Here is a 954,069-nt window from a genome sequence, read left to right as displayed (position 1 = left end):
AGAAATTGTTAAATCTCCCTTTGGGGCCTACGTTCAAAATAGTGTGTCAAAAAGTCCGTCTAATTGTCCGTTAACCAATTAGGTTTCTTTTGTTCAAGGACGTAGCAAATTTTGAGCCTTTCTCAAGGAGGTGCGCCCACAATTGGCTAAATCCTTGTACATGAAGTTTAGATATGGTGTGTTACAAATAAACGCAATCACATCGCGATGGGCCTTTAATCATGTTAGAATATAAAATGATTTGTGTTCACTATGCCCAAACAAGGTTAAGGAAAATGATTTGCATGTATTATTCTTCTGCCCAGCATAGGACAAGCCCAGAAAGAAATGGATTGAACCCATTTGTGTACACATGAATACTAGTCTTGTCAAGAGGCAGTAAGAATATTGAAAACTGACACATCACAACCGATTGTATTCAGTGTAAGCAGATTTTTATTTATTGTAAGTCTCGTAAGGGCTAAAGTCGGATTGAAGTTATAATGGACAGGATCCTGTATTTCAAGGGTTATGCTTAGTGAATTCTTTTGCTCGTGCATTTTAGGATATAAATGGCAAAAAGGGAGTCTTGATTGTGTACTACATTAGTTATTATTTATAGTTTTTAAAAGACTATATGACCTGGGAGGGAAAGCTCAAACAAATGGATGATGAAATAGGGGTTTTATGTTAGTGCTATTTTTATTTTCTATTTTTAGCCTATTTTAATGTATTTATTTATGTATTTATGTATTTTAACTACATGAGGATAGGTCATATAGATGCCTTTTCTTTTCATTATATCTCCCCCTTGGAAATATTGCAAACGGTATTGCTGCGCCACTCTATATGAAATTGTAATATATTTTACATGCATCTTTTATGGTTTCAAAGAACCGAAATAAAGATAATTTGGATTTGAAGTCCGGAGGAGGCCAGGGCTGTGCTCTCCCAAGCAGTTAAGGACAGGAGGGATGCAGCAAAATTCATCATCAGGTGTTGATTTGACACCACTGATTGACTGGGCAAAGCGATTCATCAACGGTGGCCTTGCGGTGCCACACCTGGCTTACAGACATCTGGCTTCTAAGCGGATGTCTAGGCTTTTTCATGGGCATGCCATTTGATGGTTCCTTTCTGTTCGGTGGGAAGGCAGACTTGGCCCTAGAAGCTGGATGAATTAAAAGAATATTGTGCTAGGGCCACATCCATGGCCCTTTCTACAGCACCTCGTGGCCAGTCTAGCTTTCGCCCATTTGTGGTAATGAAAGGGGATTTCAGCCGTATCCCAGCCACCGTCCAGCGCAGGCTTCCCAAGTTGTGCGGAGGCATGGACGCGGCTCCTTCCATCCTAGGAAGGTAAGCCACCCTCGGCAACTTGCACCCTCCAAGCACTCCTAGTCTGACCCTGCAAGACCACATCACTCCAGTGGGATGGATAATCCATCATCATCTCCCCCACCGAAGGTCGATAACATCGGACAAGTGGGTCTTGCAGATCATTCCGGAGGGCTATTATCAGTCTTTCCTTTCTTTTTCCTCCTCCTCCTATTCTGCCAACTCAAGAACGGCTGGTGGGGGATCATCCAACTTTACTCTGAGAGGAAGTTGCAGCTCTCCTGGCCAAGGGGGCTATAGAGAGGATCCGGTTTCAGAAGTAGGCACTGACTGTTATTCCTGCTACTTTCGGATTCCAAAGAAGAACAAAGGGTTACAGCCCGTTTTAGATCTTAGGACCGTCAAACTCTTCATCAAGAAGAAGTTCAAGATGCTCACGTTGACTCCGGTCTTGTCTGGCCTAGACCAAGCAGACTGGATGGTAGCGTTGGGCATGCAAGATGCGTATTTTCACATTACCATCCTGCCGTGCCACAGGCATTACCTGCGGTTCAAGGTAGGCCACGACCACGTTCCATTTACTGTGCTTTTACTTGGCCTTACCATCGGCCCTCGTGTGTTCACCAAGGTGATAGCGGTGGTTGCAGCTCATCTGCGCAAGTTAGGGCTGTCAGTCTTCCTCTTCTTCCACGACTGGCTGTTGAAGGCTTCCTCGCCCCAGGCTGTCGTCTCCCACCTTCAGACTGCAGTGAGTCCAGAATATTCAGGTTATCATTCTGATGTTTCAGCCTCTATTCTGGATTTTGGTGAGACTGACTCTAAAGCTGTTGGGCCTCCTGGGCTCCTGCATCCTGTTTGTAAATCACACCAGATGGCATATGTTGGCTCTGCAGTGGGACCTGAATTCCAGTGAGCACAGCATAGGAGGAATCTTACTGACATGGTTCCGATCTCAGAGGGAACTGCAAGAGATCTGCAGTGGTGGTTGACGAACTGCGATTGGATCAACGGCAGACCTCTCTCTCTTCCCCAACCAGATCTCACAGTCATGACAGATGCGTCACTTCTGGTATGGGTGGCCATCTGGGAGAGGTGGAGATCAGAAGACACTAGTCTCTCCGGCGGAGTTGGAGCTCCACATCAATTTGTTGGAGCTTCAAGCGATTTGGTTGGCATTGAAAGCATTTCTTTTCTATGTGAAGGGAAGTTAGTACAGGTGGTCACAAACAACACTACTGCCATGTGGTACTGCAACAAGCAGGGCAGGGTGGGGTCGTAGACCCTTTGTCAAGAGGCCCTCCCTCTCTGGACATGGCTGGAACAGCCGGTTATAACCCTGGTGCTTCAACGCTTGGCAGGTTCTCTGAACGCGAGAGCAGACTCTCTCTGCCGTTGATGCCTAGCGGAACACAAATGGCGTCTCCAGCCGGAGGTGGCGCAAGGTCTCTTTCAGCAGTGGGGAGAACCTTTATTAGATCTGTCTCCGCTAAAGAGAACATGCAATGCCAGCAGTTTTGCACGCTGGGTCTGGGGAGCTCAGGCCTGTTGTACACCTTTTCGCCCATACCACTTTTTCCAGGGTTCTGAAGAAGATCAGGAGCGACCGTGCCCAAGTCCTCCTTGTGGCTCCGGACTAGGCAAGGAGAGTCTGGTATCCAGAGCTTCTGAAGATGAACATTGATCCTCCAATCAGGCTGCCCCTTCGAGAGGATCTTTGTTGCAGCAGCAGGGGAGGGTCCTCTACCCAGAACCTATCAACCCTGGGCATCAGTGCGTGGATATTGAGCAGCGGCAGTTGATGGCCTTTGACCTTCCTCCCGAAGCATGCAACGTTATTTTAAATATACTCCTGCCTTTGGCAAAAGTTTGTATCATATTGTACTGAAAGGTCTGTTGACCCTCTTTCTGCTTCTCTTTCTACTGTTCTTCTTTTTATTCTTCTCCTTGCCAAGCAGGCTCTGCTTTGGGTACTCTTAAGAGTTATCTTTCTGCTCTGTCAGTTGTTTGCGGCTGCCAAACCAACCCTCTCTCTTTAAGTCTCCTATTTTAAATAGGTTCATGAAACGGCTGGGTAACTTGTTTCCACCCACGCTCACTTCGAGCATTTGCACAACTGTCCTCTTCGGCTGCTTACCATAATGACAGCTTTTCTAATGCTGATTACATTAGCCCGGAGGGTAAGTGAGTTGCAGGCGCTATCACGTAAGCCTCCCCTACATGATGACTTCTGCAGATAAAGTGGTGCTTAGCACCCGTGCTTCATTTCTTCCAAAGGTTTTGACCACTTTCCATTTGGGTCAGTCCATCACGTTGCCAACCTTTTTTGCTCCCCGCATCCTCCTAAAGAGGAGTCGCATCTCCATCATCTGGACCCAAAAAGAGCGTTATCGTTCTACCTTGCACAAAAGAGTTCCGGGTGGAAGACCAACTCTTTGTGGGGTACATGGGAGCTAAAAAAAGTTGGGCAGTGCAGAAAAGGACCACTTCTCACTGGGTCTTTCTCTGCATAAAGATGTACTATGCTTTACCTAAGAATCGGCCCTCTGACAGATTAAGGGCCCATTCCACCAGGGTCAAAGGCTGCGACTACGGCCTTGGCTCCGTGTGTCATCTGACATTGTCAGGGGCAACATGGGCATCTTAGCACATGTTTGAAAAACACGACCGCCTGGATGGTCAGGTCCCCAGGGACGGGCACTTTGCCTGTTCAGTCCTGCAGGTCTTTCTAGTGTGAGGAATTTGTCAACAGCCCACCGCTAGGATGGTATGGCTTGGGTATCTATTTTAAGGTAAGGAATCTGCAGCTAGAAGTCTCTATCAGATGAACAAGTAACTTACCTCTGGTAACACATTTTCTGTAGACTCTATCTAGCTGCAGATTCCTTACAACCACACCCATGCCTCCCACTCTGCAGACTCATGTGATAGGGCTAGTGTTAGAACTGGCTATTTCTGGTTGGCTAAGGCTGACGCCAAAGCTAGGCAGAAACCACCATTCTAGTCAGGGCAAGGGAGTCATACGCCAAGATAACCCCTGCTCACCGCCTGGTAGCTTGGCACGAGCAGTAAGGCTAAACTCGGAGGCAATGTGTAAAGCATGTGTGCCAGCACACAACAGCAACAACATCCTAGGCACACCACAAAAGGAACTCCACACAAGGTTATTATAAAATAACTTTTGTATTGTAAAAACACATCAGATAGTATCACACAATATACATAGTGCCAACTGGCACGGGCAATATTCACAAGGGATTATTTACAGGAGACAGGGCCACATGGGCCACTGTCAGAATCAACACTTTTAGAAATTAGAATATAGGATATAAAATCACTTCTAGAACTTAGAATAAATCTAGTACAAAATAACAGTTATAAATCACATCCAGTAACTACTGGGAACAGGTACCAGGACCTCACTAGGACCACCTGTACTAAAAAGAACAACCACCTAAGAATAAAATACATTTAGGGGTATAAACAAGAACACATTACCCATGATGCATGAAACCCATTTAGAGGAGTAATTAAGGAAAACACATGATGCCTAAAACATTCAGAGGTGTAAGGACAACCACCTAAGTATCACACAGCGTTTAGGGGTCTAGGAAAGAACACATTACCCATGATGCATAAATATACATTGAGGAGTAGTAAAGAGAAACACATGATGCATAAACCTACACATTCAGCGGTGTTCAGAACAAAGCACATGATGCAATAAAATACATTCAGAGGTGCAGCGCAAGAAGACACATGATGCCTAAAACATTCAGAGGTGCAGCGCAGGGAAAAGGAAGACACATGATGCCTAAAAACATTCAGAGGTGCCAGAATACAATAGCGCAAAAATCACATGATGCCTAAAAACATTCAGAGGTGCAGGAATAACACATGCTGCAAGAAAACACATTCAGAGGTGCAATAACCATACAATTGCGCAAAACTTACATAAGCCACCACCTGTGGCAGTCCCTAGGCCAACTGGCCTTGTTGGGGCTAAGACCCCCTGTGTCCAAATGTCAGGGCGCGCTGCCATGCAGCGCCAGTCCAAGCATAAGCCTAAACGTAGCAGGTGCCCACTACTTGCTGGGCACCTGTTATTACTATTATTATTATTATTATTAAGGGAGTTTTGTAGAGCGCATGATTACGCTAAAAGCGTGTCCCCGCGCTAACTGAAGCACTCAGGAGTAGCAGTAGGGAATGGAGCCCAGCTATTTTGAAAATAGGTGTGTTTTCAATTTCCTCCTGAAACTGGATTCAGAAGGATCCAGACGGAGATTAAGAGGTAGAGCATTCCAGCTCTTAGCCACCAGGTAGCGGAAGGATCTTCCTCCCATGCGAGCCCTTTTCACCCTCGGGACCTTAAGTAGGCCTCCTTGCGAAGAACGCAGAGCGCGAGACGGTACATACCTGGTGACTAGGTTCTGGGGAGGTGCTGGCGCCTTCTTAGCAAGGATACGATGGCAGGTACAGAGGGATTTAAATTCAACTCTGCTCCTTACTGGTAACCAGTGGAGGGACTGAAGGGCAGCTTTAGAGTCCGATCTTTTAGGGAGTTTTAATATGAGGCGAGCTGCAGCATTCTGTAGCACCTGAAGTCGGTTTATTGCCTTACAGGTAGCTCCCAGATAGAGTAGGTTGCCAAAGTCCAGGCGTGATGTGACAAGGGCGTGCACCAGCGTTCTGCGGGCGGCCGTAGGGAGGAGAGCTAGGACCTTCCGTAGATTTTTTAAAATGCTGAAGCACATTCCCGTCACCCTGTCTATCTGGGGTCCGAACGACAGGTCAGAATCAAGCCAGACCCAAGATTTCTGACTTCTTGCCGAGGTGTAGGGGCCTCACCTAGACATGGTGGCCACCATGCCGACGACCAGACAGATGGGTTCCCTCCCACCACGAGCACCTCGGTCTTGTTGCCATTTAATTTCAGGCAATTTGTGGACATCCAGGTTGCAAGATCTTGCATGCAAGCCCTGAAACTGTCCATGGCAAGGCCGGGTGCACGCGAGAGGGAGACAACCAGCTGTGTGTCGTCGGCATTGGATACAATTCGCAATCCATGCCCCATAGCAATCGGAGCCACTGGGGAGACATAAATATTGAAAAGGGTTGGGCTCAGGGACGATCCCTGTGGAACGCCCTGACCCAGTCCTATGTCTCTGGAGTAATGGTCACCTTGGCGGACCTGAGAACTTCTCCCAGTCAGGAGGGATTGGATCCATTGGAGTGCGGCTCCAGATATACCTCCATTATTCAGACACTGTAGCAAGGTGGAATGAGCTACAGTGTCGAATGCCGCACTCAGGTCCAATAGGATAAGGGCCATAGTATGACCTTCATCCACCCCTACCTGTGAAATCCCAAGACCTAAACGGTGCAGCTGCCCACTAATTGCTGGGCAGCTGGGAACTTCAAACTGCGACATGGTCCTCACTGACCCTTAGGGGCAAACTGCTCCCACTGCTGGAGCCACACAGGCTCTGAGCATGTCACAAGAGCCTCACAGACTCTTAAAACAATTATGGCCCATGGAGCCCTCCGGCCCTGCAACCAATGGCCCCTCGAGCCTCGCTGGGCTCGTAAATCAAAATTGGGGCGGGAGCCTCTCGGGGCTTCAAAGAACAAAGCATGCCCCCAGAGCCTCTCTGGGCTCTACCTCCACATTGGGGCGACCCACTGCCAACCGGGGCCGCCCTTGAAGCCTTTGTGGCTTCATTCTGACAATAAGCGCGAGTTCGCGCTACTGGGGGGGGGGGGCGGACACCGACAATGTGTCCCGGCACCCCTCCCCTCTCTTCTGCCCCTCATTGGAGTCCTTCACTGAGGACTCGAAGTCACCAAATGCCCCCAATGGTAGGAGCGGCCCACTCAGCACACGGGGCCGCTCTTGGCTTGGTGCCCTCACTGGCACCACATCCGTCGCCTCCCCCCGGAGCCCTACTCACCGGCTCTGGCGGGGAAGGCTCTTCTTCTGCAGCGGCGTCAGCGCTTCTCTCGGGGGTGAAGGCGGGGCTCTGCCGGACACATGGAAGCCTCGTTACTCCTGCGCCGGACTTCTCTCTCTCCCCGGGGCTCCCTCAGCACACGGGAGCCCCGGCAGCAGGCGACGCTTCCTCCTTTCTTCCCGGGGCTCCCTCCAGATCACGAGGGCCCCGAGAGGCCATCACCACTCTCCGCCTCTTCTCCCGGCCGCACTTCCGCTTCCGTCGCAGGCCCCGCCCACAACCAGGCGGGCCGCGGCGATCTGTGTGTTGTAACGGCTGCAGTGAGGGGTGGGCACCCTCGGTTTACAAAATAAACATACCAGCGAGGTAGGCACTCGTAGAGGGGCATATAAACGGGAGAATACCCGTCCATAAAAAATAAAGTGCACACGAAGCACTCGGGAGGCACACCAAGGGCAGGAGCGCTTCCCACACGGGATAACCACAGCACCCTGCCAGAAATCAGGATAAAAGTGCCCACGAGGCGATGGGGAGCCTAGAAATCACCAAAACGCCCCAGAAAGGACCCCCACAGCAAGGAGGGTCCCAGCAGCTGTAGGGCATTACAGGACAAGGCTTCCAGGGCCAAAACAAGGTCTCCCATCACCACAGGCAAGGCAGAGGGTCCCAGGAAGTCCTTCAGTAGTCCAGTCATCCAGGAAAGTCCATCAGGTGTCCAGGGGCTGGGCAGGGCCCAGGAATTCCCCTGGGCCCAAGCAGCAGCACGCCCCTGGCAAGATTAAAGTCCAAAAACAAGAACAAATTGGAAGGTGACACAGCCCCTTCTTATACAGGGAAAAGTCTTTGAAGTCTTTGTGCAGGCAGTGTGAGAACCAGCTAGAACTGGTTGTAGGGAACTCTCTTCAGTATCAGGGACAGAGGTGACAGTCGTCCAGCGGGAGGTGGAGCCAGCATTGTGGTCAAGCAGGCACAGCCCTGGTCACTCCCAGGTGCCATCTCCTCCCACTTCCCTGGCAGCAGATGCAGCCTTTCATCCACGGGCTGACTCAGACAACCTCCTGGACTCTCCAGCCCCTGTCACCCTCAAACCAGACAGTCAATCCACAAGCAGGCCCAGGCACTCCTGGACCAGGCTCACCAGCCAATCACACGCCAGACACAAATTACACAAATATGCCAACTTCTAAAAGTGGCACTTCTAGACTAGACACAGTCATGCCGCATATATCATGACGCATCATTCACTCTCACGAGTTTGTACATATCAAACTCGCCCCTGCACTCCCCACACATCAGGGACTACCAGGGGCATACATATTCCCCATTCATTCCTATGGGAGGGTAGGTCACTCACCACACATACACAGAGACCTCAAGCTCTTTACACTGTAACACAATGAAAAAGTGCGCAGAGGCCTAAAATCACCACCACCAGGTTCCAGAAACAGGCTAGGAAAAAGCAAAAAGTCTTGGGGTGAACCTGCCAAAAAGGGTCCAACAGCTAGGGTTATTCCCTTTTTTAGGGCCCTAGTTTTTGCTCACACTTTCGTCATTCACATCATGGCTCTGCGCTTCCGATTTGAAAAAGTGAAAGTACTGACCTCCGTGCGCCTGATTGGCGCCTACATAGGTGACCAATCAATCAATCAAAGCATTTGTATAGCGCGCTATTCACCCGGAGGGTCTCAAGGCGCTTGGGGGGGGGGGGGGGGGGGGCTACTGCTCGAACAGCCAGGTCTTGAGTTGCTTCCTGAAGGAGAGGTGGTCTTGGGTCAGGCGGAGGTGGATGGGGAGGGAGTTCCACGTCTTGGCAGCCAGGTAGGAGAAGGATCTTCCTCCTGTTGTGGCTCTTCGGATGCGGGGAACAGCGGCGAGGGCGTGGCCGGTCGATCGTAGCTGGCGGGTGGGAGTGTAGAAGGTTAGGCGGTCGTTGAGGTATCTGGGGCCTTGGTTGTGGAGAGCTTTGTGTGCGTGGGTGAGGAGTCGAAACGTGATTCTCTTGCTGACGGGGAGCCAGTGCAGGTCTCTCAGGTGTCCGGAGATGTGGCTGTGTCGGGGGATGTCCAGGATGAGTCGTGCAGAGGCGTTCTGAATGCACTGGAGTCTTTTCTGAAGTTTGGCTGTGGTTCCGGCGTAGAGGGAGTTACCGTAGTCCAGTCGGCTGGTGACGAGCGCCTGGGTGACCGTCTTCCTGGTTTCGGTGGGGATCCACCAGAAGATCTTCTGTAGCATGCGTAGGATTGAGGTTCCGTGACGATTTGAACCCGTGTTTTCAAGTTTGTCGGAAATACATAATATTAGTATCAGCGAACCGCAAATGATCCATTTAGCATATCCTGGTGTTTTCGCTACGATATGAGCAAGAGCACTCCTGTTATGAACACATTTCTGATCTACCCACGGCATCCATCTTAGATCATGTCCGCCATTTTGTGTTTCTTGCCCTCACATATGCAATAACCTCTGATCACTTCATTTCGATTAAGGACACGTAGCCCTAGCCGGAGTTTCACCTCTTTCATGACACGTGTGCCTTAAACCAGATCACGCTGTAGCTGCATGAATCGACAAAGGCTACCTCCTCTGCCCGAGGCCAGCCCACCTGAACTGGTTCTCGTGTCCATTGTTCCGATCATGATTAGGCGGCCGAAGCCGGTAGCCTTGCCCATTTACAACCCACAAACATCTCTTATCCCGCTTCTCTATCTCCTGCACCTGGCTCTGCTCCTTTCCTTCTGGGCCTTTATTAGGGGGAGGTAACGAACTTTACGATGAGGCGGTCCGGCTCTTGAATGCAATATTGACAAGGGATTGTGATGGACTAGTGGGAACCCCTCTTTGTGATGTTTGGCATCAGATATTATCGACAGTTCCTGTGTAACGCCAAATATTTATTGTTTAAGACACAAAGGTTTAGGAATGTACTAGCATGTGAAATATTTGCCTGAAGCACAATTTTTAGTATATAAGGAGCAACCCTCAATGTACAAATCGAACAGGCTCCTAGTCTCTGCCCGTGTGTAGATTCTGTGACTTCTGTGTCCCTGCAGTAATAAACCTTTGGTCTTTGACGCCACCATCGAGAAGCCCGTGTTTCTGTTCATTTGCGCACCAAGGCAGGTGGAACTCCGGGGTCTTTGGGTGTTGTTCCCTGACACCTCTGGACGGAACCAAAAAGTCCAGAACTCCAATTGGCGCCCAACGTGGGGCGACGTCATTCGGTACCGGTCCAAAAGCCTGAAGAGTTCGAGGAGCTTCGTGTGAAGATTTCCGAGGGAGGCGCCCCACTTCATCGATCCCGGCATATCGCAAAAGTGGCCCGAAGTTCTCTTCCACGAGGGTTCCCGTTCAGGACGGCTGCAGTGGGCCGTTGCCTTGACCGTCGCCCTGTCTTGGACCCGAGGTGCAGCTTTAGTACAGCGAAACGTGACGGGTTTCTCCTTGGTGACGTCTTCAGTGCCTCAGTTAAGTATTTAGTGATAGCTAGCTGGTTACTTTGTGAGGATTGTTAAAAATCCTTGATCGGTTCTTAGTTTGGTTTGGTCTCGTAAGATTATCACTAGTTGTTCTGGTTACGATAATCTATTTGGTTCAGTTTGGGTATCGATACATTAGTTTGGTTTTGGTAGGCCTAAATTCTTGGTTTAAGTGCACATTTGTTTCGTGTTTTGTTTGTTTTGTGTTCCAGACTGAAAATGGTAAGTCGGAAAATGTTGTCTTGTTTTGGTTGCAACCATGACTCACGATTGGAGGATTCCTGTCTGGTTCCTCCGATTGGGACTCCCCTTTATGACCTATATTGCAAATTTGGAGTGGGTCCTATATCCTATAACGAGGTGTGGGTCCGTTACTGTAAGAAGGATGGTGTTCTTAGTTGGCCACTACATGGTAGTTTTGAACCCGAGATCCTTGATAATTTAGAAGCGAAATTGTTTAGTAAGAAAGCCCGGCCGGCAATGTTTGATTCTTTCCGTTATTGGCGAAAAGAATCTAAACAGAGAGAAATGAAAAGGTTGAAGAAAGAACAGAAAGAGAAAGAAGAGCTAACTCTAGAGCAAGCAACTAAACAACTGCAAGATAATGAGTGCGAAAAGGCCATAGATGTAGCAATTAGAGAGCATAATTTAGCGATTGACAAGTGCTACCCTGCCTTGCCATCGAAAACAGCTAAGATATTGGAGGATCCCGAAAACGATCCTCTGTTGTCTTATCTGTTACGTTCACCTCCACCGTATGCACAAGGTGCTACGGCTCAACTTGTACCGAATGTTCAATTGCCGGTTGCTGGACAACCTGGTGTTCTTGTTCCTCAGAATCTAGTTCCTGTACCTCCTGTGGTTAATATGAATATTCCTACGGCTCCTCCTCTTCCTGGGTTGCCGACTTCTATACCTGTATCTGTCTCGCTTACACCTACTACTTCACAAACTATTTTCATCGATACTCCTACTGCTTCGCAATCTGTTCCTACCTCTACTGTGTTCTCTACGTCTGCAAGTGTATTAACTCCACTTTCTGTACGTCGAAAAATAACTGATTCTGTTGCTAATATTCTGTCTCCTTTATATAAATCTTTAATTAAGACTCCTACTTCTGATTCAGTTCAGAGACGTAGTCAGCTACCAAGTACTGAAGAACGGGGAGTTTTAGATTCCACGGCTCTCAGATGGATTACGAAAGTTAGAAGATATAGTACGAGAGATGTACTGGATACGTTTATGCAGTGGAAGGAACCAACGCAACGATACGTCTTTGATGAGATGTGCTCGTTGTTACGTGAGGAAATAGAGGAAGATGATGTTGAATCAGACTTGGAAGATTTAATTAGGGTGCAAAAAGAGTTTGCTACAGGAATGATAGTGGGTGACAATATCGAAGAAGCGATGGAACTTATTTTGAGTTTTAGGAATGATCCATCTCTTCGTTCGCCGAGAGATTTAGAGAAAGGTAAAATGAAGCCAAGTCGCCAATATCCTATGAGGGAGGTTCCTCCAATCTGGCGTGAAGCAATACAACGTGATGATAATGCAGGTATTGCAGCTGCTCCAGCACAGTTCCAACGAGTGTGGATACACATTCCATGGAAGCGAGCTGAAGTGCTAGCGGTGAAACAGGCCTTGCCAGATCCGCGTAAAAATCCAGCCGGATATTACAAGGAATTGACACAGACAGTCGAGGCTTGTATAATGAACTTAGCAGATATCGACATGTTATTTGGCAATGTAGTTCCACAACCAGTGTGGGCTAAAATTCGTAGAGAGGATCATCAAGCAGCCTTAGGTGGTGATTGGGCAGCTATCACTGCAGCGGATGGTCAGCAAACGGGTGGTGCAAAACCCGAACCCCTAATTGCTAATCTTCCAGGTAGAATAATTGACTTAATGAAGACTCTGATGCCTGCGTTGCGTGTTAATTGGGATAAATTATCCGCATGCAAACAAAAGAAAGATGAAAGTGTCTCCGACTTCTTCACGAGGTTCGAAGAGACTTTTGTAGACCATAGTGGTCAGGATATGAGCACTGAAGGAGGACAGAGATTGTTTGTCGATAAATTTGTGCATAATTTGTTACCTGAATTATGCAATAAATTAAAGGATTCAGAGAGCGCGTGGGCTGTTTCCACAACTGCGCAAATACTTGCGACTGCACAGTACTACGAAAATAGGGATAAAGAGGAAAAGGAGAAATCAGAGAAGAAAACGAAAGATTTAAAGACTAAAGTTCTTTTACAGCAGGCGTATCCGCCTCGCACGAACCAGACTAATATGCAACAGAATTCGTATCAGAAGACAGATTATAGTTCAACCAGGCCTCAATACCAGTGGAATCAGTGTGCGTACTGTAAGAAAGAGGGTCACTACAAGAATGAATGTCCGATCTTAGCGCAAAATAATGCAGCAGCAGCTCAGAGAGGTCGTGGTGGTTTTGCGCAGAATTCTAGAGGTCGAGGGCGAGGTGCTATGCCTCCGCAAACGAATGATCGTCCCTCCAATCACTTTGATCAACGAAACGTACAGTCAGCTCAACAGAATAGATCTCAGCAATATCTTGTTGAAGATTATTGTGAAGTTGATGAGGGATTTCAGCAAAATGGGTACTAGGACAGCCATGGACAGAGAGAGGGAGTAGTATCAGTTCCAGTGGATCAGAGTGGGCCTTATGTCGCAGTAGCAACATCAGGTGTAGTCGAACCGTTTCTGCTGGATACTGGTGCCGCAAAAAGTTCTATCATTCATGCGAAACTCCCTGGCGCACCTTTGTCTGGCTCAACAAATGTTTCCGTAGGTTTTTCAGGCGCCCCTGTTTACAACCCGATATCTGGTCCTTTGTCTATTTCTGTTGGACCGTGTCAATTGAAAGCACCCTTGATTTTGACGACAGGTTGTAATGAAAATCTGCTTGGTTTAGATTTGTTAAAACGACTATATGCGACATTGTACTGTTCTCCGGAAGGGGTACAGCTTACTTTGGGTAAAAGAATCACTTCTCCGATGTACTTGTCAATGGACGCACTCCCGCCAGAGCTGCGCTCACTCCCTGATTCTCTTTGGGCGACTGGTCCTAATGATGTAGGCCTTTTAGAAATACCACCGTATGTAGTAACTTTGAAAGCAAATGTAAAATTTCCAAGAATTCCCCAATATAAAATATCGAGTGAAGGAGAACGTGCACTTTTATTGATTGTGCAAGATTTGATTAAGAAAGGTGTGGTTGAAGAAACTCGAGGAAATGTTTGTAATAGTCCTGTATTGCCAATTCTGAAACGAACTGATCCTACGAAACCTCCAGTATATAGGTTTGTCATAGACCTTAGAGAAGTTAATAAGATTGTGGTTCCACAATTTCCTGTGGTTCCAGACATTACTGCATTGTTAACATTGATTCCTGCTACAGCCAATTGGTTCTCAGTCATCGACTTGAAGAATGCCTTTTTCAGCATTCCGATAGCCGAGGAAAGCAGGGATATTTTTGGCTTCTGTCTAGGAGGTCGAAGTTTCAGATTTAAACGCGCTCCACAGGGCTACTGTGAAAGTCCATCTATTTATAGTCAAGCATTAAAAAGCCAGCTTGATTCTTTTGTCCTTCCTCCAGGTTCTGCCCTAGTACAGTACGTAGACGATCTTTTAGTGGCTGCCGATGACAAGGAAACTTGCAAAGCAGCTACAGTTTCGTTGTTGCATCATTTGTCTGATTTGAATCACAAGGTGTCACCTTCCAAGATGCAATACTGCTGCCAAGAAGTGACCTACTTAGGTCATCTCTTGTCAAAGGAGGGAAGGAAGTTGACCCCAGAAAGAATAAAAGCAATTACGCAAATGAGTGTTCCACGCACACAGAGAGAAGTACGTGCCTTTTTAGGTATTACCTCCTACTGTAGGCAGTGGATTCCAAATTTTTCTCTTTTAGCGAAACCAATGGTAGCTTTGACTGGGAAAAATGTTCCGAGTCCGGTGCCATGGTCTGATGAATGTCAAGAGAGTTTTACTGAATTACGAAAAGCCTTGTGTTCAGCTCCTGTATTGGGTACACCTGATTACAGTAAACCATTCACGCTCTACGTTCACGAGAGAGAAGGTTGCGCGTTGAGTGTCCTGACACAGAAGTTTGGTGATAAACAACGCCCTTGTGCGTATTTCTCATCAACATTAGATCCGGTAGCTAGAGCGTTGCCTAGTTGTTTGAGGGCTACAGCGGCAGCTGCGGCTTCCATTCGGCAATCTGCTGGTTTGGTGATGAACAACATGCTAGTGGTCATGGTTCCTCATGCAGTGGATACACTCATGAACCGAACGAAGACACAACACCTTACCAGTGCGAGATTATCTGGTTACGAGCTGACATTACTAGCGAGTCATATTCAGATCAAAAGATGTAATGTATTGAATCCAGCAACGCTGTTGCCGACTGATCAAGAGTCGAGTGATTCTGAGCCACATGACTGCTGTTTTAAAACGGAGGAAGAGACAAAAGGACGCATCGATTTGAAAGATACTCCGTTACCCGATCCGGATGGTACGCTGTATGTGGACGGGTCATGTTTTAAATTGGAGAATGGTGATGTGACTGCTGCTTACGCGGTGACGACGTTGAAGACGATTGTGGAGACTGCAAGAGTGAGTCAGAATTCTGCCCAAGCTGCAGAATTAATAGCTCTAACGAGAGCATGTATTTTAGCTGAGAGAAAGAGAGTGAATGTGTTCACAGATAGTCAGTACGCATTTGGCGTGGCCCATAGTTTTGGCCGGTTGTGGAGAGAAAGAGGTTTCATTACGTCCCATGGGACTAAGATTCAACATGGTCAGCTAGTTAACGACTTGTTGGAATCTCTAACCTTGCCGACTGAAGTTGCAATTGTAAAGTGCAGTGCTCATAAAGCAATCACGGATGATGTTGGACGTGGGAATGCTTTTGCTGATGAAATTGCTAAACAGACAGCTAGAGACATGATGAGTAGAATGTATGTTGCAACGTCTGCAAGATGGATCGCTGAGTCTGGGATGTGTGAAGATACAATGGAAAGTGTGAAAGAAATTCAGAGAGAAGCATCTGAGGAAGAGAAAGGTGTATGGAGAGAGAGTACGGGCAAGTTGGACTCGAATGGATGTTGGATTGATTTGACAGAGCAGCAGCGTTGGATGTTGCCGGATGCGTATGTGCTTGCAGTAGTGACAATGGCGCACGGAGTAGCGCATATAAGTTCTAAAGGTATCTGTAAGATGTTGGCTCCGGTCTGGAAGAATGATGGGATCAGTAAGTGTGCAGAGAGAGTGGTGAAAAATTGTATGGTGTGCTTGATGCATAATCCTGGTAAGGGAACTCCAACTCCAGCTGGTCATTTCGCTCCTCCTTCCTGCCCCTTTGAAGTGATTCAGTTAGACTTCATTCACATGGAACGCTGTAATAATTTGAAATACGTCTTGGTGGTGGTTTGTGCTTTTTCCAGGTGGATAGAAGCATACCCACTGAAGGACAATACTGCCTTATCAACTGCCAAAATTCTTCTCAAAGAATATTTCCCTAGATTTGGTATGCCACGGATTGTATGGTCAGATAACGGAAGTGAGTTTATAGGGAAAGTTATGCAGAGTGTATGTGCAGGCCTAGGTTTGAAACAAAAATTTCACAGTGCGAACCATCCTCAGTCTGCTGGTCTAGTGGAGGGTTATAATGGCACCCTCAAGCTGAAGATAGCTAAGATACAAGCATCCACAGGTTTGGCTTGGCCAGACGCACTTCCTTTGGCTCTGTTATCCACAAGAGCGACTGTACATTCTCGAGTGGGGCTTAGCCCTTACGAGATTGTATTTGGTCGTCCTGCCAATATTTGGGGGGTGCCAAGGCCAAGGGAGTTCAGACAGCTGGAATATCCTATGTTGATAGACTACCTTTACGACTTGACTGCTAAATTGAGTCTTATTCATCAACAGGTTTTCGATGCACTGCCAAAGCCTCCGGAGAGTCCAGGGCATCAACTGAAACCCGGCGACCAAGTGGTGGTCAGAAATTTTGCGAGGACAAAGAATCTTCAGCCCCGCTACGTCGGCCCCTTCCAGGTCCTACTGACAACAAGGACAGCCGTTCGTGTAGCTGGCCGCAAACACTGGGTGCACGCGTCTCACGTTAAGCGTGTACCCTTGCCGCTACCTTACGACAACTGGGTGAAAAAGGGAATTGGTGCCTCCGAAACTGACAGCACACCGAAGTTCATTCCTTTCAGCGATGCCGAATTGATTACTGACACTCCAAAAGGTGACTCTCCTCCTGAAAAGACTCTTTTGAACACTGAACATTTGTCTCCAGCATCAGAAGACACTTTGCTATCTGCGAACTTAAACACTACAACAGCTGCTAATGATACACTATTTTCCGATCAGACGATACCTGCGAAACAGAAATACAATTTGAGAAAACGTAAAATGGACAAATAAAGCAGGCAACTGCATATTGTGATTTTGATATATTGAACATTTGATATTGAACATTTGCCTTCAGCCAGGAAGTTTGCTATTGTTTATTTTTTTAAATTGCCTTGCCGTCTGGGTAGCCGTAGGGTCGTGGCTGTGTGCCTAGTTTGAATTTGCAGGGGTCTGACACAAGGTCGATCTTTCTGTTGGTTCTGGGAACTCCCAGGGCTGACAGAGGCATTTTCATCTACGTACACATCATCAGTGGTCGCGAGCGGATTGTAGAAGATGGAGCTTCCTGCGCTGCAACGAGAAAATGTGATTTATGTTCGCAGAAACAGACTGTACAGAATTCTTCGTAGCAAATGCTTTTTGATGCAATGTGCCGTTACATTTTTGATTATTTTAGCAACATTGATGGGTGGAATTGTCTTTAGTATAAATCTGATTTTTGTGCCAGTTACTACAGTACCTCCCCTTGATCCTGCTACTTCTACTGTTTCTTCTATACACTCTTTTCACTCGTTTCCTGAACATGAGCAAGCCCGACGCACAGAGTTCATTAACAACACTTTTGTACAGCTCTTGCACCAACACCAACTGGTAGTTAACACTACAGACTGCTGGGTGTGTGGCTTGATACCCCACACTATGGATAAAGGTATTCCCTATCTGGTTTTGCCTTTCAGCTACAATGGATCATTTCAGGCCCTTCAAACTATCTTTGCTTATGCCCTTGAAACCTATCCTCCACGTCCACCACGTTCCACTAAATATAACTCTGCCAACAAAGCTTTAGTCCAGGGAATTATTGACATGATCAAGGATGTCAATAATACTCCATCTTACCCTAGAGACGAACTACGAGTGTATTTAAGTTGGAATACTTCAGAGTATCGCCTTAGTTTAGGAGAAAGCAAGCGTAAAAGCTCAACTCCAATCTGGGTCGTACCTCACCGAGGTCAGGTCTGTTTGCAAGGTAATGGGAGAAATCCGAGAGCTCAGCTAGGGAGGAGTGAGTGCGTTGAGACTTATGTGTTTCCGGCTAACTCTTCCCCTGCCTTCCTTACTGCTAGGGGTACCTATTTCATTTGTCGAGATCGAGCTTATACATGGTTGCCTGCTGACTTTTCAGGTTCATGCTATATTGCTCGATTGCTGCCTCCAACATACACTGCTTCATCTGACTACCACAGAACCAGAATAACGAGAGGTGTCTTCAGTAAGGAAGATACTGCTGGTCAGGAAGCTGGAGACTTCTTCAAAGGCTTCCTTCCGTTCTGGGGGCCTATGGCCAATAGTAGAAACATACGTCAGCTAACACGGGTAGTTGAATCTACTATTACTGAAACTGCTGGTGCCCTTAGCAATTTGACAGCTGAGCTTCAGGCGGATAGACTCATGACATTGCAGAACCGTATGGTTCTAGATGTTATACTTGCAGATCGAGGTGGGGTATGCAGAATGATCCAATCGAGCTGCTGTGTCTTTATTCCTAATAATGCTCCAACAGTCTATGAGGCGATCTCTAAGCTACACAAGATTTCCGACTCTATACATGTAGACAAGGGAAACTGGTCCTTTATGGAGTGGTTTTGGACTCTGATCTCAGCGTGGGGATGGAAGGTTCTAATGGTCATCGGTGTCATCTTAGTATTCCTGTTCTCATGCTGCCTGATTATCCAGTGTGGTCCTGCTCTGTGTAGTCTTTGCGCTGCAACTTGTCTCAGAAAACCACCTGCGTTTGGAGAAAAGGCACGAGAAAGGATGATGATACAACAACATGTCACTGACCTGATGAGTATAGAACTAGACTCTGATATAGACTGAGTAATTGCCTACGTAAGGGCAAAAGGAGGGTCTGAGGTTCCGTGACGATTTGAACCCGTGTTTTCAAGTTTGTCGGAAATACATAATATTAGTATCAGCGAACCGCAAATGATCCATTTAGCATATCCTGGTGTTTTCGCTACGATATGAGCAAGAGCACTCCTGTTATGAACACATTTCTGATCTACCCACGGCATCCATCTTAGATCATGTCCGCCATTTTGTGTTTCTTGCCCTCACATATGCAATAACCTCTGATCACTTCATTTCGATTAAGGACACGTAGCCCTAGCCGGAGTTTCACCTCTTTCATGACACGTGTGCCTTAAACCAGATCACGCTGTAGCTGCATGAATCGACAAAGGCTACCTCCTCTGCCCGAGGCCAGCCCACCTGAACTGGTTCTCGTGTCCATTGTTCCGATCATGATTAGGCGGCCGAAGCCGGTAGCCTTGCCCATTTACAACCCACAAACATCTCTTATCCCGCTTCTCTATCTCCTGCACCTGGCTCTGCTCCTTTCCTTCTGGGCCTTTATTAGGGGGAGGTAACGAACTTTACGATGAGGCGGTCCGGCTCTTGAATGCAATATTGACAAGGGATTGTGATGGACTAGTGGGAACCCCTCTTCGTGATGTTTGGCATCAGATATTATCGACAGTTCCTGTGTAACGCCAAATATTTATTGTTTAAGACACAAAGGTTTAGGAATGTACTAGCATGTGAAATATTTGCCTGAAGCACAATTTTTAGTATATAAGGAGCAACCCTCAATGTACAAATCGAACAGGCTCCTAGTCTCTGCCCGTGTGTAGATTCTGTGACTTCTGTGTCCCTGCAGTAATAAACCTTTGGTCTTTGACGCCACCATCGAGAAGCCCGTGTTTCTGTTCATTTGCGCACCAAGGCAGGTGGAACTCCGGGGTCTTTGGGTGTTGTTCCCTGACACCTCTGGACGGAACCAAAAAGTCCAGAACTCCAGGATGTCGAAGCATGACAAGGAGACGGCGTTGACTTGTCTGGTCATCGAGAGGGAGGAGTCCAGGATGAAGTCCAGGTTGTGTGCGTGGTCCGTTGGTTTGAGTGCGCTGCCCAGGGCAGGGGGCCACCAGGAATCGTCCCAGGCAGAGGCTGATGATCCCAGGATGAGGACTTACGTCTTATCTGAGTTCAGATTCTGACATCGTGAATGACGCTAACGGCATCATGCCGAGCTGAATTGAGCCATCAGGGCTAGGGGTATCGCTCGAGCAAATGTTTCCAGATCCAGCCTGACGCCTTGGAAATTCTTAGGTAAGGAATCTGCAGCTAGATATTGTTTCTACTAGATAATGTGTTACCGAAGGTAAGTAACTTGTTCGAGTACAGTGCTCCTGTCACGGGTACAGTGCTCCTGTCACGGGTACGGTGCTGCTGTCACGGGTACGGTGCTGCTGTCACTGGTACGGTGCTGCTGTCACGGATATGGTGCTGCTGTCACATGCACGGTGCTGCTGTCACGTGTACGGTGCTGCTGTCACGTGTACGGTGCTGCTGTCACGTGTACGGTGCTGCTGTCACGTGTACGGTGCTGCTGTCACGGGTACTGTGCTGCTGTCACGGGTACGGTGCTGCTGTCAGGGGTACGGTGCTGCTGTCACGGGTACGGTGCTCCCCTCACGGGTACGGTGCTCCCCTCACGGGTACAGTGCTCCCCTGACGGGTACGGTGCTCCCCTGACGGGTACGGTGCTCCCCTCACGGGTACGGTGCTGCCGTCACTGGTACGGTGCTGCCGTCACGGGTACGGTGCTCCTGTCACGGGTACGGTGCTCCTGTCACGGGTACGGTGCTGCTGTCACGGTACGGGGCTGCTGTCACGGGTACGGTGCTGCTGTCACGGGTACGGTGCTCCCCTCACGGGTACGGTGCTCCCCTCACAGGTACGGTGCTTCCCTCACTGGTACGGTGCTCCCCTCACGGATATGGTGCTCCCTTCACAGGTATGCTCCTGTCCTGGGTGCGGCGCTCCTGTCCTGGGTGCGGCACTCCTGTCCTGGGTGCGGCACTCCTGTCCTGGGTGCAGGCTCTCCTGTCCTGGGTGCAGCGCTCCTGTCCTGGGTGCGGCGCTCCTGTCCTGGGTGCGGCGCTCCTGTCCTGGGTGCGGCGCTCCTGTCCTGGGTGCGGCCGCTCCTAGCCTGGGTGCGGGCGCTCCTGTCCAGGGTGCGGCGCTCCTGTCCTGGGTGCGGCGCTCCTGTCCTGGGTGCGGGCGCTCCTGTCCTGGGTGCGGGCGCTCCTGTCCTGGGTGCGGGCGCTCCTGTCCTGGGTGCGGGCGCTCCTGTCCTGGGTGCGGGCGCTCCTGTCCTGGGTGCGGGCGCTCCTGTCCTTGGGTGCGGCGCTCCTGTCCTGGGTGCGGGCGCTCCTGTCCTGGGTGCGGGCGCTCCTGTCCTGGGTGCGGGCGCTCCTGTCCTGGGTGCGGCGCTCCTGTCCTGGGTGCGGCGCTCCTCTCCAGGGTGCGGGCGCTCCTAGCCTGGGTGCGGGCGCTCCTGTCCTGGGTGCGGGCGCTCCTGTCCTGGGTGCGGGCGCTCCTGTCCTGGGTGCGGCGCTCCTGTCCTGGGTGCGGCGCTCCTCTCCTGGGTGCGGCGCTCCTCTCCAGGGTGCGGGCGCTCCTAGCCTGGGTGCGGGCGCTCCTGTCCTGGGTGCGGGCGCTCCTGTCCTGGGTGCGGGCGCTCCTGTCCTGGGTGCGGGCGCTCCTGTCCTGGGTGCGGGCGCTCCTGTCCTGGGTGCGGCGCTCTTGTCCTGGGTGCGGGCGCTCCTGTCCTGGGTGCGGGCGCTCCTGTCCTGGGTGCGGGTGCTCCTGTCCTGGGTGTGGGCGCTCCTGTCCTGGGTGCGGGCGCTCCTGTCCTGGGTGCGGTGCTCCAGTCTCATCGGAGGACGCTGCTTGTTGGACCTGGCCTCGTGGCGTGGTTCCCCCCCGTTCCTCAGCACCCAGTTAGCCTAGACCCGCACCCAGAAACCCCTGGTTGTACTGTCCATGTCCGCCCCAACGCCGATGACCAGCCCCGGCATTCCCCCGTACTCCTTCCCGGCCCTGCGCGCCAGACCCGGCAAAGCCCCATAGGCCCACCGGCAGCCATTTTCCCTTCCCGAGATCCCTGACTCCCTGGGCCTAGCACGACCCCAGCCCCAGCGACACTTAGGCTCCAGACGCGCCAGCCCCAGCTGGGAGGGTGGGGGCTCCCCGAGTGAGATAAGACAGGGAGGTTCAATTGCACCTCCGGCCTCCCCTGAGAGACTGGTTTCTGTCACACCTCTGGCCTTCCCCTGGGAGCCGGTTTCGATTGCACCTCTGGCCTCCCCGAGTGCTGGCTCCAGACCCTGCTGGGCGTATGGGAATTCCCGGACGCATCTTCAAAGAGATCAAATGGCCTACCGCCGGACCTCACCAACGAACAGGCCTCAAGGCCTAAGACGTCCGCCTGCGAGGGTCCCGGACATGAAAGGGCCACTGGACTATATCAAGGCCCGCCCAAGAACTAGCGGGCAGTTGTATCCTAGACAAGAGAGCCCTGCTGACCTGATCGCGGCTTACCCTTGGGGAAAACTGAACTTTGGAACTCTTCGAGCCCTGCTGACGCTGTCGCGGCTCATCCTCGTAACTACGGAACTGGAACATCGGAGCCCTGCTGGCCTCGTCGCGGCTCGATCTTGAACCTTAAAGATCTTCCTCGAACCTCCTGAGCCCTGCTGACGTGGTCGCGGCTCCTCAAGAACTATCCTCCGGATCGAGCCCTGCTGACTTCGTCGCGGCTCGAGGAGTACTCTGGTCTGGCTGGACCGTTGACGCTACCAACACGAACTGAGTCGACCTGAAGTGAGTAGGACATCCAGTACAACTATCATCTCCCGTACCCCCCCGGCTCGAGGATTGAGAGCTGTGCGCAGGGTACGCTTCGTACTGGCCGAAAGACTAAGACTGTCCAGCTTCCTTTTTACCTGAATCTCTGAGACTTTACGATCCCTCGATCGATTGTAAATAAGAGTGCTGATTCCTTTTTCTGTTCATAAAGAACTTGTTACTGAAAACCTACGGTGTGGTGTCCGTTCGTAAGTGTGGTGTGATCTCAGTGTGTACGATTCGATACTCGAAGTCCTCCCTGGCGAGGACCTTTCGTTAAGACTCTGCATTGTTGGCAGGAGAGGTGGGGCACGGAGCAGTCGGGTGGACATATCCTGGCCTCTGGGACCGCCCCTTCTAACATTGGTGGCAAGCGACGGGATGAGAGCCTACGTCTAGGAATCGTACAGTAAAACGACTGACACACCACCTAAACAAAGAACAACCATGAGCGAAAAGACCACATTCCAAAAGGACCTTCTGGAAGAATATACCCACCGAGAACTAAAACAATTCTGCAAAGACTTCCACATCGCTACCACTGGGTTAAGCACCAAAGACGACTACCAGAAAGCCCTGGCGGCCTGGGTAGAGGCCGGGGCCCACCTCCCCACGACAGAAGGAAATGGCGTACAGGGAGAGGCACTGATCGAAATCAACGACTTAGAAAATTAGGGAACCGACTCCCTGACGCGGAATACCAGCGCGGAGAAGGTTCTGTCGATAGAGGAAATGACAGACCGAGAACGCAACCGAAACCACGAGCTAGAACTGGCACGCCTTAAAATAGGAGAACTCAAGTTGGCTGAAAAGAAGCTGGCCGTAGAACAATTACGGCTGCAAGGAGAACTAGAAGAGAAGAAGCTCCAGAGGGAGCATGAAGGAAAGAAACTCCAGCTTGAACATGAGCGCAGCTTAAAGGAACTAGAACTCCAGGCCAGAAACGAAGAAGCCCGACACCCGGGGAGCAGAGAAGCCCCGTCCCCGGCAGAAGCTAAAGTGCATATACCCAAGGATGTCGTGAAGGAATTGTAATGGTTTGCTGAATCGTTCCACAGGAGCGTCGGGAATCAGATGAATAGTCCTCAGCCTTCCTTTCAGCCTCTCGACTCTATCAGACTCTAGAGCATTGAGTGGCACGCCAGGGGAAAACAGGGAAACAAAGCAAGGAAAGGTGGGGGTAAGGTAAAACAGTTCTCGGACGATGGCACCACAGTAATGGATCTTTGTGAGTTGAATAGGCTGTAAAGAAAGGACACAATTATTTCTGCACTAGCGACTTAACGCTATAAGACATATGATGGCAGTACCAACATTTAACCTACCACTTTGATATACTCGGCTAGTAGCAAACGTAGAGGGATGCATGCACAGTAGTTCTACTTGGCTTCCATATGTCAGTGTAATAGGAAGGTTTCTTGTAACACCTGTATAACAGACAAACAAAGCATATATATATATTCCAACCTATTTACTCACAATTCTGAATGAGGAATTAACAGGCTTACCAATAGGTTCTGCGAGAGCCACCAGGAAGGGCAAGTAGTCTACAGGCTATAGGATCTTTTCTTCATACGTATCGGTTTGTTCCTGAGGTGTGTGTAGCACTCGTGTTAGGAATATTGTCAGACTGTAATTTATTGGAAATAAGCCAACACAATTGAAAAGTAATCAAAAGATAGCGTAAACACATTGTTACCGTGATTCAGAAGATAAGAGTGGTAAATACACACTGCTCTGGGGTGTGGTCCACGCAAATACTCCCAGGTACAACATTCTCAGGAATCGGAGTGTAGCCGAGGAGCGACTTCAGCCGCCAAAGTGAATACCTTGTAATGCCAAGCCAAACAGCAGGAACTATTCCGGTTACCCCACGGAACAATGGGGACCGAAACTCAAAAGTAATAAAATGGTAGGCAACACCATTTTATTACAACGAGACAATATCCGGCCACCCAACAAAGCACCAGGCAGAGAACAGGGCAATATGACAGCAGTGCCCGGCTGCGTGGCGGGAGAACTCCAACCGTGCAGCGGAGCACCAGGGAAGGGAAATGGATGTGTGCAAGGCAGCGCCCAGCTGTGGGGTCGAGAGAAGCTCCAACCCGACAGCGGAGCACCAGGGAGGGAAAATGGATATGAGCAAGGCAGCGCCCGGCTGCGGGGTCGAGAGAAGCTCAAACCTGACAGCGGAGCACCAGGGAAGGGAATTTGAGACGAGTACCAGACACCGGCACACCACAGCACAATACCGAGCGTACGGAGGACAACGTCCACACACGGAGAACACCCAAAACACAGGAAATGACGAAAGCGGAAGTCAGGCAAAGACACAATAGGACAGAACCGGGGCTAGGATCTAGAATGCTAAGCAATGTGCTCAGGCAACATTGCTGTTTATATAGGAGAGGGGAATGGCTCGAGAATCGAGGCATTACAGGAATATTACAAGGGGGACGACATCCAGCAATGGTTCAAGGCGTATGAGGTCGCCATGACCTCTCATCGAGTGCCTGAAAAGGATTGGGGCGCCGGATTATGGGGTCACTTCCTCAGTGAGGGGAGAGACACCGTGCTGGACCTACCCGCCACCGTCATGAACTCCTACCCCCATATGAAGGACGCCCTACTATCTCGATATGGGCTCACCCCCGAGATGTACCGGCAATGATTCAGAGACTGCACGAAGATCCCCGGCACCACTTGGGTGGAATACGTGAATTTCTACAGCTGGGCCTTGGAAGGGTGGGTCAAGGGCAGCAAGGTGACCACCTTTGTAGGACTCATTGATCTCATCACCTACGAACACCTGTCCAACAACTGCTTTGTGGAAATAAGACAGCACCTTCTGGACAGAAAGTTGGCCGACCCCCGGAAGCTGTCTGTTGAGGCCGATCGATGGGTGAGCACCAGAGTCACACGGGGTCCCATGGGGGACTATGGCCGAAACGAGCAAGGATCTCCCCGCCAGAGGGGCGGGGGTGTCAGGGTAGACAGAGGGGACCCCAGGCAGGGCCCCCACGAAGCCCCCCTAGAAACCATTCCGGGACCTCCCTGTGAGAAGTTGGCCTGATATATAGTGCTCACTATTCTAGTGATCACTGTGTATCATACCAAACGACCCTTATTGATGATTGGTTGTAAGTCAACCTTATAGACCAGCTATCCTAGTAGCACGGACAAGAGCAGTCTTTAGGCTAAACTCTAGAGGGCGTGTTGAGCCAGCTGTTATACCATCACATATACCCCTTGAACACCAAGTGAAAGGACACCACACAAGTTGTTATGAAAATAAAAGGATATTTATTTATAACAAGTCTACCCTGATCTCTTTATGAGTCAGGGAGCTAAGCACACAACAAAACTCTTACGAAAATACTTTAAGTTGCACAATTTACACAAATGCCCGAGGGGCACGAAAAACCATATACTACAAAAGTGGAATGCGAAATACTAGCAGGTAAGTAACAAGATCCAGAGGCTTCAGGATCGCTAGGACTACACTACTGAACCCTAAGGTTAGGAGCAGGAGGCCTAGGGAGATCGGGTGCAGAGTGTGCACTCTCACGCGGGATGCGGGACAAAGTCTATGGATGCTAGTTTTCGTAAAGTTACAGTTATCGGACGAATTCGACTAGATAGGCTGAAAACGAAAAAGGATCTGGACACTTAGATAGTGAACCTACGTTGGAGCACCGAAATGCTCAGGTTACCTAGCCCAGGGGCTGCGTCTGCATAGGGTTCAAAAGACGTCGGGAATCCTCGTTACAGTCTATGGAGCCTGAAAGAGGAAGTTGCTGGCAGGCGACCAGTGATGTTCGATGTGATCCAAGCCTGGATTGGTGATGGAGATTACCAAAAAGCAGAGGGGACTCAGTTCTTAATCACTAGCCAGTGATTAGGTGGGCACCAGGATGGCACCGGGTGAAGTCACCTCGACCAGATGAGTGGGCGACGCTGGGCTCGGCTGTCTCTCGGACCAGGAGGTGTTGTCGGCGACCAGGATGGAGGTGCGAGCTGTCCCACAAAGGTGTCTGCTGTCGGCGATGCTGGACCCAGGATTGGGGCAACAAACCTTGGCAAAGTCAAGCCCACGCGGTGGAGACAAGATGGCGTCTGGAGTGGACCAGGAGGGTCCGGGGTGCTCCTCTTTTGGAGGGGAGCAAGGTCCAGTCTGGAGCAACCAGACCAGCGATGTAATCGTCGTGGTTCGTTGTCAGGAGGGCCACTAGCCAGCAGTCAAGTGACCGGACAACGCGGTGAGCAGCAAAGAGCAGAAGGGCCCCACGCAGATCTCGTGGATGCTGGGGGGCTGGACTTTGGTGCTGGAGCTGCTCAGGGTTAGGGCTTCTCAAACCCCAAAGCACTCACTCGAGGATCCCTCAGCAGTCGTGCTGGATAAGCGTTGTGCAGTTTTGAAGATGGCCGGTCCCTTCAGGTCTCATCACACCCACGAATCTCAGTTGGGCTGATGATGTAGGTAGAGGTCAAAGATGCCAGGGAATCCGGGTCTCGTCGAGCTGGGCAGTCTTGATCCGGAGGATGGACGTGCAGCAAACCGCAGGCGCCTAGGTGGTGCCCGCTGGTGCAGGTTGGCTACTCCTTAGCCACAAGGGAGAGTCTTCAGAAATGTTCAAGAGCTCTTTTGTGGAAAGTAGTCAAGATTCAGAATTATCTAATATGGGAAGGGGGCCTGCTCCTCCCTTTATTCTAAGAAAAGGGGCTGGCACACGACTAGGTCCTGCCCATGGGTGGGACCAGGAGGGGGGTGGTTACACCCCTCTCCCTTGTCCGGACTTTCCCCAGCTCAGGGGCTGGTGTGCCCCTGGAACTGGTTTAAGCCGGCATATGCACAGTGAGCACCGGGGTGCCACTTGCAGTCACCTTCCTCTCAGCCCTGCCTACCTGGGATACACAAAACCCTGTCTGGGATGGTGCTAGCACCGCCCCTGACAGGAAACCCTTTGTCCAAGCTCTCCTCGCTGGAAGGACTCCCAGCAGCAGGAGGTCAGACTTGTATCTGTGGTGGCAGCATCCATTTTGTGATGCTGAGGCTTGAGTTAACTTTAACCGGGGTTCACAGTTACATACATGTCGTGTCCCTCTAGAAGGGTGGAATGCTAACCCCGTCACCAGAATTGGCGAGGAGTTAGTATTCCAATTCATATGACACCTTACTCGACATGTTTTGATAAAGCGATACCAAAGTTGGCAAATAACCGCGAGGATTATAAGGCACTTAAGAGTATATGGTACGCGTTATCATGGAACAGCTATTAGGACTTGGTTCCGCAAGCTGCAAACGGGCTCAGCTCATGCCAGAGCACCATCTCACATAATTCCAAGCACTCTGCCTTCAGGATTGATAAGGCCTGCCATAGGAGTGACTGATAGGAATACATGTGTCCATTTTAGGGTTAGATATAGGAATACTATATCTAAAGCAAAGGGTGACTACACCACCCTGCCCCAGCTGTCGTGCAGCCAGTTGTGTCAGATTTGGATGGCCAGCCAGGGGTGGCATAATACATGCTGCAGCCCCGGGTAGGCCCTGGGTACACCTATGCCCTGGGTACCTAAGGTACACTGTACAGGGACTGATAAGGTGACTCAGTATCCAATTAGATATGTACCTAAGGTACATGGAATCCATTTTACAGAGAGAGCAGTGGGCCTGGGGCCCTGAATAGCAGGGTCCCAGGTCAACTAAGTCAAAAAACCAGCAAAACACCAGGCAAAAAGTTGGGGGTAACCATAGTCACGTATCCACCTTCCTACATAACCCTCCCCCCAAACGAAAGGAGATAAGGCTATCCTTGACCAGGTAAGCCTATATTGCCTGAGTGGCCATATGAGGTGGTATATGCACTGGCATGGTTACCTCCTATCTCATGGTCCACTAATCAATCCCTCACCCTAAGGGTGTCTGAGGGTCTCCACCATAGGGAATCTCTCACTGTGGTGTGTTTTGGCAAAGTAAAAGGCTGGTGCTGGGATGGAGTATTGAAGTGAGACTCCACTAATGTTGGGCTCAACTTCCTCCAATCACTATCAACCATATGTGCCTTTCTTTCCAGGACTGAGTTGCTGTGAGCTCTCAGGGTCAACCTCTGGCTACCTAAAGCTGGAGGCTGAGTCCCTCTGTTTGGCTTACTGGAGGGACAGGTCAGGTTTGGGTTTTTAGGCTCCAGGTTTTGCTGTGCCCACAGTGTCCATCTGGGGGAGGTCCCTAGCTAATTTTAAGGGGGATCCCTCAGGAGTTTGTTTTATTTTCACTTGGCTAGGACTAGTAGCTTCAGTGCCCTTAATCTGCTGATTGGGGAGTTCTTTTGTACAGGAGGGCCTTTGGGGTCTACCACTGGCTTCCCTGGGCTGACTGAGGCAGGGTAGAGAGGGGCAGGTTACCTGCTCCAGACTGGGTCCCACCTTGGAAGGGTCCACTGACATCAGGGGCTCTGCCAGGCGAGGCCTGACTACCTCTGGGGCAGTTCCTTCACAAGGGGTCAGATCAGTTCCCTGAGGAGGCTGATCCTTTCCTAAAGTCTGGTGGGAGGGAGATTTCTCTTCCTCCTCAATGCTCTCTGTCTGAGTGGAGTGATCCATAGTTTCAGGCTTCACAACACTATTATCTGTCTGAGTTTGAGCTGTGGCCATCACATCTCCACTAACCTTTTCTGGAAGGGACTCAGTTTGGGTATGGGCTGTGACCATCACAGCCTTGCCAACATGTTCTGGGAAGGAATCTGTCTGAGATTGGGCTCTGACTGGCACAGCCCTCCTGATCTGTTCAGGGAGGACATCTTGGACTGGGGCTGTGGCTATCACTGCCCCACTAACCTTACCATGGAGGTTTACCATTTTAAAATGGGTTTCTTGCTCTACCTCAGCCCAGGCTGAGATCTCTAAATCATTCCCCAGTAGGCAATCTACGGGCAAGTTTGATGACACTGCCACTGTCTTGGGGCCAGTGACACCTCCCCAGCTGAGATTGACCACTGCTATGGGATGATCTCTCTGCACTCCATCAATGTTGGTTACCTGGTATGTGGCTCCAGGTATAAGTTGCCTTGAGGGGACTAGGCTCTCAGTCACCATGGTGATGCTAGCCCCTGTGTCTCTGTAGGCCTCAACTTTTGAACCATTGATGAGGGGCTCCTGTCTGTACTTGCCCAAAGTGTTGGGACTAGCTGTGAAGTTGGCAAACCCAATGCCAGTCTCACAGACAAGAGTATCTAAGTCAGGGGACTTGGTTAGGCCAAAGTCCCCAGGAACTCCCAAACTAAATGCACCCAGATTCTTGGGTGCACTCCCACCACCTGGGGGATTACTACTAGTAGTAACAGGAGGCCTGGAAGTTTTACTTGGGGGTATGTTCTCCTTATTGTTGTTGGCCTTGGGACAACTGCTGTCAGTTTTGTAATGGCCTACCTGTTTGAAGGTATGACAATAAGGTTTCTTTTGGGAATTGGAAGGATTGTGGGACCCACCCTTTTCAGAGGATTTTGGGGCCCTGTGGTTTGATCAGAAGATGTATTCCCACCCTTCTCTTGAGGCTTGGTTGATTCCTTCTTTTGGTCACCACCCTGGTTCTTAGGCCTAATCCTGGTTCTGACCCATTTGTCTGCCCTCTTACCCAATTCTTGTGGAGAGGTCAGATCAGAGTCTACCAGGTGCTGGTGTAATAACTGGTTCTGACAATTATTTAAGACTTGCTCTCTCATAATAAGATTATACAATCCTGTGAAGTCAGTAACTTTACTACCCAATAGCCAGCCTTCTAGAGCCTTAGTGGCACAATCAACAAAGTCAGTCCAATCCTGAGACTGAGTTTGTTTTCTGGGTGTCTCTGAACATCAACCTGTACTGTTAGGTTGTTAAGCCAAACCCATCAACCAGTGTATTCTTCGGGACTTGGTAATCATTAGCATCCTCAGCTCTAGTAGTGAGGAGCTTATCTCTACCTTTACCTTCAAAGGAGAGCCACAGTATAGCTGCCCACTGACTCTGGGGGATGCACTGGACAGTGCAGGCCCTCTCCAAAGCAGTCATCCATTTGTGGATGTCATCCCCTTGTTTAAAGGGGGGCACTATTTTACTCAGGTGTATAGTATCAAAACTCCTGTCTTTATCTCTAGGTAAAATGCTGCCACCAGTGGGGTCTGCACCACTCAATTTCTGCTCTCTGGCAAAGGCAAGTCTCTCTTTGGCAAGGGCAAGTTCTTCCCTTTCAATCCTCAGATTGACTTCCCTCATCTTGGCTTCATGCTCTCTTCTCTGAGGGGATGTCATCACTCTGTGAGAAGAGGCCTGAGACCCATTGGTACGAATGGATCTGTTAGAGCCTCTGGAGAGAGACCTAACTCATCCATTCCCAATGTTAAGCCGGCCTGAGAGTGGGCCTGGGGGTCCCCCAAGTCCATTTTCATGCCTGCTTAAGTTGGTCCTGGTGAGCCTTCTGACTACTACCTGACCTTTGTCTGCCTCTTCCCCTGACAACTCCTGATCCTCTTCCTCTCCTTCACTTCCTGTTCCATTGAGGTTGATGTCAGGGTCCCCAAGGGTTCCCTCTAGGGGGGGCATACTCCCATCTGGATTAGGGGGGCCTGTGTTAGAAGCCCTCCTGGCATCATAAGTCTCTAAGAGACCTAACAGAAAAGGAGTGGTAGGGTTAGAACCCTGTTTTAGCTTCCTGGAGGTACACAGTTGTCTCATCTCCTGGAAGCTAAGAGCTGCATATCTTGACATGATCTGTGGAGGGTAAATAACCACAAGGGGAGTCTCTGAAGACTCTCCGTGGTTAGACATGCTTCTAGTGAGGTGTAAGTGGTGCACTTACATACACTATTTGTTTGCCTACTGATCCCTTGCTAAGAGTTGTAGTCAGGGTGTGCTAAGCCCTGTTACACTACAACAGCTGGTTCAGTAGAACTCAGAGTATTCTAAGCTAAGTTATATATACCTGGGTACTTATGTGATCTTTCAAATGATATTCTTAGGATACGTGTGGTAAAACAGCAAGCTCAAATCCCAACCGCTGCTCACCAATGTGAGAAGTTGGCCTGATATATAGTGCTCACTATTCTAGTGATCACTGTGTATCATACCAAACGACCCTTATTGATGATTGGTTGTAAGTCAACCTTATAGACCAGCTATCCTAGTAGCATGGACAAGAGCAGTCTTTAGGCTAAACTCTAGAGGGCGTGTTAAGCCAGCTGTTTTACCATCACATATACCCCTTGAACACCAAGTGAAAGGACACCACACAAGTTGTTATGAAAATAAAAGGATATTTATTTATAACAGGTCTACCCTGAACTCTTTATGAGTCAGGGAGCTAAGCACAATACAAAACTCTTAAGAAAATACTTTAAGTTGCACAATTTACACAAATGCCCGAGGGGCACGAAAACCCATATACTACAAAAGTGGAATGCGAAATACTAGCAGGTAAGTAACAAGATCCAGAGGCTTCAGGATCGCTAGGACTACACTACTGAACCCTAAGGTTAGGAGCAGGAGGCCTAGGGAGATCGGGTGCAGAGTGTGCACTCTCACGCGGGATGTGGGACAAAGTCTATGGATGCTAGTTTTCGTAAAGTTACAGTTATCGGACGAATCCGACTAGATAGGCTGAAAACGAAAAAGGATCTGGACACTTAGATAGTGAACCTACGTTGGAGCACCGAAATGCTCAGGTTACCTAGCCCAGGGGCTGCGGCTGCATAGGGTTCAAAAGACGTCGGGAATCCTCGTTACAGTCTATGGAGCCTGAAAGAAGTTGTTGCTGGCAGGCGACCAGTGATGAAGTTCGATGTGATCCAAGCCTGGATCGGTGATGGAGACGACCTGAAAGCAGAGGGGACTCAGTTCTTAATCACTAGCCAGTGATTAGGTGGGCACCAGGATGGCACCGGGTGAAGTCACCTCGACCAGGTGAGTGGGCGACGCTGGGCTCGGCTGTCTCTCGGACCAGGAGGCGTTGTCGGCCACCAGGATGGAGGTGCGAGCTGTCCCACGAAGGTGTCTGCTGTCGGCGATGCTGGACCCAGGATTGGGGCAACAAACCTTGGCAAAGTCAAGCCCATGCGGTGGAGACAAGATGGCGTCTGGAGTGGACCAGGAGGGTCCGGGGTGCTCCTCTTTTGGAGGGGAGCAAGGGCCAGTCTGGAGCAACCAGACCAGCAATGTAATCGTCGTGGTTCTCGTCAGGAGGGCCACTAGCCAGCAGGCAAGTGACCGGACAACGCGGTGAGCAGCAAAGAGCAGAAGGGCCCCACGCAGATCTTGTGGATGCTGGGGGGGCTGGACTTCGTTGCTGGAGCTGCTCAGGGTTAGGGCTTCTCAAACCCCAAAGCACTCACTTGAGGACCCCTCGGCGGTCGTGCTGGATAAGCGTCGTGCAGTTTTGAAGATGGCCGGTCCCTTCAGGTCTCGTCACACCCACGAATCTCAGCTGGGCTGATGATGTAGGTAGAGGTCACAGATGCCAGGGAATCCGGGTCTCGTCGAGCTGGGCAGTCTTGATCCGGAGGATGGACGTGCAGCACACCGCAAGCGCTTAGAGGGTGCCCGCTGGTGCAGGGTGGCTACTCCTTAGCCACAAGGGAGAGTCTTCAGAAATGTTCAAGAGTTCTTTCGTGGAAAGTAGTCAAGATTCAGAATTATCTGATTTGGGAAGGGGGCCTGCTCCTACCTTTATTCTAAGAAAAGGGGCTGGCACGCGACTAGGTCCTGCCCATGGGTGGGACCAGGAGGGGGGTGGTTACACCCCTCTCCCTTGTCCGGACTTTCCCCAGCTCAGGAGCTGGTGTGCCCCTGGAACTGGTTTAAGCCGGCATGTGCACAGTGAGCACCGGGGTGCCACTTGCAGTCACCTTCCTCTCAGCCCTGCCTACCTGGGATACACAAAACCCTGTCTGGGATGGTGCTAGCACCGCCCCTGACAGGAAACCCTTTGTCCAAGCTCTCCTCGCTGGAAGGACTCCCAGCAGCAGGAGGTCAGACTTGTGTCTGTGGTGACAGCATCCATTTTGTGATGCTGAGGCTCGAGTTAACTTTAACCGGGGTTCACAGTTACATACATGTCGTGTCCCTCTAGAAGGGTGGAATGCTAACCCCGTCGCAGAATTGGCGAGGGGTTAGTATTCCAATTCGTATGACACCTTACTCGACATGTTTTGATAAAGCGATACCAAAGTTGGCAAATAACCGCGAGGATTATAAGGCACTTAAGAGTATATGGTACGCGTTATCATGGAACAGCTATTAGGACTTGGTTCCGCAAGCTGCAAACGGGCTCAGCTCATGCCAGAGCACCATCTCACATAATTCCAAGCACTCTGCCTTCAGGATTGATAAGGCCTGCCATAGGAGTGACTGATAGGAATACATGTGTCCATTTTAGGGTTAGATATAGGTATACTATATCTAAAGCAAAGGGTGATTACACCACCTTGCCCCAGCTGTCGTGCAGCCAGTTGTGTCAGATTTGGATGGCCAGCCAGGGGTGGCATAATACATGCTGCAGCCCCAGGTAGGCCCTGGGTACACCTATGCCCTGGGTACCTAAGGTACACTGTACAGGGACTGATAAGGTGACTCAGTATCCAATTAGATATGTACCTAAGGTACATGGAATCCATTTTACAGAGAGAGCAGTGGGCCTGGGGCCCTGAATAGCAACTAAGTCGAAAAACCAGCAAAACACCAGGCAAAAAGTTGGGGGTAACCATAGTCAGGTATCCACCTTCCTACACTTCCCTCCTGCCACGAGGGCAGGGTTCCCCCCAGCTAGACAGGGACCCAGAATAAGCACAGCCTGCTACCAATGTCAACAAACAGGGCATTATGCCAGTGACCCCAACTGCCCCATGCTCAGAAAACCCGCTGCTGCGAGTCCCCCCGCGTGCCAGCTAGCCACAGTTGCCCTGGAAGAAGAAGAGATAGAGGACACAGAGGGGTGGACCTTAGTCTCCCTGGGGGATAGAGAAATGGTTCCCGGAGCTCCTGCCTGATAACACTGAAAAATACCGACAGCAGGTGACCGTCAACGGGCACCGCATAGGGGCCCTCTGAGACACAGGGGCCAGCATTACTGCAGTAAGGGGGCACCTAGTTACAGAAGACCAAATCATACCCCACGCCTCCTGCAGGGTGATCTCAGCTGACAAGTCCATCCGCACCTGCCGAATAGCTCAGGTCCTGTTCGAGTGGGAGGGCGTCTCCGCGGAATTACGAGTAGCAGTCCGCACCGACATACCCTTGGACTGTCTACTGGGTAACGACCTAGAGAGCTCCCCGTGGAAGCAGGTGGAGCGAAGAACTCACCTAGGTATGGTGGGCCTGCCCAAGTGGGCCTGCGTGAACACACAATCCATGACCGCCCGAGTGTCCGCCCCCGAGGGAGTGGAACCCGAGAACCCTCGCCCTGTCCCCGCCAAGCCGGAGGGCAGCGGGCAAACCGAAGGCCTCGATCTTTTCCCCGGCGAGGACAGTGACCCCGACCCAGGTTCCCTGGACCCTGCCGGTGAATCGACCCTGAACATGGACGACCTCCCAGAGTTAGCCCAGTGGCGCCAGGAGGGGGGGCCTTCTCGAGAGGAGTTCTGCCTGGAACAGACCTCCTGTCCCTCTCTAGTGGGGCCGCCGCCCAGGCCGCTGGTGACCAGTCCGGCTCCCACCACGTATATTGGGAAAACGGCCTCTTGTATAGTGAGCAATAGTCCGCCGAACTAGGGTCAGCCCGGGTGCTGGTGGTACCCCTACGTTTCCGCTGCTTCCTCCTGAACCTGGCCCATGATGTTCCCTTGGCTGGACACTTGGGGCAAGACAAAACCTACCACCGTCTGGTCACACATTTCTACTGGCCCCACATGCGCTCCGATGTGGAGGCCCACTGCAAGTCCTGCCCCACATGTCAGGCCAGCGGAAAGAGCGGAGGGAGGCGCAAGGCTCCCCTCCAACCATTCCCCGTGGTCAGTACCCCCTTTGAACGGGTGGGAATAGATATTGTGGGGCCCCTTGTCCCCCGGACGTCCTTAGGCCACCGGTTCATCCTTGTCCTGGTAGACCATGCCACCCGATATCCCGAGGCCATTCCCCTCCGAACGGTGATGGCCCCCGTAGTGGGGCGGGCCCTCATGGGAATCTTCTCCCGGGTAGGATTCCCGCGAGAACTAGTGAGCCTGAGGGACGAACTTCATCTCCAAGTACATGAAGTCCCTCTGGCAACAGTGTGGGGTGACGTACAATTTCACCACCCCATACCATCCCAAAGGTAACGGCCTCGTTGAGCGGTTCAACCGTACCCTCAAGGGAATGATTATGGGTCTCGAGGAGCCCCTGAGGCGCAAGTGGGACGTCCTCCTTCCCTGCCTCCTGTTCGCTTACCGAGAAGTTCCCCAGAAGTCCTTGGGGTTTAGCCCTTTCGAGCTGTTATATGGGCACCCCGTCCGGGGGGCCCTCAGCCTGGTCAAGTAAGGATGGTAGACGGCATCTCTGGACCCCCCTCCAGATGTGATTCGATACATTCTGGCCCTACGAAACCAGACTCGGAAGTTCCGAGAGCTGGCCGAGGCAAACCTTGAGGCCAGTCAAGAAGAGATGAAAAGGTGGTATGACCAGAATGCCACTCTGGGCGAGTTTCAGCCCGGACAACAGGTCTGGGTGATGGCCCCTGTGGAACCTTGTGCCATGCAGGGCAAGGCTGAAATGCCAGAAACCGGTCCCCGGTAGCTTGTTTCCTTCCCAGTATAAGAATTGGCTTGGTAGTTTGGTCTGCCCTGTTCCCATGATGCACTGGGCCAGGGTCAGACTAATTTGCATATAGCCAAGTTCTGAGCTGGGATGGTGCAGTGAGCTGAAAAACGGTGATGGATCAAGCCCTGATCTTTGGACTGGGCAAGAGTGGTCTGCTTAATTCAGACACTCTGTTCATCACCACCCCCTTTTCTGAATCATTTTTGTCCACCACAAGCGTGGAAGGGTATACTCAGATGTGAGTCCCTAGCTCATTGCACCATCAGGATTCAAGCAAGCCGGGCCGAAGACGGCTGAAATGCCAGAAACCGGTCCCCGGTAGCTTGTTTCCTTCCCAGTATAAGAATTGGCTTGGTAGTTTGGTCTGCCCTGTTCCCATGATGCACTGGGCCAGGGTCAGACTAATTTGCATATAGCCAAGTTCTAAGCTGGGATGGTGCAGTGAGCTGAAAAACGGTGATGGATCAAGCCCTGATCTTTGGACTGGGCAAGAGTGGTCTGCTTAATTCAGACACTCTGTTCATCACCACTCCCTTTTCTGAATCATTTTTGTCCACCACAAGCGTGGAAGGGTATACTCAGATGTGAGTCCCTAGCTCATTGCACCATCAGGATTCAAGCAAGCCGGGCCGAAGACGCTGAAATGCCAGAAACCGGTCCCCGGTAGCTTGTTTCCTTCCCAGTATAAGAATTGGCTTGGTAGTTTGGTCTGCCCTGTTCCCATGATGCACTGGGCCAGGGTCAGACTAATTTGCATATAGCTAAGTTCCTAGCTGGGATGGTGCAGTGAGCTGAAAAACGGTGATGGATCAAGCCCTGATCTTTGGACTGGGCAAGAGTGGTCTGCTTAATTCAGACACTCTGTTCATCATCACCACCCCCTTTTCTGAATCATTTTTGTCCACCACAAGCGTGGAAGGGTATACTCAGATGTGAGTCCCTAGCTCATTGCACCATCAGGATTCAAGCAAGCCGGGCCGAAGACGGCTGAAATGCCAGAAACCGGTCCCCGGTAGCTTGTTTCCTTCCCAGTATAAGAATTGGCTTGGTAGTTTGGTCTGCCCTGTTCCCATGATGCACTGGGCCAGGGTCAGACTAATTTGCATATAGCCAAGTTCTGAGCTGGGATGGTGCAGTGAGCTGAAAAACGGTGATGGATCAAGCCCTGATCTTTGGACTGGGCAAGAGTGGTCTGCTTAATTCAGACACTCTGTTCATCACCACCCCCTTTTCTGAATCATTTTTGTCCATCACAAGCGTGGAAGGGTATACTCAGATGTGAGTCCCTAGCTCATTGCACCATCAGGATTCAAGCAAGCCGGGCCGAAGACGGCTGAAATGCCAGAAACCGGTCCCCGGTAGCTTGTTTCCTTCCCAGTATAAGAATTGGCTTGGTAGTTTGGTCTGCCCTGTTCCCATGATGCACTGGGCCAGGGTCAGACTAATTTGCATATAGCCAACTTCTAAGCTGGGATGGTGCAGTGAGCTGAAAAACGGTGATGGATCAAGCCCTGATCTTTGGACTGGGCAAGAGTGGTCTGCTTAATTCAGACACTCTGTTCATCACCACCCCCTTTTCTGAATCATGCAGGACAAGTGGACAGGGCCCTACAAGGTGGTAGAACGTAAGAGCCAGGTTACCTACCTCATCGATGTGCAATCCCCCAGGAACCCCTTGCGGGTCCTTCATGTAAACCGCCTTAAACCCCACTTCGTGTGGTCCGAGTTGAGTTTGTTCCTCGCCACCGACGACGGAGCAGAAGAGGACACGGAGCCTCTTCCCGATCTCCTGTGTGCGAAAGAAAAAGATGGCTCCGTAGAGGGAGTGAGTCTCTCCTCCTCCCTCACCCCTGTGCAGTGCGAGGACTGTCGCCAGCTACTGGGACAGTTCTCTGACCTTTTCTCTCTCGTCACCAGTTGGTGCGTCCACGATGTGGACACTGGGGACAGCCCTCCGGTACGGCATAGAGCCTACCGCGTCCCCGACCGAGTCCGAGCCTGCATCAAGGCAGAAGTCTCTAAGATGCTAGCCCTGGGGGTGGTCGAAGCCTCAGACAGCCCCTGGGCCAGCCCCTTAGTCCTGGTTCCAAAGGCTACCGCCCCCGGCGCTGTTCCTGAGCTGAGGTTCTGTGTGGACTACCGTGGGCTCAACGCAGTCACCAGAACCAGCGCCCACCCCATTCCCCGAGCAGACGAGCTCATTGACCACCTAGGGTCTGCTCGCTATCTCAGCACCTTCGACTTGACCAGCGGATACTGGCAGATCGCCCTGACAGAGGGAGCCAGAGAGAGATCCGCCTTCTCCTCCTCGGATGGTCACTACCATTTCCGGGTGATGCCCTTCGGTATGAAAAACGCCCCCGCCACCTTCCAGAGGCTGGTGAACCAGGTACTGGCTGGGTTGGAGGACTTCAGTGCCGCGTATCTGAACGATATCGCGGTATTCAGCTCCCACTGGACCGAACATCTCCTCCACCTCCGGGAGGTCTTGGTAGCCCTGCAGAGGGCGGGTCTCACCATCAAAGCCAGCAAATGTCAAATCGGACAAGGGTCCGTGGTCTACCTAGGGCACCAGGTCGGGAGCGGCCTCGTAGCACCCCTCCAACCCAAGATCGATGCAATCGTGGCCTGGGAGGCTCCCACCACCCAGACGGAGGTGCAGGTGTTCCTAGGGCTCACGGGATACTACTGAAGCTTCATAAAGGGGTATGGCAGCATCGTAGTTCCCCTCGCGGAGTTAACCTCCAAAAACCAGCCGAAGAAAGTTAGCTGGACCCCCGCCTGCCAAGAGGCGTTCGAAGCATTGAAACACGCCATATGTACTGCCCCTGTGTTACAGGCCCCCGACTACTCCCGAGAGTTTGTGGTCCAAACGGACGCGTCCAAGCATGGCATTGGAGCCGTCCTGTCCCAGATGAATGAGAAAGGCCTGGATCAGCCAGTAGCCTTCCTTAGCCGGAGGTTACTCCCTCGAGAGCAAAGGTGGAGCACCATCGAGCGGGAGGCCTTTGCTGTGGTTTGGGCCCTGAAGAAGCTGAGGCCCTACCTGTTCGGTACTCACTTCCGGGTCCAAACCGACCACTGACCCCTTCCGTGGCTAATGCAAATGAGAAGGGAGAACCCCAAATTGTTGCGATGGTCCATCTCCTTCCAGGGGATTGTTAGACGGAGACCTGGAGGGTCCGCCGAGGACAAGGGGAGAGGCCTCCGGAGAGGGTCGTCTCCAGCGATCGTACAGACAAGTAACTTCCCCCCCACAGATGAACACCACACAAGGATGAGGTCAACACTCTTTATATACGATTCTTGAAGCAAGGTTATCAGCGATACAGTGAGATCGGGACACGAGGGTCCTCTCAATTCTAGTCTCTGAGGGGAAAAGGGTAGCGGGACAGTCTTGGTACCGGACTGGTGCTGGTGGTACGATGAATAGCTCACAATCCTCGAGCTCGGAGTTCAGGAAGGTCGGGCCGCGGCAGTGCCAGCAGGCTCGGATGATCAGTCTCACTTGAGAAGGGCCGCGGCAGCGCCAGCCGGCAAGGGCGATGGTTCACACAAGGATGGGCCGCGGCAGCGCCAGCAGGTCCCGACGAAGCTGTAGGTTGCAGAGGGCCGCGGCAGCGCCAGCAGGTCCCGACGAGGATGTAGGTTGCAGAGGACCGCGGCAGCGCCAGCAGGTCCCGACGAGGATGTAGGTTACAGAGGGCCGCGGCAGCGCCAGCAGGTCCCGACGAGGATGTAGGTTGCAGAAGGCCGCGGCAGCGCCAGCAGGCAGGACGAGGGTTCACAAACCAGGGCTGCGGCAGCGCCAGCAGTCCGTCAAGGATGAGTTCTTCAAGGTGTCTCTCGACTCCAGGATACAACTGCCTTCCTGCTCTGGAGCTGCCCCAGTTATAGGTCTGGCCTCCTTTGATGTCCGGACCCTCGCTCTTGGAGGTCGGGAGGTCCGGGATGAGGGAGTCCAGACACCCAGCAGGGGGGTGGAGCCAGCGCCCGGGGAGGCTGGGGGCGATCGGCACCTGGCGGGGGAGAGCCATCGACACTCCTCTCTCCCATTGACCTGCCAAGTGGTCCGTTCACCTCCTGGGTGGATGGTGGTGCCTCGATGTCGGGGCCTGGCCAGGCCCAGGGTTGGGGTCGGGCTGAGGCCACGTGGCCTCGTGGTGCAGTGTCCAAGATGACGGCTGGGCCGGCAATGGTGCTGACGGGGGCCCGGGTCAGCCGATGCTGGGATGTTCGTGAGCAGGCGTCCCGTGGGGGACAGGTGGCGGTTTGCTTTTGTGGGTTGCCGGGGTGGTTCCTCTGGCGACACGGGAGAGTCTGTGCTCGGACCCTATCATGTGGGGAGGGAGCGGGCCTTTCACGAGGCCTGTCCAACAGGGATGGATTTCACTGTTGAGCACCGGCCTGGTGTTGACCACGCCAACGCAGACGGCCTGTCCCGATTCTTCCGCCTCAGTGAAGAGAACCCCCAAGGGGATGGGTAGTTCTCCCCGCCTTTCAGCTGGGGTGGGGGGGCGTGTTGGACCGAGTGCTGGCTCCAGACCCTGCTGGGCGTCTGGGAATTCCCGGACGCATCTTCAAAGAGATCAAAGGGCCTACCGCCAGACCTCACCAATGACCAGCCCTCAAGGCCTAAGACCTCCGCCTGCGAGGGTCCCGGACATCAAAGGGCCACTAGACTATATCAAGGCCCGCCCAAGAACTAGTGGGCAGTCGTATCGTGGACAAGAGAGCCCTGCTGATCTGATCGCGGCTTACCCTTCGGGAAAACTGAACTTTAGAACTCTTCGGGCCCTGCTGACCTCATCGCGGCTCGATCTTGAACCTTAAAGATCTTCCTCGAACCTCCTGAGCCCTGCTGACGTGGTCGCTGCTCCTCGAGAACTATCCTCCGGATCGAGCCCTGCTGACTTCGTCGTGGCTCGAGGAGTACTCTGGTCTGGCTGGACCATCGACGCTACCAACACAAACTGAGTCGCCCCGGCTCGAGGATTGAGAGCTGTGCGCAGGGTACGCTTCGTACTGGCCGAAAGACTAAGGGCCCGATGTAGGTAGCCAAATACCGGTCGGTAACGGCCGATTTCGGCCGTTACCGACCGGTATTTGAAGATGGAGATGTAGGGGCATGTTAAAATACAGAATCGGTAATTTTACCGATTCTGTAAAATACTGAATCGGTAAAATTACCGATTCTGTATTTTGACATGTAGGTAGCACTTAAATCAGTGCTACAGGGGTTTAGGAAGTAGTTATTTACCACCAACTAGAAGTTGGTGGTAAATAATGAAAACCCTTTCAGAAGCATTTTTTTTGCTTTTAAAGCGGTGCCATGTTGCAGACATACATGCCCTAAGGGCATGTATGTCTGCAACATGTGCACCCATGCACAATTGAGGGGTGCAACAGGGTGTCAAAGTGACACCCTGCCACCCTTCAATGTTTCCCCCAATTACCGAATCGGTATTTACCGATTCTGTAATTGACATTCATTCCTATGGGTCTCCAGGCCCATAGGAATGAATGGCAATTACCGAATCGGTAAATACCGATTCGGTAATTACCGAATCTTACCGATTCTGTAATGAATTCGGTAAAATTACCTAAATCCCGATTGCCAGTTCTTAAATACAGAATCGATATGATTCGGTATTTAAGAATCGGTAATCTGGGATTACCTACATCGGGCCCTTAGACTGTTGCGCTTCCCTTTTACCCGAATCTCTCAGACTTTACGATCCCTCGATCGCTTGTAAATAAGAGTGCTGATTCCTTTTTCTGTTCATAAAGAACTTGTTACTGAAAACCTACGGTGTGGTGTCCGTTCGTAAGTGTGGTGTTGTTGGACAGGCCTCGTGAAGGGGCCGCTCCCTCCCCGCATCACAAGGACCGAGCACCGGCTCTCCCGGTGTCACCAGAAGAACCACCCCGGCAACCCACAGAAGCAACCCGCAACCCGTCCCCAACGGGACGCCTGCTCCCAAACACCCCGACACCGGCCGGCCTGGGCCGTCATCAGCAGCGTTGCCCCGGCCCAGCCGCCATCTTGGACACTGCACCACGAGGCCGCGTGGCCTCAGCTCGACCCCAACCCTGGGCCTGGCCAGGCCCCGACATCAAGGCACCACCATCCACCCAGGAGGTGAAAGGACCATTTGGCAGGTTAATGGGAGAGAGGAGTGTCGATGGCTCTCCCCCGCCAGGTGCCGATCGCCCCCAGCCTCCCCGGGTGCTGGCTCCACCCCCCTGCTGGGTGTCTGGACTCCCTCATCCCGGACATCCCGACCTCCAAGTGCGAGGGTCCGGACATCAAAGGAGGCCAGACCTATAACTGGGGCAGCTCCAGAGCAGGAAGGCAGTTGTATCCTGGAGTCGAGAGACACCTTGAAGAACTCATCCTTGACGGACTGCTGGCGCTGCCGCAGCCCTGCCTTGTGAATCATCGTTCCTGCCTGCTGGCGCTGCCGCGGCCCTCTGCAACCTACACCTTCGCCGGGACCTGCTGGCGCTGCCGCGGCCCATCCTCGTGAACCATCGTTCCTGCCTGCTGGCGCTGCCGCGGCCCTCTGCAACCTACACCTTCGTCGGGACCTGCTGGCGCTGCCTCGGCCCATCCTTGTGCAACATCGTTCATGCCTGCTGGCGCTGCCGCTGCCATCTGCAACCTACATCTTCGTCGGGACCTGCTGGCGCTGCCGCGGCCCATCCTTGTGTAAACCATCGCCTTTGCCTGCTGGGTCTGCCGCGGCCCTTCTCAAGTGAGACTTATCATCCTAGCCGGCTGGCGCTGCCACGGCCCGACCTTCCAGAACTCCGAGCTCGAGGATTGTGAGCTACCCATCTTGCCACCCGTACCAGACCGGTACCAAGACTGTCCCGCTACCCTTTTCCCTTCAGAGACTAGAATTAAGAGGACCCTCGTGTCCTGACCTCACTGTATCGCTGATAACCTTGCTTCAAGAATCGTATATAAAGAGTGTTGACCTCATCCTTGTGTGGTGTTCATCTGTGGGGGGGAAGTTACTTGTCTGTACGATCGCAGGAGACGGCCCTCACCGGAGGCCTCTCCCCCTGTCCTCGGCCGACCCTTCGGGTCTCCGTCTAACAGGTGTGATCTCAGTGTGTACGATTCGATACTCAAAGTCCTCCCTGGTGAGGACCTCTCATTAAGACTCGGCATTGTTGGCAGGAGAGGTGGGTCACGGAGCAGTCGGGTGGACATAGCCTGGCCTCTGGGACCGGCCCTTCTAACACTGCTCCACAGATATGTTTGTACAGCGGGGGATGCTGCAGTCTTTGGTTGCCCGCTGGGGGGCATGCCGGGCCTGGGTGCAGTGCTCCTGTCCTGGGTGCAGTGGGGGATGCCGCAGTCTTTGGCAGCTCGCTGGGGGGCGTGCTGGGCCTGGGTGCAGTGCTCTTGGCCTGGGTGCAGTGCTCTTGGCCTGGGTGCGGCGCTCCTGTCCTGGGTGCGGCGCTCCTGTCCTGGGTGCGGCGCTCCATTCCTGGGTGTGGCGCTCCCGTCCTGGGTGCAGCGCTCCTGTCCTGGGTGCAGGCGCTCCTATCCTGGGTGCGGCGCTCCTGTCCTGGGTGAAAAATATTTACAACAAGGGGTGGTGAGGGACAGAGTCTCTGAATTAAGCAGAAAGCTCTCACCCAGTCAAGAGATCAGGGCTAGATCCAACACCGTTTTTTAGCTCACTGCACCATCCCAGTTTCAGAACCTGGCTGTATGCAAATTAGTCTGTTCCTGTCCCAGTGCATGATGGGAACAGGGCAAACCAAACTACAAAAGCCAATTCTTACACTGGGAGCTTGTCTCCCTTCTGGTGAAGAATTGGCTTGGTAGTTTAGTCTGCCCTGTTCCCATGATGCACTGGGCCAGGGACAGACTGATTTGCATATAGCCAGGTTCTGAGCTGGGATGGTGCAGTGAGATAAATAACGGTGATGGATCAAGCCCTGATCTTTGGACTGGGTAGGAGTGGTCTGCTTAATTCAGACACTCTGTTCATCACCACCACCTTTTCTGAATCGTTTTGGCCACTATAGGTGTGGCAGGGTATACTCAGACATGAGTCCCTTTCTCACTGCACCATCAGGATTCAAGCAAGCCGGGCCGAAGAAGGCTGAAATGCCAGAAACCGGTCCCCGGTAGCTTGTCTCCCTTCTGGTGAAGAATTGGCTTGGTAGTTTAGTCTGCCCTGTTCCCATGATGCACTGGGCCAGGGACAGACTGATTTGCATATAGCCAGGTTCTGAGCTGGGATGATGCAGTGAGATAAATAACGGTGATGGATCAAGCCCTGATCTTTGGACTGGGTAAGAGTGGTCTGCTTAATTCAGACACTCTGTTCATCACCACCACCTTTTCTGAATCGTTTTGGCCACTATAGGTGTGGCAGGGTATACTCGGACATGAGTCCCTTTCTCACTGCACCATCAGGATTCAAGCAAGCCGGGCCGAAGAAGGCTGAAATGCCAGAAACCGTCCCCGGTAGCTTGTCTCCCTTCTGGTAAAGAATTGGCTTGGTAGTTTAGTCTGCCCTGTTCCCATGATGCACTGGGCCAGGGACAGACTGATTTGCATATAGCCAGGTTCTGAGCTGGGATGGTGCAGTGAGATAAATAACGGTGATGGATCAAGCCCTGATCTTTGGACTGGGTAAGAGTGGTCTGCTTAATTCAGACACTCTGTTCATCACCACCACCTTTTCTGAATTGTCCTGGGTGCGGCGCTCCTGTCCTGGGTGCTGCGCTCCGGTCTCATCGGAGGATGCTGCTCCACAGATATGTTTGTACAGCGGGGGATGCTGCAGTCTTTGGTGGCCCGCTGGGGGATTGCTGGGCCTGAGTGCAGTGCTCTTGGCCTGGGTGCGGTGCTCCTGTCCTGGGTGTGGCGCTCCTGTCCTGGGTGCGGGCGCTCCTGTCCTGGGTGCGGGCGCTCCTGTCCTGGGTGCGGGCGCTCCTGTCCTGGGTGCGGGCGCTCCTGTCCTGGGTGCGGGCGCTCCTGTCCTGGGTGCGGGTGCTCCTGTCCTGGGTGCGGGCGCTCCTGTCCTGGGTCCAGGCGCTCCTGTCCTGGGTGCAGGCGCTCCTGTCCTGGGTGCGGGCTCTCCTGTCCTGGGTGCGGGCGCTCCTGTCCTGGGTGCGGGCGCTCCTGTCCTGGGTGCGGGCGCTCCTGTCCTAGGTGCGGGCGCTCCTGTCCTGGGTGCGGGCGCTCCTGTCCTGGGTGTGGCCGCTCCTGTCCTGGGTGCGGTGCTCGGTGCGGCGCTCCTGTCCTGGGTACGGGCGCTCATGTCCTGGGTGCAGGCGCTCCTGTCCTGGGTGAGGCGCTCCTGCCCTGGGTGCAGCGCTCCTGTCCTGGGTGCAGTGCTCCTGTCTTGGGTGCAGTGCTGGATGCCGCAGTCTTTGGCGGCTCGCTGGTGGGCGTGCTGGGCCTGGGTGCCTTGCTCTAGGCCTGGGTGCGGCGCTCCTGTCCTGGGTGCGGCGCTCCTGTCCTGGGTGCGCTGCTCTGTCCTGGGTGCGGTGCTCCGGTCTCATCGTAGAACGCTGCTCCACAGACATGTTTGTACAGCGGAGGATGCTGCAGTCTTTGGTGGCCCGCTGGGGGTGTGTGCAGTGCCTTTCTCACCTGAGCGTCCTTCTCTCCACAGCTCCGTGAAGCCCTGTCCGAGCGGGACCTGGAGCTGCAGTCGCTGAAGGTGGAGCTGGAGCTGCAAGAGGCGGCCTCCGAGGCGGGCCTGGCGGAACGCACCGCAGGTAAGAGGGTCTCCAGCCCTTCGTGAGGTGGGCACGCTGGCACCGCACTGCTCCAAGCCAGGCCATAGCATAGACTAGGGAGGGTCCTATCCAGGGCACGAGTCGGGGGTACACGCTGGTGGACGGCGTCCCCCCACTATTTTCACAGGGTGAACCCCGTCCAGTCTGCCAAGAATTTGGGCCCCACTGAATAATGTGGTGAGCTCTTCCCTGTGTAACACATTGTTGCCTTCTTTCGATCCTCAACAAGGTGCAGGCGGACATGGGATGGGACTTTCTTATTTCTGACACCTGCTGGGCTCATAACAAAGGCCGGATCTCGGGTCATCAGGCCTCCTTTTTTTCAAGTCTCCTGGCTGGCAGCAGTCAGGAGCCTCACACCTGATGCAAATGAAGCGGAGGGGAAACCAAGTCTCACACCTTGTTAGCACTTCACACATACTTGAGAGGCAGCTTTTCACTTTGTTCGGACTCTGTTTAAGAGATTTGCATGCACTGTAAGAATGTCAGCTGTATTGGCCTCTCCCAATATTTACAGAATACTAAATATAATTTATATAGCGCTTACTACCCCTGAGGATGCGTTCAAATAATTTAAGTATTGCTATTTTTTCTTGTATAGCGCTACTCATCCAAAGCATAGTATCCGAGCGATTTACTTCACACATACATAGTATATTAAAGTCGTGGCTTGTGATGCCACTTCCTATGATGCCACATTGTCGTGTAGTTCCTATATATCCTATACAGGATCTGCGCGTCTGTATAACATAAACTGTGGGATTGGTGGCAGAGTAATTCCGCGCACCCCCCCCACCTGGTATGTTGGCCTTTTGTACTAACTAGCTCACACTGCCACTATAAGCTCCTCTTACCAGGGAGAGAATAGTTTCTGGCAGCCTCCGAACATGACGACCCTGATCCCTCAGAATCGTGGAAGCAATGTACTACCTTTCGCTCAGTCACTCGTGCTTACTTGGTTTGTCTCCGAGATAGACAGAATAAACATACTGGGCATTTGTCAATAAGAATGTATTGCACAGTTGTTATTCTAGTGTAGAATAGATGAGCTGCACCAACCATTAGATAGTAGCAGAGATATATAATTAGCAGTGCTACGAAAGTAAAAGGATGGTGCAGTTTTATCATGTTGCAGTAATCATGAATATATACAAGTACATAAAATACAAGCTAAAAAGTGTGTACTCCTAGATGTACCTAGCTTCGGTGTAGGTGTTGAGCCAAGAATCCCTCTAGGATCTAGTCAATCCCCTTACCTGAGAATGAGAGAATATGGGACCCCCTCCTGGTCTCGAGTTGGACACCCCACGAGGGATGTTAGACCTATGCTAGCTGGAGTGTCTACATGCAGGAACCTCAGCGTCACTGGTCAGCGGGTCAGCCGGGAAGTCAGTCTCCTCTGTCTGTCTAAGGAAGACATGATGTATATATATATATACCCACAGGTCTCCCCAGGGGTCCTACCTTGCTGTTTTACTGTGTCGGCCTAAAGGATGACATCGGGTTTGAACTTTAACATAGATATTAAACAGGAGATGTCAGTCCTGCTGTGCTTTCAAGAAGCCTCATGCATAATGTTGGAGTATCGAACCAGGGAAAAACCTGCGTTCTAAATGTAGTGTTGTATCTAGGTAAAAGGTCAGTCCCTAAGAACTGTAATGTATGTAATGTTGGGTAAGAATATAGGTGAAAGGTTGCAGTGTTACATGTGCCTATATAGGGTACCTATATGGACTATAACAACATGTATTGTCATGTGCCGTGATGTCATGTGCCGTGATGTCATGTGCCGTGATGTCATGTGCCGTGATGTCATGTGCCGTGATGTCATGTGCTGGGATGTCATATGCTGTGATGGCATGTGCTGTGATGTCATGTGCTGTGATGTCATGTGCTGTGATGTCATGCGCCGTCATGTACCGTGATGTCATGTGCCGTCATGTCATGCGCCGTCATGTCATGCGCCGTCATGTCATGTGCCGTCATGTCATGCGCCGTCATGTCATGCGCCGTCATGTCACTTGCATACTGTCTAACTAGGTTAGTCCCTCCACTTCTTTTTTTTAGGACTTGTGCCCTGGTCCTATCCCATGGGGAGGCGCTGCAGAGCTGGGACCTACTGCCATGGCATCACTGCATCATCATCTTCATCTGAGGAAGGCTGTTCTATTAGACCCTTAAACCCCCTCCACAGCGGTACTGATGATAATGAGAATAAAATACCGAAAGTCGAATAACCGGGCTACCCAAGTCCCACCCATACCTTCTCCGGGCGATCTTCCACCGGCATCAGGCTGTTCACCCGCTCTGGAGCAGGAATGACTCCACGTCTAAGTGTCCTGCGGGGCTTCGCACCTCAGTCTTGCTTCACTCATAGACCATCTTGCATCATATACAAAGCGATGCTCGAGGGCTCCTTCATCCCAGACCTCGCGCAGAAACTGGATGCGTTGAGTAGAAACCCAAGGCTGAGGAGCGAGTTCAAACGACTTCTCAAAGCGCCTGTTCATAGGATCGGTCCAGCGTTGAGCGGGTTTCGGTGGACGAGTCTGGCACCTGGACCCCCCCTCCCTCCAGCGTGTGGCCACCCTAGAGGTCCCGGATGTAGGAGAGTAGGATCTGCTTCCTATGGTTACCCCCACTTTGTGCTGATATTTCACTGTTTTTCAACGTTAGTCTGGCTGGGGCCCTGCTAATCGGGACCCCAGCCCAGCTGCTTCCTCTCTGAATTGATTGCATGTACTTTAGGTACACTCCAAATTGGTTACTGGGTCACCCTTGTGAGGCCCTGGTGTAGGGTACCTTAGGTACTAAGGGCATAGGTACTTCAGAGGCCTACCAGGGGGCTGAAGCATGTATTATGCCACCCCTGGGAAGCCTTCCAAAATGGCACCACAGGACTGATACTGCAGCCTGGGTAAGGTGGTGCATGCACCCCTTACTAAGATATAGGTTGCCTATATCTACCTTATATCATGACACATATAAACCTATCAGTCACCCCTATGGCAGGCTTTATGAATCCTGAAGCAAGGGTGCTGAATTTTGTGTGCGAGGGTGCCCATACATGTGCTGGGCCCCTCTGCAGCATTCGGAATCTATTCTCTGAGGCTGTTCTGTGATGCAGCCAGACCATATACTCTTAAGTGCATTATAACCTCACGGTAAATGCTAACTTTGGAATGGCTGCACGGAAACATGTCTTGTTTGGTGTCAAACACCTTGGAATCACACCTCCCCGCCAGTACTGGCGGGAGAGGTATGATTTCACCCTCCTAGAGGGAGAAATGTGACTACACCAGTACACCTGGTACCAGCCTAACAGAACCCTGTCATCACAAAATGGATGCTGCAGCCACAGACATGAGTCTGGCCTCTTGCTGCTGGATGAAACTCCGGCAGGAGAGGCCTGGACAATAGGTTTCCTGTCACATGGAGGTGTGACCACCTCCCAGACAGGTTTTAGTGTATTGGGGCTGGGTGGGTGCACTCCAGGAGTGCTTTGATGTCTGCACTGGAGGCACATTTGGTGATCCTGTGCATAGTCCAGCTCAAACTGGTTGCGGGGGCTACCAGTCCCTGCTCTGGCGCAAAACTGGACAAAGGATATTGTGTAGCCACCCCTCTATCCTGACCCTCTCATAGGTTGGTTCCCAGAGTTTGTCCCACCCCTTCCTTCGGTATAAATTACGAACTCCTGACTACAAGATTTTACATTTACCTGGACGCAACTCTGATAAATAATCCTGAAACTTGGACGATGTACAGGGCGCTGGATAACTGAAGAATCTTTCTTGGGGAAAAGGAGTTACTCCCCTGCCTGGCAGGCACCCAAGACACATCTGACCGGTTTGTATCTCTGAAGCTCCCGCCGAACCCTTAAGAATTTGCAACACAGGAGGTGGGTTCCCAGAGGCCGCTCTGAGTCCCCAGCAAAGTTGAGACCTGTAGCACTTGTGGGGACCGTGGAACCGGAACCCCTGGACACCATGCACATACTTTCCAGCACGATCACTTCCACTTTGAACTTTGTTTTCATTTTCAGCACACCAAGGACGCATTCAGTTTCCTTTTTAGGTCGAGCCTAGACGAAAGCAAAGCGAAGCTTTGCTCTCTATGGCTCGACAACTTATGTCGTCGCTTTCAGGGGAATGTGGACAGCAGACTGTGACGAGCGAGCGTCTCCTGCCAGAGATTCTACCTCGTGAGCGCGCACGTCGCCGTGCCTCATTTTCCCATTCTCAAACAAATCCACACTCACGCATGCGCACATACACACACTGCATACACACACACGCACCCCCCCTTAAACAGACACACGCTGCATACACACACGCACCCCCCTTAAACAGACACGCACGCACGCACAAACACACTCCAACATACACACGCGCGTACACCCCCACCCTCAACCTCACTCGCCGGGCTTCTCTCTCCTTACGCGTGGGAAGGCACTGTGCAAGAAGGTGCGCTGTCTCATATCACCGCCGCCTCCCACAGCGTAATTGTATGGAAATTTAAACTTGCAATCCCGTAAACACCGCCGCAGCCCGGGAACTTCAGTAGTCTTACAAATCCCAAGCGCAGCTCCTCTGACGTCAGACGAGGAGCCGCGCTGGGATTGGTGCCGGTGGGGCCGTTGCCTGGCAACGGAAGTGACGTCGACGCCGGGCGGGACTTCGACGCCGGGCGGGAGGGACGGAGCCTGATGCGGCCATGGAGCCGGGCCTCCCGCTGCTGCTGCGGCCTGCTGCTGTTAGCTGCCGGTGATGATGCGGTGACTGGCCATTTGACCGGACTTTACCGGGCCTCCCGCTGCTGCTGCTGGGGAGCTGCGGCCTGCTGCTGTTCGCTGCCGGTGATGATGCGGTGAGTGGTAAACGCGGGGACATTCAGGTTTGTGATCCAGCTAAAAATATACTGCAGACGCAGCGTCAATGCTTTTTCTAGTTTTTAAGTATTAGGAATTTCACAGCCGTTTGCTCAGACTCCTGCCGCCCCCTGTGTTCGTGGGACTTAAGATGTAGCACGATTATTTATATATTGTTTTCCCTGTAAGCTTAGTCGCTTCTATGCGTTAGTTTTTTTAGTCCATGTGAACAGTTTATTTATAGCACTTGAAGGTGATATAAACTGTCTACGCCTCTGGGTCCCCGCACTGCCTATCTGTGTGCCGCAGGTCCTCATCCTGTTTACGTTTTAACACTCCAGAGTCTCTAAAAGTGGGTCACGTTCTTCACCTGGTGTATATGCTTAGAACTCCTCACGCATCTGTAAACATGCCTCGTGCTCGCTTCTCTTTTTCAGTATACCTGAGGCACCTCACCCTATCCGTCAGTGCCTCAAGCGCCTCACCCGTTCTGTACATACCTCAAGCTTCTAACCCACCGGTCTATATGCCTCGGGCTCCTCACCCTGTGTATATATTCCGAATCCTTCTGAATCCTCTATTTGTATAACCTGACTGTGCTCGAGCTCCTCACCTCTCGGCATAACCCTCAAGCGCTTCCTCACCCTGTGTACATGCCTCCAGTTCCAGCTCGCCCTGTGTATCTTTTCCTCAAACTGATCCTTATTGTATAAACTAGCCGTAGCTGCCTGAAGCTCCTCACCCTGTATATATGCCTCAAGCTCCTACCTTGTACCACCACCACCACTAACACCACCACCTCTACCACTAACACCACCACCACCACCAGTACCACACCCACCACCACCAGTACTTCCACTAACATCACCACCACTACCACTAACACCACCACCACCACCTGTACCACACCCACCACCCCCAGTACTTCCACTAATATCACCACCAGTACCAGTACCACCAATACCACTTGTACCCATATCACCACCACCATTACCAGTACTACCAGTACCACCACCAATACCACCACCAGTACCACCACCACCACCATTACTGCCACCACCAGTACTGCCACCACCAGTACCACCACCACCAGCAGTACCACCACCACCAGTACCACCATCACCACTACTACCACCACCAGTACAACCACCACCACCAGTACTTCTACTAATACCACCACATTACCACAAGTACCAGTACCACCAATACCACTGTACCACTATCACCACTAACAGTACCAGTACTACCAGTGCCACCACCAATACCACCACCAGTACTACCATCACCACCAGTAACGCCACCAGTACAACTACAAGTACTACCACCACCAGTACTCCCACCACCAGTACTACCACCACCAGTACTCCCACCACCAGTAGCAGCAGCACCAGTACTACCACCAATACTACCACCACCAGTGCTACCACCACCAGTACTACCACAACCAGTACCAACCCAACCAGTACTACCACCACCAGTACCACCAATACTACCAGTACCACCACCACCAATACTACCACTACCAGTACCATCCACCACCAATACTACCACCATGAGTACTACCATCACCACCAGTACTGCCACTACCAGTACCACCACCACCAGTACTAACACTACCAGTGTCACCACCACCAAAACTACCAGTACCACCACCACCAATACTACCACTACTAGTACTACCACCACCACCATCAGTACTACCACCACCAGTACAACCACTACCACTACCAGTACCACTACCACCAGTACCAGTACTACCACCACCAGTACCACCATCACTACCAGTACCAGTACTACCAGCATCAGTACTACCAGTACCACCACCAGTACCACCACCAGTGCCACCAACACTACCACCACCAATACCACCATCAGTACTACCACCACCTCCAGTACCACCAGTAACAACATCACCAGTACCACCACTAAAACCACTAGAACCACCACCACCACCACCAGTACTACCACCACCAGTACCACCACCACCAATAATACCACTAGCAGTACTCCCACCACCACCAGTACTATCACCACCAGTACCACCACCACCAGTACTACCACTACCAGTACCACCACCACAAATACTCCCACTACCAGTCCTACCACCACCACCAGTACTACCACCAACATTACTACCACCACCAGTACCACCACCACCAGTACTACCACCACCACCAATACTACCGCTTCTAGTACCACCAATACTACCACTACCAGTACCACCAACACCAGTACTACCACTATCAGTACCTCCACCACCAATACTACCAGTACCAACACCACCAATACTACCACTAACAGTACTACCACCACCACAACTACTACCACCACCACCAGTACTACCACTACCAGTACCACCACCACCAAAACTACCACTACCAGTACCACCACCACCACTACCACCAGTTCCAGTAGCACCACTAGTACCACCAGTACCAGGACCACCACCAGTACCACCAATACCAGTACTACCAGTACCAAAACCAGTACCACCACCAGTACTACCAGTACCAGTACTACCAGTGCCACCAACACTACCACCACCAATACCACCATCAGTACTACCACCACCACCAGTAACACCACCACCAGTACCACCACTAAAACCACCAGTACGACTACAAGTACAACCACAACACCAGTACTACCACCACCAGTGCCACCAACACCAATACTACCACTACCAAAACCACCAACACTACCATCACCATTGGTACCACTACCACTACCAATACCACCACTACCAGTACCACCACCACCAATACTACCACTACCAGTACTACCACCAGTACTACCACCATCAGTACCACCACCAATACTACTGCTACCAGTACCACCACCACCAATAATACCACTTCCAGTACCACCACCACCAGTACAACTACTACCAGTACCACCACCACCAATACTACTACTGCCAGTACTACCACCACCACCAGTACCACCACCACCAATACTAACACTACCAGTACGACCACCACCAATACTACCACCATGAGAACTACCATCACCACCAGTACTACCACTACCAGCACCACCACCACCAGTACTACCACTACCAGTACCACTACCACCAATAGTACCAGTACCACCACCACCACTAGTACTACCAGTACCACAAGTACCACCACCTCTAGATCATATGTAACTCCCAATTCACACTTTCTGTCTGTGTAATTTACAACACTTACACATCGTATTCACTGCACTATTTATCACTACTCTGAAGATGTCGCAGGTTGGTCTCTTCCTCTGATATTTACAATCTAACAAGTGGTCTAGAAGGTCCTTTATTGCAATGCAATAAGTCTTGCATTTGCCAAAGTTTAGGTATTATTATTGTAAATTACAATGCCTTTTGTTTATGTTTTAGAACACAAAACATAAATAAAAGGCATTGTCATTTACAATGGCAATGGCTCAAACTTGCGTAAATGCGAGACCTATTGCATTGCAAATGCTTGTTTTATTTCAGCAAGCTATGCACGCTTTTGGTCAGGGGAGATGTCATTGACAGTGGTAACGAAAATGTAATGTCTTTATTTACGCCCATCCTGGCTATGAGTAGGTCTCTAAGTGAGGGAAAGGGTGAGGTCCTCAACCCATTCGCATGAAAGAATCTACACTTTTAGGGAATCCATGACTGGCGCGTTGCCAGTCATGCACAATCAGAGAACAGAGCTGCACTGTTCATAGCTGCTCATTGCTGCCAGTTTTATAAAATAACTATGAGAAGAAATATGGTCCTTCTGAGCTGCCCCCAATACATATTCTATGGTGCTCAGGTGAACGATGGGTCCGAAAGTGCAAGCTTCCCACAGTACATCACAGCTACCACGCCCCCTCCCTGCTGCGACCAATCAGCACCCTGTGGATCAACGGTGCACGTTGTTCTTTTTCTAATTAAAGCACTTTGTGGCACAAGTTTAGAATATAACGAGGTCTTGATACCGCCTGGCAGCCACCTGGCAGCGCTTTGGGGTAAAATCGAGAAATGTTTCATTTCTTTATCTAATTCTGTCCTCGTGAGCGTCTGCAGACCGCAGACATCAAACGGTGGAGGCCGAAGTAAAACATGTCAGTCGCTGGTATTGACCTCTTGACCTCGAGTTCTACCCCGTAGTCTGGTCGGTTCGAAGCTACATTTATCGGTTAAGACGCAAAGTAAAGTTTACGATGTCTTATGTGTTTGGATCTGTTCACGGCGGGGGCTCTCCTCAGGTGTTTGATATTAAACTATGACTGTTAGTCGTGACGGTGTGCAGATGTTTTTTAGTAATCACAATGGCACGTAGCTACGGGTTTGGGGGCGTTACATTTCCTTAAAAATGTATTTTGTAGTAAATAGTTGGGTAGAGGTGCTGTCAGTGGCTATGGACAGATGTCAGCAGGGTTTCCACTGGGATTTTTACGACGCGCGCGCACACTCGCTTTCTCTCTTTTGAAGGCCTTGTAAATTTATTTATTTATTTATTTATTTTGAAAGTTTTATATAGCGCGAACAAGATCTTTGCAGATATCACAGCGCTTTACAAAGCAGGGAATACCACCAAGGGAGTGAAATTCAGGTCATTAGGGAGTAAAGTAAAACAGGTACATCAATAAATGTTGTGTTTTGAGTGCCCTACAATCGTCCCTCGTCTCTTTCCACTGTGCCTTGTTGTGTTTGCCTCCTGTCCTGCTTCTCATGTAATGTGTTTTCACAAATGCCCAGCTTGATTGTTGGGAAATTTAAATCGTTACCCCCTCCCCCCCCACACACAAATTTACCGACCAAACTACATTCCTGTGTTCATTTGGATGGTGTGGTTGTAATGTTTCCATTTGACTCTTTCTAAATCCTTCCCACCTCCTTCCTCTCTTATCATTAGTAGGTTGAGCCCAGCCGCACCTGCAGCAGACACCATTGACTGCCATCAGACAGTGCAGGGTTCATCCAAGACCATCCAATCCCTCGAAGCCCATGGATGGTCATTCTCTCATGGCTGACACTCGCTCAGGCCTTTTCTGACTCATGGTACTGGGCAAGCTGCGTATAAATCATTCATTCCAACTAAGGACTGACACCATTTCGGTTACAAACCCCCTTTGCGTCCAAAATGGAATTACCGGGGGCGGGACTAGTTCTACTCAACAGTTGTTTCCTCCTGCAGTTCTTGGCTGGTAATCCGTGCTCAGTCGAGCAAGTCGCACCAATGCTAGTTTCAACACTTAACAATGAGTGAATTCCTGTGCAGTCTGCACTTAAGTCCCACTTCTGAGCTTTCACATTCTGAATCTAGTGCACACTGCACACTGCACATCAGCACACCCTGCCCTAAATGTTGCAGATTGTTCCTGTGGAAGTGCAGGGTCAGCTCTTACAGCAGGTCACTGGATGGTCAAATCTCTTCTTGTTAGTCTTTGTCGGTCAGAATTTAGTGAGCTTGAACATGTAGGAGGGCTTTTATTGCACATATTGCAGTGGAATAAGAATCCATATTGTTACATGAGAAATAAGAGAAATATTGTATGGTTCTTTGTTAATACAGATTTTTATAGTTCTACTGACCGTCCTCAAACCGCTATGTAAAGCTTTAAGTGTCTACGCCAATGGGATTGGAGTCCTGGCTGGAGGGCCACATTTTGTGACCCGGTTTTCATAATTTTGTGGTAAAAATGCTAATTATGCAGTACTCTGGTGTTAGTATTTTCATCTGTTTTCGTTTTCGTGTGAAATGTGTTCATTTTGCAAATTTCGGGACAATTCTATGGCAAATCCAGTCTGTCTATGTGTGGTAAACTTTGCAGCCAGGCGGTCAGAGGATCCTTCACCGCGTCCATGGTTTAACAACAATTTATTCATGGAAAATAAACCTCAACATTGGGATTGTAATCAGTGCACATGTGTAGTTGCAGTTGGAAGAAGGCAGTTTTTTTCAAGTGGCTGCTTCTCCAACCCTAACGCATCATATACAAATATATAACTGGTAGCTTCTGTAATCTGAGACCCTGTGTCCCTTCTGGCGGCCTTTGCAGACCCCCTGCCTCGGCTGAGGTTTGTTGTCACCAGAACCTCTGTTGAAACTTATCCCGGAGTCACCTGTTCGCATGCTTTGTCTCTCTCATGTATAGATACAAACGGACGTGCAGAGTGTAAGATGCTGTTTATTCCCATTGAGGAGTGTTGGGGGAAGGTCCCAATTCACGAAAGGCGGAGCCTTTGAAGGGTCGTGATGCCCCTCGTCCTCCCTGGAGTAACACAGATGTGAATGTGTTTATTAACCCTGCTGCTCCGGGTACCTCGCTACTGGGCTGCCACGTCATAAATATAAAGAGGCATTCATATATTTTTAGGGCACTAGTTGAACATCAAAATGTTTAGGGTGAACCCTACATCACAGTCCACATGAAGGCAATCCTCTTAACCACCGCTTACCGGCATTATTAAGAACAGATTAAACGACCAACGAAGCTACACGATTAATTGATTGATAATTAAATGTTGAGCTGTCGCAACCGAGGCAACAATCCGAGATTTTGAGACAGAACCAGAAGAATCCCGAGCTGGGATGTGATCACCAGCCCTGGGGTCAAAGGGCCTCCACCTCAGTCACACGTGTGTAGACCTGTATCCACGCGCGAGCCATGGAGGGCGATCGCTTCCATGTCGGAGCCCTCTCCCATCATCAATAAGCCTCTGTCAGTTTGAGAGTCCCATTCAGCACAGCCTCCTCTGGATCCCATCAGGAGGGAAGCCCGCATTGGACGGGGGGTCTCTGGCAGACTCCTTGGAAGATCAGCAGCCTTGGGGCGACTTCTTGGCCGCCCCCGTTTGAACCTGGCGTGAACGCAGCCAGGGAACCATCGCCTGCGGGAAGGAATGAGGCTGTTTTTGGGAATAAACCCCCAGAGGATAATTGATTGCAATTAACTCTGATCCCAAAACTCCTTCCAGTCTAATAAACTGCTTCTACATTCCGAAAGTGGGGGCGACTGTATTCCCTCGTCTTTCGCTATGGAGGGGTATAATTGTGCCTGTTCTTTGGATAAGTGAGTGGTGACTTTTCTCACCTGACCTCCACATCTTGCCTCATCGAACAGGTTCACACTCAGGGAAAGAAAGTCCCAGGCTCCGCGACACAGGGCTGTCACTTAAGCCCAAATTAGACTTGCCATTAGGTGGGCTTCATAATCATTAATTTCCGAAATTTCAATGGAATGAGAAGGAGCGTGTTGGAGCATCTGAGATTCCTGGACTAGCCGGCCCTTTTGAGTTTTGCGGCCAGGTATTCTGGTTTGCCTGTGTGAAGGGCTTTGTGCATAAGACATGCTTTCCGGATGTTGGCTCATTGTTCAATAGGGAGCCATTTCAGCTCCTTGAGGGCAGTAGAAATGCGATCGATTTTCTTTGGTTCCTGTGACCATTCTAGCCGCGGCATTGAGGGTGGTGTTCAAGGGGCCTAGGTGAAATTTGGCTGATCCGGTCAGGGCTGCGATTCCATAGTCCATTCTAGAGAGCACCAGTGCTTGAGTGGCCTGTTGAAGGTCTTTCGGAAGAAGGAAGGGTTTTATTTTGTAAAGAAGTTTCAGATTGAGAAACGCGCTTTTGGCGGAACTAGAAATGTGTTTTTTCATGTCTAGTTTGGGGTCTAGGGTGATACCTACGGTCTTTACTGAGTCCTATTGGCGTGAGGGTGCCATTGAGGGCATTGACGGCTCTGAGCCATTCTTCCATTTTGGGTTTTTTGTCTCTGTTGTAGATGAGTAGAACTTCAGTTTTCTCTTGATTAAGCTTCAGGTGGTTCTGTGAGAGCCATTGTTGAACCTCTTTGAGCGTGACATTTGGTTTGTGCATGTCGTCCATGGAGGTGGTTTCCAGATATAGCTGCGTGTCATCCGCGTAGAGGTGGAATGGGATGTTGCAATTCCATAGTAGTGTGGTGAGGGGTTCCATGTAGATATTGAAGAGTTGGGGAGAGAGTACTGACCCTTGTGGGACTCCTCTGATGACGGGTAGTGGGTCGGATTCAAAGTTTTTAATTTTTATTCTTTGCAAGCGGTTGTGTAGAAAGGGGGAGAACCAGTTTAGGACTGTCATTTCCATGCCTGCTCTTTCTTGAAGGACTTTAAGGAGCAGTGTGTGATCAACTGTATCGAAACCAGCCGATAAGACTAGGAGAATGAGAAGGCAGCATTGGTCTGAGTCAAGTGATTTGTGTATATCGTCTATGACGTTTAAGATTGCAGTTTCAGTGTGTATCCCTTTCTGAATCCCGATTGGTGAGGGTCAAGGAGCTTGATGAACCGCCTGGCGCTCTTGAAACTTAAAAAACCCAAAAACACCCCCTCTAGATCTTGGCTCACCTCTGACCTCAATGATGAAAGACGTCATCTCAGATCCCTAGAAAGAATCTGGAGGAGCAATCCCTCCGACCATCACCGCAATCAACTCAAGGTAGCACGCAGAAACTACCACAAACACATCAAGAACATATAGGCTTCCTTCTTCTGCTCCGCTCTAGACAATGCAAAAAACCGACCCAAAGACCTCTTCAACATCATCAGCAGCCAAACATCCAAACTAAATACATCTGAGTAAGTGGCCTCCAAAGATCAATGCGACAACTTTGCCAGCTTTTTCAACGAAAAAATCGCCAAGGTCGATCTCTCTCAGCACAAATCGCTCCTTTCATTGGGAGACCAAGATGCCAGCATTGATGGTTAGCACCCCAGGGAACCCACCCACTCACTGGTCCGTCTTCTCGCCCATTCAGGAAGCAGAGATAGTCAATCTGATCGCCAACGCCAAACCGTCATCCCACTCCCTAGATCAGCTTCCTACTGACCTGGCCAAAGACCTGAAACACATCCTAGCCCCAATTTGGTGCAAGATCATCAACAGCTCGCTGAGCTCGGGAAGTACGGAGGATATGAACAACTTTAGACCCGTGTCGAACCTACCGCTCTTATCCAAAATACTGGAAAGATGTGTTCTACCACAGTTAACCCAACACTTGGATGAGCCCCTAGTATATGGTACCTTAGGTACCAAGGGCATAGGTACCCCAGATGCCTACCAGGGGCTGCAGCATGTATTATGCCACCCCTGGGAAGCCTTCCAAAATGATACCCCAGGACTGCTACTGCAGCCTGGGTAAGGTGGTGCATGCACCCCTTACTAAGATATGTTACCTATATCTACCTTAAATCACTAAATATAGAGACCTATCAGTCACCCCTATGACAGGCCAGATGAATCCTGAAGGCAGGGTGCTGGGTTTTGTGTGAGAGGGTGCCCAGCCTGAGCAGGAACCCTCTATAGCCTTCGGAAACTATTCTCTGGGTATGTTTTGTGATACAGCCCGACCAGATACTCTTAAGTGCATTATAAAGTTGCAGTAAATGCGAACTTTAAAACGGCTGCGTGGGAACATATTGTGTTTGGAATCCTACCCTGCCCCCCCCCCCTACCTTTCTCCTCCCCTCCCCAGTCCTGGCGGCGGGGGTAGAATTCCACCCTTCTAGAGGGAGAGACATGTCCTCACCGGTACACCCGGTACCAGTTCAAAGGAGCCCTGGCATCACAAAATGGACGCTGCAGCCACAGGCACGAGTCTGCCCTCCTGCTGCTGGACCAAACTCCGGCAGGGGAGGCCTGGACAATAGGTTTCCTGTCACAGGGAGGTGTAACCACCTCCCAGACAGGCTTTAGCGGATTGGGGCTGGGTGCTTTGAAGTCTGCACTGGGGGCACATTTGGTGTCCCTGTGTATAGCCCAGTTCAAGCCGGTTGCAGGGACACTGTAAATGTAAATGTAAATGTATTGGCATTTATATAGCGCACTACTTACCCGTAGGGTCCCAAGGCGCTTCGACCGCTGCGAAACCCTTCCTGGCTTCTCTGAGAGATGGTCCCTTAATGGGTATCTCCAGGGTGAGACCAGGCATCCCCGGCAGTCTGGTGGGGCCGTTAGTGAAGATGAGGCAAGCTAATGCCCAGAGTTGCCGAGTGTGATCGCTGATCAGAGTGGGCACCGAGGCGAGAGAATTATCGAGTCCGCTGACCCTGGTCCAGAAACCTGCCGCGCCGGGAATCGAACCCTGGTCCCGGGCCGTCCTCTGCTCTCGGGTCTGCCGCCTCTAACCAGTGAGCCACACTACTTCACACTGGACAAAGGAAATGGGTTTAGCCACCCCTCTTTCCAAACCCTCCCATAGGTGGGTCCCCAGAGTTAGTCCAACCCCTTCCTTGGGTATAAGAAAGGAACCCCTGACTACAGGACTTTAGATTACACCTGGAGGAAACTCTGCTACAGATATCCTGGAACTTCGACGATCTACACGACTAGATGATTGAAGAATCTCCCTTGGAGTGAAGGAGTTAGTCCCCTGCTTGGCAGGCACCAAAGACGCATCTGACCGGTCTGCATCTCCGAAACTCCCGCTGAAATGCAGAGGTGGATTTCCAGACTTCCTCGAGGCCGAACTGAGTCCACAGCAAAGCTGAGACCCATAGCCCTTGTGGGTACTGTGGACATTTGCAAGGGCATCAGCTTGCCGATGACTGTCAAGGCTGTACATTGGGTTACTTGTAGCCCAGACCCAAGCACCTTCTATATGGAAGATTGTGGACCTACACTCCACAAGTGTTCCATGAGCCCGCTTCTTGCATTTCCGCTCGAGATACCTTTGTGATCCCTGGTCGGTTGACTGGTTGGTCCCTGTGAAGGCAACTCTGATTTTCCTTGGGCTTCCCTGGTTGCTCCAGACGTGCCCTGGCTCCCCACTGTGTGTTGAGTCCCTCGGACCTTGCTGGTCCACACCAAGGCATTTCTTCACTTTCTGTATGGGTTGCTGTTGACAAGGCTTGTTGGGTCCAATCTGGTCACCGACGCAGCAGCACTCGACCTCCTTCATGGGACAGCTCAAATCCAGCTCTTAGTCATCGTCGACGCCTCCTGGTCCTCTTGGCTGCAGAGTCAATACTTCACCTCTTCAACCTGAAATCACCAGACATCGGTGGGCATTCGATTATTGTGCCCCTGGTCACTGGCAAATGACTCTGTCCCCTCTGCTTTCAGGCTCTTCTCATCTTCGATCCAGGCTTGGATCACACCGGAAACGTTCTTCTTCAACAACAGCACCACTTTGCAGCAGATCGCCATTGAAAACGACAACGATTCCTGACACCAAAAGACATCTATGCACCCTGCTTGCCTGGGTGAGGTAACTCGAGTACTCTGGTACGCCCTCATGGGTGTTGGCCCTAGAACCCCTTAAGTCTAAGGGGGTTTGCTCAACGTCCTCTCTTAAGTGTCCTTAATCTTTAAATTTCCAACTGCGACTTTCCCCATAGAAGCTAACGGCGTCTTGCTTCTGTGTTCTCACACTGCACACGCCCCCCGTGGGTCCCCTTTGTCACTACCTTGGGTGGTTCCTTGTGGGCTCAGCGATTCTACAGGCTCTAGCCCTTGTGTCTAGTCAAGTTGTGGTTCTTACACCACTTTCTTAATATATGGTGTGGTACGCCCCTAGGGCTCAATGTATATTGTGCTAATTTACTGTGTTATTAAGTTTACTGAATGTACTTTTGCCTCAAGCCTCATAAAGAGACTAGATGGATGTGTTTTGAATAAATACGTATATTTTATATATATATATACCTGTTGTTTGTTGGACAGGCCACATGAAGGGCCCGCTCCCCCTCTGCCCGACCAGGCCCGAGCCCGGTCCCTCAAGTGTTACACACCACCACTTCACGTTTTCCGTCCCCTCCGGGACCCCTGCCTCTGAACATCTCGACCTCTTGGGCCCGATCCACTACTGGCCCGCGCGGCCGACCTGGGCGCCATCTTGGACAATGCACCACGAGGCCGCGTGGCCTCCGATCGACCCTAACCCTGGGCCTGGCCAGGCCTCAGACATCCCGGCACCACCATCCACCCAGGAGGTGAGCGGACTACTTGGCAGGTCAATGGGAGAAAGAGGTGTCGATGGCTCTCCCCCGCCAGGTACCGCTCGCCCCCAGCCTCCCCGGGCGCCGGCTCCACCCCCCTGCTGGGTGTCTGAACTCCCTCATCCTGGACCCCCCGACCTCCGAGTGCGAGGGTCCGGACATCAAAGGGCAACGGCCCTATAACTGAGGCAGCTCCAGAGCAGGAAGGCAGTTGTATCCTGGAGTCGAGAGACGCAGAGAAGAACTCATCCTTGACGGACTACTGGCGCTGCCGTAGCCCTACTTTGTGAACTATCGTCCTACCTGCTGGCGCTGCCGCAACCTTCGTAAACCTTCATCGTCGTCGGGACCTGCTGGCGTGGCCGCGGACCGTTTGTACCTCCATCTCCATCGGGACCTGCTGGCTCCGCCGCGGACCGTCGCTACCTTCAACCATCTCGGGACCTGCTGGCTCCGCCGCGGCCCGACCATCTAGAACGCCGAGCTCGAGGATTGAGAGCTATCCATCCACCCATTTGGTAACAAGACTGTCCCGCTACCCCCTCCCCAAACCAGAGACTAGAACCGAGGGGACCCCTGAGTCCAGACCTCCTTGTATCATTTGGCCGTACTCAAAGAATTGCTGATAAAGTATCGTTTAACCTTATCCTTGTGTGGTGTCCGTCTGTGGGGGGGAAGTTACTTGTCTGTACGATCGCTGGAGACGGCTCTCCCTGGAGACCTCTCCCCTTATACTCGGCCGACCCTCCCGGTCCGTCTAACATTGGTGGCCAGCGGCGCGATCCGAATCACCGCATAATCGTACAGAGAGTAGCTCACCCCACGACGAAATCACGATGACAACCAAAGAAAGTGGATCCACCGAGAAATTTCAGATGGAGAAATTGGAAGAATACAGCCATCGTGAATTAAAACAATTCTGCATCGAACTAGGTATCGCTACCACCGGTCTAAGTACCAAAGATGATTTCAAACAGGCCCTGGAGTCCTGGGCAGAAACCGGGGCCGTCAGACCCCCGGACCAAAATATCGCAGCAGTAGACACCGCGGCTCCCGAGGAGCGAAGAACGGGTCTCTCGCAAGACGAGATCCAGGAACGAGAAAAAACAAGACTACATGAACTAGAAATGACCCGGCTCAAAATGGATGGGGAACTCAAGTTGGCCGAACAGAAACTGAACTTAGAACATCTGAGGCTCCGAGAAGAAAGAGAGGAAAAACAGAGACAAAGAGAGCTCGAGGAAAAAAGACTGGCATATGAACATGAGCGCAAATCAGCTGAGATAGACTTACGCAAGCAGAACAAGGAATCCGGGGTGACCGAGCAACCCCGCACCCCAGGAGCAACAGATAAGAAGGTACACATCCCCAAGGATGTCGTTCGAGAATACTTCCGAGAGGACGACATCCAACAATGGTTCAAGGCCTACGAAATAGCTATGACCTCCCACCGGATCGATCGAAGCGACTGGGGAGCCGGTCTATGGGGGAGATTCCTCAATGAGGGCCGCGATGCCCTGCTACAGCTCCCGGACCATCTGATGACCTCCTATGACCATATGAAAGCGGCCCTCCTCACCCGCTATGGGCTCACACCCGAGATGTACCGCCAGAGGTTCAGAGACTGCACCCGCATCCCGGGTACAACTTGGGTGGAGTACGTTAACTATTTCAGCAGAGCCTTCGAGGGTTGGATCAAAGGAAGCAATGTCACAACTTACGAACAGCTCTTCAATCTCATGGTGTGGGAGCATCTGTCAAACAATTGCTTCATCGAACTCCGGCAGCACCTCCTCGACAGCAAATTGTCTGATCCACGGCAGCTCGCAGCCGAAGCTGACCGGTGGGAAATCACCAGAGTGGGCCGAAATGGGTCCTATGAACAGAACCGAAACCACCACGGTCAGCACCGTCCCCGAGGAGGAGGAGGGGGGGGCCAAGGAAGAGGAAAAGACAGCACTCCGGCCGCCCCCGCTGCCAGCACCCCTCCCCCGGCCAACCGGGGCAGCACCCCGGCACGACCAGGATATAGGGCCAATGTCACGTGTCACCGATGCCAGCGAGTCGGCCACTACGCAAACGACCCAAATTGCCCACAGAACCAGAGCCCGAGACCCCGCCAGGTGGCTGCCGCTGCCCTGGGGGAAGAACAGATCTCCGAGGAACAAGAAGAATATGAGCAAGAACATCAAGAATGGGAGCCAGCCTCCATGGCTCTAGCTTGCTTAGGGGGGAAAGACATGGTCCCGCGGGTCCCCCTACCCGCTAACACCCGGAAGTACAGCCAATGGGTGAGCATCAATGGTCGCCGGGCCGAAGCCCTCCGTGACACCGGGGCCAGTGTGACAGCCGTCCGCTGTCACCTGGTGACACCAGAACAGTTCCTACCAAATATTCTCTGCCCTGTCCGTTCAGCCGATAACTCGGAGAGTCTGTGTCGGATGGCCTGCGTCCCTTTCGAATGGGGAGGGGTCTCCGGCATGTTGAAGGTGACGGTCCGAGATGATGCCCCCGTAGACTGCCTCCTGGGGAATGACCTTGAAAGCTCTCCGTGGGCAGCCGTAGAACGAAGGGAACACCTGGGGATGTTAGGCATCCCGGACTGGGCGTGCGTCACCACCCGGTCCATGGCCGCCCGTGCCAATCTCCGACCCGAGGAACCTGAATGGCCGGCGCCTCCTCCCCCGGTCGCTCCAGTCGAAGACGCCGACCGTGCCGTCCCCCCAGAACCAGCTCAACCTCCGGGCCTCTCGGGCCTCGACCAGTGGCATCAAGAGGGGGGGCCCACACAGGAGCAGTTTCGCCAAGAGTAGAAGACCTGTCCCTCCCTCGAGGGACTCCGCCAACAAGCCCTCGCCCAGAACGCAGGGGATACCTCCGGAACACACTGGGTCTATTGGGACAATGATCTGCTATACAGTGAACAAAGGATCGCGGAGTTGGGGGCCAGTCGAGTGCTAGTAGTACCCCTCCGTTTTAGAGACTTCTTGCTAAATCTGGCCCACGATGTCCCCCTGGCTGGACACCTGGGTCAGGATAAAACTTACAGCCGCCTAGTGACCCACTTCTTCTGGCCTAAAATGAGGAATGATGTACTCCAGCATTGCCGATCTTGCCCCACGTGCCAAGCCGGTGGGAAGAGCGGCCGCAAACTAAAAGCCCCCCTGCAACCATTTCCAGTGGCCACCACCCCGTTCGAGAGGGTCGGGATAGACATTGTGGGGCCCCTGGACCCCCGCACCGCACAAGGACATCGGTTCATCCTGGTACTGGTGGACCACGCCACCCGCTACCCCGAGGCTGTTCCCCTGCGAACTGTGACAGCCCCGGTAGTCGGCCGGGCCCTGATGGGGATCTTCTCCCGTGTGGGCTTCCCCCGAGAAGTCGTCAGCGACAGAGGCACGAACTTTATTTCAAAATATATGAAGTCCCTCTGGCAACAGTGTGGAGTCACCTACCGATTCACGACCCCCTATCACCCTCAAGGAAACGGACTCGTTGAGCGGTTCAACCGCACGCTCAAAGGGATGATTGGGGGGTTGGAAGAGCCCCTCCGTCGCCAGTGGGATGTGCTACTGCCGTGCCTCCTCTTCGCATATCGAGAAGTCCCCCAGAAGTCCCTCGGCTTCAGCCCGTTTGAACTGTTGTATGGACACCCCGTACGGGGGCCGCTCAGCCTAGTCAAGGAAGGCTGGGAAATGCCCCCTCTAAAGAACCCTCCAGATGTCTTCAAATACCTCCTAACCCTCCGCAACCAGACCCGACGGTTCAGAGAGCTGGCAAAAGCAAACTTGGAGGCCAGTCAAGAGGACATGAAAAAGTGGTATGACCAAAATGCCTCCTCCATCGAATTTGAACCCGGCCAACAAGTATGGGTGATGTCCCCCACCGAACCGTGCGCCCTGCAAGACAAGTGGACGGGGCCCTTCAAAGTAGTTGAGCGCAAGGGCCCTGTCACCTATCTCATCGACATGGAATCTTCACGGAACCCCCTCCGGGTCCTCCACGCTAATAGACTGAAACCCCATTTCGTGCGTTCAGAACTCAGCCTCCTGATGGCCACAGACAATGGAGCCGAAGAAGACTCCGAACCCCTCCCTGACCTCCTACGGACTCGGGAGAAAGACGGCTCCGTGGACGGGGTCCGACTCTCGGAGGCCCTCACCCTGGGACAACGCCAAGAATGTCGAGACCTCCTGCTGCAGTTCGCCAGCCTGTTCTCCCTCACCCCAGGTGTCACCTCCTGGTGTGTGCACGACGTGGACACGGGGGACAGCCCCCCTATCCGCCACCGGGCCTACCGCGTACCAGATCGGGTACGGGCCTGCATTCAAGAAGAAGTAACCAAGATGCTCACGCTCGGGGTCATTGAGCCCTCAGACAGCCCCTGGGCCAGCCCAGTAGTACTGGTCCCCAAAGCAGCCACCCCCGGCACCACACCGGAACTCCGGTTCTGCGTCGACTACCGGGGCTTGAATGCGGTCACCAGAACAGACGCACATCCCATCCCCCGGGCAGATGAGCTAATCGACCGCATGGGAGCTGCCCGCTACCTCAGCATTTTCGACCTGACGGCGGGCTACTGGCAGATCGGCCTCACACCCCGGGCCCAAGAACGATCTGCGTTTTCCACTCCTGACGGCCATTATCATTTCAAAGTCATGCCCTTCGGCATGAAGAATGCCCCAGCAACGTTTCAGCGACTCGTTAATCAGGTCTTGGCCGGACTCGAAGGATTCAGTGCCGCCTACCTAGACGACATCGCTGTATACAGCCACCACTGGTCTGACCACCTCCACCACCTCCGAGAGGTGCTACAGGCCCTTCAGCGAGCTGGCCTCACGATCAAGGCCAGCAAATGCCAGATTGGTCAGGGGTCCGTGACCTACCTCGGACACCAGGTGGGAAGCGGCCTGGTGGCCCCTCTACAGCTCAAGATCGCCGCCATCCAGTCCTGGCAGCCCCCCATCACCCAGACCGAGGTACGCGCCTTTCTGGGACTCACGGGCTATTACCGACGGTTCGTGAAGGACTATGGTAGCATAGTGGGGCCCCTCACAGAACTCACGTCCAAAAATCAACCACAGAAGGTCAACTGGACCCCAGATTGTCAAACAGCCTTCGAACAACTGAAGGCCGCCATGTGCTCCGCCCCTGTGCTCCAGGCCCCCGACTACAGCCGGGAATTCGTCGTCCAGACGGATGCCTCCGACCACGGCATTGGGGCGGTCCTGTCTCAATTGAACCCCGAAGGCCTTGATCAGCCAGTGGCCTTCATCAGCCGGCGACTCCTGCCTCGAGAACAACGCTGGAGCACCATCGAGAGGGAGGCCTTCGCCGTGGTATGGGCCCTCAAAAAGCTCCGGCCCTATCTTTTTGGCACACACTTTCGGGTACAGACCGACCATCGACCCCTGCAGTGGCTGATGCAGATGCGGGGGGAGAACCCAAAACTACTACGTTGGTCCATCTCCCTACAGGGGATGGACTTCACTGTGGAACATCGACCTGGACAAGACCACGCCAACGCGGATGGCCTGTCACGCTTTTTCCGCCTCGACGAGGAGAGTCCCCAAGAGGATGGGTGACTCTCCCCGCCTTCAGCTGGGGGGGACGCATGTTGGACAGGCCACATGAAGGGCCCGCTCCCCCTCTGCCCGACCAGGCCCGAGCCCGGTCCCTCAAGTGTTACACACCACCACTTCACGTTTTCCGTCCCCTCCGGGACCCCTGCCTCTGAACATCTCGACCTCTTGGGCCCGATCCACTACTGGCCCGCGCGGCCGACCTGGGCGCCATCTTGGACAATGCACCACGAGGCCGCGTGGCCTCCGATCGACCCTAACCCTGGGCCTGGCCAGGCCTCAGACATCCCGGCACCACCATCCACCCAGGAGGTGAGCGGACTACTTGGCAGGTCAATGGGAGAAAGAGGTGTCGATGGCTCTCCCCCGCCAGGTACCGCTCGCCCCCAGCCTCCCCGGGCGCCGGCTCCACCCCCCTGCTGGGTGTCTGAACTCCCTCATCCTGGACCCCCCGACCTCCGAGTGCGAGGGTCCGGACATCAAAGGGCAACGGCCCTATAACTGAGGCAGCTCCAGAGCAGGAAGGCAGTTGTATCCTGGAGTCGAGAGACGCAGAGAAGAACTCATCCTTGACGGACTACTGGCGCTGCCGTAGCCCTACTTTGTGAACTATCGTCCTACCTGCTGGCGCTGCCGCAACCTTCGTAAACCTTCATCGTCGTCGGGACCTGCTGGCGTGGCCGCGGACCGTTTGTACCTCCATCTCCATCGGGACCTGCTGGCTCCGCCGCGGACCGTCGCTACCTTCAACCATCTCGGGACCTGCTGGCTCCGCCGCGGCCCGACCATCCAGAACGCCGAGCTCGAGGATTGAGAGCTATCCATCCACCCATTTGGTAACAAGACTGTCCCGCTACCCCCTCCCCAAACCAGAGACTAGAACCGAGGGGACCCCTGAGTCCAGACCTCCTTGTATCATTTGGCCGTACTCAAAGAATTGCTGATAAAGTATCGTTTAACCTTATCCTTGTGTGGTGTCCGTCTGTGGGGGGGAAGTTACTTGTCTGTACGATCGCTGGAGACGGCTCTCCCTGGAGACCTCTCCCCTTATACTCGGCCGACCCTCCCGGTCCGTCTAACTTTGTTGATCTCTTTTTATTTGGTCATTCACAAGATTATAGACTGGTAAAACAAGCTGCTTTACATTCGTTCAAGAAAGCCTGAAGGTTGCTCTCCACAACTAGCACTAGCACAGCTTTCTATATAAACCTACCATCAATAAGTGTTGTTTGGACTGGTGCAAGGCGCCCACTAGAATAGTGGACAGCATATGCCTGGCCAACTTCTCGCAGGGGTCTGTGCGTGCACACTCCATCACAGTGCCAGGGTAGGGGGAGGCAGGGGGTCTGTGCGTGCACACTCCATCACAGTGCCAGGGTAGGGGGAGGCAGGGGGTCTGTGCGTGCACACTCCATCACAGTGCCAGGGTAGGGGGAGGCAGGGGGTCTGTGCGTGCACACTCCATCACAGTGCCAGAGTAGGAGAAGGCAGGCCACGTCTTTGACATGGGTAGCAAAGGGAGCAGGCCCTGTCCTTCAAACTCCTCTCAGTTCGCCACGTGTGTACCTCGCACCAGCTAGTTGGTGGGGTGACTCCTGGGCACTCCCTAACACATAGGGTAAAAGTTCTGAACCTTACCCACTTTTTCAGTAGTCTAAAATGCCATGTCAGGACATTTTCAAGATGGTGAAGGGCTTCAGCCACACTAAATGTAGGCTCTGAGGGCTGAAGGTGTGTGTGGGAGTATAATAGGGAAATCGCCAGTGCCCTCCAACATCTAACTCTAAACTCCAGTTTGAGGTATGCACTGTATCCACACCAAACCCAGAGACAGAAGTCTGGTAGGACACAAGACATGCATCCACAAACCTTGTCTTGCCATCCTGGTCTCTCCATTTTAAGTCTTCCCCAAGTGTTGCACGTGGTCCCACAGACATGTCGGGCAGGATTTGACAATGTGGTATCACAGGATGCACACAGCCCCACTCTGACTGTGTGGAGTTTGAGGAGTCATCTCTTAGATTATCCTATTAGTTGCTCCTCTGAGGCATTTCACACATATTTTATGCTGAGCACAAGCTGGGAGAAGCAGGAGAGCTCATGTAAGTTAGCCTCAAGGAACTGCCAAGCGGGGAGAATGTGACTTTCTAAAAGTTTATTTTCCTTAATATTTATTAAATTCCAAAATCACCATTGATTTTGATTTGTTATAACTATTAAACATAGTGATTTCATTATTTTGTCCTTCTGGTCCCTTTCCCTAGTTGGTAGTATTAGTATTTTATTGTGTAGTCTGCTGTTCTACATAGAACAAGGAGGCCTGGCAGAGTGAAACAGTTATTTGGGCTTTCTCTAGAGGGACACAGTAATATTCATGTTATTCTAATCCTGTTTTTAAATAACATGCACCCTACTGTTAGGACTACAAGGGTTCCATAATAGTGACTAACTAATCTGTAAAAGAGATGTTTACCTATCAAAAAGGATTTTTTTAACAAGTTGCACTGTAGGTTTTACACTGCAGCAGTCAAGCTTCAATGGTAGGCCTGGAGCTATGTTGTTTTTTGTCCCAATAATGGATGTCTCAAATGTTGACAGTTAACTTTAGATGGCACAGGTGTATTTCTGCCCAATATATTATGACCTTATAGACCAGTTAAATATGCGAGTTGGGGATTAGTCAATCTCTCCATGTTTGAGGGGGTCATAGAACAAAAACTGGGCACTGGACAGCAGTGCCCCAAAGTGCAGAGTCTAAAAATCAGCAATAAAATAAGTTCGAGCAAAAGGCAAATAATCGAGGCAAAAAGTGGGATTTCCCCCACCTCCTGCTGGATTTTCTGTGTCCTCTTTGTTGGTTTCCTTGCCTTTCTTGTGTATCGCTCTTGCTTTAAGGCTGATCTTCTTCTCCTATCTTGTTCTCTTGTTGCTTCCCAGATGTTTCCCTGACGCGCTGTGTTTTCTTTTCCTCAGCTCTGGTGGAAGAAGTCTACCTTGCTCAGCGGGAGCGGGACCAGGCTGTCATGGCCAGACTGCGGTTGGCCAATGAGGAGCGGGACGAGGCCATCTTAAGGGCCAAGCGCCTGGAGCAGTCTCTGAGGGAGTATGTGTGACTTTCCTTTCTTGTTCTGTATAGGGGGGTGTCGGGAAGTAGAGTCCATTTGAGATGGTTCTGGTAGTGGGGAAACGAAGCCTACTCATGGAGGTGACTTCCGAAGTAAAGGACGTGCTGTAACCCTTTCCATCGTGCCCTGTACCCCCAGTTTAGAGAGGGTCTTACAAACATGCCAGCCCCCCCACTGTTTGTCAGTTGAGTCCACACTTGTGTCTGAAGGCTCAGGTCTCAGTACCTGGAGAGCTAGAGGGGCGCTTGAGCGGAGTAGATTTAGATCCCACGGACCTTGTGTACTCTTCACCATGATGATGAATTACTACAAGATCATGTGTGCAGAGCAGAGGCATGTCCTAGTGAATCCCCATGTCGAGAATGTGCACACCACTCCAGTGCGAGCACTGAAGGCTTGTCCTGAGGAGACCCTCCTGAGACATACAATCTCCTACACTTCCTCAAGTGTGATCTATCAGGCTTCTGGACCTTATGCCAGAGACACCTGGTTAGGTTTGCCGGGAACACCTGGTTAGGTTTGCCGGGAACACCTGGTTAGTTTTGCCGAGAACACATGGTTAGGTTTGCCGGGAACACCTAGTTAGGCTTGCCGTAGACACCTGGTTAGGCTTGCCGTGGACACCTGGTTAGGCTTGCCGTGGACACCTGGTTAGGCTTGCCGTGGACACCTGGTTAGGCTTGCCGTGGACACCTGGTTAGGCTTTCCGGGGACACCTGGTTAGGTTTTCCGGGGACACCTGGTTAGGTTTTCCGGGGACACCTGGTTAGGCTTGCCGTGGACACCTGGTTAGGCTTGCCGTGGACACCTGGTTAGGCTTGCCGTGGACACCTGGTTAGGTTTTCCGGGGACACCTGGTTAGGTTTTCCGGGGGCACCTGGTTAGGTTTTCTGGGGGCACCTGGTTAGGTTTTCTGGGGGCACCTGGTTAGGTTTGCCGGGGACACCTGGTTAGGTTTGCCGGGGACACCTGGTTAGGTCTGCCGGGGACACCTGGTTAGGTCTGCCGGGGACACCTGGTTAGGTCTGCCGGGGACACCTGGTTAGGTCTGCCGGGGACACCTGGTTAGGTCTGCCGGGGACACCTGGTTAGGTCTGCCGGGGACACCTGGTTAGGTCTGCCGGGGACACCTGGTTAGGTCTGCCGGGGACACCTGGTTAGGTTTCCGGAGACACCTGGTTAGGTTTGCCGGAGACACCTGGTTAGGTTAGATGTGCTGGAGACACCTATTTAGTTATTAAACCGCACCTGTAAGAAATTGGGATATAATAGAGAGGGGTAAGTACCTTCTCAAGTAAAAATCACTATCCTCCTTAAGGTGTACCACTAAAATCTGCAAATAAACCTGAGCTCAATCCCCTGATGGCTATGGCACTGGACAGACAGTCCAGTGTTGGGTCTGGTTTGGTTTTAGGTGGTTTGGTGTTGGGTTGGTTTTAGGTGTGGTTTGGTGTTGGGTCTGGTTTGGTTTTAGATGGTTTGGTGTTGGGTCTGGTTTGGATTTAGGTGCTTTAATGTTGGGTCTGGTTTGGTTTTGGATGGTTTGGTGTTGGGTCTGGTTTGGTTTTAGGTGGTTTGACGTTGGGTTTGGTTTTAGGTGTGGTTTGGTGTTGGGTCTGGTTTGGTTTTAGGTGGTTTGGTGTTGGGTCTGGTTTGGTTTTAGGTGGTTTGGTGTTGGGTCTGGTTTGGTTTTAGGTGGTTTAGTGCTGGGTCTGGTGTGGTTTTTTTTAGGTGGTTTGGTGTTGGGTCTGGTTTGGTTTTTTTCAGGTGGTTTGGTGTTGGGTCTGGTTTGGTTTTGAATGGTTTGGTGTTGGGTCTGGTTTGGTTTTAGGTGTGGTTTGCTGTTGGGTCTGGTTTGGTTTTAGGTGGTTTGGTGTTGGGTCTGATTTGGTTTTAGGTGGTTTGATGTTGGGTTTGGTATTAGGTGTGGTTTAGTGTTGGGTCTGGTTTGGTTTTAGGTGGTTTGGTGTTGGGTCTGGTTTGGTTTTAGGTGGTTTGGTGTTGGGTCTGGTGTGGTTTTAGGTGGTTTGGTGCTGGGTCTGTTGTTTTTTTTTTTTTTTGAAAAATCTTTATTGACAGGAAGGCAGAAGATATATTCACAATAACACATTCAGATGCCAGTGTCATAGTAGCATTGGTTATTATCAAGAGAAACGGATACCATAAACCACAGTCTGACATGGGGCATCTGCTTTTCTACTATGGACATGGATGAATTGTCAGCAACCATTTCGCACAGACTTTATCTCACCTTCATACCAGACCCATTTTGCATTCCGTGATCTGCCCACTTTCAGCACAGTTATTAGTTTCTAGCAAGTTCAGCTAACAGAGAAAAGAAAAACAACAAAACTTAACTATTGTCATCACTCAGTAGAAAGTTATACCCGTTCATAGTTGGTTATTAGTCACTGCACACGATCAGCTCGTTATCAAAGGTTTTGTCACACTCTTGCCACCCCAGCATATACCAGAGTTCATTATTTATGCCTGCCCTTCCTAATCCTCCTCCTCCTCTGAATCCAAGTCCTCGTCTTCCGGTAATGGTTCACATGGTTCTCCCCTGTATTCGATCCAGGGCGTCCACACCTTATTCCATTTACGGGGGCAGGCCCGTAGTACGTATACCGCCCGTTCCTTCACCATTAGTAAGTCCATATTCCTGATCCACCCAGCCACCGTAGGTAACTCCGGGGCACCCCACCTTTGTGCAATGTCTCGCTTGGCCACTGTCACGGCCAACGTGACCCACAGCTGTCCATACCTGTCCAGGTCATTAGGGTCCCAAATGTTCAATAGACACTTACGGGGTTCAGGCAGGATTGACAGTTTGATGGCCTGGGAGACTGTGCTCATAATCTGCTTCCATATGTCTTGGATCAGTGGGCATTCCCATAAGGTGTGGAACAGAGTACCCTCCTCCCCGCAGCCCCTGAGGCAGAAGGGGTGTGGCGCCCTCTGTATTCTGTGCAGAAGTGTTCTGGTGTAGTAAGTGCGATGTAAAATCTTGAGTTGCACTAACCTGAACCTAGCCGAAATGCCCACTTCCCTTGGTGATGCAAGCGCCTCGTTCCACTCTGAGTCATCCATTTCGCCTAGTTCCCCAACCCATCTCTCTCTGAGTTTCTGTGTGGGGTCTTTCAGGTTGTTAACCAGCTTCTTATATGTGAGAGAGGTTGCCTTCTGCCCCATAAAGTCAGACAGTAGCCTATCCTCTAGTGGTGACGATTCTGGGAGTGTGGTATCAGGTGGAATTGCTTGTAGTAGCGCGTGTCGGATCTGCACATATCTAAATGTTTCAGTGGGGCCCAAACCATATTGTTGCTGGAGCTGTGAAAATGCAACTACTGTGCCTTTGTCCCAAAGGTCTCCTCCCGCGGAAATTCCTATGTGATCCCATTGCGCGAATCCCTTACAGGACCTTAAGTTTCCTAGCGATCTTGTGTCCCACAATGGCGTCATTCTGGTGATCTTCCCCTTCCAACCCATTCGAGATTGTGCTGCGTGCCATAATGCCGCCGTATGAGACGTCGGTCCGAGTAGGTTCTTAACTTGTGAGAAATTGTAGAAATTGTATAGTACCGAAAGCATACCGTCCGTCCCCAGCTGTGACCAGTCCGGCAACGCGATCCCCCCTTCATACCAGCTTTTCACTAATTTATCATGCGCTATACGGGCTGGGCCGTTGCTCCACAGTAAGTTGGATACCAGCGCAGCGACTTGTTTGAAGTAACGCGGTGCCACCATATAAGGGGTATTTTCTAGCACATAGAGAAATCTGGGGAGAGCCATCATTTTATATAATGCCGCTCGCCCAAGGAGGGTCAGTGGCAGAGTAGCCCAGTATTTAACATCTGCACGCAGGCGTGCCAGAGGTGGCATCAAGTTTTCGGCATAAAAGTCCGCAGCACTATTAGTAATGAAAATACCCAGGTATTTAAAGGAGGTGGTCGCCAACGTCAGGGGACAGTCGTCCTGCAACAGTGGTTCCGGGCCCTTAAGCACGTATATTATTGATTTGGACCAATTCAGGGTGTACCCTGACGCCTTTCCGTGCTCATCGCATAGAGTCAATAGGGCAGGGATTCCCTCGTTAGGACCAACCATGTAAATCAGCATATCATCTGCATACAGGGAGACTTTATCCTCCCACCCTTCCTCCCAAGTGATGCCCCGAAACAATGGCGTTGCTCTGAGCAAGATGGCCAATGGCTCTAGTACCAGCGCAAAGAGTAGGGGCGATAGCGGGCACCCTTGTCTAGTTCCGCGTCCCAATGGGAACGTTGGCGAAATGTGACCATTCGCAACCACTTGTGCCACTGGTGAAGTGTACAGTAGCCGTACCCACGCAAGATATTTCGGGCCAAAGCCCATACGAGCAAGGACTGCAAATAGATACTCCCATTCCACCAGGTCGAAAGCCATTTTGGCGTCTAGGGATAAAATTACAGCTTGTTCTGAAAGGAGATGTGCCCGTGCCAGCACCCCATGGACCCTCCGCAGATTCAGTGCCGTGCTCCTGTGTGGCATGAAACCCGATTGATCGGGGTGTATCAGGGTGTGTAGGTGCTGGGTCAAGCGACTGGCCAGGAGTTTCGCCAGGATTTTCGCTTCAACGTTGAGCAATGAAATGGGTCGGTACGAGGTGCATACAGTTGGCGGTTTAGCTGGTTTAGGAATGGCTACTATCGTGGCCGTGCGCTGGTCAAGTGGGAGTTCCGCCCTCTCCACACTCTCAACATACATATTCAGCAGGGGTTTGCCCAACACGGAAGCCGTCGCTTTATACCATTCTACGGGTAGTCCGTTGGGCCCTAATGCCTTGCCGGATTGCAACGCCTGTATTGCCAATTGGATTTCGGCCTCTGTCAATTCAGTGTCTAGTTCCTGCTGCGCCTCTTGTGAGAGCACGGGGATAGCAATGTGTTTGAGCGAAGCCATCGCCTCCCGTTCCGTGACGGTCCGCACCGGGGTGTATATCTCCTGACAGTGGCGTGCTAAGGTGCGTACTATTTGTTCAGGGTGTGTCTGTAGCTGGCCATCATGTGCGTAGAGTCTCTGTATCCCTCTGTTACTACCGCCCCGTTTGTCCAACCAAGCCAGCATCCTCCCAGCCTTGTCACCCACGTCATATATTCTATGTGCGGTGTTTGCCAAATGTCCCTTAGTAGTCGTTGTGAGGTGAGCCTGGTGTTGCTGCTGTCGGAGGTGCAGCGCATGTGTCGTTTCAGGGGTGGGGTCCGACATGTGGGCGGTGTTTGCGGTGTGGAGTGCCAACTCCAATTTTGCGAGTTCACTTCCGGAGTCTCGTTTATGCCCTGTTATCGCTGATATGGCTGCGCCGCGCAGGACTGCTTTGTACGCTTCCCAAAGCATCGAGGGCGATGAAACTGTTCCTGTTTTTTCGGTAAAATAGTGCGCTGTGGCCAATTCGAGTTTCTTCCTGATTCCAGGGACTGTTAAATAGTTGGGGTATATTGGATACATTCTGGCGCGCTTCCTCTCTTTGGTAGTAAGGTGGAGGGACACTGGGGAGTGATCAGATATGCCTCTGGGTAGAATTTCTAGTTTGTCTATTGATCCCAATCCCACCCCTAGAAATAAAAAGTAATCAATACGTGAGAGGCTGTTATGTGTAGAGGAGTAGTGCGTGTATTGAGTCGCCGTGGGGTTCAACTGACGCCAGACATCTGTGAGGCCTAGTGCGCTCAGAAAACCAGGAAGCTTGGCAGCCCCTCTCGGGCGGTCTCGTATGGGAAAGGTGTCCAGCAAGGGGTCTGTTATTGCATTAAAGTCCCCCCCAATGATCATATCACCCTCTGGGAGGTCAAGGAGAAACTGTCCAAGCGCCGGCAGTGCTGTAGAGTGGAGTGCCGGGGGGACGTACACGGACACCACACTGAGGGGCCTCCCCTCCCATTGGCCATGTAGCGCCGCAAAGCGACCCTGGTCGTCCGTCCTGCGGCTTTCAACCATAAAGGACGAGTTCTTTTTGAGGAGTATCCCTGTGCCCCTGGATCCCGTAGTGAATTCTGCGTGTACCGCCATGGCATACCCACGTCTGTCGAGTGCTTTGCATGTAGTCCCTGCCAGGTGCGTTTCCTGAAGCATTACTAAATCAGGCCCGTGGCGTTTGACGGTTTGCAGGACCAAATCTCTCTTAATTTTGTCTCCCAGGCCTCTAACATTCCATGTGAGCAGTTTCAGGGGGGGCACCGCTGTCATTGCAGGGGCGCCCTCAGCGGGTGCATCTCGTTCCTGTTGGGCCATATGGGCTTGTGACCAGTGTTACTGGTGTGTGGCAGTGGGGTGTAACGCATATGCAATGACGTGTGCTAGGGTACCAGGAGTGTACGGCCTGCAGTGGGGCCGTGTTCCACATGAAAGTAGTGATGACTAAGAACAATAACAGTAACATTACAACTTTTTCCCCCCACCCCCTCCCTGCTCCCCTGCACCACAGACGACTTCCCGCCCGCAACCCCAACTTGGCAGAGTGCTTAATCCCATCCCTAACTATCTTACTTGCTCGTGGGGTTGGTGAGTCCCCTACAGGCACCGTCCAATGCCCGCCCTACTCAGCTCCATCAGCTTCAAGGTCCCAAAGGCTGCAAGCGTGTTGTCCCCCACGCAGCCATTCATTCAGACCCTGACAGGCTGTCCTGAATCAAGTGGGTCCCTCTCAAGATCAGACTCCAGTCCTGCGGCGCCTTCCCTGTTCGTGGGGCTACTGGATGGGTGTTCCGTCGGTCTTCCGTTACGCTGGTTACTTCCGGTCCCTGTGCGGGCGCTGGGGTTGGCCCACCCGTCTCCATTCATCAAGCCATTCTTGTGCCACCTCCGGCGTATCAAAAAACCACGTTTTTCCATCGGCTACAATCCGCAATTTGGCGGGGAAAAGCATAGAGTATGGCAGCCCTCTGTCACGTAGCGTCTTTTTCACTTCAGTGAATGATTTCCGGCGCCTAGCCACCTCCTCCGTGTAGTCCGGAAAGAAGGCTAAAGTCGAGTTCTGAATTTTTACAGGTGGTGAGACCCTGGCCGCTTGCAGGATGGCGTCCCTGTCTCTAAAATTAAACAGTCTAGCTAGTACAGGCCGCGGTGTGGCTCCTGGCTTGGCCGCACCTCCAGGAACACGGTGCGCCCTTTCAACAGAGAAAAAGTGTGACAGGCCTTTAGGTTGTAGCTTGGTTTTGATGAGTTCCTCGACGTACAAATCCATAGCACCTTTTCCTTCCGATTCCGGAAGGCCTAGGATGCAGACGTTGTTTCTCCGGGAGCGCCCTTCCTGATCGTCCAGCTTGTCCTGTAGTTGTTTGGTGACTTTTTCCATTCGTTCCATCGCCACTTGCAGGTCCGAAGTGTCCTCAATGAGCGACTTGGTAACTACCTCCACTTGAGACACCCTTTCTGACATTTTCTTAAAGTCCGCCCTTAGCAGATTAACTTCGGAAGAAATGGAGCCCACCGTTGTTTGTACCTCGGAGAAGGTTTAAATAATGTCTTCCAAGGTTACCTTTTTTGTTCCGTCTGTATCTGAAGCTGCGCCTGTGGAGTGACGCCCGCCACTCTGAGAGTGTCCATGCTGGCTGTACGCAAATTTGTCGAGTTTCGCCTGTGTCGACGCACTCCTTGTACCCTTGCCTGCCATGGCGTCGTGCTTGTGAATGTATAGCCTGTTCTTGGCGATATTCCCAGTACCACGCGTCAATGAGCTACGTGGCTCCCTCGGGCGTCAGGCGGTGTGCAGTCGGGTGGGTGTCTCACTGGTTTCAAGAGCTCGCTTTATCTCCCACAGGGCCCAGGCGCGGTGCAGTCGGCGGTCGCGATGAGCAGCACGCCGGTCCCAGTGCTGTATTTGTGCGGCTTGCCGCGTGGCCACCCCGGCCCCTCGCGTTCACTTTAGTATGCCTTGCCTCGGCGCTCCGGTGTGTCTTCGTTGATCCCCTGGCAGGGGTCACCTTGCAAACTGTGTTCAGACCCCTACTGTGCAGCAGGAGGGCACCCCAGTCTAGCAGCGTTAGGGTGCAACTGCTCGGTCAGCCACGGCGCCTCTCGATGGGTCGATCACCACTATGGACGCCCCATCAGGATGTTCTCTCTGTGCCAGGATTCAAGGGTTCAGTCCCGTCCCCCCGTTAATCTTGCGTGAGAACACGGATTATTGGCACTGTGGGAGGATGGCAGGGCCTCCGATGCGATCTTCCTCACCCTGCTGCGTGAGCGTTGCGCCTGATCGTCTCCTCTTCCCAATATGGCGCTGTCCGGGACCCAGGGATATCTCCGTTTGCGTTGGTACTTGCGTTGTGTTTTAATGGTTTATGCAACCAGTCTTGGATGCGGCAGTCCTTACTGCACTTACGGGGGTCTGTGCCGGCAATGCGGAGCGCCGGAGCACTTCTCGTTTTCGTGTCCTGAAGGGGCCGGCTGATGCCACCGCGCCCAAGCCGAGCAGGATGCACTTCCGCCCGGGCCCACCAGTTACGCCAGGCCGGTGCGGCCAGACAGTCACAGGCCTCAGCACGTCGCTTCAAAATGGAGCAGTTCACGGCATCTGACTGCCGCCGGGGTCGGATCAAACAGCGCCGCTCGGGTCCCCAAGCCGATGCCGCTACTTCGGGCGGGCGATAACGCGGATAAGTGAACGGATTTTAATGCGGGCCGCTATGCCTTGGGGAGCTCCCGCTTCAAGCTGCCGCCATGCTCGGCAGTTGGCCACGCCCCCTCTGGTTTTTTTTTTTAGGTGGTTTGGTGTTGGGTCTGGTTTGGTTTTGAATGGTTTGGTGTTGGGCTGGTTTGGTTTTGAATGGTTTGGTGTTGGGTCTCGTTTGGTTTTAGGAGAGTTGGCCCAGTTGTATTTATGCTTTGTTGGAGCTGGCTCGCATGTTTTTTTGCGGCCTGTGTTTTTATGTGATACTGGCAGATGTTGAGTGCTGCAGGGGCTGAGGGGACAGCAGTGAGAGGGTTTGGGGTGCAGTGGGGGACTGGGGTTCCAGCTCAGTGGGTGCCCCTGAAGCGCCCAGATCTCGCCCAGACCCCCGGGCGCTGCGCCTGCTTCCAGAATCAATAAAGCGCCGAAGGCCCCGTCTTGGCGCATATGAGGCCTTGATCCCGCCGGGCGGGAGGGGGGAGCGGTAAACAGTAATAAGGCGCCTCCGAGCAGAGCCCTCGATATTGCCTGCTGCGCCCGGCAGCTGCCGCCCTAATGCCGCCCTCACCCTCCCCCCGCCAGATTGGCAGCAGAGCTCCGGGTTTGGGCGGGAGATCGTCGCTGCTGCACTGAGAAAATGCAACTCATCCGGTGCTTTCTCTCTCTCTCTCCTCTAGGTTGGAAGATATTAACCCCGAAGAACAGGAGGCGGTGAGTCATCCCCCGGGGGCGCCGGGGCAGCTTAACCTGGATCGAGGGGGGAGGGGGGGTGGGGGGTGAGAGGCTGCGAGGGCTGGGACTGCCGCAGTGATGAGCTGTGCGCGAACTCGCATTAAACATCAGTGCACCGTGTGATGTGCTCAGAGTACTCACATCCCACAGTAGTGCAGCGTGTGATGTGCTCAGAGTACTTGCATCCCACACTAGTGCAGCGTGTGATGTGCTCCGAGTACTTGCATCCCACACTAGTGCACCATGTGATGTGCTCTGAGAACTTGCATCCCACACTAGTGCACCATGTGATGTGCTCAGAGTACTCACATCCCACACTAGTGCACCGTGTGATGTGCTCTGAGTACTTGCATCCCACACTAGTGCGCCATGTGATGTGCTCAGTGTACTCACATCCCACACTAGTGCACCGTGTGATGTGCTCCGAGTACGTGCATCCCACACTAGTGCACCGTGTGATGTGCTCTGAGTACTTGCATCCCACACTAGTGCGCCATGTGATGTGCTCAGTGTACTCACATCCCACACTAGTGCACCGTGTGATGTGCTCCGAGTACTTGCATCCCACACTAGTGCACCGTGTGATGTGCTCCGAGTACTCACATCCCACACTAGTGCGCCATGTGATGTGCTCAGTGTACTCACATCCCACACTAGTGCACCGTGTGATGTGCTCCGAGTACTTGCATCCCACACTAGTGCACCATGTGATGTGCTCCGAGTACTTGCATCCCACACTAGTGCACCATGTGATGTGAGTATTTGCATCCCACACTAGTGCACCATGTGATGTGCTCCGAGTACTTGCATCCCACACTAGTGCACCATGTGATGTGCTCAGAGTACTCACATCCCACAGTAGTGCACCATGTGATGTGCTCCGAGTACTTGCATCCCACACTAGTGCACCGTGTGATGTGCTCAGAGTACTCACATCCCACAGTAGTGCACCGTGTGATGTGCTCTGAGTACTTGCATCCCACACTAGTGCACCTTGTGATGTGCTCTGAGTACTTGCATCCCACACTAGTGCAGCGTGTGATGTGCTCCGAGTACTTGCATCCCACACTATTGCACCATGTAATATGCTCTGCGTACTTGCATCCCACACTAGTGCACCGTGTGATGTGCTCAGAGTACTCGCATCCCACACTAGTGCACCATGTGATGTGCTTTGAGTACTTGCATCCCACACTAGTGCACCGTGTGATGTGCTCTGAGTACTTGCATCCCACACTAGTGCGCCATGTGATGTGCTCAGTGTACTCACATCCCACACTAGTGCACCGTGTGATGTGCTCCGAGTACTTGCATCCCACACTAGTGCACCGTGTGATGTGCTCTGAGTACTTGCATCCCACACTAGTGCGCCATGTGATGTGCTCAGTGTACTCACATCCCACACTAGTGCACCGTGTGATGTGCTCCGAGTACTTGCATCCCACACTAGTGCACCCTGTGATGTGCTCTGAGTACTTGCATCCCACACTAGTGCGCCATGTGATGTGCTCAGTGTACTCACATCCCACACTAGTGCACCGTGTGATGTGCTCCGAGTACTTGCATCCCACACTAGTGCACCGTGTGATGTGCTCCGAGTACTCACATCCCACACTAGTGCGCCATGTGATGTGCTCAGTGTACTCACATCCCACACTAGTGCACCGTGTGATGTGCTCCGAGTACTTGCATCCCACACTAGTGCACCATGTGATGTGCTCCGAGTACTTGCATCCCACACTAGTGCACCATGTGATGTGAGTATTTGCATCCCACACTAGTGCACCATGTGATGTGCTCCGAGTACTTGCATCCCACACTAGTGCACCATGTGATGTGCTCAGAGTACTCACATCCCACAGTAGTGCACCATGTGATGTGCTCCGAGTACTTGCATCCCACACTAGTGCACCGTGTGATGTGCTCAGAGTACTCACATCCCACAGTAGTGCACCGTGTGATGTGCTCCGAGTACTTGCATCCCACACTAGTGCACCTTGTGATGTGCTCTGAGTACTTGCATCCCACACTAGTGCAGCGTGTGATGTGCTCTGAGTACTTGCATCCCACACTATTGCACCATGTAATATGCTCTGCGTACTTGCATCCCACACTAGTGCACCGTGTGATGTGCTCAGAGTACTCGCATCCCACACTAGTGCACCATGTGATGTGCTTTGAGTACTTGCATCCCACACTAGTGCAGCGTGTGATGTGCTCAGAGTACTCACATCCCACACTAGTGCACCATGTGATGTGCTTTGAGTACTTGCATCCCACACTAGTGTGCACCGTGTGATGTGCTCAGAGTACTCACATCCCACACTAGTGCACCATGTGATGTGCTTTGAGTACTTGCATCCCACACTAGCGCACCTTGTGATGTGCTGTGAGTGTACTAGCATTACACTCTAGTGCACCTTGTGAGGTGCTGTGTGAGTGTTCTCTCATCACCCACTAGTGCACCATGTGACATGCTCTGAGTACTTGCATCCCACACTAGTGCACCATGTGATGTGCTCTGAGAACTTGCATCTTACACTAGTGAACCATGTGATGTGCTCTGAGTACTTGCATCCCACACTAGTGCACCATCTAATGTGCTCTGGGAACTTGCATCCCACACTAGTGCACCATGTGATGTGCTGTGAGTGTACTAGCATTACACACTAGTGCAATAATTCAATAATGGGACCCGGAGATATATATATATATATATACGTTTTTTAACGTTTTAAGTAGAAACAATGCCACGAAGCATGAAGCGCCAATCAAATGTCACAGTAGACCGGGACATAGGTGCAAATTGAGACTGACCGCGATGGAGCCCACGTGGAATACACCAGCCAACTGCGGACTGTTTCCTCGAAGTATAAATCCACCTCAGAAGTACGCTTGTGATTCTCCCCCCTCCCCCCCCCCCCACCCCACCCCCGACTTCAGAGGCGGCACAAGAGACTCACGGTGGTCAGGCAGAGGCCACCAGCAGGCTCCAGTCCTGGTCCAGTTGCCCCTTGGTATTTGCAGGGAAGGGCTATAGTTGCTTGTTTCATCCCTGTATCTTGAACAGGAGCTCCGCACAATGCTCCCAGGAGTCCATTTCTTGGTCCTGGGTAAAGATGGAGCAGATCCAGCCCGTCAGGGCTCCTCTCAGCTCACAGATAGCAGTCCAGTCCTTGTGTGTTCTTCTTCAGGTCCAGAAAGTGTTTTGAAGTGGGTGCCTGGAGGAGTCCTATTTATACCAGCATTAGAGAGTGGTTGAAATTAACCCTTGATAGCACCCTAACCAATGGGGTAAAGGTTCCTGGGCTAACCCCAACCACACTGGGCATTTTCAAGATATCAAAAGTCTTTGGACATGCTAAATGTGTGCTCTGAGGGCCAGGTGTGTGTGTGTGCGTGTGTGAATGGAGAGTGTGGTATGGTAATTCTACTGTCCTTCCACATTTAACACTAAGATCCAGTTTTGGGCAGCCACTGTACCCACAACAAGCCCAGAGATAGAAGTCTGGTAGAACAAAAGTAGGGTTTTCTAGCAACCAGACAGTGAATACCTAAGAATGTGTTGGCATCCTGTTCTCTGCCTTACAAGTCTACCCCAAAATGTTATATGTGAACAAAGGAGACCTGTCAAGTAGATGTTGACACTCAAACGGTATTTGGCACACTAATGTCAAAAATGAGGGTTCGAGGCATGTGCGCTTTAGATATGCATGTTTTGCATACTCCTGCCATCTAGTGTTGGGTCCGGATGTTTGCAAGTTGTTTTCCTTTGAAAAAATCTTTCCAGTCACAAGGTAAGGTGACTCCTCCTTTCGGTGATAGTGCTCATAGGCATCGACTCCATTGTTATTGTTTTTTTCCGCCATCGGTTTCTGACGTGTATTGCTGCGCTCCTGTTCGAAACCGTTCTTTGCACAATCCACTCTACTCTCAACGATATTGTTTTTGTATGCTTTTCCCTGTTCTCAGAGTATTGAATTGGTCAACAAATTCTCCATCTTCGATCAAAAACTTCCTGGGTGGCCTTCGGGCCTAGCCATGTCGGTTCAGCCTTCCGGTGATGGAATGGACACCGTTCCAAATCTGTCCTTGGTGCCACACCAAGTACCCTCGCACGGACCTACATCAAGTTTGTAACTTGTGCCTCTCTCCAGAGCAAAAGGAGGAAGACTGCAACACCTGTAAATCGTTTCGGTCCAAGAAAACTCTATGCGATAGTCTGACTCGACGACGAGAAATGCAACATCAAAGCGTTCAACACACTCTTGATATCTTCAGTGAAGAATCCGAGCAGGAAGAGAACGAACCATTGGTGGCAGAAGAAGAGGCCTTCTCCATTCCAGAGTGAGATTCTGATCTTGAGATCGATTTGGAGTCTGAAGATGTACATCCAGGACAGGGCGCTCTTGATACCGAAGACCCCTTGCCCCCAAAAACCTTTTCCAAAAAGCATAAGGCTATGGCACCACCTCTGCCTTCTGGCCAAGGTCAGCACCAAGACAATGGTTCCAACGCTCCACCTCCTGGCTCAACACCAAAACAAATAGTCAAGCCTTTCGGTTCGGGCAGAGTCGGACGAAATTATCTTTGCATCTGAAACCCCCATGTTCGAAGACCAAATCTGGTTTGGAGCTGAAACCCTCTGCTCCAAAAGAAAAATCTATCTCTGTGTTGAAATCGAAGGACAGCCTCTCCGACCCTCCCAAACCATTTTTAGACTTTTTTAAAGCTAAATTGGGTCCTAAACCAAAGAAGATTTATATCGATCCTGATACAGGACATATTTCTGCTAAAACACCAGCAAAACGCAAACTTCCGTCAGAGGACCCTGCATATAAGATTCCTCTGAAGAAGAAAAAGGACATGGCTACCAGCCCTGCTTATCCTGCCCCGCAATCCCCTCCATCTTCTCCGCATTTACCAATTCTAGATCCTTTACACATAACACCTCAAGGATCTCCACACCTCAGCCAGAAGGGGGGGATAATGATGATGATGATGATGACACTCATTTGCTTCTAGACCCGTGGAATGATTGCACCATTGACCCTCCATTGGATCCTAACCCCGACCTTTACCCTCCAAAACCATCCCACCCGGACGATAATGTGGCTTATCAAGACCGTATTGCTAGAGCAGCAGCGTGCCACGGGGTGGCCTTACATAAAGAGTCCTTAGAGGAAGACTTTTTATTTAAATTTATTGGGTCCACACACTGGTCAATTCAGACACTCCCTATGCTAAAGGGCACGATGAGGCATGCAGATGACATCTTCCCGTATTTTAACTTCCAGAGTCGATAAATATAAACCTTCACCATCTGATCCTGTGTTTATCAAAGGACAATTGCCTCTCGACTCCCTAGTGGTGTCCAATACTGGCAAAACAGCTAATTTGCTTACCTCTGGTTATGCGCTTCCCCAGACAAGGAATCTAAGCTGATAGATGCCTCGGGAAAGCGAGTGGCTGCTCAAGCCGCTAACCTCTGGTGCATCGCAAACACGCAGGGCCTACTAGCTAGGTATGACAGGGCACACGGGGACGAGATGGACCAACTGCTCCAATATCTCCCAGACGAAACTGCTCCAATATCTCCCAGACGAACACACAGCCAAGGCACAAGAGTTAGTTCAAGAGGGGAAACTCATTTCTAACTCTACAATCGGATGTACTCTAGATTCTTGTTGACACCGCGGCTAGGGAGATCAATACCAGCATTCTACTTAGGAGGCCTGCACGGCTTTGGATTCAAGGTTTAAACCCGAGGTTCAGCAGTTCATTTTAAACGCCCCTTTTGACAGAGAACACCTGCTTGGTCATGAAGTCAACCAGTCTTTAGAAAAAATGAAAAAAGACACCCAAGTGGCAAAGCCCATGGGAGCGCTTCAGACCTGAATGCTTCCTCTTATAAAGGCAACACCCAATCCTCTCCATCTAGAGGTTTTTAAAGAGGAAATAATTCCAATGGTAGGGGTAGAGGTGCCACAGTGCGTATCTCCCCTTCTTCCAAGAATGACGTGCCCACACTTCCCCCCCATTACTTAACACCTGTTGTGGGAAGACTTCAACCGTTTCTCCCTATTTGGCGATCCAGAACAACCGACAAATGGGTGATCGACCTTATCCGACATGGTTATTGCCTGGAGCGTACCACCAATCCATCAAACATTCTACCTTGCACTCACAAACTGTTGTCAGACCACTTTTAGTTACTCAAACAAGAGGTGCAACCTGTCTTAGAGAAAGGAGCCATGGAACCCCTTCCATTACCGTACCAAGGTTCAGGGGTTTACGCTCTCTGTTTTCTAATCCCCAAAAAGGACGGCTCCTTGAGACCCATTTTGGATCTCAGAACGTTAAACCTGTACATACTGTCAGAACATTTCCATATGGTAATGCTTCAACAGGTCCTTCCACTTCTACAGTAAGGCGATTTTATGTCCACACTAGACTTAAAAGAAGCATATTTTCACATTCCTGTTCATCCAGCACATTGTAAATATCTCTGATTTGTGATAGCAGGAAAACACTATCAGTTCAAAGTATTCCCATTCGGAGTAACTGCTGCTCCCAGAGTGTTTACCAAATGACTAGCAGTAATGGCAGCTCATCTCAGAAGACCACAAATTCACGTCTTCCTGTACTTGGACAACTGGCTCATCAAAGCCAGCACACAGCAGAAGTGTCTAAAACACACTAAGACCATGCTACACCTGCTCCACCAATTGTGTTTCACTGTCAACATATAAAAGTCTCACCTACACTCTTAAAATACAATCCTATCAAGGAGCCACTCTCAACACTTACACAGCTCTAGCCTCTCCAAATACAGGCAGAATTTGCAATATCCAAACTCTACTCTATTGCTGCAGTTGCAGGCAGACCAAACCTTACTAGACAGAACATTCATGCAGCTACTAGGAATGATGGCGTCCTGCATGGCAGAAGTGCCTCATGCAAGACTACACATGTGTCTGCTACAAGAATGCTTAGCACGTCAATGAAATCAGTCACAGGGTCAATTAACAGATCCAATGTTGGAGACAGCCGCACCCATCGCTCTCTGCAGTGGTGGAACCCACAACATTTATCAATAGTGCGGCCCTTCATTTACCCTGTTCGACAGATCATGCTAACAGCAGATGCATCTCTCACAGGTTGGGGTGCACGTCTCCACAATTTCACAATTCAGGGTCTCTGGGACACCAAGCACAAACGTCTCAACTTCAACTATCTAGAGCGTCTAGCAGTATTTCTAGTGCTGAAAGCTTTTCAGTCTCATCTCAAAGACGAAGTTGTCCTAGTCTGCATGGACAACATGACCATAATGTACAAAAAGAGGGGGGAGACACACTCTCCAACTGTGACGCTTCTCAGACAATTTGGAGCTGGGCAATCCATCACAAGTTTTACCTTCTGGCAGAACACCTTCCAGGAGTGAACAATCAAATTGACGACCTCCTCAGCAGAAGGCAGCAAATACATGAGTAGGAACTTCATCCCAACTTCCCCTTCCACACTTTTAACAATGGGGATACCCACAAATAGATCTGTTTGCCACAGTAGGCAACGCACAAAGCCCAAACTTTGCCTCCGGGTCCCCACACCCCCTATCCAAAGGAAGTGCCCTGCGGATGAATTGGTCAGGGATATTTGCCTATGCTTTTCCACCTCTCCCACTCCTTCCTTTTCTGGTTCAGAAGCTCGGGCAAACATCCATCTCATTGATTCTGGTAGCTACCGCATGGGCCCGTCAACCGTGGTACACCACCTTGTTGGAGCTCTCAGTAGTTCCACATCAAAAGCTATGTCTCACCGCCAGTCTCCTTACTTAGAACCGTGGAGAAATCAGGCACCAAATCCCAAGGAGCTCAACTTAGCGACTTGGCTCCTGAAGTCATAGAGTTTGGATATTACATTTGCCACCTGACTCTGACTATTTTAAAAGAAGCAAGAAAGGCTACCACCAGAGCTTGTTATACAACAAATTGGAAACGTTGTGTTGTCTATTGTAACTACAACAAAGTTATTCCTCTAGATGCTTCTGTTCAAAACTGTATTTGTTACCTTTTGCACCTCCAGCAAACTGGACAAGCTTACACAGCTATTCGATTCCACCTTACAGCAGTAGCTGCGCGTTTGCAAAACAGACAGCATTTATCTTTATTAAAAATTCCTGTTGTTAAAGCTTTTACGGAGGGCTTAAAGAGAGTAATACCACCAAGAATCCCTCCGGCACCAATGTGGAATCTTAACATGGTACTTACAAGACTTATGGGTCCACCTTTGAACCATTACACAATTGTCCCTTACAGTTTCTTTCATGGAAGGTTGCCTTCCTCATTGCAATCACTTCATTGAGGAGAATTGGTGAGCTACAGGCATTAACCTTAGAAGTACCCTTCTTTCAGCTTCATAAAGGTAGGGCAGTATTTTGCACCAGTCCCAGATTCCTTCCCAAAGTAGTTTCTGCTTTCCATCTTAACCAATTAGTTAAGTTACTTGTGTTCTTTCCTCAACCTAATTCAGTAGCAGAACGAGCTTTTCGCACACTTGATGTCAGAAGAGTGTTATTGTACTACAAAGAAAAGACAAAAGATTTTTGTAAAACAAAGGAACTGTTTGTTGCATTTGCTCCACCTCACAAAGGCAAGCCTATCTCTAAATTTGGCATTTCCAGATGGATTGTTAAATGCATCCAAGCCTGCAGTGCAAAAGCTAAAAGTACTTGATGCCCCCAGACCGCATTCCACTCACGAAATAGGGGATACTATGGCCCTTTTAGGTAATATCCCTCTAGCTGACATCTGCAAGGCAGCAATATGGTGTACACCACACATATTTACTAAACACTATAGTGTGGATGTGTTGGCACTCCAACAAGCCAATGTAGGCCAGGCAGTGCTTAAGACACTTTTTTCAGACATTTCAGACAACTGCAACATCTACTTCAGGCCTCTGAGTAGCTCGTGAGCTACTGGTAGCTCTCCAGGTACCCATTAGTAGCTCTCCTGTGTTCAGCCCAATAAATTAGAAGCTTTTGCTTGTTCAATAAATATATGCATGCCAAAATTGAAAAGTGTATTTTTGAAACTAAATTGTGTGTATTTCCAGAACTCATGAGTTGATGTTTGTGGAGACTTATTACGAATATTAACGTGGTGCCAGGGGCATTGCAACAATGGCTGTTGTATATTGCACACGTAGAGGCATTCCACATTGACTAAGCTTTGTTTGCATTACAGCTGGGAACCATGCCCGATGCACTGAAGTGATCTCGGCTGGGAATCTTGCATGCGATGGCCCTAATGTAATCTCTGATGTGGTCAGTACCACATCTCTAAACATGTTAGTAGCTTGGGATATTTTTCACTGAGCATGAGTAGCTCTTACTGCAGAAAAGGTTGAAGACCCCATATCTACTGGTTAGCCACCTCTTTGGGAGCTTACTGCTATATAGTCTATGCAAAGCATTTGTATTTACATCACACATGCCTCGAACAGGTTACGTTACTTACCCAGTAAGCATCTGTCCTATGCATGTAGAGCTGTAGATTCACATGCGCCCACCCACCTCCTTGGGCACCTATAATTGTTGCAGTTCTCATTATTTACATTACATACGCTTGGACATCTCTGTACTACACTCATTTATTCCAATCTCACCCTCTTGCGAGAAAACAATCTAGCAATGGAATCGATGCCCGTGCGTTCTATCACCAAAAGGAGGCGCCACCTACCTAGTGGCTTGTAAGACTTCGAAGGAAAACAACTTGCAAACATCTGGACCCAACACTAGATGGCAGGAGTATGCAAAGCATGTGAATCTACAGCTCTACATTCAAAGAGCAGATGCTTACTGTGTAAGTAACATAATCCCTCACAGCCCCTACCCTGCATATTCTGGCAGGTTCAAACGATTCAACTCTACTCCTTCAAGTCTGCCTGTTGTTTCATCCTTGGAATGCACTTCTCACCTTTTTCAAACCTATTCAGTTGCACTGGCTGGTTGAAGTAGGAGAACAAATTCAAATTTAGCCGCTAGGATCTTCAGGCAGAGAAAAGGCAATTTTCGAAAAGTTACTTTTCCTTAATATTTATATAAAAAAAATCCAACTTCACCACTGAATCGGGTTTTTAATAAGTTTTAAAAAAAGTTGTTTCTAGCTAGTCCAATTCCTGGGATACTGTGTTCCAATTTTAATCTATACTCTGGTTTTCTGCATAGGACAGCTGTGCCTGTAATATTGAAAAATAGCTTTTGGAGTCTAGTCACTGCAAGGTATGTTAACATTACATTTCTACATGGCCTCCTTTTTAATAACTGGTACCCTGCCGTGTGGACTTCAAGGTCTATAAAGGGGTGACTTAAACTGTGGAGAAGTGTGGCTCAATGGTTAGAGCAGGCAGACCTCAATGCAGAGCTCTGGCCTGGGACCAGGGTTCGATTCCTGCCCTGGCGGGTCTCGGGCTCATTAATTCCCCTGACCGAATATTCTCGCCTCGGTGCCTACTCTAATCATGGGTCCCACGCTGCAACTCTGGGCAATAGCTTGCTTAGTCTCCACAACAGTCTCCACAACGGCCCCACAACGCGAGGGATGCCCAGGAGTGGACACTTCACAGGGAAAGCCAGGAAGGGTTCCCTTGCGGTATTCGTACAAGCGCCGGGAAACCCACTGCGGGTAGCTGTGCGCTATACAAGTACAAAAACATTTACAAAACATTTAATAAGTAAAACAGAGGTTTTGACTTTGCATAAGGGTTTATTTTGACAGGTCGAATTGCAGTGTTTACACTCCTACAGTCTGACTAGATGGTAGGTCAGAAGCCATGTTTTATATGCCACTGTAGTGGATGCGCCACCATGGTTGCTGCTGCCTAGTGACATTTACTGTACAGCTCCTAGTACATTATGTACCATATACTAGAGACATATAAGTAATTTAAATACTAGAGACATATAAGTAATTCAAATGTACTAATTAGGAATATCCCAATTCAACCATGTTTAAAGAGGGAGCACATTTACTTCGGAGCCGGTTAGCAGGGTTAAAGTTCTGAGTTTTAAAGCCAGCAAAAATATATGGTCACCCAAAAGTAAAAAAAACAAAAATAAATTAAGTATGACTGTACAGAAAATGAGGATTTCCGTGAACTCCGCAGTAAACTGAACACAGGGGTGCGCAGTGTCTAAAGATCCCTCTTGTGCCCTCACCAATACAGTGAACAGATGTAGTGTCTGCATAACCCTCTTGTGCCCTCACTAGTAGAGTGCACCTGAAGATGTTCCCTGTCTGGTTTCCTCCGCAGACCCTCCAGGAGCTCCTGGCCCGAGTACAGACGGCAGACCGCGGGACAGACATCGAGAGGAGTGCGGCCATCCTTTTAGACCGCGTGCAGAGGACCAAGGAGCGCAAGCGAGAGATCACAGCGGAAGAAATGAGCGCAGTATTAGCGGAACGGGACGCCGCCCTGGCTCAGGTGAGGCAGAGTCACTGCAGGGAGCTCCCACCACTTCCTGCATGGGTGACAGTCCTGGATCCCTCCATCTTTTGATATTTGTTTTTAAGATGTTGTTATTGGTTTGATAAAACGTGTAAATCACAAATCAATCAACTGCATTCATTACACCACAGTTACCAGATTAGTATCATCTTTTGAAATGTCATTTCATCTATGCTCCGAGCATCTCTCACTCGTGATGAGGGCACCTTTTTTAAGATGAACTAATGTTTATTAAAACGAAAAACGACCTCCTAAATTGGCAAATCGTAGTTTAGTGAACTGCCCATAACTTGTGCCCCGTTATATTCTGCTTATGACCTCATATATGACATCACTCATGACATGTTAAATGGCATCACTGAGACACCTTAGATTACCTCATTGATGCATCACTGATGACATCATTCAGTACACTGCTATTGACATTAATACATTAACCCTTACAACATTTAAACAAAAAGAAGCTGGCAGTATAGGGCCTTTAGGTATAACAGCACGGAATGAAACATTTCCTAGCTATCGTAACGGAAAGTTTCAATGCCATTAAGGACTCTGAGGCGAGGATTATGCCTTCTCTCTTCACTTTATTAAACAGCATCCATTCAAAACAACAAGACTACATTTCCCATCAACCCTGGGGAAAGTTTTAGTCAAACTAAATTGTCCAATTAGAGCAATCCTGGATCCACCAATCAGGGTCTTCCAGCCTGCACATAGGCTTCTCTCACTGGCCCTCCCTCCTCTTTCTTTGCACGAAGTCAGCCGGTAACCGATCCTCATGCGTCTTGTTTATTCGGATTTGAACCTATAAGGACAAAGAGGAGCCGTCAATTCACGAAAGGAACTTGAGGCGACCAGGTAAATGCCTAGAGGCAGACGTCTCAAAAAATCAAGAAACGGTAGTGAGAACAGATTAAAATACAAGATACAAATAGTAAATCATGTATAAGCAGTAACATTGCCATCAAAATATGATATGTAAGTCACCCTCAGAACTAGATAACAGAGACCAAACTAATTTACTTACTGTAGTACGGGGTGGGTCATCCGGTAGCAATCCCTAGGAAGGGATAATACTCGCCTCCGAGTCCTTAATAGAATTGAAACTTTGTTACGATAGCTAGGAAATTTTTCATTCTATGTCAGGCATGGAGGCGAGGATTATGCTAGTTGAAAGCTTGCTCACACCGAGGTGAGCCATATCCAGCACTGGCTTGAAATAGAACCTTTTGAAGGTAGAGTACGAAAACCAATCTGCCGCGTTTAGGATATCGTCCAAACAGGCACCCATGCCAAATGCTTTCGAGACCATTGCTCCTCGAGTTGAGTGGGCTCCGAAATCCTTGAGGCTGTTACCTGCATCCTGCATAACCCACCGGGCAATGGTAGGAGAAGAGAGAGCCTTGAAAGGTCTGCGTAGAGCTATGAGAAGTTGGCGAACCCCTGGAGGGCGAAACTCCTCTGTCATCTCTTCGTATGCTTTCAAGCAGCAGACAACACACAACTTAGGAGAATCTAGGAACTCCGGATCAGAGATCGCTCTGGTGTGACGCTTGGTTTGTGTATGTAGTGTAAAGGTCACTCCTGAAGGGGTAAATATCCGAGAGCAGATGTCCAAAGTTCTAACATCGGACACGCGTCTGCATGAAATCAAACAAAGCAACATCGCCAGTTTGGCTGAAAGCTCCTTCTTTGAATAAAAACGGTTGGGTTTCCAGGACAAAAACAAGTTAAGCACTTGGTTCACGTCCCATAATGCCGAATAGCAAGGTTCAGGGGGCAAGGAAGGTCGGATGCCCCTGAGAAGCTTGCAGACAAGAGGATGCTCCCCAATAGGGGAATTGTTAAGAGGTACATGACTGGCAGAGATAGCGGACCGAAAGGTGTTGATAGATCCGTATGCCAGGCCACTAGAGGCCAAATGAGCTAGGAAGTTCAGGACGAACACTATATCTGCGTCCAAGGGATTGGCACTCCGTTGCAGACACCAACGGGACCATCTGCCCCAAGCAGATCTGTAACATTTGATAGTACTGTCTGCCCATGCTTTAGAAATGAGCTCCTCAGCCTTAGCCGAAAGGCCCGGGACTTCCCAGCGTCTCCGGTAATCCTCCATACCACAAGCCGTTATGAATTCTGCATGATTAGAGGATGAGGAACTCAGTCGGTGTTGAGGAGAAGATGAAGAAGGGGGAGTAGGATTGGAGAATCCCAGGAAAGTTCCAGAAGAACTGGAAACCACACTTGAGATCTCCAAAGGGGGAGAGCAGTACAAATTCCGCTCCCTGTCTCCGAACCTGTTTTGTGACTCGGGTGAGCATCGCAAAGGGAGGAAACGCATACCCTTATTCCAGAGTCCAATCCTGGAAGAAGGCATCCATGGACACTGCCAAGGGGTCTAGCCTCCAACTGTAAAACTGGGGCAGTTGGTGATCGAGCCTCGAAGCAAACAGGTCGATTGAAAACTGACCCGAAAGGGTATTCAGTTTCTGAAAGACGCCTGTGTCCAGCTTCCATAGGCTGGAATCCCTGAAATTGCGGGATTGAAAGTCCGCCACCGTGTTCTCCCGATCCGGGAGGTAATCCGCCGTCACTGATACATGGTGGTCCAGACAGTACTGCCAGATCGGAGAGGGCTTTGGACATCGTTCCCCCCTAAATGATTGTAGCGAACCGCCGAGATGCTGTCCATCTTGAGAAGAACCGAAGACTAAATAGACTCCCTCGTCCAACAGCGCACTGCAAATGAGCCTGCCATGAGCTCTATACAGTTGATACGTAATATGTGCTTGTCTGGGGACCACAATCCTCTGGTAGAAAAATCGCTTCACCTGGCTCCCCAAACTAGAGTGCTGGCGTCGGACTTGATGACTAAGTCTGGCTCTGACCCAGAAATGTATCGTCCGTTCCAGGCTTCCATGTGTTGAAGCCACCAGTGGACCTCCTCCTGGCCTCCTCTGAAAGAGACATCTTGTGCGAGTTAGGGCACCCCCTCCGCAGGTGCGTCGCTTTGAGTCGTTGCTACGCGCAGTAATTCAGGGGCCCAGGAAAAATTGCTTGAATTGAGGCGGAGAGCAATCTCACTAACCAAGCTAGATCTATGAGGGATACCCGAGTCTTGACAAGGGTCCGTCACAACTCGTGATAAAACTTTGCAACCTTCCGAGTTGGAAGGCTGGGAGTAGAGGTACTTGAGCCGATCACGAAACCTAGAACAAACATGTCGCCAAAAAGACCTCCTTGGGCGACTGCACCGGCCTCAGAGTCGGCGAGATCCCCAAGTTTGGGGTCCACTTTAATGAGAAGAGTGCGGCGGCGCTGTTGATATAGCACAGTTTGTATTGCTGAGGAACACAATGGCTCTCTGTGCCTATCCGGAAAGGGAGTCGGGAGAGATGAGTGAACCTGATGACTTTGCTTCTTCAGCAATGTCAAGAATTTTTTTTAGAGGGCCCAGCACGTCCAATAGTTTATCCTGACATGCTCGTCAGGATCTGTCAATCCCCTTATTGGGGTAGCGCATGAACTTCTGAAGGAAGGTCGCAATGCGGGCGTCTCTCTGTGGAGTCAGGGCGACCTTACCTTCCAAGGTGGGACGAGGACACTCCGCCCGAAGGCAGTTGCGAGCTTCGTTCTCCAATGGCTTCCTGATGCGCATAGCCACATACTCCGCCACCTTGTCTGCTGGGACCCAGTCAGATAGTGTGGATGTATGATTTCATCTGGGTCCAACATGTCCAACACATCTGCAACAGGCATAGAATGGGGTGGTCCGGAAACACCGGGTTCACCATCATCATTTCTTGGTGTGTTCTGGGGAAGAGGCAGCGGGACCCCCAATGGCAAACTCGGTTGAGTGGCCAGGAAGGTTTGTTTAGGCCGGCCAAAAGCAGTGGCGTCCATTCCTGTGTCCTTTGCGCGTTTAGCAGGAGGGGGTAGGCGTCAGGCGGTGCAATAGGGACCACGGGAGGTAAGGGGGGCAACAGGTAGGTTTGCAAAGCACGCCAGTGCCTGGTCTATCCTTTGTGTTAGCCTTTCTTCGAGCGGGGACATTGCTTCCCCTACCGCTTTGTAAATGGATGCGTCCACCACATCATAGAACTCATCATCCCATTGGAGGTTGGATAGGGCGTTGTTCCCCTCCCTGGGAGTCATCATCATATTCAAATTCCATAATGATGGCCAGCCGAAAATTAGTGGAGCAGATGAGCTATGTAAGATGTGAGGTCTGGATGTCAGACTTGATTGGGGAAACACCAATCTATGAAGGTCTGGGTGTCAGCCTGAATGAAAGGGCGAGAGAAATCGCAATTTAAATTTGAGGGTGAACCCAGGGCATGTGTGTCTGGTGGTTTAGGCAGAAATATAGAAGAATCAGGCTAAAAAACCTCTGGCCTGGGAGAAAACGTGCCCATTAAGCGTTGAAATGTTTGATACCAGACCCAAACGGTCCTAGCAGTAGCAAATACGGACTCCACACAAGGTGCCAAGTGGAGCGTGATGATATAGCTCAGACCAGCCTTAAAAACTGTAACGATCCGATCGCGGCAAATACACCTTACGCGTCGTCCTCAGGCCAGATGCGCAGCTAAGGCGCGCCGCACAAGCTCTTCAGGGTTTGAACGCGCTCGCCATAGTGAAACGCCTCACACGCCCCCTGACGGCGGGAGGTCTGTGCGTACACCAAAGAGCCACGTAGGAGCGAAAACGCTTCTGCGGCGCCTAACACCAGGATGTGCACTCGTCCTTTGAGATAAAACTCCGCCAGGGAGGCAGAGGCTGAACGGCGAATCTCAGAGAAAAAAAACAAGGCGAGAACTCCAAACTGCCTATACACTCCCAGGTAATGTATGGAGAGCTAATGAATGTGTTCATAAGAAAGACGCAGAATAAGAAACAAAAATACCCATCAGCCCACCCGTTGGCAGAATCTCGTCATCTGTTTTATTTTTTTAAACTGGTATCCACTAGATACCTCACTGATTCGTATTGTGAGGAATACTAGTAATGGATCCACCCGTGAGAGAAAGTCAACAGGATCAAATGGTGGTGCTGGTGGTGAAGAGGAAAAGTTGCAGTGCACAGAAAAGTAGTGAAAAATTCAAAAAGTGATTAAAATTGCCTGTTATGACGCCAAGAGTAAGACTTTATTAGGAGGATCATCATAACGGCAAGATTAAAAGCAGAGTGATGATAGTGTGTCTGCAAGTACTACTATCATTGGATGGAATTTATATGGTCGACATGTTTCAGCCTCAAAAGGCTTTCTTCAGGACCTGTAACTATTACACTACTGCAACAGTGAAAAATCATACGAGTGAACCATGTACATAAAGACCTACCGTTAGTGGAGTACTATATGGTAGTCTAGGATCATGGTTAAAAGGGTTCTCTTCTGAAACACAAAAAACAGACATCCACAAACAGATATTATCATGTATAAAGACCACAACATACATGTAAAGGACTATAAACATATATGTATACAGCGTTTATTTTGCATTTTATCAAAAAAACTCACCCACAAAGTTGTGTGGAACAAGCCTCACCTCGCCTGGCACTCGCTCAGGTGTTTAAGGCCCCGCTCTAGAAAGATAGGGATGGAGAAAAACACTGACGCTTTTGCATATGTCATACTCCCACACTTCTTAGAAAATACTCTGATGTGAGGTGAACATAAGAAAAGGAGGACTCCAGAAAGCCTGAGTAATGTAGTGATATAAAAGACCCTAAGGTTGATCTATAACCCATATCACTAAATTCATTCATTTGAGAGAGATTTTTTAGAAAAAAGACCTGGGGCAACAAAGTGCCCCCATACTTGGCATTATATCCAGACTAAGGATGGTAAAATCTGGGGGTACAGCTCTCACAACCCAGGAAAACCACAGCTGTTGAGCCAGAAACCAGTCAATATGACTTCAGGAGAAGAAGGATTCCTAGCAAGAATTGCATCGTTCCATCGCCGGGACACCAACCTGTCCGTCGTTGCCTCAGGCTACTAACTGAGCCGAGGGGAAGGTGATTGTCAAGGTGACCCAGATGGCTTTATACGATAAATGCGGACCGGAGAGGAGACTTGGAGCAAACTCATCATCCGTCTGCTAATTGGTTGTTGAAAAAAAGACCGCAAAACGGAAGGCGTATAGTCTTCACGTTCTACGAGCTAGCACAAGTGTTTCACAGAAATTGCCTGTGACTGACTGTCTGACAAATGCGGAAATGACTCAACCTGCTCAGAGTAGCACGGACCAAAAAGGAAGCGCCGTGTGATATGGCGTCAGCATAGGCGTGCCCTTGTGCATTTATCTAACATGGAGGTTTCCGGATTTGATAGCTGGTTGGCTATCTATCAAATGCGGAAATGACTCAGCCTGGACGGAGGGGCACGGACCAGAAAGGAAACCACAAAGAGCGCCGTGTTACACTGCATGGGCGTGTCTTAATGTGTTCGTCTGCTGATTAGATAAGAACAAACAAACAAACAAACAGATAACGGAAGGCCCACACGAGCTAACCCCATGGAAACAACAAAAAAGAAGAAAGGCTTATGCTCAATGTTGAACGCAAGTAGTTACATACTCAGAGGAAACCAAATCCCAAGACTTAATCATACCAATAAGGGCTGGAACTCTAAACCAATCAACCTTGGTAGCAGCGAGCAAACACAATCCCGCATCATTATCAGTATGTCCCACCAGTGTGGCATCGGAACAGAGGGCATGAACATTATAGTGTGCATAGATGGCGCTAACACGATATCGACTCACTGTCAGTGTTTCTAAACGGTATGACATCGGAACGAAGGGCATAAGAATTATAGTGCGCAAGATGACTTATATGCCTTTACAGATGACCGATCGGTCTACTCTATATCTGAACTATGGTGCATGGAACATAGTAAATAGTCGGACAGTAAAAAGCTGGTATTTAAAAGTACCAGGGCAAAGGACCCATGTACTAGTTTACTAGATATCCGTGGCCTCGGCAAAAGTACAGGTAGAAGCTCAGGGAAAATCAAAAGGTGTAACACAGCTCGCGGGTTGGTTTAACTTGTAACTGTATAGAAGGACATGGATTACAGACCCATATGCTTGGATACCACATAGTCCCCTAGTGTGCATACACTGTCATCTATACATACTAGCAACACAAAAGGGAGTGCACACAAAGAACCTAATCTAAATGTCCATAAATGTGGAAACTATTAGATCTGAATCCATGGGATTTCATCATTTAACCCTGTTGTATCGCATTTCAATTTGAAAATCCATTTCTGTTCTTTGATAAACAGGTATCTAGATATATCACTGAGCACGAAAAAGGGCCGCCAACAATCATCGTGATGCCTTGTTGGCTCCACCGATCATGAAACCACCCCTGGAGAAGCTAACATTTGTTACCACCTTCTGTACAGCTTCCACATGAGTGCAGAAGATAATCCGCAAGAACTGGCGTATTCTTAACACTGCTGGCATGAGAATACCGCCTCCGCTCTTTTCTTTCAAGAGGAGTTCCAATCTACGGGATGACTTAGTTCAGACCAGACCTCGGTCAGTTCCACAAGAATCTACTACCACTCTGTGGAACCTGTTGCCTGTTCAGGGTCACTACCCTTGCGGCACCTGCTCAGTCTGCCCACAGACTGAAAAAACCCTTACAGTCGACATTGGCACAACACGCCCTTGGGTTCTTAAACGTCATACCAACTGTAACAGCGAGAGGATGATTTACTTAATAACATGCCCGTGTTCCCTCCGCTATGTTGGTAGGACGTCCAGAAAAGTGAAGCTCAGAATCCAAGAGCACAAAAGCACTATCAGGCGCAACAAGCAGGCCACCCGAATGACCAATCATTTCCTAACAATGCGACACACATCGAAGATATGAAATGGTTGGTCCTTGAACAGCCTTTCATTCCCCCACATATCAGTGATATATCTAGATACCTGAGTATCAAAGAACAGAAATGGATTTTCAAATTGAAATGCGATACAACAGGGTTAAATGATGAAATCCCATGGATTCAGATCTAATAGTTTCCACATTTATGGACATTTAGATTAGGTTCTTTGTGTGCACTCCCTTTTGTGTTGCTAGTATGTATAGATGACAGTGTATGCACACTAGGGGACTATGTGGTATCCTAGCATATGGGTCTGTAATCCATGTCCTTCTATACAGTTACAATTTAAACCAACCCGCGAGCTGTGTTACACCTTTTGATTTTCCCTGAGCTTCTACCTGTACTTTTGCCGAGGCCACGGATATCTAGTAAACTAGTACATGGGTCCTTTGCCCTGGTACTTTTAAATACCAGCTTTTTACTGTCCGACTATTTACTATGTTCCATGCACCATAGTTCAGATATAGAGTAGACCGATCGGTCATCTGTAAAGGCATATAAGTCATCTTGCGCACTGTAATTCTTATGCCCTTCGTTCTAATGTCATACTGATTAGAAACACTGACAATGAGTCGATATCGTGTTAGCGCCATCTATGCACACTATAATGTTCATGCCCTCTGTTCCGATGCCACACTGGTGGGACATACTGATAATGATGCGGGATTGTGTTTGCTCGCTGCTACCAAGGTTGATTGGTTTAGAGTTCCAGCCCTTATTGGTATGATTAAGTCTTGGGATTTGGTTTCCTCTGAGTATGTAACTACTTGCGTTCAACATTGAGCATAAGCCTTTCTTCTTTTTTGTTGTTTCCATGGGGTCAGCTCGTGTGGGCCTTCCGTTATCTGTTTGTTTGTTTGTTTGTTCTTATCTAATCAGCAGACGAACACATTAAGTCCAGAGGATGTCTCCTCGAGCACCGGCACTCTTCCTGCTTCACCCGGGCCCCTCCCCTCTCACGGGAACCCGGGGCCTCTAGAGTGGCTGCTCCGGACTCGCGGGAACACAGACAGGCTTGGGCGCTCAGGGCTCTCTTCAGATCAGGAGAGCCCCGCCAGCAGCAGCGCTCCACCGGGTTGACCCCATTAATGTCTATGGAGGTATAGTGTTTGGTAGGTGGGAGAATACTGATAAAAAGAAGGTAACAGCCGCCATATTGGGTGGGGTTCGGATCGCCATGCGTCCAGCATGTGGGTACCTCTGAAGCCATTATTACTTGATTAGGGATGCAAAACTGGGCCCAGGTGCAGCGTGTTGAATGACCTGAAATCTACTAAAGCCTATGGCACGCTATCACAATCATTGCATGACGTCATCAGCGCTGTGACCAATTGTCACATGAGATATCAGTGATGTCAGCTAACATCTCACGAGTGATGTAACATGCGAGGTCATAAGCAGGACGCGACGGAGGGGCTGGACTGTTGGAGAGTAGGCTCTGCTTCCTATGATTACCCCAACTATTTGCTGTGTTTCACTGGTTTTTCGACTTTAGTATGGCTGTGGCCCTGCTAATCAGGCCCACAGCCTAGCTGTTCTCTCTCTAAATTGATAGCATGTACTTTAGGTACATACCAGATTGTTTACTGGGTTACCCTTGTGAGTCCCTGTATACCTTAGGTACCCAGGGCATAGGTACCCCAGAGGCCTACCAGAGGCTGAAGCATGTATTATGCCACCCTTGGTTAGCCTTCCAAAATGACACCATAGGTCTGCACTGGCAGCCTGAGCAAAGTGGTGTAATCACCCCTTACGTAGATATAGATATAGTATCTACATATATATATATATAATATATGTTCGAGGCATATGAGCTGCAGATTACACACTATGCATAGATGGCCACCTAGTGTTGGGCTCGGATGTTTGCAGTTTGTTTTGTTGTAGAAAAGTTTTTGGAAGTCACGGGATAGGTGACTCCTCCTTTGGATGATACTGCGCATGGGCATCAGCTCCATCCCCAGATTGTTTTTTTCTGCCACCGGGCTCGGATGTGTTTCCAGCGCTCGGTGTTGGAACCGATTTCCCTTGGCGTGCAATCCTCACCAACTTACAAAACTTTGTTTTGAACGCTTTCCAGTTGACTCTACTCTTCAACATCGAGGATATCGATTCCGGTCGTCGTTGACGGCCTTCGGGCCTAGCTAGGCCTCGACTCCAGCTCATGGAAAGGACGCCATTTAAAAAGTGTCCTCAATGTGGGTCGTAGTTTCCCCACACCGACCTTCATGAGGTGTGTAACCTCTGTCTCTCTCCGGAGCACGAGGCAAAAGACTGTTCAGCTTGTGCCTCTTTCCGATCCAAAAAGATTATCCGGGACCGAAGAGCGAGGAGAACAATGGCTCAAAGATCTTCAGCTCCGATTCCGGACAACATCTTCGAGGAAGGCGTCAACGTCCCAGAACAGCACAACGTCGACAGCAGCTCCGAGGCAGGAGATTCCGATGTCGAGGACATCACTCCAGCGCAGCGGGTCGTATGTAATACCGTCGACCCCGACCCTTTCTCGACACAGAAGGCCCCGGTCACACCCTCACCCTTTGGCTCGGTGCACACCGTCACTCTGCTTCTACTGCCCCACCTTCGGGCCCGGCTAAGAAGCCAATTAAGCCTTCAGGTGACTCGAGCTCGAGTCGACCTTCACACGGTGCCGGCGCACATATACCGGCACCGAAAAAGACAACGGCACTGATATCCAAACCATGGACGCCGAAACATACCACTACTCCTTCGGCACCGAAACCCAGGTGGGAACCAAGCAAACCCGCTTCGGATTCCAAAAAACACCGGAACCGAAAAAGTCATCGGATCCGAAAAAAACATCGGATCCAATAACCATATCGGAACTGAAAAAATCCTTGGAACCGAAAAAGGCTTCGGAGCCGAAAAAGACTGTTGCTTCCCCAGTGAAAGACATTGTCAAGAAACCAAAACAAGCCCAAGCCTTCCTCCGCACCAAAGGATCAACCTCCTGCAGAGGATTTACCCTATCCAGACCCTGCTCAAAAGACTAATTTTGGCTTCAAAAAGCGATCACTGGACACACCAGCTCCAGCTCCGCATTCAAAGAAGGAGGACATGGCTACCTCTCACCTAAGACTGCCTTCTCCTTCTCTTTCACCTGTACCATCACCACATCCTCCCATACCACAGCATTCCCCAGCACTTCTATCATACGAGACAGGGATGATAGCTCTGATGATATGGGAGGTAACATACCTGATCCAGCCACGCCTACAGGATCCCAGGACCCGTGGGATGATTATACCACCCCAGATTTCCCAAATGTCCCTCCGGATGACATATACCCCTCAATCCCTCCCCACCAGAAGACACTATAGGGTTTAATGAATTAATCCACAGGGTTGCCCAATATCATGGGGTAGACCTACACACAGACCCTGTAGAGGAAGACTTCCGAATGGATACCTTTGATAATACACAAAGGTCCTCATCCATTTTACCAATGCTTAAAGGAGTGATTGAGCATGCTCCTGAAGTCTTCAAGGACCCAGTCAGAACTCTAGTTATTAACCCTTGTATAGAGAAGAAATATAAAGCTGCTCCCTCAGACCCAGCATATATTAAAGGTCCAGTATCACTAGACTCACTTGTAGTTTCCAATGCACACAAGAGAGCAAACTCACACACATCGGGTGAGGCTGCACCACCAGATAAGGAGTCTAAGCTTCTTGACGCATCCGAGAAAAGAACAGCGTCTCAAGCAGCAAACATTTTTTTTTTATTTATTTATTTTTAATATATTTTTATTGCAGGAATTAGCCAAGGTTACATGATAGATCAGCGACATAAATTCAATGGAAAAGAAAAACAACAGATCCTCCGTGAGGAAACACCTCCCATACACAGCCATTCAGCCCACAACCCAAGGGTCGGGCGGCGTTTGCGATAAGGTCGCATACGGGGATCCGGTAGTTGCTGGGGTTGATCCAGATAAATGAGCAATCTTCATCTGCTTTTCTAAATCATCCTAAAACACCCCCAACATCCACTCAATCCAACGTCCCCCAGAGGAGCGGGGACTAACCACTTAGTGTGAAAGGACTCAGAATAATAGTAAAATAAAATGAAAGCGATCTACGCTCCCCTCTACCTCTATCTGCCCCCCTCCCCCCGCTGAGCCCCGCCATCAGTGTGGTGTGTGTGTAAGAAGAGCTTGTGGAAAGAAACCTTAATCAACTGCGTAGAAACCAGTGTTATGGGCACCTAACGGGACTCAGGTTGTGCTGCGTCATCACTCTCGGAATCGCTGGAAGCGCTGTAATCTCGCAAGGCCTGCACTAAAGTCTCCCATTCCAATGCAACTTCTAGCGCCCTCTCATTCTGCTGTCGCCTCGCCAGCTGGTATCGCAGGGTGCTCTCCCCCGTGGCCCACTTCAGAAGTTCATTGTGCCATTTAGCGCCTGTTGGACCAACTCGTGCCTTCCAATGCCTGGTTATCTCTCTCTTTGCTAGAATGAGCCCTAGGTCAATAAACTTACTAGAGATTTGTTTTTAGGGGTATGAGGGAACCAATGTAGGATCCCCACCGCCGCGTCAAAGGTCAAGGATCTCCCAGTGACCCCATTGAGGGTGTCCCCTATCAGGAGCCAGTAGGAGGACAGCGCTGGGCAGGACCACAACATATGTATAAGGTCCGCCGCAGGTGATCGGCATCTGGGGCAAGGCGCTGTGTCTGTGGCGAAGTATTGTTGGATTTTCGCCGGAGTCAGGTAGGCCCTGTGAAGTACATAAAAGTGAACCAATTGAAACCGGGCGTGGCGCGTGCCTTTCCAGGCACGACGCATTCGTTGCGCCCACGTCGTTTCCGGTATATCTTTCCCTATGTCGGCTTCCCACCGGTTCCGTAGTAAGTTGAGCGGGGGCAGACCCTCATTAATTAATCTATTATATAAACACGTGACCGCCTTGACCGTCCCCGAGGACATCATAACATACTGGCACACCGGTGATGTTGGCGGTTCCTCTATACCCCTCTTCAAGTGCGTCTGAATTGCTCTAATAACAGCTGTGTGAAGGAGGAAGTCGCCTCGGGGAACGTCAAAGCGGTCCAGAATCTCAAGGAAGGGCAGTAACACCCCATCTTCATAGAGATCTCCCACTAACTGCAACCCTGCATCTTCCTAGTGCCTTAAGCGCGACCAGTCTCCACCGTGCGGCAAGGCAGTTATCATCCCCAATGGAATCTCCGGAGCATACGGGAGTTTCAGCTCCCCCCGGGCATGGGCACGATTCCAGCACAGCCGTATAGTCCGTTCCTCGAGCGTAAGGTCTTTCAGAGCCAAGCGCTGACGTAATGCAATGTAGGAGATAATGTGTCTGGGCATTCCCCTGCCTCTCCCATCCTCCAGGCCTCAGAACTCTCTCGCTATCTCCTGGGTGAAGGTTTGCAATTGAGCCGCTAGATAGTATTTTTCGAAATCCGGCACCGCTTGGCCGCCCTCCGATTTTGGTCTCATCAGGGTCTTGAGCGCCACCCTTCGGCGGCCCGACCCCCAGAGGAACCCCACCAATATAGATCTCAAGAGCCGGAAGGTGGCCGGCGGAACCCAAATCGGGAGCGCTCGAAAATAATATATCAGCCGGGGTAGTGCCACCATTTTCAGCAGTGCTATACGCCCAGCCACCGAAAGTGGCAAGGTGGCCCAGAAGTCCATGCTGCCTCGCAGCGCGCAAATACAGCGGGCTATATTGCCGTCTAGAAGATCGGCAGGGTCATGGTACACATATACCCCCAGGTACTTGAGGCAGCTAGGTTCCCATCTAATCTCTCTAGCGGTGTCGGGTCTGGGCTCCCCCTTTCGAACCGGGAATAGGCAAGTCTTGGCCCAGTTCACCTTGAGGCCCGAGATCTCTCCGAATGTCATGAGAGCCGCTTCAGCCCTAACCAGAGCATTGCTTGAGTCCTCGAGGAAGAGCAGCAGGTCATCGGCATAAAGAGAGATGTATTGTTTCCTGATAAAGTCCGTAGCCCGCCGAAGTAGGCTCCAGTCCGGACCGATAACGCTAGTGGTTCCACTGCCAGCGCAAAGAGCAGAGGGGATAACTAGCATTCTTGTCTCGTGCCTCGTTCCACTGGGTATTGTTGGGAGACCAGCGGGCCCGTTCTCACTCTGGCCGTCGCCGAGGCATAAAGTACCATGGTCCATCTAACAAATCCCTCTCCCAGACCGAAACGCATTAGTACTCTACGTAAATATTCCCATTCCAGGCTGTCGAAGGCCTTTTCCAGGTCAATCGTAAGGACCAAGGGGCACAGGGCCTCCGTGTGTGGTTCCTCCAGTAAACGGAATAAGCGACGAACATTCATAGTTGTATTGCGTTTAGGGATAAATCCTGCCTGATCCTCATGTACTAAGGAACGCATGTGCCCCAACAGTCTCGACGCCAATATGCTGCTCAGAATTTTATAATCGACCGTTAGCATCGATAACGGTCGATAGGACGCCGGGTCATCGGACTCCCTACCAGGTTTGAGGAGGTGGACTATCAAGGCTACACACATTGAGCCGGGGAGGCGTCCCAGGCGTTTCGCTTCCCTGTAGACCACTAATAGTCGGGGAGCCAGGAGATCCACGTAGGTGGAGTAGAATTCCACCGGGAGCCCATCGAGGCCCGGGGTCTTGTTCCTCGCCATCCCTTTTATGGCGCTACGGATTTCCCCAATTTCTATGTCTGTACCCAAGGCCTTCGCTATTTCAGGTTCCAGTGCGGGAATCTCTAAGGATTGTAAGTAGTCATCGATCAGGGCAGGATCGCGGGTCAGTCTACTACGGTACAACCTTTTATAGTATCTCAAATAGCAATCGCGTATCTCCGGTTGGGTATGCACCTCAGTTCCCTCCGCAGTGCGCATGGACACCGTCGGGGTGGTCCGTCGCATGGGGTTGGCCAGCCAGGCTAAGAGTGCACCCGACTTGTCCCCTTCTGTGAGCGATCTGGTGACATAGGCCTTATAATCAAAACACCGCAATCGTTCGACCTCCGCCGCCACCGCCTCTCTCGCTGCGGCGGTACGTTCCTGAAGTTCTGGGTGGCCGGGGCGGCGAAGCTCCATCTCGCGGAGCTTCCGGTCCACGTTGGCCAGGTCATCGAGGATGACACGTCGCATTCCCACTTTTTTGGATATACAATAGCCCCTGACCACCACTTTAAAAGCATCCCACTCTGAGGCCCTCGACTCAGCTGTGCCCCCATTTGTCGCAAAATAGTCAGTAATTTTATCTTCTAGGTCTGCCTTGAAGACTATATCCTCCAATATCTCGGGTGCAGTTTCCAAGTGGGTACGCTAGGGACCCCCGGAAACCATCTGAAATCCACTAACAGGGGGTTGTGATCAGAGATGGTCCTAGCCAAGTATTCAGATCTCACAGTCGCGGACACCAGTTCCGTCGACCCCAGAAACCCATCCAGTCTTGCATGTAATTTGTGCATACCAGAAAAGTATGAATAATCCCTAGCATAGGGGTGCTGCGCTCGCCAAATGTCTGTCAGCCCCCATTGAGCCTGCCATTCCTTCCTGCCTTTAGCTACCCGTCGGACTGGGGAGTCCGGAAGGGGGGGTGTGAACGATCGATGTCAACATCCACCACTGAGTTAAAATCTCCTCCCATCAGGAGGGCCCCTGACAGGAAATGGGCCAAGGAGCCCGACAACTCGGTCAGGAAGGCGAGTTGGTCCACGTTAGGCGCATAAATGCAACAAATATTCAGAGCCCTACCCCCCAATGTGCCAGAAATTGCCACGTAGCGTCCCTCCGGATCCACCACAGATTTGGAAACCTGTAGGGGTATCCCAGCTCTTATCCAGATCAACACCCCTCTCGCATAAGCTGAATATGTGGTGTAGTATACCTGCCCTCTCCATCTACGCTGTAGCGCTGCCCCTTCCGCCTTAGTAAGATGTGTCTCCTGTAGTAACGCTATCTGCACCCCTCTACGCACCAGATAAGCGTGAATTTTGTGCCGTCTGGACATAGTGTGAAGGCCCCGTGTAGGAGAGTAGGGTCTGCAATCCTATGATCACCCAGATTTTTTGCTTTTGTTTCACTGGTTTACGACTTTCTCTGGCTGTGGGCCTGCCAATCAGACCCACAGCCTAGCTGTTCTCTCACTAAATTGACAGGTGTACCTTAGGTGCATTATCCAATTGGAACTGGGCCACCTTATCAGACCCTGTAACTCAGGGCATAGGTGTACCCAGGGCCTACCAGGGGCTGAAGCATGTATTATGCCACCCCTGGATGGCCATCTAAATCTGACACAACTGGCTGCACGACAGCTGGGGCAAGGTGGTGTGATCACCCTTTGCTTTAGATATAGTATACCTATATCTAACCCTAAAAATGGACGCACAGATTCCTATCAGTCACTCCTATGGCAGGCCTTGACAATCCTGAAGGCAGAGTGCTTGGAATCGTGTGAGATGGTGCTCTGGCATGAGCTGAGCCCGTCTGCAGCGGAACCAAGTCCTAATAGCTGTTCCATGATGACGCATACCATATACTCTTAAGTGCATTATAATCCTCGCGGTTAAATGCTATCTTTGGTATTGCTTTATCAAAACACGTCGAGTAAGGTGTCATACGAATTGGAATACTAACCCCTCGCCAATTCTGGCGATGGGGTTAGCATTCCACCCTTCTAGAGGGACACAACATGTATGTAACTGTGAACCCCGGTTAAAGTTAACTGAAGCCTCAGCTCCACAAAATGGATGCTGCCACCACAGACACGAGTCTGACCTCCTGCTGTTGGGAGTCCTTCCAGCGAGGAGAGTTTGGACAAAGAGTTTCCTGTCAGGGGCGGTGCTAGCACCATCCCAGACAGGGTTTTGTGTATCCTGGGTAGGCAGGGCTTTACAGGAAGGTGACTGCAAGTGGCACCCCGGTGCTCACTACGCATCTGCCGGCTAGAACCAGTTCCAGGGGCACACCAGCCCCTGGCCTGGGGAAAGTCCGGCATGGGAGAGGGGTGTAACCACCCCCCTTCCTGGTCCCACCCCTAGGGCAGGACCTAGTCGCGTACCCACCCCTTTCTTTAGGATAAAGGCAGGAGCGGGGACCCTTCCAAATTAGATCATCTTTGAATCAAGAAACTACTTTCTACGAAAGGAACTCTCGACTTCTTCTCAAGATTTCTCCCTTGTGGCTAAGGAGTAGTCACCCTGCATCCGCAGGCAACATCTAAGAACTCTGCGGTTTGCTGCACGTCCTTCCTCAGGAATCCGACCGACCAGCACGACGAGACCCGGCTTCCCTGGCACCTCTGACCTCTACCGACCTCTACAGCTAAGCTGAGAACCGTAGGTGCGACGAGACCTCGAGGGACCGGCCATCATCAGAACTGCACGACTTCGATCCAGCACGACCGCCGAGGGATCCTCTGGTGAGTGCTTTGGGGTCCGAGAAGCCCTGACCCTGAGCAGCTCCAGCACCGAAGTCCAGCCTCCCAGCATCTCCACGATCTGCGTGGGGCCCTTCTGCTTTTTGCTGCTCACCGCGTTGTTTGGCTACTAGCCCGCTGGCTTGTGGCCTTCTTAACGACGCCCGACGACATCACTGCTGCTGGACTGGTTGCTCCAGACTGGCCCTTGCTCCCTTCCAAAAGAGGAGCACCCCGGACCCTCCTGGTCCACACCAGACGCCATTTTAGGTCCACTGCGTGGGCTTGAATTTGCCAAGACTTGTTGCCCAATCCTGGGTCCAGCGACGTCGACAGCATCATCCATCGTGGGACAGCTCGCACCTCCATCCTGGTCGCCGACAACGCCTCCTGGTCCGTGAGACTGCAGAGCCCAGCGTCGCCCACTCACCTAGTCGAGGTGACTACCATCCGGTGCCCTCCTGGTGCCACCTGACTACTGGCTAGTAGTCCCGAACTTGGTCCCCTCTGCTTTCAGGTGTCATCCATCTTCGATCCAGGCTTGGATCACTCGAACAATCTTCACTGGTCGCCTGCCAGCAACTTCTTTCTTCAGGCTCCTGGTTCGTCAACGAGGATTCCCGACGTCTCAACAGACCTATGCAGCCGCAGCCCCTGGGCTAGGTAACTTCGGCATTTCGGTGCCCCAGCATAGCCTCACTATCCAAGGGTCCAGAGTCACTGTCGTTTTCGACCTACCTTATCGGGTTCGCCCGAGAACACTAACTTTGTCTTTACTAGCTCCCATAGACTTTGTCCCGCATCCCGCGTGAGAGTGCACACTCTGCACCCGAGTCCCCTAGGCCTCCTACTAGTAATCTGAAGGTTCAGTAACGTAGTCCTAGCGATTCCAAAGCCTATTAGTACAGTACTTACCTGCTAGTAATTTCGCATTCCACTTTCATAGTATATGGTTTTTCGTGCCCCTCGGGCATTTGTGTAAATTGTGCAACTTAAAGTATTTTCGTAAGAGTTTTGTTGTGTGCTTAGTACCCTGTCCTCATAAAGAGTACAGGGCTGTTGTGATCTAAATAAATACACTGTTTATTTTCATAACACTTGTGTGGTGTCCTTTCACTTGGTGTTCAAGGGGTATATGTGATGGTATAACAGCTGGCTTAACACGCCCTCTAGAGTTTAGCCCGAAGACTGCTCGTATCCATGCTACTAGGATAACTGGTCTATAAGGTTGTCTTACAACCAATCATCAATAAGGGTTGTTTGGACTGATACAAAGTGCTCACTAGAATAGTGAACATTATATATCAGGCCAACTTCTCACACCCCGCACATTCCAAGTGACGCATTTTACATTAGTGATCTCAGCCATTGTCCCAAATTGTCACATCCAGGTTCCCCCAGCAATGCTCAGTCATGGATCGTTCAATAGTCGATTCAACACCAATGGCGGCCTCCCCCCCCAAAAACAACAGAACTTCCCCCTGAAACAAACCCCCTCCCACCCACCCCAGAATAGGACCCAAATAGCACCATCCAGTTCCCATCCAAACAGTACCCTCAGTAAACTCCCCTTTCCCAACTAATCCTACGGTAGCCACCGTAGGTGTGCCTTAAGGGCCGAGCGTGGGCCGGGCGCCAGCCATGGGTCACCGAGTCTCAGGCTGCCGAGACTAGACCGAGCACCAGATCATAAGTATCAGGCGTAGCAAGGCCCCCCAATCCCTCCGGTGATTCATGGCCCAGCAACAACTCCTACAACCTCTTCACCCCCCACCACATTCCCCCGCCCAAATGGAGTCAGCTCACCCGAGTTCATCCCTGCCCATCCAGCATGCCCTCTGCCGAGTCCGGAGTAACCGCAGGTAAATTCACACTATCAGTCTCCGAGTCCTCAATGTCCGAATGGGCCCCCTCTCCACCAGGTTCCGATTCTTCGACGATGGGACCGCCCTGGGAGCCAGATAAGTTGGAAACCATTTCCAAGACTCCTCGCCGCTCGGCCATAGTCTCTACCGTCGAGGGCTTGTCCGGTTTACCGCGGCGGCTCCGAAGTCTTTTGGATCTCCGTTGCTGTCCAGTCTCCGACGTCGCCTGGAAGGAGGAACCGAAGCCATCTTTACCAGCCCTGTACAGTTCAAGCCAATTGCAAACGTCCTCCGGAGTTTCAAAAAATTTGGTCGTATCATCAAGGATGATGCGGAGTCTCGCTGGAAAGAGCAGGGAGTACTGTATACCCTCGCTCCGCAGTTCACGTTTGACCGCTAGAAAGGAGGTCCGCTTATGTTGGGTCTCATACGTATAGTCCGGGAAAATGTTCACTTGGCTGTTCTCCACCTGGTATGGGCCGTTGTGTCTGGCGGCATTGAGGAGAAGATCCCTGTCTCGGAAATGCAATAATCGCGCCACCACCGGGCGCGGGGAACGGCCTTGTTGAGGAGGTCTGGCCAGTACCCTGTGTCCTCGCTCCAGGGTATAGAAGGAGGACAGACCCTCCGGTGCCACTACAGTCCGGAGCCAAGATTCTAGATAGGCCACCATGTCGCCATTGTCAATTTTCTCCGGTAGGCCCACCACACGAATATTGTTCCTCCTATTACGCCCTTCAGCGTCCTCCGCCCGTCTCTCCAAGTCACCGATCCGGGTCAGGGCATCCTTCATCGCCGCGGCCAGAGTCTTTTGCGCCGGCTCTAGGACCTTCACCGAGCTCTCTACCTCTTTGACTCTGTCCGAGAGCTTACCGGGTCTGCTCTGAGGAGGCCTAAGCTCGTCGCAACTTGGGCGATGTCTTGTTGTAGGGCCGATCGTGTATCTGCGATCGCCTCCAGGATCCTATCGAATTGCTGCTGTAGGTGAGGGCCTCCAGAACTCCCCGGGTCATGTCGATCATCCTTATTCGGAGCCTCCGTGTCCGAGGCGGCTGGAGTGGTCCCTTTAGGTCCTCTTGGTTTCCCCATGGCGGACGTGCTCTGCAGTATGAAGCTCGGCAGGCGACCCGCCAAAGATGGGCGTCGGCTGTTGATCTTCCGGCGATCGGCCTCGGTGGTACAGGCCTTCAATCGTTCCCAGCGCAGTGGCGCAGAGTTCTGCCACTACCCAGATCTCTCGGGATGAACTACCGCCGAGTCCCCGGAGGCCACTAGGGAGGAAGTGGGGGGCGATCACCGCCAGTCGACGTGGACCCGTCGGATCGAGTGAGGCCTCGGTCTGCCACCACCGATAAAGCTGGGTCTCCCACAGGGCAGTGTTGTAGTGTCGCCCATAAAGTTCCTCGGGACCCGAGGGGGCCGAGGTCACGGCGTCGGGCACCCTCACCGATGATTACAGGATCACAGCGGAGTAAAGTCGACCGTCTCGGGCAGCTCGGCTTCTCCGGCCAAGACCTCCGCCAGGGTCTACTCAACGCCGAAAAATCGACGATCAATCTTCCGGGGATGTCTACGGTGTCCGGACACTCCCAGGTCGTCGGATGGATTGTCGTCTCTCCGAGAGAGGAGATATGGAGAAGGCACGTGCAGAGCCGGCGGGCTCTTCCGGGACGAGGTTCTCGGCAGGTCTATCGAGCCGGTCCGGGCGCCATCTTGAGCTCCGCTCCGCTCCCTCCGCAACTTCGCTTTTCGACAAGAGCAGTCGATTTTCGGGTTTTCTCAGGCGCCTCACCAGGTCGGCCCCAACTCGATCTTCGATTTGTGGGGATCGGGGCGCCCAAAAACCCTCGGAATTCAGGATAAATGCGGGCTCAGTCTCGGAGCCGAGCTATCAGGCGATCATCGCCATCGGCATCCAAGCAACGCCCCTTGTCTCAAGCAGCAAACATGTGGATTATCACCAATACACAGGCATTATTTGCCAGATATGACAGGGCACATTACGATGAGCTAGAGTCATTAATGCGACACCTCCCTGATAAGTACAAAGATGGAGCAAACGAGCTTATTCAAGAAGGGAAAAACATCACAAACACCTCTATTGGGTGTGCCCTCGATGCAGCTGATACTGCCACTAGGGCAGTTAACACCAGCGTTTTACTACGCAGACACGTCTGGCTACGTATATCAGGGTTCAAACCTGAGGTACAAAGTGCCATTATTAATCAACCCTTTGATGAGCAACACCTATTTGGACCTGAAGTAGATGTATCACTAGAGAAAATGAAAAAGGATACAGACACCGCCAAATCTATGGGAGCCCCGGACATTCATTTCGTCGCTCATCCTATCGAGGTGCCACCAGGGGATATACTTCAGACACAGCTTCTACCTCGTACAAAGCCCCTACCCAGTCTACTTACAGCAAAGGCTACCAAAGGGGTGGTTACAGGGGTAACAATAACAAAGGCAGAGGCAAAAACAACAACTCACGCTCTACCTCTACACCTGCCCAATGACTCCCTTCCCCTTCCCCCGTCCCATTCCACTCCTGTCGGGGGAAGACTACAACAATACCTACCAGCCTGGGAAAACATCACATTAGACAGGTTGGCGCTCCAAATAATTCAATCAGGTTATTGTCTGGAACTAACATCCACCCCCCTAAAGTCCCACCCAAGCAGCGTCCAATGTCACAGGAACATTTAAAATTGCTCAAACAGGAGATAATATCCCTCCTGCAGAAAAATGCAATAGAAATAGTTCCAGAGCATCAGAAAAACAAAGGAGTATATTCCCTATATTTCCTAATACCAAAGAAGGACGGATCTCTTAAGACCCATCCTAGACCTCAGACCTCTAAACATTTACATACAGTTGGACCATTTTCATATGGTCAAACTCCAACACGTCCTCCCATTACTGGTACTAAACAACTTCCTTGTCACTCTAGATCTCAAGGACGCCTACTTCCATATTCCCATCCACGCAGCGCACAGAAAATATCTCAGAGTTGTGCTTGACGGGCAACACTACCAGTTCAAAGTGCTCCCATTCGGAGTCACAACAGCGCCACGGGTGTTTACCAAATGCCTAGCAGTACTAGTAGCACACTTAAGAAGACAACATATTCATGCCTTGCCATATCTTGACGACTGGCTCATAAAAGCCAGCTCATACAGCCAGTGTGTGCAACACACTCACGCTACTATTCAACTGCTTCACGATTTGGGATTCACGGTAAATCACGTCAAATCGCATCTGCAACCCTCGCACATACAACAGTATCTCGGCGCTACAATAAACGCCCAACTAACACAAGCTTATCCCTCTCCAGCCAGGATAACAAGTGTACAAACTCTCCTAACAAAATTCAAACCGCAACACTCGCTACCAGCTCGAGCGTTCATGCAACTCATAGGAATGATGGCATCTTGCATATTTGTAGTACCTCACACAAGACTGCAAATGCGTCCACTGCAAGAGTGCCTAGCACGCCAATGGAACCAGGCTCAAGGTCAATTAACAGACCTTGTGTTGGTAGACGGTCGGACATGGTGCATGGTGGAACACCAAAAACCTTTCCAAAGGGCGAACGTTTCTAGAGCCAGTTCCTCAAATAGTCATGACAGCGGACGCATCGCTCTCCGGCTGGGAAGCCCACCTACTGCATCACACTATGCAAGGCAGATGGACACCGCAACAAAAACTACTCCACATCAACCACTTATAGTTGCTAGCTGTGTTTCTAGCTCTGAAAGCATTTTAAACTCAAGTGTCAGGCAAAGCTGTCTTAGTCCGCACAGACAATATGACAGCTATGTACTACATAAACAAACAAGGGGGGACACACTCTCTGCAGCTCTCTGTTAGCACAGCAGATATGAAGATGGGCTATACCGCTAAAGATCTTCCTCTTAGCCCAACACGTCCTAGGAGTACAAAACACTATCACAGATCTGCTAAGTCGACAAACACAAAAACCACAGTTGATGGACAGAATTCAGAACAATGTCATACATTCACCCCAGTACAGAGATCTGGGCCTAAATCCATCGTTTTTTTGCACTCCACACCACCCCAGTTCAGACATGGCCATATGCAAATCAGTCTGATCCTGTGCCTCATGGGTACAGTCCAGCCCGAACTGCCAAGCCATGCCTTCCCTGGACCGCAAACAAGCTTCCGAGGACCGGTTTCTGGCATTCCAGCCGTCTTCAGCCCGGCTTGCTTGAATCCAGTGGTGTGGAGTGCATGGGACTCACGTCTGAGCATACCCATCCCACTCGGGGTGACAAATGCAAAAACCACAGTTGATGGACAGAATGCAGAACAATGTCATACATTCACCCGAGTACAGAGATCTGGGCCTAAATCCATCGTTTTTTTGCACTCCACACCACCCCAGTTCAGACATGGCCATATGCAAATCAGTCTGACCCTGTGCCTCATGGGAACAGTCCAGCCCGAACTGCCAAGCCATGCCTTCCCTGGACCGGAAACAAGCTTACGAGGATCGATTTCTGGCATTCCAGCCGTCTTCAGCCCGGCTTGCTTGAATCCAGTGGCGTGGAGTGCATGGGACTCACGTCTGAGCATACCCATCCCACTCGGGGTGACAAATGCAAAAACCACAGTTGATGGACAGAATGCTGAACGATGTCATACATTCACCCCAGTACAGAGATCTGGGCCTAAATCCATCGTTTTTTTGCACTCCACACCACCCCAGTTTAGACATGGCCATATGCAAATCAGTCTGACCCTGTGCCTCATGAGAACAGTCCAGCCCGAACTGCCAAGCCATGCCTTCCCTGGACCGGAAACAAGCTTCCGAGGACCGGTTTCTGGCATTCCAGCCGTCTTCAGCCCGGCTTGCTGGAATCCAGTGGTGTGGAGTGCATAGGACTCACGTCTGAGCATACCCATCCCACTCGGGGTGACAAATACAAAAACCACAGTTGATGGACAGAATGCAGAACAATGTCATACATTCACCCCAGTACAGAGATCTGGGCCTAAATCCATTGTTTTTTTGCACTCCACGCCACCCCAGTTCAGACGTGGCCATATGCAAATCAGTCTGACCCTGTGCCTCATGGGAACAGTCCAGCCCGAACTGCCAAGCCATGCCTTCCCTGGACCGGAAACAAGCTTCCGAGGACCGGTTTCTGGCATTCCAGCCGTCTTCAGCCCGGCTTGCTTGAATCCAGTGGACGAATGGTGATGGATGAAACCCAGATCAGTTGACTGAGGGTGAGTGTTTGATTTGCTCAAATGCTCCGTCCATCATCCCTTTTTGTATCGCTTAAGTCGACAAACATAGCAGATCCACGAGTCGGAACTTCATCCGCAAGTTCTTTATCCGTTCTTCCAAATGTGGGGACAACCTCAGATAGACCTCTTTGCCACCCACGAAAACGCAAAATGCCCAAGCTTTCCCGCCAGATACCCACACCCATTGTCCAAAGGCAATGCGATATGGATGAACTGGTTAGAACTATTTGCGTATGCTTTTCCTCCTCTCCCACTACTTCCGTTAGTGGTATGCAAACTACAACAACATTCCCTGACGCTCATTCTAGTCGCTCCAACTTGGGTCAGACAACCGTGGTACACCACGCTGTTGCAAATGTCTGTAGTACCACACCAAAAACTAAACCTATCTCCACGCCTATTAACACAGAACCATGGAGAGATCAGACACCCGGACCCAGCTCAGCTCAACCTAGCGATCTGGCTCCTGAGGTCATAGTTTGGTTACCTCAACCTTCCTCCAGAATGCATGAACATCATTAAAGAAGCTAGACGTCCCACTACCAGAGCATGTTATGCTGCTAAGTGGAAACGCTTTGTCATATACTGCCAAAACAACCAAATAAATCCCTTAGACGTGTCTATTCAACACATCATAGGATATATATTGCACCTTCAAAAGTGTAATTTAGCCTATACGTCTATCAGGCTACACCTTGCTGCCATTGCTGCATACTTACAAAATAGACAACATCTATCTCTTTTTAGAGTACCAGCTATAAAAGCTTTCATTGAAGGACTCTAAAGAATAATTCCTCCCAGAACGCCACCGGCACCAGTGTGTAGCCTGAGCACTGTTCTTACAAGGTTAATGGGTCCTCCCTTTGAACCATTACATAAATGTGAATTGCAATTCTGTGGCGGTTCAGAAGAAGGGGCACGGAGATTGCTGCGAGGTAAATACGTTTTTATTTTGATAAAGGTCTTTTTCTTTCTCTGGGTTAGTCTTTCTCTTGCTGCAGCGGCAGGGTCCAACGTGGCGGGTAGGGCACGTACTCTTCGGGGGCTCGTCCGTCTCGGTCCGGTCTTTAGGGAGATCCCTTCTTCTTCCCTCGTCGGTTCCCAGCGCCACATGCGGAGAAAAGAGCACTGCTGTAGCAAGATGGACTGACTCAAAGTTTTCCATGGGGAATCAGGGGAGTGAGGAAGCCGGTGCACGTCTATTTACAAATCAGTACGGTGAAATACAAGTGAAGGGTTCTCGGTGGGGAAAGGAGGTAGAGGGAGGACAGGGTAAATAAGGGGAGGTAAGTCGCTCACGCTATGCACAATATTTACACAGCGTCTCCACGCCTCCCCAGCCAGCCCGACAAACGCTGACGTACCTGGCTGAGCCACACTCCTCCTCCCTGAGTGTGGCTGGGCGCTGCGTGGTGATGTTGGCCTCCCGGTACAGCTTCCCCCGTCTCCTTCTTCTCCACGTACTCCGTTCTCCTTCTCGCGGCGTCTCTCACACTCTCCGCTCGCTCTCCTCTCTTCTCCGTAGTGTCGGAACACACCGATCCTTCCTCTTCCTGCCTTTTGTCCAATCCCCGTATCCATGCGTCACCAGAGGGCGTGTCTCCTTCCTCTAAGCCGTCCATTCTACACATGAGCGCGTCACAGGGGGATGTGTCTTCTTCTTTAAAGCCGGCACCGTAAAAGGAACACTCCTCTTTTTTCATAGGTTGTTGCGCCCACCAATCTTCGTACTCAGTTCCCCAAGTGTCCTGAAACTGTGGGAGAGAGGAGTTTGAAGGTATGTCAGTTATCCACCATTCCGGGATCGCAGTAGTGTTCATATCCCGTCCCGTCACCCCGCTACAAATTCCTAACCTGGAAAGTAGCTTTTCTCTCAGAAGGGTTAGTGAACTACAAGCATTTACTATTCAAGAACCTTTTTTGCAAATGCATCATAACAAAGTGGTTATTGGTACTAATCCTTAATTCCTTTCTAAAGTAATTTCACCATTCCATCTAAATCAATCAATTGAGCTGCCCGTATTTTTCTCACAGCCTCAAACAGTCGCAGAAAGAGCTCTACACACCTTAGATGTCAAAAGAGCACTGCTGTACTATATCGAAAGGACACAAACTTTTTGTAAAACAAAACAACTTTTTGTGTCTTTTCACCGCCACATAAAGGCAACCCCATTTCAAAATCCGGGATCGCCAGATGGATTGTGAAATGTATACAAATATGTTACCAAAAAGCAAAACGTTAAAGTTAACAATTCCTCTAAAAGCCCACTCAACAAGAAAGATAGGGGCTTCAATGGCATTCTTAGGGAACATTCCCTTAGGTGACATATGCAGAGCAGCTACATGGCTTACACCGCACACATTCACAAAGCATTATTGTGTAGATGTGCAAACTAAACAACAAGCTACTGTGGGCAAGGCTGTACTAAAAACACTGTTTCAAACAACTGCAACAGATACTGGTGGTCACCGCTAAGTGTGGGCACTGCTATACAATCTATGCATAGTATGTAATCTGCAGCTCAAATGCCTCGAACGGAAAATGCTACTTACCAGTATGCATCTGTTCTTGGCATGTAGAGCTGCAGAGTCGTACACGCCCACCCGCCTCCCCGGCTACCTGTATCTGTTCCAGTATTATCTTAATTAGATACAAATCACATGGACATCACTACTTCTTGTACAGCTCCATCACTTCCCTAATGGCGAAAAACAATCTGGGGATGGAGCCGATGCCCATGCGCAGTATCATCCAAAAGAGGAGTCACCTATCCCGTGACTTCCAAAGACTTTTCCAAGACAAAAACAAGTGCAAACATCCGGGCCCAACACTAGGTGGCCATCTATGCACAGTGTGTAACTCTGCAGCTCTACATGCCAAGAACAGATGCATACTGGTAAGTAGCATTTTCCATTTATATATTAACCTATAAGTCACTCCTTTGGCAGGCCTTGACAATCCAGAAGGCAGAGTGCTTGGTTTTGTGTGAGAGGGTGCCCTCGCATGAGCTGAGCCCCTCTGCAGCTTTCGGAAATATCTCCTTATAGCTGTTCTATGATATAGCCATACCATATACTGTTAAGTGCATTATAATCCTCGCGGTTATTGCTAACTGTGGTTTGGCTTTATCAAAACATGTCGTGTAAGGTGTCAACTGCTTTGGAAGAAGACATGTACACACTGGTAAACCCAGTTAAAGTTAAACAGAGCCCCAGCATCACAAAATGGATGCTGCTGCCACAGACACGTGTCTGACCTCCTGCTGCTGGACGAAACTCCGGCAGGGGAGGCCTGGGCAGTAGGTTTCCTGTCCAGGGAGGAGCCAGCACCTCCCCAGATAGGCTTTAGTGTAATGGGGCAGGGTGGGTTGCATTCAGTGAATGCTTTTCAGACCCTGCCTGGAGCACACAAGGTGCTCCATGTATTTCCCAGTTTAAACCGGTTGCTGGGGCACTCAGCCCCAGCTCTGGCATGAAACTGGACAAAGGGGAAGGGGTGTAACCACCCCCTCCCCTGGCCCTCCCATAGGTGGGGCCATAGAGTTTGTTCATCCCATAAACTTAGTATAAGTATAGGAAAACAGTCCCTAGGACTTTAAATTACCCTGGACGAAACTCTGAAGAAGAAATCTTGGACCTTCGACATTTCATTTTGACTGAAAGACTGAAGAATCTCCCTTGGGGTCAAGGAGTGACCACCCTGTTCAAACAGGCACCAAAGACGCATCTTTGCCGGTCTGCATTTTCGAGGCTCCCGCCGGATCCCCAAGAATCTGCGACACAGGACACAGACTTCCAGACATCGCTGAAGCTGACACGAGTTTCCAGCAGAGCTGAGACCTGTAGCTGACAAGAGAGACATGGGACCAGAACTCCTGGACATCCTGCATTTTTACAACGGCACCTACTTCCCGAGGTATCCCGAAGTTGTGCAATGGGGTATTTAAAGCCTCTGCCCGAGCAGCTTTTGCACCGAAGTACAGAGGCCAGCACTCCACGAGTGATCCGTGAGTCCCTTTTCTTCACCGCAGCTCGAGGCTCCTTTGCGGTTCCTAGTCCATTGGCTAGTGAGCCCCAACAAAGGCCAATCCTTTGTTTCTTGGGCTTTCCTGGTTGCTCCAGAAATGCTCTGACTCCCCTCTAAAGGAGGAGTCCCTCAGACCTTGCTGGTCTGCACCAAAGCCTATCTTGTCAACTTGCGTTGGTTGCTGTTGCCAAGGCTTGTTGGGTCCCATCTGGTTTCCGACGCTGCAGCACTCAACATCCTTCGTGGGACAGCTCAAATCCAGCTCCTGGTCGTCGTCGACGCCTCCTGGTCCTCGTGGCTGAAGAGTCAAGCTTCACCTCTTTTACCTGAAATCACCAGACATCGGTGAATTTCAAAGGTTTTTTAAATGCTAATTCCTAACTATATAAGGCCTGTAACCTATGTTTTTTTCAGTGAATTTCAAAGTTGTTTTTAATGCTAATTCCTAACTATATAAGACCTGAAAGCCCACCAGGAATCTCCAGTATGCGCCAGGGGACTGCATTGCAGAGAGGTGTAATGAAGCCACGCCTCTTTTTACACCTCTCTGCAACGCATCCCCCGTGCATGTTTGAAGAGGGGGAACTAATTCCCCTTGCATACTGGGGCCCCCTGGGGGCCAACTAGCCCACCTTGAACCTCCAGTATGCGCCAGGGGGCTGCATTGCAGAGGTGTAATGAGGCTATGCCCCTTGTTACACCTCTCTGCAACGCAGCCCCCTGCCGCGTTTGCAGAGGGGGAACTAATTCCCCTTGCATACTGGGGGTCCCTGGGGGCCAACTAGCCCACCTGGAACCTCCAGTATGCGCCAGGGGGCTGCATTGCACAGAGGTGTAATGAGGCTATGCCCCTTTTTACACCTCTCTGCAACGCAGGCCACTGGCACGTTTGCAGAGGGGGGACTAATTCCCCTTGCATACTGGGGGTCCCTGGGTCATATCTGCCCAAACGCCGATATTCCGAACGATTGAAAATGACTTTTCTTGAGAAACATTTGGATTTGGATTATCATGTCCTATACTTTGGAATTTTTGAAAGACTGACTTTGAGGATGCTATAAATTACTCACGTCTGCCCGAATTGTGTTGGTAAAATTGATACCTAATCACTTTGAATAAGAATGTACTTACGTCTCGTCTAACATTTGGAAGAAATATCTAGTTCTATGACAACAGGATACCGACATACCTTGAAGGAAATAAGACGCCCTGAAGAAGTTCTGTTGTACAGAACGAAACGCGTTGGCTGGCTGTGGTACATAAACTTAAGGAAAATAAAAGCATTTGAATATACACCAAGATTCAGCGCTTCAATAAGGACTCTAAGTGATATGATTTGATTGGACTTATTGTGCAAGTAGTGCTGTGCCAATCTTTGGAATATTCTCCACTACTCTCTACTACTTACTCTCTCCTACTCCACTACTCTCAAATACTCACTCTCTACTACTCATTCTCTACTACTCTCTACTACTGTCTCTCTACTACTCACTCCCTACTACTCACTATCTACTACTCTCTACTACTCACTCTCTACTACTCTCTACCCTCTACTGCTCACTCTCTACTACTCTCTCTCTCTACTTCTCACTCTCTCCTACTCACTCTCTACTACTCCATCTACTACTCTCTACTATTCTCTCTCTGCTACTCACTCTCTACTACTCTCTACTACTCACTCTCCACTACTCTCTACTACTCACTCTTTACTACTCACTCTCTACTGCTCTCTACTACTCACTCTGCTACTTACTCTTTACTACTCACTCTACTACTCACTCTACTACTCTCTACTACTCACTCTACTATTCACTCTACTACTCACTCTCTGCTACACTCTACTGCTCTCTACTACTCTCTACTACTCACTCTCTACTCTCTATTACTCACTCTCTACTCTCTACCTCTCTCTACTTCTCTCTCTACTAATCTCTACCTCTATACCTCTACCTCTCTACCTCTACCTCTACCCCTCTACCTCTCTCTACACGCACACATATACACATATATATATATATATATGTATGCATTTATATATGTGTATGTGTATATATATATATATATATACATACACATATAATCTGCATATCTATATAAATACAAATATAAATGCATGCATGCATATACATATATGCATACAGATGCATGTTATTTACATGAAAGTTTTAAAAACACTAATAAAAGCAAAGCTAAAAAGCCACATCATTACAAACAGAATGGCTTTAACTTAAACGAGGGCGAGATCTATTGCATTTTCAATGCTTGTTTACTTTGGTTCCATCAAGAAGGCATTCAGATGTGTCACACATTTGCCATAAATTCTGAATGTTAGCATTCTAGTTGCTCATTAGATCACTGTAGTAAAGCTACTGCTCACCAGGGAAGTCTGCTGCTGGTGTTCAAAGTGCATGTTTCAGTCTGCATGTCAGAATTTGTATGGCAAAATGTGCCCCCTCATTTTGTTCCTTTTTAAATTAAATGTTTTCAGACTTACCACTTCATTCCAATCAAGATGGCTTCTGGTGTGCCATACTTTTGTCATAAGTAAGACTGTTAGCGCTCTAGTTGTTCTTTAGAACACTCTGGGACATTCTGTCATTGGGATATACTTGGGCTACATCTGGGTGATATTTGGGCTACATTTGGGCTCTTTTGTCTCTGGTGGCCATCTTGGGAGACTGCGTGTCAGAATGTTTTAATGAAATAGAAGAGGATTTGAGAAGTCACTCAAAATGTGCCCTAATTTTTCTTTCTGCAGCACGAATCATGCTTTCTATGGCAAAATATACCCCCTCATTTTGTTCCTTTTTAAGTTAAATGTTTTAAGAGTTACCACTTTATTCCAATCAAGATGGCTTCAGGTGTGCCATACCTTTGTAATAAGTAGGACTGTTAGCGCTCTAGTTGTTCTTTAGAACACTCTGGGACATTCTATCATTGGGCTACACCTGGGTGATATTTGTGCTACATTTGGGCTCTTTTGTCTCTGGTGCCCATCTTGGGAGACTGCATGTCAGAATTTTTTTTTTTTAAGTTTGAAAAGCTTTATTGAGTTGAAGAAAACAATGTAAAACATCAGTACAATAGCACAAATAAAGAGCAATAGGAATTAAAATAATTGTGGAGAATAATGTGCCAATAAACAAAGGCCCCAAAAGGGGAAAACGCTATACCAAGAAAAAATGCTTTTATAACTTCATTTTGTGGGGAAGGCAGAGAGAAAGAAAGAGGGAAGAAAGGGGAAAATGGGGGAATGGAAGGGGAACAGCAATAGAAAAATATATGGTAAGAGAAAGAAAGAGGTATGAAATACAGAGAAGTTCACAGTAATAATAATAACAGTAATACTAAATAGAACAATAACATGAGATCAAGAGGCACTTTTAGATAAAAAGTCTGTTAAAGGGGACCAAAGTAAATCGCGTTTTATCAACAATGGAATAGAAGAAGCACATGCACGATCTAGTCTATGATGATGGCAGAGCAAATTCCACCAAGCATTATAAACCACGTTTGTAGTGTCTTTCCAATTAGTTGTTATAATTTGAAAAGCGATATATATGTACATATATATGTAGATCAAAGATGCATTGAATAAACTCTGGGTTTCTAGTGTTGTACATAAAATTAATTGTATATATATAGATATATTCCTCCAAAGTGCTTGGTTCCTCCCGCTGCCTCCTGAACAGAGGGCGCGTCGGCGTACAGACTCCCAGGCAATGTCCGGTAATATTTTACTGCTTCTCATGAAAGAAAAACCGACACCGTGTCTCAGTGGAAAGAATTTGAATGGTCAGCTGCAATTGTTGAGCGCGTTTCGCCTGTAGCACAGGCTTGTTCACCAACAATACGATAACGTGTTTGCCACCATTTTAACTCATTTAGACTGTGCATCGCGTGATGACTACAATAAAATAAAACGTGAAGACAGACTGGTAGTTCGGCACATTATACGTTTAGCAATTCAACAACATATTGACTGCATTCCCACGCATGTGTCATTTAGAATATGGCTCAGATATTAAAATAGCTCATACATAGCCACCTGTAAAATTGTACAATTAAAATGCATACATTTTAAGATTTAGCACTGTAAAACATTTGCGTAGCAGAGGAGATACGTACTCTGCTCTTTCGCAAAGATAAAAAAACATATCCATGTGTCCTGCCCCAGTGGGCTGATCGGTTCCTATAATCCTAGATGTCTCAAGGAAAGCCTAGGTAGTTGAAATACCACCGTCTAGCTATTGATTGTACAACAGTAGGTTATTCAATCACTCTCATGGGTCTACCGAAAACGGAGCAAGCTTCTGCATCAATCTGCAACAGTGGGGACATTGTACCCTTCTCCCCTATGCCTTGCACCCTTCACCCCTCTGCCTTGCACCCTTCTCCCTTGCACCCTTCTCCCCTCTACCTTGCACCCTTCTCCCCTCTGCCTTGCACCCTTCTCCCCTCTACCTTGCACCCTTCTCCCCTCTGCCTTGCACCCTTCTCGCCCCTGCCTTGCACCCTTCTCCCCTCCACCTTGCACCCTTCTCCCCTCTGCCTTGCACCCTTCTCCCCTCCGCCTTGCACCCTTCTCCCCTCTGCCTTGCACCCTTCTCCCCTCTGCCTTGCGCCCTTCTCCCCTCTGCCTTGCGCCCTTCTCCCCTCTGCCTTGCGCCCTTCTCCCCTCTGCCTTGCGCCCTTCTCCCCTCTGCCTTGCACCCTTCTCCCCTCTGCCTTGCACCCTTCTCCCCTCTGCCTTGCACCCTTCTCCCCTCTGCCTTGCACCCTTCTCTCCCCTGCCTTGCACCCTTCTCCCCTCCACCTTGCACCCTTCTCCCCTCCGCCTTGCACCCTTCTCCCCTCCGCCTTGCACCCTTCTCCCCTCCGCCTTGCACCCTTCTCCCCTCTGCCTTGCACCCTTCTCCCCTCTGCCTTGCACCCTTCTCCCCTCTGCCTTGCACCCTTCTCCCCTCTGCCTTGCACCCTTCTACTCTCTGCCTTGCACCCTTCTCTACCTTGCACCCTTCTCCCCTCTGCCTTGCACCCTTCTCGCCCCTGCCTTGCACCCTTCTCCCCTCTGCCTTGCACCCTTCTCCCCTCCGCCTTGCAGCCTTCTCCCCTCCGCCTTGCACCCTTCTCCCCTCTGCCTTGCACCCTTCTCCCCTCTGCCTTGCACCCTTCTCGGCCACCCCCTTGCACCCTTCCCACCCAATGGAGGGGGTTGCCACCTGGAACAATGGCACCATTTCAAAAGCATGATGGACTAGGGCCGGCCCTGACTGGGTCCACAACAGACGCACTGGCGATCCAGGGGGCGGGTAAGCCCCCCGCCCCCCTGCGGAAACCCATTGTGGTTCAAACAAGAGTGCTTACCTGAGGGCAAAATTTTACTGCCACATCCCTTCTCATATGAGCATTGCCCTGGAGTATGCTGTCACTGGGCCCGACCTCCTCCTTTTTGGGCTTGTGGCTCTGACTGAAGAGAAACCATGTCAGTTGATACTTTGTTTCTCCAGTATTAGGGGTGTCTTTCATAGATTCACATGCTTGAATATTCCCCGTCGTCGAAGTGGGAGTCCCACGGTAAAATAGCAATAATGCTAAATATATATATATATATATATATATATATATATATATATATGTGTATATGTGTGAAAACATAATACATAATAAAAGAAGAGGTAAATACAACTGAAAACCTCCAGAACAATTCCTACATAGGAATGCATGGTAAAGAGAAAAAACCACTTGTAACACATTAGTGTCATTATGTTAGTCCAAACTACAGCCACTCAGGCGCAAGCACCCTCTAGAACCTTCTCCTCAGAAGCTCCAGTCCTCAGATTTTCTACCGCACGTCGTGTGAAGGGAGTCTCCCTGAGCTCTGCTCAGTTCTTTGCCTCAAATCTTCTAGTTCCAGTCTTCTCAACATGTCAAGTAAGAAGTCTTTATTCAGACCTTGCTCTTCTTGTGGGAAGCTGCGTCTTTTTGATAAGGGCCCCCACCAGAAGTGTATTTATTGTCTATACCCTGAGCATGAAGTTGGCAGCTGCAAGTTCTGTAGAACTTTTTCTACAAAGACTCTGAAGGACAGAGAAGGCCGACTTCTCCTTTGGCTCCAACGTCCAAAAGACAAGTATTCTGCTCTGTTCGATGCAGAAAGTTTTCAATCTGGTCCTTCTACAGCAGCCTCTAAGCGTGGTAGTGTACGGGATATTCCTTCTCCTTTCCTCAAAAAGAAGAAACTGGCCCTGCCTCTGGCCTCTGTGGTGTCACCTACCTCTCCTACTACCGCTACGCCCACGAGACCTGGCTCTCAGGCATCTTCTGCTGCCTCTAGGAGTGTTTCCACGCCTCTTAGGGTTCCGTCGTCGACGGGAACGTCTACGAGCGTTCCGACGACGAGATCCGCAGTTTCTTCATCGTCGACGACGACGCTGACGACGACATCAGCTTTTGCTTCGTCGACGACGGTCTCGTCGTCAGCCTTCATGTCGACCAGAGTTTCTTTGCCTTCCCAGCCTGTCTCGTCGACGATTCCCATCACCTCGTCGGCGAAGAAAAATTCCTCGTCGACAAAAGCCACTAAGAAATCGTCGTCGACTAAGATTCCGTCGACCAAGGCCTCGTCGACGAAGACTCCGTCGACCAAAGCCCCGTCGACGAGGGCTCTGTCTACGGAGGTTCTGCCTACGTCGACGACTCCGTTGATGACTGTACTGTCGACTACTACGTCTACGATGGATCGCCCGTCGGCGGTAACTCTGACGGCGACTCCGTCGACGACCACACCGTTGACGATGGATTCTTCCAAATTGTCTTCGCCGACAGCCAAATCAACACCGTTGACAATAGCGTTGACTGCACAGTCGACGGTGGCACCGGCTTCCTGTGCCTCGTTGCCTTTAGTGCCTATGAAGACTTCAGGATCCTCTGGCACTGCTGATCTTTCCCAACGTCGCAGTAAGGCTCCGTGCCACCAGTTATCTGCTCCAGAGCTGCAACCACCTTCTCCAATGTTTGCCTCTACCTCTGAGCATGACACTGATTCTGAGAATGAAGGTGACACGTTTGGGGCAGCCCATAGTCCCTCTGATTTGATCATCAAATGTCAGGAGTCTGGCACTGACTAAGATGGCAGAGACCAAGAGTCTCAACCTGAGGAACAGTTTGTCCAAGTCCCTATGGCTACGTTACCATTGTCCTTGATCTCCAATCTCCAGCATATGCTGGATGACTACAACCGTTGTTTCCCAGCAACGCCGCAAGGTACTCCTGTGCAATCTCCTGCTGCCGTTGCAGTGCCTCCACCGTCTCTTCCACCGACTTTGCCGCCCACAACTTCGCCCCAGGTTCAGACGTCCATCAGAATTCATACGACTGTGTATCTGCAGGATGCGGATGATGAGGCGGTTCCAGAACGAGAGGACAGAGAGGTCCCTGAGGATTCGGACGAGGATGCAGGCGAACCCGTTATGGCGGAGTGGGACGAATACCGAATGCAGACGCCCTCTCCTCAGCCAGGAGACTCTGGTGATTCACCTCCAGTAGATATCGCCAGTTTTCATCTACTAATGGATAAAGCGGCTCAGCGTTTCAAATTACCTAGAACGCATAGTGAGGAGGACTGTTTCCTCTACGATTTAAAAAATAAGCCTTACCAAACAGGTCCACACGATTCCAATAATCAATTTTATTTGGAAGGAAGGAATTAAACTCATGCAGGCTCCAAACACGTTACCTGCTCAAGTACTGCGCCTTGAGAAGAAATACAAGGCCCCAACCGGTTCTCCGGCATGCTTAATCTCTCACCCTAAGCCGGACTCAGTAGTAACTCAAGCTGCACAGCGTAGAGCCCAGAATCCAGCGCCTCCAATCACCGTGCCTCCCGATAGAGAGGGTCGGCGCCTAGACGCTATTGCCCGCAAGTTTTCTACCATGGTTTCCACTTCTGTTCGAGCAGCCAATGCCTTAGCCATTTTGGGACGCTATGACCGGCAGATGTGGTCGGACATATCTGCATTAGTGGATCTAATACCTGAGGCTTCCAAGGCGGACGCTCAGCAGATTCTTCAGGATGGGAAGAGAGCATCGGAAGAAATGATTGACTGTGCAGTCGATATTGCTGGTACAGGTTTCCGTCTGCTTGCATGTGCAGCTGCCCTCCGATGCCAGGGTTGGTTAAAATCCACCTCCTTCCGGCAGGAAGTCCAATCCAAGATCCTTGATATGCCGTATGATGGTGAATCGCTATTCGGGTCTCACATAGATGACGCTCTGGAGTCCATTAAGAAGGACACCGATACTGCAAAGTCATTGGGCATGTTGCAATTACGGAAGCAGCCCTTTCGAGGTGCGCGCGGACGCGGCACTTCTTCCACTTTTCGAGGAGAACAACAGTACCGCTCCTACAATCAGGGCAACCAGCGTTACGCATCCAATCAGCAGCAGTCCAATCGTCAGCAGTCCTCCAAACCCTATAGGGGAAAGTCCTCCTATCGCGGATCCACTCCTAAGCGCCAATGACTTTTGTCATCCTCAAAGTGTTGGAGGTCGAATCTCTCTGTTTTATTCTCAGTGGTCCTCCCATCACCTCGGACCGCTGGGTTTTAGACATTGTACGAAGGGGTCATACCTTAGAGTTCGTCAAGATTCCTCCTCGTACTAGGAGCTTTACCATCAAGTCCGTCTTCTTGTTTGTTAGACGGACCGGGAGGGTCGGCCGAGGACAAGGGGAGAGGTCTCCGGGGAGAGCCGTCTCCAGCGATCGTACAGACGAGTAACTTCCCCCCCACAGATGTACACCACACAAAGATAAGATTCAACGTTCTTTATAAGCAATCTTTAAGTACGGTGGAATGGTACAAGGAGGTCTGGACTCAGGGGTCCCCTCGATTCTAGTCTCTTAGTTAGGGAAAGGGGTAGCGGGACAGTCTTGTTACCAATCTGGTAGGTGCGATGATAAGATGGATAGCTCACAATCCTCGAGCTCGGCGTTCTGGATGATCGGGCCGCGGCGGAGCCAGCAGGTCCCGAGATGATCGATGATAGCGACGGTCCGCGGCAGAGCCAGCAGGTCCCGGTGAAGGTGGTAGTTACAAACGGTCCGCGGCAGAGCCAGCAGGTCCCGGTGAAGGTGGTAGTTACAAACGGTCCACGGCCACGCCAGCAGGTCCCGACGAGGATGAAGGCTTCAGAAGGTTGCGGCAGCGCCAGCAGGCAAGGCAATAGTTCGCAAGGCAGGGCTACGGCAGCGCCAGTAGTCCGTCAAGGATGAGTTCTTCACTGCGTCTCTCGACTCCAGGATACAACTGCCTTCCTGCTCTGGAGCTGCCCCAGTTATAGGCCTGGCGCCCTTTGATGTCCGGACCCTCGCACTTGGAGGTCGGGAGGTCCAGGATGAGGGAGTCCAGACACCCTGCAGGGGGGTGGAGCCAGCGCCTGGGGGAGCCGGGGGCGATCGGCACCTGGCGGGGGAGAGCCATCGACACTTCTTTCTCCCATTGACCTGCCAAGTGGTCCGTTCACCTCCTGGGTGGATGGTGGTGCCGGGATGTCGGGGCCTGGCCAGGCCCAGGGTTAGGGTCGTTCTGAGGCCACGCGGCCTCGTGGTGCAGGGTCCAAGATGGCGGCCAGGCCGGCCGAGGGGGCCGGTAGTGATTCGGCCCCATGATGCAGAGATGTCCGGGGGCAGGAGTCCCGTATGAGACGGGGAGCGGGTGGCTGCTGTGGGTAACACCTGGAGGGCCGGGCTCGGGCCCTGTCATGCGGGGAGGGAGCAAGCCCTTCACGTGGCCTGTCCAACATGCGTCCCCCCCAGCTGAAGGCGGGGAGAGTCACCCATCCTCTTGCGGACTCTCCTCGTCGAGGCGGAAAAAGCGTGACAGGCATCCGCGTTGGCGTGGTCTTGCCCAGGTCGATGTTCCACAGTGAAGTCCATCCCCTGCAGGGAGATGGACCAACGCAATAGTTTTGGGTTTTCCCCCCGCATCTGCATTAGCCACTGCAGGGGCCGATGATCTGTCTGCACCCGGAAGTGGGTACCGAAGAGATAAGGCCGGAGCTTTTTGAGGGCCCACACCACGGCGAAGGCCTCCCTCTCGATGGTGCTCCAGCGTTGCTCTCGGGCCAGGAGACGTCTGCTGATGAAAGCCACTGGTTGGTCAAGTCCTTCGGGGTTCAACTGGGAAAGGACTGCCCCAATGCCATGGTCGGAGGCATCCGTTTGGACGATGAATTCCCGGCTGTAGTCGGGGGCCTGGAGCACAGGGGCGGAGCACATGGCGGCCTTCAGCTTCTCGAAGGCCGCTTGACAGTCGGGGGTCCAGTTGACCTTCTTTGGGTGGTTTTTGGATGTGAGTTCCGTGAGGGGCCCCACAATGCTGCCATAGTCCCTCACGAACCGCCGGTAGTAGCCTGTGAGCCCCAAGAAGGCGCGGACCTCGGTCTCGGTGGTGGGGGGCTGCCAAGACTGGATGGCAGCGATCTTGAGTGGAAGAGGGGCCACCAGACCGCTTCCCACCTGGTGTCCGAGATAGGTCACGGACCCCTGGCCAATTTGGCATTTGCTGGCCTTGATCGTGAGGCCGGCTCGTTGGAGGGCCTGTAGGACCTCTCGGAGGTGGTGGAGGTGGTCGGACCAGTGGCGGCTGTACACAGCGATATCGTCCAGGTAGGCGGCGCTGAATTCCTCGAGTCCCGCCAGGACCTGGTTCACTAGCCGCTGAAAAGTTGCTGGGGCATTCTTCATGCCGAAGGGCATGACCTTGAAGTGGTAGTGGCCATCCGGGGTGGAGAAGGCGGATCGTTCTTGGGCCCGGGGGGGTGAGACCGATCTGCCAGTAGCCCGCTGTCAGGTCGAAGATGCTGAGGTAGCGGGCAGCCCCCATGCGGTCGATTAGTTCATCTGCTCGGGGGATGGGATGTGCGTCGGTTCTGGTGACAGCGTTCAAGCCCCGGTAGTCGACGCAGAATCGGAGCTCAGGAGTGGTGCCGGGGGCGGCAGCTTTGGGGACCAGTACCACTGGGCTGGCCCAGGGGCTGTCTGAGGGCTCGATGACCCCGAGTGTGAGCATTTTGGACACTTCCTCTTGGATGCAGGCCCGTACCCGATCTGGTACGCGGTAGGCCCGATATCGGATAGGGGGACTGTCTCCAGTGTCCACATCGTGCAAGCACCAGGGGGTGACCCCTGGGGTGAGGGAAAACAGGGTTGCGAACTGCAGTAGGAGGTCTCGGCAGCCTTGGCACTGTTCCGGGGTGAGGGCCTCTGAGAGTCTGACCCCGTCCACGGAACCATCCTTCTCCCAAGTTCGTAGGAGGTCAGGAAGTGGTTCGGATTCCTCTTCGGCTCCGCTGTCTGTAGCCATCAGGAGGCTGAGCTCCGAACGCACAAAGTGGGGTTTTAGTCTATTGGCGTGGAGGACCCGGAGGGGGTTCCGTGAAGATTCCATATCGATGAGATAGGTGACAGGGCTCTTGCGCTCGACCACTTTGAAGGGCCCTGTCCACTTGTCCTGCAAGGCGCATGGTTCGGTGGGGGACATCACCCACACTTGTTGGCCGGGTTCGAATTCGATGCAGGAGGCATTTTGATCGTACCACCTTTTCATGTCTTCCTGACTGGCCTCAAGGTTCGCTTTTGCCATTTCCCTGAATCGCCTGGTCTGATTGCGTAGGGTCAGGAGGTTCTTGAAGACATCTGCAGGGTCGGCACGGTCGGTGTCTTCTACTGGAGCGACCGGGGGAGGAGGTGCCGGCCATTCAGGTTCTTCGGGCCGGGGGATGGTACGGGCAGCCATGGACCGGGTGGTTACGCACGCCCAGTCGGGGAGGCCCAACATCCCCAGGTGCTCTCTTCTCTCTACTGCGGCCCACGGGGAACTCTCAAGATCATTCCCCAGGAGACAGTCCACGGGGGCATCATCTCGGACCGTTACCTTCAACATGCCGGAGACTCCTCCCCACTCGAAGGGGACGCAGGCCATCCGACACAGACTCTCCGAATTGTCGGCTGAACGGACGGGGCAGAGAATGTTCGGCAGGATCTGTTCTGGGGTCACCAGGTGACAGCGGACGGCTGTCACACTGGCCCCGGTGTCGCGTAGGGCTTCGGCCCTGCGCCCATTAATGTTCACCCACTGACTGTACTTCCTGGTGTTGGCGGGTAGGGGGGCCCGCTGGACCATGTCTCTTCCCCCTAGGCACGCTAGAACCATGGCGACTGGTTCCCACTCCTGGTGTACTTGCTCGCACTCCTCTTGTTCTTCGGAGATTTGTTCTTCCCCCAGGGCGGCGGCAGCCATCTGGCGGGGTCTCGGAGACTGGTTCTGTGGACAATTCGGGTCATTTGCGTAGTGTCCGACCCGCTGGCATCGGTGACACGTGACATTGGCTCTGTACCCCGGGCGTGCCGGGGTGGTGCCCCGGTTGGCCGGGGGCGGTGTGCTGGCAGCGGAAGCGGCCGGGCGGTGTCTCTTCCTCGTCCCTGGCCTCCCCCTCCTCCTCGGGGACGGTGCTGACCTTGGTTGTTCCGGTTCTGTTCATGTGGCCCATTCCGGCCTACTCGGGTAATCTCCCACCGGTCAGCCTCGGCGGCGAGCTGCCGTGGATCAGTCAATTTACTGTCGAGGAGGTGCTGCCTGAGCTCGACAAAGCAGTTGTTAGAGAGGTGCTCCCACGCTATGAGATTAAAGAGCTGCTCGTAGGTCGTTACATTGCTTCCCTTGATCCAACCCTCGAAGGCTCGGCTGAAATAGTTACATACTCCACCCAAGTTGTACCCGGGATTCGGGTGCAGTCTCGGAACCTCTGGCGGTACATTTCGGGTGTGAGCCCATAGCGGGTGAGGAGGGTAGCCTTCATGTGGTCATAGGAGGTCATCAGGTGGTCTGGGAGCTGTAACAGGGCATCGCGGCCCTCATTGACGAACCTCCCCCATAGACCGGCTCCCCAGTCACTTCGATCGATCCGGTGGGAGGTCATGGCGATCTCGTAGGCCTTGAACCACTGTTGTATGTCGTCATCTCGGAAATACTCTCGAACGACATCCTTGGGGATGTGTACTTTCTTGTCTGTCGCTCCCGGGGTGCGTGGTTGCTCGGGCACCCCTAATTCTTTGTTTTGCTTACGTAAGTCTATTTCTGCTAGCTTGCGCTCGTGTTCATACGCTAGTCTCTTTCCTTCGAGTTCTCTTTGTCTCTGTTTTTCTTCCCGTTCTTCTCGGAGCCGCAGATGTTCCAGGTTCAGTTTTTGTTCGGCTAATTTGAGTTCACCGTCCATTTTTAGCCGGGCCATTTCTAATTCATGTAGTCTGTTTCTTTCTCGCTCTTGGATCTCTTCCTGCGAGAGACCCGTTCTTCGCTCTTCGGGAGCCGTGGTGTTCCTCTCTGATGCTGCAACATTTTGGTCCGGGGGTCTGACGGCCCCGGTTTCTGCCCATGACTCAATGGCGTGCTTGAAATCGTCTTTAGTACTCAGACCGGTGGTAGCGATACCAAGTTCAATGCAGAATTGTTTCAACTCCCGATGGCTGTATTCCTCCAATTTCTCCATCTGGAATTTCTCGGTGGATCCGCTCTCTTTGGTTGACATTGTGGTTTTGTCGTGGGGTGAGCTACTCTCTGTACGATTACTCGTTGATTCGGATCGCGCCGCTGGCCACCAATGTTAGACGGACCAGGAGGGTCGGCCGAGGACAAGGGGAGAGGTCTCCGGGGAGAGCCGTCTCCAGCGATCGTACAGACGAGTAACTTCCCCCCCACAGATGTACACCACACAAAGATAAGATTCAACGTTCTTTATAAGCAATCTTTAAGTACGGTGGAATGGTACAAGGAGGTCTGGACTCAGGGGTCCCCTCGATTCTAGTCTCTTAGTTAGGGAAAGGGGTAGCGGGACAGTCTTGTTACCAATCTGGTAGGTGCGATGATAAGATGGATAGCTCACAATCCTCGAGCTCAGCGTTCTGGATGATCGGGCCGCGGCGGAGCCAGCAGGTCCCGAGATGATCGATGATAGCGACGGTCCGCGGCAGAACCAGCAGGTCCCGGTGAAGGTGGTAGTTACAAACGGTCCGCGGCAGAGCCAGCAGGTCCCGGTGAAGGTGGTAGTTACAAACGGTCCGCGGCCACGCCAGCAGGTCCCGACGAGGATGAAGGCTTCAGAAGGTTGCGGCAGCGCCAGCAGGCAAGGCAATAGTTCGCAAGGCAGGGCTATGGCAGCGCCAGTAGTCCGTCAAGGATGAGTTCTTCACTGGGTCTCTCGACTCCAGGATACAACTGCCTTCCTGCTCTGGAGCTGCCCCAGTTATAGGCCTGGCGCCCTTTGATGTCCGGACCCTCGCACTTGGAGGTCGGGAGGTCCAGGATGAGGGAGTCCAGACACCCAGCAGGGGGGTGGAGCCAGCGCCTGGGGGAGCCGGGGGCGATCGGCACCTGGCGGGGGAGAGCCATCGACATTTCTTTCTCCCATTGACCTGCCAAGTGGTCCGTTCACCTCCTGGGTGGATGGTGGTGCCGGGATGTCGGGGCCTGGCCAGGCCCAGGGTTAGGGTCGTTCTGAGGCCACGCGGCCTCGTGGTGCAGGGTCCAAGATGGCGGCCAGGCCGGCCGAGGGGGCCGGTAGTGATTCGGCCCCATGATGCAGAGATGTCCGGGGGCAGGAGTCCCGTATGAGACGGGGAGCGGGTGGCTGCTGTGGGTAACACCTGGAGGGCCGGGCTCGGGCCCTGTCATGCGGGGAGGGAGCAAGCCCTTCACGTGGCCTGTCCAACATTGTTCAATAAGGTGCAGTCGAAGTGGTCCCGGTGCATCAAAGAGGAGAGGGGTTTTACTCTCGATTCTTCCTCATACTCAAGAAGACCGGAGATTGGCGACCCATTCTGGATTTGAGGGCTTTCAACCAATTCCTCAAGAGCCAATCTTTCCGCATGCTGACACTACTGGAAATCCTGCGTCTTCTATCCAGCGTGGATTTCATGACCACCATAGACCTTCAAGACGCGTACTTTCATGTCCCGATTCTCCAACAGCATCGCCAGTACCTGCGTTTCAAGGTGGGGCAAACGCATTATCAGTTCATGGTCTTGCCCTTCGAACTTCGATCAGCTCCTCGTGTGTTCACGAAGGTACTGGCTCCTGTGGTGGCTCACCTGCGTCTCCAAGGTGTTCAAATCTTTCCATACTTGGACCATAGCCTCCACAAATCTCAATCCCACCATCAACTATGTCAGGACACTCGTCTTTGTCAGCAGGTATTTCAGTCCCTGGGGTTGGCCATCAACGTCGAAAAGTCACAGTTTGCGCCACTGCAAACCAGAAACTTCTTGGGAGCTATCCTAGACACGAGACTATCAAAAGCTTTCGTCTCGCACGAGCGGCAACAGAAGATCCTTTGTCTGGTCTCCCTCATTCGAATAAGACAGTCTGTTTCTGTTCGGACGTTAAAGTCGTTTTTGGGGATGGCATCATCTTGTATCGCACTGATCCCAAATTGCAGGTTGCAAACCCGTCCCATTCAAGAGGAACTGGACGTACAGTGGCGTCAGGTCTCGGGTCCTTCAACGACCTAGTTGCTGTCACAGCCCGCATGAGAAAGAGTTTACATTGGTGGGCGCAGCCAACCAACCTGGAGACGGGGACATCGTTCCTCGTTCACTCCCCAGATCTCATGCTCACGACGGACGCCTCTCTGGAGGGCTGGGGCGCTCATCTCCAAGGCCTATCCATCAAAGGCAAGTGGACTCCGCCCCAACGCACGTGGCATATCAACAGGCTAGAGTTGATGGCGATCTTCCTAGCGCTCAAGTCATTCCTACCTGTAGTTCACGGGGAGTCAGTGCTTATCCAAACGGACAATACCACCAGCATGCACTACCTGAACAAACAGGGAGGAACCAAGTCTCCACACCTGTCTCGCTTGGCCCAGTCAATCTGGGATTGGGCTCTCCGTCATCAGATCACCTCTACGGCTGTCCATCTGCCGGGCGTGTCCAACATCCTGGCGGACACTCTAAGCAGGTCCACATCATCGACACACGAATGGGAACTGCACCAGCCGACTCTGGATCTTGTGTTCCACCGATGGGGTCGCCCAGCTCTAGACCTCTTTGCAACGCCAGAGAATCGAAAATGCCCGTCCTACGCAAGTTGGCATCCCCACCCCGGTTCGTGCGGGAATGCCCTTTTGATCGATTGGTGCGATCTATTCGCTTACTCTTTTTCGCTGATTACGTTAGTACTGCAGGTGCTGTGGAAGATGCGGAGGCAGCCCTGCCACATCCTATTGATCTCCCCTCGTTGGCCCAGACAGGCATGGTTTTCGGAATTGCTTCTGCTGTCCCAGTGCGAGCCCATTCCTCTGCGTCCTCGTCCAGACCTCCTAACGTTGGACAAGGGCCAAGTGTGCCATCCGGATCCCTCCACGCTACAATTGTCAGCATGGAACCTGAGCACCTTGAATTCGCAGTCTTAAACATATCTCAGGAATGCAGGGACATCCTCGCTCATGCTAGGGCTCCGTCTACCATCAAAACTTACAAACTCAAGTGGAAGAGATTCTGTCATTTGTGCATGGCAGCAAATGTCCATCCAATCCATTCTAATCCTGAGCAACTTCTTCCGTTCTTCTTAAGTCTCGCTCAGTCCGGACTTTCACATGCTACCGTGAGAGTTTTCCTAGCTGCAATCTCTCGCTTCCGACACGATGGCTCTTCCTCCCTCTGCTCGTCCAGAATCATACGCCAGTTCTTCAAAGGGCTCTTCCGAAAGTTCCCACCTGTTCGGCGCCCACCTCCACCATGGCACCTCAATGTTGTCCTATCTCAACTTATGAAGTCACCATTTGAATCTATCCATAGGGCAGATATCAAGTTCCTCACCTGGAAGGTTGCGCTGCTTTTGGCTTTGACTTCATCTCGTCGCGTGAGCGACCTTCGCGCTTTCACTATCAAGCCACATTATCTACAGTTCAAACCGGACGGCGTGGCGCTTCGCACCAACCCCTCTTTCCTACCTAAAGTGCCTACGGATTTTCATCTGAATGAGCCTGTGTTCCTAAAAACTTTCTTTCCGGACCCAAGGTCTCCGGCGGAGCAGCGCTTGCATTCTTTGGACATCAAACGATGCCTTAAATTTTACATTGCCACAACTGCCTCCTTCCGCAAGTCCAATCAACTGTTCATTGCTTATGGGCGACTGTGTAAGGGACTTCCAGTTACCAAACTAACAATTGCCCGTTGGCTTTCTTCAGCCATTACCTTCTGCCATCAACAAGCTAGCAAACCATTGCAGTCTTCAGTGAAGGCTCATTCAACGAGGTCTTCATCAACCGCCTTGTTTGCCGGTGTGCCACTTCATCAGATTTGCCGTGCAGCGACATGGTCCAGCAGGCACACCTTCACCAAGCATTACTGCTTGGATGCCATCAATGAGGCGGATACCGCAGTGGGACAGGCAGTGCTTCGTTATCTTTTCAAATAAGGTGAGCCTCTGTTCCCTCCTCCTTTGTGTTTTCCTGTGATTGCTATGAATGTTTACATGACTGTATTATTACTGTATTTGGCTTTTTCCATATGTGCCTAGCAATCTCAGCTCTACGGAGGTTACTGCTCTCTATTCTATTCAAGCATGTGAATCTATGAAAGACACCCCTAATACTGGAGAAGAACAATTGTTACTTACCTGTAAACAGGTGGTTCTCCAGTATTGGTGTCTTTCATAGATTCACATGCGACTGACCCTTTCCTCCCCTCAGAGGCTCTCTTCTCCTTCATGCACTCTAGGTCTCTTTGGTGCTACGAAAATCTGAGGACTGGAGCTTCTGAGGAGAAGGTTCTAGAGGGTGCTTGCGCCTGATTGGCTGTAGTTTGGACTAACATAATGACATTAATGTGTTACAAGTGTTTTTTTCTCTTTACCATGTAGGAATTGTTTTGGAGATTTTCAGTTGTATTTACCTCTTCTTTTATTATGTATTATGTTTTCACATATATATATATTTAGCATTATTGCTATTTTATGTACCGTGGGACTCCCACTTCGACGACGGGGAATATTCAAGCATGTGAATCTATGAAAGACCCCAATACTGGAGAACCACCTGTTTACAGGTGAGTAACAATTGTTCTTCTCTTCAGTCAGCGGGAGCGGCTCAGAGGGGCTGCAGACAGCCTACACCTGCTTTAGAGGGAGAGAGGCTAAGCTAAGGGGGCCCCCTTAATTTACTGAAGAGAGTGGGGCCACCGCACTGCGGGGGCGTTTGTTATGCCCCTGATTCTATTCTAGACCCTTTGAAATAGACCCTACCTGGCTTCCTTACAAACGACACTGCGCCCACCAGACTTGTGTGGAACGCAATTTCGTGTAGCAACTAACATAATTTACAGACACTCGCCCAATGAGCCCTGATGAAGTTCTCCTCGTGAGAATGAAACGTGTTGGTTGACTTTAAAACTCCAATCTCGCGAGAGTTAACTGATTGAAAATAAAGACTTTCTTTGAAACTCAATACTGACCTTCTGGACTTAGTTACTTGGCGCATGCCCAACCCCTGCTTTGTGTTAGGTAGCGCCATTCACCCTGATTTTTAGTGCCAGGTGTTCGTCCCGTGCTGGATAAACCGAGCGAACTGCGCCATGGGCAGCGTAAGAGGATGCTGCTTTTTTCTGCTGCTCTAGTAGATGTTCTACTCAAGCACCATCTTCCTCAACGCCAGTGGATGGTTTCTCAACATGAGTGGTCAAGAACATCCACGACCGCCCGCATTGAGAAATGTCGCTAGGAGGTGGTCTAGCGTTTGATTTTCCTCACGCACGCTCTCCAATTTACCATTGCAAATTGAAAAAACTCTGCTCTACTTTGCGGAGCGGAGTTTTTTTGATCTCTGCGTGCTCTGCAAAGTGCCGAAAACGCTGCAAAATCCGCAAATGGAGCAGAGTGCACCACCCAGGCCTATAAAGCATGTCCGATGTGGTTTGAGTGTATTTCAGACATGGCATATTGCCTTCCAGGTAGAAAGGTGTGAATTGGCAATATTGCCTCAGGTGAGGCTCTGGCGGCCAAGTTTCTTATAGTATCTTACTTCAGACCACATTTCTTTAGGTGTTCCATTGTCATGAGGTAGGGAGTGTTCGCCTATGTTCAGCGGCGTAGTTAGCCCTTTGGCCGCCCCTGGCGGTCCCTGCGTTTGCCACCAAGCGACAGCCGCTATGAAGAGCAGGGGTCTGCTGGGGACTGCTGCCCCGAGACGGCAGGCAAGAGTGGGAGGAGGCAGCTGCCCCCAAAACTTGTGCCGCTTGGGGCAGACCACCCCCACTTGCTACGCCACTGCCTATGTTCAGATCTCCTTCCATGTTTAAATCTCCTTTTCTTGTGTGGTCTATTTTGTCATGATACACTGCCTGAAAATAGGTTCCCTATGGGGTTGTGTTTCCATGCAGCCCATCTCTTCTCGCTGGTTCAGTCCACTTTACACCCGAGCAGGGTCGGATTGGTAAGGCGGGCACTCGGGAAATGGCTGAAGGGCCGATAGCCGAGTTCCAGTTGTGGGCTGCTTTTTGGGGCAGCCTGTGGGCATGTCTGTCTGTGCTGTTAGGATGCCACCAGCGGCCCAGTGGGTGCCTGAGTGGCCTTTCTAGAGGTAGATGGCCGGAGGTGTCGCTCCCTTTCTCTCCTGGGCCGGCCCATTAATGTATGCTGATTGAGCCGGGGCTGGGGGCCTGTGCAGAAGTGGTCTCACTTGCATTCATGCGTGGCTCAGCAGTGTGAACTAATCGGTGCATTTGTTGGTTGTATCTAAGTGACGTTAATAAAACATGTCCCCACCCCATTTCTTTTCATCAAACTTTGCCGAAGCAGTGTTTTGCGGAACGGCAATCCACAAATGTGGGCTACTTTTTGATCCCGCTCTAACCCTGCGACCCGAGAGCCGCGTTCTGCCTCTTCTGGGGCAGTTGTGGTGGTGTTAGCTGTGGTGTGGCTTCTTTCTGTGTGGGTGTGTGCTGTGTTTGTAGCTGCAGACACTTGCCCAGTATTGGCGTGTTTGCAGTGCATGGGCTGCTCTCACCTTGTTTCCAGGGTTGGTGTTAACAGTCCTCTTTCTATCCCTGCTCCTAGGCCAGGGATAGCGACGTGTACTGCGTGGCGCAAGGGACGAGAGCCCTGGGTAGCATCAGGGATGCTGCTGCCTGTCTCCTCACAGACCCAGGGCCCTGGCTGTCCTTGTGCTGCAAAGCTTAGCAAAGATGGTCCTGTTTGTCTTGCCTCCCCAGTGGCGGCTGTGGTCGAACAGTGTAGGCAGCCTCACAGCAAGTGGTGTAGGGTAGGAATGTGATGTTTCACTTCCTGGGATTTGCCTCTATTTCAGGCTAGATCCGCCTGTAGGTTCTGTGACCACTTTTAACTGGCCTCACATAATCAGACCCTTGGGGCCCGATTCACAGAATGAACTTAAGACTCAATCCTAAACTCACTACTATTTTGGTATTCACAGAATGCATTTATACTTTTGGTATTCACAGAAGTTAGGATGTTGTCTTAAGTTTGTCTTAAGACAAATTGAAGACCGACTTAAGACGACTTCTGTGAATGCCAAAAATAGTAAGTTTAGGATTGAGTCTTAAATTAATTCTGTGAATCGAGCCCTTCGTTGTCACTGGCTTTTCCAGCCTTCTCGCATTGCCTTCTTCCCTCCTCCTTCTCGTGTGTCTCTCTTTAACAACAGCTAAACAAATGTTATTGTGTCTTATTTCATTGAATCTAATCACCGTGGCTGTAACAGACAAAGCAAGCTATTCCATGGGTACGGTGAAGAGCAGTTTTAGCGCGACCTCTAGGTGCAGCATCAAATGACAACAAATCCAAATGTGCGTCATTTCAAATGAAAGGGGAGCGAGCGGTCCAGCAGCCAAAATGTTATTTTGCCAGTGACGCTAAAAAAATACTTCCACTGTTTCTGAGATAATGCTGCGTCTGGTTGCTGCAGAGAGCAGCTTGGTGAATATTTGCAAACTGGGCACTAGAAAGGATTTCTTTTGAAAGGCTCTTTGTCTGCCAGGATTGTATGGGATTGTCAGAGAGGACTGAGATAGACCCCCCTTACCATCAACTCCCCTGACCTAAGCCTCGTCCATGCTAAGCTCCAGATGTGCTTGCAGATGCTGCGTGTCTGTTAGCGAACACACATGCAGTCAATACTTTATTTTTAGCCAACATCCTGTAGCATTCTGGGACTTGTAGTGTTGGTGGTATTGCGAAAACCGATTCCAAAACCGTTCAAGGTTGTGTAAAGAGGTTTGAGACACTCTGGGGCTCTGCCTTCGAGCCCGAGCAAAGAGAACCGAGCACTGCCCTGGGCGACAAGGTTGCCTTCTCCAGGTGTTCAATTAAATCTAGAAATGTACATGTAAACTGTGCCTGGTCAGTAAAAAAAATAATGTTTTCATTGCCCCAAGAGAAGCTAAAAGAAAGGGGTGCAAGGTCGATTCTGCCTGTTTCGCTCGGTGCTCGCACCATGGCTGGCAGGAGCTGCGGGGGGCGCCGGGGGTATGAGAGGAGAGGGCACAGGTGGCGGCAGCTCGCACCAGGGCTGGCAGGAGCTGCGGGGGGCATGAGAGGAGGGCATGAGAGGAGAGGGCACAGGTGGCGGCAGCTCGCACCAGGGCTGGCAGGAGCTGCGGGGGGCATGAGAGGAGAGGGTATGAGAGGAGAGGGCACAGGTGGCGGCAGCTCGCACCAGGGCTGGCAGGAGCTGCGGGGGGCATGAGAGGAGGGCATGAGAGGAGAGGGCACAGGTGGCTGCAGCTCGCACCAGGGCTGGCAGGAGCTGCGGGGGGCGCCGGGGGTATGAGAGGAGAGGGCACAGGTGGCGGCAGCTCGCACCAGGGCTGGCAGGAGCTGCGGGGGGCATGAGAGGAGGGCATGAGAGGAGAGGGCACAGGTGGCGGCAGCTCGCACCAGGGCTGGCAGGAGCTGCGGGGGGCATGAGAGGAGAGGGTATGAGAGGAGAGGGCACAGGTGGCGGCAGCTCGCACCAGGGCTGGCAGGAGCTGCGGGGGGCATGAGAGGAGGGCATGAGAGGAGGGCACAGGTGGCGGCAGCTCGCACCAGGGCTGGCAGGAGCTGCGGGGGGCATGAGAGGAGGGCATGAGAGGAGGGCATGAGAGGAGAGGGCACAGGTGGCGGCAGCTCGCACCAGGGCTGGCAGGAGCTGCGGGGGGCATGAGAGGAGGGCATGAGAGGAGAGGGCACAGGTGGCTGCAGCTCGCACCAGGGCTGGCAGGAGCTGCGGGGGGCATGAGAGGAGGGTATGAGAGGAGGGTACAGGTGGCTGCAGCTCGCACCAGGGCTGGCAGGAGCTGCGGGAGGCATGAGAGGAGAGGGTATGAGAGGAGAGGGCACAGGTGGCTGCAGCTCGCACCAGGGCTGGCAGGAGCTGCGGGGGCATGAGAGGAGGGTATGAGAGAAGAGGGCACAGGTGGTTGCAGCTCGCACCAGGGCTGGCAGGAGCTGCGGGGGCATGAGAGGAGGGTATGAGAGGAGGGTACAGGTGGCTGCAGCTCGCACCAGGGCTGGCAGGAGCTGCGGGGGGCATGAGAGGAGAGGGTATGAGAGGAGAGGGCACAGGTGGCTGCTGCGCTCTCTGTAATGCACCTCCAACCACACGCGGAATGGTTCATTGTGTTAACATTGGTGCCTGGGCCCCCACCCCCTCCTCGTCCCGGGCGGGGCTCTGACTCTCACTGAAGAGAAACAAAGTCACTTGAAACTTTGTTTCTCTCCAGTCCGCGGGAGGGGCTCAGAGGGGGCTGCACCTGCTTTAGAGGAAGAGAGGCGCCTCTCACAGCTCTCAGAAGAGCCGAGGGGCCCGGGGCCCCCTTCATTAACTGAAGAGAGTGGGGCCCCGGGGACGTTTGTTACGCCCCTGCTCACTGCCCTTCAACCCCCCCTTGTGCTCACTGCCCTTCACCCCACCCCCCGTGCTCACTGCTCCCCCCCGTGCTCACTGCCCTCCCCCCGTGCTCAATGCCCTCCCCCCGTGCTCACTGCCCTTCACCCCCCGTTCTCACTGCCCTTCACCCCCCGTTCTCACTGCCCTCCCCCCCTGCTCACTGCCCTCCCCCCTGCTCACTGCCCTCCCCCCGTGCTCACTGCCCCCCCCCCCCCCCGTGCTCACTGCCCTTCACCCCCCCACCCGCTGCATCACGAGGCCGTCTGAGCAAACAGACGCCTGACGTCTTATATGTGTGAAGACAAACAGGGCCTCAAATATTTGAGCTTTGATTGAAGCAGATATTGTGTTAATGCAGATCAACAAATACCGAACAAATGTATCAATATTGACTCCCAGCCGCCTCCTCCGAGCTGTGCCAGGGCACTGGCTGGCATGGTCTGGGCGTGCTGGGAGGCTGGGTCTGGCGGCTCTTTCCTCTTGGATGGAGCATGAGGGAAGTCTTCCGCTTGTAAGCACCTCTGTGCTTAGCCAGGATCAGGGGAGGGGGGGGGGGGAGGCAGGGGAGGGGGTTATTAGCGCACTCGGAGGTGCTGCTGTGCGCCCCGGGGGAGGGGTGAGCACACGGCCACCGAGGGAGGGAAGGGGGAGCACACAGCCACCGAGGGAGGGAAGGGGGAGCACACAGAGGGAGGGGTCAGCACACAGCCACAGGGGGGAGTGAGAACACAGCCACAGGGGGGGAGTGAGAACACAGCCACAGGGGGAGGGGGAAGGGGGAGCACACAGCCACAGGGGGGGGGGGTGAGCACACAGCCACAGGGGGGGTAGTGAGCACACAGCCACAGGGGAGGGTGAGAGGGTGAGCACACAGCCACAGAGGGAGGGGGGGGGGTGAGCACACAGCCACAGAGGGAGGGGGTAGGGTGAGCACACGGCCACCGAGGGAGGGAAGGGGGAGCACACAGAGGGAGGGGTCAGCACACAGCCACAGGGGGGAGTGAGAACACAGCCACAGGGGGGGGAGTGAGAACACAGCCACAGGGGGAGGGGGAAGGGGGAGCACACAGCCACAGGGGGGGGGGGGTGAGCACACAGCCACAGGGGGGGTAGTGAGCACACAGCCACAGGGGAGGGTGAGAGGGTGAGCACACAGCCACAGAGGGAGGGGGGGGTGAGCACACAGCCACAGAGGGAGGGGGTAGGGTGAGCACACAGCCACAGGGGGAGGGGGAAGGGTGAGCACACAGCCACAGGGGGGGGAGTGAGCACACAGTCACGGGGGGGTGAGCACACAGCCACAGGGGGGGTAGTGAGCACACAGCCACAGGGGGGGTGAGGGGGTGAGCACACAGCCACAGAGGGGGGGGGGTGAGCACACAGCCACCGAGGGGGGATGAGCACACAGCCACAGAGGGAGGGTGTTATGTTGTGTAATACAGGTATGTTGCTTTAACTCTGTTCATTCTACATTCTACTCAGAGTGTTCCTTCGGTTTTATCCCAAGTAGGTGTGAATGGTAAGGAACAAATTGTTGCTTATGCTTCCAGGTCACTCTCGCCTACAGAGGAAAAATACTCTACTATTGAAAAAGAAACTTTGGCATGTGTATGGGCAGTTAATCACTTTAGAGCTTTTGTATGGGGTACTAAGTTTATTTTGCGCTGTGATCACAAGCCATTACTCAGAGTCCTGACTACTGAAGGTACCGTTAACACTTCAGCGAGAGTTGCCAGACTTGCTATTAAATTGCAAGATTATTGTTATAATGTGGAATTTGTACCTGGCAAAGAGAATTGTATAGCCGATTTTCTTTCTAGAATGCCTAAGCAACTCGATGAATGTGAGGATGAATTGTGGAATTCCTTCCAGGTAGCCTATGTACAAGATATGGAAGGTGCAGGCATTTTGAAGCAGAAGTGGGTTGATGAGTATTTGAAAGATGAAGAGTTGTCCTTAGTAAAATCCCATCTAGCTGGGTCCTGGCCGAGGAAAGTTGATAGTAAGCATCCTTTGAAGCCTTTTTGGGAAGTTAGATTAGATTTAAGTGTTCAAGATGGCAGCATCTGGTTTGGAGAGAGAGTCATACCCCCGAAGACTTTGCGGTCGTCCATCATGGCTCTATGCCATGAGGGGCATTTTGGCATAGTCCGTTCTAAACGCACTGTTAAAACCTCTTTTTGGTGGCCAGGTATGGATGCAGAAATTGATAAGTTTGTAAGGAACTGTAAGTTGTGTCAAACAGCTGACAAATCACTAGTTGTCTTTAAGCCTCCTATGGGCAACATGACTGCACCTACTTCTCCTTGGGAACATTTAGCCATTGATATCATGGGTCCAGTTGGCAGTGAGCAAAAATACATTTTGGTCTTAATGGACTTATTTTCAAGGTGGCCTTTTGTAAAAGTTGTGAGCAAAGCTGATACTGCGACTGTTTTAAAATTCTTGGATACATCCTTCACGTTGGAAGGTATTCCTTCAGTTTTACTAAGTGACAATGGTGTCCAATTTACCTCTAATAAGGCAAAAGAGTATTTTGATACATTAGGTATCAAGCACAAGACCACTGCTCTATACAACCCAAACAGTAATGGAATGGTTGAGCGCTTTAACCGTGTCATTAAAAGTACAATTCAAATGTCTGGTAAGAATAAGGAGTGGGAAGTTCAAGTTTTAAAGATGGTTTGGTCTTACAGAACCTCAATATGTGAAGCTACAGGTTTTCCTCCTTTTGTACTTATGCGTGGCAGGAATCCACGTACCAAGTTTACTCCGGGATGGTTGTTTAAGTCCAATGTGGTCAATTGGTCTGAAGATGTTGTTAAGGAAAGGAGCCAAGCTTCGCATCTTAAAAGCAAAATGTTGTATGACACAAAGCATAAGGTGAAATATGTTAGCTTGGTTGTTGGTCAATGGGTAAGGGTCAAGAAACCTGGTAAGCCTTCCAAGGAGGAAAGTAGTTTTTATGAACCTATGCAAATTGTTGAAGTTTTAAACAATTCTGTTCGTCTTTCTGATGGACGTGTTTGGAACCTCAAAAGGATTGCCAAATGTCCTCCTCCTCAGGTTGATCCTTCTTGTCAAGCTTCTTCACAGAGGTCTTCTGATTTGTTTGACTTAGAGGATTTGTTTTGTCCTAAGTCTTCTGATGCCTTCCAGACGTCTAACACTTCCAGTTGTCCTGTTTCAGACATTTCTGGCCAGATTTCGTCTGATTTGGGTGCTTCTACTTCTTCCAGTTCTGCATGTGATGGTGAGGTACATGTTTTCAGGAACCCTAGGCGTGAAAAAAAGCCTCCCGTGTGGTTAGCGGATTACATTTCTGAAAATTTTCCTTTGTAATGTTTTTTTTTTTTGTTTGTTTAGATGGGGGGTGGTGTCGGGCACAAGTTATAAGTTTATTTTCTATAATGTTCAAAGGGGGATGTGTTATGTTGTGTAATACAGGTATGTTGCTTTAACTCTGTTCATTCTACATTCTATTCAGAGTGTTCCTATGAGTTGTATTCTAATGTGTTCAGTTACTCCTGACTGCTAACCTGTCTGGCTGTGTACCTGCTCTGCTATTATATTAAAATCACTTTCTACTTAATTGATGTGTGGTTCATCAATTTAACAGAGGGGTGAGCACACAGCCATAGAGGGAGGGGGGTGAGCACACAGAGGGAGGGGTGAGCACACAGCCACAGAGGGAGGGGGGGTGAGCACACAGAGGGAGGGGTGAGTGTGAAAAATAAATACAAACTTGGTGAACATTATCAGCGCCATCTTGCCCCTTTTCCAAGCCCATTCGTGCGCGTAAGCGGCAGCCATTTTGAGCACCATGGCCTCCCTGCCCCTCGCTGATAGCCAGCGCGTCTCTCTCTCTCTTAACCTCGCAAGCATTCCCCCACACACTGACAACCCCCGCTCACTCATGCCTTGGGTCATAAACCCCTCTTCAGCGCAGCTTCACCACGGAATCTCATCCTGTTCCCAGCGCGACACCTCCCCTCATTCCTTTCATGGCCTCAAACCCTTTTGATGCAAACCCCCTTTTTCTGTGTCCCCGTTTGTCTACCCTGTTCCCAGGCCGCCACCTGGCTCTGCGGATACTGTTTATTACCCCGTACAGTAGGAAGCTTCCCCTCCCCATCAAAAGACCCCCGAACCGATCAAAGCCCCCACCCCATGAGATCCGATCAACCCCATGCATTCCGTGAATCGGCGGAATGCCCTGCTGTGCGACGACCATCACCTGTTGTGACCGGGGTGGGGAATCCAACTGTAAATGTATGTGGGAAAGGGTCTGAAGGGGAGATTCCGAGGATGTTCTTTCAAGTACTAAAGTATTGCGAGAATGTGTTATGTGCAATAAAGGTCGTAAACCCTAGTATAAGAGGCCAGGCCTCAGAGATGTGGTTAGAGCACCTCGTGACGATACTTGCTGTCTGAATTGATGTGTTCTCCTCCGGAGAGAATAAAATCCTCGTTTCCTGCCTTCCAGTCTCCAGCGCCTGCTTCTTCATTGATTAATATTGGTGGGTCATAGAGGCGATACCGCCGGGCAACATAAAAGGGTCTTTGGTTACCAGTTGTCTTTGGAACCCCTTTTTAACAATTGGCGTCCCAAACGTGGGGCCCATCAGCGACTCGTGGATCCAGTGGGAGAGGTCCTGACGACAGAGTGAACGACTGCAACGATCGGAAGGTACCCTGTCCGATAGACCCTTGTCCGACAGCCGATCATCCGAACTTCACTGGTTCCGAACAGACCTCTCTCGAGTGATCTGCGGTCCTGACTGGGAACCCTCAGGAGTGCCACGAGAAGTACGAAGAGAAGAGGACGATCAGGCGCTGGATTCGGAAGACGAGAAACTGTCCATGCGGTCCGGGTAAGGTCGTGTAAACACGACGAATTGCGAAAGTGATAGATAATTGAAAATAATTGATAATTGTTGAGAAAATACTAGTATTACTCTTTGTTAATTTATTGGAGATTCACTGTCTACAAACGGAGAAACAACAGGCTCTCCCTTTATAAACAGCGAAGGATAGGTACGCACCCGTCGGACCTATCTTTCTCCCCCACTGAACAATTGCCCCTTCCCCCCATTGATTAACTGTTATAGATTGTTTTCTGGAGATTCTCTGTCTGCAAACAGGGAAAAATAGGTCCCCTCTTTACAGATAGTGAAAGGGTAGGTGACGCGAACCTTTGCGAGCCTACTTATTCTCCCCATTGACCGTATTGATTTTTTATTTTTGACCTAACGTTGATTGATTGCTCAGAATTGGTTCATGAGGTATTCACTACGTGCAAACAACGTAGAATAGGAATATTCTGTCTAGTCTTTGCGCGCAGTGATAAGATAGGTAGTGCTGACTATTATCCCATTGTGATCCGTCATGCCTGTCTTCTCCCCACTGGTTAGTAGCCTGTTTAACCCGGACCGCTTATTAGAGATGAACCATCCGGCTCCGCTGGAAGGCACCCCTAATAAGGACATGTTCATGAAGCATGGATTAATTGCTATAGCCTATAGTGAGCTGTGGCATAAATATACGAAAAGGGATCGAGAAAGACAGTGGCCACTGAGAGGATCCTTTGATCTCGACAAAATAGAAACGGTAGAAATAGCCCTTCGTAGGAATGAAACAACGCCCATTATGCTCGATAGCCTCGGCATGTGGCGCAAAGAAGCTGCACAACGAAGGGAAGGCGACGAATTTAGAAAAGGTGAAGGGACACGACGGACAACCCTCCAAACGTCTAGTAGGCAAAGGGAAGGGCCAGCGATGGCACAGCCCCGAGGAGTAGACATGAAAAGCGAACGGTGTAAAGGGATGTGCCGACAAGCCAACCCCGGAACACAACGACCCGAAGGTAATCCCCCGACATTACGCACAGGACGGACAGATTTAAAACAAAACCAATGTGCTTTCTGTAAATGTCTTGGACACTGGAAAGCCCAATGCCCGACTCTGCAAAGCATAGGTAAGAATGGAGGGTTGACAGAAAGGACGGACCGACAGAAAGGAAAAAGACGTGAGATAAAAACCAATCAGACTAGTGCAGACAGAACAGACAGGACCACCCCGTTTGATTACGCTCGGTGGCACAGATTTCGTCAGGCCAATTTTAACGACATGTTAGAGTTCTGGGACTGATTGCTCTCTGTTGCTCCCCCACTCTGAAAAACAAACACAACTGCAGGTCAGTGTAAACAACCCCCCGTTAGAGAAAAGACTCAAGAAAGCCAAGCGTCTATTATATAACTTAGGATTTAATTACGGTAAAACACACAACCAACAGTAAATAGAATAACTAGTAGAACTCTCTAAAAAGCAAACTTGACTAATAGGAAAAATACAAAACATGTTATGCTCACTCCGGAAGTCCTCGAAATGTAACAGTTCGATGGTCCCGCCCATCCGAAACACATAGCACGTGTGGGGCGGGGCCTGCCAGCAACCATGGGCCGAAAAGAGATCGCTGGCGAGAAGGTCCTGGAGGCTCCACCAAGCAGGCAATGAAATGGTCTTTCCATACTACCCTTCCAGGGATGGCGTCCCCCGGGCCGCGAGTAGGGAGGGGGCGGCTGCAGATGACCCCCTCCCTCGTATCTTCTGGTCCGGCCATCACGAATTCCTCCATCGAACGGATGCAGGGTGGGCAGGGAGGAAGAGGCGACGCGGACGAGCCTCTTCCACCTCCACAGGTAGGAGGCTTCCCTGCCCTGGCCCGACGCCGATGTCCTCCAGCCGGGCGACGGCCATATACCTACGCTGCACAGGAAATATAATGTCCGGCTGGTATATTTCCGCAACACAGGACACACAATGCCCGACTCGTATATTTTCTCAGTACAGGACATACAAGACCCGGCTGGTATACTTGCATAGTACAGGACATACAATGTCCGACGGGCATATTTACGGAGCACCGGATGTACAGTGGTCCCCCAAGAGTCGGAATCAGGGGTGTAGGGTGGTCATCATGTGCGCCCCTGATTCCAAGGGACGGCGTAGGATGCGCCGGGAGAGGGAGACGGCACGGGTGAGCCTCCCTCACCTCCCCAGATGAAGGCTCCACTGCCGCACCCTGGCGCCCCGAACCAAAATGTCCTGCTCCAGCAACATGATGCTCTGTCTTTCGCCATCACAAGAAGTTTCTTCCACTCCTGATGGATACGGCAAAGGTGGCTGCCACAGGGTCTCAAAATGGCGTCTGGGCCCTCGAAAGGCAGGTCTAGGCCGCTGGAGTAACTTTGTCCGAAATTGCAACTCGGGCACTTGCCCACCTGGGCGCAAGCCCCCACCATCGACAAACATCCCCTCGACTTTGAAGATTCTACCAAAGTCCCAAGAGCCCTCGGCCCCTTCAGGCTTCCGGTGAGGAACAGTTGCATTGATCTCAAATGAAATAACCACGGCACAGCAACAAGATGGCGGTGCTCTCGTGTCTGCATCAGCTTCCGTCTGAACCACCCAGGAACATTATGGACTAACGAACTTGAGTAAGTTCCGGCTGAGCATCAACATGACCCGGTAAGAAAGACTCTATCCCCCTCCCTCTCTTGATTGACGGTCCACACCACCAGCCCCTCTGTTAGCACAGTTTTTTTTGAACTGCCGAAAGGGACTCTGGTCCAACCGCCAATTGTCGGGGACATTTTTTTCCTCTGATGCTACTTCCGGATTAAGCCGGCCTCGCCCAAAATGGCGCCGGTATCAATGGAGACTAACGGATGCCTCGTGGTATTCCTTAGCTAATGAAACTTGATGTACTAAGATATATATATATATATATACGAACCATTGCGCACTCAATGTTAGAGGGAGGAGGGTTCACTTGGCGAACATTTGAGAAGGGTTCCGTAAAATGTTGATTTCAATGAACAATTTATTTCTGATATTTGTTGTAACTGATACATAACGCCGCCTATGATACATACCCACGGTTTACATCTAGAAAATGTGATTATGATGAGCTTGACTGTGTTTCCATTTATGAACTGAAATGCCCCTGATTCCTTCGTCACGCAATGAAATGTTTTTGGTTACTTGCAAATAATTAATTAGACCCTTTTTCACATGTTCTTGTGTTACAAAATAACCCCCTACTGTATGTGCTTCCATCGACGACATATCAGGCCAAAATATGAATTGCGCTCTCACATTTTACGTACTGAATAATTCTACAAATAAAGGTCTTAAAAAAGCTATGGATAGGCATCGCATACTTTTGTGAATACGGGTATCGGTGGGAGGGTTTTTCTGTACGCAACTGATCTGCTCTTTTTTTAAGGTTATCCGAGAAATGGTTGTTCGGCCCTGGGTTGATGGTCGAATCAAAGGTATGATACACTGCCTCCAAGACATGCGACTAAGCTCAGGAACTGACGTATGAAGAAGGACCTTGACCTCCGAGAATGGGTAAAGTAAAACGGTGTAATTGATAAAATGATATAAGGATATGGTGGTCGAAGGTACTAAGGTACAGGGTTGAACGAAGAACTGATATGCCTTAGAACATCACAGCTTTGGGAATGATTTGGGGATCCCGATGGCCGGATACATCTACAAAACCGGGTACCTCACGCTAGGCACCTCTGATTCCTCTTTTTAGCGTTTTCACTACACACGATCCTTAATGCCATCCTCGAACCTCCCCATGAACAACCTATCACATTGCCTGCCCCCATGACTTTAGGAAACCAGAACCCTAAGGGATTATATCCCGAAGAGATAAATACGAGTATGTGGTAAGTAAAGGACTTTCGTGCCCATACATTTGATGTGTTCGAATGTTGTCCCCCTACCTCCCCTTTTTTCCCCCTTTTTTCCCTCTGCAGGTTACATTAGAATCCCGATTAGAGTACCATAAGGGACCTGGAACCACGTCACGCCCGATGCATGAAGACGAACTAGCGCTGCAAAACGGCACAACAAGGACGCTCTCACGACCTTTTTACCTGATCTAATGCTCTTCTGTCCCAAAACTGCATGCTTTCTACATCCTAACACAGACCCAAAACGTCTAAACGTTAGGTAACGCACTGAATAGCCCTAACAATACACGGTCATTCCCCATGTCACACGTGTACTGTTTGGCCTATTGTCTGTCTCTCTCTCTCTCTCTCTCTCTCTCTCTCTCTCTCTCTCTCTCTCTCTCTCTCTCTCTCTCTCTCTCTCTCTCTCTCTCTCTCTCACTCACTCTTCCACCCCTCCACACTTTCCCTCTTCCTAGCAATTGGCACCTAATTGGCGAACCTGGTGCACCTCCTGATTGGCCCCAAATACCACAAGTATTTGCACAAATTTGTCCTAAATAAAATTGTATCGGTACCACGTTACTACCTCTCCCTTTCTGCTAAAATATGGATGAAAATTAAATTGACCGATAGGAAAGGGACAGGTAAGATGACTAAGGTTCCCTAAATTTGACCCACCCTCAGGGAACTATTTGTCAGTGGCCTCTATGATAAAATGTGTCTGTGGTAATGCGACCATCCCCATTGCAAATTGTCTCCGTACCCCAAGCTGTAAGAAATAATCGAGACACCCCCATCTACCCAAAATGCCCCCAGTTTGTGTCAGCTGCCCTGAACGAGAGCCTGAAAAACGCCCCCTGCTCTAATTCACTGTGTCCCTAATTGTTGTCCATAAGATCCCTCCTTCCCCGAGGATAAGTTTAATAATTATTGCAAACCACCCCTCCCGAGTTTTCGTAGTAACCAGGTTGCGAGGATTTTTAATAGAAAGTTAGAAAGATGTATGCAAAGCTAAAAAATTAGATCGAAAAATCGAAAGACCTTGTTGCTGTAAGCCTTGCTGAAAATAAGATGTTTTTTTTGATGTAATGAAGACTTGTTTAGCCTATGTTCATCCCTCAGAAGGATGCCTATCAGACTATGGTGAATAGCACGTTGCACTTTTTGTAAAACACAAGGCCCTGAAGACCAGCCTAGCTTTTCAAGACTTGTACTAGGGAAGTGGGTCTCTGCCAGAAGAACTGACATCTACTTTAATAGACATATGACAAATGAACGTAATAATCATCAAAGCGTCAAAGAATTAGCCAACAAAAGGAAGTTGTAAGGAATCCAGCAAACCCATCATCAATTGTTTATACGTCAGTCGCAAGAATCTCCAATGTAGCGAGTGCTTACCCCAGTTGCTTGGTGTTGGGAGAGAAATAGACTTATGTAATTACCTTCTTCTGCAATATCTCTAAAGACTGTCTTTTCAAAACTCATTTAAGGGTATCACTGTCGGAGGAGAAAGAGACCGGATGTGGGAGCACGCGGCCTGACTGCGGATTGTGGAACATCAGCGACGGAGGCCGAGGCGAGACCACAGCAGTAAGGAGACGCCGGACGGGGCATTGTTTCAGACAAAGCTAAGGAAAGGGCTGACCTGAAGCCCCTGCTATATGATCAATGTGTGCCAAAAGCCCCCGCTCTCTGAACATGGTTACGGACTCGCCTGTCGCAAAAACTCTCCGCCTCCCCCTGATCTGTTCCCGACTTGGCCTTGCTCCATCCCCTCCTCCTCCGACCTACCATAAGGACTGTTCACACCCGCACCTTTCCATCTGAACTCCCAAATTCCTCCAAATCCTACTGAGCTACCCAGAGAAGAGTGCTCCCTGCGTCAGAAGGGAGGGAGCTCCGACTAAGTAGACCACGAACTGTGTTAAAACCCAGAACGGTGACCTAGAACTCCACCAAGGGTCGCCCCCGAAGAAAAGATAAACAAAGTCTGTGGTTCTGCCCGCTACCAAGCACCCTGAAGATGATGGAAGCAACAGGAAATGCCCACCACAGAGACTCAAGAAACGAACAGATCTCACAATTCTGGAACAATTGCATTTTCCATTTCAAATCTATGCTCTGCATTGCGGAAGAAGATGCACCTGCTCCAAAACGGTAACGCATTTCTCCTACGAGGTCTGACGGAAACCAAACAGAATGCACCCCTACCCGCAGACCCCCAACGACTCAATCCACATGAACATTTCTGTTGATAGGTAATCCAGGTGCTCAACAGTGCCGACAGAAGACGACAAAAGACAACGAGAACTCTGATATATATATTTTTTACTGTACCTCATTTCTCTCCCAACCACCATTGGACTGACTATGCACCCGCCGTATACAAAAAGGACTTACTTATATGATAACTTACCAGTTCTTATTCTATGATCTGTACCCAACGCCCTCGCTACGTAATTCTAGTCTGATATTGCATTACGATGACTTTCTCTGCAACCAACTTAACGATGAACCCGCCTACTAAATGATGAGATTTTTCAATATGATGTTGATAATGTGATGTTTATGTACAGTTCTTTCGCCTAAGTCCCCTCTCCCTTACTTATGATCGCTGCATATAGGTGTAGATAGGAAATAGGCCAGCAAGATGTCTTGGAAATGTTAAAGGGAGGACTGTGAAAAATAAATACAAACTTGGTGAACATTATCGGCGCCATCTTGCCCCTTTTCCAAGCCCATTCGTGCGCGTAAGCGGCAGCCATTTTGAGCACCATGGCCTCCCTGCCCCTCGCTGATAGCCAGCGCGTCTCTCTCTCTCTTAACCTCGCAAGCATTCCCCCACACACTGACAACCCCCGCTCACTCATGCCTTGGGTCATAAACCCCTCTTCAGCGCAGCTTCACCACGGAATCTCATCCTGTTCCCAGCGCGACACCTCCCCTCATTCCTTTCATGGCCTCAAACCCTTTTGATGCAAACCCCCTTTTTCTGTGTCCCCGTTTGTCTACCCTGTTCCCAGGCCGCCACCTGGCTCTGCGGATACTGTTTATTACCCCGTACAGTAGGAAGCTTCCCCTCCCCATCAAAAGACCCCCGAACCGATCAAAGCCCCCACCCCATGAGATCCGATCAACCCCATGCATTCCGTGAATCGGCGGAATGCCCTGCTGTGCGACGACCATCACCTGTTGTGACCGGGGTGGGGAATCCAACTGTAAATGTATGTGGGAAAGGGTCTGAAGGGGAGATTCCGAGGATGTTCTTTCAAGTACTAAAGTATTGCGAGAATGTGTTATGTGCAATAAAGGTCGTAAACCCTAGTATAAGAGGCCAGGCCTCAGAGATGTGGTTAGAGCACCTCGTGACGATACTTGCTGTCTGAATTGATGTGTTCTCCTCCGGAGAGAATAAAATCCTCGTTTCCTGCCTTCCAGTCTCCAGCGCCTGCTTCTTCATTGATTAATATTGGTGGGTCATAGAGGCGATACCGCCGGGCAACATAAAAGGGTCTTTGGTTACCAGTTGTCTTTGGAACCCCTTTTTAACATGAGCACACAGCCACAGAGGGAGGGAGGGAGGGGTGAGAACACAGCCACAGGGGGAGGGGGAAGGGTGAGCACACAGCCACAGGGGGGGGGAGTGAGCACACAGCCACAGGGGGGGTGAGCACACAGCCACAGGGGGGTAGTGAGCACACAGCCACAGGGGGGGGGGTGAGGGGGTGAGCACACAGCCACAGAGGGAGGGGGGGTGAGCACACAGCCACAGAGGGAGGGGGTAGGGTGAGCACACAGCCACAGGGGGAGGGGGAAGGGTGAGCACACAGCCACAGGGGGGGAGTGAGCACACAGCCACAGGGGGGTGAGCACACAGCCACAGGGGGGGTAGTGAGCACACAGCCACAGGGGGGGTGAGGGGGTGAGCACACAGCCACAGAGGGGGGGGGTGAGCACACAGCCACCGAGGGGGGATGAGCACACAGCCACAGAGGGAGGGGTGAGCACACAGCCATAGAGGGAGGGGATGAGCACACAGAGGGAGGGGTGAGCACACAGCCACAGAGGGAGGGGGGGTGAGCACACAGAGGGAGGGGTGAGCACACAGCCACAGAGGGAGGGAGGGAGGGAGGGGTGAGCACACAGCCACAGAGGGAGGGAGGGAGGAAGGGAGGGGTGAGCACACAGCCACAGAGGGAGGAGGGTGATCACACAGCCACAGAGGGAGGAGGGGCGAGCACACAGCCACAGAGGGAGGAGGGGCGAGCACACAACCACAGAGGGGGGGGAACACAGCCACAGAGGGAGGAGGGACGAGCACACAGAGGGGGTGAAGTATTTCGGGGTTCCCAAGGCCTACACGCTCCAGAGATTACCCACTTACACAAGAACTGTTGGCACGGAAACTGTAAAATGCAAAGAACAAGTTTATTAGGACCCCATGGGGTGGTGGTACACTCAAACAGCACCCTTCGGTAATGCAAGAGGTATCACACCGAACACCGGTGTGACCCCGTTTATATACAATTTTGGGGCAATAAAAGTTTAGGCGGCACAAGTTAAGACACAGTTTAGAGACATATATGGTCATGTTTTGGAATACTGCCAGCTCATTGGAGAGTTTCAAACCCGCTGGTCAGTTAGTAGCACATTCCTGAAGGTGTACGGGTCAGTGAGAACTGCGCATGTGTGGCTTGACCAGTACTAAAAATAGCCTGTTGCTGGGCAGATGAGAGTGGTCAGTGGAACGGACAAAGGACTAAAGGGCACGTCGGCCACGAGGCCGCTCATGGTCTAAGATGGCCGCTGCAACATTCGAAATGGCGTTTATCGTATATAGCCAAGTTAAGAAGCGAAACGTGTAGGTTCAGCTAATCGCTAATCCGATCGGGCCAATTACGACAGACGACCCTTTTAGCGTTTAGCTGAACCTACCTCATAATGAACATAGTATGGATGTTCGTCCTCGATGTCTATTAACATAATTTTTGTCACCTCTTTGTGTAGCATCATTTTATCCTGAGTAAGAGCTCGTCTCGATGGTAAACAAGCTGATAGACACGTTGAGCATAAGGCAGGGCCACATTGAATACACAAGCATATAAAGAACATTGCTCCCACAAGTATGCAAAGAATTGTCAACAGTTTCCAGCCCCAAGTTGCAATCATGGACCAGAACCATCCAGAAAGTGTCCAAGTCCCATTGTCCGGGTGTATTTCGGCAGCGATTTTATGCAGCTTGGAAATCGCATCATACACAGATGGAGAATTATCAGGGACATAGACACAACAGCTGCTTCCGATGATTCTACATGCCCCCCCACGGTCAGCCAAAACAACGTCCAGCACCATCCTGTTTTGGAGGGTGACAATTCTAGAAATCTGCAGTTCTTCGGTAATATTCCCTAGGGCAATGGCAGTGTCATTCGCAACAGCCTCAACAACGCGAGTCAGCCGTCTAATTTTCCGGCTGTTCAATGCAGCCCCCACAAAGGAGAATAGTCCCAGATTGAAATCCACATACTGTTGTAATGCAGTGTCCGTTTGATCAATGTCCTCTAGGGCAACAGTTCGTTTAACTCTGTTCAAAACAAAATCGTGGTACAGAGTATAGTCGTTGTGGTACATTGGAGGGGCAATAAACACAGGAGGTAGCACAAACGATACGTAGCACGTGCCCAACCACCCTACTGGAAGCTGATGGTACCCCTTCGTTCCACAAATGAAGTAGGTGTTTCGAGATGCAACAAACGAAATGCCATTCGGGCTGTCAAACATAAGAGTGATATTACATTCGCTTTTCCCCACTGCAATCGTGCCTTTGTTTCTAATACATAAATCGGCTTTTGTGGCAATGACATTTATGACATGAACACTAGATACATTCACATTTCGCTGATTGCTATATTTTCGTGGAGCAGATACATTATCAGGCCTGTACTCTTCCCATTCAAAACGTGTACCCTCAGCCCGGGGAAACCCATCCTTGTCATGGGAGCATACTTTATTCAAACGGAAAAGCACCCCCCCTTTTGTTGGCCATCTCAAAGTAAAGAGGAGGGTGTACCAAGCATTGCATGACCCATTGTGCGAAAACGGAAGTGGAATAAGTGGGGTACCCCCTCTCTTCTGGTGCCCAGGCAACATTCCACACACCCAGCAGTTAGAGGTATTGGTCATATTATGCGTGTGGTGAAGAATCTGAATGAAGCTGTTATTTAAGTACGTTTGGCGATGGCGTTCTTCATGGAATGGCAATGTAAAATGGAAATGTTCAGACGGTGCCGGGGTAGTCGGCAGCAAATGTTCTCGTACAGGCACCACAAGTTCAACTACCCAAGCAATAACAGCTATCACCACAATCGTAAAAACAAAAAGAAAGGCACCCAGTATTTTCTTATCACGCGATGCCGTTGATGCCATAGTTTCAAGGGAGTCTGTGCAAAGTCTCAAACGACACAAATTGTTCACAGTTTTTCACAAATAGTCTTTTGATACACGTACGTGTATACCCTAAAAAAAAAAGAAAAATGCGGTGCTGAACTCCGAGGTAGCCGTTGTTTTCTTCTCCGGGCCAAGACGGGTGTCGCTACTCTGGCAGAACTGATCCCCCCCCCCTTGGAATTCCCGGTTTCCGTTTCACAAACCTGGAGCGGTTACCAACCAGTCTAAAAAGGAACAAAAAATCTTCTTTATCGCGGTCGTAGATTGTAGCGCTCTCTCCCAGTAGCAGATTGGTCCGGGAAGACTCCCTCCACTTCGGCCGACGTCACAGCTGGGCTCTTTTCTTTCTCCAAGATCTCTTTGTAATCAGTCAGCACAGCAGGAGTCACCAGGTCCGGAGAGACACGGCGACAATGGGTCGAATGCACCCACCGCTTTCTGTTTGTCACTCGTACTGCGGTGCGGGTCGCCAAGAGGACCTGCTCGGGGCCTTTCCACCTGGGCTCCAAACTGCTTGCTCTCTCAAACGAGCGGATCATCACATGATCCCCAGGACGAGGATCGTGGCCTTCTCCAGTGGAGTTATCAGGGAGCGCTTCTCGAACCTGTTGATGAATAGAGAGCAAATCATTTGTTAATCGTGCCAAATAATCGTTCATCATAACACAAGGCACATCATGTATTAATCGCGGCTTGGGCACCCCCCAGATATTCATAGGCCGGCCAAACACCACCTCATAGGGCGTAAGGCCGGTTCGTGAGTGGGGTACTGATCTAAGGGAGAGCAGTGCTAACGGCAACGCATCTGGCCACTTCAATGATGTGGACGCCACAATCTTGGCCAGCTTAAGTTTCAACGTTGCATTATACCGCTCGACCAAACCTGCTGACTGAGGGTGGAATACAGCGTGGAACTTTTGCTGAATCCCCAACCCCTTCAGTACATATTCCACAATCTTTCCAACAAAATGGGGCCCATTATCACTCCACAAAAATTTGCAAACTCCAAAGCGAGGAAAGAATTCCTTAAGCAACACCTTAGCTGTTGTCAAAGCTGTATTGTCTTTCGTGGGGTAGGCCTCAACCCATTTACTAAAAGCACACACCACCACTAGGACATACTTCAGGTTGTTGCAACGCTCGAGTTGAATGTAGTCCATTTGAAGCACTTCAAATGGTGCAGAAGGTGGAACGAACCCTCCTTTCGGAGTATGGATCCCCTTTCCAGGATTGTGTTGCAAGCATACCAGGCAGGTCTCCACTACTCTCTTCGCAGTGTTCGCAATCTCGGAATGCTCCCAAACTCGTTGTAAAAGCCGAGTTATTGCAAGAGCTCCGACGTGGGCCAGTCCATGAGTCATCTGGACCATCGCCTGTAAGTAAGCCGCAGGCAATTTCCACTTCTCCATGTCTTTACTTCTCCAACAACCCTCGTCATCTAGTACCCCATCTACTGCCCAAGCCGCAAGTTCAGATTCTGTAGCTGATTTTTGGATGTCTTGTATCTCTGCTCTGGCATCACTCCATCTCTCAGCCTGTGATTGTACCACATACATAGGGGAGCTGGTTCGGGACATAGCCGTCTGCCTTGCTATGCTGTCTGCAAAGGCATTTCCTTGACCCACTTTATCCGTGATCTTTTTATGGGCACTACACTTCACTATCGCTACTTTCTTAGGGCAAAGCAACGCATTTAGGAGATCACGCACTAACTCTCCGTGCATAATGTGCTCCCCGTGTGATGTCAGAAACCCACGCTCCCTCCAGAGGAGCCCGAAGTCATGGGCCACTCCGAAGGCGTACCGGCAGTCCGTGTATATGTTCACACATAGGCCAGCACTCAATTCGCAGGCTCTTGTCAAGGCTATCAGCTCTGCTGCCTGAGCCGATTTTTGTGGTATTCTAGCTGTTTCAACCACCGTCTTAAGAGTCGTGATCGCATATGCTGCAGAAGTCGTACCATCTGGCAGCCTCAAACACGATCCATCAACCCACAGTTCCCCATCCACATCAGGAAGTGGCACATCCTGTAAGTCAACACGACCCTTTGTCTGTTCCTCAGTCAGGAAAACACAGTCATGATGTTTTCCTTCCTGACTTTCCTCGGCCGGATAGGGCAATAAAGTCGCGGGGTTCAAAGTAGCGCATCTTTTCAATGTTATGTGAGGCGCTAAAAGCGTCAGCTCATATCCTGTAAGTCGTGCGCTCGTAAGATATTGGGTCTTTGTTTGGTTTAACAGGGCATCTACTGCGTGGGGAACTAACACCAATAGTTTGTGTGATAACACTATGCCCTCACTCTGTCGTATGGCTACTGCTGTTGCCGCTACCGCCCGAAAACACCCAGGCAACCCTCGTGCTACAGGATCCAAAATGGCAGAGAAGTATGCACATGGTCTCTGCTTATCCCCGTGTAACTGCACTAACACTGACAATGCACACCCATCATTCTCATGCACGTACAGTGTGAAAAGTTTCGTGTAATCTGGTGTTCCTAACACGGGTGCAGAGCAAAGGGCCTGTCTCAACTGTTCAAAAGCTTTCTGACATTCTTCTGTCCACTCAAGAGGCATCGGTGTAGTTTTGGACAGTAATGCTAGCAATGGTTTTATGATATGTGAAAAACCCATGATCCATTGCCTACAAAAGGATGTCAACCCTATGAAAGCACGCACATCTCTCTGCGTGCGGGGGACTGGTGTGTCTAAAATTGCTTGAATTCGATCTGATGTTAATGCCCGCCCCTCCTTAGACAACAGATGACCGAGGTAGGTCACCTGGGGTCTACAGTATTGAAGCTTTTTCTTGGAAACCTTATGATTGTTTTGTGCCAAAAAGGAAAGCAACGCAAGCGTACTCTGTTCACATTGTGCATAGGAGTCGGCGGCGAGCAGAAGGTCATCCACATACTGGATGAGTGCCACGCCAGACTGTAATGTAAAGGAATCTAGTTGACGTTTCAAAGCCTGGCTGTAGATGCTAGGGCTCTCAGTATAACCTTGGGGAACGCGACAAAATCTATACGATTTATTATGGAGCGTAAAACCAAACAGATATCTACTATCCGGGTGAACAGGAATAGAAAAGAATGCATTCTTTAGGTCAATAACGCTAAAAGTGGTGGCTGTCGGTGGAACCAAAGTAAGCAAAGTCGTGATATCAGACACCACTGGGTATTGGGGAATGACAATTTTATTTATTTCACGCAAATCAATAATAAATCGATAGATCTTGCCATCTGAATCTCTTTTAAGAATCGGTAGAATAGGGCTATTACAAACATTATAAGGGACCTCCTCCACCACCCCTGCGGAAATCAAATCCTGAACAATATGCGTCAGTGCAATTTCACCTTCCTTCGAGATCTTATACTGTGGCACTCGTGGTAGGGGGGCCCCTTCCTTAACAGTAATGTGTATTGGTGGAATGCGCATCTCTCCCACATCCGTATCTGATGTCGCCCACAACGTGTGCGGCAGAGAGGCCAGAGCGGGAATATCTAAAATGACACAAAATCTGTCAGGGTCAGGGCAATCGTCAGGGTAGTTGTCATTCAGAATAACCCGCACTCCCTCTGGAGCGCAGCGTATTGTTGCTCGAAAATATTTAAGCAAATCAATGGCCAAGATATTATCTGGGGTATGGGGCGATAACAAAAATTGGCCAAAGCTAAAGTATTTGTCAATGCATAGTGCAAGGGGCTTGGACAATGGGCTGGGGGAGGGTGTGCCATCAAACCCTACACACGTAATCATTTCGCCAGACAGGGGAGCCCTCGGAACCAAGTTTTTCGACAGAGCGCTACGAGTAGCTCCTGTGTCGACTAGAAACTGATCAGTAGAACCCAAAATACCCGCTGTTACATATGGACCTTGCTGATCTACTGGCACTTCAACTGATTCCTTACCCCATCCTACGCAATCCTATGCATGCACGTAGTCCTGATGTTCCACATTCTCTCCTTCCGAAATCTGATATTGATTCCGTCTATCAAACGTATTTCGTTCGTCCTGGCCACGGCCCCTCTCCTCAACCTGTCTACGATCACCTCCGCCACCTCTCGTTCCAGTATAACCTCCCCTTGACCTTCCACTACCTCGACCACGCTGACTACGCTGTTCGCGAAGTACCGGACAATCTTCTGCCCAATGCCCAAACTCCTTACAATAAGCACACTGATCCTCCGCAATGTCCGTACGACCATACGATGCATTTCCCCCACCGCGTCTACCTCTATCATTCCCTCTACCCTGTGTTCCCCGAACCTGTGCCAACATCACCTTCGTTTTCAATTCCTTCGTCTTTTTCTCTACACTTTCTTTAGCTTCCACCTCCTGCCGCTCATAATACTGAGCCATAGTTAACAAGGACGCAGGGGTCGCCGTGGCCCAGGAACTTTCACTCGATTTCAATCGCTTAGCAATCTCTGGTAGGAGATTAGCTACATACTTATCTACAAACAGATGCCGACCCGTATCGTCTGTTAAGGATTGACCACTGTAATCATGAAAGGCCTCCTCGAAGCGTGTAAAGAAATCAGAGACCGTTTCATCGGGTTTCTGCTTGCACGACGTTAACATGGTCCAATCAATCTTTTTGGCGGGAACAAGCGTTTTCAATTTATGCAAAATAGCTGCCGGAAGATCTAAAATTAGCGGACAAGGCTTACATGCCGGTTCCCTATCTAAATCTGCAGCGTTTATTTCTTTCCAGGTTCCCCCCAAGATCGTTTCATCATTAGTCTTACGAATTTGCCTCCACATATCAGGTGGTAAAATTAGCCCAAAAAACAAATCTATATCTACAAGAGTCATCACACAAGACGATATAGCCCCTTCCACCCCCTCATAAAATGCCGCTGGGTTCTTTCGGAGATCAGGTAGAGAATTTTTCAGTGCCATGACATCTGCCCTATTCCATGGCGTATATACCCAATTATACACAAAATACCCCTTCGCATCCTTCGACAACTTATCATCATCCGTACCTTCCCCTTTTGGTGGAACATACAAAGGCGCGGCTTCACGCATAGGCATAACATGCAACGCAGAGCTCTTATCTGAACCACGGAGAGAACACTCCTTAACCGCCCCGTCATTTCCCGGCTCGGACTCTTTTTGCCTCCGTTTCCGTTCCTGCCTCAAATGGGTTGTCTCGTCTCGCAGCTTGATCAATTGCTTGAACAGGTCGTCAACATCTGAAAGATCAAAGTCACCTTTAGCTAAATTTTCACGGTACACCGACAACACTTTTGGCTCTAACGTATCCGAAAGATCTCGATATGCGCTTACAACCTCATCAGCCAAGGAAGACAAAAAATACATCACTTCAAGATCCGTCCACCCTGCTTTCTCTGATATCAATTGATCCTGAGTAACACTATGCTTATTCGCTTTGCGAGCCCAACTACGTAAATGAGCGGACCTCTCCGCAGTAAACCTGAGAGCCGATACCCCCTTCTTGCCCGACTTATCCCGTCCGTCATCGTCAAAGTCCACAGCTGGGGCCGTCGGCGTAACATACGGAGGCGGTGACCGATCTAACAAAGAAAAATCATCAACTTCATTATTAAGGACAGGATAAAGTGGTCGGCGAATAGGAAACTGACCAGCAGTTTGCAAATTACGTTCCCGTTCCTCCCTTTCTTTCTTCTCCTGAGCCTCCTTTTCCTCAAGCTGTAAAGCCTTATCCCGAGCAGCCTTGCGCTGCTCTTTGTCCGCCAAGGCAACCTCACGCTTCATTCGTTCACGCGCCGCTTTCTCCCACAGTCGCACACAATCAAACATGTTTTGTCTAGACCTGCGCAAAACATACATTGCTCCACAAATTGGATTTTACTCAAATCGTATGACCCGTGTAGAGGCCATTGCAATTCGGGATCGGCCTTAGTGTACTTATGCCACAATTTACTGTACATAATAGGGGGGAGGCCGAACTTGATATACATTTCCCTATTTGGAGTCCCCTCTGGGGGAGCCGGCTGCGATTCCGCTAACCTGATTGAGGCACCTTCTCCTAAACAACACATTCCTCGGAGTGTGCTAAAAACAGGCATGTTCAAAAAGTATCACGAAAGCGCGACACCAGACAAAATGGCACTTACAGTCCTCCACACGATCGTGCCGCTCAAAGGAAAAAAACAAAGTTAGAGAAACATCTCTACATGCCTGCCTATGTGAAGTGCACTACACATATAAGTTCAAAGATCACAAATTCACAATGTTAGCTAACTCAAATCAAAGTTCATAGAATTCGGCAAGCGTCCTCACCGATCACAAAGCACAGATTTTTCAGTAAGCGTCCGAAGACTACCTTACCGAACACAATTCGTAGGACTTCAGTAAGCGTCCGAAGACTACCTTACCGAACACAATTCGTAGAACTTCAGTAAGCGTCCGAAGACTACCTTACCGAACACAAAGCTTACCAAATACTCAACTGTCCAGGTTCCAACTGCCAAGGTCTTGTAAGCCAAATCAGCCAAACGGCACTCTCTCAGTGATGCGGACACTTCGAAAACTCAGTCGGAGACCGGCGCCACCTGGAAGGTCAGATCGGAAGGAAAGGAAAAAACACCGTGGCAGCCAAGACTCGGGTCACTCGTGGCAGCGCGCGCCCATGGCGGATTTCCAAGCCTTCGTCACGACCTCTCCTTCGGGCATCCGAGTCGCCGATGAGTCCCTTCGTGGTCGCCAATTGAAGTATTTCGGGGTTCCCAAGGCCTACACGCTCCAGAGATTACCCACTTACACAAGAACTGTTGGCACGGAAACTGTAAAATGCAAAGAACAAGTTTATTAGGACCCCATGGGGTGGTGGTACACTCAAACAGCACCCTTCGGTAATGCAAGAGGTATCACACCGAACACCGGTGTGACCCCGTTTATATACAATTTTGGGGCAATAAAAGTTTAGGCGGCACAAGTTAAGACACAGTTTAGAGACATATATGGTCATGTTTTGGAATACTGCCAGCTCATTGGAGAGTTTCAAACCCGCTGGTCAGTTAGTAGCACATTCCTGAAGGTGTACGGGTCAGTGAGAACTGCGCATGTGTGGCTTGACCAGTACTAAAAATAGCCTGTTGCTGGGCAGATGAGAGTGGTCAGTGGAACGGACAAAGGACTAAAGGGCACGTCGGCCACGAGGCCGCTCATGGTCTAAGATGGCCGCTGCAACATTCGAAATGGCGTTTATCGTATATAGCCAAGTTAAGAAGCGAAACGTGTAGGTTCAGCTAATCGCTAATCCGATCGGGCCAATTACGACAGGGGGTGAGCACACAGCCACAGAGGGGGGGGTGAGCACACAGCCACAGAGGGGGGGGTGAGCACACAGCCACAGAGGGGGGGGAGTGAGCACACAGACACAGGGGGTGGTGAGCACAAAGCCACAGGGGGGCACACAGCCACAGGGGGTGAGCACAAAGAGGGAGAGGTGAGCACACAGCCACAGAGGGGGGGGGTGAGCCCACAGCCACAGAGGGGGGGTGAGCACACAGCCACAGGGGGGGTGAGCACACAGCCACAGGCGGTGGGGTGAGCACACAACCACAGAGGGGGGTGAGCACACAGCCACAGAGGGGGGGGGTGAGCACACAGCCACAGAGGGGGGGGGGGTGAGCACACAGCCACAGAGGGGAGGTGAGCACACAACCACAGAGGGGGGGGGTGAGCACACAGCCACAGGGGGGGTGAGCACACAGCCACAGGGGGTGGGGTGAGCACACAACCACAGAGGGGGGGTGAGCACACAGCCACAGGGGGGGGGGTGAGCACACAGCCCAGGGGGGGAGGGTGAGCACACAGCCACAGGGGGGGAGGGTGAGCACACAGCCACAGAGGGGGGGGTGAGCACACAGCCACAGAGGGGGGGTGAGCACACAGCCACAGGGGGGCACACAGCCACAGGGGGTGAGCCCACACCCACAGAGGGGGGGGGGGTGAGCCCACACCCACAGAGGGGGGGGGGTGAGCACACAGCCACAGGGGGGGGTGAGCACACAGCCACAGGGGGGCACACAGCCACAGGTGGTGAGCACACAGAGGGAGGGGTGAGCCCACAGCCACAGAGGGATGGGTGAGCCCACACCCACTGAGGGGGGTGAGCACACAGCCACAGGGGGGGTGAGCACACAGAGGGAGGGGTGAACACACAGCCACTGAGGGAGGGAGGGAGGGGTAAGCACACAGCCACAGAGGGGGGGTGAGCACACAGCCACGGGGGGGGTGAGCACACAGCCACAGAGGGAGGGGTGAGCACACAGCCACAGAGGGGGGGAGGGAGGGGTGAGCACAGAGCCACAGAGGGAGGGGTGAACACACAGAGGGAGGGGTGAGCACACAGACACTGAGGGAGGGAGGGAGGGAGGGGTGAGCACACAACCATAGAGGGAGGGAGGGGTGAGCACACAGAGGGAGGGGTGAGCACACAGCCACAGAGGGAGGGGTGAGCACACAGAGGGGGGTGAGCACACAGCCACAGAGGGAGGGAGGGGTGAGCACACAACCACAGAGGGAGGAGGGTGAGCACACATCCACAGAGGGGGGGGTGAGCACACAGCCACAGAGGGGGGTGTTAAAAATGGTATCTTAGGACTGGCCGAGATGAGAGTTTCAGGGTAGCCTCCACTGCGGGTGCAGATCCAGCCCTGATCCTCTGCTGCAGGTGCAGATCCACCCCGGAGCCTCCTCTGTAGGTGCAGATCCACCTCTGAGCCTCCACTGCAGGTGCAGATCCACCTATGAGCCTCCACTGCAGGTGCAGATCCACCTCTGAGCCTCCACTGCGGGTGCAGATCCAGCCCTGATCCTCTGCTGCAGGTGCAGATCCACCTATGAGCCTCCTCTGTAGGAGCAGGTCCAGCCCTGAGCCTCCACTGCAGGTGAAGTTCCACACCTGAGCCTCCACTGTAGGCGCAGATCCACCTCTGAGCCTCCTCTGTAGGTGCACATCCACCCCTGAGCCTCCACTGCATGTGCAGCTCTACCTCTGAGCCTCCACTGCAGGTGCAGATCCACCTCTGAGCCTCCACTGCAGGTGCAGATCCACCTCTGAGTCTCCATTGCAGGTGCAGATCCACCTCTGAACCTCCACTGCATGTGCAGATCCACCTCTGAGCCTCCACTGCAGGTGCAGATCCACCTATGAGCCTCCTCTGTAGGAGCAGGTCCAGCCCTGAGCCTCCACTGCAGGTGAAGTTCCACACCTGAGCCTCCACTGTAGGCGCAGATCCACCTCTGAGCCTCCTCTGTAGGTGCAGATCCAGGCATGAGCCTCCACTGCAGGTGCAGTTCCACACCAGAGCCTCCACTGTAGGTGCAGATCCACACCTGAGCCTCCACTGCAGGTGCAGATCCAGCCCTAAGCCGCCTCTGCAGGTGAAGTTCCACCAGAGCCACCACTGCAGATACAGATCCACACCTGAGCCTCCTCTGAAGGTGCAGATCCAGGCCTGAGCCTCCACTGCAGGTGCAGATCCAGCCCTGAGCCTCCACTTCAGGTGCAGATCCAGCCCTGAGCCTCCACTGCAGGTGCAGATCCAGCCCTGAGCCTCCTCTGCAGGTGCAGATCCACCTCTGGGCCTCCACCGCAGGTGCAGATCCACCTCTGACCATCCACTGCAGATGCAGATCCACCTCTGAGCCTCCACTGCAGGTGCAGATCCACCTCTGAGCCTCCACTGCAGGTGCAGATCCACCTCCGAGCCTCCACTGCAGATGCAGATCCACCTCTGAGCCTCCACTGCAGGTGAAGTTCCACCAGAGCCTCCACTGCAGGTGCAGATCCAGCCCTGAGCCTCCTCTGCAGGTGCAGATCCACCTCTGGGCCTCCACCGCAGGTGCAGATCCACCTCTGACCATCCACTGCAGATGCAGATCCACCTCTGAGCCTCCACTGCAGGTGAAGTTCCACCAGAGCCTCCACTGCAGGTACAGATCCACACCTGAGCCTCCTCTGAAGGTGCAGATCCAGGCCTGAGCCTCCACTTCAGGTGCAGATTCACCTCTGAGCCTCCAATGCAGGTGCAGATCCACCTCTGGGCCTCCTCCGCAGGTGCAGATCCACCTCTGACCCTCCACTGCAGATGCAGATCCACCTCTGAGCCTCCACTGCAGGTGCAGATCCACCTCTGAGCCTCCTCTGCAGGTGCAGATCCACCTCCGAGCCTCCACTGCATGTGCAGATCCACCTCTGAGCCTCCACTGCAGGTGCAGATCCACCTCTGAGCCTCCTCTGTAGGTGCAGATCCAACCCTGAGCCTCTACTGCAGGTGCAGTTCCACACCTGAGCCTCCACTGTAGGTGCAGATCCACCTCTGAGCCTCCTCTGTAGGTGCAGTCCAGGCATGAGCCTCCACTGCAGGTGCAGTTCCACACCTGAGCCTCCACTGTAGGTGCAGATCCACAACTGAGCCTCCACTTCAGGTGCAGATCCACACCTGAGCCTCCAATGCAGGTGCAGATCCACCTCTGGGCCTCCACCGCAGGTGCAGATCCACCTCTGACCCTCCACTGCAGATGCAGATCCGCCTCTGAGCCTCCACTGCAGGTGCAGATCCACCTCTGAGCCTCCTCTGCAGGTGCAGATCCACCTCCGAGCCTCCACTGCATGTGCAGATCCACCTCTGAGCCTCCACTGCAGGTGCAGATCCACCTCTGAGCCTCCTCTGTAGGTGCAGATCCAACCCTGAGCCTCTACTGCAGGTGCAGTTCCACACCTGAGCCTCCACTGTAGGTGCAGATCCACCTCTGAGCCTCCTCTGTAGGTGCAGTCCAGGCATGAGCCTCCACTGCAGGTGCAGTTCCACACCTGAGCCTCCACTGTAGGTGCAGATCCACACCTGAGCCTCCACTGCAGGTGCAGATCTAGCCCTAAGCCTCCTCTGCAGGTGCAGGGCCACCTCTGAGCCTCCTCTGTAGGTGCAGATCCAGGCATGAGCCTCCACTGCAGGTGCAGTTCCACACCTGAGCCTCCACTGCAGTTACAGATCAACACCTGAGCCGCCACTGCAGGTGCAGATCCAGCCCTGAGCCGCCACTGCAGGTGCAGATCCAGCCCTGAGCCGCCACTGCAGGTGCAGATCCAGCCCTGAGCCGCCACTGCAGGTGCAGATTCACCTATGAGCCTCCACTTCAGGTGCAGATTCACCTCTGAGCCTTCACTGCAGGTGCAGATCCACCTCTGGGCCTCCACCGCAGGTGCAGATTCACCTCTGACCCTCCACTGCAGATGCAGATCTACCCCTGAGTCTCCTCTGCAGGTGCAGATCCACCTCTGAGCCTCCACCGCAGGTGCAGATCCACCTCTGAGCCTTCACTGCATGTGCAGATCCACCTCTGAGCCTCCACTGCAGGTAAAGATCCACCTCTGAGCTTCCACTGCAGGTGCAGATCCACCTCTGAGCCTCCACTGCAGGTGCAGATCCAGCCCTGATCCTCCGCAGCGGGTGCAAATCTAGCCCTGAGCCTCCACTTCAGGTGCAGTTCCAGCCCTGAGCCTCCACCGCAGGTGCAGATCCACCTCTGAGCCTCCACCGCAGGTGCAGATCCAGCCCTGAGCCTCCACTGCAGGTGCAGATCCACCTCTGAGCTTCCACCGCAGGTGCAGATCCACCTCTGAGCCTTCACTGCAGGTGCAGATCCAGCCCTGATCCTCCGCAGCGGGTGCAGATCCAGCCCTGATCCTCCGCAGCGGGTGCAAATTCAGCCCTGAGCCTCCACCTCAGGTGCAGTTCCAGCCCTGAGCCTCCACCGCAGGTGCAGATCCACCTCTGAGCCTCCACCGCAGGTGCAGATCCAGCCCTGATCCTCCTCAGCGGGACACATTCAGCAGCGCCTGCAGGTTGTCTGCTTACATTCCAAGCAGCAATGTATGGGCTGTGGCTGGGCTTTCATACTGCTGACCCAGCAGGGCCATAACAAAGGCCGAAGGGAGGCGGCATCAGGCCCCTTTGGATTGAGGATCCTGGCTGGGAGCTGCCTGGAGCCTCACACCATCCTCTAAGGCTCCTCACACCTACCTCAAAGGCTCCTCACAACTTCCTCAAATGCTCCTCACACCTACCTCTAAGGCTCCTCACATCTACCTCTAAGGCTCCTCACACCTACCTCTAAGGCTCCTCACACCTACCTCTAAGGCTCCTCACACCTACCTCTAAGGCTCCTCACACCTACCTCTAAGGCTCCTCACACCTACCTCTAAGGCTCCTCACACCTACATCAAAGGCTCCTCACACCTACCTCAAAGGCTCCTCACACCTACCTCAAAGGCTCCTCACACCTACCTCAAAGGCTCCTCACACCTGCCTCAAAGGCTCCTCACACCTGCCTCAAAGGCTCCTCACACCTACCTCTAAGGCTCCTCACACCTACCTCAGAGGCTCCTCACACCTACCTCAAAGGCTCCTCACACCTACCTCTAAGGCTCCTCACACCTACCTCAAAGGCTCCTCACACCTACCTCTAAGGCTCCTCACACCTACCTCTAAGGCTCCTCACACCTACCTCTAAGGCTCCTCACACCTACCTCTAAGGCTCCTCACACCTACCTCTAAGGCTCTTCACATCTACCTCTAAGGCTCCTCACACCTACCTCTAAGGCTCCTCACACCTACCTCAAAGGCTCCTCACACCTACCTCAAAGGCTCCTCACACCTACCTCTAAGGCTCCTCACACCTGCCTCAAAGGCTCCTCACACCTACCTCTAAGGCTCCTCACACCTACCTCAGAGGCTCCTCACACCTACCTCAAAGGCTCCTCACACCTACCTCTAAGGCTCTTCACACCTACCTCTAAGGCTCCTCACACCTACCTCTAAGGCTCCTCACACCTACCTCTAAGGCTCCTCACACCTACCTCTAAGGCTCCTCACACCTACCTCTAAGGCTCCTCACACCTACCTCTAAGGCTCCTCACACCTACCTCAAAGGCTCTTCACATCTACCTCTAAGGCTCCTCACACCTACCTCTAAGGCTCTTCACATCTACCTCTAAGGCTCCTCACACCTACCTCTAAGGCTCCTCACACCTACCTCTAAGGCTCCTCACACCTACCTCAAAGGCTCCTCACACCTACCTCTAAGGCTCCTCACACCTACCTCTAAGGCTCCTCACACCTACCTCAAAGGCTCCTCACACCTACCTCAAATGCTCCTCACACCTACCTCAAAGGCTCCTCACACCTACCTCAAAGGCTCCTCACACCTACCTCAAAGGCTCCTCACACCTACCTCAAAGGCTCCTCACACCTACCTCTAAGGCTCCTCACACCTACCTCAAAGGCTCCTCACACCTACCTCAAAGGCTCCTCACACCTACCTCTAAGGCTCCTCACACCTACCTCTAAGGCTCCTCACACCTACCTCAAAGGCTCTTCACATCTACCTCTAAGGCTCCTCACACCTACCTCAGAGGCTCCTCACACCTACCTCAAAGGCTCCTCACACCTACCTCAGAGGCTTCTCACACCTACCTCAAAGGCTCTTCACATCTACCTCTAAGGCTCCTCACACCTACCTCAGAGGCTCCTCACACCTACCTCAAAGGCTCCTCACACCTACCTCTAAGGCTCCTCACACCTACCTCAAAGGCTCTTCACATCTACCTCTAAGGCTCTTCACACCTACCTCTAAGGCTCCTCACACCTACCTCAGAGGCTCCTCACACCTACCTCTAAGGCTCCTCACACCTACCTCAAAGGCTCCTCACACCTACCTCTAAGGCTCCTCACACCTACCTCAGAGGCTCCTCACACCTACCTCTAAGGCTCCTCACACCTACCTCAAAGGCTCCTCACACCTACCTCTAAGGCTCCTCACACCTACCTCAAAGGCTCCTCACACCTACCTCTAAGGCTCCTCACACCTACCTCTAAGGCTCCTCACACCTACCTCTAAGGCTCCTCACACCTACCTCTAAGGCTCCTCACACCTACCTCAAAGGCTCTTCACACCTACCTCTAAGGCTCCTCACACCTACCTCTAAGGCTCCTCACACCTACCTCAGAGGCTCCTCACACCTACCTCAAAGGCTCCTCACACCTACCTCTAAGGCTCCTCACACCTACCTTTAAGGCTCCTCTCACCTACCTCAAAGGCTTCTCACACCTACCTCAAAGGCTCTTCACATCTACCTCTAAGGCTCCTCACACCTACCTCAGAGGCTCCTCACACCTACCTCAAAGGCTCCTCACACCTACCTCTAAGGCTCCTCACACCTACCTCAAAGGCTCTTCACATCTACCTCTAAGGCTCCTCACACCTACCTCTAAGGCTCCTCACACCTACCTCAGAGGCTCCTCACACCTACCTCAAAGGCTCCTCACACCTACCTCTAAGGCTCCTCACACCTACCTCTAAGGCTCCTCACACCTACCTCAAAGGCTCTTCACATCTACCTCTAAGGCTCCTCACACCTACCTCAGAGGCTCCTCACACCTACCTCAAAGGCTCCTCACACCTACCTCTAAGGCTCCTCACACCTACCTCAAAGGCTCCTCACACCTACCTCTAAGGCTCCTCACACCTGCCTCAAATGCTCCTCACACCTACCTCTAAGGCTCCTCACACCTACCTCTAAGGCTCCTCACACCTGCCTCAAAGGCTCCTCACACCTGCCTCAAAGGCTCCTCACATCTACCTCTAAGGCTCCTCACACCTACCTCAGAGGCTCCTCACACCTACCTCAAAGGCTCCTCACACCTACATCAAAGGCTCCTCACACCTACCTCAAAGGCTCCTCACACCTGCGCTCACACCTACCTCAAAGGCTCCTCACACCTAACTCTAAGGCTCCTCACACCTACCTTTAAGGCTCCTTTCACCTACCTCAAAGGCTTCTCACACCTACCTCAAAGGCTCCTCACACCTACCTCTAAGGCTCCTCACACCTACCTCTAAGGCTCCTCACACCTACATCAAAGGCTCCTCACACCTACCTCAAAGGCTCCTCACACCTACCTCAAAGGCTCCTCACACCTACCTCAAAGGCTCCTCACACCTACCTCAAAGGCTCCTCACACCTACCTCTAAGGCTCCTCACACCTACCTCTAAGGCTCCTCACACCTACCTCTAAGGCTCCTCACACCTACCTCAAAGGCTCCTCACACCTACCTCAAAGGCTCCTCACACCTACCTCAAAGGCTCCTCACACCTACCTCTAAGGCTCCTCACACCTACCTCTAAGGCTCCTCACACCTACCTCAAAGGCTCTTCACATCTACCTCTAAGGCTCCTCACACCTACCTCTAAGGCTCCTCACACCTACCTCAGAGGCTCCTCACACCTACCTCTAAGGCCCCTCACACCTACCTCAAAGGCTCCTCACACCTACCTCTAAGGCTCCTCACACCTACCTCAAAGGCTCCTCACACCTACCTCTAAGGCTCCTCACACCTACCTCTAAGGCTCCTCACACCTACCTCTAAGGCTCCTCACACCTACCTCTAAGGCTCCTCACACCTACCTCTAAGGCTCCTCACACCTACCTCTAAGGCTCCTCACACCTACCTCTAAGGCTCCTCACACCTACCTCTAAGGCTCCTCACACCTACCTCAAAGGCTCCTCACACCTTCCTCAGAGGCTCCTCACACCTACCTCTAAGGCTCCTCACACCTACCTCAAAGGCTCCTCACACCTACCTCTAAGGCTCCTCACACCTACCTCAAAGGCTCCTCACACCTTCCTCAGAGGCTCCTCACACCTACCTCAAAGGCTCCTCACATCGTAGCACCTCACACGCCCTTGAGAGGCAGCTCGAGTTTCTTCAGTCCCGCACATGAGTGATGCGCGCGCTCTAAGCATGTCACGTGTGTTGGTCTGTCCCAGTATGTACACAAATACCACATTTAAATACGGCTATTTTGTTTTATTTCTTTTATAGCGCTAATCATTCCAATTCAGGGTGTCAACGCTTTACATCACACATACACTCTATACATCGACAGTAAAGCATACGTGTGTAAACAATGCACAGGATGTGTTACATCAGACAGTGAGAGTAACAAGTAGGGGTGGGCGGAATTTGCGTAATCGCGTTACGCAAATCTCCGTGAAAAGGTAAAAAAAATTCAGCGAACACGCACAAATTCCACGGAACACGCGGAATTGCTTGTTCACAATGCTTTTTTCCTGTTCGCAATCGCTGTTTGCGTGCTCGAGGGGAAATATCTCGCGAACACGCTTTTTGAGAACGCGAACAAGCAAAAAATTTCGCGGAACGCAGAATTTTGGGCAATTTTGCGTTCTCTGCGGAACGCGGAATTACCCAAATTCCGCGAGCAGAATGGAATTTGCCGCCCAGGCCTAGTTCCAAGGTGTGGGAGTCACGTGTCCTTCGAAGCTCACTGTGCTGTATCAGAAGGATTACAATTCATCAACTGCAGGTAACGAAAGGATCTCTGTGTTAAAAGCAGTAACCACTCACCCATCTACTTAAAATATTCTGTCGTCTGTGTGTCACATGACGTGCTTTGGGGGAGACATATTAACCCTCTGTGCTACTTTGACTCAAAACTGGGACTAGACAAAACACAGTCCTCTCCAGCAGGTGCATTGACCTCCAGAGTTATCCTTCCATTATTATTATTCCCTGAGATGTACTGGGTGCACAAAGATCTCTGCTGCTGATGCCTCAACCCCATCAGATATTTTAAAATGCAAACTTTGCAACCAATTAAGCAGGATATATTTACTGCCACTTTTCTCCTTGTTGCCAATTTCTATGTGGCAGAGTTGTAAGTGGAGACCTGACATCACTTTCTGTGGGGTCAGGGGGTGTGATGACGTGACGTCACTTGCATACGGCCTCACTGGTTAGTCTCCCCTTCTGTTTTTAGGACTCGGGCTCTGTGCACACGCCCTCCTCTTCCCTCCCCTCCCCTCCCCCTGTTCTCCTCCTCCCCCATGTCCTCCTCCCCTCCTCCATGTCCTCCGGCCCCTCCTCCGCTTCTCGCGGTTTCTGTTTATGCAAATCCTCTGGGAACAGTCCTGGCCCCGGGGGCCCCCGCGGGCCCCACACCTGCCACCGTGCGGCCGTTGCCCGTTACAGCCCCGGGGTGTGGGCAAGATGAGGAGGGGGCCCTGTGCCAGCCCTCCTCTCTCTAGCATCCTTCTGCACACCCCCAAGGCTTCACTCCGAGGCAGGTGAGCCCCCCCCCCCATCACTCCGAGCCCACAGGTGAACCCCCCCATCACTCCGAGCCCACAGGTGAACACCCCCCCCCATCACTCCGAGCCCACAGGTGAACACCCCCTCATCACTCCGAGCCCACAGGTGAACACCCCCCCCCCCCCATCACTCCGAGCCCACAGGTGAACACCCCCTCATCACTCCGAGCCCACAGGTGAAACCCCCATCACTCCAAGCCCACAGGTGAACCCCCCCCCCCCTTCACTCCGAGCCCACAGGTGAACCCGCCCCCATCACTCCGAGCCCACAGGTGAACACCCCCTCATCACTCCGAGCCCACAGGTGAACCCCCCATCACTCCGAGCCCACAGGTGAACCCCCCCATCACTCCGAGCCCACAGGTGAACCCCCCCCCCATCACTCCGAGCCCACAGGTGAAACCCCCCATCACTTCGAGCCCACAGGTGAAACCCCCCATCACTCCAAGCCCACAGGTGAACCCCCCATCACTCCGAGCCCACAGGTGAAACCCCCCCCTTCACTCCGAGCCCACAGGTGAACCCGCCCCATCACTCCGAGCCCACAGGTGAACCCCCCCCATCACTCCGAGCCCACAGGTGAAACCCCCCATCACTTCGAGCCCGCAGGTGAACCACCCCCTCATCACTCCGAGCCCACAGGTGAACCACCCCCTCAAAACTCCGAGCCCACAGGTGAACCACCCCCTCATCACTCCGAGCCCACAGGTGAACCACCCCCTCATCACTCCGAGCCCACAGGTGAACCACCCCCTCATCACTCCGAGCCCACAGGTGAAACCCCCCATCACTTCGAACCCGCAGGTGAACCCCCCATCACTTCGAGCCCGCAGGTGAACCACCCCCTCATCACTCCGAGCCCACAGGGACCTGCTGGGTACACCAGGGAGACCAGAGGCTGGACCAGGGCTGGACCCCTGCCGTGCAGCCTCCCTGAACAGGGAGCCCGTGGAGATTGCGCAACGAGGCTTTCACTGGCTCCTGCTTGGGAGTTTTTAGTATCATTCTGGCCGCCGCCGCGTTTGAACAACCTGCAGCCTGTTTACATATTTTGGAGCTCCTACGTACAATGAGTTACCATAGTCCAATCCCTACGTACAATGAGTTACCGTAGTCCAATCCCTACGTACAATGAGTTACCGTAGTCCAATCCCTACGTACAATGAGTTACCGTAGTCCAATCCCTACGTACAATGAGTTACCGTAGTCCAATCCCTACGTACAATGAGTTACCGTAGTCCAATCCCTACGTTCAATGAGTTACCGTAGTCCAATCCCTACGTTCAATGAGTTACCGTAGTCCAATCCCTACGTACAATGAGTTACCGTAGTCCAATCCCTATGTACAATGAGTTACCGTAGTCCAATCCCTACGTACAATGAGTTACCGTAGTCCAATCCCTACGTACAATGAGTTACCGTAGTCCAATCCCTACGTACAATGAGTTACCGTAGTCCAATCCCTACGTACAATGAGTTACCGTAGTCCAATCCCTACGTACAATGAGTTACTGTAGTCCAATCCCTACGTACAATGAGTTATCGTAGTCCAATCCCTATGTACAATGAGTTACCGTAGTCCAATCCCTACGTACAATGAGTTATCGTAGTCCAACCCCTACGTACAATGAGTTACCGTAGTCCAATCCCTACGTTCAATGAGTTACCGTAGTCCAATCCCTACGTACAATGAGTTACTGTAGTCCAATCCCTACGTACAATGAGTTATCGTAGTCCAATCCCTACGTACAATGAGTTACCGTAGTCCAATCCCTACGTACAATGAGTTATCGTAGTCCAATCCCTACGTACAATGAGTTACTGTAGTCCAATCCCTACGTACAATGAGTTACCGTAGTCCAATCCCTATGTACGAGTTACTGTAGTCCAATCCCTACGTACGAGTTACCGTAGTCCAATCCCTACGTACAATGAGTTACCGTAGTCCAATCCCTACGTACGAGTTACCGTAGTCCAATCCCTACGTACAATGAGTTACCGTAGTCCAATCCCTACGTACAATGAGTTACTGTAGTCCAATCCCTACGTACAATGAGTTATCGTAGTCCAATCACTACGTACAATGAGTTACCGTAGTCCAATCCCTACGTACAATGAGTTACCGTAGCCCAATCCCTACGTACAATGAGTTATCGTAGTCCAATCCCTACGTACAATGAGTTACCGTAGTCCAATCCCTACGTACAATGAGTTACTGTAGTCCAATCCCTACGTACAATGAGTTACCGTAGTCCAATCGCTACGTACAATGAGTTACCGTAGTCCAATCCGTACGTACAATGAGTTACCGTAGTCCAATCCCTACGTACAATGAGTTACTGTAGTCCAATCCCTACGTACAATGTTACTGTAGTCCAATCCCTACGTACAATGAGTTATCGTAGTCCAATCCCTATGTACGAGTTACTGTAGTCCAATCGCTACGTACAATGAGTTATCGTAGTCCAATCCCTACGTACAATGAGTTACCGTAGTCCAATCCCTACGTACAATGAGTTATCGTAGTCCAACCCCTACGTACAATGAGTTACCGTAGTCCAATCCCTACGTACAATGAGTTACCGTAGTCCAATCCCTACGTACAATGAGTTACTGTAGTCCAATCCCTACGTACAATGAGTTCTCGTAGTCCAATCCCTACGTACAATGAGTTACCGTAGTCCAATCCCTACGTACAATGAGTTACCGTAGTCCAATCCCTACGTACAATGAGTTACAGTAGTCCAATCCCTACGTACAATGAGTTACAGTAGTCCAATCTGGAGAGCATTAGTGCCCGAGTCACCGTTCTGTGATCTTGAATCGAGCGAAGAACCGAAGCAGGGGGCTGAAGGCTTTTTAGCTGGGGTATCCATAGAAAGATTCTGGTCAAACCACTTCCCCAAATCCTTAATGCACAGCTTCGGAGCCGGGAGGGGTACCCAGTTGTCTGGTCAGCTGATCTTTTTCCAAGGGTCAGTGGCCATTAGCTCGGTTTTCTCCCCCTTGAGTTTTTGACTGCTCTTGGCCATCCAATGAGCGCTTTTATTCTTGCAAGGGATCAGCTGGAGTGGAGTAGATCTGGTAGCATCCGGCCATGAGATTACCAATTGTGTGTTATCGGCATAAGTCACCATTGACAGGTCAAACTCCTCTAAGATTTGTGCCAGAGGACTCCTAGAAATGTTGAACAAGGTGGGACTGAGTCCCGATCCCTGAGGGGCTCCGAATGGGCATTGAATGTGTCCGAATAGAAGCCGCTTTCATGCACTGGAAGGTTCTTTCACTTAAAAAGGAAGACGGCCATCGGATGGCCTTATCCTGAATCCCAACCTCTCCTGGTCTATGTATCAAGATGCTGTGGTCACAGTTCCCAAAGCTGCACTTGGATCAAGAAGGAAGATGGTGGCGGTACCCCCTTGGTCCTCTATCATGCTAAGTTCCTCGGTAACTAGGAGGAGAGCAGATTCCATGCTATGTTCAGGACGGAACCCCACCTGCGATTGAGCAGAATCTTATTCTCCTCTAGGAATTGTAAGATGATGCCATTCATGTGGTTCTCAACGACTGCCTAGAATGTGGAGCAATGAGATGGGGCGGGAGTTCCCCAACGAGGTAGGGTCAAGAAGAGGCTTCTTAAGCAACGGCTTAACAATGGCGAGCTCCTGTTTGCGTGGCATAACCCCCGGGCTCAGATAACTAGATGAGATCGGCCATTGTAGAGAAAAGGGGCTCCCCTCCTTGGAGGAGAATGAGGGGGCAGGGTCAAGAGGTGCGCCTGATTTGATGTATTTTAGGCTAAGACCCATCTGTTCCGTGCTTAAGGCGGGAAAGGAGTCACGGGTTGGGACTGTTATAAGGGGAAATAGTTCTGGAACATTGTGCAGACCAGGGCTGTGACTTCAGAGTCCACCCCGGTGTTCAGGTGCAGTGAGTTGTAGATGATTTCAACTTTATTCTTAAAGAAGGTGCAAACTCATCGCATCTCTCCTCGGAGGATTGTGGGGAAGGTGCGCTCATTTCTGTGGCAGTGAGGGACTTTATGATTTTAAAAAGCTCTTTGGAGGAGTTAGCAGCGGTTTTAATTCTTTCTGCATAGTATAGGGACTGGACTTCCTTAATATTATTGCGATATTGTCTGATCGCCGTTTTTGTACAGTCTCTAACGTTCGAGGGCATAAGTCTTCCTCTAGTTCCTTTCTAGTCTCTTACATATTTTCTTTTCAGGTGCTGAGTAGCAGTTGAACCAGGGTGCTCTTCTGGGATGACATTGAGTTTTTGTGTTAGGTGTCCTGAAGCATTTTGCCACTAAGTCCTCGATCCCGGCATAAATGGGCCTCGTTGGGATAATTTCTAAGACATGGTGGGTCAGACTTGAAGAAGTTGAGCCACTTCTCTGGAACTAACCCTCGGCCACTTCCTGCCCGACCTTAGTTCGCCACCCGTCCTAGTCTGCCTATGTGGTTTGGTGTCCAGGAAAGGGATATAGTGGTGGTCAGACCATGGGACAGGGGCCGGGGTAAGGTTCTGGATCTCGGGGTCATTAGAAAAAATAGTGTCTAGATTATGCCCTTTTTCATGCGTCGCATCATTTACTAATTGAAAAAGTTCTAGAGCTTTGAGATCTGACCCCAGTCTATGGCCTGCTGCATTATCGGGGTCATCCATGTGAATGTTAAAATCCCCAAGAGCCATGAAAACATTTCTTGTGAGAGAAGTGGCAAGGAGCTCTGGGAGGGAGCTAATAAAGGAGCGTCCAGAGAAAGAAGTAGTGGGGCGGGGTGTCATTCTGAGCTGCAAGGCAACGTAGTTGATTAGGGTCAGAGACATAATGGCGCAAGTGACCTGTGTTTTGTGAATGATGACCACTCCTCCACCTGGTTTCCCACCCTATCCTGCCTGCTAATGGTGTAGTTACCAAATTAGAAAGGGAGGCAGAGGTAGAGGCAAGGTTTATCCTCCTGACAGTTGCGTAGTTAGACAACAATGGAGTATATCAAAGAAAACCGGCCCTAAGGGAATTAGATAGGAAACAGCAAGAATGTGTTGTAATCCATTGTCTAGAAAAAAAACGTATGTTCTAGAGACCCCTCACCCACCAGGGTTGCCCCTAGGTAACATGCTTCATCATTGGAGTTCCTCTCAGTTCTCAACGGATGGAGGCGTGATTCGACTTGCGAATTACGTAGGAGCACTTTTTTGTAGACTAAGTGTAGTGTAGTGCAGTGATGGTGGAGTGGAAAGGGAAAGAAAATATAAAAATACCTACCTAGTTGGCCACTCTTTTATTCCCGCCCCTAGTTGGTATGGTTAAAAATCAGTGGTTATTTACTGAGATGAAACCTGACCTTAATGAGTCTGGTTGTCTCAGTAATGTGTTTTTGTCAACATGTTTCGAACTGTTCCCCTAATAGCTCTTCATCAGGACTCCACGGTGTCCAGCCCCGTGTGTACCACTCCTAGTGAATCATGTAATAAGGACACAAACCATGCACACCTAATGCGCACTGTATACATACGATTCTACTGATTAATCCGTGTCTGTAATTAAAAGGCAAAAAGATATATTAAAAACAGTGACCCTTCAGCCGTGCTGGCTGGTCGCATTTGCATGATTGTGCATGCAACTATCAAAATATTGCACCTGTATATTGTGGGTGCTCATATGGTCTATCCTAAGTGCTCAAATAGTGTGTCATGAACATGCCACGCACTGTAATGGGTGACACCACTGTTAAAATAGCACTCGTGAAACAAAACACCACATGACAGTATAACATAAAACAAAGAAGAGATAATCCATGTGATGAACTTCTGTAGATGCTATATTATTGCATCACGATCAAAGCCAGGGGTAGAGGGGCTTGTAGTCGCACTTTCGTCAAAGCCGCCTCTGGTACAGTAAGCTACTTCTCTCTCTGGAGACCGCAGACTAACTGGTGCATGAGCGTTTATAAAGCCCTTTCCTAACCACTCGGCGGGAAAGAAAATGCCCAGTCATTCTGCTTCGTAGTACTAGACTGCTCGGGTCGTTCATAATGGCCACCTGTGCCGGAGTAGTGGCAGCGCCATGTTGAGAAAAGTATTTAGTTACTGGCAATGTATGTAGAAAGGAGTTGATTTTAAAATGTTTCACGTAATGCAGAATGGAATCAAGCGATATGCATACAAATACAGTGGGAAATACACAGGTATAGTGTTTTACCATTTCCCTGCCCAGAAAGCAAGTCCTACTCGGACGCGGTTAGACGTACTGATCACGTGGACATCTACCGGACACAGTGCACTGCACTGGCGGGGTTGGATGGCCAGCCCTTACGTTTTTTTACTTTCTCCTTTTATATTTCCTGTTTCACTTCTTTGCTTTTCCTTTTTCATTGTATTTTTCTTAAGAAGATACTACAGTTCCCCGGCATTGTTTACATACTGCTTGCTTTATTCTCACTTCATCTGCAGTACGCCACATCCGGTGTGGTCATTTCCTCTAAACTCGGAGACCATTATGGAATTCTGTTGTCCATAGTGTGTCCTTATTTTACTAATGGATGATGCCCAACATGGTGGTTCTCAACATGTGGCTGTTCTGGAACTTTAAAGCATCGATGGGCCGTGCACAGGACCACTGCAAAACAGACTCCAGCGGCTGTGTTCATTTGTTTTATACCCCTCTTACACCTCCCTCCCCCACACACAGACCCCTGCCCCTCAGGACCCCTCTTACACCTCCCTCCCCCACACACAGACCCCTGCCGCTCACGACCCTCTTACACCTCCCCCATGCACAGACCCCTGCCGCTCACGACCCTCTTACACCTCCCCCACACACAGACCCCTGCCCCTCAGGACCCCTCTTACACCTCCCTCCCCCACACACAGACCCCTGCCGCTCATGACCCTCTTACACCTCCCCCATGCACAGACCCCTGCCGCTCACGACCCTCTTACACCTCCCCCCATGCACAGACCCCTGCCCCTCACGACCCCTGTTACTCTTCCCCATGCACAGACCCCTGTCCCTCACGACCCTCTTACACCTCCCCCATGCACAGACCCCTGCCCCTCAGGACCCCTCTTACACCTCCCCCATGCACAGACCCCTGTCCCTCACGACCCTCTTACACCTCCCCCATGCACAGACCCCTGCCCCTCAGGACCCCTCTTACACCTCCCCCATGCACAGACCCCTCCCCCTCAGGACCCCTCTTACACCTCCCCCATGCACAGACTCCTGCCCCTCAGGACCCCTCTTACACCTCCCCCATGCACAGACCCCTGCCCCTCAGGACCCTCTTACACCTCCCTCCCCATGCACAGACCCTTGCCCCTCAGGACCCTCTTACACCACCCTCCCCATGCACAGATCCCGGACCCTCAGGACCCCTCTTACACTTCCCCCATGCACAGACCCCTCCCCCTCAGGACCCCTCTTACACCTCCCCCATGCACAGACCCCTCCCCCTCAGGACCCCTCTTACACCTCCCCCCATGCACAGACCTCTCCCCCTCAGGACCCCTCTTACACCTCCCCATGCACAGACCCCTCCCCCTCAGGACCCCTCTTACACCTCCCCCCATGCACAGACCCCTGCCCCTCAGAACCCCTCTTACACCACCCTCCCCATGCACAGATCCCGGACCCTCAGGACCCCTCTTACACCTCCCCATGCACAGACCCCTCCCCCTCAGGACCCCTCTTACACTTCCCCCATGCACAGACCCCTCCCCCTCAGGACCCCTCTTACACCTCCCCCATGCACAGACCCCTCCCCCTCAGGACCCCTCTTACACCTCCCCCATGCACAGACCCCTGCCGCTCACGACCCTCTTACACCTCCCCCCATGCACAGACCCCTGCCCCTCACGACCCCTGTTACACTTCCCCCATGCACAGACCCCTGTCCCTCACGACCCACTTACACCTCCCCCATGCACAGACCCCTGCCCCTCAGGACCCCTCTTACACCTCCCCCATGCACAGACCCCTGTCCCTCACGACCCTCTTACACCTCCCCCATGCACAGACCCCTGCCCCTCAGGACCCCTCTTACACCTCCCCCATGCACAGACCCCTCCCCCTCAGGACCCCTCTTACACCTCCCCCATGCACAGACTCCTGCCCCTCAGGACCCCTCTTACACCTCCCTCCCCCATGCACAGACCCCTGCCCCTCAGGACCCTCTTACACCTCCCTCCCCATGCACAGACCCTTGCCCCTCAGGACCCTCTTACACCACCCTCCCCATGCACAGATCCCGGACCCTCAGGACCCCTCTTACACTTCCCCCATGCACAGACCCCTCCCCCTCAGGACCCCTCTTACACCTCCCCCATGCACAGACCCCTCCCCCTCAGGACCCCTCTTACACCTCCCCCCATGCACAGACCTCTCCCCCTCAGGACCCCTCTTACACCTCCCCATGCACAGACCCCTCCCCCTCAGGACCCCTCTTACACCTCCCCCCATGCACAGACCCCTGCCCCTCAGAACCCCTCTTACACCTCCCTCCCCCATGCACAGACCCCTGCCCCTCAGGACCCCTTATACACCACCCTCCCCCATGCACAGACCCCTGGCCCTTAGGACCCTATTACACCTCCCTCCCCCATGCACAGACCCCTGCCCCTCAAGACCCTCTTACACCTCCCTCCCCCATGCACAGACCCCTGCCCCTCAAGACCCTCTTACACCTCCCTCCCCCATGCACAGACCCCTGCCCCTCAAGACCCTCTTACACCTCCCTCCCCCATGCACAGACCTATGCCTTTCAGGACCCTCTTACACCTCCCTCCCCCATGCACAGACCCCTGTCCCTCAAGACCCTCTTACACCTCCCTCCCCCATGCACAGACCTATGCCTTTCAGGACCCTCTTACACCTCCCTCCCCCATGCACAGACCCCTGCCCCTCAAAACCCTCTTACGGCTTCCTCCCCATGCACAGATCCCTGCCCCTCAGAACGCTCTTACACCTCCCTCCCTCAGGCACAGACCCCTGCCCCTCAGAACCCTCTTACACCTCCCTCCCCCATGCACAGACCCCTGCCCCTCAGAACCCTCTTACACCTCCCTCCCCCATGCACAGACCCCTGCCCCTCAGACCCTCTTACACCTCCCTCCCCCATGCACAGACCCCTGCCCCTCAGAACCCTCTTACACCGCCCTCCCCCATGCACAGACCACTGCCCCTCAGAACCCTCTTACACCTCCCTCCCCCATGCCTTCCTGCCTGCTAGATATTTCCCTCATCCATGTGTCCAGAATGAGAAGGCCGGATGCCAGGACGGTAGGGCTGTGGACAGGTGGGGGCCATCGAAGAGGCTTGTCTGCTGAAGGATGCTGTTTTCTTTGGACACACATACATGGTGGTCTGCGGGGAGGCGGCGTCAGTGTCTGTGGCCTGTTTGTAAAGCTGTGAGAGGGAAGACCCTGTGTTCACAGCTGGTACCCCCCGCTCCCTGCTCAGAACTCAAATTAGTAATGTGTCTTTGCAGAGCCGCTAAGAATCGGAGTAACAAGTGCTACTCTTACACAAAAACACATTGCCAAGGCTTGTTTTAAGCATATGTCCGTTGTGTGACAGGTCTGGATGGGTGAATTGAAAAGTCACAGAGAGGCACCCAAATACTTTTGGCATGGTGGGGTTCACAGCATTGTAGTTTACACATTTTAAGCCACATGCTTAATTCTATAGCCCACGCCTCTTGGAAAGGAATCCTAGTTACACTTCTTTAACCACTCCCCTTTAGAGACACCCTGCACAACACACATTAGAGCACTGATTGTGGACTGTACCACAGGCCGTGCAAGGCGTGACAGTCACCTTCGTACTACAGAGAACGTACGGACCCACACGGGGATATAAATGCTCTGTCCCTGGAATTATAGATTATTTACAGCCCTACCCTGAGAGCATACTCCACCAGAACCCGGGTTGGATCTGACGTCCTTGGCGTGGGTTTCCCCCAACCAATGCCTTCAATCCTCCTGTGTTTGCTATCCTCAAGACTCTGCACACTTTACCAGAGCTAAGGTTTTTGTGCGCTCTCTTTTAAACATAGTAAATGTGCCTAACACCCAATTGGCACATTTAATTTACCTGTAAGTCCATAGTAAAGTGGTATCACCTGTACCCAGTACCTGTACATTACATGCTACTAATGGGCCTGGAGCACTGCTTGTGACCCCCACTCTTGTAGCCTTTTGAACAGGTCTCAGTCCTGCCACTGCAAAGCCTGTGTGTGCAGTCAGTTTTAAACTACCATTTCAACATGGTAAGATAAACCTCTTGCCAGCCCCAAACTTTCCTTTTTAATACATTTGTTACTCCTATGGTAGGCCCTATACAGCCCTGTGTGCATGGTGCATTGTTTTTAAAAAGTTGGACATGTGTTTTTAAGGTTTTACATGGCCTGGAAGTGAAAAACTCCTATAGAAATTGTTTACAAATCTGGGTACTACCTCTCCAATATGATAACATTGGGTTCCCTTATTATATTCAATAAGTGATTGTTAGAAATGGGATCCCTGGCTGGCCAGGGCTTGCGCCAAAGTCAGTCCGAGACCACCACTCCTAAGTCAGGGCAAGGGAGTTACACGCCAAGATAACCCCTGCTCACCCTCTAGGTAACGTGGCGTGAGCAGCAAGGCTAAACTCGGAGGCAATGTGAGTTAAGTGTTTGCGCACGCACCCCCAGCAACAACACCCAAGGCCCACCACAAAGGAAACTCCACACAAGGTTATGTATAAAAATAGCCTTTGTATTACACCAAAACACATTAGATAAAAACACACACTTTACAATGTGCCAACGGGCACGGGCAGAATTTACAGGGGATATGTACAACACAGGGCCACATGGACCACTGTCAGGAATATGCACTTTCAGACTTAGTACTTGGTAGAATTAGCACTTGGAACATAGAATATAAATCACTGTAGCACAAAATAGAACATAAAGCACACAACCAGTAATCACTGGTAACCGGTAAGTACCACCTACGCGACCCCAACCACCTTAGGAACAGGTCACGCAGGGAACCAGGACCTCACTAGCACCACCTGTACTAGGAGAAAAACAACCACCTAAGTATCACAATACCTGTAGGGGTATAAGCACATTACACATGATGCATCACAACACATTCAGAGGTGTAGGGAAGGAAAACACATGATGCAGAACCTACATTCAGCGGTGTGAGAACAAGGCACATGACGCATAAAAACACATTCAGAGGTGCAGCACAGGAGAACACATGATGCATGAACAACATTCAGAGGTGTAAGGGAGGAAAGCACAATTGCGCAAAATCACATTAGCCACAACCTCTGGCAGTCCCTGGGCCAACTGGCCTCTCTAGGGCTAGGACGCCCTGTGTCCCAAATGTCAGGGGCCTAAACGTGGCAGTTGCCCACAAAGTGCTGGGCAACTGGTGCAAACAATAGGGCCATACGTTGGAGCCTCGTGGGCTCAAGAACCAAACACTGTGGCATTCCAGAGCCTCTCAGGGCTCGTAAACAATAACGCGGGCGGGGAGCCTCATGGCTCTGAAGGAGAATGCCCCCAAAACTGGTGGAGTCCCTCTCGGGGGACTCGACAACAAATGGGCCCTGAGCCTCTTGTGGGCTCTAAACAACTAATTGCCCCCGTTGAGCCTCTCAGGGCTCTGAACAAATGCGGCACTTAAGAGCCTCTCGTGGCTCTAACACTAAGATGCCCCCTGAAATCGTAGGAGAGCCTCGTGGGCTCTAAGTGAAAAAATATGCCTCCTTGGGAGCCTCTCAGGGCTCAAACAACAAAATGGGGTCTCGGCGCCCCCCGCCAGGACTCGGCACCACTGGAGGGGGGGGCGGGCATCGGCAATGTGCCCCGAAGCCCCCCCCTCCTTCCGCACACACTCACCGGCTCTGGGGCTGTGCTCTGCGGCGGCTCGCTCTCCTGGGCGGCGGGGCTCTCCTGGCAACGGAGCCCCGCCTGCACCTTTCGTCGCCGCTCTTCTCGCTGCCCGGCTGGACTCTTCTCTTTTCCCGGGGCTCTCCCTTCGCTCGGGAGCCTCGGGGAGGACACCGCAGGCTGCTTCCTGCTTCCTCCTGTCTTCTGGCCCCGCCCATGTGCTGGCCGACTTCCTGTGTGGGCGACCAATGGCCAAGCGGCCCCGCAGACGAGCACCCAGGCTCCGGGTCGCGCTGCTGAGGGCAGTGGAGATTTTCCTCCTAAATTACGGGGGAAAGACAATGCCGGGTGGGCACCGGCCTTTACAAATAAAGCGCTTCCAGGCGCTATGGATGAAAGAGAAGCGCTCCCAGCGCTAAAAGGCAAATATAGCGCTCCCCAAGCGCTTATAAGCAACATAAAGCGCTCCTAAGCGCTATGGACATTAAAGCGCTCCCAGGCGCTTTAGGAAACACAGGACAAGGCTTCCAGTGCCACAAGGAGTCCATCAGCAAGCCAGGGGCTGGGCAGGCCCCAGGGAGGCAAGCCTTCCCCTGGGCCCCAGCAGCAGCACGCCCCTGGTAAGATTCAAGTTGGGAACAAGAACATTTTTCAAGAGGTCACAGCCTCTTTTTATACAGACAAATCCTTTGTCTAAAGGTGCAGGGTGGGGGGCAAAACCAGGCGCAGCTGGTTTGTGAGCACTGTGATGGGCTCAGCCCCTCACTCTATTCACTGGCAGGGTTAGGGACATTAGACGCACCACAGGGGGCAGAGCCAGCATTGTGTGGAGAAAACCCAGCCCCATTCAGGACCCAGGTGCACTCCTCCCCTCACATCAGCATGCTAATCTCAACACTCACCACTGGGCAGACACATCCAGACATCCTGGAGCCAGGCTCCAGCCAATCACGTGTCAGCATACTCACTACACACGCACACCCATGTCTAGAAGTGGCACTTCCACACTAGACACATACAAGCCGCATACATCCTTTCGCAGCATTCAATCACACGAGTCCGCACATACCAGACTCCAGCCTGTACACCCCACGCATCAGGAACTACCAGGGACACATACATTCCCCATGCATTCCTATGGGAGGGCAGGCCTATCTCACCACACGCACTCGGAGTGCGCACGCACTTCCCACTGGGACACAGTGAACGTGCGCAGAAACCAAAAATCACTACTGCTGGGTCACCATTAAAAGCAAAAAGTTTAAGGGGAACCTGCCAGAAGGGCCAAGTCCAACACAACCCCCTTCCAGCCAAAACGCAGGGGAGACCAATCACCACCATGATGGACTACCCTGTTTGGGGCGATGGAACACGGACGCGGGCCCGCACTGCAGGGACACCCTCCGATTCTACGCCACGTTGATCCATAAGACAAGCACACAGTTTAAAAAAACAGGCCCAACTAGGCTACCCCACTGGTACTCCTTAGTTGTCCACGGCTAGTAACAGGCCCTAGGCCACCCAGATACCACTGGTCCATGCCGATCCACAGAGTTGGGAGTAGTAACCCCTGGCCTACACTAGCCACTCTCCACTCCCTTTCTCAGTGTAGTTCCAAACTACCACTGATCCTTCAACCTAGGGTCCGCACCCTCAGGCTGGCCAGAGGTCACGGGCAAGAATGCCCCACCCTACCTCTAATTCTGAAGCACCCTCCAGAACACAACTCTCCCACCAGTTTGGGACCTTACTTCCTCAGATGCAGTGACCGCGGTCAGACCACCACAAGAACGGTGTAGCGAGGCGTTGCACGTTGCGGTGCCTATGGCTCGTCGACGGCGTCGGTGAGCACAGAGGAGGCATTGCTCGAGGGGGACGTTGCTCAGTGCGGTGCCTACAGGACACCAGGGTGGTCATGACGGAGTCACAGCTCCCTTAACTGGTTTACCACCTGGGATTCAAATTCACCGGATGCACAGGGGTCAGACTCCCTCTGACCCCCTTCCAGAGTTCTGCACCCTCCCACTGTAGAACAGGGTCCCTCCACTTAAGGTAGGCCCCACCTGCTCTCAGGGTAGTACCACAACAATCAGCCAAGAACCCTAAAGATCCCGGCTAGGCCTGTACCACCCCTTCTGGGAAACACAGGGTCTCTTCACTTAAGATGAGCCCCACCTGTGTTCACAGGGGTACCCCTAGAAGACAAACCGGCCAGGACACTGGCTACAGTCACCCTGCCGTCCAGGACAGGCAAACACCTGAACCTGGCTCCCTAACCTAGGGACGCCACCCTTTGGTCAGATGCCTGGCGCACCAGGACTTCTACAAGTTGAAAACAAAAATCTAAGACTTTCTCTCCTCTTTCAGCAGCAAGGCAACCACGGCAGGTCAATCCCCCATGCAGCTTACCCGGTTCCTTCTCTTCAGGCAGGAGTTCTGTTAGACGGACCGGGAGGGTCGGCCGAGGACAAGGGGAGAGGTCTCCAGGGAGAGTCGTCTCCAGCGATCGTACAGACGAGTAACTTCCCCCCCACAGATGTACACCACACAAAGATAAGGTTTAACGTTCTTTATAAGCAATCTTTAAGTACGGTGGAATGGTACAAGGAGGTCTGGACTCAGGGGTCCCCTCGATTCTAGTCTCTTGGTTTGGGAAAAGGGGTAGCGGGACAGTCTTGTTACCAATCTGGTAGATGCGTTGATAAGATGGATAGCTCGCAATCCTCGAGCTCGGCGTTCTAGATGATCGGGCCGCGGCGGAGCCAGCAGGTCCCGAGATGATCGATGATAGCGACGGTCCGCGGCGGAGCCAGCAGGTCCCGGTGAAGGTGGTAGTTACAAACGGTCCGCGGCCACGCCAGCAGGTCCCGACGAGGATGAAGGTTTCAGAAGGTTGCGGCAGCGCCAGCAGGCAAGACAGTAGTTCGCAAGGCAGGGCTACGGCAGCGCCAGTAGTCCGTCAAGGATGAGTTCTTCACTGCGTCTCTCGACTCCAGGATACAACTGCCTTCCTGCTCTGGAGCTGCCCCAGTTATAGGTCTGGCGCCCTTTGATGTCCGGACCCTCGCACTTGGAGGTCGGGAGGTCCAGGATGAGGGAGTCCAGACACCCAGCAGGGGGGTGGAGCCAGCGCCTGGGGGAGCTGGGGGCGATCGGCACCTGGCGGGGGAGAGCCATCGACACTTCTTTCTCCCATTGACCTGCCAAGTGGTCCGTTCCCCTCCTGGGTGGGTAGTGGTGCCGGGATGTCGGGGCCTGGCCAGGCCCAGGGTTAGGGTCGACCGGAGGCCACGCGGCCTCGTGGTGCAGTGTCCAAGATGGCGCCCAGGCCGGGCGAGGGGGCCGGTAGTGATTCGAGCCCATGATGCAGAGATGTCCGGGGGCAGGGGTCCCGTATGAGACAGAGAGCGGGTGGTTTCTGTGGGTAACACCTGGAGGGCCGGGCTCGGGCCTTGTCAGGCGGGAAGGGAGCAAGCCCTTCACGTGGCCTGTCCAACATGCGTCCCCCCCAGCTGAAGGCGGGGAGAGTCACCCATCCTCTTGGGGACTCTCCTCGTCGAGGCGGAAAAAGCGTGACAGGCCATTCGCGTTGGCGTGGTCTTGCCCAGGTCGATGTTCCACAGTGAAGTCCATCCCCTGCAGGGAGATGGACCAACGCAATAGTTTTGGGTTCTCCCCCCGCATCTGCATTAGCCACTGCAGGGGCCGATGATCTGTCTGCACCCGGAAGTGGGTACCGAAGAGATAAGGCCGGAGCTTTTTGAGGGCCCACACCACTGCGAATGCCTCCCTCTCGATGGTGCTCCAGCGTTGCTCTCGGGCCAGGAGACGTCTGCTGATGAAAGCCACTGGTTGGTCAAGTCCTTCGGGGTTCAACTGGGAAAGGACTGCCCCAATGCCATGGTCGGAGGCATCCGTTTGGACGATGAATTCCCGGCTGTAGTCGGGGGCCTGGAGCACAGGGGCGGAGCACATGGCGGCCTTCAGCTTCTCGAAGGCCGCCTGACAGTCCGGGGTCCAGTTGACCTTCTTCGGGTGGTTCTTGGATGTGAGTTCCGTGAGGGGCCCCACAATGCTGCCATAGTCCCTCACGAACCGCCGGTAGTAGCCTGTGAGTCCCAAGAAGGCGCGGACCTCGGTCTGGGTGATGGGGGGCTGCCAAGACTGGATGGCAGCGATCTTGAGTTGCAGAGGGGCCACCAGACCGCTTCCCACCTGGTGTCCGAGATAGGTCACGGACCCCTGGCCAATTTGGTTTTTGCTGGCCTTGATCGTGAGGCCGGCTCGTTGGAGGGCCTGCAGAACCTCTCGGAGGTGGTTGAGGTGGTCGGACCAGTGACGGCTGTACACAGCGATATCGTCCAGGTAGGCGGCACTGAATTCCTCAAGTCCCGCCAGGACCTGGTTCACTAGCCGCTGAAAAGTTGCTGGGGCATTCTTCATGCCGAATGGCATGACCTTGAAGTGGTAGTGGCCATCAGGTGTGGAGAAGGCAGAACGTTCTTGGGCCCAGGGGGGTGAGACCGATCTGCCAGTAGCCCGCTGTCAGGTCGAAGATGCTGAGGTAGCGGGCAGCTCCCATGCGGTCGATTAGTTCATCTGCTCGGGGGATGGGATGTGCGTCTGTTAGACGGACCGGGAGGGTCGGCCGAGAATAAGGGGAGAGGTCTCCGGGGAGAGCCGTCTCCAGCGATCGTACAGACGAGTAACTTCCCCCCCACAGATGTACACCACACAAGGATAAGGTTTAACGTTCTTTATAAGCAATTCTTTAAGTACGGTGAAATGGTACAAGGAGGTCTGGACTCAGGGGTCCCCTCGGTTCTAGTCTCTCGATTGGGAAAAGGGTAGCGGGACAGTCTTGTTACCAATCTGGTAGATGAAATAGCTCACAATCCTCGAGCTCGGCGTTCTAGATGATCGGGCCGCGGCGGAGCCAGCAGGTCCCGGGATGGTTGAAGGTAGCGACGGTCCGCGGCGGAGCCAGCAGGTCCAGATGAAGGTGGTGGTTACAAACGGTCCGCGGCCACGCCAGCAGGTCCCGACGACGATGAAGGTTTCAGAAGGTTGCGGCAGCGCCAGCAGGCAGGACAATAGTTCGCAAGGTAGGACTACGGCAGCGCCAGTAGTCCGTCAAGGATGAGTTCTTCACTGCGTCTCTCGACTCCAGGATACAACTGCCTTCCTGCTCTGGAGCTGCCCCAGTTATAGGTCTGGTGCCCTTTGATGTCCGGACCCTCGCACTTGGAGGTCGGGAGGTCCGGGATGAGGGAGTCCAGACACCCAGCAGGGGGGTGGAGCCAGCGCCCGGGGGAGCTGGGTGCAATCAGCACCTGGCGGGGGAGAGCCATCAATACTTCTTTCTCCCATCAACCTGCCAAGTGGGCCGTTCACCTCCTGGGTGGATGGTGGTGCCGGGATGTCGGGGCCTGGCCAGGCCCAGGGTTAGGGTCGATCTGAGGCCACGCGGCCTCGTGGTGCAGTGTCCAAGATGGCGGCCGGGCCGGCCGAGGGAGCGGGAAGGAATTCGGCCCCATGATACAGAGATGTCCGCAGCAGGAGTCCCGCATGGGACGGGGTGCGGGTTGCCTTTGTGGGTAACATCTGGAGGACTGGGGCCCGGGTCCTGTCATGTGGGGAGGAGGCAAGCCCCTCACGTGGCCTGTCCAACAGCGTCGGTTCTGGTGACAGCGTTCAAGCCCCGGTAGTCGACGCAGAACCGAAGCTCAGGAGTGGTGCCGGGGGCGGCCGTTTTGGGGACCAGTACCACTGGGCTGGCACAGGGGCTGTCTGAGGGCTCGATGACCCCGAGCGTGAGCATTTTTGACACCTCCTCTTGGATGCAGGCCCGTACCCGATCTGGTACGCGGTAGGCCCGATGTCGGATAGGGGGACTGTCTCCAGTGTCTACGTCGTGCAGGCACCAGGGGGTGACCCCTGGGGTGAGGGAGAACAGGGTTGCGAACTGCAGTAGGAGGTCTCGGCAGCCTTGGCGCTGTTCCGGGGTGAGGGCCTCTGAGAGTCGGACCCCGTCCACGGAACCGTCCTTCTCCCGAGTCCGTAGGAGATCAGGGACTGGTTCGGAATCCTCTTCGGCTCCGCTGTCTGTCGCCATCAGGAGGCTGAGCGCCGAACGCACAAAGTGGGGTTTTAATCTATTGGCGTGGAGGACCCGGAGGGGGTTCCGTGCAGATTCCATATCGATGAGATAGGTGACAGGGCTCTTGCGCTCGACCACTTTGAAGGGCCCTGTCCACTTGTCCTGCAAGGCGCATGGTTCGGTGGGGGACATCACCCACACTTGTTGGCCGGGTTCGAATTCGATGGAGGAGGCATTTTGATCGTACCACCTTTTCATGTCTTCCTGACTGGCCTCCAGGTTCGCTTTTGCCATTTCTCTGAATCGCCTGGTCTGATTGCGTAGGGTCAGGAGGTACTTGAAAACATCTGGAGGGTTCTTCAGGGGGGGCATCTCCCAACCTTCCTTGACTAGGCTGAGCGGCCCTCGCACAGGGTGTCCGTATAACAGTTCGAACGGGCTGAAGCCGAGGGACTTCTGAGGGACTTCTCGATAGGCAAAGAGGAGGCACGGCAGTAGCACATCCCACTGGCGACGGAGGGGCTCTTCCAACCCCCCAATCATCCCTTTGAGCGTGCGGTTGAACCGCTCGACTAGTCCGTTTCCTTGAGGGTGATAGGGGGTCGTGAATCGGTAGGTGACCCCGCACTGTTGCCAGAGGGACTTCATGTATTTTGAAATAAAGTTTGTGCCCCGGTCGCTGACGACTTCTCGGGGAAATCCCACCCGGGAGAAGATTCCCATCAAGGCCCGGCCGACTACCGGGGCTGTCACAGTTCGCAGGGGAACAACCTCGGGGTAGCGGGTAGCGTGGTCCACCAGTACCAGGATGAACCGATGTCCTTGTGCCGTACGGGGGTCCAGGGGCCCCACAATGTCTATCCCCACCCTCTCGAACGGGGTGGTGACAACTGGGAAAGGTTGTAGAGGTGCTTTAAGTTTGCGGCCGCTCTTCCCGCTGGCCTGGCACGTGGGGCAAGACCGGCAGTGATTGAGTACGTCGTTTCTCATCTTGGGCCAGAAAAAGTGGGTCACCAGGCGACTGTAGGTTTTGTCCTGACCCAGGTGACCAGCCAGTGGGACATCGTGGGCCAGGTTTAGCAAGAAGTCTCTAAAGCGGAGGGGCACCACTAGCACTCGACTGGCCCCTAACTCCGCGATTCTCTGTTCGCTGTACAACAGGTCGTTGTCCCAATAGACCCAATGGGCCCCGGAGGTATCCCCTGCGCTCTGGGCGAGGGCTTGTTGGCGCAGTCCCTCGAGGGAGGGACAGGTCTTCTGCTCTTGACGAAACTGTTCCTGGGTGGGCCCCCCTTCCTGACGCCACTGAGCCAGGTCGGGAAGGTCCTGGGGCTGAGCGAGCCCTTCGGGGGTTTGCTCTTGAGGGTCGGCCCGGTCGGCGTCTTCTGCTGGAGCGACCGGGGGAGGAGGTGCTGGCCATTCTGGTTCTTCAGGTCGGGGGATGGCACGGGCGGCCATGGACCGGGTGGTTACGCACGCCCAGTCCGGGAGGCCCAACATCCCCAGGTGCTCTCTTCTCTCTACGGCGGCCCACGGGGAACTCTCAAGATCATTCCCCAGGAGACAGTCCACGGGGGCATCATCTCGGACCGTTACCTTCAACATGCCGGAGACTCCTCCTCACTCGAAGGGGACGCAGGCCATCCGGCATAGACTCTCCGAATTGTCGGCTGAACGGACAGGGCAGAGAATGTTCGTCAGGATCTGTTCTGGGGTCACCAGGTGACAGCGGACGGCTGTCACACTGGCCCCTGTGTCACGTAGGGCTTCGGCCCTGCGTCCATTAATGTTCACCCACTGACTGTACTTCCTGGTGTTGGCGGGTAGGGGGGCCCGCGGGACCATGTCTCTTCCCCCTAAGCACGCTAGAACCATGGCGGCTGGTTCCCACTCTTGGTGTCCTTGCTCGCACTCCTCTTGTTCTTCGGAGATTTGTTCTTCCCCCAGGGCGGCGGCAGCCATCTGGTGGGGTCTCGGAGTCTGGTTCTGTGGACAGTTCGGGTCATTTGCGTAGTGGCCGACTCGCTGGCATCGGTGACACGTGACATTGGCTCTGTACCCCGGGCGCGCCCGGGGGTTGCCCCGGTTGGCCGGGGGTGGGGTGCTGGCAGCGGGAGCGGCCGGGGCGTTGTCTCTTCCTCGTCCCTGGCCCCCTCCTCCTCCTCGGGGACGGTGCTGACCTTGGTTGTTCCGGTTCTGTTCATGTGGCCCATTCCGGCCCACTCGGGTAATTTCCCACCGGTCAGCCTCGGCGGCGAGCTGCCGTGGATCAGTCAATTTACTGTCGAGGAGGTGCTGCCTGAGCTCGACGAAGCAGTTGTTAGATAGGTGTTCCCACACCATGAGATTGAAGAGTTGCTCGTAGGTCATTACATTGCTTCACTTGATCCAACCCTCGAAGGCTCGGCTGAAATAGTTCACATACTCTACCCAAGTTGTACCCGGGATCCAGGTGCAGTTTCGGAACCTCTGGCGGTACATTTCGGGTGTGAGCCCATAGCGGGTGAGGAGGGTAGCCTTCATGTGGTCATAGGAGGTCATCAGGTGGTCTGGGAGCTGTAACAGGGCGTCGCGGCCCTCATTGACGAGCCTCCCCCATAGCCCGGCTCCCCAGTCACTTCGATCGATCCGGTGGGAGGTCATAGCGATCTCGTAGGCCTTGAACCATTGTTGTATGTCGTCATCTCGGAAATATTCTCGAACGACATCCTTGGGGATGTGTACTTTCTTTTCTGTTGCTCCCGGGGTGCGCGGTTGCTCGGGCACCCCTAATTCTTTGTTCTGCTTACGTAAGTCTATTTCTGCTAGCTTGCGCTCGTGTTCATACGCTAGTCTCTTTTCTTCGAGTTCTCTTTGTCTCTGTTTTTCTTCCCGTTCTTCTCGGAGCCGCAGATGTTCTAGGTTCAGTTTTTGTTCGGCTAATTTGAGTTCGCCATCCATTTTGAGCCGGGCCATTTCTAATTCATGTAGTCTGCTTCTTTCTCATTCTTGGATCTCATCCTGCGAGAGGCCCGTTCTTCGCTCCTCGGGAGCCGTGGTGTTCCTCTCTGATGCTGCAACATTTTGGTCCGGGGGTCTGACGGCCCCGGTTTCTGCCCATGACTCAATGGCGTGCTTGAAATCGTCTTTAGTACTCAGACCGGTGGTAGCGATACCTAGTTCAATGCAGAATTGTTTCAACTCACGATGGCTGTACTCTTCCAATTTCTCCATCTGGAATTTCTCGGTGGATCCGCTCTCTTTGGTTGTCATTGTGGTTTCGTCGTGGGGTGAGCTACTCTCTGTACGATTGTGCGTTGATTCGGATCGCGCCGCTGGCCACCAATGTTAAACGGACCGGGAGGGTCGGCCGAGGACAAGGGGAGAGGTCTCCAGGGAGAGCCGTCTCCAGCGATCGTACAGACGAGTAACTTCCCCCCCACAGATGTACACCACACAAAGATAAGGTTATCGTTCTTTATAAGCAATCTTTAAGTACGGTGGAATGGTACAAGGAGGTTTGGACTCAGGGGTCCCCTCGATTCTAGTCTCTTGGTTTGGGAAAAGGGGTAGCGGGACAGTCTTGTTACCAATCTGGTAGATGCGTTGATAAGATGGATAGCTCGCAATCCTCGAGCTCGGCGTTCTAGATGATCGGGCCGCGGCGGAGCCAGCAGGTCCTGAGATGATCGATGATAGCGACGGTCCGCGGCAGAGCCAGCAGGTCCCGGTGAAGGTGGTAGTTACAAACGGTCCGCGGCCACGCCAGCAGGTCCCGACGAGGATGAAGGTTTCAGAAGGTTGCGGCAGCGCCAGCAGGCAAGACAGTAGTTCGCAAGGCAGGGCTACGGCAGCGCCAGTAGTCCGTCAAGGATGAGTTCTTCACTGCGTCTCTCGACTCCAGGATACAACTGCCTTCCTGCTCTGGAGCTGCCCCAGTTATAGGTCTGGCGCCCTTTGATGTCCGGACCCTCGCACTTGGAGGTCGGGAGGTCCAGGATGAGGGAGTCCAGACACCCAGCAGGGGGGTGGAGCCAGCGCCTGGGGGAGCTGGGGGCGATCGGCACCTGGCGGGGGAGAGCCATCGACACTTCTTTCTCCCATTGACCTGCCAAGTGGTCCGTTCACCTCCTGGGTGGGTGGTGGTGCCGGGATGTCGGGGCCTGGCCAGGCCCAGGGTTAGGGTCGACCGGAGGCCACGCGGCCTCGTGGTGCAGTGTCCAAGATGGCGCCCAGGCCGGGCGAGGGGGCCGGTAGTGATTCGAGCCCATGATGCAGAGATGTCCGGGGGCAGGGGTCCCGTATGAGACGGAGAGCGGGTGGTTTCTGTGGGTAACACCTGGAGGGCCGGGCTCGGGCCTTGTCAGGCGGGGAGGGAGCAAGCCCTTCACGTGGCCTGTCCAACAAGTTCCTTCTTGTAACTTCAGGACACTACGTACAGTTGCTCTGACGTCCAGATCCGGAAACACCGGCTACTTGCTCCCCAACCTAGGGACGCTACCCTTTGGTCAGATGCCTGGCGCACCAGGACGTCCTTGAGGGTGACACATAACTAATGTGTCGTGTACAAGTCTGCCTGACACTCAGGACAGAAGTGGCATCACCCGGTCACTCCTTGGCGACACAACCATTCTGGCTGGCCCCTGACCCACTGGTTACTCCACTCGGGAACCTATCCCCCTCGCACCCCTCTATCTTGACTTCTGCACCCTCCCAACTAGAGCGGTACTGCCAGATAACAGAACTACTAGAGCCCTGCGTACAGGCGCTCCACGTTCTCTCCACACTGGGAGATCTCCCTAAAAGGACGCTCCATACGGACATGCTAGGCTCCCTCACCTGGTGTTCCCAAAAAAAACACCCAGACTACGGAGACCAGGCTTGTGCTCCTCTGAGATACTTCCACCACCGGGCTGGAAGACCAGAACTTTCCTTAGGGTCACTCCCCAACAAATAACACAATGGCACAGGGGCAAGGGAAACTCCCTTGAGCTTCAGGCCCACCCCTGAAATCCTGTTCACTGATGTTCTACGTTCTTCAAACACTCTGGGAGATCTTCCTCAAATGACCTATTGGTACAGCCTAGGCCCCCGACCTGACGTTCCCTTCAGAAACATTCCAGGCCCTGAGACTGGGTTTCGGGCACCTGGAGACTGAGGTTCCGTGACGATTTGAACCTGTGTTTTCAATATTGTCGGAAATACATAATATTGGTATCAGCGAACCGCAAATGATCCATTTAGCATATCCTGGTGTTTTCGCTATGCTACAAGCAAGAGTACTCCTGTTACAAACACATTTCCGATCTACCCATGGCATCCATCTTAGATCATGGCAGCCATTTTGTGTTTCTTGCCCTCACATACGCAATAACCCCTGATTACTCCATTTCGATTAAGGACACGTAGGCTTAGCCGGCAATTCACCTTTCCAGTAACACGTGCACCTTAGACCAGAACACGCTGTGGCTGCATGACTCGACAAAGGCTGCCTCCTCTGCCTGAGGCCAGTCCTGCTATACTGGTTCTCGTGTCCGTTGGCCTGATCATGATTAGTCGGCCGAAGCTGGTAGCCTTGCCCATTTACAACCCACAAACATCCCTTATCCTGCTTTTCTATCTTCTGCACCTGGCTCTGCTCCTTTCCTTCTGGGCCTTTATTAGGGGGAGGTAACGAAATTTACGATGAGGCGGTCCGGGTCTTGAATGAAAAGTTGACATGAGATTATGATGGAAAAGTGGGAACCCCTCGTTCGTAATGTTTTGACATCAGATATTGTCGATGATTCCTGTGCAACGCCAAATATTTATTGTTTAGGACACAACGGTTTGGGAATGTATTACATGTAAAGAATTTGCCTCAAGCTCAAAATTTAGTATATAAGGAGCAGCCCTTTTTGTACAAATCGAACAGGCTCCTAGATACTGCCCGTGTGTAGTTTCTGTGACTTCTGTGTCCCTGCAGTAATAAACCTTTGGTCTTTTACGCCACCATCGAGAAGCCCGTGTTTCTGTTTATTTGTGCACCGAGACAGGTGGAACTCCGGGGTCTTCGGGTGTTATCCCTGACACCTCCGGACGGAACCAAAAAAAAGTCCAGAACTCCAATTGGCGCCCAACGTGGGGCGACGTCATTCGGTACCGGTCCAAAAGCCTGAAGAGTTCGAGAAGCTTCGTGTGAAGATTCCTGAGGGAGGCGCCCCACTTCATCGATCCCGGCATATCGCAAAAGTGGCCCGAAGTTCTCTTCCACAAGGGTTCCCGTTCAGGACGGCTGCAGTGGTCCGTTGCCTTGACCGTCGCCCTGTCTTGGACCCGAGGTGCAGTCCTTAGTACGGCGAAACGTGACGGGTTTCTCCTTGGTGACGTCTTCAGTGCCTCAGTTAAGTATTTAGTGGTTGCTAGTTGGTTACTTCGTAAGGGTTGTTAAAATCCTTTTGGTTCTTGGTTTGGTTTGGTTTCGTAAGATTATCACTGGTTGTTCTGGTTACGATAATCTATTGGTTTAGTTTGGGCATCGATACATTTGTTCGCTTTTGGTAGGCCTAAGTTCTTGGTTCGAGTGCACATTCCTGTTTGTGTTTGTTTGTTCTGTGTTCCGGATTATAAAATGGTAAGTCGGAAAAATTGTATGTTGTCGTGCTTTGGTTGCAATAGTGATTCCCGCTTGGAGGACTCATGTCTGGTTCCTCCGATTGGGGCTCCGTTATATGATCTTTATTGTAAGTTTGGAGTGGGTCCTATATCTTATAATGAGGTGTGGGTCCGATACACTGAAAAAGATGGTGTCCTTAGTTGGCCACTACATGGTAGTTTTGAACCCGAAATCCTTGACAATTTAGAAGTGAAATTGTTTAAAAAGAAAGCCCGGCCGGCAATGTTTGATTCTTTCCGTTACTGGCGAAAAGAATCTAAACAGAGAGAGATTAAAAGGTTGAAGAAAGAACAGAAAGAGCAAGAGTTAACTTTAGAACAAGCGGCTAAGCAGCTGCAAGATAACGAGTCTGAGAAAGCAATGGAGATGGCTAATAGAGAGCGTAATTTGGCAATAGACAAGTGCTATCCTGCCTTGCCATCGAGTACAACTAAGATAGTAGAGGACCCCGAAAACGATCCTCTGTTGTCTTACTTGTTACGGTCACCTCCACCGTATGCACAAGGTGCTACGGCTCCACCTGTACCAAATGTTCAATTGCCGGTTGCCGGACAACCTGGTATTCCTGCTCCTGCCCCTCAGAATCAAGCCCCTGTACCTCCTGTGGTTAATGTAAATGTTCCTTCGGCACCACCTCTTCCTGGGTTGCCGACTTCTTTACCTATACCTATATTGCTTACACCTACTACCTTACTTGACACTCCTACTGTCCCTGTACAATCTGTTCCAACTGCTACTGTGTTCTCTACATCTGCTAGTATTATGATTCCGCTTTCGGTTCGTCGAAGAATAACTGATTCTGTCTCTAACATTCTGTCTCCCTTCTATAAATCTTTAATTAAGACTCCTACTTCTGAGTCTGTGCAAAGACGTAGTCAGCTCCCAAGTACTGAGGAACGGGGAATATTAGATTCCACGGCTCTCAGATGGATTTCGAAGAGTAGGAGATATAGTACGAGAGATGTACTAGATACATTTATGCAGTGGAATGAACCAACGCAACGATATGTCTTCGACGAGATGTGCTCTCTTTTACGTGAGGAACTAGAAGAAGATGACTCTGAATTAAATTTAGAAGACTTAATTAAGGTTCAGAAAGAGTTTGCTGCAGGAATGATAGGTCAAAATATAAAAGAAGCGATGGAACTGATTTTAAGTTATAGGAATGATCCATCCCTTCGTTCACCGAGAGAGTTAGAGAAACATAGTACGAAGCAGAATCGCCAATATCCAATGAGGGAGGTTCCTCCTATTTGGCGCGAAGCTGTGCAAGCTGATGCTATTAATGGTATTGCAGCCACTCCGGCGCAATTCCAGAGAGTATGGATACACATTCCGTGGAAGCGAGCCGAAGTATTGGCAGTGAAACAGGCCTTGCCAGATCCGCGTAAGAATCCTGCCGGATATTATAAGGAGTTGGCACAAACAGTTGAGGCTTGTGTAATGAATCTAGCGGACATTGACATGTTATTTGGGAATGTAGTTCCGCAACCAATTTGGGCTAAAATTCGTAAAGAGAATCATCCAGTTGCCCTAGGTGGTGACTGGGCAGCTATCATAGCAGCGGATGGTCAGCAAATAGGTGGTTCCAAACCCGAACCTCTAATTGCTAATCTTCCAGGTAGGATAATCGACTTAATGAAGACTCTGATGCCAGCATTGCGTGTTAACTGGGACAAGTTGTCCGCATGCAGGCAAAAGAAAGACGAAAGTGTCTCCGACTTTTTCACGAGGTTCGAAGAAACTTTTGTAGATCATAGTGGTCAGGATATGAGCACAGAAGGAGGACAGAGATTATTTGTCGATAAATTTGTACACAATTTGCTACCAGAGCTCTGCAACAAATTGAAAGATTCCGAGAGTGCGTGGGCTGTCTCTACAACTGCGCAAATACTTGCAACTGCACAGTATTATGCAAATAGGGATAAAGAGGAGAAAGAGAAATCAGATAAGAAAACGAAAGATTTAAAGACTAAAGTTCTTCTGCAACAGGCATATCCGCCTCGCATGAATCAGAATAATACACAGCAAGGGTCGTATCAAAGGACAGATTATGGTTCTCAGAGACCACAATACCAATGGAATCAATGTGCATATTGTAAGAAAGAGGGTCATTATAAAAATGAGTGTCCAGTCTTAGCGCAAAATAACGCAGCAGCAGCTCAGAGAGGTCGGGGTGGTTTTGTGCAAAATTCTAGAGGTCGAGGACGAGGTGCTATGCCTCCACAAACGAACGATCGCCCTTCCAATCACTTTGATCAGCGGAATGGACAGTCTGCCCAACAAAATAGATCTCAACAGTATCATGTTGAGGACTATTGTGAAAACGTTGAGGGATTTCAACAAAATGAGTACTAGGACAGCCATGGACAGAGAGAGGGAGTAGTATCAGTTCCAGTGGATCAGAGTGGGCCTTATGTCGCAGTAGCAACATCAGGTGTAGTCGAACCGTTTCTGTTGGATACTGGTGCCGCAAAAAGTTCGATCATACATGCGAAACTCCCTGGCGCACCTTTGTCCGGCTTAACAAATGTCTCTGTAGGTTTTTCAGGCGCCCCTGTTTACAACCCTGTATCTAGTCCTTTGTCTATTTCTGTTGGACCGTGTCAATTGAAAGCACCCCTGATTTTGACGACAGGTTGTAATGAAAATCTGCTTGGTTTAGACTTGTTAAAACGCCTATATGCGACATTGTACTGTTCTCCGTCAGGAGTACAGCTTACATTGGGTAAAAGAATCACCTCTCCGATGTACTTGTCTATGGATGCACTCCCGCCAGAGCTGCGTTCACTCCCTGATACTCTTTGGGCGACTGGTCCTAACGATGTAGGCCTTTTAGAAATACCACCATATGTAGTTACTTTGAAAGCAAATGTCAAATTTCCACGAATTCCTCAATACAGAATTTCTAGTGAAGGTGAACGTGCACTTCTATTGATTGTGCAAGATTTGATTAAGAAAGGTGTGGTTGAAGAAACTAGAGGAAACGTCTGTAATAGTCCTGTATTGCCAATTTTGAAGCGTACTGATCCTTCAAAGCCTCCAGTATATAGATTCGTTATCGATCTTAGAGAGGTTAATAAAATTGTGGTTCCGCAGTTTCCCGTGGTTCCAGACATCACTGCCTTGTTAACATTGATTCCTGCTACAGCCACATGGTTTTCGGTCATCGACTTAAAGAATGCCTTTTTCAGCATTCCGATAGCCGAGGAAAGCAGAGATATTTTCGGCTTCTGTCTAGGAGGTCGAAGCTTCAGGTTTAAACGCGCTCCACAAGGCTATTGTGAGAGTCCGTCCATTTACAGTCAGGCATTAAAAAGTCAGTTAGATTCCTTTGTACTTCCTCCAGGTTCTACTCTAGTGCAGTATGTAGATGCCCTTCTAGTGGCAGCTGATGACAAGGAAACTTGCAAAGCAGCTACGATTTCGTTATTGCATCATTTGTCCAATTTGAATCACAAGGTGTCACCTTCGAAAATGCAATATTGCTGCCAAGAAGTGACCTACCTAGGTCATCTCTTGTCAAAGGAGGGAAGGAAGTTGACCCCAGAGAGAATAAAAGCAATTACGCAGATGAGTGTTCCTCGTACACAGAGAGAAGTACGTGCCTTTCTAGGTATTACCTCTTACTGTAGGCAGTGGATCCCAAATTTTTCTCTTTTAGCAAAACCATTGGTAGCTTTGACTGGGAAAAATGTTCCGAGTCCGGTGCCATGGTCTGCTGAATGTCAGGAGAGTTTTTCTGAGTTACGAAATGCACTATGTTCAGCTCCTGTATTAGGTACACCCGATTACAGCAAGCCATTCACGCTCTATGTTCACGAAAGAGAAGGTTGCGCGTTGAGTGTTCTGACACAGAGATTTGGTGATAAACAACGCCCTTGTGCGTATTTTTCATCAACATTAGATCCGGTAGCTAGAGCGTTGCCTAGTTGTTTGAGAGCTACAGCAGCAGCTGCGGCTTCCATTCGACAATCTGCTGGTTTGGTGATGAATAACATGATATTGGTCATGGTTCCTCATGCTGTGGATACACTCATGAACAGAACCAAAACGCAACACCTTACCAGTGCTAGATTATCTGGTTATGAGCTGACACTGCTAGCGAGTCATATTCAGATCAAAAGATGCAATGTATTGAATCCAGCAACACTGTTGCCGGCTAATCAAGAGTCGAGTGATTCCGAACCCCATGACTGTTGTTTCAGAACCGAGGAAGAGACAAAAGGACGAATTGATTTAAAAGACACCCCATTGTCAGATCCAGATGGCACGTTGTATGTTGATGGGTCATGCTTCAAATTGGAGAATGGTGATGTGACTGCTGCCTATGCAGTAACGACTTTGAGTACGATTGTGGAAACTGCGAGAGTGAGTCAGAATTCTGCCCAAGCTGCAGAGTTAATCGCTCTAACAAGAGCGTGTGTTTTAGCTAAGGGAAAGAGAGTGAATGTGTTCACAGATAGTCAGTACGCGTTCGGCGTGGCCCATAATTTTGGCCGTTTGTGGAAAGAAAGAGGTTTCATTACGTCCCATGGGACTAAGATTCAACATGGTCAGCTAGTTAACGACTTGTTGGAATCTCTAACCTTGCCGACTGAAGTTGCGATTGTGAAATGCAGTGCGCATAAAGCAATCACGGATGATGTTGGTCGTGGGAATGCTTTTGCTGACGAGACCGCTAAGCAGACAGCTAGAAATATGATGAGTAGAATGTATGTTGCAACATCTGCAAGATGGATTTCTGAGTCTGGAATGTGTGAGGATACAGTGGAAAGTGTGAAAGAGATTCAGAAAGAGGCAACTGAGGAGGAAAAGCGTGCATGGAAAGAAAGTACGGGCAAGTTGGATTCGAGTGGGTGTTGGATTGATTTGTCGGAACAACAGCGTTGGATGTTGCCTGATGCGTACGTGCTCACTGTGGTGACAATGGCACATGGAGTAGCGCACATAAGTTCTAAAGGAATCTGTAAAATGTTGGCTCCAGTCTGGAAGAATGATGGGATTAGTAAATGTGCAGAAAGAGTGGTGAAAAATTGTATGGTATGCCTGATGCATAATCCTGGCAAGGGAACCCCTACACCTGCTGGTCACTTCGCGCCACCTTCCTGCCCCTTTGAAGTAATTCAGTTAGATTTCATACACATGGATCGTTGTAATAACTTAAAGTACGTCCTGGTGGTAGTTTGTGCATTTTCCAGATGGATCGAAGCATATCCACTGAAAGACAACACTGCCCTATCAACTGCCAAAATTCTTCTCAAAGAATATTTCCCTAGGTACGGAATGCCACGGATTGTATGGTCAGATAACGGAAGTGAGTTTATAGGGAAAGTTATGCAGAGTGTGTGTGCCGGTTTAGGCATAAAACAAAAGTTCCACAGTGCAAACCATCCCCAGTCTGCTGGTTTAGTTGAGGGTTACAATGGCACCCTCAAACTAAAACTAGCTAAAATACAGGCATCCACAGGTTTATCCTGGCCAGACGCACTACCCTTGGCTTTGTTATCCACGAGAGCGACTGTGCATTCTAGAGTAGGGCTCAGTCCATATGAAATTGTCTTTGGCCGTCCTGCTAATATTTGGGGAGTGCCAAGGCCAAAGGAATTTTGTTCTCTGGAATATCCAATGTTGATTGATTACCTTTACGACTTGACTGCTAAATTGAGTCTTATTCACCAACAGGTTTTCGATGCATTGCCAAAGTCTCCGGAGAGTCCAGGTCATCAGCTGAAACCAGGTGACCACGTTGTGGTACGAAACTTTGCGAGGACGAAGAACCTTCAGCCCAGATTTGTTGGCCCCTACCAAATACTTCTAACAACGAGAACTGCTGTTCGTGTGGCTGGTCGCAAGCATTGGATCCATGCGACCCATGTCAAACGTGTGCCCTTGCCACTTCCTTATGACAACTGGGTGAAGAAGGGAATTGGTGCCTCTGAGTTCGAGCGAGCACCCAAGTTTGTCCCTTTCAGCGATGCCGAATTGATAACTGACACTTCGAACTCTGACTCTCCTCCTGAAACTACTTCTTTGATTCCTGAACACTTGCCCTCTGCATCAGAAGAAACTTTGCCATCTGCGAACTTGAACACTGCAACATCTACTAATGATACACTGTTTCCTGATCAAACGGTTCCTGCAAAACTAAGATACAACTTACGATCTCGTAATATGGACAAATAAAGCAGGAAACTGCCTATTGTGATATTTGAAATTTTGAACTTTTGCCTTCAGCCAGGAAGTTTGCTATTGTTTTATTGTTTTTTTTTTTTTTAAATTGCCTTGCCGTCTGGGTAGCCGTAGGGTCGTGGCTGTGTGCCTAGTTGAATCTGCGGGGGTCAGACACAAGGTCGATCTTTCTGTTGGTTCTGGGAACTCCCAGGACTGATAGAGGCATTTTCATCTACGTACACATCATCAGTGGTCGCGAGCGGATTGTAGAAGATGGAGCTTCCTGCGCTGCAACGAGAAAATGTGATTTATGTTCGCAGAAACAGACTTTACAGAATCCTTCATAGTAAATGTTTTCTGATGCAATGTGCTATTACATTTTTTATTGTTTTGATAACGTTGGTGGGTGGAATCGTTTTTGGTATAAATTTAATCTTTGTGCCAGTAACTACAGTACCTCCCCTTGATCCTGCTACCTCTACTGTTTCTTCTATACACTCTTTTCACTCATTTCCTGAACACGAGCAAGCTCGACGCTCAGAATTTATCAATAACACTTTCGTACAGCTCTTGCACCAACACCAACTGGTAGTTAACACTACAGACTGCTGGGTGTGTGGCTTGATACCCCACACTATGGATAAAGGCATTCCCTATCTGGTTTTGCCTTTTAGCTATAATGGATCATTTCAGGCCTTTCAAACCATCTTTGCCTATGCCCTTGAAACCTATCCTCCACGTCCACCACGTTCCACTAAATATAACTCTGCCAACAAAGCTTTAGTCCAGGGAATTATTGACATGATCAAGGACGTCAATAATACTCCATCTTACCCTAGAGACGAATTACGAGTATATTTGAGTTGGAATTCTTCAGAGTATCGCCTTAGTTTGGGAGAAAGCAAGCGTAAGAGCTCCACTCCAATCTGGGTCGTACCTCACCGAGGTCAGGTCTGTTTGCAAGGTAATGGGAGAAATCCGAGAGCTCAGCTAGGGAGGAGTGAGTGCGTTGAGACTTATGTGTTTCCGTCTAACTCTTCCCCCGCTTTTCTTACTGCTAGGGGTACCTACTTCATCTGTCAAGACAGAGCGTATACATGGTTGCCTGCTGACTTTTCAGGTTCATGTAATATTGCTCGTTTGTTGCCTCCAACATACACTGCTTCATCTGATTATCACAAGACCAGAGTAGCAAGAGGTGTTTTCAGCAAGGAAGATACCGTTGGTCAGGAAGCTGGAGACTTCTTCAAAGGTTTCCTTCCGTTCTGGGGGCCTATGGCCAATAGTAGAAACATACGTCAGCTAACACGGGTAGTTGAATCTACTATTACCGAAACTGCTGGTGCCCTTAGCAATTTGACAGCTGAGCTTCAGGCGGATAGACTCATGACGTTGCAGAACCGTATGGTTCTAGACGTAATACTTGCAGATCGAGGTGGGGTATGCAGAATGATCCAATCGAGCTGCTGTGTCTTTATTCCCAACAATGCTCCAACAGTCTATGAGGCGATCTCTAAGCTACACAAGATTTCCGACTCTATACACGTAGACAAGGGAAACTGGTCCTTCATGGAGTGGTTGTGGACTCTGATATCAGCGTGGGGATGGAAGGTTCTGATGGTCATTGGTGTCATCTTAGTATTCCTATTCTCATGCTGCCTGATTATCCAGTGTGGTCCCGCTTTGTGTAGTCTCTGTGCTGCAACCTGTTTCAGAAAACCACCTGCGTTTGGAGAAAAGGCACGAGAAAGGATGATGATACAACAGCATATCACTGACCTGATGAGCATAGAATTAGACTCTGACATAGACTGAGTAATTGCCTATGTAAGGGCAAAAGGAGGGTCTGAGGTTCCGTGACGATTTGAACCCGTGTTTTCAATATTGTCGGAAATGCATAATATTGGTATCAGCGAACCGCAAATGATCCATTTAGCATATCCTGGTGTTTTCGCTATGCTACAAGCAAGAGTACTCCTGTTACAAACACATTTCCGATCTACCCATGGCATCCATCTTAGATCATGGCAGCCATTTTGTGTTTCTTGCCCTCACATACGCAATAACCCCTGATTACTCCATTTCGATTAAGGACACGTAGGCTTAGCCGGCGATTCACCTTTCCAGTAACACGTGCACCTTAGACCAGAACACGCTGTGGCTGCATGACTCGACAAAGGCTGCCTCCTCTGCCTGAGGCCAGTCCTGCTATACTGGTTCTCGTGTCCGTTGGCCTGATCATGATTAGTCGGCCGAAGCTGGTAGCCTTGCCCATTTACAACCCACAAACATCCCTTATCCTGCTTTTCTATCTTCTGCACCTGGCTCTGCTCCTTTCCTTCTGGGCCTTTATTAGGGGGAGGTAACGAAATTTACGATGAGGCGGTCCGGTCTTGAATGAAAAGTTGACATGAGATTATGATGGAAAAGTGGGAACCCCTCGTTCGTAATGTTTTGACATCAGATATTGTCGATGATTCATGTGCAACGCCAAATATTTATTGTTTAGGACACAACGGTTTGGGAATGTATTACATGTAAAGAATTTGCCTCAAGCTCAAAATTTAGTATATAAGGAGCAGCCCTTTTTGTACAAATCGATTAGGCTCCTAGATACTGCCCGTGTGTAGTTTCTGTGACTTCTGTGTCCCTGCAGTAATAAACCTTTGGTCTTTGACGCCACCATCGAGAAGCCCGTGTTTCTGTTTATTTGTGCACCGAGACAGGTGGAACTCCGGGGTCTTCGGGTGTTATCCCTGACACCTCTGGACGGAACCAAAAAAAAGTCCAGAACTCCAAGACATGCAGTCCCACCCACTCCTTCTCCTCTGAGACAGGATATGAGCCCCTACACCGAGACCTAGCTGGGCTACACTGAACCTCTTCCACCACACTGGGCTTTAAGACACCTCAGCCACTCCTTTTGGAATCACTCCATCCCCTATGTCTCCCTCCTCCCAGAAAATTACCAACTCCAAAATTCTGTCTCTAAACAGACCACAGAAATCCAAAGCAGGCTCCACTGTCTGCAGACGTTCTTAGGAAAAGCTTAACACACGGAACTGAGCAAAACAAGAGTACACAAGCATTCAGCAAGCTCCCTATCCCAGAGAACTCACACCACTTGTACAGTGCAACACACGATTCATCCACACACACCCCTCCCCAGACTGGTAAGACAGTTTCTACCGCCCCTGATTTCTCAACCTGACCACACGTGGCACAGGTACCATTACTCCGGGACAGGGACGGGGGACACATGCACTGGACACACTTATGCTGCCACCACTGGATCCCACCCTTCCTGGGGAATCCAGAAAACACACTGCACTTAGGGGGATGATCAACCCTTCCGAGCTAGGGACACCTAACTCACAGTGCACAAGAGACACATTTCCACAGAAATGACATTTTCAGCAAACTCCATACAATAATCCCCAAAATGTGATTTATCTAAAATGCAGAGTTTTGCAGTGCGGCCATTAGCCACTGTGGTACAACGCAAACACAAATCCAGATAGGTGATCTTAGACAATCCTAACTGGTCTTGGCTATAAATGAATGAACAAGTGGTCTCTGCCAGCTCTGGCTGGTCCAGCCTGCATCCGGAGGAGGACTCCGACAGTCCTGGGCTAGTACAGCTGCAATGTGGCCGGTTAGCCCATTCCTGTTTAAAGAGGTGGACTCTGACAGTCCTGGCCTGGCGGCTACTCAAGGCTGATTTGCATATAGCTGGGTCTGAACTGAGGTGGCAAAGTGAGCTAAATAAAGAATGATGATGGGTTCATCCCAGATCTATGACTAGGGTGAGTGTCTGAAAATGTCAGCGCTCCGTCCATCATCTCCATGTGCTTGCTTTGTTTGCCCTAAATTGGCACGGTATGGGTCCCTTGCTCACTTTAACACTGGATTCAAACTATCCTGTCTGATGAAGGGAGATACCCTGAAACCAGTCCCAGGATGCTGGCTTCCAGTCCAGGGAGGACCTGGCTTGGCAGTTTGGGCTGGACTGTTCCCATTGGAGCAGGGTCAAGACTGATTTGCATATAACTGGGTCTGAACTGGGGTGACGAAGTGAGCTAAAGAATGACGATTTATTCAACCCAGATCTGTGACTGGGGATGAGTGTCTGAAAAGTTTCAGCACTCCGTCCATCATCTCCTTGTGTTTGCTCTGGCGGCTACTCCTGACATGTGAACCCTGCTGGCTGATGCACTTGACTGCACGTGCTGGAGGGGCAGGTGATAATCTTTGCCCAGGATTCTTATGCAGTCACCAGACCAAGGGCATGCTCAAATATTTTCCCAGGGGCCAAAAAGTTTGGTCTATGGTGTGACCGAGGGCTGCATTGATGCCAGTAGGTTTACAGTTAGGGATGGGGGCGGGGGTTGACGTGGGTGTAAGGGAAGTGACACATTATTTCTAGTGGCTGAATTGCATAATGTGAAACCAGAAAACCTGGGATCACTTCTGGCTTAGCCACTTCACCAGATTGTGTGAGCCTAGGAAATTGCTTAGTTTCACTTTGCCTCCCTTTTCTTCATTATCACAAATATGAGGGTCTGGAGGTAGAGGACTTAATGATGTGCGATGTACAAAAGCTTCTCTTGGGTTCATTCAATAAACTATAATTTTGTCCATGTTTGATCGCAACCCAGGCCAGCCCGAGGGTGCATGACAGCTGACTTGCCTCTTAGTTCACTGTTTCCATTGTAGCAGTAGCGTCTGGCTGGGAACGGCGATGGAGGGCGGGGGGAGAGAAAACAAGCATTAGCAATGCAATAGGTCTTGCATTACTGAATGATTGAGCTATTGGGGTTGCATCATTATTTGCAACACCAGTAGCTTAAACTTTAACTACTGTGAGACCTATTGTATTGCAAAGGCTTGTTTTAAAGAGCTGATTTTATCAAAGGATCTGAGACATGTGCCTGGAAGTTGTGCGCTTGATCTGGTTATCTTTTTTTTAATTTAAAACCATTTATTGCTTGCGACTGCCAGCTCAGTTGTGATCTGTGTTCTCAGTTATCTGACTGGTCTTCTGTTGCTTGCTTTGGCAATATTTAGTTCTTTGAAATAGGCTAATAGTCTTTAAGAATGGTTTAGGTTATTGGTGTACAGCCTCAATTTTTGCCCCGCCTGATTATGTGGGATCCGGACTTGAAGAGATCCAATAGCAGTTTAGAGTCACCAATGGTAATGCGGTCTGTTGTGGTGCTAAAGATAAATAGCCTGTATGGTGCTGAGCCTGCTTGTCTGTGTGCTGCCCGAGTGGCTGGACCCATAGCTTAAAACAAGCCACGCAGATCACGTTGAATGTAAACTGACATTGCAGCCTGAAAGGCGATGTTCTAAGGGTTGATCACCTAATTATAGGCCTATTTACAGGTTATCTTAGCAAGACATCCGGAATGTGGGTGGAGAGTTCAGCGAGAATGCTATTATGAAATAATGTAGCTCGCCTAATCTCCGAAACCACTCAATTAAATGCATCAGGACTGCCAACCTTTCTTTCAATGTGAGCGAAGGCCAGAGCTTGGTTTTAGCCTATTCTATCTAGCTGCGACCCTGCCACTTTAGCTTCAGCCGAGCTTACCAATGGGGCAGTGGGTTCCTCTGTGTATTGGATTCTGTCCTCTTAGCTTCTAGTGCCAGGCACATGTATATTTATTTTTGATGTGAAATATTACATAGCATTAACAAACTCACTTACCAGGCTGCTCATTTTCAATCTGCGAGGTTCCTTAAGCCTGAACGGGCCACAATAAAATAAGTTGTGTTGTTGCACAGTCTACCTTTTCTAGACGCCGAGAGTAGCTGAAAAAGATTATTCGCAGGAGCCCAAAAATAAAAAAAATAAAACGAGCTTGGCGTCCCTGAAGAGGTCGCCGCTCGCACGCATGACAAGCAACAGATGGGTGGGCGAGGCCTAACGGAGACAGGGAGGACACAAAACCCGCTTCCAAAGAAGCAGGATACAAAACCAACAACTATAGGTCTCGCCAAGGCAAGCAGCACATGCGCAGCACCGCAGGCGAGACCTAAAAAAAATACCACTTACCTTTTTGCTGGCCATCGCCTCTCCTCAGTCTAGTTCAGCTTCCTTCTTCCTGCAGTCCTGGTAGCAGGAAGCACCCAGCTCCCTGGCGTCCCAGAGCCAACCGCAACGTTGCAATGCAGTGTTGGTATTATTCTGAGTGCCGTGGATTGGCGCTCAAACAGGGACAGGGAGGCTGTGTGATGCAGCCTGGTGGGGAACATGCAAAGTGCGCATGATTGTTTGGTCGGCCCAAGAGGGTTGACCAAACAGTCATATGCACTTAGGGAGCGTGCAACAAACTCCTCTCCCTGTGCCGTCAGCCCAGTTTCGTCCTAACCCAGCCCAGCAGCTACAAAAAATAAAATCTTTCATTTTGCTGCTCTGCTCTGAGAGCAGTGGGGCGACGCTCCTCGGCCTTAGATGAGGAACCGCGCCTGCATTTTAGTGAGGGCGGGGGGCATCCATTTATCTAAATTCGTATTTGAAAACTCACTTTAACAAAACTTCTCAGAAGACTGGTATAATCTGATGTACGAGGAAGAAACGCTTGTGCATGTTTATGAAATGCATGTAATACAAATGTTTACAGTTTTGGTGCACTTGTCCCTAAAAGGACGCTTCCTGTACTGGTGCTGAGCACCGGAAAGCACTGGTACAAATTAAGCACTGCCTGACTTTGTCTCATCCTAAAGAATGTTAGTTCTCTAAGGTAAGCAGCAGCCTGATGCCCTTGTCTGGGGGGTCGACCCTTGGAGTATCCCTAGAGCAGACCTCACTGTGATCTCTAGCACACACACACACACACACACACACACACACAGACTGTATCCCACAGTGTTAGTAAATCTATACCACACACAGGCGCGCAACGCCAGTACGGCTAAAGAGGCTTAAACACCCCCCCTCCCTGTCGGGTGTCTCATCTCGAGCTGCTGTGGGCTCGGCTGGGCAGTGTCCGGATTCTTATCTCCGGCCCCTAGTTTTTCACAAGGCTTTAAAGTCCATTTGCATATTTACATACCTTTGTAAACTGGTTACGACGCTTAGTTTTGTGTGTTCTTCCAGTACCCCCTGGCCCCTAACTCTGCCTATTCCTTACATTTGTTTTTTACATTTAATGCGGTAGTGTGATAATGCATTCCATGAAAAGGAATATAATGTAGGGTTGCCAAAAGACACAATTTAAAGTGCTTTCTATTTATATTTGCTGTTCGAAGTATGCACAGATAAGTGCTGAAAATACCCTTTAGGTGACTTCTTATTTTTGTACCATGTGGGACATCAAAATAATGAGCTGTCAACCCCAATCATAAGGCTGGAAGTTTGTTGTAAGATCAGCACATTATTTATTTCCTCCACCCTCGAGCCCTGATTAATGCCATAATAGCAATAGTTTAACTTATATCTGAAACCCCTCGCCGCCATCAATAACATTCTGAGTTACTTCAAGTGACTAGGAATGCACCCTGCATTCAAACAACTCACTCCTCATTCTTGCCCTTCACTTTCACGCTCACCCTGCACTCAGCGATTGAAATGCACTCACACTGATCACCATGCACTCACAGCATTCACCCGCTCACCCTGCACTCACACGGATCACTCTGCTCTCACACTGATCACTCTGCTCTCACACTGATCACTCTGCTCTCACACTGACCACCATGCACTCACACCTTCACCCGCTCACCCTGCACTCACAGTGATCACTCTGCTCTCACACTGATCCCCATGCACTCAGACCATTCACCCGCTCACCCTGCACTCACACTGATCACTCTGCACTCACAGCGATTGAAATGCACTCACACTGACCACCATGCACTCACACCTTCACCCGCTCACCCTGCACTCAGTGATCACTCAGCACTCACACTGACCACCATGCACTCACTCCATTCACCTGCTCACCCTGCACTCAGTGATCACTCTGCACTCACACTGACCACCATGCACTCACATCTTCACCCGCTCACCCTGCACTCGGTGATCACTCTGCACTCACACTGACCACCATGCACTCACTCCATTCACCTGCTCACCTTGCACTCAGTGATCACTCTGTACTCACACTGACCACCATGCACTCACACCTTCACCCGCTCACCCTGCACTCAGTGATCACTCTGCACTCACACTGACCACCATGCGCTCACTCCATTCACCTGCTCACCCTGCACTCAGTGATCACAATGCACGCACACTATTTACTTGCTCACCCTGCACTCACACTGATCCCCATGCACTCACACCATTTACCTGCTCACCCTGCACCCGCTCACCCTGCACTTACACTAATCTCAATGCACTCACACTGTTCACCATGCACGCACACCATTCACCCGCTCACCCTGCACTCACACTGGTCACCATGCACTCAGACCATTCACCCGCTCACCCTGCACTCACACTGATCTCAATGCACTCACACTGATCACCCACTCACCCTGCACTCACACTGATCGCCATGCATGCCCACCATTCACCCGCTCACCCTGCACTCACACTGGTCGCCATGCACTCAGACCATTCACCTGCTCACCCTGCACCCGCTCACCTTGCACTTACACTGATCTCAATGCACTCACACTGTTCACCATGTACTCAAACCATTCCCCGCTCACCCTGCACTCACAGTGATCCCCATGCACTCACACCTTCACCCGCTCACCCTGCACTCACACTGATCACCATGCACTCACACCATTCACCCGCTCACCCTGCACTCACAGTGATCTCAATGCACTCACACTGATCACCCACTCACCCTGCACTCACACTGATCGCCATGCATGCACACTGATCCCTATGCACTTCTACCATTCTCCCACTTACCCTGCACTCACACTGATCGCCATGCACTCAAACCATTCACCCGCTCACCCTGCACTCACACTGATCCCCATGCACTTACACCATTCACCTGCTCACCCTGCACTCACACTGATCTCAATGCACTCACACTGATCACCCACTCACCCTGCCCTCACACTGATCCCCATGCACTCACGCCTTCACCCGCTCACCCTGTACTCGGTGATCACAATGCACTCACACTGATCGCCATGCACTCACACCATTCACCCGCTCACCCTGCACTCACACTGATCACCATGTACTCACACCATTCACCCGCTCACACTGTTCACTATGCACTCACACCATTCACCCGCTAACCCTGCACTCACACTGATCTCAATGCACTCACACTGATCACCCACTCACCCTGCACTCACACTGATCGCCATGCACTCAGACCATTCACCCGCTCGCCCTGCACTCACTGATCACCATGTACTCAAAACATTTACCTGCTCACCCTGCACCCAGTTATCATAATGCACTCACACTGATCCCCATGCACTCACACCTTCACCCGCTCATCCTGCACTCAGTGATCACTCTGCACTCACACTGACCACCATGCGCTCACTCCATTCACCTGCTCACCCTGCACTCAGTGATCACAATGCACGCACACTATTTACTTGCTCACCCTGCACTCACACTGATCCCCATGCACTCACACCATTTACCTGCTCACCCTGAACCCGCTCACCCTGCACTTACACTAATCTCAATGCACTCACACTGTTCACCATGCACTCACACCATTCACCCGCTCACCCTGCACTCACACTGGTCGCCATGCACTCAGACCATTCACCCGCTCACCCTGCACTCACACTGATCCCCATGCACTCACACTGATCGCCATGCACTCACACCATTCACCCGCTCGCCCTGCACTCACTGATCACCATGTACTCAAAACATTTACCTACTCACCCTGCACCCAGTTATCATAATGCACTCACACTGATCCCCATGCACTCACACCATTCACCTGCTCACCCTGCACTCGCTCACCTTGCACTCACACTGATCTCAATGCACTCACACTGTTCACCATGTACCCAAGCCATTCCCCCGCTCACCCTGCACTCAGTGATCACAATGCACTCACACTGATCCCCATGCACTCACACCATTCGCCCGCTCACCCTGCACTCACAGTGCTCTCAGTGCACTCACACCATTCACCCGCTCACCCTGCACTCACACTGATCACCATGCACTCACACCATTCACCCGCTCACCCTGCACTCACACTGATCACCATGCACTCACACCATTCACCCGCTCTCCCTGCACTCACACTGATCACCATGCACTCACACCATTCACCCGCTCACCCTGCACTCATCAGTGGGAGGCTGGAGTGGCATGCAAGGGGGGTGTAGAGAGCCATTCGGGCTCTCACTTACAATGTAACCATTTACACCCACTGCATACTGTGGAAAAAGGTAGGGCTAGGACCTTTCTCAAGATTTGCCCGGCGCTAACCGCCCTTGTACCGTTCAAGTTTACCAAGCAATGAGGCAGGCGCCGGAGACCAGAAGGCAGGAAACAGAAGTTTATTCCGACGGAGCAGAACACATCAGAACAGACAACAAGGTATCATGTCGAGGTGCTCTAACAGCCACTCGGAGGCCTGGCCTCTTATACACTGGTTTATGGCATGTGACCTTCCTTTAATACAATCACAACTTTGTAGAGCATGGGAAAGACATCCCCGTAATCCTCGTGTTAATCCCACCCCCATATACATTCACAATAGAGGTCCTCAACCTGCTGATAAGAGAGAGAGTCATCTCGCAGCTGAGTGTGTTGTCGAGTCTTAGGATGTGTGCGCCTGATCATGTCACAGGGGGTGGGGAGGCCTGGATCAAATAGAGGGACCTTTGAAGGAGAGCGACCTCATACAATAAAGAGCAGTAAATGATATCTTCCGGCTTAGGCAATGGCCTCGGACCTGTGTGGACAGTCGGACACGGGGTGAGGGGCCATCAATGGAGAGGTATTCATGCTGTGTGGACAATCCAGTGCAGGAGGGAGGTTTAGCAACAGAGGGGCATTCATGGGAGGGGAGGAGGTGCTGGTCAGGCGCTGGCGTGACTCTCAAGGACAGGGTCATGCAGAAGGGTCGTGCTCAGAAGGAGGAGGGAGGGGGAGCCGGGGTGCGCAGAGGATGCTTGCTGGGTCAGAGGGACGTGCTGGCGATCGATCGTGGACAGGGAGACCATGATACCTAAAATGGCTGCCATGCACGTAATACATAGGTGACTTAGAATAGCTGCCGTGCATGTAGTACATAGGTGACAAGCTGGCGCAGATGATGTTTAGATCGCAAGTCAAAATTCCACAGTCCTCCCTTTTAACATATCTCGCCAACTTGTCAGTTTGAATTTATCCCCATAAGGCCACGTATTTCTACTTCATAGAGGGGGCTCATGTGCTCATTTCGGAAGTCCAAAGTCTTTGGGCACATACAGTTAGAAACAAGGCCGCACAAGGGTGGCAGACATTGGATACCTAAACAACACCCACATAAGATCACAACAGGTATCAACACAAAGGAAAACAACCTCCAACCCCAGTTCTTCAAAGTGTCCCAAAACCAGCTCCCAAGCGACCATCCTTCCTGTTCTTGGTGAACCTCCGAGGAAAGTCTGTGGAGGTGTTCAATAGCCTTGTAGACTGAAGGCGAGTTGTCAGGCACGTAGGTGCAGCAGCTGGATCCGATGATGCGGCATGCTCCTCCTCGGTCGGCCAGGACCACGTCTAAGACAAGACGATTTTGGAGGGTCACGAGGCGGACCGCCTGAAGCTCCGCAGTGTTGTTGGCGAGGATACCAGCCGTGATGTTGATCGTTGTTTCTACTGCCTGGGTCAGATGTCGGATAGCACGGCTGTTTGCCATTGGGCCCCACAGAGGAACAAGTCCCTTTGCTGCATCCAGGAACTGTGCTCCAGTGGAGTCGGCTTGTCCAAGGTCGTCTGCACGTCTCTGCCGGTGATGGTTGGCTGGGGCTACATATGTGGGTGGAAGAACGAAGGCAATGTAACAGATACCCTTCCAACCCTTCGGGAGCCAGGTGTAAGCCTTGGTGCCACACACAAAGTACATGTTCGGAGAAGCAACGAAGGAAGGGGGGTCAGCTGAGTCCAATGTTCTGGTGATTCGGCAGGCGCTGTAACCCACCAGTTGCGTTCCCTGGCCTTCTAGGCACACAAGGCCGGTGATGTTGATAACAGACAGGGCCACAGTCAGAGTGGCGGTAGTTTGTTTTTGCAGATGAGTGAAGGTGGTTCTGGCTGGATTGTGGAGCACCTGTACTTCGACTCGTTCTTTGGCAGGAATGTCTTTGATGAAGGTGGCGCCCGCGAGCGCAGGACACAGGGCAGCTGGGGTCTTTCCTGTTTTGCTCAGCCAGAACCCAGAGTAGAAGTGTGACACTGTCTGGCTGGAGGTGGCGTTGTCCCTGTGGCTCTCTTGCATGAGGATCAACCAGGCGAGGCAAGAGCCGTGAACTGAGAAGGGTGAAGGGATGAAGGGAATGGAGTGTCCAGTGGCATGCGGGAGCAACCCGCAGATCCAACAGTTTGTAGCATTTGCAGCAAGGTTGTGTTGGTGCAACAGTTGCACGAAGGAATTGTTCCAGAATTCCCTGCGCCTTTCTCGGAGCTGAGGCGACAGAGATATTAGGTGATGCTCTTTCAGGGGTGTTGGCTGTGCAGTAGGTAGCAATGTCTCATGAGCCGGTGTGCTTTCCTCCAGAATCCAGAAGGAGGTCATGAGGAGGAGGCAGAAGAGGAAGACAATGAAGAGTGCGATTGTCTTTGATTTGTGCAAGTTGTCAGTCTTTGGATTTCTATACTGGGTATTTCCTGTTGCTTCCATCATCTTCTTATCTGGCGCTTCCATCATCTTCTTATCTGGCGCTTCCATCACCTTCAAGGGGGCTCGGTAGCGGGCAGAACCACAGACTTCGTTTAGCTTCTCTCCCGGCAACCCTTGATTGTGTTTAGGTCACCGTTCTGAGATTTTAACTTAGTCCGTGGCCTACTTAGCCGAAACTCCCTCCTTTCGACGCAGGAAATACCCTTCTCTGGATGGCACGGTGGGATCAGAGAATTTTGCAAGTTCGAGTGCCTCAGTATCGGGATAACAGTCCAATATCGGTCGGTCTTTGCTCAGGAGCTCTTCTTGGGTGCTGACGTTTTCTGTCGTGGCCAGGTTCGCAGAGACCTTCCGGCAATGATGCGCGTGCAGCCAGTGCTTCTTCCCCTCCACTCGGAGTGCTGTTCGGGTGGTGATCAGCACTTGCCAGGGGCCCGTCCACCGAGGTTCCAGACTCTTGGTTCGCTGGAAATTTCGTATTAATACGAAATCTCCCGGTTGGATGTCGTGGCCGGGGCCCCTGGAAGTATCGGGGATGGCCTGCTGCACCTGTTGATGAATGACAGACAACGTTTTAGTTAACTTGCACAAATAATCAGATAGTAGGACGTCCGGGACGTCATGAATGGAGGTCGGTTTGGGAGCAGTCCAGAGATTCATCGGACGCCCAAACACGACCTCGTAGGGGGTCAAATGGTGCTTGGTGGGGGTGGAACGCATCGATAACAAGGCCAGTGGGAGGGCATCCGGCCAGTTGAGTCCAGTGGTGGCCACTATTTTTGCCAGTTTCAGCTTCAGCGTGGCATTATGGCGTTCCACTAGACCAGCGGATTGGGGGTGGAAGACCGCATGAAATCGTTGCTTCACCCCTAACCCTTTTAGGATTAATTGGATAACCTCAGCTATGAAGTGGGGGCCATTGTCGCTCCATAAAATTCGACAAAGGCCATAGCGAGGGAAGAATTCCTTCAGTAGTACTTTGGCAGTAGTCATGGCAGTGTTGTCACGGGTTGGATAGGCTTCTACCCATTTGCTGAAGGCACACACGATGACTAGTACGTACTTCAGGCTTTGGCATCTCTCTAATTGGATGTAGTCCATCTGAAGGACCTCAAAGGGATGATTGGGGGTCCCGAACCCTCCCCGGGGTACTACAGTTCCTTTCCCGGGGTTGTGTTGCAGGCAAATAAGGCACTGTTGAACCAGGCGTCTGGCTGAGTCGGGGATTTTATCGTTATGCCAGACTTTGGAAATGAGTTCGATCATGGGTGCAGATCCTATGTGTGCGGGGGAGTGAGCCATTGTCAGAATGGGAATCAGATATGAGTCGGGCAGCAACCATTTGCTTGCATCCTTCGTTCGCCAACAGCCCTCCTCATCCTTCAAACCCACCCTTGCCCATTTAGTCAATTCGTGAGGGGTGCTGGCCGACTGTATGTCTCTGATCATTTCCCTTGTGTCACTCCATTTTTCTGCTTGTGACCTAGTCACATATATGCGTGTCACTGTCCTATTCTCAGCTGTGGTTCGTGCAGTGATGTCGGCTAATGCATTCCCTTGTCCGACTAAGTCTGTCACTCTTTTGTGTGCCTGACATTTGATCACCGCTAATCGTTTGGGGAGGAGAACTGCCTCAATCAGAGCGGACACTAAATCTCCGTGGAGGATTGGGGTGCCGTGGGACGTCAGGAATCCCCTCTCCCTCCACAGGAGCCCAAAATGGTGGACCACCCCGAAGGCATACTGGCTGTCCGTATATACGTTCGCGGTGGTCCCTGCGGCTATGATGCATGCTCGGGTGAGGGCTATCAGCTCCGCTGCCTGGGCAGATCGTTGTGTGATGCAGGCTGTCTCAACTACTGTTTGGGCTGTCGTCACTGCATAGGCAGCTGAAGTGGTGCCATCTGGGAGTTTGATGCATGAGCCGTCTACCCATAGCTCTCCATCGGGGTCAGGAAAAGCAGTGTCTCGGAGGTCAACCCTACTCCTAGTCTGTTCGTCCGTGAGGGTCACACAGTCGTGTATGGGAGGAACGTCGGGGTCGTTTTCAGGCAGGGGTAACAATGTGGCAGGATTCAAAGTCGTGCATCTCTTAAGTGTGATGTGGGGTGCAAGCAGAGTCAACTCGTACCCTGTCAGTCGTGCGCTAGTCAGGTGTTGGGTCTTTGTCTGGTTCAAAAGGGTGTCAACTGCATGGGGCACTAATACAGTGAGGGAGTTGGAAAGTACGATTCCCTCGCTCTGACGGATGGAGACAGCAGCGGCAGCTACCGCTCGAAGGCAGGCAGGTAAGGCTCTGGCTACAGGATCAAGAGTGGCGGAGAAGTAGGCACAAGGGCGCTGCTTAGGGCCAATCGATTGAGTCAGGACAGACAATGCGCATCCCTCCCTTTCGTGGGTGAAGAGGGAGAAGGGTTTGGAGTAATCCGGCGTTCCGAGGACGGGTGCTGAGCAGAGTGCATCCCGTAATTCCTTAAAGGAGGCTTGACACTCAGCGGTCCAAGGGAACGGGGAGGGGGCATCCTCGGTCAGTAGGGCAAGTAATGGTTTCACAATGAGGCTGTAATTAGGCAACCACTGTCTACAAAAAGAGGTTAGGCCAACCAAAGAGCGGACCTGCTTTTGCGTTTTTGGGATGGGGGTGTCTAGGATAGTTTGGATTCGGTCAGGGGTAAGTTTCCTCCCTTCCTTGGACAGAAGATGGCCTAGGTAAGTTACTTGTGGCTGGCAGAACTGTAGTTTCTTTTTGGAGACTTTATGGCCATTTTCTGCAAGGAAGTGTAGGAGTTGGACGGTGGCTGTCGTTGCCAGCGGGGTGGTGTCGGCCGCCAAAAGGATATCATCGACATATTGGATCAACACCACTCCCTCTGGTAGCTGGAAAGCATCCAGCTGTCTTTTGAGGGCCTGGCTGTAAATGCTGGGACTTTCAGTGTACCCCTGGGGAGCTCTACAGAATCGGTATGAGCGAGATTTTAAAGTGAAGCCGAAAAGATAACGGCTGTCTGGATGGATGGGGATAGAGAAAAATGCGTTTTTAAGGTCGATAACAGAGAAGGTGGTGGCAGTGGACGGGATGAGGGTCAGAATGGTGGTGATATCAGAGACCACAGGATATTGGGGTACAACTACTTTGTTAATCTCTCGTAAGTCGATGATGAAGCGGTACGCTTTCTCATCTCCTTCACCTTGCTTCTTAACAATGGGTAGGATTGGGCTGTTGCAGACGTTGCTAACCACCTCTTCAACCACTCCTGCATCTACCAGAGACTGAATAATCGCTACCAGTGCTTTCTCACCCTCGGGGGATATCCGATACTGTGGAAGCTTCGGGAGTATGGCGTCCTGTCGTACAGTTATGTGAATAGGATCAATCATCATTCGCCCCACATCAGAGTCATTTTTGGCCCACAGGTACGGAGGCAGGGTGTCAAGCAAGGACATGTCAGCGTCAGTTATGCAGCACATGTGTCGTGGGGGACGGGATCTGGGCATGTCTGGGTTGTCGTACAGGATGACTCGTATTCCATCTGGGGAACACCTAATGGTAGCTCGAAAATGCTTCAGTAAGTCAATGCCCATAATGGCGTCAGGGGAGTTGGAGGAGAGTAGAAATGTCGTGTCAGCAGTGTTGCTTTCTAGGTCAAAGGTAATAGGTACGGACAGGGGGTTAGTGGAGGGCGTCCCATCGAAACCTATCGACGTTATGTGTGAGCCAGACAAGGGTGCCCTTGGGATCAGTCGTTTTGATAACACACTACGTGTCGCCCCAGTGTCTACCAAGAATGGAGACTCTGTACCCAAGACCTTAGCGGTGACATAAGGACCTTGCTGGTCAACACAGAGCTCGACTGGATCCCTCCCTTGCCCCTGGCAGTCCTATGCAAAATCGGGGGCATTTTCACCTTCGGATAGCTGATATTGATTCTGTCGGGGACGGTCAAATGTATTCAGTCTTCCTGATCTGTCATTGTTAGTGTCGTTGGAGTTCCCTCGGCCCTGTACTCTATTCCTCGGACCACCTGCCACATCCCTGGAATCCCTATTTCTATTCATCTCTAGCAAAACCGGACACTGGAATTTCCAATGGCCGAGCCCTTTGCAGAAAGCGCATTGGTCATTGCTAACGTCTCTCCGTCCAGGGTGAGATGTCGGGGTGTGATCCTTAGGAGGTAGATCTCTGGGGGTGTTTGATTGGTAGTTCCCCCTTTGATGTTCCCGTCCTAGCGCTATACCCTGTATCTGGGCTATCATTACCCTTTCCTTTAAATCTTTCTTCTTTTTCTCGGATGCCCTATCATTCTCATTCTTTTGGTGCTCGTAATACTGAGCCATCTGAAGGATAGCTGCGGGTTTGGAGGCCCCCCAACTACTCTCACTCGTCTGCAGTTTTTGGGAGACCTCTTGTGTTAGACCCTTTACGTAATTTTGTACGAACAGGTGCTGTCCGGTTGCAGTGGTCATGTCCTGGCCACTGTAGTCGGAGAACACTGTCTCGAATCGGGAGAAGTATTCTGACACATCTTCCTGGGGTTTCTGTCGACAGGCCGTGACTATCGACCAGTCTACTTTTCTTTCCGGGACCAGTGTTTTTAATTTCTGGACTATTTTATCTGGGAGTTCCAGTATGTCTTTCACTGGTTTGCTCCCCGGTTCTCGCTGTCTATCTAGTTTACCGAGTTGGTCCCAGGTATGTCCAAACAGATCCGTGTGGTCAGCCTTCCGGATTTGCTTCCACACGTCAGCCGGCAGACATAGCCCAAAGAACAAGTCAATATCTGCTAAGGTCATTATTGTCGAACCCAAGGCTGTGCCTAATTCGGTGTAAAACGCTGTCGGGTTCTTTCTTAAGTCGGGCAGGGTTTGCTTGAAGGTTAGGATATCTTGTCGGTCCCATGGTTGGTAAACCCAATTGTACACAACCCTCCCTTTTGCATTTTCATTATTAATATCATCGCTCGTTCCCTGGCCCCGTGGCGGGATCCAGTAAGGAGCCGCTTCTCTGATAGGCATCATAGTATTGACTACTTCTACTGAGGTCGTTTCAGGGACTGTAACCTTGGTTTCTGGTTTTTGTTCTGTAAGGTGGCGGAAGACCTCGAGCATCTGCATGAAGAGTTCCGTCGCTTCACATTCAGTCCCATCTCCAACGTCAATCTTCCTATACAGCGTTGTCAGCCTGGCGGGACCCTTACTTTGATACCTATCTTCATATGCGTTCAGGGTGTGGTAGCTGAATCGCAAAATAAAATGCCGTCTGTGGCTTTCGGCATGTGAATTATATATGTTCATTGTGTACTCTTCGCTCTCCCTTCGTTCTACCAAGGTCTTTGCTATTTTGTCGATCCCGTCCCGCTCATCTTTGCTTAATCTATTTAATCTGGCCGATGATTGTTTGCTAGACTCGGGGTCGTCTGATGAGGTTGTTAATGTGGCTGGTGCAAAGGCCGTGAGGGCTGGTGCACTAGCGCTGAGATCGCTTTCGCTCACACTCGGAGCGTGGAAGCTTTGTCGGCAGGGGGCATATGGAGGGGGCATGTAGATGGTTGGGGGACCTAGTAGTAGCTCGTCGTTCGCTCGTTGTTTGGAGGGCAATTCAGGGTAGAGCGCAGAGGGGGTCCTAACAGGACATTGGCCTGTCGACCCTGATTCTTGATTTTGCATAGTTTCCTTTCTTTCTTTTATTTCTTCTTCTAGTTGCTTTGCGGCTAGGTGGGCTGCCTTTCGTAATTCTTTCCCTATTTTTGCTTCTTCTCTTTTCTTTCGCTGTTCCGTTTCTTTGCGCCACATGCCGATACTGTCGAGCATAGTGGGCGTGGTCTTATTCTTCTGGAGCGCTATTTCTAATGTTTTTATTTTATTTTCGTCAAAGGAACCTATCAGTGGCCACTGACTTTCAAGGTTCTTTTTCGTATATTTATGCCATAGTTTAGTGTAAGCTATAGCGACTAGTCCATACTTAGTGAACATGTCCTTATTAGGGGTGCCCTCCAGTGGAGCTGGATGGTTCATCTCTAATAAGCGGTCCGGGCTAAACAGGCTACCAACCAGTGGGGAGAAGACAGGCATGACGGATTACAACGGGGACAAAAGTCTGCACTACCTATCTTATCACGGCGGACAAAGACTAGACAGAATATTTCTATTCTACGTTGTTTGGAGGCCGTGAATACCTCAAAAGAACCAATACCGAATAATCGGCCAATCAAACAATCCAGTGGGGAGAATAAGTGGGCACGAAAAAATTATCGCTACCCACTCTTTCTCTACCTGCAAAGAGAGGCCTTGTTCTTCCCTGTTTGCAGACAAAGAATCTCCAGACAATAATCCACGAACGATAGTTCGGGAAACAGTGGGGGAGGAAGATAGGTACGATGGATTACAATGGGGACAAAAGTCTGCGTTACCTATCCTTCACTGCTTGCAAAGAGAGAGCCTGTTTGCTTTTCCCCGTTTGCAGACAGTGAATCTCCAGAGGGTTTCAACAAAGCGTAATACTAGTATTATCCAAAAACAATTTCCTCAATTCGTCGTGTTTACACGACCTTACCCGGACCGCATGGACGGTTTCCTGTCCTCTGGATCCAGCGCCCGATCGTCCTCTCTCCTTCGTGTTGTTCGCGGCACTCCTGATGGTTCCCAGTCAGGACCGTAGATCACTCGAGAGAGGTCTGTTCAGAACTAGTGAAGGTCGGATGATCGGCTGTCAGACGAGGGTCTATCGGACATGAGCTCTTCCCGATCGTTGCAGTCGTTCACTCTGTCATCGGGACCTCTCCCACTGGATCCACGTGTCGCTGATGGGCCCCACGCTTTGGGACGCCAATTGTGGAAAAAGGTAGGGCTAGGACCTTTCTCAAGATTTGCCCGGCGCTAACCGCCCTTGTACCGTTCAAGTTTACCAAGCAATGAGGCAGGCGCCGGAGACCAGAAGGCAGGAAACAGAAGTTTATTCCGACGGAGCAGAACACATCAGAACAGACAACAAGGTATCATGTCGAGGTGCTCTAACAGCCACTCGGAGGCCTGGCCTCTTATACACTGGTTTATGGCATGTGACCTTCCTTTAATACAATCACAACTTTGTAGAGCATGGGAAAGACATCCCCGTAATCCTCGTGTTAATCCCACCCCCATATACATTCACAATAGAGGTCCTCAACCTGCTGATAAGAGAGAGAGTCATCTCGCAGCTGAGTGTGTTGTCGAGTCTTAGGATGTGTGCGCCTGATCATGTCACAGGGGGTGGGGAGGCCTGGATCAAATAGAGGGACCTTTGAAGGAGAGCGACCTCATACAATAAAGAGCAGTAAATGATATCTTCCGGCTTAGGCAATGGCCTCGGACCTGTGTGGACAGTCGGACACGGGGTGAGGGGCCATCAATGGAGAGGTATTCATGCTGTGTGGACAATCCAGTGCAGGAGGGAGGTTTAGCAACAGAGGGGCATTCATGGGAGGGGAGGAGGTGCTGGTCAGGCGCTGGCGTGACTCTCAAGGACAGGGTCATGCAGAAGGGTCGTGCTCAGAAGGAGGAGGGAGGGGGAGCCGGGGTGCGCAGAGGATGCTTGCTGGGTCAGAGGGACGTGCTGGCGATCGATCGTGGACAGGGAGACCATGATACCTAAAATGGCTGCCATGCACGTAATACATAGGTGACTTAGAATAGCTGCCGTGCATGTAGTACATAGGTGACAAGCTGGCGCAGATGATGTTTAGATCGCAAGTCAAAATTCCACAATACACCCCTCTGCGTGGGCGCGACCCGAGGGGATAAATAAACGGCGTAAGACCGCTCGGGGTCTTCCGACCAAGCTAATAACCCAAGTGTGGCGTACCTCTTTTAAAGCAGCGCAGCGGCCCTCTCTCCACGTAGTTGCCGCGCGACATTGGCCTCGAGGGCGGTCGCGACTCATGTGCAGCGCTGCCTACTCTGTGCCCAAAAGCGGTACTAAAGGGGGTGGTGATGGACGGAGCATCTGAATCAATCAAACACTCACACCCAGTCAAAAGATCTGGGTTTAATCCATCACTGTTCTTTAGCACACTCTGCCACCCCAGCCAGGAACTTGCTGTGCCCACCCGCGCCGCTCCAGTCCTGGCGTCACTGCCTGCAGGAAAAGAACTGCCTGGTGCCCCACAAGCGTCTGCAGCCTGTGCTACACCGCCCATCTGTGCACTGTGAGTGGCTGCCCGGGGAATCACCCTGCCATGTGCAGTGCGGGCGTGGCCTTCTCTCCTGCTCCCTGCTGTGCATGTGCTGCCGAGAGGCATCTCTCCCCTGCCATCTGCCCCCACTGCTCCCCCGCTGAGTCTGGGCCTGTTGCTAGGCCTCAACTCCTCCGGCCACCTGACCTGCTACAGGGCCCCACGGGGACAGATGCCCAGCCCACTGCCTGCACCCACCAGCGAGGCATAGGAGAAGTGAGGGGGTGGGAACAGGACCCCCCCCCCTGGCCCTCGTCCTCATCACAAGAGGGACGAGGAAGGAAATAAGAGGGAAGGAGGACACACTGGGACCCCAGCTAGGCCCACCAGCTCAAAGAGAGAGTTTGTACCTGCTTCAATGCCCTACATAATAATCCACATTTGTAATAATAATCCACATTTGTAAAGCGCGAACAATCACCCGTAAGGGTCTCTAGGCGCTGGGGGCTGTCAGGAAGATTAAGCAAGCTATTGCCCAGAGTCACATGGCGCTGGGATAACCTGCCGCCAGAGCCGGGGATCGAACCGTGATCCCCAGATTCCAGTGTCAGTCGCCCTAGCCGCGGCGCCACACCTCTCCCATGTGTTCCAGGGAGACGCACATCAGCACAGTCAGCGCCAAAGAGCAAACTTGCCACCCCTCCGCCATCAGGGCCAAAGACCAGTCTGTCACGCATGGTCACGCACGAGTACGAACACTCACCTTCTCGCCGTCACACCTGCATGAAGACGCACAGTCGCCATGGGCTACCCACCTACGAATGGCGCTGCCAGCAGTCTGGGGGGAGCAGTCCAGTCAGAGCTGAAATTGCACCGCCCCCATGGCACAGGTACACGGCCGTGGCACCTCTACCACCATTCAGTGAAGCCTCAGACCCTGCCACGGCTGCACCAAGGTGGAAATCGTGGGTTGGACGGCTCAATCACTACTTCAAATGGACAAGAGAAATGGATGGCGCCGTGAAACAGTCACTTCTCATCTTCTATGGAGGCGCGGAAATCTGACCTCTTCGAGATGCTCCCCAATACGGGAAATGACGATTACGAAGCAACGGTCGCCACGCTCAACAGGCACTTTGACCCCCAACTCAACCCTGACTTCGAAAAGTTCCAGTTCAAGAGGGCGTGGTAGATGGACTCGGAGTCTGTCGACATGTTTTATGCACGGCTACGCCGGCTGGCAAGCACATGCACATTCGCGAACCACCGGGATTAGATACGGGACCAAATCATCCTGGGATGCCGCTCCAAACTCCTGCGGAAGCTGATCCTTCATCAGCCTGGAATCTCGCTGGACGCGATCCTGGTCCTGGCCCGCTCCCAAGAGCTGTCGGACGTCCGAGCTGAGGAAATAGAGGCCGCCTTACACACGCCTGTTGCCGCCTAAAGTGTGCCTACGCACCCGCCGATCAAAGAAGAGAGGGTAGAAGCAATCTAAACATGCCCCACCCCAGCTCGTCAAGCACACAAGCCACCACCGGGAGGACCGCGCGAATACTGTGGTGAAGATCACCCCGTGACGGCCGTCTGTGGGGCGAAAGGGAAGACATGCTCCCGCTGTGGCAAACTTAATCATTACGCCAAAGTGTGCCTCAGCGGACGGTTTAGACAAACTTCGTCAAAGCCCAGAGGCATGTCACAACGCGTTCGCCAGATCTCTCTCAATGATACGCCATCGACAACGGGGGACCAGCCGCAGGAATGACGCCCGCTGTTTGAAGACGATGATGACGAAGTGTTTGTGGTGTCATATGTCAGCAGGATGGACCGTCGCCGAAGACCACCTCTTATGTGCTCCGTTTCAGTGGATGGAAGGCACAGATATGCAAGCCCTCATTGACACCGGCACCTCAGTCAATGTGACGGACTCAGAGCAATACGACAGCCTGTCACCTCGACCCCCGCTTACACCCTCCAAGGCCCGGATCTCTACGTGAGGAGGGACTGACCCACTTCCTCTCTGAGGAATCATCCAGGCCAAAGTTGCCAGCGGAAACTACACCATGGAAACCAGGTTCCACAATACAGAAGGAAGAAAAGGGACACTGCTCAGCTGCCACACAGCTGAGGACCTGGGACTCGTTTTCTTTGCCAACCAGATCCATGACTCACATGCCGAAGCCATCTTGAGGGAATTCCCGGCTCTGTTCAAAGGACTAGGGAAGCTCAAGGGCAAGAAATTCAAACTTTACATTGACCCCTCTGTGAGACCAGTCGCCCTCAGGCACCGGAGGGTGCCGTTCAATTTTCGCCCGCAAGTGGAACAAGAGCTGAGGAAGGTCGAAGATCTCGACGTGATTGAGAAAGTCTCTGGCCCAACCCCATGGGAGTCCCCGCTGGTCGTGGCTCCCAAACCCAAGCAGCTAGGAGTCATCCGGCTCTGCGTGGACGTGAGGCCGCCAAACATGGCTGTCAAAAGAGAATGCCATACTACTCCCACCATGGACGACATAGTGGCAGACTTCAACGGAGCCAAGTGGTTCTCCAAGCTGGATTTGAACGCCAGCTACCATCAGCTGGAACTTGAGCCCGAGAGCAGGTATATCACCACCTTCTCTACGCACGTTGACCTCCGAAGATACAAGTGGCTCAGCTTTGGGGTGTTGTCGGTGGCCGAAGTCTTCAGGAATACCATCAGAGAAACACTGTCCGGGCTGCAAGGCCTGATAAATCTCAGTGATGACATACTGGTATTCTCGAAGACGCTAGAAGATCACCACGATCATCTCCGAGCCTCTCTGAAGAGACTGGTAGACTGCGGCTTAACCCTGCACAATTCTAAGTGCCGTTTTACCAAGAAACGGTTGATTTCTTTGGTATACCTTCACCCGGAAGGGACTCCGAGTGGACCCCAAAAAGGCTGCGGCCCTCCACGCAGCCAGCACGCCGAAGAACCCCACAGAAGTAAGGAGTTTTCTCTGTATGGCCACCTACTTTGGGCGTTTCATTCCGAACCTTGCTGCCCTGTCGGAGCCGCTCCGGACCCTCACACACCATGATCCCAAGTGGGAGTGGACAGGGGCTGCCAACAAAGCGTTCAATGACATCAAAGTAGGGCTGCTGGACAAGACGGTAATGGCCTTCTTCCATCCAGGGCGGCGCACGGAACTGGTCGTTGATGCCAGCCCAGTGGGCCTAGGAGCGGTCCTCCTTCAGGAACATGGCTCGGAGGTCTGGAGTCCAGTAGCCTACGCAAGCAAAGCCCTCACGGACACGGAGACCAGATATGCCCAAATTGAGAGGGAGGCATTGGCCATCAAGTGGACGTGCCAACATTTTCACCTTTACCTGTGCGACCAGGAGTTCCAGGTTGTGACCGACCACAAGCCTCTGCTCCCGCTCTTTGCAGGCTCATCCTGGCTGGCACCCCTGAGAATTGAACGATGGGCAGTGCAGCTGCAGTCGTACAACTTCAAGGTCGTGCACCGTCCTGGAGCCCACAACCTGGCTGACTATCTGTCCCGTCACCCCGAGTCAACTTCGCCCGCAGATCTGTCGACGGATGTGTGCAACACAGGCGTTCGTAAACCTGGTGTCGCAAGGGGTGTGTCCCACAGCTATGACGCTCGAAGAGATTGGCTGTGCCACCCACAAAGATGAGACGTCGTCCCGGGTTGAAAGCTGCACTGGAGAATAATTGATGGGCACACTTCATGGATGGAACCCGCCCTCTCCAGACGGAGTTTAGCCATGCACCACAACAGCTCTGGCAAGTTCGACATGAGCTCAGTGGGGGGGAGCAAGGAGGAGTTCTACGGAGACACCTGATCGTGGTTCCAGGGAAGCTACAGAAGCAGATTCTTACACTGGCGCATGTCGGCCACCAGGGGATGGCCAATACGAAAGCCAGGCTGTGTAGCAAGATCTGGTTCCCCGCAGTGGACTCCATGGTGGAAGAGATGGTGAGACAGTGCCATGCCTGCACTATCACAGGGGGAGACTCAGCGGCAGTGATTACCGAAGAACCTTGTGAGACCCCCTGGGCCAAAGTAAGCCTGGATTTCGGGAGTTTCCTCGATGGCTGGCACATGCTGGTCATGATAGACTTGTTATCAAAGTTCCCCATTGTGGAGGTGGTATCCTCAACTGCGTTCACTCATGTAAAGAGAGAACTAGGCAAGACATTTGGGATGATGGGACTGCCCGAGGAAGTCAAGTCGGAAAATGGACCTCCGTTCCAGGGCCGAGAATTCCAGGAGTACCTTGAGAGCAAAGCGATTCATCACCGGAAGATCACCCCGCTGTGGCCCCAAGCCAACGGGGAGGTGGAGTGTCTGATGTGGACACTAAACCGAGCACTGCGCATACCGTGGACCAAGGGGAAGACGCTGAGACAGCTCTGGACCAATTCCTTGGTGCCTATCTCACCTGATGTTGAAGGCCCCCGCGAGACAGTATCCCATCAGACCCGGCGTGGGTGCCCTCTGAGTGAGACAATGAAGCCGTTCAGGCAAGGAGAACGAGGACGAACCGCAAGGCCAGTGAAACCCGTCGGGCACAACAACCCCAGATACGAGTGGGAGACCGGGTAGTGATCAAAGAACGACACCCCGGTTGGAAGTTCCGGACGCCCTACGAGCCGGAGGCGTGGACATTCAAGGGACCATGGTCACTGCTCAGAGGGGACAGCAGTCCGTCACGAGGAATGTGTCCAGCTTCAAGAAGTCGGGCGAGAATGAGCCTGGACACGAAGTGTTCGATTATCCCGAGATGATCCTGAGTCTATCCCCACCTGCCTTTCCAGGAACGGTGAGCCCTTCACTGGAGGGATCCAGACAGATAAGCGACGGCACTGCCCCCGTGGCGGGGTCAGCCCTTTCTGATGGAGCCCCTGATTCATTAGTGAATATTCCGTCCAGTGCAGTGGTCACTTCCAGCTCCCGGAGCCAGAGGTATGGTCTCTGACCGAACCCTGCACCAAGTCAAAGACTGAAAGACTTTGTGTATGCGTCTCCTTGAACGTGGATGACCCGATGGTCTGGTACCGAAAGAAAGGAGGGATGTAGAGAGCCATCCGGGCTCTCACTTACAATGTAACCATTTACACCCACTGTGTTAGAAATGGGATCCCTGGCTGGCCAGGGCTTGCGCCAAAGTCAGTCAGAGACCACCACTCCTAAGTCAGGGCAAGGGAGTTACACACCAAGATAACCCCTATTCACCCTCTAGGTACCGTGGCGCGAGCAGCAAGGCTAAACTTGGAGGCGATATGAGTTAAGTATTTGCGCAAGCATCCCAGCAACAACACCCAAGGCCCACCACAAAGGAAACTCCACACAAGGTTATATATAAAAATAGCCTTTGTATTACACCAAAACACATTAGATAAAACACACACTTTACATTGTGCCAGGGGCACGGGCAGAATTTACAGGGGATATGTACAAGACCGGGCCACCTTGACCACTGTCAGGAATCAGCACTTTTAGAACTTAGAATACAATACTTGTAGGCCTAGAACTTAGAACATAGAGCCTAACGGACCGTACCTCCCGACCTGGTTGCAGGGATAATGCGAGTGACCTCCTTAGTAAACTTGAGCGGGCGGCCCAGCGAAGCGGCACGACTCAGGGGAGAGTGGTGCGGCTCGAGGCTTGAGCGGGCCACCGGCAAGGTACAAGCGTTTCTCTGGGGCGACCAATGTGTGCGGCTCAGAATAGGAGGGGAAGGCAGGATGCGGGCGACCCAGCGAAGCGGCGCGGCTCAGGATAGAGCGGTGCTGCTCGAGGCTTGGACGGGCTGCCGTGCACGAGCTGCCGAGGGGAATGAGCGAGGCACGTTTCAGCGAGGCCCCAGGGGCCCAAGAGAGATCAGACAAGTCCCAGCAATTTGTCAGGGAAGGCACACTAGAGTCCACTGGTCCTGGGACTCTGGTCAGGGGGCGAGCTCAGTATCAAGCCCTTGGAATATCACTTAGAACCTAACAGAAAATCACTGTAGCACAAAACAAGTAACTACTGGTAATCAGGTAAGTACTCCCTACGCAATCCTAACCACCTTAGGAACAGGTCACGCAGGGAACCAGGACCTCACTAGCACCACCTATACTAGCAAGAACAACCAACTAAATATCACCATACATTTAGGGGTATAGACCTGGGGACAAAACACATGATGTATTAACAACACATTCAGCGGTGTAAGGAACAAGGCACATGATGCATCAACAACACATTCAGCGGTGCAGGACAACACAATAGCGCAAAAATCACATTAGCCACCACCTGTGGCAGTCCCTAGGCCAACTGGCCTCTCTAGGGCTAGGACGCCCTGTGTCCAAAGTCAGGGGCCTAAACGTGGCAGTTGCCCACAAAGTGCTGGGCAACTGGTGCAAACAAGGATGGGCCAACGTGGGAGCCTCGCAGGCTCTGAATAAACAAATGGCCCCTGAGCCTCTCTGGGCTCTCAAAGATACTTGTGGCGCCTGAGCCACTCGTGGGCTCTCAGTAAATCAAAAATGCCCCCTTGAGCCTTTCTCAGGGCTCTCACAATGAATGTGGCACCTTTGAGCCTCTCAGGCTCTGAACTAATATGCCCCCGGGATGTTGGAGCCTCTCGGGCCCGTAAAACAGATGCGGCCAGCCTGAGCCTCTCTGGGCTCTCAATTCCAAAGGTGCGGCTTTCTGGGGCGGGGGGGGCCCTCACGGGGACCCGCGAACACGTGGGGCGCCTTTGTATGGAGTCCCCCCCCCCCCTCTGGGGGACTCGAGAGACCGGTAATGCCCCTTTAAGCCCTCGTGGCTTCACACTCGCAATGAGCGCGAGATCGCGCTACGGAGGGGGGGGGGGGCGGACACCGACAATGTGTCCCGGCGCCCCTCCCTTCCCTTCAGCTCCACTCACCGGGTCTCTGGCGGGCGGGGGCTCGTCCTCGGCGCAGCTCCTCTGCTGTGTCTCCCAAGGACACTCCTAGACTTTCCCAGACCGGGGGAAGCAGAAGGGAGACTCGCCGGTCCTGCCCTCGTCCGGGCGTCTTGTGCCTGTCTTCCGGGTCGCGGCTGCAGCCAATAGCAGCGCGGCCCTGGGAGACTGGAGGCGGGACTTCCGGGTCGCCGTAGGCAGCGCGGCGGCCCGGACGGGTCTCTCGGGCTGCGGCAGCGATTTCCACGGGGCAATGCCGGGTGGGCACCGGCTTAAATGACCATAAGGCGCGGTGGGCACGCGCTCGAAAGGCGGCAATGTCCCTGGCAGGGTGGGCACCTGCCAGAGGACTCGAAAAGCGGCAAGGAGCGGGGCAAACGCCGGGTGGGCTCCGGCTTCCAAAAGTAAAGCGCTCCTAGCGCTGGATGCCAAATCAAGCGCTCGTAAGCGCTAGAAGGGGATGAAGCGCTCCCAAGCGCTATAAGCGAAAGAAAAGCGCTCTCAGGCGTTAGGCAGATGAATACAGCGCTCCCAGCGCTATAAATCAGAAAAGGGTCCAGAGAAAGCGCTCCCCAGCGCTAGTTGACCCTTAGAGTCCAGCAAAAGGTCCATCAGCAAGCCAGGGGCTGGGCAGGGCCCAGGGGGGGCAAGCCTTCCCCTGGGCCCAAGCAGCAGCATGCCCCTGGTAGATCCAAGTCAGAAACAAGAACATCTTCATGGGGTCACAGCCCCTCTTTTATACACCTTTTCCTTTGTCTGTAGGTGCAGGGTGGGGGCATAACCAGTCGCAGCTGGTCTGTGAGCACTGTTGATGACTCAACCACCCCTTTCATTCATCAGGCAGGCTAGGGTCATCAGTCGCACCACAGGGGGCGGAGCCAGCATTGTGTGGGGGAAACCCAGCCTCATTCAGGATACAGGCGCAGCCCCTCCCTCACATCAGCATGCTAATCTCTCCATTCACCACCGGGGCAGACCCACACAGACTTCCTGGAGCCTGGCATCGCAGCCAGCTCCAGCCAATCACACGCCAGCACCTTCACAGCACATACACAGCCATGTCTAGAAGTGGCGCTTACGCACAAGACACATACACGCCGCACATACCATTGTGCAGCATTCACTCTCACGAGTTCGCACATACCAAACTTGACCATGCACGCCTCACGCATCAGGAACTACCAGGGACACAGACATTCCCCATGCATTCCTATGGGAGAGCAGGCCAATCTCACACACGCACTCAGGGAGAGCACGCACTTTACACTGCGCCACAGTGTCAAAGTGCGCAAAGACCAGAAGTCACTAGGCAAAAAGTTCAGGGGTGAACCTGCCAGAAGGGCCAAGTCCAACACACTGCATACACCCCTCGGGGCGGGCGCGACCCGAGGGGATAAATAAACGGCGGAAGACTGCTCAGGGTCTTCCGGCCAAGCCAGTGTGGCGTACCTCTTTTATAGCAGCGCAGCGGGCCTCTCTCCACGTGGCTGCCGCGCTACAGGGGGTCGATTCCTCAGGAGGAGGCTGGGGAGCAGGCAAGGGGGCACTAAGGAGGCTGGGGGCATGTAATGGGGGCAGACTCCTCGGAGGGAGGCTGGGGGGGATATACAAGGGGGACAGACTCCTCGGAGGGAGGCTGGGGGGATATACAAGGGGGGCAGACTCCTCGGAGGGAGGCTGGGGGGATATACAAGGGGGGGGCAGACTCCGGCTCTCGTGGAGCGTGGAGGGTTGGGGAGAGGGCAGTGGTTTTGGAACCGTTTTCACATTTGGGGTGCTGCCATCAATGTTACATCACTGAAGTCTATGGGGGGGGTACACTTTTAGTTCATTTCTACCCCCGTTTGGGGCTGGAATAAGAGAGTGCTGAACTCTGAGACTCCCCTAAGTAGAGTTTCTCTTTTTTCCCTCTGCAGTGCAAGCGCCTAGAAGAAGAACTTCGTTGTGCAAGAGAGAGAACCCAGAAACCGGCCCCTGTGAGCCCTCTGGCGGTGGAGACCCCCCCTGCGCGAGCTCAGAAGGTACCTCTTGCTGTCTTCTCATGTCTCTGCCCCCCCCTGCCCTCCCTCTCTCTGCTTCAGTCTCTGCTCCCCCCTCTCAGCTTCAGTCTCTCCTTTGGCAACAGTCTCTCCCCCCCCCCCCCTTTGGCTCCAGTCTCTCCCCCTCCCCCTTTGGCTCCAGTTCCCCCCCCCCTGCTACAGTCTCTGCTGGGGTGTGGCTCTGGCTTTCCCTGGAGTTCTCCTTCCACTGTTGCCTTGATGACGCTGCTCCATAAACAATGGGCCACCAATCGTCGTTAGTGGCTCCTCGGCTGTGAGTAGTTCTAGACTCTTGTTTATTTATTTTATTTATTTATGGCATTTTTATATAGCGGGGGCTTTACCCAAAGGTGTCAAAGCGCTGCACAATACAACCAAGTACGTTACATGAGGAGAATATTACATATTTACACGTTACAGAAACAAACGAGAAACAAGAAAGGGTAAAATAAAACAATAGGTGGCAGCCGCACACAAAAAACACATTAAACACAATAGGATGAAGATTGCACAGGCAAAGGTTACACATTTTCAATAGTGAAAGAACTTCCTTGAGGGACATGAAAAGGGGTGTATTAATTCTGAAAGTGTCTCTGGAAGAGGAGAGATTTGAGGTCGGATTTGAAGGTCCGGGTAGAGGTGGTGGTACGGAGCTGCGGCGGACATGGTTCCAGATTCTGACCGCATTGCCTGAGATGGATTGAGCCATCAATCTTTATCTTTTGAAGGTGAGGGGCTCAAGCAGTACATTTTCTGGATTACGAGACGGTCTAGAGCCTCCAGAGATTTTCAGTTTATTCGCCAGGTATCAAGGAGAGGAAGTGTGCAAGGCTTTGAGGGTGATACAGGCAGTCTTGTAGATTGCTCTTGCCTCGATGGGAAGCCATCGAAGAGAAGACAAAATAGGTGTGATGTGTTCACTTCTTTTGGCCCCAAATATAAAACGCGCCACTGAATGGAGAACAGATTTAGAAGGGGAAAGGTGGGATTTAGGGAGGCCAGCAAGAAGAGAATTGCATTAATCCAATCTAGAGAGAACCAGAGATTTAACCAAGTTTTTAGGTCTTGCTCCGGAAAGAAACGTTGAATCCCCAGAGCAGACTTTGTAATGAAATTGATGTGGGAGTGTCGATTGAGCCTTTTGTCATGTATGACACCAAGGGATTTTGCGCTGTCAACAATAGGTTTATTGTTGAGTAAATCCAGCTGATCCATCCAAGATTGAACAGGAGGAGGAGAGAGAGAGAGGAGGAATTCAGTTTTGGAAGGATTCAGAACGAGATGATGAGTGAACAACCAGTTTTGGATAGAGTTGAGAGTAGAGTAGAGTTGAGGATTGAGAGATCGTGTGTGGAGGACACCTTGAGGTAGATTTGTGTCATCCGTATAGGGATGGTAAAGGATCCCAGATTTACTTAGGAGATTTCCCAATGGTTCCAAATAAAGATTGAACAAAGTTAGTGCAAGGATAGAACCTTGAGGGACGCCTTGACCAACCACCAATGGAGACGAAAGACTGTTCGCTATTTTGACCATTTGGGATCTGTCCGAAAGGAAAGAGGCAAACCATTTAAGCACTGTGCCTTCCAAACCCATTCTCTGTTGAAGAATGTTAAGGAGATTGTTGTGATTAACAGTGTCAAAGGCTGCAGAGAGGTCAAGAAGAATCAGAAAACAAGACTCCCTGAATCGAGTATACTCAGCACATCGTCGATCATTTGCAGCAGGGCTGTTTCGGTGCTGCAGTTTTGAATGAAACTGGACTGGAATATTATTATCCTTAATATATATGGAAAGTTGATTCGCGAGGTTAGTGATGGGGCGGAAGTTGTTAAGGTTGTTCGCATCAGCTGTGGGGTTTTTTAAGAAGAGGGGTAACCTGTCCTGTTTTAAGGGCAGCAGGAAGGGAGCCTTGGCTGAGGAAGAGGTTAAAAAGACTGGTCCAATAGGAAAGAGTGTGGGTGTAGAAGTCAATGGCGATGTTACTTTGGATGCGGTCGGAAGAATGGTTGGAGGGCTTTGTTTCGAGGATGCAATTGAGGAAGACGTCTTCAGAGATGACGTCAAAGTTCTGCCAAATGACTAAGGATTTGCCCTCCTCTAGGGGGGTAGGATGAATGAGCTGATCCACCAATGATTTCACTTTTTCATCAAAGAGTATAGCAAATTCTGCTGCTTTCTTTGGAGAATCGTCAGGCCTGGTGGTTGGGGGAGAGCAGTTTGGATTTTTGATGAGGTTAAATAGTTTTTGGGCCTGTTTTTGACTGAGTCGCGGAGGGTCCGGATTGTGACGCTTTTTCATGGAAGATGTGTTTGTGGTATTTTGTTCTTGTTGAACGTAGAATGGAAAGATTAGTGGTGGATGGAGATTGTCTCCATTGTTTCTCCAGGATTCTCAGGCTCTTCCTTTCTTCATAGAGGGATGTGTTGAACCTGGTGCAGAAAGAATATGCCTTTTCCTTTTGCTTTGAAGTGGAGCGACATTATCGATTTCGACTGCAAGGGCTGAGAGGCATTGGGAGGTGAGATCGTTGACAGTTAGGGTCAAGCCTTGGAAGTGAAAGCATAGCAGAATCACCAAGAGTGTCATAGTCAATGATTTTGGTGTTACGGAACCAGGTAGTAGTCCTTTTAGGTTGGCCCAGAGTTACAGAGTGAGATAGGCGAAGAGAGAAGGGGATGAGAAAGTTGTCAGACCAGTCTACATGAATAGGGACAGCAATAGTAAGCATGGCTGCTTTAGATATAACAAGATCCAGTATTGAGCCCTTAGGGTGTTGTTTCGGTGCAGTGTTGGATAAGATCATTTTCTGAGAGAAAAGTGGCAAGCTGATTGGCAGCCGAGTCTTCCAATGTGCCCCAGTGAAGGTTGAAGTCTCCCAGGAAGATCTGTCTGTCACTTTGAGAGTATTGGTCGCTGATAAAGTTGGTGAGTTCCTCCAAGAACAGAAGAGCAGTCACCAGGCGCGTGATAAATGGCATGAAATCTGAAGGGTGCGCAGTGTTGGATTTGAAGCTCCAGAGACGGGCATTCGAATGAACGGAAGGAGCTGTTAGGGAAAGCCTTAAGTTGAAGGGAGTTTCTGAAGAAAATAGCAACACCTCCCCCAACTTTGTCTCTTCTGTCATTTCTAAAGATAGAATAGTCGACGGGTAACAGAAGATCAAACATAGAATGAGATGTGTCGTTGAACCAGGTCTCAGTGAGGAAGAGCAAGTCAAGATTGTGGAGAATGATGGTGATTTCCAGTTTGTGTTTCATTGCAGAACTGCAGTTGTGGAGCAAACCGCACAACTCTGACGAGACTGTTTTGGTGACGGGTGTTTAGGCTTTGAGGGGTGATGGGGATAATGTTCTTGCAAGAGGGTGCCAGGGTAGAATAAGGCTGTTGCTTAGTTCTGACAAGAGAGATGGTCGGAATAGTGCACAGAGTAGTCTTACTTGGAGAGGAAAGGTGAAGGGGGTGGCGCTAGAAGTCTTGTAACGAGTCAGTAAGTTAGCGATGTCAGCAGAGGACAGATTGTGACTGTCTTTTTTGGGGCGCGGAAGCAAGGTCTGGAGTTTGGGGAAGTGAATATTTGCCAAGGGAATTGGGTGGTTTGAAAAGGTGGAAATCTCAGTACTTAAGAGTGAGATGGAAGCTTCAAGCTGGGAGATGGAGGAGAGGAGAGATCCTAATGTATTTTCCAGAGAGAGTACGGCTGAGCACGGAATGTTAGGTGGCTCGATGGATACAGGAGGGAGTGCAATTGGCGAGGGAGGGCAGGGAGAGGTGGGGTTGCGGGGGTTATCGGGGTCAAGAGTAAAAGGTGGAGATAGATGGTGGTTGAGAGAGGTTGTTGGTGCAACTGAGGTGGAAAGAGAGTTATGTTTGCTGAGGTTGAACAGAGGAGAAGAATTGAAATCATATTTAGGAGGAGCCAGGCAAGGAACAGGAGGGAGGTCGGACTGTGGGAGGGGAAAGAGGGGAGTCCTGGAATGGCAGGAGGGTTGGGGAGAAGAGAGGAGAAGGGGCTGGAAAGGTCCCGTAAACTAGGAGAGGTGAATGAAAGGAGACAGGAACCAGGCAGAATGGGGGGATTGGGCTAGAGGGTACCGAGGGAGGATAAAGGGTTGAGCATCATTACTGGAGGAATAGGAGGTTGAAAAGAGATGAAAGGGGTTTCTGGAGAATTCAGGGTACAACGAGAGGGGGAGAGTGGTGGGAAGAAGAGAAAGGGGGAAAGTTTGGAAAGTGGAATGGGAAATCAGGTTGTAGGAAAGGTGGGTTAAATAAGTGGGTGGTGACACGGTTAGGTAGAGAGTCAGGCTGCCACTGGCACCAGGCACTGTTGGATCTTTGTGGAGCAGCCATGGACCAGCTAGTGAAAGCCGACTCAGACTTCAGAAGTAAGGCTGGGAAGGCACCAGCAGGCCTCTCTGGTTATTACAGAAGCACCTCCTCATAAGCCTGCTCTCGAGATGACCCAGTGATACTAACGCTTCATCCGTTTTTTGGCAAAAGGTGCTGGTCAAGGCTTAAGCATGTGTGCAGTTCAGAGGTAACTTAATCCCCATCTTCCCTTCATTGCATTCAAATCCCTCAGCCACTGACACCCAACAGCACCTCATAGAAATACCTAACAGTGGACCAAGCAAACCACCAGGTTTGTGTATTCCATCACTGCCCGAGAAATGCCAGACGGACCCCCAGCACCTTGTGAGGGGTGAGGTACCCGACGGGATGTGGGGCATGTAGCAAATGCAACAACCATACTCTGCTCTGATCCCAGAATCAGCGAAGGTGCCAGTTTACAGGACCACCTGGGGGTTGAGACCTGCTACCTGTCCAAGTTACAAAGCCAATGGGCAGGCTCAGACCTTTCACTTTGGCTTCAGCCGGACTCGCCATAGACTTGATATATAGCCAGGCGCCTGCCTTCAGAAAAGCAAGGTATTAATTAGAACCATGATTATATCTTTAAGTGGTCAGGAAAGTTCCTGTTACCAGCAGACTTTAGCACTTATGCATTCTAACACTAAATGAAAACATTTGCTTTTCGTGTTGAAAAATGACCCAAGTTAAAGGCACCAGTAGGGGGCTCCTCACCTTCGAAATGTGACAAGGATTGTGTCAGTCATCAGGGAAAGCAACTTCGAAATGTTTTCAAATACTTCCATTTATGAAAATATGTAGCTTTTTGTTTTTCTCTAGTGCTGACACAGCCCCCTCCTCATGATTACAAACCTCTGAGCTCCCTGCATGTAAAACCCGTTACTTGGCGCCTTCCTATAATCGATTAAAGTTCAAATATTACCTGGACGAGTTCCCAGTCTAGAGGGTCTCAGCCCAGAGCTCGGGGAGTCCCCAGTCCATCCCCTGACTTATGTTTTCCTGCCTGAAGCGATGATGCTGCTTCTTGACATAAGCTCTGTTTGTTAATGTAAACTCGTGTATCGCCGCAGTCGCTGCTTTAATGAGTTGATGGTAATGAATGTGCTTTACATATAAACATATACATTGTAAATGATGTCCATAATATAGTTTATAATCTATATTGCTCAGCTGTGAATGCATAGGGCGGTGTGATGAAAGTTCTGCCAGCCCTGCTTAGGATGGGCTGCTGTGATTGAATGTGGCCTGAGGCATCTCAAGTGGGCCTGCTTCCATGGTTCCAGGTTTGGGAGCTGCTTGGGCGTTCAGTCATTGTTGGTAGATGCTGTCAAGATGGTTCAATGAGTGGCTTGTCCGTGGTTCAGGAGTCTGCGTTGTGCTTTTAGTCCCTGCTGGAGGAAGGCATAGCTCTGCAGTGGGGGTCGTATCTCCTTGTAGCCTTGAATGTGGCTAATTTATGCCACCATTCAAGTCGCCAACTTGCGACCAATGGGATGAGGTTACTGCATGTCAGTTGTGCCCAGGTCTATGTGATCGGGACTTCTAGCCGCAGATTCCTTACCTTCGAATTTCCCAGACATCGTGATTTTTTGTTCGCAGTGCCCCTGCGCACTGGTTGGTGGTGGTGTTCAGCTCCACATGCATCGTCTGCGTTGTCCATGCTGTAAGTGATGTCTGTAGCACCTATGTAGGCAGCTCCTAGGATTGCCAACATCCGTTATCTTCGTTCCGCACTAGCCAGCGCTGATCCGAAGAAAAGTTACCCCTCAGCCATTTTTTGACTGGATATTTTCAAAGTTTTGTTAAGTACTTTTCAGGTTTTGTCCTCCTGGTGAGTAGGACGTCATCGAAGAAAGCAGCATTCAAGCCCTGTGGAGCATGTCATTGGCTGCGGTCGGTTACGGACTTGCAGCTTGTCTGCCTGTGATGTCTGGAGCACGACCATGACCCGAAGTCATACTCCGATAACCACGCCATGAATCCCAAGGCCTAATGTGTGGTGTCCCTCAAGCTCATGGCAGCCTTGCGTATGACGGTCAAGGTCCTGGAAGCCGTAGCAGAGTCCGGAGACAACGTCCCACTGCAAGGCTTATGGACATTCGTGTAAGTCCCATCACAAGAAGAAGTCATAGTCGAAAAGGTCTTCAACTTCTCCTCATCCATCGGCCGGCGAGGCGAGGGAGCGTCGACATTCATGGCCTGGCTCTGCGGTATAGGCTGCGCCAGGTCCGACTCTGTGACTCCCCACCTTTCTGGGAGCCGGTGCGACCCCTGCCCAACCAAAGCACTTTAATGAGGCTATGCACCTCATCTTTGGGTGGCCTGAATCCTGCGGTGTGCCTTCGGGCCCTGCTGAGTCAGAGGGGGCCCCATCTCATTCTGTGCTGGTGACTCTGGCCCTGGCTCTAGTGGCTGCCCATGGATCCATTTCTGGATCTGGACTGTCGCCGGCCGTACCAACGCGACTTTCCCCGATGCCGAACCCAATGCTGACGTTCCCAGCGCTGCTGGCACCATCCCCATTCTAATCCTCGACTGCTATACGTTGCCGGATTGGAGCCTCAGCCCTATTTCCTTGATTCAGGACTCCGGGAAAAATGGGAGGAATCGCTGGACCCTGGGGAACACCAGCCATATGAGGAAGACCTTAGCATGGACCTGTGTACAGAACTTGGTGAAGCCAATGGACTTTACCGCTCCAGATATTGGGCTGCTTTCTCTCCCTACCGTGGCTACGAAGGAGGGAGCTTCATATGCAATGGTGGTGCGGATCTTGACTGAGGTCCTTGACCTTCAGTGCCAGTCAAGACTAACATCTTGACAGAGGTGTTACAACCAGAAGTCTCCACATCTGAACCGCTTCTCCTGTTCAATGACACCCGCACTGACGTCCTTTTAGGGACTGTGAATAACTGCTCGCCACCACCGCCCCACTCCAGTCCACGGCAAACCTCCTGCACTCGCTGGAGTTCACTATCATCAAACACTAAAGTAACCCAGACTCCCTGTCAGATGCTCCTTTTCATCGGAGCCGTTGTGGAGATAGTGCAGATTCTGGAGATAGGCTGTTCGGACTCCTAGCATTCTGCATTCCAATGGCATATGCATACTCTGCAGTGGGACCTGAAGTTTCAATAGGCATAGTATTGGGGAAACCTTTCCGACATGGTCCAGATCTCTAAGGACATTGCGAAAAATCTGCAGTGGTGGCTCACTAACCGCGATTGAGTCAGAGGCATACCGCTCTCCCTTCCCCAACCAGATCTCATAGTTGTGACAGATGCATCATCCCTGGAATAGGGTGGCCATCTGGGAGAGGTGGAGATCAAAGGACTCATCTGTAGCAGAATCCGGACTCCACATCAACCTGCTGGCTCTCCTTGCGATCCGACTGCCAATAAAAGCCTCTGTGCCCTCCATCAAGGGAAGGCTAGTGCAGGTGGTCACAGAAAACACCACCTCCATGTGGTACTGCAACACACAGGACGTGTGGGGTCATGGACCCTTTGTCAAGAAGCTCTGTATCTCTGGACATAGCTGGAACAGCAGGGCATTTCTCTGGTGGTTCAACACCTGGCCGGCTCTCTGAGTGCCAAAGCAGATGAACTCAGCCATCGATGAATAGCGGATTACGAATGGAGTCTCCACTCGGAGGTGGTGCAGGATCTCTTTCAACCGTTGGGATAACCTTGGATGCAAAATTTCAGCAGTTTTACGTGCTGGAGTTTCCAAGGCGATTCTCGTTCGGAGGCACCTTTCATCTCCAGGGGAGCTCAGGCCTGCTGTACGGCTTTCCGCCCATACCACTCCTTCCCAGAGTTCTCAAGAAGATCAAGAATGACTGGCTCAAGCTGTCCTTATGGCTCCAAACTGGACACGGAGAGTCTGGTACCCGAGGGACTGAGCGTGGTCATCGATCCTCCGATCAGACTGACCCTACGGGAGGATCTTCTGTCCCAGCAGCAGGGGACGGTCCTCCACCCGAACCTTTCCAGCCTCCACCTCCATGCGTGGAGATTGAGCGTCAACAGTTGACAGCTTTTGACATTCCTCCCGAAGTCTGTAATGTCCTCTTGGCAGCCAGGTGTCCCTCCACTAAAACGGTATACGCCTGTAGATGGAACAAATTTGTGGCATGGTGTGCAGCAAAGGCTATGGATCCCCTTTCTGAAGTTCTACTTTTCATTCTTTCCCTTGCCCAGCAGGGCTCTGCTCTGGGCACTCTTAAGTGCTATCTGTCTGCTCTCGCTGCCTTTTTTCTGCTGCCTGACCAACCCTCATTATACAAGTTCCCTGTTGTACATAGTTCCATAAAAGGTCTTGTCCATTTGTTCCCGCCTTCACCATTATGCCTCAGTGGGACCGTCATCTGGTTTTACCTTTTTTGATGTGTGCTCCTTTGGAACCTTTCCATAACTGTCCCCTCAGTCTTCTGAGGAAACCGCTTTCCTTGTGGCGATTACGTCTGCCCTTAGAGTGAGTGAGCTGCAGGCCTGGCCATCTACTCCACTTTAGCTCTCAGTCTATCATGACAAACTAGGGCTTCGCCCGAGGGCATTTGTCCACCAAAAGTGGTCACCTCATTTCATTAATGCCAATCCATCCCCCAGCCTACCTTTTATGCTCCTCCACATCCCTCTAAAGAAGAGGAGCGACTCTACCCTCTGGACCCACAAAGAGTGTTGTCATTCTACCTTGACCACACGTGAGAGTTCTGGATGGACAATCAACTCTTTGTGGTGTATGTTGGTGAGAAGAAGGGTCTCACCAGTGCTACCCACTGAGGCCAGAGCTAGATCCTGAATGGCCTGGATCCCTCACGCGGCCTCCACACCTCCGTCCACATCCTTGACCACTGAGGCCAGAGCTAGATCCTGAATGGCCTGGATCCCTCACGTGGCCCCCACACCTCCGTCCACATCCTTGACCACTGAGGCCAAAGCTGGATCCAGAATGGCCTGGATCCTTCACGCGGCCCCCACACCTCCGTCCACATCCTTCGCTTCCAAGCTAAGGTTATCTGCTGGGCATAGACCATCACAGAAGACTGAATCTCTGGTTCAAGAACCCCTGGCCTTTAGAAAGGAATGATGGGTTCCTCAGTCTGTGTCAGGGAGTGAGGCTAGAGTCTGGAACTCTTTACTTCCGGGTTAGGCACCACTTCCTCGCTAACAACCGTTAAATCCGAAGAGAAAGGCCTTCTGTTCCACAGACAGTTCAGTTCACATCATGTCTCTTCTACCTGCAGGTACTGGTGGGATTAGAGTCTGCACTGTCTCTTGCCTGGAGGCCTACCTTTCACTGTCTCTTGCCTGGAGGCCGACGTTGGACTGTCTCTTGCCCGGAGGCTGACCTTGGACTGTCTCTTGCCTGGAGGCCGACCTTGGACTGTCTCTTGCCTGGAGGCCGACCCTCCTCCCCCCTGTGCTCTTTACAGACGGTTACTGAATATTTATCAGTTGTTGTTTTCTTAAACAATGTCTATTTCTTATGTAAAGCACTTTAACACCTTCAAGTAATGTCTGCTTTAAAGAAAGTCGCATAAATAAATAGTATTGAGCGTTGTGTACAGTAAACAAATTTTCCTTTGAAGCACTGACTACCTTGGTAGCATTATAGAGTAACATTACTGTATGTTACCTCTGAGGGTCTAACTTCATCTCCTCCCCGAGTGAGCTCTGGTCCGCTCCCACTCCCTGTCCTGAGGGTTCAGTGCTGGAGTAATTTTACTCCTTGCTTACTCCTGAGGGTCTAACGTCATCTCCTCCCTGAGTGAGTCCTGGCTCCGCTCCCCTCTTTTTGAAAAGTCATGGCTGAAGAGGGGATATTATACCCGCTTGAGCTCAGAGTGATATGTGTGGGGTGAAGTTGGAAAAACCACAGTTGATGGACAGAATGCAGAACAATGTCATACATTCACCCCAGGACAGAGATCTGGGCCTAAATCCATCGTTTTTTTTGCACTCCACACCAGTCCAGTTCAGACATGGCCATATGCAAATCAGTCTGACCCTGTGCCTCATGGGAACAGTCCAGCCCGAACTGCCAAGCCATGCCTTCCCCCGACCGGAAACAAGCTTCCGAGGACCGGTTTCTGGCATTCCAGACGTCTTCAGCCCGGCTTGCTTGAATCCAGTGGTGTGTAGAGCATGGGACTCACGTCTGAGCATACCCATCCCACTCGGGGTGACAAATGCAAAAACCACAGTTGATGGACAGAATGCAGAATAATGTCATACATTCACCCCAGTACAGAGATCTGGGCCTAAATTCATCGTTTTGTTGCACTCCACAAATCGCCAGTTAGACATGGCCATATGCAAATCAGTCTGACCCTGTGCCTCATGGGAACAGTCCAGCCCGAACTGCCAAGCCATGCGTTCCCTGGACCGGAAACAAGCTTCCGAGGACCGGTTTTTGGCATTCCAGCCGTCTTCAGCCCGGCTTGCTTGAATCCAGTGGCGTGGAGAGCATGGGACTCACGTCTGAGCATACCCATCCCACTCGGGGTGACAAATGCAAAAACCACAGTTGATGGACAGAATGCAGAACAATGTCATACATTCACCCTAGTACAGAGATCTGGGCCTAAATCCATCGTTTTTTTGCACGGCTGGAATGCCAGAAACCGGTCCTCATAAACTTGTTTCTGGTCCAGGGAAGGCATGGCTTGGCAGTTCGTGCTGGACTGTTCCCACGAGGCACAGGGTCAGACTGATTTGCATATGGCCATGTCTGAACTGAGGTGGTGTGGAGTGCAAAAAAACGATGGATTTAGGCCCAGATCTCTGTACTGGGGTGAATGTATGACATTGTTCTGCATTCTGTCCATCAACTGTGGTTTTTGGGGTGAAGTTGGTCCCTAAATTGTCCAGTTGGATCTTACATTTCATCAGGACCGTGGGATCCCATCTACTCTAGAGGGGATGGTTTGGATCACGTCCCCTAAAGTCTGGACACGTGTCGTAGTCCTGTGTGAAAGTAAAAAGGTTGAAAAATGAGGAGTGAGGTATACCTTCTGGAGAACACCTGGAAACAGGGTTTTTTAGGCCCCCACCGTGACGTTCAGGGTGAGGGAGGAAGAAATCAGCTGGAGGTCCTCCGAGCGCGGGGCCTACCAGCGTCTGGACATCACCAGGGACTCACCCCCCTAGGAACTGCACCCCCCGCTTTTGTCATAGTTTTCTGAGGCCTGAGCCCTCAGGACCTACCAAGCCCCTGTCCATCGATTTGTGATAAGAAACATCTTCAGCTCAGCCCCCCCCAGGGCGGGAGGTACTAAGTAAATAGGCCTGTAAGAGTCCCACCCCTCCAGTGCGGTGTGATGGTATGTGCGTGTGCACGTGAGCTCACCCCCTGCAGTGCAGTGTGACAGTGTGTGTAAGAAGTTGGCCTGGCATATGCTGTCCACTAGTTAAAGTGGGCACCCTGTACCAGTCCAAACAACCCTTATTCAATCAATCAATCAATCATTTGTAAAGCGCACTACATTCCCGTGAGGGTCTCAAGGCGCTGGGGGGACGCTACTGATCAAACAGCCAGGTCTTGAGTAGCCTCCTGAAGGTCAGCAGGTCTTGGGTCTGTCGTAGGCTCAGTGGGAGAATGTTTCATGTCTTTGCGGCGAGGTGGGAGAAGGATCTCCCACCGGTGGTTGTTCTTCGGATGCGCTGGACGGTGGCGAGTGAGTGGTCGGTGGAGCGTAGCTGGCGGTTGGGGAAGTAGAAGGAGAGCCATCTGTTGAGGTAGGCTGGGCCGGTCTGGTGGAGTGCCTTGTGTGCATGGATAAGGAGCTTGAAGGATATCCTCTTGTTGACGGGGAGCCAGTGCAGGTTTCTCAAGTGGGGGGGATGTGGCCGTGTCGTGGTACGTTGAGGATCAGTCTGAAGTAATCAGGGTTCCCAAGGCCTACATGCTCCGAAGATAACCCACTTACATTCAAGAACTGTTGGCACGGAAACTGTAAAAGTCAAAGAACAAGTTTATTAAGACCCCATGGGGTGGTGGTACACTCATACAGCACCCTTCGGTAATGCAAGAGGTATCACACCGAACATCGGTGTGACCCTTTCTTTTATATGATTCTACAGGTAATAAAACGTACACGCGGCACAAAGTTGCAGGACATTATGTACATATAAGGGCATATTTTGGAATACTGCCAGCTCATTGGAGGGTTTCAAACCCACTGGTCAGTTTGAGGCACATTCCTAAGGAGTGACTGGTCAGTGTGAACTGCGCATGTGTGAGCTTGACCAATACTAAAAATAGCCTGTTGCTGGGCAGACTCGAGTGGTCAATGGAGGCGCCTTGATACCTTCGGGTTTAGTCTGCGCGCTATAAGTTGCATAATAAATAAATAAATAAACGGACAAAGGACTAAAGGGCACGCCGGCCACGAGGCCGCTCATGATCTAAGATGGCCGCCAACACATACAAAATGGCGTTTCTACGTATAGCTAATTTAAGCGGGAAACGTGTAGCAAAGCTAAGCGCTAACCCAGCCATCGTCAAAATACGACAGACGACCCTTTTAGCGTTTAGCTGAAGCTACCTCATAGTGGACATAGTCAGGGTGTTCATCTTCTACACCAATTAGCATTATTTGTGTTACTTCTTTATGAAGCATCATTTTGTCATGAGCAAGAGCTCGTCTCGATGGTACACAAACTGACAAGCACATAGAACAAAAAACTGGGCCACACTGGATACATAAGCAAATGGAAAACAGAATTCCCACAATAACACATAGAATCGTTAACAGTTTCCATCCCCAGGTGGTGAGTGTTGACCAGAACCATCCTGACAGAGTCCAAGTACCATTATCTGGATGTATTTCAGCCGCTATCTTATGTAGTTTAGTGATAGCATCATATACAGATGGTGAATTATCAGGTATGTAAACGCAACAGCTACTTCCGATGATTCTACATGCCCCCCCACGGTCAGCTAACACTACATCCAGAACCATCCGGTTCTGAAGTCCAACAATTCTAGAAATCTGTACTTCTTCAGTGATATTTCCAAGTGCAATTGCGGTATCATTAGCCACAGCCTCAACAACACGAGTTAGTCGTCGGATCTTTCGACTGTTCAAAGCTGCCCCAACGAAAGAGAACAAACCCAAATTGAAATCCACATATTGTTGCAAGGTAGTGTCCGTTTGATCAACATCGTCCAAGACAAGGGAGCGTTTATCACGATTTAAAACAAAGTCGTGATAGAGGATGTAGTTGTTGTGATACATTGGTGAGGCAATGAATACAGGCGGCAATACAAAAGACACATAGCAAGTGCCTGACCATCCCAAAGGAAGCTGATGATAACCCTTCGTTCCACAGATGAAGTAAGTATTTCGGGAGGTGACAAACGATATACCAGTAGGACTATCAAACGTGAGTGTGGTGTTACATTCACTTCTCCCAACAGAAATTACACCTTTATTACGTATACATAGGTCTGCTTTGGTAGCGATAACGTTGATAACATGTGCATTCGATACATTGACATTTCGCTGGTTGCTATACATTCGTGAAGCAGACACATTTTCAGGGCGGTACTCCTCATATTCAAATCGAGTACCCTCAGCTTGTGGATACCCATCCCGATCATGATGACACAATTTATTTAAACGGAAAAGCACTCCCCCTTTTGTGGGCCATCTCAAAGTAAAGAGGAGAGTATAAAATGCATTACAGGATCCATTATGTGAAAATGGGAGAGGGATGAGTGGAGTACCCCCTTTCTTCTGATGCCCTGGCAACATCCCGCACACCCAGCAATTTGAAGTATTTGTCATATTGTGTGTATGATGTAAGATCTGAATAAAACTATTGTTCAGATAAGTCTGTCGGTGCCGTTCTTCATGATAAGGCAGGGTGAAATGGAAATGTTCAGATGGAGCCGGGGTAGTCGGCAGCAAATGTTCACGTGCAGGTACCACAAGTTCAACTACCCAGGCTATTACCGCAATCACCACAATAGTCAGGACAAAGAGAATGGCACCCAAGAGTCTCTTATCTCGTGCTGCTGATAATGCCATAGTTCTGAAAACCTTTGCTGAGTCTCAAATAGTTCGATTTAGTCACAAAGTTTCACATACACATGCGTGTATACCTAAAAAAAGAAAAATGTGGTGCTGAACTCCGAGGTAGCCGTTGTTTTCTTCTCCGGGCCAAGACGGGTGTCGCTACACTGGCAGAACTGATCCCCCCCCCTTGGAATTCCCGGTTTCCGTTTCACAAACCTGGAGCGGTAACCAACCAGTCATTAAAAATACAAAAATCTTCTTATCGAGTTATAGCGTTCTCGTCCGGCAACAGTGTGGTCCGGGAAGGCTCCCTCAACTTCGGCCGACGTCACAGCTGGGCTCTTTTCTTTCTCCAAGATCTCTTTGTAGTCGGTCAGCACAGCAGGAGTCACCAGATCCGGAGTGACACGGCGGCAGTGTGTCGAATGCACCCACCGCTTCCTGTTGGTCACTCGTACAGCGGTTCGGGTTGCAAGGAGGACCTGTTCGGGACCCTTCCACCTGGGCTCCAAACTGCTTGCTCTCTCAAACGACCGAATCATGACGTGGTCCCCAGGACGGAGATCATGGCCTTCTCCAGTAGAGTTGTCAGGGAGCGCTTCTCGAACCTGTTGATGAATAGAGAGTAAATCATTTGTTAATCGTGCCAAATAATCATTCATCATAACACAAGGCACATCATGTATTAGTCGCGGCTTAGGCACCCCCCAAATGTTCATGGGGCGCCCAAACACCACCTCATAAGGCGTAAGGCCAGTTCGTGAATGGGGTACTGATCTAAGAGAGAGTAGCGCTAGCGGCAAAGCATCTGGCCACTTCAATGATGTAGACGCCACAATTTTGGCCAGTTTCAGTTTCAACGTAGCATTGTACCGCTCGACCAGGCCTGCTGACTGAGGGTGGAATACAGCGTGGAACTTCTGCTGAATCCCTAACCCCTTCAGTACATATTCCACAATTTTCCCAACAAAATGAGGCCCATTATCGCTCCACAGAAATTTACAAACTCCAAAGCGAGGAAAGAATTCCTTAAGCAACACCTTAGCTGTTGACAAAGCCGTATTGTCTTTCGTGGGGAAGGCCTCAACCCATTTGCTAAAGGCACATACCACCACTAGGACGTACTTCAGGTTGTTGCAGCGCTCGAGTTGGATGTAATCCATTTGGAGTACCTCGAATGGCGCAGAAGGTGGAACGAACCCTCCTTTCGGAGTATGGGTCCCCTTTCCAGGATTGTGTTGTAAACAAACCAGGCAGGTCTGCACTACTCTCTTTGCAGTATTAGCAATCTCAGGATGTTCCCAAACTCGTGTTAAAAGCCGAGTGATTGCAAGAGCTCCGACATGCGCCAGTCCATGTGTCATCTGGACCATCGCCTGCAAGTAAGCCGCAGGCAATTTCCACTTCTCCATGTCTTTGCTTCTCCAACACCCCTCGTCATCTAGTACCCCATCTGCTGCCCATGCCGCAAGTTCAGATTCAGTAGCTGATTTTTGAATATCCAATATTTCTGCTCTAGCATCACTCCATCGCTCAGCCTGCGATTGTTCCACGTACATGGGGGAGCTAGTTCGGGACATAGCCGTTTGTCTTGCTATACTGTCTGCAAAGGCATTTCCTTGACCCACTTTATCCGTGATCTTTTTGTGGGCACTGCATTTTACTATCGCTACTTTCTTTGGGCCTAGCAGCGCATTTAGGAGATCACGCACTAGTTCTCCGTGCATAATGTGCTCTCCGTGAGATGTCAAAAACCCACGTTCTCTCCAGAGTAGCCCAAAGTCATGTGCCACTCCGAAGGCGTACCGGCTGTCCGTGTATATGTTCACACATAAACCAACACTCAGTTCGCAGGCTCTTGTTAAGGCTATCAGCTCTGCTGCCTGAGCCGACTTTTGTGGTATCCTAGCTGTTTCTACCACTGTCTTAAGTGTCGTGATCGCATAGGCTGCGGAAGTCGTACCATCTGGCAGCCTTAAACACGATCCATCAACCCACAGTTCCCCATCCACATCTGGAAGTGGGACATCCTGTAAGTCGACACGACCCTTTGTCTGTTCCTCGGTCAGGAAAACACAATCGTGATGTTTTTCTTCCTGACCCTCCTCGGCCGGATAGGGCAATAAAGTGGCAGGGTTCAAAGTAGCGCATCTTTTCAGTGTAATATGTGGCGCCAAAAGTGTCAGCTCATATCCTGTTAGCCGTGCACTCGTGAGGTATTGGGTCTTTGTTTGGTTTAGCAGGGCATCTACTGTGTGAGGAACTAACACCAACAGTTTGTGTGATAACACTATTCCCTCACTCTGTCGTATGGCCACTGCTGTTGCTGCTACCGCTCGAAAACACCCAGGCAACCCTCGTGCTACAGGATCCAGAATGGCAGAGAAGTATGCACATGGTCTCTGCTTATCCCCGTGTAATTGCACTAACACTGACAACGCGCACCCATCATTCTCATGCACGTACAATGTGAAAAGTTTCGTGTAGTCTGGTGTGCCTAACACGGGTGCGGAACAAAGGGCCTGCCTCAACTGTTCAAAAGCCTTCTGACATTCATCTGTCCACTCAAGGGGCATTGGTGTGGCTTTGGACAGTAACGCCAGCAACGGTTTTATGATATGTGAAAACCCCATAATCCATTGTCTGCAGAAAGACGTCTACCCTATGAAGGCACGCACATCTCTCTGCGTGCGGGGGACTGGTGTGTCTAAAATTGCTTGAATTCGATCAGATGTTAATGCACGCCCCTCCTTAGACAACAGATGACCGAGGTAGGTCACCTGAGGTCTACAGTATTGAAGCTTTTTCTTCGAAACCTTATGATTGTTCTGTGCCAAAAAGGAAAGCAACGCAAGTGTACTCTGTTCACATTGTGCATAAGAGTCAGCAGCAAGCAGAAGGTCATCCACGTACTGGATGAGAGCAACGCCGGACTGCAATTTAAAGGAATCCAACTGCCTTTTCAAAGCCTGGCTATAGATGCTAGGACTTTCAGTATATCCTTGGGGAACACGACAAAATCTATACGATTTATTATTTAGCGTAAAGCCAAACAGGTATCTGCTATCAGGATGAACAGGGATGGAAAAGAACGCATTCTTTAAATCAATTACACTAAACGTGGTGGCCGTTGGTGGAACCAAAGTAAGCAAGGTCGTAATATCGGACACCACCGGGTATTGAGGAATGACAATTTTGTTGATCTTTCGCAAGTCAATAATAAAGCGATAGACTTTGCCGTCAGTATCTCTCTTAAGGATCGGAAGAATAGGGCTGTTGCAAACATTATAAGGGACTTCCTCCACAACCCCTGCAGAAATCAAATCCTGAACAATATGTGTCAATGCAATTTCACCTTCTCTCGAAATCTTATATTGTGGCACTCGTGGTAGAGGGGCCCCCTCCTTAACAGTAATATGTATCGGTGGAATACGCATCTCTCCCACATCCGTATCTGAGGTCGCCCATAACGTATGCGGTAGGGAGGCTAAAGCTGAAATATCTGAGATGGCGTAAAACCGGTCGGGGTCAGGATAATTGTCATTCAGGATAACCCGCACTCCCTCAGGAGCGCATCGTATTGTTGCTCGAAAATATTTAAGCAGGTCAATACCCAGGATATTATCTGGGGTATGGGGTGATAACAAAAATTGACCAAAACAAAAGTATTTGTCAAGACATAGTGCAAGGGGCTTGGACAATGGGCTGGGAGAGGGTGTGCCATCAAACCCTACACATGTAATCATTTCGCCAGACAGGGGAGCCCTCGGAACCAAGTTTTTCGACAAAGCGCTACGTGTAGCTCCTGTGTCAACTAGAAATTGATCAGTAGAACCCAGAATACCCGCTGTTACATATGGACCCTGCTGATCTACCTGCACTTCAACTGATTCCTTACCCCATCCTACGCAGTCCTATGCATGCACATAATCCTGGTGTTCCACATTCTCTCCCTCCAAAATCTGATATTGATTCCGCCTATCAAACATATTTCGTTCATCCTGGCCACGGCCCCTCACCTCAACCTTTCCACGATCACTTCCGCCACCTCTCGCTCCCGTATAACCTCCTCTTGACCTTCCGCCTCCTCGACCACGCTGGCTACGCTGCTCACGGAGTACCGGACAATCTTCGGCCCAATGCCCAAACTCCTTACAATAAGCACACTGATCTTCCGCTATGTCCGTACGGCCATACGACGTATTTCCTCCACCCCGTCTACCTCTATCATTCCCTCTACCCTGTGTTCCCCGAACCTGCGCCAACATCACCTTCGTTTTCAATTCCTTCGCCTTTTTCTCTACACTTTCTTTAGCCTCCAATTCCTGCCGCTCATAGTACTGAGCCATAGTTAACAAAGACGCTGGGGTCGCCGTGGCCCAGGAACTTTCACTCGACTTCAATCTTTTTGCAATCTCCGGTAGGAGATTAGCCACATACTTATCTACAAACAAATGCCGACCCGTATCGTCTGTCAAAGATTGACCACTGTAATCATGAAATGCCTCCTCAAAGCGTGTAAAGAAATCTGAGACCGTTTCATCGGGTTTCTGTTTGCACGACGTCAACATAGTCCAATCAATCTTTTTAGAGGGAACAAGCGTCTTTAATTTAATCAGAATAGCTGCCGGGAGATCTAGAATTAACTGACAAGGCTTACATGCTGGTTCCCTGTCTAAATCTGCAGCATTAATTTCTTTCCAGGTGCCCCCCAATGTCGTTTCATCATTATTTTTACGAATTTGTCTCCACATATCAGGTGGTAGAATTAACCCAAAAAACAAATCTATATCCACAAGAGTCATCACACAAGACGAAATAGCCCCTTCCACCCCTTCATAAAATGCCGCCGGGTTTTTCCGAAGGTCAGGTAAAGAGTTTTTCAATGCCATAACATCTGCTCTATTCCAAGGCGTATATACCCAGTTATATACAAAATACCCTTTCGCATCCTTTGACGATTTATCATCATCTGTACCTTCCCCTTTAGGTGGAACATACAAAGGCGCGGCTTCACGCATAGGCATAACATGCAATGCAAAACTCTTATCTGGACCCCGGAGAGAACATTCCTTAATCTGCCCGTTATTTTCCGATTCGGACTCCTTTTGCCTCCTTTTCCGCTCCTCCCGCAATCCAGTTGTCTCGTCTCGCAGCTGGATCAGTTGCTTGAATAGGTCGTCAACATCTGCAAGATCAAATACACCTTTAACCAAATTCTCACGATACACTGACAACGATTTAGGTTCTAACGTGTCTGAAAGTTCACGATACGATGCAACCACTTCATCCGCCAAACTAGACAGAAAATACATTAATTCAAGATCTGACCACGCCCTCTTCTCCACAAGCAACTGATCCTGAGAAACACATTTCTTATTCACTTTACGAGCCCAACTACGTAAATGCGCGGACCTCTCCGTGGTAAACCTGAGAGCAGTTATACCCTTCTTTTCCGTCTTATCCTGCCCTTCATCACCCGAATCTTCAGCTGGAGCCGTTGGCGAAACATACGGAGGCGGTGACCGATCTAGCAATGAAAAATCATCAATTTCATTATTAAGGACAGGATAAAGCGGTCGACGAATAGGGAATTGACCCGTCGTTTGCAATTTATGTTCCCGTTCTTCCCTCTCTCTTTTCTCCTGAGCCTCTTTTTCCTCAAGCTGTAAAGCCTTATCCCGAGCAGCCTTACGCTGCTCTTTGTCCGCCAAGGCAATTTCACGTTTCATTCGCTCACGCACCGCTTTCTCCCACATTCGCACACAATCAAACATGTTTTGTCTTGACCTGCGTTGAAACAAACATTGCTCTACAAACTGTACTTTACGTAAATCGAACGACCCATGTAGAGGCCATTGCAATTCAGGATCGGCCTTTGTATACTTATGCCATAATTTGCTGTACATAATAGGGGGAAGGCCATGTTTAATATACATTTCGCGATTTGGTGTTCCCTCTGGGGGAGCTGGCTGTGATTCCGCTAACCTAATTGTGGTACCATTTCCAAGACAACACATCCCTCGAAGTGTGCTAAAAACAGGCATGTTCAAAAAGTATCACGAAAGCGTGACACCGTATAAAAAAGGCACTTACAGTACTTCACACAAATGTGCCGCTCAAAGGGAAAAACAAAGTTAGAGAAACATCTCTACATGCCTGCCTATGTGAAGTGCACTGCACATATAAGTTCAAAGTTCACAAATTCACAAATGTTAGCTAACTCAAATCAAAGTCATAGGTCATAATTCGGCAAGCGTCCGAGGACTACCTTACCGATCACAAAATCATAGAACTTCAGTAAGCGTCCGCAGACTACCTTACCGATCACAAATCTTACCCAAATTCTCAAAGGTCCAGATTCCAACTGCCAAGGTCTTGTAAGCCAAATCAGCCTAACGGCACTTTCTCAGCAACGCAGACACTCAAACTCAGTCGGAGACCGGCGCCACCTGGAAGGTCAGATCGGAAGGGAAGGAAGAAACACCGTGGCAGCCAAGACTCGAGTCACTCGTGGCAGCGCGCGTCCATGGCGAGTTTCCAAGCCTTCGTCACGACCTCTCCTTCGGGCATCCGAGTCGCCGATGAGTCCCTTCGTGGTCGCCAATTTGAAGTAATCAGGGTTCCCAAGGCCTACATGCTCCGAAGATAACCCACTTACATTCAAGAACTGTTGGCACGGAAACTGTAAAAGTCAAAGAACAAGTTTATTAAGACCCCATGGGGTGGTGGTACACTCATACAGCACCCTTCGGTAATGCAAGAGGTATCACACCGAACATCGGTGTGACCCTTTCTTTTATATGATTCTACAGGTAATAAAACGTACACGCGGCACAAAGTTGCAGGACATTATGTACATATAAGGGCATATTTTGGAATACTGCCAGCTCATTGGAGGGTTTCAAACCCACTGGTCAGTTTGAGGCACATTCCTAAGGAGTGACTGGTCAGTGTGAACTGCGCATGTGTGAGCTTGACCAATACTAAAAATAGCCTGTTGCTGGGCAGACTCGAGTGGTCAATGGAACGGACAAAGGACTAAAGGGCACGCCGGCCACGAGGCCGCTCATGATCTAAGATGGCCGCCAACACATACAAAATGGCGTTTCTACGTATAGCTAATTTAAGCGGGAAACGTGTAGCAAAGCTAAGCGCTAACCCAGCCATCGTCAAAATACGACAAGTCGTGTTAAGGCGTTTTGGATGTGTTGTAGTCGTTTGATGAGCTTGGTCGGGGCTCCCAAGTAGAAGGCGTTTCCGTAGTCGAGTTTGCTGCTGACGAGGGCCTGGGTGACTGTCCTTCTTGTTTCTGTTGGGGTCCACCTGTAGAGCTTGCGGAGCATGTGGAAGGTGTTGAAGTAGGAGGAGGAGACGGCGTTGGCTTGCTTGGTCATTGAGAACATTGAGTCGAGGATGATTCCCAGGTTGCGTGCATGTCAGTGGGTGTTGGGGCTGCCCCCAGTGCCGTTGGCCACCAGGGGTCGTCCCAGGCTGAAGGGTTGGAGCCGAGGATGAGGACCTCCGTCTTGTACGAGTTCTGCTTCAGGCGGCTGGTCTTCATCCAGTCGGCGATTGATGATAGGTTTAAGACAACCTTTATTGATAGCTATCCTAGTGGTAGCTGTGGAGAGCAGACTTCAGGCTAAGTCTTGAAGGAATGTAAATCAGCTTGTTTTACGAGATCAGAACCTCCTGAGTAACCAAATGAAAGGAGAACCACATAAGTGTCATATAATATATATATGTTTTTATTACTACACACTCTACTAATCTCTATACGAGATTCGAGCACAAAGCAGACAATATTAAATCACTAGAACAACAGTAAATAGCACAATACACAGCGGGCTCCAGGGGGAAACCAAACCATATACTTAAAAATTGGTATAACAACAATGACTTCATTAGACACAGTGCCTAGAGCACGTAGACTCGCTTGGAACACAAGGAACCACCCAAAGGGGTTACACAGGGGACCCACGGAGGACGAGTGCAGTGTGAGAACACAGGCCCGAGCTCAGTACAACTCTATGGGAAAGTTGCGGATGGAAAATTACAGTTTAAGGACACTTCGGAGAGGACTACAAGCAAACCCTTTGGAACATAGAAGGTTCTAAGGCCAGCCCCCTTGTGAGTACTGAGGTACCCTTGTTATCTATCCCAGGGGAGCCGGGTGCATAGGAGTCAAGTGGTGTCGGAAACGCTAGTTGATTTCAGTGGTGTGATACGAAGAAGTGCTGCTGCCAGGAAGATGAAAAGTGTCTGTGGAATCAATGCCTGGATCTGAGGTGAGAAGAACCTGAAAGCAGAGGGGACAGAGTCTGGGTCACTTCAGGGTGATCAGGGGCTCAGTAGACGAATGCCCACCGATGTCGGGTGCTTCAGGTATGTAGATAGGTTGCTTGACTCTGCAGCCCCGGGGATGTATGTGTATGTATGTATGTATTTGAGCTTATATAGCGCACAGCTACCCACAAAGGGTTTCCCGGCGCTTGCTTAGGGAACCCGTCCTGGTATTCCCCTGTGAGATAACCCCGGCAGGGTATCCACAAGGTGAAAGCCAGGCATCCCGCCGCGAGGGGCCGTTGTGGAGATTAAGCAAGCTATTGCCCAGAGTCGCAGAGTGTGAACCCGTGAGTTGAGAAGGCACCGGAGCGAGAATTATCGAGTCCGTGGAATTTTTTTGAGCCCAAGACCCGCCGAGGCGGGGAATTGAACCCTGGTCTAGGGCCGATCTCAGCTTCCGGGTCTGCCGCCTCTAACCCCTGAGCCACAGGGGTTAGAGGCGGGGCCCCTGAGCCACGGGGATCAGGAGACGACGACGACCAAAGTCCGGAGGTGAGCTGTCCCACTAGGGATGTTGAGTGCTGAGGGGGGTCAGTGTCCGGTTTGAACACTGTTAGAATTGGGGGTCTCTGGTTGGCACAGGTATGTACTTGTGACAAGCAGGGACCCTCTCCTCTAAGTCACGGCAAATGACTTACTCCTAGAAATAACCCCTGCTCACCCTCTAGGCGGCGTGGCGTGAGCAGACAAGGCTAAACTCCAGACCACATACGGTTAAGCATTTGTATAACACACACAATAAACCATCAACCCACCACACAGGGACACAAGACTGTTTGTTCTGTAAAAATATATGCTTTATATATAAACTCTCAAGCAGGCTTTGATTACAGGCTTTAAATGTTCCAGTTTCTCTTAAAATGTTGCCACAGTTCTTGAATATAATGGACAGTACTTAGAATAATTTCAATCACTCTCAAAATGGCTTCCCAGTACTTCCAAACGGTTCAAGTTACTTTAAAAAGGCTGCCACAATGTTCAACAGTAAGATATAGGCCTTAGTTGCAAAGTTTGGGGCCTGGAATGGGTTAAATACTTCTAGAACCGGCTTCCCTGTACTTCAGCCACTGTTACTCTTGTGATTGCGCTTTTCGTTGCAGGTCTGGGCACTCTGTCGCGCTCCTGTGCACTTCGTACGATGAACTGATGCCAAGCCCCACTATCTTTCATGCTTCCCGCGTGAGAAGCGTATGCCGAAGGCGCTGCTAACAGGGGTACGAGTCGTACCAGGCTTGTGCGGCTCGTACTTCGGTGCGTTCTCAGTACACCTGCTGCGCGGACACTGCAGTCCGGAGCGCGGCGTACAATTTCGACGTACTTGGGGCAGAATTAGCGAGGAGAAGTGGTACGAGTCGTTTTTGGAGGTGCGACTCGCACTGCACACAGTTCGTGGCTCAGGGGGCACAGTCCCTTTTATTGTAGTTGGGTAGAGGCAGACGGATGCGGGGCCAATCTTCTGACGTTGTGGTGTCTTCCTGGGGAGCTGCGACTACGGCTCGAGGCTTCTGTAGGCGCGGCTCAGGTTAACGGTGCGTCGTGAAGGGGACAGGAGTACCCGCAGCGTGTGCTTCTACCCTGGAGGGGGAGCGGCTGCAGGTGGTGCGGGCGGGAGTACGGGTTGTGGAAAACAGGACGTAGTCTCTCGCTGGATGCTCCGCAGCTGTGCGCTTCACAGCAGCGGGGCACTCTCCTCAATGCGATCACGGCGGGAGAATAGATGCAGGACGGGGGTCCGTCTTTACTTTACGGGCTGTGGCTCGGGGGCCAGAAGCTCGTGGCGCTCAGTCCGGACGGGTCCTCTTTACTTTGCAAATGAAGGCTCAGTGTTGCTCACAGTTTACTGTGCTCGGACCAGCGGGGCTGGGCTTTACTTTGTTCCTGCGGCGCGGCCAAGCTGAGGTCGCGTTGCTCAGGGGACGGGGGTGCACTGCTTCCTAGAATGTGCGGGGAGGCTTCCTCACACACTCCGCTTCCCTGGATCAGCGCTGTAGGGTCAGACCACACGAACAGCAGCTCTTCCTGAAGGAGGGGTTAGCGCCCGATGTTCCTGGGGCGCAGTTCAGGTGGCAAGTTCACAAGCAAGCCCTTGGAGATAGTCAGGATGCACAAGTTGAATTGTAAAAAGTCTCTCAGTCTTTTCTTCCTTTCCCTAATGCAGTAAGGCACCCACCACAGGCCAGTCTCTCAGGATTAGAGACAGTAGTCCTCCATCCAGCTTTCCCAGGTCCTTCTCTTCAGGCAGAGTTTCTTCTTGGCAATAACAGGATCTGATTTCTTAGGAGTGGGCTCCTACTTTTATACACCATTTCTATTGTTCTCGCAGGCCAGGGGTGCCTTTGCCAAATCCAGTCAGTCTCTGAGCACTTTGTTTTTCAGGCCCTGGCTTCTCCTTTAAGTGTGCAGGGCAGGGATATCAGACGCTCCGCAGGAGGTGGAGCCAGCATTGTGATGATAAGTACAGCCAGGAGCACTCTGTTGCCAGTCTTCCCTCTTCCTGGACCAGGTGCAGGGCAGAGTCATCAGTCGCTTCCCAGGGGGCGGAGCCAGGATTGTGGTGGCAGAGCACAGCCCTATTAAGAGTCAAGGGGCACTCCCCCCACCCATCCTGGTGTAATCCCTCTATTCACCACCTGTCATCCCTAGCCCGGTCACTCACAGAACCCAGACAGCAGATACACATAAGAGCAGAGGCGGGCTGAAATGGTTAGGCAAGCAAATGCTAACTTTCTAAAAGTAGCATTTTCAAACACAGGATATTAAAATAAACTTTACTAAAAGAAGTATTTTTTTATTCTGAGTTCAGGCATACTAAACTTGACTTTCTACCATGTTCCCTGAGCCGGCTGGGATTATAGTGTAATAATCTAACTGCCCATTCTGGCCTATGAGAACAGGTAGCCTTACAATAGTGAAAAACGAAATTGGCTGTAATTCACTATTAGGACATGCCACACACATCAGGGCTTGTCCTACCTTACACTTACAATGCCATAGGGGTGACTAATATTAAGTTAAGGGAAGGTTTAGGGACTGGCAAGTAGGTGTACTTGTGCAGTTAGCATGACAGTACCAGACTGCACGCAGGTCTTGCAATGGCAGACCTTAGACACATTTTACAAGGCCCCGTCTGTGGGTGACACAACCAGTGCTGCAAGCCCACCAGCCGCATTTGTATTTGCAAGCCCTGGCACTCCTGGTGACCTTTACTGGGGACTGACAGTAAACCAAATAAGTCAATCATGGAAACCAATCAATGTATACACTTCTCATAGGGAGCACTTGCACTGTGGCACTGATTGGCAGTGACACAGTGCCCTGAGCAGCTAACACCAGCAAAACATATGAGGCACAACAGCAAAAAGTGGAAGGGAGACTCACGCCAAGGTGCCAGGTCTAACAAACACCAACAAGCCTTGCCAAATGCAACCCACGTGGGCAGAGGAAGCAAGGTACGGTAAGGACCAGCAAGGTCTAGGAGTCTCTACAAGCTATGGAGAGTACATGTCTGGAGCAACCAGGGAAGCCCAAGAAAAGTCAAAGTAATCTTCACAGGGACTCACAGGCCAGGGATCACGAAGGGACCTCGAGCTGAATCACAAAGTACCATCCCACGGTACACTCGTGGAGTGTAGGCCGGAAATCTTCAGTGGAAATACTGCTCGGGGCTGGACTACACGTAACCCAAAGCGCAGCCTCAAGTATCACCAAAAAGCATATGTTGCTGCAAAAGTACACAGTGCACAGGGGTTTGGGTTGCATGGTCCCCACCACGGATACTGGTCTCAGAATTGCTGAGAGCAGATAGACCTCAGAGACTCTTGGGAACCCACCTCCTGTGTTGCAGAAATCTTCTGAGTCCTCAGGAGCTCGGGAGATGCAAACCGGTCAGATGCGTTTAGGTGCCTGCTGCTGCAGGGGAGTAACTCCTTTAATCCAAGGGAGATTCTTTAGTCGTACAGCGAAGTGTAAATCAATAAAGTACTTGGCTTCTATTTGCAGAGTTTAGTCCAGGTAAAATCTCAAGTGCTATAGTCAGGTTTCCTACTTTATACCCAGGGAAGGGGTGGGACAAACTCTGGGGGCCCACCTATGGGAGGGTCAGGGTAGAGGGGTGGCTACACCCATGTCCTTTGTCCAGTTTCACGCCAGAGCAGGAGCAAATGGCTCCTACAACCGGTTTGAGCTGGACTATGCACAGGGACACCAAATGTGCCCCCAGTGCAGACTTTCTGGCCCTCTGGGAGTGCACCCACCCAGCCCCAATACACTAAAGTCTGGGAGGTGGTCACACCTCCTTGTGACAGGAAACCTATTGTCAGGCCTTCCTCTGCTCGAGCTTGGCTCAGCAGCAGAAGGACAGACTTGTGTCTGTGGCTGACAGCATCCATTTTGTGATGCCCAGGTTAAAAAAGCTGGTACCGGGTGTGCAGGTGTTTCACATAAGTCTCTCTAGAAGGGTGGAATTTTACCTAACTGGCGGAGAGGTATAATTCCAAGGTGTTTAACACCGAACACAACATGTTTCTAAGTTCGCATTTTCCTCAAGGTTATAATGCACTTAATATATATGGTTGGCTTCATCACAGACCACTCCGGAAAATAGGTTCCGAAGGCTGCAGAGGGGCTCTGCTTATGCATGGGCACCCTCGCACACAAAACCCAGCACCCTGCCTTCAGGATTGATAAGGTCTGCCATAGGGGTGACTGATAGGTTTAAATGTGCAGTGATTTACAATAGATATAGGTAAGCTATATCTCAGTAAGGGGTGCATGCACCACCATACACAGGCTGCAGTAGCAGACCTGTGGTGCCATTTTGAATGGTCTCTCAGGGGTGGCACAATACATGCTGCAGTCCCGGGGAGGCCTCTGTGGTACCTATGCCCTGGGTACATGGTGTACCATGTACTAGGGACTGATAAGGGTACCCCAGAATCCAATCTGGAGTGTACCTAAAGTACATGCAATCAATTTAGAGGAGAAAGCAGCTAGACTGGGGTCCGGGACAGCAGGATCCCAGCCAGTCTAAGTTGAAAACAGTGATACATCAACAAAAAGTGGGAGTAACTATAATAAGCAGATCTTACTCTCCTACCCCCCCCCCCCCCAACATAGGGACATTAAACTAACCTTGACCAGTTGAGACTTCATGTTCTTAGTGGAAATATCTAGAGAGTCTATCTGCATTGGCATGGTTACTCTCAGGTCTATGTTCCACTGTATAGTCCATCCCCTGTAGGGAAATAGACCACCTCAAAAGTTTGGGGTTTTCACCCTTCATCTGTTTAAGCCATAAGAGGGGCTTATGGTCTGTCGGACCTGTGAAGTGATTACCAAACATGTATGGCCTCAGCTTCTTCAGAGCTATAACCACAGCAAAGGCCTCCCCTCTCAATAGCTGACTAATGTTTCTCTCTAGGGGTCAGCCTTCTGCTAATAAAAGCTACTGGCTGGCCCTGACCTTCATCATTCAATTGTGATAGCACAGCCCCTACCCCCAACTCAGAAGCATCTGTTTGGACAGTAAATTCTTTGGAGTGGTTAGGACTTTGCAGAATGGGAGCAGCGTACATGGCCTGCTTCAGGTCATCAAATGCGTATTGCCAGCTGACTGTCCCCTGAACTTTCTTAGGCATTCTTTTTGAAGTTAAGTCATTCAAAGGGGTGACTGTGTATCCATATCCTTTGACAAACCTCCTCTAGTACCCAGTCAGGCCCAGGAAAGCTCTGACCTGAGTCTGGGTAGTTGGAGCAACCCAGGCCATGATGGTCTGGATTTTGCTCTGCAATGGTTGAACCTGACCTCCACCTACAAGGTGGCCCAGGTACACAACCTGACTCTGCCCTATCTGGCACTTAGTAGCCTTAATAGTTAGGCCTGCTTTCTGCAGGGCCTCCAAAACATTTATCAGGTGGACCAGGTGATCCTCCCAGGTGGAGCTAAAGACAGCAAGATCATCTAGATAAGCTGCACAGTAGTCATCCAGGCCTGTTAAGACTTTGTTGACCAACCTTTGAAATGTGTCAGGTGCATTTTTCAGACCAAAGGGCATCACCACAAATTGTTAGTGCCCACTAGGGGTTGAGAATGCTGTTTTTAGCTTAGCATCCTCAGCTAATCAGATTTTTCTTCATAATTTACAGAAGTGATTGGGTATTACAAATTGACAATTAGGATTCTTTATACGAGAGTGAGACGTAACTTAAGAATGTTTTGAAGAGATTGTCACGGTAATTGTTTAAATAGTTTTTCACACAATTTGTAGCACGGACAAGGTCTTTAAGATGGGTGCCTTAACACAGATACTTGCACTGCATGACTGTTTGAGTTAGAATGTATTGATTCTCATTCTTGAGTTTTATTTGAGAGTTGCCGGACATATATAGGATGGTCTTGAGTCATACGGTATTAAGGATAAGTATGTAGATGTTAGGGGAGCCTGTCTTTTATCGTATTTGGGCTCAACAGATTATAATATGTTTTAATTTTTTCAGAGTAAAAATGTGCCTCTTACGGTAGATTGTTATAAGATTCAGAGTTATACTTTCGCTCTTGGGGTTTTGCGCACACGGGTGATTTATAGATCTGTGAGCTGATTTTTCGTAGTCTTCTCCTATCACACTTGGGGTGGAATGATACTGGATCTTTAGTGATTTTTGTACATACTTACTTTTCATTTTTGATGTTCAAATACCTCGAAGTAACTTTGTTTTTTCTTAGAAAATATAATTTAACTGAACTGTTACTAAGTGCTGTTATTTTGGGTTTGCAGCCCTGATGAAGTCACTGATGCTGTATATATAAGCATGACGAAACACTGGAAAATTGCATATGAAGAATTAATTTGATTGTATTGGAAATTTGTTTTATATGAAAAACTAAACATCTGGATACGAACTGTACCAACAGAAGAACTGTTTGGTTTTCTGAAGCATTTGGAATAAATTGTGGAATATTGGACTTTTCAGTAATTTTCACTATACGGATGCTCAGGGAGGATTTATGTTTTTTGTAGTAATGTACTCATATATGTGGGTATAGGTGGGGCTATTAGGGTAACCAAACCCTCCTCCTATTTTGAGCAGCATTGTTTACTAGTGTGACTAGTTACTTTTACCCTATATTGAAAGTAGAGCGCCCTGCCATTCACCTGGTTACCTATATTGATTTTATTAGTAATCTGATTTGCCAGTAGCCAGCTGTCCGGTCACATGTACTCAGAAACTTGGCTGAGGCCAAAGTATCTATAAGTTCGTCTGCCCTGGGTATTTTATGGGCATCAGTCCTAGTGACTGTATTGAGACCCCTGTAGTCAATACAGAACCTCATCTCTCTCTTTTACCACCCTAGGTGTGAGGTTTTGGTACCAAGACTACTGGACAAGCCCAAGGGCTATCTGAGGGCTCAATTACTCCCAGCTCCAACATTTTCTGGACTTCAGCCCTGATACAGTCCTGTAAATCTTATTTTTAACCGGCACTGTCACCTGTGTCCACTTCATGAGTGCACCAGGAAGTCTGACTTGGAGTCAGTGAACACATATGTCTGGACTGATTGAGCACTTGTCTGCAATCAGTTTGCTGCTGGCCAGTGAGGCTGCCTGCCAAGACTACACCATCCACTGACCCATCATCAGGGTTCTGAGAGAGCAGGTCTGGGAGAGGGTCACTCTCTTCCTCCTGTCCCTCATCAGTAGCCATGAGCAAACCCATGTCTGCACTGTCAGCATATGGTTTGAGCCTGTTCACATGGAGCTCCCTATGGGGGCTCCTGGAGTTCCAAGGTCCATCATGTAGGTAACCTCTCCCTTCTACTCAATGATTGTATGAGGGCCACTCCACTTGTCTTGGAGGGCTGCAGAGGCCACAAGCTCCAACACCCACACTTGCTGTCCTGACTAATAAACAGTCGTAACAGCCTTTTGGTCATGCCAGGCCTTGTGCAATTCCTGGCTAGCCTCAAGGTTATTGGATGCCTTCTTCATGTACTCAGCCACCCTGGAGCGAAGACCAAGTACATAGTTGTTAGATTTGGGCGTCTTTGGTTGGCACAGGTAAGAACTTATGACAAGCAGGGTCCCTCTCCGCTAGTCAGGATAAGGTGATCACCCTTCAGAATAACCCCTGCTCATCCTCTAGGTAGTGTGGCGCAAGCAGACAAGGCTAATCCCAGAGCATCATTTAGTTAAGAATTCATGACCACATACAACAATGTACAGACCCACCACAAATGGACACCAGGCGTAGTTATGCAACAATATGTCTTCTTTATAAAAATATGGCAGTAGATAATTGCAGGCTTAATACAAGACCAAAATAACGTTAAATGGGGCCACAGTACTTTGGTATCAAAAGGATTCTTTAAATTTCTTCAGGAAGGTTTCACTCGCAAGTTCAATTAGCTTTTAAAACAGTTCAAGTAGCTTTTAAAAAGATTCCACAATCTTTAAGGCAAGGCTCAGTTCTGCTTGGCAATGTTTTTCACTGTGGTGCGCTACGTAGCGCTGCTATACGCCTCGTGTGCTTCGTGCGGTTGAAAAAGGACTGACCCTCCCGATGCTCATGCGCCTCGCGGTATAGTGTGTACAGCGCGGCCGGTTTTACCCAGGGGTACGGGTCGTAGCACTCCTGTGCGACACGTACTGCGTGAACGAACAAAGGCTCTCAAAAGGCTACGCGCCTCGTGGACTCTCCCGTCCGAGGCGCGACGCACAGCACAATGCGCACAAGGAGGTGGTTACGTTTAGCAGGTGGTACGAGGCGCAACGTTGCAGTGCGACTCGTTCTCAGCAATTTGTACTTTAACAATGCGGGGAAAACAAACGTTGTGGAGCCAGAGTTCGATGCGAACTCCTGCTTGAGTTTAGTGTTCAGACGCTGCAAACCATGCAGGTTCGAGGCGTATTCCTGTGGGGGATGACTCGTACTGCTTCAGTACGCGTTGGGGGTGAAAATGTACCTTTGGATCAGCTGCGGCCTAGTGTTTTCCAGGCAGGCAGGCATCGCACGGGGCCTCTTAGTACGGATCGTACGAGAGACTCGTCAGAGTGCGGCGCGGCCCTTTAGGATGCTTGAGGGCAGAGCGGGGCGGCCGAGTACGTTTTAAATGTACGGGCCGTCCGGGGCTTTGGAATGCGCTCCAATACAATTCCCGTAACCAAAACTGGGTCTGGGCTAACAGGCAATAAGGACAAGCCTCAATAAATCCAACAACCAAAACAAGCACCAATATTGCCAATTACTTAGTATGGGGGCCTGGAAGTGACCATACGACCTACTCAATTAAACAGTAGATCTTAAGACCAACTATTTCGTCCAGAATAAAACAATTATTTTTATTTTAATTCTTTAAGTCAAAATATATTTCGTAGAAAATTCACGTTTATGTACATTGCTTATTTCACTCCACAATTATTCACAACAAAACTTCTAGCACTCAATACAAACACTCAACCATGCATACACATAACAAACATAGGATCAATTGACATCGATTTTCAACATAAGCTATTTACAAAAATAATTACAAAAAACAACACAGGCAATCAAATCAATTATTTTAAAGACTAGGACGTTCTTAAAAACATCAAAGTCTTTAAAATGATTGATTTGATTGCCTGTGTTGTTTTTTGTAATTATTTTTGTAAATAGCTTATGTTGAAAATCGATGTCAATTGATCCTATTTTTGTTGTGTATGCATGGTTGAATGTTTGTATTGAGTGCTAGAAGTGTCGTTGTGAATAATTGTTGTGTGAAATAAGCAATGTACATAAACGTGAATTTTCTACAAAATATGTTTTGACTCAAAGAATTAAAATAAAAATAATTGATTTATTCTGGACGAAATAGTTGGTCTTAAGATCTACTGTTTAATTGAGTAGGTCGTATGGTCACTTCCAGGCCCCCATACTAAGTAATTGGCAATATTGGTGCTTGTTTTGGTTGTTGGCTGATACAATTCCGGGCGGGAGGGGTGGGGTGCGCACAGCGCGCTCCAGTTGCAGGCGAGGTGATAGGGGAGCGGGCGGCCCGGCACAGCGTAGAGAGAGCGGCTTGAACTCGAGCGGGGCTCTCTGCGGGCAGGGGCGGCCAGGCTCCGAGGTGTCCGGGCCCTAGGAGGGGGTGAGGGCACCAGAGATCACGGCTCCGGCGATGGAGGAAAACACAACAACTCCGCAGCAGACGGGCAAACGCAGGATGAGCCCAATGGTCCCGGGGCTCAGGTCAAGGGGCAAGCTCAGGTCCAAGCCCTTGTCGATCGATTTCAGAGTTCTGCACAAGTTGAAATAAAGAGCCTTTCTGTAGTCTTGGTCTTCTCTACTTCTTACAGCAAGGCACCCACTACAGGCCAGTCTCTCAGGCTAGAGACAGTAGTCCTCCATGTAGTTTGTCCGGGGTCCTCCTCTTCGGGCAGAGTTTCTTCTTGGCGAAGACAGGATCTAATGTTTAGGAGAAGGGCTCCTACTTTTATACACGGTTTATTTTGTCTTTGCAGGCTAGGGGACCTGAGCTTGCATCAGCCCAGTTTTGGAGCACTTTGTTTTGGAGACTCTTGCTGTTTCTTTCAGGGTACAGGGCAGAGACATCAGACTCTCCGCAGGAGGTGGAGCCAGCATTGTGGTGGCAGAGCACAGCCCTATTCAGACTCAAGGGGCACTCCCCCCACCACCCATCCTGGTGTAATCTCCATATTCACCACCTGGCAGCCCAGACTGTCTCCTAGAATACCCCAGCCCTGTCACTCACAGAAACCAAATCGCAGATACACATCCTGACAGAGGCGGGCTGAAATGGTCAGACAGGCAAATGCTAACTTTCTAAAAGTCGATTCAGAAAAGGGGGTGGTAATGAACAGAGTGTCTGAATTGAGCAGACCACTCTTACCCAGTCCAAAGATCAGGGCTTGATCCATCACCGTTATTTATCTCAGTGCCCCATCCCAGCTCAGAACCTGGCTATATGCAAATCAGTCTGTCCCTGGCCCAGTGCATCATGGGAACAGGGCAGACTAAACTACCAAGCCAATTCTTCACCAGAAAGGAAACAAGCTACCGGGGACCGGTTTCTGGCATTTCAGCCGTCTTCGGCCCGGCTTGCTTGAATCCTGATGGAGCAGTGAGAAAGGGACTCATGTCTGAGTATACCCTGCCACACCTATAGTGGCCAAAATCGATTCAGAAAAGGGGGTGGTAATGAACAGAGTGTCTGAATTGAGCAGACCACTCTTACCCAGTCCAAAGATCAGGGCTTGATCCATCACCGTTATTTATCTCAGTGCCCCATCCCAGCTCAGAACCTGGCTATATGCAAATCAGTCTGTCCCTGGCCCAGTGCATCATGGGAACAGGGCAGACTAAACTACCAAGCCAATTCTTCACCAGAAAAGAAACAAGCTACCGGGGACCGGTTTCTGGCATTTCAGCCGTCTTCGGCCCGGCTTGCTTGAATCCTGATGGAGCAGTGAGAAAGGGACTCATGTCTGAGTATACCCTGCCACACCTATAGTGGCCAAAATCGATTCAGAAAAGGGGGTGGTAATGAACAGAGTGTCTGAATTGAGCAGACCACTCTTACCCAGTCCAAAGATCAGGGCTTGATCCATCACCGTTATTTATCTCAGTGCCCCATCCCAGCTCAGAACCTGGCTATATGCAAATCAGTCTGTCCCTGGCCCAGTGCATCATGGGAACAGGGCAGACTAAACTACCAAGCCAATTCTTCACCAGAAAGGAAACAAGCTACCGGGGACCGGTTTCTGGCATTTCAGCCGTCTTCGGCCCGGCTTGCTTGAATCCTGATGGAGCAGTGAGAAAGGGACTCATGTCTGAGTATACCCTGCCACACCTATAGTGGCCAAAATCGATTCAGAAAAGGGGGTGGTAATGAACAGAGTGTCTGAATTGAGCAGACCACTCTTACCCAGTCCAAAGATCAGGGCTTGATCCATCACCGTCAGGGCTTGATCCATCACCGTTATTTATCTCAGTGCCCCATCCCAGCACTCCGGGAGCTTGTTTCCTTCCCAGTGTAAGAATTGGCTTTTGTAGTTTGGTTTGCCCTGTTCCCATCATGCACTGGGACAGGAACAGACTAATTTGCATACAGCCAGGTTCTGAAACTGGGATGGTGCAGTGAGCTAAAAAACGGTGTTGGATCTAGCCCTGATCTCTTGACTGGGTGAGAGCTTTCTGCTTAATTCAGAGACTCTGTCCTTCACCACCCCTTGTTGTAAATATTTTTGTCCACCCTAAGCGTGGAAGGGTATTCTCAGATGTGAGACCCTTGCTCATTGCACCATCAGGATTCAAGCAAACCGGGCCGAAGACGGCTGTAATGCCAGAAACCTGTCCCCGGGAGCTTGTTTCCTTCCCAGTGTAAGAATTGGCTTTTGTAGTTTGGTTTGCCCTGTTCCCATCATGCACTGGGACAGGAACAGACTAATTTGCATACAGCCAGGTTCTGAAACTGGGATGGTGCAGTGAGCTAAAAAACGGTGTTGGATCTAGCCCTGATCTCTTGACTGGGTGAGAGCTTTCTGCTTAATTCAGAGACTCTGTCCTTCACCACCCCTTGTTGTAAATATTTTTGTCCACCCTAAGCGTGGAAGGGTATTCTCAGATGTGAGACCCTTGCTCATTGCACCATCAGGATTCAAGCAAACCGGGCCGAAGACGGCTGTAATGCCAGAAACCGGTCCCCGGGAGCTTGTTTCCTTCCCAGTGTAAGAATTGGCTTTTGTAGTTTGGTTTGCCCTGTTCCCATCATGCACTGGGACAGGAACAGACTAATTTGCATACAGCCAGGTTCTGAAACTGGGATGGTGCAGTGAGCTAAAAAACGGTGTTGGATCTAGCCCTGATCTCTTGACTGGGTGAGAGCTTTCTGCTTAATTCAGAGACTCTGTCCTTCACCACCCCTTGTTGTAAATATTTTTGTCCACCCTAAGCGTGGAAGGGTATTCTCAGATGTGAGACCCTTGCTCATTGCACCATCAGGATTCAAGCAAACCGGGCCGAAGACGGCTGTAATGCCAGAAACCGGTCCCCGGGAGCTTGTTTCCTTCCCAGTGTAAGAATTGGCTTTTGTAGTTTGGTTTGCCCTGTTCCCATCATGCACTGGGACAGGAACAGACTAATTCGCATACAGCCAGGTTCTGAAACTGGGATGGTGCAGTGAGCTAAAAAACGGTGTTGGATCTAGCCCTGATCTCTTGACTGGGTGAGAGCTTTCTGCTTAATTCAGAGACTCTGTCCTTCACCACCCCTTGTTGTAAATATTTTTGTCCACCCTAAGCGTGGAAGGGTATTCTCAGATGTGAGACCCTTGCTCATTGCACCATCAGGATTCAAGCAAACCGGGCCGAAGACGGCTGTAATGCCAGAAACCGGTCCCCGGGAGCTTGTTCCTTCCCAGTGTAAGAATTGGCTTTTGTAGTTTGGTTTGCCCTGTTCCCATCATGCACTGGGACAGGAACAGACTAATTTGCATACAGCCAGGTTCTGAAACTGGGATGGTGCAGTGAGCTAAAAAACGGTGTTGGATCTAGCCCTGATCTCTTGACTGGGTGAGAGCTTTCTGCTTAATTCAGAGACTCTGTCCTTCACCACCCCTTGTTGTAAATATTTTTGTCCACCCTAAGCGTGGAAGGGTATTCTCAGATGTGAGACCCTTGCTCATTGCACCATCAGGATTCAAGCAAACCGGGCCGAAGACGGCTGTAATGCCAGAAACCTGTCCCCGGGAGCTTGTTTCCTTCCCAGTGTAAGAATTGGCTTTTGTAGTTTGGTTTGCCCTGTTCCCATCATGCACTGGGACAGGAACAGACTAATTTGCATACAGCCAGGTTCTGAAACTGGGATGGTGCAGTGAGCTAAAAAACGGTGTTGGATCTAGCCCTGATCTCTTGACTGGGTGAGAGCTTTCTGCTTAATTCAGAGACTCTGTCCTTCACCACCCCTTGTTGTAAATATTTTTGTCCACCCTAAGCGTGGAAGGGTATTCTCAGATGTGAGACCCTTGCTCATTGCACCATCAGGATTCAAGCAAACCGGGCCGAAGACGGCTGTAATGCCAGAAACCGGTCCCCGGGAGCTTGTTTCCTTCCCAGTGTAAGAATTGGCTTTTGTAGTTTGGTTTGCCCTGTTCCCATCATGCACTGGGACAGGAACAGACTAATTTGCATACAGCCAGGTTCTGAAACTGGGATGGTGCAGTGAGCTAAAAAACGGTGTTGGATCTAGCCCTGATCTCTTGACTGGGTGAGAGCTTTCTGCTTAATTCAGAGACTCTGTCCTTCACCACTCCTTGTTGTAAATATTTTTGTCCACCCTAAGCGTGGAAGGGTATTCTCAGATGTGAGACCCTTGCTCATTGCACCATCAGGATTCAAGCAAACCGGGCCGAAGACGGCTGTAATGCCAGAAACCGGTCCCCGGGAGCTTGTTTCCTTCCCAGTGTAAGAATTGGCTTTTGTAGTTTGGTTTGCCCTGTTCCCATCATGCACTGGGACAGGAACAGACTAATTTGCATACAGCCAGGTTCTGAAACTGGGATGGTGCAGTGAGCTAAAAAACGGTGTTGGATCTAGCCCTGATCTCTTGACTGGGTGAGAGCTTTCTGCTTAATTCAGAGACTCTGTCCTTCACCACCCCTTGTTGTAAATATTTTTGTCCACCCTAAGCGTGGAAGGGTATTCTCAGATGTGAGACCCTTGCTCATTGCACCATCAGGATTCAAGCAAACCGGGCCGAAGACGGCTGTAATGCCAGAAACCGGTCCCCGGGAGCTTGTTTCCTTCCCAGTGTAAGAATTGGCTTTTGTAGTTTGGTTTGCCCTGTTCCCATCATGCACTGGGACAGGAACAGACTAATTTGCATACAGCCAGGTTCTGAAACTGGGATGGTGCAGTGAGCTAAAAAACGGTGTTGGATCTAGCCCTGATCTCTTGACTGGGTGAGAGCTTTCTGCTTAATTCAGAGACTCTGTCCTTCACCACCCCTTGTTGTAAATATTTTTGTCCACCCTAAGCGTGGAAGGGTATTCTCAGATGTGAGACCCTTGCTCATTGCACCATCAGGATTCAAGCAAACCGGGCCGAAGACGGCTGTAATGCCAGAAACCGGTCCCCGGGAGCTTGTTTCCTTCCCAGTGTAAGAATTGGCTTTTGTAGTTTGGTTTGCCCTGTTCCCATCATGCACTGGGACAGGAACAGACTAATTTGCATACAGCCAGGTTCTGAAACTGGGATGGTGCAGTGAGCTAAAAAACGGTGTTGGATCTAGCCCTGATCTCTTGACTGGGTGAGAGCTTTCTGCTTAATTCAGAGACTCTGTCCTTCACCACCCCTTGTTGTAAAAACTTTCTAAAAGTAGCATTTGCAAACACAGAATATTAAAATAAACTTTACTAAAAGAAGTATTTTATTATTCTGAGTTCAGGCATACTAAACTTGACTTCCTACCATGTTCCCTGAGCCTGCCGGGATTATAGGGTGTAATAATTCCAGCAGCCCATTCTGGCCTATGAGAACAGGTAGCCTTACAATAGTGAAAAAGGAAAATGGCTGTAATTCACTTTTAGGACAAGCCACACACATCAGGGCTTGTCCTACCATATGTTTACAATGCACCCTGTCCTTGGGCCTACCATAGAGGTGACTAATATGAAGTTAAGGGAAGGTTTAGGGACTGGCAAGTAGGTGTACTTGCGCAGTCAGCATGACAGTACCAGACTGCACGCAGGTTCTGCAATGGCAGATCTTAGACACATTCTACCAGGCCGCTTCTGTGGGTGGCACAACTAGTGCTGCAAGCCCACCAGCAGCATTTGTATTTACCAGCCCTGGCACTCCTGGTGCACTTTACTGGGGACTGACAGTAAAACAAATAAGCCAATCATGGAAGTCAATTACATGTATACATTTTTCATAGGGAGCACTTGCACTGTGGCACTGATTGGCAGTGGCACAGTGCCCTGAGCAGCTAACACCAGCAAAACAACTGAGGCTCATCAGCAAAAAGTGGAAGGGAGACTCAGGCCAAGGTGCCAGGTCTAACATCAGTCTACAATATCCTGTTTGGGGGTTTGAGAGGTAACTCCCACCCCTCCTTCATTAGAAATAAAGGACCCCTAACTGGATGTCCAAACAGAAGTTCAAAAGGGCTGTAACCAACCCCCTTCGGAGGAACCTCTCTGTAGGCTAAGAGAAGGCAGGGCAAAAGGATGTCCCATCTACGCTTGAGCTTTTCAGGGAGACTGTTAATTATGACCTAGAAGGTTTTGTTGAATCTCTCAACTAACCCATTGCATTGTGGGTGATAAGGGGTGGTAAATGTTTTATTTACTCCATATTCATTCCACATAGCAGTCAAGTAACCAGACAAAGTTTGCATCTCTGTCTGATACTACCTCCTTAGGAAAACCCACTCCGGAAAATGTTCCCAAGAGGGCTCTTGCCACAACAGGAGCTGTGGTAGTCATAAGTGGAATTGCTCCTGGGTACTTAGTGGCATGGTACACCACCACCAGGATAAACCGGTGCCCAGATGCTGTCTGAGGATCCATGGGACCAGCAATGTCAATCCCCACTCTCTCAAAGTGAACCCCCATCACAAGTAGTGATATCAGGGGGGGCTTTGTTGTACCACCTGCCTTACCACTGGCTTGGCAAGTAACATATGAGAGACAAAACTCCTTTGTGTCCTCTGACATATGAGGCCAATGAAAGTGAGGAACAATTCTGTCCCAAGTCCTGTTTTGGCCTAAGTGTCCTGTTAATGGGATATCATGTGCCAGTGTCAATAGGAAGCCCCTAAACTTCAGGGGTATAGCCAACCTCCTGGTGGCACCTGGTTTGGGGTCTCTTCCCTCTGAGTATACAAGTCCATCATCCCAGTAGATCCTATTGGACCCACTGGCACTCCCAGCAGCCTCAGCAGCAGCTGATGTCTCTGGGGTTCAAGAGAGGGGCAGCTCAGTTGCTCCTCGTTCAGATCTGCCTTGGACAGGCCCCCTGTCCCAAAGAACTCAACCTGATCAGGTTCAAATTCCTCTGAGACAGTTCCTTCTTCAGGACTAAGATCATCTCCCTCTAGGGACTGATCTGTATTCTGAGGCAGGGAGGAAGACACTGCCTTACCCCTACTGCTCCTTCTCTTGGAAGGCACCTGGTCCATTCTTCCAGGATCCAGGGCCTGTTCAGTAGAATACATTTTTGCCTGTGAACTAGTCATGGCAAACACATCTGCAGGGATGCCCAGCATTTCTGCATGTGTCCTGAGTTCCACTTCAGCCCAAGCTGAAGTTTCCAAATTATTGCCAAGCAAGTATTCAACAGGGAGGTCTGCACTTACCACAACCTTTTTAGACCAGTTACCACTCACCAGTTGAAATTCACAACTGCCAAGGAGTGGTCTGTCCTGACATTGCTTGCATTGGTCACTTGGTACATCTCACCAAGTATGATCTGTTCAGGGTCCACAAGATCGTTTGTCACCATTGTGACACTTGCACCTGTGTCCGTGTATGCCATTGCCCCTTACCATTGATCAAAGGCTGCTGTTTGTATTTCCCAGATTACTGGGACTGACAAATAAGGAGGCAATATCCATGCCTCCATCACACACTAACACAGCTTGAGTTGGAACTCTGACTAGGCCAGCATTCTTCTCAGGTTCCAGGGTTAACCCTACTACACCCTTCTGGTGAGAACCACCACTTGGAGCTGAACTAGGGGGAACAGTTGCCTTAGGGGCAGTGGTGGTTGGAGTTGAGTCCTTGGACTTGGTACAATCATTTGTCCAATGGGTTTTCTGTTTACAGATTTGACACCCTGGTTTCCTCTGTATTCTTGTTTGATTGTGACTCCCCACCAGATGAAGACTTTTGGGGCTCTTGAGAAGACTTCTGGTCGTTACCCTCCTCACCACTCTTATCTGAGGTTTTAGAATCTTGCTTCTTGGAGTCACCACCTTGGTTCTGAGTTTTCTTCTTCACCCTGGTTCCAGGGCCGGCTCTAGGCTCATGGTGGCCCTGTGCAGGGAGCGTAGGTGGGGGCCCCGGCTAGTGCATAATGGCACCTCTCCTGGCATATGAATTTACCGGGCAGTCGGATACGTTCCAGTCTTCAGTTCTTGTGTACAACTACGGTCAAACAGTATGTTTAGATGATGGAGCTTCTATTGACAGTACTTGTACACGGGAGCGGACCCCCATAGGTGGCTTATTTGCACGCTGTAGCTAGTGACGTATTATAACAGCCCAGCCACCGGCGCAGTCACTAAACCACTTCAAGGAGAGCATTATTTGTATCGTACAAGTATTGCATAACATAGAAGGTGTGCTTTCAAGCCACCTTACAAAGAAATAAGTCACTTAGTAACGGAACATGACATATTGCTGGTGTGGTGAACGACTTAACGGGACTGACATCATCAAAACCTAATAGGGGCATCAGACAACTTATTGCGCCTTAATCGTTTATGTCTTATTTTGTATTTTTTTATTGTGACAGCAACACCTGTTGGCAATAAATGATGTGTACCACACATAGCATCCGGTGAAGGCGCAAAACATTTTAGAAAGGCACTTTGTAATAACTGAATGTTTTACAGCGATGCGCATTTAAACATTTTAGCGGGCGCAGAATGTCATATGCACAAATATTTACTATCATGCATAGACTCAGAACGTCTTACTGGAGCGCAGATATGCCAATTTACAAAGGAAAACAATAGAATATTGGTGTTAATAGCCTGCGTTTTACCTGGATCTCTTACAGGTGCAAGGATTAAATATGTAGCCCCTGGCACGCAATTATACATTTAACTAGTCACCTGATAGCAGCATGGAAGCTGCAGAACCTTTAACTACAGAACACACGTGGGAACTTTCTGGGACTCAGAATATTTCAGAAGGATGCAGGCGTATTGTAGCATCTTGCAAGAGCACATCATTCCCTACAGAGGCACATACTTCGCATATTGCAGAGATACAACCTCACATAGTTACACACGCGTGTTGTGTCTCGTGAACATAATGTGGCGCAGAGACAAACCATTCAGTACTATTGACTACTAGACTACGCTGCGCATCAGATGTTATTAACACTTATAAATCATATCATTACTAGGCAGCTCAACTAGAAAGACAGGCAGGCGATTATACAAGTCGTTCTAAATATATTTTGTGAGCACAGTCTCTCACCGGCGTTATTTGAAGGGTCGGAGTCGGACTCTCAGGGAAGAGACTAGTCGGACACTACAGGTGTTCTAGTGTCTCTATCGATGATCGGGGTGACAGGACGAGGACGGTTAATTTATTTGTTCTAGACTTTTAATTCTTCTCTCAATGAATCTCACGACGATGTGACCGTGACGAGTCGACGCACGATAACCGAGATGTAATGCATTTAAGAGCAAGACTAAAAGCTACAAACTTTGACGGCGTGTGAAACGAAGTATGATGATGAATATTAGATTAATCCAGTAACCCTGGATTTTTCTGTCAACTGGAAAAAGCTCTCCCGGGACTCATCTGGGGTGTAAGTGCAATGAAGATACAATGATCACACCTAACTCCAAGAAATTCAAACAACCACAAGCAAATGCGTAATTACTTCCTTGAGAGCGCAAGGCTCATTGCGGTGACCCGTAACCACTAATCGTTGGGGTCAGAGTAGCGTAGTAAGGCCATTGAAAGCCTTGTAATGGATGGTAAAAGCTATATACATACAATTATAACACAGTGACTTGTTACTTTCTCTGCGCTACGTTGGATGTTGTAGCGTAAGGCACACGTCATGTTAACAAAACTTCCAAGACCTGCTGCCTGCACCAGCAGCCAAGTGTAAACTCAGCGTGAGGCGCGAGGCGGCCTGACAGGCTCAGGTGCAGCACGCGGCACTGCGGTCACCTCGCAGGAAGGGGCCGCTGCTCCCGCAGCCCTGGCGGGCGCGCGGCGAGCACTGAGGCGCCGCACTTACTCTGCAGAGAGGAGTCCAGTAGGGCGGCCGCCTGCAGGAGGCAGTAGTAGCGCTCCATCTCCAGCGCAGAGATCTTCTTCCGGTCCTGCGATGCAGCCATCCCGCGCACCGCTCACTGACGCACTCTCCCAGTGAGACGCCGCGGGGCGGAGCGTGACGTGACCACACAGCACCGTGACCCGTGAGCGGCTAAATTGCGCACAGCGCGCGGGGGCTGTCCCAGAGCCGCCACGTCGTCATAGGGGTAAGATTGAAGATTGACGGCCCTGGGACCCAACTGCTGGCTGGCTGCCTGGGCAACTTCAAGTGAAACCAATGACTGACTATTGTAAACAACAACAGCGCTCACGCGCGCCGTCGCTGCCATTGCCCGGTGGCCGCCAAATCCTGCCAGGGGGCCGCCAGTGATCCAAGTTCCGATCCGATCCTTGGCTCGCGCAGACTCGACTTGAGACTGCATCCCAAGAGTGTCTTCGTCAATCAGAGTCGGACTGCATGTTTTTTGGAGCCGATGGTCCGAAGCAGTCTGAATCTGAACAGGTTGCTGTCCGGAGTACTTGGACAGTAGGACTACTAAATTGTGAACTCGGGACTTCGGATCCGGGATTTGGGCAGTTCAAAGGTAAGACCCATTTAAGGCCGTTTACAATTATGGATGGATGTCGGGGTCAGTCTGGACATCTAATTTAAGCTGCAGAGTCTCTGCACGAGCCCTTGTATCAACCGGTGTTACAGGGGCACTATCTACTTGGTCATTTGCTTGAATCATTCTACCTAAATGGAAACTTTTAACATTAGACACCGATGATTTTAACCGTGGCTTTTAGAGTGATAGGAGTGTCGGTGCGTAGCGATGAGTCCTTTCACAGTTTTGAAAAAGTCATTCGATTTTTGGGGAAACTTTATCATACTACAAGTTTGTTGTGTGTATAGTTTTAGAAGAAAGGATGCGGGTCAGAGAGCTGAAATGAATTGTTTTCAAGCCTCGGGCGCCTCCTCAAACCATTGCTACGAAAGAGATTTCATGTGGAAATGTTGCGTCTCTTTTCTTTTCAAGACGATGGTGCATTGTCGCTCTAAACATGAACTTTTGTACAGTGGCAATTCAAGAGGTCAAACTTTGAGGTGATTTAACTTTGCTTTTTATGAAAGGCTTTACACACACGTTTTCCCTCCACAGAAAAATTCAGGGCAAAGTGGGCATCTTGCAGGTGGCATCTTTGTATGTGTTCATTGCCCACTGAGCATGGTTCGCTTAAAAGGTTAGAGGTACATGAAAGCGAGTCTTACCTCTTCAAGATTAATCTTAAAATAACAAACTGCATCTGTTTGCTTTTGTAAACGCTTTGCAAAGTGAAAAACGGAGAGGCAACCAGAAAGCTATTTAATACTCTTTAACAGACTAAGTGTTAGACGGGACCTGGAGGGTCGGCCGAGGACAAGGGGAGAGCCGTCTCCAGCGATCGTACAGACAAGTAACTTCCCCCCCACAGATGGACACCACACAAAGATAAGGTTTAACGTTCTTTATAAGCAATCTTGAAGTACGGTAGAATGGTACAAGGAGGTCTGGACTCAGGGGTCCCCTCGATTCCAGTCTCTTGGTTGGGAAAGGGGGTAGCGGGACAGTCTTGTTACCAATCTGGTAGATGCGATGAAAAGATGGGTAGCTCACAATCCTCGAGCTCGGCGTTCTAGGAGGACGGGCCGCGGCAGCGCCAGCAGGTCCCGACGAAGGTGGTAGTTACAACGGTCCGCGGCAGCGCCAGCAGGTCCCGACGAGGATGGAGGTTGCAGAAGGTTGCGGCAGCGCCAGCAGGCAGGACGATAGTTCACAAGGCAGGGCTGCGGCAGCGCCAGCAGTCCGTCAAGGATGAGTTCTTCACGGTGTCTCTCGACTCCAGGATACAACTGCCTTCCTGCTCTGGAGCTGCCCCAGTTATAGGTCTGGCGCCCTTTGATGTCCGGACCCTCGCACTTTGAGGTCGGGAGGTCCGGGATGAGGGAGTCCAGACACCCAGCAGGGGGGTGGAGCCAGTGCCCGGGGAGGCTGGGGGCGATCGGCACCTGGCGGGGGAGAGCCATCGACACTTCTTTCTCCCATTGACCTGCCAAGTGGTCCGTTCACCTCCTGGGTGGATGGTGGTGCCGGGATGTCGGGGCCTGGCCAGGCCCAGGGTTAGGGTCGAGCTGAGGCCACGCGGCCTCGTGGTGCAGCGTCCAAGATGGCGGCCGGGCCGGGCAATGGAACTGACAGTGGCCCGGCCCAATGATACAGAGATGTCCGGGGGCAGGAGTCCCGTAGGGGACGGGGTGCGGGTTGCTTCTGCGGGTAACACCTGGAGGGCCGGTGTCCGGGCCCTGTCATGCGGGGAGGGAGCGAGCCCTTCATGTGGCCTGTCCAACATGCGTCCCCCCAGCTGAAGGCGGGGAGAGTCACCCATCCTCTTGGGGACTCTCCTCGTCGAGGCGGAAAAAGCGTGACAGGCCATCCGCGTTGGCGTGGTCCTGGCCAGGTCGGTGCTCCACAGTGAAGTCCATCCCCTGCAGGGAGATGGACCAACGCAATAGTTTGGGATTTTCCCCCCGCATCTGCATTAGCCATTGCAGGGGCCGATGATCTGTTTGCACCCGGAAGTGGGTACCGAAGAGGTAGGGCCGGAGCTTCTTGAGGGCCCACACTACTGCGAAGGCCTCCCTCTCGATGGTGCTCCAGCGCTGTTCTCGGGCCAGTAGGCGTCTGCTGATGAAGGCCACCGGTTGGTCAAGTCCATCGGGGTTCAGCTGGGAGAGGACAGCCCCGATGACATGGTCGGAGGCATCAGTCTGTACGATGAATTCCCGGCTGTAGTCGGGAGCCTGGAGCACAGGGGCGGTGCACATGGCGGCCTTCAGTTTCTCGAAGGCCGCTTGACAGTCTGGAGTCCAGTTGACCTTTTTCGGGTGTTTCTTTGACGTGAGCTCTGTGAGGGGCCCCACAATGCTGCCATAGTCCTTCACAAACCGCCGGTAGTATCCGGTGAGCCCCAAGAAGGCTCGGACCTCGGTTTGCGTGACGGGGGCTGCCAGGACTGGATGGCAGCTATCTTGAGCTGAAGAGGGGCCACCAGACCGCTTCCCACTTGGTGCCCGAGGTAGGTCACGGACCCCTGACCAATTTGGCACTTGCTGGCCTTGATTGTGAGGCCGGCCTGTTGGAGGGCCTGCAGGACCTCTCGGAGGTGGCGGAGGTGGTCTGACCAGTGGCGGCTGTACACAGCGATATCGTCCAGGTAGGCGGCGCTGAACTCTTCGAGACCCGCCAATACCTGGTTCACCAGTCGCTGAAAAGTAGCTGGAGCGTTCTTCATGCCGAATGGCATGACTTTGAAATGGTAGTGGCCATCGGGGGTAGAGAAAGCGGATCGCTCTTGAGCCCGGGGGGTGAGGACGATCTGCCAGTAGCCCGCTGTCAGGTCGAAGATGCTGAGGTAGCGGGCGGCCCCCATGCGGTCGATCAGTTCATCTGCTTGGGGGATAGGATGAGCGTCGGTTCTGGTGACAGCGTTCAGACCCCGATAGTCGACGCAGAATCGGAGCTCAGGAGTGGTGCCCGGGGCAGCAGCTTTGGGGACCAGCACGACCGGGCTGGCCCAGGGGCTGTCTGTGGGCTCGATGACCCCGAGCGTGAGCATTTTTGACACTTCTTCTTGGATGCAGGCACGTACCCGATCTGGTACGCGGTACGCCCGATGTCTGATAGGGGGACTGTCCCCAGTGTCCACGTCGTGCAAGCACCAGGGGGTGACCCCTGGGGTGAGGGAAAACAGGGTCGCAAATTGCAGCAGGAGGCCCGACAGTCTTGGCGCTGTTCCGGGGTTAGGGCATCTGAGAGTCGGACCCCGTCCACTGAACCATCTTTCTCACGGGTCCTTAGTAGGTCAGGGAGGGGCTCGGAGTCTTCTTCCGCTCCTCTGTCGGTAGCCATCAGTAGGCTGAGCTCTGAGCGCACAAAGTGGGGTTTGAGTCTGTTGGCGTGGAGGACCCGGAGGGGGTTCCGGGGAGATTCCATGTCGATGAGATAGGTGACGGGGCTCTTGCGCTCGATCACCTTGAAGGGCCCCGTCCACTTATCCTGCAAGGCACAAGGTTCGGTGGGGGACATCACCCATACTTGCTGGCCAGGTACGAACTCTATGGAGGAGGCGTTCTGATCGTACCATTTCTTCATGTCCTCCTGACTGGCTTCAAGATTGGCTTTGGCGATCTCTCGGAATCGTCGGGTCTGATTTCGGAGGGTCAGGAGGTACTTGTAGACGTCCGGAGGAGTTTTCAGGGGGGCCATCTCCCAACCTTCCTTGACTAGGCTGAGGGGCCCTCGAACAGGGTGTCCGTACAAGAGTTCGAAGGGGCTGAAGCCGAGGGACTTTTGAGGGACTTCTCGGTAGGCGAAGAGGAGGCACGGGAGTAGCACATCCCACTGGCGGCGGAGGGGCTCTTCCAACCCCATAATCATTCCCTTGAGTGTGCGGTTGAACCGCTCAACTAGTCCGTTTCCTTGCGGGTGATAGGGGGTTGTGAATCGGTAGGTGACCCCGCACTGCTGCCAGAGGGATTTCATGTATTTTGAAATAAAGTTCGTGCCTCGGTCGCTGACGACTTCCCGGGGGAAGCCCACCCGGGAGAAGATCCCCATTAAGGCTCGGCCGACCACCGGTGCTGTCACAGTTCGAAGGGGGATGGCCTCGGGATAGCGGGTGGCGTGGTCCACCAGTACCAGGATGAATCGATGCCCTTGCGCTGTTCGGGGGTCCAGGGGCCCCACAATATCTATTCCCACCTTTTCGAACGGAGTGGTAACCACCGGGAAGGGCTGCAAGGGGGCCTTGAGTTTGCGGCCGCTCTTCCCGCTGGCCTGACAAGTGGGACAGGACCGGCAGTGGTTGAGTACGTCATTTCTCATTTTTGGCCAGTAAAAGTGGGTCACTAGGCGACTGTAGGTTTTGTCCTGACCCAAGTGTCCGGCCAGGGGGACGTCGTGGGCCAAGTTCAACAGGAAGTCTCTAAAACGGAGGGGCACCACCAGAACTCGACTGGGCCCCAACTCGGCGATTCTTTGTTCGCTGTACAATAGATCATTGTCCCAATAGATCCAGTGGGCCCCGGTGGTATCTCCCGTGCTCTGGGCGAGTGCTTGCTGTCGTAGTCCCTCGAGGGAGGGACATGTCTTCTGCTCCTGACGGAATTGTTCTGGGGTGGGTCCCCCTTCTTGACGCCACTGAGCCAGGTCTGGGAGGTCCTGGGGCTGAGCGAGTTCTTCTTGGGTTTGTTCCGGGGGGTCGGCGGGGTCGGCGTCCCCCACTGTAGCGATCGGGGGAGGAGGTGCTGGCCATTCGGGTTCTTCTGGTCGGGGGATGGCGCGGGCCGCCATGGACCGGGTGGTTACGCACGCCCAGTCCGGGAGGCCCAACATCCCCAGGTGCTCTTTTCTTTCCACGGCGGCCCACGGGGAACTCTCGAGATCGTTCCCCAGGAGACAGTCCACGGGGGCATCATCGCGGACCGTCACCTTCAGCATGCCGGATACTCCTCCCCACTCGAAGGGGACGCAGGCCATCCGACACATGCTCTCCGAATTGTCGGCTGAACGGACAGGGCAGAGAACGTTCGGTATTATTTGATCTGGAGTCACCAGGTGACAGCGGACGGCCGTCACACAGGCCCCCGTGTCACGTAGGGCTTCAGCCTTGCGCCCATTTATGTTCACCCACTGACTGTATTTTCTGGTGTTGGCGGGTAGGGGAGCCCGCGGGATCATGTCTCTTCCCCCTAGGCACGCCAGGACCATGGCGGCCGGTTCCCATTCTTGTTGCTCTTAATCGTATTCCTCCTGCTCTTCGGAGACTTGCTCTTCTCCTAGGGCGGCTGCAGCTACTTGGCGGGGCCTTGGAGTCTGGTTCTGTGGACAGTTCGGGTCATTGGCGTAGTGACCGACTCGCTGGCACCGATGACACGTGACGTTGGCTCTGAACCCCGGGCGCATCGGGGGGTTGCCCCGGCCGGCCGGGGGTGGGGTGCTGGTAGTGGGAGCGGCCAGGACGGTGTCTTTCCCCCGGCCCTGGCCTCCTCCTCCTCGGGGACGGTGATGACCTCCGGCCCACTCGGGTGCTCTCCCATCGGTCAGCCTCGGCGGCGAGCTGCCGTGGGTCAGTCAATTTACTGTCGAGGAGGTGCTGCCTGAGCTCGATGAAGCAGTTGTTGGAGAGGTGCTCCCACACGACGAGGTTAAAAAGCTGCTCGTAGGTCGTTACGTTGCTCCCCTTGATCCATCCCTCAAGGGCTCAGCTGAAATAGTTCACATATTCCACCCAAGTTGTACCCGGGATTCGGGTGCAGTCGCGGAACCTCTGGCGGTACATTTCAGGTGTCGGCCCATATCGAGTGAGGAGGGCGGCCTTCATGTGATCATAGGACGTCATTTGATGATCCGGGAGCTGTAACAGGGCATCACGGCCTTCATTGACGAACCCCCCCATAGACCGGCTCCCCAGTCACTTCGATCGATCCGGTGAGAGGACATGGCGATCTCGTAGGCCTTGAACCACTGCTGTATGTCGTTGTTTCGGTAGTACTCTCGGACGACATCTTTGGGAATGTGGACCTTTGGTTCGGTAGCTCCTGGGGTGCGCGGTTGCTCGGACACCCCCAGGTCCTTGCCTTGCTTACGAAGTTCTATTTCTGCTAGTTTGCGCTCGTGTTCGTATGCCAGTCTTTTTTCTTCGAGCTCTCTTTGTTTTTCTTTCTGCTCTTCTCGGAGCCGTAAGTGTTCTAGGTTCAATTTTTGTTCCGCTAGTTTAAGTTCTCCATCCATTTTGAGCCGTGCCAACTCTAATTCATGCAGTCTCCTTTTTTGTCGCTCTTGGATCTCTTCCCGGGAGAGACCCGTTCTCCTTTCTTCGGAAGGAGCGGTGCTAGTCTCTGGTGCTTCGATGCGTTGGTCCCGGGGACCGGCGGTATTTGCTTCTGCCCACGATTCTAGGGCGTGTTTAAAGTCATCTTTTGTGCTCAGACCGGTGGTAGCAATGCCCAGTTCCATACAAAATTGTTTCAACTCTCGATGGTTGTACTCTTCCAGCTTGTCCATTTGGAATTTTTCCGCAGACCCGCTCTCTTGGGTCGACATTGTGGTTTAGTCGTGGGGTGAGTTGCTTTCTGTACGATTACGCGTTGGTTCGGATCGCGCCGCTGGCCACCAATGTTAGACGGGACCTGGAGGGTCGGCCGAGGACAAGGGGAGAGGTCTCCGGGGAGAGCCGTCTCCAGCGATCGTACAGACAAGTAACTCCCCCCCCCCCCACAGATGGACACTACACAAAGATAATGTTTAACGTTCTTTATAAGCAATCTTGAAGTACGGTAGAATGGTACAAGGAGGTCTGGACTCAGGGGTCCCCTCGATTCCAGTCTCTTGGTTGGGAAAGGGGGTAGCGGGACAGTCTTGTTACCAATCTGGTAGATGCGATGAAAAGATGGGTAGCTCACAATCCTCGAGCTCGGCGTTCTAGGAGGACGGGCCGCGGCAGCAGGTCCCGAGATGATCGTAGGTAACAACGGTCCGCGGCAGCGCCAGCAGGTCCCGACGAAGGTGGTAGTTACAACGGTCCGCGGCAGCGCCAGCAGGTCCCGACGAGGATGGAGGTTGCAGAAGGTTGCGGCAGCGCCAGCAGGCAGGACGATAGTTCACAAGGCAGGGCTGAGGCAGCGCCAGCAGTCCGTCAAGGATGAGTTCTTCACGGTGTCTCTCGACTCCAGGATACAACTGCCTTCCTGCTCTGGAGCTGCCCCAGTTATAGGTCTGGCGCCCTTTGATGTCCGGACCCTCGCACTTGGAGGTCGGGAGGTCCGGGATGAGGGAGTCCGGACACCCAGCAGGGGGGTGGAGCCAGTGCCCGGGGAGGCTGGGGCGATCGGCACCTGGCGGGGGAGAGCCATCGACACTTCTTTCTCCCATTGACCTGCCAAGTGGTCCGTTCACCTCCTGGGTGGATGGTGGTGCCGGGATGTAGGGGCCTGGCCAGGCCCAGGGTTAGGGTCGAGCTGAGGCCACGCGGCCTCGTGGTGCAGCGTCCAAGATGGTGGCCGGGCCGGGCAATGGAACCGACAGTGGCCCGGCCCAATGATACAGAGATGTCCGGGGGCAGGAGTCCCGTAGGGGACGGGGTGCGGGTTGCTTCTGCGGGTAACACCTGGAGGGCCGGTGTCCGGGCCCTGTCATGCGGGGAGGGAGCGAGCCCTTCATGTGGCCTGTCCAACACTAAGTGATAGGATGATCGATATTTTAAGGCACATCACTTGGAGAAGCTGGAAGGGTGAAATGTCCCATAAGTTCTGTGACTCGTAGCGGAAATGGCCTACCCTTGAAGATCCGGATCCCTGTTGGTTCTTTCTGTGAGAAAAGTACCCCTTTTCAAGATGGTGACTGTCGGTCGGTCGTCGTGGCGGCCCCTCGGGTTTGGCGGCCCTGTGCAGGTGCACAGTTTGCACATGCCTAGGGCCGGCCCTGCTGGTTCTGACCCATTTGTCTGCCTCCTTTCCCAATTCTTGGGGAGAGGTCAGATCAGAGTTCGCCTGGTACTGATGCAACAACTGATTTTGACAAGTATTAAGGATCTTCTCCCTCATAATTAAATTGTACAATCCTGTATAATCTAATAAAAAACAGAGCTCCTTCTCCTGAATTTTGTGAGTCATAGGTGGTGTTCAAATCCCAAAGGGGACGTTCACATCAATGGGAGGGATTGCAATATTGTACGGGTTACCAAATTTACAACTAAATAAATGTCAGACCCAAGAGTACCATGAAGAACATCATATACACAAAAAATCTTTTTAGAAATTTCATTCATTTATTTTTAAAGTTTAAAATTAATAATAACACAATTTTATATAAAAAAAACAAATACACATTAGTTTTTTGCAAAAAATCAACACTATGTAAAAATCTTTCAATTGTTAAAAAATGCTATTATAGCATTGTTTCCACAAACATATAAAACATCATATTTATTAACAAATAGATTGTTATAGGAACAAACTGTCGACGCGGCGTTTCGGTGCCTCTTTTAATCTTGCACCTTCTTCAGGACTTGTTCACTGATTTGTCACATCCAGGTGAATAATTCCCTGGATCTGTTTTATCAGTCTTTGTGAGCCCGTTTACATCTGCTCATATTGCTTTCTTATCTTTTGTTCTTATATATCGGTTTTGTTGGTATTTCGCTGAGAAGAACCTGAAAGCAGAGGGGACAGAGTCTGGGTCACTTCAGGGTGACCAGGGGCTCAGTAGAGGAATGCCCACCGATGTCGGGTGCTTCAGGTGAGAAGGTAGGATGCTTGACTCTGCAGCCACGGGGACCAGGAGATGTCTATGATGACCAAAGTTTGGAGGTGAGCTGTCCCATGAAGGATGTTGAGTGCCTAAGGTTCAGTGTCCGGATTGAAAACCAACAAGCCTTGGTAAATGCACCCCAAGTGGACAGAGGAAACAAGTTACGGTGAGGACCAGCAAGGTCCAGGAGACTCTCCAAGCTATGGGGAGTCAGGGCACTTCTGGAGCAACCAGGGAAGTCCACGGGAAATCAAAGTTACCCTTGCAGAGACCCACAGGCCATCGGACCAGGGATCGCGAAGGGACCTCGAGCTGAATCACGAAGTACAGTCCCACGGAGCACTCGTTGAGTGGAGGCCAGAAATCTTCGGTGGAAATGCTGCTCGGGGTCAGGACTACAGGTAGCCCAAAGCACAGCCTCAGGGATCGCCAAAAAGCATATGCTGCTGCAAAAGTACATGGTGCGCAGGGGTTGAGGCTGCACAGTCCCAATGAGGGATACTGGTCTCAGAATTGCTGAGAGAGCAGATCGAACTCAGAGCCACTTGGGAACCCACCTCCTGTGTTGCAGAAATCTTCTGAGTCCTCAGGAGCTCGGCAGATGTAAACCGGTCAGATGCATTAAGGTGCCTGCTGCTGCAGAGGAGTAACACCTTTACTCCAAGGGAGATTCGTCTGTCGTCCAGCGATGTGTAGACCGTGGAAGTACTTGGTTTCTGCTTGCAGAGTTTAGTCCAGGTAAAATCTAAAGTCCTGTACTCAGGGTTCCTACTTTACACCCAAGGAAGGGGTGGGACAAACTCTGGGGACCCTCCTTGGGGAGGGACAGGACAGGGAGTGCTTACACCCATGTCCTTTGCACAGTTTCATGCTGGAGCAGGAGCAAATGGCTCCTACAACCGGTTTGAGCTGGACTATGCACAGGGACACCAAATGTGCCCCCAGTGCTGACTTTCTGGCACTCTGAGAGTGCACCCACCCAGCCCCAATACACTAAAGTCTGGGAGGTGATCACACCTCCCTGTGACAGGAAACCTGTTGTCAGGCCTTTCTCTGCTTGAGCTTGGTTCAGCAGCAGGAGGACAGACTCGTGTCTGTGGCTGGCAGCATCCATTTTGTGATGTCCAGGTTGAGAAAGCTGGTACCGGGTGTACCAGTGTTCCACATAAGTCCCTCTAGAAGGGTGGAATCATACCTCTCCCACCAGTTACTGGCGGGGAGCTGTGATTCCAAGGTGTTTGACACCAAACGCAACGTTTCTAAGCAGCCGTTTTAAAGTTAGCATTTAACGCAAGGTTATAATGCCCTTAAATGTATATGGTTGGCTGCATCACAGACAACTCCGGAAAATAGGTTCCCAAGGCTACGGAGGGGCTCTGCTCAGGCAGGGGCACCCTCACACATAAAATACAGCAACCTGGGGGAGGAGCCGCGCCAGCAACCAAGATGGCCGCTTGAGTCTCGGCTCCGCCGGCCGCCACATCCTGACTAGCCATCCGGCATATTATTCTGATACCCGTCCCTGCCATCGGGTAGGGGACCAGCACCTGGGTCACTAGGTGAAATTCTGGTTCGATTGGACGTTCTGGTGTCTTACTATCGTTGTCTGAAATTTTGAGGCCTACGGACGTGGAAGCCGGGACCCCGAGTTTTGTGGGGTCCGTAGTGGAGTGCGACAACATCGGCCTCTGGGAACGGACGTGTTCGGTTGGATCATGGTCCATCGCAAGAGTGTCTCGGCTGGGTGCCCTGAGTCCACCTACATTGGCCTAGGGTCACACTACTGAGGAAGTAGCCAGGACCCTATCGGTGGTGGCAATGGCTTCGAAAGGAGACACTGAGAAGCCCCAGTCGAGGTCGTTGAAGAGTAACCGGCAGATCCAGACCAACAAAATCTACAAGTATGCCCTCTCTAAGGGGTCCCTGACCGATGCGAAACGTACCCCGACTGGTGGTTGAGATGTCGATTCGGTCGTCGAGGACCCAACAATGAAAGACTTAATGGCAGCGATCACCACTACCGATTTCCCTATGCAACAATCACCGGGGTGCGCTCACCCTTGGACAAGATGGACACTAAATTGGACTCGGTGTCGATCGAGGTGGGCCTCATAAGGGCTGACCTGACCAAAACGGACGAAAAAGTTAAGGGCCTGGAAATCAAGACGACGAGCCTCATTGAGGATGTATCGGAGCTCCAGAAGGAGGTGCGGGACCTCAAGACGGGCCAGACCCAATTCGATCGGAAACTCGACGAATATGAAGGACGGGCGCGCCGCAACAACGTCCGTATCTTGGGAGTACCGGAGGAGTCGGAAGGGTTGACTCCGGACCTCTTTGTCTAGGAACTCGTCCTGGAACATCTCAAGCCTAAGGGCCTCAGCAAATTTTTTACGGTTGAGAGGGCCCATAGAGTTCCTGGTGGTCGCCCTAAGACGGGGGCACCTCCCCGTCCCATAATAGCCCGGGTCCTGAACGTTCGAGATCGGGACGCTATCCTGCAAACGGCAAGATCCACGGGCCCGTTGGCTAATGAGAATGCTTCACTATCGTTTTTCCCGGACTTTACTCAGTTGGTGCAGAGGCAACGGCAGAACTTTATGGCCATCAAGCCACGCTTGAGGGACCGAGAGATGAAGTACTCGATGATGTTTCCGGCCTGTCTTCGGATTGAACATGAAGGGAAAACTTGGTTTTTTGATAATCCTGAGATCGCCGCGGACTGGCTGGACCGGATTGTGGGCTCGGACCCCGGGGGTCAGGCCCGGACAGATGATGGAGAATAGTGACTTGTCGCTGTGACTATACCGCATTAATATCACTGGTGGCGTAAGGGAACTGGTCAGGGTTGTTTAATTCCCCCCCCCCCCCCCCCCCCCCCCCCGGACTATTTTTAGTGTTTTTCCCTTTTTTGTGTATGTCTGAACGGGGGGATAATGGTTGGTTCGGGGTGGCGGGGGCGGGCGGCCTCTTGTAAGGTCCTCCTCCGTTTTCTACTTTTAGATACCTGTAGTTAGTTGGGGGTGACAGGCACACTGCGAGTTGGGGGTGACAGGCACACTGCGAGTTGGGGATGTGCGTTTGCTACATGCAGGGGTGCAGGGAGAGGGGTTGGGGGATTGTTCTCTGGGGGGATTTGATTGTTGAGTTGTCTGTTTTGTGTGACCAGAGTTCGCTATGGGTGCCTAAGGATATTCTGTTCTTTTTTGGAGATAGGAATGGCCTCCGTTTGATTGGGTTTGGGGTTTTCCATCCTTAGTTGGAATGTGAATGGCCTGGGTGATAAGATCAAGCGCACTATGGTGAGTCAACTGATTAGGAGGCACTCGCCCGACGTGGCGCTACTACAGGAAACTCATCTCATGGGTAAGCGTTGTATGGCACTTCACAGAGGAGGCTATAAACTAGTGGCTCATGCTGGCTTTACTTCCGGCTCAAGAGGAGTGGGGATCTTAGTAAAGATCTTAGTAAAGAACTCTTTTCCCCTCACTATCCAGTCGACGTGGTCTGACAACAGAGGCCGATATGTTGGAATTTCTGGGTTATGGGAGGGGTAGGAGTGTCACCTTTTTGTCCCCCCAGCATTACAGGTGGATACTTTCCGCGATTTGAGCCGTGTGTTTTTGACTTTGCCCATTGGGACTATGGTGCTGGGCGGGGACTTCAATGCTGTACTAGATGGTGAGCTGGACAGGCACCCCTCCCGTGTGCTGCTGCCTTCCCGTAGATGGCTGGCAGATTTTTCTGCCGCTTCGGGCTTGGTGGATGGTTGACGCCTTCGGCATCCCAGCGATGTTAGCTATACACATGCCTCTGCAGCGCATCACTCACTCTCTAACATAGATTGTTTTGTTACCGGCGTCTCAGGCGGCCTTTATTCAGGAAGTGACTCATTTGGCGCGAGGGTGTCTGACCATTCACCGATATGGCTTCGATTGGGGATGGGACAGGGTGATGTGGGTAGGGTGGCACCGATTAATGCGTGGCGTCTAAAAGACCCTTCTGTCAGGAAGGAACTTGTACGTGTCACCGATCATTATTTTCAGGAGAATGTGGGTTCGGTTACATCGAAGTGTTCCCTGTGGGAGGCATACAAAACTGTCGGGAGGGGGGAGGTTCTCTCCCTTGTATCTGGGCAGAAGAAGAAGAGCAGGGCGGAAATAGATAGGGTGGAGGCGGAGTTAATGGTTTTGGAGGCTACTGTCTCCTCCGGGAGTGACCCTGGGGCGGGGCACCGCCTCGGGTTGCTCCGGGATGAGTGCAGGACCCTGACACGTGACAGAGCAAAGACGCAACACGCCACCACGCAGAGTAGAATATATGAACATGGTGACAAGGCCGGGAAGTTGATAGCATGGCTGGAAAAGGGTGATTAGGGATCTCGATTGGTGCCGGAACTGCGTATTGCGGGTGCGGCGGTCTCGTCTGACCCTCATTTAATCGTAGACGAATTTGCCCGTTACTTTGAGGAGGTTTATGCCTCGACAAGGGACTTTACAGAGGGAGAAAATGCCAACATGATTCGGGATATTCCGATGCAGGTGCTGTCGGCAGAGCACAGGGATTTTTTGGACTCCGACATTATGAACGATGAGGTGGCGATCGCCATCAGGGGGGTTCATTCCGGCAAGGCTTCAGGCCCACACGGTCTCCCCATTGAACTGTTTAAGCTTCACGCCAACCGCTTGGCCCCGCACCTGAAAGACCTGTATCTTGAGAGCAGGGACCGCAGTGAGTTACCATATGATCAACGCATAGCCAATATCGTGCTTCTTCATAAGGAAGGCAAGCCGCGCCTGGAGTGCTCTTGGTATCATCCGATCTCCCTGTTAAATGTAGAGCCTAAAGTGTTGGCCAAACTGCTCGCCGCCGGCCTAGTAAAGGTCATCACGACTCTGGTGCATCCGGACCAGTCCGGCTTTATGCTGTGTCGGAACACCGCCCTCAATCTTCGACAGCTTCTCAGGGTGGTGGCGGGTGCAGCTCGCATCCATGAACTGGCAGTGTTGTTGTCCCTGGATGCCACGATGGCCTTTGATCGAGTGGAGTGGCCATACCTCTTTGCGGTTCTGGAAAAGTGTGGGGTTCGGCCCCAAATTTATTGGTTGGGTTCGCCTTTTCTACTCTGCTCCCCTGTCTCGTGTGGTAGTTAACAACCATAGATTCCATGTCTTTTCACTTGGGAGGGGCACTCGTCAGGGTTGCCCTCTCTCACTGCTGTTGTTCGCCCTTGCACTGGAGCCGCTCGCGGCCTCGGTGCGATGGGACCGTTCGATTAGAGGGTTGCGTTGGACACCGGAGTGGGAGGATAAGATCTCGCTTTATACTGATGACATCCTGTTGTATCTGACCTTCCCCCACAGTTCCCTGGTGGTTTTTATGGATATCCTTGCTATTTTCGGGAGGCACTCCGGCTTCGCCATTAACTGGGCGAAGTCGGTCCTTTTTGTGTTAAGCGGCGATCCACCTAGAGTGCCGGAGAACTGCCCGGTGAAGCTAGAATTGTCCAGTTTCGTTACCTGGGGATCCAGATTTCAAAAGACCCCAAGGTACGTTTCAGCCTAAATCTACTTCCCCCACTGGCCAAATTGCGAGGTGATGTCGCTAGATGGAAGGGATTGCCGATCTCTATGTTGGGTCGTGCAGTCCTCTTCAAGATGATGGCCCTCCTGCGCTTTTTGTACGCGCTGCAGAATTCCTTTGACCCGGTGCCTCTGTCGGAATTCAACGAGATAGAATCCTTGCAGCGCAGCCTGTTGTGGGAGGGGAGACCGCGTATCGCATTGTCAAAATTGATGTTGCCCTGGTATGATGGAGGCATCGGTCTCCCTAATATCAGGAAATACTATTGGGCGTCCCAACTGGCTCCTATCAACCATGCCATCTATGGCTCACCGGTTGACCCGGGCTATGCGATGGATCGTGGCCAGGTGCCCGGGGGAGAGTATACCAGAGTGTCGTATGCGAGGTGCGGTCGTTGCCCTTTGGTGGGTCCTCCATTGACAGCGACGAGGGTATGGCATGAGGCCAACAGGGACATCAAATATTAGGGACGACTAACGCTAGCCACTCCTCTGTGGAGTTCGGAGAAGTTGGGCACTCTTTGGAAAACGAAAGGGTTTGACCGCTGGGATTTGATTGGAATTGCTCAGGTGCGGATGTGTGGGGCAAAGATAGGGTGTTGACGTTTGAGGAGCTGCAGGCCAAGTATCAGCTGCATGAAACGGAACGGTTTAGATACCTTCAAGTCAGTCACGCTCTACATGCTGTGGTCCCCAGTGGTGGGACGCCTCCAGTGGCCTCCCCGCTGGAGGATAGGTTGCTGGATGGTCATTTGCCCGTCAAGGCAATATCACTGACCTATAGGAAACTTATTAACCACTCTGGGGATCCCCTGGAGCGGCTAAGAGAGCAATGGGTGGCAGATGGCTTGGTCCTGGATGATGAAGATTGGAGGGAGGCGGTCTCATCCCCTAGGGTAGTGGCTGTCCCGATGAGACTCCGTTTGGTCCAACTACGGATTCTGCACCGCTCCTACACCACAGTCCCTGGATTGTTGAGAATGGGGTTGGCCGTATCTGGGGATTGTCGGAGAGGGTGCGGAATACCTGGTACGTTCCTTCATATCCTATCGGAGTGTGAAAGGGTCCGTGATTTCTGGGCCAGGATACATCTGAAGATGAGTGAAGTTTGAGGAGTGCAGATAGAGTTGGAGGCGCGTCGCTGTTTGTTGAATGTTTGGGAGCCCTCCGACCTCTCGATTCATGGCAAACTCTGGGTCACACTGGCTTGTGCGATAGCCAAACGCAATATTGCACAACTCTGGGGTACTGCTCGAGCGCCTCGGGTGGGAAGTGGATGGAGGGCCTCGACTGGTGCATGTTCCGGGAGAGATCCGTGTATGTGTCGAGGGGACGACCCCGCAAGTGAGGTAAGGTCTGGGGAGCGTGGAACGCCTTCCGGGGTGACATCTGTACACCACCTGATGTAGATCCTGATAATGTGGAACCGGAGGACACCTAAGCCCGTTCTTTACATTTTTATATTCTGTCAAGTTATCTCTGGGGGAGGTCTATGTTCTCATTGTATACATTGGCAGTCACTCAACGCGCTCTGGTCGGTTGTGTTTTGTGTTATGTTTTATTATTGCTTAATAAAAAGATGTTTAAAAAAAAAAATACAGCACTCTGCCTTCAGGATTGATCAGGCCTGCCATAGGGGTGACTGATAGGTTTCTATGTGCATATGAGCTCACCCCCTCCAGTGTGGTGTGATAGTGCGTGTGCACGTGAGCTCACCCCTCAAGTACGGTGTGATAGTGCGTATGGGTGCACGTGAGCTCACCACCAACACAGTGTGGTGTGATTGTGCGTGCGTGTGCACGTGAGCTCACCCTCTCTAGTGCAGTGTGATAGTGCGTGTGCACGTGAGCTCACCCCCTCCAGTGTGGTGTGATAGTGCGTGTGCACGTGAGCTCACCCCTCAAGTACGGAGTGATAGTGCGTATGGGTGCACGTGAGCTCACCACCAACACAGTGTGGTGTGATCGTGCGTGCGTGTGCACGTGAGCTCACCTCTCAAGTGCAGTGTGATAGTGCGTGTGCACGTGAGCTCACCCTCTCCAGTGCAGTGTGATAGTGCGTGTGCACGTGAGCTCACCCCTCCAGTGCGGTGTGATAGTGCTTGTGCACGTGAGCTCACCCCTACAGTGCAGTGTGATTGTGTGTGCACGTGAGCTCACCCCCTCCAGTGCAGTGTGATAGTGCGTGTGCACGTGAGCTCATCCCCTCCAGTGCAAGGTGTATTAGTGCGTGTGCACGTGAGCTCACCCCCGATAGTGCAGTGTGATAGTGCGTGTGCACGTGAGCTCACCCCCGCCAGTGCAGTGTGATAGTGCGTGTGCACGTGAGCTCACCCCCTCCAGTGCAGTGTGATTGTGCGTGTGCACGTGAACTCACCCCCTCCAGCGCGGTGTATTAGTGCGTGTGCACGTGAGCTCACCCCCTCCAGTGCAGTGTGATAGTGCATGTGCACTTGAGCTCACCCCCTCCAGTGCAAGGTGTATTAGTGCGTGTGCACGTGAGCTCACCCCCTCCAGTGCAGTGTGATAGTGCGTGTGCACGTGAGCTCACCCCCTCCAGTGCAGTGTGATTGGGCGTGTGCACGTGAACTCACCCCCTCCAGTGCGGTGTATTAGTGCGTGTGCACGTGAGCTCACCCCCTCCAGTGCAGTGTGATTGGGCGTGTGCACCTGAACTCACCCCCTCCAGTGCGGTGTATTAGTGCGTATGCACGTGAGCTCACCCCCTCCAGTGCGGTGTATTAGTACGTGTGCACGTGAGCTCACCCCCTCCAGTGCAGTGTGATAGTGCGTGTGCACGTGAGCTCACCCCCTCCAGTGCAGTGTGATTGTGCGTGTGCACGTGAACTCACCCCCTCCAGTGCGGTGTATTGGTGCGTGTGCACGTGAGCTCACCCCCTCCAGTGCCGCACAGCCGGCTGAAGCAGATACGAGTCTCTGTGGCTGATTCGAAGCGCGCTCGGGCTTCAAATCCTATTAATTACACTTAACTCCTAGGATTAGAGGCGCAGAATTTAATTTTAACTGAAACAAAAAGGAGGGAAAAACTCCTTGTAACGAACGGGACTGAGGAGGCAGCGCCATCGTCTGCCCTGCAGTGCCCACGTCACTGGGATCGCCACTGTCTGCCCTTGACTAGCAGTGACCCTTACCCTGGTACCCCAGAAGTGATGCCCCCTGCCTGCCCTGGGCCAGCAGTGACCCTTACCCTGGTACCCCAGAAGTGATGCCCCCTGCCTGCCCTGGGCCAGCAGTGACCCTTACCCTGGTACCCCAGAAGTGGTGCCCCCTGCCTGCCCTGGGCCAGCAGTGACCCTTACCCTGGTACCCCAGAAGTGATGCCCCCTGTCTACCCTTGGCCAGCAGTGAACCTTACCCCCTTGTACCCCAGAAGTGATGCCCCCTGTCTGCCCTGGGCCAGCAGTGACCATTACCCTGGTACCCCAGAAGTGATTCCCCCTGTCTGCCCTTGGTCAGCAGTGACCCTTACCCCCCTGTACCCCAGAAGTGATGCCCCCTGTCTGCCCTGGTCCAGCAGTGACCCTTACCCCCCTGTACCCCAGAAGTGATGCCCCCTGTCTGCCCTTGGCCAGCAGTGACCCTTACATTGGTACCCCAGAAGTGATGCCCCCTGTCTGCCCTGGACCAGCAGTGTCCTTTACGTTGGTACCCCAGAAGTGATGCCCCCTGTCTGCCCTGGTCCAGCAGTGACCCTTACCCCCCTGGTACCCCAGAAGTGATGCCCCCTGTCTGCCCTGGGCCAGCAGTGACCCTTACCCCCCTGGTACCCCAGAAGTGATGCCCCCTGTCTGCCCTGGGCCAGCAGTGACCCTTACCCCCCTGGTACCCTAGAAGTGATGCCCCCTGTCTACCCTTGGCCAGCAGAGACCCTTACCCTGGTACCCCAGAAGTGATGCCCCCTATCTGCCCTTGGTCAGCAGTGACCCTTACCCCCTTGTACCCCTGAAGTGATGCCCCCTGTCTACCCTTGGCCAGCAGTGACCCTTACCCCCCTTGTACCCCTGAAGTGATGCCCCCGGTCTACCCTTGGCCAGCAGTGACCCTTACCCCGATACCCCAGAAGTGATGCCCCCTGTTTACCTTAGGCCAGCAGTGTCCTTTACATTGGTACCACAGAAGTGATGCCCCCTGTCTGCCCTTGGCCAGCATTGACCCTTACCCTCCTGGTACCCCAGAAGTGATGCCCCCTGCCTTCCCTGGGCCAGCAGTGACTCTTACACTGGTACCCCAGAAGTGATGCCCCCTGTTTACCTTAGGCCAGCAGTGTCCTTTACATTGGTACCACAGAAGTGATGCCCCCTGTCTGCCCTTGGCCAGCATTGACCCTTACCCTCCTGGTACCCCAGAAGTGATGCCCCCTGTCTGCCCTGGGCCAGCAGTGACCCTTACCCCCCTGGTACCCTAGAAGTGATGCCCCCTGTCTACCCTTGGCCAGCAGAGACCCTTACCCTGGTACCCCAGAAGTGATGCCCCCTATCTGCCCTTGGTCAGCAGTGACCCTTACCCCCTTGTACCCCTGAAGTGATGCCCCCTGTCTACCCTTGGCCAGCAGTGACCCTTACCCCCCTTGTACCCCTGAAGTGATGCCCCCGGTCTACCCTTGGCCAGCAGTGACCCTTACCCCGATACCCCAGAAGTGATGCCCCCTGTTTACCTTAGGCCAGCAGTGTCCTTTACATTGGTACCACAGAAGTGATGCCCCCTGTCTGCCCTTGGCCAGCATTGACCCTTACCCTCCTGGTACCCCAGAAGTGATGCCCCCTGCCTTCCCTGGGCCAGCAGTGACTCTTACACTGGTACCCCAGAAGTGATGCCCCCTGTTTACCTTAGGCCAGCAGTGTCCTTTACATTGGTACCCTGGCGGTGACTCCCCCAGTCTCCCCTGGCTAACTATAGCCCTGATTTCTCCAGCCTTGCCCACAGTGCTGCAGGGCCTGCTCCAGGGCATTCAATGGCTTCATGTAACCTTGGTGCCATGCCCGAGGGCTTCTGAGCGCTCTACGTGTGGGCATCAGAAGCAACATTTACAAGAAAAGATTCAACGTGTATCACAGACATGTGGATTCCAGGTTACAGGGAAGATCCTGTTTCAAGGGTGGAGGAAACTGGGCTTTTGTTGCAGTTGCCCCTCCTGCTTTTTGTTATCTTTTTAGCGCCTAGATGCTGATTTTTGACTGACGGAGCACCGAGGCCTGCTACCCAGACCTCAGTGGCAGAGATCCTTCCCCCAAAAGAAGGTGTTGTCTAATTGTGCTACAACTGGCAAGGACCCAGTAAATGGCACCCCTGGTACACGGTGCAAACCATGAGTGAAAAGACAACATGACACACTGCTGCCTGTTATGCCAAAGTCACTGCATCGAACATATGTCTCCCTACAGCAGGCCTTTGAGCCCTAAGGCAGGGTGCATTTTATTTGATGTGAGGAAATATTTGCCTCAGCAGATATGCCACTGAGAAGTCTGGTTCTGTTGCTGGATATTGCAAGTGAGCAGGCAAGCCATCTTAAGGTATGTACTGTCCACTGCTATAAACGAGTTCTCCAGCTACTGAAACATATGGTGTTTGGTGTCAAACACCTCAGTGATGGGTTCATTAATATATGCACCCGGAGGGTAACTTGGAGGTACTCCCTGAAATTTACCAGCCATCTAGTGTGCCGGCTGACTGGCCCAGTCCAGCCTGCCACCACAGAGAAGTTTCTGGCCCGCTGAGGTGAGAGTCCAAACTCTCAGGAGGTCAGAAGCAATGCCTGCTCCAGTGGGAGGTGTTTTACTGCTCCTCCAGGAAGGCGGGTAAATTAGCATTCCAAGGCAGAGAGCTTCAAAGGCGCCACTGCCTTTGGTATGCAAATCTGGCTTCCCTCAGAGGTGAGGGGATGCCAACCCCACTGACTATGCCATTTCCCACCAGGACAGGTGGAACAATTAGCGTTCAATGTGACGTGTCCACCCTCAGGCTAGTTCCACCCCTAACGTGGGCTACCTTATGTGGATACGAAATCTCAAAGTTTGCCATCCTGGTGATGGCAGAAATAGGAACTCTGGGACAGGGTTATGCCGATTTCCCACAGGAAGTGGTCTTATTGGGGTCATAGTGACCCCAGGGGTAAGTAGCCTGTTGGCCCCTAAACCTTACACTCTCCTAACACCCCTAAATCTGGAATTTAGGGGAGCTTCTGGCACCAGATCATCGGATTCCTGCCAACCTAAGAAAAGGGACACAGAAGAGCAGTGAGAATGAAGGACTTTGGAGTAGCAACTGACGTGGTGCCAACCCTGCCGGCATGTCTGCTGTTTCTGACAAACTTGCACCAAAGTCAGCTGGTCCTGCAGCTCCTGTGCCTCCAGAGACCCAGGAACATGGGTGGAGCAGCGGAGCTCTTTCCCTGCATCCTGCAGGCACTCTAAAAGAACTGCGAGGACTCTACTGCCGCAAACCAGACCCCCGAAACCATTGCTGCACTCATGCCCTCTAGCTCAAGCTGAAGTGGTCCAACGGTGTCAGTGTGGTTCCCCAACCCTCCAGAGACGAAGCCCAACTTGGGTTTGCGACAGTGGACTCACTGCCACCTGCAGACTCTGTGTGAAGGCCCCGAGTTTCTCGCTTGACGAAAACCCAACGCCTCAGAACACTTCTGCACCCGGCCATCATGGCCCAAGGAGAAGAGGACCAAACGTGTCCCCACGTCCCTGAGCATCACAAGACCTGAGCCCCCTTGTTAGTTCGCCTGACTGGTCTTCCAGTCCCTACTTTCAGGTCTTTGCAATCGCACCGTTCCCCATTAAAGTGAATGGGATACAGACGCCGTAACACGCCATGCACCTGCATGCCCCAGAGCCTCCTGAGGGGACCTGTTGCTGTGGGCTCGGAACTTGCCTCATAGTCACCTTAGGAGATTGGTCCCGTAAGTCGCTGTGATGCGCCTGATTGCAGTACATATCTGTTGGACAGGCCTCGTGGAAGGCCCGATCCCTCCCCGCATGGCGGATCACGGACCCCTGCTCCTCCTGTTTCCCGGACAAGAACAACCCCTGCAACCCGCCGGGGCAACCCACAGCCCTTCCCCGACGGAACACCAGCTCCTGAACACCCCAGTATCGGCTGGCCCGGGCCCCTTCCAGAACCACTGTCCCCGGCCCAGCCGCCATTTTGGACACTACACGACCAGGCCTCGTGGCCTCGGGTCGACCTCAGCCTCTGGCCCAGCCAGGCCCCGACATCGAGGCACCACCATCCACCCTGGAGGTGAAGAGACCACTTGGCAGGTCAATGGGAGAAGAAGTGTCAACGGCTCCCCTCCGCCAGGTGTCGATCGGCCCCAGCCTCCCTGGACGCTGGCTCCACCCCCCTGCTGGGTGTCGGGACTCCCTCATCCCGGACCTCCCGACCTCCAAGTGCGAGGGTCCGGACATCAAAGGGCGCCAGACCTATAACTGGGGTAGCTCCAGAGCAGGAAGGCAGTTGTATCCTGGAGTCGAGAGACACCGAGACAAACTCATCCTTGGAGGCCTGCTGGCGCTGTTGCGGCTCCTCTTCGTGAACCATCTTTCAAGGCCTGCTGGCGCTGCCGCGGCCCTCCTCGTCGTGAACCATCTTCAAGGCCTGCTGGCGCTGCCGCGGCCCTCCTCGTCGTGAACCATCTTCAAAGCCTGCTGGCGCTGCCGCGGCTCCTCGTCGTGAACCATCTTCAAGGCCTGCTGGCGCTGCCGCGGCCCTCCTCGTCGTGAACCATCTTCCAAGCCTGCTGGCGCTGCCGCGGCTCCTCCTTGCGAACCCTCCAGCTCGAGGATTGTGAGCTCCACCTTGTGCTGCTTCGGTACCGGACCGGTACTCAGACTGTCCCGCTACCCTTTCTTCCCCAAAGAGACTAGAATTCACGGGACCCTCGTGTCCTAGACCTGCTGTACCGCTCATCACCTTGCCTAAAGATATCTATAAAAGTGTGCAGAACTTATCCTTGTGTGGTGTCTATCTGTGGGGGGGAAGTTACTTGGCTGTACGATTACCGGAGAGGGCCCTCGTCGGAGGCCTCTCCCCCCTTACTCGGCCGACCCTCCGGGCCCCCGTCTAACAAGATCTGTCCCCCATAAGATAATATTGAGCACCAACGCTGAAACGCACCTCTGCAGCCGGCCATGTCCAAGCTGCCTGAGGTGACCTGGTGGCGCGGACTTGGACCTTGCCGCATACTTACCTTAAATCCAGGAGATAGGTCTCTTGGGTTGCTGTGAGGTACCCGTATGCAGTGAACTCTTTTCCTCCGTAGGATAACATTACTGCTTCAGAAATTGCAGTGTCTATTTTTAAAAACTGTAAAAAATCATTACTCGAAAAGTACTTACCTGAATCCGATGATCTTGGTATCTAAATTCATATAAGTATGTGTTTTTTTAATAAATTGATGTCGGATTGCTTTATTGAGTGTGTGTCTCACTTACTGCCTTTGCTTGTGTAATAACTGTGTAGCACTCCCTCTGATATGCGCACCTGCTCACACACACTGCCACCAAAGAGAGCATTTGGGGTGTCATCTTTGCCTCTGTAACTCTGTTGAGGTTTGCCCGGACTCTACACAGTGGACCTCTTTTTGGACCACTGTATAAAGAACCAGTTTCCCTCATAGGGGCCAGTAGTTTTTACAGATGGCCATTTAACAATACAACAGTCATATAGGTTCAGGATGACCCCGGGTAAGAGTGATCCACCTATGACACAGGGAGGGAGAGGCGAGAAGGCTGGAGTGCGAGACGCGGGTCTGCAGGTCAGTGCTGCTTGCATGGAGATGTTTAGGTCTGACATTAAGACAATTTCCGTTAGGTCTAGTCTTTTCCAAACCAATCTTTAAAAAATGTGTATATACACACACTCTTGCGTTCTTTTTTTGGACTTGGGTCTGGCCACCACGGCATAGGACCTAAGCTCAACACGCGTCAGCCACGGGCTCTCTTCATTCTGAGTGATGGCGTTTTGGCTCTGCACACATGTATGTCGGCCTAAAAAGTAGTCCACACAGTGCCAAGGCTTAAGACTCAATCGTGGTTTCCTTTCTGCTTGCATGTATTTTTACAATGGATGGATGTTTATTTATTTTGTTAAAATGCAAATGCAAAATCCACATTTAGAGGCAGAATTTTTGCTCTTCATTACTTTTATACTTTTAATTGGAAAATAGAATAAATTAAAAAATATTCAGGCTTGTCCAAGCCAAACGTAGTTTGCCAGTGCTTGTTAGGGCGTGCTTGGCAGCAGAGCTGTGGCCAGATGTAATGTGATGAACCTAAAAAAGAGGTTTTAGGGGTACTAGAGAGAGGGTCGTTGACTCCACCCACATGTTGATAGCCAGGAGTACATGTTTTGATTGGGCAGAAGTCGAGTGCTTGCACAGAAAAGGTGCTTCTCTTCCACCCTGCTGCGGTTATGTTGTTCCTTTGTTTATCCAGCAGCGTCTGGCATTGTAATGCTGTTACATTGCCTTGCATAGCTAGATCCCTTGGCATCAGCACAGATGGGAGGCCGGCTGTCTCAGCACCCTCCCCTTCCATCTTTACCTTTAGACTTCAGAGGCCAGTGTGGCTGCATTCATCTGCATGGATGTGCAGGTCTTGATGGTGCATCAGTAGCATAGCTTTTTATTGTGATGAGCTCCAGGCCTGTTTGGTGAACTGCAGTTGTTATGTCCGATGCCAGAGATCTGCTCTGTTTATTGTGAAACATTATTTGAAGGCATTAGGTCTGGCTCATTGATTGTGAATAGCATGTCTGATAGAGACATCTAGCCACAGATTCCTTAACTGTTCAATTCTCCCCAAGCACTAGTCTGGATCCAGAACTTTTTCAGTTGTACTTCTGTGCGCCGGGGGACAGCGTCATACGGCTTCGTGATGACGTTGTCTCTGTCCATGACGTCAGTGGAGCAATATAATTACGCTCAGTGTGTGGATGTCACTTTCTTCTTTTCCGAGCCGCAATGTGGATCCAGAGAAGCGGATCCTCAGGCCTTTTGTGTGTCTATGCCTTTGGGTATCTGATAGAGACTTCTACCTGCAGATTCCTTGCCTTTGAATTTCCCAGACATCAGTGATTCCGTAAACTTTTGCTGAGCGATACCTCTTGTGCACGACATTGGGTGGCTCCATGCGACGTCGGCGTAGTTAGCATCAGTTATGACGTTGCAGTGCCTTTATCGGCGCCACCCAGGCGCTCTGACATCAGTTCTTTTCTTACCGCACCAGTTAAGCACCGATCTGGGTGGAGCTACCCCTCTGCTACTTTTTGGCAGGCTTTTTCTCAACTTTTGTCAAAATTTGGAATTTTTTCCGACTTTGTGTGCGAGGGATGTCTTCAAGGAAGACCGGTTTCAAGCCGTACAGGACTTGTTCCCGCATGATGTCGGTCACAGATCCCCATCGTGTATGTTTTTGGTGTCTTGAGCGCGACCATGATGTTAAGTCGTGTTTGTACTGTCGGGCTATGGCTCAGAAGACCTTGAGGGAGGGGGTGATGAAGTTACAGGCCGGCAGTCGACAGAGTCCAGCGAGATTCTGAGGAGGTCACAGTCCCGATCGAAGAAGAGATGGTCACAGGACCACTCCCGGAGCCCTAAGTCCTTTTCCTCCCCTTCGAGGTCCTCAGGACACTCGGAAAAGAGGCATAAGAAGAAGTACAAGCTGACTTCAACTTCACCTCAACTGGCATCCGTCGTCAAGAGAGGTAAGGAGCACTGACGCTCAAGGCATGGTTCTGCAGAGCAGGGGCCTGAGTCGACTTTGCGTTTCCCCCCTTTCCGGGAGCTGGAGTGACTCCCAATCAAATAAGAGTTTTACAAGGCCATGCGCCACGTATTAGTGCGGAATGACCCCGCTAGTCTTCTCTGCCCTAGACCAAGAATACTGGATGGTAGCGTTGGACCCGCAAGACGTGTATTTTCCCATCCTGCAGGGCTACAGGCGTTACCTGTGGTTCAAGGTAGACAACGAGCACTTTCAGTTCGCTGCGCTCCCCTTCAGCCTTTTCCAGTGCCCCTCGGGTGTCAGTCTTCCCCTACCTCAACCACTGGTTCTGGCTGTTGAAAGCATCCTCTCCCCAGGCAGTCGTCTCCCACCTTCAGTCTATGGCAAACCTCCTACATTCACTGGGGTTCTCTTTAAACTTGCTGCAGTCACACCGGACTCCTTCTCAGACGTTCCCTTTCATCAGAGCTGTTCTGGACACAGTGTAGTTTCGGGCTTATCTTCCCAAGCAGCGAGTCCAGAATATTCAGGCTATGATTCTGATATTTCAGCCTTTTGCCTGGATTTCGGTGAGACTGACCCTGAGGCTGTTGAGCCTCATGGTCTCATGGATCCTGGTGGTAAGACATGCCAAGTGGCGTAAGTGGGCTCTGCAATGGGACCTGAAGTTCCAGTGGGCACAGCATCTGGGAAATCTCACTGACATGGTTCAGTTCTCGGAAGGAACTGCAAAAGATCTGCAGTGGTGGAACGGAGACCCCTATCTCTTCCTCAACCAGATCTCATGGTAGTGATAGATGCATCAATTCTGGGATGGGGCGGCCACCTAGGAGAGGTGGAGATCAGGGGACGCTGTTCTCTGACGGAGTCGGGGCTCCACATAAATTTTTTGGAGCTTTGAGCGATTTGATTGGCATTGAAAGCATTTCTTCCCTCTATCAAGGGGAAGTTAGTGCGGGTGTTGACAGACACCACCACCGCCATGTGGTACTGCAACAAACAGGGCAGGGTTGGGTCGTGGACCCTTTGTCGAGAGTCTCTCTGCCTTTGGACATGGCTGAAACAGCAGGGCATAACTCTGGTGGTTCAACACCTGGCAGGTTCTCTGAATACCAGGGCGGACAAACTAAGCCGTGGATACCTAGCAGATCACGAGTGGCGTCTCCAGTCGGAGGTGGCACACAGTCTCTTTCAGCAGTGGGGAGAACATTGGTTTGACTTGTTCGCCTTCTAAGAGAACGCGCAGTGTCAGCAGTACTGCGTGCTGGAGGTTTCAAGGCGGCTATCGCTTGGCGATTTTTTTTGTCACCAGTGGAGCTCAGGCCTGTTGTATGCCTTTCCGCCTATACCACTCCTGCCCAGGGTTCTGAAGATGACCAGGAGTGACCAGGCCCAAGTCATTCTTGTGGCTCCGTACTGGGCAAGGAGAGTCTGATATCCAAGCTTCTGAGAATGAGTATTGATCCTCCGATCAGTCTGCCCCTTCAGGAGGATCTTCTGGTGCAGCAGCAGGGGAGGGTTCTCCACCCGAACATGTCAACTCTGTGCCTCCATACGTGGAGATTGAGCAGCAACAGTTGATAGCTTTTGAACTTCCTCCCGAAGTCTGTAACATTATTCTGGCGGCCTGAGGTAATCAGGGTTCCCAAGGCCTACATGCTCCGAAGATAACCCACTTACATTCAAGAACTGTTGGCACGGAAACTGTAAAAGTCAAAGAACAAGTTTATTAAGACCCCATGGGGTGGTGGTACACTCATACAGCACCCTTCGGTAATGCAAGAGGTATCACACCGAACATCGGTGTGACCCTTTCTTTTATATGATTCTACAGGTAATAAAACGTACACGCGGCACAAAGTTGCAGAACATTATATACATATAAGGGCATATTTTGGAATACTGCCAGCTCATGGGAGGGTTTCAAACCCACTGGTCAGTTTGCGGCACATTCCTGAGGAGTGACTGGTCAGTGTGAACTGCGCATGTGTGGGCTTGACCAATACTAAAAATAGCCTGTTGCTGGGCAGACTCGAGTGGTCAATGGAACGGACAAAGGACTAAAGGGCACGCCGGCCACGAGGCCGCTCATGATCTAAGATGGCCGCCAACACATACAAAATGGCGTTTCTACGTATAGCTAATTTAAGCGGGAAACGTGTAGTAAAGCTAAGCGCTAACCCAGCCATCGTCAAAATACGACAGACGACCCTTTTAGCGTTTAGCTGAAGCTACCTCATAGTGGACATAATCAGGGTGTTCATCTTCTACATCAATTAGCATTATTTGTGTTACTTCTTTATGAAGCATCATTTTGTCATGAGCAAGAGCTCGTCTCGATGGTACACAAACTGACAAGCACATAGAACAAAAAACTGGGCCACACTGGATACATAAGCAAATGGAAAACAGAATTCCCACAATACCACATAGAATCGTTAACAGTTTCCATCCCCAGGTGGTGAGTGTTGACCAGAACCATCCTGACAGAGTCCAAGTACCATTATCTGGATGTATTTCAGCCGCTATCTTATGTAGTTTAGTGATAGCATCATATACAGATGGTGAATTATCAGGTATGTAAACGCAACAGCTACTTCCGATGATTCTACATTCCCCCCCCACGGTCAGCTAACACTACATCCAGAACCATCCGGTTCTGAAGTGCAACAATTCTAGAAATCTGTACTTCTTCAGTGATATTTCCAAGTGCAATTGCGGTATCATTAGCCACAGCCTCAACAACACGAGTTAGTCGTCGGATCTTTCGACTGTTCAAAGCTGCCCCAACGAAAGAGAACAAACCCAAATTGAAATCCACATATTGTTGCAAGGTAGTGTCCGTTTGATCGACATCGTCCAGAACAAGGGAACGTTTATCACGGTTTAAAACAAAGTCGTGATAGAGGATGTAGTTGTTGTGATACATTGGTGGGGCAATGAATACAGGCGGCAATACAAAAGACACATAGCAAGTGCCTGACCATCCCAAAGGAAGCTGATGATAACCCTTCGTTCCACAGATGAAGTAGGTATTTCGGGAGGTTACAAACGATATACCAGTAGGACTATCAAACGTGAGTGTGGTGTTACATTCACTTTTCCCAACAGAAATTACACCTTTATTACGGATACATAGGTCTGCTTTAGTAGCGATAACATTAATAACATGTGCATTCGATACATTGACATTTCGCTGGTTGCTATACATTCGTGAAGCAGACACATTGTCGGGGCGGTACTCCTCATATTCAAATCGAGTACCCTCAGCTTGTGGATACCCATCCCGATCATGATGACACAATTTATTCAAACGAAAAAGCACTCCCCCTTTTGTGGGCCATCTCAAAGTAAAGAGGAGAGTATAAAATGCATTACAGGATCCATTATGTGAAAATGGGAGAGGGATGAGTGGAGTACCCCCTTTCTTCTGATGCCCAGGCAACATCCCGCACACCCAGCAATTTGAAGTATTTGTCATATTGTGTGTATGATGTAAGATCTGAATAAAACTATTGTTCAGATAAGTCTGTCGGTGCCGTTCTTCATGATAAGGCAGGGTGAAATGGAAATGTTCAGATGGAGCCGGGGTAGTCGGCAGCAAATGTTCACGTGCAGGTACCACAAGTTCGACTACCCAGGCTATTACCGCAATCACTACAATAGTCAGGACAAAGAGAATGGCACCCAAGAGTCTCTTATCTCGTGCTGCTGATAATGCCATAGTTCTGAAAACCTTTGCTGAGTCTCAAATAGTTCGATTTAGTCACAAAGTTTCACATACACATGCGTGTATACCTAAAAGAAAGAAAAATGTGGTGCTGAACTCCGAGGTAGCCGTTGTTTTCTTCTCCGGGCCAAGACGGGTGTCGCTACACTGGCAGAACTGACCCCCCCCCCTTGGAATTCCCGGTTTCCGTTTCACAAACCTGGAGCGGTAACCAACCAGTCATTAAAAATACAAAAATCTTCTTATCGAGGACGCAAGTTATAGCGTTCTCGTCCGGCAACAGTGTGGTCCGGGAAGGCTCCCTCAACTTCGGCCGACGTCACAGCTGGGCTCTTTTCTTTCTCCAAGATCTCTTTGTAGTCAGTCAGCACAGCAGGAGTCACCAGATCCGGAGAGACACGACGGCAGTGTGTCGAATGCACCCACCGCTTCCTGTTGGTCACTCGTACAGCGGTTCGGGTTGCAAGGAGGACCTGTTCGGGACCCTTCCACCTGGGCTCCAAACTGCTTGCTCTCTCAAACGACCGAATCATGACGTGGTCCCCAGGACGGAGATCATGGCCTTCTCCAGTAGAGTTGTCAGGGAGCGCTTCTCGAACCTGTTGATGAATAGAGAGTAAATCATTTGTTAATCGTGCCAAATAATCATTCATCATAACACAAGGCACATCATGTATTAGTCGCGGCTTAGGCACCCCCCAAATGTTCATGGGGCGCCCAAACACCACCTCATAAGGCGTAAGGCCAGTTCGTGAATGGGGTACTGATCTAAGAGAGAGTAGCGCTAGCGGCAAAGCATCTGGCCACTTCAACGATGTAGACGCCACAATTTTGGCCAGTTTAAGTTTCAACGTAGCATTGTACCGCTCGACCAGGCCTGCTGACTGAGGGTGGAATACAGCGTGGAACTTCTGCTGAATCCCTAACCCCTTCAGTACATATTCCACAATTTTCCACACAAAATGAGGCCCATTATCGCTCCACAGAAATTTACAAACTCCAAAGCGAGGAAAGAATTCCTTAAGCAACACCTTAGCTGTTGACAAAGCCGTATTGTCTTTCGTGGGGAAGGCCTCAACCCATTTGCTAAAGGCACATACCACCACTAGGACGTACTTCAGGTTGTTGCAGCGCTCGAGTTGGATGTAATCCATTTGGAGTACCTCGAATGGCGCAGAAGGTGGAACGAACCCTCCTTTCGGAGTATGGGTCCCCTTTCCAGGATTGTGTTGTAAACAAACCAGGCAGGTCTGCACTACTCTCTTCGCAGTATTAGCAATCTCAGGATGTTCCCAAACTCGTGTTAAGAGCCGAGTGATTGCAAGAGCTCCGACATGCGCCAGTCCATGTGTCATCTGGACCATCGCCTGCAAGTAAGCCGCAGGCAATTTCCACTTCTCCATGTCTTTGCTTCTCCAACAACCCTCATCATCTAGTACCCCATCTGCTGCCCATGCCGCAAGTTCAGATTCAGTAGCTGATTTTTGAATATCCAATATTTCTGCTCTAGCATCACTCCATCGCTCAGCCTGCGATTGTATCACGTACATGGGGGAGCTAGTTCGGGACATAGCCGTTTGTCTTGCTATGCTGTCTGCAAAGGCATTTCCTTGACCCACTTTATCCGTGATCTTTTTGTGGGCACTGCATTTTACTATCGCTACTTTCTTTGGGCCTAGCAGCGCATTTAGGAGATCACGCACTAGTTCTCCGTGCATAATGTGCTCTCCGTGAGATGTCAAAAACCCACGTTCTCTCCAGAGTAGCCCGAAGTCATGTGCCACTCCGAAGGCGTACCGGCTGTCCGTGTATATGTTCACACATAAACCAGCACTCAGTTCGCAGGCTCTTGTTAAGGCTATCAGCTCTGCTGCCTGAGCCGACTTTTGTGGTATCCTAGCTGTTTCTACCACTGTCTTAAGTGTCGTGATCGCATAGGCTGCGGAAGTCGTACCATCTGGCAGCCTTAAACACAATCCATCAACCCACAGTTCCCCATCCACATCTGGAAGTGGGACATCCTGTAAGTCAACACGACCCTTTGTCTGTTCCTCGGTCAGGAAAACACAATCGTGATGTTTTTCTTCCTGACCCTCCTCGGCCGGATAGGGCAATAAAGTGGCAGGGTTCAAAGTAGCGCATCTTTTCAGTGTAATATGTGGCGCCAAAAGTGTCAGCTCATATCCTGTTAGCCGTGCACTCGTGAGGTATTGGGTCTTTGTTTGGTTTAGCAGGGCATCTACTGCGTGAGGAACTAACACCAACAGTTTGTGTGATAACACTATTCCCTCACTCTGTCGTATGGCCACTGCTGTTGCTGCTACCGCTCGAAAACACCCAGGCAACCCTCGTGCTACAGGATCCAGAATGGCAAAGAAGTATGCACATGGTCTCTGCTTATCCCCGTGTAATTGCACTAACACTGACAACGCGCACCCATCATTCTCATGCACGTACAATGTGAAAAGTTTCGTGTAGTCTGGTGTGCCTAACACGGGTGCGGAACAAAGGGCCTGCCTCAACTGTTCAAAAGCCTTCTGACATTCATCTGTCCACTCAAGGGGCATTGGTGTGGCTTTGGACAGTAACGCTAGCAACGGTTTTATGATATGTGAAAACCCCATAATCCATTGTCTGCAGAAGGACGTCAACCCTATGAAGGCACGTACATCTCTCTGCGTGCGGGGAACTGGTGTGTCTAAAATTGCTTGAATTCGATCAGATGTTAATGCACGCCCCTCCTTAGACAACAGATGACCGAGGTAGGTCACCTGAGGTCTACAGTATTGAAGCTTTTTCTTCGAAACCTTATGATTGTTCTGTGCCAAAAAGGAAAGCAACGCAAGTGTACTCTGTTCACATTGTGCATAAGAGTCAGCAGCAAGCAGAAGGTCATCCACGTACTGGATGAGAGCAACGCCAGACTGCAATTTAAAGGAATCCAACTGCCTTTTCAAAGCCTGGCTGTAGATGCTAGGGCTTTCAGTATATCCTTGGGGAACACGACAAAATCTATACGATTTATTATTTAGCGTAAAGCCAAACATGTATCTGCTATCAGGATGAACAGGGATGGAAAAGAACGCATTCTTTAAATCAATTACACTAAACGTGGTGGCCGTTGGTGGAACCAAGGTAAGCAAGGTCGTAATATCGGACACCACCGGGTATTGAGGAATGACAATTTTGTTGATCTCTCGCAAATCAATAATAAAGCGATAGACTTTGCCGTCAGTATCTCTCTTAAGGATCGGAAGAATAGGGCTGTTGCAAACATTATAAGGGACCTCCTCCACAACCCCTGCAGAAATCAAATCCTGAACAATATGTGTCAATGCAATTTCACCTTCTCTCGAAATCTTATATTGTGGCACTCGTGGTAGAGGGGCCCCCTCCTTAACAGTAATATGTATCGGTGGAATACGCATCTCTCCCACATCCGTATCTGAGGTCGCCCATAACGTATGCGGTAGAGAGGCCAAAGCTGAAATATCTGAGATGGCGTAAAACCTGTCGGGGTCAGGATAATTGTCATTCAGGATAACCCGCACTCCCTCAGGAGCGCATCGTATTGTTGCTCGAAAATATTTAAGCAGGTCAATACCCAGGATATTATCTGGGGTATGGGGTGATAACAAAAATTGACCAAAACTAAAGTATTTGTCAAGACATAGTGCAAGGGGCTTGGACAATGGGCTGGGGGAGGGTGTGCCATCAAACCCTACACATGTAATCATTTCGCCAGACAGGGGAGCCCTCGGAACCAAGTTTTTCGACAAAGCGCTACGTGTAGCTCCTGTGTCAACTAGAAATTGATCAGTAGAACCCAGAATACCCGCTGTTACATATGGACCCTGCTGATCTACCGGCACTTCAACTGATTCCTTACCCCATCCTACGCAGTCCTATGCATGCACATAATCCTGGTGTTCCACATTCTCTCCCTCCAAAATCTGATATTGATTCCGCCTATCAAACATATTTCGTTCATCCTGGCCACGGCCCCTCACCTCAACCTTTCCACGATCACTTCCGCCACCTCTCGCTCCCGTATAACCTCCTCTTGACCTTCCGCCTCCTCGACCACGCTGCTCACGGAGTACCGGACAATCTTCGGCCCAATGCCCAAACTCCTTACAATAAGCACACTGATCTTCCGCTATGTCCGTACGACCATACGACGTATTTCCTCCACCCCGTCTACCTCTATCATTCCCTCTACCCTGTGTTCCCCGAACCTGCGCCAACATCACCTTCGTTTTCAATTCCTTCGCCTTTTTCTCTACACTTTCTTTAGCCTCCAATTCCTGCCGCTCATAGTACTGAGCCATAGTTAACAAAGACGCTGGGGTCGCCGTGGCCCAGGAACTTTCACTCGACTTCAATCTTTTTGCAATCTCCGGTAGGAGATTAGCCACATACTTATCTACAAACAAATGCCGACCCTTATCGTCTGTCAAAGATTGACCACTGTAATCATGAAATGCCTCCTCAAAGCGTGTAAAGAAATCTGAGACCGTTTCATCGGGTTTCTGTTTGCACGACGTCAACATAGTCCAATCAATCTTTTTAGAGGGAACAAGCGTCTTTAATTTAATCAAGATAGCTGCCGGGAGATCTAGAATTAACTGACAAGGCTTACATGCTGGTTCCCTGTCTAAATCTGCAGCATTAATTTCTTTCCAGGTGCCCCCCAATGTCGTTTCATCATTATTTTTACGAATTTGTCTCCACATATCAGGTGGTAGAATTAGCCCAAAGAACAAATCTATATCCACAAGAGTCATCACACAAGACGAAATAGCCCCTTCCACCCCTTCATAAAATGCCGCCGGGTTTTTCCGAATGTCAGGTAAAGAGTTTTTCAATGCCATAACATCTGCTCTATTCCAAGGCGTATATACCCAGTTATATACAAAATACCCTTTCGCATCCTTTGACGATTTATCATCATCTGTACCTTCCCCTTTAGGTGGAACATACAAAGGCGCGGCTTCACGCATAGGCATAACATGTAATGCAAAACTCTTATCTGGACCCCGGAGAGAACACTCCTTAATCTGCCCATTATTTTCCGATTCGGACTCCTTTTGCCTCCTTTTCCGCTCCTCCCGCAATCCGGTTGTCTCGTCTCGCAGCTGGATCAGTTGCTTGAATAGGTCGTCAACATCTGCAAGATCAAATACACCTTTAACCAAATTCTCACGATACACTGACAACGATTTAGGTTCTAACATGTCTGAAAGTTCACGATACGCGGCAACCACTTCATCCGCCAAACTAGACAGAAAATACATTAATTCAAGATCTGACCACGCCCTCTTCTCCACAAGCAACTGATCCTGAGAAACACATTTCTTATTCACTTTACGAGCCCAACTACGTAAATGCGCGGACCTCTCCGTGGTAAACCTGAGAGCAGTTATACCCTTCTTTTCCGTCTTATCCTGCCCTTCATCACCCGAATCTTCAGCTGGAGCCGTTGGCGAAACATACGGAGGCGGTGACCGATCTAGCAATGAAAAATCATCAATTTCATTATTAAGGACAGGATAAAGCGGTCGACGAATAGGGAATTGACCCGTCGTTTGCAATTTATGTTCCCGTTCTTCCCTCTCTCTTTTCTCCTGAGCCTCTTTTTCCTCAAGCTGTAAAGCCTTATCCCGAGCAGCCTTACGCTGCTCTTTGTCCGCCAAGGCAATTTCACGTTTCATTCGCTCACGCACCGCTTTCTCCCACATTCGCACACAATCAAACATGTTTTGTCTAGACCTGCGTTGAAACAAACATTGCTCTACAAACTGTACTTTACGTAAATCGAACGACCCATGTAGAGGCCATTGCAATTCAGGATCGGCCTTTGTATACTTATGCCATAATTTGCTGTACATAATAGGGGGAAGGCCATGTTTAATATACATTTCGCGATTTGGTGTTCCCTCTGGGGGAGCCGGCTGTGATTCCGCTACCCTAATTCTGGTACCATTTCCAAGACAACACATCCCTCGAAGTGTGCTAAAAACAGGCATGTTCAAAAAGTATCACGAAAGCGTGACACCGTATAAAAAAGGCACTTACAGTACTTCACACAAATGTGCCGCTCAAAGGGAAAAACAAAGTTAGAGAAACATCTCTACATGCCTGCCTATGTGAAGTTCACTGCACATATAAGTTCAAAGTTCACAGATTCACAAATTCACAAATGTTAGCTAACTCAAATCAAAGTCATAGGTCACAATTCGGCAAGCGTCCAAGGACTACCTTACCGATCACAAATCATAGAACTCCAGTAAGCGTCCGCAGACTACCTTACCGATCACAAATCTTACCCAAAATCTCAAAGGTCCAGATTCCAACTGCCAAGGTCTTGTAAGCCAAATCAGCCAAACGGCACTTTCTCAGCAACGCAGACACTCAAAAAACTCAGTCGGAGACCGGCGCCACCTGGAAGGTCAGATCGGAAGGAAAGGAAGAAACACCGTGGCAGCCAAGACTCAGGTCACTCGTGGCAGCGCGCGTCCATGGCGAGTTTCCAAGCCTTCGTCACGACCTCTCCTCCGGGCATCCGAGTCGCCGATGAGTCCCTTCGTGGTCGCCAATTTGAGGTAATCAGGGTTCCCAAGGCCTACATGCTCCGAAGATAACCCACTTACATTCAAGAACTGTTGGCACGGAAACTGTAAAAGTCAAAGAACAAGTTTATTAAGACCCCATGGGGTGGTGGTACACTCATACAGCACCCTTCGGTAATGCAAGAGGTATCACACCGAACATCGGTGTGACCCTTTCTTTTATATGATTCTACAGGTAATAAAACGTACACGCGGCACAAAGTTGCAGAACATTATGTACATATAAGGGCATATTTTGGAATACTGCCAGCTCATTGGAGGGTTTCAAACCCACTGGTCAGTTTGCGGCACATTCCTGAGGAGTGACTGGTCAGTGTGAACTGCGCATGTGTGGGCTTGACCAATACTAAAAATAGCCTGTTGCTGGGCAGACTCGAGTGGTCAATGGAACGGACAAAGGACTAAAGGGCACGCCGGCCACGAGGCCGCTCATGATCTAAGATGGCCGCCAACACATACAAAATGGCGTTTCTACGTATAGCTAATTTAAGCGGGAAACGTGTAGCAAAGCTAAGCGCTAACCCAGCCATCGTCAAAATACGACAGGCCAAGCGGTATTATACTGTACAGAAAAGTCCATTAACCCTCTTTCTGCTTCTCTTTCTACTGTCCTTTTATTCATTCTAACCTCTGCCCAACAGGGCTCTGCCTTGGGACCTCTTAAGTGTTACAGTTCTGCTCTGGCTGCTTTTTTTGTGGCTGCCAGACCAGCCCTCTCTCCAAGACTCCTATTGTAAATAGATTTCTAAAAGGGCTGGCTCACTTATTTCCACCCACGCCCTTTATTATGCCACAGTGGGATCTTGAATAGGTCCATACTTATCTGACGTGTACTCCCTTTGAGCCATTGCACAATTGTTCCCTCTTGCTGTTGACCATCAAAACAGCCTTCTGAGTGGCGATTACTTCAGCCCAAAGGGTGAGTGAGTTGATGGTGTTATCTTGTTCGCCTCCTTAGCTTATGTCCTTTCCGGACAAGGTGGTGCTTCGCACCAGGGCATTCTTTTTGCCAAAAGTTGTGACCCCTTTCCATCTGGATCAGTCCATCACTTTGTCCACCTTCTTTGCTCCCTCGCATCCCTCTTAGGAAGAGGAGTGTCTGCACCGACTGAACGCAAAAAGAGTGTTGTTCTATCATGAACGCACAAAAGAGTTCCGGGTGATGACCAAACTCTTTTTGGGGTACGTGGGAGCAGAGAAAGAAAAGGCAGTGCTGAAAAAAAGAACCTCGCTGGGTCGTTCTCTGCATCAATATCTGTTATGCCTTTGCAAAGAAACAGCCCATTCCACCAGGGGAAAGACTGTGACTAAGGCCTTGGCTCTGGGTGTCCCAGTTCAAGACATTTATCGGGCGGCAACGTGGGCATCTTTTCACTGCACACTTTCGCAAAACATTACTGCCTGGATGGTCAAGTGCGCAGGGACGGACATTTTGCCTGTTCAGTCCTGCAAGACTTTTTAGTTTAGAGTGTGAGTCTGCAACCCACCACTGGGATGGCATGACTATGGTATCTCATTTAAACGTAAGGAATCTGCAGCTAGAAGTCTCTATCAGATGAACAAGTTACTTACCTTCGGTAACGCATTATCTGGTAGAGACTCTATCTAGCTGCAGAGTCCTTATAGCCCCACCCATGCCTCCTGCTTTGAAGGCTGATATTGTAGGACTAGGGCTGTTTCCCCTTTTCAGGGCCCTATTTTTGCACACGACTACGTCAATTACTTGGTGGCTCTACACTTCTGGTGTGGAAAAACGACGTTACACGGAGCCGAAGGGAGCCACCCGACGTCGCACCCAAGGGATATTGCTCAACAAAAGTTTCCGGATCTAGCCTGAAGCCTGGGAAATTCAGAGGTAAGGAATCTACAGCTAGATAGTCTCTACCTGATAATGTGTTACCGAAGGTAAGTAACTTGTTCGTTAAGTTGTGTGAGACCTGTACTCGGAATATGTCGGCTACGGATTGTCATTCCATCTGCATGTGGTGCCTGGGAGAGCACCACAACTCTGAGGAGTGCAATGCCTGTAAGTGGCTGAAGCCTAAGGCCTTGCAGGATAGGCAGAAGAAGTTGCTGACAGCGCTGCTCTCCCGATCAGAGTCCAAGCCACATCGATCTCCCTCCCACTCTGATGTTCCTGCCCAGGGCCGTTCCTGTGGGTGCCGCTTAACAAAGTCGCGAAATCCTGTCGAAAGGGATCGAGGTCATGATGGCCTTCGGCCTCAGCGCATCGTGGCATGGTTGCTGGTTCCTCCCGTTTCTTACCAGAGAATGGAGCACAAGAGTCAACCGTGAGCCTCCCTACTTATCCTGGAGTCGGGGCGAGTATGACCCAGACACAGGCATATTTTCATGCCCTGCAGGCCTTTTTTGAGTCCATGCCTCCCCTTGGAGCACCTTTGGGCTCCAAGGCGGTAGAGGGTACTCGGACTGTAAACACCCAGCGGGGTCACCCTCGGCGCAGGTCAAAGACCTCAACTTCATGCCTGGAGTCATTACGGCTTCGCTACACAGCCCGGTGCGGCATCCAGTAGTGACGCCGGTGGCATCTGATGAGGTGGATGCGACGCCGTCCCGACATCAGTCGACGCTGAAGGTGCAGCTCATAGCCACTGCGGTTCATATATCGTCTCCTTTGCATTCTGAAGACGGAGCTGTTTCCGCTGTTGTTTCTCCAGCATTGCAAGGTAACTCCGCTGACCCCAGTGACGTTAACTGCTTGGTTGGTCTTGTTCAGCCTCTTATAGGAGGTTCTAGGGCTGCATTGGGTGAGGATAGTAGTCTGAAACCCTCTCCTAGTTATGATCTGCTTTGGCGACGAAGGCTAGTGCAGCATTTGCTGAAATTCTAAAGAGAGTTCCTGAGGTCTTGAAATTACAGCTTCTTTCGGTGACTTTGTCATCTGATCCACTATTGGATCTGCTTCACTGGGGTGTCATAGGTGTTGAACCCTTACTACCTTATGAGGAATCTCTGTACGATATTCTCTTGGGAACTTGGGCAAGGCCGATGTCGGGGTTTCTGTTGATTGTGCCATTTCGCATCGCCAGTATCCTGCTCCAGACAACCCTGCTTGTCTTTCTTGACACCCTACTGCTAAGGGATTTGTCGTCCAAGCTGTTATGACTTCGTCAAATCTAGATGTTTCTCTTTTACTACATCCTGGTATAGAATCTAGGTGGTTAGGACTGTGTGGGCGGAATATCTTTGCGTCTGCTAGTTCGGCCTTGAGGTCATTAAACACATCTTGTGTCTTAGGAAGGGTTTAATTTGCTTTGTGGGACTCTGTCATCCATCTTCTTCCTTACCTTCCTGAAGGGATCTGGGCTGAACTCTTTCAGCCTGCGCAAGATGGCAGTGAGATGGCAAAGTTAAATATTAAGTCGGCAATGTACACCATTGATTCTATTGGCTGAGCTATAGCTCGATCTGTTGCTCTCGGTAGACACGCTTGGTTGCATGAGTCCAAATTCACTGATAATGTTCTGGAGAGCTTGAAAGACATGTACTTTGATGGTGTGTGTTTATTTGACAGCCATGCAAATTCAGCGATACAACGCCTCATGGCTTTTCAGGCATAGTTTGACCGTATCAAGTCTTTTGCTTATCTTTTATATAGCCATGGTCATGGAACTTTAGGTTGAAGGGTTTCAAACCTGCCTCTGCTGTTGTCTTTGTAGTGTTGAAGTATTGAGCGCTACATCTTTCTTACAGTGAGAGTGTGTGACTCCAGATTTGACTATTTTAATCTCTGGATTGTCTTTGCAGCCTTGTAGCTGGTTTATTCTTTTATTTGACTCTGATCAGTAGCTTAGTCTCGAGTGTTCGTACCCTTTCTTGGGTATACGTCTTACTATACATGGTGTATTGGTTGATATTGTATAGCTTTTTAGGTAGTACTACTTACGTAGTCTATTTGTTTGCCAATCATTTTTTTTCTCTGAGTACCCTGTTTTGTGTGGGTATCTCTCGGATATGCAGCCTAGTGCCTCTTTGGCTCCATTATATGCTCGTTTAAGGGCTATTCTTATGAGCTAATAGCTGTTCATTTCCACTTGTTCACCTTTTTTGGGGTTCTGTTATATTTACTCGCCCCTCTGGTTTTTCTTAGCAAGAGTGATCAGTGCAGTTTGTTTTCTCTTATTGAGCGGACTGCATATTTATTGGAAGTGCTTCAATTTTTAAAGAATTGTGCTGTTATATATTCAGAGTTCATGGTTGTATTCTTTGGAATACACAAGTTGGTGGCTTTCTCCTCTGTGGCAGGGTATCGGTAATTCCTATGTTTAAAGTTGGAACATTGCGATGTGAACTCTGTGTCTTAAGCTGTCTAAGAGGCAGTGTTTGAAACAAATAAGGCTGTTTTCAGTCATGCATTTCATGGTAGGAGTTTTTAGGCATGATGGAAAGCTGTTCTTGTGTTCTCCTACAAAGTTTTTGCATCTGTCTCAAGGTTAGATATTACCTGTCCCCTTGGGGTATGTATCTCATTTTCTCTGTGCTTAACAGTCCTTGAGAAATGATAGATGTTGCTTCTTGAAGAAGTGTAATATATCTTGAAAGCACTCCAACCCCCACTTGCAGATTCTTCACAAGCAATGGAGCATGGACTATCAATTGAGTTCTGGTAAAATATGGTTCGAGGCATGTGGGCTGCTGAATTCATATCTGTGCATAGATCGCCGCCTAGTGTTGGGTCCGGATGATTGCACATTGTTGTCCTGGAAGAGTCTTCGAAGTATCACGAGATAGGTGGCTCCTCCTCTGGACTACAGTGCGCATGGGCATCCTCTCCATCCTCAGATTGTTTTTTTCCGCCATTGGGTTCGGATGTACTTTCGTTACTCGGAGTTCGGAAATATATTTATAACTTTCTAAAGGCCAAAAGGCCTTAGGGGTGTCGGTATTGTATCTTCGATCGGTACCTACAACTTATTCCTGTTCTTTCTACTCAGGACGTCGAATCGGGCCGCGTGGCCTTCTCGACACCAGGGCCAATCGTCGATGGAACGAAGTCCTTTCAAGCGATGCCCCAACTGTAACTCTAAATACCCACACATTGATAAACACCCAGTCTATATTAAGTGTTTATCTCCTGAACACAACGAACCCGACTGCTTAGCTTGTGGTCAATTTAGGTCAAAAAAGACACTTCGGGTTCGACGTGTGGCGCGACAGACGATGCAGAGGTCAGCGCCCGAGCCAGAGAACATCTTTGAAGACGACGAAGAGGTCGTCGACCCTGAGGAGTCGATCAGCAGTCGGAGCAGGGGTCTGAACACGACTCCAACTACTGCGTCGATGACGAGGAAGACATCATCAAGGTAGGGGATGACGAACCAGGCATAGGAGCCTTCGAGGACGACTCCGGCGAGGACACTGGGCCGACCGGGAGTACGGAGCCCAATATATTCGCAGGTTCAGATCCAGAGGCTCAGGTCGAGGCATCGCCGGAAGGCCTTAGCCAAGATCAGAACGACGATTCGATAGCCTCGCAGTTGAGCCCGGCTACGAATATATTACAAGAGACATCGGTACGACATTTCCAAAATCTGGAGAAACCGAAACCGAAAGTGATAGCTACCAAACAGAAACCTAAACTGATCGACATCCCATTCTTCGGACCGAGAATGGCGGATCCGTCGAAGCCGGCCAAGCAAAAACAGGTCGTAGACCCATCGAGGTCGCTTGCAAAGGTTGTCGAGGCCAGAGCTACTACTTCCACGTCCGCGATTAAGCGGAAGGCAGTCGACCCGACGACATCAACGTCGACGCCTGGCAACACTAAAAAGGGACTCGAACGGACAATGGTTGTCGATCCATAGTTGCGCGTCGAACAACTGAAGCAAGTGCACACAAAGACACTTATACTAAAATCGAGACTCGAGCCGAAGAGCTCCGTCGAACCGAGGGACAAAAGCATTGCTCCGAAGCAACATGCTCCAAAGTCGACACCGGGCCACAGAATGGTTATCGAACAACCAAAAACAGTCTGATCGAAAACCACGGCTCCAAAAAAGATCATACAGGCTACTAAAACGGTCCAACAACCTCTCGAACTGATAAAATTCGGACTTCCTCCGCATGTCAAGCCAAGGGTGGTCGAAAAAGATAGCGGATTCGAACAGACCCAGCCAAAGACGCTGAGAATGGGGAAAAAGCTACAGTAACAGAGGAACAGGATCCCTCTGCTGAAGAACAGTCTAAACTGTATGTCGACCCAGACACTGGGAGGGTTACTCTGTTAAAGAGGAAAATCAGGCCTGAAACTACCGTTGAGTTCTACAAGATACCTCTAAAGAGGAAAAGAGACACTTCAACATCTCCAGTTCTCTTTGAAACTATCACACCATATGTACAGGAAACATATATGTACTAGCCCACACGCACAAATGACTATGGGGAGTATGAGGACAATGACCAATACAATTATCCAACGGATATTGACCAGGACACACAAAGTCAGCCATGGACTGACCCTGTGGATCCTGGAGATTCTCAAAAAATTCCAGACAACTCTGCATACCCTGTAAAAACATTGCCTACAGAGGACACAGTTGCCTTCAACGCACTGATAGAAAGGGCAGCATATAATCACCATGTGGAGATGCACGCAGATCCCATTGATGAAGACTTCCTCTTTGAAACTTTCAGCACCTCTGAGAAAAACGTCAAAACATTGCCAATGCTGAAAGGGGTGCTTAAACATGCAGGGTACATATTTAAAGACACAACCAGGGCACGGGTCATTAACCCTAGGATAGAGCGAAAATATAGACCGGCCCCGGTTGACCCTACATATATTAAGGGACAACTTCCTTTGGACTCTCTAGTTGTCTCCAATGCACGTAAACGTGCTAATTCTCAAACATCTGGCGAGGCTCCAACTCCAGACAAAGAGTCCAAAATTCTGGAGGCATCAGGAAAAAGGGTGGCTGCTCAAGCAGCTAACATCTGGAGAATTGCAAACATGCAAGCCCTGTTAGCTAGGTATGACAGGGCGCACTACGACACACTGAAACAAATCTTTCAACACCTACCTGACCTTTATAAGGAACAGGCAGAATTCCTGATACAAGAGGGCAAGCTCATATCTAATGCATCCATAAAATGTGCCTTAGATGCAGCAGACACAGCAGCCAGGGCTATCAACACCAGCGTCATGCTCAGACGACATGCGTGGCTACGCATCTCCGGGTTTAAAAATGAAGTTCAAACCACTTTACTTAATCAACCCGTTAACCCTGACTATTTATTCGGTCCTGATGTGGACACCATACTGGACAAAATGAAAAAGGACACTGAGACAGCCAAGTCTATGGGTGCCCTGCAGTCACAGCAATATAGAGGCGGTTCCTTTCGTCGCTCCGGCAACAGAGGAGCTCTTAGAGGAGCCTCAACACAGCAAACCTCTTATACTAAAAGCAACACGCAAAACACCTACAACAAGATCAGTAGAGGTGGATACCGTGGCAATAGCACCAAGGGTAGAGGACGAGGAATAACAGCTCCAGATCCTCCACCAACACCAAACAGTGACTTCTTGTCACTGCCCCCAGACCATGTAACACCGGTCGGGGGAAGACTACATCAGTTCCTGCCAGTCTGGGAGACCATAACTACAGACAGGTGGGTGAGGCAAATTATACAACATGGATATTGCCTAGAGTTAATGTCCACACCACCCAACATACCCCCAAGACAACGTCCTATGTCCGCAGAACACCTACACTTATTGCAGCAGGAAGTCATCCGCATGCTACAAAAGGGGGCCATAGAACTAGTACCCTTAGAACACCAAGGTACAGGGGTGTACTCTCTGTACTTTCTAATCCCCAAAAAGGACGGGTCTCTCAGACCGATTTTAGACCTCAGGCCCCTAAACCAATACATCTTATCAGAGCATTTCCATATGATCACTCTGCAGCAGGTGTTGCCTCTGTTGCGTCAAGGAGACTTCCTCGCAACATTGGACCTCAAAGACGCATATTTCCATATACCTATACACCCAGCACACAGGAAATATCTCAGGTTCACAATGCTAAACCAGCACTATCAATTCAAGGTCCTCCCTTTTGGGGTAACAGCCCCAAGGGTGTTCACCAAGTGCCTGGCAACAGTAGCTGCACACCTCAGAAGACAGCATAAGCATGTCTATCCATATCTGGACGACTGGCTAATACAAGCACAGTCAGCCCAGCAGTGTGCCAGCCACATGTCGTGCACTATTCACCTCCTGCACGATCTAGGTTTCTCGCTGAACTACAACAAATCCCATCTCGAGCCTGCCCACGTCCAGCAGTATCTGGGAGCAACAATAGACACTCTGGCAGCAAAAGCACAACCGAATCCTGCCAGAATAAGCAGCATCCAAACGCTCATCCAGAAGTTCAGGCCGCAACACTCGCTCCCAGCCCGAGTGTTTATGCAACTGATTGGCATGATGGCCTCGTGCCTCTTCATAGTCCCTCATGCGAGACTTCACATGCGTCCGCTGCAAGAGTGCCTAGCACGGCAGTGGAACCAGGCTCAGGGACAATTAAACGACCTAGTGTTGGTGACCAGTCGTGCATACAACTCTCTGCATTGGTGGAAACCACAAAACCTTTGCAAGGGACGACTGTTCCAGGAGCCTGTACCACAAATTGTGCTGACAACGGACGTATCCCTGATAGGGTGGGGAGCCCATGTTCTCCACCACACAGTACAGGGCCTATGGACCACGCAGCAGAGAAAACTGCACATCAACCTGCTAGAGCTGATGGCAATTTTCATGGCAATGAAAGCTTTCAAAGTACATCTCTGCAACAAGACCGTGTTGATCCGGACGGACAACATAACTGCGATGTACTTCCTACAGAATCAGGGAGGAGCACACTCTCCACAGCTGTCGCATCTGGCACAACAAGTGTGGAAGTGGGCCATCCAGAGAAACATTTTTCTCCTGGCGGAACACCTCCCAGGCAAGGACAATCAGATAGCGGATCTGCTCAGCAGACACAGCCAGCAAATGCACGAGTGGAAGATTCACCCCTCGGTGCTTCAACCATACTTCCAACAGTGGGGACAGCCAGAAATAGACCTGCTCGCCTAAAAAGAAAACGCAAAATGCCGGTCCATCGCCGCAAGGTTCCCACACCCGCAGTCTCAGGGGAATGCGATATGGATGAACTGGTCAGACAGATTTGCATACGCTTTTCCACCAGCTCCGTTGATACCGCTAGTGGCACGCAAGCTGCGCCAGCATTCCATGACGCTAATCCTAGTTGCTCCAATATGGGCGAGGCAACCGTGGTACACCACGTTCCTAGAACTTTCCGTGGTGCCCCATCAAAGACTACGTCTAACACCCAGCCTCTTAACGCAGAGCCAGGGAGACATTCAGCACCCAGATCCGTAGTAGCTGAACCTTGCAATCTGGCTCCTGAGGTCTTAGAGTTCGGCTACCAAAAACTTACCTCCTGACTGTATGAACATCATCAAGGAGGCAAGAAAGCCTACAACAAGAGCATGCTATGCGTCAAAGTGGAAACGTTTTGTCATTTATTGTAACAACGACAACATAAACTCACTGGACGCGTCCATTCCAAATATCATATGCTATCTTTTGCACTTACACCGCTGCAATCTAGCCTATACGTCCAAACGGATACACCTAGCAGCCATAACTGCTTACCTTCAGATCAGACAGCACCTTTCGCTGTTCAGAGTGCCCGCAATCAAGGCGTTCATGGAGGGCCTCAAACTAGTGATTCCACCAAGACACCCTCCTTCCCCTGTCTGGAACCTAAACGTCATGTTAACCAGACTAATGGGACCACCTTTTGAGCCATTGCACTCCTGTGAGATACAATTCTTAACATGGAAGGTGGCTTTTCTCGTAGCCATCACTTTGCTTAGAAGAGTTAGTGAGCTGCAAGCCCTAACTATTCAAGAGCCATTCATTCAAATTCACGCAAATAGGGTCGTGCTTCGGACAAACCCTAAATTCATGCCTAAAGTGGTATCACAATTCCACATAAATCAAACAATAGAACTGCCAGTGTTCTTCCCAAACCCACAATCAGTACCTGAAAGAGCCCTGCACACTCTGGATGTGAAAAGAGCTCTGCTATATCTCTCTTTGCTACAATGTTGCCCAGTGTAACCCAAAGTGTCTGAGCAACATTACAATCAGACGGTTCCCACACATTCAACAGACAGCGGCGTGCTTCGGGAAGTAGTGGGATCCCCGTGACACGACTCATAACATCATGCACTCTGGACCAGTACGCTGCAATCATCGGGCATTCCCACAGAATATGAAGGAAGGTACCATCCATCCCACACCCACGCCTGCATCGTCCATCCGAAACCAAACCCATCCGCACCAGACGCACCCCAGTCAGATACACACGGTGGAGGATCTTCAACTGGACGAAGCGGAGCCGTGCCGGGATAGCCACCTCCTTAGGGGAGGACACAGCTGACTGCCAGTCCTCGTCGTCTAATTCGAGTCCGTCAGCAGTCCAGGCAGCACGGAGCTTCTCAAGCTGGTCAGCCCTGTTATTAATAAGCTTTTTGTAGATTAAGGAGACGGTACTATCCGGGACGTGGCCATCCAGGACTCGATCTTCCAGGGGGGAGGACTGCGGTATATCGGAACCAGGTGGAAAGACGGAGGACAATGCGTGTCTCACCTGCATGTACCGGAAGTGCTCTCTATCATCGAGCCGGTATTCCAGTTTCAAGGACTCAAAGGACTTAACTGCGCCCCGTGCCCACAGGTCCTCCACCGTGCTGATCCCAATCATGTCCCATTTCTCAAACCCTTTCGTCTTCCACAGGTTGCCTAACCGTTCCGAATCATACAGAGGCGTCTTACGCGTCAGCCTACCACTCCAGCCCGTGGCCACGGTAGCATCTCTCCATGCCCGCACTGCACATTTCGTCGGGCCCGTAAGGAGTCGAAAGGGTGCCTTTGAATACAGGGCCCTATTAAAATTGCCACCAGGTAACAGTAGTTTATCCAAGGCAAAGGCGGGAGCAGGCTCCGGAGCATAGGTCGCATGATTGATGGCACTCAGATGTGAGGCCCAGTAATACCGTCTAATATCCGGCAAAGCAATACCCCCGTCATACCAGGAGAGCGTAAGTTTGGACAAGGAAATGCGGGCACGGCCATCCCAAATAAGTTGTCGCTGTAGACTCTCGACTTCACGGAAATAGCGAGCCGGAACTGGGTCGAAGAAATTTTGCAGGGCGTAGAGAAATCGGGGGAGCGACATCATTTTAAAGAGTGCCGCCCGGCCCAATGGAGATAGAGGCAAATCGCGCCAACGTCGAACATCTTGCTTCAGTCTACGGAGCGGAGCGTACAAATTCCGCTCGTAGCGGACAGAGGAGGTCATGGATACATAGATCCCCAAATACTTAAAACCGTCGGCAGCTACCAGAATGGGAAACCTGCGGGGGAGAGGCGGCAACGTACCAGCTATGACGTAGACACAGGACTTAGTCCAGTTAATGACAAGTCCCGAATTCTTACCGAAAGACGTGAGAACGTCGAAAAGAACATTGAGCGACTTCTGAGGGGAGGTAAGATAAAGGAGGATATCATCCGCGTACAAGGAGACACGATCCTCGAGGTCTGGGGACCATCGGATCCCTTTGATAGAAGGTTCCCACCTGAGCCATGCGGCAAGGGGTTCGAGCGCCAATGCGAAAAGGAGCGGGGAGAGCGGACAGCCCTGACGCGTGCCACGGCCTAAAGGGAAGGGGTCCGAACACCTACCATTCACCGCGACCTGAGCAAGCGGCCGTTCGTAAAGAAGCTTGACCCATGCGATGAAATTAGGGCCAAAGCCGAATTTAGCGAGGACCGCCCATAGGTAGGGCCATTCGATAGTGTCAAATGCCATTGTGGCGTCCAGGGAAGCGACCACTGCCGGCTCGTCAAGGATTGGAGCTCTCGCGAGAACGCTGTGGAGTCTACGCAGATTGAGGGCAGTGTTCCTATGGGGGATAAAACCGGATTGATCCGGATGAACCAGGTCGCACACGACCTTAATCAACCGATTTGCAAGTACCTTAGCAAGGATCTTGGGTTCCGCGTTGAGGAGGGAAATGGGGCGGTACGAGGCGCAGTGGTCACGAGGTTTGCCGTCCTTATAAATGACGACTATGGTAGCGAGGCGCTGCTCAAGGGGGAGGCACCCAGCCTCAACCGCCTCGAGAAGCATGAGACGCAGGTGGGCGGCCATTTTGTCGGGACAAAGTTTGTAGAGTTCAATGGGGAGTCCATTAGGGCCCATCGCCTTTCCCGAGCGAAGGGATCGGATTGCGAGGGCAATCTCATCAACAGTAAGAGGGGCCTCCAATGCAAGGCAGTCCTCATCCGGCACAGTGGGCAGGGCGATATCGCGAAGCAGCAGCCTGGAATCGGCCTCATCACGATCGCTAACAGGCGCGTAAACCGTTCGGAAGTGGTCCACGAAGCATTCAACAATTTCACCCGGATCAGTAACACTAACACCAGATTCACGAACAATGGCAGGGACAACACGATTCGCACGTTCAGTCTTATCCAGCCACGCTAGGAGCTTGCTAGCCTTGTCACCCACGTCATACAGTCGGCCTAGTTGATTCGCCCGCATCAATTTAGCAGCATCCGTGACACAGGCTTTATAGTCTGCCTGCTTCAATTCCAAAGTGTGTAACAGTGCAGGCGTGTCATTCCCACCCAGCTCACTTTCAAGCGCTGTAAGTTCAGTTTCAAGAGCCACAACAGCCTCCCTCTTGACCCTACGCTCTGCAGCAATAAATGATAGGGCGGAACCCCTAATAACCGTGGGGGAAGTGACCGAGCCCACATTCTCAGAGAAGTAGCAATCTATTGCCTTAACCAAATCCGAGCGGAGCCGGGGGTTTCGGAAATGCCAGGGCGGAATCGGGGGGACCCTGTTGCCAAGTAGACCGCCCACAGAAATCGTAATCAGCAAGGGGGAGTGGTCAGAGATACCCCGGGGAAGATGTCTTATCTCCCGAACAGTGGACAGAGTGGAAGCTAACATAAGAAAATAGTCGATACGGGAGAGGCTACCATGTGCACCAGAGTGGAAAGTGTATTGCTGGAGTGTGGGGTGTAGTGAGCGCCAGACATCTACCAAGCCAAAAGTATCAGTCATCTCACTGAGCCACAATTGGGACTGCAACAATACCCTAGGGGGAAACCGATCACATTCACCGGACATTACAGAATTAAAGTCCCCACCCAAGATCAACAAGCCGTCCGGGAGCCCAAGGAGAGTTCTGCCAAGATCAGCATAGGTGGTAGCCTGCAGTCCCGGGGGAATATATACAACAACAAACACGATCTGTTTACCCTCCCACCTACCAGAAACAGCAGCATACCGCCCACGGTCATCAAGGATAACCTCGTCAATGGCAAGAGCAAGGGAAGACTTCACCATGATACCCACTCCCCGAGAACCTGAAGTGAAACCAGCGTGTGCAACCAGGCGATAACCCCGGCGGTCTAAGGCCTTGCACGCATTTCCAATCAAGTGGGTCTCCTGAAGGAATACAACATCAGGGGTGTGGCGCCTCAAGAATTGCAGTACAATGCCCCGCTTAATCCTATCACCCAACCCGTTTACGTTCCAAGAACGAACCCGCATTTCACCCCCCCCCATTATGGCCAAGACATTCCACCCCCACCCACCAGCAGAGCCCACAGTTGAGAGTCAGTACAAAATGTGAAATACCATGAAAACCGAGACAGAACATACTAAACAAAACACAACCAAGTCCCCAGAAACCAACCCCAAAACCAAAACCCGTTACAACACCCCCCTCCCTGCACCCCTGCTGACTAAAAAGCCACCCCCAACTGCAGTGTGCCTGTCGCCCCATATTTCTACACAAAGAACCCCCCGAGGAGGAAGGGAGAAATCACCCGTTCCCGCACCGTCACGGGCGATAACATAAAACACGAAATTAATTTAAACAGTACGTTGCATAGTCTCAATCAGAACCTCTGGGGCCCCAATTACTCCTGGGCCGTTGCACCACCTTCCGCTCCACCAGGGCCTCCGCATCCAAAGTCCTCTGACGGCAACGAGTCCAACCAGTCAGCAACACGTTCAGGCTGATCGAAAAAGTAGGCTCGTTCTCGAAATTCGACCCGTAGCCGGGCCAGAAACAGCATGGCGTATTTCAGTCCCCGATCTCTCAAGCGACGCTTCACTCCAAGGAACCCCGATCTTTGTCGCTGCACTTGAGGCGTGAAATCGGGATATATGGAAACAGAGTTATTGTCGTATTTCAAAGGGCCGTACTTACGGGCGGCCTGGAGGATAGCGTCTCTGTCTCGGTAGTGAAAAAGTCTCGCAATAATAGGCCTCGGTGGGTTCCCTGGCTTCACTTGCCCTCCTGGAAAACGATAGGCGCGCTCCACGGCAAAGAACTTGCTGAGTCCCGCCGGAGCCAATTGAGCAACAATAAGTTCCTCGACCAACAGGTCGGTCGATACAGCACCATCACATTCCGGCACTCCGACCAGGCGTATGTTATTCCGCCTGGCCCTGTTGTCATAGTCCTCCATCCGCTTGAGCAGTAGATCGTGCGAGGCACGCAGATTGCCAATCTCAGATTGCGCCTCAGCCATGTCCGTCACCAGACTCGATGCTTTAAGATCCAGAGCCTTCACTCGCTCATTTGTTTTGGCTAAGTCGGCCCGAATAAGAGTTACATCCACAGCCACTGTGTCTATTTTGGACACTACGGCTTCAAATTGATGACTCATATCGGCCTTAAGTCCAGTGATGGCAGCCAAAAGATCTTGGAGTGATACCTCCGACGAAGATGGCATGTCTGTTTGAGGTCCTTCAGCACCAACGCTTGTGACCCCGGGGGAGCCCCGCGGCAGTGTGTAGCGTTCGATCATGTTGGACTGGACCGATCCCCCCCGGGTCGCAGCCTTCCGACGTTTTTCGGCCTCCGCTTTGGTTGCCATCTCACGCTCGATGTTGGCCGGATAGCCAGGAGAAGGAGCGAAAAGGAGGAAAAGTCTCGAAACTCCGACGTGCCAGAGAAATGGGAGTATCGCAACCTCCGTGCCAGTCCTACAGCGGGAAGTGCAGGCTATGAGGGCAACAGGCGAAGGGAGAGTAGGAGGAGACAAGAACAAAGAGATGGAAACCGAAAGTGAAAGCAGTACACCTCCGGTGGGCCAGTTGCCAGTCAGCCGTTGTTGTTCAACTTCAGGTCGGCCACAGTGGGTAGCCGAGTCCCCGGTCTCGCCCGTGGGCAGGCCAAAGAATTGCAGATGTCAGAAAGATGGTCCCCAGGGTCCGTTTTCGACCAAAAAAGGATCTTTAGCATCAGTGAAGACAGCGCTTCAATAGCCCGTCGAAATGACCAGGATAGGTGAAGGATAAATAAAGAAGGACGGCGCGGGTCTCGGGAGCTCTCTGCTCACGCGACCATCTTGGATGCCCGCGTAGCTCCTCCCTATCAAGATTTTTTTAAACCTGTTCCAAGCAGAGCAAGCTGCTTAAAGTCAATATGACACGGCCAGCGCTGACTGCAACATAGCACTGTTTTCCTTGACTTTAAGCCAGAAATAGCCAACCTTGTTAAGTGGAGCCTAGAGTCAGCGTGCGTGCGCTGCTCTGCGAGAATTGCTGTACTGGTGTATGGAATCGAAGCCCCACCCACTCTCCGCCCATGTTTATCATTGGCTTGTATCATTGTCCTTTGTAAATGAGGGCTTCTGATTCGCTCATCGGCTCGTTAGTCCCTCCTTGTCTTCATTTCTACCCTCCCATGGTGACGCCCTTTTACTTCGCTTCTTACACGGTGCGTGTCCTGAAGTCTGTGAGCATGACTTCCTTTCATGAGTTTCTCTGAGGTCAGGCACGACGTGCTTTGCTTACATTCAGCCAGCCAAGCACGCTTTCTCTTCTGAAGCAGCCGGGACAATGGGACACTTCTTTCCAATGCGAGACCTAATGCATTGCAAAAAAATGTTTTTATATCTATAAAATTGTTTCTTTTGTCTGCTCTTAAGCATCCCGTTGGAAGTCAAAGCTCTTCGGCTTCATTTACGTCTCTACTCCTCTCATTTACGTCTCTACTCCTCTCATTTACGTCTCTGCTCCTCTCATTTACGTCTCTGCTCCTCTCATTTACGTCTCTACTCCTCTCATTTACGTCTCTGCTCCTCTCATTTACGTCTCTACTCCTCTCATTTGCGTCTCTACTCCTCTCATTTGCGTCTCTACTCCTCTCATTTACGTCTCTGCTCCTCTCATTTACGTGTCTACTCCTCTCATTTACGTCTCTGCTCCTCTCATTTACGTCTCTGCTCCTCTCATTTACGTCTCTGCTCCTCTCATTTACGTCTCTGCTCCTCTCATTTACGTCTCTGCTCCTCTCATTTACGTCTCTACTCCTCTCATTTACGTCTCTGCTCCTCTCATTTACGTCTCTGCTCCTCTCATTTACGTCTCTGCTCCTCTCATTTACGTCTCTACTCCTCTCATTTACGTCTCTGCTCCTCTCATTTACGTCTCTACTCCTCTCATTTACGTCTCTACTCCTCTCATTTACGCCTCTGCTCCTCTCATTTGCGTCTCTGCTCCTCTCATTTGCGTCTCTGCTCCTCTCATTTACGTCTCTGCTCCTCTCATTTACGTCTCTACTCCTCTCATTTACGTCTCTACTCCTCTCATTTACGTCTCTGCTCCTCTCATTTACGTCTCTACTCCTCTCATTTACGTCTCTGCTCCTCTCATTTACGTCTCTACTCCTCTCATTTACGTCTCTACTCTCATTCGCGTCTCTACTCCTCTCATTCGCGTCTCTGCTCCTCTCATTCGCGTCTCTGCTCCTCTCATTTACGTCTCTGCTCCTCTCATTTACGTCTCTGCTCCTCTCATTTACGTCTCTACTCCTCTCATTTACGTCTCTACTCCTCTCATTTACGTCTCTGCTCCTCTCATTTACGTCTCTACTCCTCTCATTTACGTCTCTGCTCCTCTCATTTACGTCTCTGCTCCTCTCATTTACGTCTCTGCTCCTCTCATTCGCGTCTCTGCTCCTCTCATTTACGTCTCTGCTCCTCTCATTTACGTCTCTGCTCCTCTCATTTACGTCTCTGCTCCTCTCATTTACGTCTCTGCTCCTCTCATTTACATCTCTGCTCCTCTCATTTACGTCTCTGCTCCTCTCATTTATGTCTCTGCTCCTCTCATTTACGTCTCTACTCCTCTCATTTACGTCTCTACTCCTCTCATTTACGTCTCTTCTCCTCTCATTTACGTCTCTACTCCTCTCATTTGCGTCTCTGCTCCTCTCATTTACGTCTCTACTCCTCTCATTTGCGTCTCTGCTCCTCTCATTTACGTCTCTGCTCCTCTCATTTACGTCTCTGCTCCTCTAATTTTCGTCTCTGCTCCTCTCATTTATGTCTCTGCTCCTCTCATTTACGTCTCTGCTCCTCTCATTTGCGTCTCTGCTCGTCTCTGCTCCTCTCATTTACGTCTCTGCTCCTCTCATTTGCGTCTCTACTCCTCTCATTTACGTCTCTGCTCCTCTCATTTACGTCTCTACTCCTCTCATTTACGTCTCTACTCCTCTCATTTACGTCTCTACTCCTCTCATTCGCGTCTCTGCTCCTCTCATTTGCGTCTCTGCTCCTCTCATTTACGTCTCTGCTCCTCTCATTTACGTCTCTACTCCTCTCATTTACGTCTCTGCTCCTCTCATTTACATCTCTACTCCTCTCATTTACGTCTCTGCTCCTCTCATTTACATCTCTACTCCTCTCATTTACGTCTCTGCTCCTCTCATTTACGTCTCTGCTCCTCTCATTTACGTCTCTGCTCCTCTCATTTACGTCTCTACTCCTCTCATTTGCGTCTCTACTCCTCTCATTTACGTCTCTGCTCCTCTCATTTACGTCTCTACTCCTCATCTCTGCATTTCAAGGTGCCCTACATTCTTTTGACGCTGAGGTCTCGTGCCATATGAAAGGCTCAGCCGTCAATCTCGCCATCTCTTCCCGTCTCCCACACCGACCCATGTGTAGAATCTGGGTGCTGGGTTCTGCGGGTCGTGGCATTGCCACGCGCTGCCCTGTCTTGGGAAGAGTCTTGGCGCTTCCCCTTTCTATCCCTGTTGGACCCCACTGTATGGAATTCGTGGGCATCAAGTTTGGGAGAGACCTAACATCCACACTACAACATAATGAGGACTCAATGCTGAAAAAAATAAAAGAAAGACTAGAACTTTGGTCGCCAAAATACATCAGCTGGTGGGGAAGGATAGAAACGATAAAAATGATGATAACACCGGCAATAAACTACACGCTAAACATGCTACCAATCCCAATGACAGAAAGCTTCCACAAGAGACTGGACAGCATGATCAACACCTTCCTATGGAGAAACAAAAGACCCAGAATCAGCCTACCCAAACTGAGACTAACGAAAGAACTCGGGGGCCTCAACCTAGCAAACTTTAAAACATACCAAACAGCATGCCTGGCAAAACAAGGGATGGCATGGATTGACGACACGCAAACGTACAAACCAGTCTGGCTAGAGCTGGAGAAAGATCTCCTGGGAGGTCTTGACCCGATAGCTCTGCTAACGGCAAACAAACACCCCCTAAGGTTGAACCCAATACTCAAACACACCAGAGAAGCGCTGATGAAAATAGACAGGCGAATGATGCAGAAGCTGAGAGGCACAGCATGGGAATCTATCTGGTTCAACACAAAAGTAACATACCAAGGGGCAACAATGAATAACGACACATGGATCAAGAAAGGAATCGGCCTCCCCAAACAGATGGAAACCAAGGGAAAGCAGCTGACATTTCAAAACATACAACTACACGACCTTCCAAACAAAGAGCTGTACAACTTTCTAAAGATCAAAACTGCCATAACCAGAGTTAACTTACACAGAGAAGAACCGGGCATCATCAAATACGTGAAAACCCTAAACTCAGCAGGCCACCAAACCGCAAAGATCTATAAACTACTTAGCCCATCCACTCTGTCGCAAAACAAAAAAACGACAAATTCATGGTAAACACCTCTAGGCAGACAGCTAAATGAAAAAGAACAGGCACAAATGTGGAGCTCAGCGACAACGAACAAAATAACCCCACAACTGGCACAAACGAAATACTTGCTCCTCCACAGAGCCTACTGGACCCCTTCCAGGCTCCACAAAGTTGGCATCGCAGAATCAAGCAACTGCTGGAACTGTCAAAAGGAGGAAGGCACCCTCGAACATCTCATCTTCGAATGCGTGAAAGTCAAGAAGTTCTGGGCGCAAATCAACGCATTCATAAATGATATGCTCAAAATAGACTTAACAATCAGCTATGCTAGCCTTGCGACAGAGCACCTGACCGCGAACCTAAACAACAAAGAAGGAAGAGACCTACTAGACCTGCTACTCACAGCGGCCCTAAAGATAATCCTAACGAAATGGAAAAACACTGCCAAAGCAAACTTCAAGACATGGATAATCTGGGTCACCTTCCTGAGAGGAGCAGACAACATCACACGCAATTTCTCTAAAGAACACACCCCCAAGGTGCTCATGTGGGGCCCACTCGACGAACATTTAAGGACAACGCAATAAACAAGGACAACGCAATAAACAACCCCCCCCCCCCCTCTTTTTTTCTTTCTCTCTTTTCTTTTCTCTTACCGGGAGAAGCCCAGAAACAGAGCAACACAAATGCACTGTATACAAGAAATACGAATTGCCAATGTATATTCCACTTATATTTTTCAATTAAAAAAAATTTATAAATAAAAAAAAAAAAAGAAAAAAGGTTCAAGTTTGCCCCTGTATTGTGCCTGCAATGGATTCTCCCTTCTTTATCATCCTCATGTAAGGCGAAGGGGGACGGCTGATCCTGGTTATAAAATGCCATTTGTATCAATGATGTTCTCTGGGTTCTTCCCTAGAAAAACCTGGCATGGAGTCAGTTTGCTAATGGGACTTTAGCTTTCTGAAAAGATGGATAGTTAAGGGGAGGGAAGTGATGTTTGTTGTATTCGCCTCAAAGTCCGGACGAGGAGACAGAAAAGTCGGGCGTCGGGAAGACGGAACCAGGAGAGTCCGTGACCTGGTCCTGGAGGAGAAGAGGCCGCGCCTGACCCGTGGCCCACACTTCCGTGTGTTCACAGGCTGGTGGGGTCAGGGTGAAGCTTCGCTTCTCGCTCTGCGGAGGTGAGATTGAGGGACCAGAACGAGACGTCTTTTTGAGAGGAGCTTGCAGTTGGCAGGTCTGGGGCCTCCTTTACGCACTCATTTGCAATGCAATAGGTCTCGCATTTGCGCGAGTTTAAGGTATTGACATTGTAAAGGACAATGCCTTTTATTTATGTTTCTTAGACAAAAAGGCATTGCCATTTACAATGCCAGTAGCTCAAACTCGCATAAATGCGAGACCTGTTGCATTGCAATTGTTTGTTTGCATAGGAGCTACTTATCTTCAATGGAAATCCCCCGCGTTTCTAGTCTTAGTGCTGTAATAGTGACTGTCGGAAGAGATAATGTCCGGGACCCTCTGCAGAGAACCAGCAGCGATCACCGCAGTGGATCAGGCGGGGTTGGCAGCAGTAATGCGAAAACACTCTCGATCTGGGTCCATGGAAGCCAGAGCTGCAATGCCCCTGGCACCAAGGTAATAACGTTATTAAGTCTCACCATTCACACAGCTTTAAATGCATTTTGGAAATCAATTTGTCTTCAAACATCAGCTCATGAGTTCTGAAAACACTTCATATTTTCATCTGGAATACATGGTTTTCAATGTTGGGAACAGATATTAATTCAACCAAAGCAGCGCTTCTGATTTAATAGGAAGCGCTGCAGACGGGCGACGGACAGCTATCAGGAGTATCGTATAGTTCCTATATATTCCGATACAGGATTTGCGCATTCGGATAACAAACTATGGGTTTGGTGGCAGACTGGTCTGAGCTCTCCCACCTGATACGGTAGCCTGTCTGTATCAGCTCGCTCACACTGCCACTAGAATCTCCTCTTATCAGGGAGCGAATAGTTTCTGGCAACCCCCGAACATGGCAGCCCTGATCCCTCAGGATCGTGGAAACAATATACTACCTTTCGCTCAGTCACTCGTGCTCACTTTTTCGGTCTCAGAGAGATACACAGAAGACCTAGTCGGGCGTGTTATAAGAAGAGTTTATTGCACAGTTGTTCTTCAAGGACTAGATGTAGGTAATTCCCATTTACAGACTCTTAAATACCGAATTTTACCGAATCGGTATTTAAGAGTCTGTAAATGGGAAGGGGGGCAGATTTAGGTAATTCTGAATTTAGAAATACCGAATCTGTAAGATTCAGTATTTACCGATTCGGTAAATACCGAATCGGTATTGCCCATTGATTCCTATCGGCCTTGAAGCCCATAGGAATCAATGGGAAATACCGATTCGGTATTTATTGAATCGGTAAATACCGAATCCTGCAAGGGTGCAGGGGGTGTCACTTTGACACCCTGTAGCACCCCAAGTACAGGCTTGTGTGACATGTGGCAAACATACATGCCCTAAGGGCATGTCTGTGTGTCACATGGCACAGGTGTACATGCACAGATGTGCATGTACACCTGAATTCGGGATTTTACCACCCAATATGATTGGGTGGTAAAATACCGACTCTTAAGGGCCTGTGGCACTCTTAGGAGTGTCAGCTACATATGGATTTACCGATTCGGTAGGCCCCCTACATCTGAAAACCCTAATACCGGTCAAAAACGGCAGAAATCGGCCGTTTCTGACCGGTATTAGGGCTCCTACATCGGGCCCCTAGTGTAAAATAGATGTGCTGCAACAACCATTAGACAGTAGCAGAGATGTATGATTAGCAGTACAGTGACAATCAAAGGATTGTACAGTTCTACCATCTTGCAGTAATCGTGAATACACACATGAATATAAAATGCATGATAAAAAGAAAGCACGTACTCCTACGATGCCTCTCTAGATGTACCTAAGTGTACCTCGCATGTGAGTAGTTGTGTAGCCAAAAATCCCTCAAGGATTTAGTCTAACCAGATTACCTGAAGTGAGAGAGTGCGGGACCCAGTCCTGGTCTCTAGTCCTGGTCGCAAGGGATGTGTTTGACCACTTTCAGCTGGAGCGTTCGCATGCAGGAGCCTCATCGTCTCTGGTCGGTGTGTCGGCCTGGAAGTCTTGGTTCCCTCCAGCTAACATTAGCAAGATGTGCTGTATTCATACAGAGTGTATCTAGGGTTCCTTTGTCCCTTGTTTCTTGCATTAGCCATTGTTGGATATGAGAATGACGTATGGGATTAACCTTGTAATTGGATATTATGCAGGTGGTGTAGCGCCTGCCTGGTTTCCAAGCACCCTTATGAATATTCATTAGTACTGTGTGAGTCCATTGATGAAGTTATAGGACACTATTGTTTAGGAGAAACTCTCCTTCTGCTCCCAGGGATAGAACTAGGTAAAGGTTCAATCCTAAAAGGCTTGTTACTGTGTAGTGTAGGGGAGGTGATGTAGGTGGAGGTGTATGGTATTACCTGGGCCTATATTAGGGTACCTATATGGAACATAACATTCGCTCACAAGCTGCTCGTTGGAGAAACCCAGACGGCTGTATAATGTGGCTTATCGTAAAGAGAAAAAAAGGGCTATGACACGTCCAGCGTTAACAGCTTCATGTCGCTCGTCAGAGGGCGGGCAATCCTCCGGAGGGAGGCGCAGGCGAGGACGGTGGGAGCTGCATCTACGGGACAAGGGAGCGGGAGGAGTTCACTTCATATCCCCGTGCCTAAAACATGAATGTGTCCTTGTGTAACGTCACTGGTGCCTATGGAAAGCGCTCTGATCCCTTCGGGTTGAGTTTGCGCTATAGAAAACTGCCAAAAAGAAAACCTAAAGAAATACAGCTTGCGGGAGGGCCGAGAGAGGAAGCAGCAACACAAGGGGCAGTGGGGGGACAAGCAACACTGGGGAGGGGAGGAGACAGACTGCAGATATGAACTCTTTGAAAGGGACTCGGGCCTGCAGCCCAGCACCATAACTTGACGACCACCAGACACGTCACCGAGGTGTGGTCCAGCGGCCAGAGTGGTGGTGCCCCTGGAGCACTGCAGCACTACAGTGCAGCACTGAGCAGCCGTGGTTATCTCCAGTCTTGCATGACGTGGGTCACTTGTCACGCAGCACGCTGGGCCGGCTCCTGCAGCCCCCGCGGTGTGAGGGGGCTCCAAGCTCCAGGGCCCCCCTCAACAGGGGGCCCCTCCACATACCTTACAGGGGGGTCCCCTCAAGTTTCGTGACACCAGTGCCCGTACCCTGATGGCACTGCTCGCGCTCCAGTAACGGTCACAGACTACGTTCTCCATTGTTATAATAAAATGCCCTTAATGGGAGTAATCTCTGATGTTTATAGCTTTCCCCCGTCTTCGTTGCTTCATTTTGCTGGTAAGAAAGTGTCACTCGTAGTCGCTGAATGTCACGCATAATTCCACTGCCTCTTTCAAGTTCAAGTTCAAGAATTTATATAGCGCACTACTCACCCAGAGGGTCTCAAGGCGCTTGGGGAGGGGGATCATTATTTATCAAATAGCCAGGTTTTAAGTTCTTTTCTGAAGGAGATGTGGTTCTGTGTAAGGCGGAGGTGAGTGGGGAGTGAGTTCCAGGTCTTGGCCGCCAAGTAGGAGAAGGATCTACCTCCCATGGTGGATCTTTGGATACGCGGAACTGCGGCGAGGCCTTGACTGGAGGATCTTAGTTGGCGGGTGGGTGTGTAGAAGGATAGTCGAGTGTTGAGGCATTCGGCCCTAGTTTGTAGAGGGCCTTGTGTGCGTGGGTGAGGAGACGGAATGTTATTCTTTTGTTGACGGGAAGCCACTGGAGGTCTTTCAGGTGGCCGGTAATGTGATCTTGGCGAGGGATGTCCAAAATGAGTCGCGCTGATGCGTTTTGGATGCGTTGGAGTTTTTTCTGTAATTTGGCTGTAATTCCGGCGTAGAGGGTGTTTCCGTAGTCTAGTCGACTCGTAACCAGTGCGTGGGTGACAGTCTTTCTTGTCTCGGTGGGGATCCAGTGGAAGATTTTTTTCAGCATACGGAGTACGTTGAAGCAGGAGGATGAGACGGCGTTGACTTGTTTGGTCATCTTTCAGCCATTAGCTGCAATGCATTGTGGATCCGCATACAAAACGGTTGTTCTGTTTCCTGTTTAGGTGTGTCCTTCCGCCTCTGTTGGAATGCATGTGGGACTATTTGTATTCTGCGTGCGAGCAGGTAGCAGCGGTCCAACTGCTGACAAAAGCACCTTAAAATGGCTGCTGCATAGAAGAGGCTCATTTCACTGCAGCATCCACTGGTTGGATGTCTTTGTCTGTGGTCACTCCCAGTGCAAACATAGGCATTGGCAAATCCAATTGCACACCGTACCAACGTCGGGCCTATTGGCTTTGCCAGTGTTTGTTCTCTTTTACACTTAAAAAAAAGAGTTGTTTGTGCTTGTGGCCCTGTGAGGAGGCCTTGGAGCAGTTGTTTGCTCACAGCTCCTGTCTCAGCCAGAGCTGGCTCTGCAGGCCCGTGTCCCATGACACAGCTAAGGCCCTAGGGGTGTTTCTGAGCCCAGAGAGACAGATGCATTCATGAACTTTAACACTTTACGTGCCACAAAAAGTTTAACTTTCATGGGGTGTCTGTCCCTCACAGCGCAGCCTGTCTGTCCCTCACAGCGCAGCCTGTCTGTCCCTCACAGCGCAGCCTGTCTGTCCCTCACAGCGCAGCCTGTCTGTCACAGCGCAGCCTGTCTGTCACAGCGCAGCCTGTCTGTCCCTCACAGCGCAGCCTGTCTGTCCCTCACAGCGCAGCCTGTCTGTCCCTCACAGCGCAGCCTGTCTGTCACAGCGCAGCCTGTCTGTCCCTCACAGCGCAGCCTGTCTGTCCCTCACAGCGCAGCCTGTCTGTCCCTCACAGCGCAGCCTGTCTGTCACAGCGCAGCCTGTCTGTCCCTCACAGCGCAGCCTGTCTGTCCCTCACAGCGCAGCCTGTCTGTCCCTCACAGCGCAGCCTGTTTGTCCCTCACAGCGCAGCCTGTCTGTCCCTCACAGCGCAGCCTGTCTGTCCCTCACAGCGCAGCCTGTCTGTCCCTCACAGCGCAGCCTGTCTGTCCCTCACAGCGCAGCCTGTCTGTCACAGCGCAGCCTGTCTGTCACAGCGCAGCCTGTCTGTCCCTCACAGCGCAGCCTGTCTGTCCCTCACAGCGCAGCCTGTCTGTCCCTCACAGCGCAGCCTGTCTGTCACAGCGCAGCCTGTCTGTCCCTCACAGCGCAGCCTGTCTGTCCCTCACAGCGCAGCCTGTCTGTCCCTCACAGCGCAGCCTGTCTGTCACAGCGCAGCCTGTCTGTCCCTCACAGCGCAGCCTGTCTGTCCCTCACAGCGCAGCCTGTCTGTCCCTCACAGCGCAGCCTGTCTGTCTCTCACATTGTAGATATATATCACTCGAAATTAGGAGTGTATATTTTGTGATAGGTCTTTTTTGAGATCTGTCTGTGGGTACACTTTGTATATGTATTGTATATATATTATATTTGTGATTTGTATATATTGCATTGTTTTGTATATAGTTGTCTTTGCCTGCTATATATATTTGTTGTGCACCATCTCTTCCTGTACATGTTTATATGTCCTCAGAAATTTGTGATTGATTCTTTTGCATATTACGTAGTATAGAACAAGATAATTAATTTTGTCATGTTCTTACTTAATTGTCGAATTAATCCCTCTATGCTACTTTTTTCTACTTTTTCATCCTTTTGATGCTCCTTGCCAGGTATGGGAGGGTAATATGGGCAGAACCCCTGTTATTTTTTCAGTGTCTGTCTCTCACAGCGCAGCCTGTCTGTCTCTCACAGCACAGCCTATCTGTCTCTCACAGCGCAGCCTAACTCTCACAGCACAGCCTGTCTGTCTCTCACAGCGCAGCCTGTCTGTCTGTCACAGCGCAGCCTGTCTATCCCATCCCTCACAGCTCAGCATATCCCTCACAGCGCTGCCTGTCTGTCCCTCACAGAGTAGTCTGTCTGTCCCTCACAGCGCAGCCTGTCTGTCCCTCACAGCGCAGCCTGTCTCTCACAGCGCAGCCTGTCTGTCCCTCACAGCGCAGCCTGTCTGTCCCTCACAGCGCAGCCTGTCTGTCCCTCACAGCGCAGCCTGTCTGTCCCTCACAGCGCAGCCTGTCTGTCCCTCACAGCGCACCTGTCTGTCCCTCACAGCGCAGCCGGTCTGTCTCTCGCAGCGCAGCTTGTCTATCCCTCGCAGCGCAGCTTGTCTGTCTCGCACAGCCTGTCTGTCTCTCGTAGCGCAGCCTGTCTGTCCCTCACAGCACAGCCTGTCTGTCCCTCACAGCGCAGCCTGTCTGTCTCTCACAGCGCAGCTTGTCTATCCCTCGCAGCGCAGCTTGTCTGTCTCGCACAGCCTGTCTGTCTCTCGCAGCGCAGCCTGTCTGTCCCTCACAGCACAGCCTGTCTGTCTCTCACAGCGCAGCCTGTCTGTCTCTCACAGCGCAGCCTGTCTGTCTCTCACAGCGCAGCCTGTCTGTCTTTCACAGCGCAGCCTGTCTGTCCCACACAGTGCAGCCTGTCTGTCCCTCACAGCGCAGCCTGTCTGTCCCTCAAAGCGCAGCCTGTCTGTCCCTCACAGCGCAGCCTGTCTGTCCCTCACAGCGCAGCCTGTCTGTCCCTCACAGCGCAGCCTGTCTGTCCCTCACAGCGCAGCCTGTCTGTCCCTCACAGCGCAGCCTGTCTGTCCCTCACAGCGCAGCCTGTCTGTCCCTCACAGCGCAGCCTGTCTGTCCCTCACAGCGCAGCCTGTCTGTCCCTCACAGCGCAGCCTGTCTGTCCCTCACAGCGCAGCCTGTCTGTCTCTCACAGCGCAGCCCGTCTGTCTCTCACAGCGCAGCCCGTCTGTCTCTCGCAGCGCAGCCCGTCTGTCTCTCGCAGCTCAGCCCGTCTGTCTCTCGCAGCTCAGCCCGTCTGTCTCTCGCAGCTCAGCCCGCCTGTCTCTCACAGCGCAGCCTGTCTGTCTCTCACAGCGCAGCCTGTCTGTCTCTCACAGCGCAGCCTGTCTGTCCCACACAGCGCAGCCTGTCTGTCCCACACAGCGCAGCCTGTCTGTCCCACACAGCGCAGCCTGTCTGTCCCACACAGTGCAGCCTGTCTGTCCCTCACAGCGCAGCCTGTCTGCCTGTCTGTCTCTTACAGCGCAGCCTCACAGCGCAGCCTGTCTGTCCCTCAGAGCGCAGCCTGTCTGTCCCTCAGAGCGCAGCCTGTCTGTCCCACACAGCGCAGCCTGTCTGTCCCACACAGCGCAGCCTGTCTGTCCCACACAGTGCAGCCTGTCTGTCCCTCACAGCGCAGCCTGTCTGCCTGTCTGTCTCTTACAGCGCAGCCTCACAGCGCAGCCTGTCTGTCCCTCACAGCGCAGCCTGTCTGTCCCTCACAGCGCAGCCTGTCTGTCCCTCACAGCGCAGCCTGTCTGTCCCTCACAGCGCAGCCTGTCTGTCCCTCACAGCGCAGCCTGTCTGTCTCTCACAGCGCAGCCTGTCTGTCTCCCACAGCGCAGCCTGTCTGTCTCCCACAGCGCAGCCTGTCTGTCTCCCACAGCGCAGCCTGCCTGTCTCTCACAGCGCAGCCTGACTGTCTCTCACAGCGCAGCCTGTCTGTCTCTCACAGCGCAGCCTGACTGTCTCTCACAGCGCAGCCTGTCTAACTCTCACAGTGCAGCCTAACTCTCAGTTCAGCCTGTCTGACTCTCACAGCTCCGCCTGTCTATCTTTCACAGCGCAGCCTGTCTATCCCTCACAGCGCAGCCTGTCTGCCTGTCTGTCTCTCACAGGGCAGCCTGTCTCTCACAGCGCAGCCTGTCTGTCCCTCACAGCGCAGCCTGTCTGTCCCTCACAGCGCAGCCTGTCTGTCCCTCACAGCGCAGCCTGTCTGTCCCTCACAGCGCAGCCTGTCTGTCCCTCACAGCGCAGCCTGTCTGTCCCTCACAGCGCAGCCTGTCTGTCTCTCACAGCGCAGCCTGTCTGTCTCTCACAGCGCAGCCTGTCTGTCTCTCACAGCGCAGCCTGTCTGTCTCTCACAGCGCAGCCTGTCTGTCTCTCACAGCGCAGCCTGTCTGTCTCTCACAGCGCAGCCTGTCTGTCCCACACAGCGCAGCCTGTCTGTCCCACACAGCGCAGCCTGTCTGTCCCACACAGCGCAGCCTGTCTGTCCTACACAGCGCAGCCTGTCTGTCCCAAACAACGCAGCCTGTCTGTCCCTCACAGTGCAGCCTGTCTGCCTCTCACAGCGCAGCCTGTCTGTCCCTCACAGCGCAGCCTGTCTGTCCCTCACAGCGCAGCCTGTCTGTCCCTCACAGCGCAGCCTGTCTGTCCCTCAGAGCGCAGCCTGTCTGTCCCTCACAGCGCAGCCTGTCTGTCCCACACAGCGCAGCCTGTCTGTCCCACACAGCGCAGCCTGTCTGTCCCAAACAACGCAGCCTGTCTGTCCATCACAGCGCAGCCTGTCTGTCCCTCACAGCGCAGCCTGTCTGCCTGTCTGTCTCTCACAGCGCAGCCTGTCTGTCCCTCACAGTGCAGCCTGTCTGCCTGTCTGTCTCTCACAGCGCAGCCTGTCTGTCCCTTACAGCGCAGCCTGTCTGTCCCTCACAGCGCAGCCTGTCTGTCCCTCACAGCGCAGTCTGTCTGTCCCTCACAGCGCAGCCTGTCTGTCTCTCACAGCGCAGCCTGTCTGCCTCTCACAGCGCAGCCTGTCTGTCCCTCACAGCGCAGCCTGTCTGTCCCTCACAGCGCAGCCTGTCTGTCCCTCACAGCGCAGCCTGTCTGTCCCTCAGAGCGCAGCCTGTCTGTCCCTCACAGCGCAGCCTGTCTGTCCCACACAGCGCAGCCTGTCTGTCCCACACAGCGCAGCCTGTCTGTCCCAAACAACGCAGCCTGTCTGTCCATCACAGCGCAGCCTGTCTGTCCCTCACAGCGCAGCCTGTCTGCCTGTCTGTCTCTCACAGCGCAGCCTGTCTGTCCCTCACAGTGCAGCCTGTCTGCCTGTCTGTCTCTCACAGCGCAGCCTGTCTGTCCCTTACAGCGCAGCCTGTCTGTCCCTCACAGCGCAGCCTGTCTGTCCCTCACAGCGCAGTCTGTCTGTCCCTCACAGCGCAGCCTGTCTGTCTCTCACAGCGCAGCCTGTCTGTCTCTCACAGCGCAGCCTGTCTGTCTCTCACAGCGCAGCCTGTCTGTCTCTCACAGCGCAGCCTGTCTGTCTCTCACAGCGCAGCCTGTCTGTCTCTCACAGCGCAGCCTGTCTGTCTCTCACAGCGCAGCCTGTCTGTCTCTCACAGCGCAGCCTGACTGTCTCTCACAGAGCAGCCTGTCTAAATCTCACAGTGCAGCCTAACTCTCAGTTCAGCCTGTCTGACTCTCACCGCTCCGCCTGTCTATCCTTCACAGCGCAGCCTGTCTATCCCTCACAGCGCAGCCTGTCTGCCTGTCTGTCTCTCACAGCGCAGCCTGTCTGTCTCTTACAGCGCAGCCTGTCTGTCTCTCACAGCGCAGCCTGTCTGTCTCTCACAGCGCAGCCTGTCTGTCTCTCACAGCGCAGCCTGTCTGTCTCTCACAGCGCAGCCTGTCTGTCTCTCACAGTGCAGCCTGTCTGTCTCTCACAGTGCAGCCTGTCTGTCTCTCACAGTGCAGCCTGTCTGTCTCACAGCGCAGCCTGTCTCTCTCACACAGCACAGCCTGTCTGTCTCTCACAGCGCAGCCTGTCTGTCCCTCACAGCTCAGCCTATCCCTCACAGCACAGCTCAGCCTATCCCTCACAGCGCAGCCTGTCTATCCCTCACAGCGCAGCCTGTCTATCCCTCACAGCGCAGCCTGTCTATCCCTCACAGCGCAGCCTGTCTATCCCTCACAGCGCAGCCTATCCCTCACAGCGCAGCCTATCCCTCACAGCGCAGCCTGTCTATCCCTCACAGCGCAGCCTGTCTATCCCTCACAGCGCAGCCTGTCTATTCCTCATAGTGCAGCCTGTCTGTCCCTCACAGCTCAGCCTGACTGACACTCATAGTGCAGCCTGTCTATCTCTCACAGCGCAGCCTATCCCTCACAGCGCAGCTTGTCTATCTCTCACAGCGCAGCCTATCCCTCACAGCGCAGCTTATCTATCTCTCACAGCGCAGCCTATCCCTCACAGCTCAGCCTGTCTATCTCTCACAGCGCAGCCTATCCCTCATTGCGCAGCCTGTCTGACTCTCACAGCATAGCCTAGCTCTCACAGCTCAGCCTGACACTCATAGTGCAGCCTGTCTATCCCTCACAGCGCCGCCTGTCTATCTCTCACAGCGCAGCCTATCCCTCACAGCGCAGCCTGTCTGACTCTCACAGCGCAGCCTATCCCTCACAGCGCAGCCTGTCTGACTCTCACAGCGCAGCCGGTCTGTCCCTCACAGCGCAGCCTGTCTGTCCCTCACAGCGCAGCCTGTCTGTCCCTCACAGCGCAGCCTGTCTGTCCCTCACAGCGCAGCCTGTCTGTCCCTCACAGCGCACCTGGTCTGTCTCTCACAGCGCAGCTTGTCTATCCCTCGCAGCGCAGCTTGTCTGTCTCGCACAGCCTGTCTGTCTCTCGCAGCGCAGCCTGTCTGTCCCTCACAGCACAGCCTGTCTGTCCCTCACAGCGCAGCCTGTCTGTCCCTCACAGCGCAGCTTGTCTATCCCTCGCAGTGCAGCTTGTCTGTCTCGCACAGCCTGTATGTCTCTCGCAGCGCAGCCTGTCTGTCCCTCACAGCACAGCCTGTCTGTCCCTCACAGCGCAGCCTGTCTGTCCCTCACAGCGCAGCCTGTCTGTCTCTCACAGCGCAGCCTGTCTGTCTCTCACAGCGCTGCCTGTCTGTCACAGCACAGCCTGTCTGTCTTTCACAGCGCAGCCTGTCTGTCCCACACAGTGCAGCCTGTCTGTCCCTCACAGCGCAGCCTGTCTGTCCCTCACAGCGCAGCCTGTCTGTCCCTCACAGCGCAGCCTGTCTGTCCCTCACAGCGCAGCCTGTCTGTCCCTCACAGCGCAGCCTGTCTGTCCCTCACAGCGCAGCCTGTCTGTCCCTCACAGCGCAGCCTGTCTGTCCCTCACAGCGCAGCCTGTCTGTCCCTCACAGCGCAGCCTGTCTGTCCCTCACAGCGCAGCCTGTCTGTCCCTCACAGCGCAGCCTGTCTGTCTCTCACAGCGCAGCCCGTCTGTCTCTCGCAGCGCAGCCCGTCTGTCTCTCGCAGCGCAGCCCGTCTGTCTCTCGCAGCTCAGCCCGTCTGTCTCTCACAGCGCAGCCTGTCTGTCCCACACAGCGCAGCCTGTCTGTCCCACACAGCGCAGCCTGTCTGTCCCACACAGCGCAGCCTGTCTGTCCCACACAGCGCAGCCTGTCTGTCCCACACAGTGCAGCCTGTCTGTCCCTCACAGCGCAGCCTGTCTGCCTGTCTGTCTCTCACAGCGCAGCCTCACAGCGCAGCCTGTCTGTCCCTCACAGCGCTGCCTGTCTGTCCCTCACAGCGCAGCCTGTCTGTCCCTCACAGCGCAGCCTGTCTGTCCCTCACAGCGCAGCCTGTCTGTCCCTCACAGCGCAGCCTGTCTGTCTCTCACAGCGCAGCCTGTCTGTCTCTCACAGCGCAGCCTGTCTGTCTCTCACAGCGCAGCCTGTCTGTCTCTCACAGCGCAGCCTGTCTGTCTCCCACAGCGCAGCCTGTCTGTCTCTCACAGCGCAGCCTGTCTGTCTCTCACAGCGCAGCCTGACTGTCTCTCACAGCGCAGCCTGTCTAACTCTCACAGTGCAGCCTAACTCTCAGTTCAGCCTGTCTGACTCTCACAGCTCCGCCTGTCTATCCTTCACAGCGCAGCCTGTCTATCCCTCACAGGGCAGCCTGTCTGCCTGTCTGTCTCTCACAGGGCAGCCTGTCTGCCTGTCTGTCTCTCACAGGGCAGCCTGTCTCTCACAGCGCAGCCTGTCTGTCCCTCACAGCGCAGCCTGTCTGTCCCTCACAGCGCAGCCTGTCTGTCCCTCACAGCGCAGCCTGTCTGTCCCTCACAGCGCAGCCTGTCTGTCCCTCACAGCGCAGCCTGTCCGTCTCTCACAGCGCAGCCTGTCTGTCTCTCACAGCGCAGCCTGTCTGTCTCTCACAGCGCAGCCTGTCTGTCTCTCACAGCGCAGCCTGTCTGTCTCTCACAGCGCAGCCTGTCTGTCTCTCACAGCGCAGCCTGTCTGTCTCTCACAGCGCAGCCTGTCTGTCCCACACAGCGCAGCCTGTCTGTCCCACACAGCGCAGCCTGTCTGTCCCACACAGCGCAGCCTGTCTGTCCCACACAGCGCAGCCTGTCTGTCCCACACAGCGCAGCCTGTCTGTCCCAAACAACGCAGCCTGTCTGTCCCTCACAGCGCAGCCTGTCTGCCTGTCTGTCTCTCACAGTGCAGCCTGTCTGTCTCACAGCGCAGCCTGTCTCTCTCACACAGCACAGCCTGTCTGTCTCTCACAGCGCAGCCTGTCTGTCCCTCACAGCTCAGCCTATCCCTCACAGCACAGCTCAGCCTATCCCTCACAGCGCAGCCTGTCTATCCCTCACAGCGCAGCCTGTCTATCCCTCACAGCGCAGCCTGTCTATCCCTCACAGCGCAGCCTGTCTATCCCTCACAGCGCAGCCTATCCCTCACAGCGCAGCCTATCCCTCACAGCGCAGCCTGTCTATCCCTCACAGCGCAGCCTGTCTATCCCTCACAGCGCAGCCTGTCTATTCCTCATAGTGCAGCCTGTCTGTCCCTCACAGCTCAGCCTGACTGACACTCATAGTGCAGCCTGTCTATCTCTCACAGCGCAGCCTATCCCTCACAGCGCAGCTTGTCTATCTCTCACAGCGCAGCCTATCCCTCACAGCGCAGCTTATCTATCTCTCACAGCGCAGCCTATCCCTCACAGCTCAGCCTGTCTATCTCTCACAGCGCAGCCTATCCCTCATTGCGCAGCCTGTCTGACTCTCACAGCATAGCCTAGCTCTCACAGCTCAGCCTGACACTCATAGTGCAGCCTGTCTATCCCTCACAGCGCCGCCTGTCTATCTCTCACAGCGCAGCCTATCCCTCACAGCGCAGCCTGTCTGACTCTCACAGCGCAGCCTATCCCTCACAGCGCAGCCTGTCTGACTCTCACAGCGCAGCCGGTCTGTCCCTCACAGCGCAGCCTGTCTGTCCCTCACAGCGCAGCCTGTCTGTCCCTCACAGCGCAGCCTGTCTGTCCCTCACAGCGCAGCCTGTCTGTCCCTCACAGCGCACCTGGTCTGTCTCTCACAGCGCAGCTTGTCTATCCCTCGCAGCGCAGCTTGTCTGTCTCGCACAGCCTGTCTGTCTCTCGCAGCGCAGCCTGTCTGTCCCTCACAGCACAGCCTGTCTGTCCCTCACAGCGCAGCCTGTCTGTCCCTCACAGCGCAGCTTGTCTATCCCTCGCAGTGCAGCTTGTCTGTCTCGCACAGCCTGTATGTCTCTCGCAGCGCAGCCTGTCTGTCCCTCACAGCACAGCCTGTCTGTCCCTCACAGCGCAGCCTGTCTGTCCCTCACAGTGCAGCCTGTCTGTCCCTCACAGCGCAGCCTGTCTGTCCCTCACAGCGCAGCCTGTCTGTCCCTCACAGCGCAGCCTGTCTGTCCCTCACAGCGCAGCCTGTCTGTCCCTCACAGCGCAGCCTGTCTGTCCCTCACAGCGCAGCCTGTCTGTCCCACACAGTGCAGCCTGTCTGTCCCTCACAGCGCAGCCTGTCTGTCCCTCACAGCGCAGCCTGTCTGTCCCTCACAGCGCAGCCTGTCTGTCCCTCACAGCGCAGCCTGTCTGTCCCTCACAGCGCAGCCTGTCTGTCCCTCACAGCGCAGCCTGTCTGTCCCTCACAGCGCAGCCTGTCTGTCCCTCACAGCGCAGCCTGTCTGTCCCTCACAGCGCAGCCTGTCTGTCCCTCACAGCGCAGCCTGTCTGTCCCTCACAGCGCAGCCTGTCTGTCTCTCACAGCGCAGCCCGTCTGTCTCTCGCAGCGCAGCCCGTCTGTCTCTCGCAGCGCAGCCCGTCTGTCTCTCGCAGCTCAGCCCGTCTGTCTCTCACAGCGCAGCCTGTCTGTCCCACACAGCGCAGCCTGTCTGTCCCACACAGCGCAGCCTGTCTGTCCCACACAGCGCAGCCTGTCTGTCCCACACAGCGCAGCCTGTCTGTCCCACACAGTGCAGCCTGTCTGTCCCTCACAGCGCAGCCTGTCTGCCTGTCTGTCTCTCACAGCGCAGCCTCACAGCGCAGCCTGTCTGTCCCTCACAGCGCTGCCTGTCTGTCCCTCACAGCGCAGCCTGTCTGTCCCTCACAGCGCAGCCTGTCTGTCCCTCACAGCGCAGCCTGTCTGTCCCTCACAGCGCAGCCTGTCTGTCTCTCACAGCGCAGCCTGTCTGTCTCTCACAGCGCAGCCTGTCTGTCTCTCACAGCGCAGCCTGTCTGTCTCTCACAGCGCAGCCTGTCTGTCTCCCACAGCGCAGCCTGTCTGTCTCTCACAGCGCAGCCTGTCTGTCTCTCACAGCGCAGCCTGACTGTCTCTCACAGCGCAGCCTGTCTAACTCTCACAGTGCAGCCTAACTCTCAGTTCAGCCTGTCTGACTCTCACAGCTCCGCCTGTCTATCCTTCACAGCGCAGCCTGTCTATCCCTCACAGGGCAGCCTGTCTGCCTGTCTGTCTCTCACAGGGCAGCCTGTCTGCCTGTCTGTCTCTCACAGGGCAGCCTGTCTCTCACAGCGCAGCCTGTCTGTCCCTCACAGCGCAGCCTGTCTGTCCCTCACAGCGCAGCCTGTCTGTCCCTCACAGCGCAGCCTGTCTGTCCCTCACAGCGCAGCCTGTCTGTCCCTCACAGCGCAGCCTGTCCGTCTCTCACAGCGCAGCCTGTCTGTCTCTCACAGCGCAGCCTGTCTGTCTCTCACAGCGCAGCCTGTCTGTCTCTCACAGCGCAGCCTGTCTGTCTCTCACAGCGCAGCCTGTCTGTCTCTCACAGCGCAGCCTGTCTGTCTCTCACAGCGCAGCCTGTCTGTCCCACACAGCGCAGCCTGTCTGTCCCACACAGCGCAGCCTGTCTGTCCCACACAGCGCAGCCTGTCTGTCCCACACAGCGCAGCCTGTCTGTCCCACACAGCGCAGCCTGTCTGTCCCAAACAACGCAGCCTGTCTGTCCCTCACAGCGCAGCCTGTCTGCCTGTCTGTCTCTCACAGCGCAGCCTGTCTGTCCCTCACAGCGCAGCCTGTCTGTCCCTCACAGCGCAGCCTGTCTGTCCCTCAGAGCGCAGCCTGTCTGTCCCTCAGAGCGCAGCCTGTCTGTCCCTCACAGCGCAGCCTGTCTGTCCCACACAGCGCAGCCTGTCTGTCCCACACAGCGCAGCCTGTCTGTCCCACACAGCGCAGCCTGTCTGTCCCAAACAACGCAGCCTGTCTGTCCCTCACAGCGCAGCCTGGCTGCCTGTCTGTCTCTCACAGCGCAGCCTGTCTGTCCCTCACAGTGCAGCCTGTCTGCCTGTCTGTCTCTCACAGCGCAGCCTGTCTGTCCCTTACAGCGCAGCCTCTCTGTCCCTCACAGCGCAGCCTGTCTGTCCCTCACAGCGCAGTCTGTCTGTCCCTCACAGCGCAGTCTGTCTGTCTCTCACAGCGCAGCCTGTCTGTCTCTCACAGCGCAGCCTGTCTGTCTCTCACAGCGCAGCCTGTCTGTCTCTCACAGCGCAGCCTGTCTGTCTCTCACAGCGCAGCCTGTCTGTCTCTCACAGCGCAGCCTGTCTGTCTCTCACAGCACAGCCTGTCTGTCTCTCACAGCGCAGCCTGTCTAACTCTCACAGTGCAGCCTAACTCTCAGTTCAGCCTGTCTGACTCTCACCGCTCCGCCTGTCTATCCCTCACAGCGCAGCCTGTCTATCCCTCACAGCGCAGCCTGTCTGCCTGTCTGTCTCTCACAGCGCAGCCTGTCTGTCTCTCACAGCGCAGCCTGTCTGTCTCTCACAGCGCAGCCTGTCTGTCTCTCACAGCGCAGCCTGTCTGTCTCTCACAGCGCAGCCTGTCTGTCTCTCACAGCGCAGCCTGTCTGTCTCTCACAGTGCAGCCTGTCTGTCTCTCACAGAGCAGCCTGTCTCTCTCACAGCGCAGCCTGTCTCTCTCTCACAGCGCAGCCTCTCTGTCTCTCACAGCGCAGCCTGTCTGTCCCTCACAGCTCAGCCTATCCCTCACAGCACAGCTCAGCCTATCCCTCACAGCGCAGCCTGTCTATCCCTCACAGCGCAGCCTGTCTATCCCTCACAGCGCAGCCTGTCTATCCCTCACAGCGCAGCCTGTCTATCCCTCACAGCGCAGCCTATCCCTCACAGCGCAGCCTATCCCTCACAGCGCAGCCTGTCTATCCCTCACAGCGCAGCCTGTCTATCCCTCACAGTGCAGCCTGTCTATTCCTCATAGTGCAGCCTGTCTATCCCTCATAGTGCAGCCTGTCTGTCCCTCACAGCTCAGCCTGACTGACACTCATAGTGCAGCCTGTCTATCTCTCACAGCGCAGCCTATCCCTCACAGCGCAGCTTGTCTATCTCTCACAGCGCAGCCTATCCCTCACAGCGCAGCTTGTCTATCTCTCACAGCGCAGCCTATCCCGCACAGCTCAGCCTGTCTATCTCTCACAGCGCAGCCTATCCCTCACAGCGCAGCCTGTCTATCTCTCACAGCGCAGCCTATCCCTCACAGCTCAGCCTGTCTATCTCTCACAGCGCAGCCTATCCCTCACAGCGCAGCCTGTTTGACTCTCACAGCGTAGCCTAGCTCTCACAGCTCAGCCTGACACTCATAGTGCAGCCTGTCTATCCCTCACAGCGCCGCCTGTCTATCTCTCACAGCGCAGCCTATCCCTCACAGCGCAGCCTGTCTATCTCTCACAGCGCAGCCTATCCCTCACAGCGCAGCCTGTCTGACTCTCACAGCGCAGCCTATCCCTCACAGCGCAGCCTGTCTGACTCTCACAGCGTAGCATAGCTCTGATAGCTCAGCCTGACACTCATAGTGCAGCCTGTCTATCCCTCACAGCGTAGCCTGTCCCTCACAGCGTAGCCTATCTCTCACAGTATAGCCTATCTCTCAGTGCAGCCTGACTGTCACTCACAGCGCAGCCACATCCAATCTGAAGGGCCTGTGAAGGGGTGCGACTCAGTCACATCCAATCTGAATAGCCTGTGAGGGGGTGTGACCCAGCCACACCCAATCTGTAAGACCCCGTGAGGGGGCGTGACCCAGCCACACCCAATCTGTAAGACCCTGTGATGGGGTGTGACCCAGCCACATCCAATCTGTAAGGGCCTGTGAGGGGGCGTGACCCAGCCACACCCAATCTGTAAGGACCTGTGAGGGGTGTGACCCAGCCACACCCAATCTGTAAGGGCCTGTGAGGGGGCGTGGCCCAGCCACACCCAATCTGTAAGTCCTGTGAGCAGCCATGACCCAGTCACATCCAATCTGTAAGGGCCTGTGAGGGGGCGTGACCCAGCCTCACCCAATCTGTAAGGGCCTGTGAGGGGCGTGACCCAGCCACACCCAATCTGTAAGTGCCTGTGAGGGGGTGCGACTCAGCCACATCCAATCGGAAGGGCCTGTGAGAGGGCGTGACCCAGCCACACCCAATCTGTAAGGACCTGTGAGGGGGCGTGACCCAGCCACACCCAATCTGTAAGACCCTGTGAGGGGGCGTGACCCAGCCACATCCAATCTGTAAGGGCCTGTCAAGTCAAGTCAAGTGATTTATATAGCGCGCTACATACCCAGAGGGTCTCAAGGCGCTTGAGGAAGGGAGGGGAATTACTTGTCGAATATCCAGGGGGCGTGACCCATCCACACCCAATCTGTAAGGACCTGTGAGGGGGCGTGACCCAGCCACACCCAATCTGTAAGGACCTTTGAGGGGGTGCAACTCAGCCACATCCAATCTGTGAGGGCCTGTGAGCAGCCGTGACTCAGCCACACTCAATCTGTAAGGGCCTGTGACGGGGCCTGGGGCTGCCACATTCAGTCTGTGGGGTTGAGTGGCGGGATAATAGCCCGGCCATATTCACATAGCCAGTGCACCTCTGTCCTTGCTACTGCAGCCGTAGCTGTTCCAGTGGTGCCCCCCACAGCACAAGCACCTGGTCCTGTCCTGAGTCACCCCGTCTCTGCGTTAGACGCCTACACATATTAGTAGTTTCAGAAGACAACTTTGCGCCTGCTTCCCTCTTACTTTCGTTAGATGCCTACCCCTGCCCCCACCACATTTTCAACTGAGCGCATCGACACCATCGAAACCATGCTCTGCCACACCATCAACCGCTCCCGTTCCCTGACTGGAAACACGCTGAGATCAACCCCCTCCCGAAGAAACCCTCGGCGGACCCCACCGACCTCAAAAACTACAGACCAATCTCCCTGCTCCCGTTCCCAGCGAAAGTCATTGAGAAAGCGATCAACAGCCAACTCGCCACATTCATCGAAGAGCACAACATCCTCGACTCCTCCCAATCCGGCTTCAGAAAAAAACACAGTATGGAAACCGCCCTCCTCACCCCCACAGACGACTTCCAGACCTTACTGGACAAAGTAGAAACAGCAACCCTCATCCTCCTCGACCTCTCAGCGGCGTTCAACACAGTCTCTCACCGCACCCTAATACGCAGACTCCACGACGCAGGGATCCAAGACAATGCCCTCGACTGGATCCGCTTCTTCCTCTCCGGCAGAACGCAGTGGGTCAGACTCCTCCCCCCCCCCTCCCCCCCCCCCCCCTTCCTCTCGGACCCTACACCTACCAGCTGCGGAGTCTCCCAGGGGTCTTCCTACAGCCCTAAGCTCTTCAACGTATACATGATTCCGCTCGCCACCATCATCAAAACCTACGGACTCAACATTGAGTCATACGCAGACGACACCCAACTCACCCTCTCCCTATCCAACACACCCAACACCACCAGACACAACTTTCGAGAAGGCATGGAAGCTGTTGCCAAATGGATGAAAAAACAGCTGCCTACAACTAAACACCAACAAAATGGAAGTACTCATTATGGGCCCAAACCCTGACACCTGGAACGACACCTGGAATAAACAAAAACCTCATCCGCAAGCTACAGAACATCCAAAACGCCGCCTTAAGACTGGTCCTCAACCTGCCAAGACACTGCCATATATCCCAGCACCTGCGCACACTCCACTGGCTCCCATCGAAGCTAGATTCACCTTCAAGATGCTAACCCACGCACACAAGTCCCTCCACGGCACGGGACCAGCATACCTGAACATCCGACTCAAATTCCACACACCCCAAAGGACCCTACGATCAGCCCAGCTCTCCAACGCTGTGGCCCCCCGCACCAGAAAGACCAGATCGGGAGGCCGCTCCTTCTGCATAGCCACCTGGAACGACCTTCCGCTCTACCTCAGACAGATAACGTAGCTCCCCATCTTTGCAACAAACCTCAAAACCTGGCTCTTCAACAGACCCCCTCCTAGATTGGCTAGAACCTGCGACCCCCTCCACTCCCCAGCGCCTTGATACCCTTCCGGGTGAGTAGTCGCGCTTAAAAAACAGCTAATTGACATTAGTAGTTTCAGAAGACACCTTTGCGCCTGCTTCCCTCTTACTTTCGTTAGACGCCTACTCACATTAGTAGCATCAGAAGACACCTTTGCGCCTGCTTCCCTCTTACTTTCGTTAGATGCCTACAGTTATTAGTATCAGAAGACACCTTCACGCCTGCTTCCCTCTTACTTTCGTCAGATGCCTACACACATTAGTAGTTTCAGAGGACACCTTCGTGCCTGCTACCCTCTTCCGTGTCTGCCTAGTCTGTGCATTACTTTAGTGTTCTCGTTTGTAGAGTTAGGAAATCTTAATGTATTTCCTATTTTTAGTTTCCACTTATTTATTCTACCCAGAATGTCTCCCCTTTGTAGAAATGTTGTTTGAAAGCACGATGTTGTGTTCACAGCACACTCTCCTGGGCCTTTCAGGTGTATCCTAGATGTGTACAAAGTCTGCCATGTGCCTTTACTAATGTTTGTGGTTCATAGCTACCGTCACTGTAAATGCGGATTCAATGTGGATGAAAAGAAATATAAACATTTGCAGCCAAATATTATGTAGAAAAACATCCACAGAGTAACCAATTCATTCCTCCTGGCCTTATTTCCGTATTTTGGTCGCTCCTTGTTTGGTTTTCAATCAACAACACCGGTTAATACAAATAACTCAGTTACTAGAAAGAGATTCAGATCACTTTCTTTCCTGCACATTTATATCTGAAAGAAACAAGTTAGTTATAGATTCCTTACCTTAGAATTACCCCCAGGTGTCAGACTGGATCCGGAAAGTTTTCCTCAGCAGTACCCCTGCGCGTCGGTGCGGCTCCGCGTACATCATTGGCGTCGCCGAGATGATGTCTCTGGAGCTACTTAGATGCGACCACGCACGCTGACGTCGGTTCTTTAATTTTCCGCGCCAGCAAGCAGAGATCTGGAGGGAGCGGTAACCCCAGTGAATTTTCGACTGAGTTTTGGGGACTTTTTTCTCTGTTCTTTGAGTCTTTGACTTCTGGTGTGTAGGGATGACCGTTTTTAAATATTGCGCAGCTTGTCCTTGCACGATGTCAGTGACGGACCCGCACTGCGAGTGTCTACTGCCTGGGGCACGACTCCGAGTCGTGTCCCGAATGCCGGGACCGGGCTCTGAAAACGTTGCAGGAGCAGTCCCGAAAGTTGCTGGAGGCTTGGGAGTCGGCTCCGTGCCATTCAAGGTCCCGTGCAAGGTCGAGGGACTGGTCACTGAGCCGCCATCACCATCGTTCGACGAAGTCTTCGCACTCTGAGTCAGGTAAGGCGAATCACAAGAAGTCGAAGAAACGCCATCGCTCTTCGCCTTCCCCTACCTGGTCGCGCCACACGGCTGAGGGTGCGGGTGTCACCGCCCCTGCGGCTCCAGCTGAGCCTACGCAGTTGCCAATGGCTTACCCGCCCTCTCCGGGTCCATCGGTAACTCCGACCCAGCTGCAGGAATTCCTGTCGGCCATGGCACGCATTGTTGAGACCATCGGGCCCTGTCGGCACGCCTTCAGGCCCCGTGGGCCCGACTGGGGGTCCTCGCTCTTCTGTGTCGTCTACTCCGGCCCCAACGTCGTAGTCTGCTCCGGCCCCATGTCGTCGTCTGCTCCGGCCCCACGTCATTGACGACTCCGGTCTCGACGCCGAGAGACTCCCATGGATTCATGCATGGATCCCAGCCGATGTCTGTTGGCCTAGTACGACCTCCATCAGCGACGGCGACGCAGGCCAGCTGGTTCCCCACCGACGCCGTTCCCGGCTTTCAACCCGAAGTGGAGACAGTGCAGGACCGGTGTCGATTTACGCCGATTCCGACACCGATGGGGAATTTCTATCCCTTTCTCCATCCACTGCCTTCTTTTCCACATGCCCCGCAGGTTGTGGAGGAATGGGAGGACTGGAAGGGGTCTGAGGTCCCTCTCCCAGCCTAGTGCGAGTTAGACCCGGACTGGGAAGAGGATTTTGGGGAAGCAGGTGACCTGGATTTTACTCCATAACCTGGCACACTGTCTTCTCCTACCGTGGCTACAGAGGAGGGTGGTACATATTCTTTGGTGTTGCGTAGGGCGACCGAGGCTCTCCACCTCGAGCTCCCTACGGTGGCCGTCAGGACTAACCTCCTGACAGATGTACTCCGGCCGGCGTCTTCCTCTAAGGAGCCGCTGTTGCCCATTAATGACGTACTTTCGGACGTTCTTTTGGGCAGGTGCTCCTGTGGATAAGAACGTGGCCCAACGCCATCGCCCGGCCCCGGGGGTCCACATTTTCCCCTCCCGAAACCCTACCCCTGAGACCTTGGTTGTCCAAGCCTCTGCGTCCCCAAGTGCATTCCCTTCCGCACCTCCAGACAGGGAAACCAAGAAACTGGAACACTTTGGGAAGAAAATGTTTACTTCAGCCAATTCGGGCCTGCGGTCTGTGAGCACTGCATGCCTCTTGGCCCATTATTCCCATTCTGTGTGGGATATGGTTGCGTGGGTGCTGCCTCAGTGTCCAGAGGAGGCCTGGACGGTTCTCCCCCAAGCAGTTGCTGAGGGGAGAGACACAGCCAAGTTCAATATTTATTGTGGCTTTGACACCGCCGACTCACTGGGCAGGGTGATTTCCACAACAGTAGCGGTACGCCACCACGCCTGGCTGAGGACGACTGGCTTTTCAAGGGATGTCCAGAACACTCTGATGGACATGCCCATTGATGGCACTCGCATTTGTGGTGACAACTCAGACAGTGCGTTGGCGCGTTTTAAGGACTTGTAGGCTACGCACAAATCTGTAGGCCTTTCGGCCACGCGCACTCCTTCCACTTCTGCTTTTCGTGGCCAAGGAATGGGCACCCAAACATGTTCGTTTAAGAGCCACAGGCCTGCGCAGCATTAGTCTCAGCGCAGCCCCGGACGTGGGACCTTCAGAGGTGGGTCACAGGGTCAGCGGGCGGGTCAGTCCACCACCTCCCCTGCAGCCACTGCCTCCAAACCTTCCTAGTCCGGTGTTTCAGGCCCACCAAACACCAGTGGGTGGCAGGATTTGCCATCACCTCCCCCACTGGCACACCATCACTTCAGACAGATGGGTTCTGCAGATAGTCCGGGGCTACTTCCTCCCCTTCGAGACTACCCCTCCAGCCATGCCACCTCATTCCCACCGCATGGCGGGGATTACTTGGCACTTCTTCAGCAGAAAGTTACGGCCCTCTTGGCCAAGAGGGCCATCAAGCGCATTCCTACGTCAAAAGTAGGTCGCGGTTGCTACTCCCACTACTTCGTGGTTCGAAAGAAGGACAAGGGCCTGCGTCCTATCTTAGACCTTTGGAACGTCAATTGCTCCCTACGGAGGAGAAGTTCAAGATGCTTACACTTGCTCAGGTCTTGTCTGCCCTAGAACAGCAAGACTGGATGGTAGCGTTGGACTTGCAGGACGCATATTTTCATATTCCCGTACTGCCGGCCCACCGGCGGTTCACAGTAGGCCATGAGCACTTTCAGTTCACCGTGCTCCCTTTTTGCCTTACCAGCGCCCCTCGGGTGTTCACAAAAGTGATGGCGGTGGTCGCAGCTCATCTGCTGCAGATCAGAGGTATCAGTCTTCCCCCATCTCGACGACAGGCTGTTGAAGGCAGGCTCGCCCCAGGCAGTTGTCTCCCACCTCCAGACTACGGCCGACCTCCTGCATTTGCTGGGATTCTCCATAAACATGCCGAAGTCGCACCTGATTCCCTCTCAGAAGCTCCTTTTCATCAGAGCGGTTCTGGACATGGTGCAGTTTCTGGTTTATCCTCCCGAACAGCGAGTCAAGGACATTCGGGCTATGATTCCGATCTTTCGGCCCTTCTCCTGGGTTTCGGTCAGGATGACCTTGAGGCTTCTGGGCCTCATGGCCTCCTGCTGACCAATCATGCCAGATGGCATATGCGGGCTCTGCAGTGGTACCTGAAGTGGCAGTGGGCGCAGCATCAAGGGGACCTGCGAGTACGTCCAGATCTCGGAGGGCACTGTGCAACGTTGCAGTGGTGGCTCATGAACCAGCGTTGGGTCAGCAGCAGATACCTCTCACTTCCCCAACCGGAGCACTCAGTGGTGATGGATGCGTCCGTCCTGGGATGGGGCGGCCACATGGGAGAGGCAGAGATCAGAGGCCTCAGGTCTCCGGCGGAGTCCAGGCTCCATATCAACCTTCTGGAGCTCCGGGCGATCCTACTTGCACTGAAAGCATTACTTCCCTCTGTCAAAGGGAGAGTAGTGCAGTGTTCTCAGACAACACCACCGCTATGTGTTATTGCAACAAACAAGGCAGGGTGGGATCGTGGACTCTGTAAGGAGGCTCTGCGTCTCCAGACATGGCTGGAACATCAAGGCATTCACTTGACGGTCCAACCCTTGGCTGGTTCTTTGAACACCAAGGCGGACAAACTCATCCGCAGGTGCATCATGGATCAGTAATGGCGTCTTAACTCTGAGGTGGCGCAAGGTCTCTTTCAGCAGTGGGGAGAGCCTTGGTTGGATCTATTCGCCACCGAAGAGTACACGCAATGCTGTCACTTCTGCACGTTGGAATTTCCAAGGCGGCACTCGCTTGGCGACTCTTTTCGTCACGAGTAGAGTTGCGGTCTATTGTACGCCTTTCCGCCTATACCACTTCTGCCCAGAGTGCTGAAGATCAGGCCCGACCGGGCCCAAGTCATTCTTGTGGGTCCGGACTGGACTCAAAGAGTTAGGGATCCCGAGCTACTCGATATGAGCATTGATCCCCCAATCCGACTGCCTCTTTGAGAGGATCTTCTGTTGCAGCAGCAGGGGACGGTCCTCCGCCGAACCTGTCCAGCCTCCACCTGCATGCGCGGAGATTGAGCGGCGACAGTTGCTTTCTTTTGACTTTCCTCCTGAAGTCTGTAACATCATTCTGGCAGCCAGGCGTCCCTCCACAAAGTCGGTATACGCCTGCAGGTGGATCAAATGTGTGGCATGGTGCACAGCAAAGGCTGTGGATCCCCTTTCTGTCCATCTTTCTGAGGTCCTTTTGTTCCTTCTCTCTTTAGCCCGGCAGGGTTCTGCTCTGGGCACTATCAAAGGTTATCTTTCTGCAATGTTTGCTTTTCTGGGGCTCCCTGGTCAGCCCTCTCTTTTCAAGTGCCCTGTTGTAAATAGATTTCTCACAGGCATTACTCACCTTTTCCTTCCTGTTCCATTTGTGATGCCGCAGTGGGACTTGAATCTGGTTCTTACCTATTTGATGTGCGCTCCCATTGAGCTGCTTCACAACTGTCCCCTTCGTTTGACTCTAAAGGCTGCTTTCCTGACTGCCATCACCTCCGCTAGGCGCGTGAGTGAGCTCCAGGCTCTTTCCTGTAAGCCTCCTTTTCTGTCGGTCCACCCGGACAAAGTTGTGCTTCGCACTCGTCCTTCCTTCTTGCCCAAGGTTGTCACTGCCTTCCACATCGGGCAAACTATCACCTTTCCCACTCTCCGCCTCCGCACCCTTCCAGAGAGGAAGAGAGGCTCCACCGTCTGGACACAAAACGTGATCTCTCATTCTACCTGAATCGCACACAATAATTCCGGGTGGGTGACCAGCTCTTTGTTGGCTACGTGGGTACCAAGAAAGGCGGGCTGTACACAAGAAGACGATATCCCGCTGGGTCGTCTTGTGTATCAAGGCCTGTTACTCTCTGGCTAGAAAGGACCCTCCGGTGGAGTTGCACGCCCATTGTACCCGGGCGACGGCAGATACTACTGCATTGGGACGTGGTGTCCCCCTGCATGACATCTGTCGGGCAGCCACGTGGGCCTCTCTGCACACTTTTACTAAGCATTACTGCCTTGACAGTCAAGTATGGAGAGACGGCTTCTTTGGCCGTTCTGTTCTCCGTGACTTTCTGGTGTGATCTTGGTTTGCAGACCCACCACCGGGGTTGGTATTGCTGGGTTGTCTATTCTAAGGTAAGGAATCTATTATTAACGTGTCTCCTTCAGATGCACAAGTTACTTACCTTCAAATCTGTAAGAAACAGTAGTTAGTGATAGATTCCTTACCGCCCCACCCATCCTCCCCGTTCTGCGAACTCATTTCTAGGGTTAAGGTCATCCCTTTCAGGGCCCATACTGACCCGTCATAGATGTATGCCTGCCTCCCAGGACCTTCCCCCGGCCCATACTGACCCGTCATAGATGTATGCCACCCTCCCACGTACACACATCTGTACTGCATCTCTGCCCCTCCCTGATACACCTCTGCCCCCTTCCATTGAGCATCTTCTCCTCTCTTTTAAGGCCCCCCCCTCCAGCAGGCCTGTCCCCCTTACTTTGATTCCCCAGTCCTCCCACGCCCCCATCAGCCCCGAGCCCTCCCCTCCCTGGCTCGGGGGGGGGGGGGGCTGCAGGCCTCTCTACCATGGCATACGGTGCTCTGAGCCCTCCGTGGCTGCCCGCTCCTGCCCGCCCTCGGCAGAGTCTGTAAATGCCAGCAGTCTGCCAGGCCCGGCGCCTGCGCTAAGCCCTCCGTGCCATCACCTGGCCCCTGGCAGGCAGGTAATTAGCAGCCAGCATCTGCCCATCCATTTCTGGTGCCCGCATTCCTCGCTCGCCCAGCTGCTGCCAATGACGAGAGTCAACACATCTGTCTCAGCAGCTGCTAATTAATCTGGCGCGGCGGGGGCGCGCAGCGCCGCGGCCAATCCGGGGCCGCGCGGAGGCGCTTGAAGGGCAGGCGTGTTTGCTGTCGTGTGGTCAGCCTTCCCTGTGCCACCGCCGCGGTCTGTGCGCAGCCAGGGATAGTTAATCCGAGCTTAACCTCTCCTGAGCAGGCTGGCAGTGCCAACCCGACCCCTGGCCCAGCGCGCAGGACGAGCGCGCAGGACTCTGCCTGCGAGGCGAGGGCACCCCAGGAGCTGAGGCCTGGCGTCTCCTACCCACCCCTGGGCACCCTAGGAGCTGAGGCCTGGCGTCTCCGACCCCTGGGCACCCTTGGAGCCTGAGGCCTGGCGTCTACTACCCACCCCTGGGCACCCCAGGAGCTGAGGCCTGGTGTCTCCTACCCACCCCTGGGTACCCTTGGAGCCTGAGCCTGGAGTCTCCTACCCACCCCTGGGTACCCTAGGAGCTGAGGCCTGGCGTCTCCGACCCCTGGGCACCCTTGGAGCCTGAGGCCTGGCGTCTACTACCCACCCCTGGCACCCCAGGAGCTGAGGCCTGGCGTCTCCTACCCACCCCTGCGCACCCCAGGAGCCTCAGCCTGGTGTCTCCTACCCACCCCTGGGCACCCTAGGAGCTGAGGCCTGGCGTCTCCTGCCCACCCCTGGGCACCCCAGGAGCCTCAGCCTGGTGTCTCCTACCCACCCCTGGGCACCCTTGGAGCCTGAGCCTGGAGCCTCCTACCCACCCCTGGGCACCCTAGGAGCTGAGGCCTGGCGTCTCCTACCCACCCCTGGGCACCCTAGAAGCTGAGGCCTGGCGTCTCCGACCCCTGGGCACCCTTGGAGCCTGAGGCCTGGCGTCTACTACCCACCCCTGGCACCCCAGGAGCTGAGGCCTGGCGTCTCCTACCCACCCCTGGCCACCCCAGGAGCTGAGGCCTGGCGTCTCCTACCCCCTGAGCACCCCAGGAGCTGAGGCCTGGCGTCTCCTACCCACCCCTGGGCACCCTAGGAGCTGAGACCTGGCGTCTCCTGCCCACCCCTGGGCACCCTTGGAGCCTCATCCTGGAGCCTCCTACCCACCCCTGGGCACCCTAGGAGCTGAGGCCTGGCGTCTCCTACCCACCCCTGGGCACCCTTGGAGCCTGAGCCTGGAGCCTCCTACCCACCCCTGGGCATCCTAGGAGCTGGGGCCTGGCGTCTCCGACCCCTGGGCATCCTTGGAGCCTGAGGCCTGGCGTCTACTACCCACCCCTTGCACCCCAGGAGCTGAGGCCTGGCGTCTCCTACTCACCCCTAGGCTCCCTTGGAGCCTGAGCCTGGAGTTTCCTACCCACCCCTGGGCACCCTAGGAGCTGAGGCCTGGCGTCTCCTGCCCACCCCTGGGCACCCCAGGAGCCTCAGCCTGGTGTCTCCTACCCACCCCTGGGCACCCTTGGAGCCTGAGCCTGGAGCCTCCTACCCACCCCTGGGCACCCTAGGAGCTGAGGCCTGGCGTCTCCTACCCACCCCTGGGTACCCTAGAAGCTGAGGCCTGGCGTCTCCGACCCCTGGGCACCCTTGGAGCCTGAGGCCTGGCGTCTACTACCCACCCCTGGCACCCCAGGAGCTGAGGCCTGGCGTCTCCTACCCACCCCCGGGCACCCCAGGAGCTGAGGCCTGGCGTCTCCTACCCCCTGAGCACCCCAGGAGCTGAGGCCTGGCGTCTCCTACCCACCCCTGGGCACCCTAGGAGCTGAGGCCTGGCGTCTCCTACCACTGGGCACCCTTGGAGCCTGAGCCTGGGGTCTCCTACCCACCCCTGGGCACCCTAGGAGCTGAGGCCTGGCGTCCCCTACCCACCCCTGAGCACCCTAGGAGCTGAGGCCTGGCATCTCCTACCCACCCCTGGGCACCCTAGGAGCTGAGGCCTGGCGTCTCCTACCCACCCATGGGCACCCCAGGAGCTGAGGCCTGGCGTCTCCTACCCACCCATGGGCACCCCAGGAGCTGAGGCCTGGCATCTCCTACCCACCCATGGGCACCCCAGGAGCTGAGGCCTGGCGTCTCCTACCCACCCATGGGCACCCTTGGAGCTGAGGCCTGGCGTCTCCTACCCACCCCTGGGCACCCTAGGAGCTGAGGCCTGGCATCTCCGACCCCTGGGCACCCTTGGAGCCTGAGCCTGGAGTCTCCTACCCACCCCTGGGCACCCTAGGAGCTGAGGCCTGGCGTCTCCTACCAACCCATGGGCACCCAGGAGCTGAGGCCTGGCGTCTCCTACCCACCCATGGGCACCCCAGGAGCTGAGGCCTGGCGTCTCCTACCCACCCATGGGCACCCCAGGAGCTGAGGCCTGGCGCCTCCTACCCACCCCTGGGCACCCCAGGAGCTGAGGCCTGGCGTTTCCTACCCACCCCTGGGCACCCCAGGAGCTGAGGCCTGGCGCCTCCTACCCACCCCTGGGCACCCTAGGAGCTGAGGCCTGGCGCCTCCTACCCACCCCTGGGCACCCTAGGAAAGGGGGCCTGGTGTCTCCCACCCAGCCCTGGGCACCCTAGGAGCTGAGGCCTGGCGTCTCCGACCACTGGGCACCCTTGGAGCCTGAGCCTGGGATCTCCTACCCACCCCTGGGCACTCAGGAGCCCGAGCCTGGCATCTCCTACCCACCCCTGGGCACCCTAGGAGCTGAGGCCTGGCGTCTCCTACCCACCCATGGGCACCCTAGGAGCTGAGGCCTGGCGTCTCCTACCCACCCCTGGGCACCCTAGGAGCTGAGGCCTGGCGTCTCCTACCCACCCATGGGCACCCCAGGAGCTGAGGCCTGGCGTCTCCTACCCACCCATGGGCACCACAGGAGCTGAGGCCTGGCATCTCCGACCCCTGGGCACCCTTGGAGCCTGAGCCTGGAGTCTCCTACCCACCCCTGGGCACCCTAGGAGCTGAGGCCTGGCGTCCCCTACCCACCCCTGAGCACCCTAGGAGCTGAGGCCTGGCATCTTCTACCCACCCCTGGGCACCCTAGGAGCTGAGGCCTGGCGTCTCCTACCCACCCCTGGGCACCCTTGGAGCTGAGGCCTGACGTCCCCTACCCACCCCTAGGCACCCTAGGAGCTGAGGCCTGGAGTCCCCTACCCACCCTTGTGCACCCTAGGAGCTGAGGCCTGGAATCTCCTACCCACCCCTGGGCACCCTAGGAGCTGAGGCCTGGCGTCTCCTACCCACCCCTGGGCACCCCAGGAGCCCGAGCCTGGCATCTCCTACCCACCCCTGGGCACCCCAGGAGCTGAGGTCTGGCGTCTCCTACCCACCCATGGGCACCCCTAGGAGCTGAGGCCTGGCGTCTCCTACCCACCCATGGGCACCCCAGGAGCTGAGGCCTGGCGTCTCCTACCCACCCATGGGCACCCTAGGAGCTGAGGCCTGGCGTCTCCTACCCACCCCTGGGCACCCTAGGAGCTGAGGCCTGGCATCTCCGACCCCTGGGCACCCTTGGAGCCTGAGCCTGGAGTCTCCTACCCACCCCTGGGCACCCCAGGAGCTGAGGCCTGGCGTCTCCTACCCACCCATGGGCACCCAGGAGCTGAGGCCTGGCGTCTCCTACCCACCCATGGGCACCCTAGGAGCTGAGGCCTGGCGTCTCCTAGCCACCCCTGGGCACCCTAGGAGCTGAGGCCTGGCATCTCCGACCCCTGGGCACCCTTGGAGCCTGAGCCTGGAGTCTCCTACCCACCCCTGGACACTCCAGGAGCCCGAGCCTGGCATCTCCTACCCACCCATGGGCACCCCAGGAGCTGAGGCCTGGCGTCCCCTACCCACCCCTGGGCACCCTAGGAGCTGAGGCCTGGCATCTTCTACCCACCCCTAGGCACCCTAGGAGCTGAGGCCTGGCGTCTCCTACCCACCCCTGGGCACCCTTGGAGCCTGAGCCTGGAGTCTCCTACCCACCCCTGGGCACCCTAGAAGCTGAGGCCTGGCGTCTCCTGCCCACCCCTGGGCACCCTTGGAGCCTGAGCCTGGAGTCTCCTACCCACCCCTGGGCACCCTAGGAGCTGAGGCCTGGCGTCTCCTACCCACCCCTGGGCACCCTTGGAGCCTGAGCCTGGAGTCTCCTACCCACCCCTGTGCACCCCAGGAGCCTCAGCCTGGTGTCTCCGACCCACCCCTGGGCACCCTAGGAGCTGAGGCCTGGCGTCTCCTACCCACCCCTGGGCACCCTAGAAGCTGAGGCCTGGTGTCTCCTACCCACCCCTGGGCACCCCAGGAGCCTCAGCCTGGTGTCTCCTACCGACCCCAGGAGCTGAGGCCTGGCGTCTCCTACCCACCCCTGGGCACCCTAGAAGCTGAGGCCTGGTGTCTCCTACCCACCCCTGGGCACCCCAGGAGCCTCAGCCTGGTGTCTCCTACCGACCCCAGGAGCTGAGGCCTGGCGTCTCCGACTCACCCCATGGCACCCTAGGAGCCTCAGCCTGGTGTCTCCTACCCACCCCTGGGCACCCTAGGAGCTGAGGCCTGGCGTCTCCTACCCACCCCTGGGCACCCTAGAAGCTGAGGCCTGGCATCTCCTACCCACCCCTGGGCACCCCAGGAGCCTCCGCCTGGTGTCTCCTACCGACCCCAGGAGCTGAGGCCTGGCGTCTCCTACCCATCCCAGGGCACCCTAGGAGCCTCCGCCTGGTGTCTCCTACCGACCCCAGGAGCTGAGACCTGGCGTCTCCTACCCACCCCTGGGCACCCTAGGAGCTGAGGCCTGGCGTCTCCTGCCCCCCCCCCGGGCACCCTTGGAGCCTGAGCCTGGAGTCTTCTACCCACCCCTGGGCACCCTAGGAGCTGAGGCCTGGTGTCTCCTACCCACCCCTGCGCACCCCAGGAGCTGAGGCCTGGCGTCTCCTACCCACCCCTGGGTACCCCAGGAGCCTCAGCCTGGTGTCTCCTACCTACCCCAGGGCACCCTAGGAGCTGAGACCTGGCGTCTCCTACCCACCCCTGGGTACCCTAAGAGCTAAGGCCTGGCGTCTCCGACCCCTGGGCACCCTTGGAGCCTGAGCCTGGCATCTCCTACCCACCCCTGGGCACCCTTGGAGCCTGAGCCTGGAGTCTCCTACCCACCCCTGGGCACCCTAGGAGCTGAGGCCTGACGTCTCCTACCCACCCCTGGGCACCTCAGGAGCTGAGGCCCGGCGTCTCCTACCCACCCCTGGGCACCCTAGGAGCTGAGGCCTGGCGTCTCCTGCCCACCCCTGGGCACCCTTGGAGCCTGAGCCTGGAGTCTCCTACCCACCCCTATGCACCCTAGGAGCTGAGGCCTGGCGTCTCCTACCCACCCTGGGCACCCCAGGAGCCTCAGCCTGGTGTCTCCTCCCCACCCCAGGGCAACCTAGGAGCTGAGGCCTGGTGTCTCCTACCCACCCCTGGGCACCCTAGGAACTGAGGCCTGGCGTCTCATACCCACCCCTGGGCACCCTAGGAGCTGAGGCCTGGCGTCTTCTGCCCACCCCTGGGCACCCTTGGAGCCTGAGCCTGGAGTCTCCTACCCACCCCTGGGCACCCCAGGAGCTGAGGCCTGGCGTCTCATACCCACCCCTGGGCACCCTAGGAGCTGAGGCCTGGCGTCTCCTGCCCACCCCTGGGCACCCTTGGAGCCTGAGCCTGACATCTCCTACCCACCCCTGGGCACCCTAAGAGCTGAGACCTGGTGTCTCCTACCCACCCCTGGGCACTCTAGGAACTGAGGCCTGGCATCTCCTACCCACCCCTGGGCACCCTAGGAACTGAGGCCTGGCGTCTCCTACCCACCCCTGGGCACCCTAGGAGCTGAGGCCTGACGTCTCCTGCCCACCCCTGGGGACCCTTGGAGCCTGAGCCTGGAGTCTCCTACCCACCCCTGGGCAACCCTAGGGGCCTGAGGTCTTCTATCCCCTGGGCACCCCAGAAGCCTGAGCCTGGCGTCTCCTATCCACCCCTGGGCACCCTAGGAGCTGAGGCCTGGCGTCTCCTACCCACCCCTGGGCACCCTAGAAGCCTGAGCCTGGCATCTCCTACCCACCCCTGGGCACACCAGGAGCTAGAGGCCTGGCGTCTCTAGAAGCAACCTAGAAGCCTGAGCCTGGCATCTCCGACCCAACCCAGAGCACCCTAGGAGCCTTAACAATGTCGATAAACTGTTGTTCAGGAGTATCAGTCTGATCTATCTCGGATGTATCCAATTCCCTTCTATCTCGTATTACAGGCAGACTTTGTCCATCTAATTTATGATCGTTATGATAATTGGAGGGTGCTATATAGACAGGTGGATACAGGAAGGACAAATAACAACAACCCATCCATCCCCAAGGTAGCCATGTGTAGGCATTCTCGCCACACACGAAATAAACATTTGGAGGTGTTAACAGCGGAAGGCTACTAGAAGTGCGCAGTCGATATGTATGATTACACTGTCTATCTCCTACTGAAATGTGTCCGGTTCCCTGCACACAAAAGGCAGAGGTGCTATTTAATATAGGTACCGGGATAGCTTTGTCATCAGTAACATTTCGATCCTGGAATTGCTGGAAATACTGAGTAAAGTTACATTCTACAAAGTCAAGAATTTCACTCTTCAACCATGTAACATTTTCATATTCTGTATATAGATTCATGCAGGCATTTGGGTCTAACGATCCTTCTCCATCATTCCCTTGTGCATCAAAACCCTGATGCACCTCTATATACGCTAGGATCATTTCATAATCACGTTCAGAGTATCGAGAAGAATCTACTGTGTAGTGGAGGTACAGCATTGACAGCAATTTGAACCGGGCCTTGCAACTTCCCAAATAAGATAAAGGCAATGAAATAAAGAGGGCAGGTCTATGCATCATTGAGGGCAACAAACCACAAACCCAACAATTTGTCGTATTGGTAGTACTTGCGTTTGATGCAACATCTCCACAAATACATTTTTGACGTAAGTTTGGCGATGCCTTTCCTTGTGAGGGGCTAATGTAAGAAAATAATGTTCCGTCGGTGGAGTAGAAGTTCCCAACACAGTATGCATAGAATGATGAAATATAAAAACACACATTATTATAATAAAAAATGCTGCGATGGTGATTACAAAAGCGACTTTCACACCTGTTGTCCAAGAAGAAAACATGGGTACATAAGTAGGCATATATCGAGGAGCGAGGGGGAGTTCCTCCTCGGGAGTAAAATGACCAAAGGGATACATTCTAACTAATAGTCCAAACTACACTAAGGGACCCAGTCCAACAGGCCAGAGGGTGCTTCTTTCCTGTGTCCGTCTAGAGCCTCACAGGCAGGCTCCTATCGTTTATCAAAAAGAAAACAAATCCGTGCAATAACGTTGTATATACAGTTGTAACCTGGTCCCTTTCTTTGACTTCTTAGTCTTTCTTTCTGAACAGAGCAATACAGTGTTCCAGCTCTCAACGGGTTCAGTCCAGTGTCTCGCTCAGTACCCCCAAACTAATCTAGTAGTGCCCTAGCATTCAAGTCTCTCCCTATCTCCTGCCGTATTTGTTGGGGGTATTGCGTTGCTTTCTGGGCCGCAGATTGTAGCGAACATGACCAGGTAACTCCTGGTCAACAAACAGATTCAGAGGCCGATTTCACTGTTGATGATGAGACCCCTTTCATGCCTAATGCTCCTTTCTCTTGCCTTTTCTCAATTTCTTGGGCACCAGAGAAGGGAACAACACAAGGAGCCTTCTCACTCTCCTGGGTCAAAATTCCTGCTGGATTTGGTTGATCAAAAGGAAGCGGGAAGGGTACTTTCTTCAGATGGGAAACATGGATCCAGTGCTTAATAATACCCATCTGACCCTTCTGTCCCAAAATCTTCATTATAATACTGTCTTCCTCTTGTTTTATCAAAACAATTTCCCCCTGCCTCACCTCGGGTCGTTTCTTCTCTTCTCATGTCATTCCGATCAACTCCCCCCTCGTCCTCTCTCTCTGCCTCTCACGGCTGCATTTTGTGCTAGGAGGAAATGACACTGAGATCGCCAATGAACTTCCTATTTACAGTAAGCACACTGCTTTGGTCCCAAAGTAACAGCTGGACCTCCTCCCCGTCCTACTTCCGCCCCTCTTGGAACAAATCCTCCTTCTCCTGCGTCTCTACCTCATCCTCTGGCTACTTGCTGTAATAACACTCGGGTCTCAAGGTCTTTTGTCTTCTTGTCAGATCTTTCTGATGGATACATCTGCCAGTGGATTCCTCACCTTGTGAATATCCACTTGCGTCAGCAACATTCGGAAATTCTTTTTTTAGCTTTGCGCCGACGTGGACGACGTCACAGAAGCACGGCATCGCGCGCGGCTCCACTGACATCACTGACTCCATAATAGGCCCACGTCCGCGTGATGACATCAGTTTCCTTTTTTCTGCGTCGTCGACGCTAACAGTTTTCGAGGGATCCTCTGTAGCTGTTTAGTAACTTTGTTACTGTTTGTTTTTACTGGTGTCTTCTTGCTTCTTTGTCTCCTGTCGAGATGTCCTCGAAGAAGACCTGGTTCAAGCTGTACGGAGAATGCGGGAAGATGATGTCGATCACGGACCCGGATGAGGATTGCATTTGGTGCCTGAGTTCGGACCACGATGTTCAAGGATGCTCTTCATGTAAGAAGATGAACTCGAAGGCTCTTCGTGAAAGAGAGGCAAAGCTTCTTGTTGCCGAGTTAAAAGATAAAAAGGAGAAGAAGTCTTCGAGGTTGCGTTCGAGGCATTCGAAGTCAAAAACGAGGTCGAAGTCTTGCAAAGCGTCGCCTTCGAAGTCACCGTCGGGGCATGCTTCTATATCAACAAAAATGAAGCACAAGAAGAGAAGGCATGAATCTCGACATCACTCAAGGAAGAATTCGGATGCGAGACTGAGGTCGCCAAGTAGGAGACGTCATAAAGAGTTATCCCCTTCTATCCCCTGAGGTTTCGCCTGTGGAGTCGCAGGAGCAATTACCAGCTCCGGTGTCGAATCCCTCTCCGGCGCCATCTCGATCTCCTGTTCGAGAGGAAGAAGAGGCTCCCTTGCCTGAGGGTTTGGCGACTCCGGCTCACCGATCCTAAGAAAAGGAGATGAGTCCGGTGCCTCCTCGAGGGCAACCTGTGGGTCCATACCCCCACTGTAGGAGAGTAGGGTCTGCAATCCTATGATCACCCCAGATTTTGGCTTTTTTCTTCACTGGTTTACGACTTCTATGGCTGTGGGCCTGCTAATCAGACCCACAGCCTTGCTGTTCTCTCACTAAATTGACACGTGTACCTTAGGTGGATTTACCAATTGGTACTGGGCCACCTTATCAGATCCTGTAACTCAGGGCATAGGTGTACCCAGGGCCTACCAGGGGCTGCAGCATGTATTATGCCACCCCTGGCTGGCCATCTAAATCTGACACCACTGGCTGCACGACAGCTGGGGCAAAGTGGTGTAACCACCCTTTGCTGTAGATATAGTATACCTATATCTAACCCTAAAATAGACACATGTATTCCTATCAGTCACTCCTATGGCAGGCATTAACAATCCTGAAGGCAGAGTGCTTGGAAGTATGTGAGATGGTGCTCTGGCATGAGCTGAGCCCGTCTGCAGCTTGCGGAACCAAGTCCTAATAGCTGTTCTATGATAACGCGTACCATATACTCTTAAGTGCATTATAATCCTCGCGGTTATTTGCTATCTTTGGTATCGCTTTATCAAAACATGTCGAGTAAGGTGTCATACGAATTGGAATACTAACCCCTCGCCAATTCTGGCGACGGGGTTAGCATTCCACCCTTCTAGAGGGACACGGCATGTATGTAACTGTGAACCCCGGTTAAAGTTAACTCGAGCCTCAGCATCACAAAATGGATGCTGCCACCACAGACACAAGTCTGACCTCCTGCTGCTGGGAGTCCTTCCAGCGAGGAGAGCTTGGACAAAGGGTTTCCTGTCAGGGGCGGTGCTAGCACCGACTCAGACAGGGTTTTGTGTATCCTAGGTAGGCAGGGCTGAATCGGAAGGTGACTGCAAGTGGCACCCCGGTGCTCACTATGCATCTGCCAGTTTGAACCAGTTCCAGGGGCACACCAGCCCCTGAGCTGGGGAAAGTCCGGCATGGGAGAGGGGTGTAACCACCCCCCTTCCTGGTCCCACCCATGGGCAGGACCTAGTCCCGTACCAGCCCCTTTCTTTAGTATAAAGGTGGGAGCGGGGACCCCTTCCAAATTTGATAATTCCGAATCTTGATGACTTTCCACGAAAGAACTCTTGAACCTTTCAGAAGACTCTCCCTTGTGGCTAAGGAGTAGCCATCCTGCACCCGCAGGCACCATCCAAGCATCGCGGTTTGCTGCAAGTCTCTCCTCCGGATCAAGACTGCCCAGCTCGACGAGAACCGGCTTCCCTGGCACCTCTGACCTCTACCTGCATCATCATCCCAGCTGAGATTCGTGGGTGTGACGAGACCTCGAGGGACCGGCCATCTTCAGGACTGCACGACGCTTGCCCAGCACGACCGCCGAGGGATCCTCGAGTGAGTGCTTTGGGGTGTGAGAAGCCCTAACCCTGAGCAGCTCCAGCACCGAAGTCCAGCCCCCCAGCATCCACGAGATCTGCGTGGGGCCCTTCTGCTCTTTGCTGCTCACTGCGTTGTCGGCTACTTGCCTGCTGGCTTGTGGCCTTCCTGACGACGAACGACAACGTTTCCAACGCTGGTTGCCCCAGACTGGCCCTTGCTCCCCTCCAACAGAGGAGCACCCCGGACCCTCCTGGTCCACTCCAGACGCCATTTTAAGTCCACTGCGTGGGCTTGCATTTGCCAAGACTTGTTGCCCCAATCCTGGGTCCAGCGACGTCGACAGCAGATACCATCGTGGGACAGCTCGCACCTCCATCCTGGTCGCCGACAACGCCTCCTGGTTCGTGAGACTGCAGAGCCCAGCGTTGCCCACTCACCTGGTCGAGGTGACTTCATCCGGTGCCATCCTGGTGCCCATCTAATCACTGGCTAGTGATTCAGAACTTGGTCCCCTCTGCTTACAGGTGTCTTCCATCACCGATCCAGGCTTGGATCACTTCGAACTTCATCACTGGTCGCCTGCCAGCAACTTCTCCTTTCAGGCTCCATAGACTGCAACGAGGATTCCCGACGTCTTTTCAGACCTATGCAGCCGCAGCCCCTGGGCTAGGTAACCTGAGCATTTCGGTGCTCCAGCATAGCTTAACTATCCAAAGGTCCAGATCCTTTTTCGTTTCAGCCCTACCTAGTCGGATTCGTCCGATAACACTAACTTTACGAAATCTAGCATCCATCGACTTTGTCCCGCATCCCGCGTGAGAGTGCACACTCTGCACCCGATCTCCCTAGGCCTCCTGCTAGTAATCTGAAGGTTCAGTAGTCCAGTCCTAGCGATCCTAAACCCAATTAGAGTAATACTTATCTGCTAGTAATTTCGCATCCCACTTTTAGAGTATATGGTTTTTCGTGCCCCTCGGGCATTTGTGTAAATTGTGCGACTTTGCGTATTTTCTGAAGAGCTTTGTATTGTGCTTAGCGCCCTGTCCTCATAAAGAGTCCAGGGCTGTTGTGTTCTAAATAAATATACTTTTATTTTCATAACAACTTGTGTGGTGTCCTTTCACTTGGTGTTCAAGGGGTATATGTGATGATATAACAGCTGGCTTAACACGCCCTCTAGAGTTTAGCCCGAAGACTGCTCGTATCCATGCTACTAGGATAGCTGGTCTATAAGGTTGACTTACAACCAATCATCAATAAGGGTCGTTTGGAATGATACACAGTGATCACTAGAATAGTGAGCACTACATATCAGGCCAACTTCTCACACCCACCTTTTCCAGGCCCAGGTCAAGACCCTACACAGTTTTTAAACGCAATGTATGTGTCTATTCGAGAGCTATGTACCCCTCGGGAGCACAGGCAGGTCCCATGGGTCCTTTGGCATACAACCTGGTAGTTCCCCCAGTCTTATGCTCCAGCTCCATTTATGCCATTTGTGCCGGTGCCGACTCCGCCTTGGCATTTCTCGGCGCTGCTGAGGTCTTCGACGCCGATACCTTCGTCACCGGCGCTGGCCCAACCTCGAGAGCATCGACTTGTGCTTCCGGATCCGATCTCGACGCCGGCTCCGGTTCCTTCGAAGTCGATCCCGGATCCGCCGACGCCGCTCTTGAAGGAGAGGTCAAGGCGTGATGCTCAGCGTCTTCTGGAAGAATAGAGGTACAGAGAGGGTGAGGTTGAAGAAGGTGAGCTGCAGAATGATTACTTTGATGACCTGAGGGAGGCTAGCGGATTGGAACTATCTCCAGACTGGGAGCTATCCTCTGTCTCGGATGCCCCCTAAAAAGGACGTTGCACCATACCATGTGGTCATCAAAAAGGCAGCAGAACTTTTGAATTTAAGTCTACCTACTGCTGAGTTCAAGTCTAATTTGTTAACAGAAGTCCTCCATTCCCCGTCTTCTGTTGTGGAACCTATGCTTCCTTTCAATGAGGATTTGACGGAACCTATTATGCAAGTATGGAATAGACCTCTCACGGCTCCAGCTGTTGCTAAATGTGTTGCAAGGAGATACAGGGTGGCGCCTGGTGACCCAGACTTTTCATCATCGCACCCTTTACCGGAGAGCTTGGTAATACAGGCAGCCTGTTCAAAGAAATCTGTGGGAGCTTTCCCTCAGGTGCCTGGGGACAGAGTCGAAAAAGCAGGACCAAACTGCTAAGAAAGTGTTTTCATCGGCGAGTATGGCTCTTAAGTCATCAAATGCCACGTGTCTCTTGGGGAGGTATATACATGCCTTGATGGACTCTGTAAGTCAATTGGCCTCTAAGATTCCAGAGGAGGACAGGAAAAATTTTAATGGGGTGTTGGCTGACACTCAAGCTGCAGTACGGCAAGTCATACAAAGTGGACTAGACACCGCTGACTCAGTGGCAAGACTTATGGGGACTTTAATTGCTACAAGAAGAGCAGCCTGGCTGAAGTCTTCTGAGTTCTCTGCAGACGTCCAAGCTGCTTTATTAGATCTGCCCTTTGATGGCTCAGGTCTTTTTGGGAGAAAGGCTGATGCAGCTTTGGAGAGGTTTAAAGACAGCAGGGCTACAGCCAGATCTTTGGGACTACAGTCCAGAGGAACTGTAAACAAAATATATAGGGGCTTTGGAAGGTCCTCCTTTCGTCCCTATAAACAGCCTCAACAGCAGCAGCAGCAACAACAACAACAAAATCTACTGTACAAGTCATAAAGGGGTAGGCAAAGAGCTAGTCCTCCAGGACGTCAACCCTCCTCCTCCTCTTACTCAAACCACCCCCCTCCAACCTCAGCAAAGCAGCCCTAGATCCGCCATTCCGGATCATATGGGTCCTGTAGGGGGGTCAGCTTACCTATTTTCTACGGGATTGGGAATCGGTCACTTCGGACCTTTGGGTTCTCAATCTCGTGGAGAATTGGTATGCTCTTCCCTTTTGGGAATTCCCTCCGAATTACCCTCCTTGTCAAGGGTTTGGCTCAGTGGACCACCTGCTACTTCTGCAGGAGAAAGTCCATGCGTTGTTAAGAAAAGTTGCGATAGAGGTGGTTCCGGAGCAGGAAAGGGGTCAGGGATGCTACTCCCGGTATTTCCTGATTCCCAAGAAGGATGGCAGACTTTGTCCAATCCTGGATCTCAGGATCTTGAACCTTTTTCTGAAGCAGGAGAAGTTCAAGATGTTCACCCTTGCGCAGGTTCTTCAAGCGCTGCTGGAAGAAAAATGGATGGTTTCGATCGACTTGCAGGATGCGTATTTTCACATCCCAATCCTGTCGCACAGGAAGTATCTCCGTTTTACGGTGGGTTCACAACACTACCAGTTTGCGGTCCTTTCGTTTGGTCTTATTACTGCACCTCGAGTGTTCACCAAGGTGATGGCTGTGGTGGCTGCACATCTCAGAAGGTCAGGAATTCCAGTATTCCCTTATCTGGACGATTGGCTGATCAAAGCGGAATCTCCAGAGAAAGTGCTCCATCATCTGCAAGTCACAACTCAGTTGTTGTACAGGTTGGGTTTTTCGATAAATGTACCCAAATCTCACCTGGTGTCCTCCCAGCGCAACCTGTTCTTAGGTGCGGTACTGGACACGACTGTATGTCGAGCATTCCCTCCACCTCAAAGGATTCTCGACATACAGGAAATGATTACTTTATTTTACAATGGAGCGGTCGTTTCAATCCTGAAGGTCCTTCGTCTGCTCGGTCTGATGGCTTCCTGCATTCTGTTGGTCAACCATGCACGCCGGCACATGAGGGCACTCCAGTGGTGCCTCTGCAGGCAGTGGTATCAACACAATGGAGATCTCAGGGAGTCTATGAGGATCTCCAGAGAAGCTGCAGTGGATCTGTCTTGGTGGAGCGTGGAGGGCAATCTGTCTCAAGGGAAGCCTTTCCATCTTCATCCATCGGTGGCCACAGTGATAACGGATGCATCCACTCTAGGGTGGGGTGCTCATCTGGGGGATCTGGTGATCAGGGTCTTCGATCTCTAGAGAAAAGTTTGCTTCACATAAACCTTCTAGAGTTGCGGGCGATTCGTTTGGTGCACAAGGGCCTTCCTCCCTTCCCTTCGCGGTCAGTCGGTTCAAGTCCTGGCGGAAAACACTACCGCGATGTGGTATGTCAACAAGCAGGGAGGAGTGGGGTCGCAGTGTCTCTGCAGAGAGGCTCTGCGTCTCTGGTCCTGGGTTCAGGACCATCAGATTTGTCTGATGGCAAATCATCTGGCCGAGTTCTGAACGTACGTGCAGACAGTCTCAGCCGGCAGTTCTAAGCCGACCACGAGTGGAGGCTTCATCCAGAGGTAGTTCGTCACGTCTTTCGGACGTGGGGGACTCCTTAGGTGAACCTGTTTGGCACTCACGAGAACGCTCTCTGCCTGTTATTCTGCAGCCTCCAGTATCCGATGCAGGAAGCGTTGTGGGATGTGTTTCAGTTGATTTGGGACTCACGACTCCTTTACGCGTTTCCTCCCATACCCTTGATTCCTCGGGTTCTGAAGAAGATATGCCAAGACCGGGCCCAAGTCATATTGATCGCCCCGGATTGGCCAAGAAGGGTGTGGTATACAGATCTTCTCCACCTCTCCTCGTGCCCTCCGCTCCATCTCCCTCTCAGGGCAGATCTCCTCTCTCAGATGGAGGGGCAGGTTCTACACCCCCACCTCCAGACCTTACACCTTCATGCCTGGAGATTGAACGGGGCAATCTGAATTCCTTTTCTCTCCCACCTGATGTGGTGGATGTCATTTTATCGGCCAGGCGTGAATCCACCACGTCTATCTACTCAAATAGTGGAGAAGTGTGGCTCAATGGTTAGAGCGGCAGACCCTGATGCAGAGGTCTAGCCCGGGACCAGGGTTCAATTCCCACCTTCGGCTCAATTTCCGCAGACCTGATAATTCTCGCCTATGTGCCTATTCTAATCATGGGTCCCACTCTGCGACTCTGGGCAATAGCTTGCTTAATCTCCACAATGGCCCCAACAGCGCTGGGATGCCTGGCTTCACCTTGGGGGTGCCCAGGAGTGGACATTTCACAGGGAAAAGCCAGGAAGGGTTCCACAGCGGTATGCGTACAAGCGCCTGAGATACCCCTTCGGGGGTCGATTTGGTGCGCTATACAAATACTACTACATTTACATTTACATAGGTGGTCTAAATTTGTTTCTTGGTGTGGAGAGAAGTCCATCGATCCTTTGAGGGCTCGTTTATCGAACATACTTCAGTTTGCGCTTTCTTTGGCTCAGCAAGAGTTTGCTGTAGCTACTGTGAAAGGTTATCTTTCGGCATTATGGGCATTTCTCTGTTAGCCGGATCAGCCGTCTTTATTTAAATCTCCTGTTGTTTTAAGATTTTTAAAGGGTCTTACAAATAAATTTCCTCCTACTTCCTTTATTGTGCCTCAATGGGACTTGAACCTTGTTATTACTTTTGTTAGAAAGGCGACCTTCGGGGGGAAGGCAGGGGCTCCCTGCCGGACCACCCCAAGTCTCACCCCTCCTCTGAGAACTGGCCGAGCGTGGCCGAGAGGCCTCGGAGTGAGGTTCCCCTCTTAGGATCGTACAGGTCGAACACTACACCACCACAGACGGACACCACACAAGGATAGGTTCTCAAAGTATTTATCAGTAAACTAGGCAGGTTATCTTAGCAATACAATACAAGGGGATCGAGGGATCCTCAAAGTCTTTGGTAGTTGGGGGGATCGGGTAGCGGGACAGTCTTGGTACCATTCGGGTACGGGAACACCCTGCGCTCAGCTCTCAATCCTCGAGCCGGGGGGTTACTTAGGGTCGGACCGCAGCAGCGCCAGCAGGGCTCCGGAGATGTTCTCAGCGAAGTTGTGCCGTGGCAGCGCCAGCAGGGCTCCAAAGATGGTTTCAGCAAGGTCGGGCCGCGGCAGCGCCAGCAAGGCTCCAAAGATGGTTTCAGCGAGGATGGGCCGCGGCAGCGCCAGCAGGGCTCCAAAGATGGTTTCAGCGAGGTTGGACCGTGGCAGCGCCAGCAGTTCTACAAAGATAGTTTCAGCGAGGATGGGCCGCGGCAGCGCCAGCAGGGCTCCAAAGATGGTTTCAGCGAGGATGGGCCGCGGCCGCGCCAGCAGGGCTCCAAAGATGGTTTCAGCGAGGTTGGACTGCGGCAGCGCCAGCAGGTCTACAATGAGTTCTTCTCGGTGTCTCTCGACTCCAGGATACAACTCCCGACCCATTCCAGGGCTGCCCCAGATATAGGTCTGAAGTCCTTTGATGTCCGGACCCTCGCACCTGGGGGCCAGAGGGGCCGGGATGAGAGCGACCAGACACTCAGCAGGGGGGTGGAGCCAGCACCCAGGGAGGCAGGAGGGCGATCGAAACCCGGCGTCCGGGGGTGGCTGAAGGCCCATCTAAACTCTCCTCCTTCGTGAGGTGCCAAGTGGCCGATTTACCACCTGGGCGGATCTTGGTGCCTCGATGTCGGGGCTGCGTTGGGGCCGCGGCCGAGGTCGGGCCGAGGCCACGAGGCCTGGATGAGGGAGGCCCAAGATGGAGTCGAGGCCTGTGAGGGTGGCCCAGGATAGGCATCGGGCCCATAGTGTGGGCGAGTCGGAGTCACCATGTCCGGATGGGGGGAGAGCGGGGGTCGCCCATGGTGGCGGCCCTCATGTAGGGTTGGAGAGGGTCTCTTCAGCCCGGAGGACAGGGGCGATGTTGGCCGGGGTCCGCCAGGCGGGGAGAGCAGGACCACGCCATGAGGCCGGTTCCAACAACTTTCTTGATGGGTTCACCTTTTGAACCTTTATACAAGTGTCCCTTGAGGCGGTTGTCTTTTAAAACGGTCTTCCTGATTGCAATTACCTCGGCAAGGAAGGTAAGTGAGCTTCAAGCTCTTAGTTCAAAGCCCCCATTCTTGACCATTCATGCTGAACGAATGGTACTCAGGAACAGGTCTGCTTTTCTGCCTAAGGTGGTAACTCCCTTCCATCTAGGACAGTCCATTACCCTTCCTACCCTCTATCCTCCCCCTCACCCTTCCAAGGAGGAGGAGCGGCTTCACCGCCTGGACCCTAAGAGGGCGGTGAGCTTCTACCTGGACAGAACTAGAGAGTTCAGAGTGGATGACCAGCTCTTCGTTGGTTTTGTTGGAGCCAGAAGAGGCAAGGCTGTGCACAAGCGCACGCTGTCAAGATGGATTGTCTTGTGCATCAAGATATGCTACTCTCTGGCGTAAGGAACCTCCTGAAGGTTTGAGAGGTCATTCAACTAGAGCAAGGTCTACTACTTCTGCTTTGTCTAGGGGTGTAACTGTGGAGGACATTTGTAGAGCGGCAACTTGGGCCTCCCTCCACACTTTCGCGAAGCATTACTGCTTGGATTCCGAAGTGAGGAGGGACGGTCACTTTGCGCGTTCTGTCCTCCAGGATTTTCTGGTATAGGAGAGTGGACACCCTCCTCCGGGAGTGGGGACTGCTGTGGGACTCTATTCACAAGGTGAGGAATCCACTTGCAGATGTATCTATCAGAAGAACAAGTTACTTACCTCCAGTAAGGCTTTTTCTGGTGAATACAGTATCTGCCTGTGGATTCCTCACTGACCCACCCGCCTCCCCGTTGTCCACTCTTCTATACCTATGTTAATGGCAATGTTTTAATGCTTATGTGTTACTTTCATTATAAGTACGTTATTCTACTTGATTTGCTACATTGTCTTCACACTGTGTGTGTTATCTTGACTATTGTGTACTGTGTATACTGTGTATATATCTACTGTTATCGGTCCGTCCGTGTGCCTCGAAGGCACGGAAAAAAGGGCGGAACTGATGTCATCACGCCGACGTGTGCCTATTATGGAGTCGGTGACGTCAGTGGAGCCGCGCGCGATGCTGTGCTTCTGTGACGTTGTCCACGTCGGTGCGAAGCTACAAAAAGAATTTCTGAATGTTGCTGATGCAAGGGGATATTCACAAGGTGAGGAATCCACAGGAAGATACTGTATCCACCAGAATAAGCGTTACCGAAGGTAAGTAACTTGTTCATCCTTACTCTCGTTTTCTCTATGTTCATAATATTGGGCCATACTCAAAATAACAGAAGGAGTAGAGGTGGTCCAAGTGCTTTCGGCGGCCTGCAGCCGAGCTGATATTTCGGGCAACAGGTTAGTCACGAACCTATTCACAAATAGTCTTATCCCGCCTTCCACTGACAAATCTTGTCCGCTAAAATCGATAAACACCCCCTCAAATCTAGTAAAGAAATCAGATACACTCTCATCCTTCTTTTGTTTACAAGCAGTCAATTTATCCCAATCTACCTTCTGGGGTGGGATTAAAGAATACATGCACGTAATAAATCGACAAAGCAAAACTAAAATTTCCGACCTTAGTTTATCTCCGGGTTTCCGGTCCTTGTCCCAGTCCTTAATTTGGTCCCAAGTTCCTCCTAATTTATTAACATGGGGTGATCATGCACCTGTCGCCATACGTCAACAGGTACTAATAACCCGAAGAATAATTCGATATCAGCTAAGGTCATCACAGCCGACGAGGAAGCCTCAGTGAGTTCCTTATAATAAGCAGTAGGATTTTTTCGAGGGTCAGGTAGCTGGGATTTCAGAGCAAGAACCTCACTCCTTTTCCACGGGGTATAAACCCATTGTTCTTGGAATCTGGTTTCAACACGAGAATTTGATTAGCATTATCCCTGACCTCGGCGATTTCGGGGTGATAGATCGGATGTACTTCCCGCATGGGATGTTGAGTATCCCAAGTCGAACATTTAGAAAACCACCTTTCCCGATACTTCATGATAGTCACCAGATTCCCATATACATCTTCCAATCCTAACTCCAATTAGTGCGCTCGGTCCACAATATCGTTTCGACCTGCGGGGCTCTTCCATCCGTAAAACATTGCTCCCATAGGGAAATTAAACGATTGGCCATAGTCTCTAAGGCATATTGCTGCATAACTGGTTCATAATCCTGCATAGTTCCCTATATATTTGTGATTGTATAAATGGCGTTCCGCACCCATTGGGATGCTTGATCTATCACCATCTGCTTTTCCTTTGAGCCCACCGTATTGCGGGTATATAACCGCGGGTGCCTAGAGTTCCGGAAGCATGAGAAGGGGAAGCTAAGGTTACAGAGGACAAAATGGGAGGAGACGGACTACTAGTCAATAGTGTAGCCGTGGCCGGTACGGGGAAACGGGAGTGAACGTTGGCCTCCCCGTGGACTCAGTCCTCCCTCATGGACTCACGGTCTAGGCCTGCAGACCCCACTCCTCCCCGTGGACTCACAGTCCAGGCCTGCAGACCCCACTCCTCCCCGTGGGCTCACACTCCTCCCCGTGGACTCACATTACAGGCCTGCAGACCCCACTCCTCCCCGTGGGCTCACACTCCTCCCCGTGGACTCACATTCCAGGCCTGCAGACCCATCCTGTATCCTTGTGTACCTTCGAAGGGAGGCCTCCGCCCACACCCAGGCCCTCTCGGCGGCCGCCCAGGGCGCCTTGGCAGCCGCCCCCTGAGTCAGCAGGTGTGTGTGGCGGAGGTGGTGCTGCAAGAAGTCACAGCAGATCTCTTGAGCAAACAAAGTGCGAATAAAAGAAGCCCTGGCTGCGGTCCTAAGAGCCGTGTCGGGCTGACATGGGGCGAGTCCACTTCGGCTCAGCAGGATGTCGGCCTGGAGAGGGCCCCGCGCGGTCCTGGTGGCTTTTAATGTGATTTATTGCCGGAGGTTACACGTCACGTCAGCGCCCTGCCCTGGGGCGGCTCCGGGCGCAGGATTGCCATGTCCCGCTCTCTGCTGCCCCTGGATAGGCTGCCCCTGTGCCCACACCCCCCCTTGGCATGAGCTGGCACTGTGCCCCCCCACCTGTCCCACAGGCCTCTGACTGGACGCAGGGGGCCAGTCACCCCTGGTGGAGCTGGGACTGGCCTCCTCTCCTCGACGGGGCCCCTGCCTCCTCTCCTCGACGGGGCCCCGGCCTCCTCTCCTAGCTGGGGCACCGGCCTCCTCTCCTCGCTGGGGCACCGGTCTCCTCTCCTCGCTGGGGCCCGGCCTCCTCTCCTAGCTGGGGCACCGGCCTCCTCTCCTCTCCTCGCTGGGGCCCCGGTCTCCTCTCCTCGGTGGGGCCCCTGCCTCCTCTCCTCGCTGGGGCCCGGCCTCCTCTCCTACCTGGGGCACCGGCCTCCTCTCCTCGGTGGGGCCCCGGCTCCCTTTCCTCACTGGGGCCCCGACCTCCTCTCCTCGCTGGGGCCCCGGCCTCCTCTCCACGCTGGGGCCCTGGCCTCCTCTCCTCGGTGGGGCCCCGGGCTCCTCTCCTTGCTGGGACCCGGCCTCATCTACTCACTGTGGCCCGGCCTCCTCTCCTCGCTGGGGGCCCGGCCTCATCTCCTCGCAGGGCCCCTGGGCTCCTTTCCTCGCTGGGGCCCCGGCCTCCTCTCCTCGCTGGGGCCCCGGCCTCCTCTCCTCGCTGGGGCCCCGACCTCCTCTCCTCGCTTGTTCCCTGAGCTCCTTTCCTCGCTGGGGCCGCGGCCTACTCTCCTCGCTTGGGCCCCGGCCTCCTCTCCTCGCTGGGGCCCGGCCTCCTCTCCTCGCTGGGACCCCGGCCTCCGCTCCTCACAGGGGCCCTGGGCTCCTTTCCTCGCTGGGGCCCCGGCCTCCTCTCCTCGCTGGGGCCCGGCCTCCTCTCCTCGCTGGGGCCCGGCCTCCTCTCCTCGCTGGGACCCCGGCCTCCTCTCCTCACAGGGGCCCTGGGCTCCTTTCCTCGCTGGGGCCCCGGCCTCCTCTCCTCGCTGGGGCCCGAACTCCTCACCTCGCTGGGGCCCTGGGCTCCTTTCCTCGCTGGGGCCCCGGCCTCCTCTCCTCGCTTGGGCCCCGGCTTCCTCTCCTCGCTGGGGCCCATGCCTCCTCTCCTCGCTGGGGCCCCGGCCTCCTCTCCTTGCTGGGGCCCCGGCCTCCGCTCCTCGCTGGGGCCCGGCCTCCTCTCCCCGCTGGGACCCCGGCCTCCTCTCCTCACAGGGGCCCTGGGCTCCTCTCCTCGCAGGGGCCCTGGCCTCCTCTCCTCGCTGGGGCCCTGGCCTCCTCTCCTCGCTGGGGCCCCTGCCTCCTCTCCTCACAGGGGCCACGGCCTCCTCTCCTCGCTGGGGCCCGTCCTCCTCTCCTCGCTGGGGCCCCGTCCTCCTCTCCTCGCTGGGGCCCCGGCCTCCTCTCCTCGCTGGGGCCCCTACCTCCTCTCCTCGCTGGGGCCACGGCCCCCTCTCCTCGCTGGGGCCCGACCTCCTCTCCTCGCTGGGGCCCCGGCCTCCTCTCCTCGCTGGGGCCCGGCCTCCTCTCCTCGCTGGGACCCCGGCCTCCTCTCCTTGCTGGGGCCCCGGCCTCCTCTCCTTGCTGGGGCCCCGGCCTCCTCTCCTCGCTGGGGCCCCGGCCTCCTCTCCTCGCTGGGGCCCGGCCTCCTCTCCTCGCTGGGGCCCCGGTCTCCTCTCCTCGGTAGGGCCCCGGCCTCCTGTCCTCGCAGGGGCCACGGCCTCCTCACCTCGCTGGGGCCACGGCCTCCTCACCTCGCAGGGGCCACGGCCTCCTCTCCTCGCTGGGGCCCCGGCCTCCTCACCTCGCAGGGGCCACGCCCTCCTCACCTCGCAGGGGCCACGGCCTCCTCTCCTCGCTGGGGCCCCGGTCTCCTCTCCTCGGTGGGGTCCCGGCCTCCTGTCCTCGCAGGGGCCACGGCCTCCTCTCCTCGCTGGGGCCACGGCCTCCTCTCCTCGCTGGGGCCCCGGCCTCCTCTCCTCGCTGGGGCCCCGGCCTCCTCTCCTCGGTGGGGCCCCGGCCTCCTGTCCTCGCAGGGGCCCCGGCTTCCTCTCCTCGCTGGGACCCCGGCCTCCTCTCCTCGCTGGGGCCACGGCCTCCTCTCCTCGCTGGGGCCACGGCCTCCTCTCCTCGCTGGGGCCACGGCCTCCTCTCCTCGCTGGGGCCCCGGCCTCCTCTCCTCGCTGGGGCCCTGGGCTCCTTTCCTCGCTGGGGCCCCGGCCTCCTCTCCTCGCTTGGGCCCCGGCTTCCTCTCCTCGCTGGGGCCCATGCCTCCTCTCCTCGCTGGGGCCCCGGCCTCCTCTCCTCGCTGGGGCCCCGGCCTCCTCTCCTCGCTGGGGCCCGGCCTCCTCTCCTCGCTGGGACCCCGGCCTCCTCTCCTCACAGGGGCCCTGGGCTCCTCTCCTCGCAGGGGCCCTGGGCTCCTCTCCTCGCAGGGGCCCTGGCCTCCTCTCCTCGCTGGGGCCCTGGCCTCCTCTCCTCGCTGGGGCCCCTGCCTCCTCTCCTCACAGGGGCCACGGCCTCCTCTCCTCGCTGGGGCCCGTCCTCCTCTCCTCGCTGGGGCCCCGGCCTCCTCTCCTCGCTGGGGCCCCTACCTCCTCTCCTCGCTGGGGCCACGGCCCCCTCTCCTCGCTGGGGCCCGACCTCCTCTCCTCACTGGGGCCCCGGCCTCCTCTCCTCGCTGGGGCCCGGCCTCCTCTCCTCGCTGGGACCCCGGCCTCCTCTCCTCGCTGGGGCCCCGGCCTCCTCTCCTCGCTGGGGCCCCGGCCTCCTCTCCTCGCTGGGGCCCTGGCCTCCTCTCCTCGCTGGGGCCCTGGTCTCCTCTCCTCGGTAGGGCCCCGGCCTCCTGTCCTCGCAGGGGCCACGGCCTCCTCTCCTCGCTGGGGCCACGGCCTCCTCACCTCGCAGGGGCCACGGCCTCCTCTCCTCGCTGGGGCCCCGGCCTCCTCTCCTCGCTGGGGCCCCGGCCTCCTCACCTCGCAGGGGCCACGGCCTCCTCACCTCGCAGGGGCCCCGGTCTCCTCTCCTCGCTGGGGCCCCGGTCTCCTCTCCTCGCTGGGGCCCCGGTCTCCTCTCCTCGGTGGGGTCCCGGCCTCCTGTCCTCGCAGGGGCCACGGCCTCCTCTCCTCGCTGGGGCCACGGCCTCCTCTCCTCGGTGGGGCCCCGGCCTCCTGTCCTCGCAGGGGCCCCGGCCTCCTCTCTTCGCTGGGGCCCGGCCTCCTCACCTCGCAGGGGCCACGGCCTCCTCTCCTCGCTGGGGCCACGGCCTCCTCTCCTCGCTGGGGCCCCGGCCTCCTCTCCTCGCTGGGGCCCCGGCCTCCTCTCCTAGCTGGGGCCCCGGCCTCCTCTCCTAGCTGGGGCCCGGCCTCCTCTCCTCGCTGGGGCCCCGGCCTCCTCTCCTAGCTGGGGCACCGGCCTCCTCTCCTCGCTGGGGCCCCGGCCTCCTCTCCTTGCTGGGGCCCGGCCTCCTCTCCTCGCTGGGACCCCGGCCTCCTCTCCTCGCTGGGGCCCCGGCCTCCTCTCCTTGCTGGGGCCGGGCCTCCTCTCCTCGCTGGGACCCCGGCCTCCTCTCCTTGCTGGGGCCCCGGCCTCCTCTCCTCGGTGGGGCCCCGGCCTCCTGTCCTCGCAGGGGCCCCGGCCTCCTCTCCTCGCTGGGGCCCCAGCCTCCTCTCCTCGCTGGGGCCCGGCCCCCTCTGCTCGCTGGGGCCCCGGCCTCCTGTCCTCGCTGGGGCCCCGGTCTCCTCTCCTCGGTAGGGCCACGGCCTCCTCTCCTCGCTGGGGCCACGGCCTCCTCTCCTCGCTGGGGCCCCGGCCTTCTCACCTCGCAGGGGCCACGGCCTCCTCTCCTCGCTGGGGCCACGGCCTCCTCTCCTCGCTGGGGCCCCGGGCTCCTTTCCTCGCAGGGGCCCCGGCCTCTGAGGCTTCACCCCCTGTAGTGCCCGGAGGGCTCCCTCTCGAGCAGATGACCCGCTGCCGATAGCAAGGCACTGATGTGGACAATCGTGATATGGGACAGTACCTATGACACTTACCGACTCACCAACCCTAAAGCACAGAGGCTTATTGTCGTGACATGGAGACAGTGCCTGTGTAGAACTGGTGCCGCCGTACTCTGCGATAGGTTCTCTGCCTGTGCCCCAGTCCTGCCTGCTCTCTGTGCTCTTCTCTGCCTGTGCCCCAGTCCTGCTCTCTGTGCTCTTCTCTGCCTGTGCCCCAGTCCTGGTCCCTGTGCTCTTCTCTGCCTGTGCCCCAGTCCTGCCTGCTCTCTGTGCTCTTCTCTGCCTGTGCCCCAGTCCTGCTCTCTGTTCTCTTCTCTGCCTGTGCCCCAGTCCTGGTCTCTGTGCTCTTCTCTGCCTGTGCCCCAGTCCCGGTCTCTTTGCTCTTCTCTGCCTGTGCCCCAGTCCTGCCTGCTCTCTGTGCTCTTCTCTGCCTGTGCCCCAGTCCTGCTCTCTGTTCTCTTCTCTGCCTGTGCCCCAGTCCTGCTCTCTGTTCTCTTCTCTGCCTGTGCCCCAGTCCTGGTCTCTGTGCTCTTCTCTGCCTGTGCCCCAGTCCTGGTCCCTGTGCTCTTCTCTGCCTGTGCCCCAGTCCTGCCTGGTCTCTGTGCTCTTCTCTGCCTGTGCCCCAGTCCTGGTCCCTGTGCTCTTCTCTGCCTGTGCCCCAGTCCTGCCTGCTCTCTGTGCTCTTCTCTGCCTGTGCCCCAGTCCTGGTCTCTGTGCTCTTCTCTGCCTGTGCCCCAGTCCCCGTCTCTTTGCTCTTCTCTGCCTGTGCCCCAATCCTGCCTGCTCTCTGTGCTCTTCTCTGCCTGTGCCCCAGTCCTGCTCTCTGTGCTCTTCTCTGCCTGTGCCCCAGTCCTGGTCCCTGTTCTCTTCTCTGCCTGTGCCCCAGTCCTGGTCTCTGTGCTCTTCTCTGCCTGTGCCCCAGTCCGGGTCCCTGTGCTCTTCTCTGCCTGTGCCCCATTCCTGGTCTCTCTGCTCTTCTCTGCCTGTGCCCCAGTCCGGGTCCCTGTGCTCTTCTCTGCCTGTGCCCCATTCCTGGTCTCTCTGCTCTTCTCTGCCTGTGCCCCAGTCCTGCTCTCTGTGCTCTTCTCTGCCTGTACCCCAGTCCTGGTCTCTGCTCTTCTCTGCCTGTACCCCAGTCCTGGTCTCTGCTCTTCTCTGCCTGTACCCCAGTCCTGGTCTCTGCTCTTCTCTGCCTGTGCCCCAGTCCTGCCTGCTCTCTGTTCTCTGCATCTGTACTTCCTTGGTGTCTGTCTCTACATGTACCCCATGCCCGGATAAGCTCTGCTCCGGGCTCTGCTCGACATGTACCAGGCTCAAGCGCTGCTTCCGATCTTGGCAGCTGCGCCCCCTGCTGCTTGTCCCACAACAGAAGGATAAGCGGCTGCTTCTCTTTCAGGTGCAGTTAATGTCCCTGCAGCAGGACCGAGACAAGGCTGTGGAAGAGTACAAGAGGCTGGAGGAGGAGCTGCAGACCCTGCGTGTCTACTACAGGTACACTACTAGACCCTACGTGTCTACTACAGGTACACTACTAGACCCTACGTGTCTATTACAGGTACACTACTAGACCCTACGTGTCTATTACAGGTAAACTACTAGACCCTACGTGTCTACTACAGGTACACTACTAGACCCTAAGTGTCTACTACAGGTACACTACTAGACCCTACATGTCTATTACAGGTAAACTACTAGACCCTACGTGTCTACTACAGGTAAACTACTAGACCCTACGTGCCTACTACAGGTAAACTACTAGACCCTACGTGTCTATTACAGGTAAACTACTAGACCCTAAGTGTCTACTACAGGTACACTACTAGACCCTACGTGTCTATTACAGGTAAACTACTAGACCCTAAGTGTCTATTACAGGTAAACTACTAGACCCTACGTGTCTACTACAGGTAAACTACTAGACCCTAAGTGTCTACTACAGGTACACTACTAGACCCTACGTGTCTACTACAGGTAAACTACTAGACCCTACGTGTCTATTACAGGTAAACTACTAGACCCTACGTGCCTACTACAGGTAAACTACTAGACCCTACGTGTCTACTACAGGTAAACTACTAGACCCTACGTGTCTACTACAGGTAAACTACTAGACCCTACGTGTCTACTACAGGTAAACTACTAGACCCTACGTGTCTACTACAGGTAAACTACTAGACCCTACGTGTCTATTACAGGTACACTACTAGACCCTAAGTGTCTACTACAGGTAAACTACTAGACCCTACGTGTCTACTTCAGGTAAACTACTAGACCCTACGTGTCTACTTCAGGTAAACTACTCGACCCTATGTGTCTACTTCAGGTAAACTACTAGACCCTACGTGTCTACTTCAGGTAAACTACTAGACCCTACGTGTCTACTTCAGGTAAACTACTAGACCCTACGTGTCTACTACAGGTACACTACTAGACCCTAAGTGTCTACTACAGGTACACTACTAGACCCTACGTGTCTATTACAGGTAAACTACTAGACCCTACGTGTCTACTACAGGTAAACTACTAGACCCTACGTGCCTACTACAGGTAAACTACTAGACCCTACGTGTCTATTACAGGTAAACTACTAGACCCTAAGTGTCTACTACAGGTACACTACTAGACCCTACGTGTCTATTACAGGTAAACTACTAGACCCTACATGTCTATTACAGGTAAACTACTAGACCCTACGTGTCTACTACAGGTAAACTACTAGACCCTAAGTGTCTACTACAGGTACACTACTAGACCCTACGTGTCTACTACAGGTAAACTACTAGACCCTACGTGTCTATTACAGGTAAACTACTAGACCCTACGTGCCTACTACAGGTAAACTACTAGACCCTACGTGTCTACTACAGGTAAACTACTAGACCCTACGTGTCTACTACAGGTAAACTACTAGACCCTACGTGTCTACTACAGGTAAACTACTAGACCCTACGTGTCTACTACAGGTAAACTACTAGACCCTACGTGTCTATTACAGGTACACTACTAGACCCTAAGTGTCTACTACAGGTAAACTACTAGACCCTACGTGTCTATTACAGGTAAACTACTAGACCCTACGTGTCTACTTCAGGTAAACTACTAGACCCTACGTGTCTACTACAGGTAAACTACTAGACCCTACGTGTCTATTACAGGTAAACTACTAGACGCTACGTGTCTACTTCAGGTAAACTACTAGACCCTACGTGTCTATTACAGGTAAACTACTAGACCCTACGTGTCTACTTCAGGTAAACTACTCGACCCTACGTGTCTACTTCAGGTAAACTACTAGACCCTACGTGTCTACTTCAGGTAAACTACTAGACCCTACGTGTCTACTTCAGGTAAACTAGTAGACCCTACGTGTCTACTTCAGGTAAACTACTAGACCCTACGTGTCTACTTCAGGTAAACTAGTAGACCCTAAGTGTCTACTACAGGTACACTACTAGACCCTACGTGTCTACTTCAGGTAAACTAGTAGACCCTAAGTGTCTACTTCAGGTACACTACTAGACCCTACGTGTCTACTACAGGTAAACTACTAGACCCTACGTGTCTATTACAGGTAAACTACTAGACCCTACGTGTCTACTTCAGGTAAACTACTAGACCCTACGTGTCTACTTCAGGTAAACTACTCGACCCTATGTGTCTACTTCAGGTAAACTACTAGACCCTACGTGTCTACTTCAGGTAAACTACTAGACCCTACGTGTCTACTTCAGGTAAACTACTAGACCCTACGTGTCTACTACAGGTACACTACTAGACCCTAAGTGTCTACTACAGGTACACTACTAGACCCTACGTGTCTATTACAGGTAAACTACTAGACCCTACGTGTCTACTACAGGTAAACTACTAGACCCTACGTGCCTACTACAGGTAAACTACTAGACCCTACGTGTCTATTACAGGTAAACTACTAGACCCTAAGTGTCTACTACAGGTACACTACTAGACCCTACGTGTCTATTACAGGTAAACTACTAGACCCTACATGTCTATTACAGGTAAACTACTAGACCCTACGTGTCTACTACAGGTAAACTACTAGACCCTAAGTGTCTACTACAGGTACACTACTAGACCCTACGTGTCTACTACAGGTAAACTACTAGACCCTACGTGTCTATTACAGGTAAACTACTAGACCCTACGTGCCTACTACAGGTAAACTACTAGACCCTACGTGTCTACTACAGGTAAACTACTAGACCCTACGTGTCTACTACAGGTAAACTACTAGACCCTACGTGTCTACTACAGGTAAACTACTAGACCCTACGTGTCTACTACAGGTAAACTACTAGACCCTACGTGTCTACTACAGGTAAACTACTAGACCCTACGTGTCTATTACAGGTACACTACTAGACCCTAAGTGTCTACTACAGGTAAACTACTAGACCCTACGTGTCTATTACAGGTAAACTACTAGACCCTACGTGTCTACTTCAGGTAAACTACTAGACCCTACGTGTCTACTACAGGTAAACTACTAGACCCTACGTGTCTATTACAGGTAAACTACTAGACGCTACGTGTCTACTTCAGGTAAACTACTAGACCCTACGTGTCTATTACAGGTAAACTACTAGACCCTACGTGTCTACTTCAGGTAAACTACTCGACCCTACGTGTCTACTTCAGGTAAACTACTAGACCCTACGTGTCTACTTCAGGTAAACTACTAGACCCTACGTGTCTACTTCAGGTAAACTAGTAGACCCTACGTGTCTACTTCAGGTAAACTACTAGACCCTACGTGTCTACTTCAGGTAAACTAGTAGACCCTAAGTGTCTACTACAGGTACACTACTAGACCCTACGTGTCTACTTCAGGTAAACTAGTAGACCCTAAGTGTCTACTTCAGGTAAACTAAACTACTACTACTCTGCAGACGCTGCCTGTGTACCACTGGTAAACAGCTCCTCTGCTGGTGCTGTCTGTGTACTACGCCGATAGTCGATTGGAGGCTGTAGTCCAGGTACCCAGGGCATGGGGCGGGTAGAGTCGATGGAAGGCACCAGTCACTGATGCCTAGGTGCTGCTGGCGTCTCTGAAAAGATAAATGCCTTCTCGTCGCTACAAGGATGAGAATGCAAGATAATGGGACACATCTTAGATTGTTGTTGCTCGGTGATTGGCGGGGGGTGGGGGGGAGGCTCCTTCATTCGGGCCTAAGGTGTAAATGACGTCTCTTCTCTCTGGGAGGTCCTCGCCAGCACCAGCAGCAACTCCGGCCTGCCCCGGACACAGGCACCGGCCTGCCCTGCCCCGGGCACAGGCACGGCCTGCCCCGGACACAGGCACCGGCCTGCCCCGGACACAGGCACCGGCCTGCCCTGCCCCGGACACAGGCACCGGCCTGCCCCGGACACAGGCACCGGCCTGCCCTGCCCCGGACACAGGCACCGGCCTGCCCTGCCCCGGACACAGGCACCGGCCTGCCCCGGACACAGGCACCGGCCTGCCCCGGACACAGGCACCGGCCTGCCCCAGACACAGGCACCGGCCTGCCCCGGACACAGGCACCGGCCTGCCCTGCCCCGGACACAGGCACCGGCCTGCCCTGGACACAGACACCGGCCTGCCCTGCCCCGGACACAGACACCGGCCTGCCCCGGACACAGGCACCGGCCTGCCCCGGACACAGGCACCGGCCTGCCCTGCCCCGGACACAGGCACCGGCCTGCCCTGCCCCGGACACAGGCACCGGCCTGCCCCGGACACAGACACCGGCCTGCCCTGCCCCGGACACAGACACCGGCCTGCCCCGGACACAGGCACCGGCCTGCCCCGGACACAGGCACCGGCCTGCCCCGGACACAGGCACCGGCCTGCCCTGCCCCGGACACAGACACCGGCCTGCCCTGCCCCCGACACAGACACCGGCCTGCCCTGCCCCGCACACAGACACCGGCCTGCCCTGCCCCGGACACAGACACCGGCCTGCCCTGCCCCGGACACAGACACCGGCCTGCCCTGCCCCGGACACAGACACCGGCCTGCCCTGCCCCGGACACAGACACCGGCCTGCCCTGCCCCCGACACAGACACCGGCCTGCCCTGCCCCGCACACAGACACCGGCCTGCCCTGCCCCGGACACAGACACCGGCCTGCCCTGCCCCGGAAACAGACACCGGCCTGCCCTGCCCCGGACACAGACACCGGCCTGCCCTGCCCCGGACACAGACACCGGCCTGCCCTGCCCCGGACACAGACACCGGCCTGCCCTGCCCCGGACACAGACACCGGCCTGCCCTGCCCCGGACACAGACACCGGCCTGCCCTGCCCCGGACACAGACACCGGCCTGCCCTGCCCCGGACACAGACACCGGCCTGCCCTGCCCCGGACACAGACACTGGCCTGCCCTGCCCCGGACACAGACACCGGCCTGCCCTGCCCCGGACACAGGCACCGGCCTGCCCCGGACAGGGTCGGATTGGGATCACAATTTGGCCCGGGCACTGACGAAAAAAGTGGCCCACGTTCAAGGGGCGTGGCATACATTTAAGGGGCGTGGCCTACAGTTAAGGGGCGTGGTCCACATTCAAGGGGCGTGCCCTTTCATGAAACACTATTTGGTTACTCTTTGAGGTCTAATTCGTAGAGAAATATTTAGTAAATTAAGCCTTTTAAAGCTTACAGAGCAAGTAACATTGGTAAAGACTAGGAGCACTGCAGGTCTGATAACTGAGTACTTATATGCAGTCTTAACGCCCTGCACAAGGTCGTTCGATACTCTTTCCCTACCAGCTAATCATCACATACATCCGAAATCTAGTACAAAGTCAAGGAGAAAGGGTAAGACTGGAATCTCTGGGAACAGAACATGTAATAACAAAAGTAAGAATTCACAAATGAGGAAAAGGCAGTCTGGGGTGTAAAGAAAGCTGAAAAAAATGTATCTGTACAATCTAGTCATAAATTTATTTCACAGCCGGGAAGTGATGTCTATATACAACAACCATTTACAATGCAATGGTCTCAGCATTATTAAAGGTAGAGCTATTGGCATTGCTTATGACATTGCTTATGACAATTTTTTTTATTTCTTATTTTTATATCATAAATAAATAGCATTGTCATTTACATTGCCAATACCTTAATCGTTAAATAAATGGCTTTGTCATTTACAATGCCAATAGCTTAATCGCTCGCATATGCATGACCTATTGCACTCACTACAACCATCACCCCCAGCACTCGCTAAAACCCTCACAGAATTCCACTCCAGAACTCACTACAACCCTCGCCCCCAGCACTCACTAAATCCCTCACAGAATCAGACTTCCACTCCAGAACTCACTACAACCCTCGCCCCCAGCACTCACTAAATCCCTCACAGAATCAGACTTCCACTCCAGAACTCACTACAACCCTCTCTGCAAAACACTCACCCTCCAACACTCACTTAATACCTTACTGGAACACACTCCCACTCCAGAACTCACTACAACCCTCACCCCCAGCACTCACTAAATCCATCACAGAATCAGACTTCCACTCCAGAACTCACTACAACCCTCACTGCAAAACACTCACCCTCCAACACTCACTTAATACCTTACTGGAACACACTCCCACTCCAGAACTCACTACAACCCTCACCCCCAGCACTCACTAAATCCATCACAGAATCAGACTTCCACTCCAGAACTCACCACAACCCTCACTGCAAAACACTCACCCTCCAACACTCACTTAATACCTTACTGGAACACACTCCCACTCCAGAACTCACTACAACCCTCACCCCCAGCACTCACTAAATCCATCACAGAATCAGACTTCCACTCCAGAACTCACTACAACCCTCGCCCCCAGCACTCACTAAATACCTCACTGGAACACACTCCCACTCCAGAACTCACTACAACCACCACCCCCAGCACTCACAAAAACCCTCACAGAATCAGACGTCCACTCCAGAACTCACTACAACCCTCGCCCCCAGCACTCGCTAAATCCCTCACAGAATCAGACTTCCACTCCAGAACTCACTACAACCCTCACTGCAACCCATTCACCGTCCAGCACTCCCCTCTGCACTGGCGCACTCACTTCAGCCCTCTCTGTCCCTCCCGACCCTCACTGCACCCTCCGAGCCTTCACTCTGCCTGCTCCTCACCCTTCACTCTGCCTGCTCCTCACACTTAAGCTCACTACACACTCCTTCCTCTGCATTAAATCTTTGATTCTCTGCATTTACCCGCTTCTTTCTTATCTCTTTCCCTGCTGTTGTGCACACACAGCTAAAACATCTTGTTTCAATTGCTTTTTGGTGATAGTAGACATTACAAGTGGGTTGTGATAACAATCCTCTCTCCTGAGCAAGGCGAGGTGCTCCTTCACCTACCTCAGGCAAGTGAAGTTCTGTACTTTGTCTAAAGACCTACAATCATTAATTAATGCCTGGTTAAGCAAGGATTCCTGTTTGACCCACAGCGCTAGAGGTGCTAATTTAACATGGTTCTCTATTGGCAAAGATCCCAATTCTGTGTGACAGAGGGACATGGGAACAGATAAAAGTCTTCTTCAAAATATATTTTCAGCAACTTGTAAATCAGCAACAACACAGTATCCCCACACTCTTGCTCCATGTGTCACCATAGAAAGACATCCTGTGGAGTAGATAGCAATCATAACATTCAGAGGTTTATTAACCAGCTTCCCAGCAAATATAACAAAGTATATGTTTGCAGCCAGGATGGATCAGATTGGGTGTTGTTTTTAGTACACTAAGGTTGGGTCTGGCTGAGTGGCTATAAAGTAGGGTAAGTTATGAGCAGAATGGGAGGAGGTGAAGGTGGTGGTGTCCGGCAGACTGACAGTGTTGGCAAGGTGTATGAAGCGTACCTCGCAAGAGGCATGTCTCGAGAGTGGCCATGATGAAGAGGGTGAATGTCATGTAGAGAAGACTGGCGTTGGCACGTGGGAGAGACTAAGCAGAGTATAAGAGTGCATTATGCCAACCTACAGTCGATAATGGTGCGGTGTTTGGTGGTAGTCATTTTCCGGCAGGCTGACTTAAATCAGGGAACATTCAGGCGAGTAGATGAGATTGTTGTGGCTTTTGTACAGCGCCCGTGCATATATTAAAATAAAAACAAATAAGGATCAAATGAGCGCCATGCAACAATATCATGCGCTGCGCCTGAGCAGATCAAATTAAGCCGGCTCCTTGATAATGCGCAGCTCCCGTGCATATATACATACCGGGACCGCTAGTGCAACTCCGATATGCTCCAAACCATGAAATTTTCAACACCAACATTTTTATTTCTAGGTAACTGATCAAAAGTTGTCTTCAAATGCTGCCTGTGCTTCAAAAGTTTCCATGAAAAAAGAGTGTCTCTAATGTTTTTAAAGCATTGAAAGAGGGCAAGCGCTCTTTCAACCAGTTCCAATCTGTTTGTGCACTTTGATGTCTTAAACCTTGAAGCGCCTCCTATGTACCAAAGTACTCGGACAATTAATGATTAATGTATTATACACGGTTGTGTGGAAAGGGGCTGACGGAAAAGGTCGCTTGTAAAAATGACTCCACATGAGTGCTCGGCCTCTCTAAGGAGACTGCTGGGCAGCTCGGTAGATGAGCAGCGACAGAAACTACCCCCGCCTGCCTCATCTCACCAGAAGGCGTGTAGGTTAGTGTTACTGTCTGTGTTTTATTTTGCTTACCGGGTTCCAGCAGCGGCGCGACATGGGCAAAGCCCGGGAGGAGACACAGCCAGAGAGCGGCCCACTGCATCTTGTCGCCTGGGGTCGGTCGTTGGATGGAGCCGCCGTGGTGGACGCGTCTCCGCCTGTGGATCCTCTCTCCTTACAACTCGCAGGGGGGACGGGACTGGCGCGGGGGGATGGGACTGGCGCGGGGGGGCGGGACTGGCACGGGGGGGGGAATGGGACTGGCGTGGGGGGGCGGGACTGGCGCGGGGGCTAAAAAATACATTTAAAAAAACAAAGAAACTTACCTGACTGCCCGTGTCCGCGTCAGAGCAGAGGAAGCGGCTCCAGTGTGGGTGGAAGGCGGCAGCGTCACCATGTATCCTACTAGCGGACAGACACGAACAGCGGGAGGGGGCGGGGGAACAGCGGGAGCCACAAACAGCGGGAGGGGGGACAGCGGGAGCCACGAACAGCGGGAGGGGCGGGAGGGGGGACAGCGGGAGCCACGAACCGCAAGACCATCCTCATAGGAAGAGAAACCAAATAATGGCCGACGGAAGGTTCCAAATTTGTTGGATTTGGGGGTGTGTTCGGTGGGCGTGGCTAAAAAGTGGAAAGAAGAACACCGAACACACCTCCAAATCCGAAAAGGACAGAGCCTATTTGGAGTGAGGGCTCTCTCCTCCAATGGCTGGCCTCCATTTAGGAAGCCAGCCAATGGGAGAGAGCCAAAATTAGAGGCGGGATGAAGAGCCCCTCTAAGAAACATAAGATCTCGCTACTTCCGGTTCTGACGAACCGGATAGTACCTCGACCTAAAAAACACAGTTTTATTCACATCTGTTGCTGCCTTCAAGTCTGGGCCATGAGGAGACTGAGGATTACTCAATTAACCATGAAAATGATATAAAATCTGCAAAAAGGAATTCTAACCTGAACATGCTAGAAAAGTTAATTCTTCTGCACAGAGAAAGAAGTGCCAAGTTTGCAAATTTTGCATAGGCCTCGAACAAGGCCTAGCATAGAATGAGGCTAAACAGCTCTCTTTTGAGAAATCACAATACACAAAGTCTTAGACATGTCCTGAAATCAACACACAAACATGTTGCCACATCCCTGCCTAGGACCTAAAATAGAGTGCAGTCAGACCTACACACTACAAAAAAAAACTAACCAAAACTTACTAATTAATATTTTTGGTATATAGAGAAATATGCCCCTTGTCTGCATTTTGGATGAGGCCTTTAAAATAAAGGTACATTATTAACTGGCACACAAATGAATCAGTAAATTGTGCAAAGAAATGGTAAACAAAATGGTTCCTACCGGTTCCTTCTTGCTTCAGAGGAAGGAATCGGCTAGCAACACATTGCATTTCTGGGTGCTGGATGTGGCAAGTCAAGTAAACCTTTGAGGAAGACCTACTGCACTGAGTCTAGTGCAGTATTCGGTGGGATGACAATTGAGGCACACTCGATGTAGCTTTGAGTACTGCTTTACTCAGCCTACTTTGGTCAGCCCTGTGGAGAGTGGGATGCCAAGGGGATTAGATGGCCCCTCTTGAGTTAGAGCTTGGCAGTGTGGTGCATCTGGTTACAAGAGCAACCAAATAGAAAAGGCAGGGTGAACACTCTGTAGTTCTGTATGGGAGTGTCAGGACTAGGGTGACCAACTGGCATGGGTGCAAATTCAGGATGGTGAGTGTAAAAATTCAGGACAAAGGGTTAAAATTCAGAACAAACCTTCTGGACAAAAGGTACGTTTTACAGACCCATCAGAGGAGGTTGCGCATTATTATGTAAGTAAGTAAATAGACAACCATTTAAGCACTAGTCAAAATAAGTTTATATCAGGTTGAACCAATTGTGTACTTCACGGTTTTTCAGTATGCACGCAGCTTTGATCAACTGTGCAGGTCTTTTTGTGATATTTCATATGGTAATAATCTATATATATGGTTACAGCACTGGGTTGTCCAGTCTGATATTTTGTTTACAATTCATGGTTCTGAGCAGGCATGTTTGGTGAGAGAAATGGTCGGGAAGATCTGCTTGGATCGTCATTGTGAGATGTAAAGTGGCAAACATAAGATGCCGCTAATCCAGATCCAAACATATTCAACCATTTGCAAACCTATACATCATGTATTCTTCCATCCACCATTTTACTCATCCATCCCTCCATCCACCCTTTTACTCATCCACCCATTATCCACCCATTCATCCACTCTTCCACCCACCCATCCATCCATTCACTCATCCATCCATTTACCCTTTCACCCATCCAGCCACCCTTTCACTTACTCATCCATCCACCCAGTCACTCACCCTTAGACACATTCACCCTTTCAGTCATCCACACATCCATCCTCACTTTTTTGTCTCCATCCACCCTTTCACCCAATCCATCTCTTCACTCATCCATCTAGCCATTTGCCCTCTCACCCATCCAGCCATCCTTTCACTTTCTTATCCATCCACCCAGTAACTCATCCTTCCACCTACTCACCCTTTCAGCCATCCATTCTCCCTTTCTTTCTCCATCGACCCTTTCACTTAGCCATCCATCCTTCCTTCCATCCACCTATCCATCTACTCATCCACTCATGCATCCATCCATTGACCCTATCACTCATCCATCCTTTCAATCATCCATCCATCTTTTGTTTCATCCATCCTTTCACTCCTTCACTCATCTATCCAATCTTTTGCCCATGTACCCTCCCTTTCACTCACTCATCCATCCTTACGGCCACCCTTTCACACATCTGTTCATCCATTCACACTTTCACTTATCAATTAATCAATCCATCCATCATTTCACTCATCCATCCACCCATTCTCTCTCATCATCCATCCATTCACCCTTTCATTCATCCATTCACCCTTTCACTGATCCATCCAGCCATCCCTTCACTTACTCTCTCACCCAACTTTTCACAATAATTGTGAGCTGAGCCTTTGTCCGCAGAGTTGCAGACAGAAGAGACTCATCAGGAACTCACCCCTCGCTGTAGTTCCTAAAGCAAAGGGAGGCGTTCAAGATGCCCCTGCACATAGTCAATCTGAAACCTTGGAAGTCATGAGTCATGCATGATGCACAGTGCCAGGCCCTGAGGTGTCTGTGACATGGTGTTGTTTCCAGGGCTTTAAGTGGGATGACAAAACTGAGGGGTCTCCCCAAAGGGGGTGTTCAATGTAATTATGGGCGTAGCTTAAAACACCTAAGCTACAAATCTGTGCTTAGCATAGTGAGCCGCCCGACTGGTATTTTGCTGCTTCTGTCATTGCGTTCAGATATATAATACAGCAAGTAATGTTACACCTACAACAAGCCAGAACTATAGGTTTTGTCAATGGTTGTTAGTTGCATAAAATAGAAAAGCTGCAACCATGGCTTTCTTGAATGTAATATTGAAAATGCATCAGTTCTAAAATGACGACACCGAGAAAGAACTATATCCCTTTTTTTTAAAACTTCTTGCACGGGGGAGCAGGGGGGGCTAAGGTGAAGATTGTGCGCTTTCAAAACATCACCTGGCCCCCACAGCCAGACCCATTCTTCCTCGCCCACTGTGCCCTGAATGTGAGGGGCTGTGGGCGAGGTGTTAAGACTATCAATGTTTCCCCGGCGGCGTGGGCCCCAGGGGGGGCATGGTGAAAATGGCTCAAAAGGCCTGAGAAACACCTGGCCCCCAGGGAGGCCGATTCTTGTAAACAATCACCCCCTCCCCAGCCACCCTCAGGTGATCGCTTTGCAGTGATCGCTTTGCAGGGCAAGGGTGCAGTAGAGGCCGCAGCTGATAATCGCTGTATGGCCGCACAGTGAAGCACTTTCATTTCGGTCTCTGTCTCCGTGCTGTGGGCCGTTTTTTTCCTCCCATTTCCCAGTCGACAGAGAGCAGACAGCAGAGAGCACTCTCTGCGGACTGGGAAAGGGGAAAAAAAAAACGGCCCACAGAGGGCACTGAAACAGTGGCCCTTCGGTGATTCCCGAATGCCCGCAGTGCAAATCCGCCCCTGGCCCCGGACACAGGCACCGGCCTGCCCCGGACAAAGGCACCGGCCTGCCCCGGACAAAGGCACCGGCCTGCCCTGCCCCGGACACAGACTCCGGCCTGCCCCGGACACAGACTCCGGCCTGCCCCGGACACAGGCACCGGCCTGCCCCGGACACAGGCGTCGGCGTGCCCCGGACACAGACACCGGCCTGCCCCGGACACAGGAACCGGCCTGCCCCGGACACAGGAACCGGCCTACCCGGACACAGGAACCGGCCTGCCCCGGACACAGGCACCGGCCTGCCCCGGACACAGGCACCGGCCTGTCCCGGACAAAGACACCGGCCTGCCCCGGACACGGGCACCGGCCTGCCCCGGACACAGGCACCGGCCTGCCCCGGACACAGGCACCGGCCTGCCCCGGACACAGGCACCGGCCTGCCCTGTCCCGGACACAGACACCGGCCTGCCCCGGACACAGGCACCGGCCTGCCCCAGACACAGGCACCGGCCTGCCCCGGACACAGGTACCGGCCTGCCCCGGATACAGGCACCGGCCTGCCCCGGACACAGGCACCGGCCTGCCCCGGACACAGGCACCGGCCTGCCCCGGACACAGGCACCGGCCTGCCCCGGACACAGGCGCCGGCCTGCCCCGGACACAGACTCCGGCCTGCCCTGGACACAGACTCCGGCCTGCCCCGGACACAGACACCGGCCTGCCCTGCCCCAGACACAGGCACCGGCCTGCCCCGGACACAGACTCCGGGCTGCCCTGGACACAGACTCCGGCCTGCCCCGGACACAGACACCGGCCTGCCCTGCCCCAGACACAGGCACCGGCCTGCCCCGGACACAGACTCCGGCCTGCCCCGGACACAGGCACCGGCCTGCCCCGGACACAGGCACCGGCCTGCCCCGGACACAGGCGCCGGCCTGCCCCGGACACAGACTCCGGCCTGCCCCAAACACAGGCACCGGCCTGCCCCGGACACAGGCGCCGGCGTGCCCCGGACACAGACACCGGCCTGCCCCGGACACAGGAACCGGCCTGCCCCGGACACAGGAACCGGCCTACCCCGGACACAGGAACCGGCCTGCCCCGGACACAGGAACCGGCCTGCCCCGGACACAGGCACCGGCCTGTCCCGGACAAAGACACCGGCCTGCCCCGGACACGGGCACCGGCCTGCCCCGGACACAGGCACCGGCCTGCCCCGGACACAGGCACCGGCCTGCCCCGGACACAGGCACCGGCCTGCCCTGGACACAGGCACCGGCCTGCCCCGGACACAGGCACCGGCCTGCCCTGTCCCGGACACAGACACCGGCCTGCCCCGGACACAGGCACCGGCCTGCCCCAGACACAGGCACCGGCCTGCCCCGGACACAGGTACCGGCCTGCCCCGGACACAGGTACCGGCCTGCCCCGGACACAGGCACCGGCCTGCCCCGGACACAGGCACCGGCCTGCCCCGGACACAGGCCCCGGACACAGGCACCAGCCTGCCCCTGACACAGGCACCGGCCTGCCCCGGACACAGGCACCGGCCTGCCCCGGACACAGGCGCCTGTCTGCCCCGGACACAGGCGCCTGTCTGCCCCGGACACAGGCGCCTGTCTGCCCCGGACACAGGCGCCTGTCTGCCCCGGACACAGGCGCCGGCCTGCCCCGGACACAGGCGCCGGCCTGCCCCGGACACAGGCGCCGGCCTGCCCCGGACACAGACTCCGGCCTGCCCTGGACACAGACTCCGGCCTGCCCCGGACACAGACACCGGCCTGCCCTGCCCCAGACACAGGCACCGGCCTGCCCCGGACACAGACTCCGGCCTGCCCTGGACACAGACTCCGGCCTGCCCCGGACACAGACACCGGCCTGCCCTGCCCCAGACACAGGCACCGGCCTGCCCCGGACACAGACTCCGGCCTGCCCCGGACACAGGCACCGGCCTGCCCCGGACACAGGCGCCGGCCTGCCCCGGACACAGACTCCGGCCTGCCCCGGACACAGGCACCGGCCTGCCCCGGACACAGGCGCCGGCGTGCCCCGGACACAGACACCGGCCTGCCCCGGACACAGGAACCGGCCTGCCCCGGACACAGGAACCGGCCTACCCCGGACACAGGAACCGGCCTGCCCCGGACACAGGAACCGGCCTGCCCCGGACACAGGCACCGGCCTGTCCCGGACAAAGACACCGGCCTGCCCCGGACACGGGCACCGGCCTGCCCCGGACACAGGCACCGGCCTGCCCCGGACACAGGCACCGGCCTGCCCCGGACACAGGCACCGGCCTGCCCCGGACACAGGCACCGGCCTGCCCTGTCCCGGACACAGGCACCGGCCTGCCCCGGACACAGGCACCGGCCTGCCCCGGACACAGGCACCGGCCTGCCCCAGACACAGGCACCGGCCTGCCCCGGACACAGGTACCGGCCTGCCCCGGACACAGGCACCGGCCTGCCCCGGACACAGGCACCGGCCTGCCCCGGACACAGGCCCCGGACACAGGCACCAGCCTGCCCCTGACACAGGCACCGGCCTGCCCCGGACACAGGCACCGGCCTGCCCCGGACACAGGCACCGGCCTGCCCCGGACACAGGCGCCTGTCTGCCCCGGACACAGGCGCCTGTCTGCCCCGGACACAGGCGCCTGTCTGCCCCGGACACAGGCGCCGGCCTGCCCCGGACACAGGCGCCGGCCTGCCCCGGACACAGGCGCCGGCCTGCCCCGGACACAGGCGCCGGCCTGTACCGGACACAGACACAGACACCGGCCTGCCCTGCCCCGGACACAGACACTGACCTGCCCTGCCCCGGACACAGACACTGACCTGCCCTGCCCCGGACACAGACACAGACACCGGCCTGCCCTGCCCCGGACACAGACACTGGCCTGCCCTGCCCCAGACACAGGCACCGGCCTGCCCCGGACAAAGGCACCGGCCTGCCCCGGACAAAGGCACCGGCCTGCCCCGGACAAAGGCACCGGCCTGCCCCGGACAAAGGCACCGGCCTGCCCTGCCCCGGACACAGACTCCGGCCTGCCCCGGACACAGACTCCGGCCTGCCCCGGACACAGACTCCGGCCTGCCCCGGACACAGGCACCGGCCTGCCCCGGACACAGACTCCGGCCTGCCCCGGACACAGGCACCGGCCTGCCCCGGACACAGGCGCCGGCCTGCCCTGTCCCGGACAAAGACACCGACCTGCCCCGGACACGGGCACCGGCCTGCCCCAGACACAGGCACCGGCCTGCCCAAGACACAGGTACCGGCCTGCCCCGGACACAGGTACCGGCCTGCCCCGGACACAGGCACCGGCCTGCCCCGGACACAGGCACCGGCCTGCCCCGGACACAGGCCCCGGACACAGGCACCAGCCTGCCCCTGACACAGGCACCGGCCTGCCCCTGACACAGGCACCGGCCTGCCCCGGACACAGGCGCCTGTCTGCCCCGGACACAGGCGCCTGTCTGCCCCGGACACAGGCGCCTGTCTGCCCCGGACACAGGCGCCTGTCTGCCCCGGACACAGGCGCCGGCCTGCCCTGGACACAGGCGCCGGCCTGCCCCGGACACAGGCGCCGGCCTGCCCCGGACACAGGCGCCGGCCTGCCCCGGACACAGACACAGACACCGGCCTGCCCTGCCCCGGACACAGGCGCCGGCCTGCCCCGGACACAGACACAGACACTGACCTGCCCTGCCCCGGACACAGACACTGACCTGCCCTGCCCCGGACACAGACACAGACACCGGCCTGCCCTGCCCCGGACACAGACACTGGCCTGCCCTGCCCCGGACACAGGCACTGGCCTGCCCTGCCCCGGACACAGGCACCGGCCTGCCCCAGACACAGGCACCGGCCTGCCCCGGACAAAGGCACTGGCCTGCCCCGGACAAAGGCACCGGCCTGCCCTGCCCCGGACACAGACTCCGGCCTGCCCCGGACACAGACTCCGGCCTGCCCCGGACACAGACTCCGGCCTGCCCCGGACACAGGCACCGGCCTGCCCCGGACACAGACTCCGGCCTGCCCTGGACACAGGCACCGGCCTGCCCCGGACACAGGCGCCGGCCTGCCCTGGACACAGACTCCGGCCTGCCCTGGACACAGACTCCGGCCTGCCCCGGACACAGACTCCGGCCTGCCCCGGACACAGACACCGGCCTGCCCTGCCCCGGACACAGGCACCGGCCTGCCCCGGACACAGGCGCCGGCGTGCCCCGGACACAGACTCCGGCCTGCCCCGGAACAGACTCCGGCCTGCCCCGGACACAGACACCGGCCTGCCCTGCCCCGGACACAGACACCGGCCTGCCCTGCCCCGGACACAGACACCGGCCTGCCCTGCCCCGGACACAGACACCGGCCTGCCCTGCCCCGGACACAGACACCGGCCTGCCCTGCCCCGGACACAGACACCGGCCTGCCCTGCCCCGGACACAGACACCGGCCTGCCCCGGAACAGACTCCGGCCTGTCCCGGACACAGACACCGGCCTGCCCTGCCCCGGACACAGACACCGGCCTGCCCTGCCCCGGACAAAGACACCGGCCTGCCCTGCCCCGGACACAGACACCGGCCTGCCCTGCCCCGGACACAGACACTGGCCTGCCCTGCCCCGGACACAGGCACCGGCCTGCCCTGCCCCGGACACAGACACCGGCCTGCCCCGGACACAGGAACCGGCCTGCCCCGGACACAGGAACCGGCCTACCCCGGACACAGGAACCGGCCTGCCCCGGACACAGGAACCGGCCTGCCCCGGACACAGGCACCGGCCTGCCCCGGACACAGGCACCGGCCTGCCCCGGACACAAGCACCGGCCTGCCCCGGACACAGGCACCGGCCTGCCCTGTCCCGGACAAAGACACCGGCCTGCCCCGGACACGGGCACCGGCCTGCCCCAGACACAGGCACCGGCCTGCCCCGGACACAGGCACCGGCCTGCCCCGGACACAGGCACCGGCCTGCCCCGGACACTGGCACCGGCCTGCCCCGGACACAGGCGCCTGTCTGCCCCGGACACAGGCGCCTGTCTGCCCCGGACACAGGCGCCTGTCTGCCCCGGACACAGGCGCCTGTCTGCCCCGGACACAGGCGCCTGTCTGCCCCGGACACAGGCGCCTGTCTGCCCCGGACACAGGCGCCGGCCTGCCCCGGACACAGGCGCCGGCCTGCCCCGGACACAGGCGCCGGCCTGCCCCGGACACAGGCGCCGGCCTGCCCCGGACACAGACACAGACACCGGCCTGCCCTGCCCCGGACACAGACACTGACCTGCCCTGCCCCGGACACAGACACTGACCTGCCCTGCCCCGGACACAGACACTGACCTGCCCTGCCCCGGACACAGACACTGACCTGCCCTGCCCCGGACACAGACACAGACACCGGCCTGCCCTGCCCCGGACACAGACACAGACACCGGCCTGTCCTGCCCCAGACACAGGCACTGGCCTGCCCTGCCCCAGACACAGGCACCGGCCTGCCCCGGACAAAGGCACCGGCCTGCCCCGGACAAAGGCACCGGCCTGCCCCGGACAAAGGCACCGGCCTGCCCCGGACAAAGGCACCGGCCTGCCCCGGACAAAGGCACCGGCCTGCCCCGGACAAAGGCACCGGCCTGCCCTGCCCCGGACACAGACTCCGGCCTGCCCCGGACACAGACTCCGGCCTGCCCCGGACACAGACTCCGGCCTGCCCCGGACACAGACTCCGGCCTGCCCCGGACACAGGCACCGGCCTGCCCTGCCCCGGACACAGACACCGGCCTGCCCTGCCCCGGACACAGACACCGGCCTGCCCCGGACACAGACTCCGGCCTGCCCCGGACACAGACACCGACCTGCCCTGCCCCGGACACAGGCACCGGCCTGCCCTGCCCCGGACACAGACACCGGCCTGCCCTGCCCCGGAACAGACTCCGGCCTGCCCCGGACACAGGCACCGGCCTGCCCCGGACACAGACTCCGGCCTGCCCCGGACACAGGCACCGGCCTGCCCTGCCCTGGACACAGACACCGGCCTGCCCTGCCCCGGACACAGACACCGGCCTGCCCTGCCCCGGACACAGACACCGGCCTGCCCTGCCCCGGACACAGACACCGGCCTGCCCTTCCCTGGACACAGACACCGGCCTGCCCCGGAACAGACTCCGGCCTGTCCCGGACACAGACACCGGCCTGCCCTGCCCCGGACACAGACACCGGCCTGCCCTGCCCCGGACACAGGCACCGGCCTGCCCCGGACACAGACTCCGGCCTGCCCCGGACACAGACACCGGCCTGCCCCGGACACAGGCACCGGCCTGCCCCGGACACAGGCACCGGCCTGCCCCGGACACAGGCACCGGCCTGCCCCGGACACAGGCACCGGCCTGCCCTGGACACAGGCACCGGCCTGCCCTGCCCCGGACACAGACACCGGCCTGCCCTGCCCCGGACACAGACACCGGCCTGCCCCGGACACAGACTCCGGCCTGCCCCGGACACAGACACCGGCCTGCCCCGGACACAGACTCCGGCCTGCCCCGGACACAGACTCCGGCCTGCCCCGGACACAGGCACCGGCCTGCCCCGGACACAGGCACCGGCCTGCCCCGGACACAGGCACCGGCCTGCCCCGGACACAGGCACCGGCCTGCCCCGGACACAGGCACCGGCCTGCCCCGGACACAGGCACCGGCCTGCCCCGGACACAGGCACCGGCCTGCCCTGGACACAGGCACCGGCCTGCCCTGCCCCGGACACAGACACCGGCCTGCCCTGCCCTGGACACAGACACCGGCCTGCCCCGGAACAGACTCCGGCCTGTCCCGGACACAGACACCGGCCTGCCCTGCCCCGGACACAGACACCGGCCTGCCCTGCCCCGGACACAGACACCGGCCTGCCCTGCCCCGGACACAGACACCGGCCTGCCCTGCCCCGGACACAGACACCGGCCTGCCCTGCCCCGGACACAGACACCGGCCTGCCCTGCCCCGGACACAGACACCGGCCTGCCCTGCCCCGGACACAGACACCGGCCTGCCCTGCCCCGGACACAGGCACCGGCCTGCCCTGCCCCGGACACAGGCACCGGCCTGCCCTGCCCCGGACACAGGAACCGGCCTGCCCCCGACACAGGAACCGGCCTTCCCCGGACACAGGAACCGGCCTGCCCCGGACACAGGCACTGGCCTGCCCCGGACACAGGCACCGGCCTGCCCCGGACACAAGCACCGGCCTGCCCCGGACACAGGCACCGGCCTGCCCTGTCCCGGACAAAGACACCGGCCTGCCCCGGACACGGGCACCGGCCTGCCCCAGACACAGGCACCGGCCTGCCCCGGACACAGGCACCGGCCTGCCCCGGACACTGGCACCGGCCTGCCCCGGACACAGGCACCGGCCTGCCCTGTCCCGGACACAGGCACCGGCCTGCCCCAGACACAGGCACCGGCCTGCCCCGGACACAGGTACCGGCCTGCCCCGGACACAGGCGCCGGCCTGCCCCGGACACAGGCGCCGGCCTGCCCCGGACACAGGCGCCGGCCTGCCCCGGACACAGGCGCCGGCCTGCCCCGGACACAGACACAGACACCGGCCTGCCCCGGACACAGACACAGACACCGGCCTGCCCTGCCCCGGACACAGACACTGACCTGCCCTGCCCCGGACACAGACACCGACCTGCCCTGCCCCGGACACAGACACCGGCCTGCCCTGCCCCGCACACAGACACCGGCCTGCCCTGCCCCGGACACAGACACCGGCCTGCCCTGCCCCGGACACAGACACCGGCCTGCCCTGCCCCGCACACAGACACCGGCCTGCCCCGGACACAGACACCGGCCTGCCCTGCCCCGGACACAGACACCGGCCTGCCCTGCCCTGGACACAGACACCGGCCTGCCCCGGACACAGGCACCGGCCTGCCCCAGACACAGGCACCGGCCTGCCCCGGACACAGGTACCGGCCTGCCCTGCCCGGGACACAGACACCGGCCTGCCCTGCCCCGGACACAGACACCGGCCTGCCCCGGACACAGGCGCCGGCCTGCCCCGGACACAGGCGCCGGCCTGCCCCGGACACAGGCCCCGGCCTGCCCCGGACACAGGCGCCGGCCTGCCTCGGACACAGACACAGACACCGGCCTGCCCTGCCCCGGACAGAGACACCGGCCTGCCCTGCCCCGGACACAGACACTGACCTGCCCTGCCCCGGACACAGACACTGACCTGCCCTGCCCCGGACACAGACACCGGCCTGCCCTGCCCCGGACACAGACACCGGCCTGCCCTGCCCCGGACACAGACACCGGCCTGCCCTGCCCCGGACACAGACACCGGCCTGCCCTGCCCCGGACACAGACACCGGCCTGCCCTGCCCCGGACACAGACACCGGCCTGCCCTGCCCCGGACACAGACACCGGCCTGCCCTGCCCCGGACACAGACACCGGCCTGCCCTGCCCCGGACACAGACACCGGCCTGCCCTGCCCCGGACACAGACACCGGCCTGCCCTGCCCCGGACACAGACACCGGCCTGCCCCGGACACAGGCACCGGCCTGCCCCGGACACAGGCACCGGCCTGCCCCGGACACAGGCACCGGCCTGCCCTGGACACAGGCACCGGCCTGCCCTGCCCCGGACACAGACACCGGCCTGCCCTGCCCTGGACACAGACACCGGCCTGCCCCGGAACAGACTCCGGCCTGTCCCGGACACAGACACCGGCCTGCCCTGCCCCGGACACAGACACCGGCCTGCCCTGCCCCGGACACAGACACCGGCCTGCCCTGCCCCGGACACAGACACCGGCCTGCCCTGCCCCGGACACAGACACCGGCCTGCCCTGCCCCGGACACAGACACCGGCCTGCCCTGCCCCGGACACAGACACCGGCCTGCCCTGCCCCGGACACAGACACCGGCCTGCCCTGCCCCGGACACAGGCACCGGCCTGCCCTGCCCCGGACACAGGAACCGGCCTGTCCCGGACACAGGAACCGGCCTTCCCCGGACACAGGAACCGGCCTGCCCCGGACACAGGAACCGGCCTGCCCCGGACACAGGCACTGGCCTGCCCCGGACACAGGCACCGGCCTGCCCCGGACACAAGCACCGGCCTGCCCCGGACACAGGCACCGGCCTGCTCTGGACACAGGCACCGGCCTGCTCTGTCCCGGACAAAGACACCGGCCTGCCCCGGACACGGGCACCGGCCTGCCCCAGACACAGGCACCGGCCTGCCCCGGACACAGGCACCGGCCTGCCCCGGACACTGGCACCGGCCTGCCCCGGACACAGGCACCGGCCTGCCCTGTCCCGGACACAGACACCGGCCTGCCCCGGACACAGGCACCGGCCTGCCCCAGACACAGGCACCGGCCTGCCCCGGACACAGGTACCGGCCTACCCCGGACACAGGCGCCGGCCTGCCCCGGACACAGGCGCCGGCCTGCCCCGGACACAGGCGCCGGCCTGCCCCGGACACAGGCGCCGGCCTGCCCCGGACACAGACACAGACACCGGCCTGCCCTGCCCCGGACACAGACACTGACCTGCCCTGCCCCGGACACAGACACTGACCTGCCCTGCCCCGGACACAGACACTGACCTGCCCTGCCCCGGACACAGACACCGGCCTGCCCTGCCCCGGACACAGACACCGGCCTGCCCTGCCCCGGACACAGACACCGGCCTGCCCTGCCCCGGACACAGACACCGGCCTGCCCTGCCCCGGACACAGACACCGGCCTGCCCTGCCCCGGACACAGACACCGGCCTGCCCCGGACACAGACACCGGCCTGCCCTGCCCCGGACACAGACACCGGCCTGCCCTGCCCCGGACACAGACACCGGCCTGCCCTGCCCCGGACACAGACACCGGCCTGCCCTGCCCCGGACACAGACACCGGCCTGCCCTGCCCCGGACACAGACACCGGCCTGCCCTGCCCCGGACACAGGCCTGCCCCGGACACAGACACCGGCCTGCCCCGGACACAGGCACCGGCCTGCCCCGGACACAGGCACCGGCCTGCCCCGGACACAGGCACCGGCCTGCCCCGGACACAGGCACCGGCCTGCCCTGCCCCGGACACAGACACCGGCCTGCCCTGCCCCGGACACAGACACCGGCCTGCCCTGCCCCGGACACAGACACCGGCCTGCCCTCGACGGACACAGGCGCCGGCCTGCCCCGGACACAGGCGCCGGCCTGCCCCGGACACAGGCGCCGGCCTGCCCCGGACACAGGCCCCGGCCTGCCCCGGACACAGGCCCCGGCCTGCCCCGGACACAGGCGCCGGCCTGCCCCGGACACAGACACAGACACCGGCCTGCCCTGCCCCGGACACAGACACCGGCCTGCCCTGCCCCGGACACAGACACCGACCTGCCCTGCCCCGGACACAGACACCGGCCTGCCCTGCCCCGGACACAGACACCGGCCTGCCCTGCCCCGGACACAGACACCGGCCTGCCCTGCCCCGGACACAGACACCGGCCTGCCCTGCCCCGGACACAGACACCGGCCTGCCCTGCCCCGGACACAGACACCGGCCTGCCCTGCCCCGGACACAGGCACCGGCCTGCCCTGGACACAGGCACCGGCCTGCCCTGGACACAGGCACCGGCCTGCCCTGGACACAGGCACCGGCCTGCCCTGGACACAGGCACCGGCCTGCCCTGCCCCGGACACAGACACCGGCCTGCCCTGCCCCGGACACAGACACCGGCCTGCCCTGCCCCGGACACAGACACTGACCTGCCCTGCCCCGGACACAGACACTGACCTGCCCTGCCCCGGACACAGACACCGGCCTGCCCTGCCCCGGACACAGACACCGGCCTGCCCTGCCCCGGACACAGACACCGGCCTGCCCTGCCCCGGACACAGACACCGGCCTGCCCTGCCCCGGACACAGACACCGGCCTGCCCTGCCCCGGACACAGGCACCGGCCTGCCCCGGACACAGACTCCGGCCTGCCCCGGACACAGACACCGGCCTGCCCCGGACACAGGCACCGGCCTGCCCCGGACACAGGCACCGGCCTGCCCCGGACACAGGCACCGGCCTGCCCCGGACACAGGCACCGGCCTGCCCCGGACACAGGCACCGGCCTGCCCCGGACACAGGCACCGGCCTGCCCTGGACACAGGCACCGGCCTGCCCTGCCCCGGACACAGACACCGGCCTGCCCTGCCCCGGACACAGACACCGGCCTGCCCCGGACACAGACGCCGGCCTGCCCCGGACACAGGCGCCGGCCTGCCCCGGACACAGGCGCCGGCCTGCCCCGGACACAGGCCCCGGCCTGCCCCGGACACAGGCGCCGGCCTGCCCCGGACACAGACACAGACACCGGCCTGCCCTGCCCCGGACACAGACACCGGCCTGCCCTGCCCCGGACACAGACACCGGCCTGCCCTGCCCCGGACACAGACACCGGCCTGCCCTGCCCCGGACACAGACACCGGCCTGCCCTGCCCCGGACACAGACACCGGCCTGCCCTGCCCCGGACACAGACTCCGGCCTGCCCCGGACACAGACACCGGCCTGCCCCGGACACAGGCACCGGCCTGCCCCGGACACAGGCACCGGCCTGCCCCGGACACAGGCACCGGCCTGCCCCGGACACAGGCACCGGCCTGCCCCGGACACAGGCACCGGCCTGCCCTGGACACAGGCACCGGCCTGCCCTGCCCCGGACACAGACACCGGCCTGCCCTGCCCCGGACACAGACACCGGCCTGCCCCGGACACAGGCGCCGGCCTGCCCCGGACACAGGCGCCGGCCTGCCCCGGACACAGGCCCCGGCCTGCCCCGGACACAGGCGCCGGCCTGCCCCGGACACAGACACAGACACCGGCCTGCCCTGCCCCGGACACAGACACCGGCCTGCCCTGCCCCGGACACAGACACAGACACTGACCTGCCCTGCCCCGGACACAGACACTGACCTGCCCTGCCCCGGACACAGACACCGGCCCACCCTGCCCCGGACACAGACACCGGCCTGCCCTGCCCCGGACACAGACACCGGCCTGCCCTGCCCCGGACACAGACACCGGCCTGCCCTGCCCCGGACACAGACACCGGCCTGCCCTGCCCCGGACACAGACACCGGCCTGCCCTGCCCCGGACACAGACACCGGCCTGCCCTGCCCCGGACACAGACACCGGCCTGCCCTGCCCCGGACACAGACACCGGCCTGCCCTGCCCCGGACACAGACACCGGCCTGCCCTGTCCCGGACACAGACACCGGCCTGCCCCGGACACAGGCACCGGCCTGCCCCAGACACAGGCACCGGCCTGCCCCGGACACAGGCCCCGAACACAGGCACCAGCCTGCCCCTGACACAGGCACCGGCCTGCCCCGGACACAGGCACCGGCCTGCCCCGGACACCGGGGCCTGCCCTGCCCCGGACACAGACACCGGCCTGCCCTGCCCCGGACACAGACACCGGCCTGCCCTGCCCCGGACACAGGCACCGGCCTGCCCCGGACACCGGGGCCTGCCCTGCCCCGGACACAGACACCGGCCTGCCCTGCCCCGGACACAGACACCGGCCTGCCCTGCCCCGGACACAAACACCGGCCTGCCCTGCCCCGGACACAAACACCGGCCTGCCCTGCCCCGGACACAGACACCGGCCTGCCCTGCCCCGGACACAGGCACCGGCCTGCCCTGCCCCGGACACAGACACCGGCCTGCCCCGGACACAGGCACCGGCCTGCCCCGGACACAGGCACTGGCCTGCCCTGGACACAGGCACCGGCCTGCCCCGGACACAGGCACCAGCCTGCCCCGGACACAGGCGCCGGCCTGCCCCGGACACAGGCGCCGGCCTGCCCTGCCCCGGACACAGACACCGGCCTGCTCTGCCCCGGACACAGGCACCGGCCTGCTCTGCCCCGGACACAGGCACCGGCCTGCCCTACCCCGGACACAGGCACCGGCCTGCCCTGCCCCGGACACAGGCACCGGCCTGCCCTGCCCCGGACACAGGCACCGGCCTGCCCTGCCCCGGACACAGGCACCGGCTTGCCCTGCCCCGGACACAGGCACCGGCTTGCCCTGCCCCGGACACAGGCACTGGCCTGCCCTGCCCCGGACACAGACACCGGCCTGCCCCGGACACAGGAACCGGCCTGCCCCGGACACAGGCCCCGGACACAGGCACCAGCCTGCCCCTGACACAGGCACCGGCCTTCCCCGGACACAGGCACCGGCCTGCCCCGGACACCGGGGCCTGCCCTGCCCCGGACACAGACACTGGCCTGCCCTGCCCCGGACACAGACACCGGCCTGCCCTGCCCCGGACACAGGCACCGGCCTGCCCCGGACACCGGGGCCTGCCCTGCCCCGGACACAGACACCGGCCTGCCCTGCCCCGGACACAGACACCGGCCTGCCCTGCCCCGGACACAAACACCGGCCTGCCCTGCCCCGGACACAGACACCGGCCTGCCCTGCCCCGGACACAGGCACCGGCCTGCCCTGCCCCGGACACAGACACCGGCCTGCCCCGGACACAGGCACCGGCCTGCCCCGGACACAGGCACCGGCCTGCCCCGGACACAGGCACCGGCCTGCCCCGGACACAGGCACCGGCCTGCCCTGGACACAGGCACCGGCCTGCCCCGGACACAGGCACCAGCCTGCCCCGGACACAGGCGCCGGCCTGCCCCGGACACAGGCGCCGGCCTGCCCTGCCCCGGACACAGACTCCGGCCTGCTCTGCCCCGGACACAGGCACCGGCCTGCTCTGCCCCGGACACAGGCACCGGCCTGCCCTGCCCCAGACACAGGCACCGGCCTGCCCTGCCCCGGACACAGGCACCGGCCTGCCCTGCCCCGGACACAGGCACCGGCCTGCCCTGCCCCGGACACAGGCACCGGCTTGCCCTGCCCCGGACACAGGCACCGGCTTGCCCTGCCCCGGACACAGGCACCGGCTTGCCCTGCCCCGGACACAGGCACCGGCCTGCCCTGCCCCGGACACAGGCACCGGCCTGCCCTGCCCCGGACACAGGCACCGGCCTGCCCCGGACACAGACACCGGCCTGCCCCGGACACAGGAACCGGCCTGCCCCGGACACAGGAACCGGCCTGCCCCGGACACAGGCACCGGCCTGCCCCGGACACAGGCACCGGCCTGCCCCGGACACAGGCACCGGCCTGCCCCGGACACAGGCACCGGCCTGCCCCGGACACAGGCACCGGCCTGCCCCGGACACAGGCACCGGCCTGCCCCAGACACAGGCACCGGCCTGCCCCAGACACAGGCACCGGCCTGCCCCGGACACAGGCACCGGCCTGCCCCGGACACAGGCACCGGCCTGCCCCGGACACAGGCACCGGCCTGCCCCGGACACAGGCACCGGCCTGCCCCGGACACAGGCCCCGGACACAGGCACCAGCCTGCCCCTGACACAGGCACCGGCCTGCCCCGGACACAGGCGCCGGCCTGCCCCGGACATATGCGCTGGCCTGCCCCGGACACAGACTCCGGCCGGCCCCGGACACAGACACAGACACCGGCCTGCCCTGCACCGGACACAGACACCGGCCTGCCCTGCCCCGGACACAGGCACCGGCCTGCCCTGCCCCGGACACAGACACCGGCCTGCCCTGCCCCGGACACAGACACCGGCCTGCCCTGCCCCGGACACAGACACCGGCGTGCCCTGCCCCGGACACAGACACCGGCCTGCCCTGCCCCGGACACAGCCAGCGGCCTGCCCCGGACACAGACTCCGGCCTGCCCCGGACACAGACACCGGCCTGCCCTGCCGCGGACACAGACACCGGCCTTTCCCTGCCTCGGACACAGACACCGGCCTGCCCTGCCCCGGTCACAGGCGCGGGCCTGCCCTGGACACAGACACCGGCCTGCCCTGCCCCGGACACAAACACCGGCCTGCCCTGCCCCGGACACAAACACCGGCCTGCCCTGCCCCGGACACAGACACCGGCCTGCCCTGCCCCGGACACAGGCGCCGGCCTGCCCCGGACACATGCGCCGGCCTGCACCGGACACAAACACCGGCCTGCCCTGCCCTGGACACAGACACCGGCCTGCCCTGCCCCGGACACAAACACCGGCCTGCCCTGCCCCGGACACAAACACCGGCCTGCCCTGCCCCGGACACAGACACCGGCCTGCCCCGGACACAGGCACCGGCCTGCCCCGGACACAAGCACCGGCCTGCCCCGGACACAGGCACCGGCCTGCCCTGTCCCGGACACAGACACCTGCCTGCCCCGGACACAGGCACCGGCCTGCCCCGGACACAGGCACCGGCCTGCCCCGGACACAGGCACCGGCCTGCCCCGGACACAGGCACCGGCCTGCCCCGGACACAGGCACCGGCCTGCCCCAGACACAGGCACCGGCCTGCCCCGGACACAGGCACCGGCCTGCCCCGGACACAGGCACCGGCCTGCCCCGGACACAGGCACCGGCCTGCCCCGGACACAGGCACCGGCCTGCCCCGGACACAGGCACCAGCCTGCCCCTGACAAAGGCACCGGCCTGCCCCGGACACAGGCACCGGCCTGCCCCGGACACAGGCGCCTGTCTGCCCCGGACACAGGCGCCTGTCTGCCCCGGACACAGGCGCCTGTCTGCCCCGGACACAGGCGCCGGCCTGCCCCGGACACAGGCGCCGGCCTGCCCCGGACACAGGCGCCGGCCTGCCCCGGACACAGACACAGACACCGGCCTGCCCTGCCCCGGACACAGACACCGACCTGCCCTGCCCCGAACACAGACACCGGCCTGCCCCGGACACAGACACAAACACCGGCTTGCCCTGCCCCGGACACAGGCGCCGGCCTGCCCCGGACACGGGCGCCGGCCTGCCCCGGACACAGACTCCGGCCTGCCCCGGACACAGACACCGGCCTGCCCTGCCGCGGACACAGACACCGGCCTTTCCCTGCCTCGGACACAGACACCGGCCTGCCCTGCCCCGGACACAGGCACCGGCCTGCCCTGCCCCGGACACAGACACCGGCCTGCCCTGCCCCGGACACAGACACCGGCCTGCCCTGCCCCGGACACAGACACCGGCCTGCCCTGCCCCGGACACAGACACCGGCCTGCCCTGCCCCGGACACAGACACCGGCCTGCCCTTCCCTGGACACAGACACCGGCCTGCCCCGGAACAGACTCCGGCCTGCCCTGCCCCGGACACAGGCACCGGCCTGCCCCGGACACAGACTCCGGCCTGCCCCGGACACAGACTCCGGCCTGCCCCGGACACAGACACCGGCCTGCCCTGCCGCGGACACAGATGTGAGAAGGTGGCCTGATATGCAGTGCTCACTATTCTAGTGAACACTATGTATCAGTCCAGCAACCCTTATTGATGATTGGTTGTAAGTCAACCTTATAGACCAGCTATCCTAGTAGCATGGATACGAGCAGTCTAAGGCTAAAGACTCGAGAGGGCGTGTTAAGCCAGCTGTTTACCACACATATACCCCTTGAACACCAAGTGAAAGGACACCACACAAGTGTTATGAAAATAAACAGTTATTTATTAAAGATCACAACAGCCCTGTACTCTTTATGAGGACAGGGTACTAAGCACAAACCAAAACTCTTACAAAAATACTTAAGTTAGCACAGTATATACAAATGCCCGAGGGGCACGGAAAACCATATACTCTAAAAGTGGAATGCGAAATTCCTAGCAGGTAAGTACAGTACTAATAGCTTTTGGAATCGCTAGGACTTGACTAGGGAATCGTTAGATTACTTCTAGGAGGCTTAGGGGACTCGGGTGCAGTGTGTGCACTCTCACGCGAGATGCGGACAAAAGTCTATGGTAGCTAGGAAGTAGAAAGTTAGTGTTCTCGGGCGAACCCGACCTGGTAGGGAGAAAACGAAAGTAGATTCTGACCCTTGGATAGTGAGGCTATGCTGGGGCACCGAAATGCCGAAGTTACCTAGCCCAGGGGCTGCAGCTGCATAGGTCTGAAAAGACGTCGGGAATCCTCGTAGACGGACCAGGAGCCGGAAGAAAAGATGCTGGCCGGTGACCAGTGAAGAAAGTTCAGTTGGATCCAAGCCTGGATCTCGAAGATAGATGACACCTGAAAGCAGAGGGGACCAAGTTCGAGACTACTAGCCAGTAGTCAGTGGGCACCAGGAGGGCACCGGATGGTAGCCACCTCGACAAGGTGAGTGGGTGACGCTGGAGCTCGAAGATCTCACGGACCAGGAGGCGTTGTCGGCGACCAGGATGGAGGATCGAGCTGTCCCACGAAGATAGAAGCTGTCGGCGTCGCTGGACCCAGGATTGGGCAACAAAGCCTTGGCAAATTCAAGCCCACGCGGTGGACTCAAAATGGCGTCTGGAGTGGACCAGGAGGGTCCGGGGTGCCTCTCTTCAAGAAGGAAGCAAGGGCCAGTCTGGAGCAACCAGACCAGCAGTCGTGAAGTCGTTGGGCGTCGTTCAGAAGGCCACAAGCCAGCCGGCTAGTAGCCAAACAACGCGGTGCACAGCAAACAGCAGAAGGGCCCCACGCAGATCGTGGAGATGCAGGGAGGCTGACCTTGGGTGCTGGAGCTGCGCAGGGTCGGGGCTTCTCGGACCCCAAAGCACTCACCAGTGGAGGACACGGTGGGCTTGCAGTAAAGATGTCGTGCAGTCTTGGCGATCGTCGGTCCCTCGAGGTCTCGTCGCACTCACGGTTCTCAGCTTGGCTGTAGAGGTGAGTAGAGGTCAGAGGTGCCAGGGAAGCCGGGTCTCGTCGAGCTGGGTCGTCGGATTCGTGATGAAGGACTTGCAGCACACCGCAGTGTTCTTTAGGATGGTGCCCGCTTGATGCAGGGTGACTACTCCTTAGCCACAAGGGAGAATCTTGAAGAAGAAATCGTGAAGTCCTTTCGAAGAAAGTGGTATCTTGATTCCAAAGATGATCTAATTTGAACAGGGGGGCCGCTCCTATCTTTATACTGAAAAAGGGGGCTGACCCGGTGACTAGGTCCTGCCTATGGGTGGGACCAGGAGGGGGGTGGTTACACCCCTCTCCCCTGCCGGACTTCCCCAGGCCAGGGGCTGGTGTGCCCCTGGAACTGGTTCTGACTGGCCTATGCGTAGTGAGCACCGGGGTGCCACTCAGCAGTCACCTTCCTGAAAAGCCCTGCCTACCCAGGATACACAAAACCATGTCTGGGACGGTGCTAGCACCGCCCCGGACAGGAAACCCTTTGTCCAGGCCTCCCTCGCTGGAAGGACTCCCAGCAGCAGGAGGTCAGACTCGTGTCTGTGGTGGCAGCATCCATTTTGTGGAGCTGAGGCTTCAGTTAACTTTAACCGGAGTTCACAGTTACATACATGTCGTGTCCCTCTAGAAGGGTGGAATGCTAACCCCGTCACCAGAATTGGCGAGGGGTTAGTATTCCAATTCGTATGACACCTTACTCGACATGTTTTGATAAAGCAATACCAAAGATAGCATTTAACCGCGAGGATTATAATGCACTTAAGAGTATATGGTATGCGATATCATGGAACAGCTATTAGGACTTGGTTCCGCAAGCTGCAGACAGGCTCAGCTCATGCCAGAGCACCATCTCACACGATTCCAAGCACTCTGCCTTCAGGATTGTTAAGGCCTGCCATAGGAGTGACTGATAGGAATCTGTGTGTCCATTTTAGGGTTAGGTATAGGTATACTACACCTACAGCAAAGGGTGATTACACGACTTTGCCCCAGCTGTCATGCAGCCAGTTGTGTCAAATTTAGGAGGCCAGCCAGGGGTGGCATAATACATGCTGCAGCCCCTGGCAGCCCTGGGTACACCCATGCCCTGAGTTACAGGGTCTGATAGGGTGGCCCAGTACCAATTGGAAATGCACCTAGGGTACATGGAATCCATTTTAAAGAGAGAGCAGTAGGCCTGGGGTCCTGATTGGCAGGGTCCCAGGTCGACTATGTCAAAAACCAGCTAAAACACAGGGCAAAAAGTTGGGGGCAACCATAGTCAGGATGTACCTTCCTACAACAGACACCGGCCTTTCCCTGCCTCGGACACAGACACCGGCCTGCCCTGCCCCGGACACAAACACCGGCCTGCCCTGCCCCGGACACAGACACCGGCCTGCCCCGGACACAGGCACCGGCCTGCCCTGGACACAGGCACCGGCCTGCCCCGGACACAGGCACCAGCCTGCCCCGGACACAGGCGCCGGCCTGCCCCGGACACAGGCGCCGGCCTGCCCTGCCCCGGACACAAACACCGGCCTGCCCTGCCCCGGACACAAACACCGGCCTGCCCTGCCCCGGACACAGACACCGGCCTGCCCTGCCCCGGACACAGGCACCGGCCTGCCCCGGACACAGGCACCGGCCTGCCCCGGACACAAGCACCGGCCTGCCCCGGACACAGGCACCGGCCTGCCCTGTCCCGGACACAGACACCGGCCTGCCCCGGACACAGGCACCGGCCTGCCCCAGACACAGGCACCGGCCTGCCCCGGACACAGGCACCGGCCTGCCCCGGACACAGGCACCGGCCTGCCCCGGACACAGGCACCGGCCTGCCCCGGACACAGGCACCGGCCTGCCCCGGACACAGGCACCGGCCTGCCCTGCCCCGGACACAGGCCCCGGACACAGGCACCAGCCTGCCCCTGACACAGGCACCGGCCTGCCCCGGACACAGGCACCGGCCTGCCCCGGACACAGGCACCGGCCTGCCCCGGACACAGGCGCCTGTCTGCCCCGGACACAGGCGCCTGTCTGCCCCGGACACAGGCGCCTGTCTGCCCCGGACACAGGCGCCTGTCTGCCCCGGACACAGGCGCCGGCCTACCCCGGACACAGGCGCCGGCCTGCCCCGGACACAGGCGCCGGCCTGCCCCGGACACAGGCGCCGGCCTGCCCCAGACACAGACACAGACACCGGCCTGCCCTGCCCCGGACACAGACACTGACCTGCCCTGCCCCGGACACAGACACTGACCTGCCCTGCCCCGGACACAGACACCGGCCTGCCCTGCCCCGGACACAGACACCGGCCTGCCCTGCCCCGGACACAGACACCGGCCTGCCCTGCCCCGGACACAGACACCGGCCTGCCCTGCCCCGGACACAGACACCGGCCTGCCCTGCCCCGGACACAGACACCGGCCTGCCCTGCCCCGGACACAGACACCGGCCTGCCCTGCCCCGGACACAGACACCGGCCTGCCCTGCCCCGGACACAGACACCTGCCTGCCCTGCCCCGGACACAGACACCGGCCTGCCCTGCCCCGGACACAGACACAAACACCGGCCTGCCCCGGACACAGACACAAACGCCGGCCTGCCCTGCCCCGGACACAGACACAGACACCGGCCTGCCCTGCCCCGGACACAGACACCGGCCTGCCCTGCCCCGGACACAGACACCGACCTGCCCTGCCCCGGACACAGACACCGGCCTGCCCCGGACACAGACACAAACACCGGCTTGCCCTGCCCCGGACACAGGCGCCGGCCTGCCCCGGACACAGGCGCCGGCCTGCCCCGGACACAGGCGCCGGCCTGCCCCGGACACAGGCGCCGGCCTGCCCCGGACACAGGCGCCGGCCTGCCCCTGACATATGCGCTGGCCTGCCCCTGACATATGCGCTGGCCTGCCCCGGACACAGACTCCGGCCGGCCCCGGACACAGACACAGACACCGGCCTGCCCTGCCCCGGACACAGACACCGGCCTGCCCTGCCCCGGACACAGACACCGGCCTGCCCTGCCCCGGACACAGACACTGGCCTGCCCTTCCCCGGACACAGACACCGGCCTGCCCTGCCCCTGACACAGACACCGGCCTGCCCTGCCCCGGACACAGGCACCGGCCTGCCCTGCCCCGGACACAGACACCGGCCTGCCCTGCCCCAGACACAGGCACCGGCCTGCCCTGCCCCGGACACAGGCACCGGCCTGCCCTGCCCCGGACACAGGCACCGGCCTGCCCTGCCCCGGACACAGGCACCGGCCTGCCCTGCCCCGGACACAAACACCGGCCTGCCCTGCCCCGGACACAAACACCGGCCTGCCCTGCCCCGGACACAGACACCGGCCTGCCCTGCCCCGGACACAGACACCGGCCTGCCCTGCCCCGGACACAGGCACCGGCCTGCCCCGGACACAGGCACCGGCCTGCCCCGGACACAAGCACCGGCCTGCCCTGCCCCGGACACAGGCACCGGCCTGCCCTGTCCCGGACACAGACACCGGCCTGCCCCGGACACAGGCACCGGCCTGCCCCGGACACAGGCACCGGCCTGCCCCGGACACAGGCACCGGCCTGCCCCGGACACAGGCACCGGCCTGCCCCGGACACAGGCCCCGGACACAGGCACCAGCCTGCCCCTGACAAAGGCACCGGCCTGCCCCGGACACAGGCAACGGCCTGCCCCGGACACAGGCGCCTGTCTGCCCCGGACACAGGCGCCTGTCTGCCCCGGACACAGGCGCCTGTCTGCCCCGGACACAGGCGCCTGTCTGCCCCGGACACAGGCGCCTGTCTGCCCCGTACACAGGCGCCTGTCTGCCCCGGACACAGGCGCCGGCCTGCCCCGGACACAGGCGCCGGCCTGCCCCGGACACAGGCGCCGGCCTGCCCCGGACACAGACACAGACACCGGCCTGCCCTGCCCCGGACACAGACACCTGCCTGCCCTGCCCCGGACACAGACACCGGCCTGCCCTGCCCCGGACACAGACACAAACACCGGCCTGCCCCGGACACAGACACAAACGCCGGCCTGCCCTGCCCCGGACACAGACACAGACACCGGCCTGCCCTGCCCCGGACACAGACACAGACACCGGCCTGCCCTGCCCCGGACACAGACACTGACCTGCCCCGCCCCGGGCACAGACACCGACCTGCCCTGCCCCGGACACAGACACCGGCCTGCCCCGGACACAGACACAAACACCGGCTTGCCCTGCCCCGGACACAGGCGCTGGCCTGCCCCGGACACGGGCGCCGGCCTGCCCCGGACACAGACTCCGGCCTGCCCCGGACACAGACACCGGCCTTTCCCTGCCTCGGACACAGACACCGGCCTGCCCTGCCCTGGTCACAGGCGCGGGCCTGCCCTGGACACAGACACCGGCCTGCCCTGCCCCGGACACAAACACCGGCCTGCCCTGCCCCGGACACAAACACTGGCCTGCCCTGCCCCGGACACAGACACCGGCCTGCCCTGCCCCGGACACAGACACCGGCCTGCCCTGCCCCGGACACATGCGCCGGCCTGCCCCGGACACAGACTCCGGTCTGCCCCGGACACAGACACAAACACCGGCCTGCCCTGCCCCGGACACAGGCGCCGGCCTGCCCCGGACACGGGCGCCGGCCTGCCCCGGACACAGACTCCGGCCTGCCCCGGACACAGACACCGGCCTTTCCCTGCCTCGGACACAGACACCGGCCTGCCCTGCCCTGGTCACAGGCGCGGGCCTGCCCTGGACACAGACACCGGCCTGCCCTGCCCCGGACACAAACACCGGCCTGCCCTGCCCCGGACACAAACACTGGCCTGCCCTGCCCCGGACACAGACACCGGCCTGCCCTGCCCCGGACACAGACACCGGCCTGCCCTGCCCCGGACACAGACACCGGCCTGCCCTGCCCCGGACACAGACACCGGCCTGCCCTGCCCCGGACACAGGCGCCGGCCTGCCCCGGACACATGCGCCGGCCTGCCCCGGACACAGACTCCGGCCTGCCCCGGACACAGACACAAACACCGGCCTGCCCTGCCCCGGACACAGGCGCCGGCCTGCCCCGGACACAGGCGCCGGCCTGCCCCGGACACAGGCGCCGGCCTGCCCCGGACACAGGCGCCGGCCTACCCCGGACACAGGCGCCGGCCTGCCCCGGACACATGCGCTGGCCTGCCCCGGACACATGCGCTGGCCTGCCCCGGACACAGACTCCGGCCGGCCCCGGACACAGACACAGACACCGGCCTGCCCTGCCCCGGACACAGACACTGGCCTGCCCTGCCCCGGACACAGACACTGGCCTGCCCTGCCCCGGACACAGACACCGGCCTGCCCTGCCCCGGACACAGACACCGGCCTGCCCTGCCCCGGACACAGACACCGGCCTGCCCCGGACACAGACACAAACACCGGCTTGCCCTGCCCCGGACACGGGCGCCGGCCTGCCCCGGACACGGGCGCCGGCCTGCCCCGGACACAGACTCCGGCCTGCCGCGGACACAGACACCGGCCTGCCCTGCCGCGGACACAGACACCGGCCTTTCCCTGCCTCGGACACAGACACCGGCCTGCCCTGCCCCGGTCACAGGCGCGGGCCTGCCCTGGACACAGACACCGGCCTGCCCTGCCCCGGACACAAACACCGGCCTGCCCTGCCCCGGACACAAACACCGGCCTGCCCTGCCCCGGACACAAACACTGGCCTGCCCTGCCCCGGACACAGACACCGGCCTGCCCTGCCCCGGACACAGACACCGGCCTGCCCTGCCCCGGACACAGACACCGGCCTGCCCTGCCCCAGACACAGACACCGGCCTGCCCTGCCCCGGACACAGGCGCCGGCCTGCCCCGGACACAGGCGCCGGCCTGCCCCGGACACATGCGCCGGCCTGCCCCGGACACAGACTCCGGCCTGCCCCGGACACAGACTCCGGCCTGCCCCGGACACAGACTCCGGCCTGCCCCGGACACAGACACAAACACCGGCCTGCCCTGCCCCGGACACAGGCGCCAGCCTGCCCCGGACACAGGCGCCGGCCTGCCCCGGACACAGGCGCCCGCCTACCCCGGACACAGGCGCCGGCCTGCCCCGGACACATGCGCTGGCCTGCCCCGGACACAGACTCCGGCCGGCCCCGGACACAGACACAGACACCGGCCTGCCCTGCCCCGGACACAGACACCGGCCTGCCCTGCCCCGGACACAGACACCGGCCGGCCCTGCCCCGGACACAGACACTGACCTGCCCTGCCCCGGACACAGACACTGACCTGCCCTGCCCCGGACACAGACACTGACCTGCCCTGCCCCGGACACAGACACTGACCTGCCCTGCCCCGGACACAGACACTGACCTGCCCTGCCCCGGACACAGACACCGGCCTGCCCTGCCCCGGACACAGACACCGGCCTGCCCTGCCCCGGACACAGACACCGGCCTGCCCTGCCCCGGACACAGACACCGGCCTGCCCTGCCCCGGACACAGACACCGGCCTGCCCTGCCCCGGACACAGACACCTGCCTGCCCTGCCCCGGACACAGACACCGGCCTGCCCTGCCCCGGACACAGACACAAACACCGGCCTGCCCCGGACACAGACACAAACGCCGGCCTGCCCTGCCCCGGACACAGACACAGACACCGGCCTGCCCTGCCCCGGACACAGACACAGACACCGGCCTGCCCTGCCCCGGACACAGACACTGACCTGCCCCGCCCCGGACACAGACACCGACCTGCCCTGCCCCGGACACAGACACCGGCCTGCCCCGGACACAGACACAAACACCGGCTTGCCCTGCCCCGGACACAGGCGCCGGCCTGCCCCGGACACGGGCGCCGGCCTGCCCCGGACACAGACTCCGGCCTGCCCCGGACACAGACACCGGCCTTTCCCTGCCTCGGACACAGACACCGGCCTGCCCTGCCCTGGTCACAGGCGCGGGCCTGCCCTGGACACAGACACCGGCCTGCCCTGCCCCGGACACAAACACCGGCCTGCCCTGCCCCGGACACAAACACTGGCCTGCCCTGCCCCGGACACAGACACCGGCCTGCCCTGCCCCGGACACAGACACCGGCCTGCCCTGCCCCGGACACATGCGCCGGCCTGCCCCGGACACAGACTCCGGTCTGCCCCGGACACAGACACAAACACCGGCCTGCCCTGCCCCGGACACAGGCGCCGGCCTGCCCCGGACACGGGCGCCGGCCTGCCCCGGACACAGACTCCGGCCTGCCCCGGACACAGACACCGGCCTTTCCCTGCCTCGGACACAGACACCGGCCTGCCCTGCCCTGGTCACAGGCGCGGGCCTGCCCTGGACACAGACACCGGCCTGCCCTGCCCCGGACACAAACACTGGCCTGCCCTGCCCCGGACACAAACACTGGCCTGCCCTGCCCCGGACACAGACACCGGCCTGCCCTGCCCCGGACACAGACACCGGCCTGCCCTGCCCCGGACACAGACACCGGCCTGCCCTGCCCCGGACACAGGCGCCGGCCTGCCCCGGACACATGCGCCGGCCTGCCCCGGACACAGACTCCGGCCTGCCCCGGACACAGACACAAACACCGGCCTGCCCTGCCCCGGACACAGGCGCCGGCCTGCCCCGGACACAGGCGCCGGCCTGCCCCGGACACAGGCGCCGGCCTGCCCCGGACACAGGCGCCGGCCTGCCCCGGACACAGGCGCCGGCCTACCCCGGACACAGGCGCCGGCCTGCCCCGGACACATGCGCTGGCCTGCCCCGGACACAGACTCAGGCCGGCCCCGGACACAGACACAGACACCGGCCTGCCCTGCCCCGGACACAGACACTGGCCTGCCCTGCCCCGGACACAGACACTGGCCTGCCCTGCCCCGGACACAGACACCGGCCTGCCCTGCCCCGGACACAGACACCGGCCTGCCCTGCCCCGGACACAGACACCGGCCTGCCCTGCCCCGGACACAGGCACCGGCCTGCCCCGGACACAGGCACCGGCCTGCCCCGGACACAGACTCCGGCCTGCCACGGACACAGACTCCGGCCTGCCCCGGACACAGACACCGGCCTGCCCTGCCCCGGACACAGACACCGGCCTGCCCTGCCCCGGACACAGACACCGGCCTGCCCTGCCTCGGACACAGACACCGGCCTGCCCTGCCCCGGTCACAGGTGCGGGCCTGCCCCGGACACAGACACCGGCCTGCCCTGCCCCGGACACAAACACCGGCCTGCCCTGCCCCGGACACAGACACCGGCCTGCCCTGCCCCCTACACAGGCACCGGCCTGCCCCGGACACAGACACAAACACCGGCTTGCCCTGCCCCGGACACGGGCGCCGGCCTGCCCCGGACACGGGCGCCGGCCTGCCCCGGACACAGACTCCCGCCTGCCGCGGACACAGACACCGGCCTGCCCTGCCGCGGACACAGACACCGGCCTTTCCCTGCCTCGGACACAGACACCGGCCTGCCCTGCCCCGGTCACAGGCGCGGGCCTGCCCTGGACACAGACACCGGCCTGCCCTGCCCCGGACACAAACACCGGCCTGCCCTGCCCCGGACACAGACACCGGCCTGCCCTGCCCCGGACACAGACACCGGCCTGCCCTGCCCCGGACACAGACACCGGCCTGCCCTGCCCCGGACACAGACACCGGCCTGCCCTGCCCCGGACACAGGCGCCGGCCTGCCCCGGACACAGGCGCCGGCCTGCCCCGGACACATGCGCCGGCCTGCCCCGGACACAGACTCCGGCCTGCCCCGGACACAGACTCCGGCCTGCCCCGGACACAGACTCCGGCCTGCCCCGGACACAGACACAAACACCGGCCTGCCCTGCCCCGGACACAGGCGCCAGCCTGCCCCGGACACAGGCGCCGGCCTGCCCCGGACACAGGCGCCGGCCTGCCCCGGACACAGGCGCCGGCCTGCCCCGGACACATGCGCTGGCCTGCCCCGGACACAGACTCCGGCCGGCCCCGGACACAGACACAGACACCGGCCTGCCCTGCCCCGGACACAGACACTGGCCTGCCCTGCCCCGGACACAGACACCGGCCTGCCCTGCCCCGGACACAGACACCGGCCTGCCCTGCCCCGGACACAGACACCGGCCTGCCCTGCCCCGGACACAGACACCGGCCTGCCCTGCCCCGGACACAGGCACCGGCCTGCCCTGGACACAGACTCCGGCCTGCCCCGGACACAGACTCCGGCCTGCCCCGGACACAGACACCGGCCTGCCCTGCCCCGGACACAGACACCGGCCTGCCCTGCCTCGGACACAGACACCGGCCTGCCCTGCCCCGGTCACAGGCGCGGGCCTGCCCCGGACACAGACACCGGCCTGCCCTGCCCCGGACACAAACACCGGCCTGCCCTGCCCCGGACACAGACACCGGCCTGCCCTGCCCCGGACACAGGCACCGCCCTGCCCCGGACACAGGCACCGCCCTGCCCCGGACACAGGCACCGGCCTGCCCCGGACACAGGCACCGGCCTGCCCTGCCCCGGACACAGACACCGGCCTGCCCCGGACACAGGAACCGGCCTGCCCCGGACACAGGAACCGGCCTACCCCGGACACAGGAACCGGCCTGCCCCGGACACAGGCACCGGCCTGCCCCGGACGCAGGCACCGGCCTGCCCCGGACACAGGCACCGGCCTGCCCCGGACACAAGCACCGGCCTGCCCCGGACACAAGCACCGGCCTGCCCCGGACACAGGCACCGGCCTGCCCTGTCCCGGACACAGGCACCGGCCTGCCCCAGACACAGGCACCGGCCTGCCCCGGACACAGGCACCGGCCTGCCCCGGACACAGGCACCGGCCTGCCCCGGAAACCGGCACCGGCCTGCCCCGGACACAGGCACCAGCCTGCCCCTGACACAGGCACCGGCCTGCCCCGGACACAGGCACCGGCCTGCCCCGGACACAGGCACCGGCCTGCCCCGGACACAGGCACCGGCCTGCCCCGGACACAGGCGTCGGCCTGCCCCGGACACAGGCGTCGGCCTGCCCCGGACACAGGCGTCGGCCTGCCCCGGACACAGGCGCCGGCCTGCCCCGGACACAGGCGCCGGCCTGCCCCGGACACAGGCGCCGGCCTGCCCCGGACACAGACTCCGGCCTGCCCTGCCCCGGACACAGAGACCGGCCTGCCCCGGACACAGAGACCGGCCTGCCCCGGACACAGGCACCGGCCTGCCCTGCCCCGGACACAGACACCGGCCTGCCCTGCCCCGGACACAGAGACCGGCCTGCCCCGGACACAGGCACCGGCCTGCCCTGCCCCGGACACAGAGACCGGCCTGCCCTGCCCCGGACACAGGCGCCGGCCTGCCCCGGACACAGGCGCCGGCCTGCCCCGGACACAGGCGCCGGCCTGCCCCGGACACAGGTGCCGGCCTGCCCCGGACACAGGCGCCGGCCTGCCCCGGACACATGCGCCGGCCTGCCCCGGACACAGACTCCGGCCTGCCCCGGACACAGACACAGACACCGGCCTGCCCTGCCCCGGACACAGACACCGGCCTGCCCCGGACACAGACACAGACACCGGCCTGCCCTGCCCCGGACACAGACACTGACCTGCCCTGCCCCGGACACAGACACTGACCTGCCCTGCCCCGGACACAGACACCGACCTGCCCTGCCCCGGACACAGACACCGGCCTGCCCCGGACACAGACACAAACACCGGCCTGCCCTGCCCCGGACACAGGCGCCGGCCTGCCCCGGACACAGGCGCCGGCCTGCCCCGGACACAGGCGCCGGCCTGCCCCGGACACAGGCGCCGGCCTGCCCCGGACACAGGCGCCGGCCTGCCCCGGACACAGGCGCCGGCCTGCCCCGGACACAGGCGCCGGCCTGCCCCGGACACATGCGCTGGCCTGCCCCGGACACAGACTCCGGCCGGCCCCGGACACAGACACAGACACCGGCCTGCCCTGCCCCGGACACAGACACTGGCCTGCCCTGCCCCGGACACAGACACCGGCCTGCCCTGCCCCGGACACAGACACCGGCCTTCCCCGGACACCGGCCTGCCCTGCCCCGGACACAGGCACCGGCCTGCCCCGGACACAGACACCGGCCTGCCCTGCCCCGGACACAGACACCGGCCTGCCCCGGACACAGGCACCGGCCTGCCCCGGACACAGGCACCGGCCTGCCCCGGACACAGAGACCGGCCTGCCCCGGACACAGGCACCGGCCTGCCCTGCCCCGGACACAGACACCGGCCTGCCCTGCCCCGGACACAGACACCGGCCTGCCCCGGACTCAGGCACCGGCCTGCCCTGCCCCGGACACAGACACCGGCCTGCCCTGCCCCGGACACAGAGACCGGCCTGCCCCGGACACAGGCACCGGCCTGCCCTGCCCCGGACACAGAGACCGGCCTGCCCCGGACACAGGCACCGGCCTGCCCCGGACACATGCGCTGGCCTGCCCCGGACACAGGCACCGGCCTGCCCCGGACACATGCGCTGGCCTGCCCTGCCCCGGACACAGAGACCGGCCTGCCCCGGACACAGGCACCGGCCTGCCCTGCCCCGGACACAGAGACCGGCCTGCCCCGGACACAGGCGCCGGCCTGCCCCGGACACAGGCGCCGGCCTGCCCCGGACACAGGCGCCGGCCTGCCCCGGACACAGACTCCGGCCGGCCCCGGACACAGACACAGACACCGGTCTGCCCTGCCCCGGACACAGGCGCCGGCCTGCCCCGGACACAGGCACCGGCCTGCCCCGGACACAGGCGCCGGCCTGCCCCGGACACAGGCGCCGGCCTGCCCCGGACACAGGCGCCGGCCTGCCCCGGACACATGCGCTGGCCTGCCCCGGACACAGACTCCGGCCGGCCCCGGACACAGACACAGACACCGGCCTGCCCTGCCCCGGACACAGACACTGGCCTGCCCTGCCCCGGACACAGACACTGGCCTGCCCTGCCCCGGACACAGACACTGGCCTGCCCTGCCCCGGACACAGACACCGGCCTGCCCTGCCCCGGACACAGACACCGGCCTGCCCCGGACACCGGCCTGCCCTGCCCCGGACACAGGCACCGGCCTGCCCCGGACACAGACACCGGCCTGCCCTGCCCCGGACACAGACACCGGCCTGCCCCGGACACAGGCACCGGCCTGCCCCGGACACAGGCACCGGCCTGCCCCGGACACAGGCACCGGCCTGCCCTGCCCCGGACACAGACACTGGCCTGCCCTGCCCCGGACACAGACACTGGCCTGCCCTGCCCCAGACACAGACACTGGCCTGCCCTGCCCCAGACACAGACACTGGCCTGCCCTGCCCCGGACACAGACACTGGCCTGCCCTGCCCCGGACACAGACACCGGCCTGCCCTGCCCCGGACACAGACACCGGCCTGCCCTGCCCCAGACACCGGCCTGCCCCGGACACCGGCCTGCCCTGCCCCGGACACAGGCACCGGCCTGCCCCGGACACAGACACCGGCCTGCCCTGCCCCGGACACAGACACCGGCCTGCCCCGGACACAGGCACCCGCCTGCCCCGGACACAGGCACCGGCCTGCCCCGGACACAGGCACCGGCCTGCCCCGGACACAGAGACCGGCCTGCCCCGGACACAGGCACCGGCCTGCCCTGCCCCGGACACAGACACCGGCCTGCCCTGCCCCGGACACAGACACCGGCCTGCCCCGGACACAGGCACCGGCCTGCCCTGCCCCGGACACAGAGACCGGCCTGCCCCGGACACAGGCACCGGCCTGCCCCGGACACATGCGCTGGCCTGCCCCAGACACAGGCACCGGCCTGCCCCGGACACATGCGCTGGCCTGCCCTGCCCCGGACACAGAGACCGGCCTGCCCCGGACACAGACACCGGCCTGCCCTGCCCCGGACACAGACACCGGCCTGCCCCGGACTCAGGCACCGGCCTGCCCTGCCCCGGACACAGACACCGGCCTGCCCTGCCCCGGACACAGACACCGGCCTGCCCCGGACACAGGCACCGGCCTGCCCTGCCCCGGACACAGAGACCGGCCTGCCCCGGACACAGGCACCGGCCTGCCCCGGACACATGCGCTGGCCTGCCCCGGACACAGGCACCGGCCTGCCCCGGACACATGCGCTGGCCTGCCCTGCCCCGGACACAGAGACCGGCCTGCCCCGGACACAGGCACCGGCCTGCCCTGCCCCGGACACAGGCGCCGGCCTGCCCCGGACACAGGCGCCGGCCTGCCCCGGACACAGGCGCCGGCCTGCCCCGGACACAGGCGCCGGCCGGCCCCGGACACAGACACAGACACCGGCCTGCCCTGCCCCGGACACAGACTGTTGAAAGTGAGCCCATAATTCTATCAATGCCCAGGCTGCTGGCGCAAACCGCCTCTTAGTTTCCATTCCGAATAATTTACCAAATAAAGAGACGGGCGCTGGAAGCAGGAATCAAGAACAGAGTTTATTTCTCATGAGGAGAGCCAGTCATTTCGGACACGAAACACAGTGTCTTTCGGGAGGTGCTCTAACAAGTGAGCTTGAGACTCTTGCTTTTATACATTGCAGAACATTTGATGATACAATCAGGTCAGTATGTCGCAAAAGGAAAACATTCCTATAATCCTCGTGATGATCCTACTCCACATACGTTCACAATGGGGACCCTTGACCTGCTGATAAGAGGGGAGGGCGATCGTGCAGCTGAGTGTGTCGTAGGATGTGTGCGCCTGATCATGGCCCAGGGGGTGGGGTGGCTAGGCATACAATAAGGGCAGTAAATGGTATCTCCTGGCTTAGGCGATGGCCTCGGACATGTGTGGTCAGCCGAACTCGGGGGAAGGGGTCATCAAAGGAGTGGTATTCATGCCTGCGTGGACAATCGAGCGCGGAGGGAGGGCTCGTCAATAGAGGGGCATTCATGGAAGGGAAGGGGGTGCTGGTCAGGCGCGGCCGAGACTCTCAAGGACAGGGCTTTGCGGAAGAAGAGGGTTTATGACTTGCTCATATGAGGAGAAGGAGGGGGGGGTCAGGGTGCATGCAGGGCCAGAGTCGCGCAGAGAGAAAGAGAGAGAGAGAGAAATCTTATGACCTGTACATTGAGAGAACAGGGGCAGTCAGATACAACTGGGGGGGCTATGTCAGCTGAGGCGAAGGATGCTTCTTCGAGAGGGAAATGAGGAAGGCCTGAGTCGAGCGGGAGGGTTACCTTTTCACATCAGGATCGTGCAAAGGGAAAGGGTTTCGTGGTCTATACATGAGAGAGAGAGTGCAAGATACGCGCAGGAGGGAAGCTGGGGATTCTAGTGGGTAGGGAGGCCATGGTGCCTGGAATGGCTGTACATATGCATAAGGGTACGGGTTCTTACTGACAGGGTGATACGATCAATAATTTACAGTATCCATGGAGCCCACAGGGAGAGGAGTGGGAGAAGAAGGGAAATGAATGCTGTCTATGTACACCGGTTTCATCTGATTTCACAGTCGCCCCTTTTTACATAGCAGCAATCATTTTCGCAGCTGATGGCATTACAGGTAGACAAGCATCGTTGACGAATTAGCACTTTGTCGATACTAACATGTGACGTACGATCATAGACAGTCAAGGTGATGGGAAGAATACAGTACATAGGAAATTACTTTTTCGTTGTGTTCCGGGCAATTAAACGCACTACATAGCATAAATCTTTCTGACTTAAAAAAAAAATGTGACCAATAAACAGTTTTGACCAGATAGTTGAGAGCGGAATTCAGTTCAATACACAAGATCTCTTCGTCACAGTGTCTTTTATCAGGGAGCCATCACTGGTAGGCTCTAATCCGGGTACTTTCGTTGGCACTGTTGAGCACCAGCGGTGGAGCTATAGGTCCAGCTCGGTTCGATCCTTACGCGTTGCAGGGTGCGGTCAGTCCTCTGCTGTTAGACCACAGTCCTGTTCCCTAAACAGTCCGTTGGCAGCGCCTTATGCTCGGCACCTATAGTTCTGTGGCAACACCCTCTTCCCATATAATTGCAGCTTTTTCCTTTGGCAGAAAGTCACGTGGGAAGGTGGGTGAATGGGGTTCAAATAGTCGATAGGAGAAAGAGCGAGCGGAGTTGGGTCAGAGTTCCTGGGACACACAAAAGGGACCAAGGGAGCAAAGGATAACAAGCAGGCAGGCCCATCAATCGGGCCCAAAGAAGGCAGACGGAGACTCCAGGCACACGTGGGTTAGCAGTCGGAGGGCTTCGAGGCGGCCCGTCATTTTTCATTTTCCACGTTGAAATTGCGGTCTCGTCCCGTGCCTTGTCGCTCTGCAGCTCCACTTCTGGTCGATGTCATACGTGTCCCAAGGTCTGCAGTCAGGCTGAACGTCACCTCTGACCCATCTCCTCCGGTGATCGTGAATCTTTGAATGGGTACAAGACAACGTTTTAGAGAAATGGCAGAAGAAGACATCTACGCATATGAATTCCTCCCTCAATCCTCCGCATTTGAGTTCTTATGCTCATCGGTCATAGTCAGAGGTCTATTACCAAGTAGTGCATGTATCAGCATTCCTACTGAGTTTATGGCAGGTTTATTCATTGTCCTATTCATAACTCACATGAGGATAAATGACATTTCCATCAACTGTGCGTCACATCATATTCAATATTACAGAGCATTTCCTTTCAGGAGCAATCATATTTTCAGACAGGGCGGGGGGTGCTATCATCGAGAGTCGGGCAAAACAACATTTCCTCAAGGGTCAACAGCTACTCATGGTCATTAGGTTTATACCCGGGACAGCAGAAGTTGTCCTATCAAAAATGGGGCAGGGATGCTTCGGGCGCTTGCGCATGGGTGCAAAGGGGGTGGGACAATCTGGGTATTGGGTGTCAGTCTAGACGTTGGCGCTCGTTTCTGAAGAACAGACATAGGATGCCATTGACATACAGTTCCCCTATAAATGGCCAGATTTGGGGGACTTTAGTCGTCTTACCTGTCCTTTCTATCTCGGCCAATTCAAGTTCATTCATTTTACAGAAAGGAGAGGCAGTAACATGGCGAGAGATGTTCATTTTAGTTTCGGTCAATTTCGCTGAACACCTTTGCGTTCAAATATGTATCAAATCAGACTGGTGCCGGTGGGGCACAATTTTACCAAAAGAGGGAGAAAACAAATAGGGAGACTCTCATAGAGAGCGAGAGTCGTCCGCAATCTAAACGAGCCATCTGGTACACGTATGACATGTAAGGAGAGTCAGAGAGAGATAGAGAAAGAGATAAAAAGGAGCGGAGAGAGAGAGAGAGATAGGGAGAGAGAGAGAGACGTGCACGAAAATAGGTCATTTAGTGCGCTCACAACACAGAACGGCAAAGGTCAGGTGACCTATGGATACAGACAGAGGGGAGACATAAATTCGTACGTTACATACACACAAACTCAGACAGGGAAGACAGCACATATATTACGCATGTACGAGACATTCACGACAAGACAGGAAACAAGTGTTAGTCTACAAGATCTGTTTTTATATTTTCTACATATCGTTACTATCCTATTTATCTACGTGCTTAGCTCTTTCTGCCCTTCCCCCCTTTCCCTTCTCGCGTGTCATGCCTGCGAGCGTTCCCAATTACCAATACTCACACCTCGGTTGGTCGATCAGAAATTAACCCGGTTGCGCTAGTTACCCATGGTTGGATCTTAAACCATTTTTCAGTTCCTTCCTTTGGTGGAAAGTTCTCCAGGCTGAGGTAACGGCATGTATTGATCGGGAAAACAGTCGGACAGCTTGGTTATATCTGCAAGAGTGTGAGAAAGGGGGCAGTGCATTTTGAACATCGGCAACATTTTCTAACTTCCTAGGCGGGTGTTGCCGTGGCAACCCTTACCCGTACAATTTTTCTTTGTCCTTTCCCTACCTAGTCAAAACGTCCAGTCATTTCATTTAACGCGTCGTCTCTAGTCAATTTTTTTTTTTTTTTTTTTATTCTGTCACTCAGTACCTGTCCAGTCTCTATGTCAGTCCATCCTCCCAGTTGCTATGTTCTAAGGAGGAACAGTCATGTTTAAGTCTACGTCTTTAAAAAACTTTTATTTGTCATAAGGACCATGCTCATATTCCTTTCTTCCCCTTCCCATCGGCGGTTCGGTCGTCGTCCGTCTATACATCAGCCAGTGTCCCGACGTGACCTGCAGAAGGGAGGAGAAAGAAGGGGTGGGGGGGAGCAACATTCAAAACCTCATCAACGTGCAGTAATCCGGAAATGCTTTACCTACCATGTGAGAAGTTGGCCCGATATGCAACGTTCGCTATTCTAGCGACCGCTATGTATCGTCCCAACGACCCTTATGGTGTTTGGTTGTAAGTCAACCTATAGACCAGCTATCCTAGTAGCATGGATACGAGCAGTCTAAGGCTAAAGACTCGAGAGGGCGCGTTAAGCCAGCTGTTTACCACACATGTACCCCTTGAACACCCAGTGAAAGGACACCACACAAGTGTTATGAAAATAAACAGTATATTTATTAAGAATCACAACAGCCCTGTACTCTTTATGAGGACAGGGTACTAAGCACAAACCAAATCTCTTTAGCAAATACCTCAAGTGCACAGTTTAAAGACAAGTGTCCTAGGACACGGAAAGGTTAAGGCAAGTCGGAAGCGAGGGACTCGGGACCCTAGAGTAAGGAGGCTATGCAGGCACCGAAATGCCGAGTTACCTAGCCACGAGGGCTGCGGCTGCACAAGTCTTACAGGCGTCGGGGTCTTCGCTGACGAGCCAGGAGCCGGAAGAAAAGGAGTTGCTGGCCGGCGACCAGTGTTGAATAGTTCGTAGAGATTGATGAAACCTGAAAGCAGAGGGGACCAAGTTCGTACTACTAGCCAGTAGTCAGAGGGTACCAGGAAGGCACCGGTTGGCCGTCACCTCGACCAGGTGAGTGGGCGACGCTAGGCTCTGCAGTCTCTCGGACCAGGAGGCGTTGTCGGCGACCACGGTGGAGGTGCGAGCTGTCCCACGACGGATGTCGCTGTCGGCGTCTTGGGTGGACCAGGAGGGTCCGGGGTGCCTCTCAAAAGATGGAAGCAGGGGCCAGTCTGGAGCAACCAGACCGGCAGTGTTGATTCTTGGTCGTCGTCACAGAAGGGCACGAGCCAGCGGCAAGTGACCAGACAACGTGCTGAGCAGCGAGCAGAAGGGCCCCACGCAGATCGTGGAGATGCTGGGAGACTGCACTTCGGTGCTGGAGCGGCTCAGGGTCGGGGCTTCTCGGACCCCAGAGCACTCACCAGAGAGTTACCTCGATGGTCGTGCTGGTTTTTAAGAGCGTGCAGGTTCTGATGATGGCCGGTCCCTCGAGGTCTCGTCGCACCCACAGATCACAGCTGAGCTGATGACGTGGGTAGAGGTCAGAGGTGCCAGGGAAGCCGGTTCTCGTCGAGCTGGGCCGTCGGATTCCTTGAGGAAGGACTTACAGCAAACCGCAGAGTTCTTAGATGGTGCCCGCTGATGCAGGGTGACTACTCCTTAGCCACAAGGGAGAAATCTTGAGAAGAGTCTTGAAGTCCTTTCGTAGAAAGTATTCTTGATTCAAAGATGATCTAATTTGGAAGGGTCCCCGCTCCGGCCTTTATCCTAAAGAAAGGGGTGGGTACATGACTAGGTCCTGCCCTAAGGGTGGGACCAGGAAGGGGGGTAGTTACACCCCTCTCCCCTGCCGGACTTTCCCCAGGCCAGGGCTGTCGCCCCTGGAACTGGTTCTAACCGGCAGATGCGTAGTGAGCACCGGGGTGCCACTCCGCAGTCACCTTCTCGCAAAAGCCCTACCTACCCAGAATACACAAACCCTGTCTGGGACGGTGCGAACACTGCCCTCGACAGGAAACCCTTTGTCCAAGTGCTCCTCGCTGGAAGGACTCCCAGCAGCAGGAGGTCAGACTTGTGTCTGTGGTGGCAGCATCCATTTTGTGGAGCTGAGGCTTTCGTTAACTTTAACCGGGGTTCACAGTCACGTACATGTCGTGTCCTTCTAGAAGGGCGGAATGCTAACCTCGTCGCCAGAGTTGATGAGAGGGCAGCATCCCGATTTGTATGACACCTTACTCGACATGTCTTGATAACGCGACACCGAAGTTACCGATATGGTACGCGTTATCATGGAACAGCCATTGGGTCTTGATTCCGCAAGCTGCAACCGGGCTCGGCTCGGGCCAGAGCTTAGTTCACACGAGCCCATGCACTCTGCCTTCAGGATTGTCAAGGCCTGCCATAGGAGTGACTGATAGGGACTCGGGTGTCCATTGTATGGTTAGATATAGAGCTACTATATCTAAAGCAAAGGGTGATTACCCGACTTTGCCCCCGCTGTCGTGCAGCCAGTTGTGTCAGATTTAGGAGGCCAGCCAGGGGTGGCATAATACATGCTGCAGCCCCTGGCGGCCCTGGGTACACCTACGCCCTGAGTTACAGGGTCTGATAAGGTGGCCCAGTACCAATTGGTATATGCACCTAGGGTACATCTCGTAATTTAGAAAGAGAACAGCCAGGCTGTGGGTCTGATTGGCAGGCCCACAGCCATAGAAAGTCGTAAACCAGTGAAACAAAAGCAAAAAATCTGGGTGATCATAGGATTGCAGACCCTACTCTCCTACATGACCCCCCCCCCAAACGTCGGAACAACTAACTAACCTTGACCAGGTAAGTCTTCTTGTTCTAAGTGGAAATATCTGGAGAGCCCATCGGCATTGCCATGATCAGTACCAGGTCTATGTTCCACTGTGAAGTCCATCCCCTGTAGGGAAATGGACCACCTAAGCAGTTTGGGGTTTTCACCCTTCATCTGATTTAGCCACAAGAGGGGCTTATGGTCGGTCTGAATCTTGAAGTGAGTGCCAAACAAGTATGGCCTCAGCTTCTTCAGGGCCCAAACCACAGCAAAGGCCTCCCTCTCAATAGCTGACCAATTCTTCTCTCTAGGGGTCAGCCGTCTACTTATAAAAGCAATGGGCTGGTCTTGACCATCAAAATTCAGTTGAGAAAGAACAGCTCCCACACCCAACTCAGAAGCATCTGTTTGGACAATGAATGGTTTGGAGTAGTCCGGACTCTTGAGGATAGGCGCCGTGCACATGGCCTGCTTTAGGTCATCGAATGCTTTTTGACAGCTCGCTGTCCACTGAACCTTTTTTGGCATTTTCTTACTTGTCAGTTCATTTAATGGTGTCACGATGGAACCATAGTTCCTGACAAACTTCCTGTAGTATCCAGTCAGGCCCAAGAAAGCTCGAACCTGAGTCTGGGTGGTTGGAGGAGCCCAGTCCCTGATTGACTGTATCTTGCTCTCCAGTGGCTGAACCTGACCTCCACCGACAAGGTGGCCCAGGTATACAACCTGTGTCTGCCCTATCTGGCACTTGGTGGCCTTGATAGTGAGACCTGCTGCTTGCAGTGCCTCCAACGTCTTCCGCAGGTGGACCAGGTGATCCCCCCAGGTGGAGCTAAAGACAGCAATATCGTCAAGATATGCCGCACAGAAGTCATCCAGCCCAGTAAGGACATGATTCACCAACCGTTGGAAGGTGGCAGGTGCATTTTTCAGACCAAAGGGCATCACCACGAACTGATAATGCCCACCAGGGGTTGAAAATGCTGTCTTAGGCTTGGCGTCCTCAGCTAACCTGATCTGCCAATACCCAGCTGTCAGGTCAAACGTACTTAAGTAGTTGGCCGAAGCCAGCCTATCAATAAGCTCGTCTGCCCTTGGTATTGGGTGGGCGTCAGTCTTAGTGACTGCATTGAGACCCCTGTAGTCTACGCAGAACCTCATCTCTCTCTTACCACCCTGGGTGTGAGGTTTCGGCACTAGAACTACGGGACTAGCCCAAGGGCTATCCGAGGGTTCAATGACTCCCAGCTCCAACATTTTCTGCACTTCACTTTTGATGCAGTCTCTGACGTGATCAGGCTGCCTGTAGATTTTACTCTTTACAGGCAGGCTGTCACCAGTGTCGACCTCATGGGTGCACCAATCGGTCTGACTGGGTGTCAGAGAAAACAGATGTCGGAACGACTGAAGAACCTGTTTACAGTCGCTCTGTTGATGGTCGGAGAGGCTGCCGCAAAAGACAACACCATCTACCGAGCCATCGTCAGGATTCTGAGAGAGCAGGTCGGGGAGAGGATCACTCTCCTCCTCCTGTCCCTCATCTATGGCCATGAGCAAACTCATGTCCTTCCTGTCGACATATGCTTTGAGCCTGTTGACATGAAGCACCCTGTGGGGGCTCCGGGGAGTTCCCAGGTCGACCAGGTAGGTGACCTCTCCCTTTTTCTCCAGGATGGTGTGGGGCCCGGACCATTTGTCCTTGAGTGCTGCTGGGGCCACTGGCTCCAACACCCACACCTTCTGTCCGGGCTGATAAACAGTCAAGACAGCCTTTTGGTCATGCCAAGCTTTCTGGAGTTCTTGGCTGGCCTTAAGGTTTTCAGATGCCTTTTCCATGTACTCAGCCATCCGCGAGCGGAGGCCGAGCACATAGTCCACTATGTTGGCTGCAGGCTTTTTGAGAGGTCTCTCCCATCCTTCCTTCACCAAACACAGGGGTCCTCTTACAGGATGCCCGTACAAAAGTTCAAAAGGGCTGTAGCCAACCCCCTTCTGTGGGACTTCTCTGTAGGCGAACAAGAGGCAGGGGATCAGGACGTCCCATCTACGCCGAAGCTTTTCCGGTAGTCCATGAATCATCTCTTTTAGGGTCCTGTTGAATCTCTCAACAAGCCCATTGCATTGTGGATGATAGGGGGTAGTGAACTTGTAGTTAACACCACATTCCTTCCACATAGCAGTTAAGTAGCTCGACATAAAGTTTGCACCTCTGTCGGAGACGACCTCCTTAGGGAAGCCCACTCTGGAGAATACTCCAACTAGGGCTCTTGCCACAACAGGTGCTGTAGTGGTCCTAAGGGGAATAGCCTCAGGATACCTGGTGGCATGATCCACTACCACCAGTATAAACTTGTGCCCTGATGCTGTCGGTGGTTCCATGGGACCGACGATGTCGATCCCCACCCGTTCAAAGGGCACCCCCACCACAGGCATTGGTATAAGGGGGGCCTTTGTCGTGCCACCTGACTTACCACTGGCTTGGCAAGTGACACAGGAGCGGCAAAACTCCTTGGTATCCTCGTTCATGTGAGGCCAGTGAAAGTGCGAGACAAGCCTGTCCCACGTTTTCGTCTGGCCTAAGTGACCTGCTAAGGGAATCTCATGGGCCAAGGTAAGTAGGAAACCACGCTGAGACAAGGGGACGACCAGCCTCCTGGTCATGCCAGGCTTGGGGTCTCTTGCCTCAGTGTACAGGAGTCCATCTTCCCAGTATACCTTGTGGGTACCTGTGGCGTTCCCAGCAGCCTCAGCAGCAGCCTGCTGTCTGAGGGGTTCAAGAGAAGGGCAGTCTAATTGGTCCTTCCCCAGATCTTCCCTTGAGGGTCCCCCTGAGCCCAAGAATTCAACTTGGTCAAGTTCGAACTCTCTCGGCTCAGTTTCCCTCAATTCCTGTAGGTCAGCCTCCTCTGAGACTTGATCCTCGACCTGGGGCAAGGGGGAAGGCGCAGCCTTAACCCTACTGCTCTTTTTCTTGGGAGGTGTCTGGTCCGTTGTTCCAGGATCCAGCACCTGTTCAGTGGGGCATCTCCTGACCTGCGACCTAGTCACAGCGAACACATGTGCTGGCAAACCTAACATTTCCATGTGAGTCCGGTGCTCCACTTCTGACCATTGTGACGACTCCAAATCATTGCCCAACAAACAATCCACTGGGAGGTCTGGACTAACTACAACCTTCTTTTGGCCAGTTACCCCTCCCCAGGAGAAAGCTACAATTGCCATACTGTGATTGGTAGTGACATTGCTTGCATTGGTCACCAGGAATTCTGTACCTGGCATGATCTGTCCAGGGTCCACGAAGTTAGGCGTCACCATGGTGACGCTGGCACAAGTGTCCCTATAGGCCTGAGCCATCTTTCCATTTATGAAAGGCGTCTGTCGGTATTTGCCCAAAGTATTGGGGCTTACGTCAGGGGATACGTCCGCGTCCCCTGTACTGACAAGGACAGCCTGAGTGAGTGTGCCAACTAAGTTGTCACGCCCCTCAGAACCCAGGGTTAACCCTACTAAACCCTTGGGAGGCGCACTACCACTGCTGACTGTACTAGGGGGCACAGGTGCCTTAGGGGCTGCAGTGGCAGGAGTCTGCCCTCCTCCTTTCTTGGTGCACTCACTAAACCAGTGAGACTTACTTTTACAGTACTGGCACCAACGTTTGGATTGGCCTTCTTTCTTCTTTTGGGGAGCCTGACCCCCACCCTCTTTGGGTTGTTGGGGACCTGTCGAAGACTTCTGGTCATTTTGTTCCCCCTTAGAATCTTTACCCTTCTGGTCTGCTTTCTTCTGACCACCTTGATTCTGGCCCTGGTTCTGTTTAACTCTCGTACGAACCCATTTGTCCGCCTTCTGCCCCAATTCTTGAGGAGAGGTCAGATCCGAGTCGACAAGATGCTGATGCAACAACTGGTTCTGACAATTGTTTAAAATTTGTTCTCTCATCATCAAATTATACAATCCTTTGTAATCAGTAACCTTACTGCCCAGCAACCAGCCTTCAAAAGCCTTAGTGGCACAATCGACAAAATCAGACCAGTCTTGAGACTGCGTTTTCTGGGTATCCCTGAACAGCACCCTGTACTGCTCAGTGGTTAGGCCGAACCCTTCAACGAGTGTATTCTTCAAGACTTGGTAATTGTTAGCGTCCTCTACCCTTGTGGTGAGGAGCTTGTCTCTTCCTTTACCTTCAAAGGAGAGCCACAAGATAGCTGCCCACTGACTCTGGGGAACGCCTTGCACAGTGCAGGCCCTCTCCAAAGCAGTAATCCATTTGTGGATGTCGTCCCCTTGCTTAAAGGGGGGCACTATCTTCCCAAGGTGTTTCGTATCGAAACTCTTTTCCCTATTACTAGGTACATTGCTGCCACCAGTGGGGACTGCCCCACTTAACTGTTGCTCTCTAGCGAAAGCAAGCTTTTCTTTGGCCAGGGCAAGTTCTTCCCTTTCGATCCGCAGATTAGCTGCCCTTTCCTTCGCTTCGTACACTCTCCTCTGAGGGGACGTCATCCCTCTTTGAGAAGAGTTGTGAGAGCCGTTGGTATGAAGGGATCTGCCAGAGCCTCTTGATAGAGATCTGGCTCGTCCATTCCCCATGTTAAGCTGACCTGATAGTGGCCCCAGGGGTCCCCCAGTACCGCTATCATGTTTGCTTAAGTTGGACCTGCTTAGTCTGACGACTTCTACCTGTCCCTTATCTGCCTCGTCTCCAGAGAGATCCTCATCCTCATCCTCCTCCACATCCTCGTTCTCGGTTGCGAGATGAATGAGGTCAGGATCGTCTCGGGTTCCCTCGAGGGGAGGCATGTCTCCTTCTGGATTAGAAGAGCTACGAAGTTTCTCAGCTCTCCTGGCATCATAAGTCTCCAAGAGACCAATCAGAAAGGACGTTGTGGGGTTAGACCCCTGCTGAATCTTCCGGGAGTGACACAATCGTCTTAACTCCTTGAAGCTCAGCACAGTATATCCTGAAGGGATGACCTGTGGAGGGTCAACTGACACAAGGGGAGACTCAGAGTTTCCTCCTTGGCCCGACATACTGTTTCTAGTGTGGTGTAAGTGGTGCACCTACCTACACTATGTGTTTTCCTACTTTTCCCTTGCTAAGAGCTGTAGCCAAGGTGTGCTAAGCCTTGAGGAGCTACAACAGCTGGTTCAGTAGAACTCAGAGTATTCTAAGCTTTAGTTATATGTACTAACAGTACTTGTGCGATCTTTCAACAAGATATTCTTAGGATACGTGTGGTAAAACAACAGCAAGCTCAAATCCCAACCGCTGCTCACCAATGTGAGAAGTTGGCCCGATATGCAACGTTCGCTATTCTAGCGACCGCTATGTATCGTCCCAACGACCCTTATGGTGTTTGGTTGTAAGTCAACCTATAGACCAGCTATCCTAGTAGCATGGATACGAGCAGTCTAAGGCTAAAGACTCGAGAGGGCGCGTTAAGCCAGCTGTTTACCACACATGTACCCCTTGAACACCCAGTGAAAGGACACCACACAAGTGTTATGAAAATAAACAGTATATTTATTAAGAATCACAACAGCCCTGTACTCTTTATGAGGACAGGGTACTAAGCACAAACCAAATCTCTTTAGCAAATACCTCAAGTGCACAGTTTAAAGACAAGTGTCCTAGGACACGGAAAGGTTAAGGCAAGTCGGAAGCGAGGGACTCGGGACCCTAGAGTAAGGAGGCTATGCAGGCACCGAAATGCCGAGTTACCTAGCCACGAGGGCTGCGGCTGCACAAGTCTTACAGGCGTCGGGGTCTTCGCTGACGAGCCAGGAGCCGGAAGAAAAGGAGTTGCTGGCCGGCGACCAGTGTTGAATAGTTCGTAGAGATTGATGAAACCTGAAAGCAGAGGGGACCAAGTTCGTACTACTAGCCAGTAGTCAGAGGGTACCAGGAAGGCACCGGTTGGCCGTCACCTCGACCAGGTGAGTGGGCGACGCTAGGCTCTGCAGTCTCTCGGACCAGGAGGCGTTGTCGGCGACCACGGTGGAGGTGCGAGCTGTCCCACGACGGATGTCGCTGTCGGCGTCTTGGGTGGACCAGGAGGGTCCGGGGTGCCTCTCAAAAGATGGAAGCAGGGGCCAGTCTGGAGCAACCAGACCGGCAGTGTTGATTCTTGGTCGTCGTCACAGAAGGGCACGAGCCAGCGGCAAGTGACCAGACAACGTGCTGAGCAGCGAGCAGAAGGGCCCCACGCAGATCGTGGAGATGCTGGGAGACTGCACTTCGGTGCTGGAGCGGCTCAGGGTCGGGGCTTCTCGGACCCCAGAGCACTCACCAGAGAGTTACCTCGATGGTCGTGCTGGTTTTTAAGAGCGTGCAGGTTCTGATGATGGCCGGTCCCTCGAGGTCTCGTCGCACCCACAGATCACAGCTGAGCTGATGACGTGGGTAGAGGTCAGAGGTGCCAGGGAAGCCGGTTCTCGTCGAGCTGGGCCGTCGGATTCCTTGAGGAAGGACTTACAGCAAACCGCAGAGTTCTTAGATGGTGCCCGCTGATGCAGGGTGACTACTCCTTAGCCACAAGGGAGAAATCTTGAGAAGAGTCTTGAAGTCCTTTCGTAGAAAGTATTCTTGATTCAAAGATGATCTAATTTGGAAGGGTCCCCGCTCCGGCCTTTATCCTAAAGAAAGGGGTGGGTACATGACTAGGTCCTGCCCTAAGGGTGGGACCAGGAAGGGGGGTAGTTACACCCCTCTCCCCTGCCGGACTTTCCCCAGGCCAGGGCTGTCGCCCCTGGAACTGGTTCTAACCGGCAGATGCGTAGTGAGCACCGGGGTGCCACTCCGCAGTCACCTTCTCGCAAAAGCCCTACCTACCCAGAATACACAAACCCTGTCTGGGACGGTGCGAACACTGCCCTCGACAGGAAACCCTTTGTCCAAGTGCTCCTCGCTGGAAGGACTCCCAGCAGCAGGAGGTCAGACTTGTGTCTGTGGTGGCAGCATCCATTTTGTGGAGCTGAGGCTTTCGTTAACTTTAACCGGGGTTCACAGTCACGTACATGTCGTGTCCCTCTAGAAGGGCGGAATGCTAACCTCGTCGCCAGAGTTGATGAGAGGGCAGCATCCCGATTTGTATGACACCTTACTCGACATGTCTTGATAACGCGACACCGAAGTTACCGATATGGTACGCGTTATCATGGAACAGCCATTGGGTCTTGATTCCGCAAGCTGCAACCGGGCTCGGCTCGGGCCAGAGCTTAGTTCACACGAGCCCATGCACTCTGCCTTCAGGATTGTCAAGGCCTGCCATAGGAGTGACTGATAGGGACTCGGGTGTCCATTGTATGGTTAGATATAGAGCTACTATATCTAAAGCAAAGGGTGATTACCCGACTTTGCCCCCGCTGTCGTGCAGCCAGTTGTGTCAGATTTAGGAGGCCAGCCAGGGGTGGCATAATACATGCTGCAGCCCCTGGCGGCCCTGGGTACACCTACGCCCTGAGTTACAGGGTCTGATAAGGTGGCCCAGTACCAATTGGTATATGCACCTAGGGTACATCTCGTAATTTAGAAAGAGAACAGCCAGGCTGTGGGTCTGATTGGCAGGCCCACAGCCATAGAAAGTCGTAAACCAGTGAAACAAAAGCAAAAAATCTGGGTGATCATAGGATTGCAGACCCTACTCTCCTACATACCACATACTCGACCTATTTCCACGTAGTGCACTTCCCTACCATCAAGGCGTTTAAGCCCAGATGGACCAGAAAGGTCAGACAGATAATCATTGACGATCTGTGTGACATGAGCTACCTGGTCGTAACCCCTTTCCATCGGGTGCAAGGGTGGCGGTCAGGTGGCATTCCTGTGGTGTCGTTTTTAGGGCTTCTAAAGCACTTTTCCGGCTGCCTGTGACACACAGTGTGGCTGCTGAATATCGGGTCCTTTTTAACCCCTTACCTTCATCATACTTTCTCATCGCTCATAGTAGTAATACATTCAAAAACTCATTAATGCAACCGCTACAACTATGCTTTCGTTTTCAAAATACCTTTAATAAAAAGTGTTTACACATAAATACAGGCCTACAACCCGGTGGACTAGCCACGGAGCAGATTGGAACTGTACATTGGGAAGAACGAAGCTGGTGGCAGTTCATTGCATAAAGTGCGGCAGTGCAATAAAATCATATTAAACTCCCCTACAGAGCAAGCATGATGCATGTCAGTAATTCATCTTTAATAAATTCATAAATACATTATCCAATGTTCATTCATTACCTTAAATTACACCAATTCATTTTTCAACTCATAATCGGTACCCACCCTTAAGTCAATTCATTGTCCAAGCACATTCTCAATATCCTTCATATCTACTTTCATTATCCAAACGTTATATATATCTCGGGGTAAAAAGCTTGCGCAATCAGGGTGCAACAAAGTTCATTAAAAAACGTCTCATTTTGGGTCGGCGCCATTTTGGGTGGGGTCAGGCAAGTTCTAGCATAGTCAGAGTGTCTCTAGTCTCGCAAGGTTGGCCCAGAACTTTCCATTGGCAGTTCAGAAAGTCTCGTGCAATGTGGTTAACAATCTAACAAATATGGACCATGAGTCAAAGAGTGGGAAGGGCGGCAACAATTTTCCTACCGGGTCATTCTGGTGTTCCTCCGGAACTGAACAAGCCTGTGCCGTGGCGGCATCTTAGCCATTTCCGATCCGAATCTGGTGCCGGCAGGAGTAGCACCGATGTCGTGGTTCCCAGCGAAGGGGGCGGGGGCACCCATGCAGAGGGCCGGGGGCCCCCCGGCTCTTATAGAATCTTCAAGGTCGAGGAGAGGCGATATGGAGCGGGTGCCCGTCCTGGGCAGAAGACCTCTTTTTGATGTTGACCCTCTTTAAGCAAAGAGTGTTGGGGTGTCGCTGGAAGCCTCCACCTGGAGGGAGGTGGGGGAGGGTCGTTCGCGCCACCTCCCCCTTCCAGCGACCCCGCGCCGTTCTCCGGCTCCATCGTTTTCGACATTGGCCGTGCCAGCCATTGATGATGGGGGGGGGGTGGTCGGCGGCTGAGGCAAGACAGCCCCCCCCCCCTTCCCTTGGCGACATGTGGCGGGACTACCTTCAACTCTCCAGGGAGCGTGGAATGTGGCGGGACTGCCTGCACCTATGCAGGCGGCAGCAGGCGGCGAATTTGGCATCTGGCGGGACTACTTGATTTGCCGCCGTTCTTGCCTTGGCTTCGGCTCTGGACCAGCAGGCGATGGCATGCGGCGAATTTGAAATGTGGCGGGACTACTTGATTCGCCGCCGTTCTCGCCTTGGCGTCGGCCTTCGGCAAAAGCCGGATCGGGTGAGAGAGAGGGGTGGTCGGTGGCCAAGGCAAGACAGCCCCCTCTCTCCCCGCGGCCTGCAGGGCGGCAGAAGGGAGAAGATGGAGAGGTCCTTGTCATCCTTCGGACCGCCTGCCCAACGTCATCGTCATCTCCTCCTGACCGTGGCCAGGCGAGTCCCTCGTGCCTCCAGGCCTCGCCTTCCGGATGGGCGTAACCGCGGACCTGTTGCACTTCGGGAGCTTCCGGAACGGGGGTAGGTACCTATTGAGTTGTTTCTATTTCATGTGGCCGTTATTTGGGCGGGGCGGGCAATGAGGCAGGCATGTTGGGAACAGGAACAGGCAGTGAAGCCTAGCTACCTCGTGGCTATGTTCTGCTATCGAATCTTTTCGCCATTTTACATTTCTTATTACGAATTATTTCTAATGTTTCTTATTTTTGGTGAAGTCAAAAGCTCATCAGGGGGTTACTGACTTAGCCTGATTTCTTTTTATTTTTCTTTCTCTTCCTTAGCGTGTTTCGAGCTAAAGCTTTCTGTTAGTAGGGAACGGTGATCACTTCATATTTTTATGTGTCCTTTTCACTAGGGGGGTACATCTGGACGGACCAGACGAGTCCCCTCCAATAAATGGTCCGGGGTGGAACGAGATTATCGATCAAAAGGGGAACATATATTCCTTCATTAGGGTATCATCCTGGACAGACCGAGCGATGTACTTCCACTTACTAGGGTAGCCTCCTGGACGGACCAGTCGGTCTATTTCTATTAAATGGCCCATGAGTAGAGAGCATATGTCCTCCATAAGAGTAGTCTCCTGGGCGGACCATGCGAGCTACCCCACAATAACCAACCAGTGGGGAGTGGGTAGGACTGACGAATTCACAAAGGGGCATAACATACCCTTTTCTATTTGCAAAGACTAGACAGAGTGTTTCTATTTCACGTTGTTTGCAAATAGAAAATACCTCAAACGAAACAATTCCTGGAACAACAATGTCCAGGCAACCAACCAATCAGTGGGGAGAAAAACAGGCATGACGGATTACAACGGGGACAAATGTCTGCATTACCTGCCCTTCGCTATCCAAAAAGGAAACAGAATATTTCTACTCGTCTCAGTTTGTAGACAGGGAAGATCTCAAAGAGCAACAATCGATTATTAATCGACTTCAAACAATCAGTGGGGAGAAAAGCAGGCATGACGGATTACAACGGGGACAAAAGTCTGCATTACCTACCCTTCTCTATCTGCAAAGAGGGACGACGTTCCTATTCGCCGCTGTTTGCAAACAGAGAATGTCTCGTTCTCAAAAGAGAACCAATATGTCAAGTAGCCTTCAAAGCTAAATGAACCAATACCAACCAATACAATATCAGTATACAAATACCGATTTCAATACAATCAATTCAATCAATCAGGTGGACAGAGCCACCCTACCAATCAGGCGTAAAAACACCCTACTTAATCTTACCCGGACCGGACCATACGGACAGTTCTTCGACTCCCTCCTCCAGCGCCCGATCGTTCTCTTACTCCATGTAGCATTCCTGTGGGATTCCAGTCAGGACAATAGGTCACTCAAGAGAGGTCCGTTCAGAATTGGTGAAGTTCTGTCGATCGGCAGCCGGGCTAGGGCCCTCTCAAGGCAGGTATACTCCGATCATTTTAGACGTTCACTTCTTCGTCTGGATCTCTCTTACCGAACCCTATGTCACTGATGGGCCCCGCGTTGGGACGCCAATTGTTGAAAGTGAGCCCATAATTCTGTCAATGCCCAGGCTGCTGGCGCAAACCGCCTCTTAGTTTCCATTCCGAATAATTTACCAAATAAAGAGACGGGCGCTGGGAGCAGGAATCAAGAACAGAGTTTATTTCTCATGAGGAGAGCCAGTCATTTCGGACACGAAACACAGTGTCTTTCGGGAGGTGCTCTAACAAGTGAGCTTGAGACTCTTGCTTTTATACATTGCAGAACATTTGATGATACAATCAGGTCAGTATGTCGCAAAAGGAAAACATTCCTATAATCCTCGTGATGATCCTACTCCACATACGTTCACAATGGGGACCCTTGACCTGCTGATAAGAGGGGAGGGCGATCGTGCAGCTGAGTGTGTCGTAGGATGTGTGCGCCTGATCATGGCCCAGGGGGTGGGGTGGCTAGGCATACAATAAGGGCAGTAAATGGTATCTCCTGGCTTAGGCGATGGCCTCGGACATGTGTGGTCAGCCGAACTCGGGGGAAGGGGTCATCAAAGGAGTGGTATTCATGCCTGCGTGGACAATCGAGCGCGGAGGGGGGGCTCGTCAATAGAGGGGCATTCATGGAAGGGAAGGGGGTGCTGGTCAGGCGCGGCCGAGACTCTCAAGGACAGGGCTTTGCGGAAGAAGAGGGTTTATGACTTGCTCATATGAGGAGAAGGAGGGGGGGGTCAGGGTGCATGCAGGGCCAGAGTCGCGCAGAGAGAAAGAGAGAGAGAGAGAAATCTTATGACCTGTACATTGAGAGAACAGGGGCAGTCAGATACAACTGGGGGGGCTATGTCAGCTGAGGCGAAGGATGCTTCTTCGAGAGGGAAATGAGGAAGGCCTGAGTCGAGTGGGAGGGTTACCTTTTCACATCAGGATCGTGCAAAGGGAAAGGGTTTCGTGGTCTATACATGAGAGAGAGAGTGCAAGATACGCGCAGGAGGGAAGCTGGGGATTCTAGTGGGTAGGGAGGCCATGGTGCCTGGAATGGCTGTACATATGCATAAGGGTACGGGTTCTTACTGACAGGGTGATACGATCAATAATTTACAGTATCCATGGAGCCCACAGGGAGAGGAGTGGGAGAAGAAGGGAAATGAATGCTGTCTATGTACACCGGTTTCATCTGATTTCACAAGACACTGGCCTGCCCTGCCCCGGACACAGACACCGGCCTGCCCTGCCCCGGACACAGGCACCGGCCTGCCCCGGACACATGCGCCGGCCTGCCCCGGACACAGACTCCGGCCTGCCCTGCCCCGGACACCGGCCTGCCCTGCCCCGGACACAGGCACCGGCCTGCCCCGGACACAGGCACCGGCCTGCCCTGCCCCGGACACAGACACCGGCCTGCCCTGCCCCGGACACAGACACCGGCCTGCCCTGCCCCGGACACAGACACCGGCCTGCCCTGCGCCGGACACAGACACCGGCCTGCCCTGCCCCGGACACAGACACCGGCCTGCCCCGGACACAGGCACCGGCCTGCCCTGCCCCGGACACAGACACTGGCCTGCCCTGCCCCGGACACAGAGACCGGCCTGCCCCGGACACAGGCACCGGCCTGCCCTGCCCCGGACACAGGCACCGGCCTGCCCTGCCCCGGATACAGAGACCGGCCTGCCCTGCCCCGGACACAGACACCGGCCTGCCCTGCCCCGGACACAGAGACCGGCCTGCCCCGGACACAGGCACCGGCCTGCCCTGCCCCGGACACAGGCAGCGGCCTGCCCTGCCCCGGACACAGACACCGCCCTGCCCCGGACACAGACACCGCCCTGCCCCGGACACAGGCACCGGCCTGCCCCGGACACAGGCACCGGCCTGCCCCGGACACAGGCACCGGCCTGCCCTGCCCCGGACACAGGCGCCGGCCTGCCCCGGACACAGACACCGGCCTGCCCCGGACACAGACACAGACACCGCCCTGCCCCGGACACAGGCACCGGCCTGCCCCGGACACAGGCACCGGCCTGCCCCGGACACAGGCACCGGCCTGCCCTGCCCCGGACACAGGCGCCGGCCTGCCCCGGACACAGACACCGGCCTGCCCTGCCCCGGACACAGACACCGGCCTGCCCTGCCCCGGACACAGAGACCGGCCTGCCCCGGACACAGGCACCGGCCTGCCCTGCCCCGGACACAGACACCGCCCTGCCCCGGACACAGACACCGCCCTGCCCCGGACACAGACACCGCCCTGCCCCGGACACAGACACCGCCCTGCCCCGGACACGCGTGGGTTCTTATCCCATCCTCGTCAGCAGTAATAACCTCAGGATGAGTTTCTTCCACCCCCACCAGCAGGGGCCGCTGCAGCTGACACTCATCCTCTGAGGTCCACACTTCCGCTGCTGACGCCCAACATTCCCAAGAGGGCAAGTCACAGCAGGGTCCCTGTCCAGACCCCTGAGGCGGGGCCAGTGGAGACCACTGGACCCCCGTCCTTGGAGAGCCCCCCCCCCTCCGTCAATGCGGGGTGAATGGACCTGTGCAGATATTTTCCAGGTGACTGACGGAGTGCTTCAATTACAAGCCCCGCGCTGCGTCCCCCCCCCCCCCTCCCCCCGAGTCCACGGGCAGCTCGCGAGGCCTGACCTGTCCTGAGGGGGCAGACCAAGGACAGTGCCCCCCCTGGCACGGGAGCGTGGGAAGCCTGCTCATGAACTAGTCTGAACCTACAGCAGGTAAAGCCGGATTTGCATAACAGTTGTGAATCCACCCCCCACCCCTCCCCCCCCCCATGCAAAGCAGGCGCAGCGGTATCAGCCGCACAGTAACGGGCACAGGGCATCTGTTGGCACCAGGGGCAGCACAGGCACAGTGCGGGCACAGTATGGGCGCGGGACAGGGCGCTTGATGTGCAAGGGAGGGGTGTGCAGTGCAAGCAGCGGAGTACAGTGCACTAGAGGGGTGTGCAGTGCAAGCAGCGGAGTACAGTGCACTAGAGGGGTGTGCAGTGCAAGCAGTGGAGAACAGTGCACTAGAGGGGTGTGCAGTGCAAGCAGTGGAGTACAGTGCACTGGAGGGGTGTGCAGTGCAAGCAGTGGAGTACAGTGCACTAGAGGGGTGTGCAGTGCAAGCAGTGGAGTACAGTGCACTGGAGGGGTGTGCAGTGCAAGCAGCGCAGTACAGTGCACAAGAAGGGGTGTGCAGTGCAAGCAGCGGAGTACAGTGCACAAGAAGCGGTGTGCAGTGCAAGCAGTGAGTACAGTGCACTGGAGCGGTGTGCAGTGCAAGCAGCGGAGTACAGTGCACTAGAGGGGTGTGCAGTGCAAGCAGTGGAGTACAGTGCACTAGAGGGGTGTGCAGTGCAAGCAGTGGAGTACAGTGCACTGGAGGGGTGTGCAGTGCAAGCAGCGCAGTACAGTGCACAAGAAGGGGTGTGCAGTGCAAGCAGCGGAGTACAGTGCACAAGAAGCGGTGTGCAGTGCAAGCAGTGAGTACAGTGCACTGGAGGGGTGTGCAGTGCAAGCAGTGGAGAACAGTGCACAAGAAGGGGTGTGCAGTGCAAGCAGCGGAGTACAGTGCACAAGAAGGGGTGTGCAGTGCAAGCAGTAGAGTACAGTGCACTGGAGGGGTGTGCAGTGCAAGCAGTGCAGAACAGTGCACAAGAAGGGGTGTGCAGTGCAAGCAGCGGAGTACAGTGCACAAGAAGGGGTGTGCAGTGCAAGCAGTGAGTACAGTGCACTGGAGGGGTGTGCAGTGCAAGCAGTAGAGTACAGTGCACTGGAGGGGTGTGCAGTGCACTGGAGGGGTGTGCAGTGCAAGCAGTGGAGAACAGTGCACTGGAGGGGTGTGTAGTGCAGAGTAGGCAGTGGAGTACAGTGCACTTGAGGGGTGTGCATTGCAAGCAGTGGAGTACAGTGCACAGGAAGGGGTGTACAGTGCAAGCAGTGGAGTACAGTGCACTGGAGGGGGTGTGCAGTGCAGGCAGCCGAGCACAGTGGACAGGAAGGGGTGTGCTGTGCAAGCACTGGAGTACAGTGCACTAGAGTGGGAGTGCAGTGCAGGCAGCAGAGTGCAGTGCACAGGTGTGGGGGTGCAGTGCAAGCAACAGAGTGCAGTGCAAGCAGCAGAGTGCAGTGCACAGGAGGGGGTGCAGTGCAAGCAGCGGAGTGCAATGCATAGGTGTGGGGGTGCAGTGCAAGCAGCGGAGTGCAGTGCACCGGAGGGGGTGCAGTGCAAGCAGCAGAGCGCAGTGCACAGGTGTGGGGTGCAGTGTAAGCAGTGTAGTGCTGTGCACAGGTGTGGGGGTGCAGTGCAAGCAGCAGAGTGCAGTGCACAGGTGTGGGGTGCAGTGTAAGCAGCGGAGTGCAGTGCACAGGTGTGGGGATGCAGTGCACAGGTGTGGGGGTGCAGTGCACAGGTGTGGGGGTGCAGTGCAAGCAGCGGAGCGGAGTGCAGTGCACAGGTGTGGGGGTGCAGTGTAAGCAGCGGAGTGCAGTGCACAGGTGTGGGGTGCAGTGCACAGGTGTGGGGTGCAGTGTAAGCAGTGGAGTGCAGTGCACAGGTGTGGGGGTGCAGTGCAAGCAGCGGAGGGCAGTGCACAGGAGTGGGGTGCAGTGTAAGCAGCGCAGTGCAGTGCACAGGTGTGGGGGTGCAGTGCAAGGAGTGGAGTGCAGTGCACAGGTGTGGGGATGCAGTGCAAGCAGCGGAGCAGATTACGGTGCACAGGTGTGGGGGTGCAGGGCAAGCAGCGGAGCAGAGTGCAGTGCACAGGTGTGGGGTGCAGTGCAAGCAGCGGAGCAGAGTGCAGTGCACAGGTGTGGGGTGCAGTGCAATCAGCGGAGCAGAGTGCAGTGCACAGGTGTGGGGTGCAGTGCAAGGAGCGGAGTGCAGTGTACAGGTGTGGGGTGATGTGCAAGCAGCGGAGCGGGGTGCAGTGCACAGGTGTGGGGGTGCTGTGCAAGCGGCGGAGTGCAGTGCACAGGACCGGGTGTGCTTGGAGGGATGGTCCAGACTCCTCTTGCTTCCCTCTGGGCTCTGCTCTGCTCTTTACTCTCACTCAGTGTGGGATTCCCAGCATGGCTGCCTGAATCCCAGCTCTGCCTCAGTCCAGGCTGGGGCTCCAAATCCAACACCTGGGAGGGATGGAGACACTGCTACCTCTTGTCCCCAGTCTAAGGACTGCATCCCCATGGGGTGCTTCACTGTCACATTCTCAGCAGTGGTGACTGGAAGATCCTTCCAGGCAGACACAGTTGCTTTGTCACCATGGTAACACCAGCTCCAGTTCTCACCACCAGGCCTGGCTGATCCCTCCGAGACTGAGCGACCAGGCCTGGCTCATCCCTCTCAGACTGAGCTACCAGGCCTGGCTGATCCCTCTGACTGAGCTACCAGGCCTGGATGATCCCTCTCAGACTGGGCTACCAGGCCTGGATGATCCCTCTCAGACTGAGCGACCAGGCCTGGCTGATCCCTCTGACTGAGCTACCAGGCCTGGCTGATCCCTCTGACTGAGCTACCAGGCCTGGCTGATCCCTCTCAGACTGAATGACCAGGCCTGGCGGATCCCCCTCAGACTGAGCTACCTGGCCTGGCTGATCCCTCAGACTGGGCTACCAGGCCTGGCTGATCCCTCTGACTGAGCGACCAGGCCTGGCTGATCCCTCCGAGACTGAGCGACCAGGCCTGGCTCATCCCTCTCAGACTGAGCTACCAGGCCTGGCTGATCCCTCTGACTGAGCTACCAGGCCTGGATGATCCCTCTCAGACTGGGCTACCAGGCCTGGATGATCCCTCTCAGACTGAGCGACCAGGCCTGGCTGATCCCTCTGACTGAGCTACCAGGCCTGGCTGATCCCTCTGACTGAGCTACCAGGCCTGGCTGATCCCTCTCAGACTGAATGACCAGGCCTGGCGGATCCCCCTCAGACTGAGCTACCTGGCCTGGCTGATCCCTCAGACTGGGCTACCAGGCCTGGCTGATCCCTCTGACTGAGCGACCAGGCCTGGCTGATCCCTCTCAGACTGAGCGACCAGGCCTGGCTGATCCCTCTCAGACTGAGTGACCAGGCCTGGCTGATCCCTCTCAGACTGAGCTACCAGGCCTTGCTGATCCCTCTCGGACTGAGCTACCAGGCCTGGCTGATCCCCCCTCAGACTGAGCTACCTGGCCTGGCTGATCCCTCCCAGACTGAGCTACCAGGCCTGGCTGATCCCCCCTCAGACTGAGCTACCTGGCCTGGCTGATCCCTCTCAGACTGAGCTACCAGGCCTGGCTGATCCCTCTGACTGAGCGACCAGGCCTGGCTGATCCCTCTGACTGAGCGACCAGGCCTGGCTGATCCCTCTCAGACTGAGCGACCAGGCCTGGCTGATCCCTCACAGACTGAGCTACCAGGCCTGGCTGATCCCTCTCAGACTGAGCGACAAGGCCTGGCTGATCCCTCTCAGACTGAGCGACCAGGCCTGGCTGATCCCTCTGACTGAGCGACCAGGCCTGGCTGATCCCTCCCAGACTGAGCTACCAGGCCTGGCTGATCCCTCCCAGACTGAGCTACCAGGCCTGGCTGATCTTTCTGACTGAGCTACCAGGCCTGACTGATCCCTCTGACTGAGTTACCAGGCCTGGCTGATCCCTCCCAGACTGAGCGACCAGGCCTGGCTGATCCCTCTCAGACTGAGTGACCAGGCCTGGCTGATCCCTCACAGACTGAGCTGCCAGGCCTGGCTGATCCCTCTCAGACTAAGCGACCAGGCCTGGCTGATCCCTCTCAGACTGAGCGACCAGGCCTGGCTGATCCCTCCCAGACTGATCTACAGGGCCTGGCTGATCCCTCTGAGACTGAGCTACCAGGCCTGGCGGATCCCCCTCAGACTGAGCTACCTGGCCTGGCTGATCCCTCTCAGACAGAGCTACAGGGCCTGGCTGATCCATCTGACTGAGCTACCAGGCCTGGCTGATCCCTCTCAGACTGATCTACAGGGCCTGGCTGATCCCTCTCAGACTGAGCGACAAGGCCTGACTGATCCCTCACAGACTGAGCTGCCAGGCCTGGCTGATCCCTCCCAGACTGAGCGACCAGGCCTGGCTGATCCCTCCCAGACTGAGCGACCAGGCCTGGCTAATCCCTCTCAGACTGAGCTACCAGGCCTGGCTGATCCCTCTGAGACTGAGCTACCAGGCCTGGCGGATCCCCCTCAGACTGAGCTACCTGGCCTGGCTGATCCCTCTCAGACTGAGCTACCAGGCCTGGCTGATCCCTCTGACTGAGCGACCAGGCCTGGCTGATCCCTCTCAGACTGATCTACAAGGCCTGGCTGATCCCTCTCAGACTGAGCTACCAAGCCTGGCTGATCCCTCTGACTGAGCTACCAGGCCTGGCTGATCCCTCCCAGACTGAGCTACCAGGCCTGGCTGATCCCTCCCAGACTGAGCTACCAGGCCTGGCTGATCCCTCCCAGACTGAGCTACCAGGCCTGGCTGATCCCTCTCAGACTGAGCGACAAGGCCTGGCTGATCCCTCCCAGACTGAACGACCAGGCCTGGCTGATCCCTCCCAGACTGAGCGACCAGGCCTGGCTAATCCCTCTCAGACTGAGCTACCAGGCCTGGCTGATCCCTCTGAGACTGAGCTACCAGGCCTGGCGGATCCCTCTGAGACTGAGCGACAAGGCCTGGCTGATCCCTCACAGACTGAGCTACCAGGCCTGGCTGATCCCTCTCAGACTGAGCGACAAGGCCTGGCTGATCTCTCACAGACTGAGCTGCCAGGCCTGGCTGATCCCTCCCAGACTGAGCGACCAAGCCTGGCTGATCCCTCCCAGACTGAGCGACCAGGCCTGGCTAATCCCTCTCAGACTGAGCTACCTGGCCTGGCTGATCCCTCTCAGACTGATCTACAGGGCCTGGCTGATCCATCTGACTGAGCTACCAGGCCTGGCTGATCCCTCTCAGACTGATCTACAGGGCCTGGCTGATCCCTCTGACTGAGCGACCAGGCCTGGCTGATCCCTCTCAGACTGATCTACAAGGCCTGGCTGATCCCTCTCAGACTGAGCTACCAAGCCTGGCTGATCTCTCTGACTGAGCTACCAGGCCTGGCTGATCCCTCCCAGACTGAGCTACCAGGCCTGGCTGATCCCTCCCAGACTGAGCTACCAGGCCTGGCTGATCCCTCTGACTGAGCTACCAGGCCTGGCTGATCCCTCCCAGACTGAGCGACCAGGCCTAGCTGATCCCTCTCAGACTGGGCTACCAGGCCTGGCTGATCCCTCTCAGACTGGGCTACCAGGCCTGGCTGATCCCTCTCAGACTGAGTGACCAGGCCTGGCTGATCCCTCTTAGACTGAGCGACCAGGCCTGGCTGATCCCTCTCAGACTGAGCGACCAGGCCTGGCTGATCCCTCCTAGACTGATCTACAGGGCCTGGCTGATCCCTCTCAGACAGAGCTACAGGGCCTGGCTGATCCATCTGACTGAGCTACCAGGCCCGGCTGATCCCTCTCAGACTGATCTACAGGGCCTGGCTGATCCATCTGACTGAGCTACCAGGCCTGGCTGATCCCTCTCAGACTGATCTACAGGGCCTGGCTGATCCCTCTCAGACTGAGCTACCAGGCCTGGCTGATCCCTCTGACTGAGCTACGAGACCTGGCTGATCCCTCTGAGACTGAGCGACCAGGCCTGGCTGATCCCTCTGCGACTGAGCGACCAGGCCTGGCTGATCCCTCTGAGACTGAGCTACCAGGCCTGGCTGATACCTCTGACTGAGTTACCAGGCTTGGCTGATCCCTCCCAGACTGAGCTACCAGGCCTGGCTGATCCCTCTGACTGAGCTACCAGGCCTGGCTGATCCCTCTGAGACTGAGCTACCAGGCCTGGCTGATCCCCCTCAGACTGACCGACCAGGCCTGGCTGATCCCTCTGAGACTGAGCTACCTGTCCTGGCTGATCCCTCTCAGACTGAGCTACCAGGCCTGGCTGATTCCTGTGACTGAGCTACCAGGCCTGGCTGATCCCTCTGAGACTGAGCTACATGGCCTGGCTTATCCCTCTGACTGAGCTACCAGGCCTGGCTGATCACTCTCAGACTGAGCGACCAGGCCTGGCTGATCCCTCTGCGACTGAGCGACCAGGCCTGGCTGATCCCTCTGAGACTGAGCTACCAGGCCTGGCTGATACCTCTGACTGAGTTACCAGGCTTGGCTGATCCCTTCCAGACTGAGCTACCAGGCCTGGCTGATCCCTCTGACTGAGCTACCAGGCCTGGCTGATCCCTCTGAGACTGAGCTACCAGGCCTGGCTGATCCCCCTCAGACTGACCGACCAGGCCTGGCTGATCCCTCTGAGACTGAGCTACCTGTCCTGGCTGATCCCTCTCAGACTGAGCTACCAGGCCTGGCTGATTCCTGTGACTGAGCTACCAGGCCTGGCTGATCCCTCTGAGACTGAGCTACATGGCCTGGCTTATCCCTCTGACTGAGCTACCAGGCCTGGCTGATCCCTCACAGACTGAGCTACCAGGCCTGGCTGATCACTCTTAGACTGAGCGACCAGGCCTGGCAGATCCCTCTGACTGAGCTACTAGGCCTGGCTGATCCCTCCCAGACTGGGCTACCAGGCCTGGCTGATCCATCTAACTGAGCTACAGGCCTGGCTGATCCCTCCCATACTGAGCGACCAGGCCTGGCTGACCCCTCTCAAACTGAGCTACAGGACCTGGATGATCACTGTGACTGAGCTACCAGGCCTGGCTGATCCCTCTCTGACTGAGCTATCAGGCCTGGATGATCCCTCTCTGACTGAGCTACGAGGCCTGGCTGATCCCTCTGAGACTGAGCTACCAGGCCTGGCTGATCTCTCTCAGACTGAGCGACCAGGCCTGGCTGATCCCTCTGAGACTGAGCTACCAGGCCTGGCTGATCTCTCTCAGACTGAGCGACCAGGCCTGGCTGATCCCTCTCAGACTGAGCTACCAGGCCTGGCTGATCTCTCTCAGACTGAGCGACCAGGCCTTGCTGATCCTTCTCAGACTGAGCTACAGGGCCTGGCTGATCCCTTTGAGACTGAGCTACCAGGCCCGGCGGATCTCTCTCAGACTGAGCGACCAGGCCTGGCTGATCCCTCTGAGACTGAGCTACCAGGCCTGGCTGATCTCTCTCAGACTGAGCGACCAGGCCTGGCTGATCCCTCTCAGACTGAGCTACCAGGCCTGGCTGATCTCTCTCAGACTGAGCGACCATGCCTGGCTGATCCCTCTCAGACTGAGCTACAGGGCCTGGCTGATCCCTCTCAGACTGAGCTACCAGGCCTGGCTGATCCCTCTCAGACTGAGCTACAGGGCATGGATGAGCCCTATCAGACTGAGCTACCAGGCCTGGCTGATCCCTCTCAGACTGAGTGACCAGGCCTGGCTGATCCCTCTCAGACTGAGCTACCAGGCCTGGCTGATCACTCTTAGACTGAGCGACCAGGCCTGGCAGATCCCTCTGACTGAGCTACTAGGCCTGGCTGATCCCTCCCAGACTGGGCTACCAGGCCTGGCTGATCCCTCTAACTGAGCTACAGGCCTGGCTGATCCCTCCCATACTGAGCGACCAGGCCTGGCTGACCCCTCTCAAACTGAGCTACAGGACCTGGATGATCACTGTGACTGAGCTACCAGGCCTGGCTGATCCCCCTCTGACTGAGCTATCAGGCCTGGATGATCCCTCTCTGACTGAGCTACGAGGCCTGGCTGATCCCTCTGAGACTGAGCTACCAGGCCTGGCTGATCTCTCTCAGACTGAGCGACCAGGCCTGGCTGATCCCTCTGAGACTGAGCTACCAGGCCTGGCTGATCTCTCTCAGACTGAGCGACCAGGCCTGGCTGATCCCTCTCAGACTGAGCTACCAGGCCTGGCTGATCTCTCTCAGACTGAGCGACCAGGCCTTGCTGATCCTTCTCAGACTGAGCTACAGGGCCTGGCTGATCCCTTTGAGACTGAGCTACCAGGCCCGGCTGATCTCTCTCAGACTGAGCGACCAGGCCTGGCTGATCCCTCTCAGACTGAGCTACCAGGCCTGGCTGATCTCTCTCAGACTGAGCGACCATGCCTGGCTGATCCCTCTCAGACTGAGCTACAGGGCCTGGCTGATCCCTCTCAGACTGAGCTACCAGGCCTGGCTGATCCCTCTCAGACTGAGCTACAGGGCATGGATGATCCCTATCAGACTGAGCTACCAGGCCTGGCTGATCCCTCTCAGACTGAGTGACCAGGCCTGGCTGATCCCTCTCAGACTGAGCTACCAGGCCTGGCTGATCCCTCTGAATCTGAGGTACCTGGCCTGGCTGATCCCTCTGAATCTGAGGTACCAGGCCTGGCTGATCCCTCTCAGACTGAGCGACCAGGCCTGACTGATACCTCTCAGACTGAGCGACCAGGCCTGGCTGATCCCTCTCAGACTGAGCGACCAGGCCTGGCTGATCCCTCTCAGACTAAGCGACCAGGCCTGGCTGATCCCTCTCAGATGAGCTTCCAGGCCTGCCTGATCCCCCCCAGACTGAGCTACAGGGCCTGGCTGATCCCTCTGAGACTGAGCGACCAGGCCTGGCTGATTCCTCTGAGACTGAGCTACCTGGCCTGGCTGATCCCTCTCAGACTGAGCTACCAGGCCTGGCTGATCCCTCTGACTGAGCGACCAGGCCTGGCTGATCCCTCTCAGACTGAGATACCAGGCCTGGCTGATCCCTCTGACTGAGCTACCAGGCCTGGCTGATCCCTCTGACTGAGCTACCAGGCCTGGCTGATCCCTCTGACTGAGCTACCAGGCCTGGCTGATCCCTCCCAGACAGAGCTACCAGGCCAGGCTGATCCCTCTGACTGAGCTACCAGGCCTGGCTGATCCCTCTCTGACTGAGCGACCAGGCCTGGCTGATCCCTCTCAGACTGAGCGACCAGGTCTGGCTGATCCCTCTCAGACTGAGCGACCAGGCCTGGCTGATCCATCTGACTGAGCTACCAGGCCTGGCTGATCCCTCCCAGACTGATCTACAGGGCCTGGCTGATCCCTCTCAGACTGAGCGACCAGTCCTATCTGATCCCTCCCAGACTGAGCTACCAGGCCTGGCTGATCCCTCTGACTGAGCTGCCAGGCCTGGCTGATCCCTCCCAGACTGAGCTACGAGGCCTGGCTGATCCCTCTGAGACTGAGCGACCAGGCCTGGCTGATCCCTCCCAGACTCAGCTACCAGGCCTGGCTGATCCCTCTGACTGAGCTGCCAGGCCTGGCTGATCCCTCCCAGACTGAGCTACGAGGCCTGGCTGATCCCTCTGAGACTGAGCTACAAGGCCTGGCTGATCCCTCTGACTGAACTACAGGGCCTGGCTGATCCCCCTCAGACTGAGCTACAGGGCCTGGCTGATCCCTCTGACTGAGCTACCAGGCCTGGATGATCCCTCCCAGACTGAGCGACCCGGCCTGGCTGATCCCTCCCAGACTGTGCTACCAGGCCTGGCTTATCCCCCTCAGCCTGAGCTACAGGGCATGGATGATCCCTCTGACTGAGCTACCAGGCTTGGCTGATCCCTCTGACTGAGCTACGAGGCCTGGCTGATCCCTCTGAGACTGAGCGACCAGGCCTGGCTGATCCCTCTCCGACTGAGCGACCAGGCCTGGCTGATCCCTCTCAGACTGAGCTACCTGGCCTGGCTGATCCCTCACAGACTGAGCTACCAGGCCTTGCTGATCCCTCTCAGACTGAGCTACCAGGCCTGGCTGATCCATCTCTGACTGAGCTACCAGGCCTGGCTGATCCCTCACAGACTGAGCTACCAGGCCTCGCTGATCCATCTCAGACTGAGCGACCAGGCCTGGCTGATCCCTCTGACTGAGCTACCAGGCCTGGCGGATGCCTCACAGACTGAGCTACCAGGCCTGGCTGATCCCTCACAGACTGAGCTACCAGGCCTGGCTGATCCCTCTGACTGAGCTACCAGGCCTGGCTGATCCCTCTGACTGAGCTACCAGGCCTGGCTGATCCCTCTCAAACTGAGCTACCAGGCCTGGCTGATCCCTCACAGACTGAGCTACCATGCCTGGCTGATCCCTCTGACTGAGCTACGAGGCCTGGCTGATCCCTCTCTGACTGAGCTACCAGGCGGCTGATCCCTCTCAGACTGAGCTACCAGGCCTGGCTGATTCCTCTCAGACTGAGCTACCAGGCCTATCTGATCCTTCTCAGACTGAGCGACCAGGCCTGGCTGATCCCCCTCGGACTGAGCGACCAGGCCTGGCTGATCCCTCTGAGACTGAGCTACAGGGCCTGGCTTATCCCTCTGACTGAGCTACCAGGCCTGGCTGATCCCTCTCTGTCTGAGCTACCAGGCCTGGCTGATCCCTCTCTGTCTGAGCTACCAGGCCTGGCTGATCCCTCTCAGACTGAGCGACCAGGCCTGGCTGATCCATCTGACTGAGCTACCAGGCCTGGCTGATCCCTCTCAGACTAATTTACAGGGCCTGGCTCATCCCTCTCAGACTGAGCGACCAGGCCTGGCTGATTCCTCTCTGTCTGAGCTACCAGGCCTGGCTGATCCCTCTCAGACTGAGCTACCCGGCCTGCTGATCCCTCCCAGACTGAGCGACCAGGCCTGGCTGATCCCTCCCAGACTGAGCTACCAGGCCTGGCTGATCCCCCTCAGACTGAGCTACAGGGCCTGGCTGATCCCTCCCAGACTGAGCGACCAGGCCTGGCTGATCCCTCTCAGACTGAGCGACCAGGCCTGGCTGATCCATCTGACTGAGCTACCAGGCCTGGCTAATCTCTCCCAGACTAAGCTACCAGGCCTGGCTGATCCCTCTCTGACTGAGCTACCAGGCCTGGATGATCCCTCTCTGACTGAGCTACGAGGCCTGGCTGATCCCTCTCAGACTGAGCGACCAGGCCTGGCTGATTCCTCTCAGTCTGAGCTACCAGGCCTGGCCGATCCCTCTCAGACTGATCTACAGGGCCTGGCTGATCCCTCTGAGACTGAGCGACCAGGCCTGGCTGATCCCTCTCAGACTGAGCGACCAGGCCTGGCTGATCCCTCCCAGACTGAGCGACCAGCCTGGCTGATCCCTCTCAGACTGAGCGACCAGGCCTGTCTGATCCCTCTCAGGCTGAGCGACCAGGCCTGGCTGATCCCTCTCAGACTGAGCGACCAGGCCTGGCTGATCCCTCTCTGTCTGAGCTACCAGGCCTGGCTGATCCCTCTCAGACTGAGCGACCAGGCCTGGCTCATCCCTCTCAGACTGAGCGACCAGGCCTGGCTGATCCATCTGACTGAGCTACCAGGCCTGGCTGATCCCTCTCAGACTAATCTACAGGGCCTGGCTCATCCCTCTCTGTCTCAGCTACCAGGCCTGGCTGATCCCTCTCAGACTGAGCTACCCGGCCTGGCTGATCCCTCCCAGACTGAGCGACCAGGCCTGGCTGATCCCTCCCAGACTAAGCTACCAGGCTTGGCTGATCCCCCTCAGACTGAGCTACCGGGCCTGGCTGATCCCTCTCAGACTGAGCGACCAGGCCTGGCTGATCCCTCTCAGACTGAGCTACCAGGCCTGGCCGATCCCTCCCAGACTCAGCTACCGGGCCTGGCTGATCCCTCTCAGACTAATCTACAGGGCCTGGCTGATCCCTCTCAGACTGAGCGACCTGGCCTGGCTGATCCCTCTCTGTCTGAGCTACCAGGCCTGGCTGATCCCCCTCAGACTGAGCTACAGGGCCTGGCTGATCCCTCCGAGACTGAGCTACAGGGCCTTGCTGATCCCTCCGAGACTGAGCGACCAGGCCTGGCTGATCCCTCCCAGACTGAGCTACCAGGCCTGGCTGATCCCTCTCAGACTGAGCGACCAGGCCTGGCTGATCCCTCTCAGACTGAGCGACCAGGCCTTGCGTATCCCTCCCAGACTGAGCTACCAGGCCTGGCTGATCCCCCTCAGACTGAGCTACAGGGCATGGATGATCCCTCTGATTGAGCTACCAGGCCTGGCTGATCCCCCTCAGACTGAGCTACAGGGCATGGATGATCCCTCTGACTGAGCTACCAGGCCTGGCTGATCCCTCTGACTGAGCTACGAGGCCTGGCTGATCCCTCTGAGACTGAGCGACCTGGCCTGGCTGATCCCTCTGAGACTGAGCTACCAGGCCTGGCTGATACCTCTGACTGAGCTACCAGGCCTGGCTGATCCCTCCCAGACTGAGCAACCAGGCCTGGCTGATCCCTCTGACTGAGCTACCAGCCCTGGCTGATCCCTCTGACTGAGCTACCAGGCCTGGCTGATCCCTCCCAGCCTGAGCTACCAGGCCTGGCTGATCCCTCTGAGACTGAGCTACAGGGCCTGGCTGATCCCTCTGTCTGAGCTACCAGGCCTGGCTGATCCCTCCCAGACTGAGCTACCAGGCCTAGCTGATCCCTCCCAGACTGAGCTACCAGGCCTGGCTGATCCCTCTGACTGAGCTACCAGGCCTGGATGATCCCTCCCAGACTGAGCGACCAGGCCTGGCTGATCCCTCTGAGACTGAGCTACAGGGCCTAGCTGATCCCTCTGACTGAGCTACCAGGCCTGGCTGATCCCTCTGACTGAGCTACCAGGCCTGGCTGATCCCTCCCAGACTGAGCTACCAGGCCTGGCTGATCCCTCCCAGACTGAGCTACCAGGCCTGGCTGATCCCTCCCAGACTGAGCTACAGGGCCTGGCTGATCCCTCTGACTGAGCTACCAGGCCTGGATAATCTCTCCCAGACTGAGCGACCAGGCCTGGCTGATCCCTCTCAGACTGAGCGACCAGGCCTGGCTGATCCCTCCCAGACTGAGCTACCAGGCCTGGCTGATCCCCCTCAGACTCAGCTACAGGGCATGGATGATCACTTTGACTGAGCTACTAGGCTTGTCTGATCCCTCTGACTGAGCTACGAGGCCTGGCTGATCCCTCTGAGACTGAGCTACCAGGCCTGGCTGATCCCCCTCAGACTGAGCTACCAGGCCTGGCTGATCCCTCCCAGACTGAGCTACCAGGCCTGGCTGATCCCTCTGACTGAGCTACTAGGCTTGTCTGATCCCTCTGACTGAGCTACTAGGCTTGTCTGATCCCTCTGACTGAGCTACGAGGCCTGGCTGATCCCTCTGAGACTGAGCGACCAGGCCTGGCTGATCCCTCCCAGCCTGAGCTACCAGGCCTGGCTGATCCCTCTGAGACTGAGCTACAGGGCCTGGCTGATCCCTCTGTCTGAGCTACCAGGCCTGGCTGATCCCTCCCAGACTGAGCTACCAGGCCTAGCTGATCCCTCCCAGACTGAGCTACCAGGCCTGGCTGATCCCTCTGACTGAGCTACCAGGCCTGGATGATCCCTCCCAGACTGAGCGACCAGGCCTGGCTGATCCCCCTCAGACTGAGCTACCAGGCCTGGCTGATCCCTCCCAGACTGAGCTACCAGGCCTGGCTGATCCCTCTGACTGAGCTACTAGGCTTGTCTGATCCCTCTGACTGAACTACGAGGCCTGGCTGATCCCTCTGAGACTGAGCGACCAGGCCTGGCTGATCCCTCCCAGACTGAGCTACCAGGCCTGGCTGATCCCTCCCGGACTGAGCTACCAGGCCTGGCTGATCCCTCCCAGACTGAGCTACCAGGCCTGGCTGATCCCTCTGACTGAGCTGCCAGGCCTGGCTGATCCCTCTGACTGAGCTACCAGGCCTGGATGATCCCTCCCAGACTGAGCGACCAGGCCTGGCTGATCCCTCTGAGACTGAGCTACAGGGCCTAGCTGATCCCTCTGACTGAGCTACCAGGCCTGGCTGATCCCTCTGACTGAGCTACCAGGCCTGGCTGATCCCTCTCAGACTGAGCGACCAGGCCTGGCTGATCCCTCTCAGACTGAGCGACCAGGCCTTGCGTATCCCTCCCAGACTGAGCTACCAGGCCTGGCTGATCCCCCTCAGACTGAGCTACAGGGCATGGATGATCCCTCTGACTGAGCTACCAGGCCTGGCTGATCCCTCTGACTGAGCTACGAGGCCTGGCTGATCCCTCTGAGACTGAGCGACCAGGCCTGGCTGATCCCTCTGAGACTGAGCGACCTGGCCTGGCTGATCCCTCTGAGACTGAGCTACCAGGCCTGGCTGATACCTCTGACTGAGCTACCAGGCCTGGCTGATCCCTCCCAGACTGAGCTACCAGGCCTGGCTGATCCCTCTGACTGAGCTACCAGGCCTGGCTGATCCCTCTGACTGAGCTACCAGGCCTGGCTGATCCCTCCCAGACTGAGCTACCAGGCCTGGCTGATCCCTCTGAGACTGAGCTACAGGGCCTGGCTGATCCCTCTAACTGAGCTACCAGGCCTGGCTGATCCCTCTGTCTGAGCTACCAGGCCTGGCTGATCCCTCCCAGACTGAGCTACCAGGCCTGGCTGATCCCTCCCAGACTGAGCTACCAGGCCTGGCTGATCCCTCTGACTGAGCTACCAGGCCTGGATGATCCCTCCCAGACTGAGCTACCAGGCCTGGCTGATCCCTCCCAGACTGAGCTACAGGGCCTGGCTGATCCCTCTGACTGAGCTACCAGGCCTGGATAATCCCTCCCAGACTGAGCGACCAGTGCTGGCTGATCCCTCTCAGACTGAGCGACCAGGCCTGGCTGATCCCTCCCAGACTGAGCTACCAGGCCTGGCTGATCCCCCTCAGACTCAGCTACAGGGCATGGATGATCCCTTTGACTGAGCTACTAGGTTTGTCTGATCCCTCTGACTGAGCTACGAGGCCTGACTGATCCCTCTGAGACTGAGCGACCAGGCCTGGCTGATCCCTCTGACTGAGCTACCAGGCCTGGCTGATCCCCCTCAGACTGAGCTACCAGGCCTGGCTGATCCCTCCCAGACTGAGCTACCAGGCCTGGCTGATCCCTCCCAGACTGAGCTACTAGGCTTGTCTGATCCCTCTGACTGAGCTACGAGGCCTGGCTGATCCCTCTGAGACTGAGCGACCAGGCCTGGCTGATCCCTCCCAGACTGAGCTACCAGGCCTGGCGGATCCCTCCCAGACTGAGCTACCAGGCCTGGCTGATCCCTCCCAGACTGAGCTACCAGGCCTGGCTGATCCCTCCCAGACTGAGCTACCAGGCCTGGCTGATCCCTCTGACTGAGCTGCCAGGCCTGGCTGATCCCTCTGACTGAGCTATAAGGCCTGGATGATCCCTCCCAGACTGAGCGACCAGGCCTGGCTGATCCCTCTGAGACTGAGCTACAGGGCCTAGCTGATCCCTCTGACTGAGCTACCAGGCCTGGCTGATCCCTCTGACTGAGCTACCAGGCCTGGCTGATCCCTCCCAGACTGAGCTACCAGGCCTGGCTGATCCCTCCCAGACTGAGCGACCAGGCCTGGCTGATCCCTCCCAGACTGAGCTACCAGGCCTGGCTGATCCCCCTCAGACTGAGCTACAGGGCATGGATGATCCCTTTGACTGAGCTACTAGGCTTGTCTGATCCCGCTGACTGAGCTACGAGGCCTGGCTGATCCCTCTGAGACTGAGCGACCAGGCCTGGCTGATCCCTCTGACTGACCTACCAGGCCTGGCTGATCCCTCTCAGACTGAGCTACAGGGCATGGATGATCCCTTTGACTGAGCTACCAGGCCTGGCTGATCCCTCTCAGACTGAGCTATCAGTTTTATGAGATATTCCTTCTTGGGACTTTTGTCTGGTTTGATACCAGAGCCTTTCCTTGTACTCTGTCCGTCTCACCCCCTCCCTGGCACTCTGTCCGTTTCACCCCCTCCCTGGCACTCTGTCCGTCTCATCCCCTCCCTGACACTCTGTCCGTCTCATCCCCTCCCTGGCACTCTGTCCGTCTCATCCCCTCCCTGGCACTCTGTACGTCTCACCCCCTCCCTGGCACTCTGTCCGTCTCACCCCCTCCCTGGCTCTCTGTCCTTCTCACCTCCCTCTCTGTCACTCTGTTCTCACCCCCCTCTCTGTCATTCTGTCCTTCTCACCTCTCCCTTGCACTCTGTCCTTCTCACTCCCTACCTGGCACACTATCTGGCTCTCCCCCTCCCTGGCACTCTGTCCGTCTCACCCCCTCCCTGGCACTCTGTCCGTCTCACCCCTACCTGACACTCTGTCCTTCTCACCCCCTCCCTGGCACTCTGTCCGTCTCACCCCCTCCCTGGCACTCTGTATGTCTCACCCCCTCCCTGGCACTCTGTCCGTCTCACCCCTCCCTGGCTCTCTGTCCTTCTCACCTCCCTCTCTGTCACTCTGTCCTTCTCACCTCTCCCTGGCACTATGTCCTTCTCACCTCCCTCTCTGTCACTCTGTTCTCACCCCCCTCTCTGTCATTCTGTCCTTCTCACCTCTCCCTTGCACTCTGTCCTTCTCACTCCCTACCTGGCACACTATCTGGCTCTCCCCCTCCCTGGCACTCTGTCCATCTCACCCCCTCCCTGGCACTCTGTCCGTCTCACCCCTACCTGACACTCTGTCCTTCTCACCCCCTCCCTGGCACTCTGTCCGTCTCACCCCCTCCCTTGCACTCTGTATGTCTCACCCCCTCCCTGGCACTCTGTCCGTCTCACCCCTCCCTGGCTCTCTGTCCTTCTCACCTCCCTCTCTGTCACTCTGTCCTTCTCACCTCTCCCTGGCACTATGTCCTTCTCACCTCCCTCTCTGTCACTCTGTTCTCACCCCCCTCTCTGTCATTCTGTCCTTCTCACCTCTCCCTTGCACTCTGTCCTTCTCACTCCCTACCTGGCACACTATCTGGCTCTCCCCCTCCCTGGCACTCTGTCCTTCTCACCCCCTCTCTGTCACTCTGTCCTTCTCACCTCCCTCTCTGTCACTCTGTCCTTCTCACCTCTCCCTGGCACTATGTCCTTCTCACCTCCCTCTCTCTCACTCTGTTCTCACCCCCCTCTCTGTCATTCTGTCCTTCTCACCTCTCCCTTGCACTCTGTCCTTCTCACTCCCTACCTGGCACACTATCTGGCTCTCCCCCTCCCTGGCACTCTGTCCTTCTCACCCTCTCTCTGTCACTCTGTCCTTCTCACCCCCCCCTCTGTCACTCTGTCCTTCTCACCTCTCCCTAGCACTCTGTCATTCTTACTCCCTCCCTGGCACCCTGTCCGTCTGACCCCCTCCCTGGCACCCTGTCCGTCTGACCCCCTCCGTGGCACTCTGACCTTCTCACCCCCTCCCTGGCACTCCGTCCGTCTCCTCTCCCTGGCACTCTGTCCTTCTCACCTCTACCTGGCACCCTGTCCTTCTCACCCCCCTCTCTGTCACCCTGTCCTACTCACCCCCCTCTCTCTCACTCTGTCCTACTCACCCCCCCTCTCTGTCACCCTGACCATGCCCTTCTCACCCCCTCTCTGCCACTCTGTCCTTCTCACCCCCTCTCTGTCACCCTGTTCTTCTCACCCCCCTCTCTGTCACCCTGTCCTTCTCACCCCCCTTTCTGTCACTCTGTCCTTCTCACCCCCTCCCTGGCACTCTGTCCTCCTCACCTCTCCCTGGCACTCTGTCCGCCTCACCTGTCCCTGGCACTTTGTCTGTCTCACCTGTCCCTGGCACCCTGTCCTTCTCACCCTCTTCCCTTCTCACCCCTCCCTGACACTCTGTCCGTCTCACCTCTCCCTGGCACTCTGTCCGTCTCACCTCTCCCTGGCACTCTGTCCGTCTCACCTCTCCGTGGCACCCTGTCCATCTCACCCCCCTCTCTGTCCCTCTTCTCTTCTCACCCCCTCTCTGTCACTCTGTTCTTCTCTCCCCCTCCCTGACACTCTTCCCTTCTCACCCCCCCCTAGCATTCTGTGCTTCTCTCCCTACCCCCCTACCCCCACCGCTCCCTGCGCCTCCCAGCCCCACCCTGGCACCCGACCCCCGCAATCTGTCCCCCCTCGCCTCCCCCCTCACTCCCTGCCTCGCCCTGGCATGCTCGCCCCCGCACCTGAGGTCATGACCCCGCGGTGTGCGCCAGGAGGGTCAGGCCCAGTTCACCCGCAGGCGGGGCAGGGGTGGCACTGGCAGGCGGGGCAGGCGGGCATCGGACACTTTTTATGGTTCTTTCATTATTCATCAGAACCCGTCGAGCCGGTTGGAGGCGGCGCCCTCCTTATCTCTGCGTCAAGAGGGACATTGTGAGGCCGCCAGGGAGAAACCACCGCTGATGGCACAGGGCGGGCAACCACAGGCGTGCCCAGGCGGCTGTGGTACCCACTCCCGTGCCCATGACCAGGGTGCTGTGGTACCCACTCCCGTGCCCATGCCCTGGGTGCAGTGGTACCCACTCTTGTGCCCACAAACAAGGTGCTGTGTGCCCTCCTCCGTGACCACGACCAGGGTGCAGTGGTACCCACCCCCGTCCCACACCTGGGGGGCAGTAGTACCCTCCCTCGTGCCTAGGCCCGGGGGCCAGTGGTTCCCACTCTCGTGCCCACGACCGGTGGGCAGTGGTACCCCCTCTTGTGCCCAGGCTGCTGTGGTACCCATTCCTGTGCCCACGACCAGGGTGATGTGGTACCCACTCCCAGGCCCAGGGTGCTGTGGTACCCACTGTCGTGACCAGACCCAGGGTGCTGTGGTACTCACTATCTTGTGCCCACACCCAGGGTGCGGTTGTACTCACTCCTTTGTGCCCACACCCAGGGTGCTGTTGTACTCACTCCCTTGTGCCCACACCCAGGGTTCTGTGGTACTCACTATCTTGTGCCCACACCCACGGTGCTGTTGTATCCATTCCCCTCACACCCACCCCTAGGGTGCTGTGGTACTCACACCCTTGTGCCCACACCCAGGGTGCTGTTGTACTCACTACTTTGTGCCCACCCCTAGGGTGCTGTGGTACTCACTCCCTTGTGCCCACTCCCAGGGTGCTGCTGTTTGCATTCGCCTCACACCCACTCCTAGGGTGCTGTGGTACTCACTCCCTTGTGCCCACACGCAGGGTGCTGTAGTTCTCACTCCCTTGTGCCCACACCCAGGGTGCTGTGGGACTCTGTACATGCAGCCACCTCTTCCTTTGCACATGGAGCTGTACATGCAGCCACCTCTTCCTTTGCACATGGAGCTGTACATGCAGCCATCGCTTCCTTTGCACATGGAGCTGTACATGCAGCCACCTCTTCCTTTGCACATGGAGCTGTACATGCAGCCATCGCTTCCTTTGCACATGGAGCTGTACATGCAGCCACCTCTTCCTTTGCTCATGGAGCTGTACATGCAGCCACCGCTTCCTTTGCACATGGAGCTGTACATGCAGCCACCTCTTCCTTTGCACATGGAGCTGTACATGCACACACTGCGCCCTTTGCACATGGAGCTGTACATGCAGCCACCTCTTCCTTTGCACATGGAACTGTACATGCAGCCACCGCTTCCTTTACACATGGAGCTGTACATGCAGCCACCGCTTCCTTTACACATGGAGCTGTACATGCAGCCACCGCTTCCTTTACACATGGAGCTGTACATGCAGCCACCGCTTCCTTTACACATGGAGCTGTACATGCAGCCACCTCTTCCTTTGCACATGGAGCTGTACATGCACACACTGCGCCCTTTGCACATGGAGCTGTACATGCAGCCACCTCTTCCTTTGCACATGGAACTGTACATGCAGCCACCGCTTCCTTTACACATGGAGCTGTACATGCAGCCACCGCTTCCTTTACACATGGAGCTGTACATACATGCACACACTGCGCCCTTTGCACATGGAGCTGTACATGCAGCCACCTCTTCCTTTGCACATGAAGCTGTACATGCAGCCACCTCTTCCTTTGCACATGGAGCTGTACATGCAGCCACCGCTTCCTTTGCACATGGAGCAGTACATGCACACACTGCGCCCTTTGCTCATGGAGCTGTACATGCAGCCACCGCTTCCTTTACACATGGAGCTGTACATGCAGCCACCTCTTCCTTTGCTCATAGAGCTGTACATGCAGCCACCGCTTCCTTTACACATGGAGCTGTACATGCAGCCATCGCTTCCTTTGCACATGGAGCTGTACATGCAGCCACCGCTTCCTTTGCTCATGGAGCTGTGCATGCAGCCACCGCTTCCTTTGCTCATGGAGCTGTACATGCAGCCACCGCTTCCTTTGCACATGGAGCTGTACATGCAGCCACCTCTTCCTTTGCACATGGAGCTGTACATGCAGCCACCGCTTCCTTTGCACATGGAGCAGTACATGCACACACTGCGCCCTTTGCTCATAGAGCTGTACATGCAGCCACCGCTTCCTTTACACATGGAGCTGTACATGCAGCCACCGCTTCCTTTACACATGGAGCTGTACATGCAGCCACCGCTTCCTTTGCACATGGAGCTGTACATGCAGCCACCGCTTCCTTTGCACATGGAGCAGTACATGCACACACTGCGCCCTTTGCTCATGGAGCTGTACATGCAGCCACCGCTTCCTTTACACATGGAGCTGTACATGCAGCCACCTCTTCCTTTGCTCATGGAGCTGTACATGCAGCCACCGCTTCCTTTGCACATGGAGCTGTACATGCAGCCACCGCTTCCTTTGCACATGGAGCTGTACATGCAGCCACCGCTTCCTTTGCACATGGAGCTGTACATGCAGCCACCTCTTCCTTTGCTCATGGAGCTGTACATGCAGCCACCGCTTCCTTTGCACATGGAGCTGTACATGCAGCCACCGCTTCCTTTGCACATGGAGCTGTACATGCAACCACCTCTTCCTTTGCACATGGAGCTGTACATGCAGCCACCGCTTCCTTTGCACATGGAGCTGTACATGCAGCCACCGCTTCCTTTGCACATGGAGCTGTACATGCAGCCACCGCTTCCTTTGCACATGGAGCTGTACATGCACACACGCTTCCTTTGTACATGGAGCTGTACATGCAGCCACCGCTTCCTTTGCACATGGAGCTGTACATGCAGCCACCGCTTCCTTTGCACATGGAGCTGTACATGCACACACGCTTCCTTTGTACATGGAGCTGTACATGCAGCCACCCGTTTCTTGGAATCCCTGACATTTGGTGTCAGGAAGGAAAGACTTGGGAGATGTATCTTTTCATGTCTCCTCTTGGCCTCTTAATTTCATGTTATATGTCTATATATAGGCGTGGCGCGCGCTATATGTCAGCTGCATTAATATCCCCGTCTCATTACTCGGTGATATTGGGTCGTGTTCTCCTCGCGCTCTGACATTCCCAGAGATATTAAACTCTTCGCTGCAGCGCCGTGACATATGAGCCCTGGGCAAACCTCCCTGTGCGGCCCTGATGTGGGCTCAGGGCACCAACAAGAGACCCTGAGATTGTACCCTTGATGAGGTCGGGGCAGAGGTGGTACCGGGGGCAGAGGTGGCACCGAAGGCAGTGGTGGCACCGAAGGCAGTGGTGGCAGAGGTGGTACCGGGGGCAGAGGTGGTACCGAAGGCAGTGGTGGCAGAGGTGGTACCTGGGCGGAGGTGGTACCTGGGCGGAGGTGGTACCTGGGCAGAGGGGTACCTGGGTTAGAGGTGGTACCGGGGGCGGAGGTGGTACCTGGGCGGAGGTGGTACCGGGTGCAGAGGTGGCACCGGGGGCGGAGGTGGTACCAGGGGCATAGATGGAACCAAAAGCAGAGGTGGAACAGAGGCTGAGGTGGCAACGGGGGCAGAGGTGGTACTGGGGGAAGAGGTGGAAAAGAGGCGGAGGTGGCACCGGGTGCGGAGGTGGCACCGGGTGCGGAGGTGGCACCAGTGGCGGAAGTGGCACCAGGGGTGGAGGTGGTACCGGGTGCTGAAATGGAACTGGGGCAGAGGTGGCACCGGGTGCAGAGGTGGCACCTGGTGCGGAGGTGGTACCGGGGGTAGATGTGGTACCGGGGGCAGATGTGGTACCGGGGGCAGATGTGGTACCGGGGGCAGTGGTGGCACCGGGGGCAGAGGTGGTACCTGATCAGAGGTGGTACCGGGGCAGAGGTGGTGCCGGGTGCAAAGGTGGTACCTGAGCGGAGGTGGCACCGGTTGCAGAGGTGGTAGCTGAGCAGAGTTGGGGCGGGGTGGTACCTGGGCATAGATGGAACGGGGAGCAGAGGTGGAACAGAGGCGGAGATGGTACTGGGGGCAGCAGTGGTACTGGGGGAAGAGGTGGAAAAGAGGCGGAGGTAGTACTGGGGCAGAGGTAGAACTGGGAGTGGAGGTGGAGCCGGGGGCAGAGGTGGTACTGGGTGCAGTGCTCGTATTGGGGTCAGATTTGGTATTTTGGCAGAGGTGGAACCGGGGGCAGAGGTTGTATCTTGGCAGTTTGTATCTGGGCAGAGGTGGGGCGGGGTGCAGACGTGGTACCGTGGGCAGAGGTGGTACCTGGGCGGGCGGTGATAACTGGGCGGACAGTTGTACCAGGGGCAGAGGTGGCACCCGGTGCAGTGGTGGCACTGGGTGCAGAGGTGGCACAGGGGGCTAAGGTGGTACTGGGGCAGAGATGGTTCCAGGTGAAGAGGTGGTACCAGTGGGCAGCGGTGGAACCGGGTGCTGAAGTGGAACCGGGCCAGAGGTGGCACCGGGGCCAGAGGTGGTACCAGGTGCAGAGGTGGTGCCGGGTGCAGAGATGGTACCGGGGGCAGAGGTGGTACTGGGGGTAGAGGTGGTACCGGGGATATAGGTGGTACCGGGGGCAGAGGTGGTGATGGGGGTAGAGGTGGTGCCTGGTGCAGAGGTGGTACCGGTTGCAAAGGTGGTACTGGGTGCAGAGTTGGTCACTCTCTGGATTGGGTTGCATCGCTCTCTGGATTGACGTAGGGTTGCATCACTCACTGGGTTGAGTTGCGTCACTCTCTGGGTTGGGTTCCACCACTCTCTGGATTGGGTTGCATCACTCTCTGGATTGGGTTGCGTCGCTCTCTGGATTAGGTTGCATCACTCTCTGGATTGGGTTGCGTCGCTCTCTGGATTAGGTTGCATCACTCTCTGGTTTGGGTTGCGTTACTACCTGAATTGACGTAGGGTTGCGTCACTCTATGGATTCAGTTACGTCACTCTCTGGATTGGGTTGTGTCACTCTCTGGATTCAGTTATGTCGCTCTCTGGATTGGGTTGCGTCACTCTGGTTTGGGTTGCGTCACTCTCTGGATTGGGTTGTGTCACTCAGGTTTGAGTTGTCACTCTTTGGCTTGGGTTGCATCACTCTCTGGATAGATGTAGGGTTGCATCGCTCTCTGGATTGGGTTGCATCACTCTCTGGATTGACGTAGGGTTGCATCACTCTCTGGATTGGATTGCGTCACTCTCTGTATTGGGTTGCGTCACTCTGGATTGGGTTGCATCGCTCTCTGGATTGGGTTGCTTCGCTCTCTGGATTGGGTTTCATCGCTCTCTAAATTGGGTTGCGTCACTCTCTGAATTGGGTTGCGTCACTCTCTGGATTGGGTTGCATCGCTCTCTGGATTAGGTTTCATCGCTCTCTGGATTGACGTCGGGTTGCATCACTCTGGAATTATGTTGGTTTGCATCACTCTCTGGATTGGGTTGCATCACTCTCTGGATTGGGTTGCATCACTCTCTGGATTTGGTTGCTTCATTCACTGGATTGGGTTGCGTCACTGTCTGGATTGACGTAGGGTTGCTTCACTCTCTGGATCGGGTTGCTTCACTCTCTGGATTGGGTTGCCTCACTCTCTGGATTGGGTTGCGTCACTCTCAGGTTTGGGTTGTATCACTCTCTGGATTGACCTAGGGTTGCATCACTCTCTGGATTGGGTTGCATCACTCTCTGGTTTGGGTTGCGTCCCTCTCTGGATCTGAAAGAGACACGTTAGTGATAGATTCCTTACCTTAGAATATCCCCAGGCGTCAGACTGGATCCGGAAATTTTTGCGTAGCAATACCCCTGCGCGTCGGTAGGCGTCGTCTGCGGCGCCACGTCCGTCGTCGGCGTCGTTAGCGCCGGAATGACGTCGTCGGAGTACTTAGACGCCGCCCATTTATTTTATTTTTATTTTTGGAGTTTTCTATAGCGCTGGCCAGACCCGAGGGTATCGGAGCGCTTTATATTCAGTCAGGAAGAAACAGGTGCGAAAAATAGTGCAGCATACTGTAAACAGGGTACATACAAGGTCAGCAATTAGCTCCGTGGTCTTCCGCCTGGGTGGAGGTTTTGAGGTAGAGTTGTTGAGGTAGTCCGAGTTCCAGGATGCGCTATTGAGGTAGAGTTCGGGAATGCGCGGTTGAGGTAGAGGATTTTTTGTTGTCTCTTGAATTCGGGAAAGGAAGGAGTGGTTCTGATGTCCACTGGGATGCAGTTCCAGATTTTTGGTGCGTTGCCGGCAAAGGAGCGGCTGGCGGTTTTTTGTTTCCGGGTTTTCAGGGGGATGAGTAGTAGAGAGTTTGAACTTCTGAGGTTTCTGGATTGACCCGCTTTCTTGAGCTTGGAGGCTAGATATTCCGGTTTTCCTGTGTGTAGGGCTTTGTGTGTGAGGCAAGCCGTTCTGAAGTTTGCGCGCATTTCCACTGGAAGCCATTTAAGATCTTTGAGTGCGGGGGATATGTGGTCAAATTTCCTTGCACCTGAGACCATTCTGGCTGCTGCATTAAGGGTGGTTTTCAGTGGCGCTAGGTGGGATATGGCTGTGCCGGATAGTGTTGCGATCCCATAGTCCAGTCTGGATAGGACCAATGCTTGGGTGGCTTGTTGGAGATCTTTTTGTGGGATGTGTGGTTTGATTTTATTGAGGAGCTTCCGATTGAGGAAGGCGCTTTTCGCGGAGTTCTTGATGTGTTTTGACATAGTTAGTTTGTTATCCAGGGTGATTCCCAGTGATTTTACTGTGTTGGTCGGGGTGAGATTTCCTTTGAGAGCGTCAATGGCTTTCACCCATTCAGTCAATTTGGGGTTGTCATCTTTGTTGGAGATGAAGAGGATCTCAGTTGTCCCTCGGTTTAATTTGAGGTGATTCGTCCCTAGCCATTCTTGGATTTCATTTAGAGTGTTGTTGAGTCTTAGAATGTCGTTATAGGAAGTGGCTTCTATGTAGATCTGAGTGTCGTCCGCATATAGATGGAAAGGGATATTAGCTTTCTTCAGTATGATGGTGAGGGGAACCATGTATATGTTGAACAGTTGAGGGGAAAGGACGGATCCTTGGGGGACCCCTCTGGTCACGGGTAGAGGGTCTGATGTGAAGGTTTTTATTTTTACTCTTTGAAAGCGGTTCTTAAAGAAGGAGTCGAACCATTTCAGGACCATGTCCTCCGCACCTACTCGTTCTTTGAGGGCTTTGATGAGGAGCTTGTGGTCAACCGTGTCAAACGCCGCTGACAGGTGAAGAAGGATGAGTAGGCAGCATTGATCCGAGTCAAGGGAGTTGCGGATGTCATCTACTATGTTCAGGATTGCGGTTTCGGTGCTGTAGCCTTTTCTGAAGCCAGATTGGTTTTGATCAAGCAAGTTGATGCTGTCGAGCTGGTTGTTGAGTTGGCGTAGTACACATTTTTCTAGGATTTTGGCTAGGAAGGGTAGATTTGAGACTGGTCTGAAATTGTTGAGGTCGTTGGAATCCAGGCCTGGTTTCTTCAGAAGGGGAGTGACCTGGCCAACTTTAAGGCAGTCCGGGATGATGCCAGATTTTAGGGAGCTGTTGATGATTTTACACCAGAGAGGGGCAAGGGTGAGTTTGAGGTCTTTGGCCATTTGGGCGGGGATGGGATCAGAGTTATGGGAGGAGGGTTTGGAGGATGAGATTAGGTTGAGGATCTCTGCTTCTTGGACGAGGTCGAAAGAGGACCAGGCAGTAGAGGTTGTGAATCCAGCTGTGGTGAATGTTGTAGTTAGGTTGATGTTGATGGTCGGGGTAGGGCTGATGTCTAGGGATAGTTCGATCTTGGCAATTTTTTCATTGAAGAAGGAGACGAAGTTGTCTCATAGCGTTTTGGAGGGTTGAGCATGGACGGTGGATGGCTTGGAGGTTTGTTTTTTGATGATCTCAAAGAGTTCTCTAGGTCTATTTTTTGCTTTTTCTAGCGCATTGCAGAAGAAGTTTGTTTTTTCATTGTTGATGTGGTTTTTGTACCTTCTTCTTACTGCTCTGAGTTCCTCGCGCCGGCTGCAGGAGGGTTATTTTCTCCACTGTCGTTCTGTGGCTCTGAGAAGTCTCCTTTCCTCGTTGATGTCTATGTTGAACCAGGTTCTCGATGGAATGTTCCTGGGTCTTTTTTGTTTTAGAGGTGCCAGTTGGTCTAGGATGGCGGTAGTGGTGGAGTTGTAGTGAGAGATGAGTTCGGTAGTTGAGAGACCTTCTGTGTGGCTCAGCAGGGAGGAGGCTATTTTTTCTTCTAGTTCTTTTGGGTTGATTTGTGAAAGACTCCTGGACCATGTGCTGGGGGCTGTGCTTGTGGGTTGGGACTGGACCGGTTGATTGAGGTGGAATAGGATTAGGTGGTGGTCAGACCAGTCTACCGGGAGGATGTGTTCAATAGAGATTGTATTGTTCCTGGCGATGATGGCGTCCAGTGTTGCCCCTTTGTTGTGGGTCTCTTTTGAGCAGTGTTGGGAGAGGTTGTTTGCGAGTAGAAGTTCGTTTAGTGATTTTATAATGGCATTGTTCTCGTTGTTCCAATGAAGATTAAGATCCCCTAAAATGATGATGTTGGACTCTTTGAGGGAGCAGTTGGCGATTAGGTTTGAGAGTTGTTCTGTGAATATAGTGTTGTTGCCTGGGGGATGGTATATTAGGTGGCATTGCAGTAGGTTGTTGTCTGTGGTTCTGATGTTGGCTGTAAGGCATTCGAAGGCGTTGTAGTTGGAGGCGTCGCATTCGACCACTGAAAGGTTGTTGTTGTGGATAATTGCCACACCTCCACCTTTTTTTTGGTCCTTCCTATCTTTGTTGATGATGGAATAGCCTGGAGGGACCAGCATATCTAGGATAGGTGGGGAGGAGTCGTCTAGCCAGGTCTCAGTGATGAATGCTAGGTCTATGCTGTGGTTGAGGATGGTCTCAGCTAGTTCGGTCGAGTGTTTAGTGGCGGATCTACAATTTATGAGCAAGCAGTTGGTCCGGGGAGCTTCTATTTTCGTGGGTTCGGTGGGAATGGTGATGAGGGCGATCGGGGGTCTAGGAGGTTTGCGTATGGGATGTTCGTTTCTGAGACTGGTGACCACCTGTATAGCGGACTGGGTGGGGGGGTGGTGGGTGTTGTGTAAGCGGCGGCCAGTTCTAGCGCCTCTCCCCAGGTCATGGCTTTCGCCGTTCTGCTAGGTCTCCAGGCCTGGGCCGGAGGGAGGGGGATTGAGTTGGAGTGGGCTGTTGAGTTCATTGTTCCTGCGGGGTTGTGTGTGACTGGGGGGGCTGGATGGGACTTAGTGGAGAGTGGGTTGTGCTGTTAGACAGGGCTGTGTCTGTGTTCTTTTGGGCCTTTGGGAGGGGTAAGGGATGCAAGGGGGGTGGTGAGGGTTGGTTGAGCATCATGCTGGGCTGTTGTGCCTGGCGTGGGATGGGTGAGATGGGGTTTGCAAGGGGAGAGGGGAATAGGCTGTGGTTGTGCGTGACTGGGGGGGCTGGTTGGGGCATAGGGTGGGGGTTGCGGGTAGTTTCGAGGTTGGTGAGGATAAGGTTCATACCGTGAATTATAGTGTTTATTTGGTGCTGACGTCAGTTCTTCTTTTTTCCGCGCCAGCTAGCGCAGATCCGGAGAAGCTCTACCCCCAGTCAATTTTTGACTGAACTTTTTGATCTTTTGATCACTCTTTTTCTTTGAGTCTTCGACTCTATCGGTGCCGGTAGAGATGCCCAGGTTCAAGCCCTGCTCGAAGTGCGACCGACTGATGTCGGTCACGGACCCCCACCGCCGGTGCCTGAAGTGCTTAGGCCTCGACCATGACGATCGAACCTGCTCCCGACTGCCGGGCCCTGACGTCGAAGGCTAGGCGGGAGCGGTCCCGCAAGCGGCTCGAGCTGCGGCAGTCGGCCCCGCGCCGCTCCAGGTCCCGGTCCCACAGGAGGTCGAGGGACAGGTCGCGAGGTCGGAGTCATCGAAGCTCCGGGAGTGGACACCGGTCGTCAGGTTCCAAGTCCTCAGGTAAGAGGCATGAGAGGTCAGAGCGACGTCATCGTTCCTCCGACCCACACCGACACTCGCACGATGCGGCCACGGGCTCTGGCGATACCGCCCACGCGGCTCTGCGGGAGTCGCAAGCGTCGCCGCCTGCCCCACACCTTCGGGTCCCTGGGCACGGCGCGACGCCAGAGGAGATTGAGCGGTACCTCATGGCCATGAGGTCCCTCCCTCCTCAGTCGGGTTCCGTGGCGCCTTCGCGCCCAACGGCCCCGACCGGAGGTCCTTGCGGGTCGGGTGCTTCGGCTCCGACGCCGCCGGGTGCTTCGGGCCCGACGCCGCCGGCGACTTCGGTCTCGGCGCCGCAGGACCTCACCGGATCCGCTTCCGGATCCGTGTCGTCGCCGGTCGACCTTACGACCTCACCGGCACCGGTCCAACGGGTGTCGCCCCCGGCGCCCGCTGTGGACGCCGTCCCCAATGTCTCCTTCGGTCCAACTCTGGCGCCGGAACGGCGCCGCATCCGACGGCCTTTGGAGATTTTTATTTCCACGAGGAGGCCCCGTCTACTGATCCTGCTTTGCAGGGTACGGGTGACGAGGAGGATTGGGAGGGGTCTGAGGACCCTCTGGCACTGGATTGCCAGTCTCAACAAGACTGGACATATGAGCTTGGGGAGGCCAGTGGTCTTTACACTTCGCCAGACACTGGATTTAGCTCCCCTCCGACTGTGGCTTCGGAGGCGGGCTCTACATATAGTGTAGTGTTGACGAAGGCAGCTAAGGCCTTAAACATTAAGCTTCCCGTCGCGGCCGTGAGGACTAACCTCCTCACTGGGGTCCTCAAACCGCAATCAAGCTCCAGTGAGCCTCTGCTGCCGTTCAATGAGGCCTTGTGTGACGTTCTTGTGGGCACTTGGTCCAAGCCCGCCACAGGTCCGCCTGTGGATAGGAACGTGGCCAGACGCTACCGCCCGGCCCCGGGCGACCCATGCTTTTTGTCCACCCACCCCACCCCTGAGAGTCTGGTTATCCAGGCCTCCAACTCCCAGACCGCATTCCCGTTGGCCCCGACCGACAGGGAATCCAAGAGATACGAACAGTTCGGGAAGAAGGTGTTCTCGTCTGTTAGCTTAGGGCTGCGGTCTGTGAATACCGCCTGTCTCTTGGGCCGCTACACCCACACCCTGTGGGACACGGTTGCGGAGGTGCTGCCGCAATGCCCAGAGGAGGTCCAGGCTAAACTCGCCCAAACCCTGGCGGAGGGCCGAGATGCAGTACGTTATTCTATCCGGTGTGGACTGGATACAACGGACTCACTGGGCAGGGCGATGGCAACGACGGTGGCGGTTCGACGCCACGCCTGGTTGAGGTCCGCCAACTTCTCGGACGATGTCCAGGCCACACTCCTGGACATGCCGTTTGATGGCCGTCGCCTCTTCTGCGACAAGGCAGACCATGCGCTGGAACGTTTTAAGGACTCCAGGCCTACGGCCAAGTCCTTGGGCCTCACGGCTCCACGCCAGCAATCGGGTGCCTTTCGCTCCTTTCGTGGCCACGGAAGGGGCGCCCCCCCACGTACTGCCAGCCACGCGCCGCAAAATGTTCAACAGCGCGGTGGCGGGCGTGGAAACCGCCGTGGCGGCGGTCGGGGACAACGGCGAGGCCAGTCCACACCTCCCTCTGCAGCACCCGCCTCAAAACCTTCCTAGTCCGCGCTTTCAGGCCCATGTGACGCCTGTGGGAGGCAGGGTTCGCCATCACCTCTCCCACTGGCGCACAGTCACTTCAGACAGGTGGGTGCTGCAGATCGTCCGAAGGGGCTATTCCCTCCCCTTCGAGGCGACCCCTCCATCCATGCCACCGCAATGCCACCGCATGTTGGGGGATCACTTGCAACTTCTGCAAGAGGAATTCACGGCCCTCTTGGCCAAGGGGGCCATCGACCGCGTTCCTGGGCCAGAAGTAGGGTGTGGATGTTAATCCCACTACTTCCTGGTACCCAAGAAGGGCAAAGGGGGCCTACGCCCTATCTTGGACCTGCGGAACGTCGGCGGCTTCCTCCGGAAGGAGAAGTTCAAGATGCTGACTTTGGCTCAGGTCCTGGCTGCCCTGGACCCGGAAGACTGGATGGTAGAGTTGGACTTGCAGGACGCTTATTTCCACACCCCCGTCCTGCCGGCCCACCGGCGTTACCTGCGGTTCACGGTAGGCCAAGAGCACTTTCAGTTTACCGTGCTCCCCTTCGGCCTTACCAGCGCCCCACGGGTGTTCACATAGGTGATGGCGATGGTCGCAGCTCATCTGCGCGGCAGGGGGTGTCAGTCTTCCCCTACCTCGACGACTGGTTGTTGAAGGCGGGCTCGCCCCAGACAGTCGTCAGCCACCTCCAGACTACGGCCGACCTCCTGCATTTGCTGGGGTTCTCCATCAATGTGCCGAAGTCGCACCTGTGTCCCTCTCAGAAGCTCCTCTTCATGTAAATGTAAATGTATTTGAGCTTATATAGCGCACAGCTACCCACAAAGGGTTTCCCGGCGCTTGCTTAGGGAACCCGTCCTGGTATTCCCCTGTGAGATAACCCCGGCAGGGTATCCACAAGGTGAAAGCCAGGCATCCCGCCGCGAGGGGCCGTTGTGGAGATTAAGCAAGCTATTGCCCAGAGTCGCAGAGTGTGAACCCGTGAGTCGAGAAGGCACCGGAGCGAGAATTATCGAGTCCGTGGAATTTTTGAGCCCAAGACCCGCCGAGGCGGGGAATTGAACCCTGGTCCAGGGCCGATCTCAGCTTCCGGGTCTGCCGCCTCTAACCCCTGAGCCACACATCGGAGCGGTTCTCGACTCGGCGCAGTTTCGGGTTTACCCTCCCGAACAGCGGGTTCGGGATATACAGGCTCTGATTCCCATCTTCCAGCCGTTATCCCGAGTCTCGGTCAGGTTGACGCTGCGGCTTCTGGGGCTGATGGCCTCCTGCATCCTTCTGGTGCATCACACCCGGTGGCGAATGCGGGCTCTGCAGTGGGACCTGAAGTTTCAGTGGGCCTAGCATCAGGGCATCCTGTCCGATCATGTCTTGATCTTGGAGGGCACTGCGAGACAACTGCAGTGGTGGCTCACGGACCGCGACTGGGTCAGTGGCAGATCCCTCTCCCTATCCCACCCGGAGAACGTGGTTGTGACGGACGCGTCCCTCCAGGGCTGGGGAGGCCACATGGGAGAGGCGGAGATCAGAGGCCTCTGGTCTCTGGCGGAGTCCCGGCTCCATATCAACCTTTTGGAACTGCGGGCGATTCGTCTAGCACTGAAGGCATTCCTCCCCTCTGTCCGGGGCAGTGTAGTGCAGGTGTTCACAGATAACACCACCGCCATGTGGTACTGCAACAAACAGGGCGGAGTGGGGTCGTGGACCCTATGCCAGGAGGCTCTGCACCTCTGGCAGTGGCTAGAACATCAGGGCGTGACCCTGGTGGTTCAACACCTGGCAGGCTCTCTGAATACCAGGGCGGACGAACTCAGCCGTCGGTGCATGATGGATCACGAATGGCGTCTGAACTCGGACGTGGCACGAGGTCTCTTTCAGCATTCGGGAGAGCCTTGGTGAGATCTATTCGCCACAGAAGAGAACGCGCAATGTCATCAGTTCTGCGCGTTGGAATTTCCAAGGCGGCACTCACTCGGAGACGCTTTTCTTTGCGAGTGGAGTTGCGGTCTATTGTACGCCTTTCCGCCTATATCACTTCTGCCCAGAGTGCTGAAGAAGATCAGGCGCGACCGGGCCCAGGTTATCCTTGTGGCTCTGGACTGGGCACGAAGATACTGGTATCCCGAGCTACTCAGCATGTCAGTCGATCTCCCGATTTGTCTGCCTCTTCGGGAGGACCTTCTGTCGCAGCAGCAAGGGACGGTCCTGCACCCAAACCTATCCAGTCTCCATCTACAAGCTTGGAGATTGAGCGGCGACAGTTGAGGCCATTTGACTTGCCTCCTGAAGTCTGTGATATCATTCTGGCAGCCAGGCGTCCCTCCACAAAGTCGGTATACGCCTGCAGGTGGAACAGATTTGTGGTATGGTGCACAGCAAAGGCTGTGGATCCTCTCTCTGCACCCCTTTCTGAAGTTCTGCTCTTCCTTCTTTCCCTTGCCCAGCAGGGCTCTGCTCTGGGCACTCTTAAGGGGTACCTTTCTGCTCTTTCCGCCTTCTTACGGCTACCTGATCAGCCTTCCTTATTCAAGTCCCCCATTGTAAATAGATTTCTGAAGGGCATCACACACATGTTCCCTCCTGTTCCCTTTGTGATACCCCAGTGGGACTTTAATCTTGTTCTCACTTATCTGATGTGTGCTCCCTTTGAGCCGCTCCATAACTGTCCTCTCCGTCTTCTCACATTGAAGACTGCTTTCCTGGTCGCCATCACCTCTGCCAGGAGGGTGAGTGAGCTCCAGGCTCTTTCTTCTACTCCACCTTTCCTATCTGTTCATCCAGAAAAGGTGGTGTTGCGTACATGACCTTCCTTTCCCCCCAAGGTTGTCACGGCCTTCCACATCGGGCAGTCCATTACTTTGCCCACCTTCTTTTCGCCTCCGCTTACCTCGAAAGAGGAAGAGAGGCTCCACCGTCTGGATCCAAAACGTGCACTCTCCTATTACCTAGATCGCACACGCCAGTTCCGGGTGGATGACCAACTCTTTGTTGGTTACGTGGGCGCTAAGAAGGGAAAGGCGGTACACAAGAGGACCATTTCGCGGTGGATCATCTTGTGTATTCAGGCATGTTACTCCATGGCCAAAAAGGAGCCCCCTGCTGGATTGCGGGCTCATTCCACTCGTGCCACGGCAACAACAACTGCCCTGGGCCGAGGAGTCCCCTTACAGGACATTTGCCAGACAGCTACGTGGGCCTCACTGCACACGTTCGCAAGACACTACTGCCTGGACAGTCAAGTCCGGAGGGATGGCTTCTTTGGCCGTTCCGTCCTCCAGGACTTTCTGGTGTGATTATTGGTTCGCAGACCCACCACCGGGGTTGGTATTGCTGGGGTATCTATTCTAAGGTAAGGAATCTATCACTAACGTGTCTCTTTCAGATGCACAAGTTACTACTTGTGTAACCATATATCTGTAAGAGACATTAGTTAGTGATGGATTTCTTACCGACCCACCCATCCTCCCCGTTCTGCGAACCGATATCTAGGGTTAAGGTCATCCCCTTTCAGGGCCCTAGTTTCATGGCACCAGCGTTGGTTCTATCATGGCTCTGCGTATCTGGCGCGGAAAAGCTGTGTATCAGAACTAACGTCAGCGCGCATGGGCGGCGTCTAAGTACTCCGACGACGTCATTCCGGCGCTAACGACGCCGACGACGGACGCGGAGCCGCAGACGACGCCTACCGACGCGCAGGGGTATTGCTACGCAAAAAATTTCCGGATCCAGTCTGACGCCTGGGGATATTCTAAGGTAAGGAATCTATCACTAACTAATGTCTCTTACAGATATATCGTTACACAAGTAGTAATTTGTGCTTTGGGTTGCGTCACTCTGGATTGGGTTGCGTCACTCTCTGGTTTGGGTTGCATCACTCTCTGGATTGAGTTGCATCATTCTCTGGATTGGGTTGCATCACTCTCTGGATTGTGTGGTAAAATAAATATTACCTATGCGGAATTTCTATGCGGGAAAGTTCAATAAAATAGCTCAATCATAAAATGAGAGGCAGAGTCCGTGGCATCTGAGTTTATAAGGGTTTTATTCCATAAAATGGAATTGGTTCGAACCAGGTATCATGTTCCATCACCACGAAGGTTCAGGAAGGGATAGACAATGCGTTATTAACAGAGTACAATATATATAGTAATTGCATACAATGGTGATGGATACAGAAGGCGTAACAGCTGAGAGAAAAGAGATAAGAACACATGTGCGTAACAGAAGGCGTGCACGAGGGCGTACACGGAGGTGTGTGCTAGAAACGTCACATGAGAGTGTCACAGGTGGGTGGATCCATAGAGGAATCCTGCAGTGTCAGCAGAAATATATGGCAGAGATGCGCGCGCAGCAGCATGACGTGTGATTGACGTGGAACTGGAGGGTGAAGGGGACTTGACATTTAGCGCTACATGAGGAGACAGAAGTCTGGAGTGTCAGAGTAACCTAATCCCAAATCATATCTAATATCTTGTGTTTGGGGAACTGTATTATCTAGAAGGAAAGGTCTCTCGGGCAGAGGCTATTCTATACTGACTGCTAGTGCATGCATATGTGACTACGTGTCTACGTGTAATGCGAGGGGCCATGGGCCTACCATGGTAACAGGAGCAATGAATTACTTGCACGGAGACAGAAAGGCCGGGCCCTTTGCTCTGCAGCTGGGGAGATGTTTTCCTACATCACTAGACAGGAATGTATTTTCGAGGATCGGAGCAGATAACTTGAAGGCAAAATACAGTCTTGGCAGGCAAGCAGGCCGAGCCGGGCACCGCTCGCCGCGCTGGGAGTAAGGCAAGGGTCACGGATGCAGATCCAAGCTGCAGCTTTCAGAGGCAGAAGGCAGAAAGGGCTCGATGGCAGAAATCAGGCCTAGCTCGCCAGAGCCAGGAAAACGTGAAAGTGCACCATGTAAAGACGGTGGCAAGGCATACTTAGGAACTGAATTTTCGACCCATTCATGATGGATCTGAAAGAGGACATGTTAACGTTGGACGCAAATGTATTTGCGTCTTCATAGCTGGTTGTGAACATACATGTACTTGAAGCACGTACATGGAGCCGTTGGGGTCTACGTTAGGGGACACAATTGACCATAAAAATTCATATTACCTCATTCCCTCCTTGTCCCCTACGGACCCTTCATGATATATCAATCTTCATTAGTCCATCAATTTGTTCATATAGCATCATTTGCTCTTCCTTTTTCAGGCGGGATTTAGAACGTGAACTTGGATGGGGAATACATGATGTGGCGCACAAGCCGCAAATCGCTGGCCCACACTGTAGACGTAGACAACAACTGAACACTATGAGAAGGGCTATTCCGAGGAAGGATAGGACTTTCCATCCCCAGGCTGATAACACGCTCCAGAACCAACCGGACCAAGTCCAGGTGCCTGGATTCTGGTGTATCTGACTTGCAATGTTGTGGAGACGGGTTATGGCTCTATATACTGATGGTGCGTTTTCTGGAATGAAAACACAGCAACTCGATCCGATGACTCTACAAGCTCCGCCCCTATCGGCCAGGATGACGTCAAGAACGAGACGATTTTGAAGAACAACAATCCGCATAGCAGACTGCTCCTCTGTTAGGTTGCCTAGGGCGGAAGTAGTTTCATTCACTACTGCCTCGAGGGTTCTGGTTAATTTGCGTATCAGTTTGCTATTAAAAACAGCACCTAAATAGGGAAAGAAACCTTTATTGAAGTCTGTATACTGCTCCCATGCTGTTTCAGTATAGTCGACAATCGGGAGATCTCTCTTGGGTCTGTTGTGTACTAGATGGGAGTTCCTATGATAATCAGGAGGGGCTAGGAAAACAGGTGGCAGAAGGAATGCAATGTAACAAGTACCATCCCAATCTAGAGGTAAGCGTATATATGCCGTATGACCACAAATGAAATAGGAATGACGGGAAGCTTTGAATGTAGACTTTCCTTTATCACTGAATTCGATCACAGTAGTACATTTACTATGACCTAGGTGTACTGAACCATTCTTCCTGACACATAATTCACCTTTGACTGGTAATACTGACATAGCGGGCAAGACTGGTTCGGCTTCGGACTGGACATTCAGAATCATGAGGTTAAGTGTAAAATTACCTAATCCATATACTTCGTTTTCTAGATCAGTCCCTGTCCTTTGGGGAAGACCCTCCTTGTCAGGGAAACATACTTTATGCAAAACTGTGTTCAGATTTCCCCATACCCAATTGCCCTGGTACACTACGGAATCAGAATCTAAAGAATTTATTAAACTAAACCATGCACCACAGGAACCATTGTGTGTGAACGGGTACGGAAAGAGGGGCAGAACTCCCTTGTACTTCTGATAGGGAGGGAGTCGGCCACATATCCAACAATTGGTAGCATTGTTGGTCTGATGGGAATGATGTAACATACTAATGAATGTATTGTTGCGCAGCGCAAGTCGATAAGATAACTCGTGCGGGGGCAATTCACTGAAAGTATGCTCGGCAGTGTCATTTGAAGAAGAATGTGCACGTGTGAAAATAGGAAAGTACATGGGTAGCAATATGCTTGCAGTAATAATCATAAGACTCAGAAAAAACATAATCAATAATGTCACAATGCAGTGACTGCGGAGAGATTTACAGTATTCATGTTTCTTGATCTGTTTCTGTCTATCTCTCTCTCTATTGGGGTCTAACTTGTACATGTCAGGAACCTGTCTAACCGCTTCACCTAGGGGAGGACTTAAACAATTAAACTGTCTGACTTGCTAGACCTCAACTTCATACGAAATTCTTGAGAAGGAGTTTTCTCTACCAGGGGGAGTTTAGTATCAGTCTCTGGAAGGGGGCAGGGCTGGGAGTCTGGTCTTGGCGGCAGTCCATAGTGTCTTTTTACATGACTCGAGTGGAGCCAGCCCTTGCGGCCCTCCACCTTCACTGCTGTCCTTGTTGTTAATAACACAAGCTTCGGCTCCTGCCAACGGGGCTCCAGCGGACTCCTCCTGTCAAAATTCCTTACGAGCACCAGGTCCCCAGGAACGATCTCGTGTGGCTTCACCTCGGTGTTGTCGGGAAAAGCTGCTGCTACCTGTGAACGACAGGATTGTAGTGCAGACATCAAGGAAGCAAGGTAATCTGTCAGCATATTACAGTCAACATCTGTTATTTTACGAGGCAGAGGCGTCCCCCACATATTCGGTGGCCTACCAAAGACCACCTCATACGGGGATACCCCTGTTCTTGAATGCGCTATCATTCTCATGTAAAAGAGTGCAACTGGTAAAGCTACTATCCAATCAACTCCCTTCTCTCTACATATTTTTGCAAGGCGTGTTTTCAGGGTCTGATTATGTCTCTCTACGAGACCTGCTGCCTCGGGATGTCGGACACAGTGGAACTTCCACTGATAACCTAGCAGGAGTGACACCTGCTTCATGAGCTCGGACGAGAATGGCTGACCATTATCTGAGTACACGATACGGGGCAAACCATACCGTGGGAAGAATTCACGTACCAACTGCTTGGCAGTGGTCGGAGCAGTATAATCTGGGACTGGATATGCTTCTGTCCAACGGGAAAGTGCACATACAACTACGAGGACATATTTGAATCCTCGACAACGTTCCATCTGGATATAATCCATCTGGAGGACTTCAAAAGGGTGATCGGGAGGATGAAATCCACCTTGCTCTACGGGAATACCTTTACCTGGGTTGAACTGACAACAGATCATGCAAGTACGCACTTTCTGTTTGGCTGCTGCTCGTAAATGTTTATTGAACCAAAGGTTTTGAATACTGTCTAACATGGCTTTTTCTCCTAAATGTGCAGGACTATGTACGGTGTTAATGATAACTTGAACCATAGAGTCGGGGAGAAACCATGTGGCTTTCCCTTTCGTCATCCATCCCTGTTCTGTCTGGATCCCTCCTAGTTCAGTCCATTTCTTGATTTTGTCTGGTGTAGCATGTGTCTGTATATCAATTACATTTAGGGCGGGATCCCTCACTGTCATGCAATGTGTCGGTGTCGGGACTACTGTCTTTGTCAGGTCAGCTGCGTGAGTCTGAGTCTAAGCTGTATGCTTGGCTGTTCGATCTGCCAGGTCGTTACCCTGGGAAATGGTATCTGTAACTTTCGTATGTGCTTTGCACTTCATGATGGATATGGCTGTAGGCAAATGTATTGCTTCTAACAGAGCTTGGATGAGGGGACCGTGCTGGATTTTGGCTCCGTGAGAGGTCAAGAAACCTCTCTCTCGCCAGAGTACACCGAAGTCGTGTACGACTCCAAATGCATAGCGTGAATCTGTGTATATGTTAACTTTCTTATTCTTGGCTCGAATACAGGCTTGAGTCAGAGCGATGAGCTCGGCTGCTTGAGCTGACAGTGTGTCAATGCGATGTGTTTCTATGACTTCAGTTTCTGTCGTGACTGCGTAGGCGGCCACTAACTCTCCTTTACTTGTTCTCATACAAGAACCATCCACATAAAGTGTCAGGTCTGGATCTGGTAATGCAATGTCTGTCAGGTCTTGTCTGGGTTTCGTCGTAATGGTAATGATTTCGATACAATCATGTGCCAAAGGGTCTGTCTCACTTAGTGGTAAAAGTGTAGCTGGATTCAATGTATTGCAACGTCTGATTTCTATGTGTGGCTGAAACAATGTCAATTCATAACCTGTCAGCCGTGCTATAGTCAAGTGCTGAGTCTGTGTCCTGCTTAAAAGAACTTCCACGGAATGTGGAACTTGTACTGTCAATTGGTGTCCTAACACTATGGAATCACTTTGTCTGATTGCTAGAGCTGTTGCTGCCACAGATTTCAAGCACGCAGGCAGAGCCTGGGCTACTGGATCTAATGTACTAGAAAAATAAGCACACGGTTTGTGTGAACCTGCTTGATCCTGGGTGAGTACTGACAATGCAGTACCTTCGCGTTCTGTGACAAAAAGTGTAAAAGGTTTACTGTAACATGGTGTCGCTAAAACAGGTGCTTGACATAGGGCTTTCTTTAAGTCTACAAAAGCTTGTGTATGTTCCTGAGTCCATGGGAGGACAGTCGAAGTCGCTGCCTCCTGAGTTGTCAACTGTATGAGTGGCTTGGCTAGAAATGCATACTGAGGGATCCATTGTCTACAGTAAGAAGTGAGGCCTATAAAGGCCCCTACCTCCTTTCGTGTCTTGGGTTGTGATATGTTTACAATTAACTGGATACGGTCAGGTGTTAGCTGTCTCCCCCCTTTGGACAGCAAGTGCCCAAGGTATACCACTTGCTGAACACAGAATTGCAGCTTCGAAGGAGACACCTTGTGTCCCTTGTCAGCCAGGAAATACAAAACTGTCAGTGATGCTTGTTCACATTCTGGTTCACTACGGGCGGTGATCAATAGATCATCGACGTACTGGAGTAGGGCAGTGTTATCAGGCATGTGAATACTGTCAAGTTGTCTTTTCAATGCTTGGCTATAGATGCTGGGGCTTTCTGTGAATCCTTGAGGTGCGCGTGCAAATTTGAAGCTTCGGCCATTTAAACAGAATCCGAAAAGATATTGGCTTTCCGGATCAATTGGGACACTAAAGAAGGCGTTCTTCAGATCAATTACAGTAAAGAACGTTGCCTCTGAGTCAATAGCTGTCAATAATGAAGAGATGTCTGGAACCACAGGGTACTGTGGTACAATGCATTTATTCAGTTCTCGTAAATCGATCACTAATCGATAAACTGGAGGGGCATTCGGATCTGTGCGTTTAAGAATCGGAATGATAGGGGAATTACATAGATTTGAGTCGGTTTCTACAACCACTCCTTGTGCAATGCGCTCGTCAATGATTTTCAGTAAAGCCACTACAGCATCTGGGGGTAACTTGTATTGTCGGATTCGTGGTAAAACAACACCTTGTTTCAGTGTAACTCGGTATGGTGTAATGTGCATACAACCTACATCAGTGGGGCCTTGTGCCCATAAATGTGCAGGAACATTCTGTAATCTGGGATCAATATCTCTCAACACATAGTGACCCTTAAAGTCACGCAAAAACAATCTTACTCCTTCCGGAGAACAACAAATTACAGCTCCTAGAGCTTTCAGCATCTTGATACCTAATAAGTTTTCTGGACATGATTTCGTGAGCAATAAATCTGTAGTGCGAGACAACGGACCAACTGAAAGGGGAACTGGTTTCGATACTTCATTTACAATAGGCTTTCCTGAAAATCCAAGGGAAACATTCTGTGAGCCTGAGAGGGGTGCCCCTGGAACCTCGTCGTGACCGATTGTTGTCCTGCTTGCCCCTGTGTCAATCAAAAACTTTCTATCCTTTCCTAATACCTGACTATGTACATAAGGACCCTCTTGATCTACAGGAACCTCAATAAGAGGCAAGCCAACCTCCCTCTCTAGGCTGTTTCATGTGTATCGCTGGTAATCGGGATAATCAGTTTGAGCATATTGGTACATCTGTTGTGTTGTATGTTGTGTTGCGGCAATCGGTTGTGGCTGTGGTACCGCTACGGTCTGTACTGTCTGTTGTGGAGCATGCATAGGCTGTACATTCAGTGTAACGTGTTGTTGGGCCTGGTCCTGTCTAGGAGGACGCGGTCTCTCTTTAGTTTTACCTGTAGATATATTGTGTTTCAAAACTGCACAATCGTTTACATAGTGACCTGGCTGTTTACAATAGTTGCATATCCCTTTAACAGGAGCTGCCGAATTATTGGACTGTCATGCCCTTTTTCTGACCGTCGGCTGGAACTGACTGAGCAACGAGCATTTTCATTTTCGTGTCTTTCATACGTCTTTGTTCGTGATCATGTTCTTCCCTTATTCTGTTCTGGTGGTACTGTAACATCTGTAACATTTGGGAAGGGGTGTTTGCTTGCCATGTGCTCTCGACTTTCAACACACGATTCTTAACTTGGGGCAGGGAATTCTCGACTAATTTGGATACAAAAAGGTGCGGGTAAGACTCGCTACTTGCTTTCAAGCCACTATTAATAATGAAACATTTCTCAAATCGGGAATAAAAATCACTAGTGTCTTCGTCGGTTTTCTGTTTGCAGGCTGAGATTGCATCCCAATCCTCCTTTTTAGTTGCCAACAACCTTGGCAATACTTGTACTAATAATCCTGGTAATGCCTTAGTTTTATCCCCAAGACCTAAACCTGGGGTTCGGCCATTTTCTTCTGTTTCTAATGCAGCCCAATCAATCTTTTGGTCTCCCACCTCCCATTCTTTTTCCTTGAGTTTCTCGTAAATATCGGCAGGCAATAGTACTTTCAATATTTTCATAATGTCGGGATAGGTATAATCTCCCATGAGTAACATGTCTTTTAGTTCACGATGGAAACCTGCTGGGTCTTTATCATGACTAGGCACTATTTTCTTCATTTCTAACAATTCCATTTTAGTTAAGGGTGTGTATACAAATACACGTTCTAGTGAGTTATCTGGCTTCCTGATCGGGTGTACTTCTCGCAAGGGATTCTGTCTGTCTATGTAGAACATTTTTCTTTCTGGGGGTGGGGCTGAAACAAACTGTGGATTCAGGAAGGCACTATATCTGTGTCGATGTTCTAAAATTACTTTAATTAAATCGGTACCCAGGCCTCTCCATTTATTCATGAGTAACTCTATTAGTACATCAGGTAGGGGACCTGGATCAGAATGTTGGCTCTTATACAACGTAAGGAGGTGTTGTATCATGTACATACCAGCTAGTCGCTGTTCGTCTGGGGAAAGATTCAAAAATGTTTGTGCTATTGCGTCATCATTATATCTATCGGAATTGTCAGCCCATTGTACTGCTGACCTGGCTAATTCTTGTTCATCCATGGAATTGAGTACATGGTACCCCATTCGTTCTTGAAATATCTTATCGGTAGCCTGAAATAGATGTTCAGGAGTCTTCGGATTTGACATAGCAGAGTGAAAAAGTCTCTTGCTTTCTGGACGTAATGTTTTATTAAAAGGTCTACCCTTTCCTACATATGCTACCGTACCTATGTCTTCTTCCAGCTCATCCTCCTCTGAGGATTTAGGCTTGTCACTGTCTGCTTCACTTTCAGCTTTCTCTCTTTCATGAAATACTGTTATTTCTTTACGGATTTTTCTGTACATGGCCTCTATACATTTCTGTTTATTATGTTTTCCGTCTGCAATATTCTGACCCCATGTAGTTAGTACCTCCATTTCTTCTTTATTTACACCAGGCCGGTCTCGTTCTCTTATGAAACAGTTTATGAGGAATCTTAAAATCATACTTTGAACGTCTACTTTCTGATGTGTCATGGCCTCGTGAATACATTCCTGACCCTCCCCAGTCTGAACAAAACGATGTATCCTGTCTAGATAATTTGTCATTCCTGGAAATAGAACTAAAAAGTTTGCAGCACGTCTTATACGTATTGAGGCTAATATCATGCAACCGTCCTTGCCTGGTACTGGATCATATCTACAGTCTGTAAGATACTCTTTAAGCTTTTCAATTGTGACTGCTCTCGGAGTACGTTGCATTGCTAGTTCTCTAATAGTTAATCGCTGTACTGGTGGCGGGGTATGGTAACCTCCTGATGCACCTCCTGAGGCGGAGGCTTGAGCATCACCTGTCTGTAGGGCCGTGTCAGGCCCAAAAGGATTAAGCGGATTAATAGGGGGTGCAGGAAATGGCGCAGGGGGGGTCTGCGCTTGCGGACCTGGGAGACGATCGGCGGGTGGGATAGGTACAGGTGGGACATTGGTATATTCGGGAGCTACGTCGTCTAAATAGGAAGAAAGAAAAATATCTGCTGCGGTCTTGTGACGTAATTTAGTCGGAACCAATGGAGGGGGCAGATCTTTCGGTATTTCCGGGGTCGCCTTAGGCAGGCCCTCGGCCAGGACTGGATACAATCCTGTCATAATGGCATTACTCCGTCTATCGTGTTGTTCCATTCTAACTCGTTCTCCTTCTTCTAGTAGTTCTTTTTCTTTGGCTTTTTCAGAATCCTCTCTACTTTTCTCTGCTTTTCTGAGCGCTTTCTCTGTCCGTCTGTGTGATTCTTTACGCCATAGCTCAATGGCATCTTTCTGTGACTGTCTGGCTTTCTTTTTCCACAACGCTTCTTCTACTCTCATGATGCACTCGGCATCCCATGTCCCTGTAGCGGGCCATCTCTGATTCTCTGCTAAATCCTTAGTGTAATCCACCCACAAGTCGAGATATAATACAGCGTCTAAGCCGTGCTTGTGGTACATAAAATAACCGGGAGTGTCCCTGGGTGGGATGGGAACAGCTTCCTCGAGTATCCCTTTTCTAGTTCCTATCTGTCTCGGTTTAGAAAACAGTGGCATTCTGAACCTTGATACTTGATACTTGATACTTACTCGGATTCGGACACAACTAATACAATAAACACAGGAATGACGATCAAACAATCACCCATACCACGACATTAAAACACATTAAAACATTTCAGAACGGACAATAACTTGATAGCTGAATACTTGATACACTGCTAAACAGTACAGATACACTGCTAAAACAGTGCAGACCGGGTCTGTGTACCCAAACCCGTCTTGACCGGACACAAATTAATGCACCCGTCTAGATGCGTCCCCAGCAACGGTACTCACCGGGAAGCACGGAACGGAAGGCCTCGGAAACTCGACACTGGACTGGACCGGACTGGACTGGACTCGACTCGTGACGTAGGTACTTCGGAACTGGTGGGCCTCTGAACACCTCGGACCTTGCTCTCTCGGCTGGGCTCTGGTCGGGATCCTCCGCACTCCTCACCGCCTCGTCTGGGTGTCGATCGCAGCCTCAGTCACCTCCGTTGGCCTGAGGGAGATACAGGAAATCCTGCGGGTACGCGTAGTTGTCCGTCACGGCTGTGGCAGGGGGCTAGGCCTGCAACGCACCGCCGGCGCGTAAGGTGGGGGAGGGGTCCCTATTCGGGCGCCAATTATGTGGTAAAATAAATATTACCTATGCGGAATTTCTATGCGGTAAAGTTCAATAAAATAGCTCAATCATAAAATGAGAGGCAGAGTCCGTGGCATCTGAGTTTATAAGGGTTTTATTCCATAAAATGGAATTGGTTCGAACCAGGTATCATGTTCCATCACCACGAAGGTTCAGGAAGGGATAGACAATGCTTTATTAACAGAGTACAATATATATAGTAATTGCATACAATGGTGATGGATACAGAAGGCGTAAAAGCTGAGAGATAAGAACACATGTGCGTAACAGAAGGCGTGCACGAGGGCGTACACGGAGGTGTGTGCTAGAAACGTCACATGAGTGTCACAGGTGGGTGGATCCATAGAGGAATCCTGCAGTGTCAGCAGAAATATATGGCAGAGATGCGCGCGCAGCAGCATGACGTGTGATTGACGTGGAACTGGAGGGTGAAGGGGACTTGACATTTAGCGCTACATGAGGAGACAGAAGTCTGGAGTGTCAGAGTAACCTAATCCCAAATCATATCTAATATCTTGTGTTTGGGGAACTGTATTATCTAGAAGGAAAGGTCACTCGGGCAGAGGCTATTCTATACTGACTGCTAGTGCATGCATATGTGACTACGTGTCTACGTGTAATGCGAGGGGCCATGGGCCTACCATGGTAACAGGAGCAATGAATTACTTGCACGGAGACAGAAAGGCCGGGCCCTTTGCTCTGCAGCTGGGGAGATGTTTTCCTAAATCACTAGACAGGAATGTATTTTCGAGGATCGGAGCAGATAACTTGAAGGCAAAATACAGTCTTGGCAGGCAAGCAGGCCGAGCCGGGCACCGCTCGCCGCGCAGGGAGTAAGGCAAGGGTCACGGATGCAGATCCAAGCTGCAGCTTTCAGAGGAAGAAGGCAGAAAGGGCTCGATGGCAGAAATCAGGCCTAGCTCGCCAGAGCCAGGAAAACGTGAAAGTGCACCATGTAAAGACGGTGGCAAGGCATACTTAGGAACTGAATTTTCGACCCATTCATGATGGATCTGAAAGAGGACATGTTAACGTTGGACGCAAATGTATTTGCGTCTTCATAGCTGGTTGTGGAGGGAACATACATGTACTTGAAGCACGTACATGGAGCCGTTGGGGTCTACGTTAGGGGACACAATTGACCATAAAAATTCATATTACCTCAATTGGGTTGCATCACTCTCTGGATTGGGTTGCATCGCTCTCTGGATTGACGTAGGGTTGCATCACTCTGGATTGAGTTGCGTCACTCTCTGGTTTGGGTTGCATCACTCTCTGGTTTGGGTTGCATCACTCTCTGGTTTGGGTTGCATCACTCTCTGGTTTGAGTTGCATCACTCTCTGGATTGGATTGCATCGCTCTCTGAATTGACGTAGGGTTTCATCACTCTCTGGATTGGGTTGCGTCACTCTCTGGTTTGGGTTGCATCACTCTCTGGTTTGGGTTGCATCACTCTCTGGTTTGGGTTGCATCACTCTCTGGTTTGGGTTGCATCTGGATTGGGTTGTGGATTGGGTTGTGTCCCTCTCTGGATTGGGTTGTGTCACTCTCTGGATTGGGTTGCATCACTCTGGTTTGGGTTGTGTTACTCTCTGGATTGGGTTGTGTCACTCTGGTTTGGGCTGCCTCACTCTTTGGCTTGGGTTGCATCACTCTCTGGATTGACGTAGGGTTGCATCGCTCTCTGGATTGGGTTGCATCATTCTCTGGATTGACGTAGGGTTGCATCACTCTCTGGATTGGATTGCATCACTCTCTGGATTGGGTACGTCACTCTGGATTGGGTTGCATCGCTCTCTGGATTGGGTCACTCACTCTCTGGATTGGGTTGCATCGCTCTCTGGATTGACATAGGGTTGCATCACTCTCTGAATTGGGTTGCGTCACTCTCTGAATTGGGTTGTGTCACTCTCTGAATTGGGTTGCGTCACTCTCTGAATTGGGTTGCGTCACTCTGGATTGGGTTGCATCACTCTCTGGATTGGGTTGCATCACTCTCTGGATTAGGTTTCATCGCTCTCTGGATTAGGTTTCATCGCTCTCGGGATTGGCGTCGGGTTGCATCACTCTCTGGAATGATGTTGGGTTGCATCAGTCTCCGGATTAGTTTGCATCAGTCTCCGGATTAGGTTGCATCAGTCTCTGGATTGGGTTGCATCACTCTCTGGATTGGGTTGCATCGCTCTCTGGATTAGGTTGCATCACACTCTGGATTGGGTTGCGTCGCTCTCTGGATTGGGTTGCGTCGCTCTCTGGTTTGGGTTGCGTTACTATCTGAATTGACGTAGCGTTGAGTCACTCTATGGATTCAGTTACGTCACTCTCTGGATTGGGTTGCCTCACTCTCTGGATTCAGTTACGTCACTATCTGGATTGGGTTGCGTCACTCTGGTTTGGGGTGCGTCACTCTCTGGATTGGGTTGTGTCACTCTGGTTTAAGCTGCCTCACTCTTTGGCTTGGGTTGCATCACTCTCTGAATTGACATAGGGTTGCATCGCTCTCTGGATTGGGTTGCATCACTCTCTGGATTGACGTAGGGTTGCATCACTCTCTGGATTGGATTGCGTCACTCTCTCGATTGGGTTGCATCACTCTGGATTGGGTTGCATCGCTCTCTGGATTGGGTTGCATCACTCTCTGGATTGGGTTGCATCGCTCTCTGGATTGACGTAGGGTTGCATTACTCTCTGAATTGGGTTGCATCAATCTCTGAATTGGGTTGCGTCACTCTCTGGATTGGGTTGCATCACTCTCTGGATTGGGTTGCGTCACTCTCTGGATTGACGTAGGGTTGCCTCACTCTGGGTTGCCTCACTCTCTGGATTGGGTTGCGTCACTCTCTGGATTGACGTAGGGTTGCATCACTCTCTGAATTGGGCTGCGTCACTCTCTGAATTGGGTTGCGTCACTCTCTGAATTGGGTTGCGTCACTCTCTGGATTGGGTTGCATCACTCTTTGGATTAGGTTTCATCGCTCTCTGGATTAGGTTTCATCGCTCTCTGGATTGGCGTCGGGTTGCATCACTCTCTGGAATGATGTTGAGTTGCATCAGTCTCCGAATTGGGTTGCATCAGTCTCCGGATTGGGTTGCATCACTCTCAGGATTGGGTTGCATCACTCTCTGGATTGGGTTGCATCGCTCTCTGGATTAGGTTGCATCACACTCTGGATTGGGTTGCGTCGCTCTCTGGATTAGGTTGCATCACTCTCTGGTTTGGGTTGCGTTACTATCTGAATTGACGTAGGGTTGCGTCACTCTATGGATTCAGTTATGTCACTCTCTGGATTGGGTTGCGTCACTCTCTGGATTCAGTTATGTCACTATCTGGATTGGGTTGCGTCACTCTGGTTTGGGTTGCGTCACTCTCTGGATTGGATTGTGTCACTCTGGTTTGGGCTGCCTCACTCTTTAGCTTGGGTTGCATCACTCTCTGAATTGACGTAGGGTTGCATCGCTCTCTGTATTGGGTTGCATCACTCTCTGGGATGATGTTGAGTTGCATCAGTCTCCGAATTGGGTTGCATCAGTCTCCGGATTGGGTTGCATCACTCTCAGGATTGGGTTGCATCACTCTCTGGATTGGGTTGCATCGCTCTCTGGATTAGGTTGCATCACACTCTGGATTGGGTTGCGTCGCTCTCTGGATTAGGTTGCATCACTCTCTGGTTTGGGTTGCGTTACTGTCTGAATTGACGTAGGGTTGCGTCACTCTATGGATTCAGTTATGTCACTCTCTGGATTGGGTTGCGTCACTCTCTGGATTCAGTTATGTCACTATCTGGATTGGGTTGCGTCACTCTGGTTTGGGTTGCGTCACTCTCTGGATTGGATTGTGTCACTCTGGTTTGGGCTGCCTCACTCTTTAGCTTGGGTTGCATCACTCTCTGAATTGACGTAGGGTTGCATCGCTCTCTGTATTGGGTTGCATCACTCTCTGGATTGACGTAGGGTTGCATCACTCTCTGGATTGGATTGCGTCACTCTCTGGATTGGGTTGCGTCACTCTGGATTGGGTTGCATCGCTCTCTGGATTGGGTTGCGTCACTCTCTGGATTGGGTTGCATCGCTCTCTGGATTGACGTAGGGTTGCATCACTCTCTGAATTGGGTTGCGTCACTCTCTGAATTGGGTTGCGTCACACTCTGGATTGGGTTGCATCACTCCCTGGATTAGGTTTCATCGCTCTCTGGATTAGGTTTCATCGCTCTCTGGATTGGCGTCGGGTTGCATCACTCTCTGGAATGATGTTGGGTTGCATCACTCTGGATTGGGTTGCATCACTCTCTGGATTGGGTTGCGTCACTCTCTGAATTGGGTTGCGTCACTCTCTGGATTGAGTTGCGTCACTCTCTGGATTGGGTTGCATCACTCTCTGGATTAGGTTTCATCGCTCTCTGGATTAGGTTTCATCGCTTTCTGGATGACGTCGGGTTGCATTACTCTCTGGAATGATGTTGGGGTGCATCACTCTCTGAATTGGGTTGCATCACTCTCTGGTTTGGGTTGCATCACTCTCTGGATTGGGTTGCATCACTCTCTGGATTGGGTTGCATCGCTCTCTGGATTGGGTTGCGTCACTCTCTGGTTTGGGTTGCGTCACTCTCTGGTTTGGGTTGCGTCACTCTCTGGTTTGGGTTGCGTCACTCTCTGAATTGGGTTGCGTCACTCTCTGGATTGAGTTGCGTCACTCTCTGGATTGGGTTGCATCACTCTCTGGATTAGGTTTCATCGCTCTCTGGATTAGGTTTCATCGCTTTCTGGATGACGTCGGGTTGCATTACTCTCTGGAATGATGTTGGGGTGCATCACTCTCTGAATTGGGTTGCATCACTCTCTGGTTTGGGTTGCATCACTCTCTGGATTGGGTTGCATCACTCTCTGGATTGGGTTGCATCGCTCTCTGGATTGGGTTGCGTCACTCTCTGGTTTGGGTTGCGTCACTCTCTGGTTTGGGTTGCGTCACTCTCTGGTTTGGGTTGCGTCACTCTCTGGTTTGGGTTGCGTCACTCTCTGGTTTGGGTTGCGTCACTCTCTGGTTTGGGTTGCGTCACTCTCTGGTTTGGGTTGCATCATTCTCTGGATTGGGTTGCATCGCTCTCTGGATTGACGTAGGGTTGCATCACTCTCTGGATTGGGTTGCGTCACTTTCTGGTTTGGGTTGCATCACTCTCTGGTTTGGGTTGCACCACTCTCTGGATTGGGTTGCATCACTCTCTGGATTGGGATGCGTCACTCTCTGGATTCAGTTATGTCACTATCTGGATTGGGTTGCGTCACTCTGGTTTGGGTTGCGTCACTCTCTGGATTGGGTTGTGTCACTCTGGTTTGGACTGCCTCACTCTTTGGCTTGGGTTGCATCACTCTCTGGATTGACGTAGTGTTGCATCGCTCTCTGGATTGGGTTGCATCACTCTCTGGATTGACGTAGGGTTGCATCACTCTCTGGATTGGGTTGCGTCGCTCTCTGGATTGGGTTGCGTCGCTCTCTGGTTTGGGTTGCGTTACTATCTGAATTGACGTAGGGTTGAGTCACTCTATGGATTCAGTTACGTCACTCTCTGGATTGGGTTGCCTCACTCTCTGGATTCAGTTACGTCACTATCTGGATTGGGTTGCGTCACTCTGGTTTGGGTTGCGTCACTCTCTGGATTGGGTTGTGCCACTCTGGTTTAAGCTGCCTCACTCTTTGGCTTGGGTTGCATCACTCTCTGAATTGACATAGGGTTGCATCGCTCTCTGGATTGGGTTGCATCACTCTCTGGATTGGGTTGCATCACTCTCTGGATTGACGTAGGGTTGCATCACTCTCTGGATTGGATTGCGTCACTCTCTCGATTGGGTTGCGTCACTCTGGATTGGGTTGCATCGCTCTCTGGATTGGGTTGCATCACTCTCTGGATTGGGTTGCATTGCTCTCTGGATTGACGTAGGGTTGCATCACTCTCTGAATTGGGTTGCATCAATCTCTGAATTGGGTTGCGTCACTCTCTGGATTGTGTTGCATCACTCTCTGGATTGGGTTGCGTCACTCTCTGGATTGACGTAGGGTTGCCTCACTCTGGGTTGCCTCACTCTCTGGATTGGGTTGCGTCACTCTCTGGATTGACGTAGGGTTGCATCACTCTCTGAATTGGGCTGCGTCACTCTCTGAATTGGGTTGCGTCACTCTCTGAATTGGGTTGCGTCACTCTCTGGATTGGGTTGCATCACTCTTTGGATTAGGTTTCATCGCTCTCTGGATTAGGTTTCATCGCTCTCTGGATTGGCGTCGGGTTGCATCACTCTCTGGAATGATGTTGAGTTGCATCAGTCTCCGAATTGGGTTGCATCAGTCTCCGGATTGGGTTGCATCACTCTCAGGATTGGGTTGCATCACTCTCAGGATTGGGTTGCATCACTCTCTGGATTGGGTTGCATCGCTCTCTGGATTAGGTTGCATCACACTCTGGATTGGGTTGCGTCGCTCTCTGGATTAGGTTGCATCACTCTCTGGTTTGGGTTGCGTTACTATCTGAATTGACGTAGGGTTGCGTCACTCTATGGATTCAGTTATGTCACTCTCTGGATTGGGTTGCGTCACTCTCTGGATTCAGTTATGTCACTATCTGGATTGGGTTGCGTCACTCTGGTTTGGGTTGCGTCACTCTCTGGATTGGATTGTGTCACTCTGGTTTGGGCTGCCTCACTCTTTAGCTTGGGTTGCATCACTCTCTGAATTGACGTAGGGTTGCATCGCTCTCTGGATTGGGTTGCATCATTCTCTGGATTGACGTAGGGTTGCATCACTCTCTGGATTGGATTGCATCACTCTCTGGATTGGGTACGTCACTCTGGATTGGGTTGCATCGCTCTCTGGATTGGGTCACTCACTCTCTGGATTGGGTTGCATCGCTCTCTGGATTGACATAGGGTTGCATCACTCTCTGAATTGGGTTGCGTCACTCTCTGAATTGGGTTGCGTCACACTCTGGATTGGGTTGCATCACTCCCTGGATTAGGTTTCATCGCTCTCTGGATTAGGTTTCATCACTCTCTGGATTGGCGTCGGGTTGCATCACTCTCTGGAATGATGTTGGGTTGCATCACTCTGGATTGGGTTGCATCACTCTCTGGATTGGGTTGCGTCACTCTCTGAATTGGGTTGCGTCACTCTCTGGATTGGGTTGCGTCACTCTCTGGATTGGGTTGCATCACTCTCTGGATTAGGTTTCATCGCTCTCTGGATTAGGTTTCATCGCTTTCTGGATGACGTCGGGTTGCATTACTCTCTGGAATGATGTTGGGGTGCATCACTCTCTGAATTGGGTTGCATCACTCTCTGGTTTGGGTTGCATCACTCTCTGGATTAAGTTGCATCACTCTCTGGATTGGGTTGCATCACTCTCTGGATTGGGTTGCATCGCTCTCTGGATTGGGTTGCGTCACTCTCTGGTTTGGGTTGCGTCACTCTCTGGTTTGGGTTGCGTCACTCTCTGGTTTGGGTTGCATCATTCTCTGGATTGGGTTGCATCGCTCTCTGGATTGACGTAGGGTTGCATCACTCTCTGGATTGGGTTGCGTCACTTTCTGGTTTGGGTTGCATCACTCTCTGGATTGGGTTGCATCACTCTCTGGATTGGGTTGCGTCACTCTCTGGATTCAGTTATGTCACTATCTGGATTGGGTTGCGTCACTCTGGTTTGGGTTGCGTCACTCTCTGGATTGGGTTGTGTCACTCTGGTTTGGACTGCCTCACTCTTTGGCTATGGTTGCATCACTCTCTGGATTGACGTAGTGTTGCATCGCTCTCTGGATTGGGTTGCATCACTCTCTGGATTGACGTAGGGTTGCATCACTCTCTGGATTGGATTGCGTCACTCTCTGGATTGGGTTGCATCACTCTGGATTAGGTTTCATCGCTCTCTGGATTAGGTTTCATCGCTCTCGGGATTGGCGTCGGGTTGCATCACTCTCTGGAATGATGTTGGTTTGCATTAGTCTCCGGATTGGGTTGCATCAGTCTCCGGATTGGGTTGCATCAGTCTCCGGATTGGGTTGCATCACTCTCTGGATTGGGTTGCATCACTCTCTGGATTGGGATGCATCGCTCTCTGGATTAGGTTGCATCACACTCTGGATTGGGTTGCGTTGCTCTCTGGATTAGGTTGCGTCGCTCTCTGGTTTGGGTTGCGTTACTATCTGCATTGACGTGGGGTTGCGTCACTCTATGGATTCAGTTACGTCACTATCTGGATTGGGTTGCGTCACTCTGGTTTGGGTTGCGTCACTCTCTGGATTGGGTTGCGTCACTCTCTGGATTGGGTTGTGTCACTCTGGTTTGGGCTGCCTCACTCTTTGGCTTGGGTTGCATCAGTCTCTGAATTGACGTAGGGTTGCATCGCTCTCTGGATTGGGTTGCATCACTCTCTGGATTGACGTAGGGTTGCATCACTCTCTGGATTGGATTGCGTCACTCTCTGGATTGGGTTGTGTCACTCTGGATTGGGTTGCATCGCTCTCTGGATTTGGTTGCATCACTCTCTGGATTGGGTTGCGTCACTCTCTGGATCGGGTTGCGTCACTCTCTGGATTGACGTAGGGTTGCCTCACTCTCTGTTTTGGGTTGCCTCACTCTCTGGATTGGGTTGCGTCACTCTCTGGATTGACGTAGGGTTGCATCACTCTCTGAATTGGGTTGCGTCACACTCTGAATTGGGTTGCGTCACTCTCTGAATTGGGTTGCATCACTCTCTGGATTGGGTTGCATCACTCTCTGGATTAGGTTTCATCGCTCTCTGGATTGGCGTCGGGTTGAATCACTCTCTGGAATGATGTTGGGTTGCATCAGTCTCCGGATTGGGTTGCATCAGTCTCCGAAATGGGTTGCATCACTCTCAGGATTGGGTTGCATCACTCTCTGGATTGGGTTGCATCGCTCTCTGGATTAGGTTGCATCACACTCTGGATTGGGTTGCGTCGCTCTCTGGATTAGGTTGCATCACTCTCTGGTTTGGGTTGCGTTACCATCTGAATTGACGTAGGGTTGCGTCACTCTATGGATTCAGTTATGTCACTCTCTGGATTGGGTTGCGTCACTCTCTGGATTCAGTTATGTCACTATCTGGATTGGGTTGTGTCACTCTGGTTTGGGTTGCGTCACTCTCTGGATTCAGTTATGTCACTATCTGGATTGGGTTGCGTCACTCTGGTTTGGGTTGCGTCACTCTCTGGATTGGATTGTGTCACTCTGGTTTGGGCTGCCTCACTCTTTAGCTTGGGTTGCATCACTCTCTGAATTGACGTAGGGTTGCATCGCTCTCTGGATTGGGTTGCATCACTCTCTGGATTGACGTAGGGTTGCATCACTCTCTGGATTGGATTGCAACACTCTCTGGATTGGGTTGCGTCACTCTGGATTGGGTTGTATCGCTCTCTGGATTGGGTTGCGTCACTCTCTGGATTGGGTTGCATCGCTCTCTGGATTGACGTAGGGTTGCATCACTCTCTGAATTGGGTTGCGTCACTCTCTGAATTGGGTTGCGTCACACTCTGGATTGGGTTGCATCACTCCCTGGATTAGGTTTCATCGCTCTCTGGATTAGGTTTCATCGCTCTCTGGATTGGCGTTGGGTTGCATCACTCTCTGGAATGATGTTGGGTTGCATCACTCTGGATTGGGTTGCATCACTCTCTGGATTGGGTTGCGTCACTCTCTGAATTGGGTTGCGTCACTCTCTGGATTGGGTTGTGCCACTCTGGTTTAAGCTGCCTCACTCTTTGGCTTGGGTTGCATCACTCTCTGAATTGACATAGGGTTGCATCGCTCTCTGGAATGGGTTGCATCACTCTCTGGATTGACGTAGGGTTGCATCACTCTCTGGATTGGATTGCGTCACTCTCTCGATTGGGTTGCGTCACTCTGGATTGGGTTGCATCGCTCTCTGGATTGGGTTGCATCACTCTCTGGATTGGGTTGCATTGCTCTCTGGATTGACGTAGGGTTGCATCACTCTCTGAATTGGGTTGCATCAATCTCTGAATTGGGTTGCGTCACTCTCTGGATTGTGTTGCATCACTCTCTGGATTGGGTTGCGTCACTCTCTGGATTGACGTAGGGTTGCCTCACTCTGGGTTGCCTCACTCTCTGGATTGGGTTGCGTCACTCTCTGGATTGACGTAGGGTTGCATCACTCTCTGAATTGGGCTGCGTCACTCTCTGAATTGGGTTGCGTCACTCTCTGAATTGGGTTGCGTCACTCTCTGGATTGGGTTGCATCACTCTTTGGATTAGGTTTCATCGCTCTCTGGATTAGGTTTCATCGCTCTCTGGATTGGCGTCGGGTTGCATCACTCTCTGGAATGATGTTGAGTTGCATCAGTCTCCGAATTGGGTTGCATCAGTCTCCGGATTGGGTTGCATCACTCTCAGGATTGGGTTGCATCACTCTCTGGATTGGGTTGCATCGCTCTCTGGATTAGGTTGCATCACACTCTGGATTGGGTTGCGTCGCTCTCTGGATTAGGTTGCATCACTCTCTGGTTTGGGTTGCGTTACTATCTGAATTGACGTAGGGTTGCGTCACTCTATGGATTCAGTTATGTCACTCTCTGGATTGGGTTGCGTCACTCTCTGGATTCAGTTATGTCACTATCTGGATTGGGTTGCGTCACTCTGGTTTGGGTTGCGTCACTCTCTGGATTGGATTGTGTCACTCTGGTTTGGGCTGCCTCACTCTTTAGCTTGGGTTGCATCACTCTCTGAATTGACGTAGGGTTGCATCGCTCTCTGGATTGGGTTGCATCATTCTCTGGATTGACGTAGGGTTGCATCACTCTCTGGATTGGATTGCATCACTCTCTGGATTGGGTACGTCACTCTGGATTGGGTTGCATCGCTCTCTGGATTGGGTCACTCACTCTCTGGATTGGGTTGCATCGCTCTCTGGATTGACATAGGGTTGCATCACTCTCTGAATTGGGTTGCGTCACTCTCTGAATTGGGTTGCGTCACACTCTGGATTGGGTTGCATCACTCCCTGGATTAGGTTTCATCGCTCTCTGGATTAGGTTTCATCACTCTCTGGATTGGCGTCGGGTTGCATCACTCTCTGGAATGATGTTGGGTTGCATCACTCTGGATTGGGTTGCATCACTCTCTGGATTGGGTTGCGTCACTCTCTGAATTGGGTTGCGTCACTCTCTGGATTGGGTTGCGTCACTCTCTGGATTGGGTTGCATCACTCTCTGGATTAGGTTTCATCGCTCTCTGGATTAGGTTTCATCGCTTTCTGGATGACGTCGGGTTGCATTACTCTCTGGAATGATGTTGGGGTGCATCACTCTCTGAATTGGGTTGCATCACTCTCTGGTTTGGGTTGCATCACTCTCTGGATTAAGTTGCATCACTCTCTGGATTGGGTTGCATCACTCTCTGGATTGGGTTGCATCGCTCTCTGGATTGGGTTGCGTCACTCTCTGGTTTGGGTTGCGTCACTCTCTGGTTTGGGTTGCGTCACTCTCTGGTTTGGGTTGCATCATTCTCTGGATTGGGTTGCATCGCTCTCTGGATTGACGTAGGGTTGCATCACTCTCTGGATTGGGTTGCGTCACTTTCTGGTTTGGGTTGCATCACTTTCTGGTTTGGGTTGCATCACTCTCTGGATTGGGTTGCGTCACTCTCTGGATTCAGTTATGTCACTATCTGGATTGGGTTGCGTCACTCTGGTTTGGGTTGCGTCACTCTCTGGATTGGGTTGTGTCACTCTGGTTTGGACTGCCTCACTCTTTGGCTATGGTTGCATCACTCTCTGGATTGACGTAGTGTTGCATCGCTCTCTGGATTGGGTTGCATCACTCTCTGGATTGACGTAGGGTTGCATCACTCTCTGGATTGGATTGCGTCACTCTCTGGATTGGGTTGCATCACTCTGGATTAGGTTTCATCGCTCTCTGGATTAGGTTTCATCGCTCTCGGGATTGGCGTCGGGTTGCATCACTCTCTGGAATGATGTTGGTTTGCATTAGTCTCCGGATTGGGTTGCATCAGTCTCCGGATTGGGTTGCATCAGTCTCCGGATTGGGTTGCATCACTCTCTGGATTGGGTTGCATCACTCTCTGGATTGGGATGCATCGCTCTCTGGATTAGGTTGCATCACACTCTGGATTGGGTTGCGTTGCTCTCTGGATTAGGTTGCGTCGCTCTCTGGTTTGGGTTGCGTTACTATCTGAATTGACGTGGGGTTGCGTCACTCTATGGATTCAGTTACGTCACTATCTGGATTGGGTTGCGTCACTCTGGTTTGGGTTGCGTCACTCTCTGGATTGGGTTGCGTCACTCTCTGGATTGGGTTGTGTCACTCTGGTTTGGGCTGCCTCACTCTTTGGCTTGGGTTGCATCAGTCTCTGAATTGACGTAGGGTTGCATCGCTCTCTGGATTGGGTTGCATCACTCTCTGGATTGACGTAGGGTTGCATCACTCTCTGGATTGGATTGCGTCACTCTCTGGATTGGGTTGCGTCACTCTGGATTGGGTTGCATCGCTCTCTGGATTTGGTTGCATCACTCTCTGGATTGGGTTGCGTCACTCTCTGGATCGGGTTGCGTCACTCTCTGGATTGACGTAGGGTTGCCTCACTCTCTGTTTTGGGTTGCCTCACTCTCTGGATTGGGTTGCGTCACTCTCTGGATTGACGTAGGGTTGCATCACTCTCTGAATTGGGTTGCGTCACACTCTGAATTGGGTTGCGTCACTCTCTGAATTGGGTTGCATCACTCTCTGGATTGGGTTGCATCACTCTCTGGATTAGGTTTCATCGCTCTCTGGATTGGCGTCGGGTTGAATCACTCTCTGGAATGATGTTGGGTTGCATCAGTCTCCGGATTGGGTTGCATCAGTCTCCGAAATGGGTTGCATCACTCTCAGGATTGGGTTGCATCACTCTCTGGATTGGGTTGCATCGCTCTCTGGATTAGGTTGCATCACACTCTGGATTGGGTTGCGTCGCTCTCTGGATTAGGTTGCATCACTCTCTGGTTTGGGTTGCGTTACCATCTGAATTGACGTAGGGTTGCGTCACTCTATGGATTCAGTTATGTCACTCTCTGGATTGGGTTGCGTCACTCTCTGGATTCAGTTATGTCACTATCTGGATTGGGTTGTGTCACTCTGGTTTGGGTTGCGTCACTCTCTGGATTCAGTTATGTCACTATCTGGATTGGGTTGCGTCACTCTGGTTTGGGTTGCGTCACTCTGGATTGGATTGTGTCACTCTGGTTTGGGCTGCCTCACTCTTTAGCTTGGGTTGCATCACTCTCTGAATTGACGTAGGGTTGCATCGCTCTCTGGATTGGGTTGCATCACTCTCTGGATTGACGTAGGGTTGCATCACTCTCTGGATTGGATTGCAACACTCTCTGGATTGGGTTGCGTCACTCTGGATTGGGTTGTATCGCTCTCTGGATTGGGTTGCGTCACTCTCTGGATTGGGTTGCATCGCTCTCTGGATTGACGTAGGGTTGCATCTCTCTCTGAATTGGGTTGCGTCACTCTCTGAATTGGGTTGCGTCACACTCTGGATTGGGTTGCATCACTCCCTGGATTAGGTTTCATCGCTCTCTGGATTAGGTTTCATCGCTCTCTGGATTGGCGTTGGGTTGCATCACTCTCTGGAATGATGTTGGGTTGCATCACTCTGGATTGGGTTGCATCACTCTCTGAATTGGGTTGCGTCACTCTCTGGATTGGGTTGCATCACTCTCTGGATTAGGTTTCATCGCTCTCTGGATTAGGTTTCATCGCTTTCTGGATGACGTCGGGTTGCATTACTCTCTGGAATGATGTTGGGTTGCATCACTCTCTGAATTGGGTTGCATCACTCTCTGGTTTGGGTTGCATCACTCTCTGGATTGGGTTGCATCACTCTCTGGATTGGGTTGCATCACTCTCTGGATTGGGTTGCATTGCTCTCTGGATTGGGTTGCGTCACTCTCTGGTTTGGGTTGCGTCACTCTCTGGTTTGGGTTGCGTCACTCTCTGGTTTGGGTTGCGTCACTCTCTGGTTTGGGTTGCATCATTCTCTGGATTGGGTTGCATCGCTCTCTGGATTGACGTAGGGTTGCATCACTCTCTGGATTGGGTTGCGTCACTTTCTGGTTTGGGTTGCATCACTCTCTGGTTTGGGTTGCATCACTCTCTGGATTGGGTTGCATCACTCTCTGTATTGGGTTGCGTCACTCTCTGGATTCAGTTATGTCACTATCTGGATTGGGTTGCGTCACTCTGGTTTGGGTTGCGTCACTCTCTGGATTGGGTTGTGTCACTCTGGTTTGGACTGCCTCACTCTTTGGCTTGGGTTGCATCACTCTATGGATTGACGTAGTGTTGCATCGCTCTCTGGATTGGGTTGCATCACTCTCTGGATTGACGTAGGGTTGCATCACTCTCTGGATTGGATTGCGTCACTCTCTGGATTGGGTTGTGTCACTCTGGTTTGGACTGCCTCACTCTTTGGCTTGGGTTGCATCACTCTCTGGATTGACGTAGTGTTGCGTCGCTCTCTGGTTTGGGTTGCGTTACTATCTGAATTGACGTAGGGTTGCGTCACTCTATGGATTCAGTTACGTCACTCTCTGGATTGGGTTGCGTCACTCTCTGGATTCAGTTACGTCACTATCTGGATTGGGTTGCGTCACTCTGGTTTGGGTTGCGTCACTCTCTGGATTGGGTTGTGTCACTCTGGTTTGGGCTGCCTCACTCTTTGGCTTGGGTTGCATCAGTCTCTGAATTGACGTAGGGTTGCATCGCTCTCTGGATTGGGTTGCATTACTCTCTGGATTGACGTAGGGTTGCATCACTCTCTGGATTGGATTGCGTCACTCTCTGGATTGGGTTGCGTCACTCTGGATTGGGTTGCATCGCTCTCTGGATTGGGTTGCATCACTCTCTGGATTGGGTTGCGTCACTCTCTGGATCGGGTTGCGTCACTCTCTGGATTGACGTAGGGTTGCCTCACTCTCTGGTTTGGGTTGCCTCACTCTCTGGATTGGGTTGCGTCACTCTCTGGATTGACGTAGGGTTGCATCACTCTCTGAATTGGGTTGCGTCACACTCTGAATTGGGTTGCGTCACTCTCGGAATTGGGTTGCATCACTCTCTGGATTGGGTTGCATCACTCTCTGGATTAGGTTTCATCGCTCTCTGGATTGGCGTCGGGTTGCATCACTTTCTGGAATGATGTTGGGTTGCATCAGTCTCCGGATTGGGTTGCATCAGTCTCCGGATTGGGTTGCATCAGTCTCCGGATTGGGTTGCATCAGTCTCCGGATTGGGTTGCATCACTCTCAGGATTGGGTTGCATCACTCTCAGGATTGGGTTGCATCACTCTCTGGATTGGGTTGCATCGCTCTCTGGATTAGGTTGCATCACACTCTGGATTGGGTTGCATCGCTCTGGAGTTCTGGACTTTTTGGTTCCGTCCAGAGGTGTCAGGGGACAACACCCAAAGACCCCGGAGTTCTACCTGTCTCGGTGCACGAATAAACAGAAACACGGGCTTCTCGATGGTGGCGTCAAAGACCAAAGGTTTATTACTGCAGGGACACAGAAGTCACAGAAACTACACATGGGCAGTATCTAGGAGCCTGTTCGATTTGTACAAAGAGGGTTGCTCCTTATATACTAAATATTAGGCTTCGGGCAAATTCTTTACATGTTAGTACATTCCCAAACCTTTGTGTCCTAAACAATAAATATTTGGCGTTGCACAGGAATCGTCGACAATATCTGATGTCAAAACATTACGAACGAGGGGTTCCCACTTTTCCATCATAATCTCATGTCAACTTTCCATTCAGGACCCGGACCGCCTCATCGTAAATTTCGTTACCTCCCCCTAATAAAGGCCCAGAAGGAAAGGAGCAGAGCCAGGTGCAGAAGATAGAAAAGCAGGATAAGGGATGTTTGTGGGTTGTAAATGGGCAAGGCTACTGGCTTCGGCCGCCTAATCATGATCAGGCCAACGACCACAAGAACCAGTATAGCAGGACTAGCCTCGGGCAGAGGAGGCAGCCTTTGTCGAGTCATGCAGCTACAGCGTGTTCTGTTCCAAGGTGCACGTGTCACTAAAGAGGTGAATCGCCGGCTAAGGCTACGTGTCCTTAATTGAAATGAAGTGATCAGAGGTTATTGCGTATGTGAGGGCAAGAAACACAAAATGGCTGCCATGATCTAAGATGGATGCCATGGGTAGATCGGAAATATGTTTGTAACAGGAGTACTCTTGCTCGTAGCATAGCGAAAACACCAGGATATGCTAAATGGATCATTTGCGGTTCGCTGATACCAATATTATGTATTTCCGACAATATTGAAAACACGGGTTCAAATCGTCACGGAACCTCAGACCCTCCTTTTGCCCTTACATAGGCTATTACTCAGTCTATGTCAGAATCTAGTTCTATGCTCATCAGGTCAGTGACATGTTGTTGTATCATCATCCTTTCTCGTGCCTTTTCTCCAAACGCAGGTGGTTTCCTAAAACAAGTTGCAGCACAAAGACTACATAGAGCAGGACCACACTGGATAATCAGGCAGCATGAGAATAGGAATACTAAGATGACACCAATGACCATCAGAACCTTCCATCCCCACGCTGATATCAGAGTCCAAAACCACTCCATGAAAGACCAGTTTCCCTTGTCTACGTGTATAGAGTCGGAAATCTTGTGTAGCTTAGAGATCGCCTCATAGACTGTTGGAGCATTATTGGGAATAAAGACACAGCAACTCGATTGGATCATTCTGCATACCCCACCTCGATCCGCAAGTATTACGTCTAAAACCATACGGTTCTGCAACGTCATGAGTCTATCCGCCTGAAGCTCAGCTGTCAAGTTGCTAAGGGCACCAGCAGTTTCGGTAATAGTAGATTCAACTACCCGTGTTAGCTGACGTATGTTTCTACTATTGGCCATAGGCCCCCAGAACGGAAGGAAACCTTTGAAGAAGTCTCCAGCTTCCTGACCAGCAGTATCTTCCTTGCTGAAGACACCTCTTGCTACTCTGGTCTTGTGATAATCAGATGAAGCAGTGTATGTTGGAGGCAACAATCGAGCAATATAACATGAACCTGAAAAGTCAGCAGGCAACCATGTATACGCTCTATCTTGACAGATGAAGTAGGTACCCCTAGCAGTGAGAAAAGCAGGGGAGGAGTTAGACGGAAACACGTAAGTTTCGGCGCACTCACTCCTCCCTAGCTGAGCTCTTGGATTTCTCCCATTACCTTGCAAACAGACCTGACCTCGGTGAGGTACGACCCAGATTGGAGTTGAGCTTTTACGCTTGCTTTCTCCCAAACTAAGGCGATACTCTGAAGAATTCCAACTCAAATATACTTGCAATTCGTCTCTAGGGTAAGATGGAGTGTTATTGACATCCTTGATCATATCAATAATACCCCGGACTAAAGCTTTGTTGGCAGAGTTATATTTAGTGGAACGTGGTGGACGCGGAGGATAGGTTTCAAGGGCATAGGCAAAGATGGTTTGAAAGGCCTGAAATGATCCATTATAGCTAAAAGGCAAAACCAGATAGGGAATGCCTTTATCCATAGTGTGGGGTATCAAGCCACACACCCAGGAGTCTGTAGTGTTAACTACCAGTTGGTGTTGGTGCAAGAGCTGTACAAAAGTGTTATTGATAAATTCTGAGCGTCGAGCTTGCTCATGTTCAGGAAACGAGTGAAAAGAGTGTATAGAAGAAACAGTAGAAGTAGCAGGATCAGGGGGAGATACTGTAGTTACTGGCACAAAGATCAAATTTATACCAAAGACGATTCCACCCACCAACGTTATTAAAACAATCAAAAATGTAATGGCACATTGCATCAAAAAGCATTTGCTATGAAGAATTCTGTAAAGTCTGTTTCTGCGGACATAAATCACATTTTCTCGTTGCAGCGCAGGAAGCTCCATCTTCTACAATCCGCTCGCGACCACTGATGATGTGTACGTAGATGAAAATGCCTCTATCAGCCCTGGGAGTTCCCAGAACTAACAGAAAGGTCGACCTTGTGTCAGACCCCCGCAGATTCAACTAGGCACACAGCCACGACCCTACGGCTACCCAGACGGCAAGGCAATTGAAAACAATAAAACAATAGCAAACTTCCTGGCTGAAGGCAAAGTGTTAAAATTTCAAATGTGTAGAAAATTGGCAGTTTCCTGCTTTATTTGTCCATATTACGAGATCGTAAGTTGTATCTTAGTTTTGCAGGAACTGTTTGATCAGGAAACAGTGTAGTGTCGGTAAAGTTTGCAATGTTCAAGTTCGCAGATGGCAGAGTTTCTTCTGATGCAGAGGGCAAGTGTTCAGGAGTCAAAGAAGTATTTTCAGGAGAAGAGTCAGAGTTCGTAGTGTCAGTTATCACTTCGACATCGCTAAAAGGGACAAACTTTGGTGTTTGCTCGCATTCAGAGGCACCAATTCCTTTCTTAACCCAGTCGTCGTAAGGAAGTGGCAGAGGTACACGTTTGACGTGTGTCGCATGGATCCAATGCTTGCGACCAGCCACACGAACGGCAGTTCTTGTTGCAAGCAGCACCTGGAAGGGGCCAACAAATCTGGGTTGAAGGTTCTTCGTCCTCGCGAAATTTCGTACCACAACGTGGTCACCTGGTTTCAGTTGATGACCTGGACTCTCCGGTGGCTTTGGCAATGCATCGAAAACCTGTTGGTGAATAAGACTCAATTTAGCAGTCAAGTCGTAAAGGTAATCAATCAACATTGGATATTCTAGAGAACAAAACTCCTTTGGCCTTGGCACTCCCCAAATATTAGCGGGACGGCCAAAGACAATTTCGTATGGACTAAGCCCTACTCTAGAATGCACAGTCGCTCTCGTGGATAACAAAGCCAAGGGTAATGCGTCTGGCCAGGATAAACCCGTGGATGCCTGTGTTTTAGCTAGTTTTAGTTTGAGGGTGCCATTGTAACCCTCAACTAAACCAGCAGACTGGGGATGGTTTGCACTGTGGAACTTTTGTTTAATGCCCAAACCGGCACACACACTCTGCATAACTTTCCCTATAAACTCACTTCCGTTATCTGACCATACAATCCGTGGCATTCCATACCTAGGGAAATATTCTTTGAGAAGAATCTTGGCAGTTGATAGGGCAGTATTGTCCTTCAGTGGATATGCTTCGATCCATCTGGAAAATGCACAAACTACCACCAGAACGTATTTTAGATTGTTACAACGATCCATGTGTATGAAATCTAGCTGAATTACTTCAAAGGGGCAGGAAGGAGGAGCGAAGTGACCAGCAGGAGTAGGAGTTCCCTTGCCAGGATTATGCATCAGGCATACCATACAATTTTTCACCACTCTCTCTGCACATTTACTGATCCCATCATTCTTCCAGACTGGAGCCAACATCTTACAGATTCCTTTAGAACTTATATGCGCTACTCCATGCGCCATTGTCACCACTGCAAGCACATACGCATCAGGCAACATCCAACGCTGTTGTTCCGACAAATCAATCCAACACCCACTTGAATCCAACTTACCCGTACTTTCTTTCCATGCACGCTTTTCCTCCTCAGTTGCCTCTTTCTGAATCTCTTTCACACTTTCCACTGTATCCTCACACATTCCAGACTCGGAAATCCCTCTAGCAGACGTAGCAACATACATTCTACTCATCATATCTCTAGCTGTCTGTTTAGCGGTTTCATCAGCAAAAGCATTCCCACGACCAACATCATCCGTGATTGCTTTATGAGCACTGCATTTCACAATTGCAACTTCAATCGGCAAGGTTAGAGATTCCAACAAGTCGTTAACTAGCTGACCATGTTGAATCTTAGTCCCATGGGACGTAATGAAACCTCTTTCTTTCCACAAACGGCCAAAACTATGGGCCACGCCAAACGCGTACTGACTATCTGTGAACACATTCACTCTCTTTCCCTTTGCTAACACACACGCTCTTGTTAGAGCAATTAATTCTGCAGCTTGGGCAGAATTCTGACTCACTCTCGCAGTCTCCACAATCGTACTCAAAGTTGTTACTGCATAAGCAGCGGTCACATCACCATTCTCCAATTTAAAACATGATCCATCCACATACAACGTGCCATCTGGATCTGATAACGGAGTGTCTTTTAAATCAATTCGTCCTTTTGTCTCTTCCTCAGTTCTAAAACAACAATCATGGGGCTCGGAATCACTCGACTCTTGATTAGTCGGCAACAAGGTTGCTGGATTCAATACGTTGCATCTTTTGATTTGAATATGACTTGCTAGCAGTGTCAGCTCGTAACCAGATAATCTAGCACTGGTAAGGTGTTGTGTCTTGGTTCTGTTCATGAGTGTATCCACAGCATGAGGAACCATGACCCACTAGCATGTTGTTCATCACCAAACCAGCAGATTGTCGAATGGAAGCCGCCGCTGCCGCTGTAGCTCTCAAACAACTAGGTAACGCTCTAGCTACCGGATCTAATGTTGATATAAAATACGCACAGGGGCGTTGTTTATCACCGAATTTCTGTGTCAGAACACTCAACGCACAACCTTCTCTTTCGTGAACATAGAGCGTGAATGGCTTACTGTAGTCGGGTGTACCCAATACAGGAGCTGAACACAATGCTTTTCGTAACTCAGAAAAACTCTCCTGACATTCATCAGACCATGGCACCGGACTCGGAACACCTTTCCCAGTCAAAGCTACCAATGGTTTCGCTAAAAGAGAAAAATTTGGGATCCACTGCCTACAGTAAGAGGTAATACCTAGAAAGGCACGTACTTCTCTCTGAGTGCGGGGAACACTCATCTGAGTAATTGCTTTTATTCTCTCTGGGGTCAACTTCCTTCCCTCCTTTGACAAGAGATGACCTAGGTAGGTCACTTCTTGGCAGCAGTATTGCAATTTCGAAGGTGACACCTTGTGATTCAAATTGGACAAATGATGCAATAACGACATCGTAGCTGTTTTGCAAGTTTCCTTGTCATCGGCAGCCACTAGAAGATCGTCTACATACTGCACTAGGGCAGAACCTTGAGGAAGTACAAAAGAATCTAACTGATTTTTTAATGCCTGACTGTAAATGGACGGACTCTCACAATAGCCTTGTGGAGCGCGTTTGAACCTGAAGCTTCGACCTCCTAGACAGAAGCCGAAAATATCTCTGCTTTCTTCGGCTATCGGAATGCTGAAAAAGGCATTCTTCAAGTCGATGACTGAAAACCATGTAGCTGTTGCAGGAATCAATGTTAACAAGGCAGTGATGTCTGGGACCACAGGAAACTGTGGAATCACGATTTTATTAACCTCTCTAAGATCTATAACAAACCTATATACTGGAGGCTTTGAAGGATCAGTGCGCTTCAAAATCGGTAATACAGGACTGTTACAAACATTTCCTCTAGTTTCTTCGACCACACCTTTCTTAATCAAATCTTGTACAATCAATAAAAGTGCACGTTCACCTTCACTAGAAATTTTGTATTGGGGAATTCGTGGAAATTTTACATTTGCTTTCAAAGTGACTACATACGGTGGTATTTCCAAAAGGCCTACATCATTAGGACCAGTCGCCCAAAGAGTATCAGGGAGTGAACGTAGCTCTGGCGGGAGTGCATCCATTGACAAGTACATCGGAGAGGTGATTCTTTTACCCAATGTAAGCTGTACTCCTTCCGGAGAACAGTGCAATGTCGCATATAGGCGTTTTAACAAGTCTAAACCAAGCAGATTTTCATTACAACCTGTCGTCAAAATCAGGGGTGCTTTCAATTGACACGGTCCAACAGAAATAGACAAAGGACCAGATATGGGGTTGTAAACAGGGGCGCCTGAAAAACCTACAGAAACATTTATTAAGCCGGACAAAGGTGCGCCAGGGAGTTTCGCATGAATGATAGAACTTTTTGCGGCACCAGTATCCAACAGAAACGGTTCGACTACACCTGATGTTGCTACTGCGACATAAGGCCCACTCTGATCCACTGGAACTGATACTACTCCCTCTCTCTGTCCATGGCTGTCCTAGTACCCATTTTGCTGAAATCCCTCATCCACTTCACAATAGTCTTCAACATGATACTGCTGAGATCTATTTTGCTGGGCAGACTGTCCATTTCGTTGATCAAAGTGATTCGAAGGGCGATCATTCGTCTGTGGAGGCATAGCACCTCGTCCTCGACCTCTAGAATTCTGCACAAAACCACCACGACCTCTCTGAGCTGCTGCTGCGTTATTTTGCGCTAAGACTGGACACTCATTTTTATAATGACCCTCTTTCTTACAATATGCACACTGATTCCATTGATATTGTGGCCTCGGTGAACTATAATCTGTCCTTTGATATGACCCTTGCTGCGTATTAGTCTGATTCGTGCGAGGCGGATATGCCTGTTGCAAAAGAACTTTAGTTTTTAAATCTTTCGTTTTCTTATCTGATTTCTCTTTTTCCTCTTTATCCCTATTTTCATAATACTGTGCGGTTGCAAGTATTTGTGCAGTTGTAGAGACAGCCCACGCACTCTCGGAATCTTTCAATTTGTTGCAGAGCTCTAGTAGCAAGTTGTGTACAAATTTATCGACAAATAATCTCTGTCCTCCTTCTGTGCTCATATCCTGACCACTATGATCTACAAAAGTCTCTTCGAACCTCGTGAAGAAGTCGGAGACACTTTCGTCTTTCTTTTGCCTGCATGCGGACAACTTATCCCAGTTAACGCGCAGTGCTGGCATCAGAGTCTTCATTAAGTCAATTATCCTACCTGGAAGATTAGCAATTAGAGGTTCGGGTTTGGAACCACCTATTTGCTGACCATCTGCTGCAATGATAGCTGCCCAATCACCACCTAGGGCAACTGGATGATTCTCCCTACGAATTTTAGCCCAAATTGGTTGTGGTACTACATTCCCAAATAACATGTCGATGTCCGCCAGATTCATAACACAAGCCTCTACTGTTTGCGCTAACTCCTTATAATATCCAGCAGGATTCTTACACGGATCTGGCAAGGCCTGCTTCACTGCCAATACTTCGGCTCGCTTCCACGGAATGTGTATCCACACTCTCTGGAATTGTGCCGGAGCGGCTGCAATACCATGGGCCGCATCAGCTTGCACAGCTTCGCGCCAAATAGGAGGAACCTCCCTCATTGGATATTGGCCAGTCCGCTTCGTACTACTTTTCTCTAAGTCTCTCGGTGAACGAAGAGATGGATCATTTCTATAACTTAAAATCAGTTCCATCGCTTCTTTTATATCTTGACCCACTATCATACCTGCAGCAAACTCTTTTTGAACATTAATTAATTCTTCTAGGTTCGATTCAGAATCATCTTCTTCTAATTCATCACGCAACAGGGAGCACATCTCGTCAAAAACATATCGTTGCGTTGGTTCCTTCCACTGCATAAAAGTATCTAGTACATCTCTCGTACTATATCTCCTACTCTTCGAAATCCATCTAAGAGCCGTGGAATCCAAGATTCCCCGTTCCTCAGTACTTGGAAGCTGACTGCGTCTCTGTACAGAGTCAGAGGCAGGAGTCTTAATTAAGGTTTTATAGAAAGGAGACAGAATATTAGAGACGGAATCAGTGATTCTTCGACGAACAGTAAGCGGAGTCATAATACTAGCAGAGGTAGAGAACACAGAGGCAGTAGGAATAGATAGCGGGACAGTAGGAGTATCAGGTAAGACAGCTTGTGAAACAGGAGGTGTAAGCGATACAGGTATAGGTAAAGAAGCCGGCAACCCAGGGAGTGGAGGTGCCGAAGGAATATTCACATTAATTATAGGAGGTACAGGAGCTTGATTCTGGGGTGCAGGAGCAGGAATACCAGGTTGTCCAGCAACCGGCAATTGAACATTCGGTACAGGCGGAGCCGTAGCACCTTGTGCATACGGTGGAGGTGACTGTAACAAGTAAGACAACAGAGGATCGTTTTCGGGGTCCTCTACGATCTTAGTTGTTTTCGACGGCAAGGCAGGATAGCACTTGTCGATCGCTAAATTATGCTCTCTAATGGCCACCTCTACGGCCTTCTCAGACTCGTTGACTTGCAGCTGCTTAACAGCCTGTTCGAGAGTCAACTCTTGCTCTTTTTGTTCTTTCTTCAACCTTTTAATTTCTCTCTGTTTGGATTCTTTTCGCCAGTAACGGAAAGAATCAAACATTGCCGGCCTGGCTTTCTTCCTAAACAATTTCGCTTCCAAATTATCGAGGATTTCGGGTTCAAAACTACTATGCAGTGGCCAACTAAGAACACCATCCTTTTCCGTATAGCGGACCCATACCTCATTATAAGATATAGGACCCACACCATGCTTACAATACAAATCATATAGAGGAGTCCCAATCGGAGGAACCAGACATGAGTCCTCCAATCGTGAATCACTGTTGCAACCAAAACAAGACAACATACAATTTTTCCGACTTACCATTTTGTAATCCGGAACACAGAACAAATAAAACAAGAAACAGATATGTGCACTTGAACCAAGAACTTAGGCCTACCAAAAACGAACTGATGTATCGATACCCAAACTAAACCAATAGATTATCGTAACTAGGACAACCAGTGATAATCTTACGAAACCAAACCAAACCAAGAACCAAAAAGGATTTTAACAACCCTCACGAAGTAACCAACGAGCAACCACTAAATACTTAACTGAGGTACTGAAGACGTCACCAAGGAGAAACCCGTCACGTTTCGCCGTACTAAGGACTGCACCTCGGGTCCAAGACAGGGCGACGGTCAAGGCAACGGCCCACTGCAGCCGTCCGAACGGGAACCCTCATGGAAGAGAACTTCGGGCCACTTTTGCGATATGCCGGGATCGATGAAGTGGGGCGCCTCCCTCAGGAATCTTCACACGAAGCTTCTCGAACTCTTCAGGCTTTTGGACCGGTACCGAATGACGTCGCCCCACGTTGGGCGCCAATTGGAGTTCTGGACTTTTTGGTTCCGTCCAGAGGTGTCAGGGGACAACACCCAAAGACCCCGGAGTTCTACCTGTCTCGGTGCACGAATAAACAGAAACACGGGCTTCTCGATGGTGGCGTCAAAGACCAAAGGTTTATTACTGCAGGGACACAGAAGTCACAGAAACTACACATGGGCAGTATCTAGGAGCCTGTTCGATTTGTACAAAGAGGGTTGCTCCTTATATACTAAATATTAGGCTTCGGGCAAATTCTTTACATGTTAGTACATTCCCAAACCTTTGTGTCCTAAACAATAAATATTTGGCGTTGCACAGGAATCGTCGACAATATCTGATGTCAAAACATTACGAACGAGGGGTTCCCACTTTTCCATCATAATCTCATGTCAACTTTCCATTCAGGACCCGGACCGCCTCATCGTAAATTTCGTTACCTCCCCCTAATAAAGGCCCAGAAGGAAAGGAGCGGAGCCAGGTGCAGAAGATAGAAAAGCAGGATAAGGGATGTTTGTGGGTTGTAAATGGGCAAGGCTACCGGCTTCGGCCGCCTAATCATGATCAGGCCAACGACCACAAGAACCAGTATAGCAGGACTAGCCTCGGGCAGAGGAGGCAGCCTTTGTCGAGTCATGCAGCTACAGCGTGTTCTGTTCCAAGGTGCACGTGTCACTAAAGAGGTGAATCGCCGGCTAAGGCTACGTGTCCTTAATTGAAATGAAGTGATCAGAGGTTATTGCGTATGTGAGGGCAAGAAACACAAAATGGCTGCCATGATCTAAGATGGATGCCATGGGTAGATCGGAAATATGTTTGTAACAGGAGTACTCTTGCTCGTAGCATAGCGAAAACACCAGGATATGCTAAATGGATCATTTGCGGTTCGCTGATACCAATATTATGTATTTCCGACAATATTGAAAACACGGGTTCAAATCGTCACGGAACCTCAGCTCTCTGGATTAGGTTGCATCACTCTCTGGTTTGGGTTGCGTTACTATCTGAATTGACGTAGGGTTGCGTCACTCTATGGATTCAGTTATTTCACTATCTGGATTGGGTTGCGTCACTCTCTGGATTGGGTTGCGTCACTCTCTGGATTCAGTTATTTCACTATCTGGATTGGGTTGCGTCACTCTCTGGATTGGGTTGTGTCACTCTGGTTTGGGCTGCCTCACTCTTTAGCTTGGGTTGCATCACTCTCTGAATTGACGTAGGGTTGCATCGCTCTCTGGCTTGGGTTGCATCACTGTCTGGATTGACGTAGGGTTGCATCACTCTCTGGATTGGATTGCGTCACTCTCTGGATTGGGTTGCGTCACTCTGGATTGGGTTGCATCGCTCTCTGGATTGGGTTGCGTCACTCTCTGAATTGGGTTGCGTCACTCTCTGGATTGGGTTGCATCACTCCCTGGATTAGGTTTCATCGCTCTCTGGATTAGGTTTCATCGCTCTCTGGATTAGGTTTCATCGCTCTCTGGATTGGCGTCGGGTTGCATCACTCTCTGAATTGGGTTGCGTCACTCTCTGAATTGGGTTGCGTCACTCTCTGGATTGGGTTGCATCACTCCCTGGATTAGGTTTCATCGCTCTCTGGATTAGGTTTCATCGCTCTCTGGATTGGCGTCGGGTTGCATCACTCTCTGGAATGATGTTAGGTTGCATCACTCTGGATTGGGTTGCATCACTCTCTGAATTGGGTTGCGTCACTCTCTGGATTGGGTTGCATCGCTCTCTGGATTAGGTTTCATCGCTCTCTGGATTAGGTTTCATCGCTTTCAGGATGACGTCGGGTTGCATTACTCTCTGGAATGATGTTGGGTTGCATCACTCTCCGGATTGGGTTGCATCACTCTCTGAATTGGGTTGCATCACTCTCTGGTTTGGGTTGCATCACTCTCTGGATTAAGTTGCATCACTCTCTGGATTGGGTTGCATCACTCTCTGGATTGGGTTGCATCGCTCTCTGGATTGGGTTGCGTCGCTAACATGGTAACAGGAGCAATGAATTACTTGCACGGAGACAGAAAGGCCGGGCCCTTTGCTCTGCAGCTGGGGAGATGTTTTCCTAAATCACTAGACAGGAATGTATTTTCGAGGATCGGAGCAGATAACTTGAAGGCAAAATACAGTCTTGGCAGGCAAGCAGGCCGAGCCGGGCACCGCTCGCCGCGCAGGGAGTAAGGCAAGGGTCACGGATGCAGATCCAAGCTGCAGCTTTCAGAGGAAGAAGGCAGAAAGGGCTCGATGGCAGAAATCAGGCCTAGCTCGCCAGAGCCAGGAAAACGTGAAAGTGCACCATGTAAAGACGGTGGCAAGGCATACTTAGGAACTGAATTTTCGACCCATTCATGATGGATCTGAAAGAGGACATGTTAACGTTGGACGCAAATGTATTTGCGTCTTCATAGCTGGTTGTGGAGGGAACATACATGTACTTGAAGCACGTACATGGAGCCGTTGGGGTCTACGTTAGGGGACACAATTGACCATAAAAATTCATATTACCTCAATTGGGTTGCATCACTCTCTGGATTGGGTTGCATCGCTCTCTGGATTGACGTAGGGTTGCATCACTCTGGATTGAGTTGCGTCACTCTCTGGTTTGGGTTGCATCACTCTCTGGTTTGGGTTGCGTCACTCTGGTTTGGGTTGCATCACTCTCAGGTTTGGGTTGCATCACTCTCTGGATCGGATTGCATCACTTTCTGGATTGGGTTGCTTCACTCTCTGGATTGGGTTGCGTCACTCTCTGGTTTGGGTTGCATCACTCTCTGGTTTGGGTTGCATCACTCTCTGGATTGGGTTGCATCACTCTCTGGATTGGGTTGCGTAACTCTCTGGATTCAGTTATGTCACTATCTGGATTGGGTTGCGTCACTCTGGTTTGGGTTGCGTCACTCTCTGGATTGGGTTGTGTCACTCTGGTTTGGACTGCCTCACTCTGTGGCTTGGGTTGCATCACTCTCTGGATTGACGTAGGGTTGCATCGCTCTCTGGATTGGGTTGCATCACTCTCTGGATTGACATAGGGTTGCATCACTCTCTGGATTGGATTGCGTCACTCTCTGGATTGGGTTTGGTTGCGTCACTCTGGATTGGGTTGCATCGCTCTCTGGATTGGGTTGCATCACTCTCTGGATTGACGTAGGGTTGCGTCACTCTCTGAATTGGTTTGCGTCACTCTCTGGATTGGATTGCGTCACTCTGGATTGGGTTGCATCACTGTCTGGATTGACGTAGGGTTGCATCACTCTCTGGATTGGATTGTGTCACTCTCTGGATTGGGTTGCGTCACTCTGGATTGGGTTGCATCGCTCTCTGGATTGGGTTGCGTCACTCTCTGAATTGGGTTGCGTCACTCTCTGGATTGGGTTGCATCACTCCCTGGATTAGGTTTCATCGCTCTCTGGATTAGGTTTCATCGCTCTCTGGATTGGCGTCGGGTTGCATCACTCTCTGAATTGGGTTGCGTCACTCTCTGAATTGGGTTGCGTCACTCTCTGGATTGGGTTGCATCACTCCATGGATTAGGTTTCATCGCTCTCTGGATTAGGTTTCATCGCTTTCAGGATGACGTCGGGTTGCATTACTCTCTGGAATGATGTTGGGTTGCATCACTCTCCGGATTGGGTTGCATCACTCTCTGAATTGGGTTGCATCACTCTCTGGTTTGGGTTGCATCACTCTCTGGATTAAGTTGCATCACTCTCTGGATTGGGTTGCATCACTCTCAGGATTGGGTTGCATCGCTCTCTGGATTGGGTTGCGTCGCTCTCTGGATTGGGTTGCGTCACTCTCTGGTTTGGGTTGCGTCACTCTGGTTTGGGTTGCATCACTCTCAGGTTTGGGTTGCATCACTCTCTGGATCGGATTGCATCACTTTCTGGATTGGGTTGCGTCACTCTCTGGATTGGGTTGCGTCACTCTCTGGTTTGGGTTGCATCACTCTCTGGTTTGGGTTGCATCACTCTCTGGATTGGGTTGCATCACTCTCTGGATTGGGTTGCGTCACTCTCTGGATTCAGTTATGTCACTATCTGGATTGGGTTGCGTCACTCTGGTTTGGGTTGCGTCACTCTCTGGATTGGGTTGCGTCACTCTGGTTTGGGTTTCATCGCTCTCTGGATTAGGTTTCATCGCTCTCTGGATTGGCGTCGGGTTGCATCACTCTCTGAATTGGGTTGCGTCACTCTCTGAATTGGGTTGCGTCACTCTCTGGATTGGGTTGCATCACTCCCTGGATTAGGTTTCATCGCTCTCTGGATTAGGTTTCATCGCTCTCTGGATTGGCGTCGGGTTGCATCACTCTCTGGAATGATGTTGGGTTGCATCACTCTGGATTGGGTTGCATCACTCTCTGAATTGGGTTGCGTCACTCTCTGGATTGGGTTGCATCACTCTCTGGATTAGGTTTCATCGCTCTCTGGATTAGGTTTCATCGCTTTCAGGATGACGTCGGGTTGCATTACTCTCTGGAATGATGTTGGGTTGCATCACTCTCCGGATTGGGTTGCATCACTCTCTGAATTGGGTTGCATCACTCTCTGGTTTGGGTTGCATCACTCTCTGGATTAAGTTGCATCACTCTCTGGATTGGGTTGCATCACTCTCTGGATTGGGTTGCATCGCTCTCTGGATTGGGTTGCGTCGCTCTCTGGATTGGGTTGCGTCACTCTCTGGTTTGGGTTGCGTCACTCTGGTTTGGGTTGCATCACTCTCAGGTTTGGGTTGCATCACTCTCTGGATCGGATTGCATCACTTTCTGGATTGGGTTGCGTCACTCTCTGGATTGGGTTGCGTCACTCTCTGGTTTGGGTTGCATCACTCTCTGGTTTGGGTTGCATCACTCTCTGGATTGGGTTGCATCACTCTCTGGATTGGGTTGCGTCACTCTCTGGATTCAGTTATGTCACTATCTGGATTGGGTTGCGTCACTCTGGTTTGGGTTGCGTCACTCTCTGGATTGGGTTGTGTCACTGGTTTGGACTGCCTCACTCTGTGGCTTGGGTTGCATCACTCTCTGGATTGACGTAGGGTTGCATCGCTCTCTGGATTGGGTTGCATCACTCTCTGGATTGACGTAGGGTTGCATCACTCTCTGGATTGGATTGCGTCACTCTCTGGATTGGGTTGCGTCACTCTGGATTGGGTTGCATCGCTCTCTGGATTGGGTTGCATCACTCTCTGGATTGGGTTGTATCGCTCTCTGGATTGACGTAGGGTTGCATCACTCTCTGAATTGTGTTGCGTCACTCTCTGAATTGGGTTGCGTCACTCTCTGGATTGACGTAGGGTTGCGTCACTCTCTGAATTGGTTTGCGTCACTCTCTGGATTGGATTGCGTCACTCTGGATTGGTCTGCATCGCTCTCTGGATTGGGTTGCATCTCTCTCTGGATTGGGTTGCGTCACTCTCTGAATTGGGTTGCGTCATTCTCTGGATTGCGTCACTCTGGATTGGTCTGCATCGCTCTCTTGATTGGGTTGCCTCACTCTCTGGATTGGGTTGCGTCACTCTCTGGTTTGGGTTGCATCACTCTCTGGATTGGTCTGCATCGCTCTCTTGATTGGGTTGCCTCACTCTCTGGATTGGGTTGCATCACTTTCTGGATTGGGTTGCGTCACTCTCTGGATTGGGTTGCATCACTGTCTGTGTCCCCAATGTCTCAATATTTTTTTCACTCTATTGATTAAGTTCCATTACATTCTGGATTTGCTCCTTATTTTGGGATGTTCCCAGCTTCTTTGGATTCCAGTCTCTTTCACTCTCTCTAGGGTGTTTTCTGTGAAGCTGTGGGTTGGACCTCCCCACACTCTGCATGGGTCCATTTCGTACAACTGTGTTTCCTCTGTACTTTGATTGTGTTTTTTTTACTCTTGGCATTGCCTTTTTCTCAGGATTGGGTTCTGTCGGCCCGCAGAGCTACCTGTGGAGCTGAATATAAAAGGGTGGCTTTCTATTCCAAATGTTGTATTATATTCCCTACCGCATCCAGAGAATGTACCCCCCAACTCAGCAGCTTGCTTTAAATGCGGATACTATAAGGCTGGCTGGTTGCATATATGTCTTACATGCCTATCTGTTTCTCCTTTCTGGATTAAGATATTTCAGTTTATTAGTGATAAGCTGCTGGTTTGAATTGCTCCAGACTCCTACACAGTTGCAACAATTTCTCGTTATCGCCGCACAGGTTGCCAAAGCCTTCATTTTGCAAAACTGGAGATTCTGTGGGTTCCTAGTTTTAACTCCTGGGGGGTTAAACACGTCACAGAGCTGTACATGCAAAGAACATGTGCTCTTAAAACATCCAGGGAGATCTGGTGCGATATGTCAGATTAAGATTTATTATCATGTATCTGATGGAGACTTCTGGCTCCAGATATTCCTTACCTTAGAATTCCCCAGCCTGAATCCAGAATTTTTTGCTGAGCAATACCCATAGAGCGTTGCGTCCGTGGCTCCATTTGGCTCTGCGTGACGGTTATGATGTTGCAGTTCTTTTCTTTCCGCGCCAGTTAAGCGCTGATCCTGGAAGAGCTACCCCTTTGCCACTTTTTGGCAGGTTTTTTAATCGACTTCTATCTGAGAATTTTTTTCCACTTTGTGTGGGAGGGATGTCTTCAAGGAAGACCGGTTTTAAGCCATGCGGTGCTTGCCACCGCATGATGTCGGTTACCGATCCCTACTTCGTCTGTCTTTGGTGTCTCAAGCGGGACCACGATTCAAACTCCTGCTCGGATTGCCGGGCCATGTCTCCAAAGGCCTTGAGGGAGCGAGCAATGAAGCCTCGCAGCCCGGCAGTCAACACCAACCAGCGAGAGACTGTGGAGGTCCCAGTCCCTATCGAAGACAAGGAGGTCGCAGGACCACTCCTGAGCCCTAAGTCCTCTACATCCCACTCAAGGACACTCGGGGAAGTGGCATAAGAAGAAGAGGAAATCCAAGCGGACTTCCCCTTCGCCTTGCTGGTGTCCGTCGTCGAGAAAAGTAAGGAGCAGTGATGCTCCAGGCACAGTTCCCCGGAGCCGAAGCCAGAGTCGACTTCGCACCCCCCACCCTTTCCAGGAGCCGGAGCAGCTCCCACTCAAATAAAAGAATTTTATGAGGCTATGCGCCACGTGTCTGAGCGGAATAACCCCGCCGGTGAGCCTTTGGGCCCCGCGGAGTCGCAAGGGGCCTCATCTGGTTCGACACCATCGGCTCCGGTCACATTGTGACCTTCCCTGGCATCAGACCTGAAGTCGATGCCTGCTGCGCCGCCGGTGCCCATCGGCTGCACTGGCCTTATCCTCATCTCCGATGACGCGGAGCCGGAATGACGTTGCACAATGCCGATTCCATTGCCAAATGAACCCAGGGGTTCTCTGTTGTCGGCTGAGCACTCTGAGGATGTTCTAGGCTCAGGAGCGGAATGGGAGGGGTCTGTGTACCCTCTGGAACACCAGGATGTGTCTGAGGAGAACTTGGACTTGGGTATAGGGACTTGGGTATGGGGAACTTGGGGAGGCCATTGGACTGGACACCTCCCCAGATACAAGCATGCTCTCTCCACCAACAGTGGCTATGGAGGAGGGGGCATCCTATACCATTGTGGTGAAGAGGGCAGCTGAGGTCCTTGGAACCAGAGCTGCCCTCAGTGCAGGTCAAGACTAATCTCCTGATCGAGTTGCTTCAACCAGGGGCTTCCACTTCCAAACCCCTTTTGCCCTTTATTAAAGCACTTACAGACATCCTTCTAGGCATGTAGTCCGAGAATAGGACAGGGCTGCCTGTGAATAGGACGACTGCAAGCTACCATCTTCCATCTCCGGGTGACCCTAAGTTCCTCAGCCAAAATCCTACCCCAGAGAGTTTGGTGGTGCAGGCCTCTACGTCCAAGGGCGCGTTCCCTTCCGCCCCTCTGGATAGGGAATCCAAGAGTTCAGATGCATTTGGGAAGAAATTGTTTTCTTCCTCCAGCCTGGTATTGCAGTCGGTGAATACTGCTTGCTTTTTGCGCCATTTCTCCCATTCCTTTTGGGAGACGTTTGCGCAAGTGCTGCCACAGGTCCTGGAGGAGCCCTGGCCTGTGCTCTCTGAAGTGGTCACGGATGGGAGAGATGCAGCACAATTCACCATATGATGTGATTTAGATACAACTGATTCACTGGGTAGGTCAGTTTCAACAACCGTGGCATTGAGGCGCCACGCCTGACTTCCATCAACTGGCTTCTTGGGCGATATCCAGGCTAATCTGATGGACATGCCTTTTGATGGAACCCTCCTTTTTGGGGAAAAGGCAGACTCTGCCCTAGTCGGGTTCAATGACTCTCGAGCTACCGCCAGATCCATGGGCCTCTCCTCCACTCAATGTAGCCAGTCTTCCTTTCGCCCCTTTCATGGCAACGGAAGAGGTTTCCGGCCACATCAGCCCTATCCCAGCAACCATCCTGTACAGACTGCCCAAACCATGTGAGGACGTGGACTTGGTGTATTCCGATCCAGGAATGGAGGCCAGAAGTAGTTGGCCACACTGCAGCTTCCAAGCACTCCTATGCTGATTCTGCCGGGTCACACTACTCCAGTTAGTGGGAGAATTTGACATCATCTCCCCCACTGGAGGTCCATAACATTGGACAAGTGGATCTTGTAGATCGTCCAGGAGGACTATTCTCTGCCTTTCCTTTCTTTTCCTCCTCTCATTCTGCCAAATCAAGAATGGCTGACGGAGGATCATTTATAATTGCTCCAGGAGGAAGTTACAGCTCTCTTGGCCAAGGGAGGTATAGAAAGGGTCCCAGTTTCAGAAGTAGGCAGTGGTTGTTATTCCCGCTACTTTCTGGTTCCGAAGAAGAACAAAGGGTTGTGGCCCATTTTAGATCTTTGGACCATCAATCTCTTCCTCAAGAAGGAGAAGTTCATGATGCTTACTCTCATGTCTTGTCTGCCCTAGACCAAGAAGACTGGATGGTAGCGTTAGACCTGCAGGATACATATTTTCGCATCCCCGTCTGGCCGGCCCACCGGCATTACCTGCTGTTCACGGTAGTCCTCGCACACTTTCAGTTTACCGTGCTCCCCTTCGAACTTAAAAATACCCCTCGGTGTTCACAAAGGTGATGGCGGTGGTCGCAGCTCATCTGTGCAATTTAGGGGTGCCAGTCTTCCCCTACCTCGACGACTGGCTGTTGAAAGCGTCTTCTCCCCAGGCAGTCGTCTCCCACTTTCTGACTACGGCAAACTTTCTGCATTCGCTGGGGTTTTCTATAAGTGTGCCAAAGTCACACCAAACTTTTTCTTAAACGCTCCTTTCATTTGAGCTGTTTCGGATGCAGTTTCAGGCTTACCTCCAGAACAGCGAGTCCAGGATATTCAGGTTATGATTCCTCTATCCTGGATTTCGGTGAGAATGACTCGGAGGCTGTTGGGCCTCATGGCCTCCTGCATCTTGTTGGTAAAGCATGCCCGGTGGCGTATGTGGGCTCTGCAATGGGACTTGAAGTTCCAGTGAGCACAGCATTGAGTAAATCTCACCGACATGGCCCAGATCTCGGAAGGAACTGTGAGAGATCTGCAGTGGTGGTTGACGAGCCGTGATTGGGTCAGTGGCAAACCCCTCTCCCTTCCCCAACCAGATATCAAAGTCATGAAAGATGCTTCCCTTCTGGGATGGGGCGGCCACCTGGGAGAGGTGGAGATCAGAAGACACTAGTCTCCTGCGGAGTCGGAGCTCCACATAAATTTGTTGGAGCTTCGAGCGATCTGATTGGCATTGAAAGCATTCCCTCTGTCAAGGGGAAGCTAGTACAGGTGTTCACAGACAACACCACCGCCATGTGGTACTGCAACAAACAGGACGGGGTGGGGTCGTGGACCCTTTGTCGAGAGCCCTGCTCCTCTGGACATGGCTGGAACAGCAGGGCATAATCCTAGTGGTTCAACACCTGGCAGGTTACCTGAACGCGAGGGCGGACGATCTCCGCTTTTGATGCCTAGAGAATCACAAATGGCATCTCTAGTCAGAGGTGGCGCAAGGGCTCTTTCAGGAGTGGGGAGAACCGTAGTTAGATTTGTTTGCCACGTGTATTACTGTGTGCTGGAGTTTCCAAGGTGGACATCGGCCCAGAGGGTGAGTGAGCTGCAGGCATTATCTGGTTTGCCTCCTTATCTTATGTCTTTCCGGACAAAGTGGTGCTTCGCACCTGGGTATCCTTTTTACCGAAAGTTGTGACCCCTTTCCATCTGGGTAGGCCCATCATGTTGCCCACCTTCTTTGCTCCCCCGTATCCCTCTAAGGAAGAGGAGACGTCTCCACCGACCCAAAAAGAGCGTTGTCGTTCTGGCTTGACCGCACGAAAGAGTTCCGGGTGGATGCCTAACTCTTTGTGGGGTACGTGGGAGCGAAGAAGGGAAGGGAAGGGCAGTGCAGAAAAGGACCATCTCTCACTAGGTCGTTCTCTGCATCAAGATCTGTTAAGCGTTGGCAAAAGAAGCAACCCCCTGAGGGAATAAGGGCCCATTCCGTCAGGGGAAAGTCTGCGCAAGACATCTGTCAGGCAGCAACATGGGCATCTTTGTACACTTTTGCAAAACACTGTTGCCTTGAGAGTGAGGTCTGCAGGGACGGGCACTTTGCTCTGTCAGTCCTGCAGTGCTTCGTAGTATAGGATATTGGTCGCAGCCCACCGCCGGGATGGTATGGCTTGGGTATCTAATTCAAAGGTAAGGAATCTGCAGCTATAAGTTTCTATCAGATGAACAAGTAACACATTATCTGCTAGACTCTATCTAGCTGCAGATTCCTTATAGCCCCACCCATGCCTCCTGCTTTGCAGACCGATATTGTAGGGCTAGGGTTACTCCCCTTTTCAGGGCCATTGTTTTGCACAGAACTAAGTCAGTTACTTCACGTCTCTGCGCCTCTGGTGTGGAAAATAAAAAGTCCTGACATCAGCACGTCTGGGTGGTGCCTATATAGGCACCGTAACGTCATAACCGACGCCGCTGACATCACGCAGAGCCGGATGGAGCCACCCGATCCCACACACAAAGGGTATTGCTCAGCAAAAGTTTCTGGATTCAGCCTGAGGCCTGGGGTATTGAAAAGGTAAGGAATCTGCAGCTAAATAGAGTCTCTACCAGATAATGCAATACCGAAGGTAAGTAACTGGTTCATTTAATCAATCAATCAATCAATCAATCATATCATTTGTAAAGCGCACTACTTACCCGTGAGGGTCTCAAGGCGCTGGGGTGAGGAATGCTGCTACTGCTCGAAAAGCCAGGTCTTGAGGAGTTTTCTGAAGGTCAGCAGGTCTTGGGTCTGCCGTAGGTGGATGGGGAGGGTGTTCCAGGTCTTGGCGGCGAGGTGGGAGAACGATCTGCCGCTGTAGGTCGCTATTCAGAAGCTGGGGACTGTTGCGAGGGTGAGGTCGGCGGAGCGGAGCTGGCAGGTGGGGGCGTAGAAGCTGAGTCGTCTGTTGAGGTACGTTGGTCCGGTGTTGTGGAGTGCCTTGTGTGCATGGGTGAGTAACTTGAAGGTTATTCTCTTGTTGACCGGGAGCCAGTGCAGGTCTCACAGGTGGGATGTGATGTGGCTGCAGCGAGGGATGTCGATGATCAGGCGTGCAGAGGCGTTCTGGATGCATTGGAGCCGACTCAGGAGTTTGGCCGAGGCGCCTGCAATGAGGGCGTTTCCGTAGTCCAACCTGCTGCTGACGAGGGCCTGAGTGACCGTTTTTCTCGTTTCAGTGGGGATCCACTTGTAGATCCTGCAGAGCATGCAGAGGGTGTTGAAGCAGAAGAAGGAGACGGCGTTGACTTCTTTAGTTATGGAGAGGGTGGAGTCGAGGATGACCCCTAGGTTGTGTGCTTGGTCGGTGGGTGTTGGAGCGATTCCCAGTGCGGTCGGCCACCAGGAGTCGTCCCAGGCCGAAGGGGTGGATCCGAGGATGAGGACCTCTGTCTTCTCCGAGTTCAGCTTCAGTCAGCTGTTCCTCATCCATTTAGCGACGGCCTTCATTCCTTCGTGAAGGATGGTTTTGGCGGTGTGGGGGTCCTTGGTGAGGGAGAGGATCAGCTGGGTGTCATCGGCATAGGAGATGATGTTGAGGTTGTGCCGACGGGCGACGTGGGCGAGCGGTGCCATGTAGATGTTAAACAGCGTTGGGCTGAGGGATGAGCCCTGGGGTACGCTGCAGATGATCTCGGTGGCTTCGGAGCGGAACGGGGGAAGGCGCACGCTCTGTGTTCTGCCGGAGCGGAAGGAGGTGGTCCAGTACAGGGCCTTCTCTTGGATCCCGGCGTTGTGGAGGCGTGTTCGTAGTGTGTGGTGGCAGACCATGTCGAGGGCGGCTGACAGGTCCAGGAGGATGAGGGCCGCTGTTTCTCTGTTGTCCAGCAGGGCCTTGATGTCATCGGTGGCGGCAATGAGGGCAGTCTCGGTGCTGTGGAACCCGGACTGGGACGGGTCCAGGAGGTTGTTCTCCTTGAGGTAGTGGGTCAGTTGTTTGTTGACGGTCTTCTCGATGACCTTTGCCGGGAACCGGAGCAGGGAGATGGGCCGGAAGTTCTTGAGGTCCTTGGTTCTCCGCCTTGGGATTCTTGAGTAAGGTGTTGATCTCTGCGTGCTTCCAGCTCTCCGGGACGGTTGCTGTCTCAAAGGAAGTGTTGATGACTTTCCGGAGATGGGGTGCGTTGTCTGTGCTGGCTTTGTTGAAGATGAAGTGTGGACATGGGTCTGACGGAGATCCAAAGTGGATGGTGTTCATGATCTTGATGGTGTCGTCGTTGATGTTGGTCCAGGAGAGCAGGCGGTTGGTGGTCATGGGGGCAGAGGTCTCAGTGGTTGTCGGGCGGTTGTGGCGTTAAAGCTGTCGTGGATGTCTGTGATCTTGCGGTGGAAGAAGGTGGCCAGCGAGTCGCACAGGTCTTGCGAGGGTGGGATGTCGTGGGTGTTGGAGCTGGGTTTGGAGAGTTCCTTCACGATGTTGAAGAGCTCTTTGCTGTTGTGTGCGTTGTTGTCTAGGCGGTCTTTGAAGGAGGCCCTTTTGGCGGATCTGATGAGGTGATGGTGTCTGCGGGTGGCGTTATTGTGGGCTGCGTGGCTGTCCGGTGTTCGTTCACGAAGCCAGATCTTCTGCTTTCTGCAGGTTTACTTGGAGGCCTGGAGGTCTTCTGTGAACCAGGTGGCTTTCTAGTTGGTGTAACTGTTAGAGGGTTGATTGATCGGGGTGAAGGTATTGGCGCAGTTGTTGATCCACTGTCTGAGGTTGCGGACGGCGCTGTCGGGTCGGTGGGGTCGGCGGATGGACTCTGGGCGAGGGTGGTGGTTAGCTGGTTTTCGGTGACTTTGCTCCAGCAGCGGTGAGGCATCTGTTGGGTGCGGTGGTGCGGGTGGGTTTCTTGCAGGTGAAGTGGATACAGTGATGGTCGTTCCAGTGGAGTTCGGTGGTGTGGTTGAAGGAGATGTGGGGGCTTGCGGAGAAGATGGGGTCAAGCGTGTGACTGGCAGAGTGGGTGATTGTTGTGACGAGTAGTCAGAGTCCGAGGTTGGCTAGGTTGTCGATCAGGGTGGTGGAGTTGGTATACTTGTTGTTCTCGAGGTGGAAGTTCAGGTCCCCGCGGAGGATGTAGTCCGTGGAGGCGAGGGCGTGTGTGCTGACTAAGTCGGCGATGAAGTCGCTGAACTGTGGTCGGGGTCCGGGGGGTCCTGGGGGTCTTGAGTTCATTGATGCACTCAAGTGTTTCTCTAGTCGTGGGCACTTACTAAGGTTGTGTATAAACTTTTTTTGAGTATCACCCTTTAATGGAATGGTATTGGCTTTTTCCTCATTATGCATTTCTGGTATATATAGCAAACATTTTGTTTGTATGTTAATATATATGAATCTTTGAATCATGACCATTATTTGCTATTGACCTTTTCTACCTAATCAATCTAATATATATATAGTTTTAATGGATTGGTTTCTGTCACAGTCAGAGTGGACCCAGGCTCTTAAAATTTGGTCGTGTCATACTTGGGGATCGCTTCTCTCAAATTCTCAAACTCTACACTGCGTTCAATCGCGGTCACTTTTGGGTTCTGGCTTTAGGAGCTCTTTGTCTCTCTTAGGATTGGGTTCTCTCACTCTGAATTTGCATCTCACTCTCAGTATTGACCGTCTCTCCTTGGTTCGTGTTCACTGACTGTCAGCCTGGAGGTTTGTTGTGTCTCGTAGCATTGGGTTCTCTTACTCTGCAATGGGGTCTGCCACTCTTTGGATTGGCTGCCTCTCCTAGGATTGGGTTCTCTTACTCTTTACTAGGTTCTGTCACTCTGGGGATTAGCTGTCTCTCCTAGGATTGGGTTCTCTTACTCTTTACTGGGTTCTGTCACTCTTTGGATTGGCTGCCTCTCTCAGGATTGGGTTCTCTTTCTGCACTGGGTTCTGTCACTCTGGGGATTGGCTGCCTCTCTTAGGATTTGGTTCTCTTACTCTTTACTGGGTTCTGTCACTCTTTGGATTGGCTGCCTCTCTTAGGATTGGGTTCTCTTACTCTTTACTGGGTTCTGTCACTCTTTGGATTGGCTGCCTCTCTCAGGATTGTGTTCTCTTACTCTTTACTATGTTCTGTCACTCTTTAGATTTGCTGCCTCCCGCAGGATTGGGTTCTCTTACTCTTTACTAGGTTCTGTCACTCTTTGGATTGGCTGCCTCTCTCAGAATTGGGTTCTCTTACTCTGCATTGGGTTCTGTCACTCTGGGGATTGGCTGCTTCTCTTAGGATTGAGTTCTCTTACTCTTTACTAGGTTCTGTCATTCTTTGGATTGGCTGCCTCTCTCAGGATTGGGTTCTCTTACTCTGCACTGGGTTCTGTCACTCTAGGGATTGGCTGCCTCTCTTAGGATTGGGTTCTCTTACTCTGCACTAGGTTCTGTCACTCTAGGGATTGGCTGCCTCTCTTAGGATTGGTTTCTCTTACTCTTTACTGGGTTCTGTCACTCTGGGGATTGGCTGCCTCTCTCAGGATTGGGTTCTCTTACTCTGCACTGGGTTCTGTCACTCTTTGGATTGGCTGCCTCTCTCAGGATTGGGTTCTCTTACTCTGCACTAGGTTCGGTCACTCTTTGGATTGGCTGCCTCTCTCAGGATTGGGTTCTCTTACTCTTTACTGGGTTCTGTCACTCTTTGGATTGGCTGCCTCTCTTAGGACTGGGTTCTCTTACTCTTTACTGGGTTCTGTCACTCTAGGGATTGGCTGCCTCTCTTAGGATTGGTTTCTCTTACTCTTTACTGGGATCTGTCACTCTGGGGATTGGCTGCCTCTCTCAGGATTGGGTTCTCTTACTCTGCACTGGGTTCTGTCACTCTTTGGATTGGCTGCCTCTCTCAGGATTGGGTTCTCTTACTCTGCACTAGGTTCTGTCACTCTTTGGATTGTCTGCCTCTCTCAGGATTGGGTTCTCTTACTCTTTACTGGGTTCTGTCACTCTTTGGATTGGCTGCCTCTCTTAGGACTGGGTTCTCTTACTCTTTACTGGGTTCTGTCACTCTAGGGATTGGCTGCCTCTCTCGGGATTGGGTTCTCTTACTCTTTACTGGGTTCTGTCACTCTTTGGATTGGCTGCCTCTCTCAGGATTGGGTTCTCTTACTCTTTACTGGGTTCTGTCACTCTTTGGATTGGCTGCCTCTCTTAGGATTGGGTTCTCTTACTCTGCACTGGGTTCTGTCACTCTGGGGATTGGCTGCCTCTCTTAGGATTGGGTTATCTTACTCTTTACTGGGTTCTGTCACTCTTTGGATTGGCTACCTCTCTTAGGATTGGGTTCTCTTACTCTTTACTGGGTTCTGTCACTCTTTGGATTGGCTGCCTCTCTCAGGATTGGGTTCTCTTACTCTTTACTGGGTTGTGTCACTCTTTGGATTGGCTGCCTCTCTTAAGATTGGGTTCTCTTACTCTGCACTGGGTTCTGTCAATCTGGGGATTGGCTGCCTCTCTTAGGATTGGGTTCTCTTACTCTTTACTGGGTTCTGTGACTCTTTGGATTGGCTGCCCCTCTTAGGATTGGGTTCTCTTACTCTTTACTGGGTTCTGTCACTCTTTGGATTGGCTGCCTCTCTCAGGATTGGGTTCTCATACTCTTTACTAGGTTCTGTCACTCTTTGGATTTGCTGCCTCTCTCAGGATTGGGTTCTTTTACTCTTTACTGGGTTATGTTACTCTGGGAATTGGCTGCCTCTCTCAGGATTGGGTTCTCTTACTCTTTACTAGGTTCTGTCACTCTTTGGATTGTCTGCCTCTCTTAGGATTGGGTTCTTTTACTCTGCACTAGGTTCTGTCACTCTTTGGATTGGCTGCCTCTCTCAGGATTGGGTTCTCTTACTCTGCACTAGGTTCTGTCACTCTTTGGATTGGCTGCCTCTCGAAGGATTGGGTTCTCTTACTCTTTACTAGGTTCTGTCACCCTAGGGATTGGCTGCCTCTCGCAGGATTGGGTTCTCTTACTCTTTACTAGGTTCTTTCACTCTAGGGATTGGCTGCCTCTCGCAGGATTGGGTTCTCTTACTCTTTAGTGGGTTCTGTCACTCTTTGGATTGGCTGCCTCTCTCAGGATTGGGTTCTCTTACTCTTTACTGGGTTCTGTCACTCTTTGGATTGGCTGCCTCTCTCAGGATTGGGTTCTCTTACTCTTTACTGAGTTCTGTCACTCTTTGGATTGGCTGCCTCTCTTAGGAGTGGGTTCTCTTACTCTTTACTGGGTTCTGTCACTCTAGGGATTGGCTGCCTCTTAGGATTGGGTTCTCTTACTCTTTACTAGGTTCTGTCACTCTTTGGATTTGCTGCCTCTCTCAGGATTGGGTTCTCGTACTCTTTACTGGGTTCTATCACTCTTTGGATTGGCTTCCTCTCTCAGGATTGGGTTCTCTTACACTTTACTGGGTTCTGTCACTCTGGGGATTTGCTGCCTCTCTCAGGATTGGATTCTCTTACTCTTTACTGGGTTCTGTCACTCTGGGGATTGGCTGCCTCTCTTAGGATTGGGTTCTCTTACTCTTTACTAGGTTCTGTCACTCTTTGGATTGGCTGCCTCTCTTAGGATTGGGTTCTCTTACTCTTTACTGGTTCTGTCACTCTAGGGATTGGCTGCCTCTCCCAGGATTGGGTTCTCTTACTCTTTACTGGGTTTTGTCACTCTTTGGATTGGCTGCCTCTCTCAGGATTGGGTTCTCTTACTCTTTACTGGGTTATGTCACTCTTTGGATTTGCTGCCTCTCATAGGATTGGGTTCTCTTACTCTTTACTGGGTTCTGTCACTCTTTGGATTGGCTGCCTCTCTTAGGATTGGGATCTCTTACTCTTTACTGGGTTCTGTCACTCTTTGGATTGGCTCCCTCTCTTAGGTTTGGGTTCTCTTACTCTTTACTGGGTTCTGTCACTCTTTGGACTGGCTGCCTCTCTTAGGATTGGGTTCTCTTACTCTTTACTAGGTTCTATCACTCTAGGGATTGGCTGCCTCCCGCAGGATTGGGCTCTCTTACTCTTTACTAGGCTCTGTCACTCTAGGGATTGGCTGCCTCTCGCAGGATTGGGTTCTCTTACTCTTTACTGGGTTCTGTCACTCTTTGGATTGGCTGCCTCTCTCAGGATTGGGTTCTCTTACTCTGCACTGGGTTCTGTCACTCTTTGGACTGGCTGCCTCTCTCAGGATTGGGTTCTCTTACTCTTTCTCTTTACTGGGTTCGGTCACTCTTTGGATTGGCTGCCTCTCTCAGGATTGGGTTCTCTTACTCTGCACTGGGTTCTGTCACTCTGGGGATTGGCTGCCTCTCTTAGGATTGGGTTCTCTTACTCTTTACTGGGTTCGGTCACTCTTTGAATTGGCTGCCTCTCTTAGGATTGTGTTCTCCTACTCTTTACTGGGTTCTGTCACTCTTTGGACTGGCTGCCTCTCTTAGGATTGGGTTCCCTTACTCTTTACTGGGTTCTGTCACTCTTTGGACTGGCTGCCTCTCTTAGGATTGGGTTCACTTACTCTTTACTGGGTTCTGTCACTCTTTGGATTGGCTGCCTCTCTTAGGATTGGGTTCTCTTACTCTTTACTGGGTTCTGTCACTCTTTGGATTGGCTGCCTCTCTTAGGATTGGGTTCTCTTACTCTGCATTGGGTTCTGTCACTCTAGGGATTGGCTGCCTCTTAGGATTGGGTTCTCTTACTCTTTACTAGGTTCTGTCACTCTTTGGATTTGCTGCCTCTCTCAGGATTGGGTTCTCGTACTCTTTACTGGGTTCTATCACTCTTTGGATTGGCTTCCTCTCTCAGGATTGGGTTCTCTTACACTTTACTGGGTTCTGTCACTCTGGGGATTTGCTGCCTCTCTCAGGATTGGATTCTCTTACTCTTTACTGGGTTCTGTCACTCTGGGGATTGGCTGCCTCTCTTAGGATTGGGTTCTCTTACTCTTTACTGGGTTCTGTCACTCTTTGGATTGGCTGCCTCTCTCAGAATTGGGTTCTCTTACTCTTTACTGGGTTCTGTCACTCTGGGGATTTTCTGCCTCTCTCGGGATTGAGTTCTCTTACTCTTTACTGGGTTCTGTCACTCTTTGGATTGGCTGCCTCTCTCAGGATTGGGTTCTCTTACTCTTTACTGGGTTCTGTCACTCTTTGGATTGGCTGCCTCTCTCAGGATTGGATTCTCTTACTCTTTACTGGGTTCTGTCACTCTTTGGATTGGCTGCCTCTCGCAGGATTGGGTTCTCTTACTCTTTACTAGGTTCTATCACTCTAGGGATTGGCTGCCTCCCGCAGGCTTGGGTTCTCTTACTCTTTACTAGGCTCTGTCACTCTAGGGATTGGCTGCCTCTCGCAGGATTGGGTTCTCTTACTCTTTACTGGGTTCTGTCACTCTTTGGATTGGCTGCCTCTCTCAGGATTGGGTTCTCTTACTCTGCACTGGGTTCTGTCACTCTTTGGACTGGCTGCCTCTCTCAGGATTGGGTTCTCTTACTCTTTCTCTTTACTGGGTTCGGTCACTCTTTGGATTGGCTGCCTCTCTCAGGATTGGGTTCTCTTACTCTGGACTGGGTTCTGTCACTCTGGGGATTGGCTGCCTCTCTTAGGATTGGGTTCTCTTACTCTTTACTGGGTTCTGTCACTCTTTGAATTGGCTGCCTCTCTTAGGATTGTGTTCTCCTACTCTTTACTGGGTTCTGTCACTCTTTGGACTGGCTGCCTCTCTTAGGATTGGGTTCCCTTACTCTTTACTGGGTTCTGTCACTCTTTGGACTGGCTGCCTCTCTTAGGATTGGGTTCACTTACTCTTTACTGGGTTCTGTCACTCTTTGGATTGGCTGCCTCTCTTAGGATTGGGTTCTCTTACTCTTTACTGGGTTCTGTCACTCTTTGGATTGGCTGCCTCTCTTAGGATTGGGTTCTCTTACTCTTTACTGTGTTCTGTCACTCTTTGAATTGGCTGCCTCTCTTATTATTGGGTTCTCTTACTCTTTACTAGGTTCTGTCACTCTTTGGATTGGCTGCCTCTCTTAGGATTGGGTTCTCTTACTCTTTACTGGTTCTGTCACTCTAGGGATTGGCTGCCTCTCTCAGGATTGGGTTCTCTTACTCTTTACTGGGTTTTGTCACTCTTTGGATTGGCTGCCTCTCTCAGGATTGGGTTCTCTTACTCTTTACTGGGTTATGTCACTCTTTGGATTGGCTGCCTCTCTTAGGATTGGGTTCTCTTACTCTTTACCGGGTTCTGTCACTCTTTGGATTGGCTGCCTCTCTTAGGATTGGGTTCTCTTACTCTTTACTGGGTTCTGTCACTCTTTGGATTGGCTGCCTCTCTCAGGATTGGGTTCTCTTACTCTTTACTGGGTTCTGTCACTCTGGGGATTGGCTGCCTCTCTTAGGATTGGGTTCTCTTACTCTTTACTTGGTTCTGTCACTCTTTGGATTGGCTGCCTCTCTTAGGATTGGGTTCTCTTACTCTTTACTAGGTTCTGTCACTCTTTGGAGTTGCTGCCTCTCTCAGGATTGGGTTCTCTTACTCTTTACTGGGTTATGTTACTCTGGGAATTGGCTGCCTCTCTCAGGATTGGGTTCTCTTACTCTTTACTAGGTTCTGTCACTCTTTGGATTGGCTGCCTCTCTTAGGATTGGGTTCTTTTACTCTGCACTAGGTTCTGTCACTCTTTGGATTGGCTGCCTTTCTCAGGATTGGGTTCTCTTACTCTTTACTAGGTTCTGTCACTCTAGGGATTGGCTGCCTCTCGCAGGATTGGGTTCTCTTACTCTTTACTAGGTTCTGTCACTCTTTGGATTGGCTGCCTCTCTCAGGATTGGGTTCTCTTACTCTTTACTGGGTTCTGTCACTCTGGGGATTGGCTGCCTCTCTTAGGATTGGGTTCTCTTACTCTTTACTTGGTTCTGTCACTCTTTGGATTGGCTGCCTCTCTTAGGATTGGGTTCTCTTACTCTGCACTGGGTTCTGTCACTCTTTGGATTGGCTGCCTCTCTTGGGATTGGGTTCTCTTACTCTTTACTGGGTTCTGTCACTCTTTGGATTGGCTGCCTCTCTCAGGATTGGGTTCTCTTACTCTTTACTAGGTTCTGTCACTCTTTGGAGTTGCTGCCTCTCTCAGGATTGGGTTCTCTTACTCTTTACTGGGTTATGTTACTCTGGGAATTGGCTGCCTCTCTCAGGATTGGGTTCTCTTACTCTTTACTAGGTTCTGTCACTCTTTGGATTGGCTGCCTCTCTTAGGATTGGGTTCTTTTACTCTGCACTAGGTTCTGTCACTCTTTGGATTGGCTGCCTTTCTCAGGATTGGGTTCTCTTACTCTTTACTAGGTTCTGTCACTCTAGGGATTGGCTGCCTCTCGCAGGATTGGGTTCTCTTACTCTTTACTAGGTTCTTTCACTCTAGGGATTGGCTGCCTCTCGCAGGATTGGGTTCTCTTACTCTTTACTGGGTTCTGTCACTCTTTGGATTGGCTGCCTCTCTCAGGATTGGGTTCTCTTACTCTTTACTGGGTTTTGTCACTCTTTGGATAGGCTGCCTCTCTCAGGATTGGGTTCTCTTACTCTGCACTGGGTTCTGTCACTCTTTGGACTGGCTGCCTCTCTCAGGATTGGGTTCTCTTACTCTTTCTCTTTACTGGGTTCTGTCACTCTTTGGATTGGCTTCCTCTCTCAGGATTGGGTTCTCTTACTCTGCACTGGGTTCTGTCACTCTGGGGATTGGCTGCCTCTCTTAGGATTGGGTTCTCTTACTCTTTACTGGGTTCTGTCACCCTTTGGTTTGGCTGCCTCTGTTAGGATTGGGTTCTCTTACTCTTTACTGGGTTCTGTCACTCTTAGGACTGGCTGCCTCTCTTAGAATTGGGTTCTCTTACTCTTTACTGGGGTCTGTCACTCTTTGGATTTGCTGCCTCTCTTAGGATTGGGTTCTCTTGCTCTTTACTAGGTTCTGTCACTCTTTGGATTGGCTGCCTCTCTTAGGATTGGGTTCTCTTACTCTTTACTAGGTTCTGTCACTCTTTCGATTGGCTGCCTCTCTTAGAATTGGGTTCTCTTACTCTTTACTGGGTTCTGTCAGTCTTTGGATTGGCTGCCTCTCTTAGGATTGGGTTCTCTTACTCTTTACTGGGTTCTGTCACTCTTTGGATTGGCTGCCTCTCTCAGGATTGGGTTCTCTTACTCTTTACTGGGTTCTGTCACTCTTTGGATTGGCTGCCTCTCTTATGATTGGGTTCTCTAACTCTGCACTGGGTTCTGTCACTCTGGGGATTGGCTGCCTCTCTTAGGATTGGGTTCTCTTACTCTTTACTGGGTTCTGTCACTCTTTGGATAGGCTACCTCTCTTAGGATTGGGTTCTCTTACTCTTTACTGGGTTCTGTCACTCTTTGGATTGGCTGCCTCTCTCAGGATTGGGTTCTGTTACTCTTTACTAGGTTCTGTCACTCTTTGGATTTGCTGCCTCTCTCAGGATTGGGTTCTCTTACTCTTTACTGGGTTATGTTACTCTGGGAATTGGCTGCCTCTCTCAGGATTGGGTTCTGTTACTCTTTACTAGGTTCTGTCACTCTTTGGATTGGCTGCCTCTCCTAGGATTGGGTTCTCTTACTCTGCACTCGGTTCTGTCACTCTTTGAATTGGCTGCCTCTCTCAGGATTGGGTTCTCTTACTCTGCACTAGGTTCTGTCACTCTTTGGATTGGCTGCCTCTCGCAGGATTGGGTTCTCTTACTCTTTACTAGGTTCTGTCACTCTAGGGATTGGCTGCCTCTCGCAGGATTCCGTTCTCTTACTCTTTACTGGGTTCTGTCACTCTTTGGATTGGCTGCCTCTCTCAGGATTGAGTTCTCCTACACTTTACTGGGTTCTGTCACTCTTTGGATTGGCTGCCTCTCTCAGGATTGGGTTCTCTTACTCTTTACTGGGTTCTGTCACTCTTTGGATTGGCTGCCCCTCTTAGGATTGGGTTCTCTTACTCTTTACTGGGTTCTGTCACTCTAGGGATTGGCTGCCTCTCTCAGGATTGGGTTCTCTTACTCTTTACTGGGTTCTGTCACTCTTTGGATTGGCTGCCTCTCTCAGGATTGAGTTCTCTTACACTTTACTGGGTTCTGTCACTCTTTGGATTGGCTGCCTCTCTTGGGATTGGGTTCTCTTACTCTTTACTGGGTTCTGTCACTCTAGGGATTGGCTGCCTCTCTCAGGATTGGGTTCTCTTACTCTTTACTGGGTTCTGTCACTCTGGGGATTGGCTGCCTCTCTTAGGATTGGGTTCTCTTACTCTTTACTGGGTTCTGTCACTCTTTGGATTGGCTGCCTCTCTCAGGATTGGGTTCTCTTACTCTTTACTAGGTTCTGTCACTCTTTGGATTTGCTGCCTCTCTCAGGATTGGGTTCTCTTACTCTTTACTGGGTTATGTTACTCTGGGAATTGGCTGCCTCTCTCAGGATTGGGTTCTCTTACTCTTTACTAGGTTCTGTCACTCTTTGGATTGGCTGCCTCTCTTAGGATTGGGTTCTCTTACTCTGCACTAGGTTCTGTCACTCTTTGGATTGGCTGCCTCTCTCAGGAATGGGTTCTCTTACTCTGCACTAGGTTCTGTCACTCTTTGGATTGGCTGCCTCTCGCAGGATTGGGTTCTCTTACTCTTTACTAGGTTCTGTCACTCTAGGGATTGGCTGCCTCCCGCAGGATTGGGTTCTCTTATTCTTTACTAGGTTCTGTCACTCTAGGGATTGACTGCCTCTCGCAGGATTGCGTTCTCTTACTCTTTAATGGGTTCTGTCACTCTTTGGATTGGCTGCCTCTCTCAGGATTGGGTTCTCTTACTCTTTACTGGGTTCTGTCACTCTTTGGATTGGCTGCCTCTCTCAGGATTGGGTTCTCTTACTCTTTACTGGGTTATGTCACTCTTTGGATTTGCTGCCTCTCATAGGATTGGGTTCTCTTACTCTTTACTGGGTTCTGTCACTCTTTGGATTGGCTGCCTCTCTTAGGATTGGGTTCTCTTACTCTTTACTGGGTTCTGTCACTCTTTGGATTGGCTCCCTCTCTTAGGATTGGGTTCTCTTACTCTTTACTGGGTTCTGTCACTCTTTGGACTGGCTGCCTCTCTTAGGATTAGGTTCTCTTACTCTTTACGGGGTTCTGTCACTCTTTGGATTGGCTGCCTCTCTTAGGATTGGGTTCTCTTACTCTTTACTGGGTTCTGTCACTCTTTGGACTGCCTGCCTCTCCTAGGATTGGGTTCCCTTACTCTTTACTGGGTTCTGTCACTCTTTGGATTGGCTGCCTCTCTTAGGATTGGGTTCTCTTACTCTTTACTGGGTTCTGTCACTCTTTGGATTGGCTGCCTCTCTTAGGATTGGGTTCTCTTACTCTTCACTGGGTTCTGTTACTCTTTGGATTGGCTGCCTCTCTCTGGATTGGGTTCTCTTACTCTTTACTGGGTTCTGTCACTCTGGGGATTGGCTGCCTCTCTTAGGATTGGGTTCTCTTACTCTTTACTTGGTTCTGTCACTCTTTGGATTGGCTGCCTCTCTTAGGATTGGGTTCTCTTACTCTGCACTGGGTTCTGTCACTCTTTGGATTGGCTGCCTCTCTCAGGATTGGGTTCTCTTACTCTTTACTAGGTTCTGTCACTCTTTGGATTTGCTGCCTCTCTCAGGATTGGGTTCTCTTACTCTTTACTGGGTTATGTTACTCTGGGAATTGGCTGCCTCTCTCAGGATTGGGTTCTCTTACTCTTTACTAGGTTCTGTCACTCTTTGGATTTGCTGCCTCTCTCAGGATTGGGTTCTCTTACTCTTTACTGGGTTATGTTACTCTGGGAATTGGCTGCCTCTCATAGGATTGGGTTCTCTTACTATTTACTGGGTTCTGTCACTCTTTGGATTGGCTGCCTCTCTTAGGATTGGGTTCTCTTACTCTTTACTGGGTTCTGTCACTCTTTGGATTGGCTCCCTCTCTTAGGATTGGGTTCTCTTACTCTTTACTGGGTTCTGTCACTCTTTGGACTGGCTGCCTCTCTTAGGATTGGGTTCTCTTACTCTTTACTGGGTTCTGTCACTCTTTGGATTGGCTGCCTCTCTCAGGATTGGGTTCTCTTACTCTTTACTGGGTTTTGTCACTCTTTGGATTGGCTGCCTCTCTCAGGATTGGGTTCTCTTACTCTGCACTGGGTTCTGTCACTCTTTGGACTGGCTGCCTCTCTCAGGATTGGGTTCTCTTACTCTTTCTCTTTACTGGGTTCTGTCACTCTTTGGATTGGCTGCCTCTCTCAGGATTGGGTTCTCTTACTCTGCACTGGGTTCTGTCACTCTGGGGATTGGCTGCCTCTCTTAGGATTGGGTTCTCTTACTCTTTACTGGGTTCTCTCACTCTTTGGTTTGGCTGCCTCTGTTAGGATTGGGTTCTCTTACTCTTTACTGGGTTCTGTCACTCTTTGGACTGGCTGCCTCTCTTAGAATTGGGTTCTCTTACTCTTTACTGGGGTCTGTCACTCTTTGGATTTGCTGCCTCTCTTAGGATTGGGTTCTCTTGCTCTTTACTAGGTTCTGTCACTCTTTGGATTGGCTGCCTCTCTTAGGATTGGGTTCTCTTACTCTTTACTAGGTTCTGTCACTCTTTCGATTGGCTGCCTCTCTTAGGATTGGGTTCTCTTACTCTTTACTGGGTTCTGTCACTCTTTGGATTGGCTGCCTCTCTTAGGATTGGGTTCTCTTACTCTTTACTGGGTTCTGTCACTCTTTGGACTGGCTGCCTCTCTTAGGATTGGGTTCCCTTACTCTTTACTGGGTTCTGTCACTCTTTGGACTGGCTGCCTCTCTTAGGATTGGGTTCTCTTACTCTTTACTGGGTTCTGTCACTCTTTGGACTGGCTGCCTCTCTTAGGATTGGGTTCCCTTACTCTTTACTGGGTTCTGTCACTCTTTGGACTGGCTGCCTCTCTTAGGATTGGGTTCTCTTACTCTTTACTGGGTTCTGTCACTCTTTGGATTGGCTGCCTCTCTTAGGATTGGGTTCTCTTACTCTTTACTTTACTGGGTTCTGTCACTCTTTGGACTGCCTGCCTCTCCTAGGATTGGGTTCCCTTACTCTGTACTGGGTTCTGTCACTCTTTGGACTGCCTGCCTCTCCTTGGATTGGGTTCGCTTACTCTTTACTGGGTTCTGTCACTCTTTGGACTGGCTGCCTCTCTTAGGATTGGGTTCTCTTACTCTTTACTGGGTTCTGTCACTCTTTGGATTGGCTGCCTCTCTTAGGATTGGGTTCTCTTACTCTTTACATGGGTTCTGTCACTCTTTGGATTGGCTGCCTCTCTTAGGATTGGGTTCTCTTACTCTTTACTGGGTTCTGTCACTCTTTGGATTGGCTGCCTCTCTCAGGATTGGGTTCTCTTACTCTTTACTGGGTTCTGTCACTCTGGGGATTGGCTGCCTCTCTTAGGATTGGGTTCTCTTACTCTTTACTTGGTTCTATCACTCTTTGGATTGGCTGCCTCTCTTAGGATTGGGTTCTCTTACTCTGCACTGGGTTCTGTCACTCTTTGGATTGGCTGCCTCTCTTAGGATTGAGTTCTCTTACTCTTTACTAGGTTCTGTCACTCTAGGGATTGGCCGCCTCTCTTAGGATTGGGTTCTCTTACTCTTTACTGGGTTCTGTCACTCTTTGGATTGGCTGCCTCTCTTAGGATTGGGTTCTCTTACTCTTTACTGGGTTCTGTCACTCTAGGGATTGGCTGCCTCTCTTAGGATTGGGTTCTCTTACTCTTTACTGGGTTCTGTCACTCTGCGGATTGGTTGCCTCTCTTAGGATTGGGTTCTCTTACTCTTTACTAGGTTCTGTCACTCTTTGGATTGGCTGCCTCTCTTAGGATTGGGTTCTCTTACTCTTTACTGGGTTCTGTCACTCTTTGGATTGGCTGCCTCTCTCAGGATTGGGTTCTCTTACTCTTTACTGGGTTTTGTCACTCTTTGGATTGGCTTGCTCTCTTAGGATTGGGTTCTCTTACTCTGCACTGGGTTCTGTCACTCTGGGGATTGGCTGCCTATCTTAGGATTGGGTTCTCTTACTCTTTACTAGGTTCTGTCACTCTTTGGATTGGCTGCCTCTCTTAGGATTGGGATCTCTTACTCTTTACTGGGTTCTGTCACTCTTTGGATTGGCTCCCTCTCTTAGGATTGGGTTCTCTTACTCTTTACTGGGTTCTGTCACTCTTTGGACTGGCTGCCTCTCTTAGGATTGGGTTCTCTTACTCTTTACTAGGTTCTATCACTCTAGGGATTGGCTGCCTCCCGCAGGATTGGGCTCTCTTACTCTTTACTAGGCTCTGTCACTCTAGGGATTGGCTGCCTCTCGCAGGATTGGGTTCTCTTACTCTTTACTGGGTTCTGTCACTCTTTGGATTGGCTGCCTCTCTCAGGATTGGGTTCTCTTACTCTGCACTGGGTTCTGTCACTCTTTGGACTGGCTGCCTCTCTCAGGATTGGGTTCTCTTACTCTTTCTCTTTACTGGGTTCGGTCACTCTTTGGATTGGCTGCCTCTCTCAGGATTGGGTTCTCTTACTCTGCACTGGGTTCTGTCACTCTGGGGATTGGCTGCCTCTCTTAGGATTGGGTTCTCTTACTCTTTACTGGGTTTTGTCACTCTTTGAATTGGCTGCCTCTCTTAGGATTGTGTTCTCCTACTCTTTACTGGGTTCTGTCACTCTTTGGACTGGCTGCCTCTCTTAGGATTGGGTTCCCTTACTCTTTACTGGGTTCTGTCACTCTTTGGACTGGCTGCCTCTCTTAGGATTGGGTTCACTTACTCTTTACTGGGTTCTGTCACTCTTTGGATTGGCTGCCTCTCTTAGGATTGGGTTCTCTTACTCTTTACTGGGTTCTGTCACTCTTTGGATTGGCTGCCTCTCTTAGGATTGGGTTCTCTTACTCTGCACTGGGTTCTGTCACTCTAGGGATTGGCTGCCTCTTAGGATTGGGTTCTCTTACTCTTTACTAGGTTCTGTCACTCTTTGGATTTGCTGCCTCTCTCAGGATTGGGTTCTCGTACTCTTTACTGGGTTCTATCACTCTTTGGATTGGCTTCCTCTCTCAGGATTGGGTTCTCTTACACTTTGCTGGGTTCTGTCACTCTGGGGATTTGCTGCCTCTCTCAGGATTGGATTCTCTTACTCTTTACTGGGTTCTGTCACTCTGGGGATTGGCTGCCTCTCTTAGGATTGGGTTCTCTTACTCTTTACTGGGTTCTGTCACTCTTTGGACTGGCTGCCTCTCTCAGAATTGGGTTCTCTTACTCTTTACTGGGTTCTGTCACTCTGGGGATTTGCTGCCTCTCTCGGGATTGGGTTCTCTTACTCTTTACTGGGTTCTGTCACTCTTTGGATTGGCTGCCTCTCTCAGGATTGGGTTCTCTTACTCTTTACTGGGTTCTGTCACTCTTTGGATTGGCTGCCTCTCTCAGGATTGGATTCTCTTACTCTTTACTGGGTTCTGTCACTCTTTGGATTGGCTGCCTCTCGCAGGATTGGGTTCTCTTACTCTTTACTAGGTTCTATCACTCTAGGGATTGGCTGCCTCCCGCAGGATTGGGTTCTCTTACTCTTTACTAGGCTCTGTCACTCTAGGGATTGGCTGCCTCTCGCAGGATTGGGTTCTCTTACTCTTTACTGGGTTCTGTCACTCTTTGGATTGGCTGCCTCTCTCAGGATTGGGTTCTCTTACTCTGCACTGGGTTCTGTCACTCTTTGGACTGGCTGCCTCTCTCAGGATTGGGTTCTCTTACTCTTTCTCTTTACTGGCTTCGGTCACTCTTTGGATTGGCTGCCTCTCTCAGGATTGGGTTCTCTTACTCTGCACTGGGTTCTGTCACTCTGGGGATTGGCTGCCTCTCTTAGGATTGGGTTCTCTTACTCTTTACTGGGTTCTGTCACTCTTTGGATTGGCTCCCTCTCTTAGGATTGAGTTCTCTTACTCTTTACTGGGTTCTGTCACTCTTTGGACTGGCTGCCTCTCTTAGGATTGGGTTCTCTTACTCTTTACTGGGTTCTGTCACTCTTTGGATTGGCTGCCTCTCTTAGGATTGGGTTCTCTTACTCTTTACTGGGTTCTGTCACTCTTTGGACTGCCTGCCTCTCCTAGGATTGGGTTCCCTTACTCTTTACTGGGTTCTGTCACTCTTTGGATTGGCTGCCTCTCTCAGGATTGGGTTCTCTTACTCTTTACTGGGTTATGTCACTCTTTGGATTTGCTGCCTCTCATAGGATTGGGTTCTCTTACTCTTTACTGGGTTCTGTCACTCTTTGGATTGGCTGCCTCTCTTAGGATTGGGTTCTCTTACTCTTTACTGGGTTCTGTCACTCTTTGGATTGGCTCCCTCTCTTAGGATTGAGTTCTCTTACTCTTTATTGGGTTCTGTCACTCTTTGGACTGGCTGCCTCTCTTAGGATTGGGTTCTCTTACTCTTTACTGGGTTCTGTCACTCTTTGGATTGGCTGCCTCTCTTAGGATTGGGTTCTCTTACTCTTTACTGGGTTCTGTCACTCTTTGGACTGCCTGCCTCTCCTAGGATTGGGTTCCCTTACTCTTTACTGGGTTCTGTCACTCTTTGGATTGGCTGCCTCTCTTAGGATTGGGTTCTCTTACTCTTTACCGGGTTCTGTCACTCTTTGGATTGGCTGCCTCTCTTAGGATTGGGTTCTCTTACTCTTTACTGGGTTCTGTCACTCTTTGGATTGGCTGCCTCTCTCAGGATTGGGTTCTCTTACTCTTTACTGGGTTCTGTCACTCTGGGGATTGGCTGCCTCTCTTAGGATTGGGTTCTCTTACTCTTTACTTGGTTCTGTCACTCTTTGGATTGGCTGCCTCTCTTAGGATTGGGTTCTCTTACTCTGCACTGGGTTCTGTCACTCTTTGGATTGGCTGCCTCTCTTGGGATTGGGTTCTCTTACTCTTTACTGGGTTCTGTCACTCTTTGGATTGGCTGCCTCTCTCAGGATTGGGTTCTCTTACTCTTTACTAGGTTCTGTCACTCTTTGGAGTTGCTGCCTCTCTCAGGATTGGGTTCTCTTACTCTTTACTGGGTTATGTTACTCTGGGAATTGGCTGCCTCTCTCAGGATTGGGTTCTCTTACTCTTTACTAGGTTCTGTCACTCTATGGATTGGCTGCCTCTCTTAGGATTGGGTTCTTTTACTCTGCACTAGGTTCTGTCACTCTTTGGATTGGCTGCCTCTCTCAGGATTGGGTTCTCTTACTCTTTACTAGGTTCTTTCACTCTAGGGATTGGCTGCCTCTCGCAGGATTGGGTTCTCTTACTCTTTACTGGGTTCTGTCACTCTTTGGATTGGCTGCCTCTCTCAGGATTGGGTTCTCTTACTCTTTACTAGGTTCTGTCACTCTAGGGATTGGCTGCCTCTCGCAGGATTGGGTTCTCTTACTCTTTACTAGGTTCTTTCACTCTAGGGATTGGCTGCCTCTCGCAGGATTGGGTTCTCTTACTCTTTACTGGGTTCTGTCACTCTTTGGATTGGCTGCCTCTCTCAGGATTGGGTTCTCTTACTCTTTACTGGGTTTTGTCACTCTTAGGATAGGCTGCCTCTCTCAGGATTGGGTTCTCTTACTCTGCACTGGGTTCTGTCACTCTTTGGACTGGCTGCCTCTCTCAGGATTGGGTTCTCTTACTCTTTCTCTTTACTGGGTTCTGTCACTCTTTGGATTGGCTGCCTCTCTCAGGATTGGGTTCTCTTACTCTGCACTGGGTTCTGTCACTCTGGGGATTGGCTGCCTCTCTTAGGATTGGGTTCTCTTACTCTTTACTGGGTTCTGTCACCCTTTGGTTTGGCTGCCTCTGTTAGGATTGGGTTCTCTTACTCTTTACTGGGTTCTGTCACTCTTAGGACTGGCTGCCTCTCTTAGAATTGGGTTCTCTTACTCTTTACTGGGGGCTGTCACTCTTTGGATTTGCTGCCTCTCTTAGGATTGGGTTCTCTTGCTCTTTACTAGGTTCTGTCACTCTTTGGATTGGCTGCCTCTCTTAGGATTGGGTTCTCTTACTCTTTACTAGGTTCTGTCACTCTTTCGATTGGCTGCCTCTCTTAGGATTGGGTTCTCTTACTCTTTACTGGGTTCTGTCACTCTTTGGATTGGCTGCCTCTCTTAGGATTGGGTTCTCTTACTCTTTACTGGGTTCTGTCACTCTTTGGATTGGCTGCCTCTCTCAGGATTGGGTTCTCTTACTCTTTACTGGGTTCTGTCACTCTTTGGATTGGCTGCCTCTCTTATGATTGGGTTCTCTTACTCTGCACTGGGTTCTGTCACTCTGGGGATTGGCTGCCTCTCTTAGGATTGGGTTCTCTTACTCTTTACTGGGTTCTGTCACTCTTTGGATAGGCTACCTCTCTTAGGATTGGGTTCTCTTACTCTTTACTGGGTTCTGTCACTCTTTGGATTGGCTGCCTCTCTCAGGATTGGGTTCTGTTACTCTTTACTAGGTTCTGTCACTCTTTGGATTTGCTGCCTCTCTCAGGATTGGGTTCTCTTACTCTTTACTGGGTTATGTTACTCTGGGAATTGGCTGCCTCTCTCAGGATTGGGTTCTGTTACTCTTTACTAGGTTCTGTCACTCTTTGGATTGGCTGCCTCTCCTAGGATTGGGTTCTCTTACTCTGCACTCGGTTCTGTCACTCTTTGAATTGGCTGCCTCTCTCAGGATTGGGTTCTCTTACTCTGCACTAGGTTCTGTCACTCTTTGGATTGGCTGCCTCTCGCAGGATTGGGTTCTCTTACTCTTTACTAGGTTCTGTCACTCTAGGGATTGGCTGCCTCTCGCAGGATTCCGTTCTCTTACTCTTTACTGGGTTCTGTCACTCTTTGGATTGGCTGCCTCTCTCAGGATTGAGTTCTCCTACACTTTACTGGGTTCTGTCACTCTTTGGATTGGCTGCCTCTCTCAGGATTGGGTTCTCTTACTCTTTACTGGGTTCTGTCACTCTTTGGATTGGCTGCCTCTCTTAGGATTGGGTTCTCTTACTCTTTACTGGGTTCTGTCACTCTAGGGATTGGCTGCCTCTCTCAGGATTGGGTTCTCTTACTCTTTACTGGGTTCTGTCACTCTTTGGATTGGCTGCCTCTCTCAGGATTGAGTTCTCTTACACTTTACTGGGTTCTGTCACTCTTTGGATTGGCTGCCTCTCTTGGGATTGGGTTCTCTTACTCTTTACTGGGTTCTGTCACTCTAGGGATTGGCTGCCTCTCTCAGGATTGGGTTCTCTTACTCTTTACTGGGTTCTGTCACTCTGGGGATTGGCTGCCTCTCTTAGGATTGGGTTCTCTTACTCTTTACTGGGTTCTGTCACTCTTTGGATTGGCTACCTCTCTTAGGATTGGGTTCTCTTACTCTTTACTGGGTTCTGTCACTCTTTGGATTGGCTGCCTCTCTCAGGATTGGGTTCTGTTACTCTTTACTAGGTTCTGTCACTCTTTGGATTTGCTGCCTCTCTCAGGATTGGGTTCTCTTACTCTTTACTGGGTTATGTTACTCTGGGAATTGGCTGCCTCTCTCAGGATTGGGTTCTGTTACTCTTTACTAGGTTCTGTCACTCTTTGGATTGGCTGCCTCTCTTAGGATTGGGTTCTCTTACTCTGCACTAGGTTCTGTCACTCTTTGGATTGGCTGCCTCTCTCAGGATTGGGTTCTCTTACTCTGCACTAGGTTCTGTCACTCTTTGGATTGGCTGCCTCTCGCAGGATTGGGTTCCCTTACTCTTTACTAGGTTCTGTCACTCTAGGGATTGGCTGCCTCTCTTAGGATTGGGTTCTCTTACTCTTTACTGGGTTCTGTCACTCTTTGGATTGGCTGCCTCTCTTAGGATTGGGTTCTCTTACTCTTTACTGGGTTCTGTCACTCTTTGGATTGGCTGCCTCTCTCAGGATTGGGTTCTCTTACTCTTTACTAGGTTCTGTCACTCTTTGGATTTGCTGCCTCTCTCAGGATTGGGTTCTCTTACTCTTTACTGGGTTATGTTACTCTGGGAATTGGCTGCCTCTCTCAGGATTGGGTTCTCTTACTCTTTACTAGGTTCTGTCACTCTTTGGATTGGCTGCCTCTCTTAGGATTGGGTTCTCTTACTCTGCACTAGGTTCTGTCACTCTTTGGATTGGCTGCCTCTCTCAGGATTGGGTTCTCTTACTCTGCACTAGGTTCTGTCACTCTTTGGATTGGCTGCCTCTCGCAGGATTGGGTTCTCTTACTCTTTACTAGGTTCTGTCACTCTAGGGATTGGCTGCCTCCCGCAGGATTGGGTTCTCTTATTCTTTACTAGGTTCTGTCACTCTAGGGATTGACTGCCTCTCGCAGGATTGCGTTCTCTTACTCTTTAATGGGTTCTGTCACTCTTTGGATTGGCTGCCTCTCTCAGGATTGGGTTCTCTTACTCTTTACTGGGTTCTGTCACTCTTTGGATTGGCTGCCTCTCTCAGGATTGGGTTCTCTTACTCTTTACTGGGTTATGTCACTCTTTGGATTTGCTGCCTCTCATAGGATTGGGTTCTCTTACTCTTTACTGGGTTCTGTCACTCTTTGGATTGGCTGCCTCTCTTAGGATTGGGTTCTCTTACTCTTTACTGGGTTCTGTCACTCTTTGGATTGGCTCCCTCTCTTAGGATTGGGTTCTCTTACTCTTTACTGGGTTCTGTCACTCTTTGGACTGGCTGCCTCTCTTAGGATTAGGTTCTCTTACTCTTTACGGGGTTCTGTCACTCTTTGGATTGGCTGCCTCTCTTAGGATTGGGTTCTCTTACTCTTTACTGGGTTCTGTCACTCTTTGGACTGCCTGCCTCTCCTAGGATTGGGTTCCCTTACTCTTTACTGGGTTCTGTCACTCTTTGGATTGGCTGCCTCTCTTAGGATTGGGTTCTCTTACTCTTTACTGGGTTCTGTCACTCTTTGGATTGGCTGCCTCTCTTAGGATTGGGTTCTCTTACTCTTCACTGGGTTCTGTTACTCTTTGGATTGGCTGCCTCTCTCTGGATTGGGTTCTCTTACTCTTTACTGGGTTCTGTCACTCTGGGGATTGGCTGCCTCTCTTAGGATTGGGTTCTCTTACTCTTTACTTGGTTCTGTCACTCTTTGGATTGGCTGCCTCTCTTAGGATTGGGTTCTCTTACTCTGCACTGGGTTCTGTCACTCTTTGGATTGGCTGCCTCTCTCAGGATTGGGTTCTCTTACTCTTTACTAGGTTCTGTCACTCTTTGGATTTGCTGCCTCTCTCAGGATTGGGTTCTCTTACTCTTTACTGGGTTATGTTACTCTGGGAATTGGCTGCCTCTCTCTGGATTGGGTTCTCTTACTCTTTACTAGGTTCTGTCACTCTTTGGATTTGCTGCCTCTCTCAGGATTGGGTTCTCTTACTCTTTACTGGGTTATGTTACTCTGGGAATTGGCTGCCTCTCATAGGATTGGGTTCTCTTACTATTTACTGGGTTCTGTCACTCTTTGGATTGGCTGCCTCTCTTAGGATTGGGTTCTCTTACTCTTTACTGGGTTCTGTCACTCTTTGGATTGGCTCCCTCTCTTAGGATTGGGTTCTCTTACTCTTTACTGGGTTCTGTCACTCTTTGGACTGGCTGCCTCTCTTAGGATTGGGTTCTCTTACTCTTTACTGGGTTCTGTCACTCTTTGGATTGGCTGCCTCTCTCAGGATTGGGTTCTCTTACTCTTTACTGGGTTTTGTCACTCTTTGGATTGGCTGCCTCTCTCAGGATTGGGTTCTCTTACTCTGCACTGGGTTCTGTCACTCTTTGGACTGGCTGCCTCTCTCAGGGTTGGGTTCTCTTACTCTTTCTCTTTACTGGGTTCTGTCACTCTTTGGATTGGCTGCCTCTCTCAGGATTGGGTTCTCTTACTCTGCACTGGGTTCTGTCACTCTGGGGATTGGCTGCCTCTCTTAGGATTGGGTTCTCTTACTATTTACTGGGTTCTGTCACTCTTTGGATTGGCTTCCTCTCTTAGGATTGGGTTCTCTTACTCTTTACTGGGTTCTGTCACTCTTTGGATTGGCTCCCTCTCTTAGGATTGGGTTCTCTTACTCTTTACTGGGTTCTGTCACTCTTTGGACTGGCTGCCTCTCTTAGGATTGGGTTCTCTTACTCTTTACTGGGTTCTGTCACTCTTTGGATTGGCTGCCTCTCTCAGGATTGGGTTCTCTTACTCTTTACTGGGTTTTGTCACTCTTTGGATTGGCTGCCTCTCTCAGGATTGGGTTCTCTTACTCTGCACTGGGTTCTGTCACTCTTTGGACTGGCTGCCTCTCTCAGGATTGGGTTCTCTTACTCTTTCTCTTTACTGGGTTCTGTCACTCTTTGGATTGGCTGCCTCTCTCAGGATTGGGTTCTCTTACTCTGCACTGGGTTCTGTCACTCTGGGGATTGGCTGCCTCTCTTAGGATTGGGTTCTCTTACTCTTTACTGGGTTCTCTCACTCTTTGGTTTGGCTGCCTCTGTTAGGATTGGGTTCTCTTACTCTTTACTGGGTTCTGTCACTCTTTGGACTGGCTGCCTCTCTCAGGATTGGGTTCTCTTACTCTTTCTCTTTACTGGGTTCTGTCACTCTTTGGATTGGCTGCCTCTCTCAGGATTGGGTTCTCTTACTCTGCACTGGGTTCTGTCACTCTGGGGATTGGCTGCCTCTCTTAGGATTGGGTTCTCTTACTCTTTACTGGGTTCTGTCACTCTTTGGATTGGCTGCCTCTCTCAGGATTGGGTTCTCTTACTCTTTACTGGGTTTTGTCACTCTTTGGATTGGCTTGCTCTCTTAGGATTGGGTTCTCTTACTCTGCACTGGGTTCTGTCACTCTGGGGATTGGCTGCCTATCTTAGGATTGGGTTCTCTTACTCTTTACTAGGTTCTGTCACTCTTTGGATTGGCTGCCTCTCTTAGGATTGGGATCTCTTACTCTTTACTGGGTTCTGTCACTCTTTGGATTGGCTCCCTCTCTTAGGATTGGGTTCTCTTACTCTTTACTGGGTTCTGTCACTCTTTGGACTGGCTGCCTCTCTTAGGATTGGGTTCTCTTACTCTTTACTAGGTTCTATCACTCTAGGGATTGGCTGCCTCCCGCAGGATTGGGCTCTCTTACTCTTTACTAGGCTCTGTCACTCTAGGGATTGGCTGCCTCTCGCAGGATTGGGTTCTCTTACTCTTTACTGGGTTCTGTCACTCTTTGGATTGGCTGCCTCTCTCAGGATTGGGTTCTCTTACTCTGCACTGGGTTCTGTCACTCTTTGGACTGGCTGCCTCTCTCAGGATTGGGTTCTCTTACTCTTTCTCTTTACTGGGTTCGGTCACTCTTTGGATTGGCTGCCTCTCTCAGGATTGGGTTCTCTTACTCTGCACTGGGTTCTGTCACTCTGGGGATTGGCTGCCTCTCTTAGGATTGGGTTCTCTTACTCTTTACTGGGTTCTGTCACTCTTTGAATTGGCTGCCTCTCTTAGGATTGTGTTCTCCTACTCTTTACTGGGTTCTGTCACTCTTTGGACTGGCTGCCTCTCTTAGGATTGGGTTCCCTTACTCTTTACTGGGTTCTGTCACTCTTTGGACTGGCTGCCTCTCTTAGGATTGGGTTCACTTACTCTTTACTGGGTTCTGTCACTCTTTGGATTGGCTGCCTCTCTTAGGATTGGGTTCTCTTACTCTTTACTGGGTTCTGTCACTCTTTGGATTGGCTGCCTCTCTTAGGATTGGGTTCTCTTACTCTGCACTGGGTTCTGTCACTCTAGGGATTGGCTGCCTCTTAGGATTGGGTTCTCTTACTCTTTACTAGGTTCTGTCACTCTTTGGATTTGCTGCCTCTCTCAGGATTGGGTTCTCGTACTCTTTACTGGGTTCTATCACTCTTTGGATTGGCTTCCTCTCTCAGGATTGGGTTCTCTTACACTTTGCTGGGTTCTGTCACTCTGGGGATTTGCTGCCTCTCTCAGGATTGGATTCTCTTACTCTTTACTGGGTTCTGTCACTCTGGGGATTGGCTGCCTCTCTTAGGATTGGGTTCTCTTACTCTTTACTGGGTTCTGTCACTCTTTGGACTGGCTGCCTCTCTCAGAATTGGGTTCTCTTACTCTTTACTGGGTTCTGTCACTCTGGGGATTTGCTGCCTCTCTCGGGATTGGGTTCTCTTACTCTTTACTGGGTTCTGTCACTCTTTGGATTGGCTGCCTCTCTCAGGATTGGGTTCTCTTACTCTTTACTGGGTTCTGTCACTCTTTGGATTGGCTGCCTCTCTCAGGATTGGATTCTCTTACTCTTTACTGGGTTCTGTCACTCTTTGGATTGGCTGCCTCTCGCAGGATTGGGTTCTCTTACTCTTTACTAGGTTCTATCACTCTAGGGATTGGCTGCCTCCCGCAGGATTGGGTTCTCTTACTCTTTACTAGGCTCTGTCACTCTAGGGATTGGCTGCCTCTCGCAGGATTGGGTTCTCTTACTCTTTACTGGGTTCTGTCACTCTTTGGATTGGCTGCCTCTCTCAGGATTGGGTTCTCTTACTCTGCACTGGGTTCTGTCACTCTTTGGACTGGCTGCCTCTCTCAGGATTGGGTTCTCTTACTCTTTCTCTTTACTGGCTTCGGTCACTCTTTGGATTGGCTGCCTCTCTCAGGATTGGGTTCTCTTACTCTGCACTGGGTTCTGTCACTCTGGGGATTGGCTGCCTCTCTTAGGATTGGGTTCTCTTACTCTTTACTGGGTTCTGTCACTCTTTGGATTGGCTCCCTCTCTTAGGATTGAGTTCTCTTACTCTTTACTGGGTTCTGTCACTCTTTGGACTGGCTGCCTCTCTTAGGATTGGGTTCTCTTACTCTTTACTGGGTTCTGTCACTCTTTGGATTGGCTGCCTCTCTTAGGATTGGGTTCTCTTACTCTTTACTGGGTTCTGTCACTCTTTGGACTGCCTGCCTCTCCTAGGATTGGGTTCCCTTACTCTTTACTGGGTTCTGTCACTCTTTGGATTGGCTGCCTCTCTCAGGATTGGGTTCTCTTACTCTTTACTGGGTTATGTCACTCTTTGGATTTGCTGCCTCTCATAGGATTGGGTTCTCTTACTCTTTACTGGGTTCTGTCACTCTTTGGATTGGCTGCCTCTCTTAGGATTGGGTTCTCTTACTCTTTACTGGGTTCTGTCACTCTTTGGATTGGCTCCCTCTCTTAGGATTGAGTTCTCTTACTCTTTATTGGGTTCTGTCACTCTTTGGACTGGCTGCCTCTCTTAGGATTGGGTTCTCTTACTCTTTACTGGGTTCTGTCACTCTTTGGATTGGCTGCCTCTCTTAGGATTGGGTTCTCTTACTCTTTACTGGGTTCTGTCACTCTTTGGACTGCCTGCCTCTCCTAGGATTGGGTTCCCTTACTCTTTACTGGGTTCTGTCACTCTTTGGATTGGCTGCCTCTCTTAGGATTGGGTTCTCTTACTCTTTACCGGGTTCTGTCACTCTTTGGATTGGCTGCCTCTCTTAGGATTGGGTTCTCTTACTCTTTACTGGGTTCTGTCACTCTTTGGATTGGCTGCCTCTCTCAGGATTGGGTTCTCTTACTCTTTACTGGGTTCTGTCACTCTGGGGATTGGCTGCCTCTCTTAGGATTGGGTTCTCTTACTCTTTACTTGGTTCTGTCACTCTTTGGATTGGCTGCCTCTCTTAGGATTGGGTTCTCTTACTCTGCACTGGGTTCTGTCACTCTTTGGATTGGCTGCCTCTCTTGGGATTGGGTTCTCTTACTCTTTACTGGGTTCTGTCACTCTTTGGATTGGCTGCCTCTCTCAGGATTGGGTTCTCTTACTCTTTACTAGGTTCTGTCACTCTTTGGAGTTGCTGCCTCTCTCAGGATTGGGTTCTCTTACTCTTTACTGGGTTATGTTACTCTGGGAATTGGCTGCCTCTCTCAGGATTGGGTTCTCTTACTCTTTACTAGGTTCTGTCACTCTATGGATTGGCTGCCTCTCTTAGGATTGGGTTCTTTTACTCTGCACTAGGTTCTGTCACTCTTTGGATTGGCTGCCTCTCTCAGGATTGGGTTCTCTTACTCTTTACTAGGTTCTTTCACTCTAGGGATTGGCTGCCTCTCGCAGGATTGGGTTCTCTTACTCTTTACTGGGTTCTGTCACTCTTTGGATTGGCTGCCTCTCTCAGGATTGGGTTCTCTTACTCTTTACTAGGTTCTGTCACTCTAGGGATTGGCTGCCTCTCGCAGGATTGGGTTCTCTTACTCTTTACTAGGTTCTTTCACTCTAGGGATTGGCTGCCTCTCGCAGGATTGGGTTCTCTTACTCTTTACTGGGTTCTGTCACTCTTTGGATTGGCTGCCTCTCTCAGGATTGGGTTCTCTTACTCTTTACTGGGTTTTGTCACTCTTAGGATAGGCTGCCTCTCTCAGGATTGGGTTCTCTTACTCTGCACTGGGTTCTGTCACTCTTTGGACTGGCTGCCTCTCTCAGGATTGGGTTCTCTTACTCTTTCTCTTTACTGGGTTCTGTCACTCTTTGGATTGGCTGCCTCTCTCAGGATTGGGTTCTCTTACTCTGCACTGGGTTCTGTCACTCTGGGGATTGGCTGCCTCTCTTAGGATTGGGTTCTCTTACTCTTTACTGGGTTCTGTCACCCTTTGGTTTGGCTGCCTCTGTTAGGATTGGGTTCTCTTACTCTTTACTGGGTTCTGTCACTCTTAGGACTGGCTGCCTCTCTTAGAATTGGGTTCTCTTACTCTTTACTGGGGTCTGTCACTCTTTGGATTTGCTGCCTCTCTTAGGATTGGGTTCTCTTGCTCTTTACTAGGTTCTGTCACTCTTTGGATTGGCTGCCTCTCTTAGGATTGGGTTCTCTTACTCTTTACTAGGTTCTGTCACTCTTTCGATTGGCTGCCTCTCTTAGGATTGGGTTCTCTTACTCTTTACTGGGTTCTGTCACTCTTTGGATTGGCTGCCTCTCTTAGGATTGGGTTCTCTTACTCTTTACTGGGTTCTGTCACTCTTTGGATTGGCTGCCTCTCTCAGGATTGGGTTCTCTTACTCTTTACTGGGTTCTGTCACTCTTTGGATTGGCTGCCTCTCTTATGATTGGGTTCTCTTACTCTGCACTGGGTTCTGTCACTCTGGGGATTGGCTGCCTCTCTTAGGATTGGGTTCTCTTACTCTTTACTGGGTTCTGTCACTCTTTGGATAGGCTACCTCTCTTAGGATTGGGTTCTCTTACTCTTTACTGGGTTCTGTCACTCTTTGGATTGGCTGCCTCTCTCAGGATTGGGTTCTGTTACTCTTTACTAGGTTCTGTCACTCTTTGGATTTGCTGCCTCTCTCAGGATTGGGTTCTCTTACTCTTTACTGGGTTATGTTACTCTGGGAATTGGCTGCCTCTCTCAGGATTGGGTTCTGTTACTCTTTACTAGGTTCTGTCACTCTTTGGATTGGCTGCCTCTCCTAGGATTGGGTTCTCTTACTCTGCACTCGGTTCTGTCACTCTTTGAATTGGCTGCCTCTCTCAGGATTGGGTTCTCTTACTCTGCACTAGGTTCTGTCACTCTTTGGATTGGCTGCCTCTCGCAGGATTGGGTTCTCTTACTCTTTACTAGGTTCTGTCACTCTAGGGATTGGCTGCCTCTCGCAGGATTCCGTTCTCTTACTCTTTACTGGGTTCTGTCACTCTTTGGATTGGCTGCCTCTCTCAGGATTGAGTTCTCCTACACTTTACTGGGTTCTGTCACTCTTTGGATTGGCTGCCTCTCTCAGGATTGGGTTCTCTTACTCTTTACTGGGTTCTGTCACTCTTTGGATTGGCTGCCTCTCTTAGGATTGGGTTCTCTTACTCTTTACTGGGTTCTGTCACTCTAGGGATTGGCTGCCTCTCTCAGGATTGGGTTCTCTTACTCTTTACTGGGTTCTGTCACTCTTTGGATTGGCTGCCTCTCTCAGGATTGAGTTCTCTTACACTTTACTGGGTTCTGTCACTCTTTGGATTGGCTGCCTCTCTTGGGATTGGGTTCTCTTACTCTTTACTGGGTTCTGTCACTCTAGGGATTGGCTGCCTCTCTCAGGATTGGGTTCTCTTACTCTTTACTGGGTTCTGTCACTCTGGGGATTGGCTGCCTCTCTTAGGATTGTGTTCTCTTACTCTTTACTGGGTTCTGTCACTCTTTGGATTGGCTACCTCTCTTAGGATTGGGTTCTCTTACTCTTTACTGGGTTCTGTCACTCTTTGGATTGGCTGCCTCTCTCAGGATTGGGTTCTGTTACTCTTTACTAGGTTCTGTCACTCTTTGGATTTGCTGCCTCTCTCAGGATTGGGTTCTCTTACTCTTTACTGGGTTATGTTACTCTGGGAATTGGCTGCCTCTCTCAGGATTGGGTTCTGTTACTCTTTACTAGGTTCTGTCACTCTTTGGATTGGCTGCCTCTCTTAGGATTGGGTTCTCTTACTCTGCACTAGGTTCTGTCACTCTTTGGATTGGCTGCCTCTCTCAGGATTGGGTTCTCTTACTCTGCACTAGGTTCTGTCACTCTTTGGATTGGCTGCCTCTCGCAGGATTGGGTTCCCTTACTCTTTACTAGGTTCTGTCACTCTAGGGATTGGCTGCCTCTCTTAGGATTGGGTTCTCTTACTCTTTACTGGGTTCTGTCACTCTTTGGATTGGCTGCCTCTCTTAGGATTGGGTTCTCTTACTCTTTACTGGGTTCTGTCACTCTTTGGATTGGCTGCCTCTCTCAGGATTGGGTTCTCTTACTCTTTACTAGGTTCTGTCACTCTTTGGATTTGCTGCCTCTCTCAGGATTGGGTTCTCTTACTCTTTACTGGGTTATGTTACTCTGGGAATTGGCTGCCTCTCTCAGGATTGGGTTCTCTTACTCTTTACTAGGTTCTGTCACTCTTTGGATTGGCTGCCTCTCTTAGGATTGGGTTCTCTTACTCTGCACTAGGTTCTGTCACTCTTTGGATTGGCTGCCTCTCTCAGGATTGGGTTCTCTTACTCTGCACTAGGTTCTGTCACTCTTTGGATTGGCTGCCTCTCGCAGGATTGGGTTCTCTTACTCTTTACTAGGTTCTGTCACTCTAGGGATTGGCTGCCTCCCGCAGGATTGGGTTCTCTTATTCTTTACTAGGTTCTGTCACTCTAGGGATTGACTGCCTCTCGCAGGATTGCGTTCTCTTACTCTTTAATGGGTTCTGTCACTCTTTGGATTGGCTGCCTCTCTCAGGATTGGGTTCTCTTACTCTTTACTGGGTTCTGTCACTCTTTGGATTGGCTGCCTCTCTCAGGATTGGGTTCTCTTACTCTTTACTGGGTTATGTCACTCTTTGGATTTGCTGCCTCTCATAGGATTGGGTTCTCTTACTCTTTACTGGGTTCTGTCACTCTTTGGATTGGCTGCCTCTCTTAGGATTGGGTTCTCTTACTCTTTACTGGGTTCTGTCACTCTTTGGATTGGCTCCCTCTCTTAGGATTGGGTTCTCTTACTCTTTACTGGGTTCTGTCACTCTTTGGACTGGCTGCCTCTCTTAGGATTAGGTTCTCTTACTCTTTACGGGGTTCTGTCACTCTTTGGATTGGCTGCCTCTCTTAGGATTGGGTTCTCTTACTCTTTACTGGGTTCTGTCACTCTTTGGACTGCCTGCCTCTCCTAGGATTGGGTTCCCTTACTCTTTACTGGGTTCTGTCACTCTTTGGATTGGCTGCCTCTCTTAGGATTGGGTTCTCTTACTCTTTACTGGGTTCTGTCACTCTTTGGATTGGCTGCCTCTCTTAGGATTGGGTTCTCTTACTCTTCACTGGGTTCTGTTACTCTTTGGATTGGCTGCCTCTCTCTGGATTGGGTTCTCTTACTCTTTACTGGGTTCTGTCACTCTGGGGATTGGCTGCCTCTCTTAGGATTGGGTTCTCTTACTCTTTACTTGGTTCTGTCACTCTTTGGATTGGCTGCCTCTCTTAGGATTGGGTTCTCTTACTCTGCACTGGGTTCTGTCACTCTTTGGATTGGCTGCCTCTCTCAGGATTGGGTTCTCTTACTCTTTACTAGGTTCTGTCACTCTTTGGATTTGCTGCCTCTCTCAGGATTGGGTTCTCTTACTCTTTACTGGGTTATGTTACTCTGGGAATTGGCTGCCTCTCTCTGGATTGGGTTCTCTTACTCTTTACTAGGTTCTGTCACTCTTTGGATTTGCTGCCTCTCTCAGGATTGGGTTCTCTTACTCTTTACTGGGTTATGTTACTCTGGGAATTGGCTGCCTCTCATAGGATTGGGTTCTCTTACTATTTACTGGGTTCTGTCACTCTTTGGATTGGCTGCCTCTCTTAGGATTGGGTTCTCTTACTCTTTACTGGGTTCTGTCACTCTTTGGATTGGCTCCCTCTCTTAGGATTGGGTTCTCTTACTCTTTACTGGGTTCTGTCACTCTTTGGACTGGCTGCCTCTCTTAGGATTGGGTTCTCTTACTCTTTACTGGGTTCTGTCACTCTTTGGATTGGCTGCCTCTCTCAGGATTGGGTTCTCTTACTCTTTACTGGGTTTTGTCACTCTTTGGATTGGCTGCCTCTCTCAGGATTGGGTTCTCTTACTCTGCACTGGGTTCTGTCACTCTTTGGACTGGCTGCCTCTCTCAGGGTTGGGTTCTCTTACTCTTTCTCTTTACTGGGTTCTGTCACTCTTTGGATTGGCTGCCTCTCTCAGGATTGGGTTCTCTTACTCTGCACTGGGTTCTGTCACTCTGGGGATTGGCTGCCTCTCTTAGGATTGGGTTCTCTTACTATTTACTGGGTTCTGTCACTCTTTGGATTGGCTGCCTCTCTTAGGATTGGGTTCTCTTACTCTTTACTGGGTTCTGTCACTCTTTGGATTGGCTCCCTCTCTTAGGATTGGGTTCTCTTACTCTTTACTGGGTTCTGTCACTCTTTGGACTGGCTGCCTCTCTTAGGATTGGGTTCTCTTACTCTTTACTGGGTTCTGTCACTCTTTGGATTGGCTGCCTCTCTCAGGATTGGGTTCTCTTACTCTTTACTGGGTTTTGTCACTCTTTGGATTGGCTGCCTCTCTCAGGATTGGGTTCTCTTACTCTGCACTGGGTTCTGTCACTCTTTGGACTGGCTGCCTCTCTCAGGATTGGGTTCTCTTACTCTTTCTCTTTACTGGGTTCTGTCACTCTTTGGATTGGCTGCCTCTCTCAGGATTGGGTTCTCTTACTCTGCACTGGGTTCTGTCACTCTGGGGATTGGCTGCCTCTCTTAGGATTGGGTTCTCTTACTCTTTACTGGGTTCTCTCACTCTTTGGTTTGGCTGCCTCTGTTAGGATTGGGTTCTCTTACTCTTTACTGGGTTCTGTCACTCTTTGGACTGGCTGCCTCTCTTAGAATTGGGTTCTCTTACTCTTTACTGGGGTCTGTCACTCTTTGGATTTGCTGCCTCTCTTAGGATTGGGTTCTCTTGCTCTTTACTAGGTTCTGTCACTCTTTGGATTGGCTGCCTCTCTTAGGATTGGGTTCTCTTACTCTTTACTAGGTTCTGTCACTCTTTCGATTGGCTGCCTCTCTTAGGATTGGGTTCTCTTACTCTTTACTGGGTTCTGTCACTCTTTGGATTGGCTGCCTCTCTTAGGATTGGGTTCTCTTACTCTTTACTGGGTTCTGTCACTCTTTGGACTGGCTGCCTCTCTTAGGATTGGGTTCCCTTACTCTTTACTGGGTTCTGTCACTCTTTGGACTGGCTGCCTCTCTTAGGATTGGGTTCTCTTACTCTTTACTGGGTTCTGTCACTCTTTGGACTGGCTGCCTCTCTTAGGATTGGGTTCCCTTACTCTTTACTGGGTTCTGTCACTCTTTGGACTGGCTGCCTCTCTTAGGATTGGGTTCTCTTACTCTTTACTGGGTTCTGTCACTCTTTGGATTGGCTGCCTCTCTTAGGATTGGGTTCTCTTACTCTTTACTTTACTGGGTTCTGTCACTCTTTGGACTGCCTGCCTCTCCTAGGATTGGGTTCCCTTACTCTTTACTGGGTTCTGTCACTCTTTGGACTGCCTGCCTCTCCTTGGATTGGGTTCGCTTACTCTTTACTGGGTTCTGTCACTCTTTGGACTGGCTGCCTCTCTTAGGATTGGGTTCTCTTACTCTTTACTGGGTTCTGTCACTCTTTGGATTGGCTGCCTCTCTTAGGATTGGGTTCTCTTACTCTTTACATGGGTTCTGTCACTCTTTGGATTGGCTGCCTCTCTTAGGATTGGGTTCTCTTACTCTTTACTGGGTTCTGTCACTCTTTGGATTGGCTGCCTCTCTCAGGATTGGGTTCTCTTACTCTTTACTGGGTTCTGTCACTCTGGGGATTGGCTGCCTCTCTTAGGATTGGGTTCTCTTACTCTTTACTTGGTTCTATCACTCTTTGGATTGGCTGCCTCTCTTAGGATTGGGTTCTCTTACTCTTTACTGGGTTCTGTCACTCTTTGGATTGGCTGCCTCTCTTAGGATTGGGTTCTCTTACTCTTTACTGGGTTCTGTCACTCTAGGGATTGGCTGCCTCTCTTAGGATTGGGTTCTCTTACTCTTTACTGGGTTCTGTCACTCTGCGGATTGGTTGCCTCTCTTAGGATTGGGTTCTCTTACTCTTTACTAGGTTCTGTCACTCTTTGGATTGGCTGCCTCTCTTAGGATTGGGTTCTCTTACTCTTTACTGGGTTCTGTCACTCTTTGGATTGGCTGCCTCTCTCAGGATTGGGTTCTCTTACTCTTTACTGGGTTTTGTCACTCTTTGGATTGGCTTGCTCTCTTAGGATTGGGTTCTCTTACTCTGCACTGGGTTCTGTCACTCTGGGGATTGGCTGCCTATCTTAGGATTGGGTTCTCTTACTCTTTACTAGGTTCTGTCACTCTTTGGATTGGCTGCCTCTCTTAGGATTGGGTTCTCTTACTCTTTACTGGGTTCTGTCACTCTTTGAATTGGCTGCCTCTCTTAGGATTGTGTTCTCCTACTCTTTACTGGGTTCTGTCACTCTTTGGACTGGCTGCCTCTCTTAGGATTGGGTTCCCTTACTCTTTACTGGGTTCTGTCACTCTTTGGACTGGCTGCCTCTCTTAGGATTGGGTTCACTTACTCTTTACTGGGTTCTGTCACTCTTTGGATTGGCTGCCTCTCTTAGGATTGGGTTCTCTTACTCTTTACTGGGTTCTGTCACTCTTTGGATTGGCTGCCTCTCTTAGGATTGGGTTCTCTTACTCTGCACTGGGTTCTGTCACTCTAGGGATTGGCTGCCTCTTAGGATTGGGTTCTCTTACTCTTTACTAGGTTCTGTCACTCTTTGGATTTGCTGCCTCTCTCAGGATTGGGTTCTCGTACTCTTTACTGGGTTCTATCACTCTTTGGATTGGCTTCCTCTCTCAGGATTGGGTTCTCTTACACTTTGCTGGGTTCTGTCACTCTGGGGATTTGCTGCCTCTCTCAGGATTGGATTCTCTTACTCTTTACTGGGTTCTGTCACTCTGGGGATTGGCTGCCTCTCTTAGGATTGGGTTCTCTTACTCTTTACTGGGTTCTGTCACTCTTTGGACTGGCTGCCTCTCTCAGAATTGGGTTCTCTTACTCTTTACTGGGTTCTGTCACTCTGGGGATTTGCTGCCTCTCTCGGGATTGGGTTCTCTTACTCTTTACTGGGTTCTGTCACTCTTTGGATTGGCTGCCTCTCTCAGGATTGGGTTCTCTTACTCTTTACTGGGTTCTGTCACTCTTTGGATTGGCTGCCTCTCTCAGGATTGGATTCTCTTACTCTTTACTGGGTTCTGTCACTCTTTGGATTGGCTGCCTCTCGCAGGATTGGGTTCTCTTACTCTTTACTAGGTTCTATCACTCTAGGGATTGGCTGCCTCCCGCAGGATTGGGTTCTCTTACTCTTTACTAGGCTCTGTCACTCTAGGGATTGGCTGCCTCTCGCAGGATTGGGTTCTCTTACTCTTTACTGGGTTCTGTCACTCTTTGGATTGGCTGCCTCTCTCAGGATTGGGTTCTCTTACTCTGCACTGGGTTCTGTCACTCTTTGGACTGGCTGCCTCTCTCAGGATTGGGTTCTCTTACTCTTTCTCTTTACTGGCTTCGGTCACTCTTTGGATTGGCTGCCTCTCTCAGGATTGGGTTCTCTTACTCTGCACTGGGTTCTGTCACTCTGGGGATTGGCTGCCTCTCTTAGGATTGGGTTCTCTTACTCTTTACTGGGTTCTGTCACTCTTTGAATTGGCTGCCTCTCTTAGGATTGTGTTCTCCTACTCTTTACTGGGTTCTGTCACTCTTTGGACTGGCTGCCTCTCTTAGGATTGGGTTCCCTTACTCTTTACTGGGTTCTGTCACTCTTTGGACTGGCTGCCTCTCTTAGGATTGGGTTCACTTACTCTTTACTGGGTTCTGTCACTCTTTGGATTGGCTGCCTCTCTTAGGATTGGGTTCTCTTACTCTTTACTGGGTTCTGTCACTCTTTGGATTGGCTGCCTCTCTTAGGATTGGGTTCTCTTACTCTTTACTGGGTTCTGTCACTCTTTGAATTGGCTGCCTCTCTTAGGATTGGGTTCTCTTACTCTTTACTAGGTTCTGTCACTCTTTGGATTGGCTGCCTCTCTTAGGATTGGGTTCTCTTACTCTTTACTGGTTCTGTCACTCTAGGGATTGGCTGCCTCTCTCAGGATTGGGTTCTCTTACTCTTTACTGGGTTTTGTCACTCTTTGGATTGGCTGCCTCTCTTAGGATTGGGTTCTCTTACTCTTTACTGGGTTCTGTCACTCTTTGGATTGGCTCCCTCTCTTAGGATTGAGTTCTCTTACTCTTTACTGGGTTCTGTCACTCTTTGGACTGGCTGCCTCTCTTAGGATTGGGTTCTCTTACTCTTTACTGGGTTCTGTCACTCTTTGGATTGGCTGCCTCTCTTAGGATTGGGTTCTCTTACTCTTTACTGGGTTCTGTCACTCTTTGGACTGCCTGCCTCTCCTATGATTGGGTTCCCTTACTCTTTACTGGGTTCTGTCACTCTTTGGATTGGCTGCCTCTCTTAGGATTGGGTTCTCTTACTCTTTACTGGGTTCTGTCACTCTTTGGATTGGCTGCCTCTCTTAGGATTGGGTTCTCTTACTCTTTACTGGGTTCTGTCACTCTTTGGATTGGCTGCCTCTCTCAGGATTGGGTTCTCTTACTCTTTACTGGGTTCTGTCACTCTGGGGATTGGCTGCCTCTCTTAGGATTGGGTTCTCTTACTCTTTACTTGGTTCTGTCACTCTTTGGATTGGCTGCCTCTCTTAGGATTGGGTTCTCTTACTCTGCACTGGGTTCTGTCACTCTTTGGATTGGCTGCCTCTCTTGGGATTGGGTTCTCTTACTCTTTACTGGGTTCTGTCACTCTTTGGATTGGCTGCCTCTCTCAGGATTGGGTTCTCTTACTCTTTACTAGGTTCTGTCACTCTTTGGAGTTGCTGCCTCTCTCAGGATTGGGTTCTCTTACTCTTTACTGGGTTATGTTACTCTGGGAATTGGCTGCCTCTCTCAGGATTGGGTTCTCTTACTCTTTACTAGGTTCTGTCACTCTTTGGATTGGCTGCCTCTCTTAGGATTGGGTTCTTTTACTCTGCACTAGGTTCTGTCACTCTTTGGATTGGCTGCCTCTCTCAGGATTGGGTTCTCTTACTCTTTACTAGGTTCTGTCACTCTAGGGATTGGCTGCCTCTCGCAGGATTGGGTTCTCTTACTCTTTACTAGGTTCTTTCACTCTAGGGATTGGCTGCCTCTCGCAGGATTGGGTTCTCTTACTCTTTACTGGGTTCTGTCACTCTTTGGATTGGCTGCCTCTCTCAGGATTGGGTTCTCTTACTCTTTACTGGGTTTTGTCACTCTTTGGATAGGCTGCCTCTCTCAGGATTTGGTTCTCTTACTCTGCACTGGGTTCTGTCACTCTTTGGACTGGCTGCCTCTCTCAGGATTGGGTTCTCTTACTCTTTCTCTTTACTGGGTTCTGTCACTCTTTGGATTGGCTGCCTCTCTCAGGATTGGGTTCTCTTACTCTGCACTGGGTTCTGTCACTCTGGGGATTGGCTGCCTCTCTTAGGATTGGGTTCTCTTACTCTTTACTGGGTTCTGTCACCCTTTGGTTTGGCTGCCTCTGTTAGGATTGGGTTCTCTTACTCTTTACTGGGTTCTGTCACTCTTTGGACTGGCTGCCTCTCTTAGAATTGGGTTCTCTTACTCTTTACTGGGGTCTGTCACTCTTTGGATTTGCTGCCTCTCTTAGGATTGGGTTCTCTTGCTCTTTACTAGGTTATGTCACTCTTTGGATTGGCTGCCTCTCTTAGGATTGGGTTCTCTTACTCTTTACTAGGTTCTGTCACTCTTTCGATTGGCTGCCTCTCTTAGGATTGGGTTCTCTTACTCTTTACTGGGTTCTGTCACTCTTTGGATTGGCTGCCTCTCTTAGGATTGGGTCCTCTTACTCTTTACTGGGTTCTGTCACTCTTTGGATTGGCTGCCTCTCTCAGGATTGGGTTCTCTTACTCTTTACTGAGTTCTGTCACTCTTTGGATTGGCTGCCTCTCTTATGATTGGGTTCTCTTACTCTGCACTGGGTTCTGTCACTCTGGGGATTGGCTGCCTCTCTTAGGATTGGGTTCTCTTACTCTTTACTGGGTTCTGTCACTCTTTGGATAGGCTACCTCTCTTAGGATTGGGTTCTCTTACTCTTTACTGGGTTCTGTCACTCTTTGGATTGGCTGCCTCTCTCAGGATTGGGTTCTGTTACTCTTTACTAGGTTCTGTCACTCTTTGGATGTGCTGCCTCTCTCAGGATTGGGTTCTCTTACTCTTTACTGGGTTATGTTACTCTGGGAATTGGCTGCCTCTCTCAGGATTGGGTTCTGTTACTCTTTACTAGGTTCTGTCACTCTTTGGATTGGCTGCCTCTCTTAGGATTGGGTTCTCTTACTCTGCACTCGGTTCTGTCACTCTTTGAATTGGCTGCCTCTCTCAGGATTGGGTTCTCTTACTCTGCACTAGGTTCTGTCACTCTTTGGATTGGCTGCCTCTCGCAGGATTGGGTTCTCTTACTCTTTACTAGGTTCTGTCACTCTAGGGATTGGCTGCCTCTCGCAGGATTCCGTTCTCTTACTCTTTACTGGGTTCTGTCACTCTTTGGATTGGCTGCCTCTCTCAGGATTGGGTTCTCTTACACTTTACTGGGTTCTGTCACTCTTTGGATTGGCTGCCTCTCTCAGGATTGGGTTCTCTTACTCTTTACTGGGTTCTGTCACTCTTTGGATTGGCTGCCTCTCTTAGGATTGGGTTCTCTTACTCTTTACTGGGTTCTGTCACTCTAGGGATTGGCTGCCTCTCTCAGGATTGGGTTCTCTTACTCTTTACTGGGTTCTGTCACTCTTTGGATTGGCTGCCTCTCTCAGGATTGGGTTCTCTTACTCTGCACTGGGTTCTGTCACTCTTTGGATTGGCTGCCTCTCTTGGGATTGGGTTCTCTTACTCTTTACTGGGTTCTGTCACTCTAGGGATTGGCTGCCTCTCTCAGGATTGGGTTCTCTTACTCTTTACTGGGTTCTGTCACTCTGGGGATTGGCTGCCTCTCTTAGGATTGGGTTCTCTTACTCTTTACTGGGTTCTGTCACTCTTTGGATTGGCTACCTCTCTTAGGATTGGGTTCTCTTACTCTTTACTGGGTTCTGTCACTCTTTGGATTGGCTGCCTCTCTCAGGATTGGGTTCTGTTACTCTTTACTAGGTTCTGTCACTCTTTGGATTTGCTGCCTCTCTCAGGATTGGGTTCTCTTACTCTTTCCTGGATTATGTTACTCTGGGAATTGGCTGCCTCTCTCAGGATTGGGTTCTGTTACTCTTTACTAGGTTCTGTCACTCTTTGGATTGGCTGCCTCTCTTAGGATTGGGTTCTCTTACTCTGCACTAGGTTCTGTCACTCTTTGGATTGGCTGCCTCTCTCAGGATTGGGTTCTCTTACTCTGCACTAGGTTCTGTCACTCTTTGGATTGGCTGCCTCTCGCAGGATTGGGTTCCCTTACTCTTTACTAGGTTCTGTCACTCTAGGGATTGGCTGCCTCTCTTAGGATTGGGTTCTCTTACTCTTTACTGGGTTCTGTCACTCTTTGGATTGGCTGCCTCTCTTAGGATTGGGTTCTCTTACTCTTTACTGGGTTCTGTCACTCTTTGGATTGGCTGCCTCTCTCAGGATTGGGTTCTCTTACTCTTTACTAGGTTCTGTCACTCTTTGGATTTGCTGCCTCTCTCAGGATTGGGTTCTCTTACTCTTTACTGGGTTATGTTACTCTGGGAATTGGCTGCCTCTCTCAGGATTGGGTTCTCTTACTCTTTACTAGGTTCTGTCACTCTTTGGATTGGCTGCCTCTCTTAGGATTGGGTTCTCTTACTCTGCACTAGGTTCTGTCACTCTTTGGATTGGCTGCCTCTCTCAGGATTGGGTTCTCTTACTCTGCACTAGGTTCTGTCACTCTTTGGATTGGCTGCCTCTCTCAGGATTGGGTTCTCTTACTCTTTACTGGGTTCTGTCACTCTTTGGATTGGCTGCCTCTCTTAGGACTGGGTTCTCTTACTCTTTACTGGGTTCTGTCACTCTAGGGATTGGCTGCCTCTCTCAGGATTGGGTTCTCTTACTCTTTACTGGGTTCTGTCACTCTTTGGATTGGCTGCCTCTCTCAGGATTGGGTTCTCTTACTCTTTACTGGGTTCTGTCACTCTTTGGATTGGCTGCCTCTCTTAGGATTGGGTTCTCTTACTCTGCACTGGGTTCTGTCACTCTGGGGATTGGCTGCCTCTCTTAGGATTGGGTTCTCTTACTCTTTACTGGGTTCTGTCACTCTTTGGATTGGCTGCCTCTCTTAGGATTGGGTTCTCTTACTCTTTACTAGGTTCTGTCACTCTTTGGATTGGCTGCCTCTCTTAGGATTGGGTTCTCTTACTCTTTACTGGTTCTGTCACTCTAGGGATTGGCTGCCTCTCTCAGGATTGGGTTCTCTTACTCTTTACTGGGTTTTGTCACTCTTTGGATTGGCTGCCTCTCTCAGGATTGGGTTCTCTTACTCTTTACTGGGTTATGTCACTCTTTGGATTTGCTGCCTCTCATAGGATTGGGTTCTCTTACTCTTTACTGGGTTCTGTCACTCTTTGGATTGGCTGCCTCTCTTAGGATTGGGTTCTCTTACTCTTTACTGGGTTCTGTCACTCTTTGGATTGGCTCCCTCTCTTAGGATTGGGTTCTCTTACTCTTTACTGGGTTCTGTCACTCTTTGGACTGGCTGCCTCTCTTAGGATTAGGTTCTCTTACTCTTTACGGGGTTCTGTCACTCTTTGGATTGGCTGCCTCTCTTAGGATTGGGTTCTCTTACTCTTTACTGGGTTCTGTCACTCTTTGGACTGCCTGCCTCTCCTAGGATTGGGTTCCCTTACTCTTTACTGGGTTCTGTCACTCTTTGGATTGGCTGCCTCTCTTAGGATTGGGTTCTCTTACTCTTTACTGGGTTCTGTCACTCTTTGGATTGGCTGCCTCTCTTAGGATTGGGTTCTCTTACTCTTCACTGGGTTCTGTCACTCTTTGGATTGGCTGCCTCTCTCTGGATTGGGTTCTCTTACTCTTTACTGGGTTCTGTCACTCTGGGGATTGGCTGCCTCTCTTAGGATTGGGTTCTCTTACTCTTTACTTGGTTCTGTCACTCTTTGGATTGGCTGCCTCTCTTAGGATTGGGTTCTCTTACTCTGCACTGGGTTATGTCACTTTTTGGATTGGCTGCCTCTCTCAGGATTGGGTTCTCTTACTCTTTACTAGGTTCTGTCACTCTTTGGATTTGCTGCCTCTCTCAGGATTGGGTTCTCTTACTCTTTACTGGGTTATGTTACTCTGGGAATTGGCTGCCTCTCTCAGGATTGGGTTCTCTTATTCTTTACTAGGTTCTATCACTCTTTGGATTTGCTGCCTCTCTCAGGATTGGGTTCTCTTACTCTTTACTGGGTTATGTTACTCTGGGAATTGGCTGCCTCTCATAGGATTGGGTTCTCTTACTATTTACTGGGTTCTGTCACTCTTTGGATTGGCTGCCTCGCTTAGGATTGGGTTCTCTTACTCTTTACTGGGTTCTGTCACTCTTTGGATTGGCTCCCTCTCTTAGGATTGGGTTCTCTTACTCTTTACTGGGTTCTGTCACTCTTTGGACTGGCTGCCTCTCTTAGGATTGGGTTCTCTTACTCTTTACTGGGTTCTGTCACTCTTTGGATTGGCTGCCTCTCTCAGGATTGGGTTCTCTTACTCTTTACTGGGTTTTGTCACTCTTTGGATTGGCTGCCTCTCTCAGGATTGGGTTCTCTTACTCTGCACTGGGTTCTGTCACTCTTTGGACTGGCTGCCTCTCTCAGGATTGGGTTCTCTTACTCTTTCTCTTTACTGGGTTCTGTCACTCTTTGGATTGGCTGCCTCTCTCAGGATTGGGTTCTCTTACTCTGCACTGGGTTCTGTCACTCTGGGGATTGGCTGCCTCTCTTAGGATTGGGTTCTCTTACTCTTTACTGGGTTCTCTCACTCTTTGGTTTGGCTGCCTCTGTTAGGATTGGGTTCTCTTACTCTTTACTGGGTTCTGTCACTCTTTGGACTGGCTGCCTCTCTTAGAATTGGGTTCTCTTACTCTTTACTGGGGTCTGTCACTCTTTGGATTTGCTGCCTCTCTTAGGATTGGGTTCTCTTGCTCTTTACTAGGTTCTGTCACTCTTTGGATTGGCTGCCTCTCTTAGGATTGGGTTCTCTTACTCTTTACTAGGTTCTGTCACTCTTTCGATTGGCTGCCTCTCTTAGGATTGGGTTCTCTTACTCTTTACTGGGTTCTGTCACTCTTTGGATTGGCTGCCTCTCTTAGGATTGGGTTCTCTTACTCTTTACTGGGTTCTGTCACTCTTTGGACTGGCTGCCTCTCTTAGGATTGGGTTCCCTTACTCTTTACTGGGTTCTGTCACTCTTTGGACTGGCTGCCTCTCTTAGGATTGGGTTCTCTTACTCTTTACTGGGTTCTGTCACTCTTTGGATTGGCTGCCTCTCTTAGGATTGGGTTCTCTTACTCTTTACTTTACTGGGTTCTGTCACTCTTTGGATTGGCTGCCTCTCTTAGGATTGGGTTCTCTTACTCTTTACTGGGTTCTGTCACTCTTTGGATTGGCTGCCTCTCTTAGGATTGGGCTCTCTTACTCTTTACTGGGTTCTGTCACTCTTTGGATTGTCTGCCTCTCTTAGGATTGGGTTCTCTTACTCTTTACTGGGTTGTGTCACTCTTTGGATTGGCTGCCTCTCTTAAGATTGGGTTCTCTTACTCTTTACTGGGTTCTGTCACTCTTTGAATTGGCTGCCTCTCTTAGGATTGGGTTCTCTTACTCTTTACTAGGTTCTGTCACTCTTTGGATTGGCTGCCTCTCTCAGGATTGGGTTCTCTTACTCTTTACTGGGTTCTGTCACTCTGGGGATTGGCTGCCTCTCTTAGGATTGGGTTCTCTTACTCTTTACTGGGTTCTGTCACTCTTTGGATTGGCTGCCTCTCTCAGGATTGGGTTCTCATACTCTTTACTAGGTTCTGTCACTCTTTGTATTGGCTGTCTCTCCTAGGATCGGGTTCTGTTACTCTGGAGACTGGCGGTGTCTGCTAGGGTTGATGCAGGGTCCAGTTTTGCCATATGAATGCCTTAGGCCAATTCTGCCCCAGACCTGAAGCATGAGACCCTCATATGGCAGCCAGCATATAGGAATCTGTTAGATTGGCCATACGGTTTTGAAATATTTCTAAACACAGTAGGCCCTATGCCCCTCTGATGAAGTCACAATACATCTCCTCTGCAAATGACACCAGCCAGCCCCAGCCCCGTCTCACCGAGCCCCCACTCCTTCGTTGTCCCCGGAGTGCGGTTCTCGAGCTAAGAGGAACACATGGGGTGCACCGGGGTGGGGGCCAGGTGCCATCTTTCACTTTCTTCGATATTATTGTGTTTTTGCTAGCTTCAGGTAACTAAAAGACAAGCTACGTGGCGTGAGAATGTGACCTTTACCCTTTTGTAATCTTCCGCTTTCCTATGAAGTGACGCACATCCTTTCTGATAAATGTACACATTCTGATATGATTGACAGCTCACACCTGTCATGTGACGGACTTGTGGTCAAGCTCTTCCTCATTGAATCAGTATAAAAGAGCTGCCCACAGTTCGCTCGACGGACCACCCTGCACCGTGAAACTGCTTCAGTCCCGCGCTCAGTGGTCCCCGGTTAAGCCTTCTCATTCCTCTCAGTTTTGACAAGGTTGTGCATCATTCATTGTACTTCGAAACGTATTTCTATCATTGCATTATTAAGACTTTAAGCCTCCTAGAAATTGCATGGTTTTCCATTTTTAAATATGTCTCTAACACTTGCTCTTTGCTAAAACCATGTAGCTTTATAATTAAGTGACATTCTTGTTTGGAATTGTGTCTCCGAATAAATTGTAAAAAATCTTGATTCAGTTCTTGCCTCTCACACCTGTATTTCCTTATTTTAGATCGAGCACCCCGGCACAAATTAAGCTGGTGTAAAAAAACCACCCTTTAACATCTAGCGACCAATCCTGTTAAAGCCACTCTTTAACAGGATTGGGCTTTCTTACTCTGCAGTGGGTTCTTTCATGATTGGGTTCTGTGACAGGAAGCACCGTTCTGTTCTCCCTTGTGAACCCCCTTCTCTCTCTCACAGTTTGCACCAGTCGTTGTCGCAGGAGGTGATTCTGAAAGAACAGTTCGAGGTCGCCATGCACACCTACGAGGAAGCCCTGAAGAACCGTGAGCAGGTGGCGCTAATCACCCAGCAGCAGAATGAGGCGCTAGCAGCACAGGCCCAGCAGGTGGTGTGCGAAAGGGCCACCCTTCACGCGAGGCTGCAGCAGGCAGAGGCAGCAGCACAGGCAGCGGAAGAGAAGGTGCAGAGGTAAGTGGCCTCAGTGTGTGGTATGTACCTCCACAGCATGCGGGGAACCATCAGGACGTCGTACTCACTGAGTGCAAAGAGTGCCTGCTGTACCCCTGGTGGGGGTGAGAGAGAGAGAGAGAGAGAGAGAGAGGAAGAGAGAGAGAGAGAGGGAGAGGAAGAGAGAAGAGAGAGAGAGAGAAGGAGAGAGAGAGAGAGAGAGAGAGAGAGAGAGAGAGAGAGAGAGAGGGAGAGAGGGAGAGGAGGGAGAGAGAGAGAAGGAGAGAGAGGGGGAGAGAGAGAGAGAGAGAGAGAAGGAGAGAGAGAGAGAGAGAGAGAGAGAGGGAGAGGAGGGAGAGAGAGAGAGAGAGAGAAGGAGAGAGAGGGAGAGGAGGGAGAGAGAGACGGAGGGAGAGAGAGAGAGAGAGAAGGAGAGAGAGGGAGAGAGAGAGAGAGAGAGGGAGAGGAGGGAGAGAGAGAGAGAGAGAGAGAGAAGGAGAGAGAGGGAGAGAGAGAGAGAGAGAGAGAGAGAGAGAGGGAGAGGAGGGAGAGAGAGAGAAGGAGAGAGAGGGAGAGAGAGAGAGAGAGAGAGAGAGAGAGAGAGAGAGAGAGAGAAGGAGAGAGAGAGAGAGATAGGGAGAGGAGGGAGAGAGAGAGAGAGAGAAGGAGAGAGAGGGAGAGAGAGAGAGAGAGAGAGGAAGAGGAAGAGAGAGAGAGCTTCCTGCTGACCCCAAATGAACTATCACTCCCTGCATGCAAGGATAGACTGCTGTATCCCTGGTGGGGATCTGAGAGAGAGAGAGAGTTCCTGCTAAACCCAAAGGAACTATCAGTCCCTGCATGCAAGGAGTGACTGCTGTACTACTGCTGAGGAGCTTTGGGAGAGTGCCTCCTGCTGGGTGAAAGGAGAGGCAAAATTCTTGCTGGGGAACACAGGGAGCTCAGAGAGAGAGACCCTCCTCCTGGCGAGCGCAGGGAGCTCAGAGTAGGAACACCCCCATCTGGTTAGTGCAGGGAACTCAGAGGGGAGCACCTCTTGCTGGTGAGCGCAGGAAGCTGAAGGGGAGCAGCTCCTCGTGAGCACAGGGAGCTCAGAGTGGGAGCACTTCCTGCGGGTGAGTGAGGATCAAATGGCAATTCTTCAGGACCGAAGAAAATTGTATCGTCGACTCAGCGGTTGGAAGACAGGTTAGTATCAGGGGTAATCCAATCCCAAATAAAATCTGATTCTGGTGTACCTTATAAAGTGCCGACACAAGTCGGTGGCTCCCAGGCCTCCTCAAGTAAAGGCAGAGAGAGCGCTCGTTTAGCGCCTGTGCCATAGGGACGGTTGCACCGAAGGTCCCACACCCTCTCTGCCGGCTCCCGATCATTTGTTGACAGACTAGACAAGAACATGTCGATCTATGACTTCTTAGGGCTACCAGAGTTTATGTCTCTACGTCTCGCCACCACTGTTTTTAACAAGACAAGTAGCCTCACTCATTAGAACTTGCTTTAGAGAACGACTTGGTCTATTTTAACACCACCATCCCGACGCACCTAAACCTTGCAACACTTGTCTACACTTTACAAAATGGCTTTGGAATAAAAGATCTCCGATAAAGAGCCAGTTTACGAGTGTCCGTCAGGCATTGCAGCGCCGGCCCGATGAGCAAGTCCTATGATGAAGCATGGCACGAGCCCAAGATCCTAAAAGTGCGGACCCCCATCTGGTGCCTTAGAAACGCAAGTGTCCACATATTCTTTCTCTAACTTCTATTAAGGGCCTGCAAACCCAATGAATTTACTTGGAGTACTGGTAACATTCTGGTCTTAACAATAGGACAGCCTTTTATCCTGCATTGGGAGTGTGGTTACTGCCCTCCGGTGAGTGATGCGAGTTCAGCGTGGGAGGTTGAGAGTTATTCTGGCCGCCGGGTCAGCGTGGGAGGTTGAGAGTCATTCTGGCCGCAGGGTTGTGAATTGTCTGCAGCCTTCTGGTGAGTTTTTTTGTTGAACCCGGCATAGGAGGAGTTCCTCTTGTCTACCTTGGCTGCGACCAGGGCGTGTGTGACGGTTCTCCTGGTGCTGATTGAAAACCTTGCTCTGCATCGTCAGGGTGTGGAAGCATGAGGCGGTGATGGCCTTGGCTTGCAGGGTCATGTTGAGTTTGCCGTCTGATCTTGAGGTTCTTGGCGTGAGTGGTGGTGCTGACTGTCGGTCCTAGCTCTGTTGGCCACGAGATGGAGCCCCGTGGTGATCTGCTTTTCCTAAAGATCACGGTTCTGGTCGTCCTGGTCTTCATACAGTCAGTGATTTCAGTGCTGCAGGAATTTAACGCCGTGTAAGCGAAGACGTTGATGTCCTCAGCGCGGATGATGCTGCCAGACGGGTCATGTATGCGTTGAAGAGGGGCGGGCTCAGGGAGGATCCCTGCGGAACCCCCCAGATGAGGTTGTGGGCGTCCGAGGTGTGCGGTGCCAGGCTGACTGACTGCTCCGTCCAGCCAGGAGTGCGTGTCCTTGGATTCCGATGTGATGTAGGCATTGGATCAGGATGGGGTGACTGACACCAGAGCACGTGTTCGAGCACGTGGACATGCAGGTGCACATGCGCACACTCACCTTCTGTAAGGGCACCCATATCAAGGCTCCTAACCAGACACACTGCACAAGCATGTGTACAGGCATGGGTAGGATGCACCGTTGAGACAGATATGCAAAGTCCAGGTGTGCATACATGGGCCTGCAGCTGTCTGTCTCCTTTACACAGACCTGTGCATCCTCCTGTGTCTGTATCAAGTGTAGACAGTGACTGAGCTGCAGACTGCCGCCATGTGTGACCCTCAGCCACCCGCCTGCCCCGGAATGCTTCCTTGACATGCTGGGTGGGGGAGGTGGGGGGGTCCCACTAGCCCCAGCTCTGTGCAAACACTCCCTGTGCAGCGCTGACTGCCTAATCTGTTTGCAGATTGTATTATAGACATGTATGGAAGGCGGGCGGCTGTTCCCAGGGCATTTCAATGGAAAGGCCAGCAGGTTATACTGCTGGAAGCTGCCCCTGCCCCCCTTCCACATACCTTTAGAGGGAGGGGCCCCGCCTCCTGTCCTCTGTATCTTTATAAGGAGGGCCCGCCTCCTGTCCTCTGTCAGTTTAAAAGGAGGGCCCGCCTCCTGTCCTCTGTATCTTTATAAGAAGGGACCCGCCTCCTGTCCTCTGTCCCTTTATAAGGAGGGCCCCGCCTCCTGTCCTTTGTATCTTTATAAGAAGGGCCCGCCTCCAAAAAGCAACACATTCTTCGATGTGTGCTTGAAACAGGCATGCCAAAAATACTGCAAAATATGCAGTATTATAACTAAAGTAGCACTTAAGGTACTCTCGTACTGTGTGCCGTTCAAATCAATTCAAAACAGAGAAAAATCTCCTCATTACCTTCCTATATAAATTGCTATTTACATATTACATACATACAAATACAAATATTGGCCAATCATACTAATCCAAAGCCACTGTAAGCGTTACTAAACTACCTTACCAATCCAAGGCATCAAACACCAACAGCAAGTGCCGCAGAACAACTCTTACCAAACAAATGGTTGTCCAAATTCTAACTCCAAGTTCTGAATGACCTAACGGTCTTTTTTAGAATACTCACACCAAAAAGGTTCTCAGTCAGGAGTGACATCATGTGGAGGATCAAAATCAGGAAGATCAGAAATATACTGGGCTGCAGAGACAGAGAATCCCCAGAATCTCCGTGCACAGAGTACCTCCTTAGTGGAGTCCTGTCCTGTCCTCCTCAGTAGATTTCTGTCTCCTGACAAGATCACTCCCTCAGATAGCCACTTCTCTGATGAGGTCCATGTTGGAGCGCCATTTGAAGAAAACAGAAACCTTCTCAGGGGTCCCACTGATACTCGGTCCTTTTAAACCAACAAAGAAGAAATTGGCACAGAAGCTGAAATATAAAAATAACCTCTTTATTAACCTCAAATGAGGGAGACTATGTCACACAGAAACCTTAGCAAATGAATGAGGCAGTCTAAGGAGTACAGAAAACAGACACCTTATATATGCTTAGGGTTACATAGTCAGCATAAGACCAAGGGGCAGTCCTGGCACATGTAAGCATGCAAAATGACTAATATGGGCATACAAGATCTGCTTGCTATACAAAGTGGGAGGAGCTAACAGTTGCTAATTCTGGTGAACACATCCTGACATTTACAGACTAGGAACAGTTGCAAGAACAGCTGCAAGCTCAACTGAGCATGTGCGAAGGTGAAAGATGCTAAATGTAGTTCGTTTCTAGGCAGATTACAAGAGCAGTCAACACTGAGGGAGGACAGAGCACATGGCGAGCACATGACAGCACATGGCAAACAAGATGGCTGCCAGAAATACAAAATGGCTTTCAGCTCATGCTAACAAATCCCTGCAATATTTAACACATTTTGATGTGTGGGATGCCTGTAGGGGGCCTCCCTGGCTCTGGGCATTACTTCTGCCTGGTCCACGCTGCCCCTAGGGATGTGTGGGATGCCTGTAGGGGGCCTCCCTGGCTCTGGGCATTACTTCTGTCTGGTCCACGCTGCCCCTTGGGATGTGTGGTGTGCCTGTAGGGGGCTTCCTTGGCTCTAGACATTACTTCTGCTTGGTCCATGCTTCCCCTAGGGGTGTGTGGGGTACCTGTAGGTTGGTTCTGCTGTTGAATAATTGTCCTCTTAAAAAGTGGCGCAAAACTTTTCATGTTTTGTTGGACAGGGCCTCGTGGCGTGGCCCCACTCCTCCCGCATGGCGGGTCCCGGACTACCTCGACCCCTGTTCTCCGACCAAGAGCGGCACCTTCCACGAGTGCCGCCCCTCCGGGCCGCCCCCAGCTCTCCCCCGACAGAACTCGACCTCATCTCCTCAACCCTCTCGGCTGGCCCGGACCCTTTCTCGGACCATCGTCTCCGGCCCAGCCGCCATCTTGGACCCTCCACGACCAGGCCTCGTGGCCTCGGCCCGACCCCAGCCACAGGCCCAGCAAAGCCCCGACATCGAGGCACCACGATCCGACCAGGGGGTAAAGAGACCACTTGACGAGTCAATGGGGGAAGGAGTTTCGATGGTCCCCCATTTGCCTGGTTTTGATCACCCCCAGCCTCCCTGGGTGCTGGCTCCACACCCCTGCTGGGTGTCTGGACTCGCACATCCCGGACCCCCCGACCTCCCAGTGCGAGGGTCCAGACATCAAAGGACACCAGACCTATAACTGGGACAGCTCCGGAGCAGGTCGGCAGTTGTATCCTGGAGTCGAGAGACACCGAGACAAACTCATCTTCTTGCAACTACCTTGGGGTCCTGCTGGCGCTGACGCTGCCCATCTTCGTGAAGCTGTCCTTGGAGTCCTGCTGGCTCTGCCGCGGCTCATCTTCGTAAACCATCCTTGGAGTCCTGCTGGCGCTGCCGCGGCTCATCTTCGTGAACACTCCTTGGAGTCCTGCTGGCGCTGCCGCGGCTCATCTTCGTGAACCATCCTGGGAGTCCTGCTGGCGCTGCCGCGGCTCATCTTCGTGAACCCTCCTTGGAGTCCTGCTGGCGCTGCCGCGGCTCATCTTCGTGAACCATCCTTGGGGTCCTGCTGGCGCTGCCGCGGCCCATCTTCTTGAACCATCTTTAGGGTCCTGCTGGCGCTGCCGCGGCCCCTACCGAAGCACCTTCCAGCTCGAGGATTGAGAGCTGTCCGCAAGACATCCCTGTACCAGACCGGTACCAAGACTGTCCCGCTACCCCTTTCCCACAGAGACTAAGTTCAAGGGGATCCTAGAATCCCGTTTCTACTGTATCGTTACGATAACCTGACAAAGAGTACTGATAAAAGAGTTAAGAACCTATCTTTGTGTGGTGTCCATCTGTAAGGGGGTGGTTGCTCGTCCGTACGATCTGAGGAGAGGGCCCTCACCCGGAGGCCTCTCCCCCTTGCTCGGCCGACCCTCAGGTTTCCCGTCTAACATTGGTGGCCAGCGGCGCGATTCGAGCCGACGCAAATTGTACGGAGAGTAACTCGCCCCATTACAAACGAAAAACACACAGCGACCATGACGACGAAAGAAACCGGAACAACCGCGAAATTCCAGATGGAACGGCTGGAAGACTACAGCCACAAGGAATTAAAGCAATTCTGCATAGACTTGGGTATCGCTACCACAGGACTAAGCACCAAAGACGACCTCAAGCAGGCCCTGCAGACTTGGGTGGAGACGGGAGCGTCGCCTCCCCAAAACGAAAACATTGCAATCACTGAGAACCTTGCAACCCCCGAGGAGGAGAGGAACACGGGCCTCTCTCACGAGGATGCCCGAGAACGAGAGAGGAGCCGGCTCCACTAGTTGGAACTGGCTAGACTCCGCTTAGATGGGGAACTGAAACTGGCCGTAAAGAAGATAGCCCTTGAACAACTACGATTACAGGGAGACCTGGAAGAGAAAAAAAGCCAGAGGGAGCTGGAGGAGAAGAAGCTCGCGTACGAACACGAGCGCGGTTTAAAGGAACTAGAAATTAGGAAACAAAACAAGGACCTCGGCGTCTCCGAGAACCAGGGCTCCACTCCCGCTCCGGACGCCAAGGTCCGCATCCCCAAAGATGTCGTCCGAGAGTACTACAAGAACGACGACATCCAGCAATGGTTTAAGGACTACGAGGTAGCCATGACCTCCCACCGGGTTCCGCGAAAAGACTGGGGGGCCGGGTTGTGGGGGAGATTCGTCAACGAAGGGAGAGATGCCCTGCTACAGCTCCCCGACGCGGAGATGACCTCCTACTAGCATATGAAAGCCGCTCTCCTCACTCGCTATGGGCTCACCCCCGAGATGTACCGGCAGCGATTCCGAGACTGTAAAAGGGTCCCCGGTACCACCTGGGTAGAATATCTGAACTTTTTTTAGCAGAGGCCTAGAAGGGTGGATCAAGTGCAGCCAGGTCACCACCTGCGAACAATTGTTCAATCTCATCGTATGGGAACACCTCTCCAATAACTGTTTCGTCGAACTAAGGCAGCATCTCCTCGACAGTAAACTGACCGAGCCCCGGAAACTCGCCATTGAAGCGGATCGATGGGAGAGCACCCGGGTCCCCCGGAACTGGGCGGGAGACCAAGGCCGAGCCTCCCAGGGATCCCACCGTCTGCGAGGAGGAGGCCAGGGCCGGGGTCGGGACACCGCCACGGTGCCTCCCACCAGCACTCCCCCATCCCTGGCCGGGAGAGGAAGCCCTCCAGCACGGCCAGGACTCCGCTCCAACGTTATATGCCACAAATGCCAGCAACCCGGTCATTACACCAATGACCCCAACTGTCCGAGAAACCAACCATCCAACCCCCCGGGTCCGCTAACCCGCCAGATCACCGCCGTCTCCCTAGGGGAGGAACAAGGCGAAGAAGAAGTCGAAGACGGTGAACCGTACCCGCCCGAGTGGGAACCCGCAGCCATGTCCCTGGTATGTCTGGGCGAAAGAGACATGGTCCCACGGGCCCCCATCCCGGCCAATAAGCAGAAGTACAGCCAGTGGGTCACCATTAATGGACACCGGGCCGAAGTCCTCCGTGACACGGGAGCCAGTGTAACGGCCGTCCGTTGCCATCTGGTGACTCCGGATCAAATCCTGCCCAATGTGCTATGCCCGGTACGGTCCGCGGATAACTCTGAAAGCCTGTGCCAGATGACCCGCGTCCCCTTTGAATGGGGGGGAGTGTCGGGCATGCTGAAAGTGACCGTCCGAGACGATGCCCCCGTAGACTGCCTCCTGGGGAACGACCTCAAGAGCTCCCCTGGTCTGCCGTTGAGCGGAGAGAGCACCTGGGGATGCTTGGCCTCCCTGAATGGGCCTGGTCGACGACCCGCTCCATGGCCGCCCGCGCCAACCCCTCCACTGAAGAACCCGAGTGGCCCGAACCTCCACCGCCCGTAGTCACGGAAAACACCACCCCCAAACCCGGTCCACCGGGACCCAACGACGAAGAACATGACCCACTCTGCGACCTCCCGGAGCTGGCCCAGTGGCGCCAGGAAGGTGGCCCCACTCAAGAACAGTTCCGCCAAGGTCAAAAAACGTGTCCCTCCCTCGAGGGGATCCAACAGCAAGCCACAGCCCAGAGCGCAGGGGATGCCTCGGGGGCTCACTGGGTCTATTGGGACAATGAGCTTCTCTACAGCGAACAGAAGATTGCCGAGCTAGGGGCCAGCCGGGTGCTGGTAGTCCGCCTCCGATTCAGAGACTTCCTCCTGAACCTGGCTCATGATGTACCTCTCGCCGGGCACCTGGGGCAGGACAAAACCTACAGCCGCCTGGTGACCCATTTCTACTGGCCCAAGATGAGGAACGATGTGATCAACCACTGCCGAGCCTGCCCCACCTGCCAGGCCAGCGGGAAGAGCGGCAGAAAACTAAAAGTCCCCCTGCAACCCTTTCCAGTCGTCAACACTCCCTTTGAGCGGGTAGGGATTGACATTGTGGGGCCCCTGGAGCCCCGGACATCGCAAGGTCACCGATTCATACTCGTCCTGGTGGACCATGCCACCCGTTATCCCGAGGCCATACCTCTCCGGACCGTGACAGCGCCCGTGGTGGGCCGAGCCCTAATGGGGATCTTCTCACGGGTGGGCTTCCCCCGAGAAGTCGTCAGTGATCGGGGCACGAACTTCATCTCCCGATACATGAAGTCCCTATGGCAACAGTGCGGGGTCACATACAAATTCACGACCCCCTACCACCCGCAAGGGAACGGACTGGTGGAACGCTTCAATCGCACCCTCAAGGGTATGATCATGGGTCTGGCGGAGCCCTTACGACGCCAATGGGACGTGTTGCTGCCCTGCCTCCTATTTGCCTACCGGGAGGTCCCACAGAAGTCCCTGGGATTCAGCCCCTTTGAACTATTGTATGGGCACCCCGTCCGGGGTCCCCTAAGTCTGGTCAAAGAAGGATGGGAGGTGACCACCTAGAATGCTCCTCCTGATGTGTACCGGTACCTCCTGACCCTCAGGAACCAGACTCGGCGGTTCAGGGAACTTGCCAAAGCCAACCTCGAAGCCAGCCAAGAAGACATGAAACGGTGGTATGATCAAAACACCTCGTCTATTGAGTTCGAGCCGGGGCAACAGGTCTGGGTCATGTCCCCGGTGGAACCATGCGCCCTCCAGGACAAATGGACGGGGCCCTTCAAAGTGGTGGAGCGCAAGGGGCCTGTCACCTACCTGGTGGACATGGAGTCCCCCAGGAACCCCCTCCGGGTCCTCCATGCCAACCGACTTAAGCCTCACTTTGTTCGCTCAGAACTTAGTCTCCTGATGGCTACCGACAGTGGGGCTGAAGAGGACTCCGAGCCCCTACCTGACCTCCTGAAGACCCTCGAAAAAGACGGCTCCTTGGAAGGAGTCAACCTCTCTTCAACCCTGACCCCAGCACAACGCCAAGGCTGCCAGAACTTATTACAACAATTTGCCGATCTATTCTCACTCACCCCCGGGGTCACCCCATGGTGCCTCCACGATGTCGACACCGGGGATAGCGCACCTATACGGCACCGGGCCTACTGAGTTCCCGATCGGGTACGCGCCTGCATCCAGTCGGAAGTGTCCAAGATGCTGGCTCTAGGAGTGATCGAGCCCTCCGACAGCCCATGGGCCAGCCCAGTCGTGCTGGTCCCCAAGGCCGCCGCCCCTGGCGTCGCCCCCGAACTCAGATTTTGTGTGGACTACCGGGGCTTGAACGCCGTCACCTGAACAGACGCTCACCCCATCCCTCGGGCTGATGAACTGATCGACCGCCTGGGGGCCGCCCGCTACCTGAGCACCCTCGACCTAACTGCGGGCTACTGGCAGATCGGCCTCACCCCGGGCGCCCAGGAGCGATCCGCCTTCTCCACCCCAGATGGCCACTACCACTTCAAGGTGATGCCCTTCGGGATGAAAAACCCCCCCGCCACGTTCCAGAGACTAGTGAATAAGGTGCTGGCGGGGCTCGAGGAGTTCAGCGCTGCCTACCTAGACGATATTGCATTGTACAGTCTCCACTGGGCCGACCACCTCCAACACCTCCAGGAGGTCTTGGCCGCCCTCCGACGGGCAGGACTAAAAATAAAAGCCAGCAAGTGCCAAATCGGCCAAGGATCCGTGACCTACCTGGGGCACCAGGTGGGAAGTGGCCAGGTGGCCCACCTCCAACCCAAGATCGCCGCCATCCGGGCCTGGGAACCCCCGGTCACCCAAACAGAGGTCCGAGCCTTCCTGGGGCTCACAGGATATTACCGGCGCTTCGTGAAAGACTACGGCAGCATTGTGGGCCCCCTTACAGAACTCACGTCAAAGAAGCACCCACCAAAGGTACTCTGGACCCCTGAGTGTCAGGCCGCCTTTGAGACCCTCAAGACAGCAATGTGCACAGCCCCCGTGCTCCAAGCCCCCGACTACAGCCGGGAATTCATAGTACAGACCGATGCCTCCGATCACGGCGTAGGATCAGTCCTCTCCCAAATCAACGCAGAGGGAATTGACCAGCCAGTAGCCTTCATTAGCCGACGTCTGCTGGCCCGAGAACAGCGCTGGAGCACCATTGAGCGGGAGGCCTTCGCCGTGGTGTGGGCCCTCAAGAAGCTCCGACCCTATCTCTTCGGCACCCACTTCCGGGTACAAACTGACCACCGACCTCTGCAATGGCTGATGTAGATGCGAGGGGAGAATCCGAAGCTGTTGCGTTGGTCCATCTCCCTGCAAGGGATGGACTTCACTGTGGAGCATCGCCCAGGCAACGACCACGCCAACGCAGACGGCCTCTCCCGCTTCTTCCGCCTTGGCGAGGAGAATACCCAAGAAGATGGGTGACTCTCCCTGCCTTCAGCTGGGGGGGACGCGTGTTGGACAGGGCCTCGTGGTGTGGCCCCACTCCTCCCGCATGGCGGTTCCCGGACTACCTCGACCCCTGTTCACCTTCCACGAGTGCCGCCCCCAACTCTCCCCCGACAGAACTCGACCTCATCTCCTCAACCCTCTCGGCTGGCCCGGACCCTTTCTCGGACCATCGTCTCCGGCCCAGCCGCCATCTTGGACCCTCCACGACCAGGCCTCGTGGCCTCGGCCCGACCCCAGCCACAGGCCCAGCAAAGCCCCGACATCGAGGCACCACGATCCGACCAGGGGGTAAAGAGACCACTTGACGAGTCAATGGGGGAAGGAGTTTCGATGGTCCCCCATTTGCCTGGTTTTGATCACCCCCAGCCTCCCTGGGTGCTGGCTCCACACCCCTGCTGGGTGTCTGGACTCGCACATCCCGGACCCCCCGACCTCCCAGTGCGAGGGTCCGGACATCAAAGGGCTCCAGACCTATAACTGGGACAGCTCCGGAGCAGGTCGGCAGTTGTATCCTGGAGTCGAGAGACACCGAGACAAACTCATCTTCTTGCAACTACCTTGGGGTCCTGCTGGCGCTGCCGCAGCCCATCTTCGTGAAGCTGTCCTTGGAGTCCTGCTGGCGCTGCCGCGGCTCATCTTACTGAACCATCCTTGGAGTCCTGCTGGCGCTGCCGCAGCTCATCTTCGTGAACCATCCTTGGAGTCCTGCTGGCGCTGCCGCGGCTCATCTTCGTGAACCATCCTTGGAGTCCTGCTGGCGCTGCCGCGGCTCATCTTCGTGAACCATCCTTGGAGTCCTGCTGGCGCTGCCGCGGCTCATCTTCGTGAACCATCCTTGGAGTCCTGCTGGCGCTGCCGCGGCTCGTCTTCGTGAACCATCCTTGGAGTCCTGCTGGCGCTGCTGCGGCTCATCTTCGTGAACCATCCTGGGAGTCCTGCTGGCGCTGCCGCGGCTCATCTTCGTGAACCCTCCTTGGAGTCCTGCTGGCGCTGCCGCGGCTCATCTTCGTGAACCATCTTTAGGGTCCTGCTGGCGCTGCCGCGGCCCCTACCGAAGCACCTTCCAGCTCCAGGATTGAGAGCTGTCCGCAAGACATCCCTGTACCAGACCGGTACCAAGACTGTCCCGCTACCCCTTTCCCACAGAGACTAAGTTCAAGGGGATCCTCGAATCCCGTTTCTACTGTGTCGTTACGATAACCTGCCAAAGAGTACTGATAAAAGAGTTAAGAACCTATCTTTGTGTGGTGTCCATCTGTAGGGGGGTGGTTGCTCGTCCGTACGATCTGAGGAGAGGGCCCTCACCCGGAGGCCTCTCCCCCTTGCTCGGCCGACCCTCAGGTTTCCCGCCTAACATGTTTCAAGTTAGGCTTCTGTGCTTCGTATCTTTATAAGAAGGGCCCCAGCTCCTGTCCTTGCTTTTCATATGTGGAATTATCAAAAATGATTGGTTTTATTAAAAAAAAAAATTATGAAAAAAATATCTTAAAAAATAAGTGCTTTTAAATTCTTTTTTAATATTTATAAAGCTTCATACTCTTACTGTGACCTCCTAGCATGAAATATGTAATTTAAGTTGTGTTGGCAACGGGGTGCAGGCTTCCACTGACGCAGAGAGGCCAGGTGCGGCATGTTAGGGGTTAGACGAGAGGCCACGGGGTGGTGGCTTCCACTGACGCCGAGAGGCCATGTGCGGCATGGTAGGGGTTAGAGGAGAGGCCACGGGGTGCAGGCTTCCACTGACGCAGAGAGGCCAGGTGTGGCGTAAGGGGTTAGACCAGAGGCCACGGTGTTGAGGCTTCCACTGACGCAGAGAGGCCAGGTGTGGCGTTAGGGGTTAGACGAGAGGCCACGGGGTGGAGGCTTCCACTGACGCAGAGAGGCCAGGTGTGGCGTTAGGGGTTAGACCAGAGGCCAGGTGCGGCATGTTAGGGCTTAGAGGAGAGGCCACGGGGTGGTGGCTTCCACTGACGCAGAGAGGCCAGGTGTGGCGTTAGGGGTTAGACGAGAGGCCACGGGGTGGAGGCTTCCACTGACGCAGAGAGGCCAGGTGTGGCATGGTAGGGCTTAGAGGAGAGGCCACGGGGTGGAGGCTTCCACTGACGCAGAGAGGCCAGGTGTGGCATGTTATTCGCGGGGGGGGGGGGGGGGGGCTGGCACCGTGGGGTGTGTTTAATAAAGTTCTATTCTCCTCTCATGTTTGATTTCTTCTTGTTCCTCCTTTGCTACAGATACGAGAGTTTTACCTCCTAGGAAAACTATTCAGTTGAAAGAGAGAGGGTAAAGCTGAGTGGCACAGGGCGCGCCTCGGCAGGTCGTACCTGGGTACCCCTGCCCCCTCCCCGCCGCCGGTGCCAGGCTCGGCTTAGACGGTCTGTGGACACCCCAGGGCTCCTGTGGGGACCGAGGAATGTGCCAGGGCCGCCCCGGGCATGAAACGCGCGCCTGGCCCAGCTGATGCCTGATATTTAATCCAGAGAGAATTCTAACCCTTCAGCTCGGAGCGGCCCCTCCCCTGCCCGAGTGCCAGTCGGTGCCAGCGGAGAGGGTGGCACCCTGGCAGCCCCCCGCAGAGGTCTCTGCTTGTGTCATTGGTTTGGACCCTCAGATTGTGCCAGTGGGTAGGTGGCACCACCCTCAGATGGCCTCGTGCGTGTGGCTGCGGGAATGCTTGGCAGCGCCCAGGACCTGCGTACACTGTGCCAGAGGCAGCGCTCGCGCTCGGCTCCCAGTCGATGGCAGCACCCACAGCTTGCTTATTTATTTACAAAGGTTCATCTAGCGCGAAGAAGATCCCGAGGGATATCAGAGCGCTTTACCATAGTATGGAAGGAAGGACATAAATACACGATTGGCATCAAGGAGGGGTAAAAGGACAAAAAACACGATTAATCACAGATTCAAGGACAATTTCACCATGGTGCCAGTGGGCAAGGGTGGCAGTGTGAGCCAGTGGGGTTGTGGCAGCACCCACAGCTACCTTCGAGTGTGTGGTGACTCCCACTGCCACACACGCCTCTGTGTGGCAGTCTCCCAGCCTGCTGCCAGGGGGCTGGTTTTGAGAAAGTGGGCACGGGGGGGAGGGGGGGGACACTGCCGACAGCTGACTGCTAGTGTGTACCAGGGATGTTTGGGCAACTCTTACTGTACCAGTGCACACCCTCAAGTACCAGTATGCACCACTGAGTGCCAGCGCATACCCTCGAGTACCAGTGTGCACCACTGAGTGCCCGTGCATACCATCGAGTACCAGCGCATACCCTCGAGTACCAGTGTGCACCACTGAGTTCCAGTGCATACCCTCGAGTACCAGTGTGCACCACTGAGTTCCAGTGCACACCCTCGAGTACCAGTGCACCCTCGAATACCTGTGCAGACCCTCAAGTAACGGTGTGCACCACTGAGTGCCAGTGCATACCCTCGAGTACCAGTATGCACCACTGAGTTCCAGTGCATACCCTCAAGTACCAGTGTGCACCACTGAATACCAGAGCATACCCTCGAGTACCAGTGCACACCCTCGAATACCTGTGCAGACCCTCAAGTAACGGTGTGCACCACTGAGTGCCAGTGCATACCCTCGAGTACCAGTATGCACCACTGAGTGCCAGTGCATACCCTCAAGTATCAGTGTGCACCACTGAGTACCAGTGCATACCCTTGAGTACCAGTGCATACCCTCGAGTACCAGTATGCACCACTGGGTGCCAGTGCATACCCTCGAGTATCAGTGTGCACCACTGGGTGCCAGTGCATACCCTCGAGTATCAGTGTGCATCACTGAGTGCCAGTGCATACCCTCAAGCACTAGTGTGCACCACCGAGTGCCCATGGATCGTGAGGTTTTCCCACGCACTACAAGGACCGCCATTGAGGACCCGACTCATCTATCTACTGAATTGCCCGGTTATCTACGCCTCGCACTAGCGGCTATCGGGAGTGGCCATTACGTAACTATCTTGCGCACCACTCAGCCTACTCCGGCGCTCCTGGTGCGGGCATTCTGTATATATATAATTGTTAGGCAATGTTGTGTTGTCCTGAAGATGAACCTTGAATTAGAATAGGGTTCGAAACGTCGTCAACTTTTATACACTAAATGCTTATTTATCTTGTGATACTATTATTTGCATATGTGTATATTTTGGATTGTCTGTGTATAATTTATGATATCCTGACTGCCTTAATTTGCCTAAAATTCACCTGTTTGTTCCTTCCCCGAGTGTGTTAGTTGGGCACCGGCTGGTGTCCCACTTGTATCACACCCAACCTTGCTCACTGGATTTGCTGGAACTCTGCGTGGAGGCTCCCTCGTTCTTGCTGCCTGTCGCCGTTGGATTTGCGGGGAAGATTCTACAACTTGCCGGACCCGCTGCGCGGGTCCCGCTGCGCGGGTCCCGCTGCGCCCGTAGACTCTGTGGGGCGTTTGGAGGGGAGCTGAACATCCTTGAACCCCCTGCACACCAGCAGGGCTGCGAGCAGCCTAGCAGGGACTCCATTGCCCAGGAGTCCCTGCGTGCTACACCTGTGGCCGCTCTCCCTGCCGGCCACGCCCCCTGACATTGGATAAAGCTGCTCTGCTTCCAACAACCAGCGGAAAACCTTGCTCACTGGATTTGCTGGAACTCTGCGTGGAGGCTCCCTCGTTTTTGCTGCCTGTCGCCGTTGGATTTCCGGGGAAGATTCTACAACTTGCCGGACCCGCTGCGCGGGTCCCGCTGCGCCCGTAGACTCTGTGGGGCGTTTGGAGGGGAGCTGAACATCCTTGAACCCCCTGCACACCGGCAGGGCTGCGAGCAGCCTAGCAGGGACTCCATTGCCCTGGAGTCCCTGCGTGCTACACCTGTGGCCGCTCTCCCTGCCGGCCACGCCCCCTGACATTGGATAAAGCTGCTCTGCTTCCAACAACCAGCGGGAAACCTTGCTCACTGGATTTGCTGGAACTCTGCGTGGAGGCTCCCTCGTTCTTGCTGCCTGTCGCCGTTGGATTTCCGGGGAAGATTCTACAACTTGCCGGACCCGCTGTGCGGGTCCCGCTGCGCCCGTAGACTCTGTGGGGCGTTTGGAGGGGAGCTGAACATCCTTGAACCCCCTGCACACCGGCAGGGCTGCGAGCAGCCTAGCAGGGACTCCATTGCCCAGGAGTCCCTGCGTGCTACACCTGTGGCCGCTCTCCCTGCCGGCCACGCCCCCTGCCCTGTTCTACCCCCTTTTGTACAGGGCGGAGTAACCGCTGCGCGGTAGCGCGCGGGAGCGCCCGGGGCGAAGACCGGGCAAAGAGCGGGCCGTTTGAGGCCGTTCGAGGTCTAAGAGGTCTGGGCTGGGCCATTCCCCTTGGTTTGTTGATTATTGTTGATATATTCCACTTGTGCCACATCGTCCATTCTTACACCCACTATGTGTACACGGGGTAGTCGCAGCAAAACTGCCAAGGGACTTAATAAGCCCAATGGAACCCTAGATGATTTCCTCACCAAGACCAATCTGGCCATTGATGTGGAAATCAGTAAAATGCAACACAGGGTTTCCTTAGATTTAGAAGCTGCGCAAAAGCTTTCCCTGAACTTAGCTTCCTCCAAAAAATCATCCTTAGGGAACCTCGCCTTAGCTCTAACCCCTGAGCGTACATCAGGCCCCCGTCCATTGTTAACGCTGGCAGATATCCACCATGTTCCATCCACATCCCTACCTGAGCCCCCTCTGAATCTAACACCACCACCTCTAAAGCCCTTGGAGGAGTCCGTACCCTACACCCCTGTGGCCGGCATAGGCTTCCCCACCAAACCTGATTTGTCTAAACCAGCAGTAAATGCTAAAAAAGTTGCCATTCAAAAGAGGAAATGCCTTGCCAGATCCATTTATGCTCGCAAAAAGGCAAAAATTGCTAGATCCCAGTTCTTTAATAGTAGACGACCATTGGCCACACATGGGGTGGGTGAAGAAGCATCTAAAACTAACATCGCCACTCTGGGCAAGGAAAACGACTCCGGTCCATGCAGTGTTGTGCTAGACCTTACTACGGGAACCTCCCCAGATAAGATTGAGGAAGGGCCTATAGAGGGTAGGTTGAGTGAGTTGGAGAAGGATAGGAGGGGGGATGAAGAATTTCTTAAAACCGTTTGGGACACATTAAAACAGCTACTTACTCCCCTGGAACTTAGACTTTCCCGAATAGAAAACAACCTACTAGAAATGGATAAGACTATAGTCACATTAGCTAGCTTTAGTCTTAAACAAATGGAAGCTAGGGTTCCCCAGGGTGAGGGTTGTACCCCTGAGGTTCAGGAGTCAGAATCTCCCAAGATCTAAACCCATACCCAAACCCCGTACCAAAGTCTGTAATCCCACTGCTACTAATCCAAGACCTACTGCCCCCAGCGCCCGTCCCCCTCAGAGTGTAGCACCATTAAAGACAAGGCCCCAAACTGTCCCACACCAGTCTAACCAGCCAGCAACCAAGAAATTACTCCCTCAGCAACCCAGTCGACCAAATTTTCGTGGTGGGTATATTGATTTGCCACCTGAGGCTGGGCCTTATGTCATAGTATTAGCTGGCGTACCCGCCCTTGGCCCACAAATCCAAGAGAACCATTGGTCCTTAAAAAATAAGGTCATTTACTGGCTTAATACAAATAGACAGCTCCCTAATCATCAAAGAAGTCGGGCATTAATGGTGCACAGAGTACCATGGGTTGGTCCTACACGCAAGTCCATTGCTGGCGATTGTATAGTAGTGTCCTTCGCAGATCCCCATACAGCTCAGCATCTTTGTTCATGGGCCTCATATGATGATGAATGAATGAATGATTACACATTTCTATAGCGCATGGTTACCCTAAGGCATCCCAGCGCTTATGTGGTCAAGTCATCTCCATGATGACCCCTCTACTGTTGTTAGACTCCTCACCTTTTTCTATCCTCCTCGGCAGCAGGTTGAGATGGAGGGGTCCTGGTCAACAGTCCAAAAACCTAGACAGAAAGGACGAAGGGATGGCTGGCAAAGCCAAAATAACTGGTGGCAAGGGGCTCCTACTACTAACATGTTTGGTTGTTTGGATGGGGTTGACTGACTTGGGGGGATTGATGCCTTAATACACTCCACGGAACTCATTCTCTCACAGGCGATCGCTCTTCTCACCCCCCCAGTAACCTGTAAGGATTGTTCAACCTCATGTAAAGGTCCTAGCACAACCCTGGATCATGTTAACATTCCTACTTTGACCAGGTCAGGGGCTCTGGGTTTATCACAGACTATTCCGCTCAGTAGCTCGGTAAATGCAATCAAGGTGGCCTCATGGAATATTGCAGGATTGAGGGGTCGCCTGGATAACGACGATTGGGTAGACTTTATTGTCACATATGATATCGTCGTTTTTCAGGAAACTTGGTCGATCGTTCCCCTATTTAGGGTAGGCTACCTGAACTATCACAAACCGGCTACACAGGGCCCCAGGGGTAGGGCCTCGGGAGGTCTCACTGTATGGATCAGAAACTCCCTGGGTTTCCGTGTTAAGGAAATCCTGGTGGAGAATGCTGACCTCCTCTGTATTACCCTGAGTAAGGATAACTGCAAGGACATCATTCTAATTAACATCTATGCCCGAGGTTGTCAGGGTGGGAGGAAGCAACCAATCCTTAATGACCTTGAACATCTTCTGAACAAACATAAAGGTGATCATCTTGTCGTAGTGGCAGGTGATCTGAATTGCTCATTCGAACCCATCCTTAGTCTGGCTGAAGATGTGGGGACTGATGAAGATACTGCCTGGAATATCCCCCCGCTAGCTATAAGTAAGGGTGTCGGGGGCACGGAGGCTGCCCTCCACTGGCTGGGTCTCTGCCTGGAGTGGGGGCTTCGGGCAGTGAATGGCCGCACCTCGTCGGACAAGTTAGGGAAATCAACCTTTGATAATGGGATTAGTGCAAGTCGTATTGACTATATATTGGTCAATATAGAATTCTGGTCACATGTGTTGGATATGGTAGTAGAGACCAGGCCAGAGAGTGATCATAACCCCCTCTCTTTGGGGCTCAGGGTTCCAGGCCTGGGTGGTCTCCAAATAGAAACAGCCTGCATAACGCCTGATTTAGTCCCGTGTGATAATAGAAGACGGGTCAAATGGACTAGGGTCATAGCTGACCCAGAGCTTATTTGTAAAATAGAGGAGTTGGTCCTAGACACAAGGAGCAGGATGACTGCATTATCCCCCCTTAGTGGAGCCGATTCCCCTACCATCGATCTTCATGAGAAGTGCTTTGCGGCGCTTAAAAATCTTCTTACTAGGCCATCTAAAAATAAGAAAGACAAACCACATAAAAGATGGTACAATAAGAACTGCAGAGAAGCCCACAGCAAACTAATAGCAGCTGTTAAAACCAGGATAACTCCTGACATCAGGAAAGCTAGGCAGTTTTATAAACATACCCTTTGGGCAGCTAAGAGGGACTGGGACGATTCTTACTGGTTAGATCTCCTTAAAGCTTGTGAGTCATCTAACCAAGTAAAATTTGGGGAGATAGTTAGATGGGGCAGGGACTCGGACTCCCAAACACCAGTAAACCATGTTTCCGCTTTGGATTGGGTGGAATTTTTCTCTGCCCAATTCAAAGATACAAGCGCTGAACGGGAACTGGCAACTGAGCCTGTAGTGGGGATAATACCAATATCTCATGGGGATAGGCTCACTTTTTGCACCTCAGACACGGTATATGCCCTAGGTTCTGTCCAGTCTGGTAAAGCCCCAGGTTTAGATGCGATACCAGCGGACCATTTTAAATTGAACCTTGATTTATGGGTCCCATACATTACAACACTAGCAAACTCTATCGCAGCAGGGGCTAGGATACCCCAATCCTGGAAAGGTGCTGAGATACTTCCAGTATATAAGAAAGGGGATCGATCATTACCTAATAACTATCGCCCCATAAGCCTGATCGACTCTATTCAAAAAATTGTATCAAGAATGGCCTTAGCAAGAATTCAGGGGTGGATTGACGAGAACAACATACTATGCAGGCAGGGGTTAGATCAGGCACCAGCACCTTAGATCAGGTGTTCCGACTTACCATGCTCTATTGGAAGGTGGTTTTCTTGGGCGGTGGGGTTATCTATGCCGCATTCGTTGATCTTAGGTCGGCCTTCGACTTAGTTCCTAGGGCAAAACTATGGGAAGCCCTCAGACTTATGGGTCTCCCCCTAGAACTCCTGGAACTAGTCAGGCGCCTACACGAGGATAATTACGCCCAGGTAAGGTGGGGGAGACAGGGTCAGGTGACCAACGGCTTTCCTGTCCAACGAGGGGTGCGCCAGGGCTGCGTGTTGGCCCCCACCCTGTTTCTCCTTTTCATCAACCAGGTAGTTGCATTTTTTACTAACACGCAAACAGATGCACCTACCCTGGGCGGATCAAAATATCCTATGTTAATATTCGCCGACGACACCCTGCTCCTTTCTAAAACCCGGAGCGGGTTACAGGCAGCCCTGAATAGGTTTGCTGAGTTTTGTAAGAACAATGATCTGCAGATCAACGTTGACAAAACCAAATTTATGGTTTTCAACAAAAATAAACCTATCAAAAGTTCGTTTACTCTGAACGACGCCCCAATTGAACAGATCAAGGTCATGACATATTTGGGCGTGACTCTTGATCATCAACTTAGTTGGAACCCCCAGTTGGAGGCTCTAAAACTTAAATTTGTTCGCCTTACGGGATGCTTACTGCAGGAACAAAAAAAATCCCTGACCAAACGCATTATACCAGCGTTAAAAATTTATGAGGCCAAGGCCAATGCTGCTACCCTGTATGGAGCTGACATATGGGGTTATAAGGACTTGTCAGCATTGACCACAGCACAGAATAGGTTCCTACGGAACCTGGTTGGGCTTCCACAATCCTCACCAATAAAACCCCTGCTCTTAGATTTAGGTTGTAGACCTCTGGACGAGATGGCGCAGTTTCGTCTCGTGGCACTCTGGCGTCGCCTCTGGACGACTCCTGAGCTTAGCCTCTTCGCCCAAGAATTGGATGAGGTCAAATTATTGTGGAGTGCTCATAGAATTCCATGGCTCCGGGAAGTGAAACAAATATTGTATTCAATGGGCCTCTCTGAGCTGTGGTCATATCCTGAATGCTCCAGGTTTCCATCAAAACAAGAGTTTAAGGATCTTTTCTGGGCTACAAAAAAATCTACGCTGGTCACTCATTCTTCGGACAATAGTCTAACGGGACTCTTTTTAACACATAAGGTAACACCGTCCCTTGAGCCCTATTGGGATTTGATTTGCAAAACCCTAGACCGTAAACTGTATCATCAGTTTCGGGTAGGTACATTGCCCATCAACTCCTTTACTACGAAGTGGGCGAAGAATGCAAGCAATAAATGTTTTTTTTGTCCCGACCAGGTAGAAAGCATTGGCCATCTGTTTTTTGCATGCCCAGCATATCGATCCCCTCGATTGAAATGGCTGAAACCTATATGTATAACCTTGAACTGTGGGGGACATCGTGAAGCCCTGTTGAAATTACGTGATATACGTACTGAAATGTCTGTGATTTGCGTAGCTAAATTTCTGGGGTGGGCGTGGCTGATCCGTTCAATGAAATTGAAAACCCTTTTAAATTAATTGTCATGAAATGATTGTATGTTGATTGTTGCTACACTTTTTTTTATAACTTGTGGGCATGTTTGAGTAGTTTTTTAAAAATATTATGTAATGTATGTCGTCTTTTATGAATTTTATTCGAAATAAAGACAAAATGAAACTGAAACTGAACTGAAACACACCCAACTTTTATGCACTTTATATATTGAAAATTAAACTGTCCGGCTGGACATTGGATATAGAACTATTGAGTCTATATTTATTGGAATTCATTGTTCTCTGGTCTAGGGACATTGTTTTTGTTAATATATAAGCACCCAAGGTCCCTAGCTTATTGCACCTTTGGGTACCCTTGTGTTCTTTAAACCACTGAATACCAGAGCATACCCTCGAGTACCAGTGCATACCCGCGAGTACCAGTATGCACCACTGAGTGCCAGTGCATACCCTCGAGTACCAGTATGCACCACTGAGTGTCCATGCATAATCTTGCGTACCAGTGTGCACCACTGAGTACCAGTGTGCGCCACTGATTACCAGTGCATACCTTTAAGCACCAGTGCATACTTTTGAGTACCAGTGTGCACCACTGAGTACCAGTGCATACCCACGGGTACCAGTGGGTACCACTGAGTACCAGTGCATACCCTTGAATACCAGCATGCACCACTGAGTGCCAGTGCATACCCTCGAGTATCAGTGTGCACCACTGAGTACCAGTGCATACCCTCAAGTACCAGTGTACACCACTGAGTACCAGTGGATACTCTTACGTACTAGTGCATTCCCTCGAGTACCAGTACACACCACTGAGTGCCAGTGCATACCCTTGAGAACCAGTGTGCACCACTGAGTACCAGTGCATACCCTTGAGTGCCAGTGCATTCCCTCAATTACCAGTGCATACCCTCGAGTACCAGTGTGCACCACTGAGTACCAGTGCATGCCCTTGAGTACCAGTATGCACCACTGAGTGCCAGTGCGTTCTCCCGAGTACCAGTGTGCACCACTGAGTACCAGTGCATACCCTTGAGTGCCAGTGCATTCCCTCAATTACCAGTGCATACCCTTGAGTACCAGTGCATACCCTTGAGTACCAGTGCATACCCTCGAGTACCAGTGTGCCCCACTGATACCAGTGCAAACCCTTGAGTACCAGTGCATACCCTCGAGTACCAGTGTGCACCACTGAGTACCAGTGCATACCCTCAAGTACCAGTGTACACCACTGAGTACCAGTGGATACTCTTACGTACTAGTGCATTCCCTCGAGTACCAGTACACACCACTGAGTGCCAGTGCATACCCTTGAGAACCAGTGTGCACCACTGAGTACCAGTGCATACCCTTGAGTGCCAGTGCATTCCCTCAATTACCAGTGCATACCCTCGAGTACCAGTGTGCCCCACTGATACCAGTGCAAACCCTTGAGTACCAGTGCATACCCTCGAGTACCAGTGTGCACCACTGAGTACCAGTGCCTAACCTTGAGTACCAGTGCATATCCTCGCAATCCAGTGTGCACCACTGAGTACCAGTGGCACACCATGATCTAGTCTGCCTCTGGCTCATGCTTGTCTCTGGTTCTCTCCCATGTTCTTGTCTGCCTCAGGCTCACGCTTGTCTCTGGTTCTCTCCCATGTTCTTGTCTGCCTCTGGCTCATTCTTGACTCTGGTTCTCTCACATGTTCTTGTCTGCCTCTGGCTCATGCTTGTCTCTGGTTCTCTCCCATCTTCTTGTCTGCCTCTGGTTCATGCTTGTCTCTGGTTCTCTCCCATCTTCTTGTCTGCCTCTGGCCCAGGCCTGCCTCAAGTTCTCACCCATGTTCTTGACTGCTTCTGGCTCATGTTTGTCTCTGGTTCTCTCCCATGTTCTTGTCTGCCTCTGGCTCATGCTTGTCTCTGGTATTCTCCCATGTTCTTGTCTGCCTCTGGCTCATGCTTGTCTCTGGTTCTCTCCCATGTTCTCATCTGCCTCTGGCTCATTCTTGACTCTGGTTCTCTTACATGTTCTTGTCTGCCTCTGGCTCATGCTTGTCTCTGGTTCTCTCCCATGTTCTTGTCTGCCTCTGGCTCATTCTTGACTCTGGTTCTCTCACATGTTCTTGTCTGCCTCTGGCTCCTGCTTGTCTCTGGTGGTTCTCTCCCATGTTCTTGTCTGCCTCTGGCTCATTCTTGACTCTGGTTCTATCACATGTTCTTGTCTGCCTCTGGCTCATGCTTGTCTCTGGTTCTCTCCCATGTTCTTGTCTGCCTCTGGCTCATTCTTGACTCTGATTCTCTCACATGTTCTTGTCTGCCTCTGGCTCATGCTTGTCTCTGGTTCTCTCCCATGTTCTTGTCTGCCTCAGGCTCACGCTTGTCTCTGGTTCTCTCCCATGTTCTTGTCTGCCTCTGGCTCATTCTTGACTCTGGTTCTCTCACATGTTCTTGTCTGCCTCTGGCTCATGCTTGTCTCTGGTTCTCTCCCATCTTCTTGTCTGCCTCTGGTTCATGCTTGTCTCTGGTTCTCTCCCATCTTCTTGTCTGCCTCTGGCCCAGGCCTGCCTCAAGTTCTCTCCCATGTTCTTGACTGCTTCTGGCTCATGCTTGTCTCTGGTTCTCTCCCATGTTCTTGTCTGCCTCTGGCTCATGCTTGTCTCTGGTATTCTCCCATGTTCTTGTCTGCCTCTGGCTCATGCTTGTCTCTGGTTCTCTCCCATGTTCTCATCTGCCTCTGGCTCATTCTTGACTCTGGTTCTCTTACATGTTCTTGTCTGCCTCTGGCTCATGCTTGTCTCTGGTTCTCTCCCATGTTCTTGTCTGCCTCTGGCTCATTCTTGACTCTGGTTCTCTCACATGTTCTTGTCTGCCTCTGGCTCATGCTTGTCTCTGGTGGTTCTCTCCCATGTTCTTGTCTGCCTCTGGCTCATTCTTGACTCTGGTTTTATCACATGTTCTTGTCTGCCTCTGGCTCATGCTTGTCTCTGGTTCTCTCCCATGTTCTTGTCTGCCTCTGGCTCATTCTTGACTCTGATTCTCTCACATGTTCTTGTCTGCCTCTGGCTCATGCTTGTCTCTGGTTCTCTCCCATGTTCTTGTCTGCCTCTGGCTTATGCTTGTCTCTGGTTCTCTCCCATCTTCTTGTCTGCCTCTGGCTCATGCTTGTCTCTGGTTCTCTCCCATGTTCTTGTCTGCCTCTGGCTCATGCTGGTCTCTGGTTCTCTCTCATCTTCTTGTCTGCCTCTGGCTCATGCTTGTCTCTGGTTCTCTCCCATGTTCTTGTCTGCCTCTGGCTCATGCTGGTCTCTGGTTCTCTACCATGTTCTTGACTGCCTCTGGCCTGCCTCAAGTACTCTCCCATGTTCTAGTCTGCCTCTGGCTCATGCTTGTCTCTGGTTCTCTCCCATGTTCTTGTCTGCCTCTGGCTCATGCTTGTCTCTGGTTCTCTCCCATGTTCTAGTCTGCCTCTGGCTCATGCAGGTCTCTGGTTCTCTCCCATGTTCTACCCTGCCTCCGGTTCATTTATTTTGTGGTCTGCCTCGGATTCTAACTGGTCCTTTCTGCTGTGGTTCAACGCCTCTTCTGCCTCTGGATCCAGCTTGCCTCTAGTGCACCTCTAGATCTAGTTCAACCCTATATCTAGCTCACCTCTAGATCCAGCTAAGTCCCAGATCCTCCTCGCCTCTAGCTCCAGCTACCCTCTAGATCTATTTACTGTCTACATCCAACTCGCTTCTAGATCCAGCTACCCGCTAAATTCAGCTATCCTCTAGATCCAGCTATCCTCTAGATACAGCTCATTCCTTGATCCAGCTACACTCTAGATACTCCTCGCCTCTAGAACCAGTTCCCCTCTAGATTCTCCTCGCCTCTAGATCCAACATGCCTCTAGATCCAACTACCCTCTAGATTCTCCTCACCGCTAGATCCAGCTACTCTCTAGATCTTCATTCCCTCTAGATTCAGCTACCCTCTAGATCCATCGCCCCCATCTCCGCTCTAGATCCATCGCCCCCCATCTCCGCTCTAGATCCATCACCCCCATCTCCGCTCTAGATCCATTTCCCCCATCTCCGCTCTAGATCCAGCTCATCTCTATATCCAGCGACCCTCGAGATCCATCTCCCCTCTAGATCCAGCTCGTGTTTAGATCCAGCTACTCTCTATCCAGCTCCCCCCTTGATCCAGCTCCCCCCTTGATCCAGTTCCCCCCTTGATCCAGCTCCCCCTTGATCCAGCTCCCCCCTTGATCCAGTTACCCCCTTGATCCAGCCCCTCCCCCTTGATCCAGCCCCTCCCCCTTGATCCAGCTCCCCTCTTGATCCAGCTCCCCTCTAGATCTAGCTACTCTCTACATCCATCTCCCCTCTTGATCCAGCTCATCTGTAGATGCAGCGACCCTAGAGATCCAGCAACCCTCTACATCTTGCTATCCTCTAGATCCTCCTCGCTTCCTGATCCAGCTACCCTCTAGATCCAGCTTGTGTTTAGATCTAGCAACCCTCTATATCCAGCTACCCTCTAGATCCAGCCTATTCTAGATCCAGCTCATCTCTACATCCAGTGACCCTCTAGATCATCTCCCCTCTAGATCATCTCCCCTCTAGATCATCTCCCCTCTAGATCATCTCCCCTCTAGATCCAGCTCCCCTCTAGATCCAGCTCCCCTCTAGATCCATATCCCCTCTAGATCCAGCTCATCTCTAGATGCAGCGACCATCGAGATCATCCTCGCCTCTAGATCCAGATACCCACTACATTCTGCAACCCTCTAGATCCTCCTTGCCTCTAGATCCAGCTACCCTCTAGATCCAGCTACCCTCTACATCCTGCTACCCTCTAGATCCAGATACCTGCTACAATCTGGAACCCTTTAGATCCTCCTTGCCTCTAGATCCAACTACTCTCTAGATCCAGCTAACCTCTAGACCCAGTCTGCGTTTAGATCCAGCTCTCACCTAGCTCCAGCTACTCTATAGATCCAGTCTGCATTTAGATCCATCTACCCTCTAGATCCATCTACCTTCTAGATCCATCTCTCCTCTAGATCCAGCTACCCTCTAGATCCAGCTACCCTCTAGATCCACCTCTCGTTCATAGCCAGTGACCCTCTAGATCCATCTCCCTTCTAGATCCAACTCTCCTCTAGATCCATCTCTCCTCTAGATCAATCTCCCCTCCAGATCCAGCTATCCTCTAGATCCAGCTACCCTCTCGATCCAGCTCTTGTTCATAGCCAGCGACCCTCTAGATCCATCTCCCCTCTAGATCAATCTCTCCTCTAGATCAATCTCTCCTCTAGATCAATCTCCCCTCCAGATCCAGCTCCCCTCTAGATCCAGCTCCCCTCTAGATCCAGCTACCCTCTAGATCCAGCTACCCTCTAGATCCAGCTACCCTCTAGATCCAGCTTATCTCTAGATCCAGCTGGCTTTCATAGCCATCTCCCCTCTAGATGCAGCTCATCTCTTGGATGCAGCTACCCTCGAGATCCAGCAACCCACTAGATCCCGATACCCTCTAGAGTCTAGATCCTCCTCGCCTCTAGATCCAGCTACCCCCTAGCTCCAGCTACCTTCTAAATCATCCTACCTTCTAGATCCTCCTTGCCTCTAGTTGCGGCTACCCCCTAGCTCCAGCTACTTTCTAGATCCAGCTCACAGTTAGATCAGCTACCCTCTAGATCCAGCTATCGTTAGATCCTCCCCACCACTAGATCCATTTACCCCCTACACCCTAACCACTCTCTAGATCCAGCAAGTAGTTAGATCAAGCTACCCTCTATATCCAACTACCCCCTAGCTACAGCTACTCTCTAGACCCAGCTCACGTTTAGATCCAGCTACGCCCCAGCTCCAGCTACTCTCTAGATCCAGCTACCCCCTAGCTCCAGCTACTCTCTAGATCCAGCTACCCCCTAGCTCCAGCTGCTCTCTAGATCCAGCTGCTCTCTAGATCCAGCTCACATTTAGATCCAGCTACGCCCCAGCTCCAACTACTCTAGACCCAGCTCACGTTTAGATCCAGCTACGCCCTAGCTCCAGCTACTCTCTAGATTCAGCTCGCATTTAGATCCAGCTACGCCCGTGCTCCAGCTACTCTCTAGATCCAGCTACCCCTAGCTCCAGCTACTCTCTAGATCCAGCTACCCCCTAGCTCCAGCTACTCTCTAGATCCAGCTGCTCTCTAGATCCAGCTATCGTTAGATCCTCCTCACCACTAGATCCATTTACCCCCTACACCCCAACTACTCTCTAGATCCAGCAAGTAGTTAGATCAAGCTACCCTCTAGATCCAACTACCTCCTAGCTCCAGCTACTCTCTAGATTCAGCTCACGTTTAGATCCAGCTACGCCCCAGCTCCAACTACGCACTAGACCTAGCTCACGTTTAGATCCAGCTACGCCCTAGCTCCAGCTACTCTCTAGATTCAGCTCTCATTTAGATCCAGCTACACCCCTGCTCCAGCTACCCCCTAGCTCCAGCTACTCTCTAGATCCAGCTACCCCCTAGCTCCAGCTACTCTCTAGATCCAGCTGCTCTCTAGATCCAGCTGCTCTATAGATCCAGCTCACGGTTAGATCCAGCTACGCCCTAGCTCCAGCTACTCTCTAGATTCAGCTCGCGTTTAGATCCAGCTACGCCCCTCCTCCAGCTACTCTCTAGATCCAGCTACCCCAGCTCCAGCTACTCTCTAGATCCAGCTACTCTAGATCCAGCTAGCTCCAGCTACTCTCTAGATCCAGCTCACATTTAGATCCAGCTACGCCCTAGCTCCAGCTACTCTCTAGATCCAGCTCGCGTTTAGATCCAGCTACGCCCTAGCTCCAGCTACTCTCTAGATCCAGCTCGCGTTTAGATCCAGCTGCGCTCCAGCTCCAGCTACTCTCTAGATCCAGCTACCCCCTAGCTCCAGCTATTCTCTAGATCCAGCTACCCCCAGCTCCAGCTACTCTCTAGATCCAGCTACTCTAGATCCAGCTAGCTCCAGCTACTCTCTAGATCCAGCTCGCATTTAGATCCAGCTACGCCCTAGCTCCAGCTACTCTCTAGATCCAGCTCGCGTTTAGATCCAGCTACGCTCCAGTTCCAGCAGCCTCTCGTTGCTCTGACCTCTGCTGCTGGTTCTGGCCCACTGTACACCACACTCCTGCCCAGTCCCCAGTCCTGGCTGGACCAGAGGCTCGTGTCTGGCTCTGCCCGCCAGGGCTCCTGGTTCAGACATCCGGTTTCTGTGCCTGAGGTCTCCTGCTCTCTCTTGGAGCCGGATTCAGATTCTCGGTGGCTCAGGCTGAGCTATGCATTAGCAGAGCTCATAAACCACACTGGAAAGTAACTCAACCGGTTTAGAAGAGGCTGCCATGGCAGAGGGCGGAGGAGAGGGAGGACAGGTGGCACAGCCAGTCCTGGGAGGGCTTTCAAGCCAACCTCCCGAAAGAGCAAACCTTCCTGGTGACCAGGATGAGAGCACTTGGCAAGTCCCAAGAGGGCTTTATGGCCAACCTCACGATAGGACGAACCTCCCTGAGGCCAGTAGAACAGCAGGTCCCAGAGTGAGCCTTCTTATCTAGCAGGAAGGGCGCTACACTGCCCCTTGCTTGCAGGCAGAGTCCCTGGCTCTGGGCATTACTTCTATGTGGTCCACGCTGCCCCTTGGGATGTGTGGGGTGTCTGTAGGGGGCCTCCCTGGCTCTACACATTACTTCTGTCTGGTCCATGCTGCCCCTAGGGATGTGTGGAGTGCCTGTAGGGGCCTCCTTGGCTCTGGGCATTACCTCTATGTGGTCCACACTGCCCCTTGGGATGTGAGGAGCATGTAGGGGGCCTCCCAGGCTCTACACATTACTTCTGTCTGGTCTACGCTGCCCCTAGGAGTGTGTGGGGTGCCTCTAGGGGGCCTCGCTGGCTGTAGACATTACTTCTGTCTGTTCCACGCTGCCCCTACGTGTGTGTGGGGTGCCCGTAGGGGGCCTCGCTGGTTATAGACATTACTTCTCTGTGGTCCACGCTGCCCCTAGGGGTGTGTGGGGTGCCTGGAGGGGGCCTCCTTGGCTCTGGGCATTACTTCAGTCTGGTCTACGCTGCTCCTAGGAGTGTGTGGGGTGCCTGTAGGGGCCTTCCCTGGCTCTGGGCATCACTTCTGCCTGGTCCACGCTGCCCCTAGGAGTGTGTGGGGTGTCTGTAGGGGGCCTCCCTGGCTCTGGGCATTACTTCTGTCTGGTCCACGCTGCCCCTAGGAGTGTGTGGGGTGCCTGTAGGGGGCCTCCCTGGCTCTAGACATTACTCCTGTCTGGTCCACGCTGCCCCTAGGAGTGTGTGGGGTGCCTGTAGGGGGCCTCCCTGGCTCTAGACATTACTTCTGTCTGGTCCACGCTGCCCCTACGTGTGTGTGGGGTGCCCGTAGGGGGCCTCGCTGGTTATAGACATTACTTCTTTGTGGTCCACGCTGCCCCTAGGGGTGTGTGGGGTGCCTGTAGGGGGCCTGCCTGGCTCTGGGCATTACTTCAGTCTGGTCTACGCTGCCCCTAGGGATGTGTGAGTGCCTGTAGGGGGCCTCCCTGGCTCTGGGCATTACTTCTGTGTGGTCCACGCTTCCCCTAGGGATGTGTGGGGTGCCTGTAGGGACCTCCCTGGCTCTGGGCATTACTTCTATCTGGTCCACGCTACACCTTGGGATGTGAGGCGCCCCTAGGGACCCTCCCTGGCTCTGGGCAATACTTCTGTTTGGTCCACTAGGGGCAGCATAGTTTGGCTTTGGTTGTCAGTTGCGCTCCTGCTGATGCTGTTTCTTGGTTCGGCTGCTGGAGATGCCAGTAGGCAGGGGTACTCATGGGGATGCTGTATCTCAGCTGGGCTTCTGGTGATGCCACTGACTGGTTACCCATCTATGCAGATTCTAAAAGGGCTCATTAGGGCTGTTCTGTGTTTCTACTAGTTTCTTTCTACACTTACTGCTCACTCTCTTTTGGTAAATGTTCGTGTCGCTTTCATGGCCCAGAACAATCTTAGCCCTGTTTACCTTTGCCACGAAAACATGGTCCTTCAGTGCCAAAGTCAAACTCCTTCCCAATGAGACTAAAGCAGGCATGAATGTAAAGAATGTTCCTTCCTGAGTGAAGAAAGGTTAAACCACAGCTCCATCACTAGTTAGCAGGGCCCCTGCTCCTCCCCAGAGTCCCTGCATGAATCAATAGGCCACGCACCACCTCATAGGCCATGCACTACCTCCCTGGCCATGTGCCTCCTCACCGGCCACACGCCTCCTCACTGCCACGCGCCACCTCACCTGCCACGCGCCACCTCATGGGCCACGCGCCACCTCATGGGCCACACGTCACCTCATGGGCCACGCCTCACCTCAAGGGCCACGTTCCTCCTGATAGACCACTCACCCACATTTATGAAACATGCACATACCTGCAGAATCTACACAAACTCGAGAATATGGCCCCTTGCAGTGTATTTCTGGTCCCTTGCAGAAGTCCGCAGTCACTGCACACACGGGAGCATCCTGTGCAGACATGTAGCTCATGCATATACGAGTCAATCATGCACATACCTGTGAGCTTTGCATACATCCATTGTCTGTTGCCAGAGCATTGCTAACACCCTTCCTCCGTTCTTTCTCTCTCCTGTACCCAGGCTGGAGCGGTTGGTGGACGTGCTCAGGAAGAAGGTTGGCACCGGGACACTGCGAACTATGATCTGATGGCACCTAGGGCGGTGACTTCCGAATGCCTGACTGGAAGGCATCATGAGACTCGGCACACATGCCTTCTTCAGTTTTGGAATACTTGTGAATAATGGAGGGCACGCCTTCACTGTGAATATTTGTGATCAGAAGGTTCCCGGCACGTGTCCCTGCGAGTGGAACTCGTGTCTCTAAATACGTTACTGCTCGGTACGCAGCAGTGCCATCTTCCTATAGTACTGCCTGCCAGCCCTGCAGTGCCATCTTCCTATAGTACTGCCTGCCAGCCCTGCAGTGCCATCTTCCTATAGTACTGCCTGCCAGCCCTGCAGTGCCATCTTCCTATAGTACTGCCTGCCCAGTGCTGCAGAGTCATCTTCCTATAGTACTGCCTGCCAGCCCTGCAGTGTCATCTTCCTATAGTACTGCCTGCCAGCCCTGCAGTGTCATCTTCCTATAGTACTGCCTGCCAGCCCTGCAGTGTCATCTTCCTATAGTACTGCCTGCCAGCCCTGCAGTGTCATCTTCCTATAGTACTGCCTGCCAGCCCTGCAGTGTCATCTTCCTATAGTACTGCCTGCCCAGTGCTGCAGAGTCGGTTACCTTCATATAGTACTGTCCAGCCAGTTTAGCGGTACTTCTCTCTGTTGTATATTCCTGCCTGACAAGTGGCAAAGTTCCTGTTGCCATCCCGTAGTACTGTCTAGTCAGGGTTGCAGTATCTCTTGCCTTCATATAGTACGGCCTGCCCAGCAGCACAGTGTTTGTCAGCTTCACATAGTACTGCCTGGCCAGTGCTGCAGTTTTTACAGCACATTGTCTCTTACCTTAACATAGTACAGCCCAACCAACACTGCATGGCTGCGGTACCTTGTCTGCTACCTTCACATAGTACTGCCTGGCTAACAGCTCAGTGTGTGCTACCTCCATATAATACTGCCTGGCTAACGGCTCAGTGTGTGCTACCTCCATATAATACTGCCTGGCTAACGGCTCAGTGTCTGCTACCTTCATATAATACTGCCTGGCTAACGGCTCAGTGTCTGCTACCTCCGTATAGTACTGCCTGGCAAACAGCTCAGTGTGTGCTACCTCCATATAATACTGCCTGGCTAACAGCTCAGTGTGTGCTACCTCCATATAATACTGCCTGGCTAACGGCTCAGTGTCTGCTACCTTCATATAATACTGCCTGGCTAACGGCTCAGTGTCTGCTACCTTCATATAATACTGCCTGGCTAACGGCTCAGTGTCTGCTACCTCCGTATAGTACTGCCTGGCAAACAGCTCGGTGTCTGCTACCTTCACATAGTACTGCCTGGCTAACAGCTCAGTGTGTGCTACCTTCATATAGTACTGCCTGGCTAACAGCTCAGTGTGTGCTACCTTCATATAGTACTGCCTGGCTAACAGCTCTGTGTCTGCTACCTTCATATAGTACTACCTGGCTAACAGCTCAGTGTCTGCTACCTTCACATAATTCTGCCTGGCTAACAGCTCAGTGTCTGCTACCTTCATATAAGACTGCCTGGCTAACAGCTCAGTGTCTGCTACCTTCATTTAGTAATGCCTGGCTAACAGCTCAGTGTCTGCTACCTTCACATAGTACTGCCTGGCTAACGGCTCAGTGTCTGCTACCTCCATATAGTACTGCCTGGCTAACGGCTCAGTGTCTGCTCCCTTCATATAATACTGCCTGGCTAACAGCTCAGTGTGTGCTACCTCCATATAGTACTACCTGGCTACCAGCTCGGTGTATGCTTCCTTCATATAATACTGCCTGGCTAACAGTTCACTGTCTGCTACCTTCATATAATACTGCCTCTCTAACAGCTCAGTGTCTGCTACCTTCACATAGTACTGCCTGGCTAACGGCTCAGTGTCTGCTACCTTCATATAGTACTGCCTGGCTAACAGCTCAGTGTCTGCTACCTTCACATAGTACTGCCTGGCTAACAGCTCAGTGTGTGCTACCTTCATATAGTACTGCCTGGCTAACAGCTCTGTGTCTGCTACCTTCATATAGTACTACCTGGCTAACAGCTCAGTGTCTGCTACCTTCACATAATTCTGCCTGGCTAACAGCTCAGTGTCTGCTACCTTCATATAAGACTGCCTGGCTAACAGCTCAGTGTCTGCTACCTTCATTTAGTAATGCCTGGCTAACAGCTCAGTGTCTGCTACCTTCACATAGTACTGCCTGGCTAACGGCTCAGTGTCTGCTACCTCCATATAGTACTGCCTGGCTAACGGCTCAGTGTCTGCTCCCTTCATATAATACTGCCTGGCTAACAGCTCAGTGTGTGCTACCTCCATATAGTACTACCTGGCTACCAGCTCGGTGTATGCTTCCTTCATATAATACTGCCTGGCTAACAGTTCACTGTCTGCTACCTTCATATAATACTGCCTCTCTAACAGCTCAGTGTCTGCTACCTTCACATAGTACTGCCTGGCTAACGGCTCAGTGTCTGCTACCTCCATATAGTACTGCCTGGCTAACAGCTCGGTGTCTGCTACCTTCACATAGTACTGCCTGGCTAACAGCTCAGTGTGTGCTACCTCCATATAGTACTACCTGGCTACCAGCTCGGTGTATGCTTCCTTCATATAATACTGTCTGGCTAACAGTTCACTGTCTGCTACCTTCATATAATACTGCCTCTCTAACAGCTCAGTGTATGCTCCCTTAATATAGTACTGCCTGGCTAACAGCTCAGTGTCTGCTCCCTTCACATAATACTGCCTTGCTAATAGCTCAGTGTCTGCTCCCTTCACATAATACTGCCTTGCTAACAGCTCAGTGTCTGCTACATTCATATAATACTGCCTGTTGGCTAACAGCTCAGTGTCTGCTACCGCCATATAAAACTGCCTGGCTAACAGCTCAGTGTCTGCTCCCTTCACATAATACTGCCTGGCTAACAGCTCAGTGTCTGCTACCGCCATATAAAACTGCCTGGCTAATAGCTCAGTATCTGCTACCTTCATATAGTACTGCCTGGCTATCATCCCATTGTCTGTTACATTCATATAGTACTGCCTGGCTAACATCCCAGTGTCTGTTACATTCATATAGTACTGCCTGCCTATTGGCACATAGTCTATTACCTTCATGCAGCCCTCCTTGGCCAGCAGCACAATGTGTGCCAGCTACATACAGTAGTACCTGGTGAGTAATATCATGCCTGTTATGATAATGGTAAAAGTATTTATAAAGCGCTAACATTCATCCTAAAAGGATATCATGGCGCTAAAATTAACAGTGAACGTGTAACTGGTGGTTGTTGATGGTGATATTGTGATTTAGTGGGTATTAGGGAACAGTGTTGTTTTAATTTTTTTCCTAAAGACAAGATGGTCATCTGTGAGTCTCAGATCTGTCGGTAAATTGTTCCACAGGTTTGCTGCTAAGTGTGAGAAGGCACGGCCTCCCGTCCTAACCTTCTTTATTCTAGTGGTTATCGCTCTTGCTGTGTGTTGGGAGCGAAGATTTCTATATGGAACATAAAAATTAACTCTGTTTTTTAGGATGGTTGAACCTGTTTTGTGCAATGCTCTGTGGGTGAGGCACAGTATTTTAAATGTGGCTCTTTCTCTCATTGGCAACCAGTGTAAGGCTCTCAGACAGCTTGTAGCGGAGTCATTTTTTTCTTTTGTTACATACGGCTTTTGCTGCCGCATTCTGAACAAGCTGTAGCTTTGAGAATAGGTAATCTGCCATGCCGACGAATAGGGAATTCCCATAGTCAAGCCTACTAATTAATAGTGACTGTACTAAGATCTTTCTACATTCCAGGGGAATCCCATATAATACCACCTTCCTAGTCGTAATATGTCTGCTACTTTCATATAATACTGCCTACCTAGTGGTAATATGTCTGTTACTTTCATATAACACTTCTTGGGGTTACTCGCTCTTTTGATGGTAAATACCCTGTTCCTCTCTGTTGCTCCCCCTGTTGATGGTAAATACCCTGTTCTCCTCAGTTCTTGCCCTCTCTGTTGATGGTAAATACCCTGTTCTCCTCAGCTCTTGCCCTCTCTGTTGATGGTAAATACCCTGTTCCTCCCCCTGTTGATGGTAAATACCCTGTTCTCCTCAGCTCTTGCCCTCCCTGTTGATGGTAAATACCCTGTTATCCTCAGCTCTTGCCCTCCCTGTTGATTGTAAATACCCTGTTCTCCTCAGCTCTTGCCCTCTCTGTTGATGGTAAATACCCTGTTCCTCTCTGTTGCTCCCCCTGTTGATGGTAAATACCCTGTTCTCCTCAGCTCTTGCCCTCCCTGTTGATGGTAAATACCCTGTTCTCCTCAGCTCTTGCCCTCCCTGTTGATGGTAAATACCCTGTTCTCCTCAGCTCTTGCCCTCTCTGTTGATGGTAAATACCCTGTTCCTCTCTGTTGCTCCCCCTGTTGATGGTAAATACCCTGTTCTCCTCAGCTCTTGCCCTCTCTGTTGATGGTAAATGCCCTGTTCCTCTCTGTTGCTCCCCCTGTTGATGGTAAATACCCTGTTCTCCTCAGCTCTTGCCCTCTCTGTTGATGGTAAATATCCTGTTCTCCTCAGCTCTTGCCCTCTCTGTTGATGGTAAATACCCTGTTCCTCTCTGTTGCTCCCCCTGTTGATGGTAAATACCCTGTTCTCCTCAGCTCTTGCCCTCTCTGTTGATGGTAAATGCCCTGTTCCTCTCTGTTGCTCCCCCTGTTGATGGTAAATACTCTGATCTCCTCAGCTCTTGCCCTCTCTGTTGATGGTAAATATCCTGTTTCTCTCCTCTGTTCTCCTCTCTGTTAATGGTAAATACCCCATTCTTCTGCACTGTTGTTCCCTCTTTTGACGGTGAATACCCTTTTCCTCTCTGCTTTTGACCTCTCGGGTGATGGTAAATACCCCATTCCTCTTCTCTGTTGCCATCACTGATGGTGGTAACCCAGTTCCTCTCTGCTGTTGCCCTCGCTGTTGATGGTAAATACCCTGTTCATCTCTGTTGGTACCTCCTCTGTTGATGCTACATACCCTGTTCCTCTCTGCTCTTTCCCCCTCTGTCGATGGTGAATACCCTGTTCTCCACTGTTCCCCCTTCTCTTGTAGAAAAATACCCCTTTCCTCTGGTGCACTCTCTATTGATGGCAAATACCCTGCTCCTTTCCTCTGTTGCCCCCTCTATTGATGGTAACTACTCTATTCCTCTCTGTGGTTTCCCTCTCTGTTGATGGTAAGTGCCCTGTTCCCCTCTGTTGCCACCTCTATTGGTGGTAAATACCCTGTTCTTCTCTGCTGTTGCCCCCTCTATCAATGGTAAAAACCCCTTTCCTCCTCTCTGTTGCCCTCTCTATTGATAGTAAATACCTTGTTCCTCTTTGCTTGACTTCCAAGTAAGTCAGGTCTGCATGGGTCGCAGTGGCAGGGACTCTGGAAGTCAGGTCTGCATGGGTCTCGGTGTAGTTGAGTCTGGAGTCAGGTCTGCATGGGTTGCGATGTCAGGGAGTCTGGAAGTTAGGTCTGTATGGGTGGTGATGTCTGGAAGTCAGGTCTGTAGGGTTCACGGTGTAATGGGGTCCGGAGTTAGGTCTGCTGGGGTTACGGTGTCTGGAAGTCAGGTCTTCATAGGTCACGGTGTCAGGGAGTCTGGAAGTCGGGTCTGCATGGGTCACGGTGTCTGGGAGTCTGGAAGTCAGGTCTGCATGGGTCACGGTGTCAGGGAGGCAGTCAGGTCTGCTGGGGTTGCAGTGTCGGGCAGTACTGAAGTCAGGTCTACATGGGTCACGGTGTCAGGGAGTCTGGAGTCAGATCTGCTGAGGTCACAGTGTCAGGGAGTCTGGAAGTCGGGTCTGCATGGGTTGCGGTGTCAGGGAGTCTGGACTCAGGTCTGCTGGGGTCGCAGTGTCGGGCAGTACTGAAGTCAGGTCTACATGGGTCGCGGTGTCAGGGAGTCGGGAGTCAGATCTGCTGAGGTCACAGTGTCAGGGAGTCTGGAAGTCGGGTCTGCATGGGTTGCGGTGTCAGGGAGTCTGGACTCAGGTCTGCTGGGGTCGCAGTGTCGGGCAGTACTGAAGTCAGGTCTACATGGGTCGCGGTGTCAGGGAGTCGGGAGTCAGATCTGCTGAGGTCACAGTGTCAGGGAGTCTGGAAGTCGGGTCTGCATGGGTTGCGGTGTCAGGGAGTCTGGACTCAGGTCTGCTGGGGTCGCAGTGTCGGGCAGTACTGAAGTCAGGTCTACATGGGTCACAGTGTCAGGGAGTCTGGAAGTCAGGTCTGCATGGGTTGCGGTGTCAGGGAGTCTGGAAGTCGGGTCTACATGGGTCACGGTGTCAGGGAGTCTGGAGTCAGATCTGCAGAGGTCACAGTGTCAGGGAGTCTGGAAGTCAGGTCTGCTGGGGTCGCAGTGTCAGGGAGTCTGGAGTCAGGTCTGCTGGGGTCGCAGTGTCGGGAACTCTGGAAGTCAGGTCTGCATGGGTCGCAGTGTCGGGGAGTCTGGACTAAGGTCTGCATAGCTCCTGCTACCTCATTGACGACTGCAAGCCCTGCCCATTCACATTTGTATACAGGCGTGCCACTCTAATGTCCTGAAGATGATCACACTATTTATTTAAAGGATCAAAACCCCGTCTACAAAATGTGCACCATATACATCCACTAAACTGCTTTGTTAAAATGTGTAATGGTGTCTCTACGATATGCTGTCTGTTTCATTTGTATCAAACTTGCACACAGATTCGTTTTCTTTGCCTGAACCCTTTACTTACTGTTGTTTCTGTTCACGTCAGTAGGACGCTGGTTGTGTCCCACTTGGATTTTTTCCCCTACTTTATGTTACCCCTTTATTATATATTAAATACCTGTCCGGCTGGACAGAAATATAGCACTGATCGAGTCTATATTAATTTGTACTGTACAAGAATACTGTCTAGGGACTATTGTCTTTAGAAATAGTGAACCTACCCAGGGTCCCTGACCAATGGCCTATTGGCGTCCCTTGTGTGTTTCAACAGTGGTTTAATGCATGTTCCTCACTCGGTGGCGGCTCGTCACCTGTGGGTCTACTTTCAGTCGTGGCTGAGATCTACAGGTGTCGGATGTCCACGACCGTGGGTGCTTTTCCTTTGTATAAATAAAGTCTCTTGGACTCACCGCTTCTGGCTCTGATCTGCTCATTTCATCTTGGTGACGACCTTGGAGATTTCTGCGCCCCCACCGACCACCTGCCTGCAGTTTGTTTGATTTGACTGCTTCCTGCACTCCCAGACCCGCTCATCCTCCCCTTTACCGAAGGAGACCCTCACCTGAGCTCCTCGTCTCCTTCCCTTTCACCCCACACCTCGGGGTGCCTCCTTCCTGCCGTGCACGTGTCGGCCATGCACGCGCGCTCATGGCATCCAATCAGAACCCGCGTCGTCGGTCGCCCATTCCAATTCTGGATTTGTTCACCACCCTCCGGTGCTTGTTTCTGCTCCAGCCAGAGAGGGCGCTCACTCCTGGGTGGAAGCTGCCCATCACCGTGCTCCCCCCCACCTTCGCTGCTCACTCTTCCAGCTGAGGGTTCACCGACCTCACTGCCTGCGCTGCCTTTCCTCATGCTTATTTAGTCTTCTGAGCCTGTATTACTTGCAGTAATTAGGCCGTTCTCAACTTCAAGACTCACAGGTACAGATGTTACTTATTTATTTACAGGACATTTGAGTTTTCAGTTGTTTGGCAGTTGTCAACTACAAAATTACACGTGTGTTATTTATTCAGTGGTATTTTACCTGTTCTTCATTGGCTTGCCCTGATTGGTTGTTGTACTTTCATACTGAAGTATTTTGATCAAAAGGCTGTGTCCATTCTCATGATCCAACTTTCCGACCAATCATCATATTTCATCACGTTTTAGTTGTTTTCATATTCACGTTGGCCATGGCCTCAACACAACACATCACAGCTCCTCCGCCTTTCAAGCCAACCATTAAATTGCCTCAATGGGCAAAGAGTTTCGAGAACTCTTCAGCGGCAATTGATGCTGCACGGTTTCCACCTGCACGTCAAGCGGCGGCACTCTATCCCTGCATTGCTCTGCGGCCCAGCACGTTTCTGACAAGTTGCCTCGCATTAAGCATGGGCGGAAAATCCGTTTCGCTCGCGGATTTTCGGTAAATTCGCAATCCGCGAGATTCGCGAATCTCCCGCAAAATCCACAAATCCGCGAGCAGCGGATTTTATGGCTTGCTCGCACTGTTTGCGTGAGTTCGCGGCTTCCCAGTACAACTTCGCGCCCCGCGAATAAGCGCAAAATTGCAGAAATACGATCTTAGCAAAACTGAAACTACTTACCAGGTTCAAAAGTTCAGGCTCATCATTAGTAGCCATTTCCTGTAGTGCTTCCTGAGGGGCCCCTCCAGAGTTCAGTTGCAACTATTATGTGACCCTGCTCTGAACCTCAGAATAGTTACACATATGCCACAAAGGTCCTGAATTACAGCTAAGGGAGACAAGCAGGAGCCAGGCTGGAAGTTCAAATCCATTAATCAGCCCCTAATTCATTATTGTCAGTTGGGGCAGGGCAGGTGTTGTAACTAATTTTGCAACAATGAAAGCACTTAGCAAGTGCAAAAGATCACTAATCAGGAAGCACTAAGGAAGCAGGTGCCAGCTAAAAAAATATTCTGTGACACATTAATCAGCCCCAAATTAATTCAGGTCACTTGAGGCAGGAAAGGTGTGCTTGCTTTGCCACAATAATGTACACTGACTGGACAACCAGAGGGTGCTGTGATGAAACAGAGGGTGGCATGAGTAGTCAGAGAGTGGCAGTGATGAAGAAGAGTGTCCCAAACAGGCTGGACACGTAGAAACAACAAGTTCGCGAAACTTGCGACCCGACAGGTAAGTTCGCGTTTGCGAAATTGTACAAAACCCTCGCGAACTGGCAGAAACCCGCGCGAACACACAAAAAAAAATCCGCAAATTCGCGAGAATTCGCGGATTTTGCGAATTGCGAGTTCGCAAATCCGCAAAATTCGCGAACGCGAGATTCGCAAAATTCGCCCATGCTTACCTCGCATACCTCAAGGAGGATCAGGGGATGATTGGGGTCCTTACAAGGAAGCATTGGCCCGCCTGGCGAAACAATAAGATGAGGAGACCAGTATTATGCTTGAACGCCACCATTTCTTCAAAAGGAAGCCGTGTTGATGAAACTGTAGAGGAAAATATGGCCGCACTAAGAATTCTTGCTTCAACTTGTGAATTTGGAGCAAGTGTAGATATATCTATAAGAGATCAATTTGTTTTGGCATGTTGTTCTCAAAAACTTCAAGAAAGACTTCTAGTTGCAGGAGAACGACTTTATCTGAAACTATTGATCTAGCTAAAGCAATCGAACATTGAATGATTTCTTCCAAAGCGATCCTTGAAGGTCAATCTGTTAATTGAGTCAACGTACAAGCAGAAGGCACTGCCGGCTCAATGTCCACTGGTATCAATTTGGGAAAAGCTCCATTCAAGAAAATTTGACATGCTATAGATGTGGGTCCAAATCTCATATTGGCAACTCTCCGAATTGTCCTGCGATTGACAATAAATGCATGTTATGCAAAAAATAGGTCACTTCCAAGCCGTGTGCAAAAGCACAAAGAGACCAATGAAAATCAATACCATTGATGTTACTGAGGATGTTCACACATGGTCTGAAAAACGCAGTAATGTTGTATTAACGATTGAATGTAACAAGATAAGTGTAGTAGTGTGGGAGCGCAGGTCGGATAAACAGGCGTGGAGGCTGAAGATAGGTGCAAACAGGTTGTTGGCTGATAATTGGTTTAGGTTCAGGGGAAACAAAGGTCCAGGAGTCACTGTGTTCTTCTTCCGGCGTTTCTTCCTCTTGAAGTATGGCTGTTAGGGCTGTTGTTCCAGGCTCCTCCCCATCGGAGTCCACAGGGTTTCCCCGGAGGCTCATAAAAGAGGCAAAAAGAAAGGGGCCGTCAGAACACTAGTTCCTATGTGCCTTAAGAGTTCTACACCTTCACCACACCACAATGTCTGTTTCTGAGTCTTTTCCGGGTCAAGTGAATTAATAAAGGGGAAATGATATTAAAGAACATAGGATGTCGGACACTAAAGGACTTTGGTCAGCACATCCGATTTGGATGAGTAACCGAATATTCAAAACACAATCAGCATAATATATCAGGCGGAAACAAATAAGATGCATCAAAGTCAAGATGTGAATTACAGTCAAGAAGTATAAAGTAGGTTTGAGCTTTTCACCCTCCTGTACCCCTTATGTTATCACCTCCCTTAGAGTCCCGTAACTCCCCACTCACCGGCCCTGCCGTAACTCTCCTGAGTTACGGCCACTCTCCAGCATCCTCCGGGGGACTCCACCAGTCCTCACACCACGGCTCGTCTGGGTCCTCTTCCGCGTCCTCTTCCGCGCCGTCTTCTTTCTGGGGGTCCTTCACGTTGGTCCGGTCACGCTGAGAGTTCTACGCTTCTCCTTCTGGCGTCCTCACGTCCAGCCTAGTTCCCCAGAACTGCCTGCCCTTCCATTCACGTCCTCAGCTTTTCATTGGAGGGTCAAAGTCACTTCCTGGGTGGATCCTAACCCCTTCCGGGTCTTGACTGCCGGCTCTCTGCAGAGACACGGAAAAACGGCATGGAGATTCAAAGTCAAGGATCGGGACTCCTGATGTTGACCCAACACCCTTGATCCTTTGGTGTACAACGGGAAGAGTCTGCCCATGGGGCTACCTCGGTGAGTCCCTCCTCACAAGTAGGTAAAGCTAAAGGTCAATGGTGTGATGTTATGGTGGCTGGTGTACCACTTCAAGTCATGGCGGACTCTGGTTCACCAATTACAATTTTATCTGGTGTCACTTTTCAGGAAAAATGGAATGGCACTGTAGTAGTCTCTCAATCTGATGTCAATCCCAAAGCTTTTGGGGAAACTGAAATTGACATGCTCAATTATTTCAACTCAAAACTAGGTTGTCATACCATCACCAAAGTATATATTGCCATCAAAGGTAGAAATATTGTAGGTTGGCAAGATTTAGCAAAAATGGGAATTTACTTGAAACCAGGATTGGATAATCCTATTGTACTGGGTGACCTACCAGAAGGTTGTTTAGAAGATGACACATGCAATGTTTATACTATAATTGATGCTAACAAACTTTCCTCTCCCGATATCTCTTCAGACAGTGTAACCATTAGCCAATTTCCTATGGTCCTTACTGACAAAATGGGTACCGTGCTAGGTTTTGAGCCTCAAATTAGGCTAAAACCTAATGCTCAACCTGATTTACATAAGTTCGACCTCTACCCCTGAGCGTTAGGGATGATTTAAAAAAAAGCCCGGAACAATCTTTATTCGGAAGGAATCATTGTTCCATGTGAATCTTCGTCTTGGGTTTCTCCCATTGTTGTTGTACAAAAAAAGTGGGGAGTTGAGACTTTGTACTGACTTGTGCTCTTTAATTAGGATTATCATCCTAGACTGTCATCCCCTCCGTAGAATCCACAACCTTTTGGCTGGTTTTGGTGGTTCAAAATTATTTTCCCTCATTGATTTGCGTTCTGCCTATCACCAACTTCCCCTAAGCATTGAATCTCAGGAGCTCACATCTTTGTGACTCCATTTGGTGTGTTCAAGTACCTCATACTTCCATTTGGGTTGGCATCCGCTGCCAGAATGTTCCAGAGGCTCATGGAAACACTTTTAGAAGAAATTCCTGCAGTTTAAGCTTACCAGGATGACATTTGGGTGCATGCTAGTAGGCACTCAACATCACTGTGTCCAAAGTTCTCTCCAAGCTTATCACAGTGAGTATGACACAAGAAATGTAAATTTGGTGTTCAAGAACTTGATTATTTAGGATACACACTGTCCCCAGAAGGAGTCAAACCTAAATTGTCTTTAATCAATGCTGTTTGTGATGCTGCAGCACCCAAAGATAGGGATGCCTTACGTTTGTTTTTAGGGTTGGCTGAATATTATGCTTGGTTTGTGCATGGGTATGCTCTAATAGTGGAACCTTTGAGAGGATTACTTAGGAAGAGTGCTACATTTATATGGAATGGAGAGTCACAAAGCACCTTTGACAGAGTTAAAGTCATCATTGATCAAGCTCCCGCATTACAACCCTTTCAGGATGAATGTAAATGTTTCTTGAATGTAGACGCAAGTTTATGTGGATTGGGTGCTGTACTTGGGCATTGGGTAGGTGGTAGAGAACACACAAATGCATTTGCTTCCAGAGCATTACAACCTACAGAAACACATTACAGTACTATTGAAAGAAAAGAACTTGCATGTGTTTGAGCGATACACAAGTTTAGGTCGTACATTTGAGGTCATGAATTTGATATGTTTACAGAGGTAAAAAACGTTTACAACGAAACTTTATCTCCGCAGGGAATCACAACGCGGTCGTTATCACGACCGCGTTGTGATTCCGCATACCATTACTCCGCAAGTCGTAACAACGACTTGCGGAGGGGGGGCGGGAGGTTTTGGATTTAAAATCTAACACCTTTCTTAGTGTCCGCACAGACTGGAGTTGGAATAGTAAATTATACTATTCCAACTTCCAGCGCCCCCCTCTGCAAGTCGTTGTTACGACTTGCGGAGTAATGGAATGCGGGATCACAACGCAGTCGTGATAACGACCGCGTTGTGATTCTCAGCGGAGAAAAAGAATGCTGGATTTGATCGTATATTTGTTTACAGATCACAAACCACTTATGTACTTCCTCAATGGTGGTGGTTCAAACAAGGCGTCTGCCAGGCTAGTGCGCTTACTTTCTACATTAAAAGCGTATCATTTTGTTATCAAACATCTACCTGGTGGGAAGAATTTTACAACTGACTCCTTATCTCTCATGTCCTTAGAGTGTGAAGAAAATGATACAGGAGTTACTGAATGTTTTGCTGCAGCTGTGGATGCTGTAATGGAATGTGGCCCATTTCTGAATACACATGGAGAGAAGAGTATGTCAAAGATGAAAACCTCAAAAAGTAGTTATTGTTAAAGGTTGGCCAGAGAGTAGGACACTTTCTGGTGAACAAAAAAAAAAAATGTTGTGGCCAGTGAACTTTCGGTTGTTTGCGAGATGGTGATGCATCATGATTTGTTCATTCCTCCAGAAAGTTTGCATAAGGAAATTGTCCATATAGCCCATCATGGTCCCCTTGGTATCACAAAAACTTGTCAGTGTCTTAAAGAATATTATTGATGGCCTTCTCTGGAGAGTCAGGTTAAGACAACCATTGAAAGTAAAGTTGTGCAGAGTGCTTACTCTCTGATAAAAAGTGGAAAACCATCAAAACACCACTACATCCTGTACCGTTTCTAAGGGGTCCGTGGGATAAAGTTGGTCTTGATTTTTCTGGTCCTTATGAAGTTTTGTCTACTGATAACAGGTTCTTAATTTTAATAGTAGATTATTTTTTTTTAAGTGGATACTTTATTGATTTTGTGATGGTCCCTCTACCGACAATGCCATGAAATATTTCGAACATATTTTCAAAGTGGGAGGACCACCTACGTCAATTGTCGCAGGCAATGGAACTCATTTTGTTTCCCAGCGAATGTTTACATTTTTAGAGCACCATGATATCCAACGTTTCAAAGTAGCTCTTTACTCAACTTCTTTCAACAGCCTGTGGAAAGGGGATACAGCATGATCAAGGAGGATGTGCAAACTGCAGCATCGTCAGGTCTGTATGTTCAAGACTTCTTGAAGGATAATGTTTGGTCCTACAATACTACACCTCATTGTACCACTGGGGTTAAACCTTTCACTTTGCTCATAGGAAGAAAAGTGCACTCTAACGTGCGTCCCACCTGGCTGTCTAGCAAGGTTGGCCAAGATGTTGAATCTCTGGATAAAATTAGATCTAGGGTGGAAACTAATCAGAATGCTAGGAAACTTCATTTTGATTCGGGCATACAATTTAAACGTGAAACTTTGAAGGCGGATGATTGAGTTCTAATCAAAAATCCAAAAAAGGTAATGTAAGGTGTATCTAGATTCTCTTCACCTGCGCTGGTCAGTCAAGTAAGCAAAGGTTCGGCTCGTCTAGAAAATAGGGGTTGGTGGAACAAAAGGAATTTGGTCCTTGTCACCGATTCACAAGCAGACATCATTTTGAATCGTGTTGCTTCTAATGCAGACTGTAAGCAGCCCTACAGTTGGTTACTGATAATGGTGCTTCTAATCCAGTCATTGGCTGTACAGTGTCTAAAGATGGTTCTAGTTCTCGCTTAGAGGTCTCTTTCCCAGGGACTTCCTTGAACAAAGTGACAGCTAGCAAAGAAAAGATTTGTTTGAGAATATTACCTTGTAAACTTAAGGATTATGTACTGTACAAACTTAAATGTTAAATGTCGTATACTTGTAAAGCGCACAGCTGCCCCAGCAAAGGGGCGTCCCGGCGCTGTATACCGCTGGGGAACCCATCCTGGCTTTCCCTGTGAGATGGTCCCTCCTTGGCATCTCCAAGGTGAAGACAAGCATCCCCGGCGCTGATGGGGCCGTTAGTAGAGATTAAGCAAGCTATTGCCCAGAGTTGCTGAGTGGGACCCATGGTTGAAGTAGGCACCGAGGCGAGAATTATCGAGTCCGCTGACCATGGCCCAAGACCCTGCCGCGTCAGGAATCGAACCCTGGTCCCGGGCCGACCTCTGCTTCCGGGTCTGCCGCCTCTAACCAGTGAGCCACACCATGTGTACTCACATCATAGGCAGCAAAACAATTGTATTTTATGATCTTCTGGGTGTATTCTGCATACCTCTGTAAGGCATTACACAAGTTTAGTTATTCATTTTGTTTTTGTCTTACTATTGTCTGTTGAAGGGGGAAATATATTATGATGCTTGCCTCGCTTCTCGTGAAGCAGGCGCATGCAACTCTCATCGGGGACAAACATGTTGTGGTTTAATTTATGTTCCGCGCTCCGTGGTATCATTAGCTCACACCTCTGTTAGTACAGCTGCCGCCAGTTTCAGGGTTTGCATGCAGTATGTGGCAGACTGGATGACTATAAATTCCCTCAAACTCAACGGCGAAAAAACGGAGGTGCTGATCTTTGGGAAGGGTCAAAATCTGTGGTCGAGTGAATGGTGGCCTTCTTCTCTTGGCATCTGCCCCACTCCCTCCCCTTCCGCCAGAAATCTGGGAGTATTATTTGACACCTCGCTCTCTATGTCCCTGCAAGTCAACAGGACTGTGGCCACTTGCTGGGGTGTGATCAGGACACTCAATAAAATCCGCGGATACCTATCCCCCCAGGCCCGCAAACAGGTTGCAGTAGCCCTGGTTGGCTCAAGGCTGGACTACTGCAACTCCCTGTATATGGAAGTCAATAAAGGCCTGATACATCGTCTGCAGATTCTCCAGAACGCTGCAGCACGCTTTGTCTTGGATCTTCCGAAAGCATCCTCTGCCACCTTAGCCAGGAAGGAGCTTCACTGGCTCCCGGTGCAGCACAGAATTGCCTTTAAAATTCTGTGTCTGACCCACAGAGCATTGAAGGATGGTCCTGCCAGTGCTATCGGATCTCTTCTTATGCGCTACGTCCCCACAAGAAACCTCCGATCTGCGGGACTCTGTCAACTGGTTGTTCCTCGTTTCAAACTGACCAGATGGGGCGCCAGAGCTTTTTCTGTGGTGGCTCCGCAGCTGTGGAACTCCATTCCCACAGAAATAAAAACGCTCCCGACCATTGAGTCTTTCAAAAAGGCTCTTAAAACCTACTTTTTTAAGAGGGCCTACCCATGAGTAAATAGGACTCCGTAGGTTTTCTAGCTTCTGCATTTGACTTAGGCGCCTTGACGCCCATTGGGCTAAGTTTGCGCATCTATAAGATCTGTTTCATTCATTCATTCATTCGTGACGGCTTGTCAACTGTGGGTTTCCCAGCAAGGTTAATTTGTGGCGGAGATCTACGGGTGTCGGACATCCACGGTTGTGGGTGCTTTTTCTTTGTATAAATAACGTCTCTTGGACTCACCACTTCTGGCTTGGATCTACTAATTTCAGAGACTTAAACCTAAACTAGAAGTCATTCACAAGCAAAGAGCATGTCCCACCATTGCAAACTATGAAAATGTCCTGCAAAACCAGAATAATCTCATTATCTAGGAACATGGTCCTTCGTAAACTGGAAGCGAATCACCAGCAAGACACATTATCCCACAAACTGTCCAATCACAAGCAAGGGACATTATCCCGCAACCTGTCCAATCACAAGCAAGGGACATTATCCCGCAACCTGTCCAATCGCAAGCAAGGGACATTATCCCACAACCTGTCCACTCACAAGCAAGGGACATTGTCCCGCAACCTGTCCAATCACACGTGAAGGACATTATCCTGCAAACTGTCCAATCACTAGCAAGAAACTTTATCCCGCAAACTGACCAATCAAAAGCAGAGAATATTTTCCTGCTTTAACTGGAAGCCAACCCCAAGAAAGTAGCAGTATCCCACCTCAACTGGAAGCTTAATCCACCTCCAGATTGGTGCCTATGCACGAATCGTAATGCAGCTGCGCACCTGGTGGGTCACTTCATCTGGCACCAAAGCCAATAACATTTTCCCACCTAAATTGAAGCCAATATCAAGCAAGGAATGGTGTCCTGTCATCAAAGCAGTCACAAGCCAGGAACATTCAGGCCATCTCTCCACGAATATTTTTTTTTCTAGCCGACGCAACAAGAATTTTAAATTCTATTAAGGACACAGAGGCGAGGATTATGCTTCTCTTTGCTTTACTGCAAAACACAGCAGCCAATAAACCACTTTAAACACAGCATACCCCGGAAGTACAACCCCCTCCATAGTATGCACTCATCACTATCAGTCCATTAGTGTATATAGTCTGAAATGAACACATCACTTCCTCTTTCTTTGCATCAAACTTTTAACATAGTCCACAAACTTGACTGTTAAACACCGGACCACAGATTTCTTCATCGACGTGCGTCCAAACTTGAGCCCAGAATTTCATCCTCGGAAGCTGGGTCGATGCCACCTGTGCCTTATGCCAGCTTTTCTGCTCTCCTTATGAACAGCTTCATCCTGACCATTCAGGTTTGCTTGCCTTGATCTCCTATAAAGAGAATAGTAGTTTTAATATGCCATTCATAAACAATATGCGTTTCATAAACATCATGACATTCACTAGTTAACATCCTCAAATTTCCAATATCATTCGGGTGGGAGAAAATCAATTCTCCAGTATTAGGGGTGTCTTTCATAGATTCACATGCCTGAATCATTCCCCGTCGTCGGAGTGGGAGTCCCACGGTACATAAAATAGCAATAATATGCCATAATTATACAGTAAATACCATTAGAATAAACCAGGAAGTAAAGTAGCCAAGCTACAGTAGGAAAAAAACTTCCACATCTATGACTATCATAGTCATTTTGTATAGTCCAAACTACAGCCAATCAGGCGCCAGCACCCACCAGAATGTTCTCCCCAGAGGCTCAGGCTCTCAGATTTTCTACCGCACGTCGTGTGAAGGGAGTCTCCCTGAGCTCTGCTCAGTTTCTTTTGGAATATCTCTACTTTCTAGATTTACAATGTCTTCAAGGAAGTCTCTGTTCAGAGCCTGCGAATCCTGTGGTAAGCTCCGGCTTTTTAAAGAGGATCCTCATGACAAATGTATATATTGTCTCTACCCAGATCATCTAGTCAAGGACTGTAAGATCTGCAGGAAATTTCCTCAAAAGACCCTCAGAGACAGGGAGGGTCGATTGCTTTTGTGGCTACAAAGGCTAAAGGATTCAGATAAGGTGTCTGAAGTTGGCAGTATTGCCTCGGGTTCCACCTCAGTGTCTAAAAAGAGGCCTGCGTCTGAAACTCAATCATCTTCTGGGGCTAAGGTTGCTAAGAAAAATCAACCTGCAAAGGATTCTGACAAGCCTTCCTGTTCAAAGGCTGCCCCTTCAGGTAAAGGCTTGGAGAGTTCTTCTCATAAAAAGCCCACCAAGAGTTTGCCTCAGAAGACTGTTCAGAGTTCTTCTCAGGACTCATCTTCAAAGACGCCTTCAACTGTCTGCTCGTCGACGAAGACCTCCGCCGACGCCTCTTCCACGTCGACGATGACCTTCTCATCTCCTAAATCGTCAATGATTATGACGACGGCATCGTCTTCTCCAACCATGGTCTATGTTACGGTAAGACCTATCTCGTCGACGACGGCCGTCGTCGATTCCTCGTCGAAGTCGAGTCTGAAAGCCTTGCCGTCGTCGAGAAAACCGGCAGCGACAGCATCGTCGACGGCGCTGCCACCGACGAAGGTAATTACATCGACGACGATCTTCCCGTCAACGAAGACCTCCTCGTCGACGACGAAAATCCCGTCGACGAGGACCGTTCCGTCGACGACGTCCATCCAGTCGTCGACGGCAGACCCGTCGACGAAGAGCGTACCGTCGACGAAAAGCATACCGTCGACGAGGAGCGTGCCGTCGACGGAGAAAAAACCGTCGACGAAGGGCATACCGTCGACGATGGGCGTACCGTCGACGAGGGGTATACCGTCGACGAAGGACATACCGTCGACGAAGGACATACCACCGACAAGGGACATACCGTCTACGAAATCCATCCTGTCGTCGACGGTTTCAAAGGAGTCTATGTTATCGACCACTGGCACAATGGAAAACGCGCCATCGACGCCGCAATTCTCATCCTGTACCGCGTTGCAAGTATGGTCTCCGTCTAGGGTTTTCTTCACACCAAAACCGATGACGCAAGTTCCTGACCGTCTATTGGATTCGGATAGTGAGGAAGAGACAGATCAGGCGTTTGGAGCGGCTACAAGTCCTTCTGAATTGAATATCCGGTTAAAAGAGGATGATCAGGAGGATGATCCTCCATCGGTGCAAATGCCGTCCCAGGTGAATTCCTTGCCTCTCACACAAGTGCCTATGGCTTTACTGTCCAATCTTCAATACATGTTGGACGATTACTACAGAAGGTTTCCACCTTCAGAAACACCGTGCTCAGAGCCAACTACTCCTAGCACTGAGGTTCCGATACCAAGTTTGCAGCCAGTAGTTCCAACGTCACCTGCTTCACAGGTACAGGCGGAAGGAGTCGATCCTCTGTCTTCTGAGGAGGAAGAACAAAGGGAGGAAGGTGAAGTTCAAGATGAGTCGGAGTGGGATGGAGATCAGGAGCACACACCTTCCCCTTCGCGCCAAGCAGTTTCAATTTCTCCGCCGGTGGATGTGGTTAGCTTCCATCTCTTGATGGATCGTGCCACTAAACGTTTCCATATAGAGATGGAGCATAAGGAGCAAGACTGTTTTCTTTATGACTTTAAAGATCAACCAAGGAAACAGATTAAGTCAATTCCCATTATTGATTTCATCTGGCAGGAGGGGATTAAGGTCATGGCAACGCCGGCGTCCATTCCTCCAGTCCTACCACGTTTAGAAAAGAAGTACAGGGCACCAGACAAATCTCCAGCATGCCTTATAGGACAGCCAAAACTGGACTCTGTAATAATTCAGGCAGCACAAAAGAGGGCTAGGAATCCCTCATCCCCGCTGACAGCCCCGCCTGATAGGGATGGCAAACGCTTGGATTCTATAGGAAAACGCGTATCTACAATGGCGGCGACAACAGTTCGAGCGGCAAATTCATTGGCCATCTTAGGAAGATATGACCGACAAATGTGGTCTGATATCGCTCCGTATCTGGATCTTCTACCTGAACCTTCAAAAGCTGAGGCGCTCAAGATACTTCATGAAGGCCAAAGAATCTCGGAGGAGATTATTGACTCAGCTGTGGATGTAGCCTCAACAGGTTTTCGGCAGCTGGCAGGAGCTGCGGTTCTTCGCAGGCAAGGTTGGTTGCGATCTACTTCTTTTAGGCAAGAAGTCCAACATAAAGTGCTGGATTTGCCATATGATGGTGAATATCTGTTTGGACCTCAGGTGGAGGAAGCCTTACAAACTATAAAGAAGGATTCTGAAACTGCGAAATCCTTAGTGTCTCCTCAATTTCGAAAGCCGCCCTTTCGAGGAGCGAGAGGACGGGGAATGTCCTCTACCAGAGGTGGATATGGCCAGCAATCCTCTTACAGACAAAATAATCAAAGATACCAGACTCAACGCTATCAGTCTTACAACCAAAGAAAGCCTTCCTATCCCCAAAACAAGGGTAAAGCAAATTACCGTGGAAAGGATAAAAGACAATGACATTTTTCACCTGCCGCCACCGCTGCCTTATTCAAAAGAAAAAATTGGAGGGCGAATATCCAAATTTTACTCAAGTTGGCAGTCAATAACATCAGACAAATGGGTCCTAGACCTAGTGTCCAGGGGTCATGCCCTAGAATTCGAGAAATTTCCTCCAAACGTTTCTCCAAAAGGACCCCCCCCCAGCTCACCTGAAGGAATTATTTGCTCAAATCAGAATAATGATGCAGAAGGGAGCGATCGAGAGCGTGCCTCAAAAGATGAAAGGAATGGGGTTTTACTCCAGATTCTTTCTGATAAAGAAAAAGAATGGAGAGTGGCGCCCGATTCTAGATCTTCGCGCTCTGAACAAGTACTTGAGAAAATTGACATTCAGAATGTTATCGCTCCAGGATATATTGCCTCTTTTGGCAGCAGGGGATCACATGGTCACATTAGATCTCCAGGATGCGTATTTCCATATTCCAATTCTACCTCGTCACAGAAAGTTCCTGCGCTTCAGGGTGGCTGGCAGGGATTACCAATTCAAGGTTCTTCCTTTTGGACTACGATCGGCGCCGAGAGTTTTCACCAAGGTTCTGGCTCCGGTGGCGGCGCATCTCCGGCTACAGGGAATCCAAATATTCCCATACTTAGACGACTGCCTTATAAAGGCCAGTTCTCGAGCAGTCGTTCATTCGCATCTGCAACAATGCCTACACCTGTTCAAGTCCCTGGGCCTCTCCATCAACCACGAAAAATCCAAACTGGAACCGTCACAAAGACAAGCTTTCTTGGGAGCAACTTTGGACACTCAGAGACTTCGGGCCTTTGTCTCGGAGGAAAGGCAACTCAGGATAAAGGACATGGCACAGAAACTGTTGTCAAAAAAGTCAGTTTCTGTTCGGATATTCAAATCCTTTCTGGGGATGGTCTCTTCTTGCATCCCATTGCTACCGAACTGTCGCCTCAGAATGAGGCCCCTACAGGAAGAACTGACCCAGCAGTGGCTACAGGTCTCAGGAACGTTCGAGGATATGATCAGGATCACACCGACAATGCAAAACTCTTTAAGATGGTGGGTGCAAAAACGACATCTTCAGAAGGGGTGTGCATTTCTCCAAGAGCCACCAAGCCTCACCATCACGACGGATGCCTCTCTCGAGGGCTGGGGGGCGCACCTTCAGGGCCTCACTATCAGTGGCAAGTGGACTGCCCTGCAACAGCGTTGGCACATAAACCGCTTGGAGCTGAGAGCCATTTTCCTGGCGCTCAAGGCGTTTCATGCAGTCATTCAAGGTTCAAATGTGTTGATAAAGACCGACAACACAACAAGCATGCACTACGTCAACAAACAAGGGGGAACTCGATCTCTCCTCCTCTCCCAGGAAGCCCAGGAGTTGTGGACGTGGGCTTTGGAACACGATGTACATCTTCAAGCGGTGCACGTTCCAGGTATAGAGAATGTCTTGGCAGACACACTCAGCAGAACGAAGGTCTCCACTCACGAGTGGGAGCTTCATCAACAGACGGTGGAGCACATCTTTCGACTATGGGGTCGCCCAGACATAGATCTATTTGCTACAAAGACCAACAGCAAATGCAAGCTCTTTGCAAGCTGGCATCCCCAAAAGGACTCTCAGGGGAATGCGTTTTCTCTGGACTGGTCCCTAAGTTATGCGTACGCATTTCCACCAATCCCTCTTGTACCCAGAGTTCTGCGGAAAGCGAAGAAGGAACCGTGCAGACTAATCCTGATTGCACCCAGATGGCCGCGCCAATATTGGTTCACGGAACTCCTCCTACTATCAGAGTGCAAACCAATTCAATTAGATCCAGTCCCGAACCTTCTCAGTATGCAGGACGGTCAGGTCTGTCACCCAGATCCAGCATCTCTGAAATTAGCAGCCTGGCGCCTGAATACCGGGAGTTCGCCCACTTGAACATCCCAGAAGAATGCAAAGAGGTACTGGCCAAGGCGAGGGCACCGTCCACAATAAGGACCTACAGTCTCAAATGGAGACGTTTTTGCATTTGGTGTCAGGCAAACGGAATTCATCCGTTTTCAGCAACACCGGAAGAGATTCTACCGTTCTTCCTACATTTGGCAAAATTAGGTCTCTCTCACGCAACTTTAAAGGTGTTCCTGGCAGCGATATCCAGATATCGGCAAGACGGTACTGCTTCCTTGTACTCGGCTAGGATTGTACAACAATTCTTCAAGGGACTCTTTAGGATGTTCCCTCCGATACGTCGACCTCCACCGATGTGGCATCTCAATGTGGTCTTGGCACAACTTATGCGTCATCCTTTCGAACCCATTCACAAAGCTGACCTCAAATATCTCTCGTGGAAAGTGGCATTGTTACTGGCATTGACATCCGCCAGAAGAGTCAGTGACCTCCAGGCCTTTACAATTCAACAGCCTTTTCTACAATTTACAAGCGACTCTGTGGTGCTCCGCACTAATCCAAAGTACATTCCCATGGTACCCTTGGAATTCCACCTCAATGAACCTATAATTCTAAAAACATACTTTCCTAATCCGCAATCACAAGCAGAAAAAGCATTGCATACCTTGGATGTCAAGAGATGTCTTAAATTCTATCTGCAGAGAACATCCGCCTTGCGCTCTTCCAATCAGCTGTTCATCACTTATGGGACTATTCGTAAGGGGCAGGCAGTCTCTAAACAGACAATTGCAAGATGGATTTCGTCTGCCATTGCCTTTTGCCATACGCAAGCGGGACGACCACTGCAAACAGCTCCTAGAGCTCATTCCACAAGAGCAATATCTTCATCAACGGCTTTGTTTGCTGGAGTTCCAATTCAGCAAATTTGCAGAGCGGCTACTTGGGCTAGTCGCCATACATTTACAAAGCATTACTGTCTGGAGACAGCCAGCGAAGCAGATACGTCTGTGGGCCGAGCAGTCCTGCGGAACCTTTTCAAATAAGGTGAGCCTCTGTTTCCCACCTCCTTTTTTACTGTCAGGCTCTGTTTATGCTATGTTTGTTACATTTGCTTGCAGAACTGTATTCTACTATACGTAAACAATATGTGTATATTCTATAATACTGTTTTAGGTACTATTCACTGGCAAGCTGGACAAACATGCTTATCTGCCTGACAGGGATGTACTGCTAGCTACTCTGATTCAGGCATGTGAATCTATGAAAGACACCCCTAATACTGGAGAAGAACAATAGTTACTTACCTGTAATCTGTGGTTCTCCAGTATTGGTGTCTTTCATAGATTCACATGCAACCCGCCCACCTCCCCTCAGAGGCTCTGTTAGGCTATTTTGGGTTACCTTCACTCCTTGCGAGAAAATCTGAGAGCCTGAGCCTCTGGGGAGAACATTCTGGTGGGTGCTGGCGCCTGATTGGCTGTAGTTTGGACTATACAAAATGACTATGATAGTCATAGATGTGGAAGTTTTTTTCCTACTGTAGCTTGGCTACTTTACTTCCTGGTTTATTCTAATGGTATTTACTGTATAATTATGGCATATTATTGCTATTTTATGTACCGTGGGACTCCCACTCCGACGACGGGGAATGATTCAGGCATGTGAATCTATGAAAGACACCAATACTGGAGAACCACAGATTACAGGTAAGTAACTATTGTTCATCATCACCATGAACTATACATGAAACATATCACAAATCTTGCAATGAACAATCTATCACATAGAATACCATCATCATGTTACCTGGGTGGGATAATCCTCGCCTCCGTGTCCTTAATAGAATTGAGAATTCTTGTTGCATCGGCTAGAACTTTTTTAATTCTATGGCAGTCCACGGAGGCTCCGATTATGATAGTTTAAAGTTGCTCCATAACCATCGAAGCCACATCAACAATCGGTGTATGATAAAATGTCTTAAACGTTGAGTCAGAGGACCAGTCTGCCACCGTCATAATATCTTGTAAACGAGAGCCCATATAAAAGGCCTTGGAAGCCATCGCTCCTCTAACTGAATGTGCGCCAAGCATGGCAGTATCAACACCTGCAAGTCTCAATAACCAAGGAACCCATCTGGCTGAAGTCGCTGCAGTGACTGGGCGGAAAGGTGTCTGAAGTGAAATTAACAATTGCCCTGAAACATCATTTCTGAACTCTCTAGTACAATCCTCATAATATTTTAAACATTGGACCACACATAACTTGGTATGATGAGGAAAAGCAGGGTATGAAATACATTGAGAATGTGTTTTGTCCTCTTGGAAAGCGTGAAAGAGACTCCAGAAGGAGTAAACACTCTACCTGCTATATCCAAAGCTCGCACATCCGAGACTCATCTGCATGACAGCAGACATAATAGCATCATAAGTTTTGCTGATAATTGTTTACGTGATAATCCCTCATTGGTCGGCCAATTTTTGAGGAAACCTAAAACCACATTAACATCCCATAAAACAGAGTACTTGGGTTCCGGGGGGTTAACCAACCAAATACCCCTGACCACACCAGGGGATGTTCCCCCACCGGTTTACCATCCACATGAGGATGACCCGCCGAAATCGCTGAACGAAAATTGTTCATTGTCCAATATGCTATCCCTGAACTGGCGTGTTCCGAAAGGAAATTAACTATAAGATGGACACCGGATCCCACGGGATCTGTTTGCCGTTCAGAACACCAACTAACCCATCTACGCCAAGCTGACTCCTATCGCTTGTGCGTAGCAGGTGCCCATGATTGTGATAAAAAAAGAGAGTCTCCTGTGAAACTCCAGGCACTTGCCATCGTTGCCTGAAAGTCTCCACGCCATGAGAGATAAGAGGCCCTGTATTACCAGTGGATGAGGCAACCCCAGAGTGTCCTCCAGAAATTCGGGAAACGACCGTAGTTGTACCGGAGGTGCGCATGACAATGTTAGCGTCACTGGAAACCACGCTTGCGCGCTCCAACACGGTGTGATTAGTATCGCCTCCTCCTTCTGTCAACGGAGCTGCGCCAATACTCTCGGAATCATGGCGAAAGGTGGAAATGCATATAGAATGCCCATCATACATGACTGGAGAAATGCATCTGAGCAGATCGCCCGAGGGTCTGGACGCCAACTGTAGAACCGAGGAAGTTGTGCGTTGAGCCTGGACGCAAATAGGTCCACTGAACATGGACCCTATTTGTTGTTCAACTGCTTGAATACCCCGGTATGCTGTCTCCAATCGCTGGCATCCCTCAGAAAACATGAGTCCAATCCACCACCACATTGAAAGAACCCGGAATATATTCCGCCGTCACCAATATATGATGGGTCAGGCAATGATGCCAAAAGTCCTTGGCTATCTCTACCAGAAGACGAGAACTCGTGCCCCCCAGACGATTGATGTATCGATACACTGACACATTGTCCATCCACAGTAGAATACAGCAACTCGCTCGTTGAGGGGAGAGTGTCCGAATCACAAACGAGCCCGCAAGAAGCTCCAGGCAATTGATATGGAGTTCCAGTTCCTCCCGGGACCACCGCCCCCCAGTCTCCACTGAGCCGCAGCGGGCCCCCCAGCCCCATCTGCTGGCATCAGATTCTATGACTATCTCCGGACTGGCTGCGAAAATGCCCATGCCATTCCAAGCATCCATGTGTTCCAGCCACCAAATCATCTCGGTCCGTGCCTTGCTGGAGATCGACATCTGCTCTGCATAACCCAGACCCTTGCGCAAATGTAGAATCTTCAAACGCTGAAGCGCCCTGTTATGTAAGGGCCCTGGGAAGATTGCCTGGATTGATGCAGCCGGGAGCCTCACCAATCTGGCCAACGTCCTCAAGGATATAGTCGGAGAGGCAAGCGCTCTCCTCAACTCCTTCTTGATAGCTACGCTCTTCCTCAATGGTAATAGTAATTGAGCCACCATCGAGTCTACCTGAAACCCCAAGAATTCCATCGACTGCTTTGGAGTCAGAATAGACTGCTGCGCGATGATGAAAAATCCCAAGTCTTGTAACAGTTGGACCGTCCAGTTCAGATGAAGAAGAACTGTGTCTGTATTCTAAGCCATAATCAGAATATCGTCCAAATAAATTATGAGTCTTACCCCTTGTTCTCTCAGATAGAGAACCACGGGCTTTAGTAACTTGGTGAAATACCAAGGGGCGGACGAAAGGCCAAAGGGCATGGCCGAAAATTCAAACCACAGGGCTCTCCATTGGAATTGAAGGAACCTCCGATGAGGAGGAAAAATAGGCACCGCCAGGTACGTGTCTTTCAAATCCAGATGCACCATCCAATTCTTTTCCAATAGGATGTCCCTCAATAGATGTATGCCTTCCATTTTGAAATGGCGATACACTACCCAGGAATTGAATTCCCTCAGATTGAGCACCAGTCTGAAACCTTTGTCCTTTTTTGGTACTAGAAAAATGGTACTTCCAAACCCTATCGGATGAGGAATTGTGAGTATGATTGCCCCTTTTCCCAACAATGATAGAACTTTGTCGTCTATGAAAGACATCTCTGCATGGGAAAAATGTAGGGGAGGAGGAATTTGAACCTGATGGGGTGAGGCATAGAGCTCTATCTCAAACCCCCTTACCATCTGAAGGATCCAAGGATCTTGTGTGAGACTCTCCCACATATGGTGGAACAAAGCAATCCGACCTCCCACCTTGGTGTCCCCCATTTGCATTAAGCTTACCTGAGTAAGAGGTGTCTCCGGAGGAATTATTCTGTCCTCTGTAACCTGTGTTGTCGCCCCCTATCACCGTGATTGCGGGAAGGGTAGAACTTGAAACTTTGGCCACCACCTCTGCCAGGTTGTGAGAAAGCCTTGAGAAGCCTGGTTAAATCCACGGCTGGTCGCTCGACCCCTGAAGCTCCCAGCCCTGTTAAAAAGGCCAGGGTGGAAAACTTTTTGGATGTTCGCTTGAGCCTTATCTAGGGCGGGAAACGTATTCACACATTTCCACATCTCCTTCACAAATTTTTCCCCCAACAGCATGCCATTAGCAAGCGTGCCTGGTTCCATATTCACCATTTCAGCCAGTTGAGGGTTAATGAGCATAAGGAAGGTGTAGGAAGGTGGATATCCGACTATGGTTACCCCCAACTTTTTGCCTGGTGATTTGCTGGTTTTTCGACTTAGTTGACCTGGGACCCTGCTATTCAGGACCCCAGGCCCACTGCTCTCTCTGTAAAATGGATTCCATGTACCTTAGGTGCATTTACCAATTGGTACTGGGCCACCTTATCAGTCCCTGTACAGTATACCTTAGGTATCCAGGGCATAGGTTTACCCAGGGCCTACCAGGGGCTGCAGCATGTATTATGCCACCCCTGGCTGGCCATCCAAATCTGACACAACAGGCTGCACGACAGCTGGGGCAAGGTGGTGTAATCACCCTTTGCTTTAGATATAGTTGTAGGAGAGTAGGGTCTGCAATCCTATGATCACCCAGACTTTTTGCTTTTGTTTCACTGGTTTACGACTTTCTCGGGCTGTGGGCCTGCCAATCAGACCCACAGCCTAGCTGTTCTCTCGCTAAATTGCTGTGTGTACCCTAGGTGCATTACCCAATTGGAACTGGGCCACCCTGTCAGACCCTGTAACTCAGGGCATAGGTGTACCCAGGGCCTACCAGGGGCTGAAGCATGTATTATGCCACCCCTGGATGGCCATCTAAAATCTGACAAAACTGGCTGCACGACAGCTGGGGCAACGTGGCGTACTCGCCCGTTGCTATAGGTATAGTATCCCTATACCTAACCTTAAAATGGACACCCGAGTTCCTATCAGTCACTCCTATGGCAGGCCTTGACAATCCTGAAGGCAGAGTGCATGGAACCGTGTGAATTGGGCTCTGGCACGAGCCGAGCCCGGTTGCAGCTTGCGGAACCAAGACCCAATGGCTGTTCCATGATAACGCGTATCATATCGGTAACTTCGGTATCGCGTTATCAAGACATGTCGAGTAAGGTGTCATACGAATCGGGATGCTGCCCCCTCACCAATTCTGGCGACGAGGTTAGCATTCCGCCCTTCTAGAGGGACACGACATGTACGTAACTGTGAACCCCGTTTAAAGTTAACTGAAGCCTCAGCTCCACAAAATGGACGCTGCCACCACAGACACGAGTCTGACCTCCTGCTGCTGGGAGTCCTTCCAGCGAGGAGAGCTTGGACAAAGGGTTTCCTGTCAAGGGCGGTGTTCGCACCGTCCCAGACAGGGTTTGTGTATTCTGGGTAGGTAGGGCTTTGCAAGAAGGTGACTGCGGAGTGGCACCCCGGTGCTCACTACGCATCTGCCGGCTAGAACCAGTTCCAGGGGCGCGCAGCCCCTGACCTGGGGAAAGTCCAGCAGGGGGAGAGGGGTGTAACTACCCCCCTTCCTGGTCCCACCCCTAGGGCAGGACCTAGTCATGTACCCACCCCTTTCTTTAGGATAAAGGCCGGAGCGGGGACCCTTCCAAATTAGATCATCTTTGAATCAAGAACTACTTTCTACGAAAGGACATTCGAGACTCTTCTCAAGATTTCTCCCTTGTGGCTAAGGAGTAGTCACCCTGCATCCGCGGGCACCATCTAAGAACTCTGCGGTTTGCTGCAAGTCCTTCCTCAGGAATCCGACGGCCCAGCTCGACGAGAACCGGCTTCCCTGGCACCTCTGACCTCTACCCACATCGTCAGCTCAGCTGAGATCTGTGGGTGCGACGAGACCTCGAGGGACCGGCCATCATCAAAACCTGCACGCTTTCTTAATCCAGCACGACCACCGAGGGAATCCTCTGGTGAGTGCTCTGGGGTCCGAGAAGCCCCGATCCTGAGCAGCTCCAGCACCGAAGTGCAGCCTCCCAGCATCTCCACGATCTGCGTGGGGCCCTTCTGCTCGCCGCTCAGCACGTTGTCCGATCACTAGCAGCTGGCTTGTGATCTCCTTGACGACATCCGACAACCAACGCTGCTGGTCTGGTTGCTCCCGACCGGCCCTTGCTCCCTTTTACGAGAGGAGCACCCCGGACCCTCCTGGTCCACTCAAGACGCCATTTTAGGCCCACCAGGTGGCCCTGAAATCTGCTAAGGCTTGTTGCCCCAACCCTGGGCCCAGCAACGCCGACAGCATCAACCGTCGTGGGACAGCTCGCACCTCCATCCTGGTCGCCGACAACGCCTCCTGGTCCGTGAGACTGCAGAGCCTAGCGTCGCCCACTCACCTAGTCGAGGTGACGGCCATCCGGTGCCTTCCTGGTACCCTCTGACTACTGGCTAGTAGTACGAACTTGGTCCCCTCTGCTTTCAGGTATCATCGATCACTGATCCAGGCTTGGATCTCTACGAACTATTCATCACTGGTCGCCGGCCAGCAACTCCTTCCTTCCGGCTCCTGGCTCGTCAGCGAAGACCCCGACGCCTGTAAGACTTGTGCAGCCGCAGCCCTCGTGGCTAGATAACTCCGGCATTTCGGTGCCTGCATAGCCTCCTTACTCTAGGGTCCCGAGTCCCCCGCTTCCGACTTGCCTTATCGGGTCCGCCCGAGACCACTAGAACTTTCCGTGCCCTCGGGCATTTGTTTTAATTGTGCACTTGAAGTATTTTCCTAAGAGTTTTGTTCTGTGCTTAGTACCCTGTCCTCATAAAGAGTACAGGGCTGTTGTGATTCTAATAAATATACTGTTTATTTTCATAACACTTGTGTGGTGTCCTTTCACTTGGTGTTCAAGGGGTATGTGATGGTATAACAGCTGGCTTAACACGCCCTCTAGAGTTTAGCCCGAAGACTGCTCGTATCCACGCTACTAGGATAGCTGGTCTAAGGTTGACTTACAACCAATCACCATAAGGGTCGTTTGGAACGATACATAGTGGTCACTAGAATAGTGAACACTGCATATCGGGCCAACTTCTCACAATAGTATCCCTATATCTAACCCTAAAATTGACACATGTATTCCTATCAGTCACTCCTATGGCAGGCCTTAACAATCCTGAAGGCAGAGTGCTTGGAATTATGTGAGATGGTGCTCTGGCATGAGCTGAGCCCGTCTGCAGCTTGCGGAACCAAGTCCTAATAGCTGTTCCATGATAACGCGTACCATATACTCTTAAGTGCATTATAATCCTCGCGGTTATTTGCTATCTTTGGTATCACTTTATCAAAACATGTCGAGTAAGGTGTCATACGAATTGGAATACTAACCCCTCGCCAATTCTGGCGACGGGGTTAGCATTACACCCTTCTAGAGGGACACGACATGTATGTAACTGTGAACCCCGGTTAAAGCTAACTCGAGCCTCAGCATTACAAAATGGATGCTGCCACCACAGACACAAGTCTGACCTCCTGCTGCTGGGAGTCCTTCCAGCGAGGAGAGCTTGGACAAAGGGTTTCCTGTCAGGGGCGGTGCTAGCACCATCCCAGACAGGGTTTTGTGTATCCCAGGTAGGCAGGGCTGAGAGGAAGGTGACTGCAAGTGGCACCCCGGTGCTCACTATGCATCTGCCGGCTTGAACCAGTTCCAGGGGCACACCAGCCCCTGAGCTGGGGAAAGTCCGGACAAGGGAGAGGGGTGTAACCACCCCCCTACTGGTCCCACTCATGGGCAGGACCTAGTCGCGTGCCTGCCCCTTTTTTTAGAATAAAGGTAGGAGCAGGCCCCCTTCCCAAATTAGATTTTTCTGAATCTTGACTACTTTCCACGAAAGGACTCTTGACTATTTCTGAAGACTCTCCCTTGTGGCAAAGGAGTAGCCACCCTGCACCCGCAGGCACCATCTAAGCATTGCGGTTTGCTGTAAGTCCATCCTCCGGATCAAGACTGCCCAGCTCGACGAGACCCGGATTCCCTGGCATCTCTGACCTCTACCTACATCATCAGCCCAGCTGAGATTCGTGGGTGTGACGAGACCTGAGGGACCGGCCATCTTCAAAACTGCACGACGCTTAACCAGCACGACCGCCGAGGGATCCTCGAGTGAGTGCTTTGGGGTTTGAGAAGCCCTGACCCTGAGCAGCTCCAGCACCGAAGTCCAGCCCCTCAGCATCCACGAGATCTGCATGGGGCCCTTCTGCTCTTTGCTGCTCACCGCGTTGTCCGGTCACTTGCCTGCTGGCTAGTGGCCCTCCTGACGACGAACCACGACGATTACACCGCTGGTCTGGTTGCTCCAGACTGGCCCTTGCTCCCTTCCAAGAGAGGAGCACCCCGGACCCTCCTGGTCCACTCCAGACGCCATCTTGACTCCACCGCGTGGGCTTGACTTTGCCAAGGTTTGTTGCCCCAATCCTGGGTCCAGCATCGCCGACAGCAGACACCTTCGTGGGACAGCTTCCACCTCCAGCCTGGTCGCCGACAACGCCTCCTGGTCCGAGCGACAGCAGAGTCCAGCGTCGCCCACTCACCTGGTCGAGGTGACTTCATCCGGTGCCATCCTGGTGCCCACCTAATCACTGGCTAGTGATTAAGAACTGAGTCCCCTCTGCTTTCAGGTCGTCTCCATCATCGATCCAGGCTTGGATCACTCCGGACATCTTCACTGGTCGCCTGCCAGCAACTTCTGCTTTCAGGCTCCATAGACTTCAACGAGGATTCCCGACGTCTTTTGAACCCTATGCAGCCGCAGCCTTTGGGCTAGGTAACCTGAGCATTTTGGTGCTCCCACGTAGGTTCACTATCTAAGTGTCCAGATCCTTATTCGTTTTCAGTCTATCTAGTCGGATTCGTCCGATAACAGTAACTTTGTGAATACTAGCCTCCATAGACTTTGTCCCGCATCCCGCGTGAGAGTGCACACTGCACCCGATCTCCCTAGGCCTCCTGCTCCTAACCTTAGGGTTCAGTAGTGTAGTCCTAGCGATCCTGAAGCCTCTGGATCTTGTTACTTACCTGCTAGTATTTCGCATTCCACTTTTAGTGTATATGGTAACATGCTCCGGGCAGCGTTCAAGGAACCGGGGATCTCGCAGCCCGCTCTAGCTCATGCGCGAGGAGCCGATCCTTAAAACTACAAGCATCGGCTTTTTGGACATGCGCAGAGCGTGGGCATAGACAAAGGACTGCTCCCCGAGCGCGCGAAGCGCGTCCTGCTCCACAACACTCAAAATCAGCCCACAAGGTGCCGGAGCGCCGAAACGCCGCAAAAACCAAGGCGCGCGCCAAGAGGAAATCAACGTAAATAAAATAATTTTAGCCAGTAAAAATCGGCAAATTAAGCAGCGCGATCTGGCGCTTAGTGGCAAACGCGCTAGCTATGTGAGTGCTAAACATATAATGCCAAATCAAATCCATAAAGTACAAATACCCTCAAATTCCGCACGAAAGAGAAATGAAAGGTACTTACCTTGCTGCTGCAGCAGCAAAGAAAGAGGAAGTGATGTGTTCATTTCAGACTATATACACTATTGGACTGATAGTGATTGGTGCATACTATGGAGGGGTTTGTACTTCCGGGGTATGCTGTGTTTAAAGTTGTTTATTGGCTGCTGTGTTTTGCAGTGAAGCAAAGAGAAGCATAATCGGAGTCTCCGTGGACTGACATAGAATTTGCTAGCCGTTCGGGACGAGGCTGGTCATGTGGGCTGTTATCACATCGAGACGTGGTCAAGCCGCTAGAGCAGTCCACCTTGGAACTGGTTCAAATCCCGACTTCATCGAAGTGGTGATTTTGGTCTTTCCCCTCAACACCTCAACCCAGATGTACAAAGCCATTTAGCATTTCTTAAAGGGCCAAATTGCTATTCGGCCCAGTAACAAATGCTAAATGGCCTTTTCAGTTGTACAAAAGGCCAAAAACTCGCAAATTGTGACCGCAATTAGGAATCGCAAATAGGGATGACCTATTTGCAATTCCCAAAGCACATGTACGCAGGATTTCTCAAATACAAGTCTAGCATTTAGGCAATGCTATTAGCATCGACTTGAAGTCAATGTTAACCTTATGGAAAAAAAAAATATTTAAAATGCATTTTTTAATGTGACATGAAGCCCGCATATGCCCCTAAGCCATACGTGCAAAGGCCGGAATGCTATGTAATTTCCTATTTGCGATTCCCTAATAGCGATTCCCACTTTGTAGAAATTGCTATGAGTGAATCGCGGACTTAGTACATTAAATAAAGCATTTCTTGAATTGCGATTCCTACGGAGTCACTATTTAAGAAATGCAAACGGTAAGCTTTGCACATCTGGGCCCTAGCGCCTGAACACGCATAACATCTGATTCTTTTGTAAAGCGGTGTGATGCCCTTGGCCCCGTTTGTGATATAAAATTGCAAAAAAAGCCAGGAAAATGTTTGTCTTAGCTGAAAGCCAGTCACAAACGAGTAACATTTCTCTGCCCTCAAACCAATCGCCACAAAAATATTTTAACCTAAACTGGAGGGCAGGAAATTAGCAGGGAGATTTTTCTCACTTAAACAAGGAGTCTAAATCTCAGGGAAAATAATGACTAAAGTTTTCTGCAACAGCCAAAAAGTAAAAGCCTGAAAGTCCGAACCCTTCATACCAAAGACCTACCCTCTATATCAGACGTGGAAGAGCCAAGCAGGGTCACTGGTTGGCACTAGGAGGAAAAGCATGAACTGGAGCATCACAGTGTTTGATGGAGACCTCTTACTGCAGATTCCTCGCCTTGGGAATGTTCTCCAGGCATCAGACTCGATCCGGAAACTTTAGGGCACTTCTCCTGTGCATGGGCAGGCGGCATCAGGCAGCTCCATGCACTTCTGCTCTGAAAGTGCTGAGCGGAGCTGCATAAAGTGCCAGCATCCAGGCGGACGTCAGTTCCTTTTGTTCTGCACCTTCAGACACGATCCGGAGCTGCCCTTGTCTTTCAGACCACAACATTTGTACACAACCGCCCTGTAAAACAGCAGGCTTCAAACCATGTTGGGACTGTTGCAAACAGATGTCTGTGACGAACCCTCACAAAGTATGTTTCTAGTGCCTGGGCTTGGAGCACGCTTCCAAGGCCTGCGATGGCTGTGCTCGGATTTATCTGAAGGCTGTACAGGACCATGCGTTGATGCAGTATGTTGCCAAACATCGGAAAACTCAACGGAGTGAGCTATTGAAGTCGAAAGGAAGATCCCGTTCCTGAAGTCCTTCCCGTCGCAGTCAAAGTCTTCAGGTAAGTCCAAAGAGAAGCTAATGTTTGGACAGAGGTGCACCAGCCTGATCATGCAGCTACAGAACCTTTAATACCATTTAATGAAGCCCCTGCGGATACCCTGGTGGGCACTTGGGCAAAGCCATTCTGAGGACGACCCGTTTCAAGGCAGGTCACATGACCCCATCGCCCAGCAGCAGGAGACCCTGCTTTTCTTACACAATGTCCTATGCCAGAGAGTCTGGTGCTACAGACATCCACCACTAAGGGAAGCCCCAACACATGTCCCACCACCCCACCTGATCCTGAGTCTAAAAGAATAGAAACGTCAGCCTGCTAGTTCTGCGCCCTGTGGCACACAGTGTCTCAAGTATTGCCTTCCGTTCTGTACAACTGCCAGGTGTTCCTGAGCCGAGCTATCAATGATGCCGCAACCCAGCAAAGTTCACAGTCTGGTCTCGACTCCATCGACTGTGTCGGTTGTGGCACTTCGGCGCCGCACTTGGGTGAGGTCGAGGGGATTCTCTAGGGATGTCTGGCATCTTTGATGTAGATGCCGCCCGATAGCTCTTGCTTTGTTGGTGACAAGACAGATTCAGACCTACAGTGGTTTAAAGAAAACTGGGACACAGCACCTTCCTGGAGTCCTTCTGCCCCCATCAGACAGTTCCAGCAACTTTGCCCTCTTAGTGGGTATGGCAGAGTGTTTCAGTTTTGCCAGAGTGCGTCTGCCACCAGCTCAGCAAGCCTTTTGGCCTTTTTGTGCCCAATGGCGCAGCTTCTAAAAACAACGCCCAGGGAAGTAGGGAGAATGTGGCACTCAGTCCCCCGCTCCTCCAAAATCCACAGCCACGAGGCCTCTTTAGTGTGTCCTTGCCCCCAGGGGAGGCAAGCCGTTACTTCAGACAAGTGGGTCTTCCAAATGCTACATCATGACTAAGCCTCCCATTACCTTCCACCACCACCCGGGCGGATGACAGATAACCTCTTGTACGTTTTATAGTAGGAAGTACAGGCACATTTGGTCAAAGGGGCCATAGAGAGTGTTCCGGGAGCGGAAGTAGGAACCAGGTGTTATTCCTGTGACTTCTTGGTGCTGGAGAAATTCAAGATGCTCACACTAGCCCAGGTCTTGTCTGCCCGAGATCCCGAAGACTGGATGGTGGCGTTGAACTTGCAAAGTGTTTATTTCCATATCCCCGCCCTGCAGGCCCTCAGGCACTACTTGTAGTTCACAGTGGGCCAGGAGCACTTCCAGTTTGCAGTGTTCCCTTTTGGCCTCACAGGTGCCCCATAGTTGTTAATGAAAGTCATGACGGTGATCACAGCGCATCTTCGGAGGTTGGTGCTAGCAGTCTTCCCCTTCCTAGACGAATGGCTCTTGAAGGCAGGCTTGTCCCAGGTAGTCGTAACCCACTTCCTGCAAACCTTCTCCTGTCTTTGGAGTTTACTATCAATCTGCCAATGCCATACCTGAGTTCTCTGCAGACGCTGCCCCTCTTGGCAGCTGTTCTAGATATGGTTCCGTTTCATGGCTTTCCCTGGAACTGGGAATCTAGGGCATTGGGGCTATAATCCTGATGTTTCAGCCTGTTTTGGCTCTCAGGGCAGATGGATCTGAGGCTGCTGCTATCGACTTTCTGCATCCTGCTAGTGAAACATGCCAGATGGCATATGCAGGCTCTGCAGTGGGGCCTGACGTCCCATTGGACACAGCATCATGTCAATCTGTTGGGTTTTATCCAGATTTCGGAAGAGACTGCAAAAGATCTGCAGTGGTAGCTGCTGGACCTCGATTGGGTCGATGACAGACCCCTCTCTCTTCCCCACCTAGATTGTACAGTGGTCACGGATGCATCGCTTTAGGGTTGGGGATCGCATCTGGCAAAGATGGGGATCAGAGTCCTCTGGTCTCTGGCAGAAGTTGGACTCCATCGGCTGGTTGAAGTTGAGGGTGATTCACTTAGCGTTGAAGACCGCCCTGTCCACTCTCAGAGGCAGGCTGCTACAGCTGCTCACAGACAGCATCACTGCCATGTGCTCCTGCAACAAGCACAGCAGGTGGGTCTTTGGGCCTGTGCCAGGAGGCACTTGCCTCTGGAAGTTGCTGGACCGCCAGGGGATTTCTCTTGGAGTGAACCACCTAGTGGGATCTCTAAATGCCAGGGTGGATGAACTCATCCACAGACGCTTAGCAGACCATGAATGTGCAGTTACACCCAGAAGTGGCGCAGTGTATCTTTTATCCTTGGGATTAACCTTGGCTCAATGTTTTTGCAACTGCTGAGAATGCACGGTGTCAACACTTCTGCATGTTGGCTGTCTCTCTTAGATGCATTCTGCCTGGAGTGGAGCTCGGGACTCCTGTATTCCATACCGTTGCTGCCTCTTCTTCCCCGAGTTCTGGAGAACATCAAGAACAACCAGGCCCAGTCATCTTAGTGGGACCAGATTGAACCATGAGGGTGTGTGATACTAGACTCCTGGGCATGTGCATCCGACCTCTGATCAAGCTGCCGCTTTGGGAGGATTTTCTGTCGCACCTGGAGGGCATGACGGTGCACCCAGGCCCGTGCCACGTGCATCTGACCTCTGATCAAGCTGCCGCTTTGGAGGAGGGCAGGACGGTGCACCCAGGCCCGTGCCACGTGCATCTCCATGCTTGGAGATTAAACAGCAGCAGTGGACCTCGTTTGACTTTCCTCTGGAGGTTTTTTTTTTAATAACACTTTTTTTATTGAAAACTAGGCATGACATTTGAGGGTTCAAGTTGTACACAGGTTGGCAATAATTAGTACATTGCGAGTGATACATGAAAGTATAAACAGTTCAGAATAGCAGTGACCATTTACTGTTAAACGCAGTTAGGTCTCTGTGAGAAAGTCCTCGCTCAATCTCGGCGGCTCACAAATCTCACCCCTGTGAGCATTCCATTCCTCCCATATTTGCATCCATTTATTGGGGCACCTCCTTGGTTCATATATCGACTTTGCCATGCCCATACACCAGTCCATATCCTTGCCCCAGTCGACAATGTTTGGTGGTCTCTGAGCCCTCCACAGTCTTGCAATGTTCCTTTTCGCCACCATCAGCCCCAAAGTAACCCACATTCGATCCCTGGAATTCAGGTCAGTGGGGCCCCACACATTCAGGAGTGCCAATTTTATATTACAGTCAATCTGCTGCCCCAAAGCATCCTCAATCAAGCGCACTACCGCCTCCCAATATTTCTGGATAAATGATCATTCCCACAGGATGTGGATAAAGGTGCCTTCCAGGCCACATTGTCTAGCACAGCCTCCATCTGAACTGTACCCCATGGTGACTGTCAGGAGTCCAGACAAATAGGATTTATGGAGAAGCCCTAGCTGCACCAAGCGAAGTCTGGAGGAGATGGCCACCTCCCGAGGGGAGGCCACCGCAGCCAGCCACTCCCTGTCTTCGAGCGGGGAGGACTCTAGGAGTGTACTACCCTTCGGAAGAACCTCAAGCAACACATGTCTGACTTGGAGATTCCTGAAGTGTTCAGACTGGGCTAATTTGTACTCCTGCAGTACTGGAAATGGGACCACCCCACCCACCTTCCACAAGTCACCCACCCTAGATATACCTATGAGGTCCCAGCGATGATCGAAGCCCTTTGAAAGAACCAGTCTACCCAGCTGCTCATTATGCCAGAGTGGTGTGGCCCATGTGAGTCTCCCCTCCCAACTCACGCTTTTGGTAGCCGCTTTCCACACTTGTGCCGCATGTCAGGTTGGGTCTGTCAGAGCAGGCTTCGGCGACCACATATAAAGAGCTCCCTCAAAGCTTCCCCCCGGGAGGAGCCACCTGTCAATCTGAAAAGCTGAGTCACCCTGCGACCTATATCTACATTGGTTGATGGCAGCGAGGTGTGATGCCCAGTAGTATTTCTTTGGGAGTACGATATTCCCATCAAACCATCCCAGCGTAAGTTTGTGTGTTGAAATACGAGATGGCTTACCCTCCCACTACAAGTCCAGTAAGATACCGTCGTGGTCCCTAAAGTACGCGGAGCCAACAGATGTGGAGTGTTTTGTAGCGCATATAGAAATCTGGGAAGGGACATCATTTTGAATAGGGCCACACGCCCCAAGAGGGACAATGGAATGAAGAACCGGGTTTTTAAACCCAGCGGCGCCAGGGGCACGCCCAAAGTCTTCAGATTCACCTGTCTTGGTATACAGAGACACGGAATACTTCTGGGTGGCATCAGAGACCAAGTTTATTAGCTGCAGCTAGTAACAGAAGTCCTAGAAATACAACACGGTGTACAACTCAGGAGACTGTTCAATTTTGTAAGGCAAGACATCCCTTTTTATGCCAAAATTCACATTACGAATGCACACCCACTGTGCAAAATTCTAGCCAACAAGGTACATTCTCAAACAAAGTATCACATAGCAAAAACCTCAGTTTACATTGCCCCAACCCACAAGTTAATTATTAGGAATGTCCCAAATCCAACCTCCACAAGCTGGACAAACCCATAATTGAAAGCACAATGCATGTAATGAAAGAGCATAGAAAAAAGAAACCATGACAGATAACGAGCAAGATAAGGCATCTGTAAAGAACCTAAAAGTTAACGATGTCTTGAACATTGATTGGCAATCTCAGACAACGATCAACCAAGGAAATTGGCTTAGCGAGGTCAGTTTCTTACAGTTCACTCAAGAGTCAAGAAGAGGCCTAGTTAATAAGTGCATGAACAGCGAAGCCCATGCGACTTCGTTCGTTCGGTTACCTCCACGGGCCTACGTGATGGCAACACAAAATGGAGGCACGGACAAAATGGAACCCATATTCGAAACAAAGTCTCTGCATACGTAATGAACTCGCGAGTTAACGCGACAAATTCACTCCATATTAGCCGCCCTCACTAAATACGGTACAACATCACCAAAATCGTGACGGAACCATAACCTCACGAGACAAGACACAATTTCACAGAACCTCAGACCCTCCTTTTGCCATTACGTAGGCAATAACCCAAACTCACTTTAATCTGAATCTAGGTCTATATCAATATTCATCAGATCATCAAGATGTTGCTGGAGCATCATCCTACTATTCTCTACTTCTCTCGAGACAGGTCTCCGCACACACAAGGTAGCACAAAGACTACAAATGGCGGGACCACACTGGATGCAAAGAAAACAAGAGAAGAGAATAGCTAAAACCATACCAGAAAACATCAGAATCTTCCATCCCCATTTGGACAGTAGACCCCAAAACTCTCCAGTCAATGACCAGTCTCCTTCATCCACATGAATAGACTCAGAAACCTTATGCAGTCTAGAAATGGCCTGGTATACTGTAGGGGCATTGTCTGGTATGAAATCACAACAACTAGATTGGATTAATTTGCATACCCCTCCTCTATCTGCAAGTATAATGTCTAAAACCATACGGTTTTGTAACGTCATAAGACGATCCGCTTGAAGCTCAGCGGTGACATTACTAAGGGCACCTGCAGTCTCATTGATAGTGGCCTCAACCACTCTCGTAAGTTGTCGTATATTCCTGCTATGGGCCATAGGACCCCAAAATGGTAGGAAATCCTTGAAAAAGTCTCCTACTTCCTGTGCTGCGGTATTTTCCTGATCGAAGACACCTCTACCATATCTTGTCCTATGATAGTCCGAAGTAGCAGTGTATGTAGGGGGAAGCAAAAATGCCACATAAATTCCCGAAAAATCAGGTGGCAACCATGTGTAGGCTCTATCGTGACAAACAAAATACGTGCCTTTAGCTGGCACGAACGGAGAAGTGTGAGATGAATAAACATAGGTGTGAGCACACACACTCTTACCTAGCTGAGCTCTCGGATTTCGACCACTACCTCCCAAACAAAAGTGGCCTCGATGTGGTACAATCCAAATGGGGGGAGACCTTTTTCATCTCTCCTTCTCTGTCAAGCTGGTACTATATCCAGTCACGTTCCAACCAATGTAAGCCTGCACCTCATCCTTAGGGATAGCATTATATGCATCAATATCTCGGATCATATCTACTATTCCCTTTATCAAGGCACTATTTCTCGGATTGTCTTTCACGGAACGTAAGGGATATACCTCATTCGCATAGATGAACATAGTCTGAAAAGCCCATACAGACCCATTGAAGGAAAAAGGCAAAACCAGATAAGGCATACCTCTATCTGTCGTATGAGGCATAAGACCACAAACCCAGCAATTAGTGGTATTTATTACCAGCTGATGCTGATGCAACAGCTGTATAAACGAATTGTTAACAAATTCCGACCTCCTTGTCTGTTCATGTTCAGGCAACGTATAAAATTGGTGCAAAGAAACAGTAGTAAAGGAAAGCATTGGTTGGGGAAGTGGGTGCATATTTCAGTGGTGTAGCATAAACAATCCAACCCACACAAGCTAATGTGATACTTAAAAACATAAAAGAACACAATATGAAAAAACATTTGCTACGTATTAATGTACAAAATCTCATCTTAAAATCCATTTTATCAACCACTCTCTCAGTTGCAAAAAACTCCATCCTCTAACGTGCAGCTCACAGCAATTTTCCCTCTTCACTTAAGTGTGCGTCCAGGCGTCCTAGACGTCCTTAGAACCACAGACCTTGTGTCAATATGCGGGTCACCCCTTAAGAACTTATACCGTGACCCTGCAGCTGAGCTCGGATGGTAGCTCAAAAAAGAAAAATAAAACAAAAAAGTTTCTTGTCTGAAAGAGTATAGTTCTCAAAAACAAAACATTCAAATTTTATTTGTCCATGTTAGATCTCAGATTATAACGTTCTTTACCAGACACCGTCTGATCCTGAAAAAGCAACTCTGGTTGGGTAGTATCAAGTCTCAAATGCAATGGCACAGCTTCTTGCAAAACTTCGTCATCCGCACGTTCCGACTGAGTCCATTTTAAACATGCATCACTAAAGGGCACAAATCTTGGGACCCTTTCAGTCTCGGAATCAGCAAGACCATCTCTGACCCATTGGTCATAGGGTAAGGGCAAAGGTATCCTTTTACAATGGGTGGCATGCACCCAATTTTTCTTGCCGCAAACCTTGACGGCAGTCCTAGTTGTCAGTAACACCTGGAATGGACCCGTCCACCTCGGTTCCAGATTCTTTGTCCTCTGGAAATTCCGTAGTAGAGTCCAGTCACCAGGTTGAATCGAGTGACCTGCATCTACAGAAGCTGAAGGTAACGTATCGTGCACCTGTTGGTGAAGAACACGCAATTTAGCAGTCAAGTCATGTAAGTAATCAACCAACATAGGATACTCGATGTCGCTATATTCATTCGGCCTCGGCACACTCCAAACATTCTCCAGGCGACCAAAAACAATTTCGTATGGGCTAAGTCCCACACGAGAATGTACTTTCGTCATCGTTGACAAAAGTGCCAACGGCAAAGCATCGGGCCATGTAAGGCCAGTGCTCGCTTGTATCTTAGCCAATTTAAGCTTAAGAGTGCCATTGTAGCATTCGACCAGACCAGCTGAGGGGGGGGTGATTCACAGCATGAAATTTCTGTTTGATTCCCAAACCCACACACAATTTCTTCATAATCTGACCCACAAATTCACTTCGGTTTTCACTCCATACCATTCTCGGCAAACCATACCTTGGGAAATATTCCTTGAGCAAAACCTTGGCTGTAGATAAAGCAGTATTATCCTTTAGGGGGTAGGCCTCTATCCATCTGGAAAAGGCACAAACAACCACAAGGACATACTTTAGGTTGTTGCATCTTTCCATGTGAATAAAATCCAGCTGTAACAGCTCAAACAGATACGTTGGAGGAGCAAAATGACCCGCTGGAGTTGGGGTTCCCTTGCCAGGATTATGCATCAAGCAAATCATACAGTTTTTAACCAGATTCTTAGCACATTTAGGAATACCAGCATTCTGCCATACCGGAGCCAACAACTTACATATCCCTTTTAAACTGATGTGAGCCAATCCATGAGCCATTGTAACCACTGGGAGCACATACGCATCAGGCAACAACCATCGCTGGTGCTCCGGCAACTCAACCCAACAGCCAGTCGAATCCAACATTCCCGTAGTCTCTCTACACACTCAATTCTTTCTCAGTAGCTTCTGCCTGAATCAATTTCACACTTTCTATTGTGTCTTCAAACATTCCTCCTGCCATAACGCATCTAGCAGGGCCTGCAACATACATACGACTCGTCACATCTTTTGCCGTTTCTCTCGCTACTTCATCCGCAAACGCATTACCACGACCAACATCATCCGTAACCTTCCTATGTGCACTGCATTTCACAATCGCAACTTGTGTCGGCAAAGTAAGTGACTCAAGAAGTTCATTCACTAATTGTCCATGCTGAATTTTCGTAACATGAGAAGTAAGAAATCCTCTCTCTCTCCACAAACGTCCAAAGCTATGGGTAACACCAAATGCATACTGGCTATCAGTGTACACAGTCACTCTCTTTCCTTTCGACAACACACACACTCTCGTCAGTGCAATCAACTCTGCTGCTTGAGCTGAATTCTGTGCAATACGTGCAGTTTCAACAATCGTGTGCAAAGTCGTAACCGCATATGCTGCAGTCGTATCGCCATTCGGAAGCTTAAAGCATGAACCATCTACCCATAGGGTACCATCTGGATTCTCAAGAGGAGTATCTTTCAGATCAATTCTACCCTTCGTTTTCTCCTCTGTCCGGAGAAAACAATCATGTTGTTCCTGAGCATCTGTCTCTACAGAAATCGGCAACAATGTAGCTGGATTCAGCGTATTGCACCGCTTAATGTGCACATGACTAGCCAAAAGCGTCAACTCATAACCTGACAAACGCGCACTAGTAAAATGCTGAGTCCTCGTTTTATTCAATAAGGTATCCACTGCATGTGGGACCATCACAATCAATGTATTGTCCAATACCAAACCAGCAGACTGTTGAATAGAAACAGCCGCTGCCGCTGTAGCTCTCAAACAACTCGGCAACGCTCTAGCTACCAGATCTAAAGTAGCTGAAAAATACGCACATGGACGCTGCTTGTCTCCAAATTGTTGCGTCAACACTGACAACGTACAACCCTCTCTCTCGTGTACGTAGAGTGTAAAAGGCTTACTATAGTCGGGAGTACCCAACACCGGAGCAGAACACAATGCATCACGCAACTCAGAAAAACTCTTCTGACATTCGTCAGACCAAGGAAGAGGATTTGGTGTATCCTCAAGGGTAAGTGCCAACAAAGGTTTCGCCAATAGAGAAAAATTCGGAATCCACTGCCTACAATACGAGGTGATACCCAAAAACGCACGCACCTCTCTCTGTGTGGATGGCACAGTCATCTGAGCAATCGCTTGAATACGTTCTGGGGTCAATCGTCTTCCCTCCTTCGACTAGAGATGACCTAAGTAGGTCACTTCTTGGCGGCAATACTGCAACTTCGAAGGTGATACTTTATGGTGAAGGTCAGACAAATGTCGCAACAAAGAAAGAGTAACTGCTTTACAAATCTCTTCATTATCAGCAGCGACCAACAGATCATCCACCTACTGGACAAGAGTCGCACCAGGAGGCAAGCCAAAAGCATCAAGCTGAGTTTTCAAAGCCTGACTATAGATGGAGGGACTCTCACAATAACCTTGAGGAGCGCGCTTAAACCGGAAGCTTCGGCCTCCTAAAGAGAAGCCAAAAATATCCCTACTTTCTTCAGCAATCGGAATACTAAAGAAAGCATTCTTCAGATCAATAACAGAAAACCAAGCAGCTGAAGCAGGGATCATAGTCAGTAAGGCAGTAATGTCTGGAACAACAGGAAACTGTGGCACAACAATTTTATTGACCTCTCGAAGGTCGATCACAAACCGATACACAGGTGGCTGAGAAGAGTCAGTACGCTTAAGGACAGGCAGAACAGGACTGTTACACACATTACCTCTCGTTTCTTCAATCACACCTTTCTCAACCAAATCATAGATAACGCTAAAAGAGCTCTTTCACCATCACTAGAGATCTTGTATTGGGGAATGCCAGGTAGCTTAGCATTTGACTTGAGGGTAACAACATAGGGTGGAATCTGCAAAAGGCTAACATCATTCGGACCTGTAGCTCACAGAGTATCAGGGAGCGAACGCAATTCCAGTGGAAACCGATCTTTAGACAAATACATCGGAGAAACCACTCTCCTTCCCAATGTAAGATGTACTCCCGAAGGAGAACAATGTAATGTTGCATGCAATCTTTTCAACAAATCCAAACCCAACAAATTCTCACCACAACCTGTCGTTAGAATAAGGGGTGCTTCCAATTCACAAGGACCCATAGAAAGAGGCAAAGGACTAGAAACCGGATTACGAACTGGGGCGCCAGAAAATCCTACCAAGACATTCATCAAGCCAGACAAAGGTGCGCCAGGGAGTTTAGAGCGCATGATAGAACTCTTAGCCGCACCAGTATCCAAAAGAAAAGGTTCTGACACACCTGATGTAATTACTTCAACATAAGGTCCACTCTGGTCTACTGGAACTGACACTACTCCCTCTCTTTGTCCATGGCTGTCCTAGCTATCATTAAAACCAGCACTCTCGCCTTCAACATAATAGTCATCCGTGTAGTATTGAGCAGACTGAACAGACGGAACATTCTGTTGATCAAAATAATTCATAGAATTCTGAGGGGGAAAGGAACGTTCATTCTGAGAAAACGTACCACGTCCTCTACCCCCAGACGCTTGTTGAAAACCACCACGGCCTCTCTGACCAGACACACCATTCGTACGTTGTAACAAAACCGGACAACTATTCTTGTAATGACCTTCTTCCCTACAATAAGCACACTGATTAGGCCTAGCGGAAGTCACGGAGGAAAAGACTCAGGCTTCTGCAACAATCTCTGGAACTGTGGGGGCTGCTGAAACTGGGAAGGTTGCTTAAGCTGACGCTGATTAGAGTGAGGCGGATACGCCTGCTGTAAAAGAACCTTCGTCTTCGATTCTCTAGTCTTCTTCTCTGCTTTATCCTTCTCATCTTTATCTCTATTCTCATAATATTGTGCAGTAGCCAATATCTGGGACGAGGAAGAAACAGCCCACGAACTCTCGGAGTCCTTCAACTTATTACAAAGTTCGGGAAGCAAATTAAAAACAAACTTGTCCACAAACAATCTTTGACCACCTTCTGTACTCATCTCCTAACGTATCTCCTAACTCTACCGCATGATCCTCGTGACGGATCTTCGCCCACAAAGGTTGAGGAACTACATTATCCAACAACATATCCACATCAGCTAAATTCATAATACACGCACCAACTGTCTGAGACAACTCCTTGTAATAACCAGCAGGATTCTTACCGGGGTCAGGCAAAGTCTGCTTAAGAGCCAGGACCTCTGCTCTCTTCCAAGGAACATGTACCCACACTCGCTGAAAATGAGCCGGTGCAGCTGCAATACCATTATTAGGATCAGCAGCAACTGCCTCTCTCCATACAGGAGGAACCATCTCTCATCGGGTACTGCTTCACCTTCCTCCTAGCAGAAGGATCAGGTTCAAACAACAACTGAGAAGGAAGTCTACACCTAAACGCAAGAATCGTCTCTACCGCTTCCTCAACATCGGGACCCACTATCGTCCCTTTAGCAAAGTCGGACTGAACATCAAGCACTTCCTGCGGAATCAGACCCAACTGATTATTTTCCCATTCTTCACGAAGGAAAGTACACATTACATCAAAAACATACCTTTGCTTAGGCGGATCCCACTGTAGGAAAACATCCATAACCACTTGTAAATCATACCTAGAAGCATTTAAAATCCATCTACGAGCCAAAAGATCCAACACTGCCCGCTCTTCGGGACCAGGAAGCTGACTACGACTCTGCTTACGTTCCGAAACCGGGGTCATACTCAGTGACCCAAAGAGTGGAAACAAAAGACTAGCAACAGTTCCAGTCATCCGTTTTCGAGTAGAAGGAGAAGAAGTTGACATAAGGACAGGAGACAAAGGGTTTTGAGGCGACAAAGACATAGGGTCAGTAGAAAAGGAAGTCAAAGGCAAAGGAGAGGAAGGTAAAGGAGTTTGAGGCAGAACTGGTAGGAAAGCTGGCGGCCCTAGAGAAGGCTGCGCCAATGGAGGAAGAGCCAACTGTGGAAGAACAGCTGGCGGGACAACAACACCAGGGGGTTGAACAACTGGGGGTCGTGGAGGTGCCGTAGTATTCTGCACATAAGGGGGTGGTAATCTCAACAAATGCAACATCAAAGGATCCTTTTCAGGGTCATTTGTCGCATTCGGAAGAAGAGGTGGCCAAGCCGGATAACATTTGTCAATGGCCATGCAATGTTGTCTATCTGACACCTCAATCGCACGATCTTCTTCATCTTCTTTAAACTGCCTAGCAGCTTGCATTATCGATATATTCTTTTCTTTCCTATCTTTCTTGGCTTGCTTAATTTCTCGCTGTTTGGCTTCCTTACGGCAGAGGCGGAAAGAGTCAAACATTGCCGGCCGGGCTTTCTTCCTAAATAGCTTAACTTCTAGGTTATCTAAAACCTCTGATTCGAAACTACCATGTTGGGGCCATCGTAAGACACCATCTTTCTTTGTATAACGGATTCATACTTCATTAAACGAAATTGGAGCCACGCCATGCTTTGAATAGAGCTCATAAGTTGGAGTTCCAATCAGAGCTATTAGACACGAGTCCTCCAATGGGCAATCCCTGTTACAACTACAACAAAACCATTTCCTAAATTTGCTAAGATCAGGCATCTTATAGCTCACTAATTCAGCCTCAAACTTCAAGGGGTTATCAAAAAAATATTCTTGCAAATATACGAGCCCCTCGGATTTGGTGATTGCAACAACCAAATCAAAGAAACCCAAGAAACCAAACAAAGTCGTGTGAGCGACCCACTTGTACTTAACCAAAATGTCTGTCACGCCAACGTAGGACCATCTATCGTCTCGCCTTACAAATCATCACAAACGGGTCCAAGACAGGGCGACAGTCAGGGCAGCAGTCCTTCGTAGCCGTCGGAAAGGGGAAGCCTCGCAGTAAAGACCTTCGGTCCACAGTCGACATGCAGGGGTCGATGAAGTGGGGGCCCTCCTCCAGAATTTCCTCACGCAGCTCCTCACGATCTTTGGGCATGGACCGGTACCGCTGAAGTCGCCCCACGTTGGGCGCCAACTGAAGAACCGGGTTTTTAAACCCAGCGGCGCCAGGGGCACGCCCAAAGTCTTCGGATTCACCTGTCTTGGTATACAGAGACACGGAATACTTCTGGGTGGCGTCAGAGACTGTTAGACGGGGACCTGGAGGGTCGGCCGAGGACAAGGGGAGAGGCCTCCGGTGAGGGCCGTCTCCAGCGATCGTACAGACAAGTAACTTCCCCCCCACAGATGGACACCACACAAAGATAAGGTTAACGCTCTTTATATGCAGTTCTTGAAGTAAGGTAGTACGGTACAATGAGATCAGGACACGAGGATCCTCTCAATTCTAGTCTCTGGAAGGGAAAGGGGGTAGCGGGACAGTCTTGTTACCAATCTGGTATTGAGATGAAATGATGGGTAGCTCACAATCCTCGAGCTCGGCGTTCGGGAAGGTCGGGCCGCGGCAGCGCCAGCAGGTCCCGAGGAGGTCGTAGGTAGCAACGGGCCGCGGCAGCGCCAGCAGGTCCCGATGAAGATGGTGGTTGCAAGAGGCCGCGGCAGCGCCAGCAGGTCCCCACGAGGATGAAGGTTGAAAAGGGCCGCGGCAGCGCCAGCAGGTCCCACGAGGATGAAGGTTGCAGAAGGCCGCTGCAGCGCCAGCAGGCAGGACGACAGTTCACAAGGCAGGGCTGCGGCAGCGCCAGCAGTCCGTCAAGGATGAGTTCTTCACGGTGTCTCTCGACTCCAGGATACAACTGCCTTCCTGCTCTGGAGCTGCCTCAGTTATAGGTCTGGCGCCCTTTGATGTCCGGACCCTCGCACTTGGAGGTCGGGAGGTCCGGGATGAGGGAGTCCAGACACCCAGCAGGGGGGTGGAGCCAGCGCCCGGGGAGGCTGGGGGCGATCGGCACCTGGCGGGGGAGAGCCATCGACACTTCTTTCTCCCATTGACCTGCCAAGTGGTCCGTTCACCTCCTGGGTGGATGGTGGTGCCGGGATGTCGGGGCCTGGCCAGGCCCAGGGTTGGGGTTGAGCTGAGGCCACGCGGCCTCGTGGTGCGGTGTCCAAGATGGCGGCTGGGCCGGGCAATGGTGCTGACGGTGGCCCGGGCCAGTGATACAGAGATATCCGGGAGCAGGCGTCCCGTAGGGGACGGGTTGCGGGTTGCTTCTGTGGGTCGTCGGGGTTGTTCTTCGGGTAGCACCTGGAGAGCCGGTGTCCGGGCCCTGTCATGCGGGGAGGGAGCGAGCCCTTCATGGGGCCTGTCCAACATGCGTCCCCCCCAGCTGAAGGCGGGGAGAGTCACCCATCCTCTTGGGGACTCTCCTCGTCGAGGCGGAAAAAGCGTGACAGGCCATCCGCGTTGGTGTGGTCCTGGCCAGGGCGATGCTCCACAGTGAAGTCCATCCCCTGCAGGGAGATGGACCATCGCAACAGTTTGGGGTTCTCCCCCCGCATCTGCATTAACCATTGCAGGGGGCGATGATCTGTTTGTACCCGAAAGTGGGTACCGAAGAGGTAGGGCCGAAGCTTCTTGAGGGCCCACACTACTGCAAAGGCCTCCCGCTCGATGGTACTCCAGCGCTGTTCTCGGGCCAGCAGGCGTCGGCTGATGAAGGCCACTGGTTGGTCGACTCCCTCGGGGTTCAGTTGGGAGAGGACGGCCCCAATGCCATGGTCCGAGTCATCAGTCTGGACGATGAACTCACGGCTGTAGTCGGGGGCCTGGAGCACAGGGGCGGTGCACATGGCGGCCTTCAGCTTCTCGAAGGCCGCTTGACAGTCTGAGGTCCAGTTGACTGTTTTTGGGTGTTTCTTGGATGTGAGTTCCGTGAGGGGCCCCACAATGCTGCCATAGTCCTTCACAAACCGCCGGTATTATCCGGTATGTATGTATGTATGTATAGGCATTTATATAGCGCACTACTTACCCGTAGGGTCCCAAGGCGCTTCGACCGCTGCGAAACCCTTCCTGGCTTCCCTGAGAGATGGTCCCTTAATGGGTATCTCCAGGGTGAGACCAGGCATCCCCGGCGGTCTGGTGGGGCCGTTAGTGAAGATGAGGCAAGCTAATGCCCAGAGTTGCCGAGAGCCCCAAGAAGGCTCGGACCTCGGTTTGGGTGACGGGGGCTGCCAGGACTGGATGGCAGCGATCTTGAGCTGGAGAGGGGCCACCAGACCGCTCCCCACTTGGTGTCCGAGGTAGGTCACGGACCCCTGGCCAATTTGGCACTTGCTGGCCTTGATTGTGAGGCCGGCCTGTTGGAAGGCCTGCAGGACCTGGCGGAGGTGGTCTGACCAGTGGCGGCTGTATACCGCGATATCGTCCAGGTAGGCAGCGCTGAATTCTTCGAGGCCCGCCAATACCTGGTTCACAAGTCGTTGAAAAGTGGCTGGAGCGTTTTTCATGCCGAATGGCATCACTTTGAAATGGTAGTGTCCATCCGGGGTGGAGAAAGCGGATCGTTCTTGGGCCCTGGGGGTGAGGCCGATCTGCCAGTAGCCCGCTGTCAGGTCGAAGATGCTTAGGTAGCGGGCAGCCCCCATGCGGTCAACCAGTTCATCTGCTCGGGGGATGGGGTGAGCGTCGGTTCGGGTGACAGCGTTCAGACCCCGATAGTCGACGCAGAATCGGAGCTCGGGGGTGGTGCCCGGGGCAGCAGCTTTGGGGACCAGTACGACTGGGCTGGCCCAGGGGCTGTCTGAGGGCTCGATGACTCCGAGTGCGAGCAGTTTGGAGACTTCTTCTTGGATGCAGGCGCGCACCCGATCTGGTACTCGGTACGCCCGGTGTCGGATAGGGGGACTGTCCCCAGTGTCCACGTCGTGCAGGCACCAGGGGGTGACCCCGGGGGTGAGGGAGAATAGGTTTGCAAATTGCAACAGGAGGGCCCGACAGTCTTGGCGCTGCTCCGGGGTCAGGGCATCGGAGAGTCGGACCCCGTCCACCGAACCATCTTTTTCACGGGTCCTCAGTAGGTCAGGGAGGGGCTCGGAGTCCTCTTCCGCTCCACTGTCTGTAACCATCAGTAGGCTGAGCTCCGAGCGCACGAAGTGTGGTTTGAGTCTGTTGGCGTGGAGGACCCGGAGGGGGTTCCGGGGGGATTCCATGTCGATGAGATAGGTGACGGGGCTCTTGCGCTCGACCACCTTGAAGGGTCCTGTCCATTTGTCCTGCAAGGCACAAGGTTCGATGGGGGACATCACCCATACCTGCTGACCAGGCTCGAACTCGATGGAGGAGGCATGTTGATCGTACCATTTCTTCATGTCCTCCTGACTGGCCTCAAGATTGGCTTTAGCGATCTCCCTGAATCGCCTGGTCTGATTGCGGAGGGTCAGGAGGTACTTGTAGACGTCTGGAGGGGTCTTCAGGGGGGCCATTTCCCATTCTTCTTTAACTAGGCTGAGGGGCCCTCGAACGGGGTGTCCGTACAGGAGTTCGAAGGGGCTGAAGCCGAGGGACTTCTGGGGGACTTCTCGGTAGGCGAAGAGGAGGCACGGGAGTAGCACGTCCCACTGGCAGCGTAGGGGTTCTTCCAGCCCCATGATCATCCCCTTGAGAGTGCGGTTGAACCGCTCGACCAGTCCGTTTCCTTGCGGGTGATAGGGGGTTGTGAATCGGTAGGTGACTCCGCACTGCTGCCAGAGGGATTTCATATATTTGGAAATAAAGTTTGTGCCCCTGTCGCTGACGACCTCCCGGGGGAAGCCCACTCGAGAGAAGATCCCCATTAAGGCTCGGCCTACCACTGGTGCTGTTACAGTTCGAAGGGGAACGGCCTCGGGATAGCGGGTGGCGTGGTCCACCAGGACCAGGATGAATCGATGCCCTTGTGCTGTTGGGGGTCCAGGGGCCCCACAATGTCTATTCCCACCCTTTCGAACGGGGTGGTAACGACGGGGAATGGTTGCAGGGGTGCCTTGAGTTTTCGGCCGCTCTTCCCGCTGGCCTGGCAGGTGGGGCAGGTCCGGCAGTGGTTGGAGACGTCATTTCGCATTTTTGGCCAGTAAAAGTGGGTTACCAGGCGGTTGTATGTTTTGTCTTGCCCCAAGTGTCCAGCCAGGGGGACATCATCCATAGACCGGCTCCCCAGTCACTTCGATCGATCCGGTGGGAGGTCATGGCGATCTCGTAGGCCTTGAAACACTGCTGTATGTCGTCGTTCCGATAATATTCACGGACAACATCTTTGGGGATGTGGACCTTTTGTTCGGTAGCGCCTGGGGTGCGCGGTTGCTCGGGCACCCCTAGTTCTTTGTTCTGTTTCCGCATGTCTATCTCTGCTAGCTTGCGCTTGTGTTCGTATGCCAGTCTTTTCTCTTCGAGTTCTCTCTGTCTTTGCTTTTCTTCCCGCTCTTCTCGGAGCCGTAAGTGTTCTAAGTTTATCTTTTGTTCCGCCAGTTTCAGCTCTCCGTCCAACTTGAGCCGTGCCAACTCTAATTCATGGAGTCTGCTTTTTTCTCGTTCTTGGATCTCTTCCCGGGAGAGACCCGCTCTCCTTTCTTCCGTCAGAGTGGTGTTTGTCTCTGGTGCTTCGACGTTTTGGTCCCGGGGTCCGGCGGCACTTGTTTCTGCCCAAGATTCTAGGGCGTGTTTGAAGTCCTCTTTTGTGCTCAGACCGGTGGTAGCAATGCCTAGTTCTATACAAAATTGTTTTAGCTCTCGATGGCTGTACTCTTCTAATTTTTCCATCTGGAATTTCTCTGTGGATCCGCTCTCTTTGGTTGTCATTGTGGTTTAGTTGTGGGGTGAGTTACTCTCTGTACGATTACGCGTTGGTTCGGATCGCGCCGCTGGCCACCAATGTTAGACGGGGACCTGGAGGGTCGGCCGAGGACAAGGGGAGAGGCCTCCAGTGAGGGCCGTCTCCAGCGATCGTACAGACAAGTAACTTCCCCCCCACAGATGGACACCACACAAAGATAAGGTTAACGCTCTTTATATGCAGTTCTTGAAGTAAGGTAGTACGGTAAAATGAGATCAGGACACGAGGATCCTCTCAATTCTAGTCTCTGGAAGGGAAAGGGGGTAGCGGGACAGTCTCGTTACCAATCTGGTATTGAGATGAAATGATGGGTAGCTCACAATCCTCGAGCTCGGCGTTCGGGAAGGTCGGGCCGCGGCAGCGCCAGCAGGTCCCGAGGAGGTCGTAGGTAGCAACGTGCCGCGGCAGCGCCAGCAGGTCCTGACGAAGATGGTGGTTGCAAGAGGCCGCGGCAGCGCCAGCAGGTCCCCACGAGGATGAAGGTTGAAAAGGGCCGCGGCAGCGGCAGCAGGTCCCACGAGGATGAAGGTTGCAGAAGGCCGCGGCAGCGCCAGCAGGCAGGACGACAGTTCGCAAGGCAGGGCTGCGGCAGCGCCAGCAGTCCGTCAAGGATGAGTTCTTCACGGTGTCTCTCGACTCCAGGATACAACTGCCTTCCTGCTCTGGAGCTGCCTCAGTTATAGGTCTGGCGCCCTTTGATGTCCGGACCCTCGCACTTGGAGGTCGGGAGGTCCGGGATGAGGGAGTCCAGACACCCAGCAGGGTTAGCATTACACCCTTCTAGAGGGACACGACATGTATGTAACTGTGAACCCCGGTTAAAGCTAACTCGAGCCTCAGCATTACAAAATGGATGCTGCCACCACAGACACAAGTCTGACCTCCTGCTGCTGGGAGTCCTTCCAGCGAGGAGAGCTTGGACAAAGGGTTTCCTGTCAGGGGCGGTGCTAGCACCATCCCAGACAGGGTTTTGTGTATCCCAGGTAGGCAGGGCTGAGAGGAAGGTGACTGCAAGTGGCACCCCGGTGCTCACTATGCATCTGCCGGCTTGAACCAGTTCCAGGGGCACACCAGCCCCTGAGCTGGGGAAAGTCCGGACAAGGGAGAGGGGTGTAACCACCCCCCTACTGGTCCCACTCATGGGCAGGACCTAGTCGCGTGCCTGCCCCTTTTTTTAGAATAAAGGTAGGAGCAGGCCCCCTTCCCAAATTAGATTTTTCTGAATCTTGACTACTTTCCACGAAAGGACTCTTGACTATTTCTGAAGACTCTCCCTTGTGGCAAAGGAGTAGCCACCCTGCACCCGCAGGCACCATCTAAGCATTGCGGTTTGCTGTAAGTCCATCCTCCGGATCAAGACTGCCCAGCTCGACGAGACCCGGATTCCCTGGCATCTCTGACCTCTACCTACATCATCAGCCCAGCTGAGATTCGTGGGTGTGACGAGACCTGAGGGACCGGCCATCTTCAAAACTGCACGACGCTTAACCAGCACGACCGCCGAGGGATCCTCGAGTGAGTGCTTTGGGGTTTGAGAAGCCCTGACCCTGAGCAGCTCCAGCACCGAAGTCCAGCCCCTCAGCATCCACGAGATCTGCATGGGGCCCTTCTGCTCTTTGCTGCTCACCGCGTTGTCCGGTCACTTGCCTGCTGGCTAGTGGCCCTCCTGACGACGAACCACGACGATTACACCGCTGGTCTGGTTGCTCCAGACTGGCCCTTGCTCCCTTCCAAGAGAGGAGCACCCCGGACCCTCCTGGTCCACTCCAGACGCCATCTTGACTCCACCGCGTGGGCTTGACTTTGCCAAGGTTTGTTGCCCCAATCCTGGGTCCAGCATCGCCGACAGCAGACACCTTCGTGGGACAGCTTCCACCTCCAGCCTGGTCGCCGACAACGCCTCCTGGTCCGAGCGACAGCAGAGTCCAGCGTCGCCCACTCACCTGGTCGAGGTGACTTCATCCGGTGCCATCCTGGTGCCCACCTAATCACTGGCTAGTGATTAAGAACTGAGTCCCCTCTGCTTTCAGGTCGTCTCCATCATCGATCCAGGCTTGGATCACTCCGGACATCTTCACTGGTCGCCTGCCAGCAACTTCTGCTTTCAGGCTCCATAGACTTCAACGAGGATTCCCGACGTCTTTTGAACCCTATGCAGCCGCAGCCTTTGGGCTAGGTAACCTGAGCATTTTGGTGCTCCCACGTAGGTTCACTATCTAAGTGTCCAGATCCTTATTCGTTTTCAGTCTATCTAGTCGGATTCGTCCGATAACAGTAACTTTGTGAATACTAGCCTCCATAGACTTTGTCCCGCATCCCGCGTGAGAGTGCACACTGCACCCGATCTCCCTAGGCCTCCTGCTCCTAACCTTAGGGTTCAGTAGTGTAGTCCTAGCGATCCTGAAGCCTCTGGATCTTGTTACTTACCTGCTAGTATTTCGCATTCCACTTTTAGTGTATATGGTAACATGCTCCGGGCAGCGTTCAAGGAACCGGGGATCTCGCAGCCCGCTCTAGCTCATGCGCGAGGAGCCGATCCTTAAAACTACAAGCATCGGCTTTTTGGACATGCGCAGAGCGTGGGCATAGACAAAGGACTGCTCCCCGAGCGCGCGAAGCGCGTCCTGCTCCACAACACTCAAAATCAGCCCACAAGGTGCCGGAGCGCCGAAACGCCGCAAAAACCAAGGCGCGCGCCAAGAGGAAATCAACGTAAATAAAATAATTTTAGCCAGTAAAAATCGGCAAATTAAGCAGCGCGATCTGGCGCTTAGTGGCAAACGCGCTAGCTATGTGAGTGCTAAACATATAATGCCAAATCAAATCCATAAAGTACAAATACCCTCAAATTCCGCACGAAAGAGAAATGAAAGGTACTTACCTTGCTGCTGCAGCAGCAGCAAGGAAAGAGGAAGTGATGTGTTCATTTCAGACTATATACACTATTGGACTGATAGTGATTGGTGCATACTATGGAGGGGTTTGTACTTCCGGGGTATGCTGTGTTTAAAGTTGTTTATTGGCTGCTGTGTTTTGCAGTGAAGCAAAGAGAAGCATAATCGGAGTCTCCGTGGACTGCCATAGAATTTGCTAGCCGTTCGGGACGAGGCTGGTCATGTGGGCTGTTATCACATCGAGACGTGGTCAAGCCGCTAGAGCAGTCCACCTTGGAACTGGTTCAAATCCCGACTTCATCGAAGTGGTGATTTTGGTCTTTCCCCTCAACACCTCAACCCAGATGTACAAAGCCATTTAGCATTTCTTAAAGGGCCAAATTGCTATTCGGCCCAGTAACAAATGCTAAATGGCCTTTTCAGTTGTACAAAAGGCCAAAAACTCGTAAATTGTGACCGCAATTAGGAATCGCAAATAGGGATGACCTATTTGCAATTCCCAAAGCACATGTACGCAGGATTTCTCAAATACAAGTCTAGCATTTAGGCAATGCTATCGGCATCGACTTGAAGTCAATGTTAACCTTGTGGAAAAAAAAAATATTTAAAATGCATTTTTTAATGTGACATGAAGCCCGCATACGTGCAAAGGCCGGAATGCTATGTCATTTCCTATTTGCGATTCCCTAATAGCGATTCCCACTTTGTAGAAATTGCTATGAGTGAATCGCGGACTTAGTACATTAAATAAAGCATTTCTTGAATTGCGATTCCTACGGAGTCACTATTTAAGAAATGCAAACGGTAAGCTTTGCACATCTGGGCCCTAGCGCCTGAACACGCATAACATCTGATTCTTTTGTAAAGCGGTGTGATGCCCCTGGCCACGTTTGTGATATAAAATTGCAAAAAAAAGCCAGGAAAATGTTTGTCTTAGCTGAAAGCCAGTCACAAACAAGTAACATTTCTCTGCCCTCAAACCAATCGCCACAAAAATATTTTAACCTAAACTGGAGGGCAGGAAATTAGCAGGGAGATTTTTCTCACTTAAACAAGGAGTCTAAATCTCAGGGAAAATAATGACTAAAGTTTTCTGCAACAGCCAAAAAGTAAAAGCCTGAAAGTCAGAGCCCTTCCATACCAAAGACCTCCCTCTATATCAGACGTGGAAGAGCCAATCAGGGGCACTGGTTGGCACTAGGAGGAAAAGCATGAACTGAAGCATCACATTGTTTGATGGAGACCTCTTACTGCAGATTCCTCGCCTTGGGAATGTTCTCCAGGCATCAGACTGGATCCGGAAACTTTAGGGCACTTCTCCTGTGCATGGGCAGGCGGCATCAGGCAGCTCCATGCACTTCTGCTCTGAAAGTGCTGAGCGGAGCTGCATAAAGTGCCAGCATCCACGCGGACGTCAGTTCTGCACCTTCAGACACGATCCGGAGCTGCCCTTGTCTTTCAGACCACAACAGTTGTACACAACCGCCCTGTAAAACAGCAGGCTTCAAACCAGGTAGGGACTGTTGCAAACAGATGTCTGTGACGAACCCTCACAAAGTATGTTTCTAGTGCCTGGGCTTGGAGCACGCTTCCAAGGCCTGTGATGGCTGTGCTCGGATTTATCTGAAGGCTGTACAGGACCATGCGTTGATGCAGTATGTTGCCAAACATCGGAAAACTCAACGGAGTGAACTATGGAAGTCGAAAGGAAGATCCCGTTCCTGAAGTCATTCCCGTCGCAGTCAAAGTCTTCCGGTAACTCCAAAGAGAAGCTAATGCTTTGACAGAGGTGCACCAGCCTGATCATGCAGCTACAGAACCTTTAATACCATTGAATGAAGCCCCTACGGATACCCTGGTGGGCACTTGGGCAAAGCCATTCTGAGGACGACCCGTTTCAAGGCAGGTCACATGACCCCATCGCCCAGCAGCAGGAGACCCTGCTTTTCTTACACAGTGTCCTATGCCAGAGAGTCTGGTGCTACAGACATCCACCACTAAGGGAAGCCCCAACACATTTCCCACCACCCCACCTGATCCTGAGTCTAAAAGAATAGAAACTTCAACCTGCTAGTTCTGCGCCCTGTGGCACACAGTGTCTCAAGTATTGCCTTCCGTTCTGTACAACTGCCAGGTGTTCCTGAGCCGAGCTATCAATGATGCCGCAACCCAGCAAAGTTCATAATCTTGTCTGGACACCATCGACTGTGTCGGTTGTGGCACTTCGGCGCCACACTTGGGTGAGGTCTAGGGGCTTCTCTAGGGATGTCTGGCATCTTTGATGTATATGCCGCCCGATAGCTCTTGCTTTGTTGGTGACAAGACAGATTCAGACCTACAGTGGTTTAAAGAAAACTGGGACACAGCACCTTCCTGGAGTCCTTCTGCCTCCATCAGACAGTTGCAACAACTTTGCCCTCTTAGTGGGTATGGTAGAGTGTTTCAGTTTTGTCAGAGTGCGTCTGCCACCAGCTCAGCAAGCCTTTTGGCCCTTTTGTGCACAATGACGCAGCTTCTAAAAACAACGCCCAGGGAAGTAGGGAGAATGTGGCACTCAGTCCCCCGCTCCTCCAAAATCCACAGCCACGAGGCCTTTTTAGTGTGTCCTTGCCCCCAGGGGAGGCAAGCCGTTACTTCAGACAAGTGGGTCTTCCAAATGCGACATCGGGACTAAGCCTCCCATTACCTTCCACCACCACCAAGGCGGACGACAGATAACCTCTTGTACGTTTTATAGTAGGAAGTACAGGCACATTTGGTCAAAGGGGCCATAGAGAGTGTTCCGGCATCGGAGGTAGGAACCAGGTGTTAGTCCCGGGACTTCTTGGTGCTGGAGAAATTCAAGATGCTCACACTAGCCCAGGTCTTGTCTGCCTGAGATCCCGAAGACTGGATGGTGGCGTTGAACTTGCAAAGTGTTTATTTCCATATCCCTGTCCTGCAGGCCCTCAGGCACTGCTTGTAGTTCATAGTCGGCCAGGAGCACTTCCAGTTCGCAGTGTTCCCTGTTGGCCTCACAGGTGCCCCTCAGTTGTTAATGAAAGTCATGACGGTGATCACAGCGCATCTTCGGAGGTTGGGGCTAGCAGTCTTCCCCTCCCTAGACGAATGGCTCTTGAAGGCAGGCTTGTCCCAGGTAGTCATAACCCACTTCCTGCAAACCTTCTCCTGTCTTTGGAGTTTACTATCAATCTGCTAAAGCCATACCGGAGTTCTCTGCAGACGCTGCCCCTCTTAGGAGCTGTTTTATATATGGTTCTGTTTCATGGCTTTCCCTGGAACTGGGAGTCTAAGGCATTGGGGCTATGGTCCTGATGTTCAGCCTGTTTTGGTTCTCAGGGCAGATGGATCTGAGGCTGCTGCTATCGACTTTCTGCATCCTGCTAGTGAAACATGCCAGATGGCATATGCGGGCTCTGCAGTGGGGCCTGAAGTCCCATTGGACACAGCATCATGTCAATCTGTTGGGTTTTATCCAGATTTCGGAAGAGACTGCAAAAGATCTGCAGTGGTAGCTGCTGGACCTCGAATGGGTCGATGACAGACCCCTCTCTCTTCGCCACCTAGATTGTACAGTGGTCACGGATGCATCGCTTTAGGGTTGGGGATCGCATCGGGCAAAGATGGGGATCAGAGTCCTCTGGTCTCTGGCAGAAGTTGGACTCCATCAGCTGGTTGAAGTTGAGGTTGATTCACTTAGCGTTGAAGACCGCCCTGTCCACTCTCAGAGGCAGGCTGCTACAGCTGCTCACAGACAGCATCACTGCCATGTGCTCCTGCAACAAGCACAGCAGGTGGGTCTTTGGGCCTGTGCCAGGAGGCACTTGCCTCTGGAAGTTGCTGGACCGCCAGGGGATTTCTCTTGGGGTGAACCACCTAGTGGGATCTCTAAATGCCGGGGTGGATGAACTCATCCACAGACGCTTAGCAGACCATGAATGTGCAGTTACACCCAGAGGTGGCGCAGTATATCTTTTATCCTTGGGATTAACCTCGGCTCAATGTTTTTGCAACTGCTGAGAATGCACGGTGTCAACACTTCTGCACGTTGACTGTCTCTCTTAGATGCATTCTGCCTGGAGTCGAGCTCGGGACTCCTGTATTCCATACTGTTGCTGCCTCTTCTTCCCCGAGTTCTGGAGAACATCAAGAACAAAAGACTACTGCACAGCTCCCCCCACTTGGAGGAAGACTCCCTAATGCACAGCGCAAAATTGACTGAAAAGTCTACAGCATCATATATAGTTGATCCAAAGGTTAAATCCACAAATTTGAGAGGTTCCTCATGTTTTTAATCCATATTCATTGTTATCATGAACAGTTCATCAATGCTTAAAGAAGCTCAAACATCATCCAAAATGAAATGTCATCCAATCATAAATCATCCCAATGCATTTCGGGCAGATGACACGCCCTTCCTCAGGGGACAGCTCTACAAACATAAAAGAAAACACCCTAATGTCACAAAGATATACATGTACCTAACTCTAATTACACAAAAACTGACTAAATGCTGTGCTGTTGGCCACAAGTGTGATATGTGAAAACCAGATTATCATGCACAACATGTAACCTAGTGTGGAAAAATATAAAAGGTAAAGTGCTGCTCCAAAAGGTGTAGATTGAGTGAATTGAGCTGAAAAGGTAGCGTGCGAAAAGGAGCATAAACGTGCTAAATGTAAAACAGAGAGTCTCAGCAAGATTGCACCCAAGTGTTGAAAGAATTAAAAGCGTGCTACACAGTCTCAAACAACCAAGGAATAGATAGCCAATGTGCCCGATACTCACGGGATGATTACATCCGTGACGCGTTGTGGTTGAAATCTGAAAAAACACATAAAGTCGCGTTTAAACCACACGCGGTAAACGAGCGAAAATGCAGAAGCGGTTCAAAGCGGTCCTCGGTAGAGGTACTCACAGTAAGTGAAGTCTGTGGACTCCCTCGATAGACGACTGACAGGAAACCACCGAAATTCAAAGTCCCAGTGAAGTTAATACGGGCGCGAGGTGTGTGAAAAGCATAGAAGAAGGACTGTGCTCTGGTGTTAAGACAGCGCCATCTTGGAAAGGTGTAAAGATCGAAAACTATCGGAACACGAACAGGAAGGGGAATGTGATAAAACTGTGAGTTGCAAAGTATATAAAAACACTCAACAAATACTGGTTTCCATGAGTGAATCTAAAATAAAGAAAATTAAATTTCAAATAAAGAAAAATTCTGAAAAAATAAAGCGTGATGGTGTTATGAAACAGCTAAATGACAACATACACAGACTGTCAAAGGTACAAGTAAAACAGTTAATGGACAAAGGATGCCAAGTTCAAAGGTAGCACAGAAATTCCATCCTGTCATTTAATCTGTGTGGCTGCATCGTCGCCATGAAGCGGATCCAAAGTTCTCTCTTTTCAGCAAGGTGTTTTTATTGTTGTGTGTGGGTATGATTTTTTCCAGTATGAGATATTTTAATTGGGCTACTGTATGTTTTTGTTCTAAAAAATGTGCAGCTACTGTGGATTTGATGTTGCCAGTCCTTATGTTGCTCTTGTGCTCCAGTAGTCGCGTTCTTATTTTTCTTTCAGTGTGACCGACATAACACTTCCCGCAGGGACATTTCAACATGTAGATTAAATTGGCAGAGTTACAAGTGGCGTTGACTCGCAGTTTGATAGGATGACCCTTCATGGGATGGTTGGTGACATTCCCTTGTATGCACCTGTTACAATTGCTGCAATTGTAACAGGGTCTGAGTCCCTTGAATGTTTCAGATTCACTTTGCTCCCTGGGTTTAGATAAGATCTCTTTGAGATTGCATCCCCTGGTGTAGGCGAACAGCGGTGGTTGTGTGAAGGCTCCTTGGAAATCAGGTTCCAAACTGAGTAGAGACCAATGATTAGAGATGATATTTCTGTATCGGTTCCTCAAGACAGTGTACTTGGAAACAACTACCATCCGAGAATTCTCAGTTTTGGCTCAAACTTGCAAAAGATCATCACGGTTCATGTTCCCACATCGGGTAATTGCCTCATCCAGTGTGTGTTGAGGAACACCACATGCTTTAAACCTTTCCACCATATTGGACATTTCTTGTTGACACAAGTTTTCAGATGAAACAATGCGGTTGACACGCATCAGTTGAGAAAGAGGTAAGTTCTGTTTCAACCCAGGTCGGTGGAAACTCTGATAATGTAGCAGTGAATTACGATCAGTAGGTTTACGAAATATGGTAGTGTTCAACTTTCCTGCGCATCGTTCAACCTTTACATCAAGGAAGTGAATGCACTCTCTGTTAAGACTCCATGTAAACTGCACTCGATCATTTATTTTTTTTATTCCATGTTTCCAAAAAATCAATCAGTTCATTCTCAGTTCCTGCCCATAGGATGAAAATATCGTCAATGAATCTCAGATAAAGCTTTCTATGGTTTTGCCATGTCGGTTGATTCAATACATGTGATTCTTCGAAAGCTTTCATGAAAATGTTAGCGTATGACGGCGCTGCACAATTTCCCATGGCGGTTCCGCATAGCTGGTGGAACCATTGGTCAAATACTGTGAAGTAAGTGTGGTATAAGGTAAATACCATTAGTTCCATCAAAAATGCCTGCATGTCTGCATCCAGGTCTGAGTTAGATAATTCATGTTCAACAGCTGTCATACCAAGGTCATGGACAGATATCTTCAGCCGTTCGTTCTGAATACTAGATCACATGTCGGAGACACCACAGATTTCTTGATTAAACTCAAACAAGCCACGGACACGTTGGGGGACCAAGAGCTAATATTGTGCATGGTGGACGTATGTTCACTGTACACTTCGATACCTCATGACCTCAAAGAGATCTTATCTAAACCCAGGGAGCAAAGTGAATCTGAAACATTCAAGGGTCTCAGACCCTGTTACAATTGCAGCAATTGTAACAAGTGCATACAAGGGAATGTCACCAACCATCCCATGAAGGGTCATCCTATCAAACTGCGAGTCAACGCCACTTGTAACTCTGCCAATTTAATCTACATGTTGAAATGTCCCTGCGGGAAGTGTTATGTCGGTCACACTGAAAGAAAAATAAGAACGCGACTACTGGAGCACAAGAGCAACATAAGGACTGGCAACATAAAATCCACAGTAGCTGCGCATTTTTTAGAACAAAAACACACAGTAGCCCAATTGAAATATCTCATACTGGAACAAATCATACCCACACACAACAATAAAAACACCTTGCTGAAAAGAGAGAACTTTTGGATCCGCTTGATGGCGACGATGCAGCCACACGGATTAAATGACAGGATGGAATTTCTGTGCTACCTTTGAACTTGGCATCCTTTGTCCATTAACCCCTTCCAGGCTGGTGACGAACCCCAGCCGTCACGCTCTGCGGCGCTCGTGTGCTGATGACGGCTGGGGTTCGTCACGGCCCCGCCCTGTTCTTTTGTTTACCGCACAGCGGCGGAAACGGCCCAGCATGGAAGGGGTTAACTGTTTTACTTGTACCTTTGACAGTCTGTGTATGTTGTCATTTAGCTGTTTCATAACACCATCACGCTTTATTTTTTCTTTATTTTTCTTAATTTGAAATGTAATTTTCTTTATTTTAGATTCACTCTGGGAAACCAGTATTTGTTGAGTGTTTTTATATACTTTGCAACTCGCAGTTTTATCACATTCCCCTTCCTGTTCGTGTTCTGATAGTGTTCGATCTTTACACCTTTCCAAGATGGCGCTGTCTTAACACCAGAGCACCGTCCTTCTTCTACGCTTTTCACACACCTCGCGCCCGTATTAACTTCACTGGGACTTTGAATTTCGGAGGTTTCCTGTCAGTCGTCTATCGAGGGAGTCCACGGACTTCACTTACTGTGAGTACCTCTACCGAGGACCGCTTTGAACCGCTTCTGCATTTTCGCTCGTTTACCGCGTGTGGTTTAAACGCGACTTTATGTGTTTTTTCAGATTTCAACCACAACGCGTCACGGATGTAATCATCCCGTGAGTATCGGGCACATTGGCTATCTATTCCTTGGTTGTTTGAGACTGTGTAGCACGCTTTTAATTCTTTCAACACTTGGGTGCAATCTTGCTGAGACTCTCTGTTTTACATTTAGCACGTTTATGCTCCTTTTCGCACGCTACCTTTTCAGCTCAATTCACTCAATCTACACCATTTGGAGCAGCACTTCACCTTTTATATTTTTCCACACTAGGTTACATGTTGTGCATGATAATCTGGTTTTCACATATCACACTTGTGGCCAACAGCACAGCATTTAGTCAGTTTTTGTGTAATTAGAGTTAGGTACATGTATATCTTTGTGACATTAGGGTGTTTTCTTTTATGTTTGTAGAGCTGTCCCCTGAGGAAGGGCGTGTCATCTGCCCGAAATGCATTGGGATGATTTATGATTGGATGACATTTCATTTTGGATGATGTTTGAGCTTCTTTAAGCATTGATGAACTGTTCATGATAACAATGAATATGGATTAAAAACATGAGGAACCTCTCAAATTTGTGGATTTAACCTTTGGATCAACTATATATGATGCTGTAGACTTTTCAGTCAATTTTGCGCTGTGCACCAGGGAGTCTTCCTCCAAGTGGGGGGATCTGTGCAGTAGTCTTTTGTTGATCACGCTGATTGGTACAGACAGCGTTCATCTCTGGAAGCACGCCACAGACCATAACAGTGGTTTACTTTTGGTTTCACTCAGCTGTGCAAGTCCTCTCTTAATTCTTTGTTAGAACATCAAGAACAACCAGGCCCAGTCATCTTAGTGGCACCAGATTGAACCATGAGGGTGTGGGATACTTGGCTCCTGGGCATGTGCATCTGACCTCTGATCAAGCTGCCGCTTTGGGAGGATTTTCTGTCGCACCTGAAGGGCAGGACGGTGCACCCAGGCCAGTGCCACCTGCATCTGACCGCTGATCAAGCTGCCGCTTTGGGAGGAGGGCAGGACGGTGCACCCAGGCCCGTGCCACGTGCATCTCCAGCAGCAGTGGACCTCGTTTGACTTTCCTCTGGATGTTGTTTTTTTTAAATAACTCTTTTTTTATTGAAAACAAGGCATGACATTTGAGCGTTCAAGTTGTACACTGGTTGACAATAATTAATACATTGCGAGTGATACATGAAAGTATAATCAGTTCAGAATAGCAGTGACCATTTACTGTTAAACGCAGTTAGGTCTCTGTGAGAAAGTCCTCGCTCAATCTCGGCGGCTCTCAAATCTCACCCCTGTGAACATTCCATTTCTCCCATATTTGCATCCATTTATTGGAGCACCCCCTTGGTTCATATATTTACTTTGCCGTGACCATACACCAGTCCATATCCTTGCCCCAGTTGACCATGTTTGGTGGTCTCTGAGCCCTCCACAGTCTTGCAATGTTCCTTTTCGCCACCATCAGCCCCAAAGTAACCCACATTCGCTCCCTGGAATTCAGGTCAGTGGGGCCCCACACATTCAGGAGAGCCAATTTTATATTGCAGTCAATCTGCTGCCCCAAAGCATCCTCCATCAAGCGCACTACCGCCTCCCAATATTTCTGGCTAAATGTACATTCCCACAGGATGTGGATAAAGGTGCCTTCCAGGCCACATTCATCTGAACTGTACCCCATGGTACAGCCTGGCTAGATCGCAGAGAGCAGGTCCGGTGAGTAGTGGTTGAGATAGACACAGAGACACAGAAGTTTATCGGAACAATGCGGCCTACTGAGGGCTCACCCACTTCGAGGCGGCACAAAATAGGCGAATGGTCGGGGATACCCCTGGCCAAGTGCTGTATTTCTTTTATGTTGTGGAGTTGGTGTGCTAGTGTCAGCACATAATCTATCCGGGAAAAGCTGTGGTGTGGGCATGAGTAGAAAGTGTATTGCCGCTCAGTCGGATGGAGTCCCCTCTAGACATCCACCAGGCCCATCGTGGCAAGAAAACTGTGAATGCGCATGCGGGAGGGCCCTTTGTGGCCACCGGTCAAGGGAATCCGAGACAATAGAATTAAAGTTGCCCCATATTAGGATTCTGCCATCAGGCAAATCTAAGAGGAGATTCCCAAGGTCAGCAAAAGCCTGAGTGTGCTGTCCCGGTGGAATGTAGACCGAAAGAAGGTTGAGCATTTGTCCCTCCCAGGCCCCGGAGTAACCATGGGCGGAAAATCCGTTTCGCTCGCGGATTTTGCGGATTTTCGGTAAATTCGCAATCCGCGAGATTCGCGAATCTCCCGCAAAATCCGCAAATCCGCGAGCAGCGGATTTTGCTCGCACTGTTCGCACTGTTCGCGTGAGTTTGCGCCCCGCGAATAAGTGCAAAATTGCAGAAATACGATCTTAGCAAAACTGAAAGTAACTACTTACCAGGTTCAAAAGTTCAGGCTCATCATTAGTAGCCATTTCCTGTAGTGCTTCCTGAGGGGCCCCTCCAGCGTTCAGTTGCCAGTTGAAACTATTATGTGACCCTGCTCTGAACCTCAGAATAGTTACACATATGCCACAAAGGTCCTGAATTACAGCTAAGGGAGACAAGCAGGAGCCAGGCTGGAAGTTCAAATCCATTAATCAGCCCCTAATGCATTATTGTCAGTTGGGGCAGGGCAGGTGTTGTAACTAATTTTGCAACAATGAAAGCACTTAGCAAGTGCAAAAGATCACTAATCAGGAAGCACTAAGGAAGCAGGTGCCAGCTAAAAAAATATTCTGTGACACATTAATCAGCCCCAAATTAATTCAGGTCTCTTGAGGCAGGGAAGGTGTGCTTGCGTTGCCACAATAATGTACACTGACTGGACAACCAGAGGGTGCTGTGATGAAACAGAGGGTGGCATGGGTGGGCCAGAGGGTGGCATGAGTAGTCAGAGAGTGGCAGTGGTGACAGAGAGTGGCAGTGATGAAGAAGAGTGTCCCAAACAGGCTGGACACGTAGAAACAACAAGTTCGCGAAACTTGCGACCCGACAGGTAAGTTCGCAATTTGCGACATTGTAAAAAACCCTCGCGAACTGGCAGAAACCCGTGCAAACACAAAAAAAAAAAATCCGCAAATTCGCGAGAATTTGCGGATTTTGCGGATTGCGAGTTCGCAAATCCGCAAAATTCGCGAACGCGAGATTCGCAAAATTCGCCCATGCTTACCCCGGAGGCTGCGACATATCTACCCAGGAGGTCAGTGTGGATCGAGTCAGTGGTCATGGGGAATGACTTGCGCACCAGTATACCTACTCCCTGGGAGCTAGATCCAAAAGCTGAGTGCGCCACCAGGAGGAAACCCAAACGCGACATGGCCTTGCATGCATTTCCTAGCAAATGTGGCTCCTGCAAGAGGACTACATCGGGGGAGTGCAGCTTTAAAAACTGAAGCCCTATGCCCCTCTTGATCTTGACTCTCAGCCCGTTACCATTCCACAATAACAACTTTACCCCCTGTCTAATCGTCTTGCCCATGATGTCTTGAGTGGGGAACGATCAATCGTCGGGGGAACCACCTGATGGGATATAAATACGATAAATACATGTTATTGGCCTAATATATACAATATAACCTTATAACCGCACGTTAGCATAGCATTGTTCACATAGTATTATTAAAGTTAGGAACGATTCACTTTAGTGTTGCCTAAACCTATTGGTGTGACCGGAGCCATCTTGTTTCGTTTCTCTGTCTCCAATGCTGTTTCCCTGAAATCACATGATTAGGCTTTCTGCACGAAACTACGATGGCAGACCTAGCTGTCTGCTCCACTCGTTAGTTTGTAGCTCAGGGAAACCCAAGGTCACACCAGCCCTTTATGTGGGATGCGCACATTCTAGAAGAGCCCGTTCCTGTACTCCCCGAGCTACAGATAGAAAGGGAGCCACCTTACTGACCAGCCTCCGGAATAGCTTAGGCCTAGCTACTAGCAATCAATTGTGCCTTATATGGGTCTTCCTGCTGGCTCACTGACAAGTTATATCTTTCCTAGTAAGGTGACATTGTGCTATGTGTGAAACGTATATATGCTTTGCCCTGCTTGTATGTAGTCAGTCTCCTCTGCGCACCTCCGAGGGTCGTGTAGACTGAGGCTCCCCTGTCAGGGCTTGTATCTGCAGAATAAATGATTGAACATTCTCCATTGCCGACTGACTTATTATTTATGAATAAGGTATATGGGCTATCGGTGAGTATAGTCCATTAGTATAATATTTTGGTTCCTTCAGTTGGCGACTCCGCCGGGACTCCGCGATAGGGTTGTCCCCTCCTGTAAACAGGAGTAAAAGGGACAGGGAGGAGTTCTGGCCGAGTGGGTGGACGGAAAGAGAATTCTGATTTGAAACACCCGTTTGTGGTACGAAAACAATAAATTCCACTCTTGAGCCCAGTATCACTCCCAGCTGCTGAAGACCCTACGCCGGAGTCCTACGGGCTTAACCCGAAAGAGAAGTAGACTGTGCCAGTCTGTCTAGGAGTCGGCAGTGGAGAATTCGCAATCGACCTGAGTGCACCAGGTGAGTGAATTTCGATTGTATTGTATGAGAAACACTTGGAAGAAGTGTCTCCTTGGTAGCGGTTAACTGCATTCTCAAGGGGGCCGGGAAGCTGGACCACAAGGGAATCTGAGGGTCTGACGTTGCGGCGAAGTGGCTGCGTGGGTAGATGCCTCACGGACTTGTTTGGTGAAAACTTGAGACAACACCTGGTGCCTTAGCGGTGTACTGAGTTACTCGCTCGGCCGAATCCTCTTCGGGAAAGCCCTGGGAGCAACTGGGTAAGCTAGGGTTCTGGAGCTGCGCGTCCACACACCCGGCCCAACCAGAACAGGACCATGGAATGGCCTGTAAGAGGGTTCGTAGTTCGCCTACCAGGTGATCTCAGAACAGTCTAGCGACTGTTCCTTTTGTTGTTGAATTTTGGTGGTCTGGAATTCTTTTGAATTGGTTCCCCGAACAGGAGTCGACGGGCTCTGTTCATTCAAAAGACTTGTCATTTGCATAGAACAAGTAACTAGTACTGAAAAAGTTATTGCCTTGCGACGGTTTACAGCACTTTATTGGGAGAAAATACAAGAATATGAGAGTGTGAGTGGTGAAGAGGACGCGTCCAAATGTGAATGGTGTTTGGAGTATATGAGTAGAATTGTGTGAACAGTACAATAATGTCTTGTTTTAATAAAATATGTTTTGGGTGCTGCTGTCGGCGAAATAAACGGCTGGAAGAAAGACAAACTGCCCCTCCCGAGGGCAGCCCCAGTTTTGATATGTATGTGAAACACGTTCTTACACCGATTTTGTTTAATACAATTTGGAATAAGTACACCAAAGATAATTCCGATTTGCAATGGCCTCTAACGGGGTCGTTTGACGAGAAAAAGATTAATTGCATCCAAAACAAACTGTTTATGAAGAAAAGCCGCCAGTCGATGTTTGACTCCTTGAACCTATGGTTGAAGGAGGCAAAACGACGATGGATAAGAGAAGAGAAATTGAGAAAGCTTAAATCAGGACAGACAGTCACCCAGAAAGCTATAGCTTATGATAAGGGGAAGGTGGAAGAAAATATCGCACAAATGGATAGGCAGTTCCGTTTAGAGACGGACACAAGTTATATGACTCGACCAGAGACTGGAGATGAAATAGAGGATTTATTAGAAGCCCGACCACCCCCTCCTTTTGCCCCACAGGGATTGTACCCAGCCGTACCTTTGTTACGGGCGGGCCAAATTGGAGCAGCATCGGCCACAGGAGCACCAGTAACGGCTGCCACGGCCCCTGCTGACGGATCAGTACCAAGTGCGTTACTTCCCCCTCCCACTCTCCGACCAACTACCTCACCTTTGATATCTCTACAGCCGGACGCTGCTGTCCCCTCCCCTTTGCATCCTGTATTTCTCTCCCCTCCGACTCAGACCGCCATAGATCCCCTATACACGGTGTGTCTAGATACCACACCCAAACGCCTTAACCGGACTTGAGGGATCAGCGAGTCTATACTAGGTCGTCATTGGGTACGGAAGAAAGGAAGGCCATAGTAATTCAGGCATCCCAGTGGATGCGGAACGCCATTTACACCCTGGAAGTAATTTGGAGCACCATGAAATATTTTGAACCAGTTTCTCAGCAACTGGCTTTGGAGAATATGGCAATCCGATTGATTTCTTTATGGGAGCAGTGTTTCGAGGAAGGAATACCTCCTCAAATACTGCGAGATATAAGAGATCGAGCTTTTAAATTCCAATTACAGGTTGATGAAGTAGATCAGAATATAGCAACTCTGGTGCATTATCGCGAACGAATGCACCGAAAGTGCGCCGATTGGGGAGCGCAGCACCCCATGAGAGAGGTGCATCCCCTCTTTTATCCTGAACTACCTGAATTAAAGGATGGCGCTGGCCAAGTGATTAGGGCTCGCATGGACGCTAAGCTTCAGGAACAATGGGTTTATACCCCTTGGAAACAAAGCGAGGTCCTTACTCTAAAAGCTCAGCTCCCCGACCCCCGTAAAAATCCCACTGCTTACTATAAGGAATTGACTGAGGCCGCCAATTCCGCTATCATGACAATACCCGATATCGAGATGTTCTTTGGCCGTTGGATCCCGGTAGACATTTGGAGACAAATACATGACACGGACCATGCCCCCGAGTTGGGAGGGACATGGGACCAATTAAAAACTTGGGACAAAGAACGAAAGCCTATAGAAAAACCTAGAGTTGAGGTTCTAGCAGTACCAGCTAAGATTATTACCTATATGCAGACTCTCCTCCCTCCTAGAAAAGTTGATTGGGACAAATTAACCGCCTGTAGACAGAAGAAGGATGAAAGTGTGTCAGATTTCTTTACCAGCTTTGAGAAAGTCTTTATAGACTTTAGTAGGCAAGACCTATCAACGGAAGGTGGGATATGGTTGTTTGTGAATCGGTTTGTTACGAATTTACTCCCCGAAGTTATGTCCCGTCTCCAAGCAGCCGAGAGCACGTGGACTACGGCTGCCCCGTCAGTGATTCTCAGTATGGCCCAATATTATGAACATCGAGAGAATGAAAGCAAAGAAAAGTCAGAAAAGAAGACTAAGGACTTGAAGACTAGGGTTCTGTTGCAGCAGGTTAGCAGAGGACAGTGCGCAGGACGTGAAGGGCATGGCTCATTCCAGAGGGGTGCAATGGCAGGAAGAGGTAGAGGAGGTCCCCCAAACATTGGTATAAATCAATGTTCCTATTGCAAACAGGAAGGGCATTGGAGGGCAGATTGCCCTCTGTGGCTGGCAAAGAATGGGGGTAATAGAGGACGAGGAAGGGGTTTGAGGTAATATAGACCGAAATAGTATGAGACGAGAAGAAATGCAACATGAGGATTCTTGGAAAAATTATTTTGACAATCCCCAAACCAGACAGTACTACAACGAGAACTATAGGGATGATGGGTATGACGGACAGGATTATACATGAGACAGCCAAGGACAGAGCAGGGGCCACTTTACAGTACCAGTTGACCAGGAGGAACCTTATGTACAAGGAGAACTGTTGGGAACATCGGGAAATTTTCTAGTGGATACTGGGGCAATAAATAGTTCAGTTGCCCATACACTGGTCCCAGGGGCTGCTCTGTCTGGCCAAAATAACGTATCAGTGGGATTCTCTGGAATACCTGTGGTAAGCCCCGTTTCTAAACCTCTGCCCTTCACTGTAGGCTCCATTTCTATACATTCACCTTTTCTGTTAACTTCGAACTATGGAGAAAACCTTTTGGGTTTGGACATTTTGAAAAAGTTACATGCACGAATGTATTGATCCCCCGATGGTGTCTATTTGACAATGCAGAAACCACCCCCGAATGCAGCCCAATATTTTACCAAAAAATGAAAGCCTCCCCCCTGAATTCTCTACGATTCCTCAGACACTGTGGGCTACAGGAGATACCGATGTTGGCCTGTTAAGAATAGCCCCTGTGTCAATAACCTTGAAACCTAATGTCCAGCTGCCCCGCATTCCGCAGTATAAAATTTCACCAGAAGGTGAACAGGCCTTGTTGCACATTATCCGTGACCTCATCCAGAAGGTAGTAGTAGAGGAGACAGCTGCTAATGTTTGTAACAGCCCGATTTTGAAGAAGACACCAATTGACGGTGCCCCGGATTATAAAAATACATATTGTTTTGTAATTGACCTTAGAGAGGTCAACAAAATTGTGGTCCCGCAATATCCGGTGGTACCTGATATAACTGCTATTCTGACAATGATTCCCCCTACAGCTCAGTATTTTTCAGTAATCGATTTAAAGAATGCCTTCTTTATCATTCCAATTCATCCTGATAGCAGAAATATCTTTGGATTCTCGTTAGCTGGCCGAAGCTTCAGATTTACTCACGCCCCTCAAGGCTATACAGAGAGTCCTAGCATTTACAGTCAAGCCTTGAAAGCAGTCCTTGATGAATTAATTTTGCCAACTGGGAACACGATCATCCAGTATGTGGGTGATATTCTGGTGGCCTCCGATACAAAGGAGGGCTGCAAAGAGGTCACAGTTAAATTGTTAAAACATTTGGCTGAAAAGGGTAATAAAGTGTCCCTTTCTAAATTCCAGTATTGTCGACAGGAAGTGACCTACATCGGCCACTTACTGTTGAAAGCGGGGCGACGATTGACTCCAGAGCGAATATCTGTAATAACTAACATGTCTGTCCCTCGTACTCAACGTGATGTTCGTGCTTTTCTTGGCATAACCTCTTACTGTAGCCAGTGGATTCCTAACTATTATCTTCTCTCTAAACCCTTGTTGCATTTGACAACCAAAGATGTGCATGAACCCTTACCCTGGACGGATGAATGTCAAGAAGCCTTTGATTCTTTAAAGTCTGCTCTTTGTTCTGCACATGTCTTGGGTACTCCGGATTACCGAAAGCCTTTTTCACTTTATGTGCACGATGTGGACAGTTGCTCACTTTCAGTGTTAACACAGGGTTTTGGTGGGAAACAAAGACCCTGTGCATTCTTTTCATCAGTCTTGGATAGTGTTGCACGAGCCCTCCCGAGCTGCCTGAGGGCCACAGCTGCAGTAGCGGTGGCCATCCGGCAATCAGAGGGAATAGTTTTGAATACAGACCTCACAGTCATGGTACCGCATGCTGTGGATATCCTTTTGAACAGAACTAAGACCCAGCACCTTACAAGTGCTAGATTGGCAGGGTACGAGCTAACCTTGTTTGCACCCCATATCACGATCAAAAGATGTGCCACTGTATGTATGTATGTATTTAATGCTTATTAAGCGCAGCTGTCACCCGAAAGGGTATCCTGGCGCTGAGACCATGTCTAACCGTCAGGCGAGATGAAGTTTACATTGCTCTTGGGAACAGGTAGGTCTTAAGGTCCCTTTTAAAGGAGGGCAGATCTTGTTTGCTTCTCAGTGCCAAAGGTAAGGTATTCCATAGCGCCGCGGCTGTGAAACTAAAGGCACGCCCGCCCATCCTCACTCTATTGATTCTGGGAGTTCTTTCCAGGAACGCCGAAGATGATCTCAAGGGTCTGGCAGCTTGGTACCATGAGAAAAGGTTTTGAATTGGTATTGGTCCTAGTCCATGCGGGGCCCTGTATACGAGGCATAAAGCCTTGAAGGCAATCCTCTGCTGGACCGGCAGCCAATGTAGATCAGCTAGTGCTGCAGACGATGAGGCTGATCGTGGCAAAGACAGAGCCAATTTAGCAGCCATGTTTTGGATCCTCTGCAACTTTAAGATCAGAGTCTTAGGGGCTCCCAGAAGTAGTGTGTTGCAGTAGTCTAACCTACTGAGAACCAAGCCACATTACTACCCCTCCCTTCAAACGATGAAAGGACGACGTCCATGATTGTATATTTAGAACAGAAGAGGAAACGAAGGGACGCGTAGATCTTACTGACATCCCTTTATCTGAACCCCAAGGGGAGTTGTATGTGGATGGCTCTTGTTTTAAGTTACCAGATGGCACTGCGACAACTGCTTATGCTGTCACGACATTAAAGACGGTGGTGGAGACCGCAAGGATTTCCCATCACTCAGCCCAGGCAGCTGAACTAATAGCCTTGTTAAGAGCATGCGAATTGAGTGAAGGGCTGAGGGTGAACATTTTTACAGACAGCCAGTAAGCCTTTGGCGTTGCCCATAGTTTTGGGAGGCTGTGGAGGGAGAGGGGGTTCTTTACCACACATGGCCAGAAAATTCAACATGGCCCCTTAATTGACCGATTGTTATTTGCTTTGACTTTACCAGAGAAAGTGGCCGTCATTAAGTGCAGCGCCCATAAAAAAGTTGTTGATTCCACTGGAAAGGGAAACGCCTCTGCTGATTCAGTAGCGAAAGAAACAGCCTAGACTAAAATGAACCCCATGTTCCCTAGCACATCGGCCCGGTGGGTAGCAGAAACATCCCTGTTTGACAATACTATTGAAAGTGTGAGAGAACTACAGAAGGAAGCAACAATAGATGAGGTACAGAAATGGGAACAGAAGTAGGAAAACTGGACAAGAATGATTGTTGGATAGATCGATCTGAAAAACAGCGATGGTTACTACCCAATGCATTAGTATACGCTGTAGTGACAATGGCCCATGGTCCAGCCCACATAGGTGTGAAAGGTATTTATGCTGTATTAGACCCAGTATGGAACAACCCAAACATTTCCAAAACGGCAGCACATATAGTGAAATATTGCCCGGTGTGTTTACGCCACAATCCAGGAGGTAGAGAATCTGTTGTTATTGGAAATTTTGCCCCACCGTCCTTGCCCTTTGAGGTAATACAAATTGATTACTTTCAGGTGGAAAGGGTAAATAATTTAAAATATGTATTAGTGGTGGTATGTGCTTTTAGCAAATGGGTTGAAGCCTACCCTACTAAAGAAGCCACTGCAGTTGCAACTGCCAAAGCCCTGGTTAAAGAATACCTGCCCCGATATTGTTTGCCCGGTATTATCTGGTCCGACAACGGGCCTAATTTTAATGCTCGGCTAGTACAGAGTGTTTTTAAAGGATTGCAGATAAAACAGAAGTTCCACGCTGCCAGACATCCCCAGTCGGCTGGACTAGTTGAAAAATATAATGGCACCCTGAAATTAAAAATGGCTAAAATCTGTGAGAGTACAGGATTAAATTGGCCTGATGCACTCCCATTGTCACTGCTGTCCCTAAAAACGACCCCTCACACCAGAACTGGATTGTCTCCTTACGAGGTGATCTTTGACAGGCCCGCCAATGTGTGGGGAGTCCCCAGACCCCGATCCTTTAGGGATATTGATTACCCTTTGATGACAGACTACCTGTACGCCTTGACTAAAGATTTGCGTTCTATTCATCAACAGGTATCGGACACATTGCAGCCACTACCGGAGGGTCCTGGACATCGATTAGAACCTGGCCAGTGGGTACTGGTGAAGAACTACCAACGGAAATCGAGTTTGGAGCCCAGGTGGTCGGAGCCCTATCAGATCCTCCTGGTAACGAGAACGGCGGTGAAAGTGCATGGAAGAAAGCACTGGATCCACGTCAGTCATCTAAAACGCCTGCCGCTGCCTTTGCCGTTTGATCTACAAAACCGAGAAGGAATTCCGAGCCAGGAAGGAGAGCAGATTCAAAGCTTTGTGCCTTTTTCAGACGCTCAAGAAGTAGGGCAACCGAGTGAGGTGTTGCCCACCGTTGTAAGTGAGACAGCTCAATCCGTGGAGGCCATCATTTCCAAGGCACCACTAGTTTTGAACGCATCAGATGCCCTTGCAGCAGAATTGAGTCTGACCAGGAACAACCTGACCGTTAATACGATCTGCGGCCCCGAAAACAGCGCGGTACCCCATTTTCCAATGGTAGGAGCTAGACAGAGACTTGAGTTGAGGAACGTCGGATAGAATTACTGGGGTACTAAGCGAGACACTGGACTTAACCCGTTGAGAGCTTGGAACATTGTGCTAAATAGCTCTGTTCAGAAAGAAAGTCTGGGTTAAGGGCTGCGGTCGTACTACTTGAATATAAAGCTTGTTCTTTTTGATGAACGATAGGAGTCTGCCTGTGAGGCTCTAACGGACACAGGGAGAAGATCCCTCAGTGGAAAGAAGAACCCTCTGGTGGTGTGCTTGCTTTGTAGATACAAAGTTTAGTTTTTTGACTTTTAGAGAGGATCCGAGTTAGAAATTGGACTTATAGAGAGCATGTTTCCTTTTGCCCGATTTGTCATGGAGGATGAACGACCAATTGCCCCTCTACGGTATATTGATAATACGCAATCGTTTTCCGGATAGACCACCAGAGTGAAGGTGGCATTCGTTGCTTTTATTGTTGTAATTACGGCGATTTTAATGTGTGTATTTGTGTATCTAGAATTTCAGCACCCTGTACAGAAACTGCTAGGAACTACCCCTGCCCCAGAAGAACATCTCTTTTATTCCCTACTGCCACATAAGGCTAGGCACAGAGAAACTTATGCGAAAAATGTTTTTATTGAAAGGTTACATCAGACCCATAGCACTACCAACAAGACGAATTGTTGGGTCTGTGGGTTACTTCCATCAGTAATGCATCAGCATGAATTATTAATTTCCCTGCCCTTGTCCCACTTAGCTAGCTGTGAAGCCTGGTTCCAAATATTGTCATTGATGTATTCCCACTATGTAGCTGAACCTAAGATATATACTGAAAAGGATTATGAGGCCATTCTGAAATATATAGAGCGGCACCAAGGATTTGATGCTGAAGGGAATGGAGGAGAGGGGTCCTTGGACCCAAATGCTTGTATGAATGTATACACTGAATATGAAAATGCTACTTGGTTACAAGAGGAAATGCAGGATTTTGAACTTTTCAACTCCACCATGTATTTTCAGCATTTTAAAGAACGAAATGTCACTAATGACAAAGCTTTGCCAATTCCCATTATAAATAGCACTTCCCCCTTTTGCATACAGGGACGAGGTCATATTAAGGTAGGACGCAGTAAATGTAATTAAACTTACACCTTGCATACATTCAGTACTCCTCCTGTGATTACTCCCCCTAACGTATATTTTGTGTGAAAACGCATATACTTGGCTTCCCCGGGGATGGGCAGGGCAGTGTTACCTCTCATTCATCTACCCCCAGTTTATATTGCCCCATCTGATTATCATAAGACACATCAACTAGTTAGACGAGAGATAGAATCTAATAGAAGCATTAGGAGTTTTGATACTGATAGTACTGATCAGACTGACACCTCCTTGCAACTGTTTGAAGATATTTCCAAAGGTCTCACTCCTTTTTGGGGACCGATTTTCAAAAGCCGTAGTATAGGACGCCTGTCGAGAATAGTGGAAAACGTGGTTCAGACCGCAACTGGGATTCTGACCAATATTACTGTCGAGCTTCAGGCTACGAGGCTTGTTTCGCTCCAGAACCGAATGGTTCTTGACGTCATCTTAGCAGATAGGGGTGGAGCCTGTCGCGTGATCGGCAGCTCTTGTTGTGTTTTCATTCCTGATTCAGCCCCTACCATACACCTTGCAATTCAGAAACTCCATCGGTTAGCTAGTGAAGCACATGTCGACAATGGTACTTGGTCCCTTAGTGGATGGTGCTGGGGTCTTTTATCTACCTGGGGTTGGAAGATATTCATGATTCTTGCTGGAGCCTTTGGAGTCATATTTACTTGCTGCCTATGCCTCCATTGTGGCCCGGCTTGTTGTTCTTTCTGTGCTGCTGGAAAAACGTCCGCCTTGAAGATCTGTCATCAGGCTAAAGTCGACAAACAAATGATCCAGAAGGAGGTCTCGGATCTTATGCAGATCGATGAGGGCGTGTTTGTAGAATAAATCTAGTTATATTGGCTATAGTAGGCCAAAAGGGCCGTCTGATGGTATTGGCCTAATATATACAATATAACCTTATAACCGCACGTTAGCATTGCATTGTTCACTTAGTATTATTAAAGTTAGGAACGATTCACTTTAGTGTTGCCTAAACCTATTGGAGCCATCTTGTTTAGTTTCTCTGTCTCCAATGCTGTTTCCCTGAAATCACGTGATAAGGCTTTCTGCACGAAACTACGATGGCAGACCTAGCTGTCTGCTCCACTCGTTAGTTTGTAGCTCAGGGAAACCCAACGTCACACCTGCCCTTTTTGTGGGATGCGCACATTCTAGCAGAGCCTGTTCCTGTACTCCCCGAGCTACAGATAGAAAGGGAGGCACCTTACTGACCTGCCCCCGGAATAGCTTAGGCCTAGCTACTAGCAATTAATTGTGCCTTATATGGGTCTTCCTGCTGGCTCACTGACAAGTTGTATCTTTCCTAGTAAGGTGACATTGTGCTATGTGTGAAACGTATATATGCTTTGGCCTGCTTGTATGTAGTCAGTCTCCTCTGCGCACCTCCGAGGGTCGTGTAGACTGAGGCTCCCCTGCCAGGGCTTGTATCTGCAGAATAAACGATTGAACCTTCTCCATTGCCGACTGACTTATTATTTATGAATAAGGTATATGGGCTATTGGTGAGACGCCCTCCCACTAAGTAGAAGCAGCGCTCCGCCAGCCCTTCGCGCTGTGACTCGCTTCGCTCTCGAGCAGAGTGGTCGCTCCCCTGCCTCCCTGGCGTCCCGTGGTATCGTTGCTCCGCATATTTGATCAATTACTGCCTCATATTTGTTGCCTGCAGCCTGCACTGATCGCCGCTTTGTAGTTGCATTTGTTTAAAAAGCGCTATCACCTGTATCTGTATAATTGCGCATTTCTCCCCAAGCGCTATGCTCTGTTAACCCCTCCGCTGCCATTTTGTGTGTTGTGCTCGCCCTCTCGAGACCGCCCCGCCTCCCAGCTGAGACGCCCTCCCACTAAGTAGAAGCAGCGCTCCGCCAGCCCTTCGCGCTGTGACTCGCTTCGCTCTCGAGCAGAGTGGTCGCTCCCCTGCCTCCCTGGCGTCCCGTGGTATCGTTGCTCCGCATATTTGATCAATTACCGCCTCATATTTGTTGCCTGCAGCCTGCACTGATCGCCGCTTTGTAGTTGCATTTGTTTAAAAAGCGCTATCACCTGTATCTGTATAATTGCGCATTTCTCCCCAAGCGCTACGCTCTGTTAACCCCTCCGCTGCCATTTTGTGTGTTGTGCTCGCCCTCTAGAGACCGCCCCGCCTCCCAGCTGAGACGCCCTCCCACTAAGTAGAAGCAGCGCTCCGCCAGCCCTTCGCGCTGTGACTCGCTTCGCTCTCGAGCAGAGTGGTCGCTCCCCTGCCTCCCTGGCGTCCCGTGGTATCGTTGCTCCGCATATTTGATCAATTACCGCCTCATATTTGTTGCCTGCAGCCTGCACTGATCGCCGCTTTGTAGTTGCATTTGTTTAAAAAGCGCTATCACCTGTATCTGTATAATTGCGCATTTCTCCCCAAGCGCTACGCTCTGTTAACCCCTCCGCTGCCATTTTGTGTGTTGTGCTCGCCCTCTAGAGACCGCCCCGCCTCCCAGCTGAGACGCCCTCCCACTAAGTAGAAGCAGCGCTCCGCCAGCCCTTCGCGCTGTGACTCGCTTCGCTCTCGAGCAGAGTGGTCGCTCCCCTGCCTCCCTGGCGTCCCGTGGTATCGTTGCTCCGCATATTTGATCAATTACTGCCTCATATTTGTTGCCTGCAGCCTGCACTGATCGCCGCTTTGTAGTTGCATTTGTTTAAAAAGCGCTATCACCTGTATCTGTATAATTGCGCATTTCTCCCCAAGCGCTACGCTCTGTTAACCCCTCCGCTGCCATTTTGTGTGTTGTGCTCGCCCTCTAGAGACCGCCCCGCCTCCCAGCTGAGACGCCCTCGCCCCTCCCCCTCCACCATCCATATATGACAGGAGTTCCCGCGCGCAGCGTTCACGCGCAGCGTCCGCGCCCAACCCGCGCCGAAGGTGCGCCAAAGGTAAGCCCGTCTACGCCCGTCCGCGCCCAGCGCCAGACCCCCTACCCCTCGCGCTGCCCAGCCCCCCCGCATTACCTACGATGCCGCCACCCTCCTAGCCCTCGACCCCGGTCGCGCCCACAACTGCGTCCAAGCCGCTCCTGGACACACCCATGGCCCTTTCTCCTGCTACTCCTGCAAATTCAGCGGCACCGACAACATCTCTGCTACGACCACACCACAGATTCCCGACCCCAACCACCTACAATGCATCCTTCTCAACACCCGATCGGTCCACAGGCATGCCATTGACCTATGGAATCTACTAGACACCATTTCTCCGGACATCGCCTTCCTTACGGAAACATGGATGAATGCTTCCTCCGCACCAGACATCACCATTGCCATCCCTGAAGACTATAAGATCACCCGCAAAGACCGTACCAGCCACACAGGAGGAGGAATCGCTATCGTCCACAAGAAATCTATCCGCATCTCAACCAGCTCTGACGTCAATCTCGCCAACTCCGAACATCTTCACTTCCAGATCCACATCGACCCCAAAACAACACTCAGAGGCACTCTCCTCTACAGACCTCCAGGACCTCGCGCAAAATTCAGTGAAGACATCACGGACTTCATCACCCCACACGCGCTCCCCTCCAAAGATTACATCCTTCTGGGAGACCTCAACTTTCACCTCGAAAAGACCAACGACCGCAACACCACCACCCTCTTGGACAACCTTGCCAACCTCGGACTTAAACAACTAGTCACTTCCCCCACCCACATCGCAGGTCACACACTCGACCCCATCTTCACATCCAGCAATCATGTCTCCTTCAGCCACACCACGGATCTCCTCTGGACCGACCACAGCTGCGTTCACTTCATCTACAACAAGCCGAAACCCTTCAACCACTCCCAACCTACCCTGCAAAGAAACTGGAACAAAATCACCACAGACCAAATCTCCGCATCGCTCCTTCGAAACTCCCCAGCCCTCTCTTCTAACGCCAACGAAGCCGCCGCCAACCTCACCCTATGGTTATCCAACAACGCCGACACCTTAGCTCCACTGAAAAAACGTCAAAGCAAACCTGGCAGCAAGAAAGCCTCATGGTTCAACGATGATCTCAAGAAGTCCAAGAAACTCTGCCGCTCCCTTGAAAAGGCCTGGAAAAAAGACCCAACCACCAGCACCAAGGACGCCTTCAAAAGCGCCACCCGCACTCACCACCAACTGATCCGAAAAGCCAAGAAAACAGCATTCAAGGATCGACTTGACAACAACGCCCACAACAGCAAGGAACTTTTCAACATCGTCAAGGAATTTTCCAATCCCTCGGCCAACTCCAACGACATCACCCCCTCTCAAACCCTCTGCGACTCCCTAGCCTCTTTTTTCCACAACAAGATTGCAGACATCCACAACAGCTTTGACAACCAACCCGGAAACCAACCCACCCTACCATCTGCTGACCATCTTCCCCCCGTGAACACCCTCAACGCTTGGAACCCAATCTCCACTGAGGACACCATCCGCCTGATGAATTCCATCCACTCAGGATCCCCCACAGACCCATGCCCTCACCACATCTTCAACAAAGCAGACTCCGTCATAGCACCGCACCTCCGAAACGTCATCAACTGCTCCTTCAACTCCGCTACCTTCCCAGAAGACTGGAAACACGCTGAATTCACCGCCCTTCTGAAAAAACCAACAGCGGACCCCACCGAACTCAAAAATTACCGCCCCATCTCGCTTCTTCCATTCCCGGCCAAAGTCATCGAGAAAGCCGTCAACAACCAGCTCGCCGCTTTCCTCGAAGCCAACAAATCCCTCGACCCCTCACAATCTGGCTTCCGAGCAAAACACAGCACTGAGACCGCCCTCATCGCAGCAACAGACGACATTCGAACTCTACTGGACAATGGAGACACAGTCGCCCTCATCCTCCTCGACCTCTCTGCAGCATTCGATACAGTCTGCCACAGCACCCTTCTACAACGCCTCAATAACATCGGAATCCAAGGAAAAGCACTTGAATGGATCACCTCGTTCCTCACCGGAAGAACCCAGAGAGTCCGCCTTCCTCCATTCAAGTCCGAGGCCTCTGAAGTCATCTGCGACGTACCTCAAGGATCCTCACTCAGTCCCACCCTCTTCAACGTATACATGAGCCCCCTCGCAGCCATCGCACGCCAACACAACCTCAACATCATCTCCTACGCGGACGACACTCAACTAATCCTCTCTCTCACCAATGACCCCAGCACCGCCAAAACTAACCTACACGATGGAATGAAAGAAGTTGCCGAATGGATGAAACAAAGCCGTCTGAAACTGAACTCAGACAAAACAGAAGTCCTCATCTTAGGTACTTCCCCCTCTGCATGGGACGACTCCTGGTGGCCGGAAGCCCTCGGAAAAGCACCCATCCCGACAGACCACGCACGGAACCTTGGCGTCATCCTGGATTCTTCACTCTCAATGAACAGACAAGTCAGCGCCGTATCCTCTTCCTGCTTCAACATTCTTCGCATGCTCAGAAAAACATTTCGCTGGATCCCCTCCGAAACAAGGAAAACAGTCACCCACGCTCTGGTCACGAGCCGACTGGACTACGGAAACACCCTCTACGCGGGTACTACCGCAAAACTCCAGAAGAAACTCCAACGAATCCAAAACGCATCAGCCAGGCTCATATTAGACATCCCACGCAACGAACACATCTCTGGTCACCTTAAAGACCTCCACTGGCTACCCGTCAATAAGAGGATCACTTTCCGACTGCTTACCCACGCACACAAATCACTCTACGACGTCGGACCAGATTGCCTCAACTCTCGACTGTCCTTCTACACCCCCTCCCGCCAACTACGGTCTTCCAACCAAGCCCTCGCCACTGTACCTCGCATCAACAAGACCACCATGGGAGGCAGATCCTTTTCATACCTGGCTGCTAAAACATGGAACTCACTCCCCGCCTACCTTCGCCTCACCCAGAACCACCTAGCGTTCAGAAAGCAGCTTAAAACGTGGATATTTGACAAATAATCCTCCTCCCCTTCCTAAGCGCCTTGAAACCCTCTGGGTATTTAGTGCGCTATACAAATTTTATGACTTGACTTGACTTGACTTAGTATAATATTTTGGTTCCTTCACACCCACAAGCCACCCCAGGAAAAAACACCTCAGCTGACCCTTTCCCCGGCAGAAACCAGGGTACCAAAAGCATGCAACCAGTTACTGCCCTTGTACAGAGCAAATCACGTGTCATACCTGTGAACCAAAAAACAATATTACAAAATACAAAACAAAACTGAACAAAGCCCCCCCCCCCCTCACTTGCGCCAGAGAAAGCAAACAGAATAACAATCAAACATTGTATCACAGCGGATCGACTCATGGCACAGGAACCCAATACCCCAAAGCCAAAAAACACAACCCCCCTTCCTGCATGGTGGTGTCAAAACCTCCCGCCCGAACTTGCAGAGCACCTATCACCCACCCCTTAAACTTGTTGGTGTGTGCTTCCAACCGGGCACCCATCCCTAAGACTAAGGCAACTGGCAAACATATTGTTAGACCAAAGAAAAAAATACTATGACACCCCAATGTCCATTGCACAGTGTGTCCAGTATTAAGAAGTCCTAGAACCACAGTTCCATAGTGAGTTTGATCGCCAGGAGGGCAGTGACCCTACCCCACTCAGTCAGCAAAGAGGCAAATAGCCCCCCCATTCTAGGAGTAACTTACGGACCAGCTATTTGGACCCTCCTATTGCTGCCTCTTGCTAACCAGCCGGGGAGCCTCTGGAGGATTCTTCAGTGCCCCTCTCTATTCTCGCCCCCCGGACTCGATTGCTCTTCTGTCCTGCAGTGCGCGAACCATCCAACCAGTCCCAGGCCTCCTCAGGGGTGGCAAAGAACCAAGCCTTTCCATTCGATTAAACCCTGAGCTTGGCCGGGAAAAACATAGCATATTTGAGGTCTCGCTCTCGAAGTGCCTTTTAGACGTCGAGGAAACTGCGCCTCTGTCGCTGCACCTTGAGGGTGAAGTCCGGGAAAAAGGTGATGCGTCTGTTTTGAAATTCCAATGGTGGAGCAGATTGGGCAGCCTTCATGATGGTGTATCTATCCCTGAAATTAAAAATCCTGGCCAATAAGGGCCCAGTTTTGGTCTTCCTCCCGGTACTCGATGCGCTCTTTCCACTGAGAAAAAGTTGGATAGACCACTGGGTTTGAGGTAGGTGGTGACCAAGTCCTCGACGAACAAGTCCGCTGCCGGCCCCTCTGCCCTTTTTGGAACACCCAGGATGCGGACGTTGTTGCGCCTGGAACGCCCTTCATAATCTTCAAGCTGCGCTTCTAGCTTAGTAGTATGAGCATGGAGATCCTCCACCCTGCACTTTAACTCGGAAGTGTCCTCAACCAGGTAGCTTGTTTTGACTTCGACTTCCTTCAGCTGCGTATTCATGGAGCGCATGTCCGCCCGGATAAGGGATACTTCGGTGGACCCCAAGTTGATTCCTGATTCCAATGATGTCCGGACAGTAGTGATGGCGGTGGGAATGTCCTGCAGAATAGGTTCTCCTGTGTCCTCTCCGGGCTGTTGCCTCTCCGTTACAGCCGTCCTCTCTTTCGGGCTCAATCCAGGGGTCTTGTCCCATGCAAATTTATTTAGCTTGACCTGGACCGCTGTTTTTGCACCTGGATCCCCAGCCATGCCTAAGCCGTTTTATTCAGTATGTGCACCGGGGAGTAGGAAAGCAGTCATGTTCAGCGCTGCCTGCGTGCGATATAGATTTTCAATGGAGCTGTTCCCACGGGGCTAAGTATGGTGACTTGGATCAAGGGCTAGCGGGGGACAGGCACAGCGGGCAGGCCGCGCCACCACACTCCCAGGGACAAGGTATCAGATCCTCCTCCTGCCCGAAAGTCAATGTCCCTGCTGTGTGTAAGGGACCAAGGGCTCGAGGAGTAATGCTGGCCAATGACCCCATCCACAGCTCCCTTCGTGAGCTCAAGGCCCACTCCTGCCGGTAGGCTCTCTGCAGCTTACCTCGCCGCTGCGGGGGGAGATCTCAACGTCTGCGTTGCTCCCAGCAATAGCCGCTCCTGCGTTGTGCAATGGCCCCAGACCAAAACAGCAATCAGCCCCGGAAGCAATCGATGGGCCCCAGCTGTTGAGGAATGGATGGGGTCCCGATGTACCCCACGTCTCTCTTCTCAAACTGTGGGCAGCATTAAGAGCCGGCAGACCGATCCAGGGCTTCCAACAAACTCCCCGATTTTTGGCCCAGCCGGGTGGCAGGCCCTCATACCCCGTGCTTAATTTGTGCAGGAGCTTTCTGGTGCTAAGCACCGGCACTTTTTTAACAGGGCCGGGGCTATTGAACTTTTCTCCCCTGTGAGATGAGCCCAATATTTATTAAAAAGAAATGTACCTACCTATCCTGTGTCGACCTCCTTCCTGCAGGATGGCTCACCCAGGTCCAGGCATGATGACTGCATCACGTTAGTGATGTCAGTAGTGCACGCCTGCCTTTCAAGGAGCATTTTCTTTCGCATTGGTTAATTATTACAGTTGAGGGCCGGCTGGTGGGTAAGCTGCCGGCAAGGCAGACTGGGTCCTGGAAAGTTCCGGTCTCGGCAATAAACTTAATGCGACATCGTCGTAGTAATAAAAAAGTGCGTAGCTGCTTTCTGTTAACAACTTGCATGCACTGAAATGAAAACCCAGCAGAAGCAGGCCATAAATTATTCCTTTTGATTTGTCATTTGCATTGCATGCTGATGTTCATCCCCTTTTGTATCGCGATGTTCTTGGCCTGGGCCGAGTGCCCACCAAAACACATTATTTGCCAGTGATCTAATGGAGCCAGTGCCAAGGAGACTGCAGGTCACAGGTAAGAGAGTAGTAGATAGTACTACAACAAGTCACTATTAATTAATCTGGAACAGATTAACTATTGTGTGTCCTCTCTTCACCAATGCCTTTGCAGCAGATACATGTATACGTTAACTGTCAACTCTGCTTTTTCAAGCTCAGCACCTCGTGACTCAGCTGCCCCTTTCCTCTGTCACTCCTGACCTCTCAATTTATGGGTTACCAGAGTAAATTGCCAGTGCCAGTGCTTTTCAGTATATCTAAACCGGCATGTTCTTCCTTTTTGCAGAATCTGCAAATGAAAAAGGGCCGGTTACGGCACTTGTCTGCAGCTGCAGTACAAGTTTTAGGCAGAACCCAATGACACGTATGGACAGAAGTGCCTGCAGTTTATGTATGTTTGTGTTTAGCGCAAATCGGTCCACTGTAGGACCCCTGGCTCTAGCATCTCCATTCTTGTAGTAACCGTCGTTGTAAATCACACAGTTGAATGGTTATCAGACAGGCCTTGTGTGTGAACACTCAGATATTTTAAAGTTAATGCATTGATCTCAAAGTCTCGGACTGTGCCACGTTTCATATGGCACTTTCCATCTGCACTGCTTCCCCGCCAACACAAGGCAACATCAAATGAATACTACACTCTTCAGGCTCCATGGCTCATGGCGACTGATGGAGTTAAAAGGAGATTGACTTTTTCCAAAAACAAGAGGTAGTTTCACATTGAAAAATTGTTCTTTTGAGCTTAAAACTAATTTAAACAGCAGAATGTAAACAATGCACGCTATATTATTTGTGTTTTGGCCCAATAAAAAAATATCACCATCACTCTCGCACACACATTTTTCACACACACTTTGTGCCCCTTTCACGTAATTTACACTAGTGCACCCACGGTTATCTTTTGGCTGCCTGGCCACTTCATCGTTCGGCAAAGGGATGAATTAGCACTGTTTCTGTTGGAAGAAATGTGTAGCTGCTTAACTTGGGAATTTCTCAGGAGGCTGGAACGGAGAGGGTGAGTTTGCTGTTGCCTTGAACATTTTTCACCACTTTTTCTCACAGTTTACCCGATTTGAAGCTTGGAATGGTTAGAGGTGACTGGGATGTTTTGTTTATGTCCATATGGAGTAATGTAGAGTAGAGAAGTGTGGCTCAATGGTTAGAGCGGCAGACCCTGATGCAGAGGTCTAGCCCGGACCAGGGTTCAATTCCTGCCTCGGCGGGTCTCGGGCTCAATTTCCTCGTACCTGATAATTCTCGCCTCGGTGCCTATTCTGATCATGAGCCCCACTCTGCACCTCTGGGCAATAGCTTGCTTAATCTCTACAACGGCCCTATCAACGCTGAGGATGCCCAACTTCATCTTGGGGGTGCCCAGGAGTGGATATCTCACAGGAAAGGCCAGGAAGGGTTCATCGGCGGTATTCGTACAAGCGCCGAGATGCCTCCGGGTAGTCGTAGCTATAAGTGCGTAGTTATTATTATTATTAATGCTAAACAAAACCGGACATTGCGTGGCGATAAACAACTTAGAGGATCTTATTAAGCAGGAAATTAAATATGAACAGTGTTAGACGGAGACCTGGAGGGTCGGCCGAGCACAGGGGGAGAGGCCTCCGGTGAGGACCGTCTCCAGCAATCGTACAGACTAGTAACTTTCCCCCCACAGATGGACACCACACCAGGATGAGTTCAACACACTTTATATACGAATCTTGAAACAAGGTGGTACGGTACAGTGGGGTCAGGACACAAGGGTCCTCTCAATTCTAGTCTCTACAGAGGAAAGGGGTAGCGGGACAGTCTTAGTGCCGGTCCGGTACAGGTGCGGCAAGAGGGAAGCTCACAATCCTCGAGCTTGGGGATCCGTAGAGATGGGCCGCGGCAGCGCCAGCGGGCTAGGTCGAATGTTCACAGCGAGGAGGGCCGCGGCAGCGCCAGCAGGCTAGGTCGATGGTTCACAGCAAGAAGGGCCGCGGCAGCGCCAGCAGGCTAGGTCGATGGTTCACAGCAAGAAGGGCCGCGGCAGCGCCAGCAGGCCAGGATGATGGTTCACAGGAAAGGGCCGCTGCAGCGCCAGCAGGCCTTCAAGGATGAGTTCCTCACGGTATCTCTCGACTCCAAGATACAACTGCCTTCCTGTTCTGGAGCTGCCCCAGTTATAGGTCTGGCGCCCTTTGATGTCCGGACCCTCGCACTTGGAGGTCGGGACGTCCGGGATGAGGGAGTCCAGACACCCAGCAGGGGGGTGGAGCCAGCGCCCGGGGAGGCCGGGGGCGATCGACACCTGGCGGAGGGGAGCCATTGACACTCCTTCTCCCATTGACCCGCCAAGTGGTCTCTTCACCTCCTGGGTGGATGGTGGTGCCTCGATGTCGGGGCCTGGCCAGGCCCAGGGTTGGGGTCGAGCCGAGGCCACGCGGCCTTGCCAGGTATTGTCCAAAGATGGCGGCTGGGCCAGGGCAGTGGTGCTGACGGGGTGCCCGGGCCAGCCGGTACTGGGGTGTTCGGGGCTGGAGCTCCTTTGTGGACGGGTCGTGGGTTGCCCCATCGGGTTGCCGGGATGGTTCTTGTCGGGGATACAGGGAGAGCAGGGGTTCGGTCGTCGCCATGTGGGGAGGGAGCGGCCCTTCCACGAGGCCTGTCCAACATGCGTCCCCCCCAGCTGAAGGCAGGGAGAGTCACCCATCCTCTTGGGTACTCTCCTCGCCGAGGCGGAAGAAGCGTGACAGGCCGTCTGCGTTGGCGTGGTCCTGGCCTGGACGATGTTCCACAGTGAAGTCCATCCCCTGCAGGGAGATGGACCAGCGCAACAGTTTTGGTTTCTCCCCCCGCATCTGCATCAGCCATTGCAGGGGTCGGTGATCTGTTTGTACCCGGAAGTGGGTGCCGAAGAGATAGGGCCGGAGCTTCTTGAGGGCCCACACTACAGCGAAGGCCTCGCGCTCGATGGTGCTCCAGCGCTGTTCTCGGGCCAGCAGGCGTCGGCTGATGAAGGCCACTGGCTGATCGACTCCCTCGGTGTTGAGTTGAGAGAGGACGGCCCCAATGCCATGATCTGAGGCGTCCGTCTGCACTATGAACTCTCGGCTGTAGTCGGGGGCCTGGAGCACGGGGGCGGTGCACATGGCGGCCTTCAATTTCTCAAAGGCTGTTTGACAGTCTGGGGTCCAGTTGACGGTTTTGGGGTTTTTCTTGGATGTGAGTTCTGTGAGGGGCCCCACGATGCTGCCATAGTCCTTCACAAACCGCCGGTAGTACCCGGTGAGCCCCAGGAAGGCTCGGACCTCGGTTTGGGTGACAGGGGGTTGCCAGGCCTGGATGGCAGCGATCTTGAGCTGGAGGGGGGCCACCAGACCGCTCCCCACTTGGTGTCCCAGGTAGGTCACGGACCCTTGGCCAATCTGGCATTTGCTGGCTTTGATGGTGAGCCCGGCCTGCCGGAGGGCGTGCAGGACTTCCCGGAGGTGGAGGAGGTGATCTGCCCAGTGGCGACTGTATACGGCAATATCGTCCAGATAGGCGGCGCTGAACTCTTCGAGGCCCGCCAGTACCTTGTTCACGAGTCTCTGGAAGGTAGCGGGGGCGTTTTTCATGCCGAATGGCATCACTTTGAAGTGGTAGTGGCCATCCGGGGTAGAGAAGGCGGATCGCTCTGGGGCCCCGGGGGTGAGGCCGATCTGCCAGTAGCCCGCTGTTAGATCGAAGATGCTCAAGTAGCGGGCGGCCCCCATGCGGTCAATCAACTCATCCGCCCGGGGGATGGGGTGAGCGTCGGTTCTGGTAACAGCGTTCAGGCCCCGATAGTCCACACAGAACCGGAGCTCGGGGGCAACGCCCGGGGCGGCCGCCTTGGGGACCAGTACGACTGGGCTGGCCCAGGGGCTGTCAGATGGCTCGATCACTCCCAGAGCCAGCATCTTGGAGACTTCATTCTGGATGCAGGTGCGCACTCGATCCGGCACTCGGTACGCCCTGTGTCGGATAGGGGGGCTATCCCCGGTGTCTACGTCGTGAAGGCACCAGGGGGTGACCCCGGGGATGAGGGAAAACAGGTCTGCAAATTGTAGCAGGAGATCCCGGCAGTCTTGGGGTTGCTCTGGGGATAAGGCATCGGAGAGTCTGACCCCTTCCACGGAGCCGTCTTGCTCGAGTGTCTTCAGCAGGTCAGGAAGGGGCTCGGAGTCCTCCTCCGTCCCACTATCGGTAGCCATCAGGAGGCTGAGTTCTGAGCGCACGAAATGGGGTTTGAGTCTGTTGGCGTGGAGGACCCGTAGGGGGTTCCGGGGGGACTCCATGTCAATCAGGTAGGTGATGGGGCCCTTGCGCTCTATCACCTTGAAGGGCCCGGTCCATTTGTCTTGTAGGGCGCAGGCTTCAACTGGAGACATCAACCAGACTTGTTGTCCCGGCTCAAACTCGATGGAGGAGGCATGCTGATCATACCATCTCTTTATGTCCTCCTGACTGGCTTCAAGTTTGGCTTTGGAGAGTTCCCTGAATCGCCGGGTCTGGTTGCGGAGGGTCAGAAGATATTTGTATACATCCGGAGGAGTCTTCTTGGGGGCCACTTCCCACCCTTCTTTGACCAGGCTGAGGGGGCCCCGGACGGGGTGCCCATATAGGAGTTCGAATGGGCTGAAGCCCAGGGATTTCTGGGGGACTTCTCGGTAGGCAAACAGGAGGCACGGGAGCAGCACATCCCACTGGCGACGTAGGGGTTCCTCTAGGCCCATGATCATCCCTTTAAGGGTGCGGTTAAACCGCTCGACCGGGCCATTTCCTTGCGGGTGGTAGGGGGTCGTGAATTTGTAGGTGACCCCGCACTGTTGCCAGAGAGACTTCATATACTTAGAGATAAAGTTCGTGCCCCTGTCGCTGACGACTTCCCGGGGGAAGCCCACCCGCGAGAAGATTCCCATCAGGGCCCGGCCTACCACGGGCGCCGTCACGGTCCGAAGAGGGATGGCCTCGGGATAGCGGGTGGCGTGGTCCACCAGGATGAATCGGTGCCCTTGTGCTGTTCGGGGGTCCAGGGGCCCCACAATGTCTATTCCCACCCTTTCAAACGGGGTGGTGACGATGGGGAAAGGCTGCAAAGGTGCTTTGAGTTTTCTGCCGCTCTTCCCGCTGGCCTGGCAGGTTGGGCAGGCCTGGCAGTGGTTGGCTATATCATTTTGCATCTTCGGCCAGTAGAAGTGGGTTACCAGACGGCTGTACGTTTTGTCTTGCCCCAGGTATCCGGCAAGAGGCACATCGTGTGCTAGGTTCAAGAGGGGGACCACCAGCACCCGGCTGGCCCCCAGCTCGGCAATCTTTTGCTCGCTGTAGAGCAGGTCATTGTCCCAATAAATCCAGTGGGCCCCCGAGGTGTCTCCTGTGCTCTGGGCGAGGGCTTGCTGCCGGAGTCCCTCAAGGGAGGGACATGATCTCTGTTCCTGTTTGAATTGTTCCTGAGTGGGGCCACCCTCTTGACGCCACTGGGCCAGTTCGGGAAGGTCCCGGAGCCGATCGAGTCCTTCTTCGCTGTTTTCCGGAGGACTGGCTTCTAGGGTGGCTCCCTCGTGGACGATCGGGGGAGGAGGTGCTGGCCATTCGGGTTCTTCTGGACTGGGAATGGCGCGGGCGGCCATGGACCGGGTCGTTACGCAGACCCATTCAGGGAGGCCCAGCATCCCCAGGTGTTCTCTTCTCTCGACGGCTGACCAGGGAGAACTTTCGAGGTCGTTCCCCAGGAGGCAGTCCACAGGGGCATCATCGCGGACAGTCACTTTTAGCATTCCGGATACTCCCCCCCACTCGAAGGGGACGCAGGCCATCCGACATAGGCTTTCTGAGTTGTCGGCCGACCATACGGGGCAAAGGATATTAGGCAAGATCTGGTCCGGGGTCACCAGATGACAGCAGAGATCTGGCCCCGGTGTCGCGGAGGGCTTCAGCCCGGTGCCCATTAATGTTGACCCACTGGCTGTACTTCTGCGTGTTGGTGGGCAGGGGTGCCCGCGGAATCAGGTCTCTTTCCCCTAGGCAGACCAGGGACATGGCGGCGGGTTCCCACTCGGGCTGGTCTGGCTCATACTCTTCAGTGTCTTCTTGTGTTTGCTCTTCTCCCAGAGCAGCGGCAGCGACCTGGCGGGGCATAGGGCTCTGGTTTTTCGGGCAGTTGGGATCATTGGCGTAGTGGCCGGGTCGCTGGCATCGGTGGCAGGTAACGTTGGCGCGGAAACCTGGTCGCATCGGGAGGCTCCCTCGGCCGGTCGGGGCGGGGTGTTGCTGGCGGGGGCCACCAGGACGGTATCTCTTCCCCGACCCTGGCCTCCCCCTCCCCCTCGGGGGCGATGGAACCCTTGGGATGCTCTGTTCTGTTCACTGGGCCCGTTTCGGGAAACTCGGGTGCTCTCCCACCGGTCAGCTTCTGCGGCGAGTTGCCGGGGTTCAGTCAATTTACTATCAAGGAGGTGCTACCGGAGCTCGACGAAGCAGTTATTAGAGAGGTGCTCCCAGACGATAAGGTCAAAGAGTTGTTCGTAAGAGGTCACCTTGCTGCCCTTGATCCACCCTTCGAAGGCTCGGCTAAAGTAGTTCACGTACTCCACCCAAGTCGTACCCGGGATCCGTTTGCAGTCGCGGAACCTCTGACGGTACATCTCGGGTGTGAGTCCGTATCGAGTGAGGAGAGCGGCCTTCATGTGGTCGTAGGATGTCATCTGGTGGTCCGGGAGCTGCAGCAGGGCGTCTCGCCCTTCGTTGACAAACCTCCCCCATAACCCGGCTCCCCAGTCGCTCCGGAGAATACGGTGGGAGGTCATGGCCACTTCGTAGGCTTTGAACCATTGCTGGATATCATCGTTCCGGAAATATTCTCTGACGACATCCTTGGGGATGTGGATCTTGGGGTCTGTAGGGGCAGGGGGGCTCGGGTGTCCGGGGACCCCGAGATCTTTGTTCTGCCTCCGAATCTCTAGTTCCTTCAAGTTGCGCTCATGCTCGTAGGCTAGCTTCTTCTCTTCTAACTCTCTCTGCCTTTGTTTCTCTTCTCGCTCCTCTCGGAGTCGTAAGTCTTCCAAAGTTATTTTTTGTTCCGCCAATTTGAGTTCTCCATCCAAGCGAAGTCGAGCCAGCTCCAATTCGTGGAGCCTGCTTTTCTCCCGTTCTCAGGCCTCCTCTGGTGAGAGACCCGGTCTTCTTTCTTCTGTCGGCGCGGGCCGGTTTCGGGTGTCTCTTGGCTTTGGTTTTGGGGTACGGTCGTACCTGTCTCTGCCCAGGATTCTAGGGCGTGTTTGAAGTCCTCTTTCGTGCTCAGTCCTGTGGTAGCAATGCCTAGTTCTATGCAGAATTGTTTTAATTCTCTGTGGCTGTATTCTTCTAGTTTTTCCATCTGGAATTTTTCCGTTGTTCCGCTCTCTTTTGTTGTCATGGTGGTCATGTGTCGTGGGGTGAGTCACTCTCTGTACGATATGCGTTGGCTCGGATCGCGCCGCTGGCCACCAATGTTAGACGGAGACCCGGAGGGTCAGCCGAGCACAGGGGGAGAGGCCTCCGGTGAGGACCGTCTCCAGCAATCGTACAGACTAGTAACTTCCCCCCCACAGATGGACACCACACCAGGATGAGTTCAACACACTTTATATACGAATCTTGAAGCAAGGTGGTACGGTACAGTGGGGTCAGGACACGAGGGTCCTCTCAATTCTAGTCTCTACAGAGGAAAGGGGTAGCGGGACAGTCTTAGTACCTGTCCCGTACAGGTGCGGCAAGAGGGAAGCTCACAATCCTCGAGCTTGGGGATCCATAGAGATGGGCCGCGGCAGCGCCAGCAGGCTAGGTCGAATGTTCACAGCGAGGAGGGTCGCGGCAGCGCCAGCAGGCTAGGTCGATGGTTCACAGCAAGAAGGGCCGCGGCAGCGCCAGCAGGCTAGGTCGATGGTTCACAGCAAGAAGGGCCGCGGCAGCGCCAGCAGGCTAGGTCGATGGTTCACAGCAAGAAGGGCCGCGGCAGCGCCAGCAGGCTAGGTCGATGGTTCACAGCAAGAAGGGCCGCGGCAGCGCCAGCAGGCCAGAATGATGGTTCACAGGAAAGGGCAGCGGCAGCGCCAGCGCCAGCAGGCCTTCAAGGATGAGTTCCTCACGGTGTCTCTCGACTCCAAGATACAACTGCCTTCCTGTTCTGGAGCTGCCCCAGTTATAGGTCTGGCGCCCTTTGATGTCCGGACCCTCGCACTTGGAGGTCGGGAGGTCCGGGATGAGGGAGTCCAGACACCCAGCAGGGGGTGGAGCCAGCGCCCGTGGAGGCCGGGGGCGATCGACACCTGGCAGAGGGGAGCCATTGACACTCCTTCTCCCATTGACCCGCCAAGTGGTCTCTTCACCTCCTGGGTGGATGGTGGTGCCTCGATGTCGGGGCTTGGCCAGGCCCAGGGTTGGGGTCGAGCCGAGGCCACGCAGCCTTGCCAGGTATTGTCCAAAGATGGCGGCTGGGCCAGGGCAGTGGTGCTGACGGGGTGCCCGGGCCAGCCGGTACTGGGGTGTTCGGGGCTGGAGCTCCTTTGTGGGTCGTGGGTTGCCCCATCGGGTTGCCGGGATGGTTCTTGTTGGGGATACAGGGAGAGTAGGGGTTCGGTCCTCGCCATGCGGGGAGGGAGCGGCCCTTCCACGAGGCCTGTCCAACAAACAGCAATAGCAAAGTAGAGCTCAACTGCAACTTTTGTCTATGAAGTATTGGTGCGGCTCACCTAAAAATCATAGATTGTATAAATATTATATATAATATCACAATGAATCACATCTTGTTCCATGTGATAGGGCCAAGGCTGCTGCTGTATTTAGGGTGTAGCAGTTGCAAAACAGTACGTTATGATCAGATATTGCGACTGCAAGCCTGCGTTCCTGCAAGGGCATTGCATTGATTGGTGCTTCTGGTTCGGATGGTCAGGTCCGGTTGCAGCTAGGGAGAAGGGGTGGGGTAGTCAGGTGTGAATAAGTGACATCCCAGAATAAGCATCATCAGAAAGGAACGGCAGAGCTTTAATACTGGAGTTTACCCGGGGCCGCTCACTGCAGCACTGGACTCCAGACAGGAGCTCTGTCCTTCGCATGGCTCTCTACCCACTGCCGAGCACATGCAGGGGTTCTGCAAGTCAGATCCTGGCAGCCTGTGTAAACAGGAGCTAATGGGGCCTTGATGGGCTTCCTGTGGGCCAGGGATGTGGAGGTGAGATGTCATGGGTGTGTATAGCTTAGTCTTCCACCTCTCTGGGTGGATGTGTGGTGTTTTCTAACTTAGACCCCTGTGGGTGACAGGCACCTCAGGATCTTGCTGTGGCACAGCTTGGCCCATCTGTGCTTCGATGACATGTGGCTAGTGACTGACCCTCAGCCACAGGTGCACAGTACAGGGTATAGACTGTCCTGTAGTGCATCCTTATGGTGATGAACATGGCTCATTTCCTGACCTTTCAACCTGTAGATTTTGGTATAACCCTTGTTATGGCACGTTCAGCAATACTAGTGCTGAGTGTGGGTGGGTGGAGCCAATTGAGGAAGTGGGTGGAGTCAGGGTGTGTGGGTGTGGCCTCTTTAAAAAATGTGAGCACCTGCACTTAAAATTTTCCAAATTAAGCACTGCTCCCGATGCAGGCAAGCGCTCCTCACTGCCAAAACTTGCTGCAACTGCTTGTTGGAATCGGCGGCCTCACGGCTCATTCGGTGCCTGGAGTGTTCCAGTACTCCGGGGTATCACCATTAGCAGTTGGGGAACAGATGTATGGGTGGATTCATGCGGGTACGACTGCGCTCGGTCGGAGCCGCCTTAGAAAGCGGCCATTTCTCTTAGCGGTTGGACACGTCCCCCTCTCCGGAGGTTGTTGATGGCATCTTGCCAGCGAGGTGCCCTCTACAAAATCAGTGTCCATCAGCAATTGGTATAAATGTGTGGCTTGGTCCGGCACCTGTCATTTTGACCATTGCAAGCCAATTTCTCTGAAGTTGTGTTGTTTGTCTTGTCCCTGACCTAGCAAGGACTTGCTTCGTGTACTGTTATGGCTATTTGTCTCTTTCTGCTTTTTGTCGTTGCCAGATCAGCCTTCTTTATTTAAATACCTGTTGTGATGAGATTTTTTTTAAAGGTTTACAGTGCTTGTTTCTGCAAACACCCTTTGTGATGCCGCAGTGAGATTTGAACTTTGTTTTATGTGCACCCCTTTTGACCCTAGGCACAGTTGCACATCAAGGCTTTCTGACATTAAAAACTGTATTTCTTATGTCTATAACATCATCTACACATGTGAGCGAGCTGCAGGCCCTGCCTGGTAACCAGCCTTGTACAACATTTTCCCAGATAAGTTGGCATCCGCAGATTGTTTGTTTTGTCAGAGTGCGGCCCCCCCAGCCCAGCAAGCCTTTGGTCCGTTTGTGCCCAGGGCGCAAGCTTCCTTTGTGCCAAAAGTGGTCCGTCCATTTCACGTCGGGCAAGCTCTCACCCTGCTGGCATTTTTTGCCCCATTCATCACTCTGAAGAGGAAGAGCGACTTCATTCTCTGGATCCTAAAAGGACACGAATACTTTATAAAGATCGCACCAAAGGCAATCCGGTGGGCAAGCTCTTTATGGCAACGCTCTCGAGGGCAAAGAAGGGAAAGGCAGCGCAAAAACGAACCATCTCCGGATGCAAGATCGGCTTTGCAGCGGCTCATTGCATCACAGCCGGAGCTGCTGCCATGGAGCTGGCATGGGACGTGCCTGGCGTCATGAAGCATTACAGTCGGGTCCATGAGATGCAGATTTCTGCCAGTCGGAGCCAGTTCACAGACCCCCATCGCTGTAGGTACTGCTCTGGCCTCTCTTCACAAGACGATTAGAAGTATCCATCAGAAGAACAAGTTCCTTGTGGTAATGCTCTTTCTTGTAGATACATCGCCGAACCGCAGATTATTATTATTGTGTTTCTTATATAGCGCCAGAATCGACCCCCGAAGGGGTATCTCCGCGCTTGCCTTGGGAACCCGTCCTGGCTTTTCCCTGTGTGATAGCCCCTACAGGGCATCCCCAAGGTGAAAGCCAGGCATCCCGCCGCGGGGGGGGCCGTTGTGGAGATTAAGCAAGCTTAATGCCCAGAGTTGCAGAGTGTGAACCCATGATTAGGTCAGGCACCGAAGCGAGAATTATCGAGTCCGTGGACATTTGGGCTCAAGACCCTGCCGCGTCGGGAATTGAACCCTGGTCCCGGGTCTGACCTCTGCTTCAGGGTCTGCCTGCTCTAACCAGTGAGCCACACTTCTCCACATTCCTCACCGACCCTGAAACTTCCCTGAAACTTCCCCGTTCCTGAAGTGAACTCTTTTCCATCTAAAAAGGCCCCACTTCAGAGAGCTGCTCTGGTCTTGCCAATCTGTTGATCGCTTCTGTCTCTGATGATGCGGCAGCCCAAGGAAGCAGCTGACGTCATTGGCATGGGTGGCAGTTTTATGTGGTTCTGCTCGTCAGCTCCGAAGCTGCTGAACATCCCCTCCTGCTGCGGAGAAGTGCTGCTTTACAGTTTCTGGCTCCAGTCTGATGCCTTCGGAATAATAAGAACATGTGAAATCTGTGGTTAGATCGGGTATCCGCCGGTATGCACCAGAAACTCTTACCGACGGTAAGTAACTTGTTCATTTGGTTTGTAAATTTTGCAACAAGTGTCTAAAATTTGAGAAAGAGACTTAAAACTTCACACAAGTGGTTTTTTTTAACATTTGGAAGTATTTCACTTTACTATAGTAGATTATATCACTGTATTTAGCGGCATTTATTTCAAGTGAAAGTTTCTAAGTATTTACCTGCACAGCCATGCCCTCTGCCCCGATGAAGATTCCCTCAGGGAGGGAAGAGACAGTCGTTGTGCGCCTCTCAGATGGCGAATATTGTTGTTCTACATGAAGCCACAGTCCAAGTTAAATGCAAAAGGAAGGTAACGGTGGAGTCTGGGATGCCAGCCTGGCTTCTTCTGATGAGCCAGGTCCTGTATTGAAGGGCCTAGCCAGGTTTAGAAGCCTTATTTGGGTCGCACACACATCATATCGCAACACACTATCTCAGCCGTCGCAGCCCTGCTCACAACCGCCTGCACCCAACACACCCATCAACACTTCACTCAGGACCTCCTGCAGCGCAGGCCGAGCAGCCTTTCCCCTCCCTCTTACTCTGCAGCAGTGCACCCAGTTAACCCCTACAGATGACCATGAAGCCAACCTTCCTACAGAGATCTGGTTTCTCCTGCCATCACAATCGTCCTGAAGGTCCTGGTCCCATAAGACTACACATTGAGTATCTTACTTGTTCGACCCGCACCGATAGTGGATGGTCATGATGGTCGATGTGGTCGACATTCGATTCTTCAAGCTCCTGTTACTCCACTGTCCCTTTTAAGCCACCTGAACCCTCATGTTCTGCCCCATCATCATCCACTGGACACCATCCTAGTCTTCAGCACAAAAAGCAACTGCAGCCACGGCCAGCCACACACAGCCTGCATCCTTCAGTCTCCTTGGATATGCATCCATCAAGACCATGGAGAATGTGCGCATCTGCCTACTGGACACCACCGGCATCACCCACCTTGTCGTGCCACCTTCCCTCACCAAGGGGCACATCTTGGACTGGAGAAGCAAGTCCAGCTGGTGACAAAAAGCGACACATTCTCAAACAGGGAGAAGTTGGTATAAATGCTAATAACATCAGTTTGCATTCAGTACTTAAAATGCTCCCACTACGGTGAGTGAGCCACCTGCACTGGAGACCCTTGTGGCCCTTGTGACCCTAGAACAACCGCCCTAGAAACAAAGATTGGTAACTCCATCTAGATGTGTCCTCATTTCGGCAGGACTTGTGCCATGCTCTCAACAGGGAGACTGAGGCAAACGGTCAAATATCAGAGTTCGAAGATACCTAAGAGAGGCTCAGGCTACAGTCTCTTGATAGAAGGCGTCCTCTAGAACTCTGGAAAACAAGCTTGGAGAAACAATCTACAGCTCCTGGGTTTCCCTGAGGGAGTAAAGGAATACCACCCAAACACTTATTGGACCTTGGATTAAAAAAGTAATCCCAGTGGAAAGAATCTCCCAATGCTTCATTGTTGAGAAGTGTTATCAGGCCCTGTTTGAAAGGCTACCTCCTGGCTGTTCACCCAGAGCCATGACTGCATGAATCTGAGGCAGCAAGGACAGAGATGAGATCTTGAAAGCGGTTCTGCAGCTTGACATATCCTAGTCTTTCTGGACTCCTCAATATCAGTGCAACTACAAAGGAAATCCATTGAGCAGAAACTACAACCACGATTCATCCAATAAACGCTCCTCTATTCAGCCAGACTAATTAATCTTTTCGAATCCAAAGCATTATTGTTTAATACACCTGGGGCAGCTTGGGATGTGCAGGGGAGCGACCCACTGTTGGATGGGAGAGTAAATCACTGAAGAAACCGGATCAATGGAAGCCCGGAGAAGGCATGTCCAATCTCAAGGAGACCCCTTAACCCTTCTCAGTAAAACAGCGATCAATGCGCTCTGACTACTGTGCAGACCCCAGAAGAAGCACAAGTTCCGATCACCGCTCCTCCCCATCACAGCCAACAACGAAACAGGCGCTGACTGAAAATTCATCAGAGACTAATGGAAAGTAAACAGTGGGTCCGACTATGTTACCTCACAAACATCTAAAAGAATCGCCTGACAAAAGTCAATGCCATTGACTAATTCAGGAGATTACACAGGAGAACCAGATATGGGGGGGGAGGTCCTCCATCCCCTTGTTACTGTAGCAGCCACAAGAGTACAACAGACGAGCCGTCTATTGGAAGTACCTTCCCTGGGGGAACGAATATCCCTTTGGGTGCACGCAGCTCTGGAGATCCATGAAGCTCAAATGCAGAGTTGAATCCTCCAAAAGGTTGAGAAACCAGCGGAAAAAAAAAGTTCAAATGTTTGGGTGAGGGGCATGTCCTGCTTAGCGGGCAGCCGTCTTAAGTCCATTGCATGATGAAGTTGGGTGGAGGGGCAGCTAAGGTAACTTCATGCTGTAAATTTCAAGCTATTCCAAGTCGTTCAGCCAGATTTAACCCACCACTTGGGTACAATCCCTACTTTTGTGGACTTGGAATATGAATCAAGGGTCTATCTAAAATATCCCCCTCGTGGTGACAATCCACGTCAATTAACAAACAATATGGAGACTGGCAAATGGTATCTTGCCATTTTGTAAACCCAAAAGTGGAAGACAAACTAATAATGGCAACGAAAATGACTTTTCCAAGAGTGAAGGATCATTCAAGAGTACCCAAACGACATGGGATGCCTCTAAAGCAATGATAAGAGGCAGACTGATTTCAGGGAAAGTAGAGGACGTGACTAGAATGATAGACAACCACACAAGGGTAACAAATATTACAGGCAGAGGAAGAGCATGAACCCTTCACCTCAAAGTGGATTGTGTGGCAGATATTGGCAAAGAAAGACAAATCAATAATCATTAATGCAATCTGGACACACTGCCTGGGTAAACGAAGGAAACTTAGCAGGGAGATGTTTGCCTGAACAGCTGAGCAGAGGGACTGCATCACATGAAAGAAATGAACACACCGGCAGGCAATAGGGTGAGGGAGGGCCTGGCTGTGGCAGAAGTATTTGCAGAGCTCGACTAGGATTTCTGTCATTAAAAATGAATGAGGGGTTAAGGGACTCCTTAAAGTTTGTATCGGACTACTCAACCGACACCTATCTGCAGAACACTGACAGACCCTGGAAGAGGGAATATCAGGGTATGAGGTAGGTTAAGTCCACACACCTGCAATCGGAGAAGACTCCGGGCCCCAATGGGCTACCCGTAGAACGTCACAAAAGAATGGCCAAATGTACAGTTAACCACTCTTATTATTAAAGAGTATTAATATATGTAAACTATTTATTATTGACACAACTAATAAAATGTTACTGTTCATTAACTCAAATTGAATATGTATTACATGACTAATTTAAATATATTTATTTAATTTACAAATAATATGTTTTAAACACTAATTTCAAACACTTTCTACTCGGGGTAACACCCATATTTTTTATTTAATGAACAACTTACTTACCTTTACTAACGCCTTTTCTGATAGAGATGCTATCTAACTGCAGATTCCTTACTTTGAGAATATCCCCAGGAGTCACAATGGATCTGCAAACTTTTGTAGCAATTCCTTCCACGTCAGTAGGTGGCAGTGTGCGGCTCTGCAACGGATCTGTCCCACCCCGGATATGGCATTGGGTCCTCTATATATGCAAAGACAAGGAGATGATGGACGGAGCGCTGACACTTTTCAGACACTCACCCCAGTCACAGATCTGGGTTGAATCCATCATCATTCTTTAGCTCACTTCGCCACCTCAGTTCAGACCCAGCTATATGCAAATCAGTCTTGGCCCTGTGCCTCATGGAAACAGTCCTGCCCGAAGTGCCAAGTCAGGTCCTCCCTGTACCGGAAACAAGCATCCTGGGACCCGTTTTGTGGTAACACCCTTCTTCAGCCAGGCTAGCTTGAATCCAGCTGCAAAGTGAGCAAGGGACCCACGTCTGGGCATACCCTGCCAACATAGGGCGAGCAAAGCAAACACAAGGAGATGATGAACGGAGCTCTGAAACTTTTCAGACACTCGCCCCCCGATCCTTGTGACTGGGGGTGAATATTTACATTGTCCAGTATTCCGTCCTTCAATTTTTTCTTTTGCATATGTCGCACTAAAAGGGCAGGGTGTGCCCAGATGTGTGTCCCATGCTCACTACACCATTGGATTCAAGCTAGCTTGGCTGATGAAGGGTGATGCCCTGAAACCCGTCCCAGATTGCATGTTTACGGTCCAGGTAGGACCTGACTTGGCAGTTCGGGCTGGACTGTTCCCACAAGGAACAGAGTGTAGACCAGAGTTCTTCAATCGATAGGCGCAACCCCCAGGGGGGCGTGGAGTCCTGAGAAGGGGTTCGAGCATTCCCCAGCTTCACTTGTCCCTGCAATCCAAATGTTTGCTTTCCTTTTGGAAAAAGACAGTGTGACAGGTGATTTAGTTTCGTTATCAGCTGCTTGCCTGAATGAAATGCAAATGTACCTATCTGGTAACCTGCAAGGGTAAAGGATGCTTGGGAGGGATTCTGGTTTAAATTCATTAAATCAATCCAAACTTTGTGAGGACAAAGTATTTTTTTTGAGTGGCAGCGCAAATAGTTAACTGGGCAGGGAAGTGCTTGCTTTAAATTTTAACTGCATTTTACACAGCCTTAGTACCCCTACAGAGGTGTTGAAGGGATAGTTATGTAATAAAAAAATTGCGTTACTTACCCTCTGGTATTACTAAAATCTAAATTTTGAAAAACACAATTTTATCATAAAACAATTTGCAGCATTCTATCTTACTCTGTATGTAATGAAAGTATAAAATATTGACTTACATATTCAGTGCTTTCTGTCACAGGCTGTGACCTCGTAACACTAAAAATACACAAGTCACTATTCTCCGCTGCATCAATCAAGATTTACTGCTGTGGTTCTCTGGTTACACACAGACCTCTGCAGTGCATCAACTAATAGAGGTTTCATAATATACTACAGTCATTTCCCACTGAGCAACAACTATTTTAATGTATTTTTCATTTACTATGGCAATTATTTTATATGTAGCTACCTAATGGTGAAAGACCTAAACATACAGTGTTAGACGGGACCTGGAGGGTCGGCCGAGGACAAGGGGAGAGGTCTCCGGGGAGAGCCGTCTCCAGCGATCGTACAGACAAGTAACTTCCCCCCCACAGATAGGCACCACACAAAGATAAGGTTTAACGTTCTTTATAAGCAATCTTGAAGTACGGTAGAATGGTACAAGGAGGTCTGGACTCAGGGGTTCCCTCGATTCTAGTCTCTTGGATGGGAAAGGGGGTAGCGGGACAGTCTTATTACCAAACTGGTAGTTGCGATGAGATGATGGATAGCTCACAATCCTCGAGCTCGGTGTTTCTTGAGGGAAGGGCCGCGGCAGCGCCAGCAGGTCCCGATGAAGGTGGTAGATGCAACGGATCTCGGCAGCGCCAGCCGGTTCCAACGAGGACGGTGATTACAACGGGTCGCGGCAGCGCCAGCAGGTCCCGACGAGGATGTAGATTGCAGAGAGCCGCGGCAGCGCCAGCGGCAGGACGACAGTTCACAAGGTAGGGCTGCGGCAGCGCCAGCAGTCCGTCAAGGATGAGTTCTTCTCGGTGTCTCTCGACTCCAAGTCAAGTCAAGTCAAGTCAGAGAATTTATATAGCGCACTACCTACCCAGAGGGTCTCAAGGCGCTTAGAAAGGGGAGGAGGATTACTTGTCAAATATCCACGTTTTAAGTTGCTTTCTGAATGCTAGGTGGTTCTGGGTGAGGCGAAGGTACGCGGGGAGTGAGTTCCATGTTTTAGCAGCCAGGTATGAGAAGGATCTGCCTCCCATGGTGGTCTTGTTGATGCGAGGTACAGTGGCGAGGGCTTGGCTGGAAGAACGTAGTTGGCGGGGGGGTGTAGAAGGACAGTCGTGAGTTGAGGCATTCTGGTCCGATGTCGTAGAGTGATTTGTGTGCGTGGGTTAGCAGTCGGAAAGTGATTCTCTTATTGACGGGTAGCCAGTGGAGGTCTTTCAGGTGACCAGAGATGTGTTCGTTGCGTGGGATGTCTAATATGAGCCTGGCTGATGCGTTTTGGATTCGTTGGAGTTTCTTCTGGAGTTTTGCGGTAGTACCCGCGTAGAGGGTGTTTCCGTAGTCCAGTCGGCTCGTGACTAGAGCATGGGTGACTGTTTTCCTTGTTTCGGTGGGGATCCAGCGAAATGTTTTCCTGAGCATGCGAAGAATGTTGAAGCAGGATGAGGATACGGCACTGACTTGTCTGTTCATTGAAAGTGAAGAATCAAGGATCACGCCTAGGTTCCGTGCGTGGTCTGTCGGGATGGGTGCTTTTCCAAGGGCTTCCGGCCACCAAGAGTCGTCCCATGCAGAGGGGGATGTACCTAAGATGAGGACTTCTGTTTTGTCTGAGTTCAGTTTCAGACGGCTTTGTTTCATCCATTCGGCAACCTCTTTCATTCCTTCGTGTAGGTTAGTTTTGGCGGTGCTGGGGTCATTGGTGAGAGAAAGGATTAGTTGAGTGTCATCCGCGTAAGAGATGATGTTGAGGTTGTGTTGGCGGGCGATGGCCGCGAGGGGGCTCATGTATACGTTGAAGAGGGTGGGGCTGAGTGAGGATCCTTGTGGTACGCCACAGATGACTTTAGTGGCCTCGGACTTGAATGGTGGGAGGCGGACTCTCTGGGTTCTTCCGGTGAGGAACGAGGTGATCCATTCAAGTGCTTTTCCTTGAATTCCGATGTTTCTGAGGCGTTGTAAAAGGGTGCTGTGGCAGACTGTGTCGAAGGCTGCAGAGAGGTCGAGGAGGATGAGTGCGACTGTGTCTCCATTGTCCAGTAGAGTTCGAATGTCGTCTGTTGCTGCGATGAGGGCGGTCTCAGTGCTGTGTTTTGCTCGGAAGCCAGATTGTGAGGAGTCGAGGGATTTGTTGGCTTTGAGAAAAGCGGCGAGCTGGTTGTTGACGGCTTTCTCGATGACTTTGGCCGGGAATGGAAGGAGCGAAATGGGGCGGTAATTTTTGAGTTTGGTGGGGTCCGCTGTGGGTTTTTTCAGGAGAGCGGTGAGTTCAGCGTGTTTCCAGTCTTCCGGGAAGGTGGCGGAGTTGAAGGAGCAGTTGATGACGTCTCGGAGGTGCGGTGCTATGACGGAGTCTGCTTTGTTGAAGATGTGGTGAGGACATGGATCTGTGGGGGATCCTGAGTGGATGGAGTTCATCAGGCGGATGGTGTCCTCAGTGGAGATTGGGTTCCAGTCATTGTGAGAAGTTGGCCCGATATGCAACGTTCGCTATTCTAGCGACCGCTATGTATCGTTCCAACGACCCTTATGGTGTTTGGTTGTAAGTCAACCTATAGACCAGCTATCCTAGTAGCGTGGATACGAGCAGTCTAAGGCTAAAGACTCGAGAGGGCGCGTTAAGCCAGCTGTTTACCACACATGTACCCCTTGAACACCCAGTGAAAGGACACCACACAAGTGTTATGAAAAATAAACAGTATATTTATTAAGAATCACAACAGCCCTGTACTCTTTATGAGGACAGGGTACTAAGCACAAACCAAATCTCTTAGGCAAATACTTCAAGTGCACAATTAAAACAAGTGTCCGAGGACACGGAAAGGTTAAGGTCTCGGGCGAACCCGATAAGGCAAGTCGGAAGCGAGGGACTCGGGACCCTAGAGTAAGGAGGCTATGCAGGCACCGAAATGCCGAGTTACCTAGCCACGAGGGCTGCGGCTGCACAAGTCTTACAGGCATCGGGGTCTTCGCTGACGAGCCAGGAGCCGGAAGAAAGGAGTTGCTGGCCGGCGACCAGTGCTGAATAGTTCGTAGAGATCCAAGCCTGGATCGGAGATTGATGAAACCTGAAAGCAGAGGGGACCAAGTTCGTACTACTAGCCAGTAGTCGGAGGGTACCAGGAAGGCACCGGTTGGCCGTCACCTCGACTAGGTGAGTGGGCGACGCTAGGCTCTGCAGTCTCACGGACCAGGAGGCGTTGTCGGCGACCACGGTGGAGGTGCGAGCTGTCCCACGAAGGATGATGCTGTCGGCGTCGCTGGGCCCAGGATGGGGCAACAAGCCTTGGCAGATCTCAGGGCCACGGGGTGGGCCTAAGATGGCGTCTTGAGTGGACCAGGAGGGTCCGGGGTGCTTCTCGCAAAGATGGAAGCAAGGGCCAGTCTGGAGCAACCAGACCAGCAGTGATGATTCTCGGATGTCGTCACAGAAGGGCACAAGCCAGAGGCGAGTGACCAGACAACGTGCTGAGCAGCGAGCAGAAGGGCCCCACGCAGATCGTGGAGATGCTGGGAGACTGCACTTCGGTGCTAGAGCGGCTCAGGGTCGGGGCTTCTCGGACCCCAGAGCACTCACCAGAGAGTTACCTCGATGGTCGTGCTGGTTTTTAAGAGCGTGCAGGTTCTGATGATGGCCGGTCCCTCGAGGTCTCGTCGCACCCACAGATCACAGCTGAGCTGATGACGTGGGTAGAGGTCAGAGGTGCCAGGGAAGCCTGTTCTCGTCGAGCTGGGCCGTCGGATCCTTGAGGAAGGACTTGCAGCAAACCGCAGAGTTCTTAGTTGGTGCCCGCTGATGCAGGGTGACTACTCCTTAGCCACAAGGGAGAAATCTTGAGAAGAGTCTTGAAGTCCTTTCGTAGAAAGTATTCTTGATTCAAAGATGATCTAATTTGGAAGGGTCCCCGCTCCGGTCTTTATCCTAAAGAAAGGGGTGGGTACATGACTAGGTCCTGCCCTAAGGGTGGGACCAGGAAGGGGGGTAGTTACGCCCCTCTCCCCTGCCGGGCTTTCCCCAGGCCAGGGCTGTCGCCCCTGGAACTGGTTCTAACCGGCAGATGCGTAGTGAGCACCGGGGTGCCACTCCGCAGTCACCTTCTCGCCAAAGCCCTACCTACCCAGAATACACAAACCCTGTCTGGGACGGTGCGAACAGCGCCCTCGACAGGAAACCCTTTGTCCAAGTGCTCCTCGCTGGAAGGACTCCCAGCAGCAGGAGGTCAGACTTGTGTCTGTGGTGGCAGCATCCATTTTGTGGAGCTGAGGCTTCAGTTAACTTTAACCGGGGTTCACAGTTACGTACATGTCGTGTCCCTCTAGAAGGGTGGGATGCTAACCTCATCGCCAGAATTGGTGAGAGGGCAGCACCCCGATTCGTATGACACCTTACTCGACATGTTTTGATAACGCGATACCGGAGTTACCGATATGGTACGCGTTATCATGGAACAGCTATTGGGGCTTGATTCCGCAAGCTGCAGCCGGGCTCGGCTCGGGCCTGAACCTAGCTCACACGAGCCCACGCACTCTGCCTTCAGGATTGATAAGGCCTGCCATAGGAGTGACTGATAGGGACTCGGGTGTCCATTGTATGGTTAGATATAGAGCTACTATACCTAAAGCGAAGGGTGGTTACACGTCTTCGCCCCAGCTGTCGTGCAGCCAGTTGTGTCAAATTTACGAGGCCAGCCAGGGGTGGCATAATACATGCTGCAGCCCATGGCGGCCCTGGGTACACCTATGCCCTGAGTTACAGGGTCTGATAAGGTGGCCCAGTACCAATTGGTAAATGCACCTAGGGTACATATCGTAATTTAGAAAGAGAACAGCCAGGCTGTGGGTCTGATTAGCAGGCCCACAGCCAGAGAAAGTCGTAAACCAGTGAAACAAAAGCAAAAAATCTGGGTGATCATAGGATTGCAGACCCTACTCTCCTACATGACCCCCCCCCCAAACGTCGGAACAATAAGCTAACCTTGACCAGGTGAGTCTTCTTGTTCTAAGTGGAAATACCTGGAGAGCCCATCGGCATTGCCATGATCAGTACCAGGTCTATGTTCCACTGTAAAGTCCATCCCCTGTAGGGAAATGGACCACCTAAGCAGTTTGGGGTTTTCACCCTTCATCTGATTTAGCCACAAGAGGGGCTTATGGTCGGTCTGAATCTTGAAGTGAGTGCCAAACAAGTATGGCCTCAGCTTCTTCAGGGCCCAAACCACAGCAAAGGCCTCCCTCTCAATAGCTGACCAATTCTTCTCTCTAGGGGTCAGCCTTCTGCTTATAAAAGCAATGGGCTGGTCTTGACCATCAAAATTCAGTTGAGAAAGAACAGCTCCCACACCCAACTCAGAAGCATCTGTTTGGACAATGAATGGTTTGGAGTAGTCCGGACTCTTGAGGATAGGCGCCGTGCACATGGCCTGCTTTAGGTCATCGAATGCTTTTTGACAGCTCGCTGTCCACTGAACCTTTTTTGGCATTTTCTTACTTGTCAGTTCGTTTAATGGTGTCACGATGGAACCATAGTTCCTGACAAACTTCCTATAGTAACCAGTCAGGCCCAAGAAAGCTCGAACCTGAGTCTGGGTGGTTGGAGGAGCCCAGTCCCTGATTGACTGTATCTTGCTCTCCAGTGGCTGAACCTGGCCTCCACCTACAAGGTGGCCCAGGTATACAACCTGTGTCTGCCCTATCTGGCACTTGGTGGCCTTGATAGTGAGACCTGCTGCTTGCAGTGCCTCTAACGTCTTCCGCAGGTGGACCAGGTGATCCTCCCAGGTGGAGCTAAAGACAGCGATATCGTCAAGATACGCCGCGCAGAAGTCATCCAGCCCAGTAAGGACTTGATTCACCAACCGTTGGAAGGTGGCAGGTGCATTTTTCAGACCGAAGGGCATCACCACGAACTGATAATGCCCACCAGGGGTTGAAAATGCGGTTTTAGGTTTGGCGTCCTCAGCTAACCTGATTTGCCAATACCCAGCTGTCAGGTCAAACGTGCTTAGGTAGTTGGCCGAAGCCAATCTATCGATAAGCTCGTCTGCCCTTGGTATTGGGTGGGCGTCAGTCTTAGTGACTGTATTGAGACCCCTGTAGTCTACGCAAAACCTCATCTCTCTCTTACCACCCTGGGTGTGAGGTTTCGGCACTAGAACTACGGGACTAGCCCAAGGGCTATCCGAGGGTTCAATGACTCCCAGCTCCAACATTTTCTGCACTTCACTCTTGATGCAGTCTCTAACGTGATCAGGCTGCCGGTAGATTTTACTCTTCACGGGCAAGCTGTCACCAGTGTCAACCTCATGGGTACACCAATCGGTCTGGCTGGGTGTTAGAGAAAACATATGTCTGAACGACTGAAGAACCTGTTTACAGTCGCTCTGTTGATGTTCGGAGAGGCTGCCACAAAAGACAACACCATCTACCGACCCATCGTCAGGATTCTGAGTGAGCAGGTCGGGGAGAGGGTCACTCTCCTCTTCCTGTCCCTCATCCAGGGCCATGAGCAAACTCATGTCCTTCCTGTCGACATATGCTTTTAGCCTGTTGACATGAAGCACCCTGTGGGGGCTCCGGGGAGTTCCCAGGTCGACCAAGTAGGTGACCTCTCCCTTTTTCTCCAGGATGGTGTAGGGCCCGGACCATTTGTCCTTGAGTGCTGCTGGGGCCACCGGCTCCAACACCCACACCTTCTGTCCGGGCTGGTAAACAGTCAAGACAGCCTTTTGGTCATGCCAAGCTTTTTGGAGTTCTTGGCTGGCCTTGAGGTTTTCAGATGCCTTTTCCATGTATTCAGCCATCCGCGAGCGGAGGCCAAGCACATAGTCCACTATGTTGGTTGCAGGCTTTTTGAGAGGTCTCTCCCATCCTTCCTTCACCAAACACAGGGGTCCCCTTACAGGATGCCCGTACAAAAGTTCAAAAGGGCTGTAGCCAACCCCCTTCTGTGGGACTTCTCTGTAGGCGAACAAGAGGCAGGGGATCAGGACGTCCCATCTACGCCGAAGCTTTTCCGGTAGTCCATGAATCATCCCTTTTAGGGTCCTGTTGAATCTCTCAACAAGCCCATTGCATTGTGGGTGATAGGGTGTAGTGAACTTGTAGTTAACACCACATTCCTTCCACATAGCAGTTAAGTAGCTCGACATAAAGTTTGCACCTCTGTCGGAGACGACCTCCTTAGGGAAGCCCACTCTGGAGAACACTCCAACTAGGGCTCTTGCCACAACAGGGGCTGTAGTGGTCCTAAGGGGAATAGCTTCAGGATACCTGGTGGCATGATCCACTACCACCAGTATAAACTTGTGCCCTGATGCTGTAGGTGGTTCCATGGGACCGACGATGTCGATCCCCACCCGTTCAAAGGGTACCCCCACCACAGGCAGTGGTATAAGGGGGGCCTTTGTCGTGCCACCTGACTTACCACTGGCTTGGCAAGTGACACAGGAGCGGCAAAACTCCTTGGTATCTTCGTTCATGTGAGGCCAGTGAAAGTGTGAGACGAGCCTGTCCCACGTTTTCGTCTGGCCCAAGTGACCTGCTAAGGGAATCTCGTGGGCCAAGGTAAGTAGGAAACCACGCTGAGACAAGGGTACAACCAGCCTCCTGGTCATGCCAGGCTTGGGGTCTCTTGACTCAGTGTACAGGAGTCCATCTTCCCAGTATACCTTGTGGGTACCTGTGGCGTTCCCAGCAGCCTCAGCAGCAGCCTGCTGTCTGAGGGGTTCAAGAGAAGGGCAGTCTAACTGGTCCTTCCCTTGAGGGTCCCCCTGAACCCAAGAATTCAACTTGATCAAGTTCGAATTCCCTAGGCTCAGTTTCCCGCAATTCCTGTAGGTCAGCCTCCTCTGAGACTTGATCCTCGACCTGGGGCAAGGGGGAAGGCGCAGCCTTAACCCTACTGCTCTTTTTCTTGGGAGGTGTCTGGTCCGTTGTTCCAGGATCCAGCACCTGTTCAGTGGGGCATTTCCTGACCCGTGACCTAGTCACAGCGAACACATGTGCTGGCAAACCTAACATTTCCATGTGAGTCCGGTGCTCCACTTCTGACCATTGTGACGACTCCAAATCATTGCCCAACAAACAATCCACTGGGAGGTCTGGACTAACTACAACCTTCTTTTGGCCAGTTACCCCTCCCCAGGAGAAAGCTACAATTGCCATACTGTGATTGGTAGTGACATTGCTTGCATTGGTCACCAGGAATTCTGTACCTGGCATGATCTGTCCGGGGTCCACAAAGTTAGGCGTCACCATGGTGACGCTGGCACAAGTGTCCCTATAGGCCTGAGCCATCTTTCCATTTATGAAAGGCGTCTGTCGGTATTTGCCCAAAGAATTGGGGCTTACGTCAGGGGATACGTCCGCGTCCCCTGTACTGACAAGGACAGCCTGAGTGAGTGTGCCAACTAAGTTGTCACGCCCCTCAGAACCCAGGGTTAACCCTACTAAACCCTTGGGAGGCGCACTACCACTGCTGACTGTACTAGGGGGCACAGGTGCCTTAGGGGCTGCAGTGGCAGGAGTCTGCCCTCCTCCTTTCTTGGTGCACTCACTAAACCAGTGAGATTTACTTTTACAGTACTGGCACCATCTTTTGGATTGGCCTTCTTTCTTCTTTTGGGGAGCCTGACCCCCACCCTCTTTGGGTTGTTGGGGACCTGTCGAAGACTTCTGGTCATTTTGTTCCCCCTTAGAATCTTTACCCTTCTGGTCTGCTTTCTTCTGACCACCTTGATTCTGGCCCTGGTTCTGTTTAACTCTCGTACGAACCCATCTGTCTGCCTTCTTTCCCAATTCTTGGGGAGAGGTCAGATCCGAGTCGACAAGATGCTGATGCAACAACTGGTTCTGACAATTGTTTAAAATTTGTTCTCTCATCATCAAATTATACAATCCTTCGTAATCAGTAACCTTACTGCCCAGCAACCAGCCCTCAAAAGCCTTAGTGGCACAATCGACAAAATCAGACCAATCTTGAGACTGCGTTTTCTGGGTATCCCTGAACAGCACCCTGTACTGCTCAGTGGTTAGGCCGAACCCTTCAACGAGTGTATTCTTCAAGACTTGGTAATTGTTAGCGTCCTCCACCCTTGTGGTGAGGAGCTTGTCTCTTCCTTTTCCTTCAAAGGAGAGCCACAAGATAGCTGCCCACTGACTCTGGGGAACGCCCTGCACAGTGCAGGCCCTCTCCAAAGCAGTAATCCATTTGTGGATGTCGTCCCCTTGTTTAAAGGGGGGCACTATCTTCCCAAGGTGTTTCGTATCGAAACTCTTTTCCCTATTACTAGGTACATTGCTGCCACCAGTGGGGACTACCCCACTTAACTGTTGCTCTCTTGCAAAGGCAAGCCTCTCTTTGGCCAGGGCAAGTTCTTCCCTTTCGATCCTTAGATTAGCTGCCCTTTCCTTAGCTTCGTACACTCTCCTCTGAGGGGACGTCATCCCTCTCTGAGACGAGTTGTGAGAGCCATTGGTTTGAAGGGATCTGCCAGAGCCTCTTGACAGAGATCTGGCTCGTCCGTTCCCAATGTTAAGCTGACCTGATAGTGGCCCCAGGGGTCCCCCAGTACCGCTATCATGTTTGCTTAAGTTGGACCTGCTTAGTCTGACGACTTCTACCTGTCCCTTATCTGCCTCATCCCCAGAGAGATCCTCATCCTCATCTTCCTCCCCCTCTTCGTTCTCAGTTGCGAGGTGGATGAGGTCAGGATCGTCTCGGGTTCCCTCGAGGGGAGGCATGTCTCCTTCTGGATTAGAATGGCTAAGAAGCTTCTCAGCCTTTCTGGCATCATAAGTCTCGAGGAGACCAATCAGAAAGGAGGTGGTGGGGTTAGCCCCTTGCTTAATCTTCCTAGAGGTACATACTTGTCGTAACTCATGGAAGTTAAGCGCAGTATATCTTGAAGGGATGACCTGTGGAGGGTCAACTGACACAAGGGGAGACTCAGAGTTTCCTCCTTTGTCCGACATACTGCTTCTAGTGTGGTGTAAGTGATGCACCTACCTACACTATGTGTTTCCCTACTGTTCCCTTGCTAAGAGTTGCAGCCAAGGTGTGCTAAGCCTTGAGGAGCTACAACAGCTGGTTCAGTAGAACTCAGAGTATTCTAAGCTTTAGTTATATGTACTAACAGTACTTATGCGATCTTTCAACAAGATATTCTTAGGATACGTGTGGTAAAACAACAGCAAGCTCAAATCCCACCGCTGCCACCAATGTGAGAAGTTGGCCCGATATGCAACGTTCGCTATTCTAGCGACCGCTATGTATCGTTCCAACGACCCTTATGGTGTTTGGTTGTAAGTCAACCTATAGACCAGCTATCCTAGTAGCGTGGATACGAGCAGTCTAAGGCTAAAGACTCAAGAGGGCGCGTTAAGCCAGCTGTTTACCACACATGTACCCCTTGAACACCCAGTGAAAGGACACCACACAAGTGTTATGAAAAATAAACAGTATATTTATTAAGAATCACAACAGCCCTGTACTCTTTATGAGGACAGGGTACTAAGCACAAACCAAATCTCTTAGGCAAATACTTCAAGTGCACAATTAAAACAAGTGTCCGAGGACACGGAAAGGTTAAGGTCTCGGGCGAACCCGATAAGGCAAGTCGGAAGCGAGGGACTCGGGACCCTAGAGTAAGGAGGCTATGCAGGCACCGAAATGCCGAGTTACCTAGCCACGAGGGCTGCGGCTGCACAAGTCTTACAGGCGTCGGGGTCTTCGCTGACGAGCCAGGAGCCGGAAGAAAGGAGTTGCTGGCCGGCGACCAGTGCTGAATAGTTCGTAGAGATCCAAGCCTGGATCGGAGATTGATGAAACCTGAAAGCAGAGGGGACCAAGTTCGTACTACTAGCCAGTAGTCGGAGGGTACCAGGAAGGCACCGGTTGGCCGTCACCTCGACTAGGTGAGTGGGCGACGCTAGGCTCTGCAGTCTCACGGACCAGGAGGCGTTGTCGGCGACCACGGTGGAGGTGCGAGCTGTCCCACGAAGGATGATGCTGTCGGCGTCGCTGGGCCCAGGATGGGGCAACAAGCCTTGGCAGATCTCAGGGCCACGGGGTGGGCCTAAGATGGCGTCTTGAGTGGACCAGGAGGGTCCGGGGTGCTTCTCGCAAAGATGGAAGCAAGGGCCAGTCTGGAGCAACCAGACCAGCAGTGATGATTCTCGGATGTCGTCACAGAAGGGCACAAGCCAGCGGCGAGTGACCAGACAACGTGCTGAGCAGCGAGCAGAAGGGCCCCACGCAGATCGTGGAGATGCTGGGAGACTGCACTTCGGTGCTAGAGCGGCTCAGGGTCGGGGCTTCTCGGACCCCAGAGCACTCACCAGAGAGTTACCTCGATGGTCGTGCTGGTTTTTAAGAGCGTGCAGGTTCTGATGATGGCCGGTCCCTCGAGGTCTCGTCGCACCCACAGATCACAGCTGAGCTGATGACGTGGGTAGAGGTCAGAGGTGCCAGGGAAGCTGGTTCTCGTCGAGCTGGGCCGTCGGATCCTTGAGGAAGGACTTGCAGCAAACCGCAGAGTTCTTAGTTGGTGCCCGCTGATGCAGGGTGACTACTCCTTAGCCACAAGGGAGAAATCTTGAGAAGAGTCTTGAAGTCCTTTCGTAGAAAGTATTCTTGATTCAAAGATGATCTAATTTGGAAGGGTCCCCGCTCCGGTCTTTATCCTAAAGAAAGGGGTGGGTACATGACTAGGTCCTGCCCTAAGGGTGGGACCAGGAAGGGGGGTAGTTACGCCCCTCTCCCCTGCCGGGCTTTCCCCAGGCCAGGGCTGTCGCCCCTGGAACTGGTTCTAACCGGCAGATGCGTAGTGAGCACCGGGGTGCCACTCCGCAGTCACCTTCTCGCCAAAGCCCTACCTACCCAGAATACACAAACCCTGTCTGGGACGGTGCGAACAGCGCCCTCGACAGGAAACCCTTTGTCCAAGTGCTCCTCGCTGGAAGGACTCCCAGCAGCAGGAGGTCAGACTTGTGTCTGTGGTGGCAGCATCCATTTTGTGGAGCTGAGGCTTCAGTTAACTTTAACCGGGGTTCACAGTTACGTACATGTCGTGTCCCTCTAGAAGGGTGGGATGCTAACCTCATCGCCAGAATTGGTGAGAGGGCAGCACCCCGATTCGTATGACACCTTACTCGACATGTTTTGATAACGCGATACCGGAGTTACCGATATGGTACGCGTTATCATGGAACAGCTATTGGGGCTTGATTCCGCAAGCTGCAGCCGGGCTCGGCTCGGGCCTGAACCTAGCTCACACGAGCCCACGCACTCTGCCTTCAGGATTGATAAGGCCTGCCATAGGAGTGACTGATAGGGACTCGGGTGTCCATTGTATGGTTAGATATAGAGCTACTATACCTAAAGCGAAGGGTGGTTACACGTCTTCGCCCCAGCTGTCGTGCAGCCAGTTGTGTCAAATTTAAGAGGCCAGCCAGGGGTGGCATAATACATGCTGCAGCCCATGGCGGCCCTGGGTACACCTATGCCCTGAGTTACAGGGTCTGATAAGGTGGCCCAGTACCAATTGGTAAATGCACCTAGGGTACATATCGTAATTTAGAAAGAGAACAGCCAGGCTGTGGGTCTGATTAGCAGGCCCACAGCCAGAGAAAGTCGTAAACCAGTGAAACAAAAGCAAAAAATCTGGGTGATCATAGGATTGCAGACCCTACTCTCCTACAGTCATTAAGGGTGTTCACGGGGGGAGAGTGTTCAGCAGATGGTTGGGTGGGTTGGTCTCCGGGTTGGTTGTCGAAGCTGTTGTGGATGTCTGCAATCTTGTTGTGGAAGAATGAGGCTAGGGAGTTGCAGAGGGCTTGGGAGGGGGTGATGTCGTTGGAGTTGGCCGAGGGGTTGAAAAATTCCTTGACGATGTTGAAAAGTTCCTTGCTGTTGTGGGCGTTGTTGTCAAGCCGATCCTTGAATGCTGTTTTCTTGGCATTTCGGATTAGTTGGTGGTGAGTGCGGGTGGCGTTTTTGAGGCGTCTTTGGTGCTAGAGGTTGGGTCTTTTTTCCAGGCCTTTTCAAGGGAGCGGCAGAGTTTCTTGGACTTCTTAAGGTCATCAATGAACCATGAGGCCTTCTTGCTGCCAGGTTTGCTTTGACGATTTTTCAGTGGTGCTAAGGTGTCGGCGGTGTTGGATAACCATAGGGTGAGGTTGGCGGCGGCTTGGTTTGGGTTAGAAGAGTGGGCTGGGGTGTTTAGAAGGAGCGATGCGGAGATCTGGTCGGTGGTGATTTTGTTCCAGTTTCTTTGCAGAGTTGGTTGGAGGTGGTTGGTGGGTTTCGGCTTGTTGTAGGTGAAGTGAACGCAGCTGTGGTCAGTCCAGAGGAGGTCCGTGGTGTGGCTGAAGGAGATATGATTGCTGGAGGTGAAGATGGGGTCGAGTGTGTGACCTGCGATGTGGGTGGGGAAAGTGACTAGTTGTTTAAGTCCGAGGTTGGCGAGGTTGTCCAAGAGGGTGGTGGTGTTGCGGTCGTTGATCTTTTCAAGGTGAAAGTTGAGGTCTCCCAGAAGGATGTAGTCTTTGGAGGGGAGCGCGTGTGGAGTGACGAAGTCCGCGATGTCTTCACTGAATTTTGCGCGGGGTCCTGGTGGTCTGTAGAGGAGGGTGCCTCTGAGTGTGGTCTTGGGGTCGATGTGGATTTGGAAGTGAAGGTGTTCGGAGTTGGCGAGGTTGGCGTCAGAGCTGGTTGAGATGCGGATAGATTTTTTATGGACGATAGCGATTCCTCCTCCTGTGTGGCCGGTACGGTCCTTGCGAGTGATCTTATAGTCTTCAGGGATGGCAATGGTGATGTCTGGGGCGGAGGAAGCGTTCATCCATGTTTCCGTTAGGAAGGCGACGTCTGGAGAGATGGTGTCTAGTAGATTCCATAGGTCAATGGCGTGTCTGTGGACCGAGCGGGTGTTGAGAAGGATGCATTGTAGGTGGTTGGGCTCGTGAATCTGTGGTGTGGTCGTAGCGGAGATGCAGTTGGTGCCGCTGAATTTGCAGGAGTAGCAAGAGAAAGGTCCATGGGTGTGTCTAGGAGCGGCTTGGACGCAGTTGGGGGAGCGGCCGGGGTTAAGGGCTAGGAGGGTGGTGGCATTGTAGGTGATGCGGGAGGGCAGCGCAGCGCGAGGTCCAGGGGGTATGGCGCTGGGCGCGGTCCAGGCGCGGACAGGCGTAGGCGGGCTTACCTTTGGCGCACCTTCGGCGAGGCCGTAGCGCGTGGACGCTGCGCGTTGGAACATCAAGCATTAATGGATAGTGGAGGGGGCGGAGCGTGGGAGGGGGAGCAGGGAGGCGGGAGCGTAGGGGGAGGGGCGGGCTGCAGGCACAACAATATGGACGGGGAGATAAGCAAGAGGACCGGGAAATGCGGGCTGGCGCTGAAAAACGGGCACAATAATAGGTTCAGTTAAAAGAAAGCAATGCCCAGCTTACCTAAGAGCGATATGCAAATGTTGCAAAACGATGCGAGTAAAGCACACTTCACGAACAAAACACACTGCAAGCCAAGTTATGCTGAGCGCTGCGCAGACTGAGTGGGTTCAGATTCAATTAGTGGAATAACAATGCCAGAGGTGAGCAGCGCTACGATACCAAAAGCAGCGCTATGCAGCGCTATGGATCCAGGAGGGAGGGTGGAGCGGCCGCCTCACACGGAGTCAGGCAAGTCCAGGATACAACTGCCTTCCTGCTCTGGAGCTGCCCCAGTTATAGGTCTGGCCGCCTTTGATGTCCGGACCCTCGCACTTGGAGGTCGGGAGGTCCGGAATGAGGGAGTCCAGACACCCAGCAGGGGGGTGGAGCCAGCGCCCGGGGAGGCTGGGGGCGATCGGCACCTGGCGGGGGAGAACCATCGACACTTCTTTCTCCGATTGACCTGCCAAGTGGGCCGTTCATCTCCTGGGTGGATGGTGGTGCCGGGATGTCGGGGCCTGGCCAGGCCCAGGGTTGGGGTCGGGCTGAGGCCACGCGGCCTCGTGGTGTTGCGTGTTTATCTAGGCTCCTGATCGATACTGTGACCTTATGCCCCTATTCGGCTATAAATCCATTTATTCCCTATATTGGCATAACCGTTCAAGTGCGATTTTCAGAAAAGTCATCTCTGGCCTCACACGAACAGAGCCACATTCCAGCATAGCTCTCTGCCACTTCCTTTGCGACCAATTAGTGCAATGACAGGGCAGGAGTCACTATCTGATATTCCTAGATTAACACTCCGAGTTCTTCAACAAGATAAAAACTCAGCAAACCTGGAAATCCCCGCTTGCTGTGTTTTGATTAGTAATGGAACTCTAATGAGCAACTGATAACTATCACTTCCTAGTGACATCTTTAATTGACGTCTTATGTCCAGCAAACTTGCGTCAAACCCGGCACCTGTCAGGTATAAATATTACCAACGTTGCCTTAAGCAATAGCTCGTTGCTCGTTGCCTGTTGTTAGCTGTCTGCAAGACCCCGTGTTGGTGAAGCTAGCACCCTGTCGCTGCAGACTGCTGTCCCCTTGGTGGTGAAGCTACTGATACCATTATCGCTGCTAAAGCGCGAACGATGGTGCAGTACGCTTAGGAGCTGAACAGCCGTCCCTCTGCAAAGACATCCAGCAGATTCCAGCTGCCGCAGACGCTGTCCCCCGCCTCCTCCTCCTCGACGCGCTGAGAAGAGAGCCGCTGCCTTTCTCCTGCAGAGAAATCCAGCTCCAGCGTTTCCGGTCTACCCTTGCGGGTGACTGGGATATCGAGTGCCCCCTGAAGGAAATACTAGACTTCCATCATTCTATTCAGAGGTATGGTGTTGACTAAACCCTTAGATGAGAATTCTTGAAGCAAACCTTGGCAAAACCAACTTAACTTAAAGCTACTTACTTACTCCCCTTCCACGTGTTAGGCTTAGGTCAGGCACACTGGGGTAGGCTTAGTTAGAAGCACTAGTTGAGTATTTTAGCCTAATGTATATATGACTGTATATATGTTTTATTACTTTTAAACCATTGTATGGCTAAGAAACCATATCAATGCTTTTACAGTTCTATCTCGCAATCCTTATCTTACTGTACGTACTTTTTATAATAACAAGTCTTGCAATTGTGACAATACATTTCTCTTGTACGAGAAGAAAGACTGTTCAATAAATGTTAACCCTTTATTGACAAACGCCCGTCTCTCTATTCTCTACATCTCGTGAAAGTAAACTGCACTAAACTGACTGAGTGAAATACATGTCTATTGTTTCACACGACCCTAGAGATTGACTCTTGATCTGAGGAGCAAAGTTGTCATGTTGCACGGTTGTTGGAAAGCTGAATCCCTTCTTGTCTGTGCCAAGGAAGCTGATCACTTCCCATGCAGAGAAGAAAGTTTCCAGTGACCTCTGAGCTAGTTGGTAACACACCCAATTAAGTTTAGCATAGTCAGTGGAGGCCTGGAATATCCGCAGTTCTACGTCGATACTACTGTTTATGTTATTCCAATGCGCAGGGCCTAGTGGGAAACTAGGAACTACACTACATGGCGCCCAACGTTTGGTAAGGCGATAAACTAACGCAAGACGTTAGAGTAACTCAGTCGTGCATATTTCACACAGACCCCTTTCTCCCGTAAATACTCCAATAGACGTCTGGAGTGGGTGAAAGGTTAAAATCCGCCCGACCTTAGTAGGAAGAGATTCCTATGTAAAGCTCTGGTTTATTCAACGTTGAAGGATACAGTGTTCCAAAATATTGTGCACCTAATCTTTGTCTCCTTGGAGACCTACTCTGCAATCTTGCATTTTTACAATGCCAGAAAATAACGGAACCACTGGGGCCGCAGTAAATGCAACTCAGCAGGATTCCGACGATATGGTACCGGGTGCAATAATCATCCCGGCACTCTTAAGAAAATCTATAACTTTAAAACTTATAGAGAACGGACTGACACCTCAAGGTGGTACAGTAATTTTCGTGATAGAGGCTCACGAGTATCGGCAGACAGAGGTATTCTATTCATGGATAAACTTTCCAGCGGTAAACGCTATAACAAAAGAGTTTCACTATTACAAAATAGAGAAACCTCCGGAAGAGTACGCTCCTTTCGAGGAGATTGAAATTCCACTTAAATTTCAAGAGCACCTGCTCTGGTTTAATGGCGCCCTAAAACATACTGATCACATAACTAGGCTCGGTCCTCTAGGTAGACCAGGAGCCACGTGGTCAGTTCTAGCCAGCTACACACCACATCCTGACATTGTAAAAATGTCTAAGGAAGAGCTGTTAGTACAGCTCAAAACACTAATAAAAATACATAGGCAATTAGTCCAATATGTAATGCGGACTGCAACAGTCCAGCCAGCTGTTAATGTACCACAGCTGACCCCTCATCAGGGGAACACTAATAAAATTACACCACAGAACATACAGTCATGTCTTGGTAAAACACCCGTAAAACGGGAACAAATTCCTTTCTGGTTAGCACAGAAAATCACTCAAATAGAGGCAGTATTTCCTGATACTACCCCTATTGAGAAACACAGAATCTTGACCATCTGCCTTCCTATGGGAATCGCACCACACATAGAGGACTGTGACACTTGGGGTACAGTCTTTGCTTCCATCTACACAAAAACACACGGTGTTCCGTCTATGGCGGTAATACCAGAAGTGCTAAAACAGATTCAAAATGATTTCGGTCCAGAGCCCGCTTTAAATCTAGGTATGAAATTACTGAAAGACTTCAAGCAGGTCTCGGCTATATTACTAGCCAACATTAAAGGAGAAGCAGCATCTGTGGCGATCCGCCAGAAGTTGAAGGAAACAGATATAAAAGATCCTGTTGAGCTTGCAAAAATCATAGAAAAGTGCTATGAAGAATTAGGTAGAGACTGCTTGGGTGGGAAACCGGTAAAGCCCCAACTGCTCGAAAATCCTGAAAAATTATTTATTAAAAATAATTTAAACACTCCTAAAAAGAGCTGGGATGGAAATAAAACAATCCACTCCCAAGGAAAAAGTTTTCCAGTCCAGAGGAAGGTCTCCTCGACGGAGGGAAAGAACTCCGACTCGAGAACGCCAGTCTCCCCAGAGGGAGCCCTCTGAGAAAAGATATAACCTTAGAAATAGGGATAATCTGAAAAAACCTGATAGATATCAAAGTATTGATACACGTCCCTCTCGATCTCTTCCACAGAATTCGGAAAGAAGAGGACGGTCAGACCCAGGAGAGCACACCAAGTCCAAAGACAAGGAACCTGCTCAAAATAAGAAATCTCAATTTCAGAAAAAGAAGGTAGCCAGTATTAGAGTAATCACCCATGCCGAGAATACTGAGGACACAGTTGAAAAACGGGGAGTGGGCATTGACAATGTTGGACAGTGCAGCAGAAATCAGTATAGCGCGCAAGATCTTGATGAGTCATCTGGAGACAGTGGACACGAATGAATACATTCAAGTTGAAACTGCAGACACCAGACTTAGCGAGCCCCATAAAATATACGAAATAACATTGCGTATAGAGGGTGATAAGACTAGGAAAATAAGAGGTCTATTTTGGGATAAGCTCTCAAAAGGCTATGATATTCTGTTAGCTGAAAAAGATTGGCCCCCGGAGTTTGTCAGGGAGTGCCCTCTGGCGAAGAAGTGATTATGCCTGCCTTCTCGAATCACATTCCGATTCACAAAAAATATACATATGCAAGGAAATGGGCAGTTGCCCAGGCACCTGCATTATATAAAAATCATGTAGGATGGGATGAGGATTCTCCTCCTCACAAAATCCAATTAAAAAGTGAACCAACTGCCCAACTGCAGTATCCCATAAAGCAAGAAGCTAAAAAACAAGTCAGGGAGATCTTAGATCAACTTGAGTACCAGGGGGTGATTGAAACATGCACCTCTCAAATGAACAATCCTTTGTTTCCTGTCTCCAAGCCAGACAATTCATATCGTCTAGTTTTGGACTACAGACATCTTAATACATGTTGCAAAACTTTTGCAGTACAAAACTCGCATAGTGCAGCCCTAATGAATAATATAGTTAGGAAAAGATATAAAACGACATTAGACATATCTAATGGCTTCTTTTGTCAAAACATTGCACCAGAAAGCAGATATTTGACCGCTTTCTCTGCATTTGGGTCACAGAAAAAATTCTGTCGATTCCCACAGGGGTTCGAGAACAGCCCAGGACTATTCTCAGCTAGAGTAACAGAGTTACTACAAATCTATGATGATGAGGCATTATCTTACGTAGATGATATTTATCTCACAGACGACGACTTGGATACTCATTTGAAAAGAGTGAACACCATTATACTTGGGTTCGCAGCAGAGGGTTACAAATTCAACTTTAAAAAGTCTCGAATTGCCCATCTGACAGTACTGTTTTTAGGGTACGAATTATCAAGTGAAGGGAAAAGCCTAGCGGACAACTTCTTAGAGAAGTGCGCTGTACTCCAAGCTCCAAAAACGCTGAAGAATTTACAATCCATTCTAGGTTTTCTGAATTTCGGAAGAACTTACATTCTAAATTACGCAGAGAGGGTTAAACCTCTCTACGAACTAATTAAACCTGATTTTAAACAAATCAATTGGACTCAAAAACACACAGAAATTTTGAGATCACTGCAAACAGACATGTTAGCAAAAACAAAATTAGATACACGTGACAACACACGTGATCTTGTAATCCGAGTCATCCCAGGAAGATGCGGATTCACATACCTAACCTCTAATGAGGGAGAAAAGGTACCAATAGCTTACAAATCACATTTGTACACAAAGGCTGAAATAAAATTCAGTTCAACGGAGAAAATTCTAACTGCGGTTCAGACTGCTGTAGCAAAAGAAAGGCCCCTAGCACAAGGTAAACGAATAATAATCATAACACCTATACCGGTTTTAGAAGCGGTAACTAAAGCAAGCATTCCTAATGCTAAAGCTTTGCATCCGAGATGGATTCAGTGGGTTAATTCTCTTGCTGCAACAGACGTAGTTTACGAATTTGATCCTAACTTAAAAACACAGGAATTTTTACAATATGAATATGAATGTCCTCTGCCAATTGAAATCCTGCCTCTTGAAGAATACAGAAGTATTATATATACTGACGGATCAGCACAACCCGCAGTTGGGGGTAAGCAAGCTTACAGTGCTGCGTGCGCGATTGTTAAAGGTCGCTGGCACAAAGGAAAATTTAGACCAATGGTCACCAAAACACAATCTCTAGGAGATTGCTCGGCTCAACGAGCTGAATTAGTAGCATTTAAGATGGCGCTAGAAAATACCGATCGCGAATTCCCCACACTAATAGTGTGCGATTCTTTTTATTGCGTACAATCTTATAATGAATACTTGCAGAATTGGGTGGAAAACGGTTTCAAAGATGCAAAAGGTGGCACAATAAAGCATAAAATGCTTTGGGAACAGGTAGTTCTTTTGCAAAAAGAACTACAAAAGACTCACGTGATACACACTCTGAGTCATCAACGTGATGGCGTTCACGTTGCAGGGAATTCATTGGCTGATGAAGCCGCGAAGGCAGCTGTGCAAACGACTTCCGTAGCTGCGATAACTCGGTCACAAACTAAAATAGACAGCGATATTCTACAAGCTGTCAGTGCGTCAGTAAAAAATGATAAGAAAACACTCCCAAAAGGCTTTCCTGAAAAGTACTTGTACTTAACAGATACGAATAATGTTCCTTTTGCTCGAATCCCTGGAGTGGGGGATAGAGTAATTCCAAACAGGGAACACAGGTTAGGACTAATCAAAGCGGCACACGAAGGGCTTGCATCTGCACAAGCTGGCGTTTCCGCAACAATATCACTATTAAAACAGAGATATTGGTGGCCTCGCTTGGGAATACAAACTAAAACGTATGTATTAGAATGCGACATATGCCAAAGGATAAAAGTTTCAACAGTAAAACGACCAGCGCAGACACCCCTTCTCATCTCGGATAAACCATTTGCATGCGTTTACCTGGACCACTGTGGTCCCCTACAAAGGGACGGCAACTATAGATATATCATGGTAGCAGTGGATTCCTGTACGAGGTTCATATGGATGTGGCCCCAGCGCTCGGCTGACGCTAGAACGGTTATAAAAGATTTGTGAGTCTTTATCGGCACATACGCAATTACCACGTTCTATTCTGACCAGGGTCCTGCTTTCAGCTCTCGAGCCTATAAGGAGGCCATGGCCAGCATGGGAATTGGGTTGCGGTATTCTTGTCCGTCGCACCCCGAAGGGAATAGTGTGGTAGAAAGAAAAAACCGGGACATAAAGCAATCTATAACAGCGAAGGTATTAGGTTCAGGCGCTGGGTGGGTCAAACATTTAATAAGTGTCCAGACTAGTCTTAACAACATGCCAAGAAATTCTCTAAAAGGTTTCAGCCCATACGAACTATTGTTCGGAATTAGAATTCGTATTCAGGACCTCGATAGTCAGATGTCAGTGGTACAAGAAGAAACAACGCACTTTGATATAAAGGATCGTTTGGCTGTTTTACAGGAACTGAACGAAACAAGAAAATCCTTAAGCAACATAAAGTTAAAGCAACAGCCAAATACCACTGACGAGGCACCACCAGCAACAGCCCCAGCAAGGCCTGTCTGGATTCCAAAGATTGGGGATCTAGTCAGAGAAAAGATCGCGGTTAAGAAGGAATTTGGGCCTTCTTACAGAAAAGCAGTACCTGTCTTGGCAGTCACCGGAACAAGATCAGTTGTACTACCGCCCCTTGCTGGTAAAAAGGAGAACAGAGTCGTGTCCATCGACCTGGTAAAACCACAAGCATGTGGACTATAATCAACAGTAGGCCCAGTGGACTCCCAAGAAACAACAGAATACCCAAACTTGCAACAATCCAAGAGGTTCAAACTGAAAGACTCATCACATTCGATCAGCCTGCAGTGCACAATGAAGGACTATGCAATAATGCCATGGAACTCGTGCCTCTTGAAACACAGATTGAAACAGTTCGTCAAGAAACAACACCAGTCTACAATGATGTGGCATCAGAAAGTGCTACCGAGAGACAGATTGAAAGAACAATCCCATCAATTGACAGAACTGCCTCTGGTTATTTCATCAACTTCGACAACTTCTCTGAAGATCAATACGACCCCGAAGTGATGCCAGAAACAAAAAAGACTTTTAAAGAAAAAGCAACGGAACTCTTTCATCAATTGAAGAACATCTACCTTGTTTTCCCTTGGCTAGAGTTCTGGTTCGGTCTAGGTGTATTTTTCCTCCTGCTTTGGCTCATCATGGTACTGTGTTTGGGGAAATTCATTGAGGGAAAATATATTACAATGGACACAGCAAGTCAGAACATCAACCTAGTCCTGAAACCACACAGATCATCCCACGTGAAGAAAAGAGAACTGTCAACAGTAAATGTCACAGCAATTCCAATACCTGGTGGGGTAGTATGGGAGAAAACAGACTATGAGATCTATGGTCCAGTCGAAATCCTGAAGTATCCTCATCAACTGAAGGTTTCCTTAAGTGACTTTGTGACACCTAGTACATTCTCTGATGATTGGGACTTTAACAGTATTAATGACATGATGTCTGATTTAGTAATGTCAGCTAGATTCACAGATCATGATTATTTACAAGGTTCATCTAGTTATGAGCAGTTATTCTGTTACACACACTATGGTGATCACTACTTGCATAAATCTGCACAGCCTAGAAACGTTTTTATGTATAATCAATGGGAACATTGTGCTACACCACCTAAAAGCAGTTCTAAAGCATTTTTTGAGAAATTCAAATACTTCTCAGGGTTTAACACCAGTGATGCAGAAACATTTTATTACAAACTGTTAGATAAAACAGGAATGAAAACAATGCTGACAAATACTAAATTGATATATTCAGAAGCATTTTATGACAAAATGATGACATTTGGTTTTGATTATTGGAAAAATAATATTGAAACGAAAACAATTTGGGGTACAAAAGATTGGCAGGTGCAAGGCATTGAAGCACTATTTAGAACCTGCATGATACCAAAACAAATGTTGTTTTTAAATGACACAATACACCATACATCTTGTCTTGGCCTAGCTAAGATCAAAGACCTTAAAACACCGTCTATACCAAAGCCAATACCTGAAAATACAACAACAGATATTGAGTTAGGCGTGTCACAAATTTTACATTTGAACAGAACACATCCTGATTGGAAAAAGTGGTTAATCTGGCATACTGACACAAACAGCTGTCAAGATAGATTCCTGAATAAAACACAGGGGTTAAAAATGACCAGATTAGACTCGAGATACTCCCAGAGACAACATCCAGGGATTATAACAACATACAGTGTAGGGAAACTCTGCCTTGAATGGCTAACAACATCCACACTGGCTGAAATTAAGCAACACTTGTCTTTACTAAAAGATGGTGCTGATTTGTGCGATGTCATTCTTGGACCACGCAAACAGCGTCAAAAGCGTTTCATAGCGACCAGTATCTATGCTGCTTACAACGAGGCTTGGAAAGTCAAACAAATTGAAACTGCTGAGAAAATACGAGAAATTGATCGTATTAATTTGGAGAAATCACTTTCTGTAGTAGACAATGGGTTAATGACTCTGTCTTCCAGAATATATTCGTTGGACAATATTGTATCCTCTGCCTTTGATGTGATAGACAGAGATTTGCTAATGTTACAACATGGCCAGTCGCAATTGCGCTCTATTATAGAATTAGGCTGGACGCTGCAAAATCTTCGTTCAGGCTATGTGCCTTGGCGTTTAATCAACACAACGTCATTATTTTCCATTTTTAACCTTACTGATAAACAGATCAGTTTGGCACAGAAAGGAGCAGACTATACAATCCTGAGCATCGAAAAACTCGAGAGATTATCATTGACAATGTAAGAGAGTCCTGTCATTGAATGGATAATACACGGAATTATCACCATTCCGATAACAACTTTCCGATTTAAAAAGTGCCTTGAGTACATGCCTGCTGGCCAGTATGAACAATTGGGTAAAGGATATGTAAAATCTGAATGGAAATTACCATACACACATTCTTGCTATAGTGACAGCGACAAAAATGTATTTCTTAGTGGTGAGAACTGTAAACATTCACTAAGCGGTATACTTTTGTGTCAGGGTATTAATTTACACGGAGCATGTGATGGAAATTCTAACAACCTTTCATGCCACCAGCTAGTCACACCTGCAACTCAGATAGAGCCCTTCTTTATGCAACTTTCAAACGGGAGTTACATTCTTAGAACGGATCACAGATGTTGTGGCCTTGTGCCAGGGAAAAGTTATCTAGTGAAAGTAACGTCCATGGTCAAATGCTGTATGCAAGCATTGTTTCCGAGTGGGCCTGCAGACACAGTGACTCCCATCTGGCCTTGTCTGAATCTCTATTCTATACGAATTGATGCTTTAAGCAAAATGAAATCTGTACTTTTACAGACAACAGTGCCTATAACGTCATCAAAAGAGACGTATGATCTTCTAGTTGCAAGGACAGCTACTGAAGTTCATGACCTTTTATCAACAAATTGCCCCGTGCATTTCGTAGAAATGTTGAGCCAACTCCTTAACATGTCTAGTGCCACAAGCATCCCAGGCATATTTAAGACAGTCTTTACGGGACTTCTAACACCCTTCCAGGCAATTTTGGGAATCGTTCCTAATTTTGTACACTCTGTTTTTGGCGGCATACCATTATTTTTGGGACTTGTAGCAGGGATTTTATTTTTGACCCACCTGCTTCGTTATGGCAAGCCGAAACTCAGACATAGCTCCCATGGGAATGGAAGAGACCATCCTAGCAATGCGCTACCGGGACAGGATAACTAACGTCCTTGGATTGGCCAGGCTGAGAGATCTAAACATGACCTGGTTCCTTTCATTCAGACCTATATGGCAGAACTGTATCTTACCGGTACTAAGATGTATGCTATGCAGCGATGAATGCGTGTTGGACATCTGTCTTTCACTTCCATCAGCAGTACCAATGGACGTCGATACTTTGCTCAGTCCAATAACGGCTCACGCATTGTGTTGTCCCCAGCGGCTACCAATCCTGATGACAGCATTCGTTGAGACTCCTGTACTACGACTAGGTGGTAACAGTGGAGCAAGTGACAAAAGCAACATCACCCAGGTACGACCTTCTGTGAGCATTGCTGCTCCTGACTACGATGACAGCAATCATTCTCACACCTGCCAAGTTACAGCGCTATCTAATTTGGTTGAACTGTCACCTGATTTTGTAGACCAATTCTTTGAGAGCCTGTCTGATATGATGTTCTCACCCGTACAGAAACAATAACTTTTGAGAAGCTTTCCGACTCACAGCGTTCTCATGAACTCTGAATTCGGCCTTCAGTTTTGATCAACAAAAACTGCAGAAAGTGTTGGAACTCTATTTCCCCGTTCAAGCATTAATTCTTTTTGAATTGGATATTTTTAATATTGACCTTTTTTTTGGCACGAACAATTCTTTGCTTAACGTAAAAACTATTCTTAGAGAACAGAAGCTTCAAACTTCTATTTCTAAACACATCTAGAGACATAACAACATTACATCAGCCTCTAGCACATGTTATTTCAATGCATTTATATGTGATGATTTATCTCGCCCTTCTTCTGTCAGAGATACTTCATGTGTAATTCTTTTGCATAATCGTTCATTATTTTCATATGCAATAATTTTTTTTGAATGATTCTATGCTTCAAAAAACGTACAGTACCTAAATTTCACGTATGACAAATACGCCTATTTCGAATGCATATATGTATTTTGGGGTGGGCAATGTTACACATGCATCCTATTGCTCTAGTTTTAGTAATTTGATGGACATGAATACGTGGAGTGGGTGTTGCGTGTTTAACTAGGCTCCTGATCGATACTGTGACCTTATGCCCCTATTCGGCTATAAATCCATTTATTCCCTATATTGGCATAACCGTTCAAGTGCGATTTTCAGAAAAGTCATCTCTGGCCTCACACGAACAGAGCCACATTCCAGCATAGCTCTCTGCCACTTCCTTTGCGACCAATTAGTGCAATGACAGGGCAGGAGTCACTATCTGATATTCCTAGATTAACACTCCGAGTTCTTCAACAAGATAAAAACTCAGCAACCTGGAAATCCCCGCTTGCTGTGTTTTGATTAGTAATGGAACTCTAATGAGCAACTGATAACTATCACTTCCTAGTGACATCTTTAATTGACGTCTTATGTCCAGCAAACTTGCGTCAAACCCGGCACCTGTCCGGTATAAATATTACCAACGTTGCCTTAAGCAATAGCTCGTTGCTCGTTGCCTGTTGTTAGCTGTCTGCAAGACCCCGTGTTGGTGAAGCTAGCACCCTGTCGCTGCAGACTGCTGTCCCCTTGGTGGTGAAGCTACTGATACCATTATCGCTGCTAAAGCGCGAACGATGGTGCAGTACGCTTAGGAGCTGAACAGCCGTCCCTCTGCGAAGACATCCAGCAGATTCCAGCTGCCGCGGACGCTGTCCCCCGCCTCCTCCTCCTCGACGCGCTGAGAAGAGAGCCGCTGCCTTTCTCCTGCAGAGAAATCCAGCTCCAGCGTTTCCGGTCTACCCTTGCGGGTGACTGGGATATCAAGTGCCCCCTGAAGGAAATACCAGACTTCCATCATTCTATTCAGAGGTATGGTGTTGACTAAACCCTTAGATGAGAATTCTTGAAGCAAACCTTGGCAAAACCAACTTAACTTAAAGCTACTTACTTACTCCCCTTCCACGTGTTAGGCTTAGGTCAGGCACACTGGGGTAGGCTTAGTTAGAAGCACTAGTTGAGTATTTTAGCCTAATGTATATATGACTGTATATATGTTTTATTACTTTTAAACCATTGTATGGCTAAGAAACCATATCAATGCTTTTACAGTTCTATTTCGCAATCCTTATCTTACTGTACGTACTTTTTATAATAACAAGTCTTGCAATTGTGGCAATACATTTCTCTTGTACGAGAAGAAAGACTGTTCAATAAATGTTAACCCTTTATTGACAAACGCCCGTCTCTCTATTCTCTACATCTCGTGAAAGTAAACTGCACTAAACTGACTGAGTGAAATACATGTCTATTGTTTCACACGACCCTAGAGATTGACTCTTGATCTGAGGAGCAAAGTTGTCATGTTGCACGGTTGTTGGAAAGCTGAATCCCTTCTTGTCTGTGCCAAGGAAGCTGATCACTTCCCATGCAGAGAAGAAAGTTTCCAGTGACCTCTGAGCTAGTTGGTAACACACCCAATTAAGTTTAGCATAGTCAGTGGAGGCCTGGAATATCCGCAGTTCCACGTCGATACTACTGTTTATGTTATTCCAATGCGCAGGGCCTAGTGGGAAACTAGGAACTACACTACAGTGGTGCAGTGTCCAAGATGGCGGCCGGGCCGGGCAATGGTGCTGACGGTGGCCCGGGCCCGTGATACAGAGATGTCCGGGAGTAGGAGTCCCGTAGGGGACGGAGTGTGAGTTGCTTCGGTGGGTAGCACCTGGAGAGCTGACGTCCCGGCTCTGTCATGCGGGGAGGGAGCGAGCCCGTCATGTGGCCTGTCCAACATGCGTCCCCCCCAGCTGAAGGCGGGGAGAGTCACCCATCTTCTTGGGGACTCTCCTCGTCGAGGCGGAAAAATCGTGACAGGCCATCCGCGTTGGCGTGCTCCTGGCCGGGGCGGTGTTACACCGTGAAGTCCATCCCTTGCAGGGAGATGGACCATCGCAGGAGCTTGGGATTCTCTCCCCGCATCTGCATCAGCCATTGCAGGGGGCGGTGATCTGTTTGCACCCGAAAGTGGGTACCGAAGAGGTAGCGCCGGAGCTTCTTGAGGGCCCATACCACAGCGAAGGCCTCCCTCTCGATGGTGCTCCAGCGCTGTTCTCGGGCCAACAGACGTCTGCTGATGAAGGCCACTGGTTGGTCGACTCCCTCGGGGTTCAGCTGGGAGAGGACGGCCCCAATGCCATGGTCAGAGGCATCAGTCTGGACGATGAACTCCCGGTTGTAGTCGGGAGCCTGGAGTACCGGGGCGGTGCACATGGCGACCTTCAGCTTTTCGAAGGCCACTTGACAATCGGGAGTCCAGTCAACTCTTTTTGGCTGGTTCTTGGAGGTCAGGGCCGTGAGGGGCCCCACAATGCTGCCATAGTCCTTCACAAACCGCCGGTAGTATCCGGTGAGCCCCAGGAAGGCCCGGACCTCGGTTTGCGTTACGGGCGGTTGCCAGGACTGGATGGCAGCGATTTTGAGTTGGAGGGGGGCCACCAGACCGCTCCCCACTTGGTGTCCTAAGTATGTCACGGACCCCTGGCCAATCTGACATTTACTGGCCTTGATTGTGAGGCCGGCCTGTTGGAGGGCCCGCAGGACCTCTCGGAGGTGGCGGAGGTGATCTGACCAGTGGCGGCTGTAAACCGCGATATCGTCCAGGTAGGCGGCGCTGAATTCTTTGAGGCCCGCCAATACCTGGTTCACCAGGCGTTGAAAAGTTGCTGGGGCGTTTTTCATGCCGAATGGCATCACTTTGAAATGGTAGTGGCCATCCGGGGTGGAGAAAGCGGACCGTTCTTGCGCCCTGGGGGTGAGGCCGATCTGCCAGTAGCCCGCTGTCAGGTCGAAGATGCTGAGGTAGCGGGCAGCCCCCATACGGTCGATCAGTTCATCGGCTCGGGGAATGGGGTGAGCGTCGGTCCGGGTGACAGCGTTCAGGCCCCGATAGTCAACGCAGAATCGGAGCTCAGGGGTGGCGCCGGGGGCAGCAGCTTTGGGGACCAGTACGACTGGGCTGGCCCAGGGGCTGTCCGAGGGTTCGATGACTCCGAGGGTGAGCATCTTGGAGACTTCTTCCTGGATGCAGGCACGTACCCGATCTGGCACGCGGTACGCCCGATGTCTGATGGGGGGACTGTCCCCCGTGTCCACGTCGTGCAGGCACCAGGGGGTGACCCCTGGGGTGAGGGAAAAGAGAGCTGCGAACTGCAGCAGGAGAGCCCGACAGTCTTGGCGCTGCTCTGAGGTCAGGGCATCTGACAGCCGGACCCCGTCTACGGAACCATCCTTTTCACGTGTCCTCAGTAGGTCAGGGAGGGGCTCGGAGTCTTCTTCGGTCCCACTGTCTGTAGCCATCAATAGGCTGAGCTCCGAGCGCACAAAGTGGGGCTTGAGTCTGTTGGCGTGGAGGACCCGGAGGGGGTTCCGGGAAGATTCCATGTTGATGAGATAGGTGACGGGGCTCCTGCGTTCGACCACCTTGAAGGGCCCCGTCCACTTATCTTGCAGGGCACAAGGTTCGGTGGGGGACATCACCCATACTTGCTGGCCAGGTACGAACTCTATGGAGGAGGCGTTCTGATCGTACCATTTCTTCATGTCCTCCTGACTGGCTTCAAGATTGGCTTTGGCGATTTCTCGGAACCGCCTGGTCTGATTGCGGAGGGTCAGGAGGTACTTGTAGACGTCTGGAGGGGTTTTCAGGGGGGCCATCTCCCAACCTTCCTTGACTAGGCTGAGGGGCCCTCGAACAGGGTGCCCGTACAAGAGCTCGAAGGGGCTGAAGCCGAGGGACTTCTGAGGGACTTCTCGGTAGGCGAAGAGGAGGCACGGGAGGAGCACATCCCACTGGCGGCGGAGGGGCTCTTCTAACCCCATAATCATTCCCTTGAGTGTACGGTTGAACCGCTCAACCAGTCCGATCCCCTGGGGGTGATAGGGGGTTGTGAATCGGTAGGTGACCCCGCACTGCTGCCAGAGGGATTTCATGTATTTCGAAATGAAGTTCGTGCCTCTGTCGCTGACGACTTCCCGGGGGAAGCCCACCCGGGAGAAGATCCCCATCAAGGCTCGGCCGACCACCGGTGCGGTTACAGTTCGAAGGGGGATGGCTTCAGGATAGCGGGTGGCATGGTCCACCAGTACCAGAATGAAACGATGTCCTTGGGCTGTTCGGGGGTCCAGGGGCCCCACAATGTCTATTCCCACTTTTTCGAACGGGGTGGTGACCACCGGAAAGGGCTGCAGGGGCGCCTTGAGTTTGCGGCCGCTCTTCCCGCTGGCCTGACAAGTGGGACAAGACCGGCAGTGGTTGAGTACGTCATTTCTCATCTTGGGCCAGTAAAAGTGGGTCACCAGGCGGTTGTAGGTTTTGTCCTGACCCAAGTGTCCGGCCAGGGAGACATCGTGGGCCAAGTTCAGCAGGAAGTCTCTAAAACGGAGGGGCACCACTAACACTCGACTGACCCCCAACTCGGCGATTCTCTGTTCACTGTACAATAGATCATTGTCCCAATAGATCCAGTGGGCCCCGGCGGTATCTCCCGTCCTCTGGGCGAGGGCTTGTTGTCGGAGTCCCTCGAGGGAGGGACATGTCTTTTGCTCTTGAAGGAATTGTTCCTGGGTGGGTCCCCCTTCTTGACGCCACTGAGCCAGGTCTGGGAGATCCTGGGGCTGAGCGAGTTCTTCTTGGGTTTGTTCTGGGGGGTTGACGGTGTCGGCGTCCCCCACTGGAGCGATCGGGGGAGGAGGTGCTGGCCATTCGGGTTCTTCTGGTCGGGGGATGGCGCGGGCCGCCATGGACCGGGTGGTTACGCACGCCCAGTCCGGAAGGTCCAGCATCCCCAGGTGTTCTCTTCTTTCTACGGCGGCCCATGGGGAACTCTCGAGATCGTTCCCCAGGAGACAGTCCACGGGGGCATCAACGCGGACCGTCACCTTCAGCATGCCGGATACTCCTCCCCACTCGAAGGGGACGCAGGCCATCCGACACATGCTCTCTGAATTGTCGGCTGAACGGACGGGGCAGAGAATGTTCGGTATTATTTGCTCGGGGGTCACCAGGTGACAGCGGACGGCGGTCACACTGGCCCCTGTGTCCCGTAGGGCTTCGGCCTTGCGCCCATTTATGCTCACCCACTGACTAAACTTTCTAGTGTTGGCGGGTAGGGGAGCCCGCGGGACCATGTCTCTCCCCCCCAGGCACGCCAGGACCATGGCGGCCGGTTCCCACTCTTGTTGCTCGTGTTCGTACTCTTCCTGTTCCTCGGAGACTTGCTCTTCTCCGAGGGCGGCGGCCGCTACCTGGCGGGGCCTCGGAGTCTGGTTCTGTGGACAGTTCGGGTCATTGGCGTAGTGACCGACTCGCTGGCATCGGTGACACGTGACATTGGCTCTGAACCCCGGGCGCATCGGGGGGTTGCCCCTGTTGGCCGGGGGCGGGGTGCTGGTAGTGGGAGCGGCCGGGACGGTGTCTTTCCCCCGGCCCTGGCCTCCTCCTCCTCCTCGGGGACGGTGATGGCCTTGGTTGTTCCTATTCTGCTCGTTCGGGCCACCCGGCCCACTCGGGTGCTCTCCCATCGGTCAGCCTCGGCGGCGAGCTGCCGTGGATCAGTCATTTTACTGTCGAGGAGGTGCTGCCTGAGCTCGACAAAGCAGTTATTGGAGAGGTGCTCCCACACAACAAGGTTAAAAAGCTGCTCGTAGGTCGTTACGTTGCTCCCCTTGATCCATCCCTCGAGGGCTCGGCTGAAATAGTTCACATATTCCACCCAAGTGGTACCCGGGATTCGGGTGCAGTCGCGGAACCTCTGGCGGTACATTTCGGGAGTTAGCCCATATCGAGTGAAGAGGGCGGCCTTCATGTGATCATAGGACGTCATTTGGTGATCCGGGAGCTGTAACAGGGCATCCCGGCCTTCGTTGACGAACCTCCCCCATAGACCGGCTCCCCAGTCACTTCGATCGATCCGGTGAGAGGACATGGCGATTTCATAGGCCTTGAACCACTGCTGTATGTCGTCGTTTAGGTAGAACTCTCGGACGACATCTTTGGGAATGTGGACCTTTGATTCTGAAGTTCCTGGGGTGCGTGGTCGCTCGGGCACCCCCAGGTCCTTGCCTTGCTTACGTAGTTCTATTTCGGCTAGTTTGCACTTGTGTTCATATGCCAGTCTTTTTTCTTCAAGCTCTCTTTGTCTTTGTTTTTCCTCCCGCTCTTCTCGGAGCCGTAAGTGTTCTAGGTTCAATTTTTGTTCCGCTAGTTTTAGTTCTCCATCCATTTTGAGCCGTGCCAACTCTAATTCATGCAGTCTGGTTTTCTCTCGCTCTTGGATCTCTTCCCGGGAGAGACCTGCTCTCCTTTCCTCGGAAGGAGCGGGGTTGGTTTCCGGGGCTTCGCTGTGTTGGTCCCGGGGACCAGCGGTGTTTACCTCTGCCCATGATTCTAGGGCGTGTTTAAAGTCATCTTTTGTGCTCAGACCGGTGGTAGCAATGCCCAGTTCAATACAAAATTGTTTTAATTCTCGATGGTTGTACTCCTGCAGCTTGTCCATTTGGAATTTCTCTGTAGACCCGCTTTCCTGGGACGGCATTGTGGTTTAGTCGTGGGGTGAGTTGCTTTCTGTACGATTACGCGTTGGTTCGGATCGCGCCACTGGCCACCAATGTTAGACGGGACCTGGAGGGTCGGCCGAGGACAAGGGGAGAGGTCTCCGGGGAGAGCCGTCTCCAGCGATCGTACAGACAAGTAACTTCCCCCCCACAGATAGGCACCACACAAAGATAAGGTTTAACGCTCTTTATAAGCAATCTTGAAGTACGGTAGAATGGTACAAGGAGGTCTGGACTCAGGGGTCCCCTCTATTCTAGTCTCTTGGATGGGAAAGGGGGTAGCGGGACAGTCTTATTACCAAACTGGTAGTTGCGATGAGATGATGGATAGCTCACAATCCTCGAGCTCGGTGTTTCTTGAGGGACGGTCTGCGGCAGCGCCAGCAGGTCCGGATGAAGGTGGTAGATGCAACGGATCTCGGCAGCGCCAGCCGGTTCCAACAAGGACGGTGATTACAACGGATCGCGGCAGCGCCAGCAGGTCCCAACGAAGATGATAGTTACAACAGGTCGCGGCAGCGCCTGCAGGTCCCGACGAGGATGTAGATTGCAGAGAGCCGCGGCAGCGCCAGCGGCAGGACGACAGTTCACAAGGTAGGGCTGCGGCAGCGCCAGCAGTCCGTCAAGGATGAGTTCTTCTCGGTGTCTCTCGACTCCAGGATACAACTGCCTTCCTGCTCTGGAGCTGCCCCAGTTATAGGTCTGGCCGCCTTTGATGTCCGGACCCTCGCACTTGGAGGTCGGGAGGTCCGGGATGAGGGAGTCCAGACACCCAGCAGGGGGGTGGAGCCAGCGCCCGGGGAGGCTGGGGGCGATCGGCACCTGGCGGGGGAGAACTATCGACACTTCTTTCTCCCATTGACCTGCCAAGTGGGCCGTTCATCTCCTGGGTGGATGGTGGTGCCGGGATGTCGGGGCCTGGCCAGGCCCAGGGTTGGGGTCGGGCTGAGGCCACGCGGCCTCGTGGTGCAGTGTCCAAGATGGCGGCCGGGCAATGGTGCTGACGGTGGCCCGGGCCCGTGATACAGAGATGTCCGGGAGTAGGAGTCCCGTAGGGAACGGAGTGTGAGTTGCTTCGGTGGGTAGCACCTGGAGAGCTGACGTCCCGGCTCTGTCATGCGGGGAGGGAGCGAGCCCGTCATGTGGCCTGTCCAACATACAGAATATAATATTTTGGGACTTATTTATGCATCTGACACTCCAGAGGCACAAGCGTCTCAACCATACCGATGCGGCGGTGCAAAGTCCCCCTGCGTGACTGCGCACGGCCTCGTAGATCTGGAGTAGGACGAAGCAGCGCACGTCCCTGGGTGGCCTCACGCTGCGTCAAGGAGGTGCTCCATGGCATCGGCGTGGGGTTTCCATGCATCGCCCATGGATTCTGATGCTGCACCAGATTTACAAAAAACCGGGGCAGCTCCAATAACAGACGCCTCCCCCGCGGAGGCGGAACGAGGAGAAATGTTTCCTCTTTCCATGTGTTCTGCATTCTGCAGCTCGCAAAGAAAGAGGAAAACGCCCCTCGGGATTGTTTTTGTGAAGGAAGGTGCCCCTTGCGGTACAAAAAGAATCCTGCCTATTTCAATGCTAGGAAGCAATGTGTGCCCCTACACAAGGAAAAGGACAGGAGGGCGCCGTATTTCATAAATATGGTGCATTCCTGCCTGTTTCACAGAGGCGAAGGGCAGCGCAGCCGGAAGGCTTTCGGCGTCCCCTACGCCAATTCATCGTAAATGAATCTCTTTGTTTTTAGCGACACCTTTGACTACGCCCCCACGCTCTCTGACCTTTGGTTTGCTAAACACTGTTTAATATTTCCCCACTGTATATAATATTTGCTGTGGGAATTTGGGTAGTTTATGGTTGTTGATAGTTGTTGATGATGAGGTATCAGGTTCTAGACATTTGTCAGAAGTGGGTCCTTACACCTAAAAAGGTTTGACAAGGGGGCCTCAGCATCAAAAAGTTTGAAGACCTCTGGTCTAGACTGATTTGCATATGGATGGGTCCACACTGGGGTGGTGTGGTGAGCAAAAGAATGATGGATTAAACCCAGATCCTGGTGTCTGGGGGTGAATGTTTGCATTGTCCAGCATTCCATCCATCAATTGTTTCTTTTGCATATGTCGCCTTAAGGTGGGAAGGGTATGCCCAGACGTGGATCCCATACTCACTACACCACTGGATCCAAGCTAGCCTGGCTGATGACGGCTGATTAGCCAGAAACTGGTCCCATGATGCTTGTTTCCGGTTCAGGGAGGACCTGACTTGGCAGTTCAGGCTGGACTGTTCCCACAATGAACAGGGTCAAGGCTGAGTTGCATATGGCTGAGTCCAAACTGGGGTGGTGAGCAAAAGATTGACGGATTTAACCCAGATCTCTTGACTGGGGTGATTGTTTGCATTGTCCAGCATTCCGCCCATCAATTGTTTCTTTTTCCTCTATATATGTGCCATATCCGTGGGCTGATGTCAGCTTCTTTCTGAACTCTGTTTGCACCAACTGATGTGGAGCTGGTAGAGACCAGCATGTGACAGTGTGCAGATGTTTTCAATAGATGGAACCATATATGGGCAGGAAGACTCCATTCCACAGAACGGGGAGGATGAGAGCATCAGTGAGGATTCTGCAGTTAGAGTCTCTACCAGAAAAGGCGAAGGTAAGTAGCTTGTTCTTCTGATGGCTAGGTCCAACTGCTGATTCCTCTCCTCGGGAATAGATACCAAAGCAGAACCTCCCAGGTGGTGGGTGTGTGGAAGGGCTCAGAGCAGGAACTCCTGCAGGACAGATTGGGTAAATGTCCATCCTGTCGGACCTAGCTGTCCAGGTAGGAATGCTTCGTGAACGTATGGAGGGACGCCCATGTAGCAGACGAGCAGATGTCTGCGACTGGCACTCCCTGCACTGGCACAGTGGTAGCAGCCTTTGCTCTGGTGGAGTGAGCACACAAACATTCAGAAGGTTGCTTTCTGTCTCGCCCATAGCTGATCTTGATACAATCCATTGCACCGCATTCCCTTTCTTAGCTCCAGAAAAAACATTGCAAATGTGTCACCTTGTCAGTATTCAGTGTGCAGTCAACATAGAGGCTGAGTGCTCCTTTGGTGTCAGTGGTGGAGCTGTTCTCCCCACTTAGAGGGATGAGACGGTGCATAGAAAGCTGGCAAGGGGATGGTTTGCCCCACGTGAAAGGGCGTTAGTACCCCGGGCAGGAATGCTGCTTTTGTCCAAAGGACCAGTTTTTCTGGGGAGAACGAACGGTACGTAGGCATTACAGACCACGCCTACAGCTCACTCACTCGCCTAGATGATGTTATGACGATGGGGAAAACTCTTTTGATGGTTAACAGGTGAAGAGGACAACTCTGCATGGGTGGAGAGGAGCGCCCCGCGAGGAGGCGGGTACCAGGTTGAGGTTCCACTGCGGCACGAGAAATCAAATCCGTGATAACACATGGACCAGTCCCTTCAATCAATCAATCAAAGACATTTATAGAGCGCACTACCTACCCGGGTCTCGAGGCGCTTGGGGGGGGGGGGGTGCCGCTACTGCGCGAACAGCCAGGTCTTGAGCTTCTTCCTGAAGGAGAGGTGGTCTTGGGTCAGGCGCAGGTCGGCCGGGAGGGAGTTCCAGGTCTTGGCGGCCAGGTAGGAGAAGGACCTTCCTCCTGTAGTGGCTCTGCGGATGCGTGGGACGGCGGCGAGGGCGTGGCTGGCGGATCGGGGGTGGCGTTTGGGAGCGTAGAAGTTGATACGGTTGTTGAGGTAGCTCGGGCCTTGGTCGTGGAGAGCTTTGTGTGCGTGGGTAAGGAGGCGGAAGGTGATTCTCTTGTTGACCGGGAGCCAGTGCAGGTCTCTTAGGTGTCCGGAGATGTGGCTGTGTCGTGGGATGTCGAGGATGAGTCTGGCTGAGGCGTTCTGGATGCGCTGGAGTCTCTTCTGGATCTTGGCGGTGGTTCCGGCGTAGAGTGCGTTGCCGTAGTCCAGTCGGCTGGTGACGAGGGCCTGGGTGACGGTCTTCCTGGTCTCTGTGGGGATCCACCAGAAGATCTTCCGAAGCATGCGCAGGATGTTGAAGCACGACGAGGAGACGGCGTTGACTTGCCTGGTCATGGAGAGGGAGGAGTCCAGGATGAAGCCCAGGTTGCGTGCGTGGTCCGTCGGTTTGGGTGCGGTGCCCAGGGCGGGGGGCCACCAGGAGTCGTCCCAGGCGGAGGGTGAGGAGCCCAGGATGAGGACCTCCGTCTTATCTGTGTTCAGCTTCAGGCGGCTCGTCGTCATCCACTCGGCTACTTCTCTCATCCCTTCGTGCAGGTTAGCTCTGGCCGCGGCGGGGTCGTTGGTCAGGGAGAGGATCAGCTGGGTGTCGTCGGCGTAGGAGATTATGTTGAGGTTGTGTTGGCGTGCGATGGCCGCGAGGGGGCTCATGTAGACGTTGAAGAGAGTCGGGCTCAGTGAGGATCCTTGAGGGACGCCGCATATGACTTTGGTGGCCTCTGACTTGTACGGTGGTAGGCGGACTCTTTGTGTTCTTCAGTGGAGAAAGGATACGATCCATTCCAGCGCCTTCTCCTGGATTCCGACGTTGCTGAGGCGCTGCACTAGGGTGCGGTGGCAGACCGTGTCGAAAGCCGTGGAGAGGTCTTGGAGGATGAGGGCCGCTGTTTCCCCGTTGTCCATCAGGGCTCAGATGTCGTCAGTGGCGGCGATGAGGGCGGTCTCGGTGCTGTGGTTTGCACGGAATCCGGACTGCGATGGGTCGAGGGATCCATTCGTCTTGAGGAAGGTGGCCAGCTGTTTGTTGACGGTCTTCTCGATGACTTTGGCTGGAAACGGAAGTAGAGAGATGGGGCGGTAATTCTTGAGTTCGGTGGGGTCTGCTGTAGGTTTCTTTAGTAGAGCGCTTAGTTCGGCGTGCTTCCAGCTCTCGGGGAAGGTGGCGGTGTCGAATGAGGTGTTGATGATGTCCCGCAGGTGGGGTGCGATGACAGCGTCGGCTTTGTTGAAGACGTGGTGAGGGCAGGGGTCGGTCGGAGATCCGGAGTGGACGGAGTTCATCGTGTGGGCGGTGTCTTCGGTGTTGACCGGGGTCCAGGCGCGGAGGGTGGTGGTGGGTGGCGTTGCTACGGTCGTGGCGTGCGTCGGTAGAGTGCTGAAGCTGTAGTGTATGTCCGCGATCTTGTTGTGGAAGTAGGAGGCGAGGGAGTTGCAGAGGTCTTGCGAAGGGGTGATGTCGTTGTTTCCGGCGTTGGGGTTGGAGAGCTCTTTCACGATGTTGAAGAGTTCCTTGCAGTTGTGTGCGTTGTTGTCCAGTCGGTTTTTGAAAGCCGTTTTCTTGGCGATGCGGATCAGCTGGTGGTGTTTCCGGGTGGCGAGCTTGAGGGTGGTCCTGTTGTCCGGCGTGGGTTCCCTTCTCCAGGCTTTCTCGAGGGCTCGGCAGTTCTTCTTGGAGCTCTTGAGTTCGTCGGTGAACCATGGGGCTCTTTTACTGCCGGGTCTGCTGGGTGGGGTCCTCAGTGGGGCGAGTTCGTCCGTGCAGTTACTGATCCACTTCGTGAGGTTGTCGGCGGCCTGGCTGGGGTTCGCTGAGCTGGCCGGAGGGTGCTGGCTCAGGGAGACGGCGAGCTGGTCGGCTGTGATCTTGTTCCAGCTTCTTCGGGCAACCTGTTGCTGGTGGTGGTGGGTCGTCGTTCTTCTGAAGGTGAAGTGGATGCATCTGTGATCTGTCCAGTGGAGTTCTGTGGCGTGGCTGAAGGCGATGTCTTTGCTGGATGAGAAGATGGCGTCGAGTGTGTGTCCGGCGAGGTGGGTGGGGGTGGACACCAGCTGCTTGAGTCCAAGGTTGGCGAGGTTGGCGAGCAGGGTGCTGGTGTTGCAGTCGTTGTTGTTCTCCAGGTGGAAGTTGAAGTCCCCCAGGAGGATGTAGTCAGCGGAGGGGAGGGCGTGCGGGCTGACGAAGTCGGCGATGTCCTCGCTGAATTGAGTGCGTGGTCCCGGAGGTCGGTAGATCAGGGTGCCTCTGAGGGTGGTCTTCGGGTCGGTGTTCAATAACGCACCACAAAGGGTGATTGAAGAGGGATGGCTGGTCAGGCGAACGTAAAAAAGCAGAAATAATGAGAGGTAACTTGTAACTGCCGCCATGGCTAGGCCTTGCTGGGCCAATGACAAACAGAACAGGAGAACATCTGATAACTCAGCATTCAGGGAAGGAAACCAGGCAACAAATTTCTCCCCGCGTCATGCACATACAGTTTTGGCAGTGGGACGCCTGGCTGCCAGAATGACACCAACTTTGGGGGGACGATCGAAAGCCATCAAGTGTCACCCCTCAATCTGCACCCATGGAGGTGCGGGTTGTGCAGGCTTGGGATCAGGACCCCACCCTGCTGCGACAAGAGATCCTCTAGAAGGGGCTTCCAGATTGGAGGACAAATGCTAAAGACCAGATGTTCTGGGCACAGTCTCTTCTGATCCTTTCTGGTGCTCTGGGCAGGAGAGGCTGCAGCCCCAAAACCCACTGAAGGCAGTAAGCCCCCGCTCGAGAGGGCTGCCTCCAGAACTCAACACACAAAAACCTTGTAATATACGACATGTTTTCTGTGGTGGCGAATAGATGGAGCCAGAGTTTTCCTCATTGGTAGAAGACTGTGCCACCTCTAAGTGTACCCGGCATTCATGATCCGTTAGGCAATGCCAGCTCAGATTGTCTGCCCTGGTGAGTCTGCCAGCTGTTGAGCATTCAGGAATATGCCCTGAACGTTCACCTACCTCCAGAGATGTAGAGCCTCCTGGCACGGGACCTACAGCCCCACACTGCCCTGTTTGTTGCAGTACCACAAAGCAGTTGTGTTGTCTGTGAGCACCCGTACCTGTCCCGTCCCACCCTCTAATGGTCAGGAGGAACACCTCTGGTGCCAAGTGAATTGTTCACAGCTTCAGCTAGTTTCTGCCGGAGATCAAATTCCTCTGATCTTCACCTCTCCCAGATGACATCCTAACCCTTCGTTTTGGGTGGGTTAGGGTGAGGGGGTCTGTGTGATGAAGCAGCTACCATTGCAGGTGTTTCGCAGTCTCCTTCGATGCCTAGATAAACTCTGACACAGAGCTGGACTGGCCCTAGCAGGCACCGGGCGTGGGGGCTGTTTTTGTTACCCGGAGCCGGATTTGTACAATAGGTGGAATATTGGCCCCCAGTAACAAAGCGGCAGCGGTGAGACGGGGGTGGTGCTTTCGAGTAGCTCCTACCACCTCTCTCGGGTCCGGCCGAGCTGTTTGCCAGGGCCAGTGTCAGTTCCCAGTCCGGCTCTGATCTGAAAGATTGCCTTGGTGCTGCGCCCACTGGGACTTCAGATGCCAACGCAGAGCACACATGTGCCCCCTGGATTGGTCCACAATTAAGGTACAGGAGGCCAAGAAGCCTCAGAGCTGACTCCCCTGAAACGCAGGCTGCCCGAATCGCGATTCATTTTTCCACAGCAGTCACATGACTTTGAGTCATGTTTGGTGACAAGGCACCAGAGACACTCGCCATGGCTGTCAGTTACCTACAGCTGCAATTAGCTTTAACAGGCTCAGTGAAAAAAAAAAGTTATGTCAGAGTGCGGAGGTGGTACATATATAGAGGCCCTGACGCCATAGCTGGGGTTGGCGTATCGTCATGGAGCTGCACCACACAACCTACAAACGCGCAAGGTAATTGCTGTGAATGTTTTCAGATCTAGTCTGATGCCTGGGGATATTTACAAAGTGTGGAGGCTGCAGTTAGAGTCTCTACCAGAAAAGGCGTTACTGAAGGTAAGTATCTTGTTCTTACGAACTGGCCAATTTGATAGAGTGCGCTAGCCTCAGATTCCTTACCTTTGAAATTCCCCAGGCATCAGACTGGATCCGGGAGATGTTTTTGTGAGCTGTACCTCTGCGCACTAGTAGGTGGTATCGATTGGCTCCACGCAGCAGCTTCGTGCTGGAAGTGACATCCGTGTCACCTCTATAGGTGCCAACTCAGCGCTCTGACGTCAGTTCTTTTCTTTCCGTGCCAGCCAGCGCTGATCTGAGAGAAGAGATACCCCTCTGTCAATTTTTTAACAAGTGTTTTTGTGACATTTTGTTGACCTTTCTTGAGGTGTTTTGCTCTTGGTGTGTCGAGGATGTTATAGAGGAAGACAGGTTTTAAACCTGTGTCACCTGTCACCGCACCATGTTGGAGACGGCCCGCACCTCCTGTGTTTGTGGTGTCTTGAGTACGGCCACGACTGCCGGGCCATGACACCGTAGGCTTCGAGGGAGTGGTCCCTGCGGCTCCTAGCTGCCTGGCATGAGACTCCACCGAAGTCAAGGTCCTGCTTGAGAGGAAGGTCTCAGAACGGATCCAGGAGTCTGAAGTCCTCTACGTCCCATTCGCAACCTTCGGGACACTCAGGTAAGAGGCACAAAAAACACTAGAAGCTGAAGCGCGCTCCGACTTCTCGTCCGTTGGCCGACCCAATGAAGAAACATCCGCGTTTGAGGTCTGGTTCCCCGAAACATCTTCAGTTTTCTGAGAGCTGGAGTGACCCACCTCAAATTAAAGAGTACTTTGAGGTCTGTGATGGTTCTATGAGGGCTGAGGCCTGTGGTGTGAAGATGCTGTGGGTACGTTGAGAGGTCCTGGTGTGGTCATGAATGTACTGATGTCAGTGGCCGTTTGAGGGGTCATGGGTAGTCTGTGGTGTGAGGATGATGTGGGTAGGTTGAGGAGTCCAGGGGCCGTATTATATAAGTGCCCTAGGGGCGCAACGGGTGTTTGCGCGTGCTTTGTTTGCCCCGGGGCACTTTGGTAATACAGAAGAGGCCGGAGTCGCTTGTGTGACCCCTCGTGTAATATCGATAGCGTTGGTGCACATAAAGCTTCATTTCGCCAGCGCTTACTGCGCATGTGTGGGTGAGGGGACGCCTACTAAATGCTCCTCCCTTCCGTAGCGGGATCGCGGAGCGGGCGCGTCCTCGCGTGGCCGGAGTCGTGCCAGAGTCCTGCCCGTCTGCGCCCGTCCGCGACAGGACGCGCTGGACGTAGCTGGACTCTGGCCCCCCTCCTGGCCGTACTATTTCACATCATGCGGTGCTACACCAGAGACAGTCTGGTTGCCATTGACAGGTCTCAGACGACCTGCATAACACCTAGGGTGGACCCCCTATGCGGCCCGTTTTCGTGTGGGTGCGGATGCTTCTCCTGTCCGCCCCCGTAAGCAGTAGCCGCAGGGACGCCCCGCGTGCGCCCCTAAGCCCGTTGCCTAGTATTTGTATTTGGAATCTTAATGCTAGGTCGCTTGTTAAGCATCATCTCGACATCAACGATCTGCTAGGCGGGGAGTTGCCTGACCTATTCTGTGTGACAGAGACCTGGCTGCAGGATGCCGACACGGCCATTGTCAATCTGGCCTTCCCGCCGGAATACTCGGTATTCACCTTGAATCGGACCTCAAGAGGCGGTGGAATAGCTCTTGCTGTCAAATCCTGCTATTCCTGTACGTGGCATGGGCAAAAAATCCCGGGGTGCGAAAGCGCCCTGTTTAAGGTTGCCATTACATCTAACTTCACCCTATCGGGACTAGTGATCTATCGGCCCCCAGGGAGTGAAGTGGCCTTTAGAGCAGCGCTACCTGACGCCATTAGTGATTTGGCTACGGGGTGCTCCAATTTTACCATCATTGGAGACTTAAATCTGCACTTTGACAACTCCAGCAGTCCCTCAGTATCCAGTTTCTTGGCAGACCTTGAGGCGCTACAGCTGATTCAGTTGGTGACGCAGCCCACCCACTCAGGGGGCCACACCCTTGATCCGTTTTTTACCAATCTTACGGAAGCCTGCGTCACCAGCTACACACCCCTGGCATGGACTGATCATTATTTGATACAGATCCACTGCCCTATTGTGGCTATTCTACCTAAGCCAGTGGTGTGCTCGGTTCCAAGACGACGCTGGAACAAACTTAAGCTGGATGAGTTTTTCCACCTCCTATCGGCTGACCCGTTTGACGTCTTGGGTCCGCCTGATCAGGTATATGACAGGTTTAGCGACTGGGTCTCTAGGGCCCTGGACACCCTTATTCCCCTGGTAACCTGCAAAACTGGAACTGGCAAGGCCAGCCCCTGGTACGACGACTCACTGCGGGCTCTGAAGGTCTCTTGTAAGCGCGCAGAGCGGGCGTGGCGTAAAGCCTACTCCAGCTCAAAGAAAGCTCTATATCTGTCAACGGTGAAAGTGTACCATCGGGCGGTATGTAGAACTCGTGCCGCTTTTTATGCGGCACAATTCAGGAATAGCTCGAACCCGTCTAAGGCTATCTTCAAGGTACTGAAAGACCTCACTGCCAAAAAAGTCACAACATCACACCAGAGCTCTGTTGAGCATTGTGAAAAACTGGCAGAGTTTTTCTTGGAAAAGGTGAATGCCATCTATCGAGCCTTTCCTTTGGTCGCTCCCTCGGCGAATCCACCTTTTAAGCCACTACCATCTGAGGGACTACATTCTCTACCTTTGCTAACTTCTGATAGCCTAGGCACTTTGGCCCGCAGAGTGAAGTCTGGGTCCCCAGAGGATCCACTTTGCCCTGAAGTGTTCAAGGACCTAGCGGTACATGACACCTCACCGCTTTGTTCCTTGATCAATTTGTCACTAACATCTGGCAAAGTTCCATTGAAGTGGAAGCGAGCCATGGTTCGCCCTATTCTTAAGAAACCTAGCCTGGACGGGAGCAAGCCGGAGAGCTATCGGCCTATTTCACTTCTGCCATGGCCGGCTAAGGTGATGGAGGCGCACGTAAATGCTGTCCTCTCGGAACATCTCTGCCGAGCAGATATCCTCGACGCTACGCAGAATGGGTTTAGGGCAGGTCATAGCACGGAGACGGCTCTGCTCTATATGGTGGAGCACCTTCGCTCCGTGCTTGACGCGGGACAAACGGCAGCGCTTGTGCTATTAGATCTAAGCGCTGCCTTTGACACCGTCTCGCACCCTATCCTTCTGCTGCGCCTAGACGAGGCTGGTGTCACCGGCACCGCTCTCGAGTGGTTCCGGTCGTTCTTAACCAACCGGGCCTTTAGCGTGACCCTCCCGCCTTATCAGTCCAAATTCCATCCGTTGAACCTGGGCGTCCCCCAAGGCTCCTCGCTGAGCCCTACGCTGTTTAATCTTTACGTAAGGCCGCTAGCTGAGGTTGTCAAACAATGGGGTATGACCATGGTGTCATATGCCGATGACACCCAGCTAGCGGTCACGATCAGCGGGGATGCCGAAGTCGACGCCCCCAGGTTTCAACAAGGACTGCGGGCGGTCGCCAGCTGGATGACGTCCAATTGTCTTCAGCTAAACGCTAGTAAGACCGAGGTCATGGTATTTGGCAGACAGCCGGAACTGTGGGGAGAGAGATGGTGGCCGGGGGAGCTGGGTCCTGCTCCCATCCCAGTCGCCGAGCTTAAGAACCTCGGGGTCTGGCTGGACCCTTCCCTTACGTTTGTATGCCACACCAAACGCACGGCTGCATGCTGCTTCGGCATCTTGCGTGGGCTCCGTCCTGTGCTAAAGTTCTTCGATGCCCCCACCAGGCAACTCATGATCCAAGCTACTGTCATCTCTAGGCTGGATTATGCGAGTTCCTTGCTGGCCGGTTTGAATGTGGCAGAGATCGGGCGCTTACAGAGGATTCAGAACGCCGCAGCGAGAGCGGTGGTAGGCCTCCCAAGATTCTGTCCTACCTCCAGCACCCTACGGTCACTGCATTGGCTTCCGGTGGCCCAGCGGATCCAGTTTAAGGTCCTCTGCGTCGCCTATAAGATCTTGAAGGGGTCCCCGGCAACGATCCTTACGGCCCTCCTGGCCAATTACATCCCAGCGCGACCCTTAAGATCGGCAGACCTCGAACTGGCCGTTGTGCCGCGCTTTAAGCGAAGTAGGGCCGGTGGACGCTCATTTCGAGTGCGTGCAGCTGCTCTGTGGAATTCCTTACCCCCGGCAATTCGCGCTATGAGCGATTTGCTTTCTTTTCGTCGCGCGGTGAAAACGTTTTTATTCCCTTAGTTGTATACTTATGTTGTTTATTGTTTAGTTGTGTTGTGCAGCTGCCTTGTCGGGCGCCAGGACGCTCCTTAGCTGGAGCATCTGTGCGCCAAATAAAAATCGCATAACATAAAGCGCTATCTTCAGAGGCGTTCCCTGACTGCCGCCCTCCGGAGGGGGGGGAGCGGACCCATGGAGCCCCCAGACATCCCCTTGCAGGCGGGTGCAGCCCCTGACTGCGCCGCTTGCAAGGGGATCTCCAATCCTCTTCAAAAGTGCAGGTGGGGTGCCGCCGGCACTGTGAAAACACGGAGTGGCTTCAAAGGAGACGCTCTGTGTTCACTGGAAGGGGCTGCAGTTCGAGCGTGCCCTGGTGGCAGCACATTCACCCTAATAAAGCACTTTTTCCTTGACTGCACCAGGGGCGCCTTTCGACAGATGCCCCCGGCGCAATCAAGGAAAATGCGCTCCATGTGTTATGCGGCTGCTGGTTCCATTTATTTATTTATTTATTTATTTATTTATTGAACTTGTATTGCGCACAGCTACCCGCAATGGGTTTCCCGGCGCCAGGGACAGACTGAAGAAGAAAACAAGCAATTGCTGAAAGAAAAGAAAAACAGAACCGAAGAACTTAGAACAGAAGAGTCTTCAATTTTTTGCGGAAAGCAAGAAGACTAGTTTCTGTTTTTAGCGCCAACGGGAGAGCATTCCACATCTTAGGTCCTAGATATGCGAATGAACGGCCTCCCATTTTTGCCAGTCGGATTCTAGGAATCACAAGATTGCCATTGTTGGATGACCTAAGAGAGCGGCCAGGCTGATATGGCTGGGCAAGATTGTGCAGGTAGATGGGAGCAAAACCCTGACTGATCTTAAATAGGAAGCACAAAGTTTAGAAGACCACACGATCCGAAATTTTTAACCAGTGAAGGTCACGCAGAGCTTGCATTGCGGATGTTCTATGTGGAACATTGCGCAGCAGGCGAGCAGCTGAGTTCTGTACAACCTGGAGTTTATTGATTGTGGCTTTATCTGCTCCTAGATAAAGCACATTGCCATAGTCGATGCGGGACATCACAAGGGCTTGTACGACAGTTCTTCGAGTGGGACTCAGGCAACATCCATATGATCTTCTGCAGCCAGCGTAGAGTATTAAAACAGATTGCAGCGACCTTAGTTGCCTGCTGCCTCATCGAGAGTTTATCGTCGATCAGGACACCGAGGTTACGAGCAACAGGCACGGGGGTAGGCACCGGACCCATATCACTGGGCCAGTGTCTAGAGCCCCACAGATCTTTATGTTTGCCTAGTATGATCACCTCGGTCTTGTCACCGTTGAGCTTTAGCAGATGCGCTTGCATCCAAGCTGCAACACGAGAAAGGCCAGTTTTAAGGGCAGAAGTGTCCTGAGCCCTGCTGCTAGACAAAGAAAACACAATCTGCGTGTCGTCTGCATATGAGTATATAGACAGACCGGCGTCCTCTACGATAGAAGCAAGTGGTCTGATGTAAATATTGAACAACAGAGGGCTCAATATAGACCCTTGAGGGACGCCGTAAGCAGAGGAGTGAATCGCAGATTCAGCTTTGTTTGAGAAAACCTGAAAGGTGCGCTCATTGAGAAATGAGGCCACCCAGGCAAGCGCTGGTCCAACAACACCAAGGGAGCAGAGAGACTCCAATAAGATGGAATCCATCTAATGTATTGATGTTGGTGGCCAGTGGAGGGGTCCTGGGGTGGTCTGTGTTGAGAGGATGCTGTGGGTAGAAGGAGGGGTCCTGGTGTGAGGATGCTGGGGTCGGTTGAGTGTCTCAGTTTTGCCAGTCCTGGGTGTCTGTGGTGTGAGGATGCTGGGGTCGGTTGAGTGTCTCGGTTTGGCCAGTCCTGGGTGGTCTGTGGTGTCAGGATGCTGGGGTCGGTTGAGTGTCTCGGTTTGGCCAGTCCCGGGTGGTCTGTGGTGTCAGGATGCTGGGGTCGGTTGAGTGTCTGTTTGGCCAGTCCTGGGTGGTCTGTGGTGTCAGGATGCTGGGGTCGGTTGAGTGTCTCGGTTTGGCCAGTCCTGGGTGGTCTGTGGTGTGAGGATGCTGGGGTCGGTTGAGTGTCTCAGTTTGGCCAGTCCTGGGTGGACTGTGGTTTGAGGATGCTGGGGTCGGTTGAGTGTCTCGGTTTGGCCAGTCCTGGGTGGACTGTGGTGTCAGGATGTTGGGGTCGGTTGAATGTCTCAGTTTTGCCAGTCCTGGGTGGTCTGTGGTGTCAAGATGCTGGGGTCGGTTGAGTGTCTCGGTTTGGCCAGTCCTGGGTGGTCTGTGGTGTAAGGATGCCGGGGTCGGTTGAGTGTCTCGATTTGGCACGTCCTGGGTGGGCTAGGGTGTCAGGATGCTGGGGTCGGTTGAGTGTCTGTTTGGCCAGTCCTGGGTGGACTGTGGTGTGAGGATGCTGGGGTCGGTTGAGTGTCTGTTTGGCCAGTCCTGGGTGGTCTGTGGTGTGAGGATGCTGGGGTCGGTTGAGTGTCTCGGTTTGGCCAGTCCTGGGTGGTCTGTGGTTTCAGGATGCCGGGGTCGGTTGAGTGTCTCGGTTTGGCCAGTCCTTGGTGGACTGTGGTGTGAGGATGCTGGGGTCGGTTGATTGTTCCGGAGGCTTCGCCTGTCATGGCTCCGGCTCCTGATGTGTCATTCTCCGCTGCAGGGGGTGCGTCGGGGCCCCTGCCCTTCGAGGTGCTCTCTCAATGCACAGACCTATCCTTAGGACCCGGCTCTGTTCAGGGCTCCCAGGGGCCCCATTGCTTCCTGTTCATCTCCAGCTCTGCGCCCTGAAGAAGGGGACATATACGTCTCCAGCTCTTTCCATACGAAATATACCTACTACCCCCCCTCCCCCCCCCCTCCTCGAGGTGGTTTGAATGTATTGATTGACACGGTTTGGCCAGTCCTGGGTGGTCTGTGGTGTGAAGATGCGGTGGTCGGTGACTCCTCCTAGTTCCCCCACGGACCCCAGACAGGGCTCCCAGACCGGCCAGGGATGGGGGCAGTGCAGCCTCCCCCCCCCCCCCGCAAGGGGCAGACATGCCAGGGATGGGGGGTCTGTACAGTCTTTGTCCCTGAGCCGGGGCTTTACTTTGGCACCGCTTGAAAACTGCGGCCTGTCGGAGGTCTGTCTGCAGCCACGGGGGTCTGTGGCGGCCTCTCACACACTGACTCTCCCCCCGCCCCTCCGTCTCTCTCTCTTTCCACCCTGTCTGTCCGTCTGTCTGTCTCTGTCTGTCCGTCCCTCTCTGCACCTCGAGCCCCAGACAGATGCTTATTGTAATGTGACTGAAAACAAGAACGTGACACCCGTCCCCGCGGGCCCTGGCTGCCTCGTGCCTCCAGCAGGAGCTGACGACTGGTCCCTGAAGGCCCAGCAGGCGCTGCTGACTGGTCCCTGAGGGCCCAGCAGGCACTGGTGACTGGCCCCTAAGGACCCAACAAGCGCTGGTGACAGGGCCCAGCAGGTGCTGGTGACTGGTCCCTGAGGACCCAGCAGGCACTGGTGACTGGCCCCCTGAGGGGCCAGCAGGCGCTGGTGACAGGTCCTAGCAGGCAATGGTGACTGGCCCCTGACTCGGGCCCAGTGGTGCTGGTGGCTGGTCCCCAAGGGCACCCCAGTATCTCTGCATCTCTTGGTCTCGATCTTCAATCACTGTAGGACCCCAGAATCCCTGCATCTCTTAGCCTCGATCATTGATGCACCCCGGGATCTTTGCATCTCTGGGGCTCGATCAATATAGCACGCGGGATCTCTGCATCTCTGGGGCTCGATCAATATAGCACGCGGGATCTCTGCATCTCTTGGGTTTGATTACTATAGCACCATGGGATCTCTGCATCTCTTGGGCTCGATCATCGATCACTATCGCACCCCGGGATCTCTGGGGCTCGATCAATATAGCACGCAGGATCTCTGCATCTCTTGGGCTCGATCATTGATGCACCCCGGGATCTCTGCATCTCTGGGGCTCGATCAATATAGCACGCGGGATCTCTGCATCTCTTGGGCTCGATCATCGATCACTATCGCACCCCGGGATCTCTGCATCTCTTGGGCTCGATCAGTATGGCACTCTGAGGTCTCTGCATCTCTTGAGCTCGATCTTCCATCACTATAGCACACGAGATCACTTCATCTTTTAGGCTCGATCTCTCTGGGATCTCTGTATCTATTGTGATCGATCACTACAGCATCCCGGGATCTCTGCATCTCTTGCACTCGATCAATTTAGCACCCCAGGATCCCTGCATCTCTTGGGCTTGATCACTATAGCACCCCGGGATCACTGCATCTCTTGGGCTCAATCACTATAGCACCCTGGGATCTCTGCATCTCTTGGGCTTGATCACTATACCACCCGGGATCTTTGCATCTCTTTGGCTCGATCATCGATGAATCCCCCTGGATCTCTGCATCTCTTGGGCTCGATCACTATAGCACCCGGAGATCTCTGCATCTCTTGGGCTCGATCATTATAGCACCCCGAGATCTCTGCATCTCTTGGGCTCGATCATTGATACACCCCCGGGATCTTTGCATCTGTTTGGCTCGATCATCGATGAATCCCCCTGGATCTCTGCCTCTCTTGGGCTCGATCACTATAGCACCCCAAGATCTCTGCATCTCTTGGGCTTGATCACTCTGGGATCTCTGCATCTCTTGGGCTCGATCACTATAGCACCCTGAGATCTCTGCACCTCTTGGTCTCGATCACTATAGCACTCCGAGATCTCTGCATCTCTTGGGCTCGATCACTCTGGGATCTCTGCATCTCTTGGGCTCGATCATTGATGCACCCGAGATCTCTGCATCTCTTGGGCTCGATCATTGATGAATCCCCCTGGATCTCTGCATCTCTTGGGCTCGATCATCGATGAACCCTCCTGGATCTCTGCATCTCTTGGGCTCGATCATTGATGCACCCTGGGATCTCTGCAGCTCTTGGGCTCGATCACTATTGCACCCCGAGATCTCTGCATCTCTTGGGCTCGATCACTATAGCACCCTGAGATCTCTGCAGCTCTTGGGCTCGATCACTATAGCACCCCGAGATCTCTGCCTCTCTTGGGCTCGATCACTATAGCACCCCGAGATCTCTGCTTCTCTTGGGCTCGATCACTCTGGGATCTCTGCATCTCTTGGGCTCGATCACTATAGCACCCCGAGACCTCTGCATCTCTTGGGCTCGATCACTCTGAGATCTCTGCATCTCTTGGGCTCGATCACTCTGGGATCTCTGCATGTCTTGGGCTCGATCATTGATGCACCCCGGGATCTCTGCATCTCTTGGGCTCGATCACTCTGGGATCTCTGCATCTCTTGGGCTCGATCACTCTGGGATCTCTGGATCACTCCGGGATCTCTGCATCTCTTGGGCTCGATCACTCTGGGATCTCTGCATCTCTTGGGCACGATCATCGATAAATCCCCCTGGATCTCTGCCTCTCTTGGGCTCGATCACCCCGAGATCTCTGCATCTCTTGGGCTCGATCACCCCAAGATCTCTGCATCTCTTGGGCTCGATCACCCCGAGATCTCTGCATCTCTTGGGCTCGATCACCCCGAGATCCCTGCATCTCTTGGGCTCGATCACTCTGGGATCCCTGCATCTCTTGGGCTCGATCACTCTGGGATCTCTGCATCTCTTGGGTTCGATCACTCTGGGATCTCTGCATGTCTTGGGCTCGATCATTGATGCACCCCGGGATCTCTGCATCTCTTGGTCTCGATCACTATAGCACCCCGAGATCTCTGCATCTCTTGGGCTCGATCACCCCGAGATCTCTGCATCTCTTGGGCTCGATCACTCTGGGATCCCTGCATCTCTTGGGCTCGATCACTCTGGGATCCCTGCATCTCTTGGGCTCGATCACTCTGGGATCTCTGCATCTCTTGGGTTCGATCACTCTGGGATCTCTGCATCTCTTGGGCTCGATCATCAATGAATCCCCCTGGATCTCTGCATCTCTTGGTCTCGATCACTATAGCACCCCGAGATCTCTGCATCTCTTGGGCTCGATCACTCTGGGATCTCTGCATCTCTTGGGCTCGATCATTCATGCACCCTGAGATCTCTGCATCTCTTGGGCTCGATCATTGATGCACCCCCGGGATCTTTTCATCTGTTTGGCTCGATCATCGATGAACCCCCCTGGATCTCTGCATGTCTTGGGCTCGATCATTGATGCACCCCGGGATCTCTGCATCTCTTGGGCTCGATCACTCTGAGATCTCTGCATCTCTTGGTCTCGATCACTATAGCACCCCGAGATCTCTGCATCTCTTGGGCTCGATCACTCTGGGATCTCTGCATCTCTTGGGCTCGATCACCCCGAGATCTCTGCGTCTCTTGGGCTCGATCATTGATGAATCCCCCTGAATCTCTGCATCTCTTGGGCTCGATCACCCCGAGATCGCTGCATCTCTTGGGCTCGATCACCCCGAGATCTCTGCATCTCGTGGGCTCGATCACCCCGAGATCTCTGCGTCTCTTGGGCTTGATCATTGATGAATCCCCCTGGATCTCTGCATCTCTTGGGCTCGATCACCCCGAGATCTCTGCATCTCTTGGGCTCGATCACCCCGAGATCTCTGCATCTCTTGGGCTCGATCACTGTAGCACCCCGAGATCTCTGCATCTCTTGGGCTCGATCACTCTGGGATCTCTGCATCTCTTGGGCTCGATCATTGATGCACCCGAGATCTCTGCATCTCTTGGGCTCGATCATTGATGAATCCCCTTGGATCTCTGCATCTCTTGGGCTCGATCATCGATGAACCCTCCTGGATCTCTGCATCTCTTGGGCTCGATCATTGATGCACCCCGGGATCTCTGCAGCTCTTGGGCTTGATCACTATTGCACCCCGAGATCTCTGCATCTCTTGGGCTCGATCACTATAGCACCCCGAGATCTCTGCAGCTCTTGGGCTCGATCACTATAGCACCCCGAGATCTTTGCCTCTCTTGGGCTCGATCACTATAGCACCCCGAGATCTCTGCTTCTCTTGGGCTCGATCACTTTGGGATCTCTGCATCTCTTGGGCTCGATCACTATAGCACCCCGAGATCTCTGCATCTCTTGGGCTCGATCACTCTGAGATCTCTGCATCTCTTGGGCTTGATCACTCTGGGATCTCTGCATGTCTTGGGCTCGATCATTGATGCACCCCGGGATCTCTGCATCTCTTGGTCTCGATCACTATAGCACCCCGAGATCTCTGCATCTCTTGGGCTCGATCACTCTGGGATCTATGCATCTCTTGGGCTCGATCACTCTGGGATCTCTGCATCTCTTGGGCTCGATCGCTCTGGGATCTCTGGATCACTCCGGGATCTCTGCATCTCTTGGGCTCGATCACTCTGGGATCTCTGCATCTCTTGGGCTCGATCATCGATGAATCCCCCTGGATCTCTGCCTCTCTTGGGCTCGATCACCCCGAGATCTCTGCATCTCTTGGGCTCGATCACCCCGAGATCTCTGCATCTCTTGGGCTCGATCACTCTGGGATCCCTGCATCTCTTGGGCTCGATCACTCTGGGATCTCTGCATCTCTTGGGCTCGATCACCCCGAGATCTCTGCATCTCTTGGGCTCGATCACCCCGAGATCTCTGCATCTCTTGGGCTCGATCACCCCGAGATCTCTGCATCTCTTGGGCTCGATCACCCGAGATCTCTGCATCTCTTGGGCTCGATCACTGTAGCACCCCAGGGCTCACAGCAGACCTGGGAAGGGATCATTGTAGCATTTCTTGGGTCGGTCCCTATAGTGCCCATGGGTCCCTCCACCTTGCATTAGGATGGTCGAGTTCCTGGCACTAAACCCTGCCTTGTTACATGAGTGGGGTGTGGGGAGTGGGGCTGGGGTTCCGGGGCTGAAGAGACCCCCCTGTTTTGGGGGTGGAGGGGGGCGTTCGTCCCTCATTCCCTATGCTGCTGGGATCGATGCAGCCTGGGAGTCCGCCCCCCCTTCACCCCACAAGTCAAGGGCCCCGACACATGGAGCTAATCCCGGACAGCCTGGGAGCAGACGCGGGCAGCTGGTCCCTGGGGGGCGGGGGGCCCCGATACTAATGAATAGGTGTCTGTTTCCGGGGGCGGGGGGTCTTTTAGTGAAATCTAACGACTTCAGGACTGCATCCCAACAGAGTGAAGATGGCACGCCGCCGCCATAAGAGTGTTAGAAAACTGACCAAAGGGGGAGAAAATAAACAGAATCATTTAATTACCCGAATTAATGAGGAGAAAAGCATAGCAGCTAGAAGGCTTCATAACACACCCCAAGCACGCGGTGAACACAAGGCAAGCAAGCACTGAGTGTCAAGTGTTTCAGTGCAGCCCTGTGTGACACCACCTCGCACGCCCCCCATGCCTTAGGGCGGGGGCATCACCCCAGAACCCCGGCACCTCGGACACAGGAGGCCACCTCTTGCCGAGTGTGTTACCTACGACTTAGGAAGGTGACGATTGTAGGTGACAAACGCGGGTCGCAGTCCCTCCCTGTAGGAAGGTGGCTACCTGACTATGGTTACCCCAGATTTTTTGCCTTGTGTTTAGCTGGTTTTCGACTTAGTTGGCCTGGTTCCCTGCTAATCAGGGCCCCAGGCTATCTGCTCTCTCTGTAAAATGGATTCCATGTACCCTAGGTGCATAACTAGATTGGCTTGGGTCACCTTATCAGCCCCTGTACAGTGCACTATAGGTGCCCAGGGCATAGGTGCATCCAAGGCCTACCAGGGGCTGCAGCATATCTTTTGCCACCCCTGGCTGGCTATCTAAATTGACACAACTGGCTGATCACTCAGCTGGGGCAAGTGGGTGTAATCACCCCTTGCTTAGATATAGTATACCTATATCTAAACCTATATCTGGACACATATATAACCTGTGAGCCACTCCTATGGAAGGCCTCATCAATCCTGGAGGCAGAGTGCGTGGTTTTATGTGAGATGGAGCTCTGGCATGAGCTGAGCCTGTCTGCAGCGGTCGGGAACAACTCCCTAAGCTGATCCGGGATAATGCCATACCATATACTCTTAAGCGCCTTATAATCCTCGCGGTTATATAGCAACTTTGGTTTGGCTTTATCAAAACATGTCGTGTAAGGTGTCATACGAATTGGAATACTACCCCCTCGCCAGTTCTGGCGACGGGGGTAGCATTCCACCCCTCTAGAGGGGACGACATGTTACTTTTGCTAAAACGCGGTTGATTTTTAAAAGAGCCTCAGATCCACAAAATGGATGCTTCTGCCACAGACACATGTCTGACCTCCTCCTGCTGACCGAAACTCAGCAGAGGAGGCCTGGACAAAGGATTTCCTGTCACAGGGAGGTGTGACACCACCCCAGACAGGAGATAGTGGATTGTAGCAGGGAGGTTTGAATGAAACCAGACAGTGCCTGGGGAGCACAAGGCTTCCCCTTGCATAATCCGGTCAAACCGGTTCTGGGGCAGCCCAGCCCCAGCTCCAGTGAGACCTGGACAAAGGAAAGGGGGTGTAACCACCCCCCTTCCTGGTCCCACCCATAGGGGAGGGACCTAGCAGGAGATCCACCCCTCAGATTGGAATAAGAGGGGGAGCAGTGCCAATGCAACTCAGATCATCCTGAAGAAACATAAGAAACGAAATCTGGACCCTTCGACTTTCTACACGACGTGAGAAGACTGAAGAATCTCCCTTGTGGTCAAGGAGTGACCACCCTGTGCAAACAGGCACCATCCAGCCCTCGACCCTTGCTTTGTTGCAGTTCCCGCCGGAACTCGAGCGACAGAGATCGACGAGATCAAGCTTGCCTGCCTTCTACCTGCCCGATCCACAGTCCCTGCAGAGCTGAGACCCGTGGAGGCGACCGGAAGCGTGGGGCACGCCATCTTGAAAAGGCCACGAGACGCTGACCGTGCAGCCCACGAGTGACCCTCGAAGCTGTACACCGGGGTTTGAGAAGCCCCAGCCCCGAGCTCCACTTGCACCAAAGCTCACCCCTCCACACTCGACGAGTGCTGCGTGGGGCCCTTCTGCCTGTGTGTGCTCGACGCGTTGGCCCGGTCACTTGCCAGCTGGCTTGTGGCCCCTGTGCCGACGAAACTTGAAAACCGACTTGCTTTTCTGGTTGCTCCAGATCTGCACCAGCTCCTGTGAAAAGGAGCACCCACTCTGACCCTCCTGGTTCGAGTGATAAGCAATCTCCCGGTTCCGCGTGGATTGCTTTTGCCAAGTGCTGTTTGCTACAATCTTCAAGCCGACGGTGCTGACGGCGAGAGCCTACGTGGGACAGATCGTGACCTGCTCCTGGACGTCGCAGATGCCCCAGAGCCCACGTGACAGCGGAGAGAAGCCTATCGACAACCGCCTGATTGCGCCCGACATTGCCTGGTTCCGTCCTGGTTCCACCCTGGTCACTGCTGAGTGACCCAGACTCTGTCCCCTCTGCTTTCAGGTACTTTTCTACTTCGATCCACCCTTGGATCGCACCGGACACTTCTGCTTCACAGCGCCTGCAGCTGCAACAGCTCCAAGCACCAAGAACCTGCGTGACAGAACCCGACGCCACTTCGACCCTGTGCACCCACGGCCTGTGGGTGAGGTAACTTTGCAACGCCGGTGTCCTTACACTGGCACACACCTCTAGGGTCTGTGTCTGAAGTTTTGTGTTCCTAGGTTCAGCGGAAGTATCATTTAATTCACTTTAACTAACTTTTACGCACCATTGACTTTACATTGGTGCGCGCCGCACTTTCCGTGCTGCACCCGTATCCTGTGGGCTACTCCCGACTTCTTCATTGCTTGTCCTGACTGCTCCCAGCGAATCTCTAGGCCCTAGGCCTAACCAATATTCGATAAGTGTTACTTATACCATTTTTTTAGTATATGGTCTGAGTGGCCCCCCGCCCTCAGCCATAATTGTGCCAACTTTATATGTTTAACAGTGCTTTTGATTTAACGCTTGTGCCCCTTTCCTCATAAAGAGTACTGGGGAGTAATTTAGAAATAAATACATATATTTTTACAATATATACTTGTGTGGTGTCCTTTCATTTGATTACAGGATTGTATGTGGTAAAACAAGCTCGCTTAACACGACCTCTTAAGTTAAGCCTTTAAGGCTGCTTAGTCCATGCTACCACTAGGATAGCTTGTCTACAAGGTTGACTTACAACCTGACATCTCTGGGGTTTGTTTGGACTGATACCCAGTGGTTCCAGAATTGGAAGCACTACATATCAGGCCAACTTCTCACATTGGTGTGCAGCGGTGCGGATTTGAGCTTGCTGTTTGTTTTACCATTGCAATCTTTATCAAATTGAAAGATCACATCAAGTACCTCTAGGTACATATAAATCAAAAGCTTAGCATATTAAGTTCTACTGAACTTAGTAGTTGTAGATTAAAGGGATTAGCACACCCTGACTACAACTCACTAGCAAGGTACAGTAGGAAACCACTTAGTGTAGGTAAGTGCACCACTTACACCTCACTAGCAGTCATGTCTGATGCAGATAGAGCCTCAGGCTCTGCTCCTGTAGAAGTTGATCCTATAGGGACAACATCCAGATATGACAACCTTAGCCACAAAGACCTGAGTGCCTTGTGCACAGCCAGGGGGCTAAAAAAGGGCAGAGGCCCTACCATTCCTTCCCTAATAGCTCTCCTAGAAAAGGATGACCTAGATAAGGTGAGTCAGGCTCCCTTAGAATCAGGTGAAGGGATAAACTCCCCTGAGAATGAGGATCTTCCAGATGATGATGTAGTGGAGGAGGAAGAGGAAGAGGAAGGCTCTGATTTAGAAGAGCCTGAAGATCAGGATCAGAGGGGAAACCAGGTACAGGTTGCCAGCCTTAACCAGGCCAACTTGGACCTACATGGGAATGGAGGAGGCCAGCACCACCCCAGATCTCATAACCTAATTCTCCCAGGCAATAGAAGGGAGAGATCTCTATCAAGGGACTCTCACCTTTCTAGTGCCTCAAGAGAATCTCAAAGAGGAATGACTTCCTCCCAGAGAAAAGAGCATAGGGCCAGGATGAGGGCTGTCCAACTCCAAATAGAAAGGGAAGAGGTAGCCTTGGCTCAAGCTAAACTTGCTTTAGCAAGAGAAAGAAAATTGTGTGGCTTAGATGCCACTGGTGGCAGCAAAGTTCCTAAAGAGAAACCCAGGTCCTATGATAGTAGAAACCTGACAAAGATTGTGCCCCCCTATCAGGAAGGGGATGACATCCACAAATGGATGACTGCTCTGGAGAGAGCCTGCATGGTACAGCAGGTTCCTGAAGAACAGTGGGCAGCAATCTTATGGTACTCCTTTTCAGAGAAAGGGAGGGATAGGCTCCTCACTGTCAGACATGAGGATGCCAGCAATTACAAAGTTCTGAAGAGTGTTCTAATAGATGGGTTTGGCTTAACCACTGAACAGTACAGGTTAAAGTTCAGAGATACCCAGAAGACACAGACTCAGGACTGGACTGATTTTGTTGATTGTGCAACTAAGGCTCTGGAGGGTTGGCTGAATGGCAGCAAAGTACATGACTTCACAGGATTGTATAATTTGATTATGAGGGAGCAGATCCTTAGTAATTGTCAGAACCAGCTCTTACACCAGCACCTGGTGGACTCAGATTTGACCTCTCCCCAAGAATTGGGAAAGAGGGCAGATAAGTGGGTCAGAACCAGGATTAGGCCTAAGAATCAGGACAATAACCAGAAGAAGGAGTCTACCAAGCCTCAAGATAAGGGTGGGGATAAAGGTAAAGAAAACACTTCCCCAGGGCCCCAAAACTCCAAGAAGGGGGGTGGGTCCCAAGACACTTCTTCAACAGAGAAAAAGCCTTATTGCCATGCCTGTAAACAGGTTGGGCATTACAAAACAGACAGCTGTTGTCCCAAGAATGGCAATAAAGAAAACATACCTCCAAAGCCAGCTCCAACACCTCCTGTTACTGTCAGCAGTAATCCCCCAGGAAGTGGGAGCACACCCAGGAATCTGGGTGGGTTTACTTTTGGAGCCCAAGGGGACCCTGGCCTATCCAGGTCCCCATCCCCAAATGATCTTGTTTATGAGACTGGCATGGGGTTTGCCAACTTCTCTGTTTGCCCAAATACCTTGAGCAAATATAAACAAGAACCCATCATCAATGGTTTGAAAGTTGAAGCTTTTAGAGACACAGGGGCTAGCATCACCATGGTGGCTGACTGTATAGTCCCCTCTAAACAACTTTTACCAGGTGCCACATACCAGGTAACAAACATTGATGGCATCCAAACAAATCATCCCATGGCAGTAGTAAGTCTCAGCTGGGGAGGTGTCACTGGGCCAAAGAGAGTGGCAGTGTCACCAAACTTGCCTGTAGACTGTCTACTGGGTAATGATTTGGAAATCTCAGCCTGGGCTGAGGTTGAACAGGAAATCCATTCTAGAATGGTAAATTCCAATGGAAAGGTTAGTGGGGCTGTACTGGCTATAGCCCCAATCCAAGATGTCCTTCCTGAAAAGGTTGGTAGGGCTGAGCAACTCTCTGCCCCATCTTTAACAGAAGCTCTTCCCAGACAGAATAGCAAAGCTGTTATGATAACAGCAGAAACCCAAACTGAGTCTCCTCCTGAAAAGGTTGGTGGGGCTGTGATGGCCACAGCCCAAACTCAAACAGATATGTGTGTTGTGAAGCCTGAAATGATGGATCACTCCACCCAAACTGAGAGCATGGAGGAGGAAGAGAAATCTCCCCCTCACCAGACAGTAGGACAGGATCAGCCTCCTCAGGGAACTGATCTTACCCCTGATGAAGGAACTGCCCCAGAGGTTGTTAGGCCTGGCCTGACAGAGCCTCTGATGGCAGTGGACCCTTCTCAGGTGGGATCCAGTCTGGAGCAGGTAACCTGCCCCTCTCTACCTTGCCTCAGTCAGCCCAGGGCTGCAGAGGACAAGAAGGACAGTGAGACCCAGAGGGCCCCCTGTCAAATAAAGCACCCCCATCAACAGATTAGGGGCACCAAAACTAGTAGGCCTAGTAAGGTGAAAACTTTAAAAACTCCTGAGGGAGCCCCCTTAAAAACAGTTAGGGACCTCCCACAGATGGATTCTGTTGGGCACAGCCAAACCTGGGACCCAAAGGGCCCAAACCTGAACTGTCCCTCCAGAAAGCCAAACAGAGGGACCCAACCTCCAGCTTTAGGTAGCCAGAGGTTGACCCTGAGAGCTCAGTGCAACTCAGCTGAAGAAAGAAAGGCACACATGGTGGAAGATAATTGGAGGAAGTTGAGCCCAAAAATAGTGGAGCCTCACTTCAGTACTCCATATCCAAACCAGCCTTTACCTTTGCATAAACACACCCAAGGTAGTGATTCCCTATGGTGGAGACCCTCTAATACCCCTAGGGTGAGGGACTGCTTAGTGGACCATGAGACAGGGGGTACCCATGCTAGTGCAGGTACTTCCTTATATGGCCACTCAGGCAATAAAGGCTTACCTGGCCAAGGATAGCCTTATCTCCTTTCGTTTGGGGGGGGGTTATGTAGGAAGGTGGCTACCTGACTATGGTTACCCCAGATTTTTTGCCTTGTGTTTAGCTGGTTTTCGACTTAGTTGGCCTGGTTCCCTGCTAATCAGGGCCCCAGGCTATCTGCTCTCTCTGTAAAATGGATTCCATGTACCCTAGGTGCATAACTAGATTGGCTTGGGTCACCTTATCAGCCCCTGTACAGTGCACTATAGGTGCCCAGGGCATAGGTGCATCCAAGGCCTACCAGGGGCTGCAGCATATCTTTTGCCACCCCTGGCTGGCTATCTAAATTGACACAACTGGCTGATCACTCAGCTGGGGCAAGTGGGTGTAATCACCCCTTGCTTAGATATAGTATACCTATATCTAAACCTATATCTGGACACATATATAACCTGTGAGCCACTCCTATGGAAGGCCTCATCAATCCTGGAGGCAGAGTGCGTGGTTTTATGTGAGATGGAGCTCTGGCATGAGCTGAGCCTGTCTGCAGCGGTCGGGAACAACTCCCTAAGCTGATCCGGGATAATGCCATACCATATACTCTTAAGCGCCTTATAATCCTCGCGGTTATATAGCAACTTTGGTTTGGCTTTATCAAAACATGTCGTGTAAGGTGTCATACGAATTGGAATACTACCCCCTCGCCAGTTCTGGCGACGGGGGTAGCATTCCACCCCTCTAGAGGGGACGACATGTTACTTTTGCTAAAACGCGGTTGATTTTTAAAAGAGCCTCAGATCCACAAAATGGATGCTTCTGCCACAGACACATGTCTGACCTCCTCCTGCTGACCGAAACTCAGCAGAGGAGGCCTGGACAAAGGATTTCCTGTCACAGGGAGGTGTGACACCACCCCAGACAGGAGATAGTGGATTGTAGCAGGGAGGTTTGAATGAAACCAGACAGTGCCTGGGGAGCACAAGGCTTCCCCTTGCATAATCCGGTCAAACCGGTTCTGGGGCAGCCCAGCCCCAGCTCCAGTGAGACCTGGACAAAGGAAAGGGGGTGTAACCACCCCCCTTCCTGGTCCCACCCATAGGGGAGGGACCTAGCAGGAGATCCACCCCTCAGATTGGAATAAGAGGGGGAGCAGTGCCAATGCAACTCAGATCATCCTGAAGAAACATAAGAAACGAAATCTGGACCCTTCGACTTTCTACACGACGTGAGAAGACTGAAGAATCTCCCTTGTGGTCAAGGAGTGACCACCCTGTGCAAACAGGCACCATCCAGCCCTCGACCCTTGCTTTGTTGCAGTTCCCGCCGGAACTCGAGCGACAGAGATCGACGAGATCAAGCTTGCCTGCCTTCTACCTGCCCGATCCACAGTCCCTGCAGAGCTGAGACCCGTGGAGGCGACCGGAAGCGTGGGGCACGCCATCTTGAAAAGGCCACGAGACGCTGACCGTGCAGCCCACGAGTGACCCTCGAAGCTGTACACCGGGGTTTGAGAAGCCCCAGCCCCGAGCTCCACTTGCACCAAAGCTCACCCCTCCACACTCGACGAGTGCTGCGTGGGGCCCTTCTGCCTGTGTGTGCTCGACGCGTTGGCCCGGTCACTTGCCAGCTGGCTTGTGGCCCCTGTGCCGACGAAACTTGAAAACCGACTTGCTTTTCTGGTTGCTCCAGATCTGCACCAGCTCCTGTGAAAAGGAGCACCCACTCTGACCCTCCTGGTTCGAGTGATAAGCAATCTCCCGGTTCCGCGTGGATTGCTTTTGCCAAGTGCTGTTTGCTACAATCTTCAAGCCGACGATGCTGACGGCGAGAGCCTACGTGGGACAGATCGTGACCTGCTCCTGGACGTCGCAGATGCCCCAGAGCCCACGTGACAGCGGAGAGAAGCCTATCGACAACCGCCTGATTGCGCCCGACATTGCCTGGTTCCGTCCTGGTTCCACCCTGGTCACTGCTGAGTGACCCAGACTCTGTCCCCTCTGCTTTCAGGTACTTTTCTACTTCGATCCACCCTTGGATCGCACCGGACACTTCTGCTTCACAGCGCCTGCAGCTGCAACAGCTCCAAGCACCAAGAACCTGCGTGACAGAACCCGACGCCACTTCGACCCTGTGCACCCACGGCCTGTGGGTGAGGTAACTTTGCAACGCCGGTGTCCTTACACTGGCACACACCTCTAGGGTCTGTGTCTGAAGTTTTGTGTTCCTAGGTTCAGCGGAAGTATCATTTAATTCACTTTAACTAACTTTTACGCACCATTGACTTTACATTGGTGCGCGCCGCACTTTCCGTGCTGCACCCGTATCCTGTGGGCTACTCCCGACTTCTTCATTGCTTGTCCTGACTGCTCCCAGCGAATCTCTAGGCCCTAGGCCTAACCAATATTCGATAAGTGTTACTTATACCATTTTTTTAGTATATGGTCTGAGTGGCCCCCCGCCCTCAGCCATAATTGTGCCAACTTTATATGTTTAACAGTGCTTTTGATTTAACGCTTGTGCCCCTTTCCTCATAAAGAGTACTGGGGAGTAATTTAGAAATAAATACATATATTTTTACAATATATACTTGTGTGGTGTCCTTTCATTTGATTACAGGATTGTATGTGGTAAAACAAGCTCGCTTAACACGACCTCTTAAGTTAAGCCTTTAAGGCTGCTTAGTCCATGCTACCACTAGGATAGCTTGTCTACAAGGTTGACTTACAACCTGACATCTCTGGGGTTTGTTTGGACTGATACCCAGTGGTTCCAGAATTGGAAGCACTACATATCAGGCCAACTTCTCACACTCCCCCCTGTCACTCTCCTCTGCACCTCTGTAAGTCACTCACGCCAGTTTCAAACCACGACCACCGCATGTACCGATATCTGGCAGGGCAGCACTTCTGCAGCTGCGAGCGCCTTGCTCAGGAATGTCTAATTGAGGGGCAGATTTACAAAAACTGGCGCATCCCTGTATCTCAGCAGCGATGCGCCAGTTATTGTGCGTCACGGCAGACACCTCTTGCGCCACCATGAATGTGCCGCATTTACAATGCTGCGCACCATGGCGCAAGTATAGACAGATGCGTGACGCATCTGATGCCGAAAAGTTGATGCAGTGCTGGAGTCGTGTCGCAAGCACAACGCAACTCCAGCACTCCTCCGGAGTGCCCTATACTAGCTGTGCTGCGTCACTCCTTACGCCTGCTACAAGCAGGCGGAAGGTGTTGACGCAGCAGGGTCGGAAAAGTGACTGACTGAAATCTTGTAGATTTCACTCAGCCACCTTTCCGAGGCGTTTCTGCGCTGGAATGCCCCCCAACCTGTGCCGGAACGCCCGCATGAAACATGACGCAGGTTTCATGTGGCGCAGGGCTTTACAACGTGACTCATCTCCCTAGATGCGTCACGTTGTAAATACCCCGTAGCATGGCGCTGGCTTTGCGCCGCCGCTGCGTCACAGAAGTGACGCAATGGTGGCGCAAAAGTGGCATACAGGGCTTGTAAATCTGCTCCTGCATCTTTTAAAACAATTGCTTTTAAAAACGGTTTTACTTATCTGTACTGGGTAGAATCAGGGAGCTGTGCTCAATGCTCCAGGGGGGGCAACTTCCTACTCAGGTTAGCACTCTAGCACTTTAGCCCAGTCGCGCTAGAGCTGTTTGGCATCATCACGCACAGTCTGCCTCATTAGCAGCCGATGACGCGGACACACACAGCGATCGCGCTGCTGGCGCGCCTAAGGCAAGCCCGTCTGCGCCTGTCCGTGCCCGAACAGGACCAGGAACCCTGCCGGTTCAAACAACGGACGGCGCTGTCATACACCTGAGCAGCTTAAACTTCTTAGAGAGAAGCCCAAAAGGAAGTGCGGGCACTCTATACTCGTGAACATAATGTTTTACAATGTCTCAGTTGTGGTCACAAACTCTGCCCTCCGCGCCCAGGTTTGATATCCCACTGGATAATGTTTCTACTTAACTCTCGCTCCCTCCCCACGCACGCTCTACAACTTCACATCCTGTTAGAAGATGAAAAAACAGATATTCTATCACTCACGGAAACTGGTTGAACAAACTGTACGAGCCCTTCCATCCAACTATGTAATACAGAGGCTCGACTGAGACGCTGGTCGGGAAGGGGGTATTGCCATTATCTATAAGGATGATTGTAAATGCCGCATCACCACCAATCCCATACCTGACTGTGAAAGTATCTTGTTCTCCATCCGGGTATCCCATGTTTCTACCCTGTCAGGTATCCTAATATATCGTCCCTCAGGCCCTGATGACCATGCCAGAGATTGTAGCCAACCTTGCAAGCTCTCTGCCCAACTTCACCTTATAGGGAGACTTTAATATGCATTTTCATAACGCACAACTCCCCCAAATACCAGACCTCGCTGAAGGGCTAGCGGCCTTTCAGCTTAATCAAAAAGTCTTAGGTCCAACCCACAACAAAAACCACTTATTGGACCCTATTTTCTCAAACATTCAAACTTTGTTTACCTCTCAACCCATCCCACTGCCATGGTCTGACCACTTCCTGCTCCCATTTACCTGGGTTATGCAGGAAATGAGTTCACCAGCGAGGGAAACTAAGAAGCTCATCCGTACCTGGTCTAAACTTCCGTGGGAATCATGGGAGACTAATTTAGAGATCACAAAAACCAAAACCAAAGCCCCACCCAAATCCTGTTATCGCAAAGGATACATTCAATAGTTGGTTAGAGTCCTCGCTTAATACCGTCCTTCCCAAAAAAAAAATACATATAAAAACAGGAATCAATAGAAACCACTTGGTATTCCCCCGGACTCCGGAAATTTAAACAAAAGTGCAAAATATTAGAAAGAAAGTGGAGAAAGGACTTTTCACTCCATAAGAAAGTCCAATATAGAGAAGCCATAAAACAGTGTAAGTCAGAAATAAAATCGGCGCAAAGCTGCTATTATCAAGACAGAATTACATCTGCTGTAAACTCCCGCTCAAAATTTTCCATATTGCAAAATCACTCTTGACCCCCTCCGAACCCCCACAGACTGTAGATAATTCTCAACTCCGATGTGACCAGTTAGCAGATTTTTTTCTGCTAAATTAAAATTTGTTGGACTTTGACCTTCTGGCAGGTTCACCCCTGAACTTTTTGCCTTTTAATATGACATAGTGGTAGTGATTTCTGGTCTCTGCGCACTTTAGCACTGTGGCCCAGTGTAAAGTGCATGCACTCTGAGTGCGTGTGGTGAGATTGGCCTACCCACCCATAGGAATGCATGGGGGATATGTGTGTCCATGGTAGTTCCTGATGTGAGAGGAGTGCAGGGGCGAGTTTGGTATGTGCAAACACGTGAGATTAAATGCTGCGTGATGGTGTGCGCAGATTTATGGTGACTGGTGGAAAAGTGCCACTTTTAGAAGTTGGCATTTCTGTGTGCTATGTGTCTGCCTGCCTGATGTGAATTGTATGTCTGGCTTGTGATTGACAGGGGCTGGCTGGTGTGCCTGGCTCCAGGAGCCAGGATGGGTCTGCCCGGTGGTGAATGGTGAGATCTGCATGTAGATGGGAGGGAGGAGTTGCACCTGGGACCTGAATAGAGCTGAGCAAAACAAAGTGCTCAAGTGCTCCCAAACCAGTTGAATCTGGTTTTCCCTAAACCCTGTGCTAGGTGACAAAGGGATTTTACAGTATAAATAAGGTGCTGTGACCCCATGAAGATGTTCTTGTTCTGCTACTTGAATCTACCAGGGGCGTGGTGCTGCTGGGGCCCAAGGGAAGGCTTTCCTCCCTGGGCCCTGCACTGCCCCTGGATGCCTGATGGACTTCCTGGACCTTGTTCCCTTTGTTGTTACTTTTGCCAAGGCTTGTTGCAGGCCTAGTGCCCTGGGAGCGTGTTATTTTTAGTTGGGCCAAGAAGAGGAGCATGTCCACTCCGCAGCGCGACACTGCTGTGATCGAGCGGGTGCCCACCCCGCTGATTTGTATCCATCGTATAAGCCATGATGGTTACCATATTGCTCATTCTTCGTAAATACTATCATCCGTGTTGCCAATAAGTCCTCGATGTTTCTGGAAGGTACGGTATTAAGGGGGGCTTAGTCAGTAACTGTTGCAATCTAAGTACTAAGCCCCCTTAATACTGTACCTTCCAGATATATCGAGGACTTATTGGCAGCACGGATGACAGTATTTACGAAGAGTGAGCAATATGGTAACCATTATGGCTTATACGATGGATACATATTATGCCTGGGACTTATTTCTTAAAGAAATCACATGTGCTATTGATTTTATGTCCCATTGCCGTTATCCTGTGGCAGTTATGCGACGGTAATAATTTAAATCCGGTAGGCCTCCTGGTCCAGTTAAGCTCTAGTTTCTCAATATCGATGTCTGCTGAGCGTGCTCTCTTCACGCTGATAGCGGGATAGCGGTTGAATAGACTGGTTTTAACATTGGACTATGGACACATGTGAATGGTTACTCGTTCATTTGGAGTGTCTGTTTGAAAAAGAAAGGGTGAACCAGTGGCTTCTAACAAAAGCAAGACTATACAGCTATTGTCAATCCACTCAGAATATAAATCCCGATGAAGTCGAAATTCTCTACGAAACACGTGTTGGCTACTGTAAAGTATCAACTTGTGAACAAGCAAATAAATGACTTGTGGAGTCCAAAACTTGGAATAATATACTGAGGTGTGGAGTCCAAATTTTGAAGAAACACAGCAATTGATGTGTTGAACACTGTGACAGCATACATTATGCATGTATACTGATCAGTGTGTGCCGATTGGCTTTATACAACTAGTTTGCAACTTACCCTGAATATTCTTGATCTTACCCTCTATAATTTGTTTACCTCTCCGCTCTAGCATGCCGTCTAGCTGGATTGGTGATTACACCTCTCATGTATGCCTTATAAGCATCTCATTCTACCTCAATCGGTAGATGACATTTTTATCTTGGGAGGCACTTCTCTCATGATATTTCTGATCTCAAGACTAAACTTTATACCATAAAATCAAAATTCAGACTTCAAATTGACGACTCTCAAACTGCATTTTTAGATGTGCTGGTCAGAGTAGAAGATACCGTACTTACCACCCATGACTTTAGGAAATCATGATAGAAACAATGGATTGCACTACCCCAGCTTTTACTAGGTTCATTGCAAACACATCTTCCTAACTCTCAGTCCATTCGGTTAAAAGGATTTAATCAAATCATGAACATTAATGATGAAGATAAAAGAAGATTCATAAACGGGGGTTATCCAGAAAACAGTAGAGAATGGGTTAGTAAAACTCCGAGAATTTATTTACAAAAAAATATGAACGCGCTGTAAAAACAAGATTTACGTTTGTATCTAAGTTTTCTACCATGAATTACACGACAAAGAGGATCATTAATAAACGACAAGAAGTCCTTCAGGCTGAAAAAGATGTTGTCAGTGTCTTCATGGATAACCCTCTGTTTGCTTCCAAGAAGCGCAGAAAAGATCCTTTCTGGAACCAAAGCTGAGCAATCACCTCCTGAACCTCAGGAATGCTTGAGTGCCCTGAAGGTGAAGGCTTGTAATCGACTTGTAAGTACTCAATCCAAATCATTTTAATATTATTTTATGGTATACTAGTGCTGGAAAATCCTCTGCGCCTTTCATGTGTACAAATTAAGAGAAACAACATTTCTGAAATCACCCAAATAGCCGCCATCTTGAATAGTGTGTTGAGAGACAATACACAAGTATTCCACATCAGCTACACACAATCCAAGCTCCCGCGTACCTACACGTGGCAGATACACTGAGCAGTACAGAGTGCTTGTAGATTTCTGTTCTGCAAAGATTTTACTGAACATCAACCCTCCCTCTTCTTAGATTGTTGTGCAGCATTCATTCTATGGAGGCCTCCTTTGTTGGTGGTCAATGAACCACCAAAGCGTCTTCTCAGTCAGTGTAAGGCGGCTGCATCCCTCCACCTCTCACCTATAGTAGGTCAAACCTGCTCATATTGGGTTACCTGCTTTAAGGTGAGCAGATGACTGTGAGCGGCCTGCCCCTTCTGTTTGCTGGAAGAGACCCCGGAGAGTTGTTGAAGCGAGCCAGAACAGTGTGTAATAATCGGGGCCCCGGTGAATGCATCTAGGGGCCAATGAGAGCGAATGAAAGTAAATTCAGGCGGAGTCTGTTTGAGCTCACACTGAGCAAAGAAAAACGGACACTGTTGACCACCACCTGAACATGGCTTTTCCGAAAGCCTGGAGGGGATTAACATCTGACTCCAGGCCATGGAGCGGGAACTGTCGGGAGTGTGCCTAATGCCAGGAGAGAGCCATGATCTGGTCTCATATGATAATCCCCCAATCTGCGATTCAGAGCTTCCTTCCAGAGAGGTGGGATGGTAACACAACATCCCAGGTCAGCCTGGAAGAAGGAGAGAGGAGGTCAAGGGTAGGGAAGGTGTGGAAAGAAGCACACCAGGCCAGCAACAACCTGTCACTGGAGACTCTGGGCCCGATTCACAGAATGAATTTAAGACTCAATCCTAAACTTACTACTATTTTGGTATTCACAGAATGAATTTACTACTTTTGGTATTCACAGAAGTTAGGATTTTGTCTTAAGACAGATTTAAGACAGACTTAAGACAGACTTAAGACAAAATCCTAAATTCTGTAAATGCCAAAATAGTAGTGAGTTTAGGATTGAGTCTTATATGCTCTTGGTTTCTATAAGCGCTGGGATGCCCCATGGTAACCGTGCGCGGTACAAAATTCAATAATAATAATAATAATAATAAAAAATTCATTCTGTGAATCGGGCCCTCTCTCTCTGCATGCCTAGGTGGATGGCATCACACTAACCAAGCTAGGAGTAGGGCAGAGGGCCCTGAAACAAGTGCTACAATGACCATTAATATATATATATATATATATATATACAGGAATCTTACACGAAAGTGTACACAGGCAAGGAAGCCTAAGGGACTCGCTCAGTACTGTGCAGATGGCAGAATCGAGCCGCAAGGGACCAGTAAAAGCTAGAGCCCCAGAAGCATTGGAGGAGCTTCAGGCAAAGCAGCTGCAGCGATTGAACCAAAGCGAGCAGGGATCACAAAGCACAAGAAGGGTGCGGGACAGGAGGTAAGACAACCAGGGTGAAAGGGAAGCACAGCAAGAGTCGAGGACACACAGTAAGCAATACGCGAGGGCGCGAACCATACAACAGGTGATGAGTCACCAGGCGCCATCTTGCTAGTCCGTAGCCCATCTGTAATGACCAGGAGGGGCTGTGCCACCTCTATTGGCCCTGAGCTGGTGAACCAGCTGTAGGAGAGTAGGATCTGCTTACTATGGTTACCCCCACTTTAGTCTGGCTGGGGCCCTGCTATCCAAGACCCCAGCCTAGCTGCGTCCTCTCTAAAATGATTGCATGTACATTAGGTACACTCCAGATTGGTTACTGGGTTACCCTTGTGAGTCCCTAGTATATGGTACCTTAGGTACTAAGGGCATAGGTACCCCAGAGACCTACAGGGGCTGAAGCATGTATTATGCCACCCCTGGGAAGCCTTCCAAAATGACACCACAGGTCTGCTTCTGCAGCCTGGGTAAGGTGGTGCTTGCACCCCTTACTAAGGTATAGGTTACCTATATCTACCTTCAATCAATGACACATATAAACCTATTAGTCACTCCTATGGCAGGCCTTATCAATCCTGAAGGCAGGGTGCTTGATTTTGTGTGAGAGGGTGCCCATACATGAGCTGAGCCCCTCTGCAGCTTCCGGAGACTATTCTCTGAGGCTGTTCTGTGATGCAGCCAGACCATATACTTTTAAGAGCATTATAACCTTGCGGTAAATGCTAACTTTGGAATGGTTGCATGGAAACATGTTGTGTTTGGTATCAAACACTTTGGAATCCTAACCCCCGCCAGTTCTGGCGGCGGGTGCAGAATTCCATCCTTCTAGAGGAAGAAGACATGTACACACTTACCTGACCGGTAATAGTTTAAAAAAGCCCCAGCATCACAAAATGGATGCTGCAGCCACAGACACGAGTCTGACCTCCTGCTGCTGGACGTAACTCCGGCAGGGGATGCCTAGACAATAGGTTTCCTGTCACAGAGTGGGTGCATTCAGTGAATGCTTTTCAGACAGTGCTGGGGGCACACTTTGTGTCCCTATGCATACCCCAGTTCAAACCAGCTGCAGGGGCACTCAGCCCCTGCTCTGGCGCGAAACAGGACAAAGAGAAAGGGGTGTAACTACCCCCTCCCTGGGTCCCCCCATATTAGAGTTAGTCCAACCCCTAAACTTAGTATAAGTATAGGAGTCCAGTCCTTAGGACTTTAGATTACCCTGGACGAAACTCTGCAACATATATCCTGGAACTTCAACATTCTATTTCGACTAGAAGACAGAAGAATCTCCCTTGGGTCAAGGCGTGACTCCCCTGTTCAAACAGGCACAAAAGAAGCATCTTGCCGGTCTGCATTTCCAAGGCTCCCGACGGATCCCGATGGATTTGCGACACAGGACATTGACTTCCAGACATCTCTGAGGCTGGCATGAGATCTCAGCAAAGCTGAGACCCACAGCCATCACAAGAGACGTGGGACTGGAGCTCCTGGACACTGTGCACATTTGCAAGTGCATCAACTTCCCGAGCCTTCCCGAAGTTGTGCATTAGGCTACTTGTAGTCCAAACCCGAGCACCATTTGCACTGAAGATTGTGGGCCTACACTCCACAAGTGTTCCCTGGGCCCGCTTCTAGCATTACCGCTTGAGGCGCGATCCCTGGCCGGTCGACTGGTGGGTCCCCACGGATGTAACTCTTCTATTTCTTGGGCTTTCCTGGTTGATCCAGATGTGCCCGACTCCCCTCCAAAGGGTGAGTACCTCAGACCGTGCTGGTCTGCACCGAAGCCAATCTTTGTTTCTGCGTGTGTTGCTGTTGCCAAGGCTTGTTGGGTCCCCTACGGAATCCGACACCGCAGCACTCGACATCCTTTGTGGGACAGCACAAATCCAGCTCTTGCTCATCGTCAATGCCTCCTGGTCCTCGTGGCTGAAGAGTCAAGCTTCACCTTCTTCACCTGAAATCACCTGACATCGGTTGGCATCTTCTCTTCACCTCCCTGGTCACTGGCTAGTGACTCAGACTCTGTCCCCTCTGCTTTCAGGTTCTTCTCGACTCCGATCCAGGCTTGGGTTCATCCGGACACTTTCCACTTTGTCGCCTGCAGCACTTTTCAGCAGCTCGCCATTGAAAACGACGACATAACCCGACATCAAAAGACACCTATGCACCCGGCTTCCCTGGGTGAGGTAGCTCGAGTACTCCGGTGCTCCCGTGGGTATTGACTCTAGAACTACCTAGTTCTAAAGGGGTTTACTCCAAGTCCTCTTCTAAATGTCCTTCCTTTGTAATTTTCCAACCGTGACTTTCCCATAGAAGTCAATTGTGATTTGCGTCTGTGCTTAGACACTGCACGTGTCCCCCGTGGGTCCCCTGTGTCACTACCTTGGGTGGTTCCTGGTGGCCCCAGTGTTTCTACAGGCTCTATGCCTTGTATCTGTGCCAGTCATGGTTCTTATACCACTTTCTTACTATATGGTTTGTGAGGCCCCTAGGGCTAAATGTATACTGTGCTAATTTACTGTGTGCTAAATAAGTTTAACTGATGTACTTTTGCCTCTAGCCTCATAAAGAGACTAGAGGGATGTGTTTAGAATAAATACATATATTTTATATATATACCTGGTGTGGTTCTCCTTTCACTTGGTCATTCATGAGATAATAGACTGGTAAAACAAGCTGCTTTACATTCCTTGACGACTTAGCCTGACGGCTGCTCTCCACAGCTGCCACTATGATAGCTTTCAATAAAGGTTGTCTTTAAACCTACCATCAATAAGGGTCGTTTGGACTGGTGCAAGGTGCTCACTAGAATAGTGGACAGCATATGCCGACAGCATATGCCAGGCCAACTTCTCACACCGCCACCAAGAACCGGTAGTCCACACACAGCCGCCAATCCTTCCTTGTCTTTGTGGACAAAAAAGAACAGACTTGTACTTCTGCATCTATCCCATGGTGTAGCTAGATAGAACCCTGACAACGCACCTGAGGTGGAGGCCACTGAGTCAGCTTGACAACAAGAACAGAGTGTTCCCTGGCAGTCATTAGCTCCACGCTGCTTCCTAGAAGACAGCCCTGGGCCGTCACTGGAAAGGATTTCTCTGTGCCCATGTGGGCCATGAGGAGGTTCCCGCCGTACTTGTTTGGTTCAGACAGATCATAAACCCTTCAAGTGGTTAATGGCAATGAAACAATGGAATCCCCAAGCTGTTGTGATGGTCCGTCTCATGAAAAGGACTAGATTACATGTCTTCTGCAATGGTGCCGTAAGCTTCCGGACAGTCTGAGCTGGAAGAATGTCTATTTTTATACACGTCTCCAGGGATAGGCCTAGGTCGCATCACACATACTAGATTGGTGTGTTAGCTGAGCTGGTAAAAGCCAGGATGATAGTTTCACACACACTGAGGGCTGGGGCGCATTCCCATGTACGAACAAAGTGTGATTAAACAGCTACAACTAAAATCAGTGGATAACTCGAGTGCAGTGCAGCCTTTATATAGCGCTTCCTATCTCTGTGGAGGCCATGAGGCACTTCCATTGTGGTCTGAAACCCATGACATCCTTTGGAGTGCACATTCGGATGGATGTTCCTTGAAGACTGGTCTAAGTGCGAAGCACTGGGTGCAGTATGTGCAATGTGTTAGGTTCGAAGACTGCCACCAGACATGTTGTGAAAACATACCACTGGCATCAACCCAACGCGGTTTGGAAATGTGTGAGACAAAGAGCGTTGGACACACGAGTACATATTAATAGTCATGAGTGCCCACATAGTCATCATGTGTTTGGATATAACATGGTTATTACCGCTCTCTGAAATCCAAACTTTCAAACAAGTACGATGAGTCCCAACGAGCCAGTGTATTGAATGGAGAGAAGGTGAGGTGTTGTCCTGTATGCCCGCGAGGTCTTGTCCCGTGAACATATAACACATTGATATTACTTAGCAGAACTGATGTAACCTGTGAGTGTTTAGGTGTTTCAAGGTAGAAATATGTGATATAACAGCAGCACATATGATATGGTAGCATGTAAGCAGTTGCACATAATGGTGCAATCAAAGGTACCCGCAGTAAAAGTAATTATTAATTAGAAGTTGTGTGCAGCCTACACACCACCTTGGCCCATCCTTGGATCTTAGAATTTCGTCTGAATGATCCCTCTGAATAGGTATCAATAAAATAATCCCAAATAGAAACCCCTTGAGGGATTACTGCCTTCAAAGATGTACTGCTTTTCAAAAGCTGCCACATAGTTTGCCACATGGGGAGCGAAGGTAGCCCACATGCATGTACCTTTCTTCTGTTTGTAAGGACATGCTTAAATATTACAACGTTTTCAGTCAATGTTAATCTTACACATTCTAGAATGAATTCACTTGGTACTTTATCCTGCTCTGGTCTGAAATTAAGAACTTTTCATAAATTTCTAATGATTTATCTTTGGGAATATTACTATGTAATGCTTCTTTGTCACTTGTTACCAATATATGTATTGATCACAAAAGGATTTTTTTCTATCTTATTAATCACAATCAAAGCCTTCCTTTCATATGATTGCACGCGGTCTTAAAAAACTCAATAGAGTAGCTCAGTGGTTCAGGGAAGGAATTTGTCCCTGACACCACTGGACAGAAGGGGGGGTTTTCAGTATCTCAGTGCACTTTCAGTAGTACATACATTGTATGAATGTGGGGTTCTTCACAGGAAATTGAGTCTTTCATGAATTCCCCCCCCCTTTAATGCCCTGATTGTACCAGTCCTATCGTGTCATTCTGTATTTTTTGTTTGATTAGTAATCGAGGGAAGTGTTGTCAAAACTTTGCAATAATTATAAAAAATCATTGTCATAGTTCAGAGTTTTAAAAAGACCCCCTCACCCTTTAAATTGGATTGTTTTTACTGTTACATTTTCATCCTCTTATATTACTTTCAATGCCTCACATTTAATCTTATTTAGATTAAAGGGTAATTTGCTTCGCCTGTCAGCACCCAGGACAAAGGAGGCAGCTTACAGTACTGGAAAGGAAGGAAAGCAGCTCAATGGAAATCATAAGAATGGGAAGACTAGACCACTAACTGCATGAGAACTCACTCACTCGCTTCCTGGGGTTGTGATCACATTCGGGTTAATGGTGGCAGAGCCCTGTTTAAGGCTTGTTTTTATTCATGGTCTGGTAACAGGTCACTAGTTGAACTGGCACTCCAGATATGTCCCTCTTTGCACTTGTATCCGTCCTTCACTTTATTATTTTCTTCCCTTTTAGTTCTTTTAGTTTCTCTGTTAGTTCCCCACTTGTACCCTTTGGTCTGCCCTCTTTTGCTGGTGTGTCTTGCCTCCTTGCTTGTTTTGCTGTGCAGTCCAGTGTGTTTCCAGCAGTGTTCTGGAGCACCGGGCTGGGTTCCAGGTAAGCCCATGTAATGCCGGTGACAAAGCCAGTAAACCTTTTTGTCGGTCACATTGACAACTCAGTTTCTCAGATATTTTTACCTATTGTGCTCTGTTTTCCAGTGATTATCATTCTGACCTGTCTCCACAACTATCAGTTTCCAAGGATGTGGACTGTAGGAGAGTAGGGTCTGCAATCCTAGGATCACCCAGATTTTTTGCTTTTGTTTCACTGGTTTACGACTTTCTCTGGCTGTGGGCCTGCCAATCAGACCCACAGCCTAGCTGTTCTCTCACTAAATTGACATGTGTACCTTAGGTGCATTATCCAATTGGGACTGGGCCACCTTATCAGACCCTGAAACTCAGGGCATAGGTGTACCCAGGGCCTACCCGGGGCTGAAGCATGATTTATGCCACCCCTGGATGGCCATCTAAATCTGACACAACTGGCTGCACGACAGCTGGGGCAAGGTGGTGTACTCACCCTTTGCTTTAGATATAGTATACCTATATCTAACCCTAAAAATGGACACACAGATTCCTATCAGTCACTCCTATGGCAGGCCTTGACAATCCTGAAGGCAGAGTCTTGGAATCGTGTGAAATGGTGCTCTGGCATGAGCTGAGCCCGTTTTCAGCTTGCGGAACCAAGTCCTAATAGCTGTTTCATGATAACGCATACCATATACTCTTAAGTGCATTATAATCCTCGCGGTTAAATGCTATCTTTGGTATTGCTTTATCAAAACATGTCGAGTAAGGTGTCATACGAATTGGAATACTAACCCCTCGCCAATTCTGGCAACGGGCTTAGCATTCCACCCTTCTAGAGGGACACGACATGTATGTAACTGTGAACCCCGGTTAAAGTTAAACGAAGCCTCAGCTCCACAAAATGGATGCTGCCACCACAGACACGAGTGTGACCTCCTGCTGCTGGGAGTCCTTCCAGCGAGGAGAGCTTGGACAAAGGGTTTCCTGTCAGGGGCGGTGCTAGCACCATCCCAGACAGGGTTTTGTGTATCCTGGGTAGGCAGGGCTTTACAGGAAGGTGACTGCTGAGTGGCACCCCGGTGCTCACTACGCATCTGCCGGCTAGAACTAGTTCCAGGGGCACACCAGCCCCTGGCCTGGGGAAAGTCCGGCATGGGAGAGGGGTGTAACCACCCCCCTTCCTGGTCCCACCCCTAGGGCAGGACCTAGTCGCGTACCCACCCCTTTCTTTAGGATAAAGGCAGGAGCGGGACCCTTCCAAATTAGATCATCTTTGAATCCTGAAACTACTTTCTACGAAAGTAAATCAAGACTTCTTCTCAAGATTTCTCCTTTGTGACTAAGGAGTAGTCACCCTGCATCCGCAGGCACCATCTAAGAACTCTGCGGTTTGCTGCACGTCCTTCCTCAGGAATCCGACCGACCAGCATGACGAGACCCGGCTTCCCTGGCACCTCTGACCTCTACCTACCTCTACAGCTAAGCTGATAACCGTAGGTGCGACGAGACCTCGAGGGACCGGCCATCATCAGAACTGCACGACTCTTATCCAGCACGACCGCCGAGGGATCCTCTGGTGAGTGCTTTGGGGTCCGAGAAGCCCCGACCCTGAGCAGCTCCAGCACCGAAGTCCAGCCTCCCAGCATCTCCACGATCTGCGTCGGGCCCTTCTGCTTTTTGCTGCTCACCGCGTTGTTTGGCTACTAGCCCGCTGGCTTGTGGCCTTCTGAACGACGCCCGATGACATCACTGCTGCTGGTCTGGTTGCTCCAGACTGGCCCTTGCTCCCTTCCAAAAGAGGAGCACCCCGGACCCTCCTGGTCCACTCCAGACTCCATTTTGAGTCCACCGCGTGGGCTTGAATTTGCCAAGACTTGTTGCCCCAATCCTTGGTCCAGCGACGTCGACAGCATCATCCATCGTGGGACAGCTCGCTCCTCCATCCTGGTCGCCGACAACGCCTCCTGGTCCGTGAGATCTGCAGAGCACAGCGTCGCCCACTCACCTAGTCGAGGTGACTACCATCCGGTGCCCTCCTGGTGCCACCTGACTACTGGCTAGTAGTCACGAACTTGGTCCCCTCTGCTTTCAGGTGTCATCCATCTTCGATCCAGGCTTGGATCACTCGAACTCTCTGCACTGGTCGCCTGCCAGCAACTTCTTTTCTTCAGGCTCCTGGTTCGTCTACGAGGATTCCCGACGTCTTTATAGACATATGCAGCTGCAGCCCCTGGGCTAGGTAAACTCGGCATTTCGGTGCCCCAGCATAGCCTCACTATCCAAGGGTCAGGATCCACTGTCGTTTTCGATCTACCTTATCGGGTCCGCCCGAGAACACTAACTTTGTCTTTACTAGCTCCCATAGACTTTGTCCCGCATCCCGCGTGAGAGTGCATACTCTGCACCCGAGGCCCCTAGGCCTCCTACTAGTAATCTGAAGGCTCAGTAACGTAGTCCTTGCGATTCCAAAGCCTATTAGTATAGTACTTACCTGCTAGTAATTTCGCATTCCACTTTCAGAGTATATGGTTTTTCGTGCCCCTCGGGCATTTGTGTAAATTGTGCAACTTGAAGTATTTTCATAAGAGTTTTGTTGTGTGCTTAGTACCCTGTCCTCATAAAGAGTACAGGGCTGTTGTGATTCTAATAAATACACTGTTTATTTTCATAACACTTGTGTGGTGTCCTTTCACTTGGTGTTCAAGGGGTATATGTGATGGTATAACAGCTTGCTTAACACGCCCTCTAGAGTTTAGCCCGAAGACTGCTCGTATCCACGCTACTAGGATAGCTGGTCTAAGGTTGACTTACAACCAATCACCATAAGGGTTGTTTGGACTGATACATAGTGATCACTAGAATAGTGAGCACTGCATTTCAGGCCAACTTCTCACATTGGTGAGCAGCGGTTGGGATTTGAGCTTGCTGTTGTTTTACCACACGTATCCTAAGAATATCTTGTGAAAGATCGCATAAGTACTCCAGGTACATATAACTTAGCTTAGAATACTCTGAGTTCTACTGAACCAGCTGTTGTAGCTCCTCAAGGCTTAGCACATCTTGACTACAACTCTTAGCAAGGGATCAGTAGGCAAACACATAGTGTAGGTAGGTGCATCACTTACACCACACTAGAATCAGCATGTCAGACAAAGGAGAAAACACTGAGTCTCCCCTTGTGACAGTCGACCTTCCACAGGTCACCTCCAGATATGCTGCTCTTAGCTTCCAGGAGATGAGACAAGTGTGTACCTCCAGGAAACTAAAACAGGGGTCTAACCCCACAATCCCATTTCTGATTGGTCTCTTAGAGACGTATGATGCTAGGAGGGCTGGTAACACAGACCCTTCTCATCCAGATGGGAACATGCCTCCCCTAGAGGGAACCTTAGGTGACCCTGACCTTATCCATCTCTCTGCAGAAGGTGAAGAGGAGGATGAGGATCTAGAGCCATCTGAGGATGAGGCAGACAAAGGTCCAGAAGTAGTTAGCCAGCTAACTAGGGACAACTTAAGCAGGCATGAGAATGGTACTAGGAGACCCCTGGGGCCCCTCTCAGGCCAGCTTAACATTGGGAATGGACGAGTTAGGTCTCTATCCAGAGGCTCTAACAGATCCATTCGAACCAATGGCTCTCAGGCCTCTGCTCAGAGAGGGATGACATCCCCTCAGAGGAGAATCTATGAAGCCAAGGAAAGGGAAGTCAATCTGAGGATTGAAAGGGAAGAACTTGCCCTGGCCAAAGAGAGACTTGCCTTTGCTAGAGAGCAACAATTGAGTGGGACAGTTCCCACTGGTGGCAGCATTCCCCCAAGGGAAAACAGGAGTTTAGACACTAGGCACCTGAGTAAGATAGTGCCCCCCTTTAAACAAGGGGATGACATCCACAAATGGATTACTGCTTTGGAGAGGGCCTGCACTGTACAGTGTGTCCCCCAGAGTCAGTGGGCAGCTATCTTGTGGCTCTCCTTTGAAGGTAAAGGTAGAGATAAGCTCCTCACTACTAGAGTGGAGGATGCTAACAATTACCAAGTCCTGAAGAATACACTGATTGATGGGTTTGGCCTAACCACTGAGCAGTACAGGTTGCTGTTCAGGGATACCCGGAAAACTCAGTCTCAAGATTGGTCTGATTTTGTAGATTGAGCCACTAAGGCTTTGGATGGCTGGTTGCTGGGCAGTAAGGTTACTGATTACACAGGATTGTATAATTTGATCATGAGAGAACAAATTTTAAACAATTGTCAGAACCAGTTGTTGCATCAGCATCTTGTTGACTCAGATCTGACCTCTCCCCAAGAATTGGGAAAGAAGGCAGACAGATGGGTCAGAACAAGGGTTAAGCAAAACCAGGGCCAGAACCAGGGTGGTCAGAAGAAAGCAGACCAGAAGGGTAAAGATTCTAAGGGTGAACAAAAAGACCAGAAGTCGTCGACAGGTCCCCAACAACCCAAAGAGGGGGGGGGGGTCAGGCTTCCCAGAAAAAGAAGAATCAATAAGGCCAATCAAAAAGGTGGGGCCAATACTGTAAAAGTAAAACTCACTGGTTTAGTGAGTGCACCAAGAAAGGAGGGCAGACTCCTGCTACTGCAGCCCCTAAGGCACCTGTGCCCCCTAGTACAGCCAGCAGTAGTAGTGCGCCTCCCAAGGGACTAGTTGGGTTAACCTTGGGTTCTGAGGGGTGTGACAACTTAGTTGGTACGCTCACTCAGGCTGTCCTTGTCTGTACAGGGGATGTGGATATATCCCCTGATGTCAGTCCCAATACTTTGGGCAAATACAGGCAGACACCTTTAATCAATGGAAGAATGGCTCAGGCCTATAGGGACACTTGTGCCAGTGTCACAATGGTGACACCTAACTTTGTGGACCCTGGACAGATCATGAAATGAAATGAAAATAAATTTGTTAAGCGTGGTTGCTGCCCACGGGCGCCCAAGCGCTGAGTTGAAGCAGAGATGTGACGGAGCAGAGGAGTTAAAGCTCGGAGGATTTGGCAAACATGAGTGTTTTCAGCTTTTTCCGGAATGAGAGCAGGTCTGGGTTGGACCGAAGTGAGAGGGGGAGAGCATTCCAAAGCTTGGCGGTGTTCAAAGAGAACAGCCTACCCCCGGTCCTGGCTCTCTTCACTCTAGGAACAACTGCCAGGAAAGCCTCCGTGGACCGGAGGTTCCTGTTTGGGTGGTAGGGGATGACAAGGTTGTTATTGATTGCTGGGCCCGTCTTCCAGAAGGCACGATGCGCTATGCACAGCGCCTTAAATGCCACTCTCTGCATCACTGGCAGCCAGTGCAGACTTTTCAGTCCAGGTCTGGCTGACTGGGTTAGCGGAATCTGCAGCAGGGTACATGCTGCGCAGTTTTGTACCACCTGCAGCTTCCGGAGAGTCATCTCAGGGGCCCCTACGTATAGGGCGTTGTTTGAGTCCAGGCGGGACTGGATGAGGCCTTGTACTGCCACCTTTTTGGCGTCCAGGGGCAAAAGCGGGAGGACCTTCCTCAGGGTTCTGAGTAGGCCAAAGCATGTGGCGGACAGCTTGGTGGCCTGGGTGGAGAAGGAGAGCTTTTTGTCCAGCCACACTCCTAGGCTCTTGACACTTTCCTTAGGGGTGGGGGGAGAGCCCAGACCGTGGGGCCACAGGGAAGTGAAAGGCACTGGTGAAGCTGGGCCTAGAAGCATGAGCTCTGTTTTTTCTCCGTTCAGCTTAAGGGAGGAGTTGGTCATCCACTCCTTGACGTCCTCTAAGCATTTCAGCAGACCTACCGGGGATTGCCTGTTGTTCTCTTGGGCCAATGAAACCACTAGCTGAGTGTCGTCGGCGTACGACACGATTTTAATGCCATGTATCATGCCAGGTACAGAATTCCTGGTGACCAATGCAAGCAATGTCACTACCAGTCATAGTATGGCAATTGTTGCTTTCTCCTGGGGAGGGGTGAATGGCCAGAAAAAGGTTGTAGTTAGTTCAGACCTCCCAGTGGATTGTTTGTTGGGCAATGATTTGGAGTCATCACAATGGTCAGAAGTGGAGCAGAGGACTCACATGGAGATGTTAGGCTTGCCAGCACATGTGCTTGCTGTGACTAGGTCACAGGCCAGAAAATGCCCCACTGAACAGGTGCTGGATCCTGGAACAATGGACCAGACACCTTCCAAGAAGAAGAGCAGTAGGGTTAAGGCATTGCCTTCCCCCTTGCCCCAGGTTGAGGATCAAGTCTCAGAGGAGGCTGACCTACAGGAATTGAGGGAAACTGAGCCTAAAGAATTTGAACTTGATCAAGTTGAATTTCTGGGCTCAGGGGGACCCTCAAGAGAAGACCTGGGGAAGGACCAATTAGACTGCCCTTCCCTTGAACCCCTCAGACAGCAGGCTGCTGCTGAGGCTGCTGGGAACGCCACAGCTACCCACAAGGTGTACTGGGATGATGGACTCCTGTACACTGAGGCAAGAGACCCCAAGCCTGGTATGACCAGGAGGCTGGTTATCCCCTTGTCTCAGAGAGGTTTCCTTCTTACCTTGGCCCATGAGATTCCCTTAGCAGGTCACTTAGGCCAGACAAAGACTTGGGACAGGCTTGGATCACACTTTCACTGGCCTCACATGAATGAGGATACCAAGGAGTTTTGTCGCTCCTGTGTCACTTGCCAAGCCAGTGGTAAGTCAGGTGGCACAACAAAGGCCCCCCTTATACCAATCCCTGTGGTGGGGGTGCCCTTTGAAAGAGTGGGGATTGACATTGTTGGTCCAATGGAACCCCAGACAGCACCAGGGCACAAGTTTATACTGGTGGTAGTGGATCATGCCACCAGGTATCCTGAAGCTATTCCACTTAGGACCACTACAGCACCTGTAGTGGCAAGGGCCCTAGTTGGAGTGTTCTCCAGAGTGGGCTTCCCTAAGGAGGTTGTCTCTGACAGAGGTGCAAACTTCATGTCAAGCTACTTAACTGCTATGTGGAAGGAATGTGGTTTCAGCTACAAGTTCACTACACCCTATCATCCACAATGCAATGGGCTTGTTGAAAGGTTCAACAGGACCCTAAAAGGGATGATTCATGGACTACCTGAAAAGCTCAGGCGTAGATCGGATGTCCTGATTCCCTGCCTTCTGTTTGCTTACAGAGAGGTCCCACAAAAGGGGGTTGGCTACAGCCCTTTTGAACTTTTGTATGGGCATCCTGTAAGAGGCCCCCTGTGTTTGGTGAAGGAAGGATGGGAGAGACCTCTCAAAAAGCCTGCAACCAGCATAGTGGACTATGTACTTGGTCTCTGCTCCAGGATGGCTGAGTATATGGAGAAGGCATCTGAAAACCTTAAGGCCAGTCAAGAACTCCAAAAAGCTTGGCATGACCAAAAGGCTGTCCTGACTGTGTATCAGCCTGGACAGAAGGTGTGGGTGTTGGAGCCAGTGGCCCCAGCAGCACTCAAAGACAAATGGTCTGGGCCCCACACAATTCTTGAGCAAAAGGGAGAGGTCACCTACCTGGTGGACCTTGGAACTCCCAGGAGCCCCCACAGGGTACTCCATGTTAACAGGCTCAAAGCATATGTCGACAGGAAGGACATGAGCTTGCTCATGGCCATAGATGAGGGACAGGAGGAAGAGAGTGACCCTCTCCCAGACCTGCTCACCCAGAATCCTGATGATGGGTCAGTAGATGGTGTTGCCTTTTGTGGCAGCCTCTCTGAACATCAACAGAAGGATTGCAAACAAGTTCTTCAATCCTTCAGACATATGTTCTCTCTAACACCCAGTCAGACCAATTGGTGTACCCATGAGGTTGACACTGGTGACAGCTTGCCAGTCAAGAGTAAAATCTACAGGCAGCCTGATCATGTTAGAGACTGCATCAAAACAGAAGGGCAGAAAATGTTGGATTTGGGAGTCATTGAACCCTCAGATAGCCCTTGGGCTAGTCCAGTAGTTCTAGTGCCAAAGCCTCACACCCAGGGTGGTAAGAGAGAGATGAGGTTTTGCGTAGACTACAGGGGTCTCAATGCAGTCACTAAGACTGATGCCCACCCAATACCAAGGGCAGATGAACTTATAGATAGATTGGCGTCTGCCAACTACTTAAGTACATTTGACCTGACAGCTGGGTATTGGCAAATCAGGTTAGCTGAGGATGCCAAGCCCAAAACAACATTTTCTACCCCTGGTGGGCATTATCAATTTGTGGTAATGCCCTTTGGTTTGAAAAATGCACCTGCCACCTTCCAAAGGTTGGTGAATCATGTTCTCACTGGGCTGGATGACTTCTGTGCAGCATATCTAGATGATATTGCTGTCTTTAGCTCCACCTGGGAGGATCACCTGGTCCACCTGAGGAAAGTGTTAGAGGCACTGCAAGCAGCAGGTCTCACTATCAAGGCCACCAAGTGCCAGATAGGGCAGACACAGGTTGTATACTTGGGCCACCTTGTAGGTGGAGGCCAAGTTCAGCCACTGGAGAGCAAAATACAGTCAATCAGGGACTGGGCTCCTCCAACCACCCAGACTCAGGTTCAAGCTTTCTTGGGCCTGACTGGTTACTACAGAAAGTTTGTCAGGAATTATGGATCAATTGTGACTCCACTTAATGAACTGACAAGTAAGAAAATGCCAAAAAAGGTTCCGTGGACAGCAGGCTGTCAAAAAGCATTCGATGACCTAAAGCAGGCCATGTGCACAGCACCTATCCTCAAGAGTCCAGACTACTCCAAGCCATTCATTGTCCAAACAGATGCTTCTGAGTTGGGTGTGGGAGCTGTTCTATCTCAACTGAATTTTGATGGTCAAGACCAGCCCATTGCTTTTATAAGCAGAAGGCTGACCCCCAGAGAGAAAGATTGGTCAGCTATTGAGAGGGAGGCCTTTGCTGTGGTTTGGGCCCTGAAGAAACTGAGGCCATACTTGTTTGGCACTCATTTCAAGATTCAGACCGACCATAAGCCCCTCTTGTGGCTAAATCAGATGAAGGGTGAAAACCCCAAACTGCTTAGGTGGTCCATTTCCCTACAGGGGATGGATTTTACAGTAGAGCATAGACCTGGCACTGATCATGGCAATGCAGGTGGGCTCTCCAGGTATTTCCACTTGGAGCAAGAAGACTCACCTGGTCAGGGTTAGTTTATTGTCCCAAAGTTTGGGGGGGGGGTCATGTAGGAGAGTAGGGTCTGCAATCCTATGATCACCCAGATTTTTTGCTTTTGTTTCACTGGTTTACGACTTTCTCTGGCTGTGGGCCTGCCAATCAGACCCACAGCCTAGCTGTTCTCTCACTAAATTGACATGTGTACCTTAGGTGCATTATCCAATTGGGACTGGGCCACCTTATCGGACCCTGTAACTCAGGGCATAGGTGTACCCAGGGCCTACCAGGGGCTGAAGCATGTATTATGCCACCCCTGGATGGCCATTTAAATCTGACACAACTGGCTGCACAACAGCTGGGGCAAGGTGGTGTACTCACCCTTTGCTTTAGATATAGTATACCTATATCTAACCCTAAAAATGGACACACAGATTCCTATCAGTCACTCCTATGGCAGGCCTTGACAATCCTGAAGGCAGAGTGCTTGGAATCGTGTGAAATGGTGCTCTGGCATGAGCTGAGCCCGTTTGCAGCTTGCGGAACCAAGTCCTAATAGCTGTTCCATGATAACGCATACCATATACTCTTAAGTGCATTATAATCCTCGCGGTTAAATGCTATCTGTGGTATTGCTTTATCAAAACATGTCGAGTAAGGTGTCATACGAATTGGAATACTAACCCCTCGCCAATTCTGGCGACGGGGTTAGCATTCCACCCTTCTAGAGGGACACGACATGTATGTAACTGTGAACCCCGGTTAAAGTTAAACGAAGCCTCAGCTCCACAAAATGGATGCTGCCACCACAGACACGAGTCTGACCTCCTGCTGCTGGGAGTCCTTCCAGCGAGGAGAGCTTGGACAAAGGGTTTCCTGTCAAGGGCGGTGCTAGCACCATCCCAGACAGGGTTTTGTGTATCCTGGGTAGGCACGGCTTTACAGGAAGGTGACTGCTGAGTGGCACCCCGGTGCTCACTACGCATCTGCCGGCTAGAACCAGTTCCAGGGGCACACCAGCCCCTGGCCTGGGGAAAGTCCGGCATGGGAGAGGGGTGTAACCACCCCCCTTCCTGGTCCCACCCCTAGGGCAGGACCTAGTCGCGTACCCACCCCTTTCTTTAGGATAAAGGCAGGAGCGGGGACCCTTCCAAATTAGATCATCTTTGAATCCTGAAACTACTTTCTACGAAAGGAAATCAAGACTTCTTCTCAAGATTTCTCCCTTGTGACTAAGGAGTAGTCACCCTGCATCCGCAGGCACCATCTAAGAACTCTGCGGTTTGCTGCACGTCCTTTCTCAGGAATCCGACCGACCAGCACGACGAGACCCGGCTTCTCTGGCACCTCTGACCTCTACCTACCTCTACAGCTAAGCTGAGAACCGTAGGTGCGACGAGACCTCGAGGGACCGGCCATCATCAGAACTGCATGACTCTTATCCAGCACGACCGCCGAGGGATCCTATGGTGAGTGCTTTGGGGTCCGAGAAGCCCCGACCCTGAGCAGCTCCAGCACCAAAGTCCAGCCTCCCAGCATCTCCACGATCTGCGTGGGGCCCTTCTGCTTTTTGCTGCTCACCGCGTTGTTTGGCTACTAGCCCGCTGGCTTGTGGCCTTCTGAACGATGCCCGACGACATCACTGCTGCTGGTCTGGTTGCTCCAGACTGGCCCTTGCTCCCTTCCAAAAGAGGAGCACCCCGGACCCTCCTGGTCCACTCCAGACGCCATTTTGAGTCCACCGCGTGGGCTTGAATTTGCCAAGACTTGTTGCCCCAATCCTGGGTCCAGCGACGTCGACAGCATCATCCATCGTGGGACAGCTCGCTCCTCCATCCTGGTCGCCGACAACGCCTCCTGGTCCGTGAGATCTGCAGAGCACAGCGTCGCCCACTCACCTAGTCGAGGTGACTACCATCCGGTGCCCTCCTGGTGCCACCTGACTACTGGCTAGTAGTCATGAACTTGGTCCCCTCTGCTTTCAGGTGTCATCCATCTTCGATCCAGGCTTGGATCACTCGAACTCTCTGCACTGGTCGCCTGCCAGCAACTTCTTTTCTTCAGGCTCCTGGTTCGTCTACGAGGATTCCTGACGTCTTTTGAGACATATGCAGCTGCAGCCCCTGGGCTAGGTAAACTCGGCATTTCGGTGCCCTGGCATAGCCTCACTATCCAAGGGTCAGGATCCACTGTCGTTTTCGATCTACCTTATCGGGTTCGCCCGAGAACACTAACTTTGTCTTTACTAGCTCCCATAGACTTTGTCCCGCATCCCGCGTGAGAGTGCACACTCTGCACCCGAGTCCCCTAGGCCTCCTACTAGTAATCTGAAGGTTCAGTAACGTAGTCCTAGCGATTCCAAAGCCTATTAGTATAGTACTTACCTGCTAGTAATTTCGCATTCCACTTTCAGAGTATATGGTTTTTCGTGCCCCTCGGGCATTTGTGTAAATTGTGCAACTTGAAGTATTTTCATAAGAGTTTTGTTGTGTGCTTAGTACCCTGTCCTCATAAAGAGTACAGGGCTGTTGTGATTCTAATAAATACACTGTTTATTTTCATAACACTTGTGTGGTGTCCTTTCACTTGGTGTTCAAGGGGTATATGTGATGGTATAACAGCTGGCTTAACACGCCCTCTAGAGTTTAGCCCGAAGACTGCTCGTATCCACGCTACTAGGATAGCTGGTCTAAGGTTGACTTACAACCAATCACCATAAGGGTTGTTTGGACTGATACATAGTGATCACTAGAATAGTGAGCACTGCATATCAGGCCAACTTCTCACATACCTACTGAAAACCCCTGCTATACCTGATGGAGATGCTGCCGGTGATTGGATTCTGGAGTGAGATAGCGAAAAGGAGAGAGTTGAGCACCGGACAGAGGCTTGCATTTAGTTGGACTTGGCTCAGTCCATAGACGACTCCATGCAACCTTGATATTGCACAGGAAGTCTCCTCTACCCCAGCTGGAAAACTGAGAAGAGCAGGCGAGTTTATAGGAGCAGTCGATGAGGAATCGCAACCACAAATAGATAGACAAACGTAGCAGTTTTGGTGGGTGAGTGGCTGTATAGGTGTTTTACTATACTAAGGCCTGGGTTGACGTGGAATCCATCAAAGAGCCCTGGAACGCGGCTACAAGCACACTGGGGAGGATATAGTAAATCTCTAGAGTCTAACACGCCAACACAGGTAGCGAGGCACAGGGAATTAGAGGACAACAAAGGCTGAAGACCAGTGGAACCAAAAAGGGAAAACACAGCAAACGGGACGGACGGATACAAGTGTGGACCAGTAGTAAATGGAGGCAATCAATACAACTAGTGAGACATTGCTGCAAGACAATCACTAAAAGACAAGTTAGTGCAAAGCAACTTACAATCAACTACAGCAACCATAACTAAATATTGGCTAATGGATGCTAGAAAAGGATTCACGAAATGTAAAAGCTGCAAACCCTGCAAAATTGGGGAGAATAAAAAAGAAGTAACTGATAGAGATGGGAAGACAATATCCATAAAACACAATATTACATGCATAACGACATATGTGGTATATGTGATTCAATACCATTTTGGCTTGCAATATATTGGAAGTACTACATACATGCCGAAAAAGAGGATATTAGAGCACATACGTGCCGTCAAGAACAAAAATGCAAACTATGCTACAGCGAGACACCTGAATTAATGTCAAAATGCGGATTGGAGATCATGAGCTACGTTGGCCAAGACTCAATGCCACCGGATGAACGTGATAGAGTGAGGCAATTAAGACTGTTGGAATCACAATACATAATAAGACTCAAAACGAAGGTACCGACAGGCCTCAATATGGATGAGGAACTTATTGTGCATTTATAAATAATCATTGAGAGACTTACATTACAGCGGAAAAAATAAGACTGAAAAGCAATTTTGGAAACTGTTTTATCGGGTATTCAAAGCCATTGGTACTAAACCAAATGAAGGTTGAGTGACTTCAAGCTGAAAATGTACTTGACATAAAAATGATAAATTGCAGATAATATTTAATGTTCGTTTCTGCATAGGCTCTTGATGGTACTACGCCAAGTAGGCATTAGCAAATATACCCACAACTTTAATTGATATTTGGAAATCAGCGAATTGTGGTATAATGTCCCCGTCATTAATTACTCAATAAATTAATTACTGAGTTACAATGAGATATTTTTGTGCACATGAACACCAGTGTAGAAAAAGCTATGTTTGTTCTGTATAAAAATGCAAATGAAAATGCGATGTTTTGAATGGTATAACGTGATGTTCTTTAAAAATTATAACTCCCATCATGCACCATAATGGGCAGAGGATGGAGAGAGTATACATTTTTTTAAAAGAAGAAAGACCAACTCTCAGTGAAAAAGACCATGTGAGGTGGAAACGCGTTGATGGAGTAGTGCTGTTCTAAATTAAAATGGAAATACAGGAATCACTGAGTGCAGTGTACTTTGTACTTTGAAAATTGCCCTGGACTTTTGGGTTAAGCCCATCGCGAGCACCCGCAGAGAGCGTGCTTGGAATTAACCCGCATTGTTTGGAAATATATATACATATATAATATAGTTAGGATGGATTCTCAGACATTGAATTTCCTTGGATTTTTGCTTGTTGATAACTTTGCCACTGTTTGACGAATCTCGACAAATGCATTTTTCACAGAAGTACTGCTGAAATGGCTGAACGGATTTGGATACAATTTGGTAGGAATATACATTATTGTGTGGAAAGGATCCATTTTGGTGTTTGATGTAAATTGGTTCAGTACTTTTTAAATAAAGAAGACCAAAAGCGTAGTGATATATCGGGCTGCAGTACACCATAGAAATATTGCATTATAACACAAACATGGTGATGAGAAAACAGTATATTACTGGATAATGAAAGTTTTAAAAAACAGAAAAAGACAGCCAAATTGGTCAAGACCATACTTTATGTGTGTTGTCTGATTTCAAGTGAATTCTATATTATTACTATGTTTGTAATGTGTGGGAAGACATGAGTTAGTTTAGCAAACTTCATATTTTATTGATATATATCTATATATTTTTTGAAAGATTTAAGTGCAGCTTTGTTTTTGGGAAAGTGCAGCAGTACTTCTGAAAATCAATATATATATATATATATATATATATATATATATATATATATATATATTTATATATATTACCTACTGGCGATAGCCACTATATATATATATAGTTAGGACCTAGCTACCATAGGAAATCCTCAACATTCTATTGGGAATAACTTTGGCGCAGGTTGAGGAATTTGCATGTAATTTTCCAAAATTTTGGTCAGCTCCGCTGCGTTCCTTCCCTGAAAGTTTCGGGGGGATTCGTGAAGTGGGGGCTGAGTCTTATATAGTTAGGAATTAGCATTAAAAAAACCTTTGAAATTCACTGAAAAAAACATATGTTTCAGGCCTTATATAGTTAGGAATTAGCATTTAAAAAACCTTGCAAATTCACTGAAAAAACCATAGGTTTCATGCCTTATATAGTTAGGAATTAGCATTTAAAAAACCTTTGAAATTCACTAAAAAAAACATAGGTTTCAGGCCTTATATAGTTAGGAATTAGCATTTAAAAAACCTTTAAAATTCACTCAAAAAACTATAAGTTTTAGGGGTGTTAGAGTTAGCTGGACATTTCACTCATACAAAACCATTGAAATTGCTCCTATATAGTTAGTTGTACTAACTATATTTCGCGCACCCGCAATCCACTGCTGATGATGTCACATATTACATCATTCATGACATGGTCAGTGACATCACTGATGTCATCTCAAATGACATCACTGATGACATCATCCACGTGACAATCACATACACCTTTTCATACACTAGTAAAATCTTTCATCACTCTTTGTAAAATACAGAGTATCATATTTGAATCCATTGACACAGCAATACAAGTATCTAAAAACCCACTCAGGGATTCCTAGATGTATACACACATCTAATCACTTACCTGTAGATTCAATCATACATGCTGTCAATGAAAAATAGAACACTATGAAAAATACTTATACACCTATATTGTCATTACACACCAGCACACAACCTATTAAAATATGAAGTTATCCTACTCACTTATGCAAACAAGGGATCATACTTACATACTTACTTAGCTACACACTTATACAAACACCACTTCATCTATTCATTTACATAGTAAGTCATACTTACTGTGTTATATAATCATTATTACAAGTATACAGTCATCCATATAGTCACTTACAGAATCATTAAGTCTTATGAATACTTATTTATATACAAAAACTGACATATAAACTGCCCTCACACACCCCCACCGAACCACACACACAATCACTCTCCAATACAAATACTCAGTTAACTAATTAATAAGTAATATAGACTTTCGCATAGCTAGTAACCAACTGGAGAACCAGTTTACACAACAACTGACAAAGTGATACAGATATTCACACAGTTTAGTCACTATCCACTATATTTAGTGACACACTATACATTGTTAAAGTAAACAGTCAATTACATTGCTACTAAATCCTCCATCCAAATATTTATTTGTATATATCCACTCATTCTTCAATGCAAATTGCTATATATATATAATGCATATTTAAATAACGAAGCAAACCACATTCACTGGATGATGTCATCAGTGATGTCATTTGAGATGTCATCAGTGATGTCACTGACCATGTCATGAATGATGTAATATGTGACATCATCAGCAGTGGATTGCGGGTGCGCAAAATATAGTTAGTACAACTAACTATATAGGAGCAATTTCAATGGTTTTGTATGAGTGAAATGTCCAGCTAACTCTAAAACCCCTAAAACTTATAGTTTTTTGAGTGAATTTTAAAGGTTTTTTAAATGCTAATTCCTAATTATATAAGGCTTGAAACCTATGGTTTTTTCAGTGAATATATATATATATCTGTATTACCTACTGGCGGTCGCCAGTAGGTAGTTATAGTTGGGGCCTATTTTCTATAGGAAATCCGCAACATTCTATTTGGAATAACTCTGGCGCCGGTATTATGAATCTTCGTAAAATTTTCAAAACGGGTGGGGCGCTCCGGTCCGCTCCTATCCTCAAAGTCTTGTGGTGATTCGTGAAGCTGGCTGAGAAAAAAGGGGGGTCCCAAAATGTGTTTTCCCCATGCAATTTTCCATAGGGACCTTTATCCGCAGCTACAGGCCGAACTGCTGAACGGAATTACACCAATTTGGCAAAGAGGTAGTCCTCAGTTCAGACTCGTGCCTTTTGCTTAAATGATGTACATCCGTACAGTAGTTCCTGAGAAAATGTCATTTAAAAGTACATATATTTCTATGGCCGAGGTGGATCTGCGCACCCAAAGCGCACCCTGCTGTGTACAAGCTGTATTCTAATTGGCTGTCAACACTCCAAATCAGGAAGTGTTGGCAGCCATCTTGTGCCTCGGTAGAACCTAGGCACAAGAAACCTATAAAACAAACACGCAAAACGCGAACGTGCAGGATGCGCGGATCTTGCCGATGGACAAAAAAAAAGAAACACGGGCTCCAGCGCTATATTTCATATTAGCCCCCGAGGGGGCCAAATCCCAGGGGGCAATTACATAGTTTAGGTGGGGGCCCAAAGGGGCCCAGGGACCGCCACACCCTGGGCTTTATTATAAATTAAGCGGGGGCTCATAGCCTCCCCCCAGTCCCGGGGACCGCCACCCCCCGGGGCTTGCAACATAAAAGGGTGGGGGTCTCAAAGGCCCCCAAGCCCCAGGGACCGCCACCCCTCGGGGCTTTTTGCTAATATATGCGGGGGGCTCATGCCCCCCCGCAGCCCCGAGGACCACCACCCCCTGGGAATGTTCTTTTAAATAGAAAGAAACCTGTGTGGGGGGCTTGAGCCCATCCACACGCCCCAGGGACCGCAACCTCCCCAGAGCACTAAGTTTTTAATTTGGAGGTCCATTATGGACCCCCAAGCCCCGGGGACCACCACCCCGAGGCTTTTTAAATGGTGGGAGGGAGGCCGTGCGGCCCCTCTCCTGGAGCCCTTGATGGCCCTGGGGACTGCCACCCACCAGGGCCGGCTCCTGCAGTGTCCCGGGGTGCCCAACCCCGGGACTCTGCTGTTTTCAATGACAAGGGGGAGCCTCGCGGCTCCCGTCCTGCCATTGCAACCTGCTTTGCTATTTGGAAGAGAGAGCAGGAAACCTGCTCCCTCTTCCAAATAGCACTGCAGATTGCTTTTTCACATGGGGAGCAGCATGTTAGCTGCTCCCCATGTGAAAAAGCAATGCCAGCTCCTGCAGGAGGCGGGGAGCCGGCGGGACCGTGGGGGGATTTGGGACCCCCCCACGGTCCCCAATGGAGTGGGCCAACCCTGGGGGATGGGGTCCTTGGGCTACAAGTGGCCCGGGAGGGGGGCTACGCGCCCCACTCCCCAAAATTTAAAATAAAATAAAAAAGGCCAGCCCTGGGAGATGGGGTCCCCGGGGCCATAAATGGCTTAAGGTGGGGGGCAAGGCAGCCCCCCTCCTATATTAAAATTATTTTAAAAAAAGGCCAGCCCCGGGGTATGGGGTCCCTGGGGGCCGAATATCGCCTTGGGAGGGGAGGGCCACACAGCCCCCCTTCTTAAACCCCCCAAAAAAGAAAAAGACCAGCATTGTGCCGGAGGCCACGCCCCCTTGTTGTTGCACTCTGCAAACGCGCCCCCTGGAGCGTTTGCAGGGCGGAACGAATTCCCCTTGAATACTGGGGGTCCCTAGGGGCCAACTAGCCAGGAACCTCCAGTATTCGCCAGGGGGCTGCGTTGCAGAGAGGTGTTCTGAGACTACGCCCCTTGTTACACCTCTCTGAAACGCAGCTCTGTGGCGCTTACTGGAGGTACCTGGAGGGCTAGTTGGCCCCCAGGGACCCTCAGAGTTCAAAGGGAGTTAATCCCCCAACTTAAAACGTGCCACGGGATGTGTTTGCACAGTGTGAAGGGAGGGGGTGGGGCCTGAGTTCACATGTGTGCAAACACACCCTGTGACGCGGTTTAAGTAGGGGAATTAATTCCTTGTCAATCCTGAGGGTCCCTGGGGGCCAACTAGCCCACCAGGTACCTCCAGTAAGCGCCACAGAGCTGCGTTTCAGTGTTGTAAAAAGGGGCGTGGCCTCTGAACACCTCTCTGCAATGCAGCCCCCTGGCCCATACTGGAGGTACGTGGTGGGCTAGTTGGCCCCCAGGGACCCACAGGATTGAGGAGGAATGAATTCTCTAACTTAAAACGCGTTTGCAGACATATCACCTCAGGCTATGCCCCCTTCCTTCACCACTGTGCAAACGCGCCCCGTGGTGTGTTTTAAGTTGGGGAATTATTTCTCTTTCAATACTGAGGGTCCCTGAGGGCCAAATAGCCCAACAGGTACCTCCAGTATGCACAAGGGAGCTGCGTTGTAGACAAGTGTTCAGAGGCCACACCCCTTTTTACACCTCTCTGCAAGGCAGCTCTGTGGCGCTTATTGGAGGTACGTAGTGGACTAGTTTGATGCTAGGGACCATCAGGATTCAAGGGGACTTAATCTCCCAACTTAAAAGGCGCCACAGGGCGTGTTTGCACAGTGGTGAAGGGAGGGGATGGTGTAAGAAAGTGGCTCTATATATACTGGAAAAATCAGCGGAACTACGAACTTGGTTATCAGGAGAGACCTCAGTGCTGCATCTTTGAGCCCAGTACTGATCCTGAAAAGCCATTTTAACCGTACTTACCAGTAACTTGAATTTCCTTCCATAGACTAACATTGACTGGTTTCACTTGGAAATTCTTCGAAGTGTGGAGTTTTGGAACTTTAAAATATTCACCTAAAATCATCCAAACAATGAGTTCCGATTTACTCACCTGTTATCAGGAGAGAACCCAGTAATGTATCTTTTAGCCCAGCACTGACCCTGAAAAGTAATTCTAACCATACTTACCAGTGCCTTGTATTTCCTTCCATAGGAATCTATTGTCTGGTTTTCACCAGAAAAGTTTCTGTGTCTATTTTCACAATCTACAAATATTCCTTACAAATCGGATTGTATGACTTAAACACATTCTTTCAACTGTTTACAGGAGATGCACCAGTGCTGGATCCAGGATCCACCACTGAGTAAGAAAAAGTAACGATAACACTACTTACCTGCTAAGTGAATTTCCTCCCATAGGATAACATTGATGATTCTTTGTGAAAAAGTCTCTAAGTGTCAACTTTTAAAATACAATCATATTCCTTAAAAATCACTACTGTAACCAAAATGCTTTTACTAAACTGTTTAGAGGAGATGTCCCAGGACTGAATCTAGAATCCAGTGCTGTGGTTAGAAAAGTAATCCATAAACTAATTGCATTTAACTAGAAATTCACATTGAGCTCAATGTTGCATAGTGTTTGAAAATGTGTTGACCATTGCAACAACTGTAACTATTTTACTTAAAAGTCTATTGCCTATTTGCAAAGTATTTAAACTAAAGTAATTCATTCTGAGAAAGTATATTTTGTAATGTATAATGTAATTATAATGTAATTTAAAAAAATATATAAAATTAAATAGTTTTAAAAATGTAGTAAATCAGTATAAAAAAAAAATAACAATTAATACATTTAAAAATTGTCATTAACAAAACCTTTCAAATTCACTGAAAAAACCATAGGTTTCAGACATGTTATAGTTCGGAATTAGCATTTAAAAAACCCTGAAATTCACTCATGAATTCACTCATGAATGATGTAATATGTGACATCATCAGCAGTGGATTGCGGGTGCGCGAGTTATAGTGAATACAACTATAACGGAGGAATTTCAATGGTTTTGTACGAGTGAAATGTCCAGCTAACCTATGTTTTTTTCAGTGAATTTATGACCTGGAGTCCGTTTACTCTGTTCGCCGCAAGGAGGTTCAGGAGTGGTTTTGTTTTCCGCATATATATATATATTTATATATATATACATATATATATATATATATATATTCACTGAAAAAACCATAGGTTATAGACCATATATAGTTAGGAATTCGCATTTACAAAACCTTATTTTACTCACACAAAACCATTGAAATTCCATATATAGTTAGTTGCACTAACTATATATCGCACACCCGCAATCCACTGCTGATGATGTCACATATTACATCATTCATGACATGGTCAGTGACATCACTGATGACATCACTGATGACATCTCAAATGACATCACTGATGACATCACTGATGACAACATCCAGTGACTGTATGTTTCTGTAAAGTTAAAATATGTCTTACATATTGAAGAATGAGTGGATGTATAAGTGTCTGGATGAAGGATTTAGTAGGTGCATGACTGACTGTATGAGTGAGTGATTAAATGTGTCTCACTGAGTGCATGGGTTAGTGACTAAACTGTCTTAATTTGTGCATCATTATGTCTGTTGTTCTGTAAACTGTTGCATGTGTTGATAAGTAGCTATATGAGTAACTATATGGGTTATTGATTGGTTGCCCAAGTATTTGTATGGGAGACTGAGTGTGTGTGTGGGTGGCTGGGAGGTGTATGACTCTGTGCATAGATGTGTGAGCAGTTGATTCACTAGATGTATGGTTTCAAAAGTGCATGTGGAAACAGCTGTATGGGCGGTTGACTGTGTGCATGAGTGTATAGGTGAGTGAATGGATATCTCAGTGCTACATGTCAAAGTAAGTACATATGTAAAACACAGTACATGTGAGAGTTGACATATATTAATAGCTGTGCATAAGAGCCACTGAATGTGTGAGTGGCTGTATGGATCATTGTGAACTTGTATCAGGGATTGTATAAGAGAGTAAATATGTGTTAGTTACTTGGACAAATGTTCCCGTATCGCCTGGCTCAATTATATCATTCATGCATTTAAAGATGTTTTTAACTTAAGTGTGCGTGAAAACCCATCCTGTGTTATAGACATCCCCAAGAAAGAGCTTAAATATGCATTTTTAAGGGCCAGTGCTGTGAAGCGTAAGGCTGTTACTTCCCAGTATTCTACACATGTTTTTTATGATAGATATAATATGGTAGGTCCGGGATTCGCAGGATACCTTAAATTGGTTACCATTCGTTCTCATCAATATGTATTGACAAGATTGCGGATGGGGACCGTACATTTGCTTGTTGCGTATCCATATATTAAGATTCACACTATTGCCCCCTGTCCATGTGATGGGATCACAAAGCAAAGCTCGGAGCACTTTTTATTGTTATGCCCCTTTTATCTTCATCTGCGTAAAACCTATTTGAAACCACTTTTTAAAAAATATAATGTATCCACAATTGAATCTGCCATGAGGCTTTTATTTGGTCTTGATTCGCATGATATCTGTTTTTTTTACTGCTGTATATATTTTAAAATCGGTACATCTGAGAAATAATATGTCTTTTGACTCATGAATATGTCTTAAATAAGCTGTATTTGTGTGTATTTTATGCTGTATGTATGTACTTTTATGATTATTATCAACTAATGATCGAATAAAGTTTTTGAATTTGAATTTGAATAAGTAAAGTTTGTATAACTGTATAGTTGAGGAAATGGAGGTGTGATTGATTATTTGCATGACTGACTAGGTGTGTGAGTAACTTCATGGATGAGTGACAGTCTGTGAGTGTCTGTTTACACTGATTGTATCTAAGGTTATATTAGAGTCTGAAGAGGTTCATCGTATTATCACATGAATGATATCATCAGTGATGTGATCAGTAATGTCAAATGAGATGTCATCAGTGATGTCATCAGTGATGTCATTTGAAATGTCATCAGTGATGTCATTTGAGATGTCATCAGTGATGTCATCTGTGATGTCACTGACCATGTCATGAATGATGTAATATGTGACATCATCAGCAGTGGATTGCGGGTGCGCGATATATAGTTAGTGCAACTAACTATATATGGAATTTCAATGGTTTTGTGTGAGTAAAATAAGGTTTTGTAAATGCGAATTCCTAACTATATATGGTCTATAACCTATGGTTTTTTCAGTGAATTTTCAAGGTTTTGTAAATGCTAATTCCTAACTATATATGGTCTATAACCTATGGTTTTTTCAGTGAATTTTCAAGGTTTTGTAAATGCTAATTCCTAACTATATATGGTCTATAGCCTATGGTTTTTTCAGTGAATATATATATATACATACATATATAAACATATATCATCTGTATATCTATATAAATACAAACATAAATGCATGCATACATATACTTATATGCATACAGATGCATGTTATTTAAATGAAAGTTGAAAAAACACTAATAAAAGCAAAGCTAAAAAGCCACCTCATTACAAACAGAATGGCTTTAACTTAAACGAGGGCGAGATCTATTGCATTTTCAATGCTTGTTTACTTTGGTTCCATCAAGAAGGCATTCAGATGTGTCACACATTTGCCATAAATTCTGAATGTTAGCACTCTAGTTGCACATTAGATCACTGTAGTAAAGCTACTGCTCACCAGGGACGTCTGCTGCTGGTATTCAAAGTGCATGTTTCAGTCTGCATGTCAGAATTTTTTTATGAAATAGAAGAGGATTTGAGAAGTCACTCAAAATGATCCCTAATTTTTCTTTCTGAAGCACTAATCATACTTTCTATGGCAAAATTAACCCCCTCATGTTGTTCCTTTTTTAATTGAGTGTTTTCAGACTTACCACTTCATTCCAATCAAGATGGCTTCTGGTGTGCCATACTTTTGTCATAAGTAAGACTGTTAGCGCTCTAGTTGTTCTTTAGAACACTCTGGGACATTCTGTCATTGGGCTATACTTGGGGTACATCTGGGTGATATTTGGGCTACATTTAGGCTCTTTTGTCTCTGGTGGCCATCTTGGGAGACTGTATGTCAGAATTTTTTAATGAAATTGAAGAGGGTTTGAGAAGTCACTCAAAATGTGCCCTAATTTTTCTTTCTGCAGCACTAATCATAATTCATATGGCAAAATATACCCTCTCATTTTGTTCCTTTTTAAATTAAATGTTTTAAGAGTTACCACTTTATTCCAATCAAGATGGCTTCAGGTGTGCCATACCTTTGTAATAAGTAGGACTGTTAGCGCTCTAGTTGTTCTTTAGAACACTCTGGGACATTCTGTCATTGGGCTATACTTGGGCTACATCTGGGTGATATTTGGGCTACATTTGGGCTCTTTTGTCTCTGGTGGCCATTTTGGGAGACTGCATGTCAGAATTTTTTAATGAAATAGAAGAGGATTGGAAAAGTCACTCAAAATGTGCCCTAATTTTTATTTCTGCAGCACTAATAATACCTTCTATTGCATAATATACCCCCTCATTTTGTTCCTTTTTAAATTAAATGTTTTAAGAGTTACCACTTTATTCCCATCACGATGGCTCCAGGTGTGCTATACCTTTGTAATAAGTAGGACTGTTAGCGCTCTAGTTGTTCTTTAGAACACTCTGGGACATTCTGTCATTGGGCTATACTTGGGCTACATCTGGGTGATATTTGGGCTACATTTGGGCTCTTTTTTCTCTGGTGGCCATTTTGGGAGACTGCATGTCAGAATGTTTTAATGAAATAGAAAAGGATTTGAGAAGTCACTCAAAATGTGCCATAATTTTTCATTCTGCAGCACTAATCATACTTTCTATGGCAAAATATAGTTAGTACAACTAACTATATAGGAGCAATTTCAATGGTTTTGTATGAGTGAAATGTCCAGCTAACTCTAAAACCCCTAAAACTTATAGTTTTTTGAGTGAATTTTAAAGGTTTTTTAAATGCTAATTCCTAATTATATAAGGCTTGAAACCTATGGTTTTTTCAGTGAATATATATATATATCTGTATTACCTACTGGCGGTCGCCAGTAGGTAGTTATAGTTGGGGCCTATTTTCTATAGGAAATCCGCAACATTCTATTTGGAATAACTCTGGCGCCGGTATTATGAATCTTCGTAAAATTTTCAAAACGGGTGGGGCGCTCCGGTCCGCTCCTATCCTCAAAGTCTTGTGGTGATTCGTGAAGCTGGCTGAGAAAAAAGGGGGGTCCCAAAATGTGTTTTCCCCATGCAATTTTCCATAGGGACCTTTATCCGCAGCTACAGGCCGAACTGCTGAACGGAATTACACCAATTTGGCAAAGAGGTAGTCCTCAGTTCAGACTCGTGCCTTTTGCTTAAATGATGTACATCCGTACAGTAGTTCCTGAGAAAATGTCATTTAAAAGTACATATATTTCTATGGCCGAGGTGGATCTGCGCACCCAAAGCGCACCCTGCTGTGTACAAGCTGTATTCTAATTGGCTGTCAACACTCCAAATCAGGAAGTGTTGGCAGCCATCTTGTGCCTCGGTAGAACCTAGGCACAAGAAACCTATAAAACAAACACGCAAAACGCGAACGTGCAGGATGCGCGGATCTTGCCGATGGACAAAAAAAAAGAAACACGGGCTCCAGCGCTATATTTCATATTAGCCCCCGAGGGGGCCAAATCCCAGGGGGCAATTACATAGTTTAGGTGGGGGCCCAAAGGGGCCCAGGGACCGCCACACCCTGGGCTTTATTATAAATTAAGCGGGGGCTCATAGCCTCCCCCCAGTCCCGGGGACCGCCACCCCCCGGGGCTTGCAACATAAAAGGGTGGGGGTCTCAAAGGCCCCCAAGCCCCAGGGACCGCCACCCCTCGGGGCTTTTTGCTAATATATGCGGGGGGCTCATGCCCCCCCGCAGCCCCGAGGACCACCACCCCCTGGGAATGTTCTTTTAAATAGAAAGAAACCTGTGTGGGGGGCTTGAGCCCATCCACACGCCCCAGGGACCGCAACCTCCCCAGAGCACTAAGTTTTTAATTTGGAGGTCCATTATGGACCCCCAAGCCCCGGGGACCACCACCCAGAGGCTTTTTAAATGGTGGGAGGGAGGCCGTGCGGCCCCTCTCCTGGAGCCCTTGATGGCCCTGGGGACTGCCACCCACCAGGGCCGGCTCCTGCAGTGTCCCGGGGTGCCCAACCCCGGGACTCTGCTGTTTTCAATGACAAGGGGGAGCCTCGCGGCTCCCGTCCTGCCATTGCAACCTGCTTTGCTATTTGGAAGGGCGGTTGACTGTGTGCATGAGTGTATTGGTGAGTGAATGGATATCTCAGTGCTACATGTCAAAGTAAGTACATATGTAAAACACAGTACATGTGAGAGTTGACATATATAAATAGCTGTGCATAAGAGCCACTGAATGTGTGAGTGGCTGTATGGATCATTGTGAACTTGTATCAGGGATTGTATAAGAGAGTAAATATGTGTTAGTATATGTTTGAATAAGTAAAGTTTGTATAACTGTATAGTTGAGGAAATGGAGGTGTGATTGATTATTTGCATGACTGACTAGGTGTGTGAGTAACTTCATGGATGAGTGACAGTCTGTGAGTGTCTGTTTACACTGATTGTATCTAAGGTTATATTAGAGTCTGAAGAGGTTCATCGTATTATCACATGAATGATATCATCAGTGATGTGATCAGTAATGTCAAATGAGATGTCATCAGTGATGTCATCAGTGATGTCATTTGAAATGTCATCAGTGATGTCATTTGAGATGTCATCAGTGATGTCATCAGTGATGTCACTGACCATGTCATGAATGATGTAATATGTGACATCATCAGCAGTGGATTGCGGGTGCGCGATATATAGTTAGTGCAACTAACTATATATGGAATTTCAATGGTTTTGTGTGAGTAAAATAAGGTTTTGTAAATGCGAATTCCTAACTATATATGGTCTATAACCTATGGTTTTTTCAGTGAATTTTCAAGGTTTTGTAAATGCTAATTCCTAACTATATATGGTCTATAACCTATGGTTTTTTCAGTGAATTTTCAAGGTTTTGTAAATGCTAATTCCTAACTATATATGGTCTATAGCCTATGGTTTTTTCAGTGAATATATATATATACATACATATATAAACATATATCATCTGTATATCTATATAAATACAAACATAAATGCATGCATACATATACTTATATGCATACAGATGCATGTTATTTAAATGAAAGTTGAAAAAACACTAATAAAAGCAAAGCTAAAAAGCCACCTCATTACAAACAGAATGGCTTTAACTTAAACGAGGGCGAGATCTATTGCATTTTCAATGCTTGTTTACTTTGGTTCCATCAAGAAGGCATTCAGATGTGTCACACATTTGCCATAAATTCTGAATGTTAGCACTCTAGTTGCACATTAGATCACTGTAGTAAAGCTACTGCTCACCAGGGACGTCTGCTGCTGGTATTCAAAGTGCATGTTTCAGTCTGCATGTCAGAATTTTTTTATGAAATAGAAGAGGATTTGAGAAGTCACTCAAAATGATCCCTAATTTTTCTTTCTGAAGCACTAATCATACTTTCTATGGCAAAATTAACCCCCTCATGTTGTTCCTTTTTTAATTGAGTGTTTTCAGACTTACCACTTCATTCCAATCAAGATGGCTTCTGGTGTGCCATACTTTTGTCATAAGTAAGACTGTTAGCGCTCTAGTTGTTCTTTAGAACACTCTGGGACATTCTGTCATTGGGCTATACTTGGGGTACATCTTGGTGATATTTGGGCTACATTTAGGCTCTTTTGTCTCTGGTGGCCATCTTGGGAGACTGTATGTCAGAATTTTTTAATGAAATTGAAGAGGGTTTGAGAAGTCACTCAAAATGTGCCCTAATTTTTCTTTCTGCAGCACTAATCATAATTCATATGGCAAAATATACCCTCTCATTTTGTTCCTTTTTAAATTAAATGTTTTAAGAGTTACCACTTTATTCCAATCAAGATGGCTTCAGGTGTGCCATACCTTTGTAATAAGTAGGACTGTTAGCGCTCTAGTTGTTCTTTAGAACACTCTGGGACATTCTGTCATTGGGCTATACTTGGGCTACATCTGGGTGATATTTGGGCTACATTTGGGCTCTTTTGTCTCTGGTGGCCATTTTGGGAGACTGCATGTCAGAATTTTTTAATGAAATAGAAGAGGATTGGAAAAGTCACTCAAAATGTGCCCTAATTTTTATTTCTGCAGCACTAATAATACCTTCTATTGCATAATATACCCCCTCATTTTGTTCCTTTTTAAATTAAATGTTTTAAGAGTTACCACTTTATTCCCATCACGATGGCTCCAGGTGTGCTATACCTTTGTAATAAGTAGGACTGTTAGCGCTCTAGTTGTTCTTTAGAACACTCTGGGACATTCTGTCATTGGGCTATACTTGGGCTACATCTGGGTGATATTTGGGCTACATTTGGGCTCTTTTTTCTCTGGTGGCCATTTTGGGAGACTGCATGTCAGAATGTTTTAATGAAATAGAAAAGGATTTGAGAAGTCACTCAAAATGTGCCATAATTTTTCATTTTATCAGCACTAATCATACTTTCTATGGCAAAATATACCCCCTCATGTTGTTTCTTTTTAAATTAAATGTTTTAAGAGTTACCACTTTATTCCAATCAAGATGGCTTCAGGTGTGCCATACCTTTGTAATAAGTAGGACTGTTAGCGCTCTAGTTGTTCTTTAGAACACTCTGGGACATTCTGTCATTGGGCTATACTTGGGCTACATCTGGGTGATATTTGGGCTACATTTGGGCTCTTTTGTCTCTGGTGGCCATTTTGGGAGACTGCATGTCAGAATGTTTTAATGAAATAGAAAAGGATTTGAGAAGTCACTCAAAATGTTCCCTAATTTTTCATTCTGCAGCACTAATCATACTTTCTATGGCAAAATATACCCCCTCATGTTGTTTCTTTTTAAATTAAATGTTTTAAGAGTTACCACTTTATTCCAATCAAGATGGCTTCAGGTGTGCCATACCTTTGTAATAAGTAGGACTGTTAGCGCTCTAGCTGTTCTTTAGAACACTCTAGGAGGCTGCAGCAGAACACAAAGGAATCAACTGACAGTCTCTGTCCTTGTTGGATGTACATGTTTTACTGCGAATGTCAGACTTCATTTTCACATGACTGAGAAAGATAATGTGAATTTACAGAAAATATGCTTTCAGTTTAGCTTATAGATCCCCTTCCAAACCACTGTGGGAAAATCATGAGATATTAGTTTTCTTTCAAACAATATTCATGATATCACAGCAGAAGGTTTTTTCACATGGTAAAATCACCTTAGAACCCACCACAATTCCTAAAACGAGTATGGTACCATCAACACATGATTTATAATGTAACTAAAGTCCTAAAACCCTCTATTAACTACAATGCTTTTTAATGAGGTGCTATCATGTATATTGGTCCCAAGATGGCTGCCAACACTTCTTGGATGAAGTGCTGACAGCCAATCAGATCAGATGTGTGGTTAGGCTCCGCCCAGATATATATCTTTTTTTGAACCTAAATTACTCAAAATCCACTGGAGCACATATATTGAGACCTAGCAAAGGCACATCGGGCTAACAGTCCCTACAATTTTGCCAAGTTTCGTGCAAATCCATTCAGCCGTTCGGGCTAAAAGTGAGGCCAACCGCCCTATGGAAATTAACATGGGAAAAACGCGTTTTGGGACCCCCCTTTTTTCTCGGCCCCCCCTTGATGAAACCCCCCCAAATTGTCAGGTGCTGCTCAGAAACAAAATGTTCCATTTTCCTGAAAATTTCAGCCAATTCCGTCCACAAACGCCAAAGTTATTAGACATAGAATTTTCAAAAATCCCATAGAGAAAAAATCCTAACTATATATACCTACTGGCGACCGCCAGTAGGTAATATATATATATGTATATATATCCAAACGTAGCTCCTTCGAAGGAAGAGAAAGGCCACAACTGAGGAAAAGTTTGGAAGCGCTTTAATGAGCTGCACAAACAGAGTAGAATTCTGTCACTGGCTATGGCGGATGCATTTCGGCGTGGTCTGCTTCTTCAGCGCCAGGTGCAAGTGCTTGTGGAAACGGGTGTGAGTTAAGGTTTATATGTCCTGCCTTCTCCTCATTTAAAGACCGCGGCTCCTCCCACACTGATGTCATCACACTGCATATACCTCCTGTAGTCCGCTTGGTGGTCAGCGCCTACAAGTTCCAGCATGCAGTAGCAAGACTCTGGTAGGTATCGCAGGAGTAAAGTAGGGAAGAAGAATTGTACTCCAAAGTCTGTGAATAACCCCAATGTCCGAGAGCACACTTGAGCAGCGGCGCTTCCTCGGGTCCCCAAACGGCTTAAACCTCCTCTGCATAAGAATCTTTTCTGGCGGGGGCAAGGCATGGAAATCCTACCTGCCCGACGTGGTGCACTGTGGCATCAATACCGTCATTTTTCTTCCTCTACTATATATATTCTCGCTCAATTTCCTTCGCGTGAGCAAATGAATGGACCGCACTCTATAGCTCAAGCAGATACGTAATTTATTTTCATATTTTCAGCAAAACAGGACGCGTTTCGGCATCGTGCCTTCTTCCAACTGTCCTGCACAGCAGATTGCTTAAATTTTTATATATATATATATATTTTTCAACAACACTAGTCCTCCAGCCGTTGTGGTTCTTTTCGCGGAACCGCTTTTCAATAGAGAGCACTCCGGAGCCATAGACATTGCCAAAGTTTAAATTAATTTATTGCATTGTTTCTGCAGATTGTCAACAAACGCGTTTCGGCGTTGCCACCTTCATCAGTGTTAACAAACCATATTGAATACTGTGTTTAAATAAAGAAGTGCTATACAAAAAATTCAATGACATAGAAAGTGCCTCGGTGATCCCAAATGAAACTAAAAATAAAAGAAATTAATTTCTGTGGCGGCCATATTGGAAAAGGAAAGACCTGGAAAACAATGCACTATTTACCATACAGTGCTACATTCTCATACTTAAATCTTAAGCATTGTGCACGTTTTTACCACAAGCAGCATTATATGCATATTTACATTTCATCGGGTGTTATGTTACTTTTTCAATGTACCCATATGCGATGTTACTAGCGGGAATGATTACCTGCTTTCTGCTTTGGTACTAAATACTGGGGAATTGTAATTCATTTCATAATGGAATCCCCTCATCAAATATCCAATAGACCACCAACTTCGATACAAATATGCCATGTATGGGCTGTTTCACAACCGCGCCTGTTTCTATTTACATCTATATACAAAGCTGTCCTTGTATTATGTACATATTACTTAGCTCAGTAAATATCAGGAAAGATAAGGCCCTGAATGGGCAAATTCATCTAACAAGGAATGCCAATATCATTTCACATATATTCTCCTGGGCTCGAGTGGATGTTGTTACACCGAAACTTAGGTCTTCTATCCAATAGAATGGTACTACTTTGGTTATTTAGCCTATGTGAACCCACATTTCCTCCTCGTTGTTTAATCCTCTCGGTGCCTTAGTCTGCAGCTTAATGATATACTTGGATACGAGTGTGCCTAACTTTTTTACAAGATCGCCTCCCCTTTCAGATTTCTCAACCTGATCCAAGCAATATATATATATCTATATATATTACAAAGGGCGCTATATAACACGCCTCTCCACAATAACCGCAATACTCTTGAAATGTACAAATAATTACGCCTATGCACTGCACAGCATGCCACTCTACTGTACTCTGCACCACTCTGCTGTATACCACTCTACTCTATGCCACACCACTCAACTCCATGCCACTACGCTCTACGTCACTGCACTCTACTCTGCTCCACTGCACTCTACACCACTCTACTCATCTGTGCACCATTGTACTTTATGCTACTGCACTCTATGCCACTGCCCTCTATGCTACTGCACTCTGTGCCTCTCTATTCTCCGCCTCTCTATTCTGCACGTCTCTATTCTTTGCCTCTATATTCTGCACCACTCTACTCTGCACCACATTACTCTGCACCATTGTACTGTATGCCATTGCACTCTACAGAATTGTATCTAGTATAAGCCTATGCGCTCTACACCACTCTACTCTACCTTGCACCACTCTACTGTAGGCCAATGCAGTCTATGCTACTACACTCTATGCCACTCTAGTGTACGCCATGCCACTCCACTCCACACAGTGCCACTCTACACTATTCTACCCCAATTCACTCCACACAATGTCTCTCTAGTCTATGCATCTCTTCTCTATGCCACTCAACTCTTTGCCACTGTACTCTTTAACTCTTCAAGCAACTGAGCTTCACTCCAGTCTGTGCCACTCTACGCCACTCCACCCCACTCTGTGCCACTTCACTGTACCCCACTTCACCCTGCATCACTCTATGCCATCCTACTCTATGCCACTGTAATTGACCCCACTTCCTTCTGCCCCACTTCACTCTACTATATGCCACTCTACTGTACGCCACTCTACTCTACTCTATTCCACTTCTTTCTAATCCACTTCACCCAATGCCAATCTACTCTACACCACAATACTCTATGCCACTCTACTTTACACCACTCTACTTCACTCCACTCTACGCCACTTCACACCACTCTATGCTACTGTAGTCGACACCACTGAACTCTAAACAACTCTACTATAGTCTACACCACTCCACCCTACTGCACTCTATGCCACTGTGCTTTACTCTGCTCCACTCTACTGTACACTACTGCACTATACACCATTGCAATCTACATCACTCTGTTCTGCTCTGCACCTCTCTACCCTACGCCACTTCACTCTACATCACTGTACTCTACTCTGCCCCACTTTAATCTCCGCCACTGTACTCTATGCCACTCTATTCTCTGCCACTCTACTCTTCCCCACTTCACTCTACCCCAATTTGCTCTACTCCGCTTCACTCTACACTACTCTCCTGTACTCTGCACCACTCTACTCTATGCTACTGCACTGTATCCCACTGTACTCGACTGTGTGCCACTCTACTGTACTTCATTGCACTCTATGCTACGCAACTCTACTCTACCCCACTTTACTCTACGCCACTGTACTCTATACCACTCTATTCTATGCCACTCCACTCTAATCCACTTCACTCGACCCCAGTTCACTCTACCCCACTTTACTCGACACTACTGTACTCTACGCCACTCTGAGCCACTCTACTCTAACCCACTTCACTCTATTCCAATTCACTCCACCCCACTTCACTCTATGCAACTCTGCTCCACCGACTTCACTTAACCCCAGTTCACTCTACGCCACTCTACTCTATGCCACTCTACTATACGTCACTCCAAGCCACTCTACTCTACTCCACTCTAAGACACTCTATTCTACTTTACTCCACTCTATGCCACTCTAATATACGTCACTTCAAGCCACTCTACTCTACTCCACTCTAAGACACTCTATTCTACTTTACTCCACTCTACACCACTCTACTATACGTCACTCCAAGCCACTCTACTCCACTCCACTCTAAGACACTCTATTCTACTTTACTCCACTCTATGCCACTCCACATGAAATGGTCGCTAAAGTACCTCTGTACAATTCAATATACATATGAAAAAATGAATGCCTAAATAAACAACATTATATGATTGGGAAACAATTTTTCTTAGAACTTCAATGAATAAAACAGAGGTTTAGAATTAGGTATTGTTAGGACAAATGTATTAATTATTTCTATCGAAAAAACTTCAACTACACAAACCTTAGAATGAGAAAGTTATAAATTAAAGTAATAATTTTGGCCCCACCTTAAACTTTCTCTAACCCAAGCACGTCCGTCCAGAGTGTTTTAAACCCGCTAGGCAGAGTAAATAAACTATAACTCACGCCTTCACCATGCACTCCTTATACCCTTTCATACTACATCACTTATAGCATGTTAAATAATAGCATTCATTAGAAGACTCGTGACATCTGAAATTACATCATTTATAAGAACACTGTGCATGGTTGAGGGACGAGTTACAGTTTGTTTACTCAGCCTAGCGAGTTTACAACACTCTGTACAGAGGAGCGTGAATTAGCGAAGATTTCGCGTGGGGCAGAAATTATAACTTTAAGTTGTAACTATAACTTTTTATTTTCTACAGTTTGTGTAGTTTATTATAGGATACTTTCCTAACTATAAATAATCCTTTTATATATATATTGATATTGCCACTGAATCCTCAAAAGTTAAGAGAAAGGTCTGCGCTAAGACACAGAGATACTGCAGTTTTATTTTCAGGCCAGCACTCATGACGCGTTTCGGCTTTTCCATTAGCCTTTCTCAACTGAAAGGAGTAGCGCGTGTGCTCAATTAGACCCTGTGGTAATGTGCACGCTCTTGTTCCCAATTTAAATGTTGCAGTGTCTTGGCAGGTGTCATTATTATGGGCCCGATTCACAGAACTAACTTAAGACAAAATCCTAAACTTACTACCATTTTGGTATTCACACAAGGCACTTACTCATTTTGATATTCACAGAAGGCACTTACTCATAAAGGAGTATTCTGTGAATACAAAAACGAGTAAGTGCCTTCTGTGAATACCAAAATGAGTAAATGGTAGTAAGTTTAGGATTTTGTCTTAAGTTAGTTCTGTGAATCTGGCCCTATAAGTCACAAATCGGGAACTGGCAAAATTAAAACACACTGTGCCAAAATGTTTAATAATAAAAACCGACAAACCTTTATATTGCTGGCAGTTCTTAATTGCGGTCCGGGCAACTTTAAAAAACTAAAATAATGTCCGCTTTCTCCACGTTTCACCACTTGGCAAATACATTTTCATTGCCTGCCTCCATAGCACTTCTTTTCCGTAGGGGAGGGCAGGTCTCAGGTAAGGATTTCTGCCACGAGCTGTGTTTCATCCGACCCTCTTCATGGTTAGTACTCTCTTCCTTTGCTGCCCCATGGTGCTTTGGGGGTACGCCGGCCTCATGTGTCAAGACCAAACTCCAGTTGTGGTTTTGCCAGTTTGCCAAAGGATTATATATATGTAGATATATATTTATAGGTATATAACTTTCCCTGAAAAAAATACAGTTATGGTTCAGGATAAAACAGTCAAAAACATTGATATTGACTAGTTATGGTTAGTAATGTTCGCAACACACACCATAACTTACCCCATCTGCGACGCTCAAAACAACATTTTTCTGACCTCTCTGAAAAAGAAAGCTAAGCTTAACCATAACTCTTCAATGTCAGTGTTTTGGGGCATAATTCAGTTTGTATTTTTTCCAGTTAAATTCATGTTTTGTTTATGATGTACTTAATTTCTAAATCTCTCAGTGTGTAGGTGACAGGAGTGTAACCCATTTTGCACACAGCCTTCGGTTGTATGCAGCCACGGTTGCACACAGAACCGGCCGGAGGTGGACAATAGGTGGTGGAAATGTCTTCCTTGTTTTACCACAAGTTGCCGATAAACAGGAGCAATGAAAAGCACAGATGAATACTTAGAAGGTTTCTGTATTATCCGTAGGGTGGAGGGTGAAACCTCCCCCAGGAAAGAATACTGCCTGTGTGTGGTGCGGGGAGCATTGTGCAGTGCGCTGTAAAATGTTCTGAATGTGCAGACGTATACATGGGTTTGCACACTTGTAGGACTGTTTCAGGACGTACGATGCAAGTGGTATCCAGCTCAGGAAAATTCAGAACAACCAGTGATACATTTCACCATCTGAATTAAGTCCATAGTTTACAGCATTGAGGCACATAAAACATTTACATTCTTTCTTGCATATTAAAGGTCCTGATACCACTTTGTGAGGGGTTATAGATGTGTTCAGTGTAGGAACATGGCTCTTTCTATAGCATACCAAGAGGAGGTATACTGTATCCCCTTATAAGTGGACTAGGCTTGCTCTTGCAATCCCAAGGTGCTCTGAGAGGGGTGGTGCGGTCGAGCAGCTTCAGGATTATCAGAGAGGAGTGTTGGACATCTGCAAATACACACACAGTCGATAAATGATGCACAACGCTCAGGAGATCCACGCCAATTTATAAATATAACTCTTATCTTTATATATCTTTTGGCGCCAAAGATCATCAGAATCAGGTTAGTACGTTTCGAGTTATGAATGTTTACAGGTTTGAAAAATCAACACAGTGCAAGTTTTAAGGCGGTAATGCTATCCTCTGGAGGAAAAGCATACACTGCAAACAGGTCCTTCAGTAATGAGCCTAGTCTTATCAGTAAGAGTCTTCGCCCAGTGGCGCGGACTGATCATGCTCTTCACTCCTTCCCTCTGGCAGGGCCCCTCCCTCGGGAGGAGCTGAACCGCCCATTAGTCAAGGCCAGAAATGGTCAAAACTGAAGAAAGACTCCTGGCTAGAAACGCTTGCCGACTCCAGACCGGCATTAGAAACCGATCTTCAGGCGGCCAATCACACAGCGACTGGTGGATCAATAACTCCCTTGACACGCTGAGTCCCAAAGGGACTCTGAAGAGGGAAGTAAAGGGAAATCAGCACCATGCTTTGATGAGGCTCTAAACTCTTTGAAACAGGGATGTAAAAAATTGGAGCAGAAATGGAGACTTAAATATGACCATAGTACAAAACCTTCCTACCGAGCAGCCACCCGGCACTATCATTCTGAGATAAAAGGGTGCAAGCCGTATGCTATCAAGAACTACTAGGTAAGGCGGCTAATGCTCCTAAAGAGCTATTGCTCATTGTAAAATCATTAAATGCTCCTAAAAGCAGGAACTCACTGCCTAACCCCTCAGAAGAGCTCTGTCATGAAGTAGCAGCATTTTTCCAAAACAAGATGGTGGTTGGGAAAGTGAAATCCACCGAAATAGTCCTACAAGAACAGAAGCATGAGGTGGTCAAGCCTTTGTCGAAAAAAATCCAATCTTAACCCCACATGTCCATGGAACTACAGACCGATATTAATGACTCCGGTGTTCGGGAAAGTCTTAAAGAAATATGCCAATCAACTTGTGTCTAAATATCTGGAAGACAATTGGCTCTTGGACGGCTCTCAGAATGGAGTCTGTCCAAAGCACCGTACAGAGTCGGTGCTACTTGTGGTATCTGAGGAGTTAAAACTAATCCTAGACGAAGGAGGAGTGGCGGCCATTATCCTCCTTGACCTGAGTACGGCTTTCGATACAGTCGACCACGAGACTTGGCACTCAATTTGAGGGAAATTGGCATAAGGAGCTCAGCTTTAGAAGGGCTGGTGTCTTTTCTAAAAGACAGAGCGTTCTAGAGTTTTGAACCCCCTGCTCTTCAGAGACGGTCCTTCTGAAATGTGGGGTTCGCAAGGCTCAGCAATCAGTCTCACTCTTTTTAATACTCATGTGAGACCGCTGGCCTCCATTGTCAAAGAATTCGAAGTTTCAGGTGTGTCCTATGCTGATGGCACACAGCTGGTCAGTTCCCTCTCTTCGAGCGAGAGAGTTCAGCCTCAGCTAGGCCCTTGCTTGGAGAAGGTGGCACGCTGGATAGCAAGGTGCTCTTTGAAATTAAACGGGAAGAAATGGAACTAGTGGTCCTAGGGAACAACCCTCCCCCAATAACATCATTAGGCTGGACAGGTAGTCTAGGGGTTCAGCCAGTTCCATCCTCCCCAATTAAAAGCTGGAGAATGTGGCTGTACAGCTCCCTTTCAATGGAAACCCAACCCAAAAAACTGACCAGTGCATGTTTTGTCATGCTGAGGATGTTATGGAAAATTCTGGAACTATTGCCAATGTTATGCAGAAGAGTGGCAGTCCAGGCCTTGATTTCCTCACGCATGGCCCATGGAAACTCCCTATCTCTGGGGTCCCCTAAAACAGTCCAAAAAAGACTCCAGATGCTGCAAGACGCCTGGCCAAAGTTATCTATATAATACCTAAAAATTCATCTTCCAAGAAAACCTTGACTTCCTTGGACTGACTTTAAGCGGAGCAGAGAATCACATTAGAGGCTCTGGGTCTTACACACAGGACGGTAAATGGCAACGTCCCTCATATGGTCAGGGCCCTATTGACCTGCGATGTCCCGACCAGGACGGTAGATCTTCTCACACGGGTGTTTTGACAGTTCCACGGATCTATAAGGCCAAATGGGGTGGAAGATTGTTCGCTTACCTTTCCCCCAAACTATGCAACTCAATGCAAACCAGTCGGAGGATGGAGTTGGACAAAGTCAGATTCAAAAAGTGTCTTAAATCTTGGTTATTCCCCGGGCACATTCAGGCATTCTGTAGTTCCATAGGTGCTCGCTTCGACTCTCACAATGCTGAGCAGCCTTAGGGTAGCGAGGCGCTTTATGAGGCAAGATAAAATAAGATAAGATAAGGTACTTTACAGCGACTTATGAGACCGGTATATTGGACTTAAGGGATGTCTGGGGCAGGGTCCAAGGCAGCGCCAACAGGTCACCTCGGGTGGCACTTGGCCGGCCGGGTGCAGGAGTGCAATACAGAGTCGGTGCCCAATGTTAGTCAATGGGGATCACTCCAGATGAAAATTGACTTCAGGTTTGAACAGGGAGGTCAGTCAGGCTGAACCAACAAGGGGTCTCAGGTCTCACGAGGCTCAGGGACGTGGGGACACCTTTGGTCCTCTTCTCGTCAATCCGGGGCGGCTTGGTGCAGATGGGTTTTACGGTGTTGGGTTCCCATCACCGGAGGCAGTCGTGGTTAAGGGGGCCTGCACGCAGACTCTACAGGTCCACAGTTGGCAAATCCAAGGTGGGCTTTGTCTCTGGAGGGCTGGGAGACCAATCTGGCACTGTTGACCCACTTCAATTTGGGCTAGGGGGCATGGGGCATTGGTGCGTTCCAGCCTCAGGTTTTGGCGGTCCGGAGTCCTCAAAGGTCTCTTGGGGTGCATGCAGGAGAGCAGCTATGCTACTCTACGGGAGTCCCCGGGTCTTGGGTGAAGTGCTGGCAGTCCTCCCAGGCTGTTGGAAACACCGCAGCTGCAAGACAAGTTGTCTTTGGCACAATTGTCTAGAATAGCAGGCAGGCCTGCAGGGTTGGCACCAAGTCAGTTGCTGGTCTTCTGTTTATGCATTTTCCAACTCTTCAGTGTCTGTCTTCTTCTTTCAGGTCAGCAGGATCTGATTTCCTGGTGCCACGGCCTCCCCTAAATACTAGAATTAGGGGCGTGTTGGGCGCGCAGAGTAGTAGCCAATGGGCTAGTTACCCCTGGGGTCACGACGACGGTTAGACTCTGCACACGCCACGGTCAGACTCTGTACACTCCCCGAGCACTCCCTGCATACTCCCTGCCCACTCTCTGCACATACGTTTCATATCATTCACACATATCCTGCATCCTGCACACTGTGTCTACACCATGAAACACCCTGCCCTCTCTCTGCAGGCACACGTCATTTATTTTATGTATTTATTTTGTATTTATTTATTATATGCGTTTTTATATAGCGCAGGCTGTACCCAAAGGTGTCAGAGCGCTTCACAATAGGAACAGTAGCGTTACATGAGGCAAAAGAAAAATACAAGTGGGCATGATACAAAAGCAAACGTTACATTACATGAGGCAAAGGTGACAAGTGTGCATATATTAAAAGCAAACAAAATACAAGAAGAGGTAGCAAACAATACGTTGCAAGAGGAAAAAGTGACATGTGTGCAAATTACATAAGCGTACAAATGACAAATAGAGGTATAAAACTGCAATAAATGGCAGACACTCAAAACACAAGAACACACTGGGAAGGCACTTCTGTAGGCATGAAGTACAGAATTTCCTTTAGTGGAAGAACTTCCTTGAGGGAATAGAGAGGGTGAGGATTAGATTTGGAGGTGTCTTTGAAGGAGGAGAACTTTGAGGTCCGTTTTGAAGGCCTTGGAGGAGGTGGTAGTCCGGAGCTGCGGCGGAAGGGAGTTCCAGATTCTCACCGCGTTGCCTGAAAAGGATTGGGCCATCGATCTTTCCTTCTTGAAAGTGGGAGGTTCAAGAAGTAGATTTTCCACATTACGTGAAGGTCTAGAGCCTCCAGAGAGTTTCAGTTTATTCGCCAGGTAGCGAGGAGAGGAGGAGTGCAAGGCTTTGTGGGTGATGCAGGCAGTCTTGTAGATAGCTCTAGCCTCGATGGGAAGCCAGCGGGGGGTGGATAGCATGGGAGTGATGTGGTCGCTTCTTTTTGCCCATAAATGAAACGAGCTGCTGAATGGAGAACAGACTTAAGGAGGGACAAGTGGGATTTGGGGAGGCCAGTAAGAAGAGAATTGCAGTAGTCTAGTCTGGAGAGGACCAGCGATTGCACCAGGGTTATAAGGTCTTGCTCCGGGAAGAAGCGACAAACTCCCCAAAGAAGGCGCAGTTGGTATCGAGCAGACTTTGCAATGGAATTGATGTGGGAGATTAGATTGAGTTTTTTGTCTAGTATGACACCAAGGGATTTAGTGCTGTCGACAATGATGGGTTTATTGTTCAGTAGATTTATCTGGTCCATCCAAGATTGAACACGAGGAGGAGAAAGTGAGGAGGAGAAGAGGAGGAATTCAGTTTTGGAGGGATTCAGAATCAGTTGATGAGTTAACCTCCCTGCACACACCATGAACACTCTTTGCACATGACCTGCACATTGTCTGTTCACAACTAGCGTTCTCTCTGCACACAGCCTGCCCTCTCACTGCACACACCATGAACACTCTTTGCACATGAGCTGCACATTGTCTGTTCACACCTAGCGTTCTCTCTGCACACAGCCTGCCCTCTCACTGCACACTGCATACACACACCCTGTACACCTCATGCACACTGCATGCACCACCCTGCATACAATCTGCGCACTGTATGCACGCACCCTTCATGCCCCTAACACGCTGCATCCACACAACTTATATACCCCATGCATACTCTCTATGCTGTCTACAAGCACCCTGCTAACGCCATGCACTCTGCATGCACACACCCTGCACACCTCATGCACACTGAAGGTACACACCCTGCATACCCCATGCACACTCCATGCACACACCCTGCATATACCCCATGCACATTCCTTGGACACACCCTGCAAAGCCCACACACACCCTGCATACCCCACGCACACTCCACACAAACACCCTGCATACCCCATGCACATTCTTTGGACACACCCTGCATACCCCACGCACACTCCATGCACACACCCTGCACACCCCATGCACATTCTTTGGACACACCCTGCAAAGCCCACACACACCCTGCATACCCCACGCACACTCCACACACACCCTGCATACCCCATGCACATTCTTTGGACACACCCTGCATACCCCCCACACACCCTGCATACCCCACACACACTCCACACACACACCCTGCATACCCTATGCCCACTCCACGTACACATCCTTCAAAACCCATGCACAGTTATCACACACACCTTGTATACCCATTTCACACTGCATGCACACACCAGCACACCCCACCCCACGCACACTGCATACACGCACCCTGCACCCCCCACGCACACTGCATGTACACACCCTGCACACCTCATGCCCATTGCATGCACACACTCTGCACCCCGCACACCCCACTCACACTGCATGCACGCACCCTGCACACCCCACGCACACTGCATGCACGCACCCAGCACACCTCATGCACACTGCATGCACACACCCTGCACACCTCATGTACACTGCATGCACGCACTCTTCACCCCGCACATCCCACGCACACTGCATGCATGTACCCCCCACACCTCATGCACACTGCCTGCACGGACCGTGCACGTCACTTGCACACTGCAAGCACGCACCCTGCACCCCTCACACCCCACGCACACTGCATGCATGCACCCCGTACACCTCATGCACACTGTATGCACGCACCCCGCACACCCCACGCACACTGCATGCACGCACCCTGCACACCCCACGCATACTACATGCATGCACCCCACACACCCCACGCACACCGCATGCACGCACCCTGCACACCTCATGCACACTGTATGCACGAACCCCGCACACCCCACGCACACTGCATGCACGCACCCTGCACAACCCAAGCATACTACATGCATGCACCCCACACACCCCACGCACACTGCATGCACGCATCCTGCACACCTCATGCACACTGCCTGCACGGACCGTGCACGTCCCTTGCACACTGCAGGCGCGCACCCTGCACCCCGCACACCCCACGCACACTCCCTCGCTTCCTCCCTGCCATGAGGCGGTGGCACCCACAGCTGCCCGCGCAGCTCGCAGCGTCAAGGCAGCAGGAGTCGAGATTAAGTATTTTAAAATTGCTCGGGTGAGGAGAAGTGCACAAAACCCCTTTTTATACGCTTTAATTAAACCCGTGTCCTCGCCGCCCTGGCTGAATGGGGCTCAGGGGGAGGGAGGGGAGGGCGGCTGGTCCCGTCGCCATGGCAACGCAGACTCTTTCGTGTCGCTCCATCTTAATATAGTGCATGCGAGGGATGAGCGGGGCCCGCGCCCCCTACGACACCCCTCTATTCTTTACAGCCCCCGTCCTTTCCAGGACTGCACCCCCCACCACAATACCCCTCTATTCTTTACAGCCCCCCCCCGTCCTTCACAGGACTGCACCCCCCCCCACCAGAGCACCCCTCTATTCTTTACAGCCTCCCGGTCCTTCACAGCACTGAACCCCCCAGAGCACCCCTCTATTCTTTACAGTCCCCCGGTCCTTCACAGGACTGCACCCCCACCACAGCACCCCTCTATTCTTCACAGCCCCCCCCCCCGTCCTTTACAGGACTGCACCCCTCTATTCTTTACAGCACCCCGTCCTTCAGAGGACCCCTTTAGTATAAACATCACCCCTCTATTCTTCACAGCCCTCCCTCTACTACCCCCGTCCTTCACAGCGCCCCTAAATTCTAAACAACACCCCTCTAGTCTTCACAACCGCCCATCTACTACTGCCCCCAGTCCTTCACAGAACTGTACCCCCCACAGCACCCCTCTATTATTAACAACACCCCTCTGTCCTGTTATGTTTCATATAGGTACCCCAATATAGACAGTCCTTCACAGCACTCTGCCCCCTCCACACTGCCCGAGAAAACTTCACACCCCCTCCCTCTCCAACAGCCCCCATGTCCTCTACAGCACTCTGCCCCCTTCACCCTGCCACATATGTCACCCCCCCATTCTCACATCCCCTCTGTCCTTCACAGCACTCTGCCCCTTCACACTGCCCCATATATGTCTCACCCCCTCTCTCACAGCCCCTCTGTCCTTCACAGCACTCCATGTCCCCCCAGTCAGGGGCGTGGCTTAGAAACATTCCGGGATGTGAACCTCAAGTATTCCTACTAACAAGCATTGGCTGCAGGTGCAAGAGTGCGATGGCCAGGGGTCGGATGGATGAGGAAAGGAGCCATAAAGATCTGCAGGAGGTGGTCCTCTGCCTAGAGTGGCACAGTGGGCAAAAAACGATGGCTTGGAATGCTTCTCCGAGCTAAGGTCACTGGTTAGGCTAATTTGCGAGGATTCATCCCATCAACCTTTGGGTGTTTGATTTACAGCAGTGTGCCTAGAAGCTTTAGAGTGCGACAGCTTTCGAGGCTTACTACTGGCAATGAGTGTGAATTCCACAAAGTTGTAAGTTTGCACCCTTGCGAAGAATACTTCTATTCGCTACAGATTTACTACTTTTTGGGTAAACAGGTCAATATATATATTTAAAATCCTGATCAAAAAACATGAACAAGCTAAAAAAAAAGAGAAAAACAGACACATACATAGCAGACTCGACTCAGAACTCCTAGTCCCAATTACCGAACCAAGAATGCATTTGAGGGCTGTTACACCCCAAACACCCCGCTGAAGCTAGTCAAAAGTAGCACCCTTTTGGGAAGTTTTGTGGAGATTTGTCAAACGGGGCTAAAGTTATGAGCAACACAGTAGGTAGTTATAGTTAAGATGTAGTTTCGATAGGAAAAGCCTTTTTCCATTTGCCAATAACTTTGGCATTGTTTGATGAATCTCCGCAAAATTTTCAAAACTAATGGGGTGGTCACATCAATTGTTGTCTTGAAAATTTTGTGATGATGTGTTAAGCAGGTGCCGAGAAAACAGGGGGGGTGTGGTGTCCCAGAATGTTTTTTCTCTATGTTAATTTCCATAGGGAAGTTTAGACATGGCTACATTCCGAACTGCTGAACGGAATTACACCAAATTCAGTAGAAAGATAACTCTTGGTCCAGAAAGCACCCTTTTTGTTCAGTAGTTGCTGAGAAATGGAAAGATTTTTTAAATATACAACTGAAATTTGAAAAAGTGGCAGGTCCCGGGGAAAGGGGTCCTCTGGCCCAAAACCGTCCAGGGAAGGGGGGGGGGGGCACGCAGCCCCCTTTCCTAAAAAATAGAAAAATAAAATAAAATGCTGACCACTTGCTGGAGGCCCGCCCCCTTTCTCCACCACTCTGCGAACGCGCCTCCGGGTGCTATGCTGGTTGGGGGATGAAGTCCCGTTGGCTACGAAGGGTCCTTAAGGGTCTTTCTTCACAAAAATGGAACCCAGCTATGTCCTGAAGGTCGAAACTCCACTGGAGGAAACCAATGTTTTCTTGTGAAACCCGCACCCACCAGGGTATGCTTCATCATCCGCTCCATCACGTTCCGCTGCAGAACGAAATATACTGCGACCTACGAACTACGTGCGAGCACTTTCATTGACTGTATAATGATCAAGGAGATGTTGTGAAATAGGAGTGTGAGGGTTGAGTGAAGTATAAAAATGCTTGGCTAGTGGGTATGACCAATGTAACCTGGCCCCTAGTCGGTATGCTTAAAGAGGGGAATGCAGGAGAGGAGGAATGATGAGTCTGCTTTCCTACAAGGTCAACATGTTTCGAACCGTGCCCCTATGGCTTTTCATCAGGACCTAGGGAAACGAACTCCTGGGCCCACTCTTGCTGTTTTTCCTATATGCACACAACGTGCACGCTTAATGACGAATACACAATTACCACCTAATTGGTGATGCACCTGATCAGCAATTATTCAGTACATATATAAGACACTGGGACAATGCCTTGTGGGAGAAGTCATCAGTGATGTCATGAGTGGTGTCACTGACCATGTCATGAGTGATGTAATAAGTGAGGCCATAAGCAGTGCATTACAAGGACTACGTTTAACTGCTTAATTTCTCTCATTTAGATGAGTGAAATGTCTGACTAACTATAACATCCATCTAACCTTTGTTTTTTTCAGTGAATTTCCAATGTTTTAAAAATTCTATTTCCTAACTATAACGTCCCTGAAATGTGCTGTGTGGCACTTACTGGAGGTAACAGGAGCGGCTCTTGGCCCTAAAAGAGCCTCAGCAACCAAGGGGACTTCACCCCTCAACCAGTAGTGTGCCAGGAGCAGCGTTGTAAGAGTGGTGAGGAAATGGGTGTGGCATCTGACCAGCTCACAGCAATCACGATCTGTGGGACTTACGGGAGGTAACTGGAGGGCTTGTTGGACCCCAGGGACCCTCAGCATCCAAGGGGAGTTCAGCCCCGAACCAGCAGGGCATCAGAAGGGGCATTTTCAGAGAGGTGGAGAAAGGGGCGGACCTTTCTGAACTTGCGAGACCCGCAACTTTGAAAAAAAATATTACGGGAGGGGGGCACATGGCCCACTTTTCCGTGGCCGATTGTGGCCCCGGGAACCCCATCCCCTGGGACCTGGCTTTTTCTTTTTAAATATTATTTTTAAATAAAGGAAGGGGGGCAACATGGCTCCCTTTCCATGGGTCGATTTTTGGCCCTGGGATACCCATCCCCCAGGGCCTGCCCTTTTTTTTTTTTTTTTTTTTTTTTATAAAACATTGGGAGGGGAGCCTGACAACAATACTAGGTACACCTTAAATAAAAAGAGAGAAGTCATGTCCGTTCGTCTTCCCAATCAAAATATATACAAAACAAAGTGAGAATGGATCATCCACCTGTTTATGATTTGGTTACTTTAAGTCTTCTACCCAACGATGAAGCATGTCACCTACCAGGTGGGTGAGTGAGCATTCTTCCAAAACACCCTGTGGGTCCCAAGCCCATAAACCACATAAGAAGGGACGGAAGGAAGACGACTTGAAGTCACCAAATCATAGAAAGGTGGATGATCCGTTCTCACTTTGTTTTGTATACAATACTCGGTACCCTGGCCCCACCCAGGGCACTTAGGGGTAGATTTACAAGCCCCTTGCGCCCCTTTTACGCCGCCGTTGCATCACTTTTGTGACTCAGCGGCAGTGCAAAAGATGCGCCATGGTGCGCGGTACTTACAACGTGACGCATCTGAGAGATGCGTCACGTTGTAAAGCCCTGCGCCAGAAGGAGGCGGTCCTGCGCAGGGGCGGGGGATAGGCGTTCCAGCACAAGAACGCCTCCTAAAAGTGGCTGAGTGAAATCTACAAGATTTCATTCAGTCACTTTTGGTCCCATGCTGCATTAAAACCCTGCGCCTGCTTGAAGCAGGCGTGAGGAATGTCTGACAAAATATCGAAATCAAAAATATCGAAATACAAAAATATCGGAACAAAAATATCGAAGTAAAAAATATCCAAATCCTATCCCTAACAAGGTAAGTACAAAAATATCGAAAAATTAATATCGTAGTACAAAAATATCGAAATTAAAAATATCGTTTTTTTAAATGTATTAATAATAATGTAAAAATAATTATAAAATACATATAATGTTACAAATATTAAATAAAAATATTAAAACATAATTAAAAAATTAAAAATAATACATATGCATTTAAAATAAATTAAAAACGTAATAATTTAATGTAATTTTATATTTTTTAATTTCATTTAATTGATTTAATTTACATTTATTTTATTTTTACCCTGTACGACTGTACCCCAAAAACCCAAAACTGACCCTGAACCCTAAAAATACCCCTCTACCCAAAAACCCAAAACTGACCCTGAACCCTAAAAATATCCCTGTACCCCAAAAACCCAAAACTGACCCTAAACCCTAAAAATACCCCTTTACCCAAAAACTGAAAACTGACCCTGAACCCTAAAAATACCCCTTTACCCAAAAACTGAAAACTGACCCTAAACCCTAAAAATACCCCTTTACCCTAAAACTGAAAACTGACCCTGAACCCTAAAAATACCCCTTTACCCAAAAACTGAAAACTGACCCTAAACCCTAAAAATACCCCTTTACCCAAAAACTGAAAACTGACCCTGAACCCTAAAAATACCCCTTTACCCATGAACTGAAAACTGACCCTGAACCCTAAAAATACCCCTTTACCCAAAAACTGAAAACTGACCCTGAACCCTAAAAATACCCCTTTACCCATGAACTGAAAACTGACCCTGAACCCAAAAAATACCCCTGTACCCATGAACTGAAAACTGACCCTGAACCCTAAAAATACCCCTGTACCCAAAATTAATTAATATTATTTAATTACCAATTAATTATTAATTAACAATAACAAAAAAGTAAATATATTAGCACATTTGCTGTAATTAATTTAATTAAATAATTAATATTATTTTGCCCAATTAATTAATTAAGAATAACAATAAATTATATATAAAAAATTACTATAATTAATGTAATAAAATAATTAATAATAATTAATTGCCAACTAATTAATAATTATAAATATGTAACAAATTATAATAATTAATTAACTAATTAATAGAAATTAATTACCAATTAATTATTAATTAAAATATGTACAAACATAGATCAATTAATTAATTATTATTAAATTACTTCCCACCCTATTCCCCTATAAACCCATAACCCGCTACAGAACATATTTATCAATTAATCAATTAATTAAAAATAATTAAAAATTAATTCTCAATTAATTAATTAATAATTCCTACTAATTAATAATTAATTTAACATAATTAAATTACTTCCCACCCTATTCCCCTATAAACCCACAACCCGCTACAGTAGTAAAAGACAATATTTAATTAAATTACATTAAAAATAAATAATAAAACATAATAAATACAATATAATATACACTAAATTTATTTAAAAATTGATATTAGTAACATCAAAGTTATTAATTTCGATATTGTTAACATCGATATTTACAACTTCGATATTACTGATATCATACCAATATCGATATTTAGACTGTCGATATTACTTACCTTCGATATTTGTGTATATCGATATTTAAACTTCGATATTTTGGTATATCGATATTTAAAACTCGATATTTTGTCTGTGTACCGGCGTAAGGATTGACGCAGCATTGTAAGAATAGGGCCCCCAGAGCAATGCTGGAGCTGCGTCGCACTTGCGATGCAACTCCAGCAATGCGCCGCTTTTATGGGCACAGATGTGTCACGCATCTGTGCCCTTTTTTCCCCATGGTGCGCCTCATTGTAAATGCAGCGCATCCATGGTGGCAGAGGCGTTGGCGCACAATAACTGGCGCATCCCTGCTGAGATGCAAGGATGCGCCAGTTATTGTAAATCTGCCCCTCACTTTCTCAAATTGGGGACCACGTAGGAAGCCTGCAGGCCCCCGCGGTCCCTGCTCGTTCCCCGTGTCCTGCGGGAGCGGCATTGCTTTTGGACAGAGGGTGCTGCTGAACATACAGCACCCTCTGTCCAGAAGTAATTCTGCTCCACTTTCAGCAAGCGAGAACATGTTAATGTCCTCTCTTGCTGAAAGCAGAGCAGCATTTGTAGGGCTTGGCGGGAGCGAAAGCTCCCTCTCATAGCAAACAGCGGCCTCCTGAGGGTGGGTACCTTGAGACGTAGCCGGAGCCGGCCCTGGGGGGTGGTGGTCACCAAGGCCATCTATGGCTGTGGGAGGGGGACCACGCGGCCCCCTCCTTTGCAAGTCATAGCTCAGGGGTGTGGTGGTCCCTGGGGCTGTGGGGGGCCGCACGCCCCCCTTTTATTCACCTGTTATGGGGTTCGCCTTTAAATTGGACCTATAACAGTATGGAGGGGCACTAATGTTTACTGTAGAGTGTGCTGGTGACTACAAGGAAATATCAACACGAAAAGACAGATATGACAAACAACATAAAGCTTTTTTTCTAGCTTTTTGGTTCTAGCAAAACCCTAGTGTTTTATTACTTTAAAAAAACATTTTGGGGTATTTAACGAAAAACGTAACGTGAAAAAAGGTGCATTAACCTGTATTTGCAGTTCAGACAGTGTTCCTGCCACACGACTGGGGTGAACCGTCACTGATCATCACCAGTTGCATCGAACTTGCAGAAGCGCAAGGAAACGTGCGCCTCATTATGCCCAGAGGTATTGTGCACCCACCTCTGGACTGCTGTGGACGCATTCAATAACATGGGGGAAGCATGCGGCAGCCCCCCTCCAAGGCCGGTAGCCACCGTTGACTCGGTGGAAGCTGCCCCACCATCTCACAAACCGATCAGCTCTTATATGGTCACACCTTTTATTCATGACTGAAATACAAATGAGGACAAACGTGGAATTAACCTGCAGCAAAGCCAAGACTCGGACCAGCAGAAAAAGAACTCCAAACTGTGGCCCTAATGTATTAACAAGTTGCACTCGGTTTCTGTTACGTTTGTAATGCAACCCCGACGGAAAATCAGGATTTGCGGTGGATACTTTACCAAAGTAACTCAAAGTTGTGTTCAGTGGCTGTTGCATTGCGCTACTTTGCATCAAGGGGGCGTTCCAAGGGTGTTGCATTGCGTTACTTTGCATCAAGGGGGCGTTCCAAGGGTGTTGCCTTGCGCTACTTTGCATCAAGGGGGTGTTCAGTGGGTGTTGCCTTGCGTTACTTTGCATCAAGGGGGTGTTCAGTGGGTGTTGCCTTACGGTACTTTGCATCAAGGGGGCGTTCCATGGGTGTTGCTTTGCGTTACTTTGCATCAAGGGGGTGTTCAGTGGGTGTTGCCTTGCGTTACTTTGCATCAAGGGGGTGTTCAGTGGGTGTTGCCTTGCGTTACTTTGCATCAAGGGGGCGTTCAGTGGGTGTTACCTTGCGCTACTTTGCATCAAGGAGACGTTCCATGGGTGTTGCCTAGTGTTACTTTGCATCAAGGGGACGTTCTGTGGGTGTTGCCTTGCGTTACTTTGCATCAAGGGAGCATTCCGTGGGTGTTGCCTTGCGTTACTTTGCATCAAGGGGGGTTCCGTGGGTGTTGCCTTGTACTACTTTGCATCAAGGGGGCGTTCCATGGGTGTTGCTTTGCGTTACTTTGCATCAAGGGGGTGTTCAGTGGGTGTTGCCTTGCGGTACTTTGCATCAAGGGGGCGTTCCGTGGGTGTTGCTTTGTGTTACTTTGCATCAAGGGGGTGTTCAGTGGGTGTTGCCTTGCGGTACTTTGCATCAAGGGTGCATTCAATGGATGTTATTTTGCGTTACTTTGCATCAAGGGGGTGTTCAGTAGGTATTGCCTTGTGTTACTTTGCTTCAAGGGGGTGTTCCGTGGGTGTTGCTTTGCGTTACTTTGCATCAAGTGGGCGGTCATTGGGTGTTGCTTTGTGTCCTTTGCTTCAAGGGGGGTTCTGTGGGTGTTGCTTTGTGTCCTTTGCATCAAGGGGGCTTCCGTGGGTGTTGCTTTGCGTAACTTTGCATCAAGGAGATGTTCTGTGGGGGTTGCTTTGCGTTACTTTGCATCAAGGAGGGGTTCAGTGGGTGTTGCTTTGCATCAAGGGGGCGTTCCGTGGGTGTTGCTTTGCTTTACTTTGCATCAAGGGGGCGTTCCGTGGGTGTTGCCTTGTGCTACTTTGCATCAAGGGCACGTTCCCTGGGTGTTGCCTTGCGTTACTTAACATCAAGGGGGCGTTCTGTGAGTGTTGCATTGCGTTACTTTGCATCATGGGGGCGTTCCGTGGGTGTTGTCTTGCGTTACTTTACATCAAGGGGGGCATTCCGTGGGTGTTGCTTTGCGTTACTTTGCATCAAGGGGGCTTTCTGTGGGTGTTGCTTTGCGTTACTTTGCTTCAAGGAGGCATTCCGTGGGTGTTGCTTTGTGTCCTTTGCATCAAGGGGTGTTCCGTGGGTATTGCTTTGCATCAAGGGGGCGTTCCAACGGTGTTGCCTTGCGCTACTTTGCATCAAGGGGGTGTTCAGTGGGTGTTGCTTTGCGTTACTTTGCATCAAGGGGGTGTTCCATGGGTGTTGCCTTGCGTTACTTTGGTTCAAGGGGGTGTTCAGTGGGTGTTGCCTTGCAGTACTTTGCATCAAGGGGGCGTTCCATGGGTGTTGCTTTGCGTTATTTTGCATCAAGGGGGTGTTCAGTGGGTATTGCCTTGCGGTACTTTGCATCAAGGGGGCGTTCCGTGGGTGTTGCTTTGCGTTAATGTGCATCAAGGGTGCATTCAATGGATGTTATTTTGCGTTACTTTGCATCAAGGGGGTGTTCCGTGGGTGTTGCTTTGTGCTACTTTGCATCAAGGGGGTGTTCAGTGGGTGTTGCCTTGTGTTACTTTGCTTCAAGGGGGTGTTCCGTGGGTGTTGCTTTGCGTTACTTTGCATCAAGTGGGCGGTCATTGGGTGTTGCTTTGTGTCCTTTGCTTCAAGGGGGGTTCTGCGGGTGTTGCTTTGTGTCCTTTGCATCAAGGGGGCTTCCGTGGGTGTTGCTTTGCGTAACTTTGCATCAAGGAGATGTTCTGTGGGGGTTGCTTTGCGTTACTTTGCATCAAGGAGGGGTTCAGTGGGTGTTGCTTTGCATCAAGGGGGCGTTCCGTGGGTGTTGCTTTGTGTCCTTTGCAGCAAGGGGGGTTCCGTGGGTGCTGCTTTGCATTCCTTTGCATCAAGGGGCTGTTCAGTGGGTGTTGCCTTGCGTTACTTTGCATCAAGGGGGTGTTCAGTGGGTGTTGCCTTGCGTTACTTTGCATCAAGGGGGCGTTCAGTGGGTGTTACCTTGCGCTACTTTGCATCAAGGAGGCGTTCCATGGGTGTTGCCTAGTGTTACTTTGCATCAAGGGGACGTTCTGTGGGTGTTGCCTTGCGTTACTTTGCATCAAGGGAGCATTCCGTGGGTGTTGCCTTGCGTTACTTTGCATCAAGGGGGCGTTCCGTGGGTGTTGCCTTGTGCTACTTTGCATCAAGGGCACGTTCCCTGGGTGTTGCCTTGCGTTACTTAACATCAAGGGGGCGTTCTGTGAGTGTTGCATTGCGTTACTTTGCATCATGGGGGCGTTCCGTGGGTGTTGTCTTGCGTTACTTTACATCAAGGGGGGCATTCCGTGGGTGTTGCTTTGCGTTACTTTGCATCAAGGGGGCTTTCTGTGGGTGTTGCTTTGCGTTACTTTGTTTCAAGGAGGCGTTCCGTGGGTGTTGCTTTGTGTCCTTTGCATCAGGGGGGCGTTCCGTGGGTGTTGCCTTGTGTTACTTTGCATCAATGGGGTGTTCCGTGGGTGTACATTTGTGTCCTTTGCATCAAGGGGGCGTTTAGTGAGTGTTGCATTGTGTCCTTTGCATCAAGGGGGCGTTCCGTGGGTGTACATTTGTGTTCTTTGCTTCAAGGGGGGTTCCTTGGGTGTTGCTTTACGTTACTTTGCATCAAGGGGGCTTCCATGTGTGTACCTTTGTGCCCTTTGTATCAAGGGGGCGTTCAGTGGGTGTTGCATTATGTCCTTTGCTTCATGTATTGAGTGATGTATTAAGTGAGGCCATAAGCAGCCCATTACAGGGACTACCTTTAACTGCTTAATTTCTCTCATTTAGATGAGTGAAATGTCTGACTAACTATAACATCCATTTAACCTTTGTTTTTTTCAGTGAATTTCCAATGTTTTAAAAATTCTATTCCTAACTATAACGTCCCTGAAATGTGCTGTGTGGCACTTACTGGAGGTAACAGGAGCGGCTCTTGGCCCTAAAAGACCCTCAGCAACCAAGGGGACTTCACCCCTCAACCAGTAGTGTGCCAGGAGCAGCGTTGGAAGAGTGGTGGGGAAATTGGTGCGGCATCTGACCAGCTCACAGCAATCACGCTCTGTGGGACTTACGGGAGGTAACAGGAGGGCTTGTTGGACCCCAGGGACCCTCAGCATCCAAGGGGAGTTCAGCCCCGAACCAGCAGTGCACCAGGAGGTATGTTTGCAGAGTGATGATGAAAGGGGACGCAGCCTCCTCTGACCTCTCAGCAATCCCGCTTTGTGGGACTTCCTGGAGGTAACAGGAGGGCTTGTTGGACCCCAGGGACCCTCAGCATCCAAGGGGAGTTCAGCCCCGAACCAGCAGTGCACCAGGAGGTATGTTTGCAGAGTGATGATGAAAGGGGACGCAGCCTGACCTCTCAGCAATCCCGCTTTGTAGGACTTCCTTGAGGTAATAGTAGGGCTTGTTTACCCCCAAGGAGCATTTGCAGCCAAGGGGGCTTCATCTCCCAACCAGCAAGGCATCAGAAGGGGCATTTTCAGAGCGGTGGGGAAAGGGGCGGACCTTTCTGAACTTGCGAGACCCGCATATTTGAAAACAAATTATTACTGGAGGGGAAGACGTTCTGTGGGACGTTCTGTTGGTGTTGCATTGTGTTCTTTGCTTCAAGGGGGGTTCAGTGGTGTTGCTTTGCGTTACTTTGCAACAAGGGAGCATTCCATGGGTGTTGCCATGCGTTACTTTGCATCAAGGGGGCGTTCTGTGGGTGTTGCTTTGCGTTACTTTGCAACAAGGGAGCATTCCATGGGTGTTGCCATGCGTTACTTTGCATCAAGGGGGCGTTCTGTGGGTGTTGCTTTGCGTTACTTTGCATCAAGCGGGCGTTCTATGGGTGTTGCTTTGCGTTACTTTCCATCAAGGGGGCGTTCCGTGGGTGTTGCTTTGTATTCTTTGCTTCAAGGGGGCGTTCCGTGGGTGTTGCATTGCGTTACTTTGCATCAATGGGGGCGTTCCATGGGTGTTGCTTTGCGTTATTTTGCATCAAGGGGGCGTTCCGTGGGTGTTGCTTTGCGTTACTTTGCATCAAGGGTACATTCCATGGGTGTTGTTTTGCGTTACTTTGCATCAAGTGGGAGTTCCGTGGGTGTTGCTTTGCGTTACTTTGCATCAAGGGGGCATTCCATGGGTGTTGTTTTGCGTTACTTTGCATCAAGGGGGCGTTCCGAGGGTGTTGCTTTGTGTCCTTTGCATCAAGGGGGGGTCCGTGGGTGTTGCCTTGCATCACTTTGCATCAAGTGGGCGGTCAATGGGTGTTGCCTTGTGTCCTTTGCTTCAAGGGGTGTTCCGTGGGTATTGCTTTGTGTCCTTTGCAGCAAGGGGGGTTCAGTGGGGGCTGCTTTGCTTTACTTTGCATCAAGGGGGCGTTCAGTGGGTGTTGCCTTGCGCTACTTTGCATCAAGGGGGCGTTCTGTGGGTGTTGCCTTGCGTTACTTTTCATCAAAGGGGCGTTCCGTGAGCGTCGTATTGTGTTACTTTGCATCAAGGGAGCATTCTGTGGGTGTTGCCTTGTGTTACTTTGCATCAAGGGGGCATTCTGTGGGTGTTGCTTTGCGTTACTTTGCATCAAGGGGGCGTTCCATGTGTGTTGCTTTGCGTTACTTTCCATCAAGGGGGCGTTCCGTGGGTGTTGCTTTGTGTCCATTGCTTCAAGGGGGCGTTCCGTGGGTGTTGCTTTGCGTTACTTTCCATCAAGGGGGCGTTCCGTGGGTGTTGCTTTGTGTCCTTTGCATCAAGGGGGCGTTCAGTGGGTGTTGCCTTGCGCTACTTTGCATCAAGGGGGCGTTCTGTGGGTGTTGCCTTGCGTTACTTTTCATCAAAGGGGCGTTCCGTGAGCGTCGTATTGTGTTACTTTGCATCAAGGGAGCATTCTGTGGGTGTTGCCTTGTGTTACTTTGCATCAAGGGGGCATTCTGTGGGTGTTGCTTTGCGTTACTTTGCATCAAGGGGGCGTTCCATGTGTGTTGCTTTGCGTTACTTTCCATCAAGGGGGCGTTCCGTGGGTGTTGCTTTGTGTCCATTGCTTCAAGGGGGCGTTCCGTGGGTGTTGCTTTGCGTTACTTTGCTTCAAAGGGGGATCCGTGGGTGTTGCTTTGCGTTACTTTGCATCAAGGGGGGGTTTTGTGGGTGTTGATACAATTGTCCATCTACAAACAATCGTAGAAACGGATCTGCCCCAAAATCCTCCGCCTGCTTGCGTCAGGCTCACCAGGAGAAAGGTCTTCGTTTCTCCTCGTTTCTCCTGCTGTGAATTGTGCGGCACACACACAAAGCAGGAACTGTGGTAAAGGATGGTTTTTGTTCTGGTAAGTTCCAACTCCAGTACAAAAGTAGTTCCTTATAGAAAGTAACCCCTTGCACTGTGACGTAAGGCTGTGCGCGTCGGTCCACGCAGCTCAAAGTGCATCCGCATCATATCTCTGCAGTTATTGGCCTAGATTTACTAAACCTACATGTAATGCAGGACAGCTTTGACGCTTGCCGCACTGCGCTGCAGCAGACAGACAGACGCCATATTCAGTAAGACATGGAGCACTTCTCCTCTCCGCTTGCGTCAGCGCGCTTGTGCAGCCTAGCGCCAACTCAGTCACCCTTGTGTCCTACCATCTGAGGGGCAGATTTACGAGCCCCGTGCGCCACATTTGCGCCGCCGTTAGTCACTTTTGTGACGCAGCAGCGGCGTAAACCATGAGCCACATTGCGCACTATTTACAACATGACGCATCTAGGGAGATGCGTCATGTTGAGAAGCCCTGCGCCACATGAAACCTGTGTTCCGGCGCAGGGGGGGGGGGTGGGGGCGTTCCATCACAGGAACCCCTCGGAAAAGTGCCTGAGGGAAATCTACAAGATTTCACTCAGTCACTTTTCCGACGCCGCTGAGTCAAAACCTTGCGCCTGCTTGAAGCAGGCGTAAGGTATGACGCATCATGTTGAAGATAGGCCGGGTTGGCACAGGGCTGGAGTTGCATCGCGCCCGTGACACAACTCCAGCACTGCGCCAACCTTACGCCAGCAGATGCGATACGCATCTTTTTATCCTTGCGCCATGATGCGCTGCATTGTAAATGCGGCGCATCTGTGGTGGCGCAACGGTAAACTTGCATCACGCATCTTTCCTGGCGCATCCCCGCTGATTTGCAGGAACGCGCCAGGAAACGTAAATCTGCCCCTGAGTTCCTGTGTTGTGCTAAGGACAGTCTTTGTGCAGGAAGGGGCACCTCTGCTCTTGAGTATATCTGGCCTTGGGATTTTTCTGAAATGTCTGTGTGTTCACTCCTCCCAGCCCAGATCCAGACCTTTGTACTCTCTGCCATTCCTATGTGACTCTTAGAGTATATCCATTCGTATCTCTTCCTTGAGTGACTTCACTACTTGTACATTTGCAATTATTTCTGTTTGTATCTTTTATGTTACTCATGTAATCCTAAATCCTTATGTTTTGCAACTGGTTCTTATGTAAAGCGCTCTGACACCTTCGGGTAAAGTTCGCGCTATGTAAAATCGCATTAAATAACTAAAAATAAAAAAATTGCTCCGCTCGAACATTCATCCATTCTTCCATCCATTCAAGCACTCATTCATCTGCGCTCTCATTCAGTCGTGCGTTTTTTAATTGCAAAGCATGATGAGGCCCGACTGATGACGTCAGACAGTTCGCTCTTCCTCCTTCTTGAGACCATTGTGAATAAAGTGCAAAACTTGCTCCAAGCAAAACCCAGTTGGAAAGGAAGCGAGAAGCGAAGCCCGACCTGCGCAGGGGCGGCGGCGCCTCCCGCGGAGAGAGAGGGGCCCGAGGGGGCGAGAGTTGGTTAAAAAGTTTAAAAATACATCGAATCCTTGCTCGGGCTAAGCCCCTTCTTAGCGCTGCGCGGGAAGCGCTGCTGCTTATTTCCCCTGTGATGGCGCCGTAATATGGGGCTCAACGGATCGCAGAGCTCATGACATGATGTACCGCATTAAAACCGAGAGAGACGGGAGCAACGCGTGGAACCGCCGCAGTGGAGGGGGGGGGGGGCGGGGCCGTGGCGCAGCGAGGGGGCCACGGGCCCTCGGGCAAGCAAGGAACATGGGCCCCCAGCCACAGGCTAGGGGCAAAATGTAGCTCTGTTTGGATCCAGAGGGGCCCTGGTGCCACTGCGCCTGATGCACCATTGATTACTGTGCCCCAACATCTGCAGAGAATAGAGGGAGGCCCCGCCCCCGGCCTTGTCACATCCTTCTCACATCACATGCATAGACCCGCCCCCTTTCACCCCCCACCCAGAACTAGGGATGCGCACAACTTGCGTAATATACTTTTGCGTTCATTTGTGCACATTTGGACAAAGAAAGCACAAGAAAATATGCGAAATTATGCATCGCTGAACTCTACACTTTAGCATGAAATGCATCATCTCAATTTTAGAGCTTTTCCTGATAAGAAATAGCTGAAAACACAACTGCCACGAGCACCCGCCGCTCCTGTCCCAGCGTCTTCCGTTATCATTCTTAAATGAACAGTGGCGGAGTTAGGTGACAAGGCGTCATTTGGGGAATTTTGCCTCACAAGTGTAAGACAAAGTTCACAAAATCTTGCAAATGACTCTAGTATAATTGAGATTTTGCCTCAGCCTGCCTACAGCCTCGGAGCAAAACCAAGGCCTCCCTTCTCCCCCCAAACCAGCCGAATATTCAGTAATTCGATGACGTGAAGACAACAGGTGAATCCTTCATTCTACTATTTTGTAATGTATGAATGTGTTACTTGTTAGCACAACAACAGCAAAGCTCAGCAAGTCAATGAAGAGGAGAAAGGGACCGACCTTTAATTTCCCCTACTCAGCACGACACTACCATCTGTATAAACCAATCAGAGCCCTGAGACCGCTGTCAAAGTCCCACAACGAAGGAGGCTCCATCTGTCCCTGAGATCCGAACCACCCGCGGACCTCTCGGGAAACTCCTGACAAGTCAACAAGTCAGAAAAATAAGGGGGCCGTGCGTCATCTGCCTCGCCGGTGCGTCACTTTGTGTGACACACAAGCAGGGTAAAAAATGCACCATGTTGCTTCATATTTACAAAGTGACGCATCTACGTAGATGCGTCCCTTTGTAGACCCCTGCGCCACATTATACCTGCGCCAGGTATAATGTCTGCAGGGTGGGCGTTCTGACACATGTAGGCCTCGTAGAAGTGACGCAGTGAAATCTATGAGATTTCACTGCGTCACTTCTAGGACGCAAATGCTTCATTATCTTACACCTGCCTCTTGGCAGGCATAAGACTGACGCAAGCCCTTTCCCTTGGGGCTTGCCCATGTGTAATGACCCATTGCTGAAGTTGCGTCACTTTCGTGACACACTCCATCAATGCATCATTTTTGCGCCAACAGATATGTCAGTATCTGTAACTCCTTGCGACATGATGCGTCATACTGTAAATATGACGCATCATTAGTGTCGCAAGGGGGGCGAAATGAAAAGTGGCGCATCGCTGTTTTCACGCAGCGATGCGTCACTTTTCATAAATGAGGCCCTCAATTTCTGACCTTATTTTAAATATATTCATATTTTTAACTGTTTCAAATAAGTTAATTTCCTTTAACATGACTTCTAACGAGTTTTTATTTTAAGTCCCGACCTCCATTATGTTCGAAGGGCGGGAGTTGCCGCGCCAGTGGGTGCCATGTGTGGTGCGCGACTTACTACAAACTTTAAATCAGTACAAAAGTGTGTAAGCTATGACAGAAGTGCATTCTGTGAATACCAAAAAGTGGTAGATTGACTCAAATGTATAAAGTTACTGAATAATGAATCTTCTGTTGAATTGATTTGATGCTTTTATTCCCTGTTTCTCTGCAGTTTTTGAGACACATCTGAGGTCTCCGTCCACACACCGTCCAGACCGCCAGGAGCGGTCGCTTAAGGCCTCTCACCCTGAAGGCTGCTGGAGGTGGCGGTCTGTAAAGGGTGCGTTTTATGAGGGATTCAGGGATGTTGCTAATTCCAGAGTTGTCAGGAGACCCACGACCGCCACATCCATCAACCACAAGATGGCACGAGAAGAGACCAGTGCGCAGAAAGGAGGACACACACCCCCTGGAAGAGCGTAAATATCGAAAGTCCTGAGCACACTCTATGCGAGGTGTGTATAAATGTCACACTATTCGAAGAACAATTCATAACAAAATGAAGCAAGGCAGACACAATAAAAGGGGTGCATCCGTCGCTCCAGCAGATGCCGGTGATGTCGGCGACGGAGACAGGGTCTTGTCTTCCGTGGCGCTGGATGAAACCAGCCCAGCCCAACAACTGGTGCTGCTGAAGAGCCTCCGCACATTGGAAGCGTCCGCCATGAATCCACCCCTGGTGAAAGGGAGAGGAGCCCAAGCGAGAATTTGTACGTAAATTATAGTCAACCAAGTCATTTCCTACAGAATTGTCCCCAATGAGTGCGAAGCGCTTGCGTTCGGCTCGCACAGCAGGCCGGTTCTAAGTGCTTTAGACCTCCTAATAATAATGTTCGTTTCTTTATTGACCGGTATCTAGAAATGCTGCAAGGGTTGATTGTGGTGCAACATTACCAGATTCTACACTGCAGGAACCTTGATGGATACTGGCTTCGCTCAGAAGCGTCAAATACTATTGGTTAAAAGGAACTCCGCTGAGGCAGTGGATGGCCAGCGTCTTTCTTCCTGCGCCAGCGTCTTTCTTTCGGCGCCAGCATCTTTCTTTCGGCGCCAGCATCTTTATTTCGGTGCCAGCATCTTTCTTTCGGTGCCAGCTTCCTTCTTCCTGCGCCAGCATCTTTCTTTCGGCGCCAGCATCTTTATTTCGGTGCCAGCATCTTTCTTTCGGTGCCAGCTTCCTTCTTCCTGCGCCAGCATCTTTCTTTCGGTGCCAGCATCTTTCTTTCGGTGCCAGCTTCCTTCTTCCTGCACCAGCGTCTTTCTTTCGGCGCCAGCATCTTTCTTTCGGTGCCAGCATCTTTCTTTCGGTGCCAGCTTCCTTCTTCCTGCGCCAGCATTTTTCTTTCGGCGCCAGCATCTTTCTTTCGGTGCCAGCTTCTTTCTTTCGGCGCCAGCTTCTTTCTTTCGGCGCCAGCTTCCTTCTTTCGGCGCCAGCATCTTTCTTTTGGCACCAGCTTCTTTCTTTCGGCGCCAGCTTCCTTCTTTCGGCACCAGCATCTTTCTTTCGATGCCAGCTTCCTTCTTCTGCCACCAGCTTCCTTCTTCCGGCGCCAGCTTCCTTCTACCGGTGCCAGCTTCTTTCTTCCAGCGTCAGCTTCTTTCTTCCGGTTCCAGCTTCTTTCTTCCAGTTCCAGCTTCCTTCTTCAGGAGCCAGCTTCTTTCTTCAGGCGCCAGCTTCCTTCTTCCGGTACCAGCTTCCTTCTTCCGGTGCCAGCTTCCTTCTTCCGGTGCCACCTTCTTATTTCCGGAGCCAGCTTCTTTCTTCCGGCATCAGCTTCCTTCTTCCAGTGCTACCTTCTTTGTTCCGGCGCCAGCTTCCTTCTTCCGGTGCCACCTTCTTTTTTTCGGCGCCAGCTTCCTTCTTCCGGCGCCAGCTTCCTTCTTCCAGCGTCAGCTTCTTTCTTCCGATTCCAGCTTCTTTCTTCCAGTTCCAGCTTCCTTCTTCAGGAGACAGATTCTTTCTTCCGGAGCCCGCTTCCTTCTTCCGGTGCCACCTTCTTATTTCCGGAGACAGCTTCTTTCTTCCGGCATCAGCTTCCTTCTTCAGGCGCCAGCTTTTTTCTTCCGGCGCCAGCACCCTTCTTCCGGCGCCAGATTCCTTCTTCCAGTGCCAGCTTCTTTGTTCCGGAGCTAGCTTCCTTCTTCGGGTGCCACCTTCTTTTTTCCGGAGCCAGCTTCCTTCTTCAGGCACCAGCTTCTTTCTTCCGGTGCCAGCTTCCTTCTTCCGGTGCCAGCTTCCTTCTTCAGGCGCCAGCTTCTTTCTTCTGGTGCCAGCTTCCTTCTTTCGGTGCCAGCTTCCTTCTTCCGGTGCCAGCTTCCTTCCGCAGAGTGGGCTGAAGAACGGTGATGGATTAAACCCAGATCTTTTGACTGGGTGTGAGTGTTTGATTGATTCAGATGCTCCGTCCATCACCACCCCCTTTTTGTACCGCTTTTGGCCACCATAAGTGTGGCAGGGTATGCTCAGACGTGAGTCGCTTGCTCACTTTGCCACTGGATTCAAGCAAGCCGGGCTGAACACGGCTGGAGTGCCAGAAACCGGTCCTCTGAAGCTTGTTTCCGGTCCAGGGAAGACATGGCTTGGCAGTTTGGGCTGGACTGTTCCCATGAGGCACAGGGTCAGACTGATTTGCATATAGCCATGTCTGAACTGGGGTGGCAGAGTGGGCTAAAGAACGGTGATGGATTAAACCCAGATCTTTTGACTGGGTGTGAGTGTTTGATTGATTCAGATGCTCCGTCCATCACCACCCCCTTTTGTACAGCTTCCTTCTTCAGGCGCCAGCTTCTTTTTTCCTGGGCCAGCTTCCTTTTTTCGGCACCAGCTTCCTTCTTCAGGCACCAGCTTCTTTCTTCCGGTGCCAGCTTTCTTCTTTCGCCGCCAGCTTCTTTCTTCCGGCATCAGCTTCCTTCTTTCAGCGCCAGCTTCTTTCTTCCGGCACCAGCTTCCTTCTTCAGGCGCCAGCTACTTTCTTCCGGCGCCAGCACCCTTCTTCCGGCGCCAGCTTCCTTCTTCCGGTGCCACCTTCTTTTTTCCGGAGCCAGCTTCCTTCTTTTGGCACCAGTTTCCTTCTTCAGGCGCCAGCTTCTTTCATCTGGTGCCAGCCTCCTTCTTCCAGTGCCAGCTTCCTTCTTCATGCGCCAGCTTCTTTCTTCCGGCATCAGCTTCCTTTTTTCGGCGCCAGCTTCCTTCTTCCGGCACCAGCTTCCTTCTTCCGGCACCAGCTTCCTTCTTCCAGTGCCAGCTTCTTTCTTCCAGTTCCAGCTTCCTTCTTCAAGAGCCAGCTTCCTTCTTCCGGTGCCAGCTTCCTTCTTCTGGTGCCACCTTCTTTTTTCCGGAGCCAGCTTCTTTCTTCTGGCATCAGCTTCCTTCTTTCGGCACCAGCTTCTTTCTTCCGGCACCAGCTTGCTTCTTAAGGCGCCAGCTTCTTTCTTCTGGTGCCAGCTTCCTTCTTCCAGTGCCAGCTTCCTTCTTCATGCGCCAGCTTCTTTCTTCCGGCATCAGCTTCCTTCTTTCGGTGCCAGCACCCTTCTTCCAGCGCCAGCTTCCTTCTTCCAGTGCCACCTTCTTTTTTCCAGAGCCAGCTTCTTTCTTCCAGCATCAGCTTCCTTCTTTCGGCACCAGCTTCTTTCTTCCAGAGCAATACTCTGAAACCGTCCAAAGTCCCATGGATATGCAGAATGGTCACTTAGAGGTAGTGAGGTTTGATATCATATATGATCCAACCTTGTCAATCAATTTGGGATCCACATGGTTTTAACAACGTACCCCTAAAGTGTGTTGGATTACATGAAAGGTTTCTTTTACTTTATAATGTTGTAAAGAGGGCTGTTTTCCGAAGGGAATTACAGCAGAAGTGCCAGGCTGCGCAAGAGATTTGAATGGGAAAATAAACGCATCTTCCAAAGTTTTGTGAACATTGCGGCAAAAGAAGATTACACATCATCACAACATAGACTTTGCAATTGCTTGATGGGCTTGCTTCCTGCATCAATTGTTTCTCGTGGCAGAACATATGCTTTAACTCAACACGAAGAAGCGAAGTAGAAATAAAGTATCTTGAATTGAATCTGGCCAAAGGGTTTATTTCTTCATCTATAGCCACAGTTGAGGCTCCAGTTTTGTTGTCGCAAAGCCAATGGAGAATGGTGTCTCTGCATTGACTACTGAGAACTATATGCGACTACAGTGAGAAATTGTTAACACTTACCCTTGTATTAGATCAAATGTGCTCTACCTTTTGGTTCACCAAAACTAGATCTTTGCGGGACATGCAATTTGATTCAGATTAATTTTCCTGATGAATGGGAAACAGATTTTAATGTGAAATTACCAACACACTGCCATTCCCTTTGGTCTCAATAATGATCTGGTTGTATTACTGCACTTCATCAATGATATCTTTATCAACATCGTAGATCAATTTCTGTAGCTTATGTTTTGATTTTTTCCACCACATTGTCCGAACATTGAGAACAGGTCAAGATAATGTTGCAACGCCTTAGGAAGAACCCCCTTGTATGACAAACTTGAGAAATGTGCCCTCAAGGAAAATTCAGGTTCTTTCCTTGTTTATCAAGTCTCGTTTGAAATAGTATGGATCCATACAAGGTTCTGACTGTGCTCCAGTGGAATATATTCAAATAAATTAAAGATGTGTAAAGATTTAATTGATTTGCAAATTTCTATACATAACTTATTCCTTCTTTTTCTATTTTATATGCTCCCCTCACTAAATTAACTTGAAAGAACGGTCGATTTCCATTGGCAAAAGCAACAAGATGATTTTCAAATATTAATGTTAGTATTACCAACAGTCTAATATTTCATTACTCCGCTAGCACCCAAGCATTTGTTGTTGAGATGTATTAGTCGACTCCTGCCATTGGCGCTACACCATGGTAGGAAGACCTACACCCCAAGGCCATCCATCCTGTTGCATGCTATTACAGAAGGTGTCCTTTGGCAATGCAACACAATACTATTGACAAGGGGCTACCAGTATTAGGCAAAACATTTTAAGATTTGAGACATGACCTAGAGGGATAAAATCTCAAAGTTGTTGTCTAGACTGATCACAAGAACCCGGGGTTCATGCAATCAATGCGCTGTGAGAATCATCGCCATGCTAAGTGGGCGTCTTTCTTCTCCACGTTCAATTTTTAACAATTATCAACTCAGTAGAAGACATGGAAAGCCTAACATCCTGTCTAGGATCCAAAGGAATGAAGAAGTAACTCAACCAGCTCATCATATCCCTGCTAGGGTGGGGATCATTTGTTCTGAGTAAAGGAGGCAAAAAAGAAGGTACCCCCGATGAATAAATGAACGAAGGTCCTAGTAGACAAAAGTGTTTCTAAGGATCATTGTTTAATTACAACAAACTATACACCTAATAAAGAATTACAATAAACAAGCATTGGAAATGCAATAGGTCTCGCAATAGGAAAGTTGGAGCTATTGGTCTTATAAATTACATTTTTTTTATTTATGTGTTGTTTTTTAAAATAGCTAAATTAATAGCTTTGTCATTTACAATGCCAATAGTTATAACTTTCGCAAATGTGACACCTCTAGCATTTGTAATGCAACATGTTTTGTATTTATGTGACTTAGATGTATTGATATTACAAATGGCTTTTAACTTTTTTTAAATAATTAAAACGTAAATAAAATTGATTTTATTTTATAATGCCAATAGCTTAAACTTGTGTAAATATCTTTAGAGAAGATTATGTTCTGTGTATTTTATTGTGACGAAAATCCAAGAACAGAAGTGAAAAATTAACATCTTTTTTGACATTTGTAATAATGCTTGAAACATTGAGAGAACATATTTGAACCAGTGATGCTGTGGTAATGCTGAGTGATGCTGTGGTTGCGCTGAGTGATGCTGTGGTTTGAGCTGAGTGATGCTGTGGTTTGCGCTGAGTGATGCTGTGGTAGCGCTGAGTGATGTTGTGGTTCCGCTGAGTGATGCTGTGGTAGCGCTGAGTGATGCTGTGGTAGCGCTGAGTGATGCTGTGGTTGCGCTGAGTGATGCTGTGGTAGCGCTGAGTGATGCTGTGGTAGCGCTGAGTGATGCTGTGGTTGCGCTGAGTGATGCTGTGGTTGCGCTGAGTGATGCTGTGGTTGCACTGAGTGATGCTGTAGTTGCGCTGAGTGATGCTGTGGTTGCGCTGAGTGATGCTGTGGTTGCCAAACCCAGCAGTGTGATGAAACATGAGGTTTGAGATAAACACACAACATATTTGCAATTAGCTGGTGGTTATAATTTATTTAGTCTGGCTATCCTGAACTACAGTTCATCGTTTCCATTATGTTGCAGGCAGGGAGGGGAAAGAGGCAGGAATTTACCTAGATGGTATGCGCTATAAGCAGTCAATTTACAGGGGCAGACGAACATCCAGGCAGTAGTAACAAAGCAGCACCAACCTGTCCAGGGAGGCAATGCGTACAGCATGCTTGAACACCAAAAAATTAAGTAATCAGAGAAAGTCTACTAATCCATATGCTAACATATACAAAGCAGAGATGCTGTCAAATAAATAGAATGATGCCTGCTGCTACACAAAACACAACATCAAGATGTGGAAATACAAAGGAGGATGACAGAGTGAGCAGAAATTATACAGTCTTTAACATGCCCAGATCCACCTACTCCTGCAAGTCTGAAGAAAGACAACATTTTGAGTAGTAGTTCGCCTTTCATGCCCCTAACATCGGCAAGTCTCAGTCAGTGAGCCCTGATTAGTTAATCTGGTTCTTTCATGCCCCTAATATCGGCAAGTCTCAGTCTGTGAGCCCTGATTAGTTAATCTGGTTTTAAGGAGAGCAACTTTCATTTCATGTGGACAAATGGGCAATAAACCCCGTTTTACAATATACGTGACTTTTTACAGTGGCAGTAAAATGTTGGTGCTTCAGATCAAGGCAAAGACTGAACACATGAAATATTTCCAAAATGTAGCTCCATCAGGAAGCAGGGAAGCCCCCACCCCCTTCAAGATTAAGGAGCGCCATGAAAAGACAAGCGAGATAAAACTAGACACGGCCTGCCGGCCATGAAAGTGAAAGCACGGACGGCCGTGAATAATTAGGGGAGGAGCAGCCAGGAGAGAGCAGGAGCGGAGGCGGCAAGCTGGGGAACAGATGGCTGGCGATTTGATGCTGTGCACGCGCATTTTAGGTCAAGCGCGCGGGCACAGCATCAAATCGCCCGTGTAGGTAAGGTCTGTTTAAGCCCCTATAGTCTCGCTCCGCTCAATGTGCATGCGCATTGAGAGGCGAGACCTAACAATGTACTACATGTATTGTTTGTATACAAGAGAAACAGTTACATACTACGCCAATGCGTCTGTTACATCCCATGCCTAACCCATCTGATTCTTGGTCCACAATCTTCATGAATTTCATTGCGGCTTCCTTCATCTCCCGCCTTACTACAATCCTAGTAGTGATAGGCTCTCGCAATATATTGGATCCCTCGGTTCCTTTAGAGATTCTGCTTACGCTGCAGAACTGGACGAGCATCTCTAGAAAGACATCTTTAGGAAGGCATGGCTTGCCATCCTTATTAAATATAGTAGGCAGCGAGGTATTTATTGATGGGCTGCGTATTTCTTCTGGAGGAAAGGAAGGAGATTCTTCGACCTCTCTTTAAGAAGTAAGGGATGCGGTCGAGAAAAATGGGTCTACATTTGACACGTGCCTCAGAGACCAGGTGTAGCCCTGCTGCGGGCCAATATTTGTGCAGAGACGTAACATCTCGTGTTAGGATTCCCTCCCTTGTGTTCTTGTGGTTGTGACAAGCTGCTAAACATATTGTACTTTAGGATGTTTTCATTGAATAAAATGATTTTTAAAATGTTTTTAATGGATGTTTGGTTTTGTGAGGGTGACTTTTTATGGAGTTTTAGTGTGAGAGAATTAAATGTTTATTCTGGTATATCCCTTACACACTGAACCTATGTTTAAGTTGAATTGATTTATCTTGAAGAAGTAGCAGTGTAATACTGATTTATGAGATGTTAAGTTGTTTACACTAATGGATTGGGCAATGTGAAATGTTTCTGTAAGGATGTATTTCCTGGAAATAAATCCTTTTTTTGACTGACTCGCCGGCATTTCATAAAATGAATCCTGCGGCTCCCTCCACCATCACAAGACCAGTGTGAATGAGCCAATCGGACATCTGCATCACAATGGCTGGGCGCGATGGGCCCCATTGCATTCAGTGTCTACCATAATGTTGCATCCTTGCTCCTGACAAATGTCACCCGTCACTGTGTCTACGGATACCTGTCAGCCCCCCGCTGTGCTCCGTGACGGCTGCAGCACAAACACACAACAAACACGCCGGAGGCTCTCAGCAGGGAGCAGCAGCCGAGGCACCCTGTCCAGACAGGCACCCTCCACTGCACCCCAACGCCAGGCGGGGGCGCAGTGCGGCTGCGTCACTCTGAGCTCAACCCACCAATGGCCGCTCTGTGTGCGATGAGCTCCACAAGCCCCGGTGCCCCCACCCCCCGCCAGGCGCCTCTTCACACCCAGAGCCCAGCTAAGATATTTGGAAAGCGTGCATTCTTATCAGCCAGCTTTAATTCACTATATATCGATTTTTACTTAATCCAATAAATAAAGATAATGCATTCGTTTGGTACAAATATTTCTCAGTTGGACACAACAGTTGATAACATTCTGAGGAGCAAAGACGAGCAACAGGAACCCAAACATACAGTCTCTTCAGAAGAATGGGATCGGTTGCATCAGCTCCAAGAGTCCAAACAAGGGACACCAAGAGAAGCTTTTCCAGTCCCAGGCTCTGCTCTGGATTTGGGGCGGGGCCTCCTGCAGGGTTTCTTCCTTCAGTGCTGGACTCTGTCGGATCCAGCCTGTATGTGAGGGGGGGGGGGGAGGTAGAAGGGAGTGACCCGGCGAGAAGAAGGACGTGAGAGGACACTAAGAGAGCTGAGACCATCACACTCCAGGCCCTCACCCTCCAGACTCCCCCAGCCCTCACCCTCCAGACTCCCCCTGGCCCTCACACGCCAGACTCCCCCAGCCCTCACCCTACAGACTCCCCCTGGCCCTCACCCTCCAGACCCCCAGCCCTCACCCTCCAGACTCCCCCTGGCCCTCACCCTCCAGACCCCCAGCCCTCACCCTACAGACTCCCCCTGGCCCTCACCCTCCAGACCCCCAGCCCTCACCCTCCAGACTCCCCCTGGCCCTCACACTCCAGACTCCCCCAGCCCTCACCCTACAGACTCCCCCTGGCCCTCACCCCCCAGACTCCCCCAGCCCTCACCCTACAGACTCCCCCTGGCCCTCACCCTCCAGACTCCCCCATCCCTCACCCTACAGACTCCCCCTGGCCCTCACCCTCCAGACTCCCCCAGCCCTCACCCTCCAGACTCCCCCGGGCCCTCACCCTCCAGACCCCCACAGCCCTCTCCCTCCAGACTCCCCCTGGCCCTCTCCCTCCAGACTCCCCCACTCCCCCGGCCCTCACCCTCCAGACTCCCCCACTCCCCCGGCCCTCACCCTCCAGACTCCCCCGGCCCTCACCCTGCGGACTCCCCCGGCCCTCACCCTGCGGACTCACCCGGCCCTCACCCTCCGGACTCCCCCGGCCCTCTCCCTCCAGACTCCCCCCAGCCCTCACCCTCCAGACTCCCCCACTCCCCCGGCCCTCACCCTCCAGACTCCCCAGGCCCTCACCCTGCGGACTCCCTCGGCCCTCACCCTGCGGACTCACCGGGCCCTCACCCTCCTGGCCCTCTGCCTCCAGACTCCCCCAGCCCTCACCCTCCAGACTCCCCCGGCCCTCACCCTCAGGATATCCCGGGCCCCTCCCCAGGACTGGCTTGAGCACTGGTGGTGCCCGGTGCACAGTCCTTTTTGAGGCCCCCACACCTCATGACCGCCTCCTCGGATTCTCTCACTACCACAGGGCAAAAGTGGCCTGTTATGTTTTTGAGCATTCTAGTAGCTGGGCGTGGGCGGAGTCACGGGGTGGAGGAAGAGGCGGGTCACGAGCAGGAAAGGGACAGTTAGAGTAGGGACAGGGACGAGGAAGGAGTGTGTGAATAAAGCTCCTTGAACATCAAGTAGTGCCGTCATTTTTGCATGCACGACACTACAGCTGGCGACGAGGGTGGGATGAAGTAACCTGCCATTCCCACATTGAGGAAACGAGTGCCCTGTCCCTGGGCAGCACCAAGAAGTAGTAGCCGTCACGACACGTGTGCCCCCAGAGAAGATCGCCGCCTGAGGACCCAGGCCAGCTACAGCTGTGACAGCTCCACGATCCGTCGATCGTGTGGAGCGCTGCCGAGTGAGTGCTGAAATAAGTTTGCTGCCGAGAAGTCACTTCGCGCCAAAACGGGAGCTCACCCCAGATGCGTGCAACTTGGCAAGGCGTCGGAAGTGGCAGTGAGTGAAGCGACAGAATCGCGAGCCTACCGTGACCCCTTCGTAAAGAAGCTCCAGAGAAAGCAAGTGGAGCGCGGCTGCTACAGTGCTGCTGACAAGATCGGCGATCCAGTGAGTCTCAGTAACTGGATCAGAGCGAGGAGAATGAATGAAGTTGAAATCCCGCGGGAGACGAGATTTCACTAGCGGCGGCCATCTTGAAGTCAGGCAGCCCACAGGACCATCCCTATGTGTAAATGGGAAGCGGCCATTTTGAAGTCAGGCGGCTCAGGGCTCCAGCAAACATGCATTGGTGAATGCGAAACAAGCACTAGTAAATGCAAAAACAAGCACTGGCAGATGCAAACAAGCATTGGTTAATGCGAAACAAAGACTGGTAAATGCAAGGACAAGCACTGGCAAATGCAAAATAAGCCTTGGTAACTGCGGAACAAGCACTGGTAAATGCAAAAGCAAGCATTGGCAAATGAAATAAACTAAGCATTGGTGAAAGAAAACAAGCACGGGTAAATGCAAAAACAAGCATTGGCAAATGCAAACAAGCATTGGTAAATGCGAAACAAACAGTGGTACTTTAAAACGAGTTTTGACAAAACGACTGGCACCAGTAAAATAAAAGTTGATGTTGCCAATCACGCTCAAGGATGTCGAATCCACCACCGCAAGTGAATGGCAACGCTACAGTGGCTACCTCGACTGAGCCTCGAATATCACATTTGCGTCGCCCTAAACCACTAATGTTGGTGGCTGGCGGAGCATGGGCCCTCGATGGCAGGAGTGGCTAGAAGATTTTGAGGACTATCTTGAAGGGTCAGAGGTCAATATAGATAGAGAGAAACTCATTGCACTGCATAATTTAGTTGGCAAAGAAGTCAGCAAAGTGATTAAGGAGCTGCCAGAAGATGACAAAGGGACTTATGCCAAAGCAAAAGAAGTGCTGAATAAGAAATTAATACACAAAAGGAATGTGGACTATGAAAGGTATGTTTTTCATCAAGCTCATCAAGACAAAGAAGAAATGATGAGCACTTTCATCTCCAGGTTACGACGACTGTCTCAGTACTGCAACTTTGATGCGTTCTCAACGGAAGATGCTATCCAACTGCGAATGATCGAAGGTTGTCACTCTGAAACACTCCGGAGGAGGTTGCTCAGAAAAAGCCATAATCTTGATGATATAGAAGAAATGACAAGGGTACATGATCAGGCGGAGGAACACGCCAAATGCATGGAGACAGGAAGAAGTGAGAGAAAAGAACAAGCCTTCTGGACGCACAGCACCAAGACTTGCAGGAGGTCAGGTGAACAGCAGAGAAGGCCCAGACCGGCCTCTCGTCATCAACACAAAGGATGCAGACGCTATGGGTCTAGCCGGAGAGCCAAGAAGGCAGAACATGCAAAGAAATCAGACAGGTCTAGAAATTGCTATCGATGTGGGTATGATTATCTGAATTCAGACGTCTGTCCAGCGATTGGTCAACAGTGCCACAAGTGCGGGCGAAAGAACCACTTTGAAGCAATGTGTGGCGTATATAATAAAGAAAGGAGGGGTGAAACGAACCGGCGGCAGTCTGACCCCAGAAGACACCACGCCAAAGCGGTGCAAAACCGGGCGATGCCATCCTCTGGATCGTCCCGCTCCAGCCGAGACTCTCGTGAATCTCAGTGGACCAGAAAGTCACCGAAACGATCACCGTCGAGAGAGTCCAGATCGACGTCTGCAGAGTCTAATTATACTGATGAATATGTTTGCATGATATCAGACCCTGATCAACTAAAAAAGTATCCCCCATTGGACATCAAAGTGAGGACTCATGCGACACAGTTCATGCTTGACAGTGGGGCATTCCTGAACTACATGCCCGTGACAGAATATAACAAAATGAAATAACCACCTCACCTGAGCCCAGCACACGTAAGAGTTTTCACCAGGATGGCGAAGAAACCACTTCCATGCTTGGGCAAATTTGAAACAACTCTCACACACGAAGGCAAATCGGTGACAGAGTATATCCATGTCATTGAAGGTCCCGAGGCGGAGTGCCTCCTCAGCCTACCGACAGCGGAACGTCTCCCCCTTGTGGAGATCCTTTACAGAGTCAGTGATGATCCGGACATAATTTGCAAGTTCCCTAAATTGTTCATGGGACTTGGAAAAATGAACAAATGCCAGATCCGTCTCTACATCAATGATCAAGTGCGCCCTGTAGCTCAACACCCTCGACGAGTGCTGTTTCATCTTCAGCAAGCGGTGGAGGAGGAAATTCAGGAGCTGTTACAAACTGACATTATCGAAAAGACAGATGGTCCTACGCCATGGGTGTCTCCGGTTGTCATAGTCCCAAAGAAAGGCACTCCAGACAAAGTGCATCTATGTGTAGACATGAGACTTCCCAATACTGCCATAGAGAGAGAGCGTCACCCAGGACCCCACCTGAGTGACATGATAACCGCCTTGAATAGAGCCAGAGTATTCTCCAAACTTGATTTGAACAAGGGCTATCACCAGCTGGAACTCCATGAGAAATCAAGATATATAACGACTTTCGCTACACATGTAGGTCTGTTTAGATACAAGAGACTAAGTTTTGACATTTCATCAGCTGCTGAAATCTTTCAAGAAATGATTCGGCAGACCATCAGACACATACCCAACTCGCTGAATTACAGTGATGACATTCTGGTATATGGGTCAAATACGCAGGAGCATGATAAGGCGCTGGATCGAGTATGCCATGCTCTTCTGGAGGCCAACTTGACTCTAAACAAAGATAAGTGTGAGTTCCACCAATCCACTCTCAAGTTCTTTGGCCATGTGTTTTCGGGAGCTGGCATGAGGCCTGACCCGGAGAAAGTGACTGCACTCAACGCCACCAAGAGTCCTCAAGATGTCAGTGACATTCGTTCATTTCTGGGCATGGCGAGCTATTGTGCCAGATATATCAAAGACTATGCCACCATCAGTCATCCCCTGAGAACACTCACCAAGCTAGGACAACCTTTTGTGTGGAGTTCCCAATGTGAGAAGGCCTTCCGGGAAATCAAACAGGCTGTTGAGGCTGCGGACAACCTGGCATACTTTAGCCCCAAGAGAAAGACTGAAATAACAGTGGATGCCAGTCCAGTAGGTCTGGGTGCCATCTTGGCCCAGTATGACAAAGACATTGATCAACGGCACATCGTGGCCTACGCCAGTCGCAGTTTGACTGAAACAGAAAAGGCCTATTCTCAGCCGGAAAAGGAGAGTCTCGCAGTTGTCTGGGCTTGCGAGCATTTTCACGTCTTCATCTATGGTAAAGATTTCACCATGATAACAGATCATCAAGCGTTGGTCCCATATTTGGCAACCCCAATGCCAAAATGCCACCTAGGATAGAACGGTGGGGCCTGTGCCTACAGGAATACACATACACAATCATACACAAACCAGGGAAAGGGGAGAATCCTGCGGACTACATTTCCCGACACCCTCAGGAATCCCAGGCCTCGCCTCCGTCAATTGCTGAAGAATACATCCATTTTGTAGTAGGATCAGCCCGACCTCCAGCCATTCCCTTAGAGGCAATCCAGGAAGCCACGGCCCAAGACGGCATTCTTCAGAAGGTCATGCGCCGACTGCACACTCATCGATCGAGACATGACAGTGAGGAAGAGAAGACCAATCCTCAGGTCTGCCAAGAAATGCAGGCGTTCAGACACATCTGCGAAGAGCTATCTGCCACCTCAGAGGGGCTCCTCCTGAGAGACCATTGGATTTCATCCCGAGGCAGTTACGACAAGGAGTCATTAACCTGGCTCATGAAGGTCACCGGGGAGTGGTTGCAACCAAAAGAAATCTCCGTGAGCGAGTCTGGTTCCCGCTGCTTGATTCCATGGTGGAGGCCACCTTCAAAGACTGCCCCCAGTGTCAACTAGTCAGCCATGGAACACCCCCGGCCCGATTCAAATGACTAAACTACCAAATGGAATCTGGCAAGAACTAGCCATGGACTTTTACGGACCCCTTCAATCTGGCAAGTATGTGGTGGCTATCATGGATGAGTACTCAAGGTTTCCGATAGCCCGATTCGTGCCATCCACTAATGCCTCCTGCACCATCGCAGTACTTGATGAGGTGTTCGCCGCCTGGGGTGTCCCAAAGGAACTCAAAACGGACAATGGTCCTCCTTTCAATGGCCAGGAGTTTCGTGAGTTTGCACAACACCTTAATTTTAGACATCGAAAGGTCACGCCTCTGTGGCCACAGGCTAAAGGCACTATTGAGAGGTTCATGACAACTCTGAAGAAAACATTCAAACAAGCCACGCTTGAAAAGAAGGACCTGCAAGTTGCCCTCAACGAAGTCTTGCGAGCCTACCAGACTACACCACATGCCACCACAGGAAAGTGCCCTGCTACTCTGATGCTGGGGCGACCCATCAGGACCAGGATTCCGACGTGGGAAGGTGCTCTGCGACCAGTCTCTCCGACACATGTCCACCAAGAGGTGGCTCTTGCTGATCGCACCAATAAGAACAAGATGAAATCATATGCGGACAATCGACGGCGAGCCAAGTCTCCTTCCTTGAAGATGGGGGACTGTGTGGTGGTCAAACAAGAACAATCCCGAAAGACAGATTGCACGTTCAAAGACGAACTGTTGGTTATCACCCAACAAAAAGGCACCATCGTCACAGCGGCATCTGAAAAGAGAAAGATTACCAGAAATGTGTCCCACTATCAAAAATGCACGCCGGGCCTGAAAGAGGCTCTTGAACAGGATGGAGACATACCGGACACACAAGGACCCAGTCAAGTGGGCACAACTCAAAGACTTGATCAGCAGACTGAGGCTGAATTGGATGCTGGCGGTATGAGTCTGCGACCGAGAAGAAACATTCACAGACCTCAAAGACTGATTGAAGAACTTGAATAAAGTTAGTTCCTTCTTTTGTTAACAAAGGGGGAGATGTTATGTTTTTGAGCATTCTAGTAGTTGGGCGTGGGCGGAGTCACGGGGTGGTGGAAGAGGTGGGGCACGAGCAGGAAAGGGACAGTTAGAGTAGGGACAGGGACGAGGAAGGAGTGTGTGAATAAAGCTCCTTGAACATCAAGTAGTGTCTGTCATTATTGCACGCACGACACTACACGGCCCTCAGCTCTCCAATAATAAACTATTGATAAAGTCAGTGCCCCACCCTTGAGGTCAGCGCCCAGTGCGGCTGCACCAGTCGCACTGCCCTAAAGCCGGCCCTGCCTCTCACCCTCCGGACACCCACATGTCCCTCTCTAGATCCACAGACACATGTTCTCCCAGTGCCCCCCCCCCCCCCTCCTGTCCCAGTACCCTAGGACCCCTTGCCCCCTCCTCATCCTCAGATACAGGTGCTCCTAGTGCCCCCTCCCTCACCCCCACTTTAGCTGACATTGTTCATCGCTCTGACATGACCCGCCAATCCACCCCCCCCCGCGCGGCCTCCGCGGGTTTAAGTCGACTTGTTCCTGTATCAAGAGTGTAATTAAACTGAGGAGCCCTCCCCCCTCAATAATCACTGCAGAGACCCCGCATTACCGGAATCAACCGGGTTTGTACAAGATCAAGCAGCGCTCACACCACAATGGATGCGCTGAGCTCGAACCAGGAGCTCAGAGCAAGACACGGACCAGGAGCTCAGAGCCAGACACTGACCAGGAGCTCAGAGCCAGACACAGACCATGAGCTCAGAGCCAGACACAGACCATAATCTCAGAGCCAGACAAAGACCAGGAGCTCAGAGCCAGACACAGACCAGGAGCTCAGAGCCAGACACAGACCAGGAGCTCAGAGGCAGACACAGACCAGGAGGTCGGAGCCAGACACAGACCATAATCTCAGAGCCAGACAAAGACCAGGAGCTCAGAGCCAGACACAGACCAGGAGCTCAGAGCCAGACACAGACCATGAGCTCAGAGCCAGACACAGACCTGGAGCTCAGAGCCAGACATAGACCAGGAGTTCAGACCCAGGCACAGACCAGGAGCTCAGAGCCAGACACAGACCAGGAGTTCAGAGCCAGACACAGACCAGGAGCTCAGAGCAAGACACAGACCAGGAGCTGAGAGGCAGACACAGACCAGGAGCTCAGAGCCAGACACAGACCAGGAGCTCAGAGCCAGACACAGACCAGGAGCTCAGAGGCAGACACCAACCAGGAGCTCAGAGCCAGACACAGACCAGGAGCTCAGAGGCAGACACCGACCAAGAGCTCAGATCCAGACACAGACCAGGAGCTCAAAGCCAGACAAAGACCAGGAGCTCGGAGCCAGACACAGACCAGGAGCTCGGAGCCAGACACAGACCAGGAGCTCAGAGCCAGGAACAGACCAGGAGCTCAGAGCTAGACACAGACCAGGAGCTCAGAGCCAGGCACAGACCAGGAGCTCAGAGCCAGACACAGACCAGGAGCTCAGAGCCAGACACAGACCTGGAGCTCAGAGCCAGACACAGACCAGGAGCTCAGAGGCAGACACAGACCAGGAGGTCAGAGCCAGACACAGACCAGGAGCTCAGAGCCAGATACAGACCAGGAGCTCAGAGCCAGACACAGACCAGGAGCTCTGAGGCAGACACAGACCAGGAGCTCAGAGGCAGACGCACACCAGGAGGTCGGAGCCAGACACAGACCAGGAGCTCAGAGCCAGACACAGACCAGGAGCTCAGAGCCAGACACAGACCAGGAGCTCAGAGGCAGACACCGACCAGGAGCTCAGAGCCAGACACAGACCAGGAGCTTAGAGACAGACACAGACCAGGAGCTCAGAGCCAGACAAAGACCAGGACCTCAGAGCCAGACACAGACCAGGAGCTCCGCGGCAGACACAGACCAGGAGCTCAGAGCCAGACACAGACCAGGAGCTCAGAGCTAGACACAGACCAGGAGCTCAGAGCCAGACACAGACCAGGAGGTCGGAGCCAGACACAGACCAGGAGCTCAGAGACAGACACAGACCAGGAGCTCAGAGCCAGACACAGACCATGAGCTCAGAGCCAGACACAGACCAGGAGCTCAGAGACAGACACAGGTCAGGAGCTCAGAGCCAGACACAGACCAGGAGCTCAGAGGCAGACACCGACCAGGAGCTCAGAGGCAGACACCGACCAGGAGCTCAGAGCCAGACACAGACCTGGAGCTCAGAGCCAGACACAGACCAGGAGCTCAGAGGCAGACACAGACCAGGAGGTCGGAGTCAGACACCGACCAGGAGCTCAGAGCCAGACACAGACCAGGAGCTCAGAGCCAGACACAGACCAGGAGCTCAGAGGCAGACACCGACCAGGAGCTCGGAGCCAGACACAGACCAGGAGCTCAGAGACAGACACAGACCAGGAGCTCAGAGACAGACACAGACCATGAGCTCAGAGACAGACACAGACCAGGAGCTCAGAGACAGACACAGGCCAGGAGCTGAGAGGCAGACACAGACCAGGAGCTCAGAGACAGACACAGATCATAATCTCAGAGCCAGACAAAGACCAGGAGCTCAGAGACAGACACAGGCCAGGAGCTGAGAGGCAGACACAGACCAGGAGCTCAGAGCCAGACACAGACCAGGAGCTCAGAGACAGACACAGACCAGGAGCTCAGAGACAGACACAGCCCAGGAGCTCAGAGACAGACACAGCCCAGGAGCTCAGAGACAGACACAGACCAGGAGCTCAGAGACAGACACAGACCAGGAGCTCAGAGACGGACACAGACCAGGAGCTCAGAGACAGACACAGACCAGGAGCTCAGAGACAGACACAGAACAGGAGCTCAGAGACAGACACAGACCAGGAGCTCAGAGCCAGACACAGACCTGGAGCTCAGAGCCAGACACAGACCAGGAGCTCAGAGACAGACACAGACCAGGAGCTCAGAGACAGACACAGAGCATGAGCTCAGAGACAGAGACAGACCAGGAGCTCAGAGACAGACACAGGCCATGAGCTCAGAGACTCCACAGACCATAGAGCAGTGGCAGACACTCCACAGACCAGGAACTCAGAGACAAGCCCTGCTCAGACCAGGAGCTCAGAGGCAGACCCTCCATCGACCACTGGGTCAGAGGAAGGATTCCACAGACCAGGAGCTCAGAGCTAGAGACTCTGCAGACCATGGGGATAGAGGCAGACACTCCACAGACCAGTACCTCAAAACCAAGCACTTCACAGAGCAGGCGCTCAGTGGAAGACACTCCACAGACCAGGAGCTCAGGGGTAGACTCTCTATAGACCAGGGCCTCAGAGCTATGCAGAGCAGAAGCTCAGAGCCAGACACAGACCAGGAGCTCAGAGCCAGACACAGACCAGGAGCTCGGAGCCAGACACAGACCAGGAGCTCAGAGGCAGACACCGACCAGGAGCTCAGAGCCAGACACAGACCAGGGGCTCAGAGCCAGACATTCCACAGACCATGGGGACAGAGGCAGACACTCCAAAGAGCCGGAGCTCAGAGTCAGAGCCAAGTTTTGTCTAGACCAGGGGCTCTGAGGCAGACACTCTACAGACCGTGAGGTCAAAGGCAGACACTCTACAGACCAGGACTTCAGAGCCAAACTCTATCAAGACCAGGAGCTTGGAGCCAAGTTCTGCCCAGACCTGGATCTCAGAGCCAAGCTCTGCTCAGAGACAGACAATCTACAGACATGGGGTCAGAGGCAGACACTCCACAGACCAGGAGCAGGTCAGAGCCAGGCACAGACCAGGAGCAGGTTAGAGCCTGACTCTTTCATGACCAGGAGATCAGAGCCATGCTCTGCACAGACCAGGAGGTCAAAGGCAGACACTCCACTGACCGTGAGGTCAAAGGCCACAGACCAGGACCTTAGGGTTAGAGACTCCACAGACTATGGTGTTGGAGCCAGTCACTCTACAGACCAGGAACTCATAGCCAGAGACTCCATAGACCAGTTCCTTAGAGTCAGAAACTCCACAGACCAGGAGCCTAGAGTCAGAAGCTGCCAGTCATGTGTCAAAAGACCTCTATTCCTTCAGCCAGGGGCCAGACGCTCCCCCAGCCAGGGACCAAGGGCCAGACACTACCACAGCCAGGGGCCAGACGTTGCCACAGCCAGGGGCCAAGGGCCAGACGCTGCCACAGCCAGGGGCCGAGGGCCAGACACTGCCACAGCCAGGGGCCAGACGCTGCCACAGCCAGGGGCCAAGGGCCAGACACTGCCACAGCCAGGGGCCAAGGGCCAGACGCTGCCACAGCCAGGGGCCAAGGGTCAGACACTGTCACAGCCAGGGGCCAAGGGCCAGACGCTGCCACAGCCAGGGGCCAAGGGCCAGACACTGCCACAGCCAGGGGCCAGACGCTCCCACAGCCAGGGGCCAGACACTGCCACAGCCAGGGGCAAAGGGCCAGACGCTGCCACAGCCAGGGGCCAAGGGCCAGACACTGCCACAGCCATGGGCCAGACGCTGCCACAGCCAGGGACCAAGGGCCAGACGCTGCCACAGCCAGGGGCCGAGGGCCAGACGCTGCCACAGCCAGGGGCCAAGGGCCAGACGCTGCCACTGCCAGGGGCCAAGGGTCAGACACTGTCATAGCCAGGGGCCAAGGGCCAGACACTGCCACAGCCAGGGACAAGACGCTGCCACAGCCAGTGGCCAAGGGCCAGACGATGCCACAGCCAGGGGCCAGACGCCGCCATAGCCAGGGGCCAAGGGCCAGACGCTGCCACAGCCAGGGGCCAGACGTTGCCTCAGCCAGGGGCCAAGGGCCAGACACTGCCACAGCCAGGGGCCAAGGGCCAGACACTGCCACAGCCAGGGGCCAGACGCTGCCACAGCCAGGGGCCAAGGACCAGACGCTGCCACAGCCAGGGGCCAAGGGCCACACACTGCCACAGACAGGGGACAGACGCTGCCACAGCCAGGGGCCAAGGGCCAGACGCTGCCACAGCCAGGGGCCAAGAGCCAGAAGCTGCCACAGCCAGGGACCAAGGGTCAGACACTGTCACAGCCAGGGGACAAGGGCCAGACACTGCCACAGCCAGGGGCCAGACGCTGCCACAGCCAGGGGCCAAGGGTCAGACACTGTCACAGCCAGGGGCCAAGGGCCAGACGCTGCCACAGCCAGGGGCCAAGGGTCAGACACTGTCACAGCCAGGGGCCAAGGGCCAGACACTGCCACAGCCAGGGGCCAGACGCTCCCACAGCCAGGGGCCAGACACTGCCACAGCCAGGGGCAAAGGGCCAGACGCTGCCACAGCCAGGGGCCAAGGGCCAGACACTGCCACAGCCATGGGCCAGACGCTGCCACAGCCAGGGACCAAGGGCCAGACGCTGCCACAGCCAGGGGCCGAGGGCCAGACGCTGCCACAGCCAGGGGCCAAGGGCCAGACGCTGCCACTGCCAGGGGCCAAGGGTCAGACACTGTCATAGCCAGGGGCCAAGGGCCAGACACTGCCACAGCCAGGGACAAGACGCTGCCACAGCCAGTGGCCAAGGGCCAGACGCTGCCACAGCCAGGGGCCAAGGGCCAGACGATGCCACAGCCAGGGGCCAGACGCCGCCATAGCCAGTGGCCAAGGGCCAGACGCTGCCACAGCCAGGGGCCAGACGTTGCCACAGCCAGGGGCCAAGGGCCAGACACTGCCACAGCCAGGGGCCAAGGGCCAGACACTGCCACAGCCAGGGGCCAGACGCTGCCACAGCCAGGGGCCAAGGACCAGACGCTGCCACAGCCAGGGGCCAAGGGCCACACACTGCCACAGACAGGGGACAGACGCTGCCACAGCCAGGGGCCAAGGTCCAGACGCTGCCACAGCCAGGGGCCAAGAGCCAGAAGCTGTCACAGCCAGGGACCAAGGGTCAGACACTGTCACAGCCAGGGGAAAAGGGCCAGACACTGCCACAGCCAGGGGCCAGATGCTGCCACAGCCAGGGGCTAAGGTCCAGACGCTGCCACAGCCAGGGGCCAAGGGCCACACACTGCCACGGCCAGGGGCCAGACGCTGCCACAGTCAGGGCCAAAGGCCAGACGCTGCCACAGCCAGGGGCCAAGGACCAAGGGCCAGAAGCTGCCACAGCCAGGGGCAAAGGGCCAGACGCTGCCACAACCAGGGGCAAAGGGCCAGATGCTGCCACAGCCAGGGGCCGAAGGCCAGACACTGCCACAGCCAGGGGCCAGACGCTGCCGCAGCCAGGGGCCAAGGGCCAGACGCTGCCACAGCCAGGGGCCAAGGGCCACACGCTGCCACAACCAGGGGCCAGAAGCTGCCACAGCCAGGGAACAAGCGCCAGACGCTGCCACAGCCAGAGGCCAAGGGCCAGACGCTGCCACAGCCAGGGGCCAAGGGCCAGACACTGCCACAGCCATGGGCCAGACGCTGCCACAGCCAGGGACCAAGGGCCAGACGCTGCCACAGCCAGGGGCCGAGGGCCAGACGCTGCCACAGCCAGGGGCCAAGGGCCAGACGCTGCCACTGCCAGGGGCCAAGGGTCAGACACTGTCATAGCCAGGGGCCAAGGGCCAGACACTGCCACAGCCAGGGACAACAATACGCTGCCACAGCCAGTGGCCAAGGGCCAGACGATGCCACAGCCAGGGACCAAGGGCCAGACGCTGCCACAGCCAGGGGCCGAGGGCCAGACGCTGCCACAGCCAGGGGCCAAGGGCCAGACGCTGCCACTGCCAGGGGCCAAGGGTCAGACACTGTCATAGCCAGGGGCCAAGGGCCAGACACTGCCACAGCCAGGGACAACAAGACGCTGCCACAGCCAGTGGCCAAGGGCCAGACGATGCCACAGCCAGGGGCCAGACGCCGCCATAGCCAGGGGCCAAGGGCCAGACGCTGCCACAGCCAGGGGCCAGACGTTGCCTCAGCCAGGGGCCAAGGGCCAGACACTGCCACAGCCAGGGGCCAAGGGCCAGACACTGCCACAGCCAGGGGCCAGACGCTGCCACAGCCAGGGGCCAAGGACCAGACGCTGCCACAGCCAGGGGCCAAGGGCCACACACTGCCACAGACAGGGGACAGACGCTGCCACAGCCAGGGGCCAAGGGCCAGACGCTGCCACAGCCAGGGGCCAAGAGCCAGAAGCTGCCACAGCCAGGGACCAAGGGTCAGACACTGTCACAGCCAGGGGACAAGGGCCAGACACTGCCACAGCCAGGGGCCAGACGCTGCCACAGCCAGGGGCCAAGGGTCAGACACTGTCACAGCCAGGGGCCAAGGGCCAGACGCTGCCACAGCCAGGGGCCAAGGGTCAGACACTGTCACAGCCAGGGGCCAAGGGCCAGACACTGCCACAGCCAGGGACAAGACGCTCCCACAGCCAGGGGCCAGACACTGCCACAGCCAGGGGCAAAGGGCCAGACGCTGCCACAGCCAGGGGCCAAGGGCCAGACACTGCCACAGCCATGGGCCAGACGCTGCCACAGCCAGGGACCAAGGGCCAGACGCTGCCACAGCCAGGGGCCGAGGGCCAGACGCTGCCACAGCCAGGGGCCAAGGGCCAGACGCTGCCACTGCCAGGGGCCAAGGGTCAGACACTGTCATAGCCAGGGGCCAAGGGCCAGACACTGCCACAGCCAGGGACAAGACGCTGCCACAGCCAGTGGCCAAGGGCCAGACGCTGCCACAGCCAGGGGCCAAGGGCCAGACGATGCCACAGCCAGGGGCCAGACGCCGCCATAGCCAGTGGCCAAGGGCCAGACGCTGCCACAGCCAGGGGCCAGACGTTGCCACAGCCAGGGGCCAAGGGCCAGACACTGCCACAGCCAGGGGCCAAGGGCCAGACACTGCCACAGCCAGGGGCCAGACGCTGCCACAGCCAGGGGCCAAGGACCAGACGCTGCCACAGCCAGGGGCCAAGGGCCACACACTGCCACAGACAGGGGACAGACGCTGCCACAGCCAGGGGCCAAGGGCCAGACGCTGCCACAGCCAGGGGCCAAGAGCCAGAAGCTGCCACAGCCAGGGACCAAGGGTCAGACACTGTCACAGCCAGGGGACAAGGGCCAGACACTGCCACAGCCAGGGGCCAGATGCTGCCACAGCCAGGGGCTAAGGTCCAGACGCTGCCACAGCCAGGGGCCAAGGGCCACACACTGCCACAGCCAGGGGCCAGACGCTGCCACAGTCAGGGCCAAAGGCCAGACGCTGCCACATCCAGGGGCCAAGGACCAAGGGCCAGACGCTGCCACAGCCAGGGGCAAAGGGCCAGACGCTGCCACAACCAGGGGCAACGGGCCAGATGCTGCCACAGCCAGGGGCCGAAGGCCAGACACTGCCACAGCCAGGGGCCAGACGCTGCCGCAGCCAGGGGCCAAGGGCCAGACGCTGCCACAGCCAGGGGCCAAGGGCCACACGCTGCCACAACCAGGGGCCAGAAGCTGCCACAGCCAGGGACCAAGCGCCAGACGCTGCCACAGCCAGAGGCCAAGGGCCAGACGCTGCCACAGCCAGGGGCCAAGGGCCACACGCTGCCACAACCAGGGGCCAGACGCTGCCACAGCCAGGGGCCAAGGGCCAGACGCTGCCACAGCCAGGGGCCAGATGCTGCCACAGCCAGGGGCCAAGGGCCAAACACTGCCACAGCCAGGGGCCAGACGCTGCCGCAGCCAGGGGCCAAGGGCCAGACGCTGCCACAGCCAAGGGCCACACGCTGCCACAACCAGGGGCCAGAAGCTGCCACAGCCAGGGACCAAGGGCCAGACGCTGCCACAGCCAGGGGCCAAGGGCCAGACGCTGCCACAGCCAGGGGCCAAGGGCCACACGCTGCCACAACCAGGGGCCAGACGCTGCCACAGCCAGTGGCCAAGGGCCAGATACTGCCACAGCCAGGGGCCAGATGCTGCCACAGCCAGGGGCCAAGGGCCAGACACTGCCACAGCCAGGGGCCAGACGCAGCCACAACCAGGGGCCAAGGGCCAGACGCTGCCACAGCCAGGGGCCAAGGGCCAGACGCTGCCACAGCCAGGGGGCAAGGGCCACACACTGCCACAGCCAGGGGCCAGACGCTGCCACAGCCCAGGGCCAAGGGGCAGACGCTGCCACAGCCAGGGGCCAGACGCTGCCACAGCCAGGGGCCAAGGGTCAGACACTGCCACAGCCAGGGGCCAATGGCCACACATTGCCACAGCCAGGGGCCAGACGCAGCCACAGCCAGGGGCCAAGGGCCAGACGCTGCCACAGCCAGGGGCCAAGGGCCAGACGCTGCCACAGCCAGGGGCCAAGGGCCACACACTGCCACAGACAGGGGCCAGACGCTGCCACAGCCAGGGGCCAAGGGCCAGACGCTGTCACAGCCAGGGGCCAAGGGCCAGAAGCTGCCACAGCCAGGGGCCAAGGGTCAGACACTGTCACAGCCAGGGGCCAAGGGCTAGACACTGCCACAGCCAGGGCCAAGGGCCAGACGCTGCCACAGCCAGGGGCCAAGGGCCAAGGGCCAGATGCTGCCACAGCCAGGGGCAAAGGGCCAGACGCTGCCACAGCCAGGGGCAAAGGGTCAGACACTGTCACAGCCAGGGGCCAAGGGCCATACACTGCCACAGCCAGGGGCCAGACGCTGCCACAGCCAGGGGCCAAGGGCCAGACGCTGCCACAGCCAGGGGCCACACACTGCCACAGCCAGGGGCCAGACGCTGCCACAGCCAGGGCCAAGGGCCAGACGCTGCCACAGCCAGGGGCCAAGGGCCAAGGGCCAGACGCTGCCACAGCCAGGGGCAAAGGGCCAGACGCTGCCACAGCCAGGGGCCGAGAGCCAGACACTGCCAATGTTAGGGGCCAGACGCTGCCGCAGCCAGGGGCCAAGGGCCAGACGCTGCCACAGCCAGGGGCCAAGGGCCACACGCTGCCACAACCAGGGGCCAGAAGCTGCCACAGCCAGGGGCCAAGGGCCAGACGCTGCCACAGCCAAGGGCCAAAGGCCAGACGCTACCACAGCCAGGGGCCAAGGGCCACACGCTGCCACAACCAGGGGCCAGACGCTGCCACAGCCAGGGGCCGAGGGCCAGACGCTGCCACAGCCAGGGGCCAGATGCTGCCACAGCCAGGGGCCAAGGGCCAGACACTGCCACAGCCAGGGGCCAGACGCAGCCACAGCCAGGGGCCAAGGGCCAGATGCTGCCACAGCCAGGGGCCAAGGGCCAGATGCTGCCACAGCCAGGGGGCAAGGGCCACACACTGCCACAGCCAGGGGCCAGACGCTGCCACAGCCAGGGGCCAAGGGCCAGACGCTGCCAGAGGCCAGGCGCTGCCACAGCCAGGGGCCAAGGGCCAGACACTGCCACAGCCAGGGGCCAATGGCCACACACTGCCACAGCCAGGTGCCAGACGCAGCCACAGCCAGGGGCCAAGGGCCAGACGCTGCCACAGCCAGGGGCCAAGGGCCAGACGCTGCCACAGCCAGGGGGCAAGGGCCACACACTGCCACAGCCAGGGGCCAGACGCTGCCACAGCCAGGGGCCAAGGGCCAGACGCTGCCACAACCAAGGGCCAGACGCTGCCACAGCCAGGGGCCAAGGGCCAGATGCTGCCACAGCCAGGGGCCAAGGGCCAGACGCTGCCACAGCCAGGGGCCAAGGGCCAGACGCTGCCACAGCCAGGGGCCAAGGGCCAGACGCTGCCACAGCCAGGGGCCCAGAGACAGACCCTGCCAGGGGCCGAGAGCCAGACACTGCAACATCCAGGGGCCCCAGGGACATTTGGTGCTGAAGCCAAGGAGTTCAGAGCCCGGTCCAGCTTAAACCAGACGCGGCTTCGCCTGCTCGACTCCATTCTTAATATTGTTCGCGAATATGGGTTGGTGCTTGAGTAGCTCTCGCCGTGAGTAACCCTGGCAGCTTTGGACCGTCCCTGCCGTCCCTGCCCCCCCCCCCCCCCCCCCCCACCCCGTTCCTCTCAATGTCTCGTGTTCTCGGCTCTATTGTAAAGCGCTATGACACCTCTCTGGGTGATGTCGGCGCTATAAACACATTTTCGGGCTCCCCTGCTGCACTCCCTCCACTCCCACCCCCTTCAGCCCCCCCCCCCCCCCACCCCCACTTGCGGTCTACAAGAGAGGGGGTTTATTATCCTTTGCAAGCAAACAGAGCAGACAGAGCCGGCTGTGCAAGCAGAGGGGGCGCAGATCAAACAAACCCAGGGGGGAGGAGGGGGGGGGGGAGAGGAGCGAGGGGTGAGGAGGGGAGGGTGGGGGCGACAGGGAGAGGGGGGGCACTCAGTGCGACAGAATGGAGAGGACTGCTGGGCACGGCTCCGTCCCGGGCAGCAGCGACCATCCTAGGGACACTTGGACATCCTTGGGCGAGGGGACTGGAGGTGGGGGGGGAGGATGGGGGGGGGGAACCCGCGCCCTCCAGGCAGAAAAAATAGAAGTAAACAGATGCCATTGAGTAGTCATCGCGTCCTGTACTCTCAGTCAGGCTTTCAAGCAGGGCTTTAAGAGGGATGGAAAACTGGAGGGGTCTATCAAGGGGCGTGGCCAATGGTATTAAGGGCGTGGCCAATCTAATTAAGGGCGTGGCCAATGTAATTAAGGGCGCGGCTTAAAAACAGGTAAGTTAAAAGCCTGTGCTTCGCCGTAGGGTGCTGCCCGCTGGTACTTCGCTGTTTCTGCTCCAGATAAATACCACAAAGGGCATATTAACAAGGGCTGGCGATAACATTAGCGCCGCTTTAGCGGCCGTTTTCGGGCGAAAAGTGGTGATAATCTTATTGCAATATCATCAAGGCCACGCTAGCGCGCGTTTCCTTGACTTACTCTGTTTCCAACACGCCTAACTTCGCATCTCTAATGAGATGCAAAGTGGGCGTTACTGGGCGTACCCCTGACGGACTACCTTGTTAAATATCGCAAAATGTATATTGCAATATTTACAAAGAGGTCCACGCACTTTTGTAGACGTTCGTTTTTGGCGAAAACAGTGGTTTTCGCTAAAAACTAACGTCTGCAAAAATGCAGACTTACCTATGCCTAACATTGGGGGTGGATTATGTTGATACAACCATAGGGTCATATCAGCAAGGGTATTGCAGCGATGATCCATGGAAAACACCGCTATCGCTCGAAAATTATAGCCATTGCGCCATGCGTTGTTAATACTGCGATAGCATGGCGATAATTGCCAGCGATAGAAAAAAATCTTGCTAAGAGCGGCCAGCGATAACTATCTCTGCCGCTTGATAATATGCCCCCAAGTAACAACATTACACCTACAAAACAGGACTATTCGGTTTGTCAATGGTTGTTAGTTGCATAGAGTAAATAAGTAACAACTATGAGTTCGAAAACAACTTATAAACAACTATAACCAGTCTCTTCGAAGTGACCTCAAAGGCAGTAAAGGATGGCATCGCTGCAGAATTAAGGGGCATATTTACAAGGGCCATATTTACGCTTTTTTGGCTTTTAAAGCCAAAAAAGCGGAGATAAAAATATCACCCTATTTACAAGAAGGGTGCTAACAGGCGCTAATGCATGTTAGCACCCTTTTTTCCGACGCCTCCCTTTGCATCTCTAATGAAATGCAAAGCATGCGTGACTGGGCAGTAGAACCTTGTAAATATCGCTGATTGGCACATCGCAATATTTACAAGGCTGCCAACGCATTTTTGCAGACATTAGTTTTGGGTGAAAACCTCTGTTTTCGCCAATAACTAACGTCTGCTAAAATCATGACTAACCCATACCTAACATGGGGGGTGGATTCTTGTGCTAAGACCACTTGGTTGTATTAACAAGCATATTGCCGTTTTGCAGGGAACATTACTGGAAAACCGTGTAAAACTGCAATTACCCCGTTATCAATGGAATTTATATCGCCATTGCGCTATGCATCGTTAATACAGCGCAAGCATGGCGATAAATTACAGCGGTAGACGGCGATAAATATAAAAACGCTAAGCGCGCTTTGCGATATTTATCGCGGTCTGTTGTAAATATGCCCCAAAGATTGTATTTCACCCTGATGGTGAGCACCCAAAAGAGAGCCCGATAGGGGCCCGACTCAGCAGCTGCTTTTTAGAACCGGCAGGACCCCCCCCCCCCCCCCCCCCCTCCACACACACACTTAAAGCCCTTCTTTCAATTAGGAAAGACTGAAATCCCGGCGCCTCAGGCTGTGAATCAATGTGTGATCTGCAGCAGAGAGAGCTCACCGATTTCCCCATTGATAATTGGTCTTTCGTTGTGAAAGTTTTAATAAGTCATGGTCTGGCTCTAGCTTCAGTATTACATATATTCTTAATAAATGGTAACATGGTATTGATTATCGATGTTAAGCGCGGGGAGGGGCCTGGAGTCAAGATGCCCCCCCTCAGTGGCCATAAGTGGAATATCAGGCTCCGTGTATTTCTACCCACCCTTCAGCGGTGCTGGGGGCGGTGAAGCTGCTTTTCTGTTTCTCTCATCGCCACGAATTCTGCATTTATGGCTCTTTGTGATCGCTGCCTCAATAAGAGAGAGAGACCCCACCCCGGCGCGACCCCCCCCGCACACCCGGCCCCGACGGGGTCTCTCCGGGCCGCCCTGTACCAGAGGGTGTCGAACCCCGGCCGGGGTCGAGGGGTTCAGAGGCCTCTCGCCTGGGAGGGGCACTTGATTTATTTCTCACCTCGGTCTTGCCACAGGGGCAATAAACCGAATATACCCCTTGCTGCAGTGTTACATGTGTGGATGTATGTGCGATATTACATTCGTTGCTGTGTTATTTTGGACGTTGTCCCCCCCCCCCCCCCACACACACACACACACACACTCCCCCCAGCTCAGCTCCGAGCAGGTATTCTGCATAAATCAACATTCTCACATTTTATTAGGACGGATACGACGTCATCGCCCAGATGAAGAGCGCGTGAGCGTCACAGGCGGTGATCATTATATCCAAGCTCTCTGTTACTTTATGGATTGGCCCCCAGCGCGCAGGGCCCCTGACGGGCTCCACCCGGCCGGGTTGGCTCAGCCCTTCATCCTTCCGAGATCAGTCACTTGGATGAAAGCCGCGCCTGCTATTTACAGCAGTTGGAAACGGGGAGTGCGCCAAGAAGCGCCGTACAAACAGCTCGTTTGTTTCCTCTCATATGTCCGTTCTTCTTATAAGACTTGCTTCAGGACAGATTCATCGAATAAATATCGACTTTCGATACAAGTTATACTGAAGTTGAGCCCGGCTCCGGCAGCGGACGGCACCGGCCGGAGCACGGTCATATGTGTCAACTTTCTTCTGCTTTCCGTGACATGTGACGTGTTCTCACCCCCCCTCCCCCTCCCACGGGGCAGCTTTTAAAAACCAGACCATGGGTAAAAATCCCGCCAACGGTTTCCGGCGGGATCCGGGGTCGAGCCGGTGCCCACCGGTGCCAAGCCCTGGAATGCCGCCTATCAAATTGCATTGTATTTTTACGCGGGTTCTGCTGCGAAATAATTATATTTTTTGATTTATTTCGTTTTGCAGTGAAATGAGTCCGGCCTCCGGATCGGAGAATTAAAAAGATCTGTAAAGGGTAAAATTCTTCTGTTTTCCGCCCAGACCCGATGTTGGTTTTCGGGGTACGGCGCCCCCTCCTCTGCAGCGGGTGCACCCCGAGGAAATGGGGGCAACTATAAAATAAGCGGAATTCTTGTCTTCCCGTCCGCAAAGGGTCAGAGAAGAGATTGGTACATGTCCTGCGTGGAGGGCGGGGGGAGGAGGGGGGGGGGGGGGGGTTGATTTTTTTAGCGTCTAAGATCCGCTGTCCCCTCTCCCTCCTAAGTTCTCAGCGATGAGACATATACTGAGGCTTCGAGGCGCTGCCCCCCTCCCAGCTGTCAGCCATGAAACATATACTGAGGCTTCAATGCGCTGCCCCCCACCCCCAATGCGCTGCCCCCCACCCCCCAAGCTCTCAGCCATGAAACATATACTGAGGCTTCGAGGCGCTGCCCCCCGCCCACTCCCTGGGTCTGCCGCCTTTGATGCCATCTGCCACAGCATTCTGAAGCATCGACTCTGGGGGGGAGGGGGGGCAGGGGGGTATCAGAGGAAAAGCCTATGCCTGCTTTAGAGCTATTTGGCCGCTGGTCCACGCCGTGGTTGCTGATTCAACAGCCTCCTGTAGTTACCCGGTAACTGGGGGGGGGGGTTCCTCGGGTTTCAATACCCAGTCCTATGTTGCATCTTGTTTGCACTCATCCATTTGTTGATTTGGACCACACAGCTCTTAATGCGAGCCTGGGGGCCGGCGCGGTCAGTCACAAGTGACCTACAGTTGGGCATCGTCAGCATAGGACACGGAAGCCGCGTGCTCTAATGACCCCAGGTAAAGGTTAAACAACATAGGACTGAGCATTGAACCCGAGGAACCCCCGCAGTTACCGGGTGACCGCAGGAGGTCGTTGAATCAGCATCCACGATGCTGGACCTGCTGCCAAATAGCCTAGTTCCGAGGGCCCCCAATCCGGCGATCTTGTTTGGAAGGGCCGAGGGATTTTGGTCGCCGGATTGGTGGCCCTCGGACCTGGGCATGCGCCCCCCTTCCAAGCCATCCGTACTTAATCTGGGGATTACCATTGACAATTCCTTGTCCTTGAAACCCCATGTCAATCAGGTTCTGGGGGACTGTTATGGGATCTTGCGTAATCTTCGCAAGATTTTCAAATGGCTACCCATGGAAGCAGGGACACCGCTGGCGAGGGGCCTCGTTATTAGCCGTTTAGATTACGGAAATGCCTCGCTCACAGCCTTGAATGAAGATCTGCCCTCCAAGCTCCATGGGACATATTACCAAGGAATAGCGATATTTATCGCAAAATGCGCTTAGCGCATTTTTTTTATCGCTGCCTATCGCTGGATATGTTAGCGGAGAAAACATGCTATTTGCAACATTTTTCTCCATTGTGCTAAAACATCCAGTGATAGCGGCGAAATGCGTGAATATCGCTGAGAATACAGTGATATTCACGCATTAGCGACAAAATGCTCTTAGCCATGTTATCCACCACCCATTGGATAACATGGCTAAGAACTGGTCTGGGCAAGTGTTAGTATTTGGAGATATTCGCGCTTAGCGTAAATATTTCCATCGCTACGCCTGCCCTGCTAATAGGCGATAGCGACGTTAGCGACTGCTTTCAGTTGCTAACAGGTTGGGTACGCCCGCTTTGCATGTCATTACCAATTAACATCGCTGACATGCAAAGCGGGCTACAAACCACTCGCTATCACCTACAAGCTGTCGCTAACATCAGTTAGCGACAGCTTGCTAATAGGGCAATAGAATTATCGCCACTTAGCGGCCGAAAACGGCCACAAAAGCGGCGATAATTGCCTATCGCCCTGCTTGATAATATGCCCCCAGATTCTTCAGAATTCTGCAGCGAGGCTGGTCCTTATCTCCCTCGGAGAGCCCCGTCCACCCCTAATCTTCAAACCCTCCGTTGGCTCCCGATCCGGCAAAGATGTCAATTTAAAATCTAAGTCTTGTTCACAAGACAATGTATGGCGCGGCCCATACCCCCTGGAAAACAAACTTACGCAATGGAGGTCGCGCTTTCTCATATCTCGCCCCCTTGTTATGGAATAAATTACCCGAACACATTTCTTCCACAACTGATCACAAACGTTTCCGCAATAAACTCAAAACCTGGCTTTTCCCTCAGTAGCCTATTAGTCGCAGTTTGCTGTCTGATCTACTGTTTCTTTCGCTGCTAGCGCCATGAGACCTCACGGTGAGTTGCGCGCTATACAAGAACGTTTGACATTTGACTCCCCATCTCTCAGCCATGAAACATATACTGAGGCTTGAAGGCGCTGCCCCCCACCCTCAGCTCTCATCCATGAAACATACTGAGGCTTCAATGCGCTGCCCCCCACCCCCTGCTCTCAGCCATGAAACATATACTGAGGCTTCAAGGCGCTGCCCCACCCCCAGCTCTCAGCCATGAAACATATACTGAGGCTTCAATGCGCTGCCCCTCAGATCTCAGCCATGAAACATATACTGAGGCTTCAAGGCACTCTTGCGCCCCCTCTCTAAGGTCTCTTGTGATGAGACAAGTGCCGAGGCTTCAAGGCGCTGTGTGTGTGCCCCACTGAAGCGCCCCGCGGTGCTGCTGCGCTCTGTGCCACACGCAGGGACCGCGATCCTGCACAGAAACATGCCCCACCCCCCCAGTAGCCCCACCCCCGCCCCATCCTAACCGCGGCCTCTCTGGGCAGATACACATTTATTGGGCCTCTTCACTGTTGTTTAACCCAGAAGCAGCTGGGATCGTTTGCTCTGAATGTGGCGTTTCGGTGCTCGGGCTTGAAGTGGTGCCCCCTCCCCGTGGCCCCCGCCCCCCCCCGCGGTACTGCTGTGATATTTATCCCAGTTTGACTGAGTGACCGTCGGAGGGTCAGAGGCGGATATCCGTGGGTTACTGCTTATATCACCGGCTGCCGACTTTAAAGACAGCCTCACCGTGCGAGAGGTAGAGGAGCCTCGAGTGGGCGGGGCCTGGTGAGGGGGGGCAAGGAGAGGGACCCGAGACTCCCTCCAATCAACAAGCATTTGCAATGCAATAGGTCTCGCATGAATTAAGTTTCAGCTATTGGCATTGCTAAATATTGCAACACCAACTGCAACAAAAGTCTATAAATTGAAGGCCCAAAAAAATGTGTATTTATTTTTGTAGCAATGGTGGCATGCTTCGCTTTAGATGAATATGTTTAAAAGTAAAGTGCGTCATACTGCGATTGCTACAATAGTTAATTGTGGATGCATTAACAATTGATGTGTGCACTGATGGCTGGTGGTGTGTGATGGCTGGTGGTGTGTGTGCCTGGTGGAAGTGTGCACCGATGGCTGGTGATGTGTGTGCCTGGTGGAAGTGTGCACTGATGGCTGGTGGTGTGTGCCTGGTGGAAGCGTGCACTGCCGGCTGGAGGTGTGTGTGCCCGGTGAAAGCGTGCACTGACGTCTGGTGTTGTGTGACTGGTGGAAGCCTGCATTTATGGCTGGTGGTGTGTGTGCCTGTAGAAATTGTGCACTGATGGCTGGTGGTGTGTGTGCTTGTTAAAAGCGTGCACACACGGCTGGTGGTGTGTGCGCCTGGTGAGCATGCACTGACGGCTGGTGTTGTGTGTGCCTGGAGAAAGTGTGCACTGATGGCTGGTGGTGTGTGTGTGTTTGGTGAAAGCGTGCACTGACGTCTGGTGTTGTGTAACTGGTGGAAGCCTGCACTGATGGCTGGTGGTGTGTGTGCCTGTAGAAATTGTGCACTGATGGCTGGAGGTGTGTGCGCCTGGTGGAAGCGTGCACTGACGGCTGGTGGTGTGTGCGCCTGGTGAAAGCATGCACTGACGGCTGGTGTTGTGTGTGGCTGGTGAAAGTGTGCACTGATGGCTGGTGGTGTGTGTGTGTTTCGTGAAAGCGTGCACTGACGTCTGGTGTTGTGTGTCTGGTGGAAGCCTGCACTGACGGCTGGTGGTGTTTGTGCTAGGTGAAAGCGTGCACTGATGGCTGGTGGTGTGTGTGCCTGTAGAAATTGTGCACTGATGGCTGGTGGTGTGTATGCCTGGTGGAAGTGTGCACTGCCGGCTGGTGGTATGTGTGCATGGTGGAAGCGTGCACTGACGGCTGGTGGTGTGTGTGTGCCTGGTGAAAGTGTGCACTGATGGCTGGTGGTGTGTGTGTGTGTTTGGTGAAAGCGTGCACTGACGTCTGGTGTTGTGTGCCTGGTGGAAGCCTGCACTGACGGCTGGTGGTGTTTGTGCTAGGTGAAAGCGTGCACTGACGGCTGGTGGTGTGTGTGCCTGTAGAAATTGTGCACTGATGGCTGGTGGTGTGTGTGCCTGTAGAAATTGTGCACTGGCGGCTGGTGGTGTTTGTGCCTGGTGAAAGCCTGCACTGACGACTGATGGTGTTTGTCTGGTGTAGGTGTGCATTGATGGTGTGGTTGTGTGTGGTTGTGTGTGTGGTTGTGGGTGTGTGGTTGTGTGTGTGGTTGTGGGTGTGTGGTTGTGGGTGTGATTGTGTGTGTGCGTGGTTGTGTGTGTGTGTGGTTGTGTGTGTGTGGTTGTGTGTGGTAGTGTGTGTGTGGTTGTGTGTGTGTGTGGTTGTGTGTGGTTGCATGTGTGGTTGTGTGTGTGAGTGGTAGTGTGTGTGTGGTTGTGTGTGGTTGTGTGTGTGTGGTTGTGTGTGTGTGGTTGTGTGTGTGTGGTAGTGTGTTTGTGTGTGTGTGGTTGTGTGTGGTTGTGGGTGTGTGGTTGTGAGTGTGGTTGTGTGTGTGTGGTTGTGTGTGTGGTTGTGTGTGGTTATGTGTGTGGCTCTGTGTGTGTGGTAGTGTGTGTGTGATTGTGTGTGTGTGTGGTTGTGTGTGGTTGCATGTGTGGTTGTGTGTGTGTGTGGTTGTGTGTGTGGTTGTGTGTGTGTGTGGTTGTGGGTGTGTGGTTGTGGGTGTGGTTGTGTGTGTGGTTGTGTGTGTGTGTGGTTGTGTGTGTGCGGTTGTGTGTGTGTGTGTGGTAGTGTGTGTGTGGTTGTGTGTGTGGTTGTGTGTGTGTGTGTGTGTGTGTGTGTGTGTGTGTGGTTGGGTGTGTGGCATAGCCAATAGGTCTCGCCTTTGGGACCTTATGTGTTTATGTTGTAGAGCATTGTGGCTGCTGTGCATTATGTTGAAAACATATAATAAAAAGTGTTAAGCATTTTTGTTACAATAGTTTGGAAATGAAATACCTGCTCCTACATAGTTCCATGCCTAAAGGTCAATAGGTAAATGTAGCAGCAGTGTCTGGCGGTATGGACATCAGTGAGTCAAGCCTCTGTAGCTAAGGTTCTTACTCCTGTGTCAGCGTTGTGTAGCCTACCCTTCTCCGCCAGGACTATTGTTGTAAACACTGATACTAGTTGGATCAGCAACACTGTAGACAGCAAGCTTATAGGTCCTGATGAATCGCGGGTTACTTCACCCTAAGCGAGAAACATGTCGACCACTACCTTCACCTTTTAGTATAGTCTTGAGTGCGGAATACATCACTTTCTAGACCTCCCAGACTAACTATTGTTTTTAGTTAGCACACGGGACCACCAGAATAAAGTTCCTTCCGGTACCCCTGCGTTATTTTATATTTCACTGTCCGTCTACTACTATTCTGGCCCCTCACCCACACTTCACACATGGGCAGTTGGATAAAAAGATCTCCGCCAAAGAGCCCCTCTTTGAGGTGTAGCCCGTTGGGTATTGCACCGCCCACCCAACGAGGAGCATTGCCCATGATGAAGCAGGACACCTGCAAGGGTATGTGAGGCCAATATATCCAACAAAATGGATACCCACTCTTTGGTTACCATTTAACCACCTGTGCTTATCCACATCCTTTTGACCTGCTCCTGCACTCCAGGAACAGCCCAGTCCTCTCTTTGGTAACACATTGTGTCAAGTGTGTATTGCATTCAGTAGAGTGTAATTATGTGGTGCGTAATTATGTGGCACTGAGTGGTATTTGGAGTTCTTTGAGCGGAGTGTAATTATGTAACATGTAATTATGTGGCAATGAGTGGTATTGTTTGGAGTGTATGTTGCACTTAGTGCAGTGTAATTATGTAGCATATACATATGTGGCACTGAGTGGTATTGTGTGGAGTGTGTGTTGCTGAGCAGCCAGGCAATACAGAACTATTTCAATTATTTTGCACACAAACAAGCAGAGAAACACTCATAGAAACGTAACTTTGCCTGTCTCAGCACTGTATCACACAACTACCGCAAACTGTATCAATTTATTTTCATAGATTGAATAAGTTACACCAAAAGCCAGAAGTCTTCAGTGGACATGATCGGTGGAAATGTTCGAGCCCTTCACATGTGCAATCCTCTGAGAGTACTGAGGGCTAGTGAGATCTCCGTTTGTCCTGCTCCAAATAGATACAGAAGTGGAGAACGACAGAGAGAAGGAAGGTGGTGAAGGATGAGAATGCCAGAGCGCATAAGAGGAATGGAAAGAGGGGGCACAGGGAAGAGGGAAGGGAGAGGATTAGCGGGAGAACAAAAAGCGCAGATTATAAAATAGTGAAAGTAACAAGAGACTAGGTTTTAACAAAACGCCAGAAGATTCACGCGTGGATGCACCACACACTGTAGTGAGAAGTTCTGAGCAGCCAGGCACATACGATGGTGGGGCGGGGGAGCGCATTCCTTTGAGGTGTTTGAATTCTGATGCCGGCTGCAGGCAAACCAGCATGAGTGCGGAGAGAGGCAAGTGGTGTGCAATGTGCACGCGCCCGCACACATGCACTGGAGGCAATCCGCCTTTGGGTGCATTTTTGAGAGCTCTTACTTAAGTCTCGCTGAGAACGCATGCGCGTTCGCTCAGCGAGACCTAAAAACACACCCTTGGCTGCCCCAGGGAGGTCAGTGAACAATCCCCATGGACTTTGGTTAGGAGAGAGCCCCCCACAGGCTGGACACGCGCTCTCTGCAGCGTGTCTGGCGCAGCTTACCTTGCACCGTGTGATCTCGGCCTCACCGGGTGACCGTGTGAGAGGAGCCAATGTGGCGGGACACAGGGTGGGGCTGTCTGTATCTGCGATGCTACCTGCACCCCTTCCGGGCTCCTGGAGCCGGACCTTAGTGCGCTAGGCGCTGCCGCCGCCTATCAGACCCCAGAGCCCAGGTCTCCGGTGTGGGGTCATTTTTATATTATTTTTATTATTATAAAATGTATTATTATACACGGCTGCATGTATTAATAATATTATTACAGCATATACTATATAATATACAATATATAATATACAACATTATATATAATAGTTATTCTCATCGGTATTATGACTATTACCGTCATCGTCTGTATCATTATTATTGTTCTCATAATGAATATTGGGCCCGATTCACAGAACTGACTTAAGACAAAATCCTAAACTTACTACTTTTGGTATTCACAGAAGTTAGGATTTTGTCTTAAGTTTGTCTTAAGACAGACTTAAGACAAAATCCTAACTTAAGTCTGTCTTAAGTCTGTCTTAAGACAAACTTAAGACAAAATCCTAACTTCTGTGAATACCAAAAGTAGTAAGTTTAGGATTTAGTCTTAAGTTAGTTCTGTGAATTGGGCCCATTGTCTTTAGCAGCAGTCCGTGTCATGTTCATATGGAAAAAGTTGAAAAACGTTATATTCATTTATGAGAACAAAATTGCAACTTTATTAATGAATTCACCCGCTGTAAACTCCACATCAATCTGACTCGTGAATCCTGTGTCGGCCGGCACCGAACCGAGGGTATTGATTGACACGTCACGGGTGGGATGGCACAGACACGTCACGGGTGGGATGGCGCGTAGCCGGCAGATAAACGCATGGACAGGAATTCTTAGATCAATCCCACAGATCGGGCTAGCGACACTACAGAAGCCAAGGGAGCTCGGCCCCGATGAAGGATACATGGGGTGGGTTTACACAGGCTCCTAAAACACCGTGAAGCCAGATGCCATGAGTTAAGAACCGATAGCCAAGCAGAACCCAGCACACGCAGTGATCACGGGCTCCCCATGACGGACATATGGACACGTCCACCACTGGCCACATTATGCCAACGCATGGTCGAGGCCCACCTGTATCATCCATTAGACAATTTATGACTCCAGAGGCAGCAGCGTCCATTCCTCACCATATATGGACCATGGGAAATCCCTATTATCTACGATGAACTGTAGAAAAGAGGCCACGGATCTCTTGTAAAGTGAGACCGCCCTCAGAACCTCCGCCTGCAGCTGTGCTCCTGGCCGCTATGTTTAACTAAACAACCTGTTCCTATATTACCAAACGCCTCTTGTGTCTTGTTGTTTCAAGGTATTTCATGTTCAAATAACACTTTGGTGAGCCAGATAGTAGCTGATTGATACCTTGAACCCGACTGCAGCCAAGGAAGGAGACCCCGTCCGGACGGATTCACATGTAGGCAACAAGGAAGGTGAGCGGACACTGCAATTGATTGAAAGTTCTGTTGAATATGTGGGGCGGAGGTCTGTCCTGAAGCAGCCATCACAGAGGGTAAAAGACTACATCAGAACCTAATCTAAAGCATATGGCATAAAGAAACTAGGGAGAAGCATAAAAGGATCACCCGAGCACCCTGCCACTGACAGAATCTTGCATATTACTTATTTTATATGTCCTAGCGGAGTAGGGATTTGGCGGCATCAGAGACGATCCCGTGGATGTCACCTTTTTTTGACAGTCAGCACGCTAGGAAAGGTGAACATTTATTGTAACATAACGTGTATCTGTAAAGCGCACGTTCACCCGTAGGGCTCTTGGCGCTGAATAACAGATATTTATTGTTACCCAACTGAATAGTAATCATTTTATAGAAGTCAGATGGATGAAAGGCTGAGTGGACCCGTCGGGATGTGTACCTGTGACCATGAGGTGGAACACAGGCCCCTGCAGTGGATGCGCTAGTCCACTGAGCCACCAGGCCCGACAATAGCCGGGTCTGGTTTAGTTATGTCACCCTTGATAACTCCAGGACGCTGTTTCTGTGACAGAGCTATCCTGATTGGGTGGAGTCGGCACCTCAATCTCATAGTTTTTAATTCTATAAGGTTTTCTTAGTGCTACTGGTTTATTAACACCATTGGTATCTGAGAAGAGTGAGAAGTGTTGGTCGCTTAGACCGCTGGGCGTGACACAAATGGTACGTTTAGACCGCTGGGCGTGACACAAATGGTACGTTTAGACCACTGGGCCTGACACAAATGGTACGTTTAGACCACTGGGCCTGACACAAATGGTACGTTTAGAATGCTGGGCGTGACACAAATGGTACGTTTAGACCGCTGGGCGTGACACAAATGGTACGTTTAGAATGCTGGGCCTGACACCAATGGTACGTTTAGAATGCTGGGCGTGACACAAATGGTACGTTTAGACCCCTGGGCGTGACACAAATGGTACGTTTAGAATGCTGGGCGTGACACAAATGGTACGTTTAGACCACTGGGCCTGACACAAATGGTACGTTTAGAATGCTGGGCGTGACACAAATGGTACGTTTAGACCGCTGGGCGTGACACAAATGGTACGTTTAGACCACTGGGCCTGACACAAATGGTACGTTTAGAATGCTGGGCGTGACACAAATGGTACGTTTAGACCCCTGGGCGTGACACAAATGGTACGTTTAGAATGCTGAGCGTGACACAAATGGTACGTTTAGACCACTGGGCGTGACACAAATGGCACGCTTGACCCCTGGGTGTGACATAGGGTGTGATTTGGACTTTAGGGAAAACACTTTGGACCCGGGAAACGAGGTGTAACTTGTGTGTGGCCAAGAGAGGCCTGTGGTTCCGGAGTTATTCCTTTTTTAGTCTTTGTTCCCATTGCATTTGTCCAGAAGATATTGGCAGACTGTCAGGCTCACTTAGCACCATGTACTGCGCAGAGCTTCCCCTTTTTACAGGATGGCATGCGCGAGCAGCGGGCTAAGAATTATTTTTTGACAAAGCAATTATTTTTGTCCTCTGTCACCCTTTGTTCAGTTGGTGTAGTGTGTTTGTGATGTTATGGTGCTGTTATTTATTGCAAATTGTATTTTGTGCAAAAGTTGATATTGTGCACATACTGTTTTAATATAAAAATGTTCTGCCAGTAGCGGCAGGCAACATTTAAATATAGTGAGGCGCGATGCCCCAAAAGCTCACCATATACATGTTGCGTTTGTTGGAGTTTCTAGTTGCAGTTTCTCTCTTCTCTCCTTAAAGCTCAATCGGGCAGAAAGGGAAGGACTTTCACCCGTGTACAACCCAAAACCGACAATTCCGATTTGGTGGAGTAGGCTAACCCAGTGCTCATTTTGAGGCTGGGGCCTACGGCTGCAATCACTTGGAGGTTTCTCAACCCTCGGATTGAAGGCTCTGGAGTGCGCATGTCAGATTGGCCGTCACTAGTCCGCTGGCCAATCTGACATGCGCCCTGGCAGGGGCTGAAGTAATAGTGTAAATGCGCTAATCAGCCCCACCCCTGCCCTTGCGCTGTGACAGCACAAGCCTGCAACACATTAATAAAATGGCATTTATTACCGTTTTATTAATGTGTGTGCCTGCTATGCTCACAGCAGACGGGGCAATGCTCTTCCGTCATAAGGAAGGAGCCACCCCTGTTTTCGCCTATGTCGCAACCCTTCATAGGCACGGTCATCTGTGTTTATTGAAGGGTTCAAGTTGAATTGTTTGATTCATCTGTGAATAGCGCTGAGCTCATAGTACATAACGTTGTAAGAGTGCACCACGTATGTTTGCCCCCACGATTAGGGTAAATGAAAACTCCCAAAAGATTTGAGTCGTATTTTTTTCACAAAACCAGTAAAATTGTCATGGATTCCCCGTTAAAACACATGGACACCGGGGGCGTGGCTTAGCTCCGACCAGCCGATCATCATCCTTACTTAAATATCCTAGCCCTGGCCGATTGACGAGGCTCCCTACGCACTGTTCTCACCCCGAACCCCGGGGCGCTTGGAATCCGCAGCCAGGACCTCCTGCGTTGCACCGTGAGGCTGTGAGGTGCCCCGGAGAAGAACCGCGTACTGAGCTGGTTGCTGCGGCCTGTGAAGCCGGGGCCTTGATTTTCGGAGTGTCCCGCCAGACGGCAGGGGCCGTACTGACAGCTGCGGGGGTGCCCGAGCCGAGTGCTGCTGAAGTGTCGGCGCTGCTGCGGGCCGACGGATCCGGCCCCCTGGAGAGGAGCTCCTCGCCGGACGACACTGCAGGCAACAGCGGCGGAGTGTACTTGGCGGATCCCGGCGACGTGAAGAGCCGGGGGTGAGCGGCCGCCATCTTTCACCACGAGGGGGGGCCGCCATTGGTGTGGAGAGAGCTACGCGGCCCTGACGAGAGACTGACTGGGATCCGGCGTGGAATTGCTGCAGAGCCAGGTCAGAGTAGTGCCCGGCAAGACGACGGGCGGGGGGGGTTGTAGTGCCACCTCGCCCTATCGGGGGTTGAGTCGGGCCCCGGGCTCCTCTTGGCCCACATCCGTGAACGACGATCCACCGGGCCTGTCGAAGAGGAAAGCACTGCCTGAGCTTGCGGGCAGTCACGGTGGGTCGTGAGCGATTCCAGGTCCACATGCCTCTGCTTGGAGTCCCTGGGGAGCTGGCTTGGAGATAAGGCTGTTCTTCACGCATCGCAGGGAGTGAACTATTCCAGAGGGTCGCCATCTTGTTGTGAGGTACCCGGTGGCGGGTGGCACCGGTTGTGCGGCCTCCACTGAGAACGGCAGGTGAAAGGCCCCTCGTAACCACACCATGACGCGAGGGGGAAGTGGCAGCCAGGGCAAACAGGGCCCCATCGGTAAATTTACCGAAGCTGCTGGTGCGAAGGGGGCGCAATCCCCGGTGCCGTACAATGCTGCACTCTTGGCCGCGATCACACAGTCCAGGGACGTCCTAGATGCCAAAATTAGGGCAGTGGGCTCCGATGTTATGCTCCTTAGGCAGGACCTGCGAAACGCCGTGGAACGCATAATGGCGCAGAGACGCGCATTTCGACCGTTGAAGATGACATGACTACCCTGAAGAAGAGGGTCGTCGCCCTTGAGAGGACGCAGAAGGGGCTGGTGGCGAGAGCGGAGGAGGCGGAGGGTCGTGCCAGTAACCTTCGCTTCCTGGGATTCCCGGAGGATTGCGAAAAGGGCAATGCTGAACGCTTTCTCACACAGTGGCTGGAGGGATGGATGCCGGCCGACACTCTCTCACGCTGCTTCATGGTGGAGAGGGCCCATCGGGCCTTGATCCAGAAACCTCCGGTGGGAGAACGCCCTCGCCCTATGATCGCAAAACTGCTGAACTATGCTGACAGAGACGCTATCCTGAAGCAGGCGAGACTGAAGGGTCAACTTCTGTTTGAGAACTCTCATATCCTCATCTTTCCAGATTATACGAAGCTGGTGCAGCAGCAGAGACAATCCTTCGCTGCAGCAAAGGCCCGTCTCTGGGGCCTGAAATTACCCTAAGCGCTCGGTTGAGGGTTATCTTCCAGTCCCGTACCTTCTTATTCGACACCCAGGAAGCCGTTTTTCAGTGGACGAACGAGACTGTCCGAGTGCGGGTCAACACGGCAAGAGGCGGAGAATCAGACTCCTCTACCGGGGGCCCCTCGGGTAGGCGTCCAAAAGAGCACCGTAAGCGCCGAGGCAGGTCCAGATCGAACCGCGGCTCACAATCGCGGTCCAAGACACGCGTGGACAATGAGACACAGGAGGCGACGGACGAAGTACCATGACTGTAGGGTGAACAGAACAATTGCCTTACTATTTGTTTGTTAGCGCTGGCCAGGGCGCTTTAGCTTGGCTGGGAGCCACGCTTCAGGGTTGGGAGGGGGCCACGGTCTAGTTACCATGGGCTGTGTTGAGGGGATCCATTGGAGGGGGTGCTCCCAGGCTCCCCGTTGGGGCCGGGAACACACCCCGGCCACGACAGGTGCTTCAATGTTTGGGAGGTGCGGGGTGGGGGGGGGTGGAGGGGGGACGGTTGGGAGTTGGGGTGGTTCTGGTTCAGGGGAAGGGTCTGTGCTTGCTGTGCTGCTTTCGATCCGTGAGGAGTGCTGTGCTTGATACCAGTGGCGCGACATGTCTGAGGTATATGCTTTTACACAAATGTCTTCTGATGCTGGGGGTTCACGACTAGGTCCCTGTGGGACACGTTACTAAGCTGGAATGTACGAGGAATGTTGGACAAGGTGAAGAGAGGGGCTGTATTTACCTGGGCTAAAAGAAGGGGAACTGACATACTATTACTTCAGGAAACCCATCTATTGGGCACGAGAGCGTTATGTCTTCAGCGCAATGGCTTCACGCAGGCCTTCCACTCAGGGTTTACGAGGGGATCGCGGGGAGTGGCCATTTTGATACATCGCAGAGTCCCATTTACCCTTAGACGTACGTGGCTAGATGCGCAGGGCAGGTATGATTGGTGGCGAGGTCGTCATTATTGGTAGTGTTTATGCGCCGCCCCCGCTTCAATGGGCCCTGGTGGAGAAGCTGATGTCTCTATGGGTTGATATGCCTGCAGTTCTCTCTATTGTGGGGGGGGGATTGGAACGATGTCATGGATGTCTCGAATGATAGGTGGCGGAGTGCTGCAGGCGAGGCGACTGGGAGGGAGGGGCAGGTGTCCCGACTGAAGGCCATGGTCATGGGGTTGGATTGGATTGATTCATGGAGATACAAACGAGGGGCGTGCAGAGAATTCACATACTTTTCCTCCGTGTGGGACTCGTTCTCGTGCCTGGACTATATCTTCCTTCCGCGGGCGAAGGCCCACAGGCTCCTGATGGCTGAGATCCTGCCTCGGGCGCAGTCAGACCACTCCCCGATCTCTGTATTGCTCAACACGGGGCGCTCCAGGCAGCCGTTTAGGTGGCGCCTGTCGCCTTGGCAGTTAACGCAGCCTTCTTATCGCGCCCACATTGCCTGCGAACTTGCGCACTTTCTTTCCATCAATGTTGGATCAGTGGCTTCCCCGGCAGTTCTATGGGAGGCCATGAAGCCCACTATGCGGGGCATTGATATATCGTGGTGCTCAGCGGCGCGGAAAGAAAAGCGTAGAGACTTGGTGCGGCGGGTGGCGAAATTGGAGGATCTAGAACGTAGGAGTCGGGGGGCAGACGGCGAACGAGAGAGACGTCAGCTAGTGTTGGCGCAACAGCAATATACCTCGATACTGCTGGACGAGGCCCGCCAGGCTTGGCTGGCCACGCAAAGCCGCATATACCAATGGGGCGACAAGTCCTGTAAAATGCTTCATCGCCTGTGTCAGGGCATCATGCACGCGCAGCCCCTGCCCCAGATAGCTGCCCCGGATGGGGGTCCGATTTTGGACCCCGGCGAGATGGTGGGCAGCTTTGCATCCTACTATGAGAATCTATATGTGCCCCGAGAGTGCCTGGATGCTGAAATGGTACAGCGGTTCATAGATGACCTCCCACCAAGGGCCGTATCGGATGAGGTGCGTGACACGCTGGACCGGCCACTGACGGACGACGAGTTGGCTGCGGCCCTGGCAGAATTGAACCCGGGCAAGGCACCGGGTCCGAACGGGTTTCCGAGTGAATTCTTCCGCCACTATGCGACACAGCTGTCCCCACACTTTCGGCCTGTTATCGAGGAGGCACGCGAGAGGGGTACGCTGCCTCCTGACTGGAAAATTGCAGAGGTAGTGTTTTTTTTTAAGCCGGGGAGGCCCCCTGAGAGACATGACTCCTACCGGCCTATCTCGCTGCTCAATACCGAGGCCAAGATTCTGGCGAAGGCCCTCGCCAACAGGCTCAAGCCCCATATCACGGACCTGGTCCACCCGGACCAGGCCGGCTTCATGCCCCAGCGAGCCACTCGGCATAACATTAGGCGAGCTCAAGTGGCGATCTCGGCTTGGCCGGGTCTGGGAGAGCGGGCTGCGCTGCTGTTGGCGGACATGGATAGGGCGTTCGACTCTTTGAGCTGGACGTAATTATTTGCCTTTTTGAGCTGCCTGAACTTGGGTCCCCGCTACTTGGCGTATATACAGCTCCTGTATACGGATCTCACGGCAGCGGTGCGCGTGGGCGGCGGAATCTCCCGATCCTTCAGTATACAGCGGGGTACTCGACAGGGGTGCTCCCTCTCCCCGTACTTATTTGCACTCGCAATGGAACCCCTCGCTGCATGGGTGCGAATTGACGCCCAGTTGAGGGGCTTTCAGTGGTCGACTGGAGTGGCGGATAGGATAGCCCTCTACGCTGATGAGGTACTGTTTTTTCTCACTGACTTGGATCGATTGGGGCCCCGCATTTTGCGGATCCTCCAGATTTTTGGGGAAACATCTGGGCTTTTTATGAACCCCGGGAAGTCCACCCTCTGGACTTTGGGAGGCCCGCAATTGCTTGGTGAGTGGGCCGGTGGGCTTCAAGTGGCTGTAACCGGAGTGAAGTATCTGGGGGTGTACCTCTCGGAGGATGCATCCGTGGCCATGGAGCGCAATATTACCCCAGTCTGGGACCGCACACGGGAAGATCTGAAGGCATGGGCCAGGATGCCGCTCTCAATTCAGGGCCGTTCTGCTATTTTAAAAATGGTCGCGCTCCCGCGCTTGTTATATCAATTACAGAATCACCCGGCACTGGTTCCGCAAACTTGGTTCCGGCGCCTGAATGCGGTGCTGAGCGGCTTCCTGTGGGAGGGGGACGCGGTGCGGGTCGCTCTGAGGACCTGCTTTCGCTCCACCTATACCGGAGGCCTGGCTACATCGGACCTACTGTCCTATTACCAGGCTTCCCACCTTTTAGTGTTAAATGACTGGTGGTACGCAGACAGGAGAGATCCTGCTTATGCAGTGGAGCGTGTCCTCATGGGCTCTGCCTCCCTACACACGCTGCTGTACTCTGCCTCTCTTCGGAGGTCTCTGCCGCTCGTCACACAGGTGGTCTTTCGGATTTGGCGACAGGCCCTGCGCAGGATTGGCTGGTGGAATGTTCTGACGCTGGAGACCCCCCTGTGGCAAAATGGTAGATTGCCTCAGCTACCTGGTGGGCTTCCGGGGATGGGATGCGATAGGCATCTCTACATTGGGTGATGTCTTGTCGGGGGGAGCGCTCAAGTCCTTTGCCATGTTGCGGGAGGAGTTCGAAATGCCACACATACAATTCTACAGATACCTCCAATTCCGCCATGCTCTGGCCCCGTATCTCCAGGGAGTGGAAGACGTCCCAGAATTTAGCCCTATTGAGGCCAAGGTCTTTATGGGAGAACTGCCGGATAAAAAGATATCCCGCATATACCAAACCCTTGTGCGACACAGCGCTTCAGACCTTGCCCATCTTAGGACCCAGTGGGAGCAGGATGTTGGAGAGCTAGACGAGGAAGATTGGGTGGAGGTATTAGAGGGACCCAGGGGAGCGGCTATCTCCACGCGCTTGCGACAATTCAGGTACCTCCATCGCACTTACTACACTAGACAGCGCTTGTGGAGGGCGGGTTTGATAGCTTCCCCCGATTGTATTAGGTGCCACACAGAGGTGGGGACGCTACTGCACACGGTGTGGGACTGCAGGGTTCTCCAGAGGTTCTGGGACAGAGTGTTTTGATGTTTGAATGAGGTTCTGGCCTGGGATCTACAGAAAGACCTCAAATTGGCTCTCCTCCATGTGCTGGCTGGGGTGGGGGGCAATCGCTATAAGCGCCACTTGCTATTGTTGGGTTTGACCCTGGCCAAAAGGGACATTGCGAGATCTTGGAAGGCGCCCCGTGCCCCTTCCTTCGCTTGGCAGAATACAATGGACTTTTGTATGGGCCTGAAATAGCCTGTGTATGTTGCAAGGGGGTGCCCGCTCAAGCATTACAAAATATGGAAGCGGTGGGCGGACTATAGGGGCCTGGACCTGGACCCACCTCCAGATGAGGATGCAGCACAACTACTTTAACGGCCGGATGGCCTATGGTATGGCGGACATTGCCTTGCGCCTAGCACGACACGGACGATGTGAGCAGCAGCACGGGCGGGAGGGAGGGGGGAGTTGAGGGTATGGGGGGTCAGGGGGGGGTTGTACTGTATTGCATTTCTTTGGTTATTAATTCGACTGTCTATTGCATTTGTAACTGTCTGCATGCCAAAGCCTGCAAATATTTGATCTGGTGACTGCCTCTGGATACCAGAGGATTACTTGATGTGTTCCTATCATGTGACAAATAAAATCTGTTTAAAAAAAAAAAAAACCACATGGACACCAGGTTCCCCTCACAGGTAAAGAAACTTCAAATATTTTGCTAAGAATGGTACACACACACAAAGGCACACACATTTCTGTGGTCTAAGGAAGAAACAGTTGACACTAACATAATTGAGCACACACAAAATATATAAAACCGAAATATACAGTTCAAAAGAGAGACAAGTAAGAGGCATTACTAGAACTACGGGCCCTCTTCGAAGAGGCCAAGGTGATAGCCCTATAATGCCGGTAGCAAGCAAGGCGTCAGCACCCCCCCATCATATGAAGGAATGGAGGTGCTCACCCCAGCTCCCCCGGCATTAGGATATTCCAATCCATCAAAAGAAGGAGCCGAGGGGCCCCATTATTGAACGACAGAGAGTTAGGCCCAAGCACGAGACGCCAAAAGGCCAGCGAGCCAAGCCACTTCCAGTGCAGCCCAAGTTCTTTGGAAAGGTCCCAAAAAGCTTGATCTCCGTCTTCCACAATCAAACACATATTGCCTCATCAGCAAGGAGAACGTGCACTCCCACTGGTTAAGGCGAACATACACGAGTGACAGGGAGGTTTGTGGTGGTTCTCGATAGCGATTCAGTAAATGGGGGTGAGGAAGGGTCCTATCAAATGCAAGGACAGAAAGGGCTGTTTAACGGAGTCCAGCGTTCGTGCCCTGAAGACAGTAGACCAAAAAAGGAGGGGACACAGTTCCCCATAAAAAACGTGTGGATGAACCAAAGTGAGTGGAAGGCAAACAGGAGGGGGGGGAGTCCTTGTTGGAACTAGAGTCCTCACGCACCCAGCAAGCTAGCTGTCATGCTTCATCATATGGGCTCGCTCCTCGTCGGGTCGGCGGTGCAATATCCGACCGGCACTCATAAAGGGTCTCTTTAGCGGAGATCTTTTCTTCCTGCCATATGGTGCCGTGGGTGTGAGGACCCTAGGGGAGGGTTTTTTATTTTTTAAGTGCGTGTGTGTAGATGTGCGTGAGTGGTTAAAAATGGTTGGGTAGTCCACAGAAAAACTTTTAATGAAGTGGTAACCCACCTTACTAAAAACAAAGAGTTGTGGCTCTCTGGCTTAAGGGTCCAGGGGAGCCTGTCCCTACTCTATATCTATGGTCTGGAGGACGGGACCTCCACTCCCTCGGGAACTGATGACGAGAGTGGGGCTACAGAGTTTGCCGATGAGATGACAGAGAGTGAGTTTGAGGGTGAAGCCCGGCCAAAAAGAGCAGTACATAGATCAGAGAGAAGGAGGAAAACCAGACGGGGCAAGGAGGAGAGGCGTGAGCTGAGGTTAGAGAGAGAAAGACCATGCAACCAGGAAGAACAGAAACAACACAGGGCAGCGCGCTCTTCACATGAGGAAAGTGGGGGTAGGTAGGGGCCACCGATCTTGGAAGAGTAGGAGGCAGAGATAAATGAGAGGCGTCTAGCAGGGATGAGAACCTCACCGCTCAGTTAACAATGGAGAGGGGCTGCCCAAGAACTCAACAACCAAGGCAGCCTGCTACTAGCCCACCCGATATGCAGGAAAAAAGGGGAAGCAGCGATGAGGATGCGCGATGCTCCACAAGAGCGCGCAACTAAGATATACTAACCACAAGAGATATACTCGCAAGAGAGGAATGTGAGACCTTTGCGCGCCCATTCTGCCACCCACTGGCCTACTGGACTGAGGAAAGGGACCAATAATATCATATTACCCTGACCGAAGGAGGGATCATTCGAGCCAGAGGACGTGGCCTAACGGAGGGCTGCATCCGACAAGGAGGAGGCGATCCCAAATGGAACTTCCCCTACATGCAGGAATGACTTAAGAGATGGTAACACCATGTTAGAGAGAAGGCCCTAGAGTCACCTGGAATATGAATGCACCCATTATTACAGCGGTGTACGGCGGGATTGTATACGTGCCACGGGTCCAGATGGACAAAGAGGGGTTGGACAAAGTTACCATCATTGCAGGTTGGAGCGGGGAAACGGAATTCATGTTTCAAGAACAGCACAGGAATCAACCTAGCGATTGGTGATATGAAGAGACTGCGGAGAAGCCTTATTGGGGAACAGACTAAAGCGGTCTTCACCCACGCTCACATTCAAGCAATCACGCTAACGAATACCCCTTATGACGGGCCACGTAACGTTTAATACACACAGGCCCCGGATATGGATTGCCCTGAGAGAAATATTCTCTGACCGCCCAGATATAGGAGGTTTTAATGGCAGACACTATGAAGCCAGGGTAGAGAATAGACAATTTCTTGAATAGAATGAGGGAATGATGGGGACAAGAGACAGGACAGCCGTGGGCCAAAAAGGGCTCACATGCCACATTCTTTTACAATATTCTTAAAAAGGGGTCACCCACGAGATACAGAGCAGGCTGGACAGCGTGCGTGGGTTAGACACTAAACCCTGGCGGGAGATACAGGCCAAAATTTGGCATTACCATAAAATGTAGTAAGAAAGGGATAAAGAAAAACAGGAGCAAGACCAAAGAGACTCCCGAAATTTAGGGCCTTATTATCAAGAAAGGGCGAAACATTATCACTGCTTTTATCGTCAGGAAACTGCTGCTAAAGCGGCGATAATGGGCTTGATAATACGCCCTTGGGAATTCCCATAGAAGTCCATGTTCTGGTGTTAACCTGGGCTTCTATGGGAATTCAAAAGGGCACGTTATCAAGCCCATTATCGCCGATTTAGCGGCAGTTTCCTGACGATAAAAGCGGCGATAATGTATCGCCCTTTCTTGATAATAAGGCCCTAAGTCCAACACAAATTGAAAAAGATTGCCCTGAGGAGGCAGCGATAGTCACAACCGTGCAAAGGGCACCAGGCTCCACTGCCGAGCCCAGAGGGTTCTAACCCAGCTATGGTGGGAGGGGGCAGGGAGGTTGACAGCAACCAGACTCTAGTGTTTGCTACTATTGCCAAAGAATGGGCCACCTGGCAGAGAGATGCCAGTTAAAGGCATTCCAGGAGCCGAGATCAATGGGCCAGGGCCAGCCTCCACAAATCCCCACACATGTCCATCCAAAAAACAAAGCCAGGGGAATAAGAATGCACCCCACACTCAGCATTAGGGAGGTCTGCCAACCACCACACCCCTGCAGACGGGATTAGGGAATTGGACAACCACGTGGCAGCAGCAACCACAGAGAGCGAACTCAGCCCAACAGGGACTGCATGGGAAGGTAACACGCTTGGACTTTAGCAATGCACTTTACCTGGGCTCCCAGAGGCAGTATTTTCTAAACTCCAAATGATCCAGAACTGTGCGGCAAGAACTCTCATGGGAATACCCTATCGACAGTCAGCCAAACCTGCCATGAAAGCTCTACATTGGCTGCCCATTGGGGAGAGAGTCCATTTTAAAGCTCTCTGTATCACTCACAAACTGCTAGGAGGGAACAGACCCAAGATCATTTCCCCTTTAGCCAAACCTTTTCAAGCCAATAGGCCTTGACGCTCGGATAACCTGCACCTGGCCTTTGTACCAAGGATCAAAAGAGTCAGAAGGGGGGTCGTCTCTTCTCCTATAATGCTGCCAAGCTCTGGAATTCTCTCCCCCTTCAGCTGCGGAAAGAAGCCAACCATCTGACCTTTCGCAAGCTGTTGAAAACCTGGCTCTTCCCCAGATAAGTCTCAGAAGCTTCTTTCACTTCTTAGCGCTGGAATGCCCATGGGTAGCCATGCGCTCTATAAATGCTACTTCATATCATATCATATCATTGTAACACATTCGTGCAATCACAGAGCCAAAATGCACAGTAAGATAAACCCCCAGCATCATAAGTAGGAACTACACCAACATCTTAAAACCAAGTGGTTAATATCTAGCACCCACTCACCCTCGTCCCCCCCAAAACTGTACCAAACCAAAAGAAAGGACAAATGAGACAGCAGTGGGAATTCAAATTTTTACTTGCCTCCAGAAATTCAGAGCGACTGAGTGCTGTATCGACCGGGTATCCTCACTAAAGTACGACAATGATGACAACCCCACGGGAGCGTGGACTAACCAGGTTACCTAGGACACCTCCAGGAGCTAAGCCCCAGTCTGCTGCTGATCTCCCAGAGCGGGGTTGGCTGGCCACATCCCAGGTGAGGGGAGACTTATGAGGGGGCAGGCAGTGTCCCAAGAATATTTAAAAGGAGCCACCCAGGTCCCCGTGTCCGAAGTCAAGAGGGAGGAATTTCAATCACCGAGTCAAATGGTCCAAATTCTCAGGCATCCGACCCCGGGACTAATGTTTCCTTCATGGCGTTTAGTGTCAACGGTAGCCCCAAAAGTTAGAAAGCCTCTGCCCAATGGAAGCCCCATTTCAGTTCCAAAACAAAGTTGTGTTCAGTGACGTGAACCAGGATTTATGTGCACCTGGGATGGTAGAATCCTGAAAACTCCACAGCGCACACAAGAGCCAATAAGCTGCGAGGCATCTGCATGATGTTGAGTCCAAGTCTCCAGTTGTGGGGTTCACCAGGGTGACCAGGAATCCCGGAATTGCTGAGACCGTCCAGGTTCTTCATCATCAACCAGCAGACTTTGGCAAAAGATGTTGGTCAAAGCCCCAGGTTTTTCAGGTTTTTGCTATTACCAAATCTGTTTTTTCCGAAGTCCGGGCACCGTGCCATAACCTTCCAAAATAGCAGCAAGAGGTATACCAGTTCATTAGGCAGCGCCTGACTGTAGAGATCTTAGCCACAAGCTCGGTACAGCAGGCCCACCAGTGAGCTGAGAAGAAGCAGGGTGTGGTCTGAGGGAGAGCGCGCTGCCTGGGAAGGGGAATCCCCGATGTCTACAACAGCTCCAGATGAACCATCCAGGGTAAGCAGTTTGCCCTACCTCGGTCACCACAAGGTGGCATAGGTATGGGTAAAGAGGACTTTGGAGTAGCCTCTGGCCCACTCACCCTCTTTGCAAATGAGGCAGTTGCTCATGGAAGACTTGGAAAATTCCCAAAACTAAAAGAAAAACCGGCCAAAAGTAGCCCAAAAAGAAGCTTCCAGATAAAAGGCGGGGCTAGATCAGCTGATGCCAAATACCTGGTGCCAAAAGGGAGGGTCACGTTGCACGCCACATGCCGGGAACTGAGAGTACATATACCTGTGATTTCGGGGCACATTGCAGCCACCAGTGTGGTGGTGGGCCTCAGCAAGGCCTACCAGTGCTAGGGGTTCTCCCTTCTCTGCGCAGAGTCCTCAGACCATAGAATAGAAGTTAGCACAGAAACTGGAATAGAAAATACAAGATTTATTAAACCTCATGAGGTGGAACTACATTCACACAGCACCCTTCGGTAATGTATGAAGTAGCACACTGAATGGAAGGAGCTTGGTCCTTTTATACCCACACAGGGGCTCAAATGAAGGCGGTACAAGTACAAAATGCTGGTTTTAGGTACATATAAGGTCATGCAGAAAATGCACAGGCAACAAGTGGGAGGAGCCAACAGTTGCTAATTCTGGTGAACACATCCTGACAGTTACAGACTAACAGCAGCTGCATGGACAGCTGCAAGCTCAACTGAGCATGTGCGAAGGTGGAAGATGCTAAATATAGTTTGTCTCTAGGCAGATTACAAGAGCAGTTAACAGAAAGGTAGGACAGAGCACATGGCGAGCACATGGTAGCACATGGCAAACAAAATGGCTGACAGAAATACAAAATGGATTCCACAAAACGGACAAGATAGTCTCTAAATGTAGGATGGCTTCTGCTAATGCTAACCTAATCGCTGCCAAATTACAACAAACGACCCTTTTAGCATTAGCTGAAGACAGTCGTTCATCTGGGGTAATCTAGATATGCATCCTGTACATTTATGCTCATCATCTCAGTGATCTCTTTATTTAACATTTGTTGTGCTTTTATTTCTGCAATATTTCTTTTGGCAGGTGTACAAGCAGTGATGCATATGGAGCAAAGCATAAGACCACATTGTATACATACACAGCATGTAAATAGTATCATCAATAGTATACATAAGATAGGGAGGAGCTTCCAGCCCCAAGTGATAAAGAGTGTCCATATCCAGTTCGAGAATGTCCATGTACCAGTCTCTGGGTGAATTTTTGCAGCAATCTCATGCAGTTTAGAGACTGCATCATATACTGAAGGCGAGTGATCCAGAATGAAGACACAACAGCTGCTGCCAATGATGTGGCATGCACCTCCTCGATCAGCCAGGATCACATCTAATACCATGCGATTCTGGAGTGCTACAATCCTCGCAACTTGCAGCTCCTCTGTAATGTTCCCAAGTGCCAGAGCTGTTTGATTGGTGACAGCTTCCACAGCACAAGCCAATCGCCTTATCTTTCTGCTGTTCAAGGCAGCACCCACAAAGAAGAACAATCCTAAGTTAAAATTGACATATTGTTGTAGAGCAGTGTCAGTTTGATCCACTTCATCAGTACTTATTGTCCTCTTATTTCTGTTCTTGGAAATGTCATTGTACAATTTGAAGTCGAGGTGATATGACGCAGGTGCCAAAAACACAGGGGGAAATAGAAAGGACACATAGCAGATCCCTGAACACCCAACAGGTAGTTGATAGTATCCCTTATTTCCACACACAAAATAAGTATTATGTGAAGACGTTAAACTGCTGTTATTAGCACCTTCAATGGTCAGAACTACTGTACACTCACTCCTTCCTACTGGAATTCTCCCAACACTACTAATACACAAATCTGCTTTAGCTCTAGTAACAGATATCACAAAAAGTCCATTGTTTTTAATATTTCTCATGTTCGTAAATACATATGGTGTCGAAATATTGTCAGGTTGATACTCTTCCCATTCCCATTTAGTCCCTTTAGCTTGAGGATAACCATCTGTATCTTGATAGCATACTGTGGTAAGGACGGGGAGTCCGCCGCGGTTGAAGACCGGAAGTGGAGCCTGTCGGGCGGAGACACCCAAGACCGCCCGGAAGTAGCTGATGGTATAGTTGTTCACGGGATCATGCAGGCGGGGAAATCGAGGAAGGACAATAAAAACACGGCACACACAGAGTCCCGGCGGCGTCTTCAGGAAGCGATTCCATGGTGCCCGGAGGAGGACGAGGAGCCCAGCAGTTCAGGAGAGGAGCAGCGACCGGAGGAGCCCAGCAGTCCAGCAGTCACGGCAGGAAGCAGCATCTGGAGGAGCCCAGCAGTCACGGCAAGGAGCAGCGTCCGGAGGGGCCCAGCAGTCCCGGAGGAGGTGCGGACCAGAATCCGTGGGAGTACACCCCAAGATTGTACAAGGCGCTCACGCCCGGCGGTCCCAGGAAGGGAGAAAACGCCCCGGGTCCGGACGCCACGGTCCTGTGGACGGGCCGTGGCCCAAGGCAAGTACCATTAAGGGGTGCCTTCCAGTGGGGGTGGTGGGGGTGATAACTGGGTGATTCACGCCGGCCTCCTTACCACACACTCCCTACCTTTCCTTGTATCCCCACTATCTATGGTGACAGTAGCACATAGCATTTTCAGGAGAAGAGCAGTTTGACTAATCCCGACCTTTTATTTTTTCTTTTTCCTCCAGGGAGAGCCAACGGGGAACAGACCAACGCCAGGAAGACGGTATCCCATGAGCCTACCAGCCATCCCGGAAAGCGCCTGACGCATTACCTGTTCTTGTACATAGTTGTCTTTTCATGAACTGTAAATTCAGAAAGAGAGTTGTCCTTAACCAAAAAAAGAACAAACCTTCCTAATAAATACGCTCCAAACTAATACCCGCATGACCAATGACTCATTGTAACGACCACTCAGACATTCTTACACATACTTTATGCAGACAGAAGTTAATCCCACCTACTGAAGGCTTTCCGGAAGCAAACAAAAGTGCATACCAAGCTTGACATGAACCATTACGGGAAAATGGCAGAGAAATAAAAGGTGTTCCTCCATTCTTTTGACGTGCAGGTATCATCCCACAAACCCAACAGTTGATGGTATTCGTGGCATTATGTGTATAATGCAACAGTTGAATAAAAGTGTTGTTTAAGTAGGATTGTCGATGCTTATGCTCATGGTACGGAAGCGTGAAGTAATGATGTTCCACTGGCGCTGTAGTAGTGGCAACAAAAAGCAGGAGCCACTTTCTCAACAAACCAGGTGATTATTGCCATAACCACTAGAGCAACAACAAACCCTACAGCACAAATGATTCTTTTGTTAAGCATTTTAGCAACAGTGATAAGTGATCTTTCTGCAAACTCGTTGAAACAATCGTTGGAGCTCTTATCCCTGGGCAGCCATTGATTTCTTCACCATGAGCCAAGAAAGGTGTCACTACACTACGCAGGACTGATCCCCCCCCTTGCCACATCGGCGTTCCGTTTCACTAACCCAGGGCGGTAGCTCAACCAGTCTTTTTCAGCACTGCAGATTCTTTCCTCGATCTCAAGTGGTATCGCGATGCTCCAGGAATTGTGTGGTCCGGGAAGACTTCCACAGATCCGTCAGGTGAGATAGCTTGACCTTTCTCCGTCTCCAGAATCTCTAGATGGTCGGTCAACACAACAGGTTCCACCAAGGCAGGCGACACACGTTTGCAGTGTGTGCTATGGACCCAGTTCTTCTTGTTCGTCACTCGAAATACTGTCCTTGTCGCAAAGAGCACTTGCTCTGGTCCTCGCCACCTCGGCTCCAAACTGTTCGATCTGTTGAAGACCTTGACCATCACGTGGCCGCCAGGACTGAGTTCATGGGCCTCACCTGTAGATGTGTCAAGAAGAGCTTCTCGAACCTGTTGCTGAATAGAGATCAAACTGTTGGTTAACTGTGCCAAATAATTATTCATCAGAACACATGGAACATCATGTATGGGGCGTGGCTTAGGAACTCCCCAAATGTTCATTGGTCTCCTAAAGACCACTTCATATGGGGTAAGGCCAGATCATGAATGTGGCACCAATCTTATGGACAACAATGCCAAGGGTAGTGCATCTGGCCACTTCAAAGACGTGGAAGCCAGTATTTTCGCCAACTTCAATTTCAAAGTAGCGTTGTACCTCTCCACTAATCCTGTTGATTGCGGGTGGAAGACTTCATGGAATTTCTGATTGATCCCTAATACTTTCAGGACATGCTCAACAACTTGCCCAATAAAATGAGGTCCGTTGTCACTCCACAAAAGTTTACAAACACCATATCTAGGGGAAAACTCCTTTAGAAGCACCTTCGCTGTGGTGAGAGCAGTATTATCCTTTGTAGGGTATGCCTCTATCCATTTACTGAAGGCACATACCCCCACTAGGACGTATTTCAGATTATTGCGGCGTTCAAGTTGGATGTAATCCATCTGCAAAACTTCAAAAGGTGCAGTTGGTGTAGCAAACCCTCCTGTAGGAGTCCGTGTTCCTTTACCAGGATTATACTGCCAACAGATAAAACAGGACTGTACTACTCTTTTAGCTGTGCTGGCAATTTCAGAATGCTCCCAAACTTAAGCAATTTAGGGGCATATTACCTACAAACAGCAATATTGATCGCTAAGTAGGGTTAGCGGCAAAATTATTATCGCCGCGCTTCACCGATTTTTATCGCTGAGAAAACTTGCTATTAGCAAGGTTTATCTCAAAAGCGATAAAAATCAGGTGAAATGCGTCAATATCGCTGACAATACAGCGATATTCACGCATTAGCGTGTAACAGGTCTTAGCCATGTTATCCACCTCCCATTGGATAACATGGCTAAGAACTGGTATTAGCAGGCGTTAGCTTTTGGAGATATTTGCGCTTAGGGCGAATATTTCCATTGCTTCGCCTTTGTAGGTAATAGGCGATAGCGATGTAGCGACTGTTTTCAGTCGCTAACATTTTGGCACGCCCACTTTGCATGTCATTAGCGATAATTATCGCTGACATGCAAAGCAGACCCCAAAATGCTCGCTATCGCCTACAAGCTGTCGCTAACTGGTGTTAGCGACAGCTTGGTAATTGGGCGATGAAATTTTCGCCGCTTTAGCAGGAAAAAGTCCAGCTAAAGAGGCGAAAAGGCCCTTGGTAATACGCCCCTTAGTTATTGCTAGAGCTCCAACATGTGCCAGCCCATGTGCCATTTGAACCATAGGTTGTAAATAGGCTGCAGGCAATTTCCATTTATCCATGTCTTTGTTGCGCCAACAGCCCTCATTGTTCAATATTCCTTCTTTAGACCATTGTTCAAGTTCTTTCACAGAGGCAGATCTCTGTATATCCAATACTTCCTCTCTAGCATCATGCCAACGCTCAGCTTGTGATTTCACTACGTACATGGATGTAGTGCTTCGCTGCATCGCAGTCTCATGGGCTACGCGGTCTGCAAAGGCATTGCCTTGTCCTATTTTGTCAATGATTTTCTTGTGCGCGCTACACTTCATATAAGCAATTCTCTTTGGGTATGTAAGTGCAGTCAAGAGATTATGCACCAATTCTCCGTGTATTATCTGCATCCAGTGGGATGTAAGAAAGCCTCTTTCCTTCTAGAGTAGGCCAAAATACTGAGCCACTCCAAAAGCATAGCGGCTATCCGTGTAAATGTTCACACACAATTCAGTGCTAGGTTCACACGCTTGTGTCAAAGCTATTAGTCCAGCTGCTTGAGCCGACTTCTGTGGTATGCGAGCTGTTTCCACTACTGTCTCAAGTGTCGTGATTGCATATGCAGCTGAGGTTGTGCCATCTGGTAACTTCAAACAGGACCCATCAACCCTCAGTTCCCCATCTACATCTGAAAGGGGAGTATCTTGCAAATCGACGCGACCCTTTGTCTGTTCCTCAGTAAGGAATATACAATCATGAGGCTCCTTTGACTGAGATTCAGTCACAGGATTTGGCAACAAAGAGGCTGGGTTGAGTGTCGCACACCTCTTCAAGGTAATGTGAGGTGCTAACAGTGTCAATTCATATCCTGTCAGGTAAGCATTAGTTAAGTGTTGTGTCTTAGTCTGATTCAAAAGGGCATCTACTTCATGGGGTACTAGCACCAACAGTTTGTGTGACAAAATTATCCCTTCACTCTGACGTATGGACACAGCTGTTGCTGCAACTGAACGGAAGCACCCAGTCAATGCACGAGCAACAGGATCAAGAACTGCAGAAAAATATGCACAGGGGCGCTGCTTATCACTGTGTGTCTGTGCTAAAACTGACAATACACACCCATCTTTCTCGTGTACATAAAGTGTAAAAGCCTTCATGTAATCTGGTGTGCCTAACACTGGTGCAGAGCAACGAGCTTGTCTTAACAGACGAAAAGCATTTTGGCATTCATCTGTCCATGGAAGGGGTATCGGAGTGTTTTTAGTCAAAAGTGCTAGCAGGGGTTTAACAATGTGTGAAAAACCCAATATCCATTGCCTACAAAATTAAGTCAAACCAATAAATGCACGGACATCTTTCTGTGTGGAAGGCACTGGTGTGTCTAAAATTGCTTGAATGCAATCTGGTGTCAGTGCACGGCCTTCCTTAGACAGAAGGTGACCTAAGTAGGTTACATTTGGTCTACAATATTCTAATTTCTTCTGTGATACTTTATGATGGTGTGTAGCAAGAAAAGAAAGTAAAGACAAAGTACATTCTTCACACTGCTCAAGCGTATCGGCTGCCAACAAGATGTCGTCAACATGTTGTATGAGAGCCACCCCTTTAGGTAAGACGAAAGAATCAAGTTGTCTTTTCAGTGCTTGGTTATAGATACTTGGACTCTCAGTGTACCTTTGAGGAATTCTACAAAATCTGTATGATCGATTATTCAAAGTGAAACCGAACAAATATCGGCTATCAGGATGAATAGGAATCGAGAAGAAAGCATTCTTCAAATCAATTACAGAAAATGTAGTTGCTGTTGGAGGGACCATGGTAAGCAATGTCGTTATGTCAGAAACCACAGGGTACTGCGGTACTACAATCTTGTTGACTTCCCTCAAATCAATAATGAATCTGTAAATCCTAGTGTTGGTATCTTTTTTCAAAATAGGAAGAATCGTACTATTGCAAACATTGTAAGGAACTTCTTCCACAACCCCCACTTTAATCAAATCATGTACAATGCGTGTGAGTGCTTCTTCTCCTTCTCGAGAAATTTTATACTGAGACAGTCTTGGCAATGAAGCACCCTTCAAGCACCCTTTTTTACCCTCCGTGACACTAATATGCACTGGCGGAATAACCATTTGCCCTACATCGGTGTCTGAAGTAGCCCACAAAGTACTAGGGAGTGAAGCTAATGCAAATTTCTCTTTAACAATACAGCATCTCCCAATCACAGGGTAGTTGTCATTCAAAATAACCCGTACTCCTTCCGGAGAACATCGTATCGTAGCCCTGAAATATTTGAGCATATCAAGACCCACAATATTATCTGGTGTGTTTGGAGAGAGCAAAAACGGACATGGAGCGGTAAACTTATCAACATGAAATGCAAGTGGTTGTGACAGTGGGCTAAGGGAAGGTGTTCCATCGAAACCTATTGATGTAATAGTTAAGCCAGACAGGGGAGCCCTAGGAATCAAGTGTTTAGACAAGGCGCTCCGAGTAGCTCCTTTATCAACCACAAACTGATCAGTAGAACCCAAAACATGTGCTGTAATATAGGGACCCCTCTGATCTACTGGAACTTAAACTGATTGCTTACCCCATCCTAGGCAATCCTATGCATAAGCAGAATCTTGAAAAGCAGACGGCACATAGTCGGACATTTGATATTATTTCTGTCTATCAAAAGTGTTAAACCCATCCTGCCCACATGTATTAGCATCAAACCTAGCGTGATCATTCGTGCTTCCTCTAGGCCCTGAATATCCTGAGCGATTTCTCTGTTGTCCCCGACCACATGGACTCTGCTGAGCACGCAGTACGGGAAATCAAAAAGCCAATGTCCAAATTTCTTGCAGTACGCACACTGGTCAACAGACAAATTTGAACGAGTATAGGAAGGAAAGGACGAACCATAAGATCCACGTCCACCTCTATCATTACCTCGAGAAGGCGGACCATAAGCCTGAGCCAACATAACCTTTGTTTTCAACTCTTTTGTCTTTTTATCCTCATTACCCTTCGCTTCTAATTCCTGGCGTTCATAATACTGAGCCATAGTCAAAAGAGAAACCGGAGAAGAGGTAGTCCATGTACTCTCACTGGCCTTTAGGCGACTAGCTATTCCTGGCAAAAGGTTTGCAACATATTTATCGACGAACAGATGTCTACCCTTGTCATTTGTCAATGACTGGCCACTAAAATCGTGGAATGCTTCTTTAAAGCATGTGAAGAAGTCAGAAACTGATTCATCTGCTTTTTTCTTGCAAGACGCTAATACAGTCCAATCTATCTTTTTAGGGGGAATAATCGTCTTTAGCTTATCTAATATAGCTGCCGGAAGATTTAAAATGAACTGACACGGTTTCTGTGCAGGTTCTCTGTCTTCATCTGACTGCTCTAAATCTTTCCACAATGCTCCAAATGTCGAATGATCATCAACTTTACGCACAGTTCTCCACATATCAGGCGGTAATATTAGTCCAAAAAACAGATCAATATCGGGCAAAGTCATAGTACAAGAGCTAATAGCACCCTCAACTTCCTCATAAAAGGCTGCTGGATTCTTTCGCGGATCAGGCAATGCAGTTTTAAGGGCCATGACATCTGCTCTATTCCAAGGAGTGTAAACCCAATTATAAATAAAATACCCTTTAGCATCTACAGAAGTCTTATCATCACTTGTACCCGTTCCTTTGTTGAGTGTGTATCTTTGTACAATTGCGGCTCACACTCTTCACCATTGTTTCTTTTATCTTCTTAATTTCTTGTACCAGAGAGGACAATGAGGTAACTGTGTACCTTTGCATATGATCCCATTGCAGTGTATTGTACTTTTAACTACAAAATGTAATAAAAGATATTCAAACAAAAAAAAAAAAATCACTTGTACCCGTACCTTTAGGAGGAACATATAAAGGCGCGGCTTCCCGCATGGCTTTCACATTAATTACAACATTCTTATCTGTTTCAGGAGTAGAAGTTCGTGCCATGTTGATTCGGGATGTTGGTGCAGCTGCGTTTGCTGCCTTTTTCTCCTCTCGCAGACGGGCTACGTCAACACGCAATTTAACCAAGCGTCTGATCGTGTCAGCCACCTGGGAGAAGACAAAAAGACCTTCACGTAGTTGTTTACAATCATTTGCTACATCATCGGACTCCATTTCTACCAAATATTTCCTGAACCATTCAATAACCTCTGCGGCAAATGTATTGGTAAAACATATTTGCTCCCTTTCCTGCCAATCTTTTATACTATCAAAAAGTTCAGAAGCAGTGGCAGTCCTACGAACGGCTTTATGCGCAGCAGATCTAATGTCAGACGCATGCCCAGCAGATAACATTGAGCGAGTTTCTCGAGCTTTGTCCTGGTCTGTAGGGGAGTCCTCATCGACTCATAAGGTGCAGAAGTAAGAGTATACGGAGGTGGACAACGATCTAATAAAAGAGAATCATCTTGCGGTTTATTAAGAATAGTATAAAGAGGTCTACGAACAGCGGATTGGCCATTTACCTGCAAATGAAGCTCCCTATCTTCCCTCTCTTTAATTTCTTTCATTTCCCTATTTTTCATTTCCAATGCTTTCGCATGAATGCTCTTACATTGTTCTTTTTCAATCAAGGCTTGCTCACGCTTCATTCGCTCACACACTTCTTTCTCCCACATTCGCACACAGTCAAACATATCTTGCCTAGCCTTTCGCTTAAACATTTGTTGTTCCACATACTGAATCTTTCGTAAACCAAATGACCCATGCATAGGCCAATGCAAGTACATTATAGAAGAAATACCATACTTAATATACATGTCCCTATTAGGCGTCCCCTCTGGGGGACCGGTTGTGCTTCATCGAGTCTCAAACGGGTACCTCTACAAAAGCAACACATCCTACGAAGTGTGCTAGAAACAGGCATGCCAAAAATAGTGCAAAATATGCAGTATTATAATCAAAGTAGCGCTTAAGTTACTCTTCGTACGTTGCGCCGTTCAAACAAATTCAAATAGAGAAAAATCTCCTCATTACCTGCCTATATAAATTGCAATTCATATATACCTTACAAACAAATACTAATATTGGCCAATCCTTCAAATCAAAAGCCACAGTAAGTGTTACTAAACTACCTTACCAATCCAAGGCATCAAAAACCAACAGCAAGTGCCGCAGAACGACTCTTACCAATGACATGGCGTCCAGGTTCCAACTGCCAAGTTCTCAAATTGACCAAATGGTCACTGCAGGAGGAATCAACAGAAGAGATCTCAGCCGAGGACCGGCACCACTTGGATGGTCAGGTCAGAAAGAAAGGAAAAATGCAGTGGTTGCCAAGACTCGGGTATCCTCAGGCAGCGATCGCGTCCAAAGCGAGATTCCAATCATTCATCTCACCCAGTCCTTTGGTCATCCGAGTCACCGATGAGCCCCGAATTGGAAGCGCCAATTTGTGGTGGTGGGCCCCAGCAAGGCCTACCAGTGCTAGGGGTTTCTCCCTTCTCTGCGCAGAGTCCTCAGACCATAGAATAGAAGTTAGCACAGAAACTGGAATAGAAAATACAAGATTTATTAAACCTCATGAGGTGGAACTACATTCACACAGCACCCTTCGGTAATGTATGAAGTAGCACGCTGAATGGAAGGAGATTAGTCCTTTTATACCCTCACAGGGGCTCAAAAGAAGGCTGTACAAAATGCTGGTTTTAGATACATATAAGGTCATACAGAAAATGCACGGTCAACAAGTGGGAGGAGCTTACAGTTGCTAATTCTGTGAACACATCCTGACACTTACAGACTAACAGCAGCTGCATGGACAGCTGCAAGCTCAACTGAGCATGTGCGAAGGTGGAAGATGCTAAATATAGTTTGTCTCTAGGCAGATTTCAAGAGCAGTTAACAGAAAGGTAGGACAGAGCACATGGCACGCAGGTGCTAGCACATGGCAAACAAAATGGCTGACAGAAATACAAAATGGATTCCACAAAACGGACAAGATAGTCTCTAAATGCAGGCTGGCTTCTGCTAACGCTAACCTAATCGCTGCCAAATTACAACACCAGCAGCGCTAAATATGGCACACACCTTCATCACATATTCCGTCGCACATGTAGAGTAAAAGATGCAACTCACACCAAGGGCACCTCCATGCACTCACCAGGCAAGGCACGTTCCTGGAAAACTAGTGTCACCCATGGAATCCCAGCTGATACCTGATGTGATCAATCCCTATGCTCATGAAACCTCCCAACAAATATATTCTGAACTAATCTAAGCATCCAGTTCGGAGTGGAGGGAGGGCGGTGCTCATCTGCTCATAAATAGATTAATCTGTCTGGAAAACCAATAATCAGCCTTATTCCCCCCAAACTATCAAACATATCTAACAGAGGTCACCTGCTAGATCCCGACTCGTGGAGTGTGGAGGAAGCACTCTTTGGGTAAAAATACAGGAACTCCGAAAACCATTAATGACAGCGCGCATCTAATGTTTCTGATTTAGCAATAAACCGAGAGCTTATTCAAACCGGGCAACCACAGACCCTCCAAGTGCACCAACACCCTGCTGCCATATTGCACCCTCAGCCCAGACAAGAAGTGTACATTTGAAACTTTGAACTAATACCCCAAACCCTTTTGTTTGAACTGATAAGGAAAACCACACCCGCCAGAGGACCCCAGGTGCCTCCCTGGGGACTCAAACCAAGATCTGCAAGCGCTGTGGCAACGTTTGAATAGGCTCTTTTTACTCTGCCTTTCCTCTACAGGGAATAGGCGTGGTATCACCCAAAGTAGATGGAGTGTACATAACAATACAATCATACATAAAATGAAACGTTTTGTATGATTGCATTGTTATGTACCATCTGTCTACTACGGGTGATACCACACTTATTCACTGCAGAGGAACTGCTGAGTAAAAAGGAATATACTCAAACTTTACCACAGCGCTTGCGTAGAGATCTCTCCCATGTCACCTACAATTACATTAAGCAGAACGCCAGCATCCCACACGTACTACTGAGCACCCTTTTGTACATCACATGGTTTCAGCACATCGGTGGGCTCCCTAACATCAGCCAGGTCATGTTACGTCTGTTTACTGATCCCGCATGCAGTAGGCGCTGGCAGACTTTACTTGTTCCAAGAGGTAGCCTTGAGAGAGCAAAATGCCTTCTTCATCTATATCTATGCAGAATAAGGGCCAAGAGCCAACTCAACAAGGTAGAATCGCACAAGGTAGTAGTAAATTTAACCTAGTATGAAACCAGCCCAACAGCTTTATACATTCTGACCAAACTGAGCTGGATTGGATGCGTAGGAAAGGACAAATAGGGGAAGATGTCACATGACTCTGAGATTTCCCGGAAAAAACATTTGTAGAGCTAGCCAAACCCCATACTCAATGCACAACGGCATCTGCTCCAATATTAGTCCGTGGACCGAGAGCTGCTCTTAGTATAACCAAGGTGGTCTTCTTAAACAAGTGGTCTCCCAACATGGAGTTCCAATGTACGAGTGTTCAGCTCGGAAAGATGAGGGTTGAATGAAAGCATGGCCACCCCATGTCATAAAATCTGGGACACTGAGGTGGGTAGATACACTTTGCAAGAGGGGAAGGGGAAACCTCTGATTGTACAGAAGCAAACACTGAATTTCTTTATATTTCAGAGGTAAAGGAATGCTTCCAGTGGGCACAAATGCTAACTGTGCAGCGATATTGCACATTCTGGGGTATGCAATGGGGCGCCTCCGTGCTAATGGATTACTATTGGCAATGCAGCAAGTTTGCCTATAGCCAGCTCTTCCCCGGATGGTGTGGGCTCTGTTCCCTGGGAACCATACACACCCTGACCATGGTAATTTCTGGAGAAGAAATATCAGACTTGTACCAGCACTCATTAAGGAAGAAGACAACTTTGCTGCATCAAGCTTGTGAAAGGAAAACTGAAGACTGTTATGGCTAGGCTCAAGTCAAAGATATTCCTGAAGAATTCAGACTGTTCGCAGACGTACAAGTATTGACAGGAGGGTCTATACCCCTCTGTTAGACGGGGACCTGGAGGGTCGGCCGAGGACAGGGGAGAGGCCTCCGGTGAGGGCCGTCTCCAGCGATCGTACAGACGAGTAACTTCCCCACCACAGATGGACACCACACAAGGATGAGGTCAACACTCTTTATATACGATTCTTGAAGTAAGGTTAACAGCGATACAGTGAGATCAGGACACGAGGGTCCTCTTAATTCTAGTCTCTGAGGGGAAAAGGGTAGCGGGACAGTCTTGTTACCGGTCTGGTACTGGGTGGCAAGATGGGTAGCTCACAATCCTCGAGCTCGGAGTTCTGGAAGGTCGGGCCGCGGCAGCGCCAGCAGGCTAGGATGATAAGTCTCACTTGAGAAGGGCCGCGCAGCGCCGGCAGGCAAAGGCGATGGTTCACACAAGAATGGGCCGCGGCAGCGCCAGCAGGCAGGAACGATGTTTCACAAGGATGGGCCGCGGCAGCGCCAGCAGGTCCCGACGACGGTGTAGGTTGCAGAGGGCCGCGGCAGCGCCAGCAGGCAGGATGATGGTTCACAAGGATGGGCCGCGGCAGCGCCAGCAGGTCCCGACGAAGGTGTAGGTTGCAGAGGGCCGCGGCAGCGCCAGCAGGCAGGAACGATGATTCACAAGGCAGGGCTGCGACAGCGCCAGCAGTCCGTCAAGGATGAGTTCTTCAAGGTGTCTCTCGACTCCAGGATACAACTGCCTTCCTGCTCTGGAGCTACCCCAGTTATAGGTCTGGTCCCCTTTGATGTCCGTACCCTCGCGCTTGGAGGTCGGGAGGTCCGGGATGAGGGTGTCCAGACACCCAGCAGGGGGGTGGAGCCACGCCCGGGGAGGCCGGGGGCGATCGGCACCTGGCGGGGGAGAGCCATCGACACTCCTTTCTCCCATTGACCTGCCAAGTGGTCCGTTCACCTTCTGGGTGGATGGTGGTGCCTCGATGTCGGGGCCTGGCCAGACCCAGGGTTGGGGTCGAGCTGCGGCCACGCGACCTCGTGGTGCAGTGTCCAAGATGGCGGCTGGGCCGAGGCAAGGCTGCTGATGACGGCTCGGGCCGGCCGATGTCGGGGTGTTCGGGAGCAGGCGTCCCGTTGTGGACGGGTTGCGGGTTGCTTCTGTGGGTTGCCGGGGTGGTTCTTCTGGTGACACCGGGAGAGCCGGTGTTCGGACCTTCTTATGCGGGGGAGGGAGTGGCCCTTCACGAGGCCTGTCCAACACCCTCATTACCCTAAAGGCAAAAGCTAATGCCCACTGGCTCCAAGTCACCAGGCAGGAGATGCTTAAAAAGATGAGAAGCACTGGGCTCAGCCTCAATTCGATCAAGGAAGACCTGCGAGTGATACTCCTCATGGTGATGCAGTACTAATATGTATTAGACTTAATGACTTCGATGGAGGGAGGGGTGTGTGCCAAGATTGGTGCGGCTTGCTGCATGATCATTCCAGGAAACAACATAGCCAATGGAACATTGGCACTTGCCATCCAAGCATTGCACCATTTACAAAGAAAAATCTGTGAAGTGGGAGGTGCCACTGAGGAGGAGTAGTTTTCAAATTAGTTCTGCTGGCTCCCCCAGTGGAACTGCATTTTTAGCAAATCACTGTTGCCAGTTTTCATTGTGTTTGTATTTGTATGAAGTTCTCTACAATTGGGGATTCCCTGCTGTAAAAACGCAGTCCTCAAATTTGGAAGAATGCGAGTAACTAGGAAGGTTGTGGTTGTAGAAAACGGCCATAAAGACCAAGAGTCGTCAAATAAAGTAACTGTCAAAAGGTATGAGTTGGATAATGTAGTTGAAGAGTCAACTGGAGGGGGGAATGTTAATATGGAAAAAGTAGATACTAATATTGAAAATGATTTTTGAGGATGAAATCACGTCTCAAATTGTCCGTTGTGAACTCGACCTCAACCTAACTCACAAATACGTAGTTATCCAAGCTTTGAGGCCTAGGCCCGTGGTTACTGATTGATAGCCCACAGGTGGGATGGCACCTAGCCGGTAGACAAATGCACGTACAGGAAACCTTAGATCTATCCCACAGATAGGCGCAATGACAATTGAATGGTCAAAGTAGATTAGCCCCAATGAAGCACACATTACCGCAGGGGGTACGGGCCCTCTTAAAACACAATGGGCAGATTTACATGGAACTGACGCATCTGCATAAATGCGTCAGTTTCCTTGCGTCAGTGCAGAATGTCCTTGCGCCACTCTGGCTGCGCTGTATTTACATACAGTGCTCCATGGCGCAAGGATTAACAGATGTATCAGAAATTGTGGTCTGGGATAGGTTGAGCCCATGGAGTCTAGTCTGGGATAGGCTGGACCCCCCATGGAGTCTGTTATGGTATAGGCTGGGCCCATGGAGTCTGGTCTGGGATAGGCTGGACCTATGGGGTCTGCTCTATGATAGGCTGGGCCCATGGAGTCTGGTATGGGATAGGCTGGGCCCATGGAGTCTGGTATGGGATAGGCTGGACCCATGGAGACTGGTCTGGGATAGGCTGGGCCCATTGAGCCTGGTCTGGGATAGGCTGGGCCCATGGAGTCTGGTCTAGGATAGGCTGGGCCCCCGAACTCTGGTCTGGTATAGGCTGGACCCATAGAGTCTGATCTGGTATAGCTGGGCCCATGGAGTCTGGTCTGGGATAGGCTGGGCCCATGAACTCTGGTCTGGTATAGGCTGGACCCATAGAGTCTGATCTGGGATAGGCTGGGCCCATGGAGTCTGGTCTGGAATTGGTTGGACCTATGGAGTCTGGTTTGAGACAGGCTGGACCCATGGACTCTGGTCTTGTATAGGCTGGACCTATGGAGTCTGGTCTGGGATTGGCTGGACCAATGGAGTCTGGTCCGGGATAGGTTGGACCCATGGAAACTGGTATGGGATAGGCTGGGCCCATGGAGTCTGGTCTGGGATAGGCTCGACCCTTGGAGTCTGGTCTGGGATAGGCCGGGCCCATGGAGTCTGGTCTGGGATAGGCTGGGCCCATGGAGTCTGATCGGGAATAGGCTGGGCCCATGGAGTCTAGTCTATTGATAGGCTGAAACCTATGTAGTCTGCTCTATGATATGCTGGGCTCATGGGAGCTGCACTGGGATAGGCTTGGCCCATGGAGTCTGCTCTATGATTGGCTGGGCTCATGAGAGCTGCACTGGGATAGGCCGGGCCCATGGAGTCTGCTGTATGATAGGCTATTCCCATGGAGTCTGGTCGGGGATAGGCTGGGCCCATGGAGTCTGATCTGGGATAGGCTGGACCAATGGAGTCTGGTCTGAGATAGGCTGGGCCCATGGAGTCTGGTCTGAGATAGGCTGGACCCATGGAGTCTGGTATGGGATAGGCTGGGCCCATGGAGTCTGGTCTGAGATAGTCTCGACCCATGGAGGCTGGTCTGGGATAGGCCGGGCCCATTGAGTCTAGTCTGGGATAGGCTTGGCACGTGGAGTCTTGTCTTGGAGAGGCTAGGCCCAAGGAGTCTGATCGGGGAAAGGCTGGGCCCATGGAGTCCAGTCTATTGATAGGCTGAAACCCATGTAGTCTGCTCAATGATAGGCTGGGATCATGAGAGCTGCACTGGAATAGGCTTGGCCCATGGCGTCTGCTCTATGATAGGCTGGGCTCATGAGAGCTGCACTGGGAAAGGCTGGGCCCATGGAGTCTAGTCCAGGATAGGCTGGACCCATGGAGTCTGGTCTGGGATAGGCAGGGCCCATGGAGTCTGGTCTGGGATAGGCAGAGCCCATGGAGTGTGCTGTATGATAGGCTGTTCCCATGGAGTCTGGTCCGGGATAGGCTGGACCCATGGAGTCTGGTCGGGGATGGGCTGGACCTGGGATAGGCTGGGCCCATGGAGTCTGCTCTATGACTGGCTGGGCTCTTGGGTCTCCTCAGGGTTGGGATGTTTTCTGGTTTTGCTGCAGGGAGCAGGCGCGTGCTCTGGTAATGCTGCGTCTCTGGGGTCTTATTGGGCCAGCCTGTGTGGGAAGTGGCTCGGAGGGTCCCAGGGCAATCAATCTGAAGTCTTTTACTTTTGGGGTCCTGTGACCAGCTCACTATTGGACCCAAAATCCTGCCTCAAGCCCACATCTGTAGCGCTTAACCCTCAGGATAGCTGATCAGAGAGGGTTGAGGAGGAGGTGTAGGGGCTGGGATACCAAGAACAGGGCAGAGGGAGAGAGAGATGGGTCCAAAGACACCACCCCTCCAGCCGTAGCTTTATTGTACGAAGGAAAAGTACTTTATTCTACAAACACAAGTCAATGCTACACATGAACACCACAAAAGTACACAAGTAAATACGAAGCAATGTCATAATACAGTGGTTCGTTTCTATTGGCTTTGGCACAAGCCTTTCTCAATATAAAGTCCTGTGTGTACTGTATTTATCAAAATGTTTTTCACGTTTGAGATTTTCATACTGACTGCTGGATGTGGCGTTAGGCTTCGTGGAGAGGAGGAAATATTTCATTGTTATGGTGAAGAAGCCAAGGGGTGCATTCATCTAAGCTTTGTGTCACTCTCGCGCCACGCATGGTATCGCAAGGATGATGCAAAATCTAGATGAGATTTACAGAACCACGCAAGACCACCTTGCGCGGCCCTGCGATACTTAGTAAATCTGGAGAAACGCAAGTCGCTGCCTCGCGCTACTCTGTCCCGGGAGGCGTTCCATGGGCGGATCGTGGGTGTTCCCACGCATCCTCCCTTAGATTCTGTTGCATTCTCTGATTTACCATGAGTGGTGCACCTGGGAATGCAGCATATCCCCAACGCACACGCTAATAACAATCCTTGTATAACAGTAGTCCTCTTCTTTTTGTGTTCTTTATTGTTCTTGCGTTCAGTTGTACTCTTTAGCCAACACGTGTTTCTTCACACAGATGGGAAAATTGTCCCGCGACTTCCTCAGGGCTAGAATCTTCTTTCAAAATTCCTCAATGCCGGTTGTATTTCCGTCCCGTACTTTCCAATATGTCGATTAGCAGCAAACATTTATTATGCAGGTCCTGGGACCACCGTAGTCTATTTGTTTTGTCTACGCTATCGATTGAAGCTTCTGAAAGTAAGGGAGTACCTCCACACCATACCCGTACCGCTAGGTAGTGTCAGTCCTAGTGCGGTCTTACAGCGAGAACCACAGGAAATGTGTCAAAATGCTCTGCCTTCCCAGGCGAGGCACAAAGAGGAGAAATACCTTCTTGCAGAATGCAGCACACGTAGACACGGAAAACGCCTCAAAGGATTGTTTTTGTGCAGGAAGGTGTCCCGTGACGCAGGGGCGCCTGCGTAGGCGCTAGACAGCCAAAAGTGTGCCAGTGCAAGGAAAGCGCAGGAATGTGCCATATCTTCATAGGTCTCTAGTAAAAGAGAGAGGGACCCCACTACCAAAGGGATGGGGTACCAAATAGACTGTTAGGTCAAACAAGAAATCCCTTTGGGACATCTTTTAGTGGCGACTCAACATTCAACAAACAGTAAATACAGCAACAAATAAACTTACACAGTACTCTACTCATAAGGCAAGACACGAAAGAAATTATAAAAAATCCTGAACAATTTATTACACAATGCAATATCAAAACACAATATTTCAACAATAAAAATAGCGGAGAAGAATATTAAAAAAGGAAACATAAAGTCCTATTAGTAAAAAAGGAGTTTGTAAACAGAAAAGTAAATTCCGCGAAGACGTCAGAATTATTTTCTAGAACCGATGTTATACAATCCTCCTTTTGTCAAGCGACACGTTTCGGTGGATCATATGATCAGACCACCTTCATCAGGTTTAAGCATAAATTCTTCCCCAGAATTTCTTTAAGGATAAAAACCAAATCAGCTAAAGATAGCTAATTATCCAATCAGATGAACACCATCCTCTGTCACAAGAGTTAAAAAACTTCTTTGGCCTAATAATCTAAATAAGTGCACGTAAATAGAGTGCGATGAGGCCCTCAAACGGTCCGTTAATGAAACCGCCTATATAGATACAGGAGCCACTGTGAACCTATGAACAATAAATGTATGGTTCATAGGCTATATCTGGACACACGGTACAGAGGAGGAGATAAAAGCGAACCGGTCCTGACTCGTGCAAATTCCAAGAAGTATGGATGCCGTGCCTTCGTGGTTCCGTTTTTTATATATAATTATATCGAATACCGCCAAATATCACTCGTTTTTAGTTGAAGCGCCGGCGTCCCGTGTGTCATTCACTCTCGCCTTCTGTGAAAACCCACAGAAGGTGAGAGTGAATGACACACGCACACACTCCTCTGTACCTTGTGTCCAGATATAGCCTATGAACCATACATTTATTGTTCATAGGTTCACAGTGGCTCCTGTATCTATATAGGCGGTTTCATTAACGGACCGTCTGAGGGCCTCATCGCACTCTTTTTACGTGCACTTATTTAGATTATTTGATCAAAGAAGTTTTTTAACTCTTGTGACAGAGGATGGTGTTCATCTGATTGGATAATTAGCTATCTTTAGCTGATTTGGTTTTTATCCTTAAAGAAATTCTGGGGAAGAATTTATGCTTAAACCTGATGAAGGTGGTCTGATCATATGATCCACCGAAACGCGTCGCTTGACAAAAGGAGGATTGTATAACATCGGTTCTAGAAAATAATTCTGACGTCTTCGCGGAATTTAATTTTCTGTTCACAAACTCTTTTTTTACTAATAGGACTTTATGTTTCCTTTTTTAATATTCTTCTCCGCTATTTTTATTGTTGAAATATTGTGTTTTGATATTGCACCATGTAATAAATTGTTCAGGTTTTTTTATAATTTCTTTCGTGTCTTGCCTTATGAGTAGAGTACTATGTAAGTTTATTTGTTGCTGTATTTACTGTTTGTTGAACGTTGAGTCGCCACTAAAAGGTGTCCCAAAGGGATTTCTTGTTTGACCTAACACCATATCTTAATAGGTACGGTGCATTCCTGCCCATTCCGGTTCACGAAGCGCAGCAAGGTTGTAATGAAGTATAAAGTAGTAAATGCCATCAGACAGAAATACTTCAAGACATGTGTTTATTAGCCGCAGCTGCAGCAGTCCCAGAGTAAGTGTCTAACATAGAATCAATTAACTAGAAACTCACACAGGACATTCAAATTCCAATGACATAATGTTATGATAGAATGGATCCAAGATCACCACAATATCTCCCTTCTTTACAACAAATGAAAACAGAACAAACAGTTGTAATAAAAATAACATAGCATCAATACATCAATACATAAATATGCAGTTAGATAAATAATAAAAAATGAAACATCATTCGTGAAACCTTAGAGGTTTGATAATATTTCATCTACTACTCCTACGTTCAGGTTCAGGATGAAGAGAGCACCTTGGCTCAGAAACATCAATATCAAAAGAGGAAGATGAAGAAGGATCAACACGAGAGTGCAAAGATGATTTGAATGAAACATGGATCATGGGGAGGAACATCATGAGTATGCACCTTCAGACCTCTTCCCTTATTCCACCATTCATTTCTGCTAGTTCTCACTGCATTCCTGGTCACAGCCTCAATTCTGACAGGAGGTTTAAATGTCGACATTCCCTTAGGAACATGATTGACACAAACCCAGTCTCCTACACGCAGTTTATTTTCTACAGGTTTCACTCTGTGGAGAGTGTCGTAATGGTTTTCGATTTTACCTTGAAACTTTTCAACTTTTGGTCTCACAACTTTGTCCATATTTAACATGTGATCACTTTTATGCTGATACTCTCTTAACCAGCCAGGACACAACCTAGAAGCAGTTGGGCGTCCTCGCAATATTTCAAATGGTAAAAGGCCTGAAACAGCATTTGGACAACATCTATGTGACCAGAACATTTCTTCAATAGATTTACAAAGATCAAACTTGTTTTGAATAGCCCATTGTATGCACTCAACTAGTATGCGATTCATTTTTTCGACCAGACCATTGGCCTGTGGATGGTATAAAGCAACACACTTGTGTTTGATAGCATTGTTGTCAAGAAAATTCCTCATTTCTTTTGAAACAAATTGGACACCATTGTCTGAGACAATTTCTTTAGGAAAACCTTCTCTTAAAAATAGATTTTTCAAAAACTTAATGACACTAATAGTATTAAGTTCTTCTACAAATTTCACTTCCCACCATTTGCTGTAGTAATCAACAACTACGATAACAAATGTTAACTTCCATGGAAGAGTACCAAAAGGACCTATGAAATCTATGGCCAGCTTGGACCAAACTGTGGGGCCGATTAGGATGGCAGACGGATCGCCACCGCCATGCAGGCGGTGGCGATCCGTCCGCCATCCGTGCCTGTCCGCCACCTATTTCCCCCCGCCATATTAAAATGGCGGGGGGACCGCGGCGGATGTGAAGACCGTCCGCCGCTTTTCCACTGCGGTCGCAAGGAAAAGGTCTAATATGGTGGCGGTGTCTATCAGACTCCGTCAGCCACATTAGGATGTGCTGTGGGCAATACCTTTCCGTGGCGGCAATGCTGCCACGAAAAGGCATATGTTCTTTGCTTCGGGGGCCCGTTGCGGGCCCCCAGGTTGAAGGGGGGGGTTGGGGTGCACATGGGGGGTACCTATGGTACCCCCCTGCGTTTCAAAATACAACATGGCAGGCACCGCACGGTGCCTGTCATGTTGTGATTTGAAACGCACAACATGCATTTTTAGCATTGTGTCGGGCGGTGCTTTCAGCACCGCCCGCCGCAATATTAAAAATGCGGGATGCACCCGCCAGTGTGGCGGATACATCCTAATTGGAGGCACGGGACCTCCGCCCCTGTGGCGGACGGTCCCGTTCCCCGACAGGATGGCAGACGGACTAAGTCCGTACGCCATCCTAATTGACCCCTTAGTTAGGTAATTCAACGGGCTGTAAAGGAACTGCTTCCGTTTTCAGACCTTTATCAACAGAAGCACAGACAACACATCCCCGAACACTAGCTACAATGGCAGAATCCATCCCGGGCCACCAATAACTATCTCTGATTTTCCTTTTAGTTATGGTTTGACCCAGATGTCCCTCATGACCATACACAATAATCCTTTCCCTCAATGAAACAGGTGGAATGAATTTGTCTTCCCGTAATAGCATCCCCTTTTCTTCAATTGACAATTCATCGGTTACTTTGAAATAAGGTTGTAAATTATGAGGTAGAGTTTTTTCTTCAGGCCAACCACTCATAACATACTTCGTAACACTTTCCAATTCCATATCTTTTAAAGATTCATCAAACCATTCATGTTCAGTAAAAGTAGTGTCATGACAAATATCAACACATGCAATTAAACATTCTACATCATTTTCTTCACAGTTTTCAGAGTAATCAGTAAAACTTAGAGGTGAACGAGATAAGTAATCTGCTCTTATATTTTTACCACCTGGGATGTATTCAATGGTGAAATTGTACTGTAGGAGTTTAGAACTCAATCTTGCTATTCTTGGAGTGTGGTCTTTGACAGTTGTCCCACTCAAAATACTGACTAAAGGTTTGTGGTCAGTCTTGAGCACACATTTTCTTCCCCAAATAAAGCATTTAAATCTTTCTACCGCCCAGCAACAACTCAAAAGTTCCTTTTCAATGACAGAGAAAATGCTTTCATTAGACCTCAAGGACCTAGAGGCAAACCCAACTTTTACTTCAATTTTACCTTTCATCTGTGCAATGGTAGCACCCAGTCCATTGTTACTTGCGTCCACAGTAATAATACATTCTTGTGAGGGATCAAACGGTGCAAGAACTCCATCTGAGCAGATTTCTTTTTCAAACCTTCAAACTCACCTTGACAGTTTTTTTCCCCATAAGAATTTTTTCTCTTCCTTCAATAATTCTCTTAGCATGACAGTTTTGGCCGAAAAATGATGAATAAACTTTGAATAAAATTCACAAAGTCCTAAGAATGAAGCCACGTTCTCCTTAGTTTTTGGTGTAGGTGCTTTAGTTATAGCATCAACCAAACCAGGTCTAGGTTCAACCCCTTGCGCAGAGATTACATGACCTAGATACTCTATTGAATTCTTTGCAAATTCACATTTCCCTCGATTTGCCACAACACCAAACTTTTGTAATCTTTCTGAAAAAGCACACATGCATTTGTCATGAATAGATTGATTTTCTCCTGCTATTAAAATATCATCTTGGAAGTTTACCACCCCTTCAATTCCTTCCAACACATTCTCTAACATACGTTGAAAGACAGCTGCCACTGATGCAAGACCGAAAGGCATGCGTTTAAATTGGTAGGAACCAACTGGAGAAACAAAAGCCGTAAGATGTCAGCCGTAAGATGTCGTGATGATTCCTCAAGCACTATCTGATGATAGACAGATGCTAGATCAATCTTGGAAAACAACCTAGTAACTGAGAATGTACTGGTAGTGTCGTCAATCCTGGGTAATGGGTGAGAATCAACCTAAATTACCTTATTAAGGCTTCTCAAGTCTACACGCACTCTCTATTGCCCATTTTTTTTCCTTGCGATAACTTATGGACTTAACCATAAAGATGACTCGATTGGTTCTATCACACCATCATCACAGAATATCTGCTAAATCTTGATGCATGCTAAATGGCACATTCCTCAATTTGTGTTTTACAAGTGTAACATTGTCTTGGACTTTAATCTTATGTTTGAATCCCTTAATTTTCCCTAATTTGTCACCAAATACTGTAGGGAATTTGTCAAATCATTTGGTACTGTTTTCGGATTTCTCAATTAACTCCCTGTTTTCCTCACCATCAGTTACCAAAGAAACTTGCACATCTCTCCCAGGGCTAAGAGTCATCCCAAAAAGACATTGGTGATACCATCCAAGAATATTTAAATCCTTCTTGGCCACGTATACCTTTCCATTAATGGTACACCCCTTGAATTTGAGTTGACACTCAAAATATCCTGAAAATTCAATCTTCCTTCCATCATATGTGACAGGATTCCTATCTTGAGGAAATAACATACGTTTATCCCATACTTCATCAAACAACTCATCAGTTATCATGGTCATTCAGGCACCAGAATCAATAAGGAGTCTCAGTTCTTTTCCATCTTCTTTGATGTGTTCATAAGGAGCTACACAATCAGACTCATCATCCTGTACAACCACAATCATATCTCTAATTGCTCTTGCACAATTTTGTTCTTCCTCTGAGCTGTCACACAGATCTCCATTTTGAACAGAATTAATTTTGTCTCTGGGTGTTTGACAACCTTTAGCGAAATGCCCTATTTTGTTACATACTTTGCATTTCACACTTCTCGCAGGGCAAGGTCTACCAATAGGTCCGTGCTTAGAATTGCTGCACCTAAAACAAATGTTTTTTTGAGAAAAAAATAATCTTGTACTCTTTTAAAAAAAAAAATTAAAACTATTCTTTTGCTTAGAAACTGTGCTTTCATTTACCACAGACACCACTAGTTTCTTTCTTTTTTTTTGATTTTCAAAAAAACCTTTATTGAGAAATTGTGCGGTTCATCAGTGCAATAAGAAGTCAGCAAGTCGTAAATTACAGCATAGTCTACAAAGGTCAGCACCTTCCCGTATCAAACCATCTAAAACCCCAACTTCCCCCCTCCCACGAGTGTCTTTGACGTTGGCGAGCATTCTAGCATATTAATCCGTTCTGTAATAGGAACAAACAGTCATTGGATTGTGTAGTGCAGAGAATCAACAATAAAACGTCACACCAGGGTCAGACAGTCCATGCCATAGACTCACATAGACCTCGTAAGTTTCCTCTTCGGCACCTCTGTACATCCGCATTCGCACATCCTGAATAAAGCAACATACCAAATCAACACCAATTTCCTCCCTTGTAATCAACAGTATGCTGAACTTTAACTAGCCAGTCCCGACTATGCGGCCTATGTTTCCCTCACGACCCAGTCTTGTCTCCAGTAGTTTCTTTTTGGGTGAGTTCTGTAAGTGCTTTTCGTGAAACCTCAATCCCCTTTACTATATCAATTGTTTCAATGAGATTGGGATTTCTCAACGTGAGAAGTTTTTCCTGAACTTTTTATCCCAACAACGTACTACTATTTGGTCACGTATGAGTTGATCTGTAAAAAAATTTAATTCACATTCTGCAGCCAACATACGTAAAACCGCAGCATAAGTATCTATAGATTTGTCTTGCAATTGCTCTTTTGCATAAAACTTATGTCTGTTAACAATCAAACTTGGTTGTACATCAAATTGTTTGTCTAATTTCTTTACAGCTAGTTCAAATTCATCTAAATCTTCTTGATCATGGGGAATGATGTACGGTGGGAGATGTTCATATATAGATTGACCTTCAAAACTTAAATTGTCTTCTAATAAAAGCCTCTTGCTCTCTGGTCGATATCTATTACCACCAATGGCCCCTAAATATTTTGTAAAAGGTACATGGTACAGGGGGATCTCCAGGGGTCTGAAGAAATGGGGGTGGGGCAACATGACATAATACTAGGATGGAATGGATCCAAGATCACCACAAAGGTGTCTTGCAGTGTTGCGTTGCGTGAGAAAATTCTAAGTGTGTCCCTAAGTTTCCAAGCACGCCTAGCTTCAGGATTATGAGCCACAGTCACCAATGATCATACACACGTGTGGGCAGAGTTCTCTTCTTTAAAGTGGGACTAGACAGGCACATTAGCAGTCACAGCTTGGGGGCAGGAAGGCTCTCAGCAGGATGGGGCTTCACTTCATGGGTAGAGGGGGGTGTACACCACATGAGCACCTCCCCTGCCCACCCAGTCACGGACGCTTCTGGATCTTTGCACTCCTCAGGCCCAGCAAGAACCCCTCCTCAAACAGGCAAGATGTCACATTTGTGAGGAAGACACTACCAACAACTGATCTAAGGTAGTGTAGATGGAGAAAAGGAGGAAGTCTTGTACGTGCTTCACATCAGCGGATTGCAGGACACCATGCCGATTCAAATGTGGAGCATCCTCACTACAGGAGGTGATCCCCGCTTTAACGCTACTGTGACCAAGAGAGGAGTTTCCACATGTTATAGGTATGTTGGAGTGCAAGTGGAAGCAGCCTGGCTCCAGAAAGCTGCATGACCTATGTTTGACCTGGCATCTTTGGTGTGGCTTTTCCCCTCAGTTTTTGCTTTCAGACCTCCTGTTTTGCTGACTTTGTTTTTGCTGGCTTTAGGACTCTGCACACTTTCCCACTGCTAACCAGTGCAAAAGGGATTGTTGTCTTTCCTTAAAACGTAATGCAATTGGCTCACACCCAATTGGCGTATTTAATGTACTTATATGTCCCTAGTAAAGTGGCACTAGCTGTGCTGTGCCCAGGGCTTGTAAATGAAGTGCTTCTTGTGGGTCTGCAGCACTGATTGTGCCACCCACTCAAGCAGCACTTTAGACATGTCTCAGGTCTGAGACTGCATCCTGTGTGTGCAGTTTTAAACTGCCATTTCAACCTGGCAAAATAAACTTTTGCCAGGCTCAAACCTTCCTTTTAGTACATATAAGTCACCCCCAGGGAATGCCCTGGACAGAAAGGGTAGAATACATTGTATTTAAAAAGTTGGACATGTGCTATTAAGTTTTAAATGTTTTGGTAGTGAAAAGCTCTTAACTGTGTTTTTCACTACTGCAAGGCCTACCTCTCATAGGATTTGAGTTACCTTATCACATTTAATAAGGTGTAACTTCCAAACGGGAACAAGTGACTCATTCATGCTTGGTGTCTTTGGAGTTGTAATGAAAAATATTAACATGGTTAAGTCGGATTTTAAATTCTAACTTTGAAAATGAAACTCTTAGAAAGTTGGCATTTTCTGCCTCAGCCATTTAGGGCCTGCAGCTTGTCTCTGGGTCACATAACTGGGTGTATCTGATAGTTGGGCTTTGTGTATTCCTCCTAGACAGCCACACACAATAGAGAGCCTATGTGTGCCTGGATGGGCCTTCACTGGTAGGATGGGAGGGCAGAGCTGGGCACAGCACTACTTACTCTTGATTAGACTGGGTCCTGCCTCCACACAAGGGGCAGCAGACCCCTATAGTTATTCTGGAACCAGTACAAGGAAGGTGGATGTTTGGGGACTTCGAAGGGAAACTTCTAGAAGCTTCTCTCACTTCAAAGGAAGGCCCAGGTATAAATATTGGACCCCAGACATTAATTTTTCAGACCGGTGGATACTCTGCCAGGAAGGACTGCTGTGCTACTGAAAGGACCACAAGTGCTGGACTGCTGGTCCAAAGAACTGCTTCCCTGCTGTGCTGATAAGCTGCCTGCTGCTCTCCTGCCCGGGTGAGAAGGAGCGGATCCGCATCAGTTGATCCCAGGACCACTAGAGTGACTCCAAGGGCTAGTTGCCTGGCTTCCTGACTTTCATTTGTTTCATTCTCATTCAGTAGCTTTCCTTGTCCACCTTGTTCTAGTTGTGTTTGTGTCTCCCCTGGAGCAGTGTCTCTTTACCATTCCTTGGCTTTGCTGACTTGTATACTGCCACTGCTCCATTTTAGGGAACTACTTTACTTCTCGGAAGCCTGCAAACTCATCTGTGAAGAGCCTCAAGGTTCATCGTGCAGCCACATCCTCTTCAACACATACATGTTATGTTATAGATTGTTTGTAAAGCGCACGTACAACAGATTGGTTTCATGGTGCTATGATACATGTGGGCAACGTGATCTGTGCACACAGCACCAACATCCTCTCCTACGCAGACAACACGCAACTCATACTCTCCCTCTCGGACAAGCCTCACAACCAAGAAACAAGTTCACCGCCTGCATGACCAAAGTCGCTAACTGTATGAGAGCCAATAGTCACAAGCTCAACATCAACAAGACAGAAGTAGTAATGTTTCGCTAGAACACCTCCCAGGGGACTCCAACTGGTGGCCGGCCGAATTCCAACCCATATCCACACGCAGAACCCACGCCAGGAACATCGGAATAATCATCAACAAACTGGACATGACCGCACAAGTCAGCCCCTTCTCAGCATCCTGCTCCACACCCTGAAGATGCAGAGGACGATCTTCAAATGACTCCCAAGCAACATCGGAAAAGTGTCCCTCATGCCTTAGTCACCAGTAAGTTGGACTATGGGAACTCCCTCTATGCCGGGATCACCAAGGAACCCACTAGAAGAATACAAACCATACACACCTCGGCAGTCAGACTCATCCTCAACTTCCCACACAGAACTCACATCACACTACAGCTCAGGAAAACTCCACTGGCTCCCAATACACAAACGTGCTCAATTCAAACTCCTCACACGCATTCTTGCCACTACACAACTCTGTGAGCACAACCAACTATCCAGACACCTCAGCTCTGCAGGACTCCTACTTGCACACACCCCACACATACACAGAACCAGATCAGGAGGGTGAGGATTCTCTTACATCACTCCTTCAGCAATGAACGGCTTCTGCCTCCACATCAGAGCCACCTCCTCTGGCCTTGAATTCTGCAAGAAGCCGAAGACCTGAGTTGTCAATGAACCAACCTATCATAGGTAGGGCCAGGCCCTCCCACCTGCTCAGCACCAGGATACCGTCGCGGGTGAGAGTGCACTTTTCAAATACACATAACATAACATAACATTTTTTTTTCTTTTGAGTAAGCGCTCCATGAGACTGCATGTGTTTTCCAGATCGCCTCTTGTCTGCTTCTTCCTTGTGCCAAGTATCCAGCCCGAAGTCCATTTTGCTGTCTATCTCATGTTGCAAGCTCTCTCTCATGTGCTTCTCCCCCACCAAACTCCCCCTCCAACTCTCTGTATTGCTGACCCTCGTGTGCGGCTTTCCACACTTGTCTACCGATTCCCTGCTTCCTCCACCCTGATCTGTTCCTCCACAGTCCCACCCCAACCATCTATTTAAAAGCTTTTTTATCTGTCGTTTGTTTTATTTTGTCAGAACCAGGCAGCAAATTGATGCCTGCCCCTCCACCTTAAAAAGAGCTTTTCTACTACTTTTATTACATTTTATTTATGAGCCCAACTTGAATCCGACATTTTTTAACAAAATTTACCTGTGCCAGTGTGTAGGTATGCACATGCGTACTGGCTCGTATATACATATGTTACCATTCATGCATGTCTAAAAAATGGCGCAGCCTCATCATCACACTTTTTTTTGCTTAGTTTTGTTTTGCCCATGCTGCACAGCATCTTTCCCATGCTGTAAGCACTGACAAAGGCATTAGCGTAGCCAATCAGCCTTCAAGAGATCTATTGTCTTTGCCAAGGCTTGCGCCGCCTAACAGTTTGGACAATCTTCTTTGTAGATAATTTCTTTGCTCTGCTTGTTCTGAGGAGTCCTTTCCCCCTGGCTGATATGTAAGAGGAGGTTGGTGTCTTGCTGTTTTACCACTGCTGTCTCATCTTTAATCTAGATATATTGAGGCTTCCGAAGGAGGTTTTCCCCCTTTGTGGGTTTTCAATGACACGCAGTAGAGACGAGGGCTGTGCCCAGGGTCTCTTGGTCACTCCTGAAGGCCTCCTGTGAGGAGCGCTGGGGGTTCAACACACAGTAGAGCCGAGGGCTGTGTCCAGGGTCTCATGGTCACTCCTGAAGGCTCCTCTGAGGAGCTCTGGGGGCTGGACACACAGTAGAGCAGAGGGCTGTGTCCAGGGTCTCTTTGTCACTCCTGAAGGCCTCCCTTGAGGAGCTCTGGGGACTGGACACACTGTAGAGCAGAGTGTGGAAACTAACTGAAATCGCTGTTAGCATCAGCTGAAGCCATTTTGTTTTTGGCAGCCATTTTAGTTAGCCATGTGCTTGCCATATGCGTCTCCCTCTTCACTGTTGCCTGCCCTTGTATTATACTGCTTGAGTCATCAGTTTCAGTTAACTCCTTCAGCATAGAGCCAGAGCACTGCACATGCTCTGAAAGGCCTGGAGCTGGGAGAATGCACCTGCTCTTGAAGTAACTCTCAGGCTATTTTAACTAATGTCAGCAATATTGTAACTCCTCCCACTCTGTTGATTAAGAGATTCTTATGTATCCTTATATGTATTTGTGTGCACACTTGTACTGCCTCTTTTTGAGTCTTCATGCTAACTCAGCAATAAACTTGCCATAAAAGGCCCTTGGTTTCTGTACTCCTTGGACTGCCTCATACAGTGGCCTGAGGGTACCGTATTGATGTAGTCTCCCTCATGTGAGGTTAATAAATGTATTCTCTTTAATATTACTGCTTCCGTGCCAATCTCTTCTTTGTTGGTTTAAGGACCGGTGCTTCAGTGAGCCCCTAAAAAGGCATTTTAGTCTACAAATTGGCGCCCGAATGTGAACCTCATCAGAGACGCGGCCATCCAAGAGTGCGGTCGTGACGAAAGGCAGGAATCCACTGAGGAAGGTACCCCTGCATGAGGAGACCCTTTGTCTTTGCAGACCGACCTGTTCTCTGGTTTTCCCGATCTGACCCTCTAGGTGATGGCTGGTCCCACCTGAGATCTTCTTTGGATCACTGAAATAATATCGAGAGACAGAATATCGACCATCAAGAATATCATTGACAAAATATCGACTGACAAAATATCGAGTTTCTATCTACAAACAGGTAAGTACAAAAATATTGAGTTAAAAATATCGTTTACAAAAATATAGTTATAAAAAATATCGACTTTACTAAAAACAATGTTAAATTAAATTAATAATAAAAATTAATTACTAAAATATACTTAAAAATACTTACATTAACTTATAAAAATTAAATAATTAATGAAAGTAAAAAAAAAATTAATTCATATTTTTTAAAACATATATATAGTAACAAAATATAGTTAAATAATAGCCAATATTATTAACGTACAATAACAAAAGTGTAAAAATTACTATTCCCACTCCAAAGAGTGCAAGCATAGGGTAAGCGTTGGATAGCGTAGGGGTTACAATTACTATTCCCACTCCAGTGGGTGCAACAGTAGGGAAAGCATTGGATAGCGTAGGGGTAAAAATTATTATTCCCACTCCAAAGAGTGCAACAGTAGGGAAAGCGTTGGATAGCGTAGGGGTTAAAATTACTATTCCCACTCCAGTGAGTGCAACAGTAGGGAAAGGGTTGGATAGCGTAGAGGTTTAAATTAAGAGTGCAACAGTAGGGAAAGCGTTGGATAGCGTAGGGGTTAAAATTACTATTCTCACTCCAGTGGGTGCAACAGTAGGGAAAGTGTTGGATAGCGTAGGGGTTAAAATTACTATTCCCACTCCAGTGGGTGCAACAGAGGGAAAGCGTTGGATAGCGTAGGGGTAAAAATTACTATTCCCACTCCAAAGAGTGCAACAGTAGGGAAAGCATTGGATAGCGTAGGGGTTAAAATAACTATTCCCACTCCAGTGGGTGCAACAGTTGGGAAAGCGTTGGATAGCGTAGGGGTTAAAATTACTATTCCCACTCCAGTGGATGCAACAGTAGGGAAAGCGTTGGATAGCGTAGGGGTTAAAATTACTATTTCCACTCCAGAGAATACAACATTAGGGAAAGTAAATATTTCATTTATTATTCAAAAATCTAAAAATTAATATCTATGAATAATTAATTAAAAATAAATAAAAATGTTATCTAATATAATAATTAATATTTAAAAATGACTAATTATCAATAATTATTTCAATTAATCACCTATTAATACAAATTAATTAAACATTAACAATTAATTATTTAATAATTAAAAATTATTTTACAATTACCCCAAAAATAAATTTTAATTAATTTAATTATTTAATTAATTACTAATAAATTACTTCCCACCCTATTCCCCTATAAACCCACAACCCGCTACAGAAATTAAATTAGTAAAATTTACATAATTACCAATTAATCAATTAATAAATATTAATTAACAATTATAATTAAATCAAATAACAAATATAAATTAATTAACAATTAATTACTAATTACTATCAATAAATAAATTTACATATTTAATTAATTATAATTAAATTACTTCCCACCCTATTCCCCTATAAACCCACAACCCGCTACAGAATTAAATTAGTAAAATTTACATATTTTCCAGTTAATCAATTAATAATAATTATTTTCCAATTACAATTAAACTAATTAACACATATAAATTAATTAACAATTAATTACAAATTACTATCAATAAATACATTTACATATTTAATTAATTATAATTAAATTACTTCCCACCCTAATCCCCTATAAACCCACAACCCGCTACAGAAATTAAATTAGTACATTTACATAATTACCAATTAATCAATTAATAAATATTAATTAACAATTATAATTAAATCAAATAACAAATATACATTATTTAACAATTAATTACTAATTACTATCAATAAATAAATTTACATATTTAATTAATTATAATTAAATTACTTCCACCCTATTCCCCTATAAACCAACAACCCGCTACAGAATTAAATTAGTAAAATTTACATATTTTCCAATTAATCAATTAATAATTATTTTCCAATTACAATTACATTAATTAACACATATAAATTGATTAACAATTAATTACAAATTACTATCAATAAATACATTTACATATTTAATTAATTATAATTAAATTACTTCCCACCCTATTCCCCTATAAACCCACAACCCGCTACAGAATTAAATTAGTAAAATTTACATATTTTCCAATGAATCAATTATTGATAATTATTTTCCAATTACAATTAAATTAATTAACACATATAAATTAATTAACAATTAATTACAAATTACTATCAATAAATGCATTTACATATTTAATTAATGATAATTAAAACACTTCCCACCCTATTCCCCTATAAACCCACAACCCGCTACAGAATTAAATTACGCAATAATTATAAAACAAAATTCATTAAATAAAATTATTTATAACATAAATTCACACTTTTCACACATATTATAACATAAAAATACACTATCAAAAATTATATATTATTAAAAAATCGATATTTTTAACTATCTATATTATATACTTCGATATTTTAACTATCTATATTTTTAACAGTCGATATTACTTCACTTACCTTAAAAACAATATTTTTGTCATCTATATTCTGTCCTGTCGATATTTTGTCCAGTCTATATTAAAAACTCGATATTATGTCCAATCGATATTTTGGACTCGATATTATGTCTGTGCACCATCTTCTTTGGCGTGATTATTTCAAAAGGCCCATTAGGTTACCCAGAACTTGGCAGTTGGAAGCTGGAAACTAGAATTGTAAGGTCGAGATGCAACACTTTGTATAGCTTGACCAAGATTTTGGCTTGTTGGTTTGTTTGCTGCAGCAAATAAAGGCAGGTAATGAGGAGATTTTTCTCTACTTTTGGATAATTATGTTTTGATTATATTACATTGCATTGTAATATTTTTGGCATGCCTGCTAGTAGCGCACTTTGTAGAAAGTGTTGCTGTCTTGATGGCACCAATATGAATTTAGAAAGTATTCAGCTGATTCCCCAGAGGGGAAACCTAAATAGGATGTACATTAAATATGTTTTTTTCCATAATGTATAGTACACTGTGGAACAAATATACATATTAAAAAAAAGGATCCTGATCTGCGCACTTAGTAAAATTCATAAATGGTGATATGGAGTGCTTTTGAGTATTCTGCCACCCCGACTGGTAATTTGGTGTATTTTGGAAAAGGTCTGACGCTCGAGCCAGTCTTTTTTAACATGGCAGTCTTTCACCTGTCTATTTGTCTTGGTGCAATCTCTGTACTATTTTTTTAGAGTCCTTTTGTTTTTAAATATGACTTACAATTGGTATTTACAAATGGTTTGGTTTTAGTACAGTCTCTGGGCTGTCTCTTGCTTTTGTTCTAAGTGTTGATTTGTGGGTTAATTATTTTTTTTACTGTCTATGTGGTCTGTGGACTGACATCGGTGGTGATGCGTGTGAAGTACTTGTTTCAGTGAGTAGTGATTGTGTTTTTTTGTGTAAGAATGGCTTGCCTTAACAAGCAGTGTTGTGTGTTCTAAGTGTGTGCCCCCTTCTTGAAAATGTCTGGAATGAGCTCAATTTGGTTTGTTGTTGCAATTCTGTTCTGCAGATGTCATTGAAAGAATTACATTTTAAAATTCAAGGAATTAATTATATAACATATGCTAAACAGCTGCACACTACCATTAGAAATAAAACAGTAACAAAGTATAGATGTGTGACTAGCCACAATGGTACAGAAACATTACAATTAACACTCAATAGGGAAAAAATAGGCCTCATAGAAAGAAAATAAAAAATGAATTTGTGGGCTTTGCATACCTAGGACTCAATATAAAATGTTACAGCATTATCCTTAGATATTATTATTAAAAGGCATTCACATCATCTGAATAATTGGTTGCTGCTGAAATAAAAGCACCTTTTTCACAAAAGATAGATTTGAACTGGCTAGGAATGCCTGGGTTTTAAATAGACTGAAATGTGCTCAATTCCTGGCGCTAGAAAAAGAGATTTTACACAGCTGTTTAAAGCTGTCTGTACAAAGGAAGCTGTCTGTCAGACTAAACAGAGGTAACAAATGGGTTATCTTTTTGGGGTTTTTGTGCGGCCATTACAATGAAGCAAAGCCTTTTTCTCCTTTTTCAGGTTACATGCTGTCGAATAGGGGAGGAGATTAGGGAGATTAGCTCCTGGGCAAACTAAAGGTTAGCAAAATTAAGTAACACATTGTAATTTTCTTGATTTATGTGCTCTCTCTCTCTCTCTCTCTCTTTCTCTCTCTCTCTCTTTTTCTCACTGTCTTTTGAGCCTGTCTAAGCTGCGTAGGAATGGCCAAGAGTCATCTAATTGGATATTCAGTAGTACTGTTGTAAAATGGTTAAAATTAATAAAATGAATAAAAAATACACCATGTTGCTGCCCATCCTGTCTGATGAAATTATGAAAATATGAGTAGTCTAGATTGATGTTCCCTTATTTGACCTTTAAGGAAACTATATGTGGGTAGTTTTTGTTCTAAAATTCTCAGGCGATAACACCCTTATTGTTTATGTTATTCTCATGCTATATACAGTTTTGCAGGGGCATTGCTAGTCTCTTAATAGTTAGTCTGTGTAATTGAGCTGACAGACCTTATTAGAGCTCGTGAATAGTTTTCTTTATCTAAAAATGATGTTACATAGTCCAGATTGTGAAAGGTAGAATGCACAAGGGTTCACAATGTTAGGAAAGATGCCCGTGTGATCCTCAGCAAACATTTTGAAGGAAAATACTGCTTTATAGGAGTTTGTTTGCCACAATAGGTTCTGCTAGAGAAAGTCATGTACCCACAATGTAGAGGTTTTGTTAGTTAGTTATGTAATAAGGATCCCTGTTAAATTAGCAGTGTTTAGATTGTCCTGCTCTTTTTTTACTCTCAGATAGATTTAGTGGTTCTTGGGTGCCTTGCTAATGTATGGGGCGCCCAAAACGAAAGAAGTATTCTGAAATAGAGTATCCTCTCTGTTGATAGATTATTTCTGTGCCATGTCTAAAGATGTTTTGCTCTGTCCACCAATAGATATCTGCTGCCGTACAACCATAGGGGTCCGGTCATCAGATTCAGCCTGGGGAGTCAGCGCCGTTGCAGCTTGGAGTCGAGGTAAAGGCACCCAGCACAGGCGTTTCTGGCAACTAGGACCACAGTGAAGGCAGAAGGCCAGAAGCACTGGGGCCTGTAACAAAACAGTGAAGTGTGTACCCCTGCTACTGTCTTGGATGAAAGACGGGGTCACAAATCAGGACGGAGAATTCTTTGTGCGGATTCAGTTTTTGATGCCCAGCTGAGAGAGTCACGGACCGACAAGGACGGCAAGGAGGCCTTTGCTTGAGGTGACCCCCTTTGAAACAAGGATTGCTTCAAATAATTCAGCATCCGGCCTCTGAGTCCTGGTCCCCAAGTGAATGCAAGTCTGCACCTCTGTTTGTTGATCAAGAGGTGCCTGGGCATACTAGGTACAATCTGTGGCCCGACAAAAGAGCAGTGCGCCAGCGGAGCAATACAGGAGTTAGGGAAGGACTTGAGTTTAGGGTACAGGTGCTGTGCCTTTGGTGCCTGTTAAATTAAAGTGAAGAAAACTGGTGCACTGCCTGAGACACTGGACATGATCGCTGAGGGCATTTGCCCCCGAGTGTGGGTGCCCTATCCTGAAATAAACGAACATTTGGGCCCTGATTGTCTATTGAGTTGCAAGCTGGGCAGGCCCACCGTTGGAAAAGAACTTTTGATGAACGATAGGAGCCTGCCTGTGAAGCTCAGGTGGACACAGGGCAAAGACTCCCCTCCGGCCTGTTGTACAACGGCTTCTATTCTTCAAGTACTTTTTAGCAATGTCCCCCTTTGGTCGTCCCATTTTTGAGGAGGAGCAGCTCTTTGTGGCTCCTTGTCCTAATTCTCTTGGCTATTTCCAAAATGAATAAAATAGCCACTGAAATCCACTAGAACTCAGGGAAATGGACTTGGACTGGCTGATTTTGAACACGGTTTTCCATTTGGGGCTGAAAGCTATTATCAGCCCTATATGTAATTGTTGCAATCCTTTTTTTTCTGCTGCCTTTGTATTTAATGTGACCCAATGCTCTGTTCCCCATGTATTTCTACTTGTATCTCACCAGTAAAACGAAATGTTCAAAATTTAAATACCCACCTAGCAATGGATCAGGATATTAATGGATTATGAGGATAGATGTGCAGGATAGCTTCCATGCATCTATTAATTCATAGCGGAATGTCTTCAGCTAATGCTAAAACGGTCATCTGTGGAAACCAGCTGAAATCACTGTTAGCATCCCCTGAAGCCATTTTGTTTTTGGCAGCCATTTTAGTTAGCCATGTGCTCGCCATGTGCTTCTCCCTCTTCACTGTGGCCTGCCCTTGTATTATTCTGCTTGAGTCATCAGTTACAGTTAACTCCGTCAGCATAGAGCCAGAGCACTGCACATGCTCTGAAAGGCCTGGAGCTGGGAGAATGCACCTCTTGAAGTAACTGCTATGTTAACTAATGCCAGCAATATCTTAACTCCTCCCACTCTGTTGACTAAGCGATTCTTATGTATCCATATATGTATTTGTGTGCACACTTGTACTGCCTCTTTTTGAGTCTTCATGCTAACTCAGCAATAAACTTGCCATAAAAGGCCCTTGGTTTCTGTGCTCCTTGGACCGCCTCATACAGTGGCCTGAGGGTACCGTATTGATGCAGGCTCCCTCATGTGAGGTTCATAAAGGTATTCTCTTTAATATTACAGCTTCCGTGCCAATCTCTTCTTTGTTGCTTTAAGGACCGGTGCATCAGTGAGCCCCATAAAAGGCATTTTAGTCTACAAGAGGGCTGTGTCCAGGGTTCCTCTGTCACTCCTGAAGGCCTCCCTTGAGGAGCTCTGGGGGAGGGGGTTGGACACACAGTAGAGCATAGGGCTGTGTCCAGGGTCCCTCAGTCACTTCTGAAGGCCTTAGGAGCTCTGGGGGCTGGACACACAGAAGACCAGAGGGCTGTGTCCAGGGTCCCTCGGTCACTCCTGAAGGCCTCCTTTGAGGATCTCTGGGGGGAGGGGCCTGGATGCACAGTAGAGCAGAGGGTTGTGTCCAGGGTGCCTTGGTCATTCCTGAAGGCCTCCCCTGAGGAGCTCTGGGGACTGGACACACAGTAGAGCAGAGGGCTGTTTTCAGGGTCCCTTGGTCACACCTGAAGGCCTACTTTGAGGAGCACTGGGGAGAGGTCATATAGTAGAGGAGATGGCTGTGCCCTGGAGACCTTGTGGTAGTGAGCTATTCCCTTCTGGTTTGGTTGCAGGTGGAGGCATGCCTTTTTACCCCTTCTGCTCCAAGAACATTCCTGGTAATAACACGGCTGCCGAATCACAAAGCTTATAAGGTGCTCGTAGGAGTTTTACATAACTCCGGACATCTGGTGAGGATTCTATCTATTCTCAGAATCAGACAATAGTTTTTTTCTCTTTACTCAGATTTTGTTTGCTCGTGTTTGTTTTATAACCATGGCAGTTTCAATCCATGTCTATCATCATATGTTATGGTATAAAATCCATACCAATATAATCGCCTACTTTGTATGCACAGGTCTAGGCAGCCCAAAAATGGGGGGAGGCCCCTCGTGTTCCCTGCGAGCCCTTCGGCAGGTCTGCTGCCCTCCGCGCACTTGTCTTCAACATATGATTCGCCTACAGAGGGGGGGGGGGGGGGGGGGTGAGACACTTGTCCATTTTCCCTTTCTCACCTGTTCTATCCTAGCTCTAGGGTCTTGGGGAATCTAACCTGGGCCTCCCTAAATGAAGGCTACGCAGGAGGTTTATGGTTGCAAAGTGTGGCAGATGGGTGGGAGGCTTGTCGCCGCGCCCTGCGCCCTGCGCCCAGAGCCCACTGGGGATGGCTAAGGGCCCCTGCCTTCGGACTCTGCACCTAGAGCCATGTAGGGTTGAGGAGAGGACCATGACAGGTGGGTCTGAGAGTAGGACCACTGGGGGCACAACATGTCTAAAGTGCGCACCCTCAACTGAGAGCCCCCACTAGTAATCCCCAGAGGCACGTGCCCAGTGGATGCTGTGATCCATGGGGCCTTGGCAAAGACAACGGCCGTGGCAGTCGGGCAGCCATTCTTTGCTTAGCTAATGGCCCCAGACAACATGTTGTGTGTTAATGGAGACTTGTCCAAGGATTGTCCTTTGCCGTCCCATCCAGACCTGTGGGACAAGCCGACAGCTGCAACTAGTAGGGTCTGGTGGCAGGGAAACAGGGTTGCTCTCATGGCCAGGAGGACTGCACCCAAGGCCAAAGGTCAAGCCCTCTGACCCGAGCCCTAGGAAACCTGCCCAATAAGGTGTCCTCTTGATGCGATTTACAAAAGGAGGCCAATACCTTAGATACCGCACCGTAACAAAGAGGGGTGCTTCGATCAGGGGGAACAGCCTCCTAATCCCCCAAAAGTGGAAATTATCCACAGATGTACGCACTAGAGGGATCAGCTCTCACTATCCTTGGTTTTCTCTGGCTATATATCTTAATTAAGGCAGTATTTACAAATACCAATTTACAATGCAAAGCTATTTTTTCAAAGTAGTTCATGTCCACGTCAAACCTTCAAGTCGAGAGACGGTGCACACATGCCAGCATGATACTGACAGGTGCAGCTGCCAGGATGGGCCAGAATTTACCGTTGGTGAACATGACTGCTCTTTAGGAACGGAAACCATCAGCCAAATAACTACGCTCAATACTCGTCTCGGGAATCTGTAAACATACAAGTGACATGAGAATATAAGTACACAAGGACTAAGCCCTGAAGAAGTCTCGAGAAAGGGACGAAATGTGGTGGCTACATTAGCATGAGTATTTTGTACAAATTTGAATAAAGAATTTTACAAACGACAACCGATCCGATTAATTATAGGCCTATATCCCTTTTACCTTATGCATCTAAATTTCTGGAAGCCTATGTCTCCTCTTGCCTGTCCAAGTTTATCGAAAAATCTGAAGACTTGGAACCAAATCAGGCTGTTTCCGTCCCTGTCATTCGACGGAGGCCTTGATTCTGGCTGTCCAGAATACTTTAAGATCCAATGCTGACAGAGGCATACATCAGGCCCTTGTACTTCTTGACCTGTCGGCCGCGTTCGACACGGTTGACTATACCATCCTTGTCAACCGTGTCGAACAAGCCGGCTTGAGAGGTTCTGCCTTAAATTGGATCACCTCCTTTATAACAGGGGGCTCACAGTCAGTGAGACTGGGCAATTTTACAGCTTCCAAAATTCCAGCGACATGTGGGGTCCCTCAAGGATCCTCATTATCTCCTTTATTATTTAATCTTTACCTTCGCCCACTACTTTATTCTTTGAAGAACTCCAAAGTTACCATCTATAACTACGCGGATGATCTCCAGCTTGTCTTTCCACTCAACACTGCTGACTCCGTGACAGAATTCCAGAATACGATGAGACGTATACAGAGATGGATGAACCTCAACCATCTAAAACTTAACCCAGGCAAGACAGAGCTGATCTTGCCTGGGAAAAGTGAACTGAATTGGGGCCCATGTTTTTGGCCATCTGAAATGGGAGCCCCACCCACAAAATCCCTCTCTGTAGAAAGCTTGGGGGTCACGTTGAGCGCAGATCTTTCTCTGAAGGAACAAGTTGGAACAGTAGTCTCCGCTAGTTTTTTCCAACTTAATAAAATAAAAAAAAATAGCCCAGTTCCTGGCACAATCTGCTCTTCTTCAGGCAGTCATTGCTCTTGTTCTTTCCCGACTGGAGTTTTCCAACAGCCTTTATCTGGGACTCCCAGTTGGCCAGTTGAAAAGACTTCAGCTTGTTCAAAATCAAGCCGCTAGGCTGATTTGTAGACAATCTAAATGGCAGTCCATCAGACTTGGCCTGGAAAGATTACATTGGCTACCTGTAAAACAAAGAACTGAGTTCAAGACTGGATGTATTATTTTCAAAGCCTTGCAGGACACTGGACCAAAATTTATTAGGAATCTTGTTTCCAGGTACAATCCATCTTTAAACCTTCGCTCTGCGTATAAAAGCTTTTTGGTTGTCCCTTTCCTTTAAGAAAAAACGGTTGGGGGGTAACTGCTTTGATCATCTTGCAGCCACCTTTTGGAATTCCCTCCCCTGCCTATAAGGCAGAGCCCTGATCTTCTTACTTTTAGACGCTCTTTGAAGACTTGGCTTTTTAAACAGGCTTAGTGTTAAAATAATTGGCTTTTTAAACAGGCTTACTGTCAGAGTAATTCCTAGTGTTATGTTTCTCTCCGATAGCGCCATGAAGCCTACGGGCGTACGTGCGCTTAATAAGTAAATTTTAACATAACATAACATAACATAACATAACATAACATAACAACACGCCTCTATACATTTGATTGGAACATGTGTGATGTGGACATGAACTATTTTGAATAAATAGCTTTGTATTGTAAATTGGTATTTGTAAATACTGCCTTAATTAAGATATATAGCCAGAGACAACCAATTATAGTGAGTGCTGATCTCTCTAGTGCAGGTGTTCTGTTGACTCTAGGGACTGGAGGGCTAGTCTGAAATCAAGACTGAAGGTCACATCTGGTGGTGTCTTCAGATAAAGTGTTCTGCAGTAACAGTCATCCAATGCCCCTGTCTGTGTATTAATTCTGAAGGCCATTTTGTAGAGCACAACACATCAGATAAAGTGTCCAAAGAAGATGCATTTGCTGGTGCTGAGTGTCTCTGAACCTTAAAATCACTATGTATTGTTATGGTATTGTAATTGTATTGATGTTTCTTTGGGTGGCTAAGGCCTTCCCTCACACGTGAGCCAATACTATTACTGTGGGTAAATTATCACTTAGAGACGTCGGGCCCGCTTCACAGAACTAACTTAAGACAAAATCCTAAACTTACTACTTTTGGTATTCACAGAAGTTGGGATTTTGTCTTAAGACAGACTTAAGACAGAATCCTAACTTAAGTCTGTCTTAAGTCTGTCTTAAGACAAAACCCTAACTTCTGTGAATACCAAAAGTAGTAAGTTTAGGATTTTGTCTTGAGTTAGTTCTGTGAATCAGCCCTGTCATTCTGAGACCTGGGATACCACTAAAGCTGTCTAGTGATAAAGAAACCCACTTTTTCTCTCCCGAAGTGCAGGAGGTGCATAAAACCCTAGGCATGAAGCAGCATTTCCATTTTACGTATTACTCCGACTAATCTGGGAAAGTTGAGCATTACAATAGGATGTGCAAGAACAAACTGCCCAAATATGCCCTGAAACTCACCTTAATTGGCCTGAGGAACTGCCCGTGGCACGCGGATCCCTCCAGCTCCACCTTCCAAGAAGATTGTCGACCTGATTTAGAGTTTGTGGACATGTCTTTACGCCGTCAGCCGAGCGGACCTCTCTTGCAGCTATAGGAACCATCTTCATGGCTGCTCCTGTAAGTGCGTTGAAAGCTGAAACGACAGCTCCATCACGCCGGAGCCCTGTGGCAAGGTTTTATGTGATTTCATAGAAAAACCATTTCATGGAATACCAATAGTGAGAAACCATTTAATCTAAACAGTTTAATGGAAATTTACTGAATGAATGGTATTTTGGTATTTTCTTTTCGTATAAACCAATTCGTAGAATCTCTTTTGCGACAAAATTGGCTTTTGAAAGTTTATTTTATAACTTTGCAATGGTTGCAGGTCTTACTTTCAACATCAGTTTTATCAGAGATATTTGTTTCAGTGCTTTACTTCAGGGGATATTATTTCATATTTATATCTTTTACATTGTCAAACAATTACTTTGAGTGCTTTTAATTAACCACCCGTAAACACCATCCATCGCTGACCGCTCACAACCCCGAAAACCCATCACTTCCTACACCCCTCCAAGCCCTCACCACACCTCGTCTACACCCAGTCCTGAGCCCTAAAAGTCCTTTTCTTCTTCCAAACCCCACTCATCCCGTACCCCTGAATACACCTCAGCACACCAGAAACCCACCCAGCCCTGAACCCTACTAAACACTCACCGCCCTCAAACACCAGCCATCTATGACCCATAAGATCTCATCACCCTAAACTACTCATATCTGAACCCTAAAAACCTCTTCCTACCTCTAAAGTTCACCCAATCCCCACTTCCTTAAGACCCCTCACCACCCTAAACTCCACCCCATACTGAACCCTAAAAACTCTTTACCGCCCCAGCTTCTACCTATTATTGGACCTTGAATACCCTCACCAGGTCTAAACTCCACCCATCCATGAACCCTGAAACCCCTCAACACTCTCACGCTCCACCCATCCCTGAAGCCTAAACACCACTCAACATGAGCCCCATAAACCCTCACCACCCCTACATTCCGCCCATCTCTGTACCCTAAACCCACTTTCTATTCCCAATTATTCCTGACTCCTAAAAACCTATCATCGCCCTAAACAATGCGCATCCATAAACCCAAAAACCCCACAGTAGTCCTAAACTCCACCCGAATGTAATGTAATTTTGGATTTTTCCTTAAAATTGTCTTTCCTTTAATTTTCGATTTTTCTGTCTTTCCTTAAAATAATTTTTTCATGATTTAGTTTCCTCCAATGTGGTTTCTCAACTTTTATTTTCTATGAATCCACACACTTCAATGTGGTAAACTTTCAATGTTTTTTAATTTTCAAAAAGAAAATCCCAAAGCTGGATTTCTATTTTGCAAATAAAAATAACCAATGACCCATTTCCCGGAGGAGTTTTTTCCCATGGAGGTCGGGTCATTTTACAGTTTTCACTGTCCCTTACTCCCAGTTTAGTGACGGACAGTGAAAACTGTCCTTTTGATCATCTGCTCTAAATAAAGAAGGTAGACAAATGCGGAGCCTCGGACGCGCCTTGCTCTGTCGGAGGTTTATGTTGGCAGAGGAGACAGAGAAATCTTTGCCATCGACATACAGAAGGTATGCCCGATTCAGAATGAGGTGAGTGGACCTTCAGTTTGGCAGAGAGGGTACTCCGTCGCAATTGTAACACAGTACCCCTCTCCGCCTAATTGTAGATCAGGCCCAAAGTTAAATTCCAATGAAGTATGAACCACACCTGCTGTGCCTCCTGCCGCCTCTCTGCCTCTTGTCTTAGCCAATCACCATCAACAAAACCCATCCCAAGGCTGCTGGAAGGGTTTCCTGCTGCTGTGTTTGTGCAGCCCCCATCGCCGCAGAACACGGCTTCTCCTACACGCCATTACCAGCTCTGCACGAAGTAGTGGGTCGGCCTACCGCTATCCAATCTCACAGGAGGTCTGGGCGCTCTGTTTGCCATGAGCGTTGTTGTTTGGACCAGAATGTGGTACTTCATTGAAACAAAAGGTGATGGGCACCACAAAACCAAGTGCACCCTACCCACTGCCTTGTTGCATAGTGAAAACACTTATTTGAATCTCTTGGAAACATTCTGCCAGGATATCAACCACCCCCCTGCTTTTAGACCTGTTTGCCCTGATGCCCTAGAGGGTCTGCCATCTGCGTCTCTATCCCCTTTGACAATGAAGCAACTTGACTGATTTGTTCTTCCAGGGGCACTCCCCGAGTGAATGCAAGAATGTCCTTGTCGCACTGCCTCTGGATCATGCTGGCTTCTGTTTGCCCAATCAGAGTGTTCTGTCTGGTGCCTTCCATCTTGATGACACTGCTCGTGGCAGACTCGCGAGTCCTGAAATGGCAACGTCTTTGTGGGCACAGCAAATGTGATATCATTCTCCCTGCTGTACCTGACTCTAAAGAATGCTACTCGTTCTGGATCCCCTCTGGAGTCCAGTACTACTGCAGTCAACCCAATGAGAAGCATAGAACTGTGCGAACGGGGCCTATGTCCGGCGGCCCAGAGACGGGCCAGGATCCAGTTCCTCCACTTGTGTTGTCCCTGTCATGCCACAAACCTCTGCACCAAAGAGAACCTCCCAAACTATCTCAAAGACTTCCCTCTTCTTTGCTGCCCTGTCTCCTATGTGCTGAACTGGATTATCTGTAGAGTTCTAACTGTTGCTAAGAACTTTGGGACTCCTGTTGCCACAGTTAGAAGCTAGAAGGAATGTTGTATTGCAAAATAGGATGGTTCGGGATTTTTCCCTTGATGCCAAGGGTTTGATATGTGAGATTGTGAGAGCAGAGTGCGTTGCTTGTAGTCCCTAATGAACAGATAGATCTCATCAGAAGTAGTGTTGAAGGAATACATAAAGTACCCCAATGGGTTTAGTTCAGATGGAGTATCTTTGTTGAAGAGTATCCTTGTGGTCTGAGGAATGAAGATTCTTTAAGTTGTGCTGAACCTTTAAGTTTTCACACTCATACGTAGCTGTATGTTTGTTTTTCATCGTCTGCCCACTAAGAAAGGCTCGAACTACCCTTGAAGACGATGTTAGCGATAATAGTAGCTTTGATTCTGACAGTGAAAAGTGCATTGATCACCATTCGAACGATGTACTAAATAGAATAATGTCTATAGATTTGCTTTAAGATGTCGCTCATTTCAGTACAAATGGGAGGGACTGAGTGATGGATCAAAAATATGCTTTTAATCTCTGTTCCAATAATATGCAAAAAAGTGATGGACAGAATGGTTGAATTAATCTCAGCAATTAGGAATTACTCGGGCTGCCTGTCAGTCCACTGGTATTTTACTCACCATGCCACCTCAGTTTGGACCAGTCACATGGCAATCAGTCTTGACCCTGCTCCAATGGGGGCAGGTCCTACCCGAACCGGAACACAAGAATTCAGGGACCGGTTTTACCCCAGTCAGGGCTCATCAACTGGGTCCAGCTGGGTACCACTGACAATGTGCACGGGACTCACATCTGGGCATACCAGTACCACTGAGGGCCACACACTGAAATATAAAAATGCCATGGACGGAATGCTTGAACTAATACTAATTACTCGGGCCGCATCCCAGTGCAACATTATTTTGCACACCACGCCACCTCAGTTTAGACCCAAGAATGCACACAATAGTCTTGACCCTGCTCCAATGGGAACTGTCCTGCCCGAACTGCCACTGAGACAGCCAATACCTTATTGACCTAGTCACTGCCGTTTGCCTTTCATATTTGTACCTGTTTTACTGCGCGTAGTGCACGCGTGCTTCTGTCATGTTCAGCCACAGTTTTATGCTTCGCACTATTATGCATGGATCTAACAGTGAGTAGCCCAGTCCCTTGGGGGCAAATTTACAAGCCCCCTGCACCACTAGTACGTCACTTTTTGTGACGTACTGGTGGCGCATGTTACTGCTCCATATTTACAAGGACAGGAAAAGCCACCCTGTCCTTGTAAATATGGACCCTTTAGACGTAGCACTTTGAGTGAAAGGGGCGTTCGATGGGTTTTGCTGTGGATGTTTCTTCGCAAGACCCATGGAACAAGACACATCTCCAGATTTTCGAGAAATTGTGAATCTGGAGATGCGTCTGAATGCTACGCCACCCAGGAGGTGGCATAGTGAGGCACAACAATAAGATGTTTTAATTTCTCCTCAGTTTTCCTTGTTCAATGCGTGCTGCATTCTACAGCACGCATTGAAAGAGGAAATCACCTTTTAATGATTGTATTTTTGCAGGAAGGTGCCCCTTCCTGCACAAAAACAATCTCCCCACGATGCACGCATCCAGAAGGAGGCCCCAGGTGTCTCGCGCTGGACGAGGGGGGGCGCTGCTCCAGCGAGCTGCGTTGTGCCCCCTCTGGGCTGCAGGTATTAAAAGCCCTTTACGCAGTATTGTCATGGAAAAGATGGGGTTGTGGCTGGTGCGTTGGGGTAGGGCCATGGAGGGAAAAGACGAGTAGCTTGCTACTCAGCCATGATGGATCGGGTGGTAGCCGGTGCCCCCCCTCCATGCTTGGGGGGGGCAGCAGCATCGGGGGGCTATCTCCCTGGGTCGACACTCACCGGTGCAGTTACCTGTGCTTTATTACTCGCTGTGATGCAACCACGGATCTCCAGCGAGGTTGTCGTGATCTGAACCCTTCTGTTGTCGGCTTCAGGCATCCCTCTGTGGGATGCCCCAGTCTGAGTCCAGATTCTCTCCTGCCAGCTGAGCAGGAGACCCCCACAGCTGAGCAGGAGACCCCCACGGCTGAGCAGGAGACCCCACGACCGTCTCCTCACCGCAGCCCTTGTAGGCCTTCTAGGCGCACACTGATCTCCGAACCGTCTGCTCGTTTACAGTATTGATGGAAATGAAGACACACTTAGGGGCATATTAGCAAGGGCACTATCGCCGCTTAAGCTGGACTTTTCCGTCGCTAAAGCGGTGATATTTTTATCGCCCTGTTAGCAAGCTGTCACTAACAGCAGTTAGCGACAGCTTGTAGGCGATAGCTACAGGTTTTGGGCCCGCTTTGGGCCCGCTTTGCATGTCAGCAATATTTATCGATAAAGACATGCAAAGTGGGCTTACCCAAACTGTTAGCAACTGAAAACAGTCGCTAACACAGCTATCGCCTATTAGCAACGCAGGCGAAGCGATAGAAAAAAATCGAGCTGTGACTAAGGGGAGCAGGATATCCCAATAGGTCTGGAGACACCTCAGGGACATTTAAACACAACACTCTCCCCTTCTTTTATACAGCAATCGGAGAACTGGAAACTGCCTGATATAGACACGGGTTTTCCCGATATGGGACAGGAGGAGGAACACTGTTACTTTAACTGGGCAGAGCTAGAGCACCACCCCGCCCCCAGAAGTGACGTCATCCAGGAAGTAAATACCGGTGGCAGCATCATACCGGCGTGTTCATCACCTGGAGGAAGAGCAGGCGTATGGAGAAGCGAGGGAGATTCGAGAACGAGAGCGAAGGAGGAAAGAGCGGGGAACGAGTGGAGAAAGAGGCTGCTGGTGAAGACCTGAGAGCAGAGGCGGTTCGTCACGCTGCCAAGCCGGGAGGCCAACGACAAGGTGCATCGCCCAGCCACACTTCAAGGGAAGCGTGGCTCACCCAGGTACATTCCCGTATAGTGGGCTGGGCAGGCAGCAACGGTTTAAACCCCCCTAAACCCCCCTAAACCCCTCACTCGAACGTTCCCTTCACTTCCCTGAACCTCGCACTACCCACACTTTGAGTAGCCCAACCTTTTGAGCTAAGCGTGTGCACATGTGTGATCCTCACTCCCTCTCCCGTCACACTGTACCATAAAACACCCGACTGAAGCAAGTCTATTTTTTTTCTCTTTATTAAAAAAAATCTGTGACGGCAACGACGGCCGAGTCAGAGACTACATCTCCCAGAAACACTCGGGCTGGAGAAGCACAGGACTGGAACACCGGAAAGAGCGCCTTTCTCCCATAGGGGTTGATGTGGAGCCCCCTCTCCCCTACTATCGCAGTATATTACGGCGTCAAAGATTGTTAAAGCCAATAAAGCCAAGCTTACCTACTACCCCTGTGTCTGTGAGTCAGTTCACCCCGCAACACGAGCTAAGCGAGATTATCGGTAGATTCTAACGCCTGCTAAAAAGTTGACTTACCTGTATAGTTAATGGGGGGTGGATTATCACATTAAGCCCCTATTGGCGTTAATGTGAGAATATCGCTGGATTACCAGCGATATTCTCGCATTGAGCCGCTATCGCGGGATATTTTATTGCATTGGAGATAAACGTGGCTAATAGCACGTTATCTCTGCGATAATATCTGGCGATAGGCAGCGATAAAAAAAAGTGGGTAAGCGTATTTAGCGATAAATATCGCTACTCCTTGCTAATATGCCCCTTAGCGCCTGGATATGCTCTTCGGGGTGGTTTGAAGTATAAAATTGCCCCAAGTGCATTGGACACAGGTTGGAGAAGTGATGACTTCGACAGGAATAAGCTGCCTGTTTCCTTTAGAACAAACAGAGATCTACTTAGTTTCAGAAAGGACCTAAAAACTTGGGGGCAGATTTACAAGGAAGTGCCGCAGCGCGGCTACACAAGCCCTTTGGCTGCGCCATGCTGCGGCAGTTCCGAAGCAGAGGAATGAAACATATTTACAACAATGTGTCGCATCTCTCCAGACTCCAGTGGGTTAGTAACGGGCTGTGACCCTCCAGCTGCGAACCTTTGCTGATCTTTGCTGCTGGGTTATGTTTTTGCGCATTATTGCAAGTTTGCACACTTTTTTAAATTTCAATAACATTTTATTTCTGCTGCAAGTTTTCATGTTTTTGGGGGTGTACTAGCCTTCTGCACTGCTGTGTGCAGTTAGGCCTCATCCCTGCTTGTTCCCCTTATTCCCTCTTATCTGATTTTTGCAGGGGTGCGGGCTCTCTCTCACGGCCTGTAATACCGTGCGGCACAGACTTAGGCGCCATCTTGGGTCGGCGATATAGTATTTGACCGACCCGACCTAGACACTCACCTACTTAATGCGAGCCACGGCGCGAATACCTGCAGTGGGCGCACCGCTGACGCACCTAATTCACACCAAAGGCAAGCCTGTCTGTGGCCGGACTGCGGCCAGCGCCAGCCATGCAGCCGTTGTCTCACAGCAACCACTATCGCGTGGTCCAGGGAGCAGCTACTAATGATGAACAGGCTGACCTGTCCTGGGACAGCCAGCCTGGCTCGATCCCAGGCAGGGCAGAAGTGGTGCTGCAGCCATTGCCCATTTGCCCCAGGGCAATGCGCGAAGCTGGCGCCGTTGGGTAACGCCATGGTGAATTGGGACGCTAAGGCCCGTCTATCGACCAGGTTTAACATCAAGGCGTGCTTGATAAACTGCAGATCCCTCCCCAAACACTGCGAAGAGATCTGGCTTTCCCTGGAGGCCAACACCTGGGACCTCATGTTTCCAACTGAAACTTGGTTAAAGGAAAGTTCTAATCCTGACATAAGGATGGCGGTCACAGAGGGCTTTCGGATTTCGGTGGCCAACCGGGCTGGCCACAAGTGTGGGGGAGGGCTGGCCATCATTATGAGGGAGGGATGGGAGATCTCCTGGGAGAGTCCGGCTGGCCTGGGGTCAATAGGGGCACTCTTCTACTGCATAATGACCCCCCTGCTCTCTCCGTGGCTGGCGTTCTGGTTTATGGACCCCGGTACACCTGCCGGCCACCTCCTCGCACTGTATGACGCTAATGCAGATTTGTCCTTAAAGTGGACGATTTCCTTGTTCTTGCAGATTTCAATGTCCACATGGGCAATGCCAAATGTCCCAAGGCTGCACAATTGGCAGACACACTGAAAGGTCTAAATTTAACAAAAATGGTGTGCGCCCCTTCTCGTGTAGCGGGACATATGCTTGATCCTATTTTCACTAAAATCCTCAATTTGAAAGTAGAGACTCCATTACCGCTAACTTGGTCAGACCACTTATTAGTCTCTTTCGGCTTGATGTGCGAAACTGTAATGTTAGCTCGATAGTCATCACAAGCAGAAATTGGTCGAAGGTCTCCCCTGAATCTTTAGGCGGTGAGCACCTAAGCAATATACCTCAACTGACGGGAGACCCTAGCAATGATGTCACTATTTTCAATCACTGAGTCTCCCTTGCCCTTGACAGAATTTCTCCCCTTAGAACCGCTAAATCATCTAGGAAAAACCCTCTGCCCCCTGGTTTACTATGGAACTTCAAGTTGAAAAAAGCCTGTGCAAGAAGCTCGAACGCTCTTGGCGCAAATCATAGGATCCAAAGGCCAAGTGCGCTTATAGAGCAGCGTTAAAAAAAATTCATTGGCTGAAGAACAAAATCATTAGTGACTACCTTGTGAATCAAATCAATTGCTCTGATAACTCAGCCGAAGAGGTCTTTATGATCGTCGAAGGTTTTCTAAGGTCTAAGGCTCTGGACAGCACTATTGCCCCTCCACTGTCCTTGTGCGAGGATCTTTCAATCTTCTTTCTGGAGTAAATGCAGCTTATCTACTCCTCTTTTACTCCGGTTATCCTTCCTGCTCTACTAGACCCCCCTTCAGAGCCACACAGCATCTGGTCCCAATTTGGCTCGCTTTGCCCGGTTGCCTCCCGGATAGAGCTTGACAAGTGTAAATCAGGTTCTCCGGGAGACCCACTGTCCAGCGAAACGTTTTAAAGCACTAGCCCCTATCTAAACCTAATTTGGAAATCTTCCTTGACTACAGGTATCTATCCCGCTGCCTGGAAATTGGCTCAGGCACTGCCCATCCTGAAGAAACCTGAGGCCGATCCAGCTGAACTCAAGAATTTTCGCCCAATCTCCCTACTATCTGCCCCAGCCTCTCCAACATCTTGGAATCCAACAATTGCCCGCATGTCGCCAAATCTGGCTTTAGATCCGGAAACAGCACGTAGACAGCACTATTGGAAGTTGCGGACACAGTAGGGATTGCATTAGACCAGGGAAACTCCGCAATGCTCATGCTGTTAGATTTATCTGCAGCTTTCGACACGGTGTCCCATCGGATTCTGCTGGAGAGACTTATTCAATTGGGGTCAGGGGCACCACACAGGCCTGGTTCCAGTCATCTTTGGAAGGCAGAGCCCAGCAGGTCCTTCTTTGACCCTCCATCTCCTCAGCTAAACCCCTTGCACGTGGGGCTCCCCAAGGGTCTGCTGTGAGCCTGACGTTATTTTGGGCCCGATTCACAGAACTAACTTAGGACAAAATCCTAAACTTACTACTCTTGGTATTCACAGAAGTTAGGATTTTGTCTTAAGACAGCCTTAAGACAGAATCCTAACTTAAGTCTGTCTTAAGACAAAATCCTAACTTCTGTGAATAACAAAATTAGTAAGTTTAGGATTTTGTCTTACGTTAGTTCTGTGAATCGAGCCCTTAATGTCTATCTGGGCCCCCTCATGAGCATAGTTGAGCAATGGGGTGTTAAAGTGGTATCCTGCTCTGACGATGCCCAACTGGTGCTCTCCTTTAGAGAACAGTCAGAGGTGGCCTTTGTCAAGTTTAAGCTTTGCCAGACTAACATCGCAGCTTGGATGACAATAGCTGCTTGAAATTAAATGTTGACAAAACAGAGGTACTATTTTTCAACAAATCTGCTCCCCTATCTTCTGAGATTTGGTGACCGCCAGAGCTAAATCCTCCGCCACTTTTTGTAGAGTCTGTCAGGAACTTGGGTGTCAAATTTGATACGACCTTGTCATTTAAAGCCCAGATCGGCCCAGTCTCCTCAGCCTGCTTTTGGAAGCTGAGAGCCCTGAGGAGATTTCTTTATCTCCTACCCATGAAGTGCTGTAAGACGGTGGTCCATGCACTGATTATGTCTCCGCTAGGCTACTCCAAGAGTCGTTATATTGCTCTGCCGGCCTATTTCATCCATAGATTGCAGAGCATTCAGACCGCGGCAGCAAGACTTATTCGGAATGTTCCCTTCCAGCATCACATCTCCCCTCACCTGCCGAGCCTCCACTGGCTGCCTGTTAGAAGGAGAATTGAGCTTAAGGTTCTGTCTATTGCCTTTAGAGCCTTGGAAATCGAGGACCTGTCTACTTGAAACAGAGACTGCAGCCCTGCCTCCTTGACAGGGCGCTTGGATCCAATCATCAGAGTCTGCTTAAGATTCCCCCGTTCTCCAGGGCTAGGCTGGGTGGACGTGCTTTTTCAGTGCGAACCGTCGCTCTCTGGAACTCCATGCCTCTCCATCGTCGCATGCTGGAGACAGAGTCTATCTTCAGGAAGGCTCTGAAAAAATGGCCGTTTAGCCTCCCTTAGTCCTTCCCTTTCTCCCCCGTCTGTCAGTCTGCCTAGAGGCGGGACACCTCCATCGGAGGTAGCTGTGCGCTCTACAAATTCCCTTTTATTATCTCTGTGCTTCCCCCTGCGACATGGGGAAATTGTTTTTGTGCAGGAGAGGGGACCTTCCTGCGCAAAAACAATCACTACAGGCATTTTCTTCTTTCAATGCTGCTGTAAAATGCAGCACGCATTGAAAGAGGAAAAAACGAGGAGAAATGAAGACATTTCTCCTCGTTGCACCTGGCTGTGGCGTAGCATTCAGACACATCTCCAGATTTACGATTCCTCGTAAAGCTCTAAATGTGTCTTGTTCCATGGGTGTTACCTGGGAACAACCACTGTAACACCCATGGGAAGCCCCTTTCAAGCAGAGTATTGCGTCTAAAGGGGCATATTTACAAGGACAGGAAAAGCCATGCAGGGTGAAATATGGAGCAGTAACATTCTCCACCAGTACGTCACAAAAAGTGACGTACTGGTGGCGCAGGGGGCTTGTAAATCTGCCCCTTGGCTCTTTCCTAAATAAATCTAGGGCGGAGTCTGCATTATTCAAAAGGACAAAACTGTTACCCCAGCCTTGATTCGACTGATGAGTGATAGCGCCAAGACACCTGCCAGGTGGACGTTGCGCTTTACAAATGATTATTAATAATACTAATGTCAGATTCTTGCACGGTAGCCTTGCAAAAACTTGGAAGAATATGTCTTTTGAGTGCACATGCTTTCAAATTGCTTTTCATGCACTGTCGTTTCCTAATCTCTCTACGAATACCTTTTTAAAATGGGATTAATGTGAAGAGCTTGGGATGCACTGATGTTACCTCTGAAAAGTGCGCCTTTCTGTTGTGAAATGTATCGCACAGCGGTCTGTGCTCAATGAAACATCGAAAGGCAGTGCAGCGTTGACTTTAACATCGACTGCGACAAGGTCTATGTCCCAAACTGATGTATCATCCGCGCCAATGTTCACGCATTTGTCATTATTGTAGAATTGCACCTCAGAGGTGAAGAAACAGGCATGGATGAAACAAAACTGTAAAAAGGGCCCTTTTGAGGGGTGGAGGCCAGCCGCGGTCCGTGCAGGTAACAGCGGTGGGCGGTACGGCCAGGGCCGGACTGGGAACCACAACCGGCCCTGGCAAAGTGCTCGACCAGCCCCCCCTCCCCACTCGGGGGGGGGGGAGGGGAGTTGGAGGTGCCGCCAAGCTCTTTGCCGGGGACGATTTTCGGGCGATTTTGGTACAGGGGCGATTTTGCAGCATAGAGCTGCAAAATCGACCCTGTAACAAAAACGGCCCCAGGGTTCCAAAACCAGCCCCGACCCGTGCGTGGACCGGGGGCTAGCCCGGTACCCGCTATGGCCAGTCCGGCCCTGGGTAGGGCCGTGGAAGGGGCGATTCCGAGGGACAATGCTGAGGGAAAATTAATTATTTATTTATTTTTCTCTCTGCATCATCCCTCAGAATCCCCCCTAACACCATCCTACCGGCCCACCGCTGTTACCTGCACGGACCGCGGCTGGTGGAGGGACGGCTCAGAGAGAGGGGTAGCCACAAGAATTCTGCTTTCCAATTTAGCATGAATCTCCCATGGGCGTCCGCATGATGGCAGGGAGCGGATGCTGTGATGCAAAAAAGCACTGGCCGGCCCATGTTCCCCTTCAAGAGCCCAGCAGTATCGCTCTACCTGTCCCATTTGTCAAACCCAGAGTTTGGAAAAGGGATTGAGACCACACCTGCTGCACCCCCCCACTTCCATGGGGACCTTTTGTCCCCGTCAGATGGCCTTCATCGAAACGCCTGATTGCTGTAAGTTTATGTATAGCATAGAAAGTTTTTGTTTTCCGGACAGTTAGAAGATTTTGCTTGTACTAAAGCAAATGCAGTCACAGAACCGAGGGCACTGGTTACAGATTTTGTTCACAATTTGGATTTTGGTAATGGATTTCCAGAGACAAAGGCCCTCATTGCGTGGCATCAGTAGCACAAGCAGTGGACCAAGCATTAGGAATCAAGTAGCATGTTCATCGTACATACCACCCTGAATAAAGAAGGACGGTAGAGAGGGAGAACAAAACACGAAAGAACAAGGGCCTGATTTACAGTTCGGCGGACAGGTTACTCCATCACAAACATGCTCTTTCAGTCCCCTGGCTCTATTCTGCATTGGGCGACCCACGGGCTCGGCCATCACAAAACCCACTCTGAGAGCCCAATGGAGAAGGGACACTGTCCTTTTGTAGTGAACGATAAAATATTACACTTGCTCTATTTAGAGCAGATGTTCTGATGTTGTTTTCTTTTGCAGCCCGTCACTGCCAGAAAAGCCTTTTAGTGTCTGAGGGATATTAGTGTTTTGTATTTCAGAAATAACCCCTATTTTCGGAGACCACGGAGGAGACGCGCACCAAGGGGCAAATCAACAAGGGCCTTATCTACAAGGGGATGCTAACATGCATTCGAGCATGTTAGCACCCATTTTCCTGACGCCTCGCTTTGCATCTCTAATGAGATGCAAAGTGGGCGTCACTGGGCAGTACTACCTGTAAATTATCACTGATGTGCACGTTGCGATATTTACAAGGAGTGTTAGACGGAGACCGGGAGGGTCGGCCGAGGACAGGGGAGAGGCCTCCAGTGAGGACCGTCTCCAGCGATCGTACAGACAAGTAACTTCCCCCCCACAGATGGACACCACACAAGTATGAGGTCAACACTCTTTATATACGATTCTTGAAGGAAGGTTATCAGCGATACAGTGAGATCAGGACACGAGGGTCCTCTTAACTCTAGTCTCTTTAGAGGGGAAAGGGTAGCGGGACAGTCTTGGTACCGGTCTGGTACGGGTTGGCAAGATGGGGAGCTCACAATCCTCGAGCTCGGAGTTCTGGAAGGTCGGGCCGCGGCAGCGCCAGCTGGCTAGGATGATCATTCTCACTTGAGCAGGGCCGCGGCAGCGCCGGCAGGCAAATGTGATGGTTCACACAAGGAAGGGCCGCGGCAGCGCCAGCAGGTCCCGACGAAGGTGTAGGTTGCAGAGGGCCGCGCAGCGCCAGCAGGCAGGAACGATGCTTCACAAGGATGGGCCGCGGCAGCGCCAGCAGGTCCCGATGACGGTGTAGGTTGCAGAGGGCCGCGGCAGCGCCAGCAGGCAGGACGCAGGTTCACAAGGCAAGGCTGCGGCAGCGCCAGCAGTCCATCAAGGATGAGTTCTTCAAGGTGTCTCTCGACTCCAGGATACAACTGCCTTCCTGCTCTGGAGCTGCCCCAGTTATAGGTCTGGCCTCCTTTGATGTCCGGACCCTCGCACTTGGAGGTCGGGAGGCCCGGGATGAGGGAGTCCAGACACCCAGTAGGGGGGGTGGAGCCAGCGCTCGGGGAGGCTGGGGGCGATCGGCACCTGGCGGGGGAGAGCCATCGACACTCCTTTCTCCCATTGACCTGCCAAGTGGTCTCTTCACCTCCCGGGTGGATGGTGGTGCCTCGATGTCGGGGCCTGGCCAGGCCCAGGGTTGGGGTCGAGCTGAGGCCACGCGGCCTCGTGGTGCAGTGCTCAAGATGGCAGCTGGGCCGGGGCAATGCTGCTGAAGGGGGCCCGGGCCGGCCGATGTCGTGGTGCTTCGGGAGCAGGCGTCCCGTTGGGGACGGGTTGCGGGTTGCTTCTGTGGGTTGCCGGGGTGGTTCTTCGGGTGACACCGGGAGAGCCGGTGTTCGAGTTCTTATTATGCGGGGAGGGAGCGGCCCCTTCACGAGGCCTGTCCAACATGCGTCCCCCCCAGCTGAAGGCAGGGAGAGTCACCCATCTCCTTGGGTACTCTCCTCGCCGAGGCGGAAAAAGCGTGACAGGCCGTCCGCGTTGGCGTGGTCTTGGCCAGGGCGATGTTCCACAGTGAAGTCCATCCCCTGCAAGGAGATGGACCATCGCAACAGTTTTGGGTTTTCCCCCCGCATCTGCATCAGCCATTGCAGGGGTCGGTGGTCTGTCTGTACCCGGAAATGGGTACCGAAGAGGTAGGGCCGGAGTTTCTTGAGGGCCCATACTACTGCGAAGGCCTCCCGCTCGATGGTGCTCCAGCGCTGCTCTCGGGCCAGTAAGCGTCGGCTGATGAAGACCACTGGCTGATCGACTCCCTCGGTGTTGAGTTGAGAGAGGACTGCCCCAACGCCATGATCTGAGGCGTCCGTCTGGACGATGAATTCCCGGCTGTAGTCAGGAGCCTGGAGCACGGGGGCGGTGCACATGGCGGCCTTCAGCTTCTCGAAGGCCGCTTGACAGTCCGGAGTCCAGTTGACTGTTTTGGGGTTTTTCTTGGAGGTGAGTTCTGTGAGGGGCCCCACAATGCTGCCATAGTCCTTTACAAACCGCCGGTAGTATCCGGTGAGCCCTAGGAAGGCTCGGACCTCGGTTTGGGTGACAGGAGGTTGCCAGGACTGGATGGCAGCGATCTTGAGCAGAAGGGGGGCCACCAGACCGCTCCCCACTTGGTGTCCGAGATAGGTCACGGACCCCTGGCCAATCTGACATTTGCTGGCTTTGATGGTGAGGCCGGCCCGCTGGAGGGCGTACAGGACTTCTCGGAGGTGGTGAAGGTGGTCTGCCCAGCGACGACTGTACACAGCGATGTCGTCCAGGTAGGCGGCGCTGAAGTCTTCGAGGCCCACCAATACCTGGTTCACTAGTCGTTGAAACGTAGCTGGAGCGTTTTTCATGCCGAATGGCATCACATTGAAGTGGTAGTGGCCATCCGGGGTGGAGAAGGCGGATCGTTCTTGGGCCCTGGGGTGAGGCCGATCTGCCAGTAGCCTGCTGTTAGATCGAAGATGCTCAGATAGCGGGCAGCCCCCAGGCGGTCAACCAGCTCATCTGCCCGGGGGATGGGGTGAGCGTCGGTGCGGGTAACAGCGTTCAGGCCCCGATAGTCTACACAGAACCGGAGCTCGGGGCGACGCCCGGGGCGGCAGCCTTGGGGACCAGTACGACTGGGCTGGCCCAGGGGCTGTCGGATGGCTCGATCACTCCTAGAGCCAGCATCTTGGAGACTTCGTCCTGGATGCAGGTGCGCACTCGATCTGGCACTCGGTACGCCCTGTGTCAAACAGGTGGACTATCCCCAGTGTCCACATCGTGAAGGCACCAGGAGGTGACCCCTGGGGTGAGGGAAAACAGATTCGCAAACTGTAGCAGGAGAGCCCAGCAGTCTTGGCGTTGTTCCAGGGACAGGGCCTCGGAGAGTCTGACCCCGTCCATGGAGCCATCTTTTTCACGGGTCCTCAGTAGGTCAGGGAGGGGCTCGGAGTCTTCTTCCATTCCACTATCTGTTGCCATTAGTAGGCTGAGCTCCGAGCACACAAAGTGGGGTTTGAGTCTATTGGCGTGGAGGACTCGGAGTGGGTTCCGGGGGACTCCATGTCTATTAGGTAGGTGGCAGGGCCCTTGCGCTCTATCACCTTGAAGGGTCCTGTCCATTTGTCCTGCAGGGCACAAGGTTCGACTGGAGATATCACCCATACTTGCTGGCCGGGTTCGAACTCGATGGAGGAGGCATGTTGATCGTACCATTTCTTCATGTCCTCCTGACTGGCCTCCAGGTTGGCTTTGGCGAGTTCCCTGAATCGCCGGGTCTGATTGCGGAGGGTCAGGAGGTACTTATACACGTCCGGAGGGGTCTTCTGGGGGGCCATCTCCCAGCCTTCCTTGACCAGGCTGAGGGGGCCCCGGACGGGGTGTCCGTACAGGAGTTCGAAGGGGCTGAAGCTGAGGGATTTCTGGGGAACTTCTCGGTAGGCGAAGAGGAGGCACGGGAGTAGGACGTCCCATTTGCGGCGGAGGGGCCCTTCCAGGCCCATGATCATTCCCTTGAGAGTACGGTTAAACCGCTCGACCAGTCCGTTTCCTTGTGGGTGATAAGGGGTCGTGAACCGGTAGGTGACCCCGCACTGCTGCCAGAGAGACCTCATGTATTTCGAGATAAAGTTTGTGCCCCTGTCGCTGACGACCTCCCGGGGGAAGCCCACTCGAGAGAAGATCCCCATCAGGGCTCGGCCCACCACGGGGGCTGTCACGGTCCGAAGAGGAATGGCCTCGGGGTACCGGGTGGCGTGGTCCACCAGGACTAGGATGAACCGGTGCCCCTGGGCCGTTCGGGGGTCTAGGGGTCCCACGATGTCTATTCCCACCCGTTCGAACGGGGTGGTGACGACGGGAAAGGGTTGCAAGGGTGCTTTGATCTTTCGGCCGCTCTTCCCGCTGGCCTGGCAGGTGGGGCAGGCCCGGCAGTGGTTGGAGACATCATTTCACATTTTGGGCCAGTAAAAGTGTGTCACCAGGCGGTTGTATGTTTTGTCTTGTCCCAAGTGTCCAGCAAGGGGGACATCGTGCGCTAAGTTCAAAAGGAAGTCTCTGAAGTGGAGGGGCACCACCAGCACCCGACTGGCCCCTAGCTCAGCAATTCTTTGCTCGCTGTAGAGTAGATCATTGTCCCAATAAATCCAGTGGGCCCCTGCGGTGTCTCCTGCACTCTGGGCGAGGGCTTGCTGCCTGAGTCCCTCGAGGGAGGGACAGGTCTTCTGTTCTTGTCGGAATTGTTCCTGGGTGGGACCACCCTCTTGACGCCACTGGGCCAGTTCGGGGAGGTCCTGGAGTTGCACGGGCCCTTCTCCGTCTTGTTCTGGGGGATTGGCACTTAGGGCGTCTCCCTCCGGGACGATCGGGGGAGGAGGTTCTGGCCATTCAGGTTCTTCGGGACTGGAGATGGCGCGGGCGGCCATGGACCGGGTCGTTATGCAGGCCCATTCAGGGAGGCCCAACATCCCCAGGAGCTCCCTTCTTTCAACGGCTGCCCAGGGGGAACTTTCAAGGTCGTTCCCCAGGAGGCAGTCTACTGGGGCATCATCACGGACAGTCACCTTCAGCATTCCGGACACTCCTCCCCACTCGAAGGGAACGCAGGCCATCCGACACAGGCTTTCGGAATTGTCGGCTGACCGGACAGGGCAAAGGACGTTCGGCAAGATCTGCTCCGGGGTCACTAGATGACAGCGGACTGCTGTCACACTAGCCCCGGTGTCGCGTAGGGCTTCGGCCTTGCGCCCATTTATGTTCACCCACTGGCTGTTTTTCTCGTATTGGCGGGTAGGGGAGCCCGCGGAATTATGTCTCTTCCCCCTAGGCAGGCCAGGGTCATGGCGGCTGGTTCCCACTCGGGCTATTCCTGTTCGTATTCTTCATAATCCTCTGGGGCTTGCTCTTCTCCCAGGGCTGCGGCAGCGACCTGGCGAGGTATAGGATTCTGGTTCTTCGGGCAATTAGGGTCGTTGGCATAGTGGCCGGTCCGCTGGCACCGGTGGCAAGTGACGTTGGCTCGGAACCCCGGACGCATCGGGGGGTGTCCCCTGCCGGCCGGGGGCGGGGTGTTGCTGGCGGGAGCCGCCGGGACGGCGTCTCTGCCCCGACCTTGGCCTCCTCCTCCTCGGGGGCGATGGGGACCTTGGTTGGTTCTGTTTGGCTCGCTGGGCCCGCTCCGGGCAACTCGAGTGCCTTCCCATCGGTCAGCTTCGGCGGCGAGCTGCCGAGGTTCAGTCAGTTTGCTGTCAAGGAGGTGCTGGCTGAGCTCGACGAAGCAATTGTTGGAGAGGTGCTCCCACACAATGAGGTTAAAGAGTTGTTCGTAGGTGGTTACCTGGCTGCCCTTGATCCACCCCTCGAATGCTCTGCTGAAAAAGTTCACGTACTCCACCCAAGTTGTACCCGGGATCCGTTTGCAGTCACGGAACCGCTGGCGGTACATCTCGGGCGTGAGCCCGTATCGAGTGAGGAGGGCGGCCTTCATGTGGTCATAGGACATCATCTGATGGTCCGGGAGTTGCAGCAGGGCGTCGCGCCCTTCGTTGACGAACCTCCCCCATAACCCGGCTCCCCAGTCACTTCGGGAAATCCGGTGGGAGGTCATGGCTATCTCGTAGGCTTTGAACCATTGCTGGATATCGTCGTTCCGATAATATTCTCTGACGACATCCTTGGGGATGTGGACTTTAGGGTCTGTAGTGCCAGGAGTGTTTGGGTGCTCGGCCACCCCGAGGTCTTTATTCTGTTTCCGAAGCTCTATTTCGGCTAGATTGCGCTCATGTTCGTAGGCCAGTTTTTTCTCTTCTAACTCTCTCTGTTTTTGCTTCTCTTCCCGCTCTTCTCGGAGCCGCAAGTGTTCCAATGTTATCTTTTGTTCCGCCAATTTCAGTTCTCCGTCCAACCGAAGTCGCGCCAGCTCTAATTCATGGAGTCTGCTTTTTTCTCGTTCTCGGATCTCCTCCGGGGAGAGACCCGATCTCCTCCCTTCTGCCGGAGTGGTGGTTGTTTCTGGCGCCTCGAGGTTTTGGTCTGGGGGTGCGGCCGTACCCTTCTCCGCCCAAGATTCTAGGGCTTTTTTGAAGTCGTCCTTCGTGCTCAGTCCGGTGGTAGCAATGCCTAGTTCTATGCAGAACTGCTTTAGTTCTCGGTGGTTATACTCTTCTAATATCTCCATCTGGAATTTTTCTGTGGATCCGCTCTCTTTGGTTGTCATTGTGGTTGAGTCGTGGGGTGAGTTATTCTCTGTACGATTACGCGTTGGTTCGGATCGCACCGCTGGCCACCAATGTTAGACGGAGACCGGGAGGGTCGGCCGAGGACAGGGGAGAGGCCTCCAGTGAGGACCGTCTCCAGCGATCGTACAGACAAGTAACTTCCCCCCACAGATGGACACCACACAAGTATGAGGTCAACACTCTTTATATACGATTCTTGAAGGAAGGTTATCAGCGATACAGTGAGATCAGGACACGAGGGTCCTCTTAATTCTAGTCTCTTTAGAGGGGAAAGGGTAGCGGGACAGTCTTGGTACCGGTCTGGTACGGGTTGGCAAGATGGGTAGCTCACAATCCTCGAGCTCAGAGTTCTGGAAGGTCGGGCCGCGGCAGCGCCAGCTGGCTAGGATGATCAGTCTCACCTGAGGAGGGCCGCGGCAGCGCCGGCAGGCAAAGGTGATGGTTCACACAAGGATGGGCCGCGGCAGCGCCAGCAGGTCCCGACGAAGGTGTAGGTTGCAGAGGGCCGTGGCAGCGCCAGCAGGCAGGAACGTTGCTTCACAAGGATGGGCCGCGGCAGCGCCAGCAGGTCCCGACGAAGGTGTAGGTTGCGGAGGGCCGCGGCAGCGCCAGCAGGCAGGAACGATGCTTCACGAGGATGGGCCGCGGCAGCGCCAGCAGGTCCCGACGACGGTGTAGGTTGCAGAGGGCCGCGGCAGCGCCAGCAAGCAGGACGAAGGTTCACAAGGCAAGGCTGCGGCAGCGCCAGCAGTCCGTCAAGGATGAGTTCTTCAAGGTGTCCCTCGACTCCAGGATACAACTGCCTTCCTGCTCTGGAGCTGCCCCAGTTATAGGTCTGGCCTCCTTTGATGTCCGGACCCTCGCACTTGGAGGTCGGGAGGCCCGGGATGAGGGAGTCCAGACACCCAGCAGGGGGGTGGAGCCAGCGCTCGGGAGGCTGGGGGCGATCGGCACCTGGCGGGGGAGAGCCATCGACACTCCTTTCTCCCATTGACCTGCCAAGTGGTCTCTTCACCTCCCGGGTGGATGGTGGTGCCTCGATGTCGGGGCCTGGCTAGGCCCAGGGTTGGGGTCGAGCTGAGGCCACGCGGCCTCGTGGTGCAGTGCTCAAGATGGCGGCTGGGCCGGGGCAATGCTGCTGAAGGGGGCCCGGGCCGGCCGATGTCGTGGTGCTTCGGGAGCAGGCGTCCCGTTGGGGACGGGTTGCGGGTTGCTTCTGTGGGTTGCCGGGGTGGTTCTTCGGGTGACACCGGGAGAGCCGGTGTTCGAGTTCTTATTATGCGGGGAGGGAGCGGCCCCTTCACGAGGCCTGTCCAACAAGGAGGCCCACGTATTTTAGCAGAGGTTAGGTTTTGGTTAAAACTGCAGCTTTTGCCAAAAACTAACGTCTGCTAAATGCTGACTTAGCTATACTTACCATTGGGGGTGGATTATGCTGATACGACCACAGGGTCGTATCATCAAGGTTATCCCTGTTTTCCATGGAACATCGCTGAAAAACTAGCGATGTTCCATGGAAAACATTGTTATCACTGGGATAATTATCGTCATTGCGCTATGCGTTGTTAATACAGCGCTAGCATGGAGATAATTTCCCGCGATGGCCGGCAAATATTTTTTAGCTCTACCACTTGATAATATGCCACCAAACATTTTGTGCATGTAATCTTTTAATTTGGCAGGCGATAGTCCAGATGGTGGGGTGGAGATCAGCACGACATCGTGAGAGGTAGTGGACTGCCCGCCAGGGTCAAAATGAAGCCCTAAGTTAGCTAAAATTCACTAAATTTGGTTTGGCACATCGCCATGTGTTTTGGAAACCCCTCTTTGCTGCCTTGGTATAATCCCGCATGCGCAATGTTTCGACAGTAGCCTCTAGACGGGCGTCCATGGCTCCCGAACACCTCACCCTTTGTAAATCACTGAGAGACAGCCTTTGAAGTCTTTCTTTTATTTCACCTTTGAAATCAATGCTTCTTTCTCAATCACATTTACTTTTATAAAATTAACACATTTCAGCATGTGAGCCCCAT

The 954,069-nt window shown here is 51.6% G+C and overlaps 1 protein-coding gene and 1 pseudogene across 1 annotated transcript; one reads left to right on the top strand and one right to left on the bottom strand.

The window, feature by feature from the left end:
- Positions 1 to 45,931: 45,931 nt before the first annotated feature.
- Positions 45,932 to 607,312, top strand: MIPOL1 (mirror-image polydactyly 1). Its single transcript, XM_086937912.1, has 9 exons — positions 45,932 to 45,961; positions 46,291 to 46,396; positions 71,783 to 71,912; positions 81,262 to 81,295; positions 92,633 to 92,803; positions 237,189 to 237,293; positions 388,147 to 388,241; positions 575,699 to 575,929; positions 607,007 to 607,312. Exons 1-9 carry the CDS (start codon positions 45,932 to 45,934, stop codon positions 607,071 to 607,073), a joined length of 969 nt encoding a protein of 322 aa, XP_086794038.1. The 3' UTR covers positions 607,074 to 607,312.
- Positions 607,313 to 631,843: 24,531 nt separating this feature from the next.
- Positions 631,844 to 690,679, bottom strand: LOC147689534 (uncharacterized; annotated as a pseudogene).
- Between the last annotated feature and the right edge of the window lie 263,390 nt (positions 690,680 to 954,069).

Source organism: Lissotriton vulgaris, chromosome 9 (genome assembly GCF_964263255.1).
Source record: "Lissotriton vulgaris chromosome 9, aLisVul1.2, whole genome shotgun sequence".
Classification (NCBI taxonomy): domain Eukaryota; kingdom Metazoa; phylum Chordata; class Amphibia; order Caudata; family Salamandridae; genus Lissotriton; species Lissotriton vulgaris.
Note: the sequence above shows the minus strand (reverse complement) of the source record. Positions and strands in the feature narration are given on the sequence as shown.

Bases quoted from the DNA above. Each gene is read 5' to 3' on its own strand.
- MIPOL1 (XM_086937912.1), top strand. From the start codon at position 45,932: ATGTCCTGGGTGCAGGCGCTCCTGTCCTGG. The intron at 237,294-388,146 runs GTACCTCTTGCT...CTTCTCTTTCAG, and splicing joins CCCCTGCGCGAGCTCAGAAG to GTGCAGTTAATGTCCCTGCA. The intron at 388,242-575,698 runs GTACACTACTAG...TCTCTCTCACAG, and splicing joins ACCCTGCGTGTCTACTACAG to TTTGCACCAGTCGTTGTCGC.